This window comes from Strix uralensis, chromosome 1 (assembly GCF_047716275.1).
Source record: "Strix uralensis isolate ZFMK-TIS-50842 chromosome 1, bStrUra1, whole genome shotgun sequence".
NCBI classification, from domain to species: domain Eukaryota; kingdom Metazoa; phylum Chordata; class Aves; order Strigiformes; family Strigidae; genus Strix; species Strix uralensis.
The window spans coordinates 156,820,326-157,852,825 of NC_133972.1; the positions used below are offsets into that span (position 1 = coordinate 156,820,326).

Sequence of the window (1,032,500 nt, forward strand, 5' to 3'; positions counted from 1 at the left end):
GTAAAAAACTGGTTGGATGGCCGGGCCCAAAGAGTTGTGGTGAATGGAGTTAAATCCAGTTGGCAGCCGGTCACGAGTGGTGTCCCCCAGAGCTCGGTTTTGGGGCCACTCCTGTTTAACATCTTTATTGATGATCTAGACGAGGGGATCGAGTGCACCCTCAGTAAGTTTGCAAATGACACCCAGTTGGGTGGGAGTGTTGATCTGCTCGAGGGTAGGGAGGCTCTGCAGAGAGATTTGGACAGGCTGGAGCGATGGGCTAAGGCCAACTGTAGGAGTTTCAATAAGGCCAAATGCTGTGTTCTGCACCTTGGCTTCAACAACCCCCAGCAGTGTTACAGGCTTGGGGAGGAGTGGCTGGAGAGCTGCCAGTCAGAGAGGGACCTGGGGGTGTTGATTGACAGCCGGCTGAACAGGAGCCAGCAGTGTGCCCAGGTGGCCAAGAAGGCCAATGGCATCCTGGCTTGTATCAGAAATAGCGTGGCCAGCAGGGACAGGGAAGGGATCTTTCCCCCGTACTCGGCACTGGTGAGGTTGCCCCTCAATTCCTGTGTTCAGTTTTGGGCCCCTCACTACAAAAAGGACATTGAATTACTCGAGTTGTCCAGAGAAGGGCAACGAAGCTGGTGAAGGGTCTGGAGCACAGGTCTTATGAGAAGCAGTTGAGGGAACTGGGGTTGTTTAGTCTAGACAAGAAGAGGTTGAGGGGAGACCTCATCTCCCTCTAGAACTACCTGAAAGGAGGTTGCAGAGAGCTGGGGATGAGTCTCTTTAACGAAGTAACAAGAGATAGGACAAGAGGGAATGGCCTTCAAGTTTCATCAGGGAAGGTTTAGACTGGATATTGGGAAGCATTTATTTCCAGAACGGGTTGTTAGGCATTGGAATGGGCTGCCCAGGGCAGTGGTGGAGTCCCCATCCCTGGAGGTGTTTAAGAGTTGGGTTGACATAGTGCTTAGGGATTTGGTGTAGTTGGGAATGGTCATTGTTAGGTCAATGGTTGGACTGGATGATCTTCAAGATCTTTTCCAATCTTGATGATTCTGTGATTCTGTGAGACCTTTGTTCATATAATTTAAGTCTTGTCTTCTAACACCTCCATAAGAAGTTTTTATTTTCGTTTCCATTCTTTGGTCATTTGATCTCAAGCCAACCTGGCATTATGGATGTTGTACTGATTAGGTGTCTATTGCTTTACAAAATTTTTTAAATATGTTGGTATTGTCTCATCAATTCAGCATGGTAATAGTTTGTTTTTTCTATTTTCTTATGCAGTTCACAAATAAAACATAGATGTAATTGAACTTATACTTCCAAATTAATTTAAAACGAAAAAAATCCCAACATGTTAAATGTGAAGAAAGCCACAAATATTGTGGTATTTCATTTACAAAAATAGAATGAAACGAACCTTTTCAGATACAAACTTTCTGTTTAATTTAACAGTAAACAATGTTAATATAATGATGTATATTGTTATTAGAAACAATATATATATATTTACAATTGAAATGTTACCACCTTCAAAGAAATTTATAAAAAATATTTTAAATTTTCTAAATTTACAAGAAAAAAATATATTCTCTTTGTAGAATTGTTGTCTTTAAATCTTAGAAAGCCTTTCTCTGGAAACACTCATTCAATGGAACATGATTGGGAGTTCATAAGTGCAAGTGAAAGTGTTCTTATTTTGTGAGTTGTCCAACATCCTGACATTGCCTTTGACTCTTCTGGTATTAATTATCTTAGTTTTGTCTAGTTTTATTATTTGTATTATTTGCATAGATATTGAAACTTTCCTAAGCCTTACAAGAAAAACAAATACCTTCCCCCCCTCACATGTGGCCCAGTAAATATTCAGTACCCAAGTTTCTTTCCATTTTCTCATATTCTTGCAGTGTTTCTTAAGATTTTCACTTTCCAAATATATTGGGGGGAAAAAAAATCACTCTCTTGTCATGAAAAATCAATAAAGACTGTAATGGAAATGAATTTACTTTCATGAATACCTCTCTGCAAGTTTTATTATATATAGCAGCAGATATCTCTTAATACATATATTTACCTTACAATACAATTTCCTCCAGTCAGAATTTCAATGAGCACCATCACATACATCATTATTTATTACTTTCTCACACCTGTATAACCTTTCATTACAGCTGAATCCAAATTATGAGTGGATCATTCATATATGCAACTGTAATCAGTGTAACTATAACCATATCTGAACAAATAATATATAAGGTATTTCTAGTACCTACTGAATTTATCAAAATTTCTTGCAAGACTTCCTAAAAGCTAAGACAGATTACTCAAAAAATGATTTTGTCACCATACCATTTGTATATTCCTTATTGTTTTATGTATGTGATTCCCTGGCATTGAAGTTAATATGTTAAAAAGTAAGAAAATATGAGAGCTGTGTCAGGTGTTTGGATGTATGACTATGTATTGCTTGTAGTAGACTATGTAGTAATTTTCAAATGTACCATTGTGCTAGAGACAATTGATATTGACTCAAAACAAACGAAAGGGAAATATAGAACAGAGGCTGTATCTACACATATTCATCAGATCTAATGAATGAACACAAGCTTATCTTGTAAAAACTGATCTAGCAGCCTGGCAGCAATCACTACAGTTCAGGATGACATTTTAAAAAGAAATTTACTGACATTTCCTTATTATCCTAAAAGAAGAAAAAGGTTCATTTAAAGGTTACTTTGGTTGAAAAAAAAAGAGGTGAAAAGTGTCATCCTTCCTGTAACTGTTAAAAATTCTAAAGTAGGCTACTGCTTTCTGTTGCTACAAAGAACACTCAAGCCCACTAGTCATTGCAATAAGAAAACATTTTATGCTTATAATTATTAATAGTTTAGTTAACAGTCTTATGTCACCAACTAAAGCAAAGCTCTTTTCTTCAAACACCTGTCAACATTAGGTTTGTTAAGAAATTTTTGAGAAGCAACTTATTTCAGTCAGCTAAGTCATGAAAGTACATAATTAACAGTAGAAGTCAAAATTCCTATACCTTTAATTTAAATGCACAGCTAAGAGCCTAAGAAAAATAGTATTATGGAATCAGAATAATTTAGATCAGGAGGGACCTCTGGTGGTCAAGCTGGTCCAGCCTCCCTGCTCAAAGCAGCACTAGTTAGGTCATCTGGCTCAGGGACAGGTTCGGTTGAGCCCTGAACACCTCCAAGGATTGATGGTTCACAACCTCTCTATGTAACCTCTCTTGTGTTTGACCACCCTCACCTCACACAAAATAAGTAAATAAATAAATAAATAAAATTCTAATGTCTGTTAGAAATTTCCCATGTTTCAACTCATGTCTGTTGCCTCTGTCCTGTTGTTGTGCATCTCCAAAATAGTGTGGCTCATATTCCCTCTACCCTCTGATCAGGTACTTGAAGATAACAATATTGTCTGCCCTGTGTCTTCTCTTTTCCAAATTGAAAAGGCCTAGCTCTTTCAACCCATCCTTGTACATCCTGTGCTCCAGCTCTGACCATCTTTCCAACTTTCACTAGACTATCTCCAGTATGTCCCTGTCTCTCTTTTACTGGGTCCCCAGCACTGGGCACAGCACCCAGATGTGTCTCACCAGGGCTGAGGGAAAGGATCGTATCCCTTGACCTGATGAAAATGCTCTGCCAAATGCAACCCAGGAGACTGATGGTCTTTCTTGCTGCAAGAACACAGCACTGGCTCATGGTCAATTTGTTCACTAGGACCCACGGGGCATTTTCTGTAAAGATGTTTCTCAACAGTTCAGACCCCAGCCTGTACTAGTGTATGGGGTTATTTCTTCCCAGGTGCAGGACTTCACATTTCCCTTTGTCAAACTTCATGAAGTTCCTGTTGGCTCATTTCTCCAGTCTGTCAAGGTCCCTGTGATGGCATCCCTAATCTGTGCACTGACCACTACCCCAACCTGGTGTCCTTCATAAAGTTGCTGAGAGTACACTCCACCCTGTCACCCAGGTTTATAAACATTAGACATCAGACATTGATCCCAGTACTGATCCCTGAGGGATGCCCCAAGTTACTAGTCACCATCTGGACTTTGTATTTCCTTGGTCACTTTAATCACTAAGCCACAACCTAACCTGAAAATTCAAACACAAATTTTATACCTGTGCAAGCAAAACTGATGTGAAGTCAGTAGGACTTCAAATTATAAAAACTACCTTACAAGAACTATATAGACTGAAAGAAATATGCTGAGAGGACAAAAACTGTTTTATCAGGGTTAGATGATCTAAAAACTTCATATTAGTCCTTGTAACAGAAAGTTTTATATGTTTTTACCATGATGTATTCCAAAAAGAATTTATTCATAATGCCCTTTTAAAATAGCTTTGTTGAAAATTGCCTTTTGTAATGTAACAAATGCTTTGAAAATAGTGATCCATGTTATTTATGACAGTAGCACTTTTCTCTAAAGAACAGCCAATCAATATGCGTTTGCTTCTGTCATATGTTCCACCAATGAATTTTAGATGAACCATGGAGGAGAGCGGGCTTGTTTGAACCCATGTTTTATGAGGTAAGAAACAGCAAAAATAATGGAAATCCCTGTTCACTTTAGCTGAGATGATTAAAAAAAGGTCTCTGCATAGTTCCCAAATGGCACAGCAGCTTATGTACAACAAATATGGAGCCATTTCTCAGGTGAGGCCAACAATTTGAAATCAGAGAACTGCTACTGACATTGCATTGTCTTTTTCAAGTGTTTTTTTAGTCTCTAGCTACATGCTGCTTCTGCCATCTTTGAAGTTTTTGACATTTCCTTCTGTCATATATGAAAAGGGTGGCAGCCTTGTGGAAAATCTGATTTTGAGCTAGAATGGAGCTCATGTTTCACATGGGACCTGCCAAGACATTGGGAATTGAACTCTAGAAGTATCTTGTGAGTTTCAGTCAGAAAGGACTGAGTAGAAAAAAACTTCTCCTAAACCCATCTTCTAGAATACTAGTTTGCAATGATATTGATGCTGAAATACATTAAAATTTTATTTGTTTTCTTTAGGGAATGAAATTCTACAGGAGTCTAAGATTTGTGCTGAATGGGTTGGCTTCACTCCAGATCAGCAGCAGTTTGGAAATACCATAATTCAGAAATTAAGGATTTTCTGGCTAGATTGACCCCCATGTGAGATACTGATGTCAATGAGAAAATACTTATACATTGATTTCTCTAGTGAAAAGCTGTAGGTCTTATATCATTATATTAAACTTCCTTTGTAGTTCAATTATGTTAAAACTAAAGGCTTGTTTTTCCCTTTTCTTCCAGGTAATTTTTTATATAAATGTGAGGACCTATTAAATACATAAAATATATGTAACTATCCTCTAAGTTAAGAAGTATAATAGACAACAAAGGGTAAAAGATAACTTCATCTTCATGCTTACTGAGACTACCATGACCACAGTAATTTCCCTTCAACATGAAGCTGAAGCAAATTTTCTATAAAAGAAAGTGTCTGTAACTGTTGCAAACTGCCTAGGGAAAAAAAAAAAAAAAAATCCCTGCATTAATATTTTTGAAATATATTTCTGTTAGTATGGGAAGGCAAGCTTGCAATGTGTTAATAGCTGATTAAAATTGGTTTGCATCTACTCTTTTTTTTTTAATTGCTATTTTTCACACCTTTTTTCTTTTTTTTTTAAAGCAAACTGCTATTTGTTTGGGTATGTTAGGTATGTTATAGCCACTTCAGACATTTACATAACTCCTCAAGAGTAATATGTATATTTGTGATTATTTTCTGTAATGGAAAGAGACAGTGCAGACCTTTTTGAATTGGTAGAGTACAACTAATCAAGATTATTAACCTGCAAGACTGTTCATGGAAGAAGTAAAAGTTATTTGACACTAAGAGATTAGAGTGAGCTTCTGTACTTCCTGCCCATGTGCCACTAATGACAGGGAAGTCTTGTCTGTAAGATGAATTTTATGCATAGCTTCATCTTCTACTGACACCTAAAACATGTCAGATAAGGGAAGAATTGACCCTTAAAAAATCTTTTTCTTTTCATCTTAGCCAAGGCATTTAGATCCTCTTTCATAAGATGATATAAATGCCAATTTAACTGAGATTGATTTGAAAGGAAAGGAAGACTTCTTTATCTTAATTTTGTTCCTTCTTGGGACAGCTGTTTCGAGTTTACTGATGAAAGTGTCATATTATATTCTAGTTACTTCATCTGATCAGACCCTGTCAAAAGAATAATCCCAATATCCCTCTAAACTTCACAAATTACATTGTAATATTATCTCTTTCTCTGTATTTTCATAAGATAATGTAAATATCTTCATTTCATGTCCCTAAACTAGTCTGCTTTCATGTCAGAATGTTTAGAATATTCTAAGCCAATGTTGGTTATGTCTCAGCAGGTGAAAAGGGTAATCATTGTACATCTGTACATTATGATTTGAACAAGGTAGTATATAAATCATTGCTGCATATTTAGTAGAAAACTTGTAAGCAGCTTAAACTGCAAATACAAGCTGGATGTTAGCATTATTAATAGAACATTATCTGTTTTATCAATAATTGGAATTACAACAGAGTGAAACAGTGTTTTCATTGAGGTTGATATTACTGGTATTTTCATTATTTTAAGTAAGATGGTAGAACATATGTTGTACTTTCAAGTGCTGACTCAGACTATCAACTCAAAGGGACTAAATATCCTGAAGGTGAGATACTGCAGTTTGTGGTTTACTGCCAAATATGTTTTATTTCATGGTAAGCAATGTTTTTCTGTTTACTTTATTCATTAAAAAAAAAACCAAGCAAAACGATAAAAAAAATGTGCCTGCCTTATCTTCAAATGATTAGATGAAAAGTAAAAGAAAAAATATTTTTTTTAATGAACAAAATTAAAGGGTGTCAAAACCAAATACAACATCTACAAATATAACTTAAAGGAAAAAGGGGAATCTTCTAAAAGTTTCTGTGTTTCTCTTTTTCTCAGGAAATGCCAGAATTTATTCCAGCCATTCAACAAGACAGTATATTATTTAAAAAAGAAAAATAAAAATACATTCATTTTGCTGGGAACAGCATTCAGAAACTTAACAAAGTTAAAAAGACATACATTAAGAAGAGAATCATAAAACATTGGCACATTTTTCTTGGGTATCTAGGACAGCAAAATCTCTGCTTTCCCAGGTTTTTTTCTTTCAATTATCTCAAGATGGCAGTATTTCAGAATACTTCCAATTTCTCTGTTCTACATATTCTTAAAACTTGTTTGATAGTGTATTCATCATAATGACTGCATCTCAGGACTGAACTTGGTGTGGGCAAAATGTCAGGTCCTGGAGAGATCAACACCTTCTGTAATGTTATAGAAAGTCCATTATATATATCTGTAAATAAAATACAGATCTTACTTTCAACGGCTATTGGTATGCCCTTTCTTACACTGAGTCTATAAATTTTGTGGATGAAACAATTTTTGACTGTAACAACTGAGTCATGTTTAAATTTGTTAAGCAGAGCTCCCAGCTTGTGTCCAGGAAAGCCACTGACTCACAGAGATACTGGCTGAAGCAGTTCAGATCTGAAGTTGCAAGGGTCAAAAACTAAGGCTGGTCTGTCTACCCATGTCTAAGGATGAGTTGGACAGGAGCTGTTAGCAATAAAGAAGAATAAATGGGCTTGATCAGCCGTCAGTCTTAAATGCTTCTGAATCAATTGGACACTCTCCTGTGCCAGTTCAGGGACTGCAATAGCTGTGATGGACATAAGATGATATGCATGATAAAGTAATTTTGTGTCCAGGCATAATAGTTTCTTTATGCGGATGACTCCCAGTACCTAGAGAGAGCTAGGAAGGGCTGTTAGCTCTGAAAAGAGCTGCTAGCTTCTGATAATCCTGATCTGGGTGGGTTTTCCAAATTAGTGGTTCTCTGGAACTTCTTTTTTGTCCCACTAAATCATCTACCATTCCCTTGACTCAGCCCAGGATTAACAGCAATTTTTAATTCTCTGTTGATAGCACACCAAAAAGAGCTTCTAAATTAAGAGCACCTTTTGGTTATCACATGTAAATCTAAAATTATTCCATAAGAATTAAAGGGAGTTTTTCATATAAGTATGTGATCAGCACATTGAAAGGGGGCGGGGAAAGAGAGAGAGAAGGGAACTTTACTCCACCCACCACAAAACTTAAGGACAGGTATAATTCTCCTCACTTCACTCACAAGAGAAAGTGAAGCTTTCATTCTCTGACTCTCTCTCACACTCCTCTCTTTTCCTAATGTTTTCAGAGTTCTACTCTTAGACGGTCATCTTTGCTGTAAATTTCTTTAAATTCTAATAATCTTTCAGATTCTGGCAGGCCTCTTTGTCAGTGAAATTCCTGGGGTTATAGCCCCTATCTGATGAAATTAAGAGTTGTTAAATTTACAAAGGACTAAGAAAGGATATTTTTTTTTGTTCTCAGTGGAAACCCCATTTTACCAGCAAATACTTTTAAGGAACCCTATAACAAAATATCTATGCCTATAGGTCCACGTTCCTGAATTTACTTTCTGTCAAACAAAACTGACTTTATGGATATGGTCATCTGCATGTGTGTTTTATTGAGAATTTGGACCTTAGCTTGTTTCTTTGCTACACTCAATCTTAGAAATCTCAAATTTGTAGACATTGTTTGAACTAATTTTGCCAAATCAGTTTCATTTTTGCACTCCATCTGAGTGTCCATTTGGCTCTTAGTCACATGCAAAAGCCCTACATATAACAAATTGTGCTTGCTTTTTTTGCCAAAGTTTTGCAAGGAGAAGCACTTAGTTCATCCAACCAAGCTGGGATGTGAAACTGCTTTTACTTCGAGAGAAAGCATGAGTATGAAGAATCTAATTTTCCATTCTCACTGATGGTAATTTTTATGTTATATTTATATTGATGTCTCAAATGTCCCTCTCATTTTTCCTTGCCCTTATTTTCTTTTGTGATTTTTAGCCATGACTCATCTCTTCCACTCTTCAACATAGTTTATCCTCAGATTTTTCTTTCACCGAGTTGATTTTCTTTGACCAGCAGCTCATTCTATTCACATGCTCCTTCTAGCCTCCTCCTTATTAATACTCTAACCACGAATTCTAAACTGTTCTGTCCATTAGTTAGTAGCCATACTTAATTTTTAACTTTCCATTTCTTCCTTTTTCTCTCTTTCTGCTTTTAAAACTCCTAGGTGTCTATGTCCTGTTTTGTATTACTCTACAAAGTTTAGTAAACTCAGTTTTACTTAGCCACAAAAGGCACTTCATTTCTGTGCTTGAACTACTGTGAAGGATCTATGAAGTAATGCTGTGTTGACCTGTTAGGCTTTCATTGTCAATCTGTTCTCCCCTTCATTTATGCTATATTTCATGTTAAGCACCATTATTTCTACACTCAATGTAACTCCAGAATCCAGTCCTTAATGTCTGTTCTCCAGTTACATGGCATTTGTTGACTTTTCCATGAACTTAAGTGTCACCATCTAATATGTCAGTTCCTTCACCTGTGACTCTTGTACTTTATTCACATGAAGACTTCCATTTATTTTCCCTGTCATATCCTTCTATCTGCAAGGTTAAATATTCCTTACCATTCTCTTTCCCCTTTAATCTATTTCCATCCTAGCTTTTTCCTCAGCTCTTCTAACTCCTTTATTTTTTCTTCCTCAGAAAACAAGAAAACAAACTCTATATGCTCTCTCACAGGCTTTTCCCATCTCTGAAAGTAACTCTCCGTCTTGGTGTTTTCTTTCACTTCTAGTTTACTGAAATGCAGATGGTGTTGAGTGCCATGGTAGTTTGCAGTGGGTGTATAATTGGGTGTACAATTTCCATTTCATCCAGGCTATCAAAAACTTGGAGATCTATCTTATCACTAAGAGATAAAATAAACCAACCAAGATATAAATATATTTCTTAGTGAGAGACTTACTTCAGATAGTCTTAGATGGCAGTGTAATTATCAGATATAAATACACACAAAAAGAAAGAGGAATTAAGTAATATTCACAACTGGCATTCTTCTAAGTAATTATCAGCTTGACCCTGGGAAAATTCTCTACATTCCATGCTATGTATAGCTCTTTCATTAGCAAAAAAACTGAACTTTTGCCCAGTAATCATTGTTACACTCATTATATTGTTAACGGGCTAAGGGAACAAGCCATATACACATGAAGCAAGGAATTTTTTGTTAGACTAATTAAAAGCTTATCAGTTGAGTCAAAACACAAAAACCAGCTCTTCATAGCCTAGTGACAGTAATGTTAACACTCAGAGTTCAAATTAACATAAAAAGACTCATTAATAATAATGTCAAAATTGTTATAGGAAAAAAAAACAAAAAAAAACAACAAAAAAAACCAAACAAAAAAACCCACCAAAAAACCTTTCTAATAACTACCCTTTTCCTCTAGTATTTATGCTCATCCTTCCAATGTTTCTCTGGATTTCATGGTCATTGGCAACAGTCTTTCCCAAGCAGAGAGGTGATGGCATGTCAGAGGAAGTCTTCAGTGTCCTGAGTTTTTCACTTTGTAGAAATTATTCTCATGGTGGGAGTCCCTTGCTCCTCAGTCTCAGAATCTGCTTGGAGCTCTTGTTTTGGGCTTTCTTAGCACAGACTACTCTGTTTTCATTCCTCCCCAGCTACAATTTGACTGTACAATTTGTTGCACAATAGCCTCCACCAACTCCAAATAACATACAAGTCTATTACTTGCTATGAAGTGACTACCTGGCTTTGTTAGAACTTTACCATATTTGATAGTCAGAGAGTAAACTTAGACAAGCTAATCAAGAGTCACTTGACCATTAGGAATTTTTTAAAAGAAGTTAAAAAGAGCTCTGACCAAGACAAACCCAGACATGTCCCGAGTCCCTGCACTGAGGGGACCACAAATACTTGTGGTTTTCTACTAGCAACAGCAAAATCATATTTAGTAAGATACACCAATAAGTCTATTTTTAGATCATTTATAATGCTGATTGGTCTGCTTACCACAAGTGCCGTCTTGAAAGTTCAGAGTCCACTACTTGTCTCTGCAGAACCACTCTATTTGACATGTCCATTGAACAAACAAAAGGCATACTCTGCAATTACGGTGTAAACAGAAAAACATAGAATCTAGTACAAATACAGATGAACATGTGTGCTGATTATGGGTGTCATTTTAGATTTGGGGCAAAGATGTGATGAGTCAATGGTTACTGACTGCACTATTTACTTTGTAGTCATATAGGGTCATCATCTTTACATGGGGGCAGAATTTCAACTTATACTTTCACAATTGCCCTCAGAAAAGCAGTGGGAGTCACTGATAATTCCAGTTTTGAAAATCAGGCTATTAACCTGGGTTCCAAACTGGCCTCTTAGGAACTTGATTTTATACACTTTTGTTTGAATATTCAGAGAGCTTTTCCCTGGTTAGCCACTGTCATTATCTCCCAACTTTGCTCTGGATTCTGAATTCTAAAGCTCAAGATTAGCATATCTTTGACACAGACAAATTTTACAACAAATATACTAATAATAAAAAACCTGAAAACATTAAATAGGAAAGAAAATGAATAGCTTAATTTCATTAAAACTTCCAAGGATAACCATTTAAGTACTGGGATACTTTCAGAAGAGAGAGAAGTTTCTTTGCAACTCAGCCTGGCACAAAGTTGATTGCTACTTTAAGTTTTGTTTATTGTATCTACAGAAAAGAGTGAGACTGACATGTGTTCTTTTTTTAAAGGAAAGTATTGCAGATGCAGGCAGAAAAATAAAAAAAGTAGCAGAATTCAATTACTGTGATGGAGGATTTGAAATAAAATTGAAGCTTTTATTTTATGAAAAAGAATGAAAGGGAAGAATGATATTAATCTAATTAAACTCTGTGGGTGAAAAAACAACCAAAAAACCCAAACCAAAAAAGACAACACACACAACAAAACAAAAACAAAGAATGTGGAAGAATTATGATATTGTAGAAACAATAAATATTAGGAAATCCTTTATTCATACAGGAAACTGGAAAATAAAACAGTGATTCTAAGCTATAATGGACATGTTTGGTGTCAATGCAGAGAAAATAAAAATACACAGAATAGAAGCATAAAGAAAAGATGCCTGTAGGATTACTATTTACCAGAAATTTTTGTTAATTTCTTCTTTCTACAGACTTCATGCATGGTCTTGTGCAAGATAATTTCCTACTTTTATGTTTATCTTCTACTTCAATATTTCCAGTTAAATGATATATTTTTTTCCTTTGTATCTACACCATATTCAGGCATCGTTCAGTGTTACAGTCTCTGTAGGATACAACTGCCATGATAAGGTGTGTTAGGTCAGTTTTTAAAGTTTGTTGTTCACTTACAGCAAAAAAAGTGCTTAGAACTAAGTGGACAGGCATTATATAGAAAACAGTGAAGCAATTACACTGTAGGTTGGGGTTTTTTTTAATGTTTTCATTTTTTGTTATTTAAACAAGGACAGACAAAACTGATCCATCACTCAGAGTTAACAGGCAGCCTGTTCCAGTGCTTGATAACCCTTTCCATGAAGAAATTTTTCCTAATATCCAGTCTAAATGTCCCCTAGCACAGCTGGATTTAGTTCCATTCACCACCACTGTTTGGGCCTGGCCATCCTGCTGGGTTTTTAACCAGAGAAGAGTGCACCCATCCAAGCCATGAGCAGCCAGTTTCTTCAGGAGAATGCTGTGGGAAATGGTGTCAAAGGCTCTACTAAATTCCAGGTAAACAACATCCACAGCCTTTGCCTCATCCACTAAGCAGGTCATGATGCATTTGAAGGAATACAAAACTAGGGTACAACAGAGACCTTAAAGATATGGGCCAAATGATTCTAGAGATAAAAACATGTTCTAGAATTATCAACAGCTCATGCATGGTAAGTTATTAATAACAGCTCAAACTCAGGAGGTGGGAAAAACTGATTTTAGCGGCAACAAAAAAAGATAAGTATCTAATACATGCTAAAAAGCAATACATATAGTAAAGTTGAAAATAACAGAGCTGCAGACTAATGGAGAAAGAGCAACATCTGCAAAAAGTGGTTAACAATGGGCCCAAGTGGACCCCACAGCAAGGAAGAAGAAATAGTCACTGTTAACAACAGAGCCCTCCAGACAAACAGAAGGAAGAAATGCTCACTATGACAATGTCTTCCTGGAAAAGACATCAGGAGGCTCACAACTTGTCATAACCATGCTCCCAAAACTTTTGTCAATACACAGGAGCAGTGGAAGAGTGAATGTAACAGAGAGAAAAAGTAAGAGATCCTAGGATAAACAACTTTTAACTTCAACGATGTTAAGAGATCTGTTTTGTATTAATAAGTACTTTAGACTGTGTTAGCACCGTCATAACTAATTAAACAGTTTTGCTTAAACTAGTGAAACATTAAACAGATTAAAAATAAATTGCACCGATTTATTAAGTAACAGTAGGTTTGTTGTATTTTAAGCAAACAAAATGGCATATTCAGTTTCTGATCCCAGAATTCCTTTTCTTGTTGGCCTTTCAAGCCTTTGCAATTACTACCACTTAACACTGAAAATATTACAAAAAGATTTGATGAATTACAGCATGTTTCAAATATAACCAACAGAAAGGGATGGAACAAGTAGTTTAATTTTTCAAAGGCTAAATTTTTAAATCAATGGCTTTGGAACTTGATATTACAGATAATTATTGTCAAGATAAAAGATAGTGTTATTCAGAATATGATCAGAATAAGATTTTCATTAAAATCTGAAGAATAGCCCAGTGGTTCTTGTGGATTCGAAAAGACTTAGCATGAATGATTCTTTAAAAATATCTCTGATGTTTGAGATTACAGTTCATACCTTAAATGTTTAAGAGGGTAGATTACTGGTTTATATAAATTACTGTAGAATCACTAGAAATAAGTACACACTGTATAGTCAAGTCTCTATAGAAACTTAATTTACAGACAGTAACAACAACAGTAAAAACTGTTTTAAAAAGAGAAAGAAACTATTCACTTGAGGCAGCATTGCTCTGTTTCTGAGAACCTGAGTTACTACAGGAATCTTCTGGCTTTTAATATATTGTGAGCCATGGAGAATTCTGGTTGTTAACTTGCAAAATATAATAGTTCCTCTTCACCTCCTAAGTTTTACATCACCCACAACATGCATTTATGTTAATCATCTAGTCACTGAAAGCATATACTGAGGCAAATATATATTGAACATTTCATTCCCGCTTTTTAAAAATATAACTTTTAGTTGAAAAATGTCAAATCTAATAGCTCGTATTAAGTGGCATCAATGTTAGTATAAATTTGAATTGTCTATGAAATCCAGTCTTCTAAATGCAATACTTAAGATGTATTCTACAATATATCTTTAAAACCAGATATAAGGATCTCTGTGTTGATATAGGAAAAGGTTGACAAAACTTAACAAAAACTGTAGGAAGAACATGAGACACTGACAGTTTTATTTTTACTGTCTCAAATTAGTAGAAGAGATTTCTTTTTAAACCCAGATTCCAGACACACAGACATACAAATAAACTGAACTATTTCAACTACTCTAATTAATTTAGAATTCAGTAACTTTTTGTTTAGGCAACTTTTTTTACTTAATAATCTGACAAAAGAATGTGATTTTAAAATAGTTGGCCTACAAACAAATTGTTGTTGCATATGTAGCCTGAAAACAGAATTACACACCCTTGGTGTTGTATTAACATTGCTCTATTAAACATAAAAATAGTGTACATCAAATATTTACTCCTGTTCTAATAAACAATTTAAGATCTGCTCAGGCTTAGCCCTAGAAATGTACATCATAAGAAATACAAGGAACAACAATCCTCTATCTATGAGCAGATGTTCCTTTTTAAATTATCATCTCTGATTTAATTATAATAACTTTTTGTCATGTTAGTGGACCTAGTGTCACCAGTCTGTGCTTTAAATATTCATTGACTTTTCTACACCCATAGGACAGGGGAAGGATCTTACTCATATTTCCCAGCACTTTTATTAGGGCCAGGACAACAACAACAAAAATAATGATCACAGAGTCACAAAATGAACAATGTGTGTGGATCAATCTAGTCAACTACAGCAGGGTGCTCAGGGCTGTGTCCAGTGGGGTTTTGAACATGCCCAAGGCTGAACACTCCACAGCCTCACTGGGCAACCTGTTCCAGGGGTTGACCACCCATACAGTAAAAAACAAACAAACCAACAAAAATTTTCTTATTTTTAAGTGGAACTTCCTCTATTTCCATTTGAGCCCATTGCCTCTTTTCTTGGGTGCCACTGAGGGTAGGAAGGCTCTACAGAGAGATCTGGACAGGCTGGAGTGATGGGCTAAGGCCAACTGTATGAGGCCAAATGCTGGGTTCTGCACCTTGGCCACAACAACCCCCAGCAGCGCTACAGGCTTGGGGAAGATTGGCTGAAAAGCTGCCAGTCAGAGAGGGACCTGGGCGTGTTGATTGACAGCCAGCTGAACATGAGCCAGCAGTGTGCCCAGGTGGCCAAGAAGGCCAATGGTATCCTGGCTTCTATCAGAAATAGCGTGGCCAGCAGGGACAGTGATCTTATCCCTGTACTCGGCACTGATGAGGCTGCACCTCAATTCCTGAGTTTAGTTTTGGGCCCCTCACTACAAAAAGGACATTGAATTACTCGAGCATGTCCAGAGAAGGGCAACAAAGCTGGTGAAGGGTCTGGAGCACAGGTCTTATGAGGAGCGACTGAGGGAATTGGGGTTTAGTCTAGAGAAGAGTAGGCTCATCTCCCTCTAGAACTACCTGAAAGGAGGTTGCAGAGAGATGGGGATAAGTCTCTTTAACCAAGTAACAAGCAATAGGACAAGAGGCAATAGCCTCAAGTTGCTTCAGGGAAGGTTTAGACTGGATGTTAGGAAGTATTTCTTTACAGAATGGGTTGTTAGGCATTGGAATGGTGGAGTCCCCATCCCTGGAGGTGTTTAAGAGCTGGGTTGACATAATGCTTAGGGATATGGTGTAGTTGGGAAGTGTCAGTGTTAGGTCAATGGTTGGACTAGATGATCTTCAAGGTCTTTTCCAACCTAGATGATTCTGTGATTCTGTGACAAGTGTATGACACCATGTTCTTTACTCCTTTCCATAAGCTATTTACACAGAAGATTGCCCTGAGCCTTCTCTTCTCCAGGCTGAAGAGTTCTATCCCTCTCAGTCCTCTAGAGTAGCACTATTGACCTACCTCCAGTAGGACTTCACGCTACTGATCATGATGCCTTGAGCCTGGCAGTTCAGTCACTTTTCTATCCAGCTTGCTGTCCACTTGTCTATGAGAATATTTTGGGAGACAATGTTGAAAGCCTTGTTAGAGTCAAAATAAATATCCACTGCTTTCATCTCATCATCAAGCCAGTCATGTCATTGCAGATATCTTTCAGGTTGGTCAGGCAAGATTTCCCCTATGTAAATCTATACTTCCTACTCTCAGTTACCTTCTTGTCCTTAATATCTTTGGAAATGGTGTCAAGGAGGACTTTTTCCACCACCTTTACAGGGACTGAGGTAAGGCTTACTAGCCTGTAGTTCCTTGGATTCTCCTCCTTGTTCTTTTTGTAGATAGGAGTTGTTTTAAATTGGGCACAGAGGAATACTGAGCACCGCGCAGTCTCTCACTCACCCCTTTCCCTCAGGAATGAGAAGGAGAAAATAAAGCAAAAGACTCGGAAATGGGGATAAGGACAGTGAGGCGTGACTCAACCATTATGGTCATCGGCAAAAGATAGACTCCTTAGGGAAGAAAAAAGAACATAAATTTAATTCAAGCACTAACAGCAACTCTTAAGAAACAGAGTAGGACAGTGAGAAACATTACTACATCTTAAAAACACCTTCACCAACCCCTCCCTTCTTCCTGGGCTCAGTTTTTCTCCTAATCTCTCTACCTCATCCCCTCCAGTGGCTCAGGGGACAGGGAACGGGGTTACAGTCAGTCCACTGCTTCTTCCTTATCAGGGGGAGGACTCCTCACATTCTTCCCCTGCTCCAGTGTGGTGTCCCACTCACAGGAGACAGTCCTCCATGAACTTTCTCCAACATGAGTCCTTCCCATGAGATGCATTCTTCCCGAGATGCTCCAGTGTGTGACCCTGTTGTGTGTTGCAATCCTCCCAGTGCTCAACTACATCAGCGGGACCTTCTTCTGACAGAGTCATGGCCTTCTTTGGGTGCAGTTACCTGCTCCAGCATGGGGTCCTCCATGGGCTGTAGGTTGGCAACTGCTCCACCGTGGACCTCCATGGTTGGGAAGGGAGTGGCCCTGCAGTCTCACCACGGGCTGCAAGGGAGTCTCTGCATCAGCGCACCTTACCCCCCTTCCTGGTCTTTTCTTCCACTGACGTCAGTGCTTGCATAGATGTCCTCCTTGCAACTTGTCCTCACAAATCACAGGTTCCCCTTCATGTCTAATTGACTCAGCCTTGGCCAGAGGTGGATCAGACTTGGAGCCAGAGAAGCTTCAAGAAGCTTCTCACAGGGGCCACTGCTGTAGCCCCCTCCCCCGCTACCAAAAACCCCACCACACCTTCTGGTGTGATTTGTCACCTCCCTCCCATATTGTTCTTAGTTTAAAGGTCTCCTGTCTAGGTTGGACAGACTATTGGTAAAGATATTTTTATCTCACTTTATCATGTGAATTCATCTCTTCTTAGCAGTCCTCAATGCTCAAAGACTGCCCCATGGATGTAAAAGCCAAATCCCTCTGTTAGAGACAGAATGGGATCCACTGAGTCAAATGCATTCCAGGGACAGAAGATTCCTCCTTCCTGGCTGCTGAAGCCCAGACGGGTGCAGTCTGGGTCCCCAGGGTTCTTTCCATCTCAGTCCCATAGATGTGTCTGACACTGTTCCTGCTTGCAGGTTCAGGCAGTGACAAGGTTGACTGTGTATCTGAGAGAAGTACATACACACATACATATACACACACACACGTGCACAGATGACATTCACATATCTGGCCACACAGACTGCTACAGACTACTGCCTTTAGCAGCATCCACATATAATAATACCAGAAATCATATAAAATTTAAATACAGATAGCAAAGTCTTATTCCTCTCACTGATCAGGAATGAATTTCACAAGTAAAAAGTCACGTCTTCACTTTCTAGATTCACTACACACGCACCTTCACACATCCCTCAAATACCATCACAACCTCTAATTTAATCTAATATCCATGCCTGGACCCTGGGCTTCCTTACCCACTACACAGATCTTCTACTTTCTGGGTAGTCCAGCTTGACGCATGATGCATGCAGTAGTACACTCATCTCAGAAGCACCTCCGTAATCACATATTAGTACTCGCTCTCAGTCTACCTAACATTCACACCCAGAGACTGACCCTCTCACCCAGCCACTGGCTCAGACATTGCATCTTTCCAGGTACAGGTCTCTTCCCATCCTTCAGTTAGTCCACTTTGAAGTTTACTAGTGAGTTAAACATATACTGACATGCACACAGGATTAAATTCACTGGGGAAATTTAAACATTTCTAGGTAATCCTAGCTGTTGGCATTTAGACTTGTCATACTTGCACATACACCCTGGTCTTTCCAGTGCTGTCATACAGGCCTATGAGTCCTCTGGACCATGGTGTCCCCAGTTGCTGGCACTTGTACCTTTCAACACACATATATATGGACATCCTAGTCCCTCCAGTTACTGGCACCCAGGCTGTTTTACACTGGGGAAATGCTGGTTCTTTCTGGATGTCAATAAGAAAGACATAAAAACTTACAAGGCAGATAACTATTTATTAATAATCCAGAAAAGGTGATAGCTAGTTATAAAATCTTACATCTCTTCTGATGCTTGGAACCCCAAGATGATAAAGCATTAAGTGTACCTCTGGTCAGGGCACATCATGCTGTACAGATTCCATCTGTGGTGTGGTTTGTCCACCCCTACGTTCACTAGTATTCTGGGAGGTTCTTGTTCACAATATAGATTCATCTATCACAGACAGCAATTAAATCTGAAATGTGGGCACAACTTTGAAGAGTCCCCTGGATGATACAATCTAACATTCTTATCTCATTAAAGAGTTTGAGGTCATGAACAGATGCTCATAATATTTCAAGCAGACAGGACAAGACACTATATATATATATATTTCTGATTAAAGGCACATTGACTGTGTGTACATTGACTAATTATGCATTGGCTATGCATACATCAGTTAATTATATTATTGATTAAATATACCTTGATTAAGTAGTGGTCAGATGGTATCCATCATACAGAGATATGACCCTGGATTAGCCATTATGTAGATCACTAAAATGCTCATACAAAAGTCTTCTGAGCTGAATAGTACACAGATCTGCAGGACATGCAACTCTAGGCACCTCTTCCAGTTCCTACCACTCACACCTTGCAGATCTCACACATAGGGTAGAGTGAGATTACATAGAAAAAAATAGTTAAGAAATAGTTAATAACAGTTCATAAAACAGGATAGACTGCTACCATCAGGTATAGGGCTCAATCAGGCAGATTTATTGACTGCTGCTGGCTTACAAACCACTAGCTCCTTTAGGCCCTTGTCCTCCTTTTCCCATACTTGTACTTCCTTCATCCCCCTGGGTTCCCCCTTTTCCCCACCTTTGATCCTTCACCTGAATATCTCACAATGCTGCTCAAATATCTGACAGTAAGCTTTACACAGTTCCAGCAGCCAGCTCAAATATCCCATAATACTTGTGCCACTCTTGTTTCCCCTTTTGTATCAGTGACAAATTCAGGCTGACCCTCTTCAAGGCAGTGCTTGAGCTTCTCCTCTAAGGCCCATCCCTCAGTAGCTGATGGGTTCTGGTCTTCTCTGTTGTCTCCATTGCCAGAGAATCCTTATTGTTTGTGCATCTGTGTGCTTAATTAATCTGTTTCCTTGTTATTTGTTATTTCTTTTGTACTGAATAGTCCTTAAACAGATAACTTAAAGAAATGGATGTTCTGACATTTCTCATATTCTTAAACCCTCTGGTCAACACCAACTGTGCAAACAAGTGTTGACCTGCAGGATCCAGTTGTACCTCAAGCCTTTTCCCCCCATATCAAGGAGAAAACCACCTGGGTCCCTATGCCCTTCACTCTCACCTCCGGAGACATGTAGTCAAACTTGATACTCTCCAGGTTTTGCCATGGCAGTATCAGCACCCACATGGAAGACGAGCATTGGGTAATAGTCTGAGGGCTGGACAAGAATCATCAGTCTAGATTATCCTCAGTCTGAGTTAGTCAAGCAGGTTTGTCAGTGGGGCCCTCTGTCTGCCATGGGGAGGAATCTCCCACAGCTTTCACTCATAGCACATGTATTAAATTCTGTATAAACAAAAATCAGACTTATGTTTGATGTGGTATATTTATTTATAACAGATTCAAATTTCCTCTTTTCATGTTAAACATTACGTTTTGGTCTTTTCTAAATAAATTACATTTTTTTTAGTAAAACTGACTCTTGTCCTTGCAGTTAAACTCCTTGATCCTCAGATCTAAGGGATCTTTATGGACAGATAGTTTCTTATTTGCAAGTCGAGAACCATGGCAACATTTTAAAGCCCATAAAGCAGACTGTACTCTTGCTCCCACTGTTAGAAAAATAGAGTTGATAAATAACTGTAGCACTGTTGCTATATCTAGACGTTGAGCCTATACTTCACATTTTTATAATCTGGACAAATTTTGTAGGAGATTTGAAGTTTTATCAAGGATACACCACACCTCATTTTAATACTTTAAATTACTGTATTTGAAGTGTTATGAAATAGAAAGCAATCAACTGTATGAAAAAAAGGACGATGTTAATGAGATAAGGCCAAAGTGCTGAAATATCAGACAAGAATGGTGAGAGAAATACCCTCAAGGATTTGTGATGAACAGTCACAAGAGGCAGATCTGATCCTACTCTCATTTATAAGATGAATTACTATCTTCCGAACACCGACCTGTTTCATTACTGCCATTTTTCATAAATAAACATTGCCAAAGTAACCTTCCTGAATCATCACAACTAATTTTCTGCAATATTTTCATCTCAAAATGAAGCAAATCTATTGAGATATATGTCACTCATTTCATACATTCAAATATTTGTTATTTTATGTCTCCTGACATTTCAGTGATTCTACTCCTTGTGGTGTCATTTGAAGAGGAGTTGTTGTCGCTTTTGAGAAAGAATGCCCAAACAGATCTCAGCATGTATCTATAGCCTGAGGCAAAATTAACACTGCAGAAGTATATGAGCCTGTTTGCCCTTTTCAGTATGTTTTGCAACAAGATGTGATGTTCCTGAGGCCATCTTGGGTACATTTGTGACTGGTTTATGTTTTATTTTTCTTCTCTTAATTTTCTGCTGTTTTTTTTACAACACCTAGAAATTTCGATAGTTTGAATCATTGCTTGCAATCTTTTTGGATGCTGATTTGATTTCTCCACGTGATTTCTTTCCTCATTGTTCCTATCTTCTGAGAGGTTTCTTTACTGACATACTTATTTATTTACTACATGAAATGTTGGAAAGTTCCCACTGAAATCTATGGCCTATATTAACTGTTCCCCAAATAGCCTCATTTATTTTCTTCTCTAGTAAGGAACACTTCAAGAGTCTTGCAGGCTGACTGCAGAAGCTGCTTGCCCAGTGGTCTCCACTGTCAGCAGCAGATGGGTGGAAGGCAGGAGAAACCATCTTTATTTTCCATATTTCCCAGTCAGGGCATCAGGAAGCACATTAAAGTGTATAGTGCTTCATGAATTATTAGAGTAAATTGTCTATATTCACTTCAGTGAATTAACCTCATACACCACTGAATGTCACTGTTAATTTCATTTGCTTTTGCTGTGGTTTTTTTTAAGAAGATACAGTATCACCTAGTCCAGTCCCCTGATTCCTCACCATCATGTGAAATTTCATCTCTTTCTATTCCATTTTTACATTATTTTCCATTTTTTCTTTTTTCTTTTTTTTTTTTTTTTTTTTTCTGTCTTGCACATTTATATCACCTCTGCATAGGCAGGATCTGCCTGCTAAACTTCAGATAAAGTACCAGAAATGCAGATCTCAGAATTAGTCATGACTACTGAAAAAATGGAAGAAATGAAAGGCATGTTATTTATGCTAGGACAACAAGATTTTTAAGGCAGTATATTAACAAAAGTGTATAGAGTCAGAACACCTGCTTTTTCTTCAGTTTCCAGTGAGGATTTTCTTTTCTTCCAGCAACTGTAATTCCCAGAATGGTATCCAGACATGAAAATTTTATATTGTGATTGATAAAACAGAATTAAAACAAAAAACTACACTCTCACTGCAAAATGTCCATCTTGAATACTCTAATTGTCTTATCTCACATTATAAGTCTCACAAGTTCACTATTTTGTCTGATTACAATTGATGTTTTCAGAGTCATTTCCATAAGGATTATGTAAGGCAACACAGACAATGTCATGCAAGTGACTAATATTACAGTCCCAATAAAATTATGTGAAATCTCAGTTCTCCAATTAGAGCCATCAAAAAATACTTATTCTGTACTGCATTTGCTAAAATAGGCTAAAGAGTCACTGGTAAACTGGTAAAGATGATTAAACAGACAAATCCCCAAACCTTTACTTATGCTTAACCAACATAAAAGGCATGGATGGTATCAATAAATTATTAATTCTGAGTTTTCTGTTAAATGCTAGTAAAAATTTTAGAACTTGGCAAATAAAGCATTAGACAAGGTTGTAGTAAAATCAAAGACAAAGAGCAAGAGCAAAGTAGAACCATTTTTTTTTAATGTATTGTTGCCTAGTGCCAGTTGGAAGTTACTACCAAAGTGGCGATATTCTGCAAGATTATTTAAAAGCCAGAAATGGTGTTTAGGATATAATGAGCCAAAGGAAAAATGTTCACTATTATACATAGTTCATTCTAAATACTTCGATTTATTTTATATTGCATATCTATCACAGGAAGATACTATTATTTACTTAATTATTTCAAGCTCAGAGAAAGGACAGCACATCAAAATTTAGAATTGAGTGACTGTAGTAAGTGAAATTTTGATGAGAAGTCCAAATCACGAATGCTGCCTGACAGAACTAAAGATGAATTCTTAACCACCTGCACAGCAGAAAGAAAATAACCAAATAAATATTCAAGGAACAATGTCCAGGCAAACATATCTGGCCTTGATAAAAAAAAGGAGAGAGGGCCAAATCCAGCTTTTCTTCTCACATTGTTAATTCTGCTGTAGTTAATTTGCTTCCCATGTAACTTTTCTTTTTTTTTTCCTCGATATCCCCATTTAACTATTAGGTGAGAATATTTCTTACAAAAGTCTGAAAAAGTTTAGCTCACTTTGAACATTCAGACAACTATGTTTTCTGTAAGTAAAGAGAACAATATTGAGGTATCTCATTAATGGCTGATGGCTAAACTTTAGCTCTTAGTATATAAAATACATTTTTTTAATGATCCTAGACTCTGTTCACCTGAAATCAGTATAAATCATCTTGCTTTACTTCAATCATGTAAAGAAAGAAAAAGTTATATCTCCTAAAATTCCAGATAAGGGATACACTGTCTTCTTAACTTGTTTGAGAAGCAATCACAAATTCAAATAAGAAAATATAAAATTATTGATGGTTTACATTACTGGTTCTCTTGCTAGCATACTTTTATACACATTTTTGTCTTTCATCATATTGTATGAATTAGAATTTTTACATGTATGTATATTTCATGTGTACAGCTGCTGTGAATTTCTATAATATAAATAACTAATGATAACAGCATTACAAAATAGGTGTAAATGAGAGGAAATTTTTGGTATGAGGACTCTGACATTAATATCTGTTTAAGAAATCACTTACTATACTTACCTGCTTTTTCAAACCCTGGGAACAATTGGTCATGAGCTAGATTAATGAATGACAATAGTATATATGCATGTATATGCACATACATATATATGAATAAAACCTGGGAGAAAAGAAGTGGGTTTTGTTTTTTTAAGTTCATGGAAAAACAGTATTGGCAAAGCAGGACAGTTTCAACCTCTTACAAAGGTGAGAAAGAGCAACAGGGACAGGAGAAGAACAGGAAATTCCTAAATTAATATTGCTATAAGATCAGAAAACTAATTACTCAGGAAGGACAAAGTCCCAGTGCAGTTTTTCATGCTTTCATCTATGTAAAGATTCAGACATTTGGTTTTTTATTGAGGGGTGCTTTATAGTCAATTTATGTGTATTTAGCCAAGATTCCTATGAAAAGGCAGTTTATACAGCTCAGTCTGTCTCTGAGTCCAAGTGTTCTCCTGGCACATCCCCCCAGTAAGATTTTAATTAGTGGAAATTTCCAGCCAACTGCCAAGAAGTTTTGAAGACCTTCTGCAAATTTCATAAGAAGTAGATGACTCAGAACAGCACAGATTTGGATTCCAATATTTTCTAGTTTATGTCTGAAGTCTTTGATCCTGTCAACCCCTTTCTTAATTCAATAGCTTGCACATTGCTGCCAAATACGGACATATTACAGGATGCAACTCACACATAAAGTAAGTAACCCAGCAAATCAAATGCTAGGCAGTGAATCTTTAGACTAAAGTATAAGAGAAGTATATAGGTACACTGAACATCAAATGAGAAAGGATGAATCTCCAGAGACACAAGGAACTACCTGAGGTCAAAGGATATAAGCCCTTGGGCAGAAGTTAGATAGTAACAGCCATTGTGGTAATAATGTTTATGGTTCTTCGTTCTGTCCTAGCAGCATTGCCATTGCACAAGATTAAGTCATAGGTTTAAATCACAAAGAAAGAAATGCAAGGTGATCAGAACAGGTATTAATAAACGGGGTTGAATAGAGGTCATGAAAAGGTAAATTAACTTGGATATGCTGTTGATGAATAGAATGATGAACCTATAATACCTAGAGACTCTAAAATTTGAACTGACAACTAAAATCCTTGGCCCTCAGTACTCTTCTGTTTTCAGCAAGTACTTGTGAAACAAACATCCAAAGTTAGCCTTCTGGTATAGTTCCACTTGAAGAGGAAAATCTGGTACCATTTACTCCATTAAACTAAAATTTCCTCTGGGAAACTCATTGAGAGATGAATATAATATAACCAATATGACTTCCTACTTTTCAAAAACCCATCAGTTTTAGCCCAGTGTAATTTGCTAGTAGAAGGCTACAGATTTTGTATTGACCTGACAGCACAAGGCATGACTTCTTGTCTGAGGCTGTTGTGGCTTGAGCATATCTGGACTTGTTTTAGCTGTGATTGATAGAAATTGTGTGACAGTCAGGAAGCTTCTTCCTTAATTGCTTTCAGTTTGGTTTAGTTTATAGGAAGAGAAGTTATTTATTGTGGAATGAACTATTTGTGACATTAGAACAAAAGTGTGGCATGGGTGAGCAGAAAAATGAGGTGATATCAGAGGTCTTAGATGGTTCCACATATCACTGTGGTCAATTTCTGGTCACTGCAGCAGTGCAATGTTGTGAATCAGGTAAAACCAGTTTTATTCGTAACAAAGAGAACAGAAAAAAAACTATTTAGGAAGCTGTGGTGGTTTAGTCCCTGCCAGGGTCTGAGACCACGCGGCCGCTGCCCCTCCCCCACAAAGGGAGTGAAATACAAAGCCCCGGGGCTGAGATAAGGAGAGGTTTAATACAACAGTGCAACAGCAACACAACAAACAACAACAATAACAATAACAGTAACAGTAATAACAATGGACAGAGCAAGATATATATATACTGATCAGCAGTGAGAGGACCGGCTGCGCCAACCACGTGATCACCGATTCTTCCCGCGCTCTGGCGCCTGGACATGATGTCAGCATGGTATATGAATAACCCGGCTAGAGCTTCCCCCCCGCTGCTGGGGAAACTTAACCCTATCCTGGCTAAACCAGGACAGAAGCAAAGAAAAGAAAGACAACATATACAGACTGCATTAAGAAAGCATAGAAATAGACCCAAGTGACCCAAGACTGATGAGGAAGAAAGACCCACCATGAATATCATACTCTTTCTGGTTCAGGACTCTTGACTTCAGTGAATTTGAACTTTGAACATGTTACAGCTGTACATTGAAGAAAGCTATTGTCTGTAGGAATTGACATTACTTTTTTATAGTGAAGTATGTAGTGAAGTAGGAAGGAGGGATTTACAAGGGAAAAAAAAAGTACGGTTTCATAGTCAAGCCAGTTAAAGGGAATAAGGAAGTCTAATTCTTTATGAAAGGGGTTTTGTCACCTCCTGAAACATGAAAGCTACTTAAAAAGGCTTCAGTAGACAACCAGGCTTCAGGTTCTGTGTTTCTATGATTGCCTTCCTGAAGAACTGAAGGGACTGGATGAAATCCCTTCCTTTGAATTCTGAACTGAATGCTGCATAAGGCTCCTAAACTGACTTTTCAAAATGATAAGCATAAAACGCCACGCATACATTCATAAGAAAGTATTTACACATCAAACATTTGAGAGGGTTTCGAAATACAGCAGCTAGACTGCAAAGTGGTACTGATGGATAATTAGTACTATAAATTATATAGAAATTTCAGTAAGATGGACTGAAAAGTTACAAATATTTTATACTTCTGATGTCTGTGAGTTTCATTTTTTTAAGTGTTTGAGGCTCTTTAAAAGAAAATAAAACATAATATTTCCAGTTCTTCAAATTTTCATTACCATATAATCTATAAGAAAATAAACAAAATTAAGTAAGTATTCCTGGGTGTTCTCTTTTTCCTGATTAATTTAATTTGGTCAATCATTTGTATTTATTTAAACTGCAGGAAGACATTTCTCTCATTTTAAGTTTAAATCACGTACTTGATTATGGGGTTCAGTGGTTTGTTTACATAGGTTGCTATTTACTAATATTTTAGGTGTTAAAGATACCAATGACATGGCAGAATTTAGAAATCCTTATTCTGCTTTGCTCTATGTTAAAAATCAAATGAACATTAGCTTTTTTTCAAAGCAGCAAAAATACCAGAATGTATAATATTAAAATATTCTGCTATAACTTATGCCACTGCTGATAGAATCGTGCTGCTGGCATATTTAAAATGAGCCATCAATCACACATCGAGACAATAACAAGCACTTCACTGACAGTTTTCTGACCCAGATAAGCTTAAAATGAAATATTAGAGCACAGAGTGGTAAAACAGAATGATCTGACCATTATATGTATTACCACGACACCTAATATATTGATTAATGTGTAATAATAACATGTAGGAACATGTTTTTAGTCTTTGTATAAATAATGAAATGTTGAGGGGGGTGGGTATTTTGTTTGACCTTTGTTTGTTTTTTCTCAAAAAGATTTATTTCCTTTTACTTATTTCTTAGACTTATTTTTGAGATATACAGTCAGAGATGATCTAACTGATGAAGATTAAGGGCTGTGCTTAAATGTACATTGATCACTGTATTCCTGCTGTTCCTATGTTAGAATGAGTACAAAAGCTATTTGTTTTTATTGATATTTTTTTTTCTTCCCTGAATGGAAGAAAGTGATGTGTTCATAACAGAATTTAACATCTTTCACTTCAAATGTCAGAGCACCATACATAGGACATAACATTTCTGTGTTCTACAGCTTAACGAAAAAGAAGTCTTTTTCATCTTTGTGACCACAGAAGGCATACAGGCGTCCTTCGATATGTATGAAACAAAGAAGAACCAAGAAAACAGACATAACAGTGTCAGCTTGAGCTTGAGAAAAATCCAGAGCAGTTTCTTTACTTATCAAAATGAATGATTTCACATTTTATCAAACCATGTGAGAAATTAGCCTACCATTTAAGAGATTCCTAAATTCTTTCAAAATAGATCTTACAAAGATTAATTAAAGCAAGAGAAATAAGATTTTTCAAACCTTAAAAGTAATGAGAGATGTATGCCATTATGCTATAGAGACAGCACTGAGATTGCAGATAATCTAGGTATTGCTTAAAAACTACATAAATTCTTTATTTCAGATATAATTTTGAACACATGGCAAAAGTAGAATGGCTAATGGAAATAGAAGTATACTTATGGAACTGTACTACATTTGACTATGGTTCAGAGAGTGTAGCTTAATCTCCTTCCCATAACACTAAAATAAATGTATTACAAAACTACCAAGGAGCAGGATCATAATAAATCTATTGATTTAGGTATGGTATTATCACATTGGAGAATTAACAGATTCCTAAAGAATCTGTCTTGGGATTGATCATATTAATATTAAATTTTTGTTAACCTTCTTGATGTAAGAAGTATGATAATGTACTTCATTTATAACATGAATCTAAAAGGCATGAGCAAGATATGAGAGATTTGGAATATTATTCATGAAGGGATGGATAATCTTTAGGGATGGAAAAGGAAGAATGAAATTCAGTGGAACAATGCCTAGCCATTTACTTGACGCTAATAAGAAACTGGGACTCATTGAATAAAAGCAGAACAGAAGTAAGACCAGGATATATTAGCTGATAATAAGGTGGTTGTTAACTACCTGATGAAGATAGGAAAATAACCAGATGTAATATCAAGATATAACAAACACAATTTAAACATAAGGTAATATTACTGTCAATGTACAAAGCATTAATTACAACTCATCTAAGTAGTATGGACTGCTCTTTAATCAATATTCAAGAAACATAGATTCCATGAGCTAGAATAAATGCAGGAAAAGCTTGTTAAAAAGAGCAGGATAAAGGTTTTCTTTGAAGAAGAAAAAAGAAGTCTGGGATTTATTTCTTCTGTGAAAGGTAAAGTTAGAAAGGTATGCAGGTTTTTTTCTATAATTAAACTAGGGATGCAAATGGAAGAGGGAATTATTTGAGCTAAAGGAAAATTAAGACAACAAAATAATAAAAATTACATTGGATAAACTCAAGATGATTTCTAAGAAAATAAAAAGAAGTAAGAAATGAAGCACAGAATTATGAAAAACAGCATCAAAGCTGACTAGTGTAGCAAGAGAGGGAAATGATCAACCCTTTTGCCAGAATTCACATCTGTTACACAAGACCAGAAATTGCACAGGAGACTAGCAGAGCATAGATGCTCTCTGTCTCAAATTGGACACATTTGTGAGTGGGGTTGGACTTCTAAAAATTACCAGTATTTTCCTTCCAACTAAAACCCTGAAATTAATACTGATGGCTATCTCCTGACCTACACAAGGTGAGTTGATTCATCATAATCCCAGTGGAGAGCTGTTCACCAGGTTGGTAAAAAAAAAAAAAAAATAAACACAGTTACACTTTTCCTCCTTTAGTGGCAACCTATAGAAAGCATTAAATGACTCAATAACATGCAGCTAGGAAGACTCTTTTATCCTAGTAGTAGATAAGTCCAGGTTTGAAACATATTTGCAATAATAATCTTGCACTGCATTTTCCCTTTACTGTTTTGTTTCATGGATTTAAATAAATAAATAAATCAGTTTCCAACTCTGCTACTCAGGCACTTTCACTCAGGGACTGAAAAATAAATCATGTCCTGTGAAAGACAGCTGTATAAGAACTGAGCTATCATAGAAATTCCCACTGGGACTGCTGCATCACCAAAGGAAATACTAATACAGTTATTTCTTTTTTATTTGTTTATGGTCTGTTTCATTGACAAAAAAAGAAGGGCCAAACAAGAGTCCATGCAATAGTCATATTATGAAACTAATATTTTGGGGTATTTATTTTAACAAATGGATAAGATACTGTTATATACAGTATACTGTATAAATTACAACATCCCATATAAATATATGGATATGTAGGATGTAAGTAAGTTGTTCATCTTTGTAAAGCAGATAACTTAAGTAACTTAGAAATATCTAATGCTGGTGTAATGTATTTGGAGGTATTTTAAATTTTTGGTTACATTAAATTATTAAAAGATTTGATAACATAAATAACTATGAAGTTTGTGCCTTGGCTGAAATTACTGAGCAGGGGTCAGAATAAGATTCTGTTTTTTCTGTTCATTTTTAATACACTATACAACAGAGGAAGCTAACTATTCTTGCAAGATGATATCATAATTAATGAAATGGACAGAACTCAGATAAAAAATCATAGTGTGTTTCACATTTCCTTGCAATTTTGGCAAGAAAAACAAGGCAAGAACTTTTCAATAAAAATTTTCAGACCACTAGACTTGCAGTTATAGCATACTGCCCATGTTCTCCAGATACCTAAGAATTTGTTGCAACATCTCTTTTGCATCTACCACTATTATTAACCACACATGGAAAATTCAATGACACATGCAAACATAAATTAATCTATTTTTTCATGTTACAGTGTTCAGCATGGGTTTTAGGAAAATCTGTCTCCAATTAAGCTTTATTTGGGGGAGGGGGGATGGGAGAAACTTTTTTTTAAAAAAAACATTTACTTTTGAGGTTGTAGATTTACTTTTAATCATAAATCTCAAAGTGACAGAAGAAACAAAGCTAGACCTTTTCTCAATATGAACTGAACTTCAATGTATGAAGTATGTCCTTACTTCAGATTTAAGAAGGAAAGAGTAGAAGAGTCCTGCACTATTCTGCTTAAATGTCAATGAAATAGAGTGACATTGTTAAACATGTAATGTATGGAGCTGTCTCTGAAGATGACCAACTCAAAGGCCATTGGTAGATACATCCAAGAACATTTTTATTCATACCTTGATCGTGAAGTTTTGTACAGTAAGAGCTTAATCATTGTCTCTCAATAAAATCTCCACATTTGGTATTTTGCCAATATGAAAAAATTTTTAAAAAATTCTAAAACATTCTTACCTGTCTTTGGCATAAAAAATATGTATTTCTATTTTCACCAAGACGCTTTCATATTCTTTGAAGATGAAGGTATCTTATAAAAAGAGACAAATAAACAAACGAAAGAAAAATCTGCTTAAAATAGACTTTGGCAATGAATTTTCAGGCAAAAACAGGATCCAAGGCACAGCCATATCCTCCTCTACATTCAAACTCTGGAGATGGAGGTAGAACAGCATCTTCAGAATATGGCTTCAAGAATCATCTTAATGCTGTCTTTCCTGAACAACAATTGTTAGAACAATCCAGAAACTGTTTAAAATTTCACTATAGTTTAAGTTAATTACTGCATGAGCCCAGAAAAAAAGAGGTGCACAAAGGTGCTTTATTTTTCTCTTTACTTTCTTTGAATCACTCGAGACACACTGTTAGCTGATAAAAATGACAGGCCTCTATAATTTAATAGTTTTATTGATTATCCACAATAATGTCATTAATAAAAGTTCGAGAATTTCCAAATGCAGTCTGTCATTTGCCAAACATGTTTTATTCTACACACCTAATTTAAGGTCTTGACAAAGAAAAGTCACTTTAGATAAAGCTGTTTACTTGAATTCTTTAGTTAGAGTGCTGGATATATGCCATATTTGAAAAATGAAGGGGTAACTGCAGACTATAGAGAGATTACTGAAGTATAGTAAGTTTAAATGAAGTGGTACATGGTGAAATCCACAAAGAGTTGTGCTGATTTACCTAGATTCTATTATTTATGAGCAAGCTGATAAAGACAGCAGTATATTCCTTATCTCTGTTGATGCACTTTATAATTACATGCCTCCATAAAAGCTTGAAACTACTTTGAAAAGGATTAATTTTGACACTTTTAGGTGGGCTAATTATGTGAAAATAATTTTTCCTCCCCTCCTCCCTCCAAAGGATGTTATTTGTGTGTCACTGTAAATTTAATTTAGATTCAGCTGGGAACATCTAGATTCTGTTTGGATTCCTTCATTGTGTGTTTAGCATCTTTCACCTATAGGGAAGAAAAAATATTTTCTCAGAATAAAGAAAATGTGTAGTTTAAGGTAGTGAATTTTTATGTGAGTGTAAGGAACTGAAGGAAGAAATGCCTCAAACATTCATCCCACAGAAAACCTCAGCGACAAGCTCTGGCCTTTGTGATTAGTCGTCACCCAAGCAAGCAGGAGTATACTGAAGGATGCACCCTCCACTCCCTTGCAGTTGTATTGACAAACTCCTTAGATAAACCTCAAAGGGGGTAAACGTAGACTGAGTGAAACCAAATGTTTCCCCTCAAGTACAAGTACTGCTAATCACTGGCTCCATTGTGTAAGCCCGATACTTTGTGGCTGTATCATGTAAGCCAGACACCATGCAGGCCTTGTTAATGACTTTGTGCCTTTACCATTGAACAGGTGACAAGAACTGATAGGAGATGAGCATTTCTGCCCTAGAGGCTGAATGACTGCTCAAGAAGCATCAAGTCAGCAAAATTCTGGGAACTGAGAAAAAAACCCACAAAGTATGCTAATGAGCTGATAAAAAGAATTTAAAAGGCGACAGAAACTTTGCTGTGTGGTGCACCCACCACACAAGATTACTGGACATGATACAACGCTGGATCCTGGGGTGGTGATCTGGATTTCTTTGACCCTCTTTCTCCCTTTTCCTTTTCCTTTTCCTTTTCCTTTTCCTTTTCCTTTTCCTTTTCCTTTTCCTTTTTCCTTTTCTTTTTTCTTTTTCTTCTTTTTCTTTTTCTTTTTCTTTTTCTTTTTCTTTTTCTTTTTCTTTTTTCTTTTTCTTTTTCTTTTTCTTTTTCTTTTTCTTTTTCTTTTTCTTTTTCTTTTTCTTTTTCTTTTTCTTTTTCTTTTTCTTTTTCTTTTTTCTTTTGTTTTTCTTTTTTTTTCTTTTTCTTTTTCTTTTTCTTTTTCTTTTTCTTTTTCTTTTTCTTTTTCTTTTTCTTTTTCTTTTTCTTTTTCTTTTTCTTTTTCTTTTTCTTTTTCTTTTTTCTTTTGTTTTTCTTTTTCTTTTTTTTTCTTTTTCTTTTTCTTTTTCTTTTTCTTTTTCTTTTTCTTTTTCTTTTTCTTTTTCTTTTTCTTTTGTTTTTCTTTTTTTTTTCTTTTTCTTTTTCTTTTTCTTTTTCTTTTTCTTTTTCTTTTTCTTTTTCTTTTTCTTTTTCTTTTTCTTTTTCTTTTTCTTTTTCTTTTTCTTTTTCTTTTTCTTTTTCTTTTTCTTTTTTCTTTTGTTTTTCTTTTTCTTTTTTTTCTTTTTCTTTTTCTTTTTCTTTTTCTTTTTCTTTTTCTTTTTCTTTTTCTTTTTCTTTTTCTTTTTCTTTTTCTTTTTCTTTTTCTTTTTCTTTTTCTTTTTCTTTTTCTTTTTCTTTTTCTTTTTCTTTTTTCTTTTGTTTTTCTTTTTCTTTCCCTTTCCCTTTTTCCCTTTCTCTCTTTCCCTTTCCCCCTTTCCCTTTCCCCTTCCCTCTTTCCCTTTTCCTCTTTCCCTTTCCCCCTTTCCCCCTTTCCCTCTTTCCCTTTCCCCCTTTCCCCCTTTCTCTTTCCCCCTTTCCCTTTCCCTTTCCCTTTCCCTTTCCTTTTCCCTTTCCCTTTCCCTTTCCCTTTCCCTTACCTTACCTTACCTTACCTTACCTTACCTTACCTTACCTTACCTTACCTTTCCTAGATTTATAAGAGACCACATCACTTATTATCTTTTTCCAAGTTTAAATTGTTTTCTACCACAAGCAAAACATTTTAAACAGTCGCATGGTGTTGTTTCACCTTCATTTCACCCAAGGGGATCACAGAACCATTGCGACTCTCTGGGCTTCCAATCCAGATCATGACAGTGACACAAAAAATAAAATGTTTTCTGCAGTATCTAAAATGGAGTTCTGCTAGGAGATTCTATGAGATTTGAAATCTTAGAACTTCCAAAAAGAGGTTTAAGATGAGGCAGAATGGAAAAAAAAAAATCCATGAAAAGCAATCCTGACAATAATAAGCATTTCTCTTTTGAAATAGTTTGAATTATTACTACCATTCTCTAAGTAATCCATTCCTTGTCAGAAATTCTCATCTGGAATGACCCTTGCTAGCTAATATGCATTATATGTCAAGGCTTTCTGCTTTCCTAAGACTAGATAAATACTTGTTCAAAGTATAGACCTGGAGTACTCACTGAAAAAAAAAAGCCTCTTTCCAATCTTTGGCCCCAGGAAAACCTATGAACCACAGTATGATGATATAAAATCATACTAGTTAGAGAGTAAATTTGAAGCTTGATATATACTCCTTCTAAACCCAGATGGTCATTGTATGTATTTAGCTGAAACATTCTGATGAGAATGTGATTATTTAAGGCATTCAGTACATTAGGTACTAAAGAAAGGACAAGTGGAAAGAAAGCTACTTTTCTATAGAAAAAGTTCGGGATATTCTTCATTCAAACCCAAATGGTTTATTTTCTTTAGTCAAAGAAGAATTATGGTAACACATTCTGCCCTCTTTGATCAGACCACATCATTTAATGTAAAAGGAGGTTTCAAATGCTCTTCTCCAAGCACAATCTCAGAAGAGAAGGACTTGCATAGTACTAAGAGGAAACAGAATTTGGGAACATTAAAAGAACACAGTATAATATTTATATTTGATGTTGAAGTAGCCCATGACCTCTACAGAAGAATAAAGTAGAAAAATGTCCTATATAAGAAAAAAAAAAGTATTCATCTCTTTTGCATTTCTTTCTAATAGATTAAAAAAGGATGTCTCTACTTGTAACAATAAAAAAAGAAATCTACCTAGAGAGAAGATTTAAGCCCTCATATATCCTAGGAAACACAAATTTATGTCTCCACTGAACGATTTCAATGTTAGAACAGACCATTCCACATCTGGCAAAGTATGGGCTTTTGATAAAAGAACACAAATTACATATTTATGATTGCAATGGCTGAGTTTACTTATGAGCACTATAAAGATCTCTGAAGTATTCTGGAATTGGACAATCCTAAATCCAAGGAAAGCAGCTGAGACTAATACATTGGCATGGGGAGATATCTCAACATGAAATTTTTATAGTAGATTTGTGTATGTGCCCATGTGTATGTATATGTGCATGTGTGCAGGTATTCTGGGCTGCACTGGGAGAGGTGTTGCCAGGAGGTTGAGGGAGGTGATCCTTACCCTCTACTCAGCACTAGTGAGGCCACATATGAAGTAGTATGCCCAGTTCTGGGCTCCAGTAGAAAACAGACATGAATGTACTGGAGAGAGTCCAACAAAGGACCATGAAGATGATTACGGGACTGGAACATCTTTCATTGTAGGAAAGGCTGAGAGAATTGTGACTGTTGAGCCTGGCGAAGAGGGGGGGATCTTATCATTGTATATAAATAACTTAGGGAGGGGTCTAAAGAAGAGAGCCAGGTTCCTTTGTGGTTTCAGGACAAGAGGCAATGTCACAAACTGAAACACAGAAGGGTCCATCTGATCGTCAGGAAACAATTTTTCACAGTGAGGGTGACTGAACACTGGCACAGGTTGCCAGAGACATGGTAGAGTCTCCCTCCTTGGATATATCCAAAAGCTCTCTGGACATGCTCCTGAGTACCTGGCTGTAGGTGGCCCTGCTTGAGCAGGAGGGTTGGACCAGATGACCTCCAGAGGTCCCTTCCAACCTCGGCAATCCTATGATTCAACAATTTATATATAACATACCAGCAGTTTATGAGAGCAATATAGTATGAAACAAGAATAGTATAGGTTGTCCATTATCAGGATAATGCTAACAAGACATCAATATTTAGTTATTATTTGTTAGAAAGATAAAGACCATTATCGTGTAAATGACCTTGTAACCTTCATCTGTACATCACATCCCACATATCCTGAGTTGCTCCCTGTTTCTGTCTGAACTTAGAGATTGATAATCAGACAAATCCTCATGAAGGGTTATTGCACAGGGACATGAACAAGCAAAAACTCTGTAATGCATTTACTAACATTTTTTTTTTTTAAATATATAATCTACTCGATTCATCTTCATTGTTAAAGGGAGGGTCAAAGGACACAGTTATACAATAATTCTCATTACTCATGTCATAAACAGAAGGAGCACTCAGTCTGAGCTCTCACATGCTCATTTTTGTGACTCTGGGTATAGCCATGGAAATCTCCACTGAGAGCTAATGTGCAGGAGTAGGAGTAGTATGCTTCCTATTCTCTTCCACTCTGTACTTCCCGTTCCTGTGTATTGTCTTGTTCGGTGTCTTGCTATCATGTGTTACCTTCATGCTTTGTGCAAAAAGGAACTAAAACTCAGAAGATTTTAATGAGTATTATAAAGTTCTGGTGGGTATGGATCTCACTATTTATAGAGGTACCCTGACTAAAGATATTGGAATGCTTAAAAAAATTAGGTTCTTGACTCCAGTATGATGTTTAGAGCATTATGAACTTCATGCTCAAATTTTCTATTCAGGCAGTGAAAGATCTGAAGAATCCATGAAAACTGACTGAGAAATTGTACATGAAGAGTGGAGTTACCAGGTACTAGCCAAGAACTGTATACAAGAAAGGCAAGTGAAACTCCACCATTCTGTATAGTTAAGACATTTGACTGCAGACTTCATGTGTACAGTGCTGACCCACTGTCCTTACACATCTTCTGCAAGTAGATATCTTACAAGTAGGGTGTGCGCCACTGAAGAAAAAAGTGGAGGAGTTTTTGGTGGTCATTGGTTGCAGAGTTGATTCAATATCTATTAGACAGTAATTGCATGAAATAAATAGAGACAAATTGAAAGAGGTTTAACTCTTTTCAGGTGTGCTTTGAATATGCCTAGTGGATTAGACACATCTCAGAAATAAGAAAAAAAAAAAGAGTAGACATATCTAAAACTTAGCTTAGGTCATAATGAAGCATGTCAAGAACTATGTATCAATATTTTTAGACATTTCTGCAGACATGTTTACTTTCAAGTGCTTAGAAAACTCTTAGATTAAATAAGAAAGCCACCAGTGGGTATTTTACTTCTGGAGCAAGTGAAAATTTCACTTTCTGTTTTTTCTGGTTAAGCTTCTTAGAGAACACATTAGATCTCAATCTCAGACATTTGTATGAAAAAATGACTTCTTTGAAACCTAAGTACATGTAGCATTAATTAATTTCTTTAGGTCACTTTTTGGATCTGTCCTACAGCAAGACCCCAGAATTTTTTTTTCAAATCCTGAAGTGTACTGCAATGATGATCCTTAGGCCATCTCTGTAATAAAAATTATACCCAACAGAGTTCAACAGATCTGCTTTACCATCAAGGATTTTAGCTACTTTGGATCTATAGCCAAGGAACGGTCTATCTGAAGTCATAATGTTCTTATATACAATAATATGCTCTATTATCTTGTCAAAAGTAGTTTTTATATATAAAGGCTATCTTCATCTCGCTCTTACTCAGTCCAATCCATTCTTATTTTCAGATTTTAAAATGTTTGCAAGAACTTCCTTAACCTTCTACATTGCTGGCTTCTTTTAAGCCTGGAGAACCTAGTGTCTGTAACCTAAACTGTTTCCCTTGATGTTTGACATCTGAAAGCTCTGAGACTTCATGTTCTATTTGGAGTTTGGCTCATCCCTAAGTCCTGGAGGAATATCCATCTGGAGCTATCACTGCCAAAATTACTAAGCCTCTCACTGCAGATCAAACTCTGTGGCTTCCTTTAAATTCACAGAATCAGCCATAAATGTGGGGACCAGCTATTAAGCTAAATGAAAACAACATACTCATCAGGTCCACTAATGCTTTTAGCAGCAACAACATTGACAAGAAGGTCAATTTTACTAAGCAGCTACTGGGAAGCTTCTTGTTCACAAAATTGTTTTTTGATTAATTTGATCTAATTTTGATCAAAGTCATATTGTGAAAAATGGAATTTTCCATAAACTTAATATCCTGCCTTATGTCTCCCTACAGTCCTAAATGCTGAAACCTTTGTGACATGATCTTTAGCTCTTGACATGGAAATTTCCTCCCCCACCCTTACACACCACACACAAACATATATATGCACACACACATTTTTGATGAAAATAAGCTTAATAAAAAGTTTCCAGTCATCTGTTTAGCACCATGTTTAATATAATGCAAAAATAATAAAATGGAGCACAACAACTTATTAAAGAGTGTCACCTGCACACACTGAATCAGATGGGTAAGATTAATTTAATATAAACATTTTGTCTCTTAGTCAAAGAGACACCTTTTCCTTCACAATGACTTCATCAGTTTTCAATGTATTTTTTAAATTACATGACAAATCCCAGGGAAACTCTTCTGGTCTTCCAAACCTAGGCTGTGGGTATGCAATTTACCACATGACCTTCCTCTCTTCATACTGATATTCCTATGTTCTTTCAAACTACTTAACTCTCTTCTATTAACTAATCTTAGACAATAAGGTGTCTGGGGACATGTATTGTCATTAGCTGACTTTTGTCATTTACTTAGTGTTTAAGTCCTCAATACGAATAAGGCAATCACAGATATAAAAAAATTCTCAACTTTTACAATCCTCAACATAATATATCTTTGAAGGAGTTTTTACTCCTCAGTGAACCTCATGGCTATATGTATCACATTTTTGTACTGTCTGGCAGTGGCTTATGATGGTCTTCTTTCCAGGTGAGTCCTGTTTCTTTGTGTCAGAAATGATACATATTGAGAAATATCAGTTGTTTAAGAAAAACATGAGAATAAATCTATTTTTCTTAAAGTGGTGTAAATTAGGAGTAGTTCTCATGCATTGCTGTTACTTGAATAGAAAATTGTCAGCTCATTATATTCCTTTTACAGTTAGCAGAGGGAGGCATGTTGTCAGACTTCTGTTCTGAATTACTCTTCCACTGAATCTTTCCATTGACTATATATGAAGGTAGCCTATGCTAACTTCATCTAAATTAAAAATTCACAGAACATGGCTTGACTGAATGTTGCAGTCTTTTCCACGGATTTGATAAAAACCATTGCATATAAACCTTTCCTATCAACTTTGTCAATAGAGAGTATTTGTCAGAGAGATAACCAAAATGTGGTCAGGCAACTGAATGAATACTTGAGCCATGAGGCATAACAAGGTAAAATCTGTTAAATGACAACTTTACACCACAGCATACAACCATGACTCAGAAATAAACACATCTTGACAGAGTCAGAAATACTGTATATAACACTGGTGGCAATTTTTTATTTGGAGATAACAAATACAGTGTATCCAGGAGCCTGATTAGAGATAGCATATCCTTCATAAAGCATATCCTCTGGGTGAAGAGTGAAGGTCTGGCAAGATTCTCCTACCTTTAGTAAACCTATAACACACTCATTGTTCATCTTCTGTCTGTCTACACTCCTGTCCATCTTTCCAGTGGCATTGTGCCTGTAACAGATTTTTTTTTTTCCATTTCAGTGCCAGGTATCTGCCAAGACAATGTGCATTTAAATGGTTAGTGAGCAAATTAGTTTAAAATCTTCCCTCCTGCTCTGCAGAAGCTCTCTCCTCTGAGACTTCATTGCCTCATTATTTCAAGTGCATCTCTTCTGGACAATATTTGATTTGCATGAGCCAAAAAAAATTACCTGATAGAACAGAGGCAAAAAGATGGATTTTACATATACATGTGGCTGCCAGTAAGGCAGAATGTATTCCACTGGTGAAGTGCTAAGGCTTGGACAACAGGCCCAAGCCAGAGTTGACCTATAGATGAATCCTGTATATTTATCATTGTGCTAGTAGGTATTGTACTAAGTTATAACAACCCACTTATGCTGGTGTAAAAAGTGCTAAAGCATTGAAATACTGCAGCCTGAACAACAGGCCCCAAGCTGAAGCTGCTAACTTAGCATGTAGTCATTAATAAAATATGTAAACTCGCTAGTGAAAGACAAAATATAATCAGTAGTGAGGAGAGAATGTATTCAACTTTCCTTTCGCAGCCTTCTTCAAGGCTGAGAACCCAAGTATTTGGCCTTGTTAGAAACTCCCTTGGTCTCCCCCCCTTAGCCCTGGCCAAGCTTTGGGTGGAATCCAACAGGAGAATGAAACCAGAAATTTTCCGCTCAAAACAAAGGTGCCAGTTATTCTGGCTTGTTGATCTCTAGTATATAAGGCTGGGCCCGTTTGCAGGGACTTTGGATGCCTCACCTATGGGTGGACGCACTGCGTAGGATTTCCTACTTGCTGGGACAGGCTCTCCAAATCCTCACTGTAACCGGGGCTCCCCAGTGAGTGCGGATCTGGATGATGATGATAATATATGCAAGTGGTGATGTATTTCTCTTAATTACTATTCTCTCTCTCTCGTGTAGTAATGATTTGATACATTACCCTGTATTTTCCTGTTTGTTGCTTTAAGTGCACTATTCTGCTTTTTTCTTACTGCATGTTTTCTGTATTACTCTGTTACATTACTTGGTTATCACCAGTAAAATACACCTACTCTTTTCGGACTGGTGTCCGAGTTTAATTGGTATCCTTAATCAGCAAAACAACTGGGTACATGGGAAACCCATTAAGAACAACCGTGATGTCAAAATACATGCAGCTCAAGACTGTAGTCAGACATTCCATTTTAGGTTTGCATCTGGCAAACAGCAATATTAATGGAAATTACCATAGCAGGAACCAGAACACACATATGCACACACACACATATTTACTTGACATGTGATGTGGGTTTGAACATAAAAAAATAGATTATAGTTTCCAAAAGTGACTTGTAGATTTTGTGGAAGATGTAGATCTTCAGACTCTAGGAGATTGTTTGCATGAATGAATGGTCTGGAGCTTGGGGTAAGGGTGTAGAGTTGGCCACTCCTGAATAAGATTGTATAAAAGGATCAACTGAATATTCCATCCAGATTAGTTAAGCTATAATTACATTTTAACCGATTTGTGAAACAACTACTGATATTCCACATGCTTACCCACAGACGATTACATTTCCTTGGTCTTTCTTCGATTCTCACCTGAAATATCTCTTTATCATCTGCTTAGTTTGCTACATTGGGAAACTTAGACTCCACAGATTTTTCACAGCATAGTCAAATAATGTGATTTTTGTCTCACCTCTAAGAAAAGTCCCCAGACATTGCACTGACCTGCCTGTACTCAGTTGGGTGAACTCTGAATTTGTCTTGCCTTGAGTTATTTTAATCTGGTTTTAAACCCTCAACTTTCTGCTTAAAATATACTGTTGACATAATGATTCAGAAGGACATTGGATAGTTGAAAGTAACACCAGAATAAAAGGAATTAAACTAATAAGATTGGGTTTTTTAACTTTTTTACAGTTTTAACTGTGTTATTGAAGAGTTTTTTTCCTGAATTCATTTGAACTAAGAGTGTTGTAACTGGAAATTACCTGCATTTTTAGTATTAACTTTTTTATTTGATAAGGTTGTTAACACTATAAGTAGACTAATAATATATTATTATCTCCATGTATAAGATATGCCCCCTCTTATCCAGATCAAGTTTGACACTTTGGTTATGCCTTAACAGTTTGGTACATAGGGATGTACAGAAAGTTTCCCACCTTTGTTATGGACTCTAAATAGACATGATAACATGGGTTTTCATAGTACAAGGACTGCATCCCCATGAGTTGTTTGTAGGAAAATACTCCAAAATGTTCACTTAGGAATAGACCCAACAGCATGTTGAAAAGCTTAGTAAAACAGCAAGGCAAGATACTGAAGTAACTGATTCTAATTATAGACTCCTTTTATCTTCTCCTACAAATTGACCCAATTGCCACAACTCATAGAGGCCAGTAGATCAGTTGCTGGATTTGGCTTCTTGCATAAAATTCTCCCTGAGAAACTTGATTTATTAATTCCAGTTTTCCAAATGGACTTACTAATATACACCTACTCTTCAAATATACATTCACTTTAAGTCAGGCTGATATGACACTTTATCTTAAAGGATTATAATTATACTTTGGTTAATTATCTCTCTCTGGAAACCATATAGCCAACTAGCTCAATGCAGAATGATTTTCAGATCCCACTTTGGTAATTCAACATTATTGTGGACTGATCACATCCTTTCTAAGCACGTTTTCTTTTGCTATTTTTATAATAGCTATGCAACTCTACCAGTTTATTCATAACAGATTAACCACAGGCATAATTAGATCATCTATTAGTTTCATTTTCAGCTGTATATGACCTTCAGGTATATTCAAAATGGACTTGAGTCTAGGTCAGATTCAAATATTAACTCTATAAGAAACCAAGCTGATAATAAAAATACTCAGAATCATATGTTTAAATGTAAAGGTATATTTTCTTACAACAAAGCTTGTTGTCCTTTAGTCACTGAGCTGGTCAGTCAGGGAAAACTGTTAAGTGATAACTTCAGTATCTAAGAATTAAGACGAAAAGTAAATTTTCCATTCTATTATGCGAATAGAAATTTCCAGCAACTACTATTTAAAGTGAAGAGGTGCAAGATTGAAAGATTTTTCTGAATCACATTTCATCTTCCATTGAAAACTGTGTAGTCTGTATAATCAAAGCCACAAAGTCACTTTTTGCTGATTATGTGCTCAGTTATTCAGTAGACTCAGAGCTTAGTTTTCCCTAATTCCTAGGGAATTCTACCCATTTAAGGGTGGAGTTGAAAAAATAAGAAGTTATGCACATCTGCATCATCCTAAAATATAATTAGCAGGAAAAAAGAATGTTGTGTTGGACTTCTTTTATATGAAAAAATGTATAAGTAGTACAAGTATTTTGCAGTGGTAGGGGCAGAAGAAGTTTACAATTAATTCCTAGAATCTTAAGAGGTAATTACTAAATTTTGACACAGACAAACTACGAGAATTAGAAAGATCATAATCCCTTGTCATGGATCTAATTTCCAGTATAACTGGACATCTAGTTTTGAAGGCAAATTTAGATGGCAGCTAGTACACTACATGTGCAAATCTTCTTATTTTTCCTAGTATTCCCAGTGCGGCCCTCGGAAAAACAACTAAAACAACAACCTGACTCAAGGTGATTTGCAGCCTATGTGACAGAAGATGATCCTTTGGTTTAATAACATGAATATGCAAAGCCAAAACAAAATGCTGTCAAAATTACATGTCATCAAGGGTTGAGAACAACATTGTTAACTTTATTTTGTGTAATTAATAGTATATTTGCTTCATTTATTTAATTATAACCTTTAATGCTATTAAATTATTCATTTACATCTGGACTCTCCTATTAAAATCTAGCGGTAAATCAGATGAAGTGAAGAATGCTGACACAGGATAGAGGTATGAAGGTAATTAATCACAAAAGAGCTTTATATATTTGAATTTCATAAAGTGAGGGTTCTAAGCTGAAGGGAGAATTTACTAAAGTCATAGCTCAAATGTCATCTTCCATTAAAAAAACAAAGAACTTAATGCAAAATTATCTCTACCCATACACTGAGATATATTTACTTTTGTTAATGTTGTTATTAACTGCAAAGAAAACTAGTGTCAATGTATATATTGTCACAGAATACCCTTATTACAAAACGTTTGGAGGCTTATAGATTTGACTATAAAACTGTCAGGAAAATTTTGCTTCATATACTCCCAAAAAATGATTTCTTATGTTTCAAAATTAAATCATCACTTATGGCATCCTTCTACTCTGGAAAACATATTTTTCAAGTTAGCTTCCTATTTCTTTTTCTAAAAATCCGTGGTATTAACATTATTTCATGCAGACTTTATAACTGAACTGCTCTAGATGGTTTCATCAGCAACTGAGAGCAGTCAGTTGTTGACAAAAGCGCTGGAATTCTGACAGTAATAGTTTCCAGAGTGGTCTTGCATAGGATGTGAAGAGAAGTCAGTTGCTATGAAGTTATTTTTAACATCTGAATGTGTAAGCGACATTTTTGGGAGGAGAAATAATAGATTAAGAAATCAGCCCTGGGGAAAAAACATAAGAAGCCTGTTTTATATGTTTACAAATATAAATTTTAATTTTAAATCTTACATTACGATATGCATCAGAAGAAGGCTGGGTAGTGTATAAGAGGAATGTTAGCAGACTTACTATCCAATAATTTTTATTTTAAAGTTATCTGCATTATTCTGTATAGAAAACATCTTAAAATGTACTAAAAATATTTTCTATGTAGGTTATTTCTTTTTTTTTTTTCTTGACTAAGAAATTATACTTTGAAAGGCAGCAGGGAACTACTGTTCCATGCTTATAATTGCCCTGAGGTTTGGTTCCTTTTTAATACATTCTGAAAAGACAGAACACTGATCTGTGCTTCAGTAAACTGATCCCATCCAAGTGTATGTCTTGTCAAGGGAACAAAGTTTCTTCTTTTGCTGTATTCAGTCTTCAGATCACAACAGTCTGCAAACTTCAGGTTTCTTCGTTCATAAAGGTTGACTGCACAGAAACCTTAAACAGACTAATACCCATTCCAAAGAAATGCTAAAATTATGACCATTGATGAATTTAATTTCTCTCACCAGTTTAAATGTACAAACAAGGACCTCCTGTTGACAACAAAACTCCAGAGATTTCTGTACAATCAGAAACTAGAGTCAGAACAGATCTTTTTTACCAATGTCAACATTAACTGCTCATTACAATGACATGCTGGTGCCATATTACCAAAAAGAGCTGCTCCTATAGAGGCATGGCTCACACCATTCCTGTTTATGGTGGAAGGTAGCTGGATACTGCTTGCGTGGGTTGAGGAGTGCTAAGCAGAAGCACAATGTATTGCAAGTGAATAGCAGATGGCAAATGCAGTCATTCAAAGGATTCATGTAGTATCACCCCATGATGCTACAGCTAACTTGGTAAGAAGATAATTATGTGTCCTGATTTTGGCATCTGTTTTCCTCACCTTTTTCTGTTAGGTCACTCTAATCCAGGTCACAGCATGACCAGGTGTGGGCCATGCCTCAGGCATTAAAAGAAACATTTACTACTAGTTTAGCAAGTGAAAATGGAAGTCACTTGTCACTAGTTTGGTTGCAGTAGGTGGAAGGCATTGCCTTCCACAGTATGTATCCTGTCAGGGTCCTGGGCATGGGGCCTCCTCCACCTGGGGCTTTGACTGCTAGGCTCAGGGCGAAGGATTTGGCCAACTGGTAAGAAAGAGCCAGAAGAGAACTCACTGAGGGCCTGTTCCTTCTGCCCAGGGGGGCTGCTTTTAAGATGAGGCTCTATCACTGGTTCCAAGCTACAGCTCCTGCCACATTGCAGCCCAGGACTGCCCAGCCATGGGACCATCTGATCCTGATCCAAATCCCCACCTACCCACTGACGTCCTGGCCTGGTTTCAGCCCATCCTCACAGCTCTGCCCAGTGACCTCAGGGCCGTGTTTGACCCCATTCCTCTCATCAGGCCTGATCAGGACCCCAGCAGGCCAATGTCCTGGACTGGCCAAGGCCTGCCTTGTCCCTAGGGAGGTGCCTGATGTCCAGAGCTGGGTCTGCCTCTGGCTGCCCCCAAGCCGCCCTGCTTCCTGGCTGGAGTGGTGGGACTGGCTGTGATGCCCTGTGCTGCTGATACCTCTGGGGACCCCTGAGCAGTCATATTTCTCAGTCTATTTGTTTGGTTTTTTGTTCCATGGATCTATCTTTGTATGGCTGACCAGCAGTCTTTGAAAGGTACAAACTATGAAATTACCCTTCCTGGTAACACAGATTAAGGGCTATAGTTCTGTTTTCTGGCTTGTCCAGGCCATAAAGTGTTATCCTGTTACCTCTATACTGGAACCCACAATAAAAGATTAATTAAAATGTCTTTCTGATGAAAGAATGTTTAAGAATGCATTTGTTTGTCTGCTAGTCTGTTCTAATGCTTCTTGCATTGGAAAAGTATGCTTTATTTCTCACTTAATTTTGGCTGGTTTAGTTTAGCTCTTCAACCTATTTCAGGTACTTATCAGACATACATTGGTAAATACATAACTGTGGCATTTGACAGCCATTTGACCTCTCTCATGGCCAGTAGCTGGACACCATTTAATTAAAGCAAAATTGCATGTAGCAAGTGTGTTTCTCACATGAAAGAGTTCAAAAGTATTTTACTACTTCACATTAACAAAGAACAAGTATTTTTGTCACAAGCGACTTTATGTATGGAGAACCAAGAAGAAGATGACAGCCATTTATGGATCAGGAAGCAAATAAAAGAGGAAGGCACAGCCAAGCTGAGTCCAGGCTGATGCAACTCTTCACCTATCCAAAGGCACCACAGAATCTCATGATACCTAATGAGGTTGTGCTTCACCAAAATCTACAGATTGTGGATCATGGGCAAAACAAAATCCAGTAATCAGAAAAACAAGACCTTATCCTTGGTTCTTTTAAAAAAGCCCACCTCTCTCATGTTATGAACTGTTCTGTACAAATTAGTCCTGCTTCCACCATATCAATTTATGTACATCTGTTGTATCAGAAATTAAGAACCTGTTTCTCAAAATAAGGATGCAAAATTTTCCCTGATATACTTTTGAATATCTAGTTTGTTATAATACACTAAGTTTTTGTGTCAATAAATATGGTATGAAAGATTATGTGGAATTATGCAAACATAAAATACCAGAAAATTCCAGACAAAACTTCCTTAATATTCTGATTTTATTATTTATGCCTGGGAAAAGCTAAAAGCAAAATCAAAATTTAGGCTTTAATATTTTCCTTTATTTTTCAGGACAGCCAAGACACAAAATATAGCACTATTCAAAGACAGACATTTATAATTAAACACAATGATAGAAATAGAAAGGCATATAATAAGACTCTTTGTGAGCACCAGGCTAACAGGTGCTAGGTTACAGCTGTGTAAGAAGTCAGTTTTCAGAAAGCAGTGGTTCTACAGTGTTTTTCTTTCAGTCAATTTTTTTTTTCTAATATTCTGCACATTTCCAAAAATAACAGCCTGGAGGAATATGTTTTACATTTTTTCTGATCACCTAGTAAAAGTTGGTTTGGTTTTGTTTTGTTTTTCACTAATCTATTGTATGGGCCATCCTGATACACAGGGAATTTTAAATTAAAAAAACAGAAGTAGCAGTTTCCATAATGCAGTGAGAAACACGGATCTGAAATTTAGCCCAACCTGTATATCATTTGTGCCTAGAGACAGCATCATGCCAAAATTGTGTTACATGTTTTATTATGAGTAATATGAGATAGCAAACAAAACACCACACCATATAATGCTGAGTCATAGGATGTACAGTAATACTTAGGACATACACAGAAATACAGAATTATCATACACATGAAGTAAGTTCTTTTATACAATTCTTCATTTTATAGAAATAATTTTTTTAAGGGGTTGGGTGTGCTCCAATCTCCTCAGATATAATCACTGCTTATTTTTGGATTCCTCAATGTATGTAATCAGGAAAGTTTCCTGACCCCAAAACAAGGTAATCTAAAAAGCCCCAACAAGCAAACAAACATACAAACAAACCAATACAAAAAATCCAAACCTCACAAACAAACAAACAAATCCAGAACATATAAACTTCTAAACGATGCAATGTGACAATGTGACATGGTTAAGGCCTATGAATCCTATGGTTACAAATGAGCACGTCCTGGGTGATAATGTGTCTTTGTTCATTTTATAATTGAAATAATGTGACATCTTTACACTTTGCCAAAAGGTGCCCATCCATTCATTTGTCATTGAAGCACACACACATCTTTGGAGGTGCCTTACAGGTCTCATATTTCCTTTATAGGAAGAAACCAAGAGCTCTTTTGGTTTTTATGCCCCATTTAATTCTGTACTATATATCTGTAGTTGGATGATTCCTCTCTTAGTCACAGTGAAATTACTGTACCAGGAACTGATAGAGAAAAGGATTCTACCTTGTCCATTACAGCGCAGAAGCACAAACTGAAATTTTCAGAGTGCCTGACTGAGCCTCTTATTCTGGAGGCCAAAGACAGATGATATTCTACCAAATTGTTTGAAGTTTGTTAGACTCCTTTGGAGAGGAGCAAATGAAAAGTTTGGCATAAATCTGGCAAACTGACACTTGAAAAAATAATTTAAATTACTAATATTTAAATACGAATGCTATGAATATGCATGATTCTTAGGTTAAATATAAGATATACAAAAAGGGTGACAGGGCAGAGAATGTATTACAATAGTATAACCAGTGTTAACAGGAACTCTTGATTTGAAAACAGCCCAAGCAGTAAAGAAAATAATTGTCAGTGAAGGGTTGCTTGCACTGTGGCAGTGAGTAACTGTTAGAATCTGTAAAATAAGAGAAAAAAAAATTCTCCAGAAAAAAAAAATCTCAATTAATATAATCAATGAAACACTTTGTAATATTTAAGGCTTAACAAGAAATGCTACACATAACTGAGAAGGAGTATTGTTTGTAATGTTTACCTGGTCAGTCAAAGTCTCAACATCATTCGAGATGATTTACTGAACTTTTTGAGGACCCAAGAACCAGTCTGTGCTTAACCTTGCTCTGCCTTTTGATATTTGAGTTGTGCCAACAGTATAATGGTTAAATAGCCTGATGTTGATTATTGAGGGCATTCACAATTTGGGACTAAATTTATAAAACACTATCAGATTGTTTATGGTGGTATAGGACTATTGATGACCTTGCACTGTTTAAATGCAGGAGCACAGTTCCTGCATTGAATTTGTGTTAAATATGTCCATGAGGTTACATTTTTCATTCAATAATTCAGTGCAGTCTGGTTTTGAACTATATTTTAAGTACCACTTTTGGATTTTTGAACCTTCTCATCCTACAGCTTAATTTTCACTGTTCAGCTATTTACCAAAACCTGGAATTTCCTTGGAAGCTTCACGGATCACTTGTAATCTTTTAATAACTCAGCATTTTTCAGGACAGAGCCTAACATGTCTTTTGTTTGAGATCTCATCAGCTTTTCAAAGATCTTTCTGTCTATCTGCCTTTCTGTTCTTTGCTGTGAACTAAATACAAGCAAATATGAGAAAATACTTGAAACTAGATACATGCTGAAGTTCACTAGCTGGGTGAAAATTTGCATTGAAAATGTATATATGAGGCTTCCTTTCAGAGGAGTGCCTAGACTTTTGAAAGCTATGGGGGTGCTTTTAAACAAATACAAATTTATTCCAGGCACAAAAATCCTTCAGGCCAAGTGAAGGAGACATTAGCTTTTGTTTCTGTGTTGCAGCTATTCATTCTGAATCACACTGAGGTGACTGGACTTTGAGCTGTACTCTTTCAAAATGCTTTCAGCTTTGTCAATTGGCTTTGTCTCTAGCAGCAAGAAATGTTTTCTTTTTTGATCAGAAGGAAGGTACACAAGCATCTGATTTGCGGAGTCCATTCACAGTGTCAGTGTAGGGCTTTTTGGTTTGATTTTATTTTCTCATACAGAACTGAACAACCAGTATCTTATTCAGCTTTTTCCGTCTTGGTTTCTCTTTCCCTCACACATACTTCATGCATATACAAAACACATTAAGGAATGCATTGCTTATCCTCATATTTCTCTTTAGTGACTGCTCTTCTACTTGCTCAGTAAATTTGACTGTCTTCGAGAGACTACAGTAAGAACCAAAGGGTAATCATTCTAGAAATATAGAAAAATCCTCAAATAAATTAGTAGAGAAAAATTTTAACATTGAAATTTGGACCTCCAGGAATATAAACTCAGAAGTACTTTCTAGATTAATTTGTATTTTAATCTGTACTCCATAAAACCTGATCAAAGCCAAAAGGCTATATATCTAAGATAATCAGACTTTATCCAGTGGTAAAGAAAACTTTCAGAAAAGATTAGACTACATTTTTTTTTCTTAAATTTTAAGTTTTAAATACCTTGGAAAAAACTTTTACTTGAACTTCAAGACCTTGTCTTCATCTTACGCTTTTAAAAATTATAATAGTAGTAAGACTAATGTGCTGACTCCTGAGATCTCACATCATAAGATTTTAATGGCAGCTTGGCATATAAATCCTACTGCCAAACATAGTAAATCACAGTTATATCTTAATCAGCCATGGTGAAGGACAGTTCTTGTCCACGGTTAATTCAGATTTCTTCTTCCAATATTTTCAAACTAAGACTCATTATGTTATAATTGATTGTACGCTTATATTGTTTCAGTGAAAAACACATCAGCTAAGTATCTCGATTAACTGATGAGCTCTGTCAGTGAGAAGCAAAACAAAAAGAAGAAATGGAAAGGAAGGCAAGCAGAATCCACCATGGAAGATGCTGTGTAACACCTTCCAATATGTCAGAGAAAAGAATGTGCTCAGGGAAACAGCCTTTTCCTTAATATTATAAGGAAGTTCTGTTCTTGATGATATAGAGCATTTGTGGTATCATTTTTACAGAGACTTAAAGAACGTGTCACTGAGGGAAAGAAAAACTTCTCTTAAAGTTATCTTACGTTTTCTGTCTTACCCAATTGGTCAATGCAGTATTTTTAAAGGAGCTTCCGATTAGTATGTCTGCTAATGCTCTAAAATTGTTTGGACCTGTTTTATCCAAACACTGTTTAGCAGAGTATTGTTTAATTTGGCATTGCCAGTTCCACAAGTGATGCTCATTTTCATTACTTTAATGTCTTGATACTATATCTCCCCGAAACCAAGAGTCAAATTATATATACTTTGTGATGTGATCTCAAAGGAATTTACCAGGCATGAAACAGCTCCATTATTTGTACAAATTTTGGATCCCTCCACGGTCATCTCTATGGTATCTATTTTCTTCTTTCCTTCAAGTCTTGAAGTTCTGGCAATACCTTCCTGTTCCTGAGAGGCTGGAGTTCATTAGAGAAGTTAATAATGGAATGGAAAACAGAGGTGGGGAGAGTAAGTAGGCCTATCAGCAAGTCCAAGGTCAGGAGAACTTATATTTTCCAGCATCATTTGTTTCGTTTGTCTACTCTAAGTGGAGACTGGAAAGTCAAGCTTCCATTTTACACAATGAAAAATCAAAGCCAGTGAAATTCTGAGATAAATTTCTTGAATCTTATTTTCTTAATTTTTCCACCACTGTATGATTCCAAATCCTGACTCCTTAGTGTCACTGAGTATCTTAGCTTACTGTTTCCAAGGTGAAACAGATTTTGGTTGGAGTTTAGGGAGCTTGGGGGTTTGGAGAAATTGTTGATTTTTCTTCTGTTTGGTTAGTTTTGGTTTTGCTTTGGTTTTTGTCCCCATACACCCCTACACACACCCCCAAAGGGACATACTACTTTTTTTCTATCCCAATTTTTAACCTTGCTGATGCTCCTTCTGTTGGCTCTTTTCTTCTGTGAGATAATCAGTGATTTTCAATAACAGGCTGTTTACTCCCTCCTTCCAGATCATTATTCTGTAAAGTACAACAGTAGCTATTATTGACCATAAAATCCTCACTTGTTATTTCCTTTCAGTTCCTTAGTGTTTCTTTATCATACTAAGTAATCATATGTTTGCAGTATTCAGAGGTTGTTTCCTCCAATAACTTCATGTTGTCACAAATGTGAAAATTTAAATATATTACCTGTATGCTATCTCTTATGATGCTTTTTGCAAAAGCTGTGGAAAGAGTTGGATTTTAAAAAAAAAAAAAATTTTATCTAAATTTTTGCTGTATGTTCCTCCTGTCTTTAATATTCAGACATTCTTTCCCCTCTTAGTACTTTGTTGTACTAGAACTAGAATGTACACAATAATGTACAGAATACTGAACACTTCACGAGTTCCTGACACGTTTTTTATTGTATTGAAAGATAAGTAGCATATTTGCTTATATCATACAGTGTTCTCAAGATTTCCAGTGCTTTGTTATCAACATGGTTTGTTGCTTAATTTGCTATTTCTAGCTAGACATGTTATTCATGTAAACTGAACTCTTTCACAATTTTTATTCTAGTATTCTATATAGCATTCATAGATAAATTGTCATTCTTATTTGTTTCTTTTTCATTTTCAATATTAAGAGATATTGAAAATAACATTTTAGAAAAATCTACATCTAGTGGTATACATCTAGTAGTGTAATTATATAAAAATATCATAGAATCATAGGACATCTCAAGTTGGAAGGGACCCATAAGAATCATCAAGTCCAACTCCCCGCTCCTTGAAGGATAATAATTTTCAAAATAAATTATTACATATATTTTCCCCACATTCCATATTAAAAATTTCCTGTGTATTTTTCCTGAACCTTTTACATTAGTACAACATACTGTTGATATTTTCTTTTTGTCTTTTCCTTCTTTACTGTTTATGTAATGATACTCTCATAAAGATTTGTGTTCCTTATAAACCCACTATAATTTCTTATTTTCCTTTGTCTTTTCCTTTTTATGATCCACTTCCAATGTCAGTCTTGTTCTACTGCATTCTTTGTGCCTCTGGCAACTTAATTTAATGTGTATTTTTACCTGTTGCCTTCCATTGATGAGTTTTAACACTTTCTTCTATCATACATTCTTTAGTAGGTGTCTGTGGTTCTTACTCAGGCAGAATTCCCAGTGAAAGTTAGTGTCATGATTCTCAACTTGAATTCAAACATTACTGAAATCACTTATTTGCTTCTGAAATTATGACATGAACTGAATCCTATTGTCAATAAGTCATAAGAGAAGGCTGAGGAGTGACCTCATTGCAGTCTACAACTTCCTCAAGGGGGCAAGAGAGCAGGAGGTACTGATCTCTCTCTGGTGACCAGCAATAGGAAAGGGGATGAAGATGTGTCAGGGGAAGTTCAGATTGGACATTACAAAAACATTCTTGACTGAGAGGGTGGTCAGTCACTGGAAAAGGCTCCTCAGGGAAATGATCATGACACCAAACCTGTCAAGAGTTCAAGAAGCATTTGGATGACACTCTTAGTCATATGGTTTAGTTTTAGCTAATCCTCTGAGGAGCAGGGAGTTAGACTTGATGATCCTTATGGGTCCCTTCCAACTTGACTTATTCTATGATTCTATAATAACAGGCTCAATTCCTCCCTAGATCAGACACAGGGCTAGAGGAGATACACACACGCAGAACTATAAAATACATTTGTCTAAGTAATGACTTAAAATCTCTAGTAATAAGTAAACAAGCAAATGTATTTTGGAAAATAGAAGATTACCTCTTTACCTCTTGTCTTTTTTTCCTCTTTTTTTTTTTTTTTTAATTCTTTCCTTGCTTAAATTTTAAATATGTTGGAAGTTCAGAATCTACCAATAACTGTGTGAGCTGTGTCACCACTGTGTAACTCTAGTTTTATGCCAGTATAACTCCATTAGTATATGCTAATGTAGCACTGGGATTAAGCTGTGGTAGTCTGGCTAGACAAAATGTGAACACCATGAAGGTGAGCTGGGTGTAGAAATTAACTGTTAACAAAGGACCTGAAGTATCTGATTTTTAAAAGGCCATTGTGGTGGGTTTGACCTTGGCTGCACACCAGGTGCTGATTTGTGGAAACAGACTCTACAACTCAGAGAGCGTTATAAAGCGGGTATGTTTACCCCGGCGCCGGGGTGCAAGGGGATTTCTCCACAAAGCTTGCACACCGACAGCACGTTTTACCAGAAACATAAGAGTGTGGATATAGATATTCATTGGATTACATAATACAAATATACATATGCATAAGTAAGGCTAGGTTAGTTCAAAAGGCTGGTGTCAGCGGTTTATGTCATCTTTGCGCCTGGCATTGCCTCCTGGTGGTCGTCTTCGGGGGGTGGGGAGGGGGGCGGGGGAGGGGTGTGTGTCAGCTCGTAGTCTTTCTCACCTTGTACTTTTCCTCCGAGCATGCGCATATTCCCTTAGCCAATTTCTTGAATAACAAGAGTAGTTCCCACTGGTTTACCACCTCTGTCTTATCTAAAAGCACCAGTATATCAGTTTCTACCATCTATATATGTCTATCTATTCACTACAAAGACTAAACTTGTTAGAACCCATCTGCTTTCCAAGGACATGTCTTATTTTTGCCAGACATAGTAATTTTTGGTAAGTTTCCACAGAAAACTGCTTTATTTTGATGAACACAATAGTCCTTGGTAAATTTCCACAGAACAGTCAGTGCAAGCAGGATTATTCAGGAATATTCAGAAATCATTGTAAATTGCTATAAGTAAATAAGTTGCAAAGCAGGTGATCGTTTCCTTGTATCAGTGCCCACCAAACTGCTCTATCACTCCACCTCCTCAGCTGAACAGGGGAGAAAAAATACAATGAAAGGCTCATGGGTTGAGATAAGGACAGGGATTACCATCACAGGCAAAACAGATTCTATTTGGGGAAATTAATTTAATTTATTACCAATCAAATCAAAGTAATGAGAAAAAAATCCTAAACCTTAAAACACCTTCCCCCCACCCCTCCTTTCTTCGGACTTAACTTCACTCCTGATTTTCTTTACCTCCTCCAGTGGCACAGGGGGATGGGGAATAGGGGTTGCAGTCAGTTCATCACACATTGTCTCTGATGCTCATTCCTCTTCAGGAGATCTCCTCACACTGTTCTCCAGCTCCAGAGTGGGGTGCTTCCCATGGGAGACAGTCCTTCACAAACTCCTCCGATGTGAGTCCTTCCCACAGCCTCAGTACTTCAAGTTCCTTCAAGAACAGAGTGCTTTAGTGAGGGTCCCTGTAAGGAACCAAAGGAATTAATGCCTCAAATATTTGCTGAAACAGAAAAACTCAAGAACAAGCTCTGGCCTTTGCGATTAGTCTAAGGAATGACACCCAAGAAAGTGGGAGTGTATTGAAGGATGCACCCCCCACTCCCTTACAGCTGCATTGACAAACTCCTTAGATAAGCCTCAAAGGGGGGAAACATGGACTGAGTGAAACCAAATGTTTCTCATCAAGCACAAGGATCACTAATCACTGGCTCCATCACATAAGCCTGATACTTTGTGGCTGTATTGTGTAAACCAGACACCATGCAGGCCTTGCTAATGACTTTGTAACTTCACCATTTAAGAGGTGATAAGGCCTGATAAGAGGTGAATATTTCTGCCCCAGAAGCCGGATGATTGCTCAAGACACAGGAAGTCAGCAAAAAATGTGTAGGAACTGAGGAAAAAATAAAGGTGGGCAGGGTGAGCATGACCACTGACTCAACTGGACAAGAGAGTTAGTGCACCCCATTCCTCCTCAATGTATGTACAGAACCCATGCTCCACCTTTTTCCTTGTCTCTCATGAAAATGAGTTTGTGGAATACCTGCCTCTTTTACAGGCTTGGGGAGGAGTGGCTGGACAGTTGCCAGTCAGAGAGGGACCTGGGGGCGTTGATTGACAGCCAGCTGAACAGGAGCCAGCAGTGTGCCCAGGTGGCCAAGAAGGCCAATGGCATCCTGGCCTGTATCAGAAATAGCATGGCCAGCAGGGACAGGGAAGGGATCTTACCCCTGTACTCAGCACTGGTGAGACCACACCTCGATTGTCGTGTTCAGTTTTGGACCCCTCACTACTAAAAGAACATTGAATTACTCGAGCGTGTCCAAAGAAGGGCAACAAAGCTCATGAAGGGTCTGGAGCACATGTCGTACGAGGAACGGCTGAGGGAACTGGGGTTGTTTAGTCTGGAGAAGAGGCGGCTGAGGGGAGACCTCATCGCCCTCTACAACTACCTGAAAGGAGGTTGCAGAGAGCTGGGGATGAGTCTCTTTAACCAAGTAACAAGCGATAGGACAAGAAATAATGGCCTCAAATTGCACCAGGGAAGGTTTAGACTAGATATTAGGAAGCATTTTTTTACAGAACGGGTTGTTAGGCATTGGAATGGGCTGCCCAGGAAGGTGGTGGAGTCCCAATCCCTGGAGGTGCTACGAGTAGAGTCGACATAGCTCTTAGGAATATGGTGTAGTTGGGAACTGTCAAAGTTACGTTAATGGTTGGACTGGATGATCTTCAAGGTCTTTTCCAACCTAGGCAATTCTGTGATTCTGTGATTCTCTTTGTCTAGTACGCTAATCAGCCAATAAGATGAACTTAAAAGACAACAGAAAACTTTGCTCTGTGTGCACCCGCCACCCAAGATTACCAGACCTGAGACAACACTGCATCCTCCGGTAGGGATCCCAATTTCTTTGCCTCCTTTCTCCCCTTTCCCTTTCCCTTTCCCTTTCCCTTTCCCTTTCCCTTTCCCTTTCCCTTTCCCTTTCCCTTTCCCTTTCCCTTTCCCTTTCCCTTTCCTTTCCTATAGATTTATAAGAGACCACATTGCTTATTATCCTTTTCCAAGTTTAAATTGTTTTCTACCATAAGTAAAACATTTTAACCAGTTGTTTAGTGTTGTTTCACCTTAATTTAACCCAAGGGGATCACTCCCTATGGGCAACTCTATGGGCTTCCAGTCTGGGTCGTGACAGTCCCCCATGGGATCACAAGTCCTGCTCTAGTGTGGGCTCTTCTCTTCATGGGTTCACAGATCGTGTGGAGCCTTCTCCATCACAGGCTTCCAGGAGATCCAGGGATCACTGAACCTTTGCAATTCTTTGGGCTCTCAGTCTGTGTTGTGACTGGTGTCTCTCACAATCTTCAGGTAATTATAGCTCTATTGTTATGTCACTATTGTATAACGTCAGTATCATTGCCTGCTTCTTTAGCTTTCAAATGAGAAGCACACATAGTCACACACTCTCACAAAACGCACTGTGGTTTTAGGTTGATTTTTTTTTTTTCTTTTTTTCCCCAGCTTGATAGGAGTAGCAAAACACCATCTGGTGCTAATCTCCTCTCTGACTAATAAAATTATGCAGTGCCAAGACGGACCTTCTATTAAAATGAATACGTTGGCAGTACAAACAGACCAACACAAAGTACCCTGACATAACACAATGTGCATACCAGTCCTCCAGTTGTGGGTGTTTGTCATTTATTTATAAAAATTAATGACAGGCATCTGTTCTTTGACCTAAAGTGAATTAGAATTTTGTTAAAACCTTGGAGCTAAATTTCACTTCTAGTGGCACCAGAATCACTCAAGAGTGATTGAACAGTTTACAACGGAAACACTACCACTATTTCACCTTAAGGAAAGCCTTACAGTCCTATAGTTCAGCAAGATGCTGAACTGGGAAACAAGAGAATTCATTTCTAATCATGCTTCTGTAACTGATCTCTTCTACAGTGTCACTTCTTTACCGGTATTGTCTGAAGGATAGATTCAATTGCTAGATTATGAAGTTTTACAGTTAAAATGCAGAACTCATGCTTTATAAATGTGCAATTTCTATCTGTATTTAGCGTTAATTTTTTTCTCAATCATAGCAAAAACTTTTAGGTCATCTGTATTAATGTAATAAACAGTAATTTTAAGAAAAACATTGCCATTGTCATTCTGAAGCGCTAAAAATGATGAATTAATGAACTCTGTTCATCAAAATCTTGAGATCTGAAGGTAACTGAACATAAGATAACTTTTCATTATTTTTAAAGTGTGGAGTTTTTAGTTGGGTTTTTTTGTTTTATCTCTTGGTTCCTAAGTTGTCAGGGTAAAAATAGGTCATATTTTCAAAACTAAAAAAATGTACAACTAATATATTTAACAAATATTTAAAAAATATTTATAGTGTATGTTGAATGTGAAAAAATGTGGACAGGTTATTTATTGAAAAGAGAGTACACTCAAGAAAATACAGAGGAGAAAAAAATGATATTGTATTTTATTTTTAAAAATTGCATGAATATAGTAAAAGATTAGACAGTGAGCTGACTTTAGAAGTAGTCATCTATGAAAAACACGTTTAGATACGTGCTACAGTAACTAGCTCGGTTAATTAGTTTTCTTTCTTTTGCCTCCCAAGGAAATATATTCTCATTTTATTTTTATGGAACAAAATACTTTTACTAAATACACAAAAGTTTTGTTCTTCAAGATGTCATTAATATGGTGCATCTGTTTAGCGTCACTTGAGCTCACACGGTCTGAATCAGTCTATAGATCTACCTTTATTAATCTAATTTTAATATACACATAAGTCCAACTGACTCTGAAACTGAAATACATGCTTAATGTTAAGCATATTATTAAGTGTCTTTCTGAATTGTCCTACAAAGGGGAACATCTGTTTCTTTGCTCTAAATTTTAATTATTTCATCCATCACCTCTTTACTTCAATTTTCTCTATTTGGGCAGGAGGGAATTGTTTATTATTGTCTTAGAGAACTATGTAATCTGGTGAATTTCAGGACTGTAAAATTTCAAGTGTTGCCACGAACTCTGAGGATATGAGAGTAAGTCTTGCTTTCTCTTCTGTACTAGTCCTGGAGTCTAGCCCAGAATTCTTCAAAGGGTATGTATTTGGCCTGAAAAATAATCATAACATCTTGAAAATCACTAAGGAATAGCTCTGGAAAAAGACAAATTACATGGTGCTCAGGCAAACAGCATGTTGGAATCCAAAATCCTTAGACAGATATTATGATCTCTCCTAGAAAATAAAATGGGCTTGGGATCATTCTCTGAACTTGAGGGCAGAAGCTGCAGCATGGCTTGTAGTCATTTAGCTAAACTCTCACCTTGCTGCAACTAGAGATTTGTCACCCATGCTGCCTGGGAGGAACAAACCCTGGAGTACAAAGTCCCCCAGACTGCCCCAACATCATCTGGAAGAGCATTAGTTGATAAAAGCAAAACTATTTCCAGAAGCACACTAGCAATTAAATAGCATGAACTATTTTGAAATGGTGTTTAAAACATGCATCCCTGTCTACTTTATTAGTACAACAATAGATATTTTATACAGCATATGCTGAGAATGGGTTCATTAAAGCCAGCCAGTAAACTCAGCATTGTTTAAACTAGTCAAGAGGAAACACCAAGGAAAAGGGTGTGACAGCTAATCAGTCTCTGTTATTGCAGTGCCTGCCTCACTCCGAACTTCAAAGAAGCATCTTGCTGTAATGAGAAGAGAGAGCTACACCCTCCTACAAGGCCATGGACCTTGTTACTCCAAAGAAAGAGTATCATAACACTTATTCAGGAGGTCAAAAATCTGCTGTCAATTTTCTTCTTGTGTGAAAGAAATTAACCCACATGAAGGTACCAGAAGTTATAAAATATACACCAGTGTGTGTTTCTTTATTTTTGTCTTACTTGAACTATATTAATTTGGATAAATAGTCAAAGATTATTTGGATAAGAGGGGGAAAAAAAGAAAAGAGAAATGCTTAATATAACTTATTATGCAGTAGTTACTGTAAGCACTAGCAAAATAACAAATGAAAGTTCAGTTTAGCCTTATAAACCAGGAGATTTGATATTACATCTCCTATTCTATATTAATGTTGTAAGTATTAAATCAGTGTGATGAAGATTGACAGTGCTACAACTTTCTGTATTTTGTGAGTAATGATTAAATTACTCTTGTGAATTTATCTTGAAAAAATGTAGGTTTTTTAAAGGATGGAGAGAAACCATTATGACATTTTAATTTCTTTCTTCTTTTTTGGGGGAGGGCAAAAATTCTTGACACCTCTTCCTTAATATGTAAATAGTATCACATTACATAAACCTCCTTTTTTGTGAATAGGTGTTCTACAAAAAAATTTTAGGCCACTCTAATCATAATACTTCAGTACACATAAAGTAAGTAAACAGACATGATCTGTTTCAACTCAGACTTAACAGAACAGAGTGATGGAATCAAAATAAAAGTTAGGATTTTTTTGTTGGTAATACTGCAAGTATTTTCATTCAAAGGTTCACAGTTCTGAATATTTTCCACATTTTTCTGTAGTGTTATGTGTTGATTTCTGCAGAAAAAACCCATGATATTATGGAAGAACAAAGAACCTGTAAATAGCAGAATAAAATCATGATATTACTATCATAGTCCTTCTAGCACTTTTGGTTCTTGTTGGTTTGAAACAATTTCATTTTTCTTTTTTGTATCAGTGAATATGTTTCTTACTTTAAAAAAGATAATAGTACTAAGAGGATGAATATATTATTTAAATGGTTGTACTTCAGTTTAAATATTTTGACAATTAATATAAGTATTTAAATTCCTAAATGTTGAGGTAAATATTAGTTGATAAAACTGTATCTCTTAGTTTTTCAAGAAGTGGAATAGAAAATTATTGTTCAGAAACAGTGGAAAAAAATACTCTAATCTCCCATTCAAATTTGATGTAGCCCCTAATAGAAAGCTATAGGTATATTCTGGTAGCTAGGAAAAGAAGGACCTATGAATATTTAAATAGCGACAAATAAGTTATTTCTGTAAAGGCCATTTATAGACACTTGTAGGATGACTGCAGTGACCAGGAAATGCCATCTAATTAATTCTTTTTTTTAACTACATAAATAAATAGCTATAGTTTGATTTTTTTCTTAGCATTTAGCAGTCATGTAAAAGAGGGACAATGAAAAAAAGAGATGAGCAGTGTACATCAATAGCATGACATTAAATCACTTCAAACCTCATTTAATATATTTTTCCTTGCTAAGAATTTCCCAACTAGAGTAGTAAGATTCAGCTCTTGTGAGGTAAAAGACAAATTAAAAGAAAGAAGAAAAAAAAAAGATTAAAAGTTCTGAAAAATGTGTGATTTACTAATTCTGGAAGAAATTACTTAATTGTGAATTTGATTCTTGCAGACACAAAACTTTCATTGAGCTCCTCAAATCCAAACCACAGGCTGCTGATGTATTTTAGTAGGACACCTGAAATATTTGAAATCTGACAAAGTCAAAGATCATGGTCTTTCTTTGTAATCCCTTGTTTTAACTTCCTTCAAGATATTAACTTTTGAAGTCTTACACAGCTCTCTACTGGTCTGAAACTTAAGGTCATTTTCTCCTTGAATATTGTCTTTTGAGGGGTGATGGCTATCCTCATTCCTACTGTTCTTTACCCACACTTCATCTGGGCTGTTAGGTGACTCCATCCACACTCAGTGGGAATCCATTGTGTTATTCTTCTACCCTGCCAACAGTGCTGTTCTCCTGAATATACTGTAAAAGATATTCTGCCATCCAGTACTGTCTATTCTGCCCTCTGGTAATCACTCTCCTCCCTTACTATTCACAACAAAGACTCAATGTGTCTCCATTCTGTTTTTAATTGCTATCCTGGTCTATTCCTCTACTCCAAATGATTTCATTTTATTTCTCTGTTATCCTTGTCATCTCTGCTTTTTATCTTGAACTGCTCTGCTGAGCTCTCATGTGTACAGTTCATTTCCCTTTCACTCAGCATGGATAAAAGTTCCACCCATAGTCCAGTAGTGATCTGGGATTACAGCATAAGGCTAGCCTATCTCTGCTAGTCTGCCGTCGAAATATATGTCCAGACATGTTTATAGCAGTCCATGCTAATCTGCTCATATTAAACCCACATGTATCTTCCAGCAGGTCTTCACTTCTGTTTTTTTACTTCCCGTGAAAGTCTTCAGTTCTTAGAAGTTTTTCTTATTTAAAAACAGGACAACAGTTTTGTAAGACATTGCATATATCTTTATAAAGACTGAAGTGAATTACATGGCTTAAGTTCTACTTTTTGTTTTAAAAATATCACACAAATATCTGGCATATTTTTAATGGGCTCTGGATAATATATTGTTTAGGTAGCTGTTCTTCCATTGATAACAGTTGAAGTAGTATGCACTGTATCTTTCAAGGCAAACATTTTTTTCACTTAGATGACAATTACACATAATAGCATGCCTTTAAACCTTAGCAACTCAAGAACTGCTTTTGGAATGTTTTGCTTAAGAAAAGATAGTATCGTCAACATGGCCTCTGTAAACTCCACTTGGACAAAAAAGTATAATGTTTATATCTTGGACATCCTGGAAAGGTAGAGGTTTATGAAAGGGAAGAGAAGATGATGAACAGAGAGGTGCCGAAAACAGTGGTTAGAAAATACTGAAGATGTGACAGATGAGTTTTTTAGAGCATATCCCAGTTGTCAAGTCAGTTATTTTCATCACTGTTTACGGGCACCTGCAATGGAGTTCTCAAAAGGCAGTATTAACCTAGACACAATGCCATGCTCACAAGGCTATATGACATTTGGATCAGAGCTAGTTCATATTTTGCCAATTTAGAGCTCAGCCAAGCTGAGCTTAGCTGAGGTACATGACCAAGTAATTATGACTATGAGCGATTTAGATGAATTGGCCTTATCAGCCAGGCAGTTCATGGGCTAGTTAGTTGTGTGTTTTTATTCAAAGTACATTTATCTCAGTAGTTACTGTTAAGCTGTTAAAGCATTCTAGAAGAGATACCTTTGTATACAGTAATTTAGCAAGTTAATCACTATCTTTGGGAACCTGTCAGACAATAGTAATGTATTATATGTATGTCTTCATCCTAGAATCATTCCTCCCCATCCTGAGATACCACACTAAGTATGCTTTGTGTTGATATGAAAAGAATTTGGGTTATATGTGCTGCACCTTCCTTAGGGTTTAAATGTGAATGTCATATTCAGTTAAAAGGAAGGGAGAAATTAAGTTTAAATGGTTATTTCCTTATCATATATTTAACTGATGTGAATGATTTCTTTGTCTCAAAAAATAATTATCACTGTTTTATTTTCTCTCCAAAGCTGCTGCATGTCCTCTGCTCTTTAAAGTTCTCATTGTTTCATAACCTATTTTTTGCTAGAGAAAGTGTTGTTTATATATATACCCAGGAAAGGTATTCAGTGTTATTGGAGTCACTAGGTAAAGACCAATTTGTTGATACTAGACTCATGAAGGTCTTTAGTTATGTAACTTAATTTCTTGAATTTACCCAACATCTGGAAGACCTGTTAAAGTTACAATTTCAGATTGAGATAATTATATTTTAAAATCAGCATACGAAATGGGTTGGAAGCATACTAGGGACAGTGGTACATTTGGGGAGAAGTGATTAGAAGTGATTAGGTCATTGTGCACTGTACACAGGCATTGTAGTTACCTCGGTCATTTTAAGGTCAGAAGAGTCATACTGGTCTTACTAAGCTGTTATGTTAACTCTGCTGCACAGTTTTGTTTGTAACTTTGGCAGTGAGCTGAAGTGTGGATTACACTAAGGTTCTGGGCTTTTTCTCTTTTAGAAGACTTACTTTCGTTTTTAACTATTCATGATTAACACAATGTTAAAAAGCTGAAGTTTATTTCAAGTCAGAATTTTCTAATTCATAACAGTTGGATCTTCTTATGCTTTTGTCTACTGAATTAAATAACTCAGTTATAGAATAGGATCTCATGGCATTGTGATCGAGTTCCTTCTTAATCTTCTTCGCAACGAACTATATAGTGATTTCCTTATGTTTCTTATTAGGAAGTGTATTAATGAGATCACAAGATGCTCTAGAGACAGTTTTCTGATACTTTTTACTGGTTTTCTTATTACTTTTGTAATGTTGTCTTTGATCTCTCCTGCTTCCTTTCTCCAGTGCTTTACAGTATTTGTGTCTCAAGTAGAAAAGGTCTTAGCATTGTGATAGAGGGCTGGGGAACACTTTGTTTTATACTGTGTGAATGTATGCAAATTGTGATTTTCTTTCATCTCTTCAGGACGAAATTTCTGTTACACAGCATGATGAATTGCAAAATTCTGGACTCGGTGATCTTGGTAGTCCCTTATGTTTTTGATAGCCTAACTGTATCCACCTTTCAAGTATTGCTCTTGTCAGTGCCATGTAGGTAGATGAAATTACCCTTTTTCATCAGTTAACATAATCCCACTTTTTGCCTTTTTTTTAAAATGTCATCTTCCTATAGAAAGATGTAGTTCTAGAGCCAAGTCCACAGTGATGCCCCTTCCCACAAAAAGATACAGCCTGTAACGGTTGCTGTAGTATCATGGCAACTTATCACTTCTTTCTCAGTTATGTGCAGGATGGTAGCTGGGCAGCCAACAGAAATGAGAGCAAAGGATTGTGGAAAGTATCCTTTGCTGATTCTCTGTAATTTCCTTCTGAACACTATTCTTATGTGTTTTGGCCAACTAAAAGAGAAATAGGAACAAGACTTTTCTCAGCTAGATTCAAAGGGAAGGCTGAATTCAAAGGATTTCATTCAAGGAAATAAAAATATTGTGGTGTAACTCAGATCACCTGTCAAAAAATGTGTCTGATAGAAATAAGCTCTTTCCCAGGCTTTAAAGTCTCCCAATCAAACTGTAATCTGGCAATATCCTTGGACGTGAGAAAACAGAAAAAATGTTTAATACTCCTTTCTCAGATCCTCTAAACTCTCTTATTTCCTTGCTGGATTAGCCCAGCTAGCCAACACTTTTTTCCCCTCCCCATAGCTAGAAAGTCCTCAGGTGTAGTGTAGCTTGTGTGCATCTTATCTTACCCTGTATTTATTTGATGTATTTATCTCTCTGAATCGAAGAATAAGAAGAAAATAAACCCTTCATTTAAAAAAAAAAAAAAAAAAAAAGTGGTTATATATGGACTTCAGGTTGAAAAATTTGTCTTTCTCTAAAATATAGAGCAGATTTGATTATGCTTTGTAACTCTTTTATATATTTGACTTTTATTGAATGTGCAAAATGAAATCATATTTTGGCAGTGAAATACATTATGATGTACTTTTCTGTTTAAATTCTGATTTATTTTTTTTTTTTATTAACCGCTTTCTCATCCAGAAAATATTATTACAAGAAACTAGGATTGATTTGTTTAGGGTTATCTGAATTATTTAATGTGAATGGAAAGTTGGGGGGTTTTTTTATCTAGCACACACATTTGGTTACAGAATTTGTCCTGTTAATGACACTGGTAACAGCTTCAATAAGTGATCACTCTTCAGTATAAATTGGTGATGAGGAAAAACTATCAAATTGTGGTAGGTCACTAACTCCCTCACTCACCAATGAAGAATTCCTGGATGCTTTATATTCGCAAGCATTTTGACCAATCCAGTTTCAAATGATTCAGTGACTGGTTATCCAACATTCTGTTTGCTGGATATACTTAGATGCATTATATTTAAGTAGTATTTACAGGCATGGCTGTACTTCTTTCTTTTGTCTTTGTTGTTATTCCTTGCTATACCTTTATGAAACACTGATCAGACTCTTATGCTCTGTTTCAACCTACTTTTATATTTGTTTGATTTTTGCATGAGATTCTCATCCTTCTGCCTTTCACTCATCAGGTAAGTAGAATAACACACAAGCAGTCACTTCAGATCAGCAATAATAGGGAGAAATCTGAGTTTAATACAACTCAATGCAGTGCAAAACATACACTATTCTGTGTATATGGTTGTATTGAATTTACGTCACAAAGTTTTGGTAGCAGGAGGGCTACAGGAGTGGCTTCTGTGAGAAGCTGTTAGAAGCTTCCCCTTTGTCTGATGGAGCTACTGGGCAAGTGTCCCAATCCAGTGTCAGGGGAGGTTTCGATATGATCCCAAGAGAGAGATTAAGACACAAACGAGGTCAAATGCCGTATACCCAAACCAGATTTTTATTATTTAAAAAAAAACCCAAAAAACTGAAGAGGGGTAGCGATAGGACAGAATGGAAGGAAAAGACAGAAATAAAGCAAGGATGCAGTATAGGGCTGCAAGAATAGTCACCACCATGGATCCAGTGGCATCCCGTTGGTCCTCAGTCTTCAGTTCTTCTGTGGTGGGTGCACACAGATCTGGCTTCGATGGTGGATGCACACGGAGCAACATTTTCTGCTGCCTTTTTAAGTTCATCATATCCGCTGATCAGCATATCTGCCCACCTTTAGGTTTTTTTTCCTCTGGTCCCACAGGTTTTGTTGCATCTGACTTCAGGGCAGGAACGTTTGCCTCTTGTCAGTTCATTAGCAATGCATGCATGGTGTCTGGCCTACACAATAGACCCACAAATGGCTACAGGCTGGGGCCAGCTCAGTACACTGTCTGCCCCTTTGAGGCTTGTCTAAAGAGTCCAGACAATGCAACCCCAAAGAAGTGGGGGGGTGCATCCTTCAATACACTCCCTCTTCTCTGGGAGACACTACCCAGACCAATTCACAGGCCGCAGCAGCTTCTCTTGGAGGTTTGCACAGACACAAGCAAGCTTTGAGACAGTCATAGGACATTTCAGTCTCTCACACCAAGGCTGAGCCAATCAGCAATGGTGGTAGCACCTCTGCGATAACGTACGTAAGAAGAAGAAAAAAAAACCTGCAGCACAACAACAGCAGTCAGAAGAGAAGAGTGAGAATATGTGAGAGAAACAACCCTGCAGACACCAAGGTCAGTGAAGAAGGAGGGGGAGGTGCTTCAGGGACCAGAGCAGAGATTAACCTGCAGCCTATGGAGGTTAACAGTGGAGCAGATCTCCACCTGCAGCCCGTGGAGGACCCCATGCTGGAACAGGTGGATGTACCGGAAGGAGGCTGTGACCCTGTGGAAGCCTGTGATGGAGAAGGCTCCACACGATCTGTGAACCCATGAAGAGAAGAGCCCACACTAGAGCAGGACTTGTGATCCCATGGGGGACTGTCACGACCCAGACTGGAAGCCCATAGAGTTGCCCATAGGGAGTGATCCCCTTGGGTTAAATTTAGGTGAAACAACACTAAACAACTGGTTAAAGTGTTTTACTTATGGTAGAAAACAATTTAAACTTGGAAAAGGATAATAAGCAATGTGGTCTCTTATAAATCTATAAGAAAGAAAAGAAAGGAAAGAAAAAAAATGGAGAGAAAGAGAGGCAAAGAAACTGGGATCCCTACCGGAGGATCCAGCGTTGTCTCAGGTCTGGGGTAATCCTGGGTGCAGCACACACACTTTGCACACACGGCAAAGTTTTCTGTTGTCTTTTAAATTCATCTTATTGGCTGATTAGCGTACTAGACAAAGAGAAGCAGGTATTCCCCAAACTCATTTTCATGAGAGACAAGGAAAAAGGTGGAGCATGGGTTCTGTACATACATTGAGGAGGAATGGGGTGCACTAACTCTCTTGTCCAATTGAGTCAGTGGTCATGCTCACCCTGCCCACCTTTATTTTTTCCTCAGTTCCTACACATTTTTTGCTGACTTCCTGTGTCTTGAGCAATCATCCGGCTTCTGGGGCAGAAATATTCACCTCTTATCAGGCCTTATCACCTCTTAAATGATGAAGTTGCAAAGTCATTAGCAAGGCCTGCATGGTGTCTGGTTTACACAATACAGCCACAAAGTATCAGGCTTATGTGATGGAGCCAGTGATTAGTGATCCTTGTGCTTGATGAGAAACATTTGGTTTCACTCAGTCCATGTTTCCCCCCTTTGAGGCTTATCTAAGGAGTTTGTCAATGCAGCTGTAAGGGAGTGGGGGGTGCATCCTTCAATACACTCCCACTTTCTTGGGTGTCATTCCTTAGACTAATCACAAAGGCCAGAGCTTGTTCTTGAGTTTTTCTGTGTCGATGAACGTTTGAGACATTAATTCCTTCAGTTCCTTTCAACACCTGAAACCTTTGGATAATCAGAAGTAATGTGGTGCAGCTTCACTCATGCAGTGCTATGACCTTCTCTTCCAAATACTTCACATATTCATTAAACTCTTCTCTGAGGGTTTGTCATCTGAAAGTGACAAATCCTTGAGGACATATCCGATCTCTGACAAATACAGAGCTTCACTTTTGAAACTTTGTTATACAGAAAAACTGCAGTCATTAATATTTTACATATGCGCAAAGGTAGACAATAAGTTCAAAAGCATTACAATGGAAAAAAAATAATATTGTTGTAAAAGTTTTGTAAAGTAGTTAAGATAAAGTGTCCAACAGTAATGTACAAAATTCTGTAACACAGTATGTCAAATACTTTGGGCAAATTAAATCAACCCATGGAGCTAATATAAACACTTTTCTCTGATATGATCTGTTTAAAAGATTATTACATATTTTATTATTTTCCTTTGCCTAGAGGTAGATGATATATAGCTTAGTAAGGGTAGGACATCATATTATTTCATTTCTATTTGATTCTCATAGATAGAAACAAATATGCCCTCAGCACTTGTCTCATTATCCTCTTTTTTTTATTTCATAGAATTGTCATAATGTAGTAATTCATATCAGCATAATTATCTTTTTTGAAAATTGGCATTTTAACGATGTATTTCCAAAGCTTTGGCAGTTCAGTGGGACCCATTAACTAGCTTCAGAAATTGTGCATAATTCACATAATTGTTCTCCAGGACACTCTATCCATAAAAAAATTTAAAAAAAGCCCTTTGAATAGGTGAATAGTGAGATCCTTGAAGACAGAAAAGCTGAACCTAAGCTATCACAGTATATAAAAATGAAATATAAGCAGAAGAAAGTTGGCTTTATCTCATAAGAAACCCACATTATTTTTCAAAAATGTCTCATTTTACCCTTCAGATGACATGAAATGGGAGATGATGAGTTTCACTTCCAAAAGGAACAGTATCTGCTTTTATTTTTCTTCACATGATGTCCACCCTGATAGGCACTTTCTTTTTACAGTCTGTGTAATGACAATGTATTTTCACCCTCTATGTCTTCATTTGCCTCACAAACACACTATCTGAAATGGATATTAACGAAGACTGGGTACAGTTGTGTGTCAGGTGTATACAGTTACACCAGAGGAATATCTTTGGAAAGTTCAGGACCAGCCAATCAACCTACTAAGGCTATTTCTACACTTCTAAATTAGATAGTGCCAGAACCCTATGGAACTGTTCGATTGTTACAGATATAGCCTTGTCCTAAATTTTGCCCCAGCAATGAGACTTACAAGGAATGGCTGAGGTCACTTTTTTGGTTCAGCTTGGAGAAGAGAAGGCTGAGGGATGACCTCATCGCAGTCTACAACTTCCTCAAGGCAGGCACAGAGTGGGAGGTGCTCATCTCTTTCTGGTGACCAACAACAGGAAACGAGGAAACGGAATGAAGCTGCATCAGGTGAAGTTCAGATCGGACATTAGAAAAAGGTGCCTCACTGCAAGGGTGGTCAGTCTCTGGAAAAAGCTAGCCAGAGAAGTGATCACGGCACCAAGCTTATCAGAGTTCAAGGAGAGTCTGGATAATGGTATTAGTCATGCAGTTTAGTTTAAGGTAGTCCTCTGAGGAACAGGGACTCAGACTTGATGATCCTTATGGGTCCCTTCCAACTTGAGATAGTCTATGATTCTCACATTAGTTAATGCTTACCAGCTCCACAATTGCATGAAATACATATATATATTAGAAAAACAAAACAAAACAAAACTTCAGCAGAATAAAATGGATCCAGAAGTGGAATATTCTTACACTAAAAATCAGGAAGGAGCTATACACTCCTTTCCAAGAAGAATGATTTGGGGTGTAAGGTTGATGAAGTGTGATGGTTAGGATCAGGAAAGTGGAAAGTCAACAACTTCTGGGAATATTGCAGTGTTTAATGTTAAATCAAATATCTCATAATGGGCCAGTTTCCCCCATAAAGAACATATTTTGTCCTTTGCAAAATGTAAGACGATACCTTTCCTAAAGACAGGCAGATGCTGCTGTCAGTGGCTACATGGAATATGCTTCAGTTTACCTTAGAAGGTAAAAATCCTGCCAGAGATGATGTTTTACAATACAGAGCAGATACTCTGCAGAGTTCGAAGAGAAGATCTCAACAGTTAACTCGATGATCAAAATTATTATATCCCTCAGAAACACACCTTATTCCATCTGAAATGATCTTAACCCCTGTACTCGGCACTGGTGAGGTCGCCCCTCGATTCCTGTGTTCAGTTTTGGGCCCCTTACTACTAAAAGGACATTGAATTACTCAAGAGTGTCCAGAGAAGGGCAACGAAGCTCGTGAAGGGTCCGAAGTACATGTCGTACGAGGAACGGCTGAGGGAACTGGGGTTGTTTAGTCTGGAGAAGAGGCAGCTGAGGGGAGACCTCATCGCCCTCTACAACTACCTGAAAGGAGGTTGCAGAGAACTGGGGATGAGTCTCTTCAACTAAGTAACAAGTGATAGGACAAGAGGGAATGGCCTCAAGTTGCACCAGGGAAGGTTTAGACTGGATATTAGGAAGCATTGTTTTACAGAATGGGTTGTCAGGCGTTGGAATGGGCTGCCCAGGGAAGTGGTGGAGTCCCCATCCCTGGAGGTGTTTAAGAGTCGCGTTTGACATAGCGCTGAAGGATATGGTGTAGTTGGGAACAGTCAGTGTTAGGTCAATGGTTGGACTAGATGATCTTTCAGGTCTTTTCCAACCTAGATGAAAAAGAAAAAAAAAAAAAAATTTCATCTCATGTTTCTTCTTAGCACCTCAACTCTAATATCTTCATATTCACTACAGAAAACTTGACAGCATGTGAGCAGAGCTGAAGTCAGGAGGATTTAGGTGACAGTCATTCTTTCAGGCTGCAGAGAGGATATTCACCACCTATTCAATATTTGATAACACAGCATACAGTAATATGCCATTCACGAAGAAGTACCAGCTTCCTAAACATTAACAAGTCTTACAGACATAATTAGAAATCCTCCCATCTCACAAGCACACACAAAGATGAGGTAATTGTGAATAAGGGCACTCTGACAGAGTAACTGCCAAATACGAAGAAGTACAAATTAGGAACAACAGCTCAGTGAAAGGATTATGAAATTCAATGTGGTAACAAAAAAAAAAAAAAAAAAAAGATTGTCTTGTACTTTGAGAATACAACATTCTGTTAAAACACAGATACTCTTAAAAATTTTATGCTTTCACAGAATGATCTGCAGTCTGACCTTGAAAATGTGTGTGACTAGAACTTTGAGTTTTTCCAAAAAAGATAGATCATTTGTTTGGTAAATGTGGATAGAAATTTTAACAAAGTCACTGTCCAAACTTTATTTTAAGAAATTTATCATAGAAAAAGATAGATTTAATTTTTGGATGTGATAACTCTATCACAAACGGAGACTTGTAACACCAGGAATAAACTTTTCAAAAAAAGGTGAAGCATGCAAGAATTGGAGCAGTTCAGAGGAAAGCTTCACTGATTAATCTGAAAGACAGAAAAAAGAGAATTTGTAAGATATTAAAATAAAACCAAATATAGAACAGATAGAATCTTAATCCATGGTTTGTACTAAGGTCATTGGGGTCCAACTGATAGCCAGTTAGTATGACATATAATTTTAGTAGGGCCTGTAACAATAGGACAAGGTGTAATGGTTTTAAACAAAAAGAAGGTAGATTCAGACTAGATATAAGGAAGAAATTTTTTATGATAAGGGTGGTAAAACACTGAAACAGGTTGCCCAGAGAGGTGGTAGATGCCCCATCCCTGGAAACATTCAAGGTCAGATTGGATGGGGCTCTGAGAAACCTGATCTAGTTGAAGATGTCCCTGCTCATTGCAGGGGGGTTGGACTAGATGACCTTTGAAGGTCCCTCCAACCCAAATTATTCTATGATTCTGTACTCAGTCAGATAGATAGACAAAAAGATTGAAAGATGATAAAGAAGTGTCAAATATTTTCATTTTACAAGAAGGAAAATTTTCAACTTTCCTGTAGCACTCTTTTTCTGAAATTTTCAGTAAGTCTTTTCAACTTTCTAAAATGGCAGCTTTTAACAACGGTAATATTACCAATTTAATACACTGTTGTATTTAAAACAGCTTAATGGTCTTTAATAAGCAAAAAAATGTTTAACTTGTAATTAACTCCTTTTTTTTCAGTGTTTTAATCAATTTTAATTTCAAATGGTTGATGACATTTTTAGAAGTCTGGAAGAAATTAAGAAATGAAATTTTTTCTTTCCAGAAATTTTCATGCTATTGTATGAATTTCTAAAAAAGAATACAAAAAAATCCATGCACTATTGTAAACATAAAGGAGATAGATTGGCATATTTTCTGACCTTAAAACTGTATCTATCTTTACCTGATGAATTATCATTTGCCAGCAGACCAACTGAACATCTTATTCCATCTCATATACATTAAATGAAATAGGATAAATATTTAAGATAGTCTAAATTAACATGCACAGGAGAGGATATATGCTGAGGATGAAACATTGTGTACAGTTCTAATGGTGTGGCTTTTAGCCCTGTTGTTTATGTATTTTTAATGAAAACAGTGGGGAAAAAGTTAGAAGTCACGTTTTATTAGTACATCTTTTTGCCTCTTACTTGGTTGTTCGTTGCAGCAGAATGTTGGAATCCAGAGATTTCTTGCTGCATAAAAGACAATATCTCAGTCACAGAAAAGATGACACTGACTTCATGCCAGTTAATACACATTAAAAAGGAAATGTGCTGATTACGTAATGAACCGGAATGTGATATTGGAATAAGCAGAAAAAACTGGCTGGTGTTTCACAATATAATTTTTTATTTATGCAGCACTTAAAGATAGGATAGGTAGAATGATTCAGGCTGGAAGGGACCTCAGGAGGTCTCTAGACCAGCAAGGTCAGTTGTGAGATCAGTCCAGGTTGCTCAGGGCTTTATCCAGTTGGCTTATCCAGGAGTGGAAAACCTCCAGATGGGGACTACACAATTTCTCTGGGAATCCTTTTCCAACAGTGGGGAAAAAAAATTCAACTTATGCACATTGCTTATCCACACACCATGCACTGTTCTCATCAGGTACCATCCTCAACCAATCCTCCATCCCATCAAAGCTGTCCCTCCTGCAGGCTGATCAAGCCCACCAGCCTCTGCTCACACGGCAGGTGGTCCAGACCCAGCCATCTTGGTGACCTTTCACTGAAATCACTCTAGTTTCTTCATATCTTCTCTATATTGGGAGCCCAAAACCGGATACAGTATTCTAGATTTGGTCTAATAAGTGCTGAATAATGGGGGATAATCACTTTCCTCAATCTATGGTCTATGCTTCAACCTCTAATTCTCTGTGAACCCTGGCTATGTGCTGATACCAGCCTTTTTGCTTCCAGATTTTTAATAGCTAATATATAAGGGAGATGCCAAATTTAATATTTAAAAAAAAGGAAAAGCTTGAATTTTCACACTGAAAATATATAGCATTCACTGTTGTTATTTCATGTTTCCCTATAGCAATTCATGAGGTTTTCCAGCACATTACTGGTTTGCTCTAATACTTAAAATTGCTCTGTACCTTCAGATATAATTTTATTTTTATATTCTTTTTTTTTTTTTTCTCTCTGGGAATTTCCTGCTCCTGTTCCATTTTTTTACACCACATCTTTACATTTATTTATCCCCAGATGGGTATTTTCTTGTAATATGAGTATTCCCTACATGAATATTTGGAAAGAACCTAGTACACACATTTAAATTAATATTTAATGTAATATTTATCAGCATTTATTACTTTTTTATGGGAATGCACAGAGATGCAGAAATAAATATTAATTAAAAAAACAACTAAACAAGAAAAGAAGTTAAAAAAACCCCAAATAACCAAAGTAGAAATAAACAAGAGTTTTATTTTGTTTAAATGAGAGTGGATACTTGTAGCTTTTCAGATGTTAACCTGTGCTGGCTGAGTTTTGTATCCAGTGCTGCCAGGGGGAGCTCTTCTTCAAGCAGCTGTACAGGTGGAGCTGCTTCCAAACCTGACTTTCCTACCATCAGGAAGCAGATGGAGCTCTGAGGAAAAGGGCACTTCAAACATGTTACATTTTTTAAATTCTGACCCATCTTAATTGCCTGCCCGGAGGGTGCTTGCTTGGAATGTTGCCAGCTCCCAGCATGGAACTGTATTTTTTTTCCTAGATATTTTGTATTTTCTGTTTTTTCCCCAAATGGCTCAGTTTCTAGAAGTGATTAGAGAAGAGAGAAAGACTTCATGCTTATATTTCCAATATATTTTTTTTAATCAGTTGGAAAAAAAACCCCAACAATCTTTCCTGTAAGTAAAAAGGCATGTAAAAATGTGTGGGTGAAAAACAAGGTCATGACTAATAGTCATGTTCTAACACAACATATTAACTTAGTAATTTTTGAAATTTCAACAGAAGTTTTTAAAAAAGTTATTTGAGGGGGAAACATTTTATTTTAAACAGAAGAGGGTAAAAGTAATCTGCAAAATAATTAAGCCTTTAAATAGGAATTGAAATATAAAAAAACTTGGCATGAGAGAGGAGAAAAAAGTAGGTGTTTTTCTTGTTTCTCCATTTTCATCCAGTGAAAGGATGCAAGAGGGTCAGTAGATCTCTGACATAGCCATTTTATATTATCCTTATATCCTTATTCAGCTGGGTATAACACTCAACGTTAGTGTTATTAGGCTTAAAATATGTGGTTATCATAAAAGTATCATAAAGATGCTCAAATATTGACAATAAAGTTGAAAGAGATTTCCTCAGCTAGTGAGCCAAAAGCAAGCAAACAGACACTGTGATGCTAATACACAGTATAAGCCATGCTAGTAATCATGGGTGGTTTTCCCAAAATGACTATAAGTAACTTGGAATATGAACAGCAGAAATGAAACTAAGTTGTATGAGATCTCATTGCACAGGTGGATAATGCTAAATTGGATGCGCACTTGTTTGTTTATATGAAATCATATTCATATGAAGACAGATTGAAAATACAAGAAAACTGATTTTATGAGGAACAAAGAGAACAATGAAGTAGTATTCAACATAAGTAAAAGCCACCACACATAGAAAATTTGGATGCAATGTGGAACTGCAGATCAATGAAGAAAGAATGAAGGTGCAAATATGTGTTAGCAAATATACAGAAAAATTATTTCAAGCAGATCCTAGAAGGAGGAAAAAGAGTCCACCAACATGCACGTCATATTCCTCTTGGTGAAGAAGGTCTCCAGGAGCTGTCAACTCACTCTAACACTATGATCAACATGAAAACACCAATCTTAGAACCCAGAGAAGGGCAAGGGTGAGCATAATACCAGGAAAGGGCTAGAAGCTAAATATCTATGTAAGTCTGAACCACGTTATTATTCTTTCTTTTTCTGTAACAATTTGCTAGGAACTAATAGTGGTTAGACTCTTAAGATTTCAAGTATAACAATTATAGCAACCATTTCTTGGCTTTATCTAAACTATTGTGCATGTACAGATTGTCTGTGCATGTGTCTGAGAAATCTCTATATACAAATACTTAAGAGGTATCTACCATAACTTAATACAGCCCTTTCAATTGATGAAGGGTAACAAGTAGAGAAAAGCCCAATTTTTTTAAAAGGTAAAGTGCCTTAACTGTACCTTTGCTCACCTCCTTCCATCAGCCAGCCAACCTGCATCTCCTGAGAAGTCTCTGCTTCTCTCTAAGAAGAAAAAAAAATCATATCCCTCAAGATAAGGTCATGGGAACCTTGTTTTGTTAGGAGAACACCTAGGTAGGAATGACATACAAGTTTTCTAGTATCTACTGAAAGAGGCGAGACAAGGAGCCACAACCAGGTCATGTTCCCTGATATCACTTTCTTATTTTTCACTCTGGTGAGGCTGCAGGAATTCCCACAGTTGCCTTTAGCTCAGTGTCCAGCTTCCATATCCAGCCATTATCTTATGTCTTGGGACATTCTTAGTGAGACTTGCACTTTTGAAGAGGCCATGTGACACTGGAATAGGGAATAGCATTTATAGAGCTTTTGGGAACAAAAAAATTCTGAGAAATGCTAGAAACTTCAGCAAAACCCTGAGATATTCTGCTGAGGAAAAAATTAAATTTTTAAAAGTTTGTGAGTCCCATCAGATGATGGCAGGTTACAGAAGGACCTCAAAAGGCATATTTCAGATCGAGGCCTTCTAAATTTCTATCCTATGTATAGATATGCTGTATCTATTCAAAATAAGACAAAGCTTTCTAAAACTACTAAATTTATCCATTTTCCTCAGAATAAGCAGCAACTGAATTATTCAACATGAAAGTTTAATAAATTTTCAGGCATAGATCCAGAATGAAAAATGTTACTTTGAATGTTTAGACACAGAAAATAAAATCTTTAAAACAAAAAGTCAGCTTTATAAAAAATATATCTGAATATTAAAAGCAGGGGAAGGACATTTTAGGAGTAGATAATTGCAAATTACTAAACTATTTCAGCTGCATCTAAAATATCTTAATCAACACTGCAGTCAGAAACAGTGGGTTTGTGCTTCTCTCTGAAAAGAAAATATCACCAGATAAAGTATATGTAGCAAAGTCAACTATAAAATTACCTTTTGAATTTCAAGTGTGATGCAAATTGTAATCCATCCTCCTAACTAACTATAAAGGCACAACTATTTCTAATATATGTCTAGAAGCACCTGAATCATCTTACGTAGTTCATGCTGTCTGTATCCAATGAATAAGACTGATGCTTATAAAGGATTCCAGAGCAGATTCAACTGTCCTAACTTAACTCTCTCCAGTGGCTGTATAAGGAATACAGAAATTTACTTAGGTTGACTATTTCACTATTTGTTGTAAAATTCAATCACAAGTTTAGTAGAAACGCACTCTACTTGATTAAAAAGTCCAGACATATATCTCAAAAAATGATGGAATCCATCTCCAATCTAGCATTGCAGAATTTCCCAAATGCCAGGCACTTTTATTGCTTCATGCAACACAGAAAACAGACACTATTTAACACGATATGATTAATGTTAAAAAAGGTCATATTGTCTTTTGAAGCATTAAGACAATTAAAAATCCAGTCTGACTTGTCTGCAATAAGTGCTCCTGATTATTTCTGAAATGTTCAGATTTTTTTTGTTTTCTAATATCCATTTGCACGCTGTATACTTTCATTTTGCAATATATGGGATTATGTCATCATTTCTTATAAAGTGTTAAAAATCTGGAACAAGTGTTTATAATGAAGTTGTCTGAATCTCAGTTTAATTAAAAAAAAAAAAAAAAAAGGATCCAACACATCAGATGAATGTTTCCTATAAAGTTGTACTACATTTTAAAATTATCTGTTTGCTTACTTTGTCTTATCCAAATATTACCCTATCAAATTACTGATTTATTTCAACTTCAGATTAGTGGACATACTAAAGCTAGTTATTCAGCTGGCAGATTGGAAGATGAAAATCTACTTTGCATATGAATAAATGTAATTACCAATTTTCATCCAAATCTAAATTTATTATCTAAATTCTAACCAGATTTTATATATGTGCATTACTTTTTAATTTCTGATATCATTATAATTTCATTTCTCTTCATCCCCATCTAAAAATAATCTATAGTCATTTTAAGAGTTGAAAATAACATAGTATTTTAGAGGTGCAATACATATGACCACATTATAATAGTCCCACAAAGTAAAAAGCATATATTAACAATTTGGAATATAATGCTAGTTTAGGTCTGACTAACTCTGGTGTATTCAACAGCTCAAAGCAGACTGAATGTAGTTGAACAGAATAGTGAGATTTTTTTCTTGTGAATGAGGTACAGCCAGATGTCTTCTGTTTTCAGGCCTTCATATTGCTTGACTGATCCAGTAAGCCCATGATGCCATGGTTAAGCTTTTAGAAGGTCAGGCAAATTTATTGGCAACTGTGTGCTACTTAGTGCTAAAAGCATGTTTACTTTGTCCTTCTTTTCTCTTAGTAGGCCAGGAACAATGTGGCTGCAGTGGTGAAAATGACCAATTGCTTCTGTGTGATAAAAATGGATGATCATTTCTAATAAAATATATATAAATTTAATTTCTAGTATTTGTTTCTTCAAGACATTAATGAAATCCCTTCCATGAACCAATTATCTGTTTAGGGTTTTTTAAAAATAAAATATAATTCTTCCATAACTTTACTGAGAAGTCAGGGAAGGAGTAGTATATCTACTTTCGATTCCAAGACCCTAAATAATATGATAAGTGATAAAGGGGACAATCTGCATTCACTGTGGGCACCAGGCTGACATGTAGAATAGATTATTATACCTTGAAGAGATGGTTTCTGTGTGCTAATGATATTTCAATTTCTTTGATGTAAGATAGACTCTGTTTAAGCTGCACTCCAGAACCTGTACATCTCTTGAGACCCATTTTAAATTTTGAACTGCTTTGCCATCAGTATGTGAAAAATGAGGACAAGATTCAAGTTCTTATGGTACATTATTTTTGGACTTGTCCTACTCCGGAGCTATTCTTGTCATAAATATATGTGTGTATCTTCCAAAAATATTTAGTGTTCATTGCTTTTGGAGACCTCATATTTCTGCTTGGAGGTATGGCATAATTACATATTTTCTACCACACAGACATAAGGTAATTTTGTTATCCTTAATACCTATTTTACTACTGATGTGTTCTTAGGAAAGGAACATGCAAGCCCAAATGCTCTCCACTGATTGCTATGCATAGGAAATTGCTACATAAAAAAAATTACACTATTTCTGTTTCTACCCAGTTGGTTCCTACCCTAGCTACTGGTTCCCAAAAGTGTGTTACTGTGTATTCTACAACTTCAGAAGCTGCTCGTAGTTACCAGGGAGCTCTTTCCCTATTTTCAGCTCTTTCATATTAGGTAATTTGAATATTGCTGCCCTCAAGATGCTGTAGCAAGGTAGTAGGAAGGTATGGAACTGGGGCAATGTAGCATAGTAGAAAAGTTGAACTTGCTGTTCCCACTGTCACTATGGAATAGGCAGAGGGACAGACACAAACAATGTCACCTTTCTAGTGACATCAGCATGTTGGGATTTTTTATCGTACCCCTTGAGGTGAATTAAACATATGTTTGTGCTTAAATATATATATTAAAAAAATGAACAATGCATTGGACAGAGTCCTACCGCCATAAGCTCTTCTACAAGGAGTCTGTAAAGATGCATCATGAGCCAATTCCTTATATACACTTGCACCAGCACCAATCCTGTGAACGTTGACATGGGGCATCTCAGCTCAGCCTCGAGTTCAAACCGCAGCCCAGGTCTGCTACCCAGATATGGACCCTGAGTGCTCACATTCCAGGATGGCTACAAGACAGGTTAATGCTGGCTGTTTCTTGTCTCATCAGCAAGGGAAACTTGATTCCCCTAAAGGGAGTCCCTTTGTCATTGACATTCTTGCGTCTATCCAATTTAACCCCTTCTGAGGGTTGGCCATCTTACCCTCCATGACAGATCATTCCTTGGTCACAAATTACCACTGATGAGCAGCTACAATTTGAATTTGCCTTTCAAGCAGTAAGCAATCAGCCTGGTTTAGAAAAGTCATAAATCAGCAGATTTGTTGTCACAGGGTGTCCTGTTGCCAATTTTGTCTATTCCTAGAGACAAAATTATCAGCCCATTTAAAGAATAAACTTTGACAAATTTAAAAATTAAACTGCTCTTTGTGACATCTTTATTCCAAGAAGCTAGCTCTGTTACACCACCACGCTCAGGCTTACATGATGACAGGAAGTCAGCAAAGTAACAGAAGACACACAATGCATACATCACATTTGACCAAATGTAGAGGATTAAGTGATTTCCTGATTCCACAATTTAGGCATGGACCAGAAAGTGAGAACTGACAAACTACCTCACACTAGGGGCACCACTGAGCAAGAAGAAAAGACAGAAATTATGCTGAGACTCCTGGAACTCCAGCTATGAGACAGTTTTTGCTGTATTCTGATCCTTTCAAGACAAATTTAAAGTCCAGATCTCACTGCCATGACTATTTAATAAGTTTATGACAAAAATAAAAGAAATAAATTATAAGATTCATAAGTATATCAGCAAAATAGTTTGGATTTTTTCCTTAGAAAATAGAAGAGGTAGTGAAAGCTCTTGCCCTGATGTTCAGCCTTGGCCAAGATATATCTATAGTCTTCTTTGATTTGATATTCTCTTGTCTTTTTACAGTTGTTCCCTATTCTTTCTGGCTGTTCTCTATTCAGGCTGATGCACACTATGCCGTTCCTAACTTTGCTACACTCCTTTCTGAGGGTCACTGAGATCCCTTGTGATATTATTCCTTCCCTCTAGCCTTGCATCTCATTCCCTGGCAGCTCATCCAAATTGTAGGTCTTCAAAATTAGAAGTGATTCTTGGTCAAAATAGCAGAGGAACTGTCACATTAAGCACATCATCATGCCATTGTCAGTACATAATAATACAACATATAAATGGTAGGCACATACAATCTCAGTAACATTTTAATATTAATTTCTGGCAAAAGAAGGTTATTTGTTTAATTTTTGCCGCAAAAAAATGAGTAATTTATCTGTGGCAGTGACAAGTATATTTTTCTGAATTTTCAGGAGCTTCCTTCTGTTCCTCTGGGAACAAGTTCTTGAATTCCACACCGTAATTTTTTATGTCCGTTCTCATCATACTTATTATCACATGACTCAGTGGAATGATGGACTTTCTTCTAAAATACAAAGTAACCAGAAATATTTCACTACAAGAACATTTCATCAGCTTATTTTAGTGAATTGAATCCAAAGAGTCAATATGCAATGTATAAAGTCCCAGACTCCAAGTTTTTCTTTCTCTGCTATCTAGGCATGTCTGAGCTTCACAATTGCCTGTCAAAAATGCTAACTAGATTAAAAATTACAGCTTAAAGGTGCTGAATTCAGCAAAATCTTTTGGGAAATTTATGTAAAACAGTCAATGAAAACCATATATAATTCTGGTGACTGTGAAAAGACTCCATGAAGTTAGCTTTCCACTCCAGATTTCAGGGAGCTTTTTATTTTTCAGAGGTAATTGCTGTATATCACACAGAACTTGTTGCCAAGAGAGACCAGGTGCTGTATGCTGTGGGGAGAAAAAAACCCAAAACAGTCTCTCTGGTGAAAGCTTACTGGATCATAAGGTAATGATGATAAAGACCTAACTGACATTTTATACTCCTCCAAATGTCTGGAGTGTCAGACGTTTTGTATAAATTTATCACTATTCACTGATCAGAAATCTAAAAGGTGATAGCACCATTCAGTTCAGTAAACTCAGCTCATTTGAGTCTGAAGTGCTATAGAAGCATACATGCAAAAATGTTAGTTCTTTCTCATGTAAGGAGGAGCTGATTCTTGAAGGCTTTGCTGTGTGGCATGTCAAATGAGAATTATATAAAATATGTGTACAAAAATCCATAATTATGCTTGTATGTAAATGTTAGCACACTTCCACATGTAGCTATTCAACTTGTGCTTGCAGGTTCAAGGACTGAGAAATTGTGGTATTTAAACAGTTCTCCTGATACATTTTATAATCTGATCTTAATAGGAAAGAACCCATATTAATTACTCTTCTCATCTTTTCTTCATATTTTATTCTAGGATCTGGAAATTTTGCTGAAGACAGAAGATAAACTTGCAAACTGTAGGAAGTGACAGTACTTTCTTAGCTGCCACCTTCTGCTTTAAACTTTCAATATAATTGGACTTGAATAATTTCTTCTTTTGGTATTGATCTATTGTGTGACTTATTCTATGTGTCTTAACTCCCCAATCCTCCATGCTTCAGTATTATTTCCAAATATGAATGCAGTTAGAGCTGTATTACTAGTCATGGCTACCACATTTTTCACAAGAACTTGTTCTTTAAATTGTTAAATATTATTGGAAATCCACTACTGAGAGCCAAAGGACTGCAGTATCTTGAAACTGCATCCTAAACATACACTAATATGCAAAATTCAGTTGTGATAACCATCGGTCTCATGAAGCTAAATTTTCTGTCATTTGTGTAGGAAAGCCGAAGGTAGAACAAAGAAGCATACAAACAGTTCTGTTCTCCTTTGGCTGAGTTTTAAAAAGCATCAAGCATCTTTCCCTGTATTCTAGAAGTGCAAAGGTTGGTTATTGCTTACTTTTTGTGTTTGGTGAGGGAAATCCAATCTAGTTAGTCACCTAGGAAAATGTACGCAAGGGCTTCACAAGGGTGTACCTCTCATCTGAAGGAAGACTGGTCACATGATTGTAGAAGTGCACCCTGTGGCCAACACAACACCAGGAAGTGCACATGCCAGGTAATAGCAGGGCCTGTCAAAAAGCAAAATTCCATGAATAAATATAATCTCAGCAGTAGCACAGTAACAGTGGCATAGTACTTCTAGCACATAATCCCACACTCCAGTAACTGAAGCAGAATAAAAAACCCTGCAAAAGCAGGGCACAGGAAATGGGAGATGAGCAAGACCCATGCACAGAGATGGAGACTGATCAAGTCCATAAAAAACTGCAATCCAGAGTGTACCAGATATCAAACTAAAACCTTAGTGCTGTACCCTCAGGAAGTTTTGGCAATTCTTTTAGCTTTCTTGAAGTTTAAAATTGCACACTCAGTGTCTCAAAATACATGCAATATCCTATTTACTATGTTATCATAGTCATAGCTGTTCACACAGAGAGCAATTTAGATATTGTAAATGTTTGATTTCAGGGTCAGGCTGACCAATAATGAGACTATAAAATATCAATGGCTTTTCCAGGAATGTGGAAAAATTAAAAAAAAAAACATTCTTATGGTAAGTCTGAGAACAGACAGTCTGTGAGCTTGGTTTACTGTATCTGCCACTGCTGCGGCTGGTGTTTTTGCGTGGCATTATATAATACCTCTCTGCCTTTCATTCTGTATAGTTTTTGGATTTAGTTCATGGTGATGGTATGTGAGTGCCATATCATTTCTACAGTGTGTAACCTGCAAGTATTATGGAAAGCTAGGGCCAGACTACTGAGAGTAAGTCAACACTTTCAGATTCTCCTTGCAGCTTCTGGCTGCCAGGCTTGCCTCCACAGTGCTCCAACACTGACCATGTAATTATATCATGACACAACTGATGACTAATCTTGCACCAGGCCAAATTATTGAAACAAAGTCTGAGGTGACAAAAACTTCCATCCCAAGCTTTAAAGGAAGCTAACAAACAGGAAAGTCATATAGGCTTTGTTCTTAAAAGCAATATCACGGAAGTAATGAAATATGTATCTCATTAGCAGTGAATCAGCTTCTTCAGGTCACCCATAGGAGAAGGAGGAATACTGAGAAATATAGTGCAACCGCAGAAGTTTGTGAACAGGAGACAATAATATTAATTCAGCTTAGGGACGTAATCTTTCAAAAGGTTTCAAGGCTGAGGACCATAACTGGGAAAGAGTCACCCTCCAGCCCATCATTACACCGCTGTCTGAGTTTATCCATGGCATGAGACCCAAATTCTGAGATTCATCCACTTATTCTTACATTCCTCCTTTGGACCATTCAGTGGTTTGACTTGAGTCAGTGTTGATCTCTCTAATAGCTACTGCCTTAGAACAGTATCAGAACTGAAATAGGATATAATGCAGTGTCAGATGAAGTACAGAAATATGTTTAAGAACAGAGACCCTGAGAGCTATATTCTTAAAAATATGTAAGACCATAAAATCTAAACTTAAATAACATTTTACTAGTGGAATTTCACTATCAGACTGAGATTCACTCAGTCAGGCACTCTACACAGTATATGAGAAACTAAGAATATATCTAAACTTGTATCTGAGTTTTTTACAGCTCAGACTAATTTGAACAGAATGGCTCGTGTCTGTATTACTAGATTCTCTTTTCTTCTGACATAAGTTAGGAAGGACAAACTGCAGTCCTGTAGCTCAGTAATGCTGTATTGCCATTGCTAGTAAAAGGCTACAGGCTTTGTAGTTAGTTGCCCAGTGTCGTGGTTTGAACTTGGCCAGCAGCCAAACATCACACAGCTGGTTGCTCATCCCCTGCCCTGTGAATGGGGGAGGAGACTGCAGGAACACAAGAACAACTCGTGGGTTGAAATAAAAACAGTTTAGTGATTGTAATAAAATGAAGCAATAACAATAATGGAAAGTACAAATGGATAATGCACAATGCAATTCCTTACCACCTGCCGACCGATACCCAGCCCACTCCCAGCAGTGATCCTGACAGAATGAAAATACCACTGTCACAGACCCAAAGCAAGAGAGAACCTGCCTCCTTTATATACTGAGCATAACATCATATGATATGGAATACTCCAATGGCCAATCTGGGCGCAGCACCCCAGCTGTGCCCCCTCCCAGCTCAAGAAAAGTTAACTCTATCCCAGCCAAAACCAGGACACCCTATCTCAGAACTGAAGCATGTCAGGTTTGCTCTGCCTGAACTTTCCTTGTCCTACTTGCAGCTTTGTTTATATTTGGGTTATCCATAGCAGCATTTATTCTTCCAACTGAGTGGGTATGGCAAACTTGGTTTACTTTAATTGTCTTTGTGTGGTACAACCATAGCTTTATAAAGATAGTATTAACAAGTACTTTTCCGTGTAGGAAAAAAAAAACAACTTATGAATCTAAAAGAATGATGGAGAGATAAGATGTAGAGAAATACAGGCTTGGTATGACAGTAAAAGGCCTTGAAAAGTGGGGACATAGGATGTGATGTAGAGCAATACAGGCATAGGATGACAACAGATGGGACACAGGCTTGGTGTTGGAGACCTCATGTCTAAAAAAAATTAATCCATGCCCAGTTAAAGAAATGAAGACATGGAGTTGGAGCAAACTCATTTTAGGGGGAACAAGGAGAATAATGAAGTAGTACCCAACTGTTGCAGATGAAAGTATTAACACAGTATTTATTAATGACTAGCAGCACTTAATCATTAATCAATTTAAAGATTTAAAAATAGTTCAGTAAAATATGCTATCATTAAGATAGCAACCTAACTACAGATTTGAAGATGACAAGATACACACTAAATTACTATATGGTACCTTAAATCTATATACAATCATATTCACAAACCCAAGATGTACAAACACACAGACAGATAAAAATATTTGGATCCAGATCACACTCATGACGGTAATTGTGTATACCTAAAAACATCAGTAAGCAGAGAGAGAGAGTGGGTAAAAGACAAGCTAGCTCAAAGTTAAAATTTCCCTCTTCTTAAGTTTAGAGTATGTACTCACAATGCATCAGCATTCCTCAATGGGCAATAATTAAGACTCAAGTGGGTTGACTTTGCCCTGGCCTCCCATTGGCTCTATCAATGGACAGTACCTTGAGGAGTTGATACCTGAGAGGTGTCCCATCTCAGGAGAGATGCTGGTCACAGGCCCACTGCAGTCCAGGAGAGCTCAAAGGGTCTCACTTGGGGTCACTCTTTATAGGGTCCAAGATAATTGACTTTTGTCAGGTACTTTTCACTCTGGCCCAGCTCGAACAATGAAGTATTCTGGTATCTTCCACCAGTTGTGCAAGAACTTGATGGGTGTGCAATTCTGTTACTGTTCTCCCTCGACCACATCCCAGCTACAAGTGTACCCAGTTGTTAGGAGGTGATGGGCTGTTATAACCATTCCCAACTGATAGGGAGGGCAGAGCCAAGCTCGTCAAAGGGGCGCCTTAATGCTCTGTTTACTGCCATTAGCAGTACTTACCTCCCCAGGTTAGTATGGGGCCCAGGATGGGGAGAGGAATCACACTAATCACCAAGTAGCCCAGGAGGGGGGCAAGGAATTGCACCACCACACCAACATACATAAAAGCTACCATATGTGGCTCAGCATCTACCTGGAAACCAATAACAAGTGGTATTCTTCAAGGATCCATATTAGAACCAATACTATTTAATAACATTGTTGTCAGTGACATAGACAGTAGGATCAAGTGCATCTTCATCAAGTTTGAAGGTGACACCGAGTGGTACAATTGATACACAAGAAGGAATGGATGACATCCAGAGGGACCTTGACAGGCTTGAGGAGTGGGACCATGTGAACCTCATGAAGTCCATCAAGGCCAAGGGCAAGGTCTTGCACCCAGGTCAGGAAGATCCCCAGTATCAATACAGACTGGAGGATGAATAGATTGAGAGCGGCTCTGACAAGAAGTACTTGGGGATATTGGTAGACAAAAAATTTGACATGAGCTGGCAATGTGCCCTTGCATCCCAGAAAGCCAACCATATCCCGGGCTGCATCAAGAGAAGCACAGCCAGTAGGTTGAAGATGATTCTGCCTCTCTACTGTGCTCTTGTAAGATCCCACCTGGAGTACTGCATCCAGTTCTGGGGTCCCAAGCACAAGAAAGACATGGACCTGTTAGAGTGTGTCCAGAGGATAACCACAAAAATGATCAGAGGGATGAAACACACCTGCCCTATGAAGAAAAGCTGAGACAGTTGAGGTTGTTGAGCCTGGAGAAGGGAAGGCTCTGGGGAGACTTATTGCAGCTTTTTGATATATATAGGGGACTTATAAGAAAGATGGAGATGGACTTTTTACCAAGGCTTGTAGTGACAGAACAAGGGCAATGGTTTTAAATTGAAAGATGGTAGGTTCAGTTTGGACATAAGGAAGACTTTTTTTTTACAATGAGGGTGGTGACACACTGGAACATGTTGCCCAGAGAAGTTATGGCTGCCTCATAATTGGAATTGTTCAAATTCAGGTTGGATGGGGCTTTGAGCAACCTAATCAGGCAAAAGATGTCCCTGCCAATGGCAGAGAGGTTGAACTAGGTCATCCTTAAAGACCCCTTCCAACCCAAACTGTTTGATGATTCTATGATATACAGTACATTTGGATGTAATTTGGAGATGCAAACCAACAAAAGTGTAAATGTAAGGTGTAAAAATGTGTTAGCAAACATAAACATGACCTCAAGTGGATCCTACAAGAAGGAAGAGGAAGCCATCAACATCATATTTCTTCTGGAAGGACTCATGGTACTGATGACTCACCATAACAGCACCAGTACTAGCTTGAAACTTAGGACCCAGAAAAGCCATGAAAAGGTGGCCATAATATTAGGCAGAAGAACAGAAAAGAGGAAGTGCATGCATATCAATTTTATCTGCACTATTATTATTGAGACTTTATATATATGCATGTATTCATTTCTAGATTTTACTTTATTTTTCTGATATTTAGACCTGGACTAATAACGATTCTTCAATTAATCTGCTAAGATTTTAATTATAGTAACAATAAATTCCTGGGTTTATGTATAAGGTGTTTCCTTTTTTTTCCCATAACAAAATTTTGAGTGTAACAAAAGTGCTTTTTGATAATGTATCCTGGTTAAACCGTGCCTGGGAAATTGCTGCTGACAAGGCCAAGGATTGCAACGGTCCTGTATTCAAAAGCTGTTGTTACACAGCTTTTGGCTTGCTATCTGTCATATCTTTAAAGGAACAGAGCCAACACTTTACCCCTGAAGACCCGGTACCTTGAGATACCATCCTCTCAAAGGGATATGAAAGACCAAGTTTCAAAACCTTTTTGCAAAAATATGAACAATTTCTTTCATCCCTAAATTCCCTTAGTCCTTTGATTATAGAGCAGAACATGTCTGTCAGAGGCATATACTGAGATATCTCAGAACAGACAGAAGCCTGATAGTCACCCTAGACATCTGTGTTCAGCTTCAGCTCACACAGACCTGCATACTTTTAATATCTCCTCAAACAGCCAAAGCATGCACCAGATAACTGCAGATGAAAGGGCCTCTTCTGAGGCTAGCACCGGGGGAGCACTTATCTTGAGATTTTCTCTCCGGAGAGGTCTCAGCTGAAATTTCTATCATCTCGTTACCTTAAATAGCTTGGTTCACATTCACCAAACAAGTAAGTACCTTTTGAGTTAGTGATAACTAACATATATTTTGAAAGATGTAACAGGTGCCGGAGTAGTGGAATTAGGCACTTAATGAAGCAGAAAGACTAATTATCTTGCATGATCTGGGATGAAGGGACAAGGTTAATGCTGCTGTCTCTTAATGTCTGCCTTAAATATCAGCCAGTTGACTACAGTACATCATTGAATAACACAAATCACTTAGCACTAAGTCACTTTTTTTACATTTGCAAGCCTGGGGTGACAGGATTAAGTAAATACAATTGATTTTCTAGGATATTTTTTCTCATATAAATGATTACATTGTTGTAATGTTTATTCACACTCTGGGGCTATTCTGCTTGCTTGCCAGGGCTATAAACATCTCCCTCGCTCCTTTTTTTTCTTTTCTTTTTTTTTTTTTCCATGTTATAGCAAACACTCCCGGTTTAGACAGGTAGTTAATCAGACTGTATTGACTCTGTTGGACCACTATGGATCACAGTTAAGTGTTTTCTTCCCACAAAAAAAATCTTGCTTCAGTAATTTTCTCTAGTTTTGCAAATAGCAGACACCACAAATTAGGAATCAAATGACAAAAGAATAATATTCTAGCTACATTGTAGATATTTTCCTTATGATTTCTATCTGATAAACATGTTCTTTAAATAAATTCAATTCAATTATATATGAACAAGGTCACTCATCATCTCTGCTTTAAAAATCCATGGAATTGTACCAAATAAAAAATCCCAATCTTAAGTAAGTAAAATTCATTAATAGATTTCAGTCTAATAAAAATTAGCTTGGAAAAAATAGCATACAGAAGGCTTTCTGGTTGCATTTTTAAGCTTCCGATTCTCTCCTGCATTCCACCAGGGGCGACTGAGCAAGTGGCTGCATGGTGCTTAGTTGAACATTTGGGTTAAACCATGACACTGTTTTTATTTTTTTAAATTTCCATAGGCCTTATAGCTCTAAGATTTTATTGGTTTATATTACAATGAACTTTTGTTCAGAATAATAATTATTTGGTAGGCAGTGATTTTAAAAAAAGAGATCCATAGTTTTAATTCTGTTATTGTCTTTACAGATAATCAGCTAAGTTTTACTTAAGGAGTTACAGACACCTGAATGATGACTATAAAAACATCCATGGGTATAAATCACTCATGGAAAATGGCCTGATACACCTGTTGCACTAGTACACTGAATGAATGGATTATCCAAGATGATTTTGTTCTGTAAGCACCTAGTCCTCTAGATTTTTGTTTCCAGTGGCCGAGTTTGAAAATATATCTGTATTCTTGCCTTATAGCTAATGAAAAAAAATCAAAGACTAAAAAGTTCCTGAAAAAGAATCTCAAACTAACCTTTCTGTTCTCCATCCCATCAACACAGTCAGTAGCTGCAAATGTGATAAAGTACAGCTGGGAAGGTGGAAAAATAACAACCCAGTGTAGTTAATAGCACAGAAACTCCCATATAGCAATTTCTACCAGTGACTCTACTTACTGGCCTGTTAAAGATTTTCCTTTGTTGTTGCATTACATTCTTGGCTAGAGAGAGGAGCCTGCTTCTACTTGTTGTCATTGACTGGCACAGCGTTTCGTCTTGCTCATGAGACAGAAAGGTGGCCACACACCCCATCCACACCACTGCTTCATTCAGTCTTTATCTGTACAGTGCCTAGAACAGTGGAGGTCCATTCTCATTTGCACTTCAATGACACTATAATAAATAAATAAATATGGTCATATTGTTACATATGTATTTATCTGCCTCAAGTACTTCTAGCAATTGAATATAATTTAGGATTTTTTTTTTTTTTTTTGCATTGGGGCAGCAGCAAAGAGTATCCCTCATGCAGTATGAGGTGATGAGCACTCTGCAAAAAACTTGATATACTGGACTTGAGAAAATTTTTTGAGGATTCAGAATAAGTAGAAGAAAGATACATAAAGCAAAACGATAATGAGGTTGTCCAGTGGAAAAAATATTGTTATTGGTGACAAATTATATCTTGTTAGATATAGTAGCCATTGTTAGAATGAGTGTTTATGGTGATTTTAAGCTCTTGCGCCCTGTATTTGCAGAAAGCAAATTTGGAATGATATATTTTGATTATAATAATCAGATGTCCCACTGAGTTCATTAGTTACAAAGTCAGCTCATCAGAGAACAGAAAAAATATATAGAAACACACACAGCATGCATTTCAAAATTTGAATAACAACTTCCTTGTGAAGTAATCTTGTACAGTAAGTATTTCAGAAATAAGCCCCCCAAATTCTAGAAATTTCCCCACCTACTAAACAAAAACTGGTTGCATTTAATCAATAATATTCTCATTTTCATTTATTTTCTCAAGCGTTTAATGAATTTGATTTTGCCATATCAGATACTTTGTGGGGTTCATTTGCAGATTTGTTTTCCCTTAAAAAACAATATATCAATTTATTATTTAGTTTAACTTTTCAATTATTGTCTGTGGAACTGAAAGAGACAGTTGTGCCTATTGCAGAACAGCCTCCATACAAATTGATAATGTACTATTCATTCAACCATTTATTTACTTGCATCTGTTTGGCATCCCCACAATCTCCCAATTTTGTGAACTAATTAATTTGTATTACTTCAATTTTCTCTGATTATGCATTTCCATTTCATGCAAACAAGGACATTTATCATTATTAATTTTAATGAATGTGATTTATATTTCATTTAGAATAATGTAAACATTAATCTGAATTTTTAAAAAAAGTTTCTGAAGAGAATTTTAAAGCAGATTCTAGTGGTAAATTGGTAGATTACTGATGCAAAGTAGTGGGAAAATACTGAATTATATTTCTTGAAATATGGCATGCACAATTTGTTATTATTCTCTAAATTATTTACAAGTTGAATTGATTCTGGCCTCCTCTTACTCCAACTAGTCTGGAAATCTCTGGTGTGTTTTTGCTAACACATTGGAACCACAGAATGTTCTAATGGGACCGACCCACACAAAGATACGAACTTCTTTTTTTTTTTAATGTAGAATCCTTGTCAGTTGGGAAATTCTTAATGAACCCATACTTTATCAGGCACAGAATATATCTGACAAATTTCTCTCCAAGTCACTATATTCATAAAACAGTCTTCTAAGTGTAGCACTGCCCTCATCACACTGGAAAAACACAAGATCAATAAAATTATTTTAACTTTATTAAATTATGACAGATGGTTAAACTGAGACTGACCTGGTTTATCCTTGAAATCTACTGGTACCTGTGGTAACAGTTATGCTATATAGCCATTTAATTTCTTGGAAAATGTCATAACACAGGTATTGCCAATATTCATGACTATGTTAAAAGATATAATTTTTAGGCATTGGAATGGGCTGCCCAGGGAAGTTGTGGAGTCCCCATCCCTGGAGGTGTTTAAGAGTAAAATTGACTTAGCGCTTAGGGATATGCTGTAGTTGGGAACTGTCAGTGTTAGGTCAGTGGTTGGACTGGATGATATTCAAGGTCTTTTCCAACCTAGATGATTCTGTGATTCTGTAAATTTATTATTTTCATATTACAGTATAAGTGAGAACAAGATTTCCGATATGCAAACAAACAGAATTCTTGCTTATGAAAAGCTGATGTTTTGCAAGAATGGCTAAATGCAGTAGAACACTGAAGGAATTTATTTTTTCATTTAGCAATTGGAATAATGGGTGGGATAGCCTTGAAATTATGAATATAAAAAATCATTACTTATTTATTTGCCCCAGGAATTGCTATTTAGCTGTGGGAGTGTCAGGGTCACCATTAGCCAGGGTCCTTATTTCTCCGTGCGGGAACAGGAACAACACAACACCAATATGATGATCAGATCATCCACCTTTATTTCCCAATCCTGGTTACATTTATATTCTACTAAGTTCCGTACATGCACTCATCTATCTTCTAATAGGCTACAGGTTATCTGCACGTGCTGTTCATGCGCCTCTACAAGCATTTGCATTGGTTAATTGCAATTAGTACGTAAAGCCCAAAACTTGCCAAAAACTCCCTTGTCTCATACCCTGTTTTTCTCAGACTTGTGTGCTTTTGCTGACCACAGGTGTTTCTCACTTACCTGTTATCTTGTGTGTTTTTGCCAGCCTTATTTTGCTGGCCTTGTCTTCGTCCTTGCATTCTTCTGCCTGCACTAACTTCCCTCCAGCGCGGCCCAGACTCCTACATGGGAGGACATGCAAATACAAGCCAAACAACAAAACTCAAAACAATAAATGACAATATTCATTTCCTTGAAATATTCATTGACTGTTATATTTTGTTTTTCATGATATTTCAAGATACAATCCTATGTTTACAAAGGAATTTGAGATCCCCATAAGAAAGCACTGTATCAGGACATTATTTACAACCCCAGAGCCTTAGAAGTACTATCTGTTCCATGGGTGGTTTTTTGTTAACAGAGTGAATACCAAATAATATTACAGCATATCACAGCACCACCTTTTAAGTATAAGTTTCTACTGGAAGCAGCTTCTGTTATGAAAATGATTATATTATTTGAGGCATTAAATTCTCACTAAGCCAAGTAGAATGTTCTAGGACTTTAAAGAGCAAATCCAGATCCTGATATAACTATCGGATGGAGATGGGACTGGGTATATAGGTTAATAGGACTACTAGGAATCTTTTGTCAAATGGTGCAGTTCCAATGACTTCAATGGACTTGTGCTAATCTGCTACAGCCAGTCATCATTTGGAGAGAGCAAGGGGAAACAAGTGCAAGTTGCACTGGAAGAAGTTTCATCCTGACAAAAAAAGAAATTTTTTACAGTGAGAACAATCAGTCACTGAAAAAACTTTCCCAGGGATGTGGTGGAGTCGCCATTACTGGAGGTTTTCAAGCTATGATTGGACAGGGTGCTAGATAATTTAATCTAGTTTCCCTTTCCCACAAAGGTTTGGACCAGATGATCTTTTCAGTGCTATTCTATGATTCTGTGTTTTAGTACCAGGGTAATTGTACTTCTCACTTACTGTATGTTATTCTGGAAGGTAGGACTTTTATCACGCTTAGTATTAGCACTGTAAAACATAGATCTGATTTACTGAATCTCTCAGTAAAATATCGTGTTATACATGTTTACAAAATAAAAATAAAATATTGTGTTACATTTCCCTTAATTTAGATTTGGTCTTCTATGGTAGTGGGCTTGGTTCTCTCCTGTAGTTATTTTTGAAGTGCATAAAATCCCTAAAACCACTGGAAGATTGCTTAAATAATGGGTTGTCCCAATGCAGCTCAGGCTGCAATGTCTTCTGTTGTCTTCTCTGTTTCTATATTTAACATAAATGGGCTGGCTGGGAAAAGCTCCATTAAGTCACGGTATTGGCAATGCCCATTGATGAAATTACTTATTTCAGTTACAGATTCTTTTGTTAAACAGGGTACTCTAGCTTTATTAGTACTTCACAGAAACTCAGCAATGGGTAAATACAAAAGGTATCATCACTTACACTAAAGCAAAAAGACAAACACACACACACAATGGCGACGGACCCTAATTAAGGATGTGAGGTATTCTTTCAAATAAACAAACAAACAAAACCCAAAAGAAACCCATGGCTGATTCTGCACTATACAATTAATTTCTTAAAATTTCTTAGCTGTATAACAACATTTTTAAGACTTAACCATATATTGCTCATTCTCTTGTCACACTTAATCCAGTAGGAAAACCAGACATTTCACTCTATTGCCTTTTTCACTTGTAATTTATCACTGGGTCTCTTTACAGTGAAAGAGTACAGAATGCCAACTTAAATTTATCTGTACTGAGATTAAAAAGAAATAATTCTTTTTCTTATAGCAACTCGATATATTACTAAACTACATTTCTGGCCCTTTTAATCCCTTAATCCCTTGCCAATCCATGAAGACTCTGCTGAAGTACAAAGAATTCCAGACCTGTCATATAGTGAGAAGTAGAGGACCACTTGGATCATTGGTAATTCTGTTTTGAGGGTCTTTTAGTGGAAGAAAGGTTGAAAGGTGAAGTCTGATTGTTTCACACATTGTAAGAAGGCATTTGGGATGCTCTGTCTGTATTTTTGTACATCTCCCTCTGTAGAGATCTATATGGTCTATCTCTATAAAAAGAGATATAAAAAAATCTGTGAAGTATCCTTTCAGAATTTTTCAACTAGGAAAAAAATGCTCTGAATCTCAGTGTCATGGACACTGGTTTGACTTAATCTTTGTCCTGTCTCAAAAGAGAAAATATCAATTATTATTCTCATACAGTCTTAAATAGCAGGCATTGAAATGCAAAGAGTAAAGGGAGACTGCAGTTCTTTCTATGGATAAAATTAAAAATGTTTTTTATCTGAGCTACCATTTATCTATCTGAGGATCAAATACTTTTCTCCTGATTACTTAGATGAGGTAATTCTGTCACAAGTGAAGTGTAAACTCCACATACAGAATGCATTTCCAAAGACATTTGATAAAGATGACTGTACAGTGATGAAGTAGTGCTATTTACCCCACCACATTATAATCGTAAGTCATTTTCTCTTTCAGAAGACAAATACTACCCAGATGTCAGCTGAAAAAAATATTTTCCCTACAGCAGCATCTGGTTCATTGGCAGACTCTTCAGGCCGTTGCACTGGCATCTTCTGCACTGCCTGTATGTCTCTTACATCATTATGTTGATCGTTTATCTGGGCTACTGTGCCCGTCTGTTAAAACCTTCTTTTTGTCTGTTTTGGTCTAAATAATTTGTTCAATATGTTAATTTATTAATTAGCTAATTATTGTACACAGGGTACCATCTTTGGAATCATTCATGGTAAAAATTAGTGATTATACATTTCTGCAGGGTTTTCAGTGTGCTTCTTGTGTGAATCAGCACTAGAACTACTTAAGTCTCAATCAATTCTGTTACAGGTGTGCATTCTAAGAGAAGTTTAAACACCACCTTTTCTGTTCTGTATACTTTAAAAAAAAAAAAAAAATAGTGTTAACTAAAAACTGCAACACCAAATCTGATCAATACAAGTTCCAATTCTTTTTCATCTTTAAAAAATAATTCAGATGTAGCTACATGTCATGGGAAAGCTATCTCCTTAAATGCATTACACTTTAAGAAAAAGACTACACAAAAAAGATAATTATCACCAAGACTAATTGTGATTACAGCACTGAACAATTGTAGTACTGCCAGTAACCAGAACGTGAAAACAAAGCCAAAAAAGACTAGTATGAATCAGAAATAAGTAAGAATAACAGAGCAACCTTATATAGTTAGATGAAAGATCTATCCAACTTTGTGTCCTATCTCTAGAAGTAGAAAAAGGTAAATGACTGTGGCATAAGAACAGCACAAGCATATGTATTTCCCCCAAATACTTCCTAAGTTTCTCAGGAATTTCTAAAATTTAAAAATATTTCTAAGTGTTTAAGAATTCTTAACAAATTTCTCCATCAGAATTTTTTCTATTTTTTTCTGAAACAGTGTCATCTTTTGTATCCAAAGTATCTTGTGACGGAGCCTCCACAACTTTGCTTTGTGTTTATGAATGCTGTACAACATCCCAGGTATGCCTTCTGTATCATTCTGTTCAAATTGTCCCAAACATGACAGTTACTTCACTGGCTCTTAAGCAGAATGAAAGAACACTTATTCCCCCCTTAATTTATTGATCACAGTCTGTCCACTTCCTCAGTTACTCTACTGCCAATCAAAAAATGTTCTTCTTGTGGCACTGATACCAACTATTGCCTATTTTCCTTAGCAAAGAAGTCTCAGTTTGCTTGAATTCTATTGAAGTGACCAAATTTCCTTTGGGTTGCTCACCAGTTTGCACAGTATAAACAAGTACTATCTTTGGAAGAAAAAGAAGGTCTTTTAGAAAATCCACATCAAGTTGCAGAATTTATTTCCTTTCTTTCCATAACCACTAGCTGCATACAGTTTATCTAGGTCTCTGTTATTTGCCTATACTTTCACTGGTCAAGAATTATTACTCCACTTCCTTTCTTATAAAGAATACAACAGAGAGAATTAAAAGGGGCGTGATCAAATATGAACTATCTCTGCTACACAACCAATGTGGGAGCATGAACAAACTCCCCAGATTAGCTTGATGAGAAAAGTAGCCACACAGTTTAAGGAAGGCAAATAAATTAAATGTACAAACTTACCAAGGATTTTTTTTTCTTCTCCCCCTGCCTCAAGTACAAGGCTTTCCAGATAGTTGACTACACCAATTACAACAATCTGCAGTGTCAATAGATCATTCATTACTGGTCCTGTCTAGAGGATTTAGTGGTTGCTTCAAAAAAAAATTATGCAAAAACTACTCTCTTGCCCATTCAACACATGAAACATGAAACCAAGAAAATTAATCTATCCTTGTGCCCTCTGACAGTCTCAAGATATTGAGAAATTTAAATCTTAGTGCAATTAATTGACACAACACAATGATCTCTTACATGTTCCTTATGAAGGAAAAGAAATACCCATGTCTATTTGAAAGTTTATTTGAAAAATTTTTACACACAAAGTTTTAGATGATAAGGTTTGTCTTCTCATCTAAAATTTTCTTCATATGTGCAGTGGGATTTCAGTAAGACATTTTCTCAAGAAACATCATATTGTCAATTTTTACCTTATGTAGAAGCTAGTAAATAAGAGTTTTGTGGTGTTGAAGACTATATAACTTCACCTTATGCACATTACGCACAGCAGAAAGAAATGTTGGATGAATGGTATCATAAATGCAGCTGAAGGTTTCTATCTTTTATTAAATAGGAGGTCTAAAACACTTTCCCTACAGTAACTCTTCAGTTGCTGTTGGCCAAAAAAAGTATGACATAATATAAATATTAATGTACACCAAACTAAATATGTTGCCTGCATGACCATTTTTATACAATGTGTCTGTTTTGTTATTTAAGTTCAATGTGTGCATGATAGTTTTGTAATTTCTTGAGGAAAATTGCAGTGTAAGAGAACAAGCTCTACATTTTCTGCACAGTGATAAGCTCCACTGTTATCTTTCCTCTCCAGTCTAAGTTTCTGGTTCATTCAGTCTCTCATATATTCCAAACCCCTAAGTACATCTCGATGGCCTAGTCTTTCATCCATGTTGATATTTCATATTTCAAATGCCAGATGCAGCTTCACAACAGCCAAGTATAGAGGAGTAACTGCTTTCCCCAGTCACTGACTATGTTCTTGCTAATGTAGCCCATTATGCTTAATCTGTGTCATCAGAGAATTTGCTAGAGCTGTTTTCTGTCCCATCATCTAGGTTGTTGATAAGCATGTTCAAAACAGAATTGATCCCAGTATAAATCCCTTAAAAACACCACTCAGAACCATTAATTAGTTTCACTTTGAAACACTACCCTATAACCCAACAGTCCAATTAGATTTTCCATGCGGTACACCTACCCACTCCATATCTCTCCAGTTTGACTACCAGGATAGTGTAAGAGACTGTGTTCCAGTCTTCAGGGACCTCCCTTGATCAGCAGAACTTTTCAAACACAATAGATAACCGCCTCACAATTATATCTTGGAGATCTGTCAGCTCTGTCAGTGCATCCAACCTGGTCCCATGAACTTGAAAATTACCAGCTCACCTGAGGAGTCCCAACTCAAGCTCCTCTACTCCCCTCTCTCCCAAACCTTGGCACTGGGCACAGAGACCTGGAAAACCTGGGAGTTGAACTTGTGTCATGGTTTGAACTTGGGCCAGCAGCCAAAGACCACACAGCCACAGCCAGTCGCTCACCCTTTCCTCGCCCCGTGAATGGGGGAGGAGACTGCAGGAACACAAGAACAACTCATGAGTTGAAATTAAAAAATCAGTTTAGTGGTATGAAACAATAACAATAATGGAAAGTCCGAACAGGTAATGCACAATGTGATTGCTTACCACCCGCCAATCGATACCCAGCCCACTCCCAGCAGCAATCCCAACAGAACAAAAATCCCGCTATCACAGGTCCAGAACGAGAGAGAACCCCCCTCCTTTATATACTGACCATAACATCACATGATATGGAACATTCCAATGGCCAATCCGGGTCTGGCACTCCAGCTGTGCCCCCCCTCAGCTCAAGAAAAGTTAGCTCTATCCTGGCTGACATCCGGGGCCTCTGGCTGTGCTCTCTCCCAGCTCAAGAAAATTAACTTTCCCAGCCAAAACCAGAAGAACTTGTAACAAAAGTTTACGTAAAGGTGTGATTACCTCATCCTTTCTTGTAGTCTGTCTCACTAAAAGACCTGTTTCACTCAGCAATGAGCCCATGATAGTCTAGACACAATTCCATAATTTAGTCTAGAGACAGTTAAGACCATATATTCCTTCCTGAAAATATTCAGAATCTGAAGGAATGTAATCAGTGCATGCATAATCTGTCTATATTGATGGAGTATAATGTTGCATATATACTTTGTTTCTTCTTCCAGCAATGCCCCTCATTCACTCTGCAACTGTGGGAAAATGTTTAATTTTTTGGTAATAAAATCTAGTAAGTAAAATACATATATTTTTTACATGGATTCTAAATCAATTAAAGTGTTAGCAACTAACAGTGGTGGGAGCACACAGTAAAATTTATTTTCAAGGATTTTTTGAGATTTACAAAACTAATTATATGTATAAATGCTGTCTGTTATTTGCTTTTTTGTATTTTTATAAAATCTGTGTTACCAATTTGAATTTGCCTGTTATGCACCTGTGTATTTGGAGAAATTTGTACGAATGTATACAATACAATCTAAACAGTGAACTTCAAAACCACAGGACATTCAGGAACAAGATCCATATCAGGCAGCCAAAGAAACAGTTGGTTCTTTTCTGTTTGACCACGCTGCCTGGTGTGGATGGGCAACAAGTGGAAACATCTTTATTCCATAACATTGTGTGCATTGTGGCCATGACTGTATAAGAAGGCAAAATTATCTGCCATCTGTCCATTTTAATGTTATCTAATAAATTTGCAGTGCAGAAACCTTCTAAAACACAGATGGGATCTTTCATCCACACTTGCTTGAAAAAGAATAAAACAAAGCACATAAATACTAGAGGCTCTCAAATGAAGTTTTATGAGTTGATGAGTTTCCCGGAACACTTATGGAAATGAAACTTTACACTGGGTTTTGCTTTAGTTTAGGAAAAACTGTCAGGAGATTAAAAAAAAAAAAAAAAAAGAAAAAAAGAATAAAAAGTAGAGAAAAAAAATGTCTAAGTGAGAAAAACAAATAAAAAAGACTGTATTTAGTTCTGTGCCTTCTCTTCCATGTAATTTTGTCTTTCCCATAAAATGTTCATTACAGACAAGATGTAATACTTCAGTTTGAACAAATCTGAGCAAGAAGAGGTGACAAAGAACTAATTTCTGCATCATTCATGTGACCAATCATAATTTCTGTGACAAATCTTCATATATAGTTCTTCATGAAGTTTGGTATACAGCATCACATTTCCACAGATTTCTGTGAGTGTAACTCCAGTTGTGCAACAGGATCCGTCTTTCCATGTTTTGCTGAAGTATTAGCAATATCTCATCTACAAGAGCACTATTCTGATTGCAATGAAAGACTAGCAGGAAAAAAAATCCAACAAGCAAGCAAACAAAAATCCCAACAAAAGAACCCCAAAGCAAATAGTATTTCAGGAGTATCTAGATGCAGATGAGAATGAACATGTTTGTATTTCTTGAATTAATTAAAAAATAGGAGGAAATTTAACCTTTAATAGGCAAAATGTTTCAGTAGCATGTTATTCCACATCTTTATGAGTTTAATATTTCAGATACAGTGCAAGAACATGGAGTTCTTCAGAAAAAAGAAAAAAAAAAAAAGGAAGAAAAAAAAAGGAGAAGATGTTAGTGGTAGAAAACAGCTTTCTTGTTGCTGAGCTAGGGGCAACATTAACTTTATGTCAAGTACTAGGCCTTGCACTAAGCTGGCTTTTCCTGCTACAACCAAGGGTAGAAAGTCCTAGATGGGACAACACAGTGACAGAGAGCTTTAACTCTCTATTCTTGGGCATCAATAGTTTGCAAATAGGATCCATTTCACACCATTTGTGGCAACTACAGCAAAGACTGTATAACACAGTTTCTGAATACCATCCAAAACATCCACTGGCAATTCTACCTTTTACCAGATGACACAAGAAAATTTTGTATTAAAACATTAAATAAGTTAATGTATTTGAATGTTCATAAACCTATCAGTAAGTTTAAGAAAACAAATTAAACAATAAAAGATCAAAATTACTCAGCATTTTATGGTTTCTATCTTAAAGCTTAAATACAGATATGAAAGCATAAAAACAAGCATAAGTATGAAATATAAAGACAGTTATGAAAAAAGGCATATTCAAGACCTCCTATATACCTGTATGGTATGTTGCCCTATACCAGTACACGAGCATATGGATCATTTTTCTGTAAGTAGCCTGTGAACTTTAAAGAGGAGGTCTAAACTGCTAGATCTGCAGTTTTTTTATCCCCTTTTCTAAAACTCTATCTGTTCTATTGGATAAATGTGATGGTCTGCATATTAAGCCTTTCATTTAAGGTTCTGCAGTCTCTTTCCTTGTATTTTAACCTCTGATAAAATCTCTCAGACATCCTACAAGAAAGTCGATTAAACATAATTTTCTATCTAGACTATTACCTTTTACAAAATTTGAAAATTAATTTTCCATTTTTTAATGTTGCCAGCTGGTTATATTATTTCCTTTACCTTAGCATGGCCTGTAACTTTCACATTGGGTGTTTTAGTATAAATGAAGAGGGTATTGTGGACTGACAACAAGGAGTGTATATGGCTAAAACTAGCATATCAGACTACCTTTTCTGCTACCACCAGTAACTGCTACCACAACACATTTTGTCCAGTATGTCCAACAGATAAGAGAGAGTCTTGCCGTATCTTTACAAGCAAGTCTGAGACCTGCTCTCTAGAGGAAAGTTATGTCAGTATTTTCTGATTGCCAGCATTAATTATTAAAACTCTTGGATGTTCAGTAGAGTAACCTTGAATATGCTTGAATCTCAGCTGGGTGGAAAATATTCATTCTTCATAACTATTTTTATTAAGGTACACAAAGAGGAAAAAAAGTGTTAAAATAATAGCTTCTCAAATGTGTGGGCATTTGTGAAGTTAGAGGGGCAACGAAAATAACTTGCAATCTAACTAGCAATCCATTGATACAACAATATACTAGAAAGATCGTTAAGTCCAAAAAGTACCATCACTACACTTATTTTAGTACTTGTATTTTAATGCTATCTAAATAAATATAAGTGAAAGTTGAGTAAAATCACACTTTGGAAGATATAATCAATGAAAATATTTAGCTTTAAGAAATAATAAAAATAAACCTAAACTGGAAGTTATCTATCTTTCAAACTTTTTTTTTGTAAAAAATCTTAATTTGATTGATATAACATTCTTGCATAATATACTCTTGAAAAGAAACAGGTTCCTTTTTTCTTTTTATTTATTAAATATTACAAATAAGATTTTAAAATATTTTTTATTATTATTTTGTGCACAGTCTCTGTATGTACTGTGAAATGCATAATTTTACTTTGAGAGACACGTTTCTTTAAATTGCAAATCATATATTCTGCAGACAGACATCAAAGGTTTCTGACCTGATACTGTGTAATATGTAGTATTATAGTACACAGTATATTAAATGAATTTTTCACAGTACAGATTGGTGAATATGTGCGAAAAGAAATGGATTGTTAAACTTATTTCTGAAATATGCTGATTATACTACTATGAATCGAACTAATTGGATCAGCTAAATAAGTGAATTTAGCAAAGGTCATTCCCAGTAACATCATAACAATTTCTTTTGTTCTCCTCTCCTGTTATTTGTCACTGTCCAGTTGGTTCTTTCTTCACAAACTTCCCTTAACCACCAGCCTAGCAGCTGTTTCTTTGTCAGTCCTACCACCTTTCTTATACCTTTCTTTTCTAACATTTCTTCATAAATTATTCCAACCCAGACTAAAACTGATCTTGTACATCATTTAAGCTCTAAATTACTACTTCTGTGTGTTATAAACAGTAAACATTCTTTACTATTGATATTTTAAAATCTTTTCTTTCTACTCTTCCTGAGCATATTCATCTTCCTTTTCATAAATGTAGAAAGCAGCACGTGAACTTGTAATACCTAGGGATGCAAAATTCCCACAAAAGATAATAGCTGTTATGAACAAGCAAAATTTTCAAGATTGGACTCACAATGTGTATATAAGCACTATTCAGTTTAACATACTACTTTTCCTCATTTATTTTCACACAATATCTGGCACTGATTCCCTATTAGAGATAATATATCAAACTCTTCCTTTATTTGCTCTCTGTTCAATGCCCTGTGACTAATATGGAGAACATCACAGACTGATATTTGGATTCCAGTAGCAGTAGCACTGTACTGCTGAATTGGTGTGTTTTAGGGGCAATTACAGAAATAGCAATGGTTGCTTTTTCAGAAAATGGTACAGATAGTCTGCAGCTGAATTTTAGGAAGAATACTGTTTGCAATTTTATAAAATGAGGTTAATATTACCTAATGTTAAAAGAGAATAAATTGGAAGATTTCTATTTAAAGGTAACCTTTTATTGTTTTCTATAATTTGTTCTATATTCGCTTTACTTGTGTTGCTTTCTTCTGGAGTACTTTATACCAGCTGCAAAGCATCAAATGAAAAATTCTGCATTTGTTCAAACTTTATCTATATGCTGCATTCTTTATTCCAACTATTACTATTACTATCTGTCCTTATCCCTTTGCCTGAGTATATATCAGCTACTGTTTTTCCCAATGAGTTCTTTAAACTGATGGTAACTTCTTACTAGCTGCTTATATATCTCTTTTAGAAGTCTCTTTTCCGAACATTTGTTCAAAGATGTTCTAACTCAACAACAGCTGGAACCAAATTAACTGTGAGGTTTAGGTGCACTCTTAAGTTTAGTGTTCTTTCAGATAACTGGGGAAAATGGAGACCTTTCATGATCTACCTGCTATGAACCCTGTCTTACAAAGTAATATCATTTGTTTGTGCTAATGTTGTAGAAAGACAACAAAATTTAAACTGTCCTCACTAACAATTGCAGGAGGGGCTTCTTAATTAAGAAATGACACGAGATGGATTAAGCAAATACATGAAGGGGAAGGATATTGAAAGGATCAGATAAAATTATCAGCATGGGTGGGTTTTTTTTGCAGGAGTGTTATAATGGAGTAAATAAACAATTTAATAACGTAGGTTGTCTTTGCTCTTGTAGAATGATTATACAGTGGAAAAAGGAATTAAGGGCACGGAGTTACTATGTTTATAGCTTTGATGTGTTGTTCCTGAAGTTATGAAAACCTAACACACAAGAATGTTCTATCCTTCTATGACCTTTTATTCAAGAGTTCATTTTAAATTGCACATTTTTCCAGCTTTGACAGCACGTTGAAATCATAAGGTTTTCTTATGAGGATTTTTTTGAAGAAAGTGTTAGAAAACATATTTGATCTTCATTTCTTTGCTCCTGAGACATCATATTAATAGAGTATCAAATGTAGTTCAAGTAGCACTGAACTAAATTCAATGTACTACTGCTAGCTATAGATATATACTGGCCTTCATTCATTAGATCAATTAGTGTCTTTCTAAGGAAAGAAATAATGGAGAGAGTATTACAAATGTATTAATTTATAATATCAATTATATATTAATATATTTTATGTATTATTAATTTTTATATAAGTATTAATAAATGTATTAATACTACTAGTGAAAAAAGTGGTGGTGGAACTTAGCTATCCTAAGATGTACAGCACCATAATCCTAAGAGAAGACAACACACAGTAGTTCCCAGGCAGATTTACCTTGACATCCACACAATTATTACAGAGCTATGAATGTGGGTGGTTTACACCAAAATGAAGTTATCTCTGATTTTTATCGATTCCTAGTAATTCATTGTTAACACTAAGATTTAGATTGCTTCTATACTTAAAAAAAAAAAAAAAAATAGAATCTTTACTTCTTACTGTCACAGAAACAATACTGAAGAATATTTTGGTAGAAGCATAAAAAATTACTCACTGATTTGTAATTTGCATAAACACAATAAAGAGTTACATACACTTTGTTATCAAATGAGCCAAAGGTATTGAGTTACTATGGCTTAATGAATTATCACACATCAGCTGAGCCTTAATAGCTGCCTGCCTCAATTACACCAGTTCAGTTCTGAAGTAATTATCTTAAAGCACCATTATGTTGCGTCAGTGAGCAACAGTTCACTAGGATGTGTTAAAGAAATGACCTTTTATCATATGACTAGATAGTTAATAAACTGCAACTGGAACAAGTAATCATTTTCTAGTCTTAATTTTCATAAGGCATATGTGAGAAATTCTGTGCTCCTACCCATTTAGTAATTCTATATATGAAGATATGTAGTTGATTATATTTACAAAATTGCAGGACAGAAATTTGCTGAGATGAAAATTTTGCACACATCCTGTCATATACTTTCTGTGCAAGTAAACATGATTTTAAATTTAACAGAACTGAAAAAGTGAAAAGTGATCAGTATAGAGACGGCCCTATTAAATCAAGATATACATTATATTTTTTTACCAACAGCAATAATAAATGACAAATTTCTACACTGAAGTAATTTGGTCTAATAATCATAAAATAGGTCCATTACTTTCTGTATTCTTTAAGAGGCATTTCCTTTAAAAAAAGAGTATGGTTTCCAACCCCTCTCCTTTACTCTCCCCTCCAAAGAAAAAATGGCAATTGTATGATGTGTACCTGTTATCCTCTCCTTTCACACAGGGAGAAAATCTTTCTGCTGAGCAATGATTTTTTAAGTATAGGCTTTCTGAAATCACAATGACATTTTACTTCAAGTATAATTTATGAATGCCATCATTTTTTGTAAAGCTTCCCGAGTTCCATAGTTTATACATTTAAATAATAACTGCATAATGCCCCCACTTTTTTTTTAATTAGCATTTCAGTAGGCTAATACAGAAAACTTAGAGTAAAAATATTTCACTTTAAAATTATAAAAAAATATTAATTTACATATATTTTTAAACTTTGGTAAAGTATTTAATAGTTATATTTGCTGAAAATAAACAGTATTAAAAGAAGTATTTTCTGGCCTGCATTGGAACAATAGACTAAAACTGGAGACAGGTAAGGCTGAGGTACTGAATGTGTTCTTTGCTTCAGCAAAAGGAGAAAAAGGAAGACTTTCTGCCTACAAGGTTCCCCTGGCCCCTGTGCTAAAAGGCAGGGTTCAAGCAAGAGACCTACCAGCATTGGATGAGGGATTAGTCAAGGATCACTTCAGAGAACTTGAGCCATGTATATCCCTGAGATGGACAGATTATATCCAAGGATGCTGAGAGCTGGGCAGTGTCCTTGCAAGACAACTCTTATCATTTTGAAAAGTTATGTACACATTGGGAAATCTCCAGTTAATGGAGGAATGCAAATGTTGTACCCATCTTCTAAAAAGTTTGAAAAGACAAGCTAGAGAACTACCAGCTGGGCAGCCTCTCCTCAGTCCCTGGGAAAATCATGGAATGAGTACTTTTGAAAGTAATTTCTGGGCCTCTAGAAGAGAAAAAGTTGATTGGGAATAGGCAGAATGAGTTTATCAAGAACAAATAATTCCTGACAGACTTGATTGCTTTCTACAACATGTCAGGATTTCTAGATAAGAGGAGAGCACTGGATGCCATTTTCTTAGGCTTTAGGAAGTCTATTGACACTCTGCCCCAGCAACAGTCTTGTATCCAGGTTGGGATGTTATGGTTTGCATGCATGGGCAATTAGACAGGAAAAAAAATCGAAAAAATTGGTGGACTATTAGACTTAGGCAGCAATGGTTAACGGGTCATACTCTACCTAGATGCTGGTAACAAGCAGAGTGACACAGAGCTGGGTCCTGGAACCAATGCTGTTTAAAATCTTTACAAAAGACTGGAAGGAGTCAGTGTGCCCTGATCAAGATTGCAGATGACACCAAACTGGTGCATGGACCAGTCACTACACTCGAGGACAGGGCTGCCACCAAGCCAGATCTAGACAGGCTAGACAAATGGATCAACAGGAGCCATGGTAGATCCTCAGTGGGACGTCCTGTACCTGGCAAGAGATAATCCCTGGCATCAACATGGGGTAGGGTCTGATGGCCTGGGCAGCAGCTCTGGTCAACAGACCCCGGGCATCTTTCCAAACACCAAGCTGATCATGACCCAGCAGCATGCCCTGGCAGCAAAGAGAGCCAAGAGCCACCTGTACTGTATTAGCAGAAGCACAGACAGTACATCAAGGGAAGTTATTATTTTTCTTTAGTCAGATCTCATTAGACTACATCTAGAATACTGTGCTTGATTTTTGGTCCCAAACAGAAAGAAATCAGTAATCTAGGGACAGTACAGTGGAAAGCCACTATGCTGCTCAGGGTATTTGCCTTGTGAGGAGAGGCGTTCATCCTGGAGAGGGATGACTATGGGGAAACCTCATAGAAGCTGGGGAGGTCATCAAGATGGGATGAGGTTCTTTGCAGGGGCTGCTGATGGGACAGAGAGAGTAAGCATAAGTTAAAAAAAGAAAGGTTCAGACTGGCTATAAAAATTTCAAAGTAATGAGCACAGCCAAGCTTGCCCAGAGAGGCTGTGCAATCTCCAGCCCTGAGCAACCTGGTCCAACTTCATGGTTGACCCTGCTTTGAACAACAGGTAGGACTAATGGCCTCCTGTGGTCCATCTCACTCTGAATTATTATATGATCTTATAAATTTCCATAGAAAGTTTTACAGAAAAATATTGTAAGTAATGTTCAGTTTACTGTTAGGAATTAAAAACTGTCCTTTACTTGTAGTACTACATAAAAGGACTCTCAGAACTGGGGATGTACCAATAGGCCTTAACTGTCCTGAACAGCATCACATGGGACTCCCTGTGTAAGCACAGACTTGGGTCTTCAGTTCCAGCCTGAGTTCCTTTGTAGATGAAATGTACAGATTCCTCATATATTGCCTTTTAACATGAATTCCATGATCTATGAAACAGGAGTAACCAGATATAATTTCAAATTCTCTACAGTGATTGATACCTTCTTCAGTGGATATGAAGATCTCTCACTTCAAATTCACAGTAACTTCATAAGTAGTGCAGAACAGAGATAAGCTTTAACTTACTTCTAATAGCATATGTATTATATGGATAGGTACCTTCACTTTTCTTCTTATAATTACCTGCATTACACTGACAATGAGGTATACATAGAAAATGGGAGAATTAATGACATTGCTCTTTTGCATATTAAAAATTCATCTGTCAAATCTGCATTACACTTGTCTAATGACATAATAAAAAATTCAGTGTTTAAACTGTACTATCTTTCTTGAGTTATCATACTCAACTGCTAACACTTTGATAGACAGATACTCTATGATGTTGAGGCATATTATAATCTGATTATAGAACTGCTTATATTTCAATTAGAAGACAACCAAAAGACAATAACTGATACAAATAACTGCAAATTCTATGGCAGTAAAGAAGCTAGTATACAGAGTATACAGTACTCATATGTTGTGAGAGACTGAAATGTCAAATGACGGTCTCAAAGCTTGCTTGGGTCTGTGTAAACCTCAAGTACAAGCTGTGGCCTTTAGATTAGTCTAAGTAATGTCATCCAAGGAAGCAGGAGTGTATCAAAGGATACACTCCCCACCGCCTTGCAGTTGCACTGACAAACTACTTAGATAAGCCTCAAAGGGGGAGATATCGACTGAGTGAAACAAAATGTTTATCACTGGCTCCATCATGTAAGCCCCATACTTTGTGGCTCTATTGTGTAGACCAGACACCATGCATGCATTGTTAATGAACTGATAAGAGGTGAATATTTCTGCCCCTGAAGTGGGATGATTGCTCCAGAAGCATGAAGTCAGCAAAAACCTGTGGGACCAGAGGAAAAACTAAAGGTGGGAAGATATGCTAATCAGCTGATGTGATGAACTTAAAAGACAACAGAAAACTTTACTGTGTGTGCACCACCACCAAAGAACTGAAGACTGAGGACCAACGGGATGCTGCTGTATCCATGGTGGTGACTATGCTTGCCTGATTTCTGTCTTTTTCTTCTATTCTGTCCTATTGTTACCCCTCTTCACTTTTAGTAATAAAAACTGGTTTGGGTGTGTGGCATTTGACCTTGTTTGTGTCTTAATCTCACTCTTGGGATCATATCAAAACCTCCCCTGACATTGGATCAGGACACATGGGCATCCAAATAGTGAGTAGAATGTGAGAAAAAAAAAAAACAGTATAAGGCTCTGCATAGGTTTGTTTGTACTGTGCCTGTGAGAGTATGGTTCTGCTCTACATCTTCCACATTTGGATGTGTCAAAGACAGCAATTTGAGATTTGTCTTGGAGTACACTGCTTTCAAAATATTAAACTTTCAATGAGAATTCATTTGAAGGTTCTATTTAGAGTTCAATAGTGTGAGGGTAATAAACTTAGAATTCATTTACCCATTTACTTGATTTTTTTAAACACTCAGGTTTTGCTATTTAGTTTTTCATGAGATTTGTAATGGAACTGATGAGTATCACACATTTTCAGGAAAATGGGTCTTTCATTTACTAGTGTAAGAAAGGAATCACTAAGCACTCTGATAGTCAGCCTGGTATATACATGAAGTGAAACAAGGGATGACATTTCAGTTTATTAACTTCATCTCTCTTCACTGTCATTTTGCCCTGTTCAACAAAAGAATGGCAAAAGCAAAGCAGAAAAAACCCAGTCATTTTTATTATTATATTCCAATATCCATAATGTTAAATAATTTGAAATCCTTTTAAACCTGAGCAACAGTGTCCTCACTCTTATGTTGGTCCAGAGATTGTCCTTATGCACACAGAAAAGAAAAAGTATCAATGAAATTAGGCTTCAGATCTGTGGTGAAATGTTTCATTCTCTAACCAGTGATGTTATTACCCAGAAAGTTCTCAAATAAGAACATGCTCAAAGTCTCAGTAAAGAGGTACGGACAAGCTGTGGACCCTTTTGGAAGCAGAGTAGGGAAGACTCTGACTAGAGAAAGGTATTTTTCTGAAAATTCATTTGACTTACTCTGGACTCTCCTTTGGTACTTCAATTAAGAATATTCCTGTTGGACAAGTCTGGAAAAAATAAATTGTTATTCTCTGTTAATGACACATCAGTTGGTAGGAGGAAATTAGAAAGCTCTCTAGAATATATTTCACAATTGTATTATGTGAATTTAAAAATAACCATTTAAAATTATTGGTATTGTAGCTGTCATTTGAGAATAAAGCCTGCCAAACATAATGCATGTGATGTACAGAACAGCGACTTCTAGTTGACAAAAGCCAAGTAAATTTCCTACTGTGCTTAAAGCCAGCACAGCACTCTCTTTTAGCTGACTTTGTAGTGTTTCTGCCTGGGGAGGATTGGCATCCAGTTCAAAGATGAGTAGCATATTCACTCCTTGACCACAACTGCAGGGATTATTTCAGCCTGGTCAACAGGCAGCACTATAATCATCTGATTCTTATTGTACCTGTTCCCAAGTCAGCATCACAGATGCTTTCTTTTAAATTCAGTTATTAGTTTTCCCAACTGCTACAGCTCAGGAAAACATTTTTTTTCCCCTTTCCTTTTTCTACTTTACATAGCAGGTCACATAGTACCTTAAAGAAGGGGTAATCCTGACCCTTAAGCACACTATTACTGATTTTTTGTCTGCTTATATCTTTGTCTCAAAATAAAGTTTTAAAGTTGTTGAAAAGGAAAAAATTATTTTCTTAAATTATTTGTTTTCATTATTACAGTTTACTGTGTTTAAATTTCCAAAATCCTTCTACTTCCTGTACCTTACCCTATGTGACTAACTAGGCAAGGCTTGAGAATAAACTACACTGTTTGTTGTAATGAGACCCTCCTTCTACTCCTTCAAAGTATGGAAGCTTAAAACAATATTTTAAGCCAAATTGGCTATTTTGCTTGGAGTAGATTAAGGTATTGTATGTTCTTTTCTTTTGGCAGAACTGAAAATTGGGGACCTTCCAGTATATAGCAGTAGCCAAGCAGCTAGAGAAGTTAAGTCTTGGTTTTGATCACTCTAACTGGAACCATAAGAGCCAAAGCTTAAAACAAGTCACATAGGAAATAAATTGCCGTTAACAGGAGGTAGAGGTGCTACGTAACAGTTTAACTGCTCAGTCATTTTCTGAGGTGAATAAGACCTTAGTCAATGTCTTAACAAAGACCGTTGAACTGAATTCCCAGAATAGGAATATTATTATCAAATAAAGATTTATTGCCAGTAAATGGTACTGGCAACTAGAAATCAATGATAGGTACAAAAAAACCCCAAACTATTTGCTATTAGTAACAGACAATAAAACTAAGCTGTATAGAACAATGAAATTGGCTAAATTAGGAGCAATGGGATATACATTATGTTAGGAATTTTGAAAAGATGATTATGTGGGAAAGCAGAAGTCTTTTGTACTCTTTCCTTGGTATATTTAACATGTATTATTATTTTTTAGGTTATCTGGATGTCATCTGCAATTGTTAGGGGTTGCTGAATCCAGTAGCCCAATAGAGGTGAGACTGTTGCAGCTCCATGTCCCCAGGTCCAGCCAGGAGTGAAGTGGAGAATGTAATACCAATATGCATACACAACCACACATACACACAAGCATGTAATACACATATGTTGTATTCACATGGCTGTCCATGCAGATCAACATCAAAAAACTCATTATCACTCATGCAAACAGAAACAGCACCAATGGCCTCGTCCTGTTTCCCTTCCCAGATGAAAGTCTGTTAGTGGGAAATAAGTACAAATATAGGTACACTTACACAATATGGATCCCTCTAGTAGCTGGCTTTCAACAGTCAATGCAGTGGCAGGCCCCAGGAACATTTCATCTCTGGTTGCCTCATGCACACAAACACACATGCAAAAGGGTCTCTTAGTTGATGCCCAGACCTCATGGTGTCCCCAGTCCGAACTGTGATAACCAGCTCCTAGAGGCACACCCATGTTCATTCCAGACTTCTTGCTGCTTCGATACCTGGCTCCCAAGTCTCATATTGTTCTTGTGGGCTAGCTTGATATCAGCTAGTGATCACATGCTGTGAGAGACTGAAATGTCAGATGACTGTCTCAAAGCTTGCTTGTGTCTGTGCAAACCTCAAAGACAAGCTGCTGCAGAATGTCACCTAAGGAAGCAGGAGTGTATTGAAGGATGCACCCCCCCCATTCCTTTGCAGTTGCATTGTCAAACTCCTTAGATAAGCCTCAAAGGGGCAGAAGTGTACTGAGTTGGCCCCATCTGTAGCCATTTGTGACTCTGTTGTGTACACCAGACACCATGCATGCATTGCTAATGAACTGTTAAGAGGCAAGCATTTCTGCCCCAGAAGCTGGATGCAGCAAAAACCTGTGGGACCAGAGAAAAAAAACTAAAGGTGGGCAGGTATGATAATCAGCAGATACAATGAACTTAAAATGGCAACAGAAAACTTTTCTGTGTGTGCACCCACCACCAAAGAACTGAAGACTGAGGACCAACGGGATGCTGCTGGATCCATGGTGGTGACTATTCTTGCAACTGTATCCTGCATGCTTGCTTGATTTCTGTCTTTTCCTTCCATTCTGTCCTATCGCTACCCTTCTTCACTTTTTAATAATAAAAACCTGGCTTGGGTATACGGCATTTGACCTCGTTTGTGTCTTAATCTCGCTCTCTGGATAATATTGAAACCTCCCCCGACATTGGATCTGGACACATGCTGGCACATGTATCCACACACTGTGAACATACTCTTGTCTCTCCAGTTGCTACACCATGGGCACATGGGCAGTGGTATGACTGCAGTTTCGGCAGTCAAACCCCAAACACACATATACACACAGAACAGAGAGTCCTCATCCAGTGAAAGAGTTAGAAATCTAGTTTAATGAGAAGGACAGACTGCACTAACCCAGCACAGACCATGGTCAGTCAGACATGCATGCTGATCAGTAAATTGTTTACAGGTGACTGGTCCCCTTTTATCCCCTGCTTCCTGCATTTGGCTGTTTATTCCTCTCCAAACCACCTGGATCCCTCCCTTTCCTTGCCTTTGGTTCCTTCTTTAAGCATCCCATAAGAAGTCTTGCACAATGCCAGCACGCTCTTTCCCTGCATCCCATAAAGAATTCCACCCCACAGAGCAGGAACCCCACACCCTCCCCAGTCTGTGCAGTGCCCCAGAGAGCTGTCCCCAGGAACTCATAGTGCTGGGTCTCATCCAACCTATGAGGCTGATGTTTTCCAGGACAGCCCTGGGGGGCTGGGGCAGGAGCTCGTGTCTCCGGGGCACTGGGGGTCCCCTGCTGCCCTCTGCCTCCAGGGTCTTCTGTGTATGTGGGGATGAGCCTTTAGCATGTACCCTAACAAATACTACAATTAGACACAGTACATTGAAAATGGTGTATATCCATGTTTTTATATGCCCTTTTAATTTATTACTTGTTATAAATAGACAGTAGATGTATAGTAGAGGATAAACATAGGATACTGCATGTCTGTGGCTTCTCACAGTTTCTCTCTGCAGAATTTTAAAAACAACCAGGACCAGTATTTTGTCAACCTCAGAACTGCATGTTCTTCAGATACATTTATTAGCTTGTTAATAACGCTCCATTGACACAAATATAATTATTAAATTAACATTAGAACTCTAATTTGTTTCTAATTAAAACAGATACATACAAAGCCCTGATCTATCCTTCTCTGCATCAGAAGTCTTTAGTTAAATGTATTGGGAAGAAGAACCACTTCTTTCTTCTCTTCACATGGAACGATTAGTAGCTGTTGTCTGCCTGATAAAGAACTAAATAGTAAGCTCCTTCTTCTTTTCAAGACTTTCCAGTTCAAAAGACATTCTGCTCATCTGTGCTTTCCTAGAAACAGGATTGCACAAATACACTTCCCCTATATATAAGACATACATAAATGTGCACAGTTCAGCTGCCCAGTGGGTCTGCTTATGAACATAAAAAGAGAGAGGGTGAAAACTACCACACATTGAAAGGGTAATGGCTCTTAATAATCTCTTTTTTGCAATAGTGTTTTTCAACTTGTTTCCAATTGCAAACTTGATGGTATGTGGACTACAGGGCTGTGAAAGGTGAATAAGAGAAGGAGGACCTTTTATGCTATATGCAGTTTATACCTGTAAAAATTCTGCACCTTCTCTCAGTCTTCCAAGTCCTGGTGTAGCTTTTGTGTGAGAAACAAACAACAATGTAGCCATATTGTGTTTACAGGCCTAACGCTGAAATGTAATAAATATTAAACTATTTAAAACATTACAGTTGGACTACATGATTGTTGTAGGTCCCTTCCAACCGAAGTATTGTATTGTATTGTATTGTATTGTATTGTATTGTATTGTATTGTATTGTATTGTATTCTATTCTATTCTATTCTATTCTATTCTATTCTATTCTATTCTATTCTATTCTATTCTATTCTATTCTTCAGTAAGAGCTAAATATTTATACTGCCTGAAAATGAGTAATTTAAAAGTCACTGTGTTACGTTTTTCTATGGTAGGAACAAATTGTCTGTGATATAAGGAGTGTTTACCTCACAGCAGCACTGAATGGCTATAGAATTTATTCCCAAATATGCTACAATCTTTCATGTTCATCACAGCTGTCTTCCACCTTGCATACTGTCAAAGCATCATTGAGGAAGTTCCTGAAGATTTTTCTGGTTAATTTTATGCTCAAATCTTTTAATGTTATGTTTCATAGAAAACTGAGCATGTGCTATCCCCCTTCTAAATGGATTTATTGCATCTAAAGTATACCGAAGACAAAATCAATGTCACCTAATGTTGAAGAGAATTAAGTAGAGGAAATGGTGTTTGAAATAGTTTCTATGAAGTGTTATTACTAGTTTGTAATAAAGTGCTTTTCTGCATCCACATATCAAAGAATGAGACCATCTGAGAAATGTTTGCTACAACCCACGTCCCATCACTAATCTATCCCATTTTGACACTTTCAGTTCAATTACATTATATTTGGCTACTATTGGATTCAACAGAATAGCATAACAGATACACTTCTACTGCATAACTTTTCAGTCATATTTGCAGGATTATTAACTTCTAACAACAAAAATTAAGATTTTACTGTGTTTCCATTGTTCAAATGGAGTGTCTATTTTGTAATAAACATTCTTGATACATTTTCATTATCGTGAATAATAAAAATTTTGACACTGCAAGTGAAATTTCTGGCCATTAAGCTTAATTTAGCTGCCAACCGAAACAGATCCAAACCTAGATCTCTTCCTTAAATGTCAAACTCACATCACTGTGAATTTGGCCCATAGATTCCCCTGAGAACTGGACCTTTACTCTAGTTTGAGTTTTTGACGCAGAGTCTTGAAGTGCACTTGACCAAAAAATTCCATGCAGTCTGTCACATCCCTCTAAGTAGAAGAAAAAAGTGTACATTGACTAGTACTAGAAGGAGAGTTTACCTATATAGCTGTTTTTTCCATTGATGTGTTATTACCCATCTGCAATATATACAGGCCACATCAACTCATATTACTAGACAGTTTTCTGATCACTAAGAACATTTACTGATAAAGTTTCCTGAAAGGTTTGAAAATACTAAACTGGAAATTAAACAAGGATGTTCTTTTCAGAGTTGTTGTTTTTAAATTATTTTATGAATATACATGTCTCATGTTACACAATGTATAACCTTGCTCTCTAGACCCCATTGTTTTAAAAGAATGTTAGGAGGACTTCTTCCCCATGTCCTTTTAAGAGTCTGCTAAAGAACATGATTAAAATTAACAGAGGTATGGAGGAGATTGTGAGTAAAGGGATCAGACTACAGTTTTTAGTTTGACAATGATAAGATAGAGAAATTTTCTTCAGAAAAATATGCATAGTTTTGTTTTTATTTTATTTTCCTTTATTCAGTGACATTACTTGGGTGAGTATCTGATTGTTTTTCTATGCAGATCAGTGAGATAACAGAGATAGTATTTATAAAATATGCTATTTAGGAATATATTGTTAAGAAGACATTGATAAAAATAAGAAGTGCTTTATCAAGTATGTGGGGAAATTCCAAAAGATCACCGACATATACCTTTATGATGCATCCTTAAGTGTGTTTCTTAGAAGTAATTCCTGATATAACTTTAAAGAATATTCTATCATCTTTTAAAACACAAAATAGAGAGTAAGATGAAATATTTGATCTTATAATTGTACCAGAATCTTTGATGTTAGAGTTTGAGATTTGCATGCAAACTCTATAGAATTTGGCCAACTGAAGATATTAGTTTCTGTGAAAGTAAACTTTACAGACTGCGGTTTGGAAAGTAATTTACATTATTTTAACCTGAATTTTGATGGAATAGCTTCAACATTTTGTCCAAGTAATTATTTTTCAGGGACTATTTGAAAAGCTACTTAGTGAAATAAATGCTTTATTTTCCACTGGAAAACAGATGTGCATCCTTTAAATTTCCAGTGGGAAGTTAGTACTTAATTTTTCTGAGATATGCAATTATGTTGTGATTTGACACACCATGAAATACCACCTAGTAAAAATGTAAAAAGATACAGAATGATTTTTCAATGGGAAAGTTAAAACCATTATTAGTTTAACACAGCAGATGTTCTGACAGAACTGTATATTTGAAATGGCTGCTAACTGCTAGCATATAATCCCACCCAGTGTGGATATCAAACACAAATACATATAGTGGCAGGCCAGCCCATATTTCCTTGCCCCGGCTCTTTTTTATGCCTATTCATTCATACACATAGTAGAGCAACATTCTGTAATCCAGGGTAATATACTCAAAGTAGTATAATTTTGTTACTCTCAATTTTATTATAAAAATCAATAAATTCTTCAAAACATCCAGGAAAAAAAATTGAATAACATACTGTTATAGTACTTAAAACAGAAAGAAAGTAATTTTCACTTCAGTGACTCAAGTAGAGAAACACTTTCATTATGTTTTCTTCGCTGCCTTGATTTCATTGTGCCATAATCTCCTAAAATATTTAGTGTTATTCATTTCATTTTCTCCAGCCTCAAGATCATTCTGCTGATCACACTTAGCAGGTATACTGCCTCTTTGCTTTTACACCCTCACACCACAGTGGCCCATACCAAATGCCCTGCAATGCAGCAGAACAGAACAGAACAGAAGCTAAGGCATTTAGTTACAGAAATTAACAGAATTTAGATAGTCCAGTCTAAATGTAGTTAGAGTGTATAACTAGGACTAAGACACCACGGCATGAGAGCCAAAATGTGCAGCATTTTGAGGTTACAGTGCGAAAAGCACTGCAGCCTCATAGCCACCACTAAATGTTCATACAGGTTTGGTTTCACTGAAAGGTATATTTTTCCTTTCCTAAAGATTTTCATCCTTCCCTCCCACCAAAAATGAATTGGCATATAACTGTGTAATTATGATCTATAGTTTGATACAGAACATCCTTACAGGATTTAAGTATCCAATGTACATATTGCACACTGGATTGCTTCAGAGGAGATATGTTTTAACAAGGATAATTCAATACTTTTTGAAATAATTGAGTCTCACTATTTATCTCCAAAGATTTTAAATCAGAAACTATAGGAGAGCTATGAAGAAATGCATTAAAATCATAGATTCTCAGAGGTGTCTAACTTTTTTTTGTGTGTAACTGATTTTTACAATTTTCTTTAAAATTTGGTGTTTCTGAGATAAATATAAAGTAGTAAATACAGATTTTAACAGATTTGCGATCCATGCAGAACAATTACAGTCATTTTATCAGATAATTATCTTATGAGATATTATGAAGAAAAATATTGAGCAATTTCTACATCAGCTTGTTCCATATATGTTTTAAGAGATATTCTGAGTTACACAATAAAAAGGATGGAGAATAATTTAGTTCACTGTTAGTTTAGTTCACTAAATAATTTAGTTTGCTGTTAATACTATCACCCAAAAACTTGAATCTTCTAGTCTTAACAACCCTCATTTCAGTTTTTTAACTACTGAGTTTGTTATGTCCTTTTTGGAATGACTTAAGAAATATTTATCCTACAAAAAGATTATTGTGAAGACTCTTGTAAATCATAATCTTCTTAAAGAACTAAATTTATTGAATTCTGTTACTCTTACAAGAAACTGATCTTTTTTCCTAAAACATGGAATCAACATTTAAGGTTTTTCTGGGTTTTTTTATAGATTTCAAATCTTTGTTGAAGATCCAGGCATCAGAACTGGATGTACTATTCCAGCAGTAGTCAAACTAATTGTTTGTGTAGAAAATACCTACTGTTTCTGCTTTATAGTCATCTGCTAAAAATCTACACATTATGTTAATTCATTGAGCCACATCACTACAATAGAAAGAAACTCATATTCATATGGTTTTATATAGCAAGACCCAAAGTTATTTTCAGAATTACAAGATGTGGCTTCCTGTCACTGTAGAATATTTACTCTACAATGCATATTTGTGTTGGGTTTGAGTGTGGCTGGGTTTTGGTAGTGGGGGAGGGGTTACGGAGGTGGCTCCTGTGAGAAGAAGCTTGTCGAAGCTCCCCTGGTTCAAAGTCAGACCTGCCCCTGGCCAACCCGAGCCAATTAGCAATTGTTGTTGCGTCTCTGTGATCACATATTTAAGAAGCGGAACCTGGGAGGAAGAGGAGTTGTGAGGGACATACCTATGCAAACACCAAGGTGAGTGGAAGAAAGGAGGAGAACTGGGGGAAAGAGAGACTCCCCTGCAGTCTGTGGTGAGAGGGCAGTCTGTCCTCCTGCAGATGGAGCAGATGTCCACCTGCAGCCTGTGGAGGACCCCACAGTGGAGCAGGTGGCTGCACCTGAAGAAGACAGGGACTCTGAGGGAAGCCTGTGCTGAAGCAGTGTGTTGCTGGGAGGACTGCACCCCTCGGGAGGGACCCAGGCTGGAGCAGTTCATGAAGACCTGCAGCCTGTGGGAAGGACTGATGTCAGAGAACTTTATGGAGGACTGTATCCCATGAGAGGAACACCATATTAGAGCAGGGGAAGAACACGAGGAGTCCTCCCCCTGGAGAGGAAGGAGCGGCAGAAACAACAGGTGACAAACTGACTGCAACCCCCATCCCCTGCCCCCTTGCGCCTCTGGAGGGAGGAGGTAGAGAAACTGTGAGCAAATCTGAGCCTAGGAAGAAAGGAGGGGTGGGGGGAAGGTGTTTTGAGATGTGGTTGCATTTCTTACTGTCCTACTCTGTTTGATTGGTAAAGTAAGTAGTGGTGGTGGTGTTCAAACTAAATTGATGTTATTTCTCTTCTCAAATGGAGTCTGTCTTTTGCCCATGACCATAATGGGTGAATCATCCCCACCTACCCTTGTCTCTATCCCTCAGAATTTGTTTTATTCGTTCCTCCCCATCCTTGAGGGGGAAGGAGTGAGAGAGTGGCTGCATGGTGCTCAGTTGTCCTCTGGGCTTGAACCATGACAACATTATATGTGGCAATATAAAAATTAATGTAATAGATATGATTCCAGGTTATTATCAATGTTTTCCAAAGTATTTGTCATTTCTCTAATGTATGTGTATTGACAAGATTATACTAGCACTGATTCTACATTTTCTTCTGGAAAATTGATAAGATTTACTGAATATCATGGCTGACAACAGATCGCTACTGGACCACATTAAAAACTTCTTGTATCATTTGACAGGACGCATAGCATAATTGTGGATGTTAAGGTATGAATTAAACATTTTTAATTGGTCTAGTAAAAGTCACACTGGTTTTGTGTCATAGCTGTTTTTCTAACCAGACTGACACTTAAACGTTGTATAAAAGCCTATGTTTGTCAAATTAGTTACTTTCACCAAGGTTTCATCAAAAACAATGTCAAAACCAATCAAAACAATCAACTCAAAACAAATTATTTTTTGTAAATTTTTACTGACTATTATTATTATTGTTAAACAGCTTTCTCATTTCTTAACCGTGATTAGTGATGCCCTACTCACCATACAGTCACCAAGTTCATTCCTTCAACTCCTGAATATAATCTCTCTCACTTTTCAGTCTTCTGGTACTTTCCCAGAATTCCATACTTTCTTAAAAATCACTTCCAGTGATTAAAAAATATTGCCAGAATGTTCGTAAAATCCTGCATACAGCTTCTCCAACTCTTCAGATTTTAAATGTTTCTTCTGTATTCATGACACATACTCTTTACTCACTGAAAGCAGAAAAGTCTCTCTAAGCCACGCAAACATTATCCTGCTTCATTCTGAATATAGAGCAGAAATAGTTAATGAATATTTTTGTCTTACAGCAATACATCTGAGCGACCTTATCACTCTTGTCTAGAATGAGACATACTGGAAGTTGGTAGCTTATTCATAACCTCATCTTTATCCATCATAATAGTCTTACACAGTACTATGATATCACCACAATTATAAATTATCCTTAAATAAATTATCACACAGCACTGATATAGCTTAGTGCATCCCTTTAAAGACAGACATTTTCAAATGACCGATACATAGAGGAAGCCCAGGAAGGACTGACTGAAGTCAAAAAAACCAACAATTATTGTTTGTGAAGACAAGCTAGAGAGGTCTGCCCTATGGAGGAACTGAGACTTCCAATGACCATTGGAAAAAAAAAAAGAGGGGGGGGATCTACCAATGGATTATTTAAACACAAATAATATATAGATGCAATTCTGTTTTGGAAAATTAGGAGAGATAGTTCAAGCTACAGTGTCAGAGTCAAAATCTGAGAAGCAGTAATTCTAAGATTCAGCACAGCAATTGGCAGTGATAATATTGATGACAGTGAATACCATCAGAATCTTTAAACCTTCAATGTTGAATGACAGGCAGGGAAGCAAATAAGCAGTGTTTAGTTCTTAAATGCAATAGTAAACTTTGCATTAACCACTTTTAATACTTGGTATTTGAGACAAGAGTTTTTAATGATTCTATCATCTAGTGTTAGCAAAAAGAATTAACTGCCCTTCCAGGATCAACTTTTCTCTTGCAGAGCTACACTCCCATTATTCACACACACAGAAGTAAATTCAGGCCTTCTTAATCATACATAAATTAGAACTTGGTCATGCACCATACACCTTATTCTTCAAAAAATTCCAAGAAATTAAAATCCACATTGAGTCTGTGAAATTTATTGAAAGATTTATTTATTAATGTAAAATCCACCTCACTTTTGAGCAAATCCCACCACCCAGATTCCCTGTCTATGGGAATATTTCTATTAACATCACGAGGAGCTGACTGATGTCCTGAAACTTTGAAGGTAATTATTCTAAAAAGCCTTTGGCCCCAGGACTCTAGTCATGAACAGATAGTTTGCATTCCCTCTTCTTTCCTCATTCCACACATTTTCTCCACAGAGAGCAGTCTATTTACATAGAAATTGCAAAAATAACCTTTTATGAATGTAGCACTTACTGTGTGCTTTATTTGTACCATTCTCCTTCTTAGGTCTTGTGAAGTATGAACATGAGAATAATGCATACATATTCATAGAGCCATATTGTAGAATAATTCTCAAAAGGCTGTTATTGTTCACAAGTTATAAATGAATTATTAATAGCCACTCAAATCTATAAATAATCATCATATAGTAGGCTTTGTTAGTCAAACGGAGTCATTTAGTTGCAGCACAATGACTAAAGAATATGAAGAATTTAATATCAAGTGTGCTTTCTTTTAACATAGAATTGAAAAAAAGATTATATCAGCCAAAACACATATTTGATGTGGAACCATCTAACAGTATCTTATGCGTTAACTTTTGTTCATAAGCTTACATCTTACTAACACATTACAATGGACATTTATATTGCTGCAGAGCAGTCAAGGATTCAGCTGACCAAATCTGGAGATCAGACTTAAAACTACCATAATGCACCAGTGTTAGTGTTCATTATGACCTCAGTAAGACAGGCATTCAGACTCCATATTCCTTTAAGCACCATTTATTGGAGCAAACACTATAAAGAAGAAGAGGATAGATAACCTTACATGTCTTCAGATGCTGGGAAACCTGAGCTGTGCCACATTGAATGGACCTCCAGCCATGGCATGACATGCTGCATGCCATAGAAAGGTTCACCAACATTATTGTCTTTAGAGCTCATATAGGATTTTCTTAGATGTAACCAATTCTATTAATCATTTCTTTTGTCAAGCAAAAGGAGAGTTGCACAAGAACATGTTTCACTTTTGGATAGGGAAAAGGCAATCACTGGTGCCAAGGGGGATATGTCTATGTGTTCCTCCATTACAATTAAGCAGCTAAGTTTATCCTGTGGCCAAAACAGGACCACTGCAGCTAGGCACTTGGAGTTCCTTAAAGGATAGGAGAGAAATTGTCACCTTTACACAGTGATTCATTTTATTATGAAGAGGAAGTCTAAAATAAGTCAGAATGAGTTTGCTAGACTCCATTCTAGGCATTATGTCATTAAGGGAAAACAGCTTGCATTTCTCATTAAAAAATAGTTTCTAGAGTTCATGATTAAATAATTGAAAGTGTAAAGGCAAAACATGACAAATAAAATGAAAAGAGTCTAGTTATCTTCTATACATTATGATTTTGAATAGCTGGTATCAAGTTCATTTTTAGGGCTACTGTGACCTATTCTCAAGTAAAAATCTTCCTACACAAATGAAGGCAATCTTTTCCATAATATATTTTGGGAATTCCTGACCAGTTTATCCCCTAAACAAGTGCTGCAATTTAGGAGAGTGCTAGCTCACTTGGGGTGAAATTGTACCAGAAATTAAGCAATTAAATAAGCCTGATGACACATTTCCTTCTTGATTCCATGAAACTTTATTCAGACATAGCCTTGAATCCTTGTCATTATTGCTGTCTCAGACAATGGGAGAAAGGCACATGTGCAAAAAAAGGGAATATTGACTTAATTATTTTAAAGTATGATAAATCAGTATTTTGGAACATGTTTGCTTACATGTTACTGATGAGAATTTCCATAAGATATCATGTTCTCTGGAAGCTCATAAATAAAACTGCACATCTGTGGAAGTTTTCTGGTGAATGAAGTGCATAATTATAACCTACATAGTTTTTATCATCTAAGTATTGAAAACGTATTACCAACACAGAGCTAAAAGTGCCTAGAAACAATGCAAAATTCCAACCTGCTACCTCACTTGTACCAATCAATGCAGTATGTACTTTTCCTTGAATTCACAGTCAAATCTTTATCAGCACTTGTAATTGCCCTAGAAAATTTTAAGATGCATGCAATATAACAAGCTGGAGTTTTGAGCAGACTCTCAAGAGTCAGAGGCAAACTGTGATATTTCTACTTCCTTTGGATGATTTTGTGTACATGTCCTTCCCAGTATTTAAATAGAGTGGGCTGGGTTTGTGTGTGTGGCAGGGTTTTTTTTTTTGGGGGGGGGGGGGGCTACAGCAGTGACCCTCTGTGAGAAGCTTCTCAAAGCTCCCCTGGCTCCAAGTTGGACCCACCTCTATACCAAGGCCAAGCCAATTAGTGACCGTGCCTGCACCTCTGCAATAATGTATTTAAGAAAGGGAAACTGGGAGGATGAGTGGAGAGATGTGAGGAGGAGTTGCAACATCTATGTGAAGACCCAATTAGGAGGAGGAAGAGGGGGGGAGGTATGCCGGTGCACCCCACCCTGCAGCCCATGGTAAGAGGGCAGGGCCACCCCCCTGCCACCCATCGGGGTCCACAGTGGAGCAGAGCCTGACCTGCAGCATGTGGAGGACCCCACACCAGAGCAGGTGACTGCGCCCAAAGAAGACCAGGACTCTGAGGGAAGAAACCCCCACTATTGTAGTTCAGCTCTGGCAGTACTGCAACATGAGGGAGTGACCCACGATTGAGCAGTTAGGGAAACACTGTGGCCGGTGAGAAGGACTCATGTTGGAAAATGTTTGTGGAGGACTGTCTCCCGTGAGAGGGGAACCATGCTGGAGCAAGAGAAGAATGCGAGGAGTTCCCCCTCCACTCCCGAGGAGGAAGAAAAGGCAGGACTGAATGCAACAACCCCCCCCTCCCCGCTCCCCACCCCCCACCCCCGCCCCGTTCCCTGTGCCCTGCGCTACTGGAAAGGAGAAGGTACAGAAATGGGGAGTAAATCTGAGCCGGGGAATAAGGGAGGGGTGGGACGAAGGTGTTTTTTAGATGTGATAATGCTTCTCACTGTCCTAGTCTGTCTGTTAAGTGTTGTTATTGTTAGTGCCTGAATTAAAATGTTCTTTTTCTTCCCATGAGTCTGCCTTTTGTCCATGACTATAATGGGTGAGACATCCCTCTCTGTCCTTATCTCTATTCTCAAGCCTTTTGCTTTATTTTCTCCTTCCCATCACTGAGGAGGAAGGGCAGAGTGAGTAGCTTCGTGGTGTTCAGTTGCCCTCTGAGCTCAAACCATGACAATAGAGAGTCAAACTAAAGGCTTCTAAGATGAAGGGACTGGAGCATCTCTCATATGGTGAAAGTCTGAGAGAGCTGGAACTGTTCAGCCTGGAGAAGAGAAGGCTCAATCTTATCAGTGTATGTAAATACCTGAAGAGAGGGTGCAAAGAGGACAAATCCAGGCTCTTTTCAGTGGTGTCTGGTGACAGGACAAAAGGCAATAGGCACAAACTGAAATAACAGGAGGTTCCCTCCAAACATCAGGAAACTTTTTTACTGTGAAGGTGACCAAGCAGTGTCACAGGTTTTCCAGGGAGGTTGTGGAATTTACCTCCTTGGAGATACTCAAAATCTGTTTGAACATGGTCCTAGGCAGCCTCCTCTAGCTGGCCCTGCTTGAGCAGAGAGGTTGGACCAGGTGACCTCCTGAGCTGCATTCAACCTCAGTCATTCTGTGATTGTATGAAAAAAATGTATTATAGCTCCACTGCACACCTCTTGTCAAAAAATGGTGGAATTCTGTTTGATACCAGAGGAAAACCTTCAGCTTGATGAGGAATGGGCTACATGTTCTGACATTCCCACATATATCTTTGCAGGTTGGCCTGAGGTACCAATTTATTTCGGTTTACAAGCTCAGTAGAATTGACTGGATTTCTGACTATACTTTTGAAATTTTCTTGAGATCACTTTAAGTACTTAGGAAGTCTTCAAATAAAAATAAACTGCATTCTGGCAAAATAGTGGGTTATGTACTCCCTTACAGAATTAGAAACCCAGTTACAAACACTCCAGTCCCTGACACCCTGTCCCCTTTCAATGAAGGAGCCTTCAGATAAGGCTAAAACTAATTTCTTAACCTGTATCTTGTTTAGAATTTCTCCAAACATCTGTCAGCTCTGGTAGATAGTGGTCAGCAAACAGTATCTCAGTTTATATATCATCTTTAATGCTGGACCCTGCCATGCATCTCCTTTATTATCAGAAATTAATCTGCAAAATACTTCCTTTCATTTAACTTTCCTCTGGCTAATCAGTTTGAGAAAATATATTGTATTAGCTTCTTTGATTGTCATGTCTTCAGGATGTAAGTAAAACACAGCTCAGGTTTATGTAGAGTTGGAATTCACACAGTTATTCTAACTATGTTGATTTTCTGTCTAGAAGAATTAATTCTAATATCTTACCTCTCATTTTTAAAAACTTGGACTTGTACTTTTTTTTTTTTCACAGCTCCTAATACCAATGTAATCTGAAACACAAAGACCAAACATGACACAGTAATAATTAGAATGGGACCAATTTGCACAAAGCTCATTCCTCAGTTTTTCAAGGTTTTCAAGATTTGGACTCTTAGGATAAATAAGAAGTGACTAAAGAAGGCAAAAAGTAGAGGTATTTACACATGAATAATTCTGGAGTTTTTAATGTTTTAAACCAAATAAGCTTTGTGCTCTATATTTTTGCTCCTTGTATCTCATATGTGGACCCTGAAAAGAGGGCAATCTAGTTTATGGACTGAGAACAACTTAGTTCATGACTGAAGGTCAGAAAATTCTTTAAATTTTTCAGCATTTAAACAACCCGTGCATTATTTCATCTTTTAATGTCACAGTTAAAAATTACACTTTCTTTTGCTCAGTTTTGTAGACAAGAAAAGCTTCATGATAGTTACTTTTGTAGTGGGTACAAGAACAGCTACAAACAACTCACCTGGGCACATCTGTTCCCAAATTTTTTACAGTTGCATGCAACATACTGCATAATTTTTCTGTATCAAGTGGGATAGCTGACCAGGTTCTGTCAACAGTTGAAAGCCACTGTTATTGACATTGTGGTTTGCAATGCAAATCTGACAAGAGACACAACTGCAAAAGTTTGAAAGAAACTTGGCAAGCAATTGTTAATGCTGCAGCACTCAACATAAAGAAGAATGAAGAGAATGGGGAAAAGAGGACTATATCCTTGGAGATGGACATAATGATTATTAGAGGTGCTTGATTGTCTCCTTAAATCATGCACATTATATAGAATTCACCAGATAGCCAAGGCAAGGGTCTGGTCTGGTCTGATGCCTGTTAAAACACACAGTCACTCTGAGTTCTCACAGTGTACAAAACTACCAAGTGTAGCAATGGGCAGGATTTTTTTTTAAAGACTAACGTTAGGAGAAAAATATGTATTGAAACTAGAGCCAAAATTAGTCTGGAACAAGAAATTCTGAAAAGGGTTTTTTTTTTTAAATGACTTTTTTTTTTTTTTTTAAGATGAACATACTAATAAAAAAATATTAAAAGTAATGAAACAGAAACACTTGGATTTGTCCTGAAAGATTTGTCCTCTGGCAAACTGTAGCATCAAAGAATGGGTGAATATCTCTGAAGTGCTTAGAGACTGTGGAGACAGAGTAGGAAGGAAGACAGAAGGATGGGTGAAAAAAACCTGTATTCTCAAAGAAAATAACTAGTGTTCTTGTCATGCTGAAATACATTTTCAAGAAAATGGAGATCCAACTTTATCAAATCCAATACAAAACATCAAAAACCTGAGAGGATGAAATTGATAGTGCTAATTAGAAAACCAAAGTGGCCATTTAAAGTGCAAAGATGCTAACAGGAGAAATAAGTGTCATGGGATACTCAATTTAAGAATTAGGAAAATTTTAGCACCATGACTTGATGCATTGAAATGCATTCCTGACCAACACTCCCTGAGAATAACTTTATACATATGTTTTAACTCTTATTAAGAATAGGAACATTGACAAGAAAGTAAATTATTTTTAGAAGGGCACAATCTATTTTATCCTTCTTTTTAAGGGATTATCAGCAACTGAAACATAAAAAAAGGAAGAGGCTGAAATCCATAGTAAATTATGAGGATTAAATGTGTCAAAAATGTCATATAAACATATAAGAGCCGGACATATGAATTGGTTAAAATACTACCTATAAACTCTCATGAACTTTTATTGTAAGGACAAGAGAAATACAGTACTTGATTTGAACTAGATAAAAGGAAGAAGACTAATAGAAATTGTTTCTTTAACTGCACCACTGCAGTATATTTATAATGGTGGGTCTTGAGTAGAATCAATGCTAGAAATATTTATCACTGATAAATAGTAAAATCTGAGAAGAGGGTGAAGAGCTTTCCAGAATTTAATAATGCTTTTGACATGGGTAGTACAATGGTAGGTAAAATTCCCTGTTGAAAATGGTGAGGCCAGTCATAAACTGCTAGAACAAAACTTTTAAAAACAAAGCAGTGTCTGGATAAAATCTGTTTGTTGTATGCTAATAATTGGTTGGGTTTTTCTTTTTCTTAGAAAATGAAGACATTATTGAGAAATTATTCTAGGAAAAATTTCCATTACCCAAGAATGGAGTGGAAATGAAAATAAGGCCTCACTGAATTAGTGGGAATGTCAATGACTGCAACCTTAGTTCTTCTTCTACCTTATTCTGAAAATAAATGGTGCTGGATACTATTAAGTAAAGGAGGCCTAACCAGTCAAACCATTGGTCTGAATCACAGTGAGTTTCCAATCTCACATCTCTATGGTAATCTTTTCCCTACCTTGCACCAGTATTCTATCTCCCTAATCCCTTGTTAGCTCCTGTTTCTTTCTTCATTGTCAGTCTAGTAAATTGGGAAAGTGAAAATAATCAACAAATACACTTAAAAAAATATGAGTACATAACACACGTTTTTACTAGTGCCCTTGCCATTCCCAATTATTGCAGCTGACATTAATTCAAGTGAATAAAATAAAATCAAATACAAGCACTTCCTTCTACAGGTTTTGCAAGATAGTTGTGGTATGCACCTGTGAGGCCATAGGGATTTTATTTTTTTATTAGTTATATACTATGAACTCAAGGACATTGAAAAACCCGTAAATGTGTCTGAAAAAAAAAAGTTTATATAACATACACAGCTAAAATGGCAGGTGCCACTGAAGACATAGCTAATATCTGTAAAACTTAACAGCATATAAAAATTGCACTCAGTACAGTGCAATTATATTGAAAACAAAACAATGAAATGTCACACCAAAAAGTAGAGGAAAATATTTTGTTAATTTAAGTTCACTTAATAGTTCAGGTTGCTTCCTAGGCAGAAACAGATTGCATTAATACAGTGAACAAAAGTACTATTACTAACCTTGTCACAGCCATTTATAATTTTCAACCATCTGCAAAACATTTAACCATCTGCCTCTCCAGGTTCATGAATTTCAGAAATGGAAACACATTGATATAAATGTTCAATGAGGTTAAATATCTTCAGGAAAAAATATGCATTACATGTAGAGTGTCTGTTGGATTTAGTTTTGTGGCTTCTTTAAAAAAAAACATTCTAGAAGACATATAATACAACTCCTGGAAAAATGCTGCTAGACCTAACCCTGCTACAACAGAAACAGTGCCTCAGGCTCAGTCTACACTTAAGGTTAGGGTTTGAGTTGAGAGAAAAACAGCTACGTGTGCTGTAGAGCTGGCAAGGTGCTGTGAAAGGGAATAACCGGCTGCAAAGAGCCCTGGCCTGTGTGAGATTCTTCCCTGGGACCGTGGCTGGGGGCCTTGTCTAAGGTGCAAGGGAAGTATCAGGGTTAGAGTTAGGGTTGAGAGAAAGAGAAAACTTCTCTTTTTCTTGTTGCAGGTTCTCTTGGGTAACTTGGTAACTTGTCCTTTTTTATGCTAGTGGTCTACTACCTGCAATTATGTGACCTTACTTTTTACTTATTTAGGTATTATTTTCCAGTGTGGAAGCACTTTTGCTTATAAGTGTTCATGCTGTTAGTCTTAGATTGCTTTTTCTCATTCTTATAAACCCATATACTTAGATTTTTTTGCTTTGATGTGTTTGCATGGGAAGTACATATCAGTAGTCTCAGTCACCTCTCTTCTCCCTACTTCTTTTCCATGTCTTGTTTGTGAAATTTGACTTATATTGAAGAAACTAAAGCATAATTCTTAACTGAGTGGATAATAGTCATTTGAATACTTGACAAATATTATCTAATAATATTATGAACAGAAACTTAACAGCCAAGCAGTGTGCAAATTTACTCCTGATTAACACACTTCAATCAGTGCTAATAACATCATAAATAGCCACAATCAATAGGGAATTTATGCTGCTCCTTATGGAAAGTCTACAGAACTAGAGGTAAAGCACAACAACAAAAGATCATCCTCTTCATCATCTTTATCATTGACACCTGCTGCACTGGTGAGAGCTCCCAGTGGTGAATGCTCATCTGGGACCGTGTTGCTCCTCTTCCAGTCAGGCCACCTGGGGAGTTTTCCCTTTTCCCTTTCCTCTGTCTCCCTCTCTCTCTCTCTCCATCTCTCTGTTACCTTTTTTTTTTTTTTTTTTTCTTTCAGTATGGCTTTCATCATCAAGTTAATGTATGCTGTCGGCTAGACTCTCCACTAGCAGAGCTCTCAATGCAAGCCTGCTTTGCACAGCAGCAGAGAACTGGTCTGCAAGAACATTTTCCTCTGGGCAATAGTTGGGTGTTTTCTAAAGGTCAGCAGAAAAGTTAGTGTTGAGAGAAAGAGAAAGAATAGTGAGTTGAAGTGGGGGTGAAATGGCGTTTTCAAAGGAAATGCATCGTCCGAAAGCTTTTAGTTTTATTTTCTCATGTATAGAGACTTTTCCCCTTATTTTTTTCCCAACTTTTTTCCAAGTTTTGTAGCATTCTTCATGCTCTTTAGATAACTGTTTTTTATACTCAGTGTCTGGTGTCTGGAGGAGAAATAGTACTACATTTGCTACAGTGGCTCCTAGAACCTATTTTCAGGGATTGTTATTTACTGTTTTCATCATTAAATGCATATGGAAGAATAGAAATGGAATATTACTAATCTGAGTTAATGAAATTCTGTCAAAAGTACTGAAATAATCTAAGATATGATTAAGGACAGACTGCCTGAGTATATGCTAAGGCAAATACGGGAAACAAGTCTTACATGGTCACTATTAAGCAGAAGTGTGAACATACTGTCTTGCAAAAACTCCTACCTTTTGGCTACTGTAAGTCCTTTCTCTATATCAAACAGTTTGATTTTCTCATCCATTCTCAGAATAATCAGAGTTGACTGACTTACAATGCAATCTTTCTTTTATCTTTCTCTTTTATGGAAGTTTAGTCCTCCTATATTTGAGCTTTTGTGGTTTTTTCCTTCTGAATAAAAGGCAAGAAATGTTATTGCAAAATATAAAAACATGAGCCCCTGTCCCAGAGACACGTACACACACACACACAGAGGACACTAACAGCTAGCCACAAAGACTACCACCCACAGGGCACTGCCCTTAGCAGCAGCCCCATGAACACCACACATAAAACAGCCCAGCCCTGCTCCCTCTTTCCGTCTGATCAGGACTGAAGTGAAAACTCGCACACACACTTACTCTGTAGCTTCACAAACACATACACAGTCATGGATCCCTCAGATATCCACACGGCCTCTCAGTCCATCTAATGCCTGTAGGTGGACCCTGAGCCCCTTGCCCAGAATGCAGGTCTCCTCCTGTTCAGCAACTAGTCCAGCCCGATGTTCACTAGTAAACAGATGCATGCACTTGCACACTTGTCTCACACTGCACCTATGCAGTCACAGATCCCTCAACAATTATCGCAAAACCTAAATCCACCCAAAATCCGTGCCCAACCCCTCACTCAGACCTTTCCAGATGTTGGTATCCTGCTTGCTAGCTAGTCCAGCTTGAGGTTTGCTAATGAATGACACATGAACACATATCCACAACTAAATTGACTCAGGAAAGATAAATACACCCAGGTTCTCCAGTTGCTGGCACACACAGCTATATGTCCTGTGCCTCCCAGCTTCTTTTCCATTTGCTGACACTCACATATTGCCACACTCACATAGGATAGTGAGGTTACACAAAAAAAATAGTTAAGGATTTAATAAGAGGATAGTCTAGACTGCATGGATCTTATGCAGGGTACAGTCAGTTAAGCACAGTGACCTGCTCACATGTGATGGGACCCTCTTACCCACCCATCCACATTTTCCCATCCTTCTTCCTCCCTGATCCACCTGCTTCATTCCTTTTCCCTGTCTTTGGCCCTTCTTCTGAACGTACCATAATAAGTTTTGCACAGTCCCACAAGCCCTCTCAAATTTCGCAAAATACTCATGTCACTCTTGTTTCCCCCTTATATCAGTGACAAATTCAGGCCAACCCTCTTCAAGGTGGTGCCTGAGCTGCTCCAAGAGGCTGATGAGTTCTGGTCTTCTCTGTTGTCTCCATTGCCATCTGGTCCATAATGTCTGTATGTCTGTGTGTCGGTTTTCTTCTTATTTGTTATTCCTTTCATACTGAATGGTCCTTAATCAGATAACTTAATGAAACATGCTCTTTTATTCCACACAACCTTGCAGATTTGCTACAAGTTCTGCTAAAAATAAACACATCTGAGTGTTCACAAATGAAAAAAGAATAAAATCTGAATTTAAAGCTGTTTATATTTTTAACATTGTGTATCCACTGTGGTTAAAACATTTAACTTACTTGGAGTTAATTGCATTTCCATAAACTGAGATAAGAGGAAATGTTAAATTACTTTTTTTATAGGCTTCATCTTTCTGATCTACAATGGCCTGATCAAATGGCTATTGGAAATCATTAGAAATACTGTGTTGATTTTATGAGTGCCTGCATAATTTTCTATACAAACTACTAATATCTCAGCCACATAACAAGAAGTCTGTATTAAAATGTCACCTTATAGTTTTTTTTTCATATCAACAGAAATAGCAGGTACACTGATTTGCAGTAGTCATGACAAGTTCTATTTTCTCATTTCTTTTTCTCTTGTAAGATTACAAGTGTAGTGTACTTTCTTAAAGACCTCAGTAAATACTAACATGACATGTTTCTGGAATTTCCCAGTGATGGATTTTCATTACAAAAAGATTTTATTGCATTTATGTTCAGACCTTTGAATACTGTCTGCTACTTAGAGAATATTGGCATAGTGTAAGGATCTGAAGGCTTTTATTGCTTATCTTCATGGTCAGAGTGTTTTAGGTTTTTTTTCTTCTGTAATTAAAATCTTACAGGAGTTCTCTAAAATGAAACAAAGCAGTAAATCAAAGATCATAATAAAGTTCTTAATGGAAACTTTTAACATCCTGCACTTTTCCGTGTATATCAACAATGACTCAAGCTGTCTGATTATTTTTAGGGACAAGGTCACCTTTTCCACACAGCAGTATAGATCCCCACTGAAAAAACTGAAGTCAAGACAATTACATCTATTTTAATCAAGAGGTATTTATAATCAGAATTAGGTTCTCCTGCATATAAAATAAAGATTAACTAATGGAAAGTCTATTTGGCAGCATGTAGCATAAGAGTGACACCCTGAGAAATTTATCAGGACTATTGGACCTTTGAATGACAAAATCTAGCACAGGGTGAAAAATCTTGGTTCTACAAATACTCTGTGGAAAAGTTTCATTTAAAGGTAATTTGGGTTATAGAAATGAATAAATGACAAGTCTGAATAAAGAATTTTCAGAGTTCTTTGAATGTAAGTTTTGAATACAGCTGCATTGCAGTTCTTGTGGTTGCTATATATCATAATATAATCTATACAGTCTTCACGTTAATTCCTCATTAATCTCCAAAAATTGATGAGAATCTTGCACTTAAAAAAGCTCTATTCAATTTTACCTATGTAGCAGTATAAGTACTTTCCAGAATGACTCTGTTCCTATTTCTTAGAAAAGTAAGTGGGCATTTAGCTTTTATTGTAATAATTGGATACAATTTACCTAAATGTTTTTGAGATTGACATCTGTCTGGGGGGGTTGGGGGTGGGGGGTGGTGGTAGTGGTAGTGGTGTTTTTTTTCTGCATTTTACTTATTTGGATTATCATTTTATTCTAAATTTAATTAGCTATTTTACTAAATGCTAAATTATTTTAGAAGTAATTTGCTTTATTTCATTGTTAATATATTGTTTAGCTTACAAATGTGTGTTTCAAGTGACGTCTTTAGTATGTATAGAGCTATTATTAGTTGATTCATTCATTATGTGTGAGTAGAGAATAATAAGTTTCCAAGACCATTGCATATTAGTACACAAAATAAGATGAGGATAATTACTGGCCATTGTGCTTCAAGGTAAAGTATTTTCCTTTTAATTTATTTTTTAAAACACTCAAGGTATGTTTTCTAATAAAACATGCACTAGCTGGTGTACCTAAAAGAAGCATATCAATCTGCTTTCAAAAAATGCAGAATTATATTGTTTTGGCAGAGAAATTTGGTTTAGTTAGTTTAGCAATTTGACATCTTGAAAAACTTTCCTGATGTACTCTTTTGATGCCCTTAGTCATACAGATCAATTCATGCATTGAACAGATCATGCAGAGATTATTTATACAGCACAATACTATTTAAAAGAATACATGCCTTTGTCATATATTAAGATTTTCTGAGCTTTACAGCTTTTGTGCTCATTAAGTCTTTTGTTTAAACAAGGTGGTAGCTTGAGCACATCACTAAATCACTTTTTCTTGTTCAGTCTTAAGTCTATGATTCCAACTCACCACCATGCAGAATAAGATTTTCCACTTTCTGGAGATGACCCACTTTTTGTTTCCAAACCAGTTCTTCTCATTAGACTATTTAAAACCTCATTTTATTGGATTCATAGATTTGTAATAAGCAAGATTTGTATCACTGTGTTAGCAATCTGACCACATTATTTATTACTAAATCAATCTGTGTGACATCTGCAGCCTTTATTGGATATTTAATATAATTTTTTAATTAACAAATGAAATATTACACAGTGCTGTATCTAGACTGATTTTTATTTGGATCCTTAATTCTTTGCTTTCCCAGATTATTTCAGTAAAGGGCAGAATTCTATTGATAAATCCTAAAAATGACAGAGATCCTTAATTGTCATTAATATTAGGAGATTCTGTATGAAGAAAGATGAATGAATTTACATGAAATTTACAACGTATAAAATAAAATTGTTACTTCAGATTATTAACAGCTAGGGTCCCTCTCCTTCAGAATTCACCAGTAAAGAATAAAACTAACATTTGTTTTAGAATGATCAGTGATTTCATAGGTTGTTTAAAGAAGGCCAGAAAAAAGAGAAATTATGATAAAAAGAAGTAATGAAAAAAATGATAATAAAAATAAACAAAAGCTATTCTTTTAAGAAATGTTCTTCCTGAAACTTGTAAGTAATGTATGTATAGACAGTAGATACCCCAGCATTGTGGTGTTTTGATAGCTATTCTGTATGAATTTTGGTGCTTTGCTTTAGATATACGCTACTTGCCCAATCCTAAATATTCATTTAGGTAAAGATTGGCTAGTAATTTCCATAGCTATTTAAGCAAATTCAGTGATGATGATAATAATAATAATATAAAGCTGAAAGGATTTATTATTGTAACTGAACATTCTGAAACTCTCCAAACAAAATTACTCAAAACAGTCTATAATCTATTTCTTCTACTTTATCACTCTAATGCCTGACTACAATCAGTCATTGTGGTATGAAGAATGGAAAAAAAACTGGAACACTGTTGTTCTTTCTTTATTTTTCCTGATCATCTGTTCAAATTTTCAGGGAATGGGAGAAGGAGGAAGGGGAATTTGCAATGGGGTTTTTTTGTGGCAAAAGAAATTGTTTAATGTGCCACCATTAGTGTTCCAATACCTATGGAATAGACAACAATAAAAATTTCAAATTTCCCTAAAGAAACAGGTAGTTGGGTTCTTTTGATACAGAAAGAATGCTTAGAAACTTGCTACTTTCTGATCGACATAATTGATAAAGAATTAGTGAAGAAATATTACAGTTATCTCAATGTAAATCTTTAATGCCGTATTTTACAAGCTCCAGCTTAATATATTCCTTTGTTTCACAAATGTTCAAAAAACTTTACAGTAAAAATTCTAATTATTTCATCTTCTTTCAGTGTTCTCAGTCAAGAGCATGCAGTTGATCTGCAATGATACATTTTATTTTAACAGTCACAACAAGCAAAGATTTTCCTGATGATGTCTTAAACTCTGAAATTGTTTAGATACCTCTCTGCAGGGGGGGGGTCAAACCACTTGATTAGCAGCTGCTTGTAAGTAATTCATTTTCCTTGATATAGCTCCAGAACAATACAGAACTGTCATCTTTAAATGTATATATCTGTTGAAATAAAAGCTATTTCTTATATCCTGAGTACAAATAAATGCTCTACATGCTATTTTATTCACTATTTTCTAAAGCAACTGTTTTGATATGAGGATATGAATTAAATTACAAAGTTTCATGTTTCAGAGATAGAAACAATTTATATCCGTAGCCTTGTCAGTGCAGATCTTTTTTAATGGTACTTTTTAGTATAATTTTTTCAAAAGATTGCAAATTATAATGTTTCCTCATCATTAAATGAATTTCACTATTAGATAGAGTTTAGTGGATGTACAATTTGCAGCAGTTTGAACTCTTATAACCTAGAGATACTAGTCTTTCATCACACTTATTATTCCTCTATTTAAAAATAGAAACACTTGTAACAGCTATACCTTTGTTATCCAATAACCCTTTAATTTTTCTGCCTCTCCACTTCACCACTTTCTTTACTTTTCCCTCTGTCTTCTCCAGTTTGCTAATCATAGAATCACAGAATCATTCAGGTTGGAAAAGACCCTTGGGATCATCAAGTCCAACCATCAGCCCTACTCTACAAAGTTCTCTCCTACACCATATCCCTCAACATCTCATGTAAACAACCCTTAAACACATCCAGGGACTTCTGACTCAGAAGCAAAAGCTGTGGTAGTGGTTTACCATGGATTTTTTAATCTTTTCTATGCAAAAACAATGCATACTATCATCGTTTTTTTTTCTTTTCTGGAAACGGTGTGTTGGTTTCAAAATATTGCAATTGTCCCTGTGTTAAAGGAAAAGCTTAAGATAGAATATTGGACAAAAGACAATGTATTCTTTAACCTGTGTTTTGTCTGGTCATTTCACTACTTAGAGACCACCAGCAAGAGCAATGCAGAATGCACACTTACAAAATTCTGCATACCACATCAGCCTTTGCTGCACACATATGGGGCCTTTCCAGGAAAGCCTTTATCACCATGCCATCTGCCCAATGGGCCATGGGATTTGATTGCAAGGAGTGGTAGAGGTGCTCCATCCACATCACAAGTAAGGTATGTGTGGGCTTTCACCACTGAGGAATATCAGGGACTCATGGCTTCTACCTGCTGACTCTTCAGTGGTGAGATCTGCCAAGAGGTGTGTTTGGCTTGGAGTACAATCAGACACTCAAAAAGCCATCTGTCACAGATGAAAGTATTAAGAGAGTAATGATTTAGCAGCAAATCAAGATTTATTAATGACTAGCAGCACTTAATCATTAACCAATTTAAAGATATACAAAATAATTCAGCAAAATATATTATGACTAAAATAGTGACTTAACTACAGATTCAAATATGACAAGATTCACATTAGCTTACTATACGGTACCTTAAATCTATATACTTATATACGTGTGCATTCACAAACCCAACACGTACAAACACACAGACAGACAAAAATATTTGGATCCAGTGGAATAAGTATGTACCCACACTCGTGAAAATACCTGTGTATACCCAAATACATTGGTAAGCAGAGAGAGAGTGGGTGAAATGGTACGCTTCATTGGATGAGTTGTTGTTAATAGAGTTAAATCCGGTTGGTGGCCGATCATGAGTGGTGTCCCTACGACTCAGTTTTTGGGCCACTCCTGTTTAACATCTTTGTTGATGATCCAGACGAGGGCATCTAGTGCACCCTCAGTAAGTTTGCAGAGAGATCTGGACAGGCTGGAGCAACGGGCTAAGGCCAACTGTAGGAGTTTCAATAAGGCCAAATGCCGGCTGCTGCACTTCGACCACAACAACCCCCAGCAGCGCTACAGGCTTGGGGAGGAGTGGCTGGAGAGCTGCCAGTCGGAGAGGGACCTGGGGGTGTTGGTTGACAGCCGGCTGAACAGGAGCCAGCAGTGTGCCCAGGTGGCCAAGAAGGCCAATGGCATCCTGGCTTGTATCAGAAATAGCATGGCCAGCAGGGACAGGGAAGTGATCTTACCCCTGTACTCAGCACTGGTGAGGCCGCACCTCGATTCCTGAGTTCAGTTTTGGGCCCCTCACTACAAAAAGGACATTGAATTACTCGAGTGTGTCCAAAGAAGGGCAACGAAGCTGATGAAGGGTCTGGAGCACATGTCGTACGAGGAGCGGTTGAGGGAACTGGGGGTGTTTAGTCTGGAGAAGAGGAGGCTGAGGGGAGAACTCATCGCCCTCTACAGCTACCTGAAAGGAGGTTGCAGAGAGCTGGGGATGAGTCTCTTTAACCAAGTAATAAGCGATAGGACAAGAGGTAATATCCTCAAGTTGCACCAGGGAAGGTTTAGACTGGATATTAGGAAGTATTTCTTTCCAGAATGGGTTGTTAGGCATTGGAATGGGCTGCCCAGGGAGGTGGTGGAGTCCCCATCCCTGGAGATGTTTTAAGAGTCAGGTTGACATAGCGCTTAGGGATATGGTGTAGTTGGGAACTGTCAATGTTAGGTTAATGTTTGGACTAGATGATCTTCAAGGTCTTTTCCAACCTAGATGATCCTGTGATTCTGTGATTTCGTAAAGACAAGCTAGCTCAAAGTTAAATTTCCCTCCTCTTAAATTTAGAGTATGTACCTACAGTGCATCAGCATTCCTCAATGGGTGGTAATTGAGACTCGAGCAGGTTGACTTTGCCCTGGCCTTCCATTGGCTCTATCAATGGACAGTACCTCGAGGAGTTGATACCTGAGAGGTGTCCCATCTCAGGAGAGATGCTGGTCACAGGCCCACTGCAGTCCAGGAGAGCTCAAAGGGTCTCACTTGGGGTCACTCTTTATAGGGTCCAAGATAATTGACTTTTGTCAGGTACTTTTCACTCTGGCCCAGCTCGAACAATGAAGTATTCTGGTGTCTTCCACCTGTTGTGCAAGAACTTGATGGGTGTGCAATTCTGTTACTGTTCTCCCTCGACCACACCCCAGCTACAAGTGTACCCAGTTGTTAGGAGGTGATGGGCTGTTATAACCATTCCCAACTGATAGGGAGGGCAGAGCCAAGCTCGTCAAAGGGGCGCCTTAATGCTCTGTTTATTGCCATTAGCAGTACTTACCTCCCCAGGTTGGTATGTTGTGGCAATTGAGGCACAGACTCTCCATGAAGTGCAGAAGGAAATACCCTTTATTATTACAATAGCACATATTTATGCTATGGTTAAAGCTCTTACTTCATAATTAGCAAATCAGCAATTAGACAGCTATCTACCTTTTCTCCTATCAGCATAAGACCACTCTAACACGGGCTGTGCAGACCAATCAACTTCTTGTTCACGTGCTGTTCACGCAGCGGTAACTTCTCACAGGTCAGTACTTTTCCACAGTTCAGTGTTGCAGCTGTCCGTTGTTTTTCCCTGCCACCTTGGCACAACTCAGCAGTTTCTTATCTTTCTCCCAAGGCCTGTTTCTCATCAAAGCCTTGCTGCTTCTCAGGGCCTGCACAGAGCTGACAGGCCAATGTTGACTTGTCTGTTTCCCACAGTATGTGGCCCAGGATGGGGAGAGGAATCACAGTAATCACCGAGTGCCTCAGGAAGGATGGGTAGGAATTGCACCACCACACCATCTAAACCCAGCCTGTATATTTTCTGAAGTGGTACTGTGGTGGTTTGACCTTGGCTAAATGCCAGGTACCCACCAAGTCACTCTATCACTTCCCCCCTTCCCCTTTTTTTCTCAACAGGGCAAAGAGGGGAAAGAAAGTAAGATAGGAAAAAAAACAACCCTTGTTGGTAAAACAAAAGCAGTTTTAATGTAAGCAAAGCAAAGAGAAGGTCCGTGCGTGGAAGCAAAAAAAAATAAAACAGATTTATTCTCTACTTCCCATTAACAGGCGATGTCGGGCCTTCTCAGGAAGCAGGGCTCCAATACGCGTAGTGGTTGCCTCGGAGGACCAAGGGTGACCCCACCCCCTTCCTCCTTTCTCCCAGCTTTATACTGAGCAGACGTCATATGGTATGGAATTTCCCTTTGGTCAGTTCGGGTCAGCTGTCCTGGTTGTGTCCCCTCCCAAGATCTTGCCCACCCTGTCCCCACTGCGGGGGAAAATGTTGGAAAGAGCCTTGGTGCTGTGTAAGCACTACTCAGCAGTAGCCACAACACCAGTGTGCTATCAACACCCTGCCAGCTCCCAACATAAAACACAGCACCATGGGGGCTACTATAGGGGAAAACCAATTCCGGCTCAGCCAGACCCAGTACAGGTATATATGTAGGCTGCTATTCAAAAAGCAGTTAGTGAAATGTCAGCTTTTTGCCAGGAACAAGGAACTCAGCTGCAAGATAATCCAAATACAAAATGGGAAAAAGCAACATCCTTAGCAAATAATATGTGTTTTTTTACTCTTTTAGATCTATAGATGAGTACTTTGTGAGAGAGTTTAATTGTATCTGTTTTGTTTCTAATTTGATTTGGTGTAATTACTTCTGGTAATAATCATACAGTTTAAAAATATTTCATCAATACTCTTTTCTAATTTATATGCTCTAAATATCAGTAAAGTTGCTTTATTATTTTTGTGGCTGGTTTATGTTTCCTGATGACAACAGCAAGCAAATCTATGTTCAGCCTACACTGACATCAAAGATGTACAATACTGTGTTGCCCTACATATAATGAGTGCCAAAGTCAAATCAGACAAGAACATCTTCTTTAGACTCTTTGATATTACTGTCAGATGAGCCCTAATACTTCCTGTCTATTACTATGTCAGATGAGCCCTAATACTGTTGTCTTACACAACAGGTCCGTTGATTTTTATGAACTACTCGCAATAAGTCACGTTCTTGAGATTTCAGACCTCCCTCAACTAGTCATTACCATGTGTACAAAATGAATAATGTTATGTAAACAGAAAATTAATCAAATTCCCATTTATTTTGGAGGCAAAAACTCCTTTTAAAGGACTTCAGGTCCATCCAGTATAATTCACACATTTTTCATACTCTGTGCCTGTCTTTTAAAACTCAAAACATAAGTCTCAATGGTCAGCACCTTAAAGAAACAGGAAAAATATATCTCTTCACCCATCTTAGTTCTCATAATTCTAGTACAAGACCCACTAGAGGTGTATTTTTTTCCCTTCTTTTCACTCTACAGTAGAATTTATTCATATATTGGTCTAATATATTACAAATGAGAGATAGAAATGCATTATCATACATTAACAGTTCATCCCATCTTGAGTATTTGAGGGAGAACTTCAGAAAATACAGCTAGTGAATTTGGCTCCCTACTCTGCCATATTTTAATCACTTCATTGTTTGTCTAACAATTTGTTTAATGAACTTTAAAGGATTTTAAGGAAATCCTTAAGGATTTAAAGGAAATATTTAAGATTTCCTAAAAGTAAATGCTCTTAACTGTTTTGTAAAACACTCCATATGTGTATGTGGAAGCCTCTCTCTAGGACTGTGTCTAACTCATGTGCTTGTTTTCATATAATATTATATAGCTTTCACATGCTGCAAACTCAAAAACAGGATAAAAAACAGGGCAGTGGGAATAGAGTTACACTCTAGTCACAACAGTAAAATGACAGAAAAAAATTGTAAGATGTTCATGGTTTTTCATGGGTGTTTTCTTCTGTTTTTTACCTGAGCTGTTTCTATAGTGTTTCTCTCTTGCCTACTTTTGCCTAGATTCCCCTAAATGTTTCATGCCTTAAATAAACAGAGAAGTATGCTGTCTAGGTGACATAAAAGAGTGAAGGGTATTATTATTTTGCTAGTCTGAAAAAATAACTCACTTATTTCCAAGTATATTTACTTGTGACAGCTTGGAATAACAAGGTGGGAAAGTAGGAGGAATAAAGTGCTGCTGAAGCTCAGAGACTGAGATTGAGGAAAAGGAAAGAGTCACTCATAGGGTATTCCTGCCTTCTTCCTAAGTTTGCCCCACGCTCAGTTCAAAATACCGTATCAAATTAATTTTTAATTGTTCTTCATAGAAAGAAACACTGTATATTTTCAGTCAACATTGCAAGTCGAGACAATTGCCCAACAAGCTCTGCAACTTATATTCCACCAGCTTCAATACTAACAATATTATCCCTACTGATTCAAATCATCTTAATGACATTTTAATGCTATTTGCTTTTTGGTCAGGGGCTTAATGTGTTCCCTGAAATTTATAAACAAAACAATTAAACCAGATGTCATTATGTATGTGTGTAAGTCATACCTGGTACTGCAAGTTCCACAAAGTAGGACTTGCCTAACCTCTCAGTGATGCATAAGACTATGAAAATGCAGTGTATTACTCAGTAAGCTACCACTTCTCTTTATATTTTATTTTCTGGTTTTGGATTTGTATGGTTTGGTTTATTAGCAGAGTGGAATTGTCAATAAATTTATTTAAAAACTAGGTTTTTTTACTTGAGTAGATTTTAAAAAATAACTTCACTTGGAAAACAATAATTTATTAGGAGGGTTGACAGTTTAACTGATCCAGTAGCAAGATTTGAATTATATTTTCAACTACCTTGTTCATGGTACTTTCACTGAATAACAAAATCACAGAATCATCTAGGTTGGAAAGGACCTTGAAGATCATCCAGTCCAACCATTAACCTAACATTGACAGTTCCCAACTACACCATATGCCTAAGCGCTATGTCGACCCTACTCTTCAACACCTCCAGGGATGGGGACTCCACCACCTCCCTGGGCAGCCCATTCCAATGCCTAACAACCCATTCTGGAAAGAAATGCTTCCTAATATCAAGTTTAAACCTTCCCTGGCGCAACTTGAGGCCGTTCCCTCTTGTCCTATTGCTTATTACTTTGTTAAAGAGACTCATCCCCATCTCTCTGCAACCTCCTTTCAGGTAGTTGTAGAAGGCGATGAGTTCTCCCCTCAGCCTCCTCTTCTCCAGACTAAACAACCCCAGTTCCCTCAACTGCTCCCCATAAGACCTGTGCTCCAGACCCTTCACCAGCTTCGTTGCCCTTCTTTGGACACACTCGAGTAATTCAATGTCCTTTTTGTAGTGAGGGGCCCAAAACTGAACACAGGAATCGAGGTGCGACCTCACCAGTGCCGAGTACAGGGGTAAGATCACTTCCCTGTCCCTGCTGGCCACGGTACTTCTGACACAAGCCAGGATACCACTGTTCTTCTTGGCCACCTGAGTACACTGCTGGCTCCTGTTCAGCCGGCTGTCAACCAACACCCCCAGGTCCCTCTCTGACTGGAGCTCTCCAGCCACTCCTCCCCAAGCCTGTAGCACTGCTGGGGGTTGTTGTGGTCGAAGTGCAGCAGCCGGCATTTGGCCTTATTGAAACTCCTACAGTTGGCCTTAGCCCATCGCTCCAGCCTGTCCAGATCTCTCTGCAGAGCCTTCCTAACCTCAAGCAGATCAACACTTCTGCCCAACTTGGTGTCATCTGCAAACTTACTGAGGGTGCACTCAATCCCCTCGTCTAGATCATCAATAAAGATGTTAACCAGGAGTGGCCCCAAAACCGAGCCCTGGGGGACACCACTCGTGACCAGCCGCCAACCAGATTTAACTCCATTCACCACAACTCTTTGGGCCCGGCCATCCAGCCAGTTTTTTTATCCAGCAAAGCATGTGCCCATCCAAGCCGCGAGCAGCCAGTTTCGCCAGGAGAATGCTGTGGGAAATGGCATCAAAGGCTTTACAGCCTCTTAGACAACATCCATAGACTTTTGCTCATCCACTAACTGGGTCACCTTGTCATAGAAGGAGGTCAGGTTAGTCAAGCAGGACCTGTCTTTCATAAACCCATGTTGACTGGGCCTGATCACCTGGTTGTCCTGTACATGCCATGTGATAGCACTCAAGATGATGTGCTCCATAACCATCCACGGCACTGCTGTCAGACTGACAGGCCTGTAGTTCCCTGGATCCTCCTTCTGGCTCTTCTTGTAAACGGGCATCACATTTCCTAACTTCTAGTCAACTGGGACCTCCTCAGTTAACCAGGACTGCTGATAAATGATGGAAAGTGGCTTGGTGAGCACTTCTGCCAGCTCCTTCAGTACCCTTGTGTGGATTCCATCTGGCCACATAGACTTGTGTGTGTCTACGTGGTGTAGCAGGTTGCTAACCATTTCCCCTTGGATTATGGGGGCTTCATTCTGTTCCCCATCCCTGTCTTCTAGCTCAGTGGGATGGGTACCCTGAGAATAATTTGTCGTACCATTAAAGACTGAGGCAAAGAAGGCATTAAGTATGTCAGCCTATTCCTCATACTTTGTCAGTATCCTATCCTATCCTATCCTATCCTATCCTATCCTATCCTATCCTATCCTATCTATATCCCATATCCTATAAAGGATGCAAGTCTCCTTAGGCCTCCTTTTGTTGCTAATGTATTTATAGAAATATTTTTCTTGTCTTTTAAGGCAGTAGCCAGATTAAGTTCTACTTAGGCCCTTCTAATTTTCTCCCTGCATAAACTCACAATATTCTTGTAATCCTCCTGAGTGGCCTTTCCTCGAGTTCTTCACAGGAAAAGGCCACACACAGCAACTAGCAAGTTATATACCTCTAGCCCTGAAGATACTTTATTTTCCTTATCATGTCGTTCCAGTTTTTCAAGCTGGAAGCAGAGGTGGGGCATTTACAGTTGAAGATGTATCTTGTCAGAATGGCATAACAAGGGAGACAGCTATTTACTTGTTACATGAATAAAAAAGGGTGAATGAGAAAAGATGAACAGATTTCATCCAATCTAGTATAAAAGCTTTGTTTCCTCATTTCCACTAGACAAGATACATGACTGCACTCAGCAACCTTTTTCCTGTCCTCATCTCTACCTGGATGCCCTATCATTCCCCTGTGACTTGTTCAGAAATGTAGAAAAAATAATTGGAAGGACCCTTTGGAGTTCACCTAGACTAACCCCTACATAAATTAGGGCCAGTTAGACCAAGTACCTTATGGATGTGTCTAGCTGAGTTTTGAATTATCTCCAGAGATGGATGGAGATTCCACAACCTCTATGGGCAGCCTGTTAGAGTATTTCATCACTCCCATAGTAAAAATCATGCCCAAACCACCTGATTGACTTTTATAATAAAATTGACTATATTTGTAGATGAGAGGAAAGTACTGATGTCATTCAGCTAAACTTCAGTAAGTCTTTGACAGGCTCCCAAAATATTCCTGTATCTAAGTTAGGACAGTGTGGTCTGAATGGGTGGATAAATACATGGGTAAAAAATTGTATGCACATGGCAAGTGCACCCACCTCGATGAAGATGGGGCGTCCTGTTTGCTGAGATGTAGTGGCCACTGATTTCTTTTTTCATGCCCTAGTTCTGAGAGTTTTACAGTAATTGGGGCCCTCAGCCAATAAGGGCTGATATTGACCACAGATCAGATTCGGCTTGGGTATAAACAGAATCCCCTGGGGAGCCATTTTGAGCTAGTCCTCTCTGGAGCAGCACATTGTTGTTGAGGATTCTCCCCTTGGATTGGGATGCTGCTCAAGGAAATTTCTTGAGATTGAGAGCCCTCATTTTTTATGTGTGTGATCAAGCATTTTCGATTGTTGTTAAATCCTAGGAGTTTATTGAATTTTGTGCAGTAATAATTTTTTCCTCTCATGGATGTTCAGATCTGCCATTTATAAATAATTGCTAGAGTGCCAATCAGTGGTATCTAAAACAAATTTTTTTTTAATTATTTCCTGTTTATGTTGAGAGCCTCTGCAACAATGGGAGATCAGGATCAAAGGGTAATGTTTACCCTAACCAAGAGGCAGGACAGGTTCCTCAGGGGCCCATTCAGAAACCTGCCCTGTTTAATATTCATATCAATGACCCAGAGGAGCTGACCAAGTGGATTCTCAGCAAATTTGCAAATGACAAAGTGTGAGTGAGGGAACTGCCAATACTGCTGAGGGCAGTGCTACCATCCAAAAGGGCCTACACAGGATTACAGGAACCTCATGAAATTCATCAAGAACAAATAAGAGACCTTGCACCTGGCAAAGATGTTCCCCTGGCTGTAATACAAGCTGGAGACTGCAAGGGGGGAAGCTGTGTTGAAAAGTCTCTGGGAGCCAGAGCAGGCAGCAAGCTGATCATGTGTCATCAGTGTGCCATGCAAACAGAAGGCCAAAGGAATCCTGGGCTGGGTTAACAGGAATCCAGCAAGTAGATTGAGTGATTCCCCTTTCACTCAAGACTTGTTAGACAGCATCTAGAATACTGCAGCCAGCTTAGAGACTCCTTAGACAAGAAAGATGTTGATAAATTGGTTTGGTTACCAAGATGGTTGGGGACTGCAAAACTTGTTTTGTGAGGATTGAGCGAGCTGGGTTTATTCAGCATGGAGAAAAGTCAGTTTTGTGGGGAGGACTTAATGCCATTCTCCCAATATCTGTGCAGATGGTCTCAAGAAGACAGAGCCAAAATCTTTGCAGAAATACATGACAGGGAGACAAGAAACAACTGGCAAAATTCATAAGGCAGGGTCTCCAACTTAACACAGAAACATTTTCCCCATGAAGACAGTCAGGCAGTGAAAGAGATTACCAAGGAAGGTTGTCCAGTTTCCATTCCTGGAGGTTTTTAAGACCCAATTGGATAAAGCCCTGAGCAACCTGGGCTGACCTTGGACTTGACCCTGCTTTGAGCAAGAGGCTAGAATAGAGACCCCCTGAGGTTCCTTCCAGCCTGAATTACTCTATGATGATATAATCCTATGATTCTGTGGTTGAGAATGAACTACTTCAATGGTCTGTTCGAAACTTTTTCCTACCCCATTTTAATATTCCTGGCTATGACAACTGTAGCTTTCTGTTATTGTAGACAGTCCAGAAAAGTCTGAGCTTGAAGTTGAAAAAATGGACTAGAAAGACAGACTGAGAGTTTTCTATGTATATTTCAGTTCTGAGAATTTGTAATTTTGTTTCTGTGTCTACCATGAGTTCTATAGACTTATCTCCTCTACAGAGAAGTGACTGGTAGAGATAATAAAAACATTTTCACATGTGGATCTTACTCACAGAGGCAGCAAGAACCATGATAAAGGACCGAGTTACATGTAGCTGGTTATTTTTGTTGTGATATAATGAAACTATTTTATTTTTTACAATGAAAGCATAGAATTAAGGATGAAGCATAGAATTATGTTACTAGACTGAAAAGATCTTAAAAAGGTTTTCAGGTTTTTTTAAGATATGAGGTTACTAATGACTAAGTTCATTGTAAGTGTCTATTAATGTTATAGCATTTGATACAGTACCTTTTTCTATTGTTTGTGGTGTATTTGTAAAATTTTTGCATGAGATCACAGCTTTAGCTTTCAGTCTTTAACACTGATGAATTCTACCTCAAATAGCTTCAAGTGTTACTTACATTGTCTTGGTCTATAGTTCTGCCATATAACGGGGGAAAGTTACTACTGTATTTTCTAATTCTGCTTAAAAAGAATCATGCCATATTTTTATGAAGACCTTTATAATCCCTGTATTTTTAAAACTAATTTAGTCTTCTCAGTGTAATAAACCCACTCTTTTTCAGACAACTACACCTTATCTTTCATGAACATAAAGTCATATTTCACACTTACAATCTTTTAACAATAAATATAGCATGTTACTACAGATATTGGATACCCTTATTACTGTAAGCATTTACTTTTTGCAGTTATCTACAGCCAAGGTCTTTCTGCAATTATGGCTCCAAATGTGATAAATATATTACAATTTGAAGCAATAAATGTTTTATGAGGATCCACTACTCAGAAATTGGCTTACATAAGTAACTGAATATATGAGTGTATATATATATACTTCTACATATACATAGATACATATTATATATAAAAATGTTCATTATGCTATATACAATACAGTATATAACCTATATAATATATACATCTACTATGTGATTTATAGTAGTATAGTAGTCATACATAATATATGTATATAAAATATAGTATATATTTCATATATTTTGGTTTTCTGGTAAAAAATCTAGGGAAAATTTCACAACTACTGGCTTTATTTTACATTAGTTTTGTGTATGGATATATATATAGTTTATTATTTATTATACAGTGTGTATATATATATACTGTACATATGTATATTTATATACACACAGGAGATATATATATATATATAGTACATATATACTCCTCAGTATCTTCTGGACGTGTTTAGGAATGATAGGAGGCATCTGCCTTAACTGGTTTCTCAACTGTCAGCTCCTTAGCTTCCTTAATTACTTCTGTCACTTTGCATTATTTTCTGGAGCCCATGGCTGTGGTGAGGACAGTTGCCTGTTCTCCTGAATTTTTCTTGTGCTATATAAACTCCTTCTCAAAGAGCAATTGACAGTTCATTTTAGCTCATTAAAATGTGGTAAGCATCAATTTCTTCATTTACAGGAAAGCTCTGTACTCCAGGCCAAACATATTATTTTTGCTTTTCACTAATGACAAAGTCCATCACCATCTTTTTTTTAGAATCACAGACATGACCAATATTGAGCAACTACTCTTTTTTCAGATTTGGTTACAGACAATCTATATCATGTTGACATTGTTTCAGCATCCAGAGGAGATAATAAAAGGGAGAAAGCACAGTTACTTTATTGGAAACATGCTTTATTTAATCAGTCTTACATCTAATATAGGTCCTGCTTCATCTTTGGCAATCTTAGACTTACTTATAGGCAATGTAAAAATAGCAGTAGTAAGTGCAGTGAGAGCTTTTCATTCCTTTTCCCTTTGTACATCACTTTAGAGATAAGTGTTGCATTCCACAAAACATTGACAGTAGCTGACTGTAATGACTTTATGTGTCATTTAAAAATATATTTTACAAATAAAATCAGAAGTATAAATTTACAGGTCTCAAAATATTTTTACAATTTGATGTGGTTTAAGAGAAACAGTATATTAATTCTACCTTAATAAAAAATAAAACACAGAAATTCTATCAAAAAGCATGTAAATTATATTTTTTAGCATGTCATTAAAATAAGATGGACCCTCTTCACAAGGATTTTCTAATTTCCTGTCCCTCAGAGTCGGTCTTCAAAACTTATTTTTTGATCAAACAAGTTGTCAATCCAGGTAACACATAACTCAATGGATAAGAGGTAGCGGAACAAAAACTTTTGCCAAGAAATGAGTATAGATGGAATGAACAGGTTAAGCTGCTCTGAGGGTCTGGAAGACAAAGTCACATCAGCCTGATATTACTCATCTGGTTTCAAAATCACTGATCAAATATAACACCATTTATCTTGTTAACATAGAACATGAATCTATTTCTTTCTTTATGATTTCCCAGACTCCTTTTTTTTTTTTTTTTTTTTAATGCACCTTTAGGGTTTTCTGACTACTTTTCTAGCATCAACCTATTTCTGAATGCACATGAGTGAAAATAAAATAAATAATCTTAGGGACTCATTATTCAAATTACACTACTGGGCATTCTCTTGGTGCGTTAACCATAAATGTGGTGATTCCCCATGGATTTGCAAATTCTTCAGTTGGTATATGGGAGCAGAATCCTTCAGTGTTACGCTTCTCTTGGAGAAGAGTCTATTTTCACATTTTGAAGAGGTTTGGTTTTTTTTTTTTATTTCCCAGTTTCTGAATTCTAGCACTTCACTGACTAAATTCTTATCACTGCAGAATGTGACAAAAACACCAAGCGGAAAGTCTCACAAAAATCACCACAGGAGACTTAAGAGTTTTCAGATATAATCTCCTATCATTTAAGTATTGGGAAAAATGACTATGTAATTAATTTCCCCCCTACATAGCATCTTTTATTTTAGGAATAGAAATTATCAGTACTAGGTAATTGGGATTAAAATTCATACTGATAAGCATCACGTATATTCTTAGAAACGTGGACGTGCAGCTAGAGCATAAAATTCTGGACACTAGTTAAAGTGGTTTAAGATGTTACTTTAAAATGGATGTGCAGCTCCTTTCATGGAAGTTACCTTCTCTTCAGTCTCTTTGGTAGCTACAGCAGTTTCTACAAGTGTGTTCCCGTTATATTTCAAAAATGTGTTTTGATCTAATCAGCCTAATCTGGCTGATTTGGCATGATTTTGTATGCGGCAAAGTATGAAGCACTGGCAGATATTTACTGGGTACTTGACTACTTGCTAGAGAATGATATATGTCTTTAACATTCATAAATTTTCACAAAATGTTGGGACTTATTTTCAGAACTACTACTACATTTATTCCTGGTTGAGCAAGTCAGGATATTATGTTGCCATAGTTTCATCATCAAGAAGATAATAAATGGGGAACACAACCTACTTCACTGGAATATTTTTTATATAGTCAAATGTTCATTTAATATCGGTCCTGCTTAATCTTTGACACTCCAAAATCTTATTCAAAAGTATTTGCCTCAGCCATTATTCATTGTACTTATTTTACCACATAAGGAAACCAAACTATGAATCATTTTTCCATGGTCCTAGCTGTCATTTAAGACAGCAGTACAAAGTAGATGATGAAAAAAATGATCAAACAGTGGGAGACTTAGTCTGGAACTAAAGATAAAATCAACTTAGAGCAGAAATGACAGGCCTTCATTTGTTTAAAAAATGTCAGCTGTGATCACACAAAGATTTTGGAAAATAAATAGATATACAGCACAGAAATCTTAAACCCCAATGCATTCCTAAATGTTATATCATGCTCCACTCGTGAATATTCTCTTCTGTAAGAATTAATTATTTCATAAAGAATGATAAAAGGAGGTAAAGAATAACATGTTTAATTGATAACCAGTAATACAGATTTTATTAACTTCCAGCTTTACGAGAAAACTGACCCAGTTCATCTTTCTCCATCATGTTTGACTGAACTTTTGGTGACCAAATTAAAATGAAATCCAGAGAAATTCCAAAAAGGAAAATTTGGGGGTTTGAGAGATGCTAAGTAGATTTTCTGTAGTACTGTGTAAGGCTAGTAAGATTGATAACAAAATGTGTATGAAAGGAGCTCTGGAACTTGGTTTCTGAATTTACCATTGCTTGGGTAGTCCTCCTGAAGTCACAGACACTTCATGTACTTATATCAATCCCTATTGACAATCTGAAATTGGAAAATATCTTCACAAATTAATCTAACAAAGATTGTGGGGTTTTGATGTAAAAAATGATACAATGTTTTTCTCAAACTCTAATTATCCTATAAAGAAGCATGCTGCAACACATACAGACTGTCTTATTGTGGAACAAATCATCTTTTATAGAAAGATCATGGGCAGAAGCATACATTGTAAAAAAATGGTATATTCTGATTCGTGGAGAAGCATACATTGTAAAAAAATGGTATATTCTGCTTCGTGGAAACAGACTCTACAACTCAGAGAGCGTTATAAAGCGGGTATGTTTACCCCGGCGCCGGGGTGCAAGGGGATTTCTCCACAAAGCTTGCACACCGACAGCACGTTTTACCAGAAACTTAAGAGTGTGGATATAGATATTCATTGGATTACATAATACAAATATACATATGCATAAGTAAGGCTGGGTTAGTTCTAAAGGCTGGTGTCAGCAATTTATGTTATCTTTGCGCCTGTGCATTGCCTCCTGGTGGTCGTCTTTGGGGGTCTTTTGGAGGACAGCTCGTAGTCTTTCTCACCTTGTACTTTTCCTCGGAGTATGCACAGATTCTCCTAGCCAATTTCTTGAACAACAAGAGTGGTTCCCGCTGGTTTACCACCTCTATCTTATCTAAAAGCACCAGTATATTAGTTTCTACCACCCATATATGGCTATCTATTCACTACAAAGACTCAACTGGTTAGAAAACATCTGCCTTCCAAGGATATGTCTCTTATTTTTGCTGAACATAGTAGTTCTTGGTAAGTTTCCACAGAACAGTCAGTGCAAGCAGGATTATTAAGCAATATTCAGAAATCATTATAAGTTGCTATAAGTTGCTATAATAAGTTGCAAACCAGGTGATCATTTCCTTGTATCAATTCCTGCACAAGCGATCTATGCATTACTGAGATATTACAGTAGCTAGGTAGTAGTTAGGGACTTACAGCTGAATCTACGCGCTGGGATACAGATCTGCTGAGGTTTTTGTGCAGTGATATCCAATATTTTAAATTCTCCACATTACACTAATGTTGGAAAAAATGATGAATACTTCATAACACTTCATAACACTTCAGCCAACTACAACAGTGGGTTGAGATATATGCTTTTAAGACCTGGGAAAGAAAAGCTGTCTTTTACTTAGAAGTGTAGCCTCACTTTACTTCCCATTAGCTCCTTATGAGAATCTATAAGATTTATAGCTATTAAATTATTATCCTTAAAAATAACAGTTTCTTGTATTGTTGCCAAGGAATTCCTCCAGGATAAGATGTGTACACGATAACGCCAGCTCCGTTTCACAAAGAAAAGTAAAATCAGACATTTTTAGCTCTATTTTATGATGGTCTAGTTATTCTGAGTAGTTCTACTAGGACTGCTACTTTGGTAAGTTTAGGTGATACAGTGTGATTTCTGGATTCCAGTAATGAATTGGATTTTAGTATGACTTCAATGAGTCATAGTGCACCAGCTGGGTCTTGACACACAAATAATGTAAAATTAGGAGCTACATTAAAAAACAAACAAACAAACACCTCCCCCCAACCAAAAAAACCCAAAACAAACCAAACAAATCCACCCAACAAAAAAACCCACCGTCTATTATGAATAGTTCATTCTCTATTACAATGAAGTCAGCATAATTCTTGAAAAGCACAAACTGGATACTAGCTTAAGCATTAACAGAATTGTTGAACAAGTTCAATGTAAGTTTTATTTACTTTTATATGTTAAAACATATAATGCATAAACCAAAGAAGGGAAAACTTAACTTCAGATTCTAGGTTGCATATGAAAGTTTGGCCACTGTGAAACAGGATGTTTTTTGCTTTTCAGAATTAACCAATTTGTTCTAAAACCCTCTCGAAAAACATTAGCGCATGATCCTCACAGTATCATTTCAGAATGAATTCTTGCTTCTCTTTCCAATGTATTTAACAACACAGTCTTCAGTGATTTTAATGTGGGCCTGAATGGGCCTTTTCAGTTTATGTAGAGCACCATATTCACAAAAGAATATTAGACATTTTTTTCCCCCAGTTATCCTATGAATAGGATTTCAGGTCAGGATTTGTTATCTACTTTCCACACTTTCAAGCAAAAAGGGTAGTTAAAGGACAGTTTTAATATTATAGTAAGATAATTAAGATCCTCCCCTGCAGTTCAATGTCCTTAAAAGGTGACACTGGGGTTTTTTAATGCCAGAAGATACTGTATGCACTGGTACTACCTATTAGTATATATATCCTGTACATTTCTGCAGAAAGGTAGCAAAATTAGTGTGCAAAGTAGGCCGTCTACAACCTCGAGGAACACTAAGGAACAGGTATTTTTACATATTGTGCTCACTAGTTATTTGTGAAAGTAATCTAAGTCTTGCTACTTTACATAAAATTCACAGGAAGGGTCAGAAAAAATAACATTATTTTAAGACCCACAAAAATACCAAATCTGAATTTTTAATTTGGTTATTTTTTCATCTTCACAACTGAAATGAGTTTAAAGCTCATCTTCCAAAGAAGAAACATGGTTAAAAAAAGCAATTGTCCATTTTTATTTTGTTTACATTTGCACTGAAAATTTACATCATACTTTTACAAATCCTTTTTCATAAAAATATACTTTTTTACAAAAGTGTATGCATTAATATAAGAGGAGTAGCCAGTTGCAGAAGAAACATTTTAAACGATCTCAAATGTATTAACCTTAACATTAATGAATGAATCATAGTTATTGCAGTCATCTGAATAAACAAGAATAAATAACAACCAATGGTATAAAATATAAAACAGCATCCTTTTAGTAGAATACAGTTTGACAGAGTTGTATGAATATTCAAAACAAAGTGTTGTAAAATGGTTTATTAGAAATTCATCAAACATTATAGAAATCCAAGCAGCAATCCTGGGTACAATGATATTTGGTAGGCACTCTCTATTACGGTAAGAAAAAGTTTAGATTTTCACAGAATTATTAATGTCTGAAAGGGACAATAACAGATAATTCACACTGGCTAACACACAGCATTTGTGAGTCATGCTACGAATGGAAGACAATGACCTACATCAAATAAATTACTGAGTTGCCACTGAATAATTCTGATATGAAATAACTAAAAATTACGTTTCCTTAAAAAGTATTCTGGAATGTGTAAAACTTGTATCTGAGGGCTGTGGAATCTGAATTGTCCCTAAAATGAATGGATTGTCCCTAATAAAATCATGGCTTTATATATATATATATTTTTAATATTTTTGTTTTCATTGCACTATGGTAATAGATTCAATTTTAAATCATTATCTGTAAGGATTTGTTTCCATAAAGTATGGAATATATAGATAAAATAGATGTGAAAACACAGTATTACCAAATTATAACTTCCTCTTGCCTTGTAGGTCTGATCCAAAGTTCATTAAAGTCTGCTGGAATGCATCAGCTTCGATGGGATTTCACCATGCTTTATGCATGCATTTTGACAAAATGCTGAAGGAATAAATTTATGTGATACGGTCTAGATTTAACTAGCATGGATTGAGAAATGGACTCTTAAATTTTTGATATATGGATTTGATTACTAATGTTACTGTAAACCATACTTTTTAATTGGAAATAAATTATATTTTCACATTTGAAAAAAAATGTAAGATGGTCACTCTTTTGAACAATCTTCAACAGTAAGGACCATAGCCATATGACAAAGCTTAATTCATACTAACTTCGTGATTGCAAAATTTGTCTAGTTGTATGGTTGACAAAAGAAATGTAGAAACATTACCATTTCTGGGTATTGTTAATGGAAACAGAGAAAAGGAGCCTGACTCGGAACATGAAAAGGAATCAAGATGTGAACTAGGGAAGGAAATTCATTAAATAAGAATGTGACATTTTAATTTTTCTTCTGTGAAGTGAAAAGAGTAAGTTGTACTTGCTGATTTTTAAATACTACACCCTGGACTTAAAAAAATTAACTCTTCTGATAAAAATAAAATACTAAATGGGCTGAATAAATGAAAAAAAAGGTACAAACTCATGAGAAAGATGTAGCATATGACTGTTAAAAAGAAGTCAGTGACCTATTGTCTCCTGTAAGTATAGCTCTTATTTTCTACCTATGTCTTTTTTTTTTTTTAACCCAGTTCCTCTATTATAGTTTTTATAAAGCACAGAAATACTGATAGTGGATGCTCCTCCAATATATGCAAATATGTTTTATGTTTTAGAATAACCTCCTTTTTTAAAAAAGCAAATAAACTGTGAGTAGCACTCATGGAGTGCAGCAAATTTTTTAAAAACTCTCCGTGATGTACACGAAGAATTCTGATCCAGTTTATGAAAAAGAAAATCAAAACAAAATAACCACAACCCATTCTTGTCTATCATTCTCAGGAGAAGGTGACCCAGTATATCCTGAAAAGTGTGCTTTAAATTTTTTTTTTAATTTTTTTTTTTTTTTTAAATCAGTGAATGGTGTGTGCACTGTGTTGTGTGTCAATTTCCAGACTTTGAAGACATATCATTACCACATTATACCATTGTGCAAACAGTGTTCAAGTTGGGGTCAAATCGTACCGCTTTCCCTTCCACAGACTTTGCATTTGTGTCATACATAGGGTTTTCAAAAGCAGCTTGTCCATTATTATTTTCATGAACAGAGCATCCTGTATACTGTGTTTTAGGTGCAGTCCTGTAGAAGAAAGACAGAGTATTTGTAACTGCAGTTTTCCTCACTGACTTGATGTAGTTTAAGAATCTGAACAGAATTTAGCTCCCAGTTCCAATTACGGGAGTTAAATACAACATCTCGATTTTTTTACAGCATCTGTGCTAAGAATTAGTACTCTCTTTATAAAGTTTAAGGGATTTATGATTCATTTAAAATGATGTTCACTTCAAAACTTAGTTAACAACCTGAGAAGAGGTAGGTATTTCCACTTGGATGATCAGATGATAAGTAGTTAAGAGTACAACAAAATCTTGTAAAGATGCAATAACTCCCCAGACAGAAAACTGAGATTTTCTTTTCCCCTTTGGACACTCAACAAGTTACTTATACAGTCAAGAATGAATTTATAGCCGAAACATTTTCTTTTTCCCTAAATAACTCAAAATATGAAAGTTCAATCCCTTGAAAAAAGCTTCACGTATATCGTTATGCATAATGCATACCCTAATGCAAATCATCAATATAAAATGTAAAGACAAGTGCTTATGGCATACAGGTAAATATATAAAAAAATTACATGAGAATTTTTTCATATTCTGAAGGAGTTCAAAACCAAGTTATACCATTTAAAATGATGGTATGTGTTTTAAACTAATGTTATCCTGCAAAGTATATTGTAATTATTATTGTCAGGCTACCAGATGTAAATCACCATTTTGACAGTTAGTAGGCAATGAATTGTCTTGTCATTAAAGTGATTAAATTTTCTTTACTCACCTAATGCTTTAAAGCTATAGGAAAAGATTACTTAACACTGAATCCAAAGAACTACTGGCCTTGATAACATGAATAAAATTGTTGAATTTAAGACTAATGAAATTGAGAAGACTGGTGGCTATGTAACATAAGAACTAATAATTTCAGATGCAGAAACAGTTCCATAATGAAACCTCTCAATAATACTTGCATATACTTGTAAGCCAATAAACAGAGCAGGCATTAAAATAAATTACTCAATATATGACTCATAATTCTGTCACATGTAAAAAAAAATAATACAGGCAAACATCTGTAAGTACAGAGAAAGTCTGGTTATTATATTATTCCCCCTATGCCCATAGTTTATAGCATCCATTTTGTTATCATAAAGAGAGAAATTTATAACATTTTAAATAAGTAGGAATGAAAGTTAGCACAGTACAATAAACTGATCTCTCAGTCATTATGTCAGACCTTCATGGAGGTAGGAAGAACTGTCTGCATGCACATTTTGCAAACATTTTGTGGTTTTACAGAAAACTTAATTTACACTAACAAAAATTGAAGGTAATAAAACCACCAAGTCATACAGAAATTCTATACACATAATTTGTACTTACCTTTGTTTATAAAGATAAAAACCAAAACCAGCAAATATAAGGGCAAAGAAAGGCACGAGGATAGCAATGGCCACTGAACTACTATTTGTACCATGTGGTTGATTAGAAGAATTTGAACCCTCAGACATGTTAAGACCTAAAAAGAATAATAAGAAAATATAATATAATATATGTATCTGTTACTCCCGACACATATTACTCCATCAACTTCAGAATTCAATAACACCTTGTTATTGTATATATATAAAACACAAATAAACAAAAAGAAACAGATTATCAATATACTAAAATAGAGAAAAAAAATTAAATGTTCAGAAAAAATAAATTAAATGTTGTGAGGAAAATTGTATGGGAACAGCTATCAAAATATTTTGTTTCAGAGAAGCTGTTTTGGGTTATCATTATGTGTTCAGCTGTATACATACAGCTTTATGCTGAGACTACCTGGAAAGTAAATGTAGTGTGGTATACCATATTCTGATTAATAAGTGGATGCAAAATGTCAGGAGAACAATACATATACACTGGTACAATAAATATCTTACCGCATAATTATGTATGTGATTCAGGTTTTGGATGTTATTAGCAAATTTTAGTGTACTGTGTAACAAAAAGTAAAATTTATAATAATGCATATGTTTGATTATATTACTGATTATATTTGTATATTTCAGAAATTAAAAAATACTGCATGCATACAAAGCAAACATGATTTCAAGGAAAGAGGCAAACTGAAAGTTCAGCATGTTGATTTCATTAGGCACTGCTATTGATACATAGAGTGAAAGAGGTAGGAACAATTGTGAAGAGCTAAAGCCAGATATTGAGGAAAATATAAGCACGAATAGGATCTGCTGCATGGCTGAGGAACACATTATCTAGGTTATCTGTTCAGTCAAGATACACACCTTTTTAATGTGAGAAAAGGAATACCAATACAGCTACAAAGTTGATTTTTAAGCTTTGAACTGGACCTTTTTAGAACTGCATAGGTCATAATATTTTCTGATTTTCTTGATCTTACAAGGTAATATATAGAAATTTTAAAAAGCACAAACAAACAAAAAGAAACAAACAGATAATCATTATACTAAAACACAGAAAAATAAATGCTCAGAAAAATAAGTGTGAGGAAAACTGTATGGGAAGAGCAATCAAAACATTTTGTTTTAGAGAAACTGGCTTTGTGTTTGTGTGCTTGAAATAATGATGTGGTAAACGTGCTAAAATAAAATCTGTTCAATGATTTAAAATCTCTGTGTTATTGACTATATTAACTACAATTAATCCTTTTATAGAATTTAAACCTGAGTGAACCATTCTGTTCCTAGAAGATATAAACCAATAAAAAGTAACTTCAATATATTACAGAATAGAATCTCACAACTACAAAATAAAACAAGAAAAAAAGAAAAATCCCTCTGACAAATAAATGAAGAAATACAATTTTCATAGAGTCTATCAAAACACCGTCAAGGAAGTCTTGCGTTTTAATTTTTGTTAGATGACTTTCAAATATTTTGAAGAAGTTAATAAAGGGAAATAACTCTTTGTGTATTCATTTAAAGGAAATATTTATTGATAAAAATTTTAAAAAATAATTTGCATATGCAAATACAGTGAAAATCAAGATCTGAAGTAGTGCATTTTACTGTGACTCAGAACTGTGAAAAAACAAAGATTTGCCTTTACCTCATACATTCAAGAATTAAAGAATTTCCTGGTTTTACTGAAAAAATAAGAGTGGACAATACTTTGCAGCTGAAAGAACCTAGTTTTGCAAACATTTTGTTTTGGAATTTTGTCTGAAGATAAGCTCTCTATCTAAAGAGCCATTACATTAGTGAAAAGTAATTCCTCTTCTAAGACATTCTCAATAGTATTTTATCATTCAAGAATTCAAGATTAACTAAATTCAAATTCTCATTGAAAGAGAAATATCACAGTTCTTAAGAAAGTATCAGAAAAGTAAGTTAAATTCGTTTTCTTAAAGAGCAGAACAGAATATTGTTACCAGAGCTCTATTACCAGAGTTGTCTTCTCCAAGAAAGGATATATAAAGACTATCAGTTTGATGTAGAACAGAATGTATAGAACCAAGAAGTCAATTTTTAGGAAATAAATGCTTGGCAAGTAAATAAGATTTTGTTCTTCTAAGACTAACATAAAGATTTACTTGCAAATATTCAGCAGTTTCACTCTTCTAGCAAATGGTTAGGGGAAATGTTTCAGCACCATGAGCAAGAGACCAGTTTAGCAGGGCATTCTATAACGTGGGTTTTCTAAATAGTTATTAAGATGTGAAACCAAATGCATTTTACACATATTTATAGAAAAACATTGCTCAAAACATTACAAATGCACAGTATACTAAGCAGTACATTGCAAGGCATCTGTAACTCCTTACAAATTCTGACAAAACACTCTTTGCAAGTACTACTTAAAGGAGATTTTAAAGTTATGAATATCTCAGTATTCTATAAAATGACGGTACTGATAACATCCTGCAGATACCCTTACAGTACTGTACATAATAAAACAGAATATGGAACAATGAACTATCAGAAACTTAGAATTTGCTGAATACCTAATCTTTGAAGTCCAAATTGTCCATAATCTTTACCCTGGATAAATCCTTGAAAAACATATGTTGCTCCATCAGGTTCAGCAGAAACCTGTAAACAAAAAGTAGTCTGAATTAAATGGGGAAAAGTTTGTGATAAATATATATTTGGAAGAGAGGTATCCTAATATGCTTGACTGGTAGCGGTTATTCCCCATTAAAACCACTCTTTTTTCTAGGAAATCTATAAAGTTCAAAAGAAAAGAGAGAACTGTTAAAGGCACAACTTGGACATGTTGGCTTACAGTCACATGTACTATCTTATACTACCTGTAACTATATTAATTTTTTAAAACCAACTGTGGCAGGTGCATCCACCCAATGGAAACAGAGCTTCTTGGCTGCTGAAGAGTAGCAGCTCCTGACTGCCTTTGTTCTCAGGGCTTCACGGTAGTTGGGGCCTTCGGCCAATAGGAGCTGCTATTGACTACAGGTCAGATTCGGCCTGGGTATAAATGGAGTCCCCTGGGGGAGCCATTTTGAGCTTGTCACCTGGAGCAGCAAGGTTGGTGACTCTTTCTTGGGGTTAGGACACTGCCCAAGGAAACTCCTTGAGAGAACTTGGGTCAGGACGCTGCCCTGAGAAGGTCTTCGAGGTTGAGAGCCCTCACTTGTTAGATGAGTGATGGAGTGTTTTGGATTGTTGTCAAACCCTGAGAAGTTGTTCTGTTCTCCTCTCACAGACATTTGAACCTGTAATTTGTGAAGGGCTAGTTAATTGTGTTGACAATAAGTTTTTAATTTTTGGTGGTTGCTTGCTAATTTGAGACTCTCTGTAACACCAACAAAACTTCAGTTTCTGGCAATTCAAGATGTCAGTATTTTTAAGCATCTTACAGGCTTTGTAATCACCTGATTTTTTTAAGAAGTAGATAGCAAAAGTTACAGTTATATTGCAGATAATCCTAAAAATGCAAGTATCGAGGTTTTAATAACTTAAAAGTAAATAAAGAAGACTTCACATTCAATTGACAGTTAGTTCCTTTGTTCTTTCTCAGTGCTCTATCCCAATAATTACTTAATTATACAGCTGTAGACCAGAAGAATATTGAATGAGGCCTTGGTAAAAGTCTTGTGGGAGGAAGAAAGGGTTGTTTTCCTATGACTATCTCCCTTATTAGGGTAAGTATATTCTAAACTAACACATTGTATTCAAATTTACAGCTACTTGCTTCCCAAGAGCGTTATTAGGTTTAAATTCAGTGGTGCTGAGGCATGATCCTTCAAGATTTTCCCTTAAGCTTTCCTTTCTCAAGGCAACAGTACGTCTTCAGCAATGACCTGAAGCTATGTTTTCACTGAAAAAAGGGTGCATTTCTCAGGTGAATGTGTTATTTTGAGGTAAGGCAACCTGTTTGAGCTATTCCAAGATTTGAAAAATAAAAAAGAAAAGGGTCAAATAAGAACAGTATGTAAATAGCATATGGAATATAGGGGCTGTACTGTGTGCTTTTATATATTTAGGAGTCTGAAAGTAAATTTATTGATTTTTACCATATTTTTTTTACCTCTGGAGCATGCTCATGAAGCCTAAAGTTTGTACAACCCAAAGGTATTAAGTCCTTTTACCAGTATAATTATTATTTAAGCAGTTTAGGGTTTTTTGGTTTGCCTTTGCAACTCTAAAAAAATTACTATTGAAGTAATGCCACAAGTTATGCAAACATAAATTTATGCATACACTTCATTGTACACCTCTTCTCTTCTTTTGGCCTGTGCACCCATACTGGTTTCCCTGTAGTGCTTTACCAGAAGGTGAAACATAAGAAAACAGACTTGAAAAATTAGACTGTGTAATAGGGATGTACAAGTGTTCATAATCATCTAAATTTTAGACCATTTCTTTTCTCAAAAATCTACTTTCTTCTCTGGCAAATAAAGTGTCTCAAGCCCCAAACACATGCAGCTGTTTCCCCGCTTTAGGATTAACTTGGGTGATGTTTGTTTTTCCTGTCTGTTCTCTGAAGGGATTTTCTTTTCATGGTTTAACACATCTCATCCACCTGGCCTGTTTCTTCTTCTTTTTACCCCAATCCTTCACCTCTCCTCCTCTCAGCTATGTGCTCTCTTGTCCCTTTTAAAGAATAAACTCAGCACCAGAACCTCCAAGGGGCTTAATGCTTAACTGGAGCAACCTATTCTGTTTTCCCCATACCACAGGAGTTCAGCTTTTTCATGGTATTTCTAAAATATCACCAAAAAATAAAATATGACTGCTAGCCTAATGATAAAAATTGCTATTATATCACTATTATATATTATATTATATTATTCTAAATTGATATTTTATTATAATGATGATAAAATTTCTCAATATATTGGAATAAAATTCAAAGAGAAGAGAACGGATTTTGTGTTAACATGCATTATAATTGTCTATACACAGTATGACTATTCCCGTATTTTTCCCTCAGATTGATCTCCTATATCTTACAATAAAATTTTAATTTCATTTAATGAATTGGCATTGCTAGCAAAATTCCTTTTGATATGTTTCAGGATTTTTTTGTGTGTAGAACACCATCATGATTTTAAAAAAAAAAAAAAAAAAAAACAAACACCACCACAAAAAACCTTTCTCTGTCTTTTGTAGCAGAAATATACTCACAAAACCATCCATAGCCCATTTTTCCTCTTTCAACTTGCTCACAGATGTATGGGAGGGTGCTTTAATGAGATATATGTGGAGCATTAGCCGAGCTTCCTGGCTTTTATACACTCCTGTAGAATATAGTTTTAAAAATTTATATTTGTGTTGAGTAGAGAAATAATTTCATCTTTAATAAGCATTTAATCTATTGCCTTAAAAAGGAAAAGTAGGAAGAATAAGTAGTGTAGTTACCAACATTTTAGTTTATCAAGATGCATTCTGTTATGAAATTATTGCAATTATCATAGGATCTCAATAGAAACTGTTTTTAGAGAGGACAGAAGGGAAACCCTAGGCACACAGCTGTTACTTAACAGTTACAGTAACAAGCACAGACAGAACAAAGTGACAACAATCTTATTTGAAATGGAAAATACTGTTCTGAATCAGGTAGAGTGTATTTGAATCTTTCATTCCCACTTTCAATATTTGTAATTTAGGCATCAGGTAAAGATGGTAATAGGAACATCCACATCTAAATTCTTTTCCAAAAGCTGGTGCTAAATTAAAAACTTCTAAATTTGAAAATATCTCCAAAAAATTGTTCTTCATCGGTCAATATTACAACACATTTCTTCCAGACAATAAAACTTGTGTATAACCTTATTTACTTTGTAGGCATAATTAACTCATCTTCATTCCCGCAGAAGAAACGTTTAGAATCCAAATAACCTTATTTGTTAATTTGGAGAATGAAACTAAAATAGTATGATATGCTTAGTGATTTAATGTTCCGTTACAAAAACAATGGTGAATAGTGAAAATACAGTCAAGATGTTCTTCCCCCACATTTTTAAACATTGTTATCAATTAAAATTTAGATTTTAACCAGAAGACCTTTCTAGTATGATATTTTCTTTCTGTCAGAGCACTAAAATCATTGTTCCTTTCATATGAAGTTTTCTATTTGTATAATCATGCAAGGTTATCTTGCACTTTACATGAACAAAAGTTAATGATGGCTAAAACTTAGTAACAAAACTAAAACCAAAACTAAGAAAAAAAAAACCCAAAAAAACCCAAAACAAAATAACAACCCACAATTATACCTCCAGAAAATTCCACCAAACTGAAATGAAAAATCCCTGGTTTTATAGACTCAATACATCACAGAACAGACTTCATGTTTTACTGACTAACAAATGTGGATGACTTCAGTCTAGATTTAGTTAGTATGTATTAGCTATGCATGAACTAAACTGGATCTCTTTTTATTATCTGAAAACTCCAGTAACATAGCAGTGCCCTTAATTTTGGTCATTTCCCATTTTTATGTGCATCCAAATTCTGTGATGTGAACAAGAACTGAAGACAGCACTGAGATGTAGGAGAAGGTACTGGCTTTCTGTATTGGGTTTGCATGGCAAGGTATCAGTAGCAGGGCAGGCAACAGGGGTGGCTTCTCTGACAAAGTGCCAGAAGCTTCCCCTGTGTCCAACAGAGCCAATACCAACTGGTTCCAAGAAGGACTGGCTGCTGGCCAAGGCTGAGCCCATCAGCAATGGTGGTAGAGCTTCTGTGATAACATATTTAAGAAGGGGGAAAAAAAGCTTGTGCAAAACCAGCAGCAGTCAGAAGAAAAGAGTCAGAATATGTGAGATCTCTGCAGACACCAAGGTCAGTGAAGAAGGAGAGAGAGGAGGTGCTCCAGATGCCGAAGCAGAGATTCCCCTGCAGCCCATGGTGAAGACCATGGTGAGGCAGGCTGTCCCCCTCCAGCCCATGGATGATAATGATGGAGCAGATATCCACCTGCAGCCCATGAAGGACCCCACACCAGCACATGTGTATGTGCATGAAGGAGGCTGTGACCCTGTGGGAAGCCTGTGCTGGAGCAGGCTCCTGACAGGACCTGTGGACCCGTGGAGAGAGGAGCCCATGCTGGAGCAGGTTTGCTGGCAGGACTTGTGACCCCGTGGGGGACTCACACTGGAGCAGTCTGCTCCTGAAGGACTGCACCCTGTGGAAGGGACTCATGCTGGAGCAGTTCATGGAGGACTGTCTCCCGTGGGAAGGACCCCATGCTGGATCAGGGGAAGAGTGTGAGGAGGAAGGAGCAGCAGAGATAACATGTGATGAACTGACCGCAACCTGCATTCCCCATCTCCCTGTGCTGCTTGGAGGGGAGGAGGTAAAGAAGATGGGAGTGAAGTTGAGCCTGGGAAGAAGGGAGGTGTGGGGGGGAGGTGTGTTAAGATTTGGTTTTATTTCTCATCACCCTACACTCATTTGATTGGCAATAAATAAATTAATTTCTACAAGTCCAGCCTGTTTTGTGCATGACAGTAATTGCTGAGTGATCTCTCCCTGTCTTGAGTCACAAGCCTTTCATCACATTTTTCTTCCCATGTCCAGCTGAGGAGAGGTAGTGATAGAGTGGCTTGATGGGCACCTGGCATCCAGCCAAGGTCAACCCACCACACTCTCCAGTGGGGGGAAAAAAAAAAAAAAAAGGCTGCACAAAACCACTAGCTAACACAGTAGCAGAAGGAAGGAAATACTCAGGTACTTAGTGCTCTTTGCATCTTAAGGTAGAGAAGGAAGAAATGCTGGGACAACCCAATAGCTTACTATTGGACTGCAGTGCTGCAAAGAGATAATCTGGGAGACAGCAGAGTTTTCAGACTAATGTTTTTTTATATGTGATCAGAAGAAAATGGTGGGTGTTGTCATTGTGTTAAAATGAATTCCAGAGAAAAAAAAAAGAATGGTTACATCTGTCTTGCTGGTTGCTAATCTGAGAAAAAAAACCAAACCAAATGGAAACAGATCACATCCCAGCTAAGAAAGGACATTTAACTTTGTCCTCTCTGTTAGTTTACTTACTCTAGCCTCTTACTACAGACTACAGTGAGATGGGCATCTCAAAAGTTCAATTCAGGTTAAGATGCAAACTTCCTAACTTTCTTCAGAATCAATCATAGAATCATTCAGGTTGGAAAAGACCCTTGGGATCATCGAGTCCAACCATCAGCCCTACTCTAAAAGTTCTCCCCTACACCATATCCCCCAGCATCTCATCTAAATGACCCTTAAACACATCCAGGGATGGTGACTCCACCACCTCCCTGGGCAGCCTATTCCACTGTCTGACCACTCTTCCTGTGAAAAACTTTTTCCTAATGTCCAGTCTGAACCTCTCCTGTTGCAGTTTAAAGCCATTCCCTCTTGTTCTGTCACTAATCACCTGTGAGAAGAGACCAGCACCAACCTCTCTACAATGTCCTTTCAGTAGCTGTAGAGAGTGATGAGGTCTCCCCTCAGCCTTCTCTTCCTCAAACTGAACAGTCCCAGCTCCTTCAATCGCTCCTCATAGGATTTGTTCTCCAGGCCCTTCACCAGCTTCATTGCCCTCTGCACTTGCTCCCGCACCTCAATATCTCTCTCATATTGAGGTGCCCAAAACTGGACACAATACTCCAGGTGTGGTCTCACCAGTGCAGAGTACAGGGGGACAATCACCTCCCTACTTCTGCTGGTCACACTATTTCTAATACAAGCCAGGATGCTGTTGGCTTTCTTGGCCACCTGGGCACACTGCTGGCTCATGTTCAGCTGCTTGTCAATTAGAACCCCCAGATCCTTCTCTTTCACACAGCTCTCCAGCCACACCTCCCCAAGCCTGTAGCAATGCATGGGGTTGTTGTGGCACAAGTGCAGGACCTGGCACTTGGCCTTGTTGAAGCTCATCCCGTTAACATTGGCCCACTGATCCAATCTATCCAAGTCTCTCTGTACTGCCTCCCTATCCTCATGCAGATAGACACTCCCACTTACCTTGGTGTCATCTGCGAATTTACTGATAATGCACTCTATGTCCTTATCAAGATCATCAATAAAGATGTTGAACAGAAATGGTCCCAACACTGAGCCCTGAGGAACACCACCTGTGACCGGCTGCCAGCTGGATTTAGCTCCATTGACCACCACTCTCTGGGACCGTTCATCCAGCCAGTGCTTGACCCAGCAGACCGTTTGCTCATCCAGGCCATGAGCAGCCAGTTTTTCTATGAGAATCCTATGGGGAACTGTGTGGAATGCTTTTCAAAAATCCAGGTAGATAATATCGACAGCTTTTCCCTCGTCCAATAGTCAGGTCATCTTCTCACAGAAGGAGATCAGGTTTGTCAGGCAGGACCTGCCTTTCATAAACCCATGCTGACTAGGCCTGATGCCCTGGTTGTCCATTATATGACTTTCAATGGCACTCGAGATGACCTGCTCCATGACCTTCCCTGGCACCGAGGTCAGACTGACAGGTCTATAGTTTCCTGGATCGTCCTTTTTGCCTTTCTTGTAGATGGGTGTCACATTTGTCACCTTCCAGTCCAATGGGACCTCCCCAGTTAGACATGATTTCAGGTAAATCATGGAAAGCGGCTTGGTGAGCACATCTGCCAACTCTTTCAGCACCCTTGGGTGTAACCCATCTGGTCCCACAGACTTGTGTGCATCCAAGTGGTGTAGCAGGTCTCTGACCACCTCCTCTTCAACTGTGCTGACCTCAATCTGCTTCCCCTCCCCATGTCCCAGCTCATGAGGCTGGGTGTCCAGGGAACAGCCAGTTCCACTGCTAAAGACTGAGGCAAAGTAGGTGTTGAGCACCTCAGCCTTTTCCTCATCCTTAGTTACCATGTTTCCCTCTGCATCCAATAAAGAAGGGAGATTTTCCCTAATCCTCCTTTTGCTGTTAACGAATTTATAGAAACATTTTTTATTATCTTTAACAGCTGTAGCCAGGTTGAGCTCTAGCTGCACTTTGGCTCTCCTAATGTTCTCCCTGCATAGCTTCACTACATCTTTATAGTCTTCATGAGAGACCTGCCCCCTCTTCCAAAGGCAATAGATTCTCCTTTTGTTCTTGAGATCCAGCCAAAGGTCTCTGTTTAGCCAGGCCGGTCTCCTTCCCCGCCTGCTTGTTTTTCGGCACACGGGAACAACCTGCTCCTGTGCCTTTAAGACTTCTCTCTTGAAGTATGTCCAGCCTTCCTGGATTCCCATATCCTTCAAGGCAGCCTCCCAAGGGATTTTGTTAATCAGTCTTTTGAACAGGTCAAAGTTTGCCCTCTGGAAGTCTAAGGTGGCAGTTTTACTAACCCCTCTCTTTGTTTCTCCAAGAATCAAAAACTCAATCATCTCATGATCACTGCACAAGATGCAGTAAGAGACAGAGCAATGAGATTCCTAATTCACATTTCTCATTTACATGCCTAAATTCACAGAACAAAAGCTTTCTCCACATTAAGGATAGGTCATTGCCGTATAAGAGGTATCATTATATATAAATCATCCCTGAGCTAATAAGCAGACTTACTTTCGTGTTAACACTGCGCTGAGCTCAAATGAATGTGCTTTGGTAGGATAGGGTTTATTCTCTTGTCTTCAGGACTGCATTAACATTATCATACAGTATTTGGTTTCTTCAAGAGCTTGTACAGTGTGCATCTAGGATTCATTTGGAACTTGGGGAAAAAGTAAATTGCTCACATCTGCCATGGAAGTATCTTATAAATGTACAGTTAGGAAATACTTGCAAGAGGCTGAGGGCTCTGGTGTGTGTACATGGGCATGAACATTATGTACACACGCTTAAACAAGAGCATCGAGAAAAATTATCCCACTGACCAAGGCACCACTGTTCCCCGCTAATTTACAACGGTGGTTTCACAAGCATTTCTTGGTGACAGGCCTAAGTGCTTCTTCAGAGCTGGCAACTGGTTTCCCAGTGTACAAGAGAGTGTTTAATCTGAGCCAAATAAGTAAGAGCATTTCTACTTTCACTCATCCTAACCTGATCAAAAGAACATGACCATTTCTAACCTGTGACAGACATATATACTATAATTACAGCAAGTGCAGGTGTCAAAATAAAAAGAAGTAAAAAAAGATGCAGCAAATGATGGAATGCAAAACACTAAGTATCTCACGGGGATAGAACAACTTTTCTTTTCAGAAACCTACAAGTTGAGTATAGGAGAAATCAGCTTCCTGGCATCTAAATGTCTTTTTTGATTCATCCCTACTTCCTTGGCCCTAAGATACTCTTTCAATATACAGGATCTCAGTTTTCTATCTGCAAAACAGGGAAAGAAAATAATATTAATTACCTGATGACATGTGCAATGCCTGTATGTAGATCAAAAATGGGCATTTGTAATCACTATTGTGTCCAATTCAGGCAACCTTTTTATTTGGAGGAGAGGGTTGTTTGGGTGTGAAAACACAGTTTGTACTTTTACTAATCCTAAAAATATTAAATACTACATCTGCTGCACCTAATACCCTCATAGAAATTGCATGGTTGAAACTAAACAGACATCATACAATAGAATAAGTTCGCACAGATAGTCAAGACAAACACGGTTACCAGTGAGAAAATATTTTATGAAACATTCAGTCCATCTACAGCCTCTCAAGTGAGAGTCTCCAAAGGACACCTACAAAATAACTTCAACAGACAAACCGAGTGTCAAAAATTCACTACTCTACTGGATACTAGAAACTAAGAGCTCAACAGAGAAATGGATTCTTTGGCCCATTACATTCTTCCTGTAGACCACCCCTCTCAGAAACATATGGGCTGAACTTTCCCCCCCCCGCTCTTTTTCCAGCAGGTTAATGTTCTGTCATTTCTGTCTTTGCTAACACCTCTGAGATAAAGAGTGATGTTAAACTACTTCAGAGAAAGGGGTCCTTAAGTGATGAAAAAGATTAAAACCAGCAGTGTCCAGCCTATACATAACTGTGATATTTAGGCCTCTTCAGTCCTTGTAAAAAGTTGTGTAGACAAAGGGTGAAGGTTCAAGAAACTAAGTTTTGAGTGATAATATTGATTTCAGGTGTGTCTTTTATGCTTATTCACACCCCTGTGTTATAGCCTGACACTCCTGTGGTGTGACAGGCCCACTGTCTGTGTGGCTGAGATATCTCAATCCCAGCAATGACAGATTTTGAAAAACAAGCAAAAACTATAAACCCAAACATTTTTACACTATTTTTGTTTGCTTGCTTGTCAAGCCGTATCTCCAGTTTCTACTGATGGTTCACAGCACAAACAACTGCATATTGTGCCAACATAACCATGGCAACAATGTTCTGTGTGGCAGGAACTGTGGAATATCATAAACCAAGACTGCAATCAAAGGCTTCTTCTGAAATCACAGCATGAAGGGTAGCTACTTTTTTAAACTATATCAGCTAGTTTAACAAGTGTAATCTCTCCACGCTCTCCAAGTTCATTAAGTATCTCTGCCTTGCTAGGTCAACACATATCAATTTAATCATATTGCTTATTAGTTATTAATAGGCTATTATAGGGAAATTGTATGACTGAGAATTAAGAAATTCTCAGGAACAGTAATTTAAGTTTATTTACAATATTTAAGGAAAAGTATTAGAATTAGGATGATTTTTTTGTTCCTCATTGTCTGTTAACTCCAAATATAATAAAAACTTGGGAAATTAAAAAAAGGGAGAGAAGAAAAAGGTGGAAAAATCCCTACGTTTGAAAGTAACTGAACTAGAATAAGAAATTCTTTGATAAGCTAAGAAAGTTGCCAGAAGATATTAAAAGTTTAAGCATTATGCATAAAGTTACAGGGAACCAATGTATATAAAGCAGAAGAAAATAAATGGAAATGAGTATTTCTTATCCCATACCTGATAGCAGCAATTCCATATTGCTGTTTGTAAGTGTTGCATTTACTCTTCCTGAAGTTGCATTGAAACTGGTGACTGTCAAAGTCATGGGCTGTTTCTTGCTTTTGTAATTGTAAGATCCTTTCCATATATAATTTTGGGCAAATACATCATCAGGAACTATATACACATCAAACATGTTTCAGTACATTTTGCAATATTTAGTACTTATGAAGTCAAACATTCAAAAAAGTATATGATAAATATTAGCATTTTCTCTCTACCCTCTCTATTTTTAAGTCTATTGCGCATAATCTTCACATATAAAGCATAGAAATCTGGCATCAACATTTATGAAAGAAATGTATTTGTACTGAAGAACGCAACCACAACTCTACCTCCATTTGTTCTTTTCCTTAAATATGGACATGTCCTAAAATTAAACTGACTTCACAAAATCTAATTTAACAGCTGTAACCAAAAGACCAGATCCCGCTCACTGCAGAATCTTTTCTATGCCAGCACAGAGACATACACCTAGGATTAAGTTTTGCAGAAATTAGTATCAATTTAGATATCAAAATTTTACAAGCATATTTAAATGACATTGAAAGACTATAAACATTTTCTTTATTACCTAGTCAATTTTGCTAATGAAAAATTTATATAAGAAGTTTTATCTTATCTTCAAATGCTTAAAAACATTATGATCTTCAACAGGAGAAAAAAAAATCCCCTAATTTAAAATTAAAAATAGATCATAGACTGCAGGGAGAATAAATATGGTAGATTTATACCTTTACATTTAATATTTGTCATTATCGAACTGCAAAATTAAGTAATGCTGTTCCAGCAACAGTATGGTAAAAAAAAAAAAAAAAGTTACCTATCCAGTAAAATGAGATACATTCAAATCTTTAAAATCTTAACATGAGATACCATTTAAACAATTAAATTGAAGGTGACTTAGATGGGTTTACTACACTTTCCAAAGGAAATGTATCATGCTTAGCCCTATAATAAATAATCACTATTTAAAATCAGCACTTTGACATTATTTGGAGTCACTCTCACAGAACTTAAAGCTCTGGGTTCATGTATGAATTGGCATCTCATGTCAGATAAACACAGAAGAATACTTGCCCCTTCTCTCACAGGATATCCCAAAATTCAAGACTGAGGCCCACTGAAATACCTGACAGTCTTCCCTCATCATTTATTTTATGGGTCACAGTGACAGGCTGTCTTCACCATGGAGGGTAAAAGAGCTTTCCTAGTTTTTTATTTGTGTATGTATATGTATAGATGCATACAATTTTTGACAAGTAAACACATAAAAACAAAACACTTAGATACTGGGCCTGCAAACTGAAAGCAAGGGAACTGCATGGTGCAAATAGTCTGATTCTGTTGATTTGTGATCTCCCTGAAATTTATTTCCCTACTTTCAGAAAATCTGATCTTTACTTTTTTTTTTTTTTTTTCAATTAATTGGGATTGTACAAAAAGCTTCAGAATGAAAAAACTGATTGTATGACTACCATGCAGTACATCGACAAACACAGTTTTGAAGTCGTGTACAACCTGATTTAAAAAAAAAACCAACCAAACAAAAAAAAACCAAACCTCACAAACCCCCACAAAACCCCCTATGATAAGGAATCACTTTTAAATCTTTATTCATTATTGCTAGACATTAAATAGGGTTATAGTCAAAAGTTAATTCTAGTTAAGGAGACTTCTCTTTTCAAAAAATCTCTTCAGTGGACAGAGAAAAGTTTCTCTTGGATCTAGTCAGGACATCCAAAGATAGACTTCTTTAGCAAATCAGTGAAAACTGGAGTTGACTTCACCCATTTAGAGGGACTACCTTCTCTAGACTAAAATTAGCTTTTTTGAAGGCTAATACTGAAGTATTTAGGTAAAGTAATTTAAATTAGCAATATGTAAAAGAAGTGCAAGACTGTGAAAAAAATTGTGAAACAACATGTCTTTATTTCTGGGTGAGTAATATAGTTTCTGAATGGGTATATTGCATAGGATCTTACACAGAACACAGTAATTTCAGTGAAACCAATAAAACTCTCATCACATAACAGTTAGAAATTGTATATGAATATAAATAATACCATATAGTCTAGACAGACTTAAAACATTGGGGAATAATTTAATTAATGATGGTTTTGTTCTGTTAATGTAATGCCTAATCTAGGAGCCTTTATTCATTCTAAGCCATTCAGTGCAGTCTCACTAAATCGATTCCCATTGTGTTTTCCACAGAAATTGTTTAAAACTAAAGATACATCAAAGTACTTACCACTTAGTTTGGGACTTGGTGTTCCCAAAGCTGGTCTGGGATCCTTCACTAATATTTTTGAACCAGCTGTTAGAAAGAATGAATGACAAAAAGACAAATCAGAAGCAAATATGTTACTCAGAAACTAAGAAAATAATTTACATAACGGAATTTATTTGTTTCAAAGTATATAAGATGATGTTTTAAACTTAAATACAAATGAGATTTCAGTCAAGCCTTAGTATCACAGGAGCACACGCCCAATGATTTCTTCCATTGCTGCATTTTCTCCTAAGTCATGTCACTCAGATGCTACCAAGTCATTTGCAATACTCAGTGTAGGTTTTCACTTCAGAATCCACATTTCAGGATTCACAGTCATGGACTAGGCACCTAATATGTGAAATGTCTTCTAATATGTCATCTGTGACAAGTTATATAATTTAAATCAGGATCCACACAAAATACCACTGTGACTAGTGCTTTTACTGGAATCAGTGTAACACAAAACAGTGAAGAGAAACATATCAAGGGTGTTTTAAATCATGTTTTTCTCTAGGACTCAATTACATTCAGTAGTACTAAGGCACCTTGTGTTCAAGACTGAAAACCCAAAGATGAATGCTTAATCTCTTAACAGTGGAGGAGATCACTGTTTCTTTAAAGAATGGCAACAGAAAGAAACAAATGAGGCTATCTCCAACTGCTCAGGTGATTTCAACACTGGAAATTGGAGAATTTCATTTCTTCTCTGCTAAGACCAGGAACTCTGACACCACTGAAGATGATGAACTAAATGCAATGGGACAGTGTCATTTCCTGCAGCTGAAGCTATTTTATTTTGCAGAAAATAATTTAGATTCACTGGGCTATAAAGAAGACACATAATTCTGTCTCCTAATGTAAAATACTCTCATGCAGCACTAGGCTCCATTCCTTGCTCCAATGGTTATTTCAATATTTTGGATTTTGGATCTTGGCTTTGAAGCCAGGCCTTTTCTCTCTGATCGATACTCTAAAAAGAAAACAGACAAGAAAAGCAACTTCCTTCTCCCTGAGTGGAGTATTTTTCTGCATAAAAAGGAAACTTTAGCAAGAAGAACTGAGAATATTTTTCTTGAGTATAACTTTTACCTTATTACAGAAAGCTTGTTCTTGGTATATAGATTAAAACTGTCAAGAAACAAGGGCAGGGGTTGGAATTCAACCTGAAGTTCTCATGGTCTGCTACTACTGACTGATTAATCTCTATTTCCTCTCTGTTTTGAAAGGAAGTTACTGAACATCACTGAACACTGTTGACCTGGAGGGTGTGTCTCAACAGCATATGCTTTTTGACTACATAAAGATCAGGTTAGAAATATCTGGATCATGCTTTCCAAGGGGCTTTAATATAAAAAGCTGTTGAGTCAATCAATTAGCTTTGTCAAGGTGAATACATTTCTAGTCAAGTTCAGAACAGAAATTTTGAATACAAAATAAAATCTAGATACAATTTTTAAATACAAATCCCAACTAAAACAAGTTATCTGTGGAGTTTAAGTTTCTAGGTCCATATATTTGCTCAGTAGGACTTTCAAGATCGCAGTTTTGTCTTTAAAAGGACCAAATTCTGTTTTAATTCCCCTACAGATCCTTTTAGAGCTCTCAACTCCAAATGTTTTACTCCTTTTCATCCATTTCCAAGCTATTTTTCTGAAGTTCACAATCACAGGTGAACAACCTGACCTGGTGCTCTTCTCCCTTCCATAGGACAGAAAGTTTTCACCCCTCTGTAACAGGTAAAATTGAAAATATTTAAGAGATATTTTAATTTATTTACTTAGAGTTAATACTTTACAACATGTTGCTTATTCTTGACTTTCTCCACTGCTAGAAAGCAAGAAGTAATATATCTGACCCTAAATATTTTGCATTTCTATAACATTTTTTCAGGACATTGGGAAACCAAGTTATATCACAAGGTAGATAAACTCTGAGTTATACTTTAACAATTTATTTTTTAAATCTCATAAAGGTTCCTTACTATCAGATAGGACAGATAATACTACTTGTTTCAATATCATCAGCAGAAAATTCTTGGATCAAAATACAATCCATGAATCACATTTGGCCTGCCATAACACTTCCTGAGTACGGAACAATTCATAAGCTTCCTGGTAGCTTGCTTTCCAACACTTTCCCAAAGCTCTGCTCTGTTTTCCCCCAGCACTTGCCTGGCATGTAATACCAGGACACCTGTTTTATAGTAATACAAAATATTCATTTCCTATTTCCCTTCCAAGTAGTAGTACTTAGCTATATAGCCTTTGATTGCCTCTGTAAGAGCCCTGGGGATAACCACATCTGAAACATTAGATATCAGTAATCTGAAAGTTGCTTTAATTATTCAGGAAATAGAGTTCCAAACAGTTGCTATACTTGGGGATGTTTCTTATCTCACATGAAATAAGACATTCTCATCATGATTTTGCTATGAAGTTTTTCATGCCCTGCCATGATAAAGTATGTAGTAAAAATTAGAAACAAAATAAAATGTTTGAACATCAAGGACAAAGTAAAAAAAGCAAAGCAAAAAAAATGTTTGCAAATAGTGTATTGTTGCTGACATACCAATACAAAATAATATTAAACCCTATGGATTAATTCCATACAGTGATTCAAACATCTACTTGGACTTTAGTCATCCTTCTCCAATATTAGAGTAGAATCATACAATCGCAGAATCATTTAGGTTGGAAAAGACGTTTAAGATCATCAAGACCAACCGTTAACCTAACACTGCCAAGTCCACCACTAAACCATGTCCCTAAGTGTGACATCTACACATCTTTTAAATACCTCCAGGGATGGTGACTCAACCACTTCCCTGGGAAGCCTGTTCCAACACTTGAAAACCCTTTCAGTGAAGAATTTTCTCCTAATATCCAATCTAAATCCTTGGCACAACTTGAAGCCATTTTCTCTTGTCCTATCACTTGTTACTTGGGAAAAGAGACTGACACCCAGCTCACTACAACTTCTTTTTAGGTAGTTGTAGAGAGTGATAAAGTCTCTCCTGAGCCTCCTTTTCTCTAGACTAAACAACCCCAGTAACCTCAGCTCCTCCTCATAAGACTTGTTCTCTAGACCCTTCACCAGCTTTGTTGCCCTTCTTTGGACACGCTCCAGCACCTCAATGTCTTTCTTGTAGTGAGGGGCCCAAAACTGAACACAGTATTCGAGGCATGACCTCACCTGTGGCAAGTACAGGGAGATGATCACTTCCCTAGTCCTGCTGGTCACACTGTTTCTGATACAAGCCAGGATGCTATTGGCCTTCTTGGCCACCTGGGCACACTGCTGGCTCATATTCAGCTGACTGTTGACCAACACGCCCAGGTCCTTTTCCACCAGTCAGCTTTCCAGACACTCTTCCCCAAGCCTGTAGCGATGCATGGGGTTGCGTGTCCCAAGTGCAGGACCTGGCACTTAGCATTGTTGAATCTCATACAATTGGCCTCAGCCCATCAATTCAGCCTGTCCAGATCTCTCTGCAGAGCCTTCCTAACCTCAAGCAGATAGATCAACACTTCTGCCCAACATGGTGTCATCTGCAAGCTTACTGAGGGTGCACTCAATCCCCTCATCCAGGTCATTGATAAAGATATTAAACAGAACTGGCCCCAATACTGAGCCCTGGGGAAAGCCACTTGTGACTCACCACCAACTGGATTTAACTACATTCACCATAACTCTTTGGGCCTGGCCATCCAGCCAGTTTTTTACCCAGCGAAAAGTGCGCCCATCCAAGCCATGAGCAGCCTGTTTCTCCAGGAGAATGCTGTGGGAAATGGCATCAAAGGCTTTACAGCCTCTTAGACAACATCCATAGACTTTTGCTCATCCACTAACTGGGTCACCTTGTCATAGAAGGAGGTCAGGTTAGTCAAGCAGGACCTGTCTTTCATAAACCCATGTTGACTGGGCCTGATCACCTGGTTGTCCTGTACATGCCATGTGATAGCACTCAAGATGATGTGCTCCATAACCATCCACGGCACTGCTGTCAGACTGACAGGCCTGTAGTTCCCTGGATCCTCCTTCTGGCTCTTCTTGTAAACGGGCATCCCATTTCCTAACTTCTAGTCAACTGGGACCTCCTCAGTTAACCAGGACTGCTGATAAATGATGGAAAGTGGCTTGGTGAGCACTTCTGCCAGCTCCCTCAGTACCCTTGTGTGGATTCCATCTGGCCACATAGACTTGTTGCTAACCATTTCCCCTTGGATTATGGGGGCTTCATTCTGTTCCCCATCCCTGTCTTCTAGCTCAGTGGGATGGGTACTCTGACAACAATTCGTCTTACCATTAAAGATTGAGGCAAAGAAGGCATTAAGTATGTCAGCCTATTCCTCATACTTTGTCAGTATGTTTCTCCCACATCCTATAAAGGATGCAAGTCTCCTTAGGCCTCCTTTTGTTGCTAATGTATTTATAGAAATATTTTTCTTGTCTTTTAAGGCAGTAGCCAGATTAAGTTCTACTTAGGCCCTTCTAATTTTCTCCCTGCATAAACTCACAATATTCTTGTAATCCTCCTGAGTGGCCTGCACCTTCTTCCAAAGATCATAAACTCTCATTTTTTTTCCCTGAGTTCCAGTCAAAGATCTCTGTTCAGCCAGACGTCTTCTTCCTCGCCGGCTTGTCTTTTGGCACATGGGTGTGTCCTGCTCCTGTGCCTTTAAGATTTCCTTCTTGAAGAATATACAGCCTTCCTGCACTCCTTTGTCCTTCTTGACTGCCTCCCAAGGGACTCTGTCAACCAGACTCTTAACCAGGCTGAAGTCTGCCTTTTGGAATTCCAAGGTGGCAGTTCTGCTGAACCCGCCTCCTTACTTCTCCAAGAATCAAAAATTCTATCATTTTGTGATCACTATGCCCAAGATGGCTTCCAACTATCACACCACCCACAAGTTCTTCTCTGTTCACAAAAACCAGGTCCAGCGTGGTGCTTTCCCTTGTTGGCTCACTCACCAGCTGTGTCAGGATGTTATCTTCCACACACTCCAGGAACCTCCTAGACTGTTTCCTCTCCACTGTATTGTATTTCCAGCAGACATCTGGTAAATTGACATCCCTCATGAGGACAAGGGCTAGTGATTGTAAGACTTCTCCCAGCTGCTTATAGAATATGTTGTCTGCCTCTTTATCCTTGTTGGGGGGTCTATAACAGACTCCCATCATGATATCTGCCTCATTGACCCTTCCCCTGATTCTTACCCATAAACACTCAACCCTGTCATCACCATCATCAAGCTCTAGACAATCAAAATACTCTCTAACATACAGGGTACCCCACTGCCTCTCCTTCCTTGCCTATCTCTTCTGAAGAGTTTATATCCATCCATTGCAGCACTCCAGTTGTGTGAGTCATCCCACCACATTTCCATGATGGCAACTGTACCATAGTAATATTACAACTGTCATAGCTGTCCTGCAGCTGACACAATCTCTGTAAATAAAATTACCCTGATCTAAGTTTAGTAGGCATATTCAAAAGCATTGAGAATCTTACTCTACCAAGCTTATGAGAATGTAGTCCAAGGTTGACTCAGTCAGAAGTCTAAAAGCAGATATTAGCCAAGTATTTGGCCTCTGGAATTATATCTGGAATTGACACCTCTGAGAATGCAAATGAAAGACAAGTACATGAAAGCATATGTCCCATTAAACACAACTGGCAAAGGATCAGAGCTATCCTCTTAGACGTTCTCCCTCCTAGTTCTCCTTACATTCTGCCTTATTAGACTGCAAATAAAGAAAATCACTGAAATATGAGAGATGCAGGGGGAAACAGAAGAGCTTACCTTCACAAACTGGAACTTTCCCAGTCCATGTGCCATCAGACCTACAGGCTCTATGCTCTGATCCTCCTGCCAGAAAGAAGCCTGGCTGACAAGTGTAAATCAATGTATAACCAAGCGAGGGAAGATCCATTCCTGCCACATTAGCATGAGTTGGTGTTTCTGGTTGCTTACAGCTGTGAGCTACAGAGAAGAGACAAAATATCCTTCAGTCAAAATGGTGAAAATATTTCTTAAAAAATAATCTATACCCATTCTGACAGGTAACTAATGAAGAGAAAAGCATCAATTAAAAAAAAACATTTAATTCACATTAAAAATTACTATATCATCTATAAATTACTGGTCTGAGCCTATAAATGCACTCTTGAAAATGGACCTTTCAATTTCAAGGGAACAAGAACTAACTTAAACGCACTTGCACAACCAAAATTAATTGTCTGCATATGCGAACATAAAAAGCACACATTTTACCACAGTTAAAAAGCAGTCATGGCTTGTGAATTACATGACTTATGATATCTGTGTAGTATTGAATAACAGTAAATAAATGGGTCATTTCGAAAACACTTTGAAAGGTCAAGGAGAAATTGTAGGTAAGGCAAGTTTTAAATATCAGTCAGAAAAATTTAATTACCATTCCTAATCTCATGTAAAGTGTCTTAAGTCTTTAACAATCACCAGAATCTGAGAGTCTTGTGTTACCTCAAAAACAGCAAGCTCACCTTTCAACACACTGAGCTACTGATTTGCTGTTTGCTTAGGGGAAATGCTAGCACCAACTGAAACACTAATGTTGTTTTCTTCTGTGGATATGCTCTCCATACACTGAAGTGATTCTATAAGGTCAGACCTTATAAGGTGAGACTATTTCCAGAAAAATACAGCTGGCTAGCTGAAAAACTAGAAAGATTAACAATAATGTTATACCTTCATAAATAAGCACTATTGCCAAAGTGTAAATGATCGAAGATATTAAATGCCACTTCCTGTACACAAGTAAGAAGATTCTCTGTATTTCCGATTCAAAAATTTCCAATTACAAACCTTATTTTCTCCTTCTTAAAATATCCTGACTCTTTAGTTGGGAAACAGCTCAAACTCTTCACTAGAACTGATTGTAACTATCTGATCCAGTACAAGTTAGGGTTGTGTCGGGCTTTCCTACATGTCCTGTTCTCACTGCCTCCTCTCTTCTTTGGAAGGGTTACACCCTCTTAGACAGAAACTTACTATTTTCAGCATCTCTCTGGATCAAGAGCTGTCTGTTATTCTCATTATTTTGTGGTATTTTTTTTAAAATTTTATAGGCTATTGTAGAAAAATTCACTCACAAAATCACATTTCTAGCTGCTGTAAGCTGGTAATGCACATTTATAGTAAGTTAGTAAAACTATATAAATTAACTTTTTAACAATGTTACTTGAACTTAATAGCCCAGATAAAAAATGTGATAGATCAGAAATCTATCATTTACTTACGTATGCATTCTGGCTGGATTCCACTCCATGTAAGGTCAGGAAGGCAAGTTCGTGTTGTTGAGCCATGGAGAAGGTGTCCTTTTTTACACTGAAATTGAACAATATTTCCCACCTGTTGAAAAGTAGAAAACACAGTAATATTGTTATGAAGAAATATCAGTTGTGGGTTTTTTTCCCAAATTTGATAACAAACTCCTTCACATTATGCAGACTGATGAATTGTAATGTTTTTTCTGTAGAAAGAAAATTAATTTCACAGAGCATTTTATGAAATAAACATTTGTTTCATTCTCATTAAAATTACTCTCCCCACAAACTGAAATCCTCCATGGAAAAGAATCAAAATCTCATCTTCTGTGGTCTCTCTGGTGTGTTGCTTTGGGCCTGGAACAGTTGAGGTACTGTGAGTGTGGAAACCAAGCTTACTGTGGCTTCCTAGCTCTGGACCAAGGAGAAGCCAGTTAGGCAATCCTGCAGCAAACCAGGGAAGAAGTCATGGAGCTGAAATGGGTACTAGATTCTGCTGGACCTTTGTTGAACTACACCCCCCCTTTGTGGAATGCTGAATGAATTCACAAATTATAATGAGAAATACTTCATTAGAAAATGCATGGCCTGGTCAACAAAACTGTCTCATGCTTCAGAAAATATAATGTTCCTATAATATTTTAATTTTGGGTTTTGATGACAAGAAGTAAAAAAGAATTGTTCTTTATACCATGCAGATAATAGAAACTGGAACACAAGTACATTACAATTTACAATAGCAATCCATCTGAGATTAGTTTTTAATTATTATGCTTATTATGGGTATGTGTTGCATAAAAATGAAAATAGAATTCTTTAGTCAATAACAGTTTCTGCAAAAACAACATGGAATAACTTGCTCAGCATGTCCAGTCATGGTGACATTGATGAAAACGCAAATATTTCTCAGTTTCCATCAAAAGCAGGGAAATTAGATTACAAGTATATCATTCAGAAAGTAGTTTATTACATGCTGTGACTGGTTAACTAAAATATTAAGGTGCGTAGATCAAATCTACTGTTCTGTAGTGACCTGTATTAATGTATTTATCAACCCATGTTTAAATGAGAAGTTGAAAACTGAACTATACGTGACAGCACATTTATAGTTCTGTTTTGTTTTGGGGTTTTTTTATTATTTTGTTTAAATATATAACACTTGATTTAAATTGATGTTCAAAGGTAAAATGTGGACTCTTTCACAATAATTTAGTCCTGGGAAACAGCATTTCACTGCTACAAGTAGTCATTTGAAACTTTACAGTACTATTCCATTTCAGCTCAAGCTTCTCATCAGAACGAAATTTAATAATAACCCATGAACTACAGGTAGTAGCTCATCAACGCAGTATGTGATTTAAAATTCATCTCTTTTTTTTTTTTTCCTCTTTATTGTGTTCATTGGACTATATAATTAGTTTTAAAAGATTTTGAAGAAAATACACTAAATCACTTTCATGATTAAGCACAAAGTGGGAAAACACTAAAAGTTTTAGAAGTTGCACCAAATAGAAATGGAAGTAATTTTTTTGTGTAGTAAAGAGCTTAGTTAAAACAACCACCACCAATATATTACTTTACAACAAGTATTAGTCTTATGAAAGATTTGTTCATTTCTGTAATCTTCCTCTATCGAAGCAGTCTCCATTCACAACTATGGAAAGAACACCTGCCACATTTAGTCTTTTGTTGTCAAGGAAGACAATACTTCAACACTGTCTTTAAAACCAAGACCCTTTCACCCTTGCTCACACCAAAAATATTCCAACCAAACCCATTAAATATACTTTCTTAATGTACTTCTGAGTAGGAACTTAAATTTCTTTCTACTTTGTTATTTCAAAGTTGACTTGATGTTTTTCCTGAATATAAAATATTTAAGAAAAAAATATAATTGTTTTGTGATGTGGTGTAGCTGGACATCATGGAAGTCAAGGAGGTAAAGAAGTTAATTGGCTACTTATACTCAGGTATCTATTCTAAACTGTAACTAAGTTAAATATTCAAACTGCAGTAGTCAATGTCAACTTAAGAAATAGCAACTGTAAGGCTTTAACTGCTTAGTTACACTACTTCACTTATTTTCAATTAACATTTTATGTGCTACATTCTCTTTTTTTTTTTTTTAAAAAAAAAGCCCTATCTTTAGAGTGTGACAGTTCTCATGATGTGATTATCTTTCATATGTTAGCTCAACACCACTTAAATATGGGCAATTTTGAATTAATCAGATAACTACAATCTTGAAATTTTCATCTACATTTTAGTAGGATATTACCTAAAATAAATTTCTCATTGTATAGAATCTCTTTAGAGGAATAAAAATTCAATAGATCAAAATAATTTCAGTATATTCAGAACAATTCAGTATATTGTAATTCTACACATCAAGAATGGTCTGAACAGAAAGTTCATACTTCACAAGTTGAAAGGACTGGAGAATCATGTCCATAGACTCTTCAGACCTACAGGACTCAATGGGTAACAGCGAAAAAAGGAAGGAGGTGTGTTTTTTCAATTTTCTGTAACTTCTCCCTCTTCTTTAGCTGTCTATTAATGACTTCTGTTGGACACATATATTGAAAGAAAACTGTTCACCTGAAGAGCAGAACGCAGAGAAATTTTATCCACTGTCTGCCCATCTTCACTGCAGCTCTGCCTAACTTACGGCTTCACTGAAGCTTCATTGCCTAAACGCCTAAACATCAAACCAGTTCTTTAGTACTAGAAATATGTCCATGAGATAAGGAAATGGCTCAAATTGCCAAGTAAGTAGAAAGGTTGAGTTGCTGGCATTCCACAATTTAAAAAAAAACTCACATCAAACAACCAAGAAAAACCCACAGCAAACAAACAAAAAAACCCCAAATCATTGTTGATATTGCAACCAGTTGTTGCAATATCAATTACTCGATCCAAACCAATAACTACTAGTGAAACTATTTTCCTTATTTCCTCACAAAAAAAAAATGGATGTCACCTGTATTATCCTTGTTAGGGAAACACAACCTTTATATATGTAAGCCCCAGAAGTAGCATAAAAAATACAAGTTGCCCAAGTGATTAAGATGTTTTTAGAAGCGTTGCAATGCTACTCAGGATAATGAATAAATAAATAAAGGAATTACGCTCCATGCTCCTAAAATAATAATAACAATAAAAAGATTATAAACGATGTGCAATTTAAAAAAAAAAAATTTAAAAAGAGAGTAATTTAAAAATTTTCGGGAAAATTATTTTCCAATGTTGTTATGCCAGCGGCACCAGGTGGCGCTAAAATACAGCCTTCTATGGTCCTCAAAAATTCCCAGTCTTGAGATGTTCTGATCTGTTCGAATTTTTTGTTATACAGCTTGAATCGAAGCACTAGTGAGGAGAGCCGGGGAAACAGCTGAAATATCTTTGTTCACTGTACTCTCTAGTTTTAGGGAAGAACTATTCTATATGCACAGTCAGCTATTGTTTGGATAGTTCCAAAATCAACATCACTAGATTTTCCTTTTGCTAAGAACCAAAGATCATATATTTACTATTCTCTAACAGGAGAAAAAGAACAAGTATATAACATAGGTGAAATACGCCTTATGGAGTAGATTGAAATATAGTGTGGAGCTGCGGTGTGAGTGGTGTAAAAGTGTGTTAAAAACATAAATAACCCCAGGTGTATCAAGAATAACAGAGACAAAAAAAAAAAAAAAAGGCAGAAAAAAAACATCAAAAGCACACTCCTACCAGTGAAGCACTCCAGATTCTGACACTAACATCCCCCGCTGACATCAGTCTGAAGCCACAGGCCTCAGGATTCTGAGAAGCAGAAGGAGCCAGGAAAATTACATGGTGTCTTATAAGGCTTAGATGACATTTTCATTGATGCAGTGCTGTGCTAAAGGAGACATCTACACTGTGCTAGTACAGCATTTCTATTGGAATTTCATCCTACAATTCAATCAACACTAAAGGTTTTATAAACATTACATTCACAGAGGGAGATTATTTGCAAGGTTGCTCCACATCTGCAGATCAAGTTTCATACAGGATTTCACAAAATAGAACCAAAGAGCTAGCACAGGGCTACCGCTATTGTAATGCAGCTATTCTTTCTAAAATCAGATTGCCCTTTGGCTCCCTTCAGGCTTTAATGGTGGGGAAAATAGCCGAATTTCTACAAAAACGTATGTTGGAAAAGTATGAGAAGTAATAAATCTAACATATATGACTGATTGGTCTAAGAAGTTCTAAACTGTTTCTTCAATTCAGTAGTATCTTGTGTTGGGACAGTTTATGGTGAAAATGCTATAAGCTATTTTCTATGTTACTAGCAATATATCTGAAGAAATATTTCAAAACCAGTTTCTTTCCAAGGAGCAATTTATTTTGCAGATTACAGATGAAGCCAGTATTCACTAAGTTCTAAAGATATTTTGTCTTCATTGTAATACACTTAAGGTAGATTTGTCAAATCCAAAATTCTCAGATGAAAGGTAAACATCCTAGAAGTACATATTCATAACAATTAAAGCAGGTGATGCTACTCATTTACATGCCATGCCTGATATCCAAATAGCACTAAACTGGTATTTTGATGTTATTCGAATGCAAAAGAACCTGATCCGCTTCTGCTTGATGAATTCAATACTGAACAACAAAATCCATGCAAAATTCTGTTACCTCTTTGTTACAAAGCTCCTATTTAACAGTTGAAACACCATTCAAATGTGAGGTTGTGATATGTGTGCTTTTGTTAGTGTAGGTTCCAGGAGGTCAGGTTTTGATATGCCTTTCAGTCAAACCTGGAATTATGTTGCATATGCCTGAACTTTCAATGCAATCAATGAGATAGGAAAACAGATAATCAAGAGTAGGGGAAATGACAAGAACAAAAAAACAGTTCTGTGGAAGTTCATGACTTGACATTAGTATTGTGAAAAACAAGTGACAGTCAGGTAAAAAAGGAGGTATTGTCATTTGTTGAAAAACACTTAAACAGGACTCCACATATGAAGACATGAATTCTACTGTCAGACTACAGCTTGATTTTTTTTATGAGACAGAGACATACATTTGAAACTTGACAATTAAGTCATATAAGTGACCCTATTAATATTAGTTTGAATGTGAAGAATTTAAGAGAGTTTAAAAAAAACCCAAACTGCAAAAAAACCAAAAACACAACCAAAAATCCCATCAAACCCCCAGTTGAGAAAAACTCCTCACCCTGGGTTAAAGTCAGAAAACCATCTTATATATTCATCAGCAAAAACTCCTTGTTATGTGTTTGCCAACTGCAAAACCTTTTGCTTAATTTGGCATAAGCTCTTTTGGTCTATTGTTTAAAATGATAGACAGAAGATTTATCAAACAAAAGAAAATCAAAGCCATCCTATGTTCTGTGTTTTGGTATAATTTAGAATTATTCTTTACCTTTCTGCTATGGATGAAAACAAAGGTCATTATTATCCCATTCATACAGGAAGTTAATTATAGCATAATATAAATTCACTTATAATATCTTTGCACTTTAAATGAGTCATAACATTATAGAATATACAGTAATGTAATATTTCTTTTCAGGATCTACAGACAATAATTTGTCTAGAACTGATAATATTCATTGCTGTGTCCACCCAATAAAGAGCTAAACTCAGCTTCATCTTACGAATGATACTCCCACCCTGGTCTGTATTAACTAAGCAATCATATTAGAGTAACCAGAAATTGCATGCAGACATTTACTTACTAGATATAAAACCAAATTCGCTGTATGAGTGTGAGGATAAGTTGCTGGCTAGGTAAGAAGACTATAGTTCATGCAGTTTAAATCTGCTAGGTACTAACCTTACAACTGTGGGATCAAGATTGTAAATTCTGCCAGCAGCTACCCTTCTTTTAGAAATTATTTATCAGTTGATATTTTGCCTGGTATTTTGACAGTTCCATGCTAGCTGTGAGTGATGCTTTTATTCACAACTACAACAACTACACCACAAATTAGAAAGTCTGTGTTAGCTTCTTCAGTGATAGAAAGCTCATTAATATTCCAGAGAAACTGTGACAATAAAATTGTAGAAAATGGTCATTGCAATGATTTATTTCTTACACGGTTGAATAAAGAGTTGCCCTCTAGTATAATACTGTATTATACCCAAAGGAAGTTAACCCAAGGACTGCCCCTGTATATTCTATCTTGGCATGAAACAGCACTCCATTCTCTGGAGAAAACTGAGACAATTATATTACCACTCACATATGATTGTGATCTAGCATAATCTAAAAACCTAAAAACTGCTAAAACAATCACTAAGCAGGAGGAGTACTGGATAAAGGCCACCAAAATGATAAACCAAAGAAATTTTTGGCCATGAAATTTTGAGAAGTCTTTAGCTATAACCTTGGCTTCTAAAAAATAATTTCATGTTGTAAATATTTTCAAATTTCAAGGAATCCTTTCTTGCATTTCTGGCAATCTGCAGTTTTAATTTAACTCCTGCTACTAGACAGGCACCAGATACAAGCAGGGAGCTGCTAGCTTACTCTTCTGTCTAGTCCTCTTCACATGTCTGAAGCTTTCAGTCCTGACACCAAACACAGACGTAGCAGAATAGTTTAGACTCTCAGTTTGTTTGCAGCTGCCTTATCAGATTCCTAGCAAATTATAGGGCACATTTTTTGCATCTGTACACCATTCACCCATGAAAACGTCTCACTGACATCACTGGTTTTTGTGATTCAGAAAATCAGAAATTCAGAAGCATTTTCAATTTCACAATTCTGTTTCTAACAGAAGCTATGCAAACACCATTTGCCACAACACACCCTTGTAGAAAAGGCAACCAACAGCCTCCTGGGTTGCATTAGGCAGAGTATTGCCAGCAGGTTGAAGGAGGTGATTCTTCCCCTGCCCAGCACTGGTGAGACACAAGTGGGTGCTGGGTCCAGTGTTTGGCTCAGCAGTGCAAGAGAGTCAGGGACATACTGCACTGAGTCCAGTGATGGGCCATAAAAGGGAGCAAGGGACTAGAGCATCTGGAATACAAGGAGTGGCTCAAAGAGCTGGGATTACCCAGCCTGCAAAAGAAAAGGCTCAAGGGGAATCTTATCAGTGTGTAATAAAACTCACTGAGGGCTGGAAAGGTGACGGATACCTTTTTTTAGCGGTGCCCAGTGACAGCACAAGAGTAAATAGGCACAAAGTGAAACAAGAAAATATGTTTGAAAATAAAACCCCACATTTTCACTGTAAGGGTGATCAACTTGGAAAAGGTTACCCAGAGAGGCTGTGGAGTGTCCATCCCCGGAAATATTCAAAACCCTCTGGACACAGACCTGATCAACCTGCTCTAAGCTGACCCTGCTTTGAGAAGGGAGGTTGAACTAGAACCTCTCCAGAGGCACCTGGCCTCTGTGACTGTGATTCCTTTGTGGTCATATCATTCCAAATGTAACAACAGAACTGCTCTCAGGAAAAAAAATATCCACTGTTTTTTGGAGTGTGTCTACACTAGCAGTTTGGCACACGGTATACACACTTTTAAGGAGAAAAAGCCTACTTGATAAACAGTAGGGAGCACTTATATATTGGTGGGGAGATACTGAACTCCTTCAAGGTGAAACCAAGCAGAACTTGATCACCAGGGTTTCACATAGCGCATTGTTAATAGGGACATAATGTCAATGTAATCCAACAGCTAGAAATAAAGAAACACAGCAACACGCCAGCAACCATCTCTTACAGGGCACAAGCAGTTTCTGGACCTCTAATTAGAAGTTTCTAGACTTTGAGGTAGTATAAACATTTTTTAATAGGCAAGTTAATAAAAATTAGTGTACTCTACCTGATAGCCAAATGTGTTGTTTTGTGACCCATGCCTTGGCACTCCTGGATTTTCACAGGCTGTGCGAGTAGGTTCTTTAAAAAAAAAAAAAAGTTACAATGAATTAAAGACAAAACAAATTACAGTATTTTAATGAAATACACGAATGTTTCACAAAATTAAACTTGTTAAACGACATGTAATAAGCCAATGAGATAAACAAAAATAAAGTGACTTGATTCTTAAAGAGCATGGAATAACACCAGGATAATTCAAAATAGCTGAAAACTCTAGATTGACTTATCAGGAAAAGGAATATTGAGCATTTCAAGAAATTTCTATAATATGGGTGTAACCTTACCAATACATCGAGGAGAAGAACCACTCCATGTGCCATCTGCTTGGCAAATCCTGGTGCTGGAGCCAACCAAAACAAAGGGAGGATTGCAGCTGAAAGAGACTTCTGACTGATAGATGAAGCTTTTGCCTTCTCTTTTCCCTTGAGCAGGTACTCCAGGGTCACCACAAAACTTTGCTGTGAGAAAAGACACGATAGAAGTGGAATGTGTCATTTATTAAAATACAAAAAAATAACGTGAACTTAGTCAAGCAGTTACTCTAAATTTTATATTTATTTTATTAACCACAGGTCAAATACAGAAACATTTAATAGGAATTCAAAGAGAGGCTAGATAGCCAATTTTTAGTCTGTTTCAGTTGGCAGTAGTTTTGCTAGCTGTACAAAATGCCTACATAGTGGGCTTGGTCAGTGGCTTGAAGTTGACACACAGGGTTATACAATTTATTTTATTAAGGCCCAAATGTCCATAATTCACCTCTGCCCCAAGCCACATCAACCTGCAAATCTTCCTATAGATAGCAATCAGAGAGTGTAGCAAACCTTCATGTCAGTCTCCTGTCCTCTCCTGCTTCTGCCATCTACCCTGTGCTCGAAATTTTTGTATGATTAAAGGATTTGTCAAACAGATTTTAGGAATCATAAATTCTTACTTCCTTATCCTTCACTGAAAGATAAGATTTGCTATGTATGGAAGTACTTGACTTGAAAGTCAGAACAGCTAACAAAAAAAAAAAAAAAGGTAAACAAATTTCAGCAGCAATCTAAAAGTCAAACACTAATAAGATGGTATTAGACAGGATAAATTTGACTGATAAGGAACATATTCTTAAATTGATCTTTTCACTTTGTACTGATCAGCTAAAGATTTCTTACGTCTGTAGCATAGCATAACTATGTAAATGCACTGCTGGCAAATTTACTGGCCTTCTTCTGCACTATAAAGTACTGATTACTGTCAGAAGCTGGATTTTGAATAATTGATTCAGGAAATGCAATCAGCTATGGTAAACCCTGTGCCATCAGACTATATTATTCCCTGACACACCATGAATTCCAATATGGTAGAGTCTAATTTCTTACCAAACAGAAAGTGCTGTAATACACATAAACAGCCCAACACTAATCTGGATGTGTGCAATGATATATTACTAAAAAGGCCTGTTGTACAGACAGTGGAATTTTCTGCTCCACCTTTCTCTTCTACAGACAAAATTTAAATTACATCTCTTAAACAACCACCTTCAAAATACATTTCTATTATCTCTATATTTGTCACCTATGCCTTAAACTTTCCAAAGGACCTGCTCACATGAAATGGTCCTGCTCTTTACCTCTGACTGCAGACACTGACTGTATGGGAAATTCATTCACACACATCTTGTTGAAGAAAAGGGCTTAATCTGTAACATACCAGAAATGTATACAATTTCATGGCTTTAAGTGGAATGGGACTGTCTACAGAATTATATGCAGAATATAGGCTTCTGAAAAGATCTATGAATTGGGGATAGTGCAACACAGTGAACCTCATTGTGTGATTGACAGCTCAATGGTTGTAATTTATGTTTTCATTAGAAAATTCAGTGGAAGTCTTAATTTGAAAATACATGAAACATTTACAAATTTTTAACACAGAGTCTTGAAACTGTCTCCTGAAACCGTACCAACAGAGTAGCAACCACTCTCAAGGAAAAAAATCCTCACATTAATAAATGCTTTTTGGTAAGTTTATTAATTTTTTATAAAACTAAGTAATCTCTACCACTTAGTTATCAGTCAACTTTACCCAGTCATTAAACAGCTACTAAATATCTGCCTTCTATATAGGTTACCATGGAAACCAGGCACCATAGTAAACCACAGCAGTTTTCCTCTGATATTGGAACAAGGGACTACAGAATAAATTGAAGTTGCAGCAAACTGGAAGCTCGGTGAGTGCTCCCACTCCCAGTGGAAACATTTTCCTAAGGACTCTGAGACCCTTTAGCAGAGACAGGGCCGTGGAGCTCTGGCACTGAGACTGTGAGTCTAGACTCATTCTTTAAAGACATTTAATTGATTAACAGCAAGTTACATCTGTAGTTAGGAATTTTCAGGCATAGGCCTTTTTTTTTTTTTTTTTTTTTTTGCCATCTATTGCCAAGCTTATAAAAACAGCAGTCCTTTACTGAAATTACTGTATGAATAATTAAGTGGACAAATTCACTAGGTCATAGATGAGAAATACTCAACCAAAGATATGACAATATTCCATTCTGAATAATTATAGCAGGTTATAACTATACCTTGCATATCTTCAGCTACAGGCTCTATGGCACCAAGCTGGGAACTAAATTTCTGATGTCAAGAACTGCTTAAAGATTGCTCATTGAGAATGACTTTCACCAGCTCCCTCTCATTTCTGCCAGATGGCAGCTAGTTTAAGCTCTTTGACAAGCAATGGCTGCCAATTGATTTCTGTTGCAAGCCAATGGGTAACCATTGCACATTAACAACATTCAGTTAATGTAATCTCTGCATGAAACAGCCTTTAACTCCCAGGCAGCTGCATTTTGTGCTAACTATACCTTTTAAAAAGTTTAAAGGTGGACCCTCTTTCCAGAGCATATTGCAGTATTGAGTATTCCAACCTCAAAGATGACAAATAGCTTGTGGTATCCAAAAATGAATGAAGGACACAATATTTCAATTGAGAAGAAATGATTAAAATAATTTTTCATGGTCTTTGATGTTCATAACATAGTAGACTCTAGAAGAGCTCCATTTAGACAACTTAAACAACAAACGGTGGGTTTTTTTTCCTTCCAGAAACAATGTTTTTCACCATGTTCCAGCTCTGGCACACACAGTTTCAGCAGCACTAAGCAACTGTTGATGGTATGAGAATATCATTAGGAAGAAAAGGAAAAGATCATCTATATGATATGCTCTCATAGTAGTAGGACATAGGCAAAACAGAGAACATTTTTGAAAGGGAGACGTGCAGAATGCAAAAATTAGTAAAAGAACGGAGAACGGCATTTTGCAACATTTAGCGAGCTACTTGGCAAGCTCAACTACTTGGCAAGCTTGAATTAAACTTCAGCCGTGAGATGAAATTATCCTCTTCCAGTTAGACTCGTTGCTCAAGACCACCAAAACCATGACTTTCAGTGGTATAACTATTCTACAAATAACTACAGAACCTCCTTCTTCAGTGTAACTGATTGAATATCTCTCAGAAGCATCACAATCACTTCTTTAAAAAGATTTTTTAAATAATGAGTGGAATGACTTCAACCTAAAGAAAAAGCCACATTTGCTACTGTAATGGAATTTCTAGCAGTGTAAAAATCCATCAATGTTATAACTTTCAGGTTAAAAAAATTTGCTGCATAAAACATATAATTTCATTTAGTGTAGGGGAAGAAATAGACAATTGTCAAGGAAGCATCCTGGGGCCTAGTCAAAAATAGAAAAAAAATCTCTTTGACATCAGAGAAAGTTGAGGATAATCAATGAGCAAATAAAAGAGATTATAATGAAACTTCCCCTATTCTATATGTAGCCGGATCTGAAAACAAGACAGCACCTCTTAATCTTGTTTTGTCTTGGATCATTTTGTATGCATTGCCTGTAATATTTTCTCCGTGTTTGTGTTTAAGGCTTTCTATATGCTCACAAAGCATTTACAGATATTCTTATGTCTTCCTCAATCTACAAATTATGTTACAATTCTGGAAAATATAGAAGGATTGTATTTGTCACAGGATTGAAATGAACTGAGCCACTGCTGGAGAAAAAAACAAACTGAACACTTTAAACAGGAAAAAATCACTATAGTTGAATAAAGAAATACAGGACTATACAGTAAATACATACGCAAGCACTGAGGTACTTCACCACTCCACGTTCCATTCCCAACACAAGTCAAAACAGCAGGAAAAGAGAGTTCATATCCTGGAGAGCAGACATAGCTAATGCTAAATCCCCAGTCCAAGTTTGTTCCTTCCAACCTTCCATTAGAGATCTGCGGAGGAGTTGGGCAGGTAACAGCTGTAATAATATTCAAAATAATTAGGCCCAGCTGTTGTAAATATCCCCAGTGTACACAATTACTAGAAGAACCATATGTGCTAATTTCACCTTTTTTAGAGGACAATACAGTCAGGACATGCTATCTTTCTCACTGTATTCTTGCCACATTTCCTGAAGTTAGTACTTCTTGTTTCCTCCATTTAGGAGACAGTGGCTGATTGATTAAGTGTTTTAAATAAAACAGGATGCTGCATCAAACCAAACAGGAAGACTACCCTAAAAATCAGTATGGATACTATGAAGTGTACAACATTTAAGATATGTCTGGTAGTATACTACAAAATTATTTTGTTTGTCTATTTAGACAACATAGAGTACAATTATCTTTAGTTACCATAGTAATAGTCAAATGTTTTATTCCTGTTAACCAGCTTAGGCATTTGTTGGATATTAATGCCCAGGGATGAAATTCCAGGATGATTGTTCCAAAATATGACTTGAAAGCCTGTTTCTAAGTACCACAGTTTGGTTAGTATTTGCATCATGAATAGCTCCTCACCAGAAAGCATCTTAGCTTCTAGCTAGAGAGGAACAATTTAAGGATTTGCAACCTCTTGAAATTGTCAGTGTTGCTACCTCTAAGAAGGCCAACAAGAAGTATTTCAGTACATTTTCTCATTTCCAGGCCTTCCAGGAAAAAAATAGAAACATCTTCTACTCAGTTGTAGGAAAGAGAACTGGAAAACACCACAGGAGGACAGTAGAAATAACTGTAGTGATGAAGATAAAAGTGTTATTCACTGGATAATGGGGTAGTAACAGACAATTGTTAATTGAGAGCTGAAGGAAAGAGAGTATAAAAGAAATTAAGGGTATGAAAGAAATGAAAAAAAAAAGTATCAAAAAGAGAAAGGGGGAAACTTAAGACAAATTTACTAGAATGAATGACAAACTGAAAAGGGGTAAAAAAGAGAAAAGTTGGGAGAAATTATGCTATCAAAAAAGAAAGAAAGCAAATGAAACTGGTAAGATTTAATTTAGTGGAGACAGCTGGAGTAAATGAGAAGAGGTGATGACTAAAAATAAAGCAGAGAACACACAGGTCACAAGAATGGAGGACATGAAATGTTGCACTCATAGCCTTTAAAATTAGGTTTAGACCTGTCATCTTGCAGGCTCAAAAGAAGACAGAGACACTAGATCAGGAGTATTGCACATTTGAATGGGATCTGTAGGAGGTTCACCATGTATTTCTCCGTTCTTGTTATACTCTTTGGTGAGAGAATCTCAACTATTTACACACAAAGATGTTCTGCAGCATCATTCATGGCTGTTTGAGAATGCTGGATGAAGGTAGTACTATGATCAAATACTCCTTTGTCAATCAGTAAACCAAATCTAAATTTTAAGGCCCTATTTTTTATACTTTCTGTTTCTCTTGCTCTGGTTGCTAGTTTAAAAATAACCACCAACCAATCAACCCAGAAAAGGACCTGATAGCTTTTGCCACACTTTCATGGTTCTTTAATAAAAGTAAGTCAAAATAAGTACTCCAAGCAGCAAAAGTCTGTCTGCATTCTCCAAGAGCTTCATGATTAGTTCTTTTAAAAAGAGCTGTATGTTTTAACCTCTGAGCTGAATAATACAGGAAGAAATGCCAGTCAGTAATTAGGAAAGGAGAGAGAAGAAGTAGCATGAAAATAGGTGTAATATCAGAATTTGGGGGTAAAGAAAGAAAAACAAACCAACATCCAGCAGCAAGGCAGAATGCCTCTAATTATTTTGGTCAGAGATTTAACCATAAATATGTACCGCAACATTTCTCAGTTTAAGAGCTGAAAGTATATTACAAATGCAAGTCTTCAGAAAACACAATGATTGAATAGTTGAGTATTTAGTTGTAGATGAACATGTATCCTTTTCCAACTAGGCAAAGCCAGAGAATTATTTATATCTTCTATTTCAATGGCACAGTGACAATTATGCATCCATTTTCTGCCCAGTTCATTTATCTGTTATTTTAACTAAATGGTACCAGAGGACCCTGGCACTTCATTCTGACACTAAGAACTAATTGTTACATATTTCAAACACACTACTGCATATTATCTATTACTTTTAATTACACAGTCAAAGAAATGGGGATTATTAACTTACCTAGTGTGTTCACACAAACGTGTGTGGAGTAGAACAAAATTCTGAGAACACTAGAGATTCTGCATATGATTATTATTTAGCACTTATACAAGACATAAATATGTATGACCTAAAAGCAGAAAGGCTAAAAAACTCAAAGTCAAAACAGAGTCTATGTACGGTTCTGTTTGAATCAAATCAGAGTTAGATCTCCTTCTGCCAGTTAGGTGCCCTATCATCCTCAAGAATTTGAGGCTGGGAGACTGTATCATAAATACTTATTCTGTCTTATGATCTTCTAGCTGTTCACTTACAGCCACTCTTGGAGACAGACAGACTCTTGGTCAATACAACCAGTATGGCCATTCTTCTGTTCTTAAAATCAGTTTTGTGATTGAAGCTGAAGTGGGCTAAGACCACAATAAAAATAGAAAAATAAGTGAATTGTTAAGAAGATCTTGAAGTCTGACACCCTCAAGAATGTGTTGGGATAATAACTTTAAAAAACTGACATTATCAAAGATGAATTAGAATTAAACTGGACTTGGTAAGATATTGAGAGAATTTTACTCAGCAAGGAAAGTAATTGCAAATGGGTGGAGATTTGAAATTTATTTCATCTGTTTTGAGGAATGAATTCAGGGGAGGAAAATGAGAACTACTGAGCAGGTATGAAACGGTACTTCCTGAAAACAAAACAGAAATAAGATGGATAAGAACAAAGTAAGTACAAACTTAGCTGACTAAGTTTTAAAAGAATAGAGATCAGACATATTTAGTGTCAACCCAGAAAGAAAACACCAAAATGGTAATGCTGCTTCTCTACAGCTGTGGTATCAGGAAGAGTGAGAAAAATGACTCTCTAGAGATGATATTTTAGGGTTTAGTAAGCAAGTGAGTTTATCAAAGAAAATTGTTTTGAAGACACAGATAAGGTGGTCTTTCAGTCATGTTCAGATTTTTTGCTGTTTAAATTTCAACAGAGAGCATTAAAAAAATTCAAATAAAACAGAAAATCAGGAATGCAATTAGTAAAAGAGAGAAAAGGAAGATCTTGAGATTAATCTTTTTGGTTTTCACAGTAGAGAAAATACCATGAAGCAGAAAAATGTTTATTAGAAAATTTGCTTGAAGGATTTAGTCTTTTTGCTGAATATGTTGATACAGCAGAGTGATGCTCAAAGGATCCCTCCAATGAAGGAGGGATCAGATTAAAACCCTAGTATTATGGATAGGTAACCCAGAACAATTTGCCATTGACAAAGTTCGGTTGTATATATGCAGACCTTTCCCAAAAATGTCTTTTTGTAAAGACAGGGACATATATAAGGTCATTTTTGGTATGACACGCTAACCATAACAAACAAACAAACAAATCCAAACCATCATTTCATGTTGGTTAAATCAGTTTAGCAGCAAAGTAATAAAAGCTACAAAAAACCATTCAACATACTGTACCAGTATGAAAAATAAAAGGGAAAAGAAGCAAAAGATGAAGTCACCATTCCTGCAGCCAAAAAGTCAATTCAGTGTATTCATACTAACAGTAAGTTTTGATTTCTGTGGAAATATTTGCCTGACTTATTACAATAAACAGTGGATGTAAATGTCATAGAAGAAATAGTCGACAATCAAAATGAATGTTGTACCTTTGCATGTTGGGATTACTCCACTCCACGTGCCATTGCTAGTACAAGTGCGAATTAAGGAGCTATTTGATTCCATTGTATAACCAGGTTGGCACATATAAGTAACATTTTGTCCAACGACATAATCATCACCATATCTCATGCCATTGGCTGGGACTCCTGGATCTCCACAACTGATAACTGCAAGTAAATAGTTGAGGAACAGATTTTAAAACCTAGCTGTGATTTATATGTGAGGGGAAAAACACAGCAAAACTAGGAATTTATTGGGGCAAAAAGGAAAAGGACAAAGTATCATAAATTTTATCTCAATCAAGAAAACTTATATGTCATCTGAATTAGCTGCCAAACACAACATGTGGAGCTGTTATATTTGGAGAATATCAATACATCTGTTCACCAGTAGAAGTAATGGACTGTAAAATTTTGATTAGTAAAATTTCAAGAAAAAGAAAAAAAGTAAGAAATAATCCACCCTTTGATACCCTCAAATTTTTCTAAGTTTAGAGTTTCATTATTAAAGAAGCAGATATCTATTGTTTAGTTTACTTTTCCACAGGTACATCCTGAAAGGAAACACAGTCTGGAAAATTTAAGATAAATGTCTGCAAAAAGCTCCCACTTTGTAAATGCTCACATGGTTACTATGTACATAAACAGATGAGAACGTTCAGGCAACCCCCAACCATGGGCCATGGCTTATGCAAAAATTAGGCTTATTGTACTTCAATGAGTGAGAATGGTGGCAAAACCTCTTGTGACTTCTAGTGTCAGGAGATAATTCTTAAAGATAATCTCTTAATGAGACTAAATATTCATAAGGAGTTAATAAAAAGTTATATCATTATAATCTGTGAATAATGTTAAAATAGGTGAGTTTCTCTCAGATCTGGTCTATTGGATCTATCAATTTCTGGAACAGTGTCAGAGGAAGAAATCTTGAGAACCCTAATGGCAATGAAAAAATCTGTTGTTTTCAGTAAAAAAAAAAAAAAAAAAAAACCAAAACAACAAACACTGGAAAAAAGAAAGTCTAGTTCATACAAAATACAGCACCCATGTGCTTTACATTTTATCTTACAATAAACTTGAAAATATGTTTATTTGACACATTCCACTTACTATCCTTAATGTTGCAAATTCAACTAAAATCACCCTTGATATTTTTCCAGGTATACTATTGTTTTCACTGGATTACAACATAATGCTCATGTCTTTATCCTTTTTTTCCCTAATCCTTGTTTCATCTCTTTAGATTTTCCTGTATGAAGAGTATTTCAAATCATTGTCTTACGAATTTAAGAACGTGCAAACACCATACACCGTATATGATAAAACAGCTCCACAAACGATCCATTTATTTTATATTGTTGAAAACTTTTTTCATTGTTTATTTAAATCCAACTAAATCCATGCTCTCAGCTTTTTCATTCACCTTGAATGCCACACAGATCCCTTGGCCAGGGCACAACCTCAGCGAGCTCATTGCCACAGAGGAGCTGCAGGCAGCTCCTACTCAGCATCAGCAACTACACCAGCTTCATATTCTTGCTGTGTATCTAGGAGTGCAGCAAGAAGTTCTCACGAGAACATTGTTTCTGACTGTAGAAAACATAGAGTTGTTTCCTTGTAAGAAAATCCTATAATAGCTTGAACAACCGAAGGGAGAATCTTTGCTATGCCATGCTGCACGCAGGTCGGAGTCTTGTTCAATGCTACACTGCCCAGGGCTCCCAGCATCTAAAGGAGCATAATATTATCTATGCTATTCTCTTCTTACAGTGTTAGGTCTAAAGAAATAGCATTTTCAATGATACTCAAGAAGCAGCCCATTACTTGGTATCTGTGATAAGTATGGTCTGGCTGTAAATTTTGACAACACCTGGACTAAACAAAAGTGGCATATCCTGAATTTTCCTATTAATAGAGACATGAGAAAGAACAACCAGTCAGGCCACGGATACGTTTTATGTGTGTGCTTAGAGTGGTGTTGGTGGCCCAGAAAGAAGGTGGAGATCCTGTCTAGATAAAAGATCCTGGAATTGGGGAAGATCCTAGAAAAGAATGTGTGGAGACAAATGTCAGGGGATGAGTTTCATATGAGCAGTGTCACAGCATGAACCAACAGGACTTTGGATCCATCCTTCCCAGGACAGCAGAGAACTCCCCAAATGTAATCCTGAGAGGGGGTGAGGAAGTGTGAGATAATCGGACAGGTAAAAGTTCTAAACTGCATGGTTCTTAAATGGATACCAACATCCAGATCCACTGAGGGTTTCTGTTTACTTTGTGTCACCTGTGACAGCCACTAGGGACAGGTGTTTGCCTAAGCTCTTCTGAAAACCTGCAATGGTTCCATGAGGTTGCATGACTTCAACAGGCAATAAGCAAATTTTGGGAAATCTTGTCATAGTAAAAAATGGAGAGCACGTGTACTGGTTTTGGCTGGGATAGAGTTAATTTTCTTCACAGTAGCTCATATGGTGTTGTGAATTTGTGGTGAAAACAGCATTGATAACACAGGGGTGTTTCAGTTATTGGTGAACACTGCTTGCACAGCATCAAGGCCTTCTCTGTTTCTCATGCTATCCTGCTAGCGAGTAGGCTGGGGATGCTCAAGAAGATGGGAGGGGACACAGCTGGGACAGCTGACCCCAACTGACCAAAGGGATATTCCATACCATATGACATCATGCTCAGCAGTAAAAGCTGCAGAAGGGGGGGACATTCAGAGTTAGGGTGTTTGCCTTCCCAAGAAACCACTATGTACGATGAAGCCCTGCTTTCCTGGAGATGGCTAAACGCCTGCCTGCTGATGGGAAGTAGTGAATGAATCCCTTACTTGCTTTGCTTGCATGCATGGCTTTTGTTTCACCTACTAGATTGTTTTTAACACAACCCTCAAGTTTTTGCACTTTTACCCTTCCAATTGTCTCCCCCATACCACTGGGGGGGAGTGAGTGAGTGAGCATCTGTGTGATGTTTTGCTGCCTACTGGGGTTAAACCAGAACAGAATGGTAGGCACAGTTAGGAATAAAATTAAATAAAACCTGCCCTGTCAACAAAGTCTGCTGGCACTGCCAATTCTACTGCTTTGGATACACATTGAAATCATTATGAGAAATTTTTTTCCCTTACAATAGATAATCTTCAGGCATTTTTTATAGACCTGGAGATAAAACTGGCAGGAGAAAGAGAGGGGATTGTTAGCTCATGATCTGTTAACTAGCTATTTAGCTAATATTGTCCATTAACTCTTGTTAATTATCTGTTAGCGATTTAAAATTGATATTTTGTCATAAGACATAGCAAGTTAACTATGGTGAAGTTTAATATATTTTTTATTTTATATTTATATGTGCTAGGGAACTATAAAGTGAAAGGTCTGTAGAAAGGGACATGGATTGGACACAGCTCTGAGCAACCTGCTCTAGCTGATCCTGCCATGAGCAGAGGGGTTGGACTAAGCAATCTCCAGAGGTGACTGCTGATCTCAGCCATTCTGTAGTGCTGTAAAATGGATCTCCATTTCTGGGTGTTTTAGAGATGCTGCTAGTACCTGTATCAATTTACATGCAAGTTGTATCACTTAGTAGCACTTTTGCCCCCCTTTAGGAGTTCGTTAATAGTCAGCAATGTTCAAAAGGGCAGAAATGACTCAGGCTGAGATTCTCAGAGTTTGTACCTTTTTTGGTAAGATTTTCATTCAATTGTTCTTTTCATATTCTGACCACTCCAGGGGATACACAACAAACTAAAACCCCCTAAATAACACTATCACTGAAATAAACATATAAGGGGATATACTTTTTACATGTGCAATCGTAACAAAGAGAGAACTGTGTATTAGGAATGTCATTAGATTTACTGTATAACAAAGTTAAAATTCTTATATATTAAGTAAATCAAGAATATTTTTTTTAATTTCATATAATCTTCACAATGCCTCTCTTTGTTTTATTAGCATACTTTCTCTGTTAAGGCATTTTTCTATGTTTTAAGCAAAAATCCCAAGCTTCTGCCTGAGTAGTGTTTTTTGAGGACTGTTCTAGCATGTACTTCAGCTAAATGTCATTCTAAAATACAAGAAAAAAATACAGATGCAGTTATTGTCACAAAAGACTTTTACCCTTGGTACTATTAATTTGGTTCTCATTATAACTTTGAAAATAATATATAAACAAAAACATTGGGCTCTGTCACAGGTTTGATAGATGGATTTAAAAACAACACAAGAAGGACAAGTTTTCTTTATCATCTTACTTTTGGTCTCTATTTGGGTTGCTATAAGTGTGTAAAGTAGCCAACTCTACAAAAAGTAGGGTACTAGTTCAAAATTTAAGCAACAGTTTGCTATACCTCTATAAGGATATGTTTCCTCAAAATGATAGGCAGTCTCATGTATCATATACATATAAAATTTTCATAATTGTTACTAAAATATGAACTAGGACATGTAATAAAGCAGGAACAGATGGGCTTGATGCTTATTGTTGCAAAATGCTTATTACGAATGTGAGAGAAGCTGAAATGGCTTCTGTTTGCTGAGTAACCAAAGCAAATATAAGGTTAATGAAGAGGCCAACCAGAAGCTGTTATGTGAGAGCATGACAACAGTTTTCACCTCAGAGTCACTACAAAAAGAATTCTCAAGCATTTATTTCAAGGTTTTTATTTTCTGCCCTCTGGAAGACCAGAATATTATACTGCTAACTTTTCATGATGAAGAAAAGCAATTAAATGAATAATGTCTGAATATGACATATCACAAAACATAAACAAGATTAAAAATATATACCAGGAAATAATTAAAGTAGGTAGATCATGTAACCATACAACTCTGTTAAACTGTAACAGCAGTTTATGCATTTTACTATACTGTCTGTCTTAAAAAACCCATATTCTTCATCTTGTCATAGTGCTATACTTTTTAAAAGTATTTAATGTACAAAATTATGTATGAAGTAGTGCAAGAAAAAGCTGAAGACTTAATCTATTTGCATCCAACCTCTATATTTTACTTTAATATCTTTCAGAGGAGATAAACCCAAAGATTTTTCATTAGAGATGTGTCTTACTTGTGCAGTTTGGCAAGGATCCAGACCATGTTCCATTGGCAGTGCACTGTCTTACAGATGATCCAGAAAGTATGTATCCTTCCATGCATGAATAAATTACTGAATTAGAAAATGTAGTTCCATCAATACGAAATACTTTTCCATTAGCAGTTGTTCCTGGATTACCACACTGCACAGCTGTAAAGCAAAACGTTAAATATTTTGAAAATGTAGTAAAGATGATTTTTGAAATAGTAATGTCTAAGGACAGTCCTGCTGCCAGCAGTGTTATGTGGTAGAAATCCATGCTGTTGTCCTGACAAATGTAAGTTTCACCACCTACTCATAAATCATTTTGTACAGTAAATAGCTGTTTGCATTAATTGTTTTTATCCTTTTGTGTGTAGGGAAACATAGCCTATGAATTTAACTTTAAAATCTGCACGAAAGGAAAACTAGTTTAGCTGTAAAGACAAACTCCCAATTATAAGAAAATGCCTGATCTACAATTATCATTGTAGATTTAATTTGAACTACAATTATCATTATAGATTTCATTTGAATCTATAGTATGTATGCATTTATGGCATCACCAAAGTATGTTTCCTACCTAATTCAAAGCACAGGATAAAGTAAAGCTATTATTTCATAGGCAGCTGTAAGCCTTATGTTTCCCAGTTCTTCAACACTCAACTTTGGAATTTGAATGTGTCTTTCTTACGTGATTATATATATACATCTAATCTATATGACCTAAACTAGAACAATATATCTGTGTATGCATTACACACACCTATATATATCTGTGAAACAGAGCCATCATTTCAAGAGTCTTCTGGGGGAAGAAAATCACCAAAAGTATCTTAAAATGTGATAATGGCAGTTAATTTCTAACAGGTAAGATCAAAGAACAGCAGAAAGTTCAGTTGGGCTAAGCATATCCCTTCAGATACCAATATACACACAGATATATATATTTACATTGTGCCCAGATGGCAATCATTTGGCAGAAAGGGTATTAGAAAACCAGCTTGTGAAATAAGTTTTTTAAATGAGATTGCTATTTCATACAGATAATGCAGTCAACAGTGATAAAGTGGAAAATAAGTGTACAGGTTCTCAAAGCTTTTCTTCGAAGAAGAGTGTTGTGAATTATTTCCTATTTTTGAATTAAGATAATTAAGGTAATAAATATCCATAAATATCCTGTTAGAACTTTCTTTTATAATAATACATCTAGCTTGAAATTTCTAGAATAATTTTTTCAAATAAACTTGTTTCAGCATTCTTTTTCTATTGAAAGATAATGTCAACAGTATTAGTAAATAAAATTTTTAAGCCAATCATTCATGACATAGATATATCTAATGAAATCCTGACATTGACATTTTCCTAAAACTCAACTCTTTTCTCTGAAATTCAGATGTATAATGTTTGCAATTAAAGATCAGGTGATGGTGAAATTTTTAAGGGAAAAAAATATTTCAGCAAAAATTGAGGTCTAGAGGCCTTATGTATTTTCTTTTCTGTTTATTTTTTTTGTACTGGATAACACATATAGTTGATGCTGACACAAAACTGAGAAGAAATAAACAGTTTGGTATACTTTTTTTTCTCAAAACTTTAAAAACATGTAGTATCATGGGTGCCAGGAACTGTTTTCAGATTTGTCCCCTGATGTTAAGCCATTGTTATGGCGTAAATACTTATTTCAAAAAATGTAATGGCCAGTCCAAAATCAACTGTATACCATTCACAACACAAAACTAGCAATGTAAAATTGGTTTTCTGATTAACATTTTGTCCTGGTTTCGACCAGGATAGAGTTAATTTTCATTGGAGTATTTCATACCATGTGATGCAATGCCCCAGGTGGGCGGGCTCTCTCTGGGGCTCGCGCATGCTCTCTCGCTCTCTCACGCACGCCATCTGCTAGTCGGGCAGTATTGTTGCGGGGGGGGGGGCGGGGGTTAGTCGTCGCGCTCGGTAAGCCACTGCTGTATTTTACCCGTTTTCTTTTTGAACTCACTATTGTTACTGTTGTTCTCTTGTTATATTTAGTAAATTCTTTCTTTTTATTCAACCCACGAATTCTCTTCTTTTGTCCCTCCCCTATTTCACCAGAGGGGGGAGGGGGAGGTGAACGGCTGGGCATGTGGCGCCTGGCTGCCAGCTGAGTTCAAATCTCCACACGTTTTTAACAAAACAGTTTAAAAATAGGGTGGATCATCTGTGATTTACCTTTACACTCAGGTTGTCTTCCTGTCCAGCTCCCATTTGCCATACATGTCCTTTCTTCTGAGCCATGGAGGATATATCCAATATCACAGCTGAAATGTACGGTGCTTTTAATTTTAAAATTGTTTTCTTCTCTAGACCCATGACCTGGGATACCTGGATCACCACAAGAACCAGCTGTATCACCTAGAATTTAGAGTGTAAAGGTTAGAATAGCCAATGAATATTATTATGCTATGATACTGCATTTAAAATACATGTTTCTATGTACTTATAAATAAATTCATATATATGTTTTTAGGAAAAAAACCCATATATCTCAGAGGGTGTGAGTCCCTGTAAATACAAAATTTCTTGATTCTCAAATAATTTCTTTTTACTTATTTTATATAAATACATAACAGACCATGCTAAACTTTTGGTAACAGAATCATCAAACAAGAATAGGGGAAAAAAAAGAAAGCCACAAAACCTTGGTCGTTTTTAATTTAAAGTAAGGAATTTTGAGGAAAACTAAGGTCCTGTTCATAAAGATAATTTTCTTGTTTGCCTGTAACAAGTGTTCATAAAATACTTCCTAGTTTTATGATATCATTAGAGTTGTAACAGTTTTACCATTGAATGAAAGCTCTACTCAACAATTTTATGTACATCTGACACGCATTTCCCTGATTTATAGAAATGTTGAAAGTTCACTTCAAGACTGCTGGATAGCTAAAATCTCCCTCAGTTAGAAATGTTTAAGCAAATTCTAAGATAGAGGGTTAATGTTTTCTACCATCTGTTGTATATTAATGTTAAAATAATTAATATAGTAATAATAATAAAAATAAAATATCTAAGATTAAACACCAGAATCTTCATTTATGGTGAGAACGTTTAGGAAGCTGTAGGTAACACTGTATTTGCACAGCAGATCAGTTGTTTAAATCTTCTAATATGTACTTAGGATCTGCTGGTTTATCTTTTTAAGGTGTTTAAACTAGTTTTCTATGTAATCAGAGATGAAGTTATATTGTATTACTGAGTTTCAGCACAGAAGAGTTCAATTCTAGAATTCCTGTAGCTGCACTGTTCAGGTTTTCATCCATAGATACTCAGCTTACAGTTTTCAGTAACAACTTTCAAACAAACTGAACAGTCTTCTATACAAAAAATAATTCAAACATGATAATATTTTTGAGACCATATCTGCATTATTTTGTACTTAGTTACACTAATGTAAATAAAGAAGAAATATTTTAAGAATCAGCTAGAAAGCTTTAATTCAACTACTGAACAATGTCATATTATAGCTTTCCATTAAAGACAATTATATTAAAAGATTTGTACAAATTGCATAAAGAATGCTTTCTGTAGAACAGCCATACATTTCTGGTATTTATCTAAGCTTAAATAGTAGTAATCAGAGAAGTTCTTACATAGAAGTAGTAAACAAAGCTGTCTGCTCCAAGTACCCAGAAGACCAGAACTGACAAACTCATTATCTAGGAGTTCTGTGGTAAGTTAGGACCCTGAACTTGTAGATGCAGAGAAAAGCAGAGCTTCATTTGTCTTGCTTGGCAGTGTATGTGTGTAAACTATACTGTTGGAGTGACTGGTTGGAGACATCTCTTTATTAACAAATGCATGTACAGAACTGAATAATGAAAGGAAGAAGAGTAGAACTAACTTTCTTTGCTTTGAAAATTATGGTGTATGAGCAAATACTTGATTTAGTCTGATATGCTCAAGAAGCTGACCATATTTTTGTCACTTATGAAGGTAGCTCATGCACCAACCTGCAGTGTTGTATGTCATGCTTCCTACTTTTTATTTCATTTCATATGAGCCATGCTTCCTTCTCTTCCACAAATTAATGGAAAAACAATATAACTAAGCACCTCACAGGAGCTGATCTGCACAACTCCTATAGGCTTGTGGGAAAAGTGAATGAAGCTAGGGAGTCTCGTTCTGAAGGCACATCTGGAGAGTCAAAGAAAAGTGTAGAACTTTTCCTGGAAATGCAAATGAGAACAAATCTGGCAGCTCATACTTCCTACCCAACCCTTTCCTGAAGCACCTGACAAAGTAGGCTAACTGTCAACCACTCTCACTAATTTAGGAGCCAGTTTTATTACTCAAGTTAACCAAGCTTAAACTGACACCTTTAATTTGAGAATAATCAAGGAAACTAATGTAATCACGGCTATTATGTTGTGAACTTTTATAGCATGTATGTGCAAAAAGTACATTGTCTTATGGATTTTAATGCTTTCAGAAATAACAAAATAACTCAAGTGAATGTAAGAGCTGGCTGACTGGTTCAAAATCACAGACTCAGAAGTTTAGGGTCTTCTCTGTTTACCCATTTCTTTATGTGACACAGATCAGTAAAGCAGCTTACTAGCCCTGTTTAAGAAAAATTGTAAATAGTTCCAAATTATAGTAAGTAAAAGACTTTTATAAGCTTTCAAAATACTTACTGTGCAAGCTGCTTAGGTGACTCAACTTCTTTCTAGTTTGAAAATAGTCTGCTAGATATTTTTATGATAATTAAAAAAATGTCCTAGATCAAGATATTTTTTGTTATTTTGGGCATCCATATCTTATTTCCAATATTATTTATTTAGACTATGAAGAATTTTGGACAGGGGATATTCATTATTCTATTCTTGTAAAGTCTCTACAATAACTGCTCAGTTTTTTGCAAGATACTTGGCATTATGCCTAAAATAATTTTATGATGAAAAAATGAAAATAGGGTTTTTGCTATGACAAGTATAGATTACATATTCCTCTTGTAAATGAAATCATGTGTTCTTTCCTAATGCCTAATTATTACTGTGAATTATTACTCTTTTAATCTTAGGGAGGTTAACCACCAGCTCTTTTGATTGAAGGTTACAGAAATAATTTTTCTAAATGACTAATCACATCAGGAAGTGACAGTGATATAATCAATGATATCATAACAGAACATATTTTCATTACTTCATGCAGAGATTCAACTAAGTGATTTTCACAGTCATTTACGAGCCATCCTTCACCTACATGTGTAACAAATTCTCAGCTGGCATTTAATCTTAATGAGAAGGAGGCTATTTAGACCCCTTAAGTAAGTATACAACCTTTGCTGCACTTATAAGGAATTCTAAGTTGCTCCAAATTTCTGACTTCAGCTGATACACATAATTACTGAAAACTATGTTTCTGGATGCAAATATATATCAATGGGACATGCCAACTCCTTCTAGCTCTAGAATGTAAAACATAAAGTGCCATGTGACAAAAAGGAAACTGTCTTAGGGATGATATGACAAAATTTGGTTACCTTACGGTAGCTGACCCAGCATTTACTGTGTGAATTCTTCTCCATATATGAAAAAGACAAGTATGCTGTATATTTTGTCAGTCAGACATTCTTTATCATTTATTATTAATATCATCAACCAAAAAATACAAAGTTTGAGGCTTAAATATGCATTAAAAATGAAGAAATCAAGTTATCAAGGCTATGGGTATAAAAATCATCATTAGAAAATAAAGGATTTTCAGGTACCTCACTTACAAATGCTTATCCCAAAATATCTGAACACTGATTTAATTTAATAGCAGGATGATTATAGAATAGTCTTATTTTCAGTAAGGTTTCTTTGATATTTTCATGTACATTCTCAGGCTTCCTATTTGTATTACTTTATATTTTTGTCTATGTCTTTATTTAATTCACAAATTAGGGTATTTTTTTGCTTATGAAGATTATGAAAACTACAGTAAATAGCCTTAGATTTTATCTAAAGAGGATTCTTTTTCCCCACAATAATATTTATGCATACTAGCTGTAAAACATGTTTTTATTAACCTAGTTTGAATTTGTAATTCACATAAGTATATCATTAAGTAATATTATTTTACGTTCAGCTTTGATTTCTGGTGCATAGGTCTAAACATCACAGGTTATAAGAACATGATATTTTTTCCCATTCTTGCAAATTTCCCTCTGATTTTATTGATAGAAAGTTAAGGGATTGAACTAGGTGTTCACATTTTCTAGTTTCTGTCACATTTTAGGTTGTAATAGCAGATTATTGAAATAGGAGGGACTCACAGAGCAAGATAATAAGATTTAGATTGTCCTTGTCTGCAAGCACTCCCTAAAAGTGTGTAGTGGAAAGCTCAGATACTGAAAAATTCTTCCAACCTTTTGGAATTTAGTGCAAGATTTTAACCATGAAACACTATTTTAAGATTTTCTCTTATTTTTTAACCATTTCTGTGCCATGGGCTGTAAAAAAAAAAAAGCGTATTCTGAAACTGTACCTGACATAATCACTTTATACCTGAATATAATAAAGAGCTGAAGGCAGGAGTGAAAATAAGGATTGGAATATGTAAGACCCCACCTGGAGTACTGTATACAGTTCTGGGGTCCCCAGTACAAGAAGGACATGGACCTGTTAGAACAGGTCCAGAGGAAGGTCACAAAAATGATCAGAGGCCTGGAACACCTCTGCTATGCAAAAAAGCTGAGAGAGTTGAGACTTTTCAGCCTGGAGAAGGGAAGGTTCTGGCAAGACCTTATTGCAGCCTTTCAATATATAAAGATGGAGAGAAACTTTTTATTGAGGCTTGTGATGATAGGACAAGGGGCAGCAACTTTAAACTGAAAGAGGGTAGGTCTAGACTGGACATAAGGAAGACACTTTTTTACTATGAGTGTGGTGAGACACTGGAACAGGTTGCCAAGAGAAGTTCTGGATGACCCCATCCCTGGAATTGTTCAAGGTCAGGTTGAACGGAGCTTTGAGTAACCTGATCTAGTTAAAGATGTCGCTGTTCATTGTGAGGATGTTGGACTAGATGATCTTTGGAGGTCCCTTCCAACCCAACCCATTCTGTGATTCTATGATTCTATCTATGATTCTAGTGGAAGGTGTTCCTACCATTGCTGGGGGGTTGAGCTAGATGATTTTTAAAGGTCCTATCTTGCCCATACCATTCTATGATTTACTAATGCTGTAAAGAACGTTGGATTTTTAATGTGAAACTGGTAGAACAGTACTGTCAGATTTGCATATCAGTTATTTTTCACCTCTTGTTTTGGCATAGCTGTAATCCAAGAAAAAATGTGTCACTTGTTTTCTTGCTATTTTCTGCCTTTGAAGATACCTATGTACTCTGAATTACAGAGGTCTGAATGAGGTCCAGTGCCCCACTGATCTGTTTAAACTATATAATAGAAATATGAGGATGACAAGAAAGAACCTCCTACAAGTATTTATTGAGACTTAAACTGATAACATGATTAACATCTATCACAATCTGTGTTTACATATTTTAAGATAAGAAGTGGGATTTAGCCAAATCCCAAATTAATGTGTGACTTGGATTTCCGTTTTTCACTTGATCACTGCTGTTAAAGTGAATCAATCTGAAGTTATGAAACAGAACATTCCTAAGCATTAAGTTGTTCAGAAAAAAAATCTCAACTTCAGTGAGGACTAATCTATTAAAAGGATTAGATGGTGTTTCCTCAAATACCAAGAATCCTATCGTGAAATTATGTGGAGCCCACGGCCTTATTATAAAGGTGGATGTATTATACAATTAATAATTATGGGAGGTGTCATTAAGTCAGTAGATATTTTTCAAGTTTAAAAAAAAATAAATTAACCCACCATCATGAAGAGATGATGCAAGGTTTCCCCGTCAAAATTAATACTCTGTCCAGAAGTCACATAGAAAGTATTTTCAAAACAAACTGACTCCTTTAACATTTTATTAAATGTGCAATTTCCTATTCATTTAAATGTCACTGAGAAAGCCTGCTTCTCCCAAACTATTTTCTTGTTCATAGTTTATGCTTATTTTGGTTTTACTTTTTTTCTGCAGAGATAGTACTGGCCACCCTGGCTGAACAAGAAGCTTTGGCTGCAACTCAGGGAGAAAAGGAGAGTTTACGGCCTTTGGAAGAAGGGGCTAGCCACTCACAATGATTACAAAGATGCTGTGAGGCTATGCAGGGTGGAAATCAGGAGGTCTAAAGCCCAGCTGGAAATTAATCTGGCTTCAGCAATCAAGGACAACAAGAAATGTTTCTATGTCAGCAGCAAAAGAAAGACCAGGGAGAGCCTCCATCCCCTGCTAGACGCAGGAGGAAACATGGTAACATGTGATGAGGAAAAGGCTTTGTCTCAGTCTTTAATAAGAAGACTAGTTGTACTGAGGGAAACCAGCCTCCTCAGCCAGAAGACAGAGACTGGGAGAACGACGCCCCCACAATCCAGGAGGAGACAGTCAGTGACCTACTGCATCACACAGACATACACAAATCTATGGGACCGGATGGGAAACACCCGAGGGTGTTGAAGGAGCTGGCTGGGGTGCTCGCCAAGACGCTTTCCATCATTTACCAGCGGTCCTGGCTGACCGGGGATGTCCCGACAGATTGGAAATCGGCCAATGTGATGCCCATATATAAGAAGGTTTGGAAGGATGATCCGGGAAATTACAGGCCTGTCAGCTTGACCTCAGTGCCCGGGAAGCTGATGGCGCAGATCATCCTGAGTACCATCATAAACATATGCAGGACAACCAGATGATCAGGCCCAGTCAGCATGGGTTTATGAAAGGCAGGTCCTGCTTGACAAACCTGATCTCCTTCTACGACAGGGCGACCTGCTTATTGGATGAGGGAAAGGCTGTGGACGTTGTCTACCTTGACTTTAGTAAGGCCTTTGACACCGTTTCCCACAGCATTCTCCTGGCAAAACTGGCTGCTCACGGCTTGGATGGGCACACACTTCACTGGGTAAAAGACTGGCTGGATGGCCGGGCCCAAAGAGTTGTGGTGAATGGAGTTAAATCCAGTTGTTGGCCGGTCACGAGTGGTGTCCCCCAGGGCTCGGTTTTGGGTTTACTCCTGTTTAACATCTTTATTGATAATCTAGACGAGGGAATAAAGTGCACCCTCAGTAAGTTAGCAGATGACCCCAAGTTGAGTGGGAGTGTTGATCTGCTCGAGGGTAGGGAGGCTCTGCAGAGAGACCTGGACAGGCTGGAGCTATGGGCTAAGGCCAACTGTAGGAGTTTCAATGAGGCCAAATGCCGGCTGCTGCACTTGGGTCACAACAACCCCCAGCAGCGCTACAGGCTTGGGGAGAGCTGCCAGTCAGAGAGGGACCTGGGGGTGTTGATTGACAGCTGGCTGAACAGGAGCCAGCAGTGTGCCCAGGTGGCCAAGAAGGCCAATGGCGTCCTGGCTTGTATCAGAAATAGCATGCTCAGCAGAGACAGGGAAGTGATCTTACCCCTCTACGCGGCACTGGTGAGGCCACAGCTCAATTAGTGTGTTTAGCTTTTGGCCCCTCACTACAAAAAGGACATTGAATTACTTGAGCATGTCCAAAGAAGGGCAACAAAGCTGGTGAAGGGTCTGGAGCACATGTCGTACGAGGAGCGGCTGAGGGAACTGGGGTTGTTTAGTCTGGAGAAGAGGAGGCTGAGGTGAGACCTCATCGCCCTCTGAAAGGAGGTTGCAGAGAGCTGGGGATGAGTCTCTTTAACCAAGTAACAACCGATAGGACAAGAGGGAATGGCCTCAAGTTGCACCAGGGAAGGTTTAGACTAGATATTAGGAAACATTTCTTTCCAGAACGGGTTGTTAGGTATTGGAATGGGCTGCCCAGGGAGGTGGTGGAGTCCCCATCCCTGGAGGTGTTTAAGAGTCGGGTTGACATAGCACTGAGGGGTATGGTGTATTTGAGAACGGTCCATGTTAGATTAAGGGTTGGACTACATCATCTTTAAGGTCTTTTACAACCTAGGTGATTCTGTGATACTTCAATTTTATACATGATTTTACAGATTTTAAAATGGACTTCCAATAAAATCAAAGTAAATTCAAAACAACTTCAGGGCACACTCCTTAATTCAAAAATATTACCTGAGCAATGAGGAAGGGATCCACTCCAGTGTCCATTCAACTGACATGTACGAGATGACTGCCCTAGCAGTGATCGTCTACCTGTGCAGGTATAATGAACAGTAGACCCAAACGTATATTTATCTCCAGACAGGACCGCGTTAGGAGGAACGCCAGGATGGCCACAGTCAATCACTACAATGCATAATTATTGGAGATAAAAAAAGGTTATTATCACTGATCAAACAGTTTGTAGTTATCATTTTCATAACTCCATACATACACTTTGTGAAGAGGCTGACCTTCTTAGGGTTTGGGGAATGGGAGCACATTGTGTGATTAGAAATGCAAAATATATTGCAGACCAAAAGCTGTGAAACAAATGTTTACAGATGTCGAAAAGGTATTTTAGATAAAGATATTGACGTTCAGAGACACTCATTCACTAAGCTGATCTTTATGGCATGAACATGCGCGCACACACACACACACACTCATGCACGTATTCTTCAGAGAAAAAAATACAGGAATACAGTATCTGCGAGAGTCACTGCTGAGGTAGAGAATATGCAGACCTTCATCCCTCACCCACTGGTCCCAAATCATCAGTCATGAAATTTATTAGGTTTATAAACAAGACAATTTTTGCTAAATTTTGCTATGAACTTTAATGCTAATTTCATATTCATGATTTTGATTACATAAATTATTGGATTGCATAAATAAAATATTTGTTTACATATTTTTAATTTTTAATATTCCTAGGCATCATCCATTGCTGTTAATTGCACAGGGACTGGAGGGAATTTCTATAGAATCCCAATCTTAGAAATGGTCATAGATAAACTCCCTATCAGTTGTTTATTGAGTAAATTTTTATCAGTAATTGCTAGTTATTTTCATACTGTTGTTAATTTTTAGTAGTCTTAGTCTTGATATTTTTTGTGATTTCCACTTACAGATTGCACATAAGGGTATCCAACTTAGCTTATACACACCTAATTTTGCTAACTGGCTCAAATGTCATGAAGTACATAAACTCAGGAAAGAAAATAGGACAGTTTAGCATGATATCTTTTGTCTTGCAGTTGCCTCTTATACAGAAAATTGTGATAAGTGTCTCTTGTTATTCATGATCAAAACCAGTCATAGTTTTAGGAATTAAAAAAAAAAAACAGGCTAAATGATAGAAACCTGATCTAAAATCAGGATAATACCACTGAAATAATTTCATCAGCCTCCTATCTTCTGGAAAGTTGTATAAAGTTACAGTGAAGCTACCTTGGCTAGATCAACAGGAAGCTTGCTATTCTATAAGACTAAAGCAAAATGACAGAAGTTCTTATGCATCATTATGGAGCACATTACCTACATGGACAATGTATGTAATGGAAACAAAGTTCTCTGTTGAAAAGAAATAGCTAGTCTGTCTTTTAAGATTAAGAGCACATATCAAAAATGGTCAAAAGAAACTCCCTCACATGTGGAATTAATATAGAAAAAACTTTTAATAATTCAGAGCAAGAAGTTAATTTAAAAGCAAGCTGAATATATCAAGTTCAGGAAATGCACAGTTAAAATTCATAAACCAAATTGAGTCTGTTCATAGAAGGAATCTAGCCTTGCATGTTTGATTTCTTTTTACGTTACACCTGTCCATGGCACGTGGCATATCTCGGCCAAAGATATTTGTATTTATGCATCATGAAACCCGTGAATTATAGCTGCTAATACCAGAGTAGTAAAACAGTCCCTTAAATCCTAAAAATATAGTTTTTATCAGTACTTCATCATCTTCAATATCATAATATTTTCAGCAGGATTTTTTTATCAAAAAAAAGCCAGATCAGAAGCCTGATCAGGGCTGAGGATGTATTCAACTCCCTACCACTTCAGGTGTATACAACAGTGCAATGGTTGTACAATACAATATATGACCGAAGTCATGTGTGATGATTCATCTTCCTCTAATGATTATTCTTGGTCTTAGAGCTTTGCCTTTATACATATACTGATCTGTGTTAAGTGACACGTGTTCTCTTAGGGGTCCAACTTGCAAGGTGCAGAACCTTCCTGACAACCCCACAAAGGATTAAGGAATGTGGTATTTGATTGAGTTCAATTCCTACCTCGTGCCACTGACCCCTGTGAACGTTTTGTAGGCTTGAAGGACTTCAAGTAAAATGGAAATTGTCAGCTTTACAAACTGGGCACTTGTTGTTAGCATGCTATTTGCTTAATCGATTACTTCTAAGTAAATATGATTGTACAGAAGGCTTAGAACACTGTTAATCAAAAAGCATGTTGGTCTTGCAGGCTTCAGTTAAATGAAACTGTTTCTTCTTGAGAAAAACATTCACATTTTTTCAGAGTGTTTTTATTATCTATATTTTTCTTGATTGATTCTTTTGGCCCTTTCAGATGTTGTCATAGAAGAAAAGTTAATTTCATACTGGTACCTTACAACATTCAGTTCTGGGCTTTCCTATACACACTTCTCTTTTTTGTTTACACTTATGTCTAAAAGTCCTGGATTCCTAATAACTGATTTAGGAAATTATACCACCTGTAATGCTATCCTTAACTTGATTATGCATTCTACAAAATTTAATTTGATATTCATGTTCTCAGATGGGGATTTTATATGAAGAGTTGATCATATTTCTTCTTTTTTATCTCCTAATGCTAATTTATCCTCCATTTTATTTCCATCAATTTCTTCCTTTCTGCCTCTCTGTTATCGAATTATAGAATAGTATGTGTTGGAAGGGACCTTTAAAGGTCATCTAGTCCACCCCCCACCCCCCCCCCCCTCCCCCTCCCCTGCAATAAGCATCTTCAACTAGATCCTATTGCTCAGAGCTCCATTTAACCTGACCTTGAATGTTTCCAGGGATGAGGCATCTGCCACCTCTCTGGGCAACCTGTTCCAGCATTTCACCACCCTCATTATAAAAAACCTCTTTCTTATATCTAGTCTCAATCTATCCTCTTTTAATTTAAAACCATTACCCCTTGTCTTATCACAAAAAGTTTGCTAAAAAGTTTGTCCTCATTTTTCTTATAAGCCCCAGCTGAAAGGCTGCAATAATGTCTCCCTGGAGCCTTCTCTAGTCTGAACAACCCCAAGTCCCTCAGCCTTTCTTCATAGGAGAGATGTTACAGCCCTCTGATCATTTTTGTGGCCCTCCTCTGGACCCGCTCCAACAGGTCCATGTCTTTCCTGTGCTGAGGACTCCAGAGCTGGATGCAGTACTGCAGGTGGACTGTCACCAGAGTGGAGTAGAGGAGAGTGGGACGTGACAGGCAGAATTATGTCCCTGGACTTGCTGGCCACACTTCTTTTGATGTAGCCCAGGATACAGTTGGCTTTCTGGGCTGCGAGCACACATTGCTGGCTCATGTCCAGTTTGTCATCCACCAGTACTCCCAAGTCCTTCTTGGCAGAGCTGCTCTCAATCCCTTCATCCCCCAGCCTGTATTGATACTGGGGGTTGCCCTCACCCAGGTGTAGGACCTTGCACTTGGCCTTGTTGAACATCACGAGGTTCACATGGGCCAACTTCTCAAGCTTGTCCAGGTTCCTCTGGATGGCATCCTGTCCCTCAGGTGTGTTAACTGCACCACTCAGCTTGATGTCATCTACAAACTTGCCGAGGGAGCACTCAATCCCACTATGTCATTGATGAATATATTAAACAGTACGGGTCCCAGTAGGGATCCCTGACAGACACCACTCATCACCAATCTCCATCTGAACATTGAGCTGTTGACCACTACTCTCTGGATGTGACCATCCAACCAATTCCTCATCCATTGAACAGTCCACCCATCAAATCCACATTTCTCCAGTTTAGAGAGAAGGATGCTGTGGGGCACCATGTCAAAGACCTTACAGAAGTCCAGATAGATGACATCCATAGCTCTTCCCTTGGCCACTGATGTAGTCACTCCGTCAGAGTTGGTCAGGCAAGACTTGCCCTTGGTTAAGCCATGTTGGCTGTCTCGAATCATCTCTCTGTTCTCCATAGCTTCTAGGAGGATCTGTTCCATGATCTTTCCAGACACAGAGGTGAGTCTGACAGGTCAGTAGTTCCCAAGGTTCTCTTTTCTACCTTTTTTTAAAAATGGGTGCAGTGTTTCCTTTTTACAGTCACCAGGTACTTCACCTGACGGCCATGTCTTTTCAAATATCATGGAGAGTGGCTTGTCAACTATATCAGCCAATTCCTTCAGGACTCTGGAATGTATCTTATCAGGTCCCATGGACTTATGTATGTTCAGGTTCCTCATGTCATGAACCTGATCTTCTCTTACAGTGGGAGGGACTTTGCTCCCCCAGTCCCTGTCTTATGGTCCATCCACTTGAGAGGTGTGGGAAGAGAGGTTGCCAGTGAAGACTAAGGCAAAAATATTGTTGAGTACCTCAGCTTTCTCGTCCTCTGTTGTTACCAGTTTGCTAGTCTTGCTCATTGTGGGGGTATACTTTCTTTGACCTTCCTTTTCTGGCTGACATTCCTGTAGTCATAATAATTCCTTATTATTATTCTTTGCATTCCTTGACAATTTAAGTTCCATCTGTGTCTTGGCCTTCCTGACCCCATCCCTACACAACTGGACAGCGTCCCTGTACTCTTCCCAGGATACCTGTCCCTGCTTCCACTGCCTATGCATTTCCTTTTTGCCCTTTAGTTTGACCAGCAGGTCTTGACTCAGCCATGCAGGTCTCTTGCCTTCATTTCCTGATTTCTTATACCTGGGAACAAGAGTTCTTGTGCTCTATGGAAAGCATCCTTAAAGATATGTTAGCTGATCTAGTCCTGTTCCATCACATACCTGCACAGTACCTTTCTATAGCTGTGCAAATTTAATTTTACATTAAGTTTTGATTCACATTTAAAGAAAAAATAATAAAGGAAGAAGAAAAATAAGATAGAATAATACTATTAATCTCCTTCAGAGTATGTAAAAACATGAGGTCAAATTATATTTTTTCATCATAATAGACAATTAGCAATTAAGTTCTGTCACACTGAAACTTCAGTTTCCTTTAAAAAAAAAAAAAAAAAGATAAATTCTGAAACCTATGAAAATAATTATTTTTCCAGTGTGACATTTCACTCGCTATTTCTTTTCCCTGAAAAATCCCAATAAATAAAACAGCTAATACTGATTATGGATGAGATATATAACATTCTGGAAAAACAGAAATAAGAAAAAATCACATCCTCTGGTTAAATGTGATGGCCTATCAGTAAAAGTACAGCATTATTAGTTTAAAGCCTGATTAATTTTACAAATGTTCAGTTAAATTTACAAATGTTATACCCAAGTTCTTGAGTACTGAATTAAAAAGCACAGTTGAAGTTTCTTTAATCTCTATAGTTGTCAACAATTCTTATCATTCTATCTGACAGCTGGGAATGGCTGTATATATCATGTTGTGAGGGAATAAATGTCAGGACAAGGTGCTGCAATAGAATCATTGGGAGAATGGCATAGACACCAGCAAAAAAACTAGTCTACATTATTTGGATTTCAAGCTTGGAAGGTGTGGATTGTGTGTACTCACATCTCAGTAGTTTAAAAATAACAAATCAGAGCATGTCTGTCAGAACTAAATTGAGAATACTTTGCAGTACAGAAAAATCTGATATGGTCACTGGAATCCTTTGTGGTATATTATCCAAACATATCTTTCATTTTGAGTTTATTTCAAATTTAAAGTATTTTACTAGCAACACGCGCCTAAGTAGCATATGCTCCTGAAAGTCTAAGGGACAGATGAAATGTCATTATGATCCAGGCCAACACTGAATTCTGCCTCTTACAGGATTTGTACTACCTAGAAGTACTCTAGCTACAACACATTTCAAAGGAATTGAGTCACTTTACAGGTGAACAGCTTTTCCTCTGTTACCGTGTTTCTTCTTCATTACTCTAGCAATATTTAAAAAAAAAAGGTGTGTTCTTTGTGACTAGTTAGAGAGAGATTGAAATCCAGCTAGGTCAAAAAATAGTACAACCTGGGTCAAAGAAAAACATCCACTTCTTTTCCATTGTTCTTACAGTGGAAAAATGAGCAGGTTACTAAATGACTGCCCTACATCTGTCCAAAATGAACACAATTTGTGAAACACTCCAGAAGATGAAAGGCACTGATAAAAAAATATTTAGTAGCTGCATCAAAATAAGTTTTGGTAAGTTTTATGATTACAAAATATCATGGATAGTGCCTAGGTTAGAATTCATTTACCTCTCTATATAAATGACACAAATAAAGCTGAGGATGCCCTTTCAAAAGTACATATAGCATACTTACTCCCAAAGGTCAGCTTAAAAGAAAAGTAAAATCTGTATTATTAAATTACTTGTGACAATTTTGAAAGAAGACTAAGAGATAAAAATACAAAAGTAGAAAGAAATCTTTGTACCTTTACCTTTAGAATTTCTTCCTGTTTGGAGATATGTTACTATTAAGTATTTATCTTTCGGAAATGGTAATGTTACCTTAAAATTTAATGAGAAACTCTTAGATTCTTTGTTATAAGTTTAACTGTGACTGGCAACCAAGCTATTAATCCCATCAAAGAAAGAGACAACTTCCAGAACTAGAAGTTTTAACAGTAATAGGAAATAAAGGGGTTTTTTTGGTTTTTTAGAGAGAGAATAGCAGAACTGGACAAATCTCAGTTAAGGTAGACTAATAAAGGTAAAACTGAGAACTAATATCTACAATATTGCAAATAGTGCTCCATGATTCCTGAATAAGGAACCCTTAGGCTGTTTTCCCTTTAATCTCTAGAAATAAAGCTTTCAGTCTTTCTCAGAGAGAAACTTTGATCTAAAACCTAAACCTTTTTCATAGACTTGTAGAGAACTGGGTAAACTAGCTGTCCAGCCAATTAAAAACCCTCAGAAACATCTGTGGCTATATCTACACCGTAGTTAGAAAGTTGTTCATGACAAGCCACGACAAAAACAACATCCTTGTGTAGATCCACTTGCCTTAGTAGATAGGTTGCATATGACTATGATGTTCAGAAACATCTGGTAGTGTGGTAAACTGACTACATGATTCTGAGAATAATTTTGATGCTCTATAGTGCCATTACTACTTGCTTACTGTCTCCATAGATAGTCTGATCTTGTTGTTGTCCCAAGAGAAGTCCAGAAAGCACTATAGTGACATAAGTCAATAATTGGGTACTATAGTTTTTAAGTTTCAGTGTGATCATAGCTTGTGGGCAATGGAGGCCATGTGCTCGCAAATTCAATGGATATGTTTTGACCTTCTATCCCTGCTATCAGGGATCATTGTGTTGAAGCATTCAGAGATGTTTGTTTTGGTTACTGCATTTCCCAAGTTTTCTTTGTTATTTGCTACATAAAATAACTCTGTAACTGCCTACTTCAGCTGCTACTGAGACTTACTATCATTACTGCACTCACACAAATGTATATAAATATGATTATTTTAATTGCTGTCATGAGACTGATGGAAATGTTGTATAAAATAATACTACTCTACATTCTCTGCAGAAGCATACACATTATCTACTTACTAATGCATTCAGGTAGAGGTTTGTCCCAGTGGCCATTTGGTTGACAAATTAAAACTGAAGAGCCAAATAAAAAATATCCAGGATTACAGTCATAAAATACCACTGTCCCATATGTGAAATTTCCATGTTCAATTTTACTTTCTCTTATAGAATTTGCAGGAATTCCAGGATCAGAACAGTTGACCACTAAAAAGAAGAAGAGCACAGACTTGAGAATCATACAACTACAGTCTACTGAAATCGTCCTTAAATGGTGTCCTATCCTTTGTATGAGAAACTTCCAATGTGTTTCTACCCTGATTTTATGTATAATGATACTGAATTAGGAAGATGATATGAAACCAGGAGATGCCAAACTCAGAGCAAATAAAAGGAAATGTTTATTCACTGAGTGTGATGATGCTGTAAAAGTATTTTCCATTAGAAGTGACTGGACATCAATTTATACTCTTGACTTCACATAAACTATCACCTATAGCTGGAAACAGGTTATGGGGCTAGATGTGCCTTTGGTCTAATTCACACAGCCATGCAAATATAATTCTGTTCCTGTACTAACATTTTGATAATGGAGCACCTTTGAGCCAGAAGTTTTGAGCTAAAGGGCACATGGTCAGTTAGGTAAGACTGTGGTGATTCTTTTAGAACAGGGAAATATCCCAACAAATGTGTCTGTGAGTTTAAAAATAGGAGTATACTTTCATGGTTAAGAATATCGATGGGTTTTTTGAGTCCTCAACTACTTTAGGTTTCATATGTTTGAAAATCACTGAAGATTGATTTTTTTTTTTTCCTTTTTTTGTGATGTATAGCTGTCTGGTGAGTGGAGTGTAATACTTACTTTGGGGGTCATGGAGATTTTTTTAACAGTTTCCATGCAATAGACTCCTCTGGTCAAGTAAACACATCACCAACTACTCAAAGTTCCTCTAGAAAATTACAGTTGATGTAAAAATTACTATCCCTATATCCTTATAATCAATTGCATGTTTATATGCATACATGTGTATGTACCTGTGTGTAAATATGTATATAATATATCTGGTTGCGTATGTGCATGAATGTGTGTACATAAAAGTATCAACTATGCCAAAAAGGACTGCAATCTAAAAAGAAAATAAAGATATTGCCAGATGCAATTTAAGATCATTTTTCTTACCTACATCGCTCAATGTAGTTATTTTATGGCTCATCTACTTCTCTCTAGTAACTATCCTAAATGTTGGAGTCTGCTTGTGTGCTTCTCAAATATTGGTACCGCAAGACTAGAATACATATGTTTTTCAAGGATAGAAATAACTTTCTGGTTGGATTTGACTTTTTTGACATTAAATGATCATTTTTTTTAGTTATATTGATGGACAGTGTTAAAAATGTGTGTGGTTTTTTTTTTTTTTCCTGGAGGAAAATTTGAGCTATATTTCTATCCATTTTTATTTTTGTAGACAACAGTTTTATAACAATTGAACATTCATCTTCATATTATTGAGCATGCACTTTAAGTAATGAAAATTATTTATTAATAAATCTGGAGTAGTGAACACTTGAAAAAAAAAATACAAGGTGCTTTGACCATTTAAATAGTTTTCTACTATTATAATAGTTGTCTAGGAAACTAGCTACCTAGCAAAGTTGTTGACAGTATTAACAGCAAGTGTACTGCTGAATTTATATAATGATTGCAAATTCAGCCTTCACAAAGGAGTGCAGCTTTTTCTATAGTACTGCACTTCAGGCAGTTTACAAACATTCAAGGTAACATCTTTTCATTTTTTAATTTAACTTTAATGCAAATAGAACAAAATCATATTAATTAGGATTAATTTCACTGCACATTACAGACACCACTAATAATGTTCAACACAAAGTTGGTTCTTTTTTATTTTTAAAGTTTGTTCTAAAACCTATAGAAGATTTCAGGGACTGTGTAAAATTTCAAGGAATAATCTGATCAATTTATTTACTGATCCCTACGGGGAAAAATCATATCAGACAGTTTGACACATTACTCTGCAATACCAGAACACTGAGGTGATTTATAGCAACTAGACTGAAAATGAGATTCATAAGGTACCCTTAATACACAGTACATGTTTAGTATTGAAAATTTAAAAATAATAACTTATCATCATCAAAAAGGTCCTTGGAAATTTAAGTTATTTAAACTATTTGGCAGTATCACTTAAGGCAACGTTATTAAAAGAAACTAGAGAACATCTACTGGACGGAAACTGTAGTAAATCAAATTGCTATAAATATGTAACATGACTTAGGCTGTGTACAGATAAAAATCCATGGAAGCTGCTGGGAAGATGCTGAAAAACAATTAATACAAATTTTTCATATGTGCTAGCAGGTTACAGCAAAAATTACATTTCTCAAAATGAGAACAATTAAACACTTGAAAAGCACATAACAACAGAGTTAAAAAGGACAGTGGTGATAAAACTTTTCTAAAAGTCCTTATGAAAATTCAAGCAGAAATAATTTCATAATATTCTTTCATTTTCAGTGAAAGAATTTTAAATCTAATATCCAGAAGTGTTGAGAACAAACCCAAACGGATTATGCTAACAAATTAGAATTAAATTTTAAAAGTCAATATGAGCAGGCAGATTAACGGAGATGTAAAAGAGAAGAAAAAGTATGTTTTCTTATGCAGCTATTAAAACTATGTCAGTTAAAATGCAGAGAACATTATTTCAGGATTTAAGCTCTTAATTATCTCTGCATAATTTTGTTTAAGAAACTTGTAGAAACCATTTTAAGAAAATCACTACAAACTACAGACACAGAAGAAAGTTTCTCTGCAACAGTTATCCTGGCAACTTGAATGTAGAACAGACCTAACTGAAAAATCATAGAATCATGAAACATCTTTAATAATTTGATGTCTGTTAGTAAGAGAGGTATCATTTGGTCTTGACAGTATCCCTTTACCTTCAGTTTATTTTTCAACTTTAATTTTCAAAAAAAGTTTGAAATCTGTAAATGTTTGCATTCTTACCTTTGCATATTGGAGGTGGGTGGCTCCACTGCCTATTAGCCTGACACTGTGCTTTGGTTGGTCCTTGCATAACATACCCAGTATTACATGAGAATGTCACAACATCATTGAAGTTGAAACCATTTCCACTTGTTCTTCCATAAATAGGACTACCGGGGTGACCACAGCTAACAGCTAACATAGCACAAAACAAAGAAACAAAAACCAAACAGAGCATGCTGTTATCAGTTTTAATGTTTTTTGATATAATACATAATATTTATAATCATTAAATAATAATATTTTAAAGTTTTTGTATTATAAAATACTGAGTACTTTTCACGAAAGATTCACATTTCTCTGAACTGAATAAGAACTAAGATGTATTTTAGTAAATGTTCAAGCATTTATTTAAATATTTAAATAAACTGAATAGAATTTGCCATGCAGAAATCTAGGCAAATGAAGAAAACTTTTCTGAAGAACTGGGAGAAATGCAAGCACTTGATTTCATTACATATAACCTAAAATTGAAAGGAAATATTTCAGTGCGTTAGTTCCTCAGGTATTATCTCTTACAAATATGTCTTAGTACTGACTCACTCCGTTTAACCTTTGAGGCCTAAGTACTTAGTGAAGTTATAAATTTATGACTGGGCATATGAAACATTATGGGCACCGTGAAACTTTTCTTGTATCTATACAAAAACTGACTACAGAAGGTATAGTTCTTTTTCTGTGCCCACAAAATCCAGATACAAAAATAGTAAGGAAAATAAAACACAAATCAATTTTCCAAAAATAAGTCAAAATATGAATAAATATGTTCTTCTATGTTTTAACAAACTTCAGTTGTTGATAAAATGTTTATCAGTAATTTAAAATTAAAAAAAAAAAGAATCACAAAATAAATTATGTCACTCTCAAATTTTTACCACTTTAGAAATGTCAGTATTTTTCTAAATAAATTTTGTTAGGTCAGACAAATATATGTTCTTTTTCTCTGTGTAGAATAGACTTATCATGATAACTCTAAAAGAAACCCATTCATATAATCTAAATGAAATAAAATTTAGCAATATTAAAAATGTGAAAATGGTCCTTAAGACTAGTATAGCATACAGGCAAGTCACAGTATATTCTATCAATGAATGTGAAATTGAATTCTGTATGTTCTATTAATATCACTAGATGATTTTAATAAAATATAGTACCCTTATGTTACTGGTACCAGAAATTTTTATATAAGGAATTGCATTTTTCCCCAAAAGAGTAATTAGAATCATACACTAAACTGCTAACATCTGTAAAACTGTCAGGCAAAGATATGCATTTAGCTCATAGAGATGTTTTTTAATGTACATGTAATAACAATAAAAGATAGTCTTGTGAAAACAGAAGTATGAAATTTGCATAAAATTTTTAATAATGCATATGCATATGCAGTAGCAATACACAAGTGTAGTAATACATCTATCCACTGTATAAGCAAGAGGAATGGTGAATTCAAAAGTCAAAAGGTCAGAATCACTAAATTTAAATACATTATCTCAAAAATTCAATTAAAACATCTAACATTAAAGAAAGAAAGAAATGTGGGATTATTTTTCTACACTTCACCTGAACCTCTGATCTGAAGCAGAGCTGTTCCTAAATATCTGTCACAAAGTTAGGGATGGCTGCTGTTCCTAGGAGCCTTTTGCAAGTCTAAGATTTTTTCCCAAGTCTTGTGTCCTTTTCTGAAGTGCTGTATTGTACATCCTCTGGTATTCAAACAAGCAGCTTCCATTTGATTAGAGGAAGAAAATACATTCACTTTCTCTGCTGTTAGCACATCCAAACCAATTTTTTTTTCCCAGTTCCAACATTGATATTAACATATTAATTTAGAAATTCTTGATTAATGGTATCTAATTTTATTGACTTAACAGTTACCTATAAAGTGCGTTGGTCTGAAATGTAATATAAAGAAGAAATGATCTATTATTATATCATAAAGTGGAAACAAAATTAAGAAATACAATTATTATGGTAGTGTTATGTATATCTAGTTCTATGTAAAACAAAGCAAAGTGAGCAGTAAGTATAATGAATTAATATTGTGTGTTATGATTCATCATTCAGATAGTTTCTGCTACAAAAATGTAGTGGTAAAAATAGAATATTTGGAGACAGACTAATACATTTTTGATACACTGATATTACTGCACCTGAGTTATTGAAACATACTTGTAATTTACTTGAGAATCTTTTGAGAACTCTCACATTTTCCTAAACAGCATACAACATTTTCTGCTATTACTTAATGGTATTTCATGTGATATGTTGACACACTTATAACACAATAGGAGCTTTATTTAACAAAATGCAAAATTCATGCTAAAAAAGCCAAAACCCAAACCAGAAACCCAAATAACAGTATCTCTGTGAGGAGAAGAAAAAAATCAGTATGTTTGTTGAAGCAAACATTTTAATCATCAGTGCTGACAGCGTAGTTCAAGAGTATCTACTTATCTAACTACTGCAGTCAAAGTAAATGTACATTAAATATTTTCAAAAGCCATTAAGGGACATAAAGAAATTTTCAAATTTGAGTACCTGGGTGCCTAAGTCCCATCACTTTTTGAAGAAGTTTCATATTCATATATAAATGACAGTTATTTAGTAGCTGAAAGATGCAATGGAAATTTTAAGTGACAACAGTAAACTTCACCTGACAGATGAATCACAGATTTTAGGTGGCCACTTACTTTTGAGGATCTGCTTTAAATCTTTTTTTTTGAAAAATGTATATTAAGTTGCAAAGTCATTCCTCATCTTGTCTGACATAGACGTTCCTGTAATATAAATCAGTACGTGTTGCCATGCTTACTTACGCACACAGGATGGAAGCTGACCAGACCAGTTGTGATCCTGTTGACATATTCGTACAGAAGAACCAATCAACCGAAAACCAGGACTGCACTGGTATACAACTGTGTCTCTATATCCGTAATTTTCTCCGATTACTTGACCATTGACTATCAGATCTGGAATACCACAGTGACCAGCTAGATTTTTCAATGTAAATTTAAAAAAAAAAAAAAAAAAAAAAAAAAAAAAATTATCAGTAAATATAGCAGAGAAATTTTACATATTCCTCAATTAAAAAAAAACATGCTGAACATTTTTCAATTTCTTTTATTGGCTTCATTCAAAGGTTTATTTTTATTAACTTCAGGAAAACTTAAGTATTGCATTTCTATAGGTAGGAATGTACATATATAAAAATTACAAAGAGACAGTGTAGCAAAGAGATTAAATGTCATATGTTAACAAATTTATTTTAAAAAAATATGAGTAATTCCTTTTTATTACAATCTGTAAAATTCTAGATTATTTACCTTAGAATTATTTTGGTTAAGATAAACTTAATAAAGTTAACATTGCACCGTTATACATTTAAATAAATATAAGAATTCCATATAAATACAAATAAAAAATAATATATTATAAATATGAATCCATTACAAATATCAATCCATTTGGATGTTATAAATATACCCTTCTTACAATAGAAACAAATTAAATTTAACTTGGACAATTTATTGCTGGAGCCTGACTCTCTGGATTGTCTTCAGTTCTTTCTCTCCTATTGATCCCAGAAGAATCCCAGAAAGTTTGGGTTAAAGGAAACCAGTGCAACTACATCTAAATGTCCTCAACCAAAAACCTTTCTATGTCTTGGTCTAATCTTCTACCCTGCATTCTCAAAATATGAGAAATATTTTATTTACACTATGAAAGTCACAAACAGACATTTAATCGAAAGAGACTCGGGGAAAAAAAGAATAAACCATGCGTCATTTTTACTATTTTTACTCGGGAAAATGGGTACTGTGATTCAGCAAAAAATGTGGTAATGGAAAATCCTCTGAGAATGGTTGAGCCCATGGAGACTGTGACATAAGACAGAGAACTCTCTGCAAAAAGAAGTAAGGCAAGCAAGGAAAATGAGCAGTGTTTCAGCTGGTATTATATTGAAAAAAAATTATTACCAGCCATCCAAACTCCTCTGCTCTCCTTTTCTTCTCTACTTCTCCTCCAAAAAAACCTAAACAACCAAACCCCCCAAACATGGGGTTGCTAATAAGAAAGGACATTTAGAAGCAATGTAGTTTAGATTGGTTTTGGCTTTGAACTTTTAAGTGTTTGTAATACTCTGATGTAATTTTCAGCATTTTGCCTCATTTTTTCAGGGCTACAAACTTCCTGTTAAAAAAAAATGCAAATCCAAGATTTTATTATAACTTGTGTCTGGCAACTTAAGCCTTATAGTACTTCATCATATGAATCATGATAAAACCATCAGAATTTACAACATAGGTAGTATGTGAACCTTCACATAGATTAAATTGATGAGTGCAATTTGACTTCTGTATAAGGAACAGCAGTCTGAATCTGGTACTGTTCAAAGGTATATACCCCCTGTTTGTCCCCTCCCCTGTGTTACATAAGGACCAAGCATACCTGAAATTTGGTTTATGTTTTCTGGGATTAGATGGCATAATACATGTTTAGAAAAATTTTGTCAGTGAACTTCTTAATTCTCTAGGAAAGTCATAATCTGTTCAGTATGTAGTGGACTTCCTTGAACATCCCACAAAGGTCCAACTTCCCTATCATATTTGTGATGATAAACAAGACTAACCAGATGAGGAGTAAAAACTGAGCTAGAAAAGATCAGTTTCTACCAAAAGTGCAAGCAGTCACTTTGCAGTGATTCAGACCATGTTCAAGAAAATAATTTTCTAATTGCATTTAATTTCAATATTTGGCCTAGTTTTTAATTAAGATTTTAGTGTTGCTTTATGGCAGTAAAGTGGAAGCAGAATATACCACCGTAAAGGTCAAGCTCTATTTCCTGTGCAGAGGGAATAAAACTGAAGTAATTCAACACATCAGGTTACTAAGATCACAGTGCAGTTTCTGCAGCTGTGCATGGACATTACAAAAATCATTCAACTGGGACAGGTGAAAATTTAATTGAAAATCACTGTAAGTCTTGCATTAATATCTTAAATTCCCATCCTCTCAGCCTACTTCCTCTCATTGTCATAAACCTCTCAGACCCTAGTTTTGATTTCTTCTTTTGACTTTTGAGTTTGTTTTTTCTTTCTTATTTTCTTTTGACTTTCTTTGACATCTTCTGTTGACAAGGGGAGAGCAGTGGATGTTGTTTACCTCGAATTCAGTAAAGCATTTGACAGTTTTCCACAGCCTTCTCCTGGACAAACTGGCAAGGTCCAGATTGGGTGGCTGGTCTGAGAGATGGGTAGGGCACTGGTTAACAGGCCATACTCAGAGGGTGGTGATCAATGATTTTTACTCAGTCTGGCAGCCTGTCACAAGTAGGATTCCCCAGGGATTGATGCGGGGCCCCACATTCTTCAACATCTTTGTAAATTATGTGGATGACGGGAGTGAAAGCACCCTCACACGTTTGCTAATGGCACTAGACTGGGTGGTAAGGTGAACATGTCAGAAGGGAGAGCCATTTTACAGAGACACATGGACAGGCTGGAATAGCAGGCTAGCAAGAAGTGTATGAATTTTAACAAAGACAAGTGCAAGGGCCCGCACCTGAGATGAAATAACCAAAGAGCCCAGTACAGGCTAGGGTCTGTGTGTCTGGGGAGCTGCCTTGCTGAAAGGGACCTGGAAGTCCTGGTGGACAGCAAACTGAACATAAGTCAGCAGTGCACCACAGCAGCAATGAAGGCAAATCGGATCCTGGGCTGCATCTGCAGGAGCATTACTAGCAGAGATACAGATGCAATCATCCCCCTCTACTCAGTACTTGTCAGGCTGCATCTGGAGTATTGTGTCCATTCTTCTTCCCACCACTGAAGAAAGATGCAAACAGACTGGGGGGGTCCAACGTAGGGCCATGAAGATAATCAAAGGGTTGGAGTACCTGCCCTATGAAGAAAGGCTGAAGGAAAGTCCCTGAAGAAAAGGCTCATGGGGGACTTCATCACAGTATTCTGGTACTTAAAGGGCAGCTACAATGAAGATGGAGGCTCTCTCTTCACAAGAAGTCACATGGAGACCAGGGGCAATGGGTACATGTTGCACTGAGAGAGATTTCATCTTGACATAAGAAAGAATTTTTTTTACAGTACAAACAAACATTCACCGGAACAATCTCCCCAGGGATGTGATGGAGTCCCCATCTCTGGAAGTTTTCATGATGTGAGTGGGCAGGGTGCTAGATAATCCATCTGAGCTCCCTTTCCCATGAAAGTTTGGACCAGATGAACTTTTGAGGTCCCTTCCAACTTGGGCTGTTCTATGATTCTATTATTTCAAATCCCTCCTCCTTGATTATTTCCTCCCACTCTGTATATCTTTGGAGCACTAACTATATTGCATGACTGATTGTGAACTGATCACTATTAGTAAAGAAGTGCATATTTTTTTAAAATAGTAGAGCGTACTCCTATCACTGTGTAAGGAAAAAGAGAGATTTAAATGTAAGATGAATATTATAAAACTGTAGGTCTATCATAACAGAATTCTAAATCAACTTATTATGCCAGTGTTAAGGAATTAATTATTATTTAAAACCAGGATATGCCAGACTTGTGACACACTCTTCATCTCAATTTTAAAAACAAATAAAAACTATTTGGGATTTGCAGGATTTGTCTCCAGTTTTCACTCAGCTTTCAGATGAGCATTGAAATGGGTTCAGCCTGATTTGTTTCATTTTCAAAATACCATCTGTCATGTAGGTGCATGTGGTAAGCAGTTTAGTATGTTTGCTACAGAAAGTATATGTAATGGTATACATAGTTCCTGTTAAGAGAACCTTTGAGAATATTACTGAAATTTCCACTAAGTTATGCAGCTGAATAAATTCCCTAAATTGCAATGAAGTCAGAGTCTCATTAATATTTTCCAGAAGATTTTTCTTTGTTTGCTTTATTTTCCCACTCTGCTTCACACATCCACAGAGCTGGTCTCCCTCAGAGGAAATAAAGACCTTTCACTTATAATAGTTGCTATTACTACTTCTCCAACATCAAGAAAAAAAAGAAGTGGAAGAAAAAAACCCCAACCCCCAAACCAACAAAAAAACCTACCACCATCTACACCCATATCTGGAAAAGTAATTATTACTTAATTTCTCTTCCATTCTATTCTGGTTTTAATGTATTTCTTCTAAAAGCAAGGTGTTTATTTATTTTTCTCATGACTATTAGTAGAATTCTTCCCTTTTGTAATTTTTCTCTTAAGATAACCTGTGAAAAAAAGAATTCCAAAATTTTCATTATACATTAAGGATATGCTTGTATTCATTACTGCATATCCCAGTAGTTTTTATGATTAATTCTGATGTTAATTTTTTTTTCAGTACTTCCATTTAAACTCTTATTTTAAGGGATTTGTGACAAATAAAGATATTTATTTCCCCTTATTAACATTCTGAAATTAGTTTTTGAAGTGTCATTCAGTAGCCTTTGATGCTTTTATTTGTGTATTATGTGTTTGCATCTAGGTGCATATATATGTATAAAAATAATGAGTTTGGGGTTTTGAAGGGTTGTTTTGGTTGTGGAAAGTTTCCAAAGCTTTCTGATTACTGTTGATTCTTTGGTAGTCTGAGAAAAACAAATACTGCACATGTATAGTTTTCTGAGAAATGCCTTTGTTTCTGAATTAGACATATTTATTGTGCAATGGCATCAAAAATCAACTCTATTCCTTCATTTTATCTCACAGCTGTATCCCTAGAATCTTTTTCCCCTCGCTTGTACCATGTAATTGATGTCAGTTTTGTCACACTGGTATAAACAAGGAATAATATACAATTTCACTATTGCAAAAAATAGTGCAAAGCCATAAAGGGACATAATTTTAAATATGTTCTCATTTCAGAAATATGTCATACTTACCCCAACTGAATCATTATGGAAGAGGAACATTTTAGTTGTGAAATTTAGTATAATGAAACGGAATAAAATGGTAAAACTGCTTGTTGTAATGCCCAGCCTTCATTCAATATAACCGTAAGGTGTAGCTAACTGTCTTTTGCAATGAGATAACTAAATTATTCCTCCTAAATGCAATCCAGATACAAAACTGCTCAGGAGTTAAGCTCTGCAGGTGGAGTGTTTTCACTGGGGACTGAATGCAAATACTGCAAACTGGGTATCATATTGAAAGATCTCTCTCTAAATACAGACAAAATCTGCCTGAAAAACTATAGCAGAAAACTGAAAACGCATGCAAAAAGATAAGGAAGTAGAAAGTAAAGGACCGCTGAGAAAAGACTAAGAGTACTGCTGGGAAAACAAAGGTTGAAATACTCAGCAACAGAGCTGTCTCCTGTTTTTTTTTTTGTGGGTTTTTTTTTTTTTTTTATTTCTCTTGTTTGCTAGCGAATTTATTGTGCAAATAGATGAGAAAGCATTTAAGAAATACCGATTCTATTATCAATTTACAGTCATGTTTAAACAGCCAGTAAGTGATTGAGCATTTACTTATCATGGATAAAACACTTAATAGTACTGTTATTATCTAATGGAATATCACTTTTTTATCCGCAAAGTAGTATTATGATTCTAAGACCAGTTATAAGCAAATATAAAACTGTTGTAGTCACCTTGGAAAGCTATTGAAAAAATGAAAAACAATCATATAAGATTTGTGGGAAATATGGGACAGATGAAGCAGTTCAAGCAGTAAGATCAATATTGTACTTCTGATCTGCATTTATCAGAATGAATGAGAGAAAAAAAAATTACACCCTTGCATGGTACCTTGCTGAATACATACATTTACTGCACTGCATTAATTACTGCGTTATGAATCGAAGAAAAGCTGAAATAAAATTAGCAAATGGTAAGCAAAATCTTCATTCAACAATTTGCAACAATTAGATTATCATAATTACTATTGCTGGGGTGGGTAAATATTCTAACACCCTATTAGCAAATAGCTGACTTCACACTACGTTAGGATTCTAGACTCTTTTAGACTAGGCCATTCTAGACTGTTTTCAGGATAGCCTTTTTCATGTCTTTATTTTAGTGCTGTATCATAAGACCGGGTGTAGTTCCATCTTTTCTATGATATGGATATAAAAGACCTATATAGCAGTTCTATGGATTCAGTTGAGACCCCTAGGTCTTAATGTAACCAGAAATTAATAATATTGAACCAAAAGATGACACTTCTGTAAAGGCAATGAGTGAATGATACAAAGAAAGATATTAAACGTGAAGGTTTTACCGAGTAGCAGATTTGAGGGGGGAAATAACTATAAAACTCTCAATTTTCAGTCTAACAAATCTTGAGAAGGATAACTACATGAAATATTATTAAGAAACAAAATTAGAAATGGAGGATATTAATGACATGTGAGCACCAAATAAATTGACTATCTTTACATGAAATCCAGCTCTAGCAATGAAGAATGAGCATAATAACTTCCTGTCAGAATCTTTGAAACCTCAGCTGCAAGTGAAGTTTTTTGTTCTGCAGATTACTCTCTGAGATGCAAGAGTAGGAATAAATGAATACAGAATCTTTATATTAAATGGCAAAAACGTGCCTATACTTATTTTAACTGTCAGTAATGTCAAACATGAGCATAGTAGTGAAAGAAATCTACATATCAATATATTATTGAAAAAGAGATTTAGGTTATTATTCAACAAAGTTAATTAAGCTGTCAAGATGACCTCAGCTGAGGAGGGAATACTTATTTGCTGGAATATCTTTCTTCTCTACAGGGCTTGCATTTCTTATAATTGTGAATTTTTTTACATCCTCTTGTTCACAAACAACATCTTCTGTAGAAAATCACAGTATTGAAACAGCACTGGTACAGCCCTGGACAAAACAGGATTTAGGGTCTTTCTCCTGCTAGTTTCAGAAAATCCTCACCTTGCCAGCTGTTCAAGCTGTACTAAAACTGTTCAGGATGAATGGTAACATTCTTTTAAATCTTTTTTAATCCGTTATCCACAGAAGGAAGTTCTCTGCTGAATTCCTTGAAATGGCTGAATAATTCTTTAAAGATGAAACATCATATAGCTCATTTGAAAGTCTAGTTGTTATTATTATTATGCAGTAGTATTGAAGAACAAAGAGAAGCATATGGCTAACTCTAGATATATTAATTCAGTATCACTGGAGATACAGATTCCCTTTAAGTTGAAAAACCATGAGTATAAAAAAAAAATGTTTAAAAACAGTGAAGAGGAAGAAGTTAGTTGCTTGTATGTTTTTCCAAAATTTTTAAGGATGAAAATAGTGGCAGAAAGGCTACGCTTCAGAGGATACATAGCCATAGAAACCCTTCAGTGACTGAAATCTGATTGGGAAAATATAAATACTACGATTCCTTTGTCCTTACCTGATAGAAATTTAAAGGTACACTCACTCCTGAGTATGCATACTTTACTCTCAAATAAAAGAACTGAAAGATAACTTTCCAGCTCTACTGTTCTACCTTGCTGTTCCAAATAAATAAATTGCATATAACTTAAATATGTATATATTTCAGTTCCTGATTTAATTTATCCACAACATACATAAATTTAATATCTTTTCATACCTTCTAATTTGGTTATCTAACCTCCCCACTGGTGCTTTCATTTACTAATGTACACAGAGCTTATAAACTGGTTTTACAAAAAAACCTCTTCATCCCTTATGATGTTATCTTTCAGTTATGAATTGACTGGAGGTCCTAAATGGCAGATCCTTACCTGTCCCATAACCTCTCCAAAGCACTGGTTGATTCATGCACAGCATATTATTCACTGTCAGCTTACATGGTTACTCTGCCCCAACCAGTATATCTACTACTCTTTTACCCCATTGACAGCATTGCTCTGTAAAGAACTAATGGATAACTGCTTTCTCATATGTCATCATATTTCCTTTCTGAGTAGCAGGCTGTCACCAATGACTCATTAGTGTTTGGAATTGGTATTTCATTTCCAATGAAATTAAAGGAAGAGAGGAAGTTGAGTAAAATCCCTCAGATAACAAGTCACAGGTTGTGTCTATATTAGCACTTTGGTTCAGATACTCCTTGTAACTTTTAAATGCGCTGAGTGGTTTTGCTATGAAAAATCATCTTCCTTTCAGAGGAAGCACATTGAGAAGCTCAACTTGAGGTGCACAAAATAAGTGTTCTATCTCCTTTTGGAGACAAACGGGTCAAAGTTATTGACAGATCCTCTTGACAGCTTAGAATCATATGAGTTAAAATGACATTTAGCTCAGAGTACTAGACCAGATATTGTCCAAGGAAAATTCTCTGACCATATGTAATGCAGATATAGAGAATTCAGAAGCAATTATTGGTCTCATGATCTGCTCCTTTCTGTTGGATTATTTGTTAATGCAGACAAAGACACAGTATGTGAGGCTTACTGTTTCTCTTAGGAGAAGAGATGAAAGGTATTTCTGATACTATTGTATGGCAAGTGCTGACATTTAATGCTCTCTCTGACACAATTTGGGTGGGTTAACTTTTTTCTGCTACTTGTCTTTATTGAAAACTCCTCTAATATTAGTCATGTATTGGAAACACACCTCCAATGTCTTATTGATCAAGTAAACTTCAGTCTTCATTTTTGCATTTTAATTCCTATGGATACTTAGCATTTTACAAAGGTGTGTTTAGTTCTCCAAGTGAACTAAATATAACATCATTTAATAACATCAAGATTAACAACAAAATATGAGATCTTATAGACCTTTTAAAAATTTAATCATATTTTGTTTATCTTGATTTCAGATTTAATACTAACTTGCAGAACTGAACACACCTGTCATTCCAGCAATTGCTGATTCTGCCTCGGACATATGTAGGAAATGACAGCAATGAATTTTGGTAAAGAAGGGAGACAATATCAACAGATCTGTTTTATCAATGTGTTTAGATGTCAGGAGGAATTGAGAAAGAAGGAATTAATTAATGAGGGTTGAAGATAGTCCAGCTGCATTAAATAGCATGTATTCACAACTTAAAGAAATGTGAAAAGCTGGAGTTAGATTACTAATCAACAATAAAGAAAAGTTTGCATAAGGTATCTTTCCTCTACCGATTTTGACAATTGGTTGAAAATAACATTTTTTTCCCAGTTTTCACATGGTTTTCATTGATATGATGTCTAAGCACCTTCTAAAATTACTCTCAGTTATCCAACTAACACAACTGAGAGAAACTCAATAAAATTAGATACCCCCCCCCCAAGAGAAGTATGAAACTTTGTACATTACATTAACAATAAACAAGGTCCTAGAAAGAAATCAGAATGCTTTGGAATAATTTAAGAAAACAGCTGTTGCTTTTAAGTATAAAAAGAATTAGATCCAATAGAAAGGTTTTTCAAAGCATGCTATATTTTTGTATCTTAAGTTTACTTTGTTGGGTTTTTTTAACTATGTTTTCTGAAATGGTAACCAAATTAATACAGGAAACATTTTAAAAGACAACAAATGACCTCAAGAAAAGTCATTTCAGCACATACTGATCTCCACCACATCAACTTCTATCCACAGTCACTTTAAAAATTGTGCAGCTTTCTGGAAATGTCTATGTATTTCCTCCTGCCAAGCTGCACTAGACCAAAAAAACCCAAAAAAAGTAGACCAGATCATCAAATCGTGATGTTGTAAAAGTAATGATCTTCTTATAGTGTTTCTCCTTTGAGTACATTAAAAGTCTGAAAACAGTGCTAATGAAGAAAGGGAAGAAAATCTCATTGTTAGAGAAACCTTAGAAAATGTTGGGAAATTTTGTTCATCATTCACACATCAGTTAAAAAATCTGAAAGTACTATGGTGTTACTGACGTAGACCCTATTTACTTCTGCTCTGGGAAATGCTCAGTTTAATAAATAGCTGATTACAGGCATTAAAATAAATAAATAAAACTTTTTTATAGTTATGAAAATATATGTTCTGGTGATTACTGTTACTCATGTGAGTAAATTAAAGCAAATAAAATTAATGTTATAAATAATGCATACTAAGTTTTCATATAAACAGAAACAGAACAATTAATTTCTTCATCAAATATTTAAATACTTTTCCCTGAGGAAAGTGTAACAAAATACACAGATTTGTTCGTCTTTTTTATGAATAGGATATTCAATAGAAATCTATTCTGCTACTAAATATTTCTTCAGGATTTATTACACAGACCTTTCCACAGAAACTGATTTAATGTATTCGGTATAGAAAAAGATCAAGCAGAATAAACTGTGAGAGGCAGTCTGTAACCTTGGAGACCAACGGTCATGGCTTTTGGTTTTGACTGTTTCTTTATTTTAAAAGATTAAAGTGATTTTTTTTTTCATATTTTTCAACATAAAATCTTGTGAAACATTTATTTGGTTTTAAGACCTCTACAACAGAATTACTTCAGGGGCTCTCTGTTTTGTTTTGTTTATTATTTCAATTTGAACATTGTTTCTTCTCACCAGCTATGGAGAACAAGAATACTGATCCAGATATCAATTTCCCACTACATCCAATGAAAGATCAAACCAAGATCATTACATTAATATGATTACTCACACAATACTAAATTGTTATTTAGGTATTTTGCAAAAAAAAAAAAAAAAAAGTGAGGTTCAGAAAGGAGGGCAGTTGTGTTAACTGTTCTCTTTGCCATCTACTGTCCCCTGATTCAATAGCCATAAAGTACTATCATTCTCCTTGTAATAAAAGAAGCAGGAACTGAAAAAGAAAGATAAAAAAGGGCTGTGAAAACTATTAACATACTCTGACACTATTATGGCTGTCATTATAATCATGCACTACCATCCACAATGTCATGGAATTTTGTTTGTGCTGTAATACAATTTGGATTTCAGTCAATATTTTTGGTGATTTAGAGTTTATCTATGTTCTAGTTCTTTTTTGTATTTTTTTTTTGTTAGGTTCAACACTAACTAGTTAGGTTCTGTTGCTGATATTTATATTCTTATTTATTATACCTTTCATAAATTTTTCAAATTACATGTAACTGGAATAAAAATTAAATTCTCTAACACAATTATTAAGCAAAATTATTTGAGTAGCACTTTTGAAAAAATAATTTGTAATTTTAAACAAAATACTTGGAAAAGGATATTATTTTAGCCTGTAGGACTTTATTAATGTCTTCTAAGTGTACTCTTAAAGGCATCTTTGACATTAAAACAGAAATATACTGGTAGCCACTTGAGTCCAGGCACAACTACATTTTTCAGCAAGAAAAAGTGGAAAGGCTTTAAGATAAATGATAAAAAAGGTTTACGACTGTGAGCAGAAAAGCTTTAGAAGTAGAAGGTGAAATTTAATTTTTTTTCTTACTGTTTTTCAGTTATTGAAAACAAACACCAGAAATTACTCATAAGTTTCACAAAAATGTATTTTTCAGATCATTACAGTATCCACTCTGTAGATCTTCCTGCTGTATTTTATCCCCTTTCTCCCACATTCTACTATTTCTTTCATTTCTTCCATTTCGTCCACCTTCTGACATTTTCTTTCTCAACCTTTTTAAACAAACTCTGAATTCTGATTTGTCATTACCTGAACTTATCCCTCTATCTTAAATCTCAAATTACTTGTTGAAGAAACAAAAATTGAACTGAGTTAATCTGAGTCTTTCCAGAAAGCTCATTCCTGTACAGTGATGTAGTATAGCAGGCAGAGTTGCTGTAAGAGTAATTATGGTAGCCATTACTCTCTCCATTTTATAAATTTGGTCTGTCACTAGCTTTTCTTTCTTTTTTTTTTTTTTTTTTTTTTTTTGACAAGCTATATGTGCTTTTTTGTATGCTATATATGATGTATACTACATACTATTTCTGTAAGGAAAACTCATTCATGCTCTCTTTAAAAACTTGCCATCATTAAAGCTTTGAAAATATACATTTGGAGATGTATTGTAGTCCTATTAGTCTTATACAAAAGATATCTTTTAGATCACTGTTTTCCCCTCTAGTCATATAGTCATTTTAACACATTTTCTTAACTGTTTATTGTTACTGGACATAAGAACTTAATAATGTCAATGTTAGGTTAATGGTTGGACTAGGTGATCTTCAAGGTCTTTTTCAACCTAGATGATTCTGTGTGATTCTGTGTAATAATAATGAATCTCTTCTATGAATCTCTTCTGAGAATTTAAAAAAGTTTTGTTTCATCTGAAAATTGATTACTTCAGGGTCTTCTTTTAAGTTTCAAGTAAAGATTATGCAACCTATTACTATTGTTAAACTTATATTAAATTTTATTTCTACAGGTAAATGTAGAAGAAATTCAATTCAGTCTTCACTTCGCATATTATTTCAGCAAAATTCCTAAATGCAAGTATTTTTCCAAGGTGTTATTCACAAATAGGAGATCATTTGGCTTGTTTTACATTAATATTTCTCTGATAAAAATTTTTACTTTTCTCCAAACTTCAATAGCTGTAACCTTTGCAGACAAACCAATAAAAATAAAATAAAATAAAAAAAAGTCAGAACATTTTTATTACATGCATGCTATGGTGCTCCAAAACTTTTAGATTTAAAACAGTCTGTCTTACCATTTCTGACAACTTAAAAGAAAAATAAAGTCAAACATGAAGATCTTTTATTCCCCCCACCCACCCCCCCCCCACCCCGACCCCGGCTAAATGGGTTTTAATTGTAAAAGTCCAACATAAACAAAGCCTGTCTGTTCCTCTCAAATATATGTCAGGAGACATTCCAGCTTTAGACTTGTACTTTGACAAGCATCACTTTTCCTCATTCATGAGTCATTTAAATTATTCTTAAGTGAAGATTTGCACCAAACAATTCTGTATTACAGAAGCAAAATTATTTGGTGTAGAGAGTAGTCTAAAAAGGCAAATGGCAATCTGCACAGAGATATTGCAATAAACCACTATATTTAATGTATATACTAGTTAAGATTCTTCTGAAAGCCTCAGTTTATGGATTTGTTTTTTATTCTCATGCCCCCACAAATGGCAAGGTACAATATGGCTTTCATATTGCATTCTAAAATCAGAACACTACCATAGCTTTGATTTCAACTCAAACTAAAATGTTAATTGCATATAGACTTAAAATCAATGTCTCTGCAGATAACACAATAACCCAGATCAAGGTACACATGATCATAATGAATTAAAAAGAAGCCCTGAAATTGTTTCACTGAGATCATATGTTCATTTTATTCATAAACAATTCAGGGACTGGTGTCTGAGTATTTTTAATAAGTGAAGATGCCTAAATATGTACAGCTAAAGGGTGTCAAATTCTATAGATAGTAATTTTCTCTCTGAAAGAAGGCCACAGTGCTCCTGTCAAAGTTTCCACAAATACTTTTTTTTTCCCCTATATCTTTTGCAAGGGTACAGATTAATTCTATAACATAACCACTGAGTTCAGGTTTACTATGCAGATATTTTACTATGGATATGTATTAAAGCTGACACATCTGGAATCAATCAGTCTTGTTCTTTATGTACAGGTCTACTTTAGAGACTATGCAACAATCCAGTGACACCGGTTTTGCATGTTGGGAAGATACTGAAAAAGGTATTAAATCTGTGGAACTCAAACAATATTTGATAAGAAAAACAACCTAACCACACACATTTTTTAAAATGCAGAACTCTCCTCAATGTCTGTGATAACAGAAACAGACAAGCTGTTTCTCTTTCCTTACATTTGTCTGCTAGAGAGAAAGAAAATAGGCAAGCCATGACAGTAGTATCCTACCTAAACATCTGGTTTCAATTCCACTCCAGAGTCCAGAAGACAGACATTCCCTCACTGCAGAGCCAACTAGCATGTATCCTGAGTCACAAGTAAATATAGCTGTAGATCCATATGTGATTTGAGTTCCAATCTTATTCCCATTTGGAGGTGTAGGAAGTTCTCCACAAGAAATAACTTTATAGCAAAACCAAACAAAACAGAAATGTACAACTGAGAATCACAATCACACATAGAATAATACTTATCAACCAGCCGACCAGATAAATAAATTTCACAGCTTGAAATATTTTGCTCTGTAGAAAAAATAGATTAAAATCTCCACATACAAAGACTGCTACTTCCCCAGAAATAATACCTGTGAAAGAGCGGGGGAGGACCAATTAAAATTGTCTCTGTGAAGTTAAACCCCCCCACCATTCAGAACTTTATTAATTGTTATTTAATTACATTGGTTTCAATTACTTTTTCTTAATATTGCAATATCACAATTTTTGCCATTTTAAAAATTGTCTTTATGTTTCTTTGGGAAGATGTAATTTTTATCTTCTAGGTCATAATGAAATGCTTGTTCTAGCATTCACACAATATGTTGTTATAATGAGTGAACAATGTGCATGGAATTCCTTGCTATTTATTTACAATTCAAAGCACTTTTTTATTCAAAATAATAATTATTCTTTAATAATTTTATTTTAAGAATTAGTAAAAAGAACTTTACTACTAGTAAACAAGATAGTGGATTATCAAAGGGTGAAAGCAGCTAGTGCACTTCATGCTAAAAAAAAATATGTGGTAATATTGGAAACAAAACTTCTCCCAACATAGTGAAAAATGTCTGTCTTTTAAAGAAAAAAGTGTTACAAATACATATATAGTATGTAAAATATCTATATACACAGAGACAGATCCAGATACTTCTTTATTTTGAAAAGTAGCTATTGCAGGTTATCAGCATTCCAGCTAATGGTAGGAATTCTGTGGACTTGCACACCATATGGTAACCAGGTGAAAGGAGAGATTATTTTATTTATCAAGTGTGTGGACAGGATACAAATTTTTTGCATTTTTCTAGACTATACAGCATTCCTGACCTAGAAAAATATATAGGAAAATGTTCTCTATTACTTATTTGCACCATTACAGATTTAAGGACCTTTAAAATCCAGAAGTGTGCTTACAGACATGGATTGTATTTGCAAATAATAACCTTTAGGATACCCAGGAATTCCAGCCAGGAAACATTTTTCTAATTAACTGATTCCAATATTTAATTAGTTACTTTCGAATAAATAAATATTTTTATCTGAAAATCTGTACTGCAGGTGCAGATGCAGCATGTACTCACTTTGGCAGTAAGGTCGCTCATTTCTCCAACTCCACGTGCCATTAGCAAGACACTCAATAGATGCTGGTCCCAAACCATAATACCCTGGATCACAGCTGAAAACTACTTTTGTTTTATACTCATAATGTGAACCATTCACTATTCTCCATCTTCCATGTTCCAGTGTAAAAGAATTGATGCTTGGACATGTAACAACTTCCAAAATAATAAAAACACATAGTTATTTGTGGTTTAGTACAGGCAAATTAGAAAATATGTACCATTATTAATTCAGAAACATATTTTAAACACAGTGACATAATATTTGAAGAGTAAGGCTGTATTTGAAATTGCATCTGGTTAGCAGCTATGAGTTCTCTCATTCAATTAATAATGATTTATGGCCCAGACAGAGCAGTGACTGTGTATGTAGAGCTATGCAATTGATGTAGATAGAATCTATACCACGGCTGAATTCACTGCAGATTGACAGTCATGGAACTCCTGTGACACTTTACATCAGAATCTTTACTAAAACATTAGCTACATTTCTATATAGCAATTATTTTTCTACTCAGGTAAATTCTATGAGAACTTAAAGACTCATCTGGAGAGGCTGCACATCGGTGACAATTTCCATATCCAAGATGGTTGCTCAGCAGCTACACATTTTTATCTCATGTCTTAATTCTATGTGTTCTTCCTCCAAAAAACAAACAAAAATTTTCTACAATCCTAATATAACAGAAAAAGATTAACAAGCAAAACAATTTTTCCCATGACCAAAATGCACAGAGGAAAATCTTTGCTGAACACTACTTTCTTTCCATTCAGATTGGTTCTTTAGATAGAGGAAAAGGCATGAAGGAATGCAATTTACAAGCACAAGAAAAAGAAAAAAAAAAAAAAGAACAAAGGGAAAAATCCTTTAAAGTTATTCTAGGGTAAATTTTCTTTCCTTTCCAAAATTCATTGGGTGACATAATCCAAATCTTAAAGCACATCAGACACTGACATTTCTGTATCAGCCTTACAATCACCTGGGTTTTGATACCCCATTTATAACTGATGGTATCCACTTCTCTTTGGGACTGAACATTCATTTTCTATTCAGTGATGTTCCCTCAAGTTATAGATGGTGTAGGATTATAACGATGGGCTGAATATAAATAATAAACAGCAGTTTCAAGCAAGTATCCCAGAGTACCAGAGACTTTGAAACTCTGGATAGTAAATAGGGTTCGTTAACATATGAACTGTGCAGCTCTCACTGAAGAGATGGCTTTTGCATAAACCTCCGCAATCATCAATTTTGATTGAGCTCTAAATTAATTATCAGTTTGAACATATACTATACTCTCTAGCATATTTCTTCGGCTGTCACAGAATATATATACATTTCAAATACGTATTTCACAAGAATTTAATACCAGCAATTATTCATAGATTAAAGTAACCTGAAGCTAAAAGTTTAAGTAATGTGAAGATTTGTGACTTGGATAAATAAACAAAATGTACAGCCCGGTTCTTACTCACTGGAGAGTTTTTGCATGTTACTTACCTACACAGCGAGGTGTTTTATTGTGATTGCTCCAGGTACCATCCGGCTGGCAGACTGCAGTAGTAAGTTCCTTGGCTGATAGTCTATATCCATCATTGCAAAAATAAGTAACACGGGTGCCAACTAAGTAATCTGTAGTTAATATCCCACCATTTAATGGGGCTTTAGGAATTCCACAAGATATTGCTGAATAAAGATAAAGACATAGTTATTTTATATCTTCTTCACTATAAGCTTCTGTTCATCTCAAACGGTTTATGCATTGTAGCCTCAAAAGTCTTAAATTCATAAAAATAACTTTTTAGTTCATTAATGTGTGTTTTAAGCCTAGAAATAAATTTTAGGGAAATAAATCTCAGAAAGTTTTTCTCTTTTGATGGAAGAGGTTAAAAATAAGAACAATGGTTCATAACTCTGCAGCTATCCATTCAAAATGCAGAAGATAATCAAAAAAGAAAGAATAGAGAATATCTGGAAAAAATATGATCAGCATGGTTGAATGAGTAAAGCACCAGTCTGAGACATTAAGAATCTAGTTTGTACTTCACATTTCTTCCATCAGATGTACTGTGTGACCTCTGGCAAAGCACTAAAATTAACTTTCAGCATTCCATTTTACCTCCTGCAAAGCAGATAGAAAATACCCTTTTGAAGCTATTGAAAACTGGCAAACGAAAGTGTAAGCCACTTTTCTTTTCTTTTTTTTTTTTTTTTTTTTTTTATAATTATTCATCAGAAAAAGTATGAAGAGATGATCTGGCTCTAAATAATGCTCTGTCTATTTTGGGAATAAAATAAAAACTCAGTCTTTTCAACATTTTAACACCATACATCTAATGCAGGTCAGATCCAAATAAAAAGGGTTTAGACACTTAACTCTTAAGTACTTTGCTTTGAAGTGGAATCTTGAACCCTAAAAAACTACCTATCCTGCCTGCACAGAGATATGAAAAGTTAAGCCTCTCAGACTATGTATAAATACTTTATAAAAAAGAGTAATCTATTTTTGCCTATTGTGACCTGATCTGATGCAAGACAGATCTGCTTCATAAGCAATATAACAACAGTGTGGCACTGTACCAAAGTTAATAATCACAGCTGAGACACAGGTACAGCACTAATGCTATCACAATTTGCAGAACAGAGGTGATAGGATCAATGTTAAAATATGCTTGAATTGCCATAAAAATAAATTGCATAGAACATGTAAATTTTTTTTAAAAGGCACACACTATACTGACATGACAGAAAACTATTATTAATTTGCTCATCACCTCGTCTGGGCAACCATAAAAACATATATCTTATGGTTATCACAATATCTACTGGCAACTAGAGACACAAACACATATTTAGAAGAAAATAAGAAAACAGTTATTAGGAGACAATGAAGGCCCCAAGAGAGTCATTGAATTCAGTCTTCCAGAGGGTAAGAGGACATGATCACAGAGGGATAAAAAGTGACAAGTTAACTAAACCAGAAGGTCCATCTTCTACTTCTTACTAAACATCTGACAAAGCTGTACTATTTCACCTGGTACCACCAAAGAAAGAAGCTGAGCCTCCACGACACTAAAATGAAAACATATGACCAAGTTGATGTTTATTATATTTCAAATTCCTCAATAGTTTGAATTGCAGTAGCAAACATTAGGCAGAGCTATCCATGCAAAGAGGAGGACAAATAAAGCAGGTATAACCAAGGTATAATCAGATAGCATTGTTTACTGCGTAATCGGCCAAGCTAACCTCTTCCTTCAAAAACAAGTGTTAATCATAAAAAGAAGTTCCAGACAATAATGCCAGAACCGAGTCCAGTGCCAGTTACATCAGGGCCAGCATTCATCAGGGTATAAAAACTAATACACACCCACAAAAGACCTGTAATATATTAACAGGTGTTTCTTAAGATCCTGAGCACCAACAAACACTACAGCACTATTTGTTTACATACTGCATATTCTGTCTCTTTTAGCAATCAGCAAAATATATAGCAGATATTTTGTAGATACAACCTGAGATGTTTTACATCTACCATTGAGATCAATTACTTCTTCAGTATTCAAAAATTAGTGACTTGATAAATGTAGAGGCTTATTATCCACGTTAACAGAATCAATCTTGTGGCACAAGAAAAATGTATCCTTCCCTTAACCTAAAATTTTTAAGAAACAAGTTCCATCCCAGCATGCCATATGCTTCATAACAGCCTTTTATATAAACAACAGTGCTCCCAAGGAACCATTCAATGATATTTTTAGTTTACACTGTTTACGAGCTGAATTTTACATATGTGGAAACTTACACAGAAATTTATCTTTTAGTTAAGGGAAAAAATATGAACAGATCAAGACAAGTTATTGCCACATCTGACAACTTGACAGGAAAAAAATGACAGACATGGAACATCCAAAGTGCCCAAAAAGCAGGTTTATCACAGAAATGTTTGGTCATTGAATGTCAGCTTCACCAGTATTGCAAATCAACTTCATAATTATAATGGCAATTGAAACATTAAAATATATTCTCTGTTCACAATCTTCAGAACACAGTTCCAATTCCAGAGATACACACACACAGCCCTTGGAAGACCTTAACTTTATTAGTTTTCAAAGACCACCAGCATATTTTAAAGAATTATCTGAAACTTCAGGAATTATTATTAGACCAGGATGAAGTTCTTAAATATGTTAAAGCACTATTAAAATTTTATGTGATGACACTTTTGCAAACAGAAATCAGACTATTCACCCTATAAAGGACCTCCAATTCTTGGATTTGCTCTGCCTCACTTAAGAACGACACTTAGCAGATGTAGCTTCCTTTCACATCTCGGGGATATGAGAAAAAAAAAATGAGTATCAATGCAGACATCAGTCTAGAGCTGATAACATTTACCAGGAGCATTTCAAACATAGGTGAGACTACTGAAACTGTTCAGTGACATACTTGTCTGAACTTAACAACTTGGACATCTAACTTGTGAAGAATTAAGAAATTTTATGAAAACTAAATTTCCCGTAGATTGCCTTACAAATCACTTTAAAGGATGCCAACTATTTCTTTGGCATTTAGTAAGTTAGTAATTGAGTTTTCACACCCGTACCAATACAGCCGTGCATTTGAAAATAAACAGAAGTCTATTTTTAATAAATACAAGACTTATTTATCTTCTACATAGTTATATTAATTGTTCTAATGTACATGAATATGACTATCTCAAATCTATAGCCATGTCTAAAAAAATGTAAAGGTGGAAGGTATTATGCTATACACATCAGATATTTGTTCCAGATCACTATAAATGTACTTTAGCTTAATTTTTGAGAGAATCATAACTCATCAGGTATAATACTTAACCAGGTATTCTTGGTATGCTCTTTTTTTTTTTTTTTTTTAATGCTTTATTATAATTTATGTAACAATCACCAGTTATGCAAAACTTACGTCTGCTGTTATGGACCATTTACATTACTGAGCTAGAGAATTCTTCTGCATGTAGTATTATGTTTTACACTTTACTTACTTAACATCTCTACCTAGAATTCCTGTAAAAACATTTCCCTGTTGTCCATATATGATATTATAAAATATTAATACTGATTTCTGATGAGGTCTGTGTAAGACAATGTTTATTTGCAAGAGAAATATTTCATAATTAAAACCAAAAATCATGCAATTCTGGGATAAAAAATTAAAATGTAAAAAATAACTGGAAGAAAACCAAATGTTTTAAAACACTTTGAATCTTCTGAGATGTATGATCAATTGTAAATATTCAAGCATTTATATGAATTCATGTTAATTCTTGTATTCAGACAGATCATTGTAAACCTATTCATTCTCTCAAAAGTTTATCATAACCAGACCTCATAATTTAGTTAACCATGGGAATCTTGTTTTGACTTGTGATCAGAGGCTTAATATCATCAAAACTGAGATGGATACATGGATGACAACACTTTCACATTATGATTCATTTAATGCATGTCTATATAAACAGAATAAATAATATCTAAAAGTTAGAACAGTAAAAGTTTGCAATTAATTTTTATTATTCTTACGATTATACTAATTCAATGTTAGATTTTGAAGCAGTTTCCTTGTACTTCTCATGACAGAGGAAAGGTGCTTTTGTATTAACTTTGAAACAGGTTTCATATAATTGCTGAAGTCTGGTTGAGGCTTTTTTTTTTTTTTTTTATTCCTTAATACTGCATTGAGTCTCTTCTACTGAGATACGTTTAATTCTATAAATAATGTAAAAAAGCTTTTATCCAAGGTTAAAGCATGTATCCGGATTTTTCAGGTTCTGTCAGCCCTGTAGTGCAAGTGTTTTGAAGAATGGCTGGTATAATCTATTTAAAGGTTCAAAGCTCAAAATTCCTATTCATATAGGTATAAGAATGAAAGCATTAAAAATTGCTCTAACATTTACTCATGAACTTGGAAAAAAAAAAAAGCTGTAGTGGAAAAGGCTACTGGCATTCATTATTTACAGGAAAGGATTCAGAAGTGATAATAATGGTACAGATACAAAGTGAAAAATGTAAAGACAAAGCATTAGTTTAAATACAGTCGTGAAATACTCTGCAGGCAGTAGAAAATGTTTGCCAAGGAATGGACTTATTGCTAAAAAAGCCCACCAAACCACCACAAACCACTAGTTGTGCTGATTGTAGAAGTATCATTAAAGAATTCATAAATTTTGAGGCCTTAGATATCTCATTTCTGTAGGATGATGCTAGTAACTACTACTGTGATTGTAATCTTCATTTAGGAGACAGAAAACAAAGATTAAAATGAGATGCATTGTTTTTACAGAAATTAGAAATACATTTTTTTTTAAACTTGCAGTGCTATGAAAAAAAAAAAAAAAGGTTAATACTTTCATTTGCTGTGTTAAATGGTCATCTGTGGCAATCCTGCATTCAGATGTGTGAAAGAACTGATTAAAATGGCTTTGCTAGTTATTCTATAAAAGGTAAAGAATGTGAAGTAGCAGGTGAGTGTGACATTGTCATCTGATATCACCTGGCAAAATAGTTGGTAAATTCTGACTGACAATTATTATAGCTGTTAAAACATGAAGTTCTAAAAACCACTAGCCCATACTTAAAAGAGTTAGAACTACTTTGTGGTGAAGCTGTACTGCTCAGTAGTAGGGGGAATGGCAAAGCCCTTGTGTCTTGTAAATATCCTCTGTGAAAAAACATGAGGGGTATTTACTGATGGTGTTCTTAACCTTTTGATACAAGAGATCATATCATAAATCTTCAGTATCATCTGGGTATGGGGGATAATTTTCACCTCAGAAAAACAATGGGAAGCTTAGGCGTATGACTGATGTATGGAAACAGCTTATTCCTGAGGGGTTTTGCAGTAATAATGTGTCTTTAAGTTGAATCTGAAGTTTGCTGTTGTGAGCTGCAGGTACATATCATGGCCACAAACCACTTCCCGTGCACAAGGACTTGATGGAAGAATTGAATAAAGTTCATATCATGTATCAAAGCTAGCCCTCATTAAATGCTTAATTATAATTGTTATTTAATTAATACATATATTAAATAATTATCAATATGCTAACAGTTGCTACCAACAGTCTTTGTACTTCATCAGACACCATGAGATGACTAAGCACTTAACTCCACTTGTTCCTAAAGTATTATCTGGGTATTGCAACAATTTCCATTACTGAACTCTATTCAGTATGTTGAGAATAATAATTTGCTACTTGAAATTGGTAAATTGGTGGGTTTTTTTTTTTCATTCCACGTTGTTTGATACATCTAATTAACAGTCTGATCAAGTTCTACAAATAACTGCCATGAAGGCAGGCCTTAGATAACTGCTGAGGAGAAAAAGCTAAAGAATGATATGTAGCAAATGCAGTGCCTGTACATTTCTTTTTTTGAGGACTTTCAGTTTTTAAAAATACAAGCACACTTTTTAGCTGTTAATAGAAATTAAAAAGCATTGAAACTGAGATTGTTTCACCTTTGACAAAAGTTAGATAGTTTTCTTTAGAAATATACGGCTCAAATACTTTTTTTTTTTTCAAAAAGAAAAAAACCTGGTGGGAAATTAACATGGAACATTCCTACAGCATTTATCTCCACTGGTCAACAGGAACAAAATGTACACATTTTGAATAAACGCATCTGCAAATTTTCATGAAAAAAAATCCTTCTAACAGTTCACTGAAGAGTGACATAGGTAAGATATCAGAACAGTAGCACTCTTTTCAGGAATGGAAGAATTATAATACAATTGTGATGGGTGTTAGCATTTCCTTTTCCTTGTTAAACAGAGTATGTTTTGCTTTTATAAGGCAGAAGAAAGTAAATATATAGTTAATGCAATTAATTCTCTTCTAAATTTCAATTTAAACCATGGAAGATTAGAATGACATCATAGGCAATGCTTTTTTGGTCCAGTTTCCTGTTCTTGCAAATGTAGCAAGCTTCAGGTCCTTCTGCTTTTTAAACAGTTCTTGGATCATAATAAATGAAGTTTACTAAATATTCAGTTTTAAATGAACTTTTTCAGTAATATCATATTTTAAATTTGTGGGTTTTTTTTCCTCACAGTGATGTAGATTAATTTTAGTATCTGCCAGTCTTTGTAAATTCTGTTGAAATACTGATACTTAATTTTTTTTTTTTTTTTTTATATAAGCTTTACTAAGCAGAAAAATTTTGATAGGGAGGCATGACCATTAAATGATTATCTGTTACTCATCGTATGTCAGAAAACTGATGGTTTACAGGAAAGTTTCTTAGGGTGTATTATTTTATAATGAAAGAAATTACCTTGACAAGCTGGGACTGGAACATCCCATGAGTAATAACCATATGGAGACTTCCTGCATACAGCAGTACTTTTCCCAATGAGCCGAAAACCTCGATCGCAAGCCCAGCGAACCATACTGTTGAGCTGTCCACCTGTCTGACTGACAATGAAACCATGTGGAGGGGACTCTGGAGTACTACAGTAGAGAGCTTTAAACAAAAATATTGAAAAAATAAAAGATGCATTTAGAATCCAGATGACAATTCTTGACAAATTCTTATAGAATTAAGTGGACATCTGATAACAAGTTGAGAAAACATCACTAAAAGCCGTTGTATTTTCTATGGTGATCATGCATGCATCAAGCAATTTCATTAAGTATAAAGGTGAAAGAATAGGACTTTATAACGGCTTTAGGTTTTAGTAGACTCAAAGGAAATATAGTGATAGCTCACTTCTACAACTGGGGTTTTATTTTTAACCATTTCCTTTTTTAAACCAAGCAAGCTACAGAATTTTAGTTAATGATGAAATTCATTGCAATTGTATCAACTTCAGTAGCATAATTTTTTTTTTTTTTTTAAAGAAGGGAACATCAAGGGTATGCTACACATAATTATTTTCAAATAATCACAGAATCACAGAATCGTCTAGGTTGGAAAAGACCTTGAAGATCATCCAGTCCAACCATTGACCCAATACTGACAGTTCCCAACTACACCATATCCCTAAGTGCTATGTCAACCTTACTCTTAAACACCTCCAGGGATGGGGACTCCACCACCTCCCTGGGCAGCCCATTCCAACACCTAACAACCAGTTCTGGAAAGAAATGCTTCCTAATATCCAGTCTAAACCTTCCCTCGTGCAATTTGAGGCCATTACCTCTTGTCCTATCGCTTGTTACTTGGTTAAAGAGACTCATCCCCAGTTCTCTGCAGCCTCCTTTCAGGTAGCTGTAGAGGGCGATGAGGTCTCCCCTCAGCCTCCTCTTCTCCAGACTAAACAACCCCAGTTCCCTCAACTGCTCCCCATAAGACCTGTGCTCCAGACCCTTCACTAGCTTCGTTGCCCTTCTTTGGACATGCTCAAGTAATTCAATGTCCTTTTTGTAGTGAGGGGCCCAAAACGGAACACAGGAATCGAGGTGCGGCCTCACCAGTGCCGAGTACAGGGGCAAGATCCCTTCCCTCTCCCTGCTGGCCATGCTATTTCTGATACAAGCCAGGATACCACTGTTCTTCTTGGCCACCTGGGCACACTGCTGGCTCATGTTCAGCCAGCTGTCAATCAACACCCCCAGGTCCCTCTCTGACTGGCAGCTCTCCAGCCACTCCTCCCCAAGCCTGTAGCGCTGCTGGGGGTTGTTGTGGCCCAAGTGCAGCACTCAGCATTTGGTCTTATTGAAACTCCTACAGTTGGCCTTGGCCCATCGCTCCAGCCTGTCCAGATCTCTCTGCAGAGCCTCCCTACCCTCGAGCAGATCAACACTCCCACCCAACTTGGTGTCATCTGCAAACTTACTGAGGGTGCACTCGATCCCCTCATCTAGATCATCAATAAAGATGTTAAACAGGAGTGGCCCCAAAACCAAGCCCTGTGGGACACCACTCGTGACCAGCCACCAACTGGATTTAACTCCATTCACCACAACTCTTTGGGCCCGGCCATCCAGCCAGTTTTTTACCCAGCGAAGCGTGTGCCCATCCAATCTTTTCCTTCTGGTCCTAAATAAGTAATTTCTTTCAAGTTCTGTAATACAATGAACTGAAGTGAACTAGCAAATCTAAAATAGATTTTAATCAGATTTGAGTGTCACCATAACTCCATAGCAAAAAAACTGAATCTGCTTTTTTTTTTTTTAGAACACAAAATGTCCTACAGAAGTCTTATTTAGATACTATAAAAAAAAAATCATAAATCTTTATGAGAGCAAAAAGACCATTAAAAGATATAGTTGTTATAAACTGAAAGGATTTATGTACTTTAAGTCTCTCTGATATTAAAAATTACTTATTATACTGTCATTATGCTTATATTTTTTCTAACTCATTAAGTCCATGAGTACAAAGTCACTTGGTTTTGGCTACCTTGTCAAAGGAGTGGACCAGAAGGGACTTGCAAACCTGGTAGCCATTTTAATATAAATGTTTGTTTAAGGATTTAACTTAGTCTCTGATCGTTTTGGTTTGAGGACGAGCCAAGACTGGTTAGCCTAGATGGACATTTTACCATTTTGTAGGAAAGAAAATTAAGTTGGACGTTTGTTTTAAAGTGCTTCCTTCATGCTTTCAAGAAATATTGGTAACAATTGGCATGTATTTTCTCAGGCAAATAGAGTAAGTGCTGCTTCACTTGCACTTTAAGCCTTTCTATGTCCCATGACTTACTTAAGTTCAATGGTTTTCTCAGGCAAAGGCTTCCCCTGATCAGGATGGAGTCATGTGGATGTTTGTTTACTCTTTATTAAAGAAAGCAGCAGAATGAGAAGCACTGCCATATCTTTCAGAGCACATACTATAAAAATATTTTCTTCCTTGCATTAAATTGCTCATGCCTTATACTCTTGGAAGAACCAGAGATACAGACACTTCTACTTCTTTAGTGTATAAGAAAATATACTAGCATCTTCCAAATGATACAGATCACTAGTAAATATTTCCTGTCTACCTCTCAATAGTTCTCTCACTGCCAGTAGGCAAAGAGTTTTAAGAACTTTCTCTTCTTTCTCTTTTAACAGATCCAACAGGTACTACAGGCAATGAAAATAGGTACCATATAATATTTTGTGTCTAGCCAACAGTGAATTTTATCTAGCTATACAAAAAACATTTTACCTCTGAGAAAACCGTCCTCTCCTAAAGGGAAAAATGACATTGATACACTTTTACAGGCTGTTGTGAGTCTAGTTATTTTTCTGCAACAGCGAAGTAGCCAAAAACTGAGTGAGGAAAAACCAAAGAAACACAATAGAAAGAATAATTTTATATTTATTCCCTATTGCTTTCTCTGCTTTGAAAAGTGAAATTGTTTTATGCCAATAACTTCTCTAGTACCTACAGATACCATCCTCAGTACTTTTCATTCTGCGTATTTCATGTCTTTGGTCATGATAAAAAAATCAAATATAGATTTTGTGTAATTGCTGTAAATTGCAACAGATCTAGTTTAGCTTGATTATTGAATATTATTATCCCATAAAAATATATATTATATAATAATTCTATAAAATCAATTATATAAAAATCAATCTTTGTTATGTAATATCTTCATGCACTATTTATAAATATGTTCATCTGAATTAACAACACACACAGTGCTGTCTTTTTTGACGTACTACTTGATCTCTTCTAATATGTTTTGCTGCTTCTGCTGAACCTTAAAGTGTTCAATCCTTCAGTGTCTCACATTTTTCCACCTTATAGCTGCTCATTCCTGCCTTGTTGCCGCTTCTGCCTCTGTCCTAGCAAAAGTGTTAACGGCAAATTGCATAAAGGTCCAGTATGAAGAACAGAGGCACATGAGTGCAAGTAAATGATAGGAGGGAGAAGGGAGAAGCTGCTTCTCTCATCTTTAGTACTGGCTTATGCCATTTTAACGTCTTGCAAAACATTTGCTTAAATCTCTACAGAGATTTTCATATATCTTACTTAGGGTGTGGTGGGTTTTTTTCCTCACAAGATTGGTATCATCAGGTTCATATATAAACCAGATTGGATTTCCTTTCAGTCTAGGCAATTGCTGTTACAAAGTACAGCTTACCTTACCCTTTTCACACAAATAAGTATGTTCCATATTGAAATTTTATATACATCAAAGAAAGTCTGATTTACATACCTATATATCTTATCCTGAAACCTTTTTTATTGGTGCCATGATCTGCTGACCACCGGAGAAATACTTCATGGCCATTGCTGGTTATATTTAGAGAAGACGAATAGTCCCCACTGAGAGAAATGAGCAACGGGCTATGACTATTTGGTCCTTGATAGAAGGAAGAAAAAGAAAAAAAGAAAAAAAAAAAAAAAGGAGTTACAAAGTTTAAAATAACATACAATAAATTATATCCATACAATTAATATACATAGAAATCATCCTCCAAGCAAATGGCAAATTTATCTGAATTACAAATGCAGGTTGACATTACATGTTATATACTAGAGATTACATATTTGTTCAGAAACAAAATTGTTTCTAAACGTAATTAATGCAGTACAATTTTGAAACACAATAATCCAACAGTTCTTTTTATCAGAAAAAATCCAAATAATTGCTTAATTAAGATTTTTTATACTAACAAATTATGGTATGCATAAACAATATTGATTACACAGACGCAATGTAAAAATACATTTATATAGTGAAAAAGTATCATTCAAAGTTGTGCATCCTATAGTTACCATCAAACACCTCAAGTATATCAAACTCCTTTTCTGTCTGGAAGAATTCAAAGAACATGCTGATATTATAACCCTTTTCCACAGTAATGGTCCATGCACACATCTGGAGATTTGGGTAGCTGTCAGGATATCCAGGGCTCAGTATTACTCCTGTTGAATCCAGACGCATTTCATTGGCTGGACAGAGAACTGTGAAACAGAAAGATTTGTAAAAAACTCTAAAGCCTATTTGTTCATGTGATTGACAAGATTGTCCTGAGTTTAAAAGATCTGCTTTACTCATTTTATTTCTATAAATACAGAAAGACAGACAACATTTTAGAAACAAAGTCAGTTAGTAGACAAAAGATCTAAAATAATGTTTATCTTGAAAATAAGCCCTGCAACACTCAGAAGTTATCAATTAATGACATTTTTCTCTCATTCTCTAGAAGAGAAAATATTTTTGAGGGCTGTGCTTAAATACTAAATTGTTGCATTTTTCAAAAAGTGAATCACAGACTTTTTTTTCCCCCTCAGATTACTGTTACTGTCAGCAATAATTCCCGGTAGTCTTGCACTGAAAGCAAAACTTGAAGACACTGTGATTTTTGGTTGTCAGATTCTAAATGAAGAGTAATCAATTCCTCCCACAGTCTGTATAATACAGCACCTAAATTTTCAGATCCTTAATCAAGCTCCAAGAACGTTGATGTACCTATACATAATGTAAGCACTATATTATGCCTTTGGTCTAGAAAATAAAAGACACACTTCAGGCTGACATTTTGTAGGACTAATGAGACAAGAAGATTCCTTGTGCTAATCCAGCTATCTAGTTTTTAGATTAATAGAAACCTCAGAAAATGCTAGGTTATTGTCTTTACATGCAATAAAAAACACTTGAAATTCTATTTTTCCTTCACCACACCTATTACAGCCCCATTTCTTTCTTATCTCTTACCAAAAGAAGCAGCAAAGAAGAGTTCTTAAAATCAAAGCCTATGACTAGTAGTCAAGACATTGGTGTTATAATCCTGAATGAGCTAGAAAATCTCAGTCTGACCTTGGACAATTCATCTAATTGCTCCTCCTTTTAAAAACAGGTACAACAGTTCACCATATGACAATCACTTTCTAAGGAAATAAAGCTCAAATTAGGAGAAAAAACCCCAGATGATTTCTGCCCCACTTAAAAGTAAAAATCGAATAGTCACCCTGATATATATTTATTTTAACTCCATAGTTGTCATCATCCTTCAGTTCTTTGGTAAGCATAAGAGATGTGTAACTGTATCGTGTATGTTATGTGCATATTGAATCTATATTTACAAACCGCTTCCTTTTTATTAAATCTCTATATGAGAGATTTTTGGTTATACATTCAAGTTTCTAGTGAATTCTGAAGTTCAGACAACTGGATACTTTCCTCCTTCTAACACAGAGACAGACTGTTTCCCTGATGAGTAGATGTAAATCAGCTGAAGAAGAAATTATGAAAATCTGAAGTTCTTAATTGCTGATAACCTTTCCAAAATTTAACTCTGGGCAATAAGAAAATGAACATGCTTTATGCTTTTCTCTAATACATGGCTGGGAGAGGCTAGACCCCACAACATGAGAGTGTTTCCTGCAGGGATAGAAGACAACACCTGCTCCATCCCTGTTGACTTCTTCAGTAGGTTTTACCTACCATACCTTCACTTTACTCAAAATAATTATTTTTTTCTTATATTACATATCATATTCTGAAGTTATTAATCTTCCACTTACAGCTGTGCCAGAAAACACATAGCAGCTCTGTCTATTCTTAATTGTCATAGTTTCAGGAGAGATAGTGGATGCTAACAGGATAAATGTTACTTTGTAAATAAGTTATCTTTAGATATTTAAAGCCACTATTTAAAGCCGCTGCTGAAATTGAGCAAACTGGTGTTTAAAAGTATGATGAAGAGGCTTAAATATAAGAGAATATTATGTTGCTGCTTATTCTAGGTGGCCAGTTCGAATGGTCATTTTAAACATTTTAACTAATTCCTTTGATTTTTTTCTTTTAATTTGATGAGTCTACTAACTCTGAAGATTATGTTAATTTCATTCAGATTTAGAGTGAAATTGTAAGATCATCGATGTAATATTTCATATTTGATCCAATATTTAGCATTTATATGTGACAGAGCAAAGATTACTATTGTTACTGAAGTCATCATTCCCGAGTTTTTGTCTTGAGACTTGCAATGAATATAAATATGCATTCAGCAACACATGCTGAGAGAATGCTTCAGGATCAGCACATATGTCTCTGTTTGTCCTATCTATTGTTATATCATCCTAATATTTAAAGCAGTGCCTGGAGGTTAGTATGTTTTTTCACTCATTAAATGCTATGAGCCATCTAAGTTAGGATGTTAATTTAAATTGGGGTGTTGGAAGCTATTTCTAGACACACTTGTACCTAAATAAATGCACGGATTTTCAGAAATTATGAGTGTTAAAGTTCTTATAAAACTCACAATTCAAGATCACTTTGCATTTTTAAGAACTAGACTTACTGCCACGAAGATTGAATTTTGCATAGTTTTGTGCATAAAATCACAGGAAGAGTTTATTCAGAAGTAGTAGTTGATCTTTCCAGTTTTTCAGGAATGCAGAAAAAGGTTATATTTATAAGACAGTAATTTTTCAACTCTCAGCTGAAACAGTTGAACATTGTAGTCATAATTAAGTTCTAAAAATTAGTATGCTGATTATTGTTATAATTGTTATTTAAATTCATAACAACTAAATTGTAAACAACTAAATTGTACACAAGTTTGAAACTTCAGAAATTACTAAGAAACGGTCAAATATTAAAGCTTTACTTGTAAAGTAGTAGATTTATTCATATTTAATTTACTACTTCCAAATAAGTCTTTCATCATTAATGTTTTATAGATATGCTAATTAATTAAAATTTCTGGGGCAGGGGGGGAACCCCAAATATCTGATTGATAGAAAACACTGATTGGCAGTATTTTTCATTTAATACAAATGTAAATCAACTGCATTTATTATGACTGATTTTGGAAAGCATTTTAATCTCACAGTAGATGTTAAAATATTAAGCTCAGGAGTAGATGGATCACGAAGGAATATTGCAACAACTAGCAGGACTCAAAATGGGTTTTGTTAACATAAATTATATTTTTATGAGGCTGGGGAGTTTTGTTCTAGTTCTTCCCTTGAAATGTCTTAGCATACATGTTTATAACTATATGTCCTTACTTATCTTTCTGGAAATAAATGGAAGAATTAGTAAGAAAACATAAACATGTGCCCATCAGTGAAACTTTAAAGGGGTTACATTTTTTAAAATAAATGATGGGCAAGGTTTTTCTCCATTAGCTCTCTAACTGGTTCAGTATGAAAGAAAAATCTTGCATTTTCTTCAAAACTGATGGAAAAATTCTATTCTAGCATAACACACCAAATGTCAGTTTAATAAAGACTGGTTTAAACTGTGATGTTAGTGGTTGGCAGGACTGTAATCTTATTTCGACCTTAACAATGACGTAGTGTTATATCTCTCTATTCACAGTTTTCAATAAAAGGAGGAAAACATGAACATACACAGGCATACACACACACACACACAGAGAAAACCTATTCTTTAAAATACACTGAATAAAAGTGGAAGTACTTAAAGTTGCACTGAAAAATTATGTTGAGATCTTGTTCACCCAAATCCATGTTATGTTAATTTAGCATTTTTGAAAATGTACATATAGTTTTTCATAGTATTATGTTCTAGATAAAATGAAATAATCTTATTGTTTATTAAATTTAGACGCCCTCCAAAAAAAAATAATTGTGAAATTGTTTTCACAAAGTAGAGTAGCAGTCCTTCAAACTCATCAAATTCATTAAAACATTACTAATTATTTTGCATTAATATTTGACACATATTCAGCATAACAAACAGTGATAATATTGGGAATAGCACCAAAAAGTCTGAAATATTTTCAGTGTGCTATCTTATGTAAAGAGATAGTGGAGGGTATTTAAGGAATCACCATTCAGCTGGTCTGGCAGAAGGAAAAGAAATAGGAGAAAAAACCTTGACAGGTAGGTGGTGCTCCATCCATCTGAAGCCTTTCACCTAGTCGGCACGTCAGAATCTCATTACCAACCAATGTAAACCCTGGTTGACACTGGTATCTTATTATGTCTCCTGTTTGGGAAAACAAAACAAGACAAAACCCAAACAAACAAAAGAAACGTTAAAGAGCAATTAACTGGGACTTTTAGCTTTGAAAGCATTATTGATTAATGAAGCTTTTTGCCACCATATATAATGGGCTAAATGACCTCTGGCATAAACAACTTTAATTAGTCTAAGAAATGTGGTAAATGAGCATTGTGTTGCACACTGTGCTGCATCTATCACTGTTTTCCACCACATTATTACTTAGATAGTTTGCTAATTTGTCTGTGTTTGACTGATGCTGTGTGAACCATGTGTCCACAAAGCTTCAAGCAATATAATTTATTGGCTGTTAGAGAATGAAATAGAGATAAGATCAAGTCAGTAACCCATACAATCCTGAGGGGAAAAAAATTAAATAGTAACTGGATTTAGTTGATTATACCTAAATTTGGCATGGTGAGAATAAGAAATTGTAATTTTTTAATTAAGAAATTAAAAATTCATATAGTTATATGTACCAATAAAAGTAAAAATTTTTACATCCTAGCATTTCTTTTTGGTCCAGGCTACAGAGCAAAAAACAAGAAAAAAAAAGTTTTTCTCTTTGTTACCAATATAACTAATTAAATATTGGTATATGTTAAAAAGAAATTTATTTTTCTTTCCCATAACATGAGCGAAACTAGCTAGTCAGACATCTGATGTCTGATCATGTGAATCATATTTCTTTGAATGATACGTGGCTACGTAATATTATTAACATGTCTTAGAAGGTCAGAATGTCATCCTCTTCCTAGATTCTCCTAATTTTTACAAATTTGATTTTACTCTTCAGTTGACAGACACCTTAATTTTGTTAAAGAATATACTATTGTCTGCATGGTTTTTTGTGAGTTTTGTTTGTTTGTTTCAGTATAAGACAATGTTTTATATTAAATTTTTGGAGAAAAGTATTTTAAGATGAAGTTAATTAGAAAGGAGTTACTGTTTTACATATATGTGATCTCTGAAACATATATTCAGGAAGTATAGGGAAGAGGAATGACTTCTTAAAAAATTTATTTTTAAAATATAAATCTAACATATTACAGGCATGATTTGCATCCTGAAAAGCAAGACATTTCTGTTCATACAGTCCTTTTTTTTTTTTTTTGAAACAAATGTTGCTTTTATTTTCTATTACCTATTTCAAATTCATCATCCTCAGTTAGAATTTCAGCATTTGGTATATTTGTTGGAGGCTGGCAGACCCGGAGCTGATAGGCTATAAACAGGAAGAAAGCACAGTTGACGTTCCCATACTTAGACAGATAATAGAGCCATGCAAACATAACTGAGTCAATACCCACATTAACAGGAAAAAAAAAAACCAACCCACCTCTATTCATTTACTCTGAAACTTTCAAGAGAATCAAAAGAAGGGAAACATATGAATATCAGAGTTACTGAAACATTGGAAGTTGCATCTGTGTTCTTAATTATTTAACTTCAGTGACAAAACCCTCTTCATAAATAACCTAAGAAGCTTAGAAGTGGTTGCAAATTTTCTCACCTAAGTGATCTTGTCTGAAAAGCAAATATTTTTTGTATTGTGCAATCACCATTTTGTTTGTTTTGTTTCTTTAAAATACATTTTTACTGCTGAATTCTTCCACTTCTGAAACTTTGTCATAAAGACAAGTTTTAGAATCCAAAAGATTCTACCCAGAGGCAGCATAACTGATGGAAAGAAGCATTTTGAATGTGAAATTTCCCAGTAAATTCAATAGTTGTGGAGCACATCTATACCTGCAGAGAGGGTCAGAGAATAATTCTGCTTTCAAACTTCTCATTTGAAGTCTTACATGAAATAATTTTCTGAGTTTTAACGCAGGAATGGAATAGCCAGGCAAAATAATTCAGTGAAACAAATTATGAAAAAAAGAAAAGTAGGAAGAGTATGCAGAATCTATATAGCTTTATTTTTTTTACAGAGAACCTATGAAGATGGGCCTGTGTTTGGACACAGATGAAATTCCCTTTAATCTGAATGCAATTTGGACAGAAATCCAGCCAAAGAAATCACACCGAAGTATTTATACTGACAGTGAAGTCTTCCAAATTTTAACGTGTAAACTCAGATTGATCAAGTATTCCTGGTTTTCAGTGATAGTACATTTTCTTATAGAATTGTTTTAAAGTATCTCTCATTAGCAAGAAAGCATCATCTACTTATGACAGATGATGATTCAGCCTCAGTTATACACTTCTTTTTTCCTTCCTGTGCTTGAATCCTTTAGTAATCAAATTGGTCAAACTTTTGTCAATCACAAAATTTAAGGTAAGATTTTTTGTTGCTACTAGGTCACCCATATTTGACATCTTTCTATTCCGCTCCTTTTTGTTGATCATATAATAAAAAGCCACTTAAATCAGTGACTCAGAAAGCTAACATCCTGCTTTAGGATAAAGTAATTTAAAATAAACCACACCAAGCAAATATGAAACAGCTGTGCTATCTGCATTTAAAATAATAATAATAAAAAATCACCAACATAATTAAAAAATAGAATCAATAAACAGTTCATATCATTTATCTCAAATGTCTCTAATCTAGGGGTATCATTCATTTCAATCCTCAAATTATCTATTTTAAATAAATTTGACTTCTCCCATTGACTTGCCTTTATTGCTACAAATTGTATGTAGCTGATATGAAGGATCATAGACTCACAGACTGAGAAATTTATTTATCTTGACAACATCAATCCAAAAAGCATTAAGTTTCTTCATGAATAATCCTTTGTGCTGCTCAGTTTGCACCTTTATTACACATTAGAGCCCATACTTGTGGAATGACAATTTCCATAATAAGAAAAGAAACAAGTATAAGGAGAACAAGTACTTTAGAGACACTTTATTACTAGGTATGAGCATTTTTACTTGTGTTTGGTCATATACTGATATATTCATATATATCAATACATATCAATTCATATATTGATGAACACAAAGGGTCCATTTTTCCTTCACAAACTGCTACATGCAATTTAGATGCCCAGGTTTGGACTGAGAATTCTGCCACCCCTCTGCCCTATCGTACTGGAGTATGTACTCCATAACCAATTCAAGTGCTGCTGCTGGTGGTTTTTCATTGTGGGATTCAGGTCTTTTTTTTTGTTTTGCTTTGTTTTGTTTAGATTAAAATTCCTTTAATCCCCCCAGTTCTGTCTATCTGTATTCACCGTGGTCTTTACTAAGTCATAAAGAAAGCTTTCTAGTCCCCAAATCTGATCAGGATCCACAAACCAGACTGTAGTCTGTCCGTGTTTCCTGGAATAGTCAATCCAACAGGCATTCACAGAGAACCTAAAACCACCCTTGCTTCTGAATCTGTTTCCCTGTAATGATAGGAATGCAAGAGAACACTTGGCCACAGAAGGTTTGAATGACTATAAAAAGAGGTAGAATTTGGTGCATTAATACTTATGCATTTTTATTCATTCTGTACTTAATTCAAGGGCAATTTGATGTTAACTACACAGTATAGTTTACTATCATTGAAATCTCTAGAACAACAGTACTTTCTTCAAAATATTCAAATATCTACAAGAAATTTAATGACCCTCACAAACATTTAGATTACAAAGGAATTTTAGAAGCATTGTAAGCAGTGAGAAGATGAGCGCCTTGACCTGCAGGGTCCTGATGCTACCATCTTTGCTCCAGTCCCTTCGCAGTGCATTCTTTCTTTGCTTGACTACTAGTAAATTTAATATCTGATCAAGAAAATAGCTTGTTTCCATCATTCATATTAGTCTTTCATATGTTTGCATTACCCCAGTGGTTGTCAGTCATATTAATAATAGCAACTTTTCTTAGAAAAATAATGAGTTTTCTTCCTGCAGTAATCAGTAGAGAGTAATCAGTAGAGACAGTGAAAAAGTGAAGTTTGTCACACTTACCATGGTAACTAAGCACAAAGAAGCCACTGGTAGTAAAGTCACTGTGGAACTTGATTAGAATCTGATTGGAAGTACTATAGACTGATTCTAATGCAGTGTTGCCACTAAATTGTCCAATTTGAGGAGAAGTTTGGTCTGGTCCATCCCTATGAAAAACAGATACATAAAGATTTGTTGCCCAAACAAATGATTTAATTTCTCCACATTTTAATATAATGTAGTAAAATTTCTCTAGATTACTCTAAAAGGCATGGGTCCTCTAAAATCAGATAAAAAAAAAAAAACCAAAACAACATTAAGGGATGAAATCCTTCTGAAATTCTCTATGTGGATTGCAATATATCAGGTAGTAGCTTAGAGGGCCATCAAAATTTATCAGAAAGCAAGATGCTTCATTCAACACCTTTTAGAAGTAATATTCTCATTTTTAAATAGAAATTGCAGCAAGCTCAAAATGATTGAATTTGTGATTGTACTTCCTCTTCCTCCCACAAACTCTGCTCACGTTTATCTATGTTTTCAAAAGTGGCTATCAGAAAATAAATAAACTTAATATTGCTCATCTCCCCCGCCTTCTGAATTTGGTCATTTCTAGGAAAATTAAGACATTAATACTATTTAATTTTTAAAAGACAATGAGTGAATATTGGCTTCACTAAAAACAAAACCAAAATGCTTATACTCTACTGAATACAAGATTCCACTTGAAATCTGCATGTGGGCATTTATAAATGCATATTTTACTTATAATGATTATTTTAAGGATGTCACTTGTAGAAATTCTCTAATGTCAGAATTTTTTAACTTAGCTTCCCACTCCCCCAATTAAATTTTATAATGCTATCATTTATAATTTATGCTACATATGGGCACATAAGAATTCATTTAAAGTTTGGTTTTATAACTAGTTTAGAGTTTTCTGAATCAATAACTTGCTGAGAGAGATGTGCCATTCATTTTATATAAATGGTTGTGTCTCTTTGGCTCAGGTAAACATTCATATAAATCCTGGTAGTTTTAATCAAAACTAAGTATGACATGCAATTGACTAATTTCTTAAATCCTTGTTCACATACATTGATCAATATTATTTTGTATTATTTATTATGGTTTAGATAATACATGTACTGCTGGTAAGATCACTGCTACTTTATTGAAGAATGAAATACTCCTTTCAATAGAAAAATGAAATAAAAGTTAGTACTAAATAACAGTGGAACTGTACAGAGAACAAAATCATGATGCAAGGGCATTAAATTTTTGTACTTGCTTCCTTCTAGGTCAGAATTGATGAACATTAAAAGTTAAATTTTCTAATTGCTATTGGTATAAGATATTTTAACTGACAATAATTTCAAAATAAAATTATGGATATGTTTTGTTTTGAAAATTTTGCCGTAATACATTTGTCCAAATTCTTGCACATTGCCCCTTTCCCTTCTGTTTTATCTGGGAAATAGTATGATTTGAAGTAGAATTTTAATTGTGAATAAAATGTGTTTTTTTCTATTGAAAATGGCTATCAAAATTTCTGATCAGTTCTGTAAATAAATAATATCCCAGAAGTAGAATAGGCTACTACATAGCTATTATGTATAAAATACAGTTTATATAGGTATATAAATCATACATAAGTAACAACATGCACGATACATACATGAATAGCATAATAAATGCTTTAATTTCAGAACAGTCTCCTAAGTGTGGTTAATCTAAACAGGATACAAAACATCTAAAAAAACCCAGCAATGAACATATAATGAAATAAAACTGAGGTTTTACCTTTGTCATGATATATACAATTACTTTTACTGTAAGAACGAAGTTTGTAACACAGCCGGGGTACAACTGAAAGCACATGAAATCACTTGGTAGAAAAGAAGAGCCAAATGGAAGAAGCACTAGAAGTGGACAGTAGTGTTCTAGTTTGGGGGGGATGAAATAGAGAAAAGAAGTCTGTATGCACACAAAAGTATAATTTAGTTCTGGAAAGATTCTGAGGGTCAGCCTAAATCTGTTACACAAAACAACTGGTGAAGAATTAAAGAGATTTAAAATTATCTGAGTTTTATCAGGGCAATAATCTGGGTACATATTCTGTTCAAATTTTTGTTAGACTTTAAGGCAAAGCAACCAAGTATCTGGGATGCAGGACAAGATAGTTTGTAGAACACAAGATGAAAAAAAACCAGGACCTACAGAAATGAACGCAGAAGTGTACAGAGAACTGTTTAATGTCTAGGAAAGTAGGAATAAAATCCTGAGTTATACAAATTTACATGAACCCAAATTAGATTTCAGTGCAACAGAAACATAAAATGAATAATTAATATTCCAAATTGCCTCTCATTATTTTGCACTACTCAGACTACAAGACTGCTCTCTCCACCTGAGGATTTTCAGTCTGCAGATTAAATAATCAGTGGATTATTATTTTAGGCAAGATTCCAAAAGGTCTTAGCCACTGCTGAAACGTCTAGGAGACTCACTGGTAACACTTTCGAGAGTACTATAGGAGTAGGAGCTGTTACACTTCGTTACAGCCTCCTGCCCTTACCAACCTTGCAACTAAAAAAAACGGGGATTTCATTATCTGAAAAGATTAATGATAGACATGGATTAATGTATATAGAGAATATAATTTGTTTCCAGCTATCATTAGGTGAACTCTTTTTGTCATAGTCAAATACAAATAAAGTCTCTCCTTTTATATATTCTTAACAGTTTAATAGAAGAAAGTTTGGAGGAAATGAAGAGAGTATTGCTGCAGTTTCTTGTATTAACACTCTAAAACTTTGTAATAAACAGAGCTGCAACTGCTTATTATCACTGTTTTCTTAAGTATTATTTCTCTTGGTTGTTGATAAGCTGTCATAGCATACTTCTGAACACTTTTCTTCATCGAGAAACTGAGGCACACTATTATTGGTTTTGAATTCTTAAAACAAGGACTATGAAACTTCATGTCCAGTGCTATCTAGAGAGAATGGTATATTGGAAAACATGGATTAGTGCAAATCACTCATTGCCCCTAGACAGAACAGCAGTGTCAAGGGAGAAATCACAAATACACTGTTTTTAAGTCATCCTTTGTTGCATTGAGTCACATGAAGATTAAATAAATACCAAAAATGTTTTCTTACCACACAGTTATGAAATCATATATTGGCTCTGTTTGGAGAACTGTGAAATTGATGTAGATTCCATTCCCAGGTGGTACTCTTACAAGCCAGAAGCAGTCTTGAAAGTTTGGATACTCATCAGGATATCCTGGAGAGTATATGGTGCCATTCATTGCAGTTATATTTCCTCCACAGAGGGCTATAAAAAAGACATTTGTTTTTAAAAAACATGAGATGCTTCTTGCATTCTTAGACCATGTAAAAGCCATACTTTTAAACACATTTGGTACACTTTAACTAGATTATGTAAAACCATTACTGTGTACAGAAAACAGATTTTACTGAGCTATTTGCAGAGTCAGAAGTCTGTTTGACATTATCGGTCAAATCTAAAAGAAAAAAAAAGCAATTCTGATGTCATAAATACTATCAGAACTGGAACTAGAGTAATATTTAGTCACTGTGTTATTTCCTGCACAATTGAAAACCACTTTGTTATAGCTTTGTGTAAACACCAGCTACAAATTAGCAGTGAAACACATTAACTGCTTTATTCATTGTCACACGAACAAAATTATCAGGCGAGAGAACAGATATGCTAAGTTGATGGAGAGTGGGTGGGGGAAAATTAGAGGGGAATTTGAAAATGAAAATAGTGTGTGCAACAGTATGAATGGCAATTTTTCATTCTCTGAGATAAATTGTGGTAGACAAAGTAAGAGTCCTTTCTGTAATTCTTGTTGAAGTGCACTAATTTTAGACATCATACAGTGCAAGACTGACCATACAACTTTCGGACTTTCATAACTATGCATTTTAGGAAAGCTATTTGTCCAAACTATATGATTTTCTCCACAGAGTTTTCAGATACATGTTGAATATGACACCACCCTGTTATTACAAAACAGAAATTATGTTATAGAAGCCTAGATCTGGAAAAGTGAGGAAAGCCTAAACCGGTATAATCTGCTTTATTTTGCATAGATTCCTCCCCACTCCACCCCAAACAGGCACAGAATGGCAACTAAGATTCCCTAAAATATGCTGAAGAACCACTAGCCAGAGAACAGATTGCTGGAAATATAGGTTTGACATACAGGAATTACGCATTGTTTTTATTTAGGTAAAACATGTGTTATGGTTTATATATATATATTTTGGTACTGAACTGTAGGGTAAGAAGGCTTTCATAGTCACACCTCATCCATTCAGACTGAACAGCTGGTATAATGTTTTTCTTCAGCTTTTAGCTTCAAAGTCTCAATGGTTTTTGAGCAATACAGGAAGAATTGATTTTTCAGCAGGGTTTTAGGGGAGTAAAGACATGGGCTGATGAGTGTTAGGCAATAGGATTTCTTGGAAAAGGAGAGGGAACAGATTCTAAAAGGATGAAACTGAGGGAGATGAGTTAAGATGGGTCAGAGTGTGTTAGATGGTGCTGAGCACAGGTTAGAGGGATTTTAGGTGCATGAAGATGCAAGGAGAAGAGAACAAAACTGTTTAAACAGGAACCATGTTCAGTGATATTTCATTCAGAATGTCTGCTTCAAGAAGTCTGCGGCATTAAATAAGCCTCGGTATATGCTGCTTTACAATAAAGGTATTAAAGCAAATACAAATTTAAAATATACTGTATATTTCTGGCACTAGGCCTATACAAAGAAGCCCACTTCATTTTAATGCTTTTGAACACAAGGCCTTTACCTCAAATCAAACCAAGTACAACTAGAATATACCTAATTATCTTTTTCCTTCAACAACAAAGAAAAAGAAAACCTCAAAAACATCAGTAGCATATAAAAACATCAAAACCTCTTTAATAAAAATACCACAGTAAATATTTGCACAAAACCCCATGTAATTTAAGAAATTTCTCTGAGAGCTGAGTACTGTTGCCAGTCTGTAACCATGCAGCATAGCACACATGTTAGATCTCTGTTATCAGCTAGGTTGATTTTTTTATCTGCATCTTTTCAAGTCACATTAAATAGAAACAAAGAACTTCTAACTACTGTTCAGAAACTTCATCAAAAGTGATAGAACAGCAACTGTAAGCATCTTAGAATTTAATAATTAAAATCTTGGTTCCAGTAACGTAATTCAAAGAAACAGAATCACTCCATTCAGTAAATTATTTTTCTTGATTCTGAGGCACAGAAAATACAGCTAGAACTAAGTAATAGGGAAAAGCTAAACTGTTTAGCAGTGATACATGAACCATTATTATTCCCTCAGGATCCAGAAAATGGGGGTTGAAACTTAATTGTGATGAATTAACTTCTCATTTCAAAAGATAGACAGTGTAGGTGTCATCCCTCTTTTATATTATAAGGCTTCTCCTTCTGAATTCAGTGTCAGATACATCTTAATTTAGCTAACACATCCCCCAGAAATGCCTGTGGCTCACTGACTCCAGAAGGAATTTTGAGTAATGAGGCTTCTAATTTAAGTACCTAAATTTAGGTAGATGATTCAGAATACAGTGCAAAACTCCAGAAAAGAAGGAGTCTTATTTTTTTCTTTTTTTTCTTTTTTTTTTCTTTTTTTCTCAGGCATTCCGCTTTAACTTGCTCAGTATTGAGGATCCCATTCTTAATGCTGAGCTATTACCATTCAATATAGAGGGAAGTTAGGCCTTTAACTCAGGTCCTGAATACCCCTCCTGAAACTCTGGAAGATCTTTAGGGCATATGAAAGTGGACATTCAACACCTTGTACAGATCTCATCTTTGTGGAAAACTATGTTTAGGCATACAGAGAACTTTACAGTCAATAACTTAATTGTAAACGTGTTTGGATCTTGTGGTCCCAGGAGTCTAGGATTTTGAGATGACAGTTTGAATATGAAGTATTTTCACTGTGGATGTTTTTCCAGGAACCTAACATTGTTGTCTGAACGTTGCCACAATTGTGACAAACCTGGAGGTTCCAGAAGAAAGTAATTATTTCATATGGAAAAAAATTCAGTCCTCAGTTCTGCAAATAGATTTTGTGGTGCACAGATATATTTCTCAAAGAGATTTCTGTGTTACCAAAACATCCATCCTTGTCTGTTTCAGACTCTGCTGACAACTGGCAAATGACCTTCTTTGACCTGCTGCTTAGGTGCAGGTTCCCTTCAAAATAGTTAGGGATAAGAAACACCTCTACAGAATCATCATATACATTTATTCTGTCTCCTTAAATTTTCAGGTATGTGCAAGCCACAGTTCCTTGAATCTGGTTTCCTGCTGCCAGCATATCAGTGTAAAAAAATGTAAAAGGTTAAAAAATATATTTAAAAAAAAATTCCCATTCACAAAAACTATATGTAGAAAGGATTCCACACAGAATTGACTGGAGGGCAACTGCACTTTATGCCATCTTTGACATTACTTTCTACCTGATAAGATAGAATATAAGTGGACAGAGTTGGGAAATTCAATTTTTGAATCCTCTTTTCTTGATTCAGTGCAGAGCTTTTACTCTGTAGCATCACCTAGATTAAAAAGCAGCACAGGTCTCCACATTCCAGACCTTAAGCCTAACCTTCCAAAAATAAACTTATTTCAGATAGGTTTTCAGAGATTTCGTAATTCCATGAAACATTTCAGCTTCTCTGCAAAAATTTTCACATACAAAATTGAATACTTCTTCTGTGAAGACCACAGTATAAAAATACAGGTCTCTCTAAATTGAAAAGCTAGAATGAAATCACTTCCGTTAACAGTACTTAGGAAGACTTACAAATAACGAAGGGTTCATAGGTCACCCAGAACATACCTTCACATCTGGGGAGAGGATGATTCCAGTTACGGCTGATGCCATGAAGACAAGTCAGAGCTGAATTTCCAATTAATGTGTAGCCAGGAAAACACTCAAATGAAATAGTTTGTCCCACAGTAAAGTCATTTCCAATAACAAAACCATTACGAAATGGTCGAGGGTCAGGACAGCTTTGTAGCTGATATGCTGAAATAAATAAGTAAATAATAATAATGGGGAAAAATGAGTACAATCCAAATTTTTATAACTTCAAAAATAAAAGCTTTTCATTAGAATAAAATTTAAATATCATTGGACATCCCATATATCTTAAGTTCCATCATGGTGACAATCAAAAACATTGGTCCTACCCCAGGAGAAGCACAGTGAAACATTCCCACAGTAATTCTGGAAATATGCATAAAAAATAATTTCTAAATCCAAACCTCATACGGAAAACATAATAGTACAACCAAAGTCTAAATGATCTTATGTTCTTTATAGTTTGATAACGTGTGTGTGTGTGTGTGTGTGTGTGTGTGTGTGTGTGTAAACAAACAAACAAATACCCAACACCCTACCCTACAAGTTTTTGGAACAGAGTCCACGAAGGCAAAAGTGAGACTAGCCTCTTAATTTTATCTTTTAATTTTACTAAGTACACGAGTACTGCACTAGAGAAGAAGAAAGTAAAAAGGAATTTAGACCTTGTGTTTTCTCTATTTAGATCTTCAAAAAGGTAGGCCACTGACTGACTCTTTAAGACTACAAGTTGCTTCTAAGTGCACCCTTAAGTGCACCCTAATCAAAATGGATCCAAGCTGCTGACATAAAAATTAAAAAAGATTGTAGAAGAATATCTAAACTAGAAGCATGAGAAAAAACTAACAGGCACAGAAGACTGATATGGTACCATAACAGGCAAGTGTCTAACAGCCAATGCGCCTCTAAAAAACATGCAGGAGAACAAGAAACAGCAGAATTACAATAAATAGGAAAAGTAAATCAGGTAGCCTACACTGCATGTTGAGTGATGTGTACAGTATTAAGGAACAGAACAAGGGCCAAACTAAGAAGCCCCTTCACACAATTACAGGAGCCCAAAACACATGAGGTGGGATCTAGAATGCTTGAACCAACCAAAAGCCCTGACATGAAAGCCATGGCATAGAGCAGCAGGATGCAGTGTTGCCAGACAACCAACCTTTCAAGACTGAGAGCGCAGAGACTTCCAGGTGAGAGAGCAGCACTGTTGTTTAGAAATTATATTAAGTGCTATAGAAGAAAAATATTACCAGGAAAAAAGAAGCACTAAAGCACCACTCATAGGTGGAAATTAAAAGTCCAGAAATATAAGTGTAGTACTGAGCTGCTGCTACGAATGTCTAAACAGGAAAATGATCATGAGCAGGAAATGTTAAGTAAAATTATAGCAGCTGCAAAAATATGACAGGTAGTAGTAATGGAGTACCCAAATATCCAAATCACCAGGATGACTTGAAGAAATAAAATTTTGAATGCAGGAAATAATTGTTCCCTAGAACAAGCAGTTTGAGAGCCCACAAGAAAAGATGTTTTTTTAGATTTAAACCAGCTTGGTACTCAAGCCTTAGTCTGAGAAGTATTCATGGGAGATTTGCTCCATAATAGCAGTCATAATGCAGTTTGATTGTACTCGGAGGGAGCAAGTCAAATAAACCCAGCACAGGGGTATTCAATTTTCTGGAAAGGAAATTATACAAAAATGAGGTAATGCAGATTGGAATCTGCTAATTGACACTACTTTAAAAGATCAGGTAAAACATGTTCTACAACTCAGAATAAAAAACCCACTAAAGTGGTTCAGAAAAATGCCTGTGTGATTCAGTAGGAAAGTTAAAGATGCTACAATAGGGAAAAGGTTGTCATTTAAATAATGAAAGTCTGCCTTTCCAGAAAGTCATAAAACATAGCAGGTCAAATTTAAATAAAATATAAAGACAGCAAAAATAATTTGAAAAATGTCTTGCAGAAGATATCTCAGCTGATCATAAAAAAATTATCTGACAACATCAGAAGCAAGAAGTCAGCTAGGGAACTGGTGGGAGAATTCATGACAAATAAGAAAAAAGGGAGTTTTAAGGATTAGGATGCCATAGAGAGAAAAACTCAATAAATTCTTTGTATCTGTCTTTACTGCTGAAGATGGTGTAGAGATTTCCAAACAAGATATGTTACTTGTATTATGCAGGTCTAAGGCCCTCGATCAGTTTGAAGTAAATACAAAAGTACTACACTAAATAGGTAAGGCAAAGGACCAAGAGCAGTTCTTCACCCAGAAGAGCTGCTGAACTAAGTTATATATCATATCATTTCAAGATCTGATCTAGAGGAGTGGTGATTTCCTAATGTAAATCACATCTATCTTTAGAGGGTATCCTTGAAATTACAAAACAGTGAGTCTGACTTCTATACCTGGTAATATGATACAGCCCGTAATAACAAATAACATTAGCACAAGGCTAAACATCGTTTCTTGGGAAAGAGACTGGGGGCAATATGACTGAAGTTCACAAAAATCATTAAGACAGAGGAAAGGCTGAATGTGAAAATGCCATCAAATCCCACAGTAATAAAAATAAGAGTCTGACAATAATTGTGGATGCTGGTGAAGGAAAGAAATCAGCTAGGCTTCTGTGCTGCTAAGTAGCATTTCTTTTTGTAATTTGGAAATACCATACTGAAGTAGATGGAGCTTTTTTTCTGATCCAATAGAGGGTTTCTGTTTTTACACTCTTATATTTAAGGAAGAGGAGAAATAAACTTATCTTTAATTTTACTTTTCTCAGAAGAATTAAAAGACTTTTAATGAACTATGAATATCAGAGATTTTATAGCAAACAAGTAAGATTTGAAAATAAGCCTCTCCCACAACTTGGTGATCTTTTCCAAAAAGATCTGAAACATTGACTTCTTATTACAGAATGGAGAACAAATACCCTATGCAAAATCTACAAAATCAGAAGATCACAGATTGTATATGTTTGAAGGAAACAGTTCTCTCTTATGTGGTTAAAAACATAGACGGAAACTTTTTTTTTAAAATTCTTTGACAAATAACATCTCCAAAATGATTACTGTTACTGTTAACAGCAGAAATAGTATACGCTCATGAGTCTTTTACTGCCCTCATAGCACTAGATTTTAAAGTTCCTTTACTCCTACAAATTGTATCATATTACAAATAGGAAGTGAATAAAATCTTACCAGCTTTAAAAGCTAATGCTTTTTACAGTAGCTCACTTCCAGAAAGCTTCATAGAGTTCAAGTCAATTTGGACTATTGAAAGAGTAATAGGAGACTGTTCTAAAGTAAAAACTTTAAATTATTCTTTGACATTATTCATACCATGAAAACAGGTATAGTTTAAAATATACATTTGATGTTTTCTTGTGAACAGTGGTGATCTAATCCCTTTTAAATGAATCTGCAATGATATAAAAAGAATTATGGTCTTGCAGTCTTCACCAGCTCAGCATGACCTATTTAGGTACAACAGAACAAGACCCTTCAACAGATACTGCCAACTAGGAAATAAAATGGATTTGGAGATTACTGAGTTGCCATTATTCTGTACTAGCCTACATGGATCCAGTACGCTAAACCAATATTTAAATCTCCCCTTCCAGAATCCAAGACACAAAATTGAGATTCCCATATGCTTATGAAGATCGAATAATATAGATGCTTACTTTGCAAAGCCATGCAATGTAAATTAATATGCCAACCAAAACCAGATATGGGAAATTATCTGTTTGCCTACTTTTGAACTGCTTTTTAGAGAAAATATGCAATTATTTTTCCTTTTTGATCTTAATTTTCTGCATTCTTCTGTTTGATCTTGATGCATAATACTTTGGTTTGAAACACACAAAATTTTTTACGTTATGTTTATCTTTTAGGAATGCCAAGAAAAGAAATAACCTTCAACAGCCACCTTGTTCTCACGTAAGGATGTCAAAATCTCACCTTGATATACAATATGAAATCCTTGTTTGTTCTGTGAGTAATCGCTGTGAAAGTATAAGCTGGTTTCATGAGTTGTGCTGAACAGAGAGGCTGGTAGCTGAGGGCCACTTAGTCTCCCAATAACAGTGCTAGTTTCTGTAGATCCACTCCTAACTTCTAAGTAATCATGTATGGTTTCCGTTGAGAAATTCATAAATTGCAAATGGACACCTGAAAAACATCATTGATAGAAAAAAGCCACCAGTATCAATACCAGGAGGGAAAATAAAGTATGTACATTTTACATTGATAATATCAGAAAATAATGTAACCAGTGGAAATGTATGTGTTACACTCCCAGATGCAGTCCTTCTCATGCATTACTAATTCTGATAAGCTGGCAAGGTAAGAAATGTAACACTGAAATACTAACATGATCTAAAGCATCGAACTGTAGGTTATTAATATGTCACTTTGGGGCAAAGTTTGTTGTTTGTGCATTGGGGCAAATTTCAGCTCTGAACACTGAATACATTCAATTTAGTTAAATCTTTCTTGTTTTCAATTGCATAAAATAGTTTCCAGTTCTATTAAAAGAAAAAATACTTTATGTGCCACACTTGGAAAAAAAACAGTGACAGTATTCTACCCCAGAGACAGCTGCATTTTAGTTGTGCATAAACTGATCTCTCTCAGCTTATACATATTTATATATATATGAAATGAGGCACAGTAAAAATTATGCATATAATATAGATTAGATATGTTGTAAAGGTATGTGGAAGGAGAGTGTCTGCTTTTTTAAGGGTATCTGGTCAAGGATGTTTTTCAATGAAGCAAGGGAAAATACAAAGAGGAAGCCATAAACAAGAACATAAAGGTATATAAACCTGAGAGAGGCAGTGATGAAAACCAAACCTGGTCAATCACATTAATTGATGAGGTCGAGTGAGAGTGTAAGAATGTTTATTCCAGTGAGGTTATATGATCAGGGACTTTATCAACTGGGGAACCAACAGAAAGGGGGGAAACCAGAAACAAAAATATACAAAGACACAGACCTGACAAAGCAAACATGGAGGCAATGACAAGAAACAGACCTTGCCAGTCACACTAATTGATGGGCTGTCAAGAAACTACAGGCACAACTTCCAGGAATATCAACCTGGACTTTGCAACTGATAAGACTGTAAACCACGGGGACCCCATACTGGGACGGATGCAGGAATTGATAGACCTATGCAAACACCTGAGGGGATGCACAGGGGAAAGGGGAGTAGGGAGGAACAAAGACAGGGGTAAGCAGAAAAGGACATAAAAGTGGCTGGTTGCATGTAGAATGGGGTGGGTCAGTACATTTGTCTGGCTGAGCCCTGGACCTGATCATCAGTCTGTCCTGTCATCTCATATCTTCTTATTAAATCTTTTCTTACATATCTCTCTGTGTAATCTTACTCTCTATCCCGTGTGTATGTGTGCTTCAAGCACTAAGTGCCAGCTACTGGTGAGACCCGTACCTGTGAGCAGGATTTGGTGCCAACTGCTGGAGTCAGACCAGGGGTGTGGGTGCCCCTGGCCTGTAGTGCTAGCTAGCTACTGGATCAGGTCAGGGGGTGTCAGTGCCAGTTATTGATGAGACCTCTGTGTGTGTGGCAGAGGTGAAAATTGGTGCCAGCTACTGCAGTCAGACCAGGGGTGTGCCCTGTTGTGTTAGCTACTAGAGTGAGTGAGAAGCCATAGCTCTGTGGATCTAGGGAGGGTCCTACAGGGGCTCTGAGCAACCTGATCTAGTTGAAGATGTCCCTGCTCATTGCAGGGGGGTTGGACTAGATGAGCTTTAAAGGTCTCTTCCAATCCACACTATTCTATGATTCTACAGACCTTGTGTCCAGAATGCCAACTAATAGGGGGACCAGTGTGAGTGGACTGGGTGCCAGCTACTGGAGTCAGTGTCCTGCCTCTGGCCTGAAGTGAGTGCAAGGGTCTTCAGCTTCCAGCCACTGGGGCAGGAATGGTGTACATTCTCAAAACCAGTTACTAGGGAGACCAGCATGAGTGAGGTGAGTAAGGAGCTCAGCAGTCATAGCTGAGTGGGACCATGGTCACAGCCTGTGTGCCTGGTGCTGGCTGCTGGGAGGGCAAGTGTCTAAATCTTCCCTGATTCCAGTGTGTGTGGGGGGGGTGCACATGTGTCATTTGCTAACAAACTTCAATCTGGAGTAGCCATTGTGTAGGAAGGCCTTGGGTCCAGGCCAGGATATCAGGCAGGCAGAAAGTCCATGCTGATACACCCAGGGGGACTTACGAATGTCCAGTGCCTGAGAAACGAGCGTGTGAACACTGTGTGTTTCCAGCAAGCATCAAGCTGGACCAGTAGGGGACCCATGAAGAAGATAAGAGGGCCCAAGATCCAGATAGGGATGCTGGGCAGACATTCAAGGGATCAGCAAATGTGTGTGTGCTTGTGAACCTAGAGGGTGTTGTGTGTGTGCCTGCACCAGTGATCTTCTGTCTCTGCCAGCCCAAGAAGAGGAGGGCACTTGGTTACCTGTGCTTGTGTTTTACATGAGTCCTGTATGTAGGTGTTGTTGAAGGCAGCATCTTCTCTGTGGCAGCCTGTGTGACCAGCCATGTCAGTGTCCTCTATGTGTGTCTGTGCTCAGCTTTGTTACTGTTTGAATCTGCAAATGGGAAAGTGGCAGCCATGTCCCTCAGCCTGGGCAGAGACCTTGTGTCCCCGGGCACCAGGCTGGGCTCCGGTGGCTGGGTAGGAAGGTCCTGGGCTGGAGTGGCTGGAGGAGGTGGTCACACTCTTTACATCACTTAACATATATATTACTTTTGAGTCACAAAAAATGTAAATGATATTATGTAACCATCATTCATCAGAACCGCTCCACTAAACATGCAGTTCAATTATTTAATTCTCATACACACACACTGTGCCATATAACGATCTTGCTGACAGAAATTTCTGATTATTCGATTCAGTAAGGAACAGGAAGGTGGCTTACTATCCATTAGCAAGTTCTCTCTCCTAACCAGGAGATGTATTACAATAATTGTGTGGCAGGACAAGAAGGAAATGCTCAACAGCTGAGTAGTTACAGAGCTGTTTAAACATTTTCCTGTTTATACATATTTCTATATAAGTTACAACGAAGTAGAATTTGTAATTTGTCTGGAGTTAGTGCAACTATGGAATGACAATCGAATATTTTCATTAAGAAGATGATTGAGTCCCACTGGTGTTTCTGGCAAAGACAATCAACATGATTTCATATAAAATTGAAAGGAAAAGATATAATGTCAGATTAATTATTGAGAAGTCATGAATAATTTTGTAACTCCTAAACTGTAATAGCTAAATAGTGTTTGTCTTTTAGAGCTTTCTCCCCAGATACCATGTAAAGTTTATGAATGGTTTTCTAAAGCATGTAACATTTTATATGCTACAGGAAAAAAGGTTGGTGCATAATTAAATTACTGTTGCCTTGATCATTTCTGTCTCTCTTTATCTGAAGACAGTCTATATATGATAAGAAAGCTTCTGCTTTAAGTGTCATTCTTTGACTTTGCCAGCCTTCCAGTTATATCCAAGCTTTGCTCTTTCTCTATCCGTGATATTTTTAGGCTTGGCCTTTTATTTCACCCTGTGTACCAAACACTTGTCCAAAGTTTAAGGTGTCATTAATAACTGCCAACTCATGTTATCTTACTGTCAATTTTTTTCTCTTTCACTCACTTTGTTCAACACAAAACCAGCTCTAATATATTTTTTCCCCATCATTCCGCTCTCTGTACTCTGCTGTCTTTCACTACAAGTTCCTGAGCCATATCAATCTTCCAAAGTATTAATCCTTTACTCAGCCTGTAGTATCTGCCTCTGTTTGTCTCGGTTTTCTGCTTGTTAGACTGTTTCTATGGCTTTTGCAATTTGGACACCCCTCTGGAATGAGTATTTCATATATTTATATATAAAAGCTAAACATAAATCTCAAAAGTTGATTGAAATCAACATGATGTTGTTGGTTTAGATGACACCATTAGCTACTATAAAGTGGAAAAGCTTATGATCCATAACTTCTAACCAGGAAAAAATCATGTTAGAAACATTTAAACAAGCGAAGGCCTATAGAAGGTTCCCATGATGGTGGTTTTGAGTTTTCCTGTTTAGTACTTAGAAGACTCAGGTGTATGTGCATCCACTGGACTAGAACCACAGCATCACTAAAACCAGTTTTAGCCATCACTTTTTCAAAAGTTATTTTTTTCAATTTTACAATGAAATTTTACTTTAATTTTCAATTCATTTTTAATCATATTCTGTTTAGAACGGGTCAAAAATGTCAAGCACATTTCAATCTGTGCAGTTTTAGTTTTCTTCTAGAAAAAGGAACATTTAATTTTCCTATACATGAACTGAAGAACTAGCAGGGATCTGCAGGGGATCTGAAGATTCTAGACAGCATTATGACTCATGATGAAACACTAGAAGCTGTCACATCAAGCTGTCTAAAATTCAGTTAATGGCAGAATTAAAGTATCTATTCTTTAATGCTAATACAAAAAATCAATTATTGATCTGAATATTATGACTTTTGAACAAAATGCAAACATAACAATTAGGTTCTATATGGAAATCCCTAACCTGACATAATGTATTTTCCAGATAGATTCTGTTAAGTCAACATTATCTTTAATATTATTCAGTTTAAAAAAACCATGCACAATAATTGGCTTTCATTTAAATGATAAGTGAACCAGGCTCACAGGATTTATAATCAAAAAGATCACAGAATTGATTTTAAAAAGAGGAGAGAAAGAATCTGAACAGATGCAGAAGGGAAAACTATTTGGGATGTCACATTCAGTTACTGCAAAAGACACAAAAATTCTGTACTGTCAAGTAAAGAAGATGACAGAAGATGGCAAATATAAAATAGAAAACAGTGACACACGTCTGGAAAAAAAAAAGCATGCCGTTTAACTAGCATATAAAGAAAAAAATCCAAGTGCAAGTGCTTCCACAAAAGTGCCACAAGTGTAAAAAATAAGATGGGACAACTGTATTGGCTAGCTTTGAATAAAGGTTTTGCAGTGATAGATATATAGGATCCACCCAAAATTGCTCAAGGGGTTAGCCAGTGTAATTGAAATGCTCATATTACCTACGCAAAATCATGGTGAATAAGAGAAATTCTGGTGACCAGAAAAAGTTTGAAGCTATACCCACCTTTAAGACAAGAAAGATGACCTAGGTAATGGCAACTGCAGGTTTTCTGCAGTCTACAGGAAGATTATGGAACTTGACTAATTGGAGGCAATTTCCAAACACATAGAAGACAAAAAGGGACTCAGGAGCAGTCAACATGTATCTACTAACAGAAAATCACAGTTGATCAACTATTTCCTTCTGTGATTAAATTGACAAAGGGAGAATGGTGGATATAATATTCTCTCACTCTGCTATGACTTTTGACTCAGTCTTCTGTAGCATTCTCATCTGGAAGCTGAACAGATATAATTTATGAATGGAAGTAGGTTAAAAATTAATGGAACTTCAAGGCTCCAAGAGTGATAATTAGTTATTCAATGTCCAGTTGGTAGACAGTAACAAGTGCAATATTTTATGAGTTGATATGGGAGCTTACATTACTCAATGCCTTCATGAGAGACCTGGATAATTAGAATGCATCCTCAACAAATTTTTGGAGGATACTAAACTAGGGGATGTGGGTGATATAGCAAATAGCACTAAAACTTCTGGGCTGAGTAAACAAGCAAAGATTTGCACAAGGGCAAAGTTCTGCATCTGGAGCACAACATCCTTATCTGTTGGTACAGGCTGGGAATTGATTAGGTGAGTAGCAGCACAGCTGAGAAGGATCTGCCAGTTACAATGGACTTGATCTAGTGTTACTGAAAGTTTCACTTTGAGTGGGAAGCTTGACAACTTTGACTGGGAGGCTTCTAGAGGTCCCTTCCAAGAACATTTCTATGCTGCTGCAATATTCACCTAGGTTATGCAAAGAAGCCTAATGATAAAATAATGAACTCAAATGTAGCTTCAACTTCTTCTAAACTGATGCTGACTTGGTTTAAAATATTCATTGTAGCTATTTATTTTTGTTGTGTTTACAACCTCACAAAGAGAAATAAAGCTGTTAAGTTTAAAAAATGTGCTTAATTCTAATTTAACAACTTTATCAGAAAATTGTAGTATATGTTAAATGAAAAACCAAGAACCTTGTAGCTCTCCTATTCTATATATTTCTTTTAAGGCTTTGGTAACTTCTTTAAATTAATTATAAATCTTTTTTTTCCCAGGATAAATATTCACAATATTTTAAAATCTATGTTCAGTTTTTTGAATCCATAAAAACACCAACAAATTTAATCATGAAAGAACATGTACCAAAACCAATAGGCAGCTTTATTGTCCATGTGCAATCCAAACTGCTAGGATAGTTGCCAGGAAACCCAGGGCTGAGGATCACTCCACTGAAGTCTGACATGCCACCACCACATTGTGCTGCAAAAAAAGCAAAGACATTTTTCAGAGGAGTAGAATGAGCTAAAGAAATTAATCCAGAACATTGAAGATCCTTCCAACATTAATAATATAATAATAACTAAGTAGGTACTTTAAACATATGTATCTACTCTGAATTGACTAGGTTTTAATTTGGGGGACAAATGCACCTGAAAAGAGAATAGATGTTTACTTTGCACTCCGCATGAACCACTCTTGTGAACAGGCAAGCAGCACACATACGCTCATAGCAAAATTGACACAATTCCACATTAGTTTGAAAAAGAACATCTGAATAATATAATAATAATGTATTTTTAAAAGATTCTGTACTCAAAGCATTCCAAGAAGCTTTTTAAAAACTACATTTGTATCCCACTGTTCTAAAAACAAAATAAAATAAACAGAGTTGGAGAATATACACACTCACATATTTCCAGAAACTGAACTAAATCCATATTTGAACTTAATTTTAACTTTTTTTCAGGTAAAACATCAGTGAATAATTTACACTTAAATATTAGATTTGAAGATGTTAATTATGGTTAATACATTTTTGTTTAACAGTTTTGTCCAATTAACAGTTGCTACATCCTTTGAAAAACAATTAAAAATCATTACTTGAAAAAAAAAAAAAAAAAGGAAAAGAAAACCCCCTAAAATTTCAGCACACCATACAGCAGTGCAATTATCATATCAGACTTCCTAGACATATGTCAATGCATAATGGTGGAAACTGAAGACTAACTCTTGAAAAAGTTCTTCCAAATATCTGAATCTTGTTGAATATTTATAAATTCTAAACTGAGGGAGCTTAGTACCTCATAGGAGGTTTTTAACAACCCACAGGATTAAGAACAGGATTATGTGAGGTAGCTCAAGAGGATATATAATCTGTCTTGAAAAAAAGCAAAGTACAAAATCTTTAATGAGATCTGCAGTATGTTACTTTCCATGCATGCAAGATTACAAATACAGATAATTTTTACTGTTAGGGAACCGAAACAAAAAGTCATTTCTATTCAGTGAAAGAGAATGCAAATAGAAAGAGTTTTATATCCCTCACATTTATCCATCACATAAAGAGACTGTGTTTAAATGCACTTCAGATGTGTCATTTGGGCTTCTGTCAGGATTCCAGTGCTTCTTCCAATAATATTACTATGGTCATGTATATAGTTTAATTTGAAAAATAATGTATCTTCTTAAATTGGGCAGATATGCCTTATATTGAATTTATTACAGATGAAAATATAATGTTATTTCTATTTTAGTATTTTGTATAATAGTCATCACTGCTGCAGAAATGATTAATAAATAAATTAATTATGCTTGCAAGGGTCTCTGGAGGTCTCATCACTGATAGTGAATTGATGATAGATTCTGATTAGAAGATATTTCATTCTTTCTTCTTCTGACTGGACATTTCAGAAAAGCTTTGCCAAAACAAGTGTGAAGCATAAGTTGAAAATCTTCAGCTTTATTTGACTATTTTCACTTTTAATTAAGTTCTTTCAGTTCTCCCTAGTCTTTCCCCTACACATATCTTTTATTTTTGAGTTCTCTGGCTTTCTTATTCTGGCATATTTAAGAAAGTTTATGATTGCTGAACATACCTAAACATATTGGAATCGGATAATTCCATCTTCTTACTGGTCCAGGCATACAGGTGATATGTGAATGCCCCTAAAATGACACAATATTTGCTAATTCATATAATAAAAAATATACAATATATGGCACATCATTAGTATCTCAACAAAAATAATAATTTAAAAGATCTCAAAATATATAAAAACAATAAGGTATAACATTTATATTTCACACTGTGAATTTTATCCTACCTTCAATATAACAGAGAAGACTGTACTCCTAACTGTGTGACTGTTAGCCCACTAGAGAATTGTGTCTATGTCCTTAATATGATTTCTAACAGTATAACAGTATCCAGCTCAATTCTATAATACCAGCTTTAGTATAAACCAAGTGCCTATAAACTAAAGGTCTAATTGAAGCAATGTTTACATAGTTTTGATTTACATCATTTGTGGAACATGATAAAAAGTTACGAACTATATTCATTATACAGTACTGACTTTACATCTTGAATTCATAATACCTATTCTAAATGCAGTCCTTACCCTCAACCCTGAAACAATTGTCTTAAGTTGCCAAAAGCTGAGATATTTAAGGGATCGCTTTACAAAATGTATCCTTTACAACAGATGAGGTGTAGTTTCAAGGCAATCTGTTACAATAAGTTCCAAGACCCATCAGAGTGACCCTCTGCATTGCTCATCAGCATCACGTAATTGCAACTGTCTTCCAGAGATAGCAAATGAAAATGAAAAATCTTGAGAGAACTGTACTTGGGATATCTTACAAAACCATATAGTATACACTCTTAGGTGATCTAGTAGAAAAAAAAAAACAGTAGCTTTTAGCCTGTTAAACCTTCATATGAAGAGAAAAGTTAGTTTTTCATGTTAAATCTTATCAGTTCAGAGCCTGTAGCATTTGAGGGAATGAAGTATCTCTAAAGTATCCAGGGTAACTGTGAATAGTTTATTCATCAATTTGCAACCCATTCTTTTTCTCTCCTAAAGAAAAATAAACACACTTTCTCCATAGTGCAAGTATGCATATCTGCTCATTGCTAAAAGAAAAAAAATGAAGTGACAAAGTCATACTGTATAAGCCAGAAAAACAATATGGAGGGAAGAGGCTTTACATGTGTATTTGCACAGTCTATGAGCCAATGGTTTTTATATTTTCTTTATTTCAGCCATTTACTGTAGCTTGTCTGCTCATACATTTGTATTTAAGTATGAAATTAAAACAAAGAAGAAAAAAATAATTGACAGGTTGTTCCCAAGAATGACCAGCTAAAATCAGGCAATGTAAGAAGTAAACTTCAACAGTCATTGTCAGAGTTGCAATCACAGAACATATAACTTTTTCCTGAAATGTTAGAAGGCTGCAGACATGACTAGGAACTCTGTCTTGAAGGGGAAACTGGGATACAGGTCCCAAATCCAAATGGCAGTTGAGATCTAGAAGCAGACAAGTTTATTTAGTTTCTATCACAATACATAAACTGCAGCTTTTTAAAAAATATTTTTTAGTCCAAGAAAGTAATTCAATTTTTAATTTTGATGTAGTACATATGACCCCAGTATTTAGGTCTTCACCGAGTTATGTAAAATAAATATTTGAAATTACTAGCATTTTTAAAACTTCACTTCAGCTAGCCTAACACTCATCAACATGTGTTACGGGCTGGACTGATGTTAATGAAGAAAGGCAGGTAAGTTATCTTTTTGCTATTTTACTCCAAAGGTATCAATAACTCCTTTAGTAGTTAATCATGTGCTGTTGTATACAAAATATTTTCTCCCTTTAAGGTTTTTCTTTTTCCTATGTATAGGTAATGTGACTGTTTTCTTTCTTTTTGTGCTCTCAAAGAGCTAGATAAAATGGAAACTGTAGAGTCTGCAGAGACACAAAAGAGAAAAAACATAGTTGTTGAAAATAGTAACCTATCAGTTGGAATCAGTCCTTTTGGGGTGTTTCTCAAGTGGAAAAAATACTCAGTTTTAGATTTGGTTCTGCAGCATAACAGTACAAATTTTTGAAAATATTTTCAAGAACTTTTCTGTAGGCAGACACATTCCTACTCGGTATATATGTGTACTGGGTCTGGCTGAGCCGGAATTGGTTTTCCCCTGTAGCAGCCCCCATGGTGCTGTGTTTTATGCTGGGAGCTGGCAGGGTGTTGATAGCACACTGGTGTTGTGGCTACTGCTGAGTAGTGCTTACACAGCACCAAGGCTCTTTCTGACATTTCCCCCCCCCACAGTGGGACAGGGTGGGCAAGATCTTGGGAGGGGACACAACCAGGACAGCTGACCTGAACTGACCAAAGGGATATTCCAGACCATATGACGTCTGCTCAAGTATAAAGCTGGGAAAAAGGAGGAAGGGGGTGGGGTCACCCTTGGTCCTCCGAGGCAACCACTACGTGTATTGGAGCCCTGCTTCCTGAGAAGGCCCGACATCGCCTGTTCATGGGAAGTAGAGAATAAATCTGTTTTCTTTTTTTTGCTTCCGCGTGCGGACCTTTGCTTTGCTTTGCTTATATTAAAACTGCTTTTGTTTTACCTACAAGGGTTGGTTTTTTTTTTCCTATCTTATTTTCTTTCCCCTCTTTGCCCTGTTGAGAAAAAAAGGGGAAGGGGGGGAAGTGATAGAGCAACTTGGTGGGTACCTTGGCATTTAGCCAAGGTCAAACCACCACAATATGCTAAGTAACTCAAAGGGGCAAATTAGTCACAGTTTACAATCACTGCATTGCCCCTAGTTATACCTTTTGCTAATGCAAGAGCATAGTAAATTTTCTTGGCAAAATACACCCATATTTGAAAACCTTTTGGATAAAAAATCCCAAGAAATTACTGAACAAAAATAACTGACACTATCTGATCTGCTGAGAAGAACAATTATTTCCTTTCCCTTTGTTTGTTCTCATTCCCCCTCTTCACTTTCTTTTTCCTCCTGTACATAGAGAACTATTGATAATTGCTCATCAAGTGATTTAACTTTATTTGCCAACACTGCATAGCTCAGCTATAAATACCAAAGACGCCATCAATAATAGATAACAACCTGTAATCACTAATGCAGAGGAAGCACAGAGCCATACACTTCTGATGGAATGTTTGGACGATTTTAATTTAATATTTTGCAGAAAAGCCTACCAGTCCTGCAATCTTATCATGTGTTCACAACTCCTGAAGGGTTCAGTGTCCATTTCATATTGATAGCCTCAAACATAACCATATTAAAGAACTAAAAGGCACCATTTGAAATGGGAAACTTGGCTCACCTGAAGAGAATAACCCTGATCACACTGGAAAGACACCACATCTCCAACCATGTATCTGTCTCCAATTTTGATCCCATTGCTTGGGGTCTGTGGTTCAGGACAAGAGTCCAAACCTATAGCTGTGAAAAATTGAGAAGTTTAGACATTCTAAGGAACATAAAATCTATTTTTAAATTCACATAGAACTTCTGTGTACACTGTTCATAGGCACAATGTATTGATATATTTTAGGAAGATCTTGGGTACCAGCAGCTTGTCTGTGGACAAGCAAGTGGAATATTATTTTGGAATAACTGTCATATAAGGAGAAAAACCTTATTTTCTGAGTAAAGGAAAGGAAAGAAATAATCAGGGTGGTAACAAACACTTTCCAACAATCTGCAGTCTCAACTCAAAGTCTCCGCTAAATTCCCACTATCTCCTCGCTCACTCATTCATTTCACCTCCAGTCTCACTCCTAACTGTAGCCTACCTAACTCAAACTAGGAGCACCCCCACTTTCCTTTCCCAGCATCTGTTCCAGGGAATGCTGGCCAATACCACACCAAGTGCAAAACACAGGAAAACCAGTGTAAAGCGTAACTGCTCACCTGCATTCAATCCTTCACAGGTGTGACTGTACTCTTCTATTCATGTAAACACACACGCAAACACACACACACACAGAGTAAATTTTTACATCTAATTTCACCTAAATCTGCTATTTTTAAGGAAGCATCTATAGAGTTATAACACTAATATTTCAAATTTCTGATTGTAATAGAAGCTAGTTTGCCAAGAGATCATATGCTTTTTTCATGGTCATCAAAAAGAGAAATAAGTAAATTATTCTTCATTTCATCAACCCAGGAAGATCCAGGAATATAAGAATATGTGTAACATTAAGCATAAGCAGCTCGTTACTGTCTTTGCCTATGAAGTGCTAAGGCTTGGACAATAAGCCCAAGCCAGAGTTGACCTATAGATGAATCCTGTACATTTTATAACTGATAACCATTGTGCTGATAGGTATTATACTAAGTTATAGCAAACCACCTATTTTGATGTAAAAGGTGGAAATACTGAAGCCTGAGCAACAGGCCCTGAACTGAAACTGCTAACTCTGTATGTAGTCATTAGTGAAATATGCATAGAAGATATAGCTTAAACATCATAAAACATGTCTATGTTGAATGTATCCTTATCTTTCTTTATGTGTGAGCAAGATAACGGAGCCACAGAAACAGTTATCTGACCTTGTGACCTTGCTCATAAATTAACTAGACCAGCAGAGAAACTCCCTTAGCTTCTCCCTTAAGCCCTGGCCAGGCTCAGGGGGGGAACCTAATGTGAGATGAAAACCAGATATTTCCGCTTAAAACAAAGGTGCCAGTTATTCTGGCTTACTGATTTTTAGGTATATAAGGCTGGACCCGCTCACAGCGACTTTGGAAGCCTCACCTACGGATGGACGCACCGCGTAGGATTTCCCACTTGCAGGGAAAGGCTCTCCAAATCCTCGCTGTAACCGGGGCTCCCCAGCGACTGCAGATCTGGGTGATGGTAAAGTATGCAAGTGGTGATGTATCTTCCTTAATCACTATTCTCTCTCTCAGGTAGTAATGATTTGATGCATTACCCTGTATTTTCCTGTTTGTTTAAGCGCGCTAATTTGTCTTTTCTTACTGTATGTTTTCTATATTATTCTGTTATATTATTTAGTTATTTCTAGTAAATACGCCTGCTCTTTTCACTCTGGTGTCTGAGTGTAATTGGTATCCCTAATCAGCAAAACAGCCTACTGTAAGAATTACACCCTAACTAGTTGTGAAGCCAGGATTCTTAAGCAACTAAATAGCAGCACATAGGGTAGGTAATAGGGAAATGTTGTGTAATGGCATTTCTTCAATGTATTAACAACCTCCACATGTTAAAAAACTTACTAATGTAACTAATCATGTAAGAATCTCATTAAGTAAAAACTACTATTTGAAGACTCTTACAATGGTGCGTTTTTATTCTATATGAAAGCTGAAAGACAAATTCTAAGGAATTTATAAAGCATGGACATTATTTTTTATCTATAAGGCATGTTCTGTACACCAATAATAGCTTTCAGTACCATATTTTTACAATTACATTGTATTATAAGAAAAAAAAAGTCTGACATTTAGAAAATAAATATTGAATTGATAACCTAGTTTGTAATTTCTGTTCTTAAAAAATGCATTGGGCACGTGAAATTTTATATAAAACTATAAAAAAAGAAAAAAATGTTTGAATTAAAATCATTGGAATCTACATTTTATTTATAAAACTCAGGACCATGACAATATAAACTTCCTGCTATAAAACATAATTCAATCCTAAATCAGAAAAAAAATCCTTAATGACTTTGCAGTCCATATTTTCTCTGCTGAGAACAGTTATGAGAGGAAAAAACATATTTTTTTACTGCATATATCTGTTAATGGGAATCAGAAATGACTGATACAGATCTACAAACTGACCAGTTATTACTTTTGGTCAATGTTAACTTTGTGATTTTTTTTTTTTTTTTTTTTTTTTTTTTATATTTTGCTATTAAGGAACTTACACAATTTAGCAACAAGATGTTTTCCACGATATTCAGTACTGGCTTGCATCACTTTGTGTGGAAAGGAATGTTGCTACTTTGAAAAAGTTAGTGTTTACTTCAGGGCTCTCTGCAGGTTCACAGAGGAGGATGCATGTTCTTTCGTCTATGACAATTATACTTTTGTATATATTGATCACAAACTTAATGCTCCCATATTTGTCATGTACAAAATGATGCAAGCAACCATTCTGCAACCTATTTTTACATAATAGATTATTTTTATCTTTCAAATTCTTATTTTCTCTTCTCAACCTACAAACCAAAATAACATCAAAGAATCTATTTTGAAACTGTCTGATGGGCTTAGATCCGCTTTTTACATTTTAGAGATCTAGACCATGATCCAAGTCATGTGCGAAGTACAAATGCAGAAGAACAGCAGTACTTGGCTTACACAGATGAGTGCTTATAATCTATTTTGAACAGTTAAAGAAAGAGTTAGCAGTTTTCAGTTTCTAATTACTGAACCTTCAGCTGAAATGCAAAACCTATGTGAATACTCAGGCCACACAAAGTGAAACAAGTTCATTTAAATGCCTTTCTCGGAGTAGGTATCTTAACAGTTCAAACCAGATCACAGGTGTTCATCCTACTGTGCTGTCACTTCAATTAATAAAATAATGCTTGGAAAAAAAAGCAGTTTGAATATCTGCAACAACCTGAAACATAAAAGGGTTTGCCCCCTTCCCAACTGAAGGCTAGTTCAGAACTCATGTCTCTAGGGTGTCATGATAGTTATTCAGGTGTCAGCATAAATGTATTAATAAGCTGAAATCTGTTCATTATTGACTCATTTGTGGTGCATAACTAGTTCCTTGAACCACTTTATACTACTATCTCAGTGTTAAATTTTTAAACTTTCACGACCAATGGCATTAGAAAGAAAAGAGAAATTAACATAAGCATTCACTGAAAACATACTTTCAGTATCTTCTAATTTTTAGATAAGAGGAACTGTATATAGATTTAAATAAGCTATTTGTTCCTGTCTTGCCATTCTCCAACAGCTCCTATGGCTCTAAATACAAAACCCTACCAATGAAATTGTGGATATAGCACTCTGAGACTACACAAGCCTCAAAGTAATAGCATTTTTATTTTTTAAAGTTACTACTGTAATTTTATGGAAATGTTTTAGCATTTATGGTGTTAGAATTATACATTATACAACTTAAATATATAGATTTCTAGAGATTATATTTTAGAATGAAAATTAGTGTGTCATAATTTTTACTAATTTTAAATAAAGTATCATAGAAATTATGTATGAGGCAATCTGACAAACTCTGCTAATCTCAAAGAATATTACCACTACTTATACAGCATAATCAATTACCTAATTAGAAAAACTTTAGTTAGAGAAAATGAGAACTAAATTAAGATTTATAGTGGCATAAAACATATAAACATTATGCAAGTGTTAAACCATTCTGTGGTGCTCTTTGTTGACGTACTTCAGTTGATGCAATATATTTTCAAAGCAATATGTTTTCATATTTAAGGTATCCACTAGAATATATAAACTGCATGTTATGAATATAATAAGAATTTAAGGCTTCAACAAAGAAGTATGCTAGAAGAAAGATTATTGATAAGACCACTATTCAGTTTTGGAGTATGAATACTTAATTCCTTATGTCAAAGCATCATTTACTTGGTCTTAAAATATTTCTTCAACAAGTCAAGTTCCTTTGCTTTGTTTTATTTTAATATAAAAAAATGCATTTGGATTTTGTAGCAGTTCAAAAGCCAGACTGGACAGTGTGAAAAACCTATTAATAAAAGATGAAAAGATATATTGGAAACGAAACAGAATGAAACCTTCTTACAGAAAACTGTTGTTGAGACGAGGGGTGCACTTCCCCTCAGACTTGTGTCTGCTGGAATACGTGAAATAGACTTGGAAGGTGTACTACATATTGAACAGAAAATGTTTATAGCTAACACACTAGAAAATTACTTAATATCAATATTTAGCTCTGATGTGATATTCAGTGAGAACTGTGCACCTTTACTTCAAAAACTAAGACTTTAATTTAGCTGACTCCTCATGATGATCTCTGACAGTACAGGCTCCAGTGAAATGCAATAAATGTATGAAACACTGATAATGTATCCATTACTTTCTATTTACCAACTATTTCTGAAAATATAATCACAACTTTTAGAGCAGGAAGTGTTGTCTGAGAGTCAGAGATGACTCACAGCTGAGGAGAGTGAACTCTGTTCTGATCAATGCATTTCTGGAGAAATTTCAGTAGGAATACAGCAGTATCGTGAGTTTTGGAATTCTGACAGAAATTCATGTCTCTCCATTGCAGAAAACTGCAAGAGATGAAAATCCAGATACACTTTATTTTGTCTTCCTTCCCAGCAATGACAAGAAATTATTGTCTCTTGTCTTAGTCTCCTGTATCAAATTAATGATTCACCCCAACGCAGAATTTTCCAGAGTCTCTTGCTGAAAAAAAATTAAGCTACTGCTAGCTGTTGGAAATGTGAGAAAAGCAAAACAGTGAGAAATCTGTAAAACACACATTTCCTTGACACAGGGTGCCCAGAGCAAGCACAGGACGGGATGGAGGTCCAGTGATTTGTGTTTGTCGTGGTGCCAAGGAGGAATGTGAAGTGGGGTGTAGGCTGTGCGGTCCCATTCTTTCATTTCAAGGACAGATTTATCTCCTGCTCTTTGCAGTAGCCTGCTGGCCTTGTTCCTCATCCTCCCTTTTTTCTCACAAACCCCAGCTGTATCCCTGGCACCAAGGAATGTACTGTGTCGTTACTCAAAAGATAATGGCTTGACTACAGTCCCACCCACTCACACATACAAACTAGGATAAATACTACTCCAAGTTTTTACCTAACTTGAAGAGATGATAATCCGACACCAAATCAGAGGGACAGATTGATGGGTTTGTGCTCTTGCCCCCCCCAGAAGGGACACCTTTTGATAAGATTTCCTCGGCTACGTCGAGTGTATACCTGGGAACTTAGTGTGTGTGACTGCAATAGTTTTTCTTTTGTGTGGTGCTGTATAGCCAACCTGCAGTTTGTGCATTTATCGTAGGCAATCTTAAAGAATCTGTAGATGTTGCGTAAAAATAAACAGTACTATTCATGAATCTGACTGCTTCTGTTGAATGCAACCAGATTTACAGTATATGGGCTGTTTGGGCTGGGTCAGACCTATAGTTACGGCCCCATACTATTCGTGAATCTGACGGCTTTTGAACACAACTGGACCTACAGCATACGGGCTGTTTGTGTGTACGGGTCAGGCCTATAGTTACAGCCCCAGTTGGCATACCTATTAAGGGATAAGTCCAGCTGTCCCTAGCCCCTCTAATCCCTGAGGACAGGCTAGAACACAAGGGAATTTATCTCTTACACAATTTATTCTCACCCTAAATGCAACAGCTACAGATGAAAAGAAAAAATCATAAAACTTTTCTCCAATTCACAGGTAATAGAGACTATGTCTTCCTTAGTGAGTAGTGGGGACTAATAGTCATGGATCAGAAACAGCTGATACCTAGGACTCAAGATCCAAAATAAGTGCTAAACTAAAGGGGTTTATTTCTATTAGCTTTAGTTAGTCTGGTCCTATAGGCTGATTGTTCATTAGTGGCTGAAGGCATTGGCTGAGATGCTGAGGTACATACTCCTATCTAGTTTTGCATGACAGGAATTCAGATTGCATGTTCTGAAACCATGCTTTAGTTCTGTGGTGTGAGCCAGAGAATGGTAAACAAACAGGGATGCCCAATTCTTTACATTTTCATCACAGAAAATCTTAATTCAGAAGTCATCGTATTTTACTCTTCAACTGCAATTCTACACTTGCACAAAATTTTTGCCCTTAAAGTTTACATTTGTTTCCAATAAAGATTACAGGGTTAGACATTGTTTTGCAATTTCCTCACACCATCCCAAAGTCTATATGATGTTTTAATCACATGTCTATCACCTGCACATGAAAAGTTAATTAATCATTCATCTTGTAAAATAGCGTATTTCACTGAGCTACTGGTTAACTGGGTATCTACTGAGGGACATCAATATTATTTCCTGAATTACAAATTTTCAGCATATACTTTGGTTTTATACACTCACACAGAAAACATATTATACTTGTACAGATTCACACATACACCCTTGTATAAATCCATACATACAGATATATTCTATTATTCTTGGCACAGACCAATACTTTAAATGATATACTGTGAATTCTTTAGTTAAAGGTGAAAGTTGTATACCAGTAGTACACTACATGTTTAAGTTATTTGGATATGTAGGAATACACAGATGCATTTTCACTTTCCCCGGATTCAGTTTCATTTTACTTTATTTTCATAACTTCCTGAAGATTTTTTCCCCTCTGAAGTTGTAAGCAGCTGAGAGAGTATCTACATTTCAAGGAAATGGCAGAATAATTCTAACCTATAATTAATGTTTAGTTATAGACAAGCGATTAGGAAGCAATTTTGCAAGGCCATGTTCTCCGACTAGCTAATCAGACAGGCAGAGCATGGGATTTGCATACTGTAAAACTGACAAGAAATAACTGTGACACAATTATGCAGATCAGACACCAGAACCAATATGAGCAGAGGGAACTGCACAGCTGGGAAGAAAAAAAAAAAAGTAAAAATCTGCAACAAAATATTAGCGATTGCCAGAATTCCTGTCAGTCAGCTAGGGCAATCTCATTCAGACAGAAAGTATGTTTATAATTATAGCCTTTCCCGCTGGTGAGGTACTCAGCAATAATAAAAACATTTGAAATAATTCTGCTGTGTTCTCACCAACCTGTGAGCGTTTGTCAGTTAGTTAAGGAGCACAGCTGCTATTTTGTTTGTTCATTCTCTCATTTTCGCTGAGAATGACTAATTTTTGTGTCCTACACATATATAAAAAATACATACTATATAGGATATATATGATTGTGTTGGGCATAATTTGCAGATTTTGGGGGTGGGGTGGGCTGTGGGGCTGCAGGGGTGGCACCTGTAGAAAGAGACCGGGGGCTGTGCCAGACACAGCCGGTTCCAGCTGGTTCCAGCTGGCTCCAACAGACCCACCACAGGGAACAGCCGCACCCACCAGAGGAGTTTGTGGTGCCTCCGAAACAACCAGGTGTGCCTCTGTGAAAACATATTTAAGAAAAGGCAGTAAGCACCTTAAAAAGGGACAATGCTAGAGGAAGAGGAGACCTCACTGAAGGAGGACAAGAAGAACACGCCTGAGCAGAGGCTACAGCTGAAGCAGCTGGCTGAGCCTGGGCTGGAGCCCCGGTGACTCCCTGAGCCAGCACTGAGAGGTGGGATCCTAAAGGGACCGTAGGAACCACAGGACACTGACCCAATCTGCTGCACTGCCCTTGCCTCACCAAAGGGACAGAGTGTAGTGTTTGGCGAGAACAAAAAAGTGTGTGTGTGGAGGTGTCTGGAGGGAAGCAGGGGAGTTTTTCCTAAGGGTTTGTTTGTTATTTTTTTTCAATACTGGAATCACTAATTAATTGTTAATTATCAAAGAAGTTAAATGGAAATCCCCCAAACCACTATACTGGTTTTGCCTGCAAAAATTGTATGAATATGTTATATTTTGGGATTAGGATTCCCACAGGAGCATATCTGCATTACAGCAGCTAGTTATTTTCAGAAAAGCTTTTCAGACAGCAAAAACACATTAAAGGCAAAAGCAAGACAAACTAAACTCCCCAATCCTTACAGTACAGGTTTGAGGCCTGATCTTGCTCATTTGGAATTAAATGAGAATTTTACGAATGACTTTGAAGTAATGGTATGTAGCTCATTATGTGCAGTAGGACTAAATATTCCTCTTTTGTGTAGTTTAGGCACACCTGATGACTGGAACTAGCAAGCACTCTTAATTAATTGAAACATTTTTGCATTACCTGTGTACTCAAGATGAAATCCAGCAGCTGAAACACTGATATCAGATTGAAAATTTAGGTACAGATTATTTGATGTGCTGTTGAGAAGTGGAGGTATGGTTGTTCCTGAAAAGAGAAATCAAAATATTATTGAAATGCCAGAAACTGAACTAAATACATACATAAATATGTGTGTGTGTGTGTGTGTGTGTGTGTGTGTAAAAAGAGAGAAAGGGAATAAGAGAAAGCAGGGAAGGGGGAAAAGAGGATGGGAGGGGGAGAGAGAGAGAGGTTGCATAACCAATTCCACCGTATTCTGTCATCATGGATGCTATCAAATATCTGTCCCTGTAAAAGTTTTGTTACATTTTCAGTGCACCACAATATCAGAGACATGAACTGTAGGCCTGATATAAATTTACATTACATGCTTTTATCCACAAAAGGAAAAATATTCACTGGGGTTTTCATAAAAGCAAGAGCAAATCCTGTAAATGGAATAATTTTAAATGTAACAGGCAAATATATCAAGCAGCTGTGAATATATTTTGTATGACTATTCTTAGAAATGTGATTGATTGTTTATTTGTGTTTCAGCACAAAACAAGACAACAGTCTTACTGTCTGTGATCTCATTCCATACATATGAATGAAGTAGAATAAAGGAAAACAAACCAAAAAAAAAAGGCAAACACAACCATCTCATTTATCTAAAATAAGGATAAAGAATGCATCCTTTAGTCATGTACAATTTCAAGAGGCATCTCTGTTAGAGGTCTGTATTTCTGTACCCTGCTGTAAGACTGAGCAGAAAATTATATTAATAGATATCTAGTTTGGGAGCCTTCGAACGTTATTTTATTTCTAACATTTTCAAAGATTCAGCTTTATGAAAGTCTGCTAAGAGGTGACTGATTAAAAGAGAAAGAATATTACTACCTGTTGTTAATTACAGAAAAACAAATGCATGCACACAAACACGAACTAGAAAGAGCTGTGCATTTACAATAAAGAGATGAATCTGTAAAACACTTATTGTAAAATCTCAGTCACCTGAATAACTTCCAAGCCTTGGAGCATTGTTGTCTGCACCATCATAAAAGTCTAAGGAATCCCAGTTGTGTTCTGTGGCAAAACTCACCACTTGCACCTATGAAGAAAAATGTGAGGTAAAGAACATAAACTAATTCTCTGTATTCAAGCAGAAAGAGGACTGTAAACAGTAGCCTCTGTTGCTTTCAATCATGAAAAGTTGTGTCTTGCTCTCATTGTCAAAGAGAATAGAAAATCATCATTAAGTGAATAAATTGCATTGTAACATTTTTTTTCTTTAATTGCCACTTCAGACTTCTAAATCCTGTGACCCTTAGCAACAACCACATATAAGCTCTGACAAGAGTCACACAACCATGAATATCATCTGGATATAAAATATGATTCCCTTGTTTAGAGGACATTGAGGGGAAGACAAAACATGGTATCATCAATTACTGCGGTTTCTTTGTGATTTTTCTCTAGTTTATCCAGGGCTAAAAATAGTCCCACAGTGATGCATGCTGCTTCATCTACCTTGCCATGTTCAATTCTGCCTCCAGGCAAGAGAAACCTCCTATGTTTGGTTACCTTCATCACTGACATCTGAGAAGGAGCAGTCACTATCACGCTACAAGCAAAAGGCAAAACATTCACTTCATTCCTTCCAGAGGTGACAACAGCGTTCTACTCGTAAGGCGATACAAAGTGGTAAGTAGATAGACTGCAAGAGGGAGGGTATATCTGTTCTCACATAGTGAAAATACTTCCATGAAGTACAGAAATGCCAGGTTCCTGTTCCTGTTTTGGAGGGGAAAGGGTCTGGCACTTTTTTGTTTTAGTGAAACAACTGTTTAATGAAAAACATTTAAAGAGTGACAGAAGTACAAATGAAACCCCAGCCACCTCCAAAAAGGGATACCTTAGCCACTGAGTTAGGGAATTATGCTTCTTTTACTGTTCTTCTGCCTCAATTCTTCTTTTTATTTTTTTTTTTTTTTTATATAGTATAGCTTCAACAGAAGAAATAAACACTGATTCCAGTACAACTAGGTAATGAGGTTATTTTTCTAGGTGAAATATCTGACTCGGATTTTCTTCTGGGTAAAAGGAATATTCAGTTTGGCTACCTATTTCTTGGATGCGGTCTTTAAACACTGTACTGTTTTGTTGGAATTGGTCAGATACTACAGCCAAAGGATGATATTTTTATTTTTAAAAAGGGAAGCAACAGAGAGACCCTGACTGTTAACATGTTTTAGATACTTGGAGGAAGCCCACTGCATCTGGTCTCTCAGAAAACTTTAAGACTTGGCTGTTTATTTTTTGGTTCACAAGTGATTTAGGTGAAACTTATGGGTGTTGTCTCTGTCAGGAATATTTCTGAAGACATACAGAATTTGAAGTGCAGGCACCTAGGAAACCTTCAGAACAAATTTCAAATTATCTAATTTTTTTATTTGTTTTCAGGGCCAGATTGATACTGACTACAGTTTTTATATATGTCATAAACCACCTAATTTAAAACTTCTATTTTAGTGCAACTGATGTTAGTTCCCCTAACCTCCCCATGTAGTCAATAAATAGAGACATACCTTCAGGCAGTGATTCAGAGCCAGAGTCTATATTAGATGTGCCTTTCTACCCTAACTTTATAAGGAACTATGGTAGATTAATTTCCCGACATAAGGTATTTAAGTTAGGTGCCTGACAGAAGGCTTTTGGTACACATTTCATATTTACCTAAATCTACTTTTAAATGTCTGCTTTTTGATTTGATATGAGACAGCTCAGCATTTACATCTGATCACACTGTTACAACAAATTCAACAATGCAGTCATACATATTGATAGCTGTTATACCTAAGTAGTTTAAAATTCCATCTACACATTTCACAGAGGAATATGCATTGGTGATATATTATTTTCATCTCCTTTAAAGCTGGGAAAATATTGGTCAGGAAAATTGTCCAGATATTTTATGCATTTACATAAACACAAAAGCATTAGCTGTCACAGAATCTTGAATATCTGCACTTGCATGCATTCTCAGGTTGGACAAAAGCAGTGACCCAAGTTTTCAAATGTTGCCTCAAGTAGAGGATTTTCACAGTAATAAGTGCATTTTATATAGGTATATTCAGTTTTTTCTTTCCTATGAAGTGAAAAAAACAAAACCAATTCTGATGCCATTTTTTATGCCATTAGTAGATACAAAGCTAAGCTCAGTTGTGAAAAATAACACAGTAAAAATGGTATGATGAATTCTGATATGTACTCTGTCTTACTGATCCTGTATCAGCTGTATTTGGTTTACTGTGTTGGGAACTTCAGGTTCCTCAGACCTAGCCCTGAGAATCAGACAGGATTCAAAGTATAAATGAGTAACTTATTCAGTAACTGGTAATAGAAAGGATGGATGGTATTCGTTAGCTCAGCAAAAATCCTCAGGAGAACTAGGAAAAAAACAAACAGTAAATATATCTTTTTATTATGACTCTGGAGCAAAAGAGTATCATGTGGGTTAGACAACTAACTTGAAATCAAAGTTAGTAATTTAATCACCTAATGCAGTCTGTGATAAGTGATAAACACTTCCAAAAAGCAAGTCACTGCCTAAATCCCTATGCCAATTAATGCCTAATTTAAATCCTCTGAACTATCCTCATAGTGTTTAACTTACATTACTGGTTGTATAAGAAATACACAGAACAAAGTACCCTAACTTAGGCAACTGTTTAAATCAAGTCGTGTTCCTCAAAATCAATCTCAAAACTCATTTAGGGTATTAAATATTATTGTTAATGGACATCGGTGGCTTTGAAAATTGAACTCACAAATGTTATCATGTATGAAATTAGGTTGTATTTGTGATGATTTCTGTGTTCTTCCATAAAGTTTTTGTGGTTTTCTTAACTATTTTAGTTATTTAAAATAAAAAATAGATTTTTTTGAATGCTTATAAAGTAGCAAAGTATAAACTCATACTATTTTAAAAACTTTTCTTGACACAGTAGAATACCTTAAAAGCTCTGTGATGTAATGTTTTGAAAAAAATTTGAATCAACTGTACACAATGGTTTTCCTAATTTTCTTTATTAAATCTTTACTTAGAGAAACTGAGATCTTTATTTTTTCAGTTTATACAGTGGTTATATTTTGAACCACAGGTAGACATAGGAAACTTGTTACCATGGTTTCTGGATAGGCATTTTGCTAGGAATTTGATCAGATCATGCTTAAAATCTTAATTTATTAAACTCAACTGCCTTTCCAATAACCAGATTTCTATCAGTTTCTTTAGTGAAATCTAAAGAGTGAGATACACATGACTTAGCAGAAAAGTATCCATTAAGCTGTGTGTTCCATGAAGTTCTTAATCTAAATTTTAGTAAATGAGAATTCTGACAATATTTTAAAGGATCAGTTCCCATCTTATGTTGAAACATACTGAAGCATCTCTATATCACAGTGAACTTCCATAACTATAGAATAAATAACAGAGTTTCTAGGAAAATATATATAGCTTGTCCATGGAAGCAACCCACTTAATTTCATTCTGTTAGAGGAGATTTATCCATTTTGGGACAGGAAAAAGAGTATCACAAGAAAGCCTCTCTATTTCTTCTGGCTTACAAAGAGTCACCAACCTATTGAAATAACACATTTTGAATTATTTGTAATTTTCTTCTAAGTGAAAAGTTACAAGTGTTTCTTTTAACTTTTAACAACTGCATGAATAAAAAGATGTGCAATAAATTCCATTGTGAGAATCATTAGTGAGATAGAAAAATGTATGAATAAATGATCTTTTCATGCTCTTGCATGAGTAAGAACAGTTTTAAACATTATGATAACAGCAAATAGCAACTATACTTACTTGAATCCCAGCTCCCTCTGGTACTGTGATCTTCCACACGCAATTCAGATTGTTGTCATAAGGCTCAGGGTAACCAGGAGACAAAATGGTCCCTTTGCGCTTTGTTAAAATTCCACCACAGGGCACTGAAAGGAAATGCATAAGGCAAGAAAAGAAGTAAGAAGCTTCAGAAGTGAGAAAAGTTATTGTAAAAGCTTACACAATGTTCAGTATACCATGGCTGAAAACTTTTTAAAATTTATGCTACATTAAAAAATTTATGTTTGCCTCAGGGAAATAAAATCTTGTATCTCAAAAACCTTCTTTTAAATGACCAAAAAAAAAGAATAAAGAAAAGTTAGAATTATGTCAACTTTTACCTGACAGAATCATGCTCATATTCCCCTTATCTATTTAACCTTTAACAAAGTGAAATCCATTTCCATTTTCTCCTAGTAATCTTATAAAAATAAAGCATTATTTTTAGAGGTTAATAATGTATGTAGCTTGAACAGTTATGTATTGTAATAGTACAAAAGATAAAAAAGTGTAGTAAAAAAGATATATTCTTTCTTAATATTGCTACTTTGTTGTCTCAGTAGCACCAGTCTCAACTCCTTGACTGTTCTCTTTGTTTGTGTGAGTTATCCCATTACAGACTATGGATCTATCATATTAGTAAAGAAATTGCTAAATGCTTTCAAAACTGCACTCATCATATCCATGCGCATGGATTGATAAAAGTGTTATGCATGAAATAGGACAGAGGCATTCAGTGCCATCAAGTTTCTCTTCTGAATGTTCAGCTTAAATTTATCTTGTCTAGATCATTAGATGCTCTAATAGGGACAAAGAATATTACAGCTTAATCTAGATACAGATAATCTGCTGGTATTTAAGAAGTTGAAGAAAAAGATTGATGAGATGGCTTATCAAAACCACTAGAAGCTGATATATCATTTCTGTACCACACTACTAGGTTCTGAATGGATTTCATTAGATAAAAATATGATTTAGAAAATAGGTAGGAGAATGCAACATCTTAATAATGAATACTGTAGCTACATTTTGTGTGGCATATAATTGATAGAATCTGCTGGGAACTACATGGATAAACTAAAGGTCAGTGTCAGTTAAAGTGTTTAAATAATTACTCATAAAAGGATGAGCATACAGAACGATTGATGTCTCCAATCTGTAAGGAAATATTCAAGCATTCACTAGAGTTAAGGCAATTTAATATGGCCATGTCTACCACCTCAATTATTAAACTGATTTAATTCAACGTAATTTTCACCTCATATATATTTTATCACCTTTTTTGCGACAGTGATTTTCACACATAAGGTGGCCTGTAACCTCTTCTCAGTTCAGCTTGCCTAGAGACAGATAGCTTTCTCTTCCACAGACTAAATCATGTATTAAAATATCAATAATATATTGTGGACAGTGGCCAAAATAAGTATTTCAACACTTTCTTGAGATTTTACATCTGAAAAAGAAAGGGAATACATTTGACAGAATCACAGAATCATCTAGGTTGGAAAAGACCTTGAAGATCATCCAGTCCAACCATTAACCTAACATTGACAGTTCCCATCTACACCATATCCCTCAGCACTATGTCAACCCAACTCTTAAACACCTCCAGGGATGGGGACACCACCACCTCCCTGGGCAGCCCATTCCAATGCCTACCAACCTGTTCTGCAAAGAAATACTTCTTAATACCCAGTCTAAACCTTCCCTCGTGCAACTTGAGGCCATTACCTCCTGTCCTATCGCTTGTTACTTGGTTAAAGAGACTCATCCCCAGCTCTCTGCAACCTTCTTTCAGGTAGTTGTAGAGGACCATGAGATCTCCCCTCAGCCTCCTCTTCTCCACACTAAACACCCCCAGTTCCCTCAGCCGCTCCTCGTACGACATGTGCTCCAGACCCTTCACCAGCTTCGTTGCCCTTCTCTGGACATGCTCAAGTAATTCAATGTCCTTTTTGTAGTGAGGGGCCCAAAACTGAACACAGGAATCGAGTTGTGGCCTCACCAGTGCAAAGTACACGGGTAAGATCACTTCCCTGTCCCTGCTGGCCACGCTAGTTCTGATACAAGCCAGGATAGCATTGGCTTTCTTGGCCATCTGGGCACTCATGTTCAGCCAGCTGTCAATCAACACCCCCAGGTCCCTCTCTGACTGGCAGCTCTCCAGCCACTCCTCCCCAAGCCTGTAGCACTGCTGGGGGTTGTTGTGGCCAAAGTGCAGCACCCGGCATTTGGCCTTATTGAAACTCCTACAGTTGGCCTTAGCCCATCGCTCCAGCCTGTCCAGACCTCTCTGCAGAGCCTCCCTACCCTCGAGCAGATCAACACTCCCACCCAACTTGGTGTCATCTGCAAACTTACTGAGGGTGCACTTGATCCCCTCATCTAGATCATCAGTAAAGATGTTAACCAGGAGTGGCCCCAAAACTGAGCCCTGGGAGACACCACTCATGACCGGCCACCAACTGGATTTAACTCTGTTCACCACCACTCCTTGGGCCTGGCCATCCAGCCAGTTTTTTACCCAGCGAAGCGTGTGCCCATCCAAGCCATGAGCAGCCAGTTTCGCCAGGAGAATGCTGTGGGAAACGGTGTCAAAGGCCTTACTGAAGTCAAGGTAGACAGCGTCCACAGCCTTTCCCTCATCCAATAAGCAGGTCACCCTGTCATAGAAGGAGATCAGGTTTGTCAGGCAGGACCTGCCTTTCATAAACCCATGCTGACTGGGCCTGATCATCTGGTTGTCCCGCGTGTGTTGTATGATGGTACTCAGGATGAGCTGCTTCAGGGGTAAATAGTACAATTCTGCTGATTAAACTGTAATCACTGAGAATAAATGAAATATAGCTATAAACTTCAGCTTCTTATTGACATGCAAATTGTGGTTCTATTTCTACGCCTGAAACAGTCTAAATAAATATTATTTATATATAATAGCTGGTTAATCAAATTTGTGTATAATACCTGGTTAATCATATTTTATTAGTATTACCTCAGTGGTACTTAGTCTTGATCTCTATCAGGATTTTAGTATTTTGGAGAAAATATTTTATTTTACTGAAAAATCACTCAGAGTCTACCATGCACCATCAGCTGATTAGCACAGAAGGTAAAAAAAACAGCATAATGCAAAAAATGTTCTCTATTTTCCTTCTTCCACTCATCTAAAACTCTGGCTATGTACTTCTCAGTGCTGGAGTCAATATCATAATGTGTTTTTTGCAGTGGGCTAGGATCATTTTTATTCAAAACCTGTTCTCTGTCAAGAAAAGTAAAATAACTTTAACTCATACATATATTTACTGTTTTGGCTGGGAATGGAGTTCTTCAGAGGTCTTCATCCTCAAAATGAATAGTTTTCAATGTATTCAATTTGCACAAAATTAATGTATAATACAGTCAGTACTGCAACAGATGTTACAGGTGGAAAAGTTTGATGGCATTGCAAAAGCATCTGTGCAAATGATAAGCAGTTTTAATTCATTTATGAACAACTGATTTTTTTCCATATAAAAAAATGAGTCAAACTGTAATAAAATTTAATATGTAAATGTGCCATATTTGCCCTTGACATAAACGTGTAGAAAAATGTACCATTAGAATTTTATCTCTTTACTGTGTGGCTTTTCCGCACAATCACTAGATTTCCAATTGGTGCAAATCAGCTTCATAAATGTCAATGGATGCAAATTAACTTAAGAATTTAACTTTGAGAATTTAATCTTGTATGACTAGAACCAGACAAAGTATATTTTCTGATCTGAAAAATTACTGCTTTTTTTCTGACAACTAATGAAATAGTAACTATTACTAAATCTTTAATATAGTATTGTTCTTTCTAATAGCTTGCAATAGCTTGGAGATCTGCAAGGTGAAAACATTTTAGTCTTGCAAGCAGTCAGAGCACAAACTGATATTTCTGAGTCTTGAATAAGGGACAGCCAAGGACTGTCACTGATGTTAGTGCAGAAGAAGCTAACATATAATTTATAGCATCAGTGTATGTTCATGAAACTCATGAAATGTCACAGCAAGGTTAGAATAGGGGAATAAAATCATAACCTTGAATAAAGAAGAATGTGACTAAAATTAAGCAAGAATAAAATACTGTACAGATGACAAAGAAGGAACACATTCAGTTGGAGAGAATGGTCTACATTTTAGGCAGTAATTAGTTCTATTAAAAACTCTTAAGAACTCACCAACACATGTAGGGAGTGAATCATTCCACTGTGCCAATGCATTTGGTACTGTATCACATCTAATTGCTGTTGACCCATGGAGGATATAGCCTGGATTGCACTCAAAAAGAACCAGTGACCCAACTGCAAATTCATTTCCAATCCTTTTTCCAAATCTCGGTTCAGGCACAGAGCTACACTGTGTTGCACTTGTTCTTGGAACAGCTGCAAACATACAAACAATTGTGGATTCTTAATTTTAGATTTGGTGGAGGAATACAGATTTTGTAACACAAATATTCAAAATGACTGGAAGAGACATTCCATTATTTGTCAGTTAAGAACATTTTCATAATCCCCAAATGAATCTTCACAATACAGGTTGCATACTTTTGATGTCTGAATTACTGTTTAGAAGAGCATAGCACTGATATCCTTGCCAAGATTAAAAGCAATGCATAAAATACACACTGAAACCTTTCTAAAATGGCACTGAAAAGAAATACTACTATGAAATATTCAGCTAATACAGGGTTTAAGAATAACATTTCTGTGTCAGATAGTTATTCACATTTATTCCTGTGGATTTCTAAATGTGTATTCTGACTGTCAGATCAGGATTTAAATTTAATGAAAAAATGAATTGCTGTTGCAGGTATTGATGTCTAAGCATTTCTGTGTTTGACCCATAAAAAGGCAAATAATGTAAACCTTGAGAAGTATCTTAATAACAGTAAGATCATTGATTCATCCACAGGTAGTAACACTTACAGTTATTCATATTTAAATTGAGAGATAAACCAGTTTGAGCAGCCACATAGATCTAATATTAGTCAACCAGATTAGCAAACAGAAACAGCTGCTTTGTATAACTGTCTTCTTAAATTTGGAACCTCTCTTATGCTTCTTAAATTTCCTATTTAATCTTTAAAATACAGATAAAAGAATGGTTCTAAACATTTTTCAAAACATGCAGAAATAGTGAAACTTGTTATATTGTTAACAGGCTATTACTTCCCTCTACAGTCTCAGTCTGTTCCTCTGTTGTTTTACAATTTGTGATGAAAACAATCAATGTACACATTTTTCCAGGTTGTCTCACCTTGATAAACAAAATGAAATCCTTTAGCTGTTATTGGTCCAACTGAAGTAAATCTAACCGTGATCTGGTTACCTGAGCTCAATGGAAGGGATTCACCTACCCAAACAAAACAAATACAAAGCTATCATAACCACTCTTTACTAAATAAGCATTTAAAATACCTGTCAACATCTTTGCAGCTAGAAATAACCCTCCAAAAATCCTGTTCTGCTTCAGTAAACTTTGCAAGATATATGTGATTTCAATATTTTATATTGGCAGTATTACGTTGTCCTAGAAAAGGAGAACTAAAACTCATCACAGTTATTAGGAATGCTTTTTTTTGACTTTACCAAAAAACCCCACGCCAACCACATACCTCTTTTAACTGAGTCAACATGCAAACAATCTATACAATCTATACAATTTTACTTTGCTACAAATACACGCTGCTTTCACTTTAAAATATATAATACCCATTTCAGATTGTTCACTAGGTAAAAGTCATAAAGGCACAGAGTAAGAAGCCCAAAACACTCACTATAATAACTAAATATCAGAAGAAAAAAGCTTAAAAAAAAAAAAAAAGATTCAATTTTACTTCATTTCATTCATTAATGCAAAGAGTTTTGAGTGATTAGGCTTTTAGTTAAAAATCCTGATATCATATATTTGGCTGAATTGAATCTAAGAAAATACAACAATCATCTTTTTCTTTTTTCTCTGACTACACTATCTTTCTAGGTTCTTAAAAAATAAATAACATTTTAATGATAGTTCTATTAAAGGATACCTGAATGAGATCCTGAGAGAGAGGATAACAAAGCTGACTGCAGAGTTGGGCCATCATATACTTCAACTACATCATGGAGTGATGTCTGGAAAAATACAAACTGGCCAAAAACCACTGACCAAACAGCAAGCAGGAAAAGCAAGAGGCACCAATGGCCAAAAAAAGTGGGACAGAATGACAAAGAAAAAACAACGAAAAAGGAGAGAACAAAATATACATTAACAAATTGTTTTAAAAATATTTAAATAAGAAGTGAAATTTATTGATCGATTTATCTGATCACTTAAGTACCTGTCCTTGAGTTTAAAGTTAGTTACTTTTCATACAATTACAGTACTAAATGGATAAAAATGTAATTCTCTCTATATAAAAGAGACAATGAAGGTACACAAAACCATATATATACTTGTTAAAAGATTCTAGTAAGGAGGGAACAAAACATTTTTCTGCTGTTGAATATACTTTCAAATTCTCTGCTCTCCCCCACCCAACACACATCTAAATTTTCAGTTCAATGTCCTCCTTAATAATTCCAGGCATATTGCTATATATTGTGTTTTATTAATTAATTTTGTTGATAAGCCTCTGTAAGTTTTACCTACCTTGGAATGTTTCATTTTTCTTAAGAACGTTAACATTCAGTGCATTTTTACCTTTGTGAAATAAATGAGCTACTGATTCAAAGCAACAGACACTTTTCAGAATACATATACTGAATCACAAAATTTATTATTTTTTAAAATCATGCTAGTAGAACAGCTCCATTCAAGAATGTTATTTTTGCACTTAAGTTCAAAGGTCTGTGCAGCACATTCACATCACAGGTGTTTGCAGTTTCAATATAAATAAAACAATGAAAAAAAATGAATTGTTTGGATTAATTCTGGCCCTAGTACCTACAAAACACTCATATCCTAATTTTATCACCATTAATAGCAATGGAGGGGAAAATGGCTTAAGGTCTATAAAGGTAAAAAGGTGGAAGTAGTTAGGTATTTGTAGGTACTGAAACACCTATAAAGAGAAACAGAACCAGTTCTGGTTCATTATCCAGGTTAGACATTTTGGGATAAATATTCCAAAGTTTTGTTAATAGATTACATTTGTTTACCATATGGTCTATAATATCTTGATCAGGTATGTTTTGTTATAAAAGATGAAGCTAGGCACCTACAATTCTTTCAATTTATACACCTTTAAAGCTTTAAAAAGAGTGTATTACAAATGTGATGTCTTCAAATTGTTGACTTTTTTCCTTTTTTTTTGACTGATTAAAAAAAAAAAAAGGCCATTCCACCTTACCAAATCAGGATTTTATCATGCCCTCTTTGCAAAAAGAAAATAAGTCAATTTTTAAAAATCTCTTTTTGAAGGGAAAGACTAGATGTTATATTTATAAAAAGTTCAAACAAAAGGAGTTTTAAAATGTCTGTGAGACACTTTCAAAATTTTTGTCCATTTTTAGGAGGAACTATAAGTGATATGCCAAAATATCTCCATCATTTTTCCTCCGATCTCCAGAAAATGAAACATTTGTTTTTACTAGCTCTACTCATTTTAAAAATAGTATTTAACTGCATCAAAGTCTTCTCTTTGGTGTTGCTAAAGGTAACTAACAAACAATTCAGCCAATTTTTTCTATCACATTTGTACTTTTATCAAATCTTATTTTCATATTCAGTGAATTTCATTTTGCCAATGAGCCAAGTAAAGTTCCTTGTGACTTCCACTGCTATTTTCCATTTCAAATAAAGTTGCAAACTATGTATGGAAAATTCAGGCAAGTGCTGAGGCATAACTTAACAAGCACACATAATTATTATCAAGAGCTCTATTCCGGGAAAACTCTAAAAATAGAATTGATAAGCTATATTTGTGTTGTAATGGGTTATTATAAAATATTTATACAGCAATTATACCATAGAGTGAGCCAAATTCAAAGGCCTGTTTCTACATTTCGTAAGTATTTCAAGATTGTTGCTGCCTCCAGCTTTGTCTTAAGCACCCTCCTGTCTAAGAGTATGACACTGAAGAATGTGAACAAATCTGTGACTTAAAATTGGTCATTTTGGAAAAAGAATTGTCCACATACCATTTGTGGTAACTGTTTTTTCACTATCAGTTGTTTACTTCTTAATAAAATACAGGTAAAATCTGAGAAGGTAACCAAAAGATATCATTGGCTTGCAATCAAACATATTATGAAGAGATTTAAGGGATTAGTATATCTGACACATCACAAAGCACTGGCAAATAGACCTACTGACAGAAAGTGGTTAATATGAAACATCAGCAAGCTCAAATAAGGGGTTTTGAGTCCACAGTTTTATGATAAATTTTAAGTTTCAGTGAATCAAGCTGCTTCCTCAAGTCAGGCAAGAGTATGGTGCAGCCAGTAGTGGAGATAGAAAATAGATCGTCTTCCTTCCTCTTCCTGTGCCAGGATACTTATTTTTTATTAAATCAACTGTTAAAAATTTTAGTAGATCAGTGACTGATACCTGAGCAGCTGACATTATGTCACAAGAAGGGAAATTCTGATTATTAGAAAAAGTGCAGTTCATTATTTCTGTGTTTTCTGGGGGTTGTTGTCTACCCCATTTGGCGTGTGTTCATTCTGTTTATTTTCTAGTGTTTGAAAAGAATTTTCTTAAAAACAAATAATAACAAAAATAATTTGAAGACACTGCCAAAAATATCTGTTCTGAAAATAACAAAAATTGGTAAAATATAAATGCGAGTATCCAGTATAATCTGCCCTTGGGAAACTCATTAAAAATTATTACCCAGTCCAAGTAAAGATCAAATCATGTTAACTGAAGAATTTTGGGGGTGATGCATTTTTTTAAAATGATGGATGAATAAGTATTCTCTAAAGAATTAATCATTCTCAGTCATTTGCTATCCCCTGCCAACTATCATGAAAGACTGAAAGTCTCCTGTCCAAACTTGGCATCCAAAGTTGGGTTGCAAATTATTCCTGAATTTGTGTTCATCTTGGCCTTCATTGCTTTTTAGCAATGCTATTTAAAAATAATGTATCTTTTTTCTCTGTATTTTGTGGCTTAACATTTTGCTTAGACATTTAGGTGTCTTTTATTTTACAAGATCAACAACGCTAGGGTATCCAAAGAAGCTTTTCTCTTGGAATTTTTATAGTTACAACACTAATTCATGTATTTCCTCAAAAATAAACCAAATACGTTCCGATGCTTTTTATACGTTTTCATGTGGATGGGTTTTTTCTGTCAAAATTCCAGGCAAACTGTAATATTAGTACTGTCATTAATTTAGAAAATTGAGAGAATCCATTAATTCAAAATACAACACAAGCAAGCTCCATTTTAACCAGGCAAGAGCTAGACAAGAGAACTTTCCACACCTTTAAATACCTAAATGTTTCTATGGCCTTCATCACTGTAACATCTGGATACTTTTAATGAGTTTGGAAAGCATCTAACAACAGATGGAATTGGCACAAAATGGTTAAAAACTTCATCAAAGAAATATCAGTTTCTTTTTTAAAGTGACACATAAACATGTATGGAGTTTACTTCTGTCTTTTAATTGGCCTGTTTGAAAAATAAGAAAAAAATACTGGTATAATGTAAATAATTTAAATATTAGATTAATGAATAATATTCTCAGTATAATTCCTATCACAAAATCAGATAATAACGGAGACTAGAAGCCTCCAGAGATCATCTAGTCCAGTCCTCTTGCTCAGAGAATGGTCATTTAGAAGAGATTGCTCAGGCCCATGTCCAGTCAGGTTTTGAATGTATCCAGGGATAGAGACTCCATAACCTCTCTGAGCAACCTGTTCAAACGTCCCATCTCCCTTACACTAACAGTTTTTCTCTTTTGTTTAAAGGGAATTTCTGGTGTTTCAGTTTGTACCTGTTGCCCCTTGTTCTGTCACTGAGCTCCACTGAGAAGTCTGGGTCTGCCTCCCTTACTTCCTAGGTATTTGTACACACTGATGAGATCCCACTGCACTTTCTCTTCTCCAGACTGAACAGTCCTAGCTCTGTCAGCCTCTTCTTATATGTCTGATGTTCCAGTCCTTTAATCATCTGCACTGCCCTTCACTGGACTCATTCCAGTATACCCAAGTCTCTCTTGTATGGGGAGACCAGCACTGGATACACCACCCCAAATGCATCTCACCTGTGCTGAAGGATCACATCCCTCAGGCTGCTGGCAGTGCTTTGCTGAATGCATCTCAGGATGCTGGTGGCATTCTTTGACAACAAGGGCACATTGCTGGCTCATGTTCAACTTGGTATCCATTAGGACCCCCAGGACCTTTTCTGCAAACCTGTTTTTCACCTAGCTGGCCCTGAGTCTGTACTGGTGGACAGGGTTATTTCTTAGCTGCAGACTCTTTATTTCCTGTTGTTGAACTTCATGAGCTTCCTGTCTCCCCATTTCTCCTAGCCTTTGAGGTCTCTCTGAATGGCAGCACAACCGTATCATGTATCAGACACTCATCCAGTTTTGTATCACCTACAGACTTGCTGAGAGTGCACTCTGTCCTATCATGCAGGTAATTTATGAAGATATTAAATAATACTGGCTGCAGTATCTCTCTCTGGGGTACACCATTACTGACTGACTTGCCAGCTATCCTTCATGCTGCTGACCACAACACTTTGAGCTTGGCAGTTCAGCCAGTTTTCAATTCACCTCACTGTCTGCTTATCTAGTTGGTACTTCATCAATTTCTCAGTGAGGATGTATGGGAGAGTGTTGAAAGGCTTGCTAAACAACAAGCTAAACAACATCCAGTGCTCTCCACTCAACCACCAAGCTAGTCACCTTATTGTTAGAAGGCTATCATGTCTGTCAGGACTGATTTACCTTTTGTAAATCCATGGTGAATACTTTCAATCATCTTCTTGTCCTTAATATGTTTGGAGAAGGTTATCAGAACTATTTGCTCTACCATCTTCCCAGGTATAGAGGTGAGGTCAACTTGCCTATAGTTCTCTCAATCCTTCTCCTTGCCTTTCTTGAAGTTAGGAGTGACGTTTGTCTTCTTCCAGCCCTTGGGAACCTCCCTCAACCATCATGACCTTTCAAAGGTAACTGACCTCCCTCAGCACTTATGGATGCATCCCATCAAGTGCCATGGGTTTGTGTATGTCCAGTTTGTTTGAGTGCTCCCTCACCTGGTCTTCCTCCAAGTCATCCCTGCCCTAGACTTTTCTCCTAGTCTCAGGGGTCTGGGATTGCTCAAGGCTGGTTTACCAGTAAAGACTGAAGCAAATAAGACATTTAATAATTCAGTCTTCTCTGCATCCTTTTTCACCAGGGATCCCACGCCATTCAAGAATGGACCTACATCTTTCCTGCTCTTCCTTTTGTTGCTGATATCTCTGATACAGCCTTTCATGTCCCTTTCCAGATTCAACATAGATGGATTTTTGGCTTTCTTAATCCCGTTTTTGCAGTGGGTTTCAAGTGTCGCTAGTCCTCCCAAGACATCTGACCCTTCTTCAACATCCTGGACACTTATTTTTTATGTTAAAGTTTTATGAATAGCTCCTTGTTCATCCATGCAGGCCTTTTGCCACCCTTGCTTGATTTCCTGATCATTAGGATGGACCACTCTTGAACTTGGAGGAGGTGATCCCTGAAAATTAACTGAATGTCCTGGACTTCTTATCTCTCCAGGGTCAAGTACCATAAAATTCTTCCAAACAGACCTGTTAATTCCTGTCACTTCTGTCCCAGTAAAGAACTAAACCCAACTCAAAAGTCAAACCTTTACAGATAGCATATAATTGCCATTAACACTGTACTGATCAAGTTATATTTACCTGAGTAAAATATACGCTTATGCCAGGTATCAGAGCTAAAGAAACACTCTGAATAATTTATATGGGTATCAGTAGAATAAGATGAGCTGTCTTTCCTCACCCTAGGTTTCCCATTCACATCAGTGGGATATTTTGTGTGCATAATGATTTATTGAACTCAGAAAACTCTAGTGTAAAATCAAGTCCATTACTGATGTAATTCACTTGCCTTTAAGATATTACCAAAGGGACTTAACATGGTTTAAGCATTGTTAATACATAAACTGAAATGTGCGTTTCATATAAGCCCTCCTGATCAAGCCTAGACGGTTGCTTCAAGACTGAATGAGCACTTATAATGGTAGGTCTTAGTAACTGTCACTGATAAAGGAGGATCAACCCTATTAATTAAAATAGGGCCCAAATTACCTCTGTAATTCTTAATATACATATATATCTCCAATCAGGAACTATTTCAGAACAGGAGTAAAAAAATCTGTTTCAGTATGGGAAAGATATACATGGGCCATATCATGGTTGTTATTTTCTACAGTAAATCACCATTTCTCTAGTACTAAATCAGTTTTGAAGAACTGAAAAAAAAAACCCAACAAACCAAAACCAAGATAAAGCAATCCATTTGTTATGAATGATAATTTTAAATTGTGCTTGAGCATAGTGTTTTAGATAAATCTTTTCTACTATATTTAAAATAAGTTTCTTCTGATTGTGAATGAAAAATTAAGGTGTGCAGGTGTGTGACAGTTGTGGTATACACACAGGTCTTGTTACAGAGCTAGAGGACTTCCTCAGAATATGAAGTTACTCTGCATAAGCTAACTTCTCATAGTTTCAAACAGGATTTCAGTCATCAGACTAAATAATCTTTTCAAAAGAGCATTTTGCTCACAACAGCATGGAAATTTTATTTCACAGTGAAAAAAAAAATGATTCTTCAGCTCCACTGATGATATCCTCTCTTTGCTTACTATTTAGCTGTGATGTTTTTCCTATTAGGTCTTGAAAAGGAATTATAAGACCATATTTAAATTTTTTTTGAGGGAAAAAAAAAAAGTCATTGTTCAGAAGCTACAACCTTCTTTAAAAGACAGGGAAGGAAATCTCTCACTAGATAAATGGTCTCTGTGGTGACTAAAGATAACAAGTACACACTAAGAAACAAGAAATGCAAACTTCTCATGTATCGTAACTCCCATGTCTGGAGACCCCATTCACTGTGCTGAGTGGTGGATCATGGCCAGTCAGCTAAATGATAAATGACAATGGAGAAAAGCCATGCTTTATATAAGCGAGATTCGGGCATAACTAAAGAAAGCAGAAAGCAGTAAAATATTGTGTAAGATTCTCTCTCAATGAAAAAGACTCAGCAAGGCTTTACAGCTGATCAGATTAGGTTTGTCAGTCAAATGATCATCAGATAAGAGAAACCCCAGGAATTCTTCACAAAATCAGACAACTGCATTGAGATCTGACTACACTAGTATGATGACAATCTCTCTAGCTTTCATCGCATGAGTTTCAGAAAATCTTTCATTTTTTTTCAGGAAAAGGAGGGGAGGAAAGAAATTTCCTTTCTTTGTGAGAAGTAGGATATCATTTACATTTTTCAGTTCTTCTACTGTTTCCTGTTGATGTCACTTTCAAGACACCTAGAACTAGCCATGGACTAGCCTTGAAAAAAATAAAATGCATGAATGAACAGCAGAATATCTACATCTAGGAGGATTTTAAAGTTAAGGTCTGTTATTTATTCATATGAAGTAGCTTAACATTCATGTACTGGAAGCCAGAAGTTTTACATAAAATATTTTAATCATAGAAAGTGTGTTTAATAAACTCACTGTTGCTAAAGGTAGAAAGGTTTATTATAACCTATCACTGTCTTACCTTATGGTGAAAGGAGAAAAATTACTTTTAATATATTATGGAACAAGTCAGGGGCTACCTACTGTTACAACTTATATTTGCCTCCTCCTGCTGGAAAATAGCCTTCCTTTGTGAGTAATCCCTTTGATTTAAGCATTTAGCTTAATAACAAGCAGCAAAGAAAAAATGTATGAAGTTTTCCTTTGTATTTAGGATGAATTAGCAATACACTATAATGATGGACTGACTCTATTTAAATTAAAGTATACTCATGTAGACACCAAATAAACTGATATTCACCCCCTTTTGCCTGAGAAAAATGTCCAGTAAAACTGCAAGATAACTTGAATGTATGTTGAGCTCTTAGAAGAGAAACTGTATGGTAATCACTGAGAAAGTTTTTGAAGGGAAAGACTGAAAGATGACATCCTAAAGAGATGATCTTACAGAATTCATGCATATAGGAATATTGCTTTCAGTAAGGAAACTGAAATAAATTTTGATCAGCTTGCATAAACAAATTGGAAGATCTGATCTTGTATTTTTCAGTGAAATACTTCAGTTTGACATAACAGTATCTCTGAGTTAGCAGTGTTACTATTATTCAGTTTTTAAATGAAAATAGTAGCAGAGGGTTTTTTTCAAAGTTTCTCTTACATTTCCAAATGTTTGGCTGTCTGCCATTACTGTTAATACATTAAGTCTACTCTGTGTCTGTAGCAGTAGTATTTAGTGATATCTGTTAGATTTCTCTGTAATGGTTGACACTTCTTAGCATATGCTATAACAGGAAAAATATTAATTGTTTGTGAATACAAAGTAGAGTCCTTACTAGTAGTATCCTGTTGGGTAAATCTCAATTAATTTCAAATCAAATACAGAATAAAACAACTGTCTAGTGTTCATGAATTTGGAAGCAATAAAAGTGAATTCTAACAGTATAAGCCTCTTGGGTGCATGCAGACTACAAGTCAAAATAAGGCTAGTGATGGGTTTATGTGTAAACCACTAGAAGAGGTATTCTTACTGACATGAGCAAGGGTAAAGAACTGCTTGAATGACTGAGCAAATGAAAATGAATTAAGTCAATATAATGTTACAAAAAATAATCAGATATAGAAATAAAAAGAAAACATAACTGAAAATTAAAAAATGCTAAAGATGTCAAAAGATAAAAGAAACATATATAAATACAAAATACACAAAAATATACAATTGTATACATCTTCAATAACTACTGTAGCTATAGATTACCCTTACACAAGTTTTCCAAAGTATAAAAGTGTGACTATAGAACACAAACCTACAGAAGCCGTCAAATACAATTAAATTGCATTTCACAAAATCACAGAATCATCTAGGTTGGAAAAGACCTTGAAGATCATCTAGTCCAACCATTAACCTAACACTGACCATTCTCAACTATACCATATCCCTAAGTGCTATGTCAACACAACTCTTAAACACCTCCAGGGATGGGGACACCACCACTGCCCTGGGCAGCCCATTCCAACGCCTAACAACCCGTTCTGGAAAGAAATACTTCCTAATACCCAGTCTAAACCTTCTTTGGTGCAACTTGAGGCCATTACCTCTTGTCTTATCGTTTGTTACTTCGTTAAAGAGACTCATCCCTACCTCTCTGCAACCTCCTTTCAGGTAGTTGTAGAGGGCGATGAGGTCTCCCCTCAGCCTCCTCTTCTCCACACTAAACACCCCCAGTTCCCTCAGCCGCTCCTCGTACGACATGTGCTCCAGACCTTTCACCAGCTTCGTTGCCCTTCTTTGGACACACTCGAGTAATTCAATGTCCTTTTTGTAGTGAGGGGCCCAAAACTGAACACAGGAATCGAGGGGCGGCCTCACCAGTGCCGCGTAGAGGGGTAAGATCACTTCCCTGTCCCTGCTGGCCATGCTATTTCTGATACAAGCCAGGATACCACTGTTCTTCTTGGCCACCTGGGCACACTGCTGGCTCATGTTCAGCCAGCTGTCAATCAACACCCCCAGGTCCCTCTCTGACTGGCAGCTCTCCAGCCACTCCTCCCCAAGCCTGTAACACTGCTGGGGGTTGTTGTGGCCAAGGTGCAGAACCCGGCATTTGGCCTTATACAGTTGGCCTTAGCCCATCGCTCCAGCCTGTCCAGATCTCTCTGCAGAGCCTCCCTACCCTCGAGCAGATCAACACTCCCACCCAACGTGGTGTTGTCTGCAAACTTACTGAGGGTGCACTCGATCCCCTTGTCTAGATCATCAATAAAGATGTTAAACAGGAGTGGCCCCAAAACCGAGCCTTGGGGGATACCACTCGTGACTGGCCACCAACTGGATTTAACTCCATTCACCACAACTCTTTGGGCCCGGCCATCCAGCCAGTTTTTTACCCAGCGAAGCATATACCCATCCAAGCCATGAGCAGCCAGTTTCACAGGAGAATACTGTGAGAAATGGTGTCAAAGGCTTTACTAAAATCAAGGTAGACAACGTCCACAGCCTTTCCCTCATCCAATAAGCAGGTCACCCTGTTGTAGAAGGAGATCAGTTTTGTCAAGCAGGACCTGCCTTTCATAAACCCATGCTGACTGGGCCTGATCATCTGGTTGTCCCACATGTGTTGCGTTATAGTACTCAGGATGATCTGCTCTATCAGCTTCCCAGGCACTGAAGTCAGGCTGACAGGCCTGTAATTTCCTGGATCATCCTTCCGACCCTTCTTATAGATGGGCGTCACATTGGCCAGTTTCCTATCTGTCGGGACCTCCCCGGTCAGCCAGGACTGCTAGTAAATGATGGAAAGTGGCTTGGTGAGCACCCCAGCCAGCTCCTTCAGCACCCTCGGGTGTATCCCATGAGGTCCCATAGACATGTATGTCAGTGTGATGCAGTAGATCACTGACAATCTCCTCCTGGATTTTGGGGGAATTGTTCTCCCAGTCTCTGTCCTCTAACTGAGGAGGCTGGATTCCCTCAGTACAACTAGTCTTGTTATTAAAGACTGTGGCAAAGAAGGCATTAAGCCCCTCAGCCTTTTCCTCATCACTCGTTGCCATGTTTCCTCCTGTGTCTAGCAGGATCCAGGATCTCCCTGGTCTTTCTTTTGCTGTTGAAGTACTTATAGAAACATTTCTTATTATCCTTGACTGCTGAAGCCAGATTGATTTCTAGCGGGGCTTTAGACCTCCTGATTTCTGCCCTGCATAGCCTCACAGCATCTCTGTAATCATTATGAGTTGCTAGCCCCTTCTTTCAAAGGCTCTAAACTTTCCTTTTCTCCCTGAGTTGCAGTTCTGGTTCTTAAAGCTCTCAGGTGCTGTTTTCCTCACCTGCATGCAGGCAAAGAAAATACCTGATCCATTCTCTCATCTCAAAGACACAAAAAAGCAGGAGCACACAGATCTAGGTCTGAGCTGTAAGCCATACTCTGCTGTTCTTCCTTTGTTTTTCTTCTGTAAAGGAAGTGTTGACTGAATACATGCTGGCCTGTCCTCTTTCTTGTTACTGTATTCCTCCATTCCCAGAATAGGAGAGGGAGATGGGAAATGCTAAATCTTCTCATGTCTGAGAAGAAGAACTGTTTATCTGAATGTATGGAAAGACAATAAGAATGTGTTTGGGGAGAGGAGATGGGGCAGTTAGAAACACTAGAACCTCAGAATGAGGAAGCCAAATGAAGTTGCACAGGAAAAGCTACATGCATATTTCCCCACAACTGGGCATAATTCCATATTAAATAGGAGAAAAGTGAGACTCAGGCCTTTTCCTGGAGCTGGAACAGGATCGAACACATTTCTTGCTTGCTCCTAAAATCAGTGAAGTTGATTACATTACATAAATTATCATTCTCCTCTGGCTTCAAACCTCAGTCTCCCTTTCTGCTTCTCCCTTTCTGCAGCTCACATCCCTCTCTCCTGGCCTGACTGGTGAAACCATTTCTGGATCTGCAACAGCACAATAGTAGAGGGAAGAAGTGAAAACAGTACATTTTTATATTATGTTATATTAATTACAATATAAACTATTTGCAGTAAGAATAAATAATACTAGTATGTTGCTTCTGCTATGTAATACAGAACCCCAAAAGAAACCTCACACCATCTTTTCTCTATATTGATTTGTTTCAATTTGATTAAACTAAACAAATAATAGATGCTTGAATTTCAAACAGGTAACATTGGTTTATTTACCTCTACAGACAAAACCTGTATCTTACCATTTTGACTACTTTGAAAGCTCTAAAGATTGATTGTATACCTAAAATGTTGAATTTATCTCATTTTGCCTAAGCTACATAAAAACTTAGATAGTTTTTCCTGAAGTGGAGTGAGTCATGCTTTGGAGGGGTTTATCTTTCTCCATTAACTAGAGTGAGAACCTGGGCAACTAAAGTAAACTAGATATTCAATTTTTAGGTGGCTGAAGAAAGCTGAGATGAACCTTATCCATAACGTTTAGACCTTACAGACATAATTTATTCTTCTTGTTGCCTTACAAAGCAATCTTAAAAAACTGACTGTAAACTGAAGACCTGAAATTATATCTCACTAAAAAAAAAAAAAAAGTGTGTTAAACAAATGCGGTTTTACCTATGCACAAGCTGACTTGTTATAACATGTCAAGCGTCCACCAATAGAAAACATTAGTTTCACCCAGAGTATACATTTTGTTCTTTTTTTTAAAGAAGGAAATGACATATGTTGTGAAAAGGACAAGGGCAGAGTTCTAGAAGATATGTTGCTTTTTCATTTAACATCAGTATCAAAGTATTCAATTGTATACTGACACAGAATTTGCCTTTAATGACATTTATTATCTCATATATTCTTTTATATGCGTATATGTAATTACTTTTGAAAGTGGAAGAATAAGACTTCACCAAAAATTGCTTTAAAATATATAAAATCAATGACCCATTCAAATACTAGTCATTTACATTAGGATTTCCTTCAGTTAATGAGATTCAACAATTATAATGAACAGTAAATATTCAATACAAAATATGTCAACATATCTCTAAGACAAGAAGCGCTAAACTATGACAGGCCACTGGTGCTACAAGTTTCCAGTGCCTTAACTGGCATGAAGCAGGGTTGCTTCTAGCCATCAAAGAACTTCACAAATGGTTAAGTAATGCTTGCTTAGCTGTGTCTTATTGTTATGTTGATGTATGTTCTTGTTACACACAGATCACATTTAGCTGCTGCTTTAAGGACAAGTTGTGGGATATAATTTTATCCAATCTTAAAGCATACAACATGTAAAACAGTAATAGTTAATGAAAACACGCTTCATAAATATTATTCATTCTGGTATTCTGTTCAGTATGGAGAACATTGACTATACTTCCAGACAGAAAACTGAAAGAATCAGAAATGGATAATAAGTGATTTGCTCAATGTCAAAACCAACCAAACATCACATATTGAACTGTTCAATGCCAACCTGTGTGTTCTTTCATTTAGTTTCATTTAGTTCCTATAAATTAAGGGTACAAGAAGAACACTTAGAAAAACATACAGGATAATAGTGTGGCCAAAAGAGGGAAAACGCAAATAGTGTGGCCAAAAGAGTGAAAGCTAGCAAAAAGTACAGAAGAAAAATACATATACAGAACAAAAATAAATTACAAACCAAGATAGAAGTGTATATACTAAACAGAAAAGAAGCAACACTACTACATATCTGATGAAGATGATTTTTTTCTAACAACTGTGGCATGATGGCAAACTTTTGAATTCTTTACGGCTTATCTTTTTTCAATTTAGATGTTAACACCACATTTAAAAAGAAAAAGGCCTCTGTTCTTGTGATATATGCTTAAGACTTACTATTTTTTTTCTGATTTTATTTTTGAAACGTCAGTCTCAAAGTTTTGAGTGAAAAATATATGTTTTCCTCTCAAATATTACCAATGGTATTTCTAAACCAGGGAAAGGGGGCTGAAATGATAATACAGCCCACGTAGAACAGTTTCTCAAAAAATATAGATGGCTATAAGCAAAACTAAGAGTGAATGAAAAACCCAGACCCAGAGCACTGACTAGAGTGAGAATAAGAAATTTAGAATTGATTTAATCTGAAAAAAAGTTGCATGGAAAATCCTACTCATAATTTAGGTATTATATTGTTTGATGTAAAAGTACACCATAGTTTCAAAATATCCCACGGAAACACTTTTATCATTAGATGTGCAGACATTTTCCTATATTATTTCAGTCCTACATGTAGTCTTTCTTAATAACTGTGGTAGGTCTTTGGTCACTAGTAATGTATTTTAATTAGGTATTTTTCTGCTATCTAACACAACACATCTTAAATCTGTGATAATGCCTCCCAGATCCATTAGTGATTAATGTATAAACCTAACTAAAACCAGAACAAGATAATTGTGTTTCGTATCTACTTTGCACATGCTGTGTTTTCTGAGGTTGTTTTACTAAGTCAATTGGCAAAACTTGAGAGCTTAAACTTCTATAACACCAGATAACTTATTGCTACTCATACTAAGTGATCCTGCAAGATGAATAATCAGGTCCTTAACTAGCATGGGTTTAACTTTATAACTATATTGGCCAAAATCACTATGACATGTTATAAATTAGAAAGCTTTTATCCCCTATTTCCATGGAGTTACATTACATGACATTTCTATGCAATAATTTAGGACACAAGTTAGATTTTTTGTTTTAAGGAAATTATGCATATGTTAACTATGAATAGAACTTAATTTCACAATTTCCAAAAAGCAGTCAATGATGTATTTCAGCAAATGCTGTTTTAAAGGAAAAAAATTCACATAGTTTAGGAAATTTAGGAAAATAACAGTACGTTTAGGAAATTTAAGAAAACAACAGTAGGCATAAATAATTTCCCTCATGTAGGAATTGTGATTTTCAATATATTCTTAAACGATTAAAAAACAAATGCAAGTAACAGTTGCAAAATCTATTGATGGCATTAAGTTGTCAAAGAAGTAAAAGCAAGAACTAACTGAAAAGTTACAGAAAGGCATCATGGTAATGAATGACTAGTGATGCTAGATGAAATTTATTGTAAAGTACTGTACATGAGGAAAAAATAAACCTACTTTATATTCACAATGATGGGCTTTGAATTAGCTATTAACCACCTGGGACTGAGATCTTGAGGTTGTAACAAGTAATTCCTGTGAAACATCAGTTCAGTCTTCAGTAGTGATAGAAGGGGAATAAAATATTAGCAGTTATCAAGAAAAGTGCAGAGAACAACAAGGAAGTATAACATATGTGAAAATCCGAGGTGCAAGGGATAGACATTTTGGTCTGCCATCTGCAAAAAACATGACTGAAATTAGAAAATATATAGAGAAGTATGAACAGGATAATAGCAATTATGTAATGTACTCTTTTGAGTCATGAATAGATTTGAATCCTTCATTCTGAAAAGGAGATTATTAAGGGGCAAAAATGATAGGAATCTATAAAATCATGAGATGTATGGAGAAATTGAACAGGGAATTATTTTTACAGTCCTTTCAAGTGTAAGAATTGGAGAGCGTCAAGTGAAAAAAGATAATAACACATTTAAAAATGGGATTGTTTCCTACACAATGCAGGGTTAAGGAGTGGAAGTGTTTACTATAGGATGTCATAAATGTTAAACCTAAATGGACTAAAAAAGCAGTTCTGTAAATTAATAGAAGAGGAACTCACAAAGAGCTACTAAAAGGTACTATGTATCGATCAACAGCTCCTTCAGCACAGCTTGATGGAGACTGAGAAAGTACTTCTGAGAACCATCAGTAAGCATTGTCCTAAGATTATATTTAACCTGGATTGCCACATTTCTTACTGTTAAAAGGACACTGTGTTGGGAAGACTCTTATTTTCTGACCTGGTATTATGATGATTCTTATGGTCTAGGTCTATGGCTTCAGAATTTGAAGTTATTAAGACTGGAAAGTCTTGATTTAAATACTGTAAGCAGTGGAAGTACAGCATGTATTTAGGCAAATTATTCCATTTTCCAGTACTTTTATTGTTTTAATTTGTTCCCTTCTGTGTATTCTTGATTTATTTAGGTCTAAATTTTATTCAGTATGCACCTAAGTCTGCAGTCTTCATGATGTTAACATGAATACTGTTATACTCAATTTCATCTGTGATGATACATACAGTGATTTCTAATATAAGTATAAGCATTGTTTTTTAACAAGTTTTATTTTATAAAGGTATCAAATTTCAAAATATGAAATTATTCCAATTCTATTATACATACCATAGGATATTATGTTCTCTAAGCAGAAAGGAGTATGCACTCAACTGAAAAGAATGGCATCAAAGAAGTTTATACTCCATTTTATATTAACTCATTATATATGCATATTAGTCACATATGTTGCAGGTAGCATAACATCATTCCATAGTTGACTACACTATTGACAGTCTTAATTTTCTGAAATGGTTTTAGAAAATCCAGAAGGCTTTGATCTTAGTAAATGGCAATTTATAAACATTAAAAATGGAGACCTGATCGAATACATTAAAATATGTTACATAGAATACATATAATTACACTTTGAATTGTTTTCTCAACCAGAAGGTTCAATCTACTTCAACGATTTTTCTCTCAGCAAGAAATTAACCTTCACTGCTGGAAGATCAGATTATTATATACTTTTCAGAACTATTGGTTGACAGTTTATTTGAACTGTAAAACTTCATAAAGAAATAAAAACAGTTCTTAGATGCTTATTTAAAATTAACTGTTTTCTTTGTGTTCCAAAGAAAATACCACTATTTTTAGAAGTCAGTTTTCACCTTTTACCCTCCATTCTTACAGCTTTCTATTTAAAATTCTAGCTTCAAATCTACTCTGAGGGGAACAGCAAGAGAGAAAAAGTATCTGTTCACCTCTCTGAAAGTCCATCAGTGAGAAATCTAAACATAGTAGGTGAGAAAATAAATTTTTGAAAGACATCATTAATACCATTTTTATTACTCAAACTAACTGTAAGCTTTTAAAAACCAAAATTATTTTTCTGCCTTATAAAATTGCATTACATTTTACCAAATAATAGAAAAATACTGTCCATCTCCATATACTTTTTGTTATTGAAATACTCATTTTTATTAGTCTGCAAACCCTGTATCATATTGCAATACATCATGGGTAACAACTCAATAGTATGTCACTTACAAGAAAATGGTAGGACTTCAAAGGGACTATGTGAGACTGTAAAAACCAGTTCATTGTTTACCGTCAGGTTTCATGCATTTTCTTGGTGTATCATAAAACATAGGATTCATATTTCACTTCAGGTTTACATAGTATCTTTTTGTATTTAATTGTTTAAGTGTTACTCCAGTTAATTTTCATAGGATTTCTTTGAGGTTAATGTTATTATTCTGTATTACAGATGGATAAACAGAGATGTAGAGGACTTAAGTGCTTTGCCCAACTAATACATAAATGCAAATATTTATTTTCCCTTGCTGTTTTTTAAACATTATTTTTACAGAATAATTTCTGGTTCCTTCTCTTCATTGTTCCTGTTATGTGACAAGAAGTATAAATTTAAAAAGTAAAAAAAGGTTTAATTTAAATTCTCACATCCTCTGATTATGGACACAATGATGGACACAATCCAACAAAAAGAGACACACAGTCAAGTATCTCACAGCAGAAGTTTTTCCTTATTACTGCGGAACTTTTTGTCTTAAGGGAACCAGAGTACTCTGCTATTCACTTTTAAAAAACAGTTTTCAAAACAATAGTCTGGGCTCTGCCTAATTTATTATCTGTGTAACTATGTTTGACTTCTCTACCTAGAAAAGGATATTTTGTTAATTTGTTCAACTCTTTGGCATATATTTATATTGTAAGGTGTGACTACCTATCCACATTGCAGTTATTTGACAGTGAGCTTTTTACAGCTAAATTCAAGGGAACTTTGGTTGAAGCAGCTAGTTACTGGCATATCCTCTCATCTTATACTGTGTTGCAGGATGTACATTATTGAATAGCATGAACTCAAGCAATATGATTTCCGCTTCTGAAGCTGTATGCTTTTATCAACAAATTCTATTGTTTCTTATTTGATATCCAATTCGTGGAGCCAAATGGATCAGTATATCCCAGAGATGGACTCTTCTCCAAGATTCTTTTGAATGCCTTGGGGTTTAAAATGGAATCTTGGACAAGATTCCCAGCTATAGCTCCCCTGAACTAGAGAAAATGTTTCAAATACTTGTTAACTCTGGATCTGCTTTTCGCTGTACCTCAGATGTTCTATTGTTGACACAGAAGGCAAGATCAATTTTTCAAAATACTTTTTTTCCATTTTTGTTGTTTTCTTTGTATACACTATTTGCATGGAAAATGTTTTTAAACTAAAAGAATCACTATCACGATGAGGTGATGAGACACTGGAACAGGTTGCCCAGAGAAGTTGGGGATATCCCATAACTGGAAGTGTTCAAGGCAAGGTTGGATGGGGCTTTGAGCAACCTGATCTAGTAAAAGATGTCCCTGCCCTTGGCAGGCATGGTGGAGTAAATGAACTTTAAAGTTCCATTCCAATATAAACCATTCCATGATCTTATGTTTCTACGATTCTATGATAAGTAAGAGACTACATCATCATTTACAAATGCAAATGCAATTATGGACTCAGAATTACTGATGGAGATGGGGCAAACACATACACAAAAATATCAGTACGGGTTTAGCAACGCTGCTGAAGTCTTCAACCATCGCCACAAACAGTAACCAGTAGCATTTCTTCATTTACATTAGGACTACTTCCACCTGATATATGGCAAAAGAAAGCCATTCTCCAATTTGGCCATTACCTAAACTGTTATCACCAATTAACCCAGCTATGCTAGTGTCTAACAAAAATATTCTTTAGTAAAGATTATATTTGCTAACATTAATGCTGTGAAGGTTTTTTTTGTTAATATTGTTGTATTTGTTTCTGATTTTTTTATAATTTTAAAGAGCTATGAGGAATTCATAATAACATGTTTGAGGAAAAGTGTGGTAGACTCAGTTTCTTGGCTTCCTTTATCAAGAAGATTTCTTATTCATTTCCAGTGAGTTACATTCTGGGGGAACAAAGTAAACTTGGAATATAAATGCACTGAGTGTAAAATTTACCACTTTGAATAGGGTCCAAGAAACATTAGTCTAACACTTAGGTGGCCTTATTTTGAAAAGTAAAGAAAGAATTTGATTTAATTAGATTGGTCTAGAACAAGCCCTCATTTTAATTATGAAGTCTGTTTTGGGTTTTGTTTTGGTTTTTTAATACAATAATCTTTGGAGGAATAGTGGCCACAAAATAACTAGAAAATAAATTATGAACATGAGTTATTGTTAAGTTTAAAAGTCAAAACCATACAGAGTTCTACCCAGCTTTTTATATTAGAAGCCATATTTAAGCATGAAAAAAAATTTTAATTATCTCCCTCTTATTCAGGTTAATTTCTAATTAGATGGATGAAACTATAAAATACTGTTAATAACTGCAGAAACCAAGAAAAAGAAAAATATAAATTATTAGAAATAAGTTAGATAATTAAATTACATTATCTTCTTTCATACATTAAGGATGGATAGAAAATCATTAAAAGCTTTTCTAAACAAGGTACAAAAGTTGAATATATCCTTTTTTCCCAAGGTCACTGCCCCACACAGATTTTTTTTCTAAAACTTGAAGCATTTATATTCATATGATCATTTATATGATTGCAACTCATATTGGAATCACCCAACTCTAATTCCCAACAGTCTAATTACATTCCTAGTCAATAGAAAACCAAAAAAACCCTCCAACAGACAGATTAATTTAAAATAGCTTTTTAAAGTATTCTTAATAAGAAAATATGGGAAAAAAATTAGTGCTAACAAGAAATTCAGTGATCAAATGCATTTTAAGGCTCACTGAAGCTGGTATTGATATTTTTAGATGCATAAACAATATCTCTAAATTAGGGTCCCATTAATATAAGGTAACTGAGCCAGCTTTAAGTTGAAGGAGTTGTCTATCTTTGTATAATGGTTTTAAAAACACTTTATGCCATTTCTCAGTAAAGTTATTAAAGTTAGATGGGAGGAATTTTAATGTAAGTACTCAGTCACAGAAATCACCAGAAAACTCTTGCCCTATATGCTTATTTAAGTATTTAATTTAGGCATTAATCTTTGTAAATTTAATTTATTTCAAGTACTAGAGATACATTCTGACTTTTGGCTTTAGTTTAAGATAAAATACACATTCGTGTTTCAGAGTCATTATTAAGAACATTGGCAATGAGAATTAAGGCAACAAGAATAAGCAGATGAGAGTCAATTATTGAAGATAACAAAGGCAAGGGGAATGTTTCTTTTTTTAGTATCCAGGTATTAACAACAAGTTCTTATCATTGTATTGTCACTTCTACTTTATTACTCCATTTCTTAATAATCTCAGGTTACCTTGAGAATCCTGGGTTTTGAAGTATAATATGCATAGTCCAACACTCCTGTTTATTTAAAATAATCTCCTCTCTGCTTTTGTGCAAAAGCTTTTCTTCAGATCCTAAAGTTAAAATGTACTTATTTCCTTCTCTCCAGGCTCTTATCTAAATAAAAGACAATTCTTTACCATTATGATGTGCAAGTAGTCAGGATAGTCTGAAAGGGAAAAGACAATTAGGTGGCACACTTCTCTCTTTGGCCCAGTAATTGTAGCCTAAGCTGATGTTTTTTTGTAGTCACCTGCAGCAGGTGTGTGAACAGGATGGAGGAAAAAAAAATCCAAGACTGTACAGCTAACAACTACTGACATTTTTTTTATGCTGAAAAAGCTACTACTCAGATATTCTGAGACCAGTTGTGTACATTGCATGCTCTGTGGTCACTTCTTTTGTTCATTTTATGAATAATATAAAAATAAAATAAAAAAAATAATAATCCATGTTACTTTATTTGAGGCACAATTAAGAAAAAAAATCTTATTAAGATACTAGGTTTAATTCAAGCCATTTTATTAATTAAGTAATAAGGCTTCTAGATTTACAGGAGAAGTTACTTTGAAAAAGATGTTTCATTCTTCAATCACTTCTCAGATAATTTAGAGCTACTAATTAAAAGTACAACAGTTTTCTGAGTATAATAATTTTCTTTTATTATCTTACTAGTAAATGTTACTGTTTAGATCAGATGATTCATCAGTTCATTCTTCTGAAACAGATTATCATTTTAGCTTACTGAATCGCATGGATGAAATTAATATGTGAATATTTATTCTTTCTTTTCATTAGTAGGCAAAACCCAAAACAACTCCCAGTGGAAAATAAGAGAATAAAATTAGGAAACATTGAAAAATTCCTTCATATCAATTATTGAAAGGTGTATAAAGAAAAGCTGTGAAAGAAAAAGAATTAAAATATTCAAGTCATTTGATAGCTGTAAATAGGAGAAACAGAATTTCATCAATACGATCCCTAAAGTAGACATAACCATTTATCAGAGTTTTCAGTCTGCCTGAGTCTATAACTGAAATGTTAACTCAAAACTTAGGGAATATTTCACAGTGAAATGTTTCAAGAGCTAAATGAGAAACTTTTTATTTGTGAAGAAAGCAAATCTTGCATAACTGTAAGCTTGTCGTTTTATTTTTAGCAGATCAGAAAAGAAGGGATAGTGAATGCATCGTAAATATGAGGAAGATGTTATTGAGTTTTTTATTTTCTTCTTGAAATGACCATATATTCATTATTTTAATTAATAACTGTTGTAATAATTAATTGTAATAGCATTATAAAGTCATAGAAATTAATAACTTTTAATTTATGTTAGTTGCTCTGCATTTATCAAAGTGGTATGAGTGGAACTGCTTTATAATCCTGAGTGACTAGTGGGAAACTGTCTTCATCTACAGTCAACATATTAGAATACCTTGTCTTTCCTTTCAGCTGAGGATTTTACTGCCCATTTCAGAACATATACCAATTATTTGAATTTACAATACTAAAAGCTTCACCTGTGAACAAAAATAGGTGACTTACATTTTTGAGTTTCAGTATTACTATCACACCACTCCTTTGGTCTGTATTTTCTAGTGCACTTCCTATTTCAGTTCAGAGTCTGATCTTTTAAACTACCATAAAAATCATTAAATACTAAAATTTAGACACTTCTTCCACCCATGAGATGAAAAGAAATTTTATTCTCCTTGGATGTGACATAAAGATGCTAAATCTTAGCATGAGCTAAGACTTCTCACATCTGGTTTTGGACAGTGTGACAGGCAATGAAACCACCAGCGAAATCAGACTGAAAATCTCACAGATACTATGACACAATGTTAGGTTAAAATTAAACCAAAGCTTTCAGTTATACAGCCCCCCCAAAGAAAAACCCAACAAAAACTCACAAAAGAAGTATTCTGAGCTTTCAAAAGTCCAATTAGAAGCATCCAAACTGTGTACTGGGTTTGTGTGTCAAGGTTTTGGTAGCTGCAGGGGTGGTTTCTGTGAGAAGCTGCTAGAAGCTTTCCCTATGTCTGACAAACCCAATGCCAGCCAGCTCCAAGATGGACCCTCTGCTGACCAAGGCCAAGTCCATCAGCAGTGGTGGTAGCACCTCTGTGATAACATATTTAAGAAGGGGGAAAAAAAACTGTGCAAGGGAAACTGCAGATGAAGAGATGAGTGAGAATATGTGAGAGGAACAATCCCACAGATACCAAGGTCAGTGAAGGTGGAAGGGAAGGAGGTGCTCCAGGCACCAGAGCAGAGATTCCCCTGCAGCCAATGGTAAAGACCATGGTGAGGCAGGCTGTCCCCCTGCAGCCCATGGAGGTCAATAGTGGAGCAGATACCCACCTGCAGCCTGTGGAGGACACCACGCTGGAGCAGGTGGATGTGCCCAAAGGAGGCTGTGACCCCATGGGGAGCCCACACTGGAGCAGGCTCTTGGTAGAACCTGTGGCCCCATGGAGAGAGGAGCCCACGTTGGAGCAGGTTTGCTGACAGGACTGGTGACCCCATGGGGGATCCACACTGTAGCAGTCTGTTCCTGAAGGACTGCACCCCATTGAAAAGACCCAGGCTGGAGCAGTTTGTGAAGAGCTGCAGCTTGTGGGAAGGACTCACACTGGAGAAGTTCATGGAGAACTGTCTCCCATGGGAGGGACCTCATGGTGGAGTAGGGGAAGAGTGAGAGGAGTCCTCCTCTGAGGAAGAAGGAGTGTCAGAGACAATGTGTGATGAACTGACCACAATCCCCATTCCCCATCCCCCTGTGCCACTGGCAGGGAGACAGTAGAGCAAATTGGGAGTAAAGTTAAGTCTGGGAAGAAGGGAGAGGTAGGAGAAAAGTTTATTAAGATTTGGTTTTATTTCTCATTATTCCATTCTGATTAGATTTGTAATAAATTAAACTAATTTCCCCGAGTCTAGTCTGTTTTGCCTGTGATAGTAATTGCTGAGTGATCTCTCCCTGTCTTTATCTCGACCCACAAACCTTTCACTATATTTTCTCTCCCCTGTCCCGCTGAGGGAGGGGAATAATAGAGCGGCTTTGGTGGGCACCTGGCCTCCAGACAGGGCCAATCCACCACAATCTACTAACCTTAGTCATGCATACATGCAGGGTACTCATGATGTAGGGACAGATGCTAACTTTAAGCACAGCCATTAAAATTACAAGAAAATTGAAAATTATGTGTTAAAGTACAGATTGGGACTCTTTTGAAATGCAAATAATATTCATATTTTAGCAATAATTAATTAATAAGCCGAAACCCAGAAGTACCTGTAAAGTTCTTAACTATGAGACTATCTTTGAGAAAGAGCTTTGCCAAGCAAAAGACCATTCCCCCAAAAGAAAAAAGGAAAGAGAAATAAAGTCATACTACAGTAGTACAAGACACTTGTGTTTCTCTTTCACATTAACATGCTAATTCTGACTGATCTGATTTCAACAGGGTGATATAAATTCACCAAGAAGAACTTTCAATCGTTTATGAGCAGTCCTGGCTAACCAGGGAGGTCCCAGTTGACTGGAAGTTAGCAAATGTGATGCCCATCTACAAGGGCCAGAAGGCAGTTCGCGGGATCTACAGGCCTGTCAGTCTGAACTTGGTGCTGCAGATGGTTATGGAGCAGATCATCTTGAGTGCTATCCCATGGCACATACAGGACAACCAGGCAATTAGGCCCAGTCAGCATGGGTTTGTGAAAGGCAGGTCTTGCTTGACTAGCCTGATCTCCTTCTGTGACAAGGTGACCTGCTTAGTGGATGAGCAGAAGGCTGTGGATGTCAACTACCTGGACTTTAGTAAAGCCTTTGATACCATTTCCCACTGCATTCTCCTGGAAAAATGGACTGCTCATGGCTTGGACGGGCGCACTTTTCTCTGGGTAAAAAACTGGCTGCATGGCCAGGCCCAAAGAGTGGTGGTGAATGGAGTTAAATCCAGTTGGGGGCTGGTCACAAGTGGCTTTCCCCAGGGCTCAGTATTTGGGCCAGTTCTGTTTAATATCATTATCAGTGACCTGGACAAGGGGATTGAGTGCACCCTCAGTAAGTTTGCAGATGACACCAAGTTGGGTGGGAGTGTTGATCTGCTTGAGGGTAGAAAGGCTCCACAGAGGGATCCAGACAGGCTGGATTGATGGGCTGAGGCCAACTGCATGAAGTTCAACAAGGCTAAGTGCTGTGTCCTGCACTTGGGTCACAACAACCCCATGCAATGCTATAGGCTTGGGGAAGAGTGGCTGGAAAGCTCCCTGGTGGAAAAAGACCCGGGGGTGTTGGTCAACAGTCAGCTGAATATGAGCCAGCAGTGTGCCCAGGTGGCCAATAGCATCAGAAATCAGAAATATCAGAAATAGCGTGGCCAGCAGGACTAGGGAAGTGGTCGTCTCCCTGTACTCGCCACAGGTGAGGTCATGCCTCGAATACTGTGTTCAGTTTTGGGCCCCTCACTACAAGAAAGACATTGAGGTGCTGGAGCGTGTCCAAAGAAGGGAAATGAAGCTGGTGAAGAGTCTAGAGAACAAGTCTTATGAGGAGCAGCTGAGGTTACTGGGGTTGTTTAGTCTAGAGAAAAGGAGGCTCAGGGAAGACCTTATCACTCTCTACAACTACCTGAAAGAAGGTTGTAACAAGGTGGGTGTTGGTCTCCTTTCTCAAGTAAGAAGCGTTAGGACAAGAAGAAATAGCCTCAAGTTGCACCAGGGAAGGTTTAGATTAGATATTAGGAAAAATTTCTTCACTGAAAGGGTTGTCAAACATTGGAACAGGCTTCCCAGGGAAGTGGTTGAGTCACCATCCCTGGAGGTATTTAGAAGATGTGTAGATGTGGCACTTAAAGGACATGGTTTAGTGGTGGACTTGGCAGTGTTAGGTTAACGGCTGGACTCGATGATCTTAAAGGTCTTTTTCAACCTAAATGATTCAATGATTCTATGAAAAAGAAGAAGGTGGATCAGTAGCATAAGATTTTAAATAAAAATAAGCATGCTTATCTTAGAGGTGTATTACACTAATGTTTTAACTGTGTACTTTGATCTTAAAAATGCATTTAAAATTTGTGCTGGGTTTGTGTGGCTGGGTTTTTGGTAGTGGGGGAGGGGGCTACAGCAGTGGCCCCTGTAAGAAGCTTCTCAGAAACTCCCCTGGCTCCAATTCAGACCCACCTCTGGTCAAGGCCAAATCAATCAGTGATGGTGGCCACACCTCTGCAATAATGTATTTAAGAAGGGAAACCTAAGAAGGGGTTGGGACTTTGAGGAGGGGTTATGAGAAGGACACTTATGCAAACACTGAGGTCAGTAGAAAAAAGGAGGAGGAAGAGGGGGAGGTAAGCTGGAGCAAGGAGCCCCCCTGTATCCTGTGGTGAGATTGCATGGCTGCCCCTCCCCTGCCTCCATGGAGGTCACCAGAGGAGCAGAGATTTGCCTGCAACCTGTGGAGGACCCCTAGGACTATATGGGAAGAAGAAGCCCCTGCTGTTGTAGTTTGGCACTGGGAGGACTGCAACATGTGGAGGTGACCCATGCTGGAGCATCTTGAGAAGAATGTGTCCTGTGGGCAGGACTCACAGTGAAGAGAGTTTGTGGAGGACTGTCTCCCATGAAAGGGATGCCACGTGGAGCAGGGGAAGAATGCAGAAGAGTGGATCACCCCACTTTGGAGGAAGAAGCGTCGAACTGACTGCACTCACCATACCCTGCCCCTGCGCCGCTTCCAAGTTGGGCCTTGGAAGAAGGGATGGGTGGGGGGAGGTATTTTAAGATATGGTAACGATTTTCACTGTCCCGTTCTGTCTGTTATGTGTCAGTTTTGTTAGTGTTTGAATTAAAGTGATGTTCTTGGGTTTTTTCCTTCCCCTAATGTCTGTCTTTTGCCTGTAACTGTTAAATGGGTGAGAGACACCCTCTGTGTCCTTATCTCGATTTCTGAGCCTTCTGATTCATTTTTCTCCTTCCCAGTGCTGGGGAAGGGCGGGGGAAGGAGTGAGTGAACGTCTGCGTGGTGCTCAGTTGCCCTCTGGGCTCAAACTACAAAATGAAATATTTAATTGGACATGACATACAAAATGAAGACATGAGTTTTTTCTTAAAATACTGTTTCCTGTAAATTACCAGACAATGGTCAACAATACTTATACCAAATAAGCACCATAGTCATATTATTAAAAGATTTGCCCTCTCTATACAACACAATATGAAACATTAATATTTTTAATAATTCTTAATAGTATATGTTAATATTCTGATGATTTTTACTACCCTCTTATTGCCACTGCTGAAAGTATAGACAAGAAGGTATGGCCAAAACAGTTTGCTTAAAGGTTCACAGTGTTTTATAGAAACTGGGAAAGGAAAGAAGGAGGAAGAGAGCAGGAGGAACAGATGGCCTGGAGAAATAACAGTTTGACTTGGTGATTCAGTCATGAAAAGAAATCTCACAAAAGCAATGTTTTTAGAAAGCTATTTCTGATTGGCTATGATAAGTTCTAAACAGTGCAAGTGGATATTCACCATCACATATATTTAAAAATGACAGGTCTATGCAGGCCTCAAGTATTAAAGCAAAAAGCAGAGGTCTATCAAACATTACATTTAATACATACACTCTTAGAGTGGAATTTGGGGTGTGACAGTCACAAGAGTACCACAACACTCAATGACATATAATCCCAAATATATTTACAAAGCAGGGTGGATAATGTAGTGGATAGAAGTAGGTAGTGATAGTCTAAGACTTCTGTTCTGTGACATATATATAACTTCACACTCACACTGGCCAAAACACCAGCTCCTCCGCTCAAGCTGTGACCGGTACAATACATGTAGGCAAACAGAATACTTGCACCAAATGCTTGACATACCTGAGTCTTGCCTGGCAATCTGATGCCTATACATACCATTTCCACCTTAGGGTAACTCTTTCACAAGCTTCATCTGTGGGTTTTTTTCTTCTTTTTTGCACATACTGGAATAATTTTGTCTGTTAGACCTGGACAGATGTAGCACAGGTGACTTTTACCTGAGCAGTGTTCTTGGGTAGGTCTCACCCCATAGCAATAACAAAGTTTGTATTTGTCTTTTTCTTCCCAGTGTATGCAATGCTCATATAATCAGTTAGAGCTGGGCAAGTCTCATTAACTGAGTGTTGCTTTCAGGGAGGCTTTGTCCTTTGACAACATATATGTATATGTATCCATACATATGTATATACACCCCTTTTCCTGTTCTTCCCATCACTTCTGCTATTTATCCCTTGTAATCATCAAATTATATGGTCCTCTTCCATTCTCCTGCCTGATGTACCCCAGGTGGAACCTATCAGAAACGATAGGACTATCATCCTTTACTGGCTTTGCATACCTGCCCCTAAAACAGAAAGTCAACATCTTCTGTAAGTAGCAACTCACAGCAATTTCCTCTCATCAAATAGCCATATTTTGACAGTCTTTTAATGACTTCTCAAAATACATTTCAAATTCTAAACTCTTATAAAAAGGGCTTTTGTTTCCACAAAATTTGTGGAAGAGCCTGGCTTCCAAGGTTTTTTTTTGTTTGGTTGGTTGGTTGTTTTTTTTTTCCCTTGGAGGATTTAATCACAATTTCCTGAAATTTACTGATGTTAACACAGTAAATGCAGTTCAGCTCTATCCCAAGTTTAATTAGAATATTTCTTTTTAAATTACTATAAATAAATAATTCAGTACAAACAATAAACAGCTAAAAACCCCCAACCTTTCTTCAATAAAATAGAGTGCTCAGAGATTCCGTTTTAAGAGTGCAGAATAATCACCCATTTCTGCAATCAGGACTGCGATTGGAAGAAACACAAAAAGTTTGGTGAGAATTGCAAACACTTTTTAATTTGTTTTCTAAACAAAGGTAATTACAGGGAAATCACTGAGAGAAATCCCAAATCTTTGAAGATTGTATCTGTGTACACAGTGGTGAACACAAACATCTGAGTCAATAGAGATAAACTTACTTGATAGAGGAATGGTTTATATCCAAAGGAATATAATGAAGAGGAAAGGTGAGAAGCAGGGATTATAACTACATGAGCAGGGCCTAATACTGAAAAGTTTTATAAATAGAAGACTTTTGTAAAAGGATTTTTTGCAGTTCCTTGATCCTAGCATGATCCTAATGAAGCTCTTCCCTGAAATATAGCAAAATACTTCAGGATGGAAACTTGGCAATGGTCACAATCACTCCCCACAGATTCCCTGGCCAGGTTTCTCTTTTCTCTTACTGCCAACCAGTGAAACTTCTGTATCAGGAAGTAGACACTTGGAGATTCCTCAGCTGTTCTGTTTGGGTGACTTTCCTATCAATTTTTGCAGTTACAAAGGTGAGAAAATGCAGAAAAAAAACCCAAGAGAAAGAAAGGCCTGGTCCGAAGGCCTGTATCTACTGATTGATGAAAATACATTTAACTTCCAAAATTTTCAGCTGATTTAAATGAAAGCTAATGATATTTATGAACAGCTAAGTAATGATGACTATTAATTCCTTTTATAAAGGCAGGAACAGTTATTTCCAGACCTTAGTATCTGAGCTATAAGCTCAAATCCACCAATTCCTCCAGTAGAACACCATTTGCTTAGATGAATTCTAGACTGGTTTGGGGGCTGGTATGATTTGCGTTTTTCATAATTTTCTATAGCCCATTAGTTAAAGAACTAGGTGAGTTTTAGACTTTCTTTAGCCTGAGGAAAATTGAAACCTCATTCATTTCTATCATCAGAGAAGTGTACCCTATCAGACAAACTATACCTTGATCTAAATAGAAACACTGTTAGCCTTTCCAGTTGTCTGGGATCTTATGTAGTCATTCATATATGCAAAAATCAATGTTTCTAGAAGAATCACAAACTGTAAGAGCTTTTTTTTTTCCACCAGGACAGACTGAGGTAACCACTTTCCCTTGATTCTTTTGTTATCTGTGATTCCTAGGAATGAAGAGCAGAACTATAAATTTCCACAGCCTAGCTAATCTTTGAAGAGTCAGGCTCTCCAGAGAGAGCTTACCTGCTCTCTTCCTGGCTTCATATACAGCTAGGTGAATTCTGAGATCTCAGAATTCTGCTGGTCAGAAGTAAGCAATTTTGCACCACCTAATCAACCCCACTCTGGCCAGGCTTGAAGAGTGAGAAAGCAGTTTTTTCACTCATACAGAGGTTAAGAGTAAAAATGACACCTTCTTTGTTAATATAACTTTATGTTAAAAGGACCTAATCAATGCAAGCTTTTGGTACTGTGCTGCTAAAGTATTTCAACCCTGTCCTAAGAAGTGAGCCTAACAAAAAAGCAGAATTGTTTAGAAAATCTGCCACCACTCAGTCTCCTCCTTGGGATAGTAACATGTATTGGAAAGCATGTAAGTGACAAATGTAATGTAGTCTGTCCTCTGTCATTTGTCAGCTATTTTAGTAACAGCCTTTTCTGTGAACAAGGTTTGATAATTAAATATTTGGAGCAGCTGGAGTCACACTGCTCAGAAAAAAAGAAAAAAAATCTTTAGAAATCTTTCATCAATTCATTGGCATAGTCAAATTATTTTACTTATTGTGACACCATGAATTTCTTCGAAGACCACAGATGTGGTGTTATCATCATTCCACTTTGTTATTAGTCTATTAAAAATACAGCTATACTGTTCTGATATCTTTATACTCAAACTCAATAGCTTAAGTTATTTAGTGGTCTGTATTAAATTGGTCATTATTATATTCAAAACCATCATTGATAATTGAGCCAAAACTAATCATTTTTATTGAAAAAATATAAAAGCATCATTGAAAAAGTGACTTCAAATCATATTAAGCAACTAAAATAGTAAATCTCTTCAAATTTTATTTAAAAATTACATTGAATAGTTTGATCTCCTTTAAAAGTCACCCTATGGTGACTTTTTTATTGGCATCTGCTCACTTGGCAAGCATGTTAAGCGCTGAACCAATGAATGAAATGCTCCCCAGCTGTGAGTTTGCGTATATAAAACCTGCCAGTCCTTCCTCTCATAAACCTAGGAGATTCGCAGATAAGTGGAAAGTGATGTGAAATGACCTTCTGGTGCTTCTTTAAATAATATAGTCAGCATCTGAATGACACAAACTTGGCCTTGAATTAGAAAAGCAAACCAGAAGTTAATAGTTAATAGTTATACAACTAATGCTCACCTCTGTTCTCCTGAAATCTTTGACTGCAATCTCCAGCTATTTTATGGAGAGCAGGTAGCACAGTAATTATGATAAAAAATACATCCACTATCTACCAGGTATCTTCAATATACAATATATTGCTACTAGCCTATTCATGTCTGAATTAAGTAGTTAGTATTATTGCTCTGTGTTTGAAATATAATGAAAAATAAAAATCTTTGGCACAATCTTGTTAAAACTTGCAAAATAATCTTCAGAGAAAGAAATTTTTACATCAATGGGAAAATAATTTCCTAGTTTGCATATTTAACCTAAATTCTTGCACTATAATTAATTTTATACCAAACCAAAAATTTGGTATGAAAAATTTTAAGTAGCACTTTAAGATACATTTAGTATATATTGTGGAGAAGAAAATACTTAATACTTGCTAAAAAACCCAAAACCAAACCACAACAGAAAATATTTCCAGCGTATAAGTAATCCTGCCTTTCATTTTCTTTTCCCAGATGGCAACATAAATTCATTATGTATTAATTGTGTAGACAGGCGATAGGCCATGGCTTCCTGTTCCTGTAGAGTATCTAACATAATGCAATTCATCACCTGAATTTTTTCTTGAGTATATGATCTAACAACATTTAAACAAGCAGGAGTGTTATTGTCTAAAATATGCTTAACAATAAGACAGATTTTGTTCTCCAGTGTTAGATTTAAAAGATTTGAGGATAAGGAATCACTAAGTAAAGCTTGAATTTGAATCATCCAAGTTCAAGCCCCCAAATGGCTGCTAACTGAAATGTATCTGAAACTGCCAGCCTTACCATATACTCACAAGATAAAATCATGAAGCTATGCATGTACAATGTGACTATTTGATAGATATAGATTACACTAGCAGCAATATTCTCTAATTCACTTAACCCACAATAGCTGCCAGAACAAATATGACAAAATGAAGCCATGCTGTTTCTTTTACATTACAAAGAATTTATCTCCTTCCAAAAATTGCAGATAGATGTTTTAGATGGGATGAATCATTTTAGATGGGAATATGTATCTGGTTTTGTTGATTAGAGCAAGCATCTAAATGGTTTAGACTATATATCTAACTTGCATAGTTCGGTACCTAACTAAAGCAAGAGGAAACTTATTTCACTAAGGTGTTAAATTACATGTATACACACCTATTTGCGTTGCATGCAAGCCTAAAACATATAGGCACATAAATCAACAAAAGTTTAAGGGCAGCTCTTCAAAACAAGATACATTCACAGACTTAGAGCATTCCCACTTGGTTTATACAGACTGAAACACAAATCGTGTCACTGCATCTGACTCCAAAGGTCCAGATCTTACACCTACAGATGATTTTTTTTTTTCATTAAGCTTTTTATGTCCATTAGTTATGCAGAGAATATACTTTTAAGTTTTCTTCTGTTTCTGGCTCACCACCTGTACATGCTTTTCTTGCTAAAATGCACACAATACAATGAGCCAGATTATACCCATTTTCATTGCATTTATTATATAGCTATACAGTCTTTAAGGAATAAATGAACCATGTCTTAAAAATGCATTGTACATTTCAAACAAATAGTTTATTTTAATATTTAATCAAAGCATAGTGGAAAACAAATTCATACTCAGTCATTCAATGCACATTGAATGCACATTGAGAATAATCAATTTCCATTGTGGTTGGAGGGTGTATTATTTGTTTCTAGCACAATATACCGACCTACATATTTTTCTGGCTCTAGGCGACCTGACTGCATTCTTATTCCCCTTTAGTGTTCTTTATTACTCTCAAAATTAACTTGACAAAAACGTCAAATGAAAAGACATGTACCTGCCATAGTTAAGTCCACTCAGAGAATTTTCAAATCAAAATAGTATTCTGGCAATGAGCTAAATTAACATAAAGCAGCATTTACGGCAATGTTGCAATGCTTCCTTTCCATACTGATAATAAATACATCATTAAGAAAAAAAAAAAAAAAGGAAAGAAAGAATATTTTGCCAATTGTATGTCTGATTCCATATTACCTTAATTAGGCTCATCGCCTCTGGGATGAAAACCACTTCTGTGTCTGCCTGATACCCTTTGCACAATAACGTCTCAGTTCTGGCCAGAGTTTCTAAATTCCATCACAGATAACACTGCTGTTTATGTACTTTTCAATACAGCTTAGTTAGCTGCCTGGAGAAAAAAATGCAGAAAGGGGCTTCCATACACCTTTTAATGCTGAGCTCTTGAAGCTGTTTCAATAATTTACTAAATATCATTCTAATGTTTTCAGATGCTAGTACAAGATCCTTTGAAAATTTTGCATTAACAGAATGGTGTTAGAAATGACAGCAGGGCAACAGAGTTGAAAGAATGCCAAGAAAAAAGGAAAAGGGGCGTCAACTTTCTATCATCTATTGGTTTTACTCACACGGCAAATACTTCTTCCTAATGTTAATAATAAATATTTGTATGTACATCCTCAGTATTTTGTGATGTTCACTCTATACTTCAGAAAACTAAGAAAATAAATCAGAAAACTGAAGTACCATACTCCTAGTCTAACTGCTTGGCACACTCAACTAAATTGAATTTCATTAAATTTCTGGATTAAGTGATTCATCTTTTTAAAATATTTTTAGTTTTTATATGAAGTGTCCCATGATACAGTCAGCTTTTCTGTCTTTATGCCAAATTCCTGTAAACACATATGCAAAAAGTAGAAGATTTTGTCTTAAAAACCATACTTTTATGATTACCTGGGAAAAAAGGATTAAAATGTACAAAAAAAATAATGGTCACTTTTCATGGAAGTCACATGGTCTTGAAGTCATTCTCTTTTGGGGAAGGAATGGTGGCCTGACTTACTTTTTATAAAATATATCGTACAAGCTGGATCATTGTCCCTTTCTCCTGTATTTAGTGTCTTGAGACTTTATACAGTTGGGCAGACAAGCATTTGGAGCAGTCTTTGTGGTTTCATTCTGTTTTGCTGACAAGTAGTCATTGTTTGGACAATGTAGTCCCACTGACTTTGAAGTGGTTGCTTGTATGAGAAGAGGGTAGGAAACAGAATAAGATGCCTGCCTATGGTAGCATTTTGATATTTCAGATCATTCTCTATCATCTCTACCTCCCATTCAGCAAAGTATTTCTTAATTCAGTAATTTCTTAGTTCATTGTTAAAAATACTAAAGCCAGATATTCAGCCAGACATCTCCATCCATTTTAATTTAAGATGGAGAGTTAAATCTTCCACATTTTAAAAATGTCAGTCTATACATGTCTGCCACATTTCTTAAATGAAAGTAAGATGTACACAGCAGTGATGATGGATTCAAGTTATTAAAAGCAAATGTTTTATTTTAATGCAGCTAAGTATTATCATAAATATCATTTGGTTCTTATTCCCTCTTGATGTAAGGTTTTCTTTCCAAATATAAACTGAGTTTGAAATCAAATCAAACAGTACTGAAATAACTCTAGTGTGACATGGCTTTTAAGCTGTCTAACAATTTAGATGCAGTGAGCTGTCTAACAGAAAACACATGTTGACAACATTGTTTGCTCAATGTGTGTCTTCACAGGCAGAATAAAAGTTGTATGTGTACTTTCCAGTATTTGCAAAAAATTACTCTTTCAGGGATCTAATAAATAATAATAATTAAAATAATACTAAACCCCTGCTTTTTGGCTCTATGTGTTTCTTCTCTCTGTTGCTTATTTACAATAATTCAGGGCTATCTCATAACATAGAAATTCAAGAAAAGACACCAAAAAAAGCTGAAAATGGTATAACTGCGTGATAGTAATGTGTCTGTGAATACAAGCCAGTTATCCAGGAGTTGAAAAGAATAGTGGATTTTAACTTCCCTGTTTATAGCAAGCAAACTGGGTCTACCTTCTCTGCCAACTCTAAATCTTGTCACAAAATATCATGCTTATCAATAAAGTGCTTGTCATTTTTAAAATATTTTATCTTTCTGTAAATGTAAAGCAAATGTACAGTCTCCATGGAAACTAGACATCTTCTCAATTATACACATGGTTTTTAGCTTCTTTGTAGGAAAATAGAGTTCTCATTTAAATTTCATATTTTTTGATGGCCACTGAGAATCGATACTTAATTTACTGATAGTATAGCTCATAAACTACACTTACATACTTTCCTGTGTATGTTCAAACTATGTTTTTTGTTCTAACAGAAGGGAAAGCCATTTCCTGGGGCACGTTGCTATAAAATTTTTTTACTGTTAAAAATATTAAATGAACTAGAAGTATAGACCTCTATGCAGAGCAGAGCATACAAATTAATTCATGTGCATCAGGAAAACAAAATAAACATCTGCATTTTAATTGTAACCAGTGCTCGATTTCAGTGTTAAGCCATTAACAATCATTACACCATTTTAAAATATCAGTGGGAGAATGTCAAAGAAGATGAGTCTTCTGTGTTTACAAAAGATTTGCCTGTGGCATACTGTGTGCTTTTGTGAACCATTTATCTTCTAGCTTAAAGCTGTCATGGTATGAAATATTGCAACTGTGATTCTGCATGACAGAATAATGAACCATTGAAAAAAAGTCCACACTGCAATGACTTCACCACAGAATTTTGGGCTTGAGAACCTGAAAAGCTGTACATGAAATAGCTTTTCACTCCATCAAAAACTAATCCAGGCCAATGAGTTCCCTTCTACACATGGAGTATGCTATTCTATTTTTTGCTGTTTTCTTCTATACTTATCTGGTTTTAGCTTTTTTTTTTTTTTTTTTTTTTTTTTTTTAAACTGTGATCTATTAAAGATCTGACATACTGGATGCCAAAATAGTTCCTGAAGAGGTGACATTCAGCAAATATTTGAATGCTATATTTCACATTGAAAGTTGGAGATATAGGGAAGATTATGGAAGAAGAATTTTTGCTGTTTTCTTTAGGAAGATTGCTTTAAATTATCCTATGTCAGCAGCTTTGCTGGAGTACCCCTTCATTATCCAAAAACCTTGTTTCAACTCTTTATTGTTGTGAATAATCTGTGACAAATCTACACATCATGATGCACATTAGCAAGTGAATTCAGGATGAAAGTTGGTGTCTTTATCCATGAAGGTCAGCATTTTTTGGGGACCATCTTGTCAGTGAGTGATCCCTACACAATCCATACCAAGCACTGCAAGTGAAGACTCTTTTCTTAATGCAATGTCTTCTATCAGGACCCAAAATAATACAGTTACAGGTAATAATTTCCTAAAACTGATCTTAAAGAGCTCAGCATTAAAAAATTATGGCTATCCTTCTCTGCAACTGTATTTTAATATATTGTGATGAGCTAGAGATGAAAGCTATTAGATAAAACACATTCATTACACAAATCTTTAAAATTTTAGACTGAAACAAATAATTATCTTGAGTGTAGAAAACTCAGGTTAAATAAAATACACCACTGTGTAATTCAAACAAAGATTCATATTTTAAAATTTGAGCTTTTGGGTGCAAGGAATTCTGCTTCCTGTTACTGTAGGAGGATTATTGGAAAAGAAAACAGCTAAAATGAAATACTTGTTCTGGCCTATTCAATGTGTCATGTCATCCTCATTTTTGAATGGCTGCTGCCAGGTATCTTTTTTACCTTTCTCTTTCAACAAACAAGCATTCATATTTCTGTATTCAAAAAAAGTGGATTAAATACTTTCATGACATATTCTACAGGTACCTGGCATAATTGCCAAAAAATGTTGTTTAAACCCAAGAAAAAGAGTAAAGGTCTATTCTGAGGCATGACAGCCAAAGATCTTGAGAGAAATGACAGATACTCTATCATAATCATATCCCAAATAAATCACTGAATCCTTGTACAGCAGGGTTAATTGTACCTAAACCATGATTTTCCTTCTTCATATCAGCATTTTTCTTTTTTTTTTTTTTTTTTTGTATAAGCACTGTGAAAGGATCAAACAGAATTCCTTAATACTGTTCTTAACATGCTTAATGTGTGAAGAAAATGAGTATTTATCAAATTACTCCAAGTAGCTATACAGAACAGTGGGATTTTTCCCCATTTCCATGTCTGGTCTTGGGAATTCTGTATATATTTCCAGAAATCACAAAATTACATTTCCATCCACAGTGTCAAAGATATGAAGTATAGAGCGTTAACATTTTAAATCCTTTTTTTTGTACTAATTTTAGCTATTTACTTGTGGACATCTGTGTCATAAACTAAGAAGCATCATATTTGATGGAAATGGGAGGACATAATCTTTCTAGTTTATCTAAAACAAATTAGCTAGGTCAAAAGCATATGCTTGTAACAGCTAGAAATGAATCCAGAATTGTGCAAATGTGTTTAACTTTTTCTGAATGTTCTAGAGGAATAAGTAGAAATTCCAATGGCTTAGGAGACAATACCTTTAAAAGCCTGGGGTTTTTTGTAGTAGCCTATGCACCTCTATGCTACACGTAAGAACAAATTAATTGGATATTAAGGGAGTTCAGTCATCATGAGTATGGCAGATGGATACACAGCAGTTCAAGTATTGTCTTTAATTTGGATAAAATATCTGCAGAATCAACATGAAGGAAGATTAATAAATACCGATCCCCATCACCAGGCATCTGTTATTTGACGAACTGAAATGTGAGCAGTGGGTCAGAATAAAATCCTACTTATCCAAGCATAAATCTGAAGCATGGATATTTAAAGAATAAATGATATACAGTATGTGGCATACTGTTTACCAAGGAGTCAAAGTGAACAACAAACTATCAGCTGTCATCATAGGCATTGTTTAATAATAAAGTGAGATAATTCACAAATCCAGAGAGATAAAACAGTACTGTAAAAGCCCTGTCTTTCTGTGCAACAGAAAACCTCTTTAAAAGATTCATCTAGTCATCAGAAAATATGTTAGGATGTGAGTGAAGTTTTGATGGAGGATCCAGAAATATACAAAAAACAGACAGATGCATGCTGCACTAATTTCATTCCTCAGGAAAGACTATGCCATTGTCTCATGATACAGAGAAGACAAGGATTATGAGAAGAATATTACCAAACATTGAAGACAAACGTTGTTTCCCCTGCTTACATGGATTTACTGGAGCTATGTTACACTTTCTAGAGCCTTGTCACATGATCTTGAGTGAAAAGAAGCCTTAACTGGTACCACTAATATATTTGACTACTATCACGCCAGTATTCTAAATTAAATGTTAGTTGTCACAGTGAGACAAAAATAAATGAACAACAGTAATTTCAAAAGATAATGGTAAATATAAGCAGTTTGAGAAAATAGTGCACTATATGAATGATAAAAGCATAATCAGAAATATCAATTTAAAATAGCTTTTTCACATTATTAAAAAGCAATCATTCAAATCATCCAGAATGTTTGAAAGTATCCAAGCAATAAAAAGATATGACTGAGACCAAATCTACTTACCAAATTCCTTAGGAACAGTGATAGAGTAAACACAGTTGTGACCAACACTATAATTCTTGGGGTAGTTTGGTGATAATACGGTCCCTTCAGACCCTGTTGACCGGCTTCCACAGGGTGCTAAAAAGTGAAGATAATCAGTTTTGAGTAATATAATAGCAGAAAAAAAGTCAGTTTAAAGTGGTTTGTTCTATGTTGGTATATGCTATTACAGTAAATTTTATTACACTTCTACACTGGATTAAATTTGTATATCCTGTGAAGTACCGAGTCTGAGGAACTTTCTTATATATCAAAAGAGAATTGATGGCACTCTGCAGTTTTCCAGAGAAATTATGCTTTTTCTTTACCATTTATCAACCATCTTAAGAAAATAATGATGTACTTTATACACAGTATGCTATTATTCACAGCATACAAAACTGTTATTCATTCTTATGATGCTTTATACTATGATAAAAGCATAGATTATGCAGCCTTTCTGCACACTAGTAAATTCTTACTCCTGCCAATAGACTCATAAATCAAAATAATGTGTAGAACTACTGAAATAAGAAAGTCAGGATTCCCTGACTGAACATGATGTACCACTTATTTATATTTCAATTATTTATAACATTATACATACAAAGTTACGAGCAAATACTTTTCTTTATCACACAAACATCAGGTTTATTCTACCATTAATAGCTATAGTACTTGATAAAATGGCATATATTTTATACATAAATACAATAGTATTTACTACAACAATGTATTTTTCTAAGGTTAACAATAGAAGTTAGCGTTTGGCATTACTCAAAACTGTCAAGCAAGAAACAGCTTTTTCTTCTTTTTCTTCATCAGATGTTCAGGTGCATTTATCTGAAAGTCATAAATGTTAGTGTTTTCCTATGTCTATTACCTGCTTCTCATACACTTTGTAATTTCATAGTTTAATCTATTGTCAAGATTATGACATCTGTTTAGAATACTTCTTCTAACACACTGGACTATAAAACATTTTTGAATTGATTTAATGTTAAGATATCTATTTAACAAATTTATTTCCTCTGTTAAGACATGACTTTCTAAAATAAGTACTACTCAGTGTTTCATTTGCTAAATACAAAAAAAATCTGTTTTTTTGTGATGTGCTCTCAAAACATTAATACCTTCTGAATTATATTAAATAAGAAAAAGATAGTTTTCTTACTATTATTTCGGAAGATTTTATGTCATTATTTGTTATACTAAATACAAGCTATTTATTAGTGTAGCTACAAATCATATGTTTTAAGACTCTTTTTAGTTAATTCACACAAAATATATGGTAGCATATACCATGAAAAGAACATGTCTTTTAATGCTAGCAACTTAAGACCCTGTTGTTTTGAGCATGGATTTCTGTAATTTATATTAACATGGGTTCCTCTCAGTATGGTGTAGCTGCAGAGTTTGACAGAGTGTGTACCTAAAACAGGAGCAGATGGTACCTATTGCTCCAGTCTGCATATACAATTTGTAAATGATTTAGTGGGCTAGCTTGAAAGTCATGGTATTTGAAATAGGTCAACAGAAGGATCTTGACTTTTGCTTGTGCACGTGTGTGTGCATGTGGTAGATGTCGCACATATATTAGAGATTAGCAAATTATTCAGGACACAGAAGAGGACATATTCTTGGCGATGCTAAGTACAGCTTTACTGATAGGCACCCTCCCTGAGATAGGAAGTAAGCACTAAGACTACCACATATACATGCAGTATTGTTCTCTATGACTGAAAGAATAATCTCAGTGTCTTCCTTCAATCCACCGTCATGTGAAATATCAGAAATACATGCTTTCTTGTGAATATGTACTCAGATAATAGAATTATTGGTGTTTTTTGTCAGAAAGCAATAGAGTCTTATCTGAGTCTCACATCCAGGGACTTACTTGCCTTGAGTTATTTGAAAAACACAAACTAGAAACTCTTCACTATGTGAATGCGGTAAATATTTTTGATGAAAAAGTATGTACTTATCAGCTTGTAAGTACTCAAGATTTTCTATTCCAGATTTTGGAGGAAACAGAAGAGAATATGGAAAAATATAGGCAACAAAACCACTAAGACTAAAGAAATTAGTTTGCCAAAAACTTATTACTTCTCCCTAATGCCATTTCTTTCTTTACTGTTTGTGAGTTGAATAAATGAGCTACTGCAAGAAAGACCAGTAATAGTCCTACTCCAGCACTCATATGATTATTATTATACTTCCCTAATCAGCAGATATACAATAATGTGCAAATTCAGGGTAAAAGTATGATTCCACCTAAGCCAATGCCCTTGACACCAAAAGGGACAGAATTTCATCCTTAATTTTTAATAAAACTTGAAGTAATAGCACACAATAGCAATACTTAAAATTAATAGCTATATATTTAGTACTCAGCATACAGTGGACCATTACTTATAAAGTCCAAATTTTTTATACCCCTGTTCTTTTTTATTCATACAAGTTATACAGTTACGCAAGGTATTTGTGATTTTACGAAAATATTAGTATGCTTAAAACAGAACAAAATTTTAAAAACACCCAACAGTTTCTTTTAAATAAACATACAATTTTCCAATAATTCATTTAACATGTATAATTTTTCAAACAAGTAAAAATCAAATTTACTGCAGATTTTACAAGTTTTTATTCACTTTAGTGCAAATTATTGATCTTAATAGTTGTTTATTTAAAATCAGCAGTCACTTTTGAGTTATATCTTTACTAAATATTGTAACACTGTTGATGTGTTGATGTTGTAACACTGAATAATATTGATAACATACTGTAATATCAAAGTGATGTCACCATGACGTTCTTTTAAAGCTAGGAAAACAGAGAAACTAATTATGTTTGTGGCATGCACAAGAATTTAAGAAAGCTAATGCACTTTCACAGTGTTAACTATGTATATGTCTAGTCAAAATATTTCACAATATTTGAGTGGTGGTATTATCACAGCTGGTATAAAAATAACCACACAAAATAATTTCATTGACAAATGCATATAGATTTCTAAAAGTGATTAAACCCAGCAATTTTTGCAAATTAATAAAATAATATAAGATTTAGCACCTTCAAAAATCTGAGAGTTCTCATTAATACTAAGTCTGATTAAAACAACTTCAATGTCTCTAAAAGGTGAAGATAATACCATTTTCTTTTATAATGGATTTTAATTTAAATGTTTGTATGACACATTGTCTGAAACATCTAAACTTTTTTCCCACACATTGAATCCCATGAAGGCAACATACAACTGCACTGGTTTTATAGTGGGCACATAAGAGGACCAGAGACACAGTACAAAGCTGGAAGCAGGATTTCCATCAGAGCTTCTTTAGGTACAAAGTCATAGAATCATAGAATCACAGAATCATTCAGGTTGGAAAAGACCCTTGGGATCACTGAGTCCAACCATCAGCCCTACTCTACAAAGTTCTCCCCTACACCATATCCCCCAACATCTCATCTAAACGACCCTTAGTCAACAGAGTTGCCTGCAGACTATGCTACAATGTGCCCGGTACAAACTGGATTTAGAGATGAACTATTTGTCATTCTGACATATGTAAAGTTTAATTTGCAGCAACAACAAAATACTTGAATTGAGTACTTCATAGTAATTTCTTTCACTTGGTGTTCTCATTCTGGACTTTTTCATTCTGCCCTTTCTGAGTTTACTATTTCCCTTATGGTGTCTCCCATTGTTTTCCAAGTGCTGCTATAATGACTCTTTATCATCACAAGAATTCACAGTCCTGGGTCTCAAAACCAAATAGTATAAAGGAAAGTTGAATCAAGATGTAAGCACGCAGTTGACCTTCACAATCTGAGAAAATGTTTAACTTCATAAATCATTAGGTGGTAAACCATTTAGTTCTTATAGCAGCAAGGCTGTCCTCCAAGACCTTCTGTATGTATTGGGAAGGAAGAAGGTGTTTATTTGATATTTTAGTAAACCCAGAGTTCACTGACTATATTTCCTTCCTTACCTTTTGGGAAATGCTTACTTTAAAATGCCAGAAGTTTCAGGAACAGGAGATTCTACCACGACTATCACTAAATATTACAATTAAGAAATCAAAGATGGATCCAGAGACATGAAACCATAGCTACAGTGAATTAAAAACATTAATTGACACAAAAATAAAACATTTTTTTCCTCTGGAAAATATCTAGTATCAAGTTGTTTGGTTGGATATAATAATTCCATTACCATAGTACTACCCATTGAATTTAACCTAAGCTTATTTCAGCTGTGTAGGTCTCATTGCCTTTGCATCAGTTTTACAATGCAGTGATTTATTTAATTTCCTAAAAACTACAAAGTTAAAAACTGAAAGGTTGTGAAAATCAACATGTCTAATTATTATGCTGTGCATTGAAAGGTCTACCTACAGTAAAATTTCTAACAAGCCCATCACACCTACAAATGTAAACTGTGTTATTTAACACAAAAGAAGTAACAAATGCTGAGCACCATTTCCCTAGGAATGACAAAAATCCTGCAGAATAAAACAAACCAAAACCCAATCAACCAAAAAAAAAAAGTTCAAAAAGCAGGTGATATTGTCTAATATAATTCTCTAATAGTATTCCAGTATTGTTTAATAATGTTTGCTTAGACTCTGAAATACTTATCACTTTTTGTACTTATTTCTGCTTTAGTTTATTCTCTGACATGCAAAAATACTACTCAGTATGCTGTCCTTATCCTGCTTTCCAGGATCAGCAACGGAGCACTAAAGGAGAAAAAGGGACTTGACTGTGGTATGAATGTGATAAGAGCTAGTGTGTTGATGCAATGATCACTGTTTACTTGAAACATTATTAAGCATTAAGCATTAATGGCAAAAAGTTCCTTTTCTGTGTGTGCTGAATTCACTGTAATGGTATCTTGTAAAATAGCACTTGAAAAAGTCTATCATAACAACAACAAAGTATCACCCACTGGGTATCTTAAGTTGGTAAGCTTTTTTATCTGGAAGGTTACCCATCTTGATCATTAGTATTCATGCACCTTTGTCAAAGAACTAAATTCTACCTCTTTATGGCAATGCATTAGTAAATAGAAAATAAAATATAAAATGCATTACTATCAGCAGTGACACTATTTCTCACACTTCAGCATAGGCTAGTTGTAAAAGAAGTGTAGATGTTCACCTCAGAGAGGCAACATCACACAACAGAATGACAGCAGAATTTTCTACAGCTCCAGCAAAACATTACAGGGTTAAAAGTCTCCTGTCATGTGCTTATTGCTCATATGTTTTCCATCATGGCTTTGCAGTTTAACCAAAGGAAAGAACCCACAAAGGAAAATTTCAGTAAAAGAACTGTGAAGAAGGTACTACATAAGTATGAGAATCAATCTCAAATCTTTTCATCTTTTAAAGAATTGAATGTTTTTGCTATGTTTTTTTTTCCTGCAGCTTCAAGCTTTTAGTTCCTACTACTGCTTCCAGATTACCTACTTTCTAGCTCCTACAGCTAAGATCTAGTAAAATTTAATTGTAATTGCAGATATAAGTGCTATATTGCACCATCCATTTCTAAGCAGCATTCCTCAGTGGAATCAATGGCAAATACCGCTTAAAAATGAATGGCACAATATGGCTTTATGTCATGCAGATAAATTTGATTACACAGCTACAAATACAATAAAAAATGAAGAATAACAGTGCATAAACTCTGCAAAAGGAAGAAAAATGTGCCTTGAACTGCTAAATGGGATACTGACTTTTTATCTAATGAGCTGCTGTTTCAAAATCCAGACTAGGATACCAAATATTTAGTTGTTCTAAATGAGTAGCTTAAGAAAAATAATTATTTGGTGATGTGATGTATGTTTTAAAATTTAATATATTGTCTTGGTTTAACCCCAGCTGGCAACTAAGCACCACACAACTGCTCAGTCACGTTCCTCCCCAGCAGGATGTGAGGAAGAAAATTAGAAGGGTAAAAGTGAGAAAACTCATGGGTCTAGATAATATCAGTTTAATAATGTAAATAAAATAATAATAATAAAATGTCATGAAAAAGAAAATAACAGAGAAATAAAACCCAAGAAAAGAAGTGATGCAAATGTTCACCACCAACTGACTGATGCCCAGCCAGTCCCTGAGCAGTGGCCTCCCCAGCCAACCTTCCCCCTAGTTTATTGTTGAGCATGATGTCATATGGTATGGAATATCCTTTTGGTCAGTTGGGGCCAGCTGTCCCAGCTTCTTGTGCATCCTCAGCCTACTCGCTGGCGGGGTAGTGTGAGAAGTTGAAAAGGCCTTGACACTGTGCAAGCACTGCTCAGCAATAATGAAAACATCCCTGAATTATCAATGCTGTTGTCAGCACAAGTCCAAAATATAGCCTCATATTAGCTACTATGAAGAAAATTAATTCTATCCCAGCCAAAACCAGCATATATTAAGTCATTGATTGCCATTTTTCCTAGTCTGATATAATATAATGTCATTTTACTTAGTCTTTTTAATCCAAATGATGAGCTTTTCAGTTGTAATGATTTCTTGTACTGGTTAAATAATTAATATACAGGTAACAAAACTAATATAGGGACTGATATATCACCACAAATAATGCAAAGGAAATCTTAACAGATAAGAATGATAGACTTTTTAAAGAATTTTTTCCAAACTTTCAAATTACAGATACTTTTATTATGGGTAATAAAAGTGCAAATGTGAATGTGATGAAGCACCTAAAATTGTTTTGACAATACAATGAATATGGAAAAGAAATCTGATACAGAAATATATTTTTTAGTTACTGTTTGGAAATACAGAAACACATTAGAAATAAAAAGACACCAGCAAATACACAGAGAGAGAGAGAGAGAGAGAGAGAGAGAGAGAGAGAGAGAGCACCATCATACAGCTGGAAAGCAGTACCAAAGAAAATAGTATCATAAAGAATATAGAAATTTTCCATACTGTCATCTTTTCAGTCTTCACAACACAGTTTAATTATGGCAATCAACATTTATTTAAAAAATGAGAGAGAAGCTCAGACCAATATATGTTAATAGTATTTAAAAGTGGTTATTTAAAACAGAGGCCAGCAGAAGCTGGCAAAATCCCTTCAGGAATTCAGAGACTTATCAAAGCAGGGCCTGAATCATTAACAGAAAATGGAGAAAATATGACATTATCAAAACTAGAACCAACCAACCAACCAACAAAACCCCAACAAATTCTAAGTAGCAACTTAAAAAAAAAGTATTAGCAAAAGTAGAAATGCAAAATCAAAAGCAACTATCTAGATACTACACAGAAAAACTTAATGGATCAAATATTGATTGTGAATTTCAATACAACATTGCAGTAGACAAAGACACCTCTAACTTAGGCTTTCATGTATTAGACATAGAAAGTAACATTTTTTCTTCATTCAAGAGCAGTAAAGTCTCAGCAGGAACATCACAACAAGTTTTTGGGATAAAAGAAAAAAAGGGAAAAAAATGTTCTATTATGATCTAGCAGGAAATTTTGAAGTAATTGGTTTTGTTTAGATTCCAGAAGAGAAGAATGAAAACATGGGCAGACTGGTCACTTTTTCAAGATGAGGTAGACTGAGATAAAGACTACATTTTTCTCTTCATTCATAAATGACAGGATAAGAAATAATGCCAACAATTTTAGTAAAATCAATTAATTTTAGATATTCTCATAACTACTTTGGGGAAATTACTGAATTTTTTGGTGATTCCTGGAAGAACAAGACATAAATATCTGTCATAATGGGTTAAATATATTCAAGCAGACAAGAGACAGTACTTCAGCTTTCTATAACTGGTTATGTAGCTATCCATTTTAATTGACTGCAGCATGAGAAAGGGGTACATTCCATTTTCATGGCTCTAGCAATGCTAAAACCACAAATTGAGAAGAGGATGGATCATATTTATGTCAAAAGGTAAAATTCATATAGAAAAAAAGGTTATGAATAAAGAAGTATAAAATGGGAGAACCCCTAAAAGGCAATTCTTCCAAAATTAAAAAAACCAACCCTATCATAAATTAAATTATAAAAAATTTGAAAGTTTTCTGAAAGATATATAATCAAGAAAATATGCCTCATATGGAGAGAACCATGGAACTCAAAATCTCTGTAGTTTAGCAGAGAAAGATAATTTGATACATTTTAAGGAAGGCATTTCAAGAGGATACCTCTTTCTTTTCAATAAAAAGAAGCAAAAAAAAAAATAGTAGAAGCTAAAGCTTCTTCTACTTTTGTTCTTCTATACATAAAGTACATACAAATATATAAAATGCAATTAATCAAATTATTTATGTGTAGATTTATCTATGTATATTTTCCACCAACTTTTACCTCTAAAACCAACAAAGCTAAAAATAAATCCAAATAACTTTGTGTCTTCGGTTTCCATTCATTGAAACCTTTAAAACAAAACTAAATGTCTTTCTGAAAGTATGAAAAGCAGATTTTATATAGCTGAATATGAGATATGCTTCAACATTCAGGGGAGAAAAATACAATGGAGAATACTTTTAGCCTAACTTTAGAAACAATGTTTGCTCTCAGATTAACGATTAATGATTATTAAATGTCAGTTAAATTACTTTTTTCCTTATGAGCTGTGGTGTACACAATTTTTAAAATTTCTATAGAGTTTTCATAGGTACTGAAATCATGTGTTGCTTAAAATTAGTTTATTAAATGTACTCATTTACTCATTATGGAAAGTTTGAAATTAATTTTCTGATATGAACTGAGATGTTGCACATGGTTGAAATTCTACATTTTTTCTGCTGTAGAATATGATCACTGTTGATGGCTCCTTCACAATACTGGCTATTATCCAAATAGCCAAAATAACATTTATTTGCAGAATTATTGTCTCCTTATTTTGTTTTCCCATATTTTCCTGAACAAATGCAATTAGCTGGAAACTAGACATATTTCTCTTTCTGTCCTGACTGAGTTAATCCATGTCCATATTGATAGCCAGTAGAGTGCAGAAGCATAAAAGCAAAAGCCGGTGCTCCTATTTAAATTGTCAAAATACTAGAGAGAAATTTAAAGAAAACTTGAAAAGTGAGAGTCTCACTTTTTATAACCCAAAACCTTTATTCTTCATAAAGTTTCTATTTCTAAATGTCAGGGTAGAGGTACACATCAGGAATTACTTATTATCAAAGCCTTTGTCATGTAGATGTCAAAATATCTAGTGTCAAAAAATCATAATCAGATATTAAATAAATATGATTAATATATTGATAACTTACTGAAAAACTGAAAAATTAACCCGATTGAAATTAGGTGTCTTGTTAAGTCCCTCTTCAACAGATGCACTAGCAAATTTCAAATCTAAAATAACTAAATTGCAGACAGTGATTAATCTTAATTCTTCATTTTTCTGTTAATAGTGCAACAAATAGCTTTCTGTAAGAAAAACAATTCAACAGATAGCAGTATCATAAATTAATTTCCAGTGTGGTATAGTCTTCTAGACTCTTAAGTGATGTTTAATGCACTATTTTTTCCTTTTTAACTTTTGAAGGAATTGCAGCTCATGAAAGCCTCACTGAGTGATCACATTGCCTTTCTGCAATAGGCAAAGACTTTTTTTAACGTTGCTAGCCTCTGAAACAAGGGACAGGATCTGAGGTCTCTCTGGCTTAAGTGTTCCCAGGCAAGCTGGAGGATGGTGAGGTGCCCCCACTCCATGTTTCACACTGCACCAGAGATCTCTGCTCCCGTTGATAAATGCAGTAGAACTCTGTGAGATACATTTCCAGGAGTCCGTCTTCAGAAACTCATGGAATAAGGTTGTGGTTCCTTCATTTAAGTAGCGTTTTATTTTCTCTTTGCCAATAAAATGAAGTAGCAGGCTCTGAAAATGGAGCCATCTAATAAGACAAAATGTTGTCTAACATATTTTGTGCTAGGATAAAAGTCTTTGCAGTGAAAGTGTCTCTGCTCATAACAAATGGAAGTGGAATAGGTCTTTGCAGTCAGCCTGTGCCTCAGCACAGGTTCATTCCTTTAAAAGAGCACACCAGAGTTATAGTTTCCACAGCTGTAAAACAGTAATTGAATAAAAATTTTAAAATATTTTTCAAGTCAATCATCTGCAGCAAAGCTCTGACATGATATTTAAGGAACTTCTGGAGGAAAACAAACACTCATTTTAAAGCATTTTATCTACCAACATAATAAATGAATAAAAAATAAGAGAAAAGATAATTGGCAGTAAGGGAGTCTTCTGGGGGAGACTGTTTCAGAGTCTTTCAAGTCTATTTAGATAGCAAGAGGAAAAGAGTATTACATGACAGATGTGTAGAGATAAAAGTAAGTCAGAGATCAACAAATCTTAACACATTTTAGCTACAATAGCAGAATTGAGGTATTGACTCATGAGAAAGTATGAATGAAAGATATGTAGGGATTTACAGATCTCCTCACAAGAAATAATCATCCCTTCCAATCAGATACTTTTTTTTTTTTTTTGAGGACATATAGCTTCTGTATTATTTGTTTATTCACCTGTGCACTCTTTATATCTAAATTGTATTTCATTATTTACTTGGTTTAAGAAAGAATCATTCTTATTATGTGATGAAGAATGTGATGACTGCTTCTAAGTCATTTGATAAACAATGCAGTTCAGGTCTCACTGAGAATATTTTTTGTTCCATAACCTTAGTGGACAAGGATATACTTAAAACATGTTTTCATTATGCAGAAAAAGAAACCTACAAAATTTGAGGATGAAAGTTAAAATTATGAGCTTTCTTTGAACTCACTAACTCTGAGTTCATTTAGAACTGCACAGAATCAAGAATCTACTTATCACTAGAAAAACTGGTAAGTGATCTACTGAATCTTGTTTTTATAAGATGCTCACTATTTTAGGGTGGAGAGGCTTTAATGAGTGTATTACCCACCCAAAAATCCTTGATGTTGTTGTATGCTGCCCATCTGCATGTCTCTAGAATGTCCCTTTACCCAAATGAGTTTTCTAACACTATCAGTGAATCACAGTGCTGTGAAGAATAAGCTTGTTCTTGAATTATCCGAGAATATTGTTACAATGTTAGAATGAAACCCTGTAATTCCTTAGGTTTCCAAGTGGTTGATGATCGCTTGGCTTCCAAGTGATTTCCAATATTTTGAGTGAGTGCAAGCATCAGCAGTTTGAAAGGAAACTACAGTAGCAGTTAATGAATTTAATTTTAAATTTGAGATATGACAACTAACGATAGATTAACTACATTCATTGTAATCTGCTCAGTCTGAGTTTTCTTTGCCATCATTATGGTTTATGTTTGCAACACAGACTTTTAAATTAATTTTAAGAAGATAGAAATCCCCACTTTTCAAACTCCCCTCCTTAAATGATTCCCCCTTTCAATTTTCAACTGGACTTGTGAGCAATTAAATTTACAAGTGGATTGATACCTAGAAAGTAAATATCAGTTTGGTATACAAACTGTTCCTAAGAGAAAAAAGTCAAAATAGTAAGTTTCCTAGAGAATAAAATGTCATGGTACACCCAAAACAATATTAACTCTAATAAGCAGAGTTCTGTGGTTAAAAGGGAAGAATATATTAAAATACATACAGTAAGAACAGCCATCTCAATGCAACTACTTCAATACCTGAATTAATTCAAGATTTACATAGGACCATTCTCAAAGCAGTAGCAAATTAAATATGACAATTCAATAATACAACTGAGAGAAAAACAAATACACTGAAACACAAAGAATCCAAGCAAACAACAGCAGCAAAGCATTGGTGCTTTCAGATATATATGTGTAAAGGGATAAAATTAAGGAGAAATGGATTTCCCCAGAGGATGATTCATCTCACCCTGTAGTATTTGGGCTAGATATGTGCATGTGCCTGTCTCTCAAATAGCAAGAGAAATGTCTTTTAAGATTATTGTTGATGACGCACAGATTCATGTTTCTTAATTCTAGGTTTCTAATACACAGCTGTCTAGCCATCTAGGCACTCTCTATGACTAGTAGACGGAAAAACACATTCTGTTATTCCCTCTGGAGAACTCTAGTTCTCAGCTACTAACCAAAATGTTGAAGAAGTATCGAACTAAAAAAGGCACACGAGAGAGAAAAAAAAACCCAAACCAAAACAAAAAACCAACACCAAACTATACACAATCCATAAGTACAATCACATTCACATTAAAAGCAAACAAAAATAATTAATTCATCCCAGAAAGTGAGGAAAAAGGATCTAACTCCTGAAACACAGGAAAGAAAAACAGGGTAAGAAACAACTGTTAATAGTAAAATAAACAATAGACAAAATAACTGGTCTATGGAATGAACAATTATGAGCACAAGTACTAATTAAAAATATAAAATAAAAAAAATACAAGATGTGCCTTTAAAGCAAGCAAATAGACAAAAAATAAAAAATAAAAATACCCACAAAACTCACTAATCTAATCTAGACTGGTTTTGCTATACCTGGTGGAAGTGGTTCTACATACAAAAGAAAAACCATTTCTGTAAAAGCCAGTTACATTACTCTGACATTACCAGTAATGTCTCTACTTGATTTTGAGTGTGTGGCATGTCAGCACATAATAAGATGTTTCAACCACTCCTTACAGATTTATATAAGAATAAAAATGGTCATTTTTATCAATGTGGCCTCTTACATAACATGAAGCACAGAATTTCAGCAGCGTTATAATCTGAAAATCTTACTTCTTGGCTGAGCTATAGAATACCTATGCATACTGTCTACCTCTTTTATGTGTAGCTACTTTCTGATTATACTATATCTCTTCTTAACTCTTGAATGATTGATTATATTTAAAGCAAGATTACAGCAATTACATTTCTAATTTCTAATGTTCTATGCATATTCATTGCAAGTCAAGCTTTGAGTACACATAAGGAACGCAAATGTCTAGGACAGCAGATAGACTAGATAGAGAGGGAGAAAAAGAAATGTATGAAAAAGAGTAAAGTATGGTTTAAAATTACACAGTCCTGACAGTTTCTGTTCCAAGTGTATACAACAATGACAACAAAACTTGGAAGACCCCAGCTTCACAGTTTTTATCATACTCCAATGAACACCTTTCTTTCTGAGCTGATTTTGTTAACAGCAGTAATGTGGTCTTGTAAGTGTAAACACACATTTAGATGAACATACTGTCTATGTCTGATATGTCCATAAATATTTTTAATAAAATTTTGAGTCCATCTTCAAATCATTTCTGGGGTACCTAAAATTTTCTTTTACCTAACCTTCCTTTTGATTCCTTGTATTTTAAATATAAAATTAATTCAGTATGTTACATGTGATAGATTTGCAATGACCATTAAGCTCCACATTCCTCTTCAAAAGTTATATTGATTTTTCTTCAACATGTTTAACCATGCATCTCCTAGTTCTGTTCTTTTCTATAATCTCTACCAATTTGCTAACTGTGGAAATCGGCTAATTGCTTATCATGGAAAATTTTGACGTGTTCATCACCTTCCACTACTTTGATAGAAAGGCTAACTTAACTTTAAGGTCAACATTTGTACTTCAAACACTTCATATCTGGGCTCTTTCAGAACTGCACAGAAAAGACTGTCTCATCCTAGCAACTTGCTGTGGTTCTATTTATTGATTTTTCTTTAACATCTCTTCTAAAACTGCTTTCATTTTGACACAGTTCAAGAATGCTGAGACTCTAAAATGGTATTTCTACATGATTTCCAGGTCACCAGTAAATATCTTTTGCTGCTGTCTTCAAATTAATTTCAATGAGCTTCCCCATTTTCATACAGCTCCCCATACAAAGTAAAAAAATACTTTTAGTTTTTTTCTCTCCCTCCCAGGGTGTCCAATTTGAGTGCCTTATGGACACTTTGGATGCATTCTGAGCACATTATTGTTGCATTCTCATTGAGAAAATCTGCTCTGCTTTAGGCCAGCTGTTTATTCATTTGGTATTTTTATCTCAATGCTGAAATAAAAAGATGTTAACTGAATCACTAATATTTGAACTGAGAATAATTAAAATATCACTGTAATGTTCTTTGACCTTCAGTTACTTGTATGTGCTCTCAACTGTAACTCTAAATATAGTTTAATGTATGAATATATCTTTTATTAAAAATTCACCCATGAACCAAACCAGTGTATTTCCTGGCATGCTACATAAGTAAAGCTTTAAACTACCCACTTAATCACTAACTGATTATAAAAACAATAGAAAAATATAAAATGAAGTGCAGTATAATAGAGAAGGAAGTGTAACCTTTTAAATTCATAACAACAAAACAACTTCTGCAGTAGTCGGAGTACACAAATGTGTGTTAGAGTTGTGATTCATTGTATTAACTTCTGTTAGCACGTAGCTACAATTCAGGATATAAAAAAGAAATATATAATTAAAAAGTACCAGTGAATACCTAAAAACTAGAAGTAAAGTTTTGTTGTGGAAAATACTGTTCCTTCAAGAGAGTGTGAGATCAGAAAAAAGCTGTTACGTATTCAGCTTCTGAGTGAAACATCAAGAAACATGAGATCTTAAAAGAGGCAGCTATCCTCTTTAATTTGGACCAAGGTCTTGCTTACCATTCCTATAGTAGGTTGAGTACTGCTATATGTAGCCCAGTCAAGAAGGAAATGAAAACTGAATTTCATTTTAAAACAATGCAGTCTTTTACTGCAGGTTTTTCTATTCCACAGAACTATCCCCTAGTCCCCACTGTGATAATCAATATGAAGGTGACAAAACTTGTACAAAGAATGAAATGAGAGTCTTATACGTGTAACCACCAACGTATCCCACCTAATTAATCTTCTTCCAGTTAAGTGGATTTCTGAAGTTTTATTAGACAAGAGTGAGGCCCTTCAGACTGCTGCCTGACATAAAGTTAGAAACATGCATATTTATCAGGTATAGCCAGTGCAGATAACTGGATTAGTTTCTTTAATTCCAGTTGTTAATTAATTGACTTACCTTGATTACTGACTGATGCTACATAATCCTATTCTACTTCAGTGTCTTTCAGTCTTTGGAAAATAAATATTTACTTATCTGTGTAAACAAATGGTAGGGATTCGTTTTCTTTCTAAGAAGAGAATCCCCTGTGGACACCTTGTCTGTTCTAAAAATCTTCAAATATGTACCTATGACGTTAACACTTAAGGCAGAAACAAGCATATATTTACTTAAGCTAGTGCTAAAAGCTGTTTTTCTGTCCACTTAAAAATACATGATGGAACAACCTTTTTTTAATGGAATAATAACGTTTTTCAATCCTCTACTGGAAAATGTACATATTCAAAGCAAACAAATGTCAGGTTTTAATATTCTAAATCAAAAAAATTGCATACTTTATTCTGCATTTTCATTTGTGCTTTCTGTATGCGTTTATTGCCAAATAAATCAGAAACTGTGAAATAATTTACATATTTTATCATTTACAAGCTATTCTCAATAATACTAAAGTTCCCTGTTACATTTTCCTTGCTTATTCATGATGTTTATTCAAACTAACAGCTGCATCTAAGCAGACTTTTTAAAAATTATGGCTTAAATATACACATCTGATTTCAGATACATTCGTATAGTAAATAATATAAAATATTAAGGCTAAAAGAAATAAAAACTCATGTATCTTAAACTATTCCTCCTTCTTTCTAACATTTTCTTCATTAAACTATGCTTCTAAGAATTGGCAGCAGATTTAGTTCATCAGGAGATGAAGTACCTGGTTTTATGGTGCACTAACTAATCCCTTAAATACCTTGGAAATTAGGATTCTCTGACAGTTGATTTTAATGAGATCATTGTAATTAACTACTATTCTACATTTCTTATGCTATATTTACCATTATATTATATTAGTACTTCTTAAATGAAAGCTTGGAATAATCACACACAGTATTTATTATTCAATTGACATTGTAAAGCCATATTATGAATTCCAAGTGTATATGCAAAAGGTCAGACACTCAAAGTAATGCTTGGTGTGGGTATATGTATGTCTGTATTTATTTTTAATTGTTTTCTGAGCTTTCTACAATTATTAACCTTTATAGTTCATTCCAGTAATGTTTTCAAACTTTCTTTAATATGAAGAGAACAGTTTTAAGAAAAGCTGAGATTTTAACTTAATCACATTTTCAAAAAACTGTGGGTTTTTTTGCACAATACCATCTATCTGCATAGCCATATATAAAGGTCTTATTTTTGTTCCCTATTCCCAAAACCATTTGTGTATTTCAAAATAGTCAGTGGCTTGTCATAGGAAAAATGAGCCCACTATCTTGAAGAAGTATATACTGTTAACCAGATCTCTACTTAATTACTGCCAAATCCACTAGGTGGAAGTTACCATTTCTCTTTTTGGCTTTTTGACTTGATAGTTCTTGCTGTACAATGGTCTCATTTCCATGGAGGAGGAGTAATGAGTGTGTTCATGCAGAAGAGTGTCTGTACTCTGAGGTTTATAGGTTAAGGTATACTGAGACCTAGACGCTTACTCTTTCTCATGAATCTTCTAAGTGGTAAATTTTTACACATACACAGAAAAAGTAAACCTACATTCCCTCCAAAACAGTGTTTGTTGTATGCTTTGTTCTCAAGCAGTATTGCTTCCACACAATGTTTTCAGATATTTCACTGTACCTAGTATTGCCTATCTTGCTGCTCTAAGTCACGCCCTTCTAACATACAGGCATTGTAAATCCTGTTCATTCAGTTCAGATTCAAACAGGAAAATATACCTTCCTAACAAGCTCTTTGAATTCCCTTTGGTGGCCTTTTAAGAAACCTCTCTCTCTACTGACTATACTGGGAGGAAAGCTTGGAATGGTAAAGCAATAGGAATGTATTTGTAAAATAATGGGCAGCAGAAGCTTGCAAACGAGAATTTAGTATTCAGAAGATATTTCAGTCACAATAAAATAAAATCCTTTATATTTTCTTCAGAAGTCCTCCAATCGCCTTTTCAAGTCTGACTATTAAGAATTAACTTTTCAGAATACATAGCATTTTAGTAACATTTTACATATTTAGACCAATCTTGATTGATTTCAATTCTACTTCTAAGCACTTAGGTCATGGTCTATGTTATTCTATAAAACAGACATTATTCTGGGCAAAAACAAAATGAGAAATGCTTTGTAAGTAGCCAGCGTGACAATTTTAAGTAAAGCATGCTGCTTAAGTGGTTAAACTGAACATTACTTTGGAACTATAAACACAAACACAGTCTCATTCACAGTAACATTCAGTTTCATTAGCTGCAGGAATACTCTGTTCCTCCTGCAATTGCCTGACTCATTCCTTACACACTTTCAAACGTTGAAATAGCAGCCCTTCATACAGTGACTTCAAACATAAGCAACTCTATATCATCACTGGATCAAAACAAAAAAACTGATGCCCCCTCCCAGCCACAGAGGTATATAAGATCACTGTTGAAGATGTTTCAAACACACCTTCACCTGCATGACAGCCTTAATTATGTCATTGACTAACTTTTCAGTGTTAGATTTTTCAGCCTTATATTTTTTTTTTTCTAAAATAAATACCATATCAGTTTACTACTTATAACTTTACACACATACATTGATTCTTAATGATGGTTTAATACTTTTAGATACATGTATGCCTTACTACACTATCTAATAATAAATATATTTGTTATTATAAAAGACAAATATTCCCTCTCTAGACACCTCATCTGGCCTTTCCTCATGTGTCATTTCATTCTTCACAACTTTAAAAATATTTATGCAGAGTTAGCAGAGTAATTGGTGACATTGCACAATATCATAAAGATGGCCACTCCAAGGGGCTATGGCTTCCTGGCTTCCCCCCCCCCCCCCCCTCCCCGGTTTCACAGATTTTATTTATAAAGTTTTAAGGGAACTATTGAGTAGTTTTAAAATAAAAGCATCAATCTTGTCGTCTTGTTTTATGGTATAAATGCCATGAAGTTCAATTCTTTACCTACTCAAAGATGTTGTGCAAGCATGACAGTGCATGATAAAAGTGCACAATCTGAGAAAAATAAGTTAAACCTTGTATGAATGCTCATTTAATAAAGGTTTCTGAAGTAGACAGTGAAGAAATCTAGTCAGAATGACCACTCAACACTGAAAATTCAAGAGCAGGTGTCACAACTTGTTCCCATGCCCATGGCAATTAATGAATTTCACTCTCTAATATCCTTTAGCTAGTCATAATTCAAAAGTAAAATTAATAGGGATAAATTTATTTCAAATGAAAGTGTCATGCTTCAAAAGGCGGTAAATGGATGACTACAATTGCAGCATCACCTATACCACCTCTTCCACGTGTTTTAATGCCTTTAGACTTTTACTACCTTAGCGAAATGATGACTAAGATTGGTCTTTGCACTCCAGTACACAGTAACTCTCTCAATGCCTTTGTTCAACTCTATACCACAAACACTAACCATTTAAACTCATGTCATCCTCAGAGTTTCTGGCCAAGGCCCTTTCCTAACATGAGAAATATAGATATTGGACTTCTGAGAATTAATTTCAGTAATTGCAAGAATTCTTCTTTAGTGATTATAAGCCATCCTGGCTTTGTATCATCACTGTATTTCTGCTTCTCTTCTGTCCATTCAATCCTCTGCCACCTTCAAAGTATGAAGACAATGTGTTTACTGCAGATGTAATTCTCTGACAGAAATAGATTATTTTAAAGCAAAGTAATCACACTGAGGAACAAGCCTCTTGCAAAGAACTAAAAAACCAAAAAGTCTGGCATAATAAATTCATGAAATACTAAAAAGAATTTAAATATAAGTGTTTTTAGCAAAAAATAATTAAAGACAGTAGCTGTAGCCAACCCAAAATACAATTACTACCATCCATCTACAGTATCCCTGTAATGTCTGATCCTGATCTCAGTTACATTTTAGATATGCATTTGGTCTGTTCTGTCTATTAAAAACAAGCAGTTTTTTTCTAGAAATGTGGGTTGTTTTTTTTTTTTTTCTGGTTGCATTTTTAATAAAGATGAAAATGCTAAATACCACAGATGGAAGTTAATGAATGTTAGGCTTCTAAGAACTGTTTTGTGGCTTTCAAAATCTTCTTTTTAATTGCTTATCTATGGTAGTTGAGGATTTGGGAATATAATCAAGCATGCAGAATGGGACAAAAATGTTAATGAAAGTTCCAACTGCTTTGATCAAAATCTTTACATCCAAAATATTATAAACCCAAAAAAAGCCTTGATTCTTACATGTATAAAATAGACCATCACATGCCAGTTCCACCTGATTGTTCTTTTAACATACTTGAGCATTTTTAAGAAATGTATATTAGATTACCTAGAAATTCAACCTTGTGTTTACCTACCTACCAAAAATAAAAATCACCCAAGAAAGTATTTTAGCCTAATGTGCCTTAGTCTTTTATCTTCTTCCAGACTTATATGTTTGCCTATGACAAGAACATTGTCAATTCTTTACAATATTATCAATGGTGAAAATGATGGTTTTCATTTTTTTCTTGCAGTATGTAATAGTACTCAGTCTGACTATGATTTATCATGTAAAGTACTGGCTGACTGAAGTCATGGTTTCAGAAGACCACACTGGTATGCAATAACCACATTAGAATCATAGCTTCACTATGTAAAAATTGCATAAAAATGCAACCTATAAAGCCTCTGATTAAGTAATTAATAATGAATGATTGATGAAAAAGCTGTCAATATTTATTACAAAATAATACAGATTAAGCTTTTCTGTGCAGTATTCCATCCTAAAAGCTTTTAGATACAAACCTGATGTACGTTACCTCAAATAGCTATGACAAGATAGAAAGAAACAGAAAAATCATACAGAAAACTATGAATAACTGCAAATTGAACCAAGAGCTACTGTCAGAGCCGAAACAAAGAACAGGTACTTTCCCTGACATTTCAGTTTTCAGGAAAACATTTCTCTGGGAGAAGATGAGGCTGCAGACACCCCTTTTCCCGGCTCATAATAATGTAAATTATCCCCCAGGTCATATGACAGAGGAGTGGACATGTAGTTCAAGGTTCTCTCTTCTTTCCCATAATGCACATGCATCTGTTTTTTTAGCATCATTTTTAATCAGAAAACCACCATGGCTATATTACGTAATTGTGTCTATAAGACTGGGAATTAAGATTTCTTGTTTCAATCATAATTAAGAATGTTTCTGTTGCTTTTAAATATCACGGTATGGAATTGTTCTGTGAGCAATCCCATGACTTTTTTGGATTTCTTTTAAACAAAAGACAAATAGTACATACAAATATCCTAAATACTGATGTTTTGTTACCAAAAAAAAAAAAAAAAAGAATACATCATACACAGTTCATTACAATATTTGAGATTTTTAGATATATCATTCAGATGGAGATATTTTGAAGCCTGGATTAAAATATTTCTAAGGGATTAAACAACAGGCTATAATGAAATGTAGCAATACTTTTTAGTGATCAGTATATTATTTCTTCTGATAGGAACAAGGTTTTTATACTCAGTCATAAATGTGATTTCCCACTACAGGGCTTTTTGTTATTCTGTAAACAATTGTTGTTTGCTACCAAAAAATTTAAAATTAACTATAGTTGGTGAAGCTAAGAGAAATCATTAATCATCATCTCTGTCATAGTAATATTGCATCTGCATATGTTAATTACATCCTGTTCTTAACATCCACCATGAAATGACAAATAGCTTAGCTTATTAGCCTGGATAATCTTTGCATGTGTTCATAAAAGAATGAAACTGATGATTTGGTTCACTTCCTACACTTATTAGAGAGGCTCAAGGTCATTTTAAATAATCATTTCAACCAAATGCAAGTCATGCCTAATGCACATAGGACTAGGTCATAAAAACTATTTGGTGCATAAAGATACAATTGCAAAATCATCAGCTTTATGCATGGAGCACATTTTGGAAAACTAGTCCTCTATGATCCTGAAAGCCTCTGCTCAGCTTTTACGTATCTCCAGAATTATCAGTTATTGACTTTCAGGGTCTGTATATTCATATTTTCTAGTTTTGCACATTCCCAGGAAAACAAGTTTTGACAGACTGAGCAATTCATCAGTCAGATCATGCTAAAGCCTGACCAGACCCAGAACATCAGTGTTCCTCAACAAAGATTTCCTATGGGGCTTGATGTACCAGATATTTTCAGAGAATGCTTAAAGTCATCCCAAATGGCTGCCCTTCTAATATAATAAAGCCCTGGCCTTCATTTTCTTTTTAATTCTGAATGGAGAATGTATTTTTGCCCAGATTTTATCTAAAAGGGTAGACTTTAGAACAAGTAAGACACATAACTCTATGTGGGCTATTCAAACTCATCTACTGTCTCTCAGAAGTATGTCTTAAGTTATGTCAAGTTATTCAGAATGGGTATAGAGATGGTACTCTATCCTCCTCTATTGAGATTCTACTGTTCATTGAAAATAGCCATACTAATTGCAACAAGAAGAGTTTTTACTTAATAGGGTCTGACTTTGGACCCCTGTATCAGTTTCACCCTCATGCTATCCATGTTTTTATCTAATCATTTTCTTCATGGAAATGATCAAATATTACTGACACAAATTCTCTTAGAAGAGTAAGAGCTTTGCTATGTTATTTGAATTATACTCTTTACAGGACCAATTCTATACATTGTAAAGCATGTCCCTTGAGCCCAGAGAGCATCTGGAGTGTTGAAAGTTCTCCCTTCCATTCCTCTGACCTACTTAGCTCCAAACATGAGCAAAATGAGAATACTCATTTGTAATATTTCTCTTTTCCATATTCTGAGATGCTTCACTCCCCCTATAGAGCTATATGACTAAGTATGACTCAAAGGAATTTAACAGAAGAACCTGGATTCTAAATTGACATTATAAATGTAAAAGTTCAGAGAGAATGATAAGTAACTTTTTAAAAACCTTTTTTACTTCATACTGAAAACATTAGATCAAAGTATTGCAGGTATAACAGGGGTTCTGGTCCTCATTTTTTTTCTTAAAAATAAATAAGGAAATGGAAAAACCATAAATATACTGAGGTGTATTGTATACCACATTTCATTATATCAGTTTCAATGGAGTTTCAAAAATACAACTGCCGGAATGGAGGAGTCTCATTTTTCTACTAAGCAAACTTTTTATGTAGGTGAGACTGGTGGTCAGGAGGCAAAATTCACCTCTCAAACTGTTTCTGCCAGCTCCATGTAATTGAAAGCTAATCAACTGATATAATCTTTCTCACAGCTATATAAATGTTCTGGTTTTCTTGAGCTAAATCCCACAAAAGTGAAAAGCATTGATTACATGGTAAAAATATAGCATTATATATCACAGCAACATATCTACAAACCTTCATTGACTCTGAACTAGAGGAAAAAGCAATATAAGAAAAAAAAAGTGAAAATTGCAAAGCTAAGGCTTTTTTATAGAGCTTACTCTGTGACATCATATCCTAAAGAAGTGTGGGGTTTGTCATCTTTAAGTAGGGCCTTGTTCATCCAGGAAAGAAAATGGTCCAGTTAGAATCAGTGACAGATATCCACTACCCCTTTTATTAGGAGATTTTTTTTTCCTTTTATTAAAATGACAGTCCTTCCAAGCAAAACACTCTCCCTTTAGAAATGTTAAAATAGATAGCACTGGAAGATTGCTAAGTAGATTATGTCATGAATAGACACAATTATGGCATCATTGATAAATTCTTTATCTTTCATTACCCTTGAAAAAGATCTTCCAAAAGAAGAAAAGCTTTCTCCTCTTATATACAACAACCTTCCTCAGTGACTTCTCTCTAGAAAACAACATTCATACCTCATTTTAAAATGAGGAAGAAACTTTTGACTTCCGTTACACACAGTCTACAAATTTGAACACATTTCCAGAAGTTTGCTAGCGACAGTTTTCCAATTTGATGCCACTGAAGTTTGGTGTTCAGTGCTATGATGATTTTGGTGGATAATGAAAATACTAAAGTTCTTCAAATGCTTATACTATTGGTTATTCTTTATAGTTGACTATTTCTTTTTTTCTGTTTTGCTGGTACTCTGCTATCCACTTTGCAACAGAAATTTAAGTACAAAAAAAGCAAACCCATATGCTATTTAAAATAAATATATTAAAATTGGAAATGGATTTAACGGCTTATTTGTCTTCAAATTATGAAAACGAAATGAAATTAACATGATAATAAGGAGACTTTATTTTAATTTATAAAGCAAATGTTGAATTTATAATTTGGGAATTTTGTGTTTATTAATATCTGGATACATGGGAGAGGTTTTGTGCTTAATCTTACAGAATATGTGAAATGAATATTATTTTTTTTCTTTCTGAAGGAGCTATCAACTGCTGGTAAGAATTAACACCAAATCAATAAAATAAAAATTAAATCTTTTCTTAGAGTTTAAATCTGAAAATGCGTACGCCTGAGATAATCAGTGGCAATATAACTGAAGTCAGGAGATTCCTGAAATGAGTGGAGTTCTTCATATCCATAAAAGTTTGAATGATTGGATCTTTGGTGCATTTCAAGGCTGAATTTTTCTAGAGACCACATGTCTAGCAGGTTAAATGGTGTAATGTATATACAAAATATTTCACCTACATGGTTTAAAAAGCAGTAATAACAAAAAACCCAAACATATGTTGTGACATCCAGAGTATACTTAATGTTCTATTTAAATACATATATAAGGTATATATCTCTATACTCTGCTGTAAATTTGCTAATTCAAAAATACAGGTTTGCATAGAGGATGACATTACTATTAATCTCTATTCACAATAACTTGTAGCACTATTTATCCAATGTTATCAAAAATTTGAAACAATATTTATCCTGACTTATTAAATATGTTATTTTATTAAATATAGCATTGAAAAAGGCTTTGCCCTAAAAGAGAAGTTTATTAAAATTGCTTCTTCTTATTTTGTACCTGTTTCATCCATATGACAAATCAAGGATAATAACAACAGCAACTATAATAAATGAAAAACTGCTCTTACCATGACAGCTGGGCAGGGCTCTGTTCCATCCAGGTCTTCCATCATCTCCCATGATACATGTTAGCGTAGAATATCCTTGAAGAACATAACCTGCATCACAGTAATATGTGACAGTCGACCCCAGTTTATAATCCATTCCAAGTCTTGTTCCATTCATTATATTTCCAGGATCAAAGCAAGACTCACGAAGCTTTGCTATAGAGGAAACAAATGTAAACATAATTCTGAATATAATCTAAAACATTACAAATATATTCTGGAGTTCTCTCAAGGGCTTCTTTGAGCACCCTGTAGACATATGATGTTCCTTTTTTTTTTTTTTTTTTTTTTTTTTTTAAATCCTTCCATTCTACAGCAAATGTTCACTCCCTTCATTTTCAAAGACTGTAAAAATTCCTAGATAATGACCAAAGCCATGTCTCCTGTATTTTTCCTAAATAACTCCCATAGAACTCCATTACAAGAACTATTGTACCAGAGTTGACTGTGACCAATGATGCAGTTATGTATTTAGATGAATTTAGATATATGGACACTGTTCCAGTAGCTAAGACATATCCTAGTTTTAAAATCTGTGATCTGAAAACTGATAAGTGGAGGAAACCCATATAAATAGTGTGTCACAAAATAAAAAGTATGCAAACAAGAATTTCTTCAAAATTAATAAAACTCAAATGAATATCTGTATTTGTGCATAAGATATACTGATATATTTTTATATAGCTTTTTTTCCTCACTGGAGGACAAAACATGAAAATATTCCCTAAATTTACCTCATTTTTTTCTTATTTATAGCTATTTGTTTGAAAATATTGAAATAAATTTAAACATATGCATGTCCTCTTCTCTTTGCTTCCCTCTTCCTTCTATAATGTGAATACCAGTGTGTTTAATATCCAAGACATAACAAACTGCACAAAAATAACCACTTGGCACTTCTGGTTAACAACATTACTACTCAGAAGGGGAGAAAAGGTAAACATTTTGGAAAAACTTGCAAAGTTTTTCCATTAAGGAAAAAACAGTAAACGTATTAGGAAATGGTAGATGCTGGAATGAAGCAGATTATTTTGTGCTACACAGGATGGAGTTTGGAGTAACTTCTTTTATCAAGCAGAAGATAGAAATTTCACATTTTCTTCTTTACCAATTAAGGGTGTTGTGGAGAAATCAATAGGGAACACTTACTCACTTTCTGCAAGATCAGTGCCAGCTTTCTAATACATCAAAAGAGGTGTTTTTTTACCAGGCGTATTTATACTGGGGAACTTTCTGCTACAGGTAGGTATGGTTGCCAAAAGACTAGATGAACTTTGAAATTCCTGGAAGGCTATTTAAGAACTTTAAATACAAAGACACTATATCTGATTCTGGCAGTATCTAAGCTGAAGTTTCTGAAAATTTACAGCCAATAGGGAAAAATTATTATATATTTGACTTCTATATAGTTTAGACATACATCAACCCTTGGTCTCTACTAGACACAAGCTAATGAACTAAGTAGATTGTTGGTTTGACCCCCTAAGGCCATTTTTATGTTGCAGTATTTCTAAGAGAAAGAATTACGTTGCAAAACCATAAAAGAACATTTACATTTGAAGACGGAAACACAGAATAATTCTTCTGAAATTTCAACTTCACAACTTCCAAAAGAACATGAAGATGTCCTAATTTATTAGGTTAACAATTTATCAGGATTTGCATATCTAATCTACAGAGCATGCTTCTGATATGAAAAACAGTACAATAACAAATAATAGTTACATCACATAGTTAATTATTAAGAACACGTATTTAATATGCACACTGATTCATTTAGGTATTTGTAGTGTGGTGTCTGTAACATCTGTCTCCTGTTCTGAATGGTGAGGCTTCAAAATAAGACATTACGAAAAGAAAGGCTTTTGTAACACTCATATTCAAAAATTTCTGTGGACAATCACAAGTTTAAAGATAAAATTTACTAGAAAGTCTGTAAGTTACCACATAGATATTAATAATTATTATGTAAGCCAACCACACTGTCATTTGAGCAGACCTTAGGGCAAACTGAAAATTCTTTCAATTCCAAATTCTCAAATTAAAAAAAAAGGATCATTTATTTTAGAATTATAACTAACATTTTGACAATGTCAATAAAACACTTTTTTTTTTCTTACTGAACTGATATTAATATATTTGTATTGATACACAACTGATATTGTGAGATCACATTCCCGAGTTTATGGTAAGAAACCCATGTTTCATAATTCTAGCAGATTCTTGGATAAAGTAGAGAGAACTTAAAGAGAGAAGAAGATAAAATAATGTATTATGTCTGGTGCATAAATCAAAAACTGAGGAAAGACATGATCTGTCACAGCACAAATTTTCTCTAGGGAAAAATTACAGCCCTGTAATTTTCTTTTCCCCAAAGGTACAGTTGTGACAGACTCCTGAAGTTGCTGACTAAACAGTAATAATGTCACTATAGAAATATGGATTCTTAATAACTATTCTGAAAAATAAAGCCAGAAATACTTAGCACCTTCAAACTACTTTTGCAAATATGAAGTAGCTGCTAAATGAACTTGTAAAGAAAGTCAGTATACTGTGCTATAATATATGAAGAATTATGTCAAATGTGGCAAAATAATTCTTCAGGTCTAGCTGAAAACTAGTGAAAAAAAGAGCCAATAAGAAGAATGTATTATCAAATATATGTAAAAAAATAGAAGTACTCCCATGAGACAGGAGGAAAAGTCCTTCACCATCAATGTCCTATTGCTCCAACTGAAGAACTCAAGACATTGATGACCCCTGTAGCCCTTTCCCTTTCTTTCCCAAGAGTATTAATATCATTAAGATGAAAACACAGAAGGGCAGTGACAGGTTTAGCAGAACATCAGAAAAAATGCTGTAGAGTGTGTGTGCTACAATTTTAGCTGTATTATTATGTGGACTTTTTTCTGTAGTAGTACTTTTAAAATTATTTTCTGTAAAAAGTAGGTATGGACTAAAAATAGTTGTTTCATTAGACAGTTAAGATTTGTGTTACAGTAACATTATATTCTTGGCTGTGCATACTAGGTGTAAATTCCTTTTGTCCGTAATAAAATTTTGCAACAAGATTCAAGAAAAACAGCAATTACTTCTCTGATAACTTTGGCATACCACTGGATCAATTAAGGCTTCTGAAATACAGGCTGCAAACAGCAATATATGCTGCTGCAATCTCAAGTTCAACAAGGAAGTCTCTGTTGGCTAACATATGGTAATGATGCCAAAACCCTCTAGAAAACTAGTATCTCAGTGCATGGAAAACAACATTGAAAGCCAAGAGAAGTAGGTGTTTTGTCCAGAACTTGATGACTTACTACTCCATCCCTAAGTCTCAAAGAGAACAAAGCCATAATAAGCTTCTTAGAGAGAATATTACAGACATACCTAACTATAGCAAACATTCCATAATTATTCTCCAGAGCACTTATTAGAACTAATAAGCTGCTCCTCCATTATAAAATAGAAATGAAGAGAGGGAGAAAGGGAAGAACAAAACCCAAACAGAAACATGATTACAGACCAGACCTGAGACATGGGTCAGGTCTGAGATTTCTATCTGAAAAATATGGCCTGTCAATGAAGTACATTGAGCACTACTGCCACTTAAAATAAGATTAGTGAACATATAGGACACAACTGCAGCTGCTACAATTTGTGTGAAAAAATTAAGTTCATTGAATCAGAAAAATTTAGGTTGGAAGAGATGTAGCAGAACTCTCACACAAAGCAGGGACAATTTGATTAGGTTGCTCAGGCCTTTGTCCAGTCGAGTTACGATTTCAAAGGATTCAGATTACATGATCACGGTAAACAATTTCTTCCTTGTATCTAACCTAAATCTACTGTCCTTCAGTTTAAAACCATGACCCCTTGTCCTATCACTACACTGCCTGATAGAGTCCCTCCCCAGATTTTCTGTAGGCACCCCTGAACTACTGGAAGGCTGCTATAAGATCTCCCCAGAGCCTTCTATTCTCCAGGCTGAACAACTCTAACTCTCTCAGCCTGTCCTCATAAGGAAGGCTCTCCAGCCCCCGATCATCTTCGTGACCCTCCTCTGGACCTGCGCAAGCAGGTCTATGTCCTTCTTACATTGGGAGCCCCAGAGCTGGACAGAGTACTCCAGGTGAGGTCTCACAAGAGCAGAGTAGAGTAGGAGAATCCCCTCCCTTGACCTGCTGGCCACACTTCTCTTGGTGCAGACCAGGATACGGTTGGCTTTCTAGGCTATGAGCACACATTGCTGACTCATAGTCAGTTTTGCGTCCACTAATACCCCCAAGTCCTCCTCTGCAGGACTGCTCTCAATCCACTTGTCGCCCAGCCTGTAGCTGTCTATGGGGTTGCCTCGACCCATGTGCAGGACCTTGTCCTTGGTCTTGTTGAACTTCATAAGGTTTGCATGGGCCCACCTCTCAAGCCTGTCAAGGTCCCTCTGGATGTCATCTCTTCCCTCCAGCATGTAAACTGCATCACACAGCTTAGTGTCGCTGGTAAATTTGCTGAGGGTGCACTCAATCCCACTGTCCATGTTGCCAACAAAGATGTTAAACAGCACCAGTCCCAATACCAACCCCTGAGGAACCTGACTCGTCACTGGTCTCCACTTGGACATGAAGCTGTTGACCTCAACGTTTGAGTGCAACCATCGAGCCAATTCCTTATCCACTGGGTGGTCCATCCATCAAATCCATGTCTCTCTAATTTAGAGATAAGGATGTTGTGCAGGACAGTGTCAAAAGCTTTGCACAGCCCAGGTAGATGATGTCAGTCATTTGCCTTTGAGTCCTGGTTTTGACTGGGATAGAGTTAATTTTCTTCCTAGTATCTCACAGAGTGCTGTGTTTTGGATTTAGGATGATAATAATGTTGATAACACACTGATGTTTTAGTTGTTGATGAGCAGTGCTTACACTAAGACAGGGACTTCTCAGTTTCTCATGCTGCCCTGCCAATGAAGAAGTTGGGAGTGCACAAGAAGCTGGGAGGGGACACAGCCAGGACAATTGACCCAAACTAGCCAAAGGGATATTCCATAGCATACGACATAATGCTCAGCATATAAACTAGGGGGAAATCTGTCTGGGGAGCTGTTGCTTGGAAACAGGCTGAACATTGCTTGGTTGGTGGTGAACACTTGTTTTTCATTTACATTAATTTTTTTTAGTTTTATTTCTCTTTTTGTCATTTTCCTTTTCATTGTAATTTATTATTATTATTATTATTTTATTTTATTTCAATTATTAAACTGTCCTTAACCCACAAGTTTTCTTATTTTTACCTTTTCTGATTCTCTCCCCCTTCCCACCAGGGGGAGTGAGAGAGCAGCTGTGTGGTGCTAGCCGGGGTTAAATCATGACAGTTCTTTTATATTCACCCCTTATTCTATACCATCTATGTCATGCCCAGGTCCCACATTTTCCAATACATTCTAACTAATCATCACCATCTTTTCTGTCTTTTGATATATACACACAGATAACATTCCCTTAGCCTATGGGCCATGCCTCTAAAATGTCTGTTGAGGTCATTTAGTCCATGACTTTGGGCTCCACCTGTCAACAGTCCCTCAGGGCATGGGAGATGGTGTGTGGTGTTGGATTGTTGCATGCTGAAGCCAGTTCTGGTTCTATCAAAATTAATTCTTCATTAATCTGGATGAATCTTACTGTAATACCATTGATGGGGCATATAGCAACCATACAGGTCATCAATAAAGATAATACTGCCCACATTATTAATCACAACTAATACTAACCAAGAGTCTGAGCTCAGCAATCAAGTCACTTTTTTACCCATGTTATCATCCACTTAGCCAGCCCATATCTCGTCAAACTGGGCTCTCAGGATACTGGGGGAGAGTGTGTCAAAGGCCTTTCTGAAGTCAGAGTATTAATTATCCACTACTCTCCCATTGTCCACACAGCCTTTCATCTCCTCATAGATACTGACATGTTGATTGGGCGTGATTCCCCATGGTAAATCCATGCAGACTGTTCCCAATCAGCTATTAGCCCTTTGTTTTGGAAATAGTTTCCAGGCTGATTTGCTCCATAATCTTTCCAGGGATGGAGTTTAAAATGACCAGCCCTATACTTCCCCAGGTCCTCTTCTCACTCTTCTTCAAGGTGCAAGTGATTTATCTTTTCCAGTCACCAGGAACCATACTGACTGTCATGACCTTTCAGAGATGATAGAAAGCAGCTTTGCAGTGGTATCAGCCAGCTTCCTCAACACTTGGGTGCATCTCATCTGTTTCAGTGGAGACATGTACAACCAGATGGCTTAACTGCTTCCTGACACTTTCTTCCTCCACTGTGGATAATGCTGCACTCTCACAAACTCTACTAGTAGATTCAGGGAGGACTGGAGGCAAAACACACCATTAAAAAACAAGGTAAAAAGGCATTAAGTACCACAACCTTTCCATTTTCTTTTCACTGTGTCCTCAGCCTCAGTGGTAAGTAAACATTCCAGCACAGCATTTGCCCTAGTCAGCTAGGGAATCACATGCATCAAAAAAGTTGTCATGAACACACTCAAGAGATCACTCGGACTGCTTGTTCTAAGCCACATTGTCCTTGTAGCAGCTATTGGAGAGGTTAAAATTCCCTGTGAGTACCAGGGCTATGCTTCTTCCAGGTATCATCTGTTTTATCTTGGCCAGCTGATCTGTGTCAGGCACCTATAAAATTATCATCTGTAGTTGGTTTCCTCAACTAATCTAACCATTCTCTGCTCTTGAAACATGTTAATCCTTCACAAAATTGCAGCTATTATTGAAAGTAGTTTAGAATTTCTTAGGTGTACACCTTAAATCCATTCTTTACCTTCCTCTGCCTTTTCTTTCCTATTTATGATATATCACACCATTAATAACTCCTCCCTTAAGTTTGCTGCTCTGTATGTTCCCTGCCCAGTCACACATTCTAAGTAAAAGAAAGACACTTGGTTCATAAAACATTCTATTAAGAGTTTTCTCCTCAATAATGTAATTATTCATTTTGACTAAATCAGAGGCATGTCAGTTTTCTATTGAAGATACCATGCTTACACTACTGTGATACTTACAATCCACTATGCAAGAAACTAAAAAAAATTTAAGAATTTTTACAACTGCTCTTTTGATAATTAATAACAGCTATATCACTTTCAAATTTTACAACATAGAATTGTTTAGGTTGGAAAAGACCCTTAAAATCGAGTCCAACTGTTAACCTAATACTGCCAAGTCTACCACTAGATATTGTCCTTAAGCACCATGTCTGCACACCTTTTAAATAGCTCCAGGTATCGTCACTCCACCTCTAGGTTGCTAAATGTTGTGTGCTTGTGGTCCAGAAACGTAAACACTTAATAAAAGGAATGAAAGTATCACTACCCTCATGAAATTTTCTACTTCAGCATTCTTTAACTGAGACTTCATATAGGACAAAAACAAATAAGCATGTTTTCTAAAGATTTTTTTGAAAGAACTTCTTAAATTTTATTCAAAAGATTCTAGATATGATTTTAGAAAGACTTATAATTTTGCAAAGATGAATTCTACAAAGTGATCATCTGCAGTACCATGGAAAGGAGCTGATCGCTCAGGTCTTCTGTAACAGAGATTAATAACTCAAAGGTTATTAATTCATTTACAGAATCATAGAATTATTTAGGTTGGAGAAGAGCCTTAAGATTATCGAGTCCAACCATTAACCTAAGACTACCATGTCCACCACTAGATCATGTCCCTAAGCACCACATCTGCACATCTTTTAAATAACTCCAGGGATAGTGACTCCACCACTTCCCTAGGCAGCCTGTTCCAACATTTGACAACCCTTTCGGTGAAGGAATTTTTCCTAATATACAATATAAACCTCTCCTGGTACAACTTGAGGCTGTTTCTTCTTGTCCTATAGCTTGTTACCTTGCTACAACCTCCTTTCAGGTAGTTGCAGAAAGTGATAAGGTCTCCCTTCAGCCTCCTTTTCTCCAGGCTAAACAACCCCATTTCCCTTAGGTGCTCCTCACAGGACTTGTGATTTAGACCCTTCACCAGTTTGTTGGCCTTCTCTGGATGCACTCCAGCACCTCAGTGTCTTTCTTGCAGTGAGAGGCCCAAAACTGAACATAGTATTTGTGGTGTGGCCTCACAGTAAGTGTTCTTATGATACTCTTAAAATGAGTTAAACTGTGCAGTGTCATATTTAGCACACAGTCCCAGTAAAAATGGAATAATTCACTGAGTAAGCTGGTCCTCTGCTTAAGGGGTTTTGAGCTGTCCAAATTTAATAACCCTTGAAATTTTAAAATGAGAATTAAAACACTTGCTTTTGTTTATGTCTCCTTGTTCTAAGGTAGATGCTGAAATACTTTCTCCAGATATTCTGAGAAAAGAAGGAGACATAACCATATCAGGTGAACAGGGAAAACTGGGATTAGGTTGATTCCTTTCTGAAATTTCCCCTCACATATACACACACAAACACATACATTCATGCCTACGTCCTCCCATTACTTAGATTTCCAGTCCCTTTACAAATTTGGTGAAAATCTACATTATTTCTTTGGCATTGTGACTTCTGGAAACACAGAAAGAAATAAGAGATCTTAGTGGCACACACAGGCTACCAGTAATCTTAAAATAGTATTCTGCCTTGATTCCAAAGTACAGTGGCTCATTTCTTTATTTAAACCTAGATCAAGAATGAGAAGAGACTGTGTCCCTAATGACTGTATTCAATAGCACAGCAGAAAAAGATTGGGCCCTTTGAAAAATCAATATATTTTCTTGTTCTTTAGAAGTTCTGTGTCTCTGAACTGCTTTCTATAGCACTTCCATCTGCATTTACCATTCTTCAATGTAATTGAGAAGAAAAAAGAAATATTTTTAAGTGATGTGGAACAGTATATACATCTGGGCTTACCATCAACATATTTGACACCTATTTTTAGCTTTTTAGCACTAGCTCATACTGTGGAGACAGCTTCCTTTACATCTGTAGAATCCAATGAATTTAGGAAAGTAAAAGGAGACTTTGTGGGTTTGTCAAAGCAACTAATGCATCAGTCTTTCCCTTGTATACCATTACATTTACAGATTGTTTTCAGAATAAATGGAGAAGAAAATAAATCAAAGGAGGTTAGGATGTATTGCCTCTATATCAGCAACATCTGTATTTTCCCTCTGGTTGTCTTTACAGATTAGTGGATGTCTTCATATTCATTTATTATCAAATATTTCTGTTTCTTGAGCCATGCAGAGGCAGTTATGAAAGCTCCTATTGATTATGAATTTTACAAGCCAGTATTTTCTCATTTACTGTGTTATGACCTCAGACATATCTGTCTGAGATAGGTAGACAGCTCTACCATGGCCTATCATACAAAGGTCTAGCCGAAATATTTTTTCATTTTCAGTATTGGCCTCCTAGATCCTAGCACATTGTTTCATCTTACAGGAACTTAAATACACATATGACAACATGCCCTAATACGCAAAGAAAAAACAAAAATAAATTTTACTCTGAAAAAACCATGTATATATGCTGTTAAGTTTTGTCACTGCATCATTATTTTTGAAACCGTAAACTGCTGTCTGAATTTATTTTTTGTTTTGAATAATGCATTTAACATTATCATGTATCAGCTAAATGAAATCATACTAGAAGCTTTACCTTAAACTTATAACATTATATTTTGTATGCATAGATAATACACATTACCATACTCTTAGGCAAAACCAAAACATTACCAGGCAGAAAACTATGAGAAATTAAAACAGATTAAAATTTACACTCATGCACTGAACTTTTTTAATAGAAAAGAAAAATAATTTTATTTACCTTTGTACTCTAGATGGAATCCAGTAAAACTAACAGATCCATCACTCCGAAAAGCCAGATGCATGGTATTTGAACTGCTTTCTATCCTCTCTGGCAGCTTGCTATCTTGGAAGCTCCCAATCAGTGGGCTATTACCATCTGGCCCATCATAGATATAAAGAAAATCATAATTTGGTTCTATACTGAAACTGTAGAACAAAAAAGAGAAATATTAGCTAGAATATGCTTTGCTTTCACTCTTATTATCTTAAGTAAAAGTTTACTATCACTGTGTTCATAAGAGGAAAAAAATCTCCACTGTCAGAATAATGGTTTGTAGAGGTGTTTCATTAGAAATGAACAGAAATGCTATATTTATCAGTTCTCCACTTAGAAATAATATTTTGCGGCTAGTCAGAAAAATAAGTAAATTTTTTAAATAGAAAAAAACCCAAAACAATATTTCTGAAGCTTTAGAGAAATAAACAACATAGATCTACTGGAACTCTTGGCAGAAATATTTTATGATATAATGCAGTCAGCTGCAGAGTAGAGTGTACACAACTTCCAGTCAGACTGAACACTTTCACACAGCCAGGGGATGATCTTCCAGTAACCCTAAGAGCAAGAAGCATTTTCCTTATAATCAGTTTAATTGAAAAGGTGTAGTATTGAAACATCATCTTTCATTTTGAACTTTATTTTAGCTAATTTTTAAAAATTAATTAATTTAGTTAATTACGTAACTATAGTTAACTAATTTTTAATTTTAGTTAAGGACTTTATTTATAAGACTGTCCCTGTACAAAAAAAAATTTTTGAAAAGATTGTTAGTAAAAGAATGAAAATCCAACCATTTTGCCTCTACTTGACACTAGCTCCTGAATAAAATAAATGTAGGCATTGAAGACCTGATACAGCTCCTTCAGTGAAAATATTTTTTAAATTTTGGATTATTTAAAAAATATTTTCTTACAAAAGAAATGTGAAAGTCAAATGTCAACATCTTCAATTTTTCAAGTGCCATAGTTTGTTTTGAGTTTAAAAGGGTTAGCTACAGTAAGTCCCACTCAAAAGCATATTTAACAATACTCTGTGGAGTATCCAGAGTCTGGTTTATGCAGGAGGGTTTTTTTTTCTCGGTCTGGAACATTGTGTGTCGTAAGTGAGGCAAGCCTCAGTAAGTATGCAATATATTTTGACCAAGGCTAAGCTTGTCAGCTTCTGTCAAGAATTGTAGCAATTGTTCAGATTTTAAGACCAACTTGCCAATATTTGGGATCTATAAACTGTTCATATACTATACTGAGTCACAATGTAAAACATTGTTTTTATTGTAAGATTGAGGATCTCATATTTAAATGTACAATATAAAGAGCAGAATATTCTTAGATATTTCATCAAACAAAAAAAAAAAAAAAGTGCTACTGCACAGTATAAAGTTGCTTAGCAACTTAACAGCATTCTGAACTCTCCAACAAAATGGTTAAATTGCTAATTATGTAAATATAATTGAGTGATTAATTTGCTTGGCAGGAGTTCTTCAAAACACACACTATATCACTGAGCACTGAGAATAGACAACTGTATGACCTACATCACTAAACAAGTTTCCACATTATCACTGATCAGAACAATAAAGCCAGTATTACAGAACATCCAGCATAAGAAGGATTTAAATTTGATGGGACATTACAAGTACAATTTTTAACTTTTCTGTGATATCATCATGTGCCCCACTTGGGATGCATATTTTCCACACATAATATGTATATTAATTTACTTTCTGGGTTACATACAATGCAGGCAGAAAAAGTCCCTCTGTGGATTCCATTAAGCTCAATTTAATTTTGCATTGTGATAAAGAAAAATACTAAAATTTCAATACTAAAACTAAAATTCCATTTAATAACCAGAACAACAGGAAGTATCCTGCTGAAGTATCCTGCAATAATATGGACTAATAAAACTAAAGATTACTTTTGAAATCTTGCTTAAATAGCAGGTGAGTGTCTCATACAAAATATGATGAATCAGTTGGCTTCATCATTAAAAACCATCCTCCTGGTTTGGGGACAATTCAGTGAGTTACTTCATGCTGCCTTCTCAGGAGGAGAATCTTGGTAAATTGAGCACCATCCACTTCCATATTAGTCAGTGTAAATTGAGAGTGCTTTTAACTGAACAGGAGCTATGAGCTCCCAAGCTCCACCTCTATGTGTATTGAATACTCGAATGTATTTGTTGTGACTGCTAACAAAAATAACAATTACTAATCATTTTGATAATTATATTAAGCATACATATATTACCCTACAAGGCTCTGAACAATTGCCAATAATAAAGCTACAAACATGACTTCAAAAATTATGAGCAAATAGCAGTTTACCTGATAAATGCTAATGATATAACATAATCATTATTAACAGTGATAGTCCAGTCACAGTCTCTGCTGTGGGGATAAGGATGAGGGAAGTTTGGTGAAAGTATAAAACCTGATGAGCCAGTCAAGTTTCCTCCACAGGGAGCTGTGAATAAAAATAAATTGGAATTGAAGAAAGAAGGTAAGAGAAAAAGAAGCAAGTACCAGCAAGCTGTTCACTGACATTTAATGTCCTCTAAAAGTTAAACAAGAAACAAGTGAAGTATTTACAAAGCTTCAATAGAAACGAAAAATGTATTCACATTTCTCCTTAGACAAATACTAATACTACTAAGTGAAGCACTTGTTTCTGAACTCTGTGTCCTTTTATTTGCGTGCATAACATTCTGTCAAGTCTTTTCTGAAAATACTATGAACTTGAAAAATGTTCTGGCTGCAGACATAAAAATCTTGACTGGATAAGCTTTCCACTTTTTACTTCTTGTTAAAGGCAATCTAAAAGAAGCTTCTTAGGTTATGAAATATGATCTACTTCCACTGATAATGAAACTCGCTGCATTTTCACCAGACAGCACTGATTATTAATTCAGATCAAGACTGATATATAAGTGAAATTCAATGAAAACGTTCTAGTAATCGCAGTTTTCAAACTCAGAGATAAATAAAATATCTTCCAAGCACATACAGAAGAGATAAACACATTTTTCTATGTGATTTTAAGGTTGTTAAATGTTGTGTGCTTGTGGTCCAGAAACGTAAACACTTAATAAAAGGAATGAAAGTATCACTACCCTCATGAAATTTTCTACTTCAGCATTCTTTAACTGAGACTTCATATAGGACAAAAACAAATAAGCATGTTTTCTAAAGATTTTTTTGAAAGAACTTCTTAAATTTTATTCAAAAGATTCTAGATATGATTTTAGAAAGACTTATAATTTTGCAAAGATGAATTCTACAAAGTGATCATCTGCAGTACCATGGAAAGGAGCTGATCGCTCAGGTCTTCTGTAACAGAGATTAATAACTCAAAGGTTATTAATTCATTTACAGAATCATAGAATTATTTAGGTTGGAGAAGAGCCTTAAGATTATCGAGTCCAACCATTAACCTAAGACTACCATGTCCACCACTAGATCATGTCCCTAAGCACCACATCTGCACATCTTTTAAATAACTCCAGGGATAGTGACTCCACCACTTCCCTAGGCAGCCCGTTCCAACATTTGACAACCCTTTCGGTGAAAGGAATTTTTCCTAATATACATTATAAACCTCTCCCGGTACAACTTGAGGCTGTTTCTTCTTGTCCTATAGCTTGTTACTTGTGAGAGAGACTGACACCCACCTTGCTACAACCTCCTTTCAGGTAGAGTCCAGGCTAAACAACCCCATTTCCCTTAGGTGCTTCTCACAGGACTTGTGATTTAGACCCTTCACCAGTTTGTTGGCCTTCTCTGGATGCACTTCAGCACCTCAGTGTCTTTCTTGCAGTGAGGGGCCCAAAACTGAACACAGTATTAGAGGTGTGACCTCTCCAGTGCTGAGTACAGGGGGACGATCCACTTCTCAAGTCCTGCTGGCCACACTATTTCTGATACAAGCCAGCATGCTATCGGCCTTCTTGGCCAGCTAGGCACACTGCCAGTTCATCTGCAGCCAGCTGTTGAGCAACATCCCCCTTTTTTTTTTTTCTGCCAGACAGCTTTCCAGCCATTCCTCCTCAAGCCTGTAGCATTGCATGGGGTTGTTGTGACCCAAGCACAGAATCCGGCACTTAGCCTTGTTGAACCTCATATTATTGGCCTCAGCCCATCGATACAGCCTGTCCAGATCCCTTTATAGACCCTTTCTACCCTCAAGCAGATCAACACTCCTGCCCAACTTGGTGTTGCCTGCAAATTTACTGAGCGTGCACTCGATCCCCTTGTCCAGATCATTGATAAAGATATTAAACAAAACTGGCCCCAATACTGAGCCTTCAGAAACATCACTTGTGACCATCTGCCAACTGGATTTAACTTAATTCACCACCTATCTTTGGGCCTGTCCATCGAGCCATTTTTTTATTAAGGAAAGAGTATGCCCATCTGTCCTGGTTTTGGCCAGGATAGGCTTAACTTTCCTTGGGTTGAGAGGGAGCACAGCAAGAGAGACGGGCCTAGATCAGTCATTGGAGTACTCCTTATCATGTGACATCATGCTAAGTATATAAAGGAGATGTGTGCTCTCTCATTTCTGTTTTCCGGTCGGCATGGCGGGATCTTTGTTGGGTTTGGGAACGCTGCTGGGGGTGGGCTGCATACCTGTTGCTGGTTGGTGAACAACTGCATTGTGTATTACTCATTTGGACTTACTATTATTACTATTACTATTTTTTTTTTTATTCAACCTACGAATTTCTTTTTTTTGTCCCTCCCCTATTTCACCGGGGAGGGGCAGGGGAAGTAAATGACTGGCCAGTTGGTGATTGGCTACCAGGCGAGTTCAAACCACAACACCATCCAAGTCACAAGTAGCCAGTCTCTCCAGGAGAACACAGTGGGAAATTGTGTCAAAGGCTTTACTAAAGTCCAGGTACAGATCAAAATGATACATACAGATATAAATCAACTGAGTGGGAAACATACACAGTGATTTCTAATGTCACAAGAAATAAATCACAAATCATTTAAGAATTCAAGTAGTGCAAGTAGAAAACTTAAGTAGATTAACATATCCGCAGTTACAATATATATGAGTATAGTCTTCCTACATGTTATTTATTTATCTTATATTAAAATGGAGCACTGGATAGCTAAATTACCTCAAAACTAAAATAAAATTAGAATCTTCCATTATATTTTGTTACTATAACTGGTAATGAATTCCAAAATCACTGTTTTGTGTAAAACCAGTTAGCTGAAACACCACCTTGTTCTAGGAACACATAAATATTTTAAATCAGTAGTACTAGCAAATGCATATAATAATTTTTTGAGACCTAGCACAATTTTTTTGCTTCACTTAACAAATCGCCAAATACAAATTTCATCATGATATTTTCTCAGAGCTTTTCAGTTGCTAGAGAAAGTTGCATTAGCTACAAGGTAACAGACTAGTGGATTTTGATTTAGTACAAAACATTTACTTAGTTTTATAATAAGGATAATAATGGCAATTTCTCTGTCTTCACAATAGTAAAATTGGCATTATTTCTAATCAGTCACATCTTTTATTTAATTTTCTTTTGTTACAATTCTGAAACAAAATAATATTAAATTATTACAAAGCAATATGCTTCCTTTAACTGTAAAAGAGGTCACTGTAGCCTTCTATCTCGCTGAACTAAAAGTTTGTGCAAAAGAGGAACTGTGAGGTTGTATGGAATGTAAAGGCTGCTCATGACCTTGAGCTAGTGTTCTTCAGTATAATCCTGTAAATTCATGCTCTTCCAGTACTTTAATGGTTCAGGCTGCACTATCTGTGTATCTCAAGAATGAAAATATGAAAAGTACTGAAGAGAACATTAAGGGTATTCACTGTAACCAAGCTTCACTGAAATGACCCCTAAACTGTATCAGTCTGATGACATTTTCTGAGGCACCCTGAACTTACATATGTTGATAGAAAGTTGTTAACTCAAACTGTCATGTCCCTGTTTCAGACTACTTTCTGGCAATGTCTGCATTCATGATACTTTCCTGATGTGTCTTGATTTACTTTAGTTCTCTGTTAAGTTCATTGATAGAATATTTGCATATTAGTAGCTTCTTTCTTATCTACTTACTCTTTCCTTTACACACATTAGCAGCTACTATTTCTGTTTACAGTGAGACTGGTTCTTTCATTTAATCCTTATCAATGTCTAGTTGATAATGAAAGAGACTCTCCAGGGGGTTAAAGTACACAAAGTTGGACAGTCAAAATACATTTTATTTCAAACTATACCATTAACAGCAGTAAAAAAACCCCATTAATCTTCAACTTTGTAAAATATCTCCCAAGACAAATTTTATTCAATTCAGATATTTTCTAGAACAATAATTATTAGGATTGCCTCAGAAAAGATTACTGGAAGGCTACTATCTACTAGAGACCTTTGTAATTTCTTATTAGTTTTCATCAGGATTCAGTTAACCGAGTTAAATGCTTTCAAAATCCGTTTAATATGAGCTATGTTAATCAGAATAGCATTAGAGACTAAGACAGTATTTCTAGAAATAAATGGTACATTGTAATTTTTTGAAAATTTTGTTCTTTCTAAAATAATGAAGACTGGCCAGAGAAATTAGGCTACCATCTTCTCAGTCTTTTCTGTTGCACTCTACTTTTGGCCTTGCATAATGTTACTTGATCTATAAATTCACCAGGAAATTTGCCTGATAGTTTACATGCACGGGCATATGAACTTTAACCATATCCTCCCCATTTATCACCATTTTTTCAAGTTTTAAGGCAAAGCTGAGTGTTATTGACATTGACTTTCTCGCTTTCTCTGTCACAGATCATCAAATTATAAATGATATGGCTTTGAGAGGAAAAGGATGAGAACTATTACAACTACAGAGGAAAGATTTTGGTAATGTCTGTTGGAGCTTTATACAGAATAATTTATCAGATGTGCAGTACTTGTATGCATTTGTTCTTCAAAGAAAGTTTCTAGAGCAGTGTGATTCATTATACTAGAATTTCAAAATTTAGGAAAGCATTATTTGATTTTTTTCTGCATACCTATACAGACTGGTGGGTTGGGCTGCCAGAAGTACCGATTTTCTACCTGAATGCAGGTTATTCTCTCATCTCCTTGCAGTTCATAGCCAGGGTCACATTGAAAAATGACAGTGTCTCCAGGTTCTCTTCCATCCCCATTTCTAGTTCCATTCATGGGAACACCAGGATCACGGCAGGCAGTAGCTACAGAACCTAGCAGAGAAAGGGAAAAATAAAATAATTTTTTAAGAAGTCAGCATTGCAATCCATTTTTTCTCCATTACTTTTTTCTGATTAGGAAGCTCTGCAAATCCAAAATTTTCCTACTCACTTCTAAAATTTTGAGAAATCATCCTACAATCTGCTGGTTTTATACCATTAATTTTTGCCACCTGCTTTAATTATTGAAAGTGTCTAATTTTTCACTTTTTTTTTTTTTTTTTTTAAATTTATGGGGCATTATAATATGTAAAAAGGGAAGTAAGAGATTTCCTAGTACCCTGGACACTCAGCACTTCTAACTTAGAGGAATTTTAATATGAATAAAGGAAAGAACAGATTAAGAACCTCAGGTTGTCCAATAAGCCATGCTTGTACACATCTTCAGTTCTCCACAATTCTGTCATTCTTAAAAGTATGTATGGTGTAACATTTAGTAGAGAATTTGGAAGTTAATTTAATTTATCATTCATATCTATACCCTTTAACATGACATATCTACCATGCTAGGCTTTTGAAATAATATTAAAGAAATCACCTTCACAAAAAAAATACACATGGACTTAGTCTGAGAGAATATACAGCTACACATAATGGATAAGTACAAATTATTGCTAAGACCACACACTCAGTCACAATGACTACAAGAGAAGTAAGAGAGATTTATAGAATTTTCCCCAGATTTAACATATTAGGATCAACATATTATTTAATATATTATGCACCAAAATATGTAAGATTATGTGAAAAGTAAGCACATAAATGTTTATTTAAGTAAACATTATTTCCTACTTACATTATAGAACTGCAATGTGTTATATGTATTACAAATAGATAACAGATGTCAGAGTTGCCTGTGGAACTAGTCCCACTGAGCTCAGTAATCTGTATAACATAAACACAAAGTGGCAGTACTAAGAATTAATTCAGATGCCCTCTTTCTGGGGAGCTAGTACCAGCAGACAGCAACGTATTAATCTGAAATGCACGTGGTTTATATATTTACTATGTTTTTGAAGAAGAAATCTTGGTCTCAATGGATTATGTCCCTAAACAAACAAACAAACAAAAAAATGTATTTTGCTTTCCAAGACATACTTAATAAAAAAGAATTAGCTCTATAAAGTTATGGGGCTTTTTATGGGGTTATTTTTCCACATAAGAAGTCCTGAGTACAGGGGAAACAAATACAAAAAACCCCAGAAGAAATCAGCTATGACTGAAAGTTAGGGAAATTTTTCCTCCTTATTCCTCAAAGATTAAATACATATTTATTTAAAACATAAACTACAGCACAATAAATTAAAGATAGTTTTTTTTAATATAATCATGAAAGTGTTTAGAGTTTCTGCTTTAGACACAATGATCAGGACTCCTGTTTATATCTTAAATAAGTTGCTGGTTTACAATTTAGAAAAAATATTACTAAAATATGGATTTATTAAATTTCACTGCACTATACTAGCAGATTTTGCAAATGTTGCATGTAAGAGAATAAGATACTGGAGCTAGATCACAGAGAAGTGAAATTTCATAAATTATGAAAAGGTTCATAATGTTAACACAGGTCAGAAGTAAAAAAGAAATCCTTAAAGTAAACTAGATTGAAACAAGTAGTAAAAATAGTCATATATTAATCTGCATTCCTCCCTTTGAAGAACACAGAACACGTCATTGTATCTTTTGATTAGTGTTGGCCAGTCAGAGCAGTCCATATTGGAGATAAACTCTGTGCTGCCCACTTAAATACTACCTGCCTCGAATCTTGCCATAAACAAGAGTAACACTCCTGCATCTTATTTAAAACATGCTGAAATCAATTCTAGAAGAATGGGGGCTGACACACAGAATTTGTAATCAGTCTTGAAGTGCTCAAGAGAGAAAGTTGTTGCTATAAAATTTGTTATTAGCTGTACATCATTTTGTTCTTACTAGATTCTATCATTCTGCAAAAGAATTGTATATGGCTGAAAAAGAAGGTAAAGGGCCACCCAGATGTATTTGGAATTCCTGATACAAACTCTTTGGGGTTCTTTTAATCACTTAGTAATACTTATGCAAATTAACTTTATAATATGAGCTACATATGCCAAACTGATAAACTTTTCCTTATTTGCCATGTACAGTAGCCTTCTTGCATACTTGCATGTTTGTTCAACCTACTTCTTTTTCTTTTGGCTCTGTAGCCAAATTGGTGAAACATGGTTTGGATAAGTGGACTATGAAATGGATGGAAAACAGGCTGGTATGCCAGGCTTAAAGAGTGCCCATGATCCAAAACCCAGGCGGCAGCTGACTATCAGCAGTGTCCCTCAGGGGTGGATGTTGACTTCAATATTGTTCACCACCTTCATTAAAGATGAGGACAGTGGGACCAAGAAAACTCTTGGCAAGTTTACAGACACTGGAGGATCAGCTGATAAGCTCTTGTGCAGCGATGTTATTTAGGGAGATCTCAGTAGGCTGGAGAAAAGACCTGAAAGAAACTTCATGAAGTTCAAAAAAGGAAATGCAAAATCCTGCATCTGGGACAAATCAATCCCAAGAAACAATTTGCCAGAAAGCAGCTTTGCAGAAGGAATAGAGAGGACAAAATCTCTTGGAATTGTGCAGCAAAAACACAAACAAAATATTCAGAAGTTGCAACAAGCAAAACTACAACTGCGTAAAAAGAAAAAACTGGTGCACTACAAGGGTGGTCAAACACCAGAAAATTTTTTCCAGAGGAGCTGTGTTATCTCCAGCGTTGGAGATATTCAAAGCCCTAAGCAGCCTGGTATGTTTGACTTGTTTGTGAGCAGGGAGTTGGACTAGAGGCCTTCAGAGGTCCTTTCCAATCTAAACTATTCTATAACTGTTTTAGGGAAAGAACATAGCTTGCCATAAACAGCACTAAGATTCATGAATTGATATATTTATTTTTACTTTCTCATAAATAAATAATAATTTTGGTTTAAGTTGTCTAAAATCCATGGGAAATTTTGTTTCTATGTTCTCTGTTAAAGTGCTAAGTTAGGGAGGCATTTTAAGAAAGAGAGTAAAAAACCTCCATAATATTGCTACTACATGATATGTGATTTATTTATTCAAGCAGTTGTGTGACATTATCTTCAATATCATCATCAGAATAATAAAACAGTGCTGATTTCTTAGTGCAAGTACCCTGTAGATTTACAAAGCCACTAACTTAGAATATTTAGCATAATTTGTCCCACATTCTTTGGAATGTGATTGGGTAAAAATAGGTAAAAACCTTCGATAGGTATGCATACTGGACAAGTCAAACATAGATAAGTTTTTGACATGTCTTGCTCTAAATTTTTAATTTATACTTATATAAAAATCTCCAATATTTTGTTGCTATTGAGAGCAAGCACTCCAGTCAGTTTTGTATCTGTCTCTGACCTCCATTTCAAAATATACACATACCTATACAGAGCATTTCAACAAAAGTAAAGAACAGATTTAGATACAAAATTTCAGCTGTCATTTTAATTTGACTGTCATCTTAAATGGTGGTAGAGGGTCATATATATAAATGGTAGTAGAGGTTTATTTTATTTATTCATTTGTCTTACCTGTTCCCATATTTTGTGGAGGAAATAACTGAGCATTATAGAATTAATAAAAAAAGACCATTTTTATCTTCATTTTTTCCTTCTAATTGATTTTAAAAGGAGCACACTAGGAGAAGATATCCAAACACAGTCCTGCACTTACACTGAGGTTAAAGTGTAATTAATTATTCCTTTACAGTATTTCTGAAAACCACGTATGTTTCTTTGTAAGCATGTCTCTAAATTCAACTTGCTTAATTAGGAATGAGATTAATTTAACTTAATTTTGGGCATGTGAAATTTAGGTGTCATATTAATAGGCTTGTTTCCCAGATTCCCTGTACAGTCAACATCACAAGGGAGAAACATCTACTTCTGTCTTCGACACTTCACATTCTCATGTGATGGAACAGAAGGAAACATTGACCTGATACATCAATCTTTTTCCATTGAGAGAAAAATCCTGTATGAATAATTTCTATTACACATATAACCTCTATTTTAAGGATAAATTTGTTACAATAAATTTCGAATCCCTCGATGTCATGTATTTGCCTCTAAAAGGAGATGGATTTTTTTTTTTTTTTTTTTTTTTGCTAAATTAGATTGTCAGAATAAGAATCCTCAAACACAGAAATATCTTTTTTTGGGGTGAGGTTAAAAAATAATGATATTAGAAGGAAACCAGAGAAGGAAAAACTCAGCACTGTATATAATTATAGAACCAATCCATTTCTTGAGAGCTAAAATATATTAACTATATATTCAAATGGAGTTTCTTAATCACAGCTTTCTGTAATGTCTGCTTTACTCACTAGTTTTTGTTTGATGTGCCTGACTCTAGCCCATCGTTACTACTGTTAAAAAATGTGTGTTTGATTGATTTCAGAAAGGATCTCTATTATAATTGTCTTGATAGGGTGTATTCTGTACTGCATTCTCAAGTTTGTTTGCCACTTTATTCTGTTTATTTTTGAATATTTCTTTTCATTATCTACCTTCAAGACTTCTTTTTTCTTCTTTTGAAGTATCTATACTGTTTTACTTATGAAGTATATATTCCAGTACAAAAACTGATTTTTTTTTTTCCTATTATATATTCAGGCACCTCAATCACTACCTTCATCATTCCCCATGAAAACTTGTGCAGTAAACAAAAATCTCAGGAATTATAAAGTCCTTTATAACTTTGCTGTCATACCTGCAATGGAGACTTGAGAGCCTTCTGCAAAATAAATGGAGCAGGCTATCACAATTCCCCATAAATTCATGTATAGGCTCTAAAGTTCTTCTTTTATTAAAATTGACTTATTAAAATTGATCGATAAAGTAAGACAAGAATACATCAGGTTTTATTCTATTACAAAGATTGTAAACTCAGAGTTAAGAAAAGACTTCTCTTACAGTCTCATTATCTTGAATAACTAATGAGATATGATTTGTAACTGTAATCAATTAAATTGCTTTTTAGTTTTTTTGCTAGATGGGAAAAAAAAAATTCAAAAAAGTGTCCGTTGCATAGTCCATGCAGCATGACAGGTGCAGGAAAGACTATGTGTGTAGCATAAGCCTGTGTGTGCTCACCTGAGAGCTTTTTTTTTTTCCTAATGAAGATAGAGAAATTCAGAAACCTGTTTTATCTTTCTCTGGGCAGTTCTAGTTTGGAATAATTACACTGCAATTAGTCAAAAGATCTGTGGTAGATTAAGAATTCAGAGAGATTGTTCCTACCTATGAACTCCAACTACAAAATGGGGATGAATGAGACTCAGTGCTCAAACTGTTCAGTAGGTGAGAAATTAGTATACAGATTAGACACACAGAGCTTGTATGTCTTTCTACATGGTCAGAGTGATAGGAAGTGTTTCAATATTAGCACTTCACACTTCAGAACTGAGTGTGTTTGTGAAGTAAAACTCCAGATTGTGTTTTTGTTTACTATGGAGCACAGTTTTGGACCACATGAATTGATTCCTTTTGGATGAAACTAAACCTCTGAACTACACTAGAACAACTCTGAACTAAGAATATCTCTGAATATGGAGAGTGTTGCCGGCAGTGTTTTGGTACCAGCTGTTTCAATCTGTAGATCAGCTCCTCTTAGTCTATGTTACTTGCTAATACAGAAATAGCCAAAGGACCCAGAAGTGAGACATACCTCAGATATCCATACAACATATTCTCTAATGTAGACTTTGAATATGAGACCATCAGTTAGTTCTCCAGAAAACATGTGTTGATGCACAGGAACAAGTAATAGCTCTGGAGAGCTACTTATTTTACCCCATTCCTGATATGTGACTCGAAGGAAGTGGGGCAGAATCTTGTTTTGGAGTTTCATAGAAGCAAAGCCATGTAATAAATTCCCCACCTTCCATTTGGATTTGTCCTAAGACACTCGTATGAACAAGCTCATATGTTCTGAGCAGTTAAGACGAGAAGAGGGAGTATCTTAAATCATTACTTGACTAGCAGTACATGACTGTAGAAATGTTCCTACAGAGCTGCAGAAACCATTAAACCAGCATTCAGTCATATCCAGAAAGCTTAAACACAGATCTGACTACAAACATCCTTGATATGGGGTATAAAAGCATCTCAATACACCTTTTTAATAAGTCACCAAAATACATTTAAACAATAAATCAGATCATTAACTTATTGTAAATTGATCATTCCTGCTTCAAAAATAGTAAGTTACTGCCAGAGTCCAAAGGTTTCTGATAGTTCATAAGCCCAGGCAATTTGATATGTGACTGTAATGTCCTAAGATGGCAGCTCCATTTTCATGCAGGACAGATACTTTGAAACATGGTATTAAAAGTGCGACAAGGCACTAGTAGACTCCACTGATGCCGAGATCAATATAATAAATATCTCAGGATTTCTTGCTGTTAACAGTGATTTCTAAATTTAGTTTTCTATTGAATGCCAAGACTGATATCAGTAAAAAGTCTGAACCCCAACCCTGAGACAACATTACTTATTCTTTGAGATTAATTTATGCATGTTTTCTGGAGAGAAAACAAAGGGGAATTTTATTTGTTTATTTTAGAATTAGGGGGAAAAAAACCAAACATTTTTTTTTCTTCTTTTTGCCTCCACAGAGCACAAAATCAGGGTGGAAGCTCTAAGCCTTCCAAATTTCAAGCTCTTCATAACACACAGAATGTCAAAAAAAATTAACTTAAACCAACATGTTCTTCTAAACTACTATCACTTTAAATAAAGCTTTCTATAAGTGTTGATCTTTCAAACTTGTATCAGCCTGAACCAATCCTGACAGACTGCACCTTCAAAATTCAAGCTGTCCCAGACTCCATGTAATACCTTTAGCCATAGGGACACTGCAGTCTCCCTGCACCTCTAATGGTGTTCGACAACCAGGTCAGCCTGGTATTTTCTATCTCAAATCCAACCTTCTATAAAATTTTTCCTGAAAAAGAAAGAATAAAATAGCTACATTGTTTTTATTGAGTCTTCTACCAGCATAGCACTGATGAGAATTTTTTGTCTATTTTTAACTTCTGTTTCTGCTGTAGATTTAACAGAGATTTATGAGCAGAGCCATTAAAATTCTTAAGTAAATTCTAACCACGGACTCAGTTTGTTGACTTTGTATGACTTCATAGACTCTATTTAAGTTTGTCAGTTATTGTTTGAAGATTAAAATGGGAAAATATTAAGAATAAAGCACAAAATCTGAATTGTATCTGGACAATGCACCCCTTCAACAAAAAGAGTAACTTTTTTCACAATCAAGGTTTTCTAGGTTGTCTAGGAAAGTTCTCTGTTTACCTAAGTCTTAGCTACATCATCTTAGGCACTTAACTTTGGGTTTCAATCCTCTCAGATTCTGCAACAGTAAATAAGTTAGGAGGTGTAAGATAGGTCAAGTTTATTTTACATGGGAAAAAACAACCAAACAACCAAAAAGCCCAAAACAAAAAAACTCAAAAAACCCCAAACCACAGAAATTAGTGAACTGGGGTAGACCACAGTTCGAATCTCTCCTAATTGGAAACAGAAGATGGAATACATTTTGATGTGGCTTGTCATAGAACTTCCTGAGTAGTTCAAGAGTCAATAGCTCAAAGAATGTAATACATGGTCTTAGCTTCAGATTCAAATAATCCTTAAGTAATCTAAAAGAAATAAAAGCTTGGTAAGAAAATAGCTAAATCATCTGTTTAAGTTTCAGTTGCAGATATTCCAAGAAGACCAGACAACAGATGAAATTCTTGAATGAATTTCTGGAAGAAGAGAAGGTCCATGTGGAATGTCTAGAGCTGAGACAGCAGATTGGCTTGCTTCTCTTGCTGCTGTCAGGACTGTGAGAGATGATGGAGCAATAGGTGCTGTGGGTTATCAATAGCAGCTACCAGGTCACACATTCCATAACCTTCTCAGAGTAGCAGCAGCAAACACCTTGACAAACCAGGGCTCTGTCACAGCCAACAGGTCATTTGCTGTCCAAAGCCATAGGAATCATTGGTACTTATCTTACAGATAGCAGGGCCCATCTCTACCATATCTCTATAACTCTCAGTGATCCTTTCTGAGTCTTATTTCCCTCTTACACTAAGGACTGACCAAATGCATCCCAGCACCAAGCCTGGTACCACACATCAGAACAGGAAACAGATGACTGAAGAAGGGTTATACATTGGAACAGGAAAGGTAACACTCTTCCCCAGTAGCCCTCCATGGGCATTTCCCTGGCTGCCTCTGAACTCACAGGGACTGCATTGTGATACTTGTGTATTTGTCTTTTTAAACATGTAATTGTCAAACATAGGCTGTGTGCATGCTATTGTCAAAAGAAGGGTTAAGTCAAGTAAATTGTTCTGTCCTGAAAAAACAAGTTCACTGAGTTACAGATTTCTTGTGAATTTGTGCAGCTGTGTAGTCCCTCAGTGGGGATTTCTCTTGCTGTCCGCAGGCTCACAGAAACAGGCAAGCCATAACTTGTAAAGTTGCATGAAAAGATGCATGCTGGAGACTGCAGCAAGGTCCTTTACAAGGTAATGGCTTTTTATTTTTTTTTTCTTTTCTTTCCCTGTTTCCAAATATATAACAAATAATATTCCCATTTTGGTAATATTGTCTTAATAATAAATAACCAGTAATGTCTTTGTGAGGTATTTTCTTAAACCTTGCATTATATGTGCATTATATTGCATTGTATGTGGGCACATGCACAGGTTCATGCATCCACATACACATAAATTGAGTACAAAGTTTTCTGGGAGATCCCAACCTGCAAAAAAGCATTAGAGACGACCCTGACCAGAAATCTTTTGAAGACAATTATTACCAAAAAAATACAGAAAGTAAAACCATGCCTGGCAACCTTCATAACATACTATGCTCTAAGTATGCATTTGACAAGTGGGAAGAGGGAAGGATTTGGGGGGGGGGGGAAATCTACCCTCTGAAAACAACTACTAAATCAGGCAATATAATCCAGGGATATGACTGGCTTGCAGTCTATCCAGGAGCAAAGCTCCCTACAGCATATGGCAGAAAGGTGTGTACAGGAGCCAAGCTCCCCACAGTGTAGGTCCAAGGGGTCCATCCACAGGGCTGGAGACCAGCACTCCCACAGCATTGCTCAGGAGCCTTGTACTGAGATGAAATGGGGCTCCTGGGCAGGGGCCAAGGGGATTCCCAGTTGAAGATACTCAGGGCCAGTAAGGCCAGTTTAATGCACTCAAGACCCTGACATATGGAAAGATTATTTTATTTAAGAAACTTTGAAAGAAAACACAAAGCAATTAAGTTTTAAAAAGGTGGAAAAAGCTGTTTTTAAAACAATGTTTTACTGAATTGTCTACTCATAGAAAGACATAATTAAATTTCTATGCAGAGTCACTTCAAGGATCTTATTCTTAGCTATCAAAACACACTTTATTTTAATAATTTTATTTGACATGTAGGAGACATTAATCATTTTGGAAAAAACAAAACAAAAAAACCCCAACAAACAAAAAAAACCCCAAACAGAACAAAAAAGTAAATTTGGATAGGGCCTTGAAAAAAAGAAGAAAAAGAAACATCTGTTTGGTTTGGTTTTGCATCTTTCTCCTGACACATATTCAAGGGTTTTTAGTTAAACCTATATATATATTTGGTGTATATTGAGGCTCATTAAGAAATTCACTCCATACATAGTTTAATCAGTGTAGATTCACCTGTTAGATTTTCCAAGAAGGCTCAACAAGAAGTAGTTCTGATAGACATCACAGGTTCATGGTTACCATAGATGCCAAGTCCCATGTTATTAAATATTCATCACACTGCTTTTGTTTTGTATTGCATATGATTCTTTATGAAACCTGGAGATTTGTACTTCTGTGTTTACAACAGAAATGGTTTGTATGACCAGTAATGATAAGTTTTAGAATGCTTACCTGATAACTCAAGTTGGAAGACACAGACTACTTGGCCAACTTCATATTTAAATATTATTTCATTGCTACTGTATTCAGAATTCGTATCCAGGTTATTTTATGCATTCTATGGATTACCAATCAAAAGTATTTAGTAGCAATTGTTAACTGAACTTGTTTTAAAAGTGTTGTTTACCTTATAACCTGGTATAGTCTCATATTTTCTTTTGTGGGGGGAACAGTGGAGATCAAGTTCTTTCCTAAGGGACTTTATCTGATTTTACTGTCAGATAGATTTTAGTTCTTAGGGAGATAACAGGCACAGGTTTAACAAGATAACCTAACTTTCTTTTTTCTTACTGTTTTTGTTGTCAATTTAGCTTAGTTGTTAAAATGCATTTTGTTAAAACTATCTGAAGTACTACACTGCTCTTATGTCTTATTGGACAACCTCATGAGCTATCTTCAGTTCTGAACATCTATTATTCCTTAAGCGTTTTCTCATAGCTTTGGCACTGAGCATGAAACCCAGTCCCAAATAAATTGACATATGGTTTCAGATAATTGCTGGAACTCAGCAGAAAATAGATACTGTGACAATATGTAATCATGCTGGCAATGCATTCCATCAGGGGAGAAGTGTTTCGAAAAAAAATCTTAATTTCATTTAGATTTGGAGTTTTAGTTTTTTTGGAACTATATGTTTAAGCTTTTTATACCAGATCCATTCCTATTTCAGATGGCATATTTCTTTATGTATGTATATGAATATACAGAGGTAGAAATGGCTTCTCAGAAAGAAGCAATCACCAGGATCTTGGACCACACACAAAGGCTACTTGTGCATTGAACAATGTTACCAATGGTCACCTGGTTTTTAACACCATTTCTACTGAAAAGATCATTAAGATGATCTGAGTGAAAATACATCTGTTTATATTTGATTCTTTACAGAATAGTGCGCAACCTGTTCTGCTGCAATTGTTAAGGATTACAATTCTGCAAAAGAGAACAGCACTGCTGTTTACCTTGTCCTTAATTTTGCACTCTGGGTGAACTGAAATCCTCTGAAAAGAGGGGGAGATTGCTCCTATCTTAGAAATCAAATTTTCTATTTTGTCTTTTAGTATCACAAATTGCATATAAGCATTATAGCCTTACAGTTTTGAAACCCTATTAATATTTTGGGAGTTCTTAAAGATAGGGCCAAATTTGGAGCTCGTGAGACCTGGTAAAGAAAGACGGTGTTTAATCTGTCTGAAGTTATCATTGTTATCATTGAAAGTTATCATTGACTTTTTGCTTTGATTTTTTTTTGGTACTATAATTGAACAGTTTGACATTAATACAGAGTTGGCCTCATTATTTGGTAACATTCCATCCGTACACTTGAATGACATTACTCTGATCTTTCTTAAGATAACTAAAACATTTGACTTAGGAAAGCATTATACTATGGTCACTTGCAAAAAGTTACAGAACACTGTCAGAAAACAGCTTCTGTGTTCTTTAGTCTCATTACACAGATTACACCTTCCCAACACAACAATAAGAATGTAAAGAACTGATTCTTATTTTCTTTTTCTTTTGCAAGGTTTTAAAATTTCTGTATGTAAATGAATTATATCTCAGACCGCATGTCTGAGTGTGGTATGTAACTGAAGTTACCAGCCCACAAATAATTTTTTTCCACAGTCATATATAAAAGACTGAATGATGAGCATGCCTTCAGTCAAATGTCTTTGCTAGAGCTGTACTTTATTAGATCAGGCAGCTTATTGGAATACTTTTAAGAAAAAAGAAATATTTCTATGGCAATAAAATAACAGTTAAATTAAAGGGAGATTTTTGCTATGTTACAAAACACCCAGCTCTACCAGGAATGGGGTAAAAGGGAAAGTAGGAACAGACAATGAGCTAACAAACTTGAAGTAACTTCCATGTTAAGAACTCTTGTCAAATCTGAAGTAAGGAGATGTATGTGGGATGTAAAAATCCATATATGGAATTTGAAAGAATTATGGCCTGGGAAAGAGGGTCTGGATTCCACTAATGAAAGCTTTCCAAAAGGCCACGAGATTAGTTATAGAACATGAAAAAGTATCACTGATCAAGTGTAAATTTAGTTTGATATGCCTTCAAGGACTTTCACTTATATAAGTATATTTTGGCCATTCTCCCAAAATATTACTTCTCTCTAGATACATTTTTGTGATGTGTTCATTCCATTATAAGTTAGCAATAAAACTTCAAAAATGCCTTTCTTTCTTACGGTATGGATTACATACAATAGAAAACACACTTCAATTACACTCACTGACTGACAATGACAGATACATAGGGAGAGGAGGATAAGACCTTGGAGAAACAGAAGATAAATCTCCAAATAGCTGTCCCTCCTGTACATTTATCCATTCTACTGTAACCTGAGTGTAGAAAAAATGATAACAGCCCAGAAAATGTACCTGTACTTGGAGGAAAGAGCCCATCATATCTGTTTGTGTGCATGTGTGCGCATCTATGCATGTGTTTGTGTATATCTATAAAGGATGGAACATGAATCATAAAGGAAATTGCTGATACTGAAAATGACAAACAGAAAATCCATCTCCAAAGTAGCATTAGTGCAATACCAGAATTTGTCAGTGAAAACAGAGGGCAGAATAACTATGGCATCTCATTTTTTTACCACTGAAAAATGGTTTGCCCAGTCATATGATTGTCAATTCCATGCTGTTTTCTTCAGTGTTTGTTACCAAATACTTAAACAAGATACCTTTTTGGAGAATACTGCAAAACCAGCTCAAGACTATTCTCCTACATGCAAAACATACTGTAAGAACACTTGGTATCATCAAAATAGTTCCTGTAAAACTCATCTGATGAATTTGCCAGTCACACTGCAGTTTGCCTGTAATTCTATGCAAGATTGCAAAAAATGACTGCTGAATAACCAATGTAGCATGTGAATGCAGACACTAATTTTCAGGGTGAAATCTCCACAGGACAAGTGGCTGGGGAGGTATTTCTTCATACATAGAAGACAAAAAGTAGCAAGCTCTGGTCCCATGCAGTTTTGCTCACTTATTGGTAGTAATGGAAATGCAAGGAAGGGAAAGCTTCACTGAGATTCCACTCCTCATCCAGTCAATCGAGGCACATAATTTCAGTCCCAAAGAAGCCTAAAGAGGCAAACTGCATTATTAAGCAGAGGTTACTATTTGGTGATCAGGCTTCCTTATCCCCTCATTCTCTGATTTGCTACTGTGACTAAAATCGTACAGCTGGGTATGTGGATACAGACCAAATTGTAATGCCCTTCTATTGATATCACAGCTATCTGTTAGGAAGACAAAATAGCATAACCCATATACTTTTGACTATATTTTTTACTGACTAATACAAAATGGAAAATAACATACATTCTATTAATTAAATCTTCAAAGAATCTTAGCTGAAATAATTTCAAATATTTGTACAAACGTACTACTATAGAAACTTTTGACCCTTTTGTGCACTATTTCAATCAAAAAATTCTTTAAAGAATTTAGTCAAAGAGGTTGGATTAATCAAAGAGAAAAAATTTATGATAAAAGTTAAAGAGACCTTCTTCTGAAATAGAAAAGTAGTTTCATTTATAACATTATGATTCCACATAAAGATATTTTTTCACTTCCAAATTTAGTTTTATAGAAAATTATAAAGACCTGCGATGGCTTTTGTTTGGAGATGAAATGACCCACCAAAATTACAAATTTTATCTGAGAAACCTGAAGTACAGTGTTCAATTTTTTATTGCTTTAACTGAAAACATACCAGCATATTTTCCAGATTCAAAGAATAGATTCACACATATGAAATTGAAATATGAACTTAAAACATTAATCTGAGACACATGATGTTCCCAATTAGGAGCCAAATCAGCTTGAGCTCTCTGAAATGCCATGTCACAAGTCAGACAAAGTCTATTTTTAACTCTTCATCTATAAATTTAGGGCAAGTGAATAGGCTTTGCATTGATGTAAGTCACAAGGGTTTGGCAAAACTATGTTGCATGGGGTTTAAATTAAAGGAAGTTCCATCTTCAATATAATTGAGTAATTTTTACGGTAACATGACCAAGAGGACTATTTATTCGTTTATAATTTCAACAGTACTTACAGATTAACCTGTTTCTTTCAATAAATCCTTTCTGCTTTCAGCTATCCATACCATAAATCCAGGTCTCTAGCTACAAGCCATTACCAAGGCATTTCACATGGAAGTATTAACTCATCATATTTGCCTGCATAAAATACACATATCCTATATACTACTGAACTAAGAGATAATAGCTACAGAGCAGTTAATGTCAATTACAGACTTGTGACAGGAACGACATTTTTGCCACTGAAGGACCCATAAGTGGTTATTCCTTTTACTAATATCTGCTACTTAGAAGAAAAGCAACAGTTGATAAAAGGAAACAAATTTATTCAATGGTTTCTTTCTTTTAAGCCTCTTGATGCTATAACAAAAACAAAACAACCCACAAAAAACCACACAGAAACAAAAAAAAACCAAGAAAATACACACCAACACCAGCCCCAGCAAAACAAAACAAAAAATACTGGGCTAAATTTAGAAGTGTGAACATTCAGTTATTTCCCATAGAAAAATAGTCATCCTGAATTCTGTAAATCCAAAGGACTCCTCTCAAAGTTGAAAGAAATCCAAACTAGAGCATGAAAACATTTTAGATGAAAAGCTGGTTCTGTTATGGAATAGACATGAGGAATAATAAATCCTATCTTACTGACTTCAGAAAAGCTGAGTTATTTTAGGGAACGGTTCCTAGACCAGCTGTGCTAATAAAGAGCACTCTAAGAAAGAAAACAATTAAATTCCCCAAATCCATTCTCAAATCACCAACAACCAACAACCAAAAAAATAATCATAGGGCATTTAGAAGACAGTGTGGCTATAAATCAGCACTAAACAGAAATATAGAAAGCTGACTTGTAAACATTTAATCATTAAATGTAATCAAAGTAAGCAATATCATGCAGTCTAATTCTAGACTGGAAACAATATTGCAAAACTTAAGCCATCAAGATATGTAACTAACAGAAATTTTCTAGACTTTTTCTGTAGTCTGCAGAGACAAGTAACACCAAAGGGCTATTCACCCTGCCTTAAAATAAGGAGAGAGTTGTAGTTTGACAGTAGAATAAATCCAAGCATTTTAAGGCATATCTTGTTATATAAGAAACTGCTGTCACATGATATAAAATACTGCTAGAACATCTATTTACAAAAAAACTCCCAAATACTTAAAACATGTTTACAGGTTAGTTCTGCACTGGCTGCCTTATAATGCTCCAAAAATTCTCTATATTTTGTGCTGTTTAATTAGTCTGAAATGTGACTGCACACTTAGGTCTGGGCAGAATACCGTCTGTAATGCCAAATGACTCAGTAGTACAGCTGTTAATGATGAAATAGTGTCATACAAAAGACAAATACAGATCCTTCCTTTGTGCATAAATGATAAATGGCACCTGAACTGCTAAGGCTAGCAGAGAAGAAACCTCTCTGTAATACTAGATTCAAAGGCCCTAGAAATCTATGGAAATCATAGAATCAGAATGGTTTGGATTGGAAGGGACCTTAAAGATCTTTGAGTTCCAAACCCCTTGCCGTGGGCAGGGACACCTTTCACTAGATCAGGTTGCTCAAAGTCCCAACCAACATGGCCTTGAACACTGCCAGGGAGGGGGCATCCACAACTTCTCTGGGCAACCTCCTCCAGTGCCTCATCACCCTCACAGTAAACAATTTCTTCCTCATATCTAACCTAAATCTACCCTCTTCCAGTTTAAAATCATTACCCCTCGTCCTATCCCTACACTCTCTGATAAAAAGTCCCTCCCCATCTTTCCTGTAGCCCCCCTTTAAGTACTGGAAGGCCACTATAAGGTCTCTCCAGATTCTTCTCTTCTCCAGGCTAAACAACCCCAATTCTCTCAGCCTTTCCCCATAAGGGAGGTGCTCCAGCCCCCTGATTATCTTCACAGCCTCCTCTGGACCCGCTTGAGCAGGCCCATGTCCTCCTTATGTTGGGGACCCCAGAGCTGGACACAGAATTGCAGGTGGGGTCTCATGATAGTAGAATAGAGGGGGAGAATTACCTCCCTTGACTTCCTGACCACGCTTCTCTTGGTGCAGCCCAAGATACAGTGGGTTTTCTGGGTTGTGAGCACACATTGCTGGCTCATAGTCAGTTTTCCATGCACTAATACCCCCAAGTCCTTCTCTGCAGAGCTGCTCTCATCAAGTTCAGTAGGATATGGTATTACACACTTCACCCATATTAAAGAGACTAAAAAGTTTAAGCACACACAATTATCACCCAATTTTTTGCCCTTTAATGTTCTCACTGAACTTTTTCCTGTTCTCTTTCTTTGTCTTTTCCTCTCTCAACTACTACTTTCACTTAGTGACATGAAGCAATGTTAGCAGAACAAAATATTTCATTATGCTTAATACTTCTGTCTGACCCTGATATATACAGCTCATGTCTCTGGCAAATACATTCTTGTTCCCTTATCTTTCTCCTTCACTTTTCTTGAAGGTCTAATTTTCCATTTTGTGCAGAATTTACTAACCAAATGGATTTACTGCTGATTTCACTGATGTTTTTCTAGTATGTATTGGGCTCTTCATTCTCTGTCTCTGACAGTTCAGAGAAAATATGCTATAACAGGTACTTCTTGTTTGCATAGTGCTTGTGGCCTGTTGTCAACCTTTCACTCTTAATTTAAGGGAAGACCTCTGGCACCAGTTCTCTAGCTACATTATTCAATATTTCCATCCCATTTAAGCACGTTCCAAAATCCTGATACTGCGATCCTACTGGTGAATCCCTGCAGGTTCTTATTTCTCTTTTACACATATATACAAAGTGTATACACGTATCTACAAAGTTTTTAAATATTCTGCATTATTACACATCTTTTTGTACTTTGTTTTTCAGGCTTTGTGGGCTCTTCTTTCTATTGTATTCCTTCACTATCATCTAAAAGGAGACCACAGAAACTGAGAAATTTTACAGTTTATGTGAAGAGATTCCATAATCATGGTTTGCAGATGTCCAAAAAGAAAATTAGACACTACACATCAAAGACAGTACTAGACCAAAGGTCTGCTCCACTCAGTGATGAGATGTGAAGTCAACGAGTCATGTTTTGTTTACATTAGTAGTACCTTAGTAGTCCTAGATACATGATGGTGGTGGAAAGTACAGAAGCATGAGTAGGCTGAGCTCCCTTATTTCATCCCAAATCCATCACTTTCTCTTCTCCCTCTCAAGAGTAATGCACAATTGTACTAACTTAGAAAATTTATCCTTGTCAACCTCAAAAAAGTCTGCAGTATTCCTTAGAAGTTCAGCATAAAATAAATAGTTTTCTTCATATTAATTACTTACAGAGATTATAAATGTTAAAATCATGGAAATAGTTCTACTATTTCAGATTAAAAAACATCCCTTTTATTTTTCCTCCAAAAAAGGCAAGAAAACAAAAAGAAAGAAACAAAACAGACTAATTGAGGCAATGGGCAAGAAAATCTCATCTTGACGCTCTTCTTCCCATCCCTTAAATTTTACAAAAGTATTAACAACTTTGATGCCATGTAAAGGATTATGTTGGGCAGCCCTAGACAGAGATAATTCTAATAGTGCTGGCTGGAATACATAATACTAATTAAATTATAATTTTCTTTCTACTATTTATATAATATTTCAGATTCTCTAGGCTTTCCCTCTCCCCACCCTTTAATTTGGTGAAGAATGCTATCTCATCTGTAATTTATGTTATCAGATAAAAATTATTTTTTTGTATATATTGGATGATTTGTAAAGGAGTGAAATTCAAGTTATACCACATTATCAGTGGTGAACATTTTCACTCATTAAATAAATGGCAGATGCAAAACTGTGTATGAACAGTTGATAAAATGAGATCAAAACTGTAAGGAACTGATAAACTTAATGCACTTTTTAAAACAGATTTTTAGTTTAAAGATTAAGAAAATAATATAAAAATAATAAAGCATTCATAGCCTTAAAAAGGTTTGAACATAAAATGTCTGTTGTCATTGAATAACATTCCTCTTGAGGTAAAAGGGTCAATAATTCTGTTAAATACTCATACCCAATTTCATGAAATGGCAAGAGGAAAGTAGAAGCAGATACTTCCCCTGTGTGAGCTTTCTGTTTGTTAATTACACTGTAGGTAAAGTACACAGACACCATCTGTTTCACTCAGACAACATTATATACTCAAAGAAAGTATATGAAAGCTTGAAATGAAGTTGAACAGAATCATCTTTCTCTTTCCTCCATCTCCTCAAATATACTTCTTTCCTGGTTAGTAAAATAATATGTTGAAACAGCAACAATCTTAACATTATAAAAAACAAACAAACAAACCCTCTGCAATCCTAATAAGGAATATATACCCAAACTGTGCAACATCAAGTATTTGAGAAGGATCACTGTGATTTTGTGAACCTGGACTGAGAGTAAGAGAAATGCTGAGGCAGTAACAGTTCATGGATCCTTTTAAACTGTCATCATTAGATCTCAACAGACTGCAAGAGCATGGAGAATTAAATAAAATACCTCTCCTTTCAGATGAAACTCTAAAACGTCTCTTCAGGTGAAGCACTGGAAAGTGCATCAGTAGCTGCTTTATGGCTTTTGTCCCATGTCCCATCCATTTTTCCTTGCAAATCCATTCTTAGTCTACATCAATCTCTTTTTCCACTCACCCTAAATGACTACCTGAATAAGTTCAGTGCATAATGCTCTCCCCATTCCCTTTTTGGCCTCAACATCAAATAAAGGAGCAAATATGTGAGACTCTCCCAGGCAGGCTCTGGAAGGGGGTAAAATTACAAAAATATCTTAGAGCAAAGGAATTAAAAACTGTATTCATGGCTTCAAAAACCAGCAGATGGAGCAGATGCACTCTTTCACTACACATTAAATACCTTGTACTTTGTCCTCTCATTCACATGCTCCATTCTTCCTTCAAATCACTGTGTGCACACACATGTATTTATCATACACATAGAAAGAATGAGGGTAGGGGAAAACAAGGACTAATACAACTACTAAGAACAGGAAGCACAACAAGGTAAATAATGTTATCATTAAGAGCGTCTGTGTCAACCCATGTTAGAAACATTGCTACTGCTAAACAAAATTACAATATTAGAATAGATCTTACTAATTTTGAAAAAAATACATATAAATTTCACTGACCAGAAAAAAAGAAGGTCAAACTGGACCTCACTCAATGATTTGTTCTGTATCACCATTAAAAATTCTAAAGGGATTTAATAATAGTTAAGTAACTGTTTAGATTTGTTACCATGCTGCTGTAATGAGATGAAATAGAGCTAGAAGGCAAAAGGAAGAAGGACACTGCTGTTCCTGTAGTGCTATTTCCCATTTCATCCTAAACAAGCGCTGCAGGAATGAAAACTCTGCACAGATGTCTCTGAAAGCAGAACCTCTTACTGATTAAAAAAGGATGGAGCCTTTATCATGCCTCCATCACCTCCTTTTCATAATTATGAGCATTCTGGCACTGCCACAGCTGCCCTTGAAACAAAGCCAAACTAGCAAAGGACATGGGTTTTGGTTTGTTTTGGGGGGGTTTTTTGAGATAAAAATACAGCTTTACAACCAATCTGTAAGTCTGGGCCAATACTTTCCCTAACAAAGTCAGAAATGTTTTCACTGATTTCAATTGTTCCCAGCACTACAATTATCTGTGAGTGAATCACCTTATAAAAAAATTAAATTCATCAACTTACTTGAAAACTGTATGGCAAATCCAGATTTGCTGATATAAAAATCTGTGTCAAACTGGATAGTTACTATGTTGAGTGTACTGTGAATGCCTTCAGGAACAAGGGATCCACTAATTTCTTTGAGTAACATCTCATTCTCAGGTGGACCATCCCAAACTCGTAGAATGTCATGGGATGCCTCAGTATCAAAAGCAAGAAACTGGAGGCTGTAAGAATACCATGATTTTATTGTCAGCTTTCATATAGCAACATATCTTTACCAACAAAACTAAATCAAGAAAGCAAATAAACTTTGATTTCCAAGAGTGATTTTCCATTATGTTTCACATCTTTACCTTTGGATTCATAAAAGCCCAATATAGAAATGTATTTGAAATAAAAATTACCAATAATATTTGAATTTGCCTACCATGAAATAATACAGTACTTCAGCCATTCAAATAATCTATAAGTATCCACAGAATCTTTTCAGAAAATAGTGTTGTTTTTCTCAACAATATTATGTATCACATTATCATGAAAACAAATTAAATAGAGCTGTAAACTCATGCAATTAGCAATATAGCGTGAATAGATGTCTAACTAAAATAACTACTGAACTCCAGGGTTTTTTAAAAAATGTAGTCTTCCACTAAACGGTTCTGCTGACCCCAGCACTTTTCACTTTTTACATATTCAATCTTATAACTTTTGCATTAAAATATCATTAATATTAAATATTTTTAATCAGATTTCCAGTTAACAGTTCCAGTCTGTATATATTTTGCCTATATACAGTTATGAATAGGTTTAAATTTCATCAGCATTTCACAAAAATATAACCAATTTTAAAGTTTGATCTCCATCAGACAATGTTCATTGAAAAATAGTTTCAACACAAACCTACATATTCAAACTTAGCATGTTGAAAATACTGGCCTTGAGCTGCATCTTAAATTTTAAATCCTAAATCCTTTTTTTCACCACTGTACAGGTAAGACTTGGTTACTACATAATCAAAAAGTTCTGTTGTAAGATTTGTTTCCAGTACCTGACAATATTTCCTGGGTCTACTTCAATCACCCACATGCAACGCAGATTGTTGTCATAGGGAAAAGGATAGCCAGGAGACAAGATTCTTCCTGATGATTCTCCTTTAAAACGGCCTCCACATTCAGCTAATAAAGAACATTACATAATGTGTTACTTTTAATTCATTACAGATGGTCTTCCAGCTAATCATCTGAGCAATCAATTTATACATCTACTCTCTTGCTGAGTAAGTAACACAACTAAACTGACTATGCCCTAAGATTGTAAAACAACATATAAGGACTTGAAATGCCTTGGGAAAGGAACCTGTAAATGTGGTTTTATTTGAATATGTTTGTATTTTCCTTTGGCATATATGTTTTTTCTAATAATTTAACACACCTTAATAATTAGAAAACATGCCCTTATATAATGAAAGGAACATGGATTGTTAAAAAACCCAACACACCAAGAACACCATGTCACCCTAAAGCAGTAGAATTAAATTAAAAAACCTAAATAAATAAATACAAAATAAAATATATATTTTTTTAAAAAATAGATTATATATACTAAATAAAAGCAGGCTATTTTGAGAAAAAATCAGCCTTTGACCCTAGGAAAAAAAGTTGTAAATCTTTGTCAAAACTTGTCCTTGAATCTATAGTATTTCTTAGAGGATAACAGGTGGCAAATAGCTCCCTCTTAGATGGCCTCAGCCATTTATTAGGCAAAACTGGGTATTTCGTAATCTTAATACCTAATCTTTGAGAAAACCTGATTTTTTAAATGTAGATCCTTGAGGCCTTTAAAGCTTTCCCATTTCACTTTCCTTCCTTTTAAAGTCCCTCTAATGCTTTCTCTCTTGTAAAGTGCAAAACCAAATTAATACTTTGATTAGATCTCATGGTATAGTTAAAATGCAGTTTTATTTTGATTAAACATCATTTAGTTGAGAGATATATTACCTTATGATCTGTGAATTCCATGACAAAATATAATTGAAATGCTACACTTGATGGATTTTCTCACATAATAAAAGCAAATTTGCAGAGACAGGTGGCCTTTCATATCTTTTTTAAGCATTTTGCCAATCTGTTAATCCCTAAATACTCTTTAAAAAAAAAAATTCATAATTATTCAACTCAGAAGATAGCATAATCCATTATTCTTCCAGTAGAGTAAGGATATAAATAGAGTACACTATAAAGAAAAAATTACTCACTGACACACTGAATGAAATTTAAAATTAATTGCATTTCACCCAGGACCAGTGATCAACTACAAGTTTATAATTTCTAATTTTCACAGAGGATAACCGGTTTGTTTTTTTATTATGATTTTTGAACATTCCTTCTCTCTTTCCAGTGGCTTATTTCTGCCTCTCCAACAAGGTTCCAGCTCTCCAGTTTTTCTGGTTGCCGAATCAGCTGTGCTAGTGGTGACTTCTCAGAAAGCAGCACCCTCTCAGGTTACAGGCAGGAGTAACAGAGTATTTCAAGAGTATTTCAAAGCATATGCAGTGATCCTTAATTAACATGAAAAACCAGAAGGTATGTGGAATTCAAGATCATTATTTACAATTGACATTCAAAAGCTTTTGATTTCTTAGGCTTGTCTACAGAAAAAGCTTACTTGTTTTAATTAAAATTCTTTTAAAATCTATTTAGCCAAAGCTATGCAATCCTCAGGTTAGGATGGATACTACTGCTGATACAGACAACAGCTTTACAGCTGTTTAACTCTTCTCTGGATGCAAGTAACATGTTTTACTACTTGCCTATGGAGAAATACCTAATTGATATAAACAAAATCAATATAAATAATTTCTAAACTCACTTAAATGACACCATCTACGTACTTTTGTTTGCTTAATGAAGAGCAATGCATACAAATACATGATATTCTGAACGGGATGGATAAGTAAGTAACCTCCCTGTAAACAGCAGAATAATAGATATGTTTTGAATAAGATTAATTTAAAACTCAAGAAGCTTACACCACAGATTAATTCACATTCTAAATAGATTCACCTATACAGAACATCTTGGAATAATTATAATGTAGTTTTCATAATGTGTCTGGTGTCAGTGCAAAACCTAGGTGTTTAATTTGTGTAATTTTTTGAAAGATAGAGATTTGACATGGATGGTTTACCAATATTGAAAAAAAAAAAAAGAATATAAAACCTTGAGTATATGCAGCAAATTATCACTTTTAACAGAGGTCCAGATTCAACTCTAGATTTCAGTATGTTGAAATTTTTTGTTCAGTTATATCAACTCTGAATATAGCTCACTTCCTAATACAGAGGTGGCCAACCTGTACCTTTTGAGCTGTATGCATCTATTTTGGAGAGGAACCGCTGAATAATTAAATCCAGGGATCTTCCTCCAAACAGCCTGTCATGTAGGTAACACATGACAACAGTGTTCAACTCCCATCTGTGAGCTATTCTAGCGATCCCCTTCCAGTAGACCATCTAGATTTGAGTTATATTAGGGTTTGAATATTTGCTTAGAATGTGAGAAAGTTGAAGCTCCCACAGTTAGTGTACATAGTTCACAGTACCCAATATAGATAATTAATACAAAAAAGAAGGAATAACAAACATATTTACCTTGGTCTGTTTATAACCAAGAACTAACTCATATAGGTATCTGAGTGTTACTACAGTGATACAACCTATAATTTTTAATCCTTACAATGGAATTACAAATGTAATTTGTTTTTCAAACTTTTAATTCCAACTTTCTGGGCACCTTCACATTTTGTTTGATCTTTTTGTTTCAACTTCCATCTTATTCTTTGTACACCTCCTACTTGCTACTGGCATGTTCCAACACCATGTTTTCCCCCTAATTCTTTGGTTTCATATATCCTAAATGATGTGGAAATTAGTTAAGGCTTATCACAAATTTTGGACTTAAGCATTTATTCCCTATTTAGTCTAAGAGAGCTGTTCAGTTCTTATTTGTTGTATATTTTTCCTAAATGGGCTTTATGTCTTGATGAAGTTATGCCAAAATACATTGTCTTCTGTTCAACTTAAATGTAGGCACAAAGTACATTTCACCCCATGCTTCCCCTAGTCATTCAATCCCAATTTCATCTAAAAAGAGATGAAAAAGGAAGAAAATTCCTAAAATATTTAAGTCTTGTCTTCTTTTTGCTCAGGAATTAAGCCTGTAGGGACCTGCACAACTTATAAAGTTATCATAATATTGTAATAAAGGGTATAATATTGTGTTACTCATCACAGCAACATAACAGAAGCCAAGTGATGAAAATACGTCTTTATCTCTTTGTATCTTTAAGTTTTTATTTTAATTGATTTTGTAGTATTTATATGTAAATACATGAAAATTTTTCTAGCTTAATATTATTTATATAAAATTAGAAAAAAAAATACTAGTTTTACAACCCCTCGTAAAACATATATGCTCCCAGCTTTCTGAATAAGCTGTCTTTTTATGTTGACTATTTGATGACTATAACTAGATTTTCATGTATGAGGAACTTCAATATGCACAAATGTTTAGTAATTACTTTTTTTATCATAAGAAAACCAATACCACTCACATAGACTTAGACCTATGCAGACAGATCTGTAAATGTAAGTGTAAATAGATCTGTATAATACATATCAGATTTCACACAGATCTAACAATCCTTACAATTTTTTTCTTTCTTATATTCAGGTAATAGTTTAAGTAAATAAAAAATAAGAGTCTACTACCAATACATGATGGCAGAGGATAGTCCCATGCCCTTCTTTCTCCAGTCATACACTTTAAAAGACTACTTCCATGGAGTGTGTAACCTGGATTGCATCCATAAATTATAGTGCTTCCAGCAAAATGGCCTTGGTCACTGATTTTATATCCAAACTGTGGCACACCAGGGTCCTCACAATGTGAAAGTTCAAAACCTGTGGTAGGAATAAAACATTGCAGTTACAAAATCAGATACATACATTAATGAAATCAAGATTTTCTGTTTTCCAGTGGAAATCAAGCATTTTCAGACTACATATAACAAGATATTTAAGGTTTCTTCTCTGCTTTTAAACAGTCTAAGTAGGATAACTGTCTGTACTCGTCACTTAGAGCATACAAAATAAACTGTGTCATAACAACATTTTTCCTAAGAGTCCAATTAAAGACTGAGAAGGAAATTCATTATCATTATCAATCAGTTCTAAAATTATATGATAAATTGTAAAATGGCAGTTACAGTGACTGTCCATTTACTTTGATGACAATCTTGTTTGTGAATATACATTTAAGGGCTCATAAACAAAATTGCACAGTAGATTTGTTTGTTGTTACTGAGCACAGTAGCACCTATGGCACCAAAGAAATACTGTTATATTCATCAATCCCTACCATAACCCTGTGTTTAATAGCTTGTAAATTTAAAAACCACACGCAGGAAGCAATGATAATGATGATATAAAGAATTCAAGACAAACATTTCAAACACTTTGGAGAATTAAGAGATATGGAGCAAGAAGAAAACAAAATGACTTAAGCATTATGCAGAAACAGGAAAGCGTGTTAACATTTGGGGAAACAAACTGTAATTTGGTGGAAAGATTTTCTATTGGGAATAAGGTTTTCTGTTATTAACCAAGAAGCAGCTTGAAACCTCACTTTGTTCAAAATCAAATGTATTTTATCAATATCAAGGTAAGGTAAAAAAGGCACTTTGTGTCAGATTTATATTCCTACATGTAGGTGACATGGAAGCAGATGAAGGGTTTTTCATATCTTCATTGTTCAGTGATTTACACAGCATTTGTCCATCTGGTCAACAGTTGGTAGCCTTTCACAATCTCTCCTCAGGTACTGAATAATTACTATCAATTGGTTGAAAAATGGTCATTATTTTATTTTACAGACCAAATGCTGCAGGTTGGATAAGTCTGTTTGCTCACATAAGGAAAATAAATAGGTGAAATTCTGTATCATTCCAATTCTTCCTTCAGCCCATTTAAAGTCTCGCTGAAATAGCTCACCTCCCGAAGACCCTCCACAACCTCCAAGCTGAAGTTTTCATATTCCTAGCTAAGCTATTGTTTCCCAGTATGGACCATACTGCAAAAGATCTAAAAGAGGCTAATGTGAGTCTCAAATGAAGCTTTTTTAATATTGCCAGTTTCGATACTTATTGACCAGTTAGAACTTTCTGTCTTCTAAGAAAATTGTTGATCATACTGTGTGAAAAGAAGTTAAAGCATGTCTTGATCTCTGAAATGTCCTCATGTCTGGATGGCCTGCTTATAGACACACCTCCAAAGTAGATTTTTTAACTGATCACTTCCCTCTTGAGAGTGAACATCTAACCAGATATCCACACAGGGCTGGCAGTTCTGGCACCCAGACCAAAGGGAAAATTGTACCCTTCTGGAAAAGCACCTCATAGCTAGGGGCATAGTGAAGGGGATCTAGAATGGCAGTAGTTAGATATTTTAGGCAACTGAAAGAGGATGAATCCTCACACAGTGTCCCTGAAGACACAGAATGTTTCATTACATCTTGTGGGGATTTTATTTAGTGCTTAAAAGCACCAGGGTAAGCCCATGGTACTCTTTGAAGGCTTCATGGTCTATGCAAAACAAGTATTAGCTGTCTTTCCCAAAATGAAAAATGGCCAGTGGGTGATGATTAGTGGCACAAAATGTAGTTGTAGGCCAGTAACTAGTGGTGTGCCCTAGGAGTCAATAGGGGGTCAATCCCATTCAACATCTTCATTAATGATCTGGATGAAGGAGAAGAGTGTACCCTCAGCAAGTTTGATGATAACATGAAACTAGGAGTGGCTGGTATACCAGAGGGTCATGCTGCCATCCAGAGTGATCTCAACAGGCTGGAGAAACTGGCCAACATGAGCCCCAGGAAGTTCAACATGGAGAAGTGCAAAGTCCTGCAAATGGGGAGGAACAACCTCATGCACCAGAATATGCTGGGGAACATCCAGTTGGAAAGCAGCTTTGTGGAAGTGTACCTGGGAGTCCTGGTGGATGCCAAGCTGAACATGAGCCAGAAACGTACCCTTGTAGCAGAGAAGGCTAATGCTATCCTAGGCTGCATTAGTAGGCATGTTGCCAGCAGGTTGACAGACATGATTCTTCCCCTCTACCCTAAGCACTGTTGAGGCCACATCTGGAGTAGTGTTCAGTTCTGGTCTCCCCAGTACAAGAGAGATGTGGAGCTAATGAAGAGAGCCAGTGAAGGGCCACTAAGATGATTAGGGGATGGGAGCATCTCTCCTAAAAGTTGAGAGAGCTGGGACTGTTCAGCCTGGAGAAGAGAAGGCTCAGGGGGATCTTATCCATGCCTATAAATCTGAAGAGAGAGTGTAAAGGAGATGGAGTCCATAAAGTGCTGTGTTTTAGATTGACTAAACCAGTGTTGATAACAGACCAATGTTTCTACTATTGTTGAGCAGTACTTGCGCAGCATCAAGTTCTTCTCTGTTTCTCACTCTGCCCCCACAGCAAGTAAGCTGGAAGTGGGCAAGAGACTGGAAGGGGACGCAGCTGGGACAGCTGACCCCAGGCGATCAAAGAGATATTTCATGCCACATAACATCATGCTGAGTCATTCAACTAGGGGATAGTCTTTCCAAAGGGGCTGTTTCTCAGAGACTGGCTGGGCATTGTTCTGCTTGTGGGAAGTGATGAGTGACTGACTTTGCATCACTTTGTTTTTTCATCTTCTCTTTCCTCCCTATCTTTATTTTGACCTGTGAGTTTTTCTCAGTTGTTCTCTTCCAATTCTACAAATATCTACAAAAGAAGATTCAGGCTAATAACTCTTCAGGGTAGGAAAGTGTGTTCTGTGAGAATGCCTGTCTCAAATGACAGGAAATGTTAATGATAAGGTTCAAGTGTTGGGCTTGCACGTACCTATATAAGTAAGAAAAATTAAATACCTTGACACTTACATAGTAACACAGCACTGGAAGGCCTATCTTTAATCATAGGGTATAGTCCTATGCTATCACAGGCTAATACATAGTATAATTATGCAACTTTCACCTGAAAAATAATTACATACTCTTGTAGTATCTTGAAATATTTTCCTTTCATTATGCTAGACTTATTTTTATTAGAATTAGTTTTAAAAACATGATGGAGAGTTTTTGAAGCATAAGAACATTTTTTGAACAAGTGAAAATGATTGATTTAAGCACAGGAAGAAAAAAGGATTTTAGCAGCTACATTGCAGAATTACCTTATAATACTGTTCTGCTTGCTAAAAATTCAGTTTTATATAATAATTCAGTCATGATAAAATAATTATACACTAAAGAAATCATATACACTACTTGTCAATAGACACATGTAACAGTCATATATATTTTCAGAACTTGCCACTTGATAAAATAGATATGTATTACTATTTCCTGTATACCCTCTAGGCCAGAGATCCGAAAAGGTTTTTCCTCTTCTAATCTTTATAGTTTAATTTTGTCAGTCTATATATAGGTAAGAAGTTTTTGTTAGGAACCTTTCTTTTCAGTTTGGTTCCAAACTGTATTATTCCAAACAATAATCCAAGATCAGAAACTGCTAGTCTAAGGCAAAGCTGGTATCAGACACAAGTTTTAAGATGGAGAATGTCTTTTACTTATGAATTATCTACATGAAACAATGGGGTTTGGTTACACATTTAAAACTACTTACACTTAGATATTTTTATGTGCTAATACAATTAATTGAAAATTTTTTCTTACCTTTTCCAAGACTGAAAAAAACTTCAAAATAACTCTCTAGGAAAAAGACAGTGGTTTAAGTATCAACCTATGCAAAGTACTGTCAAAACAAGGCTTCAGTATCCTACACGTTTTGGATTTTTGAGGTACAATTATGAAACTATATTATTTTGATGAGAGATGAGTGATTTGCCTTTGATTTTATCATTATTTGTCTTTTGACTGCCTTTTCATATTATGAGCAAAGACTTTTCGTTCATTTAAGATCGTAAATCTATTACTACTGTTGTCTCAGATACTTACTGGTATACACAAGCTGAAAACCTTCATCAGTGCCCTCCATGTCTGAGTTAAATTCCAACCACAAATGATTTGAAGTACTACTTAGTGTCAGGCCTCTTAATGATGCCCCAGTATATGCACCCAACAGGTGAGCAGTGTTGTCTTTGCCATCATAGATCTGTAAAACAAATGCAAGTTTTACAGTTATGAAGAAAAAAAATGAGATCTTTGATTTACAGGATAATTCTGTACATCTCTATTAAGAGGGAGGACAGCTCTGTCAAAGGATATCTATTGCCAGTCAACCTGGATTATTCTTTGGATATGCTGTTTGCCTCTCTTGAGCTAAGCTGACTTAATTGTGGTGATTTTTCAAATGCACAATTTAAAATATGTCAGTTCCATTTTTGCATAACAATGGAAGTGGACAGAGGTGCCATATCAGCTCAGTGTTTTTAAACCTGTGCTTTCTCTTTTACTGCCAGTATTGTAATGCTGGTCACAACCTATCAGCAAACACCTATTTTGTGTAGCTGTGTCTGCCTCAAGTCACTGAGGTGGTGTAATAAAAAAGCTCACATCTCCCCAACTTTGGATTGTTAAACCAACATCTGGGTTGTTTTTTTTTTTTTCTTTTTTATGTAAAGAGAGGTTCAAATATTACTATAAAGTAAAAGGAGACTAGGAAATAAAATAAATCAAACAACTGCTTCTGTAAATTGAAGGAGTATGTAATCTATATGTAAATTGAAACACAGCAGTTTTATTAGTCATTTTTCTTCAAGAGTTGTTCTTTTCCATATTTGAAACAGAAACTTCTATCAGACTATTAAATATATAGAACAATCTTTTAATAATTCCTAGCAAATTTCCTTACAAGCTTGGCTGCTTTAAAACATCACAGGTTGCTGCATTCCTATCATTCCTAAAAACAGTTAAACTATAACTTAATAATAATTACTAACCCAAACACTATGTCATGTAGGATTTATTTAGTGACTTCTACAGTAACTAAAACTTTGGTAAATAGATTTTAAGAAAAATTTCCCTTGCAAATCAATAAATTGATCTCTGAATAATTTTCAAATTGCAATATAGGGAAATTCTAAAGTTTTAGTAAAAAAATAGGGAATTGTCTCCAGTTCTAAATAAGATCTAATTCTATTAACTTGTAATTAAACCTTACATTTGTAAACAGGAATTTATACCACAATGAAATTAAAAAATACACCAGCAGTAGTTGTAAGGCAACAAAGTGGATGTGAACTATTATGATGTCTGTTCTCCATCTGTGAGAATGACTTATACACATAAACCCTATTGTGCAGAAATCCTCATCTCTAGCAATAACAGAGACTTTACATTTAATGATCTGTTGAAATAAAACAAATAAGCCATTTCTAGCTATCTCTAATGAATAAATAATTGTACAGCAGTTTAAGAAGCACAGCTAAATGACTTGGCATCATTTTTTTTGTTTGTTTTCTACTGATCAAGCAAATAAATTCCAAGCAAACTTCACACTTAAATGCCAATGTCCTTAAATGGAGTAAAAATATGAATTTAAAGAAAAAAAAAGTGCAATTAATGCTTATCAACTAAAAAATAATTTTTTTAAAAATATATAACAGTATTAAAATGGATTTCTTAATTTTATTTCAAACTTCTTTAAAACTGTACTGAGATTAGTAATCAAGTCAGTAAAAAAACAACAGAAAATTAGTTCTGAGATGGACTTAGTCTTGCTCCGGTAACTGAAAGAAAAACATCCATTCCAGGAGAATTACTGTTAACTTATGGAGATATTTACATCATGACAGACTTAAAGAAAACCCTGTTTAAATTTGATGCTCTTTCTCCTAATCTCTCCAAGCCACTTATTAATAATAACACACAAGTTTTCAGGATTTATTTTATTTTTAAACACTGCATAAGAGTAATCCATTTCCTGCTATGTGTGTATCACTTATACTTAACCAAAGGAAGCTAATAATAAGTTATACCAACTATTCTCAACATCTCACCAGAACTTCCCATAAGCCACCTCATGATACAAATTTTCTCCATGTTAGAATTTCCCCACACACATTTTATGGCCAATTTTGTTAACTGTCATCTCTCCAGAGTTGACACTAATACTATTTTATGGGCTAACTAGCTGCCCCACTGTTAGAATACTTCTAAGTCTATATTATTTCTATGAAGGAACAAAATTTAAAGTACCCTAACACTTCTGAAACTTTATGATTCTTTAAGTAGGAGAACTGTATTTGGAGAAGATGTGATTCATCTGAACATGAAACTGAATTTTTTTATTTTCTTTTGGTTGCTGACTTACAGATATTCAGAGTAACATATAGTCCTCTTCTTCAGAGTGGGATCTCCCTTAGGACAATAAATGGATGTGTATTTTGTAGTATAATTCTCAATTTAAGTCATGTTGTCATTTTTGTGCTTCATTCAAGTTAATGGGCACTAAATAGAAATTTCTAGATGTAATTTAAATTATACAGTTTAAGTTGCAAAGTGGTAACAGCCTACATTCTCTTGTGAGATTTGAAGAACCAGCATTTTCTTTCTAACGTTCCTAAAATAGGTGGGAGTTTTGCTAAAGATTTTGAAATTAATAATTCAGCTTCAGAATTTGATCCAGAAGACGAGATTATATGTGAATTAAGGTAGTACCATTATCTTACTTTTAATTTAGGAATATTCTTTCTTACAGGCCTTGCCAGCACATCTGGATTTATTTCACATGGGTGCTAAATGTATGGCCTGAATAATATAATGCCTGAACATGTCAGTGACAAGATATTTGGAAAACAGTGGTCCATCCTTATCAGCTATTTAAAGACCTGTTCTGATAAATGATTAATTCATAAAGAGGAGCAAAGGCACAGAAAATTGCATTTATGTCCTTCATATCGCAGTGATATTTTGAAATGTTATAGGGAAGGATGCTAATAGTGAACACTTTAGATAAATATGATTTGAACTGATGTAATGTTTAACTTGGGGAAGACAGGTTATGTTTGCATTTATGGCTACAGAATATATAAGACTTCCTAAGCTTTCATGGGGTTCCACTATCAACAAATTTAAATGGAAATTGATGGTCTTGTTTCTGCTAACTTATTTAACTCCATAAAATTTTAGCAAGGGAATATTATAAAGTGAATGTATGAAATCTGTGCATTTTAATCAAACTATTTTTGAGATTTGTCATTGAAACGTAAAAGGCATATGGATATGAAGATCTGTGCCTTTATAAAGAGAAGAAATAACATAAAATCAGCATCTCAAAGCTGAGGCTGTCAACACCCTGTCAAATGTATCATTTATATCGCATGCAAATAGAAGCACTAATATAAAGACAGAAAAGCACCCATATGTTTGGTGTGGGGTTTTTTTCCCCTGTATTTATTACCTATTTCTCACTCATGTTTTCAGGATGATATTCCGGAAAGATTATAATAGCAAGTGTGGAGATTCTTAAGAAGCAAATTAGCAAAGCCCCCAAACATTACCTCCTTTCAAGGTCTTTGCATAAAAACCCTCAAAAACTGAATCATGCACACATTTCAAAGCTGGCCCACAGGTGAGACGGCAAACAAATGCAGTAAAACTGAAAGCTCCATATTTTGCAAGAGCACGAAGAGTGCTGAGCCAAGCCCAGGATAAGGAGACCCTTGATGCCAGTTCTTCTATTTGGTTTATTGACGCACCATTACCTGCCTGTTGCTGCACTGAGTGTTTTAGTAGAAGGAAAAGAAAGATTGCTCTTTGCATTATCAAAAATAATTCTTAAAACTATGTTATTCCACATAGTTGCAAACTCATCTGGCCCATCAGCTCTCACTCTACATACTGCCAAGCACATAACCTACTACAAAAGGAAAAAAAAATCCCCACAAACAACTGATATTTTTTCCATGTCAGTCCTTTTCATACTTGGTGTTCCTTTCTCTTTTGTTTCAGGTTAATTTATGGAAGCTGCCTGCAGATCTTTTCAGGGCAGGGGTTTGGTTTTTTTTAACATTAAGAGAAAAGTATTCAGTAATTAGTATCATGCATGCGTACATTTTTATTTATGTTGATATCTACTGAAAATAAAGAAAATAATCATATTATCTTTGTTCAAGCTTCAATTATAATAAAAGATACCTTTCCCCCCAGTAAATTAGAAAAGTATATTAAAAAATCTTTGACATACAAGAATACTTTCTACATTCAGCTGATTTCAACACCAATGAATTGTTCACCACTAACAATGGACTATTCAGGCAAGTAGAATGGCAACTCTGTTCCTTTCTGTGCATATCAAAAGGGTTTGCTTACAGCTAACAGAGACTACAGAGTTTACAAGCCAAACTGGTGAATGGAGATAAAAGCAAGGGAAAAAATGCAGGTAGAAATGTTCTCATATTTGGAAACCATGTATTATTTTCCCCTGCCTCCCACAGAGGAAATTTACTCTAAAAATTTTGTATTCTGGAAATGTAGTGCACAAATTCAGTTATCAGTACAATTACAAAGAAAGAAACAATTGTTATACAGTTTCTGAGATTAATGGATTTGCATATAGTGACTGTACAGATCTTAAATTCTTCATATGCCTTCATGAAACTTTCATGAATATTAAAACAAGATGTGGCACTACCAAGAGCAGGTTATAGCCCTGCACAAAAAAATAAAAGTAGACACACATATATTTCTTATATTTTCCAATAAAAACCAACCAGCAAAACAAAAAACCCACATACAACATTAATGTAAGTAGCCAGAGCACTTACATCAAAAAGATAAAAAGAGAATTGCATACTAAATGAAGCAAATAAAAAACAAATTATATGTTCTGAAACCTTTGTTCTATACCAGTTCAGAATTGATAAATGGGAACTCCTCCTTCACTGCCTGGGGAGTAACAGTAAGGGTGGTGATTTCTTTGCATTAAATATGCTGTTTGCCTCTAATGCTGTATTCCCAGTCCAGCTGTTTCATTGTTTCAATCACAGTGCTTGTCAGGTATAAATTTGATCCATGGTCAGTTAATTCATGTGGTAAGCAGTAGACCCCATGACTTGATTAAATAACATATCAAAAATTTAGTAGAATATTCAGTTTCTTTATTCTTTGAATGGAATTTTATCTGAATAGCTCTAATAATCTAAAATATTAGCTGATAGAAAAAGTAACACAAAGTACATGATTAACTTCTTTGTCAACATTTTAATCTATCAGTTCTGAAGAACAGAGATCCATTATCCATTTCTTAACCAAAGTCTGTAGCTAAAAAACTGAGCTTTAATTATGAAATAATACAGGGTTGCTTTAATTGTGTTTGGGGAAAGGAAGTCCTGTCTGGAAGGTGTTGTTTAAGTATTTTGGTTTTCAAATGGTGAATTCATTACCCTCCCTACTTCATAGTTAAAAGGTAACTGTCACTCACTATACATCACTCAGCTGTTTAGTATAAGACTGGATGATTATTTATTTTTTAACTCAACTTCCTTCCATTGACATTTTTCATTCTAGAAGACATCATTATTCTTTACTTACCTCAGATATTTCTTAGACTTTGGTCAAGGCATTAATATTTATATACATTTACAAAGTAGTGGTATATATTAGATAGATGTACGCATTTGTTGACTATTATTGATTCACTTAAAACTAAAGTATAATCTTAATGTCCTAGTCCTGTAGCCAAATGCGTATTCTCCAAAGTCAGCAAAACAGGCAAATCAAGCAGTATTTTCTCTTTTTTCATTTTAGCTACAAATTCTGCAAAAATAAAATGAAGTGTCTGCAAACTTGTCTTCAAAGATGTTTTACTGGGATTAATGTAAATCGGTCTAAGAGAATACAGGAAAAAAATGTGGATAACCAAGACTACTTTCCTTATCTTGAAGATATTAATGATAAATACTAGGCATATTCCCAAGTCAATCACACACCAAATCTTCCACTGATTCTTTTTCAGCTCCTGGAGATAAGCAGTAATCAATAATAATAGGGACCAACTTCAGAACTGGTTCCATGAGAAAAGTTTTGGAATGTGCGACTGCTTCTTTATATTTCCTGAAACAAACCTCCTTCTCAAATGAACACATCAAAAAACAGTCTTATGGGATTAAGACAATTTGTAAGAGCTTCAACTGAGAGATGAGGCAAGAAAAGACACGATGAGTTCCAGATATAATTCCTTCCCACAATATTAAACGTCAAGTGCCTCTGTCTTGCTACAATGAAAGATAGGCTGAAAAAAAAGTGATAATCATAATAAATAATACTTCTTGTATTTTTTTAATAGATTTGGGGCTATCTTCAGCTCATTATTATAATTCAAGACTGCTGATCTGAAAAACACTTTAATTACTAGATACTACTTTCACCTAATAGACACACCTGCAAAACACAGCAAATATTTCTGCCAATGACATTTACAGCTGAGTGGTGGCCTCCCTCCATTTATAATTAATTTGGCATTACTCTTAAGTTCACATTAATTGAGTAGCAATATTAAAGTAGAATTCCATTTTATAAGCCTCTGAGTTAACATTTTCTGGTTAAACATCTGTAGTGCACATGGTTGGAATGGCACTTGAGAAAACTTAAATGCATGGATCTTTTTAAAATTGTATGTGCATTAAATGATTAAGGAAGAAAAAAGAAGAAAAAAGTTTGTCTTGATTTATATTCGTATTTATTTATATTTATATAAAAGTTTATATTGCTGTAACTGTATATAACTGCAGCTCCCTCCCTCCAGTGCTATGACTTTTACACTAAGATAATAGATTTGAAAGGTTTCAAACTAAAAACTCTTGAGGAAAATGCAGTTGTATTCTTTGATTGGATGAGCATAAAAAATGTGGACAGAAACATTAGGATAGTGATTTGGATGGATAAGGATTCAAATTCACATGACCTGACTCAAATCTTATGATTATTTTGGTTAAAGATCTTACCATAACTTCACTAATTTTTCTGCTTCATTAAGAAATTCCAAAACCATTAAAATTACATACTTGCACACATCATCTGGATGTTTTAACATTAGCTTGAATAACTGGGGAGTTTTGTTTGGTTTTCTGCCATGCTATTTATAAGTTAATAAATACTAAGCATCTTTCAAATTAAATCTTTCTGTATTAATGAATGTAAAAATTAAAATATATCTACTTGGTTCTGAAATAAGCAGTGAGGCCAAAATAAAATGGGTATTTAGTAGCCTTTGGTTTATTTTGTTTTGACTGTGTTTTGTTTTATGAAGAACATAATACTTATTTTTATTTAAAACATTTTTTTAAATTTATTTTATTCTTCCTGCCTGATTTCATCTTACATTAGTTGTTTAGGTCTGCTTATGCCTTAAGTATAATTAAACCCTTTTGGAAATGCCTATGTCTGACAGAAATCCTAACCTAATACTCAGATGGCTAAAGTTAGATGAGCTAAAAAGCAGTCTGAATCGTAGCTGTTTCTTAGAAATGTATCGTTCCATAATCCTTCTCATTTTCATAACTACATGGCAGAATATGGTGGAAAAACTTTTTAAATCAAACATAATTGGCATGGTACCTCTTGTTTCTTTGATTTCTGAGAGGCAAGTTTAATTATATAGTCTGAAAACTTAGACAATTATTGAATCCATTTTACAGATATTTATGGTATTTAGATGGTATGTGTTTGTCGTGTTTTCCCAGGACAGTACTAAAACACACCCTGATCATCAGCAACTTTAAATATGTTGTTGGTTAAGCAATACATGCATTTGGAAATATATATTTTGGGGAATACAATAATAAAATCTATGAACAAATCAAAGTAAATGCTACAGAATTTGTAGACTGAAATCACTCTATAAAACTCTGGAAAGTTTTATTATTCTGTTTTTCCCCTTTTTGTTTCTTTGTTTAATGCAAAAATTCTCTTCAAATGTAATTGCTGCGAAATTGCAGGAGATGTTACATACCACACAAGATTAAAGTCGTTTAAAGTGTAAACCTCATGTACAAAATGCAGTAGGTAGACAGTGTATTAAATTAAGCTTCTGGGTGTAATGTTTATTATGTTTAGATCACAGCTCAAGTTATGAAGATACTGAGGAAGAAAATAGGATTTACAAAAGATGTAATTGATGAATATTTAACACTAAGAGTAGACTACAAATACACATTAAGGCACCATATGGTTTAGAGTTTCAATCTCTTTTTTAGTTGTATGTAGTCAGAAAAATATATGTTGACTAGAGAAACACCTTAGGTTGCCTAATTTTTAACTTTTTAGAAATGGAACTGGTTTCGATACATATTTACTAAGAGGTGCTTATTACAAACTTACCTGACACTACCACAGACAGATAAACTTCGACAATACGAGGAACTACAAGTTTAGAAATAACAAATAAGTTACATGATTACATACCTTAAGAACATCTCCTTGGGCTAAATGAAATGTTCTGGCAGAAATATTGATTCCTTTCCCTGCTTGTACCTGAATGCTATAAATACATTCATGGTTGTTTTCATAGTTAAGAGGATAATTTGGGGACAATAAGATTCCTTCATTATTTGTCGTGGAGGCTCCGCATTCAGCTGCAATTAAAAGAAAATGTTAAGGTATATTTTAATAGAAAACATAAACACTTTTAGTAATGATGATAACGAGAATGTTAATGCAACCTAGTTCAATATTATTAACATTTATTGATATCTAAAATCTAGTTCTAAATATGTGTTCATGACAGTGATTGAAAGCTATAAGAATATTTCTAAATTGAAATACTTTAAAAAGTATGTTAAAATGATATGGAGAGTTATATTAAGGCACATTCCATAATTATAATGTTTTAAAGGATCTTTCTTGAATTCATAAATACTTGTAAATTAAATTAAAGTAAAAAACTCTAAAAGTTTTAATGTGTATATATGAACATGTATATAAATATACATACATGCAGATACACACAGATTAATGAAAAAATATAATTTTTCCCTATTATTAATTTACTATAATAAACAACATAGTCAATTGTATAAATCACGGTAGAAAAAGTTGTGCTATATCTACCAGATAAACAATAGAAAAAATGATTTCATTAATAAATAGAAAAATAGTAATTCGGGGGGGGGGGGGGGGAGAAATAAAAATCAATAAAATGGGTTTAAATAAGAAACTGTTTCCAAGTAATACTGTTATTATTCCAAAAAGAAACCTTGTAGTTGAGGATTTCGGTATCTGAGTTTAATCACAAAAAAACCCTGAAAACATAAAACCTTGAGGCAATGCTACAGTAGGCATTAATAACTAACTTTCATTTACTATCATATCTTAGATGACCTATATAATTTTAATTAAGACACTTTTAGCATTGAGGTACCAGGTATTTTAAATTAACAGTGACAAACTATTACAATTTTTTCCTTCCCTTTTTATTTAGTCTTGATATGCGGTCATTATAGTTTAAGGACAAGAGCATTTCCTCTCTTTTAACAGATTTTGATTAATTTTAAATTTAGCGTAAAACTAAATTTTCTGGGTTTATGGGTTTTTTTCAGGGTCACTTCAATATTCTTGACATTTATTTTACCCAGTCTCATGAGAATGCACCCCAGTTAATTTAACATAGGAAATCCTTTTGTGCAAAACTATGTGGTACTTTGAAAGGTTTGAAATGATATTTAAACAATCTATGGTATCTATTTTAAAAGCTATAATTGTTTATTAGCATTATTACAGTTCCCTCACCAGACTTGTTTGAGCGAAATCCAGGATATTGAAATATATATTTTGTATGTGAAATTTGTTCATTAAACAGCAAAAAAAATGTTGATTAACTACTCTTTCTGTATGCAACTAAAACAAACATTGTGCAGAAAGCCAAATCAGGCACAGATCAAAGCAGAAGAAATGTTTGAAGACTATGTGTAATTCAATAGTGACACAGAACAAGTACCCAAATAATTCAGGTGTCATCACTTTGTCTTAGAACAGTTGGATACACATAATCTAGGCAGAAATGGAAAACATTTTAGTCCACATGATCATGTCTATCCTTTTATTTCATTCTCAAATAAATGGTTATTTCCTACTCTGAAGATGCATAGGTCAGTTTGAATTACAACAATAGGAGTAAGATGATTATAATTTCAGGTTTGTGGGATATCCTTTCCCATTTCAGAGAGATAGAAAAGACAAAAGGCACAAGGTAATAATGGTATTAAATTGATCCAACAACTCTGCTTTTGTCAGAACTGTAATTCAAAGCAATTTTTAAAAATCTGAACACAGCAGGGAGCTGAATGTTAGGACATTTTTAACTAATATTTGAAAGCCATGCTATGCTTTCTGTTAAAAAATCAGGAAATTATTCATGTCATAATATTTATCAATCTGATTGTACTTTTCTTGAGTTAGAGCAAGAATGTTGTGTTCCAAGTTGTGGGTGCCCCATCACTGGAGGTGTTCAAGGTCAGGTTGGATGGGATTTTGAGCAACCTGATTTAGTGAAAGATGTTCCTGCCCATGGCAGGGGCGTGAACTAGATGATCTTCAAAGGTCCCTTCCAACCCAAACCATTCTGTGATTCTATGTATAATTTCAACCCTTGTGTTAGCAGATAAGAAAGCAAGTTTAGTAACAGTACTCTTGAAAACCAGAGTATAAAATAATTTTTCCCACAGCATTCAGTTATATCATTACAGTTCCACATAAGCACACACTGCAGCCTACAAGAGTAGCTTCTTTTGTACACTTCTCAGAGGGATTCTCACAAATCAAGTTAGTTCCTGGCTTCTCTACTTGCCTCCTGTCAGAGTAAATTATGACTTTAAAAAAAAAATAAAAAATAACAAAATCCACAAAGTACCAAACACACACACACAAACCAGCAGTATAGTTCTGAATAAGTGCTGAATCAAACTGGGAATATACGCAATTGATATTACAGAATCACAGAATCATCTAGGTTGGAAAAGACCTTGACGACCATCCAGTCCAACCATCAACCCAACATTAACAGTTCCCAACTACACCATATCCCTCAGTGCTATGTCGACCCTACTCTTAAACACCTCCAGGGATGGGGACTCCACCACCTCCCTGAGCAATCCATTCCAACGCCTAACAACCCGTTCTGGAAAGAAATGCTTCCTAATTTCTAGTCTAAACCTTCCCTGGCGCAATTTGAGGCCATTCCCTCTTGTCCTGTTGCTATTACTTAGTTAAAGAGACTCATCCCCAGTTCTCTGCAAACCCCTTTCAGGTAGCTGTAGAGGGCGATGAGGTCTCCCCTCAGCCTCCTCTTCTCCAGACTAAACAACCCCAGTTCCCTCAGCCACTCCTCATAAGACCTGTGCTCCAGACCCTTCACCAGCTTCGTTGCCCTTCTTTGGACACGCTCGAGTAATTCAATGTCCTTTTTGTAGTGAGAGGCCCAAAACTGAACACAGGAATTGAGGTGCAGCCTCACCAGTGCTGAGTACAGGGGTAAGATCACTTCCCTCTCCCTGCTGGCCACGCTATTTCTGACACAAGCCAGGATACCATTGGCCGCCTTGGCCACCTGGGCACACTGCTGGCTCATGTTCAGCCGGCTGTCAGTCAACACCCCCAGGTCCCTCTCTGACTGGCACCTTTCCAGCCACTCCTCCCCAAGCCTGTAGCACTGCTGGGGGTTGTTGTGGCCCAAGTGCAGCACCCGGCATTTGGCCTTATTGAAACTCCTACAGTTGGCCTTAGCCCATCGCTCCAGCCTGTCCAGGTCTCTCTGCAGAGCCTCCCTACCCTCGAGCAGATCAACACTCCCACCCAACTTGGTGTCATCTGCAAACTTACTGAGGGTGCACTCGATCCCATCGTCTAGATCATCAATAGAGATCTTAAATAGGAGTGGCCCCAAAACCGAGCCCATACCATAGATATTTCTTTCTGCCAATCTCCACCTCTGTCTGTAAACATGAACAGACGGCTATGTTGCTTAAAATTACATGGAACTTCAGGTAACCTATAGCTGCCTTCTATGCTTTGATATTAATACTATTGCATAAATAAAAAAAAGGCCATAATACTTCTATGTGCACTTAACTGTTGAGTAAAAAAGTGCCGGGGAAAAAAATGTTAACTGAGTTCTTAAGTTTAAAATAAATACAAATATTAAATGTATGTAAGTTGTTTAAAGTGTTTGGAAAAGAATTTTAACAGGCATTGCAGCGAGTAATAGAAAAAAGAGACTGAAGAGGCAAACTGGCATAAAATGAAAGGAAAATGTGTAAAGAGGGAAATATAGAAGAGAGAAAAGAAGGGACAAAACCCTCTTTCAGAAGTAAAGGAAAAATCACAGAGGAACAGAAGTCTGTGACCTTCCTTTAAAAATGTACTTAGACTATTACCAGAAATTACAAACATTTCTGCACTGCCTTAATGTTTCATTTTAGTAACATTCCCAGTTCAACGAAGATGAAATTCAGGTTGGTTTAGTGACAAAGTTAGAAAAAAAATTTCCACTTATTTCAGCTGAACTTAGAACCAACCCTACACACTTGGCTTATAGGAAAAAAATAAATAGGGAAAATACACCAACATCCAGCTATGTTTCCTCAAAACTGTATTTGAGCCATATATAAAGTGCAAGGACCTAACACTAAGATTGAAGTAAATAATTGTTTCTGGACTTTAGCAGAAATATAGAATCATTTCAGTATTAGAAAGGAAAATAAACAAAAACTCAAAGAAAAATAATGAAAGGAAAATACTGATAAAATGAGCTATTTGTAAGAAAGGACTGTTATGCTTTTGGTTATGAACGTGTGTTCATTGCACATTTCCATAATATAACAGACGAGTTTAAACTACTGTTTATTAGTGTATTTAAATTCTGTAATTGTGTAAAATGCCATTGTTATTGTAACCGAGGAATGAAATGCATCTGTTTGGGTAGTGTAACCATTTCAAAACAATCCTTCAATGAATGTTTTTTTTTAAAAAATATGCAGTATGCAATTTTGCAAGGTTTCTCACAATTCAGATGATGAAATGCTCACCATAATTATCAAACAAAAAAATTTGTCATGTTGCTACAGATTAAAATTCAACCATTGTTTTCTTCAAGACAATCACTTGGAACCAAAAAATAAGAGCTGCAAATAGCAGTTCTGTATTTTGAAAAGATGTTATCGCTTGGTTAGGAGACTCAGCACATTGCAACAGTTTGACTGGGCAAGTAAGTGGAAACATTCTAAAAAGGATTTTATCTTTCACTAGCAGTGGTAGTAGACTGCAAATCAGCAGTTACTTCAGAAGTATATCTAAATTCAGTGCTCAACAAACTGTTTCTTATAAACTTGTTAGTCTTCTTGAATTCTACCCCTTCGACTGATGGCAGATGTAAGCAAGAAAATAGACTCTTGTCAAAGCAAGACAACAAAACAGAGGATAACAAGACAATCTTGAAAGAATTAAGTTGTGAGTGAAGCATTCTTTCCCTGAATAACCTGAGTTATGAGGTCCTCAAAAGTTTTCCAGGTGTTTTTGGTATCCTGACAGAGTGAAGTACAGGGAACCCTATGATGTTGAAAAAAATGAAAGGAACATGGTTTTCTTCAATCACTAAGAATAGTGTTTTCTACTTTTATTTTATATTGTTCCAAAAGACCAGATTTCCAAATTAATAACTGCAATGTCTTATTATGTATCTGCAGGACATGCATCTACATCAGAGCTGATCTGAACATTAAAAGATTCATGTGGCTGTCTGTGTATTAAATTTACTTTCAATATACTTTGTACATACTTTTTTGGCTGTTATCTGTCTGCATTGTTTATGTTATAATGAAAAACACTATTATCAGATTTGGGAAGGTCCTGTATTTAAGACCTACACATAATATTACATCAAGCTGATGTTTCTACTAAAATGGCCAAATACAAAAGAAATAATTGTTAGATATAATTATTTACATTATTACTATTATGTTTCATAATTAATAGCTCCATCTGACAAGAAAGGGGAGGAGTCCCATATACTTTAAACAATATGATCCTGCACTGGAATTGACCAAAGGAGGATGGAGAAATAGCATGACAAATGAGCTTCTGCACTACTAACAAGGTAAAATGTATTAACAAATACATTAGGAGAATTTAAACAACGAATGTGCACAATTTGCCTTTAAACTAACTATAACATTCTCATAAACAAACAAAGAAAGCAAATCCAAAACACAAAACCCCAAAACCAAACCAAAACATAAAATAACTTGAGAACTGTTGGGTCATAATGAAAATTTCCACACTGTGAACAGGACCAGTTAAAACTTTATGTAAAATATTAAAATAAATAAACTGTTATGAAGGTTCTTATCACAATATAATGCCATTATATTAATCGATGGTGAGCCCTCAATAGCTGTATTTTGCTTTGTTCAGGATATCCTATCCCTGAAGAAAATAACAGAAATACAACATATTCAGAAATTACAGGGGAAATATTTAAAGGAATAAATTTATCTCTCACAAACAAAAGAAGGATTAGGATTAATTTGTTCTGAGAGGAATCAATGACACATTTACAAGTGAATATCACAGTCCTTAAGCTGAGAATTCATGCTACCAAAACATTCCATATATTAAAAATTTTAATTAACTAGGAAAAGGACACTTTTTCAAACCCAAAATATGAAAAACAATCTTTGCCTTAAATTTTGTGTATTCACAAAAATGGATAAAGCTATGCAAAAAGACTCTAATGGCAATGTGGAATAAGATGTGTAGAGGGTAGCTAATGGGTACCCTGCTAATTAAGGGACTGTAATTAATGCAGACGTATGTGTGGTAGAACTTTCACTTCATTGGTTAGATAATTGTGCTTAAGTTCAACACTAAATTTATTTTTTCTCTCATACAATATATCCTTTCAGACATTTCTATTTTTAACTCCTCAGGTATTCCCTGAAAAGCTCCTTAACTCAAGCTTGGCAAAGAAGCTACATTGGTAAACAGAAAAAGCCCTATCACTTCAGCAAAAATCTTTACCAGCAAAGATCCATAAACAATATTATCTGAAGAGTACGCAATAAACATGACATAAATGAATGGATTTCCTTGTTGAGTTTTTATGTTTGTTTTTCTGCTTTTCATAATTGTAAGGGGTTAGTTCCTTGGAAATCTGTATGACAGAATACCAGAGACTCTCTTTAAGATATACTGAGAAAAATGGACAGAAAAAGTTACAAGGAGAAATATAAGTGGAAGCAGCATATGAGCACAAGAAAACACCATCTTCCAGCTAAGGTTTAGAAGACCGGAAAGAAATTGTATGGCCTTGAGAAAGCCAAAGGAAAAGGCCCTACACAGGTGGAAAGCTATGAAGAGGCTAGATCATTTTCTTTACATAGACATAGAAGCAACTATGGGTTATAAATTCTGACATGAGAGTTATAATGAAAGGTAATGCAATTTGGCTATTGGACAGCCTTGTAAGGGAAGGAAGAAAAAAGAAAGGGAAAGAAAAAAGAGAATGGAAGAGGGCAGGGGAGAGAAAAAAAGACATGAGAAATCCTGGCATAAAAAGGATGACTTTCTACATTTCACGAGAAATAGACCTGACTCCAAGAAAGCAGTGTGTGTGCTGAATATGAACACAGTATTTGGTTATTATTTGAATAACGCATGAAAAGAAAGCATGAAACTAAGGAATGACAGTATTATCACAGATCTTTAATCATCTTAATTCCATTATTGATTACCAGAAAAGTTTAATTTTATCTATTTTATTATTTTCTCTTTAAAGCAACAATAATTGCTCTTGTTTGTTCTTGGCTATAACACAGTTAACCCTATGAAAACAACTGAACTGCATATTCACAAACTTAAGATAATACTTGTGCTCTGTATCACAAGCTGGAGACATACCCCTAATATATTGTTGAAAATCTTTATTGCTTAGGACTATCCAGAGCTATTCATACTTACTTAAAGTATTTTTCAAAGACGGTATTACTCAAAATCAAAACAAAAAAAAATTTCACTGTCCATGTTGAAGCTCAAAGTAAGCAATTTAAAGATTCTGGTTTGGGGTTTTTTGTTTGTTTGGGGTTTTTTTATTCATTAGAAACATCCATTTAACAGATTGTACTGGATTTGGCTGGGATGGAGTTAATTCATAGTAGCCCATATAGTGTGTGCTTTACATTTGTGACCAAACCAGTATTGATAACACACCACCAGTGTTTTAGCTACTGCTGAACAGTGCTTGCCCAGCATCAAGGCCTTCTCTGTTTCCATGCTGCCCCACAGTAAGTAGGCAAGAGGCTGGGAGGCGACACAGCTGTCACAGCTGACCTGAATTGACCAAAGAGGTATTTCATGCCATAGAGAGTCATGCTCAGCAATAAAATTGGGGGAGTTTTTTCAAAGTAGTCCTTGCTTGGGGATCAACTGGGCATCAGTCTGCTGGTGGTGAGTGACTGCCTCTGCATCACTTTTTTTTTTTTTTTTTCTTTTTTTCCCATCACTTATTAAACTGACTTTACTTTGATCCACAAGTTTGTGTTGGCTATTTTTGTCCTTGCTTTTGACATTCCTGTTCTCTTCCTCATCCCACTGTGGGGAGTGAGCAAGCGGCTGGGTTGGGTACTCATATGCCAACTGGGGACAACCCATCATGTAGATTAGGATCCTCATTAAGACTATTTTACAGTCATTTCACAGGCTATTCATATTATTAAAAATATGCAGCACTAAATAAAGCAGTCTCAAAAAGTCTAGTGCAAAATTTCCTGCTACTGTTTTTTGTTTCAATTCTTTTGTCTTCTCCTATAACACGCCTTTCTGAATGTTCTTGAAAAATTGAGGAATTTGCCTGAATAAGGAGGAAAACTCAGTAAAATAAATGAAAAGTTTTGTGATTAGTAATCAACTGCACAGAAAGATGTAAGTACTAACAGTAGATCAAAAACTTCAAATAGCTCACCAGTATCACTGGCTTCTTCATAATATCATAAGATTAAGATATATAAATGTGAGCACTGTCTGTGTCTCTTCTGTTTGATAGTGGTAAGGCCTCAGATTTGAGTAATGTATTGAGCTTTAGGAAGTTCATTTCAAAGGATAGGTAAGTGGATAAGTAGAGAAATTCCAGAGGCAAGAGTCAAGAATGACCACAAATCTGAAAAGACTGACAATATATATGTTTTGATACAAAATAAGGCATCAGTCTTCAAAATGTGGAAGCAGCTAAAGAGACAAGTTGAAAGACTTATCACATTAAATATGCTTGATTTCAACAATTTCCTCTTCCCCCAAGAACAAAATCTTTCCCCTCCCCATTTTTAGTTATTTGCTTAAAGAAACATTAACTTTCACAGGATAAAGTATTGATATTACTGCTTGCTAATCATAAGAGTGTATATTTAAATAAATACAAAAGTTTTCAGAATTGAATTATGATGTGAACAATTTCTCAATTATTCTTATGGGTTTTTACTATATTATTCAATACAAGTCTCTAGGCTCATTGAAAAAGAATATTCATTTAGATACCAAAATATTAGCCAACAAAAGCCAAAGCAAATCAAAACAAAACAATGACAGTATGTTAACATTGTTAGTTAACTAAAACTACCATATATATGCTGGAAACACAAGTGATACAATTCACAAGTGACTATAGACATCTACCCCAAAAATGGTTGACTCATACAGAGGACTCTTATCTATATTGAGAACATATACATTTGCTATAAAGGTAACTTTAGGATATTAGGAATGCTATACAGACATATAAACAAGACATACACATGTATTTGTGTGAACCTCTATCAATCATGTAACTAGTGAATGTGGTTATTTGTAATTATCATGTTCATCAGGATTTACAATAAAGGTACTAATTCCGTAACAGTTTATCAACTTTGAAGATAGTAGTCATTTAACAGAACCAGCTAAATAAACAGAAATATGAAAAATGCTTCTGCATTGGTAGTAAAGACTTGTTATAAAAATTCTTCCAGCACAGCATTAAGCCCTACGGAATTCAGATAATGCCATAATTTGAGCAGTTCAGCAGTTTCAGTAACAAATATTTGCTTGCTATTTGAACATTACTTTTCATTTATGAACTCTTAATTTTAAAATTTAATTTATTAAGACTTCATTTTGAATTCAGTTTTGAAAATAATATCTTCATAAATTGAATAATGTTAATTAATATATATAATTTCTTTATCCAACTTCTGAGTAAGAAGAAAGACAGCTTCTGATTCACTGGCAAATTATTTGATTTAGCATTTATTATAATTGGCTACGCTGTTTCAGGACTAGCACATTGGCCTCCTTCGTATCCAGAAAGGGATGCTTGATAAATGTTCTGGCAAGAATTCTGAATAATCTTGTTATGCACCTACATCTACAATTGCTTTTTTAATTTCGTTATATCATTGACCAGACCTATTTCCACAATTCAATTAATGTTGAAGGGAAAATTATTTATTTATAACATCTTTACTGTTTTAAAGTGTTATTTTCTTGCATTAATGGAAAAGAGAATTTAATCTTTTGAGCTAATTTACTTTTGCAATTTGTATAGGAAAACACTTCCATCATCTCTCTTTTTATATTAAAATGTGTACAAGCTCATTACCTTTCTTCTTAACCCTTCTCTGAACTCCTACCAGCTCTACAGTATTTTCATGGAGATAGATTTGGAAATATTTTAGGTGAAACTACAAGATACTGCAAGCAGTCTCTCTTCCATATGAATTTCCATATAATTTTTATTTTGTTTTCAGTGATTCTGAAATCAATTTCTTAAGTTAATGTCATAAATTTAGAATTCTTAAGAAGTATAACTGCAATGAGCTGTCTTTTTTCTTTTTAATTTTTGTTCCCCTCATGGTATTTATCAACCTTACATTTATTTTGTCATACAGTTGATCTGTTCATTCATCTAGCGTATTATGTCTCTCAGGTTCTTTCAAGTTTTCTTCTGGTTGTAACTACTCTAATCAACTGCTATCACAGAGTTCACTTTCAAATCAGTAATGAACATATTAAAGCAAGATACAAAATCTGAAACATTACTTCAATAATGTGATCGATTTTTTGCATGCATGTTCTTCACTTTGCTACAAAGTTTTTCTTCTTACTTTTTTTTTTTTTTAAATCTAATAACAAATTCATAGAATCTCACGTGAAAGTTTCTTAAGTTTTATTGAAAAAAGTAAATTCTTCTTTATCCATTAGTTCTCTGTACTTTTCATGAAAAACCCTAAATTTTTATTTCTCTTCACAGGGCCTAGACCATTGGGTGAATGCTGACATGAAATTCTGACCCATAAAGGTGACCATTTTAAGTGATAGGCTAACCCTTTGCTATGTCTGCCCAGGGTAAAAGAGGGAGGTGAGAAGAGTGATAATTTACCTAGAGTTTTGGTCAGTTAAAAAATGTCCCAGCTATGTACATGTGATGTTTTCCTAATATACAGGTGAATATACAGAGCAGCACAGCCTGTTATTTCCTCAGTTTGCAAAGGAAATAAAACTGTACTGGGAATAGGTCAGAGAATAATAACACAAACTGAGAGTTTTCAAATGTTGACAGTATGGTTAGTAGTTTGGACGTTTAGTTGGCCATTATTATACGCATATCATAATGATGAAATGAGTATAAAATAAATATAGACAGTATTGTCTGTTTGGCTTTGTCTGTACTTGAAAATACTCCAGAGAGTATAATTACTAACTCTTAAATATTCTCGGTCTACTGGAAATCTAGTGTAGGTATGCATTTCCAAGAATCTCTGCACCATGTCAAGCAGCCCTATCTCACATTTGGCAGATGTGCCTTCTGTGGCTGGTCTTCTTTTGATTTAGTATGTGGCACCAGAAATACAGCAAAGATAGCAGAAGAACATCCTGTGATGACTCATTGAAAATCTGAAATGACTAGTTCATAGACTAGGTATATTGCCATAGCTACCATATTATTGTTTATTTTCTGTCTGTAAATTAAAGGTTACAACACACTTAAGTCACTTTTGCATTAAACTTCTGGTAAAATCTGTTAAGTTTAATACTAAAAGAAAGCTATGAGCTATGAATCTTGTCAAATTCTAAAGAAAAGAAAATAACAGATATGTATAACCAAAATAGAGAATGAATACATAAACCTATAAACATGTATTACCAAAATGAGGATTATTTTATTTAACTGCATGGCAAATTTCAAGCAACCTAAGGGATCCAATAACTGAAATCACACTGAATTTTAAGCACCGGGAAAAATACTGTTAATCTATTAAATTCACTCTCTTCCTGTTTAAGGAATTTTCACAAGATATTTATGATTCATTTGATTTTTCAAATTTTGAATTTACTTAGGTTCAGGATTACTAGTAGTCCAACATACTACAAAGTCCATTTGCAGCCAATGAATGACATATGAACACCACCAGAAAAATTCATTCTTATTGGTCCCCACCTCAGTACTTCTTAGATTCTTGCTAATGATCATCATGCTAATGAAGCATATTGGTCACATTACCTGTGTCTACACTGTTAAATGCATCCACCCCTGGAAGACATCACCGGCTCGCAGGCTAAAGGGTTAAGTATTGTGTCCATCTATATCGCTCAGAGCTAAGTCTGTCTACAGAAGTCTGAGAATGTCTATAACAAATATTACATGGTTTTAGGTGTCCTTTAGGTTCTATGTGGTGCCCCTGTGGTCCAAAAGCATAATTATTTAAGAACAGTGCTACATCCAGAATACTAGTGATTTTTTGTTCATGAAGTCACATAAATGGGTAATATGACATGAAGATTGGCATGATGGTGTGACAGTGACTGAAGGTACAAAACAGACTTTGATTATGCATGTCAACAAAAATGCTGTCAGGAGGTCTCCACTGGCAAACAGGACCTAGTGCAGCCTTACCCATATTGCCTACTGGAAGGATATTCTGTAGTGAACTATCATTATAACTGCAAGGTTTTGTTTTGAAGAAAACAAAATGGTTCACATATGAAGAGACCACAGAATGAATTCAAAGGACTAAGACACAAATGAAAGTAGAGAGCTAAGATATGTAACAATTATGTAACTCAACTATACAGGACTCTTGATATATATATATATATATATATATGTCTATCAAGAGGATATAGGATCAAGAACACAGGCAAATTCAAGTTGGAAGGGACCTTAGGAGGTCTGTATTCCAGCCCCTTACTCAAAGCAAGCTCAACCCTGATGCAACCTTGGGCTCAGGGCTTTAACCAGTTGGATGTCAAAAAACAACAAGGATGGAGACTACACAACATCTTTGGCCAATATGTTCCACTGTTCAACATTTTCTTTGTGAAAATGTTTCACTTCTTTCCAGTCTGAAACTCTCTTATTTCAATTTATGCCTTTTCCTTTCACTTTTCTGTCGTAAACTACTGTGAAGAACCTTGCTCCATCCTCTTAATGATCTCCTCACAGCTACTGAGAACTATTGTTAGGTTATGGAATCACAGAATGATTTGGGTTGGAAATAACCTTAAAGATCACATAGTTCCTGCTTCCGTGCCATGGGCAGAGACACCTTCCACTAGATCCAGTTGCTCAAGACCCCATCCAACCTGTTCTTGAACACTTCCAGGGATGGGGCATCCACAAATTTCTGGGCAACCTGTTCCAGTGCCTCACCACCCTCACAGGAAAGAATTTCTTCCTTATACCTAATCTAAATCTACCATCTTTCAGTTTAATACTGTCTCCCCTTGTCCTATCACTACACTCTCTGATAAAAAGTCCCTCTCCAACTTTCCTGTAGACCACTTTTAGGTACTGGAAGGCTGTTATAAGGTCTTTCCAGAGCCTTCTCTTCTCCAGGCTGAACAGCCCTAACTCTCCCAGCCTGTCCTCATAAGGGAGGTGCTCCATCCCCCTGATTATCTTTGTGGCCCTCCTCTCTACCCGCTTGAACAGGTCCACATCCTTCTTATGTTGGTTGCCTCAGAGATTAACGCAGTATTCCCAGTGGGGTCTCACGAGAGCAGAGCAGAATCACCTCCCTTGATGGTCACTCTTCTCTTGATGCAGCCCAGGATACAGTTGGTTTTCTGGGCTGTGAGTGCACATTGTTGACTCACAGTCAGCTTTTCATCCACCAATCCCCAGAAGTCCTTCTCTGCAGGGCTGCTCTCAACACACTCATCACTCAGCTTGTATCTATGTTTGGGATTTCCTTGACCCATGTGCAGGACCTTGCACTTGGCCTTGTTGAACGTCATGAGGTTTGCACAGGCCCACCTCTCAAGCCTGTCCAGGTCCCTCTGGATGGCACATCCCTTCCCTCCAGCGTGTCGACTGCACCACATATTTGGTGTCATCAGCAAACTTGCTGAGGGTGCACTCAATCCCACTGTCCATGTTGCCAACAAAGATGTTAAACATCACCAGTCCCAATAATGACCCGTGAGGAACACCACTCGTTAATGGTCTCCACTCTGACATCAGGCCATTGACCATAACTCTTTGAGTGCAACCCTCTAGCCAATTCCTTCTCCACCAAGTGGTCCACCTGCCAAATCCATGTCTCTCCAATTTAGAGACAAGGATGTCATGTGGGACAGTGTCACATGCTTTGCACAAGTCCAGGTAGATGACATCAGTTGATCTTCCCTTACCCACCAATGCTGTAACTTTGTTGTAGGAGGCCACCAAATTTGTCAGGCACGATTTGCCCTTAGTGAAGCCATGTTAGCTTCTTGAGAAGCTGTCTCTTCTTCAGGCTGAAAAGACATGTTTCTCTCACCTTTTGCCACTGTGCTCCAGCTTTCAACCACCTTGGTGGCCCACCACCTAACTTGTTACAGTTTATCTGTGTCTTTCTTGTATTGTATTCTTGACAAGCTGAACACAAATACTATGAACGCTGGTTCCCAGTTGAGGTTCTGTGTATGTGATAGTGTGTATGACATTAAAGCATTAATGTGTATGACATTAAAGCATTAAAGCTCATGAATCACCTCAGCAGAAAATGACAAACAACAGTACCAATATGTAAATTTCTGAAACCGACAAATGCGGTCAACAGGAATTTCTACTCTCCAGTTGTTTGAGTTTAATTATTATGGCATATTAATTAAGCACAAAATTGACAAAAGCTTAACATTTATGGGGGGAAAATGGCTGATTAAGTCATTCTAGTGGATGCTGTCTTTCATTTTCAAAGATAAAGACAAAATACTTTGACTGGAAAATTACTCCAATTGTTCCTGCTTTTCTCTTACTTCCCCCCCCCTCCGCCCCCCTGACACACAAATGTACACATTATTTTCTATGTCATGAAAACTAAATAACCTTTTTTTTCATTTATGCTTCTGAGCAAGTACTTCTTTACTGATAATTTACCAATTCATTTTCGGTGTACTAACACTTCCAGAAATTTGTTACTGAGATTTAACCTGTCTTCACATCTGTACATGCATTCATTATTATTATTATTATTATTATTATTATTATTATTATTATTATTATGTTTAAAAATGCATCAGCCTCAGCACAAAAATAACTTTCATTCATGCTTTACACTGACTCAACTTCTAAACCATCTCTTCTGTAGATACATACATAAATGTCGCTTATGTATATGCCAAATTCAGAATTTTTTCATACCAAGGTAAGCATAGGAATAGTTTGGACATGAAAATTATGATACAGAAACTAACACTGGATAAGAGCAAGCACATAATGAATCAATAGTTATTATACAATCAGATTCTGAAAGAAACATGTTTTACTATCATACAATTTAGTATGAAAAAATATTTCAAATGCACAGATACAGATATTTTCATAGATAAACCTTTCCATGTAGCATATACTCTTAATGAAAAAAATACAGACATTAAGTAACTATCCTACTTCTTAGAAATTTTTTTGTGGTTATTTTAACAGTTCCCAAGAGAAATTAAAATCAAGACATTTATGAAGAATTCAGCTCAGACAACATTAGCCTTTAAAAGTTAAGTTTCTAGTCAAAGCTACATATGTAGGCTACCTCTAAAGTGACTGTGACCAACAGGATCAGAAAGTGTTTCCTCTCAGTTATCTTAGCTATCATTTCAAAACCAGAACAACTGTTCTGAGGATATTTTGAGGATATTCTGAGGAGATGGTTCTCTACTCTAAATTACATAGGAAGGCCTTGTTGGCTGCACTCCTATACATAGACCTAGTTTTATGAAATAACTCTGTTCTAAGTGATCTAACTATAGTCATACAATTTTGTAATACAGGTATCACTTGGAAGATTGCACTGACAAAAAGAGTCAGTTATTAGGTAACTGAACTGGTAAATGCTGATTTAAATTTATACTCAGTTTCCCTAACCTACAAATCAAAATGAGAAGAGTAAGCATTGTGCCCTCAATTTAAAATGCTTTCAAGTACAGACTATGAAGTCCATTGATAGTTCTAATACTAAATATATTAAGGAAATATTAAACAAATTTGACTAAGGAGATTTGGAGAATATGAGAGTACATTAAAAAGTAAGAGGTGTATTACCATGCATTTCCATGTAAATCTGCAAATCCATGGACAATGACTACACATACAAGCAAATGAAAGCAGCTGACCACGTACCCACACACCTTGGCAGAGGTGCACTCCATACTCGTCGGCCACCACCAAGACAAATAATCTCTGAAGATCCTTCTAAACGATATCCAGATGAACAGGAGAATGTCAGAATATCTCCTACTCCAAAATTAAATCCTATTCTGTTACCAAATTGTGGGATCCCGGGATCTTCACAAGGTTCAAGATTATACTCTGAGAACAAGAGAGCAATTCAGCTTGTACAAGTGAGAGCAACACATTTTCTGTGAGTCATATTTGTAATCTTGCAGTCTAGTAATTTCTGTATATTTCCACATATCAATACAGATTTCAGATTTAAAAACAAAATGAATGCGTAAGTGTTAACTTAGCAATTATACTGCTTTAAGAAGTAAGACTAATGAATACATTCTCAATGTTTTTAAGAGGCATAAAACAACATGCTTTACCACTCTTGTAAGAGCCATAAATGTCCCAGGTACATAAAACAAATGAAAACAATGGCACAGCATAAGTTTCAGGAGCCAGCTATTTCCTTACCAGAGAAAGAAATATTAAATCCTTCATATGATATTGAAAAATCTGAAATAAAGCGCAACTGAGCCCTGAAATTTCCATAGAGACCAGCATTGATTGGTGAAGGAAGTTCTGAGCCAGTCAGACGTGCTAATGGCTGTGTGAAACTGCCATTCTCTGTTATTAGTAAGTAGTCATGATGATCCTCCAAATGAAAGGTGTAGAAGGTGAACTGCACTCCTATTAGAAAAAGCAGAATTACATATCACACTGTTAACATCAATGTAATTAAACCAAGGTTTAAATTCCTGCATTTCATTATGAATCATGGTTCAGAAAATGAAGATAATTCGATTTTTTCTAAAAATTAGTATCTTTCCTGGGTTTAATATTAAAATATCTTTGTAGCAGATATTTTTGTTTTGACACAAGCTTTCAGTTTTGCCTTTAGGTACAAAATATGGATGCTTGATTTATAGAGTTCAAAGACATATGCTTACATTTTTATGTAGAATCCAATGATATACTATGTATGTTCAAAATTGCAAACTGTTTATGGCAAAATGGGAAAGGTAAACCTTATTTCTTACAGTCATCATCATCCTTGTATAGCAGCAGTGAAAGGAAAGGTTATAAAAAAATATGACATTATATTCTAATGGTACATACAGTAACAGCAGGACTTCCTCCCAAAAGAAGGAGGTCTCCTAATAAGATACGGCACATGTCAACAGTATGTTTTTTTTGCAAACCATCAGATATAAATCACACATCTAGAAAGGAAGATATGTCCTGGAACACAATAGCAATAAAAAGATTTAAAGGTCAAGACAGACAATTACATTACTTTTTCTGCATTTCTGTTATACGATGATCTTTGGGTAGAATGCACAGAAAAGCCAAGAAAAAGAAACAGGAAAAGACATTAGCTAGCTTAATTGATTACTGAGACCTCTGGTGTAACAGCATTTTCAGTTTTATCATAGAAGTTCTAAACCAATGATTCAGGCTCTGTAAAATATATCTGATGATGTAATGTTTAGGAAGATCCATTAATGTAACTGAAGATTAATTTAGTATATGAAGATTAATGATCTTCGGGTTCTCTCATGGACAACAGATTTTTAATAGTAGACATAATTTAATCAAAAAGCAAACAAATACTTCCCCTTCCTACTTCTCTTCCCCTCCCCGCCCCCCCCCCCCCCCCCCCAAGAAATTCACAGAGTAACAAAATCCAAGACTGAAGCTAAACAGTGCTTCACTCAGCTGTCTAAACATAGGAGCCTCATGACCCTTTAGGTGTTGGAGGTTATGTTTCCTAGACTTCACGTGCAGCTTTAGAAGCTCTTTGTACAATTCTCCTGTATGGTTTTGGGGGTTTTTTTGCAATACATTGGATCCCTGAAGTAGTCTCAAATGGCATTAGACATTGATGTTAATGCAACTCAGTCACACCTAGTAAATACAGCTTGTAAGGGTATCTCTAATGTAAAGACACTTGGTTTATGAGGATACCTAGTCAAGGACCTTTTAGTATAGAAAGCAAATACAAGAAATGCGGGAAGTAATAAATTTATACACACATACACAAGTTTTAATGAGCAGAATTTAGTGGAGACACTAACAAAGACTGGAACTCTCAAGTTTCTGACCAATGGGTCATTGAATGTATCCCGGTAATATGGTAGCAGTTCAGCCAGAATTTAGTAACTGATTGGAATGGGGAAAAGAAGATTATCTTGGTCTCATGGAAACTAGAAATTTATTGTGGAGTATTTGAGGGAATTTGTGAGATTATGTAAAATTTAATATGAGATTTTTAAATGCTATTTGGAGACTGCAAAACTTTTTATGGGATGATTAGGGCCAAAGGCAGGTAAGGGGAGGGATCATGGTGGATAAGGAAGAAAAAAGTGTGGGAAAATGGAGAGGGTTAAGCCTCTCTTACTAATCCCTACACCTAACCACCACAGCCTATCCTCTATTCTTTTTAAACTCTGTTCCTGACTATTCTGTGTGTGTCCCAGGTCCAGAGTGTGAGCACATGTGTGACCACTAGTGCACATTAGTATGGACTGCCTGATAAACGTGTCCTGGGCCAGAACCTGGAAGGCTGTGGGAGCACAATGTGTGTGAGTCTGTGTCACTCCTGGCAAACTCCTGTTCTGATCAGCCCAGTAGGAGAAAGAGGATTTGGCTTCCTGTGGTGGACATGTCTGTTTCAGTGTTGTTAGCGTTTCTGTGTGTGCCAATAAAGACACCTGTCTCTGTCCACATTAGTCTGTGTGACCAGCCGTATATGTGCACATATATATTGGTATCTTTGGAATACGTGCTTAGCCTTGCTGTCAGCTGGACATAAAAACGGGAGCAACAACAGAAATCCCTTGGATTTTAGAGACCTCTAGAATGTGCTTCCCTTTAAAGAGACTGAAGAACTATTCAGCTTTTTCAAGTAGATACCTCCTTCTCATAGCTCCATCCTTTCCCGCTTGCTGTAGCTTGCAGATCCATATAAACACACCCTTAGTAGCACTGATAGAAATTACAGGGTGGGATTGTATTTTACGCATAGGATAAAATTAGATAATCCAATAAATCTATTCTGTATTTCAAAAAATCTTAATTTAATAATTATATGAGCAAAGCCATTCATCTGCTTTGAGCATCCTATTTATTCTCCTAGACTGTGTGACAATAAATTGGCAAAAATCACACAGTGAATTTTGGAATCATTACATATCTTTTGAGCTAATGCATATAAATTTAGCTTTGGGATTGATAAACTCTTAAATGGTTTAATGTTTTTATCACAGTTTTACATAGGAGACAGTGTTGATCTGTCATGAAAAGAGAGCTCTTAAGAGAAAAATGTGATATATACAGAATGAGGCAGAAATTCAGGCCATATTCATTGCATTTACTGCACTCCAAATTAATTTTGACCCTTTTTATGCATGCATGTATACTGCAACAACAAAATCAGAAATGTCAAAGAAAATTTTATGGTAGTAACCCAAAATAATGGAATTCCTGTGAATCACGGCTGAGTTTCACTGAGTCTTGGTCAAACACCAAACTCAAGGTTTAACTCAAGGGAATGTTTCAATCAATTTTCCAGACTGTCATGACATCTCTAAGCAAAAACCCCAAGGTGTATCCTAGCAGTAGCTGTACAATTTAGTTTTCTTCAGAAAATATTCTAATCACATTAATGTATGCTGTGTGACAGATTGTGTCTTCTCCAGAGAAGAATTTTAAAAGATATGTTAAGGTAGATTCCTTCTCATTTCATCTCACATGCCCCTTTCTTTATAAGGAGAATACTTAAAATCTGAAATGAAGACAGTAAGACATAACACTCTAATGCTGTGTCTCAATACTATAATCCAGACTGTTGGGGGATGGGTAAAATAACTGTCCTAAATGGTTTAAAATATACCATTGATACTCCACAAATGTCAATTCAGCATATATTGAATTGCATGCTAACCACAGACAAAATGCAATAATTATTATCATGATAGATGCTTCCTTTCCTCTTCATAAGTAATACCAATTACTAGACATATTAACTATATTTAAAGTGCGTATTCGATTCCCTAGTTAAGAAATTTTAAAAAAATAAAATCATATCAAGTTTTAATGGACATTCAGGAATCATAACGCTGGTCCACATGAACACAAATGAAAAATCGTTCCAGAACTCTAGAAGTTTAGATATACTTGAACAGTAGAACTAAAAAATATACATATGTATTGCAGATTATGTTAAGACAGTATATACAAACACGGACACTGTTTCTCTTAGCAATACAACATAATCAGATGTAAAATACAAATCTTAAGTAAACATATGCATTTAATTATCTGCTATTATGTAACAGTGGTATGAAGTTGCAACATAAAGATGTGTGTTTAAAAAACTACCCCATAGCATTCTGAAGCTACATACTGAAGTTATATACATTATGTTGACAGTCTGACATTAAATTACCACATTTTGTCAGAAAAAAAAAAAAAAAGGTTTTAAAAAACTTTAATTATTTTTTAAAAATCATATCACTAGTTAATGGCCAGTAGAAGATAGTCCTTGAGATGCTGAAGTTGGAATTATATTAGACATGAAATAGAGCAGAAAATTAGATTTCCAGAACAGTTTTTCTCCCTCACTTTAAAATAACCTATTTATGTGTATGGGATTAATTTTCCCAAATGGTAACTTTTAAAATTTAGTCATTCAGTCTCCCCATAGACAATTCATCTGGGGATATGCAAACCCCCTGGACATTAGATGATAGAGATAAATAGGCACCTTCAGGGGATGGTTCATCCCATCTATTTTAGATACTTTTTGAGGGTAAAATGACTCATATCCTAAAGATATATGCATTTATCCATTAAATACAGAAGTGGCTTAATGGACTAGTTTACTCAGAACTTTACTGTTAGAAGTTTAAAGTTAAATTAAGTAAGCCTGTGACTTATTGTCATAAAAGGAGAGCTATCTTTCTCATGCAGTAGTACAGGAAGCACTTAAAGTATTAATACCTTTTTGCCATCAAGAACAAAATATAAGTTCATACAATACTTCCTATTTCCCTACTCACAGCAAATCCTCACTCTTCAGTTGTTTCCAGAAAATATCTGAGCAGCATGAATCAAAATGCCCAAGGCAAATCACAACATATCATTACTCTTTAAGAATTTTTTCCTAAATAACGTTTCCATAAGATAATATAAAACTTACTGACACAAAGAATGTGCTTATAACGATAAGTGTGATAATAAATACAAGTATCAGTGTATATGTGCTTATAAATGTATATGTTTTTACTATTACTCTCTTTCCCTCTATATTTTATTTCTGTATATTTTTCTCAGGAGTCTCATTAAATATGGTGTTTTTTTCAATAGCCTCACATAAAATGTAATCACATTGAGAATTTCAGCTTTTATTTATCCCGACTTTTAAGTACTTCTCCAGCTAAGGGTTCAAGAAAAAAAAGATAAGTCACAAAAAAAAAAATAAATTTTCTAAAAATAAGAATTTCAAAGTACTTTCCTCCATAATCTCATTTTTAGTTTAAGAACAACGAAAATGTTAAGAAAATGTCTTTCAAGAATCCTGAAAAAAATGGCTTAACCTGGGCTTACGTTTACTGTAGAATTCACATAATTTTCAGTCATGTCTTACTCCACAAAGCTAAGCCTTTATCCATCTCTTCTACTTCTTTTCAATTACCAGATTGAAATTAAATCTTGGGCTCGTTATTCAATGGCTTTTCAGATAGGGTGCAAGCTAAATGACAAGGCTTAAAGTTTTCTTACACTTTCTGTCGGTCTTTCATGCTAATCCAGAAGAATGGTTATATTCTTCCCACATAAACTCTCTTCTGCAAAAGATCCACAGTACCTTATATTCCTGCAACTCTAAAAGCCATGTATCATACATAGAGGTAACAACAGCAAATCACAGAATCACAGAATCATCTAGGTTGGAAAAGACCTTGAAGATCATCTAGTCCAACCATTAATCTAACACTGACAGTTCCCAACTACACCATATCCCTAAGCGCTATGTCAGCCAGACTCTTAAACACCTCCAGGGATGGGGACTCCACCACCTCCCTGAGCAACCCATTCCAACGCCTAACAACCCATTCTGGAAAGAAATATTTCCTAATATCCAGTCTAAACCTTCCCTGGTGCAACTTGAGGCCATTACCTCCTGACCTATCGCTTATTACTTGGTTAAAAAGACTCATCCCCAGTTCTCTGCAAACCCCTATCAGGTAGTTGTAGAGGGCCATGAGGTTTCCCCTCAGCCTCCTCTTCTCCAAACTGAACAACCCCAGTTCCCTCAGCCGCTCCTCGTACAACCTGTGCTCCAGACCCTTCACCAGCTTCGTTGCCCTTCTCTGGACACGCTCGAGTAATTCAATGTCCTTTTTGTAGTGAGGGGCCCAAAACTGAACACAGGAATCGAGGTGTGAACTCACCAGTGCCGCGTAGAGGGGCAAGATCCCTTCCCTCTCCCTGCTGGCCACACTATTTCTGACACAAGCCAGGATACCACTATTCTTCTTGGCCACCTGGGCACACTGCTGGCTCATGTTCAGCCGGCTGTCAATCAACACCCCCAGGTCCCTCTCTGACTGGCACCTTTCCAGCCACTCCTCCCCAAGCCTGTAGCACTGCTGGGGGTTGTTGTGGCCAAGGGGCAGAACCCGGCATTTGGCCTTATTGAAACTCAGTTGACCGTAGCCTGTCCAGATCTCTCTGCAGAGCCTCCCTACCCTCGAGCAGATCAACACTCCACCCAACTTGGTGTCATCTGCAAACTTACTGAGAGTGCACTTGATCCCCTCGTCTAGATCATCAATAAAGATGTTAAACAAGAGTGGCCCCAAAACCGAGCCCTGGGGGACACCACTCGTGACCGGCCACCAACTGGATTTAACTCCATTCACCACAACTCTTTGGGCCCGGCCATCCAGCCAGTCTTTTACCCAGCAAAGCGTGTGCCCATCCAAGCCACAAGCAGCCAGTTTTGCCAGGAGAATGCTGTGGGAAACAGTGTCAAAGGCCTTACTGAAGTCAAGGTAAACAACATCCACAGCCTTTCCCTCATCCAATAAGCAGGTCGTCCTGTCGTAGAAGAAAATTGGGTTTGTCAAGCAGGACCTGCCTTTCATAAACCCATACTGACTGGGCCTGATCATCTGGTTGTCCTGCATATGTTTATGATGGTACTCAGGATGAGCTGCTCCATCAGCTTCCCAGGCACCAAAGTCAAGCTGACAGGCCTGTAATTTCCCGGATCATCCTTCCGACCCTTCTTATATATGGGCATCACATTGGCCAGTTTCCAATCTGTCGGGACCTCCCCGGTCAGCCAGGACTGCTTGTAAATGACAGAAGGTGGCTTGGCAAGCACCCCAGCCAGCTCCTTCAGCACCCTCGGGTGTATCCCATCCGGTCCCATAGACTTGTGTATGTTTATGTGATGCAGTAGGTCAGTGACTATCTCCTCCTGGATTGTGGGGGGGTCATTCTCCCAGTCTCTGTCTTCTGGCTGAGGAGGCTGGATTCCCTCAATACAACTAGTCTTGCTATTAAAGACTGAGGCAAAGAAGGCATTAAGCACCTCAGCCTTTTCCTCGTCACTTGTTACCATGTTTCCTCCTGCGTCTAGCAGGGGATGGAGGCTCTCTCTGGTCTTTCTTTTGCTGCTCAGATAAAAACATTTCTTTTTGTCCTTGATTGCTGAATCCAGAGTAATTTCCAGCTGGGCTTTAGACCTCCCGATTTCCGGCCTGCATAGCTTCACAGCATCTTTGTAATCATTGTGAGTGGCTAGCCCCTTCTTCCAAAAGCAGTAAACTCTCCTTTCCTCTCCTGATCTCCCTGATCATCCACCAGTCCTTCTCCGTTCACAAAGAGGAGGTCCAGCAGGGCACCTTCTCTGTTCAGTTCACTCACCAGCTGTGTCAGAATGTTATCTTCCACACATTCCAGGAATCTCCAGGACTGGTCCCACTCTGCTGTGTTGTATTTCCAGCAGGTGTCTGGGAAGTTAAAGTCTCCCACAAGAACAAGGGCAAGCGATCGTGAGATTTCTCCTAAGTGCCTATAGAATCTTTCATCCACCTCTCTGTCCTGGGTGGGTGGCCTATAAGTGACTCACACTACGACATCTGCCCTGCTGGTCTTCCCCCTAATTCTAACACAGAGACACACCACCCTGTCTTCACTATACTTCTGCTCGAAGCAATCATAAGAGTCCCTAACATACAGTGCCATCCCTCCACCTCTCTTTCCTTGTCTATCCCTTCTAAAGAGCTTGTAGCCATCAACTGGTGCACTCCAGTCATGGGAGACATCCCACCATGTTTCTGTGATAGCCACTACATCATAATTTTCCTGTTGCATCATGGCTTCAAGCTCCTCCTGTTTGTTACTCATGCTGTGTGAATTCCTATAGATGCGTTTCAGGTGGGCTGATGTCCCCAGCACCTTTTTGCATAAGTCTGGCCTGAGCTTTCACAGGTGTTGCCATGGTTACTGATCCATCAGTATCCCTTGCATCTTTGTTGTGCTGCATGTCTCCATCCCTTGCCTCCACTGAGATGGCAGGGTGAGGGTCGTCGCTGGCACACCCGCCCACAAACTCTGGTAATCTACCCTGGGGCTTATATCTGGGAGTTCCAGTTTTGTCCCCTTCCCCCTTTGAATCTAGTTTAAAGCTCTCTCAATGAGCTCAGCTAACTTCTGCCCCAAGATCCTTTTCCCTCTCTGGGACAGATGCATCCCATCTGATGCCAAAAGGTCTGGCATCCTGTATGCTAACCCGTGATTGAAAAATCCAAAGCCCTGCCAGTAACACCAGTCTCAGAGCCACAAGTTCATCTGTTGAGTTCTCCTGTAATCTTCCTCATCCATCCCTGCAACTGAGGGGATGGAAGAGAACACTATTTGTGCCCTTGACCCCTTAACCAGTTTCCCCAAGGTCCTGAAATCTCTCTTCATTGATTTAGGACTTCTCCTGGTAATATCGTCACTACCTACCTGAAAAACCAAGAGAGGGTAGTAGTCCTTAGGTCTCACTAGAGTGGGGAGTTTTACCGTGAAGTTCTTTACCCGGGCCCCGGGAAGGCAGCAGACTTCCCTATGAAGCGGGTCTGGTCTGCATATTGGGCCTTTGACACCCCTCAGAATGGAGTCACCCACTACAATGACCCTACTGGGGTTCTTTTTAAAATTGGTTTTAATACGTGGTCTACAGCAACCCAGCCTTGGTGGACCTTCATCTTCCTCCTTGCTTGACTCATTTTCTTCATCCTTCTCTGTTTTATTCACAAGTTCCAGGGCCCCATATCTGTTGTGAAGGGGCACCATGGAAGGTGAGGGAGGTCGGGAGGGGATTTTCCTGCCCCCCTGAGCAGGGACCTGTTTCCAGTCTCCCCCATCTCTTTGGTCCCATCCTTCTGCCTGGTAGCAAAAGGGTGAGGGATCACCTGCCTCTTTTGGAGCCTCCATTTGCTCCTTTTACTTCAGAGGTGTTAAGCTGCTACTCCAGCGATCAATTTCCCTTCACACTCCCTAATACTTCTTAATCTTTCAACCTCTTCTTTGAGCTCTGCCACCAGGCTGAGCAGGTCATCCAGCTGATCACAGCGCACACAGTTGTTGTCACTGCTGCCCTCCGGCAGGACTGACAGGCTCAGGCACTCCTTGCAGCCTGGGACCTGGACTGCTGCATGTTTGCGTGGCAGCTCCATCTGGGTCGCCACGTTCTTTCTGGTGGTGGTTTTGACCCAAGTGGAGACCATAGTTCAGTCTACTCATGGAGAACGATGACAACTAGTTCAGATGAGCTCTAGACCCAGGAGGGGGACTGTGCCCTGTCCACTTGAACTGACGCGCCACAGTCTTCTGAAACACCACGCCCTGTTTGCCCGTCCTGGTCACCAGGCTCCTGGTCGCTCACACTCCCTGGGGGATCCTCTTGTACATGAGGGGCATTGGGCATCATCACTCCAGTCTCTGCCCGCTCTGAGTCTCCGCTGTCCTCATTGCCAGCTTACTCTTCCCACTCAGGGGGGAGGCGGCTTGAGGCACTCCCACTTCCCTGGGCTTCTGCCTTCTTGGCTTGCAGTTTTGCCACAGGTTTTCTGACGCTTTCAGAAGGGTCCCCCACCGCTATCCTCTGCTTTGGAGCCCCTCTCCTCAGCAACTGAGCTAAAAAGGCGGAGGCAATGAGTTTTAAACTGCCGTCGTCACTCTAGTCTCCGCCCACTCTGAATCAAATATAGCATCCAATGTAGGCTCAGTAATTTCAGAATGTTTTTTCACTGTGGACACTTACAAGCAAATTATACTTACACAAAGGCATCATTTGGTAGTAAAAAGAGACTGCAGAATAGCTGGAGCAATAATTTTGAGAGATACACTTTGCCATTTTAACACTTTAAGGAATTTTAAATGGGACATCTAGACAGAGTGATTTAACATCTAGATGAGGAACTATCACACTATTTGTACAAAACAGAACAAGGGGATCACAGATCAGCACAGTTTTCTGAGGGAAGTCTTATTTTTATGTTATCAGTAACTCTTAGAGAAATACATCATCGGTATACTTTGTCACATTTTTCGTGCCCTCACAGAGAAAATTGATTAAATTCAAATTTGAACTTGCCTTCCTTCTACCTTTCATTCCTTTTCTGTATTCTTTCCAGTGTAACAGATGCAATTCTCCTTTTTGTGTTCTTATCACCTCACCCTATTTATATTCAGTTTCTCTTATGACACCTATCTATTTCCATCCTTCCCTTAACATTAAATTCTTATGCTTGTCTAGGTCTTTCCAATCATGGTACAAGAGTACTATGCAGTCACTCCTATATTTAAAATAAAATACCAACAAAAATCTAAAAGTTTGACCCATCTTTTCTCATCTAGTCCCAAAACCTTTCATTTGAAAGCAGCTAGGACACAGTATTTCAAGAAAATTTTGCTACCTGGAAATCCCAACTTCCGTTTGTGTCCTAAGCATTTTCTGACCTCTCCTACATGTCTTATATTTCTTTGAAATAACTCTTACTAAGATCCTTTCTCAGAGAAAAGTTAAAACCAGTATTACATCTTTATCCTGAAATTTGCCTTCAACAAATAACCAACCTTTTCTTAAAAGTCACCCATCCCTCAGTTTCTGTAATCAGTTATTATATAATTATTTCTTACGTTTCCAATTGCTGTAATGGGGTTCCATTATTTATTTTTTTCCCCTCTACATTTATTTCTAAACTATATTATTTATTCAATCCATAAATGCATATTAAACTGCTATTTATATGCTGCCACCCTGAAAATGTGTCTTGGCAAGCTGAAAAGTTTATCTTCTTCAAAGTAATAGGACTTTTCTTTCTGACATTTTCTTGTCAATAGGTAGTCATAATGTAAAATTTAGCATCATGAGCAATCTTTTAAACAACGCCCCTCTCATTAACTTCATTCCTTTTTCATGCCATAACATGAATAACATCTTCGCTTAAGTCTTCACTTCAGATTCTTCTGTGGATACCAAGTCTACATATCAATGACTACTTCCAGCTAAATCTCTCTCTAAAACAAGACATTTCCTTATCATCACAGAAAAAACATTCATCCTCTTTCACCTGTACAAATTAATGCGCACACATCCAACTATCTATTACCTGGACTATAAACCTGTAGGGACTTTCTGTTCTGTGGAAAGCATTAGGGCTTAGTCCACTTCTGGAATTCTAGGAATTACTTCAATAAAAATAAACAAATCCAAAAATCAGCAATGCATTTCATAGTTCTTTGCTGCTAACCTCCATCTGTAGCACAGAATACTATATGTGTAGCACAGAATACTGGACTTACATATTAAAAGAAAGGTGTAAAAGAGAAAAGGTTTTATTTACCTTTTCCATGGGTAACATCCACAGTCCATGTACAATTCAGAGAATTTGGATACAGATCAGGATAACCAGGGGATAAAATTGTTCCACTAGGTCCTCTAACATCTCCACCACATAAAGCTAGAAATAACAAAGAAAATAATAATAAAATAAATAATATAAAAATTATACATAAAATATAAGAAAACACTTTTTTAAAAACTTCTGGCTTTAAAATGATTTAAAAATAGTCGGTCAAATGTTTTAGCAATTCCACATATAACTACAGCCCATTTTTATACAATATGAAAAGAAATATAATCAGTGAATAATTAACATGCTTTAATAGGCACTAAGATAATGAAAAGTGAGTTTCCTTAGCTCTTTTTTCACATTTTCTTGAGACTCTGTGAAATTCATAAGTACAGCAAGAAGATGAATGCAGAAGAAGATACAGAGCCAAACAATATCAATGTAGACAAAAGCTAAGGCTGGACAGTTAAAATGGTGTAGACTGGATCTCACTATTGAAGAATTACTGACTGAAAATAATATTGCAGGGATCATGACATGCTTTCTTGTATCTAATTATTGAATATGAATCTATACCTATAATGCAAATGACAATGACAAGTGTCAATATAAGAATAAGGCTTTCTACAGTATCAGTAGTGATTTTGTAAAAGTAATCAGCAATTGAGAAATACAAAAATTAAATTACAGATTGAATTAATAGAAAATACAAAAATTAAATCATTACAACACTGGCATAAATATCTTCACAATGTACTATTACATTTTAATAGTGAATTTTCCATTCCAGAGCTTTTGAAATACTAAATTAATTGAGTAATTTTTAGTAATGAAGAGGCTCTTATACCTTAGAATTATCTTTTATCAATAACAGAGATTAAAACTCAGTACCAAGCAAAGTTATTACATCGTAGTTCTCTGAATATGGATTATCTCAGGGCATACATTATAAAATAAATGTGTATTTCTACCATTCTTTTTTTTGCTTCAAGATTAAAACCATCTATTCCTTTTATTTTTCTTAGCCTAATTATATGCATTACCAAAATTATTTTGTAGAAATATACCAGAATACAAAAAAAAAATGGTAAACTATATCACTGCCACCAGATTTAAGTCAAATAACATAGACTGTTTTAGGAAAGTTGATTACAGTTCTTCATATGAGCAGCTCTTCCGAAGTAATTAACACAAACTCTCCCTTTTTCAGCCTTAAGTAGTCAAGCTTTCAACCAGTGTCTTTTCAGAATTTTTATTAGTTTCAACCATAGTTTCTCTGAGCCCGCACCTTAACCCAAACCAGTATTCAGCACTCCTATTTTTAACAATAAGGTTTTCTCTTTAGCAGATGATAAAGATGTTGAAAGGCAGTTTGGTAGATAGGTAAATGGCATTTACTTGTCTGCAATTCCAGTCGATACAACTATCAATCCTTCTTCCCCTTACATAAACTGTTGCTCACCTATTGCTCGTGTCTGTGCTTCCCAGCCTGTGGCCACATCAGAAAGGGTGAGGGAAGGAGCCTGTGACAGGCTAGAGGAGCAGTACCTCCTTCTGATGGAGGCTGCCCCACCTGCACTAGTTGGTGTAACATGCTCCTACTCCTCCTGTAACATCAGCAGCAACTGCCAACATAGCACTCAACAGTATGGATTGCAAAGGTGGGAGAAGTTTGGCCTTTCAGTATATGAACAGTGCTCAAACATCTTCATACTTTTCAGGCAGGAGAAAGGTGTTGTGAGCAATTTGTTACATCATGCCAATTATTCTACTGTATCTTGACATTTATTCTACTTATAATTTCTGCTACATATTAATGGGGTAAATCCTGAAAGTTATACCTATCTCTGATTTTGCTATTAATGCTATTAATTTGAGAATGAATATGTTGACCAGTCATGATTTTCTGCTTGAAGAAGTACATTTAAAACTGATTTGAGGACACGTCATACAGTGAATTGAGAGAATATCCAGAATGTATATTCTGTCTCACCCTGTACCCTAAGCAGACATCTATCTCAAGGAAATACATGCATTTTTCAGATGTTTCAGTAGCACTGTGGAATGTTTTCATAAAGGTCAATAATTTTTCATAATGAGGTTACTGCATTGCATGCCATCACTATCTTTAGGGCACTGAATAAAAAGAAGTATACATCTAATTAGTTTTCTTCTAAAGCAGAAATGGAACTTCATCCTATCATCCTAGGGTGAAGATCACCCTATTTTGCCTAGCTAAATGTGTTTGTTCTAACTAATCACATTTCTGTTTTAAACATGTATATTTGTCTGGGTAGCCTCAAGATTTCTTTGTGTGTGCTATTACTCTTACAACTTTCTAGCCTTTTTGGCCTAGTTGTAAGCTGGAAATTTGCAGATCCAGTACTATAGGCTGAAATAGGACATTCTAGGACCACAGCTGCCCAATCTCCTAATTGTTGCCACAGGAGAATAACCTGCCAGCAAACTATTTTTCCTCCTCACTTCTCTGATGAAGGCAACCACTGTCCACTTATCACCTGATCTTGTTATATTTAGATATTAGTAAAACAGATTCAGGGCCATGACAGCATGTTATTGGAGCTTCTGATGGTAACTAGCTACTTTGTCCATACCTTAGGTCAGCCCTATTAAATAAGACAATGCAATCAGTTTTTATAAACACAGGAAACAGCCCAAACAAATAATGTATTTTACAGTGGGTGTTTGGAAAACCTTTCAGGAATGCAAATGGTGACAAAACATCTATGGCATGCCATCAGGCACTCAGTGTAACTCTATGAATGCTAGCAGATGGCAAAAAAAGGCATCAAGGGACAAGCATTTTACAAAACAAAGCCAAGTTGACAGAACTGAAATATAAAATATGCACTGGTCCTGATAAGATGGCAAGTAGCCCAAGCATATAATATCACTACTAGTATCTGACATTTTTTCAGAGTGCAAAGGAAAACAGAAATACATGAAAAGTAAACCAGCAAAAGATAAACTCCACACATTTTTCCAGATTCTACAAGGAACCTTTCACTTTATCTGATTATACAGAGCTGGAGGCTAGGAGAGACTAAAAGTAGAATGATTATATAAGCAAATAACTGAAGCACTATTTGGGTGTTCCAATGTGGAAAACGAAAAATTCTGTTGTTAACCCACTGATTAATAATTTCTTTGCTATGCAAGCAGAGGAGCTGTATCAAGACATGCTTAATTTTTTCCCCTTCATTACGATCTTTTCAGAATAGTGATAAACAAAATAACAAAAAATAAAGAGAACAACAACAAAAAAAAAAGAGAACAAAATATAGAAGTGACTGTATGAAATACAGATAGGTACCTGATAGTATAGTATGAACTACCTCTACAGCACTGTGGTGATCAGAAATGATGCGACAATTTATGAAGCAAGTTTTGGATAACTGTGAATGAAGATTAAAATTTAATAGTGGAGTGCAGTGGCTAAGCCAGTTGTTTAGGTAGAAATAAAATCTTACAGTGTTGGGTTGATTACTTATAGTTTCTTTCGTTGTAAATGATCACATCTGCATTTGTTTTGCTCAGTAACATGATCAGACATAAGGAAGAGTGACAGCAAGAAAACCTAGTTTAGAAAATGGCCCTATGTAGTTTGAAATAATTTTTGGCCCAAACAATTTTAGAACCTTTATTCAGGCTACTTGTAAGTGTCTCGGCAGGAGACATGCAGGCCATGCTTCATCCCTGAAATACATTAATAGTAGTAATGAAATAACTTGATTTGTGTCATTCATATAAATATTAAGTTCCATTTCAGGCCATATTTCATGCTACTATAAAACTGTTATAGAAAATCAATCTTCCAATACTAGAAATAGTCTCATAATTTCTAGCTAAATTTATACATTTTTACCCATTTGTTCTTCTGCTAAACTGTCATCATGTTCTTTCCCCTCTTGGGGACTTGCTTCGGAAGATGGCAAAACACATTAGTATCTCTGACTTTTGATCAAATAATGAGACAGGTTTTCTTAATCTACTTCTCTAAAATACATTTTCCACCTCTATGTCCACTGCATTAACAATTGCAAGAACTTATCTGTCTTTTTTGTCACAGCAGCTGTGCTACACAGACATACTGCTAGGACACTTCACATTAGATTGTGACATTTTTGTTCATTGATGGTTTTTTCAATTTTTTTCACATGCCCTTGGTTCTGTTTTTAATGTATTTATATCTTACTGCAGAAGTCATTCCGTATAATCTCTTCCTGCAGAGGTCAGCCTGTATAGCTAGATTAATACTTGTTCACAGAAAAAGCTCTTACCTCTTAAATTTTGCTTTTTGTACCATAAAATAAAACTCAAAAATCACTAATTATGTTCTCGGTCATCCAAGGTCTTTGAATAAGATTTACTACCTATTTAAAATTTATTTTGTTTTAACACAAGTCAGTCTCAGAGTTATGAAAGGTATGGCAATAATACGACGTTATCAAGAAAACTGGATGTGAGAAGAAGTGTGTCACCATTTCCAAGAAGGACAGAAAACTATCAAGAGAATGTATTTGTAACTTTAGTAAAGCAAAAGAAAATACATATATATAAAAATACATGTAGCTGTGTATTTCTACATATGGTGTTCACTAGCAATGCAGTAAAGAAAAGCCATACCATTGTCCCTTTTTAGCCTGACTAAAGATGGTGATACCTGGGAAATTAACATTTTCCACATTTTCAAATTATATCACCTACCATTTTGATATATATTCTTCAAGAGACTCGTCATAGGTCACCAACCACAACTCAGAAACTAACATACAATGATGTGTCTCAATTTTTTCAAAAAATGAGAAAATACACATAAGAAGAACAGAAGCCTTCAGAAAAAAATGACTTTTTTCCAGTAAGGTCAGCTTGCGGCACGTACAAATAATTGAAAACTATTTGTTTTCAAAGGTGATGGGAAGAGAAAGCACACATTTATAATTGATTAGTAATAATGATTAGTTTTAAAAATGGTTTCAAGCATCATCAGGAAAGACTAAGAACATGGGCTAGTTCAGAAAGAACCACAGAGTGAAGATAAACCTATTTATACATAGACGTATTTGTGTATATATAAATCTAAATACAAGTAAACATGTGCACAAACACAGAGAGGCCCCATTATATTAATTTGCTTAATTAACTCTAACTTTCAACTCAAAATCTAATTCTAAGGTGCCTCTCATTTATTGTGTAATTTGGTAATAAAAGGGAAATATAAATATAGTTTAAAATTATTGAAACAGTGAATTCAAATTTGAATCTTATATACTGTGCTTCATAGACCAAAAAACTTCAGCATCTGTCTTCCCTAATTATAGAAGATGTAATGTGTCTTAAGGTAGGATGCAGTCAAGTAGTAACAAGTAAATAACAATATGGACATCAAATAATTATAATCAACTTTCAGAAAGAAATCTTGGACCTGAGTTATATTACACAAGAGACTAACTTAATAGAAACTAGTGTAGCCTAGATTGCTCACAACATAAACTTGTATTTTTACCTTGTTATTTAAATCTAAACCAGACCAAGACATGCTATCCATTTCTAATTCTGGCATCTACCACTCAGAATATTTGTAGCAGGTTTTTTAACAGTCTTAACAGAAATGACATAACTCCTCTGCCATACTTCCTGGATATGTTCCTCATGGTACTGCACAAGTCATGTTTGTTAATTCATTTGGACATTAAATGTTTTCCATCTTGCTTGAACATTTTTCTTGCTGTTTATTATTTTTTTTAAGTAAATGAAGATCAAGTGGAATGACAACATTTATTTTTAATTCAAATACTGAATAATAATTATTATGTATTAGCATCCAATTTAATGTTACAATGAAGGGAGGAAAAAGCACTTTACACTCTTAATTAGGTACCTGAAGTGCTAAGGCTTGGACAACAGGCCCAAGCCAGAGTTGACCTATAGATGAATCCTGTATATTTTATAACTGATAACCATTGTGCTAGTAGGTATTGTACTAAGTTATAACAACCCACTTATGCTGATGTAAAAAGTGCTAAAGCATTGAAATACTGCAGCCTGAACAACAGGCCCCAAGCTGGAGCTGCTAACTTAGCATGTAGTCATTAATAAAATATGTAAACTCGCTAGTGAAAGACAAAATATAATCAGTAGAGGGGAGAGAATGTATCCCACTTTCCTTTCGCATCCTTCTTCAAGGCTGAGAACCCACGTATTTGGCCTTGTTAGAAACTCCCTTGGTCTCCCCCCCTGAGCCCTGGCCAGGCTTTGGGTGGAATCCAACAGGAGAATGAAACCAGACACTTTCCGCTCAAAACAAAGGTGCCAGTTATTCTGGCTTGTCGATCTCTGGTATATAAGGCTGGGCCCGTTTGCAGCGACTTTGGATGCCTCACCTATGGGTGGACGCACCGCGTAGGATTTCCCATTTGCCGGGACAGGCTCTCCAAATCCTCACTGTAACCGGGGCTCCCCAGCGACTGCGGATCTGGATGATGATGATAATATATGCAAGTGGTGATGTATTTCTCTTAATTACTATTCTCTCTCTCTCATGTAGTAATGATTTGATGCATTACTCTGTTGCTTTAAGTGCACTATTCTGCTTCTTCTTACTGCATGTTCTCTGTATTATGCTGTTACATTACTTGGTTATCACCAGTAAAGTACACCTACTCTTTTCACTCTGGTGTCCGAGTTTAATTGGTATCCTTAATCAGCAAAACAGTACCTAACTTTTACATTACTTTTCCTGTCATTTTAATGGGATATTTTGGGTATAATAGGTTTCCTCACATATATTCAAAGCTTAAAAGCAAAATTTATTATAATGTTCATACGGAAAAGATATGGTAAGACAAAATTTTGTTTTATTTGTTAAGCACTGGGAGGAGAGTACAGTCAAGAAATTCGGGGCTGTCCAGATAGATAGGTACGCAGTGAATCATATGCAGATATTAGATGGGAATGGTGTAAATGTAATGCAAGTAATATTTTCTAAAAAATGTTCAAAAACATCTGTTTTATCTCTCTTAAATATGACTATTTTCTGAAGGCCTGTACATATTCTCATTTAAAAAGAATGGTTGATATTTATTTGTATGTTTATTTTCCTAGGTAATGTGTCCTATGTTTATGGTATACAGACCAAACCACATCTTCAGATGAACTATTTCAAAATAAATAAATGTACACAATAATACCAAACATTTTTCTCTGGTCTGTGTGGATAAAAAAGCTGTTTACCCATGAACCAAGGAAGGATAAAAAAATGGCAAAAGTCTAGGCCTTGATCAGTGCCACCCCTTTGAAAAAAAATAAAAAAGTATTTTGCCAAGACAGCTATCCAGAAATTGGTCATGCTTAACAACACTAAAATATTTTTAACAGTATCTACAGGGTCTACACACTAATTAATTTCTTGAAAAGGGACTGGTGGTTTGATAAAGATCATAGGTTTTACTTTTCATTCTTTAAAGAAACCTTAATTTTACGGCTGTATAACTTATTTTAACATAATGGAGTTTCTCTCTTGAAAACTGTATAAATTCAAGTAGCTTTCATCACAGTGGATATAACTGCAAGATGAGAAGTTCTCAGTAGATGTTAAGAATATCTATTGTGTGGCCAAACAATGACACAGGTTTCTCAGAGAAGAAATGGAATCTCCCTCCTTGGAGATAAAACTCAATTGTGTAGGATCCTGAGCAACCCACTCTTACATCCAGATTGGACCTGCTTTTGGGGATATGGGTTTGGACATTCTGCAGTTCCTTTCAGCTATAACTGTTCTATGATTCTGAAAATATTTTTCTTAAATATTTTTCTTTAAAGAGCAGAAATAGATCCTCAAAGGTCAGAGAGCTCTAATTTTTATTTTTTTTTTTTTTCAGAAATGCTTTGCTATACTTCTGTATATATAAAACTGTGCATATGTATGTATAAACACACACAGAATACATATGTGCACCGAGGAATAGTGCGCATGCTTTATCTATATAGATACACATATAAATCAAAAAGGAGATTACCTATGAAATCCTTCATGCATATCAATTATTCAGATATCAATGAATTATACAGCCTGTCATAATCACCCCCTCAGGCCAATCTTTAAGGAAGGGAACAGTTTTGCTTGTTCATTTTTAAACCATCATTCTCAGTATTGTCTAAATGTTCCTGTAGATGATGAAGTGTGACTTCCCTGATAAGCTTTTTATGATGATTATCTGTGTAACAGCCAAACATTTTATAAAAAATTGTTTATAAACCTTCAAATAATAGACTTTCAGTCAACACTATTTTTTATTTTGAGGAAGAACTGGTTCTGAAAAGTCTGATTTTTTTCTCATCCTTCAAAACACACACACTCATGAGTTGTCATGATCTGTCTGCATGATTATCATGGTCTGTCTGCATATCACTACATGATGTAATTGTCAAAAAGAGATGCAATTATCAAAAAGAACAATCAAGAAAGAACTCTGCTCCTCAGAAAGTGTCAGAGCAATATATTGAATGAGGAGGAGCAGTGACCAAGGTGTTTATTAGTGGCATGAATTATACAAACCCATACTCACAGTTTATACAAAGAACAGCCCATTTACCAAATGTCCTTTTTTCCCTGGGGGTGCAAGGACTCTGAATACTATTTAAAAACATTCCACCAGAGAAGAAATTCAGCAATGAAATTAAAATTAGTTCAACCATGAATTGATTAAATTTACTAGAATAAATGTACTCAATCCTGCCTTTAGAGCATACTTATTCAATGGACAATTGCCATTTAGCAATGTGCTCTGGAGAAAAAAAAATCTCATTTACTTAATGAATTGCATGCTAGCTCAGCATTTTGAGGAAGAAATTTATCACAATATGTAAGTTTATTTCACAGCAGAGAAAAGGATTCATAGGGAGTGTGTTAATACTGTTTGTTTTAGATGGTTACCATGTAGTGCCTACCACCATAAGAAAACACAAGTTATGTTTATAGCCTATTCAGAAAAACTGATTGTGAGCTGTGGGAACCCTACAATTCTTCATTACAAGAACCTGACTGAGAAGCAGAATCCTTTAGGAAATGGTCTTGCTGAACTAGAGTGTCACTTTCATGAAAGTGATTATTCATGCCCCTTTCTCCCACCACAAATTTTGAGTATCATTATAAACTGACATGTTCAACCTATTGAAATATAAAAACCAAAGCATTTGCTAACTAAATAAGTTGAAGGCCAAGAAAACCCCTATCATTTTTAAAAGAAAATTAATAATTTTCCAGATGGCAAATCACACATGCTTCAGTGAGCTTTTACGTTAGTCTTCATTCAAATTAAGCTTTTTCTTTCTAACCAAGTGTCTTGAGAAACTAAGAAGTATTTTAGAAAAATATACTATCATGTGTATTATGTGAATATGCTCATGGAAGTTCAGTAGATTTTTTTTCTCAAATACTACTCTAGAATTAAGTGGGTATATTATTCCTGATAAAATTTTTATCATCAGAAAAGTGTGTACCATGCTCAAAGGAAAAAAATATTTTGAGAGGAAAGCATCTCAAATATACAACTTAATAAACACTACAATACACTTTCTTAATATCAAATATAATTTATATCACCCTAACTGGGAAAAGGGATTAAAATGAACAACTCAGGTAAAAAGAGATGACTGAAACTATTAGATAATTTCAAGCACACTTTTTTAATGATAAGTGGAGACTCCAAAATGTACAACATGTTACTAGATACCATTTTTGTCTGGTTTAACAATCACATGCTTAATTTGGCCCTGATCAATTCCTACAGTGATTGAAGAGTGTCAGTTCCTGTTAACAATTTAGGAACACAGTGATCAACATGAAACAGGAGAAAATGCAGTTTTTGAGTAATGTATAAATAAACCACATCACATGTTTCATATGTCAGCACACCTCTGTCTATAGATGGATGCCCAAACACAAATATTTGTATCTTGTAGAAAGTGCTTTACAATCAGATATACATTAACATTGCATGCCTTGAGCTAATTTGCAATCAGTTAACTCATGGTAACATGTATTCAGAGAGACATATTTTCAATAATCTGCTGATTTAAAGAATTGTATATTATTCTCTACTTTATGACTAAATATCTCATCACACAGAGTTATATAACATTTATTTCCTTTAATTTATTTTTTCTTTCTAAAAATAGAGGTTTTATGAACTCCAAGATTTAACTCATTTTGACTAATAAGTTTGGAAAAATGTGTATATTTTAAGGTACTCTTTATTTTATCCATTTATACTTACCATCACAAGTTGGGAGTGGGTGACTCCACCAGTGATTTTTTTCACATAACAAAGGCTCCTCATGACTCAGTCTATAACCTGGATCACAACTAAATGAGACAGTGGAACCTATAGAGAAGTCATGTCCATAACGACGTCCATGCACTGGTATACCAGGATCCAAGCAAGAGTAAGTATTAACAGTTACACCTAAATTTAAAAAAAAAAAACAAAAAACAAAAAAAAAAACAGTTAAATAAACAACTTATAGATTTTTTTATTATTATTATTAAAGTAATTCACTGTGCTGTGAGTGGGGGTGAAGGCTTCATTATCACATATTTTCACTGAATTATCCTTGCACTCTGTTTCTCTAGGTTACCTTTATAAGGTATTATCGACAGCGAATTGCATCCTGCCACTGTTGCAGTGCTGCAGAAAAACTTCACATAATTTACAGGATAATTAGTTTGATCCTATCTCAGTAACATTAAATCATTTTGTCCCTGATGCTGATGTGGAAAATCTTTGATGATCACGCAAAATTTTGATTTCCAGCCTTTATTTTTTCCTCATCAAACTTTGTTATCCTAGCTAAAATGCTTTTTGTTTCTTATGATATTTATCCTTGAAATATTTACATAGAGCAATTATTTACATAAATAATTTTCATACCTAATGTTGCTATGGGAGATATTGAGAAGATAAATAGCAGAAAAAAGAGTAAAGAGAAGTTGACTTGATAAAGAGAATTTTAATGTATTAAAAAATTAAACCTTTTAGATTATTTCCCAGTGAGAAGTTTAACTTCATTATAAAAGAATCAAGGAAAAGCAAAGAAAGAAACAAAAAACTAGGAACATTAGTGAAGTTAGCAATTTAGAAGTATTCAGTGTAAGATTTTTTTATGGGTGTTATTCCTTTTATTCCTACACAAAAGCCATAAAATATCCTTCCTTACAAAGAAATTCAGTGTGAAAAGAAAGAATTAGCATAGGAAAAAAGAACATATAAAAGACTTCAGCTTTCAATAGGATATTTGAAGAGAGAAATGCTGAATAGAGGACCATTAATCATTATTATTATCCAGAAAAGGGAAATCAGAACTGGGTTGTACTGGATAATATAAGACGATGAACCAGTAACAATTAAATAAAAATGAAATTAATACTAGATGTCTGTATATAAACAGAGGATGTTGAGCATAAAAACAGCTAGTGAAAATTGTTTATTTTGTGCAAAATGGTAAAGACGTATATTTTCAATGTTCTCAGGTAGTAGAAATTTAACTTTCATTCTTCTCTAGTGTAAATAGAACTGTGGAGTGGGGACCAATTTTAGAAAAAAGGGATTTTATAATGAAATTTTAAATTCATTTATAATGAAATTTCAAGTTTCCTTTCAAACTTTATTTAATTGAAACATTTTGATATATTTTTAAAAAGTGCAGCTTTCCCCTTTTTGCTGTTCACATTCCCACAGTGTAATTTCTACCATTCAACATTACTCATTTAGCCAATCATTTTAACAATTTAGTGGTCTCTGCTGGCAATATTAATCTGTTTTTCCTGATGTGTAAGGATAGCCATCCTTCAAACTCCAGAATGGATGAGAACTTAACAATATCGTCACTTCTTCACAATGTAGAAGATGATACAAATGGAAGTACGTGGGTGAAGACTAGGACAGTAAAGAATTTTGGAATAATAATAGATTTTTGTGATAAACACCCAGAACTTGACATTCACTGGAGTTCAAATCAGACCAAATTTTATTTGGAAAAATGACCTCCACATATATTGTGTTTAATATTCTTATTGTTAGTGATCAGGAATAGTGAAAATGGCCAAAAATAATGTAAAAAATTAAGAATGTCTGAAAACCGTTTGGTGGAAGTTCCCACAAGTAGGAGTATGAAACAGAAATGGTTAGATAGTAATGTCTAATTTACTAAGCAAATTAGACAGTGATTACAGAAAAATATTATTTCACATGAAATTATGACTTGTTACAAGAAAAGGTATATTTAGAAACACAAAAAGTAAATTACATGATAATATATCCACTTATATGAATTTTAAGAATTCATAAAATATGAAATCTTACAGAAACTTTCTGCAGTGTACTTTATAAGACTATAATAAGGGAAAACAAATACTTCTGTATGTCAGAATGAATCACATATGCAGGTTTTTAGATCCCTAAAAATCCATAATCAAGCAATTCCATACCTTGATTTTCAGCTCATTAGTGTAAAGTACATTTCCTATTACCTTCAGTTACAGCTGCAGGTACATCATTAAGTACAGTAATTCAGGTATTTGCTTAGATTTGTATAATCTTCCTGATCTCATGTAGTTTTACAGACACAAAAATGCATTGTATAAAAGATAAGAATAATAAGACATAAAAGCAACATGCAGAATAAAGGCATTAGTTCCCCAATCCCATCTTTTGATTCTTAAAGCATGGAGCAGTATAGCAGTGACATTAAATTGTAAATGAAATTACTGGTCACCTCTTTTGAAGTTTAACATCACTAAACCTTTCTCAATTTGAGAAATAACAGGAATTTACCAAAGACAAGACCTGTGCACTTTTATATTTTTATGACTAGGATAAGTATTGATGGGGGAATCAAATAATATAATTCAGAATTACTTACTTTCATAGTGAATCTTGAATCCATTGTTAGAACGACTGTTGTCAGTTGTAAAGAGAAGATAAATGAAATTGCTACTGCTAAACAGGAATTGTGGGACCTGTGTACCATTGTAAGATCCCAGAAGTGGAGATAATAAATTTGGTCCATCATGGACTTCCAAAACATCATAATTGAGTTCTGTCTGAAATCTGGAATTGAGGAAACACACAGAGGCACAAATATAAGAAAAAGTTAAATTAAAAAAAAAAAAAAAAACAACAACGTACGAAGTGAGCCATATTTTAAAATTATGCTCCCTTCCTGATCCTATTCTTTTAAGTATTTCTTCACATATCTATATAACAATATCAATGTAATAGTATTAATTATCCTATATAATGAATACAATAATAAAATTTCAGGTTAGTGCTTTAGTAAGCTGAGAAATAAGTTTAAACTCCTTGAGCTGGTTTGTATTGCAGGAAACAAAAGATAGAAACACATAGTTTCTTAGCAAAGATTAATAATATTTGCATAAACTGTTTTATAGAACAAAATTATTCTTCTTTTTGGAAACATTAAATAAATTATATAAAAGATATGTTGATGCCTTCTTTTGTTACATCCATCCATTTGGCACAAATATCATCAAGGTACTTTATATTATCAAAGACTCATACTCTGAGCATCTACCCTTAAAATTGTCTACAAGCAAGGATAGAATTAATTAAGCCTGCTCTGAGACTCCAGTGCCTTTGTGCCAGTGGAAGCTCAGTTCATAGTAGTGGCAGAAGTTATGGAAAAAAAAAAAAAATTCTTTTTAGAAAGCGCTACACAGCAAAATGCCTGTTTAGAGACAGCATGTGTGCTGTCTCTGTTAAAGAAAAGCTGAGTGTGACAGTGCTGCTAGATTGTCATGTTTTAGATGGTATCAGCAATTCCAAACACCTGTTTGGTATTTTGACAGTGGTTTCTCTCTTGCTTGCTATGACAGACCTTACATCAATCATACTGCTTCAATGGACTCTCTGATGGATTAGTGAAAAACCCTTTCAGAATCAAAAAGAAACAATTAACAGCAGGATCCTACAAGAACCCTTCAGATATTTCTAATTCTCTTTCTTATTCTCTCTTACAGATATGTAATGCAGCTTTGTGAAATCCATTCAAGGAAATACATGACTAAATCAAATGCACTGAGGAACTCTATATTTCAGTATTTATGTCCTCTGGGCATAAAGATCTAAAGGAGTCTGGTGAAAGACAAGAAGTCAAATTAAATCTCCAAAACATGTGTTTTATTTTATCCATGTCCTGCTCCTATAAAATAACATGGAAAAAAAACTTATAAATAAAGTAATAGGGAGTTATGGAAATGAAGCAGGACAAGCCTAGAAGCAGAACTGAAAATTTCTTGTTTTTCTAGTTCCCAAATGAACACACAATATGTTGCTAAAAAGCTACCAGACAATAACTTGCCCTTTCTGGTACTTGATTTTTCCACTAATCCATACAAAACAGAAGTAATCTTAGAAACAGATCCTTTAGTCTTGCTCTGCTTTTTTAGTTCCTTTATCAAAAACATACTTGAGACAGAAAGTGTAAAAAAGCATTGACCTCATAAATGCAAAGTAACTATCAGGCCAGTCAAGACATGATGAAATTGAGTCTCCAATGACATAACAGAAATCTTCTCATAAATACTTGTTGTTCAGATACTATATAGAACACCACAAACAGCAGAAAAATAAGGAGATGAAAAAAATGAGTAAGCACCCAAGACATAAAAAGTGAGGACACTGTTTTAGAGAGAGGAGCTGAAATAAATTTGAAGGGGGGATTATGTACAATACCTTTGCTTGGTCCTTTGGCTTCAAAAGTGATAAATTTAGATTTAATTTATAAGGGTGATACTTAAATAATTTTTTCCTTGTGTACCTTTCCTACTGATGCTCAGTTTATCTGCTTTATTTACATATCACCTGGATATTCCCTGGTGTGGGAAAACAGTAGAGATTTATAGGAAAATGAATAAAAAATAATTTGTGCTCATGTAAATCCACTTCAATGTTCTTTCCTACTGAACTAGTCACTATTCTTCTATTAACCTGGATGGCTTCTTTGGTATGTGAGGTCTGTTCTTATGGAGGACTCACAAAAATTTCTTCAAGCATATAGGAGAGAAACTTTAACACAGGACATGACACACACTTTTTAATCTCATTTGAACAGATAAAGCTGCTATAATATTTACAACATGCATCTCTGTAAGAGACACCGTATCAACTCAGTGCAGTGTCAGGATATGGGTAGAATATCCTGCTGCACAGTGTATACTCATTAGTCAAATGTGACTACTAATCCAATCAGTAGTTTGCTGATTAACGTCCTTAGCATTTAAATAGTCATAATTAGGTTTCATGATAAACACTTAATTACAATGAAGAATGGCTCTCACATTTCTCACTTCTGTTATTTCAATTCAGCCTAAAAAGCTGCTGATCTATAACAAAAACCCAACAGATTACCTGTACAACAGGAGTAGACTCTTTAAAGCATACACACGATCATAAAATATGAAAAGTTTATCATGAAACCTCTGAAAGCACAAATATTTATAGTTATTACTATTCACTTTTTTTTTAGATCTCTTTCTTTTCATCTAAGTCTCTGGCTCCACGGCTCAGGAACACTTTAGCATACAGTCATAGAACGCAGTATCTCTCATATATGCAGTCATAAGAAAGAAGTGATAGGAAGATAGGAAGATGGGAGATTAAAAGGAAATGAACTACTGTGCAAGTGATAAACTGATGTAATATTAAGGTGTCACTCTGCAGGAAATGTGTATTAGTAAGAACTGTTCCCTTTCTCACACAAAATCCAAAAAGAAAGGATGTAAAGATTCTAGACATGTACTATAAATGTTTTATCCTGACTGAGAAATTAAAAATATTTCCAAGAACTACACATATTGCAGAATTCTTAGTATTTGCACCAAGAAAATCTAGAAAAAGTATTTCTTTTTTGTTTTTCAGGACAAAGGTGAAATGTAAACAACTGGGCAAAATTATGAGTTTATTTTTTTAATCATATAGCAAAGCCATTTGACTATAGTTTTAAAAGTGTATATTTCAACAAAATTAACCTTCTGTCTTAAGAAAGTCCAGCTGAAGATTTGTAAGCAGAAGGAGCAGAACAAGGACAGTCAGACAAGAATGAGTCTTTAAAAAGAAGCTTATGTATGAATGTCTCAGAATGTAAATTTAAATTATGTGAAAAATAATAAAGTCTAAGTAAAAAACTTATCAGTAGTTTACAAAATATTTTCTTTCAGTACTCTGTTAAGATTTATTTCATTGTGTGGTTTATGTAATAACTTTTTCTTTACATTCAAACATGTAATTATATATCTAAGTGCATTTGTGTGAGCATATATAGATGTATTTTTACACACATTCCTGCACAGAAACACATAAGCACTTATATGTAAGTTGGGTCTCCCTGTATTGCTACATCTGACCAATACGCGTATCAGTCCAATTTATGGCAAGAGACAAGAGTGTCAAAAATTAGCAGCAATCGAAAAAGAAGTGTCATAGTGTCATAATGAGATTAGGTTATAAGGAAGGTAGGAGCTCTCTCTGTGATCTGAACAGACCACATCTTGTTCTTATTGCTTTTAATTACAAGAGTAATAGAGGTTGTGCAATTTTATGACAAAGCATTAATGCATTACAGACAAAAAGTATATGCAAAAGACTGTCAGATTTAATGACACTCAGGTGCAAAGGAAGAAAATCCAGTGGGCATAGAATTTTGCAAATAAAAAGACAAATGTTTTTCCCTTTGAAATGACAGTCCACATCAAATGTGTAGTTGAAAATGAAATTCTGAACTAAAATCTAAAAGTTCCAAAATTCTTATTATTAATGTTGGTTTACAAGATGACAAAAACTAATAATTTTCTTTTAAATTTGAACTAATATGAGGTTGATTAACTTCTGCAAGAGGGATTTTTTTCACATCTCTTGTATTTTAAGTAGCAAAAAATTTGGCAAAGCTTCATTTTAAATTGATGTACAGCACTAGTGATTTTGGAAGACTAGTTTTCATTTGATGTTAAGGATAGGAAATACCTTTGAAGTGTCCATATTACCTATCCTCTGATTGTATATAATGTCATGTGAACACTTTATTATAGTGTAAGCTATAGTACTAGAAAAAAGTTTTAAACAAGCTTATCACAACGAAAAATTTTGTTAAGAGAAGATGGTAATTCTCATACCCTGCTAAAACAACTTCTGAATTGTATTAAAATGAAGTGATATCTAAGTTGAGTGTGACCAGGAGTAGTCAAAATATGCTGCATAAATAGCAACTGAAAAGTACTTGCATGATATTTGTGCACTATAACTTTGATCATCCAAGATTATTTTTCCCTGGATCATCATCTAACTTTATTAATATTTACAATTAAAAAGAATCTAAAACATCCTTGAAAATATGTAGAACTTGCCGCATTTTTTAAATTACATTTTCTGCTTTCCTTTCTCATAAAGAGTTTAAATGAAATGTGCACATCTTACTACCATGAGAATTTTAAATTCCTCAGCACATTTCAATCCTTGGAATCAGGAAGGGACTTAAGTAACAGGCAGTAATGTAGGAAAAGTGGAATGCTACAGTGATTTGGGAAAACTGGAATTCCATCCTGAGAGTACACAGTCCTTTCACAAAAACAGATCAGTTGATTTGATAATTAAATATTCACGGTGGGTAAAAATATGAATACATTTAATTTAGTTTTCACAGTTGATTCAGATTTTCAGAGTTGAAGATTTCATGGGTTTGAGAGAAAAAAACCAACTTCATAACTATAATTCATCATAGGAATATGGTTACAAGCAAATGAAACATGCTAATCTTTAAAAACAGAATAATTTTAACAGGCCATACATGCAAGAAGGTAGGAATTTCAAAAGCTTTTCAGTTCATCAAAATAGAAATTATGCTAAAGATAAAATTTATGCTCTGAAGGCACTAAGGTGTTTTGGAAAATCCTACCTGATAATACAATTGCTTGATTTTAGAGATAGTGCAAATTAATGTTATGACAGAGCTAATAAACTCCTGCTTCTAGGTAAAAACTGGAAAATATTGAATAAGAAAAACATTAGTCAAGACCTTTCAAATGTAATTTTGATAGAGTGTCCTGGTTCAGCTTCTATCACCCATTCACAGTTCAAGGAATCTTTATAATACCCTGGCCAGCCTGGAGAGAGGATTACTCCACTGGGAGAGGAAAAATGCCCACCACATGGAGCTAAAAATGAAAAAAAGAGAAAGGTATAATAACACAGACTTATTACATGTAATTCACAATTATCACTTTCAATATAGGATATCTATAATGAACAAATTTTAAAAATCCCATTGCAGGAAGATGCAACTAGGCTTCAAAACTGACAGACTCTATGGGGTTCAGAATTAGATGGAGACAACTGAATTAAAACCTTGAAAACATGAAATAAACTGTTCAGTAAGTTCTGACAAAGATTTTTCTAATGTATTCTTACAGGTACAATCTATTTTCCTGTAATAAAGGACATAAAACATAGCATTTAAAAAGTGTCCTTTATTCTACTTTTAATTGTGAGCAGAGAGATTTGAAAAACTTGCAAAAGTTGCCATTGAGTAGCAAGCCAGAAACCAGAGAATTGTTAAACTTTGACATGAATCCACTGTCATACCACATATATCTTTCTTGTCATATTGGCATTTCAAATTCCTCATTCATGAAAAAGACATACTTACCATTCTTACAAGATTAGTTAATATTTTTGAAGCATTTGGCAAATATACATATTAAATACTGTAATAAATACATCTGCAAGCAGAATTACTAGAAAGAACACGTATTTTTTCTCCCAGAGATAGTGAGTAGATATAAGTTAGGAAAACTGTATTAAAACATAACAACCAACATTGTTGGAATCATATTTAAAGTTTTTCAGTGGCTTAATGACACATTAACTACAGGAATAATCTCCACAGATGTAGGTATTACAAAGATGAAGAGAATCTGGTACAGAATGAGGGAAGTTTCCATTAGCTGATCAGTGTCAAGACAGTTAGTCACAGGGCAGAAGAGAGATTCCCAGAAGTAATGATCATGTTTGACTGATGCTGATTTTGGCTACGGAGAGTGCTAGTCTCTCCCAAAAATGGCATAATCTCACAGGTGGGAAGAACTGTAAAACCAATAAGATAAGTAGATTCTCCAGGTTCAGTTTAAGAAGGTTATCAAGCAACAGTCTTATATCTCATTATATCTCCTCACTGAGGAGTAGATGATTTTCAGGGGACTCAGAAAAATTATTTACTCTTTTATAACTGTATTTCCACAAAATGTTCTGGCCATATCAATTCCACTCCTGGAGTGAGGGCACTGTACTCTGGAGAGCAGAATTTTTAACCCTCCTGAGATGTAAAAGGTGTCAACAAGCAGATTCTATTCTGCAAATGGCAGTAAAAAGTGTTAGGATTGGGTGCCTTAGGGTTGAATGAAGAGATACCAGGATTAAATAAAGAATCTTTGAGGATCTTTGTCACCTTAATCTTCTCTCTCTCTCTCTCCCTCTCTCTCATGACATGGATATGTGTCAAGAGTGGGATTTGTTCATCTGTACAGATAATCAGAGAAGAATATTAACTTCTCAGTGTGTGTGTGTATATATAAAAACTTTATTGTACATAATAATCAAGTAGGCCACATGGTAACTTATAGACACTAGGAAAATACAAATTCTCCAGTTAAGTATGCTTAAATACTTTGTTGGTTATGATGAATATCGGTGTAAACACATTAGTCTATAGAACTATAAATGAATGACAGAGTTATTGTTATCATGAGTGTCTTTGATTAATCGCTAATTAAGGATTTGATCCAGCCCAAATTAGATTTGATGAACTTCTCAGGATCTGAACCCTTAGGTACAAAACACATTTTCTAAAGGAAAATCTTACAGGGTTGGTTTATTTGTTTGTTTTTAGTTTTATGACACTTTTCTAAACAAATTCACCAAACTACCCTGGATTTCACCAAGCCTCAAAGTTCATACACAGCTGACATAATCAACCTGGAAATCTTCCCCTGAATTTCATTTTGTAAAGTGAAGGATAAGCTTTCTTTGTTTCTTTGCCAGGCTTACTAGACTCATACACATATTTATTTACATCATAGGCATCTATATGTAGATAAATATTTTTATTTTTGTTTAAGGTCTTCTTTTATTGTTGAATAAAGCATCTTAGTTAATAAAGCACTGAAAGTGAGTTATACACTATATGTATGAATTTTATAACTATCTGAATGCAACAATTACTTGTCATTTATTTCTAAACCCAAGCAAAATCTTTTGGCTCATTACCAAAGCGCTTCAATATTCACTTCCAAAGGAAATAAGATCTGTCAGGAGACCTTCTGAAGATGATGCGAGATGAATAGATTGAAAGTAGTTCTGCAGAGAAGGGGATATTGGTTGATGAAAAATGTGCACTTGCAGCCCAGAAAGTAAATCGTATCCTAGGCTTCACCAAAAGAACAGTGGCCAGCAGTTTGAGGGAGGTGATTTTTCCCCTCTGCTCTGCTCTGCTCTTGTGAGAGCCCACCTGGAGTACTGCATCCAGCTATGGGGTCCCCAGCACAAGAAGGACATGGACCTGTTTGAGTAGGTTAGGAGGGCCACAAAAATGATCAGAGGGATGGAACACCTCTCCTATGAAGAAAGGCTGAGAGAGTTCAGGTTGTTCAGAGTGGAGAAAAGCAAGCTCCAAGGAGACCTTATTATGACCTTTCAGTATTTAAAGGTGTCTTACAAGAAAGACAGAGAGAGACTTTTCATCAAGGCCTGTAGTGATAGGACAAAGGATAACAGTTTTAAACTGAAAGAGTGTAGATTTACATTGTATATAAGGAAGATATTTTTTACAATGAGGGTGGTGAGACACTGGAACAGGTGGCCTTGAGAAGTTGTGGATGCCCCATCACTGGAAATGTTCAAGGCCAGGTTGGACGGGGCTTTGAGGAACCTGAGCTACTGGAAAGTGTCCCTGCCCATGACAGGGGGGTTGGACTAGTTGGCCTTTAAAGATCCCTTCCAACCCAAACTATTCTATGATTCTATGAGGGCATAACATTACTGCTGCAAAGATGGAGTCATATATATTACTACTGCATGTAGATTTAATACAGACTTGATCCAGTTTTCAGTGAAGACAAGGGATAGCCTTAAACTGATTTCATAATGAATTGCCCAGGGACTTTGTTTAATGGGAAAAAAAACCAAAACAAACAAACAAACAAACAAACAAAAACCCAACAAAAAAACAAAGAAAAATTTAAAGATAGGAAGTTAATTCTGATCGAGTAGTAATTTTTGTGCATTTACCTAAACAAGCAAATGATCTGGACCATGACCCCACAACTTTTGAACATCTCCAAGGAAGACGACTCCACATCCTCCCTGGGCAACCTATGCCAGTGCTTGGTCACCCTCAGAGTAAAAGAGCATTTCCTGATGTTCATTTGCTACCTCCTGTGTTTCAGCTTCTTCCCATTGCCTCTGGACCTCTCATTGGGCACTACTGAAAAGAGGCTGACTCTGGCTCTGTCCTCTTTGTGCCCTCCCTTCAGATATTAACGTACATTGATAAGATTCCCCCTTAGATTGTCCCAGCTCTCTCAGCCTTTCCTTATAGGAGAGATGTTCCAATCGCTTAATAATTTTTGCGGCCTTTCATTGGACTCCCTCCTTCATGTCCATGTCTCTCTTGCACTGAGGAGCCCAGGACTGAACAGAAACTCCAAGTGTGGCCTCACCAGTACTCAGGGTCAAGGGAAAGGATCACCTCCCTCAAGCTGCCAGCAATACTTTGCTTTATGCATCCCAGGATACCATTAGCCTTCTTTGCTGCAAGGACACATGTTTAACTTGGTGTTCACCAGGACCCCCGGGCCTTTTCTGCAAAGCTGCTTTCCAGCTGGGTGGCCCCCAGCATATATTGGCACATGGCTTTGTTCCTCCTCGGGTGCCAGACTTTGCACTTCTCCTTGTTAAACTTCATGAGGTCCCTATTAGCCTGTTTTACCAGCCTGTCAAAGTCCCTCTGGATGGCAGAACAGCCCTCTGGTGTTATCAGCCACTCCTCCCGGTTTGGTGGTGTGGCAAGCTTGCTGAAGGTACATTCTGCCCTATCACTAACATAACATAACTATTTATGTGTTTAATTATCAGAAAACACTCAAACTTTTTGATTACTTAGAGATGGGAAGCATCTTACTTCACAGGAAAAGAAAGCTGCACCATGAAGTTTCACAGCACCACTGCTCCAGTGAACACTACGCATACAAGGCTACACAACAAAAATAAATTAGCTATATTGTATATCACAAAGAAGTTGGAAAGGTCTTACTGCACTGTTGACAGGCATGTGCCTCTACTAAAAATATTGTGAAATATACACCATTTTTCCCAAAATTTATTTCTTAAATTTCTGTATTTTTTTTCACCTAATACAGGCTGCAAAGCATTTTGGTTGCTCATTTTGACAAAGCAACACAGTACATACTATTGTCTATATTATTCTGGACCTCTGCATTACAAAAACAGATTAATTTTGTTCTCTTTGACACACCTTCAAATTGAACATCATGAATTATCATATGTTTGCCTGATCTTCATTTTTCTCAGGAGATTACCAAGCTCCTATGTTAAAATGATTAATGTTGTAAAGACGTGTTTTGTATTTTTAAGGACATAATAGCCCATTTTTCTCTTACTGTGTAGGAAAAGTAAAGGTTTCTGAAAGCTATATAAAGTTCAGAATTCAGTGTGTTGCAAACATTTGTAAATATGCAGATTTAGACTTCTTTTTTTCTCACTAATGGTTTTAAAATAGCATTTCTCAGTTTTTACCTTAAAGTCCCTTTTTCATACTACCTTCAGCAAACAGTACCAGTCAAACAATAAGGTATTTAAACTCATATTCACCTCAGCAACCAGAAGGTTAACTCTCCAGCATTCATCATCCCTATATTTTATTATATATAACTACTTATACATATTCATAATACATATGGATCCTATAGAATACAAAATATACCAACAAGAATAAGAATACCAGATGTCCTTTTTCTGAGCCAGTATACTACCATAGTTGGAATACAGTATTGCTAAATTTGTACAAAGCTTCATTTTTTCACAAAATTTACAAGAAATTGTTAAAGATTATCTTTGAAATACAAAAAAAAAGTAACTCTCTTACAAAAATACTCATGAATAATACATTAAAAATAATGCCCATTATAAGATTACCTAAATTTGGAGTAATTTCTCACTGTATTTGGGATCTGTTTTGTTGGTTTGTTTTGTTTTTGTTTTTTTTTTAAAAAGAAGATCTCTCTTACACTTACCCTGATTATGGTTATTCCTGATTGGGAGATTCAGTAGAATTTTTTATTTGACTTTCACCACCATATGCTGATTTCCTAGACCCAGGAGTCCTTCCCTTCAGAATATCTGGGTGACTAGGCTTATCTTAAAGAGCCTTGTTTTTTAGAAAATAAAACTCTTCAGTCATCTTGCCAAAGGATTGTTTCTCTGACCTTTTTTTACATTGATTTTCAGTTTCTGGTGTTTCTTCTAGTTCTATTTGATGGTTGCCTGACAGATTCATACCCACTGTCAGTGTGTTAAAAACAAAACACTAGAAATATAACATAACTAGAGGTTGTCATCAACCAGAACCTCTTTGTCAAACACAGGTCTATGCCAAATACCTAAAACCAATCTTAGTCTGATCTAAGAATTCTCACAAAGTCGTTTCTATTATTTCTTTGTATAGTGAAGTGCAGGAGTTGAGGCAGGAAATTTCCATATGTGAGTATGAAGAAAGCTTTTGAGGATGACAGGCTAATCACTGAACATCTTATAGATTCATAGTTTTAGACCCTTTTTTCAAGAGATTATCACCCATGCTACAAAACAGCAGGATATTAAGCTTTACAGGAGTTATTCAGGAAGACGAAGGTTAGAATTGCAGTACAGGTACAACAGCAGAATATTACAAGAGATTATGGGAAAATCCTCCATATAACCCTCACATAGGAAGGATGAAAGGCAGAAGGACAGGAATCCCAAATTCAAAAGCATCAGGGAACAGTAAAAGTAGGGCTGCTCCACTAGAGAAGAGAAGCTGAGAGCCAAGGATGACACACATAGGCAGAGTTAGTGCCTTCACAGACAGAGTATCATCCAACTCTACATGAGCAAGGTGAAAAGGACTGGACTGGGGACAGGAAAAGGGTCTGGTGACAGTCAGGTGACCATCAGATTAATGCAATTTGATGGGTTAGGTCTGAGGTCAACCCAGGAAGTCCCCTGAGCATGCTGAGACCAGCAGAGAATACGGATGGAGATCAGCGCTCTTCCAGCATTGCTCGGTCATGGACCAACAGCCCCAGGCTGTGCTGAAATGGGATTGTGGGCCACGGCCAGGGCTGGGAGGAAGCCCCAGCAGAGGCTGGTCAGGATTGCCCTGAAAAATGAGTATGCTAACCCTATCCATCTGCACCACATTTATTATTAAATGGTTCCCTCCTATATATTATAATAGCCAACATTTCTGCAGTGGAAAGAAAACTGCACAGCTGTAATGCTCAGTGTCTCCTAGTCAGTATGTGGAGTTCATACCTTTGACTTGATATATTTATGGCAATGAAGTTATGAGGTTTGTGCAGGGCAACCAAACTTCACCTTACATGAAATGACTGTGTGTTACAGGCAAAGGTGTACACAGCCAATAAAAACTCTGAACATCCCAACAGACCAAATTACCTTAAAAATATTTTTGTCTTCAAATTTTATCTTAAATTTAAAAAATATATCTAATTCTACAGTCGATAAATACATCTAATTCGAATATATCAGTGTCCCAACCTCTAGGATTCCAGTATATGTTTGTGGTGGTGCAACTCGCTCCACTCTTGGGTCACTCAGTGCTTAGTGCGATTCCCCCTCCTTGGGCTATGTATCAACCTAAAATGAATTGTGAAAGCCAGTGGACCAAAGCATTCAGGCACTCCCCTTAACTCACCCGGTTCCTGCCTCCCCTACCACTTGGGAACAGGAATTTCAATCATCTCCTGACAGCCTAGTACTTCTTTACCTGGGTCATGGCCCAAAGAGGGTGATACCAAAACTTCAAGATCTAGCAAGTTTTAGGCCTGCACAATTAGTGAAAAGTACCAGAATATTCCACCATCTGAGCTGGGCTGAAATGGAAAAGTACCTGACGAAAGTCAATTATCTCGGACCCTATAAATAGCGTCTAAGTAAGACCCTTTGAGCTCTCCTGGATTGCAGCGGGCTGTGACCAACTTCCCCCCTGAGTTGGGACACCTCTCAGGCACAGACTTCTTGAGGTTTAAAGACTGTCTGCTGACAAAGCTGATGAAAGGCCAGGGAAAATCCAGACTTCTTGAGGCTCAACTATCATCCAGTGAGGAATGCCGATGCATTGTATTTGCTCTAAACTCAAGAAGAGGGAAATTTTAACTATAGGCGAGCCTCTTCTATCCACATCTCTACCTACCTATATGTTCGAATATTCACATTTGCCTTCACAAGTATGGGTACCTACATATTTCATTGGATCCGAATATTTCCATCTATGTGTGTGTATGTTTTGTGTTTATACATATGTACATATGTATTCTTTGATTTACTTTGATTTACCTTGTAGTAAGTTAGTGTGAATCTTGTCATTCTCGAATTTGTAATTAAATCAGTTTTAATTATAATGTATTCTACCAAATCACCTTGTTAATCTTTAAATTGGTCAATCATTAAGTGCTGCTAAAATTCAACCTTTTGATCCACCTCACACCATTAATAAATCTTGAATTACTAGTAAATCATAACCATCTTAAATATTTTAATCTGCAATAATGTTCCATTTAGAGTCTGAGACCACCTGAGATCAGATTGTCTTATGCATGGACAGACATTTAAAAATATCCCCATTAATTTTTTAATGTAACATTGAAAATATAACCTTATATTTTATTAGCAGTGTTATACAGCTCCATGAACCTCATAAAAAAGCAACGGCATTATACTTGTACTAACCTTGTCTAGGGAAACTGACCCAACTTATGTCTATGAAACAATTATAATTCAACATAGGAAGTAAACTGGATGTAAAGTGTATTATAAGCAGTCACATTCATGTATTAAAATTAAGCAAATTTTGTTAGGAAGGCAGTTACATAGTTACATAGTGACGTAAGAGCTCAGCTTTTCTTTAAAATAAAAACTAACAAACTATAAATCAGAGATTATATAATTACTGATCAAATCACATATTTTTAAAAAATCATTACAAGCAACTGATTTTTTTTTTCCTTTAGCTGAAGAGATCTTAAAATATAGATAATTAATTAAACAAAGATTATATTTTTGTATTTATTAGCATAAACAAGTCCAAGGAAATATGCGTAACACTGTGTTTTAGAGGTTGTGCTGTATGGAAATATTTGATTTCTGTAAATAGGATCAAATGCTTAGATAACCTTCCCCAGCCTACGTGTCACTGTGGATAGAAGAAACATAAGCACTGCAACAGATAGCTAAAACCTCTTAAATGGTTTTAAATACCATAGCCAAAGATCTGAAAAGAGATCAACATCCTCATTATAATCTAATACTGTATAAGCAAATGTCACTGAGCACTCAAAGAATTTTAAATTATTCATCTGTCTGAAGTTGGAAGTCAATAGCTGTATTTTGAATAAAACCTTCTATATGAAACTGGGTGAAAAGAATTTATTTAAATGTGGTGGTTTGACCTTGGCTAAATGCCAGCTCCCAGCATAAAACACAGCACCATGAGGGCTGCTACAGGGGAAAACCAATTCTGGCTCAGCCAGACCCGATACATTAAAAAAAAAGCAAAATCCAAAAAACCCAGACTTCTTGACTGTTTAAGAACCTTGAGTGACAAGTTGAACAAGAGATTTAAATATTGAAGTTGAAGAACAGAAACCTTTAATATACTAAAATAAGGTTCAGTGAAAACAGAAGCATTTTCTTATTTTCTTCTTCCCTGATATTTCTTTCTTCTAGGTATTAATGAGGCCACTCATGATACTGATTGGACTGGAATTCGAAAAAGCAGTGATGAGTATTATTGGTTTATTGCTAGCACTGAAGCTTATTGCTTCAGACACCTTCTCAAATTGGACAAATATATGCTTTAAAAAGAAGGAAAAAAAAAAGGTAGGAGTGATGCTTTCAAGCATAAAATGTCTTTGGGAAATTGTAGTTCCACCAGTGCCAAATTAGAACTATCTGAAAGTATGAGCTGTGTAAACTATTCCCATTCTAGTCCTAATAAGTTTCTTAGATGAGCCTTCTTTGTTACAGAGGTTATACAGCAGTGCTTTCATCACTGATGTTTATGCCAATTTCTTCCATGTTTTTCTTCTGTCCTTATAACAGTGAAAAATTCACTCCTGCAGATAGGTTTAAAATAACAGCTCATGCCTCATTAGACTCCTTTATTAAGGACTAGTTTTTACAGGAGCTTTGTGCTATCTGTTTGCAAAAATCTGAACTTCATTTGGCAGCAACTTAAAAGATACTATACCATTCTCCTGAATCAGAAAGAAATATTATACATACCTCCACACTTAGGAATAGGTCCACTCCACATTACTTTTCCATCCATTAGCATACAAGTAATTGTTTCAGTTCCTTGTGTTTTAATAAATCCTTCCTCACATATAACAGAAATTGAGCTTCCCAGCTGAAAGTTGTCACCAAAACGCCGAGCGTTGATTGGCACTCCAGGATCAGGGCATTCGTTATGTCCAAATGCTTTTCAAAAGAAAAAAAAAGGAGGGAGGAAATAGTGTGATAACTTTTGCAATTAAGATGTCATTTTTAGGATTTTATTCTGCTAGTAAGAACAAACTATTTATATTAGGAAACAATAACAAACAAAAGCCTGACCAACAGCAGAGAATGTATAAACAGTTGCTTCAAATATGATAAAGTTGTATCAGCAAAATCATAGTTTGGTCAGCTAGGTGCTGGCAGTATGCAGTGATGGCTAAGCTGTCCTTTCCAACAGCCCATCCTATCCAATGCTACAGTGGGCCAGAAACATCCATCAGAAGGGCAGGGCAAGCATCTATGATATAATAACTTCAGTCATCTTTTGTACTTTCAATTCACTGTAACAACCATTCGAGCCATACTGACCTCAGTGTGCCTGACATTGCCATAGTCTGTTTTGTTTCCTGTATTGAGAGCTGGTGAATAGCTACGAAAGGGGTGATGTTGGCAAAAGAAAGAAAACCTGAAACTTTAACCACATCATTATATTTAAGGTCAAAGAAATTCCTAGTACATACAAATCCTTCCAAAATTTCAAGTTTATCCACGGGCAAATTGAAAAATTGCAATTTCCCTGCATATATCTAAATACTATAACAATGATAGTTCATGTACAGAATACACCTTACACTGAGAGAACAAACAAGCTCATCTTCCTACCAGAAGTGAGCAAAGTCATATTTATAGTAATATCATTAAAAGATCTGCATTAATTAGTTATTATATTTTTATGGTTTATATATTAAGAATACTGCACATAAATCTTGTTAAAAGTTATGCAAACTAGTAGGTTATTCAGTACCATCACATCTAAACTCATACATCTGTGTAGTATATAATGGTTTGCAGAATTCTATCTTGGGAAGTACTGAGACTGAAAAAGTCTAGCAGGAGGGAGTGCCAGCAAAAATGTGTCATGATGGACATACCCTATCATAGCAATAAAACAGACTAAAGCAGTCTTTGGATAAAAAAGCAGCATCTGGGATTGTCAATGTCTTGGCCTGCTGAGCTGAAATCACTCAAGTAATTAGGCAGAGGCCCACAGTTTGACCTTCAGCATGTTGCTATGTAGTTCATAGGGTTGTAACTTTTGCTAGATAAAGGACAATTAAGCAGTTGTAAGGAAAATAGCAACAAAAAATCTGCATAACTGGCAGAAACAGCAAATCTAAACTTATACAAAAATATTTGCCCAGCACCTCCTACACCCTGATCAGTGAGCAACAGCTCAAAGCAATCCACCAACTAGCAAAAGTCAAACAATCTGGAAGACGCTCTCCACCTCAAAAAACTCATCGATCTCAGCCTGAAAGGAGGTTGGCAGGACTCTTGCTTCTGGGATGCCTACCCAAGGAGGACGTCCAGGGACACCTGGGACCAAACTCTCACATCTGGAGCTGACACACTTCCTCCGAATCATTGACAACCCCTGCTTCTACCAGTGAAGAAAGGGGAGAAAATCACTCACGACTTTGTAGTCTTCTTTGCATTAACTCCTTTGTCACAGGCAATAAATACCCATTCTCCTTCACATGGGTATAATTGTTGCATAGTAATTAATGTGTGCATTTTGCCTGTCCTGACCTAAACTAGGAAATCCAGACTGAAGCAGAGAGACTTCATTGCTTGTAATATATGTGACTATATTCAGATACTATGTCTCCATAACTGAACAAAGATGTAGATAAAGTGGGAAGCATTCATAAAGGAGTCACAAATATGATAAAAGGCTCAGACTTTCCCTTGAATTGAGGCATTTGATGCATATAGCTTATTAGAGGGAAGATTAAGGGATGACTGAGTATATAAATACCTTCACAGAGACCAGAAATGTCATTAAGGGCTCTTGGATTTGGGATATAAACTGGAAGCAAAGAGCCAGGTGTAAGTATGCAGTTCTATAACAACTTAAACCAATGTAATTTCAGGTTGCTCTGTTCCTGTGCTCTGCTGTACCCAGTAAAGCACTCTCCCACCCCATTCCCCCTTTTGCATCAACAGTAGTGCCTAGCCAGATATAAGTAAACCAATACAAGGATCTGACACAGCTGGAAATCACAGCCTTTTGAGTTCATATTCCTTCAGTTATTGGAACATTCTCTGCATCATCCATTTTCAAGTCACAGTGGGCTTGTCCCAAAATTTAACTCATTAGAAATCTTTGTCAGACTTACTGAAGTAATTCAAAGATAAGACATTTGAAATCTAATTTTTGTTTACTTCCAACACAAGCTAAATTTATGTTTAGTTTTACTGAAATGAGAATAGGTATTGAGACCACGTAAGTTCCTGTAATAAAAATAAATATGGGATAAAAACAGTTTCTGAGAAATACTGTTAAAAAATCAGATTTTGTACTAGTAACTCAGTTTTATTCTTCTCCATCCTATGCATAAAAAACATTAAGTTATTTACGTTAGTAGCCCACATTCTTTTTAGAAAAGATTGATCATGTTGTACCTTTTCTGTGATATACTGTTTCTGCTCTTGAAGGGTGAAAAAAGAGACTGATAAATTTGAAATATATAAGCAGGAGTGTTAGCAGAAAATGGATATTTTTAATTAACTTTTGCTTTATGAATGCCAAGACAGAGTGAAAATTATATTCATTCCTTTTCCATCCTTTCTCTTGGCCTAAAACTATTTATTATGGAAAGATTAGTTCTGTAATTTATCAGATTGCAGCTGTCTTTACTGAATAAAGATTAGACATATTTTCTGAAGTTATTTTTGCTTTTCTAAGTAGATTTTAACTACAAAGTTTAACAAACACAGACACAACTCGATTCTAGCTTAAATACAGCCATAAAAGAAATAAAAATATAAATGTGTTAAACTGCTCAAATATAAAAAAAAAGCTTCTTTAAAATAATTCTTTTCAGAGTGAGTAGGTTTCATTATGCAACTGGTAAAAGTTAATAGTGCATTATTACTTCTTTGTAAAATTTAAAATTGTGTCTTTTGGTACTGTCAGTGCATACTTTTAAGTTAATTGAGAGATATCATAATCAGACTACCACATGCCCAAGGAAAATAGAAAATTTTTTAAAGGACCAGAATTTATTCAGATTAGTATATTTATATGGCACTGAAATATTAAACCTGAAGTCTTGACAGTGTTTGATGAATTTTTGTTATTTACAAATAAAAAGTAAATATAAGGATTATTTCATCCTAATCATCTGCATCTTTCATTTTTACTGTAAATCCTACTTTAACTGACCTATATTTAGTTCTAGTTCTGCAAAATGGGATGACTTGAGAATGTCCATTTATTCACAGACTTAATTTTTATTCAAGAAGACTGTCTTAGACTCTCCAATATTAGGGTTTTTTTTTCCCTCATCACTAGGTTTAGGCTTGACACCACTGAGCACACCACAGTGAAACCTTAAAGAAGTAAGCAGAACTGTTATAAATGTAAAAGAACATGAAACAGAGGAAAACACAGAGAAAATGTTACAACTTCTGTTAAGAAACGGGGATTAAGTATCTCATTTTCATTATAACTGATTTTGTATTTCAATAGTACTGAATAACCCCAGACCTTCCAATATTCAGTTACAGTACTAAGACACCTAGCTACAGCTCAAAGTTTAGTTTTCAATGATGACTGTTAGCTATAGAAACCAAAAAGAAGACACCACATTTTCTTCATGCTTACATTCTACATTTGTGAGAAATGACCTGGGGATTAAGCTAAGAGAGAGGACTGGGAGCTGAAACATAAAACAGTATCAGAAAAATAATGTTTACACAGTAATCTGGTGTCATCTTATCTTTTTCCTATTCAGACAGCAACGTTCAAGGTAAATCTTAAGAAATGCTTCTCTGAATGACTGACAACCTAAAACAAAATAAAACAAAAGAGAGAAGAAAAAACAAGATGGAGATGTGAACTATGATGCAAGAAAAGTAGAGAGCCTTGCAATACTATGAAAATAATATTAATTATTAACATTCCTTGGAGAAAAATGTGAAATCTGGGTCTCTCAATTACCAAGTTCACTTAATCTCATTTCTTTTTGGTTTAATGGATCCTTTTTGTTTTATTCAGACTCAAACATCTTCAACAATAACACCTACTTTTTTCATATAGCCAAGCATGTAACATTTTTCTGGGAAGGGGAGATGTGGGTATACATCTCTCCTTCAAACCATGAAGTCGAAGATTTACTTATATTCCAGGTAAGTCTCTGGAATTATCACACTCTGAGGTGTTATGGAGAAAGACAGGAATGGGAACAGTTACTCATGACAGACTTTTTGGAATATCAAAATATCCATAATCTTTTACCTATTTTGTCTACCTGTTGGCATGGAAAACTACTCTGCTACCTTTACCATCAGAAAGAAAAGAAAAAAAAAAAAATCGAAATGTTTGAGGTGAGGCAGCTCTGGATGGAGGATATGATGAGTGGCTGCACTCTGTTATCCCTACCATCTTCTGCACATAGTAGCAAGCCTAACACTTTAGGCATTTCCTCCCCTTCTGATTTCCTTCCAACTCCTCAAAAGGAACAACTTGGCTAAACGCAGTCCTTCTCACTTCATTGCTGGGGTGACAAAATTTAATTTTGCATATGCTCCCAGGAGAGCCTCAAGGTATACTTTGAAGTGTTATTCATGCGGTGGGTTTACATATTGCATCATCATGTCTGCCCTAGTTGGGAATATATCCTGCTTGGACTTTGGTGTGGGATAAATGCCAAATTATTTGATAGCAGTACAACATAGGCAGTTCTTCATATGTCCTTCAGAAGAAATGTAACAATATTGCCAGCAAAAAGTAAGATGAGTAAGTGCTAAAGGTATTTAGTACTGGAGAAGATACTTAATGTCACCTTCAATTATTATGTTGTCAGCAAATGTAGTGCCAAGGAGTAAATGTGGAGCTATTTTGGTTAGTTTCAAACTTTTCACCTCCCTCAGGTCAGAAGCAAGTGAAATAAACAGAACTTCATTTTAATGGGAAACCCTCTGTTTCTGTGTAATAGATAAACTAAATAGAAAAGGAGACAGAAGATGCTGGTTTACCTTCCAAAAGCTACAAATAGGTAGGCACAATTCAGAGCGCTCAAGACAGAAGCCCAACTACTATTTACTGCAGTTGCCCTGAATGGCAGTTTAGAAATTTCTCTCCCTGTGGCTGTAACAGCTTTAAGTTAGAAGTGTGTTAACCAGGATATAACTAATATGAACTTACCTCCAGCCTATATACAATCATACCAAACCAGAGTAACTGAGAACAGTATGTAAGTATTCTTTTTAACATTGTAATGGTGTAGCCAGGCACAATATATAAACATTGTACATATGCATGTGAGCAATTTAATCACCAAAAGGGTAAAAATAGACAGGTGTAGTTGCACATAGAAGGCATCCCAGTAGAAAAAAAATGCTAAACAAAAGACAAGATAAGCACAAGGGACTGTAAATAGGCCAGACATCCTCCTGAACACACAAGGATGACTTGCAAGACAAAAAAGAACAAGGTAAGTAGTACCAGAAGCACAGGAGTCCTTCTTTTCTGGGAGTGAGAAAAATACCTTAAAATCATCAGTCATAAGAAGGTAAAACAAAGAAAAAGAAGACAAGCCTGTTGCAGTTTGACTTCTCTTATCAAAGAGATCCTACAGGTGTCCACATTTGCCGCGGTGAGTAGGAACCACCAATGGGCTGTAGCTATCAGCTCCGGGATATTATATACACTCACAGCCAAACCAGCATATGAGTGTTCAAGAGTAACAGTTTTGTATATATAATGATGGTGATTAACATTATGTAGGATTTACCCAGCAGAACAAAGAGTGAAGTTCTCTTTTACAATTTGAAACTGGCCTGATTTGTCAGTCTTCTAAACATTCCCATCACAATAATCTCTAATGCCATAAATGTAAATATACACATATTTTCAGTCCTAAAACTGTATTTGAAAGAAAATCTAACCACCTAAATTAGGCATCTGTAGGCATATAGGATACGTTTGAAGGTGTATTACCATAACATCATTTTCACATACTTATACATATCTCCTAAACTGTATGTTGAAAACAAAACACACACATGCAAAAAAAAAAAAATACTACTACTCACTGTTATAAGTGATGTTAAATCCACGTCCTGACATTGAATGGTCAGCTTGAAATTCCAGACGCAAAATATGACCGTTACTGGTAAGATGGGAAGGAACTTCAGCACCAGTAAATGTTCCTATTATGGGGGAATCTGGAGAGTCACCATCTTTAACTGCAAGGAAGTCAAACTGAGATTCCAAGTCAAAGTCATTAAAAGAGAGATGGATTCGGCTCCCAGGGTCTGAAATTATTGTCCAGATACAGTTTAAATTATTTCCATATCCCTCTGGATAATCAGGTGAAAGAACGGTTCCCATTGGTGCAGTGAAATTGGAAAGGCAAGGAACTGCCAAAAAAGAAAGAAAGAAATTATATAATAGAATAAAACATTTCAATAAGGATTTATTTTATTACTAAGTTTTTGTAAGAGATCCCTATACTTGCTGATTACCTCAACTGAATAATTCAGTACTTTTTATGATCTGTGAAATCAGAAAGGAGTTGTTTTTTTTTTTTTTTTTTTTTTTTTTAATCTTCTTATTCCCTTCCCCTTATTAAAACTACCTGCCAAGCAGAGCCCTCAGGTAATAAAGAACATCCTGTTGCATTGGAAGCCCACAGCAGTCCTTACAATTTACCTATGTTCAACAATCCTTAATCACTTAGCACCACTAATTTTCTCCTTTAGGGAACTATTTAGATGAGCAGACCTCTCACTGAGCACATTAAAGAGGCAGAAAGTCAATAGCACCCTTATCATTTGTAGTTCATACAGAAGCATAAGAAATTAACTAGCCTCAAAGAGACAACAGAGTTGTTTTGTTATTACCAGCATAATATTTTAAATTCAACCATTTCAGTTAAGCCATATCAAATTGATTTGCAGGGGTGAAAGCAACTGATTGCACTCTGAATATGTTTGATCTGTACTATTTTAGTGGAAATATTAAGAAAGGTGTTGCCACAAGTTCATATCACAACACTGGTTTTACTTATGCTGTATAATATAACTGGAAGAGAGCTATAAATGTCTATGGTCATTTAAGTGCTAAAAGATATTCTTATATAATACATGGGGAAAAATGTGAATTGTTTAAACCCTTGATTACAAGTCAGTAACTTGTAATCTAAGGAAATATATTAATTTATGAGTAGCCATAAAAAGTGTATCATAGATGTAAATCTATAGAATCCTACAAAATCCAATAATAAAACATTATATCAAATCATATGAAGACAACTGCTTTAATAATTGCTAGTAAGAGAAAAAAATACTTTAGCAGTTCTAGAACCTGTCTTGGGCATAATCATTAGGCAAACCCACCACTTAACAAAAGTAAATTCATCCTGCCAGCAGAATTAATTGCATTGTGTTAACTCTGCAATCAATCACACAAATTATTACATATCAGAAAAAACTTATCATAATGTTATGTATTAAAAATAATAAAATATTTGGTACATACAAATACAGATTGGTATGTTTGCAGACCACTGGTTGTTTTCTTGGCAAATGATAGATTTCTCTCCAATTAATTCAAATCCAAACTGACACTCAAACCTTAAAACATCACGGTTAGAAAATCCATCCCCTTCTCTGATACCATACAATGGTGTTCCAGGATCCCCACAGCTTTCCTTTTCAATTTCTGTTGAAAAAAATAAGGAATTTATTTCTGGAATAATAAAACAATCTCCCTGTGGGTATATGCTCACATCTAGAAAATAGTTATACATTATTCTAAGCAAATGAAAATCATCTACATAACAACAGTTGCTGAAATGCACCACTGAGTCTGTTTCTATCCTCCAGCTTCTTAAGGAGGAAGTTCTGTGTAAGGACCTTAGAAAAATCAGAGCTCTTTGTGCTAATAGAGTACTTGAAATTAAAAGAACACGAGGAAAATTATTCCTAATTTATTGTATTTTGTAAAATTTTAGGCAATAATAGTATTAAGTAAAATAGCAATTGTAGTATGTGAGCACTTAAAACTAGCAACAGGGACCAGCATCCTACTGTGTAAACAACGTCCATTTTCCAATATAGTTTAAATTCATGAACTAATGACATGGCAAAAACAGAGAGTAGTAGACAGAAAAAGAATTGCCCAAAGTCAAAAGGAGGCTATACATAAATATATACATATTTATACACATTTATATACACACACATTACGTACACACACAAAAATAACCTCTATACTCAAATAACATTTTACCTCAGTAGAATTAACTGCAAGGTATCTGAATGATTCTCATGAGGTTCACATGGGCCCACTTCTCTAGTCTGTCAAGGTCCCTCTGGATGGCATCCCTTCCCTCCAGATTATCAACCACACCACTCAGCTTGATGTCATCAGCAAATTTGCTGAGGGTGCACTCAATCCCACTGTCCGTGTCACCAGCAAAGATGATACTGGTCCCAACACTGACCCCTGAGGAACACTACTCGTCACTGCTCTCTACTTGGACGTTGAGCCGTTGACCGTATTCCTTGAATGTGACCATCCAGCCAATTCCTTATCCACCAAGTGGTCCACCTGCCAAATCCATGTCTCTCCAATTTAGAGACAAGGAGGTCATGTGGGACAGTGTCAAAAGCTTTGCACAAGTCCAGGTAGATGATGTCAGTTGCTCTTCCCTTATCCACCAATACTGTATCCTCATCATAGAAGGCCACCAACTTAGTGAAGCCATGTTGGCTGTCACCAGTCACCTCCTTATTTTCCATATGCTTTAGCATAGTTTCCAGGAGAATCTGCTCCATGATCTTGCTGGGCACAGAGGAGAGACTGGCTGGCCTGTAGTTCCTCGGGTCTTCCTTTTTTTTCCTTTTTAAAAATGGGAGTTATGTTTCCCTTTTCCAGTCAGTGGGAACTTCACCAGACTGCCATGACTTTTCAAATATGATGAATAGTGGCTTAGCCACTTTGTCCACTAGTTACCTCAGGACCCATGGATGCATCTCATCAGGTCCCATGGACTTGTGTACAATCAGGTTCCTTACATGGTCTTGAACCTGCCTGATCTTCTCCTACAGTTGGTGGTACTTCATTCTTCTACTCCCTCCTTTGTATTCTGTGAGTTGAGTGGTGTGGCTGGAGCACTTGCTGGTGAAGACCAAGGCAAAAACATTGTTGAGTACCTCAGCCTTCTCCATGTTAGTTGTAGCCAGATGTGATGGTCTAATGAAATCAAAGTTAATGTCTCAGATATCTGACAGAGGACTTTGGTAAAGGAAATTCTTGTCATGGAAATGCTGGGGCTGTGCAAGTAATGGCGGGAAGATGCGGTGAGGGGAGGGGGTCCCATGTCCCACTGAGGTGGGACCACACTTTTCTGAGGCTGAACTTCCCTATCTGGAGTGACGCCATAAAGATCCAACAGAGGAGTCATTTTCACCATGCATGGACTAAGAGAAAGGTCAGACAATGGTCTTAGCTTCAGGGAGGGGAAAATAACTCCCCAATAACCCCCAAGCTCAGCAACCCATTTCCAGAAAACTCTGAAGGTACAAACTATGTATACACCAAAGCAAAGAGAACTCAATAAGCATAGTATGAGCATGATGCCTAATTAGCCTAGCGAGTCCAAGTGTCCACCCGGAGGAGGGGCAAGGAATTATAAAAGGACACGAGTCAAAGCCCTGGGTGGCAGTGCCCCTCCAGAACTGGACCTGTAGGCTGGCTGGACCAACACTGGAAGAAGGACTGGTGAAATCTTTCTTTTTTGTTTCTCTCTCTCCTTCCCTGTCTCTCTCACTCTCTTTTTCTCTCTTTCTCTCATTTTTTCCCCTCTCATTCTCTATCCCTGTGTAGAAGGCAAGGCCTGTTGGGGCACGTTTACTGCTTGATAGGGCGTGTCTGCCACTTGTTGGGGTATGTTATAATATCTGCCGCTAGATGGCACATGTTATAAGATTTGTGGTTTGTTGGTATATGTTATGAGTTTTACTGCTTGCTGCAGAGGTTGTAAGGCTTACTGACAAAGTGTCATGCCAATATCTATTGTGAACAAATAAAAGTTGAGTTTTTTAAATTGAAGAATCTCTGATGTTGATTTACCTTAATCCTGACCTGGGAATTGGTGAATCTGAGTCGTTGTCCCAAGAAATTGGGACATGACACCAGATCTCATTTTCCTCATCAGGGCAGGCACAGTTTCATTAACCTTTTGTTGTTGTTGTATCTACCTGAAGAAACCCTTCCTGTTATTTTTCACATCCATAGCCAAGTTCAGCTCCAGCTGTGCCTTGGCTTTCCTGATCCCCTCCTAGGGTTTTCCTGATCCCCTCCCTGAGGTCCCCTGGAAGGGGCCTCAGGAGGTCTTTAGGACAGGCTTCTGCTCAAAGCAGACTCAGCTTTGAGGTCAGACCAGGTTGCTCAGGGCCTTATTGAGCTGGGTCTTGAAAACCTTCCAGGATGGAGACTGTTCTGGGCAACCTGTTTCACTGCTTGACTGTCCACATGGGAAAAGGTTTTTTCTTATATCCAGTCTGAAGTTCTCTTGTTCTAACTTATGCCCATTATTCCCCCATTCTCCAAATATGTACCAGTATAAAGAGCCTGCCTCTGTCTTCTCAATAACCTCCTCATAGTTACTCACAGGCTGATACTAGACCCTACGTCTACAGGCCGAACAAACCCAGCTCCCTCAGGGTCCCCTTACAGGGCAAGTGCTCCAGCCCCTGATCACTTTGGTGATCTTCCACTGAACTCACTTTAGGTAATCAGTCTCTCAAAACTGTATGGAATATTCTATATGGAGTCTAAGGGGGGGTAAAGTAAAGAAGAATAATCACTTCCATCAATCTGTGCTCCTGTTAATCTAGCCCAGGATGCTTTTGACCTTTTCCACTGCCAAGGCATGCTTAGAACTTGACCTTGTATTTCATAGGGCTCCTGTAGGCCCATTCCTCTGGCCTGTTTAGGTCCCTCTGGATAACAGCACTGTTCTTGAGCATATTCAACTGTTACTCCCAATTTGATGTCATCTGCAAACCTGATGAGAGTGCAGTTCATAGCCTCTTCATAGTCAATGACAAAATGGAATATCCCAGAGTAGACTCCTGTGGTACTCTTCTTGCTCCTGGACTCCAGTACAGTATGATCCATTAACCACTACCCTCTATCCTATCATCCAACCTGATTTTTATGGGGGTGGGGTTTTTTGGTTGGTTGGTTGGTTTGTTGGTTTGTGGTTTTTTGGTTTTGGTTTTTTTTTTTTTTTATTATTATTTTTTTCACCCATCCGGTTACCTCCTATAATATTCTTGCATCCAAGTCAGGACATTATATTCACATACCCACCTCTGGATGAGTGGACAGAGTGAAAATCCTTGATAAGGTTGAAGTAAGCAACATCCCTGCTATCCCCTTGTGCAGTGACCTAGGATTTATTATAAAAGAGCAATCATCCTGATCAGGTGTGATTTACCATTGAGAAATTCATGCTAGCTCTTCCAAATCACTTTAGTCATGTGCCAGGAAATGGCTTCCAAAAGGATTTGGTCCGTGATTTCCCCAAGAATTGAAATAAAGGTCAGCCTAAAGTTGCACAGGTCAAGCTTTTGGCTTTTGTTGAAGACCATGTAACTTTTTTCCAGTCTTTGGGGATCCCTCCTAAGCTCAACAAATTGTCAAAGATAATAAGAAGTGGCCTTGAAAAGAGATTCACTAGCTCTCTCAGCACCTGTGGATGAAGTCTGTTATGTCTTAGAAACCTGTAAAGAAAATGTTGTGCTCAGGATACAAAACTTAGGAATGCATTTATCATCTACAAATACAGGAAATATAGTACATAGGCAATGGAAATTCAGTACAAAGTATTTTTTCCTTGTCTTATCCCAATTATCTCAAACTTCTTTCATAAGAGATCCTAACTGTAAAAAGGACAGAAATCTTAAAATAAAATTAATTTATCATGTGTAGTAATAATACCAAAAAATATCCCTAACCATAGTTTGAAAATTTCTCTTTAAAGGTCTTGCTACCACTTTTTAAGTTTCCACATTTGGTAGTTTGACTATGAGAAAAAAAAGAAACAGCAAGTGTTTTGATTTTAACTCAAATAAATTTTCCAGGGTCATATTGTCAGCAGCATACACCTCATTTCTCAAAGCTTTCAGCTATCAATGCTCTGAATACAATTGAAATGGGACAAAAAGCAGATAAAAAACATTCCATTTCAACAAGAAAATAAAAAAGGGTTGAAGATTATTTAAGAAACAACTTCACAGAGATTTGAAAGGCTTTATTATTCTGTTAGATTAAAGAAAAATGAAAACCAACAAAACAAAACCATCTAAAAAAAAGCACAACTAACATTAACATTTCTTATTGCTTTATTTGCATTTTTTCAAACAGTTCTAGGAAAAGAATATAAATCATAACTTAAAAAAAGGTAAAAACTATGTTCAGACTCTCTCCAGAACACAAACATAGGCTTACATTTCATCTGCTTTCATAAATGGTATTAAGTTGAACAACATGTTATTTGAATGACAGTTTTAAATTAAAAAAAGCATCCTTAAACCCCATTCAGATCCATTCACATTTATAGCAAATCTTTCCTTTATTACTTTAATCTTTCCTGCATGCCTTGCTTACACCACTTTTATACTCTCTGTAAATTTCATGTTAGCATCAGTTCATTTCTGAATTCAAAACAGAATATATTTGTCATTACTTAGTTCTCCTTAGGAGCAGAAATGGTAGTTGAGTTGGGGTTTTTTTGATTCAAGTGCAAATAGCTTTTAGATTTGTTTAGAGAATGTCAACAAACTTCCTTTGAAACAGACAAGAAAAAACATACTGCTTACTGGGCTTTTGTCAGGTAATCACATTTTAAATAACATGATTTTAGGAAAGATGACAATTTCATCTTTGAAATCACTAAGGGGGCAAACAATATTCATATTCACATTTTTTACTGCTAGCTCTACCACTCTTGTTTCAGTTTCCCTCCATTGCATATTCGTTTCAACAACACCTGGCAAAGTCTCATTTCTTGATAAACTCACACTTGTAAATAATTAATTTATGATAAATAGAAATTATTATATGGTTATTTAAGATTAGCAGAAGAAACAGTACGTTTTCAAACAGCTCAATTAGTAATGCCAGAATTAAAACTTAAAAAAATAATATAAAATTGGAAACTTCAGTATGAGTCACGAAACAGTGAAGACAAATAAAAGGTATTATGGGCTACCCTCCTGGAACATAGCTTGAAATCCTAAGAACAAGCCATGCCTCAGAGTCCACCACTTTGTTTTGACTAAAACTACTACTAATTATAATACATTTCAGATTCACAGAATCACAGAATCAACTAGGTTGGAAAGGACCTTGAAGATCATCCAGTCCAACATTTAACCTAACACTGCCAGTTCCCATCTACACCATATCTCTCAGTGCTATGTCGACCCTACTCTTAAACACCTCCAGGGATGGCAACTCCACCACCTCCCTGGGCAATCCATTCCACTGCCTAATAACCTGTTCTGTAAAGAAATACTTCCTGACATCTAGTCTAAACCTTCCCTGGTGCAACTTGAGGCCATTCCCTCTTCTCCTATCACTTATTACTTGGTTAAAGAGGCTCATCCCCAGCTCTCTGCAACCTCCTTTCAGACAGTTGTAGAGGGTGATGAGGTCTCCCCTCAGCCTCCTCCTCTCCAGACTAAACACCCCCAGTTCCCTCAGCCGCTCCTCGTACAACCTGTGCTCCAGACCCTTCACCAGCTTCGTTGCCCTTTTCTGGACATGCTGGAGTAATTCAATGTCCTTTTTGTAGTGAGGGGCCCAAAACTGAACTCAGGAATCGAGGTGTGGCCTCACCAGTGCCAAGTACAGGGGTAAGATCACTTCCTTGTCCCTGCTGGCCATGCTATTTCTGATACAAGCCAGGATGCCATTGGCCTTCTTGGCCACCTGGGCACACTGCTGGCTCATGTTCAGCCGGCTGTCAATCAACACCCCCAGGTCCCTCTCTGACTGGCAGCTCTCCAGCCACTCCTCCCCAAGCCTGTAGCGCTGCTGGGGGTTGTTGTGGCCAAGGGGCAGCACCCGGCATTTGGCCTTACTGAAACTCCTACAGTTGGCCTTAGCCCATCGCTCCAGCCTGTCCAGGTCTCTCTGCAGAGCCTCCCTACCCTCAAGCAGATCAACACTCCACCCAGCTTGGTGTTGTCTGCAAACTTACTGAGAGTGCATTCGATCCCCTCATCTAGATCATCAATAAAGATGTTAAACAAGAGTGGCCCCAAAACTGAGCCCTGGGAGACACCACTTGTGACCGGCCTCCAACCGGATTTAACGCCATTCACCACAACTCTTTGGGCCCGGCCATCCAGCCAGTTTTTTACCCCGCAAAGCGTGCGATCATCTAAGCCTTGAACAGCCAGTTTCACCAGGAGAATGCTGTGGGAAATGGTGTCAAAGGCCTTGCTAAAGTCAAGGTAGACAACATCCACAGCCTTTCCCTCATCCAATAAGCAGATCACTCTGTCGTAGAAGGAGATCAGGTTTGATCATATTTGTTCATATAGTGCACATGTGTAACAAAGTTGCAATTCAGTGCAGAAGTTTTTAGAGAGTATGTTTTAGTGAAAACTGTCTTTACAAGTTATTGCATAGTATAAGCATTTAGAAGAAGTTTGTTTTATATAATTACTACCTTTGAAAAGTCAAAAGTAATCTTATTGATTAAGCACATTTTTGTATTTTATGTTTTGGTTCTTTGCATTTTTAGATTTTGATTTATGTTCTCTTTCATGATTTATTCTGCTTTTTGAGATTTGCAGTTCATGTTGGCTACAATAAAAGATGGCTAGAATAGATTTCTGTTTTCCTGTGGTGACTACCACTGATTTATAAATCTGTGATCCAAAAGGCGAGTATTGCTATTTGTCCCTAAGAAAAAACAAAAGCACTTATGCTAATATTATTTCTGTTAGATAGTCCTTTCTTTGTTTTCTTATAAAAAAATAAAGAGAAGCACCTCTAAGCATAAATACAGTTTGTTAAATGTGTTAATAATGAATGATCTTTTGAGGTTTAGGGCTTTTGAAAGAGAAAAAAAAATCTCCTTTTGTTTTCAGAAATTATTTCACATAGAAGGACATTAACAGTAAAAGGAGGCATGATTTCTAGTGATGTTAGAGATCTAAATTTTTTTAAAGACTAACTCATTTTGGAAACGGTCATACAAAATGGATGTTTGTGGTCGCAGTGCACTGAATGGAGCTTATAATTGCCAATGTATTTTCTAACAAGAAATATCTAGAAAACATATCAAATTAAGGGAAAAATAAAAGAAAAATAGAAAGAAAATTAAGGTAAGCATCCCATTTTGTTTTAAATTATCCTTCTTTTACTTTTGGTGTATCTATCTCACTAAAGGGTTGTATAGATTTCCAATCAGTGATGCACTGGAGGGAGAACCCAATTCTACAGTAGCTACCAGTATAGGGATAGGAATGTTCTTTTTCTCTTATCCTTCTTTGTGAAGGACAGGCACATTCTGGAGGTGACTAAATGGGCTCTGGGGAAAAGAATTGGTCATTTAGTACACAAATGCATTTTGACAGAGTAGCACTTGAGTTAGGGTTTGAAGAGGTAACTTGTCTATTTTTCCCTCCTGTAACTCAAGGGAAAATAAAAGATAAGAATGTGATTCTTATAAGGGAAAACAAATTTGAAATAGAACACTGGTGCACAGTGAAAAAGTACAATACTGAAGACTTGCAATCACTTCATCAGCGATTCAAAACCTATAGTACTTTAGGCAAAGACCAATCACTCTTTAACAATATTTTAGAATAATGCCCATTTTTTGTTTCACTGACTACAACAATAGAAATATGACAGATAACTAGATTTGCTTTGTCATTAGCAAAACTGCATTTGAATTAATTACATTATATTTGTTGCAACAAAGCATACTAGATTAACTGAATACTAGTATGTGAAAAGAAAATTTCAGTATGTAATTCAAAAAGAATGAATCTGGATGTTTGATATTTGAATTTGCTATGTCAAAAGCTACAAACATTGACCATCATATATTGACACACTGACATTTTGTAAGATAATGGGGAAAAATGTACATAATCTCAGTCCAAAACATGACGGTATGTATAATTTATATATACATTACTGAATACACATTACATATCTAACGTGGTTGTGAATTTGACATACCACTGTTCTCACTGCAGGATTTGCTTATTAAAAAAGCTAGGAAAAGATACCATTATATATTTGTACAACTTTTGCTCGCAAAGCACAAGGAACCACCAATAGTATAATCATCTATCTTAGCTTGAACATTAGAACTTAAATCATAAGAAGAAAAACCATTCAAAAAGCAGCAAGCAGGAAAACAAAAATAACTTATGAATCAAGACCATATATTTCTTAGCATCAGTTAGGATGATAAATAATACAAGCAATTGGTAAACTATGCCATATGTTTTCACGATGTGTATATTCAAGAAAAAGAATCTTAAAGATACATAACAGACAAACAGTTATGGACTGATTTCAGCAAGAATTTATATGCTTACCAGATTACATGGGAAAAGTTTGAAGGTTTGGTCACATTTACATTTAATAGGGTTTAGGTATTGCTATGATCAGTAAACAAAACAAAGCAATTTAAATGACCTAACAGATGATACCTTCTCCTAAATGTTTATATCTTTAGATAAAGGAAATAGTTTTGTCTATTAACTGGTATTTTTATAAACAAAGGATTGAAATTCATTTCCAAAAGAACAAAGAGCCCAGTGTCATGTGATTTTCAGTTATATTTTAAAGGTTATCAATACCCTTGCTTCATTCTATCAGATTTTTATCTACAGATTCCATGTCTTGGGAATTCTCGATATATAAAAGAATTTCCATCTTAACCACTCTTCTTACCCAGAACAACTAGTGTGATTTATTTAGCTTCAGTTGTGATCACAATAGGTTTTATTTTTGTTTTGGCTTGGGGTTTTTTGTTTGCTTCTTTTCCTAAAAGGTAGGACAGAAAGACCTGCCCTTACATGTAGTGTGGCTATTATTCTAGCAGATAGCAAGAGTGATAATAGGGAATGAATCTTGCATTGAGTTCAAATACAACCAGGTTGGAACAATGTCTGTTTCAAAACCATGAGAAGGTGCACTCCACTGAACCTCCAGCCATGCCTGACTGGCCCAGGTGAGAGCCCTCTCAGAGTGTGTTGCAGCACCTTCTTTATTCTTCTTTCCTTTACAGAAGTTGCAGGTATGCAAAGGCAATAAAGGAGGGGAGGAGGAGGATTTATGCATGCAGTCCGGCTTTGTTCCTGTATGATTTCACAAGATGTTTAGTGTATAATGTGTTATACAGAGCATTCGTCCAAGGGTATAGAGTCACTCAGTGAAATTCTATGGGGAAAAAAATCTATAAAAGAAGAGGCTGTTCTTTCCCTGTTATGTAGGTGTTGATAACCTTCTGCACCCTTGCTGAATTGTGCCAATTGTCAGGGTACTTCTAATTTCCTGATCATATAAAGTGACGAGCCAGTATGTGAGCATTTTGCAAAGAAAAGAAGCATAATTAACTGAGGGAGGATAATGAAGCTGAAGTCACTTATGTGAAAGCCAGATGAAATTTCTCTGAGAATGCAGTGGGAAAACAATGGCAACCACCACTGGAAGTAATATTTTATGTATATCACAAGTGCTCAACATTTCTAGTATAAGGAAGACTAGTTACAGCCATTCTCCATGGCAATAGATTTTTCAGAGGGACAGAAGTTATATCTGCATGATTTTTATTGTATAATTTATCTAATGTTTTTTACTATAAGCATAAAATATTTCATAATTATGTTCTATTTTATATTGTAGGTACTTATAGACTTTATGGATATACATACTTCCTTCTTTTCTTATTCAGTGCCATGTTCTGTCTTTTAAAGTTGAGTTATTTACTAGTCAGTCAGCAATAAGCTGGCCCAGCTAATGAATGAGCCATGTGGGGCTTTACATAATAACTACACCTCCAATAAAATAAGTTACTCTCTTAATTTAGGTTTAGAAAATGAACTGTTCTGTAGAACTCTATACATGCAAACAGTTTAATACAACCATGGGACTTCTCATTCAAATGTTCACAAAAGCTGGGGTTCAAGTACATATATTTTGGAAAAAAAAGAAGACAGGTTTACATACAAACTGAAATAACACAGCAGTGGTTCAAAAATTAAATGAAAATGCTCAAATACCCTCAACTATATCTTTTTTTCTCTTTATGGAAGTGTCTTTATAATTGAATTCCGGATGATATTTTTTCCACAACCTTTTAAAACAAATATTAAAACAAATATTAAAATTTACGAACAGCAGTCATTAGGATGATTTAAAGATTCTGGTAGCACAATACTATCTGCTAAGTTGTAAATGTCTTTTCTGTAACATTCTAGCAGGTATTACCTTGCTGTCATGTCCCATTATTCACTTTGGTTAAATGCTATTTAGAATGTTCAAAAGTCCACCAAGTTAAGCAGTTGGGGCATTAGGTTTAATTTCAGCCAAAAGCATAAGCAGAAATATTTGAATTCTACGAGAAAGACAGAAGAAATAATAGCCTGTATACTGAGGTCTGTCAGCATGCTTATCAGTATTTAGAACCAAAAGAAAAATAGCTTACCCAGTTAAAAATTTTGAGTCCTATTTTACAGGAGCATTTAAGAATGCTTTTATCTTTGATTACATGCTTTGAGATTGAAGGAAATTTTAAGTACCACCCATAATAAAAACAATCTGATTTGATGCCTGAACTAATGAGAAAATATAGTTTAATACGCAGAAAACCCCCAAGATGACTTGTATCTATTCTGTTTGTTACCTTACACAACAGTCTCTCAAACATTTTTTAGCTAAAAAACACTGTTTTCAAGCTCTTTCTATAAATGCAACCTTCTTTACTGCCTCAAAAAAACAAAGCACGAAGAAATTATTAGTAGCTCCGGAAGAACATATTTGGTTGAATTAAACCAACTTAGTTTTAAAGCATTGTATAATTTATTTAAACACACAGTTAATGTAAATTTTTATCTCTTATTTGGATTATTGGTATTGTTTATTAATTTTATAGATCATGATGTTTTCCAAATTTCAACAAAATTAATAAGAATGTCAATTCAATTCAACAAATACTCAAGACACCTCACTCTGTCTTTATGTCCAAAGCTACCTCTGTTTGAGGATGAACTTATTCATTCACCTTAGGTGATCATAGATTCCTACAGAATACTGCCATCTCCTTTTTTCGTTTGTTTTCCTTGCATTAGCCATTTTGTCTCATTCCTCATGTATTTGATCAGATAGTAGCAAACTCCGCTGACAATACACTATTAGCAGGAAAAATGTATATTAAAAAAATAAAATTGGGGCCAATCATTATTTGGGCCAAACTGGTGATGAAATTAGAGTAGCACTACATGAATGAAAAGGCCTATCTATCTGCTTGATTCCCGGGTTCTAGTTGTTTTTTTAAAAAAATCCAGTAATAAATAAATATAAGAAAGGTATTGGATTGGGGGGGGGGGGGGGAAAGAAAATTATAAATGTATGTCAGCTACATATCCAAATCTCCAAATATAGTCAACTCCTTTCAGAGATCTCTCCAACTTACTTTGTACAGGGAGAAAAAAAATAAAAATTCAGAGAATGTAAGAGATACAGTACTCAAAGGCAATTAAAAGGACTGTTAACGGCCTTGAAGGCCAGAGATTTTATAAAAAGTTTACCACAGGCTCAAATCTGACTAGCTAGAAGCTTTAAGATATCACAATTAAACACAGACATTTCAATGTACAAATATTCTAAGGAGGATCGTGAAGAACATTTTGTAGACCTATTACTTGAGTCCTCTGCAGTCAATGACAAAGTCATCATTCACAGTAAATTCTGACTCTCACTTCTTGATATTATGTTACATGCAATTAATAGCATAATGGACATTACAGAAGGTAACTATTCAAGTAAAAAATACAAGACAAATATGCAGCCATTATAATATGTACAGTTAAAAGTATAAAATGAACACTAGCAATAATGTAAAGCATACAAAAAAAAGCTATATTATACTTCTTTTTCATACTACGCTAGAGGCATAGAGATTCCCTGGATTATGTAAAAGCTAATTTCCATATCTCACCTCAATACTTTAATTTCTGACAAATTTAACCACAAATTTATTCTTCACTTTGACTTTGGATTAATTTAACATTAAATCTGAATTTTCTGAGTTCTGGGTTTGATGCTGATAGTATTTTGTTTCATTTCAGTTAATTGTACTGAAAAAATAAAATAAAACATTAACCACTCCTTTATTGGTATGTGTTCAATCACCAAGATTTTAGCTTTGAGTGGTTGGTTTGTTGTTTTTGTTTTTTTTTTTTTCCCCCCCAAAAAAAACCCAATAAACATTTTAAAAATCTAAATATAAGTACATATTTTTTAATCTAGTTATTGTTCTGCCGTGGAAGCAGCCAGTAACTGGTTAAGAAGTTAGAGAAATGAGTAGCCCCATTTTTCCTCTTCCAAATTCCTCCTGCTTCTAGCATTTCCTAAATTTCTGTGGAAACATTGCTAAATCCCAGTATTTTGTTAATTCCAAATTTGCTTGCAAAAAACAGCTGGTATTTTATCATTTGATAAAATTTCACTTAAAGTTGTGAGAATTGGCAGCAATGTTTGTCATCCATCTATGTTGTGTTTAAGAGATTTCTTTCTGCATAACTTTATTCCCCAAAACCCTATCACTATGGCCTATCACAGTAATACTTGTTTTGTTTCGGTATAATTTTGATGTGAAGAGAAGATGCATATCAGGGGAGGCATGTTTTATACTCCCACTATGTTCTTTTGAAGCTGCAGTGTGTGTATACATCTTTATGTATGTGTTCGTTTTGAGAAACCTGGTCTACTGGGGGCTGATGAGGTCCATCTGTCAGAGAAGGGGAAGATCATCTTTGGTCATAGGCTTGCCAAGCTGGTGAAGAGGGCTTTAAAGTTGCTGGGGGAGGGGAACTTCAATCTATCTCACTCCTACCAGTTTGATGCCAGTGCCAGCAATAGATGCCCAGAGCTTGGAGAGGGATCACAGGTCAACAGCAGCACAAAGGAATTCCAGCCACACCAGCCAGTAAGCCAGATTCATCAGGGGCCCAATTTAAATGCAAATGCACATAACATGGGGAATAAACTAGAGGAGCTAGAGACCTGTACATACCTGCAGGGCTATGATTTTATTGGCATCAGGGAGACATGGTGGGATGACTCCTGTGACTGGAGTGCTGGAATGGCAGGATACAGGGTCTTTAGAATGTACAGGCAGGGGAGATGAGGAGGGGGTGTTGCCCTCTATGTCAATAGAGTGCATGGAGCTGGAGTGCATGGAGCTCTGCCTGGGGAGGGATGAGGAGCCAACTAAGACCTCCTGGGTCAGGATTAAAGGGAGGGCAGGGACAGGTGACATTATAGTAGGGGTCTGCTACAGGCCACCCAAACAGGAAGACGGAGTGGAAGAGGCCCTCTACAGACAGATAGGAGAAGATTCATGTTCACTTCACAAGCCCTGGTCCTCCTGGGGAACTTCAACCACACCGATATCTGTTGGAGGGACAAAACAGTGGGGCATAAGCAATCCAGAAGGTTCCTGAAATGTGTTGATGGTAACTTCCTTCTCTGAGTGATAGAGGAGCCAACGAGGAGAGGTGTTATGCTGGACCTTGTTCACACCAGTAAGGAGGGGCTGGTGGGGAATGTGAAACTCAAGAGAAGCCTTGGCTGCAGTGACCATGAACTGGTGGAGGTCAAGATCCTTAGGGCAACGAAGAAGGTGCACAGCAAACTCCCTACCCTGGACACCAGGAGAGCAGATTTTGGCCCCTTCAATGATCTGCTTGGTAGAGTATCGTGGAATAAAGCCTGGAGGGAAGAGGGGCCCAAGAAAGCTGGTAAATATTCAAAGATCACCTCCTTCAAGCTCAGGAGCGATGCATCCCAACAAAGAGGAAGTCAGCCAAAAACACCTGGACTGGTGCAAAGCTTTTGACACTGTCCCGCATGACATCCTTGTCTCTAAATTGGAGAGAGGTGGATAAGGATTTGTCTGGATGGTCACACTCAAAGAGTTGCAGTCAACATCTGGATGTCCAGGCAGAGACTGGTGACAAGTGACATTGCTCAGGGGTCAGTATTGGGACCGGTGCTGTTCAACATCTTTTTTGGTGACATCAAAAGTGGGATTGAGTGCACCCTCAGCAAGTTTGCCAACAACACCAAGCTGTGTGGTGCAGTCGACACGCTGGAGGGAAGGGATGCCATCCAGAGGGACCTTGACAGGCTTGAGAGGTGGGCCCATGCAAACTTCATGAGGTTCAACAAGACCAAATGCAAGGTCCTGCACATGGGTTGAAGCAATCCCAAGCGCAAATATAGGCTGGGCAATGAGTGGATTCAGAGCAGCCCTGTGGAGAAGGACTTGGGGATGTTGGTTGACAGGAAGCTCAACATGACCCAGCAATGTGTATTTTCAGCCCAGAAAGCCAACCGTATTCTGGGTTGCACCAAGAGAATTGTGGACAGCAGGTCAAGGGAGGTGATTCTGTCCCTGTATTTGGCTCTTGTGAGACCCCACCTGGAATAGTTGACATAGTTGACCTCGGGTTGACATAGCACTTAGGGATATGGTGTAGTTGAGAACGGCCAGTGTTAGGTTAATGGTTGGACTCGATGATCTTCAAGGTCTTTTCCAATCTTGATGATTCTGTGATTCTGTGAGTACTGCATTCAGCTCAGGGGCCTCCAACATACGAAGGACATGGACCTGTTGGAGCAAGTCCGGAGGAGGTCCACAAAAGTGATCAGAGAGCTGGAGCACCCCGTCTATGAAGACAGGCTGAGAGAATTGGGATTGTTCAGCCTGGAGAAGACAAAGCTCCAGGGAGACCTTATGGTGGCCTCCCAGTACCTAAAGGGGGCTTATAAAAAAGCTGGAGAGGGACTTCTTACAAGTACATATAGTGATAGGACAAGGGATAGTGGCTTTAAACTGAAAGAGGGTAGATTTAGATAAAATATAAGTTCTTCATGGTGAGGGTGGTAAGGGACTGGAACAGGTTGCACAGAGAAGTTGTGGGTGCCCCATCCCTGGAATTGTTCAAGGCCAGGCTGGATGGGGCTTTGAGCAATGTGATCTAGTGGAAGGTGTCCCTGCCCATGTCAGGGCAGTTAGAATTAGATGATCTTTAAGGTCCCTTCCAACCCAAACTGTTCTATGATTCTATGATTCTATATTCCTGTTTGCCTATTCAATCCTCTTTGCTCCCCAGCCAATACAGCTTTGAATCAACCACACCTTTCATCTTCAGCTAATTTCCCTCTATCAAGAATCTAGAGAATGGGCAGAAAGGAGGTGTGTTACAGGTGCTGTCATTAACACAGCTACTTCATCCTGGAGGAACTGCATTTGGGCATAGTTAACTAATTCCTGGCAGCTTTTCCTGAATGTACCTAACTTTAGCTGAAGTAAAGATGGATCACTGGATAATTTGAAGAAAGTTTCGTGCAAGTATGAACATTTTTATTTTAAAGGTTGAAATATAATTCCACATTCTGGAGTGCTATATCACAAAACTACACCTCAAATAATAAAGTAGTTTTGTTAAAGAGAGAAAACATATATCAATTTCAGCAGCTCTCCCTTAATATAACTTTTAATAGCAGAGAACTACACTGTTAGCTTTCTTTATGTAAGTATAGAAACTAGGTACTAGCAAGAAAGAATAAAATGAAAAATAACACCAAGGTATCTTTTCTAAGTCTGTGATCCTTTACATGAACAGTTCCAATGAGAATACACAGAATATCCCTTAGACCACCAGTTACTGCTTGGCCTGTCAAAAGGAAATAACACTGTGAATGGATAGTCACCATATGCAGAAATGTCTGAAATAATTTTTAAGGTAGCATTAAACCTAAAATCCATTCATTAGCAGTTACATAAATTCTATAATTTCTGTGTCTGAATCTTTATTTAAGTGGATGGGTTTTTTCTCATTTTAAAATAAGAATGGTTTTCTTCCACAGACTAAATTGATTTCAATGAGAAAAATATCAGCATGAAGACTGAAGATGTAGAGAATGTGGTCCTTTAATGTTTAAAAAATATTCTAAGTTATGATAAAAACATGCAGTATACTTTATTAATATGAGCAGCAGCAGGAAACTCATTTGTGTCTGATTTGACTAAAATCTTCAGGAAAATAGAATGTTTCAATAAATTCAATAGCTTCATTTCCACCTGTCAGTATGCTTCTGAAGATCATATAAATTAAATTGAACAGTTTCAGGGAATTTTTTTTTTGGCACTATGGGAGTCAAGCAGAATTGTACATACACTGTCGATTCTTCTGTTCTGAATAGTGCTGTCCTTTTTCTTCTTATATGGTAAATGTGTGTAGATAGAAGTCCAAACCCAAGACTGTTGAAGCTATCATCCAGAATTTATCTCTTGACACATCCAGAGTTTATCTGTTGACAACTGTGAATTTATTTGCAGCTAGTATATCATCTGTAGAACCCTCAAATCTGTTGATGTTACTCTTACTGACAATATCAAGGCAGACAATGTTTTCAACCTGCAACAGCTCTGCAACTCTTCTTTAATGGCAATCAATAAATCTTGTCCTCCAGTGACTTGAATGATTCTATGATAGTTATCTGCATCATATTCTGAATATACGTGTGACTATAGAACACCACCAAGGTTTTAATTTGGTAGTAAACTTCCTTGTCATTAAAACTATCCAATTTTGCTGAGCTAAACATCTAGTCAGAATGTACGACTATTAGTTCCAGCTTGCTTTTGCCTTTGCTAAAGGTCACAAAACAGAGTAAAAAAGAGTCTGTAGAGAAACAGTTACCAATTCCTATTAAAAAACCCCAAACAAAACATGCTGGACTTGTGTGTTGATCCACTGACACAAGAGTAATAACATGAATGGTGAAAATAAATACCTGCACAGTACTGGAAAAAACAGTAGTTATGGGAAACGATGGAACACCCTGAACTTCTCAACAAGAATTATGTAGCAAGAGACAGAAAATTATTATTTATAGTGATATTTGTTTGATATTTGTTCAATATAAATTTTTATTTTAGCTGCATCTGTCTATTATCTGTTGACATTTTCCGAGAGTAAGCAGGGCTACTGTCTATTGGGGGGTCTATACCAGAAAAATCCTCCTGTCTGTGACTTATGTTACAACTCTAGCCCCTATTACACTATGTTATGACAAATGATATTATAATATGGTATATTCCTATTACTATTCATGTCAAAATTATTTATTCATCACACACATATTCTTTATATGAAGTTTAACTCATGACTTAGATGAGTGGTAAAACTCTTCCATTCTACTGCTGTTTCAGAGAAGTCTCTCTCTTTCTACACAGAGATTTGGCTTCAGTCAGCTTTAGACTGTCTACGTAACTTGCTTTCTTGCTCCCATGGTCCCTCATCTTGCTCCTTTCTAGTCTGGTCAGTTATTCCTTTCTGGCACAAGGCAACCATATCTTTCTAAAAGGAAACTAAGGCAGACTAAAAAGAAAACCAAAACTATAAAAAAACCCAACCCCCAAAACCCAGAACAAATACCACTCTCCCCCAAAGAAACACAAGAAAGACAATTCCTAGATTCACTCTAAAAAGACAAATCAGGGTTTGCTCCTATAAAAATCATATAGTGAGTTTGCACTGGGTTTAGATGGCAAGGATTTAGTAGCCAGGGTCTGCAGGGGTGGCCTCTGTGAGAAGAGGCTGCCCCCATGTCGGACAGAGACAGCTCCAAGAAGGACCTGCTGCTGGCCAGAGCTGAGCCCATCAGCAATGCTGGTGATGCTTCTGTGACAACATGCTTAAGAAAGCGTAGAAAAATGATGCAAAGCAGCTGTGAGAGAGGAGCAATAAAAATGCGAGCAAAACAGCCCTGCAGACATGAAGGTCAGTGAAGGAAGGGCAGGACGTGCTCCAGGTGCTGGAGCAGAGATTCCCATGCAGCTTGTGAAGAAGACCATGGGAGAGCAGGTTGTCCCCCTACAGCCCATGAAGGGGCAGATATCCACACTGTAGACCACGGAGAAACCTACTCTGCAGCAAATGTATATGGCCTGAAAGAAGCTGCAGCCTGTGGAGACCCCATGCAGGAGCAGGTTCCTGACAGGACCTGTGACCCCCATAAAGAGGAGCCCATGATGAAGCAGGTTTTCTGGGAGGACCTGTGGCCCATGGGGGACCCATGCTGGAGCAGTCTGTTCCTGAAGGACTGAACCCCATGGAAAGGACCCATGTTGGAGCAGTTCTTGAAAACTGTAGACTGTGGGAAGGACCTCACCCTGGAGCATGAGGAGGAAAGAGCAGCAGAGCCAAAGTGTTACAAACTGACCACAAACCCCATTCCCCATCTACCTGCGTCACCTGGGGGAAGGAGAGGGTAGAAGAGTTGTGAATCAAGAAGTGAAGTTGAGCATGTGAAAAAGAGGGGGTGGAGGGCTGTTTTTAGTTTTGTTTTTGTTTTTCACCATTCTACTTTATTTTTAATTGGCAATAAATCAAATTAATCTTCCCCTAGTTTAGTCTGTTTTGCCTGTGATGATAACTGGTGAGTGATCTCCCTGTCCTCAACCCCCAAGTTTTTACATCTTATCTTCTTTCCCTGTCCTGCTAAGGAGGGGGAGTGAGAGCAGCTTGGTAGACATGTGGCAGCCAGCCAAGGTTATCCACCACAGTGTTGCATCTAAATTTCATCTAAAGGTTGTTGTTGAATGTTGAATGAATCAAGTTAGAAATGGAGTGCTCACACACCCCCACCTCACCCCTCAAAAGGAAAAGAAGAAGAGAGAGAAGTATTGCTAGAAGCTCTGGTTAGACTACAGCTTGGACTAAACTCTCAGGGATTTTAGTTTCTATAACCTAAATCCTCTTAAACAGATGAGCAAACCTATGCAAATTGGAATTTTACAAACTGAATCTGGTTAGATATTCATCCCCTTGCCAAATTTCAGGTGACTGATCTAATGTGCAAGAATTCTAGAATTTATCAAAAAGGTTGCCAGATTATTTTTAATGACTGCAAAAGCCATGTTGATGTTTTCTGCTTGAATTTGCCCATAAGCTCTTTAAGTGAGACAGCCATTGAGTACAGATAATTTCAGCGCAAACAGTTAAACATCAGAGTTTCTAATGGTGAAATAAAGAATAGTTAAACTAGATCTTAACTTACTTAGGAAATGACAATTCAATCTCAAAGTAATGCATCAGCTTCACCAATAATATACTTTATTGTTTCACTCTCTATTATGGTTAAAATATACAAATTAGAAAATATTATTTGCATATGGATGGGAGAAGATTAAATAAAACTAAGAAAGATACTTCACCACTATGTAAGATACTGTCAAGATCACTACTACGATGGTGTGACCAAGATGTTTGAAAGAATATTTAAATATTGGAGAGATGTCAATGTGGTGTTGAGAGTAAATTTTCCAATCCATGTACTGAAGTAAATCTAAGTCTATAAAATGCATGTGTTCTACTTTTAGTGCATTGTTGAACATGAGAAAGACTTAGAAATATCTTAAGAGCATTAAACAAAGGTATAAAATTCCAAACTCTATGTACATTCAATCTAATACCAAATGTTTTAAAGGTTACAATAAATAATGACTGTAACAAAAAGCATGGCTTCTAAATTACAAAGATATTTAATTGATGACTGAATGCCTTTTTAAACTACATATTCTAAATTTGCTGCAGGCTGCTGAACACAACCATCTAACAAACTATAGAAGCACATCAGTTATTCTTCCTGTTGTTTTCACCCTCTTATGTTCTGTTTCACCCCTTCCCTGTACTGAACCTTACTGACAGCTTATACATCTTATAATATAAAATATTACCCCATTTTTTATAATCTGTATTTTCATTAAATTTGAGAAAAGAAAATAAAGTCCATAAAATTCAGAAAATATTGTTCATCTTATAGACATATGATGTTTACTGAAGTACAACATCACATACAAGTTACAACACAGACTCAAAAATAGTTTAGTTTAGAAGGGACTTCTGACTGTCCTTTGGTCCAAATCCCTGCTCATATTACTTTATTTTGCTCACTAGATACAGTTTTTCAGCTGCCTTAGTGATGCACAGTAGTGCTAATTACAAAGTGATATTCAAACTTTTCCTTTTTTATAGTTCACCAGAAGTTAGCGTGCTGACCTTGAGCTATTGTTTTGGCCAGGTTTTACCTACTGCTCTTTTCTGCATACAAAATAAAATTTAGAGAAATAATATATTTTCTACACTCACTGTATTGTAAACATGTCATGCAGATATCTCTGCTAAAGCTGAATCCAGCATTACAGTTCTTGCAAAGACCAGTTAAGCCAATAATTTATTTTTATATATTCATTTTTATATATATTATATATATAATATATATGTAATATTTATTTGTATAACTTTATACTTTTATAACTTGCATAATAGAGAAAAAAAATAGAGTGGAAAAAATAGATTTGAAATTAGTAACCAAGAGCTGTTCAGGAGAAGACAACACTCATACATTGACTTTGAACAAATGGCCATTCTATATATTATTAAACTTGTTGCTCATGACAAATATGAGACTGCACTGCTGGCATTAAAGAACTATTGCACATCTAATGTATGAGTTATAAATGCTGTAAGTTTCAACAACATTAATGTTAACTTGAAAGATCCAGAGAACCTTGGTTCTAAATGGATCACAAATGAGTACGGGGCTATAGCATATGAAATTACAAGGAGTCAACTCATGGAATAACTAAGCTGAACACCTACACAATTACATCTTGGACTTAACATGCTGTCCCCCAAGCCTGTCAGTGATTAAGAGGCATTTGTACAGTGCCCTTAATAACATGCTTTAATTTGGTCAGCCCTGAATTGGTCAAGCAGTGGGACTAGATGATCATTGTAGGTCCCCTCCAACTGAAATAGTCTCTTCTATTCGAATAAGTGCTCACTACAGACATCACATTGTGAAGGACTATAATCACTGTTGGTAAGGACAAACTGATAACAGCAGAAGGAGAATTTATAATCCTGACTTATAACAAAAAATGAACTGTGTTCAACTCAGGAAACCATTATAAATAGTGTTTAAAAAGCTAGGCATAGAAACTTACAGCAAGGAAAACACAAAACCACAATGTTAGATTAGAGAGTCACAAACATAACTGTGTAAACAGGGATCATTTTGCTGTCATTGCCATCTTCTCAATGCACTATAAATTATGAAAATATCTTGTAAAAATAGTTCAGTATAAGTACTGAAGAAAAGCAGATGTAGTATGATAAAGTATGACATAACTTCCCATCTAAGAAATAAGTATGGCTTCCTTTTATTGCTTGTATATAGACAGAATGAGTCTCAAATACCACAGTTGCATACATCCTGTTAATGGTTCTGCTGTATCAGAAAGACAGCTTAGACTACCTGAATATATTATATTCTGAAACAGAAGGTGAATTAAAACAACAGTGCAGGGACAGTAATTGCATACCTGATGAGTTCTATGCTACATATGTTGGATACCTTTATATTAAGCAGAGGTGATTTCTACTTCAAGCATGTAGATAGGTAATAAGACCATCGTTCCAAAATTACCAAAAAGTGTTACAAGAGACTTCTTTTTATAAAATTCAGCAACAAAAACTTGTTCATAAAAATCAAGATGCAAGCTACTGGGATACTTATGACACTTCTGCTACACCATTTGACTTTACAGCTGCCATGTACCTTTAAAAAGTATTAGAGAATGCATTATTAAAACCCCTGAACCTTCTTAGTGTTGATCTCATCAATATTACAGACAATGCTGAAGAACAGGAATATTCACCTTTGTGTGGAATCAGGTAAAACACTGACTGTGTATAAGATTATTCCATAAATAAAGAGACTGCAAATGTTATTCACAGACGTGCTCTAGCTGTAGAGCCATTGCTTAACCGTGCAGAAGCCCTGTGCCATGGAATCACAAACCTATCCTGATCAGATGGGTCATGTGTAAAGGACTGATGACAAATAGTCAAACATTTACATTGCTAGATCCTGTATTACTATAATGTGAATACTGGTAGCTCCAATTATATGCCTGGGCCAGTTCTTTCTTGAATCCACAGGAACAATACTGAGAAACCCTTGTATCCAGAGGAATTGTATCAAAGCACTTGAACTCAAATTGTGCATACATCACATAACAGCCGAGTTAAAGGATTCAAGCAAATGACAGTGTGAATAGCCTGGTGGCCAGAAAAATTAGTTTAATCCGCCTATTACCATTTTCATGTACCTATTATGTGAAATACAGACAATGAAGTAAAAAAGTGAAGCTGAATACTATTTGGAAATCTGCTATCTTTCTCAGAAGCTCAGATGGTATAGAAGTAGTGATAAAGATACAAGAAGATTCAGGTGAGCAATTATAGCTGCTTGCTTACTGTTTCAGGTTCAAGAGAAATGGCATAACTTCCTGACAAGATGGCCTAAAAATCCCCAACACACCACTTCTGCTAGAACACTGTGAGTACAGCATGAGTTTTCCCAACAAAGTAGCTGAAGATAATTATAGATTTATTATTCCAAGTGATATGCCAGCAAATATAATACCTGGACCATGACATATCAACAAACTCTTAGAACAAAACAGCAATTATGCAGCAACCAGCTTCATTGTCAGAGCTGGATGTTCAATCTGAAGTTGATAAAAATTGCTGTTTACTTTCCAGCTTCATGCAAGATCTAGTGACTGCACTGCCTTTACAACCTACTCCTTTACCCTATCTCTATTTAGGGAAAGCTTTTAACTGGCACCGTAGGGCAGTTTGATTATGCAACACTTGATTACTGCCTTGCCATAGTCAGAAGTAGTATTTCTGTCACTACCTCATCTGCAACTGTATAGTTCCACTCTTCCAAGCATTGTTTTCAAAAGACACCATTGTTAGATAACTAATACTGATTCAAAGGTCACCTCTTTAGAACTGGAAAGTTTTCTGAAAAAGAGTTGTTCCAGCAGAATGTCACTACACTACTCTCAAGCTAATACAGAAACTGAAAACCTCACAAGAAATTTGAAGGAAAGCTTACAAAACAAAACTCAGAGGTAACAGCCTGAAAGACTTTCACTACAAATTTTCTTTGGTGTTCTACATGGTCAGAGGCTTCTTGTTAAATTACATCTAGGAATTTCTTCTACCACTGGGAAAAGTTGGTAAATCAAGAAATATTTCTGAGTTAGCAGAGATTATTTTAAAAGTGTACTAAATGAGTAATGGTGAATAGGTGAATAATATTTCTTTCCAACCTTAAAAGTTAGTCACAATGGAGTTAGGCTGCTGCAGGCCACCATATCTATCTTGGGTAAAGCAGTAAAAGAATGCTAACACTAAGCTAAAATTAAGATGTGCATGACAGGATAAAATTTTTATGCAGCTACCTACAGCACAATGTAAAATAAAAATAGTCAAATGTTATTCTAAAGTAACACAAAGGCTGTCAAGCAAGTTTTAGGATGGGCTTCTGTGACATTCACTAAGTGCTACAAGACTGTAAAGGACATTTCAAAATTCTTTACTTTTTTCAAAAAAAATATTGAGTTACATAGCTTCACCTGCAGTGATTAATAACTGGCAGCAGTATGCTTTGCTTTTCTCTTCTGTACGACACACACCAGAAAATGATTTGCTCCCCCCAAGATTTTGCACTTTCAGACTGATGAAAATTTAGTCTGTACATCTCTCTTCTAGGAAGAAATTAAATCCTCTCTTAGCTGTCACTTTGATGCACATACTCCACAGAGAATTGTTTAAGAATGTAATGTGGGCACAACTGCTATTTTCTAGTGCAGCAGAATAAACTACTCCCTGTTTTGACATGGAAAGAACTCAGGAGAAAACGGTGCAAGACAGACACTCTACACAAACAAGTATTCTCTTGTCTACACTCTACAGTCATGTAGTCAAGTGTATTGGTCTGGCTTGGACGGAGTCAACTTTCCCCATAGCAGCCCTCATAGTGCTGTGCTTTGTATTTGTAGCTAGAACAGTATTGATAACATACCAGTGTTTTGGCTACTGCTGAGCTGTGCTCACGAAGCATCAAGGCTGTCTCTCCAACCCCTCCTGCCCCACCAAAGCCCACTAGGTTGGGCGTGGGCCAGAGGTTGAATGGGTATATAGCCAGGATAGCTGACCCAAACTGGCCAGCAGGATATTCCATACCATGCAACACCATGCTCAGCAATAAAAGTTAAGATAAAGGAGGAGGAAGGGGTGCATTCGTTATTAAGGCACCTCTCTTCCAAAGCATCCACTATGTGTACTGAAGCCCTACTTTGCAGGAAGTAGCTGGACAACTCCCTGCTGATAGAAAGTAGAGAATAATTTTTTTGTTTCCTTTGCTTCCATGCATGGCCTTTGCTTTTCTTTATTAAACTGCCGTTATCTTGAGCCACAAGTTTTTCATCTTATTTTCTCCCTGTCCTGCTCAGGAGGGGAGTGATTGAGTGGCTTGGTGGGCACCTGGAGTCCAGCCAAGTTTAACACACCACATCAAGGAAAATGAAGAGAGAGATAGTTGGCTCAGTAAAAAGAAGAGTAAAACAAACAAAAAAGAAAAATACTGAGTGAAAATTATGATTTGTACAGTGGGCAAACTAGGTGGCTGCCTCATGTAGTAATGCTGGAGAAATGTCATTGGTAATGATGGTGACTATCTGCATAGTAAGGCATAAATGATGTAATAAATCATAAATGATATAATAGTTCAAGGGCTAGGTAAACATTTTTTTGTCATCTTATATACATTCTGAACAATTCTGTATGATATACAAATTATTATATTATAATAAATTGATATTTTATTTTAAATAAGTTTATTACATAATTAAACTTTCATTCTTGGACTTAAAATATTCCTGGGCTTCAATGTAATTCTAGACACCGATTATAGGGCTTCAACTGAAAACCACAGGTGAAACATCTGTCTATGGTTAATATGTTCCCATCCTTATTCAATATTTCACTCTGGTTAACATGTTTAAGTATGATGAAGCATATACTTTTAATAAATTTATTATGATATTTTGTGAATACAGAGTGGAAACACAAACATATGCTCCAGAAAATGGTAAAGTAGCAAGAAATAAGTGTGCATGAGACCAGACTAAATAGTTAATAACAAAGGTTGTCTACTTTTAGTCTTAGAGCTTTATTTTTACAGTACACTCAAGCCCAGATGCTTGCTCTAGCAAGGTTTAGAACAGAGATACTTCTCATCACTGTTTTTTTAATCTGAATTAAGGTAGAAGTAGAGCATATATTATGGACAAAAAGCACCAATTTTAGCTGAGAAGTTGAAAAAAAAAAAGCCTGGAGAGAAACAGGACTGGGTAGATCATATTCAGTTTGAATACACCCTTTATCACATGTGAACATTGTAAATTACTCCGACTCAATAGAAATAATTTAAATGACAACATACCTCTAGAAGTTACTCCAGAATACAATAAGATGTTTTTAAACTGCATCTAATCATTGGAATAAGAGTTTTATTAAACAAATTAGTTATTTTATGTTCTTAGATGACATTGGATTTTATAAAGAAATTACTGAGGAAACCAGCATTCCTATCACAGTTTTTTTATAAAAAAAAAACCTACTGGTTTTCAATTCAAAATACAAACCCCAATTTTGTTTAAATACAGGGCCTCTGATTCAAAATCAGGAGCTAAAAAAAAAAAAAAAGCAAACCATGTAACTAATCATGTCTAAAGAATAAACACCTATAAGCATTATATAAGCTCTACAGAGAGATCTGGACAGTCTGGAGCGATGGGCTAAGGCCAACTGTATGAGGTTCAATAAGGCCAAATGCCCGGTGCTGCACTTGGGCCACAACAACCCCCAGCAGCGCTACAGGCTTGGGGAGGAGTGGCTGGAGAGCTGCCAGTCAGAGAGGGACCTGGGGGTGTTGATTGACAGCCGGCTGAACATGAGCCAGCAGTGTGCCCAGGTGGCCAAGAAGGCCAATGGCATCCTGGCTTGTATCAGAAATAGCGTGGCCAGCAGGGACAGGGAAGGGATCTTACCCCTGTACTCAGCACTGGTGAGGCCGCCCCTTGATTCCTGTGTTCAGTTTTGGGCCCCTCACTACAAAAAGGACATTGAATTACTCGAGCGTGTCCAGAGAAGGGCAACGAAGCTGGTGAAGGGTCTGGAGCACAGGTCTTACAAGGAGTGGCTGAGGGAACTGGGGTTGTTTAGTCTGGAGAAGAGGAAGCTGAGGGGAGACCTCATCGCCCTCTACAGCTACCTGAAAGGAGGTTGCAGAGAGCTGGGGACGAGTCTCTTTAACTAAGTAACATGCGATAGGAGAAGAGGGAATGGCCTCAAGTTGCGCCAGGGAAGGTTTAGACTAGATATTAGGAAGCATTTCTTTCCAGAACGGGTTGTTAGGTGTTGGAATGGGCTGCCCAGGGAGGTGGTGGAGTCCCCATCCCTGGAGGTGTTTAAGAGTCGCGTTGACATAGCACTGAGGGATATGGTGTAGTTGGGAACTGTCAGTGCTAGGTTAATGGTTGGACTACATGATCTTCAAGGTCTTTTCCAACCTAGATGATTCTGTGATTCTGTGATTCTGTGAAATATTTGATATTTGTCTTTTCCTCTATCTGATGTATCAGCCCATGTTCTTTATGTCATCTGTTATATTGTAGGTTATTTCTCCCCTATATAGCACCATAGCTGTTTTGAACAGATTGCTTCCTTGATACCTTGATATGGGGAAAGAGTATATTTTGTTCTTGTTATGTGAAAGGGTGCAATCGGAAGAAAAACATGTCTAGACATGTAATTCTTTCCACACCTTTCCTTCAAGTGTCTCTGCTCTCCACAAGGACATGGACCCCATTATTGCCTCTCAAATCTGCCACTTCTAAATCTCTATCACTCTTAGGAGAAATCATTACTCTGCTTTCACCTCTTTGTTTTTGCTCTTTACTTTGTGTTTACCTCTCGTTCACCCCTTTGTAGGCAGATAAAAGATTTACCATACTCATTTTCTTTTGCTAGCTATCACTTTCTCCTGATTGTCACCTGCTCATCTCTCAGCTCTGCAAAATAATGGAGAAGAATAAACAGTTTAGGACTACTAAAAATACTACACTGGTAATCTGTCAACCTCTGAAAGTGTTTGTACTATGTCCTGTGGTACTACAATTCTGTATTATTCATCTAGAGCAATCTAAATTAAGTGGGTTATGATCCTATGAACAACAAAGGAACTATGATATTATTCCAGCTAGTCTCAGTCCAGCGCAAAAGAAATAATGATTAATTTGGAACTAGATATCAAAAATAACATCAACTTAAAATTATTCTCATCTCCTCAGAATTTAGTCAGAGGTTGTCATTCCCTCCCTTTTGTTAAAGGTGCAATAAGCAGCTAAAGCTAGTTTCCCCCCAAACTGCAGAAGTACATCAGTTTTAGAAGGAGGAGAGAATAAAAAGAAAGGGAAAAAAAAAATCAAAGAAAATGGTATGGCTTATTAATATTTAAGTAAAAATAATGCAGGAATTCCTGTATATATAAGAATTTAAGAAGAAAATTATCATGTCATTACACCAAACCCAAACATCCAATGAAAACCAAACACTCAGAGCATCCTGAAACACATGGACAAGACTCTATTAACACTTGGTTTGATGATTCTGAATTTTTCTTTTTAATCGCGGGTTTACTACAGCAGAAAGAGGCAAAATTAAACATAAAACTGCATCAAGAGAGCATTTTTTAAAGCAGTTGTTCTGGCTTTCAAAACTTTGTTGGCTTCATAAAATAACACAATTAGTAAAAGATAAAGGCAACACCTTGTGAAACAACACTATTTTTAAAATTACAAACTTTTTATATCGTTTCATCTAATGTTTATTTCATTTGATGTTATCAAGACTGTTCAATTTTTAAATTAAATGATAGTTCAGTGATTTTTTTTTTTACAAGTACATCATACCAACCCAAACAGTATCATCAAAATCACAGTAGCCTTACAAGTATCTCATCAGAACCCCAAGTGATAGAAGAGTCCAACTCACAAATGTCTTAACAACACATCCTCATAACCAATGTAAAAATGTTCCCATAGCCAAATGGAAGCTTATGTTATTCCAAAAGATTAACATATCATGTTAGAGCATCATATCTACTGCTATATCTACTTCTCTCTAGTTTCTTTAGGAAAAAAAATCCAGTTGTTATTCTTTCTCATGGGTAAAATAATTTAAAAAGTAATCACCATTCAGAAATCTCTTGGTATACAAATCTGAGATCTAAAAAATTGCTCAGAGATCTGTATTATTGTATCACAGATATTACTGTACTGAAAATTTCCTCCAACAAAAAGCCTGTAAGAAGAGTACAGTTCTGTAAAATAAGCGGTAAGACAAAACACTAACATTCTTTGGGATCTGAAACAACTTGTGATGCTTATGTTTCTAGTGTACATTTTCCATGTTGAATATTTGGGAGGGAAGGGCTTTTAATCTACAAAAATTGATAATTTTCAGGGGTAAGGCAGATAACAGTCCAGCATAACTATCTTATAAATAATAATTTTTAGGCAGAAAGAGGTGCTAAATGATTATGCTACCCCATGAAGTGTAAAGAAGCAAATAAAGATTAAAAATAACACTGAATAATGAGATTTCCTTAAGATTGCATGTTGCAGTAATATATCACTACATAATAAAATCCATATTCTTAACTGATGACTGGCCACCAGCCTGATATAACCCCATTTACTATAACTATTTGAGCCTAATCTGTCAGCCAGTTTTTCATCCAACATATTATGGACTTGTCTAGTTGTATGATGGACATTTTGTCCAGAAGGATACTGTGAGAGACAGTATCAAAACTTTTGCTAAAATCAAAATCCACCACATCTACTGGCTTCCCTTGGTCAACGAGATGGCTGACCTTGTCATAAAAGGAAGTTGAGCTGGTTGAGCAGGACTTTTCCCTCATGAACCTGAGTTGGCTATGACCAATGACTTCATTGTCTCTCAAGTGTTTTTCAGAAACTCTCCCCACAACAAACTTCTCCATAATTTTACCAGGCACTGAAGTGAAACTGACAGGCCTGTAACTACCAGGATCTTCCTTCTTACTGTTATTGAAAATTTGGATGATATTTGCCAGCTTCCAGTTGATTGGGATGTTGCCAGACTCCCAAGACCATTGAAAATTAATGGAGAGAGGTCCCGCAATAACATAGGCCTACTTTTTCAGTACCCTGGGATGAATGCCATTGGGCCCCATAGACTTATGCGCATCCAGCTGGAGCACCAAGTCTCAAACAAGTTCAGAGTTGGCTGGGAGTTTATCATCCTCCCGGTCACAGTCACAGGATTCTGGGCATCCCAGGGCCCATCATCAGTGTTAAATACAGAGGCAAAGAAGGCATTAAATATCTCTGCTTTTTCTATGTCCCTATTTGTGAGGTAACCGACTTCATGAAGTAACGAACTAATGTTATCTCTGATCCTCCTTCTGCTGTTAACATATTTTAAAAAGCCCTTTTTGTTGTCCTTCACAGTGCTGGTCAGTTTGAACTCTAATTGAGCTGTGGCCACACGAATTTTCTCCCTGAAGTGACAAACAGCATCTATGTAGTCCTCCTGTGTCACCTGTCCTCACTTACAATGTCCATACACTTTCTTTTTCCTCCTAAGTTCTAGAAGATCCCTGCCCATCCGAGCCAGCCTTCTGCCCCACTTGCTTGACTTCTGACACTTTGGAATTGTCAGCTCCCATGCTCTTAAAAAGTTGACAGCTATTATAAAACTCCAAATCTACAGTGGTCAGTAATCTCAGATAATGTAAGAGAATTCCTTCTTCCAGTGAGGCATAAAGCATTAGATGAGTAAGGTGAGAAATAAAGAAGGAGTTGACATAGAGTTGTTCACAATCACAGCTAAACCTAAAAGGTTAGGAAAAAAGACCATTAAGAAAAAAGCAGAAGACTTAAGGTCTTAATCAACCCTTATTGTAATGGCACTGTATTTTGATGGTCTAACGTCATAGGCAAGCCAGGGTTTGGAAAAGCAACTGAAAGAATTTGGGGAAAAATAAACAAAAAGAATAACCTTCAACAGCTTGCTGTGGTCCAGCTAGAAAGTTTATTAATCCTGAGATGGTATAATAGTGGTAATGAAATTTGTATGGGCCTTTCTTACTCCGAAGAGGTGAATTTATTAAAATTAACTTCACAGAATCACAGAATCACAGAATCATCAAGCTTGGAAAAGACCTTGAAAATCATCTAGTCCAACCATCAACCTAACACTGACTGTTGTTCTCAACTATACCACATTCCTAAGCACTATGTCAACCCTACTCTTAAACACCTCCAGGGATGGGGACTCCACCACTGCCCTGGGCAGCCCATTCCAATGTCTAACAACCTAATATCCAGTCTAAACCTTCTCTGCTGCAACTTGAGGCCATTACCTCTTGTCCTATCGCTTGTTACTTAGTTAAAGAGACTCATCCCCAGCTCTCTGCAACCTCCTTTCAGGTAGTTGTAGAGGACAATGAGGTCTCCCCTCAGCCTCCTCTTCTCTAGACTAAACAATCCCAGTTCCCTCAGCCGCTCCTTGTAAGACATGTGCTCCAGCACTTCAACTTCAACTTCAACCACAGATATCTTAGGAAAGACTCAGATTTTAATGATAAAATGTAGTCTAATATGTTGAATAAATTTGTCTTCATAAAGGGTTTTTGTTTCCTTGATAAAATTTATTGAATTTTAAATGTATTTTTCCTGTATTCTTTCCCCCCCACAATCTGACATGCGTCCACTCAACATGCTGTTAAGTGTATGGAAATTATAGGTTAGGACAACGTGTTACTCTTTTCTTCTGTAGCTATAAGCTCAGTCTGAGAAATAAGCATACAGGTGATATAACAGATACCTGCAATACACATAAATGTAGAAAGCAGAATTCCTTTGGCCCTAAGGGATACCACTAGGCATGGAGATCAGTATATTGACAATTAGGTGTCAAATCTGTTAAACAGAAGTCAGAAAGGGTTATTGTAGTGAAAAATGTTGATGGGGTAAATTTATCAACAGCAGTTGCTCAAATACTGGTTTTATGGGTGGACTTAGTTTTATGTATGTCAATTACTCTAGTTTTAAAAGTTGGACTATGTTTATAAATCAGCTTGAGATGTCAATTTTTGAGATACCATCAACATAGAAGAGAAAGTAAAATGAGTAAAATGTCAGCTGAGCTACCTGAAGACAAGAGCGTGCTGTTGCAGTTAAACATGTGTTGAGAAGAGTCTAAGAAGTTGCAGTTCATGATATGTTATATATGCTAACCTCATTAAATGGATGACAACAATTAATGCATATGCCCAGAGTGAATGAAAAACCGTAATTTTAACATCTGGTCACTTCCCATGTGAGTTTCATTTCTGAAGTGTCTAGGTTTAGATCTTGGTACTTGATAAGTAAAAAGTGTGAGAAATCAGAAATATCAGAAACATGTATCATGAACTTGACCTTTTCAGGGATCTGCTTAATGAACTACCATGGGATGATGCCCTGAAGGGGAGAGGGGACCGAGAATGCTGTTCCATATGCAAGGACCACCTCCTCCAAGCCCAGGAACAATGCATTCCAGAAAAGAGGAAGGCAGGTAAGAATGCTAGGAGACCTGTGTGGATGGACAAGAAGCTCCTGGACAAGCTTAGAGATAAAACGAAAATTCACAGAAAGTGGAAGGATGGACAGGCAGATTGGGAAGAATATAAAGAAGTTGTCCGAGTAGCTAGGGATCAAGTTAGGAAAGCAAAAGCCCACATAGAATTAAATCTAGCCCGGGACATCAAAGGGAATAAGAAAAACTTTTTTAGGCATGTAAATGATAAAAGGAAGACTAGGGAAGACATGGGTCCTCTTCGGAAGGGAACAGGAGAACTGGTCATGGAGGATATGGTGAAGGCTGAGGTTCTCAATGATTTCTTTGCCTCAGTCTTTACCAGCAAGGGCTTCAGCCACACCGCCCAAGATGTAGAAGTTGAAGGTGGGGAGGACTGGGAGAAGGATAATCCGCCCACTGTCAGTGAAGTTCAGGTTCAAGAACATCTAAAGAACCTGAAGGTGTAAAGTCTATGGGGCCTGATGAGATCCATCCACGCATCCTGAAGGAACTGGCGGATGAACTTGGTAGGCCACTCTCCATCATATTTGAGAGGTCATGGCAGTCTGCTGAAGTGCCCACTGACTGGAAAAGGGGAAACATTGCCCCCATTTTTAAAAACGGAGAAAAGGACGATTCAGGCAACTACAGGCTAGTCAGTCTTACCTCCATGCCTGGCAAGATCATGGAGCAGATCCTCCTGAAGGCTCTGCTAGGGCACATGGATAATGTGGAGGCAATTGGTGGCAACCAACATGGCTTCAACAAGGGAAAATCCTGCCTGACAAATTTGGTGGCCTTTTATAATGGAGTGACAGCAACAATAGATAAGGAAAGAGCAACTGATGTCATTTACCTGGACTTGTGCAAGGCCTTTGACACTGTCCCGCATGACATCCTGGTCTCCAAGTTGGAAAGACATGGATTTGATGGATGGACCACTTGGTGGATAAGGAATTGGTTGGAAGGCCGCACTGAAAGGGTTGCGGTCAATGGTTCAATGTCCAAGCAGAGACCGGTGACAAGTGGCGTCCCTCAAGGATCGGTACTGGGACCGGTACTGTTTAATATCTTTGTTTGTGATATGGACAGTGGGATTGAGTGCACCCTCAGCAAGTTTGCCAGTGACACCAAGCTGTGTGGTGTGGAGGGATGCCATCCAGAGGGACCTGGACAGGCTGGAGAGGTGGACCCAGGCCAACCTCATGAAGTTTAACAAGGCCAAGTATAAGGTCCTGCACATGGGCCGGCGCAATCCCAAGCACAGATACAGGCTGGGTAATGAGTGGATTGAGAACAGTCCTGGGGAGAAGGACTTGGGCATGTTGGTGGATGATAAGATCAACATGAACCAGAAATGTGTGTTTGCAGCCCAAAAAGCGAGCCAGATTCTGGGCTGCATCAAAAGAAGTGTGGTCAGTAGGTCGAGGGAGGTGATTCTGCCCCTCTATTCTGCCCTCGTGAGACCCCACCTGGAATACTGTGTCCAGCTCTGGAGTCCCCAATACAAGAAGAATACAAGTATATAAGAACTGTTAGAACGAGTCCAGAGGAGGGCTACCAAGATGATCAGAGGGCTGGAACACCTCTCCTATGAGGACAGGCTGAGAGAGTTGGGCTTGTTCAGCCTGGAAAAGAGAAGGCTCTGGAGAGACCTCATAGTGGCCTTCCAGTACCTGAAGGGTGCCTACAAGAAGGCTGGGGTGGGACTTTTTACAAGGACTGTAATGATAGGACGAGGGGTAATTGGTGGAAGCTGAGGGAGGGGAGGTTTAGATTAAATATAAGGAAGAAGTTTTTTACTGTGAGGGTGGTGAGGCACTGGAACAGGTTGCCCAGAAAAGTTGTGGATGCCCCATCCCTGGAAGTGTTCAGAGCCAGGTTGGATGGAGCCTTGAGCAACCTGATCTATTGGGAAGTGTCCCTGCCATGGCAGGGGAGTTGGAACTAGACGATCTTTGAGGTCCCTTCCAACCCAAACCATTCTATGATTCTATGATTCTGTGAAGTATGAAGTTCCAACACTAGTTTTGCCACTAATTCACGAATAGGTTCTGATTTATCCTTATCCCATTTTCTCCACATATAACACTAGGATGATAATGACTTTTTTTTTTTTTTTTTACTCTTGAAGTGGAGAAAGAAAGCATTACAATCTTTGTTATTATTAGAAAATTAGATCAGATAGGTGCTAAAACTGAGAGAGAATCATTGTGTATTTATTGCAGGCTTAATATATGATTTACTGAGTGTGCAGTAAATAAGGCAAAGGTCAACACTTGAATGATGAGTTTAAAAATGTTAAACAGCTGCTACATTCCCCAGACACCATTCACTCAATGCAATGAATGAGGCAGGGAGCCTAAGGGAAATACTGGGTGACTGTGTAATTAAAGACTGTATGATGAACGCATGGACATGTCCTGGTTTCAGCCAGGATAGAGTTAACCTTCCTTGAGCTGATAGGGAGCACAGCTAGACAGCTGGGTCTGGATCCATCACTGGAGTATTCCATATCATGTGACGTCATGCTCAGTATATAGGCAGATGCGTGCTCTCTCATGCACCATTTTGGTTTTCTGGGTCAGCGTGAAGGGATTTTCTGGTGTGGTTGGATCGTTGCTGCGGGGGGGCAGGCTGTGTACCTGTCACTGTGTTCGGTAAGCCACTGCTGCATTTTACCCGTTTTGGACTTACGATTGTTACTGTTGGTTTTGTTACTACTACTATTTTTTTTTTTTTTATTCAAACTACGAAATTCTTCTTTTGTCTCTTCCCTATTTCACCAGGGAGTGGTGGGGGGGAAGTAAATAACTGGCCACATGGTGATTGGCTACCGGCTGAGTTCAAACCACAACAGTTTTTGGTGCCCAACGTGGGGCAGTAGGTTTGAGATAATGACAGAACAGGTAATAATGTTGATTGTTTGGTTCCTTAAGATTTTATCACTTCATTTGCAATATGTATTTCCTATGCTGTTGCTCACAGTCCGTGAGAGTTGGCTTAAGATTTTGTTTTTGCTGTATTTTGTAATGCTGATCTATGACAGGGTGCAGCCATCAGTCCTGGGGCTACTTACAGTTGTGTTTGAGAAATTCAGGAATTTCAAACATCCTTGGAATGTTGACATTAAGAAGGTCGTCTTACTGCTAGGAGCTATTGTGTTCCTGCATGCGGTTCAGGTTTTGTTCAAGGTTAAGCAACTATTTAAGAGTATCACTTGGAAATCTACTCCAAGGTTGGAGAATTATGAGTGGCTGGGGGTGTGGAGTGGCATGGGCAAGTACCTAGAACAGTGGGCACCTCCGGTGTCTTGGAAGTTCACTCCTGCACAGGTGCAGAATCCTGAAGAACTAGTAAAATATTTGGAAGAAGTATGTTGTCACCTGGGTAATTCCAGAGAGGCACAGCTCACTGCAACATGCTGGGACCTAGCCCATGCTCACCGAGTGCTATTAGACACTGTTCAGCACCCTCAAAAGGAAGAGAAGGGCTCTGGATCTGTTAACAAAGTAACAGAAACTGCAGCCAGTACAAGCCCGAGGACAGGCACTGCAGCTGAACCAAAGGACCAACCCATGATGGTGTCATTTGCTCCCATACATAAGAAGAAATGCACAAGAAAATCCCCTCACAGTGTACAGGGTGACGATTAACCAGGCCCATCACAGGAACAGGAGGAGGAGGCAGAGCCAGTGATAGTCACCCGATCCTTATCCCTGAGTGAGTAGCGAGACATGCGAAAAGATTTCAGTCGCCATCCAGGTGAGCAATTCGTTACCTGGCTGCTCCAATGCTGGGATAGCGAGGCCAATAGCGTGGAGCTAGAGGGTAGGGAGGCCAGGCAGCTGGGATCCCTGTCTAGCGAAGGGGGCATCGACAAAGCCATTGGAAAGAAGACACAAAATCTCAGCCTCTGGAGGCGACTTCTGTCAAGTGTGAGGGAGAGGTATCCCTTCAAGGAAGATTTTGTACGTCATCCAAGTAAGTGGACCACTATGGAGAGAGGTATTCAATACTTGAGGGAGCTAGCCATGCAGGAGACAATTTACTATGACCCAGATAATGCACAGCTACCCACAGATCCAGATGAAGTCCAATGCACCCGGCCCATGTGTAGGAAGTTTGTATGGAGCACACCATCTTCATATTCCAATGCATTAACAGTAATGGACTGGAGAGACGAAGAGGGACCAACAGTGGATGAATTGGCTCACCGACTATGACAATATGAAGAAAGTCTCTCCTCCCCCCTTGTTGCAGCTGTGGAGAAATTATCTCAAGAATTCCAGCAATTTAAAGAGGACATGTCCTACTCCCCACCTGCACGGACTAGAATCTCGGCTATTAGGAGCAGTCATTTCTCTACTCGAGAGAACCGGTATACACTACAGGGGAAGCTGTGGCATCGCCTGGGTGACTATGGAGAAGACATGAAGAAATGGGATGGAAAACCTACCTACCTCCTAGAAGAGCGGGTATGTGAACTGGAAGGAAGAACAAGCACAAAACAGGGTTCCTTTAGGAGAAATGCTGCCCCGGTTTCCACTAATCAAGTGCCCAAACAGAGCAGAAAGGTCAACTTTGCTCATGATCATGTGAGAAGAACTTCTGATTTGTATTCACAAGAAGTGAGTGATCAAGATGAGACTGAAACCCGTTCACATCACACTAACCCATCTGTCATTAGTGGGTATTATGATCAACACGAGAGGGGCCCTGCCTTTAGCCAGGAGGAGGACAGGGACAATTGAGTTTATTGGACTGTGTGGATTTGATGGCCTGGCACTTCTGACCCCCAGCAGTATAAGGCTCTAATGGACACTGGTGCTCAATGCACCCTAATGCTGTCAAATTTTAAAGGGGCAGAATCTATTTGTATTTCAGGAGTGACAGAGGGGTATCAACAGTTGACTGTATTGGAGGATGACGTGCGCCTAAGTGGAAAAGAGTGGGAAAAAGACCCCATTGTGACTGGCCCAGAAGCTCCATGTATTCTTGGTATAGATTATCTCAGGAGAGGGTATTTTAAGGACCCAAAAGGATATCGGTGGGCTTTTGGTATAGCTGCCTTGGAAACAGAAGGAATTAAACAGCTGTCTGTGTTACCTGGTCTCTCAGAGGATCCTTCTGTTGTGGGATTGATGAGGGTCAAAGAACAACGGGTGACAATTGCCACTATGACAGTGCACCAACGGCAATATCGCACCAATCAAGACTCTGTAATCCCTATCCATAAACTGATTCATCAACTAGAGAGCCAAGGAGTCATCAGCAAGATGTGCTCCCCCTTTAACAGCCCCATGTGGCCAGTGCAAAAGTCTAATGGAGAGTGGAGATTGACAGTAGGCTATCGTGGCCTGAATGAAGTCACGCCACCGCTGAGTGCTGCCGTGCCAGACGTTAGAACTTCAGTATGAACTAGAGTCGAAGGCAGCCAAGTAGATATTGATATTACCAACTGATATTACTGATATTACCAACACATTTTTTTCCATCCCTCTGGCAGCAGAATGCAGGCCACAGTTTGCTTTTACCTGGAGGGTGTCCAATACACCTGGAATTGACTGCCCCAGGGGTGGAAACACAGCCCCACTATTTGCCATGGACACATCCCGACTGCACTGGAACAGGGTGAAGCTCTGGAACACTTACAGTACATTGATGACATCATTGTATGGGGTAATACAGCAGAAGATGTTTTTGAGAAAGGGGAGAAAATAGTCCAAATCCTTCTGAGAGCCAGTTGTGCCATAAAGCGTGGTAAGGTCAAGGGACCTGCACAAGAGATTCAGTTTTCAGGAGTAAAATGGCAAGATGGACGTCATCAGATTCCAATGGAGGTGATTAATAAAATAACAGCTATGTCCCCACCGACTAGCAGAAAGGAAACACAAGCTTTCCTAGGTGTTGTGGGTTTCTGGAGACTGCACATTCCAAATCACAGTCAGATTGTAAGCCCTCTTTATCAAGTGATGCGGAAAAAGAATGATTTTATATGGGGCCCGGAGCAACAACAAGCTTTTGAACAAATTAAACAGGACATAGTTCATGCAGTAGCCCTTGGGACAGTTTGGACAGGACAAGATGTTAAAAATGTGCTCCACACTGCAGCTGGGAAGAATGGCCCTACCTGGAGTCTCAGGCAGAGAGCACCAGGGCAGACTCAGGGTTGACCCCTGGGGTTTTGGAGTTGGGAATACAGAGGATCTGAGGAATGCTATACTCCAACCAAAAGGAGATACTGGCAGCATATGAAGGGGTCTGAGCTACTTCAGATGTGATTGGAACTGAAGCACAGCTCCTGCTGGCTCCCTGACTGCCAGTGCTGGGCTGGATGTTCAAAGGGAGTGTCCCCTCTACACACCATGCAACTGATGACACGTGGAGTAAATGGGTCGCATTAATCACACAATGGGCTCGAATAGGGAGCCCCAGCCATCCAGGAATACTGGAAGCGATCAAAATTGGCCAGAAGGCAAAGATTTTGGAATGGCACCAGAGAAAGAGGTAACGCGTGCTGAAGAGGCCCCACCATATAATAAACTACTGGATAATGGGAAGCGATATGGCCCTGTTTACTGACAGATCCTGTCACATTGTGGGGAAACATCGAAGGTGGAAAGCAGCTGTGTGGAGCCCCACACGACGGGTCGCTGAAGCTGCTGAAGGAGAAGGTGAATCGAGTCAGTTCACAGAGGTGAAAGCCATCCAGCTGGCCTTGGATATCACTGAGAAAGAAAGGTGGCCAGTGCTCTACCTCTATACTGACTCATGGATGGTGGCAAGTGTGCTGTGGGGGTGGTTACAGCAGCGGCAATGGAGCAACTGGCATCACAGAGGCAAACCTGTCTGGGCTGCTGAATTATGGCAAGATATTGCTGCTCAGGTAGAGAATCTGGTTGTGAAAGTATGCCATGTAGAAGCTCATGTACCCAAGAGCCAGGCCACTGAAGAACATCAGAACAACCAACAGGAGGATCAAGCTGCTAAGATTAAGGTGGATCAAGTAGATCTGGAATGGCAACATAAGGGTGAACAATTTATAGCTCGCTGGGTCCATGACTCCTCAGGCCATCAGGGAAGAGATGCAACATATAGATGGGCTCGTGACCGAGGGGTGGACTTAACTATGGATGCTATTGCACAGGTAATCCATGAATGTAAGACATGTGCTACGATCAAGCAAGCCAAACAGTTAAAGCCCATTTGGTATGGAGGAGGATGGCTAAAATATAAATATGGGGAGGCCTGGCAGATTGATTATATCACGCTTCCACAAACTCAGCATGGCAAACACTATGTGCTTACAGCAGTGGAAGCAGCCACTGGTTGGTTGGAAACTTACGCTGTGCCCCATGCCACTGCCCGGAACACCATTTTAGGCCTTGAGAAGAAAGTCTTATGGCAGCATGGCATGCCAGAAAGAATTGATTCTGATAATGGGACACATTTCTGAAACATCCTCATAGACACTTGGGCCAAAGAACATGGTAGAGTGGATATATCATATTCCCTACCATGCACCAGCCTCTGGGAAAATTTAGCAATGCAATGGGTTGCTAAAAACTACACTGAGAGCAATGGGTGGTGGAACTTTCAAACACTGGGATGTGCATTTAGCAAAAGCCACCTTGTTAGTCAATACTAGAGGATCTGCCAAGCAAGCTGACCCTGCTCAATCAAACCTCCTACATACTGTAGATGGGGATAAAGCCCCTGTAGTGCACATTAAAGATATGCTGGGGAAGACAGTCTGAGTTATTCCTACATTGGGTAAAGGTAAACCCATGCATGGGATTACTTTTGCCCAAGAACCTGGGTGCACTTGGTGGGTGATGCAGAAGAACAGAGAAGTCTGATGAGTGCCTCAAGGAGATTTGATTTTAGGTGAAAATAGCCAATTAATTGAACTGTAGAATAACCCTGTTATTGCAATTGTTGCCTCGCAACATCCTCCTGTCACTTCCAAAGCCTCCTGCTCCACCAACTGAGCCAACTCCACCTCATTCCTCCAGCCTTAAAGACTGTCAAGACAGGTGGAACTCAAAGTTATGGACTAAATTAACTCAGTAGACATTTTGGAAGGATGGCCCATAGACTAATGGAATGATATCTGTGAGACCTGGGAAAAGGGGGTGTGATTCTGTGGAATGTATTTGGAACCTGAGCATAACCTAAATGGTATGGAGTAAGGAATTGAGACTGTCCTGGTTTCAGCCAGGATAGAGTTAACTTTCCTTGGGCTGAGAGGGAGCACTGCTAGACAGCCGGGTCTGGATCCATCATTGGAGTATTCCATATCATGTGACGTCATGATCACTATATAGGCGGATGCGTGCTCTCTCATGCACCGTTTCGGTTTCTGGGTCAGCGTGGTGGGATTTTCTGATGTGGTCAGATCACTGTTTTGCAGGGGGGTGGGCTGTGTACCTGTTGTCGCCGCGCTCAGTGAGCCACTGCTCCATTTTACCCGTTTTGGACTTACTATTGTTGCTGTTGCTTTTTTTACTATTACTATTTTTTTTTTTTTAATTCAACCTACGAATTTCTTCTTTTGCCCCTCCCCTATTTCACCGGGGTGGGGGGGGAGGGGAAGGAAAGTAAACAACTGGCCATGTGGCGATTTGCTACTGGCTGAGTTCAAATCACAACAGGACAGAAGCTGAATTATGAATTCACGGGTAACTTAAATTCTGACACTTCTTAACTTTTGAACATTGCAAAAAGACTGTCCTCCAAAAAACAATACCCCACAGTTCTTGAATTCAATCCCCTCCATACCTAGTTTAAGCAAAAGGCAAAAATACAACCTATTATTTAGATAAACTTATCACCTCCATCAGACTATGTTTCATTAGTAGCTTTTGAAAACGATGTACTGCAGCACAGACTGAACTATAGATCTAATCTTAAGCAGCTTCTGGAGAAATCCTAATTCCAGCACAGTGGAAAAGGACCACTGGGACCTGTGTTAATGCTTCTCTCAGATACAATCCATCCAGGTGCCAAAATAAGATACAAGTCTTGAGAGACTGAACAGGTTTGTGATTCATCCTTTCCCTTCTACATAAACAACCCTGACTTTTAAAATATTACTGGGTATGTGAGTTAGCTGTTGTCACTTCAAATACCTCAAAACTGTAATTATGGACTCAGTCAAAATTTCAAATACTAATTACATTTGAGCTATTTTTTTTCTATATAGAAACAGTTTTTTTTAAATCATGAGATACATTTATTTTAAAAACATCTAAATTTTAAGCGAATGAGCACACAGCCAATCCCACTTACATTAAAAAGTAGATGTTTTCTTTATGACAGTTATTTTCATGACACTTATTACCACTAAGAAGAAATTGTCTTGCTTTCAAAACATTGTTATTCAATTAGGTTTCTGTATGCTTATGTTAGCATAACAGGTATTAGACAGTCATCTAATAAGAGCTGCAAAGGACTGACATTCAGATAAAATCAATCTTTGGTGGCTTTATATGCTTTCTTATGGTCCAGACTTTATTTGATATTTTTATCAAAACTAAGTATTAAAAATTATAAAGATCTGAAAGAAAGCTAAGCCATTTTCAGATAAGGTCCACTTAGATTTCAGTTAGAATTTTGTTATGTGGAAGGCTGTTAGCAATTAAGACATTATTCTTTTTAATGGTTTTTGAGGAAGAAGTAGATATCAAAGATACTGCCAGATTATTTATTGCAACTTTAACTTGTGCTGTTGAGATTTTTTAAACGAATGTGGTATTTATTGATGTGCATAATGTGGTATATGCAATCTCTTCAATCATGTATAAAAAGTTTACTACAACTGGACAGAATCTCCCTTTATGGAATAACTTTTGAATGCAGACTGATTAAAAATAAAGTAACTAGCTGTTGCTTTTCAATAATAGGCAGAATTCAGTTATTCATTCTATTCAGAGTAGCCCAATTTTGCCGAAAAGGTAGGCAGGCAAGACTATTACCATGCCTTACACCTATCAAAGAGCCACTCCATTGTTTAATTTCTCCTTGTTTCCATGGAAGCTTTTTAAGAAGGACATGTGAGTTACTTTGGAAATTATGTGGTCTGCAAATCATCTTCATTTGCTAGAAGAACTGCATAATCACAGATCACACATTTTTCAAAACAAAAACTAAATCAAAGTCGTGTGTCTAATTTTTGAAAGAGGAGATACAACGGAAAAATCAGTTGAAACTATAATAGGGATCATTTTTTTAAAAAAAAACGTGACAATTAGCTCTGCATCATTCCTGCAATTTCAAGGTCAGACCATTAACACTTACCATAGTCATGGAAAAAAAATAAAAGCATCAAGCTGCCTCACTGAGAAAACAGGGAAAAGCATATAAGAAAATAAATTCCAAAATATAGCATGTCTTCTTCTTCACCTTCCAAACAAAAATAATCTGCTCATGACCACCAAGAAAGATATTTAAATTTAGATAAGTTAGGCTCCCTTGCATTCCTTGGAACTCTTAAATGCATTTAGAGTTTCTAATGGATGCAAACACATGCACAGCAACAGCCTAAACCAAAATAACAGATTTTAAACCAGTCAGAAAATGTGAAAGTGCTAAATATGAGTATTGCACTTAAGTTATGCTTTATAACATTCTATTATAATGAGTTTTATTTCGTGACAATTCCCTACAGTTTCTAGGTATACAAGTTAAACTGGGATTCCTAAATCTTATTGAATTAAATTCACTGATTCAAGAGGTGGAATGTAAAGAGACTAAGAAGATACAATTTATATGCACACTGTCATCTAAAACAAGCCTGAAAATGAACTGAAGAGATACAAAATGAAAAGTGATGGGAGGAAGGACATAATATTATCATAAGTTGGTCCTCCATGTCACTTACAAATATTGCCAAGACATAATTCCATGCTGTATGTGAAATCAAAAAGAAAGAAACATGCCTAACAAGACTTGTATTTTAAGGAAGTTGGCAAAATAAATGTCCTTTGTTCAAGGGAACATCTGTACATCGAGAGGAATCACATTTGTGAGTCTGAGTTCTATAGCTGGAAACTGTTTTGTCTATTTGATAATTCATAGGTATTAGAGAAAAAGTAAAAATCAGATAAATTCTAACAGATGGCAGTTACTCAAAAGAATGTTCAACAAATCTTGCTGACAAAAGTATATTCCTACACACTAATTTAAATTTATAAATGTGAGTGCTAAATGCAAACTCACGATGGCAGTATTGAAAAGGCTAATGTTTCACCTTACAGATCTGACTAATGCAAATGACAATGGAATCTCCAAAAAGATTTGGAACCACTTAGCAAGAAAAATACTCACTTCATCAATAATCAGCTCACTACCACTACTGAAAGTAATGGTGTAAGTGGTGCTTAAAAGTAGGAAAGTAATAAAAATGAGATAACAGTAGAAAGCATGAAAAATGAGAAGTCTAAAGAGTGACATTTATTCTTGGATCATTTCAGATAATATCTCATGGGACATTACCCACACTTAATTTATTTCACTAAAAACACCCAGCAAATTATTTCAGTTCTGAAAAATAGGTGAATATGAAGCACTTCTCTGTATAACATGCTTTGTGATCTGCCTTTCACTGATAATTCACCTTGTCTCTAACATTGTCCATCCCATGTCCACATGACTTGGAGATGCTGTGCTTTAGCATAGAGTGCCACACATGCTTCTGAAGATGACAGTCCTATGAAACTGCTCAATGTCTAGATTTGGTTGTTCACACCAGTTCCATTACTTTAGGAGGAGTTTGACTTTCCTTTCACTGCCCCTCATTTGCTACCAATCATTTTAATGAAATTACAGTAATTTGAAATTAGATCTTAAGTCAAATATTCATAATTTCTAGAAAACTCAATATCCACCACTAGACAATTCCTTTCACAGAAAAATTCTTTAGACAAATAAATTGACATAAAAAGCTGAAAAGTTAAAAAACCAACAAACCAGTTACCTCATTTTCTCCTTTAGTCAAGTGGCTGAAGCTCTAAGAATTTATCCTATACTGAAAATGTATGTAAACATGTATTTCACTGAAGAAAAGAAACTTGGATACAAAGCAAAATTCTGCTTGAAATACACTAAGCAATCTGCTCATTAAAAGAGGTTTCTGTGTCAACAAAACCTATCATTATTGAACCCCATTAATTTCTTAAGTATGTCAAATATATTACTAGTAGTTCAGTAATGGTAGCAGAGGACTGGAGTAATGTGAAATTGCAGCTGCACTGGGTCCACATCACCCTATGTTCCTATGATTCATCTTCACTTTCAGCTTGGGTCACAACACAGTACCAAAATCCTTACAATTTCCTTTAACTCGCCAGAGTGAATCAGTCCAGGATTCAACTCTACCATACCCCAGAACTTCGACAATTTTATAAAAAGAAGGAATATTTAAGTCTGGCAATGATCCTTACTTGAAATGTTCCAGAAGAATAAATTAATAAAACAGAACTACTAAATGCATTGGCAAATAACAAGAAACCTTCCATATTTACAATAAACAAGGCTTTTCAGAGGTATCACAACTAATAAAAAAGTGGAAAAATGAATGCTTCTTTGTAAACAGATTATCTGATTCAAATCATAGATAATAATATGTAAATTCCTTAGTATGGAGGTAGCAGATCTAAATGCATTTATCTTGGTTGCATTAAATATTGGAAACAAGAGACAGCAATGCTGACGTTATGGCCAAATTATTCATGGGCATAAATCCAGCTGGAATTAAACTGATACACAAGTATTTCCCTAGGTAACATTAAGTTGTGACTTTCCAAAGGTTTTAGGAAACCTTTGTGCAAACAAAAATTTTTCTTTTTTTTTTTTTAAATACTAACAAAATTTGGGCTTTTCTTCCCACTTGCTGAATTAAAAAAAATATCTAAACCACCATATTTTAAAATAAAGATGTCAAATTAAAACATTTTTCTTACCACATTTAAATGGAGATATCCCTGGATTTTTAGAACACCTCTGACCCCCTTATAGGGAAAAGAATGGAAAATATTTATGAGGGGCAAAAGGAAAAAAACAAAAGGACAAAACGCTTTCATGATATTTCTGCTTAATTTCCTCTGATTTTGAAGAAAATACAAAGTCAGAAGGTGTGGTGAGATATTAAGTTTCTTCAGTAGTATTGGACTCACCAGAAATTGGAGGCTTACAGTCACTGAAGAAGACTATGGAATGATGATTCTTTTGCTCAGGTTAGCTCTGGTTTGCTAACCACAAACACAAAAGGAGTTAGCTAGCTTTGTGTTGGCTCTCCATAGACTACCTGCACACAGCTTCACACTAATGGAATGCAATTCTTTGCACCTTTTCAGCTTGTTAGTCTTATTAGAATACTATTTTAAACTAAAATATTTACTCCAAAACTTACCTGTCAGGGTGTTCTACTTTAGCAGACATACCTATCAAAAAAAATTCAGAAAAATGAACAAGAGGTCATCTACAGCAAGAAAATGCTGTCCTAGCATAGAAGGTAATGACTAGGCACCACTTAGAGAGCAGAGAGAACAAAACTCTCAGAAATTTAGAACATGCCACAAATTTACTACTTTTAATTATGGTTCACAAGTTCAGCCAGGTGTCCTAATTATAGCCATTGTTAGATTATTGCAAAAGACACTTAAAATAACTAAAAAACATGTAAAAATCATGGGAAAAAAAAATTCCAGGCACCATTCAGCTGACTAACAAGGCCATGTAAAAGCTAATTAACTTTATAACCCTTAATAACTTGTTGAAGAGATCAAAACTGGCAAACTTCCAATCTCTACTGTACATTTCTATATGATTATTTCTAACCTACTACAGCATTTTGGATAAGTAAACAAAAAAAATATATACTTGTTGAAAAAAACCCCCACAAAACCAAAACACCACAGTTTTAAATACTACTAAAAACAAGGGGTGGGGAAGTGGGGACAAGAAAAGTAAGGAGTTTGAAAAAGAAATTGGCAAACTTTTTTAAATTCCCCACTGGGTAATATGAGCATAACACCAATAGGTGTGGAGACTAAAATTGTTGAAAGTGAATAAAATTTGACCCACCATCTGTTTTTTCTGAAAAACAGACAATTAGTGATTTAATTGACTTGGCACACTATACATTACAGTACATATGTCACACTAGATGAAGTGATTTGGTTTCTACAAAGTTGTAGAAAAGGTGCTTGAAGCTGTCAGATTATTCTTACTTTTCGGTGGTTGTATTTGAGAGACAAAAATTATGCCCAGGGCTTAAATTCTCCCATGTCCAGCTTTTAGTCTTTTTAAGTGCAGTGCTAAAGTATGAAACAATGCACCACACCACTATGCCAAATGTTATCATTTATTACACTGTGTCCATGCTTTCATTTTATGAACCCTGCAGCTGGACTGTCAGATTTCAGACATCCTTTAAGTTGATATAAAAAGTTAACAGTAGAGACAACCATGTTAACAGAATACATAATAACTTCCTATCGTCCAAGTATAAGACATTTTCCCATCTTATAGATACACTAACACAATGTACATTTTCAGGATTTTCCATTTATTTTCTCTGTTTCTTCATATATATTTACATGGTTAAACATATAGGGAATTGGAGTGTGGGTAAAAAATAAGAAATTTGAAGCAAAAATAATATCAACACAGTAAGTTTTAATAAACAAGTTGCAACACAGTATCTTTAGATAGCCCTAGTGCTCAATGGTTTTCACCATCATATATGAAGGTATTTTATAACTTAAATATGATCTACAAATGCCATGTAGAAGGCAACCATAACACTTATGCTATAGGGTTTTTTCATACTTTTTATAGTTAAGCTTATTATAAGATATATTATTGCAGCTATGTGTATAACCTACAGCTATCACGTTTATAGCTATTTTAAGTAACTGCAAGATAACTGTCTAAAAATAATACATGGTTGTAGGTAATAAATAATAAATTAGTGATAGCCACTAGGACCTAGCAACACGAAAGGGACTGCATCAGTAGTGTCAACTATGCACTCCATTTTTGCCACTGATAATGAAGGCCATAACTTTTTTTTTCTTCAATTCAGACAAAATTTTAAACCAAATTTCCTAAGCTGCCTTTTATTTTTTTCTTCATTAATACTGACAATGTTACTAACAAAAAAGTTTAACTTTTTATATAATATGATAACTTTCAGATAGTTAACAATTTTCCCTCTTTTGAAATTCCTCATTATTAATGCTTCCATTTTCTGTATCATTTATTGTAAACTTAGTCTATAAAGGAGTAATTTCTTACTTTAATTATAGTGACGTTTACAGTTTGTCTGGCCTTTCCCTTATGCTAGCTCATGACATGTGAAATGCTGATTTTGTTTTTTATCCCCTCAGACTGAAGTAAGAATGGATTTAACATAATTTGTTTTCCACATAACTAACTCAGACACTTAGACATTATAAAATTTTTAATATATATATATAACCCATATAAATATATATATATGGTCTATTTATTAGCATCACCTAAGCAATATCCTGAAGAGAACTCTGGGTTCTGAATCCCAAGCCTATGAAAATATTTGAAGTCTTGTTTTAGGCAAGTTATGTATCCCAGTAAATATGATTTCTACCCCACTAACATTAAATGGCCACAGGCATTGCATTGACCTGCCATGGCAGTACTCAGTGTTTGGCTGGGTCTGCCTTGGCCAGAGCTGGTTTTAGTTTGTTTCAGCCAAAACAGCAATTGTTTGGTAATGGAGTGACTCTTATCTACCCTGTCTGAGCTTAAGTTCTGTGATTATCACATGTAGCGAAGCTCTGACTAACCCAGGTAAACACTCTGTAACATTCAACAGCCCTTGGTGTCCATGGGAATGGGGGAAGCTATTCTGCAAATTCAAAATAGTAACTGGTAATCAACAAAAAAACCCACCTGGTTGGTTGAAGAAGTATGTAAGAATAACTGCCTAAGAAGACCCAAAGGAGAAGGAAGCCCCATTCTGAACATTATACTCCAAGCACTGACCTCAGGATGCTGATAAATTGTAGTATATTCCTCTCCCCTCCCCTCTGCATTAGAAAGGCAGATGATATGACACAGAGACATTGGAAAGGTGAGCATAACTCCACGGAAAAGGAGCAGGTACTAGGAAGGTTATGTACCACCTTATCTGTATTGCTAATAAAGTTTCTCTGTGTTAATTAGGTAATCTGGATGTTAGAGTTAAAATGTGAATTGGACAAAGAATAAATTCTTAGTTCTTCTTATATTGTGTTCCCTTTTGCTTGTAACTAGACTGAATGTGACAATAAGTTCCACTGAAGTGCGATTTACTTTTATATCACCTCCTTTGGTTATGTCTGGATGGCACAGCACTCATCCTGGTTTCTTCAGATCACCTCTCTGAAATGCATCCTCAAGGAGGAAGAATTTCAAACCCCACCTTTTGGATTTGAAGACGATTTTAGGGATCAGGTGTTCAAAATGACACCAAGTATAAATTTTCAAAGTTCCTACTTTAAATTTGGAATAAATTCAGTTTGTATCCCTGACTATTTCCAATAATTCAAGCCAGTTTTAAATAACATCAGCAATAGATCTTCTACACTTCCATTTATTATTAAATGCCTACTAAAGTTCCCCTTCTAGGGTATATTCTATTTGGCTTATGAATTCATTCATTTAATGTCATCTAATTAATTCCATCAGGTTAACTTCTGTATTTGCTCAGTAATTTACATTAATACTCAGAGAAAGTTGTCATAATCTCTCTTCAATTATAATTTAATCTCTCTTTAATTATAATTTAATAAAGTTATTGGTTATGGTACCTATTTAGTAAAGTTCATTTTCTTCTCAAATTGGTCTCTGTAACAAACCAGAGATCAAGTGAAAATTAAGTGACTAACAATCAAGATTAGTTTGCAGACACATGCTCACATCTCTATATTTTCGCAAGTAATTTAAAATGCAGACTAAATTGATATTCTACCCTGTGATTTCATGAGAAGATATTTTTCAATTTTTGTTAATTGTTAAAAAAACAAAACAAAACAAAACCCTAATGTCTCTACACTTCCATTTAAAAAGAAAAAAAATGTGTACTTTGAAGAAATTAAAAGAATGACCTTAATGGTAACATTATAGTTTCTCAAAACAATTTAAAATTTCCAAGACACAATAATCTTAAATGTTTCTCTCCTAAATCCCAGTTATAAATAGTTCAAAACAGTTTCTCCTGACTCAGCTTAGCTGAGAAGTCAGCTGTGGTCTTCCTTAATTGTTTCCATCACCTGTCAATCAGCATTAATAAAGCATTCACCATAGAATCAGCAACTTTATGATGCAGTTGTCGTTACATGTAGGTACATACAGTTCCAGGAACTGGCTCCCAAGCGCTCACTCTACCTACAAGCTAGGAAAAATGTCACGTTGTTCAATGTGCTAAATAAGTGAACTAAGACATTTAATTGAAAATGTATACACGTGTAATTCTTCTAGACTATTCAGCTGAAAAATGTCTGTGTATGCTTCTATTTTTTAATATTGAAAGGTGTTCCAACTTGAGGGAGTTGAGTTTCTTATTCCACAGTAAAGGAAAAATACAGTACTCTGGTTCTTACAAACCATGAAGGAACAGTTATTTCCTGGTAATTCTCAATGTGTCAAAACTAAACCACAGAAAATTGTCTCCAAGGGGCACTGGATTGGACTAAAATGCCTTTATTGCCAGTCATATGACCAGCAAGTTAGAATCAGAGGACATTTAAAATAATTTACAGAGGAACAACATAAACCAAAGAATAAATGTGCAAATTTCCAGCTCAAAATCCTAGTCTTTTTCCTGCTTAAAAATCAAAAAATACTAAAAAAAACATTTGTCTCCCAGATTATTTTCAGAATTATATAATTTATAAATGTTGACAATTCTATAGAAACTTTAGATGTTTTCTGAAACAAAGTTAGAAACAAATTAAAAAGACTTTTTCAGGAAAAGCATAGAGAAAGATATTTACTCTCCCATATTATTTTTCCCTATATTTAAAAGCAAGAAAAATGTCTCTTGCCTTTTTTTTTTTTTTTTTTCAGCTTAGAATCATAGATTCACAGAAGCATTAAGTTTGGAAGGGGCCTCTGGAGTTCATCTAGTCCAATCCCCCTGCTCAAACAGGGTAACCTACAGCAAGTTGCCGAGGACCATGTCCTGTCAAGTTTTGAATGATCTCCAAGGATTGGTACTCTGCAACTTCTCTGGGAAACCTGTTCCAGTGTTTGACCTTCGTTGCAGTGAAATAGTGCTTTCTTATATGGAATTTCAATTGTTTTAATGTCTGACAATTGCTTCTTCTGGGTACTACTGAGAAGAGTCTGTCTCCCTCTTCTTCATTCATTCCTATCAGGTATTTATACACATGGATAAGATCTCCCTATGCCTTCTGCTCTCCTGCCTGAACAGCTCCAGTGATCTCATCCTCTTCTCATATGAAAGCTGCTCCAGCCCTTTAATCATCTTTGTGACACTGTGACTTGCTTCAGTTAAGTCCATACATTTCTTGTACTGGGCAGCCTAGAGTTGGACACAGTACTCCAGATGCAAGTAACAGCAAGTTACAGAATTCCTTACTACGGCAGATGTAAGAGTTCAGAAACCATGTAATATTCCACTAGATTTGGATGGGAGGAGAAAGCTTCAACTGCTTCTGTATACATAAGTAAATAGAGATATATTATTCATATGGGTATACTTCAATAACTATTTTCATCAGATGATAATGGGTTTTTTGCTTATTTTTATTGTTAGAAAAAGTAGTAATTAATTAATTTGTTCTCTAACTCTCGTAAGTGGCCTGTATATTTCAAGGATGTGTCATAATTAACATGAAAATGCTTTTAAAAATTATTCTGTCAGGTAAAGTCAAATTCTATCTTTATCATTGTCTCAGTCTATTAATGTCAGTTTCTAAATCCACAAGTGTAGAAGCTTGCACTTGAACTTTAGAGATTTGAGAAAAAAAAAATTAATTCTGAATATTCATTGTATTTTTATAGTGAATGGGACCAAAGATTGCAACAAAAGCATCAAATTCCACAGCACATTTTCTGGAAAATCATTAAGTTCAACTAGTCATATCAACTTGTAGCTTCCTAGAGTTTCTTTGCCACCCACTTTCTCAGGTGGTATTCAATCAGATTTCATAAATGTTCCTGAAGCTAAAAGGAATTTTAGATCATCTACTCTCATATTCTGTTACTCCATCTTACCAGAAGTTCACTCTTTAAAAGATCTGCAAGAGTTTGATATGCAAAATATTTTAACCTAGAGGGCGGGAAAGGGAAGGGGCAGGGGCAGGGGCAGGGAAGAGTGCCCCTGAAAACAGATTTTTTCACATAAATGGAAGGACTTTTCTACAATATCTGGAGAATCTGTTAATTGTAAATAAGAGATGATATGACCAGATATTAAAACACAGAAAATGAAATAAAACAAATCTGGCAGGTATTTTGAGTTGTTGCTTAGAGAAAATATAGGAAAGACTGAGTGGTTGGACAACTTAGCACCACCTTGGAGCACTGGCCAGTCCATGTAGTATTTTGTTTTCCGTTAAAATTAGATTTTTTTGTGTTTTGCACATGCTGCAAATGTTTAAATAAATTTTTAAAATAAAAGCTAAAGCCGAAGGCAGATGCCATCCTCTCCCCATCCATACACGATAGAAAAAAAGAAGTAATATACCTCAGGGGAAACATTCCTTTCCATCAGCATCAACTGACCAGATGAAAGGTACACACAATAACCGTCTTGACTGTTCAAGAGCTGTACCTGAATCAATTTAGAATCGCTTCTCAATTCCAAGAATATATATAAAACAGGAAAAAGCTTAGATTTAGAATTCAAGAAGAGAACATGATGGTCTATTTTTTGATGTGACAACACACAGACAAAGGCACCCTCTCTCATAATATTAGAGACTGGATTTTTCCATTTTAAGGATTTCAAACTAATGTTACACATATCACAAATACATTAATAACAAATTTGTGGCATCATGGGGATCTTCAATTTGTCATTCTGACACTTTTCATATATCATGAAATATTTTGTTCATAGAAATACATCATGCAGGAATGAAAGAGAGGGAAAGAAACAAAAAGAACCCACAACTTTCTGGCAGTCTTTCTAGGAGAAAATACAATGGCTAATTCAAAAGTATAAGCCATTAAACATAACATGATTATGGATTTTAACTGAAGGATACAAGTTTTTATTTGCATTCCGTGTGCATCCTTAATAGGTGTACTCAACCCCATGTACTCAGTGCTTTATTTCATACGTATAATTTCTGTAAGAATATGACAGCATAGTAAGCAAAAAATCTTATTTTAGATAGAATGATGAAAAGGAATGTTTACTATATATTTCAGATATCCAACATGAATTATAAGCATATATAAGCCTAAAGACATGTTGTAAGCTAAAAATTAAAACTTTCTATACTAAAGATTTTCTATAAAAGTAAAAAAAAGGCACACCAAGACAGAAATTCACATAATGTTCTCTGTGCCGTAGAAACTAGCTTTTAATAAACTGTTGCTTCAACATCAGCAAAATATGACAAAAATTCAATCACACTGTAAAGTTGGCAATAACACCAATTTAAACGAAAGTACAGACTCAACAGTCCATAAAATAATGAGCTTAATGCAAAGGAATTTAATGTTTAATGCACTATCTGTGCACCATCTTTGGAAGTAAGCAACATCATATAGTGAGCTGCTATACTACTTTTGGCTAGGATAGAGTTAATTTTCTTCACAGAGGCTCTTTGGTTCTATGCTTTGTATTTGTGATGAAAATAATACTGACAACACACTGATGTTTTACCTATTGCTGAGCAGCGCTTACACAGTGTCAAGGCCTTTTCCGCTTCTTACACTGCCCCATCAGCGAGCAAGTTGGGGATGCACAAAAAATTGGGAGGGTACACAGTTGGAACAGCTGACCCCAACTGACCAAAGGGATACCCCATATCATATGAAGTCATTCTTAGCAATAAAACTGAGGGGAAAAGGAGGGAGACGGGGACTTCCAGAACTATGGAGTTTGTCTTCCCAGGTAACCATTACATGTGATGGAGCCCTGCTTTCTGGGAAATGGCTAAACATCTGCCAGCTGATGGGAATTAATGAAGGAATTCCTTATTTTTCTTTGCTTTCACATGCAGCTTTTGCTTTACCTATTAAACGGTCTTTGTCTCAGTCCATGAGCTTTGTCACTTTTATGCTTTTGATTCTCTCCCATCTCCTGCTGTGGGGGGTATGAGCACGTGGTTGTGTGGGGCTTAGCTCCCTGCTGGGGTTAACCCACAACAGCTGGGCAAATCTAAAACTTTATAGCTCAAAGGCATTTTCTCTGTAAATACATTACAGAAAATGCCAGCTAACAGCAAACTGAAACAAAAAAACATCAATAAATTTAAGACACAGTCCACTCTAATACATTATAATTAATTAATAAAGGTTTCTCAGAACATGAAAACACATGATGAAAAGGCAGTGTCAATGTAGTTGTTTTCTAGCATAATAGCACTTACAGAAATTAATTATTAACTTGGGGAAAAAGAAAAACAAAATTCTCATGGCATAATACTTGGCAATATGGAAAACTCAGAAGTCCAAATGAGAAGTGCAAAACCTCAACTGGCTATGCTGATTCTTCTGAGTGTTTTAGCTGGAAATATTTTGAAAACCCTCCATACATACACACATTTTAAACTTAAGTTCTGACTATATTTTAAGAATAATATCTACCTGCTTGTAGCTATCCTACATACTGAAGTACACAAAACCAAACAAGTAGCTTCACTTTTTATCCATCCAAGTAAAATAAATTTATAGCCCCCTGTTCCATAAAATGCCAATGGCTAAAGAAATTTAGCAATAACTATGCCATGATGCTACTTCAGCAGACAAACATGTGGAAATCATGCTTCTGTCACCCATTCACAGGCTGCTGTAGCAGAAAATGTATCTTAATTGATGCACGTTTTGAAAGAAGACATCGCCAGAGGCTGCCACACACAGTCCTTCACCACTTCAAGAAAGTTGGCGCAATGCAGCCACGAGGGGGATGCCCATCAACTTAAATTCAGGTGTGGTAAAAGGAGACTAATCAGGCATACTAAATTCTCACTGTTGTAACATACATGGAAAAAAAGTCAGGTTTGATCTAAAAGATCATGATTATTTGGTGGAGAATACAAAAAATATGTATTGTAAATACTGAGGCAATTCAGAGATAAAAATATTAAATAAGGACACAGAAATATATATTCATGGAACTTTTTAGAGTTCTTCAGCTCAAGGTATTCTAACTGCTATTCTATCATGTTGGGGTTTCAAATTCTACCCTTTGCCCAGGAGGATCTTTCCAACAGCATTAATTGCTTTAATATCTGTATGTGGGTTCTTCATAGAATCATAGAATGGTTTGAGTTGGAAGGGACCTTAAAGCTCAGCTAGTTCCAACCCCTCTGCCATGGGCAGGGACACCTTCCACTAGACCAGGTTGCTCAAAGCCCCGTCCAACCTGGCCTTGAACACTGCCAGGGAGGGGGCAGCCACAACTTCTCTGGGCAACCTGTTCCAGTGTCTCACTACCCTCACACAGTGAACAATTTCTTCCTTATATCTAATCTAAATCTACCCTCTTTCAGTTTAAAACCGTTACCCCTCACCCTATCACTACACTCCCTGATAAAGAGTCCTCCCCATCTTTCCTGTAGCCCCCCCTGAAGTACTGGAAGGCTGCTATAAGTTCTCCCTGGAGCCTTCTCTCCTCCAGGCTGAACAACCCCCAGTCTCTCAGCCTGTTCTCATAAGGGAGGTGCTTCAGGCCCTGATCATTTTCATGACCCTCCTCTAGACCTGCTCAAGCAAGTCCATGTCTTTCTTGGTTTTAGTTACAGAGATAAGGTTTAGAAATGTTCATAAGAAAATTTTCACTTAACTCCCACAAATAAGCAAGCACTTTTGGGTATATTTTTTACCCCCAAAACAGAGGTAAATAATTAGTCTCTTGTAACATATATTTACATAAGTCAATAGAACCAAATATATACTCAAATGCTGAGGAGGATGAGTTAGACTAACAGCCATTTAGCCCAGTGTCCTGGTTCAAGCAGTAGCTACTGCTTAAGGGCGTAGCAAAAGATGACCTTTCCTCATGTAATGTATTCATATTGCTCAGCAGACTAATGTCAGAGCAGAAAAATCCTTCCACTCTTTTTTATAGATAATACTATCACAAAAGATTTGATTAGTAAATGATTTGAATTAAACATTATAAAGCAGAAATGACGACATAGAGTTTTATTGAATAAAATTAAAAAGTCCTGGCAGTCTGATCAGCTGACATGAGGGGAGCTGTAGACAAAGGACCATAGATAGTGTGTTGTGGAAATAATTACCTTCCTTTTAACCAAACAAAACAATTAAGCAGAAATATGAATTTTAAATTAAGTTTTGTTGAAGACAATTAACCTTGTTTTATAAATTAACTTGGAGAACATAGTATTAAACAATATTAACATGCTGAGAAATCAGAATTAAAATCAATAATCAAAAAGAAGTATTAAGCACCAGTAAATAAGTATTTTGGGGAAATAGAGCAGTGAAATAGAGGTAAAATGCACAATTTCATTTTCTAAGAACATGCTTTTAGACTAAAGATCTATTTTCACCTATTTAGTAAAGTTTACAGAAACATGAAAGTTTCTCAATAATGCTCCTTCCAGAAATTATTTTAAAAACAACAAAAAAAGCCCCACTCAAATCATTCTTTATGCAACAGCTTTTTGAGGCACAGTTTATTATTAGTTCTCATATGACCCAAGACCAGTATATTTATATTGAAAGATTACAGAGTTACAAGCAATACTGGCAATAATTTACTGAAAAGCTAAATTCCAGTAGCTGCATAAAATTTTATAATTTTTTAACCCCTTACTATATGAAATTTTTAAGACCTTCCTACATAGCCTTTTAAGTACTCAGAAATACTATTTAAGAAGCTATGAAAGATAAAATCTGATGCAACATTAAACTATATTTCTCTCTATAAAACATATGAAATAAGTATATTGTTTTGAACATTTATAAATTACAAATTATGTAGTAACATTTTATTTTTTCTTAGTTTATATATGTGTGTGTTTAAATGCACACGTACACAGTCAAAATGCAGTCTTGTCTAAGAGTAGATAACGGGTGGGTAGAACTGTATTAGTCTTTTTATTCAGACTGAAATGCAAAACATATTTTGAGACAGATAGAAAATTTCTTATCTCAGCAGAACAACAAACAAACTTTTCTAATAATAAAGATGAACTATGAGAGACTGAGATGTCACAAGACCTACCGGAACAAATTGGTAATTAAAAGAAAAAAAAAACAAAAAACAAAAAACAAACACCCCTAAAAACCACAAAACCTATCCTGATGGTATCCATCAAGGTTTTGAAAGAACTTGGTTTCTAGCAACAACACATGCTCATTTGTAATCCTTCCCCCCAACAAGCAAAAAAACCTACCGACAACTAATAATTTAAAAAAGTAGGTACACCATCAGAAAGATCATAATTTTCTTCTTTGCCTAACTGTCTCTGTGGGTGCTGTAAAGCAATAGCCGAAAACCTAAGTAATTTTTTGGACCTATGGTCACAGGAAAAGAGCTTGGGTTGAGGTCTCCTTAGACATATGACTCGAAGTGAGGGTAGAAATGCTTAAGGAATCTCTGACTTCTTCATTAAGTACAGTAGGACAGAGGGGCAAATACAACGTATACTTTCAGAAAGAGTTCCAAGGGGCATCTGAAAAATACAAAGATGTATACCTGAGATGTAACAAGACTGTAAAAATTATAATCATGAACAGATTCAGCTGACTCATGGATAAAAATAACATCCACAAAGCAGCATGGCTTTTCTAAAGGAAAGTCCTGTATTACAATTCTACCAATGCTTTCCAGAGAGATTAGCTGGCACAGAGATGAGAGAAACCCAGTTTATGTAGACTATTTGCACTTCCAAAGGGCATTTGAGGAAGTGCAAGTGGAAGGTTCTTACAGTGACTACAATATCTGTAATAAAAAGACCAGCTTTTGATGGATGTTTGTTTAAAATATAGTTAAGTGATGGTAAAAGTAAATGGTCAGTTCTTCCAGAGGAGAGAAGTCACTAATGGATTTCTTTAGTATCTAAACGGTTTGACAATATGCTTGTAGATATGCTGCAAAACAAGGCAAGCAGTGATGACAAAGCTTGATGATGATACTAGCTTACACAGAGCAGCAATGAGGACAACCATCTGTAAAGATATAAAGAAAGGTCCTGCAAAACGGAGTAAGCAGTAAAACAGTAGATTAAATATACTGTATTTTCTACAAAAAGAATGAAAAGACATCAGATAAAACTAGTAAAAATGCAGTGAACAGAAGGAAATACTTCACTGGAATGTACTTTCCATAAAATATTCAGAATACTAAAAGTGTGTAAAGGCTTAAGAGGAAAAATAGACAAAGTCATGGATGAAAAAAAATCTATCAAGAGATATTTACTATAAATAGACTGGATTTAGAAAGTCTCTGTGCCACAAAGTGCTGGAGTGTAGGAAAACATTCTGAAGAAGTATCACTATACTGTTTCTTGCTCTCTTTTCCTTATATGATATTCAGCTAAATGGATCTTTATTATGACTTTGTACAGCTGTTCTCATATTCTTATAATCTAGGGATTGCAAACAGGAACTCTTATACTTTATGTCTTATACATTTTTTTAGATAAAAAGATTAATAAAACATTTGGATAATACTGACAGAGTAGGGTCAGAAAGAGCTTGCAGTGATTTGTGGCCGACAAAGCAGGAAGAACAAAGAGAGTAAAATACAGCACCAATTTTCATCTTGGCAGTACATTAACAAGGAAGATGCCCCAGATTTTTGCAGTGGATGCCCTTTTGCTTAATATGTTCAAGAGAGATCTGAAATAGGAATGAGCTTGAATTACAAAACTTATCAATAACACACTTCCAGCAGAAATAGAATCAATACACAGAAAGTTGAGCTGTATTCGTAAATTACCTATTGCTTAGTAGGGCTGCACAAAAAGAAGTGTTAATTTTCTTTTTATATAAACACAAAGCAGTATTTCAGAATTTGAACTAAACATGAGACTTACAAGGTTTGAAATGATTGATTTGAAAGCATTGATTTAGCACAGGGGTTTTTGCCATTAATGTGAATCTCCGCTTGTCATTCTTTCTGCAAAATAAAGTTAGGATGCACAAAGAATAGAATTGAGGGTATTAGAATCCAATTTAATAAACCACTAGCATGTTCCCGTCTAGCTACTGCACCACAAACACACACAAACAAAACAAACATTTGATGAGAAACACAGAGAAGAGTGGGTACAAAGGCAACAGAAACCATCAGAACAGTGAAAATACCACAAGAGAATATAAACTGAAAACTGTAAGACTGAACAGTTCAGAAAGGAGAAGTGTGACAGAGATTTAATTCCTGATTTTGGCACACAGTAAGTACAAAAGCTTCACTTCCCCCTTCCTCACAAAAGAAGGATTAGGTAGTGTTTAACAAACAAACAAAAAGGATCCTGTCTTGTGAAACCCCAAATTACACAACAAAACTGTCCACTATCTCACTTAGTTCAGTCATTTATGTCATTTAAAAATTAGCCTATAATATGAACACAAGAATTGAAGCTATATTTTTCTTAGTAAAATGGACATGAAGATATATATGTTTCATATATGAAGATATATTTCATAGATAAGCTACTTTCACAACTTGTTGAGATAAGACTTTCTTGAAGCCCATGTTACAGAAAATGTATCTTACCTTGCACATACTTCCAAAATGCATGTTTTCAGACATAGTTAGAGGATGATCACTGGATTAAACTAGCTACCTAATTCAGATCATTGAGTGTTCTGACACCAACAGAAAAGCAAGTGCCATTGAGCAGTTAGTCGTGGAAAAACATCTCTGTGCCATCTGTGACAAAAACTTCAGATGTGTCTGAAACTCAGTGTGTACTTCTAGGAAAACAGGATGAAATGCAGATCACAAACTCCAGAAGGCTACCCAGGCTGCAATAGTACCCCAAGAACTCAGGAACAAGTCACACTGGTTGAAGCAAGATGAAAGTTATGCTTTAAGCAAAAAGAAATCTTTTCAAATACTGGGTGTCACAGTGTAAATCCCATATCCTAAAATCAGATCATTGATGCGGGAAATTGATTGAGCTACTTTGCTTCAAATTCACTTTTTACCTACACTCCTGTCTACTTTGCATCTTATACAAGCCTCTTTAAAAACTTATCATAACACTCCAGTCAAAGTGACCTTCTTCAACTTTATTATCTTGTGCAATTACAATTAGACTATGTCTGATGTATTATTATAGTTACCAACAAATCACACAGATTTTGTCCTGATAGGAGGCAGAGCTATCAGGAGAACCTACTGATTTAAGAGGTTTTATTAGTGTGTAGCCAGTTATTTGGAGAAAAATAAAACAGACACACCAAAAGAAAAAAAAATCCCTCAGATCTGGCCACTGCTCAGAAACTGAAAGAGGGTAGATTTAGATTAGATATAAGGAAGAAATTCTTCACTGTGAGGGTGGTGAGACACTGTGGGAACATGTTGCCCAGAGAAGTTGTTTATGTCCCTCCCTGGCAGTGTTCAAGGCCAGGTTGGACGGGGCTTTGAGCAACCTGATCTAGTGGAAGGTGTCCTTGCCCATGGCATAGGGGTTGGAACTAGATGATCTTTAAGGTCCCTTCCAACCCAAACCATTCTATGATTCGATGATATTGGGACTTGACAGAACTAGACTGCTGTGAGAATAGTTTTCTCTGTGTCAGAGGACTCAAATCTGACATAAACAGAAGTTCAGTTTGCCCATACTATGCTAATACAGGATGGTTTTGCACTATGTGTTTACACTACTGATTTCATTCCTTAAAATATTTTTTCTTATGAATTTACACCATCACTATTTACTTTATCCTTTAATTCCACAAATTTTGTGATATAAAGTTTATTTTGAGAAAGTGCATAAGGCATATTTTTTACTTAATTTATTCTTTCACATATCTCCAAATTTACAAAAGGAAGCTATTGCATGTGAAAGTTATTGTAGTTAGAGTTCTCGTGTAATTTTCAAAGAAATATAATATTCCATTGCTAGATTCTCAATCATTTTTTGTGAAATTAAATAAAGACACAAGTCTTCAAAATCTTATGATCTTAGAAAAATGGATTTCTAGTCTTTGAAGGTTATGCCAAAGTTTTATTAGTTTGTCTTGTATTTTGTGCAGCTGTTTTTTTCCTCAATTATAGATGAAGACTATTCAGTTCCAGTATTTAAATATGTTGGAGAATGTTTCTCCACTATTGTTTAGATAGACACTTCTTTCCTATTCACCATGGATTTGGGAATAGAAGTGCTGCTGTGACAATAGGGCACCATTTCCTGAAATACTGAATGATGCAAAGTATTCATTGAACTTGTCATTAGTAACAACTATTAATTTGTAGTTTTCTTTATAGCACGGATGTGGGAAGCCTAAAAAGAATCCATTATTTATTTGTTTTATTTGGTAATTATATGAGCACCACAGTCTGGTCTCATATCTAAAGGAAGGACTATGGTTTTCAAATAATTACCAAAATTATGACTTGGAAATAATTCACTTAAAATTTCAGATAAATAAATATTCCATGTTTTCACATAAAAAAAAATCTACACATATGTTTGAAGCATGAAAACAGCTTACACAATAGTGAGATAACAGGTAAAATATATCCCTAGTGAGATAGTGTTTGTATTTCTGTCCTGTCCATTCCTGATATTTATTATTCTACCTTCTTAAGTAGTTTTATTTTATGGGATACTGGAAAGGGAATTTCAAAACAACAACAACAACAAAATCTTATTTACTTTAAAATACTCTCTCCAATGTTTAAATCTCTATTTTATATTTAAATAATTATAATGTGATCCAGCTATTAAAACCATAAAATAACTCCATATGCAAGATCTTAATCTAGAAGATGACAAAGATTTTTATTATTTCACAGAGACTCATAAGATTGTCTTAAATGTCAGATACATAGAAGAGAATAAACTGTTAGCTCCTGTAATAACACAAGTGTAAAAGAATTCTTCAGATGAAAACGTACTAATACACAGGTATTTAAAAATTCATTTGTCTGTTTCTATCATTACAAATGATATGACATATTCAATCCTATCCCAGTCAAAAAGGAAGTGACCTTCTATTTCTCACTTGGAGCAAGTATACCATTTTGGAGGACAATGGGTAAAGGGCACTCGGTAATGACATCCCACAACCTTCCGTTCCTCCTGTCATATTCCATGTAGGACTCGGAACAATCTATATTCTTAAAAACGCCTGCCAGACTCAGACCTAAATGTCAACTAGATTGAAGAATGTCTTTATGAATTTTGATGTGATGAGGCACACATCTCCACTAGCTCTGTATTTAGTTGAGTCTCAGGATGCACAGAAGCAAATATTTAGTCATCAAAATATTTTAGTGGGAAATTATTTTAGCTATTAGCAAGTACTGTTATTGAGTACATTATCAAGTGATTAACTCCAACATAAGCAAGTCTGTAAAGTGAAAAAAATAGAAGATACCATGTCCATACTATTTATAAGAATTTCATTGTGTCTTAGTAGTTTTACTTTGGATAAGCTTTATCAGGTCCTGATAAATGTGCATTAGAAGCTGGAGCACATGAAGAATGATATTCCCAATGCTATTCAAGTGCATTTTATGAATTACCTCAAAGGAATGTAATTTGTGCCTTTCAGGATTGCTCTGTGATGAAAACTAAAGCAAGGGGAGTGGGAATGATCAGAAAAAGATTTAGTTCAAAAATCACACTGCTGGATCTAATCTAAAATGCTAATGTAGTTGCACCTTTTATGTAAGCAGAAAGTTACAAGATCTAAATATATAATATATATAAATAGATACAGTATCGGCTATAGTTAGATGTCTAAGTGGGTACTGGAAATTGTTAGGTGGAAGGGGACAAGTTATAGGAATAGAATTTGGTCTAGTCTATTAAAGAGAAATACAAGCAAATTGGGCATACATTCTTAATAATTCATGTAGTCACTTAAACTAAAATGTCCTCTGACCCTGACTCCCAGAAATCACAATTCTTTTAAGTAATTCTGAACATTTGTGAGAGAAAAGTCTTTGCAATTTTTTGATTCTAGTAGAGAAGTCAGTGATATGTCATAGCCCTGAATGCACTGTTCTAACTCAATTACTGCTTACCTCACTGGACTTTCTCTCAACTTCCAATTCATAAATTCCAAAACTTTAACTGCAAAACAGCTGCTTATCTAAAATGCTACCCATTAAGTTGTCTCCTTTCAGAGCCTACCACCATTAACAGAAAGGATTTAAATGCAAAGAAAAAACAACAACAAAAAAAAATACCAACGCCCCAAACCTGCCTCCCCCTCACCCCCCATCCTATTTTATTTACGGGAGTATTGTTTGGTTTCTGGCATCTCTAATGAAAACACCCTCTCAGAAATCAAACAAAAGGCAACTGATATAAAAAATTTATCCCATACTCTAAACTGGGGGGGGGGGGGGGGGGGGGGGAAGCAAAATAGAACAAAAAAACTCCCCACCACACAGTGTCTATCCATTGAATGATTGATCCATTCAAATGCTATTTAGTGAGCTAGTGTAAATACCTGTGTAGGGCAAGAGAAAAACAGAGACTCAGTATCTAGGTGTGCAATCACAAAGTTGATTATATGGAGATGAGATTGTAAATGTTCACCCTTTCTGTACCCTTCTACTTATTCAATTATTTGTATTCTTGCAGAACTATGGCTTCTAAGAATAAATGTAACTCATGAATAAAAGAAGACATAGTGGTACATTGTAAGACACTGGAAAATAATCCTCTACCTTCTGCAAACTAAAATTCTTGCAAGTAAAATTAATTTTACTAGAAAAGAATCCTGTAAATAAAGGAAATGTCTACTTGAGCTGTGCAAAGTATTTCAAGTTCAGACCTGAAAAGCTTCCTTTTCCACTCAGCTATGGTTCAAAGTTTGCTATATCAACAAATTCTTAAACTTAGAATCACAGAATCATTCAGGTTGGAAAAGACCCTTGGGATCATCGAGTCCAACCATCAGCCCTACTCTACAAAGTTCTCCCCTACACCATATCCCCCAACATCTCATCTGAACAACCCTTAAACACATCCAGGGATGGTGACTCCACCACCTCCCTGGGCAGCCTATTCCACTGTCTGACCACTCTTTCTGTGAAGTTTTTTTCCTAATGTCCAGTCTGAACCACCCTTGTTGGAGTTTAAAGCCATTCCCTCTTGTTCTGTCACTAATCGCCTGTGAGAAGAGACCAGCACCAACCTCTCTACAACGGTAGGTGTAGAGAGTGATGAGGTCTCCCCTCAGCCTTCTCTTCCTCAAACTAAACAGTCCCAGCCCCCTCAATCTCTCCTCATAGGATTTGTTCTCCAGGCCCTTCACCAGCTTCGTTGCCCTCCTCTGCACTCGCTCCAGCACCTCGATATCCCTCTCGTATTGAGGTGCCCAAAACTGGACACAATACTCCAGGTGTGGCCTCACCAGTGCAGAGTACAGGGGGACTATCACCTCCCTACTTCTGCTGGTCACACTATTTCTAACTTGTTTATACTGATCATTTCTCCTGCCCCTTTCAACAGCTGTAATGTGGAAATCCTGCATCTTAATAATTACCATACAATGAAGTAGTAAGATCTTTCTATCTTAGTTCACTAGATCTGAATATCAAGAGTGCACAAGCACACTCGTGCCATACCACTATAGAGCTTAATATACAGGAACAGCCAAAAGAAAGTTATGGACAGAAAAAAACAGCAAGTCACATTGTGCAGGTTTACTCCTAATATGGTTATGCACTCCATCTGCCCATCCTCAACAATATAAGCTCCATTTCTAATACACATGGTTGTTGGTTTAACTTTTGTCTTTCCTCTCTTCCCTTTTGATGAATAAACATACTTTCTACTATCTGTTGTTGGTGGTAGCCAGGAAGCATGCAGTTTAAAAATTTCTTGGAAGAAGTACATGCAGCTATGTTAAATCTAGTATAAAAATAATAAATATAACTAATTCTCTCTCTATATATGTATACATATCTACGTTATTCTCAAGTTTTTGGTTGATTTTGCTGTCCATGCTGTGTGAAAACTATGTTCTCCCAGAGGTATCAAATAGCACCAGCTGGCTTAAGTTATTATAGATCCTTCACATTTTAAGACCATAAAGAACAACATTGTTAGGTAAGTTTGTCTTGGCCCCAAACTCATCAGTAATTCAAATTCTTCACTTACAGTGTTTTTTTTCTGTTGTTGCAGGCATGATCAATTTTCAAAAAATGTAGGAAGTATTAATTTCCTTTACACATTTAGCTTTAAATAATTATAGTACTATTTCATTTTAATATTTTGTAACATGAAATAACAGAAAATAAATGTAAAACTATATGCCAAAAATAAACTGCTGTAAGAACATACCAAATAAAAACTGTGCAGTTTCATGTGATATAAGACCTTTAAAGAGAACAATCCTTTTTTTTTTTTTTTTTTTCAACTCAGCTTGCATTTTCTTGTTTTTAAAACTGACAGAACTGGAAATAGAATGCATCCCTTAATATGAAAGAAAAACATTTCATAGTATTGGCTTCATTGTTGGCACACCATTAAATTCACTTCCAATAATGTACTGTTACCTTTGTAGTTAACCTTGAAACCGATTGAGCCCACACTTTCATCCGTTTGAAGGTGTAACCACATCTGATTGCTCATGCTCACAATTAAGTCTGGTACAAAGCTCCCAGTTAACCTATAAATAGAAAAAAAATCTGTAAAGCCAGTAAGTATTAAGTAACTAGATTTTTTTTTCTTTTTGTAAGGAATCTAAATAACTATTAAGTATATATTTTTTTTATTATTTTTTTAAATTCATTGTATTCAGCTCAAACCAAAGTAGTTATCTACTGGCTTGTTAGCCAATACAGCTCTCAGGGTTCCAATAACTGCATATTTGATAGCAGTCTATAAACACAAGCAACAACTGCTTGTGTTGTACTGAAATATTTCATCTCACTTTCAGTTGCTGGTCCAGAAAAACATCCATTGCCCCTAACCCTGAACCTTATTGGATAGTCCTATGGGCATTACTCAGACACATGCAGGCATATCAAATGGCACTAGAAGCCCATAATGAGACACTACATTTATTCTTCAAAAAAAGTATTTCTCTGGTATACAATTACCCACTTTGGAATACATGTATTGCACATGTGAGAGGAAGTTGTTATTCTTAAATAACAATACTATTATGAAGGTCCATGTGTTCCCTGCACTCTCTCACCTCCCCTCATCACCTCTACCACAGCAATGGAAGAATGTGCCTGACAAACTCAATTGACCTTCATTCCTTCACTAACAAAAATACCAGATGTCACAAATCTAAAACCTCCTAATATTATAAGATGATGATTAATTAGAACTAAACTTTTTTTTTTTTTCACTTTTCATATTGTTTGCAAAAATTTGCAAGTCAATGAAATCTTAAATGTTCATTCTGTTTGCTGAATGAAATAGTGTGATAGCAAAAATGAAATGTTGTGAAAGCTACAGTTTTATGATATATTCTACTTTTTTTTGCACAACTTTGTCTCAAATTTAGTAAGAGTTTGTCAGCCAAAACAGAATGGTGGAAAGTACCAAAACATTTTCCATTCTTGTAAAATGGATCACAAGCACAAAACTGTATAAGACTGAAAACTGTTCATTTGTTTTTTTGCCATTCTAACCATTCTTTAAAGCTAGCTGGAACTTCAAACAGAGTATTTTAAATATATTTTGAAACTAATTTTAGTTCTCCCCTCTGGTCCTTTTTAGCTTGTTTCTATATGAATTACGCTGTTGTGGGAGAAATTCATGTCTATTTCCCACATCTGTGTTCACAGATGGAGCTACTACAAAGACTCTTGCCAGAATTGAACAAGTAAATGCCTGGCCAAAATAATGTACTAACTGCTCATTCCGGCACTAAGGGAAAGTGTCGTCAGTGAGATTGGTCTTTGCCAAATTAATAGATTAACAGGATGTTCCTCAGAAACAACACTGATGTGACAGCTAACACAGTTTTGTAATTGTTGCTGGTGACTGACAGTATATTTTGGGAACGTTAAGGTCATTGTGAATATTAATCTCTTTGTTGTGTCAGAGAGAATAATTCCTATTATAAATGGCCATCAAAATTTTTATAATTTATATTTTCTGCAGTCAATTATTAATACATTTTTAAATGCATAGTTTTCAGAAACAATATTTTTCAATTAAATGGGGAAAAATTACCACTTCAAAATGCATTTTTGAAAATAAGAATCAATCAGCAGAACACAGAAATCACTTGTTGCTCTTTTTTAAGTGCTTAAGGATCCCTGTATAATATTTGAGAAGACTTTGGGTTCACGGAGAAATAAGATCCAGAAAAAACAGCCTTATGTGAAGGAAGCTATTTAAGATAATGAAATTCTGCAGTTATGAATTATCCTTTCTTTCCTCCTGGGGTTTATGTGACTTCCTCTACCCTGAATTCATTACCTAGATATCTCGCCTGGAAGTAGATTCTTACACCTTTCCTTTCAAAAGCTGAGCAGTGAACACTGTCAACAGTAGAAATGGAAAGATGTGATTATGATGCCTCCTTTTTTATTAAACATCTTAACAGTTACAACATACAGCAGGCTGTTTCCCACCTCTTCCTCTGGACTCCAGAACTACCCCTCCTACATACTAGTGACATACATTCCCCCTGAGAAAGTACACTGAAGGCTAGGTTAGAGGATATTTAGAAGATTGCAACACTCTCCATCTGCTGAAGATGATCTGGAGATTGGATTCACGTACAGCCAACACAGCAAGCATACTAAAAGAATAAGAATGAATTTCATGCCTTGTGTACTGAATTTTCCAAACACGTTACAGGAATCAGTGCCCAGATGTGTATTACATTAAGAGTCACCTGCAGCAACTGTCAGACCAAGTTGCTTGAAAGCAGACTGCCAAACATCCTGAAAAAGTGTGACTGATGTATGAAGGAGGACCCACCATTTCTTTTCCTTCTTCCCCTCTATCATTTGGTTATAAAACTTAACAAAGTTCCACCTTGCAAAGATCTTAGTTCTGTAGGAAAGCACTAAGAATGTCTTCATATTTGTAATATTGATAAACACACAAAAACTGTATTCCATTCAAATTTAAGTTCACTTAGGTGCTAGGCTCACTAGGCTGGAGCAGTGTGTCATGTTGCTGGATGCACAGAATTATAGGCACCCAGGGAAGCTTAACGGCAAGTACTGAAAGGGCTTTGGAGTTCAGCTACTTCTGTGATTAGCACCAGCAGAGTAGAAATTAAGACTGCAGTTCTCAATTTAGGAAGCATAATTCTATCTAACTGCCACTTAAGTTCAGTTTTTGGTTCTGAACCTTCCTATTTAGCAGTGCCCAGTAAAACTAGTGGATTAAATGCTTGGATAGGTTTCCTGATAAACTTTGATAAATTGAAGATAAATATCTTCACATCATTTACACATAAACCAGACATATTCAAACCAATGTTCTTCAGCAGTTTGCTGGAGGAAAGATAATTGTTTTAAAACTTAAAATAAAAAAATTAGATCATACAATAGCCATTTATTTGCTATGTGTCATATCTCAGACAAAGTCTGCATGGCTTACAGGAGAAAAGATTTGCAAGTTTTTTACAGCACTCAATTACATTCCATCTTCCATGTAATTTTTTAATAGATTTTGATCCTAATAACTTTGATGCTGATACTCTGATCACAGAATAATCGGAGATCATTCTACTGGTAAACAAAAATAATATGTGTGGCTGATTATACAATATTACTAAATGTTAAAACCCTATAAATTAATTGAGGGATTTTTTTCTTTTTCAGGATCTCCACAGTAGTCATTCTTTAAAATTATTTACCTAGTTACAGAACAGATTCTCTTATAATTTGCTAACACTTGACAATTATCATTTATTCTTTTATTAAAGAAAATTATTCAGAATTCCTTTATATTCATGACAAGTTTAATCCTGTAATTTCATCATTTCTCCCCCCACATAAGTCTCATTGTCAGACATGCTTTTATAAAATACTAACAACTTTAATGAAATAAAATCTGGACAGAGTGCTTTATTACTTAAAATTTTAATTATGATTTTACTGTGCCTCAATGTGTTACTGTGGTTCAAGTACCAATGAAAAACAATACTTCAGTTAAATGTTAATAAGTCCTGATGAACTGGTACTTAATAAATGCTCTTTCCAGGTGAGAGGATATTCAATATAGTTTAGGAATCTAAAAATATCTGAAATTTAATTCCAGCTTTATCAGAAATTTATTTTGAAGGCTTGGTACTGTTTATAAAATAAAAATTACAGTACTTCCCCACTTCTCAAAACTATTATTAGTAACAATTAGTACATATACAATCCACTGAAGAAACTCCGCATTATCCTAAAGTAATTGCACCTGAAATACCTGGCTAAACCCTGGTCTCCTCATTAATAAGAAGGGATAAACTGGTTACAAAACCAATTAAAAATAGAAGGTCAGAGAGTCTGCCCTCTGAAGGATAAATCTAAGGGGGAATTCATGATGAAAATCTGCAAATCCTGAAACAAATGTATTTTCTGCTCAAAGTTTTGCAATTAGTAATATTAATGAGATTAAATTAGGAAAGAAAAAATATAAACATTGGTTTTAGGGTACTCAAACCAAACAAATTCCTGATATCATTCTTATGGTGAATAATGGAAAGTTACAACATATAAAAATAGTATTAATATATTTCCATTAAATATACTACAGGGAATATCAATCTAAGCATCCTAACTTTGTTATTCTTTTGTTTTTTAATTAAATACATTTTGTACTAAAAATTTATCACATCTGCTTCTTTTCGGATCTGTTTTAAATTTGTAACTGGTCCAACCTTTCTTTGTAAAAGCAGTCTAGAGAAGCACCCTGTCCAGCTGAATCTTAAAAGTTTCCAATGTTGGGGAATCCACCATTTCCCTGGGGAGATTATTCCAATGGCTGATTGTTCTCATTGTGAAAAATTTTCCTCTTGTGTCCAGTCAGAATCTCCCCAGGAGTAACTTGTACCCATTGATTATGATTTTATGATTCTCCCAATATATCCTGGCTCATACATTTTAGAAGAATGCTAATGGATAATAAAAAACTTATTTCATATTCAGTGCTGTCTGATTTGTAATCATATGTGGTTTAGGTAATATCCTACTCAGATTTTCTCCGTAGTAATTTTCTTCACTATACTAACTCATTTCTTGAGTTATCTGCAATAGTCAGTAAGCACTTAAAGGTCAAGATGCTATAGTATATCTTTTGTCATACTAAGCTTGCTAGAAGACTGTAAAAATTTATGTGTAAGTCATCCATTTATCTATTTTCAATTATTTTCTTATACACTTCTAATTTGAGAACACGCTTAGAAAGGGAGAAAAATAACCCCTAAAAATTTACGTGTCTACACATGAATGTACAGACTATGTCTTTTAAAATTCTGATTTTAGTTTATCTGTTTCTTTTCTGATGTCTAGGCCATCTTTTTCTGACTTCAGAACAGTAAACATGTAACAATGTATTTAAATTATCACCTTCAGTAATTTTAGAAGTTCAGTAATATTACTTTTTGTTGAGATTTACCTGATTCTAATCACTATTTGCTCTCATCAGAAAACACATTAACGATATTCTGTAATGCATACAAATTGTAAATACAGAAGACTTACACCTGAAGCACAGTTTTAGGATCACCCACTTCTCCTCCATCACCAATAGTTAGTGTGTCATAGCCAATCTCCAGATCAAATTCTTCAAAATTTATCTGAATAACCTAGGACATAAAATGAGTAAATGAATTTTAGAAATAAAAAAAAATGTACCTAAGAGATGAGTCTGTAAATAAGCTTTTCAGCAGTGTAAATAAATTTTCCAATTAATAATTACATGTAACTTTAGCATATTTTACAATAAATTATTGTCATTAACACAACAGGTTTGGTTCGTGAAATACCAAGTATAATAACTTTAAGGTATCATCACTCTGCAGACCTTCTTAAAGCACCATCATTTCACTTATTTATGTAGTTGTTACATGTTTAATACAGTTCTGGATAACTGCATTACATTTTGATTAAGATATACTCAAAGGGCAACATAACTAATTGCACTTTGTGCAATACAACTATCTTCAAATAACAACTGAATAATTGTACTTCACTGAGTAAATGCAGTGAAGGTGAAGAACATAATTTACTCCTCACATCTACAATCTGGCTCAAGTAGGATAAAGCTGGATCAAAGGTAAAAGTAGTTTTCTTATTTCATGAACCTGAGTAAAATGCAACTATCATCACAAGCATGGGCATTTTTTATATCCTGTAATTTAAAATGCAGTATGCATATTTAATGCTGAAGGATAAAAAATTCAGATCCATTTCAAGAATACAAAGAATTTTTCACTTCGAGCAAAATTCAAACTTATTAGAAAAGAAAATAAAGAATATTGTTTCCTACCATGTATTAATCATGCTAATACTGTCTTTATGAAAATAATGGAAGTTCCGAAAATTTTCATATAGCTAAAAATGACAGAATACATATGTATAGGAATTTTTAATACTTATAACTGTAATACATGGTCTTTAATTATTGTTATAATTGGGAACTGTGAATGTTTGTGTTTAAAGCTGTGGATATTATTCTTATGGATTAATATCATGTCCTTGAATGCTCATATTACTTTGCTACACTGGGGTTCTGGTAATTGTTTGAAGAACAACATGTTTCTATGAACAAAAGCCAGTACAGGCAAGTTGGAGAAACAGATTTATGTTTCAAGGATTGCAATTTGTTCCAAAGGGAGGAGAAACACTTTTCTTTACAGGTGCAAATAGGAACATAAATACACTGAGGAACAGCCAGTGTGGCATATTCACATATACAAACATGTGTGTGTGTGTGTGTGCACGCGCATGTATGTGTGTGTTATACACCAGGGAATACAATCAAGTTCAAAGAGTTAAGAGGACCCAGATGGAGAAGACATGGAAAAAAAGTAGCTGATTTGCTCTAAATGTCTGAGTAAAGCAGACAAAACCACACATATATCTTCTTAATCTTCTTAGTGTAAAAAAAATATTCTGGATAGTTTGTGTTGTTCTAGCCACAAAATTCTTTTCTGAGATAAAGAAAGCTTTTTTATTTTTAATCAAAATAGATGTACATGCAAAAGAAGTTTATTATTTGGCTTTGCGGCATTAACATTTTTCGGAGAAACATGTCTTATTAAAAGATTTCTGGCCCACTCTCTTTGTAACTCACCTAAAACATTGACAATGGGATAGGTATGACTTTGAAAAGTGTACTTGTATAAAGCCACACACATGCATAGATTAGTCTACATCTGTCTTGTACAATTTTCTGTGAAACAGTCACATTTTTTAGACAAGAAGTAGCAAAGAAGTCATTAATAACTTTCACAATTTAAAAATAAATTTTAAAATATTGTATTATAGTAACTGGCTAGAAAAATTTGGAATGTTAACAGATGATAATCTTATTTTTGAAGTTGTTACCATGATTTCTTCTTAAAAGTTTCTGGATCAACTGAAAATTAGAAAATGTTGCAACTTTGTACAAAAATGCCAGTAGTAAAATAAAACCAGAAGCAGTAACCAGTAAATAGGATTGTATTTTATGTATAGGAAAAATTCAGATATTATTGCTTGAAGCAGTAAATCATTTTGCGTACCATGCATACCTCTGCCAGGAGAGGGTTAGAAACACCTACCAATAACTACTCCAGGCACGTTATAGTACAAATGAACTTATTTCATAACTCCAGGTCATTAAAGGGTAAGTAAGCAAATGTATGTAACCTACTAATAAACCCCTTTCAAGTTAGGTTTAACATACCAAACCTGAGCTGATTTACAGTACAAACTTTGGATTTGGCAAAGTAAACTTGACATTTATTTGGCAAATCTGCTTGTCAACTGAGACTTGAAGACATCTAATTTTAAGGGAATTTGCAGAAATGGAGCAAGAATAACATACAGCAACAGCAGAACTGCCAACATCCAACATGCAAGAGGCAGTAAACTAATTTCCTATGTATGTAATGCACAAGCGTTTATGTGTTGAAAATGTGAAAAACAATTGTGTATATTTTTTTGAAATTCATCCTCTGCTGTTTATCTTTGACATATGAAGTACACAAGGTACAATACAAAATGTACTTGAAGCCTTTGCACGTATGCCTGAATGGCAAGAAAATAAACACTCTTAGTGATAAGATACATTTTCAGAGTCCTTGTTTAACAATGTCAGATTTAGTTTGATCAGACTCAAAGACAGCTGGATTTGGCAATGCTCATTATATTGATTATTCCCTTTAGAATACTGAAAAACTGTTTTGATGATACCAGCATTTAAAGTTGAGTGTGCTGGAACCTTTCAAAACAACAACTGAAATTTAGGTAAAATAAGTAAATAACTTAAAACTTCGTAATAAACCTGACAAAAAAATCTGCTTTTACCAGTCATCTAACATTTTGGGGTTTTTTTGTTTTTCTGAAAAAGCTGTAAATGGCAGACCAAAGGTAGGTGGCATCCTTGAATCAGTTTAATGTTAGAGTAAAACCTCAAGGTAATGCTACATTTTAATCTGTTACTGTTTGTAAGAATAAAAGCTTCAGGGAAAACTGTGCTGGTTTAGTACTATATTCTACATATTTTTAAACCAGATTAGTATTATTAAATTGTGCTATTGATCTGGTTGGTAGATGCACAGTAATCAGAAACACAGGGGCAGGTATTCTTTCTGGATCTATAAATTCAAGTAATTTTTTTTTTTTTTTCCAGTTTCACAGAGCAAGATATAAGCACCATTAATATAAATAAGATATGATCCATTGGTTTTAGTGATCCATATAAACAGTGATCATGTTTAAAATGTATTTATATACTTATTGTATTTATGCCTCACCCCACAATCTCAGTTAAAACTGAAAAAAAAGTAAAATACAGAGGCACCACGAAATATTTTCAAATGGTCAGGTATCCTTTCAGGGAACAATATTATGAACAAAAGTATTTCACCAATTATTTGCCTGAACTACAAGATTCTGGATAAGAGGATGATACTATCAAAAGTGGGTTCTAGAAGGCAGGTACAAGAGGGAAATTTCAAAGATGCAGAATTCCAGCTGAGATAGTTTACCACCATAGCCATGATCTATCATTTGACACATTCAACTATTTCAACTAATTATATCAAATATGTATCTGTATAGCTTCAGAACTGAGAGGAATATCTTTACTTAAAATTAAGCAATGTAATAATAACTATTCTGTTCTTTTTCAGAAAGAGCTATGCAATCGTCCCTGAAATTTTGTACATTTATAGTAGCCTTTGTGATGTATCCAGCAGGTAGCAGACTACTATAATTATCCTGATACAGACTAATCATATTTTAATTTTTGTTTCAGAGGATATTTTTAAACAAGTCCCTAGACACTACTCAGGAAAAAGGAATCTTTTCTTTCCTCTTCCTCCATATACACACATATATATAAACAACAAATTTATTTAAAATAAAATACACTGATCTGTGCACTCCTTATTCACTAAAATAAATATGAAAGTAGCTAAAAGGAAGGCAATAGTCTTTCTACATCCTGGTCTGCTTTTGCTGTTTATAAACTCACAAGCAATAAACAACTTATAATTGCTGAATTAAATTAGATTTATAAACCCAGAAACAAATAAACAAAAAAAAGATGGCAATACTAATAATTTTTATCCAAGCTAAACAGAAAAAAAGTCCTATTTGAAAAATAACTCTAAAATTATGATGGTGTGCTTTGGTCTCCAGTAATTTTGCAAGGACTTTTCTGAAGGAATAAATGAGAGCAGAGATCTAATTTCTAATTTCAGCAGACATTACCTCCTTTCTGTGCCTTGGAACATATGCTTTGGAACCCACTCCTTGGGCAAAACTGAGTCTGATATCCAGCTCAGAAGTAACACAAGAGAAGACTTTATTGAATAGTTAATGGCTCACTTGAGAATTTCCTACAACTCTTCAGAGGGAGAATATACTTAGGAGGATGTGTTCCAGACAGCAATCTTTCCAGACTTGAAAGTTTGATATGACTGTGTGTCTAGTTCCTGATAGAACTTGCTCCCCAAAGATTTTTCAAGGAAAGTAGTGTTCCAGGTGAAGTACTCAACTTTTAAAAATTTCAGAACATACAAAACAGAATGATGTGTAACAGAAACAAGTATATGTTCTTCTGAAGGGGAAGTGTAAAAATTTAAAGTTGTATGTATTTCCATATGTGCATCTGTTATCCTAAAGCTTCCAATGCAAATGTAACTCTAAAAATATTTTCAGATGTATAGTAATGTTTTCACTCCATAAAATTTGACATTTTACCAGTAAAATAACGATGAAGTAGTTTCTAAAGTTGTTATGAATCTTTTATCTTCAGAAGAGGCTTAAAAATTAAACTAAGATATAGCTAAATGAACTATATCTTAGATAATATTAATATAAAGGAACAAATTGTGCCAAGAACACATTATTACATACTATTTTGGTGTATATTGCATATAATCCAACTATTTAAAATTTCCAGGAACTGCTGTATAGCATAACAATAGTTTATTTAGCTCCTTGGTAGTCACTTATTACATGAACAAAACACAACCTAAAATGAAACAGCCTAAATATTAAGCACTTCTGTCCTTTCTAATTTAATTTAATCTTTAAGTATCAGAGGAGATGAGAAAAGGGGGAGAGGGGGAAGAAAAGGAGAAAGAAAGTTTGGAGATTATAGAACATTATAGAAAAAACAGGTGACACAAAGCTGTAAGACAATTACAGGAGATAAATACTCACTAGCTGAACTGGAAAGTTTCTTCTATATTGTTGAGTCTGTTTGTTAGCAATAAGATTCATCATACTTAACTGCAGACATCTACAGTGCAAACACCTATATTTGACAGAGGCTTCTTTATAACCAGAGAAAAAAACATGTCTAGAGTGTAATTTATTTCATCAAAAGGTGATAACACATACTAAATCAACCACAGCTTAGAAGTACCTATTTCTCTTCCTTGACTATAAAGTGAGACTAGGCATTTATACATGGATGTCTACACTGTGGACATCTAAAACGGAATTCACTCACATAAATATTTTTAAGTAGTACCATCTGAGATGCTGTAAAGCAGCCAAAAGATCCACACAAATCTACACAAATCTGGCAGATACAGGATCTTCAGGAGAACTGTGCTCTTTTGGGAAGGCAGCTGAAGACCAGATGGGGTTATCCTGGAGTATTGTGTGTCAGTGATTGTCAGTAATCTCAATCTTACAGATATCAGATGAATTCTGCTTTGCAGAGTCATTGGTAAATATATCATGTAATTTCTTTCATGCATTTCTTTTTCTTTAAAAATGGTTTTAGCTTTGTTCTGGTTTGTTTTTTTTTTAACTCAAATACTAATGCTAAATGTCACTTAATTTTCCATAGAGGCTAATCCTGCAATCAGTTATTTATAAAGGTAATTTAGAATTATTTACTTTGGGGCCACAATAATTGAAAACAAATGTACAGTCCTTCCCTATGCTGAGAACAAATACTATTGGAAAGTCTTGAAATGGAAGGATCGCACATTAAAATAACAGCATGAAGAGATTATATTTTTATTTTTCATGTTATAGTTTTCTGTTTTCATAGAAGTATGACCTGTAATGTTTTGGCTTGCATTCACAAGAAGAGTTTCTGAGAACGATTAATCAGAGGGATACAGTCTCAACATTTTATCCCTATGCATCCCCAATAAAAAGAAGTATTCTAAAAAAAAAAAAAAAGTTATCTTGTAAATAAGGTCTTCTACAAAGAAACAAAAATAAATAATAATTGCACAATTTAATTCAACTATCAATACAGCATCCAGAAAAGGAAATAAAGGTGTGCAAATAAATAATTACGCAAACACATATGCTTTTACTTATTTCAGTGTGTTAATCATGATCCCAACAATACAACTTATTATATAACTTTTATCTTGTGAAACAGAATATTATGTTGTGGGTTTGGGGCTTTTTTTACCTCGAAGCAATTATTTCAGATTAGATGTTGCCGTACCTTCTCACATCAAATATCTTAAACTCTGTTAATGCTGTCACATTATACCTCTAAAAATTACTAGTGCTTGTACTTAAAATTAAGTATTTTCATTCATTTTTATTAAGCCACTAGAAAAGAAGACAAATTTTTTGATCTAGACACTGAACGAAATGACTGGTTAGTAACTAACTTTAACATGATGTAGGAATGACATTTGTACCTAAAAGACACGAAGAAGGGAAAGGTTGGATTTAAAAATACTGGCCACCTCTCTAGTCCCAAAATATCTATTATTGATCTACAAAGAAATCTATTTCTGCAAAAACTGTCTAGCAAAAAAACATGATATGAATGATTCAAACATACTAGCAACAGCAAAAAATCCTCCTCACTGAAACATATCCACAAGATATCTACTTACATCAGTTTTTACTGTTAACTCTAGAAAAAAAACCACTTACAGACTGCTAATAATGTTATGCCCACCCTTTGCTCATGAATCAAAAGGAATTCTCTGGTTGCCACCTTCACTGGTAGAAGTGAAACTAGGCAAGGAAAGGAAATGCATCCTGTTTATATGTCTGTGTCTTTGTAAGACCTCAGGATGGTTAACTGCTTTTGCGCTGAGGCTGTCTGACTACTTCCCAGTAAGTAAATGATGTGCATTTATATCTTATGGTATAAGCTAATGAAATGGTGCTGTCTGATTGATAGGCTTTACCTCCATAATTTTCCATAGAACCACAGGTCCCTCCATCAAAATAATTGTGTTATTATATATTCGATTATAGAAGAATAGTTTCAGTAGGAAAATATATTGAATCCATCATTTATTATAAGACTGAGGCATAGTTTTATTTTAATTATTTATACTGAGGTATAATTTTTTTTAACATTAATACTACCATGGAGCAGCTAATCCTGGAAACCATTTCCAGGAACATTAAGGACAAGAATATCATCAGGAGTAATCAGCATGGCTTTACCAAGGCGAAGTCATGCTTGACCAAGTTTGATAAACTTCTATGATGAAATTACTAGCCTGGTAGATGAGGGAAGAGCAATGGATATTGTCTACCTGGACTTCATGTAGGCCTTTGTGGCAGGTGCACTGGCCCAGTGCAAATAGGGCTTCTTGACTGCTGAAGTGTAGCAGCTCCTGACTGCCTTTGTTCTTGGGGCTTCACCTTAGTTGGGGCCTTCGGCCAGTAGGAGCCGCTACTGACCACAGATCAGATTCAGCCTGGGTATAAATGGAGTCCCCTGGGGAAGCCATTTTGAGCTTGTCCCCTTGAGCAGCATGCTGTGGTCAAGGACTTCCTCCTTGGGTTAGGATGCTGCCCAAGGAAACTCCTTGAGGTGACTTGGGTCAGGATGCTGCCCTAAGAAGGTCCTCGAGGTTGAGAGCCCTCACTTGTTAGGTGAGTGAGAGAGTGGCGTTGTTGTTAAAACCTAGAAAGTGGTGCTTTATCCTGCATTTTGGGTTGTTGTTAAACCCTAGGAAGTTGTTCTGTTCTCCTCTCACAGACATTCAAACCTGTAATTGAACAGTTGCGGAGGGCTAGTTAATTGTGTTGACAATTTTTAATTTTTGGTGGCTGGTTGTTTATTTGAGAGCCTCTGTAACAGTCTTTGACATTGTCTTCCGTAAGGTATTTATAGACAAGCTGTTGATATATGGGCTGAGTGAACAGACAGTGAGGTGGACTGAAAACTGGATGAAAGTCTGGGTCCAGAGGGTGGTGATCAGCAGCATAAAGTCTAGTTGGAAGCCAGTAACTGGTGGTGTATCCCAGGGGAAAATACTGGGACAAAACCTGTTTAATGTCTTCTTCATTGTTGATCTGGGTGATGGGGCAAAGAGTACCTTCATCAAGTTTGCCACAACACCAAACGGGGAGCAGTGGCTAATATGCCAGAAGGTCATGCTGCCATCCAGAGGAACCTCAACAGACTGGAGAAATGGACCAACAGGAACCTCATGAAGTTCAACAAGTTCAAAATCCAGCCCCTGAGGAGGAACAACCCCATACACCAGTATATGATGGGGGCCACCCAGCTGGAAAGCAGCTTTGCAAAAGTGTACCTGGTGGTCCTGGTAGACACCAGGTTGAACATGGGCCAGCAATGTGCCCTTGCTGCAAAGAAGGTGAATAGCATCCTCAGCTGCATTAGAAAAAGTATTGCCATCAGGTCCAGGGAGGTGATCCTTACCTTCTGCTCAACTGTAGTGAGACACATCTGGATGTGGTGTTCAGTACTCCCGAGTACAAGAGAGAGTTGGACATACTGGAAAGAGTCCAGCAAAGGCTGCGGAAATGATTAAGGGACTCAAGCACCTCTCCTATGAGGAAGGACTGAAAGAGCTGAGACTATTCAGCCTAAAGAAGAGAATGCTCACAGGAGGTCTTTTCAATGTATATAAATACCTGATGGGAAGGTGCAAAGAGGACAGAGACAGGCTCTTTTCACTGATGGGACAGGACCAGAGGCAATGGGCACAAACTGAGACACAGGAGGATCCTCCTGAACATCAGGAAACAGTTTTTTACTGTGAGGGTAACCAAGCACTGGCACAGGTTGCCCAGAGTTGTTATAGAGTCTTCCTCCTTGGAGATACTAAAAAGCCATCTGGACACGGTCCTGGGCAGCTGTCTCTAGGTGCCCCTCCTTAAGCAGGACAAGAGGTCCCTTCCAACCTTAACCACTCTGTAATTCTGTGAAAATTGTATCAAATAAAAATTAGATATCTGTTAAAAAAATGATCAGTTACTACCTTCACAGCTAGCACTTTTCTACAGATAAGCTATTTGGAGAGATATTGATCTTGCCTAGTTTGGACATTCCTCTTAGAATAAATAATTAATCAGTACATTAGGATTTGTACCTCTAGTGAAACTAATATCTCTTCGTTAACTGGAGAGAGAGTTTAAAATAAAAAACCTACCAGCTATGGCAATTAACGTTCTGTTGACTAAAGTTAGATGGCACTGATCTACATAAAGTTTCTTTCTTCCATAAAATTGTCCCTCCATGTCTTCTTTACTGCAGTTGTGAAAAATACAGGGATGACTGTATTGAGAATAACATGCTAATTATTTCCTATTACATCTAGTCGAACACAACTCCCTGCCTGGTAAGCATTTGATATAATAGCATGAGGAAAGAATGAAAGGAATGGTAGATTTTAGAGAAAGGTGAGAGAAGATGCAATTGATTACAATTTATGGGCTATAGAAACACATGCCTATGTGGTTAAAAAGAAATTTATATCCATATTATGAAGTTGCACATAGCTAACTTAAGATCACATTTGTTTTCTTATACTGCCAAAAGTCAGAATGGCAACAAGGCCAGCTGTAAACAAAAAGGAGAAAACGGTTTTGAAATATCTCTAAACAATATTTTTCAGCAAAATGTTGTATACCAGAGATAAAAATGCTAATAAATTGAAGTTTACCAAAGCTAATAAAGCAGATTTAGTGTGTTGCTTTTTTTTAAATACATTCATGAATATTGAATTAAGCATAAAATCTTTAAAATGTATATACATAAGTATATACTTCATAAATAGAAATACGAATCATAGTATCATAGAGTGGTTTGTGTTGGAAGGGACATTTAAAGATTGTGTAGTCCAACCCTCCCTGCCATGAGGAAGGACACCTTTCAATAGATCAGGTTTTCAAAGCCTTGTTCCACCTGACCTCAAACACTTCCAATGATGGGGCATCCACAACTTGTCCAGGCAAACTGTTCTTACCACCTTCATTGTAAAAAATTTCTTCCTTATGTCCAATCTAAATCTACCCTCTTTCAGTTTAAAACTTATCCTTTGCCCTCTCACTACAGGTGCTAGTAAAAGGTCTTTTTCCATCTTTCTTATAATCCCCCTTTATATGATAAAAGGTCACAATAAGGTCTTCCTGGAGCATTCTCTTCTCTAGGCTGAACAACCCCAACTCTCTCAGCCTTCCTTCATAGGAGAGGTGTTCCAGCCCTTTGATCATTTTTGTGGCCTTCCTCTGAACCCACTCTAACAGGTACACTGAGATCCATGAGCTTCCTCACAAAAGCATGTAAATGACTGACTAGGTTTAAGACTAGTTCCAAAACACAATATAAATGGATTTCCCAACTTTGAAGTTGTGATCCATAAAATCATAGGTAAAAACCACTTAACCTCTAAGGCATTTAAACTCACACCATAGGTCTGGTTTTGACCTGTATATTCACCAGATGTACCAAGGCTATGAGGCAATATGTCAGAAAATTTGGAATTCTTTTTCTCAGTAACATCATTTTTACAGTGGCAATGCACAGTAAGTTCCCATTCAGCTGATCAGACAATTGTTAATATTCCAGAATCCCAACTCTGGTTCCTCCTGTCTAATCTAGTCTTTTGAATATGTTTCATGTCTTAGAAAAACATCCTCCCATGTTATCTTGAGAAAATTATGGATGAATGTCACTCCCAAATAAGCATAAGTTTGAAGAGCAATAAAAGCTACAAACATTATAGTCTTTTTCTTTCTTCTAGTAGAGGGATCTTTACTTTCTATTAATAGGAGGGTTTTTTATATTTGGAATTCATTTTCTCACTGATTTTTAGTGGTATTTGAGCACTTAATGCTATGTCTCTTTGATAACATAGATCTTGAGGTTGAAAGGTTTTATAGCAATTTGATTAAGCTTCTGATGTTATGAAGGAGGTGAAATGTATTTCATTAATAACATCACCCCAGTAAATAATAAATAAAAAGACCTGAGACTAAAAGCTCATACAGCAGAGTTAGTAGCAAAAGCATATTACAATAAGGCTCAAATCTAAGAATATTGCTAAAGAAAACAAAAGTAATCTTAAAGCATTGTATTTAAATTGAGTACATAATGCTCCATGAGTTCCATTTTCTATTTTTTCAAAAGCTATTTTTGTAGTAAAACCCATCAGTCCATTTTACTACTTTCCAAGGAGATGTGTTAGGGAAACCCTGAAATGTTTTGTGAACTTTTGCTCTAAAGAATTTTTTTTTACTTCCACAGACAGGGAGACAATGATGCTCCAGATAGCCTAAAAAAGTATGACTTGCCAAGACCATTATAAACAAATATTGACAAGTTAATCAGGAAAAAAAATCAACCAATTTATAAAGCAACAATGAAAAAATCATGGTAAGTTTTCCCTCATAAAACTAAGCTCACTGTCAAAATAAATCATTTTTGTTAAATAACAAGATGACTGCAATCATAGGAAGGGGCTGAGGACTTCTACTTAACTTGCCCCTGCTTCTGTTCTTTCATTCAGTAGTTAGCCAAAACCAATATCCTTGCATGCAGCAGAGAAGTCTGCCCTTTTTCATCCCACTGAGGGTAATCAGTCTGTTCCAAAAGAAAACAGAGAGATCACTAGCTGAAGTCAGCCTAACTTGATGAGCAGCTACACATACTGAAGGGAACAGAAACACAGGAGTGATATCAGTGACTTCAGTCTCACTGGATGTTCCCACAGGCATCATCTTCAGTTTGCATTGTGAAAGTGTATTGGGTTTACGTGGCAAGTTTTGGTAGCAGGGAGGGACTGCAGGGGTGGCTTCTGTGGAACTGATCAGGAGCTGCCCCATGTTGGCCAGAGCCAGTACCAGTTGGCTCCAAGATGGACCTGCCACAGGCCAAAGCTGAGCAAATCAGCAGTGTTGGTAGTGCCTCTGTGATAACATATTTAAGAAAGGGTAAAAAATGCTGTGCAAGAGCAGCTGAGGGATTGAGTGAGTATATGTGAAAGAACTCTGCAGACACAAAGGTCAGTGAGGAAGGAGAGAGAGGAAGTGCTCCAGGCATCAGAGCAGAGATTCACCTGAAGCCTGTGGAGAAGACCATGGTGAGGCAGGTTGTCCCTCTGTAGCCCATGGAGGTCCATGCTGGAGCAGATATCCACCTGCAGCCCTTGGAAGACCCCATGCTGGAGCAGATGGATTTGCCTTGAAGGAAACTGTGACCCTGTGAAGAGCCCACACTGGAGCAGGCTCCTGGCAGGACCTGTGAGCCTGTGGGACCCCACACTGGAGCAGTCGACTCTTGAAGGACTGCACCCCATGGGAAGGATTGATGCTGGAGCAGTTCATGAAGAACTGCAGCCTGTGGGAGGGATCCAATGCTGGAGCAGGAGAAGAGCGTGAGGAGGAAGGAGCGGCAAAGACTGAGTTATAGACTGACCGCAACCCCCATTCCCTGTCCTCCCTGTGCTGCTCGGGGGAAGGAGGTAGGGAAGTCAGGAGCAAAGTTGAGCCTGGGAAGAAGGGAGGAGTGGAGGGAAGGTGTTGTTTTAGATTTGTTCTTATTTCTCATTATCCTACATTTGACTGGCAAGAAATTAAATTAATTTCCCTAAGTCAAGTCTGTTATGCAAATGGCAGTAACTAGTGAGTGATCTTCCCATCCTTACCTTGACCCATGAAATTTTTCATCAAATTTTCTCGCCCTGTCTTGTTGAGGAGGGGGAGTGACAGAGCAGCCTGGTGGGCACCTGGCAGCCAGCCAAGGTTAACCCACCACAGAATGGTACCATAAACATTTAAAGGGGTCACTTCATAGAAAACAAACAAACAAACAAATAAACTACCAGCAGCTCCATTTCCCAGTCAAATTTCAGAAAAAGGTACAGAGCAGAACAATTTACTATAAAGATCACTCATAAGAGTAACCAAGCGAACTAAAACTGTGGAGGCAAGTGACAAGTCTCTGTGCCAAAAATTCAACAAAAAAGACTGAAACATATCAGTTGCTCACAGTGCAAGCACTGGAAAATTCCTAGTAAATTCTCTGGGTCATATGCACATGTCATTCTAAAAGTTCTAGCTTGGGTTTGCATATTCATCATAAATACAAATAAGAAAATATGTTTGAAATCAAAGTGTATGGGAGACATTACTTAGACCAATTTTAGGAACTTATAGAAAGTCAAACATAACTAAAACTCAGATTCGGCCTTTAATTCTATCTAAAGTTTTAATCAAAACTAGAGTTAATACCTGACATTCAGGTTATTGCTAGACTCTAAACTTGCTGATGGCTGAAACAGAAGTAATTACTTCTGTTGCAGTTACTGCAATAGGCACAATCTCTCAAACATGTGCTATGGGTAGAACATTATTTTCAGAGTGTAAAACATCGCTCCTATAGTGACAGAAATGTCAAGAAAATATTTAGTGAGATAAAATCTACATTAATTAAGAAAATGGACCTGTCCTCCTTTCATAATGAAAGTAGAGTTATGGTAAAATTGCCGGATGGGAGGACAAGTAATTTATCCCTCTGCAATCGCATTACTTTTTTTTCTCCACATCTCTTTTATTATACTATTTTTCTCCAACACTTAATGCAAAGCACATGCACATGTGTCCTGACTCCAAATTCTCTCATTCAACAATTGATTCTATTCCCTCACTGCTGAACCTGCTAACTTCCTGTCTTAGAAATAGCTGGATTCCCTTCTATGCTCTTACTATACTGAAACAATCTCCCATCCCTCCACATTTCTAAGATTTTTTTTTAAACTTCAGTATATATGTCACTCAAATTTTTTTAACTGGATCAAAATGTTCATGAACAATACAGAAGAATAGTGTAGCTAACATTACAAAGAAATTGAATTTGTTCTGAAGAGAACTGAAGCATTTTTACACTTTCTAGTTTCATATAGAATAAAAGTACATTATCCCCTATTGATAAGTACAGTACTATAATTTTTAATCTGCATGGATGAAAAACAGGATTACGGTTAAACTATATATTTAAGAGTGATCTTAATATGCTCATATTTTCTAATCATTTCACTGACTCTAACACTCACAATACATCTTCACACTAGGCTTAGGAAAAGCCATGTTTGAGACATTTGCTTGTAAAAAGAACTGCAAGTAGTTTGTTCCAACAAAAGCCTGACCAAAACAGATTAACGAAATGAGTACTTGAGTTCATGCTAAAGCACCCAGCCTGCTTGAGATTTATACTGTTAACATGAATAAATATGGATGGCAACTGAGTTTAGGCTTGACAGCAAGCTTAGGAAATGTTCCACTGACAGTTTTGACATGGTTAACAAAATAACACAGCTGTGGTAAATTAAATGTAAACACTGCTTTTTGCTGAATTTGTTTTGCTTATTTTTGTCTTGGCCTAAAAAGCACAAAATCTCAAGAGTGAAAAGGAGGAAAACAGCAACATCATGACATAAAGGAGGAGAAAGAGAAGAATGGAATGTAAGAATATATATCTAAAAAAAATCTTAATATAGAGTGATTAAATGAGAACCACATTTAATATCAATTCAGTTACAGTTGCAAGTTATTCCCTCAGTAAACTTCTTCAGATTTGCAGAAAATATCATGTGAGGAGTTTCACAGATACTTTGGACTATTTCAACAGTTTCTCAGAAAGTAAAAAGGACTACAGTAGTTGGAAGCAGATATAAATTTTCAGTAAGCTCTGCCATTACAACAAAATTCAGATTAGAAATTTCCTAATAATTATCTGACATCCACAAAAAAACCTAGCAAAAATAATAATTAAAAACCCCAAACCTAAAACCAAACCCAAAACCCAGCAATCTCCCAACTCTTAGGCATAAATCATTATTGATTTCAAAATTATTTCAAAATGTGTTAGATAGAAAGATAAGAATGTGAACGCTGGCAAACTTCTGAAACCTATATTCTAAATACATTCTAAAGAATATGTTTTTGCAGGTAGTAAGAATACACTTGAATGTAAAATTTAGAATATGATGGTGACAAACAAAAAATAACATATAATCATATAAAATTTCTTTTTTTAAAATTCCTGCCATGAAAAAAATAAACAAATCAGGACCTAGTTTTCTGATCCATCTAAATTTAACAGTTCAACTATCTTTACAGTTTTGGAAAACAGCTTGATCTTTTTTTTAAAGGAATCTTTTTGCTTATTAATGCATGGTGGTGAACAATGTGTGGTGTGAATATGGCTGAGATCTGTCAGAAAGGCTGTCATTCTAGCACTGACGTTTTCCACACTGTTTCTGTCACTGTAGATTAAAAAAAATCAGCAAGTATAATTCATAAGACTTGAACACTGGTTAACTTTAGCCCTAATTCAGATTTCACTGATATTTTAGCCTGTTGTTAAATTTAAACTGATCATTTTGTAGCCCATTTTTCTGAAGGGCAAAATCAAGAGTCACAATTACAATTTTCTTATCCCATATGCTATTTAAGCAAACATAAACTAGATTTTAATGTAGCCCAGTAAACAGCAGTTTTGTCATTACTTGTAAATACACACAAGATTTGTACTGACCTGACAATGAGCATCTCAGCATTATTTGGCTTTCTCTTGGTCTAAACTAGTTTTAGCATGCTTAAGCTATAACAATTATCTAGCAATTACTGCCTAACAGGTCTGGTTTAGCTCTGTGAATACTATATAGAGCAAAAAAACCCTAACAAGCCAAGGCACTCACTGTCTAAAAAACAACAGCTATTTATGTTAAGTGAAGCTGAGGAAATTGTGCAACTTTCAAACTTTACTTAGCAACAAATAAAGAGAAATCAAGTGAAGATTAAAAAAAAATAATTATGCCTTGGTACAGTGCTGGAAACAGTCTTTTTGTTTCTTTTTATTTCATTAGCAATGAGACCAATTTATTTTGTTAAGCTAAATCAGAGGGATGCAGCAAACTATTACTATTGTATACAGTACAGAAAAAAATTATTTTTTGAGGTATTAGCTAAGAATGAAAGAATTAAATTCACCATTCTTATCCTGGCAAAATATCTAGAGCATTTGAACCACCATAATTTAACAACACCTATAATGAAGAATTGCCATATGATTTCACTCCACTTGTCAAACAGGTAATTTGCAGATTCATAATCTACAAATGCCTTTCATTTTATTTGTTGTTTTTTCCTATGATACAAATATTAATATTAGATAACAGCTTGCTTTCCCCTATTGTCTGGAATTTTATCATGTGTATTATTCATTCTGTGTTTTAAAATTAACAACAAAATTTTTCTGAAAAAGGTCATGAAACAGCTGCAGAATTTGTATCACTACAAGCAGCAGTAGATATTTGAGTTATGGAAGCAATAAAACACACAAAATGAGGTTTTGTCATTCAGACAACAAAATACAGAAAATCTTGCAATGTTTATAACACTATGAAAATGCTTTCATAATGATAATTGTTTAATTTCAAGAAATAAGATTTAATGTTTTAGAACATCAGATTGTGATGGTTGCCAGGTTTAGCAAAAAATGCTAAATCAATCAACCCAGTGTTTACTGTGATGAGACATTATAGGTATTTAGTGCAGGGAAATTTAAAGATACTTTCTTTTATAAAAAACAAGTGGATAAAGTTGTCATGGTTTGTGTTGAAGCAGCTTTCACAGGAAATGCTTTTCTCTATTTTCTATCTAGTTGAGATTAACTGAATCAGTCTGGCAGTGTCAAAACAACTTTTTTCTCTTGCTTAAATATATAGAGATATATATAAAAATCTCTGTTCTGTTTAAGCCCATCAGAAATCATTAGCTTCCTCTACCTATGGTTTTCCTACACAAATCTCTAAATAAAATAAGTCTTCTGCTCTGAGCTTCTCTTTTGCAAACTGCTATCTCCCTGTAAGAGAGGCTTTTAATCTATGGATAAATCAACTCTATGTTACTGGTCCCATCAAGAATAGGTCATTATAGGACCTGAGAAAAAGACTGGTCTGGAGCAAGGTGCAAGTAATCGTAAAATTCAGACTGCAACCTGCCTTCTATGCGTACAGTTCATATCTGAGACAGAATAAACCAAATGTGAATACCATAAAGATTTATAAACAATATTTCTAGCTGTTTATTTGTAAGAAATATTGTTCAAGCATCTGATCTGATACAGAAACAATGAAAGGAAATCAAGTTTTAAATTTTTAGGAGAAAAGCAGTAGAAAAAATGAACAACTTCTGGGGAGGGGAAGGGAATTAAGCCATGAAAATACAATATTTTTTTAATATATTCAAAATGCAAACATAAAATTACAAGATCCCATTACTTAATGTCAGAATAAAATGCCAGCAATTCATAGCGTGGTCCAAAAACTAATTGTTGAGTTTGTGCCACGAGATAATGAAGTATCACTTCCCTTACTAGATGTGTGAGATGTAATAGACTTCAAACTGAGAAATCCTTATTCTCATTTCTGTGCAGTTATTCACAAGAATGTTTCCTATGGACCCAAGGGGTTAATAATATGAGAATCACAGTTCAGGCCAAAGCAAAGAACTTTAAATTCTGTTGCACCTTTAGAGTACCACAGAGAGGCACAATTTCCTTGAATGTTCTTTCAGGCAGATCCTTGGAACTATAGTTCTGCTATTTTTTTTATCTACAAAGCTTTAGCTGATTCTAGAGTAGCCATGGATCAAACAGTGGCAAAAATCACTTGCTTGATGTATGTAAAAAAATGGGTGGAAACCATGTTAAAACAACCCAGAAGTGGGAAAACTGTTCATTAATTTCCTCCATCATATACTGTTGAAGACTCACATGTGCAGGTGCTGATCCTCACAGGGAATTTAAACAACCCCAACACCTCCTGGAAGGGCAACAAGCAGGGCACATGTCATAAAGGAGGTTTAGGGAGTGTATTGATGACAACACAGGTGACTGAGAGACAACAAATGGAGGGAGGCAAGGCAAAAGGCCGGAATAAAACCCTGACAGGAGAACACACTTTGTTTAGGGTTCTGTTTTGAAGAATCCCGTGCAGACAATTCTGGAGAGAACAGTCCAGAGACCCGACTGATTTTCAAGGATCACTACCTCCAAGCTCAATAATGGTTCATCCCAATGAACAGAAAAACAAGCAAAGGTACTAGTAGGCTTGCATGAATCATCTAGGAGCTCCTGAGTAAACTCAAACATAAAATGGAAGCATAAGAAAGATGAAATGAGGGTCAGGACAACCAGTATAAAGACACTCCTCTGAACATGTAGAGATATCTCTAGGAAAGCAAAAGTCCATCTGGGGTTAAGACTGGCAATGAACATGAATGGAAATAAGAACTTCTACAGGTACATCAGCAGCAAAAGGTAGGTGACAGAATACAGGGGGGGCAGGTTGCATGGTGACAAAGGACACTGAAGAGACCAATGTACTGAATACCTTCTTCACTTTTGTCTTCACTGATAAGACTTACTTTCAAAAATCCCAGGCCCCTGAGATCAGAAGGAAAGTCTGGAGTAAAGAAGACTTATTCTTTCTGGAGGAAGATCAGGTTAGGGAACATTTAAACAAATTGGCTATATGCAACTCCATGGGGCCTGAAGGACTGTACACATGGGTGCTGAAGAAGCTGGCCAATGTCGTTGTGAGGCCATTCTCAATCATCTTTGAAAGGTCATGGTGATCAGGAAGTGATTCCTGAGGACTGGAAGAATGAAAACTTCATCCCTATCTTCAAGAAGAAGGAAGGGTATTTGGGGATCTACAGACCAGTCAGCCTCACCTTGATTTGTGGGCATGTGATGGAGCAAATCCTCCTGGACATCATTTCTAAATGTATTGAGGACAGGAGGATGCGTGAAAGTAGCAAGCGTGATTTATGAAGGGGAAATCATGACTGATCAACCTGATAGACTTCTACAATGAGATGACTGGCTTGGTGGATGAGTGGAGAGCAGTGGATGCTGATCTTGAACTTCACTAAGGTTTTCAACACTGTCTTTCAGAAAATCCTTATAGAAAAACTGATGAAGAATGGGTAGATGAATGTACAGTTACGTAAGAAACATGGCTGGAGGCCAGTCACTTTTGATGTACCTCGTGGGTCAACACTGGGTCCAATCTTGTTCTACATTCTCATTAATAACCTTGATGATGGTACTGATTGCATCCTCAGCAGGATTTAAGATGATACAGAACCATGAGGTTTGGCTGATCCACCAGAAGGTTGTGCTGTCATTCAGAGGTACCTTGACAGACTGGAGAAATGGGCTGATGGGAACCTTACAAAATTCTACAAAGGGAAATGGAAGTTTCTGCTGCTGGGGAGGAATGACACCATGCACCAGTACACACTCAGGGCCAACTGGAAGGAAAGGAGTTTTGCAGAAAAGGCAGTGGGGCATCTCATAGACAGTAAGTGGAAGAAAAGCCATCAATGTACTGTTTAGGTTAGGCTAACTCATGGTTTTCTCTTTGCTTTTCCACAACCACGGTAAAATAAATGTCAGTATTACTTCAGTATTTAGGGTTTTTTTTTTTTTAATATTTGGGTAATACATTTTTACAAAGTTAACTTTTTATAAACCGATTGTAAACTTCCTATATGAAAGTTGTTCAACTGTCCTGAAATATTTCAAATTTAGGCAGAATATAAGAGTACACATTTCAATAAGAAGCAGCTGAAAAATTTCGGAAGACTTTTCTTTTACAAAACAGCACAAGCATTTTTATCTGGGCATCATACTGTACAGGAAACCATAGATATTTCACTGTTATGAAATTATATACAAATAGCCCACATTTCTTTTGCCTCTGGATCACTATTCAGAACTTTGGCACATTATATATATTTATTTCTAACAATAATCTTAATTATTTTCTCCTGAACGGATTGACTCCACAGAACAAGATCCTGATAAGAATGAGCATGCAAAAACCATGCACAAGATCAAGAAAAATATGTGGAACTCACTGATATCAGAGGTGTTTGTGCATGTTCATGAATGAGTTTTATTATAAACTCACATTCACATGACCTTTCACAAATGATTTTTATTTAATCTCTCTACTTTTTAATAGTAATAGTAATAAACTGTCCTCTCTAGCCATGTTTGAAGTATTTAGTCAAGCTTCACTGCCAACAAGGCTTGGAGATGAACAGAATATCTGTTTAACTGTGTGAGGCAAGAGACCAACTGTAATGCAGTACAAAGCTAAGGAAGCACATGATTGCCTGGAACAATATTTCTTTCATCTATATTGTATTGATATCAATATTATTTCTGAAACCAGTCAGGGAAGACAATTAGTGAGATTCAGTTGTGGAATAGGCCTGTAAACATGGGCAGAATGTCCATTTACACCAGAGTTATAGTTCCTTTCAGTGTCTTTCATCTAGTGCTTTCTCCCTTAGAAGATTCTCAGTTCTATTTTGTTACAAATGATGCAACAGAAGAAGGTCTGAAATACCAGATCATTAAGTCCTGAAATACCAGGATCAATAAGTCCTCATGGTTCTCATGGCTGCAGTATAAAATATTGTAAATATTGCCATGTTATAATGAATACCATGACATTATTTGTTCCAGTCTTTATAAATAACTTCTAATGGTTAATCTTCATCATACATCAATGACATTTTTGACTTCAAGACAAACATTGGAAGTTATGCCTTTTAGCAGTCATGCAAGGCAAGCACTATTGTGTTCAGAACAATAAGGCAATGTTAGCATGAATCAAAACTGAACACATTAAACCACTGATTATATAAACAAAAACTTTATACATGCAGATTCCTCAATATATGCTAAAAAGAAATTTAACTAACTCGTAAAACAATCTCATTTTCTTTTAAACTCAGCAAGTCTAGGTTCTTCTAATAAATGCTAGACACCTTTTCTATTTATACTGAAAACTATAAACATATTTGAATGTTGCTTCAGATAACATTGTGAACCTTTTATCTACCCGCTATTTTAGAAACCACATAATTATCTGTGAGTCCTTATTTCATTGCGATATCAGAGGTATAATTATGTTCAACCACTAACATGCAAAGAACAGTATTTTCTGGGTAATGCTGAAGCTATTATGAACATATTTATAATAAACAGGATAACTCCTTGCACTAAGATATGCCCGTCATGAATCTAAGTCATTGCAGAATCTAGTCATTTCAGTGGTACATCCAAGAAGTGCAGGAATAGTGTCCAACATTCATGTTTTAGATTAAAATATCTTTCTTAATCTAACATTACTTCTTTGGATTCTTATTACAGACTTAACTCTCTGATGTATCATCCACTAACAGCTATTCTTGATTATTGTCTTATTTAAAGGATCATAATTAATTTTAATAAGTGACCTGTTCTGAACTATCCTTTTCACTCTTTTACTATATACTCAGCACTTTCACAGTATTTAAATACATGAAGAGACAGATAAAGATGTAATTTGTGATCATATAACCTTAGCTGGCTGTCAGGTGTCCACCAAGCCACTCTATCAGTCCCCCTTGCAGGACACGATGAGAAAATGGAATGAAAAAGCTTGTGGGTCAAGATAAGGACAGGGAGATCACTCACTAGTTGCTATCATGGGCAAAACAGACTTGGCCTAGGGAAGATTAATTTAATTTATTGCCTATTAATAATAGAGTAGGAAAGTGAGAAATAAGAATAAAACTAAACCCACCTTCTTCCCACCCACCTTCTTCCCAGGCTCAACTTCACTTCTTTGTTCCTGACTCTTCTGCCTCCTCCTCTCCCCCAAGCAGCACAGGGGGACAGGGAATGGGGGTTGCAGTCAGTTTGTAACACTTCCCCCCTGCTGCTCTTTCCTCCTCATGCTCTTTCCCTGCTCCAGGGTCCCTCCCATGGGAGACAGTCCTCCATGAACTTCTCCAGCATGGGTCCATCCCACAGGCTGTAGTACTTCAAGAACTCTTCCAGCATGAGTCCTTCCCATTGGGTAAAGTCCTTCAGGAGTAGAATTCTCCAGCATGGGCCCCCATGGGGTCACAGGTCCTGCCAGCACACCTGCTTCAGTGTGGGCTCCTCTCCATGGGCCACAGCTCCTGCCAGAAATCTACTCCTGCATGGGTTCTCCATGGGGTCACAGTTTTTTTCAGGGCACATCCACTTGCTCCAGAGTGAGGTCTTCCAAGGGCTGCAGATGGATATCTGCTTCAGCATGGACCTCCATGGGCTGCAGGTGAACAACCTGCATCACCATGGTCTTCTCCACAGGCTGCAGGGGAAACCCTGCTCCTGCACCTGGAGCACCTCCTCCCCCTCCTTCTTCTCTGACGTTGGTGTCCGCGGGGTCATTTCTCTCACATATTCTCACTCTTCTCCTTCAGCTACTGTTATGCAGCGGTTTTTACCCTTTCTTAAATGTTTTATCACAGAGGTGCCACCAGCGTGCCTGATTTGCTCAGCTGTGTCCTGTAGTGGGTCTGTTTTGGAGCCAGCATGAACTGGTTCTGTCTGACATGAGGGCATCTCCTGATCTCTTCTCACAGAAGTCACCTCTGCAGCCCCCCACTACCAAAACCTTACCATATAAACACAATACATAACTACTAATCAAATCAAACTGAATCATGCATGCACTGAAGCATTTTATGAACCAGCAGGAGTTTAACCTATGAATTCTGGTCCATCCCTGAATATTAAAACTGGGTATATGCTTATCTATTTTTACCAATCAGGGCCCGGAACAGTTTTTATGCTGTGTTAATATGTTATTTTGTAGTATTTACAGTTTCAGAAAAAAATTCCTACATAAAATAACTTTTAAAAAACTTTTGATTTGAACTATTGCAGTCATGGCCTCTGACTAAAGAGGGTGCTTATTTTGTTTTCATTATAACTGGATTTTATACAATGGAGTAATTTGATCTCTTAAGTGCTTTGAGAGAAAGGAAAACAAGCATAACAACTGCACCTCTCCAGTACAAGAGATATATGCAGCTACTGGAAAGAGTCCAGAGAAGGGACACTAAGATGATTAAGGGACTGGAGCACCTTTCACATAAGGAAAGTCTGAGAGAGCTAGGCTTGCTTAGCCTAGAGAAGAGAAGGATCAGTGGGATCTTAGTGTGTATAAACACCTGAAGGGAGGATGTAAAGAAGGTGGAACCAAACTCTTTACAGTTGTGCCCAGTGACAGGACCAGAGGCAATGGGCACAAACACAGGAAGTTCTGTATGAACATCAGGAAAGAGTTTTTCACTGTGAGGGTTACTGAACACTAGCACTGGTTGCCCAGAGAGGTTGTGGAGTCACCATCTTTCAAGATAGTCAAAGCCCGCCTTGGCAGCTGCCTCTAGGTAGCCTTGCTTGATTGGGGAAGTTCAACTAGATGATCTCCAGAGGTCCATTCCAACCTCATTCCATAACTCTGTGAAACACACTGACAACCAGAGACAAAGCATTTGTTCACTTCTTAATTTCCTGCACTCAGATTTAGATTCAAAGTTCCTTAAAAGCAGAAACTGGAGATTTCTAAGGAAAATAATACTGAGGAATAATGTTTTTGAATACTCCAGTGAAAAATACTTTTGGTCCAAGTTATGAGGTTTTGAAGATAACACTGCTTGACCATGTTGTGAATTGATGGGGAGGGAGGGAGGAGGAAAGCAGCATTAAGACACTAATACCTTTGCCACTCTTCAAGTCATTAATATCTTAAACCTGCAATCACCTGATATTTGCCAGTAGATACATACCAGTTTGTGAGTTTAAGGTTTTGCTTGTACCATTGGTAGAATGTATGAAATCTTATTTGACTTTTTTTGTTATGTAGACATGCCCTTGCTGTGTTTTAAGAAAGGAAACCATTTTATGCAGAATATGACCAAAATGGTCTTAAATTCATTCTATACAACAGCTCAGTGGTGATTTTCAAGCCATTTAGATCACTTGTTCAAAATGTAAGAGCTGCATTTAGTTTCCTCAAACACTGTTATTAAATTCCATCTACTGCCACATTTGACAGAACTTTCAGAAATTCTAGATATGCACAGATTTGATTAAAGAAATAAAAATATAAAGCTTCTTTGGGCCAGATAAATGGATCTTAACTATTACTTTTGAACTTCTTGCCCACCTGTAGGTCTGAGACTGCATCATCTTTCAAGGACTCGACACATTTTTGATGATCTATGAATTGGATAAGCTGGGTTAGCAGTCCTCTGAACAAGGAAAAAATAAAAACTCTTCCTCCTACCCAAAACACATCTACCATCTTCATTATGAATATTCCAAACACTTAACTACATATCTTCTTTCTTCTTCCGAAGTGGAATATAAGCATGGTTTCCACACAGGAGTTTGTAGCTAAATGGCTTCTGAAATGTAATCAGGTTTTCACTGAGTCCTCTGGTGTAAAGGGGTAGGCCTTCTAGGTCTCTCTGATCAATTAATGGAGTGTGATGGAGATGGCAATGTAAGACAGAAATTAGAAGGTAGAATATACACCTGTACCAGCAAACACAGATGTTGATAGTCCGTTATAAAATATTCCTGAGCTGTACAGTTAATTTTTGTTTTATTACATCTAAACAAGTCCATTACACTCAGTTCAGATAAAATGATACACCTGGAGATAGAATATAGCCATTCCTGCCAGGTGCCTAGCTCTTGAATTTAAAGACAACTGGTGTCATAACTTAGCTTTATTACTCTACTTTGACTCATCTGGCATTATCAGAACTCCCAGCACTTTTGGTTTAAACTGTAGGTATAAAGTATATGGGATTTTAATGTGGTGGTTCAGAAAATGAAATAAATTACACAAGTTTAGAACAGTCCTTCATGAAGCGAAAGTGATTTCTGAACTTTAGTGATTTCTCACATAGTCTAAGGCCAAACATGATATAAACATTCTCATACATAAAACGGCTCTACTGATTATAACACAGTGAACCTATGACATTGCTTCATATCATTGGGTAGTTGCTTCTGGGAATTCATTTAGAGAATCATATAAAAACTTGATGGCATGTACTTGGCATACAAAAACCAAAACACTCTTAGGGGAAACAACAGGTTTTAACATCGGTCCATACCCATATAATATCAGCCATTTCTTAGAAATGTCTGCAATGCACCAAGTACAGCAGCTGGACTGTAGAAAAAAATCATATTAGTGAAAAATGTCATGGTCTACATGTGCTGTTGTTTTTTTTTTTTTTTTTTTAAAGCAAAGCCAGAATTTTAAACTTACCTTATTAGTATTGATAGCTGTGATGACCCACACACATTGAGCATTGCTGTCATACTGGAATGGAAAATTGGGTGATGTGAAAGTGCCTCCAGGTCCCTGAAGACTGGATCCACAAGTCTTGACTGCAGAAAGAAAGTTCACCTTTTAATTCACATACAAAATAAATGTAGCAGCTTCATAAATCAAGCTCTAACTTACATTAATCAAGATGTGAAGAATTAAAATACCATTGACCAAAAATAGAAGCAATGCAAGATAATAGAATATTCATGTTTAGTTATTCTGACAAAGTAAAACAGACTTTCTCTTATGGCTAAGCTTATAATCTTAAAAAAAAAACAACAAAAAAAAAGTATTTGGAGTTAAAAGAGTAACTACAGTAAGAGAAACTGTTCTATTTATTTTTAAAACACTTCAAGAAGTAACATGTCATTACCCTCACTAACGTCTTGAAAGACAAGAGTTTATATAGTAGAACACAAAGATCACTTTTATCACTGTGCATCTTTTGTGCATATTTATTGATGTATGGCATGTCAGTATTTTTTCAGCTGTAACCACTGTCCAAACCATTGAACAAATGGTTGAAGCATTGAAAACTTTAAAGGAAACTGGTAAAAGTTAAACTTACACAAAATAATATTATCTATTTTTAAAGACTACAAAGGGCATTTATTTAAAAATCAAAGTCTGTGTGGATATTTACAGTAGCATATCTTAAATAAAAACAAACTAATATCCTTATTTACTGTAGGCTGCATCTCACATCACAAATAACATAAAGGACATAAACCATGTCCTTTCTGCTTGTGAATGACATTTTTAAGGCACTAAATTCACAGCCTGCTGAAGTCAATAAAAGTTTTATTGTTAGTTCCTTGATATTTAGATCTTTGCTGAATGTACTATTGGTTAACTTTTCCTGTATGAAGTTGTAGAACTGACAAGCAACCTCAGCTAAACCTTTTTCTCCAGTGATTATTATGACATCACAAACAAACTGCAGAAGTTAAAGAATTAATGTTTCCTCTGTATTCTAACAGACCATCTTGCTTAATTGAATAAAAAAATTCACACTAAAATATGTGAAATTACCATACAGTTATATTGCACTTTCACAAAGTGTGCATATTTGATCAATATTGAACACAGCAAATTCAGCTGCTGCTGGATGAAGACTTGTTCCTTCCCTCCCATTAGCCTTTAGAAAGAATGTCACTATTTTCACCCAACTGGCACCACTTTTACCCCTCAGAGAAGCAATACTCTGTTGAAGAGTCTGTTCAAAGCCACACCAGAATCCTGAAAATAAGGAGAGAGGAGGGAGATGAGGGGAAGGCTGAAGCCATTGAGGTCATGAGTGAGACTAATGCTGAGAACAGCTTTTTGTCTTAGTTTTTAGTACGAAACTGTATAACTCCTGCAGCTCATATCTGTGTGTGGGAAGAAAGCCAGGATGACGAAACCAATGAGTGCTCTAGACACAATCTACAACTCACAGCTGAACATGTAAGTCCATCCTATTAGCAGAGTTGGGACATAAAGCACATCTCCTTTGAGTGTGTGGTGTGGTAGAGTTATGAGTTGGGTTTGCTGCCTTTACTCAGGGTAGTCGCATAGTGGAGGTCTTAAAGGAAAGCCATGTCATTCCATAGTGGAATGGTCCTCATGAAAGGTAAGTCTTTGACTCCTAATTTCTATTATTCATACTCATTTGAAATATTCATAACAGGTATTTGCTTTCAGTACCATAATCTGAAATCCAGAAGAAAAAACCCCCAAAATTTCACAAATTAAACCAATCACTTGATTCTATAAAGTCTGGTTAAGAAGGAAAAAAGGAGTGATTAAAATATTAATTTTCATTCATTTGTAAATACAAATATAAGAGATTGCAAAGATGAAGCTATTAGCTACACTTATTTAAAGTTTAGGAAGGCTTCTGATACAGCAACATAACATACTAAAATGCTATGGGTTAATACTGAATTTCTTTGGAGTTAAAGGGAGAAAAATGTACACCTTTAAGGTTGAATGGCTATATATGATTGATCTCACTGCATCTGTTAAGTGACTGATGAACAAAACACATCTGTGTTATTTGGTGAATATCAGAATACTTTCTGTTCAGCAATAACTGTAGTGAAAGCAATGTTCTACTATAAATTGACAATATAGTAATCAAATATACTAATATTTTATGTTCAGGTGTATAATCCACAGTTTTTCAGTAAAACACAATCAAAAGAATTCTTATGCGATTTATTTGTCCTTCTTTTTCTTTTATAAAAGTAATTTCTATTTGCCTCTGAACTTAAGTAACGTATTTTCTCCTTCAACATCCCCATTTTTGCTTTTGTCCCATTACCTGTGGTCTTTATCTCAATAAGTATCACAAGTTCCCTGTCTCTGCCTTGGATTTTGTGTGAATCACATGAAGATTTGTTCTCAATTGCTGAAAATTTTAAAGTGCTGCAGAATAGGCGGTGCAGTATACACTTGTAAAACTAAGATTATTTTTTTTAGCTTTTAATGATTATTAGAAAAATCTCTCAGAGATGTAACAAGTGGTCTACATAAACTTTTTATTTTATTTATTGAAAATTATAAATACTTCCCATTTTTAAGACATTCTTTGACAAACCTTCTGAATTCAAGTAGTTTTTCACAAGACAGTGCACCTAAGTGTGCACTGCCTCTCATGGCTCTGTGCTGATTCTTACAATGCTTCAAAGAGTAAGTAAAGAAGATGAAAAAAAATGAACTGTTTCCACTAGATTTTGGAAGTACTGCCTCAGACACAGTTTACACAGATCTTCACATGAGTAATTCTATTTAACATGAGTAGAGTTTACAGATAAGCTGAAAGTTGCAAAATTGTAAAAAATATATATAATGGTAAATTAACATCGCATAACACCTTTTCGTGCACTTCTTGTATCTGTCCCTACTTATTTTAAGGATTTGAGAATCCTGCTGTGCAATCTTGATATTGGTTAGTTGTCACCTGCATGGGTGACTGGCTACCTGTTTCCAAAATACAGCAAAGAACAGAAGTTCCACAGGCATTCAGATCATTCAGATTCATTCACCATGAATAGATAGATCCTTCTGACATAAGAAGCCTCTCTGAATATAGACATATTTGATGCCTTAGTCTGTCAAAATTCATTGGCTACTACTTCAAATCAAGATTGTGGCAATACAAGCTAGCTTCAAATCATTAGTTGAAATCTGAGATGCTGTGTTTTGAAGAAATTTAAATATTAAAGGTGTGAATATCAGGAAATTAATCATTATTATCATTAAGAAACAGATCAGTTCCTTTCCAGAGTACTCTTGTGTCTTCAGGGGTTTCTGTCCTGACTTTGGTTCATTATTATTCAGCAAGAATTTGCTTTCTTTTTTGGAATGGATCTGAGGGCATAAATTAGATTACTATTCCTATGCAGATAATTCATATGTTTGAATATTAGTTCTGGTTGTGCTTCTGAATATTTTATACAGTATTGGGAAATACTTAAGCATAAAGACACTGATATCTACTATCTTCAAAAACAAACATTATATTTACACTAAAGATTTATGGTCACGGATGCATATTGAACACACTCAATTATTTTACTTATTCAGCAACAGCAGTAACAGTTTGGTAAAATACAAGCATGAGACCTACAAAATCCGACCCTTAATATTTTTCATATAATAGGGATTTTACTGCACACAAATTGCAACACACCAATATGTATGATCTACCATTTAGAGTTAATAAGGTTTTATATATCTAAGTCACTACATTTTTTGAAGAGAATTAAATGTTCTTACAGTACCACATCTGATTTCAGACACATTGTCAACACAGGAAAAAGATTATTAATTAATTTTGCATGTAACAGACAAAACCAACTCATAAGACCTCACTGTCCTCTAAGCATGGAATCAGCTTTTGGTGGGAGGCAGAAATCAGTAAATTTGTGCAAATCTTTTGCCATTCCAGTACTCCAATCTGCTCTTCAGAAGTTATTATGAGTTTTGCGACTAACTTCAGAGATTGGCATGAATTTTATATTTGAGATTAGTATGAAGAAAGAAAAAAACATGATCAGTATGGCAAATAATTTAGCTAAGGAAAGATTATACATACGGAGATGCAATTGTGTAGGATAGCAACTATGTAGTAACAGGTGGAGCTGGGGAGGACCGGGAATGACTGTTGGTGCCCTCAAGGTCCTGACAAAATCTCTTAGCTAACAGTTGTATCCCACTAAGTTTCAGCAAAAGTCATCTATGTGTCACTCCCTGCCCAGAACACCTTTCAAAGTGATAATTAAAGAGGAGAGGATTTATTTTAATAATCCAATTCCGAATAATGAACAAAGTTGGTTGGTTTTTTTATTTTTTTTTTTCATTTTTTCCCACTATGCTCAATTGTACAAAAATCTGAAGCTAAATAGGCTGATGATCTAGCTCAGAATAGCGTAACTTTTGATGAAGGACACTTTCTAAAGATCCAGAACATACATTTCAAGACAGTTCTCTTAGAGAGACATTTTTGTGGCTTTGAAGGAAAGTTTCAAAATGTGAACTAAACTAGTGGTATCCAAAGTGGGGTGTGTGTACCTCAGAGGCTGTGCAAAATAAACCACTACTGTGCAGGAAAAAAAAATATTAGAACTTCCATAGTACATGTATATAACTTATAGATAAATGAACATATATTGTTGAGATGTGCCCAGAAATTTTACTGATATGGGTGCTCAGCTGGAGACCATGTATAAAATGTCATGAACATAGACATTTTTAATGTAGTATTTAACAAAGCATGGAAATTTTAAATAAAAGGTTACACCTGAAGTCTAATGTAAAAATGTAACTGTTAAAATTTTAAAAATATTGTTAAATATTTTACTAGCAATTCTATACTGCCAATGTTTTATGTAAGAATCAGAGATAACAGCACCTCCTGTAATTACTATACAATTGATCAAAGCTACTATAAACTTGGTTCAGTGTCTGACTAATCACTATCAAGAAGATGGTAACTTATAATCAGACCAATAAAGTGTTCAGATACGAAAAGGGCACGTTTTTGAGAGAAAATCACTGCTAAGGTACCTGTGAGTTCACTGGTAGCCATATATGTCCCAGAAACACTGAAACATATATTTTCCAATGATATCATGACTGAGATGAACATCTCTGTAAAAATCTCATATAAAAAATTTTCTGGAATTTGGAAACTACAAAGTCCCTTACAAAATCAATTCAGCAGTTTGGTTCAGAACACATTTAACACAATAAAAGCACTTTCATTCAAAGACTAGGAAAAGAAAGAGCTGACTTTGCTAGCACTCTATCTTAAAAGTTTATCACATAAGAAAAAAATTATAAAATTTTAAACCCTAAAAACTCTGCTGTTCATAGAAGAAGAACACTGAAAAATACCAACTTCATATTAGTAGAATATAATAGAAAAGAAAGATTCTTCTGGTGGAATATTATTTTTCTAGGGTAGCTTCTTTTAGGAACAAATTTTAATTAATTCCATCGCTAATTCCCACATTTCTCTTGAGATTTCTGGCCATTTGTTTTGGTCTATAAGACACACAAGAATACTGCAGCAAGACCTATTCATTTAGTGCCTTCAAACTGTAACTCTTCCTGCAGTGTGCCCTCCATGCTACAGAAAAATCTCTGAAGATCTGAAAAGGAAAGGAATGATTAGCTACTAAGGCACAACTGACTATGACTCTTCAGAAGAAAAACTTACAACTTATATGTAAAGACATACTAAGTGTGTTACCTGAAATAAAATATTGAGATGTACTCCAAAACAGATTAAATGATATTCAGTTGGTGGAATTTATTCAATACTGTGCAAGTTATCCACAAATTTGGTGGTCTCCTACAACAGGGTTACTTTAGTGGATAAGGGAAGAAAAACTGATGCCATCTACCTGGACTCAGGTAAAGCATTTGACACTGTCCCGCATGACATCCTTGTCTCTAAATTGGAGAGACACAGATTTGACAGATGGATCACTTGGTGGATAAGGCATTGGCTGGATGGTCACACTCAAAGAGTTGCAGTAAACGGCTCCATGTCCAAGTGGAGACCAGTGACGAGCCATGTTCCTCAGGGGTTGGTGTTGGGACCAGTGTTTTTTAACATCTTTGTCAGCAACATGGACAGTGGGATTGAGTGCTCCCTCAGTAAGTTTGTTGATGACACCAAGCTGTGTGGTGCAGTCAACACGGTGAAGGGAAGGGATGCCAACCAGAGGAACCTTGACAGGTTTGAGAGGTGGGCCCGTGCAAACCTCACGAAGTTCAATAAGGTCAAGTTCAAGGTCCTGCACATGAGTCAAGGCGATCCCAAGCACAAATACAGGCTGGGCGATGAGTGGATTGAGAGCAGCCCTGTGGAGAACTTGTCAATAGCCATGGATAGTAAACTGACTATGAGCCAGCAATGTGCATTTGCAGCCCAGAAAGCCAACCGTATCCTGTGACCAGTAGGTCAAGGGAGGTGATTGTTCCTCTCTACTCTGCTCTCATGAGACCCTACCTGGAGTACTGTGTCCAGAGCTGGGGCCCCCAACATAAGAAGGGCATAGACCTTCTTGAGTGGGTCCAGAGGAGGGTCATGAAGATGGTCATGGGGCTGGAGCACCTTCCTTATGAGGACAGGCTGAGAGAGTTGGAGTTGTTCAGCCTGGAGAAGAGAAGGCTCTGGGGAGACCTTATAGCGGCCTTCCAGTACTTAAAGGGGGCCTACAGGAAAGATGTGGAGGGACTTTTTATCAGGGAGTACAGCAATAGGACAAGGGGTAAAGCTTTTAAACTGAAAGAGGGTAGATTTAGATTAGGTCTTTGGAAGAAAATCTTTACTGTGAAGATGGTGAGACACTGGAACATGTTGCCCTGAGAAGTTGTGGCTGCTCCTGTCCTGGAAGTTTTCAAGGCCAGGTTGGATGGAGCTCTGAGCAACCTGATCTAGTGGAAGGTGTCCCTGACCATGGCAGGGGGGTTGGAACTAAGATGATATTTAAGGGTCTTTCTAGCCAAATCATTCTATGAATCTATGAAGTTATGAACAGACTAAACAAACTGAACATAAATACTCATTGTATGCAGTTAATTCTCTTGTTTTATAAATATATTGAACTCAAGAGCTTAATGCCAACATAATGCTTTTTCTTCTCACAAGTATCAAGTAATTATGAATTTCAGCTGAGTCACTGAACAGTGAACAGAATGTAATTCATTTTTATAAGACTGGAAAATATCAGAGTACTAATATATATTTCTCATCTGAAAATAAATTACTAACATATACATTTCAGTAAACTTTGGAAATTTTTACAATCTCTCTCTACTTTCTTAAGCGCTCAACAGAATTAGGTTTTGGGTAAGTTTTTTGGAGATTTTTTGTTTGTTTGTTTGTTTTGAAGTTATATAATTTATATTTCCTGTGGCTTTTTGAGATGGGAATTTGAAGACAAAGAAATGTAGAAAAGCAGACACAAACCCTCTTGACTAAAAGGGACAAGCCATTTTGTCTATCTACCTATCTACCTATTTGAACAACTCTTCACTGTTTGTCTCAGTATTCTATATTAGAAGGATGGAATTTTTATTGAAATGAAATCGGATACAAAATGTTGCATGTGTGATATTATCACCTAACAATGTCACATACTGTCAGTCAAAGATAAGGGGAAATAGAAAAAGAAGGAAAAAACAGGACATCAAAGGACTTAATAAGGTTGAATAATTAGAGCAGATTTTAAATAAGCTTCCCACAGTTTTCTTTTTGGAAAAACCCTAAACTTTTTTATTAACATAAATTGGGTTACAAATCTGAGTTATCACCTCACGGTTAGTACTTAGCATCAACGTTTTAGAAAAATAATTACGGCAATCAAGTATCATTTTGCAAAGCAGGAGGAAAAGCTTTTTGGAGAAGAAAAGATTTTTGGAGAAGAAAAGATCTAGTTAAAGATTTATATTCTGACCAAGAAATTCCGAGTAAATTTAGACAAATTTTCTAGTTCTGTGAAAAGATAAAGACAGCAGAATATTTCAGTTTTACTGAGGAGAAACATCTATTTCTGCTAAGGTCGATACAGACAGAAGACAACTTGTAACTTTCTCATGGAATTGCACCTGTAAGTACCGAAATTCCTTAAACTACAGTACCCCCTTTAAAGATGTTTTACACTTCAACTTAGACAAATTATACGCAGTTTGCTGGAGTGTATATCATTTTCTCTACACAAGGATAGGATTCCTTAGATTTCCTCCTTTATGTGTAAAAACAAACTAATGTTTGTTACCTTAACTAGGAAGGTGAGCAGTCAAACAACTGTACACTTCATATATTTTTCCAAGGCAAAGGATACTCCTGTCATCTTGGTATCATGTCTGTGCAGATTTTTGGAGTAACATTTTTCTCTCAGATCTCTTGTTTCCTCTACATTGTCAGCAATCCAGCTTTCAGATGCTGCAAGTTCCTTGTTCTCCCTTTTCTTATTTTCTCTAGACAATAGCTTAATTTACGAGAATTTTTTTCTTAAGATAATAGTTTTGATTATTGGTTTTCAAAATTTCTTTTGGTACTCATAAGTGTTCAGGTCTTTTGGACATGAGATGATATATTTATATACAGAATAGTTTGCTATGTTTATCTAAAAAACCAATAAAATACCAATATTTATATATTTTAACTAATACAGAAGCTGTCACAGTATGCTGGGGTTTAATCTTATTTACAAAGAGTGGAATACATTTAATTATAAGCCTGCAATTTGTTCCATAATTTTTTTAGTGTCTCTTTAGGTGATGCTCTGAAAGCTAGAATAATTAATAACCAGGTCTGAAATAAGTAATGATAAGATCTGGATCTTCACAGGAGAATGTACATACAGGTAAACTTAACATATATTACTAGGCATATAAAGGTAGACAACCACTAGAAAAAGGTAGACAACTACTAGAAAACAGGATTTTATTACATTTACAAGCCCAACTGAGCAATGAGGAGTGTATTATATTGCCTTTATGAAGAACTACTGTTAATGCATATTCTAGATATTATTAATTTACATTGTCACTATACTGTAGCACATTTGAGTAAAAATGTTTTTACATCTACCAAGACTTCTACTTAAAGATTTAAAAATAATTTATAAAGGCTAATTATTTCAGTTTCATAATATCTCTGTAAGGTGGAAAGGCATGTAAATTCTGTAGGAAGAACATCCCCACTTAAAAAAATTATTGACTGTTTTCAGATAATCTAAAATTTGCTTGAGTTCCTTAATCCTTATTTACTCTTTACTGAGCTCCTAATAAGCCTAGCAGTAGACAATAGAAAACAGCAGGACAGGTGCACTTTAAGACATCTGATAATGGCCCCAGGTCATACAATAATTTAATGACAAACCTAGAATACCTCATTCCAGGCTTTTGCTTTAATTATTAGGACAGTCATCTTTTGGCACTGCTCGGGGATACCATATTCTGAGGAGGATCTCTGTGTCTCTATTTAAATAATCTCTAGAGTTATGGAAATTATACATTAAATATCAAGTACCTATCATACCCCTTATCCAAATCCAGATTATTTCCTACAGTTTATAACTTGTATTTCACCTAGACTACTTTAAGTCTTTAAAGTTAATTGTTTTAGCTTTCCTTCAAAAAGAAAATATCCTCCTCCCCGCACACAGAGACATAACTTTGCCATACTCAGACATATCATACAATGGGATATAGTTCCTGGAAAAACTTGTTAAAATATTTTGAAGAACATCAACAAACTATCAATGACCAGCAAGGAAAACAAATTACAGAATCACAGAATCATCTAGGTTGCAAAAGACCTTGAAGATCATCTAGTCCAACTATTAACCTAACATTGACTGTTGTCAATTACACCATATCCCTAAGCACTATGTCTACCTGACTCTTACTAGCATTTACCCATCACATATTAAATTTTCATTTTAAATTTTTTCACTAGATTTTACGGAGGCAAGAGCATTTCATGTGAACCAAATCTCTCAGCAGAGTGGAAAAATTAATCGCTCTTTATGAGAAATCCAGACTCCTAATTCTGAATTTTTAAACCCTATCCTGTTAGTTATTTCCTGTGGCCTTATTTTTTTTTTTTTTCAATTATAATCTTTTTCCTAAAAAAGTTTTCAGTTACAAACTTATTACATCACTTGCATGTGTCACTCTATGCATACATATGGAATGACAAATCTGTTTAAAAGAGTCATATGTCCACCTCAGAACTAGAAATACTTTCTAACTTAGTAAAACCTTGTTCCAGTCTGGCTGCAGAAGTCATTAAAGTTAATTGGACATATTTCTAAAGTTTTTCAACGACATATGTATAGAAGATGTATTCTCACAGACTCATGGGTTTTTACTTTGACACCTATGTCTTTACAGAAGTACTATAAAACCATTTAAACTACATTTTGTACATTCCCATTTAAAATATATTCTTCAAGTGATGGTACAATACCAGAATGATTCAGTCTTTGAATTTAGGACATCATTTATATGTTTCATCTCTCTGAGGTGTTACTTAAATCTATGTTGGCCTAACATTACACTGAGATATGGCATTTATGTCAATATGCAGGAAGCAGCCAATACAGATTTTTTACAGATAGTTTTCTCCAGTCTTGTTTAACTTAGTCACTCACAATGTATAAACCACAAACTATGAGTAATGAGGTTTTGGTGACCATTTCTTTAAAGTAAATTCAAAATACAGAGGTTTTGAGGAGTCTTCCCAAATTTTCTTTGTAAGTATCTATTATATCTATTCACAATTACTTATTTCAATTAAAAAAGGGAATATTTTTCATCTTGCACCCCATTAGTTAAGATACTGGATGATATTTAAGCTATGTGAATGTAGTGCTTTCTTCAAAGTTCTTTTGCAGCATAATGTAGTAGATTCCTTTACCATCAGAAATCTGCAATGCGTAACAGTAGGAATATTCAAAGACAACAGTCACATCCGTGTTTAAAATCTTGAAGACAGCAATTTTTGGTGAGTTAATTTTAAATAAAACTATCTTCTTATGCTTGAAGAGTTCAATTTCTCTGCCAGCATAAGCAGTAGTATGTTTAGCTTGCTAATGGTGTTTCAGTTGTTAGTTCTGCATTAATAGCACTTTCACATAGTATGCACTACAGTTTCAATTATCGACATGACTCTAAACAAACTTAAAATCATAAGTAATCAGGAAGTACAGGCTTTTATCACTTAAGATTTAAACATACACTTTATTCTTCACTCTTTGTTTAGGGAAAGTACGACTTCTGTACATCTGTATTGCAGTACATCTTATTTAATTTTGATTTTGTTTCTGAAAGAGAATGTAGGACTGCATGTCCTAATGTTTCTTTCATGTGAACTATATCTATGACTTTAATGTGAAAGCAGAAGAAACGATAAAGAAAAAAGAAAAAATGCTTAAAGGGGGATGACATTTTATTTGTGAAGAGGCCAAAATTGTCTAAGCAACTTGTCATGGCCAATAATATGAAAATCAATCATGTTGAAAACTTAGTATAGAATTATTTAATTTGTAGCCCTTGCCAACAGACAGAAAATACAATCAATACTGTCTTGGCACTTGATCAGGCTTGGAGGGAGATGGTAAAGCCTTGGTGGGAAATGATAAAGTCTTGGTGTTCTAACTGGGGGGAAAAAAATAATCTCTTATTTTGTCTGTGGATCTTTACTAAGGATGGAGGATGCTATAACAGAGTTTTCCCTATGTTAACCACCTCTTGGGAATGGGAAGAGGATCAGCTAATATCAGAGAATTTATCAATCTTTCAGTTCCTTTGTAATTCTTCTGCCAAATAACCAGTCTTACAGGACTGTAATCAAAACAATACATGGGCCCAGAATGGAATTTTTTCCCCTTTAGCAAATGGCAAAATGTTGTCTTTCAGCCTCTCTTCATCCTTTGTCATAAGTTTTTCTCACATTACTTTGGAGAATTAATAAATGCAAATGAGTAGGGTAAAATAAAAATGCCAGTAAGTGGTGTCTGTGAACTGAGGACTGAATCATGAGATGAAGGGATGGGATGGAGCATCTCTGAAGTCAAATGTCTGTCACTTCTAGAATAAAAGGCAATACATCTCTTCACTAGATCTAATGAGTCTGTGTTTAAAGAGATTTATTTTCTTCTCTCTGGATGTCAAATTTTAAAAAGTTAAAAAAAAATTCTTCACAAATAATCTAACACACAAAAAAATGAAATTATTCTACATCTATAAGTCTTCAGAAGAATTTTCTTAAACATCTTAAAGTGATTCATTGATAATTACTTGGGAAGATGGAGTCATTCTACATGTGCAAAAGTGAATTAATACCGAATAAATGCTGAATTAATGCTAAAAGTATATTGAATTCATTAAAATTACAATAGCAACTGCATATCTTCTATCAATAAAGACCATTGAATTGCCTAAGAATAACAACATAATTGATGACCGTATGATAAAGTGATGAATATCTAATACCAAGCTATACAAGGAATAGTCTCCCTAAGAAAGTGGACAGATTTCACACCACAATCAAAGTTTTACAATAATAGATTTTCTCTCTGTTTTACACAACTAACAGAAAACATCACTACATTTTTCTTCCAGCTTTGAAAGAACTTACAATAGCCTGTAACATTAATATAATCTAAAATTTGCTGTCCACTATTGGGACCTTGCATATGCCTTCTTTTTGCACTCCTAGGCACTCAGCTAACTTTGCTTTAAAGGCAGCTCTGATGTGGTGCAGCTGTAAACTGGGTGCTGGAAACTGTGTGTGTGACAAAGAGCTGTGGTAAGCGTGTTAGTCCTCAACTCCACTCAGGAGCTGCATTTGACAGCTCAGGCACATGGTCCTTCCCTGAGCTACTTTGTAGTCTGCCAATGCATGTAACCTGAGAAACAAGCAAGACCAGGACACCATGCTTAGTTAAAGAATGACGATTTCATTGGAATTACAGAAATGTCAGCTCTCATGACTGGAGTACTGTAATGGATGCTTACAAGCTATCCAGGAAAAGCAGAAAGGGTAGAAGAGGAGTGGTTGGCTTCTATGTAAAAGAGAAGGTTGAGTGCATGGAGCTTATCAATGACAAGAGATCAGTTCTCTAGAGAGCCTATGTTTCAAAATTGTTGAGATCTCCATCAGAGGAGATCTCATGGTAAGGGTTTGCTACAGACCTGTAAGGAACTGAAGGAGGTAATGTCGCAAACATTCATCAACACAGAAAACCTCAAGGACAATCTGTGGCCTTTGTGATTAGTCTAAGGAATGTCACCCAAAGAAGCAGGAGTGTATTGAAGGATGCACCCCCCCACTCCCTTGCAGTGTATTGACAAACTCCTTAGACAAACCACAGAGGGGGGAAATGTGGAATGAGTGAAACCAAATGTTTCTCATCAAGTACAAGGGCTGCTAATCATTGGCTCCATTGTGTAAGCCCGAAAAGGTGACAAGGCCTGAGAAGAGGTAAGCATTTCTGACCCAGAAGCTGGACGATTGCTCAAGAAGCAGGAAGTCAGCAAAAATCTGTGAGAACAGAGGAAAAAACAAAGGTGGGCAGGGTGAGTACAACCACCGACACAATTGGACAAGGGGTGGTGCACCCCGTTCCTCCTAAATGTATGTGCAGAACCCATGCTCCACCTTTTTCCTTGTCTTTCATGGAAATGAGTTTGTGGAATACCTGACCCTCCTCGTCTACTATGTTAATCAGCCAGTAAGATGAACTTAAAAGGCGACAGAAAACTTTGCTGTGTGTGCACCCACCACCCAAGATTAGCGGACCTGAGACAACGCTGGATCCAGGGGTGGTGAACAGATTTCTTTGACTCTCTTTATTTTCTTTCTTTTCTTTTATTTCTTATAGATTTATAAGACAACACATTGCTTATTATCCTTTTCCAGGTTTAAATTGTTTTCTACCACAAGTAAAACATTTCAACCGGTTGTTTGGTGTCATTTCACCTTAATTTAACCCAAAGGGATCACAGAGCCATTGTGACTCTCTGGGATCCCAGTCTAGGTTGTAACAAGTCCACGTGATCAGTACCAAGCCTTCCCCAAATAACCCACAGAAGCCTTGGGCCTGCAGGCCCTAGTTCTCCTAGGAGACTTCAACTACCCTGATATTTGCTCGGAAAGCAACACTGTGGTGCAAAAGCAGTCTGGGAGATTTCTGTAGTGAACTTTAGACAGCTTCCTAACACAATTGTAGAATGCACCAAACAAGAGTGCTGCCTTTTTAGACCTACTGTTCAAAAATAAGAAATATTTGTTTTGGAGTCATGGCCCTCAATGTTGGCCTTTGCTGCAATGACCATAGCATTATAGAGTTTAAGACCCTAAAGGGCATGAGAAAGACAAGTAACAGAATAAAGCCTGGACTTCAGAAGTCCAATCCAACTGGTCCAACCTGATTACTTCCTATGATGAAAAGACACACCCACTGAGTAAGAGGAGAGCTATAGACATAATTTACTTTGAATTTAAGAAGATGTCTGACAGTGTCCTTCATCACCTTCTTCATAAACTCATAAAGCATGTTTGGGACAGACTGACCACAAGACATTTGGAAAACTAGCTATACTTCAGAGTTGAAAGGATGAATTTCACAGAATTTCACGGAATCATCTAGGTTGGAAATGACCTTGAAGATCATCTAGTCCAACCGTTAACCTAACATTGGCAGTTCCCAACTACACCATATCCCTAAGCGCCATGTCAACCCGCCTCCTGAACACCTCCAGGGATGGCAACTCCACCACCTCCCTGGGCAGCCCATTCCAATGCCTAACAACCCGTTCTGGAAAGAAATACTCCCTAATATCTAGTCTAAACTTTCCCTGGCGCAACTTGAGGCCATTACCTCTTGTCCTATCACTTGTTACTTGGTTAAAGAGGTTCATCCCCAGCTCTCTGCAACCTCCTTTCAGGTAGTTGTAGAGGGCAATGAGGTCTCCCCTCAGCCTCCTCTTCTCCAGACTAAACAACCCCAGTTCCCTCAGCCGCTCCTTGTACGACATGGTGGTTAAAGGCTCAAAGTCCAACTGGCAGACAGTTATGAGTGGAGTTCCTCATGGGTCAGTAATGGGTCTGATAGTATTCAATACTTTTAAAACTAATTTGAATGATGGGATTGAGTGTACATTCACCAAGTTTACAGAGGGAGGAGAGGTATTTGCACCAGAAGAAAGAGACACTAGACAAAGAGACCTCAGAGGGCTGGAAGACTGAGCCAACAAGAATTACATGTGTTTTAGCAAGGATAAATGTAAAGTCCTAGATGGGATAAAATAAACCCCAGAAACAGTGCAGATGATGACTGACTGTCTGGGGAACAGTTCTGCTGAAAGGTATCTGGGAGCCTTGGTGGACAGGAAGCTGAACAAAAACCAGCAATGTGCCTTGGTAGCAAAGCACACTGGGCTGTATCAGTAAGAATAGAGCCAGCAGATGAAGTGTGTGATTATTCAGCCCTACTCAGTATTTGTTAGGCCACATATGGTATACTGTCCATTTGTGGTTCCTCCAGGTTAAAAGAGACATTGTGAAATTGGAAAGGGTCTAGTGGAAGACCACCACAAAGACTGGAGAACTTGGCAGATGAAGAAAGATTGAAGGAACTGGGTTTGTTCGACCTAGAGATCAGAATCCTCAAGGAGGAACCTATTCACAGTCCTTTCCTATCTAGAAGGTAGTTACAGAAAACATAAAGATACTCTCTTCACAGGAATGCATAGAGACAGAATAAAAGGTAACAGGAACCTTCAGAAATCTTCAGGAGATAAGAAAAAAATTCTCCCTCGTTAAGAACTATTAAACATTTGAATAGGTTGCTGAAAGAAGTGGTAGAATCTCCCTCACTGCGAGTAGTGAAGACTTGACTTGAGACAGCCATGGATTACCTCATCTAAGGCCCTGCTTGCAGCAGGAGATCAGATGATTTCCTGATGTCCTTTCCAGCCTAGACTTCTCCGATTCTTGATCAGTGTCTCAGTGTCAAAAGTAACGAATAAATGAATGGGATTTCACAGAGGTTTGTTCTGGGTCAGGTTCATTCATTATTTTCATTAACACCTTGGACAGCAGAATGAAGTGCATTTAACAAAGAGCTGGGAAGGACTATGAATATATTAGCAAATATAATTAGAATTAAAAATGAGAAAATGAAGAAATTACATTAAAATAGGATGCAATTCAGAAGAGACAAGTATAGGACAAAACACAAAAACAGGAATAATGAATTCACAAATACAATGTAAGAAGCAAGTCATTTGCAGCAAGTCTTCAGAGGTTACAGTAGCTCAGAAACATGAGCTGAGTAAAAAATATCCTACTGTTATGAAAAGATTATCAAACTGGAAGACATGCACATAGTTATAGGTAGAAAAATGTGTGAAAATGCAAGAAATAATTCCTCATCTCCGGTGAGCACTAGGAAAGTCCCTTCTGAAATGCTAAGCCTGTTTTTAGAAACTTTATTTTAAGAAAGACACAGACCCAGTGGGAAAATGATGGAAAAGGTGGGACGTCTATAAATATGACCTTCAAGGAGAGACTGACTGATCTGCTGTTTGTTAGTTTAAAGAGGAGCAGGTATTCTTGCAGTATACAATAAACCATTGAAAAGACTTAAATAACCTGCTCTTTATATAGAAGCACCTACTGAAATAAGCACAGCAACAAGGATTCACATTTGAACGAGAAAAATTCCTCTACTTGCAAGGCTACTGAAGGACTGGAGTGCTTGAGTAGGATCTAAGAGCTCTTTCTTTGGAAATAAATAACATTAGTCAAACACCTTCTGGGAATAAATACAGCTGGAGTAAGAAAGTAGTGCTGACCTGTTAGGACCACTTTCAGACCTATTTATCTATGACGCAATAGCTGTATATATGGGTGTGTGTATACATATACACATACACTGTTAGTGAGCAACACATTTAAGAGGTCCAGATACATGTCTGCATTTTGGAGAGAAGTGAGGAAAAGGTGGATTTTTCAAAAATGTACTATAGGTAAGTAAAGGTATTTGTAAAGGCAAGATCCAAAATTCATAACGTACATTCTGCTTGCATATCCATGTTAATCAAACTGATGTTTACAATCTATCAAATGAAAGATACTCAGTCCATGAATTCATTGTTGTTTTAAAAATCACTAGTCAGTGAAATAAACTGAAACAAAATAGCAACACAAAGCAAAAAAACTGTGTTCTAAATCTGTCAGAACCCAATTCAGATACATAGTATCATTTGTTCCTTTTTCTACTAATAATCTAACTTTTTAGGTTGCCTATTAATTGGATGATCGCAATTTATATCATGTCTCTCCTTTAGTATCCTCGGATACAAAGAATTATTTCAAAACCACTTTTTCTTTCTACAGATTAGATGAGCTTTTCCAAAATACTGTACTTGTTGCAGAACTTGTTGCTGACTTGCCAGCAGACTTACAAAAGGCAGCATTCATAAATGTTTCACAGAGTCTGAGAAACAAGCAAGCAGAAAACAGGAGCGGCAGGCATGAAAATAAAAAGGCTAATCGACCAACTGTGAATAGATCTATCTGTTTCATTTCCTGAAACGTAAATGAGAGGAAGAGATTTATCAACTGGCAAATAGTTTCATAAAGTAGATAATTGTCTCTGCTTAAGCAAGTTGGCTTTGTAATAATGGCATTGCCCTGCAGGGGAATACTGAATCCCATGGCAGATAAATAAGTAGGGTCTCAATCCTGAAGTGTTTAAACTTTCTCTCTTGAATTAAGTCACAGAGAAGTCGACGTAAGAAGTCATGTTATTACAGCCACATGTATTAAGCATTTCTTGGGATACGGAAATACTAGCAACTGCAGAAATTTTCATCTGTCAAATAACAGACTTTAACTGTAAATCAATGTGCAATAAATGACTGGGCTAAGATTCTCATCTCATTTTTTGAATTTTTTTTTCTTTTTCTTTCTCAAGAAGTACAGGAAGGCATTGTTTGTTCTGCTGTCCTGTAACAATGGTATGCTACAAGATTTACATGAGGTCAATTAAATTAGAACAAATTTAAAAATCCCCAGCAGAATGATAGGCTTGCATGATGTATTGATCTTGAAAAACTCCCGCTAAAAAAACAGGTGTTTGAGACAATGAATCCACTTTAAAATGTCAATAAAATGCAGACAGTGATCAGTTAATTTTCAGCTGCTGCTTATGTTAATTTATCTGCTTGCCTACAACATAAAGTCATACTTTTCTCATAGCTCTAAATTCTAATATCCTTTCAATATACCTTGTCCATAAATCACAATCAAATGCCTTGATTTTCTGCTATATTTCTTCACCATGTCCATCTACCCAAGCAACTACTATTTTGCTAGGGTGATGGGAGACATGTATTATAAAATATATTTTAAAAGATGAAAAAGAAAGGGTAACTGTTGGTAAACTACAAGATAATCCAACTGCAATTAAATCTAGTCCGGACATCTGATATAAATACAGTCTCTTCTAGAATTTTGAAGGTTCAGAAATCAGCCAGACCTCCAGAGTAGCATTTTCCTGGAGTCTAGTCTTAAGGTCTAAAAGATGTTGACAATTACAATATTTGCTAACATTTTGGAAGTATTGTATCAGTTTTCCTTCTCAAAGTCCTTCTGTATTTCTCCTGTAGAAATGCTTCAGACTTATTCCAGATTCACTTTCCTGAATGTGATCTTATGCCAGTTCCAGCTGGTATTACGTGGTAACTCCTAGAGTTAATATTTCATTTTTGTCAGGAAGTTATACTCAGCCACTCATACGCCTTATGAGAACAAGTCCTGAGGATTTATGATGTCAAATGAAATACATCTAACAAAATTGGGAACTTCCTGATTAGGTCTTTGACCAATTGCAGTATATTAATGTAACTGATTATTGATATTTGCATGCTATTTTTGAAAAATGTATCACTACTGTGGGATTTTTGGTATGTGCAAAATATAATTTATATAAGTAAATGAAAACAATTGCAAGCTGTACTGTTCAAATAGAAAACACCACATGATACAAAGCAGTACTTTAAATTAATAAAGAATAACAGGTGAAGTATCTAATATACCACTTGTGCTCTTGTTATCTGCAAAGCTGCATCAGTTCAGAAGAAAATATTAATTTCTTACATAAAGTAACATTTATGCATGATTGCCTAATTTGTTTGCCCAAATGGTTTGTACACAAACATGCAAGTTCAACAAGCAGATGCACACATATTTTTGCAGATACTTTCTTTATGTTACTGTGTGATATTGCTGCTACTTATGCAAAATTCTTTCAAAATGTTTGTGTGTTCTGTGCATGAAACTTAACGAAGACATAATTATTAGTCTAGATGAAATATTTATATTCCAGATTTAGTGTATCTAAGAGTCTAATTGAAACAACTTGTTAATCAAAAGAACCAAAATTATACCACACCGATGGTACTTAAATCAGTAATTTTAATGCAGCTAATGACACTAAAGCATTTCTTGTTTGACAAACTATAGATATTATTATCTATACCATCTGTCTGGATTTTCACTGCATGTATGGCATTGTACCAATTCCTAATAACTTTCTTAATATTGATCCTCTGTTTTTTAAGGTGGAATTAGCTAGTTCTATGAAGTTGGTGAGTGTAAAGAAGTGAAACACTGCCCTTTTGGTTGTGAATCACATGTTCTACCTATGAATAATGGTGGTTTGGGATATTCAGTTAATACACATTCTGCAGTTTCACATTTAGATAGAAGTTTATCAGGACTGCTAGCTTCCAATTGATTTATTGCTTTCTTTTTCTTTCTACTTCAGTTTTAATGCTTACTTTATCATTAGACACATGTTTACAAACATGATTTGTAAATCATTATACAATGTTAGTTCTAAATAGTCATACTGGGAAAAAAATAAAAAATGGACTGAAGAATGTGGTTATCCTTTTATACCTAAGTACTTTGATACCTGATGTTATTCAGAATTCAAAATGTACAAAAGTGAAAAGCAATATATTTAACAACCATCTATACATTCTGTCTCAGCCAGACCCGGTACAGCCATAGTCCCCAAAAGCTATTGAGCTGCCCTTCTATACTTACAAGCAGCTGTGCATACATCTCAGTCTTATCGCAGTACTGCTGATAACACTATTGTCTGTTAGGAGAGATTTTTAAAAAAATGACAGTGTGTGTGGTATTGATAAATGAAATGCTAATTGCAGTATGCTCTCCTTGTAAAGTGTCTTTTCAATGACAGATTAATAAATTGTATTATTAAATATATAATATGCAGAGGATAGCAAGATTTGCAGTATAGTTACCTTTTATGTTACCTTTTATGTGGGATATGAAAGTCAAGAACCTTTGAATGTCATTTTATCATAGTTATCATACAAGGAATATATAAATCCTGTCATTCAGCCACACTTATATGTGATCTTAATGATGATTATTTTTTTTTTTCATGAATCAGTTTTGAAATCTGGATGTTCTTTCATTTATAAAACACAGAAAATAGGGATTGGAAGAATGAAAAGATATTTAGTCCATTACCCCAGCTCAAGATGAGATAACACGTCTTTAAACTCTCCTGGGCATATGTATATCTCACCTGATCTTGAAAACTTTTACTCACATAGAGTGACATTCTTTCCTTCAGAAAGCTTTGTTAGTGTCCAGTCATAAACCTTCCTTTGCACAATTGTAGCCCATTATATTTTTATGCTTTCCCTCTTCTTTCACTGGATTCTTCTTTCTCTAGATCAAAGCAGCCAAATTCTTTCCCACTTGTTTGTATTAAGCTATATTTTAGAGAATTTTGAACCTTTTTAATATTTTCTTCTGTCCTACTTTCACTGGTCCACACTTTTCTTAGACTTAATTTCCATAGCAGAGAAAATCAGGGGTACTCACATTGCATAGCTTTAGGCACTTAAGGTGGGAGACAGGATCCTTGATTTAATCAGCTATGTCTGACAACCTCCTCCAGCAAGTGATCCACAGACAAGAATAATAGATGCTGTCACACTGTTTAACAGTGCGTGTCAATATCCTTATACAAGTGTACAACTCCCAGCTGGTTCCTTTGGAAGATTAGGAGACTACCATCCTAAAATAGGTATCTAATTTAGGATATGCGAATATGCTGAAAAACTCTAGTAGATAAAGCCTTACTAGTTTTACTATAAACTACATTACATGATTAATTCTGCCATGCATGTGTTCCTCTGTATCTCTTTTGTAATTTCTGTTAATTATAAACACATATAGTACACAGTAGTAGGATAGAAAATGTTAATAGTATGTATACGTATATGTATACAACTAAACTTTTTACTTGTTTATGTGCTATGGTATTATTGAAGCATATACTGCTGTGATCTATTGTAAAGCTATTTCTGTAGCTGCAACATCTATTATGTTTTTCTTCACCTCAGATTTGGGTAGCTGATTATTCCAACCTACACCTAGCACTTCATTCTTATCCATAGCAAGTCTCATTTAGACTGTCCTGGTATTTTATTAGCCAAAAGAAAAATTACCCATGTAATTTTCCAGGGTTTGTGGATTTCTACTATACACCATCTGGATACAACCCTCAGATATTTTTACCTTCTTCAAACTGTTCAGAAATATCTCACAGTTTTCTCTGGACATTAGTATAAGTATCCATAACCTTGAATTACAAGATAAATGTCCCTCCTGTTTCCCACACCCAAGCATTCCTTGTGAACAAACTACTCTTCCATATTAGGCTTTGCTGTTATGCCAAATTACTTGTATACGTACATGCATATTTTCATTATATATATACTTATACACTAATACTTTCATTCCTTGATTCAGGTATTCATCATAATACTTGTCATGGTATTTGGACATCAGATATATTCAGCTGAATGACTTTGTGCTTTTCTTCTCTTTCATTTTTCTGTATTTTTTGCCCTTTATCCATTTGATCAGGGTCAAAACCAGGTACAAACTTACTTCACCAGTCCTTATTATTCCCAAATTCAAGTCTTTCTTATCTGCTTAGCAAATATGCAATGAAGATCCTTCATGAACTACTGATTGTATATTGAATCACTGCAACTTTGAAATCTGTCTTATTGAGTCTTAATATTTAAGATGTGATAGATTTTCATCAGCTCATTATGAAGCGAACTTCATAATGTAAGTTCCCAAGTAAATTAATCATATGGAAATACAAAATTCGTATTAAAAAAAACTTTATAGGTGGGGCATTTTTTACTAAGAAAGTGGGGACACTAGGATTAAAACTTCAGATAGTTAGAAAATACTAATTTAATAGGATTGGCTATCAAAAAAATAGCTAGATGTGAAATGAACAAATCACTATAAGGGTAAGAATTCCTCTTTACCTTTACACACAGGTCTATGATCACTCCATGCAGCAAAAACTTCAGCTATCCTCTGACAGGTGATACTTTTTGAACCTTGTAGCACATAATCTTCATCGCAGGAGAACTGTACTGTTGCTCCCAAGCTAAAATCAAACAATGACATAAAAAGAAGAAGCATTTTTTTACAAACAGATATCAGTCAATTTTTCCATTCTTTTAGGTTTGATGGTCCTGACAAACAATACAAACATGTAATCCAGCATTTTTTTCCCTTAGTAGTAAAAGGCTGCAAGCTATGTACTAGACTGACTGCACAGTGTTCAGTGCTCTCTGGGCTTGTTTTGGCCAGAGCTGGTTTACCTCTTTTTAACAGTCTTCTGGAGCTCAAGTAGTTATTTTTTGACCTAGCTTCTGACTTCCATATAATAAAGGTTTGACAAACCTGGGCACTACGTAATGAACAGTAGTTATTTATGTTAATTGCAACTAGAAAACAATGAGACAGAGATATAAGGAAATCACCTAGAAGAACTAAAGGGTCAACCACAAGACTGAGGAAGAAATCCCCACTATAAACATTGTATTACTCCCAGTGAAGACCTCAGGATAAAGATGACTTCCTGTAAATGTCCCCCACCCCTGATTCTACTTCAGGAAGTGTGGTGCTTTTCACTTTAGAACTGGAGGGGCGCCCAACATAAGAAGGGCATAGACCTGCTTGAGCAGGTCCAGAGAGGGACACCAAGATGATGAGGGGGCTGGAGCACCTCCCTTATGAGGACAAGCTGAGAGAGTTGGGGTTGCTCAGCCTGGAGAAGAGAAGGCTCTGGGGAGACCTTATATTGGTCTGCCAGTACTTAATGAGGCCTACAAGAAAGATGTGGAGGTACTCTTTATCAGGGAGTGTAGTGATAGCACAAGGTGTTAAACTGGAAGAGGGTAAATTTAGATTAGCTGGAAGGAAGAAATTCTCCACTGTGAGGATGGTGAGACACTGGAACAGGTTGCCCAGAGAAGCTGTGGATGCCCCCTCTCTGGCAGTGCTCAAGGCCACGTTGGATGGGGCTTTCGGTAACCTGTGTCCCTGCCCATGGCAGGGGGGTTGGATCTTTAAGGTCCCTTCCAACCCAAACCATTCTATGATTCCATGTTTTGAACTAGGAATGCATTATTGTAAATAAACTAGTAATAGCTAGTTTTTATATTTTTAGTAGGCTGATTTTAATTAGTCTAGCAGTAAATCTTGACTCCATATAAGTGGTTTGTTTTGTCTTGAGAGTAACAAGATTCTGAATGTAACAACTACTAGACAACGTAAGTTACAAGGAGAATATGGACATTTGCTCCTTTAACTGGCATATGTTTCTCAAAGTAATGGAAGAAAACAAATGAATTCTAAAAACATCTTTCTAGGTATTTAGCTGTGGTTATTTATGAAGTGATAATGCTGGCTTCAAAAGATTTCGTACTTTTCCATATGGAGCTGACATTTGGACTTGAAAACTTGGCACAGAACAAAACAGGAAATAAGCCCAGAAAAACTTGTTTTGTTTGTTTTGTTTTGTTATGCTATGTTTTTCTGAGAGGAAGATTTGGGGTTTTTTTTCAGTTTGGAAAAGTTTAAAAACTCAATACATAAATGTGTATTATTGAGATAATTCTTCTTGTCTTTTAATATCATTATTGTTTCAAGTCCTGATTACAGTGGAAAACAGTCAATATATCAGGCTTTTCTCTGACATCAGTATTTTACACTCCATAATTTTAGCTTGCTGTTTTTAAAGGCTTGTCTGTCACAGTTGTGAAGTATTTCTATAAACTATGACTGTGGACAACCTATAGTGTCACAAGGGTCTTCAGAGAGCTCCTTTTACCTTAACAGTTGCTAAATGATCATTACATTTTTGAATTAAAAGATGGTGCTATTATTATATCCTTATATAGACTGATGAGGAATAATCATAGATCTGCAATTTATTGTGTTATCTCATGCTTGTGCCAAAAATGAATGACATTTGGGAAATACTCTTCTTTTCCCCTTTAATTAAGAAGGAATAAACCTAAAAGACTAAAGTCTAGATGTTATTGAAGAAATTCTGAGAAGAGTCAAGTAAACTAAAAATTAATATTTTGAAAATCTCATGTATGGTGATACTGCATTTTGTAGTGAAGGATATTTTGCAAGTGAAATCTGGGAGACTATCATCACTTTTATCACCCTTATAGTGGGTGATAAAGCCAGCAACTAAGCCCCACATAGGCACTTGCTCAGTCCTCCCTACCCAGTGGAATGGGGGGGAGAATCAGAAGAATAAAAGTGAGAAAACTTGAGGGTTGAGATAAGAACAGTTTAGTAACTAAAAATAATTATAATAATGATAATGATGATTATGATAATAATAATAATTAATATTAAGAAGAGATAGGAGTAAAGCCCAATAAAAGATAAGTCACGAACAGTGCAATTGCTCACCACCCACTGACCAATGCCCAGGCAGTCCCTGAGCAGCAGTCCGCCCCTCCCGGTCAACTCCCCCAGTTTCTATACTGAGCATGATGATCTATGGTATGGAATATCTCTTTGGTTAGTTTCGGTCAGCTGTCCTGGCTGTGTTCCCTCCCACCTTCTTGTGCACCTGCTTGCTGGTAGAGCATGAGAAACTGAAAAATCCTTAAATTAGGCTAAGCACTACTTACCAACAAATAAAACATCAGTATGTTATCAACATTATTAAATTAATTAAATTAAATTCAAAACACCGCACTATACCAGCGACTAGGAAGAAAATTAACTCTATCCCAGCTAAACCAGGACATTTGGTATTAAAAACATGTGATGAAACCTTGCAAAAAAAAAAAATCATACAACAGACATATCAGAAAAGGAGGATTTAATAGTGGATAACAGCTCTATAAACTATCACAGAATCACAGAATCATTTAGTTTGGAAAAGACCTTGAAGATTGTCTAGTCCAACCGTTAACCTAACACTGACCGTTCTCAACTACACCATATCCCTCAGCACTATGTCGACCCAACTCTTAAAACACGTCCAGGGATGGGGACTCCAGCACTGCCCTGGGCAGCCCATTCCAACACCTAACAACCCGTTCTGGAAGGAAATATTTCCTAATAGCCAGTCTAAATCTTTCCTGGTGCAACTTGAGGCCATTACCTCTTCTCCTATTGTTTGTTACTTGGTTAAAGAGACTCATCCCCAGCTCTCTGCAACCTCCTTTCAGGTAGTTGTAGAGGGCGATGAGGTCTCCCCTCAGCCACCTCCTCTCCAGACTAAACAACACCAGTTCCTTCGGCCATTCCTCATAAGACCTGTGCTCCAGACCCTTCATCAGCTTCATTGCCCTTCTTTGGACATGCTCGAGTAATTCAATGTCCTTTTTGTAGTGAGGGGCCCAAAACTGAACACAGGAATCGAGGGGTGGCCTCACCAGTGCTGAGTACAGGGGTAAGATCACTTCCCTCTCCCTGCTGGCCACACTATTTCTGATACAAGCCAGGATGCCATTGGCCTTCTTGGCCACCTGGGCACACTGCTGGCTCATGTTCAGCTGGTTGTCAATCAACACCCCCAGGTCCCTCTCTGACTGACAGCTTTCCAGCCACTCCTCCCCAAGGCTGTAGTGCTGCTGGAGGTTGTTGTGACCCAAGAACTACTCCAAGAACAGCTCCTTTTTGCAGAATAAATAAAAAATGTTTGTGAAAGAAGGGGATAAAGAAGAGCTGCAGAGTCTATGAAAAATAGAGGAAGATATAGAAGTGAAAAACAGAAAAATAAAAAAGTAAACATTATGTAATGGCCCTTGCAAAGTAAGGCTGATAAGTTTCTATATGAGACTGCGGAAGAGGAACCACAAGACAGATCACAGTCTGGAGGAAATTTCAAAATTATTAAATAGAAAGATGATCTATCATTAATGTTAAAAATTATACTCAGCTACTCCAGGGACTATATGGTTAGGAAGGTTGAAAAGGTAGCAATAGGAAAGACAAGAATAACTTTTTCAAGATTAGTTTTTCACAAGAATCTATCTGCTGTAGAAAGTCATGTTGAGAAAATCTGAACCCATTTGATTATTCAAAAAAAAGGAGCACCTGAAAAAAAAAGGAAATATATTTCCTTTAACTAATCATGGACATATTTAAAGAGGAAACACTGAGCAGGAATTACACCGTTTACTAAAAAAATTGAACTGATAGCATCAAAACTGTAACTGACAAAAATTCCAGAGGTTTGAAATTATTATGAAGACTTTACAAGTCTAATAACTATTTTTATTGCCTCCAAAAGTATAAATAACACTCACATTACCTAGTCTACTTTACTCGTCCAAATCAATTTTGATATTCAACTGATACTTGATAGTATATGACTGTAAGAATACTGGACTCATAAAACACAGTGAGATTAGATAATTTACAAGATCTGTAACATGTGTGCCATGTGAGTGAGATCTAATAAGGGTAATTAGATAAGCAGATGATACATCACCAGTCTAAGAAAGAAAACTGAAGAGCCAGAGATCAGTTCCTATGGCAGATCAACACAAAAAGACAATAATATCAAAAATCAAACAAGCACTTCCTGTCTGAAAGGTCAAAAGAAGGACCAAAAAAAAAAAAAAAAAAATCCTGCAGAAATCTGTATAATCCTTCTGGACTTGAAGTGTAAGAATGGCATCCATAAAGTCCAGCATATTGACTATCATGAGCTTGTCAAGAGAATGTTAAGAAATTAGGTGTCTCAGGAAAGAGCCCAGTCAAAAAAGCCCAGCCAAAATTAATATTTTTCAATGTTTTTCTTTCATTATCTACATATACACTCTTTCAAAAATGGAAAAGCATTAATTCTTTCACAGTTGTCTAGTAGGAAAGATCCTTCTCATGATTTCTGATGCTGATATATTTTCTTCAATATCTTTTATCTATGACATACAAGAATTCAGGTAACTGAGTACAGGAGGGTAAAGTGTCACTTCCCTCCCCAGGTATAGAGCATGAGGTGAATATGATGAAGATTCAAAAAGGACATGCAGATTACCAGGAAATAATTATTAGCTCTAAAACAAAATTAAAAAGATAGGCTTACATCTATACTCCTTAGACTTTGCTTTCTCTGGAGCACTTGATCATGGGTTTGATGTGGGTCTGCTGTGGTCTGGTGACACAGCAGCAATTTCGGTAGGGCTTTTTTTTCTTTTTTTTTTTTTTCTTTTCAGTTGACAGACTCCCAAGTAATTTGAGGACTGTGTTATGGGCCAAAGAGGGATTCTTGATAGGATGAAATTGATGATATCTTTGGATGTACTGCTTGAGGACATGTGAGAAATCTGATCTTAGAGAACTACAAATTGTGGAGAGAGAAAACCAGATCATGGAAGCTCATTTGGGAGGACTTGTTCCTGGAGTAGTCTACCTCTGAATTGTGCACAGGTATTATTTTAGAGAAAGATGGCAGAGTAGTCTAAAACAGAGTGTGGGCACAAATGTCCAAAAAACAGTGTGGACAATTAAGGGCAGTTTGATTCCCTGACTTACATTTGATCTAAGCTGCTTACCAGATCAAGCCGCTTAAAAGTGTGTATAGACTATGCCTGCTTTGTAAATCTCAAGAGAACTGAAGCATGATATAGCTATGAAGTTGCTCATCGTTATATACAATATAGACATGCATCACAAAAAAAGAAAAATCTAAAGGACAGCAGGAATATCTCCAACAAGTTTCAAAAGCAGAATATATTTGGCAAAAAAGTTCCGTCTGTGGATGCAAAGGCCAGACTGGGTTCATTTAGTCCAGTAGGCTAATACGGAGAGTCATGAAAAGTGAATGTTTAGAGAAAAAATTTAGAATATGGCAGACATGTATAGTCCATCTTCTGATCATTACTATATTTCAGTCATTTATGGTTAAGGAACTTTCTGAACTGGAGCTACTAATTTAGTAGACCCTGGGTGACTAAATTAGACTTCCTGAGCCAGCCCCCAGCTAGAGCCAAGACTGGTAAAGCACACCAGTAATAAAAAAAAAAAAAAAAAAAAATGAAGTTCATAAACAATGTGGGTCCATTAATAAATGGGTGACACAACCTTGAGATGCTGGAATCCAATATGGAAAAGGCAGAAGTACTCAATACCTTTTTTGCATTAATTTCTACAGCACATCTGCTCCTAGACATCTGCATGTACCAACATGATTTAGGAAGAATAGAGACAGCCAATACTGGGGAGCAACATGTAAAAGAAGATGACTGTATTCAAAGGCAAGCTTTCACCAAAGAGTGCTGAAAAATCTGACTGATTCTATGCAAGGCTGGTATCATCTATGAAAAACTGGTGATGAGAACTTGACTGCAGAAAGCCTAACATTATATGACATTTTAAGAAAGGCAAGAAGAAGCTAGGAACATCACATCAATCCCTGGAAAGAACATATCCTCTAGGAAAGCATAAACAGGAAATCAGGAGTACTTAAGCAGATTTACCAAAGACGAATCATATGGGATCAACCTGATTGTCTTCTATGACAAAATGACTGGCTACATGGACCAGTGGTAGATGTAACAGCGTTTGATCTAACAGTGCTCAACATCAGCAAGGTCTCTGACACCATCTCTTGCAGTAGTCTTTTGGGAGCTGACAAAATATGCACTGAATAGGTAGATTCAAAATTGACTTGGCAGATGTGCTCAAAAGGTAGGAATCAATGGCTTCATATTCAGCTTGTGTCTAGTAATAGGCTGAGCACTAGGAAGTAAAAATGGGGTCTTATGCTGTTTAATGTTTTCATCCTCAACCTTGATGATGAGACAGAATAACCACCCAGCATATTTATGGATCATACTAAAATAGGAAATGTAGCTGACACACTGAATAAGAGAGCTTCAGTCCAGACACTTGACAAAGTTGAGCACTGGGCCAACAGAAACCTCATAAGACTCAACAAGTAAAGGTACAAAGTTCAGCACTACTGATCAGTAATGTGTTCCCATTCTGAATAAAACAAACTATATACTCAACTACATTGGAAATGGTGGCAGCAGATTGAGTGAAATTGTTACTCAATTGGTGAGGCTGTATCTGCAATATTACACCCAGTGTTTGGTCTGCCACTTCAAAAGACATATTAATAAAAACTGTAAAGGGTTTGGAGATTAGCCTGAGGCTTAGAGCACATGACCTACAGTAAAATATTGAGGCAGCTAGGCTTAATTAGTCTAACAAAAAGGAAGCTAAGGTACTATCTAACAGCAAATCATAACTACTTCAAGAACTGTTACAAAGATAGTGAAGCCAAATTTTTTGTTCATGTGGTAGACATTATACAAGGGGCAGTTCAGGAAATTCAGGTGTTACCTTACAAGAAACTTCTTCTAGAAAAGGTAGGGCAGATCTGGAACAGCATAACTAGACTGTTGTGAAATCTCCATTCTTGAAAGTTTTCAGGACTGGTTAAACAAAGCCACAGCTGATCTGATTTAGTGCTGGCATTAGTCCTGCCTTGTGCAGGAGGTTGGAGTTGATGCCCTCTCAAGGACCCTTCCAATAAATATTTTTATGATTCACTCAAGCTGTTCAATTTGTTTTGATCTCACATATAAAGCTTCTGCATCTACAACATACTGTGTTAAAGCAGTTCATGGATTCAAAAATGCATGCTTGATGTGTCTCTCAGTAACTTTAGCTGCTAATTTCTATTTCTAATAGGACAAAACATGATTGTTACTAGGTTTTCATTTTCAGGAAAAAATCACAAAAGTTGGATATATTTGGCTTCACTAAGGGCAAATTGTGCCTGACAAATATGGTGGCCTTCTACATGGGGGTTAGGGCGTTGGTGGATAAGGGAAGAGCAACTGATGCCATCTACCTGGACTCAGGCAAAGCATTTAACACTGTCCCGCATGACATCCTTGTCTCTAAATTGGAAAGACATGGACTTGACGGATGGACCACTTGGTGAATAAGGCATTGGCTGGATGGTCACACTCAAAGAGTTGCAGTCAACGGATCAGTTTCCAAGTGGACACCAGTGACAAGTGGTGTTCCTCAGGGGTTGGTGTTGGCACCGGCACTTTTTAACATCTTTGTCAGCAACATGGACAGTGGGATTGAGTGCTCCCTCAGCAAGTTTGCCAATGACACCAAGCTTTGTGGTGCAGTCGACATGCTGGAAGGAAGGGATGCCATCCAGAGGGACCTGGACAGGCTTGAGACGTGGGCCCATGCAAACCTCACGAAGTTCAACAAGGCCAAGTGCAAGGTCCTGCCTGTGGGTTGAAGCAATCCCAAGCACAACTACAGGTTGGGCAATGAGTGGATTGAGAGAGGCCCTGTAGAGGAGGACTTGGGGATATTAGTGGATGCAAAACTGAGTATGAGCCACAATGTGCGCTTGCAGCCTAGAAAGCCTGATGCAAGAAAGCTCTTGATGGAAGTCTGGGCTGCATCAAAAAAAGTGTGGCCAGCAGGTCAAGGGAGGTGATTCTCCCCCTCTACTCTGCTCTCATGAGACCCCACCTGGAGGACTGTGTTCAGCTCTGGGGCCCCCAACATAAGAAGGGCACAGACCTTCTTGAGCAGGTCCAGAGGAGGCCACAAAGATGATCAAGGGGCTGTAGCACCTTCCTTACGAGGACAGGCTGAGAGAGTTGGAGTTGTTCAGCCTGGAGAAGAGAAGGCTCTGGAGAGACCTTATATTGGTCTGCCAGTACTTCAAGGGGGCCAATAAGAAAAATGGGGAGGGACTCTTTATCGGGGAGTGTAGGGATAGGACAAGGCATAACAGTTTTAAACTGGAAGAGGGTAAATTTAGATTAGCTGGAAGGAAGGAATTCTTCACTGTGAGGGTGGTGAGACACTGGAACAGGTTGCCCAGAGAAGCTGTGGATGCCCCCTCCCTGGCAGTGTTCAAGGCCAGGTTGGACGGGGCTTTGAGCAACCTGGTCTAGTGGAAGGTGTCCCTGCCCACGGCAGGGGGGTTGGAACAAAGATGATCTTTAAGGTTCCTTCCAACCCAAATCATTCTATGATTTTATTTTCAATAGAAAAATAATACGACAAAATGTTAAATAATACAGGCATAGAAATTAAACACTTTAATCTCATATCTATTTTTGAAGTCTCCATCATCTGCCCCAAATTTGGGATCCCTCTTCAAAGAACATAAACTAAAAGCAATGAGAAGGAGTCTAAAATGATGTTACAGAATCTCTAAAGGATGTGAAAGCGCAGGTTTAAAATTTTGAACTTCATATGAAGTTTATATTGAGTAGTATTCTTTTAACATGTGGCATATGTGTAGCAAACTAACATTTTAGACTATTTTCCTCCATTATTTGATATATTCTTTAAATTACTATTGAACAACAATCAACTATGCAAGGAATCAAAACCTCAACCTCAGCTGTAACAATAAATTATATTATTCTCCATTTTGAACTTACACTTCTCTTGTAGATTTTGTGATGGATAGGTGAAACAGACTAGAAGAAGGACATAATGCAGTTTGGATTTTTGCACTGATGTGAAGGGAATATATTTGAATTCATACATTGCAGTATCATTCTGTTTCTGTGGAATTAACTGAAAAGTCATATATACATTAAAGTATAGAAAAAAGTATTCTCCAAGATTCACATCTTTCTGCCGTATTAACCTATTCTATCCACACCTACAGCCAAAAAATTTGAGAGAGTACACCATTTTTTGTCACAGAAAAAAAACCAAACCAAAAATACCTAAACATCAGCTCTTAAAGTCTGTCCCTAACAAAGAATTAATTTAATATTATGATACATTTTAATGCTAATGTAAATAAATAATCAGTATTGTAGCACATATGGTATTTTCTTCATCTGCAGTGAAAGAACCTAAAGCTATGCGCAAGCTTTCAAGACTATGCAGTGAATCAGGTTTTCTTAACCTAGCAACATGCCACTGATCCATAATTATTTATGTGCATGCTACAGATAGAATCTACCATAGTCTCTTTGAGTCACAATAGGAGAGTTGAGCTAAGCCACAGCATCTGTCCCAAGTTAAGAGCATGCATAAGAACATTTTTGTAGATCAGCTGATACAGTACTTGGCAATATTGCTGAAAAATATTAGGGTTCCAAGATCTAATGTTAGAATATCTAAACCTTCAAAACTTCTAGTCAAGAAAAATACTTACCATGTGCTGAACAGACTAAAGTGATGACTAAATTTCAGGTGCAGAGGATTTCCCAACACTTGGGAGATCACTGGTAATTCTGCTTAAACAGTTCTTAAGGTGTCACCTTTTCCCACAAAGCTTATACTCTCAGAGGCTTCTGCTTGACAAAGGAACCAATTAACTGCTGACAAATGAAACAGGTACTATTCCGCTTTAAACTACCCTCACATCTCACACTGCAAATTGTCTGAATTTTGTTCAATTTTCAGGATATTTGGCTTGAAGTTTCAGAGTCTAGAAGCTCACCTTGCATATCTGCAGAGAAGGGTATGTGTTTCAGAGAAGGTTTAAGGAAAATTAACTGTGAAAGTTCCAATCAATCAATGTGGTTACACTTCAAAGTCATTCTTCCAAAGAAAATAACCATAAATTAATTTACAATATAAAATGAGTAAAGAAATTATCATTAGATATACTGTAACTCAACTCACTGGTATAATAAATTGTCTTTAATATATATTTCATATGCTTCCTTCTTTCAGTAGAGTCTGTATTTTTAAGAGCACACTAACACCTTTGTGGCTGTCCAACAGCACTCACTGCTTTGCTGTGATTCAAGTTTGATCTGAATCTTTAAATACCTAGCTGGAATACACTACAGAGACAGAGGGATAAGCTCATTCATTCATTTCATGAAGCCAGAACTTTGGGATGGTGGTGGAGGAACATGTTTGCTTCATAATAAAATACTTGTCCAAGTATAGTCCAGTTTGTCTATGTTTATTCCACTATAAACAATGAAAAAAAGCCTCCAAATCCCAACAATTAAAAAAGCAACAGGATCACATGAAAACTTTTTCTCTTCATCTATAACATCTTTCTTATATTTTCCATAGTGGCATTGATTCTAAAATTGGACACTCATGGAAAAGATGTGTATTTTACTGTATGACAGGTAACATAAAACAAGCTGTTGGAAATTCCAACAGAACAAACACTAGTACGTCTAAAATTTTAAGAAACTACTAGGGAAGGCAAGTTTTCTTTCTGATGTGAAGTATCTTTTTCAGTACAGGAAAAGTTGGCAGCTATTAGTAAGTCTTCTTGACTTTATTTCAACTTGCAAAGGCCTCTTATGCTCAAATAGGCAGCTAGTACCAGAAACAAAGACTCTGAAACTTCAAAATGGAGCCATGGGGAATTTTCACATTAGGAAAAAATATCCAAAACAGTGAACATGGAGTGTCAGGTCCTAAAGACTGTCATGAAATGCTGCAGCTTGTCTTGCAGCTTGTCTTACATCTTGCATTACAGATTTTCTAAATCTATGAAAGAACCATGTAAGAACATATGAATGTGCTGAGAGAGCACTCAGTGTTTATAATCAGGAGTGAAATTGCAATGAAATGCTTCCAAATTTATACCTTCACATTTGAAGAAAGATAAAGAGAAGTGACAAGAGCATGCTCTTCTCTAAAACAGATTAAATTGTACTGAAATTAGATTTTGATTGATCTTAATAAAGATAGCTCTAAACACTTATTCAAAATACTGTATTTTAAAATCAAGGTATTGTAATTGGGGTTTTCACTTCCTTATCAGAAGGGGGAAAAAAAGACAAACTCAAAGTAAAGCTATTTCCTACATTATAGAGAGTGACTTCAAGAAGGGAAAATGAAAACTGTGCTATTTTTCTTTCTGTCAGGTATAAGACAACCTGGAAAAGATAGTACTGTACTTTTTTAACTAAATTGGAGCATTTTCTTTCAATGTCTTATTTATTTATTTTAAAGAATTAGTAGCATTCTTACTTTGGAAGTTTTGAAGCAATTGAGCAACCATTATGATAATGGCAAGAATTGAAACCAGGTTAATTTAAAAAGGAATTTTATTCAGTCTGTTGAAAATTTCTAGTTTGCTTTTGTACCTTTCCTTGTAAGACCTCTTTTCAATGTATCAACTGTTCAACTTGAGACAAATGACATATGTATTACTAACATTCACCAGTCCTGTTCTTTACAAGTACAAATCTCACCATTCACATTTGTAAGACCTTTAACAAGCCTTAGATAGGAAACTACCTTATTTACCCCTAATATGTGTAAGACCAAAAGAGTAATTGTTTTCTTTTTCAAGGCCTGTCAATAAAGTGGCTAGAAATTGTGCACGTGTGTGTGTGTATATATATGCCCCGCCCCTTCCAAATAAAAAGAGAGGCTACCACAAAAATAGTGAAAAGTCTCAATCTTTTGAAAGGAAACTAGTCCTTCCTGGGTTGTTTCTGAGAGATACACTAAGAATAGACCTTCCTGTTAAGAAGATGTTGCAGTAGATGGAATTTATTTAGAGAAGATTATCCAGACCAGTTTATTTTTATCTGGAAAGAAACTGATCAATGGAAATTAAAATATTTAGTTGAAAGGTATTAGTTCAAGGATAGCTTTCGAGCACAAATTTGAGGTGGCAGTGAAGGCATTTGACAAGCCTGTGCTTTCAGAAACTATTACAGCTCTGCAATCTAACCAGTTAGAGAAACCAGGAAGCAAGTAGTCTGCCCTTAAAACCAGCAGGATTTTAGACTGTTACTAGACCTGCCCTCAACAGAAAAAGGATCAGTTAAGTACTAGTTTGTTGGAGTTTTGTGTATTTTTCATTTTTTCTTACTTTGTAAAATGTTGGTTCCATACTAGTGTCAAGAAGTGATCAAAATAGGAATCAATGCCAAAAAGCTCTGTTCAGTTTGATCTGAAAACACATTCAGTGGTGGAAGGTGAAAAATACTTCTTCACCAAAACAAATATCCCTGTCCCCTGAAATTACAACCCATAAGACCAAGAGCGTAATAATGTGTCTGTTACATCTTCTGTTTATTTTGTTTTGAACAAAAGCTTATTTACCTTTTCTGTTCACCAAACATGTAATTAAACTGAGCACATCTTTTCACTTCCACTTTTTTCACTTGCAGTGGTTATTGTATGTGTAAGCCATGATCTTTCACTTACATATATGTGCAATATCATAGTTATTTTGTCTTTTCCATTATGATGGGAAGGGATTTATCATTATGTTATACATATAAGCATTAAATAGCACCTTCATGGGAGTTGATAGAAAAGCTGATCTTCCCTCATGGATAATTTGGGGATGTTTCTTCAAAAGGAAAAGAATTCACTGAGCTTAGTGAGAAATTAGGGGGGAAAAAAAACAGTTAAAAAGGATACATATTGATTTTGATAGCTTGTATTCTACTGTTCAGTAATTTGAATGTCTTCTCCTTTCATTTACTCATAAATTCATTTTAAATGGGAAAGCTTGATAGTCACATCATCACAATGTATAGTGAAAAATAATGTTAAATTATATCCTAATAATTTAGCCTAAAAGAAAGATGAGGGCATGATCATCATCATATCTCCTTCAAGATACTGCCTCTCACATAAGGTTAAGCGGAATGTTCTTTCAGGTAGTTCTTTCAGTGGTCACTCGCAGAGATAACACGAGAAAAGGATATGCAGATCCTTTGTCAATGCCTTTCACTACCAAGCAGTATTTCTGAGGTTAAAATATGAAACACTGGCCTAAGGAATGATTCTACAAAGCATGACAGTTAAGAAATACAGCTCATTTATTTTTATTTCTCTGAAAATATCCAGAAATCATTTTTTATTAGGTAATGTCAGAAATTACATTCTACATAAAATTAGTTATAAAGCTTCCTCTGATGCACATTGAACTTCTTCTTTTCTGAAAACTAGATAAATAGGGAGACTATAATAACTAACTGGAAAATTTTAATAACTAACTGTCAGCTAGCACATTTACTTGTGCTGTCATTGTCAATTCTATGTTCTGCTTGATTATGGGGAGAAAAGACAAAACAAAACAAAACAAAAGTACGAGAAGCTATGGAAAAGAATGAAGTAACATAATTTCATAACATTTTTGCTCATGTCCCAGATTAACACTTATTCTCTTCAAATGTTAGGAAGTGTGCTGTGTGATTTGTAAAATACAAAATATGTGAAACACAAAACTGAATATAATAAAACCAATTAATTTAAAAATGGTCAATCTCACTTCTATTTTTTCTTCCTTTTCTCTTTCCTCACTTAGGTGTTTTGAAGCGATTTGTAAATATGATGATTATGTGAAATTAGTATATGATGTAAAGCAAGTACATCACTTTAGATTTATTCTTTTAATACAGTCTAAAATTTGTCTACATATCAAATATGTAATAATATGTATTTTCAATTCTATTTAGTATGTGATGAATGTTCAACTGAAAAGGAAATAATCCAGAAACTCAGAGAAGAGATTAAAAGTAATTCAAAACATTTTCAAGAAGTGATTATATATGTGTGTCTTTACCGATGCACCAACCACTGCTGTTACTGACAGTAGGAGTCATATATGTTCACTGAAAAAAAGACATAGAATATTTTGAAAGAGTACTGCAAACTTTTTTTTTTTTTTTTTTTTCTTACAAGATATGGAATTTGAAAGATAGCTGATTATGGAGGAAGAAAGTGGGCCAGAATTTGAGTTTAGGTTAAATAAAAAAAAGTTGGAATGTATCACTGGCAGTGTATATTTCTTTGATTCTTTGCAGTTTTCCTAGAAACATTCAAAAAAGCCAGCAAAGAATGAAATGTAAGAATTTGTTAGAAACAAAGTACAGCTTTTTAGTTCTGGTTTTATTCTTTATTTTTCTCTTTATTTTACTCTTTATTCTTATTTTTATTTTACTCTTTATTTGGCTTTGTCCTTCACAAAAACCTTCACTACCACATGTAGGCTCTATATTTGTAAATCTAATACAGTATTTACAGGAGAAAATTATTTTAACTTACCTTCAACCCAATTTTTGTCAGATTATCAGAGATATATGCTCTCTTCCCAGTAGGCATTTTATCTTCTTTGCATACTAAGTACAGGCTATATTGCACTACATAATTTTATACAGAATTTCATTTCACTCTTTACTGAGAAGTTCACTTTTGAAAGGGTAGCCCAACAAGAGCAATACATATTTAACATATACATTTTCCAAGTTCAGTATTAGAGAAATGATATAATGGTACGGTTTATATTTTACCTAAAATCTGAGCCTATCCGTTTTCCATTTTCTGGTTCTCCAGGATCTGGACACAAATTGGATGCCTGTTTAATACCTCCCTCATTTACTGTAAAAAAAAAACAAAATAAAAGAAAATAAACAAACAAAAAAAAAGATAAAATGATACAATTTTTAGCAAATACAGAGTTAAACAATTAACAAATATGAAAAAGTACATTATCTGCATCTTAGGTCCTTTAAAATTGATTTTGTACAGAATATGAACACCCATATAATCTCTAGTTTTAATACATAAATTTCTACTCCCGATAATAAGCAAAGCATATATTTTCTGGTTTGGGTTGTTAGCTTTTTTTTCAACAAAATAATACAAGTTTTATATAAGTTGTACTCATCAGCTAATTTTTTGCTTATAATATTATTGAACCCCTATGGAAATGTTATTACTATTCTTATACAAACATTAACATTGAAAAGAGTGTTCAGCAAGTTTAGGGCTGTAAGATTTTACTCTGAACATAATCTAATAAATGTCATCTCCACTAAGAGCTGACCTTTTCTTCTTGAATTATAATAAAACTTGAATGCATAGGCTCATGCTGAGAGAATTGTCCTTCATCAGTACTGAAAATGCAGATATCCCCAAAATATGGTGATCCGAAGGTAAACTCAAATGCCAGTTTGATTTGCATATAAAAGAAACTAAAATGGATCTTCAGAGAGAAACTTCCTGTGAACCTTTCAGTGTGTTTTTCCAGAAATTTGTATGTAGCAATCCAGTCCTCAGTCCTCTTCCCTCATTTTGTTTTTAATGCATTATATACTTTCTTCTAATTCTTACAGTTTGGCAAAAATATACCTTACAAAAACAATTTTAGGCCAAAATAATTCTATTAATTTTGTATTTAATTTTTGAAGTTCATTGAACCAGGAGGTAGCAGATCCCCCCCAAAAAATTAGCAAAGGAGTTTGGTCTGCTATTACGTGGTAAATTCATGGCCTGATAGAATTTTTTTTCAGAAATACAATTTGACATGAAACCAAGAGATTTATAGTAAGCAGAAAAAAAAAATCACCTTTATTCTTCTTAATTTCTGAGGAACTAGCATGTGCAGTATTAGATTTTAACTTTCCTTTACAGAAAAAGTTTGCATATAATTAGGCTAATCATATTACACTGTGAATTGAATGTACCTGAATAAAAAATGTAGTTTTTAAATATACATCTAAAGGGTGTTCATTAAATTTCAGCTTTTAATGAAGGACAGTAATATTCAGAATAATTGGGAGTTTTCCCTTCCTTGAAATTTGTCGTCTTACACAGACAGAAAGAGAAGAATTGGCTTGGTACCCCTAAGGAAGTCAAAGGCCAAATGAAAATGTTGCAGAGGGTTAAAAGGAAAACTTCTCAACTTAGCACCCTGCTCAAAAAACCATTAAGCTCGACCTTTGTCAAATGGGAACCACAGTATTTATCCTCTTCAGCCCCAAAGGAGCTGTACCATGTCCAAGGTTGTTCTAATAGCACACCAAGGCAATCTCTGTTCATCTGCATCTCCAGGCTCAGGGGACTTTTGGGACAGGAGGGCTCTTCCTTAGAACCTATCCATATTAGTAGGTTTCAGTCTTTTCCTCCTCCCTTATTTGTAGGTGTGATGAAAGAATATTAGCTATAGAAAGCCACATTCCTCCTAGTGATGGAATGTATATCTATCAGATAATTACAATTCCATAAACTGCATTTCACAGGGCCATCTAGCAGAAACTTATTGGATGAACATTTAGAATGAACTCTCTCTTTGAAATATCTGGGTGCTTTTCTATAGTTCCAAAGCTTATATTCAAGACGTGAGAAATTCAGAATCATCATAAGTAAGTAGCCTCTATATATAGAAAAGACCTTAAAGCTTTGGTTAGACAGTTAGCGTTCACTGAGCAATGCAGGAAGAGAAAGGAAGTATTCTTGAGAAAAGGTAGGATAAAAGACACTTTCTCACTTTTGTGACAGCCTGTTAACTTTTCTGAGATTAAACATATGTTAAAACTATAGTTAGGAAATTATTCATGATGCCTCATAATAATATTAAAGAAATTAAAATACAGTGGTGTTATTTTAGGGCTGTATCATATATCTATGCACAGAGATATTATAAAAAAAAGTAAAAATATTATTTAAACAGAGTTATTTCTATTTGTTGTAATTCATGTTTTAATATTTCAAATAATTATTTTATTTTTACACACTATATTTGCCCATACACAATAAATATTAATATAAAAAAATAATTCAAAGCACAAGAACTATTATATACTTCAATTTCTACCAAAAATGGAAACTTGAAGATCCTACTGCTTTTTGACACCTTCTGTATAAAGTTTTATTCTTAAAAATACTGTATGAAATGGATTTTTAAATGACAATTCATGGATTTATTAATATTCATAAATAGAAATATAAAGGCTTATGTAAAGAAAATCAGTAAAATAACTACAGTGTCAAAATTAAAATGAGACATACACCACTGTAAAAATTCAGAAGGAAAAGTTCTAAGTCATTAAACTGATTTCTGATTTGATCCCAAGTGAGAAATATGTTTAAGCACAAACTTAAATCCATTCTGATTTCTTAAGAGTTTAACGAAAATAAATGCACATTTTATTTTTGCATTGATGCTACTTTTCCAGACATAATGCTTGATTTTTCATTCTACTGAAATACAGTTCTATGTAGTTCCCCAGCTACCTATCTATATTTGTTTGTTTTACACCCCAGATAGTCATATGACAATAAGCAATGAAAGGGTTTACCCTAGTAAATTAAAGGCTCCTCTAGGGGAAGCATTCATTCATGATCTGGTCATGAAACTGGGATGAAGAAATTCCACAGTTCTAATCCAGATCGAATTAGGTCCCCCAACGATTATTTTTGTTAATCTCAATACTTGCAAAATGAAGTTGATGCATACTTGTTTCAAAGTGCATCATCATATTACCATTCTGGCTTTACTATGTGCAAATCACCTATGTGTTAGTATTGTATTCAATGTTATATATGCTATATAAAAAAAAGTAAAATACGGAAAAGACATACACATGAGAAATGTTAGATGATAATTTCTAAAGACATTGCTAATACAAGGCATAATGTAAAATAGGTATTCACTTAACCTTATCTTATTTGTGCTAACAGTTGAATGACGGTCATTCTTTTTTTTTAAAAGAGCCTGTCTGTCATTTTAATGCAAGTACAGATGCAGCTGAGGCCACACTGGGAAATTTATGTAAAGTCAACAGCTTAATGCATAGGCTTTTCATGAAATACTGCCTCTTCAATTTCCTCAGCTATCAAAGTGACTAGCTACCCAAACGCTAGATTACAATATAAAACCTTAGTTATCTATTTACGACAAGGTTATGATCACTAAAGGTACAAATCATCAAGGTTTTCAAAACTTCACTTATTATTGACTCATATAGGTAATCTACTCTGCATAACCAATAAAACAAGATACAGAAGTTTTCAGTTTTACATAGAATAATATATAGAAATATATAAATATTTTCGAAAAAATATTGTTAAATTTCATCTCTAATTTCATAACAATCACATTTAGATATCACAGGTGTCTGGTACTTCACTATAAATATGCAATTCCTATTGTTTATATAGTGGAACATTTGACAATTTATGCAAAATAAATTTATAGAGAATCAATCTGTTTTATCAGCCATTGTACTATTCTTATTTGTAACTATAAAAACACAGATGGACCACCAGACAGAGACCTCAGTTATGTACCTTACAAACACTACTGCAATTACCTTACTGCCATTTCTTGGTGTATAATCACTCCACTTTCCAGTCACCCAATATGCATAAAAAGAATACTTGTTTTTAAATATCTTGATACAAAGTTTTCAAATAAACCACAAATGCCTTACAGAACTATTTAGGTGATGCAGTTTACAGAAAAGTTGAATATGGCAGTACGCTACATTATAAAAACTGAGCAGAAATTTGTTTTGCTTTATTTTTCTGACTTGGTAAATGTTAAAGGGTCTTGCTGCTTGAAGACACCTTTTTCTAAAAAAATCACATCTAATATGTTGACAGTTTAAAATCTACAACTGAAAAAATGCATAAAATGTTATGCCAATGTGCACTGCACAATTCTGGAAACTGAATCCATCACTGACATTTTAAAGAAAAGATCAGTGCAAATGTGTCCAATCTAAGGAACCTCAAAAGCAAGTCCTTTTACTCCTGTGAAGAATAATGAAATGTAGTATAAGCAGACATAGGCTAAGCATTTAGTCCATCTTTATTTTAAACAATTACTTTTAAATATTTAAAATGTGGTTCTAGCCCAAAAAGGAACTCTATAAAAATGGCATGTTCTTTTGCAAAAGATATCCTCTTTAATGGATGTATAGTCATGCCAATTTATATTAGAAAGTTGCCCAACTCCTCCTTATGAGCTAACCAGAACTCAGTGCTCTAAGATGCTGAGCACTTTCAGTTTCTATTTTCTGTAATTAAAATTGAAGGCACTAAGTATCCCCAGAATTTTTTAAACTATAGTTAGTTAACACTTCAAAACGTCAAAGTTAGTGAAGAAAAAAAAAAAAATCCAGAAAGTGACCTCATGTGCGTAATTCAAAAAAAATACATAGTTGCACATTTGTAAATGAGGATAGGCTTTGGTTTGCATAGCCTTTTGCTGCTAGTACTAATTTTCAATTAAAATAACATATCCCCTGTTCACAGCTAAGATTTCAGCTGACACCTGGGAGGCTGAATATTTATTTCTTTGCAAATACTGCAAATTTAGTGTGAAATTACTGACAAAATAACATGACTTTCTACAATGCCAGATTTATAGAAAGCCTGCCTTTAGAGTAGAACCATATTTAAAAATTCACCATGCAGACTGGAGAAACAGATTTAAATCAGTTATATTATCAGAAATACATAAACAATTTTGAAAACACGCAAACAACACAGACAGCACAAACTTCACTCTTGCACTAGAAAAAAGTAACAAAAAAAGAGTACACTCACAGATAGAAAACTTGTTGCTGTTGTCTTTCCCTGGAAACAATTTAAATCCTCTAGATTTAAAATCTATGGCCTTTTTCACTAGTTAAAAAAAAAAAAAAACAAACAACAAAAACATGTATCAGGCAATACAGTCTAAAATATTTCATTTCATTTGACAAATTTTATTATGGAAGTATATACAAATTAGAGGACCTAACCTAACAAGCTCATACTGTGTACCTTTGGAGGAAAACAATTTACGAAAACAAGTATTGAAACCAATTTGTACACCTGACAAAGGAAAGAAGATTTGCAATTTAATTTCTTTTCCCCATAACCAAGAAAAAAAAAATTATGGATAAAAGTGGTTATTCCCATGCACCATATACTTGTGCAAAACATTGTCACATATGGAATGTGGAAAATGAAAAGAATGATAGATATGTCTGCTCAAAACAGCTGAACAGTTGAATCTTATCTGGTGTTTCTTCTGTGTTAAGAAACAGTTGTGCTTATCCCCTGCTCCCTATATTAAAAAAAAAAAAAAAAAAGAAAAAACCTACAGAATACTCTCATGTCTGCCAACTGTAAAGTCAGTAACCTTTAAAAAAAAGGTACTATGACATTTTTTAAACAGCTGATTTTTGGTGAAATTTTAATTCAATTATTCTTTCTAGTCATAGAGAATTTAAAAGGAAAAAAGAGTCGTCCACAACATGCTACTGAAAGCACACTGAAATCCAGTATATATGCTCAGATCTGAATTCCATAATCATCCAAGCAATACAGGACATATATTAATCCACATATATTCTGAAAAGGTTTAATCAGCATAGATATGCCAACATATTTTTTTGTCAACATATTTTGCCTGTTACTTCAGATTTTAAAATTTACATTAAAAGTCAGTATTACATTTGGGAAAAAGACAAAACAGAGGCAACAGCTAAAAATTTACAATGTTCTAGTAAACAAAAAGTCCTTCTCAAAGTGACACACTGCAATACAGTCTCAAAATCTGTAGGCACCCAGATTACGTCCCCATTCCAAAAGCATCTCCACTAGTTGTTTTCAAAATCTATGTTCCTAACTTTAGTATGGAAGAACAATTTTTATTCAGGAAATACTGAGATTTTATTACCTGCGTTTAGATCACACAGAGAAAACAAAAATATTTTGATCATAGAAAAATCACTGCGTTAATAAATTAAGCATACCAGCCTAATTTTCTGTTTTATCTGCATAGATTTGGATAAAAAAAATAAAATACAGTCTACTGTCCTGCTGTTGGTTCTTCAGCTGGTCCTCTTTATTGAAAATAGTTATTTTCAAAGTGTGATATGGAAGGTAGTTGTCTCCCACTCACCGCTAAACCCACAGCTGAATTATTTCTGTATTTTGGGCTGGCTTTATGATAACGTATTTTGGGAAATACGTTATTTGCAGGAGCACATCATATCTGTTGCCACAAAATACTATATATTTTTCTTTTTTAACCCTTAACACCAGAAGTCCTTCCCCACGCCCCCACCTACAAATTAGTTGAAGTCCATAAGCAATTCTATCCTCAGTGGAAGTCATGGATCCAAGAACTGTATATTCACACTGTAGAGCCATATTGGAATAACAGTAATGCTCTCATCATTGTGTGGGATTTCTAAGATGTTAACTCTACATAAATATTAATACAGGAGTATTGCTGTAAGCTTCTTTTGGACATCAATGTAAAATAACTCTTCATGAATCAGAAGATAGGCTTAGCTGTTCTTCCAACACCTAAGTAAAATGGGAGTGGGCTTGAATACATGATCTCAGGTGCTGGGATGGGTTTAGACACTTGCATTAGGGAGATGTTTGTCCTTTATTTTCAGAAATCATCATAACAACAAATTAAAGAAGGAAGACTGCTTCAGGTTTTTTGTTTGTTTCTACTCATCCTCAAACACCTGAAAGTCATATCCATAGTTTATGTACACAAGAAACAGAGTCCGCAAGATCTAAGGTGGAACTGAAAATAGTTACAAGAGTGCCTTGGTGAACACATTTAAAACAGAGGTTTTTATAACTACTTGTATCACTTTGCCAATGCTATTAAATACCACTAGGAAAGCAAGCAACTAAAGACCTCTGAAGCATCTTTACACTACAAGAGAAGAATTTTAATTTTAACTGGGTTTTGAATGTGATTTACTGAACAGTAGTTTCTGAATACACCTTGAAGGAGTAGTTATAGAAATGCATTTGGTCCAAACATGCCATCACTAAACTGTGCCAGGCGGCCTATGCATGTATATACATAGAAACAATCCCACCATCACCAAAAATTCCCATACCCAAAGCACGATAAATATATTCTTTAATACTTGATAAACTAACATATTGCCAATGTGGAAACCAGTGAGGAAAATGGTGACTATTCAAAACCAGTTTAAGCATACATGTGACAGCAAGTACTCAAAGTGAATTTCACTTTTCAGAAGTCTCAAAGGACAAATTCATGTCAGCAGACAGTGCAGTGGTACACACCTAAGCTAGTCCACAAAGAGATATAGACACTTTAAGGGCTCATTTCATCTGGCCTTAGATACATTACTCTCTAATGAAATGAGTTTAAACTTTGATATGCCCACTTCTCTCAAGACAAGTTGTTCAGATGTGATAATGCTACAAACAGCTAAATATGGTCAGACTAGTATGCTCTCATATTTCTGAACAGCCAATAGCCAATTAAATACATTAGTCAAAAAAAGTAGGATACCCCTGAGAGGAATATTGATGTAGATGGAAGGTAGCAATAAGATTCTCCAGTGCTTGGAGAATAATATTGCATAAACTAAAACAGATGTGAACTCAAAGCTTCCTTTACGCGCATTCAATCCATTTCAGAATCAATTCAAAAATAAAACTGAAAAGTTAGATCAAGGAAATCAAGCTCTTTGGAGGCCAAACTTAATCAATTATACCTACAATAGAATCAATCTTCAGTATCACTTTCGTATCATTAATTATGTAATTGGAAAGACTATAAAAATCTAATTTAAAGATAATCAAAATTTATAAAAGCCTATCTGATGTAACCACCTGATCAGTGTTATAATGAAAGGAGAGGCTTAAAATTTTCTTTAATACTACTTCAAATACATATGGCTTGTAGGTTTGTTTGTATTATATTTACAGATTTAAAAGTCAGCCAGTTTGTTTGTTTGGATATTTTTATTGGGGGGGGGGGGGGGGGGGGGGCGGGGCAGGAATGCTGATGCACATCTCCTATCCAAACAAGTCTCTCACAATCTTGAATATATTTTTGATCATGAGACCTGATGAAATGTAAACAGTAGCATCAGAACTGTGTGATGCCGTATCAGAGATTATGTCATAAAACCCTGAAAACCACTTAGGCATCCACCTTGGAGATTATGTTCAAAACTGCTCAGGCTTTTTTTCCTGTTCAAATGGATTTAATACAGAATAGAAGATTATAATCTATGTAACTTTTTCTAAAGTTAGAAGGCCCGATGTTTTCTGCAAATATGGAACTGAACATTTTATTGTGGAGGGAAGCGTATGAACAGTCCTGGTAATGGAAGAAGTCCAGGTAAGAACTTTTACATGACAGGTGGGTGAGATAATATTCAGCCAATAGACAGACCAGACTCATGCACACTTCTAAAGTAGTAAATTTCTATGTAAAATGAAATGTGTTCAGAATAATTTTGTTGACGTTTTTGACCAAAATGATCTCTCACGTAAGATAAGGAAGATTCAAACACTTACAGGTAAAGTTTTAGACACACAGCAAAAATTAAAATATTGTCTTAATTATTTTTGATTAAAAGGTTGTGTAATTCTGTGTATTTGTGCATACTCATATACATACAGGCTACATAAAAACACTTTTGTGAGAGGACTAATCTAGACAATTACTGCATTTTACTCTTCAGGCTAGGTACTGCATTAAAAAAGAGCCTCAGGTAAAAAAGAATATATGTCCATATCTTTTAATCACGTATATTATAAAAGAAACACTTAGATGTATAATTTGCCTAGCAACCTTGAATACAACAAGCTCTCAGATCCTAGAAATCAAAACATTAGTTTTGAATGAAGAAAACATTTTTCAGTTGACACAATTCTGACTTAATCGAAAAAGCATATCCTGAGAGCTACACAAGACATAAATTTCAAGATGGAAAATTTGTTTCTACAATATGGTAGCATTGGGGTATATAGCCATGTGAAGGATATCTATTTAAAACACTGACAACCCACAAATTAATGTCTTTATTTTAGTTATGCAACAGCATGTTTATGCATCTTATGTAAAGAAATTGTCCAGCTTGTTTCGTCTACATTTTGTAAACTTTTAAACCAAGTATAAGGTACATTTAAAATGCTGACAACTAAAACACCACCATTCTACACAAAACAGGCACTCACGTTGCATTACTACACTCACGTTGCATTACTACAGGTACTACACAGAGTATTAACCATGGAAACTTGGGCTTTTTCTGACCTTATATAGTTCTTTCCTTGGCTGTAGTCCAAACTCTGAAACAGCCCCTCCCCGCTCCTGAAACTTTCTCACATTATATTCACTACCACTCAACTAATGGAGATGGAGAACAATATCATAATATCAAAGCCATTATTTCAAGATTTCACGTATAGCCCTCCTTAAATGACATCTGCAGAAATATTATGTGAAAAAAAGGCAGTAGCTTGTTTATTTGACTATACCTAAATGTTTGTATTGCATAACATAAATGCCCATATAACATATTTTAGAAAAGATGTAATATCTCTGGAAATAAAGGGAAGGTTCAGCTCCCCCTCACAATCCCTGTATTCTTCTGTTTCTCGTCTTTGACATTTATTTAAAGTCAACTGCAAAGGATTCTCCTTGATAATGTCTAAACCAAAAATAAATCTTAAAAGAAATTCCGAGGTGAAAGTCTTTGAGACTATATTGTCTTGAGATGTGTTTTTTCCCTTTTTCTCACAAGACTGAGAGAGCAAAATTAATCTTTCCTTTGAATTTGCATACTCAAAATTCTTCCCACCACACTACTATTATTTAGAAAACAGAAATCAATAATATTTTTTTACTTTGCATTGGGTCCAGATGTTAGGGAACACAAGTTGACATTAAAAACACTTGTAGATTCAGAATTACATGATCTTCTGCAACAAGTATATTTGTTGGATTTATGTTATCCTAGAAATTAAGAATAATTAACTCATTGACTGCTTTCTGAAGAGATATAAGATATTTGTTTGGAATACAGTGTAGAACTGATTCTGACTGGTGCAGAAACAGTAATTCACTGTTCAAGATCTTCAATATCTGATGATGGTGGACTTTATTTGCAGCAGGTGTTATTTCTAGTGACAGAAACAGGAGTCCGTTATACTCTGGACTTCTGACATTTGGTGCTTATGTGCAGATAAGCCAAATAAATCATGCATGCTAATTCCAGTTCATCTTGGCATAGGTCTAAATCATTGCATTTCTTCTAGAAGTTGATCTACATGCACAGCACATCCACAGTCTGAATGCATTGAACTAACTCCTCATGTACAGGTCAGTTCTATTTGGGTTTTTGCATACACTTCATATTTATTATGCATGTGATGCAACTAGTTATCCAGAATTTTCAAACTCTGACAACACAAGTGCTAGATATCCAGATATCTTAGGGATCACCACTTCAAGGGATTGCACAAATAGGGTGCTGGGGGGAGGAAGATATAGCAACCTATTTAGTTTTTAGGTGATAGCACTTTAGGGTCCAGAAATGTACGTTAAAAATCTCTAAACCTAGCAATTACCTAAATAAACTTCACTGTGGACCAACACACTAACTGATGTAGCACTATCTTTTAAAGCCTTTCTGCGCGTTGAAAGTTGGCATTAGAGGACATGAATTTTCATCAGTTTTTGTAGTACAGCATGAACTGTGTAGGTTAATGATTTCTGCAATATGAAGAACCATTCAGAAGATGAACAATCAGACCATAAAGTGGTGAACCATCTACTTTTCATACCATTCTTTTTTTTTTTTGCTTTTCACATGATCTGATCTTAGTTTCTCTTTTATTATTCCACCCACCTCCTCCTCTTTCAACCCTAAAGTGCCCTGGTCAAAGCAGATTGTATAGAATTACTGCAGCTACAACATTACTGTACTGAATTACTGCACTGTATTACTAATTCCTGCACTAGTGCACTGCATTAATACAACACATAATAAATATTTGTTTCTTGATCCTACAATATTTAAAACACGATGTGCTGGTGGACAATAAATAGAATGAATAAAACAGTGAAAATTACTTTGTTACTCCTTGCTAAAAGTAGAGATGTTTAAACAAAGTTACTACACATTATGATCTATTAAATAGATAAAATTAGACTTTACATTACCTTTTAGGTATCTTAGATTTGCTGACAAGACATTCTATTTTTGTATTACCCCACAGTCAAAAAGTTTTATTCAGAATGGAAGAAAATGCAAATGAGAATGAATGCAAAATTCTTTCCATAAAATGCAATGCTGATAGTTCAATGAACATAATTGTATACTTTAACGAAACATGCCACGAGCATATATTTCTAACCCAATGTGTGCATTTCACATTTATATTAAAATTTAATAGGTTTTGATTTTATTTTTATATGATGCATTTCCATTTTAATTGTGTAACTTCTCAAATTCATTTTTCATCCATAGATGAAAACCTATGACAATTTTCAGAGAACAGTATGATATAAGCTATGTATAATTTAATATGCATTTGAAAATTTTTCATTGGGTTCTTAGTTAAAATACACTTATGATCCACATAATGGAAAAAAACTCTCCTTTTGACTGAAAAGTATCATTAACATGGAGCAGAACTGGAAGTTTAAGTGTTACTCTGCTATGTGAATTGTCAACAAAATTGTATGTGGAACCCTCCCACTTTACAAGATTTTCACTAAAATGTATGAAAATATTTCACTTCCTTAGGTAAGTCGCAATTAATATGAAGAACAACTTTGTATAATAAAGTAATGCAAAAATGAGATGAACTATGCAAAATCAGTCAGAAAATGTATTGATAAAACAAAATTATTTTTTATACAGGTTACAGGTATATATTTAGGTTATTCCATAAGTATCGGTATTGAATTAAGAAGGATGAGAAAATATAGTTAGTTTACACATATGATTTTTAAAATGGTCAAAAATACACTTTTTAATGCTGTATTCTACCTTATATGTATCTTAAATTTCTCTAATGTGGAAAAAATATTTAAAAGAAAGCAAGTATGTTTAATATCTAAATTTTTTAAATAATGTATAATTGCACTAATGATAAATTGTTTTTTATGTTCTAACTACAACATATTTGATTTATACCAACATATTGTGGTCAAAATAAGAAAACCTGAAATACTGAGGGAAAATAATGTCACAACATGTCAGAAGACAAATACCAATTATAGAAGTAAACATGTGTAATATAATGAAAAACACTTAAGAACTGCAGGAACTACAAGGAAAATAAATAAAAGGAACAAGTTAGGAGAAAAAAATTAGGTCAATTATAATGAGCAATAATTCAATTAAATCATTAATACAACTAATTTCTTGAAATCAGTATGACTGATTTTCTTTTTCCCTTTCTTCCTTCTAGACGATTGGATGAAAACTGATCTCCTTTCCTATGACTTCTTTGAAGTGGGAAGATTTCAAGAAGCTTAGGTCGTTATTATCAGCTTTTCTTTAATAAAAATCTTTAAATTAACAAACCATGAGTTATAAAGTTCATCCACCAAACAGAACATATCTATGTCACTCATTGCACTTATTAAATAGGTATTTCCAAAAGTATTATGAAATATTAAATCTAGTTTGGTGATTAAATACTTGAGTGTTAAATTACATCTGTGTTAATAAACATTTCTTGGAACTTTTTAAATTATTCTAAAAAATAACTTTTAAAAATACACAAAACTTCTTATATAAAAATATTCTTATATATAGAAAAGAACATAAGAATCTTACTGCAAAATACATTGATTTTCTTCAGACTCCCATCTTTGTAGTTCTGGGCTTCACTCATAACAAAAAAAGGCCCCCTCCCCCAAAACCAAAGGACATATACATGTTGATTTCCTACTTGACTCTGTAACAGCTTTTCAGAAAATGTCTCCCTCCCTGCTCCTACTTTCCTCTTCCTGCTTCTAAGTAAACCTCAAAAAAATTAGGATATATGAAATATTTTCTAAAAATCCTTTAAAAGTTTACATCAAATAATCCCAAAGTAGTGGTCTATCATTCACTGAATGTGAAAAAAATAAAGAGAATTAAATAACTTTCTCTTAAATCCTTCAGTTTTCAAAAGTTTCATTAGCATCTGATTTAATTCCTCATAAGAAATGCTAAAATGTGAAAAGAAATGCTGGTTAATGGGGAGCATCCAGTTCATACTCCCTGATTCATATTTTCCTGGCTATTACTAAGATACTACATAAAGTCAGATGTCAAAAAGCATAAGGTAAGGTGTGATAGATAAGTGTTCTTCAAGAATAAAGAGCAAAGGATAGAGAAACAATAAAGGCTTTATAAGAAAGAAAAAAAATAGAGCTGAAAACACATAGAAAGAAAGAGAATGGAATTATCAGTAAAATAAATAAGATTTTGAAAACAAGTAGGTAAGTAAAATAATTAAAACATACTTTACTCCTCAAACTGAGCAGAAATGGATAAAAATTTGCAAATGCTTGGTGATATTTCTGCTCTTTAGAGAGAGAAGTTCAGAGTAGTGAAATGTGTTGGAATACAAAGTGCTCTTGAAAATAAATGGAATCTAAGATCCTAAGGAAAGCATTGAGTCACTGTTTGAACTGCTACATGATGACCGGTGTCATCCATTAAGATTTTCTGGTACTATTTGTGTTTGAGTTCGATAAACAATTTTTCTTCTCCAACCTTGATATCTCTGTTTCAGACTGATTTTTTTTCTATATTTCATTTATAAATTATGAACTGTACCAGTGGTCTTGTTACATTACTTCCACTTTGTACTCATTTGTGTCTGCAGTACAGAGGTCTTAATTTAGAAATTCCTTTAGGATGAATATTGTCTTAGAGTGCAGGACTTCTTTAATGGTATACTAAAATCAAGTAAGTCCAGGTTCATTACCATGAAAAACAAAACTGCAGTGACTTAATTGGAGATATTTTTTATTCAATCTACTTCATACTCCTTCAGTAGAATCAAGGAGTCTTTATAAAATTTTTACACTGACTTTGTACAATTATTTAAACTTACTTTGTGGTCCTCTTAAAAACCCCAGAAGTGTAATATCATGTCAGCAGAAGTGAGAATCAAGCTTGATTATGTTTGACACTAATAGATGAAGGATTCTTCTCAATTATACGAGAGAATAGAAACCTCTACTGTATAAACATCAGCAGCTTTCACATTTATTTTATTCTTTCTTTGCTTCTATATTAAGATTTATTTAGAAATCCTTCTACTCCAACACTGAAATCAGAAGTACGATTCCTATTATTCTCAGGGGTATTTAATTATGATGCATGTGTACTTCTGTATTAAAATTAAGATGAATAGAATAGAATAGAATAGAATAGAATAGAATAGAATAGAATAGAATAGAATAGAATAGAATAGAATAGAATAGAATAGAATAGAATAGAATAGAATAGAATAGAATAGAATAGAATAGAATAGTTCAGTTGGAAGGGACCTACAATGATCATTTAGTGCAACTGTCTGACAACTTCAGGGCTGACCAAATATTAAATCATATTATTAAGGGCATTGTCCAAATGCCTCTTAACATTTAGACATATGCTTCTTAGCACAAATTTAGTCAGTAAAAGTATGCTATAAAAGCACTTACAAGAAAAAGTTCTAAAATAACTCTCATGATGTTTGCATATACTGAAATAAAAATTCTATAGCCTTAAGAAAGATCCAGTTGATATGAAGTATACAAAAATACAATAGGACTATCAGTGTTACTAAACTCTGAATTCTTAGTGTATGAAACACAGATAGTAGAAAAGACCAAAAATGGCAGATTATCCTCTATTAATGTAGCTGTGATCAAGCTAACAGTACTTAAATACTTAAACAGAAATAAACCAGGGGGAAAAAATCACATTTAATTTCCTTCCTGATTTCACATCTGAAGAAGACAGATCACACTAGAAACTGTGATTGTAGTATCCACATAACCTGCTACTGAATGCTCAGCGTTTGAAGCTTCTAGATTGAACTGAATGAAAGTGGTTATGGACCTCCTTTTTTTCCCCCTACTTCTGCATAGAGTAAGAGATACACTTTCCTGAGTTTGAGCACTTGGTTTCATTAAAACTCAGGACCCGAAAGATGCTATGTTTCTCTTCCAGCTATCATATCTAAATATATTTTTCATTAGCCTATCAAGCTGCATCTTGAAAGTAAGCTTTTCACCCTTCATCTACTCCCTCTTACCAGAAGGCTTCCTTGTTCCAATAACAAGAATTCTTCTCAGTCCTCTTCATAATGTATCTATTTATATATTATATACTCATTTGTCCTTATTTAAGTTCTCCACACACTGCATTAACTTCCTGAAACATTTATCCTTTCATCCTGTCTTACATTTTCTTTTGTAAGGTGGGATGATCAGAACAATGTAACACCATTATAGTTCTTTTATTCATCTGATTCAGTCTGAATTCTTTTTGATGAAGGAACTATAACCATATACAGTATTCCTCATGAGATCTCACTACTCCCTTGTAAAATGATACTTGTACTACCCTACTTTTAATGGAATTACTTCACCAAATGCGTCTAGCTCCTTTTTCCTCTCTTAAATAGTTGGAACACAAAGTTTTCTCATCTGTGATTTCCAACTAATAAGTTTAGAGAAGAAATTCTTTAGCCAGCCTTTGACACACCCTACAATTATTGTTGAAGTCCAGATAGCAAGTGTGGTAGACTAATTTATACTTAGAAGTCTAATTTTAGATAGATAGAGACTACCTATTTAAATAGATAGATAGTTCTCTCTATACGTCTCCTTCATGCATACACTTCAAAAAAATGTCAGTTTAGGAAATAAAAGAGTATTGTTATTGTTTACTCACTCTGAAAGATTTTACTCACAGAACAATCCCATGGAAGGTGACAGTATGACTCTTATTCTTTAGTTATCATTTTGCATCAATGCTAATGTATCATAAACCAGCACTATTCTGATCTCACTAGCAACATACTCAAAAAAGACTACATGTACATTTCTACCATTTTAGATATACACATATATGATATATTAAGTTTTGGTACATTATATTTTGTATATTTAATTTAATCTTTTCAAGTATTAATTAATTTGCATAGTTTTGGGAGCATAATTCTTAAATTATGATCAAGAGCACAGGAAAAATATATTTGCAAAGTAAAAACTAATTTTTAATATCTATTAAATAGAGAAAGGATTTAAAAAGGAATTTACATAAACAACTTAAGTAGCTCTTATATATAGTTCCATAGTAATTTAATATGCAGTACAAGACAAGTAGTTTTTATACTTCTGTGCATATTTCATTGTCAAAGAGAAGCTAAAATACTTCAGTAGAAACCTACAGCAAACTCCATAGAAACACCCATAATGGAAACTTCTTCAAGTCAGTTAACAATAGTCTCACATTCACAAACATTCCTTTGACATATGTCTGTGTCTTTGTAATGAGCAATATTTTGTGAAAGACCATTACAGGTTATTTAACGAGGGTCATTTGATGTTTTCACAGCTATTGTAAGTATAGTAACAAATACTGATGTCTGCCAAGCAAAAATGGTAATTTTTTACTCAGTATACAAATACCCACTTTAATAGCATACACACATATTTGTGGGTATGATAAAGTAAAAAATATTTAAAAGAATTTGTATAAAGAATGCTAGCAAGATCAAGACTTTAAATATTGCCTGGGGGAATAAGCTGTGGGCTTCCTTCTCCAGTAAGGTCTATACAAGACTGATTTCATCTGTATGTGGGCTGTGCTACCTTTTAGTACCTGTGGTACTACTTTAATATGTGACAAATAAGCACCATAACATTATTTTAGCAGTATCTTGGTCTCTTAACTTTTTTTTTGTTTTTTTCATAATGTAAGGTTTAGCATTTTAATATGACAAAGTAATTCAGAAGTATGTGCCCTACCTGTATCTTAATTAAAGGATAGGTCAGAGAAGAGAAGGACAGTGAGAAGACAGTGGAGAGAACATTGTAGTGTAATGATTACAAACAGGAGATGGAGGAAACTGTATGTATATGACAATTACTGACAAATTTAACTTTAAATTAGTACACTCTCACATCTTTAGAAGAGATTATTACAGGTCTCCAGATACTCCCTCATAACTGAAAATACACCTGATTTTTTTGACTTGACCAAAGAAGTTCTGAAGTGAATGCATAGCCACGCCACCAGTACAAACTGAGCTCTATTAATTTATATCACTTGATAGCCACAAAACTACTTCAGTTTTGTACTGAAATTAACATAAATGAAATATAAATAGCTGTTTAATTTCATATGCAACCCAAATACAGTAATTGTTTTTCAGTTATCCTACTTAAATTACATGTTTCAAAATTCTGTGTAACTGCAGCTCTGCTGTTTCAGTAGTTGTTAGTAAATGAAGCTACAACAACTAATATTAGGGGACCATCTGCCCCATTAGGACAACAGATTCCAATCTGAAGTTGACTTTACAAAATATCAACCATATAATGAGACTGCCACAAATTGCTTGTGTTATAAAAGATGTTCATCCTCCATATATTTGTATTTATAAATTCTTCATGCACAATAGATTAACATGTAACAAGAAATTAGCACACAATAAAAATTAAAAATATATCATAAATAGCATTCAACAACATTAGCCTGAAAAATTAAGCTACTCCTTCCCTGAACTTGTGTCTGTGTAAAAACATACCACATGCAATTTGTTTCTGAATGTCTATGCTGGTTAAATGAAGACATTCCAGCATTGCTGTTTCTCAGCCTCATGTTTCAGATATTGTCAGTTATCTTTAAACACAATAAATAATGCTTTGTTTATACTCCAAATGTTGTTCATTATTAGTACTTTAGCATGTGGATTAAATCATCTGAATATAAGAACATATCAAATCTTTAGCTTTACTTCTTTAGTACATGCAACTGAATTCCCTAGTGTTCCAAACTTCGCTTCATTCATTGATTTCATGTCTGATAGAATAAAAATGTCCAGATGTTTTAAAAAGTAAAAATTTTGCTGAAGATTTAAGAAGGAAGATGATTACAACTGCATCACTGATTAGTTTAGAACAAAGCAGCTATTTATAAAGTACATTTTTTATGATATAGGTGATTATGTCTAAACACATATGCAGAATAGATTAATATTTTAATCTCAATTCTCTAAACTTGCATCAGATCTCACACTAGGCTTGATAATGAAATATAATGACATAAACTATAAAGTGGCATCAAAAGAAAATTCCTTATCTTTCCCTTTTGTCTTTTTATAAATCAAATTAATTTAAATTACTATGACAATATTATTATTAACTTCATTTTTCCATCTGGCTGCCCCACTAGAACTCAATTTTAAGCAGATCTGATCCCTTTCCCATTTGGTTCAATTACGTTTCCTGAATGGATACCTGACCTTTAACTTTTAATTTATACAAGATATTTTTTCAGAACTACATGGGCACAAGTAAAATAATATCCAATACCTCTATGAGTAACAACTGCAAGTTCTTTAGTTCTTTCTATCTGCTCAGCACTTCTTGGTCGTCTTCTTGTGCTTTGTAAATTTGCTTGATGAAGGGAGACTGCTTCCTTGGAAGAGGCCGACTCCAGAATTGATTTTCTTATATTCATAGCTTGCACTTGTTGCTCTTCAGAAGGTTGTCTATAGGTGGTCACTGCACTGGATACAGCAACATCAGCAGATGTGCTAGCAACAGTAATAGCACCAGTAGTGGCCGCAATACGCTCCTCTAACTCACCAGTGGAGGCAGTTTTGATCAAAGTGGAAGAACCTGTGGGACACACAGTAGCACTGGATGCTAACTTTTTCTTTTGAATTGTGTTTTCCTGATCAGCCTAAGAGATTAAATTTCCCTCTGTTTAACATAGTAAAGACAAGTGACATGAAACGAGGAAAGTCAATATGCTTTATTCAAAAATTTGAAGTAATCAGAACATTTTTTAATGCTAGTGAACATTTTGTAATTATGGTGATATTACACGTTTATTTTTAAATGTCCTCAAGAACTTATAGGATAAACTTTTGTACCAGTCAGAATGACAGCACATAATTTCCACCCCTGCAAATTCAGCCCTGAAATCAGCACGGCTAGAGAAATATATACAGCTATATCATTAACAGGGCCCCCCCATGTAGAAAAGTGATTACCACCCTATCGAGGAGTGAAACAGCAGCATTATATAGTAACCTAGGTAGTAGGCAAAGCTTCTGTACCCCAACTGCTAATAAGGCTGCCAAATACATTCATACATTTGATTCTTTTCATCAAAGCTTGACAGGGCTCTAAAAGCTCATTTAGACTGGATACAAGGCCAAGGGTAGATGGATAGTAAAAGGTGCACATTTAAATAAAACATCTAAGCATAATTTTCTATACTTGATATCAGACAAAGACTGCATCTGTAATTCTCTTTTTGCTCTCTGATTCCTGTAATAGGACAGATTATTTTACTCAAAAAACCCACCCACAAAATGTTTGCTGAGTTAAAAAATCGTCCATATTAACACTTCTAACTTTTCTAGTAGTTAAAATATATAACCTATGTGGGAATTTTTAATATTTTATTAACCTTTTCATCCTTCCTCATTCCCCAGATTTGGCTGCAAATATTTGGAAGCCATGTCTCTCACCTGTGAGCATTTAGAACATCTAACACAGTACCAACTCTGTCTTGACTGGAATGAATAAATGACTGGGCAACATATAATAAAATTCATAATAAGAAATTAGTATAAACAAAGTTGATGTAACATGAACCGTACTATGTTATACTAGTCTCTTTAAATCATGGCTTTTTTATTACATAATAATGATTAAGGGGCGATTGAACAGTCATTCAAACAATAAGATTTCACACTTCTCTTTTTACTTCTGAGCTGTCCTCTCACACAGATTTGGAGACTAGTCTTTTAAGTGTAGTAGGTGATGACAGGATGAAAACAAACCAAAATTTTTGCACTGTTAGAAGAACCTATACACTAGAAAATGGAAATAAAACTCCCAGAGGAACTATGCAGTATATAGCACCTTTCACGCACAAGGTACATCAAATCTCTTGACAGAATTATCAAATATACTGTATAAATAATTCGATCAGATCCTAATGTCAAAAATACTAAGTCTTGCTCATAAAGTCTCTTTTATTTACTGCATAAATTTTAGGCTGAAAATATTTTATTTTGCGTTACTATCAAAAAAATACTACCATAACAGAATACTTATACAGCATTATACAGACAACTAATAAGGCTGCTGTGGGTACATATCATTTTTGCTATCTTATACTTAATATCATAATATTTTTTCTGCAGTACACCACTTCTAAATCATACAGTGGTAGCTCCCTCTGCAAAACTGACTGCAGGTTTATGTGTCAGAGATCAAACCAAAAACTACTTACTGTCCTATGATGACACCAATATAAGTAACTAAAATAGTCCTAGACATGTTTTATCCTTTATTTCAGAATAAAAGAAAAAAATTATCACAACAATGAATAATATCAAACGCCTACACTAGTTACGATTCGGGATACAATAAACTGTGACAGACTGGTATCAAGATTAAAACACAGAAAATACAAGTGCATGGTCAAGAGATATTTTGGAACAGGATAATGTTGATTAAAACAAATAAAACTTACTGCATGTTACATAACCACTACTATTAAAGCAAAATTTATGTGGTTGCATCTTTATCATGCAAGAACAGGCAGTCAGCTGCTCCCAGTATCAAGCTCAAAGCAAAATTTTATTCTGAATCTCAGTCAAATGGCATGTTATGTCCTAGTGTTTTAAAGAGGCACAGCACTTTAAATGAAAACCAGTTAAGATGAAATTCATCTCAAAAGAAAATGCAAGAAAAATTATGCTTACTTAAAGCTTCAAAGCTTATACATTGAAAAGTACTGTACTACTTTGACACACAGGCAACTTTCAAGCAAAACACCTGACTTCTTAGGCTTCTACATCCACTTACACTGCAAAAAACAACTCATGCAGATCAGTAAAACGTAAACAGCATGGTGTGATTTTAAGACAAAATTGATATTATGTATAAACAATCTGGTAAGTATCTGCTACTGCATAGAATAATTGCATACAAGTTTGCCTAAATATAATTTGTAATCTGTAAAAGTATAAACTTTGATGTCTTAGTATTCTATGAAAACAGGTTTAGAACAATGTTATAAAACAGTGTTAGAAAACAGGTTTACACATATGTTATATGGGCAATGTAACATACTCTACACTTCAGTCATCGGCAGTCAAATCTGACATTTCAGTTTGTCAAAGACACTATTTTTAAAATTGTAATTTCCTATATAATACAAAAAAAACACCCAAAACCCACATATTATTTTCCCTTAATATTCTGGTTAAAAAAAATAAATATATATATATATAAACTTGCAATGAAAAATGTTACATGAAGGAAGAAAGGAAGGCTGATTTCTGCTTTTTGGATAAAATTCAAACCAACAATTTTCAGTCATCTGAAGTCAACCCAGAGGTAGGTCATCACTTTGAATTCACAATCAGCAACTGAGAAAATTTGAGCTCGAGTAACTGACAGGCTGCACCATCAGAGGAAGCAATAAGGATGTGGAGGTAAGAAAGAGTAATTGTTGCTCAGAGCATGGGTTCACAAAGAAAGAGAACCTGATGAGCCCAGACTAAAGCAGTCGGAGAATTACTAGACTGCATAACCATTCCTCTAAGTGAGTCCCTGTGGATGGAGAACAGATTATAATCAGTAAAACTGAGGACCTTTCCTGTGTCAAATTAGACTGCTTAGGTGAGGAAAGGTTTGAAGCGGTATTCACACATGAAAATTTGCAACTATGTAGAAGTGGAAAGGGATCAAGTTGATGATCTACACAGCAATTCAGTTTAGAAAACTAGTCTGAATGAACCACTACTCAAAAGTGTAACTGCTAAAACTTTGGATAATGTAAACATATGGAAGACCCATAAGCCTTTCTATTTATACAGGAGTGGAGGTTGCTCCTGATTCCAGGATCATTTTTAGTAAAGGAAAGAGGCAAGAGCCTCTGACATTTGCCTGAGACAAAGCTCTAAAAATAGATTATGAATCTGTGCTAGATGCACACACTTTGCATACGCAATATGCTGCAAGTATACACAGGGTTCCTGTTGTAAAACATGATAGAAAGAAAGTTTACCCCAGATAAACTCATAGTGGAAGTTCTCATTTAAATTAATGTAATGGACTAACTTCTTACAAATAATCACTGAGGGAATAAAATAATCTATGGAGATAATGAATACTTTTGGCCACTCTGCAGAAGCATTTGCCAGCAAAAAAATTAAGGCAGAAAATTATATCTAATATGGTGAAAATGCTTTTATTGAAGATTTTTTTTTTCTTTCCTTTTTAGAAGAGTATGACTTGGAGAAGCTTCCCTTTAAAACAGGGAATGTTAGAACAATGTATCTTCCCTCTCCAATCAGTACAGATATTTAAAATATATTCATGTAAATTGTAAGTAATGTGCAAATACTAAATTAAAATTTAACAACTTCTAGAAACTGTAGGCCTGAATAAAAGTAATCACAGTAGTCCCTATGTGTTGGAAAAGAGAATCAGACAAATGGAATTCTTGTTATAGATTTTAATTTGAATCTCTATACACTTTAGAAATAAGTTATTTTCTTAACCAAATTCATAGAATCACAGAATCATTCAGGTTGGAAAAGACCCTTGGGATCATTGAGTCCAACCATCAGCCCTATTCTACAAGGTTCTCCCCTACACCATATCCCCCAGCATCTCATCTTAAACGACCCTTAAACACATCCAGGGATGGTGACTCCACCACCTCCCTGGGCAGCCTATTCCACTGTCTGACCACTCTTTCTGTGAAAATTTTTTTCCTAATGTTCAGTCTGAACCTCCCCTGTTGGAGTTTAAAACCATTCCCTCTTGTTCTATCACTAATCACCTGTGAGAAGAGACCAACACCAACCTCTCTACAATGTCCTTTCAGGTAGCTGTAGAGAGTGATGAGGTCTCCCCTCAGCCTTCTCTTCCTCAGACTGAACAGTCCCAGCCCCTTCAATCTCTCCTCATAGGATTTGTTCTCCAGGCCCTTCACCAGCTTCGTTGCCCTCCTCTGCACTCACTCCAGCACCTCGATATCCCTCTTGTATTGAGGTGCCCAAAACTGGACACAATACTCAACATGTGGCCTCACCAGTGCAGAGTACAGGGGGACAATCACCTCCCTACTTCTGCTGGTCACACTATTTCTAATACAAGCCAGGATGCCGTTGGCTTTCTTGCCCACCTGGGCACGCTGCTGGCTCATGTTCAGCTGCTTGTCAGTTAGAACCCCCAGATCCTTCTCTTCCACACAGCTCTCCAGCCACACCTCCCCAAGCCTCTAGCGATGCATGGGGTTGTGGTGGCCCAAGTGCAGGACCTGGCACTTGACCTTATTGAAGCTCATCCCATTAATGTTGGGCCATCAATTCAGACAAGACAATGTGAGTTTTATGCTCATTTTAGAAGCTTGAGCTCTATGTTATGTTAACATATTGTGTTCAGTCCCAGATTAAGATATAGATTTCAGTGGTGGCTGTTGTCTCCTATTAAACCAGAATTGGTTTTCTCTTCCAGTTCCACAAACTTCCACAAGGTATAGCAGTAATTAGTCAACATGCATTAACACATGATTAAAGATTTTTTTTCATGAAGTTAACATAATTAACTACCAGTATTTAATTGCCATTCTTTCTTACAAGATAGGACTGAGAATTATGTTTTATCAGGATTCAAACAGATAGGATTTTAAGGAAAATTAATTAGTTCACTAAAGTGACAGTGTGAAATTACAAAATCAGAATGTTTTCAGATATTAACCATTGACTGGACTGAAAGAAACTATTTCCAGTGCAATTCCATTTTAAAATAAAGCTTTGACATGAAATATGTATTATAACTTCTCTTACTACAAGCCAAATATTACAATTACACAGACTGAAACCACAGACAGTAAAACTTGACTAAGTTGAAAGCCCACCATTAAATGTCTGAAATGCAACTAAAGAAGTTGATTCATAAAGAAGCGTTTGGCAAAAGTCTTAAAGATTTTCTAAATTTGCTTTTATTTCGGAGAAAACTGATGAACAAATAAATATTCTAATACTGTTTATTTGTCCACTGGTTAGTAATACCATGCTGATTAGGAGTCAAAATGATCAAAAAAGTGTGAACATTCTGTAGCGTGAGTTTGGTTCATATAACACTTGGATTAAAACAATTTTTATCCATGAGATCATAGAATAACTCAGGGTGAAATGGACCTCAGGAGGTCTCTTGTTGTCACGACAACCTACAGCAGGGTCAGTCATGAGTTCAGACCAGTTGCTCTGGGCTTATCTAGTCAGGTCTGGAGAAAACCTCCTAGGATGGAGACTGCACAATCTCCCTGAGCAATTTGCTTAAATGCATGTCTTTCCTCACAGAAGAAAAGTTTCTCCTTATATCTGTTCTGAAGATCTCATTTTACATTTTCTCAGTTGTCTCTCATCTTCACACCATGAAAAGCTTGGCTCTGTTTTTTCAATAACCCCCTTGCAGGAGGTTGGAAGCTGCTATTAGCTCTCCCCTCTTCTCCAGGCTGAAAAAGACCAGCTCCCTCAACCTCTCCTCACAGGACAAGTGCTCCAGCCCCCATCGATCTTGGTGGCCCTTCACTGAACTTGCTCTAGTGAAGAACTCATCTTTCCTGTCATGGGGCCCAAAACTTGATGCACTATTCCAGCTATGGTCACAGGAGTGTTGAGTAAAGGACAATAATCCTTCACTTTGATCTACTGGCTACATTCCTGTTAAAATAACTGGATGCCGTTGTACCTCTCTGCTGCCAGGGCACACTGCTGGGTCATGTTCAGCTTGCTGTTTGCCACAACCCACAGGGCCTTTTCAGCAGAGCTCCTTGCTATCAGCCAGTCCCATTGCCAGAGGTTCTTCCTACACAGGTGCAAGGCTTTATATTTGCCCCTATTGAGTTTCATAAAATTCCTGTTGGCCCACTCCTCCAGCTTGTCTGTGTCCCTATGGATGGCAACCCTGTCCTCGACTATATTGACTGTTGACTGACATTTTGGTGTCATCTGGTGTCATCTGCAAATCCAATGAGATTGCGCTCTGTCACTGATTCAAGCTTATTGATAAACATGTTGAACAGAACTTGTTCCATGATGGACCTCTGCAGTACTTCACTTGTTACCGGACTTTAGGTAGAGTATGGCTTATTTATGACTATCTTCTAAATTTACATGTTTTTAAATTCAGCAGTGGAAAAACAGATGAAAACTGGCAATTTGCTAATAAGACCAAATAAATGAGATCTAAGTCTACTGTTCAGCAGCTATTCTAACTCACTAGAATTAATTTTGCTCATTAATTCCTAAAAATCAGATTGAGTTCAAAATGTGAGATCAAATAAGGTTGTCCACTATTTTGTGTATCCAGGATGAATTCAAGATACAGGACTTTATTAGTCCTTGTGACACATATGATCCAACCACAGACTTCCCAAACAAAGCTAAAGGTCCTTAATGCAGATGACCCTTAATGGGACTGACTATAGTAAAGTGCTAATGAGGTCAGCCTGGGATTTTTCCTGTGTCTCTCAATACCAAGAAGTAAGCTATGGGTAGCTTTTGCTATGGGTAAATGAGAAAGAACTGTTGACAGTCTTAAGCAAAAATAAAATGCATATTGCATTAAAGAAAAAAAGGGGTGGTTACAATTATATCTCTTAATTTCAAAAAATAGTAATCACTGTATTCTATCTTCATTCTTCTTTCAGATGTTCAAGGACTTTCAGTCAAGACTTATTTAGTACCCTTACTTAAAACCTTCCGATAGTTAACTAACTTTGCAGTGACCAGTGCATCCCATTAAGGTTTTTTTTTTTTTTGCTAATAAAATATCTTAATGAACTGTTCTCTTTGACATTCTCTGTCATTAAATACCTGCTGCCTGCAAAACTTTCCAATAAAGTTTCAAATCTAATTAGAAGACTGTATTCTGGATCTGTTAAAGGAATTTTCAAGTCAGTGTAGATATAACAGCTTATTTGACTCTTTTAACATGTTATTTTAGATGTCATGCCAGCCTTATTATTTTCACAAATCTCTTTTTTTACCTCATAAATTTCTAGTATTTTTACTTGATCTTAAATTCAAATTACAGTTTTGCTTCTGTTGATTTACAAATAAGTAATAGAAAAGAAAGGAAACCAAAACACAAATATACATTTGAGAATATAAAATCAGTATAAATGGCTGATGTAAAACATTCTTCTGACCAAACTGATTTTCAATTCCCAGCTATTCAGGTAGGAAACAAAACTGTGGATATAAAGAAATACATGACTGAAAAAATACGGTTCAAAACAAGTTTCCAGACTTCAGCTCAAACAGGCAATGATCCCTTGATTTATCCAAATAGCAAAGACTCTAAAAGCTGTCTAGATAGAAGTTTTATTTATGCACTTTTTGCTTCCTTTTGTCCACAATTTGTGTGAATTGATTCAGAATTTAATTTCTATCTCTTTTTGCTACCAGAAGATGCCTCTTTGTATTACTGCAGTCTCTTATGATTTTTTTTTACTTGCTTTTTCTCTTTTTCAACCTCTCTACTGTTTCTTTCTTCTCTTTCTCTCCATTTTTTATATTAATTTTAAATGTAAGTCAACTGCTGCAGTAAGACATATACTAGAACACTCTGAAAGTAATAATTAAGCATTGACCAAAAATGTTCAGGGATGCAAGAGATAAAGACATTTGTCATCCTTCAGTATATCAAATGCATGTCTCTGTGATTTTCCAGATGCTTCTCTCAGTGAACTTACAATCACCTGAAATTTTCTTAAGCAGATACTGAAAATACAGTAAATTTATGTATCTTGATTTTATCAAACTGATTACATATGAAAATCTGAATTCTATCCAGAGAAAACCAATCTTCTAATTTTTATATTACAGAAATGCTGAACACCTTGATTTATCTCTTCCACTAAACTCAGGACATAGACAGAGAATTACCACTTTGTTTTTCTTTTACATATATCTATCCAAATAATATATTTTAGTCTAGTGAGATATGTTTGTCTAATAGAAAAACAGTATGAAAATGACCAACATAGGCACACATATGGACACTGTTCTTTCAGCTGGTTTAACTTCAGTGAGAAAATACTTTTTGAAAGGCCTATTACTTTTAAGAAAAAAACAAAAAGAAAACTAAACTTTAATATGAATTGTTTGTAAATGAGAAAGCAATGATTTGAAATGCAAAAGAATTATTTTCATATGATCATTTGTTGCATAGATATAGTCACACTTTTCTTTCTTCTCAAAAAAAGTGTGCAACAATGCAAGATAAATCTGTAATCCATCACAATCATACAAAAAACCTTATAAATTCTTCAAGACTCTCAACAATATTACAGGAATCTATGAAATGAGTGATAAAATGCTGGAAATGGAAAATATTCACACCTATTGCCCTTATTTACTAGTAGTCATCTTACAAGAGAGTACCTTTATTGTATTTTTCAACTAAATCATAGAATCACAGAATCATAGAATCATTCAGGTTGGAAAAGACCCTTGGGATCATCGAGTCCAACCATCAGCCCTACTCTACAAAGTTTTCCCCTACACCGTATCCCCCAGAATCTCATCTAAAGGACCCTTAAATACATCCAGGGGTGGTGACTCCACCACTTCCCTGGGCAGCCTATTCCACTGTCTAACCACTCTTTCTAAGAAAATTTTTTTCCTAATGCCCAGTCTAAATACCCTTGCCAATGTTGTCTTATATATTTGTTTCTCTGTAATTTCCTCTTGTGAATCATAGTGCAACAGAAAGATTTATTTACCTTTTTAAGGATAGGATAACATCAAATAGGCAAATATTCAAGAATAATGACTATACAGTCTATGTACATAGCAATGTATATAGCAACCATGTAACAAAAAGGTAAGTTTCCTTCTGTCCCAGGAACTACTTAGGACAAAAGGAAATGCATTTTATACATTCCGTAGTGCAAAATATAACCCATTGTGATTAGCTTGGATCTTACACCAGAACAGAATCTGCTGCTCCACTCCTTCATGAATAGGATTTTAATGGCTGGACTTTGGACAGTTTTGAAGAGCATCCTCCTCTGAGATTTTAAGGAGAAGAATCAAGAAATAACAGGGAAAATATTACAACTCTAATGTATTGCTTGTATGTGTGCTATAACTTGCCTTTTTTTAGAAAAAGCAAATAAAAAGGGTTTAAAGCACGATAAAAACTATAATGAAATCTTGTATGTACCTCTTCAAAAAATACTTTGATGTAAACATGTATCATGGACATTCGATCAGAGGTTTCCATAAGTTTAAAATCTAAAGGTTCTGATTTCTAATTCTGCTTCTTGTGTCACCTTCGACATGACATTATATTGTAGTGCTCTCATTTCTTATCAACAAAATGAAATTCACACTTTCCTTTTACTGCCAGAGGGATATTAATATTAGTTACCTATATCTGTTCAGTGCTATAAGCAAGTAAACTAGCATGCATAAATCAAATATACAGTTCAAGATAGAGCAATACTTACTAAAGCTGGAACTATATATTGATATGACTTTAACAATCCTACTTTTTATTTTTTCAATTAAGTTCAGATGCATGGAAAAATAATGAATGATAAACCCAGTGATAATCATCTTTCATTTACTCTTAATATAAAAAAAAAATGTATCATTGCTCTCAAGTATTTAGGTCAGGGGTCTAATCTTTGCCCTAAGCAGGCTAAATGCCAGAATTTTCTATTCTAAGTCCAGTGTTAGGCATCAAGGAGCTATTCGACACAAATTTATTACTAAATATATATTTTAGAATACTAAAGTAATTTAAGACTCCAAAAATTTATTCAATGTATTAATCTTCACTACAGGGAAGATAATTTTAAGAGCTAAGCATTCTTTTCCTTGCTTTTAAACAGATTAGTACTTGTTAGAAATAATGTGAAGTTCTTAGAAAGGCTGTCCATTTACTAGGGAAATGGCAAAGACAAGCTTGCAGAAAAGGTGTCTTGCCAGTTTGCCTTCATATTAGTCTATATAAGTTCATTGCATACAAAAGCATACAATTCTTAATACTTAAGCACATCTTTTGTACTGTTTACTCTATCTGTGTCTAGCAAAATTAACAGAGAATAATACAGAAATTCTGAAGACTGTAGCCTAATAAGTATAATTTTGCCATTAGTAATACAAAGCCACAAGATTTGTGTTGACCCCATCCAGGCTTACCTTGGCCTAAGGTTGTTTTCATTAGTTTTGATAATCTGTAGTAGTCAAGTGAATTTTTCCTGACCTCTTTGCATTTCAGGAATATTGTGCTCTGAGAATACAGTATACAGTAAAACGCTGATAAAGCTACATAGTCACTGCATAACAAGCAACAGCCCTTTCTACTTATTAAGGCTTAGGAAGGCTAATGTGCAATTTTCAGATTTTAGTAAAAAGAACAATGAGAAAGAAGCAGTCTGTGTTAACAAAATATATAAGAAGAAACAACTGAACTCCACGACTGAAAAGGAAGCCTCCCCCTCCCTGTCACCACCACAAATATCAAACTCATCCCAACACAGACCCTTGGATGCTATCAGTTCATTGTAATCCCCACCCCAGGGGCACAGTGAAAAGGGTGAAAGTAAGACAAGAGAAAAATAGCACAGAGTAGGAAGGCAGTTCTTAATTTTTATAAGTGTATTATTATTATTGAGGTTTCCTATACTAGATAATTTAGACTACCAGACCATTAAAACTTTAATTAGATAACAATAAATTGTTAACTCCACATAAATTGTTCTCCCTTCAGCAATAACAAGATTCTGTTTTTAACATTATACTACATAACTGCATTACAATTCAACTAACTTTAGATCTGAAGTTTTGTATACCAAATGTAAATTAAGTTACTATGTATTTTACACCACAGAAATACTGTTCAATGACTGTGGGGACTCTGAGGGCTATAACGGGCTTAAACAGCACTGCCCAGCCTCCCTTGGGCCTCCCTCCACCCATGCCCATGGGTCCAGGACACCTAGTCTGGAGCCATCTGTCCCCACCCCAGCAATACCACAGAAGTGCTGCTCCCCAGTTCCCCACAGCCCTGCTCTGCCCAGCCATGGGGCTAATGTCCCTGCCTAACCTTGGCCTGTCCCCATTTCCATGGAGGTGCCTGATGCCCAGGGCTGGGTCTGCCTCTGGCTGTCCCTTGGCCTGCCCTGCTCCCCAGCTGGGGGCAGTGGGACCAGCACAGGATGCAATGCCCTGCACTGCGGGCCCCCACATAGATTTCCTGTGTTTCCCAGTTCGCCAGCCCTTTTATCTAAAAGGTCAGGACAGGCTAAAAAATAATACTTTTTAAGAAAGGTCAAGTCCTAAGTGAGATGAAAGCAATTCTCTGAGAAGGAAGAAGGTTCCTTCAGTATAGAAACTGATTCAAAATCCACTTAGACTTTATAGAGATAAAACCATTCCTGCCGAACATTTATGTGCTGTCAGCATCAAGTGGGCAGTAAGTGAACTTTTAAGCTATGAAGTGGGCATCCAGTGCAAAACAAGAGCTTTACCTCAGAAAAGCTTCACTATGAGAGGCCCCCAGTGAATCACTAGCCAACAATTTCAAGATGTCTTAAGCTAAATTCTTACACATTAAAATAAATTTCAAAAGTATTCTTAAAAGAGTCACGTATGTATTGCCTTAATGTGCATTTCAGGCAATTTTGCACCACAAAATAATGAGAGTAATGAAAGAGTTCTCTTTCAATAGCCAAAATGGTTTCTAATATCCAAAATAGCTACCTCAGTTACTGCAAGTATCTTTCCTCAGCAGTGTATCATGTTGTACAAAGAAATGCTCACAAAGAGACACCTTCTACAGGAAAAAGATATATTGAAATGTCTAAAAATATGGCAATTTGATTTTCAGAAATGACAGATGGTTTTGGATACTTCTTACATTCCTTAGCTGATAGAACTTAAGGAGGTCAAATTTTGAGATGAGTCATTGCTCAGCATATCTGAACACTTCAGACTTTCACAGAGTGGTTGAGGATGGAAGGCACCTCTGGAGATTGTCTAGTACACCCCTACCAGCTAAAAGCTGGGTCAACTAAAGCAGGTTGCCCAGAATAGTGTCCAGTCCGTGTCCAGCCTCCATCTCTACAGGGATAGAGACTCCCACAACCTTCCTAGGAAACTTGTTCCATTTTTCAATCACATTTACAGTAAAAAGGTTTCTTCTGTTTAGATACAGAATATGGAATTTCCCTTATTTCAATATGTGCCCATTACTATTTATCCTTTCATTGGGCACCATCAAGAATAGTCTGGCTTCATCTTTGTTACTCCCTCTCATCAGATATATATACACAGATGCACCAATATCCTGTTTACTTTTTAAAATATTGATCTGTTGAAGTGTCTTAAAAACTGATATTCTTCAAATTGGAATCACATATTTTTGGAAGTGCATATTTGAACTAGAAATTTGGAATAATATACATTCTACACATTCTTTCCACTTTTTTATTTTTCTTACAAAAATATCCTACTCTGAAGTCTAACTGTCTCCTGTGACAATCATATTATTGGATGTAAGTTCTCTAGGTCAGCAAATGAATTTATTTCCCAGAAAAACTCAGATCTGACACTGGCAAAAAATCTCTCTAAGATCACGTGTCATTTTCACTCTAAAGAATACTCTCAACAAAAAAGTTAAATTTCTATGAAGTTATCAATATTTTTTAAGTTTGTTGAGACAGAGAAATACCCTTTCAAGCCATTCAGCTTCCTCAAATTATCTGAAATGTCTCCTTTATCCAAATCAAGGACATATAGATTCCTGGACTCAATCACAAAATCTATTCTTCCATGCAAAAATGGAAATTTGGTATTTTCACAGAATTTGACAATTTTCTAGCGTCACGATAGAAAGCATGACTTTCTAGCTTCTTGCTTTGTGGGAGCCTGCTTTCACCAATTTCTTTACCTCAATTAAAAAAAAAAGCTACATTAGAAGGCACATTCATATCATTAGAACATGAAGACAACAAAAGAGATCCTGGTAAGCAGAACTAGAATTCAGGTTTCTGACAACAAAAGGAACATAAGCCAGAAAATAGGATTAATATCAGGATAGGTTACTTGAAAAAAAAGCACAAATAACAGCCCGTAGAATCAGGGAGCTGAAATACGGAAACTAGAGCAAGCTCTCTACCTCAGACATTGATCTTAAAATGTCATAACATACTGTGGGTTGCCTTCCACATAAGAGATACTTCAAACAGTGAGAGCAGAAAAAGACTTAAAGACATTGTGTAGAATTGTTCATATATTGTCATTATTCTAGAAAACTACTAATTAAAGGCTGAAGCTGTACTGAATTTAGGCTGCTTCTGAATTTCATTTTTTTTCTTTAAAGAGAAAGATTATGTAAGAATACTGCATATAAAGAATAAAGTTTTTTTAATTCATTCTACCAGAGTCATGATATTTTTCAAATTATGATACTTCAAAATAAAACTGGAATATATGCTTATTTCCAGCATATTGATAATAATACCAGGATCGGAGACTCAACAAGAAAGTACTGTAGAGAACATGAGGTAATTCCATGTGGTTTCCTCTCTGAATCCCATTGACATTACTGATATGGGAAAAAGACAATCTGAGAAAATACCTGAAAACAAAGTCAATAGACTAAATTTATAGTATTCTAAGTTCCACCACAGACACATTAAGAAACAAAATAATGCAGGAGGCACTATACAGAATTTAGATGCTTTTTGCATGATCATAAATACTAGAATATGAATATTCTACAAACCTTCTCTTGCGTGAAAAGCAGCAATTCCCAATTTCACATCAATGCGTTATGTAATAATGAATGGGTTTCTGGGGTATAGAATTTTACTAGGGATGCTACAACTGGCCCTAAGCTTACTTTTTTTTTCTGTTAGTATATTTTTTAATTTCCATTCACTTATTTGTATACCTTTTAAATGAGTAATGTTCCATTATTAATATTTCCGAGTAAAAATAAAATCCTAAATATAAAAAACAGTGTCTCTGTGTTTTTACCTGCAGAAGATTTTGGTTCTCTACACCGGAATGTAAATTCTTTGCAGTATTCCTTACAATTTAATGTCCTTAGTGGGTAACAAGTTTAACTAACTATCACTTAAATATTACTGGGATTAATGCCAGCAAAAATTATAAAAGGCATCTCTGAAACAAGTTTCATATCTTCTCCTGTACAAACTAACGCACACAGTGATATGATTGGAGAATGATTTATGTAATCTTACTTTGATGGAAACCAATTTGTATTAAACATGTCTTTCCTGGAATTATGTGAGCATTTCTGACTGGCAGGAATTTTTGTTGGGTTGTTTGGGGTGACAAAAATTCCATTACAAATCTTTTTCTTCTCATAAATGTAACTATGAAAGACATCAGAAACTTTCTGAATGGATCTTGAAAAATATTGAAATGCTTATTCTTTAAACTGAAGTTCTATTTGGTGCTTATAGCATATCATGTTCTCTGTGTCTCTCCTTAGGTTCTGATTATTTCTACTTAGAATTTGGCTTATGTCAAAACTGTTAACATTTATACCGTCATTGCTAGATATTTACTTTACATGAATTAAATGGCACTATTATCATTTTTGCAGAGGGAAGAGTTTCTGAAAGACTCTACAGTTCCAAAGTAACTTCTTTCATGAGAAAATGTTACTGGGTAGCAGTGATTGAGAATTTTCAGCAAGTATCAAGTAAATTCCTTTCTACCAGGAAATAATAACTAAAAATACACAAATAAAACAAAAACCACACCACGTATTGATTCTAACACAAAATGACTACAAAGACAAATACAAAAATAAACATCTTGCATCTGTACAAAGACCACAGGAAACTTAAATGCCAATTAAACCCTAAAAAAAAGACATTGTGATAGCCTCCACAAGAGGTAAAAGGATTCATTTCTTCCAGATTGATTAATATTCATAAATTCCCATTAGGGTCACTGGGAAGCTGAATGATTCTTAGTTTAAGTACTAGTGATTGTTTTGCTCTAAGTGTCAAAATAGTGTGATCAAATGACTTTAAAAAACAACACAAGGTCAGTTTCTTAGAACTGAAATTTCCTTCAAGACTGTGGGAGACAGGCAAGTCGACATCGGTCTGTCAGCTCTGCGCAGCCCCTGAGAAGCAGCAAGGCTTTGATGAGAAACAGGCCTTGGGAGAAAGATAAGAAACTGCCAAGTTGTGCCAAGGTGACAGAAGAAAACAATGCACAGCTGCAACACTGAACTGGGAAAAGTACTGACCTGTGAGAAGTTACCACTGCGTGAACAGCACGTGAACCAGAAGTTGATTGGTCTGCACAGCGCGTGTTAGAGTGGTCTTATGCTGATAGGAGAAAAGGTAGATAGCTGTCTAATTGCTGATTTGCTAATTATGAAAAGCTTTAACCATAGCATAAATATGTACTATTGTAATAATAAAAGGTCTTTCCTTCTGCACTTCATGGAGAGTCTGTGCCTCAATTACCACACAAGACCATAATTATACATTTTTTAATCATTAATTTAACACATAGGTTTTAGAACTTCCCAGGGAAAATATGATTTAAACGTGTGGCTTTTATTTCTCTTTCATGAAAAGACACACTACCCAGCACTGGGCTACATACAAATGAAAAGAAATCCTTTCTTCTTATATCTCCAGATATAAACCTACATATGCTATTTGCCTATTTGTTACACCTTTACACTAGACAGATATATTATGAATTAAAAGGCATTGCCTTTAATCCCAAGTTTACTATTAAGTAAGAGAAGGGAAAGGAGTGACAGGTGAAGGAGAGTAGGAAAAGCAGCAGTTTGCTTTACTTTCAGGAAGTCAATATGCCTGTTCCCTTTTGTATTTGTGTCAGCTCTATTTAATTTGAATATATGTCCTTCAAGTCAAGGATTCTCTTCACAAATATTTGTACATATTATAGTGCACCAAGGCAGTACTATAAACTAAAACAGCATTACCTAAGCAATTCTGTCAGCTTTGTGAGAAGTGGAAGGGTTAGTGTTACCTAGTTTTCAGATGCCCTGGATTAGGGCTCAAAAGACCCAGTGCCCTACCCCACTGGTAACTTCCTTGGTGACTTTGAGCAAGTCAATTCATTGGTATGCACCTCAGTTTTGGCATCCAAAACCAGATGTAATAACTATTTCCAGTACTAGCCCTGCAATTCATGAGTTTCCAATCTATGTATCTCCCCTCCTCCCACAGCTCTATTTATTTTCCAAGCTTCAGGGCCCTACACTAGTCAATGACTTTTCAATTGGAAACTAATCCATGTGTTTGGTGATCTTTGCTATCTTTCTCTGAACTTTCTTCAATTTTGTTATATTCTTCTGAAATGCAGAGAGGCTAGAGCAACAAAGGAGTCAAGGTGCAGGTCGATTTATACAGCTGCATGTTTTCTTGTTTGTCCTCTTAGTATACTGACTACCTTAGAACAAAAGAGCTTGCTGATACTACTGACGATAGTAATGATCAACAGATCTCATCATTTTATTCACAAATTAAAATAATTTTGCAGTACTTTCCGTGCAAAGAGAGTTACAAAGAAGCAACACAGGCTAAGGTCTTTGAATTCCCTGCAAGTGCAGCAGAAAGACTACATAACTCAGACCTCAGACACTTAAAGACAAATTCATTGATACCGTGATGGTTTAGGAAGCAGTGGTACAAATCTCATGTGCTGTTAAAATAAACCTCTGCCTAAACAGAGTGACAACAGTCTGCTGTTACCCGAAGTAGTAAAGGTGCCCCTGATAAAGTGTAGCAAGAGTGTCTTTGTCAACACTGGCCAACTTGCTGATGAGAGGTTTATACCAAGAGTGACGGAGAGGGAGATAGAGAGTCACATTTAAGTGACATAATGATAGAAAAAAGTAGAAAGGAAATTCAAAATTTACAGGAATATGAGAGACTTCGGGAATGATAAAACAGGGTGAAGAGACCCCTGTCTCAAGTTTACATACACACATGCAGTCAGCCTGGAACAGAAGCAGGAGGAACTGGAGCTCCACATGCCAGCACAGAATGGTGACATCATTAGAGTAACTGAGACGTGGAAGGACACCTCACATGGCTGGACTGTGGTGATGGGTTTTTGGAAGACTTCAGAGACAACTTCTTGATAGACATACTGGATGGGGCAACCAAGGGTGATGCACAGCTGGACCTGCTACTCACTAATAAGGAAGAGCTGGTTGGAAACATGGAAATCAATGGTAGCCATGGCTGCAGTTACCATGAAATGAATTCAAGACCCTGAATGGAGTAAGGAAGGCAAGTAGTAGAGCACAGACCCTGGTTAGATGGTAAGGGTCATAGGTTTGTGGTTAGTGGGTCATACTCTTCTTAGAGGATTGTAACAAGTAGAGCACTACAGGACTTTATCCTATGACCCATCTTGTTTAATACCTTCATCAATGACCAAGAGAAGGTTATGAACTGGAATCTCTTTAAGTTTGCAGGTAACACCAAACTGAGGGGGGATAGACAATATGTTTGAAAGCAGGCTTGCCATCTAGAGGGACCTAAGATAGGCTGAAGGAATGAGCCAACAGGAATCTTATGAAACTAAATAAGGTCAAATTCAACCCCTGGCAACAGGAAAGGCTGTGGTCTGACTGGCTGGGCAGAAGCTCTGCTGAAAAGGCGCTGTGGGTCATGGTGGACAGCAAGATGGATGTGAGCCAGCAGTGTGCCCTGGCGAACAGCATCCTGATCTGTATTAACAGAAACATGGCTGATACACTGATGGAAGGGATTATCCCCACCTCTGTTTAGCACTTATGTCCAGTTTGAAGTTCCGTGTGCAGTTTAAGGCTCACCAAAAGGAAGGGGACCTGGGAAGAAACTGATAAACCAGAGTGAGTTTGGCAGGCAGTCCCCAAAATGGTTGGTACTGGAGCACTTGCTCTGTGAGCAGGGGCTGAGGAAGCTGAACTTGTTCAGCCCTGAAAAAAAAAGCCTCAGGGGGGCCTAAAAGGAGCCTTCCAACACATATAAGGTAGGAGGACAAAAGGAAAAGGTATAAATTGAAACAAGAGAAGTTCCAAGCAGATATACGGAGAAACTTACTCTCTGAGGACAGTCAACCTGTGAACAGATTGCCTGGAGACGGTACACAGTCTCCATCCTTGGACTTTTCAAGACAAGAGTGAATAAGCTCCTGTCCAACATGGCTTTATCTCAACACCCAGCTTCTTTTGAGTAGGAGGTTCCCTTCAAACCTGAATTATCCTATGATCTTAGAATACCTAAGATACTTCTTATGGTAACTTAAATTTTGTATGTCATTCACAAATCATCTTTTAACTTCTTCAAAATGATAACAGAAACGAATTATAGCCAACTTTGCATGACACTACTTTTAATGCAACCTCCGTTCACTCTATACAGTGCAAAAAACACCCTGTTGACCCAAAATTTTCTGGTATGTTTCAGCTATTTCATGGCAGGAAGGAACATATTCACAGCTGTGCAGTGGAGTTTGAGGACACTGGTAGAATCAGTTTTGAACATTTCTCTCCATACACACCATTTTATACCTTGCACGGTTTGTTCTGGCTACCTGTTCAAGCCAATTCTTCTCAGCTAGCACAGACTAGATTCTAACCAGGCTATGCATTATATAAGACATTTTCTTATTCAGTAAGTCATAACTATTCAGCAGATTCCCTTCAGGATGAATCTCATTACTGCTGGTCTTCTCACCTAAATCTTTTCCTCACAATCCCTCACTCTCCACTCTAATCATTTTACTTGGCTCTTCTGTCTTTCTCCTACATATTCCTTTCCATTAAAAACTCTCAGCTCACTTTATTTGGGTTCCTGATACAAAAATTTCTTTTTCCCCTTCCTCTTCTCTCCTAATCCCAGTTCTCAACCTCCATACTCAGTTCACATGTATACCTTTCACCACTCATGGACAAAGCTTTGTAAATTAGCTAAAAATAGGTGACATTCAGGAAAAGTCATTGGTCATGTTAATAACCCCAAAATATATGAGCTTTTTGAAAAAAATAACACTGGAATTGAAAATGCATAAAACAATGTGAACTGGGCTAATTTAATTTTCTGAAAAAGTACAACAATGTTAATAATGATACAGGATTCAGACAAAAAATTATATTGACATCTCTAAAACCAAGTAAGTAAATAAATTAAAAAAAAAAACCAAACAAACGAACAAACAAATCTCTCTTAGGAGATGCTACAAACACTTTAGTACTCAGACTGCTATTCTACTGTTGTTCTGGCAATTTTCAAACAGAATTAGAATCAGAGAAGGTATGACCAACATGGTTCTGAGAGGGCTTTTATCAAGTTTTCTTTCCAATTTGAATGGTACTGAAATTTGACAAAAAGAAAATCTAAAGAAATTACATAACTGAGAATCTTTTTGGTACTAGTTAGTGATTTTACAGACTAACAAATTCCATATAATAATGTTATTATGCATTATTATCCATAGTATGCAAGGTTTATTGCCTCAGCTGCATTTAAGTGAAAACACTTTGTTAAATGGAGGTATATGTTTAATTAATATCCAGGTGCCTGTGAATGGGGAAAAAAAGTTAAATTCTTTCAGCTTTCTGGTACTGCTACTGATGGTGTATATAAATAAAGCAGTTCATATTTTAAAGTATAAAAAGATCCACTGACTGGAACCAAGATATTGAAATTGAAAAGGGAGTTCAGAAAATTCTTTCATTCCTTACTTGAAGTAGAATTCATTAAAACATTAACTTTTCATGAGATAGATTTGACTCCTTATTTAGTAAGGAGTTTGTAATAATTTGCAATGGTAATTTTACTTCTGGAATTAAGATAATCTTAGATTTATCCTCAACCTTACCTATACTGGAAATGGGTAAAAACTGTAGTATCTTATTTACCACTGTGAAATAACTTCTGGCATGATGTGAGAGACGAGAAACCAGGCCTGTGAGAAACTAAGAAAAACAGCCTGAGAAAGCAAAAGTTGAGGCTGATGGAAGAAATGCCTCAAACACTCGCAAGACAAAACTATGAGTCACAAGGTGCATTCTGTGGAGGTCGAAGCTGATAAGGCTGCCCAAATAACACAAGATGGGACTGGAGGAGGGAGCCCTGTGAAGACAGGACGGCTCTGCTCTGGTGCACCTGGCCAAAACTTCAAGGGCCATCTGTCTGGTGAATGACCTTTGCTTCATTATCCATGAAATGCATATTAAAGTTAACACCCCTCAATATGCTAACGAGGGCTAACATAATCATGCTAATTACATCATCCCATGAAACACCTCACCCCTCCCCGTACATGGGATACGTAGGTATGTGGGTCAACCTAGAGGATGTACCCAAGGTAAGTGGGTATAAATCAAGAAGGGGGGGGGGGGGGGGGCGCGGCCCGGGAGAGAGAGAATGCAGTGAAGCGAAGAAGATGGATGCCAGCAAAATAGACGGATGCCTCCTGTGCCTCCCGGAACCCTCATCGGCAGGATCAGCGCAGAAACCCAGACCGGTGATCTGTATTTCCCCATTCCCTCTATCTCCCTCTTTTCCCTTTCCTATTAAGCAATGCAAGGCATATTATATTGCTTGCCACAACTTGCTATATACTTAGCCAACTATTGTGTGTTCAATTAGTACATTGTGAGTAGTTAATAAATGTTTAGACTTGGAGACTTGTTGTCCGCTCCATTGGGGATTTGCAAATCTGAGTCACTTGTCCCCCTCATCTGAGCGGGACGTGACACATAACATATTGCATGGGTCACTTCCATATTCATATTCCAGACCAGAATTTTGGATCTAATTTTTCTCTTGGAAAAATAATAACTTTCCTATCTTTAGGCAGGAGACTATTCAGCATATTACTCAGTCTTCATTTATATGGTGTGAATAGAGTCTTCACAAATAATAAAGAAGGGAGAAACATTTAAAAGAGCACAACAACTATATTTCACATATTTTATGCATCAATGCGTAGCTATCCAGTTCATATAATTAAATTTAAAACTAACTACCTTTATCCTCAAGGACATGAGGATATGATTTCTATCAGAAGTGCAAGTGTTCTCAAGAAACAAACACTGTCATTGACAGTATTAATTTTCACATTTAAAATCTGTTTTCCAAAGTTGGTTCACTTAAGATTGTTTCCTTCGGTGTGCAGTAAGCTCCATAATGGTCAAAGTTATTAAAAAGCTAACTGGAATGGCTTATCACTTTTGAATATAGTGAAATAATTTCACTGCAGACAAAATAAGTCACTTAATGAAAAAGCCAAAGCATATTATTGGATCATTTGAATGTCAACATTTTTCAAAGGGGAAACAAAATGTTCCTACAGTTTATCTCAATACCACTAAAAGTTCTGATTGTAAGCAAGTGTTTTATCCCAGGTTTTTCCCTCAGTTGTTTTATCACTTTGACATGAACAGATCACCAGTGCAATATATTATGCTGTTTGGTTGCCATGAAGCATGCAGATATACAGGTTAATGTATTTTGATAAGGTTTGACCTTATCAAAATGAAGCATTTTATAGGTTCTATAAACTCTACAGTTTATGTACTATTATTAGAAGAGTTCCACTGCCAGAGGATATTTATTTTAATAGTTAATTTTTCTCGATTTTTAGTTGGTTTCCTTACAGGATTCTTTTTTATATATATATGTATATAATTATATATTTTTTTAAAAAAAATTATATATAGGTATACAATATATATAGTTACATACATTTGAAATACTTAAATATATATTCATATATATGCTTGAATAGGATCACTAAAAGCACACTGATTTTTAACTACTTTTTTTTCCTTTTCATAAGCCAGGGCTGTTCATATTACTTATGGATTTTATAGTTTTAATATCCCATTTTCCTGTTGTTTGAAATGTTGGTTTTCATTTCAATTTATAAATTCCTGAACTTCCAACAAAACTGATCTAAGTAAGAAATTATAAATATTACCTAAATTGAAATAAAGTTTAATTCAGTAGATTTTTTCTCTTATACAGAGATGGAATTACTTACAGTCAGTAGTACACAAAACATTGTCATTTGCTCTTTTGTAAACAATGAACAGAAGTGTGTGGAATAGTAAATGAAACAGAAATAGGTTAAAATGTTTGAATGCACCTAAAACATTACAGGCTTTTTCTTTAGGATAAGTATGAAATTAAGAAGACATATCTGTTAAATCATAAAAAAACTGGAAGGACTCTTTACTGCATAACTTAACATTTATTTCAGAAGTAAATTACAATCCATCAATTTAAACATTACCACAGACTACGATGTTTTCATATTTCGTATTAGTTCCATTGACTTTTAAAATTAATTATGATCTTATTTGAAGTAGAAAAAAATTAAAATTTTAGAAACAGTTTTTCTGGATCTGTATACAGTATCAGAACTAACTTAACTAACCACCAACAGTGGTGTTATTAAAACCTGTAGTTGGGAGAATTCTAAAAATAAGTACTTTAAAATGGGGGAGGGTCAAAAAAATGTAGAGATTTTTCTCCTCTGACTTTACTACAGCAAAATCAATGTCATTCTGCACACTGTCACTCTGTGGGTGTACAATTGTGAATAAAAGACTGCAAAGGCAAAAAATCATCTGTTCAGAAATTATAGCTCAGTGTAAGATGAAGTGGAGCTAAAAGATCCATGAGTATGAAAATCCACTAAAACATTTACTTGTGTGACAATGTATGCAATTTAAGTTCTTGTTATGCCTGGAGGCAAAAAAACCCAAAAAACCTGCTGAGAAGCTCTGGTAATTTCCTTTCATTCTATGGAAAGAGGGCTCCTTTTTCCTCCATCCAGCGCAAAATCAGGTGTTCATCTGGGTTGTTTTTACAACAGGAGTTCAGGGACTGAAAAGTCACAGATTTACAATTCTGAGAACTAAATAGTGTAAAAAAAAAAATAAAATCTGTCATCTGTTAAATAAATTACCTATGTAGCCAGCAACTTTACACTGTCCTAAGGAGAAGCAGGCACAGCCCTTGTTTAAGTAGCAGACTTCTACAGATGTGATGGAAGTGATGTAACACCTTAATTTCTCCCAGGGAATCTCAAGCCCATGAGCATGATGGCAGTAAAAAGCTACTTCAGTGAATAGTCATATTATGTGAGATTCAACCTGAGATTAAGACACCTACATCTGTGTGTCTATAGTTGCACTAGGTATATAAACTATTATAATAAATGGAAATCCAGTCAGTGTAGTCAGTGGAATGTAGTATGTTAATTAATCTTAAAGTACACACCTTGGACAGGACATAACAGCTGACTATATGTTTTTTCTTGTCGTTTTAGGTGTTCTTCACTGTCATCTGGTTTCTGTGCCAGAATGGCATGGTCTCCTGTGAATTCTAATTTGCTAACGCCATGAAGATGTCTCATTTCCTCTAGAGCACCTCTATCCAACCCCTACCATGCGGTCAGCTGAATCACTCTGCAACTTGCACTGACAGGATTGGCTAGATATGGGGAATCACAGAATCACAGAATCATCTAGGTTGGAAAGGACCTTGAAGATCATCTAGTCCAACCGTTAACCTAGCACTGACAGTTCCCAACTACACCATATCCCTAAGATTCAGGGAAGATTCAGTTGCCCATACATAGATTGGTTTGGTGCAGTTTTGTTACTTCATAACGTACTGCTTTACAACAATATAGTTTGTCTGCCTGAAGAGTCTCTGCACTTCCACCACTGCCGTAAAAATATCTTAGATACCCTAGGTGATTTCATACATCAGTGCACATATATTCACATACAGCTGAACTGTGCCCCACAGCTCCCCAAGTTTAATGAGTATTTAGATACCTATAGGTGTCTAAACTTATAGTTTACAATACAGAGACATCTACATTTTGGTATCTTGGAGCTGAATCTCACCTAAGACTTCATTACAACTTCTTCCAGTAGTAGTATTGTGTACTGTTTGCTGCAACAGCTTTTGAGATGAGAAATGAATGACAAATTCTGTTTAAATTGTTAGATATTGTGAAAAAAAGTGATAAAGACAGTTTTCCCCTTCTGGCAACTCTAGCCATGACGTGCTGAGGCAGCTTAGTACTACTTCTGTTCTTTACCTGATTGCCAATTGCTTCAAATTGTCTCTCAAAGCAAAAGCAACAAAAAAATCTAAGAAAAGTCTAACTCCATAAATCATTTCTGAATGAAGATACATTTCTATTCATATACAAAATGACAGAAAGAACAAGAAAAGAACAATGGAAAATCAAGAAGAGAAAGAGAAAACTTTTCAACATCTGTTTTCTCCATATTTCATCACACATTGAAAATGCTGGCATTTATACAACTTCAGCTCTACATAGTTGGCTGTCAAGTATTAAGCAGAGTAACCATTTACATACTTTTCAACACGAGCATGACAGATAAATTTTATACTATTCTGAAAAGCTCATGGCTATATTTCATCTCTCCATCTGTATTTTCTTATAAGCAAAGACTCTTAATGGAAGGCAGATGCAACTGTGCACTCAACTGACATATTTGATACTATTTTGTTCATAGTAGAAGCATTAGTTTGTACATGGCTTAAACAGAGGTGAAGGAAAGGTAGAAGGAAGCAAAAACAGTTAAGAAATGGATTTCACATGTTAAATAGATAACAAGTATAGGGCTACTACTGAAACCTTCCAGACTTTAAAGGAGTGAGGGAGAGAGCGAGAGAGAAAGGATGCTGGATCTCAAAAGACAGCAAAGTTATAGATTCTTAAAGTAATGTTCAACTATCAGAAAATGAAGAATTCGTTTTGAAAAGCTCTTTCAGAGTCCAGGTATGCTTGACATAAAGAATATTGAAGTCTGTGTATGCCAGCCTGTAAAACTTGAAGCTGTGAAGCTAACTTAATCCCTTCTGTCCACTTAGATAATATTATGGATTCATACATAAGTGATGGAGTGAAAAGAGTAGCCAACAGAAAGCAGCAAGCAAAAGGAACTTTTACAGGAACTGCGAATGGATGGAGTAAAAAAGCACAACTAATTTTAGAAACAGCAAAAGAGGATTACCAGTGCCAAGAAACACTGAAGCAGCAGCTTGAGCAAGATCCAAAGAAGCTTTGGTTCTACTTCAGCCAACAGTTTCTAACTCAAAAGGAGATTTAACAAAGCAATAAGGACAGAAAACACCAAGATGAAGAACCCTCAGTGAATAGAAAGAAGTGCTGAAACATGGGTGATCAGACAAGCAAGCATAAGTTTGTCTTCATTATGACACCACAACTTGGATAGGGAAATATTTTGATTCTCTTCTAATGGACATATATGACTGATTATCAATTACTAATATCTTTTAAATATTGTATAATTCAATATCTTTCACAAAATAAAAGGCCTATTAAAATAAATTAATAACATAACCTGCATGACAATGTACTTATGTGAAGCTGAGAGTTTCCCATAGTTTCAAGTACCTCGGTAAATTTCATTTGTTCTGTACAAGCCAGTTTAAACATTTTCACAAGTGTTTGCAAGGCGTTAAACAGAAGATTAGGTAAAATATGATAATTAATGAAATTAAAAGGATGTTTATGAAAGATTATTTAATACCTTAGGTTTTCTGTTTTTTGAGGGTTTTTTTCCCATGCAGCTAGATTTTGACTTTGCATTGCATTATTTTTACTCTTCTTTTCAAATGTCTAGGCCACAATATCTTTAGATATTACACTGAAGCTAGGCCATGTGAGGCTGCCTTGTGAAAAAGAATCTTAAAAAAGCAATTTTTGTAAAGTTAAGAGAAAATAAGGGAATAAGATATGCTTATTTCATATCCTGCCTAAAAAGTGGTCATAAGACTTGCTTATTTTCTTTTGTTTGAATTAAACAACCAACAAGGGGTTTTTTTCAGATTGTAATTGGTATAAATGGCAGGGGTTTGGTGGTGGAGGGAAGCTGCACATGTGACCTCTGTGACAGCAGGTCAGATGTTGTCCCATGTTAGCCATAGCTGCTTCCAGCTGGCTCTGCAATGGACCCACCAGACGACACAACTGAGCCCATCAGCAGAATTTGTGGGATCTCTGAAAATATATTTAAGATAAGGCAGTAAACACTTAGAAAAAGGAACAAGGCCAGAGCAGGAGTGCTTCATTCCAGGGCTAGTAACACCCTCACAGGGACTGGAGCCCATGGGTAACCCACACTAGAGCAGGTTCTTCCCCTAAGAGACTGTGGGCCATGGTCAATGCACATCAGAAGAAATGAGTAAGAAGGAAGAAACGGCAGAAGAGTGAGAAATGAAGAGTAGGAGAAACTCCTAAACCTTGACCTAAACCTCCTGCACTGCCTGCCACATCACTGAAGAGATAAAGTGTGATCTATGGCGAGTAGATAAAGGAAGGGGAAGGAGTAGTGTCTGGAATTAAGTTAAGCCTGTGAAAGAGGTGAGGAAAGGTGTTTTCCCCAATTGTTTAACCCTCCGTTGCCCAACACCCAAATAAGTAGTTAAATGTTTTCTATTAAGACCATTTTGCCCAGGGCAGTAGTTGAGTGATTTTCCCTGTCTTCATCGCAACCCACGAGTTTTCTCACTTTTGTTCTTCTTATTTTCTGCCTTGTTCCACTGTGGGGGTGGAGTGAGCGAGTGGCTGTGGAGCTGCTTCAGTGCTACTCAGGGTCAAACAATCACTCAAATACACTAGCACAAAATCTGCAGTTGTGCAAACAAAACCAGCAAGCCAAGGGAATGATTAAGTGAAAAGAGTACTGACATGCCAAGGAGTGATGGAGTAAGAATTATGCAGCATTCTGAAGTTCAGAATTTGGAGTCTGGCTCCTTTGAAAAATACAATAGAATAAAGAAAGTTGAAGTTGATGAAGTGGCAAGAAATTACTAATTCTGGTTATAGTGGTACATAGGAAAGATTAAGTTTCAAGGAGGGAAGTCAGAAGTTACAAACTTATCTATGTTAATTAAGAAAGGGAAAGAGAGTTTTTACAGCAGTTATTACAGTGTAGTACAGTGATAATACAGGTTATTAAAAAGATTAACAAAGACCCTCTCAAAAATGATGCAGAAATAAATTCCTGAAAAGAAAAACAGGCACATGTATCTGTAGTACATGGTTCTTTGGAGTATTTTTTTTGATTTTTATCAGTTATCTACTTTTGTGACAACTCATGTCTGTGTACCAGTGAAATGACTGTTTGAAAATGGTCTTTTTTGTAAAGTTGTTTCTAACTGAAAAACTAAAGGTTTCCGTTCCTAACAGACTGCAATATTTTGTGCTATATATTTTTATTTGTTTTCTAAATGTATGACAGATTTTTAATATGTTTATTTAATTTCCTCACACTCTCTCCTTTAGCCTACCATTGACCCAGAAACCACTCCTCCCTATCACCTGACAATGCCTTTTGCAATTTTCTACTATTAAGGTTGACTTTTAATGATCATATCTGCTTGAATATGCACATTTAATGCTTTTACATGCTGCAATTATTTACTGCCTACATTTTTTTTTCTAAGTGTTTTAAAAGATATTTTCTACTACTGCAACATTTCATACAGCGTACACTTTAACATACATTCAGCGATATGCCATTAAAAATTACATGAGCAAACCAAAATAATATAAAACTCATAATGTAATCTTTACAAACTTAGGTGGTAAAGAAAAACAGAAGATACACAGTATATTCAAATCTCCCACACTTGCCAACTCAAATGTTTTATGTGACTTGCAGAAAACACATATTGAAACTAAACAAAAGTCTATTATCTTTACCTATTACCTCACACTTTTGGCAGGAATGAAAGTATGTGTGTCATCTGAGACATAGTTTGTTCTCCTTTTCTCAGTTCAAAATGAACATCTCAACAATCCAAATTACTTCACATAAACCACCAAAATATTTATCACATGGTTTCTCAATTGTGGAGTAGGATCTAATAGAGAAAGTTCATACTTTATATCTTCTAACAGTCCTGCAAGCTAGCAATTTCCCAAAAAAGCATGTGGTTTACCATATTTGGTATGAAGGATACCATACACAAAATGAGCCAGCGCTTTCCATAAACAGTTATAGCAGCCCTGAAGCTACAGTATGAAGGCTCCTTTTCCCTAAATTCACTCAGAATACACATTCCAGAACATCTATGAACTCAGAGAGTCCAAATAGACAATATTTGCTGAAATACTAATTAAATTTGTTCTGATCTTGTACAGAATATGTTATCTGAGGCAATTATAGAGTTGTAAAAAGTTTACTATTATAAAAGATGAATTACTAAAAAAATTAGTCTTAGTCTTTTGTAAGTTGCAATTTTCACATTAGTTGATTACTCCTAACAGATTCTGCAAAAAAATTTATGTAGCTAATCTCTTCCTATGCTAAATTTCCTATGGAGAAGTGTAAAAGAAATTCCTGAACTAATCTTGTTCAGAATGGCGAGATTTTTTTTTCATCAGGTAAATGGAAAAGCACAAAAGCACAAAAAGGGTAACTGTTCCCTGAAGATCCATTGATACAGTGTAGATACTGAAAAATATTATTTACAATAATGCTTGTGAAGAAGCAGACAGTATTACCATATGCTAAAGAAGATCAGTTTTCATTAGCAGTTCATCATTAGAATGACCTTGTTCCAAATGGTGATGTTCACAAGTTAATGCTTCAGATGCTTTCACTGTTACTCAAAATAATGCTTGTTCATAAAAACAGTGGATAAGAATCTTATGGGTTAATTAAACCCTTAATAGAACAATGCATTCAGAAATAGGTAGTAAGAGAAAGAGTGATTAAATGTTACATTAGTAAATAGAAACTTACTCACTGTTTTATAAACATGACTTATAAAACCATAGAAGCAAAGACGTACCTTAATAATAAAACCATTATTCTGCATCTGTTACACAATATTCTTCAGAATATTAGGACCATTAAAAAAGTTAAGTACTTGCACAGGATAAAATGAAGTAGGTGATTTTTTTATAACTGTATTTAGAAACAAGAGATTATACACTACCCATACTCTAACATGGTGTAATTTGATGTAACAGGTTGCACAGCTGAATTTATAATTTATGCAAATACAAACTACACCTTTATGATGACTTTTTAAATGGCCTTTCCCATTTCCTCTACAGCTTCAGGTACTTTTTTTTTTTTTTTTAACAAAACCAACCACAACAAAAAAATGTATTACTTTAAATGTACCTTGGTAGTGAGCGCTAAATCCACGGTATCGGTGATTGCTGTCTGTTACAAAATGTAGTCTGAGCCAGTTTTTGTTGCTGATAACTGGAGGAGGTATATTCATTCCAGAGAGCCTGAATTAAAACAAACAAATAAAAATTATTATTAAAAGACTAAAAAATGATCAGAGTTGAAAATTAGTAGATTTTCATAAAGCTTTGATAAAGGTCTTGTATGGAAAACTTTTTTTTCAAACACGCATTCATTGACATGCCCTCCAGGGAACTTTTTATTTATCAATGAATAGTTATGTCATGAAAAGCATGAAGAGACAAGATTGTCCCACTGTACGTGACCAAATGATGGGATACAAATCAGTACTAATACAGAAACCACACAGTCACATTATTGGTCAGGCACAGCACTATGATGATGCAAGTAGATGACACTCAGCCTAGAAAAAATTGGTGTCTATCCAGGTCAGTTAACAGGTTAGGCAGAACACTGTTCTGGGCACCAGGAAAAGGATTGTATCCTGTGACTTTCATGTTCAAGATATGGAACAAGAGAGCTTAAGTTGTGCAGGCCACCATCTAAAACCATAAACCAGACATTTATTTTTCAAGAGTAAGTATCTTTTTTTAAATTCAGGGTACAAAGAAATAAGAAATACTCCATCACTTCAGTGAATCTGAAAATTAGTTATTAAAAGTACAAGAGGAGGGGAGGGGAGAGGGGAGAGGGGAGAGGGGAGAGGGGAAAGGGGAAGCTGAAGGGAAGCGGAAGGGAAGGGAAGGGAAGGGAAGGGAAGGGAAGGGAAGGGAAGGGAAGGGAAGGGAAGGGAAGGGAAGGGAAGGGAAGGGAAGGGAAGGGAAGGGAAGGGAAGGGAAGGGAAGGGAAGGGAAGGGAAGGGAAGGGAAGGGAAGGGAAGGGAAGGGAAGGGAAGGGAAGGGAAGGGAAGGGAAGGGAAGGGAAGGGAAGGGAAGGGAAGGGAAGGGAAGGGAAGGGAAGGGAAGGGAAGGGAAGGGAAGGGAAGGGAAGGGAAGGGAAGGGAAGGGAAGGGAAGGGAAGGGAAGGGAAGGGAAGGGAAGGGAAGGGAAGGGAAGGGAAGGGAAGGGGCTCTGGCTTTTGCAACTAAAATCAAATCAGCATTGACTGATGAATGGCTGCACGGTTCTTTTGGAAGGCACAGTCCTCCCCTCCCTCCTTTATTCAATTAGAAACTTTTGCTTCAAGTTCTCTTTAGCAAGGCATGTTTTTCTTTTTTCAAGTAGAAACAAATTTGACAATTTGAAATTCCTTATCAAAAAAATAATTTTATATGGTGCTCTGTGCTGAAATAGTGCTTCATTTTTATTTTAGTGTTAAGTGTTTTTTTTCCAGCTGCCTTATGAAAATCATCAGTTAGATGAATATGATAATTTTAACAAATACAAGTGACACACTCAAAACTAAGAGAATTAAATCAAAACAAATATCTCACCATCTAAATAAAATATTTTTATACTATTCCACTTCAAGTTGTGTCAACATATTCTCATTAGACATTTCAGTTCTTTAAATAGTATTTCTGAAAATAAATGTATTACATTAAGTGCTTGGATTATCACCAGTAACAGAGCAAAGGTTCAACTAGACAGAATAGCAGTGTCCTCTAAGCTTCTATTCTTTGCATCTCTGACAGTGTACATCCTTGTCCACAAAAGCAATTGCCCATCTGAAGTTCAAACCACTTCCCAAGAGATATTTTGTGGCTTAATGTTTGTTTCAAGATTTGGAATTATATTTTGATAGCAATAGGCAAGAGCACAGCTAGCTAAAATGGTAATGCAAATTAACAGTAAATTCAAGAAAGTAATGGCAAATCTCTGGAGACCAAATTTTTGTTCTTTGCTTCTTTGTCCTCATACAGTGCCTAGACTTAAATTTGAGTTCAATCCTGACTTGAAGCTAATGAACTGGTCAGCTCAGGCTGTGAAAATTAATGGGTTTTTTAGATGCAGAAGCCTATATTTGATTTCTGCTTATGACAACTAACCCAGGGAAACTGCATGTTTCATTTGATAGCCATCCCTTCTTTAACATATGATCACATTTTAATTTAAAGCATACTTCTCTTTAAAGAGCAATAGTCCCTTACACACTAAAAGCATTCTTAGTTCCCTCAAAGGGAAAGATTTCTGTTTCATTTTATGACTTGAGGAAAACCAAGGAGTAAGATGCTGTACAAATCTTCCCTTCTCCAATTTCTCTAACACTTGCACTTGAGGGCTGGGCAGGTAGGGTTGGTAAGGGAGGTTGCTAAGAGCCAATAAAACAACCAGGCAAGTATCAATAAATAGTTTATATGGAACAATCTTTCTTGTATAAAACTAATATTAGAGCTTTCATTCATTCTTTCCCTTAGTAGTCTGTTTTATTAAAAATGATACACTGACTAAGATGTGTGAGAACTTTGAAAACCACAACCAAGAAAACTCATGTTATCTAGTCCATGGATTTCAAAAATTTCAATTAAAAATTTAGCTAGAGATTTCGGTCTGACTTGGAGACTATATTCTTAACCTTGAGTTATGATCCTCCTTTTACAATGACTAGAAGTCCAGTTTTCTATGTTTTTATCCCTTCAAAACTGTTCAATGGGTGAGGTGTACAAGTGCACTTGCAGATGCTGAAAGGTGTTGAGTTTGTTCTAAAACCAATTCATTCATTCCTTCAAAGACAAAACTCAGGACATCTTATTCAGACTTTTTTAACTCTTATGCAGGACTGACTGAAATAGCAATCTTAGGGAAGCATTTCAGTTGTGCTCAACAATCACTCTCAAAATACTGTGGCAAACAGAGTAGCTTTTTCTGGCTGTTCTTTAGATTACAGATGAGATGAAAGCCTAAAGCTTAAAAACTCAACATGGAAAATATTAATTAATGCTAAATATCAGGCATTCTCTTGCCTACCTAAAGGCTTGGAAGACATTTTTTTCCTGTTCATCCTGTACTCAACACTAATTTTTCTCTTTATTTCATTAGTGTGTACACAGTTCCTAGATCAGAAGTAGTTATGATTTCTCCACATTATTATAGCCTTACCTTGAAATTGTGCCAGAGGTGGATGGGCAATGACCTTCTTAACACTGAAACATATTTCTTCCATTATTAGGGTAAAACAAATTTCTTTTGGGGGTCAGCCCTAAGGATTATGCTTAGTTCCACCATTAATCACTTCCAGATTTTCAGTTGCTTTAGTGTTGTTAGAGACAATGATCAAGGTGCATTTAGAGTCAACTGTATTCATAATAAAGCAACTAATTTATAAGTGATTTTTAAGTGAAAAAAATACTCCTTAAATAAATGACTAATAAGTTTGCGTAGGTATTATTTTGTGAGGAAGACTTCTGAAAGAGTAACAGTTCATAGGTAGTGTCCTTTCCATCTTTTCCCAACCATGCTGTCTGAAAACAGAGTATGTTTAAGATCACTTTCCTGAAAATTTCTGAAACTGTGCTAACGCCCTCTTTCTCTCAGGCACTAATATAAATGACAAAATGCTTGGCTGACACCATAGGCTATTAAAGTTCCTTCAAATACTTGCTTTAGAATGTTTTTATACTATGGAAATACACTAGCTGATCTTATTGCAGTTGGAGAACGTATAAAATCTAACATTTTCAAGCTTAATAAATTTACTCAGAATCATAGATCCAAGGAATCTGGATGGGATGTTAAAAAAAAATAAAAAAATAAAAATAGTGCTATCAGATTGCAAAAGGATGTTGTGAATGGATAAGGAAGTTCTTGTATTAGTATTACTTAGTATCGTAACAGTTAGTATTAGTTCTTGTATTACCTTTCTTTTGGTGTGTTGTCCCCCCACCTCTGCCCCACAAAATTGCCAGTCATTTCTGCATGAGCCTGTAAATACACCACTCCAAGGAATAATGGTTTTATACTAGTTGGTATGTAAAATCAGGTATTCTATGTAGACCTCTGACAGGCCCAAGCCATTAATACTATCCTTAATACAAAGTATGCAAAACATAGCCAGAAACACTACTTATGGTGTCTCTTTATTTATTTTTTTTATTATTAAACATATATTGCCAATTAAGAAGTACAGCACTTATCCAGGAAACTGAATATAACAGTTTAACCCTTGTTTCAGACAAAGGGGTGGGAATCCAAAAATGTCACATAACTTCATCATCCTTGACACCAGATGACATGTATAGAGGCAGTTTTGGTACAAATAGGTGTATTTATTTATGTGCACTTTTTACCATTCATATTACCAATGTAACATTCTGTGAAAGAATGAAAGTATTCATCAAGTCAGAATGAAAATGAAAAGTGTTCTAGCCTGCAAAGGTTAGAGTGTAGGCAGAAGACACAAAAAGGAGCCCTTAGCTCTCCAACTCTCTTCCAAGATCATTTATGCTTTTTTGACCGCCAAGTTCCCCCATGAATCTGGATTTTAGTAGTACACACAGCCTCTGGGACAGAGAGATTACAGTTCTGAAGATCCACACTAATCATTTGTCTAAGCAGAGCATCTTTGTTGGTTTGTGTTAATAAGGTAAAGACTCATTTTTATATCAATGTCTTATTCTCATTTATTTATCATTTTATTACCAAATAATTCTAATATCAAATTGGTAATTGTGATATGAAATTCTGACAGTCAGTAAGATCTGTAGAAATTTTCATTCCAGTGAAATCTGTAATTAACGCCAAAGCAGCAGCATGCTTCTATCGTTTATTGGCCAGTCAGCTGCTTAGCTGTTTTGCCAGCTGGTTAGACTGGTGCTATTTTGCTGCATGGCTGCCAGGCTAGCAATGGGCCCCAGTTACTCAGCTGTTGGTCTCACTGGGCCTTTTAGCTCTCTTTTTCTGATTTGCCACCCAGTCGGTATCAAAATTTTTTCTTCCGAACCACTGGAAATTTCATAAAGTTATGTAAAATACTAATATCCAAAATTTCACGCAAAAAAGCCCCCAAAACAGATGAATTTCCTTTTCTGGTTAGCTTTACTATATGGTACAACGTTCTACCTAGCTATTAAATTGCATTTGCACATTGCTCTGTATTGATTAAAGTGAGAACTGCACTATAACATATATTCAGCATAAGAGGCAGAAGACTACATGTTTTGATTAGAAAACATAAAATCTTTCTACATTGTCACTGTTAATTTCAGCATGAAACACACTTTCTAACAGCCATAAAGTGACCAAAGTTGTTACAAATGTAAGAAGTATACTTTAGTTTGATGCTTGGTTTTTGGAAGGTAAAGGTTTAATTAGCTGTCCTTTTTGGCACCACTGTTTCTCTGTATAATGCAATTACCTAATGATGCAAGACAAAATAGCTCTTTTATTTAAACTCTCACCCTGTAACTAATTGTTAAGCAATACAGAGGCAACAACCTTTCATTGCTTATGTATTTGAGAATAAACCTATTACTGGAAGAGGTCTTACTGAACAATAGAAACAAAAAATAAGGCTGTAAAATACATTTCCTAGCACCTATTTTGACTAGTATATATTCTGCCTGTAATAAGGTTTCTCTTTAATAATCACAAAAACGTATGAAAAATAAACTCCAACTTTATTGTCCAAGGCATGAGAAAACTTCACCCGAGCCATCTAACTATGCTCATGGTAAAAGACTAGTTTTATTTTTAGAATAGCTAATATCTAGTTAAGTTTACCTATCAAATCAATTATTCATTAACACATCCGTCTTTGACAGCTATAGGTTATAGTTAAGATTATTCTAACTAAGCTGATATTGTCTGAATTCTAACTAAATTCACAGTTCCTAAAATCTGATCTTTACAGTTCATGATGTCTATGGGCTTGTTCTCAGAAAGTAGATTTGCAAGATGACAGAATTTATATTGGCAACTGGCAGAAAATGATTGCTTATTCTGTTCAAATGACTGCCCCTCTTCTCACATCAATTTATCTTCTCAGTAAATTATAAAGCTGTTCACCATTACCATCATACATTGGCAGTCCAACCTACTTCTGTGCCAGCTACTATTCCAAGCATAGCTGCACTACATCATCTACAATATTTTCCTAAAATTCAAAGAAAAACACCGTATCAGCCATAAAGAAAATGCAGCTGTCTCATATTTTTTTATAGTTCAAAACAAGTAGCTCCCCCCCCAAACTGCACAGAATCCTGCATAGCAAATTTAAGTCAACAGACAGTAGGCCTCCCTTCTGCAGTTGTCTTTCATAAACTCTTAAAAATGTTCATGGATAATCTTCAGATCATTGGTGGTGAACCAGAGATTTGGAGTATTTCACCACTACGTATAGTCAACATTCACATTAGATAGTCTTTTATTTAATGTAAAATGCATTTGAAAAAAAAACCGAAGTGCTTACTGAAATAATGCACCTTTGTTGCTAATCAAGGGATTAGTAAAAGTGTAAGGCTATGCATGTAGATGTGTCAGTGAAGTTCCCATCCTTGGATCTTATTGGTTTGAAACTGTGGGTAAATGATGGTTTACAGAAGAAATAAGGCACTAACAATTTTGAGAATCAAAATTTTATTCTTCTTGCACTTCATTACAACATTATGCCTCCATCCCCTTCTTTTTTGCACTATTTAGGAGGTAATTTTCAAAAAATCACTCTGTTTTATGCTAACTCTGATCCAGTTAAGTCAATTAGTATTTTATTCTCCCTCAAAAATCTAACACGTAATTCCCACCTTATGTTGCAAAGTGGAACTCAGGGTTTGTTTGTTTGTGTTTTATAATAGCATAGTGCACATCCTCCATTTATTCCAGAGACATACTGACATATCATAAAATACTACACACTTTAACATTTGAAAGGCACACTGCCAACTACCTATAATCTTGAAAAGTACTTTAAAAATCCCTGTCATGTTCATGTACCAAACTACCTTTAAATATAAAAAGCCTTCTAAACCTATAATTCCTACAAACAGAAATTAAAACAGAAAGAACTGCCTTTTACTTTAAAACCAGGTGACAAATAAATGAGGATTAGTAGAAGACATAAATTATATGACAAAAATGCTTGATTTTGTAGAAATTTCACAGATATAGTATCCCTCATTCTTACAGAAATTATGGTCAAACTATTTAACAACTGCTTTCATTCACACTGCTGTTTTCTTTTTCATACATTGCTTATGTGCAATGATTGTCTTTGTCATCTAGTTAAGAAGTGGCTCAGAAGATTATTCTGGATTAGTCAGATAAAATACAGTGTCTAATATATAAACAAAAGGAGTAATTTAAACTTGATAGGGGTATGAAGACAGACAAAAAGTGCCCAGATTGCAAAGGTCCAGTCAAAGCCCAAAATCAGATCAGTGAAGAAATGTATAAAAACTTCAAGGAAGGATACAGACACTACAAAATATGCATATAAGGGGTAGGAGATAAAAAGAGTCAAATATGTATTCTTCACTCTATTTAAGTGCCTAATTCTATTTATTATGTTTGAATATGTATGAAATGGTAGCAGTATTTAAGCTTTGTGTGTTACTTATTTGTTTGGAGCAGAAATCAGTGACACTGAATCAGGTATTTTTTAATGAAGTTGATTTATATGTAAAACATGTGCATTTTAATTTTGAAGATTATTATCAAGTAACAAACATGGAAGTCCTGCTAATACAAGCCTTAGGCTTTAAATGTGTCCAAAAATATTCCAAATAGAAGTATTTTTGTGTGAAAAATATATAGCAGAGTTTTTCACTCAAAACTTTTAATGAAGCATATAGTTCCTACATTTCCTCACAAACCAGGAAATTCACACAAATGGAATTGATCAAAAAGGGAATTTAAGGTTGATACCCCATCCATAAGCACTGCTGAAACCCATTCTAATACCACCAAAACCTTAGGCTAACACAAACTTACATCTTAACATGACTGGTTGCATACACAGACCTCACCACTCATTCATATGCACTACAAAATTTTAAGGGCTTGTTTTTGTTCTAACTGCAGCTGTGTGGAATCTTTCTCATTGGTATTATTTGCTTGTTGAAATAAAACTGCTATATAAAAAGCAAAGTATCATATATTTTGATAAGGCCTACTGTGCATTATCCATGTGCATGTACATGCTAGTGGGGTTTAATACTTACATAGCATAATTCAAACACTACAAAAGACAGAAGCCTCCAGCCCCCTTGAAAGGAGAAGAAAGACCTACCCAACAGAACAGCACCTGACCAGTGACTTATGCGGTTTGGGTAAATTTTGGTCAAAATAGGGAGTAGGTGTATTAAACACAAATGTGAATTATCAACCACTTACAGCTTACTATGCTTCCTATATTTGTATGCAACATATACTCATTAACAAGGATTTCAAGCATCCTTTCCTTTGTTCTCCATGATTGCCTTGATCCCATAGAACAACAGCTCTTGTAACAAGCTTCATAATGAACATATTTTGTAAAAAGATCCACCCCACAATGTAGATGTAAGGACACTTATTTGTGGATTCAAGACTAAAACTCAGGTCTCTGATTGAATAAATCCAGATCTGTTTTGAAAGAACCAGATTCACACTAAAGAAGAAAAGCTGAAACTAACTGAATATTTAACACATTGCTTGATTTGAAAAATCCTGAAGAATTTAATTATTAAGTTAACATATCCCTCTTATTCCATCAACTCAGTTAGTAAGACATTTACATCGAGGTTCAGACATTAACCCAACCATTAACCTTTTGGTCAAACACCAAACAAGTAAGTTTTTGCATGACTAGACCTATCAATATCCTTTATGTTTCTAATTCCAGTGATGAGATTAATGGGACTTAATAGCAGTCATTATAAATGTGAATGTCTATTGCATGACTTTGGGTACTGGTCTTTTTTTTCCTCACTTCTTTTTTTCTTTCCTAGAAATGTTCTATCCAAATTATATGAAATAATTAAGAGCAAGGACACTGTGACATATATTGTCAAACAGCCAAAAAAACCCTCTTCTATCTCTTACAAAATCTATTGCTGTCTAAACTGAGAACTCAAGATCTGAATGTTGTTAAAGATCTAAAATAAATGTACATGCTAATAGATATTTTCAGTTATTTTTGGATAACCAGATAGGTCAACAAGGTGCATAATTGTCTGTAAATTGTTCTTTTGTGAAAGTATTTCCAATATAAATATTCAAGTAACATGAAAGTATTTTCACAGCCTTGGACTCGATGATCCTAAAGGGTCTTTTCCAACCTGAATGATATTGTGATTCTGTGATTTCCTAGAATTTTAATTGCAGCTTATATTTATGTAGCATTAACATATATAATATTGTTATATCTGTATTACAAAAAAAGACTTGATATATTTTTGTGACAGTAGCTATAGAACCTTTATATAAGTGGAATTTTTCATTTAATTGTATGTGTGAAACTCAAGCTGTAAGTGGGTATTAGGGCTGCTCTTGTGTGTGCATCCAGTACACTTGAGTCATTAATTTCCTGGGTGATACAGGAATTGACCATCCAGTGAGATAAGCCAGACTGGTTTGAGAAAATAGACTAATTCGGAAGGTAATTACAATATCAAAATATGCAGTTTCCCAGTTAATTCTTTAAATGATGAAAAGAAGAAACAACACGGTAAGAGAAAGATTAGCCTGGAAGTACAGCAAGCATATAAATTAAAAAAAAAAAAAAAAAAAAAAAGAAGAGGGAGTTGAGTTAATCTTCTGCATTGCCATAGTTCAATGTCCAGTCATAAGGAATGACAGAACACATCTTTCAGAGAAAGTAAACAGTACTAATTCTTGAAGGAAGAAAGAAGACAAAGACTTCTCTTCCTAAAGCCAGCTATTTCTCAAAGTTAAATAGGCAGCAGAAAAGTAAAGGAAAAGTGTGCAAAAGAAAAGTGTCTAATATAAAGTTCTGTTAGCAGTTTGAGGGTAATATATCACCCAAGTTTTAAGTGGTTACAAAGGCACAAGTCAGTGAAAGACCTAGTTCCTAAGGTCAGTTCCTGTAACATTGTAGAAGGACTGAGCATTCTATTTGACTGTGAATCAGGACACTGACAAGTTTGAGGCTAGATATAGCCTTGATTGTTTTTTTCCATATCTCAGAACTGCAGCCAAATGACTGACAAAAAACTATTTTTTATTTTTAGAACAGTAAATTACTACTCTTCAAATTTAACCTAATGAGCTATTTAGAACTAAACTAAGGTCTTAGGTAAAAACTCCACTGCAATCACTTATTTCTGATTTATAAAACAAACACATGAAAACTTAAATAAGCCAATGTTTGGGAAGAAGGGGGGAAATAATTCTATGGTATGTTATCTTGAAAAAGAGTACTGTAAAGTACTTTAACAATCTATTGATTAATTTTAGTGTTATTGAGCTAGAGGGATAAAAACAATTCACCCCATGACTCTTTTTGTCAAGTTCATTATGATACCTGGAAGACTGAAAAAAAGTCTTTGTTTTTAAAATGTCAGTGTCGAAATATATGAAAGTCCAGTCATGCCTTTACAACGTTGGAAAAAGTTCAATTCTGAAGTCTTATAAAGCAAGTCTATGAGAAACCACTGTATGATCATTAAGAACTGAACGAAGGTCCAACTGATGATTAATGAACGTTTGTAGTACTGTGGATATAAAATGTTGAAAAGTGCGAAGATTAAGAAATACTTTTTAACTTCAGAAGTAGATTGCAGCTTATAAAGCCAGATGTTCATATGTCAAAGATTTTCCAATTAATCTGTTGACTTGGCAGAATAATGAAGTATTATAAAAGGTAAAACAAAACTTCCAAACACACATACTCTCAAATGGTAGTCTACGATACAAGTAATGTGTTGTTTGTGACACAAGTGATAAACATAACACTGATGGACAATGTTGCTATCCCAGCTGCCTGAATGACTAGTAACTTAAGTTGCTGATTTTCATACAGATGTCAGGGACTTGGAAGGAGTCATTACTTGTATCTGTGATGCAAATACCTCATATACAAAGTGACCTCATGCTTACAACTCAATTTTCCTGAGCAGATCATACAATCAATATAAATACATATTAACTTCACCTGGGCTGCACATGATGGTTAACATATGGGTCTTTCCGCCACACAAGCTGTAGCAAGTTGCACAGCTCCTTGGTGTAACTGATGAGACTAAGCCATGGTCAGGGCAGTCAGCAAGGAGCAGAGGCAGACAAGTTTGAATGCACCACTGAGAAGACACAGCCCCATGTTGGGCAGGCTGTGCAGGTGAGGCCTCCCCCAAAGGGACTCATCCTGGTGACACAGAAGCTATGAAAAGGTGGACAGCAAGAGCTGCCCAGGATTTGTTTTCCTGCGTGTACTAAAGCAAACCTGTGGGACACTGTCTCTTTCAAGAACCTCAAATCTCTGAGGGCCTTGGCTGGAGACCTGAGGACCCTGGACAGGTATAAAGATAATGTGATTATCTGAGTGTTTTCCCTGGAATTCTGCACATTTCTTCCCTCCACTTTCACAGCTACTCTAAATAAGCCTCAACTGAATACAACTTGTATCTCACCATTTACTTCTTTGGGTAACAGGCAAACTGAATAACTGGGACCATTACCTCTGAGAGGATTACATAGTTTACCTCTTAAAATGTTGTCAACATCTTACTATTTCCTAACTGGCTGTTTTCTCCACTTTCTCTTTTTTTAATTCTATATAACAAATTATTATACTTATTATATTATTATATATACAAGTCTATTGCCCAAATAGGGGAAGGAAGCTTGTTCTTGAGTCTTTCTAGGAAGTGTTAATAAATGAACTAAACAAAAAAACATTGCACCTGGTACTACAACTTCATATTCAATAGACCATATATGCAATAGTATTGTATAGCTTGTTATACACAAAGTCTTCTTGGGACAGAAGAGAACACCCCATATATGGAGCCAAAATTTACTGTTGGTCCAACTAATGCTTTAAAGGACTAATAGACTAAATATCAAAAAGTCTCATTAATAATACTAGTAACTTCTTTAATTAAAGAAATATTCCTAACTTCTATCCCTTTTCTCTGGTGTTATGCTCACCCTTTCAGTGTCCCTCTGTTTCCTGAAATGACCACTTCATTCTTTCCCAGACAGGCAAGGAAAATATTTATTGTGAGTCATCAGTATCCTGAGGTCATCCCTGGAAAGATGTTAATGATGAAACTTCCCTTCCTCAATCTTGAATCATCTTTGGGCTATTTGATGTTTTCTTAAGAGAGCCTACTTTTTGCTCATTGGTTCCCAGCCTTCGCCAGCCCCAATTAACATAGAGGGCCAATGTGCGTTTCACAGAAACTGCCTAGGATTGTCAGACCTTTACCATACATGATAGTCACATAGTCACTTGACCAGTAGGCAATTGTCAGAGCTCAAACAAGCTAAAACCAGCTCAGGTTAAGACACCTCAGAAGAGTCCTAAAACAATCCCACTGTCAGATCAATACAAAGCCTGTGGCCGCTTCCCAGTAATAAGGCAAAAGTCATTATTTACTGGGCTACTAACTGATATGATATCAGTATTGCCAGATTCACACTAAAACTTGGAGGCATCAGAAATATGAAGGAAAGAGTCCTTCTCCCTGCAGCTAATTGTCATTTAACTTCTCTCCCTAATCCTTAATACTTCATGTAACTACAGTAGTTAAAAGCACATATAGGTATGCAATATTCAAACTGGTAAAAGACTAATTCTATTTTCTCTACAGTATAAATGGAAATCGACATGCAACTCTGGCTGGAGATGAAGTTTAAAATAGAAGTCAAATTACTCCTACTCTGTAGCAAAATTAGGGCCCCCATGGGTCTTATCAGAAAAAAGTACTTTTAGAATCTTAAAGTTTTGCTGAGTATCTGCCACTCTAGTTACTCATAGATATTAAATCCAAATGCAAATGTATCTTAAAAGAGATGTTCCTTAACATTAGAATAAAAATTCAAAATGCTGTCATATTAGGCCTGAGTCAGTTATGTTATTTCATCTTTTTTAAGGGAGATAATAAGACAGTGCAAGTCCTGAAACGCCTTTAAAGAACAACTCATCAATACAAAGTAAGAAGATAAAAATTAAGCAACTCAACTCAAACTGCAAGTGATCTTTTTCTGAGAGTTCACTCCTTCCTATTTCCTATTTTCTGCCTCTGAAAATGTATCAAGGTAGATACTGAAATCTGTCAGAAAAGGCTACTCTCATTTCATAATTTAAATATAATTGCTGTCAAGGAATCCATGCAGATTACTCAAAGAACCATTAATCTCAGTTAGTTTCCACCTTACTTTTTTTGAATTAATGTTTTGCTCAGTTACTTTCTGTGCAGCAATTTTCTTCTATATCTCAAACATCTGGTCTCCCTCTAGTCCTACTGAATTTATCACGAAAGACATTTACATTTTAAAATTGCTTACATTTATCTGTAGTGACCTTCCCTTCTTCTGCAATATATCTGTAAGCTAATAAATGTCTTAAGTCGATATTTTTGTAGAACTTTCATCTCAGAGTGCTTGACAAATATCTAGAAACTGCACCATTCTTTATTTCATTTAAAAAAAATACAAAGCATAAAGAGACAATCAGTTGTTTTCCACCACAAAAATCTAAGACAAAACTGGAAACTGCCAGGGCTGTAAGGGCACCTTCATGGCCCTGACTAGCCACACCTGGGGACCCTGATGACCTTCTGCCCTTCAACCCAGGAAGCCTATTCCATCTCAGCCTAAGGCCACCCCAGCTCTCTCCTTGGCTGACTCCTTTTGACTGGGCCCCTGGAGGGACCCTGGACCTGGTTCATCACTCACCACATTGAGGGCTGTCAACTGACTCTGTTATCTAGGTCCCTGGCTCTGACCCCTGTGTTTAGCCCCTGCAGAACTGCACATCAGTGATTGTATAGCCTACGTGGGTCCACCCTCGGCTCACACTTGTCCTCTCTTTGCTCCTACTACTCCCAGACAGAATTTGGCAAGTGCACCCACTCCAACAAAGATGGGGCTTCCTCACTGTTGAGACATAGTAGCTGCTGATTGTCTTTTCACACCCTTGTTCTCAGGTCTCTAGGGTAATGAGGGCCCTCAACCAATGGGAGCTGATGCTGACCACAGATCAGATTCAGCTCGGGTATAAATGGGGGAGTAGTATAGCTCAGGTATATTCCCTGGGGGAGCCATTTTGAGCTAGTCCTCTCTGGAGCAGCATGGCTGTGGTCAAGGACTCTCTGCTTAGGTCAGGACAGTGCCCAAGGAAATTCCTTGAGGTTGAAAGTCCTCACTTTTTAGGTGAGTGATTGAACAGTTTGGATTATTGCTGAATCCTAGGAATTTCTTGAATTGACTGCGTAGCAATAGTTTTTTTCTCACAGACATTTGAATCTGTAGTTTATTAATGGTTGATGGAGTGCAAATTGATTGTACTTAAAATAAATTTTAAGTATTTGTTCTGTTTATTTTGAGAGCCTCTGCAACAGAGTTCAAACCTCCCAATTAAACTGCTCTAATCGTTACAACTGCACTGTTTTTCTATGATAAATTATCTCCTTTAAACAACACTATGAATTTGCAGCTGTTCTGTGTACTTGATCATACTCCTCTTACACTATTTGTAACATTTGTATTCAAATGTTCTCCAACTGCAATTAGGGAAACTTTTCTCATATCTTTTGTATGGAGGATTTTTAAGATGTTATGATAAAATTAAGATGTGTATATCACACATCTCCATCATTGTTACTCCATAGAAATATAACCAACAAAAAGTCTTTAAAACCAAGGACCAAATCTTTGAAATGATCTGTGAGTAATAACAGATAGGACAGCTCACATTTAGCCCTATTAGATGAGCGTTATAAAGGGACAAGGGGATTGGACAAGTACTGTCAGTATTCATGCAATATGCCTCATTTTGAAAGAAATTATTCTGACACTTTACAAGAAGATTTTAGACTCTAATTCCCAGTTTGATGGTTCATAATAAGAAAACCTTGAAAGCTAAAAGTTAAGAACACATAATTTGTGTTTATATGACTAGGTGAGACTTAATAATCTAAATTGTGTTTCATTTTGGGGAGGGACCTGTTTGTTTTTTCCTTTTCTTTTAGATTGGCAGCTCCTAAGAAGAAAAAGCTTAGAACACTTTATTTCTTTGCCACAGAGGGCTGCAGGAGTAGCCTCTGCAAGAAGAGACCAGTGTGTGCTCTGTGCCAGACACAGTTAGCTCCAGTCAGCTCCGCAATGAACCCACTACACAATACAGCTGAGCCCATCAGCCAAGCTGGTGTCTCCTCTGTGAAGACATATTTAAGAAAGGGCCAAACACTGCATAGGAAGTGAGGAGTGAGGAAAAAACAATGTGAGAAACAAACCTGTGAATACCAAGGTCACAAAAGGTGGAGAGGGAAGAGGTATTCCAGCTATTCCCCTGCAGCCCATGGAGAGGGCCATGCTGAAGCTGGCTCTCCTAACAGGAACTGTGGCCCATGGAGGCCTGTATTGGGTTTGCACACCAAGGTTTTGGTAGTGGCGGGGCTACAGGGGTAGCTTCTGTGAGAAACTGCTAGAAGCTTCTCCTGTGTCCAACAGAGCCAATGCCAGCTGACTCCAAGACAGACCCCCTGCTGGCCAAGGCTGAGCCCATCAGCGATGGTGGTAGCACCTCTGTGATAACATATTTAGGAAGGGGGAAGGAAAAATACCTGAGCAACTGCAGCTGGAGGAGAGGAGTGAGAATATGTGAGAGAAACAGCTCTGCAGACACCAAGGTCAGTGAAGAAGGAGGAGGTGTTCCCAGTGCCAGAGAGGAGATTCCCCTGCAGCCTGTGGAGACTATGGTGAGGCAGGCTGTGCCATTGCAGCCCATGAAGGTTAATGGTGGAGCAGATATCCACCTGCAGCCTGTGGAGGATCCCACGCTGGAGCAGGTGGATGCACCTGAAGGAAGGTGTGACCCTGTGGGAAGCCCATGCTGGAGCAAGCTCCTGGCAGGACCTGTGGGTCCATAGAGACAGAGAAGTCCACACTGGAGTATACTATTGATATACTATTGGTTATTGAGATTATGTAGGATAAGATAACCTGAATAACATGGACATATATTTTTTCAGTGGGTTTTTTTTAATAACTATAAAAAATTTTAAAATGCAGCATTTGTAGCAAATCTTATGAGAAATGAGACATGGGATTTTTGTTTCTTAATTTGAAGTAAAGTATGTATATATGTAAAACATTTTATTGATGTCAATTCTTGAAGTGCTAAGGCTTGGACAACAGGCCCAAGCCAGAGTTGACCTACAGATGAATCCTGTATATTTTATAACTGATAACCATTGTGCTAGAAGGTATTGTACTAAGTTATAACAACCCACTTATGTTGGTGTAAAAAGTGCTAAAGTGTTGAAGTACTGAAGCCTGAACAACAGGCCCCAAGCTGAAGCTGCTAACTTAGTATGTAATCATTAACAAAGTATGTAAGCTCACTAGTGAAAGATGCAGCTTAGACAGAATATAATCAGTAGTGAGGATGAAATGCTGAGAGAATGTATCCAACTTCCCTTGTTTAGCCTTGTTCAAGGCTGAGAACCCAAGTATTTGGCCTTGTTAGAAACTCCCTTGGTTCCCCCCTCCCAAGCCCTGGCCAGGCTTTGGGTGGAATCCAACAGGAGAATGAAACCAGAAATTTTCCGCTCAAAACAAAGGTGCCAGCTATTCTGGCTTGCCGATGTCTAGTATATAAGGCTGGACCCACTTGCAGCGACTTTGGATGCCTCACCTACAGATGGACGCACCACGTAGGATTTCCCACTTGCCTGGACAGGCTCTCCAAATCCTTGCTGTAACTGGGGCTCCCCAGTGACTGGGGATCTGGATGATGGTAACATATGCAAGTGGTGATGTATCTTTCTTAATCACTATTCTCTCTCTCATGAGGTAATGATTTGATGCATTACCCTGTATTTTCCTATTGGTTGCTTTAGGTGCATTATTCTGCCTTTTCTTACTGCATGTTTTCTGTATTGCTCTGTTACATTATTTGGTTATCACTAGTAAAATACGCCTACTCTTTTCACTCTGGTGTCCGAGTTTAATTGGTATCCTTGGTTCCAGGGGAAGCTCTGGCTTCCTAAGTGATAACCAAGAATGGGAGGAAAATGAACTTGTGGTTTTAGGTCATTCTGTTGCCAGTATTATGAGCAAACAATAGACACCAAATCAGGGGAAGGTCCCTTTGCTAATGGGGCCTGGGCTTTAAAAGGTCATTACTGAGCCCATGAAGGCGAGATGGAAATACCAAGGCCTAAACTATACATGCGCTCTGGGCTGGGGCATGGAAATACATTTTCCTGCTGCATAGGCAGACCCCAGCTCCAGCAAGCCAGATCACCATCTTTAGCTCCACAATTGACAACAACAACCAGAATGTATCCCCTTTTGATACTTGATTTTTGTGGTGGTTGCTCTGTTAGCTCTTGTTATATTTTCTCTTGTGGTATGTATGTGTTTGTCTTGTCACTGTCCATGTAAACTGTCTTGTAATTGTACTTATTCATGCAGACAACCACCTTCTTCCCCCAATTCCCAAGGACTGGGAGCACGTCCTTAGGCCCACTTCAGACACATTTTGGTTAAATATGTTTAGTTAAAATATTATTGACACGGTTGTTGTTACTGTTACCTTTATTATATGTTTGATTAAAATGTTGTTAACCATTGTTAGTGTTAATAATTGGTTTATTTGTTATTTGTAGTGTTATTACTAATTTACCTTTGTTTGAATCTGGGATTGACGTTTCTAGGCCCAGATGATGCATGCGCTTTGGGATAAAGGGGCGTGGAAACCAATTTTCCCACTGCATATGCTGACCTCAACTTCGGCAAACCAGGGCAGCAGACCGCGTGGACTGCCAGGGCCACAAACACTCAGTGGTACATTGCCAGAACCGTGGAAAAATAATGTATCACATGTTAGGGGTGATCCCAATTTACTATATAACCTTAACTTTGTTAGCTATTATCTTAATTGCTCTTTTAATACTTATTTCTTGTACTTATAAATGTCCACCATGTAAACTGCCATTGTGTTCTTCTACTAATTCCTCCCAACCTTAAAATCGGTTTACAGAATGTTTTGGCTTTGTAGAGTTAGTTAATTTTGAGCATGACATATTTGTTAGAGATGCTGTTAGCTATATGCTTGTTAACTGAAGATATTCATATTTGTTAAAGATATTATTAGTTACATGTTTATTAACGGAAAATTTATATATCTGTTAAAAATGTTATTAGTTATATGTTAGCCAAAAATGTTATTAGTTATCATGTTGCGTGCTATTTCCATCCTTTCTCTCTCTCTCTTTATATATCTATCATTCATGCCACCACAAGGACAGTAACGTTGAGCCACGGGGTGGTGTAAAACACTGTGTTAGACTGTGCTTGTCTCGACATTGCTGCTGCTCCACTACCACTACCTGGTCTCAACATCCCGTTGCCATGGAGGAGTACGCTCTGAAGGAGATGAACTGTCCCCGAAGAAAACACCATATGCGCCTGAAACCAGAACAACGACATCCTTGGCAGTGCCCGTCAAGCTGCGCTTGCGCGCGAGCCAAGTGGAGACCACCGTGAACACCTGGGCATGTGCACATGGAAGAACACAGGGCAGCACATATGACAATGAGCTCTGTGGAAATGGGCAGACTCTTTGGAGGAATTGTGGGGACTGGGACAATAAAAGTACTGCATACTCCTCTCTCGGGGCTCGGAGCTGGGATTTCGACATCATCTCTCTCTCGGCGGAGCTTGGAGCAACCTTATCACCTGCACTGAGACCAAGTCAATGGGACGTCACTGGATTTGTGGTGGTGGTAACTGATTTGCTGCATCTCTTCCATTTGCTCGCTTAGACCTTTTCTTCTCTCTGTCCTATTGCTATTATTGCTTGTTACGGGAAATAGAGCTTACAAGGTTGTATGGCATCTAACCTCATTTGTATCTTAAGTTCACTCCTAGGATCATTGGATAGGGATTCACTCCCCGATATTGGATAGGGACATGCCTGGTGAGACATCATCAACTGATGAACGAAAACTAATGTCACTAACCACAGAAATGGTTTGAGAGCCATGATTCACCTATAGGTCAAAGGACTAGATGAAGTGCTAAGGCTTGGACAACAGGCCCAAGCCAGAGTTGACCTATAGATGAATCCTGTATATTTTATAACTGATAGCCATTGTGCTAGTAGATATTGTACTAAGTTATATGCCTTTCCTTACTGCATGTCTTCTGTATTACTCTGTTACATTATTTGGCTATCACTAGTAAAATACGCCTACTCTTTTCATTCTGGTGTCTGAGTTTAATTGGTATCCTTAATCAGCAAAACAATTATTCATACACATGTGTGTGTAAAATCACAATTTATATAATTATTTTCTTTCAAAAACTAAATACTGCTCTCAGAGATGAGCATACACTTCAGGGACACCACTGCATGGGTCTGACTGCTAGCCACCTGCTGTTTCCAGTAAATCAGATTGTGAACTAGTGATCCATGTCACAGCATTTTAACCTCTCCATGCTTTGGAACCATGCGTCTGAGTTGAACATTTGTAGTTTAATTTGTCCAACAGAAGACATCACAGTCTCTGTTAACAGAGGCCATACTGGAGATTTAAAGAGCAATAAATGTCTAAAAAACCAAGGCAACAAGAAGAATGTGTAAGATTCTCCTGAGTACTATAAAATCTCATAGTATACTTTTAATTATGGGTAATTAATACTATTTAAAATAACAAAAGGTAATCAATGTTTGGGAATATTCTAAATAGATTTTACTAAATCAATCTGTGTTATTTATAAAACCCCCTGGATTCCAGCATCTTCATTTACAGCTGTTAAAAACATACATTTTTTAAAAAAAATGTTTGTGTCTTAAAATGTAAATGTGACATTTTCATTGTGATATAAACAAATATTATCTGTTCTTAATTCTCACCTCTTTGCCTCCCCCTCTCCCCAAAAAATTGTTAGCAAAGTATCACAGAATCATTCAGGTTGGAAAAGACCCTTGGGATCATCAAGTCCAACCATCAGCCCTACTCTACAAAGTTCTCCCCTACACCATATCCCCCAACATCTCATCTAAATGACCCTTAAACACATCCAGGGATGGTGACTCCACCACCTCCCTGGGCAGCCTATTCCACTGTCTGACCACTCTTTCTGTGAAAATTTTTTTCCTAATGTTCAGTCTGAACCTCCCCTGTTGGAGTTTAAAACCATTCCCTCTTGTTCTATCACTAATCACCTGTGAGAAGAGACCAACACCAACCTCTCTACAATGTCCTTTCAGGTAGCTGTAGAGAGTGATGAGGTCTCCCCTCAGCCTTCTCTTCCTCAGACTGAACAGTCCCAGCCCCTTCAATCTCTCCTCATAGGATTTGTTCTCCAGGCCCTTCACCAGCTTTGTTGCCCTCCTCTGCACTTGCTCCAGCACCTCGATATCCCTCTCGTATTGAGGTGCCCAAAACTGGACACAATACTCAACATGTGGCCTCACCAGTGCAGAGTACAGGGGGACTATCACCTCCCTACTTCTGCTGGTCACACTATTTCTAATACAAGCCAGGACGCCGTTGGCTTTCTTGCCCACCTGGGCACACTGCTGGCTCATGTTCAGCTGCTTGTCAATTAGAACCCCCAGATCCTTCTCTTCCAGTAGTAGGCCCATTAAAGAATGCTGGTTTCTATACAGAACACAAGTAAAATTTTTACTAAAATATTTATTTATGTAAATGTTTAATATGTATAAAAGTTTTGCTAGAGAGCAAAAACAAAGCTTAGAAGATATACCAATATTCTGTGTTGTTAGAATGGAATATCTTATACTCTAGGAAAATCTGGTGCCTCACTTAAAAGGCCAGCTCATTATGTAGGTTTTCCAGATTAGAGCAGTTTGTAAGTAAATATTCCTTAGAATAATAGTCTTGATTTAATTTACCATAGAAATCAATTATTACTGCCAAAATTTCCGTTCCATTTCACCAAAAGAATTTTACCTCTGTGTATGACATTTGGCTGGAAAGTGATATAATGTAAATTATGCAGTAAAAAGCTTTAAAATATCTTGTATCAGAGTTTAGTATCTATTAAGTTGCTATATGATGCCTTTTATTGACATTAATGGTAATGATCATAATGTTATCTAAACACCCTGAGAGACTTCACTATTCTGATATATCTGAGTTGGAAAGTTTGCAAATATTCAGACCTAACCACTGATAAAAGATAGTAGGTCACTAATTCACTTGTTATAAATTAAGACTGACCTTTAAAATATTGCACTTATAATGTAATGATTAGGAAGATAACTAGAGCAGACTGGGCACGTGAAAGAAAGCTTAGGGCACATCAGCATGGGCATGTGAAAGAAAGCTTAGGCTCCACAGCTGTGTTAGTGTACTTTAGTCCTAACCTTTAAAACCCATCCTAGCATGACACAGAGAACAAATGTTAGGCTCACAGTGCTACAACCCCAGCTAATGATATAAGATTGTTTCACTTTTTTTTTCTTTTTTTAGCAAGATATAACGGGAAATACATGATTAGGAAGCATGAAAAGATTTGTGTAATTGCTAATGCAGTTTTAAAGGCTGTATAAATATCAAATATCATTCACATTCACAAATGAACTTCAATTTACTATTTTTTTCAGATACTTAAGAATTAAATACTTTTCAGCATCCTCATTAACCCTATCTGCAACTTAGGAGGTGTGTGCCTGCATAAATGCAGGGCAAATTCTATAATAAGAATTTACTTTTACACACAAAAAGCATGCACGTGCACACACACAGTTAAGTGAATGGTGGACACAAGGATGTACTGTTCACTAATGTTTGTCATGTGTATTTACGTTTTGTGTTTTCCTCATGTACTTACTGGGTATTATTCCTCTGGGTACTTACTCCATATTTTATATTTATGCCTTTGTCTTCTTCATTTAGTCTACAGCTTTTTGTACTTGCCTGAAGTAAATTTCATGTTTATGAGAAGTTCATGTTCAATTTATCAGCATCATTTTGAAGTATACTTCTGTCCTCTAAAGAGCCTGTAACCCGCCACAGCGCAGTGTCATTAACGATATTTATGCATAATTCTTATTCCACTATCCAAGATACATCAAAAATATTTAATGTTGTAGAAATGTTTAATGTGTAGAACTATGTCATCTAAGATGCAACACAAAATTATTTACAGAGACTAACCAGTAACTATTCTTTGTATGCTTTTTCCAAATTAAGTACACCACATATTTAGAGACAACAATGAGTCTTTTTTCTGCTAGATTGTAATAAAAAAAATGGTTAGTAACTAGAATTAGATTTTGCATTGAGCAATTTTTCATCACTTATTCCATTATTTCTTTCCAGGGTTCAGAGCTAACTGGCTTTGTTACAACTTCCCAGGTGTCCCTGTCTTATTTTCTCTGTTATTTTCTTTGCACTGAGGACCTGTTTTTCCTTGTTTTCCTTTTAAATCTTATGTATTTATAAACTCTCTACATCATTGTCTTTTATATCCTTTGGTAGTTGTAATTCAGTAACTGTGATAGCCTTTCTTATTGTATCTTTTCATCTTCCTATTATTTTATGCTTTTACTCATTAGTCATGTGGTTCTTTTCTCACCTTTTGCAAAATCTCTTTCTGATCTGTATATCCTTACTGACTGCACCAGAAGCTTTAATGGTCTCTTATTATGATTTATATCTTTCTTTTATATTAAGATATTCAGTTAATAAACACTTAATACATTCACTTTCACTTACTGCCAGATCTCCTGCAGATTATCTTAACCCTTCTTTTTTGAAGTTTGTTTTGGTGGGTTTTTTAATGTCTGTTGTCCTTGTACTTAGTACTGATACCTATTTACCCATCGATAATAATAATATTTCACTCAAATTGCCTTAATCCTTCATATTATTACACAGATTCTTTCTGTGTCTCATAACTGAAGCAAAAGTAACTACCGTCCAAATAATTTCTGCAATGAAAAACTGACCTAGCTTGTTTCTAGAAACTTAGTTGGCCCATATCCTGCCATTCTGCTCTTTCAATTGATTTTCAGATAAAGTAAATCCTACTTTACATCAAATAGTCCTTTATGTGTTTCTGATTATTTTTCACAATAGAAAGAATGACTTGGTTTTCTAATTTAACACTCAATAATGGCAGCACTAGTGTTTTTTCTTTTTTTTGAATATCACATATATATACCAGACATAGAATATAATACCAAAGGATATATTGTAAGAAATCAATCTTTTTTATTTCTTGATTGATGTAATGTAAATAAATATATATATACCAGATATTGATACAGTACCTCTACCTCCTTTTTTTTTGGTCTATTTGATGCAGTATCATAAAAAAATACCAATTTTTTTATCTGGTTGCGATATTATTCTCCCCATTGGCAGATATTAATGGCTCCCTGCTCCTAACTCTGATTTCTTTTAGGGTTAATTGCAGACTTCAGTTGAGAGTGTTTGTTCCTATATATTTTTTAATGGAAGATACATATACATAATCTCATGTATGACCCAATTGGTTCTCATCAACTGGTTTTTAGTCTGAATACCGTGCCAGATACTCCTATCATGAATTATCAGCCACTAAAATTTAAATCTCTCTAATGTTTCAGGATGCAGCCGAAGGAGAATTAGGGACCAGAAATACAGCATATGTTGCAAAGCACTATGGACCTCACTGTGTAAATTCAGCTAGGGAACTGCAACCACCAGGTTCATTTTTACCTTTTTCCTGCATCAGTAACAAGCTTTGAAAAAGGTAAGAGGAATAGACATGCTAAATAGATCAGGCTTTAATTTAATTTGGGTTTCATTAGTTTTTAAACAGCAATACATAACTGAAGTCACAAGTCTGGAGATTTAAGCTTTATTTCTGTGTATTGAATCTTTCTAGAACAGAATAGTAAAGTGTGCTGCTCTGCTTCACAGTTTTGGGGACTCTGTCCAAAGTCACCAAAAGCAAATGGAATGGCAGCATTCCAATGTATGGCTATAAATACCTAATGCATAGACTATGGTAATAAAAATTTCGAGGACATTTAGCAAAGCTATAGTTTCATGGTTAGCAAAATTTTCAGTATAAACATAAGTTTCAACCAGCTAGTTTAAATCCGTTAACAGTGTTGTGGAAGGTCTTGCTAGCAGATTCATTTGTAATTCAAAACTGAATGAAAAAATAACTCTAAGGACTGTTAGCCTTTGCTGCTGTCATAATCATCTCTTATTTCTCTCCCACAGGAGCGGAACTCTGCTTTTAATCGCATTCAACTCTGTAGCACTTCCTTAATTCCCTCTTAAGGAAAATATCCCTTATTATAACTAACTATGGGGAAAAACAAAACAAAAACAAAAACATAAACTTCAAAAATAACCAAAACACAAACAAGCAAAGATGCCTGCATTTTGGGATTGAATCTGAAATTCTCTAAATTACACGGAATTACAAAGTTTTGTTAAAAAGTTGGAAGCTTCTGTTCAAGGGTAGTTGTTGGGTTTGTTTTTTGAAAGACATAGTGTCAGCTACTAAACAGAAATTAAGCCTTATTGCAACAGTCTCACCTAATCTTTAACTTCACTTAGGACATGCAGGACAGTATGGTCTTGTTCAGTAAATAGAGATGATGGTAAAAGTATCAGGTGTCCTCTGACATAAAAAATAATGGGGAAAAGAAGCTGTGCAGCAGTGCAGTATGTCCACGTGAAAGATGTTGGAATCTGTGTTATATGCTTCAAGGATGAGAGAATATGTACTACGTAGCAGGTAGTTTTTCTGCTGATTCAAATATACCAGTCCCATGTTGCAAGTCTGGGTAGAGAAAAAGCTGATCGAGACATGTGAAGGCTCCAGAACTTACTGTATCTTACACAGAAAGATCAAAAAAGTCTACTTAGCCAAGAAAGACTAGGAGTTCACTTAATCAAGATATATAAATATCTTAATTAATAAGTTTTTTAATAGAGGGAAGAAAAGCCCAATAATTCCTAATTGGCCGGAAAAAGAAACCAGACAAAAATTACATTTAAAGTATTGCTCACATCTTAACATTGATTATGATTAAACATTAGACAATTCCATGTGAAATATTAGATTCCATATCTCCTGGAGCCTTAAATAATGACTTGGAAGCTTTAGGTTTTCTTATCACAAGCCTTAAATGAAGGCAGAATATTTTTATAACATAAACTGAAAAGTTCTGAACTTCACCCCTCAAAATATTTTACAGAGGCAAAACTACTACTCCTGATACATCTCATTGATAATAATTTCTTTGGTTTATATAAATCATGCAAAAATCTCTTACTGGCATGACTGGAATTATAATACCCTGTATAATATCCATCACATCCTTGGTGGTATCTAAGAATGTATGCACTCGTGTTAGATCAGAAATACACTGAGACTAATATTTTATTTTTGACAATAAGTAGTAACAGATAATTCACCAGGATTGTCAGAAACTGTTATTATACAGAATGAGATTCATCCCTTCATACATCATCAGTTTCCAGCAAGTTTATGGATTGCAGGCTTCCTGAATGGAGCCTTTCAAGCAGGCCTTCATGTTTAATACCCTTTGCTAAATTTTTCTTTTATGAATTTCTGATCCATTTTTCAATCTATTTATAATTTTTCTATCTATAACAACACATGCCAATAACTTCCCCAACTTCATTATGTATGCTACAGAAAAGTTCTACCTTTTGTTTTAAATCTTATGCCTGATAAATCATGAGTGTCCCTATTTATTTTAGTGTAAGAAAGAATGAATGTTCCGTATTTACCTGACATGTAATATTCATAATTTTATTAATCTTTCATATCCTTTCTCACTGACTTCTTTTCAAGATTTAAAAGGTTAGCCTATTTTATTCCTCTCCCTAAAGATTCTTTTCCATATCTGTTTCTATCCTTTTACCCTTTTCTGTACTGTTTCTCATGTTACTATGCCTATCTTGACATAGGGTATGTGGTTCAGGAATTAGGTCACGGGAGATTACATTTAACTTTCAAATGTTTATATTTTTAGAATACACTTAGATTAATTTACCTTCAGGATTTCAAAGTAATGAAAATCCATTGTATTTCATTTAGAAACACCTAAAACTGTTAACCTTAAAAACAGTTTAAAAATTCATAGGATAAAAATATTTATTGAAATTGACACAATTATTTGAATAGACTTTTTTAACTTCAGGGTGGGGGGGTGAGAATAATTCATTTGTTCAAGGTTCAGTTTTGAAGCTCTAGATTGCTGCATTTTGGAGTTTTTTTCATTTGCATGACCTATTGTATGCAGAAGAAGTAAACATACAGTATGCATACAGAATGGCTTATTTTCTTTTTTACTGACGGTTATGTCACAGCCAGGAAGCTGTAGGCTGTGACCAGTCACCTGCATGATGGATGGCATGTAAGTATCCAAAATTGCTGTGACACTGGTTTGACGTTGTGTCAATCCTTAATATAAAGAAATGGCATTACCAGGTTCATAGAATGCTTGATGTTTTGTTGTAGTTACTGGTTCATTTTACAAGTGAATTTGCACCCTAAATCACCTCAAGTGATTTTCACAGGCAAATCAGATGGACAATCACAAAAAGAAGCATCAGCATTTGAAGTTCTGAGTAGTCTGTAGGCCACATGTAAGTAATGTTTTATCTTTTTGTCAGGATTTATTCATGAACATGTATTCAAATGAATACATGTATTCAAACTATTACACTTTTGGCTGTTGTGGCCTGAGACATAAAAGATGGAATTATGAATGTATATAATTTACCCAATGTACAAAACATAGTAATAATTTTAATCCAGAATCTAGAAACAAGAGTGATTTGGGATTGTCTGCAGGAATTACTGTTCTCCCATAGTCCGCCACTTACTTTGCTAAGTAAACACAGTCCATGGCAGGGACTCAGAACACGTGACAAGGAAGTGTGAAGTTTTAATTACTCTGGAATAGTAAAACAAAAAATTACATGTTTTGATTTTGGGTTGTTTTTTGCTTTGTGGTTTGGTTGTGGGTTTTATTTCCTGTCTTGATCTGAGATTTATGTTTTCCTCTGCTTTATGTGTAATACCGTTTCCCCCATCATACAACTCCTGCAGCATAAAATATGACTGTTTCAGCCTTACTTGCGAGTTCAGTCACTGATGTTTCAGTCAAGATAAGAGCAATCAGTCTCCCTCTGTAGCCCAGCAAGTGCCATCCTCAGACAATAGTAAATGACCACATCAGAACAAGTGCAGTATTCTGCTGGAGTAAGCACAGTGAAAGTGTTCCCTGTTAAATTATCAAGCCATCTTCCTATCTGTATTTTTTCCAGAAACTGCTGAGTCAGAGACTCCAGGTTTTTTTGCACTTCTTTTGTTTTATTACTGATCGTGCTTTTAAGGTATTCATTAGTAAAATGTCCTAGGTCTAGACTATTATTTATCTGGTTTCTACAAAACAGAGTTATAGATAAACAATAGTGGAAGCACTCTGGGCTGCTCCATCCACTGAGGGTTAAAGAGGGCCATGGAAGCACAAGCACAGTAGTCAGTAAATCTTTGTGCAAGAAGGATGGTGGAAAAACCTGAGTACTCTTCTATCATATAATGATTCACGAGAATTATTTTTCAGTTTGTTTCTTAATACTGGTAAGACTATGGGAAATAGTCTAATATAATCCTATCGCTGTTGAGAAGAACATAAGAAGCCCATGCAAACTGCTCATTTGAAACTGCTGGTGGATATCTGTTTGACTCCAGATGAGAATAACTTCATACATATTAAAAAGTACCGTAAGAATAATAAAAACTTGTATCTTCATATAAGGCTTACAAATGTTCACTTTTGCAGTACTCATGAACATAGGAAAGGTAAGAAAATAGAAGATCCAGAAATGTTTCTTCAAGAGAAGTGCATTTAACCACAAGGATATACTATTTTTTGCAACAACAATGAAATACTGCCTTCCTACCTTAATCAAAATAAAATATTTTACACCATCACAGGAATGCAATAAACTAAGGATACAGCAGAAAAATATAAAGGAAATCAACTAACTCTGTGAAGTCTCTGCACATAAGTTAAAAAAAAAAAAAAAAGTCAATACTTGCATGAATGCTATCATTCAATCTACAGTAGCTGAGAGGAAAACAGCTTTTTTTGACAATAAAATGGTCCTACTCCTTTAAGAACCAGTCTTCCACTTCCTATGTGCTTCACTGTTCTCTTCAACTCTCGCATTACTTACAGACTAACACAGGAGAAAAAAAGGTAGTTTTTATCTGTATCTTGGTGCAGTTCCTTTGTGACTATGTAAATGCCTGAACAAACATGAGGTAGGGGGTGAGATGTAAATAAGAGTGGGAACATATTTTTACAAAAGCTGTATCACTTTGTGACCATGTTAATTTGTGTCATAATGAGTCAAGGTGACTCTGTGACTACGTTTGACTCCATGCCTGATACAAGTACACACTGTAATTTAACAAATAGTAGTCTCACCCAGACTTGACTGTATTATATATTAACAAATCACATGTCTCAGATAAGCTTTAGCTTATTGTAGTCTAGAGGAAGACAGGATGAGTCATGACTCCGGTCATGTACATACCCCTGTAAGATGAGTAGGATAATATGAGCCAGGGGAAGGAAGGACTCCAACATGATTTAATGTATCTTCAACTCATGAGCTAGGACTGGCCAGATCAGCCAACCTGCCCAGAGGAAAGGTCATAGCACTGCCTATCATGAGGAAGAAAGAGATCACAAGAGATGTTTGGACCTCAAAGAGATGTTTGGAGATAATAAATTCTTGTGTGTTCATCCTGACTGTAAGCAATGATTTCCAAACCAGGAAAAAAAGGAAAAGCTTCTTCCCCCACAAGGACAGTCAGGCATTGAAGAAGATTCCCCACACAGGTTGTGCAGTCTCCATCTTTGGCGGCTTTCAAGACCAGTCTGGATAAATGCCTGAGCAACCTTGTCTCACCTCAGAGCTGAGCCTGCTTTCAGCAGTAGGTTGGACTAGACAGCTCCTGAGTTCCTTTCTGTGCGGAATTATCCTGATTATAAGATTCCGTCATTCTGTCTTGTGTTCCCTTACAACCTAGTTATTTAGACACATATATAACATATTGAATTCCAGGATTAAACTCTTGATTTGCACCTTCAGTTGATTTGTATTTCCTTGGATATGACAGTTTCCTAAAGTCAGATTCTCCCTTTACTGAGGACTCAGTCTATTTGTTGTAAATGTCACAAAATAACTAAATATGTCTTTTAAAAAGAGCATAGATTTCAAGGTCTTTACTGTTACGTGACAGAATGAAGATTTTCATCACATAACCCATGGCTACATGTCTCTATTCTGCCTGAAAAGTTTGAGACATGTTTGTGCACTACACTTTGAAGTACAACAGGTGAAATGGCAAACCGCCATGCACAAAATCAAACCTCAGAGGCAAAATCAAAAGGACAGAAGTACCTTACTTCTATGGAAAGTTTTTGTTTCTAAGAAGGTTAACCGCTTCATTTCTGTTCTCAGTCCTTCAGAAAAAGAGGATGAAAACTATAATGCACAATGCATGGATTATGAAAGACTCAAACAGATAATACTTTTAGCATTAGTATTCCTCCTACTCCTGACTTTCTGCTTACCTTGTTCTACAGTTAAGCATTATCTCTGCTATCTTCTGTTCCCTGTTTTAGAATGGGAGAAGGACTTAGACACTCCAAAACTTGGCTGCTTTTTGCAGTTACATCTATATTATTTTCAGTTAAATCCAATTAAAAAATCAATTCTATCCGCTATCAGTAAACACTCTGCTAATCAATTTTCATCACGTTTTTATGACTGCACTTCGCCATTCTAAGTGAATAATTTTAACCACAACATTCTCCTGAAGGCATTTTCCTTGTGTTAAGTAGTATCCATTTTGCCACTATTCTTTAAATTTGAACTCAGTTTTATCAGGTTACAAACCACCTATCATCTGGGCCATTTAATAACCTTATTAGGATCATATTACTCATAACCATTACTCTCCTGAGTCTTTTCTCTGAGCATTAAGCACAGATTTAAAAACTTTGTATAATAATTAGTGAGAAAACAGTAATAATATCTAAGGCAGTGTCAACAGTCTTCATTAATAAAAAAGAAACAATTATACTTGTTACTTTCTAATTTTAAATGATTTTTCAGGAAAACAATTGCCAGATCTGTGGTGGGTTTTTTTCCCCCATTTTAATCTCTACTTAGAGCACCTCTGCTTCTTGTCTTGTCTGTTTTGTAATTTTCTCCAACACATTATTATTTTCATTGGTACTTGTACTACCAGGGTGTGATTGTCTATGCTTGTGCTGCCACATTTATATCAGGCAGATGTTTTCCTCTGTAACCTTATATATAAGCATCATTTGATCAAGTGTGTTGACTGAAAATAAATCTAACCTGTTCAGACACTGGATGGCTGCATAAATCAAATAACTGCTTTGTTACAAAGATACAATTGAGAACCTATTGTGTTAATGCATACGTCTGTTGTGGACTAATCATCAACAATAGTGTACTTAATTTTTAAATGCCTCCTGAAGGCTAATTTCTGTTGTAACTGAATTGGCAATTAAAAATTACCATGTAGATATCTAACATGAATTAACTGCATCTTCCTCTCAAAAAAACAAACAAACAAAAAAAAACCAAAAAACCACCTTTTCCATAATAACTATCATCTGTCTGCTCATCCTCACTTTGCTTTTAATTAGCACTAGTTGATGTATTCTTCACTAATATTGCTTACAAGTTCTACAAAGCACTGAATTTTTATCATTTTGTTCTCTCGTAGCACTAGTAAAATGGGATTAAGAGTCAGGAAATACTAATTTTCCCCATCATTAAATTGTAAATGACAGCAAAGGCATGGAAAATGACACATAAGATGCCACGTATATTTTAGAAAAAAGTACTGTTGAGGAATACGAGAGTAAGAGACTTTGTATTCTAGATATTACAGGAGGCCTATAGTGCTAAAACCAATTGTCCCAAGGAATGTTCCCAGGGCATCAGGCCATGAATGCAGAGTGGCACTACCTAAAGCTCCTCCAGAGTGAATGGGCAACATTCAGGTTGGGTAGCACTTGGACAACATTTCCTCTGGGCCCTTCTCTATTTTTCTAAGATATACTTTTTTCTGTTCTTACTGCTCAAAATATCTGCGGTAATGTGTTGGTTTTATGTGTATTGTAAACCTCCAGGGTGATGTTTTTCCAACATGGTATAAAGGCTACAAGCGTGTGAAAATGTGTGATGCTATCTAAATGCATAGTGCCATCCTGGAACAGTGATCAAGGACTACATTGTGGATAATGGAGATGAGCCTGTCATCAGAGGTGGAACCTAAGACACATTGATTCCACAACTGTATCTGATTCAGTCTCAGGGAGAGGGGAATCTTGAGGAAAACAGATCTTCACACAACACTGATGACCAAATATCCAGGACTTGGGAGGAAAGTGAGGAGCTAAGTTATTTCACAGTGGTGAGAAAGCTACAGACCAATGTTTCGTTACTTCAGAGAATTGATTAAAATGATAAAAAGGAAGAGAATTTGTATATATAAGGATGAATTCAAGGAAAGAGATGATACAGCTTCTGTAGAGGAAAGTTATGATTGACACGCCAGTTAAGGTTATTTTAAGGAATACATAATTCTGTGGATAACAGAGAACTCACAGATACTGCCTGATTGGATTTTAAATAAAACCTCATCCGGTACTTTCCATAGGGTCTTGAAGAATGACCCTTGACAAATGACTAATTAACAAAAGAAAGACCTATTTACAGCTGTTTAACACATGATTTTAAGGCAAATGTTGGTTCAAGAAGTTCCTAAATCACTAACTACAGCAGGTGGGAGCCTACACAAGGAGAAAGAGCACACCATATCATCCTGGTGTCTACTCTTTGCTTAAGCAACTGCTATTGCTACTATCAGATGCTGAACTCCAAACATAAACATTTACTGATCCAAAATGACTATTGTTAATGATGTTCAAATGCTACTGTGATACCATGCTACAGCATCACCAAAACTTTATAAAACTATTTTTTTCTCTGTGAAATTTATTTAATTTAGAGGTAAATTACCTTTAGTTTAGTTAACATAAAATTTATTCTCCATGAATATTTATTTAAACATATTGTTTCTCTATAAAACACTGTATATTATTTGCCTAAACACTTTCTGAACATACTAGTAATATTGTAAAACTTCATTAACAAAGTTTTTAAGCTTGGATTCAGAAAAAAAGCAGCAAATGAAACATTACAACAACACTTAAAAGGTAATTATCTTCTTACAAAATGTGAAAGATGATCTACTATGAAACTCAAGAAAGCTGTGTTTAAAAACACTGATACTTTTTATTTAGGACTAGATGTTTTCCCATATTTTTATTTGAGCTTCCATTCTTCATAAATCATCAACTTTTTTTAAAACATGATAAATGGCTTCACAAAACTCTTACAGGGAAATTATGGTTGCCATAAATTTGCAATTAATAAAGTGTGCTCATTAAATTGTCCTTAGCTATGCTATACAGAAGAGTAAACAAATTAAGTTCAAAATATAAAAAAAAAAAAAGAATGGAAATACATCGTATCCATTGAAAAGTTCATCAGGAATGTTTCCAAGTTAAGGATAGGCCCAAACTGATAAGAAACAAATTCTGATTTGGCAGCCCAAAGACCCACATTTTTGTGTTTTTATTCTTTCTCATCCATACAATCTGCAAGGGGGTCTTGTTAACAGGCTATTTTGAAGAAGCTTATTAAAAGGATCAAAAGAGTTTTAAGTATCTCAGACAAAACCTTTAAAACCGGCTGCTTTTCTGTTGCATCTAAGTTAAAGAAAATATTTTTTCACAGAATGTAGTTTCATTCTCCACAGAATATTTAAAATGCAGGCAAAGGGAGTGTTTCTGTTGGAAAAAAAAAAAATGCACAAAATCACTGTTGCAAGGGAGAAATTAATTTTGTTAGCCATTGCTCCCAGCTACTTTAACACAATTGATATGATGCACAAAATATGCAATATCAAACAATGAACTATTTAAATATATTTCAGAACAGAAAAAAAGTGCCTATGATTTCACAAACACAAATTTAATTCATTATGTATCATTTTACATTGTATCTAGATTTATACAGGAAAAAATTATAATTTGGCTAAAATCAGAAAGAGAGTCATGATCCAGACAATGCAATACTTCAATTTACTATGGAAAATTCTAAGTCTCCTTTACATTTTAGGAAACTTAGATAGGAACTATTTTGAAATATCCAAGAATACAGTATCAGTACGAGAAAAGTAAGGTGAGTTATTTTATTTTGAAAGGAGTAATTACATCATATTTCAAATTTATCTTTGATAACAGAGCACTTAGGTGTCCTACTATTTTGTATGAACATGCCAGTGGTAGGTGAAATTTTAGAACACTACACAAAGATTTTCTTAGAAGAACACTTCTACCCACAGAGAACAGAGCTAAAACTTTGGTTTGTTGTTTTTTTTTTTTTTTTTTTGTGTCATGGTAGAAGTGAAGTACATTTTCCCTAAAACATTTGAGACAATGCTACACTCTGAAAACACTTTCACATTAATGCACATCTTCATGTTAACAAATAATAAACAATTTGCATAATGTGTTCTTTAAAAAGAAATTATGATCCTTATTCAGACTACAGCAGTAGTTCTCTGAATTAGAACTCCAAGCACATACTTTATGACAACTATTATCTTCTATCACTTTCCAGTCTATCCACCAAAAATGTATTGGTTAATTCAAAACTAATCATCATTTCAAGTTCAATTAGTCTAATACCTTTGCTGCTTTTTTTTTTTTTTTTTTTTTTTTTTTTTGTAATAACCAAATTCTTCAAACAGGTAGGAGGGAAAATCGTCAACTTGTTTTTCAACAGCAGATAAATTAAGCTGGTAATCAGGAATAGAACATACAGATTTAATGTCTGCCTAGGACAGTATGAAATATATACTTTGCATCCCCACTTGCTCTCATCAGGAGACTGCTCTAAGCACATCGTTCATAGAGAATTCTGGGAAGGAGTTTCTACCACTTTGTCTATACAATTTAACTAGAATCTTAATACTTGCCTTAACAATTCAGACTATAGTACATGCTGGAATCCAGGATAACCATGTCAAAGCAGCATAGAGAATCATCCCAGTTTTCCGCCCAGTGATTATTAAATATTCCATTAAAAGTGACCAACAGCAAAATAAGAGACTGAGACATTCCAACCAAAGTATGTTAGAGGCAAGCATTAGAAAACTCTTACGCTGAACACTCAGAATACTCAGAATATTTAACTCTGAACCTCCATATGCTGGCTAAATTATCCAATGACATTGCTATTTCTTCCACCAATGAATGTCTCAAACCTTAACTTTTCACTTAGGCAAAAAGGAACGTTTCACTAGATCTCATTTATTTTCAGTTTTTTGTTTTGTTAAGAAAAAAATGGGGAAAATAAATTCCTGAAACTAATAATTTTCTCTTAGTTTCACTTCCAAAATGAAAAGAAAAAATCTTATTCAACTTACCAAACATCAGAATCAGCCCTTGACATCAGACAACAAAAATCCTGAAGGCCATCTATGGAATTTTTTCCCACTACTTAAATGAAAATGGCCTATCAAGATTTTCTTAAAGAAAAGACTTGACATAACTAAAATATTATAATGACTGACTGGAAGACTACGTAAAGTTAGCACTTAATAAAGAATTCCAAGTTTTCTCTCACAGATAACCCATCTACTTGATGTATATTCTAGCTCACTGTTTTACTTAGAAACAAAAAGGAGGGAGATTTCGTTACACAGCAGATGTGCAGAAGAAAAGTTTGCGGTTTTTTTAAATCAATAGGTGTAACAGTCACATAAAGCAACAAAATGTCTAAGAAGTTATTTTATAATACTACCTACTATCCAGATTAACCGATATGTTTTTAGTAATTTTACGAATAGATGTACTATTTGTTTTCCAGAATGAAAGATCAGGAACCTGGTTTTAGCTTTAGAAGTATACTTCTGTGTAGACTTTATAAACTAAGATATCTTGAACTAAACCTCAAGCTATAGTCTAAGGGGATATAAAGTATTACCACTGTAAATCTAATCAACAAATTGTTGTTAATTAAGCTTTCCAAATCTATTTTTCCTAACATATGGGGGGGATACTTTTGCATAATTGAATACATCAGTCTAATTTAGGGAATGTAAATGACAAACTAAAAAAAGAATATGCTTTCACTCTCCTTCTCTACATTAGCAATTATCTAATTAACATTGTAATTTTTTTTGTTTTGTAAACAGATGAGAATTTCTGTATATAAATTAATCTTATTATATCATTTAAATATAGCCAAGGCCTTTTGCAGGAAAAAAACCTAAGTCATTATTTGAAGCTCATGGCTGAATACATAAAACATGCTCAAGAATAACTGAATGTACATTTAGCTATTCATGTGATTCATACTGTCTGTATGTAATTGGTGTTACCTCACTAATAATTATTATAAATTATTGTTTAAAAATTATTTTAGCTGACAGCTAGTTCAAAAGATTTCAGTTTAACAGCTTGAAAAACTCAATGGCAATTAAGTAATATTCTAATACAGGTAATTAACTATGTAGGTGGCAGTATGAATTAACTCAAATTATGAAATACTATTTGCTAAAGCTGAGACTTAGTGTATAGGTTTCTACTATACCCTGAAGTAGTAAGGAATATTACTTATAACCATCACTTGTAGAAACTGATACTGATGTTTTCAAAACAATGTACTTATCTAATTTGGGATATTTTCTTATTATAAAATTAAAAATTATATAGTTTATTTTGTCTATGCTATGTTGTATGGGGGTTTTGTATTAATAATAAGAAAACAAGACTCTACTGACTTTAATGTGGCTAGCCAACCACTTCTTGTATCACCTGTTGTTCAAATGCCTGTCTGTTGTGCAGATCACTCATAATGCTTTATGAACCAGTTAAGAGCTTAAGCTTTTACAGGAGAACATCACTGTTATTTATGGTTTTGTATATGTCCTCTTTTTGAACCAACGGTATATTTAAACCAATACAACAAACATAAGGATCTCTCATATTCATGTTTCTTGAGTAGTGCCATCATATATTACCATAAAACCACCAGACCAGAAAACTACAGAATGTATCATTTTTCTACTTAACTAAACTTGATCTTGAAAGGGGTTGTTTATTGTTTTACTTCTTCTACTTGTTTTACACAAAACACTGAGATTAAGAATCACAGAAGCCAGCTCAGCAAAAATATTGTTACTACTGCTAAGTCAACAAACAAAAACACTCTCTACCCATAGTCTATTCTGAACAAAACCAAAATAAAAAAGTGCTGTAGCTATTCAGCTCAAGGTGTTGTATCTCACAAATCAGGATAGAAATTTCTAAGTAAGTGTAACACCAGCCATACCCCTCACCAGCACATTATTTAGTGAGACCACATATACAGTTCTCTGTGCAGAAACTCCTCCAGAGAGAACCTGTGACCAACTGGTTTGACCAATGCTACTTTCCCCCGCTCTGTGCTGAAAGAACTCCATGGTATTCACTTTCTGACATTATGAAACTCCCTGAAGGCTCCACCAATCTTTACCAATACAACAGTCCATTCCATTCTGTTTCTAAATGTTTAATACAATAATATTCTAAATTTTTAATACAATAATAGCTAGAATGCTTAGACCTGCACACAATGAGGTGAATGAATCTATAGTGCTTTTCATCTTGATGCTACATTCTTGGAATATATTTGGAAATTATTTTATAGCTACAATTAGAATATCAACATTTATGCCATAGTAACAATGATTACGGCTTTCTTTGTTTTCAGCAAGACTATCTATTGACAAATGGAAAAGTAACAAGTTATCCTTCCACATTTCGTCATATTTCTTTTTTTAACACATTAAAATTGAAATAGTTGACTTACCATATTGTAGGTGGTTCAGAACCTTCTACTTCTAAATAATCATATTTTTCTTCCATTTGGAAATCTGTAAATATGAGCGAAATAGTATCACCAGGCTCTGCCACAATTGTCCATGTGCAATCTGCATTATTATGATATTCATTAGGAAAGTTGGGGCTCGAGATGATACCACTGGATCCTCTCATAGTTCCTCCACAAGCATCCTCAGCTGTTAAAAAAAAAATATGTCATTAAAATCACCCCTTAGAAATGTACACTTACTTGTTGAGAATAGAATTTTATTATTTTTTAGGTGAACAATTGTTTAAGGTTTTTTAACATGTTAGACTTGGAATGCTACTGCAAAGTTGAAGTGTTAATAAGTAATGGCTTCAGATTTCAATTATTTTAAAATTATTATACTAGTGCAAGCATGTATTTTTACAATCCACTATTTATCATTTTCATTATCATTTTCATTAACACCACTTTACAATAGCATGCAAAAATTTCACTATTTCCTCTTTTGCTTTAACCAAAAATATTCTCATGAAGCAAGTTGAGTTTAATCCCTATCATATGCAGTCTGACACATGATGTCAGCAGTTACATTATACTGAGAAAATGTTATCATATTTTATTTTAGTATATCTAGCGATGTTTAAGTTTGTTCTCCTATACTCTTTTTCCAATTTTCAAACAGCTGATCTGTTTTCAAACAAAAGACATTCATGGATGATTTCCCAAATGTCAGATGCAAGACACTTTCACGGTTAAGATGTTTACATCAGTCATTTTAATGAATGTAAGTTTTAACAGATCAAGTACTTAAAATCTGATCATAAGAACACATTTTTCAGGATATGTGAATAATTGTGAAATTATTTGACCAATTATTTATTGATTGCCAATATACCAATAAACCCCTAAAAAGGACAGATGCTCAGAGGAGATGGGCAATGGTGATGTGCTCAATACAGTTCAGGGAATAATGCAGTCAATGACTGAGAACAGCTCTTGCGAAGACTGACATTTATCTCCACACAAAGAGGACCAGAGGGTGGCCTTCGTTTTAGATAAACAGCTATCAAAAGTTGAGTGGATTAACTGGTGGTGAAAATGTTTCTCCCTGAGTTCATTAAGAGCATGAATGTCTCCCTGAGTTAGCTGAACCAGCACGGGGGAGAGAATATTTTGCTCAGCCCAACACAGAGTATAAAAACTAGGCAACTAACAAAAGAACTTCAAAGAGAGCAACAGGTGAGAGCTGTCTTCAACCCATGTATTCCTTCCAGCAGCTGGGGATGCCCAGTGTTGTGATGGTGAGCATACTATAGATACCTGTAATAGGAATCACATTGGTATTGTGATAAAACTCTATATTGCGATTGTTATATATTTTGCTAAGTGTAACCTACACTTGTGTTGCTATGCAATACATTTTGTATCACTCCGCTAAATTAGAAGTCCTGTGTAACATCAACTATCTTTAAATAAGTAAATGTGATATTAAACATTACATCCTCCACATGTGGCATATCTGAAAGAACCTGGTCAGAGAGTATTTGACACAATAATGTTCTATTGTCTAACATACAATCTTATGCTGAATAAACTTGGCAAATATTAGAGATTTATTAAATCACTTCCAATACCAACAGAACTAATTCTGTGAGAAAACAATTCTCAAATGAGTGATGTTGTGTATCTTCTATCTTAACGGTACATATATGCCTAATAAGTCAAAAATTGTTTTTGAGGAGCTCATGTCAAAATTTTTTCTGTGAGCTAATAACATTGATTGTGAATGTAGTGCTATTACTTTCAGAAATGGAATTACCTTTCAAATAACTTACATGTAAATATCATGTTATTAGATGGAAATACCATATCACATTACTTATTCAGTTTATTATCCAAATGTTTGAAGCATAACTGAAAAGCAATTCTTGTTTCTGGTTAGAGTGCTAACATGAATAAAACTTGCCCTGAAGCCTGAAAACCCAGTCAATATTGCTGAAAAAATGATAAGCATAAAAAAATAATAATTTTGAGGAATATAGCATTACAGAAAAAAGCTTTAAAGAATTCTGACACACATAATGGCTCATTTCTAATGGAAAGAAAAATTTCAATGACTGTAAGAAACCTCTTCATTACAGTAGTTTAGGAGTTTAAAATACTAGGCTTTATCTCTTCAAAATTCTGTTAAATTATTATATGTCCAGATAGAAAAACTGAAGTAAAAACATATCTTGGATTTAATCTTACTAATTAGCCAGTGCACTTAGCATCCAGTAAATACAAGGAAACTGAGGAACCTCATCACATCACAGGTTCAAATCCTTTATTGTGAAAGGAATAAAAAATTATAAAAAAGGTAATAATGAACTTTTGTTTTCATGCATTAAGGACACTGAGGAGAATAATTTTTAATTGTTGGTTCACAGAAATAAAATGTCCATTAAGACAATGGGTAACACACTGGTTCAATGATTTTGAAGAACCTGTATATTGATTTTTTTAGATATTGCTTGAAATACATTTCAAGTACTGATTTGAAAAAGTTCTTATAGGTAAATTTTCATAGCTAAATTATGGAATCTTATGCAAACTGGAAAGACAAATTGTAGCATGTGAAATAGCTTTTTAGCTCATGTAAACATAAAAGCAGAAATCTAGATGTATCATGCAAGACTAAAGACTTTGGAATAGTTTTCTCAGACTCAAAAATAAAAGAGCTTTTGAAAAATACTGTCCTACAGAACGAATTTTTTTGCTTTTCACAAATGAATTCTAGAGAAACCTATCCTAGTTCCTAGGAATATAAAAAACTGTTCACTAAAAAAGCTGTTGTACTCTACCAATACTTAAAAGAATAGAGTGACTGTGTTTAAAAACACAAGCTGTGTCAATGAGCATGTCACATCTGTTTAGAGACTTTTGCCAAAACGTAATTTTGCTACCATCAGCAAAATGGCCCAGATAAATCATGATGTCTTTTGTTTTGATTCATGTAGCAAATTTGGTACAAATGAAATTAATACTAACTACATTTAAGTGCTGTAAATATAACCAAGAGCACACCAGATACCATCTTAGCCTCTGTAATGCAAGCATTAGCCCAATAAATAACAGAATTACTGCGCTGTGTTCCTATATTTCTCCACCTACAATATCATTTGCTTGTGATTTATTTGCTTCCAGTTTTGCAGTCAGATTGTCATAGGTAAAAGCTTACATCTGAGAGAAGGCGAATAAACATTAATCCCCATGAAAATGTTTGGTGCCTTAACTTGTGAAGCCACTGGAAAAAAGAATTGATCTTTGAGTAAATTGACAAACACTGAAGCTGACGGCAGTTCTACCATTGACTTCATAGTGCATAAGACCCTGAGAAATAAAATGTAATAATTGTTTCTGTGCAATCCACTTTTAGCACCTGTATTTCTATCACATTGAAATAGCATAATTGCTTAGATATCAGTTATAAAACATCACAAACAAAAGAATAACTGGTAAGAGAACATTTATGAAGACCAACAGTGGCCTATCTTCATCAATGCGCAACAAGTCCAATAATGATATGTGAACAAGGAAGAAAGAGAGAAAAGCAAATCTTTGCAGTGATCTCTGTACAGACCCCTGAGAATCTCTCTCACTGCCCTTCCACAACCTTCTGAATTATCTCTGTTAAACCACTGAGGTAGGAGTCCTCAAAGATACTTAAGGGCTTAACACTACAACCACTGCAATCAAAATGTAATACCTAAACAGTAGCTAAGCACCTAAATGCCTTGAAAGAATTGTGTATCTGTCCCTGTTCTTTTAATTTTCGGTTACCAAATATGGAGAAAAACATTCAAAGGAATGGTGAGAAGACAATACTTTTAGGTTAAGACTTCATAGAATCTGACATGCAATTACAAATACATAGCTAACATTGATGACATTTTTTGAAAAAAATCTACTTTTAAAATTCCTACCCCATATTTTTAAATTAAAATTATTTTGTCACGTACGGGGAAAACGTATCTAACCTACAAACTTGCAAATGTGGTATGAAGGCATAAATGCAAAAAATGCACATACTGCCAAGACATCATTTTTCCAAACATACTTCTCTGATCTTAACCATATGCTGAAAGGGGAAGATTTTTCAAAGTGATAGGCAAGTGGGGACTTGGCTTAGCTTTTCAAGGTATTATGAATTCAAATGAAGATCTGTATTTGAATATGCATAAGGGCTTTTATGCAGAGGGAGTATCACTGCTATTATGATGTGAGTGATGATTATAAGAGTACAAAGGTTTTGAGGGTTTGGGGTTTTTTTGCTTTTTGTGGGCATAGAGTGTTTTTTATTTTTATATATATATTTATATAGATACATAGATAGATACATATTTATATAGATACATGCAGCTTTTTTTTTTCTTAAATTATGGCTAAATGCCTCTTAAAAATTAATGTGAAATAAGTATACATTTAAATAATTTCTGGTGAAACTTAATTTAAGAATTTATATTTTATATTTTATTTTCTAACCATCTTCCTGGTTTGCTGTTCACTGTTCCTTTTTCATAATAAATGTCAAAAATATGTTTCTCTAGTTAGTCTTATTTAATTTAATTTTCTGCTTATTCTTGTAGGTTTCAGTGATATTCATAATAATGTTACATAAATATTGAACTGTAATTTTCAAGAAGATAGATGATCAAAGAAAGGCAATGTTATCAGTGATTTATAGACCATGCAAATTCATGGATTTCAGTAAGAATTCAGTAAGATTACATGGTAGATCAAACTTTAATCTGGCATACAATGTATCAGGTCATCTTATCTATCTAGATATTTATAGTGTACTGAACAGTTAAACTTAAGTGCATAACTCAACTCATCACAGAGTAATAGACATCTGTTATCTATTCTTGAAAATAATGCAAGAAAAAATAGTATAGCAACTTTCCAAGTTTAAACAATGATCTTTATAATAGCCAATAAAAGTTCTGAGCAAGCTGAACCACTTTTGAAGAAATCCATCATGAAAACCTGAGAGGACCTGCACTGATCCCTCCATACTTCGATCTTATCTACACAGACTCTGTGAAATTCACAGCATAGTCTTCACAGTGTAGGTGAGGTACAACCCCAGACATAGTGTTGTCTGCTCTTTCAAATTTTAGTCTTATTTCAGACGAATTAACTGAGCAATCTAAAGGAATCAGCACTCTATCATCCCCTTTTAAGAATTTTACAGTCATATTAATTATTGTTCTTAAATATACACATTAATAGCTACCTTTCATCTGCAGATCACAAAAGATCTTCACATCAGAAAGCAATCAATTCTTTGAGAAACTCCAGTGCTCTTCAAAAGAATTTAATATAGGCAAACACATAACACTAACTACTGATTCCATCAGTGTGGTGAAAAACTACATGTTTCTGCATAGCACACACACGCACAGATGCATGTGTCTACACAAACTCCAACCATCTACAGAATTTTATTTGGGGCTCAACTGCTCCCTTAAATATTGGTATCTCACTGTTAAGATTTCTGATAGGCAACTGAAGAAAACAGGGAGCCTGAGAAATGTCATTCTCACCCCATATTTATAATACATTAAAAATAAATTTACTTACATGCATAAAATAATTATGTGGAAAATGAAGCATAATTCTAACTATTTTCAGATGTTTCTGAATGAAAAGTATTGCTTTTCATGTCTTTCTGAAACAGCTTATGTTTATTTGATGCAATAAAGTAGATGGAAATTAATTATGCAGATAATACTTTTTTATATTTTTCCAAAACCACAACCCTTTAGCTGTAATCTTGATTCTGACAGAAAAAAAAATTGTTATAAAAATCTACCAGTGTTTTCTAAATAAGATTTTAATCAACTACCTTCATATTCAAAGTAAAAGGTAAAGAAAATGAGATTATCTTCTCCAGGTAGCAACTTGTCATGAGAAAGCAAATATTATTGTCTATTAAAAAGCAGCACACTATCTTAGCTATAACTGAAGTTATACAAACATTTCTGAATCAGAGGTAGTTTCTTTCCCAAAGACCTTGTCTCTTTTTGCTACTTCTGGAAGTTTGTCAGAGGTTAGGTCTAAATAAATAAATAAATAAATAAATAAATAAATAAATAAATAAATAAATAATCTCACCTAGATAGAAGCCCCACTGATCACTGTTTAGGGAGGTGTTTTTATGTTTTCAGTAGGCACTCATTATCAATCTTTTAAAATATGTCTATAGCAATTATGTAGACTTATTTACTGATTCTTTCTGGATGAAGCTCAGAATTATCCTGACTTGTATATTATTACTACTCAAGCATTTTATGCTTAGTATTTCCCCCTTTATAGCTCTTTACGTTTATACACTCAGATTGTTTTTACAGAGCACAGCACTGAGAAGCAGCTTCATAACACTTTTGAACTTAATTTTCCACAAGTCTGAATTTGCTGGTTTATCCATCAGCAACTTTCACAAATTTCCAATGTCACACTTGGCCAGTGTTTAATCCAATGCTCTTTTATACATTCCAGTTTTGCAATTTTCTGCACATCCTATACCGCTTTCATAAAAAACAACTTAGAATGTGTTTCCTATTAAGTTTCTTCATTGGCTGTGCTAGAGACAAGCAGCAGAAAGGACACTATATAAGCTGAAGTCAAAAGCCCCTTAAAAAGTTAAGCTCAGTTTTAAAATCTGTGGCATCATCTGATTATGAAATTTGCAAATGAACACAGAAATAGACAGTCACAAAAAATATCTTTAAGAAGCTCCACAGGCAATGCCATTTTCTAGCAGAGTTCCCTCTGCTCCCTCCTTTGCACAAACTACAATACATACTCCTTGTGTTCCCTACCTACCTTTCTTGGAGAGTGTATACATCTGTTGCAGGACTCCAGCTGTGCCAGCTGTTCTGCTATGGCTCTGTCATTTTAATAATGTCATTTTAATCAGTGGATCTACAGTTGCATATGAATTTACAGTTCCTATGTTTCCCATGCTACCTGTGTTTGTGTATAGGCACTTGAGATGTGTCTCTGGTCACTCCCTCAAAAAAGACTCCCCTGTTCCCTGATAAACCTGAAAGCTTTGCTCACCAACCCTGATAAACCTAGTTTAAAGACCTCCTCCCTAGGTTAGCAAGCCTCTTGGTAATGGTGCTTTTGACTTAGTCTCAATAGTCTAATGCTCAGAGTCAGAGAATAAATTAATGGGTCTTTCAAGTATAGAGAACAGCATATGTAGTATAATGCATATTACATTTATTTTCATCTAATATTCTCACATATTCTAAAAACTCCAAATATAATGAAAGATATAATTTCTAAGAAACATTTATATGTTGGCTTTTTCTATAAACCTGCAATAATAAAAAACTTCAGCCTTTCCTTATAATTTATCTACAGAATAACCTTACAGGTTTCAGAAATTTAAATTAGATGATTGCAAAACATCCATAAACCGAAAATCTTTAAGGACAGCTTTGCAGAAGATTTGTCATTAATGACTTACATAAAATTCATCCAGCTTTTGAGGAGAGGGACATAAAACATTTCTTGAGGACATATGGAAGTCTTATTTTCTACAGCTTTGTGATTTGTAAAACTCACAGATTTTAAATTCCAAGTAAACTCAAGGATGATTGTAAATTGACATGATTCACATCCTCAAATCCTTCACTTTGCACTTGTATGCTCAGTATAGCTGTAAAACTTATACAGATTTGACAACCAGAAAAAAAAAAAAATCAAATAATAGCATCTGTAACTAAAAAGGTGAGGAAGCTCAGGAGTTTAAATGGTGCTCTAGGAGAAGTTAAATGGAATAAATTGCTTCCTAACCTGCCTCTTTTGAGTTAGAACCACAAAAATCAGCTGTGTCATGGGAAAAACACAACTGACACCCACACCATTTGTGCCTACCTGGAGCCCTGTACTGGGCAAAAATCGTCAGGGGAGCTGCAGGGGTGACCTGTGTGGAAGTAGGCCGTGAACTGCCCTGTGTCAGTCACAGCCAGCTCCTGCCAGCCATGCAACAAATGGCGCTGACCCACCGCCTCACAAAATGGGGGGCACGGAGGAGCCGCCGTAGGGCGCAGGAGGCTGCGTGGGAGGAGACACAAAGAGGGACTCAGGGGGAAACAGGTAGGTGTATGTGAGAACGCACTGAAGACTGTACGGAAGGGAGGTCCCGAAGGGAGTACAGCCCCTGGAGAAATGTTGGAGCAAAGGATAAGAGTGGGAGACTAGGATGAGGGAAAGAGGAAACCAGAAGGCGCAGTTACCTCACACACCACCAGCGGGGCTGAGGGGGAGGGGCGGCAGAAGCGAGTGGAGTGGAGACCAGGAGATGGAGCAGGGGCCTGCGGTGAAGTTGAGGCAAGTGAAGCGGGAGGAAAGGTGTTTTCCCTGTGATAAAGGTTTTGTCTTCTTTTGTTTTGCAAATCCTGAATTGGTAACTGAATGTTTGTGTCAACTGTCAATAGAGTTCTGAGATCCTGAGTTGCTTGATTTTCCCTAAGTAAACGTCGTCTTATGGGTGTGATGTGAGTTGAGTTTTGAAGGGTTATTGATAGGAAAAGTAACTGTTTTCTAGTAAATGCCGGACAGTGATTTATTATTTTATCTATATAGAAGGAAGGAAAAATGTTAACATAGGAAAAATCTTGGCATATAAAGCAAATAGTTTGGTCTTTTTTACAAAAAAATATGGAAGGTGTGCAGTCTGCTGAATTCTTACCTATATCTTTGGAAAACATTAGATGTTGTTTGGCTAAAACTTTACACAGTTCATTTTTTTAAATTCTCTGCTTTTCTAGACTAAGACTAGAAATTTGATGGATTAACTCACAAGCACGTTTAACAAAGTAAGATAACCCACCAATCTGTACATCAGCCAACTGTTCCTTTACTGTTTTCCAGCAAGAGAATGAAATACATCTTTTTCTCACATAAAAATGAACATTGGGGAGTGTAAGGAACAGAAGGAAGTAATGCCTCAAACATTAATTGACACAGAAAACCTCAAGGACAATTTGTGATTAGTCTAAGGAATGTCACCCAAGGAAGCGGGAGTGTATTGAAGGATGCACCCCCCACTCCCTTCAGTTGTATTGACAAACTCCTTAGATAAGCCTCAAAGGGGGGGAACATGGACTGAGTGAAACCAAATGTTCCCCATCAAGCACAAGGACTGCTAATCACTGGCTCCACTGCATAAACCCAATACTACGTGACTAAGCCAGACACCATTCAGGCCTCGATAATGACTTCGCCCCTTTGACATTGAAGAGGTGACAAGAACTGATAAGAGGTGAGCATTTCTGCCCCAGGAGCCGGATGACTGTTCCAGAAGCATGAAGTTAGCAGAATTATGGGAACGGAGAAAAAAACAAAATATGCTAATCAGCTGATAACATGAACTTAAAAGGTGACAGAAATTTTGCTGTGTGGTGCACCAGCCACCCAAGATTACCTGACCTGAGACAATGCTGGATCCAGGGGTGGTGATCCAGATTTCTTTGACTCTCTCTCTTTTTCTTTCCTTTCCTTTCTTTTCTTATAGATTTATAAGAGACCACATTACTTATTATCCTTTTCCAAGTTTAAATTGTTTTCTACTGCAAGTAAAATATTTTAACTGGCCATTTGGTGTCATTTCACCTTAATTTAACCTGAGGGGATCACAGAACCGTTGCAACCCTCTGGGCTTCCAGTCCAGTTCATGACAGAGAGGGATTGGTGACTTTATTGCTTTACAAACAAAACAAGGAAATTTAAATGAAAATATTTGGACAGACTTATTCTTGTGTGAGCACAACAGCAGAAATTAAAAGATTTCTTGCTGATCAAACTGCTTCCAGTTGCTTTGTGAAACAATGAAGCTTAGCATTTCTGAAGTGTAAAATTATTATTTCAGATTTCATAGTTCTCAAGCCTGATATTTACTGTTTGAGTTGCTGAGGGGCAGAGGGCTTAAGAGTCAATTCATTAAAAACAGAATACAGAGGAAAGCAGAAACTAGTTAATTGTTCAGGAAAAGAAAATGAAAACAAGTAAAAAGTAAACCTTTCCATTCATCAATTTGAAATTAAATTATTTTTCTTTCTAATTATTTTTAATAGCTGAAAAAAACAAGAGTTTTTACTATGGTTTTGAAATGTAATATTGTCTTTAAAATTTGTCTTGTCTTTAAACCAAGCATGCCAAACATAAGATGATCAACAAGATACTATTTGAGATTTTAGAAATTATTAGGGATCCCCTCCTGTTTTCATTTTTTTTTCATTTCTTAGTAAAGAAACTGCATTAAAGTATAAGATTAGTTATGACTGATTTTTGACCTGGCTTTGCAGTTTTGCCTCTGAACCACAAAGAAATTACTCACACACCTGTAATTGAGACACTGCTCTATCAAAGATAAGAACGTGACAAGTACCTAAGTATTTAAAGTAGTATTTGTTTTATTTATCTGTTGGTAATTTACTGTATAAAACAAGTTTATTTCTGTTTTATGAAAATGATTTGGTGGGGCAGTCAGGAAGAAGGCTGAGTGGCTTATCCTAGTCACAGCACCCAGTGTCATCTGACATTGCCTGCAGGGAGGAAGAGTTGGCAACCAATTCACAGGTTTTATCTGGAAGGACCTTCTCAGATGAAGAGCGCAGCAGATAGGATGTGAAAGAGCCACCAAGCAAGAAGCCTGCACAAATGAAGATTGTATTGGGTTTATGTGGCAAGGTTTTGGTAGCAGGTGCCTCTGTGAGTAGAGTTCAGGGGCTGCCCCCATGTTGGACAGAGCCAGTTCAAGATGGCTCCAAGACAGACCCACCACTGATCAAAATGCGGCAATTGGCAATGCTGGTGGCATCTCTGTTGTAACATATTTAAGAAAGGATAAAAAATGCTGTGCAGCAGCTGAAAGAGAGAAGAGTGAGGAAAAAGAGAAGCAACTCTGCAGACACTAAGATCAGTGAAGAAGGAGGGGGAGGAGGTGCTACAGGCACTGGAGCAGAGGTTCCCCTGTAGCTGGTGAAGAAGGCTGTGGTGATGAAGTTTGTTCCCCTGAAGCCCATGGAGGACCACAGTGAAGCAGATACCCACATTGCAGACTGTGGAGGACCCCACACCACAGAAGGTAGATAAGCCCTAAGGAAGCTGTTCCTGAAGGACTGTACCCTGTGGAAAGAACTGGAGCAGTTCTTGAAGAACTGCAGCCTGTGGGAAGGACCCATATTGGAGCAGTTCTTGAAGGACTGGAATGGACCCCATGCTGGAGCAGGGAAAAGGTGTGAGAGGAGAGATGGGCAGAGAAGTGTTCCTATCCCCCCGTGCCACTCGGGGGAGAAGGTGGAAGAGTGAGGAATGAGGGAGTAAAGTTGAGGCTGGGAGAAAGGTGTTTTAATTTTTGTCTTTGTTTCTCACTCTCATACCCTATTTTTAATTGGCAATAAATTAAATTAATCTTCCCCAAGTTGAATCTGTTTTTTCCATGATCGGTAAGTGATCTCCTTGTGCTTATCTGGACCCATGATTTTTTCCATCTATATTCTTTTGCTGTCCTGTTAAGGAGGGGGGCTGAGAGAAGAGCTTTGTGGACACCTGACAGCCAGCCAAGGTCAACCCACCACACAGGTGAAGATAATACAGGAAGGCACAGCATACAGCCATAGCAGACGGTGGAAAATAAAAATGTGTCTGAGTTTGAAGAAGTTTAATTCAATCCAAGAAACTGATAAAAGTTTCTGAAGTGGGAGCAGGCTGAAGAGAAGGATGTGGGTTTCAGAGACATGTTGGAACAGGAAGAACTATTTTCAAATCCTGTCTTAAATTCTATTACAGTTTTGGTTTTGATAGCTTCTAGAATACAGCATACAATTTTGCACAACTACCTCCCCTCCCTTACCCAATAAAAGGACAGAGAAGACAGGGATAAGCTAGAGTGAATCATTAAAGGATCACCAGGATTGTTGGGACTGGAGCACTGAGGAGAATGAGGGAACATCTCTGGTTCAGTGCAGAGATGAGTCAGCTTCAGGGGGGCCTAACAGCAGCCCCCAGTGCCTGCCGGGAGTCTATTGAGGCAATAGAGGCAAGTTGTTTGCAGTGGCGCCTGGATAACAAGAGGCAATGGGCCTGAAGAGAGGTTTGCAGTGGATATAAGGAGAAACTTTTTCATTATAAGAACAATCAAGAAGTGGAAAAGATTGCCCAGAGAGGTCCATAAACTTACAAATTCAGATTCAAACTTTGCTCAAATTCCCTCCTTGAATTTCTTTACTACAAATCACTTCTGCTTTTAAAGACTGCATCAAAGTGTGTTATTGCTTCATCCCCCACTGAAGTTTCTGCTTGCAATCTCAAAAGCTATGTTTCGGAAAAAAACCCCATATATTTCAATAAATACTGAAATATTTCAATTTCTGAATTCCATTTTGACAAATATTACCAAGTTGGCTAGATTAGGAAAAAAAATAATTTTTTTTCCCTAAAATTTTTTGATCAAACCCAGCAAAGCACAGATATTTTTCTTAGTGTTTTAATGAAATAGTAATGTGATCAAAACTGAAATTTCAGTAAAACAGTGGGCTTTTAGGTTACTCTTGATTTGTGTCATAAAAATTAGTAATGGTTATTCTATTTTCAGGTACATCATGTTACCAATTTTTCAGTTTTAAATTCACTTATTAATACTACCTGATTAGAATTTTGCAGAATTTATATTGTTGTCTAAAAAATCAATTTACAGTTAAGTTGACAGGTACCTGTTAGAAAAATTTGTAATTTCTCAAAAATCCCTGAATATGTAGTAGAAATATTTGATAAAACTGTATGGATACATTTTAACCTTAAGTAAGAGTTGTCACCTGACAACTCTTAAATATGAGTTGTTCTTATGTGACTTAACCTCAAAATAAAAAAAAGCATCAAAGCATCAACAAATCTCACATTGCAGATATGCAAAAGCAAAAAAAAAAAAAAAACAAAAAACAAAACCAGACTTAGCCAAAGAAAGACACAAACCTTCATAAAATCTTATTATCTTGGGTCCAGATAATGCCTTTACCTAACAGACACTTAAGCTATGAACAATCACTTTATATTTCCTTTGGATTTAGAGAAAAGAATAAAATCTGAAATCTCTCCCTGTAGTCAGTGAGGATTGTCCACAGGAAGTGCCTCCTATTCTATAGAGAAAACCTAGTACAGCCATACTTCTGTCTTAGGCAGCTCCATTCATACTTGTGTACATCTTGGTGAAGAGAGTCTAAGACTTGGAAAGGACAGTAAAACTTCTGTCTTCTTTTTCAATACTCTACCTGTTCTAACACACTTAAGAGTTATGAGAGAAATTTGGATGTGTCGAGACCTGAACAATAGGTACAGTATGATTTCTTTATCTAATCTGCAACTAAATCCCTAAAGTGGGACCAGATTCTTAGCTGACTCCATGACACTGAAAGTTCTGAGTTGGAAGGTTTATTTGCAGGCTTATTTCATTGTGTGCATTGACATAACATACTCAAGCCGTTGTGTAACAATTCTAAGTGCATTATTATTCCTTCCTTTTCTGAAACAGTTAGATCCAGACTCATAATGATTAAACTATTAAGATTTACATTATACTAACAATAAATTCTTGGCTTTAGTTATATGCAAGGTATGCTTCCTCTTCATCCATAACGATTTCAGGTGTAACAATGTGTCATCAAAGAAGTGTTTATACCTATAATATACTTCTGTAAAGGATGTTTATTATACTTGCAAAAAAACCTTCTTAATTTTAAATCTCATTTATAAGAATTATGATATTTGGGAAGGAGATCCAGAAAGAAAAATATGTTTAAATACACAGTAAAGAAAATAGAGTTTAAATATTTCAATAATTGTGACTTATTTGGGTAGAACATCCAATCTTTGACTAACTGAAAGGAGGCTATGGAAAAGATGGAGTCAGACTTTTTTCCAGGGTGCACAGCAAAAAGACAAGAGAAAATGGTCACAAATTGTAAATTAAGATATTCTATTTAGAGATCAGGCATTTAAAAAGTTGCTTTTTGAGAGATCGATTGTGGTATCAGGTTTCCTGGAGAGGCTGTGGAACTTCCATCCTTGGAGATTTTCAAAAATGAGCTGAACAAGACCCTAAGCAAATATATCTACCTTTAAAGTCAGATTTGAGGTGTGTTAGATTTGAGTCCCAAAATAATTTCTCCTCTCATTTCTATGATAGCTTAGAGATAGGAAAGAACACCACCGAATAAATAAATAGGGGGCGGGGGGAGAGGAACATGTATTGTCTGAATTAACTTACTATTTTTTAAACTTCCCTGCACATAATCCGGTAGACGAGAGCAAGATCAGGGAAAAAAAGAATACTTCCCTTTGTTTATTTTCAACTCTCTGGCCTGATATTTAAAGCTGTATTTTTTCCTCAGAAAAAGTGCACTGACTTTAAGTTTTACACCATCCAATAGAGAAAGGATTGTAATGCATACATCTTCAATCACTTTTATCTTTTCTATAAAAATTGTGGAAAGAGACCACTTTGAATCTCTTTTTATGTAAACCACCATGCAATCAACTCTTACTAATTTTCTACATTACATTCAGCATAGGACCTTAGTGAGACAAGAGTGTCATAATTTTCATTGTTTAGTCCTTTGAAACTTCTGGCCTCATGAAAACTGATTACAAGGAGCATGCAGCTTAAAATAATTTACTTTTATGAACTGAAAAAAATGCAAATATTCATCAAAATAGCTTTCTAAAATGTACAATTCCATATGCTCGGGTTTATAAAATAGCTAAATAATAACAAGAGTGTATTCTTACAACAACAAGGGTGTATTCTTACCAAGCACAGTGCAAATCAGGAAGCATAATTTCTGTGGCATATTTGTGATATCTTTATGCTTGTAATGTTAAACATCTAAAAGAATCTGCCTTTCATCCCAGCACAATATGCCTAAGGATAACAAAATGTTTTCAGGATTTCAGAGTCAAGATTTCTGTAGTTGTTTAATTATGCAGAGACCTTAAAATTCAGCACTCCTGAATGCGATCTGTGACTACTGCTTCACCAGAAGAGAGAAACAGGACTTAACCTCTTCTCAAGACATTTTCTCAGCCAATTTACGATGACTGCTTTGGCAGTTCTGTTATCTTGTTTGCCAAAATTTATCAAACTTAAATTAAGTCTGCTTGCATTTGAAAAGTTCACAGACATGTTCAAATTTGGAAAACTAAAATCAGAACTTGAAGGAAAAGATTTTTAAACCATGGAAGAATTTAGAAATAAGAGTTTCAGTGTTCTGCTTGAGGGATGTACAAAGTTTTTCAAGTAGAAGTTGAATATATCTCCTTCCTGTATCCAAATGCCTCTACCACTCATATGTCATCCTACCACTGGATGATTTTATTGTTACACTCAAAATCTTCTTGTGGGTGAAAAGGAATACACAATATATATTCAGACAAGTTATTTTTCATCTGATTAGTAATTTAATAGTAGATAATAGTCCAAATCACCTAATGAATGCAGAGAAACCTCATTAACTTTGCTGCTACCATTACCTTTTCAGTACCACAGGAAATGGAGACTCCATGATGATGAAGGCTAGAAGCTTTTGACTTCTGACACCAGGAGGACAGCTTCTGCTCCTTCTGAAGCTCTGCACTTCCAGAGTAGGTCAGTGCCATGGTAGCAGATGAGGGACTGGGACCTGTGTCCAACAAAGCACTTGGACCAGCTGAGCCTGAGCTCTGCAGCAGAAGCAGGAGGAAGTGGCAAATGACAGTAGTGGGAGACTCCCTGTTGTGGGGGATGGAGGCTTCCACCTGATGACCTGTCATCTAGGGAGGTTTGGTGTTTGTCAAGGCCTCAGAACCCAGACACTGCTGAGGCTTCTATGACCTGTGGATCCCTGCTGCTCTTCTATGTGGGCATTAATACCACGAGAGAAGACCTGGAAAATAGCAAGCATGGCTACATAGCCCTGGGGTGAGAGTCAAGGGCTGAGTGGAGACTCAGATGTTTCTTTTCCTCAGTCCTGCCAGTATGGGGAAAGTATGTGAGGGGAAGTGAACAGATCCTGTTGGTCAACAAGTGGTTACATAGCAGATGTGGACAATGGGCATTCAGGTTTTATGGCAATGGGACCATCTCTGAGGACTGGGAACTGTTTAGAAGAGATGGGATCCAAGAGGTAAGGCAAAAGTATCTTTGCCAACAGGCTGGCCAGCCTGGTGAGGACAGCTTTAAAGTAGGAATGACAGGGGGAGATGGTGGGGGAAGAAGTAGATCAGACCTTCTTCAAACATTTGGAAGAAGCCTCGCATTTGCAGTCCCTAGTTCACTTAGGGACTTGCACCTGGAGGGACAACATGGAGATCACAAGCAATCCACAAGTTTGATACAGTTCACTGATGAAAACTTCCAAACACAGGTGTGTTATACCTTCTACAGGTATATCAGCAGCAAAAGGAGGACTAGGGAGAATGTGAGCCTTCTGCTAATGAGGCAGGGGGTCTTTATGACAAAGGATGCGGAAAGGGCCAAAGGACTGAATGTCTTTTTTGCCTTAGTAAGACTTGCCTTCAGGAATTCCAGACCAGTGGGAAGGTCTGGAGCAAGCAAGAATTAACCTTGGTGGTAGAGGATCAATCTAGGGAACATTTAAACAGACTCTACATATGTAAGTCCACAGGATCTGTTGAGATGCACCCACGAACTGGCCAATGTCACTGTGACACCACTGTCAATTATCACTGAAAGGTTGTTGTGACTGTAAGGAGGTTCCTGAGGACTGGAAGAAAGTATATCACTCCTGTCTTCAAAAACGGCAAGAGGGGGGACTCAGGGAGCTACAGGCTGTTCAGCCTCACCTTGATCACTGGGAAGGTAACAGAACCAATCCTTCTGGAAACCGTTTTGAAACGTATGAGGGACGAAAAGGTGATTGGAAGTAGTTAACCTTGATTCATTAAGGTAAGGAGAAATACTCAGCCAATAAAATAGCCATTTATAATGATTTTACTGACATGGTAGATAAGGGGAGAGCCATGGGTATTATTTTCACTTTAGCACAGCTTTTAACAATGTCTCCCATCACAGCCTCATAGACAAACTGATAGAGCAGATAAAGAGTCAGTGAGGTGTACTGAAAACTGAACAGCTGAACTCAAAGTGTGGTAAAGTGCATAAAGCAGCATAAAGTCCAGCTAGAAGTCAGTTACCTCACATCTGGAGTACTGTGTGCAGTGCTGGGCTCCCCAGTATGAGAGAAACGAACATACTGGAGAGAGTCCAGCAAAAAGCCACAAAGATGATTAAGGGACTGGGGTGCCTGGCATATGGGGAGATTCTGAGAGAGTTGGGACTGTTCAACCTGAGGTAGAGAAGGTTCAAGGGGGATCTTATCAATGTGTGTAAATACTTGATGGGGGAGTAAAAAAGATGGATCCATGTTCTTCCCAGTGGCATCAAGTGAAAGGATAAGAAAATTTGGCCCAAGCTGAAATAGAAGAAATACAGTTTAAACGTAAGAATTTTTTTTTCCACTGTACGGTTGACTGAACACTCGAACAGGTTGTCCAAGGAGGCTGTGGGATCTCTCTCCTTACAGATACTCAAAACCTAAGAGGACATGTTCCTGAGCACCCCACTCCAGGAGGCCTTACTTGAGCAGGGGACTTGGACTAGATTATACCCAGAGGTGCCTTCCAGCTTCAGCCGCTGTCTGTTTCAGTGATTCTGTGACATGGGAATATTATGCCCTCACCTAGGTCAAGAGCTGAGTACAGTGCAGACTGTGGCAAGCCATGGCAAACAGGATAATGTAAACAAGAACTGAGTGTAACAAGGCTTGTCACTGGCCACAGATCAACAGCTGTCAGGAGAATACCAAAAACTGTTGGAAATGTGTATAGTATGGGTCATTGTGGACTGAGCTGATACATTACAAAGACTCTTGTCTGTAGAGACCTGATGGAAACATTTGAACACAGCCGTACAAAATCACATAGAGGCAAAGTGCCTGCAGTGGAACCATTCTGTGTTGAAGCTGAGCTGCTGCGCATGAGCACCAGCACTGAGACTGGCTGAAGCAGGCATTGACTTAACTGACATCCCTTCTGGAGTGATCACAGTGTATGTCAGTGTGAGCAACATAAAAGCTTTACCCTGACACATCTATCCCTCCACTGTTCTGCTTAAAAGATTGAGTTCTGGCCAGTTACACTTTTTGATATTCTTTTCCCCCATGACAAATTGCACAGTGAATACACACATGCACACACACATGTTCTTTGTAACTGTGCATTTTGTCCCTTCATCATAATCAAAAAAGTTATACAGAACAGCTCTTTTTAAGAGCATTTCCTTCAGAGCCATCAAGTCCTACAATATAAATCCTTTTTATTTCACACATCATTTACTCAACAGGTAGTAATGGCATCTTCAGGGCCATTCTGGTTCATGATAGGAATCCAGAGCATTAAAGATATGTGCCCAAAATCATTATAGAACTTTTCCTGGAAAATTACAGTGTATGTGTAGTAGTCAACCTAAAATCCCAGCTTGGTGTTCATTTTACTACTTTATTTCAAACTTAGAAAGTGACTGGATCATGGTCCAAATGTTATCAGTTACTAAAGATTACAGAATTTCAATTACCAGGACTTAAATATATGCCAAAACATGGAATAAGGACCTTGTGAAAAAAGCAATGATAGCAGAACTGAGCTAATCATAAATAAAAAATGACATACATCTTTCTAATGCTGTTTTCAAATAAGGATGTTGAATACTTTTATTGATATTAAGGGTCACAGTACTCTGTATGTAACTGTATGACTACAGTTGTTACAGGCACTTCCGAGGCTGAAATAGAGCTGAGTTGAAGAGCAAGTATCTAGAGAGGTATCGATCTCAGAATTAAAACTCTGAAATCCCTGATGACAGACCTTTTAACAAATGACCTTCCTGAGAGAACACAGAAAGGAATTCGGAATTCTGAAAAAGCTTCTCTTTATTCCCCTATTCATCCTCAAACAGGATATGTGCTACACATGCTGCTGATGTTCTTCTGGCATTGATGGTCATATATATCTCAGGCTTTATTTTGCACCTATTAAGTAAAAATGAACTTTATAGATTACTTCAATAAAAACATTAGATCCAAACTTTGAATGACCTAACCAGGTGTGGTGGGTTGACCCTAGCTAGCAGGTCAACCCTCACCCGGTCACACACTTTCAGTGGGATAGGGGAGAGGATTGGAAGGGCAAGTCAGAAAACTTGTGGGTCAAAAGATAGTTTAATAAGTGAAGGTGGAAGGAGGAAAAGGAAAGGAAAAAATCCAACAAACAAACAAAAAACAAGTGATACAGCTCAATATCCAGTGCCAAGTCAGTCTTTTTGAGCAATGTCTACTTTGAAGAAACTGTGCCCACTCCCCACAGTTTTATTGCTCGCATGACATAATATGACATAGAATAACTCTCTGGTCAGCTGGGGTCAGCTGTCCCAGATGTGCCTTCTCCCATCCTCCTGTCCAACCGCAGCCTGATTGCTGGGGGAAGGTAAGAGCAGTGAGAAACAGAGAAGGCGGCCTTGATGATGTGTCAGCACTGTTCAGCAATAGCTAAAACATTGGTATGTTATCCACACTGATTTGGTCACAAATCTAAAACAGACGCCATAGGAGCTGCTATAAGGAAAATTAGCTCCATGCCAGCTGAACACCAGGTAAGAAGTTTCATACCTCCAGCTCACTGTCTGAATTGCAGACATAAAGTACTCCTCCTATTGAAAGGATACAACATTTCAAAATACAAGACACAAAACTATTCCTTTTTTTAAGTCCTCGTGAAGTATCCTCTTTCTTATTAAGTTTAAAACCTTTTCAAGGTATTAGAAAAGCTGAATATGTATTGTTGCTGCCAAAGTGCTCCCCTGATAAAGGTAATTAAAGTCAGGATTTACAGCATCCTGCTATTATATGTGATAATCCATCACTATTTATCTGTAGAATGTTGAAAATGGAATACCAGAATACAATGGAATCATGCTATTGAAGTGTTTGGGTGAAATAAACATCAAAAGGAAATTAATACGGACATCTTAACTCAGTATCACAAACTTCACACCAGATGAGAAGTCACTGAGAGAGCTGGACTTCCTTTTTTCATTTTTTTTCCCCTCCAATTCCTGTAGCTAGAGCAGAGATCTCTGATACATATAAATTAAAAGTGCATTAATCAGAGTACAATTACTATTCACTCACCTTGAACCCTAGTATAAGGGGATTGAAACAGTATAACTAATGTTAACAGCATAACCAGTAGTATATAAGCATTTTTGTGATGTTGTGATGCCATAAAGAGACACAATACACAAGCATTTTTGAGAAGTATGCGAGCAATGTGATCACCAAAGGGGTAAAGATTTTAGTAGCTGCACATAGGAGGCATCCAAGTAAAAGAAGTTGCAAGATAAGGTAGTCACAAGTGACTACAAACCAATGTCCTCACCATTACACGAGAATAACTGGCAGGGATATGTGTTCAAGACTTAACAGTTTTGTATAAATAATGATGATAATTAATAATATGTGTAAGAACTGTTTGCACAAAGTGCACTGTTAACGTGGATTTAGTACAATTCAGTTTTAAAGTTTAAAACTGGTTTGATTTGTCAGTTTTCTAAATACTCCATGACAACAGACTCTTAACTTTCTGCTATGAACATGTGGACATATTTATATATTCAACACTTCTCAACCAATACTTGCTATATCATGTTGTTTCTGAAGATGACGGGATGGTGTGTGTACTGATGGATAGATTTTGCAATTCCCTTTATACCAATGGCATTACACAGGATTTCCTAAAGCAAGATTTTTCCTCAGTAAAGGTATTTAGAGGTGCATGAGGAAAAAAAACCTATGTCAGCATGCTAAATTTCATATAAAAAGAATTTAAAAGATAATTCTAAGATAAATTGGGTCTTAATATCAATTCTGACACAGAGCGAATTCCAGTTATGTGTCTGGACATCTTCAGCACAGGAACACCAAAGAAAGTCAACAAGAAAAAGCAAATTGGCTGAGAAAAGTCATACAATTCATTGGCTGCCAGAATATTTGCATTGTTACAATTCTCAATGCACACAATGTAATAATCCAGTAATAAAATGAGTAACATGTTATTTTCATCACGATGTCACTATAAGAGTTAGAATCAAAGAAAAACACATTTCTTGCATTACGGTGGAGACTACCTGAAAGTTAAATAATTCAACAAAAGAGTAAATTATTGTCATATAAATTAAACATTATACTTAGAAGAACAAAGTGCATATGATTATTTGTGTAGCAAAATGCAAGCGAAGCCCAGGACTGCATTGTTGAAATTTGATGCTGAATTGATTATACAAACACGAAGAATTTCAGCTTGGCTTCTTCCCACTCCAGCAGCTTTTGAATCTATAGCCTAACTTTAATCAAATTTTGCAGTAAAGACATATTTTGAAAAACATTGCTAAGATTTTCATGAAAATAGGCAGATGGATAGAGAAAAATTACTTCTCCCAGTTCAGAAAATAGTGGAGTGTGAATACAATCATACTATTAGGCCCTGAAAATCCACAGAAGGGAACACACTGGAGAACCAAGATTTGTAAGTTCTACTGCTCAATATTTTTATTACCTTTTTTGTGCTACAGCCAACCACCACCACAGAAAACAAAGATTTTTACTGTGTTTTTTTGTTTGCTTGTTTTTGAAGGACTAGAGCTGTGTCTGAATAGAACTAAGTAAATTTCTTACTTTATATTTTAAATGTTGAAAAATCCTTGATACTTACAACTCTATTAATTCCTTTTTTCTCATATTCTACACCTAAGCTTTTTCTATAAGTAGTTATATTTCTCTCAGTCTACAATAATCTTAGTTAAATGAGGATGACTACTATTTTGGAACCTTGTTCTAATTTCTTCCTACCCTATTCTCTGATTCATGAATTTCATATACTTCTGCAGAAATTATTAAAAATTAAAATTAAAAATATATACTTTTAAAATATTAGAACTTGTGAAAAATCAGAAGTACAGTTCTCAGCCTGTGGCCTACCACTTCAGAAATATGAGTGGACTAAATTACCTCAAAACTAATATCACAAGTTCACACATACATATAAAAAGTCACTCCATCACAGTTTTAATTTTTATTTATTTTATAAATAAATACCTATACTTATATAATATTCTATATAAATAATATACTCAGTCATTTTATCCTTATGAATATTACTTGAAGGACACTGATGAAAAATGTATAAGATTATTGTTAGACTTTTTTAGCAAATATGTAATATTTGTTCTTTAAAAATGCATTGGATACACTTATCTTGCTGGATTTTTTAACTTTCTTTTTATGAACTCACTGTGCTGTAATCAACAAATCCTTACAAGTCTCTCTGATGCAGTTAGATTGCTTGTCATTCAGTCTGTTTGTGGACAAGATAATTTTTACGTTTTTCTTCTTGCCACACTGAAAATCTTTAACTGAATTTGGCAAAGGGGAATGTACAATTTTTGGCAGAACACACTACAATGGTTATAGCAAATGGAAAACAGCAGCCTCACCATATGATCATATGTTGTTTGACAGGGAAAAAAGAGAAAAGAAAATGTAGACTTACACAGCTCATATTCAAAAGTTTGGGTTTTTTTCAAAACCCATTTATGTACATGCGAGGAAACATAAAAATAGCTGTTGCTCTCAACAAAATTAATACTCCTTCCAGTTGTATATATTTATAGTCTTTTGTACACCTTGTTTTGGCCTTCTCTTTTGGTCCTTTTATCAATACCCTATAATTACTCTATTTTTTTACATATTATTTTATCTTCTGTCACATCTTTGAGTTATGGGTTTTTTCCCATTAACAGTGTCAAAATCATCTATTCCATTTCTCAGAATCTTCTTGCCTACTGTCTCTTTTCTTCTCTCATGTTTCTGCTTATTCATAGTCTAGTATTTGAGATAGATTTTTCCAGCAGTTTCTTTCTCTTTACATTTCAGAATCCACTTCACATACGGAACTGGACATCTCACCTAAGTTTTCATATACATACATAGTAGACTTCTATAGTTGAGCTAGTCACCTTAGGCTCTTTTCATAATCATTTATGAGAAATATGCACTTTTAAGGTGCACCATATCAGATTTAAAAGTCCAGTACAGGTGTATTGGGTTTACGTGGCAAGGTTTTGGTAGTGGGAGAGCTACAGGGGTGGCTTCTGTTAGAAGCTGCTAGAAGATTCCTCTGTGTCCAATAGATCCAATGCCAGCTGGCTCCAAGATGGACCTGCCTCTGGCCAAGGTCGAGCCCATCAGCGATGGTGGTAGTGCCTCTGTGAAAAAATATTTAGGAAGGGGAAAAACCCTGTGCAAAACCATCAGCAGAGAGAGAGGAGTGAGAATAGGTGAGAGAAAGAGCTCTGCAGACACCAAGATCAGAGAAGGAGAGGGAGGAGGTGCTCCAGGTGCCAGAGCAGATTCCCCTGCAACCCGTGGATCATGGTGAGGCAGGCTGTCCCCCTGCAGCCCATGGAGGACCTGCACCCCATTAACAGTGAAGCAGATATCCAGCTGCAGCCCATGGAGTGCCCCATGCCAGCACAAGTGGATGTGCCTGAAGGAGGCTGTGACCCTGTGGGGAGCCTGTGTTGGAGCAGGCACCTGGGCAGGACCTGTGGCACTGTGGAGAAAGGAATGCGCACTGGAGCAGGCTTGCTGACAGGACTTGTGACCCCGTGGGGGAACCATGCTGGAGCAGTCTGTACCTGAAAAACTGCACACCCGTGGAAAGGACTCACATTGGAGCAGTTCGTGAAGAACTGCAGCCCATGGGAAGGACTCACATTACAGAAGTTCACGGAGGATTGTCTCCTGTGGGAAGGATCCCACACTGGAGCAAGGAAAGAGTGTGAGGAGTCCTCCCCCTGAGGAGGAAGGAGCAGTAGAGACAACGTGTGATTAACTGACTGCAACCCCCATTCCCCATCCCCTTGTGCCGCTGGCAGGGAGGAGGTAGAGAAAATTGTGAGTGAAGTTAAGCCTGGGAAGAAGGGAGGGGTGAGGGGAAGATGTTTTTAAGATTTGGTTTTAGTTGTCATTATCCTACTCTGATTTGATTGGCGATAAATTAACTGATTTCCCCAAGTCGAGTTTGTTTTGCCCATGACAGTAATTGGTGAGTGATCTCCCTGTCCTTATCTTGACCCGTGAGCCTTTTGTTATATTTTCTTTCCCCTGTCCAGCTGAGGAGGGGGAGTAATACACCAGCTTTGGTGGGCACCTGGTGTCCAGCCAAGGTCAATCCACCACAATGGAAATGACATAGGTATACTGGGCTGAGTCAAGTAGAAGGTTGCCAAGGTGATTTGGGGTCTGGAGCATATGACATGAGGAGAAGCTGAAAGAACTGGGTCTTTTCAGGTTGGAGAAGAGAAGATTTGGGGGAGATCTTGCTGTTGTCTTCAATACCTAATGGGAAAGTACAGAGAAAACCTAAAAGGTACACAGTGAAATGACAATAGAGAATGAACACCAGCTGGAATGTGGGTAATTCTGATTCAATATAAGCAAAAAGAAGTCAAATGCTGAAACAAAGGTCCAGTCTGGAGTCTCCACCCTTGGAGGTATTCAAAACTCAGGTAGACATGGCCCCAAGCAACTATTTGTAGTTGACCTTGCTTTGAGCAAAAGGTTAGACTAGAGGCCTCCAGAGGCCCCTTCCAACCTACATAATGCCATGATTCTATGATTTATTTTAGCAGTGAATGTTGCACAGACCGTAAGTGCTTTATTCTCTCTTGTGACCTTAAATTTAGTCCAGACAAGTAATCAACATGTAGACTTCTATATAGAAGATGGTTGAAGGAGTCCCTCACTCCTGCCTATTCCAAATCCAGCTAACCACTCTGATTTGTAGCTTCACTTAAGTTGATCTTACAGGAAGCTTTTTAACTATTTGTTCATTAAACAGCCTTCCCAACTTCTAAACATTTTGACAACTATCATAAAATGAATTAAAAATATAAAGGGGTGGTTATGTGAATTAGTCACATAATATGAAGACGAACTGTCATGAAAGGCACATTTGAGAAATGCGAAATGCCATGCAAAAAAAAAAAAAAAAAGCAAACTTCCTTAAGCTTTTATTTTTCATAAATCTCATAACAGAATATGATGGTTCTATTACTAAGATAACATAGTTTAATTTCTATTACAAAGATAGATTTAACAGTGTATTTACTGTTATCTCATTGAATGAATCTTTCATTAAAATATTTTCACAGCTAAACAATACCTTTTTGCAAGTATGATTTCTCTGCATTTGCCATCAAACATCTCAATTGCATACCCATAGTTCAGAATTCAGCAGAAATGTTTAAATGCAAACATTTCAGTCAAGAAAAAAACCCCACAGTCTGAGTGTTAGTACTCTTTAAGAACTATGGAAATTCAGATATGGAGTAAACAAGTTAGTAAGGTGATGTAAGTTACATGCCGTGGAAGTGAACTTGTATTTCTTCTTTTTGTGGGTGGGTTTTTTTTTTTAAGCCACTAGAAAAAGTAAGCATGACAGAAAAATAGCAGTCTTGGTCACTTTCCTCCTTCACCCTCAATAAATGAATAGAAATATTCCCCCTAATGTAAAACTACCTAAAATTAGGACAGCAGCACAAGGACAAAACATTTGGTTCACAGAATTTCAGATCTTATTATGGAAAGCAATATATTCCATTTAATGAGGGAATGAAATTCTTCCATTTATTGCACTGTTTGAAATGAAATGCTTATGCACAATACAAACTAGCTAGAAAAGGGGTGGGAGGGGAGAAACTGGAGGAAGACAGGACTTCTTGGAGGCTTTAATAGGGATGTTGTTTCCATGGAAACCCTGCCAGTGTGCTGGATAGAATCCTCTAGGGAACTGGTGATCAAATAATGCAAGACTTTCTAATTGTCTAGCAACAACTTGGTTTATGTTTTTAAGTACAACTCTTCACTTAATACCACACTTATATTGCCAGAGGATACATTTCATAAAGAAAGGAAAACAAAATAACTTGCAACTATCCTACACAGAAGGACGAAGTAATGTTTTAGCAATTCTACAGCTGCACAAAGCTTAATATATATATAAAATAAATAATAACAAATAATAAAGATATAAAGCAATCCAAATTTTAAGAAATATAGTATACAATATTTCAAATGACCCTGTAAAAAACCTTCTTAATCTACTTGAGCTGAATTGAACCCAGCCATCTAACACATTTAGTCAAGAAAATCTACAAAAACAACACAGCATTTCTTTTTGTATAGAAGCTGAGTGTGAATACTCTTATTTTTATGCATTTATCTGCATATTTCATAGAAGAAATAATCTGCATATACACATATGCATGTACAAAATGTTAGACTTGCTTCATGTATGAAAAACACCCACCATACACAGTAGACCTAGAACTGCTGTCAATGACATTGAGGCCTGAAACACAGCACAGAGCAGCTCTTCAGGCACTTGCAAATCATTGCCTGCTGCCTATGCCTTAACACAGGACTGTCCTGAATTCCTTGCTTTCTTTGGGGCAGCCTGTACTTCAGTCTCATTCTTAGATAGACTTTCATACTCATCCTCATTAGCCAGCTCTGCAATACAGTCTTCATGTGCTCATTTCCATATTCTACAAAAGGCTTCAGTCTGCACAGTTCTACTTTGCTTGTCAAATATTTGTTCACATTAAATACTGTTAATTGTTTTCTGAATTTTTAATCTATAGTGTTACAAAATAAATTGCACCAAGATTTGTAGCCTCTGGGGGGACTGTTATGAGACCTTGAAATTATATGTTGAATGTTTACCTACCTGCTAGAAGCATCTGTGACTTAATCAGTTCATTTATCTTCATTTCTTATTTTGGTTTGCTTTAGATTTTCGTATAAAGCTCAAATGGTAGTTTAACGTGAAATCTTTGGAGCTAGCTATGACAAATGTTATACATAGACATGAACAGTTTGTCTCCAGAACTCCCTAAATAAATAGGTGGTGGCAGGGGGGAAACCCAGCTCAAAAGAAAAATGTATTTGTGTTCCACAATTTCATTTTCTTTCCTCAATTTACAAGTTCTAAGACAAGCAGCATTAACTTAAGGAAGTCTGTTTGTTTCTTTGTTAGTTTTTAATGCTTATATTTATGACTTCACTTTTTATTTATTTTTCTATAAATGTCTGTAATATTGATCCACTAACTGAAAGCTCTTATCTAACAGTGGTATCTGAACACTGTCCAGAAATAAACTTGTTCTGTTATCATTCCAGGAGTTGCTCATAAGTTTCAAGCTATTGTTCATAATTAATCTAAATATTGATGGCAAAGCTCTTTACTAGCAACTTCTTGATGTGGACCATAGATCTTTCAGAATGTTATGCAAATGATGGTACAGTGATTAAGAAGGAAGACTGATCTTTAGAAAGATTGGAAGAGTGGAATACTGGAGATGACAGAAAAGGAAGCTTTCAGTGTAATTATTTGTGCACATTTAGAAAATTCCTCAATTGGACTTTCTATGTGCTAGCCTAGCCAGAAAACAGCTGAAGTGCAGCAGTCTACAAAGCCTGCCAATTCCTGAGCTGACAATGTGCAGATTATACATTAATTTATTCCGGGACTAGAGGGTTACAGAACCACTAATGTCTGTAAACCATCTCCATAGTGCTGGCACAAAGCAGATAATACGCAGTGTTGGAATTTATGTCTGAGAGAAAATTATTTGGCTAATAGCAAGATCATTATAGCATCCTTGTTCAAAATGGCAGGTAGGCTTGCAAATAGCAGGGTAGACATGAGACACAAACAAATTTAATCCAAAGACAACAGAAATTAGGATGGTTATAAATCTATATGCAATAGCACAAACCAAACAGAATTAACATGCAGTGTCATGCTTAGCACTTCAGGATACATGACCTTTTTTGTCTGAGTCTTCTATGAATGTATGAACCTGAGGCCAAGCAACATATCCAAGACTCTAGGTAGTGAGCAGAATGTAGTATTCATAATAGAAAAACAAGCCACATAAACATAATTGTGTTGTCACAGACTGAAGAAGATACTGCAAAACCAGATTAACCTGTAGTTTTTCCAGTAAACAGACTCACTGATCAAAATAGGAAATCATATCTGGAACCTAAGAATTATCTTGTGCTGTTGAAGAAATACTGTTTGTAAAGCAACATTAGCTTATGATACTTAAAGCAATGTTTTTGCGTTTTTTGTGGATACCTCTGGAGTTACGAGAGGCAGAAAATTTGATAGAACAGGTGCCTGAAAACTACAGTCTGAAAGACAGATTTATGTGCAGATGCATATCATCCTGGATTTACATATGCTTTTCCAGAGTCGTCATAGGAGTTCTGTAAAAGATAGGATTAAAAAAAAAGGGACTATGGATCCAACATACAAAATTAATTCAGACTTATACTAAAAGGGAAGTCAGATAGAGGGCTTCCTAGATAAAGTCTTCCATTTCCAAAATTCTTATACTTAAAGATTTTCCTTCTTATAGTATAGTATCTCTATTGTAGCATCATCCTTCGAATCGTCAGTCTTGCCTGCTTTCCCTGTTAATTACTTTTTTGCCTGTTACCATCACCATCAAGCTCACTGGAATAATTTTCATTTAGAAATGCATTATATTATTTTTCAACATCCAAGTTCCCTGTCTTTTTTACTTCATATATCCTTTGCAGGTTTATAAATATTACCATCAGTTATCTGCATTTTAAATTAATTGGTTTTCTTTTGATCTAGCACTATTAAATTGTTTCATCCACATAACTCTATTCCTCATCCTTATTCTTGAACATGGTTTCTGTACAACCTTTCAGAAGGCATTACTGTGCCAGACAAGCCACCATATAGCTTCCCTGGCTCTTTATTTGGTCCACAACAAATTCTAATTCAAATCAACCCGTTTGCTCAATAGAAATTGACTACCTCCCCACCCACCTATGGCTGAATTTGACTTACACGGAGGACAACCTGAGGTCACAACTGGGCACAGGTAGCAAAGCTTTACAGTACCTATGTACCAGCAGAGAAAGTTTCTGGCAGGATAAATCAGAAGGATAAATCTCTGCTCCAAAATACTGAGGCAAAGAAAAAGAAGTTCTCCTGAGTTATCATTCCTTCACATCTCAACACAGCTGTGTTACACAGACATTTCATCTTAAGCTGTTTTTAACTGGTATGTATGCTGCAGGTTTTTACATTTTGTTAATGTTGTAGTAGCTTATGTACTATTTAAAAGATGTTTGGTAAACAATCATACAGAAAGTGTTAACAGTCAAAACTAAAAGCAGTCAGCAGGAAGCTTGTTCACACACGTGAATATTCCCTTATATAGCTATATGTATGCTCTAAGAACAATCACAGTTCAAAGGAAAAGTCAGATATCATGTTAGGCATGTGATACCACTGCTTTTAATAGTTACAGAACACTGAAAGAACCAGTAAAACATATCCTGCTAAGCAACATAATCTTTGAATAGCCTGACTCCTACTGAAAACTCCAGACTTCCAAAAACAGTGTCACATGCTTCAACAGACAATCCAAAATATGGAGATTATATTCTAAAAAGCCATGGATATATTTTTATAATGCAAATCCATTACACAGCAGTAATCCAATTACACAGCAGTTCAAATAATAAAGAAAAAAAAATTCATTCAGTGGTCAAGGTTTTTAATATCAACTTGCTTAAAAAAGAAAAAAAATCATGAAAATGCAGAAAATGTTTGATTAAAAATTACATTCCAGTTACAGTTCTTAGATGCTGAGATATTTGAAATCTATTTCCTTAGTTTCTTTTTAGCTCTTTAATATTGTGAAAATAGATATTAAAATCAAGGTCTGTCCAAGGAAAATACTTAGTTAAACTTTGCAGGACTCTAAACTCACACACTTACACGCTACATTGCTTAACTGTAATATGGTAGTATCATTTTTATATACAAGTAACTAGGGATGTAGAGGAAAATTTCTACTGAATAATAGAAATAATTTGCTTACAAAGTTCTTAAGCACCTGTACTTCTATAAATTTTTGAATGGATGGGCTCACCACAGAAAGGCCATCGAAAACGATCTTAAACTTTCTGAAGCCTAGAAAATCTCCATCTTAGCTGCAGCTTCTGTATTCTTACATAAAATGAATGAATTAAATTGTCATCCTGAAATAGCTGAAACTCAACCCAAGAAGCATGGCGTGCACTCTTCCCTCTTTGATAACTATGATTCTTTAAATAACAGTGGGAAATGATTACATGTATGTGAAAAGGAACACCTGGTTTATCAAGGCTTTTTGGAGAAATAGAAAAATGTATCACTATTGAGACTGAAAAAAAGAAAAATACTGTAAAAATCACTGGGGTGCATTTTTTTTCTTTTTTTGCTAATGAACAGCTGCATCAGTAAGAGAATTGGGGGGGTGGACTTCTTTTTGGTTTTAATTTAGGAGAATGATCTTTAGCACATAGAAGAAAATGCCTTTTAATTGATACAGAAGTAAAAAGAACAGAAAGATAGTAATGAGGCAGTGTCCCACATATTTCACAAAAATATGTAACTTGTTATATCTTTCATCTGATGATCATAAGGCCATTTGCAAGTGAAATGAAACACAGCTTGCTGTAAAAAAACAAATTATGTCAAATATATATGACTGAAATATTCAGCCACACTTCCAGGCAGCTCCAGATGAAACGGGATCAAAAGGGGAAGATCTTATTCTATTGATATATGGTTGACAAAAGGAAGGATAAGTAAAAGGGACCATGAACAGGTCTACCATATTTTGAATTTATATTTTGGTTTTTTATTATATTTGAGTACGTTTCTATTTAAAAAAAACCCCAAACAAACACCAAAACCACAAAGCCAACAAGACTGTAATAAAGAAAATGTTGCACTGTTAATAACATGAAAAATAGTACCCAAAAGAGCCATCAAACTATTCCTCAGTGTGAGGCATGCAATGGCTGACCTTAATCTAAGGCAAGAGTTTACAGACTCAGAAAGCAAGTCATAAATTTGCAAGGTGAGAATCAGAGTCCCTTTTAAGACGTCTTTTTAAATAGTAGGGATTTTTCTAAGTACGCACATATAACTGTTATATATACACTTGTTTTTCTTACACAATTCAAACTTACCTGAAGAGCTACAATGACCAGCAAAACTGGATAATGGAGCAATCATGTATCTACAGACACCAGAATAACTAGTGTAAGCATGGCTGCTTGGAACAGCTAGAAGGAGCAAATGTTTGACAAGTCACTGCCTTAGCTGCATTTTAAACGAGGTTATGCAATTAAGGAAGATGACAGCACCCTGGAAATAATCCTGTACTACGAGTGATGCATAACTGCATGTTACATGAAAAGAACCAACTATGCTAGCAGTTGCATCATCAGGGGATGAGGAAAGAGAAGAACTGTCATTATTGTGCTTTGAGCATCCAGAGAAGCCAGTTATTGATTATTCTCCTGTTCATTCTTTTGCTCTCTCCCTTCAGTGAAGCAGTACTCTTAATCCATTTGCTGTACTATTTATGAATGATAAACCTTAGCTCAGTATCAGACATCTTAATTTGATTTTCCCAGGTTCCCGGGGTGCTGGTGTTTGTTAATGACTATAAAATTTTACCTCACTCTTTGGTGTTCCTAGTAATGATAGAAACTGAACACTTATAAAATCCTTGGTGTATGGATGATGTCCACATGACTTGGATAAGTGCCAGAAGCGCTTTGAACTTTCATCCCCAATGACAGGAAAATTCCCAAAATAGTTTGTTTATGAAGTTATGATCATTATTGCTATTCATAAATCTCTGATTTTCTAATCCTGTTCAGCTAAACAAATATATAGAAAGTAATTTTCATTATACTTTCAGTTTGACATGAAGTAAGCAGTACCTCAGCATTTTTGCTTGATGCCCAAATGTGCAAGAGGACTGAATCTCCAAATATTTCTTTCTCAGTATTTGTATTAGATGAAATAGGAGTAAACAAAGAGTTAAACCACAAAATTATTCCCATAAATGTGTGCACTTTCATTTTTACTTCATATAGCTAGAAAATTGGAATCTGGCACTGTATTTTTGGCCAGCCTCAAGATTTATAGATTGCAGTAAATAAACACATTATTCTGGGACTTGGGCCAGATTTGTCTACAGTTCCTGGAAACCTTTCATTTGTGCCTTACCACAAGTTCTTCATTCCATGGGCAATGCAGAAAAATAAAAGCCTTGCCCATCTACCTGGAATTCAACAATTAATCTATTCTGAAAAAAAAAAAAACCTAAAACCAAAACTAAAACTAATCAAGAAAACATGCTTCTTTAAAAATGTTATTTAAAGCCCAGAATATTATTTTTAAAATGGAACAAGAATTAAAATAACCCTCATAGACTAACTAGGTGAATAACTGGACACACCAGCACCTCAGAGAGCAGAATAGAGCATGCTGTTACCATGAGCTGTGATCAATGAATCACAAAAATTCTTATCCCCTCTTGGCTAAGTGGGGCCCAACACTTCAAAAGAAAGCACAGATAAGTTAAAATCATTCTGAAGGAAATGAATAAAAATTACTAATGGTCTCAAAAAATGACTTATGAAGTAAGAGTGCATTAGGATTGTTGTAGTTAAAGAAGAGAAGACCAAAACTAAACAAGTAAAAGGAAGTTGCAAAGAAGAAGAAAATTGGTTTCTAATGAGCACAGGTACAAAGCTATATACAGGAAAAAAGACAGGATGCTTAAATTTTAGAAAGAAAAATTCATGTGGAATAAAAACTAAAAACTCTTTCTAATAATATCAAAAATAAAATACGGGAAACCACCACTTTTGGAAAATGTGAAGGTTTTTAAAGGACTATCTGGACAAATACCTACTGGGAATAAGTCTTGCTGTGAAACATGGGTATAGATTCTTTAAGATCTTCTGAATTCTTTACTGTTTGTGTCTTGCCATATTGCCTTTTCAACATATATCAAGACGAATAAAGTCCCATGAGAACTAGAGTCAGTGAGAGACTTCCTTGAGCTATTTAATGAACACTTCACACATTTCCTCACCCTTATCCAGTGGTGCGTGACAGACTCCCAACATGAGTTCTCTGATTATTCTGTTGCTCTCTAATCCTGATCCACAAGCCTCTCCACCGGCCCATTCTGCAACCCCAACAGCTGATCCATATATCTAAGCTGCTCCTTCACACAGATGCCATCACACCATCTTCTCTGCCTCTGTCCTGACGAGTTTGTATCCATCCTTTATCACACTCCAGCCATGTGAGCTGTCCCACCATGTCTCAGTTACTCCAATAACATCACTGTTCTGTGACCGCACGTGGCACTGGAGATCCTCCTGCTTGTGTCCCAGGCTGACCTGAGGCAGATGTTCAGATATCCCTTCACCATGTTTTATAATTTCTGAAGCTTCCCATATTCCCATCACTCTGCACCCTTTGTTTTTGATCCCTGTCCACTGCTACCTGACTTAAATGTGGATCGAAGTGTCTTTTTCCCATGGCTCCCAGTTTAAAGTTATTTTCTCTTCAGCTTGATTACTTTGTATGAAGTATTGATATTGAACAAGGTTTCTTTTTTCCTCATGGTTTACTCAAGAAGAGAAACCTGGGAACTAGCAAGCCTCAAAAACAAAGCCTGTATTAATTTTTTTCATTATGTTTTAAAGAGTTTTTAAAAGTTCTAAGACATATATACAAAAATTTAAATATACATACTTACAATGATATGGGAAAAAAGTTATAGAAAATACATAAAGTATATAATGTTGGGACATAACATCAAACATTCAAAATTAAAGGTAGATGGAACTGTGACATGGAAAGGATTCATGCACAGCAGTAAGTTTCTTTCTCTGAAGTGTAAAACACCAGTCAGTGTTAAGAGTATTTGGATTAGGAAGATTAAATTGATGAAGCAGATAGCAATCCTAAATTCTCACAGTTAAAGTTTTTTACCCCCTCTCAGACAGTCTTAGAAGAACCCAGTATCAACTTATGATGTAGAGCAGCAAAGAGAACCTTTGCCCATAAACTGCTCTGTTCTGGTGAAATAAGGTCAGCTCCACCGATTGACTGAAATGTGAAAGAAATTTTATGTGCTAAATTTGTACAGATCTACTATCAAAGATTTCATTGTGAAGAAAACTCAGAAGGCCATCATACAATATAAATGGGTTAACAAAGCAAACCTCTTACCTATATGTCCATTACAGTCAGTTCTGTAAAAGATCATGTCTGTGCTGTTTGGCCTTTCTTGGCCACCTTAAATACAATGGAGTCTTTCACACATATGCAGTAAAACTCTGCTATGGCTTCTATTACATTTAAATGCCCTTCTAGTGTCAACACAATTTATAGCAGATTGTTTTTAACTTCTGAATTTGCAGAGCTGAATAAAAAGATTACTAAATGTTGTGAAATTCTAAATTTAGTTTTGTAACACAACCATCTTCAGACTCCTTCATCAGTGGACAATTTTAAATGTTATCTCTTTAAAAACAGGCTGCAAATCTGAAATACATCTCACAAGACAAAGGCAATGCTGTCTTAATATTTAAATAAGCCAGCAACACCCCAGCCAATGATGAGAACAAGATCACCTAATGCTGAAGAGCAAGATTCATGTTCCATAGGTGAATCAATAATCATTCTTTAGGTTAATAAAGATGCAGTTTTGAAGAATACTAAAATGTCATGCTTGAAATTTAGCAACGAAATCTTTTGCCTGCACAAAACCACTACTGGCAATGAGTTGTTCTCCCGGAGTAAAATTTGAAGGGCTTTAAGGACTTCTCAGAAAAATAACTTGTCATGGCTTCTGCTTTCCAGATGTAATTACGACTGAGTTATAAATCAGGGTTTGCAAAGTGTTAATTAAATACTGAAAAATATTTCCATTTATACCGAGGTAAATTCTAATTTTAGGCAGAAATTGAGGTATACAACGTTTTATCAAGCCATAATTTCAATAATCTGAGAAAAATATAGTAGTCTATTTAAAAGCCCATGGCAGCAAAAGCATTTTGTACTAAGCAGTTTAGTAAACTGAGTTAATGAATCTGGGATTTAGCAGTAATAACTTTCAGAGTATCTCAAATTATTTTACAAATATTATTTATGCTAATTGATCACTCAAAAGAATTTATCCAGGAATGCCACATAGAAAATGAACCTAAGAAGAATGTAAGATATTATAGGGAAACAATTACCTAGCAGAAGCAGAATTTACTAGGCCGAACACATATTGAGCTAGTTATACATTTAATACCTCTCCTCTTAAAATAGTCTTTAGGGTTTTCTAACAAATAAACTTGATTAGAAATTAGTTTTAAATCACATGTGAAAGACTGGGGCTTTGCTGGAATTAACACCTCTAGTACTATGCTTTGATGACTGCACTGTACACATGATCAAAACAAACTATTCAAATTGTTATCAATTATCAGCCGAAACCAGTATTTCACTTTTCCAAGTTCCTCCTTCCCATTGACTCATCTTGATTCTTCAGAGTAACCTTCTTGCCTTTCAATTGCAGGTATAATTATCACTGTTATGTTGTCCTCAGTGACAATTTTGCAACGTAATTTCAATAGTACATGTGATTATGGTCAATGCATCATTTACTTCTATGTCCTTTGTTCTAAAGAAACTTCTTAAAAAAACAGGAGATAAAAACAGTGTTTCAAGCTTTTCATAAAGAACTCCCACTAACTTCCACCCACTTGTAAGAAGTCCTAATTCCCAGTCTTGAACACAACTGTGGGCTCAAACATTTTGGAATTCAGGAAGTTTTATTTTGTTCAGTACTGGGTTAGATTTATTGAATTTAAAATCTGTTTTTTCTCTTTTCCTCTTCTTTGCCTGTATCAATTGCTATAACAATCTTTTGTTATTAAATTTTATCTTATTGGTACTTTTTCCATGAAAAGTAGCAAGATAATGAATGCATTGTTACATCTGTCTTTTCCTTACCGTTGTGTGAACAACAACTGTCTGCAAATGTTCCCTTTTCTGGAATTATAACAAATATTGTTCTTGTTCTAAACATAATTATATTTAGAAACAGTTAGTTCTGCTGCTTTCCCCAGTCCTCTGTATAGTGTTTGGAGATGTAATTTAAGACGTCTGTTTTCCAAATTAAGATGGTTACTGCACAGATGAATGCTAATTACTTTGATGCAGATACCTTTTCATTCTGGTCTATATCACACCAGCTCAGGGTTTGTCCACTGCTAATGTAAGTTTCTAATGGATCTTAGGACAGCTCTCTTCACTACTGATAGGAATTCCTGAAATGCCATGAGGACATGCAAAGCCAAACTATGTAAACCAAAAGAAAATGTGATTCTGATGCTCTGATGAATATCCTGAACTGGATATATACATTTCTAATGAAAGGAAAACTAAGGAAAACATTTTAAGATACTTAAGCTTCATAATCTGTTAACTATATCCTGATCTCTTGTATATCTCTTACCTTCGAACATTTAAATCCTGATTAAACAGAAAAAAACAAAAAACTTTTTTTGTTAAAAAGTTTCCATGCTGAGCTTTTTTTCTAAAAATTAGTAACTCTGTTTTTCTTGTTAAAGTATCATCACTATTGCAACAGCACATTATTGCACACTGTAAGTTTTCACAGATGAGCACAATGGGTACTTCCAGTTCTCCATCCATCATAAGAACTTAGTTATGTGGCCATTATTATCATAAATAAATAAACACAGGTTTTGGACATGAAACTAATGTATTAAAACCAATCAAAACTCTTACAAATAATGTGGGTTTTTTTAAGGAATGTGTACTATGTTAGATCATTATTACTGCTTGTATATTTTCAGTGAGTTCCATTTAACAAACACTAAATATATTAGTAATGCTAATATTATTGTTAGCACAGTAAAACTAGTATATTTTAGTGTTAGTTAGGAATATATAATAGACATTTATATTTCTGTACCAATTTACTGGTTCACAACACATCAATAATGACTTAAGAGTAGCTTCAAATAAATCAGTAGTTTCACCACTACTTTGAATAATAAGAAATCCATGTATCTAATCAGACATTAAAATTCATGTGGGGATTTCCTATTCTTCAGGTTTAGATATATTTGTTTACATAAGTAGATTTGTATATTTATGTGAAATATACCTGATTGTGAGAACCAGATACTATCCTGAGAATAACACTAATAAAGTAAAAAAAAGACAAGTATTGTAGGGTATACTAGAGATCAATTTCAATGCTTTTCATAGAAGCAAAAGTTTGATTCTATTGGTCTTAAAAATTACACATTTTAAACATAACTAAAATAAAGAGCTCACAAAGTTTTTTTATTGCAAAAATTCAGATCAACAAAAGGTAGTGTAACTTTCTTCATTAAAAAAAAAAGTCATTCAGGGTTTTATTTTAAAGAGCTTCTTGGCCCTCCTTGAAAGCATGCAGCATTCTCCTTGAAAACACACAACATTTATATTATACTACTATTTCAATAAATTGCTAGACCTTTTCTATAATTTCTACACACACACACACACACCCAAATCTTAATTAAGTTCTCTAATTTTAGGCAAGCATCATTGCCATTTGTAGACCATTTACATTTTTAAAGGTACCAACCATAACAGGGTTGTCCATTTTAGGCAATTTATAATGTTCCAAAAAGGATCTGTGGAACAATCTCTGAAAAATGTTTTTCATTAGTATCAAGTCATCTTCATATCTTATATACAAATACATCATCCTACAAAATATTTTTGTTAGTTTTCTTTTTAAGTTTTTTAAAATAATCCAACATGTTTTTAATCTGGTTTTACACAGCTATAGTGGGGATTTTCCCAAGAATAAGCAGTAACAACTCTTCTGACTTAGACAAAAAACTGCTCATTCCCCATGAGATGTAATTTATTCCTACTTTTAAGTCAGTGCACTTTATTTTCCTCTGTGCGTATTGTCAGTTCCACTAGTAAATGCACTACATAGCATCAAGTGCAGTACTTTGACTTTACTTCCTGCTCTGTTCTCTCCACAGCCCACAAAGCTCAGCTTAAAACAGACACAAAGGAAGAGTCAGCTCAATTACACTTATATTACTAGGTTCTATTTGCCACACCGTCATAAAATCATTTACCTACTTGTAAACAAATTTATCTGTCCATTAAATGCTTACATTGTTATATGAATAGTTCTTGGTAGTCATGTGAAGTTTAATTCTTTTTTTTTTCAGAATTCCATATATTATAGGCCATATATAAACAGATAAACCCCTTCAAGAAAGTGTACTGGAGGGTCTATAAGACTCTTAGGTATACTTTTATTTCATTTGAAGATGCTGTCTTTTTTATCTGTCCTAAAACTTATCTCATGTAGTTGAAATATATATAGTCATGTATCTATATAGTCACAGAATTATACCAGTCACTTGCAATTAAATCTTCCTCTCCAGTGGGTTCTGCACACAGGAGATGGCAAAATATTTCAATAGTGAGATGAATATTCTAATATTCAAATCTGACACCTGTTAGATCCCTTTTTAAAATATGGGCTTATAAATATCTCGATCCAGTTTATTGGGAATAAATCTACTGAAGAAGAAGAAATTAAGTATGCATCTATACAGATAGGGAGAAATAAACACATATTTATATGTACATGTATATAAGTTGCAGGGGAATTACAGAATTCCCAGGTTTGGAATTTAATAACAACCTCTTTAGTCTTTTACCTGTCATGACAAAATATGGAAAAATAATATCCCTCCAGATAAATAATGAAAAAAGCAGAAATGCATTTTGTCCATGTAAATAAAGTACCTACAGTCAGTGGTTGTGCACTTGTCTGATCAAAATGCATGTCAATTCAAACAAGTGAAAAAACAAAGTTTTATAGTGTCAAATATTTTGTAGCTATATGTACAGGCAACAGTGAAAATATTTTAATAGAACTTCTAGGAATACAAATAGAACATCTCTTCTGGTTTTGAAATTTCTGAATTCTTAAAAAAAAAAGAACAGTTTAGAATGAAGATTCTTACAACATTAATTTTACCCTGGAATAGGAAAAGCTTTAAAAATATAAAAGTCAGAATACTTCCTTGATTATGAACGTGTCTAATTACTCTAACCTTTATAGAATGACAATATTATATAAAAATGTAACCTTATTTATTAGAGTCAGTAAATCATTCCTAGGTTGCTGCATTATGGAGAAACTGCAAGCTGTAATATTATCTCAGAAATAGGTGGTTCAATACAGCTGCTATCATGTTTCACTGTTGAAAACAACCTTATCAAAGTTAATTTGTCAGTGAAGAAGACTTTATTTAAAAACTAGTCATGGGTTGTGCACAGTATAATTGACCACAATACAAGTAATCCAATTTAGTTTTCTTTTAATTAAGGTATTTTTGCACTTATAGTAAATCTAATAAAACAGTATTTTAATGAATGTCAGAACATGCAAATGACAGGTATAAAGAAAAGCTTTGTGCATTTGAACTATGTGCACTAAGAAAGAATATGAAATAAAGTAATTGTTAGGTATGTGCAATGATTTTGCAATACAATCCAATAGAGATTGGTAAAGAAAAAGGAAGCAATTTGAGGAAAAATTCTTTTCTTTATGAATAAAATTTGGCCAAAAAATGTGTAACTTCAATATAAGTGTTACGCACCAAATTTAAACCATAAGCATGTAATAGGGTCTCATGTATGGATCTTTGTGGCAATACAAAGCACTTTTGATTCCAATGAAATTCCTCCCACTGAGACATCAATCCATAAGAATTATGCTGCTAAAACACAAGAATTACCTCCTCCTGATCTCTTCATTCAAAGTTAAGGCAACATAAAAGGAATGATTAAAAAAAAAAATTACTCCCCAAATACACTTGTTCTGAATTACAAGAGGCAGATGACAATAGCATTTGCACACAGATGATCTAAAGACATCTATGAGCTCAACTTCGCTGACATCTAAGCATGTTGTAAGTTCAGAGCTTTGTTCAATTTATTTCCTATAGGTAAAACCAACCAAACAAAAAAACCCAAATTAATATTGAATAAAGTATACTTTTGTGCTCTTCTGGGGGCTTTTTTCTAACAAATAGGACTATGACATTTCCTAGGTCATGACATTGAAATACTCTGTATTTCCCCAATTCAGACAATTATATTAAAATGAGCAACTAGTATATGCATGTCTGGAAGAGACCTGGCCATCTACCATAAAACAGGAGTCAAGATGTTTAGCGTTGAGAAAAATTAATTCTTACACATATACTCTCAAAATTATATACTACTTCACTTGTCTGTGTCAGGATTTTCTGGTTTAGATGTAATGACCATTGGTACGGAACAATAAGGCATTTATCAGAGGAACTCTTTAGAGATGAGTGTTTAATCAAACAGAGAGAAAGAGATAAGAAGCTCATTAGTGGGTAATCATCTTTAGCGACCTTCTGCAGAATCCTGTGTTGGATAATTTCATTAGACAAAATTAGGAGAAATTCATTAGAATGGAACCACAAAGGTCTCTGTATTAAAAGTAAAGTTAGATGCTTCTGATATCAAACACAGACTTGTAGAAAAGTAACTATTGAAAATAATTAGTTAATTTTTTAATCGAACATAGACCAAAAATACCTTAACAGCAACTTGGTGCATTAAGCCTTTAAACCATTATGCCTGATGCTAAAACATAAGAATCTGTAACGTTCCTAGGTTATGTTTCAGTAATTCGTAACCACCACTATTAAAATCTGTACCTTGGGGTTTTTTATTTTTCATTTGTTAAGCCTTTCCCCCTTATATTCTTCACTGCTATTGATTAGAGAACTGTCTTCTCCAAAAGCTGTTTTCCTTCTGCATGAGTTTCTGCAGTAAATCAAGTCACTTCTTCATCTTCTTGCACATATACTGAAAAGTTTTAGTTCCTCAGTCTCTAGACAAAATGACAATTTTGAAACCTAACAGAACTTGTTTCCTCTTTTTCTGAATCCTTTCTAGTTTGTCAGCTCTATTTTGTCCTAGAGTGACACTATTCAGATAATGACTTCTTTAATCACGAATGGAAAGAGATATGTTTTTCATATTCTTATGTGATAGTCTTCTGCTTACACACTAGAGTTATGTTTAAGACTACTATGGCATCTTATAATTCCTATTCAAATTTACACTGTGTATTTTAGCATCCCCTTGGAATAAGTACAAAATCTATCCAAAGTTCTATTGAAAAATGTTGTATCAAAAGAAAGCATGTGTAACACTGTGACTGTGATGACTGACTGGCAAGTGGAAGCATCAGGTTCAAGTCTCTCATCTTCCTCATTTAAGAGTACAATTTTTTATGTCAACTCATTTCAAAATTGTCAGATCAAGAATTTGAACAGTGGTCGACAGTGAAGTCCATTAGCCTTTTACTTTGTTATAAATGTAAGTTAACATAAGTTTCATCAAATGATTTTTATGATCATCTCCAGAAACAAAATCTGGATTTATGCTTTGGCTGTGTATCTTCATTATTAGCTAGCATTTTTCTGGGAAGTGAAGGGGGGGGTGGGGTGGGGGAGGAAGATTCAGGAGTTATAAATAATTTTACTAGAAAATATTATTAGTAGTAATAACTTTGTATTTCCTTCAAGATCATGGATAAATATATTAAATAGCTCTAAGCCAAGAATAGGAAACAACAGAATGGTATTTCCAATGATAGACATTTCCCATATATAACTACATTTTTGTGGTACTGGTTAACCAGGTTTTAACCCAAATGAATCTTGATATTTTTTTAATCAGAAATTTATCAGAATGCTAATTTCAGTTGGAATGTTTCTGTAGACTCTGGAAGAGTGCATTAATTTTTTAGAAAAATATAAATGTTAAATTCTGTAAAGTTAACCTGCAAATCCAGAAAAGGATCTCAAGCTTGCCTGACAAAACAGTGTTTCATCAAAATACTATCTTTATTGCATTTGGTTGTGTATAGTAGAGATAATTTCTGCATTTTATCAGCTTAGCTCCTTTCATTACTCTGCAAACATTATTTCTCTCTAATAGTCTCAGAAAGTAATATTTACTCATAAACTAGGATTCCCTACTACTGCTATATTTCTAATGTGAGCAAGAGAAAAGGATTTGACCTACCATTTTTGTTAAAATACAAGGGATATCCTATATTGAAATCAGAAGATATCTAATCTGAGGGGAAGTCCTGCTAACTCAGGTGTTCTCGTAGTTTCAAACTTCTATTTGATCAATATCCAAGTTAATACTTGACAAAAAGTCAGTCCTTAGGAAGTATTAATGGATCCCAAATTTACATTCCTGTAGTTGCTAACATGTTGAACACATTTATATCCTACTTATTACTAGGTTTCTAGTTCTTATTTCATTACATATATTTCAAAATAAATGAGAAATATCATTTTAATAGGATATTGACTTAAAAGTTGATAGGTGCTTGTGTTGAAATACCTCATATATGTGAGCAGGAGATCAAAATATTAAAAAAGATCTTTCTTTAATCACAGTTTAAAAGTTAATAATTAAACCAGAGATGGAAAGTTGTTCATACTGATAAATATAATGTATATATTCAAGAACATTACTGTAGCATTTCTCTTACCTCTACAGATAGGAACAGGGAAGTCCCACGATGCCGTATTCACAGAGTTAGCTATGCAAGTAAGCTGAGGGTGGCCATCCAAAATATATCCAGCTACACAGCTGTATCGGATTTTGTCACCAACATCAAATCTTGTACCATACAAGATACCCTTTGGTGGAACTCCTGGATTGCCACAGGAACTACTCTGTAATTCTGGAGAAAACATATTTTTATTATTTGCAATGTTTTTATAAATCAATACAGCATTTTGTTGAAGAATATAGAACACAAATTATGGCAACTTTGGGCAGATAGTATGTTTGCATGGATATTATACAACTCTTTACACTGAAAAGCCATTTCTGACTTAGCCTATTAAGTATCTGCTTATGTACCCACATATCCAAAGGTAGAAAATTATATGAAAATGTGCACAAGGTTTTCCTTAAACTCCAGCTATAGATATATTTTTCTTAACTGACAGAAAAGAACTCATTACATAGGAAGGCGAAACAAGAACTTGATATATTTCTGACTCTTAAGTTCTACAAATGCAAAACAATAAATAAACCTGTAATATAGACATGAAAGAATATCAGATTTGAATCAACCAAAATTTGGAAGAATAAATAAAACTACTCAAGACAGAACACTAAGAGAATGTTTTAACGAACATAATCCTGAACATGATCAGGAAGCTGTTGAATGATTTAATAGATTTCAGATAATGAGGCAAAGGTGATGAGACACTGTGGGTAACTGATTTCTGAGCAAAGGACTGGTTAATTTAAACATATGGAATACCATAGATCTGATTCTACTCAAATGCAGAGCTTTAAACCACTGAGAATGCAAAATGAGTCATGGCTCTGCTGTTAGTTTGATATCTGAGAACATAAATTAGAGTTCACTTTTACTAGGTGGTACTCACATTCAAGTGTGTACCCTCTTGACTGATGTTTGAGCATCATAAATAGTTTGATTACAACATTTCCCATCATTTATTGTTGAAGTCCTTTAGTTAATGGACAAAAAAAGATAGATTTTGTACAAGTGTGAGTGAAAGAGGTTTCATAAACTTATCCTGAGCTCTTCAAACCTTGTACCAGGTATACTTACCAGCCTAATGCTAACAGGGAAGAGGCAAATCAGGTAAACCTGTACTTGGATTCATAGCAAATTTCCCTAATATACAAAGTAAGGAAACAAGATGGAAGAACAGAAGGTATTTATGTATTTTCTTAATTTCTTTTCCTGAGTTCCATGTAACTAAAATATTCTTCTGCATCCCTGATGTGCTCATGGGTGTGTGCACGCAGGCACACACACACATATATGTATATTAACATCTTTAAATATAGTATGGAAAAAATAACTTGAATTTTACAGTAGGCTTTGAGTAAAGAAAAAAGATGTAAATGGCTATCAAAACAAGCAGTATGGTTCATAAGATACGTTACATTGTCAAATTTCCATGCTGAGAACTACCAAAACCTAGGATATTAGATTTCTGATACCAGCCATGAAACAAAACCATGTAACAGTTATTAAAAGGAAGAATCCATTATAGTCATATTTATATACGCTATACATGCTATACATGTCTATAAATATACATGTTATATATAAAATATGATGCGTTTGTCTGCAAGACTTGCTGTACCAATCATGTTTTGATGTGAATATGTTAAATATGCAGATTAGTTGTTGATGTCATTGTTGCTATCTATTTCTTTCTCTTACATAATAAACTCTGTGGATCTAGATTTGACTTTCATTGTTTTGTACAAGGACATAACACAGAAGTAAGATTACCTGTCTCATCTTGAACACTGCAAAGTTCACCTAAATGGTTGATACTCTTACTGCTGCTTTATCAAGCTAAGCGTTCTGTCCTCCAGCAAAACTCCCCTGTCCTCAAATCTGCTTTCAAGCTTTACAAAGAAGGCAACACTGAAGTTGACTCCTGCATATTTGTTCAAAGGGATTTCTCTTAAGACCTTTAAAGGTTTGCAAGGCCACTCCAGTTATTATTTATCATCATATCATGTCAAAATATAGGTAAGAATATAATCTTGTGGATTTTGGTTATCTTACGAATCATATTATATTAACTTGAAAACTCTGACTGTATACAGTGTTTTTATTTTCAGCTTCTCCAAGAAGATGAAATCTTTCAGAGGCCTGTATTTCTTACTGCTTTGTAAAAAGGCTACAAAAAGATTCCCTGTCCTTTGAAATGAAGAATATAGAGATTAACGATGCCTTTAACAGTCACTGCCTAAAATTGCTTGCTTTACTCTTACTGCTGTCTCATCAAGAATTACCCACAGAAGGCAATATTTTCTTATGAAATTATATTATATTTTAAAGCACTAATTAAAAATCACCCTACTTCTAAAATAAAACTCATTTTCCAGTTGCAATACTATATGACTCATCTAAAAAGAGTATTTGGTATTTTCTGTTAAATTTTTAATATTATGAAGGTATGTTACTATTTCCAACCCTTCAAGTCATTTTGTTCCTGATGCTAGATAATAAAGTAGAAAATAAGTTGTATAATTTAAAATATATTTCTTCTGTGAGTATTTTCATTTTTGACACATACAAGTGCATTACTTTGAGGGGGTGTTGTATAACTCACCAAGTAACTGCATTAGTCTTCCTTGATAGGTAGTATCTATGTTCAAACTGAATATGACACTCTAATACCAACTCCCTGCCATTTAAAGCTAAGAATGGTTAATTTGAGATTGTCATCTGTCAGGGAACCCAGGAATTGCCAAACTAGATTGTAATTTCTGTTCAGCTCTGCACAAATTCCTGAATTCAGTGACATTCTGATATTCATTAATGATATGAGGCCTGGAAAAGTATTTCCTTTTAAATTTGCCACATTGTAATTTGGTTGAACTTCTTGTTCATGTAATCTGAAAATAAGCAGAATTGATTTTTTTACACCATCCTACTTTTTACATTTTTATTGTGTATTGTTGCTCATGTCCTTTTAAAGCAAGCTGTCCCAATTGTTTCAATCTCTCTCCAAGTAAGATTTTTTTTGTCCTAGATTTGTCAGTTACCTCTGAAATCATGTGCATTCTTTGCTTACACAAAACCAAGTTGATATTTTAAATCAACATTCCACCTGTAAGCGAGGTACATATGAACTTATTTATCCTCTGGTTTTTTTTTACATTATAAAATACCAAGATCAAAATAGCCTTCAATGCTTTTCAATATTTCATTAATTCTTATTAATGCCAATGGAAATTCTGTTCAAAGACTGTGAGTAAAATATGCCTCAGAGAGTTCTGCTTAGCAGGAATGGACACACACCTTTAAAGAGTTTAATTAGCAGAAATTCACCCACTTATAAATACTAATTAATAAGCTATTCAAATTAAAACACATTAAATATAATTTCTTTGTGAAAATACTTTCAACAACAAGGCTGGCAGAAGTTGAGACTCTCTTTCCCAACATTCACTCAAGTCATAACCAGATATGAAAATTTCAAATTTACTTTCTTTTTATTCAGATTTTAAGTCAGGAATTTTTTTCTTTTATGTTATTTATAAAATCAAGAGTATCACCTGTCCTCCCTAAATTAAGCATGAAATTTATAATTTGGTGTCCAAATATCCAGAACAAAAATTTGCAAATATTCCAGTAAAAAATGCATTTGTTATATCATTGCATTGCATTCAACTCATTGGAAACTATTTGTATTTTCTCTGCTGAAGATTAATCTTCTTCAAACACTAAATCTGACATTAGAAATTTAGGAACATAAAGAATTTTGTCCTTTTTCAAAGGGTTGATTCATACTTTTATCACGGTTTTTGTTCATAGATATCTCAAATCATCATGATCCCATTTCTCCCAAGCTAAAGTGAGAAATAATGTCAATATAAAATGCATATCTTCATGAGCACTCATTAACTGAAAAAACTATGAAATATCCCAATAGAAGCTAATATTTCTTTCATTTATTACATTTTAAACTGAATAGTCCTGTTATCCCTTTACTGTCAGTTTGGATATCTCCCTCTATTACTCCATGGCACTAGTCCTAGACCGCTTGTTCACTCATGTCTCCTATTCCAAAGAGTAATTGCTCTGCCAGGTAAACCTGAGTATGGTCCGGGGAATATGCCACTCCAGGCACCACTCCAGTTGTCTTTTGGGACAGGACTTGGAAATACTAGAACATGTCTGTACATAGATATCCCTTGGGAAAGAAATGCATGTGTAGTTTGATTGACAAGCAAGAATACTTTGGTATTGTAGACTCAAGACTGATTTCAGAAGTGCTGCATGTAGTATGTGTGTGGATATAACAAGTGCTACACATTCCAAGGGTTCCAAATATTAGAAAAGATGATACGTTTGTAACAATATGAAGTACCCTGAAATTCAGTTGTCCAAAATTCACCTGTATCAAATTTTGTAATGGTTTTAGTTGCACATAGTTTTCCAAAGGTTTTATAAACTAGAAAAGTAACTTAGATGCATAGTTTCTACCTCATATTTTTCTTTTTTTCTCAAAACATATATTTTGCTTACTTTCATTTCCATTTTGTCCTCATTCACATTGCTCTCAATATATGAGTAAGCATGGTCTAGATTTAGGTCTAAAAGTGACTAGAAGAATTAACTGATGAGTACAGAAATGTGGGTCTTCCTACATACATATTGAAATATACATACACATACCTGTCCCACTTGAGTTTATAGAGTGAGAGAAACCATAAGAAAAATTTGGAGTAGGCAATATGAGTGCAGTGAAAGAAAAAATGAAAAACTTAATATCTAGGTGGCAACTGCACCAATATGTATGGTTCAGAGAGGAAAGAAAGAGACGTTATAAATGAATTCTTTGGAGTGTCTACCATGAGCAATATAGATTTATTAAAAGAGAGATTAAATTAAAAAATTCCCTTCCCCAAAATCCAGGTCTCTCATTTATAGCAATTCAACAATAAAAGTGGTTATTCCTTGATTCCAACAGAACTCTCATCTCAGGATACAAGTGCAGAATGAAGAGTGACTATTCTGAAATTCACATATGTTTACAGCAGTAATGGAAATAACAGCTTGTCTAATAACCAAAACTTCTCTGAAGTTTTTCTCTTGCTTTCCGCATTTTATGGGGGTCAGTCAGAAAAGACTGTCATATTCTGATATCTATCTATAAATAAGTGTGCAAGAGGAAGTATGAGAAAGATTTTTTTTCCCCCTAAAGGAAAACAAGGTAAAACATATTTTTTCTTCTCCTATTCTTAATTGCTCTTTCTTGATAGACAAATATCTTTGTAATAGTAACCTCACTGAGGGTCTCTATTGTTCACTAAATCTAATATAGCTAATTGCATTGCAGTTTCTTACCTATTTTTTAATGAATGACACATTTTTGCTTTTTTCTTCCCGTTGAAATTATTTTCGTGCCAAAAAATGACAGAGGAACTTGATTATCTGAAGTAAAGCCACTGATTAGTATAATGGTGTCTTAAAACTGTGTCCTGAGTGACCTTTAAACATAGATTTTTATACTGAATTTGATTTTGGTTCTAAGCACATTGAAGCAATCACTGCATTTGCCTTCTTTGCAAGTAACACAAGAATGTTTCTATTTATAGCATTAAAGTCGTATGTTATTTTTATAGGAACAAAGCCATTTCAGCATTAAGTAAATTAGAACTGCATTAATATAATTCTTCTACAAGCAAGAGAACAGCAACAAGAAGTACAGCAAATAAACCTTCCGGTGAAGGAAACAAGTGGTAACTGTAGTACTGTAGTAATATTGATACAGTGACCATGACAAATGTAATACAAAAAACGATCCAGGGTTTGCAATACATTCCCTTCACATGTAATGCACTGTTTGGAATATCTGTTTAAATGAGCTGAAGACACAGAACAGCACTAGAGAGCTGAAAGACCATGCAAAAAGAAAATGGCAGTCAATAATTTTACCATGTGACAGCATAATCCAGCACCAAATGAAATCAACAGAAAGATGACTAGAAGCTTCAGCAGATATGGTTAAATCTGACATTTCCCCACCTGACACACTTCCAGAGTATTACTGAAGGGAATGACAAACAGGTAAACACCAAATATCTAGCTAGGAGAGCTGTACAGTTAAGACCACCAGCCACCCTTATTTGCCTTTACCAAATTCCACTTGACTTCAATGAAAGCTTTATCTGTAGTAGATTCCTGTACAGCTGCTGAGGGCATCAGTTAAACCCCAAGTATGGCTGAGAGGTAAATTCACATAGAACATGAACTGCAAAAGACCACTGGAGACTATATGTTTTGGAGTGGTTGTAGGGTTGCTAGTGTCATAGAGATTGCTCCATCCGCACTGTTCTGAAAGTATTCAGCCCTGTCAGTATAGTCCAAAACCTGAGGTACTGTATCTGCCACGTGGTGGTTGCTCAGCTTCCCAGGTGAATGAAGCCCAGGAAGATGCACCCTGCCTGCCATGCAATGGCTGTGTAGATATGTCCATATATGAGTTATAACAGGACTGTTCCATTTAGACTACAGTGATTCTGAGCACTTTTTTTGGCATAGCTATATTCTGTAGGCAGCTGTAAAGATGGTGTTGTAATTACAGAGCAAAGATTATTTCAGAGCCCAGGGCAATCGAAAATAAAAAAAATAATCCTAAAACCTATACCATATCACTATTCCTTCTGCAATATGTATTTCTTACTATGCCTCTTAGCTATACAAAAGAATTTCATCTTCAATTGTTATGGTAAGAAATATCTCAGTGTTATTTATTTTCATTCCACTGTTACCTCAATGCCTCACCTTATTTTGCCTTATGCTAGGTACTTTATAAATGTTGCATTGTTCCTCATTGGCTGTCCTTACCTGGAGAATTTACAGTAACAAAAGATATAAAAAGCTAACTGGATTTAGCAAAAAGCAGTTTACCCACCGAAGGAGGATGTCATAGCACAAACAAGTCGAGTGCTACCACAGACAGTGTCTCCACACAAATTTCACAGACAAGAATAGATACATATGTCAAAAAAATTTCATTAATTTTATATATTTGATGTACTGTCATATCTAGAGTCCTACTGAAATTAGGGTTCCATTTTGGAAGATGTAACACATATATCAGGAAGATGTATAGTTTTTATATTCAAGATGATAGGAATACTGAAAGCAGAGAACAGAATGAAATAAAACACATTTTGTGAAAATGTACCGAGACTTCTTAAGGAGTCTTAAGAAATGTAAGATTTGTCACTTGAGCACTGATAGGCATTGCTAATTAATGAACTGACTCAAACTGTTATAAATGCTAATCCGAAAGATTTATGGTTTAAATTATTATAAACTAGAGGCTGGCTAGTTTTACAAAGAAAGTATGCAGTAACTCTTCCAGCTTCCTGTTGGCAAAGATCATCTGAACTGACCAACATATAGTCTGAGGATATGTACACATGTCCATGGATAATTAACCATGCCTCTGCTGTGACTCACTAGCCAAGGTTGCCCTGCCATAGGCCTTCTTCATAAATTGTGTCTTAACATTGAAGACAGAGAATTTCTGGTATGTTGAACTTTTCAGCTTGTTTTTAAAAAAAAAAAAAAAAGAAAAATTATCTGCTACAGTGGATCACTCAGGGTTTAAAACTATAAAGTATAAGATGTGGGTAGGGGATATGTCATGGATGTATCATTAGACAGTGGCATAAAAGGGCACAAAGAAAATCAGTTTTCTCCTCAGGAAAAGGACTTTGACACATGAGAACTGGGCACTAGATGGCACCTGAAACATTCAGAGCTGTTGTATGACTTGGCAGAGTAACAAACATTTCCTTCCATATATATCAGTGGTAACGTAAAATTCCAATTTTTTTATATATATTACATATGCTTGGTATATTAAGAGACACTGTATTGCCCTGTTAGAAGTACAAATGTTTGGTGCAATTGGATTATTTCATTGACTACCTGCTTCTTTTTCTCAAAGGACATGCTGTCTCTTACAGTGAAATTTCAGTCTGTTTTCCACCATAATTGCTGGTATGAAGGATTCCTTAACAAAATAGTTTACAGAAAATGTGTTTACAAATTTAGAGCTGTATCCATGTACTTATTTTCTAAATGTTTGTTTTAGCCATTTTGACAAAAGAAAGGTGGGCCTTAATTCTTTAATTCAGTTTTCATTGAGAAGGTTTTATGGCTTAGAATTTTCCTTTAGAAGATTGAATCATTATTCCTTCCAAAATCTGTATCACAGTTGTTTTTCCAGCACCACCACTTCTTGATGGAATTAATATCCTTACTGTATTTGATCATAATCAGCCTTTTGGGATGTCATGAGAACATTACCAAACTCTTCAGAGGTCTTTTTTGTATTTCATAGTATAACTCAACTGGCCGATTTAGACTACTGCTCAATAGGTTGTAGTTGGTCAGTGTCTTTGTTTAGTCAAGACTGGATTGCTGTAATTACTTTTCTGAATGTTCTTATCATATCCTTTCAACAAAAAAATCTTCTTTAGAAAACACAAACTCTATCATTTTATGTGTCGCAATGTCTCAGCACATCAGGTGAAATCTCAAATCCTTAATCCAAGATTCCTTTTAAAGTATTTTTATGAATGCTTCATGATGCAGCAGCACATCTTTCAGACTATGTATGTATATGATACAGTCTATCATGTTAGCCATATTTTATTACATTGCATAGCTGTCATGTTAAGTAAAAATATTACATTCTCAAATACAACCTGTCTTATTGTGAATCAAAATATTTTTATCAAAATGCTGAAATAAAATCTCAACTCCATATCAGGATGGAAGTGTAATGCCTTCTCTTTACATCAAACTGTACTCAAGGATCCTGCACTCAGAATATAGCTGAAAACACTACTGATACATTAAGTAAGAGAAAGTTTATCATTAGAAGTGTACAATTAATAATAGTAAAACTGTTTTATTTCACTCATTTTTCTCACTGTTTATGACATGACTCAGACATACATCAAAAATGCAGATTTTGCTTAATAAAGTGCTATTCTCACAGTCATTTTTTTAACCACAATCATACTTTTAATGTCTGAAACAGATGGCTACATAAAGTCCTTTTTATTAGAAAAGGTCTCTTTGGTTAATGTTCATCTCAGGTATAATATGAATATTTCATTAAAAATGACCAGACACAAGAACATTTAAAAATACTGGGTCATGGATATATGGATGATTCTGCTTTTAATGGTAGTTACCCTGATAATTTTGCAGTGCTGAATTGCATTTATGGCCTAATGACTCTACCACGTAAGGTGAAATAATACATTACTGATCTTGTCCAAATTACTTACATGATGATTCATTAACCAGGAAAGACAGTGTCATCAAATTAATGGATGGTAATGTGAATAAATAAACATCTGCAACAGGTCATTCATCAAGAGCAAGCACAAAACCTTTGAATAACTTATATTCCATAAAACTTTGGTTTATACTACAGTGCTGAGCTGTGCACCCCCAATATAGTACCTTCCAAAACAGTCAGCTTTCCACATGGGAGGAAAATCACATTCTACTACAAACATAAAAGCATTAAGTCTGCTTTTTGCATCTACTCCACCCTTCCTTTCCACTTTTAATAAGAATTCCCAGATGTCCTTCACTTCAGAAGCAGCTCTCTCTAATTTTTATTTTCTTTCAGCATTATGCTACCATTTTCCTTTTGCAAGAATTAACATTAGTGTTGGTATTCAGCATTCTATTATCACCTTCATTGCATGGGCTTGTTCATTTCTTAGAGAACATTTCTTGAGCCTTAAAATTGGTGTGCTTTGCCTTATGCTGGAGGCAAGTTGCCTGACACATTTGGGAAAACATTTTCAGAACTCTCAAGCATGGAAGAATGAAAGTAGTGTATTTTCTGATGAAACAAATTATTTCCTTATGCAGGAATGATTTAAAATATCTGAAAAAAAAGAAAGAGCTTTCAAGCTGAATATGTCCCAACATTATTCTATAAGCAAGTATCACTTGGCATAGGGGGAACTGCTTTATATAAACTATGCTTTATGGGGCGTGGAAAGTGCTTAAGTATATTTTTTTTCCTTCTAATAGTGAAAAAGTAAATAATATAGCAATGCACATGATTCAGTGCACTATTGCCTCTGGGCGATGGACTATTATGGGTATCTTTTTTTTTTTTTTTCCCAGAGGTTTTAAAATCAGAAGGAGTTATTTGTAATTTCTGGTCTGAGTCCTGCAGGAGCAGAGATCAAAGAGTTTCCTTTGTTATTCCCACATCAGAATAATTGTGTTTGGGATATAAGCAGTAAAAGGCATTTATTCTTATTTTATAAATACAGGGATGGAGAGAATTTGCAAAGTAATTCATGTGACATAGACATATTAACTTCCTTTCTTCAAAGTCTCCTTTTTTAACCAATACAAACTCATACGGTCAGCCTTCCCTCAAATCATGTCAGCAGCCAGAATAACAGCTACTTCTATCCCTGTCCCTTCAGGTTACCTGCTGTGGGTCATTCCTCTCTTGACTAATCTGTTATTGGAATGAGTAGAAGTGATCATAATATGACACGATAGAAAGGTTTATAACTCAAGATTTGAATTAACTTCTCATTAAAGACCACTGTTTCTCTGGCTATGTCTACATGACAGGTTAGTAATGAAAAAGCCATGCCAGTTATGTCTCTGAACTTACTGGTATTTCTGTATTGAGAAACTACTTGAACAACATTCCTTCAGCTTCTGCTTTTAGAGACTTTAAAAATTCTCTGCTTTTATTGAGAAAAAGAAAAATGTTCTAGGAAAAGATAAGTTTAATAGCCTGCTGTAGTCCTGCACAAATCACTGTTTGACAGAGCTTATGAAGTGTTCGTTGTGGTGCTAACTCACTGAAAGATCATATATCTTATAGAGATCTTTGCAAAACTTCTGTAAAGAGTGACAGATTGGTATGTTAGAAGAGCTAAACAGTGTCAAAGAAATGTATGTTATACAAGTAGGCTGTTAGAACAGTGTGAAATGGTAAGGAATACACAGAAATGTATCATCAGGTCTATATCTGACATGTTCAATCATGTGATTTAGAATTCTACTTTAATGTATAAGGAGAAAAAAGAATTCTAAATGCCAACTGATGGACAAAAAAAATTTTCTGCATTAATTTTCCATTTTAGGTCGAAAGATGCTAATGAACTGATGAATATTTCAGTTTGATTTCTCCTCCTTTTTCCCCAGCAGAATAGAGGTGAACAAAAAAAATTAGGGGAAAGATTTAGTTTTTACTTTGTTTCTCAACAAGTTTAGAAAGATATGTTTTAATTCAGGGAAAAAGTTTATTTTCATCAGACATGTTTTTAACAATTGGAGCACTTTTGCACTTAACATTGACTTGATTATCAGTTGTTTACTTAATTAATGTACTGGCTAAATATAAATAGAAGACTGTAAAGGAAAAAAAAAAAGATGGAGTCAGAGGCAAGGAAACTTATGTATGTCCAGACTTCTTAGGTTTGGTCTCAGCACCCTGAATGCTCAACCCAGCATTCTGTTGTCATAATTCTGGCACTGAACTTTCTGGATGTTGATGATGGAAACTTTTCTTCTTTATCAATTATACCTAATCAAATATTTACTAATAGACATATGACACTGCCTAGACAGGACTACAGTGTTGTTGTGATTTCTGTAGTGTCTACCTTGTTTCAAGGAAAATCAAGCAGGTCTTCATTATGACATATTTTCTTTCTTCTACATATTTGTCATATTAAGAAAAATGACAATTGAGTTATTCATTCTTAGTTAGATTAGTGTGTTTATATAAACTGGAACTTTTGAGGATACTTTTATGTCTTTCTTTTTCTGCAGCAGTTTATTCCATTTTAAATCTCTCACTCATTTAAGTCCTGCAGTGCTCTGCCTTCTATTACATTAGCAACATTTGCACAAAGATACTAGGAATGTGCTTGGGGATAAGATAATAATAATCTCTTAACTGGAATCAGTATGTGTATTTCTGCTTTCCTATGTTATTTTTACAAGAGGATTTAAATATAAAGTCTACAGTTATAATAGAGTCTACTATTATAAAATGGTAACAAAACCTAAATTAATCAGTTCTACAAACTGGACATAATTGGAGATTAGCTCATCAAATTTATATCGTGATCCCCCTTGTTCACAGTTTTAAAAAGCGTTTTTCGATACAATTGAGAAAGCTCCAGGGCTAACTGTAGTACTTTAGTTCTGTAACTTATGGAAAATTAGATTGAGAGTAGGAAATAATAATCCTTACTTGTTTATAATTTTTATTTGCTTTGTAAAACAAAAGATATTTTTAAACACATAATGATTTACTAAAATCAGGAGTTACAACTCTCCTTAGAAGCTGTTTCATAAAGGATGGTATTATTTGCATTGCTATATTGCTGATATAAGTCAAGTCTTCTCCTCCAATATTACAGTTTATGGGATTACTTAGGTATTAAAACCTTTGAGTTATTTAGTTGTGTTTGAACAAAACCTTAACTATGCGAATAGGTAGGACTGACTGTTCTTGGTGATGAAGGTTATTATGACTGAATAAAGAAATACAACTTATTATTAGTAGTAGTAGTAGTATTTCCTATATTTCCATGCATTTTTTACAGGGATTGTATTTAGATACTTATTTTAAACTTAAAGATAAGAGAAAATGTCTCACATTGTGTTTTCTGGGAATAGACAAGTCAAATGTACTTTTGGTTATGCAAAGCCAAACTCTGGTATACTCCTCTGTCTTGGAAAAGTATATATATTCATTTATCTGCACTGATTTCTACTTCAGTCTTAGCTACTGAGATAATCTGGTGGTGGTAGTAAAAATGGAAAACAATCCACAGAACACTTCAAGAGTTTGACTGCATCATCAACTGCATGAAATTCTGCTTGGTCTTCAAAAGTCAGTGCTGTTTTCAACATTACAGTCCTCTGGTTCATAGCTGGAACTTGAATTCCAAGTAATCAGCAGTGTCCAGAAATGCCAGTTATTGTTTATAGCTACAACTGTTTTCAATTTGTACATGTCAGAGTGTCAAATGACACTGAAGTGGTATTTTTCACCTCAGAATTGGACTAAAGGGCAAGTTTTTAACAAGGAGTTAGAAAAGGATGTCAAGGCAACCTCAAATACATAGAAATCCATATATCAAGTTCAAGAAATCAAACTATACCACTTCAATTCCTAGTAAAATCCTTTCCTAAATGCCACTCACTCCTGATCGATAATGGATCCATTCTATAAATTTTGGTCCTGGCTAATACTGGATCCATTTGAAAACCTGTTGATAATTACATCATCTTCACTTGACAATGTAATTAATATCTTTTTCATATTTCTACAGCGTAAAATTCTTTAAATCATGGGGTCCTGATTGCTTTCATTTTCAAAAATAATGTTTTCATTTAAAGATCTCCCTACACTTAACAACTGAAAGAGTTGGCAGATGTGCTCGCCAAGCCGCTTTCCATGATTTACCTGAAGTCATGGCTAACTGGGGAGGTCCCACTGGACTGGAGGGTGGCAAATGTGACACCCATCTACAGGAAACTATAGACCTGTCAGTCTGACCTCGGTGCCAGGGAAGGTCATGGAGCAGGTCATCTCGAGTGCCATTAAAAGTCATATAATGGACAACCAGGGGATCAGGCCTAGTCAGCATGGGTTTATGAAAGGCAGGTCCTGCCTGACAAACCTGATCTTCTATGACAAGATGACCCGACTGTTGGACCAGGGAAAAGCTGTCGATACTATCTACCTGCATTTTTGAAAGGCATTCAACACAGTTCCCCATAGGATTCTCATAGAAAAACTGGCTGCCCATGGCCTGGATGAGCAAACGGTCTGCTGGGTCAAGCACTGGCTGGATGGACGGTCCCAGCGAGTGGTGGTCAATGGAGGTAAATCCAGCTGGCAGCCAGTCACAAGTGGTGTTCCTCAGGGCTCAGTGTTGGGACCATTTCTGTTCAACATCTTTATTGATGATCTTGATAAGGACATAGAGTGCGTTATCAGTAAATTCGCAGATGACACCAAGTTAAGTGGGAGTGTCGATCTGCATGAAGATAGGGAGGCACTACAGAGAGACTTGGATAGGTTGGATCGGTGGGCCAACGTTAACGGGATGAGCTTCAACAAGGCCAAGTGCCAGGTCCTGCACTTGGGCTACAGGCTTGGGGAGGTGTGGCTGGAGAGCTGTGTGGAAGAGAAGGATCTGGGGGTTCTAATTGACAAGCAACTGAACATGAGCCAGCAGTGTGCCCAGGTGGCCAAGAAAGCCAACGGCATCCTGGCTTGTATTAGAAATAGTGTGACCAGCAGAAGTAGGGAGGTGATCGTCCCCCTGTACTCTGCACTGGTGAGGCCACACCTGGAGTATTGTGTCCAGTTTTGGGCACCTCAATACGAGAGGGATATCGAGGTGCTGGAGTGAGTGCAGAGGAGGGCAACGAAGCTGGTGAAGGGCGTGGAGAACAAATCCTACGAGGAGAGATTGAGGGAGCTGGGACTGTTCAGTTTGAGGAACAGAAGGCTGAGGGGAGACCTCATCACTCTCTACAGCTACCTGAAAGGACATTGTAGAGAGGTTGGTGCTGGTCTCTTCTCACAGGTGATTAGTGACAGAAAAAGGGGGAATGGTTTTAAACTCCAACAGGGGAGGTTTAGACTGAACATTAGGAAAAAAATTTTCACGGAAAGAGTGGTCAGACAGTGGAATAGGCTGCCCAGGGAGGTGGTGGAGTCACCATCCCTGGATGTGTATAGGGTCGTTTAGATGAGATGTTGGGGGATATGGTGTAGGGGAGAACTTTGTAGAATAGGGCTGATGGTTGGACTTGATGATCCCAAGGGTCTTTTCCAACCTGAATGATTCTGTGATTCTCTGAACTGGAATATGCATTTATAGTATGTGGAGTATATAACAGACACGCTTCACAACACAAACTGTCCTTTTGAACATTAATCAGCTAGAACATTTTTCCTACGAGATATTATCTGTAAAAAGAACAATTAAAAAAAGATCTAATCCATACATCAATAAGTTCATATCAGCTCTTTCTCATATTATTCTTTTTGGTTATCTGTTTTCTGCTGTGAAAACGGTACTAGCTTCAGGTCATTTTAGATTATTTAAAATTATCTGAGTCATCAGTTTCCAAGATATGCAGTAGAGGATGGTGACACACTTACCGGCATGTCTGGAGTGCTCACACAGTGGATTTTTTCTAAAATACCTTTCATATATTAATTTCTCAAGGAGGATGCTGCTTATTTAATGACTGGTTAAAATCTGTAGTGTTAATCACACAATAAGTAGATGACAGGCATTACCCATCTGCCTTTGAAACTGTGGCAGATATTCTGCTGTCTAATGATTTTATAGGTGGCAACCAAAATACTGAAGGAAAAGTAAAATTTTTATTCAGTTAGAAATTTTACACATTGAGCATGAGTTTCATAAATTTCAAGAAAACAAAAATAGAATGATGAAAGGAGAAATTATTTTTAAGGTACATGAAGCACAAAGAAGTTGTGATTGGCAGGGAAAAATATAATTTTCAAGAAAATCAATCAAAAGAATCTTATTATTCCATTCCTTCTCATTTTACCAATCATCTTTCAGATGCTGTAAGAGACAAGAATGAGTTTCTGTAACTGCATTCTCCTTTACTCCAGAAGTACTACCTCACAGTCAGAACAGGTAGAGTCCTTGCACTGTGTCATGGCTGCTCTGGAAAGATGAGTCCTTCACTTGGCATCAGCAGCAGAATCCTTGGGACCAGAAGAGAGACAGGTCCCCTCATCTCAGTTCCAGTGTTTGGTCTAACTCAGTTCGGGGAAGCAATGAGAAGCCTTTATCATAAAAGCATGGAAGTTTCATTCCAATACTTTGAAAAAGTGCACTCCTTGTCTGGTAACAGTAGGAGATCTCTCAGAGGTGACATGGGACTTCTCATAACCACAGTCTCTGAGAAGTTAAAGCATTTCCCTGTTTCCTGGACAGTATCACTAAGCCTGAGCTATCTACATAGTTATTAGACAAGGTAATTAAAGGCACAAACATTACCTTGTCAAATTTTCAAGTTCATCTCTGAAAGTGTATAAAGCTTTTAAAATGTTTCAAACCTTTCAGACAGGAAGAAAAAACTTTCTCATAAAAATTTAAAAATTTGGAAAATGGAAAAAAATCAGTTTAAACATTATAAACTTACCATTATTACCACTGTGCAATATTTTGAAGGAAAGCTATTGCTCAAGTTAAATATTAAATACAACTACTACAAATAACCTGAACAAAATCTTTTAAAATATCACCTGCAAAGGTAGTTATGAAGAAGCATCCCATAAAGATAAAAGCTGTGAAGCAATCATGGCACACCATGGCAAGTAGATTCAATTAATGGTTTAAATATATCATGTGCACAAAATGTATTCAGATAAGAGTCTGTATTGTTAATTAACCTTATCAGGATATGTTTTATGCACTGATATATGATTATCTCAAACTTTTTCATTACATAAAATATTTTTATCTATGACTTTGCCCATTTCTTAAAGAGACTACTATTTTGATTTGAGTTGGTTTTCATTCAAAGAATGTTTACCTGGTGAAATTAATTAGCTTTTAGTTTGTTATAGGTGCTTTGGTATTTCTATTGATAATTACATATTCCTGGAATTCAGAGTTACTTTTTACTGAATTCAGAGATTACTTGGGGTTTAGCTTCATTCTGCATTTTGGCTTTCAACAGACTTGCTTTCAAAAACATTTATTTTGGTCAAAATCTATTGCTTTGTCGTTCTGGAAAGATCATTTAATTGTTCCTTTGAAAACACTTTATACAGCATGGTGGACTACTTATACAATGTTTTGGATTAAGTAATTAGCTAAATGATTTTTCATGAAGCTGATATACCCCATTTTTTCCAGACTTCTCTGTGTCCAAAATATTTTAACTCAGGATAATGTCCTGAAACCATTGATAAAACACAGTGTTTAAAGTGAAGTACATAATCAGGGCACTGTATCTTGGTTTAGGAAATTAATATATTTTATTTCAAAATAGGTCAGCAGAATAAATCACTTATACTGTAATTGTCCAGGATACTGGATTTAATGTTGGTATTAGCATGACAGTGTCATGTAATTTTAACGGTTTCCTTGGAATCTGTTTTCTACTGTTATTTTTCTTACAAAAGGTTGTCATTGCTAGATTATAACAATAATTTAGCAATCCCATAATTTAGTACTATCTCTAAGGAAAAACTACTACTAAGGAGAATTATTGCAAATGCATCTTTTAGCAGCAACCTGGGAGACTATAGAGATTTTGCATATAAATTGAGACATACATAACTCTCGCACTATCATCAGGCCAGTTTATTCACTGTAACTTGCCATCCATCCTGCTGCCACAGACATGAAGACTTCTACAAGCAACAGCAAGAGATTCTGAGGTCACAGTGTATTTTTTTTTTTTTTTGATGTCTAGCATGTGTAAATACTTCCATGTTCTAAGCATGTTTAATAGGATGTAAAATAGGATCACAAAGAGGGACTGGTTTCAAGAGCAGAAGAACTTAATTTCTTCAATATATTACTATAGTGTGTCTGTCTGTCTCTCCATATTTTTCTTTGATGTTAATTAGTGTTAGTCCTTGTTTTTAATGAGCAATTATTTCTATTAGGCAGAAAGTTCCTAAACTATGCTGAGAGGCAGAAAAGGAGCAGTCAGGGTCTGCTTTCTCTAAATGCAAGAGTGAAAGAAGTGGCAATATCCTCTCTTCTGCAAGCAGCAGAGGAAGGATATGTTGGTTACATTTGCTGGTATTTTGTGATGTTTTCATGGTGAAAAGTAGTTTTGGTGATGGGAGAAATAACGGTACCATGGTGTCCTAATGCGCAAATCTTCTCTTTCTTTCATTTTTTTCCTTCATTTTCTGCAATGTCATAGATTTGCAATGTTAATGATCATGCAGATCTTTATGTATTTCAAGACACTGATTGCAATATGCTGCATAATATCAATATTATTCCTAATGTTAAACAGTAAAGAGAAAATCTCATCAATGTTGCAATAAATTTGAAAATAACATAGATCTATTGATTTCAAATTGGGGCAATTGCTCCTGAGCATAGGTTAAATTAATATCAACGGCATCACTGACTCGTGGAATATTTTGCATTTTTATCAATTTCAAATTAAGCCAGATTTTGCATGAAATATTTTATAGATTAAAAGGAGGTAGTAGCTTAATATAATGTTCCATTATGTCTCTGCAGTTAACATATAATTTGCCCTCATCCCATTCATTTACCTCTTTCTGGTTTTACTTTGCTTCTTTTTATATGTCTGCCAGAACAGTCATCTCTTGAACGAGTTGAGAAATCAGAGTCTAAGGTTAGAAGTGACATGTCACGAAAATCCTAAAACTTGGGTTTTTTAAACCTCGGATCAACAGAGTTAGATGTATTTTAAGATGCCATCTGGTAACTTTATACATACCAACACAAATTTTGAAATTAAAGGGATTATTTATTGAACAATTATGGTTATGTCAAAATATTATTCAATCACTACTAGTGGTGATTTGCATGAAATGAAGATTATTAAGCAGTATTCAATTTGTGACACTACACCAGCAATTGTTAGTTCTTTTATATTTAATGGATAGCACATGAAACTTAACAAAGCAAAGCTTTCTAATGACCTAGAAACACATTAAATAACTTAAACTATGAATCAGAAAGCACTTTCAAATATACCAAACTACCATATGTTTAAAAAACTTTTTTTTAAAGGTGTTCTTTTTCTCAGCTGGATGTGTACCCACTCCCTTTATCCAGGATAAAGATGCACCTTTCATAACTGCTTAAGGACTGTTACCGAATCATGAAACTAATTCTTAAAAGCCCTTCATCTTAAGATAAACAATAATTTATTCCGTCTGAGACTGTGTGCCTTGAAATGACTGTTTTTTCTAATGCTACCAAACCATCATAAAAGTGATTTTGCCTTTTTCCTGCCATCATTTTGAAATTATTAACTAGTTGTCATCAGGATGGTTTTGAGGATAAATCCAATTATGATCTAAGAGTCAAAAAGTTCCCAAATCCTGTGTTGCCTTATCTAAATTTTAAACACCCATCTTTCAAGGTAAAATCTAAAAATCTACATTCCATGTCTGTCCTGGTTTAGCCAGGATAGGGTTAAGTTTCCCCAGCAGTAGGGGGGGAGCTCTAGCTGGATTATTCAATACCATGCTGACATCACATCCGGGCGCCGAAGCGGGACAGTCCGTTACCGGTCACCGCATGTATTGTGGGATTGGCTCTGTTCTCACTGCTGTATTGGTAGATATTTTGCTCTGTTCATTGTTATTACTGTTATTCTTATTGTTATTGTTGTTGTTTGGTGTGTTGCTGTTGCACTGCTGTATTAAACCTCTCCTTATCTCAGCCTCGGGGCTTTGTATTTCACTCCCTTTGTGGGGGAGGGGCAGTGGCCGCATGGTCTCAGACCCCGGCAGGGGCTAAACCACCACACATGTCTTAGCTCTATGTATTTATTATACAATGGAAAAGCTAAGTGCCAAGGAAAGATAGTTCACATATATGGCTGTAGAGCATGGGAACATACAGAACTAGCTAGCTGGTAAAACTATGCACAAGGTGTGCTTTTCATATGTATGTCACCTGGGAGGTTGAGGCTACATATATGCTAGCAAAGAAATAGATCAGCAACCATTCTCTACCCCTGAGAGACAGTGGCAAGGCATGGCTAAAATCCTTATGTCCTAATATTTTTCCCAAACCATGATGGCTCCATCCATATATGCAATCCCCCACATCATGCCTGGGAATTATGTCAGGGTGCTAACTGATATAAACAGAAAACATACCAGGGAATAAATATTCTGACAATTAAATGGCAGAGATGATTGTCTGCTAGGGTCTGCACCCATTCTATAGACATATTTGGTTTACTAGTATATACACAACTGAAGTGATTCAGTCAGTGCTGTATAAATCCTTTTCCATCTGCTATAATGAGGATCCTTGTTAATTAAAAACCCTGAAACTATTCTCACAAAACTCAAGCTGGGATCACTGTTTTATCTTTCATTTTTGTGCTGTTGCAAGAGGAAGATGTGATGTGGATGGAGGAAAGTCATTCTCTGAGAGAGGACTCTATGTAGGAGACTAGGAATCAATGTTAAAAGCAGTATAAGCAGAAGACAGGCCCCTATTGTAAACATTTGAAATTGAATTTCCAGAATAATGGCAAATTTTTTGAGAAGCAGTCCATGGGGAGGGAAGAGATACTTGTATTTATTTGTACTGACACCATTTGGGTAGAATATAAAATCTGTGTGGCAGCAAGACTGCTGCTAGGGCTGATGAAAGATGTTGGGGTAGGAAAGACTGACTTCCTAATGTAAATGACTAACAGAGACCAGATAATTCCTTTCTTAAAGCATTCCTCTTTCTCCTACAAAAAAGGAAGCTTACTAGGTCACATAATAGATATATACACTGTAGATGCCTAAAGTTAGCAGACATGAGTCCCAGATGATATATCATAAAGATATGCTTATATTATTAGAGATTTATCTGTTTCAGTAGAATCTAACCAGACTATTTAAGTTTCTACATTAATTTATACACAACTGAAATAGGAAAAATGTGGGGTTGGGCATTTTCTTTCTCAGCTTAAGTAAACATTTTTCTGACTTATCATTTGGGTTTTTTAATGTGAATTAAAATATATGACTATTTTCCAACTATTTATCCAACAGATAACCAACTTCCAGACACTTCCCTGGATTTTAATTTACTAAATTACATTAACATTAATATTCATATCCTCTATTTAATAAAAAAATACAAAAAAGGCATTAAAAAAAATCCAGTTGTACTGATCAAAACTATGACTAAAATTTATTTTAATCTTATATCCCTTCACATATAAATTCAGAACTTTAAAAGCCTAAATGTGTCCAGAATGTTTTCAGAACCAGCTTCCTACGGACCAAGAAATAAAAATAACAGGGCTGTTAACCAACAAGTTTTCCCATGATTGGTTTCACAAACAGCAACTAATTTAAAATTAACAAAGCTGTTCACTATTTTTTTCTCCAAGAACCATACTACATACCCTTTGAAGTCTGGCAAAGTATCAGAGAGAGGAGAAACACTAAAGAATGCATTTGCTTTGGAAAAAGCACAATGCAGTAGACACAAATACACAGTACACATAATTTGCTAGAGAAGTTTAAACAATCTATAATGATTATCAACAGTGCTGGTAACCCAAACTGAGCTTCCCTAGTTTAAATGTTCAGGAACAACTAGGTAAAATCCCTGTTGACAATTTTTATTTCTTTCATTGTGAAAATTTTAGTTCAGTTGTACTTCCTGATCTCAACTGTACCAGCATGACCCGAGTTAGAGACATGACAAACAAGTCACTTGTGGAACATTACTTGCCCTAGAGAACCCATTAGAAAGGTTGGCAAATATAATCCTTTATCATAGCCAAAGGTAAACAGGCCATAATAATTCCGTTTAATTAAAGTTGGTTCTCAGGTCAGGATTAATAAAGCTGATAGTAGTGCTGCTCAACAGACAGACACACCACAATACCTGTAATAACTACTCCACAGAAGTAGGTCATATCCATCAGTCATTATTGTTTTGTTAAGATCAAGTGCTTAAATATTGCCTTCATGCAAAAGAAAAACAAAATGTAGCAACAAAATACAGCACAAGGAAACAAAAACCAGACTTTTCCGGACAACAGATGATTATAATAAATGCAGGCATCTATAGTATAGATATCTATGAACTGTTCATCTGTATTCCATTTATAATTAGTTGAAAGCATCTTTAAAGAATAATTAATCAGCTTAATGGACATCAGATTCAGAATGAGGACATATAAACCAAGTTGGGTGGCTCATACTTTCTTTCCCTTCACCTACAGTAAAAGAAGAGTAATTAGCTCACCTACAGACATCAATATTGTAAACAACTGTGAATAAAGGAGATGAACCCAACCCATAATCAATTCTGTAATAATAGTCCTTGATATCATTTACCTAAACTAGAACATAAGAAGTAAGTCTTGCCAATGTTATTTTGTCTTTTATTTCCACAAGTCAAACTTTTAATTTACACATCAAGTTTTTCTGCATATAAAGCAGGTTTTAAATTGTTCAAAGATGAAATTGAAGAAACTCCTCTAGCTACACATACAGTAGAACAGATTAGAAATCTTCCTCTCACAATTGTTCCATCAATGAGAATAACTACTACAGATACTGCAGATAGATAGGATTTTCTATTTAATCTGCATTAAATTGAAAGTGGCTGTACTGTGTCCTATATAATTAGATACACAATCTCAGTGTTCATCAGATATGCCTGTCAGAAGTTGATTTTATTACTTTGCCATGTATCAAATTTCATTTTGACCACTGGAATTTTTGACAGAGGAGTGAAGGCTGGACATCTAGAAATAAGAATATGTTTAATGGATTTATAAACACCACAAGACATATACAGAAACATGACATGACTAGGGACTTCAGAGGCCAAAACAGAGTTCCTTGGAATAACTGCCTTTTAATTAAGCTGGAACAAAACTTTCCATTTCAGTGCATAAGCACTGAATTTTTAACATATACACGAATAGGAAATTATTCATTCACTATGAAAAAATAATAAAGTAACAAAATAATGAAATAATAATAGTAAAACTAATAACAAGAACAATCACAGAAAAGTCCAAAAGGCAATATACAATAAAGTATTCTCCCATACCATTATATTTTCTAAAAAAAAAAATGAAGCTGAAGTCAGGGAAAAGCAATAAATGTGACCTAGACTGCTTTTAGTCCCCTCTCCTGTAAAAAGCTGAATTACATGCAAAAAATTGTTTCCACTTTATGTATACATTTATTATTATTAACATACATTTATCTTACCCTATTTTTGGTGTGGTTCCTGTGGAGCAGAAATTATACACAGTGCAAGTGTCAGGATAATTAGGCTATAATCATGCTTCAAATTTACCCATACAATTCTCATTAATGTAATTGGAAGTTGTATAAATGAACCAAGGGCAAGAAGTTACTTTAAGTCCTGTGGCCTTCTGGAGCCCTGTGAAGCTGCCAGTTTGTATTAGGAGGTATTTCCTTGCTTTTGGTATTCTGTAAAAAGACTGATAATTTGAGGTATGAAAACAAAGTTTTGTTTCCATGATACTGACTGCTGAATATTCTGACATACTTTTTCTGTCCAAACAAAAGGTATCATTTGTTCATCCTAACTTGATTGGTGTCCAGAGCAAAGAAGAAAAATCCTGTAATTCAGAAGCAGGGCAAACAGAAAATATAATACATGCAGCATATCAGTTTATTTACTCTTCATTTTTGTCTTACTTTGTTTCAGCTTTATCTGGCACATTTTTCCACTAAAATATCAAATACAACTTCCCCAGTTTCCTTAAGGTTCATTGTACTAATACTCTCCTATCAAAGTGTCCATCGTTGTCATCGGCTAATATAAGCAGAATTCCTCCCTAGTCACCTTTATAAAGAGGCTATTCCAGCCATGCATATCCTAAACAAAACACTTCTCTTGAAAAGGAGATTGCTTGGCACACAGACTATATTTACATTTCTACCTTGCTACTGTAACAGAAAGTTTTTCTGATGCATCTCGATTACTACCCCAAGCTCTCCATGCTATCTAAACCACACTGTGCTAGTGGAAATGATAGAAAAGCATACCAGCTCTGTGAGAGACTGAAATGTCCTATGACTGTCCCAAAACTTGCTTGTGTCTGTGCAAACCTCGAAGAGAAGCTGCTGCGGCCTGTGAATTGGTCTGGGGAGTGTTTCCCAGAGAAGAGGGAGTGTATTGAAGGATGCACCCCCCCACTTCTTTGGGGTTGCATTGTCCAGACTCTTTAGACAAGCCTCAAAGGGGCAGACAGTGTACTGAGCTGGCCCCATCCTGTAGCCATTTGTGGCTCTATTGTGTAGGCCAGACCATGCATTGCTAATGAACTGACAAGAGGCAAACGTTCCTGCCCTAAAGCCAGATGCAACAAAACCTGTGGGACCAGAGGAAAAAACCTAAAGGTGGGCAGATATGCTGATCAGCGGATATGATGAACTTAAAAAGGCAGCAGAAAATGTTGCTCCGTGTGCATCCACCATCGAAGCCAGATCTGTGTGCACCCACCACAAGAAGAACTGAAGACTGAGGACCAACGGGACGCCACTGGATCCACGGTGGTGACTATTCTTGCAGCCCTATCCTGCATCCTTGCTTTATTTCTGTCTTTTCCTTCCATTCTGTCCTATCGCTACCTCTCTTCACCTTTTTAATAATAAAAACCTGTTTCTGGTGTACGGCATTTGACCTCGTTTGTGTCTTAATTTCGCTCTTGGGATCATATCGAAACCTCCCCTGACATTGGATCGGGACAAGCTCAAAGCCTGCTTTTCACAGAAATAGAGGCTGGGCAAAGGCAATATGCCTAAAAAACTAGTAAGAGGTGTGAGTGTTGTCATTAACTTTGCATGTCAGCATTGGTATTTTAATTTTTGTAGCTGTGTCCAAATACAGGCTGGAGATAAAATGGTAAAGCAAAATGGTAATTTAAAAAAAAAAAGTTGGAAACTAAGATGAGAAATTTAAAGACTACTGCTAGCTCACTATCCTATCTCTTTTAGAAGTCCACTTCTATTGGAGTTTGTCAGCTTGAGCAAATGCTCCTGGATATCACAGATCCTCTGCCATCCATATAAGTAGATTATAGAAAATAAAAGTACAAGGTTCCAGTCTGCCCTGGACCCAAAAGCCCGGGACTCCTGGCACTTTAAAACTGAAAGGGCCTGTACAGTTCCCCCACAATTTAAAAAGTGTCTTAGCAGTTTTGCTGTTGTTATTATGTTGTAGGCAGCAGAAATGCTGACAAGAAGCATTTTTAATTCAAAGCTTCTGTTCAACAGTTCACAGCAGAGAAGTGACCTAGAATCCTCTAGATTTTCTATGGCAGCCAAGATGGCAGTTACAGACCCTGTACAGATTATTTTAAAAAAAGCACTGTTTCTGAAATGAAATATTACAGTGTCCTAGTCTCACTTGGTCTGTACATACTTGGGATGGGGGGGAGGTGATGTCTGAGTAGACATAGAGTGCTTTTTTTCTAATCTTGAAAGTTTTTTAGCCTCATAGTGAGTTTCTCATGAAGGCTTTAATGAGTGTTTCATTCTCTCATTTTTAACTTTTCAGCTGTCAGTATAACCAAATGCTACTTGTTCACTTTTGTTATTCCAATTTATTCACTAAATTCCAGGAGAGGAAGATTAGACCAAAACACATCTACTTTAAAGAGAACATATGAAGGGTTAACAGAATTCAGTGAGAATTTAATGACTGTAGTAAATATTTATTTTGGAAAAAAAGGTACTTTCTTAAAATTTACTTTCATTAGCTGATAAGAAAATAGCTTCAACATTCTCAAGGCTTAATTAAAATACCTACAAAGGTAATATATAATGCAAATTCCATCACCACAGTGAAATTCTCTAGATAAAAATGATTGCTTTATTTAATATAAAGCACATCTGAATATGGGTCAATTCATTAGAATGTTATGCTGCTTAGTAAAAATATTTAAATATTAAATTTATAGCAGAATTAAAAGGTATTTTTTTTAATATTCTTAAAATAACGTAATATGATATAGAGGCATTTAGGAGGTTTTTTCCCAGTTTGCTGGCTCAAGACACCACACCAATGTATGTTCCTGACAAAGTAGGGAAGGAAGTTACAGTGCATCAGGTAAGAGTGGTGGCAGTTGTCACCATTCCTGTAATAGTTTAGCAGTCTCAGAAAAAAGTTAAATCTTGAAAAGTACTGATCTAATCCATGTCAAACTGCCATCGAATTTCAATCTCCACTAACATGCAGGTCTATGAGCCCCTGGACTGGACTGTGGAAGGAGATATCAATAACTAAGGTTGTTTTAGTTTAACATTGCTTCCAAAATGCAACAACTATCTTATGATAGCTAACTGGACTGTGCCTTTTTTTTTTTTCTCTTTTACTTTTCAATAAGATTATATGAAGATTCCTTATTTGAAAGGGTCATTCAAGGAAAAAAAAATCAGGAGCAGTTAGTATTGCCTAAGGGTTCTTCCTCAGAAAGGTGCTGGCAAATTTCTGGGGATGAGAACGACCTGCAAATTCACTACTGTTTTGCTGCTGTTTGATAGAACATGAGCGAGCTTTAATTGAAATCAACATCAGGGCTCCTCTTTCTCACAAATCGTACCAGTAATTCTGTATGGGAAATAAGACCCAGTGTAGTACCCAGATCTCTTTTTATAAGACCTGGAACTCCATACAAACTCTTGAATCTTGCCTTTGCTCCTGCTACGAGAAGCCAGGGTATTTCAGGTGGTACTTGGTTTCTCTGGATGAAGGTAAAATGCATGAACATAAATATTTACTAGTATGAAATTTGTTTCAGTAGAGTAAACCATACAGGAAAGAACTGTAATCAATAGATCATAATAGTATGCAACAGAATAAAATTATAAATGCAAATATTTAATTATATTAGTTTATCTTCATCTCTCTCTTACTGTTTCTATTTTCCTTTGTTGATCTGATCCCCAATAGGTCCACATTGTTAAATATTGCTGTTTTAAATTTAATTAAGTTGGGCAAAAGGATTTGTTTACAATGTGGTTAATTTTATTACTACTCTATAAATAAAGTTTTGTGTAACACAGAGTATGCTATGTTTTCCTACTAAGATGTTCTAAATTTTAGAAATATAGAAAGTATTTAAATTCTTCAGTTGTAATGTTGTTCAGGTCCTATGAATTAATGCTTTTCTGTCACAGACTTTCAACTGCATATTTTTAAAATTCTTGGAGATCATTACAACAAACTCAGAACAGACTCCAAAAAAATATTGCTGTTAAAAAAATATTCTTAATACCAATTTGGTGAATGACAAAATAATTTTCTGCATTTTTATAGTAAAGCTGAAAAAAAGATATGAAGAATAGTACCTAACTGGGTGGTACAAATTTGCAGAGAAAGGAAGTGAAGTTCATAGTGTCTTTGAATAATCACCTGGAATAGGAGACTGAACTCCCTGATGAAATAAATACCTAATTGTCCGTACAAGAGGAACAGCTGCAACAATCTAGACTGAGAGATACCCACTACAGAAATACCCAGTAGAATAAGTTAATTAATAGGTTCACATAGTCTACACCTTGACTAACTGCCCAGTTTGAATTTAGCTAAATCTTCAAGCAGAGTGGCAATTTAAATTTAGGGTTTTTTTAAAGAAAGTGTTTTCTAATCAATACAAGAAATTCCCAACCTGCTGACAGGTATCTTTTGCAGATTGCAAAGTTATTCAGCTAGCATATCTGGTTCTTCTATATGAGAAATTATTTTTACATTTCCATATGTTACTGTAAGACTGAACCTCATTTGGAAGATGAGTTACACATCTAAGATTTAAATTCCTCTTTTCTATTTTAAAATTTAAACAAATCAACTGAAGAGTTCTTTTTTTCTGCAACCTGTAAACTTCTTCCATTCCTATTATCTTTTCAGCACTCTTTCAAGTTCACAATAATCCAATTATCTTTCCTGAACTGCTCAGTTTTTTATGAAGTCTCAGTTCAATGACAACTCTCTCACTAGTTGAGGCTCTTTGATAAGACCACATATTGTTTCCTTATGTCATCTTTCAATCTTTCTGACAACCTCTTTACTTTCATGGTTCAGATTGTGAAGTCATGCTCTTACAAATTAGATCTCTCTAATATTACTGTAGATTTTCTAGTGACAGTATTATGAGTTTCAGAGACTTTCTCACTTGAAATGTATCAGTGACAACGTAAGTTTGGCTCCAGGTAAATCACAGAATGGTTGACCATTACTAAATGGAAAAAAAAAAAAAAAAAAATTAAAAAGTTAAGATTAAAAACTAAATCCAATCTTTAAATTGAGGGTTGCTTTATACTATATACTAGAATTGTTGGTGTTGTTTTCTTTTTAAAACACTGCTTACCAAATAACAAGTCGCAGCCAAGTAAGTTCTGCTAATAAGCTCTCAATTATTTGTTGGACTAAGTAGATGAGTACTTACCAGAAAAGGTAAAAGAATGTGCCACCTATTTAAAGAGCTAACATGCCACAGGATAAAGATAATACTGCTTAAACTGAATAAGGCACAAGTTCTTTACTGATTATAATAACTACTTAACCACATTTATGTTTTTCAGAGTTGGTAGTTGGCCAGAAAAATTAGCAGAAAATATGCAAATAGTTCTCTGTATTGAGTTTATGCAGCTTTAATTAATGGAATTAATTAATTTAATTGCTAATGCAGCTCCAGGAGGAATGAACATTCAAGGAGGTATTCTGTAGTAGCAATGTCATTTAGGTATTAAATCTGAGTTTATAAACTTGAGGTAGAAATATACTCTCTTAATCCTTTGTCTTGTGTATGGTTTGTAACACATACAACTTGCAAACCTTTCAGGATCAGGAAATGTGTTTTACACATCTTTGAAAAATGACACTTTTTAAATATCTGAAATATAATTCACTTCATTTCACCAGATGACAGTGATACAATTACATTTATAAAAAGAAAATAAAAGTCATTATCAGTATCAATGAAGTTTTGCTTGCACCCAGTATCTATTGCATCACATTTAGAAGATGCCTTAATAACCAGAAATTTACCATAGTGCAAAAATATTGTAATTGACTGAAATGCTACACAGCATCTATATATATATTTCTGTGCTTAATATTATGCCATGCAATGAAGAAACAAACTAGACAGTTGCATAAACTTTTAAGTCTTAGAGCTGAGCATGTGCAAATAAAGGGCTTTTTTGATTGGTTTTCTGAGGACCACTTTGACAGCAAATGTATGTGCTGAACTCTTGCCAAGTTTTCTACTAAAACAAAACCATAATCATGGTGTCCACAGTCAGGTTCCTATATTGGTTCTTAAAGAGACAATGTTTTCCACAAAATCAGTGGAAAAAAATAGTTCCTTTTCAGAGAAAAATTTCGAGTCCAACTTAAATGCTCTAAAATAAACTAAATGCCTTAATCTAGAGGTGTAAATGCTCCTTCAGCATGCTTTACAAGGTATTTTGAAGGTAGAGGTCACCTGGTTACAAATGTTAAAATTATAGTCCTGTGGAACTTCATATGAAGGTATTTCTGACCCATCAGTTCAGAAATATAAAGAATGAATCATGTAGTAAAGATTAACAGAGCATGTTTGCTTTCTTACAGAATTCATGAACAAGATACCTAGTGAAACTGCAGGGTCTGCACACTGTTGCTGCTGTCACAGTGCAAAAAAGGACTTAACACATGTACACAGAGTACAAATATCCTGCAATAACCTGAGAAAGAATAAATATCAAGGCCCTAAGAGCAGCAACAGACCTGGACCATCCTCAACTAGGACCCTCATCCCTGCCCATGGGCCCAGGAGTCCCATTTCATCTCAGTCCAAGGCCACCAGTCCCCTGCCACAGCAACACCATAGGAGTGCCAGTCTCCAGCCAATCTCCAGATGTCTGCTGGAGAGATGCCTTGGCCCTACGCTGTAGGGAGCTTAGATCCTGCAAGAACTCTCAGCCCTATGCTGGTACTCCAGCCTGACCCAGGGCCCATTTATTTTCACTCCCTGGATGCGCTCTGGTCCTGGCCCACTGTTTGCTATGTTATCATGGCTATTGATGGACCCTGTTACCAGCCCCCAGCTCTTCCACCCGTATTTAACCCCTGTGGGACTGCACCCCATTGAAGAGGGCACAGTCTGTGTGGAATGATTCTGAGTTTCTTGTTCCTTATCTTCCAGCCCTTGCTGCTCTCTGACAGTAAAATTACATTTAATTGGATGTACAAAATCTGTATGTATTGACAGGGAAATAAATCCTTCAGGAATGCATATTCAATTTTCACATTAAGCAAGGAAATCAAAATTATTACTTTTGGTTATTTCCTATGGGTTACTTAGTATAGAATCATAAAATAATTCAAGTTGGAGGGACCTCGGGAGGGTTGCAGTCCAACCTCCTGCTCAAAGCAGGGTCCACTAGGAGATCATACCTCAGAGAGGAGGGTCTACAACCACTCTGGGCAATCTCTTCTTTTTGGTTATGATGTCTGGCTTGCCATTCACCTCAGTGGACACATTTCTCACCAGGCTCCTTACAGGTATTTGAAGAATGCTTTGACACCTGCCTGCCCCCAGCCACCTCTTCTGAAGAAGCCCATCTCCCTTAGCCTCTCCTTGCAGGCCAAGTGTTCCATGGTAACCCTTCCCTGAACTTGCTGCAATTTATAAGCATCTTTCTTGTACTGGGGATCCAATATTGGATGCTGTATTCCAGAATTAAGAGCAGAGGGAAGGGAAATAATCGCTTCCCTTGGTTTACTAACTACATATTGGTAGCTATTGGTAGCTATTAGCTATCATTGCTTCCAGGGCACACAGTTGACTCATGTGACAAGTAGTTGAGACCTTTACCTTTATTTTACTACAAGAACAAAATATTCTATTCCATTAAAGACTGGTGTTTACCCAAAACAACCTACTAACAGAAAAGATGGTTTTAGACTCAAAGGAATGATATGAAATGTCAACAAGAGTCCCTGACACATTTAAAAGACAGCATAGCATATATATGAGAGTTTAAAGAAAGAAAAACATTCAAAGGACTCTGACTGGAATCATAGAAAAGCTATTGGATTATTTTTCCCTGAAGATGACCTTCTCTGTTATATGAAAATCAACAGTAGATATATCTTACAATATTTAATGGAAAGACAAGAAGGGTCTGTAGCTCAGGCCTTGAAATTTGCTTCAAAACTGTAATGGTATTGCCCTTTAACAAACCTACTGTTTGAACATCTGGATGTAGCAGCAAAGAATACCAAACAAACACATTGAATTGTTGCTGCAGAATAAAAACCAAGTGAGTTTGAGTAGATGTTCAGTCTGTTGTATCTAATTAGTTACTTTAGATTGTTCCTAAATATAACTTTCTCATGTGTTGAATTTCCTTGTTTCTGGGAAAAAAGAAGGAATTAAACCTATTACTTCTGTATTATTTAATTTGGGAGTAAAATGAGTTGATAACCATCCTTAGAATTCTGTGTAATTTTTGTGGGAAATACAAAGTAATTTTTATATTCTCCTGTGCTATACTCACACAGATTAAAACTGGAAGATGATATACATTTTAATCTTAAATTTTTATTCTTAAAATGGCGTGAGCATAATTATCAATATTAGTTACAAGAAAAGGAAGTAAATAGAAAGTCATGTTGGCTTTGCACTTAAATAGTATAGGGAAAAACTAATCACCAACTTACTGAATTTGTCTTTTTTTATGCTTGCAAAAGATCTGTGAACAAAACTAATTTATATATTTTCTAATTAATTTAGTTACTGTCCAAGATAAGAAAGAGGCAATAGATCAGATGAACTGTAGTGAAGTCATAATTTTGATCAGGAATGAAGGCACACATACTTAGGCCAGGTTTGTAAGCCATACCATTAATTGTAGAACAAAACCAAGCAAATTCTGTGAATAATAAATTTCCTAACTTCAGACTTTCAAACAAGTGTACAAATTCAGAAATATGCTAAAATCTAGTCTTGCCTTCATTGCAAACAGGCTAAAACCACAAGAAAAATTCACAAGAAATTAACATGTGAAGTGATCAGATAAATTGGTAGTTGGTAGCAGTATGGAAGAGTCTTTGACTCATCCTAGTTGTCTGATGAGGAAAAGGTGAATAGAAATTAAATACTGCTGTGTCCTTTCAACTGTCCCAGCAATTGAAAGTCCTGTGGAGTCAATGTGATGTTCATCTGCTTCTAAGACAACACATGTGACCTGAAGGCAGGAACAGAAATAATGTCACAAGTACTTATGTTTTCTACCATGTCACCTATACATATATGACAATAGGGACCTTTAAACTGATGAAAATGCTTGGGGAACAGGGCGAAAAATGGTAATACTGTAATTTCTGTAGTAGTATGTCATATATTCCGTCAAATAAGAGAAAAATAACCACCTGTGTGCTACAGTTGTGTCTAGATATGGCTTATCTATACACCTATGTGTACTAGTCATTTATGTTTACTTTATAGCCAGTACTGAAAAAATAAATGGATGGCACTCTGAAATTGCTTATCTCTGCCCTCTACTGTACAGGAGGTCTGCAGTGACAATACAGGATTGTCATGGGTTTGTCTGAGATAAGAGTTAGTTTTCTTCCTAGTAGCTGGTATAGTGCTGTGTTTTGGATTTAGTCTGAGAATATGTAAGGGACTGTGTTGGACTGTGTCTCAACATTGCTGCTGCACCACTACCACTTCCTGGCCTCAGCATCCTGTGGCTGTGGAGGAGTACACTCTGAAGGAGACGAATTGTCCCCAACGAAACCACGACATCCGCCCGAAGCTGAAACAGCAACATCCTTGGCAGTGCCTACCAAGCTGCACCTGCATGCGAGCCAGGTGGAGAGGAAATCAGGGTGAGGAAGATGTGCGGAGGCTGGAGACGCCCCAGGTCAACCCCCCACTGGTACGACCACCGTGAACACCTGGGCATGCACGCATGGAGGAACATAGGGCGGCACATATTACAATGAGGTCTGAGAGAATGGGCGGACTTTTCGGAGAAATCATGAGGACTGGGGCAATAAAAGGACTGCGTACTCCTCTCTCGGGATCCCTCTTGTTATCACTCTTGTTATTCATCCTTCCTCGGAGCTGGGACTTTGGTGGAGCTCGGAGCTTGGAGTACCATCACCTGCACCAAGACCGAGCCAACGGTACATCGCTGGATTTGCAGTGGTGGTAATTAATCTTGCTACATTTCTACCGCTTGCTTGTTTAGGGATTCTGACTTTTCCTTTCTTTTTCTCTCTGTCCTATCGCTATTACCAGTTGTTACAGAAAATAAAGTTCACAAGGTTGTATGGCATCTGACCTCGTTTGTGTCTTAATCTCGCTCTTGGGATCGTTTAAGAACCCTCCCCGATATCGGATCGGGACAGAATAACATTGATAACACACTGATGTTTTAGTTGTTGCTATGTAGTGCTTGCCTAATTTAAGGATTTTTCAGTTTCTCACGCTCTGCCAGGGAGGAGGTACACAAGAAGCTGGGAGAGAGCACAGCCAGGACAGCTGACCCGAGCTAAACAAAGGGATGTTCCATACCATAGAACATCGTGCTCAGTATAGAAACTGGGGGGGCGTTGGGCCGGGAGGGGCAGATTGCTGCTCAGGGACTGTCTGGGCATCAGTCAGCAGGTGGTGAGCAATTGCATTGTGCATCACTTATCTTTTCTTGGGTTTTATTTCTCTCTCTCTTTTTGCTATATTCCTCTTCATTACCATTCCCATTCATTTTATTTTAGTTTGGTTTAGCTATTAAATTGTTCTTATCTCAATCCATGAGTTTCACTGTTTTTTATTCTCCTCCCCATCCCACTGTGAGGGGAGGAGTGAGCGAATGGCTGTGTGGTACTTAGTTGCTAGCTGGGGTTTAAACCATGACAAGGATATCCACATCAGCACTGTAATGTGTATTGGAAATCCTGTGAGGTGAATCCTGACCACCTAATCTGTCACATGTGATAGGATTTATAAACTGATGTAGCAGTCTTTAAAAATTACCTACATCTTGTAGTTACCTACAAGATAATGTACTTCGCTTAAAGGAATGAGCTAAAGAAAGAATGCAATAGAAATTAAAATGAAAATAAAAAAAGTCTCCCAAGAAAGGAAACCAATCCCAGAAAGTAGGGCAGTATCCTTTTTTATCCATATGCATTTATGCCATAGGTAGTACTGGAGGTGAAGACTGATGCATATCATGGTCATCATAAATTCAGAACATGCTGTCTATCAAATAAATGAACTTCAATGGAGTTCTAAAATAGAGAGAAGAGAAAAGAAATCCATCCCTTAGCAGGGAGAAGTGAAAGTATAGTCTGAAATTACTCACATGGGAAAGCCAACCTTCGAACCAAAAGGGTTGGGGGAGAGAGGTTGGAAAAAGGAGACCTAATTCTCAGGGGAACACGAAGCAGCCCAGGAAAAAATTTAGTGCTATGTGTATGTTAAGATTGTGACTTCTTAAATTAAGTTTCTTTTTTTTGTAACAATTTCCAATCTGTAATACATGTTTAATCTTTGGGATTTTTTTTCTTTTTTAATTTATCATTTCAAGTCTGTATAGCGATCAAACAGGATTCAACTGAATGTAACAGTCACACTGTATAATACTTTCATGAAAGACCCAAATCCAAATATGACAAACCTACTTCTTGGAGAGTCTGCAACCCAGACCAATCTTGGGTATCCCAAGATCTTGTGATGTATTTTCTTCTAAGCAGCAAGAGTCAGTTTTGTATACTCAGTAAACCTGCTAGCAGGCATTGCTCAACAGAAACGCAGACAAGAGATGAGAAAAATTGTAATTCTAAAACTGTTATAATCTCCTATTGTCATAACATAAATATGCACTTATTGTGCTTATTTGGCTTGCTCCATTGGTCAAAATTAAAATGTGTTGCCCACTAACGCCAATGTGAGAAATTCCTGTGCTGTAAGAGCCTTTGTACCATTTTGCAGTTATCAAATTGTTTTAGCAATGCTTAGCCTCTCTCTCCTTTTCTATTATAATCTTCCAAGAATTTCTTTTTTTGATTTCTTTTGTCCAATTTTTGCTGTCAACAGCAAAAGAAAGACCAGGGAGAGCCTCCAACCCCTGCTAGATACAGGAGGAAACATGGTAACAAGTGATGAGGAGAAGGCTGAGGTCCTTAATGCATTCTTTGCCTCAGTCTTTAATAACAAGACTAGTTGTATTGAGGGAATCCAGCCTCCACAGCAAGAAGACAGAGACTGGGAGAATGACCCCCCCACAATCCAGGAGGAGACAGTCAGTGACCTACTGCATCACATAGACATACACAAGTCTATGGAACCGGATGGGATACACCCAAGGGTGCTGAAGGAGCTGGCTGGGGTGCTCGCCAAGCCAATTTCCATCATTTACCAGCAGTCCTGACTGACTGGGGAGGTCCTGACAGGTTGGAAATTGGCCAGTGTGACACCCATATATAAGAAGGGTCGGAAGGATGATCCAGGAAATTACAGGCCTGTCAGCTTGACTTCGGTGCCTGGGAAGCTGATGGAGCAGCTCATCCTGAGTACCATCACACAGCACATGTGAGACAACCGGACGATAAGGCCCAGTCAGCATGGGTTTATGAAAGGCAGGTCCTGCCTGACAAAACTGATCTCGTTCTACAACAGGGTGACCTGCTTATTGGATGAAGGAAAGGCTGTGGATATTTTCTACTTTGACTTTAGTAAGGCCTTTGACACCATTTCCCACAGCATTCTCCTGGCAAAACTGGCTGCTCGAGGCTTGGATGATCGCACGCTTTGCTGGGTAAAAAACTGGCTGAATGGCCAGGCCCAAAGAGTTGTGGTGAATGGAGTTAAATCCAGTTGGCGGCCGGTCACAAGTGGTATCCCCCAGGGCTCAGTTTTGGGGCCACTCTTGTTTAACATCTTTATTGATGATCTAGACGAAGGGATCGAATGCACCCTCAGTAAGTTTGCAGATGACACCAAGCTGGGTGGGAGTGTTGATCTGCTCGAGGGTAGGGAGGCTCTGCAGAGAGACCTGGACAGGCTGGAGTGATGGGCTAAGGCAACTGTAGGAGTTTCAATAAGGCCAAATGCCGGGTGCTGCACTTGGGCCACAACAACCCCCAGCAGTGCTACAGGCCTGGGGAGGAGTGGCTGGAGAGCTGCCAGTCAGAGAGGGACCTGGGGGTGTTGATTGACAGCCAGCTGAACATGAGCCAGCAGTGTGCCCAGGTGGCCAAGAAGGCCAATGGCATCCTTGCCTGTATCAGAAAGAGAGTGGCCAGCAGGGACAGGGAAGTGATCTTACCCCTGTACTCGGCACTGGTGAGGCTGCACCTCAATTCCTGTGTTCAGTTTTGGGCCCCTCACTACAAAAAGGACATTGAATTACTCGAGCATGTCCAGAGAAGGGCAACGAAGCTGGTGAAGGGTCTGGAGCACAGGTTGTACGAGGAGCGGCTGAGGGAACTGGGGTTGTTTAGTCTGGAGAAGAGGAGGCTGAGGGGAGACCTCATGGCCCTCTACAACTACCTGAAAGGAGGTTGCAGAGAGCTGGGGATGTCTCTTTAATGAAATAACAAGCAATAGGACAAGAGGGAATTGCCTCAAGTTGCACCAGGAAAGGTTTAGACTGGATATTAGGAAACATTTCTTTACATAACAGGTTGTTAGGCGTTGGAATGGGCTGCCCAGGGAGGTGGTGGAGTCCCCATCCCTGGAGGTGTTGAAGAGTCGGCTTGACATAGCACTGAGGGATATGGTGTAGTTGAGAATGGTCAGTGTTAGGTTAATGTTTGGACTAGATGATCTTCAAGGTCTTTTCCAACCTAGATGATTCTGTGATTCTGTAATTAACTGCTTGTTTTTGAGCAACTTTTCCTGGGTTTATTAAATATTATTTTATACTGTACTTTGAAAAGTATTCTATGAATATTAAGGAAATAAATGTAATTAATTGATAAAGCAGGCTTTAGAAAAAGACCCTTTCCAGTGACTACAGAACCTTGGGAAAGTTGAGGTATAAGTAGTCCGTATTTCATTACACTTCAACAATATGTGAAGTTGGAATGTTTTATAGATGTGACAGTAGCAGAATTGTGGATAGTAGAAAATTTTTCCATATGATACTTCATGCCCAGAATAACATGTTCTTACTGCTTGCAATAGGAGCTCTTGTGACAAGTACAGAATTGAGCAATGCTACACTGTAATTAAAGATGACATAGCATGTTGTTATTTTACAACACTACTTGTCTATAAACATCTTATTCTTGTCATCTGTCTACTTACTAATAACTAGTAAACTAGAGAGACAGGGTGCTGAGAAGAATAAATGTACAGCACAGGTTTTCATTTCTACATCACCAATTCAGACCCAAACACAGATGCTCATGTTGAGAAGCCACAGTTTAGTAGCATTTTCTTACCCTGTGGTTTCAAGTCATTTCCCAGATGATGCACATCTTCATCACAAAATCAGCTCTACAACTGCCACTAAGAGCATCAGTGTTGATTATCTCTTTAGAGAGACTGGGAATTGAATGCTACAAGTAGCAATGATATCAGTCCTAAAAGAACTAAGAACACTTATTCCTTAGAGGCACACTGACAGAACAGTAAGGGGAAAGCAATATAAATGCTAAATTTAAATAAAAAAAAAAATAATCTTTGCAATCCTAAAGCTTTAATTTCTTCTTTAATCATACAATAAATATGTAACAAAGTCTCCTAGTCTTCTATTTTTCATATAGAAGCTGTAGGATTGTTTTCTGACATCAGGTCTGTTCACTTTCTCTATACTGTCTTCAGATGCTGTTTTATACCAGGGAAACTACAGGATGTAAGATGAAAACCAAAAGCAAAGAAGGTATAAGAATTCTGCACTAAAACTTGAGCTGATATTTTATGAACTTTTTAATGATTCAATTGCCATTATTTTAAAAAATGTTCTGAATATAACAAACTGATGTTTTTAAAGTATATAACCTTCTAGGTTTTTCGATCAAAAATTTATCAGGAATTCATTATGATTTTTCCTTAGGACAGACCTCTTTGCTTAAAAAAAAATAGGTTAGCTTTGGAGTTTTAAAGCATTTCTAATGTAGAGCTGCATCTAAAAAGGGAACTTCTAAAATTCGTTCAGTATTTTGGGACAACTTTTCCATTTACATCTATAGTGTGGATCTTAGATAAGCAGCTTAGTTAATTAATTTTTAGCTGTAGCATGCAACTTATGGTCCATGGGATTTTAGTGGCTTGCTGCCAACCATCTAACAAAAGAATGGCTATTTTTTTCTGTAGGTTGTTCAGGTAGGGATTCATTAACAGAAAAACAGAACTACTAAAGGAGAATCACTTCTCCAGCCAGAAGACTAATATTTACTTTTAGATACAATTGCTTTCAATTATTTTAACTTTTTTTTTTTCCAATTTGTAAGGCATTTGACTAACCTTTATTTCCCAGCATTATTGTCTCCCTATTCTTAAAAATGTCTAAATTTACGCTGAGGTTTGCTTGTATGACCTCATTGGCTAATGAGCAATTGTCTGCTAAGAATTTATCAAAAATGTAAACATCTTCCAAAATAAACTTCTAAGAAATTTAATTTATTTTAAAGGCAGAGAGTTCCAGTGCTGAGTAAGCTCTCACTTACTGTACACTCTCTTCTTGTTAAAATAAAGTTGTCATTATAATCATGGCTAAATGGTTATAATGGTATTGTTCTTGATAATATAAATGACTGGCATAACTCGACTCTTAATTCACAAACCTAAAAAAAAGTTTACCTATTCCCAAGAATTTTACATGTCATGTAATTTCTATCAAGCCTAGTGGAAGCTACTGAATGCTCAACAGTATGAATATCTTATTATGCACCTAAGTGTCCAAATATGAACTATCAATTTAACTCATGAAAAACTGGCAAACTGAAAATCTGTTAAGATGACAAAATAAGTCTGTTATTAGGTTACAGTTCTGTGTTACTGAGATGCATGTTCTCATCATGAATAAACCTCCTCATCTGTAGAGTTTCCTACTGACTTTTGAAGTGTTCTTAAGATTGCATGTGTTTGTCAGGGTATTATACTTATCTTAATAATATGATACTCCACTAGCTGAAGAATATAAGTTCACAAAGAAAACCTCAGAAAACCTTGGTAAATTTCTTTCAAGACTTGCAATGTATATTAATTTTTTTTTTTGATGAAAAATGACATTGAAAATATAAGAAAAAAACTAAAGTAAGGCTGACATATAATTAAGATCTCAAATTAATCACTGTCTTAGTTAAACTTCAATATGAGGCATGTATCAAAATGATAAATTACAGTACCGTAGGTTGACAAATATAGCTTATTTAACAACATTAGTCTGAAAGAAATAAATTAAACAGAACATTGAAATAGTAAGTGGATTTTTTCCAGACTAAGGGAGAGACATTTTTTCTTCCAATAATTAAATATTTCTTAAGGCAGAAGAAATGATAGGCTACTCATAGGTTTTTAACTTTCAGATAATGACTTTTTTGCAGATGTTAAATGAATATATTTCCATTCATATTTGCCTGGAACAAAATTATGCATGGTTTTGTGGCTCTCTGATCAATCAACTTCTTTTATTTATTTATTTTTTAAGATTTAGCAAAGAAAATTTAGCACCCAAAGGACAACAACTGAAGTCCAGCTGGTAATTATGGTAGAATAAAACACGAGGTTTATAATCAAGCACATGTGCATGAGCTTTTTTCCTACAAATTATATGTTATTTTGTAAATGAAAGAACAAGGAAGATAAATCTATCTAGATGAATTTATCACATATTCTCTCTAAAATAGGATGGCAAATTCTTGGCAGCAGGAACAATCTTTAACTGCACTTTTGCATACTGTTAATAAAGTGACACAGCCATCCATACTGAGTCTTTGGGAGGTACTAGTGGTTGGATACTCTCTCCTGCATGGCACAGTCCCCTGTCTGCAAGATAGATCTATAATCCTGGACAGCATGCTCCTTGCCTGGAGCCCATACCCATAATTTCACTGACTAATTGTTGTTTGCTCAGCTTCGCAACTGCTAATTCATGCTATTCACCAATGTGAGTGGTAATAACATGGCCAAGGGAAACCTTAAGGAGATCAAAGGTTGGTATGAGGTTCTGAGGGGAAGAGTGATCCCAGACGGTGTTGGTATCCCTCTCAATCCTTCTGGTTAGGAGAAAAACTCTGGCTATGAGCAAGCGAATCCAGCAGAGGGGTGTCTAGCTGCACAGTTGACTTCAAGGCTTTGGCCTCCTTGATCATGGTACCTCATCTTAGATGAAGTAGGACTGCTGTGAAGAAATGAAACCACCTGATCAAGGCAAAGAACATAACTGCAAGTGGACTTGCTTACCGCAAAAGGAGGGCTTTTAAAAATAGTCTTGTCAGGGGACAGTGACCTAACTAGAGTAGAAGAGAAGAAAACTGAGCCCAGGATTAGAAGGAAGGCCAGGAAGTAAGTAGCAAAATTGGGATGCTATACTTTAAGACATCACATTCGGATTTATTTGGGGAATTGTTAGGCAAAATCTCCTGGGAAACAATTATGAGAAGGAAGGACAGCCAGAAAGAAGGCTGATCTTTTTAAAAGCCAACCAACTATTTTAAGGGGAAGTGAACTTTGGCAAACGACTCATGGAGCTAACAAGGGAGCTTCTTAATGAACTGCAAATAAGCACAGACCAAAAAAAAATGGAAAAAAAGAGTAGACAACAAGAAAGCAGTATAAAAGTGTTGCTTCAGTACTTGGGGACAAAATGAAGAAGGCCAAAGTCCAAAGGGCACTAACACTAACATTAGTGAGTGGTGTGATGGGTTATAAAAAAGGGATTCTACAAGTATTATAGTGACAAAGGACAGGGAAAAATACAGATACACTGGTAAGTGGAGAAGACAAAAATGGACAACATAGAAAAGGCAATCAGTGGTAGTCCCTCATGACTAGACAGACTAGTGATACACCTGTCCCAAAGAAAGCAAGAGGGACCACCATGGGCACTATAAACTAGTACCCCTTCCCTCAGTTCCTGGAAGTAACCTGAAGAGCACACTTTTGTAATCCATTTTCCAACACCTGAAGGATGAAGGTAATTGGGAATAGTCAGCACAGATTTAACAAGGGCAAATTATGCTTGATGAACCCAAATAATATTTAAGGATGTGAAGGGATGTTATAAGCGACCACTGCCTCCAGCAGCTCTAGGGCCTGGAGTTTTTTTCTTGTCCAGCCATAGAAGGCCAGCTCAGGGCACCTTTAGACATGGGGGTGTGTGACTCAGGCCAATGGACCTCATTCCTGCTTTCCCATTTGCAGGTTTAACTGGTTGCACAACTAAACATGTATCCCAGAGGAACATACGCACACACAAGACACCAACATGTGGGAGAGAGTCAAGTTGACCGACCTGTCAGCCCTGCACAGCCTCTGAGAAGCAGCAGGGCTTTGATGAGAAACAGGCCTTGGGAGAAAGATAAGAAACTGCTGAGTTGTGCCAAGGTGGCAGAAGAAAACAACGCACAGCTGCAACACTGAACTGGGAAAAGTACTGACCTGTGAGAAGTTACCGCTGCGTGAACAGCACGTGAACAAGAAGTTGATTGGTCTGCACAGCGCGTGTTAGAGTGGTCTTATGCTGATAGGAGAAAAGGTAGATAGCTGTCTAATTGCTGATTTGCTAATTATGAAGTAAGAGCTTTGGCGAGAGCATAAGTATGTACTATTATAAGAAGAAAAAAAAAAGAATAAAGAAAGAAAATGGCCCCTGCCCTGAAGAAAGAAAGAACACTCTAACTCGTTATTTTGGCTGCTACACCAACGCAACTGGTACAGACTGCCACAACAGCGCCGACCTACAGAACTCACATAAAACACAAGCACCGGCACCCTAGTCTCCTTTTTATCTGTCAGGCACAGGAAGTCACTCATGCAGGCATACACATGAGACTATCTGGGTTCACAAGTACACGTACATTTGCAAATCCCCCAAGTACCAGCACAACCCTTCTGTCTGCCCGGCACCCCTGCGCAGATCCCAGGCCCTCTTACCAGCATCATGCATCCCCTACTCACTGGCTGGTCCAGCTTGATGCTCACTAGCAAAAACACAGCACTCACACACTTCTCCAGCATGGACTCTCCACCCATTTGATACCTCATCCCAGATGCAGGATCTCCTACCTGCTGTCAAGTCCAGCTAGAAGCATGCTGGTGAATGACACATGCACACCTGGTTTGGAAAACAAACAGGCAGTTCCCCCCCCACACTCCCCCAACACCAAGCACACGCCCTGCTCCAGCTGCTGGTGCTGAGCCTCTCACTTGCTTCACTCATGCCTGTTCCTCCCAGTAGCTGGTTTTGGGGACACACACTGTTCCCACCCCAGTGTGAGAGACGACTTGTAAAAACAGGCCTGCAAGAAACACAGACTGAGAAAAACAGCCTGAGAGAAAGATAAAAGTTAGCAGGAGGAGTGGAGGCCCTCAGAGCTAAGGAATGTCTCAAACACTTGCAAGTAACGAAACTATAGTCACGGGGTGGATAGTGTGGAGGTCGAAGGTGATAAGGCTGCCCCAATAACAGAGGATGCAGCTGAAGGGGAGGGGGAGGGGGCAGAGAGCGAAGTGAAACGAAGAAGACGGATGCCTCCTTGGACCTTCGCTGGTGGGATCTACGCAGGAGCTCAGACCGGTGATCTCTATTTCTCTATTCCCTCCACTTCCCTCCTTTCCTTCTCCCCCTTTTCCTTCCCTACCATTAAGAAATGCAAGGCATACTGTATTGCTTGCCACAACTCATTATATACTTAGCCAATTATCGTGTATCCAATTCGTACATTGTGGGAAGTTAATAAATGTTTGGACTTTGAGACTTGTCTCACCGTTGTCCGCTCCGTTGGGGATTTACAAATCTGAGTCACTTGTCTCCCTTGTCTGAGCGGGATGTGACACCCAGTGAGTAGCAGCCAAGACCCTCATCCACTCCAGTAGCTGGCACTGAGGCCCCACCCACTCCAGTAGCTGATACCCACAGGCCAGGGGCACCTGCACCCCTGGGCTGACTCCAGTAGCTGGCACTCTGAAGCCCTTACACACACACAGGATAGGGAGTGAGAATGCACTGAGAGTTAAAAAAGGATTTAATAAGAAGATAGGACAGATTGTGGTGATCAGGTGCAGGGCTCAGCTAGATGAGCATACTGACCAGGCCTGTTTGTCACACAGACATCACAACACTCACAAAATGATGAAAATGCAGAATAATAGCACAAAATAATTTATGATTTGGAACAAAATACTTTATGTTAAGACTTTTAAAGCCCATATTAAAGAGCAAGAATACTCTGAAGGGTGTGATTTTATTGCAGTACTTAAGAACCTAACATAAGAACTAACAGATGCTAATACTAAGGGCTCTGTAATTTAGCAGATAAAAGTAGAACAAGAGGCAGTGACTGGAAATGTAAAAATCAGAGTTAAATAGTCTTGTTTCTAAGTGAGTCAGGGTGATCAGTGGAATCAAAGAAAGTGATAGTTTTCTTAAAGCTTGATATCTTCAAGAGCTGAATTTCTTTCCAGAAGTTATTCTTCAGCCAAATCCAAATTAGTGATTGCAATATAAAGAAAATGGTGTGAAATGCAATAAAAATTAACCAGATTAAGTCCACGGGCCTATTTTTCTTTACTCTATCTGGATCTATACAGGAATGGTGGGAACAATACAACACATAAGTAAAATATTTAAAATTAATAAGCACCAACGCAACCTCGTATTGATTTCATAAACAGTGATTCTCTTCTGTGCTACAGCATTACAAGTACTTCTGGCATTAGAATTAGCATGATAGTCCTGAGGCAATGATGTATTGTGACACACAGGCTACACTGGATCAACTGGAATAAAAAAAATATTTTTCCAACAAATACTGATTTTATTTTTTGACAATGTCAAGTATTAACTGAGTGTGTTTTGGAAATGTTACTTATGATTTTAAAAAACACTGGCTAGGAAGATGTCATATGGCTATACATCTCTATATGATACATGGGAAAGAATATTGATTTATAGTTTTACTAGATAAAATATGTGAGGTATTTCAAAACTTTTAATAGGGTGGACTTCTTGTTTTGCTTTTTGTCTGAACTAATGCTGAAGTATTAATAATATGATCAAAAGCAGGATAATATTCTGCTATTGTTAATCATAGCATGAAATTTGTGCAACTTCACTTCTCTTAGTGGAGTTACACTGCAAACACATCAATATAAAAAATCACTTTGCAACATGACCTAGCACCATATTTTTTAGCTTACATATTTACTTATTCTTTTTCTAAACTTTATTTGACAGTTGCTCTTTATTTAATAAATTAATTTGAAAATAGTGCAAATTGTAACTTTCCCTTTGCCTTCCCGATACCAAGGGAGTTCAGAACTACCTACCATGTTAATGACTACCTTGAAGAATGGTACAATAAAGTCAAAACCTCATAAGCATCTTTCAAGTTTTCTATTTCCCTGAATACGCAGCCATTTTGTTTCTGCATCACACGCTGTGGATACAAGTCTATGAACAGACATTGTTGGGATGTTTCCTGTCCACAATTAGTATTCCAAGACCAGAAGGATATACTAGATAATTTTCTGTGACTTCCTAGACAGTATGGCAGATACTCATACATTCAGCCAAGAAACCCCAGCACCTTTTTTTTCTTGTTATCTAATAGGTTGAATGGAAGTAAAACTTTAGAATAGCCTTCTTATGTTTAGTATGTTTCCTTCTTAAATTTACTATGTTTCATTTCATTTCAAAACCAGGAGTTTCCATGATGAATAAATACATCTCTTTAGGTGATTTAAGCATTCTCTATTTTAATTATTCTTTTATTTTCTTTGTGGACTTTTCTTTCAGAAACATTAGGCAAACTCAATTTAATTCCATTTTTATTAAGGGCTTGCTGAAGAAATCTTATGACAGAGAGCAGCCATATCCAAAATAGCTATGGCAAAATCTGAACAAAAAACCCCCGAACCTGTAGTGTCTGTCAGGTGATAAGCCTGGTGAGAACTTCACAGTCTAAAGTCTGTGGCTTTTACAACTCCAACCTGGCAAACACTTTTTGAGTGGACCTTTTACAGAGACCACTCCAACATTAAACAATAATTCATTTGTACTCCTTTAAATTTTTATATGTAGTAGTGGTATTATTAGCTTAATACATCTAGTACTTCATGAATCTTACCTAAATCCAAGATTTAGATTATGTGTGGCCATATTTCTGAATTCTGATATGCAGGAGAGGTAAAAATAGATTATCCTATTTGTCCACATTCTCTAGGTCTATACCAACTGCCAAAATTATTTTTAGCATTCACATCATGGCACATTTAAGTCCTGCTAGTATTTCTGATCTACATGCTTCAATAATCCTGTATATCAGCTACCAATTTTTCTTAATGTTGCTGAAAGAAATGCATGATAGGTCCCTAGAAGTCACTAGATGGAAATCCTGTTCTGTTAATAAACACCATCTGCTCCCTTCTTTCCTGTCCCCTGCTCCCATTATCCATAAAGATGAGATCAGTCTTGAAATTTTTAGCATTGCTCTCGAACCCCTCTCAAAAGCATTTCAGCAGAATTGCTGAATTCCTATAGCACCACTCCAGTACAAACACGAAGACTATTTCATTATTTATAGTGTCTAATAATTCAGTATGTGAATTCTTATGTCTAATAATTCAGCATGTGTAGCAGTACAAAACAGATAAAATTATATTTGATAACACTATTATAAATAATTGCAATCCATCTCCAGGACATTCAGAGTTTTCACTATAAAAATAATCTATATATTAAGTTCTTTTTTTCTTCCTTATGATTAATAGGAGAGCACAAAAATGTCTATCATATTTACTTGAATAAAGATTGCCATAAATTCTAGCAGTAAATTTGCTAATGAAGTCAATGATTTTAACAATGTTAGCTACCTGTTTAATAGCTATAAAATAACCCAGTAAGAACAAAAGGAAGCACTGTTCAAAGCAGGACGAGGTTCACTGAAGCCCCTTGCTGTATGGGCCAAGTTGCTATGTCGCTTTCTTTCTTAGCAGCTGTATTTCTCCTCCTGTGCTCTCAATGAATAAAGTTGCTTATGTATCTCAGAACAACAGGAAATGGAAAACTGCATTAAATTCTTCCAGTCTGAAACCAAAACAATCTTATCAGAAATAAAATAAAAAGGACACAGCTACTTTGTGACTTCACCTAAATTATCAAATAAGGGATTAATATAGTATTTCTCCCCCATACATGTTACACAGATCCTGAAAGCTAAAAAGAAAAAAAAAAAAAAAAAAAAAAAAAAGGCGTGGAATCAGCAGACTTGTAACTCCTCCATTCCTCACTCCAGCCAGCAAAGCTGTGTCGCTAGACAATGATGAAATGATAAATTGCTGCTGGTAATATTGTAGCTCGAGTTTTTTTCTTAAAATCCCTCCTTAATTTTCAATGCATCTCACCATTTTCTGTTGCCACTGTAACTCTTTTTTTTCAAGTAATCGGTTTCAGTTTTCTCTCATGGAATCCTTTTTCTCTAGGTCTGGTGGGCTATATAGAGAGGTGTATCTCACTACTTCTCAGACGTGTTCTTTCCCAAATAATAGAGAAACTGAACATGGAGAGGTATGTGCGCAATGGTACCAAAGCTAACCCAAATATGCCACTTGACATTGAGGAAAGCAAGGTGAAAAAGAGAAAGACAGAGAGAAGGAGATAAGAAGGAGTGAGAAGAATGGATGGATGGAGGATACAGATTGAGGTTTATGATATTGATGGCAGGAGGCCAGAGTGGGTATTTCTGTGGTCTATTGTGTACTTAGTTCGACCAGATGCAATTGCAGGGCCTTACATATGATGGTCCAGCACTGTAGTTCTATTGATGATATAATTTTATATGTTTTTGTACACATTTTTATTCTCAGGAGACCAGAAGATTAATATGTTCCTCTATGTTATAATCAAGAAAGTCCACAGTAGACTCATTGTTTCCACAGATTCTGTCAGGTAGTCTGGACTTCCTTGTCAACTTTCAGCTCAACTGCAAATATGTCAAGGAGGATGGGAGGTCAAAGAAAGAGACATTTATGGGCTTTGCTTATTTGGCGTTTTTGGGGGGTTAATTTTTTTGTAAAGGAAGTGAACAGTAATGCATTCCATATAGCCATCTGTCTATGTCCTATATTTCCAAACATTTAAAAGAAAAGTATTTTAAATGATCATGGATTATGAAAGGTATGTTTCTTCTTTTTCAAATCACACCTGGATCTAATCCTTTCAGATATATGTCTCTACTGCTCATCCTGCCATCTCATGCTACCTCTGTCTATCATTTTGCTTTATTGCAATGATAGGTTGCTAATCATTTCTACCTTAGGTTTTAAATTACAAATCCATAATGAAGCACTTAAGTATGTGGTCTGATATTTAGGGGTACTAAGTATGCAGATGTTTCATCAGGAAGCTAAAAAGGAGTTACTGGGCAATCAAAATTTTTGAAAATTAGATACTAGGTAGAACCAGACCTGAAAATGTTGATTACAGGGTTATACACATTCACAAAGAGTAAAAGAACAGAAATGGAGATTGCCCTGATGTGATTATCATTTAAATACATCTATTCTCTCATGTCAAGGAATGATGCATGAAATGAATGAAACATAACGAGTTTTCATTTCTTTGCTAGCTGGGTATAAAGACAGGTAGCTTTATAGGAAGTCAGAAAAACAGGAATTGAAAGAAAAATTCTCTCACTGAATGAAGCTGACTTGATGCAGCTCTTAAAAAAAGTAGATCTGGCTGTGGGAAGGGAGACTCCAGTGAAACTCTGGGGTCTAGCCTAACTTCTTTCACTGTTCCTGAAATCACAAAATAAAGCCTCAGATTCAAAGAAGATGAGTATCAAATACAAGGTAACAAATTTATGTTTTGTTATAAAATATTGATTTCTGTGGTTGAAGGCAAAATTTCCACACACTTGTCAGTGATTTAAGAGCTTGAGTTCTACTAATTGGCATGTTATTTTAGCCTAGAAAGGAACTATATGAGGAGTCAGTCATATGCAAACTGAACTCTATTGGTAATCTTCCATTTCAGGTTTCATCATTCTCTGTCATAACTGAAAGGCATAGCACACTATCTGTTAGCATTAGTAGTGCAAAACCTTGGAAAAATGTATAAGGACAGCAGCTGATACCATATATAGTGAATCTGAATTTCCCAATTTATGGCACCAAATCAATGATACAAAATGCTACATATTTTGTTAATATGCATAAGGGTAGTATATATTATATTTTGCATAGTTAAATAATAGGAATTTATATATAACATTTTTGTAATAACACAGCTGCTGTGCAAAGTTACTAACACTTGAAAAATTAACAGACTACAGAGTAGCTATGATCTAGCCAAAAACAATTGTTACACTTAGCTTGATTTAACAGACTATAAAGTAGCTACAATCCAGCCAAAACCAGTTACACATAGCTTGAATTTGTATTTTGTAAATTACCTCTTGCTTGCGTGCAAGCCAGAAAAAAGTGTGTGTGTAACTGCCTCATTTGCTTTCTATAATAAGGGACAAGAAAGGCCTGAAAATTCTTTTACATTTTTCATTTCATACCTTTACATAAGTACGGAGGGAATTTCTATATGAAGTAGCATTCTAATGCATCATACCTGAAGATAAACTATGTCAATGGCTGAATACATTTTACTACAGATGATTCTGGGCTGTATTTCTATGGCAGACCTTCATTGCATTACCTGTTTTCGGATATTTTCCTAGCTATCAAAGTGTTACTCAGCTAGTTACTTTCTCAGAGATTAGTTTCTGTTGCAGGCAGGACTGAGCAGTGTATAACAATGGCCTCAGAGCTTCTCCAGACAGTTTACTATATCTTCTGGCTTGTTGACAGAGACACTTAATGGAAGCAGAAAGATCAAGTGTCCTTACATCAATTTAAAAAAGAAAAAAATAAAAGAGAAAGATAAAAACAACAGTTTCTGTTTATATCCTATAAATACATGTTAGAGTTTATAGTCCCAGGGCCAAGAAACTGATTTAAAAAAATGGATGGATGATATATTCCAACTCTTCAAACATTACTAAAATGAGTTTGATCATAAACTAGATCCTTTCTGGAACATAAATATGAACTTCTGAACTTCAGGAATACCTGTGCCCATTCATTTACTTCAGTGTCTGTGTGAAAACTGTAGACAATTGTGAAAACTGCAGTAGGGAAGTAGTTTTATGTCAGTTCAGAGAACTGAGTCAGCATTTCTCCTATGCAAAAGTATGAGAAGGAATCTGTCCATAAAACTTGCAGATATAAATTCAACTATCTAGTGAAATTCAAGAGTGAATTATAATGTATTGGCATTAATTTGAATAAGCATATGTTAGAAGAACCAGAAAGAATATGATTATGTTTTTCAGAATTTAAAGAATTTGGCATTATTAAAGGTCATAAAACATTTGTGTCTGGATAGGACTATAGACAGTAGAGTTTTAAATATTTTGGTGTCAGATGTGAGTCTATGCATTTGAAAGACTGACCCTGTAACTTGCGTAAGATTACAAATGTGCATTTCTATATATTTTTGTGGGATGTTTGTTTTATTATGTACAGAGATCAGAGAAAAAAATCAAAAATCTTTTGTTAAGAATGTCTTACCTTCATAGTAAACTTTAAACCCGTGAGCACTAACTGCAAAGTCACTTGTCAAGCGCAGTGAAAATACAGATTTTGTACTTGTCACAGGTGGAGGAAGATGAAATCCTGTTAACCTAAAAAACAAAAAAGCACAGCTCGTGGTTAATTGTCTGAAAAATAGAACAGTGTGTGACAGGTTGCTGTTCCAAACAATATTTCATCATGGAAAGGGCAATGGACTTAAAAGTATATAGTTTATATTACTTAAAAAAATTATTTTTATATAATAGTTTAAGGAATCAATATAAAATTTTAGCAGCTTTCATGGACACTGAGCCAGGTAAGGTACATCGTTTTGGGAAAACTACTTAGAGATGATAGTAAGATATAGAAACTGGACTTTAAAAATGGTCCAGATTATCAGTAAATGAAAAAAAAAAAAACACCCAAAACAGTCCAAACCACCAGCCCATTTATACTATTTAGGGTTATGTTAAAACATCTATTGCATTGTATATTTTACACAGACTTCTGTTAAAATCTGTAGTGGGTGAATTTTCTGCAGTAATATGATGAAAGAAAGGGGACCATGATTCACTTTACTGAGGGAATTTAAAATTACTTAAACTATGTACTTTAACCTCAGAGAAGATATTTCTGCTTTCAACTCAAACAGGAAATCCAAAGAGCATCATTGTGAAATCATACATCCATAACGTGCTGGGTTTGGGTGGCAGGGTTTTGGTAGCAGGGGAGGGGTCTACAGTGGTGGCCCCTGTGAGAAGCTTCTCAAAGCTCCCTCAGCTCCAAGTCGGTCCCACCTCTGGCCAAAACCGAGCCAATTAGTGATGGTGGCTGTGCCTCTGGGATAACGTATTTAAGAAGGGGAACCTGAGTTGGGGACGATTTTGAGAAGGAGTTACAAGAAGGACACCTATACAAACACCGAGGTCAGTGAAAGGAAGGAGGAAGTGGGGGGAGGTGTTCTGGAGCAGGTTCCCCCCTGTACCCCATGGTGAGATGGCAGGGCTGCCCTCCCCTGCCACCATGGAGGTCACTGGAAGAACAGAGATTTGCCTGCAGCCTGTGGAGGACCTCCGGGGCTCTATGGGAAGAAGAAGCCCCTGCTGTTGTAGTTTGGCACTCGGAGGACTGCAACATGTGGAGGTGACCTACGCCAGAGCACCTCAGGAAGAATGTGTCCTGTGGGGAGAGAGTTTGTGGAGGACTGTCTCCTGTGAGAGGGATGCCAAGTGGAGTAGGGGGAAGAATGCAGAGGAGTGCATCCCCCCCAACCCCGGAGGAAGAAGCATTGGACTGACTGCATCCCCCATCCCCTGCCTCTGTGCCACTGGAGGAGGAGGTAGAAATATCAGGAACAAAACAGCCCAGAGAGAAAGGAGGGGTGGGATAAGCTGTGTTTTTAAGATATAGTAACTTTTCCCACTGTCCCATTCTGTCTGTTAAATGTTGGTTTTGTAAAGTGTTTGAATTAAAGTGATGTTCTTGTTTATTTCCCCTTCCCCTAGGAGTGTCTTTTGCCTGTGACCATTTAAATAGGTGAGAAAACCCTCCCTGTCCTTATCTCAATTCCTGAGCCTTTTTTTTTCATTTTTCTCCTTCCCAGCACTGGCAGGGATGGAGTGAGTGAACAGCTGGGTGGTGCTCAACTGCCCTCTGGGCTCAAACCAGGACCTTGCAAGGAATTATGGGGTTGTTAGGAGGTTTTTTTTGGTTGGTTGGCTGGTTGATTTGGTTTTATTAAAACCAGTATTTTTGAGACACAGATGAAAGGACACTTCTTGTGTACTCATAGCACTGCTGATATGCTCTACTGATACGCAGCTCTACACATTCTTTTCATTTGATGTAGGTAACACTTTCTTTGTTCTAGGAGAATAACCCAATCAGGGTTCATACCAGAGCAACAAAACCCATAGTATTTACCTGTCAAAAATATGTAGAGAACAAATTTAATAATTTAGCAATGTATACTCACAAATGAAAACTAGACATACCTTTGGAGCCCAGTTAGTCGTGTATGGCAAATTGTGTAGCAGATTAGGATGATTTATTTTATTAATGATTAACATTAAATTGTTTTCATGTGTTTGTAGCTGAGCCCTATTTTTACTCATTACTTTGAATTTAGAATTATAGAAAAATTTAGGTCAGAAGACACCTGTGGAGATCAGACAGTCTAACCTCCTGCTCAAAGTAGGCTTAATGTAAGAGTAAGTCAAAGTTGCTCAAGACTTACCTTTTCTCTTAAAATAAATTCACCATTCCCTTTTTTTTTTATTCATACATTCATGATGATGTTTTAATTTACTGCTATATGTGAAATATAAAATTTAATGTACATATGCACAAACAACCTCCAAAACTGTTCACTACTTTGTTAAACACCCACTACAAAACAGCTGTGTATTAAATATGATTCACAGAGACATTTGATTTTTCAATACATCTTTATAGGATTCCAGAACACACAGTTCATAGGTTGGTCTTCTGAACACATAAAAAAAAAAAAAAAAAAAAAAAAAAGATGTAAACTCTGATATTTTTTACTGGAAAGAAAAGCACATAACTTTAATTTTGCTTGATATTAGTACTGCAAACACCAATGGTGTTTAATGTTGCTTTAATACATTTTCTGCTGCTTTGTACTGAAATTCACTCTCAGTCTTGTTCTGAAATGTACTGATAAGTTATGTCCTGCCATTATCACCAGAGGGAAGGACAGAGAGTGATGAGAAGCCTGGAATTTGAAAGGTCAGGAAATGATTTCCTGAAAAATTATTGCAATTGCAATATTAGCATTTATTTTAATGATTTATCTATTTTTAATGTTTAGATACCTTTAGATGAGTTCTACGTAGTGTACTAGTAATTCACCATGAGACTCATTTGCTGTGGGGACCATAAAAAGTTTTATATTGTTCTCTGATGACTGTCTATTAGTGTTCTTACTACTTGGTGTTCTTAACAGATACTCTAAATTAATGGGTGTTATATTGTTGGTTTTTCTCAGGTAATCTTTGGCAAAAAATCCCACAATAGCCTGTCTTTTTTCCAGGAAATATTCATTCAGTACCCTATGCCCTCACTGAAACAATTGTTAAAGACACCGCAATAGCCAATGTATGCTATTGGTCACAATCATGACAGGTATGAAAGCCAAATTGTAAGATAATATTACTCACAGCATAATGACCAGAAAATTCAAAAAAATAAAAAAAAGTAGCAATGACAATTAAAGAGGTGTATATACAGATATCTTTTGTCATTAACAACTTCATGAATAATGTAATTAAATCAAAAGTAGATTAAAGAATTTATATGACTGTGCAAAGATGGAGCATTATTTACAGAATTTTTAGGAAACACATTATTTTATTTGATTATGAAAATATATTTTTATTCTAACAATAAAAAAAAATAATAAAATGCTTAACTCTCCCAAATGGGCATATGCACTCTTTTACAAGTCAATATCAATGAAATTTTTCATTAGCTTATACATAAACCAATAAATACATTAATTCATTGGTAAGTATCACCACTTGAAAGTAATCTGACTTAACATAAAACCAAGCAATAATTTGAATAAAAATTTAATTCGCAGCACACAGTAGGTCTAGCTGGTAACTATTTAGCTAATCAATGATTTGAGAGAATTGTGGGTATAAACACATATCCAGCAGAAAAGAAATACACGTTTATCCCAAATTATTTAATTTTATGAGTCGTACATATACACAGCTTAGATGGGTAGGGTATTTTTAAAATGAACACGTTACTAGTGTGGCAAGCATTACAGCTTCATGTGCAAAATGGATCATTATTAGAGCCATTTGATACCATTTAGCTTTCAGGGGTCTGCCTTTTATCACCATCATTATGCTGCATTTACTCAGAAAGGTTCAGCTTGATTCTTTAATTCAGTTGCTATACTTAAATATATATGAAAAAATGCAGAGGTTTTATTTGTGGTTTAGTGGATGCAAAATTAATTAAAATTTTTAATTAGTAAAAATACAACAACATGAAAATATCACTTGGTAATATACTACACATTTTCAAGAGGGAATATAATGTAATTTGCTCAGACAATTGAAGTAACCAATACTTGAGTATTTTTCATTGGGTACTACAGTACATTGACCTCAGAGCTTAAGTCTCAGTTGTGTGTAAAACTCTTCAAAAAGTTATAAATGTTAGCTAGAATCGTTTTCTTTGCCATTGAAAATAAAACATAGCAAGTACATAATAACTGCAGCAGAGAGATGTCAGGTAAGCAGCAAAATGCCTGCAAGATAATGTATGTGCATAGGTCTGATTGTCACCTATTCAGACCAGTCACAACTAAATGGCTAACAAAGAGAGTAAGTACCTGGTAAAAGCAAAACTTTATGTGGGACACTTATGCAAAACAAGCAGTCATCTCCTTAAGCTGGTATCATCTGCATATTAATCATATTTAAAATTCAAATTTCCTGTAGTAGCTGAGTTTTTTTTTATCTACAGCAATTTTCTCTCTTAAATGCCATTTGCATACTTCATTCCATTTGCATCAACTTTTTTCAGATTTAAAATACTTAATGGAGTGATTCAGGTGTCTCTCTACTGTTATTTTAGACACTGTGAGGTATCTGAGACATCAGGACAGAGCTGGTAGATATGACATTGGACCAACATGAGACCCATTGCTCTTCTGGAGATGGGATTCTAGATGTGCCCCCATGCAATGTTTAGCCACTTCAATCACCCCTTTATAGTCTACCACTTTGGCAGAATAAATTTATACTAGGACGGGGGGGGGGGGGGGGGGGGGGGGGGGGGCGGGGGGAGCACTTTTCATTCACCCAGTCCTTATCCTCTTTCCCTTTTTTGTGTTGGAATTGGCTCATTTAGTGTTACCTGAAATACATAAAGAGATCCCATAAGCAACTGATACTGGCTTCTGTGGTAAGAAACCATGGAAACTAAAATGCAATGTCTACAGAAGTTTGAGAAAAATATATTTCTTTCTCTTTCAACTCTTAAAAAACAAAATTTTGAATTTAACATTATACTGGAATATTTGATTGGGATGGTGCAGTTCAGCTACAAAGTATTATCCAACATACAACAGTGATACAAATTTTTAAATTAATACACTTCATATTAATGCATATGTTTGCTTTGTTCTCACTGATGTCTTATCAAGCTTGTCTGGTACATTACGCCCACAGGAAATGGACACATTATATGTCCAGCTAGTAGACTCTGAAGTTGTGAATGTGAAGTATGAAACTAGCTGGGTAGATGCCCAAAGACAACAGATAATTCTGGGAGTGCAGGAAAAGGTTGAGATACATTTTTATTTATTCAGCTCTTCTACCTTAGAAACATCAGATGTTCTTCCTGAAAATCTTCTTGTCTACAGAAATTCTGAAACTCCAGTGTAAATATGGTAAAATTAAAGTTGGTATATCATGTGGAGACATAATATGTATTTAGATATTATTTGCATAATTTAGATATTTGTAAGCAAAATTATGATGCTTTGTAAAGTAGTTTCAATAAAGTGAATCTGGCAAAGTTTTTGTAATGACTTCACCATATAAGAATGAACAGAACAGAAACACTTGGTAACTGGGAGCCAGAGTAAAAGGCATGTGAGATATGATTAAAGATAGGTGTATAAATAACCTCAAATAGACCCAAGGCTGAGGAGAAGAAAATCTCCATCATCACCATCATACTCTTTGGCAAAGAATTCATCTTGCTGGTTGTTTATCATAACTACCCCCTGGTGCCATCTTCATCCCCCTGAGGAAAACCAAAGCTGTTGGGGACCCAGAGGGATATCAGAAGGGTGAGAACACCACCAGAGAAAAGAGGTAGATTCTAGGAAGATTCTGTACAATTTTAACTGCATTATCAACAAGATTTTGCTTTAATAATTGGTTACATGGAGTATGAGTGTTAGTAATTTGTAAATGGATTAGTAATAACTACTGCTATATTAACTGTTATATTTTTATTTGTTAAGATTTCTTGGCAAAATATGACATATTTTATTTGAGTCCTCAGATGTCTCTAAGTACTAAGGATGCAAGTGCAGAATATTTCCCAATGTACAAATTAAGTGACTAAAAGATGTCTGTTTCCATCTGAAAGACTAGTTTCGAAGGAATCTGTGTCATATGTGGGGAAGTTCTCTGACTCCATCCTTAGATCTTTTTTCAGTAATGGAAAGGGTCGAATGGAGTCTGCAACAAAACATTGTCTTATGTCTGCAGGAATTTCTAAATATCCTGTCACCATTAATTAAAATATAGTAAATAAATTCTAAGAAGTTTTGATTATTTCTGAATATATATGAAAATCTGTAGTAATTTTTTTTGTTTTATTAGTGACTGAAAATTACATAACTATTTTTTCAGACATGCCATTTACAGTGTGTATCACTGTCTTTTCTTCCTGTGAGTTACTGTATTTCGGCACATGCTGTAGATTCACAAAAAACATGGGCATACAACAAAACACAGTTGAATCTCTGTCTGTTTTCCTTTCTTAAACTGGATTTTAAAAGACTTACTCCACGAATAATTGTAATCTCTCTCACTCTCTTTTTTTAATCATCTATATCATCATTTAAGAACAACAAATCAGCTTAGATTTATGGTTTCCAAGCTTTTAAGGTTTCTGAGTAGAGATTTCTGAAGTTTTATCAATCTTTTGTTCTCTGCTTTTACTGTGATCCTTGGGATAAACCTTTAATCATATATCAAGTGAGCTTTTAGTTGCATGCTGGACTTTAAAGCTCCCAACTGCAGGAACAAATTAGAGCAATCTCTTCATAACTGCAAAGTTAAAATGATGGAAAGCAGTCTTGATTAGTCATACAAAAGTGCTCCTAGATAAATTGTTTACTTCAGATTGTGGTGTGATAAATGACAGCATTTCCTCATTGCCTGTATATCCCAGATAAACTGTTGTTTGACAAAACATCGATTACCCTTTTAAATATGTAATTTTAAAAAAATGTATTTTAAAGACCTTTTTTCAGGTTCACAAAATTCTAGCTTTTTTACAGTCTGTTACTGCTTTCCAAAGAAAATACAGTCCTTCTAGAATATTTCAATTTGGATTGGATAGTATACAAGGAGATTGACCAAAAGATCTTTTAAGTGAATAGTAGTCTTTCACTTGATCTAAATAAACTTCTGATTAGCTCATAGGAATTTTGCAACAGGAAGAGTTCTAGGTTAATCTGAAATGTGTTTGTGCCTAAACAAATAAAATAATGCAGAAATATAAAACATGTCAACATGTCAACTTATTATAACTTTGACTGTAAAATTAGAAAGAGTGTCAAAGTCCATCCATTCTCACTTTTAGTTTGATCTCCAAAGAACTGTTTATTCTTAATGTCAAATGCAGAAGATGGATTCTGATGAAGAATACGCCTAATAAGCCAAATGCCAAGTATAAAATAAAAGTTGGTAAAATTAACTTTTTTATACCTTCACTGAGAATCTTCCCCACAGATAAAGCCAAACTTTCTGAAGACAGTAGAAATGTTATTCCATATTTAACTGTTTTCAGGAAATTGAAATATCTGATATATTCAAAGCACATTTAAAATATTTCTAATTATAGCTTTTGCTTTTATCATATTAATATAACTTTTATTTTTCTTCCGCTGTGAAATTTTGGTCTCAGTGTTACATATGCAACTTGATAATCTTCAGAGAATATTATTCTTAAAATCTGTAGTACATAAACAAATTAAACTGCATAACCAGTGGATTTCTTCTATTAAACTGAATACAGTCCTCCTACCAATTGTGTTATTTGCTGCTGTGTCCAGTAACTTATATTATTTATGCAGACACTACCATTTAACACTTATCAAATAAATGCAACTTAAACTTAGTAAGGTACTGCTGGGGCTTGGTCTTGTTGGACTACATGCTGATGAATTCATTATTAGCTGATGGAGTCTTGTCTGTGTGTTTGTGCATTCATATACACTTCTATTCATTTTCTAAGTAGCAGATTAGATTTAACATCTGACTGGAATGATGTTACACCGATTCAATTTCAAATTTAGTGAGATATGGTCTTTTGCCTGCCAAATTCTTGTTTAACATTTTCCTGCTACTTCTGATTATTGAGAAAAAAAAAAATCATAGATGCTCTCAGCAGAAGGGATTGCTTATTTGCATTTGCTAAGATAAAAACATCCTCTTCTCACCCAATTTGTTACTGCATTTGTTGTGATCAGCATCTGGTTGGCTGAAATAAAAGATTTCTTCAGGTTTTTTTCTAGGCACAGTTTTATTTTTGTCTTCTAATACAAATCAAATATTTGTTTCTGAGGACCCTATCCCCTCACTTGTACATTGTCATGGCATTTTCTTATTTTGAATACTGAGATATTGAAGAGAAGATATGATTACTTAGTAAAGTATGAATTTTAAATATGTAGTGTATCCAATTTGGCATCCCATATTTCTGACTGCCACATTAAAACTGCATAGTTTCCTATTGGCATGTTATTGGTTGCCTTCTTTCATGATAATGGAAAATGTTTCCTTTTCAGTCTGTTTTGTGGTCTTTTTTTATTGTGTCTCTTCCATAATAACTCATCAAACATATAAGCATCTCTGATCTCTGAACAGCAGACTAACCATCTACCAGTAGAAAGTTCCAAAAGCATTGAAAACTAGCTAAGGAGCAGTAACAGTGAGTCATAAAAGGTAAGTAACAGAAAAGCTAGGAAAGGCAAGGAAATATGCTTTTCAAAATTAAAGTATGCATTTCACTACCAAGATCTTTGATGAAATCTATGACATTAAATACATTATTTAAACATCAGTGGTGCTTTTATGTTTATGAATGAGTTAAGAAATAAAATTACTTTAAAAGGTAAAAGTTACCTACAACCGTTATCTACAAATATGTTTGCTTTTGAATAAGACCATGCATCTTTAAAGTAGCCCAGATCGTATTAACCCAAAGTTTCTCTTCCTTCCCTGAAATTGAATAGCCCATATTCCACACACAAAATCATACAGGACATTCAGTCTGAAGTATATCTCATGCTGTTGGATTTCTATACCATATTCCACAGCCTAGTGCTTGAGATTTAGTTGTAATTGTTTTAGTATAATTTACTTTCTCAGTGTCCACTGTAAACTAGAATGAATGCCACAAGAGAAAGAAGATTTTTTTTTATTCTTGTTTTGGCTTTCCCATGCAGTTTACCAAAAATGCATTAGTCTTCCCAAATAAATAAATACAAAACTTGTCCTATTGAAAATATGAGAAATACACAGGAAGGTTACCATAAAAAGATTGCCTGGATATCCTAAAATATTAATTCCACAACACAAGATAACAGGATAAATCAGACTGGAAGGAACTTCAGGAGGTCTCTATTCCAGACTCTTGCTCAAAGCAGGGTCAGGTCTGAGGTCAGACCAGGTTGCCCAGGGCTTTATACTGTTAAGTCTTGAAAATCTACAAGGATGGATGTTGCCCAGCTTCTCTGGGCAATCAGAACCAGTCCTTAATTGTCCATGAGACATACTGTGACAGATTCAAATGATTCTATGTGATAATAGCTTCTTTCACCTGATTTAAGTAACATACCTAAGTGATCACAAATACCACAGGAGAGAGGATCTTGCAATTCTAACATGCTTATTCTCACAATACACACTGAAGTCAGAAAGTGCTGTTTTCCCAGTGGAGGAACAGAAACAAGAGACCAGGATTCAGACTTGGTTTAAAAACCTTAATCTCTGTAGAGAGACAGTTCTTTCTCACAGTCCTTAATTTAAATAAAATCATAGAAGCATAGAATGGTTTGGGTTGGAAGGGACCTCCAAAAGTCATCTAGTTCAACTTCCCTTCATCTTCAACTCATCAACTTCTTCAACATCTTTAACATCTTCAACTAGATCAGGTTGCTCAAAGCCCTGTCCAGCCTGACCTTGAATGTTTCCAGGGATGGGGCACCTCCAACTTCTCTGGACAACCTATTCCAGTGTTTCACTACCCTCATTATTAAAAATGTCTTCCTTATGTCTAATCTGAATCTAATCTCTTTTAGTTTAAAACCATTGCCCCTTCTACTATTGCTACATGCCCTGCTAAAAAGTCTGTCTCCATCTTTCTTATAAGCCCCTTTAAGTATTGAAAGGCTGCAATACGGTCTCCCTGGTGCCTCTACTTAAGTGGAGGGGGAACAAACAAAGCTCAGAGGACAGTACTGAAGAAAAATACAAGGTGACAAAGTGCAGAAACACAATATCTAACGTGTCAACCTACAAAACTGTCTGTGAAAGATGAATTTCGTTGTAGAACTCCTAGAACAAATGAATGAATTTTATTCTTTACCACCACTACAATAAAAATAAACTGATTCCCACATAAAACAACTATAAACTTTGTTAGTACATATTACTATTTATTTCTAGTACAGATCTTAGAAGAGTATTTCTACATTTGCAAAGACACCCTACTTTCCTTAGTTTCCAATGTATGTTTGGGATTGGTTTTCTGACTTTTTTTTTTAATTTTTATTTCTTGTTTAGATAGAAGAATGATAAAAATGAAGTTTCACACTAAAAAAAAAAAAGAGAATATTTTAAAATGAGTACACCAGAACATTTCTGAGAGTAAAAAACTACTAGTCACCTTGTGCATATGAATTTAAATTTCTGAAGATGTGAGAGTCCTATATCTAATCTGATGGATCACATCAACAATATTTCCATGATTATATATTTCTGACTGCTCTATTAACTGTCAGAGCAAATCTAGTTTCCCTTTAATTCTTCAATGCCGTGGCCTTTTCTCCCTTCCATATTCTATGCACCCACGTATGCATCCATGCTTTTCTGACCTTTGAGCAGAACAGACCATGTCCAAACAGCAACTTCCAAAAATGTCAAAGGTTTAAAAGTCAAGGAGCAATAGTAGCTAATCTGAAATGAACAAAAGAATTCTGAAGTATTGGATTGCATAATCACTCATGATGGCAATCAAGACACTACTCACACTTATTAATGAATTTTGGAGGGAGAAATAACAACTTACACTTTGCATTTGTCTTTTTGCCGATATGTTCTAACTGTTTTTCCAACATTATATTAGAAAGTAAAATAGTCCATAATAATTAAAATTGTAATAGATTCCTTTTTAATCCTTCCTACTTCAAAATTTTTCCATTGACCCAGTACATATTTTCCTATAGAACACAAACAATCAAGCATCATGGTTTTCTTGCTAGTGTTCTGCTATACTTTGTTAGAAAAATAACTATTACAGTTTAAAGAAAAGCTATTAATTCTTTCATAATGATAGAAAGAATTCTATGAAACTTTAAGTGGCAAATTAAAACTGATAAGATGAAGTTCAATTACCTTGTTAAACTATTTTTATTAATCCAAGTTTAGAAGGATTCAGAAAAGGATTGGACATGTAACTAATAAGTAAATTCAGAGTTCAGTAGTATATCCCTTTAAGAACTGATAGAGTTTTAAGAGGGATATGAAAATCTCATGATTCAAGAATTAAATCAATTTCTAGGCAGTGAGTTAAACTGAAGCTCTGTAATGTGTATATTTCATGGGTAACCTCATGTCAAGGTTTTGGTAGTGGGAGAGGCTCTGTGAGGATAGGTCAGAGGCTACTCCATGCTGGACACAGCTAGGTCCAGACCCACTGCAGAACAGTGCCTCTGTGGAAACATTTAAGAGGCTAAATGCTGCACAAGCAATGAGAAGTGAGGAAAAACTGTGAAAAACAGACCTGTGAACACCAAGGTCAGAGAAGGACAGGGAGATGGTGTGTAAGGCAATGTAGCAGAGATTCCTCTGCAGCCCATGGAGTGCCATGCTAGAGTATATATCCACACTGTAGCCTGTAGAAGACCCCACATAAGAGCAGATGGACATTCCCTGAAGTAATTACAGCCTATGAAGAAGACCCATTGGAGCAGTCCATGGAGGACCCAGGCTGGAACAGGGAAAATTGTGAGGAGAAAGAAGCAGCAGAGAGGAACTGTTATGAACCAACCACAACCCTGCATTCCCCATCTCCCCTGTGCTGCTCAGGGAGGGGAAAGGTAAAGGAGATAATAATGGAGTAAAGTTGGGCCTGGGAAGAAAAGGGTCGGTATGAGGGGAAGGTGTTTTAGTTTTTGTCTTTGCTTCTCGCCATCCAGCTCTCTTTTTAATTGGCAATTAATTAAATTAATTTTCCCCAAGTTGAGTCTGTTTTGCCTGTGACAGTAATTGGTAAGTGATCTTCCTGTCTTTACCTTGACCTAGGAGCTTTTTCATCTTATCTTCTCTTGCAGTCCTGTTGTTGCGGGGGAGGGGGGGGGGGGAGTGATGGAGTGAATGGGTGGGCATCTGACAGCCAGCCAAGGTCAACTCACCATAACCTCTGGTATTATTTCTTACACACCAGTTCAGAACAAACATTTTTGAAATCTCAGAAGGTATTGGAAAGGGGAAACACTTCTCTACTAAGTAATAGACAATTAAGTCTGAATCTAATCAGTGTTTTAAGTTTTTGGGTGTGGATGTGTGTATGCACATGTTCCTGTTAAGAAGTTATTAAAGGTGCTGAATTTCAGCTGAGAGTATTGCAAGTTTGATCTGCAGTATCCTGGTAAAATTCAACTGATGTTTGGTATTCCAGTTTTCCTTCCAAGGAATCAGAATTCAATTCCACTGAATTAGGAAGAAAGTAAGGAATGTAAAGGCTTCTTTAAAAGAATTCCAACTCAAATATGAATAGGAGTAACTTCTACACTTTTCATATGTGTATTCAGTCAGTTTAAAATAAATAAATAGAATTTGTCTTCATAGCCTACAAAACAAAGCAGAAACTGAGCAGAAGTGGCTGACTGGGTTCAAGTTTTACTCTCACTGAAAATGTTAATAAAAATATCTTATACTTTATTCAAAAATTCATTAACAAATTGGAATATGATTTATGAACTAATTTATTTTCATCAAATGATAATTTTTCCTTGTCAAAATGCAAAACTCTTCATGCGATCTATTATTTTAAAATAATTATCATAGGTCAAGGCTGAACATTTTTAATTGAACAGCTGCTTTGAACTAAACAATAAATTACTCATCAGGTTCTGGCATGATCATTATATTCTTTACAAAGCATGTTTCTAAAAACTGCCACCATCCATTATCAGTGTGAAACTTTTATTATGCAGATCTCCACTTCTTTTTAGCATCAGAAATGAAACAGACTTTATAAATAATTATCTTTCTTATAACAGTCAATTTATTTTAATACATAAAAAATAACAAGAAGAACTTCAAATGGTAAGAAGAACCAGATATCTCACTACCATACAAATAGTCTTTAAAATTTTCTAGGGTGAGGAATTGCCTGCTTCTTGCATAGAAAAACTGATCAGAACAAAACATATCAAAACAATTACTTTTAGAGTATTCAAAAACATTCTAGGTCCTTAAAGTAACAATTAAAAAAAGATGAATCAAGCAGCACATATTCTTAGCCTCTAGCAGCTAGAACATTATGACAACACATTTATTCTCCCCATCTTCTTAAAGCTGGATAAAGACATACAGTACATTTTAGCAGATCTTGGAGCTCTCTAAACACCAAAGGAAGAAAGCCTTCTCCTTCCAATTTTCCCACAGTTCTGACACTGACTTCACACAGGTTCTAGTGATTTGCACACTCCTCTGTGAATTGGTTCATTTAACCACCCTCATGAAGAACATATCCATTAAAAATAAACCCAAGTCAATTCAGTTAGCAAAGGGAAACATATCCACAAAAGGGTATCATAGAATCATAGAACCATAGAATGATTTGGGTTGGAAGGGATCTTCAAGATCATCTAGTTCCAACCCCCCTGCCACTGGCAGGGACACCTTCAATTAGACCAGGTTGCTCAAAACCCCGTCCAACCTGGCCTTGAACACTGCCAGGGAGGGGGCAGCCACAACTTCTCTGGGCAACCTGTTCCAGTGCCTCACCACCCTCACAGTGAAGAATTTCTTCCTAAAATCTAATCTAAATCTACCTTCTTTCAGTTTAAAAACATTGCCCCTCATCCTATCACTACACTCCCTGATAAATAGTCCTTCCCCATCTTTCCTGTAGGCCCCCTTTAAGTACTGGAAGGCTGCTATAAGGTCTCCCTGGAGCCTTTTCTTCTCCAGGCTGAACAACCCCAAATCTCTCAACCTGTCTTCATAGAAGAGGTCCTCCAGCCCCCTCATCATCTTCATGGCCCTCCTCTGGAACCACTCAAGCAGGTCCATGTCTTTCTTACATTAGGGGCCCCAGAACTGGACACAGCACTGAAGGTGAGGTCTTACAAGAGCAGAGTAGAGAAGGAGAATCACCTCCCTCAATTTACCAGTCACACTTCTCTTGATGCAGCCGAGGATACAGTTGGCTTGCTGGGCTGTGAGCGCACATTGCTGGCTCATAGTCAGTTTTCCATCCACTAATAGCCCCTCCGCAGGGCTGCTCTCAATCCACTTACCACCCAGCCTGTACTTGGGATTGTCCTGGCCCATGTGTGCAGGACCTTGCACTTGGCCTTGTTGAACTTCATGAGGTTTGCATGGGCTCACTTCTCAAGCCTGTCAAGGTGCCTCTGGATAACATCCCTTCCCTCCAGCGTGTCAACCACACAGCGTGGTGTCATCAGCAAAGTTGCTGAGGGAGCACTCAATCTGCCTGATATGCCTGATGAGTGCCAATTGAAGTGAAAGGAAAGATCACACAGCCAAAGTCAGAGGAATATGGGAGCCGGATTTGCTTCTATAAGTGACAACAAGCTTTTAGATGAGCTCAACTATCTTTTGTAACTTTGCCTTAATGTGTGAAAATAGCACAATATGGAAAGGAGAGATGCCATATTTTGCTTATCACCATGCCAGGAACTTCCAGAACAGCTTCAACTTATACTAAATATTCTGTGGAGTTTTGGAATGTATCCATGAACAAAATGCTTGTGACATTATCACCACACATGTTATTTCTGTTCTGGTACAAAGATAAAGTTGTAGTAGCAGGGCATGTGAAAGAGGAAAAGCTATCTGCATATATTTCAGAATTTATGCTTTTAATATGAAAAACTCAGTGTCTTAGAATATAAAGTAATTATTGAGTAAGAGCAAAAAATATATCAATCAGCAAAATTAGCTGGAAAACAGACTACAATAGCTCAAAAAAAAAAAAAAAAATCCATGGATTTTATTGAATTCCTTTCTTTCCAGAAAACTTGCACTCTGAGTCAAAAGCCACCTACTTTTATCATGGGACCCTGTTCACTTTAAAGGAGAAAATACAGGCAGACTATGCATCAGAAAGCAATAGAAGGAAGTCCAGAGAGTGTTAGAGGGAGGTATATCTCCAACATTGGGTATTGTCATCTTTCTATAGAGAGGTCTGGAGCATATGATGCTTCAAGGCAAAGCCTAAATCCACTGCAGTGGAGAAAGAAGTATGTATAAAGATTTTTATTTTTGACCACTGCAGTGAGAAATTAAGCTCCCAATTTCCCATATCCATTCTGAAATGCCCTTGCGGAGAGTGGGTAGAAAAGCAGCAAAACTTTATAGCTGCATGGGAGGGGAAGGCATTCAGAACACCGGAAAAAAATAGAAAAACTTAGGACAACAGAGACAAACAAATAAAACATGAAGTGGAGGAGAAGAAAGCCAGGATAAAATAGAAAAGATTTTTCATTTTCAGATCTGAAATTCTGAGACAGACAGAAAAGATCTGTGACACTTGAGAAAATATTTATCCCATCAAGCCATAAATGAGACCCTATAATGACCTTTACAGAACCAGAAAAGAGTTTTAAATTAGTATTAGTATCTACTACAATCAACACAATATATATGTAAGCATAAAGAATATAAACATGTCATTTTCAGTCACATAGCAGGTAAGTATTTAATTCCATATTGATCATTGTATCTAAAATGCCATAGCAAAATTTCTAGTAGGAAAGTAAAAAGCATTTTAAGAAAATAATATTTCAGTTTAAAATACAAAATAGAAAATAAGGTGCCTCTTTCAAGGGAGAAAAATCTAAATTAAAAATCTGAACTTGGAAAATGTAGATTTTCCTTTTTAATTTTTCTCCTTCCCCTACAGACAGTGAATGCATGTGGAGTTTTTTCCCTTTCCCTCCCCACAAAATGAAAAGGAGAAGATTTTCTAGGAAGAAAAAAACTCTTCACAATATAATTAAGTTTAGGATTTGTTAAAAAAAAAATCAATAATTAAGTATAATTTTTCAAATTAATTGACTGCTCTCTTCAGACATCTCCTATGATACAAAATGAAAAGAAGAAAATAGCAAATATGAGAGGAAATTTTTGTTACATTAAAGACAGTGAAACATCCAGTATAATATAACAGAAGTGTGTCAGGTACATTATTCTAACCTCCACTTTTGGAAATCTTCCCTTAATTGATTTAACAAAGAAGAAATCTTTCCAATATTTAAAAATATGTAAATTTAATTAAAAAATAAGTGTATCATTCCCATCACCACTTTTTATATACATTTATCACCCCTACACTAGAGATTCTTAGCACCCATAGGGCAGTGAATTTGATACAGCGTCTTCGCACCAATTTCCATGGTCTTTGAGTCACACCTTTAGTTCCTCTACAAACCAGCTCTGAACATTCCTGTTAAAATAAACAGGATCTACATTTGTTCAGTAATTGAGAACGAAGCTTTTACTTGATTTTCACATAAGGACCACACAAAGGACCACCGAAAAACAACACCTATCTGAAGCAGCCTAGTTAGCATGTAAAAGTACAGAGCTCTTCAGTTTTAAGGGTATTTTTTAACCCTAATAGTTATAATGAACATAGATAAGCATTCCAAAAGTCATCAATGTAGGGACAAAATGTAGCTTACCCATGGCAACAAAAAATGCACAACTAGAATATTCTTCACTTTTTCTACATGCCTTGACAATGTAGTTTACTGCATGTCATTCTGCTATGCATGAAAGCATGCAATGGTGTACTATTGTTAAAAAAAAAATAAATATTTTCTAATATTTTTAAATAACTAGAACTGTTATTGCAGCAGGGACCAAATAATTACATTACCAGCTTTAAGAACATACTGCTGTGTGTGTATGTGTACTGTTCCACTCTTAGAGACAGTGATTTCAAAATATATTACTTTTCCTTATAAAGTAATATTTTTACTAAACATTACTAAGAAAAGTCTGATATGACAAGGTCTTTTTGATTACATGCTAAGAATCCACTATTTTAGCAAACAGATAAATTTATTTTCATGCTTGGAGTACCACTATCATTTCAGGAAATAAATTTTCAAAGATTCTGTTACTTTTGCTGAAAACAGGTAAGAAAATGCAGCCAGTGTTTGTCTCTGTATTTAGGACTGGATGTTTAAAATGCACATGTGCAGTTACAGGTCTGCCAGGCCTGCATGTAGCACGTAGTTTTTCATAAATGAGGGTAGGTTTAAATAAAAATAAATGTATAATACGAATATGAGTCCACTTAGCTAATCTATTTTGCAATCATCAAAGAGTAGGTTAGGCTATGTTATCGTAATTCCATATATGAGTAATTCTGGCTGATGTTAAAAGAACAATTCTCAGTAAACAGAATCAGATAGTGAAGTAAACAAGATTTTAAGGGAGATAATCATTACTGCAAACAGGATATCTCACAGAAAAGAGAATGAGTGAGCTACCCACATTTCATACCAACATAAGCAGTTATAGTTGTTACTTTTTACTATTCTAACTGATAAAGACAGTCAAACAAAAAGCCTGTGCAGGAACCTTCAAACATCTTCATTGTTTGGACATATGTTTTATAAAAAAGCTAAATATAACTTTTTCAAACCACTGAGACACATAATGCAAAGTGTGAAATCAATACAATATTTTTCTCAGGACACAATCCATTTAACAGGATATACAGTGAATAGGGTCTTTTAGAACATTGAAGGTTGGCCCTGCTTTGTATATTTCTTGATATTTTACCTTTGAATTCAATACTGGGAATAACTGACCACTTCTCTAAATACCAATCTGAAAAAAGCACTTAGTTTAAGCAAGCACATTTTTTAATTAAAAAAATAAAATAACAACACAAAAAAAGGACAATAAATAAATTTGTGTGTTAACGGTTATAATGATTTTGAAAAAAAAGAACAGTAACTCCTCTGTGGCTGAAATGGCTTCTTCATGGTTTAATATCAGTTAAAAAATTTCTTGCAGCTGCACCACATAAATCAGTGTTAAGAACCACAGCCATATAAATCTGGATCACATTAAGATAATAATGAAATCTGGTATTACAGCATGTTGATCGATAATCTAGTGTGGTTCTGAACAAGAAAACAATGTCCAATAATGCTCTGAGAAAAAAACAGATTGAATTTCCCTAGATAACCATCAGGAAAACCTTAGTCACAGAAAGATTAAACCTACTTGACCCAAAACACAGGGATAGAGAAGAAGTTTTTAAATCCTCCACAAAAAACTAACCAGTTATGTCAAATGGAGCGACAAGGTTCAATGTACCCAAAGCTGAAAGCCTGTCAGAATCTTGCTTATTACAGGTGCAAATATTATGATACAAATAGAAACTTGTCTAGATTTTTTTAGTTGAGGTATTTTTGTAATTTTAGTTAAGGCTACTGTGAGATCTCAAAAAAAGTGATCTTCATAAGTGATTTCACAGATAGAAACTACAAATAGGAAATGGTAAAGTCAAAAAAGAAAAAATATGAGAGGATAATTAATTAGAGTGGTTTTAGAAGAGTAGGAAAGAGATGGATAAAACAATTTTACTACAGAATGTGGAATGGAATGGAGTAGAATGGAATAAGAGATAAATTATAGACAATAGTTTGACAGTAAAAACAATATTGTGAAAAGAGGAAGGTAAAAATACTTTCAATGTTTATTTTTCATGGGAAAGCCAAGTTAAATCCATTGTTTTCCATTTTAACTATAAAAAAGAGAGATATCTCCATTTTAATTTTTTTCCCTATCTGTAACCATAATTAAAGAATTTATAATACTCAACCCCAAAAATGAGATGTGCATATTATTTATATGTGAAAACATGGTACCTTTTTATAATACTTTTTAGAGTATTTAATTTGAAAAAAAAAACCCTTGTTTATATAGTGAATCATATTGTTTTTCATACCTCTGAGATCTGTATTTTGGCCAATCAAGATGTTTACTTGATTTTTCTATTTTTTTTCCTTGGCACGGGGGATTTTGTGATGATTTTATATTTTAAATATCTTTTTCAGTTCTATATTTAAATATATTTCCACTTCCTATAATCAATTGAAATCACACAGGAAATAAAAATAATTAGTAGAAACTATTACAGCCATGATTCATTTTCACATGGTGTGGTATATCATGTTCACAATGGCACTGGGACTAGGCAAAGAATATTTTTGCAATTATTAATAATCAAATGGCTATGAGAGGTAATTACCTTGATTAGTATGTCACTGTGACTTTTTCATCCAGGTTATATTTTTAGAGTTAGATTATCAAGTACCATGCTACATACTTCCTATGAAGGCAGTAACCTAAGAAATTACTTAGTTTTAGTTTTCAAAAAAACTATATACTTTCACATAATTCCAGATTTTGACATGGGAGAAAATTTGTGTCAGTGGTTACAATTTTAAAATTGTGTCCTTTAATATTTACTGTTGCCATCAAACTGTACAAAACTTTTTGCAATTTAACAACAGGTACTTTCTAAATGACAACCAAAATATTACATTATATGAACATTTCCAGTACAGAAATAGGCTGGGATTAAGGCAGTTTTCACTCAGGACTTTGCCACTTTTATATATATAGAGTTCCATTTGGAAGTTTGCATGGATATGCTATACCCTTCATAGCATCTATCTCTTCTCATTACTGTCATATCTGTTGCCTACTAAAGTTTCTAGGTTTTGTTTAGAAAGTGGTGTAATAAAAGACATATATCGAAGATGCTATCTATCTATATATAAACATGTGCTATCTCTTCACAACATTCCTCAGTTTTATACTTAGTGTTTATTAGTTAGATCATCACACTGGGCCCTATTCATTTAACTTTTTCTAACACCCGATATTCTACTCAAAAAAACCAAACTACATTCTTTGTACATAGATGCTTGTTACTCTGGAGATGTGTTCTCATCAATAACTTTAATCGCCTTGTAAAAGAGTATTAGAGAAAGGTCCATCTGCAGGCCTTAGCAATATATGTCTTTACTGGTTTCTTGCAGGCCATTGAAGTGCTAAGGCTTGGACAACAGGCCCAAGCCAGAGTTGACCTATAGATGAATCCTGTATATTTTATAACTGATAATCATTGTGCTAGTAGGTATTGTACTAAGTTATAACAACCCACTTATGTTGGTGTAAAAAGTGCTAAAGCATTGAAATACTGCAGCCTGAACAACAGGCCCCAAGCTGAAGCTGCTAACTTAGTATGTAATCATTAACAAAGCATGTAAGCTCACTAGTGAAAGATGCAGCTTAGACAGAATATAATCAGTAGTGAGGATGAAATGCTGAGAGAATGTATCCAACTTCCCTTGTTTAGCCTTGTTCAAGGCTGAGAACCCAAGTATTTGGCCTTGTTAGAAACTCCCTTGGTTCCCCCCTCCCAAGCCCTGGCCAAGCTTTGGGTGGAATCCAACAGGAGAATGAAACCAGAAATTTTCCACTCAGAACAAAGGTGCCAGCTATTCTGGCTTGTCGATCTCTGGTATATAAGGCTGGGCCCGTTTGCAGCGACTTTGGATGCCTCACCTATGGGTGGACGCACCGCGTAGGATTTCCCACTTGCCGGGACAGGCTCTCCAAATCCTCGCTGTAACCGGGGCTCCCCAGTGTCTGCGGATCTGGATGATGATGATAATATGTGCAAGTGGTGATGTATTTCTCTTAATTACTATTCTCTCTCTCTCTCACGTAGTACCCTGTATTTCCTTGTTTGTTGCTTTAAGTGCACTATTCTGCCTTTTCTTACTGCATGTTTTCTGTATTACTCTGTTACATTATTTGGTTATCACTAGTAAAATACGCCTACTCTTTTCACTCTGGTGTCCGAGTTTAATTGGTATCCTTAATCAGCAAAACAGCCATAGATTAGAATGAAGAGTATTTGTCCAAGAAAAGATTCCTTTTGTATAGTATTAGAAAAGACATGAAGGAGATGAGGATTCTATGCTTGCAAGTCTCAGATAGGACTTAGTCTACTTAAACAGATTTAGTATGGCAGATGTACAGAAAATGACTTTAAACTGAGCAGGAACAGCAAATCTATTTTATCTTAGAGGAATTTCTAATATTGTTTAAAACTGGATAAATTATACATTTCCATTCATTTCACATTATAAGGAAGCAATATTTAACTATAAAAATTACTTCAGTCCTTTGTATAGATGTTATCAAACTAAGTTTTCTATACATCTTGAAAAGTGGATGTGTAGTATATGTGTTTTACAATGCACAAATGGAAGCACATTGGAGTCATGTACTTTGGTCAATACCATTTAAGAAATTTGTATAAATTCATGACTAGGATTTGTAAATCCTAATGAAAAAGACATTTTTTTTCCACAAATATGTTGCTACATTTAGATTCTGAGGGTCCACACTGACTACAGAAGAACTGACAGCAGATTTTGAGATAATTTTTTTGATGTTACTAACACTTTGAAAGAATCTCTGGGCTTTTGGTTGGTTTTTTGGCGGTTTCTTTTTAGGAAAAAACACTCTTCCATGTCAGCAGATTCAGGAATTTCTAGTATATTGTTGACATTAACTTGTACTTAGGTAAAATAAAATATAACATATTTTATATTTACATAAATAGTTTGGATGATAAAATATTCACTTCAGACTGTGTAATGCAATCTATAGGAGCCACTTTTCAGTAATAAGCTGTCATATTCACAATTTAAGACAAATATTAGAGACAGAGAGAAAAGTTCTCCAGTTCAAGACTTATGCCTAAACATTATTTCATTCTAAGTGTATATGTAAATACACGCAAGCACACACACATATATATTTGCACATACACTCATGTTTCTTTTGACTTTCTGCAGACATACCAGTTAAAGTAGAATGACCATACTTTTCTTCAAAAACAATAGTCTCTTCATGTAGGAACTAAACATTCAGAGTTAACTTTAGTAATAGTATATGGTTTTCTAAATACATTCAGATTCAATTATCGACTTTATGAGGTAAGTTCATCGATATTGTCAACTGCAACAATACAAGGTGAATTTAATAACCGGTTTGAGTTAGCTTTCTGCCATGTAAGCAAGTGTAACAGACACACCTGCAACAGAATGAGTCTTTCCCATAGACTATAACTTTCTGGGACAAGACTATTATTGTGAACTATTATTCTTCTTCCTTTTATAGCTGAAACATATGTGAAAGACTAATGGTCAAAGACAGTCTGTGCTGGCATGCTATGGTATAATGTCATAGAATCATAGAATCATAGAATGGTTTGGGTTGGAAGAGATCTCCAAAGGTCATCTAGTCCAATTTTCCTGCAATAAGAAGGAACATCTTCAACTAGACCATGTTGCTCAAAGCCCCCTCCAGCCTGACCTTGAATTTTTCCAGGGATGGAGCATCTACAACTTCTCTGGGTAACCTGTTCCAGTGTTTCAACATCCTCATTGTAAAAAATTTATTCCTTATATCTAGTTTGAATCTAACTTCTTTTAGTTTTAAAACCATTACATCTTGTCCTATCGCAAGAGGCCCTACTAAAAAGTTTGTCCCCACCTTACACATCTTTTCATTATAAGCCACTTTAAGTACTGAAAGGCCACAATAAGGTCTCCCCGAAGTCTTCTGTTCTCATGGCTAAACCCCAACTCCCTCAGTCTTTCTTCATAGGAGAGGTGTTCCAGCCTCCTGATCATTTTTGTGGCCCTCCTCTGAACCCACTCCAGCAGGTCCGTGTCTTTCCTGTTCTGAGGACTCCAGAGCTGGATGCAATACTCCAGATGGGGTTTCACCAGAGCAGAGTAGAGGGACAGAATCACCTCCCTTGACTTGCTGGTCACACTTTTTTTGATGCAGCCCAGGACACAGTTGGCTTTTTGGGCTGCGAGCACACATTACCGGCTCATGTTGAGCTTCTCATGAACCAATACCCCCAAGTCCTTCTCCACCGGGCTGCTCTCAATCCCTTCATCCCCCAACCTGTATTGCTACTAGGGGGTTGTCCTGACCCAAGGTGGAGGAGCTTGCACCTGGCCTTGTTATCCTCATGTGGTTCACATGGGCCCACTTCTTGAGCTTGTTCAGATCCCTCTGGATGGCATCCTGTTCCTCAGGCATGTCAACCACACCACTCTGCTTGGTGCCATCTGCAAATTTGCTGAGGGTGCACTCGATCCCACTGACTATGTCATTGATGAAATATTAAACAGTAGTGGTCCCAACACAGACCCTTGAGTGATGCGACTCATCACTGATCTCCATCCAGACATTAAGTCATTGACCACTACTCTCTGGATGCAATCATCCAACCAATTTGCTATCCACTGAACAGTCCACCCATCAAGCCCATATCTCTCCAATTTAGAGAGAAGGATGTTGTGGGGGACCATATCAAATGCCTGACAAAATTCTAGGTAGATGACACCCATAGCTCTTCCCTTGTCCACTAATGTAGTCATATATGTGTGTTATATATAATTGGTGTCCATAGCAAAAATCAACTTTGCTCCCTAGGCTGTTTCAAATCCCATATATCAATTTAGCAAAGCAAAAAAAAAAAAAAAAAAAAAAAAAAAATTAGCAGTTATTTCTCTGAGATGACCACATTCATCACCTTATAAAACTGGTATATACATTCTTAATCTGTATAATGCCAGTTACGAGCTTTTCCAAAGAAGAAGATAACTCTCAGAGACTGTAGAAGAGGTTTTTCTTGCATTACATGAGAAGCCACGTAGACAAGCTAGTCCAGTATCCATCAGTTACTTCCAAGTAACCAAACTGGCCATCCTAGTTACTTCAAAGATATCCCATGGAAGGCTGATAACAGGAAGTCTTTTCCTAAGGTCAGTTAGCAGAAATTTACCTCCACCTTCAAGTAATGACCAAAATTTTTTGTTTGGTTTTGTTTTTGCTTTTAAAGACTTACCATTTAACTTTGGACTTCATTGCTAGCTAAATGAGCATCTAACCATTCTTTCCTAAACTGCTAAAATCTTGGCTTCTTCGCAGTAATGTGAGCATAAGTTCAAGAGACCAGTTGCACTTTGTCTGGACAAACACTTTTTATCAGTTTTAATTTTCTACCTTTCATTCTCAATGGTTATCTAGAAATTTAACATCATATCAAAATATTCCCAAGACTATAGCACAATTGATGTGAGCTACAGTTCTTTCAAGTTTGTATTTATAATCACAATGTCAAGCATTTTATTGCTTTAATGCATTTTCTTCACAAAACACACTTTTCAGATTGAAAAAAAGAAATTTCCATTTAAACATCTTGCCTGCTCAGAACCCATCTCTCAGAGCTGAATATCTATTTAGCATTATATGCTGTGACATTTTTTCAATTATCTTTGTTTCCTTTATCTACAAACTTTGCTGTATTTATTGCCCATATTCAGCCTATTTTCAACATTCTGCATATCTTCTGTTCATATCTTTGCCATATTTGGTTTTTTGTTCATGCAGTGAAAATTTTCTTGTTTAGGTTCATTCAGTTCTGTTATCTGTCTCATAATTTTCCACTTTGGTTGCTGGTTCACTGTGCCTTCTGGGTTTTTTTTAATTGCCATTGTTCCCTCCTTCAGTCTGCATTGGCCTTTTTTCCTTCTGTTTCTGATGGATCTTTTATACGTCTGTTTTTTGAGGTTTTTTTTTAATTGTCATTGGCCTTTTCCTTCTGTTTCTTTGGATCTTTTATCCTTCTGTTTCCTCATCTCTTCATTGGTCTTCAACTGGCACTTATACCTTTTTATTTTTACTTTCTTTGTAAAGGGAGAGTGTCATCTCATGGTCCCTAAATTCTCAAGTTAAATTTCTTCCTTTCTTCTCTTTCCATGCAAATACTGGAGAAAGCTAGAGAACTGTGGATCAGCTGAAAGAAAAATCAATGACTCAGTGATCAGCAGTTTGAAGGTGTTTCCAAAGTGCTGAATCCTTAAGTTGATCCTAATCAGCTCACAGTTTCTGCTCCGGTTGCCAATTTGGACAGAAGGTGAACAGTGATGACAGAAGAAAAGTACTTAGGGTATAATAAACAGTCTGAGTGGAAAAAACTCAGAGGTACATTTGTCTCTGATGATAATGGAAATTTTTTGAAGTTCAATAAATGGTCCACTGTCTCTCTGTCAACAGCTCTTGGTCTAGACCAATATCCAATGTCATGGTTTAACCCCAGCCAGCAACTAAGCAGCACACAGCCACTCACTCAGTCCTCCCCCCTCCCAGTGGGATGGGGAGGAGAATTGAAAAACAAAGTAAAACTCATAGGTTAAGAACAATTTAATAGAGAGGAATAAACCCAGGAAAAGAGAAGTGATGCACAACGCAACTGCTCACCACCTGCTGACCGATGCCTGAGCAGCAATTTGCCCCTTCCGACAAAATCCTCCCAGTTTCTATACTGAGCATGACATTCTATGGTATGGAATATCCCTTTGGCTAGTTCGGGTCAGGTGTCCTGGCTGTGCTCCCTCCCAGCTTCTTGTGCACCTGCTCACTGGCAGAGCATGGGAAACTGAAAAGTCCTTGACTTGGGATAAGCACTACCTAGCAACAACTAAAACATCAGTGTGTTATCAATGTAATTCTCACACTAAATCCAAAACACAGCACTGTACCACCTACTAGGAAGAAAATTAACTCTATCCCAGCCAAAACCAAGACATTCAAAAAGACTTAAACGGGAGAGTGGAAAAGGAAGCTGTGTATGTTTTCAATTGTCAAGTTCAGTTCTGAATGAAGATCTGAATGACTGCAAATATTCCACTCTGACGTGTCTTAAAGGCTTAAAAACCAAACAGTCAAAGAGATTTTGTCTCTGTCAGATTTAATCTAGAACCTTGCAGTGTTACCATTTTATTCTTTGTTTTATTTATATTGAGTCTGCTAACTTGAGCAACTTTTATAATAGTAGATGAAGGGTACAGAACTAGCTTGGAGAATAACAGCATTTGAAATGGCAATAATATAAGCCAAATGATGACATGACTCAGAAAGGGTCTTTATATAGTTTAAGTAAACAAGGCATTGTTTGTATGAGAAAGAACTTACAAAGAACACATGCATTGAGGAAAACGGAGCTACATATAACAAAGCTTGGATTCAGAATGGAAACTCAACACACGATCATGGCATTTTTCCTAAGCAAGACATTGACACTAGCTCTGGGCACCCTGTAGTACATTTTGTAGTACTGTAGATCAACTAAAGACAGAAGAAGTGGAAAAGGAAAGAGCAAGTAAAACAAGCCTTTAAAGTCAGGAAATTCTGTAAGTGGAAACCCTAGCATAGCAGAAGTGGAGGAAGAAGGTAGCAAAAGCAAGGGGGAAATGTGGGCATATTTTTTTCTTCTGGTTTTGGTGAGAGTTAATATGAGAAAGATTGGAGCACTTGATAACAAATAGCATAATAGATTCCCCCAAAAAATGTGGTAACGAGTTTGGCTGGGAGATAGTAAAGCATGCAACACAGATATAAACCTTCACAAAGAATTAAGGTTAAAGTTCTAAGGACCAGAAGAAGGGAAGAGCCTGAGACAGAAGAAGATTACTGTAGCTACTGTGGTGGCATTAGATGACATGTAATAAGCTGGCGGTTGCACTAATGTTAGCAGCATAGCCTAATTGCTGCCTGTTTGACCCAGGCTTCTACCTATTAAAAGGAGAAACACATATTTAGCATAGTTAGAATAAGAAATGGAAAAACAAGCAGAGCTATTAAATGAGGACCCCTGAAGTTTCTGCTATTGCCAACCTTCATTTTTTTGCTAGCCTTCTTTCTTTGTAACTTTTCTGTAAGATAATTTTGACAATTTAGCACATGTAAGATGTAAATTTTAATTCTTCTACTGTAAAAATAGAAATTTTTATAGGCAAAATCTTCCAGAAATATATTGTTTCCCTTTTAAGACTGGGAATTGTTAGCATTCTACTTAGTGTTATATATTTTTTAAGTAAGAACATAAAATGACTAAAGTATCCTTGGTTTTGTTGTGGTGTTTTTTTTTTTTTTTCCTGTTTGCTTTGTTTTGTTTTAATTTATCACATGCTCTGAGTATTTTTCAATACAATTCTAGATGTAGAAAAAAGATGGATAACGCTAGCTTTTCAACAGTGTAAAATAATGTAAATTATTCCAAGAAAATATATCTTGAATTTGTGACTGGTTCTGAGCTAAACCACATCTGATTATGTTGTTAGTAATACCTGGCATATTTATGATGGAGAGACAGGTATCTGACAATGCTATCAGGCCAGGAGCAGGCACTGATGGGGTGACAGCAGGATGCTCAACTCATCCATATGGGTGTTCCCTTAACAGCCAGGGAAAGCACTCATCCTGTTCCTACTGTGGTCCTCCAGACCACTGGAGCAGGTCCAATTCCTATGGCATGGTCAGAGCAGCCAGTTTGGCTTCTTGTCCTGGCATGTCTGATAGTTTTCCATGCCTTTTTCAGATAAGCGTAACTTCAGCCTGGGGCCAAGTAAGCAGCCAACTCACCTGCCTGCAACTCTAACAATACTTAATATAAATTGATATTAAGTATTCATTGTAATGTTACATATTTTTCCTCCCAATTTTTTTTCTCTGCTCTTAATTAGTTGGACCAAAAGAATTAATTTTAATTTTATAGTCAGTACCACCCATTCTAGGTGGAAGAATATCTGTTATTGCATATGCAATATAATTTTTTTTTAAAAAGGTATTTTATATTTAAGCTTAGTTTTAAGCTTATTCCTCTGTTATGTGATAACAATTTATTTTTTGAGTAGTTTGCAATACTATTATCAAAACATGAGTCTGTTTGTTTAGAAAAAAAATTTTTCACAGAAAGAGTGGTTAGACAGTGGAATAGGCTGCCCAGGGAGGTGGTGGAGTCACCATCCCTGGATGTGTTTGAGTCGTTTAGGTGAGATGTTGGGGGATATGGTGTAGGGGAGAACTTTGTAGAGTAGGGCTGATGGTTGGACTTGATGATGCAAAGGGTCTTTTCCAACCTGAATGATTCTATGATTCTATACCAAATTCAAACCTTTGGAAGTACTAGGGTGAAGAGAGCATACCCAATTACATTTAACACTAGGAGCATCCTGAAATTTTAAAGATCTACTTATTAATCTTCTGAAAACTTTTTTTCTCTTCAAGTCGTTGGGGAGTAAATGTTAAAAATGTAGGCCTGGTCAGGAAGTCAGATGTTTTAGGAGGAAGCAATTCATCGATAGAGAAAAGGAAGTGGATGTCTCCAGTAATTTCAGTGAATTTCTCCTATACAGCTCAGAAGCACTGATCAGATAACCTGTGCATTTGATTCTTGTTTGCCTCAGCAGAACGTAGATGAAAGGATGATTCATCTTGCTTAAAAACAAGAGATTAGAAAAGATGAGTATTAGCTCACCTTTTAAACACTGAGAATGTTAAAGCTTTCTTCCATTCAAATTTCCTAAGAGGAAATTAACCATGAGTATGTAAAGAAAAGTTTTTAATTCATCCAGTTAAATATTTGGACACACTGACTATATCAACACTTTAAAATATCTCTGCAGATAGATGATGGTCTTGCAGGCTCTCAAACACAAGCAAAATACTTATTTATTAATTGTTCAAAAATTCAGTTTGTTCCAGTTTGTCACACCTCCACGTCTCATGATTTTTTAGATAAACATATCTATACTTCTTTTCACTGATTCAAACAAATGAATAGCTGTCACAGAATGTTTATATCTTTTTGCTAACAGTGCAGCTTTCCAAACTCCCATACAATGTCTGTCCATTTGAAGACCACACATAGCGAAATTTTCTGATGTTTTTTACCAGAACATTCTGGTAAGCTTGTCATTTTCTAAATAATTCTATTTTTAACTTTAGGAAATATATAATTTCGGCTACTACAAAATTGCTTTCTGAACATAAACATATGAAAGATTCTTTTAGTCAATGCAATGAGACAGAAATATACTGGATTGAATTATTCAATTTATCCCAGTACAACTGCAGTAGCTATGCATTTTTTTTCTCTGTTTAAAATAGATCTGAATTTGTGTCAATGATTTAAATGAAATGTTAATATTGTGATGACTATTTAAATGTCAAATCAATTAACTGCTTAGGTACTGGTAATTTTGGAAAATATCTTCCCTTAGAACTGGGGCTTGGGTATATAATCACAAGTTATTATTCAATTATTTAAAGCTATTTCTAATATCACACTGCATATTGGGATAACTAATTAAAGCAAAGAATGATGTTTTAGAAAACTATTGAGCATGACTTCTCTTTTAAAAGTAGTGTTCAATTCTAAGCACCTTACTCAAAAAGAAAAGGACAGACATAATCTTTGATATTTACTGACAGCATAATACATGTCATGCTCAGAAATTTCATAAAAAAAAAAAAAAAAAAAAAAAAAAGAAAGAAAAATATTATCCAAGTTGCAAAGTAAAATACTTGCAAGTAAATGTCAGAACTGTGGTTGCCATTCACTCCTCCACCTACATATGCACCATGTCACTGCCACTAATAGCATGGTTTAAAATCAATTGTGGTTTCCATAAAACTACATCCCTGTCCCTGTTGCCTGTATGAGTCTCTCAGCTATACTCTGTGGAGAGCTTAGCTGCCCCCCTTTCTTTTTGCTCATAGCTGGACCCCACGGAGAGACCCTGGATCTGGTTCATCTCGTGCCATGTAGGTTACTGTCAAGGGACCCTGTTACCAGTCCCTGGCTCTGCTCCCTGTGTTCAGCCCCTGCAGGATTGTGCCCCATCAGTGAGAGCACAACCTGAGCAGGGTCACCCTTGGCTCCCGGCTTGTGCCCCTCAAGGAGCAGCCTTGCTATTGCCACTCCCTAATATATGGCAGTAGCTACTACAGTGAATTATTTACAAGTTATACTAAAAAATATTTTCATAACATGCAAGAGGTATCATCAGATGACTCCAACTGGCTTTTGCAAAGCAGTTGATTTATGAGATGTTTTATCAGTTCAAATCACACCTTCCCTTAAACTCATTTAAAAGTGGGATTTCTTATCACTAGTGCAAACAAACTCTTGTTTCTCAAGCTGGGCACCCAGAAAATTGAAAACATGTTGTTGATATGCATCTTCAAAAAGCTTGGCTGAAATGATTCATCTAGTAACACAAAAAAATTATGTGCGAGGCAGAAATTTTGAAAAAATGGAACAGGAGTTTTATCTGGAAATGCAATGCTTTCACTCAGAACAGCAGTCAGAAGTATTAGCTACTTTCCAAAATAAGGTATATACAAATTTGCAATTTTAAAGTAATCATATAAAAACAAACCCTGATTTAATTTTTTAGGGGGAAGCTAGATGTATAAATGTGAAAGAAAGGGTACATAAAAGTCACAAAGATACACAGGGAGGGCACAAGAAGCCCTAAAAATAGACAGTGTCTATGACATGACCCAGAAAGACTCCCAAGTATGAAATTTTGCTGAAAGCTTAGTTCAAATAGAGGAAGTAATGCTATCTTTCTGCAAACAGATTACAAATATGATTTATGGAAAAATAGTGGGGGGGTTTGCATTCAGTTAAACTATTTTATGTTTTCTCTATTTATAGTTTGAGGCAAAGATCTAGATTCAATCCCAAGGAGAACAATCAAACAAAGAAGTACAAAACTGGATGAGGATACAATCAGAGGTCCTGAGCTTCACAAATAGTCCAACTGCAAAATCTTTTCCATATAGAAACTTCTTTCAGTCAAAATATTGAAGTAGAAATAGAAATAGTGACCTTGTCTATCTGAGACAATTTTTTTAGCTGTCCAGTTATATATTTTACAAATATACCTGTATAGTCCCCTGAAAACATTTTTGTCTGCTACAAAATTAAGGTATCAGAACTGCCTACAAACACTCATGAAGCAGGAAATACAAATGGAAATACAGAAGTACAAAGAAAACCAATTTCATTAGAGATACATTTCTCTGTATTTGCTGACTATTCTATGATTCTGTGAATACACTCATCACAGTATCATAGAACCGTATAATCATAGAATGGTTTGGGTTGGAAAGGACCTTCAAGATCATTGAGTTCCAACTCCTCCTGCCATGGGCAAGGATATCTTTCACTAGATCAGGTTGCTCAAAGCCCCATCCAACCCAGCCTTAACACTTCCAAGGATGAAGTATCCACAACTTCTCTGGGCAACCTGTTCCAGTGTCTCATCACCCTCATCATAAAGAATTTATTCCTCATATCTAATCTAAATCTACCTTCTTTCAGTTTAAAACCATCGCCCTTTTGTCCTGTCACTACAGCGCTGGCGAAAAGTCTCTCTCCTTCTTATAATTGCCCTTTAAGTACTGGAAGGCCACTATAAGATCTCCTTGGAGCCTTCTCTTCTGCAGGTTAAACACCCCCAACTCTCTCAGCTTTTCTTCATAGGGGAGGTGCTGTAGCCCTCTGATTATCTCTGTAGCCCTCCTCTGGACCTGCTCAAGCAGGTCCATGTCTTTCTTATGCTGAGGGCCCCAGAGCTGAAAGCAGTACTCCAGGTGGGGTCTCACAAGAGCCCAATACAGGGACCGAATCACCTCCCTCAACCTGGTGGCCATGATACTTTTGATGCAGCACAGTATATGGTTGGCTTTCTGGGCTGCAAACACACATTGCCAGGTCATGTTGAGCTTCTCATCAACCAACCAACCAAGTCCTTCTTTGCAAGACTGCTATTAATCCATTCATCCTCCAGTCTGTATTGACACTGAGGATTACACTGACCCAGGTGTAGGATGTTGCATTTGACCTTATTGAACTTCACGAGGCTCTCACAGGCCCACTCCTCAACCCTGTCAATGTTCTTCTGGATGGCATCCCTTCCTTCAAGCAAATCAATCGCACCATTCAACTTGGTGTCATCCATGAACTTGCTAAGGGTGCATTCAATCCCACTGTCCATGTCATTAACAAAGATATTGAATAGTATTGGTCCCATTGCAGACTCTGAGGTTATTGATCTCCAAGCCATTGACTGCAACTCTCCATCCAATGCTTTATTCATCAAATAGTTCACCCATCAAATCCATATCTCTCAAATTTAGCAACAAGGATGTTGTGTGATACTGTGTCAAAGGTAGATGATGATTTACAGTAGTCAAGATAGAAGATAATAAAGATAACTAGTGAATGTATGGATAATATATCTTTTGCTATTGCAGAATTATTATGTATCCCTCAAGCTGCAGCCTTCCAGAAGTGAGTATCTGGTCCATGACTCTGAAGTAGACACTGATAAAAAATGTTCTGTGACCCACCACACTCTTGATTTGTTAAACTGTTTTCTTCGCTCATGTAATCCCTTTGTGTTAGAAGATGCTTGTACACAATTGCAAAAAAATTACCTATAGTTTCTATCTTAAACACATTATCTTTTTCTGATCTCTCTCAAAAGCCTCCTGTTGGAAAAGTTCCACTGATACTAGATTATGCAAACTGCAAACTCAGACCTCCACAATCTCATATTCACTTTATATTCATTTATCAATGCCCATATTCTTCTTAATTAATTATGTTTTGTTGAGACAAATTTTATGAAGGCTAGATTAGTTTTAGCACTTACTTTGTCTAGAATTAAAACACATCAGATAGATTTTAAGACATTTATGACTAAGGAAAGTGCAGCTTAAAGTCTAAATAAGAAATAATCCATAATTTAAAAATTTTAGCTTTAAATATTTTCTCAGATATTTTTAAGATATGAATACAAGTTTGAAGGGCTAGGGCTTGGACAATAGGCCCAAGCCAGAGTTGACCTATAGATGAATCCTTTATATTTTGTAACTGATAGCCATTGTGCTAGTAGGTATTGTATTAAGTTATAACAAACCACCTATACTGATGTAAAAAGTGCTAAAGTGTTGAAGTGTTGAAGCCTGAACAACAAGCCCTGAGCCAAAGCTGCTAACTTAGCATGTAGTCAGTAGCGAAATATGTATGCTCATTAATGAAAGATGTAGTATCTTAGATATCATATACTCATGATGAATGTAATGAAAACATGTCTATCCTGAATGTATCTTTCTTCTTCTTTGTGTAGAGGCAAGTTAACAAAGCCATGAAGCCAGCTGTCTGGCCTTGGGACCAGACGTGTGGCCTTGTTCTAAAAAGAACATACATAAATTAGGTAAACAGGGAAACTCCCTTAGCTTCTCCCTTGAGCCCTGGCCAGGCTCTGGGGGAATCTAATGTGAGATTGAAACCAGATGTTCTGCTTAAAACAAAGGTGCCAGTTATTCTGGCTTGCTGATTTTTGGTATATAAGGCTGGACCCACTTACAGCGACTTTGGATGCCTCACCTACGGATGGACGCATCACGTAGGATTTCCCACTTGCCAGGACAGGCTCTCCAAATCCTCACTGTAACCGGGGCTCCCCAGCGACTGCGGATCTGGATGATGGTAACGTATGCAAGTGGTGATGTATATTTCTTAATCACTGTTCTCTCTCTCAGGTAGTAATGATTTGATGCATTACCCTGTATTTTCCTATTTGTTTGCTTTAAGTGCACTATTATGCCTTTTCTTACTGTATGTTTTCTGTATTACTTTTTATATTATTTAATTATCCCCAGTAAGATACGCCTTACTCTTTTCACTCTGGTGTCCGAGTTCAATTGGTATCTTTAGTCAGCAAAACAAAGTTACATTTTAATGTTTATTCTTTACCTTGTCCTAAAGTTTGCAGGATGAGGATGCCCATCATATAATGACAAATAATCGTATTCTTCTTCTAGAGCAAAAGACTGAAAGACGATCTGTATTCTGTTTCTTTCTTCTGCTATTATAACCCATGTACAGTTTGCACCATTTGGATATCCATATGGGAAGCCAGGGCTTTCTATAGTGCCATTGAGTCCTTTTAAAGTTCCACCACAGGTATAAATAAATCCTAAAAAAAAAAGGAAACAAAAGTTAGCAATTCATTTTTATATCAATGTTCAATACATCATTGGAATTCATGATTTCTAAGAAATTATCAAAATACTTTTTTGCGAGTACTGCATTTAGAAAGGTAAAGCCCATGTTTTAATACAAATCCTGGCCACTTAATGCCTAACAACCCCACCCACCTAACAAATGTGTTTTCCATACTGTTTATGTAAAGACATATGGTGGCATCTTTGCAAATAAATATATATAAACAACATCTATGACTAAATTTGGTTGTCTATGAGGCAGAATATTTGTATCAATGTCCTCTTCTTCTAAAAAAGGAAGAGAAACATCCAGAGCAAAGTAAATGAGTCTCCTTTTGGTGAAGGTCTGACACAGATTAGATCTATTAATCTTCTGCTGTTCCTCCCCAGATTTTGGGGCTGGAAGAGGCTGAAAGGCCATTTATTATGAACAAGCTTTTTCCAATCAATAATTCTGGTTTATGAAAGCTGTGTACTTACAGACTCAATGTGAAATAGCCATCTGTTGCGTATTATCTCATGTCAGTAACTGCATTGTGTATTTGCTACAGAAAGAACTTTGTAGCTTGTCTATATCTAAATAAAATATTGAGATGAACAGCTTACGTGTTTTGACTGACCATAAGTGGGTGTTGTTGTTTAACCATAGCAATCAGCTAAGCCCCACACAAACGCTTGCTCACTCCCCCTCAGTGGGATGGGGGGGAGAATCGCAAAGATTAAAAGTGAGAAAATTTGTGGGTTGACATAAAGACAGTTTAATAGGTACAGCAAAAGCTGTGCACATAAGCAAAGCAAAATAAGGAATTCATTGGCTACTTTGGCAGGCAGGTGTTTAGCCACTTCCAGGAAAGCAGAGCTCCATCACACCTAACAGTTACGTGGGAAGACAAACACCATAACCCTGAACATCCCTCCCCTTCCTCCTTCTTTCTCTTGGCTTTTATCACTGAGGATGATGTCATATGGTATGGAATATCCCTTTGGTCAGTTGGGGCCAGCTGTCCCAGCTGTGTCCCCTCTCAACTTCTTGCCCATCCCCAGCCTATTTGCTCAGAGAGGCTGCACGAGAAACAGGCCTTGACTCTGTGTAAGCATTGTTCAGCAATAACTAAAACATCCTTGTATTATCAACACCATTTTGGTTGCAAATCTAAAACACACCACCGTAGGATCTACTATGAAGAAAATAAACTCTATCTCAGCTAAAATCAGTACAATGGGTCAAAGCTGAAAAGTGGATCTGCCAACAGACCCTTCTGAACATGAATATCCCCAAATGTCAGAAATAGCCCCTACATGCAAAAGCCAAATTTTCTTGGACTATAAGCATTTTTCTTTTTATATAGAAAATCCATTTTCTGAGAAAAAAAAAAAGAAAACAAGAATAATAATAAAAACATCTCTCCCAGGTCACTCTGTCCTGGCAGGGCAGGTCCTTTTCTATATTCTTTCTCTCAGTTCTAATGCTCAGTTACTGCAGTTCTTAACTCCTCTGGGTCCTTAGGATATTTTTTCTTTCCACCAGCTTTGCAGTCTGACTGTAGGTCTACATCCCCTCTCTAGGCTTTCTGCTCTCTTATCCCTTAAATATTAGATCAGTTTTCCTCCTTTGTCTTTTGCACCCCTGAAGTTTCTCTTCCCCAAGTGTGCCTGAAGCAAGCCCCATCTTCTAGCAGGGAGATTTCATCAACTAAGAGAAAGCCCAAAGCACTCAGTTGCTCAGCATGCGCTTTCAGAAAAACGTGATATAAATTTCATAACAAACTACAAACAAACCAACCAGATGCTGTCTCTTTAATTATACACACATGTATATATTTGAGCTCATTAAATCATCTTCTTTATGGCATATTCACAAGCTTGTCTTTGTGTTGAGCATTTAAATGTGCAGAGACCCTTTCTCTGAAGTACTAAGCAGAAATCTCTTAAGATTTTACACTTTGTATTGCTACACTGTAACTTTTCTTGACAACAGAAGAGGGACACATCCAATATTTTTATCTTGGTTTTTTCATATTTATCTCCAATGGTGAGAATGGTCACTCTTATGAAGTGTGATTATTCTTTTACTACAAATATCAGTATATCATATATATATAGGACAGAAAGGGAATGGAAGATCCTCTTGGAAAGTAATTAGGGCTTTATTTGCCTCATCTGACATGTATAGCAAATTAGCTTAGAGAATTCATTTTCATATCAGTGCCTACGCACTTTCGTTTGTTATCAACCTTCATTGCTAGGAGTCTGTTTTATTTATGTCTTTATACATCTCCCTCATATACTTAAACTATTTTTAAATCTCCATTATGTATTATTATTTATTATTTAAGCTCATCTCTTTTATTTAGCACCTTAAAAATCTTTTGGAATACAGTTTGTGCACAAGTCACTTTACAAAACTAAACTATTTACTCATCATAAGATCTTCATCCTAGAAATCTAGGACCTCTCACCAAATATAGTCACTGGAATAAGACTTTTAAAATAGCTGAGTGAATATATTTATCAGTTTCATTTTTCCTAGAAATCTCTTGCTGAGACCTACTTCAGTTGAATTACAGAAAAAAGAGAGAGAGACTTGAAAATTAAATAGCATAAATTACATATGTATTAGCTATCACTTTCATATGTACTATTGTTAATTCAATGCAAGCTATAAAGAAAAACTCAAATAATAGGTGAGTTTCAACTCAAATATTCTGTGACCAAAATAAAATTATATTTTTCCAAAAAAACCAACACAACCAAAACAATGAGAAAGTGCCTTGTGAGATAATACACTACCTATTAAGGAATGTAATGCTTCATATTGGTACCAATAATTGTTCCTATCCATACATGTATATGAAATATAAACTTCCATGACATATAAAAGTTCCACTTAGTCCTTTAACTCCATATGCAAACTGTAACAAAAGAGAATTACTCATATGCTGCAAGATGATATAAATTGGGTTTTTAACAATAACTGGCAGAATGTAACACAGCTATGCACTTTTCAGGAGATACATTTTTAATTCCATGAATGGAAAAAAAAAAACAATTAAGTTTGATTTTGATAGGCCTACTCTTTTAGTCTGTAAAATAAAAATCATGCCAACAGAATACAACATGCACTTTAATCTCTACTTTCATATGTTAATCCATTCTGTAATGCTCTTCACCTTGGCAGACCAACTTGGTCACATACAGAATAGACAATATGCATTAACTGACTGATCTGATCAAATGTTGAAAACATGACATTTATTTTCACAAGGCAAAATTCATGCTGAAATAACTGGTAACACATACTGTGATCTTTTTCATCTAGATTTCAGAATTAGCATTCAAAACAGAATTTACTTGCAAACTGTTTTTCATTAAAGAGAAGATTTGATTCAAAGCATGAGATAAAGACTTCTGAAAAACTTGACATTAGACTAGAAGAGAAAAATATTTGTTGAAGTTTGAAGATGAACAATACCACTGATGATATTCTCGTAACAGTATGATTCAAGTTTCCATTGTATTGTTTTCTACCAGATTTTAAGATTCAGATGTTTAATTCTCATCAATTTTACATGGACAAATATTTCTTGAAATCAGAAAACACTGCCACTCTTCCTGATTTCAGTAATACTTTGATTTGTTGTAGGATTACTGTAAGAAACAATAACATCAGTTCTTACTTAATCTGTATGTTCAACTTTTGTTGCTTTCTAACAAAGCAAGTAATACCTATGCCACATCGATATCCCTTGCCCTTGGATGTCCCATAAATATACTCACTCAGTACACTACAAGATTGCCTTTTGCTTTTTCTTTTCCTCCTGACCATTCAATTACACTGTTTAATAAACATACCTCTCACCTTCCAAGTACTCCACACCTTTTGTTTAATCTGCTTTGTTTAATGTATTCTTTAATAGTAGTCATCGCCATAGTTATGTGTCTACTTTGATTAACATACTGACACATTTCTAAGTTGCTTATATATTTCCTTTTAATGAGGTATCTAATACTTGCTGTCATTTACTTTAAGAGCAAACTGAGAAAATAAAAGATGAGTTGTTCACATGATGCTTTTTTCTTATGTATCTTTTCTGATATCCTGATCTTTCATCTCTTTCTCTTGCACCCATCTTAAAGCACAGTCTATCGTATCTTAAAGTATTCCTTAGCCATGTCATTCATGTTCATCTCCCTTCTTTTGTGCAATCTACCTATTTGCAAAATTGTTCTTTTCCCCCTAGATGGTGGTCCTCTTCCATTCAGAATCCATCAACTTTACTAACTGTCTCTCCTGCTCTTTACATGTTTCTGCAGCACCTTTTTCTATTTGTGATCTTTGATCACCTGACTGCCTTCAGCAGCAAGGAGCAGTTAATTTTCATGATGACCATAAATCAGGAAGGATTGTTCTCCTAATTCTCTTCTGTTGTGCTGGATTCTCTTTCTGTTGACCTACATCATTGTTACCTTTGGTTTTATGGTACCTGTGTGTTCATCCTTCTTGTTTCCTTATTCTTCCTTATAGTCAGGTTTGTGAAACCTCTTGCTTTTGTAGTTTCATACTATAGTCTCACATGTGTTTCTTAGTACTTCAGAGAACCTATTGGAATGCTACAGTGAGAAATTTCAGTGATGTGAACCCTTCCCTAATTCATGAAGCCTTTTCTCCCTCCTATCAGTCCTTCCCATGTTTGGAAAATATATACACAATCTTTCTTTCTAAACCATCTCAGCTTCTCTATCATTTTAATTGTTATGACATGCCTTACATCACGATCTTTGAGCCCATTTACAAAATGGAGAAGAGGAAGCTCTCATCAGATATAGTGACTGTATTTTACTTTGGACTATGTTTGAAATTTACCTTTTTATGTCTTCTCATTGTGTCTTAGTTCTCTTCCATTTATGCTTTTCCATTTCCCCATAAACCTCTTCTCTACATAAAACAAGCCTCCTTTCTCTAACCTTGACTTCCAACACAAAGTTTTATTGACTTTTTTCACATCAGTACAAGCATGCAAGATAATGGTCTCCTTTAATGTACTGGATTTAGTTCCTTCCTACTCTCCACCTTTTTCTCTGCCTCCCTCAAATGTCCAGCAGCTTGCATACTTCTTTCTTTCTCTACTGTGTTTTCATAACAGGTGTGACAGTGACTTTTACACTAAGGACACTCACTGGTGTCCATTCCTAACACAACATTATAATCCCACTGGTTCTTTCTGAATCTCATTTTCCTACTGTGCTAGGCATGGAAGGTGCACACACCAGCAGCAGTCCTGCACCATAGCACAGCAGAACAGAAGTACGCTGCACCTGTGTAGTACCAGCTACAAGGCATTAGAGCTGCTGTTGTTTCAGAACTGTCTTTCTTGTATTCATATAGACCTCTATGCCTGGTTAACCCAATACTCTGTATTTCAAAGAATCCTTCCCACTTCCATCTCAGCTCCAATAGCAGCTTTTACAATGAGATTTCTACCAGCTGAGCAAAGTCTACATTTAATATTTTGCCTATTAACAAAAACAAAACCAAACCAACAACCAAACAAAACCACCACAGATAAATTATGTGATTTTCTTCTAAGTTCCCAAGCTAATATTAACTACTTCTGTTGTAGTTATGTCTATCTCTGTGGGTTGGTTTTTTCCTTTCTATTTTTGTCAACCCTTCTTTTTTTTACATATAATGCTTATTTCCTTGATTTTAGAGTGGTTTCTTTAGTCTAGAGAAATTCCAGACATGCCTAATAAAGCCTTGTAAAAAGCACAAAAATCTTGTGTTTGTGAGGTGCACAATGTAAGAACACCATTGTAGCATCTCTGTGAAAATCAGCTCTTATGAGTTCCAAGAAATTTAGGATTTCTTAATTAATTTACCATTTCATTTCATTTTGTTCTTAAAAGCATTTGCTTTCACAGACAAGGTATTTGAATGCTTATTCTCTGCACAGCTTACTGGAAATTGTGTCAATATGTAGACATCATAAAGTATTCAAAAGAAGCTTGTTTTAAGACAAGCTTTATCTATGATTTGTATCATTTTAAGGTTATGAGAAAAAATAGTTCTTTGCAAATAGTTGCGTAAGATAGATTGTCTTGCCCTTGCATAAGCTATACAAGGTGCCAAAATGACTTTTCCAATCATTTGGTAGGGTTGGCTGGAAACCCTATAACAAGCTCAGTGAAATTGGTACAGAATACCAGCCAAAAAGAAGCTATCACTGTAAAGTAATTATCACTGCATTTGAAGAGCTTTATGGAAGTACTGTTTCTTCCTCCAAAGATTAATTTCTTATTTCTGTTTCTGTCACCTCTTCTGAAAGAAGATTGGATATATTTTAGTGTTGTCTTCCACTTGTCTCAGCTGGGAAAACTAGAAGAGGGACAAAAGATTCTGCCCGCTCATGTCAACATTGAGTATGTTTCTTCTTTTAAGAAACATAAGATCTAAAAAACAGCAGGACTGCTCATGTTCACATGGAACCCATCCTGAAGAGCAGAAGGTTTTAAATGGCAAGGTGGCAAAATAAACAACTGGATCTCACTTAACAAAAGCATCCATAATTTTTTGTTACATATATTGAAATAAATATTTATTGCCATTGTGTGTATTTCTTGTTCTATAACAGAAAATTGTAATTTCCTATACCTGAAAGCAAAAAGGCTTTAACTTCAATAGTGTCACCAGTCTTTGAAGAACTTTGAAAAAGATGTAACATATCTACATCCTGTAAATCATTCAGCAGAAGAAGATTATCGTTTCACAGGAAAAGACAGGTTTTTTCCCTTACCCTTTGGCACTTAATTACTTTGGTTTGTACATAACTCCTCAACAGGGAATAGCCTTCTGCTCCTATTTTAAAAGCATTGCTACCACCACCACAGATGAAAGTCTGGTTTCAACAAAGTCAGCTGAAATACACTCAAGACTTTACCCCCAGAATGTAATTAACTTTCCATCTAAGGATATTTCAATACTTCTCTCCTATTCCTCATGTAATATCTCAAATGCCTTGTAGACAAGGGATCATCTGTTCCAAAATAACTGCCTCCTTGCTCATGCAGCCAGAGAAGGGTAATCTCTCAGATATGACAAACATCTGGGCAATTGAACTAGACATAAAAACAAGAGAGGACATTTGGAATCTCATCACAGAACAAATTAAAAAACCCCTCTGGGATTGAAAGCCTGCCATATTTAAAACCCCTCACACATGCTAGCACTGTCAGACTTGCAGGGGAAACAGATTTCTTATGTTTAGGGAGATTGTAGATAGATATTAAAGGTGTTTGGGGTTTTTAAAGAGAATTTGGATTTCAAATAATAGAATTTGTAGTCTCAGTGGCATTTGGCCACTGTTCTCTTTCCTGTGTTTAAGAATATACATTTTGAGCTATGACTTCCTCATTTTAGGAGAACTAATTGTGAGAAGTGCCTTCATTAGTACTCTGACCCTGTGCTCTTTTTTTCTTCTACATACTCTTCCTGAAATTCTTCCTCTTGAAGAATGGAAAGTAACCAGCATACAACCAGAAATTGATACAGGATTCTTCCCAGCAGCCCTAAAGATATCGTTGTAGCAAAAGCATAAAAAAAAAAGTAGATTTCATGTTTGGTTTACATGAGGAATTTATTCTGTGGAAAAGATATGAACAGAGATTCCACTGTAAAGATCAGTTGCTGAAAGAATTATATTTATTTTACATTTCCTTTTCACTGTTTCCTTTTCTGCAAAGCTAACCACATGTCCAAATGTTTTGTATTGTGCTTCATTTGTTGTCTTAATTTTAATGTGTGATCTGAGAAACTGTTAATTTCATAATTAAATCGGGATATTTTTAATGTTAGCTTAGAACCATCACTTAACCAGTCAAAATGACAAGGAAGACCACGCCCAGAATACTATGAACTACCAGTATGATTTTGAAGCATTTCTGTTCTTTTAGAAATAACAAATCTTAATTTGCATAGACTTCCTTATTGATTTTGAAATAACATGCCTTGGAGCAAAATTCTCTTTTCATTAAAATGTGCTGGTAAGTAGTCAGCCCTTTCCATGTGAACTGCATGAAAGACAGTAGGAAGATACAACCACTGCAGTAGCAGGTCAAACTAAAACTTCTGAAATAGTTTATCATTTAGTTGAATCCATGCAATATATTCTAAAGCTTCACAACTGTTGTATTTATTTCTTATTGCATTTTAAATATTGATAGAGAAAAGATTTTGCTGCAAAGTACAGATCTTTGGGTCTCTAGGATATAAGTAGATAACAGGGCTTGAAAAAGTTACATTTGGAAAAAAAATAAAGAGTAAATTAAGTTGTCCACAGAACAATAATTAATGAACAATACTGTGAAATTAATAAATATCAGAATTCTTAAATAAAGGAAACAGTCACACAATAAGATGTTTCAAGAGTATTTCCTCTTGGCACTAGTGGAAGATAAGCAAATATCCTCTTTAATAAAAAGGTTAAAACAAAACTAACTTCTGAAGAAATTAAAATACATTTAGTACTACACTTTTAAAGTAAAGTTCAAATGTCCAAAAACCTTAATTACTGTTTTCACACTAATTGTAATATAACAGCAGAACAGTCAATATAATGCTGACTTGAATTCCTTCAATTTAAAGCCCATTGGCATACACAGTAAACCTCTGTCTTTATATAGCTGGTTCATTAAAATCTAGGATCTGGACCTCTCTAATGAGATTTACACAGAGACTTAATCTAGTGAAGAAAATATAAAGAAAAGAAAAACACAGTTACAGTATATTACAGCTGGTAGTTTGAAATCTTGTAGCAGTTTCAGATAAGTGATAGAGAACAGATTATTGCAAATCTAACCTGTTGAAATTAGTATACTGCTTTAGAGAAAGAAAAAATAGTTTCCATAATCATTCTAAAACATCATAGATTTAGTCAAACTCAAAAAGGGAGGGGGGAGACAGGGGAAGAAAACCCAGAATGATGAAAAAAGTTCCAGTAAGCATCCAGATAGGAAATAAACATTATCAAATAAATATGATGCTGGTTTGAAGTGACTTCAATAAGATTAGAAAATACTTTGAAGACTCAGTGCTTGGAAAATCAGGACAAAATTAAGGCTCTGTTTTAAGTTTCTGCCAATAGAAATTGAACACAGCAATGGCTCAGTATTTACTTTATGCTACCACAGACATCTTCCTATATTCTGTTTCCTTCTTTCAAAAAGTAACAGACCACCTTCTATGGCAGCTTAGATTGCTTCAAATGTAAACAACATAGAAAGTCTTCTCATTCACTCACAGGTATTACCTTCAGAAGAGATATAATTTTTAAAAAACAAACAAAAACTTCTTGCTTTAGACCACATGGAAATTCAGACCTTTGAAACTCTATTATAAACTTGGGAAGAAAAAAAAATTATCTAAAGTTGCACGCTTCTGAAACATTACTATTCTCAGTGAAACATCAGCTTTCTCAGTGAAACATCTATAAAAACCTGATGCCGATAGCTACCCTGTGATGCCATTACTATGAGGTTTGGACGATTGTACCAAATGCACTTCATCCACTCTACAACAACCTAAACTACCTGAGGGCAGCAAAATTATAAGTATGTTCAGAATTAAAGGAAGCAGCAGTTGGAAAAACTAACTATAGTCTTTGATTTACTCCAAACAGTGACAAACTTTTTCAGTTAAATAGGAGACAGATTTGAATTACATCAGAAGGATCTCAACCCCTTTAGTGAATGTATTAGCAAATACAGCTTTTCTGAAATGGGCAAGCAGAACAGAAGTTAAAAAGAGAAAATACAGCGAAGATCACTACAGAATAAAGAAAAAAACATCTTTCCATAAGTAGACACATAGACAAACACATAGTTGTGCAATATGGCACACTGAGGTGGGTTTTCTATTTTTAATTTTCTAGATCATAGTGAAAGAATGCCACCACTTCAAAAATCAAAGAGCCAGAGCATATATAAGGCTCAAGTGAATGCAGAGAGGTCAGGAGAACTTCTCATGAAGGATCTGGCACTATGTGACAATTTCTTACACAATTCTTTAAAAATTAAGGGAGAACAATTTAAACCTCTTGGAAACTAATGATTGTCAATGGTAGATATTCAAGCATTATATGGCTGCTGGAAGGAGTTTTATGAGTTTATGTTCCAGTACTGACATTTATTCTTCTTTCATCTGCTCACAAATGAGATACAAAGAGCAGAATTTGATTAAATGTGGGTGTTTACAAAACCTAACAGCAAGGCTCCTGTTATTATCAGTGGAGTGCTGGACAATAGTTCAGCGGTGCTTAGTCATGCATATCAGACTGCAATCAATAAACTGACTCCATATAGTCTCCATTGGCTATAACACAGATTTAAATATCTAGATCAACTTAGACACTTGCTCTGCAGGTGTCTAATGTCAAGTGAAGGAGGTCTGCCTAAGATACATTTGCAGTTTAGTCCTTTCCAATGATTATATTAACATCTTTTTTCTTCCCAAGAAAGACAAGAAAAAATCAAGCAGAAGTGAGCAATTGCTTAGAATCCTCAGTATTTAATTGTAATTACACCTCTAAGGTTCACAGTGATTTCTTTTCCTCTGCCTTTCCTGGAGGAGATGAGGGCCAGGTATCTGAGCAGTGCGTACTCACTTAACATCTGGTCTCCATTTCCTGTTTGAGTATCACAACCCAGAGTTGCTGTCATTGCTGCCATCACTGTAGTATGCACAGCAGAATGCAAGATGGACAGCACTGCAAGGAGAAATCTGTCGGCATTTTCTGTCGGTACTAACTGAAGCCATCACATCTTGTTGGTATTGGCAGGAGCATCAAGCTGTTTTTAAATCTCCCTCTCCCTGTAACAGGTTCCTCTCAAGAGGTGCAGCAGGTAAGCTGCTCACCTGCTCCCTCCCTCAGTAGGAGAGGGAGATGCAGGGAATCCCAGGACAGAGTCTCATATCCTAAAATCAGGCCTTTGTGTGCACAGGGTGGAGTTGATGGAGAGATGGCAGTGAAGAGGGAGAGAAGAGTGTGTAATAGCAATCCTGCTTAACCAGCTCTTCAAGAGAAACACGATGAAAATTGTATCAGCTCTGCAGCTGGTGCAAATGAATGCTCTGCAGTGGGTTTCTTTTTAGAGTGCCCCAGCTCACATTACACCAGTGAGCAGCAGCAACAGCGTTAAGGGAACAACTGTAAGCATTTGAACAAGGGCTAGAGACCAAGAATAGTAGTCACTGAAAAACATCTTAACAGTAACCCTCTGTCTTCCTCCTTCCCACACAAAATATCTTCTCTTCTTTTTGTTACAAAACTTCTGTATCTGTGCAAAATGTGATGCAATAATGAATTTTAATTAGTGCTTAGTGTGCCAATAGATGTTTCTACAGAAGTGAAGAGTGGTATATTCTTTTCTCTCTTATTTACTATCTCTATAATTAGGACTATGTGATTATGCTATCAGTGCACTGAAACGAAAATGGAATCCACACCCAGTATGAATAATTTACCCAGTCTGAATGGAAATTACAGAATTTTCAAACAAAAAGTAATTATATTTTTCTGTTTTTCTTAATTATTTTGTTGTAATTTGAGTGATGTGACTAAGTTATTAATGCAGTGTAATAAGCTGAAATCAATGCACAGTGAACCTAACAACTTTTTAAAAATAGCACTTACTTCTTGGATGTAAAGGATGTGTTGACTTTGTTGAATTACTGCAGCAAACTGCGTATGATTTATGTTGTGGGGAGGGAATATAACTGCTTCTCAGTGCATTCAAAAATCCAGATTGTTAGGCTATAATTGTGTGCTACTAAGATGGTGCAATTGTTAATATTGGAAAGGTTCTTTGAATATGTAATATGAAGTGGTGTATGAAGGCTAAACATTGTTATCATGATTTGGGTTGATTAACAGAGTAACTCTTAGAACTCACCAGAAAGCTTAAAGATAGCAGATCTTCATTTAAAGAAGCTGAATATCTCTATGCCTGGATTCTGTGACTGCTTTCAAAGCTTAAAAGTTCATTAAAGCTGTCTGAAAGTTCAGCATATGTGTAATAATAAAATTCAGAGGGGACTTCTCAGTACTTCAAAAACAAAAAAATCATGGGGACCACTCAAAGAGGTTATCTTTTAAAATAATCATGCTAGTGTATACTGCATTTATAGTTGTCTGAAAAATGCTTATAAGAACTTAAAGAGGAAATAAGAATTCATTTTAATTGTGATTTATTTTTTTTAAGTCACAGAGAACTTTATGTGTTAAACACCAGATGAAACCCATCCATTAGCTATACTTCGAGATAAGAGATTAGATACCCAAGAATGTGTTCTAATATTCAGAAATGCTGAGAATAAGGTAGCTCCCGATAAGAATCTGACTGTTCATTTACATGAATAATCAATATATTTTTAGATTTCATTTAGAATATGTGGGAAACTTTCTCTAGATCTTATTTCCTTTTTGCACTTTAGGATTCTGTTCACAAAACAACTTCACAAAAATTGTTCCCTTCCTCACAAAAAAACCCCTGTGATAGCCCAGCAGAAATTATAAAACAACAAAAAAATCCCCAACCCTATCCATCTAACCAGACGCATAATTTAATAACATTGAGATATATTTCAAAATTACATTTGGAATGGAGAAATTCGGAAGATTTAACTTTCTTCTTTTCTTTGTACTTTATTCCTTTATCAACAGTTCATAAAAATCTATATTTTTTCTTTTTTACAATGTTTTGCCAAAGTAGACCAATCATTAATTCTGGGTAATGTCTTCCTAGAATGTCTTATTCAGCAAAACAATTAAGCACATTCTCAACATGAGACATTCTTTCTGTCTTGTCTGTAGATTTGACTAATATTTTGCTTATGTAAATCTGTAATCCTCAATGTTCATAGGGTTAATGACCCCATGTGGAGTAATAAACAGCGAGAATAATTGAAATAATCTATTTAAAGGTCTGTTCATGTCCCTATGAAATTATGATTTTTTTTTTTTTTTCTGTAAGTAAGAGTAAATCAAAACATCTTGTTTCTTGCAATTTACAAGCCATTAAAGTTTCTGGTTTAATAAAAATATTAAAAAATATTCAGTACTTCCTTCTAGCTTCTGCATACATTCTTTTCTTATGCAAGTCTTCATTGCAATAAATTATATACTGCTTTTTTGCACTTCAAGTTTTTTTCCGCATTTTTTGACACTGTTTAAATACTATTTCTTTAATCTTTCTTCAGATTACTGTGTAAAATGAAGAAAAGTGGTGGTAAGTAGTTTTAGGAATAAGGTAAAAGAAAATGTTAATTGAATATCAACAGCAATTGCTTTTAAAACATATAATTGGAGAAAAAATGTCTTGATCTGTCTTTTAAACTTCATGTTATGGGAATTTATTGCCCACTTTAGCTAGTAACCTTTCTGTGGTTTGCATTACCTGCTACAGGGGAAGATGACATTGAGATATGGTAGAGAAACATGCTGGAATATTCCATCTGACTGAGTTACATGATTTGCAAAATGCCTAAGGAATAATGCAGAAACATTAGTTACAGTTACCCTTCTCATCAGTCCCTAGATATCCAAAAAAAAAGAAAAGTCTTAACAGGTAAATATAATCATATCCCTTTGCGTTTTACACTTCAATGAGTGACCCAGAATCAGGAAGATTATTACAGCTAATGAGCTCAAGAAAGATGAAAGAACACTTACAGATCTACACTGAGCTGTTACTGGGTTCACAAATTGTGACATATCTGGCCACTTTTCTCTTTAATTTTCTGTAACTTAATGTTTCTTGGTATTCGTTATGGCAAAACATTTATATAAAAAGTTAGAGAAAGGAATTCTTACATCTTATCCTTAATTCATGAGGATCAGACCTAAATGATTACAGAATGACATAGCTACATTGACTTTGAGCTAAGGTAATCATAAACCTAAAGATCTAGACTTAGGGAAAAAAAAGAGAAGGAAAGCCATTACAGCTCTACACAATGGTATCTATAAAGACCATTGCCCTTCAAACATCTGTAAATAACTAATTTAAAAAAAAAAATAATAATTCTCCAAGATAAAGCACAGGAAATTTCTACCTGCAAAATCAGCAGAACACTTCTGAATAAAATGTGCTTTCTTCTTCTGCCACTAGTATTTTTTTTCTTCTTTATTAGAGTACAAAATGCACTGTGAAGTATTTGTTTCATTATTGTAATTAAAATGTATTTAGAATGAGATGGGACAAGGAGGGGACAGCATGTTGCATTTTTTTCAGAGTCTGGATGTAAGGACTTTAATTAGAATGTTTACATTAGATTTGGAAGCCCTCTGTTCAGAACAGCTCATTGGGTAACTTCCATGCCCCTCATCCTACCCCTCCACTTTCAGAAACAGAAAGCAAACAAAATTAGTCATATATTATTCAGTTTATTTGTTTTGCAGGCAGATGGTATAAAATTCTTTGTTAATTTTAATTTTCAAATGAAATCGACAGTTAAGATGCAATTAGGTAGCATTATCATTTGAGAAAGGCTACTAAGGAAAACTGGTAACTAAAAAGCTTATTCATGCTTCAGTTTTTGGAAAACTGAGATCGTGAAAGTCATGGCATTAAGAAGACAACAATACAGACAGTGTCAATGGAGCAAGTTAAACCAACCTGAACTATAAGAAAAACAAACAAACAAAAATGTGTCTGAAGACTACAAAGTCATCAAAATAGTGTTACAGAGGAGAAACTGTAGGTATGACTTACCTGAATGCCTAAAAGGCTTTCGACAAAGTCCTTCACAAAGGCCTTTTAAAAACCATAAACTCAGAAACTAATCAGGATGAAAGATAATGTGTTGGTAGAGATGGTAGTTAGGAGTGACCAGCTGTGTGGTGTTTGGCTGCTGGCTGAGTTCAAACCATGACAGTTCTTTTTGGCGCCCAACATGGGGTGTTTGAGTAGAAGTACGTTATTAATCATGCTTATAATGGCAGCATCTAGATTCACAGAATCATAGAATTGTTTAGGTTGGAAAAGACCTTTAAGATCATCAAGTCTAACCATTAACCAAGCACTGCCAAGTCCACCACTAAACCATGTCCTTAAGTGCCACATATACATGTCTTTTAAATACCTCCAGGGATGGTGACTCAATCACTTCCCTGTGCAGCCTGTTCCAAATCTTGACAACCCTTTCCATTAAGAAATTTTTCCTAATTTCCAATCTAGACCTCCCCCGGTACAACTTGAGGTGATTTCCTCTCATCTTATAAATTGGTACTTGGGAGAAGAGACTGACACCCACCTCGCTACAACCTCCTCTCAACTAGTTGTAGAGAGCAATAAAGTCTCCCCTCAGCCTCCTTTTCTCCAGGCTAAACAACCACAGTTCCCTCAGCCATTTCTCATAAGACTTGTTCTCTAGACCCTTCACCAGCTTCATTGCCCTTCTTTGGACAAGCTCCAACACCCCAATGTCTTTCTTGTAGTAAGGGGCCTAAAACTGAACACAGTACTTGAGGTGCAGCCTCACTTCCCTAATCCTCCTGGCTGGAATATTTCTGATACAAGTCAGGATGCTATTGGCCTTCTTGGCCACCTGGGCACACTGCCAGCTCATATTCAGCTGACTGTTGACCAACACCCTCAGGTCCTTTTCTGCCAGGCAGCTTTCCAGCCACTCTTCCCCAAGCCTATAGCATTGCATGGGTTTGTTGTGACACTAGTGCAGGACCTGGCCCTTAGCCTTGTTGAAACTCATTACAATTGGCCTTGGCCCATCAGTCCAGCCTGTTCAGATTCCTCTGTAGATCCTTCCTACCCCCAAGCAGATCAACACTCCAGCCCAACTTCGTGTCACCTGCAAACTTACTGAGGGTGCACTCGATCCCCTCTTCCATATCATTGATAAAGATGTTATACAGAACTGACCCCAATACTGAGCCCTGGGGAACACCACTTGTGACCAGCTGTCAATTGGATTTAACTCCATTCACCACCACTCTTTGGGCCCGGCCATCCTGCCAGTTTTTTACCCAGCAATGAGTACACCTGTCCAAGCCACGAGCAGCCTGTTTCTTCAGATGAATGCTGTGGGAAACAGTGTCAAAGGCTTTACTAAAGTCCAGGTAGACAACATCCACAATCTTTCCCTCATCCACTAAGTGGATTACCTTGTCATAGAAGATCAGGTTGGTGAAGCAGAACCTGTGTTTCATAAACCCATGCTGACTGGGCCTGATCAACTAGTTGTCCTGTATGTGCTGTGTGATGGCACTGAAGATGATCTGCTCCATAACCTTCCCTATCACCAAGGCCAGACTGACAAGCTTGTAGTTCCCTGGATCCTCCTTCAGGCCCTGCTTGTAGATGGGCATCACATTTGATAACTTCTAATCAACTGGGACCCCCTCGGTTAGCCAGGACTGCTGATAAATGATGAAAAGTGGCTTGGTGAGCACTTCCCTTAGCTCCCCCAGTACCCTTGGGTGGATCCGATCCAGCCCCATAGATTTGTGTGTGTCTAAGTGGTGTAGCAGGTCACTAACCATTTCCCCTTGGATTACTGGGGCTTCGTTCTGCTCCCTGTCTCTGTCTTCCAGCTCAGAGGTCTGGGTACCTGTAGAACAACTGGTCTTACTATTAAAGACTGAGGCAAAGAAGGCATTAATTACCTCAGCCTTTTCACAGAATCACAGAATCACAGAATCATCTCGGTTGGAAAGGACCTTGAAGATCATCTAGTCCAACCTTTAACCTAGCATTGGCAGTTTCCAACTACACCATATCCTTCAGCGCTATGTCGACCCTACTCTTAAACACCTCCAGGGATGGGGACTCCACCAACTCCCTGGGCAGCCCATTCCAATGCCTAACAACCCGTTCTGTAAAGAAATGCTTCCTAATATCCAGTCTAAACCTTCCCTTGCACAAGTTGAGGCCATTCCCTCTTGTCTTATCACTCATTACTTGGTTAAAGAGACTCATCCCCAGCTCTCTGCAACCTCCTTTCAGGTAGTTGTAGAGGGCGATGAGGTCTCCCCTCAGCCTCCTCTTCTCCAGACTAAACAACCCCAGTTCCCTCAACCGCTCCTCCTACGACATGTGCTCCAGACCCTTCACCAGCTTCGTTGCCCTTCTTTGGACACGCTCGAGTAATTCAATGTCCTTTTTGTAGTGAGGGGCCCAAAACTGAACACAGGAATCGAGGTGCAGCCTCACCAGTGCCGAGTACAGGGATAAGATCCCTTCCCTGTCCCTGCTGGCCACGTTATTTCTGATACAGGCCAGGATGCCGTTGGCCTTCTTGGCCACCTGGGCACACTGCTGGCTCATGTTCAGCCGGCTGTCAATCAACACCCCCAGGTCCCTCTCTGACTGGCAGCTCTCCAGCCACTCCTCCCCAAGCCTGTAGCGCTGCTGGGGGTTGTTGTGGCCCAAGTGCAGCACCCGGCATTTGGCCTTATTGAACCTCATACAGTTAAAAGGGCAGATATGACTCCGCCGGGAGTCCTCAGCCTTTGTCACTATGTTTTCCCTTGCATCCAATAAAAGATGTATTTACAGAAATATTTTTTATTGTCTCTTAAAGCAGTAGCCAGATTAAGTTCTAGTTGGGCTTTGGCCCTTCTAATTTTCTCTCTGCATAACCTCACAACATCCTTGTAGTTCTCCTGAGTTGCCTGTCCCTTCTTCCAAAGGTCATAAACTCCTTTTGTTTTCCTGAGTTCCAGCCAAAGCTCTACATTCAGTCAGACCAGTCTTTCCCCCCAACTTGTTTTTCGGTGTGTGGGGACAGTCTGCTCCTGCACCTTTAAGATTTCTTCTGGAAGAATGTCCAGCCTTTCCTCTCTGCAGCACTCTATTCCCAGCAGACATCTGGTAGGTTGAAGTCTCTCACAAGAATGAGGGCTAGCAATTGTGAGACTTCTCCCAGCTGCTTATAGAATATTTCTGTATTTCTGCTTATAGAATATTTCTGCCTCTTCATCCTGGTTGGGTGGTCTGTAACAGACTTCCACCATGATATCTGCCTTGTTGGCCTTCCCCTGATTCTTAACCATGAACACTCAACCCTATCATCACCATCATTAAGCTCTAGACAACCAAAATACTCCCGAACATACAGGGCTACCCCACTGCCTCTCCTTCATTGCCTATCCCTTCTGAAGAGTTTATAGACATCTATGAAAAAGGCAAAAATTGAATTTAATTGTTCTAATTTCCTATGAACTCAGAATACTTTAGAAAGTTTACCTACCTTTATTAGACCATAAAATGTGTGGAGTGTTAAGAATGGAGAAAAAGAACACTGTACTGCAACTTCTTTTTTTTTTTTTTTTTAACTGGCTAATGAATTTGGAAAAAAGGAAGAGGTATCAGAATTTTACAGTGATGAAGCCTTTTGAGAGATTCAAAGATGGAAAAGGCCAGGAGGATGTTCACAAGGGCCATAAAAAAGCATCTGAGAAAACAACAATGGGTAAAAAGGAACATAACTTGATTTGGTTTAACACACTTCTAAATGAAAAGTAACTGGTTTAAAATTAATGGAAAAAACCCCAGAAGTCAACCTCGACATCTTTTTGTTTATCTGAATAAAATCTCTACTATACTAAAGCAATGATCTAAAATTTTAAAAAATTAAAAATTAGTTTAAAAATGGGTGATCCCAAAACATTCATGTAATGCTGTTGTTTTGAATCAATATACCTGAAAATTCTTCCCCTGAAGTACTAAATCACATCCTCCTCTGGCATGCATTGGAATAAATCCAGTGAAGCCAAGCAAGTTACAATGGTATAAGACAGCTGATAACTTTTCAACTGTGTTCATAAATGGAAAGAATACAAGAACAACCAAAAAAAAAAAATTGCTGAGACAATGTGAGACTGAATGAAAGGAGGCACTTTAAAAGAGATAAGTTAGAATGGGATATATGAAATTGTGGCATGATTAAATGATAGGTCAGACAGTTCAGATAAGATGCTCTGGAATGATTTTCTTGCCTAATTCTTGAATATTAAAAGAAGAGAATTATACATTGTAAAGTTCCAAAAGCACATTCAATTTAACCAGTGTGTTCTGTAGAAGTTGTTCACACAAGAAAATACTTAGCACATGAATTTACTAAAAATGCAAGATAAACTATCTCAATTGAAAGAATTCCCACAATTACATTGCATGCGCAAACAAGCAGTCATGTTCTAGATCTTAATATCTAGAACTACATTATGTGATTATGAAACTACAGCAACTGAATTTTCTCTCCTGACATAATTTCTCTAGTTCTCTCATTTCTCAGATTAAAAAAGATACCAAAGCCCTTTCTTCAGAAACCTCTTCCTTTCTTAAACCTGTGTCATCTTACAAAAACCTTCTGGATGAACTACTAACTGAAGCTGCATTTAAACAGGCAGAATTTGTCTCCATCACAAAGTGCTCTAGATATAATCTTTCCATGTTTTATTCTTTCCTTTCATACACAATGATAATGAGCATACAGTCCAAGTAATAAATGAAACATACCTATTGTGACTACATCAAAGTCTCTGAAGCTCTGTATATTTTCTTGTTAAACAATTTAGAGAAAAATGATGGAATAAACTACCAGTTTATATAACTTTCTCCTATATTTCTCCTATATTTCTTCTCTATATTACAGTGATACCACATCACCATACCAGATTACAGACACACTTTGATGGCTGTCACTGTCATTTTAAAATCTGCAGCATCTATTTCTTCCAGATTTAATTTTTCTTAGTAAATATTCTGTTATTTTTTGGGGTTGTGCTTTCTTTTTTGTTAACCAGATACATTGGTCTACATTTTTCTAGGTGACTTTCCTCTATATGTACACAGGTGCCTTCTCTTTTCCTTAGTACTGCATATAATGACTCCCAAACAAACAGTACAGGTTCTCATGGATGGCCTCTCATGAAAGGAAAGAAAGAATAGGGGATAGAACTTCTAGTATTGGCTGAAATAATAGGAAAATGTGTACCTCTGACTGCATCCAGGTTCTCATAAACATATGTGAGAAAATAAAATGTTATGCTATAACAACATTTTCCCTTCCTATAAAATCTTGATCAGATCTAATACGCATTTTTCAGAAATGCTATTTTCCAAAATGGCTAAGATTTTACCTTTTCAGTATGAAAAGCTTTGAACTGGATTGTGAACCTGCTGTCAGTATTAGCTTTCTACAACTCCTTCTCCGTTTTGAAAGAGAGAGAAAAAACAATTGGCTTGAAGATCCTGTAGAATAGGAATATTTTTGTTTTGCTTTTTCTCCAAGTAATAATTCCACCAATGAACCATGATAAAGACATCCAGTTCAGATCTTCCTACACAAAAACAATAGACATCAACATTGCTATTCATCATATTTTTTCTTATGCTATTAGTGTTTTGATTTATTTTACTCAAGAGGAGATGCATTTTAATTCAAAACTTAAAGTGAAAATCTTTTCAGAGAGCTCAGTGGTGTTAAGCTTGATGTGTTGCTTACATTATTTTGTTGTCACTGTTAATTTTTAAAATCTTTATTGAGATGAAACAGCAGAGGGTTTTTTATGAATTAAAATTGTGAATGCAGTAAATACAACAAAGTCAGTAGAAAATTATTTAGTAGAGAAACAAAAATATCTGACATTAGAAATTTTATTGCAAAAATATTTCTGCTTGGCATTGCATACAAGATTTATTCACAGAGTATTCCTTTAAATAAAATTATTGTTATTCAGATAAGAAAATTTATTCATTAACATAATTCTTTCTATCATTATAAACTTTAAGATTGGAAGGGATTTTTTCCCTTTATAGGCTTTATATCTTTGGAAAAATAGATACAGTTTTTATTTGTTTGGAAAGTAGGTTTTTTTGGGGGGGTGGTGAGAGGTTAATGCCACTAAGCATTTGCATTTGTTCTGATAAATTCAGAAGTCTAAACAGGCCCAGATTAAAAAACAAAAACAAACAAACAAAAAAACCCAACAAACCCCCTATGTTTCTATTTGGAAAAACCTACATTTTCCTCTCAAATGAAAAAACACACACAACACCACCACACCACCACCCCCAAACAAAAAAACCACTCCTTTAGGATAAATTTTCAAGCTTACTTTCAATTTTAAGGTAGAAGGCAGCCTTTGTATTTCTGAAGGATTACTTTCCTATAGTATTTATTTTTGTTTATTCTTCATAAAAATTCAGGCACATATCAAGACAGAGTAGCATTAGAACTTTATTTTTATATGTTTATGATCTGCAAGTTAGAGAAATAAATCTCCCCCACAGAAAGTTTGATTTTGTAAGAGCTACAATGAACAGAAAACTGAGTTTTATTAAAGCCAAGCTTTCTCCACATTGGGGTTTGGGGAGGAGTGGCTGGAGAGCTGCCAGTCAGAGAGGGACCTGGGGGTGTTGATTGACAGCCAGCTGAACATGAGCCAGCAGTGTGCCCAGGTGGCCAAGAAGGCCAACGGCATCCTGGCCTGTATCAGAAATAACGTGGCCAGCAGGGACAGGGAAGGGATCTTATCCCTGTACTCGGCACTGGTGAGGCCGCACCTCGATTCCTGTGTTCAGTTTTGGGCCCCTCACTACAAAAAGGACATTGAATTACTCGAGCGTGTCCAAAGAAGGGCAACGAAGCTGGTGAAGGGTCTGGAGCACATGTCGTAGGAGGAGCGGTTGAGGGAACTGGGGTTGTTTAGTCTGGAGAAGAGGAGGCTGAGGGGAGACCTCATCGCCCTCTACAACTACCTGAAAGGAGGTTGCAGAGAGCTGGGGATGAGTCTCTTTAACCAAGTAATGAGTGATAAGACAAGAGGGAATGGCCTCAACTTGTGCAAGGGAAGGTTTAGACTGGATATTAGGAAGCATTTCTTTACAGAACGGGTTGTTAAGCATTGGAATGGGCCGCCCAGAGAGGTGGTAGAGTCCCCATCCCTGGAGGTTTTTAAGAGTCGGGTTGACATAGCGCTGAGGGATATGGTGTAGTTGGGAACTGTCAGTGTTAGGTTAATGGTTGGACTGGATGATCTTCAAGGTCTTTTCCAACCTAGATGATTCAGTGATTCTGTGATTCTGCATTCCACACCATTTAGTTTGACATTAGCAGTCTCATCTAAATAATATAAAAGGTCTTTTAATTCAAGTATCAATTCCTTGATGCTGATAGACTTGTTTTTTTCCCTGAACAGACAAATTATTTAAAACATTACAGTGATGAAGATGTTTCTAAAACAAAATGGCAGGGTCATCTTTGAATATTTAGAATTCAGTGATCTCATCCTAAAAATGCTTTTGATTATGATGATAGTGCTGCATTAATTATGAGCCAAAGGAATTAGGGAAATAACCTAGATTTGCATGTTAATTGTTCATGGAATAGATATATTAAATAGCTAATGGAAATAATCCTGCATTTTCAAAATTTAAAAATAATTTACATGTTATACAAAATCTTGAACAATTTCTGTCAGTTCTAAGAAACATTTCTTGCTCTTCAATAGTTCTAAAACTGTAACTTACACAAGTTTTCAAGAGTAATTTCAGTCTGGGCAAGTCTCCTTTTTAACTATCATACTATACACATAAAGAAGATTTCCACTAACATTAAGTTTTTTTAAAAATACCATTCCACATTTCTTTCTACTTTAGCAATAATACATTAAATCAAATGTCTGCTTTGGAAACACACAGCTGTCTCATGTGGCTCTGTTGGTTTCCCACGTAGCTTCTCTGCCATTGTTTAGTCATTTTGAACTTTATAAAGCACTTTATGGGACATTTAGAAATTTTGCTGTTATTCTAAATTTTACTGAAAAATCTAGCAGAAATGAGAAATTAAAATGTTAGTCCTATAATTTTGATTATTTCTGTTTCCATCCAACACTATCCTTATTTTGAACACCTCCAGAAAGAACTGAATTTGCCTTTAAACTATGCCCCACTCTTAATAAGAAATAATTTCTGAGTTATTGCTGATATGATCTCATTGATTATTTATCAGTCCTTCTAGACTTTCTTGCTTTAAACTGTGAAAGGTTCACAATGTTCCAATTAAGAACAAAATATTATTTCAAAATTTTGCATCTTCTTAAAAAAAAAAAACAAACCAAAACCAACAGGTGTTTTGTGGCCAGATTTGCTTACCTCTGAGCTGATTTTCTAAGCAGAGTGTTAGCTTATATGATAACTGCCTTGCAGAAACCCCAGTAGCCCAGTCAGAGACTTGAGTCTCTGCACTGCATCCCCATAGGAAATCATTCTGGGGTTGTGTAAGATTTGTTATTGGATGTTTAGGAGACAATCAAAGGTGTGAAAGTGGGGATTATGGTTGCTTGGGGAGGAACAAATGTGTAAAACTGGAGAGGTAAGAAGGTAAAGGGGACCAGTCACCTGTCAGCAGTTTGCTGGTCAGTGTGCTGGTCTGGCCACGCCCTGTGCCTGGTCAGTGCAGTCAGTTCTGTCTACTCATTAAACTCCATCTCTAACTCTTTCCTAGGTGAGAGGGTCTCTATACCCCATGCATGTGTGTGTTTGGGGTCTGACTGCAGCAACTGGGGTGGGACCAGGTGTGAGACATCCATGTTTCCTTGGTGACAATGACTGAACAGACCAGAGTTCATGTGTAATGTGTGGGGACATACATCAGTGTGTGGTGGGCAGAGAGTATCAACTAGGACTAACTGGTGAGTAGGGTAAGATCTCGGGATCCAGGTGTGGAAGCTGGATCTGGGACAGACTAGAGGGTCTGTAGGTTGGTTACTGGAGGAGTCAGGAGGTGCCAGCCAGCTCCTGTGCACTAAGAGATTGCTTGGTAGAGAGGCGAGGGGGGGACAAGGGGTTGCTGGGGCCTCCAGGGCCAGCTGCTGGGGATGTCTGAGTGTCTAAGACTAGTTACTGGAGGGATCCATAGTGTGATTTTTTTTTTTACGTACAAATTATTCTTTTAAATTACAGGTGGGACAAATAGAAGGACAAAGATTAAATTTTGCCCATTGTACTGTTTTACTATATTTCTGTATTTAAGGTAAAGTACATTTTAGTCTCTAGAAATTAAGTAAATCATAAATTTCTATATGTGTTCAATTTTACTGTATTTCTATATTTAAGGTAAAGCACGTTTTAGTCTCTAGAAATTAAATAAATCATAATTTCTGTTGGATGACACATGGAAGATCTATCCTAAAATAATCAAGAGCACAAGAGGCTATGAATAGAGCACACTGAATATGATGTAAATTGAAAAAACTCATATGAAAAACAAACAAGATAGTCCATTCCAGAAAGGATGTGGAAGAATTGAAAAGAAACGGTTTTGCAAATGACAAGATTGTCTGCATCACATTTACATAAACCAGCTTAAATCTTGTGAAAGTGTAGAAAATACACTTGATACAGAACTGCATTCACAGTTAACAATAATAATAATAATAATAATAATAATAATAATAATAATAATAATAATAATAATAATAATAGCTACATTTATTATTATATTGCATATATTAACTTCATTATTATTGTTATTGTTGTTATTGTTGTTGTTAATATTGTTATTATTGTTGTTGTTATTATTATAATTCATAGAAATAACATTTGTAAATGTAAGATGGTTTGCATCACAACTGCTTTGCATCCCAAAGCTTTTAAGCATTTGGTTGCTAAAAGGCAAAGTGTAACTGCTGTGATGCAAGGGTTAGGTATCAGCTGTTCTGATGCAATTTGGAATGACTGTATTCATCATCGTAACTGAAACACTCCATCTGCTGGCTTTCAGATGCATTGCGAAACTGCAGTGCCGTATTAATTCTCGGTGAAGTGTTCTCACATATCCCTCAGACAGCATAAACTAAGCAGTAGCATCAGTAATATTTTTCACAGCTCACAGGCACACTCTCTGAGATGACATCAATAGCTTCTGTCATCCACATGTTTATGTACTAGCCAAATAATTTGTAATTAGCCATTCATAATTGGCTGATCTGTAAGTGTTCTGAAAGTTAGAATATTACAGACTTCTGGTTCACAGAAATATGGAGATGACACAAATCTTCATCAATCGTGAAAAAGTTAGCAGGGTCCAAAATGCCAGGATTATTTTTAGTGTCCCCCTGCTCTTAACACAGTATCTTTCCTGATCAGGATTTAGTAAATTCTTAGGGCTTTAAAACTACAACAACCCCCACTGTGTAATACGCAATGGTTGAGAACAGATCTGTTCCTTGGAACCTTCTACCAAGGAGGGCCCTCATCTTATTCCTTCTCTGTTACATCCGCTACGAAAAACAAATGTTATTGAATGACTTTGTATGCAGCTCCGGAAAAAAATTGTTTTGGTAATTAGGAGCTGCATTGGTCAGCCAAGCAATAATCTGACATTGTAACATCAAAGGTCTCCAGACATAAGTTTCCATGTGTAGATTCTACTTTTGAGGTCTAAGCAAGTGCAGAGGACAGACTCTCATGTCATGTAACAAGGGACAAGAGGGAAAGAACACTTCAGAGATAATAAGCAATTAAGTAACAGAGAAGGAAGCTGTTGCTGCACACTTGCAAGCATCATTATCTATCTGTACTGCACTCTTGCCTTAATTTAAAAGAAAGATTCTGAGGAAGATGCCTGTGTAATTTCAACTTGATTCTTATAATGAGTTTGAATTTCAGTAGTTCATACTAGCAAACAAATTAGTGATTTTTTTTTCTGATTTTCCTTTGAAGACAAAGCATTATGAACTTAATTTCAATGTTTGTTGAAAGTCAGTATATGAAAATTGTGTGCAGCTAGACTGTGCTACATATTATTTTCTCTAGTATATTTTTAAAATTGAAAACCAAAACTATTTGGACATGCAAAAAAATTTTTAGAAATTGTTGTGATACTATAGGTTCTTTAACTTGCAAACTTAGATAAATTGAAATAATATAAACTAAGTTGTCATACTTATTTACCTATACACAGCAAGTGCTAGAACATAATAAACAAGGATTGTATGAAAAGGGGTTTCACTATGGACCTCAGTTTCTTCTGTTCTTAATCATATTGAGTAGTTCCACTGAAATCATTGCAGATTTGACTTTACATGGATAGATTGTAAAGATTTCAAGTATTTTTAAGAAAAATTCATATTTCTTACATATATTTGAGATCTAAATTAAGACTAAAAATCAAAAGGAAAACAAATTTTTTGCCTAAAATATTAGTGATGGCTGGCACCAAAATACTATATTATTTTCATAGTTATTCTAGTCATCAAATGCTAGGAAATGTAAGTAGTTACTCATATGCTACATACTATATGTATACTTATTACATGCCAAGTACATACTTCTCTATGTGTGTGTAATTATAGAACTGTCAGCAATTACAAAAGTGGACGCAAAGGACACCAAATATGAAAAGAAGTTAAGAAAGGTAAGAATAAAGTGCTATGACTAGAAGCAAGGATTAGAAAGGTTGAGCACTAAGCATAGGAAAAAATATTTATGAATGGAAGAATTTAGTAATATGGGAATCAGAGAATTCTTTAAGGTTTACTTTCGGTTCTTATTCCATCACTTTTTATGCAATGTTATGATCTTAATTAAATTTTTGTGACTCAGTATCCCATCTACAGGAATAGAATAATAATAATTTTTCTTTTCTTCATGTTTAATTTGTTAGTTCCACAAAGCACAGGCTAAATATTTTCTCTTGTTTTTCATTTCCTGCTACTGTTTGGAAAAAAGATACCACTGTCAAATATTAAAGGTCACTGCTGCTAAATTATCTGATGCTAGGAAAGGTAATACTGGAAACTTTAAAAATCCAGGTTCATAAACGTGTATATAACTTTTAATTTTTATGGATAAATTTTTGTGAGTTCAACTTTCATATTGAAAATTAAATAGGCTTTAAGGCCGGCATTAAAATATTAATAAATCTTAACTTTTATTTAATGGGAAGCAAGGTGTGAATTTATTTACCACAAGATACACATTATGAGATTTTTTTTTTTAGTCTGAAGAGATTCCTGTCATTACACATTAGTAAAGCTAATATACAGCAGGTCTTTTGTGACAACCTATTATCACATATGGGAAGTTCGTAGCTATAGAACGGATTTTTATTCTTTTATATTTTCTGTGATGTGGTAAAACATGTTGGCAATAAAAATGTTTCAGCAAAGATTAATTGTTCAGCTTTACCAAATATTTTTCTATTTCAAATAGTTACCTTTATATTCAATGCCATAGGTGAGTATGAACCATACTTTAAAGTTTTTAAACAAGTGAAATTATTTAATAATGTTATTTTAGTTTCTTCAATGGGTTTTATGAAAACTGGAGGTTTCCAGTTTAGTAGTCCTTTCCAAAATGAAAGCAGGTTCTGAAATCACAGTATTTACTCCAAAACAATTTCTGAATGTCAATGTTAATGTATTTGGCAGAATGCCCTTCCCTTAATTAGCTTTTTATGTGTGATATTTAATACAGTTATTTAAAAATATATAACAACATTATTTGGGCAAGAATGCTACTAATGTATTGCAGTCCACCTATTTAGCAGACTACTTTCATGCAGTTAATGTAATGCATCCCAGGTTTTGTTTATCTGTGTAAGCATGCCTTGGAGTCTTTGCGCCTTGGGTGCTTCTAGCACTTGGCACTATTTTTGCTTACAGGCATGGAAATGAATTTTCTCATCTTGGGATATGAAGATCCTAATTGTGTCTGCTCAGCGGCAGTTCAAAACCAGTCATTTTCAACCACTGCGATACCATTCCCAGTCGGGTCAGCCTTTGTTTCACAGGGATCATAACAAATTGGCCACTCTTGAACTACATGTCATTCTTCTTAAGCAAAGATTAGACATGAACATTCAGAATTAGTATTTTATTTTATCCTCTGGTGAAACAATATGACAATAACAAAAACAAAGCCTGCATGTGAAATTTCACCATTGAAATAAAGTGTATATGCCTCAGATACAGTAACTCCTCTGCAAGTATCCAGTTACCAGAAGTGTAAACATGGCTTCCTCAAAAAATATCCGGGTTAGGTTAGGTAATACTAGTTTACAGGAGAGGAATTGAAGTACATAGCCTTCAAATCCAGAAGTCCTTACAAAGTATGCTTTTAGAATCATCTAATTTTTCACACCACATAGCACTATGTAACCTTTTGTAATCTCACACAAGTTCAAAAGCACATTACTTCTGGCCTCCATTGAAACTGTAAGTCTTAGCACTCCTGAAAACTCAGCCTCTGGGACCTTGGATGGGTTACTGACAAACATACAACTATTGACTACCTTAAAAGTTTTTTCTAAGCCACTTACGTAGCATCAAGACTCTGCATCAGAGAGAATGAATGTGGATTTTAGGCACCTAAATCCAGACTTCTGATCCTGAAAATCCTCACTCAGCTTAATGCAGGAGGTGTCTATATTTTGTTGACAAATTAATCTATCACTTCAAGCTCTTTAGAGGCTTAAAAAGGCAATCTTATTCTATGATGATTTCCAATCTAAATAGCGTGCCAGTTTGTCCTAATTACTTCTCTGTGGAGCCATGCTTGGGTTTTGCTTATATCTGGGAGTAATTTGTCACAAAGCTTTGTTGCTTAGTGTTGTTAAAGGGCTTTATAATCTTCTAAAAGAACAGTTATAGAAGTGTGAAATGTTATTGGGATTTACACATTTTCTTTGTAAAGAAATTAAAATCCTTTGTAAAGTCCCACTTGTACTTTGTAAAGTATGAAAATCATGAAATTAAAATATTAGAAATTTTAACAATGGGAAATGCTATCCACTTAGTGACCAGTCTTATCTAGCCCAACTGCAACTTTTTTCATTGTCACCTTTAACTGCCAATCCTCCTGACTTCCAACCCTTTACTCTATGTGTATCATGCATCTCTTACTGCCCTCACTCCACAACAAAGGATCCACTACTGCAGAAAAATACAAATAGTGTTTGCCTATCATTGACAAAAATTAATCATAGCACAATGTTGTCAATGGGCAGTATAATATGATATCTTCCTTTCATATTTTTCTCCCATATCTAGCTTTATTCTCTGATAGTGTAAGGATGAAGAATAAGCTTTTTTAAAAAAAGTTGTATTAATATTCCTGTTCAACTCTCCTTGTCTCAGTGGAACCTGAAAAGCCATGTATGCTTATCCAGTGCTGTTCAAAAATATTTTTTTCTTTTAAACAGAAAAGGTTAGAGTCTGGAGTTGCAATCCCTGAAATACTTCCTCTGCTGTCCTGGGAGTCTGACAGTCAGCAGAGATGAGATGCTTCTCGCCTCCGTTGCTATGCAACCTCTGTGGCATCCCACGAGCTCAAATGTCTCTGTCCCATACTTCATGCATAAAATGGGGAGAAGAGTTGTCAGCTTGTGGGGTTCTACCAGTATTTTCAGCTTACTATTTAGTCAAGAGAAGTTGTCTAGCAAGATTTAGAATAACTGAAAATAAAGACTGAATGAAAATTTAACAATGGGCAACATGATATTAAAAAACGATCTTTAACAATAGTTTATATGAAGAGCTAAATAATACTTTGTTCAGAGTACTCCTGAATCCTTTTTTCCTTGACTTGCAACAAGACCTGGGCAGGGATATTTTTCTGAATGTCTTATAAAATCTATATTTCGAAATATTCACATTTATTATTCACAAATAAAACAAGCCTAAGCTGACAATAGGAACATAAGAGCAGGAATAAGATAGGAAAGACAAGGAAAAGGAAAACAGGCACTTCTACTTGGATGTCCTGCACCCTGATCTCTGTTTTATTGACTGTTACATTCCTAATTAAAGTAGAAATGAAACATACTTTTCTATTAAAAAAAAAAAAAAAGCCAAATTATGAACTGAAATCTTTTTTCTTTCTATTATGCCTGGGCAAGTCTACTTGCAGTGCTAACCTTCACTCCTGCTTCTTTTGGTGTTTTTTTAGACAATCTACAGACAATTTTTAAAGCAGCTTAACATTATAGTAAGGTATGCAGTTTCTAAGTTCCTTCAATTCACCTGTATTCATAACGATGAAGTAAGTACTTGAGTGTAATATGACCTACTTGGCAACAAAGTATTTTACAGGACATTATATGATATCATCTAAATTTATGAAGAACTGGCACCCAAGTTAGTAACTCCATATGTAGTTCAACCTAAGTCCTTCATGACATCATAACTCAGGTGATAGTGGAGAAATCTGATTTTATGATGTCCTTATTAAATGCATAAAACTTAACAAAAAAAATCCAGAATGAACTTCAGATGCATTACCTTGGTATCCAGAAAACCCCAAACCAGCCATCTAAATATGTGTTGCTCTACTTATGACAGCATAGTAGATTAAACCTCAAACCTAGCAGCCTGTATAAACACTAATTTTGTGGTATCTGCCAACACACCTTACTTTGGCTTTCTCCACCATTAAAATACTGAAATGTTCCACTGAAAGACTGTGCACTGAGTCCAGTTAGAAGCAGGTTTTGGTTCATAAATTTCATAAGGTTCTTAAAACAAGGACTGTATAAACAACAGCTGTGCTGATAGAGGAGTAAAACAGACATAGATTTCCCGTGGTAAGTAACAAAGGAAATCAAAGTTAAAGGAAAAGCATTTATCATCCCTGAATGGAATTAAATTATTATCTTCATATGGTATTTATTCCCAAGTGACTGATCTTATTTCCTCTGTACATAGCTAATTTACAGAGTAAGAAATATTGAGCAGCTCCTACTGATCTTTTAAAAACAAAAAGAGAAAAATTAGACACTTTTAGAAGCTTATCTGCAAGTTTATCTGCAAATTCAGTGTGAAATTCTGAATGTTCCCAACTTGGAAAATTAAGTCATATATTCAGATGGTTAACTAGGTTTTATTTACATCTTATTCACATTTCCAAAACTCGATCATTTGAAGTTGAGTTCTAGAAAGATACTTCTCTGACATTCCCATTGAATTAAGTAAAACAAAGAATGACCTATGAGATGTAGCTGTACTGTGCTAATCTTTTTGCAGATACTGTATCTTTCTGCATACTCATTCTGCTGTATTTTACAATAGATTAGCGAATTAACCTGACATTCAGGTTAATTAATTCTATTATTTCCCATATATCTTTCCTAAGTTATTCAGTTTGTGTGGTGAGTTACAGTATTTTAAAGGAGGTTTTACTGAGTATAATTTTTGCATTTATTTTCCTCCCAACTTGGTGTCATCTACAAACCTGGTGAGAGTGCACTCCACAGCCTTCTACCAGACACTGATAAAGATATTAAATGACAGGCCCAAGACCCTCTACGTGTTACCAGCCTTCAGACAGAGTCCAACACATTAACCATTGTTCTCTGAGACCAACCATCCAAACAGTTTTCACACATCCAGATCATAATGTTTAACTGCCTGATAGTGTCACAGGTCTTGCTAAAGTCAAGGTAAATGACATCCACTGCTCTCTCCTCATCTGAAGACCCAGTCATGTTATCATAGAAGACAATCATATCCGTGGTGATTTACCCCTGGACCAGACTACTGAGCTGCACATTGTTTTTTGCCTCTTTGAGATAACCTCGGGTTGACTTCTCACAGTCCTGACCACCTCCTTTTTCCACCTTCCCCTCAAATGTTTCCCAGATCATTTAAATCCAGAATTTGGTATATAGTTGCTGAATTTACTTTAATCTCACAGAAAATATATTTAATTTGAAGTTACACTCCTTGCTGTCCAAACTATATCTACACTTTAGGCTACAGCTATATCCTCATCTATTTAAAAATACATTTATATATATATAATTTTGCACAGCAAGAAAAGGCTCTTTATTGTAGAGTTTAATACAATTACAATTTTTAAAAAAATAGGAACCAACCAATTACAATTCCTCTAACACAGTGTAAATCCTGTATAACAATGCTCAATTCACTTAATTACAAGGTAGATTTGCAATGGTTTTTTTTTCTTACAATCTTCAGAGAAAAAAAAAAAAAGGCACATTTAATTAGCTTCATTATTTAGGAACTGATATGACAACAAATAAAGAGAGTTTTAAAGACAAAGTCAGCATTTGGGTCAAATGAGATTTAGGATATCTACTGACTTGATTTTCAAGTGTAGTGTACAATTTTACAAGTGTATAAGTTTAAATCATTGTCCATACATATACACAGACAGACTATTCACAGTGGAGTTGGAGTTCTATTTTTAGCATTGCACTTTGTTTCTCTTACAGTGCTTTATGTCACATTTTTAAAGTGTTTCTTTTCATGAGGAAATCAGAAAAGAATTTTGTGAAATTTTGTAATCAGCCAGATGATCAGGTTGCATAGGGTGCTTCCTTCCTTTTCTCTTGTGTGACTATTTTAAGGGACAACCTGGTACTTTTAAGTAGTGAAGATAAGTAGTTGACTAGATCCATTTTCTTGTCTCGTTGAAGACTTGTGCATTAAGGAACAAGGTTAAAGAATAAAAAAGCTTTGGAAAATGTATTCTGATAGGTATTATGGCTCCAGCTCCTATAGTCTCAGGACCAGAAAGACAATGTGTGCATAACAGATATGTCAGAATTATGTATTCAAAAGCAAATAAGAGACTCCATAACTTATCCAACTGTACAGGTAAATGGTCCTTAAACAAAATTATTATCATTTTAGCTTATTTAAAAGGAATTCCAACAGATCTGGTCAAAATCCTTGTGTAAGAAATATGCAAGCCAGGGACAAGACATTAAAAGCCTCTTCCCCACTTTGATTGCACTAAAATAAAGCCTTGCTATGAAGTAATTCATAATCACGGGTAAATGTTTTGGTTCCTCCAGAAAGAATAAGTGTGGCTGGTGCACCCACCCAATGAAAATAGGGCTTCTTGGCTGCTGAAGTGTAGCAGCTCCTGACTGCCTTTGTTCTTGGGGCTTCACCTTAGTTGGGGCCTTCGGCCAATAGGAGCCGCTACTGACTACAGGTCAGATTCGGCCTGGGTATAAATGGAGTCCCCTGGGGGAGCCATTTTGAGCTTGTCACCTGGAGCAGCATGCTGTGGGATGCTGTCCAAGGAAACTCCTTGAGGTAACTTGGGCTGGGACACTGCCCAAGGAAGGTCCTTGAGGTAACTTGGGTCGGATGGGACACTGCCCTGAGCGAAGGTCCTCGAGATTGAGAGCCCTCACTTGTTAGGTGAGTGATAGAGTGTTTTGGGTTGTCGTTAAACCCTGGGAAGTTTTTCTGCTCTCTCATGGACATTTGAGCCTGTAATTTGTGGAGGGCTAGTTAATTGTGTTGACAATAAACTTTTCATTTTTAGTGGTTGCTTGTTTGAGAGCCTCTGTAACAATAAGATACAGGTTGTTTAACCAAAACATTTCCATATCCTAAAATCACCAAGTGAGTAATACCTTCTAGGCTGTAAAGAATTTGTTTTCCTTTGTATAGCCACTGCCTTAATTAAAAAATTATACTTCTCTTAGTAAGTCACTGGATGAAATGAAGGAACAATGAATGGAGAGTTTGGTTTCATATGTCTTCGTCACAAGTGGTCACAGCTGAGAACACACTTTTCTTAATCATAATTCTCATTTCCCTACCTTTTATTTTTAGTCAGATTGTTGACATTTAGATTCAGACATTTTTGAGGATCAATATTGGAGTTCCGGAACAGTTATTAAAAAATAGAGATTTAATTGTTTCTGCAGTTCAAATGCTTATAACTAGCAATCACAGAAGAGTAGTACAAGTGATTAATGCAAATAAAAGATGTGAATTCTCATCCTTATGCTTAATGGAACATTCAAGGGGACAATTAACACAACACTCACAGTCAGATTTTTCAAGAGAACAAGTTCACAATTTCCTTTTCAATATATATATACTTCACGCCTTCACTTTCTTCAAAACTATTATTTAGAAGTTTCCACAGAACAGCACTCATGTTTCACAAGCTTAGAATGTCAGTGTTTGAGAGGTTATTGTTCAAAGGAATAAATTAAATTACACATGTCAAAATTGTCAAGAATTATTTATAACACTATTTATATTTATACATATTTGATGTTACTGTAGGCAGTTAGAAGGTCTGAAAACCTTCTAAGGAATCGATATCATTATTAACAAAAAAAATTTATAAAATATATTTTTGGAATCAAAGAAATGCAAATTTTAGGAATATATGAGAAAAAAATGAAGTCTTTAAACAGATCACAATAATGTATATATGAAAGTATATATTCAGATGTATATGTTTCCATTCTAAATATGTAGATTTGCACTGCTATATATTCTTATAACCTGCTTCCCCAAACCACCCAGTTTTCTTCTCTGCTGTGAAATTCGAGTGTCAAGTGTTAATTACTTAACACTGCTCTTCCTCTTTATTAGGATTATACTTGCTGAAGGCAAACCTGCAGATTTAGGTAGATCAAATTCAACTTTCACACAGTTCCCCACATTTTTTCATATATAAAATGGGATATATGCACATGCACATACATTCCTTATTCAAACTTTGAGGCTTAGCCATCCATGAATCGCTACTATAGCTATCATTCAAAACACACAGAATGCAGTTGCTTGCATGAGAATCCTTTCTCTTATCATTAATTCTCATGATACTGTCTTTGGAGAAGGAAGGAAATGTTCTAAAGTCAGTAATACCCACACAATTTTTGAAACATGAGTCACAAAATGGACAGGAGTTTCACTTTGACTCTTGGATGTGTAGGCAATGACAGAAGTACTCTGCTTCTGTTTTACATGTAGTTTACTTGTTTCTTCAGAATCCATTAAAAAGCCTATAAAAATTTAGTGATCAAAAGTCCATTTTCCCTCTTTCACCTGAAGACTGAGCTTCAGGAATTTCTTCAGAGAAATAATCCTGAAGAATGGTCACCTGAGAAACTTCCTGCTGCTTCCTCCCTTCACACTGCCCCAGCCACTGCTTGGTCTTTGTCCTGTTCTGGTTTAGTCAGGCTTCTAAGGAAGGTCTCACAGCCAAGCACTTTTGTAAAGAAGTGTTCAGAAGTTCTAGACTGTAATTTGATCTTTTCAGATAGATTCACACGGGTTGTACACACAGATTTTAACACATATTGCATCTAATCACTTTGCAAAAACAACCTCATGCAGAAGGCTAACAGTGTATGCTCCATTATCTTGAAGCTTGAGACAATCAAAAATTTTAGATAATTCAGATTTTCTGAACATCAAGTAAATTCTCAGAATACTTCAAAACAAGTGCACGACTACATGGGAGGACATGAAAACACAACATAATTATGAATAGTTATCTAGATATGTTGAGCACTGCTATCATATAGTCCTCAGATGGGAATATTACCAAACATATTACTAAAATAACCACCTGAACATGGAGCCACATGCAGGTACAAACTGCATCTGATATGTGGTATCTGATATTTGATATCACTTACTGATATGTGGTAACAGTAGTTCTGATTTTTTTCTATTACTTCTCCTTTAATCACTTAAATTATTTAATTTCTGAAACTGAATTATGATCAATAATTTACATGAGTAGAGAAATAATAACAAAAAATGAAGGAAAATTAAAGCCGTCTTGACTGAACTGACTTTAAAAAAGAGAGAGGAAAGTTTTAAGAGGATCCTCAAAGAGTAACTGAAACAAACAATCAGTGACTCCAGGACATACTCCAATCTTTTGCTGTCTCAAAGTAGGAATTAATATCTATCTGGAAGATATGATTAAGACAAACACTGCATTGTCCTTACGTGCAAAGATATTGAAATCATCTTATTATAATCCTATTAGACAAGAAAACAAACTACATTATTTAATTGTAACTTTGGCCTTCAAAACAGCCTAATTCTGACAGTGATAAATTATAATTCCTAAATCAAATAGTAGTACAGACACTGAAAACAGTAAGTCAACATTTTCAGACGATTTTTTAAAATAAAATGATAGAGATCTCAAATCAGTAATTTGAGTCAGATTTGTAGCTATCACAAATTTTAACAGTGTTCCAAATTTAAGAACATCCTATTAGGACTTATCAAAAAAAGAAGAAACCACAGAAAACTCATGTCCTCACTGCCAAATTCTGAAACATGCTGTGATATTTAAAGCTTCTAGTTCTTTAGAGAAAAAGAGATGAGAGTTAGGTAAACATATTCTACCATCTGCTTGGGATTCCATAAATTAAAGATGTCTGGGTATTTTTAACTGCATTCATACAGACTTGGATATCTTTTCTCTGTTTTGCATCTGTTGTGTTTAGCTCCTTGGTATAAAACTAACAGAGGGAGTCGAAAAGATGAGGAACGTGCTCTTACTTCTGGATTGTTGTAGAGTGCAGAAAGACACTTACCCACAACTCTACTGAAGATATTAATATTTACTACAAGGTGTTTAGAATCTTTCTATTAAACCCTAAAATTCCTTTATCATCTATTATCTTTCTATTTGTTGACTGTTTCCAGGAACATTAGCAGGAGATATTAATGTACAAAGAAAGAGCAAGCAATCTTGAAAACATTTCCCTCAAAATACAAGATGCCATTAAGTGACTCGGTTATTGTTTTTAGACAAATTATCACTAACATTTTTTATCTTTTGGTAACAGATTTTTTGTAATTTCATTACATTTCAAAGTAAATTTTGATTTTCTAAATGCTTTCCTGAAAGACTGAGGGAAGCAGATAATTTTGACTACAATCATGAATTTTCAAGAAGAAACTAATAAAAGAAAGAGTGCATATAGAAATGAATGGCATGGGGAAACTTCCTATTATACTTCTTTAAACAGGCCTCCAGTAGAGATAAAAGAAAGTTTCAATTTTGTTCTATTGTGCAGAGTATACCCTCAGCGTATTTGCAGATGACACCAAATTGGGGGTAACAGCTGATATGCCAGAGGGTCATGCCGCCATCCAGAGGGACATCCCAACCCCTGGGAAAAAAAACCCACTCATCAGTACATGCTAGGGGCCACCAGGTGGGAAGAAGCTTAGCAGAAAAGGCCCTGAGGTCCTGGTGAACACGAATTTGAACATAAGCCAACAATGTGCCCTTGCTGCAAAGGCAAATGGTATCCTGGGCAGTATTAGGAGTGTAGCCAGCAGATTGAGGGTTGTGATCGTTCCCCTCTACTAAGCTCTGGTGAGTCTACACCTGACATACTGTATCCAGTTGTTGGCTTCCCAGTACAAGAAAAACATTGACAGAGTAGAGAGAGTCCAATGAAGGGACATGAAGATGATTAAGGGACTTGAGCGTCTCTCCTATGTAGTAAGGCTGAAAGAGCTGTTAGCCTGGAGAAGGGTCAGGGGGATCTTATCAATGTATATAAATACATGAAAGGAGCATGCAAAGAGGATGGAGCGAGGCTCTTTTCAGTGGTGTTCAGAACCTAAAACACAGGAGGTTCTGTCTGAACATCAAGACACTTTTTTTTTTTTTTAATGTAAGGGTGACTGAGAAGGTACACAGGTTGCCCAGGGAGGTTGTGGAGTCTCCATCCTTAGAGACATTCAAAAACTCTCTGGACATAGTCCTGGTCAGTCTGCTCTAGGTGACCCTGCTTGAGCAAGGGAGCTGGAGTAGATGAGTTCCAAAGGTCCCCTCCAACCTCAACCATTCAGTAATCTGATGTTTCTGTGAAATACAATACAGTATGAACCATATCACTTTGCCAATGAATATGTAATCTAAGTTACCTACATTTCTAAAATTTTGTGTGGATTGGGATGACTGAAACAAATTTATTTATCAATATCTTCTTTTTTTTTGGAACATGAACTACTGTATGATCATAGATTTGTAATCACATATTACTTTTCATGGCTGACGGCAAGCATTAAGATTGGAAGTCATTGAAAAGGCATGCCAAACAGAAATATTGTATTAACAAATTGTGAATTACAGCACTGAAGCAGAAGTGCAAAAAGATTTTAGACTATCATCAAGGCATTTTTACCCATATAATTAGCAAAGTATCAAATTAGAAATTCCAAGGAAAACACTGAAATGGCTTCTAGAAATCAAAGAAGCGTATTGATGGTATATCTTAGAGAAGAGATCTGTGAAAAAATCAAATGGGTTTTTTTTTCTTCTTTTTTTTTTTTTTTAATACTAGCTATGGAGATAAGCATTAATTTGCACTTTGATATATTCAGGAAGTTTTTCTCACTATGTTTGCAAATGGAGCTGGATTAATCCAGTGTTGTCTTCCATTTAGTGTGACAGGCATGTATCCAACTCCGCATTTGTACTTTATTTTTCCAGAATAAAATAGATAATACTATTAATATCACAGTCCTTCCCATAATGATGCAGTGTCATGATTAACTGAAGGATGAGATTTACATATTCAAATACATGTAGCTCATTTTTGAGCAACTCTCAATTAGAAACTATAAAAATGTCCATATCTGTCCAGGTAACACAAGTGTCCTTGACCTATTCTCAAAAATGAGAAAAGAATTAGCTACTTATCATAAAATGTTTTACTTATCTTTTGCATCTTTAGATTAATTATCTAAAATATAAATTAACAGTAGGATAAGATAACCCTATGGGTTGGTCAGATGTGAACACTATCTCACATGGCTTTAGAATATGCTGCCATCCTGAATTTACTGGGACATATGTGCAAATATAAATACACAATGTACTAACATCAGACTGACATCGAGAATCTTAAGGACCAGATGGCCTCTACAGAGAGTCACACATTGGAGATAGAGATAATATCTATCATTTCCCTTATGCAAGCAACTGCAACATGATAATACAATACACTCTTGAGTATTTTGAAATCCTAAAGGAAACAAAACATTCAGATAATTGAAGTCTCATGTAATCAAAGGAATTCTCAATTTAATCATGACAACCTTTTTATAAAAGAGAGTTTTTATGTAGTTAAAATCATGGGGTGATTGCATAAGGAAGAGGCTTGTGGAAAATAATCATATTTTTGTGGCAGTGGCAGATGTACATTTATAAAATCAACATCATGTGAAGAGCTGATCACCACGATTTATTTTCCCAACTGGCCACATTGTTTTGGGTCATAAACTTGAAGCTTGCATATTGGAATCAACTGACCTCATCAATACCATTTATGGTTGCATATTACTTAAGAATGGGTATGGCAAATGGGTGTCCAGACAAAAGTCCTTTCACCCAACTAAAATTACGTTGAACGAGATGCTTGCCCTAATAGTTCCAGAAGCAAGTACTAACATCATCAGACTGGCTGAGATTCTGAATGGTAAATTAAAATGATGCCTCAGATCATATGGTCTTGTCTCTCAATGAAGTCTGAATCTGAATCTTTCCTCCTACAGTAAGACCATAACTCTACTCAATGTAAAAGTAACTACAAGCTACAGTGAAATTTAAAACTAGACAGTGATCATTCAGACAGATCAAAGAATACATATAATACACTGTATTTTCTACCACTTCATTCAAGATAATGTTTTGCTGACACTACTGAAGCTTTTAAAAACTGTGGCTTTGTATTGGGGGGGGGGGGGGGGGGGGTGTGTTGTTATTTTTTTTACTTTTGGGTTGGTTTTTAGTGATCCCAGTGCTAATTAGGTTTAATACTCTATCTGAATGCACCTATACTGTCCTGCATTTCAGACAGGGCACTATGATCACCTGTTTGAGCCCAATAACTACATTTGTGAGTTGAGTGAAAAAGAGGGGACTATATTCCTTTTCATTCTCTTTGAAGCAGATGGTTGAGACGTAGCCTCCAAAATCCATTTCAGTCCATTTTGGGAGAAGAAATAGTTGGCAACACTGCCCTATCCTGAACTACCACAGTAGGACTAGACATATATTTTTTTCTGTTGAATGATTATTAATCCTCTTGATGAATTTAGAGTTTAGAAAATACAATTGTTTTATCAAATACTGACAAAAGCTTTGCTAGGTCTAGGTGTCTGTAAGCTTAACTTGTTAAGCTGTGTAGAGTCATTCTAAAAAATTTTACAAAGCTGTCATTTTCTTCTCCTAAAACAATGAGTGTCTATGTTTGAATGACTAGATTTAAGACATCAAATTGTTTTGGTACTGTTTCACTAGACATTTAAGAATCTAATTCAAATATACAGGCCCAGAATACATTTTAAAATGAAAGTGTTACCTAGGATCCTTGGATTTTCATGGAAAACATATTTGTTTGCCTGTCTGTCCAACTGTAAGACAAAAACTTAACAATTTGTACTATTTTGTTTCTATAAAGATATAGGAAAGAACAAGACCTATTCTAGGAGGGCTGGAAGTGTGAACCACTTGTGATCTACAATGTCACTTCTGTTTCATTAATGACACATGATATAGAAATATGCTTTTTAAATATTGATTTTCAATCTTCCATAAATGTGGTGGTGTTGTTTTGTTTTTCCTAACTTTAACATTTCCCAAAGCTACATGAATTCAGAACATGCTAGGAAAAGTTAGTACTTTGTCATCTGACATAAATTAGATGATAGTTCTCATAGCCTGTATCCAGGATTAAACACAGATAAGGAAAGCTCCAACTGGCTTCTCCTTTGGATGTGAATCATATGTAATTCTATTGATTTCAGTGAAAATTTTAAGCAGTTTTGAGAAAAGCCGACACCATATATTTTTTCCAGTTAAAATTATTGTAGTAATGTCCCTGATCTTGCTACCTGTAGTGATGACTCAGTAGTATATTAAAGTCCTTACTTGAGAGCTGATATGCAGTTGTACTATGAAAAAGATGTAGTTCAATTATATAAGCACCTTTCCTTTTTCTTAAAGGAAATGTGACACATATACTCTGTATGAAAGCTCTTACACCTGTGCTGTTGCACATTAACCATTATAAAAAATATACTAAATTCAGACAGGATCTGTTTTAAATTAGTGTACTACTCAGAATCTCACTGCTGAATAACACAGCAGAGGTCAGTATTTTTTTCATATGAATATTTTGGAAACGTTTTGTTTTGACATCATACACAAGAAACTTTCTTATCCCTATATCAGGTCCCTACAGTTAATTTCAATGAGTTAGTTAGATGGACTGAAGACTTCCATGATTGGGCAGAACATTTACTTCCAAAAGTATTTTAAATAGAAACCATTAATACATGACTTCCTTCTTCTACATAAAAGTTTCCTTCATACCATGAACGTAGTGGATTTTCTCCAAAATTAAGTAACGACAGAAGCTGTGGGGCATGATGAAGCAGTAGTCGGGCAGTGGTAGTGAACTGTAACAGATGAAGGAAATATAAAAAGGGTAAGCACAGAAACCTCAGTCCACCAAGGAGTCCTCCAATTCCTGGAGGAGAATAAGCAAATGAACCTGCTGAACTACAATTCCCATAGTGCAGTGTGATGGTATTTTTAAGACCAGTTTTCTCCATACTACAAAATCCAAAGAGATTTTGAGATCTGTGGAATTTAAACAAAAGCAAACATAAATGTTAATGTTTCTAGGCGATGGGGGAAAGGAAGATTAATTCCCAGCAACACAACTGCTTCCATGCTAATTCCTCCATCTCCATGCTGAGACATACATGACAGGTTATAGCAATCATTCATGACAGTCATAAACTATATGGATGTTCATATGCATTCCATCAAACGCATTTTACAAAGTGGCCTAACAGTTAATCTTATTTGCCTCACAGGTCATTGAGTAGTCAAATAATAAAAAAAAGATCTGACCTGAATCTTAAGTCCGTGTCCTAAACATTGAAGTTCTTTTGTCTTATGACTAATTTCAACCTATTTGATATTTTAAAATTCAGTGCTCAGTAAGACCTGTTTTCTTACGAAGAGTGTCTTTTTATATTTCTTTGTATTTTTAAAAAGAAAAAAAAAAAAAACACACACAAAAAACCCCACCTCAGAAGGGATCAGAAATCTCTACTCTGAAAATTTAAGCTAAGTAGCAGTTACGTGTTTTCCACTGATTACATAGGATAGGATTTTTCTAACCTGGTTTAGGCATCTAAAAGTTGTGTTTCTAAGCCTGGGCTAGGCATTCTATGTTTCCTTTATATACAAAGGAGAGAAAAGGGCACCTCTAAATACTTGATCTTGTCTTCAGATTAACATCTCAGAAGGACCATGTGAACTGGCCACTACTACTGTTTGTTTTCATATGTTGATTATAAAAAGACCTTTGACTGACTGGTTAAGGTTTAGCCACAATATTCAAGTATCTAAATTAGATCTAATGACTCTTACCATTGTTTTTCACTTTAAATGCCAATTTTATTACATTTCTAGTTGGGAATTGTTTTGTAAAAGGTAATTAATCTCCAGTCTGAATTAATGTCCACACTGAGTTAATGTCCAATCCTTATGTTAGGATAAATATATGTAAAACATAACGTAGCGTAAACTTTCCACAGAACTTTATACATTTTCTTGAGCCTTTTAGAATTATAAAAAAAAAAAATTGGTTTTGCTAACAGTTTATATTAGGAAAGAATCTATTTATTTCCATGAGGGTTGCTTGAAATCATTATTGCATCTCGATGTTTTAAAAAGAGAAAATCGCTTTCACATATTTCTGACTTATGCTTTAATTCCTACCATTACACCATCTCATGAAACACAAAGACACAAAACAAAGCAAATAATCCTTTGAAAACTGGTTATCAGCAGGTAAGCCCAAACCAAACACAACATGAATTTAAAGAATTAGAGAGCAGCATCAGATATCAAAGATTTTTTTTTTATTTATCCTAGAAGCAGTATTACTCATTATCTTCCTTCCTATATAACCCATCAAAACTGTGAAGAGGAAAGCATAAGAAGAAATGGGAACCTTGCTAATACAGTAAAGAATATGAAGGAAATAACAGTAAGCATCCTAATGCAAAACAAGACCATGAAGAGCTGCAAATGAGTTTTAAAAAGAAAAACAACACATGCGGAGTTGCTAAATGAAACTATTTGTCTTCATTAGCTCTGTCAGGTTATAGTACCAAAGAACACAAAATAAGTGTGTGCATATCAGTTCATACATTCACCTCTTCTCACAAAGAAACATAAGAAAAGACACTCAGTTTTATTTTATCAGGATGCTTGTATATCAGAATCTTTGCTGAAGAACAGAAGGAAATCACCTAAGAAGGACTAAAAGCAGTAATACCAAGTTTTCACCAATTTCAGAGCAAAAGACAAAATGGCTACCAACTATCCTTCCTACATTTATGAATCCTCTGCAGCTAGTGATTTAATAAGAACACATTGCTCAAAAGCAAACGTTTTACATAAGTTCACATAAATGTATTCATCTTCTCAGGTGTACGCTGAGCAAACATGAGTTAATTCCTTTAATGGGCCTTGCATGGATTCCTTTACACAATTTATGTTTTTACAGTAATTATTTTCTTATGAAGTTGTAATTTATGTTCTCATCTCCACCTTTTTTTTTTTTTTTTTAATCATGGAAAAATAATGCAAGTTTTCTTACCACCATAAATATAGCCTGGGGCATGAATCACATTACACCTATGTTTGTTGCTATATGGAAATCATACACATTTGTTAGTAAGTGTTATTTTCCTCATGTTGCTATTACAGCCCTAATAATGAAGCATAGTAAAAGTTAGACTGTCTTACCTCCTGCATGCTACATTAGTCAGTAAATTAAATTCTTGGAGAAGAATATGAAACAAGGTAATCATGCAGTAAAACTTCCTTGGTATATTCTGCAGTTGAATTCTTTGGAAATTTATGAAGTTAAGACGTATCCCTTTGTGTTTAATAGTTCTCAGTGGATTTTATTTCTCATTATTTTGTAGGGGGGGAAGAATCAATTTAAACATGAGACTGACATTCAGAAAAGATCCAATATATATGAACTCGCTGCCTTTAATATTATAAAAAGCTAGTTTTAATAACCTCTCAACAGAAAGAACCTGTGTTGGTTGGAAAAAACGAACAAACAAAACAAAACAAAAACCAAACCCTTAAAGAAGGCATAGGAACAAAATATGTATTATAGTAATAGCTCACTCTATGTGTAAAACATTTGTTTTACAAAATGGTTCAGTTCTTTCCATGAATCACCATAATCGCTGTCCCTAATAAGCACTTCTGTTGGTAGTTACTGCTAAATTGATAAGTATTTTCATTGATTAAAAAAAAAAATTGATTAAAAAATTGATAATTTTTTTTAAGTATACCCATGATAAACTGAAATTATTTAAAAGGGTAACTTTGCTCCTACTTTTTCTATCATCATTCTGATTTTCTGTCTCTAATAGTCCAAATTACTTTGGGTGAGAGCATCGCTTTATGTTGAAAACATCTATTTCATTGAAACCAATCAAGAAGAAATTAAAAAAAATGTAATGAAGTCCAAGTCAAGGAAGAAATGCTAAAAGACCAAGAGGGCTCACGGATACATGAACTACATAGATATTTTCCCCTTCATTTCATTAATAAATGATGATATAGTACGGTATTTCGCTTACATCATTTTGCTATTAAAAGACTCATATAATTTCCAATTAAAGCTGGTGGCAATAAGTATATAGTAATTTTTTTAATTCTTTGTCTAATAAAGATAAATTTTTTCTTGCCTATACCCAACATATGTTGTCAGGACACTGTAGTGTAAGCAGTGAAACAGCTGTATCCCACAGTCCCTGACTACATACATTAAAGATGCACTATTTTCCATAGTTTATAAACCAGTTCTTCCTTCCATGTGATTACAGTAAGTGCTTGATGAGGGTGGGCATTAAAATCAGTGGGGGAAATATCTCAGCAGTTCTGAGTTCTTACCACACTGAGCCATAAATTGCCATAGCAGCTGAAAAACTTAAATGACAGATTCTATGGTTATGAAAGAGAAGTAACAGTATCTTGCAGTGTATTTTTTTGAACAGTGTATTCCTTCTCCACTGGCATCCTCCTATTTTAACTCTCCAGTAATTAAATGCCTAAGTTGTAGATTGCTTCACGACTTTGTGTGCAGTAGGTCTATCTGTCATATATTTAGTAGCTACTTACGGGAAAATTCTTTGTAATGGTCTCTGCAGATTGAGCAGTAGTGTGAAGACTACTTATCTCTAATCATTGGCCTTGTGGATGAATAATGAGAACGTTGCTTAGTTTATAACCTTGCTGTGTAACTCTGAAGAGAAAACCGTATCTGTCCATGCCTCTAGTATTGTTTCTCAGGTTTCCTCTCAGGGTTTTGTTACTTCCTGTGTGGAAATTTTGGTGGGCCAAAAGTCTGCTCTGTTCTAATATGCTCACTTTCATGTCCCAGTAAAATTCAGCATATTCAGAATTAATTTTCTTGGTGATTTGCATTGAGAGTGATGACTGATGTTACAGTTCTGATATTGTATTACTTCACATGGAGGACGAAATCAATTCATTATAAGACAGTCCCGTATTTGGGCCCCAAGTTTAGCTGGTAAAACTTACAAAGTAAATTATGATGAAGTTAGTACATATATGTTATCAACATATCACCTATAAACTAGAAGTAGAAGAGTAATTAATGTTATCTTCATTCAGCCCTGAAAACAACATTCTACTAGGATTATCCATATAAGAAAGCAATCTAATGTCCTCTGACATCCTGTAACTACTTTTGTTCTGAGTTTTCAGCCCCTCCTGATTCAAGAAGCCATGCAAAATGTTAGGAATTCTGTTCACTGTATCTCGCTCACCACAGGTATACAGAGATGGTAAAATCTGAGGAAGGCAGAAGGGATTAACTTAAACTTCTAAGGGATTGGGTAAATATAAAAGCACAAATTTAATTAATCTTCATTTGACATGCTTCTGTAAGGTCAAAATTCCTAACATCAGGATACACAGAATGTATTTCTTCAAGATTAAATACCTGGGTTTAAAACTGGAAGCATTTCTGTATCCATATAACAAGGACTGCAGCATTAATACTAGTGAAAATGTTTATCAGAACTACATGAAAATCAGAGAAAGAGCTCAATGATTTTGATATCATGATGCCTGAATAAAAACCAGGTTGTTCAGCCTGAAACTAAGAATCTAATATGTGTTTTCTGCCACTTGTTTCTTATGTTCTACATAAAATTTAGAGACCTTTGAATTGAGGGCTAGGCATCTGCTGATGCAGACAGAGCTGTAACTGAATTATTTATGCACTGTTGAAAGTATTTCTAGATGCACACCTGTATCTTTTGACACTTCTCTATCTTTAAAAACTTACACAGTTTTTACTTTAAAGAGGATTATTATGAAGCTAAAGACATTAGCGGTTATGAAATAACTAACCAAGCTTATATTAGGAAGAGGTTATTCCTCTGTGCATGAGGGAGAAGCAAAAAAAAAAACCTTCAACTTGCCCAGCACAAGTTTATAACTCCCAGTCAGAAGGATGTGTGTGCATACAAGTGTGGTCTTAATGTCAGAGAAGGAAATAACTTTCCATGCTGAGGATTTCATGATGAATATGATAGCTGCAATACTCAGTTTTGCAAAACGTATTTACTGTACAAAAAATATTTTTATTCTGGGACATAGTTTCAGCATGGTATCTGATTTTAAAGATTAAAGATGCCCATCCTAAAGAAACCCTGGAGGAACAAGTCTCTGCAGAGGAAAGGAACCAATTTTCTTTTAAGTTTTCTTTTATGTATTTCTATACAATTTAATTGTGATGACCCAGATAGGTACGTCGTACTATCATCTTTTGTTATTTTCTGGACAGGAAATACAGTTTAATGACAGCTACAGAAAATGGGAAAATATTTACCACCCATAGGAAATTTTAGCAAACATCATTATATCCATATCACAAGGAATTGTTATTTATGGAACAGAGAATAAAATGTATTTTGAAAGCAAGAGGCATAAAAATAATTTCTGTGGAGAATGCTATGGACTTTAAAATAAACTTTCAGTTTTAGTCAGCCAAAACAGTCAAGGTTGAGGCTCAAGGAATAGCCAGTATAATTATAGAGCACCATGAACTACACAGTTCTTTGTAGGCATAAGCAAAGATGTGGATTCTTTTCCTGGAAAAAGCCTAATGTTTTATAAGAGTAGTTATTATAGTCTCATTAGATATAAAAACCTGACAAAGATTTATTTTCAGTCCACATAATTGGGTGAAAGACAGCATCAGTTATGTTTCTCACACTATAACCTGAAGCTGCATTTTAATCATCTCTTCATAATTAGAATATTATTTAAGGTTTAGATTAATCATTGTTCACTATAAATACCAAAACCCCATGTTAAGAATAACCGTTTTGTGGCTTAGATGAACTTTCAGTCTCTCTTAAGAGACTGGATGTCTAACTATTGTTTTCATAGTCAAGTAGCAGAAACTGGACTCATAAACACATCATTAAGAATAGTTCTTCACTGAGAAAAAATTAAGAGTAATCCATACTGCATTACAGTCACCCAAAAGAGTGACTCTAAATACAGCTACTTCTGGTAAGAGATGAGGAAAGTTAAAAGCAAAAGATTTTGGGGGGGGGGGGGGGGGGGGGGGAAGATGAAGTTGTGATTTTTCTAATTTAACCTGGCCATTCAGCTACTTTTTCTAACTTTCAGTATTTCACTGTTTTCCTCTTACCAATATGATCTTTTAATTCCCTTACTACTTCATTCAAGTAAATAGGGACTGTGCATGTCTGTGTCAAGGTTAAATTTAGACATACAGGGCAAATTATATTCTCAGTTTCATCCCACTGTAAATACTGAGTTAGTGAAATCAATGAACCTACTTCTGATTTATACAAGTGTTACTAAAGGCAGAATTTGATGTCTCTGGGGTCAATGCCACAGGTCTTGCACATAAACAGTGACATTAACTTACATCAGTTCTGCAGCTATGTCAAGGATACTGCTATGTGTGTAAAGCTGCAACATTTTATGCAGGCTGAGAATTAACTGAATCCAGAACACAGTCCTCTTCATGGCATTAATAAGGTTCTGTAATGGAGGTAAACCAAGTTGCAGCAACAGTAACAATCTTCCGAAATATATATCCTGGTCACTTTAATGCTGGTACAGTATACATTGGCAATCAGAAAGATAAACACTGCCTACATTAATATGAAGCCATTCCAGCATTGAAAGGAACCTTTGTTTCCTTTAATGACTTCAAAATATTAGAAAGTTTCAGGGAAGTAAATCACAGTGAATTGATAATGGAAAAGACTGCAAAGATTAGACACAACTGGTTATTTTTAGTTTATATTTAAAACCTAATTGTCAAGTAAATATTATTTAAAATTATTATAAGTGCAAGTAAATTTTATAGGTGTAATGAATTGCCATCCATTTTACAAATTGAATTTTAGTATTTTAATATGTTACTCAGTTAAGCCATTGAAAATATTCTCTTAAAAGTAGCCACATGGGCAATGTTTTCAAATGGGACAGCTAAAAAAAAAAGGGTGCTTAAATCAATGCTTAATTTTCAGAAATACTTGGATTGTTATTGATTTTTAAGTGTAAATGAGGTGGGTGCTGAAAATGATTATACAATTCCATACTGCAAACAAGACAATTTCAAAACTAAAAAAAAATTTAACCAGTGAAAAATGAAATAAGATCTAACAATTCCATGAGCAGCAGATTTATGAAGTCTGGTCTGTGAAGACTATTTTGTAGTTATATCATTTGGTAAATTCTAAGGCCTGATTGCAATTATTTTTTCTCTAGAACCAATTTATTCACTCATCTGTGGGGGTTTTCTATTGTCTGGTAGTCTATCTGATTCCTCTTGAAAAGTTCTACTGGCATAGAATGGAAAAACACTATCTAGGTTTTCTTCTCCTTACTTATTTTCACAGACCCCATAGAAATGGAAACTTCTGTAACCTCCAGCCATATGTTGAAGTTTGTTAAAATGGTATAAGAAGTGCAAAACTGAATAGCGTGGGACAGAGGAAAGCAATAGAACTGTTCAGATCTTGTTTTCATAGAAAACTGGCTTCAAAGGTGAGCCCCTGCTGTCTAAATGAGAGTGTGTGCAGGGAACCTGGCACACCTCCCTGCTGGTGCTTTTATACAGCTTACAGGTAAATTGAGGCATAGACTATCCTCCATCTCAACTCTTATTAAGGAACGTGACCACTACTTTAGGCATGGTAGAGCATCCTCCTTTACAGTTCTTTGGCAGATCCCATTTATCGAGAATAAATATGGATTGAAACTGTAGTTATGTGTAGGTAGCAAACCTTGCCTAAAAAAGCTGGTATAGAAGGCACTCAGCTATGGAGGAGCCCTAATAATAGTCTTGAATAATGGAATTTAGCCTAGCAGATGGATTTCATCTTCCTATAACATACTTGAATACACCCTGAAGGCTTAGATTGAGGCAAGTGTATTGAATCCCATCCTAAGCACAATAATTTTGTTCAGGGATAATCCCTTTGGTTTAAGCTTCAGTATTAGCTACCCTTGTCTGGAAAAAAAAAAAAAAAAAAAAAAAACAAAAACACTAATCAAGCAAACCAAAAATAAAATCTATATTTAAAATAAAGAAATAGGCCACTGAAGTCGAGCTTCATCAGTACTGAATAGCCCTGGGACAAGTCTTATCTTTACTTACTAAAATGTCTCACCCAACTTTGTTACCAGAGGCAAAAAGAGAAAAATAGCACATATAGCTTTTTGCAGACTATTGGTCTTCTTTCTCTTGCTATAGCTTGTATAATCTATCAGCAGTATTTGCACAGAAGTAGAATCCAGCTTGCACTTAATTAAGCTGGTCACTGATGGGTTCCCTAAGAAGAAATTAGCAATGTCATTGACCTTAGCAAGTAATTTGTGTGCTGCTTACAGCACCGTTGCATAGATGACAAACTAGTAGGACAAATATCTGGCTCATAAAACAGAGCTGAGGGATCAGTGGAATGTGAAGAATCTTTTTATTTCCAAGACAGAAACATTAATAACCAATTCCATCAGGGGAAAGCATGAATTTAATGCAGGGCCCACTATATTTGATTTCCTTCTTTCTTCTTCTTTCCTTGTTCTCATACCATAACTGACCTGGATTTCACACATCTTTTTGGTTTTGATTTCTGTCTAATAAAAATCTTACAAATTATTTTGAAAGAGTCAGAAAAAAGAAGAGGAATAAAATTATCCTAGCTTTTCATTCTTATTCCCTAGACTCCCAACTTGATATAGATAACCAAAGTATTTTTTATATATTGTTTTACCCAAATGACATTTATGAGTGTATTATCTTCTTATTTATTTCATTTCCAAGTAAGAATAAATAAATAAATAACAGAGCTAAATTAGAAGAGGTGAGGATTTGTCACATAGAATAAATCTGAAAGCTCCATTTTAGGCAACGCCAAGACTTCTCTCCCCATTTCCTGCAGCTTTCTCTTTCTTCCCTTGACAGTTTGCCCTGGCACACACACAAGCAACTCTGCTTACAGTTGCTCCAGAGCAGTCTTTGGCAGGGTCACTTTTACAACACAGATTTAAGTCAAAGCTAAGTATCTTCACCTTTGAAAAACTGTATAAACACTGAAATAAATCATCCTGCTGTGGATGGAACTTGTCTAAGAAAGGTGAGAAAAACACAGTACCTTTTAGGAAAAGGGGATAAGAAGCACAAAGACAAAGCAGCACAGAAAAAGAAAGAATTAAAGAAAAACAGGAAGATTTTAAAAATGAATGCTACAGCTTTAAAGAGATTGACTTTTCTGGAAGCTACATGCTGCTTTTCTTCTACACTAAAGCAGCAATTCAAACTTCTCCATTGTATCCACATTAGTGTCACCTGGAGCAGCCACTTCCCTAACCCATCCAGACCTGTCAGTGGTAACAATATCGGCTGTGTTAATGCATTTAGTGTAGTGGATACTCTGAAAGTTTATTATTAGAGTATCCAAAATAAGATACAAATGGGAAAAAATCTTAAACAAGATAGGTATTTACTACCAAGAAACACAAGAACAAAACATAAAACTGAATTAATTCTAAAAGGGCCTTTTCCATAAAGAATCCTGCTTATAATTTTCAGGAACAGTGAAAATGTAGCAGAACTACACTCAGGCAGTTCACCATCGTTACTCCCTCCCTGTGCTGGCTGTCATGCTCATTATTCCCTGAACACTTGAACTCCCAAGACTTACTTTCAGGCTCTCTGTTTGGAGTTCATGATTTTAAAATGTTTCAAAATGTTAAAAAAGGATACTGAAAATTATTGTAGAGCTCCCACACACCCAAATTTCTGTAATAAACCAAATGATCTTTTTATGAAAGACCAAGTTACCTGTCATTCATGTTGTTCAAGTAGTTCCACTGCAAGGAGGAAGAAGGAAGTAAATCTGACTGACAGGCCAGTGGAGAGTAGTATGAAATTTAAGTTAGAGAGATAAATCCAGACAATCTCTAACTAGCACAGTAGTTATATTTTTATCCAGTTAAAGGTTTTTCATATTCCGATTGCATACTTTTTAATGAACTCATTCAAAATGTAGATTTTAGGACACAACACAAGAATACATGAGGGAAATGTGGTGGCCTAAGTCTGATTAAGTGATTTAAAAGTTTTATACTTTTTACTTAATTAATTGAAATTACAGCATAAAAGGTTTATTTAAAAAAAAAAAAGTGTCTGCAGAAGTTACTGATTATAAAAACAGTGATCAGAATAAATCTCTATTTGTGACAATCAAGTATCTTTTGTGTTTGTCCCTCTCAAAGCCATGTTAATTTATTCATCCTTATTGAGTATAGGCAATTTTAACTTAAATGGATATGTAGAACTTTCAGGACTACAAGGGTTTGTCTGAGGCTACAGTTTCTTATGTCACTCACTGCTGGCACTAATGAAATGCTTAACATTGTTACTCCAAAGTCATGGCTTTTTCCCTTAAGTTATTTATATGAGACTTTGTATTCATAAAACAATACAAAGTGTTAAGTACTACTGAACAGGGAGGATAGGATTTTCAACAACACTCAGCCCTGACAGAAATCCCTTCTTTTGCAGTCACTAGAAGTATCTGAAATGAGAACAAGATTAGGTCAATACTAAGGGCTTTTAAAATCTCATACCCTATATTTTGCCAAGTGAAAATGTATACACCTTTAAAAAGCAGCATACTATCTACATATTCATTTTGCATCCATTATTAAGCAATTAAAACTTTTTTAAAAAGAGAAAAAACCCACTCTCTAGTCTATAAACTAGCTTGTTCCCATAAGCAAGTATCCTGCATTTTGCAGTCACCCTTTTTGGCTCAGTTTTCACTAAAATGAATGGTTAGGTTTTGCTCTAATTACTCAGTTTGGTTTCCAACAATGGAAGACACTGAGATGCAATGAAAGCCAAAGGCATTTTTAAATAAAGTATGAGTCACACAGGAGCAGGTCATTAGTGAAAGAGAGAAAAAATCCAACATACTATGCTTGAAACTACACTCTGGTTTTCGAAATAATTTGGAAGGGTCAATTCTGAGTAGTGATAAAAAGTGTTGGAATTAATGAATGCATTATGGCCTATAAAATGGCAATTTACAACCGAAAGGTAATAGACCTTCTGGGAAATAAGTGGAGCTTTGAGAGGTTAGAGAAAAGGCTGGGAATCCTGATGAATTCATTGAAAATTTGTCAATAAAAAAGAGTAGGGTGGATATTTAAGAGGATTGAAATGAAACTGGGATGGAAAACCTTAAAATTTACAGATTCTAAATCACACAAAGGAGGTTTGCAAAAGCACACTCATGTTCCATCAATGTCGAAAAAAGAACCCACAAACCCACATGCCTTAGTTTAAAACCATTCAAAAATTTCTTTCCCTCCAACTAAAAAATATAATACAGGAAAGATCTTTTGCCTAGTAGTTCAATAAGAAAGTGAATGTCTATTGTAAAGATTCATTTCACATCAGCTATCATCCAAATATCAACTATAGTAAAATTCTTCAATTTCTTTGCCTTTGTATTGGGTTTGCATGGCAAGGTTTTGGTAGTGGGGGGACTTTGGGTTTGGCTTCTGTGAGAAGCTGCTGGAACCTTCCCATGTGTCCAAAAGAGCCAATGCCAGACGGCTCCAAGAATGGACCCACCACTGGCCAAGGCTGAGCCCGTCAGCGACAGTGATAGTGCCTCTGTGATAATATATTTAAGAAGGGGAAAAATACTGTGCAATAACAATAGCAGCAGAGAGAGACGAGTGAGAATATGCAAGAGAAACACTTCTGCAGTCAGCAAGGTAAGTGAAGAAGGAGGGTGCTCCAGGTGCCAGAGCAAAGATTCCCCTGCAGCCTGTGGTGAAGACGATAGTGAGGCAGGCTGTGCCCTGCAGCCTATGGAGGTTAACGGTGGAGCAGATGTCCACCTGTAGCCTGTGAAGGACCCAACGCCGGAGTAGGTGGATGTGCCCGAAGGAAGCTGTGACCCCGTGGGAAGCCCACGCTGGAGCAGGCTCTGGACCCGTGGACCCCACACTGGAGCAGGTTTGCTGGCAGGACTTGTGACCCTGAGGGGGACCCAGGCTGGAACAGTCTGCTCCTGAAGGACTGCACCCCATGGAAGGGACCCACGCTGGAGCAGTTCATGCAGAACTGCAGCCCATGGGAAGGACTCATGTTGGAGAAGTTCATGGAGGACTGCCTCCCCTGGGAGGGACCTCACACTGGAGCAGGGGAAGAGTGTGAGGAGTCCTCCCCCTGAGGAGGAAGGAGAGACAGTGACAACGTGTGATGAACTGACCACAACCCCCATTCCCATTCCCCTGAACCACTGGTAGAGAGGAGGCAGAGAAATAAGAAGCAAAGCTGAGCCCAGGAAGAAGGGAGGGGTGGGGGGAAGGTGTTTTAAGATTTGGTTTTATTTCTCATTATCATACTCTGATTTGATTGGTAATAAATTAAATTAATTTTTCCCCAAGTCAAGTTTGTTTTGACAATGATGGTAATTGGTGAATGATCTCTCCCTGTCCTTATTTCATCCCATGAGCCTTTCATTATATTTTCTCTACCCTGTCCAGCTGAGGGGGGGAGTGGTAGAATGGATTTAGCGTTGGCATCCAGCAAGGGTCCACCCACCACAGCCATTTTTTCTACCATGGGAGTAGAAGGAGTAACAGCTATCTGTTGCCCAGGAATGTTTTATATGATAATATCTGAGAAACTTCTAGAAAAAGAAGAAAAAAATCCCTGTAATTCAAGGAATTACTTAAATTTAATTGCCTAATTTTAAGTATGTGACGAACTATCATTTATTTTAATTTAACTTCAGCTTCATGTGTAAGGCTATTGAAGGCACTTTCTGCCACCAAATGGGAGCACGGTATTCCTATAAAGGGTTAAAATTTGTTTGCTCTGAATTTCTCTGCATACCTTTGTTTTTCCACTCTGTTAATTTCTTTGTACTTTCAAGCGTTTTTTTTATATTGCAACTTTACCTAATAAGCTTTGAAAATCATCTTCTAAAAACATAACAAGAAAAGAAATTGGATTTTATTTTTTTTCAGTTGGAATTGCTTTTGCTCTAAAATATTCTGGGAAATAGTCTCTGGGAAATATGCTATAGCATGTAACACTTAAATGTTCTATGGTATAATAATTATTCAAATGCATAATTATATAATTGATGGATATATGAAAAATATTCTAACTCAATGCTCATTTCATCATCACTTTTGCCTATTATGTTGGTTAATTTCTGAAGGCAAAAACAATCCTATACATGTCGCATCTACATTTTTCCTGCTTTTTATAATAAGTGCTTGGTAAAAGTGGATGTGCAGGCTGCAAGTCGATCTCTGAAATGTATAAAATCTGGTGAAATGACTTCAGAATTGTTGAAAAAAATAAATGTGCTGGAGGCCATCTAAGCTTTTACCTAAGTTAAACACAAGCCACACACAGGAGTCGAGCAGCTCTGCTCTAGCTTACAACACGCTTTTTTCAGATGGCCTCTGGAAAGAAGGGAGGGAAGACAACAGTACTAAGGGAGCAAGTAAATGCTGTTTGTTCTGTGATACCCATGTAATTGAATCTAGTCACATAATTAACTTTACATATTAAGAAATTTGTCTTGTTCTTCGAGTCCTGTGGGAGTTTTGCCACTCAGATCAACAGGAAAAGAAGAGGAAAGAGTTAATAGGATTATTTCACTGCAAAAGAAATTAAACATGTGTGCAGGATCACACACAGAAGTAAGAACATACAGATAGGTATTATGCACCATAAAGCATAGATATTTCATCATTTTCTGTAGTATTTCAGCTCAGGATTATAGAATCCTTTGCAAATATTAATTGGTCTCTATGGTATGTCTTTAGGGAATGAAAAGGAATTTTCTCTGTTTACAAAACATTTTTTCAGTAAATGTGAGACTGTAGCAATAAATTATTGAATTTTACATAAAGGTTTGAGCATTTATTTTGTGATATACTGTGCATTAGAAGTATTACACAAGCAGAAAAGCTGCATGTAGCTTGTAAAAAGAATGTTTTATACATGATAAAATTGATGCAATTCAGAATTCACATGCTGTATTCATCTCATACACTTTAGACCCACAAAGATTTTTAGAGTTGTCAACTTTATGAGAATGAATTAGCAAATGCAGGATAAATAATGTCAGAAGCCTGCCAAGAGTAGCAGACTAAAGAGGTGAGAGACTGACTTTCCATTATCAAAATGCACTAACAATAAAGAAAAGTAACTGTATCTACTACTTCTTGAATACTGAAATATTATTTTAGTATCATTGTTGTGAACATTTCTTCTTTAAAAAAAAAACCAAAACAAACCAACCAACAACAAAATCCAAACCCACACCAAAAACAAGGTCCAGCTGGTTTGATTTCAGCAGTTGTATACAGTAAATGAAAGCAGCTTTCTCTCCCAGCAATATAGATGATAAAGAAGGTCCAGTGCATGCCAAGTTTTTCTGCAGACATTGTAGCACAAAATAGAGAAGGTTTAATCCCTAATAGCACAAAGAGTTGCATTGGCTTGAACTCAGCTATGAGAAACAGAGCAGTTACTGTTTTATCGCACGTAGCGGTTTCATGCATGGCCAGTGAATTACTTCTGATGCATTCATATTTTGGGAATTTACAAAATCAGGGGAAAGGAAGGGATAGAAACCCACATGAAAATAAGATCCACATGCCTCTTTAAATTGCCATCCAGTAAATTGAGAGAAGTCATAAGCAAATGTAGTTCCTGAAACAAACCATGTATTAGTCAGCAATAGTTGTTTAATCCTGGTTATTCAGACAATTCCCAGTGTAAGAAACTTAAACCAAGGTATTTTAATTCAAATATTTTTCATAATTATTAAGATACATCTTTAGCACACACTCTGACTCAGTAAAAAACCTAAATAAAACTTTTTTCCAGTTCTCCAACCAAATGTACAGTTTTGATCCCCCAAACATACAGTGATGGATCGTAAAGACATGTAGCAAATCACATGTCCGTGATGTGTTCTGTCTACTGGGTAAGTGTTGATGTTATCCAAATACTCCTTTCATCTACAGTTGTTTTTAGAAAGTATTGGGCAGTACAGAAGTGCTGCACTAAGTTGGAGATTAAATATGCTACTTGTAAAGACACAGAAGCTACTGGAATTGGAGTCAAAGTATCTCTGAAGATCTGAGTATCTTAAATGTGAAACCTCCTAAGCCTGCTTGGCCATAAAAAAGAACATTGTCATGAAATAACCTTAAAAGGCCGGGTTCCTTTAGTCAAAAAGAATAAATGCTAGATATTCAGAAAAATATTTGTATGGAACTCCAAAGCAAATTAACATCTGGTTTGAATCAGCATCAGTCATGACACTGCTCTGGGTTTGGCTTTGTTTTCCTGCTTAATACTTTTGAAGTTGCCAAATGAAATTATTTATGTAAATCAGAACAAGTCTTATAAATAACACTCTGCAAGATAGGACAATGGTAGGAAGACATGGATTGGACATCTGAGCTACCCACCCACATTAAATTGGGGATTTATGATATAAGATATTTGCTTATCTTCCAGTGCGTTCGTCACTGCTAGATAAAGTGAGATTTGGGTACCTAAATTTTATCTCCATGAAAATTATGATCCAGAAATGTCCTTTTCCACTGATGTCTTATTTGGAGAGGAAAATACACTCAAAAGTACCCAGTATCTTATGTAAAAGTTCCTTGGGTGCCTAAAATCCACTCTGAACATGCCTTGCTGTGCTTTAATATGGATGGGATTGAGACACTGATCAGCTATCTGATACGTAGCCTGGACTTGACCCAGATAAGATCACGGCCAACCCTTTGCCCATGTCTTCAGAACAAGTAGTGGGCATTCTCAAAATATATCTAATAGACTAGGTCTCTTACAAAATGCTGTGAGGGTCACAAGTTTACTCTAAATACACCAAGTGAATGTAACAATGGTCGTTTTTGTCCTTAAAAACCTCCCAGAGGAAAAAAAAAAAAAAACAAAAAAAAACCAACAACAAGCAGAAACACTACAATGAAACATAATTATAGTGTTCTTCCTGGTTCAGAAATTGTCTGTTCTGCCTGAGGGAATTCACTTGTCTTCTAGATTTCCCTAAACACCAGAATATGGTTCTTGGACATTCTCCAGTCCTCCATTTGTAGTCATTCTATTGCTGCTTAACAAAAAGAAGAGAAAAAATCAGAAAGAAATATTCATTGGAACAGAAGGAAAGATCAAGAATACAAGATGTAAAATGTTCTTGATTCAGGCACTAACAATCACTTAAATAATTTTTCTTTCTGTGCCTCTTGATTTATACATCAAAACAAAGATGGCTGTAAGTAGAACTCCCAGCCTTGAGTATCATGTTGGACAATACAGCTGTAGCAACCATGGACAAAAACCTCCAAACCTCAGAAAAAAAGATAATTTAAATTTTATACTGATTTGAACTTGTAATGAATATAGCAACTACATATGAGGACAGAACATTTACATACACCTGAGACACTGAAATGTGAAAGTACAAGACAAATACTAGAGCCTAAATCTTTGTTACTCTGCATCTGGTCTGATTTTCTACAACCTTGCAATCCCTTTTATCACTGAAAAATGATTATAAGAACAATTAAAAGATGGAGCTAAAAAATAATTAGTATCTTACACAACTATTCATGACTAAACAATAGCAATGTAGTGAAGAAACATATTAATAATAAATACTTTAGTAAGTTCTTTATTAAAACAGTGATCATTCCATACTGACTGTTCGGCTGGTCTCTTTACATAGAGATTTGAATGGATACCAAGGGGAAAAAAAAGTTTCGTCCATTTTTTTCTGAGATTTCTGCATCTTTCAGTGTATTGTGTAGCTAGCTGTATTTTTCTGCAGCCAAGGGAAGGGAATTTAGGATGCAGATGTCAAAATTACCATTAATATCTGGCAAATATATGTGTTCCAGTTGTATTAAATGGAAAGTGGACAAAAATACAGACCTTCCCAATACATATTTGAGAAAAGATCAGAATATTTACAGATTGGTAGTCATATTTTTACCAAATATCTTATCTATAATGTGAGAATCCATTATTCATTAGTTCATGCTAGAAAAAAAATCCTTCAGGAAACCACCAAATGTTTCTTCATTACAGATTGATAATTGATTAAAATATGAGAAAGTTCCAGTCAAAGTATGAACATGTTTGTGACATTCAAGACAAATATTTTCCATTTTGAACTTTAATACAAAAAAAAACCCAACACAACAACAAAAACCCAACCAACTTTGAAGTTAATTAGGTAGGTTATTGTTGTATGCATTTTGATTAATCATTAGCCAGTCTATTGAAACATGTTTAAGAGATTAAAAACTATTGAAGTCCAGTTTATTTTTAGGCCAAGAACTCCACAGAGATGAGGTTTGATTCTTCATCTCTGTGAATTTCCTTTTGTCATGTATGTTTTTAAATATGGACACAAATTTCTATTGCCATTCAAAATGCAAAATTATGATTTGGTATCATTTATAGCAACTGTGCTTTTCAAAAGCACCAAGCAGTAGTTAATTAGACCCACTAAATTCATGATGTGCATAGCTTCCAACATTATTATGTAACAATACTCCTGAAATATTGACATATACAAGGTGTATGTTGTGCTATGCACTGCATAGAGACAGGAAAGACAGATTTTGATTTGAAAAGACTTCAGTCTAAACAAAAAAAAGATAGCACAAGTGCATGTAGACTAGGGAGCACAAGTGCATGCAGACTAGGGAGTACAAGTAAATAACAAGATGGTGCTAATCTCCATAATGTGCGGTGGTCTCAGCTCACCAGCTGCCTGATGGGTACCAGGTTTGGAGAAATTGTAGCAAATAAGCATCTGAAAAATGGATCATTCATAGAGCGTGTTAAAAAAAGCAATATGAATTCCTTTTTTACCAGACTCATTTACCAGATTTTGCACATATGTTATGGAAGTACAGTTATTTGTATGTCTTAGTCAATACTAATGATTCTCATCTGCATTCATTGTATATGTGTCCTTTTCCAATAGTTTTGACTGTATGTACATGTATGTCACTGGTAACTATCTTCACTAAATGCTTTAACATAGAAAAGGGAATGATTTTAAAGTTTGTCAGAAAAAATAACACCTAAAAATTAGAGATTTGTGTCACTTCCATTTTATGAATTATTGCACTAGTCTGATTATTTCAGATGGATGGCAGGTCAGTATTGAAAAGTGGTATGCAACCTAACATCGTATTAGAAAAAAATAGTAATTTACAATAATATAATAAAATTTTTGGAGATTATTCCTTTTTACATAGTAAGAGATGTAAGATAACATGGTTAGTAATTTACATTTACTCACATAAAAGGAGAGGATTTATCATGGATCCAATGTTAACAGAGGTGTCATGGAATCAGGAGGCATGTCTTCAGCTTTCTGCTTGACCAAAGACTTCTGTAACTTTGGGAATTCACTTGGACATTTTAAAAATTCTTTAGGATTTTTTAAAAGGTATTTAGGGTCTGGAGATTCAGATAGGCCACAGAATGATTTTGAAAAATGTAGTGCCTAATATCTATTGAAATAATGGGACTTAGTCATTTAGTCTTCTGTCAGTTCCACTAGGAACTTGCCTGGGTCATTAGGTACCTAAATACCCTTAAAAATTCTGGCCCGTAACTGACTTGCAGAAAGACTTTCTATCTGCAAGCAAGGTAATAGATAATAGTGCTCCCTTATGACATTGGTATAAGGAAACATGCATTAAAGATGATAGCACTGCTAGATACTAAAGCATGGGGTGGTATATCAATGTGTATGATAGATCATTAAGAAATGCCATTACACAATATTAATGGCACAGTCATATCTAGAAAACTGCATAAGGTAGTGCCCAGCCTGTACCAGAAATGACACTGCAGAATTAAAGGTGGTTTAAAGACTGCGACACAAAGGATTAAGTGCATTGAAAGAAAGGTTTGAACAGAGGTTGAAAAGAGTTGAAAGAATCCCAAAGACTAAAAAAATGAAATTAAACCAAACTTGTCAACAAGACCTTATGTTAAATGAGCTGGTCTGCTCACTGTACTAGATCACTCGTACTTTTTATCAGTTTGCATGCATTCACACATTAGATTAACATGTTTCAGCTCTAGCTATTTTCCTCTTCTCCTTTCCTTCTGATGCATTATTTATCTCTCAGATATTTTGTAAGTAACAAGGGTATTTTATATTAAAAAGGAAATATATGTGTTTCAATTCAAGGTATAGCTTTATCTCTGCTTTTTTTTGTTTGTTTGTTTGTTTGTCTTGAATTGGCTATCCTCTTTTCTCTCTAGAAACTGAACAAATCAAAGGAACACTTTGAACGCCTGAAAAATAGTAAAAAATATATTATACCTGTTCATAGAAGTAGAAAGTATCTTAAGTACGATACTGGTAAACAACAGGTTACAGCCTGATAAACAGAATGTCCATCAGGTAACCAAAAATCAGCCAAGTCTACCCAAAACACCTAGGATTGGCAGACTGAAAGGTGTCTGTAAGTGGTATTGAAAGACATGTGTGAATTTAATGCGTCGTACTGTTAATGACCGAAGATTTTGCATAGACTTAATATACTGATGAAATGACAACTGTTAATAAATTGTGTGACAGAAGATAATCCAAAGTGCAATGCATGATAGAATTAAAGAAATCGTAAATACTCAGAATCACAACAGCACAGACAATGTCTAACCAATCTGTTCTGGATCAGCTGTCTCTAGAATTTGTTCTGGGAACATTTGTCTCTTCTTTTTTCTTTCTACCAGTTCTGCTTCACATACATACATTTATATTTTACTATCTCTTAATAGTGTCTTAGTGGAGTTTTGGACCAGGAGTTTGTACAACAGCATCTTTGTGTTATTGTTGCATTGTCTGTATTTGAAAGTAAGGCTGTTATCCCAAAAATGGAGAAAAACACATTTGGCATGTGACTAAAACAATTCAGTTAGAAATGGGTAAGGTAATGCAGCTGTTATTAGGAAAGAGAATGAATCTAACAAACAATCCCTGTTTCTAATAAATCTCTTTGGAACAGAGAATATGATGAAGAGAAACCACTGAGAAAACTGAGTCTGAGTCTTAATTACCACAAAATGTTTTACATCCCACTAATAGTATAAACGTATGTAAGAGCTAACATAATGACAGAGGCTGAAAAGACAAGAGCAATTAAAATCCTCATAGTTAGCATGAAAGCTTTTTAAACATGCTTCAACATCCACTAGCTCAAAAGGACTATCAAATTTTTTATGTCTAAGCAGCATTAAAAAATCCTTTAAGAAAAAGTTGGCTGTGCCAGAGATTATTAGAAAACTAGTATTCTGTGAAAGATGCTGTTTCTTTACTAACACCTTGAAACAGTGCCAATATTTACTAGCTGACACTGCATGAAGTGCAGCTTTTAAACATGCTGATCAGTGGTAGAGAGAACTGTGAATTGTATTTCAGAACAAAAATAAACCAAATCACTGGGCAGATCATCTGCCTGGGTGTTACCTTCTCCCCTACACACCTATTTCCCTTTCTACTAGTTCAAACATAAAACATTTGTGGCTTATTTTGAATGTCAAACCATGACTACATGATCATACATAGTAATTTCTTTTTAACAATGAAAAGGAAATATTTCTGTGTATTATAGTTCTAAACGATTAGTGCTGGATTTACCTATGTTTCACTACTCATATCTGTGAAGTCTATTTTGGTTAGTTTTAGCTACTGTTATGGACCTGAAGCCCTGTGAAGTCTACAATGAGCCCAATGATCTTTGGATTCATATTAAGTACAATCCTGAAGTGTAGTGCTGGTTTTTTTTCAGTATTTGGCAGTGCAAGGAACTGCATATAATCCAGAAACAGTGGTGTATGTACAGTAATCTTTGTGAGATACTATGTTTTAAAGACTTGCCATAGGACCTTTCATTTAATTATTTTGTTCTCTGTTTCCTTCCTATTGAAATGGCTGAGCAAATGGTAACTAAAGCTGATTGTTATACTAATTTCTTTAATGACTCACTTTAGAGTACTTGCCTCATGTAGAATAAGTGAGGCAATTAACAGTTTCATTAAAAACTATTTCATTTGGTTTCTGTACATATTTTATGTCTTTGCTAATCTGACATATAGAGGTATGAAGCAATGGGCAAAAGAGTCTGCTTCAAAGATCATTTTAAGTTTTTCTCACTGCTAACACAGTAAGGTTCAAACACTTCCCATTATAAACACTAATAACATTGGCTGCCTATTTTTCAGGTAGTAAATTCAAGAGTATATAAATTAAGAAATGTCATAATTCAATATTTCCCTATTTTCAAAAACTGCAGTCAAAGTGTCCTTCAGGAAATACATTAACATTTTCTCTATCAGAGGTATAATGTTAATACATACTGCATGAAAACCAGGTCACTGCCTAAAGTTGGTCAAGATAAGGCAGAATTGAGGTAGAATGGAAATCTCTTTATTCTGCTGTAAACTTCCTTAGAAAGAATTTTTTCCAGCCGGGAAAAAAAAAAAAAAAAAAAAAAAAAAGTTAAAATAGACCTCCTTCTGCTTTAACTTTGCTGGGTTGAATGATTTTGCATTGAGATCTACAGATGGCTCCCTGAAGCTGCGATTCCCCATTATGTCTCAGCATGTCTGCGGTTCAGACATTGTCAATAATGAAGGCACTTGTAACTGTACATAGTTTAGCTTTCTTTCATTATGTTCCTCTTAGAAAAATCACCTCCCATTCTCTTATCATTCACATGTCCCTCAAAGTACAAATGATTTCATACAACACAAGCACAATACAGTAATGGGTATGAGCCAGAGAGACCCATGAACATACTAGAGTAAGGAAGCCGGCTGCTAGGGAAACTGGCCTTCATCGTGACTGCAATTTCTTGTTCTTCTCTAGTGGAGGGGAAAGCACAGGGGCTGTTGCCAAAGGCATTATAAGCCTGAGAAATTGCTATAAATTTAGGCAAAGTGACAATGATAGGAATATTGAAGCCATCCTCAAACATTTTCTATTCAGTGAGAAAGTGAAGAGTTGCATTTTTGTTGAAAGTTTGTATCACTTTTGTCTAACTTTTCTGACTAGCTTGGTATAAATTGATAAAACTTAATAGCGAAGTATTGCGGATGTTCTTACCATTGTCTAATTTAGCTCTTACATTCAGTGAGGGAATAAAAGTAGAAAAAAAATCTGTTGTGTCATGCAACAAAACATTAATAGGAGAATACAGATAGAATGGGCAAACTTCATACAGGCTGAAGAAAACATCCTAGGAAAATGAGAAACATAAAGAGGATAATTTGAATATAATATGATGTTTGTATGCAAATAAGAGGCTGATTATCTTCCTTTTCTTACAGTATATTCCACTAATTTGCCGCAAGGCAATGTAAAAAGCAATAACAGTGAGCAAGTATGGTAGGAAACCTTTGAATGTTCAAAGGGGACATTCAATCATTTAAGGCTCACAATATAACGTAGTGTGAAATTGCTTTACTACGGTGGGAAACGGCCTACTTATCACAGAGGATGCTCCATTCTGCAAGGCTGCTTTGTGCTCTGTGGAGGAGCATCCGGCATTCCCTGCAGGTCCACTTGCTCTGTACAGGTGAGCGGCTAGGCTGGCTCACCAACAGATAAACTCCCAGCTGAGAGGAGAGAACAACAGGAGGATACCTAAAAGTATTGTATGACTTGCTATTGAAGTAACGTTTGCATAGAAGTAGCAACTTTTAACCCAAAGGATCGCAAAGTGTATCACGAGCTGAAATTCAAACTGTCCTTTATCTGTCTGTACGGAGCAGCATCTCTGGAGTCAGGCCAGAACATGTTGCCCTAAATGCACACACAAGGACCATTTGGCTCTTTTTTCCTCCTTTCTCACTCCCAACAGGGAAAGTCATCCATTGCTTGTGAAAGCTCAGAATTATGCTGAGATATAAAGAATCCCCAAACCTCTTCTCAAATATGAACAAAACAACCAACCAACCAAACAAAAACCTACCATAAGGATTATAATGGAAACAGTAACAATAATTGATTTTGGTGATGTTGCTTAAGCAGTTTCAATACACAGGTGTTTGAATTGCATTGGGGAGGAGAAGTAATATTTCAAAGGCAAAACTAAGATCCTTAATTTAATTACAGTTAACTAGCAACCTACAGTACATTTTTCTCAAAATGCAGAAACAAGCAATGATCATTTTTTCTTACTATTTTTACAAATATAAAACTTATTTTCTCAAATTTGTATCAGTCTTTGAAATTTGTAGAATGAGAGGCACTTGGGCAATACTCTCTTTTTTCCTTCCATTTTCTGAAATTGAAACTTTAGGAATTAACAGAAATAAGAAAAAAGAAAAATATGCTATTAAATAAAATAATGCTATTAAAAAGGATTGAGTTCACATCCAGGAGTAAGTGAAGGAGGAAATACATGTGTTTATTTTGTAGTGTGTAATAGCAATTCAAGAACCTGCTGCCTCTAAGCTGAAATGTGATGATGCATTGTAGGAAGAAAATTATTTCAGCACTTGTAATTGTGTAGATTTGGTCATATTGTGATATTCCATGAATTGCATGAATGGACATGGAGGAAGTTTCAGAAGGTAACATAGATGGTCAACAAGCTCAGAAGGATGAGACACTGAGCAGATGCATGGGTCTAAATGGCAATGTTGATACAGCTGTTCAGTGTGGTTTCAATTTTTTGTATATTTCAGCATTTTAAATAAGATTATACACTCCACTAGACAGCGGGGAAATGTTTGGTTTCAGATGTAAGACATGATATATTAATGAGCTGAAACTCAGAAATAACCCATATATAAATGCAAAATGAAAAGTAATACAATTCTGAAAGTAGGATGATTCTCAGAAAAAGTATCTCTTCCAGGTATGAAAGACATCTTATAGTGGAAATTTTGAAAATATTGCACAGTCTCATTCCCAAACTGTATGATAACAGATTCATAGCCCCAATACTGAAAAATCAGTAGATGTACACTTAAATCTCATTGAAGCTGGTAGAAATCAAGCATTATCTGAGCGTTTATGTGGAGAGTTATTTTTTTCTCCTAGTGATCTAATTCTCAGAAACTTAGTTACCCCTCTTAACGGCACTTATTAGTGAAACACGATAAAAATTAAGAAATAGTTGGAAGGTTGGGAATAAATCCTGCAATACAGTTTGATGGTAAACATTAGCTTTGTGCTGTCTGCACTGGAATTGGACCCACCCAACTTCTCAGAACAGTTATAAAACAAACCACTCATTTCTTAATGTGCAGATATGAGATGATTTTATTTGCTCTTTTTTGCTTTGTGATATATGTAACCAAAAAAAAAAGAGTTGTAATAATAACCCTAGAAAGGGCATATAAATAGGTTTTTATGAATAATTATTCATGATTTCCATCTGTTTAAAGTAATTAAAGCAGATTATATTTGACCCACTAACTTCAAGATTTTATTTTTGTTTTTCTCTATCAAAGGATAGCAGCAATTCCCTTGAAGCCAATTTCTTGTAAAACTGTAAAGAACTGAAGACTTCAAAGTGCATTTCAAACTACAATGTATATCCTGACTTTTTTTTTTTTTTGAAATCTATTAGTAAATTGCAAACAAAAGACCTGAGGTTTTACTAACCCACGAATAGTGAAACTGTTTAACAGAGAAATTATCTTATTCTGTTTTTCTCCTGATCATTACCTGCAAGAATGATGTTATTTGGTTTGGAACTGTGCATATTGTATTACATTCATATTTATTAATTTTGTATTCAAACAAGAAACTAAGCTAATGAAAATTCTATATGGAGAAGACTCCAAAATAGCGTTAATGTAGTTTTTGGCAACAGTAAGTCATAATGATAACCAGGCCAAAAAGGTCTCTGTGCTTCTGTAACACCAGAGAAATACAGAAGTCCTCAAGGTTTGAGATCACAATCAAGACAAACATCTGCACTGTAACAATACTGTTCTCTTAAATCAGTTTTAAATGATTTCTCAAAGGGCTATAAACACAAACTCTGCTTCCATTCAATCCAGACATCCATCAACCCTATGAATACCTAATTTGCATATAGTATATGTAAAATGCTCTTGGTATTGTGCTTTTTAAACAGATAGGACTGAGCTTAGACGTAGTTTAAGCAGACATCAGTATGTGAGTATTATGATGGTTTTGTCTTGAACTAAAATAATGCCAGACAGTACCAGAAGCCATAGAATTATGAGCTTGTATTATGTATGTTGAATTGTTCTGTGTAAAACCCACAAAAAATAAAGTTTTACCGTGAGACTATACAGAGTTTGCAAAATACATGGTGGACAAATCACGAGCAAAAATGTCAACACTGCTGTCCTCTCTTCATGGAGAGCAAAAATCTTCTTCTGGTTTGGTGGGAGGTAAATAAGATCAGAAGAAATTACACAGGAGAGGGCTTTTTCTAGTTTAATACAGCTGTGTCAACAGGCACAGAGAAAATATGGAGATACTGAACATTCAAGCACCTTTTGAGGCAGGACATTTCTGTGAAGTCCTTTTCCTTCCTATCTCTTTCTTACTTTCGTGAATGTTGCTACTTACCATGGGGCAAACACAAGGTTTGGATGGAATGATGCACTGAAGCTTAACAAATTATCCCTAAACTTGTAAAATAATTAGGAGTGTTCAAAAACACTTTGAACAATAATATGATTAATATTGAACCTAAATTAATTTCTTTTCTCTTTACTTTCTTTTCTTCTCTTTCCTTTTCTTTTTTCTTTTCTTTTCTCTTTTCTCTTTTCTCCCTTTTCTTTTCTTTTCTTTTCTTTTCTTTTCTTTTCTTTTCTTTTCTTTTCTTTTCTTTTCTTTTCTTTTCTTTTCTTTTCTTTTCTTTTCTTTTCTTTTCTTTTCTTTTCTTTTCTTTTCTTTTCTTTTCTTTTCTTTTCTTTTCTTTTCTCTTTTCACTTTGAAACAAAGGACAGAACAAGTATGTGCTTAGCAAAATGTTCTACTCAGCTATACCTGACTTGTTTCCTTCTCATCCATTTATTGCAAAACTGAGACTTGGATTCATGACTGGTCCAACTGACCAATTTTGTCTCTTTGATTTATTTCATATCTGAGACAAATTCAAAGTTTTGCACAGCTTTCCACTTTCCTACATTCTCCTGTGTACTACAGTTGTGTGTATTTATCCCTCATCTTGAATAAGAAATCTTTATTTTAAACCTTAAAAATCCTGTAACTTTTGCAAAAGTTTCTATGTAGATTTCTTATCTCCTTGAGTAGAACATATTGTATTGTTTATCTAAAATGTTTCTGTTAACTCTAAATTAAATTGCAGCTATCTTGATAAGGAAGTAGTTTCCTTTTGTCTTGTACAGTGCTGAAGAACTCTTCCTACATGGCAAGCACCACCGATGCCATTGTGTAATTTATCACTGAGAACTGAGTAGTCAACACACCTTCTAAAACAGTCACTTTCCCCTAGCATTAGAAGCAGTTGCCTTTTAAATTAAGCAGAACTATTATTTAATAAATCTCAGAAATGCCCCTCAGAAGATTAGAAAAGGAAGTATAGAAGGTTATTTAACATACTCTGCTTAGAGAATTTAGATAGCAGACAGTAATTATCCAAATTGGAATTTAGCCAGCAGATGAAAGCTAATAACAATATTCCGTGAAAAATACCATGCAATCTTTCAGGACCAGACATGCCAGCAACATCTCATCTGAAACATGGCAACTGCAACAGCTCTGTGTCTCTAACACTCTGCTTGGAATAGTAGTTCAGTTCAAATTCTAGAAAGAAAAGTGCTTCCAACAGAATCAGCACCATTTCCTGCAACTCCAGAAATATATTTTTTAAGACTGCTATTAAAGTACTAAACAAGCTTATCCTACCTCAAAAGTACCATGAAAAGCATTCTGATTCAGCCCACAAAATATTAATGGCTCTTCTGTGTAATGGAGAAGGGAAGACAGCCGTCTTCTCCAGTTGTTTTGGGGCTTGACCTAGTGAGGTTGGGTGCTTATAAGTCAGATGTTGCAGAGCTGAGATGGATTCTTACCCTTCTTTCAACAGCTAAACCATAAGATAGGAGGTCCAAGACTGGAGTTCAGAAATGTAGGTTAGGTCCTATGTTCCACATACTTCATTAGTACATGCTTCATTAATTCCACTAGCATTAACAGCAGCTAATGTGCTCAGGGCTTGGATTTCTGTGAGCTGCCAATAGGGAGCTCTCTAGAAAGAGACACACTGGAAACTCTGTCCATAGGCTTGCACTCTTACTTCATTTAGTCATCTCTGTGAAACCAGGATTACAAGCCCGACTCTTTTTACTGGACCTTCAAGCTTGGGCCTTCAACAGCTGTCACAAACACCTGAAGTGGCTGAACTAATCTTCTCCATATTGCATAGTGGCTACACCTCTTGTCCACTGCCGTCTTCTGGATCTGGTTTTGTATTCAAGCTTATGGAAGGAGGTGTGAGACAGGCAGAAAAATACTCCCACTAAATGTCTTTGGTTAAAGCTATCATCCAGGAAAATGGAATTCTGGGTAAAGATCCATTAATCAAAATATCTAATCTCTTAAAATTTAGTCACTGTCAACATACAAGAACCTTTTGACAAGGCTACTCACCAAATATTGTTAAAGAAAGTAAGTTACCACAGGACAGATGGAAAATTCCTTTTATGAACTTAAAGCTGGTTAAAGGATAAGAAGCGAAGTAGGGCTTAATGATCACTTGCTTAGATGAGGAAGAATCAAAAGTGGGGTTGCCCTAGGATTTTTTTTTGCCCTAGTTATGGGATCAGTTTTCCTCCAGATCTCCATACCCATGGAGTAAGGGGTATGCAGTGAAATTTGCAAGACTCCTGATAATGTTAAGATACTTTGAGTAATCAAATGATGCACCAATGCTAAGGAACTCCCAAATGTCCTCACAAAATTAAGGCATCAGTAGGTGAGTTTTAGAGATTAATATGCACACAGGAAGATATATCTAAATGATACCTGCATGATGCTGAACTTGGAACTTAAAGTTTTGATCTCAGTCATCACTGACATTTCTCTGAAATTACTGACTTTGTGCTCCATGGCAATTAAGCCCTCCCACCCCAAATATTAAGCATGATCTACAAGAGTAAGACAAAGACAGTAAGGCAAAGTGTAACTTATCCCCTACAGAAAACCCTGATGTACCCATATCTTGAACACTGCCTGGAGTCCTAATCTCCACAAGTCAAGAAGGGCAGACTGATGTTAAAGAAGATACAGAGATAGGAAAATAACTGGTCTTGGAACTGAAGCAGCTGCTTTATAAGCAGAAATTAAAACTCCAGGACTTTCTGGAGAAGGTTCCAGTTTGGAAAGAAGGTATCAGAGGGGTATATTCCTCTGTTTTCCCTCAGGATATTTTGTCTTTGTCATTCCTTGCTGTGGGAGTCCTGGAAAAACAGATTTCATCCTCACAGCAAACCACAAAGGCCAAAAGTGCTAGAGGACATTCTGTTTCAATGAAGGGCTACTGTGGTGTGTTATAGTTGTTCTGCAGGGACAGCTGTGTGCCCTGGCTAGTGCACAGAGATTGTGTGAGGATGAAGTAAGGCTGGTATGTCTGAATCATCCATCCTAAGCAGTCTTTGCAGAGCAAATGTCTAGTTTTTCAGGTGGTTATAGACTGGATAAACTGGAGAAGATTTTCATGGGGGGAATGAAAAAGGCACTGAAAAAAAACTTTTCCAGAGAAACTTCAAGACTGTTCTAAAGTTGGCAGATAATGCAGTTTCTAAATTATGGACTTTCTAAATTACAGAGTCTAGATAACTACCTTTCTCTCATTTTTCTTATTATTATTCCACTTAATTTCCTGGAGAAGTTTTTTAAACATATCATCCTCTATTTCCTTCTCCCCCCTGTGCAGAAGAGTTTAGCACAGATAGTCAGTATTAGGGCAGTGAAATGTTAATTTCTGTATTTGTTATTGGTTGGGATTTTTTTGCCATGTCGACAATGACAAATTTTTTCTACGATAATTCCTTATTGCCATATTAAAAACGGTTGACTGGATCTGTCTACTCATACGTTACCAGCAAGGTGACTCCAAAAGATTGAAAAATGAAGGTTAAGTTAAACTTTTAAGCATCACTGTCTGCTTTTACAGTTCCACAGAAAATGCTACATCTTTTTTCAAATAATTTTTTTGTCACTGTTACCTCCATAAGAGGATGTCTGGAAGAAAATATAGCATTGCTACAGTTCAGCATTTCCAACATAAAGCTCCTTTTTTCCTCCTTTCAAGAATTTATATATTTAACTGCATTGTGAAAGATTAGACAGATAAAGAAGCTTTCAACAGAATCACAATACAGGTAATTACGGGTCTGTCAGCATTTCCATTATGAACTCCATTTAGCATTAAGGGCTTAGCATTTTTCCATCATTTCAGAAAATGTCAAACTGAAAGCTGGCATGCAGATTAGCAGCCTGGATGCAAATTTGTTTACACAAAATATTTAAATCTGCTCAGCTGTTTTTGATTTAGAGATCAGCCAGAAACTTTAAACTCTCAGGGTTTCTCATGTGTTTCTGCCAACTTCTAGACCATATCACAGTTAAAAAACCCATGATTGGTTAATAAACTGTTGACTCACTGTCTTCTAAAGTTTTGAAATTATTTACTTGAGGCTTTAAAATGTATTTTAGAATTTCTGCTCATCTTGCAACTCTAGGCTTTCTCCTGTCATATTTATAAATGAATGATGAGTTAGAATAGGATTTGAAAACTGTAATAAAACCTGATAGTAATCTTAAAGTCTGATACATTTTTTTAGGACTCACTTAACTACCATCATAAGACAGTGAACAGAAATGGACCAAAGCCTGTAAGGTTTTTGAGAGTGTCAGTTACTTAGCCCACTAGCTCTAATACCATTTTAGGGTACTGGCCAAAAAGAATCTCATAGAGTTCAAATGTTAGAGTTTTTCAGTTTCATCAGTTTAGTCTTATGCATGGTATGAAAAGTTCTGTAGAGCTGTCACATCCTAAATAAGATCCTCTGTGTTGAAAAGAAGTATGTTGTTTGTTATAACAATCTGCTCTGTTTTGATAAAAGTCAATGACAAATCTTTACATTTCAGTGGGGACAAGCTCTAAAATAATCTACTGGTAAATATTTCAATAAGGTTATAATTGAATGGATGATCACTCTTGTTCAAAAATACACTTCTCACTTGAGAAGACGCTTTGAATGCAATGACAGCCACCAAGCAACATGCAATCGAAACACTGTTAGAAACATTAATTGAGCCATCAATAGAAACAAGATAGAAAAATAGTATTAATTCAGAAAGAAAAAAGAAGGCACTGAGACTGTAAAATATGGATATTCAAGTAGGTAACTGGCATATTTAAAATCCTGATAAGAGATGGACAAACAGCAAAAATCAATGATAGAGCTTCTCAAAAAATGTAGTCATTCAAGTGTACCAGACACAGAATAGGAAACTAGCCCCAAGCAGTCTGTGAATTAAAAGCAAGAAAAAGTATGGTACAAAAGAGATGGTGCAAATAAACTTTGTGCAAATGAAGCATGGAGGAAGCAGATGAGGAGAAAAAATTTATCAACTGAGTATATCCAAATCAGTTTGGCCAGAAGATGTTCACCTACAGGACACTGTGTACTGGCTTAATAATGCAAAAAAATTAAACTTTTAAGAATGAAGAAAATGTTCTTCAGAAACCATCTCAGCATTAAAGTACAGCTATATCTTCAGAAGTATCTGCAAATTCCTTAATGATGATTCAATGCTTATTGTATTGTGTACTACATTATTTAATAAATGACCCCTTTTCCTTATAGTTACCTCAGACTTACACTAAATTCTGGTTCTTAATAATTACACAGGTTCTGCTGAGCAGGTTCTCTCCTTAGCTGTTATCTGTGGCACGCTCTGACTCTTTGGATTCCACATCTGGGTTAACTCAGCTGTCATTGTATTTCAAAGAGGTGACCAGTACATGAGGTCCCAAAGGGAGCAATTTGGAACAGTAGCTTTCACAAGGCAGATACATAGCAAACTCTCTTATTTCATTGAAATGCTCAAAGTCAATCTTGGAACAAGTGAGTAACAGAATCCCTACAAATCTAGCCCTGTTTTACCCTATGTGATTTTTTTTTTTTTGCCTTTTCTATTTCATTTTTTTAATTATCTATGGTATTCTGTAGAATCTAGAGTCCTGACTAGTCTGTAGTGGTCACTGAAGAATGATCATATCAGTAAAGGATACAGTAGTAATATTAGATCCGTAAGATTTCCCTTACTATGTCGCATGGACAGTTTCATTGCATACACTGAAGCTTGAAAAACAGAGATGATAAAACTTGGACTTCCAAAATATACCAAGTAACCAAATTCTAACCATTTGATTCTATAGTGTTTATTTGCATGCAGGTAAGGTTTTTATCTTGAAGTTACTATTAGGTTTTGACCTTTTTTAATCATGTGTTTGGAAGTTATTCTTGTTTGGAGTGAAGCAGTTTTATTTTGGTTACCAGAAAATAATCATGTAGACAGGTACAATAGAGAGAAGAATGAAAACAAGCATATCTGAAACTCCACTCTTCCAATCTTGCCTTCTTGCAGATGATTTAAAATCCAAAGAACATCCTGAAAAAGCCAGTAAATCTAATCTATGACTGTAAGGCTGGGAGGATATTTAATTTCCTAACAGATTACCCTTACATGGTTATTACTTTGGGCCACAAAAAGACTTTACAAATGACATAGAAACTGAAAAGAACTTTCTGTATTTTACTGCAGGCTTTATGTTTTTGGGACTTCTCCAGTGGTACTTGTGGAGTGGGAAGAGAGTTTGGGAAGGGAGCCCAGAAGTGCAGGGGAGGCTGGATAAATTTGGAAAAATTACAGGAGCTAGCTGATGAGCTGGAATTTGAGTGTAGTAAAAATATATAGATAGAGCTTAGAAGAGTGGGCTTTTTATGGGTAGCTTAATTTAAAACTAGCTGAAATTAGTGTAGAAACACATACAAATTTCAATAACCTGCAATTGTAGTACTAGAAAGATTTAGGAATTTTGGAAGCATATCCTTAGGAAAGTTATGGAGGCATGCAGGAGTCACCAAGGCTGTTGAACTCATACTGCATTAAACATTGATTCTGTTGCTCATTGCTATTTCAGATAAATAGCTTTGAGAAGCATAAGTTTGTCAGGACGTTTACAAAAATCAGTCTTATATTGTTGATTGGTGCAACTTTCCACTGCTGACAATGAAAATGTCAATAAAATATTTCTCACCTGTGTGTCAGGGGAAAATTGTTATCCTTGCATGAGAAGACATGGGAGGTTCTGTCGGCACTGTATCCTCTATGAAAAACACAGAAATGCTATTGCCAGTCTAGTGTCTATGCTATTTTTCTTTCCACAGAAGAGCGATGAAAATTAAACTTTCTCAAGAATGCTGAAGTACTTGAGTAGAAGATTGGGCCACTGAAGAAGTATAACAACATTCACATTCTTACAAGACGTCTATAATTGCTATAAGGAGAATATGGTTGCATTTATGATATATGAAAGTTCATTAAATAGTATTTATAAAAACCTCTGAAGAAATATTCTCCCAAATGTCAGAGGTATTTTATTTTCCCAGGAAGGAGTTACCAAGATTGACATAAAGGGTAAAAAGGTGATTTGATAAAGTTTCTGAAGCTAGTAACTATGTGAATTGTGTGAAGGAGCTGCTATAGAAAAGAAGAATTCTGAACGAAAGTGGTAGATATGCCAAATACTAGTGTAGAAAGGAGTAGGTAATGATGTTCCTATTTGGTTTTAAGTTGAAGATCACACCAAGAAACTGAAGACTGAGCAGTTTTCCTCTTTCAGTTGTAAGAGGACATTTTTCAAGCCCATCAAATGTAAAATGCTTATTTTTTTCCCCAGTCCTGGGACCCTTTATTGAAGGGTCTAATTGAAGCAGAAATCTTTTAGCAGTTTCATATGAAAGGATTTCACATTTGGTAAATAATGTGAATGCTGTAAAAATCTTAGCCATTTTAGTAATAGTCCTAAGAGGGAAGGATTGTTGTCATGAGTATTGCTAAAATATTCACTTGATAAAGTACAATTTGTATCATGTTACTTCAATATATTAGACTGATGAAAATTTCCTAATCAGATAAGCCTTTTTATGAGCACTATATTGAAAAGATTTTGGAGAAAATGTCTTGCCCTTTCAGTTATACGTTATGAATTACGAATTATATGTTTCTTCTCTTGTGGTCATTAAAACTGCCATGTCATGCAACACACATTGCTAAAGTCAGTAGCAGTAGTCATATGATCGAAGTATAAATGTCAGTTAGAATAGATATATTCAAACTAAAACAAACAAGATGAGCGTAGTCATGAATTAAGCATAGGTTCTTCTTGATAGAGCACACAGCTACGGACGCCTGCTACCAGAAGTGCTGGCGTGCACACACACACTTGCATACGTGTGTGTATGTGTCTGTGCTCCCACCTGCACCTGGAGATGCATGAAAAAAGCATATTTTACTACAGAGCTGATTGACTTGACTATGTGAGGTGGCTAAAGACCTATTTTTCTTTTCTTCCCTCCACCTTTGGTTAATCAGTTAGACTTTTCAAAAGTCAGGGTTTGACCCTTGTTTTCCAGTATATTGTAGTTCTTGTGACTTTGGCTCAGCATATTACATGTTTCTAGACTCTGAGATGGTGGCAAATACAAAGAACATGCTAGCAGAAGATATATACAATAAAATTAATATGGAAACATAATTTTTTTTTGTGCTTTGGTTTTGCTAGCTAATTCAGCATTTTCAAATGTAACTACATATCTGGAATATATGATAATCCAATAAAAGTAAAACCAAATTGCATTAATAATTAAATCTGAAAACATTCTAAACTAAAATCTGTTTTCTCAGTTCCTCTGCAGCTATTAGCAGCCTTCTGCAAATTCCAAAATGTTTTACTGGAGAGCAAAAATTTAACAAGGAATGTTGAAACCAGCTTGTAAATTGGCTGTAATTCAGCATATGTCCTGTCAAAAAGCATGAGTATTCCGTGGTTTTAAGGGCTACAGTTGACATTGTGTTAGCATACTACCATTACACTGAATCTAGTGGACTGATTGCTACAAGTGCTGACATGTTCATCAATAAAACGTAGAAAGACAGAGCATTTTCAGACTGTATCCAAATATATAATTTATTTCACTTAAACAGAAATTTAATTTTCTAATATTTAGGTTTAAAATGCAATGTGAGTTTTTCAAAGACCACTTCCATTGAAAATTTCTAGTGCATTGTGCAATACATGGCTTCTGTTATACTTCCAAGTCAAATGAAATATATGTACAGAAAACTGTAATTCAAAACTAAGTATGAAAAGAAGCAGAGGCAAATCTACTCTCAAAGGTCCTATTCTGCACTCTCCTGTTGCTTTCAATGGAGGGAGCTTAGAAGCTCATTTTATAACCTGTTTTATAACTTCCATTCACCTTTGGATCAAAGCAGATACACAGAAGCAAAAAATGCAAGTTTTAGTATAGACTTTTAAGAGATTAGTTTTAATTAGACTAAGATTTGATTCCTAGAGAAAATTGCACAGTAATCAAAAAAGCTAACTATAGTAGAATGTGACGTTTTCCTTCTGGGTCAGATTAAATAGTAGAGGAAAAGTTTTGTAATTCAAGTAGTTTCATCGAATATCTGTACTCTGCATTTATGTAGCTCATTTTAGCTAAGGACTCCAAACTACACTTGCAGATATCCACTTGCTGCGTCTGAAAACAGTTCTGTAAGAAGGTAATGATCGCAGAGGGATCATTTTAACTGTCACTGAAATACAGCCACCTCTGAGATGTGGTATGTCAGACTTTTTAAAAGATAATACCAGTATTAAAACAGAAAATAGCACAGAAATCTTTTTGAAATCACTTTGAAAAGTGATAAGACATTTTCATTCTACTAAAAACAGTTTTATAGAAACTATATTTGGTAAAAATTCCCTAAATCAGTGGGAATAAATAATTGTGTTAGTTAATTCTTAATGTGCTAAGATCAGTTTTTATTGGTGTTTTAGTAACTGGTGTTTTTTCTTTTCATCGAGCTTTCCTCCTAGCATTTGCTAGCTATCACTACTTGTATTCTTGCTTTATTAGTGAAATCAGTTATGTATTATAGTAGAACTTCCTTCTGAGATTGGGAATACACAATAAATTAAGAGGTAATGGGAAGTTTAGGAAGCACATACATTTCAAGTCTACCTGTGCCTTCGTAAGCCAACAATCCAGTCTGCTGAACTTCTTCATAACATAACCAAATATATGGATATAATTTCTATATGTCCATATTGTATATGTATGTGTACACATATGCATCTACACAATTCCATGAGAATGAAATCAAACAAGTTACACTGCATAAAGATATAAAGCTAATAAGATATGTAAATATGGGAAAAGAGACAAAATAGAATTCAAGGTCAGAAGTAGTGATTCATCATCTGTATAATCCAAGTAATTACTCAGTCATTTCTGCCTCAAGCGTCCAGATTTCTTTAGTCCTACTGCAAAAATAATCTCTGTAATTCACAGGCCTTGGGAGATGAGAATTCATCACCCCTTGAATCCTTCTGTGGTTAAGTTACTCACTGTTATTCACCTTATTTCTATGGTACAATATGAATATGAGACATGACACTATGATGCATTCTGTAGAATCCAGGGGAAAATGGGCAGTCTGTCCCTCTATGTCTGTGCTGGTTGCATCCCATCTTGCTCTTTGATAATACAGTTCTATGAAAGGACCAGTCCTGGTGGAATCCCTTGTATGCCATTTCCCAGTATTTGTAGGCTCGCTCTCTCTCTCTGAGTAACACTGTTCTGAAGTCTATAAACATATCCATCTAACATTTCAGACACTGGGAAGGAGATGATGAATTTCCACCGTTTCTGTCTCTGACATTTACAACGGTATTCAGCACTTGTAATGCCGTAATTATGGAGCCATAGTAAATCTTACGTGATCTGTAAGAACAAGGCAGTGAGACTTGAATGCAAATCTGCCCAGGAAAAGTAAACAACTAAATGTAAACATCTACAAAAACTTGGTGTATCTGTGTTTGTGAGTGCATGTTTATTTTAACAAATCTTCCTTATAGTCCAATATCCTTGTTCATTCCATTGCTCGGAAGAGAAACTGGATGTTGGGAAGCAGATATTCAACATTTTCTAATACTACTAGGCTTTTTTTTAAGAAGCAGATGACATCCTCTACATTATGTATCAGGCACCCTTCTATTTAGGTTCCAGACAATTGCCAAATATTGTCCCTTGAATTTTTGATAAATGCAAATATTCTCTTTTTTTTTTATACCATTTCATTGAGAAGGAAATATTCTCCAAAGTTGTTTGAAAGGCACGTGTTTAAAGCTCATAAGAGTTCTGGAATTTTGCAATAAGCCTTAGCATGAAAATTAGTCAATCAAAACAATAAGGTAAGTTTTATAGCCTTATAATAACTACTTTTATCATAGGCCTCTCTGATTTGTTACTTAAATATTGCTTCTTCAAATAACTTGTGTAGTAAGAGCTGCCTTAAAATTACAGGGGTCTAAGAAAAAAACAACTTAGACCAAATGTCTGTTCTCTGACTGTTCTTTCCTGGGAGATTGCTTTGGAGGAACTGGTAAACTAATTCCCCAGAAAGGCTTTGTTCTGTCATTTCAACCTTAACCATTATGTCCAGAAATACAAGCCGAAGTATACTAATCAGCAAGAAGTTAAGTCTGAAATGTCACAATCCCCTTGAATTAGAATTGAAGTTTTCTATTAGTGGAGAAGGAAAAAGAAAATTTTTGCAGCAGATCATAAAGTCTTTCCCATTACTACCACTTCCAGTTTATCAGATTCTGTAGAATTATAATTTAAAACATAATTGCAAGTTACTTTACAGATTTTTTCCTTTGACTTACATTGTCTATCTCTTTGTCCCAGCATTTTAACAATGGATTCAGTCGGCCTTCCTTCAGAGGTGCTAACTGGTTTCTCAGTCCCTTACTGGAGCCAGCTGTAATTGGAAATGCTCAATACCTCTGAAAATCAAATAGTGTCCAAGACACTTGTTTTAAAAAAAGGAGGGATACAAGGCTACGTTATTCTTCATAACCTTTTCTCTGAAAGGGTGCTATAATCATGCAAATTGAGCCATCCCCACGGGATATTTCAAAATATTTTAAAATTTCTCTAAACAATTATGTGTTTATCTTTACTAGACCCATGTGCATTCAATGGTTACAAATCTCAAATTTTGGGGTTGACCTATGTAGCATGTCAACAACATTGGGTATAATAAAGACAATTTTATTACAAGCTTTCATACTATTCAGTGGTTTCACCCAGATGTAGAGTGTAAAGGATGGAGAATGTATATGAATGCAATGGTATGGAGGGGAGGGTGAGGGGAGGGAGAAGGGGAAAGGGAAGGGGTTGGAGAGAGAATAGACAAATGAGTGGAGCACAGGCCAATCCATGTCTCTTAAAACATGCTGTTCCAAAAGCAGCCTCTAGTTAGGGAGACCCAAAACTGCTGGCTGCTGAAATCCAGGATAATGTGCTAGTCACTCTGTACTTGCTGTTTCTCATATCTTTCCCTAGACTGCTACTAAAAGCCACCTTTGGAGATGAAGGGCACTAAGCTAGATGGGCAATTGATCCTACTTGACCCTCAAAACCAAACAAAAAATCCCACAAAGAAACAAGCAAAAAATCAGGTAGACTACAAGTTTCTGCTATGTTTATTGCGCAGCAATTTTGAAAAAGGAGGGTCTCGTGGGCTGGTGCTTGCAAGTCGAAATGGTGATGATAACAGAGTTGAAGACACAACCCTTCCCTCCTCAGCCTTGTGGCTGCTTGGAGCCTCCCGGCTCACTGGGTTCAGGGAGCGAGGGGTTATTTCTGTATGTTCAACCAACCAACCAACCAACCAGCCACCCTAATGCTGCCTCAGACTTGCAAACAAAAGACTTGCGGGAGCCACCGAGCTCAAGAAAGCAAAGCCAAGCGACCGAAGAGTGTATTAAGAAGCATTCCCTGGAGGTGCGGCCGCCTCGGGCGGCTGCGGAGGCCGCTGCCGGTACGGCTGCCGGTACCGCTGCCGGTACCCTGCCGGTGCCGGGCGCGGGGGGAGGCTGCCGGCGGGCTGCCGCCGCTCCGTACCGGCTCCGCCTTGCGACTGCTGCCTCTGGCAGGGAACAAGCGGAGACCGCCGGCGACGTTCCTCTCTGCCCTTTGCGGGTCCCTGATGCCACCGGGCAGGGGAGGGAGAAGCTGTCCCCGCTGACGCTGCTAAGAGGGGTTGTGTGTTTCTTCATTTCTACCCTCCAGGAGGAGGAGGATCCGTGCTTTATGCGGAGGGCATAGCGGAGCCTTGGTTTAGCCCTGAACTGAAGGAGAAGGGGCGGAGGGGGGAGAGAGGGTAACTTTGCAACCCTGCAGAACTGTGTAGCTTGAGAAAAATCGCTCCGGGTCTGTGCGCAGTCCGCGGAGCAGAAGCCCTGCGTGATGTGCTGGAGTTTATGGGAAAGGGGCACCGCAGCGAAGCTGAGCGGTGCGGAGTTGAAAAGGAAGGACGACGTCGTCCCTTCTCTAGTCCGTGTCTCCCTGCACCCCTGCGAGCGTACACGCACAAACACACGCATACAAAGATGCAGCAGCGGCCACGACCATCTGGAAGTGAGGAAACCTGAACCTACTGTCAGGCACCCAACGGTTTCTGCTTCGGGGACAGCGCGAGCACCGCGCTGCGCCCACCCCTGCCCCAGCGAGGAGAGTCCCTCGCCAGTAACCCCAGAAGTCAGGCGAGGGGGAAGGAAGCGGCGGGGAGGGGCTGGCGGAGCCGGGCGGGAGCGGGGTTAGGTAGGAATGGGGGAGAAGGGAGACTGCGGATGTAGCTGAAAGAAGCAGGGCATGCTTTGTCCCTGCTAAGTATTCCCACATCCCCATCACTGGAAATGGAAATCCTTTCCATTTTCTCATCACTTATTCTGTCAAAGAGCTGTTGCTTCATCTCTCTTTTATTTTGAAAGCTGCCCTTGTTCCGCTTGTCACAACTGCAACAGGGGAACAGAGGAATAACAGCAGAGGCAAGGCTTCATTTTAGCCAAGCAGACAAAAGAGCAGACCTTGCTGCTCTCTGTCTTGGAGCGACAGCTAAGCAGAAGACATGGAGGGAGTCTTGTGGTCTCTGGTTATTTCGCCCAATTTTCTCTCTTTCTTCCACAAACAGATCATACGCATTTTCTATTTTTTTTTTTTATTTTTTTTTTGGTGGAGGGAGGTGCCAAACCGAAGGGGTGCGGGTATCAGTGATTTCTCTCCTAAATCCTAGGAGGCAAAGCTCACTGATGCTGCTTTTACTTTGTTTTTTCTTTTATCTTCTCTCTTCCCCTTTCTGTAAGGGAGTTGGACAGTGGAGGTTTCCACTCCCTGCTCCTCCAAGCTTGGTTTGTATCTCCCGTGCGTAAATGGTGCTTTTCATTTCTCCCGTGGTGGGGGCTGAGGGAGAAGGGGAAGGAGCTTTCCTTGTGTCTTGCGCATCTAAAGGGAAGACCACAGGATCCATCATCCCCTGCAGCTGGCCAGAAATCACTCTGTTTGGCATTTTCTGAGGGTTGAGTTGTGGGGGTTGTTTGTTGTTTGTTTGTTTGTTTTAATGCCTTCTGTGCCTTCTCTCACTTTTCAGTGGTGCCTTTTCTTTGCTTTTTTACTCCACGTCTACCCAAGAAAGATTTTGTTGGAGAATGATTCATGGTGTAATAGGATATTGTACAAACAGTTAAAGCTTTTCATTGAAGAAGGTACAATTCCTCTTTACTTCAGCTCTTCCTATCACCTTTTCCCTGGCAGTTCTGACAATTTCCTTCCTCCCATTTTCTCCTTCTTTCTTCTCCCTTTTCTAACCCCTCCCAACCTTGTTGCGAGCTTGCAAAGAGGCAAAAATTTATAGATAAACATGAAGAATTTTTTTGTCTATATGGATATATACAAGGAGCACATAATTAATCAGATATGATCGTGGCTCCTTAAGCACTCTGGGATGGTTTGACACCTCTAACAGTGGGATAGCTGTGAATTGAGACTGGAGAAATGGCGACAGGATGATGATGAAAGTAGGAAGGGCCTGAGAGGCAGGTATCAAGGAAAGCTGTGGAAGTGGTCTGGATGACAGGAACCTCAGCAACAGTTTGGGTGTTATGATATGGTGCTGGACTATTCAGCAGAGGTGATTAAGCAAGGAAGGGTATGGGCTAGAGCTTGCAGAGGTGGGGTGTGGTGGAAAGGCCTTGCAAGGCAATGGTAAAGCAGATGCAGGATCTGGGGAGTCACCTTTCTCCCAACATCTGGAATGTTTTAAATGGGCAGGTATTAATTCATTGCTGGCTTCTGCCAAGATTTCTGGGAGCAGAAGCGTGTGCTGACACAATGGGAATGTAAATCAAGGTAAAATGTATTCATTCACAGGAGTGGGGAGAGAACTAAATATAAACGCCCAGAACAGATGCAGTGATGCAGTGAGTTTAAGCCAGATCTGTGGAGCTTGGCTGCCTAAAGGAGCCCGCATCCAGGAAGTCTAATCTGACCTACTGGATTTACAGTTTCTCTGAGGACCCTTCAGTCTGAGGGAAGTCTACGGAAACTGCTGGGGTCAGCACCTGGGAAGCTCAGGCCCTGACAACAGAGAAGACGACCCTTCACAAGCACCTCTCTGGGTCTGTACATAGGCAGGAAGAGAAAGGGCCAGTTCTGCAAAGCCCGTTTTTTTCTCGGGCTGTTTTAGGTGCTTCAACCCTGCTGTTGCCTTCCGTCCCCAGTGTTCCCCCGCGGCCAAGGGCAAGCGAAGCGGCTTCTCAACAGGTGCGGTGGAAACTTGTGCTGCTCCCTCGGCCATCGCGACGCGGGGAGAACCGCCCGAGCCTCTAATTTTGTAGGATGCTGCCGCCCCGCGACCCGCGCTCACAAAGCAGCTGCTTCGGCAGCAGCTCCCGGAGCCTCCCAGTAGCCCCAGCGCCTCCGTACCGCGCCCGCTGAGCGCCGCGGAGCGGCACGGCGCGCCTCGCAGGCAGCGAGCCCATGACTTGCAAATGGTCGCAGCCGGCACAGAGAACGCATTAAGGACAGGAGGCTGAACCAGGGCGAAGCAATGCCCCCAAAGCCCCGGGTTGATCTTGGTCGCAGACCACCTCGGGAACAGGGCAAAGCGCAGGGAGCAGCTCGCTTCAATAGACACAGAGAGAAGCTACCTGTAATTAAAATGTGCATTAACATCACAGGCAAGCCCCTTCCCCTCGCATCCCCCGCATCAGGATAACGTGGGATGAGGTAAAAGCCCTCGACACCGTCTCCATGAAACACGAATTATCTTTTTCACGCGATGCAAATAGGGGGACAAGCAGCTGCAAAGCTCTACAATAAACTGCTTCATCCAAGGCAGAGCCAGTTTGGGAAGGCACGCCTTTGAATGCCCCCCCCCCCCCCCCTTCCCCACCCGTGCAGGCAACCTCTGTAGGCGACAACCAAGTCTAAAAACTCGGAGAGGATCGATAACGTCTACTAAATATTCTGGGAATGTATGAGTGTGGCAGGGAGGAGGGATGAGGATGAGGAGGGGGATAAAAGGGTGATTAATCATATATTAATCACTGGCCACAAACAAGGGGAGATTATTTCGGGTAGGCAGCCGACTGTGGGGAGTTGCAGAATAGATCCTTTTACTGAAGGCACGCGTGATGGGATCAGCACTTCACCGTTTAGCGATGCCTGTGTAATTTTGAAGGTGCACATTATTCAAGCCACATATTTCCTCTTTCCTCTGTGTGTAGCATTTCCCTTAACTGTCTGCAAGCACAGACTTAGTGGAGATATTTATGCCGCTAACTAGAGGTTTCCTTTTTGCTCTCCTTTCATGAACACAGAAGCAGGAAGAAAGCAAAATAGCCCCTGCCTCGGAAAAAAAAAAAAAAAAAAAGACAAAAAAAACCCAACCCAAGCCCCCCCCCCCCCCCCCCCCCCATCAGGGAAAAGGGACCAAAGGAGGGAAGAGAGAAGGTGTCGATCTTTGCACCCAGCGGCAGACCATGCCTTCAAGGCTGAATTGCTACGGTACCTTTTCGACAGCCAGGGAGCCCTGCATGCATACAAACAGCTGAGCGTGAAGCGCCTTTCGGGCTCAGAGACGGCTATGCACACGCTGGGCTCCTCCGTAACTTTCCCCACGCAACGGGTTAAACTAATAAGTGCATCGATACAGGCATTCCCGCAAAGAGCCCGTTGCTCGACCGAAACCCAGAAATGTAGGTAACCCCCCCCCCACCCCACTACCATCATCATCACCTTAAAAAAGTCATTCGGTGGGATTTGCTTGAATATACACTAGTTACAGGCTATATGAACCAACTCACGTCTCCGTTTGAGCATACTGCAAGAATATTTATTGAGCCCCAGCTCAGTCACTGCATTGAACGCCAAGCCTGGCAAGCAAATACATTTCCTATCTCCGAAGAGACCTCTGAATCAACTCCTTCTTTCCTCCGCGCTTTAGCAACCATTTATATCTTTCCACTGCACAGTACTCAGGGTAAAAATTTAAAATAAGAGATAAATATATTTTGTAATACACCTTGGTATAAGGCAAGAGCTTGCAACGCCCTGATCGAAAGCAAACGGACCCCTAAAAATATACACCTCAAATACTACCCTACCTTTCACACACGAAACCATCAATAAAAAGACGAGGTTCCAAAATGTAAATCCACTTTTAATCTCCATTTTCTTCACCAGGATGAAGTCCAGCCGGCCGCATTTAGTACATCCCCTTTCCCAAAAGTCTGCTAATTTCGATTCCTTTGCACGGATTTCCCCTCTGCAGATCCCTTTCATATTACTCTTGAGAGCTCCTAATTCCTGTTCCTTGGCCAGGCGCAGCGGAGTTGTTGCTGTTGATGGTGCGCGGTCACAGCTCGGAGTGAATGGTGTTTCTGGGATACCACAGCAACCTTGACGAGGACTCAACCATCTCTCCAACGGGGGCACAAAGTCTCAGCTACTCTCGATCGTGTATTTTCCTTCCCCCCACCCCCCCCGCTACCCCAACTCCCTGCACAGCCGAAACCCACCACAATCCTGGCTCGTTACAGCATCCGCCAGCAGCCACGCAGAAGCATCTTAAAGCTCAGACACTCTCTCGAATAAACTCCAAACAGTATTTGCAATTGAGATTCTCCCCCCGCCCCCCTCTTCCCCCATGAGGATCAATTCTGCCTAGGAAAACGGCTCGGGAAATAATCGAGCGGCGAGGTCTCCCCAGCCTCCCGCAGGGGCCTCGGGCAGCCCCCGAACACGGCGGGGCTCCTCCGTCCCGCCGCCGCTCGCGGAGATGATCAGTGCCTCCTCGGGCACAATTCACGTGCGGTGCCTGGGGCCGCCACCGGCACCCACCCGCCCCCTCCCTCTCTGTGTCACACACACACACTCACACGGCAACATGTGAGTCTCCGGGGGGATTTGCGGGCTAATTGCGCGGAGCCATTAATTACAGGCCGGTCTCCGCGGGCGCGGAGAGGCGGCGGGAACAGCCTCGCTCCCCGAAGAGCGCGGCCACAGCCGTGCCCGCAGCGGAGGGGGCCCTTCGGCGCGGCGAGCGGGGGAGGGCGGCCCCGCGCAGGGCCGCGCAGCGCCGCGCAGCGCCGCGCAGAGGGCGGGGCGGCAGCTCCCGCCGAGCCGGGCCGGGCCGGGCCGTGGGGGCGGGGGCGGGGCGGCCGCGGCTCCGCCAGGAAGAGCGCTGGCGCCACCTAGCGGCCGCGCCGCCGCGCCGCCGGGGCCGCGCCGCTCCGCGGGGGCGGGGGACGCTGCGCGGCGCTGCGCGTAGGGGGGGAGCCCCGGCTGAGGGGGACGAGGGGCTGCGGGAATCGGCAGCCACCCCGCCTTGCTCGGGCTCGGGATCCCCGCTTTCGGCTTCCCTCCTCTCCCCGGCGTAATTACCGCGCACGGTGCGCGGGGCGGAGGGGCGGGCAAGCAATGCTTGTGGTGCGGGGGGGTGCGGGATGCGCATGTGGCGGGGCGGGCGGAGGCGTGCGTTCCAGGAGGGGTGGGGGGGTGCTTTTGTGCGTCAGGGTGTGTGTGCACGTGTGACCGTCCCCGCGGTGCGAGTGCGGCCGCAGCGCCCGCGTGTGCTGGCGCAGGCGCTGTGCGGGTTCGGTGGGGGTGTCTGTGCGACCGGGTGCGTGGCTGCTGGCACCTGGGAGTGTTCGCACGTGCGTGTGTGTCTGTGCAAGTGCGTGTCCGTGTGAATGTGTAGGTGTGCATGCGTCTGCTGTCGTGCTGAATGTGCACGTGTGTGTGTGTGTGTGGTGTGTGATTGTGTGTGTGTGCATGTGTATTTCTCTGCACCTGTGTGTGTGCAGGCATATGTGAGCGCATGGGTGGGTGTGCGTCTGTGTGCTGCTGTGATTACATGTGAGCGCATATGTGTGTGTACACACGTGTTCTCTGTGTGTGTATGCGTGCATCTGTGGTGAATGTGCATGCATCTGTTTCTGTGTGTCTGTGTACATGTATTTTGTGTGTGGGCATATGTGTGCATGTGTTCTTACATGTCAACATGCGTGCCTCATGGTTTTGTCTTGCACATGTGCATGTATGTCTTCATTTATATGGGTTTGCGTGTGTATGTTTTTATGTGGCTGGGCATATGTGCATGTGTGCACGTGTGTGAGTGCATGGATATAATTTGAAGTGAAGTGCCGTTGTACACGAGTGTGTGAGCTGGGAAATTTTGGCGGGCAGTCACGAAGCGTGGATCTTTGCGTGTGTGTGCACAGGCATTTGCATTTCCCTGTGTTCAACAGTGTGTGGGGGTTCGGTATGTGCATGGAGTGCATTTGTGGAAAGGCATGTCCCGGTTAGGAACGGTTTTCAGCAAGAGTGTGGATGTGACGTGAGGCTTTCTGTATATGTGTAGGTGCATATATTAATTTGTATGAACATATGTATATATAAATTTTGTGTATATATATATATGTAGTAGTACCACAATATCATAGCAAATAGTATTGAACGAATCTGGAAAGGTAATGATTCATCCTTTACTCCAAAGCGCAATGCAAAAGAGGAAGTTTGCATGGCTGTGAGTCTGCTCCCGAGTGGGTGTAGAGGTGAGCAGCGTGTGCCTTTGCTTACAGCTGTGTCCTGTTTCAGTGAGACCCACAGCATTTAGCAGAGCGTGGCCCTGCACATGGCTGCTAACTCGTCTCTGTAGCTGAAAGACTGCGTATAGACGGTGTGAGCAAAGAATATCTTCAGCTGCAAGTGCTGACACTAACCGGCCCCATCGGATCCATACAAGTTTGTTTACTGGAGAGAAACAAAGGTAGATATTTCATGGCCTCGTGTACTGTCTACAGTCCTCTCTTGCAGACACATAAGTCTTGGAGTGTGAGTGTTGTAATTGAAACTTGGGCCTGTTTGCCTCCTCTGCAGTGGCTCAGGAATGTGATCTCACAAGTGATACGAGCCCTGTGCTGGTGTTAAGGGCAGTACCACATTAGGATCAACTTTTTGACAGAATTTCAGTGGTCCCTGTTTTAGGTCATGTGGGATGGGTGAAAGCCACTCTGTTCAGAACCTGCCTACTGTATTCATTAGAAGAATTCTAATATATCTCTCTTTACTATATACATGTAGTTACATTTATGCATGTATGTATGCATGTAACTAGAATCCATTTTTCAAGAGTGATGCAAAACTGAAGGGAAACTTGTGCTTTCAGAATAGCAGGAATGGCCTCACTTCTGTTATTCAGCTTTTTCAATGTGCTTGGAATAAAGTTCTGCCTTTATGCCCCCAACAACACTTACCAGCTCTGGACCTCAAACCTCCTCAGTGTAAATACTTCATCAGTTACAGACGATGAGAAATAGATATCGAAGACCTAGACTTACTATTTCTAATTCTTGCATTGCGTTGCTCAGTACTTCAATACCTAACTTATTTAGGAGGCTTATTTTAATGCTGTTAGAAGTCATGTCTGCTTGACATCCAGTAAGATTTATGGTGTGAGTTATCTGTATTACTTCTGAAAATGAAATTTTGGCTCATCAGTTAGATGTTAAATGTGAACAGAGAAATGCTTACAGTTAAAAATGGGATGCCCAAGGAATTTTTGTGGCCAAATTCCTACTAATTTTCAAAGACCCTTAGGTTTCCAAGTAATGTAGATGCATTTTTAAAATAGTACTTAAGCTACTAAGGCAAATTTTAGGCACATTTGATAGTATTAATGCTAGGCATTGATTTAAATTTCTTTATAGAATACCCCTCACTCCAAGCCTCAATCATTGTGATGTTCCATTTTTATTGTGGTTGTTTTGTTGTTAAATACTAGCATCCCATAACCTTTTGAGTGATCTGGGTTCAATCCGTAGATTATGCTGTGTTTCATATTCATATAGAATCTTCCTCCTCCCTCTTATTTTCCCTCCCTCCCTCCCTCCCTCCTTCCCTCCCTCCCTCCCTCCCTCCCTCCCTCCCTCCCTCCCTCCCTCCCTTCTCCTCTTCTTCTTCCTCCCCTTCTTCCCTTCTTTCTCTCTTTCCTTCTTGTGCTCTCTCACTGTTTTTCTTCCTCCCTTTGTGTTTTCTTTCTCTACCTCATTCTTTTTCTTTCTTTACCTCTTTTTTTATTCTTTCTCCTCTCTCCTTCTTTCTTTTTCCCCTCTTTTGGCGTGGTCAAGCTTATTGATCATTTGGGTACCAGTCAAGGATGAAAGTGACTTGGCAAGGACCATTAAGTCAATCACTGTGATTAAATACTCCCAAGAATTTTAAAATGTGCTGAAATCAGAAATGGGCAGATACTTAAATGTCTGACCTGTCAGGCACATGAGTATCAGCACTGCTAGTGGAAAACATGTATTGGAGACCTGACAGTGATGGTACTCCTTCGTGCTGTTATTGTTGTATACTTCATAAGGTAAATGATGCTGTGATGCCTTAGTTATGGTATCTGTAAGCACGTACTCTTGCCTTAGAATCTCCAAGAAAAATACACCAGAACAGTTCTATGGAATAATGTATTGCTACTGGTATTTGCTTTTTCCCCCTTCACAGTTCCCTGTTCACTTTGCCAAGGCAGATCAAATTTAAGTTTTGATAATTACGTTACAAATTCCTCCTACATTTTCAACTGCATTTGTTATTCTTCATTCACTGTCATATACTTTTGTGTAAGGTAGCTTTATTTTGTTAAATAACTCCTACATTTCGCCCCCGGGTAACCTCACTCTAATTGTAGATAGACTGATTGCTTTGCTTTAAAAAATGCAGTGGGGTCTTCCGTGACAAATAACACTGTGAATAATATGATATGCAATGCTTGCAAGCACAGACAGCATATGTAGGCATGTGTAAAGCATATAGGCCGTGATATTTAAAAATGTGTTTTTGACTTAGGATATCTCATTCACTCCTATCACATAATTATTTTGAACATCCTGACCTAATGCAGAATGTAAAATTTTATGAATTCCCATAATTTAGTCCATCTGGTTATAAACCCAAATATGATTGTTAGACCTAATCATGACCCTGAACTGCCTGCTTGTCTGTTGGTGAGCCCTAGCATCCTTCTCTTACCTTGAAAACATTAGGAGAGTGTTACAAGTATACTCCCAAACTTCCATTTTCTCACGCTTTTCAGCATGTGTTGGAGTCCATCAGGGGAGGTCACAAAGAGGAGGTTGTGCCATCCCCAAGGTGGGTGGCACTCCTGTTTACTCAGAGTAGAACAGTTTTACTGGTATGAAACAGATAATGAAGTTTGGATTGGAAAGAGTGAGGTGGGGATCATTCTACAAATGTTGGGGTACTACCATGTGCTGATGTTATTGCCACATATTCACAGTACAGGATACAGCTGTAGTATGAAGATCAAGTATAATACAAACCAAACAAAGATGCATTAAAGCAAATATAGTGATGGAAATAGCTGGAGGGGAAAGGTGCCATAATATCTCCTTCCTCTTGACTACTTTTTAACTTAAGTTCTCATAAATCAGGTTCTAAGCTGCCACTACCACAAAATATCTCTGTTCAAGAAAACCAGATAGCAGCAATATTCAAGAGTACCCACTTACACTCACGAATAAAGAAAAAAAGTATTTCTTTCAGATTAACTGTTCATGGGGAGAGAGATCATATGTTTCATTATCACAATTAGCTGTGATTTTGTTATCTCCCTATTAAATGTTCCTTGCATTGTACGAGAGGCCACATCTGAAATCTCTTTGGAGACGAGAAAGAATGCAATTCTATTTTGTGCAACATTTCCTGATTTGGATATTGTACTATATAACACTTAGTTTTCAAGTGGAATTCAAGGAATTCTGGCCTACTCCTACTAGATTTTGCATATCTTAGTGACTAAATTTATTTTTATTGTACCAGTCATGATCAGACAAGGTGATCTTGGTGTGTAGTTGTGTTTGTCTGGGAGTTAGATAACTGACATTCTCAGCAAAATCTGTCACCACTCTAATGTTCTCCCATCTCTGATCAGTAGAGTTTGATGATTTGGAAATCCTATAGGGTGTGTGAAAAATCAGAAGTGTCTGATTTTTCTTTACACAGGCAGAATGACTTTTTACATGGTACGTTCAGTGAGGCCAGGCTCACTAAGGTACGCTATGCAGTCAGCTTGGGCAGAATTTGTATCTTCGTTCCCCTGTCCTTAATAATTGAGTGACATATGTTCAAATAGCTATTTGAACACTAGCTGTATTACCCCTTAGATCTGGCAGTTTAGGACCTTTGATCCATGACCAAAGATGTAATTGTTTACTCTGCTCAATGCACTGCTTTGTTGAGATATGTAAGTAGCTCCCAACCAGCTTATGAATGTGATACAGTACAACATTGTTCAGTGAAAGCTTGCCAAAGGAACACTTGAGTGGCAGAAGTTTAGAAAAGTTATTCCATGTGATCTTTGCACCAAATAAAATTATTTAGTAGATACTTAAAGACAGATTATCACCTGGAGTTCTGGATGCCATGGACATCAAAAAAGGAAATTCCATAATAGGGAATGGCTGCATGTAGTGTTAGTAGAACAAAAGCGAAGAGGTAAATATTAGGGGAAGCATGGTAGGAAATTGCTATGTTTTATTCCTGAAGTAACAAGCAACAGAGAATTGTCTAGAATTGTGTCAAATATTATCCTTCTGTCATAATAGTACTACTGCAGTATGTAAAGGAAAAGGAAATAGGAAAGGGTTGTGAGGTACTGAAATAGGAATAAAAAAGATTTCATTTTTTTAGTGGATTGTGTAGGTAGGAAAGTGGGTGAGCTGGTGGGGGGAGATTAAAACATTAGATTGAGACATAGTAAAGGTATATTAAACATGTCAGTTATTTAACTGTCATTCAGTGATAATCAGATACAATGTATGTACTATCATTCTTCATTGAGCAAACCTGAAATGCATTCTTACTGGTGAGTGTAGATTTTCTCAGCAAACTTCTATTTGCTAGCCAGGGGGTGAAAAGAATACTTCATAGAAAAAAGGTTTCTACTGCATCTCACATTTGGTTTTAATTATTTATGTGACTGGGTTTTATCTGTATTTTCTGTTGCATTGTTTAATGTTTAATGTTTTTAATGTCTTTGTGTGGTTCTTGGAATGTTAGGGAAGATAAGCACTGTAGATATAAAATTAATAATTAATTATTCTTGATGATACTTACAGGAGTTACATATATAAATCCTCTGGCGTCCACAGGAGAACAAATCTAGAAGGCCTGTGTTTTGTTGTTATTCTGCATGAAGGATTCTCCTTGGTTAGAACAGGAATTTTGTGCATGGAGCTGTAAAAAAACTAAGCCTGTAAAATATTGGTAACCTTGACTAATTTCAGATTCAAAATTATATAGTTAACATTTTCAAGTAATTCATGCTGCCATATATTCTTTAATAAACACTTAAGAGTATAGAGACTGTTGACATTGCAGGCAGAACTGATAACCTGTTTTAGAGACATATTTCTGGATATGCAACTAAAGTATACTGATGGCTTAGATTCCATATGCTGAGGTTATAAAGGCACAGATAGGTTATGAAATTTTGGTGTCAAGTGTTTTCAATTTTTAATCTTGAAGAAAAGACAGGCAAAAATGGAACTTAAATGTATCTGATGAACAGAAATAACACAGCTGAGACATTTAATTTTGATTCGTGACTGCATTATTAATTTGTTTCAGAGTGTTCAAGGTAGCCTAGTAAAATATTTCAGACTTTTGTTTGCATTATTTAATGTTAGACATTGATCTGAAGCTGGTGGGGAGTTAGAGAGTGGGTGGAAAAGATTATTGGACTAGTTTCAGGCTATTTTGTTTCAGCTAGATATTTGGTATGCATGAACATAGCTAGACCCTTTTCCTATCTATTTCGCTCTGTACTCCACTCTCAAATGATTTATAATATTTGAATCCCTTCCCCTGTTTAGCCAAGTGCAGTATTACAGCAAAGAGTGTATCAGTACTGATTTTGAATAGCATTTTACAACCAACTCTGTTGCTTGCTTCTTTTTCTGTATGGGCATTGTGTATCACTTGGAGAATGATGAGCTATTGAGTGGTGATGTGGTGATGCTATAATTTTTTGTGCAGCTTGAATTGCAGATCTGAGCTGACCTGTGTTAGGGTATGTGATAAAAAGCTCACCCCCAGCCACACATTGGAGGTCAGAGACACGAACCCTTGCCTCGACCTCACCAGGGCTGTCCCAGGAGAGCATCAGCCCCATGGGCCAGGTGAGACCCAGCACCGTGAGTCGCTGGGGGTGATTCTCTGGGGCACCACACAGACTTGGGGGTTCCTGCCCTGAGGGACAGAGCCCATTATGAGATGCAGGGGAAGAGCATGCTGGGATTGTGTGAGACATATTATGGGATGCTTAGGGAAGAAACCAAAGGTGGAGAAATGGAGGGATCAGGGTGGTTTGGGGAGGAGCAAATGTGCAAAAATGGAGAGATAAGAAGATAAAGGATACCAGTCACCTGTTGACAGTATGCTGGTTAGTACCCTTGTCTACATTTCAGATGGCAGGTTACATTTTTCAGCACTATACATCTATAGTTTACTTAGTTTTATGCTCTTGAATGTGCCGTTCCTTGTCTATTTATTGTTTGGATGAGTAGCAAAATTTGTTGACAGGCTATGTACACTACCATTAAATCTAGAACTGTTCTGTGATTATTGTTTTTTACATGAAAATATAGAATGTGTAACATTACCCATTCTCATGAATGGACTAGATGAACTATTGTTTTAAGTCCTATTTCAGTTATAAAGAATAAAGTACGTCAATAAATAGAAAGTATAGTACTAATATCCAGAGGCACTAATTTTTTATTATCCATACTGTGCCGATTTATCCCATATAAACAATTTATGTCATCAAGTCCCTCTAATCTTTTTCTTCTGAGGTATTTTTACTGCTTTAGGATTTCTGGTTTCATATGAAGGTGTTAGCTACCTTTCTGAAATAGTGATCAGTTGCATTTTTTATTTCAGGCATAGTGTCTATCCATATATGTGTTTGTTGTTATTATAGAAACAAAGAAAAATGGACTGTAGTGTATTGTCTTACTGAATGTATGACTCTATGCGTTTCAGTCTATTTGTCTTTTTAAGAAAATTGTTTCATTTGTAAGCAAACAGTTTCTTGTCTGAAATCCTAATAGCCTCTGGCAAAAGTATTTCAGAGATACAATAAGTGGCATAAAAATATTTTATACTAAATGAGAAATAAGATTTGAACTAGAAACATTGAAGGGCTACAAGTAAAGAAAATAATAAGATTGTTGAATATTGAATATGTTGAAAAATTGACAATGAACTTGAGTGAGTGTAAAAAAATCTTTAGTAGTTCTACAGTCATTAAGTGGAACAAGTTCAATTTAATTGTAGATATTTCAGAGTTATTTCAAGAAAATATGGTGGAAATAATGTTGAATATTTGAAAGGCTACTCAAAATAATTTGGTTTCATCACATAAAATATTGGATTATGTCTAGAATAAGGTGGAAAATAAATAGCAAAATACAATATATATTATATGAACTCAATATAATTTAATATAATTAATGCACAGTATAATAAAGCAAGCAGATGGGGTGGAACACCAGCTTGGCTGAACAGGGAGGTCCTCTTGGAGCTCAAGAGGAAAAAGAAATTGTATGGTGTCTGGAAGCAAGAAGAGGTCTAAGGAACATGTTGGATCGATACTTGATGGTCACCTGACAAATAGGGATGAAGAAAAGGCATTGGCATTCAATGGGGTTTTTTGCCTCAGTCTTTAATAATATTGATAGACCTTGGGCTGCCTCATCCTCTGAGTTGGAGGACCACAACTGCAGGATCAGTGGCTTTCCATTGGTGGGTGCTGAAATTGTAATGGACCAGTTGTATCAGCTGAATGTCCGTAAATCCATGGGGCCTGATGGGGTTCATCCCAGAGTACTGAAGGAGCTAGCGGATGTTACAGCAGGACCCCTCTCAATTACCTAACAGAGGTCTTGGGAGTCTGGGGAGGTCCCTGCTGACTGGAAGCTAGCCACTGTTAGTCCAATTTATAAGAAGGGCATGAAGGAAGACCCAGGAAACTACAGACATGTTAGTCTAATTTCAGCTCCTGGAGAAATTATGGAGGAGATTACAGTGGGTGCTATTGAAAGGCATTTTAAAAAAAAGAACAATGCAATCATCAGGCAGAGTCAGTTTGGGTTCACGAAGGGAAAGTCCTGTCTAATTAATTTAATATCTTTCTAAGATAAGGTCACCCATGTAGTGGATGAAGGGAAGGCAGTGGATGTAGTTTTTCTAGGTTTTAGTAAGGTTTTTGATGTTGTCACTCACAACATCCTTCTGAATAAATTGTCCAGCTGTGGAATGAGTGAGTTCACGGTGGACTGGGTGAAGAACTGACTGGACAGCAGGGCTCAAAGGGTTAGTGAATGGGGCTGTATCTGGCTGGCAACCAGTCACCAGCAGTGTTCCTCAGGGTTCAATTCTAGGGCCAGTTCTGCTCAATATTTTTATCAGTTATCTGGATGCAGGAGTTGAATACACCCTTGCTGATGATACTAAACTGGGAGGTGCTGTTGACTCACTCGAGGGACAAGAGGCCTTGCAGAGGGATCTAGATAGGCTGGAGCATTGGGCAATCACCAGTGGCATGAGGTTTAACAAGAACAAATACCAGATTCTGCACCTAGGACAGAGTAATGCTGAACACAAGTATAAACTGTGAGAGGAGTGGCTGGTGAGCAGCCCTGCGGAAAGGGATCTGGAGGTGCTGGTCAGCAGCAGCTAGCAGCGTGCCCTGGCAGCCAAGAAGGCAAACCACATCCTGAGGTGCATCAAACACAGCATAACCAGCCAGTCAAAAGTGGTGATTATCCCACTGTATTCAGCGTTGGTGAGGCGTCACCTTGAATACTGTGTGCAGTTCTGGGCCCTACCACTTAAGAAGGAGGTGAAGGTCCTTGAATGTGTCCAGAGGAGGGCAACACAGCTGGTGACAGGGCTGGAAGGGATGTCCTGTGAAGAATGGCTAAGGACTTTGGGTTTGTCTTGGTTAGAGAAAAGAAGGCTGAGGGGTAACGTTGCTCTCTACAGCTTCCTGAGGAGTGGACGCGGAGAGGGAGATGCTGATCTCTTCTCCCAGTGACAGAATATGTGGGAATGGTTCAAAGCTGCACCAGGGGAGGTTCAGACTTGATATTAGGAAGCATTTGTTTACTGACAGGGTGGTCAAACACTGGAATGGACTTCCTAGAGAGGTGGTCGATGCCCCAAGCCTGTCAGCATTTAGGAGGCATTTGGACAATGCCCTTAATAACGTGCTTTAACTTTTGATCAGCCCTGAAGTGGTCAGGTAGTTGGACTAACTGATCATTGTAGGTCCCTTCCAGCTGAATCATTGTATTGTATTGTATTGTATTGTATTGTATTGTATTGTATTCTATTCTATTCTATTCTATTCTATTCTATTCTATTCTATTCTATTCTATTCTATTCTATTCATTCTATATTCTGTTCTAAATGTTTATTTAACATAAATATATTATCAAAATTGATTACTTGTAGAGGAAAATACACCTTTTAAAAACTTTTCCTCAGCGGCTGTGTGTAGATATTCTTTAACTGACATAAGTAAAATGATGCCATTTCACATTAACAGTTTATAATGGCCCTTATGTCCATCTCTTCTCACATCATTACATAGACAATGTAGGGGAAACAGGGTGAATACAGAGAGGAAAAAATATTAGGGATGAGAAAATATTTCTGAATACAACAAAAGTTGGAACTTACTAAATTTTATGTTCTGCAATGGCTGTTTAGTAAGGTTTTTATGTCATACTTACTAGGACTAGACACATGTTTCTGTTCTCCTAAAACGTATTATTCATTAAATGCTTATTCATGAGCCTTTCTCAAGGGGATGTAGCATGTTTTTCTCCTTTGATCAGTGTCCATACTTTCCAGGTAGTATGTCTCCTATACTGAGCATCTGGTCTGACTCCTAAATTCTTGCAAGCTGTTTGCTCCTGAGATTTTTACTAAGCACAATTCCTTCCAGGCATCATTTGGAATAAATAACTCGGCTGTGTTTCTTAAAGAAATTATTTAAGAACCAAGGTCCAGGAGAGAATTCTAGGCTGATAATCGTCATATAATAAAATAATTTCCCTTTAGCTGATAATCGGGTGTGTAAACTCCTGACACATTTCTTTGTCATTCTTTATTTGCAACTTCAGGAAACTCTGTACTCAGAGGGCTGGCTGTTGTCTATCTGATTACTGAATGCCCAGATCTCTTTGTGCACTTAGCCTGGAGCTAAGACTTTGAAATTATGGCTTAAATAACTTCTTTCGGTGCCGTATAACTTGTAGCCAAATCAGAGGCCTATGTCAGTTGGAAACTACAAGTGCCCTAATCAGTATTAACTTGCCTTGAATCCAAATATAAGAGTACTAAAATAAGGTAATCAGTATCAATATTTATGTATTTTGTAATGCCGTGATGGCAGAACTAGACACAATGCATAAGCAGTTCACAAAGTATGTGAGGAATGTGATCTTCAAAGGGACAAAATTGTGTAGTTGCATGCAGGGCAATTTGGGGAATACACAAGAAGCATGACTTGTAAGACAAGAAAAAAAGTGATATAAGCAGTTCTGGGAGCAGATGAGACCCCTGCTTCCCCTTTGGAGGACCAAATAGCATAAAAACATTAAACATGGTAGAAATGTGGAGAAAAAATAAAATTAACCCACTTCAGTTCTAAATTCTCACATCAAAATCTCTCAGGCTTGATCACCTTAACCTCAGCATCTGAGAACCACCAAGGACCATAGCCAATGGTGTCATCATGAGCTCCAGGGTGTTGTATACTCATAACTAGTATAGCATATTGGCATTACTGACTGACAGTTGTATAGGTAGTGATGATGATCAGTAACATGCAAGAATGTTAATGAATAAATTTAGTAAAGTTTGGTTTAAAGCTTAAAACTGGCCTGATTTGTCATTCTAAACACTTTATCACAGCAATTTCTTAATTAACTGATACATGCATATATATATCTCTATATTATATATGTGCACATTTATTTATAGACACATACATATTCAATTGCAATAGCTTAAAAGCACTGACCATTGGAGAAGGAGCACTATGTTTTGTCCCTTCAGTCACCTCATCTTCTGCAGATATTGCTTCCATCTCTGGATCCTTTCAGATCTGAGGGTATCTGTCCCCTTCTCTTGCTTTCTTATCCAGACTAGCGGAGTCCTCATTGCTGCTATCACCTTTTCCACATGCTCTCAGTAAGGATCTGGAAACTCTCTTTTTTGCTGGCAACATTCATTGAAGCAGCAGCTGTTCAAGTTGTGGATACTTGCTTACTCAGAAGGACGCTCTTCTTGTCCCATGCGTAATGCTGACTTCTCTATTCTCACCAGTCCTCAGAGAATCCTAGATTCATAATTTAATAATCTCTAAAATGAGGATTTTGTTAACAGAACCATTCAACATGACACCTTTCATAGCATCTCACTGAAACACCTAGCATTGCACAAAGTGTTTGAAAATTAGATTAAATGGGCCTCTGATCTTGTACATCAGATGCTGTGTTCCTGTGAAAAAGATATGAGTCAAACAGCTGAAAATAATGTTGTTTTGTATTTTTAATGGATATGTGTAAAAGCTGTTCAAAGCAAATCAAATCAAAACTAAGATCTAATTCAGAGGTAGTAAAAGTGAAAATGTTGAGGAAGTTGTGAGTTGCTGAAGCCTGTGGATTCCAGGACCAGAGTTTCTTCTTTGCAGTTGCTGAAGGCCAGCCAGGTGCAGCCTGGGAACCCAGGGGTCTCCCCATCCCACTCCCATGGATGTTGCTGCTGCTGTCCCTGCTTGCAGGTTTGGCAGGTAGTGAGGCTAAGCCTGTGTCCCAGAGGCGTGCACACACACACAGAGGACTCAACATGGCTGGCAACAGAAGCTAGCACAGACAGGGTGCCGCCCTATGAACACCAACAGCATTCACATAAAGCAGCCCAGTCCTGCTCCTCCTTTCTGGTTGATCAGGACTGAAGTGAAAACTCACACACACCCTCACTCTGTAGCTTCACAACACACAGTCATGGATTCCTTAAATATCAATATGACTAATCTAATCTAATCTTATCTAATCTAATCTAATGCCCATAGGTGGACCCTGGGCTCCTTATCCAGCATGCAGGTCTCCTATGGGCCAGTTAGTCTAGCTTGATGTTCACTAGCAAACAGATGCATATGCTTGCACACCTGTCTCACACTGATCTTGCACCCACGCAGTCACAGATCCCTCATTAGGGCACAAGCCCTAAATCTACCTAATATCTGTTCCTGGACAGTGGGGCCCTCACCCACCCCCTGGCTCAGACTTTGTGCCTTTCCATGCAGGTCTTCTGCTTGCCAGCTAGTGCAGTTTGAGGTTTGCTAAAGAATGACATGTGCACACACACATTCAGGATTAAATTCACTGGGGAAAGATAAACAGAGCCAGGTATCTCCTGTTGCTGGGACACATGCCTATGAGCATTGTGACTCACAGCCTCTTCTCCAGTTGCTGCCAATTGTGTGGTGTGCGGCACTTACACATAGGATAGAGAATGAGAGAACACAGACAAAATAGGCAAGGAAAAGATTTAAGAAATTCATGTGATGAAAATAAGAGGTCTGAATCACATTATAATTAAAATAACTTGTTCCAGTCCTCACTGAAGAGAACATATGCTTCTGGCTACCTGTACTATTTTCCAGAAGAGGCTGAAAGTGAGATTGAATTCCAGAGGAGGGGTTTGGTTTGTTAATGATTTCTTCATTTGATTTGATCCTTGTTTGCCTTTGAGCAAGGAATTAATTAACTTTTGCCATGATTATGGGGATAACATTGAGAAGGTTATGTTAGGGATGCAGTTTAGGGTATATATCTATCCTCTCTTTCAACTTCAGGGCAACAGATAGTAATCGTGGACTGGCTCAGTATCACTTTGTAGAATGAAGAGTGATTGTTTCATTCCTCTGTTGTATCTTTTCACAATGATTTCCTGCCCTCCGATTTGGAACTGGAACACCTTTTTGCCTCTTAATGAATCCATAGAAAGCCTTTTGTATCTGATTGTGATGCTCAGCGAAAAGTAGAAAGACCACAGAAAGAAAAATGCAGAATTTGCTCTTCTGGGTTAGGATGGGAAAGAAGAACATACAAAGGCATACATTTTCATGAAGTTTTGGACTGGTTGCAAATATTGTCAGTATTTCTGAATGTTCTACTGGTGTGAATCTAGCAAGTATGATGGTTTAGCAGAAAATTGAAAGGAATGTCAAATTCAAAGGAACCATAAATTCCTCAGGGAATTTGAAGTAGATATCTTTAGATGCATAAATGGTAGGACCTGTGGAGTCTAATTAACAAGAGATCTTTTTACTTCCATACCTGGGAAAAAAGCCAGAAGAAAGGGGAAACTTTAAATGAGCATCATTTAAGTCATTAAACACTGACATATGAAATGAGTTCATTGGATAAATTAATTTCTTTAGAATTTACATTATTTTTAGTGTCTATACTTGCTCTAAGCACAGAAGAAACTCACTTTCCATGACTATCACAATGCATCTTTTCATCAGTGCTAAATTCTCTTTAAATGCTTTAAAGGAAAAGAGGAAAAAAGGAAAAGGACTTCCACAAGGGATGTAAGGAAAAGTCTTGTGCTTTAAGTACCTGAAGCCAACATTGTAAAGCTTAGAGTTCTGCTTTTTTTTCCTGAGTGTGAGATTGATGCTTATTAGAGAGAGCTTTCTAAAATAGCAAAATACTAAAAACATTTATATGTAATAAAAAATCAAATTATCCATTACTTGCAGTTCTTAAGTGTAGATTTTAGGAATTACTGAATAATTTAGCAGAGCATATGTGTAAGAAGAAAAAGCCACAGAAATAATTATTTCCATGACAGTAGTGTTCACTCAAATATATTACAGACACAGACTCAGAATTCAGCTAGCATTTGTGGAGCAAGTTTTGATATTCAAGAGTCTTAAAACACAGGTGAAAATTTCATACATTTTTGTGTACCATAACTTTGTTATTGGCTAAAAAGGAAAGGAAAATCCCCCTTTTTCTGAAAAATTGTCAGAATGAAAATGTATTACATATCAGAAAAAGATTCAACAGGGCAAAATGTGTACAGAAAATTAAAAATGCTTCCTAAGGACTAGTAAGTTATGCTTAAATCTGCTTTGATATCATAGAATTTCTACAATATGTGTTGCATAGGTATTTTTTATATAAAGAATTCACTTACTATATGCAAGTGTGATTTCACTGCTCATTTGTTCAATACAAAGTTATTCTTCAGTAACTAATAGAAAGTGCTAGTACCCTGGGTTTTTTTGTTCTCTTTCATAATTGACAGACTTTGCAATCTGAGATGATGCTCATATTTCTTTTACCATAAGTACATATGTTTGTCCTAACTAGCTGGTCTTTTCCATATATAATCATGTATTAAAAAAAAAAAAAAAAATGAAAAAGTTTTTTCACTAATAAGTATTTTAAAGGACTTTTTCAAAATAATTCACAGTCTGCCGTTCTAACTGATGATAGTATTTAAGTAATAAAGTACAAATTAATAAATTGAAAATATATGGTATGTGCTAAGTGAATTAATCTTGAAGTACAAGCACAAAATGAATGTTCCCATGTTCCTGCATAAAGCAACAGTCAAGCATGTGCTACTGTATTTTAACACCAACATGTAAACACTATATAGAGGCCTAACTATTGCATTTAAGTTTAGTGGAATGTATACTGATCTGGCAAAATACACATCTAACATCAGTTGCTGAGGAGAGGGGCTCCGAAGAGGAGGATAGCGGCAGGGGACCCTTCTGAAAGCATCAAAAAACCCACGGCAAAAATCGCAAGCCAAGAAGGCAGAAGTCCAGGCAAGAGGGAGAGCCACAAGCCACTTCCCCCCTGAGCGGAAGAGTGAGCTGCGAACTAGGGCAGTGGTGACTCAGAGCGGTCAGAGACTGGAGTGACAATGCCCAACGCCCCTCATGTACAAGGGGATCCCCCAGGGAGCACGAGCGACCAGGAGCCTGGCGACCAGGACGGGTCACCTTCTGACGTGGTGTGTCAGAAAGCTGTGGCGCGTCAGTTCAAGTGGACAGGGCACAGTCCCTCTCCTGGGTCTAGAGCTCATCTGAACTAGTTGTCATCGTCCTCCACGAGTAGACTGAGCTATGGTCTCCACTTGGGTCAAAACCACCACCAGAAAGAACGTGGCGACCCAGACGGAGCTGCCACACAAACATGCAGCGGTCCAGGTCCCAGCCTGCAGGGAGTGCCTGAGCCTGTCAGTCCTGCCAGAGGGCACCACTGATAACAACTGTGTGCGCTGTGATCAGCTGGATGACCTGCTCAGCCTGGTGACGGAGCTCAAGAGGTTGAAAGATTAAAAGAAGTATTAGGGAGTGTGAAAGGGAAATTGATTGGTGGAGTAGCACCTCTGAAGTAAAAGGAGCAAATGGAGGCTCCAAAAGAGACAGGCGATCCCTCACCATCTTGCTACCAAGCAGAAGGAGGGGACCTAAGAGATGGGGGAGACTGGAAACAGATTCCTGCTCACCTTCCATGGTGCCCCTTCACAACAGATATGGAGCCCTGGAACTTTTGAGTGAAGTAGAGAAGGATGAAGAAAATGAGTCAATCAAGGAGGAAGATGAAGGTCCACCAAGGCCAGGTCGCTCTAGACCAGCTATTAAAGCCAATTCTAAAAAGAACCCCAGTAGGGTCATTGTAGTGGGTGACTCCATTCTGAGGGGTGTCAAAGGCCCAGTATGCAGACCAGACCCACTTCATAGGGAAGTCTGCTGCCTTCCTGGGGCCCAGGTAAAGGATCTCACAGTAAAACTCCCCACTCTAGTGAGACCCTGGACTACTACCCTCTCTTGGTTTTTCAGGTAGGTAGCGGCGATATTACCAAGAGAAGTCCTAAATCAATGAAGAGAGATTTCAGGGCCTTGGGGAAACTGATTAATGGGTCAGGGGCACAAATAGTGTTCTCTTCCATCCCCTCAGTTGCAGGGATGGATGAGGAAGATTACAGGAGAACTCAACAGATGAACTTGTGGCTCTGAGACTGGTGTTACTGGCAGGGCTTCGGATTTTTCAATCACAGGTTAGTATACAGGACGCCAGACCTTTTGGCATCAGGTGGGATGCATCTGTCCCAGAGAGGGAAAAGGATCTTGGGGCAGGAGTTAGCTGAGCTCATTGAGAGAGCTTTAAACTAGATTTGAAGGGTGAAGGGGACAAAACTGGAACTCCCAGACATAAGACCCAGGGTAGATTACCAGAGTTTGTGGGCTGGTGTGCTGGCAATATGCCTCACCCTGCTATCCCAGTTAAGGCAAGGGATGGAGATATGCAGCACAACAAAGATGCAAGGGATATGGATGGATCAGTAACTGCGGTAACACCTGTGAAAGGTCAGGCTGGACTTAGGACCTCTAAATGCAAAAAGGTGGTGGGGACATCAGCCCATCTGAAGTGCCTCTATAGCAATGCACACAGCATGGGTAACAAACAGGAGAAGCTTGAAGCCATGATGCAACAGGAAAATTATGATGTAGTGGCTATCACAGAAACATGGTGGGATGTCTCCCATGACTGGAGTGCGCCAGTTGGTGGCTACAAGCTCTTTAGGAGGGATAGACAGGGAAGGAGAGGCGGTGGGGTGGTGCTGTATGTTAGGGACCGCTATGATTGCTTTGAGCACAAGTATAGTGAAGACAGGGTGGAGTATCTCTGCGTTAGAATCAGGGGGAAGGCCAACAGGGCAGAGGTCGTAGTGGGAGTCTACTATAGGCCACCCAACCAGGGCAGAGAGGCGGATGAAATATTCTATAGGCACTTAGGAGAAATCTCACGATCGCTTGCCCTTGTTCTTGTGGGAGACTTTAACTTCCCAGACATCTGCTGGAAATACAACACAGCAGAGCGGGACCAGTCCTGGAGATTCCTGGAATGTGTGGAGGATAACTTCCTGACACAGCTGGTGAGTGAACTGAACAGAGAAGGGGCCCTGCTGGACCTCCTCGTTGTGAAGAGAGAAGGACTGGTGGATGATGTGGCAATTGGAGGCCAACTGGGGCACAACGATCATGAAATAATAGAGTTCTCTATTCTTAGAGAGGCCAGGAGAGGGATCAGCAGAACTGCCATCCTGGACTTCCAAAGGGCTGACTTTGACTTGTTGAGGCACCTGCTTGATAAGATCCCTTGGGGGACGGTCCTGAAGGGTATAGGGGTCCAGAAAGGCTGGGCACTCTTTAAGAAGGAAGTCTTAATGGCTTGGGAGCAACCTGTCCCAAGGTGCTGTAAGAGAAGCCGATGGCAGAGAAGACCACCCTGGCTGAACAGGGAGCTTTGGCTGCAACTCAGGGAGAAAAGGAGAGTTTATGGCCTTTGGAAGAAGGGGCTAGCCACTCACAATGATTACAAAGACACTGTGAGGCTATGTAGGGCAGAAATCGGGAGGTCTAAAGCCCAAATAGAAATTAATCTGGCTTCAGCAATCAAGGATAACAAAAAATGTTTCTATGAGTACGTCAACAACAAAAGAAAGAGCAGGGAGAGCCTTCCTCCCCTGCTAGACGCAGGAGGAAACATGGCAACGAGTGATGAGGAAAAGGCTGAGGTGCTTAATGCCTTCTTTGCCTCAGTCTTTAATAACAAGACTAGTTGTACTGAAGGAATCCAGCCTCCTCAGCCAGAGGACAGAGACTGGGAGAATGACCTCCCCACAATCCAGGAGGAGTTAGTCAATGACCTACTACATCACATAGACGTACACAAGTCTATGGGACCGGATGGGATACACCCAAGGGTGCTGAAGGAGCTGGCTGGAGTGTTCACCAAGCAGCTTTCCACTTCGAACTGGCTGCTCGTGGCTTGGATGGGCACACGTTATGCTGGGTAAAAAACTGGCAGAATGGCTGGGCTCAAAGAGTTGTGGTGAATGGAGTTAAATTCAGTTGGCGGCCAGTCATGAGTGGTGTCCCCCAGGGCTCAGTTTTGGGGTCACTCCTGTTTAACATCTTTATTGATGACCTGGATGAGGGGATCGAGTGCACCCTCAGTAAGTTTGCAGATGACCCCAAGTTGGGTGGGTGTGTTGATCTGCTCGAGGGTAGGGAGGCTCTGCAGAGAGATCTGGACAGGCTGGAGCGATGGGCTAAGGCCAACTGGAGGAGGTTCAATAAGGCCAAATGCCGGGTGCTGCACTTGGGCCACAACAACCCCCAGCAGCGCTACAGGCTTGGGGAGGAGTGGCTGGAGAGCTGCCAGTCAGAGAGGGACCTGGGGGTGTTGATTGACAGCCAGCTGAACAGGAGCCAGCAGTGTGCCCAGGTGGCCAAGAAGGCCAATGGCATCCTGGCTTGTATCAGCAATAGTGTGGCCAGCAGGGACAGGGAAGGGATCTTACCCCTATACTCAGCACTGGTAAGGCTGCACCTCAATTACCGTGTTCAGTTTTGGGCCCCTCACTACAAAAAGGACATTGAATTACTCGAGCGTGTCCAAAGAAGGGCAACGAAGCTGGTGGAGGGTCTGGAGCACAGGTCTTATGAGGATTGGTTGAGGGAACTGGGGTTGTTTAGTCTGGAGAAGAGGAGGCTGAGGGGAGACCTCATCTCCCTCTACAACTACCTGAAAGGAGGTTGCAGAGAGCTGGGGATGAGTCTCTTTAACCAAGTAACAAATGATAGGACAAGAGGGAATGGCCTCATGTTCACCAGGGAGGTTTAGACTAGATATTAGGAAACATTTCTTTCCAGAATGGGTTGTTAGGCATTGGAATGGGCTGCCCAGGGCAGTGGTGGAGTCCCCATCCCTGGAGGTGTTTAAGAGTTGGGTTGACATAGCGCTTAGGGATATGGTGTAGTTGAGAACAGTCAGTGTTAGGTTAATGGTTGGACTAGATGATCTACAAGGTCTTTTCCAACCTAGATGATTCTGTGATTCTGTTAATGAAATTGTAGAAGGACTCTGCCAACCTTACTGATATATTCTCAGCCTTAACAGTGTTTATAAACTCATTGAACCTTTTAATGCATTATTATGTTTACCAAAGAAAACTTCAATCATAAACTCATTTGGCCAGAGAGGGTACAATGATTTGAAGTTCTCAAAGATGTTGTATCTAACATATCATAAAGATGAAGACTTCACTGAAACTCTCTGTCATGTTACACTGACGCAACTTGATCATGAAAATCCTTTTTTCTTAATTGCTTTCTGCAACAATTTTGTGGAAATATATACTGAAGAAACAGTTGTACATTCAGATAACAGACTTACTTTTATGTAATAAAAGGTCATTCAATTCTCATTTAAATTGAAGAATGTAAGAGATTTTCAACAGAAAATGATGGTAAATAGTAACTAAATCTGTATGTATAATGCTCAGCTTTCAATAAAAATTTATTTGGGAAAGAATTCATAGAAAGTTCTAATGAACACCAGAAAAAAAAATCCCATGGTGGATAATTATGTTTTGTTAACTTTTTCAGAGAAGATGTGAGGTTTGTGTCTTTGCTGTCTTTCATGCTGGGCTGGCTTTTGAACCTATGTGTATCCCACCACCTTCTTAATCTCTGAACTGCTGGGTGCCGCAGAGTTCATTTCATGCTGTAGTTTCTCATTGCCATGGACAGTTTTGAACGATAAGAGTTTTGTTTCACTGTGGAGTGTGATTTTTTTAAAAAATCTCCTGTCTAACACCTCTATTCAGTACGAAGACAGCATGTGCCACAAAAGAGCAACTGTTGCTGAAGCATTAAGTTTTCTATATCTTGAGCTCCAGAGGGGACAGTGGATGTGCATTTTTCCTTCCACAACAACACAAAGACAGAACTAGAACTCACATAAAGTGGTCAACAGTGTGTTTTCACCTGCTGCTTCTCTGGCTTGATGATAGGTCTGTTTCTCACTTGTTTTGTCCTCAGAGACTGCCTCAGACAACAGAATTTCGGCATGATTTATAATGGCTTGACAAAACACTTCCTGATGAAGGAAGACACAGATACAATTTGTCCCTCAGATAAACTTCTTACTATAAATACTGTTAATGCTAGTAGAAATTGAATTAATTAGAGAAAGTATTCTGAACAATTTCAGTACAACATGAAAATAATATTAAGAAGTTATGTTTTCAAGGGGATATTATTAACAAGCAACCATTTCATTCCCCGTTGTGCTGGTTTTGGCTGGGATAGAGTTAATTTTCTTCATAGTAGCTGGTATGGGGCTATGTTTTGGATGTGTGCTGAAAGGACTCTTTATAATGCAGGGATGTTTCAGTCCTACCTCAGTGATATTGTAGGTGTGCCCATCTCTGACCCTGTCTCCTGGATGGGCCTGGGACCTGCACTGCAGATAACTGCTATCCTGGATGACGTAAGTCATAAGTTGTTATGCATAACTATAGACATAACTATTCTATTCTATTCTATTCTATTCTATTCTATTCTATTCTATTCTATTCTATTCTATTCTATTCTATTCCCTGTATTCACCATAAGTTGAATAACAGTAAGACTGTTATTTGTCTGAAATTCCAGGGGTTTTACAGCTCCAGAAACACTTTCAAGGACACATATCACAAAGGTTACAAGTGGAAACTTTTATTTTATTTTATTTTATTTTATTTATTTTATTTTATTTTATTTTATTTTTCTGAATCTGCTTCAGAGACAATGCTCACAAGCATTAACACAATGTGCATGTGTAGCCAGGAACAGGCTGATGCATTTTTCAGTTTATCTTGAAAAAATATCCCTTGCAGTTTGGCAAAGGCAAGTCACAGAGCTCAGAAAGCAGCAGCAGCACCAGCAACACAGGTGGAGCAGTCCCTGTTCCCTGAAGAGCGAGAACTTGAAGAATAAGGATCCGGACCAACTGCACACAAAATAAGAGGTGTGTGGTACTGTGGGATATTTTTGCAAGTAAGACACATATCTATGGCAAGCATACTTTTTGCCTTCAGAAACTTGCTCTGCTGTGCTTCTTGGCCAGTGATGCATGAGCAGCGCTCTCGTGCCTGCCCTGGGCTTGTATTGCGTGCAGAAGGAGCTGAAAAGCGGCAGCCTCTAATGGTGCAGCAAGCCTGCAGCCTGTCCAAGTGCAGGGTGTTTTGCACAAACAAGAACACCTGGGGAAGTGGAGCCAAGGGAAGACCAGAGCTTGCTCCTGCTTGCCCCTTGCAATGGGAAAGAGAGCCAGAACATGAGTGGTGCCTTGGTGATGCAAGAACAGCAGGCAAGAACCTAGGCAAAATGGACCAGAGGAGCTCTGACAAAGGGCTGTGATCAGTGCTACAGCTGAAGAGAAAAAAAACCCAGGGGACATTTGCCAGCCTGCCCTGGGGGCAAAGAATATTTTCTCCCCCCAGATGCAGTTGCAGGGCACAAGGGCCACCTTTGGAGAGCATGAGCAGCAGGCACCTAGCCAAAATGGACCAGAGGAGGCCTGACAAACAGCTGTGCTCAGTGCTGCAGAGGGAGAACAAAAAACCCGCAGGGACCAGTGCCAATCTGACCTAGGGGAAAATTTCTTCCTGACCCCCTAGCTGGCAATCAGCTATTCCCTGAGTATTTGAGCAAGACTTGCTTCCTCATCCCACAGGTTGCTCAGAAGATGCCCAACCCCTATTTTCACTCAACGTGGAGCCATCTTGGGAACTTCTGAGAGTGGCAAAATGCCCCCAGCCTGATAGACCTTGGGGGTAAGAATTTTTCCCGCACCTGGCAGGATACCAGTGGGTGCCCCAAAGCACTGGGACCGCATGCAACACCTTTGCATCCCATTTCTTATGGCTGCTCGCCCTGACTCCACAGGGGATGATGGTGAGCTCTGCAGTGCTCCTCAAATGCTCCCAAAGAAGGCATTCTCTTGGTATTGCCACTGCTAGCCAGCTGAAAAACCCTGATAGCCTCAGGCACCTCCAGGTGTTGGTGGTTCTTCTCATCTCCCGAGGAGCTGGCATCTGTTCCCCAAAGGCTGAGGCAGGATTTCAGTCAGTCAGATAAGCTTTGAACATGGCCCCTCCAGGAGCTGATCTTGCAGTGAAGAACCTCCAGCCGTCTCATCCTGCCATCAGTCTTCTTCCCTCAGCCCCCTCCGAGTAATTCCACAGGCTCCTCAAGGAGCTGCTTTCAGATATCTTCAGGCTGTCCCCAGGCCAGCTCTGTCCCGATGGCCAAACGGAGCAGGCTGGCAGTGGGACACAGGAGGATGCTCCCTTTGTCTTGCCTCAGGGCATTATGACTGCTGTGTTGCCAGCTGGTAGCATTGTGGCATGGGGGTGATGGCGTCCCCCACAGCCCCACCTGCCACTTCAGGGCTGACCAAAAGTTAAAGCATGTTATTAAGGTCATTGTCCAAACGCCTCCTAAACACTGATAGGCATGGGGAATTGACCACCTGTAATCTTCCTGCAAAGCCTGAAGTCTCTTCCAGAGATCACACAATTTCTTCTTCCTGTGTTCCAAGCAGAGTTCCCTGCTCAGCCAAGCTAGTCTTCTGCCCTACTTGCTTGACTTAGGGCACAATGGGATTGCTTGCTCCTGTGCTTTTATAGGGTGGTTCTTAAAAACTGACTGGCACTCATGTACTCCTAAACCCTCGAAAGCAGATTCCCAGGGGACACTGCTAAGTAGCTCCCCGAGTAGCTTAAAGTTTGTTCTCTTGACATCCAGCGTAGCAACTCTGCTGACTTTTTTTTCTCATTACACCGAAAATTTTAAACAAACATTTCATGGTCACTGTGGCCAAGACAGCCACCTACCATCACATACCCCATGAGTCCTTTTCTATTCAAAAAAGACATGTCTAGTACGTCATCTTTCCTACTTGGCTCACTGATTACTTGGGACAAGAAATTATCTTCAACAAATTATTTTCAGGAATTTCCCATATTTGCTTGTCACAGCACTATGGTATTCCCAGTTGATGTCTGGGAAGTTGAAATCTCCCATAGGGACGAGGGCTACTGATTCAGAGATTTCTCCTAATTTCTCCTAATTGCCTGTAGAATAACTCATCAGTGCTGTCATCTTGGCTGGGCGGTTGGTAGTAGGCACCCACAATATCTGCGTTGTCTTCCATTCCCCTAATCCTTACCCAGAGGCTCTCAACCACATCATCTCTAACCATAAGGAATGTACAGGCAAACCTCTCCCTTATATACAGTGCAACTCCTTCATCTCGCATGCCCTGCCTATCCCCACTGAACAGCCTATAGCCCTTCATCCCATTTGCCTACCTCACTTCGTAGGAAGATGTTCAGATCTTATCTAAAACCCTGGCAAATCTTTTTCCTTTAGGGTTTAGTATTTTGCATATGGAAAGAGTAAGGAAATTCCTGTCATTTTATACATTGGTGCCAAAACTGGTATGTACATTCAGACTATGTAAATAAGGTCATTTATACCATATACATTCATTTGGTGGTGGTAATGCCAGAGGTGAAAGAAAGGCGTTTGGTTACCTCTGCATGAACTTTGCACACACATCGAGAGCATGATGCTTATGGTGAAGTCTTCTTGGAAAGAAGTCCTGAATTGTTTTCTTTACCATATTTTTCCTTGCACTTCAATAGCCCTTTTCCTCCTCTGGCTTTCATCCTTGATACTTTTCTTGAAAGTGATGGCAGCTGTCCCGATCCAATGTCGGGGGAGGTTTCGATACGATCCCAAGAGCAAGATTAAGACAGAAATGAGGTCAAATGCTGTATACCCAAAACAGGTTTTTATTATTAAAAAGGTTAAGAGGGGTAGCGATAGGACAGAAGGGAAGGAAAAGACAGAAATAAAGCAAGGATCCGGGATAGGTCTGCAAGAAGAATCACCACCATGGATCCAGCGGTGTCCCGTTGGTCCTCAGTCTTTAGTTCTTCTGTGGTGGGTGCACACTGATCTGGCTTTGATGGTAGATGCACACTGAGCAAAATTTTCTGCTGCCTTTTTAAGTTCATCATATCCGCTGATCAGCATATCTGCTCACCTTTAGGTTTTTTTCCTCTGGTCCCACAGGTTTTGTTGCATCTGGCTTTAGGGCAGGAAGGTTTGCCTCTTGTCAGTTCATTAGCAATGCATGGTCTGGCCTACACAATAGAGCCACAAATGGCTACAGGATGGGGCCAGCTCAGTACACTGTCTGCCCCTTTGAAGCTTGTCTAAAGAGTCCGGACAATGCAACCACAAGGAAGTGGGGGGGTGCATCCTTCAATACACTCCCGCTTCTCTGGGCGACATCCCCCAGACCAATTCACAGGCCGCAGCAGCTTCTCTTCGAGGTTTGCACAGACACAAGCAAGTTTTGAGACAGTCATAGGACATTTCAGTCTCTCACATCAGCCTTCTCAGCCTTTGTCTTGCTCCTTCTAGTTGTTTTCTTCTTCTGTAGGCCCTCCATGCCCCTAATGAACTGCTTAGTCTTTGTTTGCCTTCATCCCAGATAGTATTTATCGTTCTTGAATCCGAGGAATGAAAAATGTCCATAGTGGTACAGATAAGTTTTCACCACAACTTTGCACAATGCTTGCCTTTCCTATGGAAATATCTTGCCTGACTCACAAGAATGCATCTGCCTGTATCACATTTGTGGCTCATAGTCACCCTGTGATCTACTCATGCCTCCAGGAACATTTGCCTACTCTTATGGTTCCAAACTGTAGCAGAAACTCATGGTGCTCCACCTGACATTGCATTATTTATTTCTACTCTGCAGTTCTTCACACATGGTTTATTGATGTAGTGGATATCTCTTCTGTCAGGGCTTCAGCTGGTAGGGAGTATGGGGGCTGTAGAACTGTACTGTGAGATACAGCTTTTTCTGTCTCATGGATGCCATGAAGTCCAGAATATGATTTGGACAAGGAAACCTATATTTCTTGAATGATGGTTTTCTGCAATCTAAATTCAAAAGACCTGACCATGAACTTCACTGTTTCATACATTTGATGACATCAAAGCATGAAGAGTGGAGCCTGAGAGGAATGTTCGGGGGACCTTCACCCATCTGTAGCCTGCTGGAGTGCAACTCCACAGTCATGACCAGCAGATCCAGCTCTCCACTGGCTGGCTGAGCAACAGCCACACTCAGGGTGGGCTCTGAACATGAAGCTGATGATGTAAGTCTAGTCACTTAAAAAATGGATGTCTGTCTTCTAAGAAAGAAAATAACCACAGCTGACATTAATTGAGCTTCCATTTTGGAAGTTTACACTTGAAAATGAACTGGTAGCCAGTGCATTTTAACACCATGCTTTCCTCTCCGCAAAGGGCCGTACAAGGTAAATGAAACATAGCACATCCTGAAACTATTAGCTATAGCTGTACTAATTGCATTCCCATACTGTGGGGTATGCAATCCCGTAAATTGCACTCCACAATTAAAAAAGGATGTTAAGGTCCTTGAATGCATCCAGAGGAGGGCAAGAATGCTGATGAAGGGGATGGAAGGCATGTGCTCTGAGGAGTGGCTGAGGACACTGGGTTTGTTTAGTTTGAAGAGAAGGAGGCTGAGGGATGACCTGATTGCTCTCTACAACTTCCTGAGGTGGGGAAGCAGAGAGGGAGGTGTTGATCTCTTCTTCCTGGTATCCAGTGGCAGGATGCGTGGGAATGGTTCAAAGCTGCGTCACAGGAGGTTCAGACAAAACAGTAAAACACAGGGATGTTTTACCTATTGCTGCGCGGTGCTTACACAGAGTCAAGGCCTTTTCTGCTTCTCATACTGCACCACCAGTGAGTAGGCTGGGAGCGCAAAAAATGTTGGGAGGAGACACAGCTGGGACAGCTGACCCCAACTGACCAAAGAGATATTCCATACTGTATGATGTCATGCTCAGCAATAAAAGCTGGAGGAAGAAGGAAGAAAGGGCATTGTTCGGAGTGATGGTGTTTGTCTTCCTAAGTAACCATTACGCGTGACGGAGCCCTGCTTTCCTGGAGATGGCTGAACACCTGCCTGTCAATAGGAAGTGGTGAATGAATTCCTTATCTTGCTTTGCTTGCATGTGCGGCTTTTGCTTCACCTATTAAATGGTCTTTGTCTCAGTCTATGAGTTTTCTCACTTTTACCATTCTGATTCTCTCCTCCATCCCACCATGGGGGAGTGAGCAAGCAGCTGTGTGGCGCTTAGTTGCCATCTGGGGTTAAACCATGACACCCATCAAGGTTTTCAGTAAGGTGTATTTTAAATTCTCAAATTGCTCCTAAATTTTCACATAATAGCATTAGTTATAGAGGTTTTTCTGTTTCTGCATGTGCCCAAGAATGTTGGGGGTTTACTACAAGCTATTTTTTTTGGAACAATTTATCTGCTGTAACACAACCTGATTGGATTTACTCAAGAGGCTAATTTCAGTAGTTCAGGATTCAGATTATAATCTTATGTAGGAATGGTAGCTGTGGGTAACATTGCTAATTTAGCACAAACAAATGTGTTTTAGAAGGACATACCTTTGCGGTAAAAAGTAAAGTGAGTTGAACAGAATTTTCTTTAAATGTACATTTCATGATACCTTTTTGCTCTGTTTCTTGAATAGAAATTGTTTGATATGTTCCTTTTACAGAAGTAATGACTAAGAATTCAGACGAATCTACTAGTTTCCAGAGTGCATAGCAGTTTGTGGTTCCATTGATTTGTAACTAAAAGTAAACATAATATTGTATCAGGTAATGAATGTCAGCTGAGGGTGAGCTTTTGCAGAGATTAAGAAACGGTATCTAAAATACAGAAGATGTTTGAATCCACTAATCATAGGAATTGTATAATTATCTTCATAAAATTAAACTAGGGAACAATGTAACACTAACAGAATAAAGACAATAAACTGCTGAGACCTAACGATGGAGCAATTAAGAATCACTATAGGGGCTAAAGGTAAAATATTACTGAGCTAAAGGTAAAATATCTCTCCTTTTCAGTAACTGAGATTTTTAAGTGGGATTGCAGTTATAGCAATGATCTAATGAAATGAATGAATTTCTATGCAGAAATGGAGGAATGTTGAAAATGTGTCTCAGAGCATCCCAGAGAACCACATAAGTAAATTAATACTTTTTGCTCTTTTTATCTATGTGGGATGGATTCTACCTGCTGATGCTGAAGTGATAATAATAACTAGATATGTTAGAGCTCTTTTCATCAGTAATACCCTGAGGGAACAACCATCCTCACTCCTTTCCTAAAAATACCATTCAAAAACCAGACCAGTATTATTGTTAGAATGGAACCAAAATTCCATTCTGAAGACTTCAGAATACCAGTGTGGGCTTTTTAATGAGTTTTAACAGCTAATTACTTAAAGTCATTGAAATAGGCATACAGAACTTTATAGTCTGGAATAGCAAAAAGGCTGCTACCACAAGCAGGTGTGTAGGTATAGATCGACCTATTAAGGTTTCTATGTATGTACATACATAAATACCTAGCTGTAGATACACATATCCTTGAGAGAAGACAATTATTCAAGATCCATTCAATTATTCATCAGAAATTACTATTTAAGTCTAGGCGTTTTATTTTTTATTTATTTGTACCTACTTCATTTTAGCACACTGCAACAAGAATGCAAGGCATCTATGTATTTTTTTTTAAGTACATGGTAGACCATACCATAACATGCCATCTAAAATGCAGAGAAATAGCTCCTTTTTCATCAGCTATTCTTATGACTGAAATAGTTCACTTTGCCATCATCTTACTCATGTAAGTGAATGAATTATCTTTGTCTTGCAGAATATAGTGTAAATTTTTCTTGACAGTATATGAAGATCATAAACTTAAAGCATAAAGAGTATTTAAGGTCATATTCTTAATATCTTTTTGTTATTGTGAATTATATTGTTTATGTTATGATTGTGCCTAAAGGCCTCATCAAAATCATGCAAATATTCTTTGTCATAAAACAGAATGGGGAAAAAAACCTGCTTCTCTTCAAAAATTTATCGTGCAATTGGAGAAGATAAACCAAAGAAATGGCTGCAGGAAACTCAAAAAGTAATCAAGGTGTAAACTGATAAACTTAGTTTAACTTTTTGAAGTTCAATAAGGAGGTAGGGATGTCATAGAACTCTTCAGGGTTAGTTAATAGGATCAAAAGAAAATGAAGCCAAAGGAAAGTGAAATTGGAGAATGAAAACTTAGAAAAGACCACGAAAAAAGTCAGAAAATGGAAAGATAAGAAATATTGCTTAGTAGGGAACCATCTTCACATTCACTTTCCTTTTTAAGATGGATTTACCCCAAGTTATACACATGAAGTGAATTAATTTCAGGTCTATACGTTAGTAAGTACATTGTCAGTTCTGAGCTAATAAGCAATATTATTATGTTCAATTATGCTTTCAGTTTTTCGGGTTTTATTTGAAGACTCAAAAATTGTATTTCTCTTGTAAAACATCATCTGTATCTTCAGTAACACACTGTGGCTTGCCAAATGCAGGAGATTTAGAAGATTTTTGTTGGGTAGCCAACATATTTTCTTTGATTTGATAAATTTCTCATGTGAAAATTTTTTCACATAAGTAGGTGCTACAAAGCCCATATTTTCATCTTTGGAAAGTGTTTAAAAAGGAGTAACATCTAAGTTCCCAAGTTCTTTAACTGCAAAATATTTTTTCAATGAGAAATTTTATCTAGGAGCTCAAAGACTTCTTGTTGCAAAGATGATGGATTTTTGTTGCTCAGCTTAAAAATATGAATCACTTGTCAAAAATCTGGAATATAAAATGGTCCTTTTAAATAGTTTGAAGATGTCTTTTGAATATTTCTGACATCTTGATTTATTACTTGATTTATTTTTCTGACTCAGATCAAATGCTAACTGACCTTTTTTCTTTATCTGGAGAGTACAAATGCAGAGATTCACAAAGTTAGAGAAAAGAAAATATTAATTAGCATACCGAATATGGCCAACTCAGTCAACTGTGTATTTTCCAGGAGTACATCTTTGATGGATCAATATGTTTTATACTGAAATAATTCTAGATGGGTACCTAATAAAGTTATACTGTGGGCTCATAATGTCATTAGCTGAAGCATAACAGAATGATTGTAAGGAAAGCATAATTACATTCTTTAATGTTACCAGACATAAATCATAGAACTACCAGCATGGTGACTTTTTATTAAATGGATGTTCCTTTTCATTAGGGTTTGTTTAACTGAAGAAGTTTACCTTATAATAGCTTGTCGTGTTTTTTTCAAAAGTTAGTGAATATGTTACAAATTTCACAGAAATAAATATTTTCAGTCTTTAGGTGAAACTGAGATACATCTGATTTCCTTGGACGCATTACACATGTGAAACTAATCAACTGATTGCTTATTTTTCTTCTTGCATCTGTAATTCATGTAGGTCAAGTATTGATTGATATCAGATACACTAAACTGTACATAAGTATATCCATACATGCATTCTAGCAAAAAGAGACATCCACTTCATTAAAAAGTCAAGAAGATTAACTTTTGGTTTTTTAGAACCAAGAAACTCCTTGAGTGGGGATCTTTGTTCAACCATTACATTATCTACTTCTTTACTGCTGGAACATGTTTAATTCAACAGCTCTTTTAAAAGCTCTGTGGAAATACATGTCCTTCCTCCTTTCTTGAAGGCCTGCTTAGCCAGGTCTTAGAGAGCAGTTTATGAAACAATAGACCAACTTCCATAAATTATGATTTGTTTTTTAATTATCACATTTTTTTTAATTACCATGAATTATTATTTGTTTAAAGGACTTTCAAACTAGCCAATAAGTTTTAAATTAAAAGGAGGCATCCTACTGCATGGGGAAATGATCCATACAGCTAATAAGTCATACAGCAAGACAGTATAATTGTAGGGACAACCTTTAAATAAATAACTGCTTTTTCAGAAATCCAGGCAGAAGTACTGTAATTAAAGGTCACAGCTGGTAACCTCCAGTAGCTCTAAGGACATTAAAAATGTAAGCATGGAGCTAACTACCTTTGGAGTGTCTGTTTGCTAGCAGCATGTTCTGTGAATTGAATCAATATACAATCTCTGTATAAAGACATTTCAGTATGTCTATAATTTTCTCTTTTTTAAGGTTAATAGTTCTGTTAAGAAAAAGTTTGTTAAGTAAAACAGGATGAATTGTTAATTGCAGAGAAAAAAATGTCCTGTAATCTGTGTTTGTGGACTGTTTGCTTAAATAGCTTGATTTCACTGAATATCTTTTATTCCTTTGCTGAACAGTTCAGATGAACAAATTTGACAGTTCATATACCACTGATGAATTATTCCCTGTTCATTGTTCTTACTTCATCTCTGGGTAGTTTTGCTAATCAGTTTGTTATGTGTGTAAGGACTGTGTGAATGGCTGGCTGAAACTTTTAAGAAAGGTTATCAGTTCAAGGTTATCAGTTCATACAAATAATATAGTGTACAGTTTTCATGCAAAAAAACCTAAATACCATGTTGTTATGGTAATTTATATTAGGAAATTGTTTTTTCTTTACTAGGACCCATGCAACTGATAAAATTTTGAAATACTAAAAATGACAGGACTTCTAAATACACAGAAATTTATAAAAAATTTGAGATGGCTGCTTTTTTTTTTTGTTTAGAAAAGATTTTCTTTGGTGTTTCATTTTACTTTTTATTTCTGAGTAATTTCTTCCAAACATACAACTTGATATTGTTGCAGGGCTTATTGTACTATTGATTCTACTTTGCTTATGCCTAATGATCTTTTTTCTGAGGCATATGTGTTTTGCAGAAACATAAAGCAAGATTTCTTATGAAACTTCCCTAACCTATTCGTCAGAGTATCTATAAATTGTTTTCAGTTAACATGATTACTGATGCTCCAGTGTTATGGTTATCCTCTGTGTTACAAAAAGATGAATTCTGTGATGTGCTAAGTATCATTTGTGTTGTACTGAGTAGTCTTGTTCAACTCAATAGGATGCTTCAGTATGTGCTTAGATTTCAGCTGAAACTAGTACATATCATGAATGTCATTTGATTTGAATGGCATTAGGGATACACTATTCACTACTTACAAGCTCAATTTCAGAAATAATTTCAACCCACAACTCTCAATTTCAGAAAAAAAAAAATTCCTATAATATCATAAGCTCATGCCTACTTGTAGGTCATCAATGTCTCAGTAAGAATCTTTAGAGGTCTGTTATCTTATTATTTAATACAAAGATATGTGATGACATTCATATTTAAGTATTCAGGTGTTATATATAATCACACAATTATGTATTTTCTCACAGTTCTTGAGAATACCACAAGATTTTATAAGGGGAAGAGCTAACATCAATTTTTTTTAGTTGATTTATTCAGAGCGATGCCTGAAAAACATTAAAATTTTTAGAAAATGGTGGTTTACAAGATTCTTTCTCTAGTAAGTCTCTTGACACTGGAAGGCAAGGCTGTTTTCAAAAATGACAATTTGTTTTCAAAATTCCAGATAATCTGCTAAATAATTTACTTTGTTTATAATAAAGCAATTCATGGATACATCAAGTATCTAAAGTATACAATAATCTACATTTTAAATATTCAGTAGAACTCTGAAAGCTCCCAAGTCAATAAAATGGCACTCTGATGCTACAGTTTTCTTTATTGGTCATTGTTCAGTGTATAGAGCAATGAAAAAACACAGGTCATAATTAGACAAGTAGTGAACTTACCTTGAGGCAATTTATGTTAGACTTCATTGCATCTCAGTGAAGCAAGAAAAAGTTCTTATCTATATGTTGTACACTTGTCCTTTTGCTGTGGGAACAGGTCTCATGTCTCATATCATGCTTTTCTTAAGTATGTGACAGAGTACACTTTTATTAAGTATATGAACATTTATTGAGCTGAATGTAAGTATACATTGTACAGTGGAAGAAAAGTAACATGGCATTTTTGCATACTCAGTCCATTGCTATCATCCTGAGAGGAGGTACAGCCATAAAAAACACAGGAGATTAAGCAAGGATTAACAAAACTTTTAACTGCCTGGAAGAGACAGCTGTAAGAGACAACAGCAGTCGTTCTTTAGTTACAGTCCTCAGAAAGGCAGTTCTCTGAACCCACTCATAATTTGGTTATAATTAGAACTATATTTGTATGTGCATTCTTACCATCTTCAATTTACTGTAGAAACTAGTATTTTAGGCAATAGAATATCACAAAGAAATGAAGCTGTTCTAGTTCAGTTTGGAAGGAATTTCATGGTAGATCATTCAGGAACAATGCAATATTGCTTACAAGTCCATATTCTGACTCCTATGTTTGTATTAATAATTTAGGAATAAAATTCTGCTTATTTGATTAATTGTAAGATCCTAGCCTGAAAATAGGAATAGAATAGACTAGAAAATGAAAATATTTTAAGAGAAATCTAACAAGGTGAAAAATCTGAAGTTAATTAGTGTGCCTAAGGTGATTAATATCTGCTGTTATTTGTATTATTATGGAATCCAAAAGCTCATATTGAGTGTACCAGGTGTAACAGGTGAAAGTAATGGAAGATATAGTTCCATATAGTTTCACCAGGAGCTGTATTCATAATCTGGTTTGAAGCAGCAGAGAAAAAGATACTGTTAATTTCAAAAGTAGGAAAACAATAAAAATGAGAACAGGAAGAAAACAAAATTGTGTGGTCATATTTCTTATTCGTTGAAAAGCTTCAATTTACAAATACATTGGAAAACCAATTCATAGATGTCTGTCTTCACTGTTGTACTGCAAAGCTGTGTTTAGAGTAATACTGTAGCAGGCTGATGTCTATAGCCAGTATCTAGTAACATATGAAAAATGCTTAATGATGATGAAGACAGCTGAAAATGTATATCACAATCACAGATTTGAAGGATGAATTCAAAAATATTTCTGATAGTGATTTCCTTAACTGAGGCTGATGTTATGGTAGAAATTAGATGTATCACAAGGCAGTCTTCAAAGAAACTAAAAATTATGTATAAGTATCTTAATGTACAGAAAATTCCAGTGAATTATTGAGTTTTTTATTATTGGGCTTTTTTATCTGATAAAGAAAGATATAAGAAGAATTATATCTTGAAATTATAAAATCTAGTGAAATTAGAAATAAAAGGCACATATTTGATAAAGGGAGGATGTAATTAAATGAATGAAATTAGTAGAAAATGGTAAAGTTTTCTCTTGCTGACCCTTTGAATAAGGACTGGATCTTTTTTGAAATATATGATTGTCCTGGTTTAGCCAGGATAGGGTTAAGTTTCCCCAGCAGTGGGGGGGAGCTCTAGCCGGGTTATTCAGATACCATGCGGACGTCACATCCTGGCAGGTCACATTTTCCTGGCGCGGGAGCGCGGTGCACTCGTGGTTTTGTACATCGTGCTTCAAACTGCTGTATTTGGTAGCTATTTTGCTCTGTTCATTGCTATCACTATTACTGTTATTGTTATTGCTGTTGTTTGTTGTGTTGCTATTGCACTGTTGTATTAAACCTTTCCTTATTTCGGTCTTGGGGCTTTGTATTTCATTCCCTTTGTGGAGGAGGGGCAGCGGCCGCGTGGTCTCAGACCCCGGCAGGGGCTAAACCACCACAATGATTTATTGTTTTCAATCACTGAGATCAATAAAAAATTACCTTTTACAGAATTCAAACCTGATAGTCTAAAAACTTTACCTGGATCAATCCAGACTGAGTTACAGCCTTCTAACAAGATAGTAGACAGCTGCTGTATCACAGCAATGGCTACACATCGTCTTAACCTTGCCAAAAGGTAAGGTAAAATTTATACCCCCATGAAATTAGTTTAAACTAATGCATTTTACCTCACAGTTAGGGTGAGCTAAGTGTGCACATATGGTCTGTTGTAACTCACCTGATGAACAGTGACTTGTAAAGCTGCCATAAATTGATTGCTTTTGATTGTGTGCCCGTATGCTTCTATGAACAGGAAATATTCCATACTTTAAGGCTTTTACAGCTTGGCCCTCCATGGGTAGTAGCACTTTTATGAAATGTGGTGGATGTGTAATTCTGATGGCAATAAGTACTTTTAAAAATTGGAGTACAAATGAACAAGTACAAATGAGTGTACATCCATATTTAATTAGTTACAGGATCTGTTTTTGTGAAAATCATTATATGATTCATGGATGACAATAATCACAGAAGCACAGAATCATCTAGGTTGGAAAAGACCTTGAAGATCATCCAGTCCAACCATTAACCTAACACTGACAGTTCCCAACTACACCATATCCCTCAGCACTATGTCGACCTGACTCTTAAACACCTCCAGGGATGGGGACTCCACCACTGCCCTCGGCAGCCCATTCCAACACCTAACAACCCGTTCTGTAAAGAAATGCTTCCTAATATCCAGTCTAAACCTTCCCTGGCGTAACTTGAGGCCATTCCCTCTTGTCCTATCACTTGTTACTTGGTTAAAGAGACTCATCCCCAGCTCTCTGCAACCTCCTTTCAGGTAGTTGTAGAGGGCGATGAGGTCTCTCCTCAGCCTCCTCTTCTCCAGACTAAACAACCCCAATTCCCTCAGCCACTCCTCGTACAACATGTGCTCCAGACCCTTCACCAGCTTCGTTGCCCTTCTTTGGACATGCTCGAGTAATTCAATGTCCTTTTTGTAGTGAGGGGCCCAAAACTGAACACAGGAATGGAGGTGCGACCTCACCAGTGCTGAGTACAGGGGTAAGATCCCTTCCCTGTCCCTGCTGGCCACGCTACTTCTGATACAATGTTAGGCATTTGATGCAATATGGTATACTTTGAGACCTTTGCTAACATAATTCATTTAAATCTAGTGTTCTACTCCTTCAGAGCTTCTGGAAACTTCTCTGTCTTACAAGATGACCTCACGGTTAAACAAAACTAATCAAAATATTTGATCAACAAGGGGTGAAAATTCCAGAATCCAACTACTACAATGAAAATATATTTCAATAGTGCAAAATGTATAAATTAATTCAAAACCACAAGCTGTAGCAACAATTTATATTACCACAGACAGATGATTACAAATTCAGGCTGAACAGATGAGCTGTTAAAAAATAAAGATCCCATTTACATTTAAGATTGTTAATAACAGTATGTGAAGGAAGATTAAAAGTTTTTTTTAAAAAAAGATTAAATAAAATGTTTATATTGTTTATAAACAAAGCATTCTCTGAAGAGTGCTAAGATGCATCTGTACTGTAGCAAATTAGAATTTCTAAATAAATGTGTTTTGGTATATGTCCCCCAATAAATTATATTAGCTTTTAGTTTCTGAAGCTATACTGTGATTCATCAAATGTTTTTCAGAAGATGCTCTGTCATTCTCGTACAATAACTGGCCTCTGTGTCACCCTTTCTTGGTGAACAAAGAAAATCAACAACCTTCTCAGTCTCTCAGATGTGCTTCTTCCAAAACAAGGCTGAAACACCTACCCGTATGTCTGTGTGTGAGAAGCTAAAAGTAATGACACCTGCTCTGCAGATTAACCTCAGTCTTCAGTGCTGTCAATGCAGTATTTACTGATACTGTGCAGTTTTATATAACCCATTTTTTTTTCCATATGGCCAAGAACCTTGACTGAAAACAGGATCTTAACAGCTCATCATCTCTACTTGAATTAATAATCTTCTGTTTGTGATATCACAAATTATTGCTATGAAAATGATTATGATTTCACAGAAGGCTGTGGTAAAAAATAAGCTGTAAATACTTCTAATCAAAGATACTCTTTTCATGCAAATGAAAATCTAATTAGAAGAGGAAACAATCTGTTTTCACAGGCCACCATGAAAAGAGCTGCTCTGCATTAAATATAGTTTGATAAAGATGTTAGCCTGAAAAAAGCTACTGCAGTAAGTAAAAGTTATTGAATATTTAATCTGGCTTTTAGGACATAATTCTAAAATATTCAATCCATGGAACTTCTGCTGAAATCAGAATAACTTTTGCTCTTGGAGTCTTTGCAAAAGTAAATCTTTCAATTTCTTTAAAAGTGCTGAAAGTTTCATTGGAATGGGAAATTAATGTTAGATTATCAGAGTTTAGTCTACTCTGCACACAGAATTCTACCATATAGAATCATAGAATCATAGAATGCTTTGGGTTGGAAGGGACCTTCAAGATCATCTAGTTCCAACCCTTCTGCCATGGGCAGGGACACCTCCCACTAGACCAGGTTGCTCAAAGCCCCGTCCAACCTGGCCTTGAACACTGCCAGGGAGGGGGCAGCCACACGTTCTCTGGGCAACCTGTTCCAGTGCCTCACCACCCTCACAGTAAAGATTTTCTTCCTAAAATCTAATCTAAATCTACCCTCTTCCAGTTTAAAACTGTTACCCCTTGTCCTATCATTACATTCCCTGATAAAGAGTCCCTCACCATCTTTCCTGTAGGCCCCTTGAACTACTGGAAGGCTGCTATAAGGTCTCCCCAGAGCCTTCTCTTCTCCAGGCTGAACAACTCCAACTCTCTCAGCCTGTCCTCATAACGAATGTGCTCCGGCCCACTGATCATCTTTATGGCCCTCCTCTGGACCCACTCAAGCAGGTCCATGTCATCCTTATACTGGGGGCCCCAGAGCTGGACACAGTACTCCAAGTGGGGTCTAGTCTAGTAAGATTGTCTTGAAGTGCTGAAAATGCTGAAAACTATTATGCCAGGATTCCACAAATAACTGTCACTCTGTATATAAAAGAGTATTTGAAATTCAGTTTTAATTTGCATTTTTTTGTTTTCCTTTAAAAGTCTCTTCTGTTGTCTGAATGACTAATATTTTATAGTAGACTCTTTACTGATGTTTTCAACCTTAAAAGGTGGTTATTTCTTTCAGCTCTTTTCCTTCAGGACCCTGCTCACTGATAAAAAGCATCACCCTGATAAGACATTTCAAGCAGAAGCTTGCAGAAGCTTACAGGCATGCATTTAGAATTAGATTTAGTAGACATAAGTATCTGTCATGGTTTGAACTCAGCTGGTAGCTGTCCTGGCTTCAGCCAGGATACAGTTAGCTTTCCTTGGGCTGAGAGGGAGCACAGCTGAAGGGCCGGGTCCTAATTGATCATTGGAGCATTCCATGTCATATGACATCATGCTCAGCATATAGGCGGACATGTGCTCTCTCACATGGGTTTTTTGTTTTCAGTTTCTGCGTCTACGTGGTGGGATTTTCTGTTGCAGTCAGATCGCTGCTGGGGACAGGCTCCGTACCGGTCACCGCTCGGTGAGCCACTGCTGCATTTTACCCGTTTTAGACTACTATTGTTACTGTTGTTTTTGGTAGTATTACTAAATTTTTTTTATTCAACCTACAAATTTCTTCTTTTATCCCTCCCCTATTTCACTGGGGGGGGAGTGGGGGGGTGGGTGGGGAGGGCAACTAAACAACTGGCCATGGGGCAATTTGCTACCGGCTGAGTTCAAACCACAACAGTAGCCAATCACCACATGACCAGTCATTTATTTCCCCCTCTCCTCTCCCTGGTGAAATATGGGAGGGACAAAAAGTGAAATTCGTAGGTTGAAGAAAAAAAAAAGAATTTAGTAATAGTAACAAAACAACAGTAACAATAGTAAGTCCAAATGGGTAATATACAATGCAGTTGCTCACCAACTGGCAACCGATACACAGCCCGCCCCCAGCAGCGATTCCGACCGCACCAAAAATCCCGCCATGCTGACCAGAAAATGGAAATGAGAGAGCACGCGCCTCCTTTATATACTGAGCATGATGTCACATGATATGGAATACTCCAATGTAATACCGACAGGACCCTTCGGTAAACAGGCCATATCGCTTCCCATTATCCAGTAGTTTATTATATGGTGGGGCCTCTTCAGCACACGTTACCTCTTCCTCTGGTGCCATTCCAAAATCTTTGCCTTCTGGCCAATTTTGATCGCTTCCAGTATTCCTGGATGGCTGGGGCTCCCTATTCGAGCCCATTGTGTGATTAATGCGACCCATTTACTCCACGTGTCATCAGTTGCATGGTGTGTAGAGGGGACACTCACTTTGAACATCCAGCCCAGCACTGGCAGTCGGGGAGTCAGCAAGAGCTGTGCTTCAGTCCCAGTCACCTCTGAAGCAGCTCAGACCCCTTCATATGCTCCAGCTTTTCAGTTGAAATATAGTGGTCCTCGGATCCTCTGTATGCTTGACTCCAAAACCCCAGGGGTCAACCCTGAGTGTCCCCTGGTGCTTTCTGCCAGAGACTCCAGGTAGGGCCATTCTTCCCGGCTGCAGTGTGGAGCACATTTTTAACATCTTGCCCTGTCCGAACTGTCCCAAGGGCTACTGCATGAACTATGTCCTGTTTAATTTGTTCAAAATCTTGTTGTTGCTCTGGGCCCCATATAAAATCATTCTTTTTCTGGGTCACTTGGTAGAGAGGGCTTACAATCTGACTGTAATTTGGAATGTGCAGTCTCCAGAAACCCACAGCACCTAGGAAAGCTTGTGTTTCCTTTCTGCTAGTCGGTGGGGACATAGCTGTTATTTTATTAATCACCTCCATTGGAATCTGATGACGTCCATCTTGCCATTTTACTCCTGAAAACTGAATCTCTTGTGCAGGTCCCTTGACCTTACCACGCTTTATGGCACAACTGGCTCTCAGAAGGATTTGGATTGTTTTCTCCCCTTTCTCAAAAACATCTTCTGCTGTATTACCCCATACAATGATGTCATCAATGTACTGTAAGTGTTCCAGGGTTTCACCCTGTTCCAGTACAGCATGGATCAGTCCATGGCAAATGGTGGGGCTGTGTTTCCACCCCTGGGGCAGTCAATTCCAGATGTATTGGGCACCCTCCAGGTAAAAGCAAACTGTGGCCTGCATTCTGCTGCCAGAGGGATGGAGAAAAATGCGTTGGCAATATCAATCATGGTGTACCCCTTGGCTGCCTTCAACTCTACTTCATACTGAAGTTCTAACATGTCTGGCACGGCAGCACTCAGCGGTGGTGTGACTTCATTCAGGCTACGATAGTCTACTGTCAATCTCCACTCTCCATTAGACTTTTGCACTGGCCACATGGGGCTGTTAAAGGGGGAGCGCGTCTTGCTGATGACTCCTTGGCTCTCTAGTTGATGAATCAGTTTATGGATAGGGATTACAGAGTCTTGATTGGTGCGATATTGCCGTTGGTGCACTGTCATAGTGGCAATTGTCACCCGTTGTTCTTTGACCCTCATCAATCCCACAACAGAAGGATCCTCTGAGAGACCAAGTAACACAGACAGCTGTTTAATTTCTTCTGTTTCCAAGGCAGCTATACTAAAAGCCCACTGATAGCCTTTTGGGTCCTTAAAATACCCTCTCCTGAGATAATCTATACCAAGAATACATGGGGCTTCTGGGCCAGTCACAATAGGGTCTTTTTCCCACTCTTTTCCACTTAGGCTCACCTCAGCCTCCAATACAGTCAACTGTTGAGACCCCCCTGTCACTCCTGAAATACAAATGGGTTCTGCCCCTTTAAAATTTAATGGCATTAGGGTGCAGTATCCACTAGAGCCTTATACTGCTGGGGGTCAGAAGTGCCAGGCCATCGAATCCACACAGGCCAATAAAGTTGAATGTCCATGTCCTCCTCCTGGCTAAAGGCAGGGCCCCTCTAATGTTGGTCATAATACCCACTAACGACAGATGAGTTAGTGTGATGTGCACGGGTTTCAGTCTCATCTTGATCACTCAGTTCTTGTGAATGCAAATTAGAAGTTCTTCTCACATGATCGTGAGCAAAGTTGACCTTTCTGCTCTGTTTGGGCACTTGTGGTGGTTTAGCCCCTGACGGGGTCTGAGACCACGCGGCCGCTGCCCCTCCCCCACAAAGGGAGTGAAATACAAAGCCCCAAGACTGAAATAAGGAAAGGTTTAATACAACAGTGCAATAGCAACACAACAAACAACAACAATAACAATAACAGTAATAGTGATAGCAATGAACAGAGCAAAATAGCTACCAAATACAGCAGTGAGAAGCACGACGTACAAAACCACGAGTGCACCCCGCTCCCGCGCCAGGAAAATGTGACCTGCCAGGATGTGACGTCCGCATGGTATCTGAATAACCCCACTAGAGCTCCCCCCCCCACTGCTGGGGAAACTTAACGCTATCCTGGTTAAACCAGGACAGCACTTGATTACTGGAAACCGAGGCAGCATTTCTCCTAAAAGAGCCCTGTTTTATAGTTGTTCTTCCTTCCAACTCACATACTCGCTCTTCTAGGAGGTAAGTAGGTTTTCCATCCCATTTCTTCACGTCTTCTCCATAGTCACACAGGCAATTCTCTCCAGTAGAGAAGTGACTGCTCCTAATAGTCGAGATTCTAGTCCATGCAGGTGGGGAGTAGGACATGTCCTCTTTAAATTGCTGGAATTCTTGAGATAATTTCTCCACAGCTGCGATGAGGGAGGAAGAGACACTTTCTTCATATTGTTGTAGTCAGCGAGGCAATTCATCCACTGTTGGTCCCTCTTCATCTCTCCAGTCCATTACTGTTAATGCATTGGAATATGAAGATGGTGTGCTCCATACAAACTTCCTACACATGGGCCGGGTGCATTGGACTTCATCTGGATCTGTGGGTAGCTGTGCATTACCTGGGTCATAGTAAACTGTCTCCTGCACGGCTAGCTCCCTCAAGTATTGAATACCTCTCTCCATAGTGGTCCACTTACTTGGATGACGTACAAAATCTTCCTTGAAGGGATACCTCTCCCTCATGCTTGACAGAAGTTGCCTCCAGAGGCTGAGATTTTGTGTCTTCTTTCCAATGGCTTTGTCGATGCCCCCTTCGCTAGACAGGGATCCCATCTGCTTGGCCTCCCTACCCTCTAGCTCCACGCTATTGGCCTCGCTATCCCAGCATTGGAGCAGCCAGGTAACGAGTTGCTCACCTGGATGGCGACTGAAATCTTTTCGCATGTCTCGCTACTCACTCAGGGATAAGGATCGGGTGACTATCACTGGCTCTGCCTCCTCCTCCTGTTCCTGTGATGGGCCTGGTTCATTGTCACCCTGTACACTGCGAGGGGTTTTTCTTGTGCATTTCTTCTTATGTATGGGAGCAAATGACACCGTCATGGGTTGGTCCTCTGGTTCAGCTGCAGCACCTGTCCTCGGGCTTATAGTGCAGTTTCTGTTACTTTGTTAACAGATCCAGAGCCCTTTTCTTCCTTTTGAGGGTGCTGAATAGTGTTTAATAGCACTTGGTAGGTGTGGGCTAAGCCCCAGCATGTTGCAGTGAGCTGTGCCTCTCTGGAATTACCTGGGTGACAACATACTTTTTCCAAATATTTTACTAGTTCTTCAGGATTCTGCACCTGTGCAAGAGTGAAGTTCCAATACACCGGAGGTGCCCACTGTTCTAGGTACTTGCCCATGCCACTCCACACCCCCAGCCACTCATAATTCTCCAACCTTGGGGTAGATTTCCAAGTGATACTCTTAAATAGTTGCTTAACCTTGAACAAAACCTGAGCCGCATGCAGGAACGCAATAGCTCCTGGCAGTAAGACGACCATGTTCATGTCAGCATCAAGAATATTTGAAATTCCTGAATTTCTCAAACACAATTGTAAGTAGCCGCAGGACCAATAACTGCATCCTGTTATAGATCAGCATTGCAAAGTACAGCAAAATCAAAATCTTAATCCAGCTCTCACGGATGGAGAGTAACAGCATGGGAAATACACTTAACACACTTAACAAGTGAGGTGATAAAATCCTAAGGACCCAAGCAATAAACATTATGACCCAATCTGTTGTTATCTCAAACCCCTGGCCCCACGTTGGGTGCCAAAAGACTGGTTTGAACTTGGCTGTAGCAAATCACCACATGGCCAGTCATTTACCCACCCCACCCCACCCCCCCCCCCCCCCCCCCGTGAAATAGGGGAGGGACAAAAAAAGAAATTCATAGATTAAATTAAAAAAAATTAGTAACAAAAACCCAGTAACAATAGTAAGTCCAAATGGGTAATATACAGTAGTTGCTCACCGACCAGTGACCAGTACGCAGCCTGTCCCCAGCAGTGATCCCGACCGCACAAAAAATCCTGCCTCCGACTGACCAGGAAACCAAAATCAAAACAGAAACTGATAGAGCATGCGTCCCCTTTTATACTGAGCATGACGTCATATGATATGGAATACTCCAATGATCGATCCGGGCCCAGCCCTCTAGCTGTGCTCCCTCTCACCCAATGAAATTTAACTCTATCCTGGCCGAAACCAGGACACCATCACAGCCTTTACCCCTGCTCTCCCATTTCTCATTATCAATTACTTTTACTAATCCATCTCTCCTGTGTTTCTTTCACTTTATCCAATCATCTTCTGTAACCCAGTAAAATATGGTTATTGCCTTTACAAGTATAGGGTTCCAGGTTTAGTAGACTCAGGACTTGTTTGTGCTTTTCTTGCCCTGAGTTATTTTATCTTATTTTAGATGTGTTAGCATTTGTCTCATGATCAGGTAACTTAAAAATTTTGCTTTAGATTATAGTGATAAGAAGTAGTTATTCTGTGCAGAGTAAATTGTTTCTGAATAAAAAGTGGTATGGATGAGTGGACACAAAATGATACCACAGGCTACTTCCTAATACTGAAATCTTACTATGGAAAAACGCTTTATATATGCAGCCAAAAATTTACTGTTCATACAGCTGTAATCCTAACAGTCTAATGAATTTTTATTAGTCAAGATTTAGTTATTACAGAAAAGGAAAATAAAGTGTACTGCCATTATGGAAAAAAAGCCCTCTGTTATAATAATTTAAATTGTTATACACACATCCTAGTACCTAGCCCTTTTTCTGTCCGTCTCTTCACTGCTTCTCTCTATCCTGAGGTAAATGTCTTCAGTCTGGAGTGGGATATGGCAAGTCATCACCATCCTAAATCCTTCCTCTGGAGGAGTACAGTGTTAATGATGATGATTTCTTCCTCCTCCTCTCTCCAGGATTTATCTAGGTCTATTTTTATGTCTTTGTCAAACCTACTTTGCAGCTTGATCTTTCTTCATTGATCTGCAACCATATTCTACATATGGTGCATTTTATGTATGCTGTTTTCTTTTTCTTTGTTCCCCTTATGGACAAACCCTAAAAAGAGTTCTCATGTCTGCATGTCTCTGAGTTGTTTATAGCCCTGAGGTCTGAAGCATGTGTTCTGTCTCTTATCATCCCATGCTTGCTCTTCTATCTATATAAAAACTATAGTTACACTATACAAGCATAAGTAAACGTAAAAGTAAAAGAAATTGGGAATAGCCCCAGTGATGAGAAAAGTTGCAGTTACAGACAAATCAAATAAAAACAAAGTTCCGGGCAGGTTGAAGAAAATTCAGACAAAGTAAACTTTGCAAACCTCAGGCCTGAGGCCCCACAAAGTCAGTACACAGCCTGTTACTAACAATGGCAATCTTGTATTTACTGGACTACAGGGCTAAGAAGTCCTAGTCTGCAAACAGAAATCACAAACTGCAAATCGCACCTGGTAGTATTCAAGGTAAAATAAGTTTTAAAGTTAACAAAAGGGATAGAAAACCTGAATAATTGGGGATCACTGAACAAAAGGGCTCATAGACCAATGTAGAGGGCCCCCACCAACAGTCAAGCTGCTGGCAGACAGCTTTGGACTTTGATAACTTGCTGTGATGTTCTGTTGTATTTTTATAACTCATATTTTGATTAGATTGTTAGGCTTATTTTAATTGACTAAGAATAAATTCTTGGCTTCTCAAAATGTGTTCTTTTCATGCCCATAACAAGATTTTGAGTGCAATAGTCATTATTTTTTTTTCCAAACAAGAAAAAGAAAATATTGATCAATTATTTGACTAGAACTTTTAAGTAATTATTCTGGTTTTTTGATGCTTAATACATCAAAAAGATTTATCAGTATCTTTCTAAAATCTACAATAATGAGGAAGATTTAGTCTTAATTTACTACTTCCCAATGAAGAAATTAGTATTCATCAGCTGTTGGGACCTAGTTTTTGATACTTTCAATTCAAACATCTGGAGAATTGAACTAATCTCTGAATTGAGCTCAAGATTCATGCTCTACCTTATTCTAAACTAAAGCTGAATTGTCTTATTTCTATTGTACTGTAAGTTGTGAAAGTCATAAATGACACCGTTTTAAGGTATTCTTATCCTTTGATTTTGTCATATTTGCGTTCAGAAGAAGAAAAATAATCAACCACTTAGTTGGGAAAAGTCCCAACTAATACTAAAATGTCCTAAATGTTCCCTCCCAAAAGCTGGGGGAGGAACAACTAGCTCCTCAGCTGAGAGTTTGTGGATGGATAATGTGGAGAAACAAGCAACAGAGACGGAAAATTTTCATAGCAGCACAAAAGTGAAAATCAGGATTCATTTAATGCATTTTTTCTTCTTTTTTTTTTTTTTTTTCCCCAATGTGTGTTTTCTGGCTCTCTTTTAGACTGTCCTTGATATATGAATTCATTCTGTGAGCTCTTTGAAGCCTGGAGTGTATACCTGTTGACATTTGTATATCTCCTAGTTTCATTGTCCTAATATGTAGGGACTATTATGAGCAATATGGTTAATGCAATTTACATTGTTTAGTATATGTTAAATGACTACTAAGTAATTAATTACATGTCCAGTTAAGGCATTTAAGTAAGGTGTAAATCCAAGCATCTCAAGAGTCTACTTCTTTTATGATGAAGAAAGAATTATGCCAGTAAGAAAATCAGAGCACCCTAAGGAGTAGGACTACAATACGGCAGCTGTGAAGACTCCAAAAGGTCAGGAATACCAAAATCAGAAAAGAAGTTCAACATCATGCTAAGACAAAGCTGTAAAAAATTATGTAACCAGGGAGCTTTAGTCCCAACAGGATGTTATATATACCATATTATAATATATGAATAAATTCTAAACAGATCTTCCATCTTAAGAAGCAAAGAAAAAATTATGCAGAGTGATGTTCCATTTGGATAAACCAGCTCATTTTATTGGTTCCATAATGGTGTTATGGCTGCACAGTATTTTATTTTCTGAATTGTTTATTGGGGATGGGGGGGAAGTTGTTGCTCTTTTGTCTGTTCTTTTTTAGTGTTTTTTTCCCTCTGTTCAGCTTTCATGCTGTGTGCTAGATAGACGGCTCTCACGTACCATGTTTACTTCTCTACAAAGAGGTTACAGAATGTACAGCAGTCAGAATGCTGGTTAAGGTAGGTCCATCTGCACATCTGAGTTTAGCTATGCCCTGCCTATAATGGCCTAGGATTCAAAACTTGGATTTTGAATAATTATGATCACTACAGGAAAAAAGAGAAAGGGAAGTGAGATTCAAAACTTGACCTGGACTAAGTCTTGTTGGTATAACTCTCTATAGCTATTGTTGACGTGTTTTATAAGCCATGTTGTAGTGTAACACATACAAACTTTCCCCCTTTCATTTTGGAAATACTCCTTTCTTTCTTTGACTCTTGCTCCTGGGATGGTGTACTAGCTTTATATGTTCTGCTGTGTTTCATTGTTATTAAAATCTCCAGACTGACTTATCTCTCATTTCTATCTCTGGACATCTTTATGTTTCTTTTTTTTTTTTTTATCTGCAGGGCTGTTCTAGTTCTCAATGATGGTACTACGATAGGTTATTTGATGTTTAGCAGGTAACTTGGTTTTCAAATTGCATTTTCACATCTTCTTTTCAATAGTTATTCAATGCTAAATGAAACCAAATAAAACTTGGTTTGTATCTTGTATTGATTTTCATAATGGCAACTTACACCAAGTGAAATCCTTTTAAAACATCCACATTCTCATCTCTATTTTTGTTGAAGTGTTTTCTTCTTTTTGATAGATGATATCTTGTCTGTTCTGTATCTTAAACAGTTTATCTTTTTTTCATTTTGCTTTACTCCACACAGCAGTGTTTTCTTGTTTTTAGTGTAGTTTGAATTCTTATTTGCCAGTTTCAAGCAAACAGTTTTTTATGTCTTTCTCAAAATTGAGAAAATTGAAAAACTGAGGAATAGTTACAGTCAAATTCCTCAAGTAACCAATGAAAATTCTTCAGTTGGTAATGGAATAAAATATTAAAAATATTATTATTAAAATCAGTGAGAGAAATAGTTCTTGCTTTAAATTTCAAATACTAGTCTTGATGCATTTAGTTCATAGGTCAATAAGCAAATTAAGCTCTGGTATGATTTCTATTTTTCTGAGCATACTGTTGAATTGAAAACATTATCATTTTAGGTAACTGGATGAAAGTTTTGCTTTCAATTTATAAAGTCTTACCTAATAGAATTGTAGCATTTGGGGCACCAAATTTCAAAGTCTTATTTGTCATAGACCTCTTTTCTGACTTTCAATTAATCATTTATCTTTTTATCTCTTTGTCTGCAAACTGAATATAATGATACTGCCCACTATATAGTAGTGCTGTGATGATACATGGAATAGTGTGAAAGGTGAAATACCCTGTTAGTGAGCTGCATCTAAAGGAAAGAAAGTATGAATTATGTATTTGGAGATAAAAAAGAATAGATAGGAAGATGATGGGAATTTTCTGTATAATGAATTTTCACTGAATTTATTGGATTATTGTCTCACTGGTGGATCTTGAATGAAGGTATTTTTGTTTTCAAGACTTAATAATTTTTTAAAACATAGCACTAGATAGTTACACAGCATTGAATAGTTCTAGGATGCAAAAGCTGCTGCTGTTGCTGTGTAATTAATTACTTCTAACATACACAAGTAGCAAAATAAAAACTTTAAGCTGTATTTTGTTGTACATTTCTTGTTTGCATATGCTCAAGAAGATCAAGATTAATATTGGATCAAAATCCATCTTAATCATTTACTCAGGTGGTCCACTTAGAAATCTAATGAAGTATCTTTTTTTGATCTCTGAATGTCTTCACACAGAAATAAAAAATAAATTAACAAGGAGACACAAACATAAACTCAGTATAGAGGAACTCACACTGGTGATAAAATTCTGATCAGAAATATAGTATTTAGATTTTCAGGTTTAAATAATGTGTTTGTATATTGGCAGCAATAACTTCAAGCAGTTTCAATCAACAAAAGATACTAAGTAAATAACTAAGTAAATAGTCTTAGCACTGCAGGTAAATTGTGTTCACTTTATAAAAGTACAATCAATTATTGTATAGTAGCTCACCAGAAACTTTGTATCTCCTATTCCCCAGCAAGGCAGGATCTGCTGGTGTTAAGCACCAAGCAACTCTATACAGAAAATGACACTGCTTGTTAACGAATTCATATGGTCTTTGATATGAAATTTATATACATTAATAAGAATAAATATATCAATAAATTCTAAACAGATCTTCCACCTTAAAAAGCAAAGAAAAAATGATGCAGAGTGATGTGCCATTTGGATAAACCAGCTCATTTTATCGGTTCCATAATTTTACTGTAGTGCATTCAAACACAGAATACTTTAAAGACCAGAAAGGGTGTCTGTCTCACCACACTTGTCTTTTTCAGTTATATGGTAATCATATTTTTCTATTTTATCACTTGATGCCCATAAACAAACTAAAATATCTCTTGAAGTAATTTGGATTCTCTATTTTAATCTCTTTCTAAGTAAATTTACTTATGGTTGTTAGAAACACATTGTTTCCATTTCTGAACCTTTGTCTTGATTTCCCTGATGACCCCTGTTTAATTTCAGCTGTCAGTTTTTGCCTATGGTTCTTTAGAGAGAGAAAGGTCTCCAGTATTGATCTTAATTGCTTTTTGATTTCAAGTCTCTTCAATTCAGCTAAGAGTTAATTTCTGAAGAGCTAAGCTAAGAGTTAATTTCTGAAGAGCTAAAAGTGGGCCAAATCCTAACTTTCTTTCTGAAAACAAGTTCTGCTCTGACAAACATTTCACTGCTTTTAGTAGTGTTCTTCCAGAATAAACCTGAGATCTGTAGGTAAAAAGGAACTGCACTGAATTTGGAGTGATTGCTCTCCCCAGCACCATAGCAAACTCTCTGAGAAGTGGGGACACTGCAGTTGGTAAAAGGGAAATAAGGGAATTACAGATCACTATCCCCTGCATCCTGTGATGACAAACTGACAGAGACCTCATCTTAGTGAAGAATTAGATAGGAGCACTGCTGAGAGGACTTCATGAGGCACTGCTGGTAATACAGTGCATGCTACAAGACTAGAGAGCAGCAAACCCCCCTCCCTTCTGCCTGTCCTAGAGGATTCCTGTGCTGGAGTCTCATGTTGCTCTGGTTCAAATGCAAGGCTTCAGTGAAATCTTAGCACTTCTTTAATTAACTAATGCCTCTGTGATCTAGTCTGCTTTTGTTTTTCTGCCTCCCTCATACCTGTTTTTCATCTCTGCGGTTTAGCTCGCTTCCTGCTGTATTCTATAACAGTGCACTTGTCCTCAGGAGGACTTGGATCAGACTCAGGTTAGAGGATCAGCCTGCTTGTTATGTCCCAAGACAAATAGAAACTGTTAGTGGCCTCTTAAGAAACTCAACTGTTCCTGGCATCTGGTGCTTAGAAAAATAAAGCAAAAGAAATCATATTTTTTCCCTAATAGATTGAATGCAGCCGTTGAATCTATTCTGTTGGTGATACTTCTGGATACTTTTATGAGAAAGATGTAACTTACGTGTATATCAGAAGCAGTCAAAGACTCTTCTCTCACCACCCAAAAAAAAAAAAAAAAAGAAAAAGAAAAATTATTTCCATTTAATTTTAAAGCAAAATGTTTCTAAATTGAAATGAATAGAAATGTGCAACAGGGTTTACTGACAACTATGTGTAAGAGTTATATCCTTGCCCCCAGACTCGTGAACTCAGGCTTTAAATGGCAAGTACATTTGATCTCTTACATGTATGGGCTTTGCAAATAATGTAAACATCCATACTATTTAAAAACATTACAGGAGTATCATGCATCCTGTGATGGTAGAAAAATAAAATGGTAAAAGCTTATTCCAAATGTAACAGAAAATCTACCATTCTTCAAAAGCTTATAAAATTCAGTTTCATTTTTCCTCCTATTCTTTTTTAACTATGTTGTGATTCCCATAATTATTTACAACCCATTCCAAAGCATCTATTCTCCTCAATTACAACTTGAATTGTCTTCTGTAATAGATAATCCAGTCATATTATTTTGCGAACAAATTAAAGTTTATCATTAAAGTAATTTTTGCATCCTGTTTGTCCTTCCTTCCTTCCTTCCTTCCTTCCTTCCTTCCTTCCTTCCTTCCTTCCTTCCTTCCTTCCTTCCTTCCTTCCTTCCTTCCTTCCTTCCTTCCTTCCTTCCTTCCTTCCTTCCTTCCTTCCTTCCTTCCTTCCTTCCTTCCTTCCTTCCTTCCTTCCTTCCTTCCTTCCTTCCTTCCTTCCTTCCTTCCTTCCTTCCTCCCTTCCTTCCTTCCTCCCTTCCTTCCTTCCTTCCCATTTATATCCTTCCACCACATCACCGTCATGAGATACTGCTCGTATATTTTCACAGCTCTTTGATTTATAGGATAAATAAGAAGCTTAATAACAGATTTATTAAAAATATTAATTTATTGATACCAATTACTACTATTTTTTTTTCTACCAACATTGCCCTTTTATTTCTAATGTTTATTTCCCACATGATTACAGCCCTTCATCTTCTTTATTCTTTGCCCTTTTTTACTTGCCAAAATGTCTTTCCTGCCCTGCTCTCCCTCATTTCCTAGTGACTCTGATGCATGCCAGATTAATTTTCCAGGATTACATGAATCTGATTAATAGTTGATCAGGGCTTCAGGAAGCACAATTCAGATTAAGCCAACAGGAATCTACCTGTAAGAATGGTTCATTCACCATAAATTATCAACAATATCCAGCATAGGCAAGTCTGAATGGGCCAGCTCTAAGGACGTGGCCAGTCTGGTTTTTTTGACTGTAAGAAGAACAGAGAATCCTTGAGAAAAAAATGTTCTCCTTGTTATCCTTTATGTGATAAAATAAGATAGAGTGAAAAAGTGAATCAATTCTATGAGGCAGCAGAGTAAGGCTAAGCTATTTGCTATAGAAAGTGCTTTGAAATCTTCCACTAAGCCCTATTAAATGACCCATAACTGCAAGAGGTAAGCATTCAGCACTTCTTCCAAGTGTTAGGTCAATAAAATTAGTCATCTGTTTAAATTCATCTATCCTCTGCTCATGGAGGCAAAATAATCTAAAGCACAATAAAAATTTGAAATGTTTCATTATTCTATAATAAAAACCTTTGAATTCATTAGGATTCTACCACCCATGTCTTAAGAAGTATTATTTAGAGTAAACCTTACGTTGTCTCCTTTCTCGTGTGATTCAGGAGGAACCCTTCTTGAGCGTTTCCCTTCCTTTGAGTGGAGCACTCTAAAGATAATGCACTATTTAAAACAAGTAGATAGATGTCTTATACTACTTGATGACTCCTATTTCTAGTGCTGATGAGTGGGTAAGGTGAATGACTCACTGACTATTTCACATTTTCTTTTAATTTTGTTTGTCTTAGATGTATCTACTTGAATGTGTTTAGTAAATGAAAACAAAACCCTGAGATCCAGAGGCATTTATATGCCAGAAATGTCTGCTGACTGAGCAGCTTATGAGCAAATGGAAAAGAGTCCAGTGTCATATTCCTTAACACACACGTGGCATATACTGATGTAAATATTCCCACCGATTTTAGTGGAACTTCAGTATGAAAGCTTGGGTTAATAACTACTACTTTGCCCAAGTGAAGGTTATAACATAGAGTCTTCTCTTAGAAGACTGAAATATCAAGGGAAGTGAGCAATCAGTTGGCTGCCCCAAAGGGCTGAACTTTTTACAGTCGGGGTATCGTTTGACATAGATTTCTTTAACCAGTTCCATTGCTGCCATTTATGGGTGCCCTGGCACTTCCTGCCCCAATTATTTCCACTGATATTGCTATCTTTGGGGAATGAGATTAGTGAATTGGCTCAATTTAAAAATATTTTTTGTTTCCCTTTCTTCTCGAAATATTTTCATGAAGAACAGTTCCTTCACCAGGCAATTCTTGAGCCCCACAAAAATCCTACCGGCATAGCTGGTGGTACAGTGGGAAGTCTTTGGAGGCTGCTTACCACTTGAGCTGTGGCCAAAAGAAATCCATGTCAAATCACAGCCTTACCTATAACCAAGGTAGGAAGAGCAGCTATCATTAATAAATAAAATTGAAAAAAAGTCATAACCTTCTTGGTTACCTAAATTAACCCACTAGCTTTAGAATATGAAACACCTTGCACATAAGATGTGCAGGGGACAAAAATCGATATGTACTCATTTTACACATTGTTACTTTGAATATCTTAACCAAATTAAAACAAAAGTCTTAAAATCCATATGAAGTCGTCCTTTTACACCTATTTAGGTGTGTCATGGTTTGAACTTGGCTGGTAACCAAACACTACGCAGCTACTTACTCACCCTCTCCCTGCCCAGGGGATGGGGGAAGGAATTCATGGGATAAAGGAGATTCGTAGGTTGAAACAAAACCCAGTTCAGTAACTGTAATAAAATAAAACAATAACAATAGTAGAAAGTACAAATGGGTAATGCACAATGCTATTGCTCACCACCCACCAACTGATACCCAGCCTGTTCCTGGCTAGCAATCCCAAAAAACCCAAGATCCTGCAGTCACAATCCTGGAAGCAAGAGAGAACTCCCTCCTTCCCTGCCACCCCTCATTTATATACTGAGCACGACGTTACATGATATGTAATAGTCCACTGGCGGATTTGGGTCCAGTGCTCTGGCTGTGCCCCCTCACAGCTTCTTGTACACCTACACATGGACAGGACATGGGGAGTTGGAGAGACCTTGATCTCTTCTTATACCAAAACATAGCACTATTCTAGTTACTGCGAAGAAAAGTTAACTCTATCCCAGATGAAGCCAGGACAAGGTGACAAGAGTACCTGGAAAAAAAACCTCTTAGATGTTCCTATTAATTTAATTTGCCTTAAACTTAAACTTAGCAAATTGACTTTAATCATCCCTTTTTGAACATTATGACTCATGCCTTAAAAAATAGAGTTATACTTTGTTGACTTAGTCCTCTTTTCTAACTTTTTAATGTTTGTTCTTTTACAGTCTAAGCCCATGATACATAAGGTATGGTACCCTATAGGGAAGATTGGGCATACAAGCTCTGACTGTAATAAGAAAGAAAGGGAAAAAAAAAACCAAACCCAAAACACAAAACAAACTTGAGGATGATTATCTGTATATCTCACATTTTGGAAGATTGAAAGCCATCAAATATATGAACAAAATTTGGTGCAATTGCTCTTTGAAAACTGGAGTCCCAGAATTTCCTGTTTATTGTGTACCTTTGTAAAGCAAGTTTGTTTTACAAAACAAAAGCTGTTAAACTACATTTAAACATGACAGAAAAAGTAGTCATCTTAATGAAATAGGTATTCTGTGATCTAGAGCAGATCCACACCTTTGTTGTACATGACATGATTCTGAATTCACAATGTGCTAAAAGTTTTTAAAGTTACATTGTAAACATTAAAATACCCAAAATATAATTGGAGAGAAATCAAGCAATATTTTATGCAATAAACAATCACTCCTTCATTTGAGCGCTAGTCTATTAAAAGTCAAGAGGCAGCTTGCTTCAGAATTGTAGTCTGCTGGAAAATAAAATACTCCCATCACCTGGTTGCCTCTTATTATTAGATCATTCAGTAAGGATGTATTCACAAATTACTGGAAGAAGTTTAGCTTAAAAATAAATCTAAAATACATGGGCTATGAAGTGCCTAATAAGAAAACAGCAAGGTCTTAAGCTTTCATTAAGTAAACATGCACAGATTTTAGAATCAGATATTATGTAAATGGATTTTGAGTCAACCTAAAGTTTGTTACTTTTTAGCGAGCTACCAGAATACAGTAGTACTACCTGCACTGTATGTTGAAGCCCTTTAATGTTGATGTCCATTTGCCACTCTTATTTTCAACTTTGTCCAGGACTTCCCAGTAACTAACTTCACCCTCACATTGAAACTCAAATTGCTGTAGTAAAATTACTTTAGTAATAAACACACCAGTAACCCTATTCCACAGCCAACTGGCTCTTGTTAGTCACATAGCTGAATAGGTACAAAACATTCTTTTGTATTAAATATATGGAAAGATTTTAAAGAAAATCTTAGTCTGATCCATGAATAAATAAAGGAGATAGATAGATAGATAGATAGATAGATAGATAGATAGATAGATAGATAGATACTTTTATCCCTCTTTTTTTTTTTTTCTTTTGTTAGATCATTTGCTTCTACTTTCAGATAAGAAGTAGGTGTGTAGAAAGTAGGAGCTTATTTTTTGCAGAGGAAGAATAAGGCAAATATTCTTTAGTGGAAGTACAACAAAAATAAACTGGATTGAAAAAGACAGAAATATAAAGGAAATATGTTTTGTGAGCTTTGTTTCCAGTTTTTGCTTTTCTTATGATTAACACTTATAAGAACACAACTTCCCAAGTTCAAAACAAGAAATTATGGAGGAAATATTGCAAATTTAAAGTCAAAGTGTGAGAGTCAGTTTAAGTCAAATATAGACAATTTTAGTTTTCTTCAAAACAAAAAAAGCTTCAGAAAGAGTTCAGATAAAAAGGTTTTCAATAGCACAAAATCCATGATTTGACAGTACTGTAAGTCTAGTACAAATTTTTACTAAAAATTCAAAAATGGTGAAATGAAGAACACATATTGTACATCCACACTGGAGGCATTAATCCCCAGGTTTACCTCTGATAAGCTCACTTAGTTACTATCTCACACGGGTGAGATACGTGTCTAGTCTCCCTTATGTCACTGAAAATCTAATCAGAACAGTAAATAGATCTTAGAGAGCAATGTGGTTGAGTAAATATAAATGTCTATCATAGAATGGTTTGCATTGGAAGGGACCTTCAAGATCACTTAGTTCCAACCCCCCTGCCATGGGCAGGGACACCTTCCACTAGACCAGATTGCTCAAAGCCCCGTCCAACCTGGCCTTGAACACTTCCAGTGAGGGGGCTTCCACAGGTTCTCTGGGCAACCTGTGCCAGTGTCTCACCACCCTCTTAGTGCAGAAATTCTTCCTTATATCTAATCTAAATCTACTCTCTTTTAGTTTAAAGCCATTGAGTATTTCTGTAGTTTCTGTTGGTAGCTCTATGTTTACTGTCATGGGAGTTTAGACAAAGAAAATAATCTACATTTAGAAAGCAAAATATAAATGTTTTAATTTGGAACTGAATTTCACTTAATCTGCCATGAAATAAAGATATCAGTAAAACACTCATGGGAGAAATATATCATCATATACACATACAACATTAAAACATACAGTGAAATCAATTTTTCTAAAAAGAAAAATCTATATCTTGAAAAAAGAAAAAAAATCAGTACAACCACCTGAACCTTCTGTCTACAGCACTACAACCTCAAGGATGAGACTAGTCTTTTCATTCCATACAATGGGGTTAGGAGTAACCTTTTCCTCTTTTATTAGTTATGGTCCAGGCTGCATAAAATTTTGGCATGGCACTTTTTTTTGCCAGTTGTACTGAATGCCATGAAATATTGTTAAGAATGTTCCAAATTATGCTGCATAATATTGAAAAAATGCTGTTCTAAGTAAAACAGAGGGTAGCGTTAGTGTCTCCCTCTGAAACTCCTTCAGCTCCTATCTCTTAAATCTTTTCACATCTGATCATCCCCCAATCCATTTGGTCCTAGGCCACTGTTAGCCACAGATCTACAGTTTTTCAGTATTTTGTTTGGAAAATGTTAGAAAGAAATAAATATGGATGTTGTCAAAGTTGAGATTTTTTTTTTTATAGTTCTTGAGCTCTTTACAACCTCATGATATCCATGTGATATCCACGTGATATTGCAAGTTTGAGAAGTGGGCCCATGTAAACCTCATGAGATTCAACAAGGCCAAGTGCAAGGTCCTGCACCTGGGTCAGGGTAACCCCCTATATCAATACAGGTTGGAGGATGAAGGGATTGAGAGCAGCCCGGTCGAGAAGGACTTGGGGTAACTGGTGGATAAAAAGTTGGACATGAGCCAGCAATGTGCGCTCACAGCCCAGAAAGCCAACCTTATCCTGGGCTGCATCAAAAGAAGCATGACCAGCAGATTGAGGGAGGTGATTCTCTGCCTCTATTCTGCTCTGGTGAGACCCCATCTGGAGTACTGTGTCCAGCTCTGGAGTCCTCAGCACAGAAAAGACATGGACCTGTTGTAGTGGATCCAGAGGAGGGCCACAAAAATGATCAGAGGGATGGAACTTCTCTCCTATGAAGAAAAGCTGACAGAGTTGCGGTTGTTCAGTCTGGAGAAGAGAAGATCCATGGAAAACTTATTGAAGCCTTTCAGTATTTATCAATTAATTAATAAATGTGACAGCATTTAACCATGCATATTCTTTGTCTGTGAGGATACCACAGTTACTAGCTATAGAAGTAATTTACTATTCCTTCTCACCAAACCGGGTTTTAATTTTATGTGGAAGTTAAAGATCTTCTGCAAAATATTTAAAGGAAACACCACATCAGAGTGCTCCGTAACCCACTGCCAGGATACTGTTATGAAATATAAAACATTATGTTTTAAAAGCCTACAAGAAGACAGAACTAAACATAAGCTTCTGATAACCCTGGTAAAGATTTTAATTTTTGGCCTAATGAGAAAAATATTAGGGACACTGTATATGTCATATTTTATGTAATGAAAATCTCAGTATATGAAGAATGAGACAAATATTTGCAGAACTGCAGAATCACAATAATTGAAGCTGGAAGCCTCTGGAAGTCTTCAAGTCCAGCCTACCTGCTCAAAGCAGGGCTACCAAGTGTGGGTGTCTCAGGTACATGTCCAGCTGGGTTTTGAATATCTGCAATGATGAAGGTATTAATCCTCAAGGTCAACAGCCTCTTTGGGCAAACCTGCTTTGGATTTCAATCACCCTTACAGTAAATACTTTTTTGCTTATGGTTAAACAGAATTTCCTGGGTTTTCATTTATGCCTATTGCCTCTTGTCCTGTCACTGGGCATGAACGATAAGAGTCTGGCACCATATTCTTTATTGCACTCCTTCATATGTTTATACACATTGCTAAGACCCTCCCTTGAGCCTTCTTCCTCCAGGCTAAACAGACCCCATTCTCTTAGCTTTTCCTTGTATGTCAGATACCCCAGTCCTTTGTATGCTTCCTTTTTATGTTTGAATTTCACCAGGAGTTCCTTATTTATCCATGCAGATCTGCTTTTACCTTTTCTAGGCTTTCTGCTCATCAGGATTGACCATCCTTGAGCTTGGAGGAGGTGATCCTTGAAATTCAACCATCTTTCCTGGATGCCTGTTCTCTCCAGAACTGTCTCCCATGGGATTCACCCCTGAACAGGCTAGAGTCTGCTCTTGTGAAGCCCAAGGCTGTCATCCTGAATTTTGCCTACCTTCCACCTCCTGGGATCCTGAACTCCCCCATCTCATGTTCACTTCAGTCAAGGCTGCCCCTGGCCCTCATAGACCTCACTGCTCCCACAGTCAGGTCTTCCTAATTTGTAAGTATGAAGTCCAGCAGAGAATCTTTCTTCATTGGATCACCTGCGTTAGGAAGTTACCATCAATGGACTCTAGAACCTTCTTGGATAGTTGTGCCTTATTGCTCCAGCTGTTTTCAGGGTTGTTCATGTCCCCCACTCAAGGACCAGGGCCTGTGAACATGAGGGTTCTTCCAGTGTCTGAAGAAGGCCTCATCTGCTGCTGCTTCTTCTTGATCAGGTGGTCTGTAGCAGACAGCCACCACAATGTCACCCAAGCTGGTCTGCCCTCTAATCTTGACCCGTAAGCTCTCAGCTTGCTCATCATCCATTCCAAGGCAGTCAATGCACTCCTGCTGTTCTGTCACATGAAGGACAACTCCCTCTACTTGTCTTTCTAGTCTATTCTTAAAGATTCTGTATCCACCCATTTATATCCATCCATCCATCCATCCATCCATCCATCCATCCATCCATCCATCCATCCATTTATAATGTAAGATTCTTCAATATATGTGTCTGTAACTACCCAGGAATAGAATTATAGATGCCTAGAGAATTTCAATATGTTCATTTTTATGATCACAGGGCTTTTGACTCCTACAGGGTTATATAGCAACTTCCCCATAGATCTAGCCCAAATAATTCAATTCTCTCCACCTCACCAAAGCAATTAAAGGTCTTTTCTAAAATGTTATTTAATATTTTAATTGAAAAAGATGAAAAAATACCCCACAGTTGTCATAGCCTTTTTTTTAAAAAAAATAAAAAATTAATACCGTAGGAAAAAAAATGTGACTTAAGACTAGATATACTCAACTTTTTAAGTGTTGCACTTACTGCAATTAATGAGGACTGAGAAACATACCTTGTATGCAAAGTTAAAATTTTTTAGTCTAAATGAAGTCTTAACAGACTAACCAAAGATTTATTATTGAGTACAATGATATTAACATTAATAGTCCAACAATAGTAACAATTATAGTCTAAATAATCTAATTATTACGGAAAAAGGAGAAAACTTCCACTGATAATATTGTTATACGCACACTTCCTAGTATCTATTCTTTTTCTCTGGCTTTGTGCTTACCCTTACACTGCCTCTGGGATCCTAAGGTTAACAGGGCTGACCTTCCTCAAAAAAAAATTATGGGGAACTTTGAGGTGAGTCACTAGTTGACTAATTTCTTTATGAAAGTATGATATTTCTAGTGGGGGTTGTTCCTGCTCCCTCTGAGATCTACACGAGGTTATTTTGTTACATTTTTTGTATCTTTCTTCGTTCATTTAAACTCCACTTTATATCTGAAATAAATATATATGACATGTTTTACATATATTGGACACCTTTTCTTTGTTCACTTCGTTATACATAAAACTACTTTTATGTAGCTCTCAAGGCTGTATTCCATTATTGACCAAAATTTGATCGCTTTAGATGTTATAAGCTAGGAGCCTCAGGTATTATCCTATGCCCACACCTTCAAGGGCTCTGCTATCATCTTACACTTGTACTTTTCTACATTGTATTTTTATCCTAGGGTCATAAAAAAATCCTACTTACTATTAAGATCTATTAGTTACAGAAATTTATCAAAATTATTATAACAAGAGGTGTAAAAAATGCAGAAAATTCAACTAGAGCTAGATAGAGTTAAGTAGTATTCAACTGATGGTTAGACAGTTGTTACAGTGAAACAAGCTAAACCAAAACTCTAGGGAGGCCAAGATCAGCCTGGACAGTTTTTACTCCTGAGGCACTGAAGAGTTAACCTAGACACTGCGGCCAGCAATGCTATATTTACAGGGCTACACTGGTTCTACGTCAAATAGTTTACAATCTGTCTACCTGTGCAAATCACAGTTATTTTGTAAGGGAGAATCTAAGACAGTCTGGGAAAAATCAAGATTTCCTGATTATTACTCAGGATTACTCTATGTGTTTGGAGCCAAATCAAATTACACTGAATCCAATGATATTGGATATGTCTACATTATTGACAGGTGCAATGCAAGGAAGGAAAAACATTTGATTTAACATGGTCTGTTATGGTTCCAGATCCATATGTCTTGTCCCATCGTGTAATTACTAGCAATGAAGTTTGCACGAGATCCTGGTCCTAGCACAAGCCATGCACATGTAGAAAGAGCTGCTGGAGAACCTTGCATTCACGTGGCAAGTGGGGTGCCTTAAGTGACTTCCTGCTCTATGACTTCAGCGCTGGTTCCACCAGGAGGGAAACTGTTCTGAGCATACCAATGGTGCCCTCAGGTGCATGCTGTAGATCTCCAAGCATGGATACAAAGAAATTCTCAACAAACATGCCTCTCAAACACACTAAATGTATAATGTACATGTCCCTGGATTTTGTGTTGAGCCATTATTCTATCAGGATGAAATAATTTCTGCTTTCTTTTTTCTTATGTTGTGAAGAGAACGTTTTCAGAAAAGCTTTTCCCCCATAAAGGGATCAATACTAGGTCCAATACTATTTGAAATCTCTGTAAATGTTCTGGATGACAGGACTGAATGCCTCCTCATCAAGCCTGCAGACGTCAGATTGGGAGGAGAGGTAGATACACTCTAGTGGAAGGAAGATCCACTAGATGGAGACACCTCAGTGGACTGCAAGATCAGACTAGCAAGAATTTTATGAGGTTTGACAAAGTTAAGTGGAAAGTACTGCACAGGGGATGGAATAATTCCCAGTGACAATACAGGCTGAGGTATAGTTCTGCTGAAATGCCTTTGGGTGTCCTGATGGACAGGAAGATGAACATCAGTTAGTAGTGTAGTAGGGCAGCAAGGAAGGCAAAGCATGTCCTGGGCTGCATCAGTAAGAGCAAATCCATCAGGTAAAGGTGTATGATTAGTCCACTCTGCTTGGAACTTCTTAGGCCACACCTGCAATAATGTGTCCAGCTGTGATTCCCCCAGTTCAAGTGAGAGGAAAAACTAAAAAATTGAAAGGGCCCAGTGGAGGGCCACCACTCTGATGATTAGGGGACTGCAGAACTTGATACATGAAAATATTGAAGAAATTGAGTTAATCCATGATGGAGAGGAGGTGGCTGGGTGGCATGTGTGAGTCTAATCACAGTCTTCCAGCACCTAAAATGTCATTACTGTAAAGACGGAGATATTTCCTTTGCAAGAATGCATGTGGCAGGACAACACATACAAGTTTCTTCAGGGGCAATTCAATCTGGGTATAGGAAACAGTCTTTCCTGTGGGAATAATGAAATCTTGTAATAAATTGTTCAGAGGAGTGGTAGAATTTCCTTCACTGGAAATACTCAACTCTTTTGACAGAGCCATGGATAACCTAATTTAACGCCTGCTTTCAACAGAAAGGTGAACATGTGATCCCAGAGTTCCTTTCCAATCTGGACTTTTATATGATTGCCATTTTTCTATTACATTTCTTGTTTACATATTTCAAGTATATGCAGGTGGTTTGAAATATATGGTCTGAGTAAATATTGGTATTAGAGCTGTATGACTGCTAGGAGCTTTAAAAATTCAGAGAAAGAAGTCTGACAGAAGAGATAAAAAAGAGAAACTCCTTCAAAGAAGCCATCTAGAATCACTACATTTGAAGTCTACAGAGGTTAATAAGAGTCTTTCTGTGACTACAGTGGGCTTTGGTGGTTCCTTTAAGTGTTCTGGCTTATTCTACTATTTTTTATTTTTTTTTTTTTTTCTTGTGGATATCTTGTCTAAGAATGCACAGCATTTTCCATATTCTGTCTGCACACTGGACTGGGATATTTTCATTTCACACATCATTTGCAAGTTGCTACTGTGATTCCAGAAAAATAGGTATTAATCTCTATGGCTCTGAAAAAAAAGAAAAAGAAAAAAAAAAAAAAGACAAAAAAAAGAGACAGTATTGTTATGCAATTGAGGTACATTAGCTATGTGCTTTAATAACAGAAAATGTATTGTATAAAAGAAAACTTCTAATTTTAATGAATGTAGACATTTTAACATAATTTTGAAATTATATCTGAAAAAACAGAGAACATGTCAATACAACTATTCATGATAATATATTAGCAAGTGTGATTAGTTCTAATTTAATAGGCACTAATAAAAATGCCACAAACCAAAGGATTTGAATTTGTAAGGAGCTCTATGTTAAAAGAAATGGAAAGAAGGAAGAGAAATTTTTTTAAAACATTCTTCTTTAAAAACAGAAGACCGACAAAAGATTCTTCCTGTTCAGTGGAGCTGTCTGTGAATGTAAGGATAGCTCGAGTCTCTGTCTAGCATGTTAATCAAAAGACCATCCTTAGAAATAATAAGGTACTTTTTTTGCATGTACAGCAGATTACCCATTCAATAGTTTGGTGCTATTACAAGTGTACAATTTACTAAGGACATCCAAAATTTGGGATGCATGTTTAGGGGATCTGGATATGCAATTTCTAAATATGCTGAAGACCTTAAAATGGACAGATCAGATTCACTTAATATACTTTTACTTGTCACAAATCTAGCAACATATACCTGTCTAGGCTTCATTAGTATTTAGGGGTGAGAGACAAGCACCTCTAATCATTCCGCAATATATATCCTAGACAGATATCTTAACTGACCATAGAGGCATCCTAAATACTTAACACTTTTAAAGACTAATGTTAGCTGAAATCAGTCATGTTCCAAAGTTAAACTGGATATGTAAAATGAGAGAAAAAATTAAATAGTAGAAATAAATGGGTTTGAGGCTGATCCAAAGTTACTAAATAAAATGAGCGTCCTTTTACTGACTTCAAATTATTTCAATATATCTATTAAAGATACCCACTTACAGAAAAGTGATAGTTCAGTGCTATTAGTGTAGAATATTTTATTTTAAAACATACCTCTGATAACTGAATAGAGTAGGATGTTAGGTTCCTATTGCCTTCACATTCTGCAGATTTTTTTAGGGAAAAAAATCTGTCTTTTGGTATGAAGATTATTGTATTTTTTATTTCCTCAAATTATAAAATAAAAAAATATGTTGCTGGCATTGGGCAGTTTTCCATAAGACTGATTTCCATAGTAAAAGCTCTGTAGTTTTTGTAGTTAACATAGAAACAGCCTTTAGTGCAGAAGATATACAAGTATTTGAATAAAGACAAAATTGTATCAGAGTTTATCATATGCACAGAAAATCGAGTAAAAAATGTGCAGATTTGGACATTTAGTGGTTTTCTTTAAGACAGCACAAAAATACTGGAATTATCAAATATTACATTTAAATACAACTATCTACATTACATTTGAATGATAGCTGTTAAAAGACCTAAAAATCCCTATGTTCATTATATTTTGTTTTCATAAGATCTAAATTTAAAGAGAGATATGACACAAACTCATTTTTCTGTTTAAAAGAATTAAAATAAAATAAAATAAAATAAAATAATAATAATTTTTAATAAGGTAACATGGAGGAATCCCTCCCTATTCTAGAGGATACTACACAGAACAAGAATAACTTTATTCTACTGTTTCCCTCTGCAATACACAGAGAAAAGGTCAACAACAGTAAAATTAGGAGAACTAAATAACAGTCTAGCCTGTTTCCTATTAAGTTTATGCCTGATGCCTATTATGTGACCACATGACTCCTACAAAATAGAAAGGATAACAGTTATAAAATTGTAGGGTTTTTGTACAGGATACACCAGTGTAAAAACAAACAAAAAATTGATGATTAATATTACACTGACAGTTGGGTCCCTCCATAGTTCCCCAGTTTGGTATGTTAAGTCCAGAAGACTGCATTTCATTACTTGATTGTACTGTTGATAGTGTACTAATGTGAGGAAACTCACTGGACCAGCTCCCAGGCACGGGTCATTTCAACTAGCAATAGATTGCAATACACAAATGAACAACTGTGTTGAATTTAAAGTATTTTTCTATAGAATATTTGCTATATATTCTATTGCAGCCATGTTATGTTGGAAATGACATTTGCCATTTTTTTGCTTCAGCTGGATGGGATCATTCTTCTTCTGAATAGTTTTTATTTATACATATTCTTTTGCACTTTTCCAAGTTGGTTGTGATAGTTGTTTTGGTTTTTTTCCAAAATGTCTTTAAACTTTCTTTACCCTCTATTTATTTTTTCTCTCACTGAATTTCAAAAGACTTTATGTCCGTACATTAGAAACTTCCTGCTAATATGATTTGTTATTGCAAAGATTTGATTACCATTCAGTCAGGTTTTAGTTCTTGATGTATTCATATCAAAATCCCAATGCATAACATCTATCTTCATTACTATAACAATTACTGTTTTCCAGCTCTTGTCTTTGGCAAAGAAATATTTTGTAACCCCTAAAGGAGACTGACTGTGTTTTCCAGCTGAGCTATAGCTCACCTATTTGCAGCATTATTCCTTTTCTTATTTGTCTTTTCAATGGAGGAACCTTTCTGGGGAGCTATTTGACCTCTGAATTTGTCAGGGTTCCAGATGTAAGGTGCTATAAGTGTTCACTGGGACTGAAAACAGATGGGACATCTATGTAGCAATAAATGTTGTAAAAAGATATATGAATTTAATGAGAAATCTATAAACATCTTTATGAATTTGATAGATGAAGCAGTTGTGCAGTCTTCTCAAGGTAGACTTGCACTGGTGCATGTTAGTCTTTGAGTTAAAAAAATAACAGTAAATGAAAATGTAACGCGTGCAGCAATACCTCCTAACCAAATAAACACATTATTAAACCTCTAGAGGTCCCAGCTGTGTATGATTTTCATTTCAGATTTTCTGAATTCAGAAAACATTTCTTTAGTCATGCCTTAAAGAGCTGCAGCAGTAGCCTTCTTGGATTAACATAGCTCACATTGCAGATCATATCCTAAAGGGAATAATGAATTCTTCTGGCTTGAAGCAGTGGTAATTAAACAACATGCAAAAGAGAATCCTTATGTTTTCCTCTATTCAGTCATCCAGATTTCATTCTGGAGGGATTTTTTAATATAAAATATTTCTCTTAAGAAAGAGCAACTCTCACAGATACTGTGTTTCTATGTTCTATGTTCTGAGGATGATTGCTGTTTTTTAAAGCAACGATATGCCTAAGCCACTAAGACGGGTCCCAGATTTAGAGTCTGTTCAGATTTATGTTTGCAGTTTAGTTGTGAAAACTGAATCAAGATCCAGTTCCAACTTCAGAGTCAATTAAGACCAAGTGAACAGATTTAGATCCAGTGAAAATCTACATTCCCAATTTAATCTGAGTGTTATTCTTTTGTACATACATACACACACCTTTCATGTGGAACACAGCTAAAAAATATCCATATGAGACCCTGTCAAAACTACATGTCTTCACCCTGACCAGAATTTGGTAATTTATTTAAATTTTTTGTGAAATTAATTATTTTTCCTTTGTTCAGTACTAGTGAGTGCAGTGTGATTTTCTCAAGCCCATCTGGAAAAAAAAAAAAAAAAAAGTAGGTTTTATCTTCATAAAATTATTGCAAACAGGGCTTTATAAATATATAATGTTTTAGACTCAGGTTCTGTGGATTGGATATGCCTAATTACAGCAGTCTCAAGGCATTATAGCTATTTCTTGATTTGACTATTTCTTGTATGAATATTTGAGTGTACAAGTTTGTGAATTAACCACATCTATGTTCTCAAGTTTTAAAGAACAAGAAAGACAATTCCCATCTGTGGATCCACTGCAACAATGGCCTAATTAACTTAGCAAAGAACACAGATGGACAGAGCTTTAGAGAGAAGAAAACCCCTGTCCACTGTTTATGTGAGAGGAACATAAAATATGTCTATCAAGCAAGCTTCCTTTGTGCAGGTTTTTGATCAGGAATTCCTCTCATTTTCCAAAGCAATATTGTTTTTTGCAAACTCAGATTTTTCAATGTAGGCAGCCTGATGTGGGGGGAAAAAAAAAAAAAAAAAAAAAAAAGGAAGAGTAGAAAGGGCTGTTAGAGATAACCTTGATAGCGATACAGCTAATATATCACAGAAATTTGGGATATGGGTGCTTAGATAGGTCAGTAAAATTAAGCAAACTCTCATTATACCTTTTCTTTCAAGCATTACATGAAATTGAAATTATAATGCATTGAAGACAGAGAATGATGATGGCACTAGGTAACATTTCCCAAGAGACCTGAGACAGGTTGGCTGAATACATTCCTCATTTGGGAACTGAACACCAAACTGATACTAGAACAATTTTCTGGATGGGAGAGAGGTAAATGGTCTGGTACTGGACTGTTTATCTATTAGATATTCATGCCAGCTGCTGGGGAACCAAGGTAACAGTTTCCCAATCTTCTCCCTCTCCAAGATACAACAACTGCTTTATTTATTATGGATCCACATGCAATAATAATGTGTTTCATTTCTCTAATAATTAAGTTTTCATTGTTTTATATACAGAATCTGAATTTACCTCACCTGGCTTTAACAACAAAGTTAAGAATCTAAGGAAATATATTCCCAAAGGCTAACTGTAGCCTAGTGATTTTAATCTCCCTCTGATTGCTCTGTAACTGATGGGGACAATTAGACATTTATCCCAAGGGAGAGAGGTGGGGAGGGTTAACTACCAAAGGTACCAGGAGAATGTAGTTAGTGATTTGAAAAATTCTGCCTTGGGATTCAAGTCAATAATGTTAGTTCTAAGAGGAAAATCTACTGATTTGAACTTTGTTCATGATTTTGCTGACCATCTGGCAAAACTGTGGAGTAATGTTGTAGGATAATGAATTTAGAAAGAATACAAATGAATCAATTTATAAATTCAAAATTGATAAAAGTTGGGGTTTTGTTTGGTTTTCATTGATATCCACTGTTTAGGATTTTATTCTTTTTTAGAATAAAAAGAATTAATAAATTGCCAATCCTCACTGGAAATAGATCATCCCAGGAACTGAAGAACTTTATTTAGGGTGTGTTTATTCTATTGCTCTCTCATTTTGTTATGGTTTCTGTTGTCAATTTTACATTATTTTTATTGGACTACTTTTACTTCTTGCTCCTTCCTCTGTATTAAGGGAAATGGAATATAGGAAAACGTGGATTTGGAGCACATTTTTGGGGGTTGCTTTGAAATCATGTGCACTTACTTAATACTCTTAATTTACTTCCCAGCAACATTTCACTTTTCTTTTTAATATTTGTTCCAGAATTAATCACAGGGCTTTTACTTATAAAAACAAAAATATATTGCCAAATGTCTGGTGGAAACACTGAGGAGTACTCTTTTAGCAAAGGAACTAGTAAATAAAAATAACTTATATGTTCATCATAATCTCAATATTATTTGTCACAATAAGAGACATAATGGGTGAGATTTTATGAGAATATAAAAGAGGTAATGTTGGATTATTGCCATCATTAAACCTACTCTGGCATTCTGTTTCCATAAGCAACTGCCTGTACTTGATGCTTCAAATAACAGCAAAATCCACCATAAAGCACCTGTCCATTGTTTAATGTCATAATGAGAGAAGAAAAATTCTTTCCTGACTCCCACAGATTATCATTTTATGCCCTGAAGCATATGATTTTATCGTAATTATGTAGGCTTGCATAGTTGTAACTGTTATTAATGATCATAAAGTTGTAGCTTTGCCATGTAAATGTATTGGAGAAAGAAACAGGACAATGTAAAATGTAACTAACCTTGACTTCAGTAGGAGCAGAGGGAGCTCAGCAACCGGGTTATTTACTGAAGTGTTGAAAATACGGTTTTGGTATTAAGAAGAAGATATCTAATGTGAGGAGGAGGAAAAAGGAGTCCACATTCTTAAGAGTCATAATTTTATGGATTGTGAGTAGGTCACCTAAAGGTTTGCACAGAAAATGTGCAATGGCTGACATGCTTTCAAATTGCCAGAAGGTTTAAGTGATGGCAAGCTAAATAAAGAGTGATAAGCTGACTGGATCTTTTAACTGAAAAAAAATCCCTCTTCAAGTTGTTTTTGGCTTTTGTTTTTTTGTTTTGGGTGGGTGGGTGGGGGTGTTGTTGCGGTGGTTTTGTTTTGTTTTTTTTTTTCTTTCTAGCATTATATTTACTGTAGTTGTAGTTTTGGATCAAGAGGAGAGAAATAGTTGCCTCTAAAGATTATTCTGGAAGAAAAATGGGTAGTGATACGCAGAAAAATTTAGAAATTAAAAGCTGAATATTATATTGCAGTCTGTGCAGAAAAGGACCCTTGAAACAGCTGGAAAAGGGCTAAATGGAAATCCCTGTCCAAAATACAATCAGAAGGTGAATGGAGGCTTAGCATTATAATGGAAAAATTTTTGAGACTAATCTAGACATGTCTAAATGTCTACTAAAACCTATGTAGTTAAATAGTCACCAGCAAAAGATTATATCAATAAGCTGCATCCTGAAAAGATTTAAAAGAATAAGAGTTTAAACATTTTATTCTTATTGTTTATATTCAGATTTCCTAGCATTGTTCATGATTCTTATTTTCCATCCATTTCAATATGCAAATGTGCCATGTTGCAAAGACTAAACATATTATACAATTTAGGAATTAAAGATTTTGCATTTAACATTGTGGGGAAAAAAAACAATTGTTGATTGTTAATAGGTGGAAATGTGCTATGCTCAATGTCTTTCCATTCTAGGTTATGTTAGCACAGTTGCAATTTTGCTGCAGTGTAGTAGTGACTAAGTGAATAAAATGTCAGTTGGGATAAAGAAATAAGTGTAGCAAGATGGTGCCTAAAATTAACTGCAGAACTAGTGGCTGCATTAACATATTTATGTTTGCTTCAGTTTTTGACTTTAAGAGGTTTGAAAAATACCAAAGAAAGAAAAGCAGTCTGTACTTTTTGTTCCTGGGTAGACCCTTCAGGAGTGGTCTACCAGTGCCTGCTTGGAGTAGGCATCTATGATTGATGCAGCAAGTTTCAAGAAGGTGAGATATTTTGCTTGGGAAGCCATCCTCTAGTCCTGCAAGAACAATCATGTTTTTGTACCAAAGAAACAGAACCATCTTATTTCTTCTCTGAGGATGCTTGCCTCATTGCTCAAGACTTATCAGTAAGCAAGTAAGGCAAAATTCTTTTTCCACTGTGTCTCCAGTAACTGAATATATGACACTGTAGCCATATACAATGTGGTTTTATTTTAAAATCAGTGGCCGTTACTACCACTAAGTCTTTGTGTAGTAAGGATTTGTTTTGGAAAGATATATGCAACACTGTTACATCTGGAAAACAATGAAGTTGTAACTCATATCAATACATGGTTATAAATTAAATAGATATCAATATGACAGTTACAAAATTGCTATACACATACTGCACTATATTATAGTGCTGTACTATATATGTTATATACATATATATACACACAGATGTTTCTGAACTCTGTTGTTGTGCAGAGACAATTATCAAAAAATTTGGAATAAGCATATGTGTAACCAAATAATCACAGGACTATAGCAGTCACATCTGACATTGCTCGGACTTCTCCCACCCCAAAAGTATTAGCAGAGATGTAGAAAGTTCAGGAGGCTCTAAGGCTATTTTTTGCAAATTATTTTTTACATATATAAAGTTATGTTGCTCCCTAATGAAGGAATCTATATCTGACAGTATAGTCAGAGCTGTCTGTAAATTCTGTAGAAGACTATAAAAGACTCCAACAGAAAATAGATGGGTGATTAGCAACATACTTGAGAAAGTCATATGCAGACTGATCACTCCTGTCTCATACTGTACTGCTGCCTGCGTAAGCATTGCCATTAAAGGAAACTGTAGCTTAGCATTTGCTCTACAGTTTTCTTGGTTATGTTTATCCAGTCAGGCTACTGGCCTTTAAAGACTACCTATTAAATATGAATGCAAAGGCTCACCACAGCTTTATAACAGGTTTACCTCTGCCTCTTCCTTTGCAAAAGAAGATGGCAAAGATAAGACAAATGAGGGAGGGGAGGAAGAGATATTTATATCATCTTCCATTGCAATCACTCTGTCCATATTCATTCTACTCAGCACCCTTGTTTTGTTGCTCTCCAAGAAAATAAATGTTACTTTTACATTTGGTTCAGTTTTTCCTGCTCTCCTACTGGAAATGTAATACCATCACACATGCCACATTTTCCTAAGGAAGATCAAAAAATGAGAGGGTCTTCTTGGTAATCTCTGCCCATCATTATTTTCTCCTTTCTCAGTTACAAGTGTGAATTAGAAATTTTAAGCATTAGAAAATATAAATGTCTAGGTAATTTTGCAGTATATATTAAATCTTTTTATACTCTTTGATTTCTGTATATAGAGACCTGTTCTACACACTAGAGAAAAGTAGACTTATCAAAAGAATTTTGTAAGAAATGACATTTGCAGTGCATGAAGATGCTTATATACTTTGGCTCACATGACACATTTCTGCCAAGGAGATGCTGAAATAATACAAAAATGTTATCAAATATGAAAAATATCAGCTCTCATCAGAAGGAATAATCTGCTGCAAAAGTTCAAACATTCATGTGTAAGGTCCTTATATAAAATTCCTTGTATAAGTTTCTTGTATAAACATACTAAATACATGCCTAATGATCATTTTAGGTTGAAACGTACGGAACTTTTCAGCAGTTGTCTCTCGAGCCCTATTAGGTTTACATTACTAGCAGATGTCCCAAACACTTTGTTAAAAGATATTTGGAAGCAAGTCATGAACATTTATCTCCCTATAGAAATCCAACGCAGTATACCAAACACAATACACAAAAGAGATAAATGTATATATTCATGTATCTGACACTGATTGAACCAATGTATACAATGAAGATTTTAATTGGGAGTTGTTAGCAACTGATCATTTCAAAAGGAAAAGCTGTGTCTGCAAATGCATTTTGAAGTTACATTTTAAAACGAGTGCAGGATAAAACAAACAAAAAAAAGAGTTTTCTGTTATTTCACAGAATTTTGAACTCTATGACCAATTACATTCCAGATATGTCATCACAGTTATTTCATTTAACTTTAGACTATTATTTCATTTATTTAACTCTAGTACGATCATGAGGGGAAGAAACTTTGTGCGCATTTGGGTCGACTGGAAATGGACAAGATCTATGGTTAGCACTCATTTGTGCCAGTGCAAATATTATTTATGCTAGTTAGAATTCATACATTTTTAGGTATAGAACATATAAAATTATCTGTGTAATTTCAATAAAGAGAAATGTAGTACTTATGTACCATGAATAATGAATTAATTATAACCAAAACTTTAGTGATGCACCCTTTGCTACTTGAACACATATAAAAGCAAGTATATGCCGGGAAGAATTTAAAACACTTTATTGGGACCACAGACTAATTTGTACCAAGACTTTTCTCAGGGACTCCAGTTGTATTTTTTTTTCCCAGTGGAACACAGGAATTAATATTTTTTATCCATTATCCAAATTAGGTATTACAGAAGCTTTTCCCCAAAGTCACAAGTGACAGAAATAGATACGAATAAATTTTTAAAGACTGGTTTTCCAAGCAGCTTTAGGAATAAAACTAGTAAGATTTTGTGCAGACACTGAAAAATTATTAAAAATACTGTTTTTGTAAGAAGTAACAAAATAAGGCTTTTTTTCCCCTGTCTTCAGTTTTCTCTAGAGCCTGGGGATAAGTCTGGATAAATGTATTCCTCATTTCTATGACAACTAACCACTGACAACCATTTTATGACACTAACCACTCAGTAACCATGAATGAGAAGTATCAGAGGGCAAAATGTAGGGGAGAATAAGATGTGGAAGGGATACTTCTTTAGAAAATATTTATAGTATCAGTGGAGAATTCAAGGTAAAATAACCAGCAAGATGCTGTAGAGCATTTTCTTACTATTCCTTTCAATATACAGTTGGATTAATGTTATTACTGGTGTTGGCGTTGGGTGTGGGATTTGTTAATTCATTTTATTTTTTTTTTTCCTTCCTTCCTTCCTTCCTTCCTTCCTTCCTTCCTTCCTTCCTTCCTTCCTTCCTTCCTTCCTTCCTTCCTTCCTTCCTTCCTTCCTTCCTTCCTTCCTTCCTTCCTTCCTTCCTTCCTTCCTTCCTTCCTTCCTTCCTTCCTTCCTTCCTTCCTTCCATTTTCCTTTTTTCCTTAGGGTATTGTTAGTTTTAAAACACACGCTGATTTGTGTCTGGAGCTTATGATTATGAGTTAATTTTAAGAGGAAGCTGATGCTTAAACCATACTTTTCCTGCTGCCAGTGGCACCTGACAAAACTGTTACAATGCAATATAATAAAGGAAGCTGAGGGTCTTAATTTCTGTTTGCAACCACAATCTTTATTTCAAAAAGATAATTCAGATAGGAACAGTAGGCATTACTGTGCAGTGCTCATGCATGTCGGCAAAGAATTTACATGCTGGAATAATCACTCTGAGATGAAAGAGTCTTGTCAGACCAGAGATCATGCACCAATGAGCCTTAGGTTCATTCGTGATTGGTGTTTCTAGGAACAATTAACTATAAAGAACTAGATTACTTCTCCAAAACCACATTCACTTTGAGACAATGTTTTTACCCTTTACTTGTATTTGATTTATACAGACAAAATGTAATAGTAGCATGTTGCATGGAAATAAATTAATAAATTGCTTTTGAATTGTTTGAGGTTTTGTTTGTTTGTTGGGTTTGTTTTTTCCTTTTTTTTTTTTTAATGAGAATAAGTCAGTCATGCTTCCTGAGCATTATTTGTTTGGTTGGGGTTTTTTTATTTCATACACATTTTGTGGGAATATAATTTAGAGACAACAGACTAGAATATAGTCAAACCTGAATATTTCAGAACTGGAATAGTCATGGCATTCACTTAGTGGTCATAAGATGAAGCTTTTTCTGTTTGCCTCTTCTTATGAGTGTTTAGATTTCACCATCTCAATTTTTTTCTGTGCAGTCATCAAGAATATTTTACTATTCATTTAAATGGATACTGAGATTCTATAATCATATTTTTCCCCAAGCTGGATTTTAAAGAAAAAAACCAAACAACCACAAGACATCATAAGGCTCATGCTTAAGAAAGAAGATCTGGCAATCTGTGGGTCAGAGATGTCAAACCAAAATTAGAACCAGGAATAACACAACTAATATTCTGTGGTGTCAGTACTGGAACCAAACAGAAATAGTCAAACCTGCAAAGCAGGGAGCTATTTGCATTCAAGTCCATCTCTGTCCCAGTCTGAATAAGTTATCTTTGTTTCTTCTTCCAATATAGCAAAGAGAATATCTATGGTGTGCTGTGATTGCAAGTTAGAAAAGCATCTTTTTTCTTACTGAAATTATGTAGGGAAATAATATAAAGGCCAGCCTAGACATAGTAAAAAACATTAGAGGATAGTGATGGCTTTCATATAATCAATTGACACCACACACTTTAGAAACGTTTGGAATGACAGAGAAGTAGAAAATAATGCTCAGAGTAGGACATTCAGAAATCTTCTATTACATTTTTGCATATTAATTTGCATAGAAGAAAGCCAAATAAATTAAACTTTCTGAGTAGTTTATATGAAAACTCAAATGAGATGAAATTGATACATTGAACAATAAATTACAATGGCTATATTTAAAGATGTTAAAATTTATTTGGAGAACTTTGGTTTCCAGATTCTTACTTTCATAACATCCTGCAAATACTATGGCTTTGAAGCAATGTCATTCATTAATGTTTTCTTCAATGATTTTCCACTCTGAGATTCTTTTTGTTGGGCATTGAACTCTTGCTGAAAAATCATCAGTACAGGGGATTTTATTCCTTCAAGATTTCCCTACAAAAAGTAAACTGAGAGTAAGAATGTTGAGGCAGCTGGACAGTTTGACTCTGGACATGGCAGGATGGACATGTTTTGTAGTCCTCTGCAGGACTGGCACCATCCTGTACAACTCAGAACGAGTATAGATCATTAATATATATCTTATTATTAAACTGGAATGTCACATACTGGTTAAAATATTTCACCTGACTGGAATACAAATATAATTGGGTATAGTTTGCTAGAAAAGAAAGGCAACAGAAGAGGGACCAGCTCAGCCTTCTAACAGAAAGAACAAATTCTGACACTGAAATTGCAAATGGAGCTTTCTGAAAGGTTCTGGGTAATGATACAAGGGCAAAAGGAATAGCATCATTAACATTATAGGAGTCCACACAGGCTAGTAAATCTGGAAGATAGTATGAATCACGCTTTTTGTGAGCAACCTCACATAACTACAGATATATACAACAGAGACTGTTGCATGTAAACTGGTAATTCTAAACTCTCTCCCTGGGAGTAGGAGAAAACTGATACTCACTGTCTGCTAAAGTTTAGGATGCGCTGAATTGCTTTCTAGGAGGATCTGTTTCACTACATTAACTATACAGTAAAGGATAGTCATAGTAGACATTTACATGTGGTCAAATGGATTAATCCCTCCCAAAATATAGTAACGGATCACTGGGCTGACTTTTAACTGACTACAAAAATAAGACATACGGACAGTGAAAAAAGTTGGTTTACTAATAATGGGTCCACTATTATCAGAGTAGGAAACCGTTGACAAATGATGCTAAGAAGGTCGACGTGCTTGATAATTTTTTGTGTAATTCTTGACTAAAATACCAGATACAATCTAGAAGTAAATATAGTTAAAACCATCAATAAAAGATTTCAGCCTTGAATAAATCAAGAATAGGCTAGAGGCTATGTAGATAAGTTAGGTGTTTTCATATTGTAAGAGTAATGTTTTTCATTCTGTGTAGCTAAAGAATTGACTCATAAAATCAGAGTACAACTAGTTATTCTGAGAATTTATGGATAAAAGATGAAAAAGGCAATTGTTGTGCCACACTTTAAAAAAAGGTGGAAAAGGAGGAGCCACGGAATTATGTATCAGTCAGCTTTACTTTAATTTCTAAATAGTGACTGGAACAAATAATCTAACAAACCTGGATCACCTGGAAATGAAAGAGGAGAGTAATAGCCAAAAAAGATTTCTCAAGAACAAATCACCTCAAACAACATAATTTACTTCTGCAATATGATAATAGGCCTTGTAAACAGAAGTAGTACAGTCATATATCTTGACTTTTAAAGTCTTTTGACATTGTGCCTCATGATAGAACTAAGAAAGCTGAGAAAAAGTATTAGAATGAAAAAGCTTAATTGTGTAATTACAGCAAATCTGGCAAGGAAATTGTGCCTGTGTCATAGACCTGAATTCACTGCCAAAATGATGGGGTTTTACTGGGATCAGTAAGTACAAAAAGCACTAAAAATCCTGTTTAGTAATGAGTTGGGTTCTTCTCACTGGATCCTTAAGTGTGGATTAAAAAGTGTGTCACAAATTCTAAATCTAAATAGTCTATATATAATAGACTAGAATGTCATGCAGAAAGCAAGTGGAAAGACTGGATAGACTCTTGAGATTCCTGCCAGGTATGTGATTCTTTTTCCCTTTGTGCACATAAATTTATGTGAGAATATGTGGTCATTTTGCGATGTCCAGGTTTTATTTGTCCATTCATTCATGTAGTTAACAGTTTTAGCATCAGTGGTATTATTTGCAGTTAAGTGCATCCAGAATTACATTGCCGGAGATTTTGTAAATATACATCTAATTGTTGGTTAAAGACAATGTGTGATTTGGTACTTGCAGGCAATTCTTATGTCAAAGGCAGAAGTAGATATTTAGTTATATGGATAGATAATTACCCAGACATAAATTAAGAAGCAGCAGTCTACTGTTTCCATGAACAATGCTATTTATAGAGATCAGAAAGAGATGGAATTTTTTACAGAGAATTTGAAGCTTTAATGCTGGTTTGTGAGGACCTTTTAGAATTACATATATATTATATAGTATCTACTAATTTCAAAAGTTAGGCTTTAATTTTAACACTATAAAGTGTCTGAAGTCTAATTCTAGGGAAGGTTCAAATGATGCTCTGTGCCTCTAACTGCACCATATGGTCTAAGTGCTGAGTATTTTATAAACATGCCTGAGACAGCACTAAATTAGGTCATGGCTAAAACATCAAAATCAAAGTAAAATTTGGGTCAAAAGGACTTGCTTGTCCTTTCTGTGTCACATAGAAATAATTCAATGCATAAATAATGTACATCTGCATAGATGTCTAATTTGTGAATCATGTTTTTGTCATTAAAATTTCATATGTTCAGTAAAGCCACAGAGTTCCATCAGTATCAAGTTATGTTTTACACAGAGAAAAAAATGTCCTACTTAGAAAAATATATTATGTAGGCATAAGCATTAAATCCGTAGTTAATAGGTCCTTAAGGTTTTTTGAGATATTTCAGCTGAAGCTGGATTAAAATTTCCATGTTCTGCAGTTCAGTGACTAAATTCATTCTCTGCATCTGTTGTTATTATTTCTCACCGGGTAGTCAAGTTTTCTGCAATATTGTGTATTAATCCAGAATAGTCATATATTACATTATACATATGCAATAGCTGTTCACTCTGTAAAACATGTTAATTTCTTTCCTCAGAGCCTCTTAATCTTTTGATGAATATTGCCAGTATGATACAATATTGATGGATCTCTGCAGACCCAGAAACTTCAGACAATCAACTGCAGAGGACTCCTAACTTCTCAAGAATATATCTGCATAAAGCTCAGTTTCTGAAGAAAGCTTGTCTTAAAATGTTTTGGAGTGGCTTAGCTTAAAGGTGGTATTCATCTCACCTGAAAGATTATATACAAGTTTAATATCTAATGAAACCATATGCCTATGGCTGGTGGAAGGAGAGAGACACCACCAGGGAGATAACCATTTTTTCCTAAAATGGATATCTAAAGCTGAGTCAGCACAGAGCGGGACACTATTCAATGTGCCTGGCTGTGCTGGCTCCCTAACACTTCCTTTAGGGGATGTACTGGCTCCTTTAGTGTCTGCATACGCAGATATACATTTTTACATTTTCAGGGGAAGGGCAACTCAGACTGACCCTGGCACCGTCAGGGAGCATTGAGGTGCCAATAAAACACTATTCAATAAAGCTGAGGCATACTTGGATAGCTATAGTAAGCTGGTCTCTGTAGGTTCCCAGCTCTTTCCAGTGCCTGTAGGTCTAGGCTTAAACTAGTCAGTTAACAATAGAATACTTTTGGTTATTGAATGCTTTGTATTTTTTTCCACATCTTAAATAAATTTCCCAATCTGTTCATGTCCTAACAATCCACTGAGCTAAAAAATTGAGGAAAAGAAGTGTATCAGGTTATCAAGTTTTAATTTCACAGAAAGTTCTTTATAAAGATGGAAAAAGATTGTATTTGTCATTTGCCTCAATTTTTATTAGCAGCAAATGAAGCCTTTGATGGTTTGGAAAGATGATCTGGAAGATTCCCATGTCTTTGCAGTACATGAATGTTAAGTTGCTTTTATTATTTCTCGGAAAGTTGTTTCATAAAGCAATGACTCATGGATCTTGAGTGCACTCAGTGATTTCAGTAAGAAGTCAATACAGTATTTATTTCACATTTATATCAACACACAGTACCATTCAAACTGGTTAGAGGAGATAGGTCTATATTGTAATTTGTGAGCAACGCTTTTCTTCAGAAAACTACTATAGTTTTAATACATAGCATTTTTTTCTGCTATGAGTAAATTAAAATCAGAATAATAATTTTAAAGAAGATTAAAATGTAATCTAACATTATGTGATATATGCTAATAAATAAAGATAACTAAAAATCAGATATGATGAAAAATAATGTAAACCAAATATGTAATACAAATATTTTTTCAAGATATGTTTTCACAGAAAAATGTTAACATTGCAAACATTTTCTGTTTCTTAGACTTTTTACTATTACTTTTCAAGACATTCTTAGTGAAATTTTGGAGAAAATTATCTGAAATTTCCTTATAAACATTTTTGATTAAATTATTTTTAGCAAATAACAATTCAGTAAAATATTTTTGAGAAATAGATTAAGGGTTGTGGAGAACAATGCAAAAAACTTTATCTTTTAAAAATAAAATGTAATCTTCAAATATTCTGAATATTCTTTCTACTTTCAACAAGTTCTTACCAAAAATATTTAATCAAACTTGTAGACATGGAATAAAAATCCAATATTCTTTCTTGGCCCAATATTCTGCTTTATGGCTAATGTAGTGGGGTATGCAATGCATGCATTATGGTATATAACTGATGTTCCTGAAGTTTTAAACATAAATTTCTGTGAATAAAGAGAACAAAGTACATAAATGGCCTTTCTTAGGACCATGAAGATGATCAAAGGTGGATGTTTGTCCACATCATTTTGAACTGTGAGGACCAGAAATGGACACAGTATTTCAGCTGTCAACAAGTTCTGAGTAAAGTGGGATGATCACATCTTTATCTCTGCTAGTAATGCTCTCGTAGATGCAGCCAAGATTCATTTTGCCTTCATTGCTGCAGCTGCATACTGCTGACTCATGTTCAGCTTGTTGTCCACCAGTACACACAGGTCCCTTTCAGCAAGGCAGCTCCCCAGTCACACAGATACTAGCCTGTGCTGGGCTCTTTGGTCATTACTTCCCATGTGCGGACCCTTGCACTTGTCTTCTTCAAACTCCATACACTTCTTGCTAGCCTGCTGTTCCAGCCTGTCCATGTGTCTCTGTAAGATGGCTCTCCCTTCTGACATGTTCACCTTACCACCCAGTCTGGTGCCATTAGCAAACTTGTGAGGGTGTTTTCAATTCCATCATTCAGACCATTTATGAAGATGTTGAACAGCATAGGGCCCGGTATTGATGCCTGGGGAACCCCACTTGTGACAGGCTGCCAGCCTTAGTAAAAAACATTGACCACCACCCTCTGAGTGTGGCCTTTAGCCAACTCCCTACCCATTTCACTGACCTCCCATCCAAGCTGTATGTTGCTAGTTTGTTCAGGAGAAAGCTATGGGAAATGTCAGATGCTTTGCTGAAGTGCAGGTAAACAACATCTATTGTTCTCCTCATGTTGAGAGAAAATGTTAATTTGTTGTAGAAGGCAATCAGGCTAGTCTGGCATGATTTGCAACTGGTAAAACCATGTTGGCTTTTCCCAATAAGCTGCTTCATTGGGTTTGTAATACTTTCTAGGAGGACTTGTTCCATTACTTTCCCAGGGATTGAAGTAAGACTGATGGGCCTGTAGTTTCCTGGGTCCCCTTTCAGGTCTTTCTTGTAAATGAGTACGACAGTTGCCCTCCTCCAGTCACCAGGGATATCCCCTGATCTCCACAACTTTTCAAATATTATAGACAGTGGCCTTGCAACAGTGTCAGCCACTTCTCTTAAAATCCTGGGGTGGGGTCTGTCCAGGCCCACAGATTTATGTGGGTTGAGTCCTTCCAAGAGGCCTCAGACCAGCCTTTCCTCCACTACTGGTGGGTCAACAAATGCGTTGTTGTAACTACTGGATCCTGTAATCTTGGGTCCAGCTATATCCACCAGAATTTTGGATTTTTTGATCATGGGTTGCTTACACAACACCAGGGCTGCTGGCAACAGACGGAGTAGAGTTGTCTCAAAGGGGGAAAAGGGTCTTTGCACAGGAGTTATCCTGGCTAACTGACTAACTCTATGGGAAGAGCTTTAAACTAGATTTGAAGGGGGAAAGGGATAAAACCAGGATCAATAAACATAAGCCTGGGGACAGCACACCAATGTTTGAGGGATGGTATGCTAGTGAGGTCCTTCTGTCTGCCATTTTAGTGGAGGTAGGGGATGGAGATCCATGCGTCAGCAAAGATGCAAGGGTTATTGATGTGTTAGAAAACACGGAAGCAACCGGAGAACAATCTTCTAGGAATTAGGGGTTCTGCCCACAAAAAAGGTGTCAGGATAAATAGACCAACTGAAGTGAACCTACACTAATGCACACAGCCTGAGCAACAAACAGGAGGAACTGGAAGCCATTGTGCAGGAAAACTATGACATAGTTGCCATCATGGAAACATAGTAGGATGACTTGCAAAACTGGAGCACAGTAATGAATGGCTATAAACTCTTCAGAAGAGATAGGCAATGAAGGAGAGGCAGGGGTATAGCCCTGTATGTTAGGGAGTATTTTGATTTTCTAGAGCTTAATGATGGTGATGATAGCGTTGAGTGTTTATGGGTAAGAATCAGGGGAAGGCCAACAAGGCAGATATCATGGTGGAAGTCTGTTACGGACCATCCAACCAGGATGAAGAGGCAGGAATAGTCTATAAGCAGAAATACAGAAATATTCTATAAGCAGCTGGGAGAAGTCTCACAATCGCTAGCCCTCATTCTGTGAGGGACTTCAACCTACCAAATGTCTGCTGGGAATACAATGCTGCAGAGAGGAAATAGTCTAGGAAGCTTCTGGAGTGTGTGGAAGATAACTTCTTGACACAGCTGGTGAGGGATCCAACTAGGGAATCTGTTGTTTGGGAACAGAGAAGGATCTGTGGGTGTCGTGAAGGTTGGAGGCCATCTTGGGCATAGCAAGCACCAAATGATAGAGTTTTCAATTCTTGGAGAAGTAAGGAGAGGGGTCAGCAGAACTGCTACCTTGGACTTCTAGAGGGCAGACTTCAGCCTGTTTAGGAGCCTTGTTGACAGAGTCGCTTGGGAGGCAGTTTCGAAGGGCAAAGGAGTCCAGGAAGGCTGGACATTCTTCCAGAAGAAATCTTAAAGGTGCAGGAGCAGACCATCCCCACGCACCGAAAAACAAGTTGGGGGGAAAGACTGGTCTGGCTGAATGTAGAGCTTTGGCTGGAACTGAGGGAAAAAAAGGAGAGTTTATGACATTTGGAAGAAGGACAGACAACTCAGGAGAACTACAAGGATGTTGTGAGGTTACACAGGGAGAAAATTAGAGAGGCCCAACAATGGTAAGGCACTGGACCAGTTGCCCAGAGAAGCTGTAGATGCCCCTCCCTGAAAGTGTTCAAGGCCAGGAGGGGACTTTGAGCAAGCTGTTCTAGTGGAAGGTGTCCCTGCCCATTAGCAGGCTAGGTCGAACTAGATGATTTTTAAGGTCCCTTCCAACCCAAACCATTCTATGATTCTATGACTGGAAGTTAATTAATGTGATGCCCATCTACAAGAAGGGCTGGAAGGACGATCAAGGAAACTACAGGCTTATCAATCTGACCTCAGTGCTGGGGAAAGTTATGGAGCAGATCATCTTGCGTGTACAGGGCAAGCAGGTGGTCATGCCCAGTCAGCACGGGATTATGAAAGGCAGGTCCAGCTTGACTAACCTGATCTCCTTCTATGACAAGGTGACCGGCTTAGTGGGTGAGGGAAAGGCTGTGGATGTTGTCTACCCAGACTTTAATAAAGTCTTTGACACTGTTTTCCACAGAATTCTCCTGGAGAAACTGGCTGCTCATGGCTTGGATGGGTGTACTCTTTGCTGGGTAAAAAATTAGCTGGATGGCCCAGCCCAAAGAGTTTTTGTGAATTCAGTTAAATCCAGTTGGTAGCATTCCCAATGGCTCAGTATTCAGGTCAGTTTTGTTTAATATCTTTATCAATGACCTGGATGAGGGGATCAAGTGCACCCTCAGTAAGTTTGCAGATGACACGAAGTTGGGCTGAAGTGTTGATCTGCTTGGGGGTAGGAAGGATCTACAGAGGAATCTGGACAGGCTGGATTGATGGGCCAAGGCCAGTTGTAATGAGTTTCAACAAGACTAAGAGCCAGGTCCTGCACTTGTGTCACAACAACCCCATGCAACCCTACAAACTTGGGGAAGAGTGGCTGGAGAGCTGCCTGGCGGAAAAGGACCTGAGGGTGTTGGTCGACAGCTGGCTGAAAATGGGCTGGCAGTGTGCCCAGGTGGCCAGGAAGACCAATAGTATTCTGGTTTGTATCAGAATTATTCCAGTCAGGAGGATTAGGGAAGTGATTGTCCTCCTGTACTCGGAACTGGTAAGACCTCACCTCAAGTACTGTGTTCAGTTTTGGGTCCCTCACTACAAGAAAGACATTGAGGTGCTGGAGTGTATCCAAAGAAGAACAGTGAAGCTGGTGAAGGGTCTAGAGAACAAGTCCTATAAGGAGCAGCTAAGGAAACTGGAGTTGTTCAGTCTGGAGAAAAGGAGGCTGACAGGAGACCTTATTGCTCTCTATAACTATCTGGAAGGAGATTGTAGTGATGTGAATGACAGTCTCCTCTCCCAAGTGAAAAGTGATAGGACAAGAGGAAATGTCCTCAAGTTGCACCAGGGAAGGTTTAGTTTGGATATTAGGTAAAATTTCTTCACGGAAAGGGTTTTCAAGCATTGGAACGGGTTGCCCAGGGAAGTGGTTGAGTCACCATTTAAAAGAGGTGTAGATGTGGCACTTAGGGACATGGTTTAGTGGTTGACTTGACAGTGTTAACAGTTGGACTCGATCTTGTAGGTCTTTTCCAACCTAAACAGTTCTATGAGTCTATCATTCTATGTTGGTAAAAAAGAGGCAAAGAAGGTAATGAAAACCACTGCCATGTCAGCATTATTAGTAACTAGTTTTCCTGCCCTGTTTAGCAATGGTCCTATGTCTTCTCTGTGCTTCTGCTTACTGCTCACATCTGAAGAAGCATTTCTTGTTTCCTTGACGTCTTTGGTTCCTTTCAGTTCTAGCTGAGCCGTTGTCTTCCTGACTGCAACTCTGCACAGCCCAGCCAGTAGGGTTCTTGTAGGCTTTGGTGGGTATTTGGCTGCCTTTCCATAGCTCGAATGCTTATTTTTTCCTTTTAATTACACCAAAAATTTCATTGCTAATCTAGGGTGGTTTCTTGCTCGGCCTTCTTGCTTTTCCTTTGTAGGAGGTGGACTGTTTTTGTGCTTCCAGGAAGCTGTTCTTGAGTAACTCCCAGGACTCACATGCTACCTTGCCCTCCTTGAATGCTTCCCATCAGCACTCTCACAGTCGGGCTCTGAGTTTATTCACAGAATCATCTAGGTTAGAAAAGACATTGAAGATCATCCAGTCCAACCATTAGCCTAACACTGACTGTTCTCAACTACGCCATATCCCTAAGCACTATGTCGACCTGACTCTTAAACACCTCCAGGGGTGGGGATTCCACACTGCCCTGGGCAGCCCATTCCAACACCTAACAACCCGTTCTGAAAAGAAATGCTTCCTAATGTCCAGTATAAATCTTCCCAGGAGCAACTTGAGGCCATTACCTCTTGTCGTATGGCTTGTTACTTGGTTAAAGAGACTCATCCTCAGTTCTCTGCAACCTCCTTGCAGGTAGCTGTAGAGGGCGATGAGGTCTCCCCTCAGCCTCCTCTTCTCCAGACTAAACAACCCCAGTTCCCTCAGCCGCTCCTCCTACAACATGTGCTCCAGACCCTTCATCAGCTTCGTTGCCCTTCTCTGGACATGCTCGAGTAATTCAATGTCCTTTTTGTAGGGAGGGGCCCAAAACGGAACACAGGAATCGAGGTGCGGCCTCACCAGTGTTGAGTATAGAGGTAAGATCCTTTCCCTGTCCCTGCTGGCCACACTATTTCTGATGCAAGCCAGGATATCATTGGCCTTCTTGGCCACCTGGGCACACTGCTGGCTCATGTTCAGCCGGCTGTCAATCAACACCCCCAGGTCCCTCTCTGACTGGCAGCTCTCCAGCCACTCCTCCCCAAGCCTGTAGCGCTGCTGGGGGTTGTTGTGCCCAAAGTGCAGAACCTGGCATTTGGCCTTATTGAACCTCCTCCAGTTGGCCTTAGCCCATTGCTCCAGCCTGTCCAGATCTCTCTGCAGAGCCTCCCTACCCTCGAGCAGATCAACACTCCCACCCAACTTGGTGTCATCTGCAAACTTACTGAGGGTGCACTCGATCCCCTCATCTAGATCATCAATAAAGATGTTAAACAGGAGTGGCCCCAAAACCAAGCCCTGGGGGACACCACTCATGACCAGCCGCCAACTGAATTTAAATCCGTTCACCACAATTCTTTGGGCCTGGCCATCCAGCCAGTTTTTTAACCAGCAAACTGTGCGCTCATCCAAGCCTCGAGCAGCCAGTTTTGCCAGGAGAATGCTGTGGGAATTGGTGTCAAAGGCCTTACTAAAGTCAAAGTAGAAAATATCCACAGCCTTTCCCTCATCGAATGAACAGGTCACCCTGTCGTAGAAGGAGATCAGGTTTGTCAAGCAGGACCTGCCTTTCATAAAGACCCATGCTGACTGGGCCTTATTGTCGGGTTGTCTGACATGTGTTGTATGATGGTACCCAGGATGAGCTGCACCATCAGCTTCCTGGGCACCAACATCAAGCTATAATTTCCCGGATCATCCTTCCGACCCTTCTTATAGATGGGCGTCACATTGGCCGATTTCCAATCTGTCGGGACCTCCCCGGTCAGCCAGGACTGATGGTAAGTGATGGAAAGTGGCTTGGTGAACACCCTAGCCAGCTTCTTCAGCACCCTCGGGTTTTTCCCATCCAGTCCCGTAGACTTGTGTATGTCTGTGTGATGCAGTAGGTCACTGACTGTCTCCTCCTGGATTGTGGGGGGGTTGTTCTCCCGGTCTCTGTCTTCTGGCTGAGGAGGCTGGATTCCCTCAGTACAACTAGTCTTGTTATTAAAGACTGAGGCAAAGAAGGCATTAAGCACCTCAGCCTTTTCCTCATCGCTCCTTGCCGTGTTTCCTCCTGCATCTAACAGGGGATGGAGGCTCTCCCTGCTCTTTCTTCTGCTATTGAAGTACTTAGAGAAACATTTCTTGTTATCCTTGACTGCTGAAGCCAGATTAATTTCTAGCTGGGTTTTAGACCTCCTGATTTCTGCCCTGCATAGCCTCACAGCGTCTGTAATCACTGTGAGTGGCTAGCCCCTTCTTCCAAAGGCCGTAAACTCTCCTTTTCTCCCAGAGTTGCAGCCAAAGCTCCCTGTTCAGCCAGGGTGGTCTTCTCTGTCACTGGCTCCATTCAGCAACGTCTAACATGGGTTATATGCATCTTCAGGTTGATCTCATGCACTTCATGTTGATCTCATAACACTGGTAAGAAAAAGGGTATTTTTCTATTGCAGGTGAACCTGATATGAAGTAGGAGTGGATGTGTCCTTGACAAATGAATTAGTGGTCTGGTTGAGCTGTTTTTATTCTTGCTTACTTTTTTGTCTAGTTGTTATTTTCATTCACTTAGAGGCAAAATAATTTATTTATAGCTGATTGGTCTGGCTTATCTTACTATAGAGATAAACCCATTTAAAATAATGTGGGGATCAAAGCTTGTTTATTTTATACAGACACCACTTCAGCAGAATAGACATTTGAATGTAAGAAGCTTTAGTTTTCACAGTGGTCGTATAACAGGAATATAGATTTTCAGCAATCAGATTTTTTTCCCTGTTACATTCTAAAATACTCAGAATCATTAAACAGTAAAGATCATTGCTGGAATAAGTATAGTATCACATTTATCACAGAGGGCAATTCTGCGTGGCCAGACGATGACAATCAAATTGCTCAGATATGACTATGTATTTTACATAGCAATTACCAAAACCAAACAAACATAAAAGAAAATTGTTTGCTTCTGGGAGAGCTATGTAGTTTGATAATGCTGTTGTTACTGTTGTTGTTGTTATGTCAATAGGAAAGAGGTTATTTTGGAGTTGGCCTAAACTCTTTTCTCCAGAGGTGGAAAACCTCCATGTAAGAGTCAGGCTTTTAGTAAACAAACCAAAACAAACAGATAGAGAAAAATAATTTAGAAAGAAGCTTCTGAGTGGAATTCATACCTATCATCACCTACTCTATGAAAGAAAAGAGTATTTAGCTGGAACATGGACGGTATAAACTCAAATCATTTGTCTGAGGAAACATGGTCTCATGTTACACATAAACATTCTCTAATACCCGTACTATATGGTATTCTGGGATTTCTCAGGCTTTAGAGCATGGAGCTGACTATAAATTGCACAACCCAAAAAGCAAGAAAAATTCTATGGAGGCTAATTATATTTTGCTGTATTATTTTTCAAGTCAACTCCCTGTCCCAGTTCATTTTGTGAAGCTGTTCACACACTCATGTGGGTGTATCACAAAGGTACCACAGAGGAAACACAAAGATAAGAAATGGCTAATGACTAGATGAAATAGGGGTGCTTAAGTCATATCGAAGTGCTGAGGAATAAGATGTGGAAATGTAAGCCAAAATGTCGTGCTAACATTTTTTTTTCATCTTGCTTTTTCGTCTTGCTAAACATTTTTTACTAAGAATAAATTAGGTCAGTGTCAATGTAGCTTCTCATATGTGCAGAAACAGCTGAAGGTTGGTTCTTTCATGAAGAAGAAAGGGGTTTGAAGATAAGACAGTAATAAATAAGACAGTGGGGCCCTGTTCTTGGAGATAACAGGAACAAAGATGGGACAAATGAAAACAAACCAGCTCAAGACACAGCACAGCTGCACAACACCTCCTAAACAGACCTTTGTGAGCATGTGTGAGCACTGAGGCCAACCAGCAGCCATGTGTGACCCGCACTGCAATAAAGAATGCCTGCTTTCTAGAACTCCAAAATGAGTCTTAGAGAGTTCCTCTGCCGGCTTTTACGGTAACATAACTACGTTCTTCCATATCTGAACATTGAAGCTGTACTACTGGTGTCAGTGGCTTCTTATTTAACATTCTGGGTTTTGTTAATCTTATTCTTGGGTTTTTTACTAGTCCTACACATAAAATAACAAGGACAGTGGGAAATAAGTTTGACTAAGGTGACTAAAAGTTAGTAGCTGCGATGGTCATTACGAGACCCTTTGAATTCCATCCTTCAAGGATTTTAGTTGGATCCAATGAAAGATCATAATGTTAGATTAGTCTAATAATCAAGAGATCTAGATTGCTTTCAGAATTAATTCACTTCCTTGTGTATAAGACTAGTCAGTCAATGAACTATATTGTACAAATAAACATTTCAGAGAGCCTCACACATAACTGTACAGAACGGACTATTCAGAGAAGAATGAACAATGTTTGTAAGAAAGACAATACAGAATTCTTCTTACATTGGATTTAAGATTTATCTGAACATAGAAGGATCATGGTGTGTATCTGTTGTAATCGAACTGGGACTTGCCTGTTCTATAAATTGTGTGAGAATATTTAAATAAACCTAAATTTGCAATAAGTCAGTTATGCAAATAATTATGTGAACATTATACTATCCATATAAACAGAGTGGGTAAAATTGCATATATTATCCCACGCAATTTTTTTGTTTGGAAAACAAGGTTTTTCTGTATTTTAATCTCCATTCTAATTTTGACTCTTTTATCTCTTTAGTTAGTGCGTGTGATTTCATTGTACTGTGAGTCAGTTTCTAGTTTCTCTGATTCTGTTTCCCGTCTTTAAAATTGTAAAGATAAAATATTGACCTATATATAATTTCTACTGTAAGATTCATGTACAAATTATGATAAGAAATACTATTATTTTAGTCAAAATAGGATTTCAGTTACCATGAACATTTCTCAAGGAAGGAAAGTTCTGTTAATATTTTTTACAATAGCTTTCAGGAAAGGAAAAAAGTAATGCTTTGTGGAGGATACTGAGTCACTGAGTGAGATTTTACTTGAGAACTTTGTGAAAATTAGTCACAAGTAATTAGTTGAGAAGATCTTATCTGGAGTTATGTTTAGAGAAAAATTACATAAATTAATTAAAAAAAAAATTGGGCTGTTCAATTCCAAAAGAGAAGCTAATTTTTATTAGTTTTGCAAGGTTTGTTCCCTTTTGTGTGATGCAATGTTGTCTGGCTCTGACAGTAAGTTAAAATTTTTGTACAACTTGTGTTCCATTTTATCATACCATTTTTTCTTGTATGATTCAGTAAGGCAATTATGTAAGTATGAAAGAATCTCTTTTTCCATAAATTTTAATTGTTCTGGAGTCAGCAATTTTGTGGTTTGTATTTCTCCTACTGTACTACAAAATAAATACAACTATGCCTTAAAATATGGCCTAGTTCCATTAACATTATAGTGAATTTTATTAATAAAGACTATTTTTGCAGGAAATGTCTTTTTAATACAAATTTATTTCAGAGGTAAACTGAATGGGAAGTGTTATTGTCCCATAGCCAAAGACATTTCTCCTAACTATAAGAAAAAATGTCAATAATCCTGAAAGGAAAGGCAAAAATAGCTGCAAACGTAGCCTCAAATACTGTCTTAAAATAGACAACATCAGATTCTCTTCCCTGTGGTTTTATCCGGGAGACCAGTCTTTCAAGATCTGCCAGAAACCTGGTTGTACCATGATATGATTTCTTCCTGGGCCTCATGCCTGAGTTCTCTTCCCTTGTCTATACATGTAACTAAGAATTGCAGCAATATAAGCAAACCAGTAAAGTCAACTGTTGAATTTAATACTTCCTTGGATTATTAACTTTGCTTTTATACTAACTTCCAAGTTATTTCCTGTTTAATACTACTTTTTCTTCTGTCTCAATATTTTCCTAGCTTTTATATTCTTTACTGAAAGATCATTACTTTCTTCTGAAGAGTTCAAATACTGCTGTATTATGAAGGAAATAATATTACAGTTCTGTCCTCTGTCCTGTGACTGTTTCCATGTTGTACAGGTCTGACTCATGACTTCCATCACTTTTTCTCCAAAACTGCTATAAACTTATTTCATTTTTCCTTCTTGTTTGCCCATATTTTTCTACCTTTCTTTTCCTGCCTATTCCACATATAATTTCTTGCCAGATTCTTGCATTTGGACTCCTAGCCCATTTTCTGAGGACATGACTCCAAAACCATGATAAAGCTCTGTCAGAGTCTTTACAGAGTAAATCAGCCAATTTTTCAGACACCTCATGCTGTCCAATCACATCATCTTTTCTTATTATCTATAGTCTTTATTTTTGGTTATAAAACGGATGAGTGAAACTGTTTCTAGTAAGAGGGAAATAAATTATTTATACTGCGGTGTTCTCTTTTTTCAAGAAGTAATCAACTTCATGATGATGATTTGTATTGAGGGAATGAGGAAATTTTTAGGACTCTGCTGTTGTCTTTACCATTTACTGGGACTACAGTGCTGTCAGAAAGTGCCATTATGCTAATCAGTGTACAAATATTTAATAAAAAAATGCCCCTGTCCAAAGTAACCTGAAGTCTGACTAACTACACAGGAAAAAATGTTATACAGTATACAAGTAAATGATCTTTCACAGTCAGAGGTAATGATATTTGTTCCTTTATTTCTTTTTATATTGAACCCCAGCCAATTCCAAGCCTGTCCATATATGCAACCACTTGTTAACAGAATTTCACCATATAACTTTAAATATTTGTATTTATATGTAAGTATTTATATATTTCCATATAGATGTTTATGAAAGATGTTTATAGATGTTATTGACCTGTGGTCCTAGAAGAGTGTTCATGATAGCATATTTAATAATTGATGACAAAAGATTATAGCTCAGTTAGAAAGTATCACTAATCAAGCAATTCCTAGCCATCAGCAAGGTAAGAAGTAAAGTAGTTTGATGCTGGAAGGACAGTCTCTGAAAATTAAACAGTTTCTCAGTGCATGGTATTAAAAGTGCTATATAAATGAGTAAAAAGTAATGCAATATAATTAGGGCAAAGCTGAGGTCAAGTATCCTTTAAATTGAGATTAAGCATATTATTCATGGCAGTGTAGACATCATTAGACATGTATAATGTCTATGAAGAGCAATCTATGTGAGAGGATATCAGTAATTGAGCTTGACATCACCAGCCAGCCAATTCAGATTTCTCTTATGATGCATAAGCTACATAAATCTTCAGAAACATTATTTTGTGCTAGAACTGGAAACATAAACCTCTGCAATAGCAAGTCAGGGACACAAATCTCTATACTAACACAATAATACATTTGTTATTATTTTGTAATTGATAAATGACACACTCAACACGAACAGAAAAGTGGGAGGTAAAAGTTGGAAGGTAAAGAAATAGAGGTGAGAGAGAAAAGGGTGGGAGGAAAGAAAATGAAGATGAATGTCTTTCCCAGATACCATAAAACCCAAGTCAACAATTTCAGATGAAAGATGAGAGGAAGAAGTATAGTGAGAATAAAGGTGAAAAAATATTATTAAATTCAGTACAGTTAACTGATGTAAATTATGCAGTCAGGTTCTGTTATAGTATTATCACCAGATGCTATGAAAGTTTAATATTTTATGTAAAATGGTAAATATAGCTTTGAGAATAACTGATGTCTGTGATTTTTGTCCAAAAGAAACTAGACCCAGCCTTTTTTTACTATGATAGTGTGACCTTGCTCATAGGTAAATTCTGTCATAAAAGTCTTGTTAATTTGCTGACAGGGTGCTTACAAAGGGGCAAAGGGGCCTATAAATGTTGATAAATATATTTAAAAAATAATGGAAGGCATTAGAACCACAGAGGCATTAGTTAGATTTAAAATGCCAGAAATAATAATAAAGTCTTTCTTTAATTTTCAGCATGTATTTCATTTTTTTTTCTCTGTTCCTTTTCTCTATCTGTTCTCTTAATTAAATCTAAGTGAATTATTGAAATTGAGTAAGTTTTCAATTAGCTTTGGAAACACAAAGATGAGTTTGCCTGAAACAACATCAACACAATCTAATGGAAATGAGTAAATAATACCTAGTTGTATCTAACTCATGGATACTGAATACTTGTGTAACTATTTACTTCTGTTTCCATGATGTAAATGTATTGCATCAGCTGGATACAATATCATAGGGTGAAGAACAAATATATCAGGGAATGGATGCACTACAAAAGTCTATGTGGTTACATGACTCGGGCAGATCAAGGATGAGATATAGGGCTGTCTTGCAGAACTGTAGGTAAGCTGTGTAGTAAACCATTATTTCACAGTAAAAAGCCTGGAAATAGACATATAGCTCTATCACACAATACATAGGAAAAAAGGCAGAGCAATGGCAGTAGCACCTGCTGCAAAAAATGAAATCTCTGCATGTTATCTAATTATCCAACTGAACAACACAGTTTCCACTCAAGATGTGTCTATGAACACATACTTTGCAGGCCCACTGTGGTGATTAATCCTGAGGACATATGGAGTGGACTTTTACTCCACTGAATAGAAGAGTAGGTGAAGAATGCTTACATGACTGTCTTCTAGCCAAGAAGACCAATAGCTGCAGAAGGACTTGTTGTCATAAAATGATAGGTCTGACTAATCTGGTGGCCTTCTACCATGGAATGACTGCATTGGTGGATACGGGAAGAGCAACTGACTTCTTGACTTCTGTAAAGCCTTTGACACAGTCCCACACAACATCCTTGTTGCTAAATTTGAGAGATACGGATTTGATGAGTGGACTATTCGATGGATAAGGAATTGGCTGGATGGCCATATCCAGAGGGTTCCAGTCAATGGTTCAGTGTCCAAACAGAGATCAGTAACAAGTGGTGTCTCACTGGTCCATACAGTGACCAGTACTGTTCAATATCTACAGTAATGACATAATGGGGTTAAGGGCACCTTCAGCAAGTTTGCAGATGACACCAAGTTGAATGGTGCAGTTGATTCACTTGAAGGAAGGGATGCCATCCAGAGGGACCTTGACAGACTGAAGAAGTAGGCTTATGTGAACCTCATGAGGTTCAATAAGGCCAAGTGCAAGGTCCTGCACCTGGGTCAGGGTAACCCCCCCAGTATCAATACAGGCTGGGGGATGAAAGGATTGAGACCAGCTCTGCAGAGGACTTAGGGGTACTGATGGATGAAAAACTAAACATGAGCCAACAATGTAGGCTTGCAGTCCAGAAAGCCAACTGTATCCTGGGCTACATCTAAAGAAGCAGATCAAGGGAGGTGATTCTGCCCCTCTGCTGTGCTCTCATGAGACCCCACCTGGAGTACTGCATCCAGCTGTGGGGGCTCCAGCACAAAAAACACATGGACCTGTTGGAGTGGGACCACAGGAGGGCCACGGAATGATCGGGGGCTGGAGCACCTCTCCTATGAAGAAATGCTGAGAGAGTTAGTGTTGTTCAGCCTGGAGAAGAGAAGTCTCCAGGGACACCTCATTGTGGCCTTAATTTAAAGGGCACTTACAAGAAAAACTGAGAGAAACTTTTCACTAAAGCCTTTAGTGACTGGACAAGGGATAACAGTTTTGAACTGAAAGAGGGTAGATTTGGATTGGGCACAAGGAAGAAATTCTTTATGATGAGGATAGGGAGACACTGGACCAAGCTTCCCAGAGAAGTTCATGTCACATCACTGGAGGTGTTCAAAGTCAGATTGGACTTTGAAAGTTGTCTGTGCCCATGACAGGGGGAGTTGGAACTGGATGATCTTTAAAGGTCCTTTCCAACCCAAACCATTCTTTGATTCTGTGATCATTGCAGTAATCAGGCAGATATGCCTGGTTTCTGTTTCACATTTTCTTGCATTTTGGAAGTAATCCTGCTTTCAGAAGCTAAGAATTTAATGTATCTAGCATGTGGAAAGCATTCCTGACACTTTTTGTTTGGTTGGGTTTTTTTTTCCCTACACATTACTATTTCTTTGTTGGATAGTTAACAATTGCAATATAAATATTAAAGTATATATAGTATAGTGCTCCATTTATTAGGCAGAATACATACAAATATTTGATAACATTTACAGACTGTATGAGGAGATGTTTATGGTTTTTTTAAATGTTTTTAATGAAGTATTTTTGCATGGTCACTGAGGTAAGTTCTAACATGAAAACTATTTTTATTATATAAATCTATGTGCCTGTTATTTAAATCTATCATCCTGAATGCTGAATTTGATATTAATCAAATGCATTTTTGATAAGAAAGAGATAACACAATGTCTCTTCGAAAACTAGAGAATCACCATAACTTAAAAAATCCCAGAACAATGAGAACGAAGCCTGTAAAAATGGCATTTAAATTCATTAATTTAACCGAGCTTGTGAGTATAAAGGTAATGTACCATAGATGAAAACATTTTATGGATAAACAAAAGGAAGAAAAGTACCAGCTGCCTTGTTGCATGACTTGAGCAAGTCAGATTAGATTGTGTGTCTTTATTACCAAATATCAATTCAGTGTTCTAGATGCAAATTACTTTGTTCTTATTTCTATACAGTCATACTTGCATTACACGGTAGCATAGAACACTTAAGAAAAAACATGTTAAATTAGAAGAATATGGTGGTATGGACATGTCTTCTGAGCTGAGTCAGTAAATACACAAACACACATACACACATGCATAATAGATATATACATCACATATGTGCACTATGATTTGTAAGATCACACTAGTAACTTCTATTTAGGAGTAAACTGTCTTCTGTTATATATTAGCTAACAGACAGACATCAACATGAAGTAGAGGACAACTCTAGCTTTCCTCATGATATCTTGTTTATAGGTCTGTACCATTATTTAGAAGCTTGGGTTAAAAAGCAGATGCATTAATCATTACACTGAAAGAAATGAAGTAACAGCGCAGTTTAGTTAGTAAGAATCACAGAATCACAGAATCGTCTAGGTTGGAAAAGACCTTGAAGATCATCCTGTCCAACCATCAACTCAACATTAACAGTTCCCAACTACACCATATCCCTCAGCGCTAAGTCGACCCTACTCTTCAACACCTCCAGGGATGGGGACTCCATCACTGCCCTGGGCAGCCCATTCCAACGCCTAATGACCCATTCTGTAAAGAAATGCTTCCTAATATCCAGTCTAAACCTTCCCTGGTGCAACTTGAGGCCATTCCCTCTTGTGCTATCACTTATTACTTGGTTAAAGAGACTCATCCCCAGCTCTCTACAACCTCCTTTCACGTAGTTGTAGAGGGCGATGAGGTCTCCCCTCAGCCTCCTCTTCTCCAGACTAAACAACCCCAGTTCCCTCAGCCGCTCCTCGTACGACATGTGCTCCAGACCCTTCACCAGCTTCATTGCCCTTCTTTGGACACGCTCAAGTAAGTCAATGTCCTTTTAGTAGTGAGGGGCCCAAAACTGAACACGGTAATTGAGGTGCAGCCTCACCAGTGCCGAGTACAGTGATAAGATCCCTTCCCTGTCCCTGCTGGCCATGCTATTGCTGATGCAAGCCAGGATACCACTGGCCTTCTTGGCCACCTGGGCACACTGCTGGCTCATGTTCAGCTGGCTGTCAATCAACACCCCCAGGTCCCTCTCTGACTGGCAGGTCTCAACTTGGCTACAGCTGTTAAGGATAATAAAAAAATGTTTCTATAAATTCATTAACAACAAAAGGAGGATTAGGGAAAATCTCCCTCCTTTACTAGATGCAGAGGGAAACATGGTAACTAAGGATGAAGAAAAGGCTGAGGTGCTCAACACCTACTTTGCCTCAGTCATTAGCAGTGGAACTGAGTGTTCCCTGGACACCCAGCCTCATGAACTGGGAGATGAGGAGGGGAAGCAGACTGAGGTCAGCACAGTTGAAGAGGAGGTGGTCAGAGACCTGCTACACCACTTGGATGCACACAAGTCTGTGGGACCGGATGGGTTACACCCAAGGGTGCTGATAGAGTTGGCAGATGTGCTCGCCAAGGCACTTTCCATGATTTACCTGAAATCATGTCTAACTGGGGAGGTCCCATGGGACTGGAGGGTGGCAAATGTGACACCCATCTACAAGAAAGGCAGAAAGGACGATCCAGGAAACTATAGACCTGTCAGTCTGACCTCGGTGCCAGAGAGGGTCATGGAGCAGGTCATCTCAAGTGCCATTAAAAGTCATACAATGGACAACCAGGGCATCAGGCCTAGTCAGCATGGGCTTATGAAAGGCAGGTCCTGCCTGACAAACCTGATCTCCTTCTATGACAAGATAACTCGACTATTGGACGAGGGAAAAGCTGAGGATATTATCTACCTGCATTTTTGAAAAACATTTGACACAGTTCCCCATAGGTTTCTCATAGAAAAACTGGCTGCCCATGGCCTGGATGAGCGAAGGGTCTGCTGGGTCAAGCACTGGCTGGATGGACAGTTCAGAGAGTGGTGGTCAATGGAGCTAAATCCAGCTGGCAGCCGGTCACAGGTGGTGTTCGTCAGGGCTCGGTGTTGTTTCTGTTCAACATCTTTATTGATGATCTTGATAAGGACATAGAGTCTATTATCAGTAAATTCGCAGATGACGCCAAGTTAAGCGGGAGTGTCGATCTGCATGAAGATAGGGAGGCACTGCAGAGAGACTTGGATAGGTTGGATCGGTGGGCCAACGTCAACGGGATGAGCTTCAATAAGGCCAAGTGCCAGGTCCTGCACTTGGGCCACAACAACCCCATGCATCGCTACAGGCTTGGGGAGGTGTGGCTGGAGAGCTGTCTGGAAGAGAAGAATCTGGGGGTTCTAATTGACAAGCAGCTGAACATGAGCCGGCAGTGTGCCCAGGTGGCCAAGAAAGCCAACAGCATCCTGGCTTGTATTAGAAATAGTGTGACCAGCAGAAGTAGGGAGGTGATAGTCCCCCTGTACTCTGCACTGGTGAGGCCACATGTTGAGTATTGTGTCCAGTTTTGGGCACCTCAATACGAGAGGGATATCGAGGTGCTGGAGTGAGTGCAGAGGAGGGCAACGAAGCTGGTGAAGGGCCTGGAGAACAAATCCTATGAGGAGAGATTGAGGGAGCTGGGACTGTTCAGTTTGAGGAAGAGAAGGCTGAGGGGAGACCTCATCACTCTCTACAGCTACCTGAAAGGACTTTGTAGAGAGGTTGGTGCTGGTCTCTTCTCACAGGTGATTAGTGACAGAACAAGGGGGAACAGCTTTAAACTCCAACACGGGAGGTTTAGACTGGACATTAGGAAAAGATTTTTCACAGAAAGAGTGGTCAGACAGTGGAATAGGCTGCCCAGGGAGGTGGTGGACTCACCAGGGAGGAGGCAGAGAAATTGGGAGCAGAGATGAGCCCAGGAAGAAGGGAGAGGTGGGGGAAGGGTTTTTTAAAGAAGTGGTTTATTTCTCACTGTCCTGCTCTGATTGGTAAATTAGTGGTGGTGGTGGTATTGAAATTAAATTAAGGGGTTTTTTTCTTCCCCAATCTAGAAAGCATTTTGCCTGTGACCATAATGGGTGAGTCAACCCTCCCCATCCTTGTTTTTATCCCTGAGCCTTTTGTTTTATTTTCTTCTCCCCATCCTTGAGGGGGAAGGAGTGAGAGAGCGTCTGGGTGGTGCTCAGTTGCCCTCTGGGCTTGAACCATGACAATTTGAAAAAAACTGTGAGAATCTGCTTCTCAAAGAGATTGAATATCAGGAGTTAGTTAAACTCAATAGATTCTTAAACCGCTTACAGGAAACTAGTATCACAGAGATAACATAGAAGACAAATATGCTATTAAAGTATTTTGAGGCACAGATAATCTTACTTCTGCCAGTTGGAAATGACTGGTTTTTAAGTTGAACAAAAAGCAGAGGCTACATACCAAAAAATATGAACTATGTAGTTTTAATATTGCACTAACAAAGTCCACAAATTTGTAAAAGAGAAAAAATGTTCTATCAGCAGTGTTCAAAACGATAATTCATATAGTGTTTAAAATGAGAAATATTGACGTTAATGATTTTTTTGATTGATTTTTTCCTCAGATGTTCAATATTTTTCGGCAGTTAGGACCTACAAATTGACTTAATTTTATCTTCCAAAACAAGGTGTAAATTGTTAGTACCTTTTAAAGAAAAAAAAGTTATCTTGGGTAAATGAAACAGCCTGGATTCTTTATTATGTATTTTAAATCGAATTGTTCAGTGAGAAAGGGTATTCTAAGACTTGTTTCTTGAAGCATGAACAGAAACAGATAAAATCACTAAAGTGAGAACAACAAATAATTGCAGACAGAAAAAAAACAACACACCTAAAATATTACTTAATATTTCAAGTCTCAAATACAGCCCCTTTCAAGAACCTTGTCCTTAGTTCTAGGCTATGTGACACTGATTATTCCAACTTTCCAATATTTAAAAGAAATCCCAAGTAAGAAGTCTACGAGGAAAAATGTACAGCTTTACTTTTTTGTAATTATCTGACAAGACATGAAGAGTAATTAATCATATTCATAAAATCTGGAGAAGAGTGCTACCACTACTTCTGTTGTTCAGTTAAGCAATCAAAACCAGCACAGTTATTTTTGCTGCCTTGGCTGAGTAAAGAATTAGTGCCTGTAAGAAGGGGTACTGAAAATTCTGTCCAACGGATCCATCCTGAATTTCTGTTGAAGCTGCCACCAGCAAAGTTACAATGAGGGTCCAAAGTTCAGCTATTTAGTAGCAACAACTACCATGGGCTGCAGTTTGTCCCTAATAGCAACAACTACTATTTAGTAGCAACAACTACCATGGGCTGCAGTTTGTCCCTAATAGAGCAGACTGTGAAGTAGTGTGGCTGAGACAGGGTCTGAGACATGGGCTGCCCCTTGCAGATTGGAGACCTGCTCGTCTCTGTGCTGCTTGTGTACCAGGTGTTGCTTGGTTCTCAGTGGCATGACACTTAAGCCTATTGGCCTAAGTACCTTCAGGAACACAGCTCTCAAACTATACATAGTATGCAAAGTATGTACAATAAATGTCAACTTCTGGTGCAAATAACTTAGAGTTAACAAAACATACAAAAGACTGAAAGAGAGAGGAAAAACAGTATGATCAAGAGAGAGAGCAGACAAGTTAGGTGATGAATTTTACGGTAAACTGGTGTAATCCCAGAGAAAATCTTTTAACAGATTTGAACTGTTTCTGCTTTTATATTTTTTCACATAATCTGGCAAGTAATCTTCAATATGTTCAGGATTATTAAAAAATAATACTAAATTTACTGATTAGGTACCTGCACTAGATGTTAATCTCTTCTATTTACAATGTTAAATGTTTTACATTAAATAGTGAATTTTTCTATGTCTCTTTGAAATGCTGTATTTCCATTATTAGTGTTGTTACTGATAGATATGAAATACTTCTTTTGGAGGTCAGCACCTTGGAAATCCTAAACTGACTACCTGCAATTTAGAGAGTTTATAAGGAATGTAATTTTGTTTTTCTGATTTGCTACGCTTCTTCAAAACTTTTCAGACTACTTCAATTTTAGCAAAGAGTAAACTAGAATAATAGTTTCCTAGAAACAGCTCTAAATTACAAAATCTGATATTAATGTTTATATTATATAATCTTATATTAAAATATAGCTATAACTATGGAGTTCTTCTGTTAATTTGTCCAGCCTGGTATGTTTATTAATAAATTCTCTTCTAGTAGTACTCTTCTAGTAATTACTCTTCTATATCATCTAATAGTACTTTTCTACTAATACACAAAGTTTGCTTATCTTAGGTTTTCCAAATTAATATGATGTGAAAAAAATTAAATTCTAAATTTATAGATTCTTGGATATTATGACTAAGATTGCCCTATTAGAGTAGAACAAACAGGGCCAATGGACAACTTGAGATTCACCTTACAGAGTACTTCTATAAACATTTTCCTTGGGAATCAAGTTAATCAGCCATAAATCCTGTCAGTTTAAGACAAAGTGTGAGTATGAAGACATTCTGTGATCTGTGTGTAATGCAGGTAGTTGATGTGTCTTTTGGATATTTTCCTGTTATGTTCTGGTTGGTTTTGTTCTCTCTCTCATCTTTTCTCCTGGGGAAAATAAAAATAAAAAAATCTCAATTTTATCTTTTTTTTTTTTTTTTAAATTGGACTTTTCAGGTGCCCATCTTCTGTCCATTGTGGAGAACTCTGAACCAACCATTCTTGATATAAAAATTAAAGACCGACTTTCCTATGTTTATTTGACTCACATTTTCTCTTTCACAGTCATGATTTACCTATTAATTTCTGATGTGTAAATCTTCTGTACTTTATGTGGAAGTGAGTACAATGGAGGATAGTAAGAACCACAAACATAAGCCTGAAACCAGATCTCTGCAAAACTGTGATGTGGAATTATTATCGACTGAAATGGACTAGGTTTAGACTAACTAGTAAAACCTGGTTTGCATTTATGCTTATGTTGCAGGTCTCTATATGAAAGAGACTTCAATATGTAAAGGGAGATATAAGGAAGATGGAGAGAGACTTTTTACCAAGGCCTCTAGTGACAGGATAAGGGACAATGGGTTTCAACTTACAGATGGTAGATTTAATTTGACATAAAACATTTTTTATGATGAGACTGTTGAGACACTGGAACATGTTGCCCAGAGAAGTTGTGGATGGCCCATCCCTGGAAACAGTCAAGCTCATGTTCAACAGGGCTTTGAAAAACCTGATCTAGTTGAAGATGTCCCTGCTCATTGCAGGGGGGTTAGACTAGATGACTTTTAAAGGTCCCTTCCAACCTGAACCATTTTATGATTCTATTAAGAAATGCAAGTCATAGACGTGTTTTCCAACTATTTTATTTACTACTATTCATTATGGCCACCTTTATACAAATGGCATCTTCTTCCATCTTCCTGCTGATACAAAGTCACCATGTAAAAAATCACTGTCTTTGACACAGACTAAGTGAGAATGACTCTCCAATAGGGGAAATATCTGGGAAAGGAGGGATCTGGGTTCCATTTCAGTTTTGGCAGATATTTATGTATTTTTCTCAAATGGAACATTCAATGGGAAAGAAGAGGCGCTCTCCCTCATACAAAAATCCCCCCAGCTTCATGGGGTAATTCTCTGGAAGGAATTCATGACTCTTAAAGCTACTGATACCAAACCTGTACTGCCTACACTGAGCTTCTACATAAGAAACCAGTATTACTACTAGGTGTGTGAGGCAAATTGACATTATTGGGCAAATATAGGTCAAATTCAGAAAGAGGTTTGGAATACTGGAGTGTTACTGCAACCTCTTCAGCAAATCTACTAGCCACTAGGTTTTTATTCTCTTATAATGGTACTCTTCTTGCCTGTAATATCATATCTACCTCATTTTATTCGACTTTGTAGATTCCATTTTGAAAAATAATGGAACTTCCTTAAATAAGATGTGTTTCTTGTTGAATGTATAAAATACTGGGAAAATCTGCTACTGCAGAAAACAAAAGCTACAACGGGGTGAATTTCTAAGTGACTCCACTGAATAGCACTCGTATAAACTCAGGTTTTCCTTCTGTAAAGAAATTATTTTTATATTTCTATAGTGATACTAAAACTGATCAAAAGCTGTGAAGATAAAGGGTGTTTATTTCACTTTAATCAAAGCATAATCTCACATATAAATATGTCATAAACCAAACTGCTTTTATTTAGAGTATTCAAACATCAGTGTCATGTTTTACTGCTCACAAATAGTCTTTTTTTATACATGGTACATGTATCAGTGGCCATATTCAACCAGTGCTACTGCCTTTATTGTTGAAATACATGTAAAGATGGGCTGGTAAAAAGACAATAAATGATTGGCATGTGCTCTTAGTTTCAGTTATGGATCAGTTTCTGTCATAATTCAATTCAGATGTGCTGAATGTCACAGGATGTCAGAAATGTCAAGACACTTAAAGCCAAAGCCAAATCCCAAGATGTAAATTGCGACATCAGGGTTCATACCATTGGCCTCCAAGGGGTCTGTTTGATCTTCCGGAACATAAATCTTGGCTTCGATTTTCATTGAAGTAGGTAGTGGTTTTATGGTTTTTACAGTCTAAAAAAAGGTATTTATTTAAGGAGGGAGGAAAAGGAAATTCCACAGTAAAACTGTAATTGAGAGAATGACAGCATGAGGATTCAGAGCAAGAATTTATTTTTCATCTTAAAATATATATGAGGTATCTGTATGCTAATCTCACTTTATATAAATGTCCTCCATGGATAAACATCTTTATGTGTGAAGCCTCATCCTCAAAAAACTGTATGTTATGAAACAACTTATGAGAATGACATTAGCTGACCACTCAATTATTTCCCTTAAATGAAGCAATTACTTTCTTCTGCAGAAGTTCAGTCATTGCTGAAGCCACTAAAGGATGATATTCTTCTTGTCTAAGTAACATTACATTTTATGTTTGAAATAAAATCTTTTGTACTGTGTTTAATGGAAAAATCCACAGTGTTAGTGTGACATTCCTTTACAGATTTTTTACTTATTTATTTTCTCCTTTGCAATACCTGAAATTTTTATGCATTTTTTCAGTCTTTTTAATTTCACCTATCTGAATCTTTAAATGTTTCTTTATTTACTTACACTGTTAACTTTGGTTCTTTTCCTCTTTTATAATTACAGTCAAATTATGACACTAATAAAACAAAAGAAAAAAAGATGAAGCCATATTAGTAGATCTAATTAGTTCTCCCTTATCATTACACTATTTACAAGAAACATACAGTGTCCACAATATCAGCAGTAAATCAAGAATTCTTGCATTATTTCTCCAGAAATAATATAAGGAATGTATTGGAGGACGGATTTCTGACATACATTTTTCATACAGCTCAGTGATTATCTTGGCCCCACTTTAAATATTTTCTTTCTCCATGGAAATAATTAACAAAGTGAAATCATAATGAAAGTTCAAAGATTTTAAAAGTTTATTTTATATGTAATTATTTTAAAGACATACACTGTAGATGAAAGGGGAGAAAAAATGCAGGAAAAAGTGTATGATGATTTGATCAGCAGAGTAGTACTAATGGTCACTGACAAACATACTCTGTGTTTTTTCACCTGATCTGAAAAAAGTAGTCATGTAATCAGTGTTCTAATTTTAGATACTGCTTTTGTAAAAGCCGTGAAGTTCTATGGATAGAAGTGAGACAGAATTTGTAGGAGGTAATAGCTTTTATAGAAATAATATAGGTGGGGGGAGAAGGGTGGAGGAAAAAAAAAATTGAGCAAACAAACCTTTCCTATTCTCTAAAGTCAAGAAGAAGAAACTTCAAGTCAAAATTCACTGTAAGTTTAACTTAATTATGTTAATGAATTTGATAACGTAAAGAAAAAGGTGACTGGCACTTAAAATGTAAAGGGGTATGTTAGGAAGGGAAGAAAGGGATAAATTTTCTGTATCTTTATCAGGTTATGGACAATCATCCAGATCAAAAAATCATAGCTTTATACCAACTAACACCAACTTTCAGCTGAACTATGGCTTATGTTATGGAAAAATATACCAAGGAGGGCCTGTCTGACACCGTCTAAGCAACTAATCCAGATGATTTCAAGGGAAGTATGCCAAATAACATCACATGTAAGTCTGTGTCTCGTAACTAACAGATGCTGATATTTCATAGCTTTTGTTGAATTCTTATTAAAATTAATAAGACTCTTTCTATTGACTTTACAGGCTTATGGATCTGACCAATGTCTCTGGTTAAAATATATAGAGTAATTTATATTCCTGCCATTAGTATTTATAAATAGAGAAGATCTCTGTCCTTACTGCACATATTTACATAAATTTTTAGAAATTATTTCATAAAATTATTTCCACAAATTCTTTTAAATTAAACTGATAATGCAGTGTAAATTACCAGAAAGTACAGGGCCCATGAAGACACCCAACAGCACACAGTGGTGAACATTAAATTTGTTAGCATGCTGTTACAGTATCTTTTTATTATCAGTTCACTGTTCCTTTCTCTACCCTTTTTTCAGTAATGATGATCGTGATGGTGACAGTTATACATAGCAGAAGTCTTAGTTACAGATAATGACAGTGAAGCCCACTGATATTTTTTCTTCTCCATTTTTTAATTTCATGTAAAACTATCATTTCTCATCAGCTTTTTTCTTTATCCTGTCACCATTTCTGTGCTGTCTGAGCTGCAGACAGGACTCCTGAATAGCTGTTCCTAATGTGCCCTTTACTCCCCTCTTAAATTTGTCACCTAAGATGATGATTCACAGCATGACAAATTGGTCCATCTCACTCTCCACCTCTGCTGCAAAAATTCGAGTGCTACTTCTGCCAGGCATAGTATCATGCCTGCTAAGCACTGCCAAGTCCCTCAGTGCCTTGGTCTGTAGTGACTCCCCACGGTTCCTCATCTGTTCAGTGGGAGAGAATATTTTCTACAGAAAATATTTATAATGTACATAATTTGATTAAATAAAGGACCTACATAATGGCTAAGGGTCTCATGTAAGTGAGGAACATGATTGCATTGATGCATAGCAGAGAAAACTGAATGCACAGCACTACCTTTGCACCTGCATTGCTCAATTGTGAGAGCTTCCTTATCTCTGAACTGAACATACATATTTTATTCTGGGTTATAACGAAGGGCTCAATACTAGAGAGACACTTGTAAAGCAATCTTAATTAATAATCTTATATAAGATTAGAATTCCAGTTAATAAATATGTCATCTAAACTCTCCAGGATTCCAGGAACCTAGCAAAAAGCTGGAAATGGCTATTTTCAATATAAGAAATTAAAACATTTTACAAAAGTTTTTTGAAATGCTTTTCATGTCAGTTCAAATCTGAGACTTTTACAGTCATAGTTTTAATGTTTTATGTGTCATGCAAAATATGATGTTTTTAGCATGTCTGCGCCCTCTAGCATCATAGTTTGGTTGCTAGCTTAGTAAAGATTCAAAAGTATTAGTTAATGCATCACCAACTTCCTGTGTCTGTAGTAGTAGCAGAAACGACGTTTTTCATCTTTACAATTTCACTGGAAAATAATTGTTTTCAGAGGTTTTTTGTATCAAAGTCCTCCAGCAATCCTGCTCGCGCATCTATAGCCATAAATAAAATTCAATCCTTAGCAACATCCTTAATATTTTGTATCAGGTTGTAGCACAAAAACTGTAGCATGGAACATTTTTTCAATGAAAATAAGCCCATAAGAGAAAAAAAAAAAAAAAAAAAAAAGTCTATTTTTATTTATCTACCTCTGTTTTAGGAAACAGTAAAAACAAACACTGGAGCAAGTTGCCCAGAGCAGTTGTGGAGTCTCCATCCTTGGAGATACTCAAAACCTAACAACACAGCCCCGAACACATATAGTTGATCCTACCTGCTCTGAGAATGGCAATGGACTAGACAGTCTCCAGAGCTGTCTGCCCACCTCGATGATTTTGTTAAGAGTGTATGACTGGTAATTCATTTGTTAAGCATGCCAGCAAAATGGTATAAAATAAGTTTTTGCCAGATCATCAGTGCATTGATATAATATGACCTTTGTGTACTCTTCCCCCCTTCTTATTTGCTGTTGGTGTTTTTATATCAAATAACAACTATATTCTTGCATCCTACCACATTTTCCTTGATCACTTTTACATTCCTTTACTTCTTTATCTGTTTTAGGTTACTAAACTTTAAGACTGTGTCTTTTATTTTTACGAGTGTTGTACTACTGAAATATGTGCTATATTTTACAGATGGAGAAGAGAGACAGATAATTAATTTCTCTCTGTTTTGGTTCAGACTATTATCACCAGGCAAAGGACACAAGGTCCTGACTGGAGGAGGCATCACCTACAAAAGCAATGCGTGTTTGTGAAATTTGATGGGTGAAGCAGTCCTATGGGAAGCAGACAGGGGAACAACAGTGTGTGTACTGCTCATGATGCTTAGGGAGGCTGTTCATCAGGAGTGCAGTGGCTGTAACCTGTGTTTCTTGAAAGATGCCTATTTCTATTTAACCTACATTTAAGGCTTCCTCAGACTCTAAACAGTCTGGAATGCTAAACATAAAAAATATAAAAGGGGTTGATTTATAAGTAGAAAAGTACAGATACAAAAATTGTATTACTTTACAGTATGTTTATATAAAATGATGTCAAGGTGATAAATAGGCTTCAGGAAACCGCTAGAAAAATAATTCAAGTTCCAGGAACCCTGCTAATATTTTATCCGAAAGAAGTTTAAGCAGTAACTTGATCATGATCTGTAGTTGCCTACAACAGAAAAGATATCTTAGCTGACTGCAACACAGCAAAAGCTTCTACCAAAAATCTGAAGCTAGAGGAATTCAGACTACATCTAAGGTAAACTTTTTCAGGAGTGGAATGCCAGGGAACAGTGAGGGCAAGCTGGTCCCAAAGGGATGGGAATCCAGGAGCCAAGGCTGACCCTGTGCAGGCTGTGCCCTTGCTGACAGGGAAGAGTCCTGCAAGGACTGAACACAGGCAGAGCTGAGGACAGGTTACAGGGTCCATTGACATGACAAGTGGTGAACCAGGTCCACAGTCCCTCCAAGACATCACCTGGGAACAAAAGGAGAAAGGATCAGGGACAGATGGAGGCAAGCCAGATCATAGGGCTGAGGGGTATATCCAGGGGACAGAGACAGGGCTGCAGACCAGCACTTCTACAGTGTTGCTGGGGCAGGGACTGATGACCCTGGAGCTGAGATGAAATGAGGTCCTAGGTCCATGTGCAGAGGTGAGTGAGGGGCCCATGTGATGCTGTTAATGCCTTTATGGCTGTGACAAGATGTTACAAATTCTCCAACACTTCAGGATCTTTCAAGCGATATGGATATTGTAACTCAGCCAGGATGTGTCATGTACTGTTTTTTCAAACACATTGAGCATGATTCCCTTGCTGACACAGCTTTCTAGGTGATTACAATTCTGCTTTACTGGCATTAATATATATAATTAGAGTAACATTTATAGCATTAAATATACTGTAAATGGATACCTTTGGAGCATTTTCAGATGAGAATCAGACTAATTTTTAATGTAATAGTATGCAATCGATTCAGTTTAGAAATAGTAGTGTCTTTTGTTTCCTGTCTTATTGATCATGTATTAGATAAATTCAAAAGCTTTTGCTGAGATGCAAAGATGAAACCTTTGCACTGGAAAAACAATTTTCTAAGCAAAGTGTCGTTCCTCTGTAATTCAGATGGGACAATACAGATGTTTCATATGTTTTCTTTGACTTTAAAAGAAAAAGACACAAAAATGATGCAGAGCACCAATCTGACAATATCAAAAGGCGTAGGGCCATTGCAGTTATGCTTCTGTTTGTCCTAGGGTTTCTTTTTCATATTATGACATTGTACCTTTATGATACTTATTTGCAATTACTTGTTACATAAGACGCTCTATTAATGTTTACAATTTATAGTCATCCTTCATGTTCATCTTCTTTATTTTCTTTTCTTTTTAATGAGCTTATGATAATTAGAAAGAATGAGGAGGGGTGAGATATTCTTAGTTAATGCTTTTACTGACACCTTCTAATACAAGCTGTATTTTATTTTAAGCAAAATTTAATCAAAATCCAGATCAGATTCGGTTTACATTGCGTGTGAAATGAAATGCCTGTAACCAACACATATGGTTGATTTATGCCTAAATATACAGTTAAGAAGTTATATTTAGGAATCTGAAAACTGAGCCTGGAAATTTCTTCATACTGCATGTATGACATTAATTCTGTTTGATGTTACATCAACACAGGGATTAAACAAGCACATAATATAGTGTGTATGTGTGTGTGTACATTTCTCCACCTACTTCTTAATGTATTACCTTCACACTATCATATCTCTTTAGTATTTCTTTGTAATCTCCTCCCACTCTATATGTTTTTTCTTGTTCTATTCACTTTATCATGAATGGTTCAGGAACTTCTTCCAAATGCTAAGTAATCAGAATTCATACCTAAGCACAGATCTTTTAAAGGTCCTTGTCACTGCTTTATCTGACATGTTCCTGCTTAGCCTTCAAGTACCAATTCTGATTTTGATACTGTCATGATCTTTGATACTGTCTGGAGTTTCTTGAAATGTTATGCTTAGCTATATTTATACAATCTCATTTATATATTTGGTTGTGACTGTCAATGCTATTGCTACATAGGGACCATGAATATAGGCATTCCTAAAATGCAGGCTGAGAGAGTTGGTGTTGTTCAGCCTGGAGAAGAGAAGGCTCTGACGAGACCTTATAGCAGCCTTCCAGTACTTCAAGGAGGCCTACAGGAAAGATGGGGAGGGACTCTTTATCAGGGAGTGTAGGGATAGGACAAGGGTTAATGGTTTTAAACTGAAAGAGGGTAGATTTAGATTAGATATTAGGAAGAAATTCTTTACTATGAGGGTGATGAGGCACTGGCACAGGTTGCCCAGAGAGGCTGTGGATGCCCCCTCCCTGGCAGTGTTCAAGGCCAGGTTGGACGGGGCTTTGAGCAACCTGGTCTAGTGGGAGGTGTCCCTGCCCATGGCAGAAGGGTTGGAACTAGATGGTCTTGAAGGTCCCTTCCAACCCAAACCATTCTATGATTCTATGATATATTTACCTATGACTGAGTGAGTCAGAGTGTTTATGTTAGCTGTTTAGATTATAAAAGTGTTTGAAGGATGGAGAGAGCTACCTTGGAAAGGTGATTCACTGCTCTAGCAGTCTGATCAGTGAGCTTGCACCAGTTACTCATCAGAAATGTTAGCTCTGAGTCTGATTTCCCACTCTGTCTGAAATTCTTGCCAAAACAAATGCCTTTTCCACCAGGATGTGGCAAAAGAATGAATAAGTATAAAAAGCTCTGTTGAGTTTTGCCTGGGACAGTTAATACCTCTGATAGGCAGAGGCAATAAGCGAAATAGAATAACAAAAATTAGCAACCCAGGGATATATAATAATATTTATGGCACTTTTCTAGCAGTGTATATTTACACTCTGGGCCTGAACTCAGAATTAAGCATACATTTGAGTCACTAAAGGGTCAGAACCAGAACCAATTACATGCTAAGCCACATCACAAGGAATTGAGGCATAGTCATTGAGCTGAAGAGCTAGTCTTTCTTTTATTTCTTCATTGTCCCTTGCCCAGAAGAAGGAATAAGAAAGAGTTTATGATTAGAGAACTCATATGAGAGAAGTGAAAGCTATGGTCTTGAGACACGTTGAGAAAGGGAGGAAAACTGAAGTCCAGTCTCCAACTTTTTTGGTGTTTTATGTTCATATAGGCAGGAGTGTTTCTCTAGCCTGTAATGTTGATGAAAGAAACCATTCCCAATGTGCTTTTATTTTGTTGAATTCATTATATTTTTGGTAGATCCAGATCAGATCAGCACTCTCTTGAGACTTTGAAATTTTCTCTAAGCTCTGTCTGAGGGTAACAGAAGAACTGAAACACCTAAAAGTTTAGTGTCTCTATTCATTTAAAAGAAAAAAAAAAAAAAAGCAAAATAGAATAAAATTAGCCAAAATGCCTACAACTCTTTCTGGTCTGAAATGCTAATGCTGATTGAATTACAGACACTCCCTGGCTAACACATCAATGTAAGGTTCGAATTCTCTTTTCCAGGAATCTAACTGCAGTCATTTCATGGACTTGTTTCAGAGGCCTTAATCAGATGCTCAGAACCATCAAACAAGAAAAAAAAAATGATGTCATATTTGATATCAAATAAACGTTATGACTTCAAATCTTTGCTTATTGCCTGACCTGTGTGCCAGGCTGCAAGAATTTTCATCTTGTCAGAACTTGTACTGTAGAAGATGCTGAACTGCATGGCATTTTCTATTCATTTCCAGCACAGTACATCCTGCTTGTATGCTGTCCCTTATTATACAAATTTAAGGGTTGTTTTTCAGTTATTTAAAGGACATCTGTTCAAACTAAGAATATGCTTAAAAGAAACGGTACTGGCTTCCAGTTTAACAGAGCTGCTGCTTTACTGTCCAAAGAGCTCATCTTGCTAAGTTCACTGATTGCCTTCAGTTGCCTCCCTGATCTCCCGCCTTCCTGTATTCTATATTTCATTGTCAGAGAAGAAGAGAGAAAGAGAAACTCACTGTTATACATGCCATATGTTTTAAAGCTTGCATGGAACTTCATAACAATTCTACGCTTTCTTTGTGATTAGATGCTACCTAGTAATCTAGTGAAGAATGTGAATGAAAAATTAGTACCTCTATTATCTTATTTGCCTTCTAGCCATTTGCTAAGTGTTTTTGTCAAATAGACCAACTTTACAGATCTAACTTGCTATTTACGTAACTCGTCAAGAAAGACTAGGAGGATACAATATTGAGAGAGAGAGATGTATATAAAAGTGAACTGGAGGATAACTGGTTGGACAAGAGGTTGATATGACTAGGCCTCCCCTACTTCTGGTGGAGATACGTGTGAACATACTTTACATTTGTTCTCCATGTGATCAGTAGATCTGATGTTTCTGGGAAGAGTCAGGTTTAATTTTATGCACAAACCACTGGACAATGCATGTGTAGAAATTCCATTGAGAATTTCTGGAAAACAATGAATTTACTGTGATGCCAGGTAATGATTCCTTGGTTTAAAGACTAAATAATTTTTTTAAGTTCTCCTGAATTATGTGAACATCTTGTAAGAACTCTAGTTGTCACAGCATGATATATGCATAAAATATATTCAACAGGATTTCAAAGTTTTACTGCAGTCATCACCATAATTTCTGATATATGAAGCTTTACTGGGGACAGCTGACCTCTTCTGGTCATCCGACTAAGAAAATCTCATTGCAAGGCAGCTCTATATATAGCAGAGTGATGAATGTAGCAAGGGACATTTAGAGCACTTAAATTTAGGAAAAGCATTTATCTTGTTAAGCAAGAGCTTATTGTATTTTTCAGTTTGCTCTTTTGTGATATCATTGTTTTCTCTACATTCTTCAGGATGGGACCTGAAGACCCTATACATTTTTTTGACTAGAAAATGGCCAGTCAAAAATGTTTTGAGTGCCAAAGTATTTAATATTTATGTCAGGAGAAATATTAGTAATGACAGTTAAGAATAAAATGTGAGTGGTCATTAGACTCTCATGTCAGGGGAAAACCAAGACAGATGAATGAGTTAATATTGTAAAGTAGGACTAAGAACTTCCACAGTCATAGCAATGACACTTATTTATCTGGGAACTCTCTTGAAGAGAAAGTGCTGTATTCTGTATATAATTTTAAATCATATATGTTGCTTGCTATAAACAAATATTGATTTGCTTTCTTTCAGGAATAATGCAGCATAAACAAGCCTTAAACTGGAGATGTTCTCAACTATGTTGAGAACAACTGAATTCACAGAAAAAAAAAATTTGGTTTTTTTCTCTCTTTTTTTTTTTTTTTAATCTGTGGAACTACATGTATTGCAGTATCTAATCATTCATTTAAAACTTTTGTAAATCTTGAAATAAAATGCCGGTTTAAGAGAACTTGAAGAAAAGTAGATGCATTACACAATCATCAGAGGTGTGCATTAAATAGTTGACTTAATCAGCTAATTCATATTTGAAACCTTGAAGGTTGTCTCCATCCAGTAAATATGTAGTATCAACAGTTTGGGAGAAGACTGTTTCAGTGTTTAAGATATAACTGGTTGACACTGTGGAACATCAGCTTTGTACCTAACATAATGTCCAATTTCAGCTGACTCCTATGAAGGCTCATAGGCTATGTCTCTTCCAGGCTATATTTCTTCCAGTAAAAAGGAGCCAGGCCCTGTTGGCTTGTTTGAGAGCAACTGATCCAGTCTAATTCACCTGCATATGGTTATATTCTCTTGCATGGTAAAACAAGGTATCTTCATTCATTCTGCCTACACTTTGACCCGTTATGCTTCTGTGCCATGCTCAGGCATTGTCTGGGAGATTGAGATTTGGCATGGGATAAATCATATGAGTGAGAGCCCTGACAATTAAACCATGAGAGCTGGTTGTTCACTAGTCTTTGAGCTAGTACAGCACCTCACTCTTCTTATTTCATTAGTATAAAGGTGAGCTTGAAAGTCCCTTTGAATCAAGGAAGAAATTAGTGATGAAATATTTTTGACATGGTCCTTGTTATATACATAAAACCACAAAATTCAGTTCTTCAAAACATGTAGCATAAAGGAAGCCAAAATCATCTTCCTGGAGATGATCTGTCTTTTTTTTCCCCAGAACACTGTGGACCTTCTCATCTTATTTTTCTTCTCTTCTTGCCTCTGTACTTCTCTTGCTGCTTTTTGCATTGCTCCCACATTCAGACATATCCATCTCTATTGTTTTTAATATCATATTCTACTGAAACCTTTTTTAATTCCATATACTTAGTTTTTGGCCAGCTTCACACTCTGTTCACTTTTTGTGTGCTTGCAGCCATTGTTTCATCTGACTTTTTATACAAAGAAACCTAATCACATCTTAAATATATCTCCAGCAAGGGATAGATTGCATATTCTCAAGTTTCAAAGAGGTCTGTGATTGCTTATAGCTCAGAGATACTCCTGCTGCTAGAAACCCAAATTCTTTGTCATAATACATAGTTGAATGTAGACATCTCCTATGCTTGATGTCTTTGAAAATTGCATTTCCTGCAGAGAGAAGTCACTCTTTTTACTACAAATTTCTTTTATGTGATGAAGTTTGCTTAAAAGCATCCAAGCATTTCCCAGAAACAAGTGTTTAAAGGCAGAATGCAATAAAAAAATGAGGATTTCAACTGGCAACTTCCACTACTGAAAAAAAAAAACCAACCCAAAACTAAGCTCTGGGGCCACACATCGTAGAATATTAAAATTACTTAATGATGGCAAACCAGCTGTAAATCAAGGCTGTAATTCTGTACGAACATACAGGAAGACAGTATAAAACAAACCAAAACAATAAACAAATCATAAAAAAATATTGCCTTTTGTTTAAAAACTTGGCTCAGAGTAACTATGTATAAAACTAAATTATACAGGAATATTCACTAAAACACTTTCTCTAAATCTGTAAGAGTTTTGTCTTTAATAAAAAGAAGAAAACCAAAGCGTTGTAATTGTTTCTAGGGTAATAGAAAATTTTATCAACAGGCTAATCTACTTTAGATAATTCCTACTGCAGCAGTTATATAAAGGACAAAGGACTGTTGCTAAGAAGAATTTCTTAATGTCTCAGAAAATGCAAACAATCCTGTTGAGAGGAACCATTAAAGAACACAGTTACTGTGATGTAGCCCAGAGATCAAATGCCTGGGGTGGAAGGCCATTGTGGCCTACGTAACCTAGATCCATAAAATTCTAGACAGCAACACTGGACAAGTGTTTGCAGAATATTTAGCTGTATAATAGACCTTTTAAGAAAATTTAGATTACCTGCAAAAATTACTTGGTAACTTGTAGCTGCACAACAACACATGCCTCCCCTTGTCTATCCTATCAGAATGTCAGAAAGTGCACAACTGATGAATTAAGGCATGTCAAACACTTGGGTGAGAAACTACTGACCCAGCCAAAAATTAGGCATTTTCAACTAAAATTCAGGAAAAGAACATGCATCCAGTGTTCTGAAAGGATGGTTTAAAACTATTTCCAAGGTCAAAATTTAGAACATATGTCAAGCCACTAAACTGATGAGAAGGCTTAAAAATAATGAAAGAGTGGATGAATTAATTGATAATAGCTCTTTTTATGGCTGTTTTGTACCTTTGAGTTTATATGTGAGTAATCATTTAAGAACTTTTTCTGAAGCTTAAGAGAACTGCACATTTATCTCAAAAAAATAGAATAGAATAGAATAGAATAGAATAGAATAGAATAGAATAGAATAGAATAGAATAGAATAGAATAGAATAGAATAGAATAGAATAGAATAGAATAGTGCCACATGAAAGGAATCCACAGTGATCATCTAGTCCAACTGTCTGACCACTTCAGAGCTGACCAAAAGGTAAAGTATGTTATTAAAGTCATTGTCCAAATGCCTCTTAAACACTGACAGGCAATAAGGCATTGACCACCTCTCTAGGAAGCCTGTTCCAGTGTTTGACCACCCTCTCAGTAAACAAATGTTTCCTCACATCAAGTCTGAAACTCTCCTGATGCAGCTTTGAACTGTTCCCACACATCCTATCACTGGATACCATGGCGAAGAGATCAGCACCTCCCCCTCCACTTCCCCTCCTCAGAAAGCTGTAGAGAGCAATGTCACCCCTCAGCCTCCCTCCGTCTAAACTAGACAAGCCCAATGTCCTTAGTCACTCCTCATAGGACAAGCCTTCCAGACCCTTCACAAGCTTGGTTGCCCTCCTCTGAATGCATTAATATCCTTTCTAAATACCATTCAAATTGTTTCTCCATAAAAACTCATTTCATTCCTCTGAAATCTTTGTGTTAAAAATGGGTTGATAGGGTTGTCTGGCTTGTTCTTATGTGCAGTGTGAGATCAATAAACTCAAAGGTTGGATATTTATCCATAGAATCAGAATTGCAGTTTGCTTTATACAGTTGAGTGCAATTTTATCACCCACAACATTTTCTCAGCCATATTCTGACTGGAGCTTACTTTTAGGAGACTATGTAGCTGGTCTTGTCTGACAACACTTTCTCAACTCTATTGTAAAAAAAATTAAGCTTTTCTTTGATGTATGGTCTTGGCATAAATAGATGACAGATTTATTTATTTATTATTTGCATTAAAAAAATAGAAGTTATAGACATAGGACATATTGGTTAGGAACAGAGATTTACTGCAAAATGTTGTTGGGCAGAGTATCCTCTACTCTTTCAGACTTTGTGCGATATAGTTGACAACACCTCTTCCCGCGGAAAGCAGCACTCCAGCAATGCAGCTGCAGCAGCTTGTGACATGTTTGCTGTCATTTGGCATTTCCCTCCAGGAGGTATTCAGGTGCCTTTTTTCCACATGCTTGCTTTCCCATTCTTAACTGGCACAGATGTTATGGTACAAGTATTAAACAGACATGAGCTTAAAAAGAAATAAAAATTGAGTTTTGGATCTTCACAGATTAAAAATAATTGACAAAACCTAACCCATTTTGTTTTGAAAGAGTAGTGAAGATGTTTATTCCAATTTACTCTGTATACATTTTGTTGTTTAATGTTATTATACTTCAAAGTAAAATTCAAGTTTTAAGATAGTAATTGATATCTCACACAGTAGTTACTAGCTACCTTCATTTCAACAAAACCATTTAAAATGATGACATTTAACTCACTGAGAGTTAGAAAATGTATAATAGTTATCAGAAAGTAAGATTGGAAATGCAGAGAGATATATTAACAATGAATTTTTAATGGAAATCCATTATTGTATCAATAATAAAATATATTTACTGTTTAAATAAATTTTTAAATTAATGTTTAAAGTTATTCAGTATCTAAGGAGTTAATGAAAGGTGTATAAAACCTACATTTTTGTCAGGCAATCTAGTCACACTCCATGTCTATATGACAGTGATAAAAGTAAATTATCACTTTAAAAATATATGAATAACTTATTTTTTTAACCTAATAAAGTTTAATTGAAGTTTCACAACTTAAATTTTGTCAGTGTATCTGAACATCAAAATATATCATCTTTGGTTGAATAACAGTCTTATTCAGCATGTTTTCAAGTGTATAACTAGAGACAGTATTTGGATCAGAAATCCAATTAGCTGTAAATTAGAATTCATGAATCAACTACTCAGATAAAAGATGACATCTCATTATATTTTTGGCCCAACAAGGGGATTTCGTAAGATAATCAGTTTCACTGAAATTTATCTTCTTAGTGAAAATATGGCCCACACTTGAAAGGATCAGACCTTTATTCAGGGAAAGTGATTTATTTCTTGCTTAGAGTGAACAGTGTTGTTTTCTGAGATATAACTGTCCATTAGAGGCAAGTTGAAATGGCATTCAGGAAAACAGTAATTGAAATGTGTGTCTCATTTTCTTGTAAGATACAACTTCAGTTCTATGCATTCTGGTACTGTTATTTTCCTTCATAAATGTTTCATCAGCCTGGGACATAACGGTATTTATTACTTTCCAGTTAATATGAATATTTGGGGTTTGTTATATATAATTACTGAATTAATTAAACTGTCCCTAATCTGTCTTTCTCACTTTTTTCTTCATATTTTATGAAATAAATTCTTAAACTGGAAGGCGTCACAGAATGGATCACGAAGATGGAAAGGCTGCCAGACATGGGAGAGAAGTAAGAGAGGTAACTGGGATAGGGCCAGGGCAGGGCGTGGGATGATGAGCAGGTTATCACCTGCCCAGGGTTGTACTGGCACAAGGAACAGACCCAGTTTGAGAACCAGCGTCTTACAATGGTGTAATACCAGAACTAACTAACAAGTTTATAGTAGGCTTGCTAGAGCAATTTAGAGCCCAGGGTAGAGTATTTTGCTTCCCTTACCCAAACTGTCTCATTTAAAGCTAACTCAATTACCTTCATAATATGACAATTGGTAAATGTGTTTCTAGGTATTTTTGCCTTTGTTTCACCATGGTCAATTTATTTTTAGGTATTTTTGCCTCTTCTTCACTGTTTCTTTTTGAAGTGTTTATAGAGTTAATCATGAAATTTATGGACTGTTCTCTTACTTTTTTTTCAAAATTACTTTGTCTGTCACCCTGGATAGAACATCTGCAGAGATCCTCCATGAGCGGAAGAGCAAGGATTACTTAAAGCTGACCCAGACATCCAAGAGTCAAAGATAAAAGCAAGCACTCAAGGATTATCTCTCTAGCATGAATTTTTAACGTAAATGAAATAGGAGTCTAACAGCTATTCTTATTCTCACACAAATTTGTTAAGCTTATTTGGTGTCTTGACTAAAATTTGTACATAATCATAACTGTCATAAAGAGATTTTGTATGTATTAGAAAACCTTTAAAGATGTTAATGAAACTTTTCTTATAATCATATTGTCTGTTAACACACATAAACTTTAGAACTTTCATTCATCTTTTTTTAACTCCTTCCAGTCATCCTCCGCTGAATGTCCGTGCTTAAACTGCATATTTAAAATTAAGTTGTATTTTACTTAAGTTGTATTTTTTAAACACATGTTTACACTTAATGTTTTTTTGTGATTTTTCAGTAATAATGGTTCAATTTCAGAAAAAAATATATTCTTGTTTTGCAATCTTTCCATAGTTTCTGATATAACTATATAATAGTTGTAATAATACAACTATATTGTTATTGTTACCTGAATTTTTCTTTTTAGATTTCATTGCTCTCACTGTTTTTAACATAACACATGCAAACAGTAGATTTTTACAATTTAAAAGAATATTCCTCATGATCTTTTTCTCATTGATAATCTTATTGCTTAACTTTCTCTTTAAAAAACAGTCTTAACTCCTTGACACACAGTTTTTAAAGAACTCCTTTTCTTAACATTTTCATTTTTTTGTTACATCATTTGCATGGTTTCTGCATTGTTGCACTTTTGTACTTGAATCCTGTCAGTAACTTAATCTGCTGAAATTCCTCATTCTTACTACATTCAAATCCAGGAATATGGATGGAATTATGCAAATAATGGTTTTCAGTTTTGACTGGCTTAATTTTTAAAATAGAATATCTTCTTTTTGACACTATGATATTTTTTACATTTGTTTGAAAGTACTTATGTCAAGTAATGCTTTGGAAAATGACTTTTTTAGATTTATTTTTTTTCTCTTTGGTTTATTATAAATGTAAATATGCTTTGAAGAAGAAAAGTAATTTCTTCTAAATCTTGCTTCTGAATCATATATTCCTTTATAAAGAAAACATGGAACCCAAAGATGTATATGTGTAAATCATATTAATCTTTTCAAAGGAACTACAGCATATAGGTTCTAACATAATATTTGAGCTTTTTAGCTCATTGAAAAGTACAACGTGCTTTTATATATTTTTGCAAACAAGGATCTTAGAACAGCATGTGTTAATAAAGCCTTTTCATGTGAGGTTGTTCAGAACTTTAAGTGTGGCCCAATTTATGTAATTCTTTCCAAAGACACAAAGTGCATCAGAGTAGGGAAGTGATCAAGTGTGTTTTTACTGTCAGTGAGAGAGACTCAAGTTTTCTAGCTTGAAAAATTATGTTTATTGGCTCCCCTGACTTTCTCATCCTAGTAAAAGTTCCTTTAACATTCATGAAATAATCTAAGTGTGCTCACAGAAAAAGAGAGCTTGACATGTCAAAGTAATTGCATAAAAAATTTATGATATGAAAAAGCATGTTGAAATAATATCAGATATCAAACTAAGCTTAGAAAACATTGTAGAAAAGACTGTACATTAACTATTTAGTCTGTCCAGTGAGACAGCTGGGAAATCTGTGGTAAAAAGAATTTGAAGTCAAAAGTCTAATTTAGGTGATAGACTTAAAAAAACCTTAATAAACAAATAATGAAAACCTAATAAATAGTGAAAGCAATGTGCTTTGAAAGGACTATACATTTAAGTACATTTAAGAAAATATAACACTAAGATAACCAAGCTGAAATATTATGCAAATGTGTCTTTTTTAACTTCCCCACTCCTGTGGATCTTAAGCATCTATTTCTCTGCTTGGGATCTAGATCCTGGAACACTCAACTAGAGGTAGGGGCTTGATTTAGATATTCTCATCCATCAAGAACAGTGTCACAATCACCTACCTCTGCACAATTATCTGTTGATAATAGTGGGATGCTGAAGTATTAATCTGCATGTCTTTATTCTAAAGACAGTTCCATAATATTCCTGTCCTTCTCCTGTTCAAAGGTGATGAAAATTAAGCAAAGAAAGGGATGCAAAAAGCGTAAACTGGAACAAAGGAAATCTCAGCCTTCACAGGTTTCCTAGAATATGGAGATGACAGAACAGGATAGTGTCCATCTATATGTTATTCTCTTTTCACAGCTGAACGTGTTGAAAATATTTTTAAGAGAAGATCTTAATATGTTTTTAACTTTTTTTTCATTGCTTTCTTCCATCCTCCAACTATGGACTGATGTGTTTACTTGCTACAATTTTGGACATTTGGACAAACAAGAATTTGTAGTAAAGTGGTTCTATGGTATCTGTAAAGGCAAATGCTGATTGAAGAGAGTGACAGGAAATCTGTCTGGTTAATCTGTAGGCAAATTATCAAATTTCTTATCTTTGTAAAACAAATGGTGATAATCTACTAAAAGTTATTGTCCTCTGCTTATCTGCCTCAGATGTATGTGCTATATTCTTGAGAACTTTTTTTTCTTTCAGTCTTGTCATAATCTTGTAGGCCTACCAGACTGAGATTTCTCATTGGTTTCAAAAACAGCTTTTGAAATACCTCCAACAAGAATTCCTTGTTACTTTAGTATATCAACCAGTGTATTCAAAAAGACCCTAGGAAAAATTTAAAAGTAGTTTCTAAGTCAGACAGAAATTGAGGTTGAGTGAATCTGCATGTGTTCCTCAGTGGAAAAAATGCCTAACACTTCTTTTTTTTCATGAGAATAATTATCTTTTAGAACAGCTAGTAAAGAGATTTCTCTTCTCACAGTAGATTAACCTTCTTTCCACCTTAGGGGACAGAAAGCAGGACATATAAAATATGATGGTACAGTTGACTTATGAAGGCTACCTGAATATTGGAAATGGTAATTTCTCCTGAACTTTCTTTATGATTCTCTCCCATGAGACTTCTCTCAGCAATGAGGGACATAGCACAGAGAAGATCTGGAGGCTGTAAATTACTAGAAACCCCACATCTAATTCTGAGCAGAAACAATATCTCAAGGCTCTTAGAAATATGCACTCACTCTTGACACAGTTGGGGAGATTTCTCATACTGTCTGAGGAATTACTTTGGCTTAGATATGGGTAGGCAGATGTGGTGCTAAGAACCAAAAAGACATTTTAGAAGTGCTGACAGTTGAGTCCTCAGTAATGGCCACTTTTGGCCTCAGACACCCAACGATAATGTGTCTCCTTTGTGGTCCTTTTATAAATTTTATTTCTGTTCTTGACAAAGTGAAGTGCATCACAGAAGCCATGCCTACCTTTTCACTCACTCTTGTGTATGGGAGTGGGGTGGGAGGGAAGGATTTCACTGTACCACATCCCACAATGCATGACAGACCCTCCATGGTGTGAATGTCAACATTTTTCTGGAAGTCACAAAACTGGAAGTTTTAGAAGGGAAAGAGGGGTGTGATTGCAGAATAGAGTGAAAATGAAACTTAAAAAATATGGTCAAAGCATGTCATACAAAAGAGTAACCAAAGCAATAAGGAAAAGATAGTCACATCCTAAAACTGCAGAACAATGAAGAACGATTAAGCATTGGTAATTTCAATCAATGAGCTGTGGAGAGGAAAAAAAACCCAACCAGTATTAATATTGAATACCATTGAATATCAATAAACCTACTTTTATGGAGGAGGAAATTTATACACAGTAGGTATAACTAATTTTCTGTAAAGGCAAGAATTTGTTCTGCCAGGGATGAATATGTTGCAATGGCAGGAAACAGCAGAAACAATTATTAGAGCAAAACACTTAGATTAAAGTAGTTTGTCATAATTCAGGTGAAAACTTGAAAGAGCTTTCTAAACTGATTCTGGTACTGTCCTTTATTTTCTCTTACTGAGGTTCAGCAAGTTCCTTATGACAGAACAATAAAAAGTGGTTTTATTTTGTTTCTTTGCTTAATATAAAGAAGTAAAAGTGTCCTTACCATTTGCAAGCATATACCTAAAATCAACATATAATCTTCTGTGTTATACTTAACTTGTATAATGCACCGAGTAACAAAGGCAGTTTTGTTGATGGTTTTTAAGTAAAAAGTGTTTTTATCTAATAAAGGGTGATTTTCACAATGTAAAGGGATATAAAACTTAATAAAACTTGTTATTTTCTAGAGCAAAAGAAGAATGAGAAACATGATGGACTTTGAATAACATCTCAATGGTAATGCTGTATAATTGCTTTCCATCCCTTCCATCAGCAGTGAAGCTTCAAAACACTGATCAAAGATGATGACTAACACATAATATTAGGGCTGCAGCACATTGTTACAATTCCTCACCCTCATAATAATTGTAGCATGAGCCAGCATAAAGATTAATATTTTTTCTTAAATAGTTTTTCAATCCAGACAGATAGGATTAAAAGAATCTGACAGGAACGAGCTGTATTAGAACATCAGTGTCAATAGATATATCATGGGTAGTTGCCTGAAATGGATAAAGATACTCTGAACATTTTATATTACTACACAATGTAAAAGCATTACTCACTGTCAAACCCCTGCTCCACAGAAAAGCCATGTAAAGCCTAAATTGACAAATTGCAAACTGAAGCTATTTAAAATTAAACATATTAGCTGGTGACATAGTGTGCTTATTACCGTACCTGCTGTGATTTAATGTGATTTGTCATTGATGATGTTAAATTTGAATGGTGCTATTGAGTAAAAGTTTGTCAAGAATTTCCAAAATATTTGTAAAGATGCTGATTCATCAGAACTAAAACTACCATGGGAATGTGTGATATAATTAATGAGTTATGCATATGGAAAGAAATAATATAAATATGATTAAGGAGTAAAGATGATGAGCTTTCATATGGGTTGATATTTTACATTTATAGATACGAGTTTAACTAAAAGCATTACCACTCAAAAAAAAAAAACAAAAACTGAGCTGAAATTTTTGGACAACGGGAAGTAGTTCTTTAGAGGGTGATAGCTTGGAAATTTGTAAACAATCTATTAACATAATTTACGAAAAACAATTTCTGGTTATGGCTATTTAAACTTCACAATGATTTCTAATTCATTTACAGGTCAGATTAGTTTCATTGAAACCTGTAAAATTAATTATCTTTTTCTTTTAGGTTCAGTTATTAACAGCTAATTATAATGCAGTATGTTCTTAAGAGATTCTCATTATAGTTTGGGGCAATGTTATTAATTCAATTTTAGATATAATGTGGATATATGACTTGCAAGAAATTCAAACTCTGAGTCAATAAATCATGGAATACACCACAAAAATTATTTTCTAAAGCATCTAGAATGTACAGGAGTATAAGGACTCTTGAATTTTTTTGGTAAAGCAGTGCATTGTGGGAGAAAAAAATTAATAACCCATAAAGACTGTGTTTTAGCATAAACATGTTAGTTTCTTTCCAGAATTCAGAAGAATATTGGGATGTTTTTAAGAAAGTAAATTTCAAGCAGCTTATCTAGACCCTAACAATTTTAATGAAGAAAATAAGGCTCACACTGAACCCTGGAAAAAGTAGTCAGAAAAGATCACCCTCTGCCTAACTCTTCCAGATACTGTGACACATACCTTTCTAGTTCTATTTGCATGTACAAATATTCATGATGAGGGAAAATTTGCTGTGTACTCTTTTTCTAAAGAGTTCACAGGAGTTTAATTAGTTAAGTTTAAATACACACTTTTAATTTCTTTGCAGTGTGATTTTTCTGCAATATTTTTTTTTGCAAAAAGGACTGAGAGAATTCTAATACTACCTTTCCTAAATTAATAAATATTGTCCTCTCATTTTCTTCAATTAATATTCTTCCTGAAAGCTGGAATTTATTTTGACTATTTTGTGTATAGTTTGAATGATTAATGTAGCATTATTTTCTCAGTGCTAAAGGGATAAAATGGTGGTATGCATTTGCTTCTGAAGCCCTGGGTTGAAGAAGAGAACTCATTTTGGCACAGAGCCCTGCAAGTGTGTTCTGGAGTCTTTTACTTTCAGTTCACATCTGCATCAAATAACAAACAACCGATTACAAAATGAGTTA

The 1,032,500-nt window shown here is 36.2% G+C and overlaps 1 protein-coding gene across 2 annotated transcripts; it reads right to left on the reverse strand.

Moving 5' to 3' along the window:
* Positions 1-151,729: 151,729 nt before the first annotated feature.
* Positions 151,730-910,881, reverse strand: CSMD3 (CUB and Sushi multiple domains 3). 2 transcript variants are annotated; one of them, XM_074886745.1, is made up of 71 exons: positions 910,549-910,881; positions 825,995-826,217; positions 791,981-792,093; positions 742,382-742,576; positions 699,577-699,784; positions 662,445-662,557; positions 632,517-632,825; positions 618,734-618,811; positions 613,690-613,777; positions 598,435-598,559; positions 575,956-576,077; positions 550,556-550,659; positions 545,438-545,550; positions 480,140-480,322; positions 478,693-479,019; positions 472,378-472,572; positions 462,818-462,956; positions 457,652-457,839; positions 455,008-455,196; positions 444,701-444,817; positions 433,266-433,481; positions 432,750-432,938; positions 416,540-416,709; positions 408,131-408,287; positions 403,845-404,036; positions 400,125-400,251; positions 399,098-399,300; positions 379,084-379,275; positions 374,376-374,514; positions 372,008-372,195; positions 362,133-362,327; positions 338,081-338,197; positions 300,271-300,384; positions 299,499-299,594; positions 298,418-298,621; positions 294,198-294,322; positions 290,339-290,435; positions 289,307-289,411; positions 280,770-280,888; positions 277,501-277,570; positions 275,768-275,884; positions 269,371-269,580; positions 265,381-265,569; positions 261,640-261,817; positions 258,497-258,642; positions 255,736-255,816; positions 254,463-254,576; positions 250,388-250,576; positions 249,825-249,971; positions 246,008-246,196; positions 239,193-239,378; positions 237,653-237,847; positions 236,308-236,481; positions 222,406-222,579; positions 219,551-219,724; positions 216,544-216,729; positions 209,000-209,173; positions 201,076-201,258; positions 198,856-199,032; positions 193,777-193,956; positions 189,836-190,009; positions 185,975-186,148; positions 185,635-185,708; positions 177,776-177,887; positions 176,298-176,477; positions 170,470-170,535; positions 168,174-168,332; positions 160,473-160,585; positions 157,829-157,916; positions 155,242-155,377; positions 151,730-153,883 (listed from the first exon to the last, which is right to left on the reverse strand). In XM_074886745.1, the coding sequence occupies exons 1-71, from the start codon at positions 910,724-910,726 to the stop codon at positions 153,724-153,726; spliced, it is 11,121 nt and encodes a 3,706-aa protein (XP_074742846.1). In that variant the 5' UTR covers positions 910,727-910,881; the 3' UTR covers positions 151,730-153,723. The 2 variants fall into 2 exon arrangements, with proteins under 2 accessions (XP_074742846.1, XP_074742857.1); XM_074886756.1 differs by lacking the exons at positions 299,499-299,594; positions 300,271-300,384; positions 618,734-618,811; positions 632,517-632,825.
* Between the last annotated feature and the right edge of the window lie 121,619 nt (positions 910,882-1,032,500).

Coding starts and splice junctions, on each gene's coding strand:
- CSMD3 (XM_074886745.1), bottom strand. CDS start 910,726: ATGAAAGGGATCTGCAGAGGGGAAATCCGTGCAAAGGAATCGAAATTA. Junction 618,812..632,516: donor TGCAGTTGTTACTCATAGAG/GTATTGGATATT, acceptor TTTTTTAACTAG/TGAAAAAGGCCATAGATTTT. Junction 479,020..480,139: donor AAACATACCAATCTGTATTT/GTATGTACCAAA, acceptor CTTTTTTGGCAG/TTCCTTGCCTTTCCAATTTC.